Source organism: Castor canadensis, chromosome 9, assembly GCF_047511655.1.
Source record: "Castor canadensis chromosome 9, mCasCan1.hap1v2, whole genome shotgun sequence".
NCBI classification, from domain to species: Eukaryota; Metazoa; Chordata; class Mammalia; order Rodentia; family Castoridae; genus Castor; species Castor canadensis.
This window is the reverse complement of record NC_133394.1, coordinates 56,433,331-57,525,023: the sequence shown is the minus strand read 5'-3', so window position 1 is coordinate 57,525,023 and position 1,091,693 is coordinate 56,433,331. Positions and strand designations below refer to the sequence as shown.

General features: G+C 38.2%; 9 protein-coding genes, 4 long non-coding RNA genes, 1 other non-coding gene and 3 pseudogenes across 25 annotated transcripts; 6 read left to right on the top strand and 11 right to left on the bottom strand.

Annotated features, from left to right (window-relative positions):
• Positions 1-104,013: 104,013 nt before the first annotated feature.
• On the bottom strand, positions 104,014-122,795 carry LOC141410897 (uncharacterized). Its single transcript, XR_012435702.1, has 2 exons — positions 122,215-122,795; positions 104,014-104,599 (listed from the first exon to the last, which is right to left on the bottom strand). It is a non-coding gene; the product is annotated as an uncharacterized lncRNA (long non-coding RNA).
• Positions 122,796-122,952: 157 nt separating this feature from the next.
• LOC141410896 (uncharacterized) lies at positions 122,953-130,394 on the bottom strand. The gene is made up of 2 exons (XR_012435701.1): positions 129,743-130,394; positions 122,953-127,130 (listed from the first exon to the last, which is right to left on the bottom strand). It is a non-coding gene; the product is annotated as an uncharacterized lncRNA (long non-coding RNA).
• Positions 130,395-212,576: 82,182 nt separating this feature from the next.
• On the bottom strand, positions 212,577-217,315 carry Spry1 (sprouty RTK signaling antagonist 1). 4 transcript variants are annotated; one of them, XM_020185079.2, is made up of 3 exons: positions 217,175-217,315; positions 216,390-216,617; positions 212,577-214,791 (listed from the first exon to the last, which is right to left on the bottom strand). In XM_020185079.2, exon 3 carries the CDS (start codon positions 214,735-214,737, stop codon positions 213,778-213,780), a length of 960 nt encoding a protein of 319 aa, XP_020040668.1. In that variant the 5' UTR covers positions 214,738-214,791; positions 216,390-216,617; positions 217,175-217,315; the 3' UTR covers positions 212,577-213,777. The 4 variants fall into 4 exon arrangements, with proteins under 4 accessions (XP_020040668.1, XP_073897792.1, XP_073897794.1 ...); XM_074041691.1 differs by lacking the exon at positions 216,390-216,617 and having other exon boundaries at positions 217,175-217,311; XM_074041693.1 differs by lacking the exons at positions 216,390-216,617; positions 217,175-217,315 and adding an exon at positions 214,906-216,365.
• A 32,893-nt stretch (positions 217,316-250,208) lies between these two features.
• Positions 250,209-251,300, bottom strand: LOC109691993 (transcription initiation factor TFIID subunit 9-like). The gene has a single exon (XM_020172318.2). The coding sequence runs from the start codon at positions 251,178-251,180 to the stop codon at positions 250,392-250,394; it is 789 nt and encodes a 262-aa protein (XP_020027907.2). The 5' UTR covers positions 251,181-251,300; the 3' UTR covers positions 250,209-250,391.
• A 38,845-nt stretch (positions 251,301-290,145) lies between these two features.
• On the bottom strand, positions 290,146-604,722 carry Afg2a (AFG2 AAA ATPase homolog A). Of its 4 annotated transcripts, none has more exons than XM_074041682.1 (16): positions 604,503-604,722; positions 602,241-602,365; positions 601,176-601,333; positions 598,706-598,764; positions 597,511-598,155; positions 596,223-596,352; positions 595,466-595,522; positions 594,117-594,240; positions 591,855-592,110; positions 572,646-572,800; positions 556,574-556,783; positions 536,576-536,629; positions 533,793-533,872; positions 512,384-512,510; positions 350,891-351,055; positions 290,146-290,977 (listed from the first exon to the last, which is right to left on the bottom strand). In XM_074041682.1, the coding sequence occupies exons 1-16, from the start codon at positions 604,663-604,665 to the stop codon at positions 290,801-290,803; spliced, it is 2,685 nt and encodes an 894-aa protein (XP_073897783.1). In that variant the 5' UTR covers positions 604,666-604,722; the 3' UTR covers positions 290,146-290,800. The 4 variants fall into 4 exon arrangements, with proteins under 4 accessions (XP_073897783.1, XP_020027852.2, XP_073897784.1 ...); XM_020172263.2 differs by having other exon boundaries at positions 602,241-602,362; XM_074041683.1 differs by lacking the exon at positions 290,146-290,977 and adding an exon at positions 350,287-350,791.
• On the top strand, positions 481,577-483,511 carry LOC109691978 (F-box/WD repeat-containing protein 2 pseudogene; annotated as a pseudogene).
• A 441-nt stretch (positions 604,723-605,163) lies between the features above and the next one.
• On the top strand, positions 605,164-638,717 carry Nudt6 (nudix hydrolase 6). Of its 3 annotated transcripts, none has more exons than XM_020172297.2 (5): positions 605,164-605,427; positions 609,081-609,284; positions 615,659-615,714; positions 633,708-633,762; positions 637,981-638,717. In XM_020172297.2, the coding sequence occupies exons 1-5, from the start codon at positions 605,202-605,204 to the stop codon at positions 638,376-638,378; spliced, it is 939 nt and encodes a 312-aa protein (XP_020027886.1). In that variant the 5' UTR covers positions 605,164-605,201; the 3' UTR covers positions 638,379-638,717. The 3 variants fall into 3 exon arrangements, with proteins under 3 accessions (XP_020027886.1, XP_020027896.1, XP_073897788.1); XM_020172307.2 differs by lacking the exon at positions 605,164-605,427 and adding an exon at positions 605,435-606,270; XM_074041687.1 differs by lacking the exon at positions 605,164-605,427 and adding an exon at positions 605,483-605,498.
• On the bottom strand, positions 633,176-699,505 carry Fgf2 (fibroblast growth factor 2). The gene is made up of 3 exons (XM_074041688.1): positions 699,272-699,505; positions 662,009-662,112; positions 633,176-638,993 (listed from the first exon to the last, which is right to left on the bottom strand). The coding sequence occupies exons 1-3, from the start codon at positions 699,447-699,449 to the stop codon at positions 638,808-638,810; spliced, it is 468 nt and encodes a 155-aa protein (XP_073897789.1). The 5' UTR covers positions 699,450-699,505; the 3' UTR covers positions 633,176-638,807.
• A 326-nt stretch (positions 699,506-699,831) lies between these two features.
• On the top strand, positions 699,832-793,363 carry LOC109691923 (centrin-4). Of its 2 annotated transcripts, none has more exons than XM_074041689.1 (5): positions 699,832-700,119; positions 791,142-791,288; positions 791,963-792,091; positions 792,792-792,929; positions 793,184-793,363. In XM_074041689.1, the coding sequence occupies exons 1-5, from the start codon at positions 700,036-700,038 to the stop codon at positions 793,271-793,273; spliced, it is 588 nt and encodes a 195-aa protein (XP_073897790.1). In that variant the 5' UTR covers positions 699,832-700,035; the 3' UTR covers positions 793,274-793,363. The 2 variants fall into 2 exon arrangements, with proteins under 2 accessions (XP_073897790.1, XP_073897791.1); XM_074041690.1 differs by lacking the exon at positions 699,832-700,119 and adding an exon at positions 789,689-789,874.
• Bbs12 (Bardet-Biedl syndrome 12) lies at positions 755,981-789,647 on the bottom strand. 3 transcript variants are annotated; one of them, XM_074041685.1, is made up of 3 exons: positions 789,492-789,642; positions 783,319-783,514; positions 755,981-779,562 (listed from the first exon to the last, which is right to left on the bottom strand). In XM_074041685.1, exon 3 carries the CDS (start codon positions 779,550-779,552, stop codon positions 777,423-777,425), a length of 2,130 nt encoding a protein of 709 aa, XP_073897786.1. In that variant the 5' UTR covers positions 779,553-779,562; positions 783,319-783,514; positions 789,492-789,642; the 3' UTR covers positions 755,981-777,422. The 3 variants fall into 3 exon arrangements, with proteins under 3 accessions (XP_073897786.1, XP_020027859.2, XP_073897787.1); XM_020172270.2 differs by lacking the exon at positions 783,319-783,514 and having other exon boundaries at positions 789,492-789,647; XM_074041686.1 differs by lacking the exons at positions 783,319-783,514; positions 789,492-789,642 and adding an exon at positions 780,522-783,279.
• Positions 793,364-801,071: 7,708 nt separating the features above from the next.
• LOC141410745 (uncharacterized) lies at positions 801,072-801,888 on the bottom strand. The gene is made up of 2 exons (XR_012435533.1): positions 801,743-801,888; positions 801,072-801,224 (listed from the first exon to the last, which is right to left on the bottom strand). It is a non-coding gene; the product is annotated as an uncharacterized lncRNA (long non-coding RNA).
• A 19,688-nt stretch (positions 801,889-821,576) lies between these two features.
• Positions 821,577-835,433, top strand: LOC141410744 (uncharacterized). Its single transcript, XR_012435532.1, has 3 exons — positions 821,577-822,159; positions 826,044-826,140; positions 834,956-835,433. It is a non-coding gene; the product is annotated as an uncharacterized lncRNA (long non-coding RNA).
• A 57,227-nt stretch (positions 835,434-892,660) lies between these two features.
• Positions 892,661-901,455, top strand: Il21 (interleukin 21). Its single transcript, XM_074041070.1, has 5 exons — positions 892,661-893,049; positions 893,156-893,191; positions 897,827-897,982; positions 900,050-900,127; positions 900,218-901,455. The coding sequence occupies exons 1-5, from the start codon at positions 892,903-892,905 to the stop codon at positions 900,239-900,241; spliced, it is 441 nt and encodes a 146-aa protein (XP_073897171.1). The 5' UTR covers positions 892,661-892,902; the 3' UTR covers positions 900,242-901,455.
• A 128,554-nt stretch (positions 901,456-1,030,009) lies between these two features.
• Il2 (interleukin 2) lies at positions 1,030,010-1,035,031 on the top strand. Its single transcript, XM_020172197.2, has 4 exons — positions 1,030,010-1,030,156; positions 1,030,245-1,030,304; positions 1,032,691-1,032,837; positions 1,034,902-1,035,031. Exons 1-4 carry the CDS (start codon positions 1,030,010-1,030,012, stop codon positions 1,035,013-1,035,015), a joined length of 468 nt encoding a protein of 155 aa, XP_020027786.1. The 3' UTR covers positions 1,035,016-1,035,031.
• A 5,446-nt stretch (positions 1,035,032-1,040,477) lies between these two features.
• LOC141411112 (U6 spliceosomal RNA) lies at positions 1,040,478-1,040,584 on the bottom strand. Its single transcript, XR_012435953.1, has one exon. It is a non-coding gene; the product is annotated as a U6 spliceosomal RNA (small nuclear RNA).
• Positions 1,040,585-1,048,981: 8,397 nt separating this feature from the next.
• On the bottom strand, positions 1,048,982-1,062,894 carry LOC109691904 (golgin subfamily A member 2-like; annotated as a pseudogene).
• On the bottom strand, positions 1,062,497-1,074,620 carry LOC141410893 (NADH dehydrogenase [ubiquinone] 1 alpha subcomplex assembly factor 4-like; annotated as a pseudogene).
• Between the last annotated feature and the right edge of the window lie 17,073 nt (positions 1,074,621-1,091,693).

The following is a 1,091,693-nucleotide window of genomic DNA, read 5'->3' as shown; positions in this document are numbered from 1 at the left end:
ATGTAGAAAGGGCAGAGCTTTGCTAGACCAAGGTTTCACTCAGACTTTCTGCAAGGCATCAGGAGCTGTTCAAGATTTTGCAAATGCATTTACAGGAAAATCATGGCTACAGAAAAACCCCTAAAATTAAAACAGAGCTGGAAAAGAACAAAGATCATGCATTTGTCCTGAAACTTAGAAGTGGAACCCCTGGGATTTGGTATTCTATAACAACACTGGAAATATTATTAACGTTAATAAATAAACATCTGGATTGACTTGCAGTCTAAATTTAAGTGTCCTAAACATTTTGGCTCATTTATAACTATACTAGATTTTCCTAAATTCTCAAATGTTTCTTCTGTCCTTAGCTTCTACTTCATCTTTTTCTCGCTCTTTTAACTTGTCTTGTTTTCCATGAAAATGGATCTTGTTGCACAAATGTTTAAAAACCAAATGTCCACAAAACTAGATGGACTTCATCTTGATTTCATCCCTCTGTCTGTACAAAGTGAGTATGTTACATACTTACATCCTTTTTATAATCATACCATTTCCTTATCTTTCCTTCATTTGATATTTTGGGCTTATAATTCCAAGACTGCTAAAATTTACCAACACAATTTTAGTAGAGCCAAAATTAAAAGTTTAGTCCCTTGTGAAGCTTCCTGTTAACTATTTTTAATATAAAATTAGCCAGTTTGGGATGGTATTAGAGAGAAAACATAAAATATGGTGCATAACAAGTTTAAACCATCATGGCCAAGTTCTACTTGGATTCTCAAGTGTACTCCAAAAGACACACAAATATGAAAGTAAAGGTCATCAAAACACATCTCCACCAAGAAAAGTGCAATAAAACCAAAGTTAAATGAGCCAGCTACAGAGAATTCTAGCCATAGACACAATGCTTATACTTAATCTGTTTCTCACCACCTTCATTGGGGAATGTTAGTGTCAGGTCCTTGAATTGCTGTTGCTGCCTTGAGCCTTTTCTAGCTGTGAGCCAAGGGGTTGCTAGGCAGAGTCCCAGTGCATGGAGCCAGAGTTAATCAGTCACAGGCCCTTTTGCAGAAATGAGATGCTTTTCATTTCCCTTGGCTTACGTGAATAATGAAAAAAGAAAACAAACAAAGGAGATAGCTGCACTATGTTAAAAGATAATCCCTTAGCATAACTGTTGTCTAGAAGTCTGAGCACCATAGTCAGGCAAGAATCCAGCCTGCATTCGGGGACTACATTAACATTTATTTATAAGAGATTATGCCGTGACAGGGCTTCAAGTCATTTAGAATGCTCCCATTCCCCAAGGCCTCCGCTATATTTATATGCAGAATCCCCCATTATTTTTCCTGGTGTTATGGCAACATGGATTTCAATGTTTACAGGGCTATCAAGTTCTGACAGGCCAAGCTGGGGACTTTGCATCACTGGCTCACATTAAAATGGAGCAAGGGACCTGGCAAGCCCAGCACAAGCTCCCTGTCTGAACAACTAACACCTGAGCAGCGGAGAGGTCTCAAGTCAGCAAAGGTGCCAGTCAGCTCGCAGAGCCACTCTCCCCCAGAGAAATTTGCACAGCCCATCCTGCAGTTTAAGGGCTATATTACAAAATACGGTGAACCTAGGACGTAGTGGTAAATCCAAAAGAAAAATAAAACCCAAATTCCCACTGCAATTTCGTGCTACACGTGAGTTTTTATAATGTGGTACTTTAGAAGCCCCTGGGGTAGTGGAAGAGGAAATGAAAATACTACAGCAGGAGAGGAGAGAGTGGAACAAGTCCTCTCTCTCCCCAGCAATGGAGAGCACCCCAGCTTCCCTACGTCCCTCGCTGAACTCAGCCCAGAGCTCAGCAGTCTCTAGCATATTCCAACCTTGGGACTAATTACCACATGAAGTTGAATGTGGAAAGGTCTGAAAAATATCTGCCCCTCACAGACAAGATTATTTTGAGAACTTGCCACCTATTCCATGAAAATAGCTATGTGTACACTTGCAGTTCCATGTCCTCTACATGGGAGTTATTTTCTGGAGTCTGCCCAACCTCCCCCACAGTCTCTCACTGAGACACAGAACTAGAAGTTATTAAAAAACAAGTCTTCCCAAACATACTCATTGGACATCTTGGTTCTAGTTGGAGCAGGAAATGAAAACCACAAGCTTAGCCTGTGATACAACTAGCTATCACTTTCCAATTCTAGACTGGGCCAAGAAAACAATCGAGTTAGAGCAAAATGGAACAAGGAATTCCAAGCCAAGTTTTCCTGCCTTTCTCCCTCCTCTTCTCTTCTCAGCTCTTCTCTTCTCTTCTCTGTCTTCTCTCTTCTCTGCTCTTCTCTTCCTCACCCTGCTTTTCTTTCTTTCTTCTTTCTACATGTGTTCATAGGGATATTGATGCTTAGTTCATAATAAAACTGTCACATTGAATTGCACAATGGATTTTACAAAAGTGTCTACTTTTTTTATTTGAGGGTCTGTTCTATTTATAAGTGCAAATAGCAAAAACATACAAACTTCCTAATGCTTAAGAACATTCCAACAAATGATAAACCAATAAAATATAGGATCTGTGCTGAGGAGGGGGTTGCTTACATGGTATCCACTTTCAACTTACATAATATAAATTCTAAAGTGTGAGGAAAGGTAGCAAGAACAATTGCACTAAGTGCTCCCATATGTCTTTTTTTATAAGACCATAGCTAGGAAGGGTTGAGTAAGATCTCTCGGTTGTTCCTTTGGGAAGTTAACAGAACTGACAGGGCTCCTTCTCATGACTTGAGAGGGAAAGCCTGTGGGAGAGACAGGCCTTTGTGCTCTGTTGCATCAGGCTGGATCTCTCCTTAGCAATCGTGACCATTATTTTCAATACCTGTTGTGTCAGAACTTTGTCTTTCCTCAAAAGCTGACTTTGCTCCTGGCATACAGACTGGATTCTCTGTGGCTGGTCTTTCCAGCAGTCGGAGATTAAAGGACATTGTTTAAAGCTGTGCTTCAGCTTGCCTTTTTCTTTCTTTTGGGAGACCACATCGGTTAATCACACAGCAGCTGCAGAGGCAGTTGATGTTACTATCACCTTCATCACAACACTCTTCATCATCATCAGGAAACTAATTCATTACAAACACAATTAATTCCACAGATATCTTTCCTAAGCACTCTCAAGAAAATTACACACACTTGAGTCTTACCACAAATTCTATAAATTCATTATTAATTCATTCAGCAAGTATTATTTTAGCCCTTAACTCGTGTATGGCACCGTATAACACACTGAGGATAAACAGTGATACTCAAGGTCTTTGCCCCGATTAAGCTCAAATTCTACACAGAGACAGTCAATAAAGCAAATAAAGCAATGAGTAATAGTGTCAAATAGGCTGAAATGGAAATTGGGAAGCCATGATGAAAACAGCACAGCATATCATCTGACACTGGGTGTTTAAGAACTCCTTCCCTGAATGACATTTAACAAGAGACCTGCTGGGTTAGAAAAGAATTTCGAACTAATAAAACTTCTGGTGAATTCCATTTAGAGCTCGTGACAGCTACCTAAGAAGTCAGATAACTATCCCTACCTCCCTGAAATGAAACCAAAAAGCCCGTGGTGTATGAGCTTTTTATTGTGCCATTGAATTCAGTTTGCAAGGATTTTTGCATCTTATGTTCATCAAGGAAATTGGTCTATAGTTTGTTGTTGTTGTATTCTTATCCAGCTTTGGTACTAGGGCAATACTGGCTTACTATAATAAGTTTGGAAGCATTCCTTCCCTTTCTATCTTGCGGAATAACTTGAGGAGCTTTGGTGTTAGCTCTTCTTTAAAGGTCTGGTAGAATTCAGCAGTGAATCCATCTGGTTCTGGGTTTCTCTTTGTTGGGAGACTTCAAACTCATTGACTCTTCAATCTCATTGCAAGTTATGAATCTGTTTAGATGGCAATCAAAAACTAAAAATAGAACCATCACAGGATCCCGCAACACCACTCCTGGGTATGTGTCCAAAGGAATCAAAATCAGCACACAGTATCGACACCTACACACCCGTACTTATCACAGCACCAGTCACAATAACCAAATGAATGAATAAAGAAAATATTGTAACACTATGGAGTGTTATTTAGTCATGAAGAAAAACAAAATCATGTCATTTTCAGAAAAATGAACGAAACAGAGATCAAATTATGTTGAGCAAAATAAAACAGATTCAGAAAGACAAATATGTTTTCTCTCATCTGAGGAATCTAGATAAAAAAAACAGATGAAAGTAGAAAGGAGATTATTAGGGAAGAGACAGGAAGGGGATTGGCTAGGAGAGACAAAAGAATGGGGAACTGAATATAGTGAAATATGTTATATATGCATGGGGGAAAAAAGAAGTAGTAATTTCTTAAAAGTAGGATAAGGTATTTCTGGCACATTTTAAATTTTTTAACCTTCCAGAAGATCAAATAGAATGATTTAGAAGAAGACTTTTGTCTTAGTCCAAAACTTGATATTATATCCTTAATTAGTTCCATCTGTTGACCTCTTGTGGCTATTTTAACTTCCACAACAGAACCAGGACCTTGCTTTACTGAAGGAAGAGAAAGTGGACTTTAACTTGGCTGATTATTGAGCGATTTCCCCTTAGTATCACCCTGAATACATAAAAAATAAACTGTTTGGTTCATGTACACAATCATTAGTGGGAACATCTAACACTTTCATCAGATTTTTTAAGAGTTTTTGACAAAAAAAAAAAAAAAAGACACAGCTACTTAAATAAAAGCAATCCATTGCTCTAGAAGCTTCCAAAAAGTTGACTTGGGCTTCCCCCCCCCCACACCCCCGACATAAACCAAGCTCCAGTTTCTTTGTTCCACATACTCCTAAAAATTGCTTTATAATCCAACATTTGTATTTAATTTCCTATTTCAAAATCCTAATAACACATGCTCTTGAAAGACCAATAAAGTAAATAAACGACAAATGCTTCTTGTTCGGTTGTCAGCTGCAACCCAACAACCTCCCTGTGATTCTTCTTCTCTAGGGATTAATCTAATAGGCTGAATGGGAGTCCCTTTAGGTTGCTGTCACTGGGCTCAGCTAGAAAGATAGTCCTAAGCAGCACCCATGACTGCCAAGGTGGGGTCAAGGCAAGGCTGTTCCCTGTCCTGACAACGAAATGTAGGTTCTAAGACCTAGAGTAATTGATCATCAACAGAATCACCTTAGAGTTATTAAATCTGAATAACGTAGTTTGGGTATTTGGGTGTCAGTGCATTATCTTTTTTTTTTAATTTTTATTTTATTCATATGTGCATACAATGTTTGGGTCATTTCTCCCCCCTTCCCCCTGCCCCCTCCCTTACCTCCTCACCCCCTCCCTCTCCCTCCCTACCCCCTCACTACCTGGCAGAAACTATTTTGCCCTTATCTCTAATTTTGTTGACGAGAGAGAATAAGCAATAATAGAAAGGACCAAGGGTTTTTGCTACTTGAGATAAGGATAGCTATACAGGGAGCTGACTTGCATTGATTTCCTGTGCATGTGTGTTACCTTCTAGGTTAATTCTTTTTGATCTAACCTTTTCTCTAGTTCCTGGTCCCCTTCTCCTATTGGTCTCAGTTGCTTTAAAATATATGCTTTAGTTTCTCGCATTGAGGGCAACAAATGTTATCTAGTTTTTTAGGTGTCTTACCTATCTTCATACCTCCCTTGTGTGCTCTCGATTTATCATGTGATCAAAGTCCAATCACCTTGTTGTGTTTGCCCTTGATCTAATGTTCACATATAAAGGAGAACATACAATTTTTGGTCTTTTGGGCCAGGCTAACCTCACTCAGAATGATGTTCTCCAATTCCATTAATATACCAGCAAATGATAACATTTCATTCTTCTTCATGGCTGCATAAAATTCCATTGTGTATAAATACCACATTTTCTTAATCCATTCGCCAGTAGTGGGGCATCTTGGCTGTTTCCATAACTTGGCTATTGTGAATAGTGCTGCAATAAACATGAGTGTCAGGTGCCTCTGGAGTAACCTGTGTCATAGTCTTTTGGGTATATCCCCAAGGGTGGTATTGCTGGATCCTATGGTAGATATATGTTTAGATTTTTTTTTCCTATCAAAGAATTATTTTATTGGTGCTGTTTTGGTAAGATGGTTGAGTTTAACATAACATCATAAAATAAGAAGCAAAGCAAAAGAAATTGCTGAACATGGAATAATTATTTCCTTACCCTGAGGAATAGTAGTTTCTAAATCCCTAAAAATTGAAAAATATATTCCATGAGACCATCGAGAAGTTAGAATCACTCTAACTTTTAAAAAAATTTTTCATATTTCTTTTTTTTTTTTTTAATGGCAGATCTATGTTTATTTATTTATTTTTTTTTTCATTTTTCTTTTATTATTCATATGTGCATACAAGGCTTGGTTCATTTCTCCCCCCTGCCCCCACCCCCTCCCTTACCACCCACTCCACCCCCTCCCGCTCCCCCCCCTCAATACCCAGCAGAAACTATTTTGCCCTTATCTCTAATTTTGTTGTAGAGAGAGTATAAGCAATAATAGGAAGGAACAAGGGGTTTTGCTGGTTGAGATAAGGATAGCTATACAGAGCATTGACTCACATTGATTTCCTGTGCATGGGTGTTACCTTCTAGGTTAATTCTTTTTGATCTAACCTTTTCTCTAGTACCTGTTCCCCTTTTCCTATTGGCCTCACTTGCTTTAAGGTATCTGCTTTAGTTTCTCTGCATTAAGGGCAACAAATGCTAGCTAGTTTTTTAGGTGTCTTTCTTATCCTCACCCCTCCCTTGTGTGCTCTCGCTTTTATCATGTGCTCATAGTCCAATCCCCTTGTTGTGTTTGCCCTTGATCTAATGTCCACATATGAGGGAGAACGTACGATTTTTGGTCTTTTGGGCCAGGCTAACCTCACTCAGAATGATGTTCTCCAATTCCATCCATTTACCAGTGAATGATAACATTTCGTTCTTCTTCATGGCTGCATAGAATTCCATTGTGTATAGATACCACATTTTCTTAATCCATTCGTCAGTGCTGGGGCATCTTGGCTGTTTCCATAACTTGGCTATTGTGAATAGTGCCGCAATAAATATGGATGTGCAGGTGCCTCTGGAGTAACAGTCTTTTGGGTATATCCCCAAGAGTGGTATTGCTGGATCAAATGGTAGATCGATGTCCAGCTTTTTAAGTAGCCTCCAAATTTTTTTCCAGAGTGGTTGTACTAGTCTACATTCCCACCAACAGTGTAAGAGGGTTCCTTTTTCCCCGCATCCTCACCAACACCTGTTGTTGGTGGTGTTGCTGATGATGGCTATTCTAACAGGGGTGAGGTGGAATCTTAGCGTGGTTTTAATTTGCATTTCCTTTATTGCTAGAGATGGTGAGCATTTTTCATGTGTTTTCTGGCCATTTGAATTTCTTCTTTTGAGAAAGTTCTGTTTAGTTCACATGCCCATTTCTTTATTGGTTCATTAGTTTTGGGAGAATTTAGTTTTTTAAGTTCCCTGTATATTCTGGTTATCAGTCCTTTGTCTGATGTATAATTGGCAAATATTTTCTCCCACTCTGTGGGTGTTCTCTTCAGTTTAGAGACCATTTCTTTTGATAACAGAAGCTTTTTAGTTTTATGAGGTCCCATTTATCTATGCTATCTCTTAGTTGCTGTGCTGCTGGGGTTTCATTGAGAAAGTTCTTACCTATACCTACTAACTCCAGAGTATTTCCTACTCTTTCTTGTATCAACTTAAGAGTTTGGGGTCTGATATTAAGATCCTTGATCCATTTTGAGTTAATCTTGGTATAGGGTGATATACATGGATCTAGTTTCAGTTTTTTGCAGACTGCTAACCAGTTTTCCCAGCAGTTTTTGTTGAAGAGGCTGCTATTTCTCCATCGTATGTTTTTAGCTCCTTTGTCAAAGATAAGTTGCTCATAGTTGTGTGACTTCATATCTGGATCCTCTATTCTGCTCCACTGGTCTTCATGTCTGTTTTTGTGCCAGTACCATGCTGTTTTTATTGTTATTGCTTTGTAATATAGTTTGAAGTCAGGTATTGTGATACCTCCTGCATTGTTCTTTTGACTGAGTATTGCCTTGGCTATTCGTGGCCTCTTGTGTTTCCATATAAATTTCACAGTAGATTTTTCAATCTCTTTAATGAATGTCATTGGAATTTTGATGGGAATTGCATTAAACATGTAGATTACTTTGGGGAGTATCGACATTTTTACTATGTTGATTCTACCAATCCATGAGCATGGGAGATCTCTCCACTTTCTATAGTCTTCCTCAATCTCTTTCTTCAGAAGTTTATAGTTTTCCTTGTAGAGGTCTTTCACATCTTTTGTTAGGTTTACACCTAGGTATTTGATTTTTTTTGAGGCTATTGTAAATGGAATTGTTTTCATACATTCTTTTTCCGTTTGCTCATTGTTAGTGTATAGAAATGCTAATGATTTTTCTATGTTGATTTTATATCCTGCTACCTTGCTATAGCTATTGATGATGTCTAGAAGCTTCTAAGTAGAGTTTTTGGGTCTTTAAGGTATAGGATCATGTCGTCTGCAAATAGGGATATTTTGACAGTTTCTTTACCTATTTGTATTCCTTTTATTCCTTCTTCTTGCCTAATTGCTCTGGCTAGGAATTCCAGTACTATGTTGAATAGGAGTGGAGATAGTGGGCATCCTTGTCTGGTTCCTGATTTTAGAGGGAATGCTTTTAATTTTTCTCCGTTAAGTATAATGCTGGCTGTAGGTTTGTCATATATAGCTTTTATAATGTCGAGGAACTTTCCTTCTATTCCTAGTTTTCTTAGAGCTTTTATCATGAAATGATGTTGGATCTTATCAAAGGCTTTTTCTGCATCTATTGAGATGATCAAGTGGTTTTTGTCTTTGCTTCTGTTAATGTGGTTTATTACGTTTATTGATTTTCGTATGTTGAACCACCCCTGCATCCCTGGGATGAAGCCTACCTGGTCGTGGGGAATAATCTTTTTGATGTGTTGCTGAATTCGATTTGCCATTATTTTGTTGAGGATTTTTGCATCAATGTTCATTAAGGAGATTGGCCTATAGTTCTCCTTTTTGGAGGTGTCTTTGCCTGGTTTTGGGATAAGTGTAATACTGGCTTCATAAAATGTGTTTGGCAGTTTTCCTTCCCTTTCTATTTCATGGAACAGTTTAAGGAGGGTTGGTATCAGTTCTTCTTTAAAGGTCTGATAGAATTCAGCAGAGAATCCATCAGGTCCTGGACTTTTCTTTTTGGGGAGACTCTTGATTGCGGCTTCAATTTCATTTTGTGTTATAGGTCTATTCAGGTGATTAATTTCCTCTTGGTTCAGTTTTGGATGATCATATGTATCTAGAAATCTGTCCATTTCTTTTAGATTTTCAAATTTATTTGAATATAGGTCCTCAAAGTAGTCTCTGATGATTTCCTGGACTTCCATGGTGTTTGTTGTTATCTCCCCTTTTGCATTCCTAATTCTACTAATTTGGGTTTTTTCTCTCCTCATTTTAGTCAGGTTTGCCAGGGGTCTATCAATCTTGTTTATTTTTTCAAAGAACCAACTTTTTGTTTCATTAATTCTTTGTATGTTTTTTTGGTTTCTATTTCGTTGATTTCAGCTCTTATTTTTATTATTTCTCTCCTTCTATTTGTTTTGGGATTTGCTTGTTCTTGTTTTTCTAGGAGTTTGAGATGTATCATTAGGTCATTGATTTGGGATCTTTCAATCTTTTTAATATATGCACTCATGGCTATAAACTTTCCTCTCAAGACTGCCTTAGCTGTGTCCCATAGGTTCCGGTAGGTTGTGTTTTCATTTTCATTGACTTCCAGGAACATTTTAATTTCCTCTTTTATTGCATCGATGATCCATTCTTCATTAAGTAATGAGTTATTTAGTTTCCAGCTGTTTGCATGTTTTTTGTCTTTACTTTTGTTGTTGAGTTCTACTTTTACTGCATTGTGGTCAGATAGTATGCATGGTATTATTTCTATTTTCTTATATTTGCTGAGGCTTGCTTTGTGCCCTAGGATATGATCTATTTTGGAGAAGGTTCCATGGGCTGCTGAGAAGAATGTATATTGTGTAGAGGTTGGATGAAATGTTCTGTAGACATTTACTAGGTCCACTTGATCTATTGCATATTTTAGATCTTGGATTTCTTTATTGAGTTTTTGTTTGGATGACCTATCTATTGATGATAATGGAGTGTTAAAGTCTCCCACAACCACTGTGTTGGCGTTTATATATGCTTTTAGGTCTTTCAGGGTATGTTTGATGAAATTGGGTGCGTTGACATTGGGTGCATACAGATTGATGATTATTATTTCCTTTTGGTCTATTTCCCCTTTTATTAGTATGGAATGTCCTTTTTTATCTCGTTTGATCAATGTAGGTTTGAAGTCTACTTTGTCAGAGATAAGTATTGCTACTCCTGCTTGTTTTCGGGGGCCATTGGCTTGGTAAATCTTCTTCCAGCCTTTCATCCTAAGCATATGCTTATTTCTGTCGGTGAGATGAGTCTCCTGTAAGCAACAAATTGTTGGATCTTCTTTTTTAATCTATTTTGTCAAACGGTGTCTTTTGATGGGTGAATTAAGTCCATTAACATTAAGTGTTAGTACTGATAGGTATGTGGTGATTCCTGCCATTTAGTTATCTTAGTTGTTTGAAGGTTTGATTGTGTGTACCTAACTTGATGTTACTCTCTACTGTCTTGCTTTTTCTTATCCTGTGGTTTGGTGCTGCCTGCCTTTTCATGGTTAAGTTGGGTGTCACTTTCTGTGTGCAGGATCCCTTGCAGAATCTTTTGTAATGGTGGCTTTGTGGTCACATATTGTTTTAGTTTCTGCTTATCATGGAAGAATTTTATTGCTCCATCTATTTTGAATGATAGCTTTGCTGGGTAGAGTATCCTGGGGTTGAAGTTATTTTCATTCAGTGCCCGGAAGATCTCACCCCACGCTCTTCTTGCTTTTAATGTTTCTGTTGAGAAGTCTGCTGTGATTTTGATGGGTTTACCTTTGTATGTTACTTGTCTTTTCTCTCTTACAGCCTTCAATATTCTTTCCTTAGTTTCTGAACTTGTTGTTTTAATGATGATATGTCGTGGAGTAGTTCTATTTTGATCTGGTCTGTGTGGTGTCCTGGAGGCCTCTTGCATCTGTATGGGAATATCTTTCTCTAGATTTGGGAAATTTTCCGTTATTATTTTGTTGAATATATTATGCATTCCCTTCGCTTGCACCTCTTCTCCTTCTTCGATGCCCATGATTCTCAAGTTTGGTCTTTTGATGGAGTCAGTGAGTTCTTGCATTTTCTTTTCACAGGTCTTGAGTTGTTTAATTAATAGTTCTTCAGTTTTTCCTTTAATTACCATTTCATCTTCAAGTTCTGAGATTCTGTCTTCTGTTTGTTCTATTCTGCTGGATTGGCCTTCCGTTTTGTTTTGCAGTTCTGTTTCGTTCTTTTTTCTGAGGTTTTCCATATCCTGGCTGTTTTCTTCTTTATTGTTGTCTATTTTTGTCCTGAGTTCATTTATCCATTTATTCATTGTGTTCTCTCTTTCACTTTGGTGTTTATACAGTGCTTCTATGGTTTCCTTTATTTCTTCTTTTGCTTTTTCAAATTCTCTCTTTTTATTGTCTTGGAATTTCTTGAGTGTCTCCTGTACATTTTGGTTGACCCTATCCAGTATCATCTCTATAAAATTCTCATTGAGTACTTGTAGTATGTCTTCTTTTAAATTATTCTTTTGGGCTTCATTGGGTCCTTTGGCATAGTTTATCTTCATTTTGTTGGAGTCTATGTTTAGATTTTTAAGTAGCCTCCAAATTTTTTTCCAGAGTGGTTGTACTAGTTTACATTCCCACCAGCAGTGTAAGAGGGTACCTTTTTCCCCACATCCTCGCCAACACCTGTTGTTAGTGGTGTTGCTAATGATGGCTATTCTAACAGGGGTGAGGTGGAATCTTAGTGTGGTTTTAATTTGTGTTTCCTTCATTGCTAGGAATGGTGAGCATTTTTTCATGTGTTTTTTGGCCATTTGAATTTCTTCTTTTGAGAAAATTCTGTTTAGTTCACTTGCCCATTTCTTTATTGGTTCATTAATTTTTGGAGAATTTAGTTTTTTAAGTTCCCTATATATTCTGGTTATTAGTCCTTTGTCTGATGTGTAGCTGACAAATATTTTCTCCCACTCTGTAGGTGTTCTCTTCAGTTTAGAGACCATTTCTTTTGTTGAGCAGAAGCTTTTTAGTTTTATGAAGTCCTGTTTATCTATGCTATCTCTTAGTTGCTGTGCTGTTGGGGTTCCATTGAGAAAGTTCTTGCCTATATCTATTAATTCCAGAGTATTTCCTACACTTTCTGGTACCAACTTTAGAGTTTGGGGGTCTGATATTAAGATCCTTGATCCATTTTGACTTAATATTGGTATAGGGTGATAAACATGGATCTAGTTTCAATTTCTTGCAGACTGCTAACCAGTTTTCCCAGCAGTTTTTGTTGAAGAGGCTGTCTTTTCTTCATCGTATATTTTTAATGCCTTTGTCAAAGGTAAGTTACTTATAGTTGTGTGGCTTCATATCTGGGTCCTCTATTCTGTTCCACTGTTCTTCATGTCTGTTTTTGTGCCAGTACCATGCTGTTTTTATTGCTATTCCTTTGTAATATAGTTTGAAGTCGGGTATTGTGATACCTCCAGCATTGTTCTTTTGACTGAGTATTGCCTTGGCTATTCATGGCCTCTTGTGTTTCCATATAAATTTAACGGTAGATTTTTCAATCTCTTTAATGAATGTCATTGGAATTTTGGTGGGAATTGCATTGAACATGTAGATTGCTTTTGGGAATATAGCCATTTTTACTATGTTGATTCTACCAATCCATGAGCATGGGAGATCTTTCCACTTTCTATAGTCTTCCTCAATCTCTTTCTTCAGAAGTGTATAGTTTTCCTTGTAGAGGTCTTTCACATCCTTTATTAAGTTTACTCCTAGGTATTTGATTGTTTTTGAGGCTATTGTAAATGAATTGTTTTCATATATTCTTTCTCAGTTTGTTCATTATTAGTGTATATTCATTATTAGTGTATAAAAATGCTAATGATTTTTCTATGTTGATTTTATATCCTGCTACCTTGCTATAGCTATTGATGGTATCTAGGAGCTTCTGAGTAGAGTTTTTTGGGTCTTTAAGGTATCGGATCATATCATCTGCAAATAGGGATATTTTGCCAGTTTCTTTACCTATTTGTATTCCTTTTATTCCTTCTTCTTGCCTAGTCGCTCTAGCTAGGAATTCCAGTACTATGTTGAATAGGAGTGGAAATAGTGGGCATCCTTGTCTAGTTCCTGACGTGCATTATCTTTTTTAAATGCTTGTATGTTTGAAATTTTTTATAATAAAAAGTTAGAAAAAATAATTTGGTACAAAAGCTAATGTCACTTGCAAGTACAGCTCCCCACCTATCCATAAGGTTATGAGTGAACTTACTCGGAGAGGGAGGGCAAGCATGCCTATTCTGAAAATTGAAGAGAGAAATGGGATCCTTGACTTTGATATGCACAGCTTGAAAAGCACTTCCTAAGAGACAGTGAGGGACAGGGTACACAAGTTCCTCTGCCCCCAGAATTGGCCTCCAGCCTGTGCAGACTGGAAAGGCTCAGAGCCCTCAGCACAGACTCTCCTTTGCCACTTGCAGGGGAGTAAGAAGCCATTTGATGAGGGGAAGAATACCTGAACTGAACTCTCCGTCATGTCCAGTGAAGTTGCCAATTTCTAACTTAGACTCTTACTGAGAAAGGAGACCAATACAAATGATGGTACTTCGTGACAAGCTCTAACAACCCACAGTGTCTATGGCCAACCTCAATTGCAATCATATACAGGCAAGTAGCACCTGTTTGAGAAAGCCATTTCTTTTCATCATGAAAATGTATACATATGAAACATGTATACATAGGAAATAGTTTCTTGAACTTGATGAGATATGGTAGCATTGATTCACTTCACGTCATTGTGGAATTAGTGTTAGTCTTCTCTGTAACATGTCTGATACACTTAGGAAAGAGATGCATTCATCATGAATAGAAAGATTGTGTATCAGGCTGAGTTCCTAGAAGTGAATCCCTTAAGATGATAATTCTTATGCAAGTAATTTAATAAAGAGATGTCTATAAGAGAATCCAGCATGTGGATCCACTATGTAAGAAAAGCTATAGAGAAGGAGAAAAAGCCAAACAAAAGTCAAATTTCATACTAAGTCCCTTGGCTTGATCCTATAAGAAAATTCCAGAATGCAATTATATCTCAGAATTTATCCCAAATGAAGACAAGAATGCTGGGCTTTCCTACTCCCTCACCAGTTGCTCAGAGGCTATTAGCCCAAATGAGGCAATATAAACTCTCAGGCACCTTTGGCTATCTTCCTGTAAGAACAAAACACAGGAAGCCTGATTGCAGGCCACTGTAATCTGGCTCAGGGGAAGGCTGTTAGAAGCAAAAGCACTCAGAAGCCAGGTTATGAATGCAGGAAAATGGAAAGAGAATCTAAGGACATCTGACTCAAACACTGACAGTGTCAATCAAAGGCCACCCCTAAAGCACGCCCCCCCAATCCATTTATGCCTCACATAAAGTCCACACTCCATACTATCATACCTTCTTCAAGATGGTGGTAGGTCTCAATTTCTGGGGGGGAATTTACAATGGAAAAGCTAATCCCCAGGAGGCTGAGGCAGGATGGTTGCAAGTTTGAGGCCAGCCTGGGCTACAAAAGGAGACCCTGTCTCAAAAAGGAAAGAACGAAGGTAGAAAATGGCAAAGAAGGAAGGAAAGAAGGAAATCCTACCAACTGTTGCAGTTGGTAAAATGGTCAAAACTACTTTCATAATCTGCTTTATCTACCACTCACTGTGAATCCTCCACTACCCCACAGCCACCATGGCTAGCACTCCTGCTGATAGAGGAGGCTTACCTGGTGAGGTAAGCAAGACATTCATCCTTAAGGGAGCCGAGATCTTAGTTATCATGCCCTTCTCAGACCTCAGTTGTACTATACCATTGGCAAGTAAAATTAGGCTTGGGAACAATGAATGATAACCCAATGTATAATTATTGGCAAATATAAGCAATTGAAAGTTCTAGTTTACTACTTGTGCTTTCTAACCTTGAAATCAATCTGTCCAGATGGATTGATGGAGTGGATGGAGGGTGATGAAAGGACATAGACAGCCATAGATATTAGAGATAACACTGTATGTTGATAGCTGTTGAAATGAATTATTAAAGGAAAACATATTCCAAATTTCTAAATGTCTATGCACTACAGTTCCCAGATGGAGGCTTTATTTTTCCATGTGTCTTTGTCATTTTCCTTGTATGTATTACCACCTGGCCCCCTTTTGTTCCCCAGCTTGGCCCCATAAGAATGCAAGTTGCTTGGCAACTGATCCATCCACTCAAGTGTCTTGAGGAAATAACCCTAGTTCCTAAGATGCATGATCCAAGTTATTATAGCAAGCGCTAGTGTTTACACCTAGGCCTGAAGAGATAATCCTTGTGCACAGTATTTCCATTGCAGCTTGTGAAAATCCACGTATGAGCCAAAAAAGGTAAACCAGAACAACATGGTCTGTTACTTCTTTCAAGAACAGTTAATTTGAAAATAAATGAACAGATGCTGGTGCAAGTTAGTCTAATGCTAAAACATTCCTTGGGCAAATAGAATGAGGAAAATGTGTAAATCTTTATAGTTTAAAAAGATGATAATTCATAGATATTTCAAATATTCTAAATAATAGCAGCTATATAACCCATACAACATGATTGAAGTGAGACACAAAGAGGAAAGTGGTATGTTACTGTCCACTCAGATGCTTAAGTTCTCATAGAGCAGGCTTCAGAGGTCATCTCTTAAGAGCTACAAGGCAATCGAGAAGGGAAAGAGTTCATTGGTGTATAGGGACAAACAGCCAAAAGTTCATAAATTTACTGAGCGAGTCACAGAAACACAGCTTGAAAAGCTCTGTCCCATTATAAAATGCATAATGATTTTAGCGTGCTTTCAGAGGATAGCAACCCACATGCAGCACAAAGGCCAAATTCTATCAGATGCCCACTACAACTAAAAATGATTTATAAGCTTATTTCTTCCATTAAAAGGCATGTTACATGTACAGGAACTCTTTATTAAATAACTTTTCCTTTTCCATAAAATTTAACCTTTTAAATTCCCATATATTGGATTTCTTACAACTAAACACCTATTGTCTTTATTATTTGTTTATTCATTTTTTGCTGGTGCTGGGGATTGAACCTAGGGCCTCATACATGCTAAGCAAGCACCTACCACAGAGCTATATCCCCAGCCCTATTTATTATTTAATGATTAAAAAGCATAAAGGATTGTGTAAGTAAAGTTCATATACCTCTACAAAAGCTTTTCCAGAATAAATGAAATAGATACACATTAGGACATTAGTAGGTGAGGCAGCCTCTAAGTATAAAGTGACAGTATTCTATTTTAGAAGGGGCAATTGTTTGGATATTTTTTATTTCATCTTTTAAGTATTGTGCAATAATCCTTCCTTGTGTAGTAAATGGCATGATCCCATTTCACCAAAAATCTGGCAACAGAATCAGGAAAGTTTACTCTGAATTAAGAATACTGAAAATATATATACCTAAATTAAAATAATCAAATCCTTTTCTTCTTTCAACTAATAAAATGATAAAGTTTGAAGGATCATTCCCAACATTTCCAAGGAGCCAGAAGGATCAACATTTCCAAGCACTGCTGTTGGAAGTATATATAATTTGTTGTAAACTGTTTGGAGGAAAAAATTGTCAATACACATAATTTTTTCAATGTGTACATCATTTAACCTAGACATTGAATTTCTAGGAATTTACTCTTAGTAAGTGAAAACCCAAACAAGTGTGGGTGAGTCTGAAGAAAGAGGGACTGTGAGCCTCACCCTCCAGGGAAGATGGAGGAAGCAAGTGTCCAAAGGTGTCCTGCACACACAGAACATTCACACAGAGGGGTGGCTAGGTTGATCTCAGTCCATGTGGAAAGTGGAAGCAGAGGTATCTCCATGCAGCCAAAGATGAGTATATGAGGAGAATGGGGACACCTGAAGGAGTCTGGCAGTCCAAAAAGAGGGATAGAACAGGGGCCAGATGGCTCACACCTGTAATCCTAGCTACTCAGGAGGATCAAGGTTCAAAACCAGCCGAGGGAAATAGTTCATGAGACCCTATCATGAAAAAGCGTTCACCAAAAAAAAGGGTTGGTAGAGTGGCTCAAGGTATAGGCCCTGTGTTCAAACCCCAGTATAGACCAACTTTATGAAGTGCTGATGATGGGGTGTCCTGCAGGTGGGCAAAGGCTAAAAGAAATGTGACAAGTCAGCAGGTGCCCACAAGAACAGGGAGGCAGGGTCTTTGGCGTCGCTGCAGCCCTGACTCCTGACACTGTCAGCACTCAACTGAAGAATAAGGGTAGGGAGAAGCCTGGACAGTGCTCACCCCCAGAAGGTATGAGTATTACCAAATAAAGGTCTAAATAAGTCTAGGTTGAGTAATAAAATTGAGTATTATTCCTTTTCCCTTTTTTCTTTCCTTTTTACTTTGTGCACATTGAATATTGAGACTGAAAAATCCATTCCCAACATACAGAATCCAAATGCCATTTAGTTGGTCCAGACTGTGGGTCCCAGGAAACCCTATTTAACAAATTCCCCCTTGCTCTTGTGGAATAATACTACAGTTCAAATGGCAGAGTTTGAGCCCACCCCACCTGAGTCTCTGGGACTTCACAAAGAGATGCTGCTATGCCACAGGGGCTCTGCAGCCACAACCCTCATCACACCCACCAACTTGTCCAATCTGCTTCCAGTGGGACAGTGTCTCTGCCTCCTCTTATGTGAGGACAAGGCAGTAGTTTAAGAGGCACAGATTGCCATGGCTCAGTATTTGAAAACACAATAGACTGATTCACAGAAAGAAAGTGCTAGAATCTTTAACCCAATCGAAAGTAGCTCTGCCTAGAAAACATTTTCCTGCTTCTGTGAACAGGATGTCCACAGTAAGAGGGCCAATCCTTAGGCTAGTATGGGTTAACAGAAATCCCCCCAAAAGACATCCAAGTGTTTTTGGCTCCAGTTCAATTCTAACCTAGTAGGGGGCAAGACTTGTCCCACGGTTAGATTTGTCACCACTTACACATTACAAAATGGAATTTTGATTTTCAATAAATCCCTAGTAAAGCCAAATATGAAAAAATCCTCCAGAGCCAGAAACATCTACAAAACAGAGAACTAGAATGTCCCATACCTGTCTTGACTGTCAGATTTAGTGGTGCTGTACAACAGTTCCTTTTCTTAGGAGTTTTTGGACAAGATGCCAAGTGAAGTCTGCTGAAACACCACTTTGAAATGGCTTCATAGGCAATGAGCACCCTAGAGATTACGCCAGTAACAGCCACAATGAGTAAACATGAGTGCCATTGGTAAAGCCACTGACCCCAATTCCTTACCCCAGAGAACTGGTTCTCAGAACCTTGTAAAAGAAAGCCTGAGAAATTCTCAAAATCTTGGCTCATCTCTGAGTTGATCACTGTAAAATCTCAACATGGAACCTAGAAAGGGCTAAATGGTAGGAAAGTACAGGCAAACAACACTTCCAGAACCGGTTTCCGGCTTAATACTTTTGTACCAGATGAGGCGGTTTAGAAGGAACCCATTCACTGTATAATCACAAGGCTCTTTTTCCAACCTAGTGTGAGATGTTCAATCACTTCAAGTGTATTTGGGGGGGAGGGCAGGGATATTTTCTTGGACTGAAAATTCATTTCAGAAAGTTCTTTATGTGGAGTACAAATTCAGCTGCACATTTTCTTAAACTCTTACTCTCCATATACCTATTTCTGAGCACCTGAGAAAATGGAGAATAAGCTTTGAAGCTATGATACAACTATCAGGAATCCAAAACTCACTGGTACCTAGGCAGCACAATTCTTTTTTGTGAACACTCAGTCGTGCCATCCTGTGGTCTAACAGTTGGGGAAAGTTGCACATCGGTTTTTTTGTGTTTGTTTGTTGACTTGTTAGTTTCTACCTCGGCTCTAATTTTTGCTTTAAAGCCAAAGAAAGACACCAAATTAAAACATTAACTTAAGAGACAGATCGACAGGAAATTCCACAGCTAACTTTCTCACTGCAGTTTTAACTTTCCCATGATAGACTTTTTTTTGTATTAGTTAGCATCTTGTATGTGTAGCTTTGTCTAAAAAGCCAGATTCTGACCTCAGTCACATTTGTTTTATTTTTACTGAAAATGCAAGAGAGAGCAATGAAGAACCAAAGTAGGACCAGAGGTCAGCAGGCTGGAGGAGAAGGTTATGGGAGGCACGCTAATATGGGAAACTGGGAGGGAAAATGCAGGGCACACACAGAGTTGTGTTAGTGAATGTGCAATTGCATTTCAAGATTTCTTAATATGCACATTTTCACATACTTCTTTTCAAGTAACTGTGAAACAACAATTTGAACCGCATTAGGGTTTTTCTTATTATTTATATAGAACTTGAGCATTTGGTTCTCTTTGATTTCACCTCTTGCCTATAAATCTTCCAACCAGTCATTAACTGCTTGTAAAGCCCTGGCACCTCATATATTGTCACTTAATTATGTTATGCTACAGTGGGCTTCCTAGGAGGCAAAAATTCTACACAAAAACACTTATAAAGAAAGCCAAGGCAGACAGCCTCGCTAAGCCAGTAAGAATAAAAATTGTTGCTGACAAGGGAACAGAGTTGACAACTAAAGCTTTCTGAACCAAAGAGGAAAATGAATAGCCAAGACATTTGAATTGTTGAAGGAAAGGATGTTTCAGATCTAGGCAAGGGGGAGGAGCAGAGCATAAAACTGGAAATAGAAGATTAACCACTAAGCCTGCCCAGAATGAATCATAGAGAGAGAAAAGGGATTATTAGCCAAAGGATCTAGGCAGGAAGAGCCCAGGGCAAAGCTTCCTGGTGCATCCTCCCTTTAAGTCTAAGATATTGGAAACCATACTCTGCTTCAAGAAAGGTCTGCCGGAGACCTGAGGGAATAAAAAAATGTACACAGAGTGTAGGGCACTATTAAATAGAAACTGTGATCATTTCCATGACAATACCTGATGGTGGTAAAGATGTGATAAAACTCGCACCCACGTACTAATAGCACATGTGTGGGCTGCATAATTAGTGTGATCCTTCTGAAAAAAGTGAAGTAATATGTCTCTAACTGCTCATAGTTTCATACAGAATTTTCTTGTTTGAACATTTCTCCTAAGGAAATGTCTTAAATATATTTTTAAAAATCTTTATTCACAGAAATATTCATAACAATACTAAATATAACATGAACAAAACTGAAATAAACCAAATATCCAATAATAAGAGACAATTTAAGTATAATATAATAATGTGGGATATGCACTCAATCAAGTAAGAACCTTAATTATTGAACTGTAGGGCACTACCTATCAACTATTCCTGCCCCTCTCAAAAAGAAAAAAATGAGTTGAATTTTAACTTCCAATATACAGGGAAAATTAGGCTGAAAGGAACAGGTTTAAAGCAATCAAGAATTGTGGACAATTGAACTAATTTCAGTGACCTAGGGGAAGGGAGTATATTAGTCACTTTTTCTGTCACTGTCACAAAAAAAAACCTGAGAAAAGCAAGTTAAAGGAAGAATGATTTACTTTGGTTCACAGTTTCAGATGCTTCGTCCATGGTAATTTAACTTCATCTCTGTGACAAGGCAAAATGTCATAGCAGAGAGGGCATGGTGGAGCAAAGCAGCTCACCTTGTGGCAGGCAGGAAGCAGAAAGAGACAGAGAGGAAGGGGCTGGGAACAAGATATGCCCCCTACGTTACCTGCCCTCAGTGACATACTTCCTCCAACTAGCCCCCACCTCTGAAAGTTTCCACCACCTCCCAACAATGTCATCAAATTATGAATCCATCAGTGAATTAATCCATCATGAAATCAAAACCCTCATGATCCAGTCACTTCCCAAAAGCTTCATCAACTGGCAACCGAGTCTATATCACATGAGCCTTGGGGGTACAATTCAAATCCAAACCATAATAGCAAGGAAGGAGTTGATCTTCTGTAGCCCATGTCCAAGAGGACTTCCTGCAATGCTGAACATGCTATGTTCACTCCATGCAAGATGGCAATCACAGCTGACCACTGCACCTTTGTGATTTATCATTTGAATTTCTTCATCTCATTTAATTTTTACTTTAAAATCTACTTGCAACTAATGGCTACCATATTGGATAAGATAGTTTTAGATTTAAAAGATTTAAGAGACACACCACCATATGCAGTGTGTGAACTTTGCCGGAGCCTGAAGCAGACAAATGAAATGAGCAAAGTGTGATCTCAGGAACTTTGACTATGGCCTAAGTTAGATGTTAATGTTAATTGTGATCAAGCTATCATGGTTATATGATAAAATTTCTTTGTTTTTAGAGACCCACATTGATGTGTTTACAGGTGAAATGCTTAAATGTCATAGTGGCAGGGATTTGCTTAAATATATTTCTGCCAAAGAGAGAGAAAAGAGACACATGAAGTAAGTGTGGCAAAATGCTGGATAACTGTTTAATCTGTTGAGGGGTTGGGTTATTATAGTTTCCTCGTTTGTGGGTATACTTAAAATATTTTCATAATAGTAATTTTTAAAATCCATAATTACATGAAAAATACTTATGAATAATAGTAAGTGAAAAGGTAGAATATAAACTTGCTCATTCAATGTTTCTAGACACTATTTACAAGTAATGTTCTGAAGGTTTGATGCTAAGTTGGAAGTAATCTATAAAGATGTTCAAATTTCCTGATTTTATTTATATTTTAGTGAAGAGGCAGGAGACAATCAACATGCTAGAAAAAGCTTATTTTGAGCATGTTAAGTAAACATATGTTATGTACAGCAGGAAGAAAAAACACAAGTGTGTACAAATAAATACACATAGCCATATATAAACAATAACAAAAAAGACTAAGTATAAACATATCATATAATTTTTTCCAGAATGGTGATTTTGTTTTGTTTATGTGGCTGAGCCAGATAAAGAATGGATGATTTTTATAATGCTATATTACCTTTAAAATTAAATTCAAGCTATACTTAAACTTTTTAAAAAGTGAGTTCTATAGGTTGATCTATAGAATTAGTCTTAATGGACCCCAACACCTTTCCTGCTAAGACACAAATATTTCTCCCAAACCCCTGCCCCCTTTAGGTGTTTTCAGAACAGACCAAAATAAGGGTATTCATGAATATATTTGCAAATTACATTTAATGTAAAGAGAAGTTTAATGTAATGTTAACAGAAAAGGACAATTTATATTACCTTAGAAATCAAATAGACTTCTTTCTTCTGACTTCCCGATATTTAATGATAAAAATAACATTTACCATTTTTATGATAATTAATAATAATATAATTGGGCACTGTCTTAAACCCTCTATTTTGGGTAACCCATTTAACTCTCACAGCCCTTTGTGGTATGGGATATTATGTCTTCATTTCAAAGCTGGTAAAACTAAGACACAGAGAAGTTAAGTAACTTGTCTGAGACCACACAGCTAATAAGCAAGGAAGCCAAGGTTTAGACCCAGGCGCTTTGCTCCAGAGTCTCTGCCTTTAGGCACCATGCCACGCTGGCTCGGGTAATGTGCCATCGCCTTTGTTCATTCACAAATGAGAGTCAAATATCTTTGTCTCCAACTGCAACACTCAGCCCTCCTCCTGCAGGCCAAAGAGTGAAAGACTTTTCATCATCTAACAAAAGGAAAAGATGGTTGAGCTGACAAGGCCATTAGCTTACTATTATTGCTATTGTATAAAATTATGTCATCACTTTTGCCACTCAGCCTTGGTAACGAAACCTGTCTCGTGGATGATAAAGCCTCCTCCTCATCACACCTCACACAACAGATCAGTACAGGTGATGCACACAGATACAGTGCACACCATCTTCCTCAACGTGTCTGTCGTGGTGGTTCTTCAGGGCAAAGCACTGATCTCAAACCTGCTTGTCCGGTCATGTGGTCGAGGGTCTTACACGCATTGGTTTTATAAAACACCTTAATCTAACTTCACTGAGAAATAAGGATGTGTTCTGTTAAATTGGTGTTCTGGATAGCTGAAGTTTAATCTTTTAAGGAGAACCAGGCCAGGAGCTGTGGCTCATGCCTCTAATCTCAGCTACGTGGGAGGCAAAAATGGGAGGATCAAGGCCAGTCTAGGCAAAAAAGTTAGCCAGACTTTATCCCAAAACAAACAGGATGTGGTGGCACATGTCTGAATCCCAGCTACAGCAGAGACAGAAGGATCATGGGCAGAAGCTGGGGCAGGCAAAAGCACAAGACCATATTTGAAAAGTAATCTAAAGCAAAAAAAGCAATGGGAGTGGCTCAAGTGGTAGAGCACCTGCTTAGCAAGCTCAAGGCCCTGAGTTCAAACCCCAGGACCACCAAAAAGAGAGAGACAGGCAGACAAATAACTTTTATAGGTACATATCTTTAACTGATACTAAACAGAACATTGCCTTGTCAGATAAAGCATGTGGAATATAATATATTCATTTCTTACTGCTGAAGATGTCTTTTGATGACAGCAGTCATCAGTCCTAGGATTATGGAAATGTGTAAGTCTTTTACATTTCTACTTGACACTGTCTCTTCATGGTAGTTTTCTAGTGTCCTCAGTGGAACTTTATCAGTTATCATCTGACATTCTTACTGACCTTCCTCTAGCAACCATCCCTCTACTAACCTGTGGCTTCTCATTTGCTGTGTGGTTCTGGAAACCATATAGCCATTCATGCTACAAGTATGAATTTAAGAATGCATTTATGTATGAACTTGTGGATGTATTTATTTCTCTCCTTTTCCACAAAGGATTTGTAGCAGCTTTTTAAAATTATACAATTAAAAAGATAATGACTTTTGAGGGAGTTTGAACAATAGGAAAACAAAAACAGATAAAGAGTAAAGCAAAGGGGAAGTAGCACAGACTGCATGCACTGTAGCCCTCTGTAATCGCTAGCATGAGGGAACAAAGAGAGCTCTCAGCTTCCTGAAAGCCAAAGCAAAGATGAAAAGGTGATTAGTTGGTTGCAGGGTCACAATACCCAGAAAACAAAAACAAGCTAGCTATTCAGAAAAATGACTACCACTCTCCACATGAAGACCTAAGAGAACTTTTTCATGGCGGTCATCAAAAGTAGCGTTAATCATGTCTTCCATGCTATTCTGACAATAGCTGCTGTAACACTTTTCAAATAGTCTTTCTTAGGAAACCCTTAACGGAATACAAACCCAAGCCAATAGCATCTAAAGACTGAAAGCGATCAGATGGAGACACTATGACATGTCTACTAAGTAACATGCACAGTGTTAATACCTAGGCTTTGTGGCGGTACCCATCCCCTAACTGACAGCCGTTTTCCAGCCATGTAGGTTTAAAAACATTTATACACATCTCATGGGGGAATCTTTCTGTCTTCCAAACTGTCTGTTTAGAAATCATTAACTATCCTTAACCGTTAGAACTTGTAGCTCTCATGTAACATTCTGCTGTCTTTATTTTATGAGAGGGTCACAGAAGTCTTGTCATTTGAGCTCTCTTCATAATCATAAGCTTCCAAACCTTCAATAAAAAGACGACTGTCAGAGTTTTAAAGAAAATTTCTGAAGTTGTAAACCAGTAGAGTGGACTGAAGAAAGGCATGCTCTAATTCACACACTAAAAGATATTCTTTAGAGCCCTTCCCTGAATGAATTTAATCAAAGTTTATTCAGTGAATTTCAAAGCAAATCCACCAGTCCTTTACCTTCCATTTAGGTCCCTAACAACAGGATTTGAGGATGTTGCTTGCTTTTATTCCTTACTTGTGCAGTGCCTACTGTATGCAGAGAACGAGTGCATGTTTAGAGTCTCTCCACAGCACAATGAATGCCCACATGACACCACAGCACAACTGCTCAGCTATCAAGAAAAGCTTTTGATCCTGCTGAGTTCAAAGTTCAAATTTTATTTCTTAGCTTAATGCAATGCTAGTGCAAGTGTGTTTAATATATTCATTCTAAATGCCATCAGAGGACGGTGGTGTCAACATTTTGGCTTTGTTTGGACAGCTTTTGTGCAAGTGCAAACACTGGGTGTATGGAATCTAACGAGATTAGGCGCTTACTGCAAAATTAAAGGCAGGCAACCAGACTTCAAAGACATCACCGCGGTGCAAATCCCTTACTATTTCTTGGGCCTTTTTAGCAAACTAAAGTTTGAGAATCACCTTTATCAAAAGATTTTCTTCATAGCAACCCTTTATTAGTATACTTGATATTAAATACCTCTTAAAGAATACATATTTTTTAAGAGTGTTTTTTTAAAGCATCATGAAACAGCACTATAATTAAGGAGGATAAAACTGAATCAAGACAAGAATCAGCCAAAAGGTTTTACAGACCCAGAATTAAACATTAATCTTGTAAAATCTAGGGATTGGGGGTATGGCTCCTTATTTTTTTGTTGTTGTTTTTGTTTTGTTTTGTAGCAAAAATATAGAAAACAACAATGGAAACTTTGCCCTCACACAAGATGACAATGAATCTTCTGATTTTTTTCCAGCACAATGAACACTTAATAGGGATTGACTATGTCCCAAGCCCTATTCTAAGTGATTTGTATGTATTAAGGTAATCCTAGCCACAACCTCATGAGTTTGTTACTGTTATTAGTCCCAGTTTATAGACCAGAAAACCCAAGTTTACTGAAATTAAACTGTAATTTAGTAAACTGGAATACAGATCCAGGGTAGAGTAGGAGATATATGCTGAAAATTTTTGCAAGGAAGAATATTTTATCTAATCACAAACATTATTAACTTCAAACAAGAAATCACAAAGGACTCTCCAAAGAGGGATAAAAACAAACCAAAAGTCCCTAAGAATCAGTGCTGGTGGGAAAAATCAGAATTTAAGCAATGCAGAAAGGAGAAATGAAGTGATGATGCAGGAGGGAACAGCTAAGATGACCACCGTGAGAACACCTGGCCACCGAGCACACCTGGCCACCATGAGCTCACCTGGCCACCAAGCAGCCAGTGCTACCAGTGCTAGTGAGAGGCCAGGTGGAGAAAGTGAAAGTTTGGAACAAACAATTAACTTCAGTTTGGAACATAGTTATTAGGTTGAATCATATAAAACTGCTATTTGACCATTTTTTAACCTATAAAATTAGTAATCTCATGTGGAGCAAGCTAAGTTTTTGAGATACTGATAACAGCATTTTGTGATAGCTGATAATAGCATTGCAGCTGGAGGAACGAGTAGCAAGATATGGCTGTGGTCTTAAAACCAGGGCACATTAGATTTCCCAGGACAACAAAGAAGGGATACTCAGCACTACAGAGAAAGAAGTCACTGGTATATCAGATACACAGAAAACTACCATCACTATGGTGCAACTAGAAGTGATCAATGTTTAGGAGGTAAATTCAGGAGCAAAGTGGTTAGAGCAGAAGATGGCCACAGGATGGTTCCTGTCAAATGCCAATTCCAGGGGCTGAGCCGGGGGAGGCACAGGGCTGGAGAAACATGGGTATAGAAATGAGCTATGCTTAAATGGAGAAAAAGATGCTTTTCTTAATCTTTTTTTTAATTTTTGTGCTGGGGGTATGCTGTGGCATTTACAAAGTCCTTACAATATATCAAATACATCATAGTTGAATTCACCCCTTCCATCATTCTCTTTTATTCCCCCTTCCTCCATTATTGGAATAGTTTCAACAGGTCTCATTTTTACATTTTCATACATGAATACATATTTCCACCATGTTTACCCTCCCACACCCTCTCCTACATCTCCCCTATCCCACTGGTACCAACCCTCCCCCCCGCCAAGAAGGACCTGTTCTGTCCTCCTGTTCTCCAATTTTGTAAAAGAAAAAAAAATGACATTTTTGTTGGTTTAAGATAGCTGTACAGGGAGTTTCCTTGTGACATTTCCATGTCTATATGTATTATAACCCGAATTGGTTCATCCCCTCTATTTTTCTCCTTTCTACCTTACTCCCCTTCTTACAGTGATTTCAACAGGTTTAAAAATTTTTAATTCATTCTTAACTTTCTTCTTCTTTCTTAAAGAAGGAGTGGAGACCACTTGGTTCCTTCTAAAGAAAAAAGAGACATCAAGGAAAAGAAAATACAGGTAATAAAATAGCATAACATACCAAAGGAAAAAGCATTAAGAACATAGTATCTTTTTCAGAAGATGGGAGAATCCCCAGCTAATGAGAAAATACCACCCAGGAAGGGAGGAAATGCTGGTGTATCAGGGAAGGTTCTAAAGAAGTAGGGCAATTTCTGCTCTAAGTTCACCAATAGAACCTTCACGAAAAAGTTTTGCTAGAAGATTTCAGAAAGAAAAGTCTGCTCTTATCCTCAAGCAATTGCATTCTTAGAAATGCTTGTAGTTGATAACATCAGGGGTAGTAGTGTACACATAGAAAGCCCTGGCAGTTAATACAGGATGAAGGGGGAGCCACTGATCTGCACCCAGGCGTGGGATTGACCTCTGTTAGGGAAAGACTAAGAGTTATAAACTATCATCGAACATTGTCAAAATTCAGTGAAGTTGTTGGGAGAGAAACTGTAAAGGACAGATAATAGATGATATGCCAGTATAGGAAGACTGTATATAAAGCGAAACAATACATCACCAAACTTCCCTTCTTTCATCTCCTCTATCCCTTCCTCATATTATACACACACACACACACACACACACACGGTTTGAGGGCAAGAATTACTTCATACTCATGTTTCTAATTTGCAAAGGACTCAACACAGTGTCTTAAATATAATAGACATTTAATAACTCCTTTGGAAGAATGGAAGAATTTTAATAGGTTACTAGTCTGATAGTTAGGACTTATACCGATTTTAAAATATGTTAAATGAAATTGAGCCCAATAATAATAACTAAGTTACTTAGCTTTCTATCACTATGACTAAACACCTGAGATCATCAGCTTATAAGAAGCAAAGATTTATTTTGGCTCATGGGTTCAGTCCATGGTCAGTTAGCTCCATTGTTTTTGGGCCTATTGCATCAGGGTGGGGAGGTGCTCACCTCACGGCAGCCAGTAAGCAAAGAGTAGTATCAAGGGCAAATGCCATTGACCTAACTCACATTCCACCAGGACACACTTCCTATATTTCCCCACCTCCCCATAGTAAAGCAGGCTGGTGACACACGAGACTTCAGAGGACAGCAAGATCTAAACTATAATGCTAACAGTTAGAGAGAACTTACCGTGGACTAACTTTTTTACAACATATATTGCCTGATTTAATCTTGATAATGATTCCAAGAGATAGAGACTATTATTGTCACGATTTTCCAGCTGAGAAAAAATGAGACTTGAGGTTCAAGATCCTCATGAGGTCACATCACCATTAAATGGTAGTGGAAGATCTCAAACTGCTGCTCTCTCAAAGACATAATACATATATGTACACATATAGATATGTATATACAAAACATGCGGCCAAGTGCCAGGCTTCTGTGAGGTGGATGTTTCCTACAGTGGAGGCTGTCACTCTAAGACAGTGTAGGTCCTAAAATGGCAACTACCCTGCAACCTGGCATTCAGAACAAATAGCTGGGTTTATCTGAGCCAGTTCGCTCTTCTTTTCTTATCTGTACAGTAAGAAACTGGTGAGGTCGATAGCTGTGTTTATGGTCTCAACCCTTTCAACTTTCCATAGATTCCTAGTAATGGAGTTTATATTGTTAAAAGTCTTGCATCTTCTTGGTTGGCTAACACCCAAAAGCACAAATAATCATACTCTGCAAAACCTAAAGTGGTTTGTAGACATGTGAGGCTTTGGAAGACCAGTCGTTGGGCTTAAAAATTTTGGCCAGTCCCAGATCATATCACCAATAGATAATAAAGCAAAAATTGCTCAAATTTTTTTCATTTGTCTTAACAAGCAACCTATAAAATAGCCAGATAGAAAGTATATAATGTCACTCACACTGTACCCTTAATGTGATAATCACAATTGAAGGAAAATAGGGGTGGGGTCTAATATGTACGAGCACGGTCCCCAATAATATAAATCCAGTGACAAGACCTATGCAATTTCTCTTATGAGAAAGCATACACTTTTTAAATACAGGGGACCCAAGTGACAACCACGTATTTTAAAACCTAATACCAACCACTCAATAAACTATAACCTACCAGCCACCAGAAAGCAGTGTGACAAGAACCTATCCACTAAATGTAAAATCATGTTTCTACCTGCTTAGAAAAACACTCTTTACCTCTGGGCCAGGCAGAACATCAAATATTTCATACATCACAGGCCTCTACTGTGGCTTCTCGAACAATGTCCAAATACCTCACCAGACTGAAGCAGCAGTTGGGAGATAGCTCTTTTGAAAAAGCGATAAACCAACCTCTCGCCCAAGAAGTGGGAAAAACAAGCCCAAGTATCCAAGCCTTTTAGTGCACACTTACAGAATCCAAGGTCACTGAAACAGGGCCATTGCATTCTGATTTTAAAAAAGGAGGGGAGGGGGATGAGTGGATTCTGTTTGGTTTGCCCTGGGGAAAAAAGTGTTCCTCCCCATGAAGAAATGTCCCACAAAGTCAAAGTTTCCTTTTCTCCTAATTTAAAAACAAAAAATGGAACTTTACCATGTGTGGGGTGTTTCCTTGGACTCACTATGTGTAGACTGCACTTCCTATGTATATCTGGTTGACTGCCATCAACCAGATAACGATGATTATCTTTCTTTCTCTTCTTTTTAGCCCCTTCCGATAACTTACTTTGGTCCAAACCTCCATGTTGCAACAAATTCCTCCTTCAGGAATTCCAAAGTCTTTTTCAATGGTAGATTACTTTTCTGTTTATTAAAAGAAGAGGGAAATCCTGTCCCTAGCCAAAGCCACAGAATAGTACTTGGCGAGTCACCATAAAACATCAGGGAAAAGCAGAATGGTTTCTCATCCTCAGAAATCACTCAGCACTCTGCTTGTGGTTCAAGTCATGGAGAATTATTTGCAGAAATGAGTAAGGACAAAAGGTGTATTTTCTCAATCTGAGGATAGAGGAGGTGAATGCACAGGGTTCCTGTGACTGGATGAGTGTTAACTGAAAGGAAGTCTCACTTTCACAGGAAAACCACCCCTGGTAATAAAGATGATGACTCTCACCCACCAGGTTGGCAGCAGGTGCGGATTCTTGGGAAACCAGGCCCTGTGGTTCACCTCACACTCTGATAATGACAGGCCCTTGCCTTATCCTCAATTCTGAAAAAGAAAAAAAGGGGAAAAGGAACTTTCTAAAAATAAGAAGAAAGGAAAAGAGAGGCATCCTCTCCAGAGCTAGTAACCAGGAGGCTAGAAAGATGCCATTGGATACCCTGCTATTTATTGCCTGATTCCACCTTTAGGAAGCTGGCCTGAGAGCTTGCCAAAGGCAAAGAAACAGAAAAAGTGTAACAGGCACAGACATCTTTCCTACTCCCTTTCTACATAGAGTAGGTTTTTCAGGTCAAAGGATTTTGTTGTTGCTGCTGTTACTTGTTTTATTTATTTATTTATTTATTTTTGGCATTATTGGTGTTTGAATTTAGGACCTTGTATTTGCTAGGCAAATGCTCTACCACTTGAGCCACACCCCCAGCCCCAAGTTTTTTTAAGAAAAAGAATTTTTAATTAAATCTTCAAGTTTTTAAACCCCCACCTTTCACCTAACCTCATACTTTCGTCTATTACTTCAATTAAATTTATGAAAATTAAAGGATGTTTTAATCACCTCATCTAAACTAGAAGTTCCTTTGTCTGCTATTCCTGAGTGAACAGCTTTTCATTTAGATTGGGTTTGTTCTTTAAAAAAATAATATAAATAAAAATTTTAAAACTTCTTCCCAAAGGGAAAATCAAGTCAAATTCCTAAAATAACAAACTACAATAAACTTAACTTTACTATAGAAGGCGGTAGTTTGAGGAACGCTCAAACCCAGTCCCCAGTGAGGGTCCTCCAGCCTCAGCTCATTGTACCTTTAAAGCAAAGAAGGTGCATCCTTTTATTGACACATGATTACTTGTTTACAATTCCAAATACAAATCTCACAAAATATAAGTGCTTCCTTAAAAACAAAAGACTCATTATAGATTGCAAAGTCCACAGAGAGATGGAGTGCTATCATGATGGATTTAAAAAAAAAATTTTATATGCACACTCTGTAATTCCCCCCAAGGTTTTCTAACTGCTGCAACATTCTACATTCTTTATTTCTCCAAGCTTTCACCTCACTGTTCCTTCTGCCTGGATCAGCTCAGTCTCCCCTCTTCCTTTACCCACTCCCTTTGCTTCTCCAACTCAATCCCACTGCTTAGCTTTTTATGTAAATGTCAGTTGTTGGGAAAAGTCTTCCCTGAATTCCCATCCTGTCTTAAATCCTGCCCTCATCCCCACTCCCGTTCACCCCCCCCCATTATTTGCTCTCCTGCAGTCTAACTTATGTTTCATAGCTCTTAAAACATTGGTTCTTTGTATAATCATATATGTAATAGTTATGTAATTTTTATGTGGTGCCTCCCTTCAGCACTTAATAAACTTCAAGACAGCAAGTCTTGAAGTCACCACTTGAGCATAATGTAAATAGTCAATGAAATGTTTTGAATCAGTAACTAAAGATTTGCACGAAATGTTCATTACTGTTCCATCAGCTGCATATCATTTTGGATTTTCTGGAAGCCCTACAGAAGAAGGACTGGGAGTATTTCCTGTCTGTGGCAATAGAATTTAAAAAAGGAAAGCAGTCAATGAATGGCTGACCTGTGAAAAGAGAATGGTAAATAAAATAAACCTTTCCAAACAGAGGGCCACTTATTGAGATGGATGACAAATCCAAAATGGAAAGGTATGGGGGGGGGGGAATTGTACAGAGGGAGGTTCAAATTTTAATATATTATAAGCAACCGAAGTGTATAGTAAAGTGACGTGATAACATTTAGGTTTATTCCAGAAGTAAAATACAATATAGAGGGCTGGAGGCAGCAAAAAAGATCAAGAAACTAAAATAGTCTAGGTCTGGTATACATAAGGTAGGAGTAGACCTCGGGAAGAAAGACTGCATTATAAAAGATCATGAAAGAAGGATTAGTAAAACTGAGTGAGAGAGAAGAGCCCACCAAGCAGTGAAAGTAGAAGAGAAGAAGGGAGAGAACTTCATAAACAGGTCTTCCCTCTGCTCCCAACTCTTGGATAAGCTTGAACAAACCAGTTAACCTCTTTAGGCTTCTTTCACTCCAGCTATAAAAGGATATGGCTAAATCAGGTGATCACCCAAATTTAGGATTGCCTGAATTCAGTTATTCATGGAAACCAGAGAATCAGTAAGAGTCACTGACTGGGGAAACAAAAGGCTTACGTTTCAAGCTGGGCGCTGGTGGCTTATGCCTGTAATCCTAGCTATTTGGGAGGCTAAAATCAGGAGGATTGCGATTTGAGGCCAGCCCAGACAAATAGTTTGTGAAACCCCCATCTCCAACATAACCAGAGCAAAATGGACTGGAGGTGGTGTGGCTCAAGCAATAGAGTACCTGGTTTTCAAGTGTGAAGGTCTGAGTTCAAACCCCACTCCCACAAAAAAAAAAAAAACCTGTGTTTCAAGTTGGATATTGTAATATACTAAGGAATATACATTTTGATCTTGTCTTGGCTCCTGAAGCAACTTCAAAGCTCATTAATGTGAAATTTAACCACAGCAAAGTTTGCATTAATGAGGTGACCTTTAGAAAGCCCTTAAAGGGAGGGGGGGGCAGCTGGTTGCCAGGGAAACCAACCATGTGATTCAAGGGAGAGGATCTGAAGGTTGAATTTTGATCACCAATGTCAATGTTTAAATCAGTGGTGAAGCTCCTAGGAAAACCCTAACTGCAAGAGAGCTTCCAGGTTGGGGATACTCCTTGGTGCCAGGAATGTGATACCTCAAACCATGGGGATAGAAGCCCCTGTGCTCAGGACACTCCTAGACCTATCCCTATGAATCTCTTCATCTGGCTGCTCATGCAGACCCTTTACGATAGCCACCAAAATAAATCAGTAATAAGAAGTAAACATAAACCATTCTGTGAGCCATCTGGCCAGCTGCGGAACCCGAGGAGAGGATTGTGGGAATCTCTGATTTGTAACCAAATCAGACAGCAGTTATGGTTAAGCCTGGGACTAACATCTAAAGGGGGGACAGTTTTATGGGATTGAGCTCCTTACCTGTGGAGTTTGTCCTAACTGCTAGCAGTTAGTGTCAGAGCTGAGTTAAACTGTAGAACAGAGAGTTGGTGTGCACTGAAAATCAGAGAACGGTGTGATGTCACACATTTACGTTTGGTGTCAGAAGTGCGGAGAACTATGGAACAAGTGGGAGGCCTTCATTCAGATCAGTGGACTGTCAGGCACAGCAGACATCCAGCAGGCTGCTGGAATACAGGACAGTTGACCACAGAAGAAAAGCAAGCTGCAGCCACAGATTTGAAGACCCTCATGGTTTAGTTGTAAGGATGGAAGTGACAACATAGCCGAGAGAAATTGTGGAGATGAGGAGAGGGTGGCTCAGTCTCTCTCCAGTCCAGGGAACTCAAATCACAGGTAGCCGTAAGTGTCCCTGGGGATGAAGGCATCCTTTTTTGCTCCAGGACGGAACTTCTGAGCTGCACTTCTTTATTGCAACCAAGTAAACTGTGACCAGTAAAGTGGGAATAGAAGAGCTAAACGCTTACGCTCCCTGTGGGCTCCTGTGGCCAGTACAATCCCTAGGTCCTGCTGCAAAGGTCTTGAGTCTCCTTGCAAGCCATTTACCCACTACGCCCCCCTCTCCCAATACCTGCCTCCCCGGGACCACTTTCAAGCTATCCAGAGATACCAACCACAGATTATACAGTGCTTCAGTGGTAGTCTTGGGAAGAGTCTTGGAGCTGTTTTTCAACTCAGTTCTAGAAAAGGCATATGTGCTACATCTTTAAAATTCCCTTTGCCCTTAACTGTGAATAGTGTTTCATTGTCTGCTGCCATCCTACCAAAGAGGGAGCATTGTACACTTGGACAAAACTTGCACCCTTGAGCAGCTGAGAGCTCAGTTTCCTCTAATGATCCCCAGGCAGGCGAACACTGCCAAGGGCATGATTGTATATTGGTTCTCCTTGAATTGCATATGGGAATATTGTTGCTATGTGGCCTGAGCCAAACAATCCCAGAGTCACCTGACATCCTCCATCTAACATTTAGAAGTCATCAAACTTAATTTCCCCTTTGTGCAATAAAACACCAAGAGGAAGCTTTAATAGATGGTATTATGTAATGGTTCTATAAAAATAGCAGGTCAGCGCTGGAGCACTTCCTTCCTGGGGCCCAGTAACCTATGCTGAAAGGATACACACTGGTTGCCCAGGCAACCATGAGAGATGACACTAGGAGGGAAAAAAAAACAGCAACAAAAGGACCATTTTTTGGCTCAGTCAAACATGGTCTGGTTTCAAGCTTGCGATACAGTGAATGCAGACAGCCAGGACGGAGCAAGGGAAGCAGTTAGCGATTCAGCTCAGGCAGCAGCAGCCTTGCAAATGTCCCCGCTCCCTGCTTTTCCTACTCTCCCTTCTCTAAAGAGGAGGGGAAATGCCTTCTCCTTAAAATGTTATTTTTAATTTAAAAACCAATACTTTGCTTGAGTTTGAACTGTAGCAATCAGTACACAAAGATCAGTCTGTTCTTTCTTTCTCTTTCCAGGAGCTCAAAATATCATTTCAGTTGCATGCAATTGTCTTTTATTTTCTCCTCATTTGTTTGGGACTTGATTACGCAGGAAACAAGTGGTTTAAAGGCAATGATATCTATAAACAACCTCTAAGTAAGAAGTAAATCAGAGATACTCAAGCAATATTACAGTTGAAAAGTGAATAATAGCCGTTTTTGGGTTCCCTCTTCACAGCAAACTTCAAAAGTTCCATTTTAATAGACTATAATCTCCTTTTTCCTGCTTCACTGAATTAGAACCCCGAAGTTTTATCATCAATACCGTCATCATCACTTGGCAAAATGAACGGCCCCTTTAATTTTAGAAGATTGCTTTTCTCGATATCCTGAGTTCCTGGCATGCAGGGGCAGGAAATGGACACTCGTAGATTTAACAAACACAATTTGGAATCTGGAAAATAAAACCAAGGATGAGTCAGAAGAGATTAAGCCAGACCTCTAATAGAAAGCCACGCTATAGCCCTTACGAAGTGACTGGAAATCAGGGCTCATAAATAGGTGATGCACTTTTTATCCAAAAGGCCTGTTTGAATCCTCATCTACTAAATGACTTATTTTAAGATGAGGCCCTCAGCACAAAGCAGACACCTTCTGATCAAGGGGGAATAAAATCTGTGAGAGCGAGTGGTGAAGCAGTATGCAAATGTAAGCAGCTGTAATTGAGTGCCTGTGAGCTGGTACTTTTGAAGGAAGAAGCCAATAAAGGAATCAATTATGTATTCTTCAGGAAACAAGTCCTCTATCTGTGCTGTCTCCTCAGGCCTGGTTCTGCCTCTGGTGCTCTTCTTTCTGTAGGGCCCAAGGCCTCACTGCAAAGTCACCCTCTGCCTGCTGGCAACCAGCCAATAGGAAGAGCATGTCACAGACCAAAGGAAAGGAGAGTTAGAGTCAGTCATTTGACTTTGTCAATGTGTGGCCGAATGAGATTGGCACCTGCAAAGAGTACCATGTAAGGCAGAATTCCAGTCCTGCCGTCTACCCTATCTAGGCTCTCCTCAAGATAGATTTAGAGAGATTAATTTTTAAAATCGAATGCTATGTGAAACACCAAGCATGCTTTATCACAATGTTGGACCCTTTTCTTTGGAGGGAACATTTACGGGTCATATTTTCCTGTTGTGCTGAGCATTTGAAATCAACAGGATTAGACTGCAAAATAGTTGTATTTTATCCAGATCTTAATCAGGACTCTAAAAATGTACTAAGAAAAAAAAAAAAGCTCCATAAAACAGACATAGTTAGCTGAAGACAAACTCAACTCCAGGGAAGAAGCCTGACTTGAGGAAATAGAACAGTGTATCTGGCTTGCTTTTCTGATCTGTGATCCCAGTTTAGTGAGGCTAATGTACAGGGGACAAAATAGAGTGTACAGGAGTCACAAAGCTTGGCATATGTGATTAAGTCTAAATCCTTTTCAGTTATTGAAGAAATATTAAGAGAAATTCAGCTAGGATAACTATTTCCCAAGTTTAAACCTCTCGTTTAGCTTCCTGCATGGCCTGTGTCAATGTGGATAATGAGGCTAGTCATGTGGTCATTGTGTTCAGAGGTGGCAGAGTATAGAGTACTCTGCATTTCAGTGAAGTAGGACATGGAGTACCAATGTTCATGGATGCTTGCTACATGCAACGCTGCTCTGCCTTATAGGATTTAGAGTCTAGATGGTGGTTTAACACATAAATTTATACAGACATAATTACCATTTCTCAGCACCACAGCTAATAAGTTTGAGGTGACCTTTTCCAGGGACAGCTTCTCAGATCTTCAGAGATCTCTGTGGGCTAGACAGAACAGGGAAGGCTTCAAAGAGGAGAGGAACTAAGGTTATCCTAAGAAACAGAGAGACTAGTGAAACTGAAAAGAGATGGTGTAACCAGATGGGTCCTGAGAGTAACATCCACAACACGTTCAGAGGACTGTGATTGTGGGGAAGCAGGGGGTTTGCAAAACAAATATGGTACAGGCAAGGCAAGAATACCATTATTTGTATTCATGGAAATACCGAAATAAAAGGATACGAAGGTATCATTTTCATGTGAATTGAGGCAAGACTTCTAATTTTTCCTTGACTCAATTTTCTTGATTATAAAAAGGGAGAAAATAATAATAATAGTAATGACCAATTCATGATGCATTAAATAAATACTCTCTTTTCATCTTGCCTAGCTCAATTTATACCTTAATTTCCTTTCAGATACCAGTTCTAGGTTAATCTAGTCAATCTCAAGCTATAAAGTCTATTTAGAAAGATAAGACACTCCCCAATCCAGGCTATAGCAGTGTCCTTTTTGAAAAATGATAGAGAAGTTGAAACCAGTAAATTCTCCCCTACTGAGCAGAGGGAGGAAAGCTGCCTGAGAAGTCAGTGTTCCACACTGAGGTAGTCCCCAACAGAGGTCACACCTGCCAGTCCCTGACATTCCCAGAAGGGGAAAGGTTCTGGAGGCAGAGCCAGGGATCGCTGGGGAGTTGACTGGCACCTCTTTCTCCCCATGGCCAGTCAATTTTCAACTTACTGCTTGAAGTGTCTAATCAAATACATAAAGGTAGGGGGCACCTGGAATACAATTGCCAGTTTCCAGGCCCTTGCAAGGACTGACAGCAGCAAGTGTCAGTCAAGCAAGTGTCAATGTGACAGTCTGTCAAGGAGCTCGGGATAGAGAAGATTGTCCTCTGCTTCTCTCAGAGCGTCATGACTTTCAGTGACACCCATCTCTTGCTTTGCTGTTTAAGCCATGGCCTCACAGAGCTGCTCATTGTGACCCACTTCATGTTGTTTCTGTAAAGATTGTTTTCGTGACTTCTAAAAAGCCATGCTTGCATCTGGAATTTGTAATTCTAAGTCAAAGACAGTTGTTATGTATTGTTTAAAATTTGTTTAATAAAAAGGAATTTCTTTGAAAACCTCAGGCCAAGCTTATGATGTAAATTTACTGTCTGTAAATTTACAATGTAGTGACAGAAACTATAACACAGAATGTTAATTGATCAGTGCTGTAAGAAACAGTCACTACAGCAATGAAAGAAAATATGGTATTTTGTTTAAAGATATTAACCCAAGATGGGAAATAAGATGTTCTTCTTCTAGATAATTCTTCCTTATATGGTGAGGTTTTCTTTTTGTTCATCTATATTTGTTAACTTTTCTACAAAAACAAAGAAGGTTTAGTGTCTTTTTTTCTTTTTCTCTTTTTTTTTTTTTTTTTTGGTGGTACTGGAGTTTGAACTCTTGCTTGCTCGGCAGTTGCCCTACCACTTGAACCACTCTACCAAACCAAGAAAGTTTAGTGTCTTACACAATATAATGTCAGTCAATGCAATAGAAAATCACCTGATGCTAAAACCCTTCCCACCACTTACTGCAAGTCTAGGGAAGCTGATTTCAAGAAAGTCCAAGTTCTGAGGTGATGCAGTCACCTCTTCCTGGTCCTGGCCATTTTACATGCTCTCACTTAGACTGATCTAGGCTTGACTATGGTCCTTTCACAAAACAAGGTCAAAGCCTTAAAGGGTAGGCTCTCCTAGTGTCCTCAAGCCCACTGTTTCCATTTCCAGATGGGATCAAGAGCAGCAGGAGTGGCAAGGTCCTCCCTGAGACCGCTTCTTGGTTTTGTGTCTGTTGTGTGTGCTCTAGATAAGACTTTCCTGAACACAAAACAAATCCTAGGACTGGAAACCTAAATTATTCCCAGCGTGGGAGGAAGAGCTCCAGGAAGTACCTAATCTCCTATTCAGTGAAACACTTACTAAAGACCTCTGCTGGTCAGTATGGGCCAGAAAGGACAGAGAAAACAGTCAACACTCACTCCAGTCAGGTTCTGCTGTAGAAGGACAGGTCTCACTCAAGTGTATCATACAAGATTGCCAAATGACCCAAGGCATGGTGTGGTCTCCATTGGTGCTGCTCCCGGATGTGTCTGGGCTTTGCTCTGCGCACATGCCCTTTTGAAGTTAGCTGTGGCCATAAGATTTGCTTTGGATAATAAAAATGTGAGAGGAAGGGGGGCATGCACCACTTTTAAGCAGGCACTTTAGGAACCAATGCATGATTCATGACATTGTCTTCCTCCTGCCCTATTCCAGATCATGAACGTCTGACAGTCTCCAGCTATGGACACTGTGATGCACAGTTCCTGCCAGACTGCAATGGAGAGGTAGTGTGACACTCAGATTTAGGACTAATTGTTACTGCAATATAACCCAATCCAATCCTGATTAATATGAAGTTAATTCTCATACCAGTTCTATAACATGAGTTACTCTTTCTCTGTCCACTTCACAACTTAAGGAACTAAGCCTTACAGAAGAAAAGAAGCACTCATGGTTAGTCATTTGGGGAGAATTACACACTTACACATTTTACATTTGAGGAAACTGAGTCTTCCAAGTAAAGTATCTTGCCTAAGGTAAAAGAGGCAAACATTTCTTTTCACGATTACCTGCAGCAAGTGGTTATGGCCAAACAACTGGTTTGGACAATAAGAGGTGGAGGTAGCCGAAGTAAGAAAGAGCACTTTACCTCAGAGCTAATAGGGATAGTTTTCATTTCAGGGAAGAGCTGGGATCTGAACTGGGCTTCTAATGGTGAAGCTTGTTAAGCAGTGAACAGGCAAGAGAGATAGCATCACACACAGGTTGAGATGCAGGAATACCATTTGACAACAATTGGATCCAGATATAAATAGTGGAGTACTGGCTGGTGATTCTGAAAAAGTTGATTGGAGACAGAGCCTATAAATCCTTGAGTACCGTCCCCAGGAGTACCAACCCATCCGTAGGCAATAGGGAGGCATTGAATGACTTACTGAAAATGGTGCTAAAGGTATATTCATTTAGCCCTGCTCTTAATATGGGGCAGAATCAATAGGGACCAATTATTTAATAACTTTTAAAGGCCTGAATTGCCCTTGGAAAAAACAGAACATGAATATAACATGCCTAATGAGGGGAGAATCCCTGGTTAGCTGATTGATAGCGGACAGGCAGGTGGTCATGAGTGTGTAAACATCAGTGTTAAGTACGATGCTGTTTTATAATTGTGTGGGAGGAATTCACTTAAACATCTGATGCTATAGATTTGACAATTATCTTATTATTTCACTAGCAACAAAGACCTAGGGAAAACAGACTGTAGTGGTGTGGCCAGAGGGCACAATCTTTCAGATAAGATTGGCTTGTCACTCACTCCCCAGAGAAAGTGAGTTAACCTTTTAGAAATCTCAGTTATCTCATCTTCAAAACAGAGCCAGTAACACCACCTCAAAGGATTAGCCAGACTAGTGCACACTCAAGACCTTGCAAAGTGCATAGTGTATAGTGGGCATCAATGAGTGCCACTTCGTTCATTAGCCTTCCAAACTAGATGAAGGTGCATGTCGCTTGTACTCACCAAGACCCCACAATGTGGGCAAATACTGAATTAGCTAAAATGCTTTGCAAATACCTTTTCTTATTTTTCTCAACTGATTTTTCTAAAATAATTTACTATTAACTTAGTATTACTGTCTATATTTTAAAACTCAGAAATTTTACACAATAGTTAAATTGTTCCTTGGGTGACATAAAAAAAGGTAAATTAGGAACCACCAAATTTCTTTAAGTCTTTCCCTCAGTTTGGAAGATACTCTATAACAAACAAATAGTAACCATTCTGCACAGAAACGAGTCCCTGAAAGAGAAGGCTAAAATTTCTGTATGTAGCTCTCCTCAGGACTCATTCAGGATGAAAAATACACAGTTGTGGAAGACAGGTGTCTCTCTTATATTTATGACAACCTCTGGTTCAGCTACCTCCTTTTTCAACTCTGATAAACAGAAAGCCAGAGAGCATTTAAAAGAATGGTGGTTACAGCATGTAAAACCTGGTTCACACGTTGATCCAACAGCCAATCACACCACAGCCTTTTTCCAAGGAAGTGGTTCTCTGGGAAGATAGTCTTTCAATGGCACAGACACATGGCAGATACAGAAGCCCATTTACCAAAGACTGGCGCAGGTTTACATGTACTAAATACTCAGGAAATAGACATGGAAAATATTTTGTGTTCCTATGCATTTTATCATTACTTATAACATCAATAAATAGTCGCCACACATGTTTAGTCATTACAAAATAAACTGATTTTTAAATTTTTTGGCAACATAAGGAGGAATTTCAGAAATTATGATGATACAAGCATTGTACATTGCTTTGTTGTATTAAATAGAACCTTGTTAAAAGCATGAGGAGTTCTTAGTTCCTAGGCTACAGAAATAGCACCAAGAAATATTACAAGCTTAATGCATATTTAAGTCATCAATTGACATCAAGAGGTGAATAATTTGGTAAAGACTCCCCATGCTCGAAGTGAAGAGTCAGCCAACAGTTACAGTGTCTGCTTCAAGTGGTTCCTCATGTGCACCTGGGCTATTGTAACTTGCTGCAATCTTGTCTTTCCTAAACAAACCACTTTTTCTTCACTGGTCCTTGACATGCTCAAGAATATAGAACCAGATCACCATATCTTCTGAATATAAAATTTCACAGCCTGGTCATTCTTGTTCACTGTGATCCAAAGTGTGGTTAGAAATATGCTGTAAATTTTCTTAGTATTTCATTCAGACATTCATCTCTTCACTCGGAAGAATTAAACTGTCTCAACCTAGAATTTGAATGACAGGAAAAAGAAAATAGTTCTGCATAGCAAGGAGGTTATCCATAGTCTTATTTAAAAAAGAAAATCTAGCTAACTGGGGAGAAAGTTCTTTAAATTGTAGGATTCTTTTGAATAAACAATTGTAGTTTAATGAGGTTACTCTGTAATTCATTTTCACTGATTTTATTATAAAAGAACATCTGAAAAATTTTGACTTTGAAGAGTCCAACCATTCTTATCTCTGTTATGCTGGTTGTTTGTTATCATAAGTTAACCACATTTTTTATTAAAAGTAACTGCAGTGGGAATTGGTTCTTGGGAAACAGAATAGGAAAAAAATTAAATCACAGGAGGAAAAAAGATTCTATCTGACTAACAGCATCATTGTTAATAAAGCATGCAAGAAGGAAACCAGAAAATATCTTGTTAATTAGAATTGCTTCCAAGTAAGAATTTTCCAAAGGCTATCATAGGCCTCAGTCATAACTGCCTCTTAAATTATATATATTTACATGTGCTGTGGTATTTATTAAAGTTTACCAATAACCCAAAAAGCTCTGGGCACATATGCAAAAACATAAAATAAAAACCACAATTAAATTAAACTCAGTGGTAAAGAGAAAATCTAAACCTTAAACTACCCCATAAAAGAGGAGGAAGGAAAAAAACCCAACTGGATAGTCACAGAACACCAAGCCAAAGCTCTATACTTTTGTCTAGGTCCTGCCTGTCAAAGAACTTGGGATAAAAACAACCAACTTTCTACCTTACAAAGACACATGATTGGCATATAAACCCTATACATGGTGTTCCAAAAATAATCATATATGTAAGTCTGGTCAACCTTTTTTGGGGGGGGACTGGGATTTGAACTCAGGGCCCCACGCTTGCAAAGCAGGTGCTCTATCACTTGAGCCACACACTCCCAGTCCATTTTGCTCTGGTTGCTTTGGAGATGGGGGTCTCTTGAACCCAGGTTGGTCGCCTTGCCCAGGTTGGCCTTAGACTGTGATCCCCTCCCAATCTCAGTCTTCCAGCTACCTAGGATAGGCATGAGCCACAAGTGCCCAGCTGGTCAACCATTTTTTAAATGTAGGAATTACCTGTAGATTTTATGCCATCTTCTCTGATGACAGAGACAAATCCCAGGTCTGAAACCACACCTTAGCCACTTCCTATCTCCAAACACACTATCCAGTAAAACCTTTGGGAAACAGGCCAAATGACCATGGAAATTGTACAACTTCAACCTCCTTTTTCTCTGATCCAGTCATGTGCCAGAAGTCTAACAAAGAAGCAAAATGCACTGGTTTGATGTCACCTGGTTTTATGTTCCTCTCCCACCCTGTAGTCATTACTACTAAGAAACCATGCAGATCTTCCTTAGATAATCTAGAGACACCTGGGAATCTTGGACGAAGCAGGTTCCCACAAGAACAACTGAGCTACAGCTATGGCCAGAGTAGACACACTTGGGTGGAGGAGATCGTGTTACATTGTTGGATGTCCAAAGGCAATAAAATACACATGTTCTGAATGTTCACAGTTTTTACATATCAGATCATAAAGCAGGCACAGTATTTCATCGAAGTACACTAGGGCAAGGGGTTAGGGGTGCTGAACTCTGTTGGTGGATGCCCTCTCATACCTCTCTCTAAAGAATATGGAAAAATGACCACTTGATTGATATCATAATAAATATAATCATCTAAGTTAGCTCTGCACAGACCCTGACTTCCACAGAGGGTCCACTTGATCCCACTTGATTGCTCATTGTACTGAGGGTTTACCATCTTCCTGGTAGTGGTAGCTTTTCTAGATTAGGGATGATTGCTAAATTTTACTGAATTTTTCCCTTTTGTTTTTTAAATCATACTATAACCAAGTTGAGTGCAAATCGCACCAGGAAATGCAAGAGTGAAGAAAAGTTGACTACTTGCAGCAAGTAATGAGGCCCTGGAGATAGTTCTCAAAGCAGTGCCACCTCAGAACTTTTATTGGGGAAACTATAAATATTTGTGTATTTGTATAGAAATGACTCATCATCACGTGCCAAGTTGGGCACATTCCTGAGCATGCTGAGTTCAAGGTCCTATATCACAGATTCAAAAAACTGTGGAAACGAAAACTTCTGAATGGAGAATTTAGAATGACAATGAGCAAAATTTACTGTAAGGCACCTGAAAAGAGTGAGTCCCACTGACTCTGATTTTGGCTAGTTCTTTGTAAATTTCTCTGGAGGGTCTTTTTTGAAATAGGAAAAAAAAAAAAAAACAGTTTTGAAAGGGCCCAGCAGCTTAGCCCCACTGAAGAGTAGGTGATTTTCCTGAAAGTCCATGCCTGAATCCTCAGGATTCAGAATCAGCCTTGGCACAATGGTGCAATTCTTTGATCCAGACTGCTCAAGAGGCATAAGTAGGAGGATCTTGGTCCAAGGCCAGTCCTGGGCAAAAGCTTGAGACTTTATCTGAAAAATAGCTAAAGCAGAAAAAGGCTGGGGGGAGGGGTGCTTTGCAAAAGACTTGAACTGACTCCTGCCACAACAGGCAGTTGTGAACAGAGCTACTGCCGGAGGAGGGGTCCCCATCTCTAGCACAGGCCATTCTACCCAAGGCTCTTTGGATAGATCTAATTTTCATTTTTCCCAATCAGCCTCAATATTCACCACAGGCAAGTAGTTAACTTCTAAACCTTCCAAGGATCAATCTCTACCACATTACTGTTCTTTAGCAGCCAGAAAGCCCTCTGGAGAGTTTATGAAAAAGGCTGGTACTTCTTCAAAATGCCAACTAGCATTCTTCCTCCAAGTGTAATGTCATCTCCATGTGTCTGTCCTCCACAGACAATTCCAGGAGGACTCCCGTCAACACCTCCAGGAAAGCCTTTATGCCCAGGTGGGATTAGGCCCAGGTGAGTAGTAGAACAGTATTTCAAAGGTCACTGTAAGACAGAAAGGAAAAAGTTGCACATTCTGATCCCTCAATGAAAAGCGTGTTTATAGGAACTATTCATCAACAGTGTGAAGACAATTTCTGTGTCACAGAATATCTTCCTTTCAGTGGTTATAAATCATGGATACAATTTGTGGTTAAGCTGCATCTTAAAATGTGTCCCCCACTTAGATTTGAAAATCTTGTAAGCAGAGCAGGAAATGTTGAGTTGTGTTGAGGAGGGTAAGAAGGAAAGACTACGCAAGAGAAGCATAAATACATTTCTTCCATAGACTGTCATAAACGAGACTGAGTCTCAACATCTTTCTTTTTTTTTCACTTGTCAGATTATAGGGAGAACGGAGAAACTGGGACTCCATCACCCAGGTTCTTAAACAACATGCCTGTCCTGTAGTCACCAGGCAATTGCTTAAGCCTGCACTTCCTTTTGTCTGTGTGTGTTGGGTTGGGTTAGAGGAGGAGAAGAGAAGGGAGCACACAGAAAACAGATGTGGAGATAAATGCTTATCAGCAGAAGCTTGGCAAACCTTCTTTCTCATGCACTCTATTTTCCAAGCTTCCGAGTTTCCCCAAACCCTAACGAACATAGCTAGACAGGAAGAGAAAAACTTTTTACAAGTTTTCCATGGACTAGGAAATCATCTACAGAGAACCCTGGTGCTTCCTCCTTAATCTAATATTAACAAATGTTTTTGATTCAAGGAATTTCTGCGGAAGAATGTCAGAAATAAAAGGTTTATTTAGCTGGTTTGTTCGGTCCTTAGACTTCCAGGCAAAATAAACAGCACCTTGTGACAAAGGCCGCTGGCCCAGGTCCAGGCAGACACTGGGGCACTAAGCACATTGTCTCACCAGGATGTGATCCGCCTTGGTAACAAGAGGTATGCAAACAAGTTTCTCAGACACCCAACACCCTGCGCCCCACTCGCTCCTTCAGTAGGCACATGCTAATGGTGGCTGTCCTGAGAACAGAAGGGACAGGGGAAGAGGAAGTATCCAGAATTAACCAGATTAGCCAGATCCATTCAAGCAACACATCACAAAGAACCCTACTCCAACCTACTCTCCTTTCCAAAAGAAAATCATTTGAAACTAGAATTGCATATTTTTTAATGTTCTGAAATTAAAAGAATTCCAAATCTGACTTATTTTTTTCTCAGTGCAGAGGAACACAATGAGGCTTTAAAATGCTCCATTTTCTCTCCAGAAAATTGCATCATTAGACGCTTCATCAAACTGCGAACAAGAGTTGGCAACTTCAGTTCCCTCCTGTATACAAAGGTGCTAAGGACAGAACGTAGGATGTTTGCTTGCTGGGAAGATAATTAATAGAAAGCAATTCAATACAATATCTTGTACATAGTCTTGGACTCTACAAATGTTAGCAGGTTTTAAATTATATACATTATTGAGCTGTACATCATAAAAGCAGAAAAAAATGAGACAAAAGTAAATGAGAAAGCTCATGAAAATTCCTAGCATAAACCAAGCAAACAGTAGCCACTCAAAACTGGTAATTATTGACTTATCTTATTTACACAGCCTTAGGATTGGTTCAAATTCCACCTCTACCACTTTGTTGCTGTGTGACATTAGGCAAATTATTTAACCTTTCTGGACCTCAATTTCCTCAACAAGTTAAATGGAATTATAGTAATGCCCACCTCTTCAGGTTTGCTGTAAGGTTCCTAGACCAGCTCCTAAGTGAAGACCTGCGTTGTTGGTGGTGACGGTGCCATTCCCTGATGTGTGTGGTTAATCTCATTTACTGCTAATTTCAGTGTAGGATGAGCTGGCTGTCTGGCACACCTGTGATCAGACTACCACTTCTGGCCATTAGCGTTTCACCAGTCTCTGGACAAACTTTCCCATAGTCCTAAGGACTGACATTAATTATGTCTCATTATTTCAAAATGAATTCTCCAAAGTTGGCAAGTTTTCTCCCGATGGTTTGGTTTAGACTCCCCCTTCACCTCTAATGAGTGAAATAATCACTCCTAACCAATGTAAAAATAAATAAATAGGAAACAAATATTAAAATTATTTCAGAGAAAAGAATCCATCCGTATAGACTTGAGTTTCTCAATACCATTTAAGTTAAAAAATGTTTCACCTTGCTACCTCCTGATTTTGTACAGTAATGATGCCAGACACCTTCAGAAGCAAAAAAATACTAATGAAGATATTTCAGATTTTTTCTGGTATATTTTAATACCAAGAGTTGTTTTTATAATAGAAATAAGGCAGCCCATCTATCTGCTGTCCTAGCCCTCATTCCAACCCTGTGATATACAATCTATCTTGCTTTGGAGTCATTTTTCTTTTGCTCACCTATTTCCTCAACTATTATGTATTTGAGAGGAACATCTCTGCTTTGTTCAGACCTGTGAGTAGCATAGAGCCTTGTAGTGTCTGAAGTTACTTTACTATTTAATGGCTGTGACCTTAGCTAAATCACTGAAATTCTCTGTTCCCCAATACTCCCAACAATAAAATAGTACCAACCTCATGAGATTGCAATGAAGATTAAAGACTGTAATACTTGAGAATGGCTTAGAGCAGGGTCTGACTGAAGAATCATGGTAGATGCTTTGTGATTTTACTACCACAATGATGACCACAGCCAGTGATAACTAAAAGCAGATTTAACCTCTCATGCAGCTTACACATCTTTACTCCAAATACACAAACAGCTGGGCACGGTGGCTCACACCTGTAAGCCTAGATCCTCAGGAGGCAGATATCAGGAGGATCACAGTTCAAAGCCAGCCTGGACAAATAGTTCAAGAGACCCTATCTCGAAAAACCCTTCACAAAAATAGGGCTGATGGAGTGGCTCAAGATGAAGGCCCTGAGTTCAAGTCCCAGTATAGCAAAAAAAAAAACTAATATATCAATATCAATACAATTAATCAGGTAATAAAATGTGCTGTGATTTGATATAGAAAAGGACACTATGATAAAATGCAACTGGAAAACTATTTTAGATGGATGGTCAGAGCACTCTCTAAGATGCAACAATGGAAGGTAAGAGCAGGAAGAAGCCAGCCTTAAGAAGCCAAAGAGAAAGAACATTCCACAGGCAGAGAAAATGCCCAAAGGCCAGAAGGCAGGAGGAAGCTTGTTGGTTCCAGAGCAGAAGAAAAAATGTCAGTGTGGTTTGGTTGAAGTGTAGTCAGCATGGAAGAGTGATGCTCGCCAGAAAAGCCTTGGCTAGAGAATGGAGGGAGTCTGTGTTTTATTTCCTGTGTGAAGAGATGCTTTTGCTGCGTCTTGCCATCTTGCATGATCTCATTTACATTTTCAAATAATCACTTTGGCTGCTATTTAGATTGGAATCAGGGAGATAAATTTGGAAACTTGCAGTAATCCAACCAAAGCAAAACAAGAAGGAAACCTGTATTAGAGAGAGCTGGAGACAGAATTAGGTGGAGTTGGGGTAGGTTTTGAAGATAAAATCAACAGGACGTGCTGATAGATGGACAATATAGGAAACTGTAAATATACTAATTAAAGAAAAAGGTGTTCCAATGATGTCACTGGCTTTAGATTTCTCCCTGATTTAAAGCACAAAAAATTAAAAAAATTTTAAGTGAACATGAAAAGGGACGGAGCTAGGAAAACATCCCAGTCGGTGTGCAGGGAAACTGAAAAGATCAGGGTGTCCTCACTACATGGCCTGCAGGAAGCTGCAGCTCTAGGTGGACTCTGCTCACTGCTCTGTGCCGACCCAGAGGACATGAAGAAAACAGGAGTAAGGGTTGACAGAGGGAGGGGCTAGACCATGGGGTTGTGGGTGGCATCTCAGTGTAGCATTCAAGGGACCCCTACTAGAGGACCCAGAAGAACTGGACAAGCTGGTGGAGCAACAGACCTGACATCAGAAAAAACAGAGGTCACAGAACAGGACAACTTCTCAACCCAATGTAAGATATCCAAAAGCCCAGATAGGCTTGGTCCTACCTCAATAAACATGAGGCCACAAAGACCAATGAGGACCCAGATTATGGTGACAGCCCAAGTGTCCTGGAGCTAGTCTCATACACCAGCCGGCACCTTGAGCAGATGCAAGGAGAGGGGAGGAGAATTCAAAGACCCTGAGCAGTGACTGGCCTGGAGAAGAGGGAGTAATCCAAAGGAGCCTGAGATGCCATGAACTGGCCAGAGACTTTTCTTCCTACCTCAGGAAAGGTTTTTGAAGAAAATTAGCTCAGATGTGAAACAATCTAGGTTCTATATTTTCTTTGTCCATCTAATTCATACTTACTACATTCGTAACACCAACATAAATGTTGGTCACAGTATAATTATCAGACAAGGCTAAATTCAAGTAAAAGTGTTGAACAAAACAATAGGAAACTTTACATAAAACAGGTAATCCTGGAACTGGGGATGTAGCTCAGTGGTGGAGCACTAGCATGTGTGAGGCCTAGGTTCCATCCCCAGCACCACCAAAAGGGGGGAAAAAAAATATATATATATATAGGCACACACATATAAAAGTCATATATACTTATGTATGTACATATATATATCACACACATATACACATGTACATATATAAGTATATATATCACACACACATATTTCTCATATATATATGAGAAATAACCACCAATATTGGAGGAGCTTAAGAAAATCCTAGGAGATAATCAGATACATATATTTCTATCTATATATTTTTTAAGTTGGTCTAAAATACTTCTATATATAGAGAGAATTTTTTTTGGTATTCATATTAGAAATGTTATAGCAGCTGGGCGCTGGTGGCTCACGTCTATAATCCTAGGTACTGAGGAGGCACAGATCAGGAGGATCGCAGTTCAAAGCCAGCCTGGGCAAATAGTTCACAAGACCCTACCTCAAAAAACCTCATCATGAAAAACTAGTCTGGTGGAGTAGCTCAAGGTGAAGGCCCTGAGTTCAAGCCCCAGTACTGCAAAAGAAAAAAAAAAAGTTATATCAAAGCAAAAGAATTTGAACATTGTTAAATTAAGAAATGTTCAAAGGACTGGGGTGTAGTTGAGTGGTGGAGCACTTATCTGTTTAGCATGCACAAGGCCCTGTGTTGATCACCAGCACCACCAAAAAAAGAAAAGTAAAGAAGAAAGAAAGAGACAGAGAGACAGAGAGAGAGGGAGGGAGGAAGGGAGGGAGGGGGGAGGAAGGGAGGGAAGGAAGAAAGGAGGGAGGAAAAAGGAAAGGGGAAGGGAAGGAAAGGAAAAAGAAAAGGAAGGAAAGATAAAAGCCTCAAGACTGTTTAAATACAACTTCTATGGGGTTTGGTTTCTGCTCTTGTCAATGGAAATTTTTTTCTTACCAGAGCATCTGTCATGATTGCTTCATGGTCATAACAATTATTGGGCTACATGTCTTAAGTGATTTTAGCCTAAATATAGAACACACTAATAGGAGCTAAATCTTAGCATCTGCAGGAAATGATATGCTAAGTATACTCTCATGCCTCCAAACTACCAGTAAATAAATTCCACCAATTTACTCTAATTAAAGCTAAGAAAGTGTCAGTGTGCTTTCCATGTCAGACAATTCTGAGGTAATTATACCTGAGGCAGGAATCCATCGATTTGAAGAATTAAACTCAGCTGGGAACAAGGAAGTCAAGAGGTATTTGCAGATGATTAGTTCCACTCCTATCTTCCTTGCTTGCTTATTGACAGTAAAAGAATACACACATTTTTGGAAAAATACATGAGAATGTTTTTAAAAGATACTTGTCATCTCTGTTCCATTTTTTTAGCTGGGTCAATTTCATCATGAATTTATAGGAGACTAGATTTCAATCTGAGGAAAGAGGCTGCGACCTAAAATGCGAGAATATACCATTACATTTGCAGAATGCTTTTGAAGGGCATCGGGATTTGCCACCCACAACTTGCTACTTTGACATATGGATTATTTTTGATCTGCAACTGAGATCAGCATATGCAGGAAGTTCTCTGTCCTCCACTTCTCTACCAAGAACCAGAGCATAAGTTTCCCTTCATGAAGGTGCAAACCCCCCACCACCCTCCTACTGAGAAGGGAAAAGCAACTCTTGTCACTAGAGGTGGGGAGTCAATACCAAGCTGACGTTACATGAACAGGCCTTACTAAAATAACTTTTATCTCCCATTAGATCCCCCGTGTGTTTCCTGGTTATATCCCTCAATTTGAATTCCAAAGCCTCTTATTTTGTTAAAAGGAGATATAAGTCCCCAAATCTAACACCTTCTTTTCTGTGAACACTGGTGCAAGCCTTTCTCCTGTTAATCTGTTTTCTCAGTTTTATTCACAGGCTCCCACATCCTGAACTGAAGAAGGTAGAGGAAAAGTGTTTCCTTTGACACTTTATAGTTCTCAAAGACACCACCTCATTCAGTTCTCACAGTAGTTCTAAGGCAAACTGGCCAGGTGTCATTATCTCCATCACAGATAAAGAAATTGAGGATTAGACATCAAAAAAAAAACACTTGTAGATTGTACCTCAGCCAGATGAAGCCAATTTACTGTGCACGCATGATTACTTCTTCTTCACACACCTACAGCAGACATCGCTACTCCATTGAGCTGTTCATTTCTGCTGAGGCCAGACATCTTTCTAGTCAGGATGTCAGCAGTTTTCCCTTGGATCCACAAACAGCCTTCTCTGGCACCAGAAAAGTAGCTCTGAATCCCTTCCTTTGAGAATCTTTACCCTCACTGTCCTATTCTAACGAACTTTCAAAAAAAAATTTTTTTAAAGAAAAAGAAAACTCAGTATAAACTCGGTGATCATGGACTGTTTGACACAGGACTGGCAAGAGGCAGATCCATGGTTCCTTCCCTTTGAAGAGTCTCCCTTGCCTGCTGGACCAGACTCGTGTTAGCCAGGGGACATTCTTGACTTCAGGTGAGAGCTAAAGTGACCTGGCAACACTCCTCCAGAACCAGCCAATGTACACATGTCTCCAAGTTTGTCAGTCTCAAAATCTACCTCTCAGTCACTGTACCAGTTTCCACAGCACAGAAAAGCAGAAGAAATGAGGGAAAAAGTGAGTCAGACCTAGGAACAAGGCTTCTCACTGAGAAGGTGTTTTACCTTAGCAGTACCTCAAAAGGTCAACTAGAGTTCACATAACCTTTCCAATCATTTCTATTGTTTATGCATTCTGATTGTGATCAGAAAAGGGCTTTTATCCAATAAGTGTAAAGTCTGCCATACATATTGCTCAAGTTTTCTGCAACAAGGTTCCACGTGCTAGCCGGGGTGGAAGTAGCTCCAAGGTAAAGCTTGTGCTCATGGGTACACACAAAGAAAAGAGTAGGCCATAGAAACCAGAGAAAGCAAGGCAGGTGACCGGCTTCACATTAGCATTGTTATTGCTTAGCACCTTCCCGAGAGTACACACGAAGCAGCTTCCAGAAAAGCTGTGTTATATCTGTTGACTGAGATTGAAAGAAAAAAATGAGACAGTAAAAAAGAACAAATCATCAATCTTTCCTTCTTTCTAAAAGTATCTTTCTGGGGTTTCATTCCCTGAGGAGCCGACTCAATTAGCCATGAGATAAACTAGTTTGTGATGAAAAGTTAGTGGCTGATGACTCCACGCTACCATATGAAATACATGTATTTTAATAGGATCCGAGCCAAGAAACCACTTATCAAACATCAAAGAAAAAAAGACAACATTGAACCACGGGTGCTTTCCATACCCCAAGATCTCAGCCTACGTGTGGCTCTACCTAAAACTCTAGCCTTTCAAGACGCTAAAATGTTAAGTAATCAAATTCATTAACTACACTTCTGCCTAGCCCTCTACGATGAAGGATGATCGAGGAGAAATGAAACTATAATCCTAGCTACTCAGGAGGCAAATACCAGGAGGATCGAGGTTCAAAGCTGGCCTTGGCAAATAGTTCGGGAGACCCTACCTTGAAAAAAAATCCTTAACAAAAAAAGGGCTGGCAGAGAGGCTCAAAGTGTAGGCCCTGAGTTCAATCCCCAGTATAGCAAAAAAAGAAAAAAAACAAAGAGAAACAAGCAGTCACAGTGAGATCACTGGTCCACAGCCTGTGATGTAAAATGTAAATGCCTTAACTATAAACATATCCTAGACAAATGAATAATGATGGATATGAAATAGCCAAAAACAAACATTGCTTAGGATTTCAATTTCAAAGTAAAATGCCATACGAGGTCAATAATGAATATTGTCTCACAAGAAATCTTACTCCTGAAGTGTGGCAGTTTTCCACGTGATGTCTGGAATTGAAAAAAAAAAAATCAAACTACTAGTTATTTGGGGTAAATGGGAGGTTTTCTTCTGCTGTTGTTCTATTTTGCATACAATGAGAATAATGAAGATTATCTTTCTTTCCTCAAAAGAGTTGTGGAGGTTTGGAGGAGTGGGTCAAGTGGTAGAGCTCCATGAGGCCCTGAGTTTAAACCCCAGTACTGAAAATAAAAAAAAAAAGTTGTGAAATATAAGAACTTTGTACTAGAAGTATCATAGTTCAGCCTTCTGCAATTATTAGATGAGATTGAGCACAACCCATACAAGTAGCTAGAGACAAAAACTAAATTAAAACTCCAATCTGATTCTCCACCAAAAAAAATTCTTTCCTCCACATCATAGTGAGTCAACTTACCTTCACAGTTGTCCATAGATGAGTTCCTTGCTGAAGAAACACTAGGAGGAAGATTTGATATATTTGGGTCTTTTGTGTCAAAGGATTTAATTAGCAATCACTGCTGTTACAAATGTTAGTCTCACTAACTGACTTCCCATACCCTCCCTTCAAGGACTCTGCTTAATGTGTAAAAGTTTCTATTAAGAACAAAGGGTCGTTACCCTCAGCAGGGCAAGAATTCTGCTAGATGCCCTGGTTCTGGAACTGATAACCAAAAACAGTTACTGCTTCTCTGAACTTTTAAACTTCTTTGTTCCCAAAACCCCCTCCTAACCTGGCCTCTTTCTAATTAGCCAACCAGGTAGGCTGTGAGCCCAAAACCTGCCCAATCTAGGGGCAGGAGAGGGACAGCATGGCATCAGATAAAACCCCTGAGGACTTCCTGCCTGGTCTGCATACCTCTCAGACTTCCTGGTGTGCATCCTTCTGCATGTTGCTGGCAGAAGTAATTTGCCTTGCCTATTGACTTCTGAGTAGTGTTGTCTCTCTTGTGACACCCCAATATCTTAGAGATATTTCTAACACTTCCTTTGTTTGACCTTAGTTAAATTCTGGGCCCCCAAGTACAACCTGGAGAAAAAGGCGTTCACTCCTGATTAGCTGCTGAACACTTCAGGGTGAACAGTTGCACAGTGATCACTCAGCAGCTGTTACAGCCACTGCCTTTGGAAAGATGTTCAGCTCTGTTTTAGTTCCTACCACTGCCCCTCCTGTCCCTAGAGTGCGCAGAAAAGACTGCAACCTTCTGTATAATGACTGTGGCACACTCTAAATGCAAGGGAAATGAGAGTACGCCATCTTGATGCCACTCTAATTTTAGCTTCACAGTTTCATTGCAAGTATACCCAACCCAGACTGGGCACATCAGGGTTCAGTCGAAGATGTTTTAAAAATGGAAATTACAAAACCACAGCCTGGAACCAAAATTGTTCAGATGCTAGTAACAGTGATTGAGACACTCTTGTTGGTGTTGCCAAGAAGAGGCCTTTCTCACTCTCTCTCTCTCTCTCTCTCTCTCTCTCTCTCTCCCTCACTTTCTCTCTCTCTCTCTCTCTCCCCCTTTCCCTTTCCCCCTCCCCCTTCCTTTCCCTCTCCCTTTTCCTCTCCTTGCACAGTGGCAAGCTCCCAACCATAGGGAAAAACAGATTCAGTCATCAGGATGAAGTGAACAATAGGACCTATGTTGTGCCTTCCACTTGGTTGTCATGAAAGTAAATAGTTTCTCACCATTCCCCTGGGGACACCTGAGGACATTGTGGTACGTGTCATAGGACACATCTTAGGGGCAGGTGTGATAAATGTTTCTTACAAAGTTTTAGGTTCTCAATATTTTCCCCTAGCTTTTAGAGTAAGCTGAGTGTCTGACCACTGCTTTCAATCCACAGAACAGCTAGAGAGTATGCCTGAAGATCCTAGCCTGTTATTTTTCTTCAAATCTGGGTTTCAATCTTGGTTAATGTTTGCCCAGAAATATGTAATTGCGGACTTCCTCCTCATAAACGCTTCTGGAGTGTAGGCTGCCAGGCTAGCATACTATTATTATCTCTTTGCCTCCAAGCTAAAACAGGGTGTGTCCACACAGTCACAGGGTAGATGACCTGCTGCTTGCCAAGAAGCCAGCATCCTTAGCAGCTGCAGCTAAAGAAAAAAAATACATCTTGCATGTCTCTGATAATGTTTCTTCTCCTTTGCATACACAAATTTAGCCGATTTCTTTATTGAAAAGTCATACTTGCCTTTTCCTGTTTGGGGAAAGAACCCATTTACTCTGTTCACATTAGTCCCTGTGCTTGGATCACCTGTTCCTTCTCCCTCACCCAATTTTACCTACTGTGGGACTTTTTTCATGCTTGAAAGGTCAGTTCCTGGCAAAGCTTTCCCTGCCACCCCTCAGAACGTGAGCCACATAGAGTTTATCATGGACTTCTTCCTGCTACCCTAGTATGTTGTTACATCTCTATTATAAAAACGCTGTGCTCTAACTTACATATTTAGCCATTTCCCTTCATATTTACTTTATGGGCTTTCTTACCGATTATACATTCTCAATGTTTAGCAGTTAACTCATGCCCACAATGAACTTAAATCATTGTTTATATTAAAGCATAATTTACATTTCCAATTCTCTTTTCAGCGTCCACATCTATGAGTTTTGACAAGTCTTTTAATCACCACCGCCACAATCAAGATATAGAGCCATTCCATCACCCCAAAGTGCACCCCATTCTCCTCGTGGTCAGCCCTCCTCTCATCTCAACTCCTGCCATCCACTGTTTTCTGTACCTATATCTGTGAACATAACATAAAATAGCATCACAGTTTGTGCTCCATCCATGGCACCACTGTGGCTGAGTTCATTCCGTTTATGACCAGGCCACTGAGGCTTTACCCATTCACCATTGGATAGACGTTTGGATGTTTCCAGTTTGGTGCAATAGTGACTAAAGCAGCTTTGACAATCACATTCAGCTTTTTTCTGAACATAAATTTTTATTTCATTTAGATAAACAACTAGGAATTACACAGTTTGGTCATGTTTAATTAGAAAGTACCTGACTGCCAAGGAAGCTGTTTCACTTTACATTCCATCAGCTGGATATGAGTCAGTTTTCTACAATCTGGCCAATACTTGGTATTGTTGGTTTCTTTTTATTTTAGCCATTCTAATAAGTGTGTATCCATGTCTCATTTCTCATTGTGGTTTTAATTAGCATTTCTCTAGATGCTAATCAAGTATATTTTAGTGTGCTTTTTTTACTATTTGTATGCCATTGGTAAAATGTCTACTCAAATATTTTATTCATTTTTGGGTGTTGTTTGTTTTCTTATTGAGTTTCAAGAGTTTTGAATAGCCTGGATATGTTTCATCTACCAAACACATGAATTGCAAACATTTTTCCCCAACCTATTTAATAAGCATTTTCAAAGAAAAAAATAGGAAAAATTAGTTCTTTGGAAAAGGGATTATGAGGCTTTAAATCTACAGATGATACAGATTGATAACTTTACATCTTCTGATGAGTCTAAGGTACTTAGAATAATAAAATAAAAATTGTGGTTGAAGCAAATGTAAACCTACTATTTGGCAATTACATGGAGAGATTTGATCTAGAGATAAATAAATCACCTAGATCACTTAAAAATGATTAATCATTAATTTTTTCTTTGAAAGAAAACTGTAATAGAAAATATGTATTACATACATTTTTTTCCTAAAAATCAGATATTTGTCTTCAAATGATTTCTGTCACTATATCAGTTATTAGAATTAGGCATGTATCTCTACCAAGATGAATCTGACAGGTAAACTGTCCAGCAATGAAAACCTATTCCTGATTCTCATTGAACTCAGTCTGTAAAAACATACTAAAGGATTATGCAGTCAGCTGTAGTATAAGACATGTGTGGAGGATTGTTTTGCTCTGTGGGCTGTGAACCTCACATTCCTATGGGAATCTTCAGTCCCACAGTAATGTGTTGCATTCCATTGTTGATCTCTACTACAGAGAGGACATTTTATTACTGTTTGTACAAATGACATATTCTGACATCAAATGAGTACTTAACAGGATCAAGAGATCCAAATATTGTATTGCCATAAAGTATTGACATTTTTCACACGTGTTTATTCTCAACAAATAAATATGTGTCATTTGCACCACATTACAAACATTGCATAAAAAGTACTGACACAGTTGCTACCCTCGGTAGGAATTTCTTGTAATTAAGTAAACAAGAATAACATGAAATATTAACACCATCACAAAACAATATTAACTATTAGGTGAAGACCACAGGCAGAGAGAAGTAGATTGGGTAGAAGGAGATGAAGTAATCCATACAGACTTATTTCTGTTTGTAGACTATTTTTCTATTAATGATTCAAACATGACACCAAAGTTATGTTAGTTACAACAGTTCATTGATATAATGTGGTTTAGGTCTAATGATATAAAGTCAACTTACACATACTATGTTTTGACAACTCATTCTGGCTGTAGTAAATGTTCAGAGGAGGGCTAAAAACCAAAGACTAAGAAAATTTCACAGGGGAAATGGGATGTAAATTGAACCTTGAAGGGTATGTAGATTTTGCTTAACAAAAACTGAAATAGTATACAGGAACCCAAAGGGCAGCTGTGGAATTTGTCGCTCTTTGGTCTCCCAGCCTCTGATGCCCTGCTTATCATAGAAGCTAAAAGTGCTACCTACTAGCTTTTCAAGTCTCCCCGGCAATTAGACTAACACGTGACCAGACTAAGAAGTGGCACTCAGTGCTAAGTCAGGAAGGAGGAGGGAGAACACAGCATACTGTGGGTGGCCCATGGGATTCTGGATCCTGGTCCTAGAGGCAGTCACAGCAAGGGCTCAAGAACAGGGCCAGTACAGCAGGGGGCGCATGGCCAGCAGCACAGAAGCATCTTCAGGGATCTATTTTGTAGTATGATTTGGGGCTGTTCCTGGGTGCATAGCCTCTGAGCCCAGAATCTTTCTGGAAATTCTATGAGCCATCCAGTAGCTTTTTAATTAATTGTTACTCTGTTTAAATCAGCTAAAATTGGCTTTAGAATAGCCAAGGGCATTATGTAGTAAGACCATCTTTATCAATCTTCATGTATCTATAAAGTATCAATTAGCATGCTACCCCAGTTTTTTTAGCAGATAGCATAGCATGGGAGTCACCATGACTCCAGAGTCTAATGACCTAGGGCTCAAACCTCAGCTCTATGTCAAAGGAAATCTGGAGCTATGGTGCTAAAGTTTGTAAAGTTGCCACCCAAAGGCCCATGTGTTAGGTTTGGTCCTCACCCATAGAGCTATTAGAAGGTTGTGGCCTTGCCCTACTTCCTAAAGGATTGCATGCCTGCAACCTAGCCTCTTGGGAAATGGAGATCAGGAACATCCAGTTCCAGACTGGACTGGGCAAAAAAAGACCAAGAGATCCCATCTCAACCAGTAAAAATCTGGGTACAGTAGTATGCTTGTCATCACAGTTATACAGGAAGTGTAAATAGGAGGATAAACAAGACCCTATTAAATAAAATATGGAAAGCAAACAGGTCTTGGGGCATGGCTTAGTGGTAGAGTGCCAGCCTAGAAAGTGCAAGCCCCTTAGTGAGGAAGAGGAGGAGGAGAAGAAGAAGAAGGAGGAGGGGGAGGAGAAAAGGGAGAAGGAAAAGGAGAAGATAAAGTTAAATGCTGTCTTGTCTTGTCACAGGCCCAAGTGCAATAGGGTCAACTGACTATGGACTCAAATTTCCAAAACTGTGAGCCAAAAATTATCTTTTTCTCTTTATAGATTGATTTATCTCAAGTATTTTGTTACAGTAATGGAAAGCTGACTAACACACTGAGCAATTGGAAAACCACACCACACACAAATTTCACACCTTCCTTGTTCATTCCCACTAAATGTGTGTATATTCAGTGACTACACTTCTAAGCTTATCAAAAATTGGCCCAGGTTTAAAACCCATTAGCATATCACAGTTCATCTAATGGTATTTAACTTCTGCTTGCTGTTTAACTTTTCACCAGTGGCCTAATAATACACTTGTCTGCAGAACAAAGACAGTCTGTGTCTGTATTCTACCATCAGACCCAGCCCATCAATCACTGTGAAATAAACTAAAAAATGTATCTATTCCTATATTTGTGCCACTTAAGACACAGTTCTCAGACTTTAAATAAGCAGCAATGGAGGACTTTTTATATTAGTCTTTTTTTTTTTTTTTTGATAGTACTGGGGTTTGAACTCAGGGCCTCAAGATAGCTAAGTAGGCACTCTACCACTTGAGCAGTTCCTCCAGCCAGCAGTAGAAGAGTTTTTCAATGCATTATGTAACCACACAATGGCTGTTTTGCAGCCATGCATAAGTACCCTGTTAGACTATTAGCTAATAGAAAGTAGTAATGATACATAAAGGTTAAAAAATAGAATATGGCAATACATGTATAAAGATGAGCACTGCTAGAGAACACAGCGAAATGAAAAGTTCTTACATATTAAGGTAAACTATTTGATATGATTCTTTTCATTATTCAGATTTTCTTTTAGCATCTGCAGCAATGTGCCAGTATCTCTAAGAACAGGGACTCATGTATATTTTATTTAATACTGTAACTACACTGGGTCTGTTAAATAAAAATTAAGAGGAAAGTACCTTTCTCGGGACTCTTTCTATACGATACGGGCAAGCAGTGCAGCAGATACTGCTGGCACCCTAAATTCTCTTGCACTCAATCCTACCCAGTAGCACCTACATTTCTCTACCTAAGGGCTTTGACTATTTAAAGCTACTTTGCACCTGTGCAGCTACCCAGAAGCACCAGGGCAGCTCTCTACCTAGGGTTGTATTGACACCCCAGCTTCCTTATTGCTCTGGGAATTATCCAAAGATGTGTTTTAAATGAAGCCGCAGTGTCCCTAGGGATTAGACTACAGTTGCCAGAATGGTAGCCTAGCTGAATAATAGATCCCCAGTTGCTCTTGACCTTCCCTGTTTCATTGTCCCAAACCCTACTGGTGTTTTTTGGAGTCACACTCCAAAGAAACCACACTTGAATCCATGCAGGTGATTGTATCCAAGATTTGGAAACAAACAGTCCTGGCTTCTACTTCTGTCACAGGTGCTTACTACCTGTGTAGCCTTGGACACAGTTCTTGAAACCTAAACCTCACTTTCCTCATGTATAGAATGAGGTGATAACATCTATGTTGCAATGTTATTATGAGAATGGAATTATACACAGCGGTGTGTGTGTGTGTGTGTGTGTGTGTGTGTGTGTGTGTGTGTGTGTGTGTTAGGACAAATGGAAGCACTCCTCTGCTGTATGGTGATAGAGGCAGCAATAGAAGCAACAGTAACAGTGAGCAGCAGTGCTAAGACTGCTGCTGCTCTGATTATAATGGACATTGATATCCCTGAGATCTTGCTAAAATGAAGTTATAATTCAGAATCCACTTTTCTAACAAACTCCCAAGTGCAACCAATGCTGCTGATCCTCAAGCCATAGTCTAATTAGCAAGTGTATTTATTGTACATCATCTTCTAGAAGGCAAGGAAGGAGGAAGAAAAATCATTTGTGTAATAATCCACAGAAGGGTTGGTCTTTAAGTGCTACACAATTGTTACACACACACACACACACACACACACACACACACACACAGTCAGATGTTTTCACGTTTTGTGCCTGGACATGACACATGTTAGTACTTAACTAGTTAGTGCTTTAAAATGTCTGATAGTCTCAGCACTTTCTACTTCTGGTACCAAAGTCTGATTTACCATCCATTTCCAGTTTGTATAACAAAGCTTTGTGGCTTAGAGCAACAGTGTGTCATCATATCTCAGGATTCTCTGGGTCTTTAACATGGCAGGGCTCAGCTGAGTGACTCTTTTGTCACATTGGCATTGAGGCAGATAATTCACTGGTAATCAGTGAGTGTCTGGGCTTGACTGGAGGGTCCACAACAGCTTCCAGTCCTGTCTTGCTCTTTGGTAAGAATGCTGGAAGACTGAACTCAGCAGGAGCTGTCAACCAGAAAATTTAGTCCAGACCTCTCATGGACGATGGTCTCAGAGTGCTCGCCTCTGATGTGGCAGTTCAGGCTTCCAAGGGCAATGGTTGCATTGAAGAAAAGAAAAACCACCCAATTTTTTAATGACACAGTCTTGGAATTCACACAGTGTCATTTCTGGGATACTCAATTTTTCACAGTAATCATAAGCCCCCCTGGACTCATGGAGGGATGACAAGACCCCCCCCTTCTTTTTGTTCTGCATATACTTGGTTTTATTGTTCGTTTTTTAATTGCATTTATTTTTTTAATTTTATTTTATCATTTTCACAATTATTTTTACATGTGTATACATTACTTGGGCCACTTCTCCTCTCCCCTCCCCTCCAGGCAGAACCTGTTCCACTGTCTTGTTCTCCAATTTGTTGAAGAAAAAACATAAAAGATAAGAAGAAAAACAGTGTTTTTGCTAATTTGAGATGAAGACAGCTGTACAGGAAGATTCCTTGTGATGTTTCCATGCATATGTGCATTACAACAGAAATTAGGTCGTCTCTAATAGACCTCTTCACTACTTCCTAATGCCTTTCCCATAGTGGCCTCTGCCAGTTTAAGATTACAAGATTTGCTTCTATACAGTGAGCACATCAACCACATTCAAGTTTTAGGTTTCCTTCCCTTTCCCTATTCCTTCCATGTGCGTTCTCCCCTTAGTGTGTGACCCATGTCCAATAATGTTACTGCATTTGTGTTGGGTCTATAATCTGCATATGATGGAGAACATGCGATTTTTGGCCTTCTGAGCCTGGCTAACTTCACTTAAGATGATGTTCTCCAGTTCTATCCATTTTCCTGCAAATGACAAAATTTCATTCTTCTTTGTGGCTGAATAAAATTCCATTGTGTATAAATACCACATTTTCTTAATCCATTCATTAGTAGTAGGGCATCTTGGCTGTTTCCATAGCTTGGCTATTGTGAATAGTGCTGCAATAAACATGGGTGTGCAGGTGCCTTTGTAATAACCTGAGTCGCATTCCTTTGGGTATATCCCTAGGAGTGGGATTGCTGGATCATATGGCAGATCTATGTTTAGTTTTTTAAGAAGCCCCCATATTGTTAAGATCCCCCATCTTAATAAGTTTTTAGCCATGTTTTAAAACAGCCACTGTCCTCACTTTGGCCATAAATGGCTAACATTTCCCCCAAATGAAACATAAAGTCACCTCCAAGATACCACCACCACCACCACCATTTTGGCATAAGGCTATAAGCTCAGAGCTAATTCTCAAAATCAGGTCCTTATCAGGTGTTTCCTACAGGCAACTGATAGATAATTTTTAAAATACTATTTCTGTGTGCTCAGTTGAAAGCCAGGAATAAAGCTGTAAGCTAAATTGAGAACTATATTTTGTATTTCTTCAAATAACATACTAAATATTACAAACAATAAAACTCAATGAACTAAGACCTCTCCCAGGACTTTGCCCTAAATGAAGCACTTAGAAAGGTACAGTGACTTTTCAAGCACTAGGGGATCATTTAATGCTCCATTTTAGGCAAATTCCTAAGCAGCTTTCTTATTCCCAAGAACACTGTTCCACTAACGTTTATTCTGCACGTAAAGGTCTGGACACTGTTGAAGTACTACAGGGTTCATTCAGTCATGTTCAGTCTAAGCCCCATTCTCTCAATTCTGTGCAGACCCTGGAGAGCAAACACTCTATGCAGCAATCCTTACACTACCCTGAGAAGCTTATGTAGAAAACAGAGAGGAATTGTGGGTTTTTAACACTATCTTGATTAAAAAATTATTAAATTGCAAGTTAATGAATCATCAAGTACAAATAAGGCATCAGAAAAAAAAGGCAGGAAGTGAACAGGAACCCAGTAAACATTAATTCACAGACTCATTTCCATCACCTTTGTACTCTGAACAAGTTACTTAACTTTTTTATTCTTCATTCCACAAAATGGAGATGCTACCTTAGAGAACTGCTATAAAGATTAGATGACTTAAAAAGCAGAAGGTGGGGGCACCAGTGACTCACACCTGTCATCCTTGCTACTCAGGAGGCAGAGATCAGGAGGATCCTGGTTCAAAGCCAGCCCGGGCAAACAGTGAGCGAGACCCTATCTCAAAAAGAAAAAAAAAGTAGAGGAGGGGGATAAATGTTAAAATCTGACATGCTGAGTAAAGAGTAAGTACTAGTAAGCTTTCAGTCAAACCTCTACCCAGATAGGTAAGTTTGTAAGTGTCATCTCCTCACAGCTACCGAACAAACATGGTCATGTGTTTAAAATATGTGTTCCTCTTTAACCTTGGACTCAATGTCAGGTCTCTGTCATTTCTATAAAGTCTTATAACTAGGATCCATTAGTGATATTTGTCACCCTGTATTACAAGTATATGAAGTGTAATATGACAGAATTAAGGCACCATGTCCCCATGTGCTTCCTGTCACCACCTCCACCCAATTCAAACCTTATCACCTCTCCTCTGGATCACTGTAATGGTATCCTACAAGTTTCTCCTACATGTGTTTCATCAGATTAAAATTAATTCACATTTCCTAAAAATAAGCTATCAGTTCCTTATTCTGGAACCTAAAGCCTTCAAAATATGTTCCCAAAACACTCTCCAGTGGTAGTTCTCAAGCAGTCCCTAGATAAAAATCTATGCTCCAATTAAACTCATCATCTTACCTCTCATACAACATGCCGTGCCTAATTTTCTCCTTCCCTGAGCTAACTGCCTTACTGAAAACTGCTGCACCTGCCACCTGTTGAAATCTGGCCAATACTTTAAGGCAACTTAAAATTTATTTTAAAAAGCTGAAACCATATTAGTAATGATAACACATCACACAGAAAATCATAGGAACTAATATAACATGCCAGGCAAGACAACAACATAGAGATATTCCAGAACTGAAAAGATAATGTCTCTCACTGTTATAGCAAAAGTTTGCCTCCATCCTGGCATGAGAATTTTGGAAAAGCTCACTCCCGGGATTTTACTGTGCTGAACAAGTAGACAGTACCCAAAAACCTGTCAACTATGACAATAGCTGGCTGTCTTTTTATGTACAGTTCTCATCACATAAGTGCAATCTAAATGGTGCCAAAACAATCCATCATTTTATTTGGTATTTTAACATAAAACAGGTCTCCCAAAAATCTGCCCAAAAGTTGTATTTTCCAGATATTTGACAAAGAGACTTTTTCATTGTTTCATTTTGTTTGTATTTCTTCTGAAACCTTGGTAAGGCAATTGTGAGTGCATATTATCTTATTTTTTCATCTTTACAGGAGCTTAAAAACTTTTGACATTATAAACCTCTGGGCAAAGAATCCATAGGCAAAAAAATGTAAAATTAAATCAGATCGAAACCATCTATTACTCAAAGAGAAGTTGCCATATACTGCCCAAGACAGTTTTATGTCCCAATGCTTTCATTGTCTTCAAATATTTAAAAGCATGCTAGCACTGAGTGGAGAACTCATGCACAAAGTGCTACAAGCCCGTAAAAGGTTCACCCTCAAACAGAGGCTGCATTGGGAAAAGGCCATTCTCTGAGGTTTATTCTCTTTTGGATCCTAACCAAAATCCATACAAGACGGTTGGAATTAACCACCAATGACTGACAAGACAAGGATCCCCAGCAGGAACTAATGTAAATTTTATGTCCATAAAACTTTCCAACAATGGCAATGTAAAAACCACTGCCTACTCTGAAAAACACATGAGCTTCCCCCTACCCTACAAGGAAGAAGCCACTTTAAATGAAACCAATGCACCCAGTTTAGACTGAATGCCTACTATGTACAATGCCTTATAAAGAAGATAAAGGCAAGACAAGGCAAAAAGGTCTACCGTTATTGGGCACCTCGAACCAGATATTCAGTCCAAAGTGCTTTTCCATCCACTTCACTCAATTCCCATGGAATTATTATTTGCAATTTTACAAATTAAGAAACAGAGTCAGAGGAATTACGCAGCTCTCCTGGATCACACACAGATATTGTAGTCAAATTGGCTACAACTCGAACCCAGGCTTCTCTGCCTCAAAGCCCATGCTTCTGCTAGTGTGTACCCTGCCTCTCTGAGACAAGACTCCTGCCTTCAAGGAATTTCCTGTCTGGTACACCATAACCTTTGACAGTCACAACATACAAAGTGGGTTGGAATGAAACAGTTTGATGATATAAATAGAAGAGGAGGACTTTAAATATAAAAGAGGGAGAAAAATGAAAAAAAAGAAACTTCAAGATGTTTTGCTGACACTGATAATGAAAGATGGTGGCCTTCTCAAATCTCTCTTGGAGCTAATAAAAGTAGATTGCCTGCTTGACAAATTTTGGTTTTGTTATTTTTGTTGTTTACTAGAGAAAAATTGTTCCAGAGACTAGCATATCTAGAAGAAAATATACTTTTACTCTAACAGTGAGGGCTGGGAGTGTGTCTCAATAATAAGAACTTGTCTAGCAGTCATGAGGACCTAGGCTTGATCCCAGGAAGGAAGGAAGGAAGGAAAGAAGGAAGGAAGGAAGGAAGGAAAGAAGGAAGGGAGGAAGGAAGGAAGGAAGGAAGGGAGAAAAGAAGGAAAGGAGGGAGGGAGGGAGGAAGGGAGGGAGGAAGGAAGGAAATCATCCAATAAAACTCAAACAAGAATGCCCTGACCAAATGGCAAACACGCAATCCATCAGGAAGATGGGTTTTGCATAGTACTATGGTTTCAGTAGAATTTGCCCACAGTGAAACTCATGTTGAGGCTTGGTCCCTAATGTAATAGTGTTGAGAGGTGGTGGGACCTTTGTGAGGCATTTGGAGTCTAAGAGATCCACCCTCATTAATGAACAAATATTTCCTTGTGGGAATGTGTTAACTGTCATGGGAGTACAGCATTCTTTTTCTCTCTTCTATAAATTCCTGTTTGTTCTTCTTTCCACCATGAGCTGAAGCCATACAATGTCCTCACCACAAGCTGAACAGTTGTGGCTGCCTGATTTTGGACTTCTAGCCCCCAGAACTGGAAGTTAAATAAACCTCATTATAAAATACCCATCTTAAGTATTTTGTTATATCAAGGGAAAAAACAAAGTAAGACACATAGTAAAAAGGATTATCTAGTCTCTTAAAAATTATATAATTATATGTCACTGCCCCATTATCTCTAAATGATTTTAAAAAACAAAAACAAAAATCCAAATCTGCTCAGTTATGATCCCCACCAAAGCACATAATTCTAAGTACCACTACCAGACAGAGGGTCAGCCTTGACCTCAGTTGGGGAACAGATACCAGAACCTATAGGGTTGACATCTAAATCATGATTTTGTTTTGTTTTGTTTTGTTTTGTTTTGATATGGTCTTCTTTGAATTGTTACAGTCAGGGTCTCACTATGTAGCCCAGGCTGACCTCAAACTTTTGATCCTCCTTCCTCAGCCTTCCCAGTGTTAGGATTACAGGTGTGAACCACCACACCTGGCCTCAATCATGATATTTTAATTTCTTTCTCCAATAAAGTGCATTTCTTTACCCTTTGTGTTATGTTTGGATGTGGTTTGAATTTGTCCCCCAGATGTTTGTGTTGGAAGTGTGGTCCTCTGTGTGGTGATGTTTGGAGGTGGCAGAAACTTCAAAAAGTAGAATCTAGTAAGAAGTGATTGGGCCACAGGGGGCATCACTCTCCTGAAGGATTAAGTAGTTCATGTGCGAGTCTAGTTAGTTCCTGCAAGAGTGAGTTGTTACAGAAAGAGTCAGGGTAACAAAGGAGAGACAATATTTTGAAGAAATAAAAAGAGGAAGAGCATTAGGAATCATGAAAGAGGTTAAAGCACAGCTGAAAAATGTGGAGAGACAGAAAGACAACAAAGAGAAGTAGGAAATAGTTTAGATCCAGGTTCCCCAGGGAGGCAGGGGAAGCCAAAGGCACAACCACAAGGTGAGCCAGGCAGCCCTGGTGACATACTGGCAGTCTTTGCCACAGTTCCTGCAAGCCTTAAACCTAGTAGGAGGATGTGGTGTGAAAGTGACTCCCCTCTCTCTGTCACTTCCACCAGCATTGGAGATGGAAGACACTTTGTCATTTCCTTATCTCAGAATACTATAGCTGGGTGCCATGTTGAGAAGGAGCTTATTGCTTGAGATTGAGCTGGGGACCTGAAAACAAGGAACAATTACGGCTCAGAGAACCCACAGTGTGTGGGTGGGAGCTACAAGAGGTCACTGCAGGGTATAGGGTTTGACGTGGATCCACTGAGAAGTAAGTAGCTGGTAGCTTGGGCAGCAAGGAGCATGGGGGTAAGGAGCTAGCCCCATCACCTGAGGATCACTGAAGAAATACGTTTCTGTAGCTGATTAACTGTTTGGCCCTTGCCCCTGGCTGTATGGGGTTTATCATTGGGCAGGAGAGAACTCTGAGCCCAGGCCCCACAGATCACACAATTACCAAAGCCTCCTCTCTGGTTAACTGCTGGGTGGGATCAGAAAGCACTGAGACCAGAATGCAGAGTTCCTGCCTCCCACCAGGGCAGAACTCAGTGCTGTCTGCCCTCATCCACTGTCCAGTACATACAGAGGATAATCCTACAATTAGACTTTTGCTACCCCTGGAGACACAAACTTAGGGGCCAGTTGGAATAAGTGGACCCTGTCAAACCCATAGTCTACAAAGCTCCTTGCAGCCAGCAGCAGCACCAGGCACAGAAGGGAAGTTTCTAAAGTGAAAGAAGCCTTGAAGTGCACAACTGACCCTTGACTGGCCCCATCCTCAGCCCAAATACAGTACCGACCTATAAAAGACTGCTAGTTTTCTTCTCTCTGAATGGTACTGGGGACTGGGCAAGAGCATATGAGTGAGTGTTTAGCTACTGAGCTATATCCCCAGCCCAATACTGAGAAACTGCACTTTAACCCTTCCCCTACACAGTCCTGCCTGAACTATGAGAGTACTTCCACTGAAAGACTAAAGGTGATTAAAACCTCCAACCAACAGAGCCACAAAAACCAATGTAAAAACATAAGAAGTATGAAAAAGCAAGGCAATGATTCCTCCAAAAATAACAATTCCACAATAATGGAATCTAATGATAGAGAAGTAGATGAAATCTCAGACAAAGAGTTCAAAAGAATGATTACAAGAATAATCAAGAAAATTAAAGAAGATGTGAATAAACACATGGATAAACTCAAAGAGAAATGCAAATAAAAAGCTTAATGTAACAAGAAAGATAATTCAGGGTCTGGATGCATGGTTCAAGTGGTAGAGTGACTGCCTAGTAAGCACAAAGTCCTATGTTCAAATACCAGTGCTGGGGAAAAACAAACAAACAAAAAAACTACAATGCAGGTAATGAAAGGAGAAATTCAACCAAGATATAGAAATACAGAGTGCGGGGAAGCAAACTGAAATTCTGGAGATGAAAATCTCAGTAAGTCAAATAAAATACTCAATTTAAAATTTTACCAATAGACTGGATCAAATTCAAGATAAAATATCAGGGCTTGAAGACAATGTGGATGAATTATAAATTCAGAAAATAAAGGAAAATAAATAAGAAAGTAGAAATGAGACATACAAGAACTCTTGGGATATCATTTTTAAAAAACCAAACCTATGAATCATGGGCATAGAAGAAAGAGAAGAGGTGAAAGCTAAAGACATAGAAAACATATTCAATAAAATAAGGAATAGAAATTTTCCCAAGCTCAAGAAAAAGGTGGTCATTCAGGTACAGAAGTTTTTAGAAAATCAAAAAGACAATACCATAAAAGAATTTCTCCATGTCATAGTATAGTCAAAGCATTAAGTATACAGGATAAGGAAAGAATATTGAAAGCCATAAGACATTACCAGGTCACCTATAAAGGCAAATCCATCAGAATAACAGCAGATTTATCAACAGAAACTCTACAAGAAAGAAAAGTATATAATGATGTATTTCAAGCCCTGAAAGAAAATAACTGTCAACCTATTGTGTTCAGCAAAGTTATTCTTCATAATTGAAGGGGAAATAAATAACTTCCACTAAAAAAAAAAAAAAAAAAAAAACTAAAGGAATTCATGACCACTAAGCCAAAACTGCAAAAGATACTTAAAGGAACCTACAAAAATAAGAGGAAGATAAACACAACTATGAAAACAGAAGAAAAAGTAAATCTCAGTAGACCAGCAGATAAGCAAAATGAGAGCTAGGAAAGAATCAACCACTACAAAAAAAAAAAAAAATGACAGGAATTACTACATACTTTTCAATAAGAAATTTGAATTCAATTCTTTAATCAAGACACAGACTGGTAAACTGGTGGATTGGATTGGAAAACAAGACTTGGCCATTTATTGCCTACAAGAAATGCACTTGACTGACAAAAACAGGCTCAAGTGAAAGAATAAAAAAAGGTTTTCCAAGCAAACAGAGCCCCAAGGCAAGCAGGGGTAGCTATACTTATATGTGACAAAGCAGACTTCAAACCAAAGTTAGAAGAGATAAAGATCACTTCATATTGATAACAGAATAAACCATCAAGATATCACAATTGTAAACATATATGCACCAAATGTTGGTGCACCCAATTTCATAAAACAAATTATTAGACATAAAAGAATAGATAGTCTCCAACACAATAATAGTGGGTGATTTCACCACTATACTCTTACCAATAGATCAGTCATGTAGACAAAAAAAATCAATATAGAAACTTCAGAAATAACTTCCTGTATTTTATCAGACAATAGAATAAAATACAGAAAATATACAGACATATGAAGACTGAACAATATACTATGAATGATCAGCAAGTCATTGGAGAAATGGGGGGGTAATTTAAATTTTTTCTAGAGTCAAATAAAAATAAAAACACAACTTTACCAGGTAGAACCTTTGAGACACAGCAAAAGTGGTCCTACAAGGAAAACTTAAAACTATGAGTGCCTACATTAAAAAAAAAAAACCAAAGCAATATCAAATAAACAACTCAATGATGCAGCTCAAGGTCTTAGAAAAACAGTAACAAGACAAATCCAAAATCAGTAGAAATAAATAATAAAGATCAGGGCAGAAATTAATGAAATGGAGACTATGATAACAATACAAACAGTCAATGGAATAACCTAACTAAAAGAAAGAGGGAGAATATATAAATTAATAAATTAGAGATAAAAAGGAGTTTATATAACAAATGCAGAGGATCATTAGGAAATATTTTTAAAACTTATATTCTAATAAACTGAAAAATCAAGAAGAAATAGATAAACACAAATGACCATCTAGACACATATGACCATCAAAATTGAACCAAGAAGATACAAATAAACAGATCTATAATGAGATTGAAGCAGTAACAAATAATTTCCAAACAAAGGAAAGTTCAGGACCACATGGATTCACTGCTGAATTCTATCAGATGTTTAAAGAACAACTGAGACCAATGTTCTTCAAAGTATTCTATAAAATAAAATAAATACTCTGTGAAGCCAGTATTACTCTGGTACCAAAACCAGATAAGGACACAACATAAAAAGAAAGCTATAAACCAATTTCCTTGATGAACACAGATATAAAACTTCTCACTAAAATTCTTAAAAGCCAAATTCAGCAACATATTAAAAAGATCATATACCATGATCAGGTTGGTTTCATCCTAGGAATGAAGGGATGGTTCAATATATGCAAAATTAGTAAATGTAATATAGCACATAAACAAAAACCAAATCACATGATAATTTCGATAGAGAAAAAGTCTTTGACAAAATTCAACATCCTTTCATGACAAAAGCCCTTGAAGAAGGTAGGAATAGAAGGAACATATCCCAACATAAGGATATATATAATAAACTTATAGCCAACATCATACTAAATGGGGAAAAATCCAAAGCATTTCTTCTATGATAAGTATTGAGACAATGGTGTCCACTCTCTCCACTCTTATTCAGTATAGTACTTGAATTCTTAGCCAGAGCAGTAAGACAAGAGAAAGAAACAAAAGGGATACAAATGTGAAAGGAAGAAGTCAAAGTATTCCTATTTTCAGCTGATATAATATTATACTTAAAAGACCCTAAAGACTTCACCAAAAATTCTTAGATCTGATAAACACTTTGGGCAAAATACCAGGATACAAAATGCACATAAAAAAATTAGTAGCTTTTCTATATACTAATAATGAACAGTCTGAAAAAGAAAACAGAAAAACAAGTCCATTCATAATAGCCTCAAAAAAAAAAAAAAAACCTAAGAATAAACTTAGCTAAGAAAGCTAAAGACCTCTATGGTAAAAACTATAAAACACTGAAGAAAGACATGAAGAAGACACTAGAAGATGGAAAAACCTCCCATGTTCATAGATCGGCAGAATTAGTAGTTTGAAAATGGCTGTACTACCATAAGTGATCTACAGGTCAATGTAATCCCCATCAAAATTACAATGTCATTCTTCACAGAAATAGAAAAATCAAATCCTAAAATTCATAAACTATCTCCAATAACCAAAGCAATCCTGAGCAAAAAGAGCAATTGAAGGCATCACAATACCTCAAATTATTCTACAAAGCCATAGTAACAAAGACTGCATGGTACTGCCACAAAATCAGACAAGTAGACCCATTGGTCTATAGAAGACCCAGAAATGAGGTCACACAGCTACAGCCATACGATTTTTGACAAAGACACCAATAAAACATACACTAGAGAAAAGAGAGCCTCTTCAACAAATGGTGCTGGGAAAACAGGTTATGTACACGTAAAATACTGAAGCTACATCCCTATCTCTCACCCTGAACAAAAATCAATTCAAAATGGACAGAAACCTTAATATAAGATCAACAAACTACTACAGAAAACAAAGGTAAAACACTTGAAGATGTAGGCAATTATTTTTTGAACAGGACTCCAATTGCCCAGGAAATAAGAGCAAGAATTGATAAATGGAATCGCATCAAATTAAAAGCTTTCTGAAGTACATCAACAGAATCATTTACCAAATTGAAGAGAGAACCCACAAAATGGGAGAAAAATCTTTGCAAAGGATTTTATCTAGACCAAGGATTAATATCCAGAATATTTAAAGGGCTCAAAAATTAATGCCAGAAGAACAAATAATCCAGATAACAAATAGGCAAATGAGCTGAACAGACAGTTCTTCAAGAGAAGTACAAATGCCAATAAACACGTGAAGAAATGTTCAGCATTCTTAGCCATAAATGAAATGCAAATCAAAACAACACTGAGATTCCATCTCACCCCAATCAGAGTGGCTGTCATCAAGAAAAGAAGCAGCAATTGCTGGCAAGGATGCGAGGGGAAGGAAACCTCACCACTGTTGATGGCAATGTGAATTGGTGCAGTCACTATGGAAATCAGTGTAGAGGTCAGTCCCTCAAAAAAAAAAAAAAAAGAGAGAGAGAACTATTATATGAACCTGCCATATGTCCAAAGAAATGTAAGTCATTACAGAATAGAGACACCTGCACACCCATGTGTGTAGCAGCACCGCACAATAGCAAGTAACAGAACCAGCCTAGACAGCTATCCACAGGTAAATGGATAAAGAAAACATGGTATACATACACACAATAAAGAGTGGAAACATGACACTTACAGGAAAACAGATGGAAATGGAGAATATCATGTTGAGCAAAATCAGCCAGACTCAAAGACAAATATAGTGTGTTTTCTCTCATATGCTAAATCTAGACCTAAGTAAAATGACATGAATATAAAAAGAGAAGGAGAGGGTATGTGTTGGGGGGGTAAATAGCATTGAAGTTCATTATATGTATGTATGAAAATAGAATAATTAAAACCACTAAAATTATATTTAAAAGTGTGGGGAAAGAATAATAGGGAGTGAATATGATCAAGGTACATTACACACATGTATGGAAATATCACAATGAAACTCCTTTGCACAATTAATATACAGTAATAACTTTTTTCAAATAAAAAGTGGGTTGCTATAAAAGAGCAAGACTGGCACTGCCTTGTTCTCTCTGGTTTCCTGGCTTCTTGTCACGTCATGTGATTTCTCCTTGTCACACATGTTCCCATCATTATGAGCCAGACAAGAAAACCAGTGCCATGCTCTTAAACCTCCAGAAATGAGTGCTAAATAAATCTCTTTTCTTTATAAAGTACCCACCCTGGAATATTATGTTACAGCAGTGGAAAAGCTGAGTAATATACTTTGTAGCAATTTTATTTACTCTACTCCTTAATTTCATACTCATGGAAGTTTGGGTCCCTTACTGCCAAGGACAGCTGCTAAACATATCTATAAATTATAGAATTTGAATCGTACAGAACAGACAATAGTTAGATATTTTTAATACACAAAAATTAGCTATTATTTCTTTTCTTTGAACTCAAGTGCTCTACCACTTAAGCCATGCCCCCAGCCCCAAAATAGCAATTTGGTATGTATCAAAGTAATAGAACGAACCACTCTCAAGAGCTTCTGTGTGTTCAGATGTCTTTAAGCAGGCAGAACTCTTTCTGTCTCTGGGAGGACTTCAGTGTTTCCCTAGAAGATGTCTCTGGGTTCTTCCACCCATGGATAGAGGTCTCACGTCAATCTATAACTGCCTTGAGAAGTTTTGTGTCAGAGAAACTATAACACATAAAAATCCAGCTTTTTTTCAGTGGATAATTCCAAAAGCACAGGAAATAATGGGGGGAGGGGACGTTTTAACTAGTGAAGACAAAAAAACATGTTCCTAGTATAAACAGTTTAAGACAGTATAATACTTGGCTCCTCCACCTCAGCAAAGGAGTTGGTCCATCTCTACAGAAAAAAATCTCCATTAAGACATTACAGGTGATTTAGCTCACAACTAGTTCGGTCCTGTATGATCCCCACCAAATTGTATTTATGGACTTCCATAAAATGAAAGTATCAAAGACACTTCACCTAGGTCCCCAGGCTGAGCTGGCACCAGAGCCAATGAAAGCAAATGTCTGATCCCTTAATTCACAGTCCATCTCCACACCCTTCTCAGGCCCATTCCCTCCTCGAAGGAAGTACAAATGTAGGAATTTAGTCTTATCCCCTAGGAGTCACAGTTACAAAAACACTGTGAAAATAAACCCTGCAAGACAATATGCTTATTCTTAGAGGAGTCTGTGTGCGTGGTCATGGCAGGTCCTGCTCTTCCTCTTACCTGCTCTCCTTGGGTTGGCATCCAATGGTGCTGATTAAGAAGGTCACCTTGGAAAACAGTTTGTCTTTATGAGGATGTGCATGTTGACATGCACTGAGTATACAAGCTCATTAGGAAATGTTTGCTTAGCTTGTTTCTCTAAGTCATACCCATTCTTTCTGACCACGACTATGCATTCTGGTTCCTCTTCATAGAAAAGGCAACAGCAAAGAGGGTGAGACACAGCTTTCCTCAATGAAGTCAGTAGCCACTAACATCCCAGAGACAAATTCATCCTCTGAATTACTGTTGCTGAAACCATCACTGCCATCATGATCGTCATCATGAGATCAAGTCTCTAAATCTAATAGTCGATTCATAGAGAGCAGAGAGGGCTGGGGAGAAAAAGTAGAGTGCACAGGTACAGATTTAGGTTAAGTGGGTAGATTCGTGCCTGTGCTCAGATACCGGAAGGTAAGCGGGTGCAGCACGCAGAGGTGCTTTTCTAACCAAGTACCAAGCAAATCTGCAGTGTTTGATCCGCCTCCACTAGCCCTCCATTCCCACTGTCTCTAAAGGCTTCTCACCCTTGGACACTTTAAAAACCCACTCTCTATTTCTTCCTTTTACTAAACAAAAGTCTGCCTCTAAGTGTGCTCCATGTGCTATGGTCAACTCCATAGTTCCACTTTTTCCAGAGTTCCCTTTCCTCCACAACTGTGATAAGAGTTGCTGAAGAAAGAACTCAGGCAACATTTGGCACAGAAGGAAAGACTTCGGGCTGGTGAAGTGGTTCAAGTGGTAAGAGTGCCTGCCTAGCAAGCGTGAGGCCCTGAGTTCAAACCCCCAAAAAAAGGAAATGAAGACTTCGTTGAAGATGCAGAGGAGCATGGCAGTGACAGTTGAGGACTCTCTTCCCCTCCGTGGTTAGCTCTTCCCGGGTGTTAGCCCCATAGGCCAACAGCGGCCACAACTTGGTCACAGCCCTAGGTAGCTACGCAGAGGTAACATCTTCCCAGACCCCTCCAGCTTCCCATTCACAGTCCCAACTGCAGCAGCCAGGTGGCCTGGTCTCCCCAGTTCCCCCACAGGCTCTGGCTTGCCCACCAAGGCCAGAGCTTCAGTCAGGTCTGAAGTGAATGAGTTCTCTGGTCCTCCAACCCCTTTCACAGCCTTCCTTTCCCTGATGCTTGCACAATCAGGTAAGGCCTAGTTCCTGCTTCCCTGCAGAACCCTGAATGATCTCCAGCAATCCTGGTGCTGGGTCTGCTTCCACAGTCTCCCAAGACAGACAGCTGGACTCCTACATAGGAGCCTTTTGAGTGCTGCAGGCTGACGGCATTTCTCACCGCAGACCTCTTCCTTCTGGCTCTCAACCTGGCCCTCAGAGTTTCTGCTGGGATGTGGTTTCAACCCCTCTCACACTCAGGCACTCTCCCTCCTGAGAGCACATCAGGTATTTAATCAGTTTCATTTAAGTGGAACTCATTTGCACTAGCTTTCAACATCATTTCTATTTGCCTTATTCCACAATTCTTACATATAGTCACAGGCTTCTTCCATGTAGTTGCATTCAGCTGTATACTGTCAGTATCTTTAACCCAATGATCCATGGGAAGAGGCCAGAGACAAACTGCTTCTGTTACAGACTCCTCCCCAAGGAATTTTTTTGGGTTATGAGTGTCATGGCCAAGTTTTCACATGACCCCAGGTAAATCAATATTAAATCTGGGAGATGTGATCAAATTAGATCATACAAAAGCTAAATAAATAGTTGAGGCTATACTAGCAGTGACTTTAAACTTGGGGAGAATGGTTGCATCACTGAAGACAGGAAGAGACAGCAGAGGTGTTTTTTGCATTGTATGCAAGACAGTAAAGGTGATACCTTTAATTTTAGATGCTTGGATTAAAGGCTGTCCCTGTGGGCAACAAATATTTTCAAAGTCCAATGCATAGAAGTGAATTTGAATACACAAAAGATAATAAAGATAGAAAACCAAGAAGCCTAGACTAGTAGATTGGTAACATCTGTGTCATATAAGCACATGACAGTTCATATGCCTAACACACTTCCATGCATCTGCAGGTGAAAAGTTACAGAGAACCACACCCATTTTGAGCTCTGTGACCAGGAATCACCTAGGGAGTTCAGAAACCACATAACTTTGATTTTCCAATTATTTCCCAAAGCCTGGTATTATTGAACAAGCAACATTCTCTCACCTGATGCTTGATGAATGGGAGAACATGGTCCAAACTGTACAAGTCATCTTAAGCTAATTTTACCACTTCATTGACTAGACTTTTTTCCTAGCAGAAATGTCTTTAAACCTTAATCAACCTATGTTCAGATCTTTAAGTAAGACTGGAACCAGTTCAAATGTCCATCACTTGAAGACTGTTTGAATAAATGACGCAGCTCGAAGGGAGTGAGGGGTGTCTGCATAAGTTGCCAAGAAGTGAACACTGAGAAAAACAAAGAGTTAAGAAAATAAGGTATAGAGAAATGTACGTAGCAGGCTAATGTTGAGGGGTTGTATGAGGGACTCAAGTTTGTGTACGTTGTTGCTTGTATAAAAAGTGGGAACCATAAACCATGAAGACAAAAAATTACCTCTGGAAGTTCCACTTCTTTCAATAGAGTTTGTTTTACATAACTTTAAAACAAAATTAAAGCTATTATTTAAAAAGATGAAAGTTAACCAGTGTGGCAAAGATGTGGAGAAAAAGGAACCCTTATATATTGTAGGTGGAAAATAAAATAGTATAGCTCTTATGGATGACAGTACAGATGTTCCTCAAAAAGTGAAAAGTGAATGGTCATATGATCCAGCAATCCACTGTGCATAGACGAGATGAGATCAGGCCCATCTGCTCTTCCATAGGAACAGCCCCATACGGAATCAATCTAAGAGTTCATCAATGATCAACGGTTAAAGAAACTGCATATACATGCAATGGAACACTAATCGGCCTTCAAAAAGAAAGAAATCTTATCATTTGGGACAAGATGGATAAACCTAGAGGATGTTCTATTATGTGAAATAGCCAGGCACAAAAAGACAAATACCATATGTTCTCACATGTGGATTAAAAAAAAAAAAAAAAGCCAAACCCATAGAGACAGGAAAAAAAAAAAGCTACAAGAGATTTGGGGGTGGGGGGAAGAGGAGATATTGGTCGAAGCACAGAAAATTTTGATTAGACAGGAGGAATGAATTCAAGGGGCCATTGTAAGTCATGGTGACTACAGTTAATAACTATATACTGGGTATTTGAAAATTGTTCTTACTATAGAAAAAAGTATACAAGGAAATGCATATGTTAAATAGCTTTTTTATCCATTCACATTGTATACATACAAATTCATGCTCTACATCTTAAATATAATTTTACTTGTCAATTAAAAATAACAAATTTAAATAAAAATTAAAATACACAACTCTAAAGCAAAATGAAACAAATTTTACTGCACAGCAAGTTGGTAGACTATACAAAGAATTTGTTTCAAATGATTTAAAAAGACAGCAGTTTGTACATATCTAGTAGTAAACATTTTAAAGATGAAAAGATCTGCAAAACAAAGCCAAACTTTTCTGATGTTGTATTTTAATAATCATACTTTATATTGTATATCTATCCTAAAACTATTACTCATTGTAATCCAGTTCCATGGAGAGATGATATGGATGTTGTGTGTATTGTATGAACAGTGTTCTTGAGGTGTGTACATGACTTTTTTTAAGTCTTTTTTTTTTTTAGCAGTATTTACTGAAATATTTGTGAATGTGATAGGATGTCTGTATTTTCTTGAAAATAATCCTAGGACACTGGGGGATCGGGGAGAGGTATACATAGGTGTGGATTGGTAGGAGCAATGACTGCTTTTGGTGAGAGTTGGGTAAATGGGAGTTCACTGACTATTTACCCTGCTTTTCTGTGTGTTTGAAATGGGCCATAACAATTTTTTTAATTCATTAGGCTTTGAAGCCAAACTGTCTGGGTTTGCATCCCAATCCAATTTCTCCTCCTCCTCCTCCATCTCCTTCTTTGGTTGTACTGGGACTTGAACTCATGGCCTCACATGTGCCAGGCAAGTGCTCTACTATTTGAGCCATGCCCCCAGCTCCTCTCTTTGCTTTGCTTTGTTCTTTTATAGGCTCGTATGCTTCTGCCTAAACCAGCCTTGGACCAAGACACTCCACTTTTACTGGCTGCTTAGCTGGGATTACAGATGGTGTGGCACCATGCCCAGTTTATTTGTTGAGGTGGGGGGGTCTCAGTAACTTTTTGCCCAGCCTTGCCTCAAACCATGATCCTCCTATCTTCACCTCCTGAGTAGCTGAGATTATAGGAGAGCACCACTACACCCGAGCACACCCAATTCAGCTTCTTTAGCAGCATAACCTTGACCAAATTACAGCAAGTGTGTAACTCAGCTCGCCCGTTTGTAAAATAAGAGTGTTACAGTCACCATGTCCGTGGGGTGCTATGAAGAATACATAAGGTAATACATGTAAGATAGACAGATCAATTCCTGGCATACAGCAAACCCTCAAATGTTATCTGCTGTAATGTTTAGCGTTCACAGAATTGCAGAGCCCTGACAAAGGCCCTATGCATTCAACCTGGTCAGACTGGCTCATGAGAGAGTTACCCCTTCTTTTTAGAAAAGCACCAGGTAAGTCCAGCAACTGCCAGCACCACTCACAGAAGCTAAGCAGACTAAAGCACTGACCCGGCTTCCAACTCTCAACCTTTGACACTCTACCTGCTGCTCCCCAAAAGGAGGCTCGCCTCCACTTCCCAAGAGACTGTACTCTTCCCCTGTCCCTGCAGACCCTGGAGGGTCATTAGGACTTTCAGAATTTAGGGAGCATGGTGCTGATGACATTTTTGGAACTCTTGTCTTGAAATTCCCTTTGGAGACTATTAGGAAATTCTTTTAATCACCCTTTGCTAATAGTAAAACTTCAGCCTTTCAGGGTAAAATCATAACCACATATGGCTAAAATTATTTTAATAAGATAATAATGCTGACTTCGGTTTAAAACCAGATGCAACTGTTAACAAGGAAAACTGAAATTCTTTTAGGAAGTATACAGTAATGTTAAAAAATATTCTCACAAAAAGACCCTAAAACAGTTCTCAGACTAAGCCAGGCATAGTGGTACATGCCTATAATCCCATCTACTTGGGAGGTGGAGATAGGATGATCAAAATTTGAGGCCCAGCAAAACATTATTGAGACCCTGTATCAAAAAATAAGCCCAGCATGGTAGTATGTGCCTATAATCCCAGCTAGGCAGGAGACAGAGGGAGATCACAGTCCCAAGGCAGCCTGGGCAAAAGTGCAAGACCCTATCTGGAGAATAAGTAAGACAAAAAGGGCTGAAGGTGTGACTTAAGTGTTAGAGCACTGAGTTCAAACCCCAGTATTGCCAAAAAAAAGACTTCTCAGACTAAAAGTAAATAGCTTCTTTAAAAATGTCTGCCTTGAACGACCTTTTTGGAGGGATATTTTTACTCATTTTTCTTTAAACCAAATTCTTTACTTTCAAACGCCACCTTGAGCTGAATCACCCTTCTCATTTGCAAAGCAGTTGAGGACACAGCCATACTAATAAATTTACAAAGCAAAAGTCATAAAAGTATTCACATTTCACTTAAGCAGCTTAAAGAAACCCTTAAGTGCAAGCAGGAGTAGCAGGGTTGTCCCCCCTCTCTGTGAAACACAGCCAAGGGCAACCATCTCCTCATCAGCTCGTTTTAAGGACAGAGTTGATCACTGTGCATGGCACATGATAAACTGCATAGTCTCATTAATATTCCACTGCCTGCAGTCTCAGACATTTAAATGTCTTTCATTTGGTTTCATTTCTCCTTCACTGTGCTGATGGCAGAAGTAGATTCCTCTCACTGTGCGCACGCAGTTTTCCACCCTTAAACAGAACATTCTTATCTAGATAGATAATCTATATGCAAATAAACCAGCTTCTACATGAAGGCTCCAACACATCCACTAATTACAGGATTACTGCATACTTTTGGTGTTCATGAAAATGCCTATAACTATCTATCAATCAGCAAATATTTCCTGCCTGCCAACTGCATCCAAGGCAGCACATTAGAGCTGTGAAATACAGATAACGTCAACGGCTGGGGAGTTTTCCAGTTGAAGAGGGGAAGTGTGCCCATGAAGATGGGAGGCCCTTAAGGGACTCCCATCTTAAGGATCAGGGCAGTACCCTGTGGCACCCCTCATCCTTCCTAGAGGACATGGGGAGTGGGCAGAGAAGGCCCTGGGGATGAGGACACTTCATAGAGACTTTCAGAGAAGGCGGTCTTGAGCCAAGGCTTAATTAAGGATGAGTGAGATCCAGAATAAGGGGAAAGAGAGAGATGGGAAGGAACAGAGGGAGCTTTCTGGTGTGCACTAGATGTCTGACTGACTGCACCGAGGTCAGAGAAGCAGTGAGAGAGGAGCCAGCCCGGTGTTCTTCAGGGCAGAGACAAAACCGAGGAATCCCAGCTTTCTGGTAGCATGTGTTGTTCGCAGTGCTGGGCGTGAACCAGTGTCTAGCAGCCACACACCCAGCCCTGGTCCGCAAGTGATCTGGAGGGAACAAAGGTATTTTATGAAAATGTGACACCTGCAGTTCCCATAGCCCCTGTGGCTGATGATCTTAACATGGGCATTTGTGACTTCCTTCCCTCACACTTGTGGGAATGCCGTAGTCCTTTTGGCTGTGTTTATAGTCCCTCAGATTTGAGCTCACTTTTCCAAGATAGCAGAAAATGGAGGCTAGAGTCATGTGATTTGCACGAACTAAATCCGTCCTGCTGTCACCTACCTGCTGAGCACTCTATCTCATTTGGGTTCTGACAGCTCCAAAGGCCAGACCGCTACTGGGGAGGTGGCCTTCCCTCCTGCCCTGGGTCGGTGGAGCTGCGGAATGAGCACTACTTACCTCTTTCCCCATAGCAAAAATGTCTTATTGCTTTTCCTGGTTATAAAAATAAAAATAATGCATGCTTATTGTAAAACACTCAAATATACCAAAATGTAAGGAAGGAAGGTGTTGGGGATCCTATCACCTTCAAGACGACCCCCATTGATATTTTTAAGACCTTTTCAAGCACCTTATTATGCATATATATGCTGCAATTTTAATCATGGTTTGGTAATTTGTGGGTGAAGTGAATATCATGATGTAGATATTTTGTTTTGCTTTCTTTTGTTTTTATTTATTGTAGCACTGGGTGGGGGTACATTGTGGTGTCTACAAAAGTTCTTCCAATGTATCAAATACATCATACTTGAATTCACCTCCTCATCGCTCTCCTTTATCCCCCTCCCCTACCCCCAGGAATAGTTTCAACGGGTGTTATTTTGTTTCTCAACTTTGGCTTCTCCTTTCTCACCATCATTCCTGCTCCTCCCACACCCAGGTCTATATACCTACTAAGTGTCGTCCATCATTTTATGCTGGTTTAGGCATATACACTTTATTATCATTGTTAGATTTGCAAACGCAGCACCTCCCTGCATCCCATTTTGCCCACTAATTTATGCACCACAGAACCACCTCAAGTCAAGATTGCTTACGCCATTGTCTTTATATGTCCTGAAATAACAAGAAACATTTATTGAGCACTTATTATGCACCAGGGATTGTGCTCTGTGCATCATATCATTAAGTTCTCACAAAAAACCTTAAGAGATCAGTTTCGCTACTACCCTCATTATATGGATGGGAAACTTGAGACCCAGGGACTAAACGTCTTTCCCTAGACTGTTCACTCAGGATAAATACAGACATTAAAGCTGAAGCCTCTGACTCTAGAGCCATGCCGTGAACAGCATCCCAGCCCCCACCCTGCCCACCACCATCCCGCTTAGCCTGCAGGTGGCAGAGCTCCCAGGCGTTCACGTTCATTCCAGGCTTTTGCCACTACAGTAAAGCTGTAATAAATATCCCAGGACATACAGCCTAATCTATGGGTGTTTTTATTCTTTTGTTCGATAAATATTTAATGAGTGCCTATCCCACGCCAGGGACTGTTCTGAATGCTGGAGTTCACAGAGCTCACATTCTGGGGGCAGAAGACAGTGAATGAATTAATGAAGCAATAAATGAATAACAAAAAAACGGGATAATGGTAAGTTATTTGCAAGAGTTAAAATAGGGTAATGTGATAGAAAGTCACTTGATGACAACTGTGACACTTTTACATGGTATAGATCTCCAACTGCGATACCACTAGGTTGAAAGTTATGAGTATTTTTAATTTTAATAGTTATTGCTACTTTGCTTTCTAAAATATATTTCCAATAATTTTTACTCTAATAACAATGGAAATTTAGATTTAAAAATACATGTTAGCTCTCTTCCTCTTTGGTTTACTAGAAGAGCTTGTAAAGTTTCTTCCTCACAGCTATGATGTTGTCACACATTCAATCACAGCTGGGGATGTAGTTCAGTGGTAGGACCTTGCCTAGTGTGACCAAGGATCTGGGTTCAATCCCCAGCACCACAAAAGTAAAAACAAAAAAAATTACTTTATGTTATTTTATGTAATCTGATATACAGACATACATGTTTAAATATTACTGTGAAATCAAAAGTGTACGTCTCAATGAACATTTTCCAAAGGAACGTGCACTTATTGTTTGTTGGTGAGGCAAAAATAAGGACTTGTCTCATTTTCCTATACAGACAGTAGAAGAATTAGCTTTTGTTAGGTGGTGCTGGGGTTTGAACTCAGGGCTTCACACATGCTAGGCAGGTACTGTACTACTTGAGCCTTACCTCCAGCCCTTTTGCTCTGGTTATTTTGAGATAACATCTCACTTTTTGCCCAGGCTAGCCTGGACCATGCTTCTCCTATTTCATGCTTCCCACCATAGCTGATAGCTGCGATGACAGGTGTACACCACCACACGTAGCCTTTTCCCATTGAGATGGGGGTCTCACAAACTCCCCCCACAACTCCAACTCCACCCTCTCTGCCCTTGTTGGCCTGGAACCACAGGCGGTCTTCCCAATGTCATCCTCCCAAGTAGTTAAGATCATAGACATGAGCCACCACACCAGCTCAAAAGTTACCATTTTTAAAAGCTGATTGTGGGTTGGGAGTATAGCTCAGTGGTAGTTCATTTGCTTGGCATGTGTGAGGCTCTGGGTTTGATATCTTGCACTGGGGAAAAAAAAAGACAGTTGAACATAACTGAGTTCTAAAAAAAAAGCAAGGAAGCAAGTGTAGCTAGTGGAAAGAAGCTCCTATAAAGAAAGTCCTTGATGAATGTTAAAAAGGAACCCTGGAGAATTCAAGGTCTTTCAGGAGTAGCAAAGAAAAGAACCCCAGCAAAGCTATGACCCACGGCTTATGGGATCAGACTTTGTCATCAGCCCCTCTTCCTGGCTCATGTGCCTGCCTACTTATCACAAGTTCTTGGGAACTGCCAGTTATCTAGAGGTCTCATAAATATTCAATAGATACTTCCTGTTAACTTCCAACCACCCCAGGAACCCTCAGGTAGGGAAAGGAGCAAAGCAGCCTTTCCTCCAGCGTTTCTAAGGAAAAGTGGGCCAGCACCGAGACAGTTCTCTGCAGAGCGCCCCGCCAAGCCTGTGAGGGAAGGACGGCATCCATGTAACCCACACACACACTTTAAGGCTCCGCGCACACTCTGTGTGTGCAGGAAAGCAGGGTTTAATTTTAACTGTGTCTCACAAGAAAAGCAATGGAAAGAATTCTACACCTAATCTTCTCCCTCCCCTCCTTGAAATTTGATCATTTTCCTAACTTAGTCATACTGCCTGGTTTCCTTTCCTCAATGGAGTGAAATTTATGTCTGTGATTAGAGAACTGGCTTGGGAAAACCATTTGAGTTTTAAGAGTTATATGCTCTAACAATAATAGATACAGAATCCTGGAAGAAAAAGAGTGTGGCTTGGATGTGAATTAGACACTCTAATGACTTGCTATTTCAATCCACAGTTAGTTGGGAATGGCGGTATTAAGCTTACTGAGGGTAGAGAAAGGGACAAAACACTGCGTTGAAAAGTTTTTACAAGGATAGCATAGTGATAAATTTAAAATTATAGCCTCACTCGATAGCTCTTCAGCCAAGATGTCTGAGGGTTACTTTGAAAATAAAGAGTAAGGTGACAGGCGTTAAAGAACACCTTCACTAGAAGTTCATTTACAACTCCAGCATTCATGGGCATCGCAAATGGTAGTCAGATGTCCCCTGCTTCATGCAATAGACTCACTGCATAATGTAATCATAGTTTCCAATGTAGCAGGGAAACTAGACATGAAACAATGTGGCTTGAAGGAAAGAGGAGCAAGGCAACAAAACGCCCTTCACCAAATCACCAACATGCCAAATCCCTACTAGATGGCAGGAGAGAAACAAGAGCTCTGTCCTCAGAGCTGCACAAGCCTGGAGATAAATCTTCTACCTTCTTGTTGTGTGACTTCCATTTCTGAGCTTCATCTGCAAAATGGGGCATTTTCAGTGCCTCACTTCAAAGGGTGTTCTGAGCATGACCTGTTCTGAGGGTATTCGTTAAATGACTTAATGATGTAAGCAGAGAAGGCATTTACTGTGTTGCAGTTCCTTCCTCCTTCTCACCCAGTTATAATGTGGCTTTGAGATCCCTAAGTGGGAAGAAAGGAATCCAAAAGTAAGAGAAGAGGGAGGGGCTGTCTGGAAGAGCAATCACAAATAAAGAATGTGTTTATAATATCAACAATTGCATCCTAATGTTTTGGGTTTTTTTTTTCCTTTTGGTGCTAGGGATCCAATCCAGAGCCTCACACGTGCTAAGCACGAACTCTACCTCTTTTCCTTTCTGAGTGAGTCTAATCAAGGCATGCCCCTTCATTTATTTAGCCATTACCTGAAGTTTGGTGGTACCACAAATATATTACTTACATCATTCATCTCAATATTGTTTATTTAAATATTATAGGTCCATTAATCCTTATCTCAAAATATGTCTGAAATAATCATTAGTTCTTTCAGAATAATAGTTAAAATGTTTTCCAAGCTATCCTAGTCACAGCAATAATAACAAGACTGAAAGTATGACCCCATAAAGTTCACTGGCCTCTAACTTCTCAGTTATCACTGCAACAAATACCGTCCTCCAGAATGTGTAAGGAAGTACATTTGTTTGAAAAGTCTAAGTGACTCGCAGAACCTCGTAATAAGTTAATGGAGTTAAAAACAAGGGGTTAAAAATTATATAAAAATATTTTCTCCCCCAGAACTTTCATTTTCTTTAGCTTTCATTTGTCATTCCTAGCAACAGCTCAAGTGATTTTATTTGGCAGCCCACAAAAGAACCAAATGATCACTTGACAAGAGAGCAGGCTGCTCTTATCAGGACGTGTGAAGAGTAACGTGTGAAGAGTAAGAGTCCCACCCAGGTGTGGCCTGGGCTGTTTACTCCTGCATGTCGTGCTGGCTCCCTTGCTCCCACACTCACCATGAAGCTTCAGAGTTTTGGAGCTTCTGAAGATTACAAACTCCACATGTCATAGGCATCAGGGATGCCTCGGGAGCAGATGAAACTGCCAATGTTATTTCAAAAAATGCCAATGGCCTAACATTATAGACACAGGAGTCAGAGGCAGTTAATCAGACTGCTGAATCATGACAAATACAGAAATTGACAGGAAGTAATAATGCTTTAAACCAATCTTAATGTCAACATCTTTTGCAGATGTCTGTCTTCTTTTGAACAGAGATGTGTAATAAATAATCAGATACGTATTGGGAAATCCATGCCCTGACTGAAGAGATCTGTCAAATGAAGAGAAAACTAACTTTGTGCAAGAATCAAAGTTACTAAATTTTATTTCACCATGGTCTGGACTGACATTTGACATGGAGAATTTTTAAATTCCTCTCTTTCTTTGCTCAGCATTTCCCTGAGACTTGCCTAGGTTCTTGGTTTTATAAATAATTTGTCACTTTTTTTTTTTATTATAACTAAAGACCACTGAGATAAACCCTACTGCCTTTTGAAAACTTTACATGTTTTCAGTTTGGTGTCAATCCTCTAATGAAAATACTTAAATAAAATTTCACACCAGCCTGACTTTATGTTAGTATTTTTTAAACAAATGCAGAAAAATTCCACTATAGTAAACTCCCTTCTCAGCACTCCTTACCAACATCCACTCATCACTATCATCAGCCGCAAATTCCTCTATTACCGTAGAATTATGTTGTAGTGTTAAATTGCTGCCATTTGGTGTCCAGGACAGAGGGGAGGCAGCACTTACAGTAGGTCTTTTAATGCATATTGGCATTTGAAAAGAAGTGTGGTTAGGAGAACTAAGGAAGTGGGGAAGGAACTTGGGGTGGAAGGAAGGAAGGAGCTCCACAGGCTCTCTCCTGCCCTTTTGCCCCTTTTTGGGGTCCGGGTTTTGTTTCTGTGGATTTCGGGGTGCTTGAGGAAGTGGTGACTGCAATAAAGGCAGTTGTCACTTGTTGACAGGACTGAAGCATCTTGGCGAGTTCCACTGTGGCTCCCTCGACTTCCCTTTCTGTCCTGTGTGCCCAATACCTCTTCCAGCTGGGTCCCCCCCATGTCAAGAGTGACCCATCCAGGGAGCAAAGAAACATTTTTGGGACACAATTCTTTGTTGTGCCAAATGAGTCATAAACAAATCTATACAGAACTGTTCCAGTGGGTCTCTGACAGAAACTACGCCATTCTACCAAAGACTTCTCCGAAGTGAGATCCTACCATTACCTACCCCGTTCATTTAATAAAGATTAAACTCCAGTGATCATGTGTCAGATCCTCTAATAGGCACAGGGTAGTGGGAAGGGCAGATGACAAGAATATGGCCCTGGCCTTGACGATCTGGGAAGGGGGTGGAGTTTTAAGACAAGAATGTAAAATCTAACTTCTCCTTGTAGTCCTTTTTCCCCCCTTTAATCAAGTCCACATGTTTAACACCAGGGAACTAAATGTGGTGAGGAGGCAAGGATTATAAAAATGTTCGCTTTCATCCTACAGATATGAGAAAACAAGAACCTATTACCATTACTCGACAACTTTATAGCTCCAAATAACGCTAGCACACAGTAAATCAAAGGGGGTCCTTCACAGGTCGCATGGAATGGGCACCTCACATTTGCTCTGGGAGGGAACCTGTGCCAGTCCACCCCAGGGTCAAGGCTGTCAAAGGCCCTAGATGGGATGGACGAGAAAGGACTTGAGACAACCAGAGACAAAGAAGGCCCACTCTGCTCTCAGAGCCAAAACAAAGTTCTCCAACCCCCCACTCCCTCAGCAACCTTCCTTCTCGCCTTAAGAAATGACAGGAATCAGGAAATATTACTTGGGCTTGCAGGCTTCTGTCCTGGCCTATCAAACCCACAGAGAAATCCCAGCAAATTACTGGAAACTGCACTTTGAACTTAGCCTTTGGCAAGGAGCCCAGTCAAACAGAAATGTAAAAGTTCCTTTCCTCCACAGGGCCCCTGCACCAGGGTGTCCCTATAGACACGCTAGAGCTGATTGCAACAGGTTGGAATGAGGCCCTGAGCCAAGAAAACAAGCCCTGACCAGTATGATTTCCTACTGCCTGTGTTGTTTCTTAAAAAGGTTTTTTTTGGCTTGTTCTCCCTCATTTTGTTGGACTGGATTACAGGCTCAGGTCCCATCGAGGAAAACACTGACACCATCTTCATAAAATTCTTGTTTAGCTCAAAAAGTGCTCCATCAGTCCCTCCAGTACATGCTGTTGTGTTGAGGGGCCACCAGCGAGCAGGAGGGACTAGTCAGGCCAATTGCTAAGCAAATTCTTAGAACTCCCAGGAATCAAGAAGTAATTAGCTTGTAAACTCTGCAGATATTTCTACCTCTGACAGTGGACACCATATTTCTCTGCCCAGCAGATCTCACTACACAGAATTAAAATAAACCAACAACAGGGACTGTCGGCCCCAGAAGTGCCCAGACCCTTAACTGTTTCTCCTTCTTCAGAGAAAACAATCAGATCGCTGGACTCCAGCTCTGTTATAGTTCTCTCTAAGCAAACTCAATTCGCACAAGCAAATAAACTGATTCGTTATAAAAGGAAGAGGTCAACAAGAGGCAGATAAAACTAAAGGTTAGACAGCTGGAGAAACAAGCCATTCTCCCAGCTTCAGTGCAGAGCTCCTGGGAGGAAGCAGCAAATCCCCTGAGATCCACCATCAACCCGTGTCCTGGAGAGGGCCAGGAAGGAGAAAGGAGCTGACACTCCAAGTCCGGCTCTGGTAAATCAAACATTCCATTCTCTAAGACTGATTCAAATGCCAGCCTGATCTGGCCAGCACTGACCTAACTCTCTTGATGTGCTAATATTTTAACGGCTTTCTCATAACAAGTTCTTTTCCTCCATTTGTATTGTTTCACTGTGACCAAGCCAGTGAGTTACTCTTCTGGTAATTTTATAAACATAAGTTTCCCCAATGTGTCTTTTAAAGCCCTTTCTTCTCCCTGAAGATTTCACAAGGTTTGGTAGCACCAAATGCCAGTTCCATCCTTAAGTCCCTGGCTTCCCCCACCCCTGCCTGCCTGAACTTCAGCTGACTCAGTCAGTTCTGCACTAGTCAATTGACAGTGAATGAATGCCACACAATTAAAAAATGCTATTGGAAAGGCTCATTTTAGGGCACTCCTGGCTGGTCCAGTCATACTCTAAAGAGGTTCCCATAGGTTTTCTACTTTGATTGTTAATGCAGAATCCTGGCACAGAACTTCCTGTTTGTTTTCCCCTCTCTTCCCTCCCAGTGGTGCTAGCAGGAATAATGTAACAAAAACAGCAAACCCAGGCTTCACAAAATCCACAAAGTATGTCTAGGGTGAATTATCTTCTCATCTGTGCATTCAATATGCATTTATGACTTGTCTATATTTCTCATTTGTATAATAACCTGGTTTAAAAAAAAAATTCCCTAACTCCAGGGAGCTGTTCCAACAGACAGCAAGTGTGAGTGGTCACTCCCAGCACAGGTGGGACTCCCAGAAGAACAGCTAAAAACTGAAGTCTAGATCCTAAATCAGAGGCCAGAGTTAGACGGAGTCTCTGGGTGGCAGTAGGATAAACCTGTCATTCCTCAAGAGAAAGGGCAAAGGGTGCTAAAGTAGAACCTAGAGCTGAACTTGGTGGATGGCAGGAATTACAGCAGTGTGACTGAGCTGTGGTGAGTCCCCAGGAGCACCCAAATAGCAGACAGATACCTAACCACTCCACCCTCCTCCAGAGGTTTTGATCTAGTAGGTCTAGTCAGGCCCCAGGGAATTCTGATTCCACACTGAAAAACACCAAGTGATAGGAAGAGGAATCAGGAAGGGTGAAGCAGGAAGGTAACAGAGGCAGCCTAGAAATGGGAGGGCCAAGAATGAAGTAAAGCAGAACCAAAAGATGGGCAGAAAAGGAGTGATGGCTCAAGCCTGTAACCCTAGATACCCAGAAGGCAGAGATCAGGAGGACCACAATTAAGGCCAGCCTAGGGAAAAGTTCACAGGACTCCACATCAACCAATGACTGGGAGCAGTGGTGTGCGGTGTCATCCCACCTATGTGGGAAGCACAAAGAGGAGTAATGTGCAATCAGCCAGGCATAATGCAGGACCCTGTCTAAAAATAACCAATGTAAAAAAAAGGCTGGTTGAGTCATTCAAGTGGCAGAACATCTGCCTAGCAAGCTAGAGACCCTGAGTTCAACTCCCAGTGCTATGGAAAAAAGATGGGCTGGGAATTAGGGGTGCAGCTCAGTGGTAGAGCACATGCCTAGCATGCATGAGGCCGTGGGTTCTGTTCCCAGGACAGAAAGAGAGGGAGAGACGGAGAGAGAGAGAGAGAGAGACAGAGAGACAGAGAGAGAGACAGAGAGAGGTTGCTAAGGGATGGAGTGTAAGAATCCACAGCTACAGGGAGGACACTGTAAACACTAACAAGTCCTTGACACTCTAAGACAAAGATATGCTTAGTAGAGGGGAAGAAGCAGAAGATTATTTTAGTTTATGCTGTTAAATGCCCAAATTTTATTAAAAATACCCAGTATACAAGCAAGCATTTTAAAATTTGTATTATACTGGTACAAGTAAAAATATTCTAAAACTAAGATTAATCTAAGCTTCCTTGGGTAAAGTAGCTTCATTCAAGCAATATGGGTAGTTGCCTGCCTGGAGTCACACCACTGAACCCCACAGGACTTTGATTGTCCATGTATACTATAACACCAGGCTATCACTTGTAATCATCCTCCCTTCAGGTTCTTACTCCCATTACTGACTCAAAGCATGAACACAGTTTCTAAGCCTCAAGTCACAAGAATGAGAAGACACAGGGTTGCAAAGAAAGCCTCTACTGGCAGGGGGAAATCTAAGGAGTCACTGAGCTTTAGTTGTGTCAAGTCACACGGAAGAATAGGGCTACGTGGTGATGACTGAATGCTTCTCAACCAGACAAAGTCTCAGTGCCGACAGGCTTTTGCCATTCCCAGCTCCATTTAAAAGGCAATTTCAAGTTTTTTAACTTACCTCTTGAAGAAGGCAATACTAAGATCCACAGAATAAAAGAAAAAGGATGAAAATTTGGAGAAAAATAATGTCTAGAAGAACCAGTATAGGACTGATAAGATTTCCAGAAGGAAAGAATAGAGAAATTATCAAAGAAATAATGTGAAGAAATGCCCTATTCCTGAAGGGTGTGAGTGAGATCCCATGAAGTGAGCGCCAGGATGGAAAAATAAAAGATTTACAGCAAAGCACTTCAATGTCAAATGAGAAGATCCTAAAAGTGTCCAGAAAGAGGGGAGAAAAAGGCCACAAACAAAGGACTAGTAGTCGGAATTGCTATCACACCCTTCACCAGCATAACACAAAAAATAGGACAATACTTTCACTCCTGAAGGAAAAGACAACCCAATCTAGATTTACACGTGCAGGAATACTAGGACAATAGGGCATGGGGTAACTCTTTTAAGAAGATGCTTTTAACCTAGGCAAGATGCACTAGAATCTTTCTCCATAATGTCCCATGACCATGAATTTAAATCCTGCAGTCTGAGCTCACAACTCCTAGTCTTGATTATTAATCTCTTGGACATCCTTACTATTACCTCTCTTTCTGTCCTGACCTCCCATTTGGGCCTTCGCTTCCGTATTTCCATTAGAAACTTTTCTCCTGGACCCAAGAAAGCTGCACTTGACTGTTTACTTACAATCCTTCTGAATACGTGGGCAGCTCCCCACTTAGTCTATTCCACTCAAAAATGAGTCCAAGACAACAAAGATTAAGTGGACCCAGGTTGAGGCTTAAAGCAAAGGAGTAGTAAGGGATTCTCCCACTGGGAAATGCCTGTGAACTACAATTGGAGAGTTTGGGGCTTTGTCCATATTTGAGCTCTACAGAAAAGAGGACCACATAGGAACATTGAGTAGAAGCCAATGTGCACGAGCGGGTGTGGTGGCTCACACCTACACGCCCAGCGCTAGGAGGCTGAGGCAGTAGGGTCACGATTTCCTGGCTAGCCTGGGCCATGTAGCAAGACCTTGTGTCAACAAACACAAAGGAAATGTGCATTTTCTTGGAACATCATTGTTTTTTATAACTCTCAGGGTGGTTAAGCCCATGGTGGGAAGGGCCTTCTATAGTAGAAAGAGGTAACCCTATTGCCTTACCCGTCGCAATTAACAGTCTCCTTAGTAATGACTTATGAAGCCCAAAAAAGCACCTGAAATATGAAGACATCCTAGACATTAGGACTTAAAAAAAATTAGATGAGCATAATATTCACTGAGAAATGTATAATACAGACTTCTCTAAGCTCCCAGTCTTAGTATGGCTTGTGGGACATATTTGACATATCCAAAACCTAATTCATGGCCTTCTTTCCTAAAACTCCTATAACTTCCTTATTTTAATTAATGACATCACCAGCATCCCTTTCACATGGGTCCCAAACTATGTATGATCATTGTATCATCCCACTACCTCAGCTCAGAGCAAAGTTCTGAGGACAGCCCCCTCCCATGTGCCCATGGTCACTCAGTCAGGTCCTTGTTCCTTCCGGCTAGCCCATGGTCTAACATTTCTTGCCTCCAAATAAATGGATCCAGTCCAGAGTTCTGATCAATGCAACTATCCTTTGTTCCTCGTCACAAGTTCACAGCTGAACCATCTGCTTCTCCATATAGCCTTGTCTTAGTAATGGAACCCTACTTTTAGCTAATCCTACTGCAACCCAGAATCAAGCTTAGTTTCTCCTATGTTCAGGCCAACGATGTGACTTGTGAGGGGTTACTGAGAAGGCTGGTTCAGACGTGCTGCATGTGGCTTTTGCCAATTCTTTCTCCTTCTCCTTGCCTGCAATGCAAGCATGATGGATGGGGTCCAGCAGCCACTGCAGACTTGAGCTAACTGTGAGGATGGCCAGGACAAAGAACAGAGAACTGGGAAAAGCCTGCATCCCCAGGCAGCACTCAGGGCTCACACACCTGCTCTGAGTTGCTTATTTCCAGTCTTCTACAGAGGAAATAACTTCTACATTTCAGGTCTACATTACTCACAGTGCATGCAAATTATAACTGAAAAATTTTGCTCTCAAAAATCATTGGTGGCTCCCAAATTTCAATAAAACAATGTCCAGACTCTTTGGCCCAGCACCCATGACAATTCCAAATCTGAACTTCACCTTCATTTCCCATCTTTTCATCCACTCTTTGCCTTCATGCAATTTATAACACAGCCAAACCAAACAGTTGTGCATCACTAATGGTGTTTAAGAGAACTGTACATCATCCGTGTTGAGCGGAAATAGGACCTCCACTAGCCTTCACAGCAAGGGGTTTGGAACAGTGTTTCTCAGTGGATCCCCTTTTCTGTTTTTACACCAATGTGTAAGTTAGCTTTTCATCACTGTGATAAGTACCTAAGGGAAACAACTGAACAGAGGAAAGATTTATTGTGGTTCATAGTTTCAGAGTTTCCAGTCCATGGTCACTTGTCCCCATTGCTGTGGTCCTATGTTGAGGCAGAGTGTCAGGGCAGCAAGGGCCAAGTGGAAAAGAGCAGCTCAGCTCATGACAGCTGGGAACCAGAATGAGACTGGAAGGAGCCAGGGACAAGATGCCCTTAAAAGGCACACCCAGGGACCAACTTCCTCCAACCAGGCCCCACCTCCCCCCACCTCCCAATAATGCAATCAAATCCTGACTCCATCAATAGGTTAATCCACCAGCGAAGTCAAAGCCTTTGTAATCCAATCATTACTTCTATCTACCAGCCGGGAACTAAACCTCAACCATGAGCTTTTTGAGGGACACTTCATTTACAAGTCATAACAAACAACATCTTACACAAAACTCCAATATGTAAAAGATAAAAAGCAGAGCTGCTCACCAGGTTCTGTGTTCAATTCCCAGCACACGCCAAATAAATAAATAAATAAATAAATAAAAGCATAGCTGCTCTGATTTGAAAACTATCACACTGGGCCAAATTTTTATTTTATTTCCTTATTAGTGAAGAAACAAGTTCACAGGAGTGGAGGTTGGTGTAACTGGTCCAAGACCAGTTAGTAGGAGGCCGAAAACTAGAGCCAGGTTTCCCACTCTGTTCTTTCCATTATTTTTACCAGTAAATGGTTCCAAGAGAGGTGCTCAGTGAGAGCAAAACTAAGCAGTCAGTCTTCAGACACCCATAGTTTTTCTCTGAAGAGAGGCTTTTACTGAACAAGGACTATCAGGGCTTCTCTAGCCAACCCAACCAAGAAGACAACACACAGAATAGTGTCCTAGGTTAATGCCCATCAGCCAGGCATTGCCCAAACACCAGAACATTTCACTTTCAGGCCTATGCCCAGTGGAACTGCTGTAATTAGATCAAAGTTCAGAGAAATGAGACTATAATACCAGGTTAAAGGATGTGTCTCCCAAAGCAGTCATAAAATTCTTTTGGCTGGTGTTCCACCCAGTCAAAAGTTATCATGTTGGCTTACCTGGGAAAACCACATCTCCTTGCGATTTTTAGTCACCTTGAGGAGTTCAAGACCACATGTGGCAAGTTGAGCTGAAGATGTCTGTATGCAGACAAGCCTTTTGGGTACTGGTGAGCCCTTACTCTACGTGACTGCCTTTCAGGAAAGCCTCGCTGCCTCTGAACATTTGAGCAGGGGGTTTAAGAGATCAGTGCTGCAAAGTTCTGCTTTGTGTATTTAACTGTTTTGAATGAGGTCTGCTCTCTTTGCTTCCATGAAAAAAACCACAGCGGACAGAACAAAGTGTACCTAAGGAGAAATTAATTCCGTGTGATTGTTGAGTACAGAAAGACACAGGAAGGGGAAGAAACAGAACTTGTGTAGAGTTTTAGGGCGCAGTGGCAGTTAAAGTTCTCACAGTGACCCTAAGCAGTGTCCCTGCTATCCAGACAGTGGTGAGGACAGTTGAAGCAGAGTGCACAGGACAAGGCCCAGAGCAAATGGTCACTCACCTTCATGGGATGTGTAGTTAGCTTCCATGTAATGGGACAGCCTGTTGTCAGCCTGACTGCCAAGCACTGTGACCTCTCTGTAATGCCTGCAAACTGGAGATGATAATACACTACCTAGCAGAGGATCCTGCTACATGAGAAGTACTCAATGTGTGTTAACTGTTACAATGGCTGACCCCTCCTATTCCCCAGCGAAACCCTCAGATGTGCCCTTTCTTCTCCACAGCACAGAATTTGTTCTAGATGCTTTAAAGCTGTGGCTGATTGATTCATGGCTGAGAGGAGGCTGAGCTCATTAGCTTACATGTGACAGCATGTTCCTTCTATTCTCAAAGAATCTCTGCGAGCCCTTTATTTGCGGTAGAAAGCAGCGAATCCCCGCTTTTTTACAGTGTATCAAAATGTCCTCTGTGCCCGGCATTTCACAGGTCAAAGAGCGCTGCCAAGAGCAATGCGGGCCAAGGCTGCGGCTCTGGTGCGGCAGGGCTTAGGGAGGCGGGGTGGGGGGTGGGGAACACGACTCGGGGCTGCAGGTGGGGGAGGGGGTGGTTGTCTCGCGGGGCTCGGGCTTTGGGCAGCGGGGGGCCGGTGGCCTCGGGGCTGCGGTAGGGGACCGGCGGGGCAGGGTGGGGTGGGCTCGGGGCTGCGGACGGCGTGCACTCCCCGCGACGCCTCCGCCAGCACACGCGGCCTCCCCACGTCAGCTCCCCGGAGCCCACGGGCAGCCCACCCTTTCCCTCGTGGCCATCAGAGTGAGGTTAACACGCGCGTTAAACCCAGATCGGAACGAGGCTTGGCTCCGGTTCCCTCCACGCGGCCGGCAGGCAGGCCCTCGGGCTCCTGGCAGGGCAGCCACTTCTCAGTCTGGGCGAGGCGGGAAGGCTCGTGCGGGACTGGACGGCCGTGGGCGGCGGGTGGGGAAACCAGAAGCCCCGGAGCAGGAGAACAGGTTTCCTTTTCAGGGCGCCCGGGCTGCCGGCACATGCAGTTGGGGTGGGGCGGCCGGGGTGCCAGTTACTTTTGTCTCGAAACAGAGAGCCAGGGAGGGAGGAGTGAGGGGAAGGTGCTTTCCCAAATGCATTTATTTATTTTTGCTAGCAAACACATGTGAAATGCATCCTTGAAGCTGTGCTGGGTGGAGACCGAAATCTTGGCAACTGCGCGGGCCTGGGACAAATCAGAAGGGTCATTGTACACGCGACGGTCTCTGAGAATGGCTGCATAATAGGTGCGTTATGGAACCGCACACCTGGCCCCGAAAGACTGCGAGGGAAAGCATTGCTTCTCGAGGGCCCAGGGGCGAGCGACGGGATGAAGGTCTTCCGTTGTGTCAGAACAAGGCAGCGCGCAACAAACAGTTCCAGGCCGTGTAAAAGGTCTTCGCAGAGCCCAGAGCGACGTCTGCCAATCACTCACCAAGCCCGGGGCCTCCTCCCGTGTCCCCAGGGCATCTCCTTAACACAAGGGGGAAAGGTTTGCACCCCGGCCTGTAGGTGATGGGGAAATCCAACCCGAACAGGCAAGTTTTAGTTCTGAATTTGCAACCAGCAATCTGGAAGAGGATGGAAGAGTTTACCTTTTAGAAAGACAGACACCTCTAGGAGGGAAACAGATATCTTCAAGATTAAACCTTAACTGGAAAAGGAGAAAAAATAAGAGAATATCCTTCCTGCCATCCCTTGAGGAGTTCAAAGGTTTTCCGAGCCTGGGGCACTTGACAATTATAATTACACAGTAAAATACCTCGGGTTAATGAATAACCTCTAAAGGAAGTTACTTCACTTAATGACAGCAATTTTTCTGAACTAAAGGTTAATAATAAGGCCTGTAAGACCATGAGAAGGAAATGGTGGCAAATGGACTCTGTTGCTTGGTAACAAAACCCGAGGTATGAGCCTTCCCTTTACCTGCCCGGCTGAGTGGAGAGACTGCAGCTGCAGCCTGCAGACTTGGAAGTGCAGCCTCCCTCTGCAGCCAACACAGTCCAGCAGCACCCAGACAGCAAGCATATGTGGCCAGTGGTTTTGTGAGTGGAAGCTGGAGAGGGGAGAGTTCCCTAAGAGTTACTTAACAGCACAGTAAAGGAAATAGGGTGTAATCTGAACAGAGGCTGAGCACAACCTAGCTCACATTACCTAGTACAAATCACTGCTCAACAAACAGAACGTTTCAGTAAAATCCACCTAACCTAACTGGCCAAATCCTCACCCCTGCCTCTTGGCTTTTGTTTTTCCAGCACACTTAGACTTTGAGCCTCCTGTTTGTTCCGTTCTGGAGCAACTGTGGCATCGGAGATGAATTAGAAAGAGAACGCAATTAAGACAACCTAACAGTGCAATTTTCCGAGAGAAAAACTTCACACATTTGAACTGCCTGCATATATTTACTCAGGTAGTGGTTGGCAATCTGAATGAAAGATCCTACAGGCAGCTTCTTCCAGCTTGTCATTAATCAACAGGAAACTGCCTACAACAAGGTTATTATCACCATACACCATTTCAGTGAGAGGCTGAGATCAGGCTGGGAGTTTAAAATTCTTCTTTGTTAGATGGCAGTGGTGCAGCTCAGTGGCGGAGCCACTTGCCTAGCATCCATGAGGCTCTGTTCAGTCCCAGTACTGCCACCCCCAAAAGCTGATTCCTGGGGCCCCACTCAGTAGATCTAGGGTGGGTACCCAGAAATCTGCACTTCAAGTTGTGGATAGTATTCTGATCACCAGCCAAGTGTGGGGACCACTACTCTAAGTTGTGTTATCAGTAGAGTTTTGGTTGGGGTCCAACCAAAGGTAGATAGTGACAGTGAATAATGTTTTGCACCAGGAATTTACTTGGAATTTCATCTTTTTCTCTGAGAACTTGATTGATACATTTTGAAAAGAAAACTAAATATGCTCTAAATGCATTATTTTCCTGTTTCATTTTTGTAATATTAAAAAAGTTTTAAAACTGAGTGCAATACCCGAAACAATTGACTTTCTGACTGCGTCATCGTTAATTGGTGGCTATTGACTTAAACTTCAGCATCTTCCTATATAGTCAAAGAAAATATCTGTCATAAAAGCCTATGCAAAACCTCACAAAAGGTGAAGTTTGTCCCTAATCTTGCTCCCTCTGACTTCTGTCTTCAACTCTGATTTCTTTAAAAACAATAATAACCCTAAGCTATTTAGCCAGGGGTCTTAACAGGCTAAATATTATTATGGCCAAATAACAACTTTATCTTTAAAGATGAAGATCTGAGGGAGAGGGGAGGAATGAGCCCTTATTCAAAGGAAGGACTTTGGAATAGCAAGAGGTTTGGACAGGCTGGGCTTCTTGGTCCTGAAAGTGACAATACCTTACACTCAGATTGAATCCGGAATCCTTAGGATATCTGCATTTGCTGTGCACAATGCACAGCATTTCATATTAATAAGACTTCCCAATTCTGTCCAAAGAAATTAGAAGTCACCCCTAAATATGCAAAATAAGTAAAATAAACACTACCAGAACGTATGGATCACTTGAGTCACAAGAAATGAGTGCCTTGCAAAAAATAGAACTGGTGACCTAACAAAAGCTATTTTCACATCCCTTAAATTCCATTTGGGTCACTAATGTGGTACTTTAGAAACCGAAAGCAGGTTCACATTAGCCCCAAATCCAATTAATGGGAAGGTTCTTTCAAAAGAGATGGCTACCCTTACATCCATATTCTGAAACTACAAAGAACTTCTAGAAACTTCTGCTATGGTACTAATAACTCTTGACATTTAGAACCCTCATCACCACCAGTCCTGCCCCAATGACACAGAAAACCCCTTAAAGATCACATGGAAATTCTGATTCTGACCAAGCTACTTGAACTAAAATTGTTCAACCTAGCAGAAAGCTATGAGAGAGCTTTGACCCTAACATCTCGCTGTTTGAATGTGAGCCTTACAGAATGTGACCAGGGAAACAAAGGAAAGCCACCCTTTCCTTAACACTCCTGGCCACCCCAGAAGTGCCCCTGTGCTCTTTTGGAGCCGGCGTAGACTCCAGTAATGCCTCACAAGATGTATTGTAATAGTTGGTGTGTTTGCCTTCTGCGTTGTACAACAAACTAATTGAAGACAGGAAGTGGGTTTTACTCAACCTCACTTTCCAGGGTTGGGTACAATACCATATATGTATATCCATAAAGACTGTCAAAGTTAACAAGAACTGGAATGTAGTTAACTTGGTTAAAACCAGATTTTATTCAAGACTATCATCACATAGCGAGAAAGAGACCTCAGTATAAAACTAGTCTCAATTTTAATTCAGCATAGACAGGTAGGAATTTATAGGCAAGGAGTCGAAGTGTGTGTTGAGAATTTTAAAAGGTACGAGAAAGCCTCAAGGGTCAGGATGATTCTGACATATCAGACCTAACAGGATAGGAGGGGTGGTCAGACATCACAGAAAGATGGTAAGGATAAGGAACTCAATTGGATATCAAGAATGATCAGACTTGGAGAATGGGAATCTATTCCTAAACTGACTTAGCAGCGTTATTACTGAAGCTGAATTTTTATGTGTTAAGATTTGAATGTGTGCCCCCTAACATTAATGTGTTAGAAACCTAACTCCAAGTTATTAATTAGTTAACCTAATTCCAGTGGTTATGAAGATTGGGCCTTTGAGACACAGATAGGATTAGATGAGTTTATGAGGGTAGGGCTTCCATGATGACAGTAGTAATAGAAGGATGAGAGACCTAAGCTAGCATGTTTGCTTTGCCATGCCACATGAAGTCCTCTGTCCGTGACGATGCAATCAGAAGGCTCTCACCAGGTGCTGAGAAAATGCTGGCATCCTGCTCTTGAATTCCCCAGCTCCAGAACTATGAGTCAAATAAACTTCTCTTCTGTCAGTCTCAGGCATTTTGTTACAGCAATAGAAAACAGACCAAGACAATAAGAAAGGGCACTGAAATAAGAAAGGTCAAGAACCAGACTAACGTTTTGCTGAAGCAAAGAATCTTTGTCAAGATCTTTACTGCTAATGGTTGCTTTTTCTGTGTTAACTATTATTTTCTTGTGCTGTTGTTGTTTGTTTTGAAAAGAAGTCAAAATGTTCAGTGATGCACTTGGTCACCAGTACCTTATTATAAATTGGTATAGCTGGTGATTCTTTTCCAGATTAGAGACTCTGGTATACTTGAGAATATGTGCAAAAGAGAGGGACACAAAAGGAAGAGTGTAGAATAGTGGGGGAGAACTTTTTATTCTGTCCACAAGATAATCCCAAACAATCCCAGTTCTTTCCTACCCCAAAGGACAGGTGGTTGTAGTCATGTGGTTGAGATGAGTTTGTCCCATGTGTCCCACCAGGATACTGAAGACATAGTATGCACACTACGTGAGGCCTAAAATGAATAGTGACAATGACAGTTTCTTGGTGAATTACTTGTCTTGTACACAAATGCAGTACTCAAAATAAACATAAGGTAATCTGGCACTAACCTACAAGATTCACAAAGAAGGAGAGAGGGACAGGCAAGGTCTGCAATCTTGATCATGGAATCTGGAGTCAGACCATTATTGAATGCCTGGTTGAGTCATTTACTAGTAGGATGACTTCTGGTTGGTTCCCTGATCATCAGGTTTCTCATTTGTAAAATAGTGACAGGAACAGCCCTGGCTTCATGAAGGACTGTTGAGAATCAGAGGCCAGATGCATACAGCAAATGTCACACTGGCATGTAACAACCCAGCACGGGGCACACAACTGACACCTGTAATCCCAGCACTTGGGATGCTGAGGCAGGAGGATAGAGAGTTCAAGGTCAATTTAGGCTAAATAGCTAGACATTCTTTCAAAAAAAAAAAAAGAAGAAGAAGATTGATACATTCATGGTGTGCTTCATAAACGTTTATGAAAATGGAATGTTCTAACATATTTTGGAGTTCCTCTGGCATAACCCATCAAAATAAAAGAAAAAACAAAACAGCAGCTTGCTTTAGACTTCTTAATGCTCAAGAGACTATCAGACTTAGCTAATGGTTGAATCCTCCTAACACAAAATGAGAAACTCAAATGGTTTCTCGTTAATGTGAACAATAAGCATGGCTAAACCACAAAATTCCAACACTTCCTGGTTTGAATGACTGACTATGGTCAAAACTATAAAACTTCTGCTGGTGGACACCAGGGACATATTCTTTAAAATCATGACTTTGAGAAACCTGGCTTTTTGAAGTCCTATACGGCTTACAAGATGAAAATGAAACAGCTTTAAGCTGAGTAAGCTAAAGGAATCCAGCTTTGGTCCAGGAGCCAATCAATGTTATTCCCCGCTGCTATTAGAGCTAATAAAGTCTCCACTTTTCTTTTAGAACTAATGGAAACCCTCTGTACTCAGAAGTGTGCATGAATCCCGCCCAAAATTCTTCAGGGAGACTGTGTTCCGATATTTAGTCTCCCTAGCTCAATAAGAACAATTCAGCTTTTTCCCTCAGAATTGGGCAGTCTTGTGCTCTGAACAACACAACCCATGGCATTTATAGTCCTTAGAGCCCTTGGGAGGAAGAATCATCTGCATGTAACTTTGTCATTATCACCTAAAGAACTGGGGTTTCTTCTGGAGACTACGCTCCTCTAAATGTCCTCTAAAACACAACGAGGCAGGTTAGGAACTAGGGAAAGTCTGCGAGTTTTAAAAACTGTACAGCCTGTTTTAGAGCACATCAGCGACCCCTCCCTCACCCATACCCTCTGAGCCCAGAGATCCCCTTCCAATTGCAAATCCTTTGTTAAGCTAGCAAGAGTGGAAATTTCTTCCTGCATGAACTTAGGGTACCTGAAAACTAACATCAATGTATGCACAAGAGCATCCAGACCCCCTCTCCCCCAAAGGCTTTGGAACTGGAAGTGACACAGGTTTTCTCCCACCTCCAAGTTAAAGATGACATAAAAATGACCATTCCACCTGGCAGAGACTAAACCTGTAGTCCCTGTCCCCCTTGCTGAGGTGATATCTGTAGGTGTGGGGGCGTTTTGAGCTTGACTGATATGCCCACAGATCAGGGTGTTAATAATCCTATCCAGCTCCATTTCTAGTTCGCCTTCAAATCCGCTTCCCAGAGGCTGATAGTTCCAGTGGACACTGGGTGTGTGGATGTGTATCTTATGCCTGAATTCCAGGCCCACCCCTTATTTTGATTGTAACCATGTCCCTTCCAGCCACCCAAATAAAAATTCTGTGGCTTTCCTGGATTCTATTTACTCTCCCGTGGGGAAAAGGACACAGCCCCAGTTCTGTCACCATGAACTTCTGCTCCAGAGGTCCTCATACTATCTCTGGCCCCATCCTGCCCCGTCAAGCTCTGCTCTCCACCTATGTTCCTACCACAACCTGCCTCTAAAAACCTATCTAGGGGTTTAGTCTCTTTTTCCATGATTATTGGGACTTTTTTAGGCCCTCTGCCCCTCCCAAGTACTAAAATTAGCCTGCACATTTCTAAAACCAACCACATTTATTACTCACTGAGGGTGGGATATCATTGTCCTCATGGCTTAGAAGCAAAGCCAATGTGCTACCTTCCCAGATTTCTGATGGGATATTCATTGTTCTGTGAGGTCCCTGTGTGCACACAATGAACCTTTTCTTCTATTAATATGTCCTTTGGAATTAATTCACAGGCTCCTGTCACTGAACCTAAGATGGTATAAAACCTCTTTTTCCCTCCCTTACACATAGCTTACAGGGTGCTATAGGGACTATATGCTCAACAAATGATTTTTGAAGCGATAAAATTATTTCCCTGAGAAATCTTGGCATTGGTGATCATGCTGACGCTGTTCTAAGTGGACTTCTGAAACATCTTGCATTAGTTAAATTTGGCAAGTGAATGGTTAAAATAGACAATTCAGAGGCTGCAAGTGGACTTAGTCTTGATGTTTTGTTGTTTTGTTGAGGATTTTACCTGAAACCAACCTGAAAGAGGTGGCTCCATGCAGAGGCTTATATGTTATTTTAACAAAGATTAATAAAATGTGGAGAAGAGACCAAAGGAAGAGTAGAATAGGTTTCAGATGTGGGGGGAAGTTGTGGGAAGGCACTTATGAAATACATGGTAAACAAGGTTTGTTTAGTAAGCTTTGTTGTGCAGTCTCAAGTCTTCTCAGGTGGGGAGTCCTCCCTAGAGGGAAGGACAGGTTTATAAATGGAAACTTCCCTTTCACAAGAGACATTCATCTCTGCCCATAGGCAAAAAGGGGGAAGGCAGAAACTCTCACTTTTGCTCTTTGGAGGTGAGGGAAAGTGAGGAATAGAGGGTATGCTTCCTTACACAGACCTCTCACCCCCACCCAGTTTCCTCAGAGGCTTTTGCACTATCTTTAAAAATGGCTTACACTCACAAAACGGAGAAGATGAGAGCACCACCGCACCATGCACTTAGCTAGCACACAGACCCACTGCCACTGTGAGGAGAGACCAAAGGAGTCCTGCTTAAAATTTAGGCTGTTGCAACTTTAGTTTTTTCTGCCTTATATAGGGAATGATTGCAGCAAGCTGTAATTCCAATTATGCTAAATGCAGGAAGTTCTTAATTCAGGAAATGGAAGTTGGTGAACTTGAAACAAATTTATTAAATGAAGACGAAAACAGCTATAGTCAAAGTATTCAGGAGCCAGAAAACTCAGTTTTAAAGAAGATTTTGAATAGAGTAGCTGGGAAGCTTCAATTCTTCAGCTTTTATACTGTGCTATCACTCTGATATGTTGCTATAATCCTCTGAATTTGTTTAAAAAATACAACAGACACCTGAAGAAATCAATTTGACCTGCTTTTAAACTTTTCCTCAAGATTTAGCTATGAGTATAAACACCTAATTGCATAAACTGGCAATAGCTTATATAATGGACAAGACTGTACAGCACCATAATTTCAAGTCTTCCAGAACCAGCCTCCCCCATTCCACATAGGGTAAATCTAGGCCTCTCCCCATTTAGATGGGTCTATATTCCCTCCCCAGCTGCCACCTTCAGCACAGGGAGGCCTGTGACCAAGGCCCAAGCCATTGGAGTAACCCCTTCTAGCTCCATGCGTTGGTTCAAGAATGAGCACCTGCCCAGTGGTGAGCCTTTTTGAGCCTTGCTTTTTGAGAGTTGTCCCAAAGTGAAGCTAGGAGAAAGAGCTCCCTTTTCTGCACATTGTTAAACCTACTCCAAGAGATTGCCTCCAAACTGCAGAGTTGCCTGTGGCCATCTCTATTAAGATGCCATGATAAGATGACAGACAATCAGTGTGAACAAGAAAAGCAAGACTAAGTCAGAGAAATGATACTTTTAACCCGGACCCCCCCCCCCCCGCCCCCCGCCCATTCCTTCCTTCCCTACTAGAAGGGCCACCAAATCCCAGCTTTGGGCTAGATTTGTTTGAGATCGGTTTCTGTTGCTGCATGCAAACACTCTGACCAATGTATCTACATGTCTAACCTTAACATCATTGGTGAAGCAATCTAGAATAGATTCACAGAATCAAAAGTATCTGGCCATTATAAGATCTTACCAAATAAGAGCTTTCTGTGACAGTTAAATGAATGGATGACTTATGATGTCATAATATATTTAATATATATATGGTGACATAATACATGTATATGAAAAAAGCTAGTTACAAAACAATATTCACTGTATCAACTAATTTTATTAAAAATGGACGGATGACTAGAGACAACAAAATTTCAATGGTGACTTTTTCAGGATATGAGAATTACACATGCTTTTAAAAAATAATTTTCTAAGGCCCAGGCATGGTGGTGCACACCTATAATCCAAGCACTTGGGAGGCTGAAGAAGGAGGATGGAGAGTTTGAGGCCAGCCTGGACTACCTAGGAAGTCCAAGACTAGCCTGGATCTGTCTCAAAAACAAAAAAATGATGATAGTTTTCTATATTTATATATTTTTTAAAAGCAGCTTTATTAAAATGACAGCATGCTAACTTGTATGAGTTTTGAAAATTCTCCTTTCACTGTCCTCCAACATCCAAGACAAGGACTGCACTTATACGCCTGTTCTTTCTGCAGACCTGAAAACAGAACCACATCTGTTCCAACAAGCAGCGTTCTTCCCTCTCTCACGCAGGACTCTGCTGATGCTCGCACAGCTCCTTCCTTCGGCATGTTTTCCTCTCCCCCATCCGGCCCCAGTGGCCTTGCTGCTGCAGGCAGGAAGTAAGCCCTGTGAATGCTCCTTCATTGGGAATAATTTTTTTTCTTCTATAATGAGAAAATATTAAATTAATTAATATTATTTTAATATTAATATTAAAACCCAACATAATGGGCAGGCCGTTCACTTTGAATTTTGTCATCCACCTTTCTTTCTAAGTAAGATTTCTTTAGCATAGTGACACCTCATTCCTTTCCTTTTGCAAGCAAAGGGACTTGCAAAGATGACATTTATAAGGACAGTGCATAGTCAACACCTTCTGCCAGCATCGTTTATGACTTTTTGGCTAATGTGGAAATATATAAAAGAAACATTTTAACCTAAGTAAAGTCACTCAGTAACTTTCTAATTATTTTTCTTCATAATAACACATATAAAATATGAAAAATGTTTCAGTTTTTTTTTTTTTTTTTACTTTTATAACTATTTCAAAAAGCCTTAAGTGTTTCTTATCCTCCTCAAAAATTCCACCCTAAAGATGAGGCTCATTTTAACTCTAATGTCTGGAGCTTTACATCAGTAACCTGCCTCTGTTACTGCATTCCTGATGAAATGCACTAACAGCTTAAAGCTTCTTTATTGAGTTTTTTTTCTTGTGAAAATGACTCTGAAAGCCTTGGAAGGCATTTTTAAAATAATGTCCTGTGAAAAGTGAGCCTTTTATTAGACTTCAGACCACAGTGGAACCCCAGGGACTTTTTCTAATATAATTTAACCCCTTCATTGAAGAACTGAAGAGGTGGAGTGTGGTTTAATAGGTAGATCTAGAAGCTTCTGTGTCTCCAGTAATCCTTCTTTCATCAAAACAATGGCTATAATTAATATTTATGATTTTGCCTTTCACCTCAGAGGACTTACAAATTGTTACACAGGACTCATGACACTCACTAATGAAGGACTTACTGCTCAACCCAGAAGAGAAATTTACAATCATCTCAAGTTTCCTCCATAATGATGTGACTACAAAGAAAGTTTGGTAGTGACTTGGACGATTCAGATCCTTATAACTTAAAGAATGAGTCAGGAAAGAGAAATCAGTCAGTCTACACTAGTTCTCTAAAGCCCAAATAACAGAGCTTGTATTTGTTTTTGTTTGGTTGGCTTTTGCTGTTGTTTTCAGTATCTCCCACTATGATGTCTTGTAGGAGTAGATAATTTATAGCCTGAGACCCTCAGGCCTGCACCCAATTTTATGCAGCGCCCCTCTCTCCACTCCTACCACCTCATCCACCACGAATGGCTGTTACATATTCAGAGGATTGTTTGGACTTCAGAAGAATATGTGACAGACTGTACGTGACCTACAAAGCCCAATGTATTTATTATCTGCTCCTTTACAGAATAAATTTGCTGTCCCCTTAGAATCTAAGACACAATGAGAAACGTTTGCAATCCAAGCTATAAACACTGTGTAATGTTCATGACATTCAGAAACTTGGATGGACTGGACAGATAAATGCACCCTGTAGAAGCACGTTTCAGGTGTCACTGACTTCCTTGGAGTCAGCACATTGCTCTGGACCGGCAGGATAGACACTGAACAAAGACCAAGTTCATGTACCAACATGCATATAGAAAACACTCTACACACCCAGGACATTCATCAACAGCTAAGAGCTAACATCAAGCGTGCTTGCTGGATTATGGCATCACTCAAAAACAGTGCTGAAAGGGAAGAATATAAAAGGAAGAAGAATCTGGCTATTGATGTACAATTTGGGGGACCCACAGGCAAGATTGAGCCCATCCACATCATCAGACCAGACAGAAAGTCAACAAAATAGCACCATTAGACTATGGGTCTTGGTGACTACCCACTGACCATCTCCTCACACAGAGATACGTCAACATTCATGTGAATGATTGCCACACATCTGGGTAGCACGCAGCATTTAGAAAGTATACTCCGTTTCTTACTCTGGCACACTAACCAGGCTTTGTTCTTCCCCGTGTGTGCTGTGCTGCCCACGTGTAACATCTACTATGGTGTCTGGCCAGTTTTCAGCACCTAACAGATAACTTTTCAGTTTTCACAGGGAATTCCTGCAGAAATAACCCCTTCAGTAACATTTAAATTTTGAGGGTAGGCCCAAATTTCTATTTAATCCACAGTTCAGTTGTACACACAAACTAAGACTAGTTGCACAAATTCTTGATTGTTAGAATTAAACTGTGTGGCTCAAGGAGAACAAATTTTGAAAGGGAAAAGAGATGTCTGTGTCCCCATCCCAAACCAGCTCCCTGGTTTCCTGGGCATGAACTGGTTCAAAGAAAAAGTCTAAATGGATGAAGTTTGCCTTGACAGCCACACAGCATCCCATTTGCAGCTCTGTCCCATTTCTGGGTACCAGGGGAGCCTCCTCCTCTGCTCCTTAGGCCCCACACTTGCCAAGGCCTCCATAGTCCTTCCCACCAGCCAGGCCTCCTTGGGAGCAGGACATATTTTCACCCACCTTTGCATCCCAGACCTGCCGCAGTCACAAGCACACAAAACTTATTTCCATGTCTACTCCCAGCAATCCAAACACCATCCCTTCCTCACTGATGAAGTTATTCACCTAGGTATAGGTGAAGGTGGCCCTTAAGTCTACTGTGTATTAGAAATGGGGTTAGCATTTTAGATTCATTATTTTGTTTAGTTCTCCCCTTCCCTTTTTATTTCAGAAATGTTATACATATACAAAAGCAGAGATAATAGCAACGAACCTGCTATGCCTGACAGCCAACCCTCAACACCCATCAAGCAGGTATGAAATTGCCCTATCTGTATTCCTTCCCCCCACATGAGTTATTTGAACTATTTCCTAAATCCTAAATACCATATTATTTCATCTATAATTAGCTCCCTAATTTTTTAGACAATAGGCATTATTTATAAATTTAGTACAAAACTGTTTCTTTCATTCCAATTGCTATGAATCTCTAAAAATAAATAGTACCTCAGTCTTCCTCCAATTTAAAGTATAAATTAAATACTGTTAAGTTACGTTAATTACCTCACAAATTAGAGGAAAATGAGGTTTTGCTTATATGTAAGTACTTAAATGGGAGACATTTCACACTAATTTTCCTAATGCCACCCTGACTTTTTTTGTTCTGTTTTCTTAGGATCAATCCCAGGGCCTAGAGCTCTACCACTGAGCCACACCCTTAAGGCTGGTTTTAAGTCTGAGTGTACAAACATGTATATTTTCAAGTTAGGGAAAGAAGTAAATATAACAAGGAAGTTATACTGCTTTTTATTTGCAAAAGTTTGATTTTGTAGTCAATGTTGTATTTTAATTTTACATTCTAATAATTTTCAGTTGGGGAATCTACCCACTGAATTACTAATTTCCTGATAATAAATACAATATTCACCCCCAAAAGACAAAATAGAAAGGCACACAGCAGCAGTCTTTTCCATGTGATAGGTTTTAAAACTTATTTTCCCATATGAAATCAGACTTGAAGACCAAAGTAAATTTCTGTGCTTTAGATCTATATGTTCTCAAGCTTCGGAGTTATTTTTAAAAGCCAGCAGGTGAATATTCTCTGCATACTATTATTCCAAATCACAAACACAACTCTCTTCAGTGGGGGTCCTGGGGACTGAACCCAGAGCCTCACCCCTGTGAAGTACTGAGCTAAACAGACCTCAAACCTCCATAAATTCACATTAACCACTGTGTTCATTCCTTAATTTTTAAAGAAAGGACTTGTCATTCTAGGTTTTCAAAACAAGATTCTTAGCGAGTAAATTACACCCATTAAGTGGTGGCAGCAAATTTGAACCCAAGGTAAATCAAGTAAAAATTCCTTTTCTGAATACTGATGACTTCTCAATCTTCCAAGAGACAACTGCTTTCTTAATTATGGTGATTCCAAATCTCAGTAAGTATCTAACTGGCTGGTCCACTTTTCCTTCCCAGGTCAGGTCCTTCAACCCCATTCCACTCTGAGCCCAGAGGTTTTCTAGGAAGTCTTGGTTACTCACCATTAACAGGACTGTGGCAGGGCAGCCATCACTATGTGACTGTTTCCTGAGTGAGGCAGCATTGACACAATGCCAGACAGGAAGAAAGAAAAACCCTTGTTAAACAATTATAACTGAAAAGGATTCAAGTTAAGCTGGATGTGGTTGTGCACACCTGTGATCCCAGCATTGTGGAGGCTAAAGCAGGAAAATCATGAGTTCGAGATCAGCTTGGGCTGTATAACAAGATCCTGTTTCAAAGAAGATATAAGTCAAGCATCCTTAATCCAAAAATCCAAAATCTGAAATGCTCCAAAATCAGAAACTTTTTGAATGCTGACATGATACCACAAGTGAAAATTTACATATCATGAGACTTTGTTTCATATATAAAATTATTTAAAACTACCTCAGGCTATGTGTAGAAGGTATATATGAAACATAAATGAATTTCATGTTTATACATTTCATCACGTATATGCAAAAATTCTAAAATTTCAATAAATTCAAATTCTGGAACACTTCTAGTCCCAGACATTTTGGGTAAGGGATATTCAAACTGTATCAGGATTCTCACAAGCCAAACTACAATTTACCCTCAAAGCTGAAAATACTACAAAGGAAAAATTCACCACAAAGGAATGAGTATCATTAAAGTCTAAGTTTCTTTGTGCACATAGTTTGAACTCTATTACCTCAAAACATCTGCTCCAGAGTCACATCATGAATCCTCTGGATCAAAGATCAAGAGCTGATAATAACCTAGATTCACTGACAGGAAAATGGATTAAAACTTTATCATGTTCCTATTAAGGAATATTATTACCTAAAAATGACATGGATGAATCTTCCGTGATGTTGACAAAAGCAGAACTCTTTGTGATTTTTAATATAAAATTTCAAAAGCAGATACAACTAAACAATGAGAGAATAAGAGAAAAGTAAGGAAAAGATTCCCAGAGAAGTACAACCTTTCCGCGGCAGGAAGAGAACTGATTCCACAAGAAGACAGAGGAAGAGGCAGGGACTTTCAGATGCTGGCAGTGTTCTACTTCTTGTTAACATAGGCATTATGCTCTTTTATGCTTTTATACTTCATAATATACAGTGTTTAATTTTTTAAATTACAAAATGATTTTCCCATAACTTGATTCTATAAAACTCTGGAGAGAAAAGAAAAAGAAGCAAGTTACTAAAACCAAACAAAAACCACTACAAAGGCAAGGTAAGCAGCTGTGGTTCTGTTCTGCCCTTTGCATTCTCAATTGCGGTGGGTCTTGGGTTGCAATTCTTAACACATAGTGGATGTTAAATAAATATTTGATAACTTAAGTAATAATTTATGTAAACACCAAAGCTCCTGCACAGAACATGCTCCTCATGGCAAAATTTTCAGTTAACCAGAGAAATCTCACTGCGGTGTGTCTGACACTGACTGTTTTTTGGTTGGTTTTTTGGCTTTTTTTAATTGTTGTGGTAGAACATGGTGACATTTACAAAAGTTCTTACAATGTATCAAATACATCATACTTGAATTCACCCTCTCCACCATTCTCCTTTATCCCTCCTCCCTTCACTCACTCACTGAGTATTGAATATAAGAAAGTCTAGTTTGGTAGCTGTTTGGTTGTTGCAAATCCAATGTTTGCAAAATGAGTGTTCTTATATATGGTTAACAGGTATGTAAATTAGCACATTCAGGAAGGGCAATTTGGTGACAGTCATCAAAAGCATTCAGAATAATGTCTTTTGAATCTGTGAATACAATTCTAGGACATGAGTTTTCAGCTTTGAGGGTAAATTGTACTTTTGCTTGTGAGAATCCTGATACAGTTTGAATATCCCTTACCCAAAATGCTTGGGACTAGAAGTGTTCCAGAATTTGAATTTATTGAAATTTTAGAATATTTGCATATACATGGTGAAATGTATTCCCTAACGCCCTAAAGAGAAATGCAGTAAGAGATGAATGATAAACTATGGTGGAGAGGGGAGAGAAACAGATATAATATTCTGGATCAATGAGTGAAATAATTGTTTTACAGTATTTGGGAAATCCACTGCTGAAATCTTGATCTGTTTAGACTGAACTATTTCTTTCTATGCCACTAAGTCCACATAAGTTACCATGGGCCATGATTAAAAACTAACAGTGAAGCTCTTCCTTGCTGACAAGGTTGTGTAATTCTTACTCATTTAGCAAGGTCACATTCAGCATTATAAACTAGAATATTCTCATCTCTAAGGTTCATGAAAGCATATGATTCTAGCTTTATTAGCTTCATTGGGGTTATATGCTTATTGCTGGAGCAATAGAAGTTTAAATTAGAAAAAGCGTATTTTCTTAAGTAACATTTGACCCTCCCTTGTGGAGTTTTATTTTGCACTGCCCCGTCTTGTGAATTTAATTTCCACCTATATAGAAAACCAGCCCTGGCCTTCTGGAAAGGAGCAAATAGAGGAACTGTATCTCCTTGCACAAGGGCTTTGGCAGGACAGTCTGGATTTGCTCAGGCTTAGACCTTAACCTCCTAGGCTGTCTGCAGTGAATCCCCTGCAGCTTGCTATTGCTGTCGCTCACACTATGCGAAAGAAAACCGGTACTTTTTCGCTTTGCTTCATGAGAGGATAGAACAGGAGGGGAGAGAGGGGAGAAGAGTCTGAACAGTTGTCAGTGGCCTCTCCTCATCCCCTTTGATGTGGTGGGTTGGTACAATGAAGGAGAGTGAGGCAGAGCTGTAAAACCCTGAACCATTTTATAAAGTTTACCTTGTCTACCCTAAAACTTTGTGTAACACATGGGAATCACATGGAAGCAGGAGAAGTATAGACTGTGAAGAGTTAGGAGACAACCAGAAAGAAAGAAGAATGACTAAGACATTGGCTTCCCTCAGAATAAGTTTTATTTGCTTTACCTAAACTTCGAGAGCATGAGATATTTTAAGATACACATTGAGGACATACGTGTTTTATAAGAACGTATAGCCTTAGAGTTGGAAAAGGTCATATAGGTCACCTAATTCAACATTTCATGAATCCAAGGATGGAACAGTCACTTGGGTGACCCTGGTCAAAATACAAATAGTCTCCAGTAGGGGCACCCATATTTTTAACAAGTTCTCCAGGTAATCTGGTGGCACCCCACCATTTGAGACTCACTCGGCTAGTCTAAGTTCCCATTTCTGTGTCCCCTGCATACAACTAACTGATACACCATTCTCTACTGGACTGGCAAACAACTGCAAGTAATGTGAAATAATACCAAATACAGAGTGCTCTACTTCTGGGTAATTTATGCTTGATGCCTTCATATGCCCCTCTTGCTATGACTAAACACATAGAAAATTATTATTTGAATGACTAGGAAATAGTTGAATTGTTTTCAGTTTTATTATTTATTTTCAAAGCAAATCTGTAGTTGTGTAAGAATTTCTTCCCTTATTAAAGTTTACTAAGCATCTCATTCTTGGATAAATAGCAAGATTTGTGAAAATCACTCCAGCTCTTATTTACAACTTCTAATCAACTTAGGTATCCTAACTTAAGTAAATTAGCCTAATAGTAGAAGCCTAAAAATTTTGGTTATTTTTCAATTACTCTTTTCAACTGTGGATAATGGTTAGCACTTGATCCTTCATACTGATACAGATTTATGTCATTCCAGAGTCTATTTCTTGACCATGTTAAGCCTTATATGAATTCCAGGATTATGATAAGAATTAAATTTTGTTACATAAATAAGCAACATAATGACTATGAATTTAAGCACATGAAACAAGTGCAGGTTTTTTCGGGCTACTTGCTGACCTGACAATGATGTTAATCATTTCAGTAGAATCCCATCTGTGGTTCTCCAGGCTGCAAGTGTTCATTGCTGCTTGTGTTCTCCCATTCTCTCACTCCAAGACACCAAGGAGCTCCTTGATGGCCGTGCTGCTCTGCAGATGGTCGGGGCCCCATGCATACCTTGGGAAGAATGTACTTACACAAAGCTGATGCTTACACTACTCTTCTTTTGACAATCCACAAAAGATTCTTACTAGTTTTTGTTGCTTTGACTTGAAGTAAATACAGAAAAAGTTCATAGGAGGCCCACCTGGCCTTTTCATGGACTGAGTTATGTTGCAGATCAAATCATATCCCCCAAGTATGTGGTGGTGTAAAGTGAGCTCCCTCATTGTGATATGGGAAGCCAAAAATGTGGGTGTTTTCTCTTCTCTGGACAATGGGATACAATGGGATTCCACGTCAGCATGAGTTGCCTAACACTAGAAGTCCTGCTTAAGCACAGGCTTAGTGCTGAGCCTGATTTTCCTGACCATTCACTCTTCAGGCTTGCTTCTATAGCTGCAGACTGGGGAGTACTACGTGCCTGCAAAATAGCTTTGTGTTTTGTGTAACATCCAAATAGAGCACATCTATCAGTAGGACCTGGGATTTTTGCCATCACCAGGTCCTGCCATCAAGCCATCTCCTGTCCTCAAATGGCAGCTGAGTACAATCAGCTAGGTTCTGCTAATAACCAAGACAAAGCCTGAACGGAATGCATTCTCCCAGAGGAAGTGCTTTGACCTTCTAAGTGTGACTTCCTAGAGATGCAGCCACACCTTCTAGTGGATAAGGTAAGATACCAACACTAAACTTGGGCTTGTGGGCCATGGAGGAGAGAGAAATGCTGGGACAGTTCAGTGTGGGAACAGAGGAAGATAGGGATTAACCAGAGATTTTTAATATCTCTCAGATCAGATGAGAATCTCAATCCTGACATTAAACCTTATATTACCCTGGTCAAACATAGGCAACATTGAGGAAAATGTAACAAGTATCAAGTCTTTAAAATAAATACACTGGGCCTTATCCATCCACTCAAACGCTGCCTCTGTCGTAGGGGTACCTCGAGGAGTTATTGCAGTAATGTTACCATGGGTCAAAACATCGCTCCCCCTTTGGAACTGACTTTAGAGTTTGCCTTTGATCCAAAACAGTAATATCTACTGTTCATTAGAGTATCTTTCTTATTCACTGAAGACTCTTGGTTGTTTAAAAAAAAAAGAATTAGTTCCATCCATAGGCTAGAACTATGGTCTCATTTGAGATATCCATTCACTTGATCAATTATTCATTTGTTCACTTATCTAATTAATTATTCTAATTATTCTAATGAATAATTCATTTGTTCATTTATCTAATGAGGAACAGTTTACAGAGTATCTCCCAATTACTACACATTGTACTGAGCACATATATGTATGAGTAAGTACCTTCATAAGGAGCACATGGTATAGCAGGAAAGGGCAAAACAGTAAACAGCCAATCAGAATACAAGAAGGCATATGCCAAAATCAAGATATAAAATAAATACTATTTATGGGAACACACAGGAGGGAGCAATAATTCACCTTGAGTGATTAGGGAAAATTTATCAAGATGGTAAATCTGGACATAACCTTGATATAGTAAGATAATGATAGAAGGGAAAATCGTAGATGTGGCAATAACATAAATAAAGGTATTAAACTATAAAAATGCATAAGGGTAGAGTGCCAAGACAACTTAATGGGAGGAAGAAGAGTTTCAACAAATGGTGCTGAGACAACTGGAAATCCACAGGCAAAACAATTTGGACCCCTTACTTCACATGCAAAATTAACTCAAAGTGGATGATAGTTCTAAATGAAAGATCTAAAGCTATAAAGCACTTAAGAGAGAAAATTCAAGAGTAAGTCTTTATGACTTTGGGTAGGAAATGATTTCTTAGAAACAACACCAAAATCACATCCCACTAAAGAGAAGACTAAACAAAAACTTGAAAATATTTGTGCTTCAGAGCTTGCCATCAAGAAAGTGAGAGTTAACAGACAGAAAATATTTGCAAATCCCTATATCCCCTGGAGGATATATAATCAGAAGATGTAAAGAATTCTTAGATCAATAATGAAAACACAAACAACCCAATTTAAAAATAGGTAAAGGAGACCAGGCACCTTGGCTCAGGCCTGTAATCCCAGTTACTTGGAGGAAGAGAAAAGGAGGATTGAGTTCTAAGATCATCTCTATCAACAAGCTGGGTGTGGTGGCATGCATGTGTGGTCCCAGCTAACGAGAGGCATAGATAGGAAGATCGCAAAAAACTCAAGGTTCTACCTGAAAGCCCCAGTACCACACACACACACACACACACACACACACACACAAACAAAAGCTAAGGATGCAAATAGACTTTTCTCTAAAGAAGATATATGTGAATGCATAATGAACGTATGAAAAGATAATATCATTAGTTACCAGGGAAATGCAAATCAAAGCTACATGGAGATAGTACTGTACACCCACTACAATGGCTATAAGCAAGAAGGACGACAAAGTGCTGATGAAGGTGTGGAGAACATGGGACCCTCACTCATCAAGGTGGCAATGCTGAATGGTGCAGCTCTCTGGACAAGTCAGGCAGTTCTTCTATATGAGCAAGCAAGTCCACACCTAGACTTAATGAATGAAAACGTATCTCCAAAGACTTGCACACTAGGATTAATAGTAGCATTTTTCATATGGAGAGGTAGAGAGAAGAAAAGTCTGGAAAAACAGAACAAGAACAGATGGTGGAAAGCATTGAATGCCTGCTGAGATATATGATCAAAGAACGAAGACAACTCCAGCAACAGCATGGAAAATTAACGGAAGGGGTGTGGGCAAAGCAGAAATCAGTGGGATGTTTCCCTATTCAAGATAAAGAGAAGGGCTGGGGAGTGGCTCAAATGGTAGAGCACCTGCCTAGCCAGTATGAGGCCCTGAGTTCAAAGCCCAGTACCATGGGGAAAAAAAAGAAAAAGATAAAGAGATTGTAAGCATCTAAATGAGGACTCCGGCTGAAGTGATGACAAGAAATGGATTGGTTTAGGAAAAGTTTGAGATAGAAAGTCCAAAGGTGCTTCTTCAAGGGGTATCTCAAAATCCAAAACAACCACAAAACGGGAACTTTAAGAATAGCAGGGTCCATGACACAGGAACAAAGTTTCCTCAAGTCCCTCCTATGGAAGACCAACTTCTCCCTTCTGACTTCTACACGGTCTGCACCTCAGTGGCTGGCTGGACTTGTGCAGCCCAAGATGTGCACCTTCAATGTCCTCACTTCCTCTAAAGTGCTTCTGCTTTTGAAGGCTGACCTGTCTGGTTCTTATTTCTGCATAGCACCCTACTTTCTCTTGCTAAAGAAGTGTAAGAAAAATACGTAAACAGTGGTTCAGACAGGCAAGTTTTCTTGTTTGCTTGTTTGCTTATTTTACTCGTTTTGGGCTAAGTGTGGCCCAAAATTCATCTGTCTCAAGTAGTTTAAAAGATCTATTGCTGCAATAGAAGTAGGAGTGGACTTCCATTTCTACAGCTCATGTAAACCACGCTCTGTTATCCATATGTACTATCAATAAATAAATTATATTTATTTATAAATTATAGCTATGGGCTCATAGAAGTGGCTCGTACAAGCTTTTTAAGGCATGCTTTAAATGCGATCACCCGAGCACTCATCAATGGAAAGTAGAGGATATGAGAAAAATGATTGACCCCTCCCCTGGCAGACAAGGATCAGGGACTAGAGAACTGGAAAGAAATGGACTCCAAAGAGAAATCGATGGACCAAATCAACTCCCTGCTTCTAACTGTGGGTCTATGGAGTAGAATCTTTGCCCCAGGGGCTCATAAACCCTTTTGCTCAAATTAGAAAGTTTAGACTCTATTCGCGGCCCCAAAGGATACTAGGGAGTTAACATAAACAAGGTAAAAAGCAACATAACTGTGTTTTTAATCCTGTAATGCAAACAAGGCAGGCTATGCCGTGAACGTGAGGCACAGACTTGCTCAGGGTTATGATCCTCTCTTTATAGTCTGAGTTGCAGGTAGTGTGCAGCATCTTGTGCTAGATAAACAACAGGAGATTCAGCGTATAAAATACTTGAAAAGTTTGTATAAAATTAATGGGTGTCTAGTCGGTATCACAAAATTAAATTTTTGACAAACTCAGCCTAAGACACATTTCCCTTTTACCAGTTAAAACAAGTGTGGAAATGGGATGGTAGCCAATGTTTTTCTTTTTTTTTTTTTAACCAAGAAAACAGACTGAATTTGTTTTTTAATACTAGTGTTGAGCAAAAGAGAGAACTTTCATCCCTAATATTCCACTTCCTGCTGAAACAGTGCATGATGATGCTGGTTCTCTCTACTGCTATTGGTTTGTTGGATAGATCGCCTCTGCATAGGAAGAGGACGTGTGAGCCTATGAATCCTGCCAGGAGGAAGTGAAGTGGCGAGATTAAAACGATGTCAGCTTTTGATGTGACTTTGGTGTTACTGAGCTACTCTTAAACTAGCAACTTCTAAACTAGCAACTAACCAGCTTCATTAGGAGGAAATTAAAATTAGAAAGAGATTTGCTTTCCAAAGTTAATTTTCAGATATAACATAATCACTCAAATAATGAACAAAGTATTTCAATACCAAAATATATTTAGGACATGTATAAAGCTCAAAGAACATTTTGGAAAAAATGTGGCTGAAGAATGAGCAGACAAATGGAAAATAGAAACTATGCCCAACTCTTTTTTAAGAATGTGACAAAGTAAACTTACACAAGGACGTAAGGAAGGGTTTGTTAAAATACGTTGGAACAACTCACTGTCAAGTAAGAAAGAAATCATTTAGATCCATCCCACATAACAAGATAATCTTCAGGTAAATGTTTGCATTTACTCAACAAACAACATGGAGGATCAACTTTATGCTGGGTAGAAAAACAAAAGACCCATTTCCTGTCCTTACAGTGGTACTCACAATATCATGAGCAAGTAAACAGAAAATTACCAACAGCTGGTTAGGCAGTGGAAGTTCAAATTGAAGTTGACAGGAGCAGGAGAACAAAGCCAGGTGATGGTGGAATAGCATTTAAGAAGATCATTTCTTCCAGAAATTCCAAGTACTCTTTGTATTGGGTGTGAGAGGGAGGGCAAATAACAGTAGCAAAGAAGAGAGATGGGTCAGCAGGAGAGGAGACACAGGTGAGAGAAGAGTGTGCAGACAGAGCCTTTCTAGCTCTCACCTGGAGCTGTGCACTCGTTCACACCTATGGGGCCACAGTGAAGGACCATAAGATAGGGAGTGGTGCAATCAGATACAGTTCAGTTTCCTTCACATCCGCGCAACAGAAGTTCTGAACAGAGAAGAGCAAACTATTTGCAATCCTTCAGAAGGTGCAGGAGTTTGTGTGGAGGAAGGGAGGAGAGCCTGAATGGAAGCAGAAGTGGGCAGCAGTAAGCAGGGAAGGAGTTATCTGGGTATCACATTCCTAGCATTTGATCTGAGCTACCAGGAGGTACTATACAACAGAAAAGTGCAGTCTTTTCTGGGAGGTAGGTTTGGGAGCAGAAGGTAATAAATGCAGGTTGGGGTTGATAAGTTTGCAAGCTTATGGGACATCCCAAAGGAGAGGTCTATGTACCTACCTGTTACTGTGAATTTGAGAGTTGTGAATAGGGCTAGTGGCCCTACCTAGTATGCTTAGGCCCTGAGTTCAAGTACTGCACTCCCAAAAAAAGGGGATAGAGATATGACTCAGTGGTAGAGTGCTTCCTTGGCATGCAGGGACCTGGGATTGATCCCCAGAACAGCAAAAAAAAAAAAAGAAGAAAAGAGAGTAGTGAATAATGTGAGTGGTTATCATTTATATATTATATTCATTTGGAATATACATCTATGATAAGTACCAGCCATGTTCTGAGCTACTCTGGGCTCTGGAGAGACAGCAAAAAAACAAACCAACCAGGGCCCTACTCCCACAAGGCTCATATTCTAATGGTGTGGGAGGGTCAAGGGGGGAGAAACATAGCCATCAATTATATAGCTATTACTTGGTGAAGAACTCACTGGCTAGACAGTGACTGGATACACTGGCCAGGCAAGCGAGGCACTAGGCACTCACTGCAAGGCACCCATCCTCCAGTGCTGACCCCATGCTTGCACAACAGCGAAGACCTCCTTAAATTTTGCACACTGGGCACCTTGCTCGTCCCAGCGCCGACTGGATTATTTTCTGTGGATAACCAAGAAAGGGGCTGGCAGAGTGGCTCAAGTGCTAAGAGTGCCTGCCCAGCAAGCGTGAGCCCTGAGTTCAAATTCCAATACCACCAAAATGAAAACAAATCAAAAAGGCCAAGAGACTTATCATTTGAAAAGTGGCATTTCCTATACCTTGGGAAAGAACAAGCTAAACAGAGAAAAGCATATATACAAAGACCTCAAGGTGAGAGGGTACATAGTGTATTCTAGAAATTTTGGACATGGCATATTCCCTTGTGGGTAATCCAAGGAAAAGATCCATTTGCAAACCTTGTTTTTGTACACTTGAAAGTCATGAATAATGTGAGTGGCTGTTATTTTCCAGAATGTTTGCCAAAAGCAAATGTACAGAAGAAATGAGAACCAAAGACAGACTCTCCAGAAAGCACATTTAAGGGATAGGAAAAGAGGAAATGCCTGACAAGAAGACTAAAAAGGAGAAGCCAGAAAGACAGAAGAAAAATCATGACCGTGTCTTGCCATCAAAGCTACAAGAGGAACTTTCCAAAGAGGAATTAATACATTGTCAACCACTCACGGGGAGGGCAAACAAAAGTCTTAGCTAGCAACAGGGACTTGCTCTGACTTTAGGGAAAACAGCTGCAGATTTGGAGTACTTTCCTAAACTAATTCCTCACTTGGATGGAAATTTTGCTGTATGCTTCCAAACACTCTTCCTTCCGGTGTGGAGGATGGCCATCATGTCCATCTTTAGACAAACCCAAGCAATGCAGAAATTAAAATTACAGTCTAACTTGAATCCCTTCAACTCACACATAATTGTCTTATAGGAACCGACTGAGTCCTAAAGCCTCTGACCTCGACTGAGTCCTAAAGCCTCTGACCTCACGTCCTACCTGGCCAAACCCTGTCCTGTAAGTAGGATCAGTTGTCTCATTCTCTGCTCTTGAATAGAGGCTAGATTGCTTCCACAAAACTCATTGGCTTAGGACCACCATGGGAATTCTTCACCCAACAGACTGTGGGTGTCCCCAATCTCATCGTCCCCCTGGGCTAGAGGAATAGGCATCAATTTACTATGAATAAGCGTGAAGTTCCAGGTTCAACTAAAACCACAACGCTGCTAAAACAGGGTAGTTGCCTTTTAACTGCATCCTTACTCTCTAGAGAACTTGTGGCTTCACACTTAAGAACCAAAACAAAATTACAAGGATCAGTGAGTGTGTGAGCTTTTGTGGTTTAATCAGACTCAGAGGGAGAAAGCATCTCTGCAATGAAGTCCAACAAAAGGTTCATTGTATAAACTCAAAGGAAAGCCAAGGAATTGAATATGCCTAAGCTCTCACTGTCCATGAAATAATAATAGTAAGACTATTCCAATGTTTACTATTTGGAAGTAAAACCTATAAAATTAAAAAACTCCAAGCAAACTAAATGTCTTCTAACTTTTGAATTCCTGAACAAATTGTTTACTCATCCATCAATGCCTATACATGAAAAAATGACCCCCCCATCCTTACACTTTTTTATTAATTTGTATTAATAAAATAACTTTGAAACCAACACTAGACAGATTTTTCCTTCTGAAGGAGATATATCCGTGCATGTGTGTGTATTGCAGAATAAGCCACACCTCCATCTTGCTTTTCAAAACTGCCCTAAAATGGCAGACTAAAATGGAAATGAAGCAGGAATTCATAGTGAAGGCTCAATTCTTGGTGTGAGGCTCCTGATGATGGAATGCACTTGGATAAGAAGCAAGATCCTTGCACTTGGCCACTTAGAAAATTTCTCCTTCGCTGGGGGTGTAGCTCAGTGGTAAAAGCTTGCCTAGCATGTATGAAGCTCTGGATTTCCATCCCCAGCACCACAAAAAAGAAAAAAAAAAAGCTTCTTGGTGTAGGGGAAGCAGTAATCAGCTTCCAGATGCAGGTATTACATACATGCTCTGTGTGCGCATATGCAGAGACTACCAGAGCAACTGAGGAGGAGGAGTCTGCAGCCACTTGGCAGGTGAGAGAAAAGTTGAATGGATGGGAGCATTTCCTACTTAGTCAAATGTTTACATTAGAATTAGAGACTAAACAGACCTCTATCTCTTTATGTAAATGTATTAACGTGTCTAAGATTGAAACACCTCTAACGTGCCAGCTTTATCCGACCTTTAAACCCACAAGACAATAATCAGCTTCTTGTTTCACCTCTACTGGAAATGGAAAAGGATCTGACTTTTACCCGACCTGTGTGTCCGTCAGTCCATTCAGATTCTTCCTTTTATTGATTTGTGTCACTAGGGCTACAAGAGTTCCAGAACCATGACTACATGTTTGAAACAAAACCTGGAACAAGAAAAATGCGGATGCTGTGAGGGTCGGCTGACCTCATTCCCAACCATCTCAGGGTGGATCTGGCGGTCAGAGTGTCCCCCAGCCTCAGTGACCATGAAGTCAGAATCTTCAGAGAATCCGTCCAGTGCAATGTCAGCGTGCTCCAGGGCTCTCTGGGCAGCCTTCCACTTTTCTAAGCCAGGTCGGGCCTGAGTACACTTGCACAGCCTGGTGTAGAACACACTCTTCAATTACAGCTGTGGAAACAGAAACTCCTGTGCGGCCGGCCTCAGCGGTCCTCAGGGCTCGGGAGCCCGGGTGGGTTGTCTTTCACTGGGCTCAGAGGCCACTGCAAAGCAGCAGGAGCCAAGCCGTTGTCGTGAAGCTTCAGAGACCTCTGAACTTGCTGTTTGATGTGAAAAGGGGACGGGAGGGAGCCTGTGAAAATCAGGTCTTGCAAGAATTTTGAACTAACACTCCTGTGCTGTTCTATGCTTTAGCTTAGGGGACAGCAGAAGAGCATGTGGGGGTCTCTCCTGAAACACAGCTTGCCAAGCGAGGCAGCCTCACTTCCAGCAATTGCTTCTTTTCCTTTTTCTTTCTTTCTTCTTCTTTTTTTTTTTAATACTTCTGCAGGCCGAGCAGACCCGCTAGCATCTTCCAGTCTCCTTGACAAAACGGCAACGGGGACAGCAGCAGGTGACGCGGACTGCCTTGGAATGCAAGGCATATTTCCACATTATGAAACAAAGGGCTTCCGCGCCATCTGTGCGGGTGTGCCGACAAGAGGGAGGCGAGTGCACCTTCTCCAGGGCACCGTCCCTGGGCCACGCAGACAATGGGCGCGCAGAGCGCCTGGCCTCCTTTCTTCCTGTCAAGTGTTCTGCCTGACTACACAACCTCAATGCCGGCTCTCCCGCCGCATGCAGTGGACTTGACCGGAGCTACAACTAACAAAGCAGCCTCGGGGGCCAGCGGCGGAAGCGCCACCGAGTCAACATCAACCTCATTGACATGCAAATGGCGCGGCCGAACCGCACGCCCCTCCCGCGCGCCTCGCACCCCTCCTGCATGTCCCTTCCCCCGTCTGCGCCCCTTTCCAACCCCCCTGCACCCCTCCCCTCCCGCCCCGCACCCTCCTGCACGTCTTTCCCCAACCCCCCTGCACCCTTCCCCAACCCCCCTGCACCCCTCCCCTCCCGCCCCGCACCCCTCCTGCGTGTTCCTCTCGCCCCGCGATCCCCGCACCCTTCCTGCACGTCCCTCCCCAACCCCACATGCACCCCTCCCCTCCCGCACCGCGCCCCTTCCCAACCTCCGTGCACCCCTCCTGCGCGCCCGCGGCCTGGGCCGGGATCGGTAGCTCCGCGCACTCCCCTTGCGGTCCCGCCGCGTCAGTCGGCCACTTCCACCAGGCTCGGGATTGCTGGATGGCTGACCGCGTTTTAGAACGCCCCGCAGCCCCGGCGCGGCGGTCACCTTCTCCCTATCTGTTTGCGCAGTAATCTTGAGGACCGCCTCGCTTAGAACCTGCTCTCTCCTGTCCAGACTTCAGTGCGCTCAGGCGCGAGGTGACAAACCTAACTGAGAAGGAAGCTCTGGCCCACCCCGAAAACGCAGGCGTCAGAACACATCCCGTTCGGCATTCGGTCACGGCCCGCGCGCGCTCCCCGCTCCTGGTCCCGGGTTTTACTTTGCCGGGTTCTCATCAGCTTGCTTATTCGTGTTTTCCTGCGGTGAGCGGTCAGCGCGCACTATTTACAGTGCTTGAAAGGCGGGGAAAAGGTATGTTTGTTCTTTGCAGCAATAAACTCATTTTTTAAGCAAATTGAGTTACTGCTAATTATTCAGAAATAAAGCTAAATCGTATTTAAAGTCGCCGGAAAACATGAGATGACTTTGTACAACAGGACTTTGTATATTTGGCTACTATTCAAACTGCTAGGAAGTTAAAGACTTGGTATGACTCTAAAAATACAATAAAGAATGCTCTTAAACTGCCTTAATTTTACTAGAGTAAACTTAGATTTTTGGACACAGATATGTAATTCACTTAAATACTAATTGTTTTTATTACAAAAAAACTAAAAGAATTTTAAAATTATTTGGTAAAAGTAGCACTTAAGACCAAGAGAAGTTTCATCATTGGCATAGTTTCAAGTTAGAACACTTCATTTAAGAGTCTTCAGTTTTCTTTTTCTTTCCCTGGGCTTGGTGGAGGGGGGGGGTAGCACTTCCCACCCCCATACATTGTCTTGGATCAGTAATTGTTGGGTAGACTTAAATGGAGTGGAGTTGGATCTGCCAGGCAAGACTTTCAGAACTGCAGCATTACTTTCTGTGGTGTACATCTGATGGTTCTGCTTGTCCATCCTCCATTCTCCTTCGTAGAAAGTGAGCCTGATTTCATTCAGAGAACCTTCCCTCTCCTTCTCACAGTCCAAACTGTTGGCGGTTGGGGCCAAGCTGATCCAACCACATCCATTGCTCCACAGCCACAGCTAGTTGATAGGATGCCTTTGCACATGTTAGAAAAATGCACTCCTTTCTTCAGGCAGCTGAAGCCCATGCCTGTCACCAGAACACCAGGTTTCCCCTACAAATAGCCAGAACCACACTGCCTGTCACCTGTACCTTAGTACGGTTCACATTATACACAGTCCGTCCTGTTTCCAGCAGTGAACATGTGACTGGGTTCAACCTATTTAAGCCACAGTGAGGAGTTTCAGAAATAAGCTTGTGAACCAAACTGACCTCATGAAAGTTCACTAGAGAACATTTGCTGGAGTTATTGGGAAAGAGGCACTTTTGCTTTGTAGTACAGTGATGAAACGGCAGCATACACCATTGGGGCTTCACTTGACCATCCTATCATCAGTGAGAAAGAGTCAGGCAAACGAAAGGGAGAATGAGAATGAAACATTAGTCATATCAGAATGTCTGAGTCATATCTGACTCAATCACCCTTTCATTGATGTAAGCCAGTGAATTTCTTCTTTTGAATAAATAAACCCATTTAATGATTTTCTGCCATTTGCAATCTAAGAGTCTTGGCCAGTAAAATTGTCAGTGGGAAAACATCAATCTCACAGTAAATGATAGAGATATAACTGAATTCATACTGGGTTTTGATGTCAGTACACTTCATAATTATTTCCATTATAGGTACATCAGTTTAAATCAACCTTATAATCATTTCACTTCCTACGCCTTTTTTTCCACTAACATAATACTATATTAAACTAAACTACATGTCTGAGTTTTTACCTTCTTTGAGGGTTTGAAAACTTTTCTCCTGGCAGTGGCCAGTGTTTAGTAGAGTTTGAGTATTAAATGGGGTATAGGCAGAGTTGGAACTCAGAATACCCCACCAAGAAGTACAATGATACCCATGCTTGCGTGCTTCAAACTGAAGCACCTCTAAGGCTTTGGAAGGCCTCAGAAGCAAAGTATATCTCACTCTCTCTGCCCCTTTGTCCCTGCCCCTCTTTATGTCCTGAAAGGAGTCACAGAGACCAGCATTCCTCTTTTCCAAGGTGGTCATAGAAACTAGAACCTTTCTCCTCCAATGCAAGATATAAAACCTAGAAAGTAACTCTGTCTGTTCCCTTCTCCCTTGAAGACCATCAAAGAAGTCTTGCCCCCAAGGACAAGAAAAATCTTTTTTTCATACTCAGATTCATGCTAGAGTATGAATCTGGCTTAGTCCCCAGACCATGGGGCTATTGGCTAGTGGTAGAACCTTTAAGAGGTGTCACCTTGTGGGTAGGTAGGTCATCTAGTCTTTGGGGAGGGGGGTTGTGGCCTCCAAGGAGATCATGGGATCCTAGTCTCTTCCTTTCTCTTTCATATTCCAGCTAGTTAGTGAGCAGTTTTGCTCTATCTCACACTCCCTGCCATGCTGTGCTACCTTGCCAAAGGCCCAAAACTGTAAGCCAAAATAAACCTTTCCTCTTTTTAAGATGATTATCTCAAGTATTTGTTACAGTAACAGATGCTGTCTATGACCCCTATTTTTAGATCATACCTTTGTGTCCAATCATTTGTCTACACAGCTATCTTCTTCATCCAGCCTAAGAACAAAACTGGAAAACTCTCTCCAGATCTTTGAGTCTTCATGCCTGACATCTCTGTGTCATGTAAAACTTGGATTAAATAAATTTGTAATACTTTCTTTTTTATAGGAGTATCAGCTATGACCTCAAATATGGGAAAGGAAGAGTTTCCTTCCACTTATAAAATGGTGCATTTGGGCTGTGGACATGGCTCTCCAATAGAGCCCTTGCCTCACATGGCAGAGGCCCTGGATTCAATCCCCAGTGCCACAAAAAAAAAAAAAAAAAATCCACAAAAAAACCTGACAGCTTTCTGTTTTTTATATCATAAATACCAGTTTGTTTGTTTTTAACTCCACTCTTCCTCATTGTTAAAAAGAAACAACTCATGGATACTAGGACCTCCCTCTTACCAGTGATCTACCTATCCTATCAGCTGGTAGAGAAGAGGGTCAGAAGTTTGACAGATCCTTTAAAAGCTCCTCAACTGTGAGTTGAGTTCCCAGCATTTCTGTAACCTTGTAGCTTGACTTCCTGTGCTATAGAAACCAAAAGATAAACTTCACATTTCTCAGACTCCCTTGCAGCAAAGAGGTCCATGTGAGGTCTGGCTGCTGCCAGGCACACATTAATCACTTAAAATTCAAAGGTGGAAGCCAGGTGCCCTGGTGGCACACTCCTGTAGTCCCAGACACTTGGAGGGTGATGTGGGAAGGTCACTTTAGTCCATTGAGTCCCAACCAGACTGGGCAACATAGGGAAGCCTCAACTCAAAAAAGCAAAAATACAAAACCCTGGAAGGTGGAAATGGGCAATGTGAGTAATGGATGTGTGGAGGGAGATCAGATCTCCTGGAAAACAGAATCATCCAAGTCTTCTAGGGCAACTGTGGCAGTTTCTGGAGTCAATTTTCTAGAGCTGCAGGTTCCAAGAGACAGAAAACAATACCAGGAGTGTTTGGCTCAAAGACATTCCTATGTTGGACTTACATATTTCTTAAAGCTGCTCTGTTTGTAGCTGTTGAAGCAAATACCTAAGCCTGGTTCTCGGACATCCTGAAGATTATTTAAAGTGCCTAGTGAGTTCTGGTGGATGAAATAATTGGTAACAGGAGTGACTTCAGGTGAGGGAGACAGGAATGTAGATGATTGTCCCTCGTGGTTGGATTTGAAAGCACTAAGGATCTGGTTATTATCAAAGGCTGGGTATAGCGGTGGAAGCTGCTGGAACATTACTGGCAGTTACTGAAGTGAAGTCACCAAAAACACCACAATGCTTATTGAAGGCAAGGTTTTACATGACCTGTGGCTGCAGTTACACAATAGAATGGAGGGACATAAAGATATAGTGTGTATGGTAGGCTAATACTGATCATACTGGAGTCCTTAACAAAAGAAAAGGATAACATGAAGCTTCCAAGTTCTTGTTTGAAGGCATGGTTAGAGAACAAGGAATTTCTATAATTTCCCTAAAGGCTTTTTATCTTTTATGAGCCACATTACTTTGTTTTGTCTGACAAAGACAAAAATGAGATACAGAGTCTGATCCCATGAGCCTCTGAGTTATGATACAGGTGAATTTACATGCATTAGGTCTCATGTGGCACTTTGGATTACTTGGTACCTTGCCAACCCCACCCATCACTGGAATGAGGATATTTGGGAGGATTTCCCTGCAATAAGTCTCTGAACTGCCAAGCTCCATGGCACAACTCCAGCATACACAGCCCCTCCTCCCCTGTAGGCTGAGGTTATAACTCTTCCTCTAAGAGTCTGTAATGATCTCACTTCAGGTAAACAGCTTGCAGTGGATGGCAATTCTCTACATCCTCCTCCCTTACCACCGCTCATTGCCTCCCTACTTACACTGCAGCCATATTCCAGCATTTGCTAGGTAATGAGGTTAAACCAGAGAAGGAAAAGTTGCAGTGCTTTTCTAATGTAGGTACTCGTGTGTATGGATTGTATGAGTATGAATAGAGTCTAAGAGTTCTAGACTACAGAGAGAAATAAACATCCCTGATTGGGTTTGATGAACGTGGCTGTTCTCATCAGTGAGGTTAGCTTACACAGCTAGCAGTTGTCTTCTTTGTTCACTTGCTTTTCTGAAGCCTGGACTGAGTAGTCTGCATGAAGTGAAGTTGAGATGCCAAAAATTTCTTGATACAGAAATGAACCTAAAAAGGAAAGGAGATAACTAGCTTGAGACATATTTTCATTTGAAATCTGCTTACCCACTCCTTAACTGTATCTACCAAGATACATTCACTGAATCTTGACATTAAACAATATTTTGGCTTTTCAGTGTTCCAAGAATGTCAGTATCTTCAATTCAAAGAGACAATTTTTCTTACACCGTGTTCCCATGTTCCCTACCACATTCTACTTGAATGCAAATGTGCTATTTTAACCCTTCACAAAATTACTCCTAAAATTTTGAGTGATAGTCCAGAGGAAGAGATTTCACAGCTCATCCAGACTAAATTGCAGTAAATCCTGTCCCTTATCACTTATGACCTGGAAGATCAGGGCACCCTGTTGGGGTCTGTGGAAATAGGATAATTACAATAAAAACCCCAAGAATTTTTGAGCAAAGACACAGTTTCTTCAGCATACAGCAGTCTTCTTTTTGTGCAGACAGTACACATTTCTTACTCCTCTTGCCAACTATCCACTCATCAGCATATCTCTAAGATCTTATCAGCAATTCCCATGCCCATGGAACTCACTGGTTTTACCATCCATTCCATCCCTAAAGAGTTGGCATGGTAAAATTATGGAATGCTTTACTAAAGATTCACAGTAATAGCTGAAAGATACTTTGGGCATGTGGGGAGCTGCCCTACAAAGAAGTGGTATATTGTTTGAATGAGTAATGTACTCTTTCTTCAGTAGTAAGGATACATGGGTCCAGTAACAAAATAATGGAAAAAGTGGCCTTTCTCTATTTAATTACAGCTAATGACCTATTTGTGAAATGTTTGCATTACCAGCCCCTTGGTTTTATCTGTATTGGCTTATAGGTTGTGTTACCCAATGGCAGAAGGCTATATTTTCCAGGATTATACAACAATGTCCCATTGAAGTAGGAGTTGAGATTGCCATCTGGCCGCTTGGGCTCCCAAACATCTGCATTAACACAAAGAATTCAGTTACGAAGTTGGCTGGAGTGATTGTTCCAGAATGCAAAAGAGAAAAAAGGTACTACTCAGTAATGGACATCGAGAGGGAACACCTGAACCCAGGACATCTTTTTGTAGCTTTTTTCAGTTATGTCATGCCTTGTGGTAAAGTTAACAGAAGTCATGGAAAAGACATTCACCATCCTTAGTTCATAAGAAAATGCTAATCAAAACTTCAGTGAAATACCAGTTCTATCTCCTAGGTGGCTATAGTTTGTTTTCTTGCTTGTTTGTTTGTTTTTAATGGAATTAAGTGTTGAGAATGTAGAGGAATTGAAACACGTATGCATTGTGTGTAGAACGACTTTTTGGAGGACAGTTTGGCTATTCCTCAAAAAGCTGAACATAGATGTACCATATGATATAAAATTCCACCCCTAGGAACATATACAAAAGAACTGAAAGCACACACTCAAGGAGATATTTGTACACCAGTGTTCATAGCAGCATTCACAATAGTCAAAAGATGGAACTAGCCCAGGTGTCCATCAACAGGTGAATAGATAAGCAAGATGCAGTGTATATGAAAATACTATTTATCCTTAAAAATGGATGAAATTCTGCTATATACTGCAAAACAAATGAACCTTCAAAACCTTGTACTAAGTAAAATAAAACAGGCACAACAGGGCAAATATTGAACAATTTCACCTGTATGAAGAATCCAAAATATGCACATTTATTTAGACAGAAAGTTGAACAGAAGTTAGCAGGCACTGGTGGGTAGGGTGGAATGGAAGAGGTATTGCTTAATGAGCAAAACAGTTTTTGCTTGGTATGATGAAACAGTTCTGAAAACAGACAACAGTAGCAGTTATACAACATTGTGAATGTACATAATGCCACTGAATTATACACTTTATATGGTTAAAATTGTAAGTCTTGTGTTATATATGTTTTACCACAGTTAAAAGGAACTAAATGCAACCCCTAGGACTATAGCAACCAAGTACAAGCTGGATTGCCAAGAGTTCAGTCTCCTCAGGCATAAAAATGATGCTTCACCAGGGCAAGTGCCTGGACCAGCTGAAAGACCAGAAGAAAACACAGCAAACATCGAACACGTAGTGGAAAAAAGAAACTGTAAATGTCCATAGTAAGCTTGTGAGCAGTACTAAAAGAAGAGGACAGGTTCATCTGCTCATCATTTTCTTCCTTTTGTTAATCCATCTCCATTTTCTTAAGTAGAGTGCATTGGAAGTGATAATTTTATAATAATAAAATTATAAGTTAATTTATTAATTATAAATTAATTTTATCTGGAACACAAGATAAGCAAATAAGACTGTGATGGAATTAAAGTAGAAATGAGTACACTCGGAGAGAGATGTGGTGACTTTTCTACTCTTCCTTTTAAGGATAAAGTGATAATGTATTTCTAGAAGGAATCGCAGTATGTTCATTGGGAATTTGTTGCTCTTGCTACTATCATTTGGATGCCTAAATATGGAAAAGATAAGTGGATGCTGAATAATACCAAGATAGACTGTGGCAGGTATTTTAAATAGTCTCACCCAGTTTTCACTCTTTCAAACCCTCTCAGAAACCTAAACGCACAATTTCCAAGATACCCTTTCCTTGCAGTTTTTCCCGGCAGACACGCCTACCTGGTATTTGGATGGAGAGGTGAGCAGTATTAGCTCCAGAGGCAGGAGCTCACATCTGGCAAGGACAGTGGCTGATCTGGTTCTTCCAGGCAGCTGTGGACATCTAGACCTGTTTCAAGTCTCCCCAGGAAGCAGTCTCTGAAACAGAGGTTAACCTGAGGAATGGGTATTACAGAGCATTCTGAATCTGCGCCTGGGAAGGAAGGGAAGTAAGATTTGCAGAGAACAAAGTAGAGCTGCAGTTTCGTCCCATCAAAGGCCTCTGCTGACCCTATGAGGACACTTTGAAACTTGGGAGGTCTTCAGAATTGTCCTGAATTGAGGCAAGGGGTCCAAGTATGTTCAGTGAGGTTTCAGGCTTCCTCCAGTCAAGGGCAATTCTCCCAATAGGACTGACAGTTGAGAGCACCTCTGACAGACCTTCAGTGGGTGGGGAATCAGTCCTTCAGTCCTGAAGGAGGACCTGGTGGCACAACACAGCATCCACTAGAGTGTTCTCCTTACTCTGTTTGGATCCACAGACTCAATATGAATTCTGGGAGCAGTGCCTCCAGGACCATGGGGGCCTCTTTTCCTAGGGCAAAGTGATAAGAGAAGGTTAGAGGTGCAAGCGGAAGTCCCCACCACTGCCACTGGTCTCATCATTTCTCTCCTCTTGTACATAATCTAGATATCTTTAGCTCTTCTGATTTGAGTGTGTGCGTGGATGACTCAGACCCTCATCCTTGAGGTCTATGAGATCCTGGTCACAACACCTTTCTCAGGCCATAGCTGCACAGCCTAGTTGAGATACAAATGGATCACCTGGGTGCCAAGCACACGCCTTCCTTCTCCCATTGTACAGCAGAGACTGTACCTTGTCCCAATGATCATGGTCAACTACCCTTGACACAGTGGTGACTCTTCTTTTTGTCTGCTGGTTCCTTGGCATAGGAGTACAAAGTACTTTAAGCATAACTTAAAGTTCCATGGGACTTTTGTTGTGCTTCTTGAAGAAGTACTGTCCCAGAAACCAGGACCTCTAAACTAGTAAGCCTAGAGTTATAGAATGAAAAGCATAAATTCCCAAAGTGGGTCACTTAGGGCAATGGTAATACAGCCACTCCAAATTCTACCCATTGGTTCCTAGACCCATGCAATCTGTCTACACAGCACCATACAATGGTTGTTAACTAAAGAACATCCTACACCCTAGAAACTGGTACCATTTCCTCACAACTATCCTCTTCAAGACACTACCTCAACTATGCCTTCAACAGTCATCCTATTGCCCCCTTAGGCTGAGAGCTTCTCAGCAGTGATGTGGTGGCACTTTAAGGTTTCATGGTCACACGAGCAGTGGCAGTACCTAATCATCCCAACTTTTGGGTTTATAACTGGCTTTCATCCAGGCCACCATAGCTACTTTGTTCAAGGGCCCAGCATTGGAGTAGCCCATGTCAGAAGCTAGTGGACATCAACTGGATGAATCATTTTGACTATTGGTTATTTAGGTCTCCTTCCATAGTGGATGTTGTCAAGGGATATTAACATGTTTACAAACATCTTCTGTAGGTCCATCCATAGGACTTCACTGCAAACCTCTTTGCTCCCCATTTTCGGACCTCTCTCCTTCCAGACCCCTGACCAACTCATTTTTCGCTGTCCTTGAGACCATGTATACTCTTGTCTGGACCACTTCTGTTTCCATAAAAAATGAATGACCAGGTACCTTACCCAAAACTCTACCCATTGACCGAATTTCCTTTCAGTACTTGCTGCAAGGCAACTCCTAAATGGAACTGTTGTCAGGAGTTTCACAACCTGCTCTGCAGGAGGGGAAAAGGGATCTTCACCCAAAGATTTGCCAGTTGTCTAGTGAAAATACTCTTACCATGGCTGTTTCAACCTCTTAATGTGATGCCTCTGATTGCAGGGTTGGATGTGCTCAGCATTCACAAGCCGCATGAGCAGCTCTAGCCAGAAGCAACTGCAGCCCGTTTCTACCTTGCATGATATACCAGGCAAACTCAGTGTAAAACAAGTGGATCCCCATATGGCTACAGTCTGCAGGTGTGAACTGAGAGAAGAAAACACAGGGGCAGCAACAGTTCTCTCAGCTTCCTTTTTCCACCAGCTCTCCAAGTGCCTGGTCCTGGATGTAGCTTCCAATTTTTTCTACAATGGTTTGCCACTGGTACCACCCAGTTCATACATCTTACAGCATTCAAGTGGTGATGGTGGTGATGGCCACAGTCATTTGACAACTCACAGTTGTCAAAACTCCATCAGGGCCCAGTAGCAAACCAGCTGCTGTTTTTGTAATGTTATGTAAGTCTTGCTTCAGAACCCTAGAGATTTATGTTATGATCCCCTATTGGGCTTTACTGTCAACTTCTCACAAAATGCTTTCTCTACCACAGATTCTTCCAAAATTATATGGTCTGCTGGACCATATTACTCAAAGAAGGTGATATTCTTTGCAGCCTAGACTCTGAAAATCCCAGTTCTGCTTTAGATCCCACTCAGAGCTGGAAGGATTTGGAGTCACCTTGTATATAGATGAGAGCAATTTACCAAGTACTGAATATGGTGCTTCTAAACACTATCAGTCTTGCCTGGTTTCATATTTCTTCTTTGAAATGAGATGTAAGGTGCAATAATTTGTCCTTTGCTTTGTAGTTGGTTCAACATGCTTCAGACTGCTGGACTCCTAAAAATTTTACCAAGGTCAGTCCATGAATCATTGTAGTGTTTATCTTCCTCCTCTTAGAAGAAATTTTTTAAAGTCAAAGTTTCCAAACTACTTGCCACTTACTGATCACCACATCCCACAACTGTCATCAGTGAAGTAGACTAGTGTGATGTTCTGTAAAATGTGTAGATGGCCCAAGACCCTTTGTGTGGAGAGTGGAGTAGGAGAAGCCTATGAGGACATAAGCACGGTTCTACTCAATGTTCTGGAGGCTGAGATTGGCACAGCCCCAGCCACAGAAGTGAGGTAGAAGGCGAGATGCAGCTCAGTTGCTTTTCCTAAATTGTTTAACACAGTTTTCTCCTGTTACAATATCACAACCCTCCCTGAGAACCTTTGCTCCACCGTTGTTTACCACTTGCTTAAGGAGGACTCAAGGCTTTTGGATGAAGGGAGGTTTTTTGATGGGGGGAGGATTGGCTGAAGGGAACTGTTTGGAGGGAGATTGCTGAAGAGGGAAGTGAATTGCTGAAGGGAGCATTGCTGAAGGGAAAGAATTGCTGAAGAAGAATTGCTGAAGAATTCGCCAAAGGGGAATTGCTAAAGATGGGTTGATAGAATTGGTTGGCAGCTTGCAAGGGAATGGCCACTGTTGATTGTCTGCAAGTCTGAGGACCGAGACTTTATGAAAGCTAAAGAGAGAACATGGGACAGTGCAAGTCTGCACCATGAACTTTATACATAGGCTTTAGAAAAGCTAAGCAAAAGAAAAGCCAAAGAGAACATGGGACAGTGCAAGTCTGAGGGCAAAGACTTTAAGAGAGACTATGCTAAAGAAAAGCTAAGAGAAAACAGGGGACAGAGCGAGCCTAAGGAAAGAGACTTTAAAGAATAAAAAAGAAGACTTTTAGAAGCAAGGTTTTAAAGAATTGTAAAGGAGTAAGGTCTTAAAGAAAAGATAGAGAAAAACAGAGTAAAAAGAAGAGATGACTAGAGATAAGAAGCAATGAGGGTTGTGCATCTCCACCCACGTGCCCAGCACAATTAATCCAACTTTCTGTCTGTCTGTCTATCCTGTGTCCTTTCTACATCTCCCATTACTGCCAGTTAGGCCCAGTTAAATTCAGTAGTAACAAGGGAGTGAGAAAAAGCTTGTTCACCTTTGAATTATAATAGAGGGTAAGAAGTTAACAAAACCTTGAGGCAGTGATACACTGTTGTCCATTCAAAGTAAGAACTATTTCCAACTCTTTTCTTTCCTGGTAGGGAAGAGAAAAAAAGAAACCACATTCACCCAAGCAATAGCCAAATACCATGTATTTGAGCAGTATTAATTTACTCTATCAAAGATACCACATTTGGTACAGCAGCTGCAATTTAAGATACTGTGTGGTTCAGTTTGTGGTCATCCACTGTTATCTTCCAGGATCCATCTGGTCATTGTAATGGTCAGACTGGTGAATTAAATGGGAGTGTAATGGAGATCACGTCCTGCGTCCTTTAGGTTTGAAAGGTGGAGATAATTCCTAACATTTCCACTGGCATGCTATACTATGGCCAAGGTGGAAGAACTTTTTGACCAATCTCTCTCTGTAATCTTATTTAGGAGAGTCAAAAAGTAGGGCAAAAATTTTGTCCAACAGTGTTTACAAAGACTGTGTTTAATGATGACAGGCTGGAAATGTAAGGATCCCTAGAAAGTAAATAAAATATGTTTTGACATAAACATCCATCACTAAGTGACAAAATACAAAAAGAAGCCGTGAGTCAAAAAACAAGGACCACAGTATAGAGTGGAAGAAGGAAGCCATAGGTCAGAACGTGGTCAGAAGGCTCCTGGTTTGGAGTTAAACATCATTATCATGTTTTGATGTTAAGAAGGGTCAAGCTACTCCTCAGTGGTTGGCCAATTGGGGCACTGCCAATTAGACCATCCAGGCATATCAGTATCCTTTCAGGCCACATGGACAGGACCTCTACTTTCAGATAGAACCAATGAGTATGAAGATATTACTGCCAAAACAATTGATGGAGAATGGGAGGAGGGAACTTAGTCAAGTAGAAAAGTCTGGGAAGGAGGTTAAAAAAAAGGAAGAAATCATGGTAAGGTCATAGTTCCAGGCCAGTCTTGGCAAAGTTAGCACAAGACCTTACTTGAAAAATAAACTAAAGAATGCAAAAGGACTGGGGCATAGCTCAAGTGGTAGAGCACCTCCCTGCCAAGTTTGCAGCTCTGAGTTCAATCCCCAGTATTGAAAAGAGTGACAAGGAGAACAATTAAAAATTGCAGTAGGTTCTTGTCTCTCTCTGTCTCTCTCTAGCAGTACTGGGGTTTGAACTCAAGGCTTTGAATTTGAAAGGCAGGCACTCTACTATTTGAGCCCACTTTCTTTCCTTTTCTCTGTGTACGTGTGTATCATTTGTTCAGCTGTTTCTAAAATTCATATGGGGGCTGGAGGTGTAGTTCAGTGGTAGAGCACTTTCCCTAGCATGCACGAGGCTTTGGGTTAGCTCCCCAGCACTGCAAATTAAAATAAAATAAAACTCATGTGGAAGAGCTAAGGTCCAAAATTTTTATTTATTTATTTTTATTTGCAGTGCTGAGGATTGAACTCAAGAGTCTTGCACATGCTTGGAAAGCACTCTACCACATCCCCAGCTCTGAAAAATGTTTTTTGACTCTAAAAACATGTTAAGAGAGATCATGATTATATGATACTGCAGTTATACAAAAAGCAATTCTCTACAGAGGCTTAAACTAATAGGGCATTATTTGTAGGAAACAACAAAACAGCATTTACCTGTAAAGAGAAACAATGAAAATATGCTAATCAAACCGTTTGGATTTGGATCTACCTGCCAGTTGTTTTTAGTTTTCCATTTTACTGCAGTGCTAGGGATGGAACTCAGGCCCTCACATTTGCTAGGCAAACACTCTACCACTGAGGTACACTCCCAGCCCTGCCAATTATTTTTTAATGTAAATTAACAAACTGACATTGTGGTTATACATCTGTCTCTAGGATCTTGACTAGCATCAGTTGGCTGCTATAGAAGAAAGCCTTTTACACACAATAAAATCAAGTCTCTTGTCCTACAAGGTCCAATCCTCATGAATTCATGAGAGTAACTACTACCTATGAGGCCACCTGATTGAAAACGATTTGATCCTCTCCTTTGTCATATTTGAGACCTTCTACATGAAAATCCTTCCCCTTGTTTATTCACTGTCTTCTGATCTGAAAGTTGGTTTCCCATACTGATCGATATAAAGAAAGAGTATTTACCCTGTGCGAGTCTCCAATCCAAGGTGCTTGTTCTAGGAACTATCCCAAAGTTGGGGGGCCTGGGAGCACTACCAGATTGTTGCAGGAGGGCTCAGACAGAGACGGAGAGGGCACCAAAGCTTTCAGGAAGCAAGTTTATTAACAAGCCAGCAGCGACTCAGCAGACTCGTGTCCAAAGGCTGAGCCCCAAGAACAAAGGGGGCTTTCCTTATCTACCATTTAGAGCAGGTTACAGAAATGGGGCAGGGGGTTACAGATTGTCCCATACATAATCACATGTTATTTCATTGGCTATTTTAACCTTGGGGCACGTTGACCCTCCTCTGGTCTCCAGGTAACATTCCCCAACTTCAGGTTTCTTTGTTTCCCTGTAGCACTCATTATCTCCCTTCCCCCTCCCTGCCACATTCCCCCATTTGCTGCTCAGACCCACTTCTGGGTCAAGGAGCATCATCTTGATAAAGACCGCAGTACTGGGGGATTAGGCAGGATAATATCCGCCATGCTCTTAAGACAAGGAGCGTTGTCCCTATTAAGGTCTTGAACCCACCTAGGTTTGAGAACGAGACCCCAGTAGATCACTGGAACTTTATCCCTTTCAGGTCTCCACAGGGACATGGGCAAGTTTTTTTTATCTTGTTGGTAATCTCTTTAATTAACTTTTCCTCATCATTAATCTGCAAACAGCAGTTACTCAGATTGAGCTTATTCCAGGCTATTGTAGCCAGCGGGTGAGGCTGGGGCTCCATGTGATTGGGACCCCGCCCCCACTGAGTCTCCTGAGCAGAATCATTGTAAAACTTTTGTCACAAGCAGATCAAGTCCCCTGCCAGGGTGGAGCATTGGCCCTTTGGACAGGAGATACAGTAATTCTCAATAATAGAGGTTTTTAGGAGCCAAATGCTCTCCCCATGGCTGGGGGAACCGTTCCATCAAAAATGCAGTAAAGTACTGAGGTCTGTTCCCTTTTCATTGATTAAAATGTCAAACTTTTTCCCAGCTTCCCAGCCTGTTTAATTGAGGATAAAAATAGTGAAATTTACAGGGTTACAAGCACCAAGCGTACAGTTGGGGGTTGCTTTCCCTTTTGTAAAAGAGTGGCAGTTCCATGTGAGGTATGGACCTCCCCTTTAGCTAAGTTGCCCAATAACAGCAGTAGAGTTGTTCATAGGACACACACCAGATGTCCCACTGTTATCATTTGAACATATTTACTTGTCATTTAACCTGTAGGTCCTTTCCAAGGCTAGCCCCCACTGTTGCCCTAAGGCCTGGAGTTTTTAGCTATTGCACACACACAGCAAAGTATATGGACACAGGTTTGTTGGGGTCATTAACTTTGGTGTGGTTAACGAGCTTCCCACTGCTGGTGAAGCTTAGAACCTCTAGCCATTGCTCTTGAGGGTGATAGATGGGGTTAAAACAGATATACTGACCATCATGAAAGCACACTGAGTAGGTAGCGTGGCTGTGGGTGCATGACTCAGCAATGGTGCCTGAACGAGAATAATAAGTATGGAAAACCAGACTTTTGGTAACAGCACTCCCCACTCAGGTAATGCACACACATGAGTCACAGTACAAAGCCTGGGGGGCCCCAGGAAGAGAGCTGACCAACATTAGCAAGAGAAATACACAGAATGGACTCATCCTCGAAGTTGAGGTGGGCGACTCCTCAAGCTTCCACTGTGCATAGACTAGTCAGCGTCTAGAGTGACTAGAGCAGGGCTGATGTCTCCTTGTCCATGGTTTCCTGTTGTCTCCTGAGAAGCAGAGTTGTGTTGGGGAAAGGCACTAGTGTTTTGAAGGTGGTCTTGTATGGTGAGGCTGGGTCAGGGATGCACTCCCATTCAAGGGAAGCTGGCTTCACTCGGCTGTGGTGGATCCAGGAAACGATCTCTGCTACCTTAACTGAGGAGGGGATGGACAAAACAACAAAAGGGCCCCTCCTGTGGGGCTCTATGGTTGAACATTCCATTTCTTTACCCAAACAGCATCCCTTGGTTTATAAGGGTGTGTGGGAGTTGTCAGGCTAACTGAGAGTCTCTCTTACCCAGTCATTGATTTTTGAGAGGGTCAAATCAAGGGTCTGTATCTGTTGCCTCAGGATGAGGTCACCTATTTTCTTACGGTCTCCTCTCAGGGACTTGACTAAAGAGGGTGGATGCCAGAAAAGAATTTCAAAAGAGGAGAGACCCGTCTGTTTGGTGGGGCTTGACCTAATCCTGAGCAAGGCTATGGGCAACAACTGACCCTATAGTAAGTGGGTCTCCTAGTTCTTTTAATTGTAAGTTTTAGAGTCCTGTGTTTACGTTTTGTTTTTCCTGAACTCAGGGAGATGGTAGGCTGTGGGTAGCTTTTAAGTTATTTTTTATCTCTTAGCCATTAACTGTACCACCTCAACCACAAAGTCCAGCCCATTTTCTGACCCAATAGACACAGGTATGCTGAATCGAGGCACCTGGCTACTTTTTGGGCTTTCTCAGACCAAGTGGGGAAGGTTTTTATCCATCCTGAGAAGGTGTAGACAAACACCAGCGAATTTCAGGGATTTTTTCTGGCACACAGACTGAAACTTTCACATACTATCTTACTTATGCTGGAGAGCTTGGGGACCTAAAAATGCTGGGCCAAGGTGGTCTCAGAGCTATTTGTCCTGAGTGAGTTCCTTCATGGAACTGTTTGACAAGTGTGGGAGCCAGTGACTCAGGTATGGCAATGTGGCTATCACTAAACTTCCACCATCTGTATGGTAGAGAATTTTCTCCTTCAGTCCCAAACCAAGCCTGTTCTTGTGAAGTATCCCATTCAGATAAAGGGCATGGGAACAAGACAACTGCCAGTGAGGTCGAGGTTTGTCCTCCTGTGAGGCTTTCCTATCAGCCTTTCAATTTCCCCAAATGGCTGTTGTCTCTCCTTTCTGGTGTCCTTGGCAGTGCCTGACTGCTACTCACTTAGGAGCCCATACGACTTTTAGTATTTTAGAATTTTTTGTCCATATTTAACACTTTTTTTTCCCCAAGTTAGAAGTCCCAATTGGCAGTAGTCATATTTTTAATGACAGCATTCAGAATTACTACTGCATATCTGGCAAAATGTGTGTCTTTTCAGACAAAGCCATCCATAAAACACTCAGATGACTAATGAGCTGGTTGGTCAAGCCTGGCCAGCTGGAGACGGACTACCTCATCCATAATTTCTAAACAGTCATGCTCTGGTGGGCCTGAATTAACCCATAATAGGGTGGCTGGGTTTAGAGTCCTAACAACCTCTAGCCAGACAGGCAGGTTTTTATATAACATGTTTTGATATTTGACCATTTGGGAGTTTGTTGACCAATAATTTTCTTTATATTCCATGAGAGTCAAAACAGAGTGGGGAACTCGGTCTGTGAGTTTTTGTCTCAAAGTAAATTTGTCTGCTTCAGCCACCAAGACAGCAATAGCTGCCAGGGCACACAGGCAGGACAGCCAGTCTGCATCAAGTTGCTTTGATAAATAGGCCTCCGGGCAGTGCCAAGAACCTAGCAGCTGGGCAAGACTCCTACAGCTGTCCCCGGTCTTTCATGCACAGATAGGAAGAAGGGCTTCATCACATCTGGCAAGCCCACAGCAGGGGCATTTGTGAGTGCCCTCTTAATTTTTTTTAAAGGCTTTTTTTTGTTGTTATTGTTGTTTCTCTCCCCATATGGTGGGTTCCCATTCTCCCTGCTTTGTGGATTCATAAAGGGGTTTTTCCAAGAGAGAGTAATTGGGGATCCAGATCCCCCATAGAAATTTTCTAATTTTCTAATCAGCACATGAGGGGACAGGGATTCCTCGGGGTCCCCCATTAATATGGGTTATTTTGCTTTTTACATTTTTCCCTGTACTTGGAAGCCACTGGACATGCTTTCTCTAGGTGGGGCTTCAGCCATGTGGGCTGCCTGAGGACTGCATCCTGCCAGCTGTCAATATAAGGAGTCATCTGGATGTCTAGGCTCCCCTACAACCACTTTAAAAACTCTATTGATTGTGACCTTACCTAATGACCCCTCCAAGGGCCATCCTACACCAAAAGCAGGTCAGTCTATTTCACTGAAGGTCCTAAGCTTGCCAGGAGTCAGCTTGACCTATAATCTCCATTATATCCCCTTCTGAAGTTCTGGGGGGACGATCTTACTCTGACCTCCTCCCATTCCTCCCATTTGCCAGACATCTAGACAGAGACAAAGATGGAAGGGATGAGGGTTGTGGAGAGGAGGTAAGGGGCCCTTCTCTCTGGCACACAGGGGGAAACAAATAACACCACTCACTTTGTCCATCTCCACCACTCCCCTTGTGGGGATTTAGGCATCTCCTGGCCATAGTGAGTCCATATAAGCCCCAGACTGGAGGTCCTGTTAGGGCTCACCCTAGATCATATGATTTCACCACAGACCCCCAGATCAGGACTCCACACTCGCTTAACCAGGCTAAGTCTCAGGCTTGCAATTTCACACTCTCACACAGCACAGTACTTCCACCCCACTCCCTGAACCTGAAAGACCCAGTTTCACCCCCAAAAATAGCATTACTTGGGTGCCTTTTGAGAGTTGATCAGACCCCCTTCTGCCTCCTGCAGCAGGCCTGAATTTGAATCCAGTTTCTTACCAGTCAGATGAGCTGGGCTCCCAGGTTGGTTCCCAAACCTTTCCAGATTCCTTTGTGCAACTGGAACTTGCCTCCTTGGCTCACTGGGAGAGAGGCTCCCAGGTGACACCTGGCAGGGGCAGCCCTCCCAGCAGGCTGGGGATGTTGAGCCAGTGACAGGAGGTACACACACCACCCTCCAAATTCCAAGTGGGACCCCAGAAATGTTGCAGGAGGGCTGTTGCAGAGACTGAGAGGGCACCAAAGCTTTCAAGAAGCAAGTTTATTAAGCAAGCACGCAGCAACTCAGTGGACTCGTCCAAAGGCTGAGCCCCGAGAACAAAGAGGGCTTTCCTTATATACCATTTAGAGCAGGTTACAGGAATGGGAGGGTTTACAGCTTGTCCCATACATAATCACATGTTATTTCATTGAGTGTTTTAAACCTCTTGAGTGAGGTGACCTTCCTCTGGTTTCAGGTAACATTCCCCAACTCCAGTTTTCCTTTGTTTTACTGTAGCACTCATTAATCTCTCTTCCCCCTCCCTGCCTTCCTCCACAGATAACCTGGTGATCAGCACCCTTCCAGGTTCTGAGTGAGGTATGGTTTTCACAGCAGCATGAGGCAATGAGCTTTGCCCAAAGTAGGTGCCTGATAAATACCTTGGTTAATTGGTTGTCACAGCAAATAAAACCAGCACAGCAATTTATAGTATTTGGATTTTAAAATTCTCCAGAAATGTTTCCTTACCACACTACTCTCTCGTCACATGCCTGGTAGACATCCATCAAGCAAGCCAAACAAGCTGGTGGAGCATGGTTTCACAGACATGGGGTGTAGCAGAGCGGGGCCCACTCAGGTGCCCTTTGCTCTTGTCAGAGTGCATCTTTGCCAGCATGATCCTTCCATGACCCTGGGACATATCTCAATGCACTTTGGACTGGGGGGGCAGGAGGAAATAAGGTTTTTTTTTTCACAGTCTAAAAATCAAAGACAGCTATGGTTTACTGCTCCAGACCCCTTGCCTGCTGCCTTGGAGGGGGCTTTTGCAGCTCTCCCAGAAGAACTTTACCTTCATGCTGCATGTTTTCTTCTTTAATGACACTACATAAATCACTACTGGAAAAATAACTTACAACCACAGGGGAGGAAAAGAGGGGAAACAGAGAAAAGAAAAAGAAAGAGACAGAGAAAGAAAGAAAAAAAGGAAAGGAAGAGAGAGGAAGGAAGGGAAAAAGGAAGGAAGAAAGGGAGGGAGGGAGGAAGGAGCTGGGGGTTGAATGTAGGACCTTAGGTTTGCCACACAGGCATGCTACCACTTGAACCCTGCCCCAACCCTTTTTGCATTGGTTATTCATTTTTTTATCATTTTTATTCTTATTTGAGACAGGGTCTTGCTTTTTGCCCTAGTTGGCTTGGACTACATTCCCCCTATCTGTGCTTCTCCATATCATTTAAGAGGACAAATGTGCACCACCAGGCCCAACCATTGGTTGAGATGGGGGTCTCAAATTTCTACCTGGACTGTCTTTGTACCATGATCCTCCTGATCTCTGCCTTCTGAGTGCAGTGTGAGCCACCATGCCAACCCTAAGACTGTTTCTTACCACAGAGACTCAACAACAGGGAAAAGAGTGATTTGGGATAAGTTTCTATAGAAAGGCAGCCAAAAATAGCTAGAAATTTAACTCTTGGCATAGCTCTCCTTTGGCTTATTTCAATTTTGATAAGATGAAAAGAATAGTGAAGGACTGTAAATCTCAGTCACGTTTGTAAGCAATCAAAAAGAAGAAATGATTTGAATAATTTTTATATGAACTTCTTTTCAAGGAGATGAGGATTTCTGAGATTATCCCCAAAAGCTAACCCTAAACACACCTACATTTATCCTACTAGTAAAGTTTACCCAATGAGTAAAATTACTCCACTAGTGTACTACCTTTAATGAAATCTTTAATCTGAATGATTCAAACTAAGATATTTGTCCTCCTGAATTTAGATGGGCCTTAATTTTTCACACTCAATTTTTTTTTTTTTTTGTGAAGCAGAACGCTGCTCAGGATAAGCCTTTCTGAATAAGTAAGTTCTATGTGGAGATAGGAATGGAACCAAGTGTACTGCAGTACAGATCTGGTGTATTAATTGACATGTTTTCTCTTCTGATAAGTTATTAGCCCGTGATAATTTATTAGCTGTCCAGGTTATGGGATTGGTGAAATCCACCCCCTCCTAGGTGGATTGTTTACCAAAACTCTGAAAACCAGGATCAAAGCTGAGCTCCCAGGTATCAGACAAAAAAGAATGGGAAGAATCTATGAGTAGCCTCTCCACTGTAGACTTGGCCACCTGAGCAAGTGGACCAATGCAAAATGGAAACTGTCTGTCTCAACAGCCTGAAACACTCTGTGGAATTGTGAACTGTGTCCATGGTGTCCAGGTCACTTTTACTCAAGGCCTGGCTTGATTAGAACAGAAGTAGAAGTAACTTCCCTGTCTTCCAAGAGCTTCAAGGCTCACCAAGCTCCAACCAAGGAATATAGTTGACCTTGAGCAGCGCAGGGATTAATGGCAGTCAGAAATCCCCATGTAACTTGACTCCCCCAGAATGGAACTAATACCCTGTGTTGACCGAAAGTCTTTGCATAATTAAACAGTCAGTTAATACGTATCTTGTTTGTCATATGTGTTATATGTGGTGGAGAACCGTAAGGGGTCAATTCTTAATGGAGAGACAACTGTTCAGCCTTCTAAACAGAATACTGACAGCATTGTGCTCAGGGCAACATCACCAGAAGGTGGCTATGAAATTATTCCAGTGGTACAGCATCTTTGTTCACATTTCTCTCCACTGCAAATGGTGTACCATGTATACTCTGTGAGTGCTTGTGTCTGTATATTTAAGCTTTTTTACAATAGATTTGCATATTTTATTACATGATAGTAGATAAAATAGATTATCTACACATATTCTATGCATTCATGACTTATCTAACTTTTTAAACATTTTTTTGATATTTCTAGGTCATGAAACATCTGTGAGCATTTTTGAATTGTTCAAAACCTCCCCCACACCCTCAAATCCTGGTATACCTGGACTCACAAAGTTCAAACATGTTGTTTGAGGTTCAACTCTATATCCAGGCATGCCTATCTAATATAGGGCACTGTGCAAAATTGCTAGTGTAGACACCCCACTCAACTTAAAATGCTCCTCATGGCATCTGTGTCCTTCATATCAAAAGGTCTGACCTGGTTTTTGTGAGTATTACTTGCATGTTAACTACTTTCCCAACTAGAACAGGCTAGGATTATTCTATCTCCAGACAACAGCTTTCCCAGTGTTTAGTTAGCCCTCTTATTCAACGCATACTTTGTATGTGATGAACAGATGAGTGAAGGAATAAACTCAAGCCAGGGTCTACTCCTATTTTTATTGTATTTCTTTATCTACTTATTTACTTATTTGTTGTTACTGGGGACTGACCTCAGGGCCACGGCATACTTACGCACGTACTCTGCTTCTGGGCTACACCCTCCGCCCTCCTGCAGTCTACTTTTTGTTCTGTGATTATATCAAATTGTATTTTCCTGTGGGAGTTTAGAGAAGCTGCCTTGGTTGCTTGATCGTCTCCTACAATTTAGCAGTGACCACTAACCCCTTCTAGGTGTAGGAACTGCCTCCCCAGGATATGTGACAGAACAGACCTTCTGCTCTGTCCCAGGTCCATGATGTTCTGGGGCCTTTACTCACAGATGCTCAGGCAAGTTTGTGACAACTGCCAACTGAGACAATCAGTGGGGATTCCTCACTGATTTTCAAGAAGTAAACCTGCCTGCAGGCTAGATTGTGAAACCTTACCCTAAGCTTTTGGGGATGTGGCTTCAGGATGAACTCCTCTGACTTCAGGGCTGTTCCCTGACTTTCAAGAGCTTATGACCTCTGCACTGGGACATCCTCCCCTGAGCTTCTGCAAAAGTTGTATAGGTTCCTAATTCTCAAATAAACTCCATATATCTGAAACACAGAGAGTCAGAGTTTACTCACCCACCTTCCACCATGCTCAGATGGAAAGTCTCCACCACTGGGATTTCAGGTTAACACTCCTTTTGTAGAAAAAGAAACTGGTCCATATTGAGAAAAAGGTTTTTGTTTTCACATAAACCAAGTAAATTTCAGTTAGTATTCCTTCAGATCTAAGTTAGTTCTGTTTGTGACTAGTCATGCATTTTAATTTCATAGCGATCATTTTGTTGAGTATCTCTAATAACTTCAAATGAATCCATATCTCTTAGCAGGTATCTTGAATTTCCATTTATAAGTATAAAAACTGAGGCATGTGAGAGCCACTGGTAGCTATGACTGATATGTTATATTTTTTACTTTGGAATAACATTAAAAACACCTCATCATTTGAAATAGAAAGTTTTTATAGCCAGTTTCATGAATGCTACAAGGGCCACACCTTAAAACTCAGCTTTAAACTTAAAAATATAATCCACACATATTCAAGTGATGAATTTTAGCTCTCAGGAACATCTTATTGTATTTCCTGAAGATTTTTTTACTCAAATTTTCCACTTCTGGCTTTTGCCAGTGCAAGTTGGTCCTAATCTTTGCCAAATCCACTAAGATTGCTCATAGATAATGTCAAGGGTACAGCAGCACCAACAACAATGAGGGCAAGACAGACAGACAAATTGGCCCATATTGAGAGCTGAGTGGCCCTTTCCTTATACAATGGATGGACCAGACTCCTCAGTTTTGGCATCAGAAAGACTAGAGTGTTTAGAACCCAGAGCAGTTCTGTGAGAACCTGATTTCTCTGGAGTTATACTGGCCTCTTCCCTGGAGAGCCACTGTGCTCACTACAGACTGCTCATGACCCCTAATTTTCTTGTCCTTGCTGCATGGAGTCATTGTACTTTGGTTCCCATAGGTATGACTCAGAACCCCTCACCAAGCTCCCCTGTGACAGCCAAACTGTCACCAGTGTGTCATGTGCTCACTTTCTTCCATCTCCATTGCCCTGATCCAGTCATGTGGAAGGAACAGAATCTAACATGTGTGGAGAGACACAGATTGATGTTCCTGAGAGCAGGACAAGGAGAGAGCCTCAGAGTTGCATCAGATGACCTTGTTCCAAAGGAGAAGACCATCTGGGTGACAGGAGTCTGAGTGTTAACTGCGATAAGGCACATACATACGCACGTGGCAACCACAATGCTGGCTCCTAGCGCTGACTGAACAAGGAATGCTTTTTTAGGAGAAAGCAGCCTCTCTATGCCAAGTATTAGCTGTGCGACTTTGGCCAAAGTCCTTCACCTCTCTGTTAGCTAAATGAGAACACCTATGTGAAGACGCACTGTAAATTACAAGCCACCACCAAACCGGGAGCCTGCGTGAGTCACCTCCTCACCTGCCCAGCTGCTTTGATGAACTGGAAATCTTAAGGTGGGCCTTAGAATAAGAAGCATTGAGAGGCATTGGTATAGAATAATGACTACCAAACAGTGTATATTCAATTATAATGCTTTAAACCAACTCATATTAAAAACTTCTAAATAAAAATAAATTAGGGCATAACCTACCAGCATTTTTGTTTAAAAAAAAAGGCAGGAAATGAAAGACAAGCCAAATATAAGAAGCTGCACGTGTCTTGTGAAACTCCTTACTGGAACTGGCAGCAAGTGGGTAAGCGTTCTCTGTGCTCCCAGGCAGTCTCCAACCCCAGCTTTGTGCATGTCACAGTATTTCCCAAGCTCCTCAAAAGTACTCCCTTGAAATTCCAGAATCACCAAGCATCTCCTGTGCTCCAAATCTACACACATTTAACACCCAAAACCAGGTTAAGAACACACTGTAGAAATTATTCACTTGCCAGTTTTATTTATTTATTTATTGCATACTGGGATTTGAACTTAGGGCCTCTCACTTGTGCTTTACCACTTGAGCCACTCCCCCAGATCTTTTTGCTTTAGTTATTTTTTGCAAAGGGTCTGGCATTTCTGCCTTAGGAATGGCCACACTCTGTGATGATCCTCCCATGGCCTCCCATGTAGCTAGGATGATAGGCATGCACTATCCTTCCCAGCTTATTGATTGAGATGGGGTCTCGCTAACTTTTTGCCTGATCTGGTCTTGAACCATGATTCTCTCAATCCCCACCTCCTGATAGCTGAGATTATAGGTGTGAGCCATAGATATAGGTGTGTCCAGCCTGGTGATGGTTGTTTTGTTGTTGTTGTTCTTCTTCTTCTTCATAATTTAATGATTCAGTACAATTTAAAGAGTAAGAAACAATGTCATTATGAAGTCTGGGTGTCTGGAAGGGCCAGAGAAAGGCCAAGGGCAAAGAGTAGGCTGTGCTATCAGGTGGAATTTACACAGGTAGTCAGGTTTCTGAATATGGAAAAGAAAGAAGTTTCAGTTGGACCCCATTCAACAGGACATGAGCCCGGAAGGACAGCTTTCATCTTAAGATAGAACAAGAAGTTATATAAGTTGAACAAATGCTCCTCTCTTTCAGGAATGTCTTACACAAGTTGCACAAACTGTCAAAAGCCTCAGGGAACCTGCCCGTGGTGAGAATGTTTGCCGGCTGATAGGCATGCATTGCACAACTCTCCGTGTCATTCATTACCCTCACCCTGCCCCCAAAGTGAGCCACCTCAAAGTGGAGCCTTGCTAGCTTTTGTCCTTCCCAGATGAGCCAGCAGCTTAGGTCTGCAGCAAGGAGGCAGCCTGAGAGTATCTTCCTCCTCTCTCCCTGGCCAGACCTGCTCTGAACACACAGAGGTCTCCACGTCCACCACTGTTCATCTGAGAAGTAGCCCACTGTCCAAGGCCACCCTAGTAGAACTTGATATACTTGCACCATACAAGGTCCCTCCTCAGGAGAAAGATGCTATGTGTGGCCTAGTTCTTCCTATCTGTCATTCTGATTCTTCGGAACATATGGAGGGAAGAAATTCCAGTTGGGCTGGAAAGATGGAAGGAATGAAAAGATAAAGGGGAAAGGATCCCTACAAATCCCAAGCCTGCACTTTGAGCACCTCATCCCTAAGAATTAGATCTTCATGTCCTCAGAGTTTCTAAGAGTATGTCTCAAGTAGAATGAATCCAAATGATCCTTTCCAGAAAACTCACTCTGATTTTTCAGGTTATAAAAGTCAAGAAAGTACGCCACATTTTCCTCACAGATATTGCCCACAACCTATTTGCAAGATGTCATGTAAAGGTTGCATTAAACAGATTCATCTTCAACACTTCCACCATGAATGGAGGGTTTATTGATCTAACTGACTTCCTCCTCCAAAGAGGCTACTTCTCTGTCTTGTGTGTCTGGGGACACAGGCCACATGAAGAGAATAACAGTAACAACAAACAACCAGAGTTGAGTGCTCACTGTGCACCAGGTGCTACACGTGGCAGATCCACCCCAATCTCGTGGGATGGGCTGCAGTCAGAACAAATGAAGACACTGAATCAGAGCACATGCAGGCTGCGTGTGCAAAGTTTATATGAAGCAAGCAAATTTGGTGCTCACACTTGGTACAATCCCTAAGATCTCATTACATTTATACAACTATTCCCAAATCTGAAATTCAAAAATACTTCCAGTCCCAACTATCTCAGAAAAGGGGTACTCCATCTGTAATACTTACCTCAAAAAGATGTAAAATTAAGTATACTCATATGACCCATAATTAAATGAGGCATTTCAAAAGTACCAGTTACTGTTACAGCTTTTTTTCTTTCACTGTGCAAACATCAACACTATCATTTATTTAATAGTGTTATGTTAGGTGACCTCACAAGTCCATATTTAGGGGAATTTCCCAGAGAACTTTGCCTTAGTTTCCCTGGAAGATCTTCACAGGAATGTCATTGAAGCATTGCCTGGAATAGCTCTCAAGAGGTGAATTGTTTTCCTCAAAGGTCATATGCTAAAGCCCTAACCCCCAGTAACTCAGAATCTGACTGTACTTGAAAAGAGGTCTTTAAAGAGATAAATAAGTTAAAGTGAAATTCTTACAAGAAGGAAAAGTTAAGACACAGAGGAAAAATGGTGAGAAGACAAAAGGAAGAAGAGACAGTCATCCACATGCCAAGAAGGGAGGCCTTAGAAGAACCAACACTGGCAAAACTCCATTATGAACATCTAGCCTCCAGAACTGTGAAAAAACAAATCTCTGTTGTCTAAGCCACCCAGAGGATGGTACTTTGTCATCACAGCTGTAGAAACAAATGTATTATTATCTTACTATGAATCTGGTGGGCGCTCATTGGCTCAATCATGATACTTGACTCATGACATATTATCATCGCTGGGATATGAATGTTTAGCTTACATTTAGTTTTTAATTTCTCTTTAATAATGCAACAAACAACTGTGAGCACATCTCCCAAAACAAAAATAGGATCAGAAAATAACACAAATATCACATTCTCCCACAAATCTCCCCCATCTCCCGAGTTTGCATTAATTTGAAAGTAAAAAATAAACTACAGTGTATTAACATACTGAAAGGCTACACAGCAGTGAATTAAAGCTACAATTATTAACATGTATACGTCTCTGACACATTGAAGAAAGAGGGAAGATGAGAAGGATTGGAGTGGACCCAGAAAGAATTTCAGTCATATTTCCAATGCTTTATATCTTTGGCAGAATGCTGGAATGCATATGTTTATTATATTATCCTCACTTTTCTTTATGCTAATTACTTCGTAATAACCCCTTTATGATTTTACTTTTCTGCAGTTTTCTTGTCAGAGAGTTTTCTAATTAGAGAGAGAGGGGAGAGATGCCCCAGCCTGGTGTGGGAGACCTCTCTGTTCACTGTCATCCCCATCTCCAAATCCATCTGTGGAACAATTAAAAAGGAGTCTGTCCTAGTGCTTCCAGGGAACAGTCTTAGACCATTGGCTCATGGGTAAGTCAAATAATAGTGATGTTCTACTTTAAGGAAAAATAATGAATGGAATGTGTTCTCAGTTATAAGTTTTCTTTTTTTTTTGGTGGCACTGGGGTTTGAACTCAAGGCCTCATGCTAGCTAGACAGGCACTCTTACCACCTGAGCCTCTACACCAGCCCTCAGTTTTGTTTTCTTGCTTTTGATTATATTGCTTTGCTGGTAGTGGTGGTGGCTAGCTGGTGAGTGAAGTATGCATAAGGAAAATAGAAAACACGTATCTGAGAAAGTGATTCCTTAAAATTTCAGTGTATTATTTATTGCATGCAGAAGTATAAATATATGTCCTATAGCTATATTTTACTGAGGCTCAAATTATTTGTATGGTGGAGTTCAACATATATTGAATTAGAGATGAAATACTATGGAATATGAGTTAAATATATAGTTAGCATATTTATATGTATATAAGAGGAGTCTGTCGCTCTGGGGTCTGTGACATTCCCAACTTTGAACTTCACCAGTACTTTCTTGGACGGTCCATAACCAAGCCATATTCCAAATCCTACTAGTTGGTCAATATTTTGCCATGGCCATAGAGGTGAGTGCAACTGCCTTGTGTGAACCTCAACATTCTGGTGACCAACATGACAGGCATAGGGAAGAAATAAATACAATGAAGACTAATGTTGCTTGAAGATCTTTAACTCATTATAAACCAAGTCAACAGAAAGTAAATTCTACTTAGTTGAAAGCATTAATGATATACTAAAAATGCTAATTCAAATATGCCTGATCAAGATAAGAATCAACAGAGACTTCATTCTTCAAAACAGCACAACAAAAGTGCATTGTGTGTTAGAGAGAGCTCAGACAAACCTGGAGTGGAATCCAGCCTGCTGTGGGCATGCTTTTTCTTTGGTGAATTGCTTAGCCTGCACGGGTCATGGTGTCCTTTTGGGGCAGGAGCACTGATATCCACAGGGCTGGACTCTAGAACTGTGCAAGGTGACACCTGTAAAGCACCTTGGACAGTTTGTCCCATGACATGTCCTTGGTGTAAATGAACGCAGCCCTTCACCTCTGAGAGTTAGCTCATCCAAGATCAACTAGGAATTAAAAGGACACCCCATTATTTTGACTGCAGCAAGGTTTCAGTGTTGCGGCAAAAGCAGGAAACAAATGTGAGAGGATAAGAAGGGGAGAGACTTTCACAGCAAACACCGAGTTTCTTTTCCCTGTTGTTTCCTGATCCTTCGGAACTTGTAAAAATTGGTAAAATGTTAAATAATGAGAAAAGATTAAAACAAAAATACCCATTTTATAAAAGTCATAGCTAAAGTGGTTTTAGTGCTGTCCTCATATTTTCCTTTAATGTGGAAAAAGTTAATAAAAAAAAATCTTTTTTTTTTTGAGAAGAAGGTCTTGCTATGCAACCTGGGTGGAAATGAGGGGACTGGTTTACTAAATGGACCCATTTTCACACTGAGACTGCAAATTTTCCCTTAAAACAAGGAAAAATAACTTGATGAGAGGTTCTTAGAATGAGTCAGCATCAGAACTCCCATGTCTTACCCAGTTACAGACTCTATGAGCATACTGTACTTAATTCCAACACATCTGTATTCATAAAAGAATGAGCTGTAACATAAGCCTTAGACTTTGCAGAGCAACTGATCGCATCCCAGGGGAAAAACACATGCAAACTGCAAGTTGTTCTTTCTAGCCTCTAAAAATACTCTGAGATTTCATAAAACTGTGGTATTTTTCCTTGGTATCAATAAACTGAAACAAACATTGTTCAACCAACAATGTTTAACAACTTTTCTCTTAAAAACAATATTTTTAAGACAATGAATGAGGATAACAGCCAAAATAACCTGGACAGACATTATTTAAAATTGCAAATCAATAATAGTTGTTTTGAAATCTTCAACTCTTAAATGCAGTTCAAATGTTTAATAATAAGAAATTATCATTATTAATATTGATATTTGCTGTTATGATTTGGAAATGAAGGGTCCCTCAAAAGGGTTGTATGTTGAAGGCTTGGTTCCCAGTGCAACACTGTTCAGAAGCAGGGCTTTTAGGAAGTGACTCAACCATGAGGGCTCTGGCCTAATCAGTGGATTAATCCATTGACTGATACATAGTTTGATGGCATTATTGTAGAATGGTGGAAATTAGAAGGTGGGGCCTAGCTGAAGGAAGTATGTGAGGGGAGACATGCCCTAGAAAGATATTCCTTGTCCCCACCCTCTTCCTGTCTCTCTGCTTCCTGGCCACCATGAGGTGGTTGACTTTGCTACACCATGCAATGGTGTTCCTCCTCTCCACAATCCAGAAACATGGACTAAAACTATACAACTATGAGCCAAAATAAATCTTTTCTCCTTTTAAAATTGTTTCTTTCAGGTGTTTGTCACAGCAACAAAACAGTAACTAGTACAAACTCTAAATATTAGGTGAGAGCTTTAATGAATGAACTTCTGTCACTTTGTGGTCATTTATTCTTAAATAAGTGTCAAGGTAGGGTATCTCTCTCTCTCTCTTTCTCTGTCTCTGTCTCTGTCTCTCCCTCTCCCTCTCCTTCTTTCTCTGTCTCCCTTCTTTTCTTCTCCCTCCTTTTCTCCCTCTCTGTCTCTCTCTCTCTCTCTCTGTCTCTCTCTCTCTCTCTCTCTCTCTCTCTCTCTCTCTCTCTCCTTCTTTCCTCTCTCCCTCTCTCTTCCTCAATGTGAATACTATAGGAACTTCCAGCCATGATGAAGTGACTGGAGCCAAAGTAACCCTTCTTCCCACCTACACAATCATAAAATTGAACAAAATATATGTCTTCAAGAAGTGGTTAAATAGACAGTACAAGACAATAGTCCCTGTGGGAGCAGAAACTCACTGCTGGAATCCTCAGAGCACTCAGCTCTCTACCTGGGGACAATTTCCTAAAAGAGGTGAAGAGAAAGGAGGTCTAGGTAAAATACAATATTTGTGCTAAGAAGACAGAGATAATATATATAATATAGTATAGTATAATATAATAATAAGCTAAGCAGACAGAAATCTGAATTCAGGGCACTAGAATGGCTGAAGTGCAAAGCAAGGAAACAACCATGTCAGAAGAAGGCCCTGGAAATTTTTGTAGGAGCTAACTACAGTCCATGAGCAAAGGCTGTATGGTATACACACAGGGCAAGGTGACCCAAGGCTCAGCAGATAGCAGCTGCTAGAGGTTTGAGAATAGAACAGATACACTAAATAAGTGGAACACTGATGAGGGGTATTGAACTTCCTGCCCTGCTAGAATTGAGAGATCTAACTACTACACAATTAACATCTTTGGAATTCATGTAAGCCATGGAACTCTATGTTTTAGTAAAACCAACTGTAAACCTGTTCTAACCAATCTTAAACAAGATTGGTCTTAGACAAGATCTGTAGGGAAGACAGTGCTTAGAGATGAAGATTCACCAAATTAGAGGAGTTTGAAATATAGTTTAAGCTTTCCAAAAATTCATACGAACTCAAGGTGACTGGCCAGAAACTGAATTGTCTGCTTAGTAGAGGCTTCAACATCCTTTATAGAAAAAAAAAAAAAACAGAGTCTTTATAACACATTGCCTACAATTTTTGGAGCTCAGACAATGGATTTAGCACACAAAATGTTATGTTTAAGAAAGTAAAGTGAAATATGCTCAAATAACTAAATAAAAATATAGTCCTAATGAGTGAGTATTTTGGTTAAATATAGAGTGTCCTTGAAAAGGCTCATCTGCTGAAGGTTTGGACCCTAGCTGGTAGATCCAATCATTGAGAAGTGATTGGATCATGAGAGCTCTGACCTAATTGATGGATAGATTCATTGATGGATCCCTTATTTGTTGGCAGTTGGAAGTGGTAGAAAGTAGGATGTGGCACCAAGTTGGAGGAAGTAGACCACTGGCATCTTGCCTTAGAAGGGAATATCTTTTCCTGGGACTTTTGCCCTCTTGTCTCTGCCTCTCCACTGCCACATGGTGAGCAGTTTCTTCTGCCCACTCTCCTGCCACCTTGATATTCTGCCTCGAATCAGGTTCAAAGCAATGAATCCAGATGACCTTTGACTGAATCCTCTGATGCCATTTGCCAAAATAAATCCTTCCTCCTTTTAAGCTGCTTTTATCAGGCATTTTGTCACAGAAATGAAAAAAAACTGACTAACACACTGAGAAAATAATGAAGTTCAAAAGAGAAATAAAACAATGAAAATTAAAATTTGGACCTAAAATGCACAACTGAATTTTTTAAAAAAGCACTAGATCAACATAACAGCAGATTAAGAAGTATAAAAAAATCATATCAATAATTGAATTAAATGCAAAGGACTAGAAACCTTGGTATAAAAACATATATTGTCATTTCAAATAAAAAGCAACAGTCAACTATATGTTATCTAGAAAAGATCCATATTAAATATTAAGGAACAGATAACTTGGAAAGAGAAGAAGGTAAAAACATTTCATGCAAATAGGGAGTGCAAGAATCTAGAGTGGCTATATTTTTATCAGACAAAGTAGACATCTATAAAAGAATTATAAGAAATAAAGAAAATTGTACAACAATAAAAGAAGAACTTTTTCAGAAAGACAACCCTAGTATGTGTGTACCCAACAACAGAACATTAAAATTCTTGAACAAAACCTGACAGACTCAGAGGAAAAAAAAGAGTCCAATATACATAGTCAGAGATTTTCATAACCCCGTACTTGATAGAACAAGTATTTTTAAAACAGATAATGTAAATAACACAATCAATCAAATCAACTTAACATTTACTACATAATAAACCCAGCTAGTGCTGACTACACATTTGTTTGCCGGTGCATATACAACAATCACCCAGACAGACCATTTGCTGAGCCATAAATATAACCAATAGGTTTCAAAGGGTGTAAACCTGACAGCATATGTTCTCTGACCATAACAGGGGAAAAAGGAAAAAAAAAAAACAAAAAACTCCATGTTGTTGAACAGGCAGGAAATGAAATAAAATCCAAGACAATTTTGTTTAGGAAAAACACACTACTGATATTAGGATGAGTAATATAAATAATTAGTGAGGAAAAATAGGAACTTTAGAAAGGAAGAAAATGTAGTAAGAGGTGGAAAAATAGGACTGAAAAGACTAGGGAACTTTAGAAAGGAAGAAAATGTAGTAAGAGGTGGTAAGGAGGAAATACAAAAGTCATTATTTGCCAGCTACTCATCCAATAAGGGACTAATATTGAGAATCTATAGGGACCTCAAAAAACTCTGCCTCCAAAGAATCTACACCCCAATGAAGAAATGGGCATATGAATTAAACAGGGAATTCTCAAAGGAGGAAGTACAAATAGCCAGTTAATTCACGAAGAATTGTTCAACTATCCTGGATATAAAAGAGATGCAAATCAAAACTACACTTAGATTTCATCTCAGCCCACCTAGAATGGCCATAATCAAGGGTAATAACAACAACAAATGTTGGGGAGGATGCAGCAAAACAGGAACCCATATACCTGCTGGTGGGAGTGCAAATTAGTACAACTGTTATGGAAAGCAGTATGGAGATTCCTCAAAATCTAAAGATAGAACTGCCATATATGATCCAGTGATACCGCTTCTGGGCATTTAGTCAAAGGAACGTAAGTCAGGATACAATAGAGACCATGATGATCATTGCAGCACTGTTCATAATAGTCAAAGTTTGGAAACAACCCAGGTGCCCTAAAACTGATGAATGGATCAAGAAAATGTGGTATATATACACAATGGAGTATTACTCCATTGCTTTGAAGGTAGTTTGAAGGTCAGTGGACACAATTGGAGGACATAATGTTAGATGAAGTAAGCGAAGCTCAGAAAGACAAAGGCCATGTTTCCTCTCATATGTGGAAGACAGACCCAAAAGATAAACACACACAAAAACAAGCATAATCATATACAAACTCAGATGTAGAACATGTGTGTAACAGTGGAACTACTCATGGAACTCAGGGAAAGAGGGAAAGGAAACGAGAAGGACAGAGCATCAGTAATATCATAAAACATAACATCTGTGAAGGTAGAGGATATAAGGATGCACTGGAAAACAAATGTGTAGTCAGCACTTGCTGGGTTTACTATACAGTAAATGTTAAGTTGATTTGATTGATTGTGTTATTTACATCATCGGTTTTTAAATACTTGTTCTATCAAGTAAGGGGTTATGGAAATCTCTGACTGTGTATATTGGACCAAAGTAAAGTATATCCACAGTGGGGATACAATGAATATTAACATTTGAATATTAACTTAAATATTAACAAAAGACAGGACTGTAAAATAGGTACAGTATGTGTGGAGGGTGTACTTGTGGGAGGCGGTAGGGTGAATGAAGGACATTAAGGTGAGGGTATATGGTAGACGGACTTCACATATGAAACAGAACTAAGAAACTTCTTGCAATTGCTTTAAGTGGGGTGGGGAGGGGGTTGAGAGGGAGAGACAATGGGGGCGATGTAACTAATGTTCAGTGTAAGTGTAAGGGGAAATGTCACTACGAATCCCCTCTGTATAACAAATATATCCTAATAAAATTTATTTTTAAAAAGTCATTATTTTTACTTTTCTGGAGGCAAATCCCAGTAATGAGAAAACTGATAGGAATCCAGGTCCCCGGATCCTGTACATTCCACAGGACATTTGTTCTAGAATATCTTTTAGGCTGTATCAGCGTCCTCAACTGTGATGTGCACACAGAAGGCCTGGGGCTCTTGAACCTGAGACTCTGATTTCCACATGAAGAGTGCACACACGGCTGGTGCTGCCAATCTGTAGAGCACATTTTGTAAAGTGCATTTGAGAAGAGACCATGTCATAATGTTCTGCTTGTCCAATTGTGGAAAAAACGAGATCACATGGTCAAGGCCAATGATATTTTTCCATTTCATAGGCTTTCATCATTAATTATAAGCCAATTTTATACAAAGAATAAAATGTTTTTAAAGTGCTTGGAGAATTAAAGCTGTTTTACCACAAATGAGAAAAAAAAAGAAAAAAGGAGAAGAAATAAGTGGGAGCCAGATAACCAAGCATGCAGTGATTGAAGCTGGAAGAGTCCTTGCCTTCTGTGTCTTGTAATGGGGACAACACTGTCGATGATAAAGCCCAGGGGAAGGACATTCCAATGCAATTTCAAATACTTAGCTTTTGCTCTCATGAAATATGTTATAGGCAAACACTCTGATAGAATTGTAAAGAAAATGTGAACATAAGAAAAAGAACTAATACACATCGCCAAGAGAGAAATTCAGGGCTACTAGACTCAAGATGAAGTGAGACAACAAAAGAAAAATTCTTTAAAACTTGAACAAAATGAGGTGAACAATAAACTCTTTGGTCATTAAAAGACTAAATCAATGGACTCTGCTTATTGTTTCATAACAGGTACCACAGAATATGAATCCTCAGTCTTAAGTATTTCAGCGTGCCAATTGTACTCTTTCCTTCAGTCATGAATTCAGTCAAGCAATGTTTAGAACGCCTAGTGGTGGCAGACATGGTATTTCCACAACAGCATTTATCTAAGGAAGAGTTCACAGCACCCAGAAATCATTTTTTCTCAAATAAGATGATTTTTTAATTAAATTAATTTGGAAATAAATTCAGATTCACAGAAAGTAAATTCAGACTTATTTATAATTACTTGGAAAGAATTCAGACTTACAAAAAAGTTATAATAGTGCAAAGAACATGATAAGTACTTTACCCAATTTTATTGGGTAATGTTCTGTCACATTTCCTTTATCACCTGAAGCATTTGAGCCTGAGTTTCATGGTCGTGTCCTTTTCTCTATCTGCTTTACAAAAGTATGAACGATACGGATGAAATAGCTCTATCAGATAGATTCGTCTGTATTCCAAATTTGTCCCTTGACTCAATAACATCTTTTCTAACGCTTTCCTCCTAAATTGAATCCAGGCTAAGATTAGATATTGCCTTTAGTTGTCATGTCTCTTCAGTGTCCTTTAATTTTGAAAATTCTATTAGCTATTCTTTGTCTTTTATGATATTAACATTTTTGAAAAATTAATTCTCTCTCCTTTAAATGGAATGTACTTCATTTAGAGTTGTCTGATATTTCCTCATGATTAAACCCAGATTATGCATTCCTGGAAGGAGCTCTATAGAAGGGATGTTCTATCTTTCTCAAGATATTCCATCCAGAAAGGATGCTATTTTTTAGGATATTTAATAAGATAATTGTTCAATTTTAACATAAGCTTCTATTGATTTTAAATGATTTTTCTAAATTAAGAGAAATGTTTTTATTAATGTTTTATGCTTTTTAGAACAGGTAAGTCATCTAACATTTTATGCATATGCTTCCTGAGCTTTTTATGCTGATTACATTTTCGATGGTCTTGTATTATGGATCAAGCATTCATTCTAGACTTCAGCAGCTATAGAGGGAAACATTCAATTCAGAATCATGTTATAGTAAAACATGCAAAATGACTTTTCAAAAATTCTCTCCTATGCAAAATACATTTGCAATTAAGGCACCCTAAAATGAAATATTTTCATTTTGTCCCTTGCCACTTGCTTTCATCATAACCGTCACTAAATTAAATGAGCCACTAAGATCTCGTTGTATCCGGTACTGAACTGATACTAAAACCGCCACTAAATAAGTCATGACTTCATGAGACTTAAGCTTTGTTTGTTCACTTCTGTGTCACAGATGAATTCTAGAGAAAAAAGCACAACCTGGCAGCTGTTTTCAGTTCATTGTACTTAAAAGAAACATTTGTTTTCAATTTGTCTATAAATAAATAATGATAGAAGACACAACTGAGGGTCCCAGTACGATTTTTATACAAGTTCACTTTTGGAGATCTGATAAGCTTATAACTGCATATGTTTAAAGTCATTGTAATATAAAATTCGGAAACTTGAGGTGAAGGAATCCTACTTGTCAGGCAATTCAATGTGCATTTTATTCATCTTTTACTCACCGTCATTTGCCAAACATTTTGTGTTCTTAAAAATTTTTGAACAAAAATTTTAAATATGGGTATTTAAAACATTAGCATGAAGATGTTTACATCATGCTTTGAGATTATAATACATGATAAATGTATGGATTAACGATGTAGAATGAGAGAATTATGTGTGTGCACATGTCCCTTTTGGAAGCACAGCAACATATTTGCACCTGTGAGCATATAAAGTATGGATATGTTTGTATGATCTTAAATGAAGTACATTCCATTTAAGACAGAAAGAAGGAATTTTCCAAAAATGTCCGGGTCATAAAAGACAAAACAAACAAGAAAATTTAACAGATCTTGAAGATAAAAATATTTTTGTGTTGGACAACAAATTCAACCAACAGAACTTAACTGTATGTGCACTTAAACTGTTAAGTAGGTAACGCTGAACAAATCCTTATAAATGCCAGACATAATTTTCTGTTGTGGAAACTCAACAAGCAAATTTCAATTGGAAATGAGTTTGTTATAGCTATTAATTATTCTCTAAGATGATGCAAGCAATTAAGTCTCCTTAAATTAGAATGAACTGAATTTTGAACACTGGGTGATGTATTTAAGAATATTTGGCAGTAATTCAAACTCTAGCTTTAAAAGCTCCTATAGAAGTATTCTTTAACATCAATTTTAATTATATTATGCTCTGTACAATCCAGTCCAGAAGGACAAATTATCACATGTCACAATGATAAAATACAAACTTTACATTAATCTTCAAAGTTGAACTAGTTTTCTCTTATTTACCACTGTATAACACACTTAGGAATGGAAAACACTAATAAGAATTATTTCTTGGTTTCTACCTATTGGTGTAAGGAGAGGAACATAAGACAGATCCACCCCTTCACCCGTAATCCAGCTTGCCTTCTGGCTTTAGTGCACACAAACAGAAAGATTTTCCAACTGTAGGATGTCCTTCAATTTGAGTCCTAGGTAAGTATGGCATGCTTCATTGGTCTTTTGATAAAGAATTGATTTACAGTGCTCATCAGATTAAATTCCTTTTTTTAAGCTATCAGAAAAATCTAAAGGTAAAGAAGTAGAAATTGGATGAGCTGAGAAAGAGGAAATCTGATAACTCACAGCCCCGCTTTGCACTGTTTATGGAAAGACGCACGAAGGCAACCTTTTGTCAGAGTAGTTTGCTTTGGGTTTTAAACATTTTTGCTCAGGAACCACTAAGATACAAAAGTTACACACATGAGTAAGAAAGAGGATTTCCTTCTGAACACAATGGACAGGACAGGTGCTGAATAAAAGGGAATTTATCTGACAGCCAGGAAAGGATGCACTTGAGATTTGTAAAAAAGTTCCTCATCGTTCTCACAGACACAAAGAAGCTGCCCATCCCACAGGGCAAAACTGCCAGAATTTGGAGGATGGCAAAGCTGTCAGGAATGTGGGCTTGCTACTGAGCATTTTTTTTTTTTTTGCCTCACTTTCCTCAAATATACAGAGAAACCATGATAGCATTTACCTCTCGGGTCGTTATGAGGGTTAGATGTGAAGAACTTAGAATACCACCTGGCAAAAAATAAGGATGCAAAAATACTCATCAGTGTTATCTTCCCTAGAACAGCAGATAGTATAAGGGAACAAATTTACCAAAGGTACCACTTCACTAAAGACGGGCTGTCTCTTTGATTCCTTGCAGCTACTCTGATCCAGGTATGTCTATTGAGCCAGATTTTCTTTCACAGAGAGCTTATTATTATCGTTGTTGTTGTTATCATTATCATTATTACTTTAAACAAATCCCTATTTGGCATTCTAGCATCTTAGTAGGCAAAAAACACAACTCCAAACTATGTTGGATTTTGTTAGCACAAATCTTCATTTTACTCAATGTTTCCACAGTAGCCATTGAGCGTTGACTCAGTCTTTAACACGTTGAGGGTGAAGACTCAATTCAGAAACATGTCAGAGGCTTCCAGTCTTATTAGAGAAAACATATGTAATAACCTGAAATAATTAATGTGTACCTCCTCCAACACTGTCCTGCATCAAACCCTCCTCACTTCAACTTCCTCTTTCAGACAAGGCACAAGGTCTGAATTTTGTTCCCTCTGTTCTTCTCAATGTCATGGAACCTTTCTGCCTTGACTTTAAGCAAGCTCAAGTTCACTTCCCCTTACTAGACCCTTGCTGCTCAGTAATATTTTTCTTCATCTCCAATTCTTACAATGACTCCATTAATGGTCCACCTGGAAAGAAGTATAGGTTTTGCAGTCAAGAAGCTTGGATTTTAATATGCACTTATACATATGATGATCTTAGTCACAGTTTCCTTATCAACAAAATGGAAATGATGATGACTTTGTAGTGCTAATGTAGGTTCAAAAGAAGTGGATATAGTGTCCATTCAATACATCATCCACAGAAGACACTCAAATAGCTTGCTTCAGGCCCTTTCATCTCAGAAAAATCCACTCAGAAAATCCTCTTGAACACCACTTTACTAAGGAAAAGGAAATCATCTTGTATATGTGGTGTCTTCCTTTGAGCTAAGCCTTTTTAATTATTTCTCTACATCTCTTTCCTCTCCTCCTGCATTGTAGGAAGGCAGATCTCTCCTCTGATCCACTCCCTCCCTGAGTTATTTAGCAAACAATATTGACTGACCATTATGTGCTAGCAACATTCAAGGTATTTGTGATTCAGACAAGTGACCTAGTAGTGCTCTTGTGATGCTCATGCTTAATCAGGGAGAGTAAACAGATGGTCACACAATGATGCATGCATAAGGAGGCATGGGAACATAACAGAATCAAAACAAAAAAACTGAGACAGGCAAGATTTTCTGTCTTTCCGTCTTACCACACTCAAAAGACAAAACCACCTAAAAAACAGAACTTTTGCCCCCTCAAGTCCACTCACTAGGATTCTGTTGCAGCTTATGAGCAAATCAAATTTGCTGTTGTCACAAGGCACTGTAAGTGGCCTCTATGGCACAAATGCTTAGACTTTCTTAGCTTAGGCAATGCGCTCCACCTCCCACCGACACCCTGCCATGATGTACTCTGGAGCTTTTACTCTATCCCTTCTCTCTCACGGTCACGCCACTTTCTCTACCACCTCTGGCTTTGATTCAACATGCCTGTCCCAGGTCATGTTCTGAACATGTGTCCTGCCCACTTTTTTCTTCTTCCATTTGCCAAGAATATTCGTGAGTTTTTAGGATCACTGCCTCTGCTTTTGCAAAGCACTTTTTCTCTGAAATCTTTTGGAATACAGCTTTGGGCCCCATATTCTCACAAACCAAACACAACCTTCCAGTTCCCAGCCCAAGAGCTAGTCTCAGGTTCCATTTTCTTTGTCAACATCCTCTCGGTAGATCTTTCTATTTTTGATGTGTCGTTGTCTTCTGCCACTGTCTCTTCTTTTCCCTCAGAAGGCAATCCTCCCTCGGCCCCAGCCATCTCCGATATTTCTCCTTTTCTTTCTTGTCTCATTAATGTAAGTGTTATCTGAAACCTAGTCATTGTGACTTTATCATTTCTGAGGCTTCACCTAACACGCAGTTAATGTGATTTCCAAATGTACACTTTGAGTCTGACTCTCTGGAATTCGAATACTGCATCCCTAAGTACACATGTGACATTCACAATGACATGAACTGCACTCACTCAACACCACATCTGACACCTCATTCCTCACGCGCAGAACCCCAGCTGCTTCTCCTGGCTGCTCTGTTTCTCTTAATCATCATTTTTTAATCCTCTCCCTCATACCCATTTAATTTCCAAATCCCACAAGTACCGGGTTCCAGTGGCTCTCACATTAGCCTCTACTCTTCTCACCTGTCTTCCAACCAGTTTCTCCAGCTCATCTGAGACTCTCTACACTGCCATCCTCACCAAATGTGCCCTGTGCATCTCCAGTAAGTGAGTCTTTCTAGATGATAATATCACTCTCCTACCCAGACAGCTTCATGGGCTTGTCCAAACAATATGACAAGAATCTGTAAGCCAATAATGACAGCCAGCCACAGGCACATCCTAACCAACTTTTCAGATTCACTTCAACAACCCTCCTTGCCAGTCAATCTGCTGTATTAGCCATGTCTCAAAACACTTTTGTGACATTACTCCTTAGTTCCTTCTGGCCAATACTCCCATGTCTTCAAGGCTGGTTTTAAGCCCCAGCTCCTCCAAGTTCGAGGTCATTCCCACTTCTAAGATTTGCTGAAGTAGGCTGAGTCCTACCATCTCCATCCCTGCCACTTCCCTTCCAATCAGTGTGATGACACCTGGAAAAATCAATTTCACCGAGGAAGGGTGTTGATTTATCATCTCTCAGGAAGGTCACCTTGTGGCAGCACACAGAATGGAGGGGGAAGAGGGGGGAAGCTGCAGACAGGCAGCAGTTGGGAAACTATCTTAGAGTCCAGAGATAAAATCACAGGAAAGGCAGGGATGTCTTTATTGAAGAATTGCATCCTGATCTGGATTTGGAGTTTGGAACAAAGTAAAAAGTACCCCACTTGCATTGCAGTCTGAGAGAACACCATCAAGACTGTATTTCACAGGAAAAAGTGGGGATTAGCATGATTTTAGGGAAAACAGTAAGAACATGAACGTGACTGGGAACAATTGTGCTTAGGGTGTTTTCGGTGACGTATCACAAGGTAAACTGTCACTATTGAACATCATCTTTCTAGCAGAGCTTCAGTATCAATTCAGCTTTTTGTCATATGGTTACTTTTAAAACAAATATATCGTGGTAACAAATTACATGTTTAAATTTGGTTATGCTCCAAAATGAAATTATCTAATAATTTCTGTGATGGGATATTACAATCCAACAGAAGCACTAACAGAGAGCTGATATTTACAGGAAATTGTCTTTAAATGATAATAAGCATGAAGATATAATATTTTTGTTGTTCTGATTGTCTACATTCAGCTCCACAAGAGGGGAACCAAATCCACGTATTTCCCACAATTTTTTCATATTAATAATTTTTCTCCTCTTGGTGACACTGATTTGGGTGTCTTGTGTTTACTAGACCTGGTCTTTCTTCTGAGCCTATATCTCCTCAATAGAAAAGTTCAAGGGCATAGCCCTGATAGCTGCTGCAGAGAAAGGCAAAGTCCCTGCACGTTTTTTTCGTTTCCTCTTTTGAGGCTTGGATATTTTTGGGTTTATTTTCTCATGGTTTCTAAACTTTTCCAAATTCCCAAGTCTGGGATGACTTTCTATCCCTGCAGTCATTGAAGCATAGTATTGTTTTGTTTGCCATCCGGAGTATCCTCCAGTTCTACTCGGAGGGGAAGGAGAGGAGAAGAAAGGGGGAGCAGGTGCAGAAGTTCTATTCACAAGGCCACTGACCCTCAGCAGGGGCGTGACAGGGCTTTAAAATAGGATTAGACACCCAAACAAGAAAAAGGTCACACTTGACATTTCCACTGGAAATACCAATGCAAATTGAGCTGATTCTAGGGACATTTCTCTCTCTCTCTCTCTCTCTCTCCTTCCTTTCCTATTTCTTTCCCTTCCTCCCAGTGGGATAGATCTAAGAGAGAAATGATACAGTTCAATGAATTGTGTCCCTAAAAGTTAAAAAAAGCAACTAATGGGAACAGGGTCCAATGTAAACAACAAAATGAATGATAAAGTTCACTTGTGAAATTTTTCCCATTACTAATTATTTGTAACTGTTCTTTATTTTATCATAGGAAGAAAAACAAGGATGGAGTAGGTGGGAGAAATGAGAAAGATTTGGAAACTTAGATTGTGTTGTATTCATACTCTTGTTTAATTTATTTTTTAAAAAATTTAGTTCTCATCACTATCAACCCCTATTTCTACCTGCAAATTACCTGTGTCTTGCATCATTGATGGTAACATTTTTTTCTCCCAATCTCCCAAATCCTGTTTAAAAGTATAGCTGACCAAAGTATCCAATATCAAAATAAAATTTGGAGGCACCTAGATGAGGAACTCTTTCAAGCTGCTTCAAGACCCACCAGTGTCTACTGAACTTTCCTGATGGTTCAACATAAAGTACTTACCATTGCCTGATTCTGAGAATTCACGAATCTTCCAGTTTCAAACATTTGCACCTTCATTGGTACAACTGAGATACGTATCCCATGCATCAGCAATTCCAAAGTGAACAAGAGAACATAGGTTTATTCCCCCAAACAAACAACTCTGGGAAGGATAATTGTAGAGGCCTACATGTTTGCAGTCTCACAAAAAAAAAAAAAAAATCCAAACAAAATGTATTTCTGTGTATGTTCAGATTTTAATATGTGAGATATATATCAAGGGTGGCTCATCTTGACATAAATTGTTCTTAAAGTTCTTGAGCATTTGACTGTGACAAACACATAAGTCAATTCTACCACAGAGACAACAAAATTCTTCAGTGCAGAATGGTGGAGCTGGTGTACAGGTCACAGGTTTGGGTGAGTCAGTCCAAACACCACTCTCATCCCATGACTACAGGTGTCATGGTTGTCTGACAAGCTAAAATGATGTTATTTACAGTCTTTTACTAGCCCAAACCACAAAAACCTGCCAGAGAATCTGGTATAAGATAACTTGGAGTTTCAAACAAAAGCAAAATGCAGGAAAAACAATGCACAGATAGCAAGTCTCCCATGTGACTTTTTTTTTTTCCAGCGACACTGGGGTTTGAACTCAGTGCCTCATGCTTGCTAGGCAGGCACACTTACCACCTGAGCCACTCTGCCAGGCTTCCCATGTGAAAATGTATGTTTCTGTTATTTGAAATTATAAAAATAAATTTAAGGATTCTCACAATTTCTAAGTTAGTCCCTAGGGATCCCACATCCCAACCAGATACAGCTGTCCCAAGCTGAAGCGGCACCCACAAAGTTTGGCTGACTTTAGCCTAGAACTTTTCCATATCCTCACTTCACACAATAAGGACAATAAACTAAATTTCCCCTATCCTTAGTGAACTCAAGGAATCGGCCATAGACAAAGATACATTTTATTAAAGATCAATTTTCAGGTCATAGTTGCAATCGAGACTTCAGAATTGATGGATACTAACTGTACTGGAGAACATAAAGACTGAGTAATACAAACTTCAGATTAAACTGATTTTGGAAAATTTCTTCTTTGCTGCAATTATTGAGATCTACCAGTCTAAAGAAATAAAGTCATAAAGAATTTACGCAAATTACATTCTAAAATGTTGCAACACAATGTTCAATTTTACCTTGGATGTTTGCCAGAATAATCTCACCTGCGTAGTTGTTTGGCCACAGTAATTGTTTAGACGTAGGTGTTTAGATGAGGTTGCAATGTTACCCTGAAATGTGAATGGGAACTCTTGATAATCACATTCTAGAAGCGGCTAAAGAAAAAGTCATAAGCACAAGAATCGCCTTTCATTCTTCCCTAAGGAACTACAGGACTTTATGAGAAAATATAAAATGTGTCTTGGGAGATAAGGTGAAAGAGCAAAAAAAGAGATGTCAGGTCCCTTACTCATAACTCATAGATCATAGGCAAAGGACAGAGGATATTTTTAACTTTTAAATATAATGTTCAATTGTTTTTCCAATTATAAAAGGAACACATGCTGAATATACAAAATTTAAAAACCGCAAAACTTAAAATCTCATCTGTCCACCTAAATAACCACCGTTTCAGGGCGTTACTATGCATATGTGCACATTCAGAAATGAACAGACACATTTCTTTAGGTCACTGTGACTCCTACTCGCTTCCCACACACCATCCGGTCCATCTCCATCATTCCCTGGGAGCAGTAATTTCTGAATTAGTTCATAAACAATTGTAGTTTCTGCCACCTTTGTACGATTACTTCCGATGTTATACTACAACACAATATATTTACCCTGCCAATATTACATATTAGGTATTTTACTATATTTAGACATATGTTATGACAGTTATTATGTACATATATTTTATCAAAGATATAATTATTGCTTTAATCTGAATTTCTTTGATTAATAGTGAGATTGAAAGGTTTTGCTGTTGAACAGTTGTTTCCTTATTGTTAATTACAGGCTTTTATGTCCCTTTTATAAGTAACATTCTGACAGTAATGCTTTTTGAAAGTATTCTTCCATTTCATCATTTTATTTACTTTTTAAACAAATTTTCCCTTATAATTTATTGCATTACATTGACTACATTTCATGATATCTAATTTCACCATCTGAACTAAATCAGGCCTAGGAATCCCATATTTAAGCCTTTTATATAATTAAGGCTAGCCATTTACAAACATACCTGAAGAAGGGGATTGGGAGCGGGGAAGGTTAAATGTCAGAAACCCAGTTTCAAGGGGATTGTGGAACCCCTGAGATTAACCAGACTCACAAAGAAGAAGAATGTGCCCACGGTTAGAAACAGTTGCTGAGGAAAGGGAGCGGTGGCTGTACCACACAATGAAGCTATTCTTAAATAAAATAGTTCTTTTCTTTCTTCTTTGTAAAAACAATGTAAGATTATGAATGTGCCTCGTTCTATTGCTTTGGTCAGATGCCATAGCCATAGTAGTGGTTTTGTTTCTTTTTCTAATAATTGGTAAATTTTTCATTTTCTTTTTGATTCAGAAGAAAAAAACATTTCATTAATTGTCAAGCACACTTTTTACACACTTTACAAGTTAGAAGTTATGATGCATGTGACAACCAAACATGGGTTCATTTACATAACCATGTTATTTGTCAGAACAATTAATTATTTTCTTTAATATTTTATATTTAGTTTTTAGATTTATGACATTGAATTCAGACAATGTGGCTTATTTACTTTCTATTAAGGAAGAAATTACTGAGGTTTTCTTTTTCTCAGTATAATATATTTCTGAAAATATTTGATAAACATTTAAAAAGTGTGTTCTTTGAAGTATAAAAACTTCAATAACTATAAATTCCACTTGGTTATATTCAAATAATCTATGGCTATATTTTACTACTTTATTTTTTAAAAACTGAAATAAGGAGGCATTACCTTTCACAATACATGAATCTATGTACTTCTAGCATCTTTTGTGTTAAATTGATTTTGATTCCTATTATAATATATATTATTCAGCTTATGTAGTCTTTTTCCATAATGTAGGTAGCACTTTTTTGTTTTGTTTTGAAGTATTGGGATTTGAACTCATGGCCTACATATTAAGCCACTCAACCAGCCCTTTTTCGTGTGAAGGGTTTTTTTGAGATAAGGTCTCACAAACTATTTGCCCAGGCTGGCTTTGAACCGTGATCCTCCTGTCTCTGCTTCCCAAGTTGCTAGGATTACCAGTGTGAGTCTCCAGCACCCGGCTGTGTGTAGTTCTTTTTATCAATATAAAATGACTCAAAACACCAATTTGATTTTTTTTTCTCCATAGATTTTGTAGTGTTTATAAATTCCTTCCAGATTTCACAACTAGGATGGCTATTTGTCTTATTTTTCAGATTTTAAAATGAAGCCTCTGGCTTCATGTTTTTTATGGGAATTTAGAAAAAGCTAAGTTAACAGAGGCTGTCCCAGAACAAAAAACATTCTGAAGATCTACAATCCACCAATCTGTGTTGAGTGTTTTACATACATTAGCTCATTTGAACATCCCAGTAATTTTATTAGACAGCGAGGTCTGCCTTCAACCCCTTGAGGTGGGGCCCTTTCTTTCCCCAGCCAACTCTGTCCACATGCAAACAATGAGCCCCTGAATCCAGATACATCAGCTTCCCACCCTCCTTTGCTGACCTTTCTTTTCTGTGGTAGAGTTCTAGGGCCATGGCCTATCATGTGAAGACAGACTTGGCAAAGAGTACCACACTGGCCCTGAAAGTGGGCTCTACCAAAACAACACAAATTCTGGTGAGGATGCAGTGAAACAGGGACCCTTATACACTGTTGGGGGGGTGGGGGTGCAAATTAGTACAACCATTATGGAAAGCAGTATGGAGAGTCCTCAAAAAGCTAAAAATAGAACTGCCATATAATCCAGTGATACTGGTTATCAATCCAAAGGAATGTTAAGTCAGGATACAATAAAGACACTTGTACAACAATGTTTCTTGCAACACTGTTTCCAATAGTTAAATTATGGGAACAACCCAGATGCCCTACTACTGAAGAATGGATTACAAATATATATATATAGACATAGATATAGATATAGATATAGATATAGATATAGATATAGATATAGATATCTATATCTATATATATATATATGATATATGTATAGAGCGTCATGGAGTATTACTCAGTCATAAGGAATAATGACAACACGTGGTTTGAAGGTAAATGGAGGCAACTGGAGGACATCATGTTAAGTGAAGTGAGCCAGGCTCAGAAAGACAAAGGCTGCATGATTTCTCTCATACATGGAAGATAGATCCAAAAGATAAACATATACACAAAGCAAACATGATGATACACAAACTCAGATGTAGGGCATGTTTGTAACAGTGCTCTAAGGAACTTGCGGGAGAAGGGAAAGGAAAAGAGAATGATAAAGAGTCTACAGTACTGAAAAACATTACTTCTCTGCAGGTAGAGGATATAACGATATGTACTGAAAGCTATTGAATAATGGGGGGTGGGAGGGAAGGGATTAAGGGAGAGTAACGGAAGGGGTTGAACTGACCAGAGTAAGGTATATTCACAATGGGGATACTCTGAGAAAACCCTCTGAACATTGAACTTAAAATTGAAAGACAAGCCTGTAAAATAGGTACTATATGGAAGGATACTTTATGGAGGGAGAGGGTGAATGCAGGCGATGAAGGTGAGGGAATATGGTTTATGGACTTCGTATACATATACAAAAGAGAACGATGAAACCCTTGCAATTGCCTTAATTGGAGTGGGAAGGGGGCTAAGGGAGCAGATGATAGGGATGATCTAACCAATGAACAATGTAAGCCTATTCAGAATTGTTGAAATGAATCTGCCCTGCACGACAAATGTATCCTAATAAAAATGAAGAGAAAGAGAGAAAGAAGAAAGAAAGAAAGGAAGGAAGGAAGCTCTGCTGTTCAATGTTGTAGGACTTGGGGCACATGCTAAGGGGAGAGAACATACAGGAGGCATGGGGATAGGTATGAAACCCAAAACATGATAGTATTTGCTGTCCCCACTGCAGAGGGGCTAATACAGAAATCTTAAAGCGACAGAGGTCAATATGAGAAGGGGATCAGGAAGTAGTGAAAAGGTCAGTTAGAGATGAATCAACTTGTGATGTGATGGACTTGTGCATGGAAGCAATGCTAGGAATCTCTCTGTATAGCTGTCCTTATCTAAACTAGCAAAAACACTAGTCTTTCTTCTTTTTTATGCTTATGTCTTCTCTTCAACAAAATTAGAGATAAGGGCAGAACAGGTTCTGCCTGGAAGCGAGGGGGTGGCGGGGAAAGGGAGAGGGTGGGGGGCAGGGGGGAGAAATGACCCAAACAATATATGCACATATGAATAAATGAATAAAAAATAAAAAAAAGAAAGAAAGAAAGCTCACTCTACTGTTGGGTCTAAATTCTGGGATCAAGAACATGGGAGGCAAAGTCCTTTGGCCTGCAGACTGCAGCTACAGAGGAAGATGAAAGCACCGAATGGCTCTCAGGGGAGAAGGGACAATGCACCAGGATGAGGCCTGGTTGCGAGTCTAAAGGCATATTGTCCCCTGTTGGGGGTAGATGGAGACTGGCCTCAAACCTCTACTTGTCTAATACTAAACCTATTCTTTTTAACTTTAGTATTTATATTTAATTTATTTGCATTATACGATGATTTCAAACACTGGGCTATTGTGTTCTGAAAAGGATTCTGAGTGTCTTGAAGTTTGAAAAAAGGCATAGAAAACTGTTCTCAGATTAGTTGCATTATTTTGCTGAGGAAAAAAATTGAGCTACTCAATCTACTTTTATTAGATTTGGACTTATCTCCATTCAGATCTCCTGGGGACATAAATATTAGATTCATTCAGAGACCAGGTCATTGTCCTGCACCTCAGAAGCAAGTCTGGAAGGAGATTCTCAGGTGTGTTGGCTCACCGTGCTCCTTTGGATAGCTCCAGTGTCTGAAAGAAGCAGGAATTCCTTGTCTTGTAGGGCCAATGTTTCAAAGCAAAAAACTAATTCTATGTAGGTTTGTCTACTGCCTCCTACAGGGATGCCTGGCACAAAACAAATGGGCTCCAGCTGGACTCTCAGAGTCTGAAAGGTGTACATAACTTCCCTTTTGTGACCAGTAGCAGTTCCCTGGTGTGTCACACAGCATTTTGCATGTAGTGGTAAGGGTTCACTAGCTTGTTCCTCATCTTATAAACTGTGCATAAACAAGACTCCTTCTTTAGTCTGTGTTCATTAATTTTTTCCCTATTTTCTATAAGTTTTTTTCTTTCATTCTCATTCAGAAGGCTTTAAAAGTCATTCTATGCTTTTTTCCATTCTGAAGTCATCACTTTCTTTTTGTGGGTCTCCTCAATTTATTTAGAGCACATTCCTCTTCTCTACTAACCTCTATAAGGATGTCTATCATCTTTTCCATACCAACTGCCTTATGACTGAAAAATAACACATGAATTCTATGATAAATTTTAGCTGGAGGCAAATGAAGATTGTGATATATACCAGAAGTAAGCTTTCATTTGTTTTTGCTTAGCTGGTCATGAATGGGTGGAAGGGTTCGTGGCATGGTATTGAAATCAAGCATCCAAAAATGCAGGATACAACAACAAAGACTGAAATGCCTGCCCCAAGAGACCAATACACATCTGAGATGATCTGAGAGTTAAAAGACCTGTGGGGAGGAAGAGAGGGGAGATGTCAGCGAGGGTGTGGCTCCGGTTCATCTACTTACTGGATATACAAATTACTAATGATGAGTAACACTACAAGCAAGTCTTTTAATCTTGCCTTTCTCTAGCTATCAATGATGACAGCAGAATTGGCAAGTCTCCCAGAATGGCATATGTGGATTCCTTTATCTGATAGTGGATATCAACCGCTACCTGATGGAGTGAAACTCATTTTCAGTTTAGGAAATTATCATTTAATCTGACACAGTTTGTTCCATTCTGAATGGTTTCATTTTGTTCCTGGTAGATTTAACAGATTGTAGTAAACCAGGACACAAAACACAATCCATGAAAAGATTTAGAATTGATCACTTTCAAAGATCTTTTGAAAGTTTCCATCTACTTTGAATGTATCTACTTAAAAGATTTAAAACAAAGAAAAATCAAAATTAAATAGAAACTGTTTTGATTAAAAATATCCTTATTTCTGTAATTGCTTTCATCTGATTTTTTTCCCACCCAACACTACATGGATTCCTTAATAATTTATTTTTATTTAGAACTTAGTAATTATAAACTTGGCATTTTTCTTTGTTTTTATAAAAAATATTATAATTCAAAGTAGTCAGGAAAAATTCTGACTACTTTTTGTGAAGAAATTCTTCACAAAAAATTGATGCTACTTCTCCAACAAATCTTACAGTTCAAATTCATTTATGTAAGCTGTGGATTTTACATATTTTAAAGTCATTCTTTGCTCCTTATAGCTAGTAGCAACAACCATCTTTTCTTCCCCAAACATTGAGACTATCAAAAACATTCGGCCCCTAAAAGAAGGGATATTTCCTAACTCATTATCTGTCTCCAGTGTCACTGGCTCATAGTGGGTGGTCAATGAAAGAAATACTCAGATAAAATGAAACTCAAAATTGATTTTAAGCTCTCAAAATTTTCATGTGTGAATATCAGATTAAAAAAGCAAAAATAAAATTGTATTTTCCATAATTCCTATGACGGTGTCACCATCAAAATATAGTTCACATCTTAAAACTTACCAATAAGGCAAGTTCAGGTATCAAAGGGATATAACGTGGCAAAAATAAAACCTCACTAATTTGAACCAGTTAAAGAGCTGACTAGATTGACTTAACACAATGGTCCATATTTTAATAAGGTAGCTCTAATTGATTCTATATATGCATATGCCAGCCTTAAGGGTGTTTTGATATATAGCAAACAGAGCTTACTAACATGTAGAATTTTGTTGATTTGGCTATATCTTCCAAAGGCCATATGGATAGTGAATGTAATGATGTCTGATTTTATTCAGTATTATCAGAAATAAGGCATCCCAATTTTATTTATTTTATCAACCTACATACTTCCTCACAGTGTTAAGTGAACATAATTTAATTCTCTGGTGGCTCAGGGACACCCTTATGAACATCAACCACTGCACAGTGTCACTGGCTACCCTGGCTTCAGGACCGGGAGCAGGTAGTTGTCTTCCCGTCTTACAAGGCAATATATTTACATGATGCTGCACAGTTCATAAAACTTTATGAACACATCATTGTACTGATTTTGTATTGATTGGTCCCAGGATGCAGTGTTCTGAAGTTCCTAGAGTAGCTTTTCTTCTTCTCCCTTACAGGTTCTTACTGATCCTCCTCCAGAATCTCCTGGCCATCAGCCTCCAGTCTTATATCACGCAGGATACAAGATAATTAGATTTGTTAAAACTGTCGCTAAAATAAATTTGAGCACCAGGCATGTTTGTAATCACAGCTGCTCAGGAGACAGAAATCAGGAGGCTGGAAATTTAAGGCCAGTCCAGGCAAAAAGTTAGTAAGAATCCATGTCAACAACCATGCTGGATATGGTAGTATGTGCACATAACCCCAGCTACACAGAAGCCATGGGTAGGAAGCCCTGGGCAAAAAGCATAAAACTCTGAATAATAACTAAAGCAAAAAGGGACTGAGTATGTGGCTCAAGTAGTAAAGTACCTGCCTAGCAAGTGTGAGGGCCTGAATTTACACCCCTGTACTGCCAAGTAAACAGAGTAAAAGGAAATCAACTTTGAGCTGGAGTGAAAGTTTTAGAGTTCTACAAGTATTAATGTTCATAAGCTATGGTACATAAATATTCTGATATCCTTTTGGACTTTACAAGGCTAATGTTCTTGGAGCTATTTATTATATTGCATTTATCCATCCATCTATTCAAGAGGTATTTATTGAGTGCCTCCCAAATCCAGAAACTGTACTAATTAACAGCATCAAAATGCTTAATAAAACAAATATGGTCCCTACCCTAATGGAGTTTGCCATTTAGGGGAGAGAAAGGCAATAAACAAGTGAACAAACACTTAACAACAACCATAGGAGTGTTCTCATTGTGATTATAGCAATCACAAATCTCCAACACCATCATTGCAGTGTAATCACCTCCTACTTATATTGCTTAGTACATAGTGTTTTTACATATTTTAGTTCACGTTACCCACAGAAGTCAGGGGTTAAAACCTTCAACAAAGAGGAAACAGAAGCTCAGAGTTGTTCAGTGGTCCAACCAGGGCTTGAACAAAGGAAGTGTAACACCCAACCCTGGTCTAAGTTTCCATTCAATGAATGGTCATAGCTTGAAACAAGCCCTACAGAGGAGCTATCTTTCCCTCACTTGCCCTACAAAATCTCTACAACTTCTTGAAGCTGGTCCATCTACAATACAAATTTGTATTTTTTTTTGTTCCTACCGCTACTCATCAAATTATTTAACACCCTTTGCAAAAGTCACCTAATAAATAGTGATGGTAGTAAGAATAGGTTATTGTGGGAGACAGTAATTTTCATTGTAAGGATGTTTTGTTTTGGTTATTAGTAAAATATCTGAGCAGTACTGTTCTGCGGAACAAGATGAGAAACTTTCAGATGGGCAAAGCAATGAAGAAAAGTTTAGTCATTTGAATTAAGATGGCAATCGACTTTACTTGTGAATACCACAAAGGGGGGTAGCAGAGGAAAAGGACAGAGGACAAGTTTTGGAGCTTTGGAGGTCATCTGCAATAACAAGTTGTAGAAGTACAGTACTGAAGAAAAACTTGCAAGAAAGTATGAGTTGAGTTACCTAAAGAGGCACAGAGACCCTGGTGTCCCTCAGACCAGATGTAAAAGAACACAGTAAGTTTGCATCTTGGTGCAAGAAAGCAAAAACAAGCATGGCCACTAAACAAAAGGGTGGAGAAAGGTTTATTACCTGCAGCAAGTAAGGAGAGCATGGTGGGGGAGAGAGGTCTTTCCAAAGCAATGCCCTCCTCAAAGGAAGCATGGGGATTATATTCATATAGGAAAGTATGTTAGGGGTGGGGACATTCCTGAGCATGATCAGTTTGAGGTCAGAGTTGAAGAAACAAAGCTGGCAGACACATTTTTCAGGTGAGGCTTTGCCCAAGGTCATGGAGCACATGTTTGAAAGTTTGAAATGGCAGGACAGGAACACTTTGGGGCATGGTCAGCTTGTGTCAAAAAAGATGGAGGGCAGGAGTGTCTCTGGGAATGCTCAGTTTCCATCACGAAGTTTTAGCTTAAAAGAAGAAAGGACACTTTGAGGTTCTATTAATAGAGGAGTCTTCCCCTCCAGGTGCCTGCCTTGCTTTGCCACTGACATGGAGTCATATGGTTAAAGATGAGGAGATCTGGGATTGTGCCAGCAAAAGGACTTTTAGGAACTTCAGAATGCCCTGTTTCAGTTCAGGGAATGAAACTCAAATTTTAGGGTGGTATGCATGAAATTAAATATTAAGAAATATTAGAAAATATAATAACTCAACAAATTGTTTATTTATTTCATGACAAAACTAATATCCAGTTAATTGAAGACAGCTGTTTCATGTGATATTTTACCATGGCTTTATTTTTAATTCACTCTTGTACTTTCAATTTTTAAGAACAGATTTTAATTTTCTTCCTAATCAAAAGAATCTACTTTGTCTGACTTTAATTGCTTTTTGTAATTATTCATAATAATCAGTCCATCAGCTCTTTGGGTTTTATTACTATGCCTCTATACCCTTAAGGCTAACCTCATCAATAATTTGCTAGTGCATTGCTTTTTTCAGTGAAAGTATAATGTTATCATTGCATTTATATGTCATTCCCTATAAAATCAGAAAGTAGACATTGCAATGTTGAGTATGCAGAGAATCAACTGTCTGGACATGGCAACAAAAGAATATAGTTTTTATTTTAAGCATATATTTAAACTTTTTTAAACATTGCCTTACTTACACGCTAATTGGTAAGATAATAAATGTTTGTTGACCAACAGGAAGCTACACATTTTTTGCTGACTTGTTTATTTGCTCTTTTTATTATGGTGGTGGTGGTGGCCAGAAACATTACACACATTTCACTCACTATTTAATAAATCAGAGGAAAGTTCTTAGCCCCTTTTAGAAGCAATCACAGAAGAATCTTGATCTCTTGAGTCCTACTCTTTCTGCTTCCAAGTTCATAAATAAGCTAAATTTTTTTACTAAAGAATTTACTATTCTATACCCCTAAGAAATAAAAAAAAGAAGTATCTTTATTTCAGACAAGAGAGGTATCTTTAATTCAGACAGAAGGAATTTAAAGAAAATAAGAGAAGCCCTGCTATGGCCCAGGTTCCTGTTATCTGCAAGCCATATGATAAGCCTTTCTGTTGCTGGTCACCCATAAGTCCTAGAGTAACCTTCCCATATTCACCCTCATCACTGCTGACTGACCAATTCTCAAGACAGTACCTTAGCTGAGGACTCCCTGTTTGAAAAAAAAAAAAAAAAGTGGAGGAACTCAGAACCATTTTCTAGCCCTTTCTAGAAACTCAAATATCACCACTCATTTACTGTGACCTCTGTACAAACATAGAGAGGTCTGCTTCTGCTTAATAAGAAAGATTAAACCAAAAGAAGTCTACAAACACTTGAGTGCCATGTTTTTATTTTACTCAGTGATGTTTCAACATCAATCTTCCCTTGGTTATTTCCCAATTTCCTTGGCTCAGAGAAACCAGCAAATGGCAGTAATCTGTCAAACTGTTTATCTTACCTGCTAATAAAATTGATCAACACTATCCATTGCTCTTTTAAAACACATGATGAGGGGGGATTCCAAGATGGCAGCTAGAGGGAGGAATCAGAAAGCGAGCCTCCTATAGTGAAATCTTGGAGAGATGCCAGAGACACACTTTGCAGGCATAATCACTGAGAAAAGGCATAACTTTGACCCCTCCACACCTCCAGCCAGCGCAGAGAATCTCCACTTCACATTAAACGGAGAAACGAGGAGGGCCCCCGGGGCTGCCAGTGGCTGACGCCCATACAGCTTGGGAAGACGTGGACCAGGTGAGCTTCGTGATACCGCGGTAGCCCCACAGACAAGCCTGGGCCAGAGCAGCATAGCCCCCTGGACAGACTGACCTCCACCCAGGGAAAAAAAGAGAAACTGAGTAATAAGCAATAAGAACAATTAAGACAGCTGGAAAGAGGGTGGGGTGCCCTGAGTGCTGAAGATTGGGGGAAGGGAACCCTTCCCAGGACTGTAAATAAACAAGCCGGGTGGGCGGAGAGGCTCTGGCGGGAGCGGGGGTGCGCACCCAGCAACCAGGAGCAGGGAAGCTTGTGAGAGTGGCAGAGGGAGAAAAACTCCACAGGAGAGGAGGGAAGACCCACTTCCCACGTGAACTGTAAATAAACATGGCGGCTGGCAGGAGCAGCAGCACCACCCAGTAATCAGGAGCAAGAAAGCTTGTGAAAGTGGCAGTGGGAGGAAAACTGCACAGGAGAAGGGGGAAGACCCACCTCCCACATGAACTGTAAATAAACACACAGGCCTGACAACGTGGGTGCAGTGTCACCTTTCCCAGTATGCTTGGAAAGGGGAAAGCCTGTAGCAGAGGCTCCTTCACAGGAGAACTCTGAATAAACAAAGCCTGTGGGACCAGGTGAGGGCTAAGTTCACCCCAGAGATCTGCATAAATAACTCCGCCACCAGCTACATCAGGCTGAGAACAGCAGGCAGGCAAGCCACAGTTGCAGATACCACTCTCAGAACTGTCTCCAGACGCTTTTTTTTCTTTTTCTCCCTACCTTTGATGAGAGAACAACTGAATTACACCTGCAAGCCAAAAAACTTACTGAAACTGTATTGCATTTGAACTTGGGACACTTGGTGGGGCTTTTTTTTTTTTTTTTTGGTTTGTGTGTGTGTGAGTGTGTAGTTTTGTTGTACTTTATGCATCCCCTTTGATGAGACAACTATAGAACAACATCTGAGGCACCAACTCCAGGACTGGAGATTGAGACGGACACCCATATTATTAAGACTGAAACTGCATTGCATATAAACTTGGAAGTTTTTTTTGTTTTGTTTTGTTTTGTTTTGTCTAATTTTCTATTTTCCATTTTATTTTAATTCATTTTTATATATAGATATTTCTTTCATTTACTTAGTTTTTATTTTTTTTATCTTTGATTTTCAATCCTCTGTCTCTCTAATGTCTGTTCAGTTTACTGTCGATTAGTACACTAACACTCCCTGTTTATACCTTTGAAATTTTCTAGTCTGATACCTTGTTCTGCTTTCTCCCTCTTGTCTGTATATTTGTTTTCCCCTTTTCTTTAACTTCTTGCTTTCCATCTCAGCTCACCCTTCCATTCTAAATATTACCATTGTTATTATTACAAGCTAGAAAATACTTAATTGCACACAGTACAGGGACAGTAACAACACCAAAGACAATGACAGGAAGACAGAAAAAACAGGGAAACCAGTTTCCCCACAGCAAAAAATTAGTACAGGAACCAGAGGGGAATGAAGAGAACAGAAACTCAGATCCAGACTCCAACAAAATGAAGATAAACTATGCCAAAGGACCCAATGAAGCCCACAAGAATAATTTAAAAGAAGACATACTACAAGTACTCAATGAGAATTTTATAGAGATGATACTGGATAGGGTCAACCAAAATGTACAGGAGACACTCAAGAAATTCCAAGACAACAAAAATAGAGAATTTGAAAAAGCAAAAGAAGAAATAAAGGAAACCATAGAAGCACTGTATAAACACCAAAGTGAAAGAGAGAACACAATGAATAAATGGATAAATGAACTCAGGACAAAAATAGACAACATTAAAGAGGAAAACTGCCAGGATATGGAAAACCTCAGAAAAAAGAACGAAACAGAACTGCAAAACAAAACGGAAGGCCAATCCAGCAGAATAGAACAAACACAAGACAGAATCTCAGAACTTGAAGATGAAATGGTAATTAAAGGAAAAACCGAAGAACTATTAATTAAACAAATCAAGACCTGTGAAAAGAAAATGCAAGAACTCACTGACTCCATCAAAAGACCAAACTTGAGAATCATGGGCATCGAAGAAGGAGAAGAGGTGCAAGCGAAGGGAATGCGTAATATATTCAACAAAATAATAACGGAAAATTTCCCAAATCTAGAGAAAGATATTCCCATACAGATGCAAGAGGCCTCCAGGACACCACACAGACCAGATCAAAACAGAACTACTCCATGACATATCATCATTAAAACAACAAGTTCAGAAACTAAGGAAAGAATATTGAAGGCTGTAAGAGAGAAAAAACAAGTAACATACAAAGGTAAACCCATCAAAATTACAGCAGACTTCTCAACAGAAACATTAAAAGCAGGAGAGCATGGGGAGAGATCTTCCACACAGTGAATGAAAATAACTTCAACCCCAGGATACTCTACCCAGCAAAGCTATCATTCAAAATAGATGGAGCAATAAAAGTCTTCCATGATAAGCAGAAACTAAAACAATATGTGACCACAAAGCCACCATTACAAAAGATTCTGCAAGGGATTCTGCACACAGAAAGTGAAACCCAACTTAACCATGAAAAGACAAGCAGCACCAAACCACAAGAAAAGAAAAAGCAAGAGAGTAAAGAGTAACTTCAACTTAGGTACACACAATCAAACCTTCAAACAACTAAGACAACTAAATGGCAGGAATCACCACATACCTATCAGTACTAACACTTAATGTTAATGGACTTAATTCACCCATCAAAAGGCACCACTTGATGAAATGGATTAAAAAGGAAGGTCCAACAATTTGTTGCTTACAGGAGACTCATCTCACCAACAGAAATAAGCATATGCTTAGGATGAAAGGCTGGAAGAAGATTTACCAAGCCAATGGCCCCCGAAAACAAGCAGGAGTAACAATACTTATCTCTGACAAAGTAGACTTCAAACCTACATTGATCAAACGAGATAAAGAAGGACATTCCATACTAATAAAAGGGGAAATAGACCAAAAGGAAATAATAATCATCAATCTGTATGCACCCAATGTCAACACACCCAATTTCATCAAACATACCCTGAAAGACCTAAAAGCATATATAAATGCCAACACAGTGGTTATGGGAGACTTTAACACCCAATTATCATCAATAGATAGGTCATCCAAACAAAAACTCAATAAAGAAATCCAAGATCTAAAATATGCAATAGATCAAATGGACCTAGTAATGTCTACAGAACATTTCATCCAACCTCTACACAATATACATTCTTCTCAGCAGCCCATGGAACCTTCTCCAAAATAGATCATATCCTAGGGCACAAAGCAAGCCTCAGCAAATATAAGAAAATAGAAATCATACTGTGCATACTATCTGACCAAAATGCAGTAAAAGTAGAACTCAACAACAAAAGTAAAGACAAAAAACATGCAAACAGCTGGAAACTAAATAACTCATTACTTAATGAAGAATGGATCATCAATGAAATAAAACAGGAAATTAAAAAGTTCCTGGAAGTCAATGAAAATGAAAACACAACCTACCGGAACCTATGGGACACAGCTAAGGCAGTCTTGAGAGGAAAGTTTATAGCCATGAGTGCATATATTAAAAAGACTGAAAGATCCCAAATCAATGACCTAATGATACATCTCAAACTCCTAGAAAAACAAGAACAAGCAAATCCCAAAACAAATAGAAGGAGAGAAATAATAAAAATAAGAGCTGAAATCAACGAAATAGAAATCAAAAAAAAATATAAAGAATTAATGAAACAAAAAGTTGGTTCTTTGAAAAAATAAACAAGATCGATAGACCCCTGGCAAACCTGACTAAAATGAGGAGAGAAAAAACCCAAATTAATAGAATTAGGAATGCAAAAGGGGAGATAACAACAAACACCATGGAAGTCCAGGAAATCATCAGAGACTACTTTGAGAACTTATATTCAAATAAATTTGAAAATCTAAAAGAAATGGACAGATTTCTAGATACATATGATCATCCAAAATTGAACCAAGAGGAAATTAATCACCTGAATAGATCTATAACACAAAATGAAATTGAAGCAGCAATCAAGAGTCTCCCCAAAAAGAAAAGTCCAGGACCTGATGGATTCTCTGCTGAATTCTATCAGACCTTTAAAGAAGAACTGATACCAACCCTCCTTAAACTGTTCCATGAAATAGAAAGGGAAGGAAAACTGCCAAACACATTTTATGAAGCCAGTATTACACTTATCCCAAAACCAGGCAAAGACACCTCCAAAAAGGAGAACTATAGGCCAATCTCCTTAATGAACATTGATGCAAAAATCCTCAACAAAATAATGGCAAACCGAATTCAGCAATACATCAAAAAGATTATTCACCACGACCAAGTAGGCTTCATCCCAGGGATGCAGGGGTGGTTCAACATACGAAAATCAATAAACGTAATAAACCACATTAACAGAAGCAAAGACAAAAACCACTTGATCATCTCAATAGATGCAGAAAAAACCTTTGATAAGATCCAACACCATTTCATGATAAAAGCTCTAAGAAAATTAGGAATAGAAGGAAAGTACCTCAACATTATAAAAGCTATATATGACAAACCTACAGCCAGCATTACACTTAATGGAGAAAAACTGAAACCATTCCCTCTAAAATCAGGAACCAGACAAGGATGCCCACTATCTCCACTCCTACTCAACATAGTACTGGAATTCCTAGTCAGAGCAATTAGGCAAGAAGAAGGAATAAAAGGAATACAAATAGGTAAAGAAACTGTCAAAATATACCTATTTGCAGACAACATGATCCTATACCTTAAAGACCCAAAAATCTTTACTCAGAAGCTTCTAGACATCATCAATAGCTATAGCAAGGTAGCAGGATATAAAATCAACATAGAAAAATCATTAGCATTTCTATACACTAACAATGAGCACACGGAAAAAGAATGTATGAAAACAATTTCATTGACAATAGCCTCAAAAAAAATCAAATACCGAGGTGTAAACCTAACAAAAGATGTGAATGACCTCTACAAGGAAAACTATACACTTCTGAAGAAAGAGATTGAGGAAGACTATAGAAAGTGGAGAGATCTCCCATGCTCATGGATTGGTAGAATCAACATAGTAAAAATGTCGATACTCCCCAAAGTAATCTACATGTTTAATGCAATTTCCATCAAAATTCCAATGACATTCATTAAAGAGATTGAAAAATCTACTGTGAAATTTATATGGAAACACAAGAGGCCACGAATAGCCAAGGCAATACTCAGTCAAAAGAACAATGCAGGAGGTATCACAATACCTGACTTCAAACTATATTACAAAGCAATAACAATAAAAACAGCATGGTACTGGCACAAAAACAGACATGAAGACCAGTGGAACAGAATAGAGGATCCAGATATGAAGCCACACAACTATAACCAACTTATCTTTGACAAAGGAGCTAAAAATATACGATGGAGAAATAGCAGCTTCTTCAACAAAAACTGCTGGGAAAACTGGTTAGCAGTCTGCAAAAAACTGAAACTAGATCCATGTATATCACCCTATACCAACATTAACTCAAAATGGATCAAGGATCTTAATATCAGACCCCAAACTCTTAAGTTGATACAGGAAAGAGTAGGAAATACTCTGGAGTTAGTAGGTATAGGTAAGAACTTTCTCAATGAAACCCCAGCAGCACAGCAACTAAGAGATAGTATAGATAAATGGGACCTCATAAAACTAAAAAGCTTCTGTTCATCAAAAGAAATGGTCTCTAAACTGAAGAGAACACCCACAGAGTGGGAGAAAATATTTGCCAACTATACATCAGACAAAGGACTGATAACCAGAATATATAGGGAACTTAAAAAACTAAATTCTCCCAAAACTAATGAACCAATAAAGAAATGGGCAAGTGAACTAAACAGAACTTTCTCAAAAGAAGAAATTCAAATGGCCAGAAAACACATGAAAAAATGCTCACCATCTCTAGCAATAAAGGAAATGCAAATTAAAACCACGCTAAGATTCCACCTCACCCCTGTTAGAATAGCCATCATCAGCAACACCACCAACAACAGTTGTTGGCGAGGATGCGGGGGAAAAAGGAGCCCTCTTACACTGTTGGTGGGAATGTAGACTAGTACAACCACTCTGGAAAAAAATTTGGAGGCTACTTAAAAAGCTGGACATCGATCTACCATTTGATCCAGTAATACCACTCTTGGGGATATACCCAAAAGACTGTTACTCCAGAGGCACCTGCACACCCATGTTTATTGCAGCACTATTCACAATAGCCAAGTTATGGAAACAGCCAAGATGCCCCACCACTCACGAATGGATTAAGAAAATGTGGTATCTATACACAATGGAATTCTATGCAGCCATGAAGAAGAACGAAATGTTATCATTTGCTGGTAAATGGATGGAACTGGAGAACATCATTCTGAGTGAGGTTAGCCTGGCCCAAAAGACCAAAAATCGTATGTTCTCCCTCATATGTGGACATTAGATCAAGGGTAAACACAACAAGGGGACTGGACTATGAGCACATGAGAAAAGCGAGAGCACACAAGGGAGGGGTGAGGACAGGTAAGACACCTAAAAAATTAACTAGCATTTGTTGCCCTCAACGCAGAGAAACTAAAGCAGTTACCTTAAAAGCAACTGAGGCCAATAGGAAAAGGGCAACAGGTACTAGAGAAAAGGTTAGTTCAAGAAGAATTAACCTAGAAGGTAACACCCATGCACAGGAAATCATTGTGAGTCAATGCCCTGTATAGCTATCCTTATCTCAACCAGCAAAACCCTTGTTCCTTCCTATTATTGCTTATACTCTCTCTACAACAAAATTAGAAATAAGGGCAAAATAGTTTCTGCTGGGTATTGAGGGGGGGGAGCGGGAGGGGGTGGAGTGGGTGGTAAGGGAGGGGGTGGGGGCAGGGGGGAGAAATGAACCAAGCCTTGTATGCACATATGAATAATAAAAGAAAAAGGAAAAAAAAAAAGAAATAAATTAAATCATGAAATGGAAATATTTGTAAATCAAAAAAAAAAAAGAAAGCAGGGACTGGGCTTTAATCTGTACATCATTAGGACTCATGATAAAAAGGTGGCACAAAATAGTTACACATGTAAAGCTTTCTGGCTCAATGAAAAACTGTACCATGCCTAGTTTATTTGCAAATAAAATTAATAAAAGTAGTAAAAAAAAAATATGATGATATAGACAGACAGATAATAGATAGATGATAAATGTACACAAATATGTGTCACTGTGTTCTCACAATTATTATTTGAAATTTTTCATATTTCGTGTTCAATTTTTGTGACAAATATGTTTACCCAGTGAAGCACAAATAGCAAAAGTTGAAAAAGAACACGCCAATCATTTTTCTTTGTCACACACACACACACACACACACACACACACACACACATGATTATTTATGAAAACAACCATTCTTAAACACAGAAACAAGGCAATTCAGAACCTTGCAGCTGGTCTGGGTCCTTCTAGAACACTGATTTTTGCATGGCTGTGAGTTCCTGGTGCTTTGTCTATAAAACGGAGCTGGTCATACTTACTTGCCCTACATCTTTAACTTCCTTTGTGGTGAAGGCTGATGTGCTTACTTTCCACTTTCCATAGCAAATGCAGTCCCTCAGCGTGACACTTGGAAACTGTCCCAGCAAACTGTCAGGTATTTCCCAACACTACAAACCTATGAAACAAGAATGGGACCAGCCCACAGGAAACCAGGCAGCACTAAGCCACAGCAACTGGCAGGCCAGGAGTTAACAGTGAGCATTAACATTAAGAATCACAGCAAAAATTTAGGGTTGCATGTTGGAAGATTAGATTAAAGAAGACATTTTTTTCCCCTCAGACAAGAGAAAAGAGGGTGATGAAACTTCAAAATTTTAGATGCTAATAATATGTTAGTAAACTGTAAAAAGAATCCTGACATTCTTCTACACCTGTAATAGCAGAATCTTCATCTCTACAGTGAAATTGAAAGTTTAAAACAAAAATTTCAAACTTATCCACCCTACAATTGCTGGCAGATATTCCTGCAATTTTGAAATCAAAAGAATTTGAGAGCTATCATGTAAGGTACAGTCACAAATTATTTCATCTTATTCAGGAAGCAAGTTAAGTCCTTATGGATATTTTCCCCTAATTTTAAAAGCAAACAAATGAGTGAGCTTTCATTGATTACAAACATTCTGTTCTATGGTTTATTATGGAGACCTTCTGGAAAATTGTTCTCTGGGAAATTCAATAATGCTTTTGATTAATATTTTAATGCAAAACTATTTGTTCAGGTCAGTTTGGTAGTATATTTGTACACCTAAGTAATATCTACTGAGCTCCTGGAGTAACTAATGTATTTCCCTGAAATGCAATGTTATTAAACAGGAGTAAGTTAAATATGTACAAATGAATTTTAAAGCATTTGTTTTACAGTTTACTCAAGAAAAGGTGAGCTTGCAATCAGGCTCCACCAGGCTGCTTTGCAGAGCACTGTGTCCCCACCCCCAGCTCCTCCACATGAGGCCTGGGCTGTACTAAAATTTTGCAAAGCCTTGCATTGTTCTCCTGACACCGGATCAGCAGACACAAAAAAGCAACTGCCGGCTCAAAAGCAATCCGGTGATAGAGCCTGGTGCTATCTAATCAAGGGCAAAAGGTCACTTCCGAACAACTGGGCAATAAAAGATTATTTCTAGCGACAAAACAGAGAGGCCCAGGGGTGGGGGTGGAGCGCGGGCGGGGCTGGGGAGGAAGAAGGGCAAAAGGCCGATCTGTGGGAGGGAGGGCATTGACTCCAGGCAGCAGACGTGAACCATCTGGCTCCCACCAAGGGCTGTTCTGAAGACAAGAGAGAAAGCCCTCTTTAAAGGGGCCAGTAACTGTGGCTGTGCGATTCAGACTTTGGAATAATATAAAGCCAGCTTTCCCAGGCCCGGAGAAAGCAGGGAGAGAGGGAAGGAGGGGAGAGATCTTTTTCCAAGTAGGCCAGCCCTGTCCTAGCAAAAGCTAACTGGACAACTGCACTGCTTTCGGGCTCCGAGATCAGTAAATAACCCCTTTTGATAAGAACTAAGTAGATGGTCCAGCAACTGGTGCTTAGTGATTATTTGAGGTCCACCTTAAGTTAAAACACAGGCACACACACAATTTTTAAAGAATATAAATCTTTTTAAATATACTGCTGTGTCTCTCCCCTCCCAGGAATTGCTTCTACTTCCCCGATCCCCTCCTCCAACACCAGTCCTCTGGCTTCTGGAGTCTTTTCACTTGTTCTTATTAAAGCATCTTCGAATGATGTGAGGAAATTAGAGGACCGTAATGCACTCAGCCTAGTTGATTGGTGTAGGAAAAGTTAGAATGACAGATAGTGTGTCCTGTTTTCCTCACCTCCCAGAAAAGTCAGCATCAAGCAAACTGTCCTCAATTCTCCCATCTGATTTTTTTTGTTACTACTTAGTAATTACCAACTGAAATAGAAAGCACCCAGGCCAAGAGACCACTGCTGGCTGTGTGGCTGTAAATATGAGATCCTAATTACAGTAATTCAAAATCCACAGCACAGGAAGCAGACCATCTTCAGTCTTCTCTTTCTTTTGGTGGGTAGACATGAGAACAGAGCAGTTGATCTGTTTCTTAGGGCAGGCCACCGCATGATAATCATGTTTCTAAGTATGAACAATATTTGAAAAATGGCTGTGTCCAAAAATTGGGATGTGAAATAAATGTCAGTCTGCTAACCAATTCAGCAGCACTACTAGAAAGGAAATAGAGCATTTAATGGTCTATTTTTCTGGGGACAACTAAACCTTTGTCCCAGTAGAACACACTGGGAAACTGCTCAGAAACATAGGTAAGGAAACCAGAACTTGCTTGCTGACATCCTCATAAGCAGGAGAAAAATGTCACAAGAGAAAAATAATGACACGGCTTTATAAATGTCATTAATCATGACCACTAGGATAGTTAATATTAAAAAAAAAAGTAACTAATGTTGGTGAAGATGTAGAGAAGTTGGAACCCATGTGCACTATTGTAAGAATGCAAAATTAAGCAGCCACTATAAAAACAGAATGATGTTTCCTCAGAAAAATTAAATGTAGGTTCACCACATGATCCAGCAATTGCACTTCCACCTGGAAGAATTGAAAGCAGGGAATCAAACACGTTTGTTCATGGCAGCATTATCCAAAATTGCCAAAAGGTAGAAACAATCCAAGTGTCCACTGAAGAAAGAAAAATCAAAATGTGATAGATATCTACAATGCAATATTATTCAGCCTCGTAAGAAAAAGGAAATCTTAGGTGAGTGAAGTAGCTCACGTCTGTACTCCCAGATACTCAGAAGGCATCATGGTTTGAGACCACCCTGCGTAAAAAGTTAGCAAGACACCAAGCTGGGTACCCATCATCTTAGCTTAGTAGGAAGCTGTCTGAGGCCAGCCCCCTACAAAAATGAGACCCTATCTGAAGAATAACTAAAGCAATAAATGGGCTGGGAACTGGGGGGTGTGGGCCAAGTGGTAGAGCACCTGCCTAGCAAGCAGGAAGCCCTGGGTGTAAATGCCAGTACCACCATCACCAGCAAAAAAAAAAACAATCCTGACTCCTGCTACAACACAGATGGGTCTTGAAAATAGTAGCTAAAATGAAATGTGCCAACCAAGTGCAAATCTCGTAAGGTTCCACTTATATCAGGATGTAGGGTATCAAAGTCACAGAGACAGAAAGTAGAGCAGTGGTCAGTCACCAGGGGATGGGAGGAATTGTTTAATGGGTACAGAGCTTTAGTTTTCAAATGAAGCAAAAGCTCTGGAAAGATGGAGTGTGACATTGCAAAATAACGTAAATGCACTTAAGGCCTCAGACTGTGTGCTTAAAAATAGTTCAAATGGTAAGTTTAGCCATTCTAATGGTTGTTATGTATATTTTGCCACACAAAAAAATAATGCACTAAGATTAAAAAAGCAAAGATGAGTTTCAAAGTCAGTGCAGCTGGCTTTACTCACCCACATCTCTGCCACTTAGTGACCATGTAGCCTCTTACTCCTTGAGGGTTAAATTCCTCAACTGTGGCATAGGCCAACAGCACCCATAGTCTAGGTTTATAAGCACAAGAAATAAAGTTCCCGACACTTAGTAAGTGGATTAACTCAAATTCTTGGTTGTAAGAAATGAAACCACAGTCAAAGTACTCAGGGAACACGCTGGCATATTAAAGCAAACCCAAAATTCTAAGTGTGTGTGTGCGTGTGTACGCGTGTGTGTGCGTGTGTGCGTGTGCATGTGTGACAGGCTCTCACAATGCAGCCCAGGCTGGCCTCTAAAAGATTCTCCTGCCTCAGCTTCCCAAGTGCTGGGATTATAGCTGTGAAACACCACACCCAGCTCAGAGCTCTCCTGTCTTTTAATCTGGTCTAACATTTCTACATGGTGGTTTTTCTGACTGCTCGAGAGCATAACTAATTCTTACATCTTTACACCTAGACAGGAAAGAAGTTTGGTCCTGTTCAAGAAGGTCCTAGGGAAAGACTTTGATTGGACCATCTTTGGTCACTTGCTCGTACCTTGGGCTAGGGCTGGGCTAGGAAAAGCACCCTGACAAGAAGTACGTGTTAAAGGCAGAGCCACTGGGAGAATAGCTGCACACTGACTAGCCCATCTTACTGGGTGACTGTTACAGCAGGCTCAGGAAATGTTGAGCTCATCCTTTATATATACAAAATACACAACCAGAAGCCACCTTTGATATCTGTCTGAGCACACAAAGCAATCATGTTTACCTAAGAAATATGCATGTTATATGATTTTAAACTGACTAACTCAGTAGCTCATTTATTAATAAGGTCATGATAAATTACTACACATAGGATAATTTTCCAAATAGCTGAAATTTGCTCTCAGAAATACTAAAACTTTTTATTTCAAATTTTTCTAGACTTTATAGTCTTCTATGACAGAATATAAAAACATTTTTAATTCAAGATTGTTACTATGAAAATAAGCTATCATGCTATGTCACAATACACCAGTACTCTCAGGAACAATTTTGTGCTTAAAGCTTCTAGGACCTTTCACAAAGGACATCTTCCAGGTCAGTGGTTGTTACATCTTACTCTTCTTATTTTTTCTGCTTAGAAAAAAAATCTCTTTCCTATCACCCTTCATCCTATTTCTAATTGCCCAACATAAAACATCCAGATAATTAATGACTCTGTGTAACATAAGACTCTCAGGGTAGACTGGCGTTAGTCCAAAGAATGGCTGTTATGGAGGTTTAAGGCTTTATTGTCCTTCAAGTTCACAAAAGCTTTGAGAAGGCTGGAAGTCAATCTGCCTGAAAGCCAGGTACTTCACAACCCAGAGTTGAGAAGCTTGAAACTCTGTGGTGAAGTCAAAGATGGATAGTGGGTATCCCAAAACCAGATGAGGACACATCCAAAAAGGAGAACTACAGGCCAATCTCCTTAATGAAGACTGATGCAAAATGCTCAATAAGATAATGGCAAACTGAATCCAACAACATATCAGAAAGCTCATTCACCATGACCAAGTCAGCCTCAACCCAGGGATTCAGGGATGGTTTAACATACTCAAATCAATAAATGTAATACAGCACATTAATAGAAGGAAAGAAAAAAAACCACAGGATCATCTCAATAGACACAGAAAAAGCCTTCAATAAGATTCAACACCATTAAGCTCTGAGGAAACTAGGAATAGAAGGAATGAACCTCAACTTTCCTTAGGAATAGAAGGAATGAATCTCAACTTTCCTTAAAAAGGCTGTATATGACAAACCTACAGCCAACATCATACTTAATGGGGAAAAACTGAAACCATTTCCCCTAAACTCAGGAATGAGACAAAGGTGTTCACTCTCCCCACTCCTATTCAACATAGTCCCGGAATTCCTAGCCAGGGCAAAAAGACAACAAGAAGAAATAAAAAGAATACAAATAGGTAAAGAAGTAGTCAAACTACCCCTATTTGCAGATGACATGATCTTATACCTTAAAGACCTGAAAAACTCCACCCAAAACTCCAAGATACTGTAAACAGCTTCAGCAACGTAGCAGGATATAAAATCAATGTACAAAAATCATTAGACTTTCTATAAACAACAATAAGCAGGTTGAGAAAGAATATAGGAAAACAGTTCCATTTACAATAGCCTCAAAAAACCTGGATTTGAATCCACACAGCTATGTCCACCTTATTTTTGACAAAGGTGTCAAAAACATACAACAGAGCATAGACAGCCTCTTTAACCAATGTTGCTGGGAAAAGTGGTTATCTGAAAACTAGAAACTGAAAACTAGATCCATACCTATCACTCTGTATTACTATCAACTCAAAGTGGATTAAGGACCTTAATATCAGACCTGAAACTCTGAAGTTAGTACAGGAAAGAGCAGGGGCTACTCTGGAAGCAATAGGTACAGGCAAGGACTTTCTCAGTAGAACTCCAGCAGCCCAGCAGCTAAGAGAAAGGATGAACAAATGGGACTACATGAAATTATAAAGCTTCTGCACAACAAAAGAAATGATCTCTAAACTGAACAGATCACTCACAGAGTGGGAGAAAATATTCACTGGTATACATCAGACAAAGGACTAAGAACCAGAATATACAGGGAACTCAAAAAACGAAACTCCCCTAAAATCAATGAACCAATAAAGAAGTGGGCAACTGAACTAAACAGAACTTTTTCAAATGAAGAAATCCAAAAAGCCAAAAAAATTTAAAAAATGCTCACCATTCCTGGCCATAAAGAAAATGCAAATCAAAACCACACCAGAATTTCACCTCACTCTTGTTAGAATAGCTATCATCAAAAACATCATCAACAACAGGTGTTGGTGACGATATAGGGAAAAAGGAACCCTTGAACACTGATGGTGGGAATGTAAGCTAGTACAACCACTCTGGAAAACAATATGGAGGCTTCTTAAAAAAACTAAATATAGATCTTCTGTATGATCCAGCAATCCCACTCCTAGGGATATAACCAAAAGAATGTGACTCAGGTTATTACATAGGCACTTACACACCCATGTTTATTGCAGCACTATTTACAATAGCCAAGCTATGGAAACAGACAAGATGCCCCACTATCAATGAATGGATTAAGAAAATGTGGTATTTATACACAATGGAATTTTACTCAGCCACAATGAAGAATGAAATTTTATCATTCGCAAGTAAATGGATAGAACTGGAGAACGTCATCTTAAGCCAGACTCAGAAGGCCAAAAATCACATGTTCTCTCTCATATGCAGATTATAAACCTAAAACAAATGCAGTAACATTATTGGACATGAGTCACGCACTAAGGGGAGAATGCATAAAGTAGGAATAGGGACAGGGAAGGAAATCTAAAACTTGAAAGTGTTTGACGTGCCCACTGTAGAGGAGCTAATAAAGTAATCTTAAACTGACAGAGGCCACTATGGGAAGGTGACCAGGAAGTAGTGAAGAGGTCTGGAAGAGATGAACCAGTGTGGGTTGTAATACACTTGTGCATGGAAGCAATGCTAAGAATCTCTCTGTATAGCTATCTTTATCTCAAACAAGCAAAAATTTTATGTCTTTCTTATTATCTCTTATGTTTTCTCTTCAACAAAATTGGAGAAAAAGAGGACAGAACAGGATCTGCCTGGAAGCAAGGGGGGTAAGAAGGAGGGAGAGGAGGGAGAGGGCCAGTGGGGAGAAATGGCCCAAACTATGTATACACATATGAATAAATGAATAAACAATAAAAAAGATAACAACAAAAAAATAGCCTGAAAAAAAAATCAAATACCTAGGAATAAACTTAACAAAGGATGTAAATGACCTCTACAAACCACTGAAGAAAGAGATCAAAGAAGATTACAGAAGGTGGAAAGATCTCCCATGCTCATGGATTGGTAGAATCAACATAGTAAAAATGGCTATACTACCAAAAGCAATCTACATGTTCAAAGCAATTCCCATCAAAAGCCCAATGACATTTATCACAGAGACTGAAAAATCTACCCTAAAGTTCAGTTGGAATCACAAGAGACCACGAATAGTCAAGGCAATACTCAGCAAAAAGAGCAATGCTGGAGGTATCACAATACCTGACTTCAATATATACTACAGAGCCATAGCAATAAAAACAGCATGGTACTGGCACAAAAACAGATATGAAGACCAGTGGAACAGAATAGAGGACCCGGATATGAATCCACACAACAACTCCCACGTAGTCTTCGACAAAGGTGCCAAAAACATACCATGGAGAAAAGACAGTCTGTTCAACAAATGTTGCTGGGAAAAGTGGTTATCTGCCTGCAGAAAACTGAAACTAGATCCATGCCTGCCACCCTGTACTAGTATCAACTCAAAGTGGATTAAGGACCTTAGTATCAGACCTGAAACCTTGAAGCTAGGAAAAGAGCAGGGAATACCCTGGAAACAGGGAGCAGAGAATAGGTATAGGGAAGGACTTCCTCAGTAGAACTCAAGTGAATCAGCAAATAAAGAGAAAAGATGGACAAATGGTACTACATGAAATTACAAAGCTTCTGTACAACAAAAGAAATGGTCTCTAAATTGGAAAGGTCACCCACAGAGTGGGAGAAAATCTTTGCTGGCTACATATCAGATAAGGGACTGATAACAAAACATACAGGGAGCTCAAAAAACTAAACTCCCTCAAAATCAATGACCCAATAAAGAAAAGGGTCACTGAACTAAACAGAAAATTTTCAAAGGATGAAATCCAAATGGCTGAAAAACACATGAAAAAATGCTCACCATCTCTGGCCACAAAGGAAATGCAACTCAAAACCACACCAGGATTCCACCTCACTCCTGTTAGAATAGCTATCATCAAAAATATCACCAACAACAGGTGTTGGTGACGATATAGGGAAAAAGGAACCCTTGTACACTGCTGGTGGGAATGTAAGCTAGTGCAACCACTCTGGAAAACAATATGGAGGCTTCTTAAAAAACTAAACATAGATCTGCTATATGATCCTGTAATACTACTCCTAGAGATATACCCAAAGAATGGGACTCAGTTTATTATAAAGGCACCTGCACTCACTAAGGGGAGACTATGCACGGGAGCAATAGGGAAAGGGAAGGAAACCTAAAACTTGAATATGGTTGATGTGCTCACTGTGTAGGAGTGAATATAGTAATCTTAAACTGGCAGAGGCCACTGTGGGAAGGGGACTGGAAAGTAGTGAAAAGGTCTGTTAGAGATGAACCAATGTGGGTTGTAATACACTGTGCGTGGAAGCAATGCTAAGAATCTCTCTGTATAGCTGTCTTTATCTCAAACTAGCAAAAACACCATGTTTTTCTTATTATCATTTTTTTTATGTTTTTTCTTCTACAAAATTGGAGAAAAAGGGTGGAATGAGGGGGAGGTTGCAGGTGGCCCAAGTAATGTGAGTAATACACATGTGAGTAAATGCAAAAGCAATAAAATTAAATTAAAAATAAAAGATGGATAGTGGGTTGAAAGTTTTTACTATAGTTATTGAGGCACGAGTGAAAATGAACTACATAGAGAATATTACCGAGTTTTTAGCTGTCAGGTTTAAAACTGGATTATAGGGTATAGTAACTTAGAAGAAATGTGTTATAATACTTGCAAGTAAATTTATTTGACCCAGGGTTTACTGGTTATTGAATTTGTTAATGAGATATTCAGAACAATATCAACCAGATTAAGAATTTCTTGACTCTAAAGTCAGTACATAGTACAGAAATTGATACTTACTGATTTCCTCAATTTCTCCACAAGGTGACTTTAATTCTGCTATTGATCAACATACTGAAAATGCAAAAACTCTGTGTCTAAAGGGAGATGGTCCAGAAGAAGCCTAGAGGGCATGAATGCTCTTTATTTATTCCACAATCTTAGGACCCCAAAATAAAAAGTACATGGTCTAGTACTTTCAGTAGCAAGTGCTCAAATAATTAAAAGATCAATCAAATCAGTGATCACTTAGTCTTAAAAGGAAAACCATCTGTTAAAGAAAAGAATAAGGGAGACAGAGAAATCTAAAAAAGCTTTTCACTTATTTTCTCTTTCAGAAAGGCTAGTAGTCATATTAAATATTACTCTCATGTCATCTAAAGAAGAAATAGTGATAAAATACCCAGATTAGCCATAGGCAAAAAGAACCCAGTACCTGCATAAACTCACTGCCTTCCATTCTCAGGGGTAAACCCACAAAAAAACCTGCCAATGAATCAAGTCTCTCCAGCTATGTAAATTGCCAAGAGTTTGCAAAGGAACAAATCCAAGACATAACCCCTTGAGAACAACAAAAGGGATACACGTCCAGACATTCAAGTTGCAGCTCGCCACTTCACAGCTTATAATGAGTTTAGAAAAGAGGGGTGTGGTTTTGGCATGGCCCAGCCTGCTGCTCTCATTCCATAGTCCAGGATGAATACTGACACTCTGGTTTATATTTTATCTGCTCAGTCCACCTAGTGAGGCAGTGACAAACCTGATTAATCATACACTAGTCCACGTCAATGCAAGGCAGACAAATAAATTATAATACCCTAAAAGAAATGGGGAGAGGTATGCCATAAACTGAAAAACTTATTAGCAATCAATAAAGGCTTGATGTTTTATTTTACGGCCTTATCCGAGTACCGTTCCCTTCCTTCTTCCATATATCTCACTGAGAATTGGCTTAATAGCCAGACCTAAAGAACTTTGTTGTTTTCTGTGTATTCAGTTAGTTGACACTGCCTCGGTGCTTAATGTGTATGATACTTTTCTACTATACAAATATATAAACCCAAGCCTCTCATAGTGAGGAACAAGAATTTTGCAAATAAAAATTCTGACTCAGATAGATGATAGACTGATAGATCAAGAGAGAGAGAGAGGCTGATTGAGTGCCGTTGGCTATCATGAGCTATATGGTATAATCTCCCACTCCTAAGTCTTCCATGTTTACACATAGGACCAAAAATTCATAACCCATACATTTAAAATAGCTACTGTTTGGAAAAGGCCATACCTGACATTCACAAAGTTAGTAAAGTTTATTTGTGTACAAAGAAATCCATTTCATCAATTTTTCCCTCTGGAATTAATGACTGTGTCAAAATCTTGCCAGATTTAACACAATTTTAATTTTAAGTTTGTATATATTTTGATTCAAGTTCTTTTATTTTAGGAAATTTTCCCTGCTGCCAATATTTATAATGTAAAACAGCAAAGGCCACAACAAATCTTAAGATTTTTTAAAAAACATTAGTGCGAAGGACTTACTGTATACATATATTCTTAATCCCTTGAGTCTATTTTTGAAAAGATTAGACAATTAAAACAGAAGTCATAACTTGCTAACTATGGCCTTCTCTTCCTGCCTTCACCTCCTTGGGTGTCTGACTACCCACACTCATGAAAGTGGGGCAGAAGAATAAATGATTCACCGCTTAGAGTCTCCTCGGTGCAGAAGTCAGGCCACTCAATCTGGTGAGTTTATCTCCTGCTGATAGTGAAGCACCCTGTGTAGCAAGGGGAAGGTGAGCGACATGTGGCCCAGATGTGTTAGTGGCCCAGGACACGAACAGGAAGGAGTTTAAGCTAGATGGAGATTGGAAACGAACCTATAGCAAATGATAGACTGGAAGCAAATCTGGTGGCTTCTGGAGCACCGCCAGAGCCCGCACCTCTTCTGAAAGTTGAGGAGTAGGCTAGCGGACGCGTTTATGAAGCTTTGCCCTTCGGTTATTGAGTGCAGGCAAGTCACTGCCGCACTTTCCGTGAAGCTTAAAGATTAGCTTTATCCAGCTCTTTCTAGAAGCCACCCTATAACAAAATATCACACATGGACAGTGAGAACATTAAACTACAGAACTTTATTTTCTCATAGTTTTGGAGGTTAGAAGTACAAAATGAAGATGCCCTCAGGGTTGGGTTCGGATGAAACTTCCATTCTGCCTTGTGGATGGCGTCCTCTCATTGGCTTCACTCTGTTCTAATGCAGAGACAGGGAAAGAGAAAGAGGCAGAGAGACGGGGAGAGGAAGACAGAAGAAAGAAGGGAGGAGGAGAGGGGGAGGGAGGAATGTTTCCAAATATAGTCACATTGAGGATTAGGACTTGAATACTGAGGGACACAATTAATCTGTAACACACACCTCAAGTTGAGAGAGAGATGGAAACACCAGACCACCAAAAGTTTGGGCCCTGTAAGTTCCCTTGGAAAGGAATTAGTCACCTTCTTTAGTTTTAGTTTTATATTTCTGTTTAGTTTTAGTTTTGTATTTCTGCTTTTATTGAAGTTCACTACAAGAAATAACCATATGAACTATTTCTACTTCTTTTTTTTTTTTTTTAGTGCTAAGAATTGAACCCAGGGCCTTGCACATGCTAGGGAAACTTTCCACCACATAGCTACATCCCCAGTCCTTAGTTTCTTGAGAGGGCCTTGCTGTGTAACCCAACCTGGACTCTACTCAAAATACTCATGCCTCAGCCTCCTGAGAAACAGGATTACAGGCATGAGCCACCACACCCCCACTTATTCCTACTTTGTTTTCAGATACTGTCTATTTCCGATAATCAATACTCTACCAAAGCTCTGTGTGAGACCATCCTTGAGATTTTGGTGTCAGCAGCAAAAATTATCTTCCCTGAGAATTTGCTATGATTCTTAAAACTTCTAAGAACCACAAACTACAATATTTTCACCTTTTCTCAAGCCTGCAGAAATTTTGGAACTGTTTATGAACTGTTTAGAGACATGAGTGACCATCTTCTTACAGTATTTTGCTTTTCATCCTGATACCCTTATCTTTGCTTTAGTAATAAAATAATAATAATTCTCTTGATTTGGTTTTTTAGTTGCTCAATAATACTTTCTTAAATGAAACACTGTTTAAATACAGTAAATCCCTGGCACAATGCATACATAAAATTAAACCGGATATTTAAATATCAGAGGGCAGTTATTGATTTCTGTGAAACAATACTTACAAAACAAAAAATAGAGTCACCACCAAAAAGGAGGGTCCTCGTTGCCCCTCACATTCCCTTCACCAGACCCGGGAGAGTGAACAGGTAGCAATGAATATTAATATAAAGCTTTTTTTTTTTTAACTTTTAAAAATATAGTTTTTATTTAGAATAATTTCATTCACTTAGGAAAAACTAAACTGGATTCACACTCCTGCCATAAATAAATATGACTCAAGGTATATTAGAATAAATTGATTTCAGTTGATTGGTATTAGGGAGGATCTGTGGAAATAGACGACACATTCCAGGGTAGGGCCTCTCCCTACAAACAGGAGGGCTGCTTTTTCATTTCCTTTCCTCCAAAGCTCTGGTTGAAAAGTTGTATGAAATCAGGCAGATTGCTAGCCCTTGAATGGAACCTGGGTGGCAATGATGGTAATCACTGTGCCCTCTGAAAACAGAGAACCCAGCCTCAGTGGCCTGGACCCAGCCATGGATCCACCTCCCCTCTGATTTCTGGGTAACTATATCCATGGTGGTATGCCACTGTAGCACTCTGAGAATTCTAGTGTTGGTGTGTTGTTGAGAAACATAGCGTGCCACTTCCATTGCACTGTTTTATTTTGTATGACTTCCTTCAGTAAATGTTACGTCGTGAAATCATATTATCATTTAGTCTCTCTTACACTGATAGTTGTGCTGAAGACATTATTTGGAGTCTTCCACATGTATCAGATGCCTTTAAATTGCTTGCCATGTTTGCAGTTCTGAATCCTAATTATGTGGCCTGTTTTGCCAAAAAAAAAAAAAAAAAAGGCAGAGCCTGTAAGATCAGGTTCCACAGCTGCAAGACATAAAATTGTTTGAGAATAAAACTTTAAAACTATTGAGCCCACTTAGAGGTAGAAGACAAGAATTTCCAGCATAGTAAGTGGATAATTTTGAGCTATCACATGCAAATTAACTTTCAGATGAGCGGGAGTTTTTAAAGTCAAGTATCTTAGCTGCAGTGGTTGCTAGGAAACCAATAAGCATTGCCCTGTGCCTGTAAGCCCTCAGTTTCCGGAGCTGTTCTCTTTGAGAGATGCTGGACACTGCAGGTTAAAAATTAAGCCAAAGCCAGGGCCAGTGGCTCATGCCTGTAATCCTAGCTACTCAGGAGGCAGAGATCAGGAGGATCTTGGTTTCAAGCCAGCCTGGGCAAATAGTTCAAGAAAATACCTAACACAAAAAGGGCTAGTGGAGTGGCTCAAGGTGTCGACTTTGACTTCAAACACCAGTACCATAAAAAAAAAAAATTAAAAAAAAACATAGGTCAAAGTAGAGACAGGCCTTCTGGAAGGAAGGCCTTCTGGTTCTGCACCTGTGCTAGGGTGACTGCAAGTTCTCCCGCCAATCACATGAACGCCAAAGGAAAGCTGAACTTTGTGAAGTTTAGTAAGAAACCGAAGTTTCTGGCAAGGAAGAGTCCAAGAAATTAGAAACAAAAATATCTAGCTTTTTTTTTTTTTTATGGTTGAGAAATGGTGCTGGGGAAAAAGGCATTCTACTATTTCAAAGGCACATTTTCAGAATTTCAGCCACGTGGGTTAAGATAATATTTAAAAACCATCAGTCATGGATGGATGTCACAAAACAATATGCTGTTGGATCGGCTGAGCAAAAGAAAGCTAACATGAAAAACTGAGTAAGATCTCCCCGAAATTATTCACAAATATGTCAGATCTCTTGTATTGTGGTCTCAATGAGCTGCAAAAGAAAAGTAAATGAACTCGTGTTGCGATAGGTTGGTGACAGGAGGTCTCTGGAGTAGGAAGTTTTCACCGAGTAGGTGGAGAAGGACCAGGAGAACCTGTATGGGAATTATATCAGGATGAGAGAGCACACATCTCTACCCTTCCTGCTGTCTGAAATCCTTAGGAAGAATATGAGGGGTGGTAAGGAAGAGAATAACTCCTGAGGCACATTGGAAAATAAGAAAGGATACAATTAGCAGAATTTTACGAAGTTTCTTCAAGAAATAGCAGCTGTGTTTGGATTGACATATGCTGTAAGTGGCAGTAAAGAAATAGTGAAGATGACTGTACTGTGCATTTCCTCCCCTGGACGGCACCAGAGGTGCTAGGCAAAGGAAGGGCAAGTGCCTCCCCACCAATGGCTTCCACAAAGAATAGCTGTAAAATGACTTTTTCACGTGTGATGATGGAAAGACGAGGAGAAACTGCTGCTCACCTGTTCTGCATGCTCATGCTCGCATCACTTACTACCTTCTAGTACCATGGCACAGGGGGTAACCTGCTACCCTCACCTGCTCACAGTTTCCTGTGCCTCCTCTGAAAGCATTCTCTCTGTGAGGACAGGCCGGTAGCTCTCCTGCTCACTGCAGTGAGGAGAGACACTTTATCAATGAATGCAACTGAAAAGCTCAAATCCAACTGAAGAAAAGAGAATGAACACCTCCAGCACCTTACAGCCATCACCTCCGCTCGCTCTGTAGCCTGAGACTTTTATGAGTTTACCACTCAGCTTGCCATCCTCCAGAGAAAGTCGTGGCCCCATTCAGTTGAGTGCTAGAAGTGAGAGAAGTGTGGTACAGCCATCTCAGTCATCTACACTTGTGTTATATGTAGCACAACTTGTAGGTGCTTGCTTAGAGTTAGGATTAGCAAAAAAAAAGCTGAGACCCATCTGAGGACCATTTATAACCTCTACAATCCTTTATAAGTGACAGGCTTAAATAAACATGTTCATCATTCAATCACCTATTTTATTTTAGCCTTTCCCCGTCTTTGGGGGGAGTGGTGAGAGGGAGGTTGTTAATTTATCAGTATTGTGGTTTTAATTCTCTTTTTACAAATTAAAAAAGCTGCCATGTTTCTGAAGCTTCTGGCTAGGGACTTTTTGTGAGGCAATGGTTTTCTCCAAGCTGCTTAATTCAAATACAAAACAGGAAACTGTGATGTCGTGTCTAGTAAGCCATCAAAAGCACTCTGTTTAAAATAGAGAAATTAAGTGAGCTCATTTCTGCTTTAAAATAACTTACTTTCTGGCAGAACATCTACCTATCTAGTGGTAAAAGTTTAATTACATAAAATCAAAATCAGACTGCCACTTCTTCCTAAGGGCACCGGTTGGTTGTTGTGGCATGAGCTCTTTAAAGCGGAAAGATGAACGATGTCATGGTTCTCAAATGGGAGCGAGGTCCACTAGAAATATTTCTGTGCTTACAACTAAAAAGTTTATCTCATCTGGGGAACCAGTAACTCAATGTGAGCATTCTTCTAGTGTCATTATAATAGGATCATTTTAATATTAGTAACTCTGTAGATAGATAATCCCAACTGTGTGACACTGAGCCGTTCAGAGTTCTTAAGGAACACAAAGTATTTTTCTGAGGCTTTGACATGATAAACATACAGTTCACTATCTAAACATTAAGTCACATTTTAAATGGCTAACTTTAAGCAACTGCTTCCTGTACAACAGGAATGAATGAAATGTGCTGATTTTAATGACAGTGATAATAAAGTTGGTTACGTAATTCCAAGACAGTCACCGTGGGCAAAACGATGAGCATTATTCTTCAGAGAGAAAATTTCTTCAGGGAAATTATTAGCACCATTAATGTGGTCAACATAAAAAGGGGGGTGATGGGCGGGAAGCAGCTACTTGGCTCTCATATCAAAACTGAGGTTCACATTTTGAAAAAAAGTCTTTGTGGGATTATTTTGCTATAATCATTTGCAATACTAAATAGTTGCAGGGTTTTTAAAGTAAAAATCGAATATATTACCATTAAGCTTTTATGCTTTCACTACCAATCCAGATTTTCTTAATCCTCTCGATTATTTTCACTGTTTTAGTTTTCTTCTAATAAATGTGCTCATCCGGGTAAGTACTAGAAAGGTGATAAGGACAAGCTGAGTTTCTTCAGCTTCTCAACTACTTTCTGAAGAGCTTCACTTTATTAAGGCCATAGGAAGACAAGAAGTAAATGAAATCAAATACAAACTCTGGCTCTTTTCTTAGTGACTAAAATAGTCACTCACAGACCATCTTGATCTGTACCATATTTTGAGATCACTGCCTCTCAGCTAAAGGGTTCAGTAAGTCGCATGAAGGGAGAGTAAAAAGGAGAGGAATGTTCTTCTCAATGTCTATTCCAGAAAGCAAATGAACTAGGAGAGTGGTACAGAAAATATGCTGATAATTGTTAAGCCCTTCTGTAAAAGAAATGGGTAGCAAGTTGTGTGTGATTTTTATTTTTGTCCTCATATTTTTCTACATTTTCTAGAACAATACAATAAACACACCTGATTTTCATCTGCAGAAAAGGGGACTGAAGTGCTCTCCTGATCCTGGTTGCCAGGTGATTCTCCAGCAGGGGGCCTTAGGAAATGCAGGTCTGGCTTTGAATGCTGTATAAATTCTCTACTAAACCACCTTCTCTATGTTCATTGTCCTTTAGAGTAGATGAGTAAGGTGACATTTTAATGCTACTAGTACCAAGTGGCTTGGAACAAAAAAGTCATTAACCTGGTTTAGAATTATGTTCACTCTAAAAATAAATTGGCAGGGGGTGTCTAATGTGACCGAGTCTTGACATTTTTATCAAGAGCATTGCCTACACAGTTCAACTGTAGATATGGTAAAATTCACATTACCTTTTCTTTTTCCAGAGAGAAGCTATTCTCTCCCTAAAGACAGGGCCTCCATTATCTTTCAACTCTAGTGCTGTGGCCAGTTTGTGGGGCACAGCAATAACTGTCAAGGGCTGGGGGCAGAGCTCATATTAGGTAGAACACCTGCCTAGCTAGCTTGAAGCCCCTAAATTCAAATCCTACTACTGCCCCCCAAAAATCACTGAAGATTGAGTGAATCAATTAGTCTTTTGGCACTGCTTACCTTGCCACAAAATGGACAAATTATGTCAGGGAGGATGGTCTACCAAATATCATTTATTCAGAGTATTAATACCCTTTCACTACCAAACATACAATAAAAGGGTTTTTACATGTTAGGCACCTAAGACTATTTCATAAAAACACTTGTAGCTAAATGACTCAATGGATAGTAAATGAAAAACTCTCAAGCTGACACTTTTTAACAAGCAAATAGATTCTACCATTGCATTTATAAAACGAAGCATTATCTTGGACAGACATAAACTGGGTTATGAATATTGCTCACCTCCTACATCAGACAAAGATTTAAGCAATGCTCCCTGACTGGAGATGCATGGCATAAATTGCATGCTTTCTCTGGCATCTCAAAAGAGTGCTTTCTTAGTTACCTTTCAGTGTTTTCCTAGTATTTTTTCTTCTATGCTGTCATATTTGGGATCCAGATACTCCATGTCATGTTGAGACAGCTATTGTATCCTTAGAAAACCACTGCACAGTGTCTACTCAGGAGCTGAATATGTTCTTCTACCTTTTATCGGCTCTAAAAAAAATGCAGAGCAAACATTATCTATTGTTAATTACCTGTAAAGTAGGGCTTTAGCCACTTCCCCTGTTTCTAAGAGCCCTGCAGTGAAACCTAAAAGAAGTCACCCATTGTTGTCAATTGTGCAAGGACTAGAAGCAAACGGGGCTCAAATTGCAGCTCTGAAAGGCCACAGGAAATTGGCAACCCACTAATCTGCACTCAACTACTCAAAGAAACAAAGCCCACATTCCTACTGAAAAACTCACCCACAGAAACCCAGGGCAGATCTGTTGGGTGAAGACCACAGAATAAATCTGCAGATGTACAAGTTTATAATTAGAATGCCGTAAGATCTGGCTCCGGTTTCCCAGCCCTGAGAGCAACATGCATCATTCAGATTTCTACCTAGGCATCCCAATTTTGCCCCAAATGAGACTATAATTAGAATCTCCCTGCTTAATAATTTGAGCAGCAATGGGGTAGAAGGAGACAATTTAAGAAGGTCAAATGTTCACTCTAGCTGTGTCACAGAGCCAGGAAGCCTTATCAGTCACTGTGAAAATCATATTTCTTTCTGGTGTTGAGCTGCTCTTACCTATAAACCTATGCTGGTAAATGGCTCTTCCTTCACTTGCAAGTATGTTGAAATCCCAAAATCTTATAAACCTTGGTACTTATAGAAAATGTTATGTTCAATACGTATCCCCTCCTTCTAGAAGGGGACAGTCCAAGACCCCCAGTGGTCAAAAATTTCACCACCATACCCTACAGCAGATGGTTATAAAATTTCTTAAAGAATTTTATTTAACGTTTCTAAGACTAACTAAAATGACTTTACCCAGGATACATATCATACCAGAATACAAATTTTTTTAGCATATTAAATGGCTAGAAAAACAGGAGCCAAATACGGGCTTTTAGGACTTAATTGTAAAATGCAGAAGAAATATTCATTGAGTGCCTGCTGAGGACCAAGCACCTGAGTGGCACAGGTAAATCTGCTACATAATCCCTGGTCTCAAAGAATTTCAAGACAGGAGGGGAGACAAAACATAGAGGTTAAAAGGTAAACATTAAAATGGTGAGCAGTTTACACAAAGCTGTTACTAAAGATTTCTGGGAGAAATTATTTTGGCATGATCCAATCATCGAAGCGTGGCTTAAACTTATCTATAAAAGAACAAGATTAAAAAAGTTGTGAGGTCTGGATTTGATGGTGGTGTTTCAGGGCCAGGAAGAGAACCAATTCCTCTGGAGAGAAGATTTGTGTTTCAGAAAAGCAGGAGAGAAGGAAATCTGAATGCCCAGCCACCAGCACAGAGTACAGGATTCTGGGCTTAATTGTGTGTACTTCATGTAAAGAGGGAAAGAAGACAAGAGCCAAAGAGAAAGCATGGGGGTCTCAAAAAGACATGCAGGGTGATGAACTGGAAAAGATTCATTTTTAGTATGGTTATTTGCTACGCAGTTATGTCGTAAGGTCAGTAACATCATATGATAAATGACACAAATGTTTCCAAGTGTAAATCATCTTATTCCAACTCAGCAGCCACCAGCAGACACACATTTTCCATTGGGTCAAAAGGACCCAAAATTTTATTTGCACACAAAAATACACTTGTGTGTTTTTTTCCCCCTGAGAAACTCCCCAAGGTAGCACTTGAACAGTCCCCATTGCTGCCTCAGATCCAGGCTGCCTGAGGTTGAGTTAAGTCATTTGCTGTGCCATAGGAAGGAGGTGACACTTGCTACTTGGATACGTTTGTAGGGCATAACCTCAAAGGAACTTCCTCACCCTCTGTAGTAGAAAGGAATAAATGTTTATTTTGAAAGATAAGCACCGGTAAGTAGGAAAGAATGCTCAAGGGCAAATACTTTGAAAAATGCTTTATGAAAGAATGTTGGTTTTTTTTTTTTTTTAAGAAAGGCAAGTTCAAGCAGACTGCTTTTTTTCTACAAGCACTGTCTGCTTTTCTTCTTTCCAAAATTTGCCAGATTTTACAATCTACTCAAAGCATATTGTCCCTAAGGATTAAGAAGCTCCTCCCCCATTAAAATGTTTACTTGAGAAACCAATGGACCACATGGTACCTACTTCAGTGTCAAAGACGGAAACAATCCATTATCTACACAGGGAGAGAAGAAATGTGCCCTTTCACACCAGTCTTTTTTTTTTTTTTTTTAACTCAACTTTTGAAATCATGTAATACCAGATTCCCACAAATTCGTCATACCATTTTATAATGATCACCTTTCAAAAAGAGAATTTCCAAGTTTCTGTGTGTGCCTCACACCACCTATAAAATGGTGAAAAATTGTAACTCCAATGTGACCATCTACAAGCATTTTAAACTGAAAGAAAACAAGAGCATTCCAAACTCAAAATTACTTTACTCTTCATTTGTATCATTTCTGCAACAATTTGGATTTTATTGCATCAGTTGTTATGGTGTAGTCTACTTAGGAAATGAAAATTAAACTCAGACTCCAAATATAGACAGACCTATTTTAATGGTGTTTTTCATATCTTTCTCATTCAGTTGCTTTTATTTATTTCAGTTCTCTGGGGCTCAACTATCTTTGAAATATATGAAAGGAACTAAGTAGTTTTTAAGGTCCCTCCCAGGTTCAATTTTGAGTGGCCTCAAATTGCTCTGCAATCCTAGTTCCCAAACACCTAAAACACATGTTCTCCAACTGCCCTCCTTCCTTTCTCCACCATCATTACTATCACTTCTGACTTTCACAACGAGACACAAAAAATACAATGGAATAAGGAAACCCAGACAGAGGAATTGCAAACATTGTTTTTTATGATATCCCAGTGATTCCAAATGTAGGGACTGGTGGAGGATTGGGATGGACAGGGTTGTAGACAATTAGGAGAAAATGGCTGACTTACCAGACTTCAAAGTTCTGGGATTTGATATTCTATCAGCAAAGTTTAGAGACACAATTCATTTTTCTGGATGGTTTACAATAGGCAAGAGGATGGAAAAATAAATTAATAATTTCGGATTTTTTTTTTGCTGGTAACGATCCTCCTACCTCTGCCTTCTGGGCAGACATGCCCGACCATTCTGATCAATCTTTGATTTTTAATTCTCTTTTCTGCATTCTTGTTTCCTACTTCTGTCCTCTTCATTAACCATTAACAGTTCCAGGAAAGATGAGGGCTGGCTTGGGGGGGGAACATACTTAAATCTGCACATTTAATGGAATATCCAGTGAAGAAAATGTTAGTCTCATACATTTCATGCATACAAATGTCACTTTACAAGAGGCAAGCTGACCTGGTGCTGAATCACCCAGATTTCTCCTCCTCCACCTTCCACATCAATCATCTCCTTTCAGTTTCCGCTGTCTCCGTCATGCTAACCACCGTGGTCACTGTTACATTAACTATCCAGCAGGTCTCCATCTCCCCCTCATCTACCAGCATGACAGTGCTGCTTGAAGAATCTGCTGGACCTCTAACCTGGTTCCGCCAGTCTTCTGATTATAGTGTGTCAGTGGTTCCGTTCCTGACAGGCTAGAGCCCTACTTTTTTAACGTAACATCACACTTCCCATGATGGAGTCCTCTCCTTCCCACAGGCAACTTACACTTGAGGACACACTAGGTAACTTGCAGTCCCCCGTCAAGTTGCACCATTCCCACTACCAGGCCCTTGTTCTTTTCTGAAGTGTTGTCCTCCCCTGTCTACCTGAGGCATCACTACCCCCCTCTCACCTTCACTCTGCTGCCTTCCCTGACTTGCAGAGACACATCTGGCTGCCTCTTCCACCAGTGTTTGCACCTCCCATTGTCTACTCTAACAGCACTAACCACATGCTCTAAAGTTAAGAATTATGCCTGAAGGATTGGGATCCTGAGCACCTAAAATATGGTTGTTGAATAAATGAGCAAGTGGTTGACCAAGCCAAGCTTTCCTTACTTTTCTCTCAAAATTGCCAATTTTATTGACATTAGAAACAGTGCTCAAAAAAACTGCCAAAACTAAAACTCAATTTGGTCACTAATCTCTGCATCTTTCCCTACATTGAAATTGTTTTGGGGGGATGGGGGAAAGGAAGGCACTTACTGGGGTTTAAACTCAGGGCCAGTGCTCCCTAGGCAGGCCCTCTACACTTGAGCCATGCCTCCCACCCACTCTGAAGCTTGTAAGACTAAGTCTAGCCCGCAGCAACAATAGTCATTGAGCTCTCACTGTATTGAAACAATCACCATTTTAGGTACTAAATACCAAGAAGTTTAACTGGCAAATTTTAGTATCATCTTTATCCTCTGTAATTGAATTGTGTTTCTGGTACTGAAGGGCAAAAACAAGCAAACAAAATGACCAAAGTCAGATACAAAGAGGAAATTACAGGCATTCCAAGCAGTTTACAAACCACAGAGCAACCAACCTGTGGGAGCACCTGACAGCCACAGCTTTCCAGATAAACCTAGGCCTCTTCATTGGAGTAGAACACAGATTCTGCGTGGCTCAGAAGAACAAAATGTACTTCTTTTAGGGGATCAACTTTATTCACAGCTCCTACTGCAAATCTGCAATATACAAAGCCTGTGGAGTGGACAGCACTAAGATTTTGGACCCAATACTTTTGCTATCTGAAATGCACAAATGCAGAAGGAAGGGGATGTGGAAAGCAGAAGGTCATTTGGCTCTGCCTATTATTTTGACTTTCATGAAACTATTTTCTTTATTCAATAACAGATTTTGTTAACAGACATCTGTGCTATAAATGAAGCACATCCCATTTGCAATAAATTCTACCCCTCTAGTTCATTCTTTGTTCAGATTATTCCTTATGATGAAATCCTACATTTTATCAGATCCTAACTACCTAATTTATAATCCATTAGCTTAAAAACAAGGGAAAGCACCTAAAAATATCCCTTCCAAACTAAATACCAGTTTCCAGTCTTTGTTCTTGATCTCTCCTCTGGCATTTCAAACTCTAAATTAACTCTTTTAACACATCAGCCTCCCTTCTCTCCTGCTCTTCCTCCTTGGCTCCAAACAGCTCTACTATCAGCACGGAGAAACCTCAGACTTCTTCAGCAGCAAAACTGTCCCACCTATAAGACCCTGACTTGGAAATTTTCTTCTGACCTCCGCTGTCTTTCCGGTTTCCGTTCTCTCAGTAACTTGTATCTTGTCCCCATTGGAACCTTCAATTCTTCTGGCCATCTTAGCCAACACTTGGACTCCTGCCCTAGAATTTCCTGGTCTCTTTGAAATTCTCCATTTGCTACTGTCCCCAGGTAACACTTCTCAGCCTTACATGCCCCCCTAAGCTGGGACTGTCTAGATAAAATCTGGAAAAAAAAAATGTTTAGTCTCCCCCTCCACTCCCCCGTCCGCCTCCAGCATTCCCTGTGAGGTGAGCTCCCTCTCTCTATTCCTCTTGCTGACCAGGTATTCTCATTTCTTGCATGGGACTTCTGTTCTCAAAAACCACTTTCAATTCCTGATGCTTTTTTTTGGTGATACTGGGGTTTGAACTCACAGTTGCTAGGCATGCACTTTACACTTGAGGTACGCCCCAGCCCTCTGATGGAATTTAACCATCAACAGATAGATCATCCTTCCATTTACATCTCTACCTCCTTCCTCTCCTTCCTCTTAAAATCCCACTGTATTTTTTGTTCCCTCCTCGTTCTTTCCTTAGTCTGTAGTCTGGATGAAGAAAAATTTTGCCACATTAAAGCTCCCCTTTGCATTTTCTCTTCCTTTCCCTCCTCCCTCTTCCAAGATGATGTTCCTTCAGTTCCCCATCCCCCTTCTCTCTCTCTTTCAACTGCCCTCTGAAAAGGCTGGAGTTTCTGGTATTCTAAAAAGTGTTCTCAGCTGTTGCATGCTTCTAGTTGCTTCCCTGTCATCCAGGAATGTCAGCCTGGACAGCCTGATATCATCCCTGCATGTCCTCACTACCCACTCATTTCCTAATCTCATGCAACCTGGTTTTCATGACACTTTCACCTAAACATCACCCACTAAATTTGGCTGGGACTCTTCATAGCTTTTGATGTTTGATTACAAATTTCTGTTTCGAAAGTCTCTACCTTTAGATTCTAAAACACACCAGTTTCTTTGACCACTTACCTATTAGCTCTACATCCTACCCCTGCCACCAAATTAGGTAGTTCCTCAAGGCTTAGCCCAAGACTGGTCTTAATTCCATCCTTCCCCTTAGGGATCTCAACCTAGAGTCCTATCAATCACACCCCGCCCCTGGACAATAACCTTCACCATCTGGGGCCACTCTACCGGCACATTGTTTAACCTCAGTAGAGTTCAGCTTCCACACACCCCAAACTAATTTCACCCATTTTTGACAGAACTACTATTCCCCCATTTGCCTAGGCCCTGAACCTTCTTATTTTTCAATTATTTCCTCCATCTCAAGCTCACATGTAAATAACTGCAAAGTCCTACAAATTTCCCATCTGCAAAACATTTGCCCTTTCTATTTCTAACCTACATGCACACTGAAGACCTTAATTCCTTTGGCTTTTTCTAAATTAGCCTCTTTACCTTAGTCTCTATTCTTTTCCCTTCCACAATTTCCCCACGCTGATAATTTAACTCAGAGGCTTTGTTTTAGAATCCTCCGGAGTGTTTGCGAATCCCTGAGGATCATCGGTTCATTGGTGGTGGTATCTTTGCTCTCTGGCGATTTTAATGCACACACAGTACAGCTTAGGTGAGCATCACTGCTAGCCAAACTAGAACTGGGTTTTCTCAAACATACACCTAGTTTTCTCAACAGATTTACTCAACTAGTTTCTGTCTCCTCCCTTCTTATGGCACTTCTCTGATGTGGACTACCACTAATTCATTGTTCATTTTTATTACTTATAAATTAAACGAAAATTTCTGTTCAGCTCCCAACTCCCCTAATCAACCTCTTTTCCTTCCTTCCAGCCATTTGCCACAGGAATATGCAAGTAGTTTCCTTTTTTTGTCAAGTTTATTTTGGCAACTTGGTCATGACTTTAGGCACATAACCTCTCTGAACCTGTACTTGTCATCCCTAAAGTAAAGACTAGATTAGATGACCTCTAAGTTTCTACACAAAAATATGATTCTGATTATTTTATCACAATAAGCTCTCAAATCACTAGTGAATGCTGCTAGTTTATTTTACCTAAATACCCAGTTCAAAACAGTTCTGAGTTTTCTGATGGTTTTTTGCAATTAGAATTAGAACCATATCTAGTATGACCTTAACAGACATCAATCTTTTTAATAATGCAAAATAGAACAATTAATGCAGCTTTTTAATCACTGTAATCCTAATGCAGCTAGAAAAACTGTAAGAACTATCTTCACACAAGTTCTTAAATCTAAACCCCAATTAAACTATTACCTTTTACAAATTGATTAAATGTATCTATTCTATTATGACCACAGAAATCTGGACAGAGGAAACACAGATGCTCTGCTTTCAAACTAAGTTGTTAATTTTAACATATGAAAAATATTCATGACAATAAAGTCATTTGCTACTTATTCCGGGTTGGAGAGGCAAACAATGTGTGCAGCAAACCACTCCACTTCCTAATTCATGGTAAAAACCACTGATTATGAAGCAAATGCTTTCTGAAAAAGAATAGAAAGGTAAAGGTGACTGCTTAGCCAAAGACACTGGGCTGGCTGCTTAGGGAAGAAGCAGCCCTGTACCAGATGGAAGGGCCTGGCTTTACCTTAACTACCAACAACAGCTGCCTTCTCAAGCCACACCTCTACTCCTGCATGCTCAAATGCAGACATCCAGCTACATCAATCAGTTCCAAAAACTGCCTAATAAAATCACCTAAGAAGCTTTTAAAAAATACAGAATGCCAGGTCCCACTCATGAAGGGTCTTCTATCACAGATCTGAGTTGTGACACAAATTTCTGAATTTTACAGTTCTTAACTAGTGATCTATTTGTTTACATACACCATTGAGAAACATTAAGATATACTCTGAGCTGTATTTCTAACTCTGAAATTCTACTGTATATAAAATAAGTTTAGCAAAATGGCTTACTAATAGTCTGAGAGAATATAAGAAGAATCAGGTAAGTACATGAGTATTTTGATTTCATCTAATCAATGAATTAGTGAAAAAATAGATCTCCAACTGTCAATTGGCCAAAAGAAGAATCTACAATTTTCTTATCAAGATATTTAAAAACACCAATCTCTCTTGCAATTAAAATTTAAAAAAATATGAAGCCAGATGAAGTGGTGCACACCTGTAATGCCAGCATTTGGGAGGCTGAGGCAAGAGGATCAGGAGGTTGAGGCCAGTCTGAGATACATAGCAAGACTGTTTCACAACCAACAGCAATAATGTATGGTGGGAGGTTGGATGGCTTAAGATGACAATTGTCTAGATACACTTTTTTTGTTTGACTCAACATTTCAATGTCTCAAAAAGGGACTGTGTTTTCTGTACTAAAGGTATATGTAAAAATCTACCATGTAAGACATCACTTAATTTTATTAAAAAAAGGTAAGATTTAGGAAAAGGAGATCATTTCAAAAATCAATCCTCTGGACATTAAATTTGGTCGAATATCGATTGCAGGGTGAAAACATACTTTGCTTTTAACTCATTTCCTTTCACTTTAAAGACCACTGATTTGTTGTTTTTTGGTCGTTGCTCCTTGTTGTTTTTTAAATAGTAATGGGAATTCTATGGTTTGGATTTTAAAACAAGGTAATTGTAACAGACTATATTTAAAGACTCACCTTAAACCATCACAAAAAGAAACATGTCCACTTAGTCACATTTCATTTTCCCACTAGGTTATATTTTATAAACTGCTAACGGGAAACTACTCAATTACAGAAATCCCATATTGGTCCTACTCACAATTAAGTTACCTAAATAAGGAAGACTTCTCTGAAATAAACAAAACTGGCAGTAAGGAAGTATGCTGGAAAGGACCCATCTAACAAAAAGCATCCATTCTGTTAGGGGTCCAAGTTGGAGAAGGAACAAATGTGTGGAATAAAAAGACCATTAGTCCATCACGGGGATTGCCATTTGACAACCAGCAGCATAAGATGAGTCGTAGTGGCACTGTAAGATATTCCTGCTCTTCAAAGCCTTCACACTTCAAAATGATGATCAGTACTAGGTTTTAAAGCCTGAGGCTCAAAGCACTTATGAGAACACACCCTAATATTGCTCCCCTAGGTTTATACCATCACAAAGGAGGAAGTTTCGAATGGACGTGTTTATGCCTTGCCATCTGACAAGGCTGTTGGAAATACAAACTTTTAAACTCTTGTGACTTCCAAGTGCAGACTATATCCAGAGCTGCAGACCAGCAGCTCAACACCTAACACCATAATATGAATGAATTCTGTGCATAGTCAGTAGTTAAGAGTTCTACCACATTCCTCATCCCCATAAGTCATAAACTTCAATAAAAAGTACTACTTTTTCATCTGGTTATTATAGCTACAGACTCCTTTATACCAACTCCTAATTATACCAAGTATCTGAATAATAACAGAAAAACCACACAGTATTTTGAGAGAGTCTATGTTTATATACTTCATTAAAGAGCCAAATCTCAAAATACTGCAAATATTAAGAGACTAGTGATAACATCATATGACTTGGGCATAAGACAAAAATATTCAAGATCGTATTTTAAAATATATTATAGATTATGAGGTACCCTTTAAACACAAATATCCATTAAAAAGTTCTCCCGATGAGCAGAGAAAATATTTGACACATCAAATGTCACATTGTCAACTAACTTACAGGTTTAAGTGGCTTGATGGAAAAGCTCCATTAAAATAAGTGTCTACCAATTACACTTTGGCTGTCTAAAACAAAATTGAAGCCTATTTATAAAGAAACAGTCCTAAATTAGTAGCCAAACCATGCAGGAGTAATAACAAAAACAAAAAGCTGGGTAAGAGTTTTGATGACCTGGGTTTAATTACATCAACATTTCATTCTCAATGCAGATAATTATTGAGGATGCCATCTATCCACAGGGAGCTGGTGAGACAGAGTCTGAGGACTCTCACAGGAAACATCTTACCAGGTCCAAAGACTCTAGCTATGTAGAGGCTTTACCAGACTAAAAAAATAAGCTACCAAAATACTTTACTTTTTCTATAAATTTCAAGTGCTCACTCACATTTTTAAATTCTACTGGACATGAAGAAATACAATTTGGTCAGGCCACATTAAAGACTTATTAAAGGAAATGAAAAGGTAGGAACAGAATTTTTTAAAAACATCTCTTTTGAAAATGTGAACTGTTTCTTTGGTGCATCTAATTTCTAAAATGCTTTATTAAAGTGACAACTGCAGAGACTCCTACCATATCTACAGAACTAAATTCTTCAGGTCTTGCTGATAAAGACTAATTTCTGACTAGCCCAAAAAAGTTAAGATAAACACTTCTTTAAAATCTTACAGATTTGTCCTATTTTAAGAAACAGATATAAATGTTTTGCTTACAAAACAGCTTAAGTAGGGAGTGACTGTTGATATTACAAAAAAATTCACTTTACAAAGTAATTCATTTGGGCATTTGATGAAGCAGAATTTGGGTTATCAAGTACTGACTAATGTGCCTTCCAGTAAACATGCAGTTTGTAATCTGACATCACCTATGTCTAGACTTCCTATCTTGAGGGAAAGAAGTAAAATGGGCAGATATGGGGAAAAGTCAAAGCAAACAGCAAAAATGCTGTAATAGTACAGGCTAATAAATGAAGAAATCAAGAGACAGTTTCGTTAATTAATATATTTTCTGCATTATAGTTAACATATGTACTTTCTTCCTGTCACCTTATTTTCCGTTAAGTATTGGTATTTTGTTATATTCAGACATGAGTACATTTCAACAGTCTTTTGCAATAAATATCATAAAATAATAGATTCGCATAATAAATATTCTTTACAATAAAAAAGTTTAACAGACTTTTGTCTTAAAAATAGTCAGAATTAAACTTTGTGATTTATACATAAAATATACAAAAAGCACCACAATTTGTGGCTAAGGCAATGAAAACACAGGAGAGATTAGAATTACTCAGCTGTTAACTAAGCACGGAGCCAAAAGGACCGTTAAGGAGCCAAGACCATGACAGGCGGCACAGTTCTGTGACACCTACAGATTGATCAGCTATAAATTTCTACTTCAGAAACCAAGTGACCTCAGCAACAACAAAAATTTGGTGAAGAGTGTAGGTGTGGAGGGAAAGCAGTCGAGTCTTTCGCAAATATGAAAGCCAGAATAAGAAAGAACAAGTTACAACGGACGTATCTCCAATGTGAAGATTTACACTGTAAATCAAATCTAAAATTACACAGAAAGAAAGAGGAGGAAAACCCACCTGGCATTTCTAGACTAAGGCAATGCCAAAACTGAGGGAAGAGAACTCTGAGGGACAAAGAGGAGAGGGCAGGTGTTAAAGGGAAACTTTATGTTATGACAAAAATACATCTTCCCATGCTACAGAAGGGTCCAACGCTAGGAAGACAACTCTAATTGGAGAATTCCATACATAGCTTATTTAAGCAAGTAAACAGTTGCTTCTTTCAAAAACCAATTTCTCCTGCTCGTACAGTACCCAATCAAACAAGCTCTAAATTACTGCAGTCTGTGTATGTGTTCATAACCACAACTTTGGAAAGTGGCTTGCAGAACCAAGAGGCTCCACAAAAGCCCACTGCCTCTCCATCCCCCTTGAGTGGATGTAGTGGCTCTTGTCCTAAGTGGGAGCCAGGTGCAGTTTCACAGTTCACTCCTCCTGAAGACCATCCTTAAGAGGACAGCAAGATCCATGAGTCAAACCTTGTGAACAGGGAAGAGAAGGCAGGAGACAAGAAAAACTCTAAAGAGAAGAAAGTCAGTATCTAATAAGATCTTTTTTAACAGCCACACCTTGAAAGCTAGAAGTTCAGGAGGCCCAACCCACCTCCAAAACTCATGATGGTTTACCCTGACCCCGGGAAGGGCAGCTCTCCAGTTTACAATAGACAGTATTGGAGTTCTTGCATCTGCACCCTGGCCGATGGATCCAGTCATAACAGCCCTTGCACAGCTTCAGGCACCCCTTAGCAGGAGGATAACAGAGTAAGCAGGGTAGAAACAGAGACATGGCTCCCATACACAGGTATCTGGAGCAGCAGTGTGACTGTGAACAGGAGCAAGGATTATCCGAGTAAGAATCCCCCTCGTCGTCATTGGAGCAGTGGTAGAAGATGCCCTTGACTAAGCACATGCAGGTTCCATATTCCACCATGCTCTCGGCAGAGCAAAGGCATTGCCGGTTACAGGCCAAACAGGAGGGCAGGGTCCTTGGAGCTGTGCACTCTCCACACTTGCACTTCCCACACTGCTCACAAATGAACTTGTGCTGGGTCAGGTCCCCCTTCAAGGAACCCTTCAAGTCATCCACAATCAGTTGCTTGGGCTGGGTCCGGATTGCCCTGTCAGACCTATGACTGGGGACCAGTCTGGTTGGTGGTGACCTTCCTAATAGACCTTGCTCAGAAGAGGCACTGCTGTTGCTCCCAGAACTGGCTGCACTTCCAGTGCTGGTGGATCTGCTCAAAATGGGGCCCCTGACATTGCTTGGGAGTCCTCCATGCCCTAGATGGCTTGTAGGTCTGTGCTCGTAGTTGTTATTCACATTAACTGGTATGATTTCATGAGTCCTTTCCTGCTTTTCTTGTCTTGGTGCTGTCCGAAGAGCAGGTCTTTTCACCACTGAAGGCCCTTCTGTGTATTCATTGCTGCCTCTGATGGCCTTGATCTGGTCTAAGGACAAAACAGCAGTAGGCTGAATCTCTCTCTCATAGTCTAATCTCTGTCGGCCATCTAAAGAAGGCTGCTGGATCACAACTGATGACCTGCCACTGCCATGCTGATTTGGGGGATCCATGTGTAGTGATCTTGAATTTTGGCAATCAGGGGAAACCTGGTGAGCATCTGAAATCTTAAAAAAGACATCCAAAATGAAAACTAAACAACAGAAAATAAATGACAGGAAGCATTTTTTTGGGAGGGCTGGAGGGGGAAGTCCTGTCAAATCACGAATTGCCTAAATCACCTGGTAATGATCTCCTTCATCAATGGATTACAGTGATGCTGGGGTCCTGGCCAGCATCCAAGTGCAAGAGAGCCTGTGGACCCCATCATAGAAAAATGTAAGCAAAAGACCCCATGCCATAGAAACTAGAAGTTATTCCAGCTTTTAAAAAGCAGAATCAAGAGGAAGTAATGTCTTCCTGTTTATGAATCTAACGAATAATTAAACTGAAATATGCCTTTGTAGTGCAATGGACTAGCTCTCATCTACAGAAAGTTCATTACCAGCTCACTGCAGATTTTCACAAAGGAGAATGTCTACTACTTTCTAGAAATCACGAATGGCTTTGGTGCTTTCGCCTCTTGTTATTTGTGTGATGTTACAAGCTTTAGATTAGTGATGAAAAAATTAAGGCATTTTCCAAAATAGTCAAGATATTCAAAATAAAATGGAATCTCAGAATCAGAGGTAATTTTTCAGCTGAAATCAGGATTCTAGCTAGTTAGTTCTCGTGTATCAGATGCGAAAATGAATGTACAAGGAATACAACAGATGTTGGTGTTTTATAGGCACTAAAACACAAAAACATCTCAATGTCCCATTTTGTGAATATTATGAATTCATACTTGAAATCATGCAATGATTTCTTAAAAAGTGGCAATCGGGGCTCACTTCACATAACAAGATTAACTTTTGTACACAAGTTTAGATCTTTCAAGCCACCAGGGGAAACCCTGGACATTTTAATTATCTGTATTTCCTTTAACTTAAAACCCTGTATTTGCATAACAGATCTTCATTTTCAAAAGCATTGCCAAGTCTGAATTAATGTGCTTCTTGTAATAAAATAAATACACTAGTATCCTGGCAAAAACAAACATTTGTTTCCATACTAACAGTAAATTATTTCTAATTTATAATGTGTTCTTTATAAAACAAACTACCCACATAAAAAACGTTTTCATTTCCAACTAATGGTAAAGTAGAATATTTTTCGCACTAATTCCTTCCAAACTGCACAAATGAAACCCAATTCAGAGACTGAAAGGAAGGAAATGCCCATTCTACCCGTGGTAAGGAATATGGCAGAGGCTTGGTACCTGAGTCCCGCGCCCTAGAGCGTGCCTATGTGCCAAGTCCTCGGAGTCCCGCGCACCGTGCGGCACTGGCGGAGAAGGGCCGCTCCGCCCGCCAGGTTTAGTCCCGGGGACCCTGGGGACGGTGGAGAACTCCCGCACGGTGCGCCATTCTCCCCAAAGTCTTAACCAGGACCGACTGCACCGAAAGGACGCTGTGGGAAAAACCCGAGGACGGGAAGCCACACCACCAAGCTCCCTTAAACCCGCACATGAAAGGCGGGGGTAGAAGCTCACGCTCCTGGAGCACTGGATTGCCGGACTAAAGCACCAAAGCCAGGGAAATAGGCCGCCGCTGGTCGGAAGCCAGCCCCGCGTCGCTGGTGACAGCGCGAGGTCCGCCCGCGCCCGCCCGTGCCCGCGCCGTACCTCAGGCGCTCGGGGCCGTGCGTCCGCAGCCCGCGTGGCGCGGGGCACGCCGAGCCTCCCTGCAGCTCATGGGGGGCTGGGGCCGCGCGCGCCGAGCCCCCGAGCCCGCCCGCGCCGCAGCGACGCCCCGCTCCGCGAGGGCCCGGGCCGCGGGCGCCGCCGCGCTGCAGGTTACCACGGTGGCGCGGCGCCCTCTGCGATCCGCGCGGAGCAGAGCCGAATAAATAGCTGACGGAGGAAGGAAAAGGAAAAAGTTATGAATGAAAACAAGTTTTCTCCGGCAGGGGGAGGGAGGAGGCCGGGCTGCCATTACCTCAGCAGGGCGGACTTCCCACTTTTAAAGTGGCAGCGCCCTCCCACCCCGCCTTCCTCCCTCGCTCCCTCGCTCGCCGTGCGCGGTGCTCCACGACAAGTGGGCGCAGGCCGGCCGCGCGACTTCTGTTCGGGGGTCGCCAGCTCCCCCTGGGGGCTGCCTCCCAGCACGCACGCACACGCACACGCACGCGGCCTTCGCGTCCACGCCTGCGGCCAGACGCCTCCGTACAGGGCCCGCCGGGGCACATGCCTGGAAGCTCCTCGGCCCGGGACGCCCCCCGCGCCTCCGGGTCCGGCGCCTCCCGAGGTCTGGTCCTCCGAGACCCTGCCTCGTCGTCCTCCGCCGCCGCGTAAGGTCTCCCGCCTGCCCCGCACTCCGAAGCGGGAGCCCCCGGGCACCTCCCCCACTCCGGTCCCGCACCTGCCGCCCCGCGCCCGGCCCGCCCCGCCGCGCCGCGCTGCACACTCACCTAGGCTGAGGCAGTGGCGGGAGACCCGGGTCTGGGTGCGGGCGGCGGCGTGCGGGCGCTGCATCAACCGTGGCGGGGAGGACGAGGCATCGCCCGGGCTGCGGCGAGTCCCCCGCGGCCCCCTTCCGGCTGCGCACGGCAGTTGTGGCGCGGCGCGCGGCTCAGGAACGTCCACCTGGGGGCTCTTCTCCCGCAGCCCCTTCCCGGCACTATCTTGCAGAGGTTCCTTCGGAGGCTCGGCGGGGACAGTGCGTGACGGGCTACTTGGGTACGCTGTGCACGAAGGAGAGCACGTCTCGGGTTCCGCCCGCTCCTCACGGGGAAGTCAAAGGGGCGGCGGCCTCCTGACCGAAAAATCCGCGTCAGGGGCGCCTGGGCCTCCGCGGCGCCCGCCACCGGGCGCGAACTGGCGTCGCCGTTCTGGTCCCCAAGGCGCGCAGGCCTCGATAGGACACGGAGCACGCGCCTTCGGGGCTGAGACCCTGGAGGCAGGTGGGGGAGGGGGTTCTTTGGGTAAAGGGGAGCGAAGGTTTGGGGTGGTTGTCAGAGGCGGGCGGGCGTCGTCCTTGTCCCCCGCGAAGGCCGCGGCACTTTCCCGGCTCCGCACGCCGAGTTAGTAGGGACGCAGCGTCCCCGGGAACTCCGGTCCCAGCAAGTCAGGCAGCGCTCAGTCCAGGTCCTCCGACCCTGCGGTTCCACAGCCAGATGCCTGCTGCAGGTCAGAGACAGAGACCCATGAAGTTCCTTCCTCTCCAGGCTCCGGCAGAGGAAGCGCCCCGCCACCCCGCAGAGGGCCAGCTCGCCCGTAGCCCGCTGCCATGTGCTGCCGGTGGCCGCTCCCCGTGATTGACAGGCCGCGTACGGTCGGCGTGTCAGCAGCGAACCCGAGTAACATGCAGTCTTGCACGTTTTTGCCGTTTGCTCCTTGGAATTCCTAGGAGTTGAAACAACGTTCAAGGAACGCCTCTGCGCATTGGAAATCAATACACAGGGACGACAAATTCAGGTTTTAATCCGGTCGCCAACAGTGCCTAAAAAAAGCAGGCATGCGGTCCACACACCGAGTGCCAGCTCCTCTTTTGCACAAGCGACCCTGTGTTGCACACGTCCGATCGCTTCAGACTAAACTTGCTGCATTTGGGTTAAAGAAAAAAGTGAGACGGACCCAGCTTTTTCCTTTTAGCTATAGAATTTACTTTGAGAGCACTTAGCAGTGGGAATGCTGCTCGTGTTTTGAAATGTAACCAGTAATCTCAGCCCTGAGCGAGTTCAAAGAACTGTCCGGTTCCTTGCAACGCCCAGCATTTCTCACCTTATCTTTCCTAAAATGTCTACGGAAGGAAAGGAAGAAAATTGTTCTTACCTAATGCAAAGACTGGAGGTTGCTTTTCAGGCACATTTACAGCCACTGCAGCTGTTCCTTAAGCAGAGCGGGAGCTCGGTCTGTTGCTGTCTCTGCAAACCATTGCGTGCCTCACGGAGCGATCCCACTCCGGCCCCGCAGAATTTCAGCTCCGCGTGGCCACCTCCACCTCCACTGCGGGACACGCCTCCAGTGATATCATATGTCAATCACAAGGGCTGCCGGAAAACCTGGAGCAGGATTTCCTCTTTCCTGTGCGTGTACCAACTTGGAAATGTTACCCTCTGGACTCCTGTAATAGACATCCCCCTAAAAATTTGAGATTGCCTCTAAAAACTCCTGCAAATGCAATTTGTCATAAAGGAGCACATTCGAATTTGAAACGATCTCCAGTTTCAAAGGATTGGTGGACTTCCACCCTTGAAGGTGAATTAGAATTGTGAAAAATAAAAGAACATGAAAAAAATTGTGTGCCAATTCTTGATACCTGGTTAAAAAAATGCTTCCGTTCTATTAACGATATTTTGGCGGTTTTCAGTAGCTTAAGTTTCTACAGAACTTTAAAATTTCACATTTAGTTACCTTCTGTGCAGCATGGTACACGCTTCTGATAACAAAAGTTCAAATTCCCTAAGTTCCTCAATTATTAGGGCTTTTTCAGTGATCTATCACGTGAAGAATTAGAAAATTTCTTGGTAAATTATTTCTACTTTAATTGCCTTTTGATTTTTATATTTTAAAAATACGGTGGGTTTTTTGGAAAATTATTCGAACATTTTACAAAATAGAAGGAATTTGGGTTTTTTCTCAAGTGTTTGGTTCTTAGGAAATTATGTCACAAAGCAATTATTTACATACCCATGGCAGTAAATTTCACCTTTATGATATCTTTATATTACATTTACAAAAAGTGCCACTCAAAAGTTTTCAAATTTGGGGTTTGGATTTTCAATTCAAAATGTTTTGTGGGTTTGTTTGTTTTTTTCTACATTAGCAAGTGATGTTGAAATTTTTGTTTTAATTTCTGTTTTTCAATACTGGACTTTCAAATGTGTGAACACTTTCAAAAATCCAAGTTGTGTTTAGAATAGCTTCTAAGGAGCCCAGGACACTACAAAGAACATCAACAACAAAACCATCCTCAGGGAATAACATGGAACATTCACCCCTAATATGATGGGTTGTATTAAAAGTCCGTCTTCAAACATAAAATGAATATTTTGTCTATGTTTTCGTAGCTCATTAGAATTTTTATCAATGATTGATGGGATTTCTTGTTAATAGATTTGGAGTAGTTAAATCAGAAATAGAGTATGACATCAGAGTATCTTACTTGGTTTTTCAAAATTACCTTCTCAGCTCTCACCACAATTTGGGGATTGAGAAGTCAGCTCATCATTAATGATAAAACCAGGAGAGGGAGCACTGAACACTCAAATTCCAGAACCCTATAAAAATATAAGTGAAAGATTTTTTTTATTGTAGCTATACTTCAAACTATTTCAACAGAAATGTATTCAAACAATTTCCATAGGGTATTTTATAATAATCCATGAGATTTTAATCTAAAACTATCATAGGTCATGTTCTAATTAGAAATCAAATATTATGCTGTACAAAATTGATCAATGACCCTTACATCACTTAGCATTAAAATGGTTTTTTTTCTAAATACTACTTTACAAATAAATATAAGAATAGTGTTTGCCATCTTGGATCTAGGAGACATTAATGGAACCTGACCTACTTATCCTGTTACTTGCCTAGAAGTATACAACTGTAGAAATTCTAAATCTCTGGCTTGAAATGGACATTGTTCTATACTTAGTAAATTTAGTTACAGATGACCTTGGCTAGAATTGGATAACTGGAGTATGAAGCTTTTAGGAGGAAGAACAAAACAGCATACATATCTGTATGGGAAAATCTTACAATAACTTTGTTTACTATATTGAGATATGTCTAATAGAGTGGGATGGAAAGTGAGCCCTGGCTTGGTCTTCGTTTTTCATGTGAAAACAAGATTAGCCATCTTTTTTGCTGATTTGAGTTTTGAAAATTAAAGTGAAAAAAACCTGAAAACTCTTCACAACTGCTAACAATTTTTTAAATGAAAAAGTATTTTACTTACTCATTAATTTACTTTGTCAAAATAAAAACAGCAAAACCATAATGTGTTCCAAATTTTTGAGAAAACAATACCTTACTAATTCTCCCAGTGTTTGTGAACTCATAATTATTATGAATATAATTAATTATGTTATTTAAGTATAATCTTTTATCTTGTTGAGAAACAAACAGAATTTGATGAGTTAGCATATACAAATTTAACACACCAAGAAGAGCCAATTATGGATCTGAGCTCTCTTTACTTTCCTTTTAGGGCAGCAGTCACAATATCACTATACTTCCCAAGAAAAGCTGGCAAGCATAGGCCGTGTTATTTTCAGTTTCCTTTTGTAAACAATCTTTGTAGTGGACAGAAATAGACTAACCTATTCTGTAAATTTTCCATAAACATTCTCTTCATTTTCATAAGCATAATTCTCATCTTCTGCCCTATTTGAAATACTAATGTTCTATATTGGTTTCAAATGCTGAAAGTGGGTAAATCCATCAACACGTTGACTAAGTTACATTGAATGACTTGTTGACTTTCTGTTAGCTCCGTAATTCTAAACTAATCATTTGTGCACTTGATCACAAGTGATTATGTTTTTCTGCAAGTTGTAAGAAAAGAACGAGGTGCACATGGAAGGGCCCTGCATTGGTGTCCATAGCAAATCAAAATGACAAGCATTCAGACAAACTGCATCCCTCGTATATGTCAAAGATTTTACTAGTTAAACCCACACTGGGAGGTTGTATCAGGAAACATTTTTACCTCAGTACCAAATAGCCCTCATTTCTTAGCTAGTCAGTTGTATAAGGACTCCTGTCCTCTTTCCTCTTCTGGTGATGGTAAGTGTTTCCTTTCCAGCCTTACTTGTTCTTCGTTTTTGTAAGAAAACGAGATTGGCCATAGCTTCTGTGATGTGCTCACAAACATGGAGTGGAATGGTCCTTATATTGATTGTGTATCATTGATCCTGGACAAAAAGTTATCAATCTCTCATTTCCATAACTGACTACTGTTATATTCATCTCTAGGGATTAACACATAAGAACTTAGTTTGATTTAAACCTGTGACTCCCCCCCCACTCCAAGCTAAAAGAGTTAGAAAATAGAATTGGGTTTTTATTAAACAAAAAACTTAAAACATCTCCTGGGGCTTGCCTCTTGAAATAAACTGCATATTTATTTCTTGAAATAAACTACAAAAGCTACAGATTTGCAAAAAATAAAGCATCACATTGAGCCAACTGTAGCACGTCCCTCTTTAAGCATGCCTAATATTGAAAACAGAAAACATACAAAATTTACTAAAAGTTTTTTTAAAAAGCACTTATACTCAGAATTTTCCTTAATTTGTAATTTCCTTGGATATTTTAAATGATTCTATTTATAAAAACATTTCAAATGGTCTATAATTGGTAGTAGGTATTGAAGAGCTGAGTTTTGACTATATCATCCTTTTATGTCATAGCTTGTAACTTTAGTTAATATGTCATAGTCACCCATAAGTCCTGTCTCCAATATAATAGGTAAAGAGAGCCTGGCATTATGAAGAGTGCCAGATACAGGAAATAAGTTCCAACTTTTGTCACTTTCTAGCTAGGTGACCCTTGATTTCTGTGGGGTCATCAATAACCTTCTTAAATCTTAGTGCTGCTGAAGGACTCAAATATATACAAGTACTTTGTAAGCTTTAAGTTAATTGTAATTTATTATTGCTCAAGCAATGCAGAAATGTTCAGGTCCCCCTTTTCCTGGAGCTTCTTCCTTAAATAATGAATTTATTTGCATTATAATTTTTCAGGTTAATTTGGTTTCACTTTGAGTTTAAGTAATTGTATTGCTTAAACTTAATTGTGTGTGCACATGTGTGGGTGTGCATCCATGAGTGTACGTGCATAAGTGTTTTAACTGGGATTTTTAACAGCTGTCCAATAATAATCTCAAAGGGGGCACATAATGAGCCCCGGTCACCTTAACGTTCATCTGCGGTTTTTCATCATTGACCTTCTACTTCCAGTTAAGATAAAGATTATTCTAAATATTAAAAATCTTTTCCATAAAATTTGTAAACTCTTTGTGATTGCGAAGAGTAAAAAAAAAACACAAATGTATATTTGAATGTATTTCAAAACTGATAGAATAACATTTTAAGAGTTGAAAATAGAAAAGTAAAAAGCTGATGGTTACGTATTTTCAAAGTGTAGTTATTGCTGATTCTTTTTTTTATAAACTCTTAGGATGTTCATTTTGAGCCTCCATATATATGGCAGGTCTAGAAGCAGATATTCTCTCTACCTGTACCAAAGTAGTATGGGAATCTTAAAGTTTTTGTATTAATTTGTAAAATTGATACCAGAGAGATTTACTTCATACAGCCCATGCATTTCACTTAACCAAAAGAACCTGTGAAGCGCCACCTGTGGTTGAAAATAAGTCACTTCAAATTTCAATCAACATGAAAACTGTGCTGGAGGGTAGGAATTGGGTGTCCCACGTTGATCAGTGCTTTGCATTCTTTTCTTCTTACTTTACAATATTGCCATATGATGTGGGGTGTTAGTTTTCCATACAATAAGAAAAATGCAGTATATATAATTGATTACTTTTTGGGAAATCTAAAGCACTGTGTCTATTCATAGAAAGCTAAGAGGATATTGCTGTAGATTAAGACACTAAAACTAACATATCCAAAAAGGTATTTTTCCACCCAATGGAGCTATTCAGAAAATGTACATACCTGTTCTAATAATTCCACAATTCTACAAATCCTCTATTCAAAGGATTTAACATTTTGTATAGATTGTAAATAATTTCAGCTAATTTGGGAAAATAGCTCCTTTTTGAAGGTGGATTTGGGTTTTGTTAGACATAAGTTAAGAGAAGCCACATATATTGGTGTTTCTTTTTTATTCTGGATGACTAGTAAATCAACAAAGCATTTCCAAACTGAGAGACTTAAACTTGCTTTAGTAATGAGGATCACTCAGTGAACGGATAGCCTGCTAATGCTGCACTTTGAAGGACAAGATTTCAGTTGGGATGCATTGATTATGATGTCCACTTTGTTTAAGAATCATTTTGGCTCTTTGAATTTACATGTTGATAGGTATGAAGTGAGATGGCCCAGACATATAAAAGAGGACACCAAAGAAGACAGCAAAAGACCGGGAAAAACTAGACAGCTAAGAATAACAGGACTGACCTCTCCTTTTGCTTTCCCCTTCACTGGCCATATTACTTTTGCAAATCCCTTTCCCTCTTTGAATCCTAAAGGGCTCCTGTGAAGTAGATAAACTTTAAATTCAAAAATTTTTAATTCATGCTTTCAATAATTCAGCCATCTATTCGCTATTGTTGGCTTTTTGCTGTTGTTTTGTTTTTGTTTTTTCCCCGTGTTGGGGACTGAACCTGGGACCTGGCAGGTGCTAAGCACACACTCTACTACGTGAGCTACCCCACCCCCTTGTTTAACAAATGCTAAATACCCACATTATGCCAAGCAGTATGTAGACATTGTGAACAACTCCTTCCTGGAGTTCACATGCAGAAAGGGGAGAAGGCAGTAAACAAATTAACGTTTTGTAACAATAGCAACTAATGCTAAGTACTATCATGAAGTACTTCTGCAGCTTGATTAGAATGGTAGGGGTTGAGAGATGATGGCCCCTTCAACCAGGGTGGTCAAGAAGCATCTCTCTGATGAAGTAAGATTTGGACAGAACCAAGATGAGGTGAGGTCATGAGCCATACAAATGTCTCGGGGAAGAATAATTGAGCAGAAGAAATGGCAAGTGCAAAGGCTGTGGTTTCGAAATACCACATGGAGCTAGTGAAAGGGAAAATGGAAAAGAGAAGGCCAGGAAGAAAGGCTAAATCTATTTCACTTAGAACCTTGCAGCCCATAATAAGATTCTAGATTTTACTCTTGTCATAGAAAGTTTGGTAGCAGATGACTGTCTATTCAAAAATTTAAATGATCTACTGTAAAAGCTCTGCCAGATTAAATGTTTAAAGGCTGATGTAAGTAGAATTATTTATGGACTATGAAATAATTATGTTAGCACACAGTATAATAAATTATAATTGCTATAAAATATCAGGTATTAATTATCATAGGGAGAACAACTTGAGACAACGTGAGGACTCGCAGACTAGGAAAGGAGAAAGAGCCATCGGGGATGGCACAACAAGCACCAGAAGGTGGAGGCCAGTGAAAGGCACTTGTAATTGTTGGTTTACAAGGCTGGCATGAGTGGAAAGGAAGTTTTCTTTTGTAAAATCATAATTGTCAAATTACATAGGAACTTCAATGCCACAGTAAGGATTGGGGCTCGATCCCAAGGACAATGAAATTTTAGTGCAGAGGCATTGCCCTAGGAAAGGGTCTCTTCCCAGCACATCCATCTGACCAGGGGATTGCAGCAAGAAAGACCGCTGTCAGTGAGCTGGCCTAGAGATGAGGGTGGTGATCCAAGTGGGTGTCAGGGAGGACTTGGAGCAGGATGATAGTGCCAGTGGAAAAGAAAGGGATGGGTTAGATCCAATGTAACTTCCAACGTTCATTGCATGCCCTTCTGATGTAATGACAAAAGACTGAAGTCTTGCGCAAGGGTTTAACAAAAGCTTGAGCAATGATAAAATATGCCTGACTTGGTTAATCCTACCATGGACACCAACTTTGGAAGAAACCAGTGATATAAGCAGACTTGAATGCATAGTTGACAGAGTTTACTCAGTGGTGTAGTTCTTCAGAGTAGAAAAAGAATCTGTATTCATCCAAAAAGTTAGAGATCTGTTCGTCTCTTCTATTCAATTCTGAAAGAAATAGGAGAAAGAAAACATTTTCAAGGAGATATGTGTTCATAAGAGATTTCTATTATTTATAGCTACATTGGTCAACTAAAGGAATAGAATGGTGAGTATATTATGCTGCTATATTGTGTTGATATCTGGCAGTACCTGTGCTCTATTGGAGAATTTATCAATTAGGGCATCAAAATGATTAGTGAAGGGGCTAGGTGTGGTGGTTCAAACCTGTAGTCCCTGCTACTCAGGAAGCAGCAATTAGGATGATCGTGGTTTGAGGCCAGCCCAGGCAAAAAGCTAGTGAGACCCCCTCACAATAAATAAGCTGGGTATGGTGGTGTACACCTAAAATCCTATCTACTTGGGAGGCACAGGTAGGAGGATTGTGGCTGAGGCTGGTTCAGATAAAAAGCACAAGACCTCAACATAACTAAAGAAAAAAACAGGGTTAGGGGCTGGCTGGAGTGATAGAGCACCTGCCTAACAAGTATAAGGCCCTGAGTTCGAACTCCAGTGCCACCACCAAAAAAAAAGTATTGAAAAATTCCCCACGTCAGAAAAATGTGTAGATACTGGAAAATCTGAATTCATGAAAGAACCCAAACACTAAATTTATGGAACATTGAGATCAAGTATTTACATAGCAAGAAAGTTACAGATACTTTGTAATTTTTTTTAAAATTTAAACTCCATTGACAATTCATCATCAAACTGTGTGTGGTGAATAAGTTGTGGGCTTCCCAAGATCATTTTGGCTCATGCATTCATTTAACAAATAGGTACTGCATTGTGGGTGGCACTGCTGCCTGTTGGGGATACAGCCCAACCTCAGGCAGGTACAGGCGTCCCTCAACTACCCCACAGCCGACTGGATTAGGAGTGAAGACTGGTTAGGGAAAAGAATGAGTTGGTCCCGTCTGGGAATTATGGAGAGAACAAGGCAGCTATTTTATGAAACAGACATGCAAAGTCATGAAGAAAAAGGGCACCGTGAACACAGGCCACCACGGAGCAGCTGGAAGGAAGATGGCCTGGGAGCAGCCAGGGCGTTGAAGGAGCAGTGGGACTAACTGTTTTGGCCATAGCCATAATTTATGGTGGCAAAAACTTCACCATAAAAACAGAGAGTTTTGTAAACAATCGTTTTCTCATACCCTGGGAGATAAGTCTGAGGACACTACAACCAATGGCAGAAAAATAAGCTGTCTGCAACTTTACAGATGGTACATTGGTTCAACATCCAGAGTGGAGGGGAAGAAAGGTGAGAGATGCGAGGCTGGTGGTAGACCCATCGTGAACAATGTCACCTGTACTGGGGCCATGACAAACTAAAATAAAAACTCCATTATTACACTGGACAGAAATTAGCTGTGATTATGAGCAAGCTCATTTCAATGTGTAAATCTCCATATTGCTTCTTTTTTCTTATTATGGGGTTCAATTGTCTTTATCACAAGTATTTTGCATGCAACTATTTCAAAATGTTGGTTTAACTAGGGCCATCCCTTTGATTAGTAAATAAATGTGCCTATGTTATTATTTTTTTTAAAGAAAAAGGTAATGAGAGACACGAGTAAGTCAATCTTCTGAGTAAATAAAAACTGTTAGGTAGAAATAATCAGAATAGTACACCACATCGTCTCAGATGTTAGGATAGTACATTTATGATGCACTTATATTTATGGGACTGGGGGTTAAACTCAGGACTTCATGCCTGCAAAACAGGAGTTCCACCTCTTAGCCACACCTCCAGTCCATTTTCTCTGGTTATTTTGGAGTAGGGTCTTGCAAACAATTTGCTGGGACTGACCTTGAACATTGACCCTCCAGATCTTACCCTCCCAAGTATCTAGGATTACAGGCATCAGCCACTGATGCCCAGCAAGAATATGAAATTTTAAAAGGGTGGCAATTAATACATAACACAGTGCCTTCTCACAGTTTTATACTTATTGAAATGGTTTTTCATCCTGATGTTTATACATAGATTTTTTATAATGTCATTTTTGTGGATTGAAAAGGAAAATATAAGTAATATAAATTTATTCAGGTTCCCAAAGCTTCTTCCCATGCAGACTGGTTCTTTTGCACTGTTTTGCCTCAGTGGTTAACACCTGTGCTCTTCTGCTTTTTTTTTTTTTTTTTATTCATATGTGCATACAAGGCTTGGGTCATTTCTCCTCCCTGCCCCCATCCCCTCCCTTACCACTCACTCCACCCCCTCCCTCTCCCCCCTACCCCCTCAATACCCAGCAGAAACTATTTTGCCCTTATTTCTAATTTTGTTGTAGAGAGACTATAAGCCATAATAGGAAGGAACAAGGTTTCTTGCTGGTTGAGATAAGGATAGCTATACAGGGAGTTGACGCACATTAATTTCCTGTGCGTGTGTGTTACCTTCTAGGTTAATTCTTTTTGATCTCACCTTTTTTCTAGTTCCTGGTCCCCTTTTCCTATTGGCCTCAGTTGCTTTTAAGGTATCTGCTTTAGTTTCTCGGCGTTAAGGGCAACAAATGCTAACTAATTTTTTAGGTGTCTTACCTAACCTCACCCCTCCCTTGTGTGCTAAAGCTTTTATCATGTGCTCAAAGTCCAATCCCATTGTTGTGTTTGCCCTTGATCTAATGTCCACATATGAGGGAGAACATACGATTTTTGGTCTTTTGGGCCAGGCTAACCTCACTCAGAATGATGTCCTCCAATTCCATCCATTTACCAGTGAATGATAACATTTCGTTCTTCTTCATGGCTGCATAAAATTCCATTGTGTATAGATACCATATTTTCTTAATCCATTCGTCAGTGGTGGGGCATCTTGGCTGTTTCCATAACATGGCTATTGTGAAAAGTGCCGCAATAAACATGGGTGTGCAGGTGTCTCTGGAGTAACCTGTGTCACAGTCTTTTGGATATATCCCCAAGAGTGGTATTGCTGGATGAAATGGTAGATCGATGTCCAGCTTTTTAAGTAGCCTCCAAATTTTTTTCCAGAGTGGTTGTACTAGTTTACGTTCCACCAACAGTGTAAGAGGGTTCCTTTTTCCCCGCATCCTCGCCGACACCTGTTGTTGGTGGTGTTGCTAATGATGGCTATTCTAACAGGGGTGAGGTGGAATCTTAGTGTGGTTTTAATTTGCATTTCCTTTATTGCTAGAGATGGTGAGCATTTTTTCATGTGTTTTCTGGCCATTTGAATTTCTTCTTTTGAGAAAGTTCTGTTTAGTTCACTTGCCCATTTCTTTATTGGTTCATTAGTTTTGGGAGAATTTAGTTTTTTAAGTTCCCTATATATTCTGGTTATCAGTCCTTTGTCTGATGTATAGTTGGCAAATATTTTCTCCCACTCTGTGGGTGTTCTCTTCAGTTTAGAGACCATTTCTTTTGATGAACAGAAGCTTTTTAGTTTTATGAGGTCCTATTTATCTATGCTGTCTCTCAGTTGCTGTGCTACTGGGGTTTCGTTGAGAAAGTTCTTACCTATACCTACTAACTCCAGAGTAGTTCCTACTCTTTCCTGTATCAACTTTAGAGTTTGTGGTCTGATATTAAGATCCTTGATCCATTTTGAGTTAATCTTGGTATAGGATGATATACATGGATCTAGTTTCAGTTTTTTGCAGACTGCTAACCAGTTTTCCCAGCAGTTTTTGTTGAAGAAGCTGCTATTTTTCCATCGTATATTTTTAGCTCCTTTGTCAAAGAAAAGTTGGTTATAGTTGTGTGGCTTCATATCTGGGTCCTCTATTCTGTTCCACTGGTCTTCATGTCTGTTTTTGTGGCAGTACCATGCTGTTTTTAATTGTTATTGCTTTGTAATATAGTTTAAAGTCAGGTATTGTGATACCTCCAGCATTGTTCTTTTGACTGAGTATTGCCTTCGCTATTCGTGGCTTCCTGTGTTTCCATATAAATTTCATGGTAGATTTTTCGATCTCTTTAGTGAATGTCATTGGAATTTTGATGGGAATTGCATTAAACATGTAGATTACTTTGGGGAGTATCGGCATTTTTACTATGTTGATTCTACCAATCCATGAGCATGGGAGATCTCTCCACTTTCTATAGTCTTCCTCAATCTCTTTCTTCAGAAGTATATAGTTTTCCTTGTAGGGGTCTTTCACATCTTTTGTTAGGTTTACACCTAGGTATTTGATTTTGTTTGAGGCTATTGTAAATGGAATTGTTTTCATACATTCTTTTTCAGTTTGCTCATTGTTAGTGTATAGAAATGCTAATGATTTTTCTATGTTGATTTTATATCCTGCTACCTTGCTATAGCTATTGATGATGTCTAGAAGCTTAAGAGTAGAGATTTTTGGGTCCTTAAGGTATAGGATCATGTCGTCTGCAAATAGGGATATTTTGACAGTTTCTTTACCTATTTGTATTCCTTTTATTCCTTCTTCTTGCCTAATTGCTCTGGCTAGGAATTCCAGTACTATGTTGAACAGGAGTGGAGATCGTGGGCACCCTTGTCTGGTTCCTGATTTTAGAGGGAATGGTTTCAGTTTTTCTCCGTTAAGTATAATGCTGGCTGTGGGTTTGTCATATATAGCTTTTATAATGTTGAGGAAATTTCCTTCTATTCCTAGTTTTCTTAGAGCTTTTATCATGAAATGGTGTTGGATCTTATCAAAGGCTTTTTCTGCATCTATTGAGATGATCAAGTGGTTTTTGTCTTTGCTTCTGTTAATGTGGTTTATTACGTTTCTTGATTTTCGTATGTTGAACCACCCCTGCATCCCTGGGATGAAGCCTACCTGGTCGTGGTGAATAATCTTTTTGATGTGTTGCTGAATTCAGTTTGCCATTATTTTGTTGAGGATTTTTGCATCAATGTTCATTAAGGAGATTGGCCTATAGCTCTCCTTTTTGGAGGTGTCTTTGCCTGGTTTTGGGATAAGTGTAATACTGGCTTCATAAAATGTTTTAGGCAGTTTTCCTTCCCTTTCTATTTTGTGGAACAGTTTAAGGAGGGTTGGTATCAGTTCTTCTTTAAAGGTCTGATAGAATTCAGCAGAGAATCCATCAGGTCCTGGACTTTTCTTTTTGGGGAGACTCTTGATTGCTGCTTCAATTTCATTTTGTGTTATAGGTCTATTCAAGTGATTAATTTCCTCTTGGTTCAGTTTTGGATGGTCATATGTATCTAGAAATCTGTCCATTTCTTTTAGATTTTCAAATTTATTTGAATATAGGTTCTCAAAGTAGTCTCTGATGATTTCCTGGACTTCCATGGTGTTTGTTGTTATCTCCCCTTTTGCATTCCTGATTCTACTAATTTTGGTTTTTTCTCTCCTCATTTTAGTCAGGTTTGCCAGGGGTCTATCGATCTTGTTTATTTTTTCAAAGAACCAACTTTTTGTTTCATTAATTCTTTGTATGGTTTTTTTGGTTTCTATTTCATTGATTTCAGCTCTTATTTTTATTATTTCTCTCCTTCATTTGTTTTGGGATTTGCTTGTTCTTTTTTTCCAGGAGTTTGAGATGTATCATTAGGTCATTGATTTGGGATCTTTCAATCTTTTTAATATATGCACTCATGGCTATAAACTTTCCTCTCAGGACTGCCTTAGCTGTGTCCCATAGGTTCCAGTAGGTTGTGTTTTCATTTTCATTGACTTCCAGGAACTTTTTAATTTCCTCTTTTATTTCATCGATGATCCATTCTTCATTAAGTAATGAGTTATTTAGTTTCCAGCTGTTTGCATGTTTTTTGTCTTTACTTTTGTTGTTGAGTTCTACTTTTACTGCATTGTGGTCAGATAGTATGCATGGTATTATTTCTATTTTCTTATATTTGCTGAGGCTTGCTTTGTGCCCTAGGATATGATCTATTTTGGAGAAGGTTCCATGGGCTGCTGAGAAGAATGTATATTGTGTAGAAGTTGGATGAAATGTTCTGTAGGCATCAACTAGGTCCATTTGATCTATTGCATATTTTAGATCTTGGATTTCTTTATTGATTTTTTGCTTGGATGACCTATCTATTGATGATAATGGGGTGTCAAAGTCTCCCACAACCACTGTGTTAGCGTTTATATATGCTTTTAGGTCTTTCAGGGTTTGTTTGATGAAATTGGGTGCGTTGAAATTGGGTGCATACAGGTTGATAATTATTATTTCCTTTTGCTCTATTTCCCCTTTTATTAGTATGGAATGTCCTTCTTTATCTCGTTTGATCAATGTAGGTTTGAAGTCTACTTTGTCAGAGATAAGTATTGCTACTCCTGCCTGTTTCGGGGGCCATTGGCTTGGTAAATCTTCTTCCAGCCTTTCATCCTAAGCATATGCTTATTTCTGTCGGTGAGATGGGTCTCCTGTAAGCAACAAATTGTTGGACCTTCCTTTTTAATCCATTTCGTCAAGTAGTGCCTTTTGATGGGTGAATTAAGTCCATTAACATTAAGTGTTAGTACTGATAGGTATGTGGTGATTCCTGTCATTTAGTTGTCTTAGTTGTTTGAAGGTTTGATTGTGTGTACCTAAGTTGAGGTTACTCTCTACTGTCTTGCTTTTTCTTTTCCTGTGGTTTGGTGCTGCCTGTCTTTTCATGGTTAAGTTGGGTTTCACATTCTGTGTGCAGAATCCCTTGAAGAATCTTTTGTAGTGGTGGCTTTGTGGTCACATATTGTTTTAGTTTCTGCTTATCATGGAAGACTTTTATTGCTCCATCTATTTTGAATGATAGTTTTGCTGGGTAGAGTATCCTGGGGTTGAAGTTATTTTCATTCAGTGCCCGGAAGATCTCACCCCACGCTCTTCTTGCTTTTAATGTTTCTGTTGAGAAGTCTGCTGTGATTTTGATGGGTTTACCTTTGTATGTTACTTGTTTTTTCTCTCTTACAGCCTTCAATATTCTTTCCTTAGTTTCTGAACTTGTTGTTTTAATGATGATATGTCGTGGAGTAGTTCTATTTTGATCTGGTCTGTTTGGTGTCCTGGAGGCCTCTTGCATCTGTATGGGAATATCTTTCTCTAGATTTGGGAAATTTTCCGTTATTATTTTGTTGAATATATTACGCATTCCCTTCGCTTGCACCTCTTCTCCTTCTTCGATGCCCATGATTCTCAAGTTTGGTCTTTTGATGGAGTCAGTGAGTTCTTGCATTTTCTTTTCACAGGTCTTGAGTTGTTTAATTAGTAGTTCTTCAGTTTTTCCTTTAATTACCATTTCATCTTCAAGTTCTGAGATTCTGTCTTCTGTTTGTTCTATTCTGCTGGATTGGCCTTCCGTTTTGTTTTGCAGTTCTGTTTCGTTCTTTTTTCTGAGGTTTTCCATATCCTGGCTGTTTTCTTCTTTATTGTTGTCTATTTTTGTCCTGAGTTCATTTATCCATTTATTCATTGTGTTCTCTCTTTCACTTTGGTGTTTATACAGTGCTTCTATGGTTTCCTTTATTTCTTCTTTTGCTTTTTCAAATTCTCTATTTTTGTTGTCTTGGAATTTCTTGAGTGTCTCCTGTACATTTTTGTTGACCCTATCCAGTATCATCTCTATGAAATTCTCATTGAGTACTTGTAGTATGTCTTCTTTTAAATTATTCTTCTGGGCTTTGTTGGGTCCTTTGGCATAGTTTATCTTCATTTTGTTGGAGTCTGGATCTTAGTGCCTGTTTTCTTCATTCCCCTCTGGTTCCTGTACTAATTGTTTGCTGTGGGGAAACTGGTTTCCCTGTTTTTTCTGTCTTCCTGTCATTGTCTTTGGTGTTGTTACTGTCCCTGTACTGTGTGCAATTAAGTATTTTCTAGCTTGTAATAATAACAATGGTAATATTTAAAATGGAAGGGTGAGCTGAGATGGAAAGCAAGAAGTTAAAGAAATGGGAAAAACAAATACACAGACTGGAAGAAGAAAACAGAACAGGGTATCAGACAAGAAGATTTCAAAGGTATAAACAGGGAGCTTTAGTGTACTAATTGACAGTAAACTGAACAGACATTAGAGAGACAGAGAGAGGATTGAAAATCAATAATAAAAAAAATAAAGATAAGAATAAAAATAAAAAGTAAGTAAATGAAAGAAAAATCTCTATATAAAAATGTATTAAAATAAAATGAAAAAATAGAAAATTAAAAAAAACTAAAAAACCAAACAACCTCCAAGTTCAAATGCAATGAAATTTCAGTCTTAATAATTTGGGTGTCCGTCTCAGTCTCCAATCCTGGAGATGGTGCCTCAGATGTTGTTCTGTAGTTGTCTCATCAAAGGGGATGCATGAAGTAAAACAAAACTACACACATACGCTCAAAGAAAAAACCCAACAAGTGTCCCAAGTTCAAATGCAATACAGTTTCAGTAAGTTTTTCAGCTTACAGGTGTAATTTGGTTGTTCTCTCATCAAAGGTAAGGAGACAAAGAAAAAAAAGAGTCTGGAGACAGTTTTGAGAATGGTATCTGCAGCTGTGGCTTGCCTGCCCGCTGCTGTCAGCCTGCTGTTGCTGGAGGCATTATTTATGCAGATCTCTGGGGTGAGCTTAGCACTCACCTGGCCCTGCAGGCTTTGATTACTCAGAGTTCTCCTGTGCGGGAGCTTCTGCTACAAGCTTTCCCCTTTCCAAGCACTGGGAAAGGTGACACTGCACCGGCGTTCTTAGGCCTGCATGTTTATTTACAGTTCATGTGGGAGGTGGGTTTTCCCCCCTCTCCTGTGCAGTTTTCCTCCCACCGCTACTTTCACAAGCTTTCCTGCTCCTGATTACTGGGCAGTGCTGCTGCTCCTGCCAGCCACCATGTTTGTTTACAGCTCACGTGAGAAGTGGGTCTTCCCTCCTCTCCTGTGGAGTTTTCCTCCCTCCACCACTCTCACCAGCTTTCCCACTCCTGGTTGCTGGGCATGCGCCCCACCCCTGCTCCTGCCAGAGCCTCTCCTGCCTGCCTGGCTTGTTTATTTACAGTCCCGGGAAGGATTCCCTTCCCCCAATCTTTGGTGCTCAAGTCAACCCACCCTCTTTCCTGGGTGTCTTTATTGCTCTTATTGCTTATTACTCAGTTTCTCTTTTTTCCCCGGGTGGGGGTTGGTCTGTCCAGGGAGCTATGCTGCTTGGGCCCAGGCTTGTCTGTGGGAGTACCGTGGTACCACAAAGCTCACCTGGTCCGAGTCTTCCCAAGCCTTCTGGGCACTGGCGACTGGCGGCCTGGGTGCCCTCCTGGTTTCTCCGTTTTATGTGAAGTGGAGATTCTCTGCGCCAGCTGGAGGTGTGGAGGGGTCAAAGTTATGCCTCTTCTCAGTGATTATGCCTGCAAAGTGTGTCTCCAGCGTCTCTCCAAGATTTCACTATAGGAGGCTTGCTTTCTGCTTCCTCCCTCTTGCCGCCATCTTGGAATCCTCCACACCTGTGCTCTTCAAGGACACTGGGCAGCCATTCTGAGAAGATGTAACCATTCTGAAGAAAGTACTGCACCATTGTTTTCTGGATGTCTTCCAAAATTTATTCTGTAAGATTTGATGCTGGAATGTTCATGATCTTACCAAAAAGTGTCTATAGAAGTTTTTCAGACAATATCCAAGACCTGTCTTCCTGCCTCAAACAGTTCTTAAATAGTTCCCTGAGTCAAACATGGAGACCAAAAATCGTATGTTCTCCCTCATATGCAGACTTTAGATCAAGGCCATACACAACAAGGTGATAGAACTTTGATTACATGATAAGGCGAGTGCACACAAGGGAGGTATGAGGATAGGTAGGTAACCCCCAAAAAAAGATAGCATTTGATGTCTTCAATGCAAAGGAACTATACAGCTATCCTTACCTCAACTAGCAACAAAATTAGAGATAAGGGCAAAACAGTGTTTGCTTGGAAGTGAGGGGGTGGGAGCGAGAGGGAGGGAGTAGGGGAAAAGGGAGGGGGTGGGGGGAAGGGGGGAGTAATGACCCAATCATTGTATGCACATATGAATAAAGGAAATTAAAAAAAAAAACATGGAGATGGTGCACACGTCCGCACATGGACAGGCCATCACAATCACCACACAGCTCATCCCCCACTCCAGACAGCCATTGTTAAAGGCAATCTGGTTTCATAAGTATTAAAATATGAATTAAAATGTGCATCCTAGAACTGTGGCCATTTCACTTTCCAGTCATCTCAGTTTTCCCTTATCTCACCTTTGTACAGGGATGTACAGGTTTAGTAATTTGCCTACAATTTTATGGCCGACAAGCAGCAGAACAAGGAGTTGAACTCAAGTGTACAGAGTAGAGAATGAGGAAGTTCTTTGGTAGGGAGAAGAGAAGTCAACTAAAAAAGCTGAAAAGCTATGGTATGAATAGCTTTAGTTGGATGTTAGACATCCAACTGATAGCCTGCTCTTGCTAAGCTCAACCAGAGTGGCATCACCAGACCATAGTTTCTTTTGGAAACTATGGGGATGAGGTTCCTGTCCCTTTTTACCATCTTTGCTTGGGGTGGCCTGAGTCTGTGTTCTCTACCTGATAAATATAAACATCAAAGAATATACCACAGTGCTCCTAAATATTCCTCTCCTAATTTTTAAGAAGAATATGACAAACTTGTGTTACTGGATCTCATTTCTGATATTAAGATTTTGTGGGACTGATTTTTATTGCCTTCTGGGGGCCTTCCTTCCCTCATTCCCTAGTCTTGCTTGCTAAGCCCATCTAGTGGATGCCATCATGCCTTTGGGATTAGCAAATTCTCACATCAAAGACCACACACCTGAGGTTTGGCACTTATGAGTCTTCCTAGGGACCTCTTTCTTCTACCTTGCCTATCACAGGGGAATTTCACATATAATCTACTTGTGTGGCAGATCGCAAATACAGCCCCACCTTTGAAAATATCATTCCTGTTTAGAGCCTACTGTGCCCATGTGCAGCTAATGGTTGAAATAATGTATTCAGGGTTCCAAATTTACCTTTGAATTCACTTCTGGTTTTCTGGGACCTAATAAAAGAAACAAAGGAGTTCTTCCCCTTACTAATCCCCCTAACTCTTGTTAAACACAGAAAACATGGACAATATTGGAGCTTAGGATGGAACTCAGTGGTTGAGCTTGCCCAGCAGGTGCAAGGCCCAGGGTTCCATTCCCAGCACCACAAAAACAACAAAAAACCACAACACAACACAAAACAGGACTATATTGGTAACCAGAAATAGGAAATACAGTTCCTAGGTGATATGGAACCTAGGCAAAATCAGAAATAAGAGATTTACCTGAATATTAGGCTCACTCATGTAATTAATTTGCTTGCCCTTTCACAATGTAATGAGTGTAAATAAGAAAACGATTTACACACAAACCAGACACATGATCATTGTGATCCACTTTAAAACTTTTTCTACATGGTACTAAATGCGTGAGAAATCTATTTTTTCTAACTGAAATGTATACAATGTAGAGTCCCTTTGTTGTGCCTTGTGAGGACATGATTCAGGAAATGAAGGTTTGTACTGGGCTATGGGTCTGGTAACACAAACTGCTCCTCTCCCAGCTCTCATTGCCTGTATTCTCAGCAGGAAAAACCATCAGGCACTCAGAAGACTCACACTGGCCTGGAAATGCTTTACACTGTATGATTTGTCAAGCAATAAATACTTCCTGCCAATGGTGGATTTATGCTGAATAGTAAAGTATTTCTCAAGCAAAATGTTTATTAAAAATGCTTTTAAGCGGGTGTGTAGTTCTACTTTTTAACATGCCTTTGCATCTTATTCAAACTGTAATTTTATACAGAAAACCTTATTAGTGTGGTGTGGATTAGGCTCCATGCTGCATTAACTTCCTCTCTCTGTGGGCACAGGTGAGTGTGTGTTTGCATGTGTGGCTTTGGGTGCTTTGGGTCTGGAAGTGAAGGAAGTAAGGGCAGGAAAAGAGAGATGCAGGAAGAGGGAAAAGGGTGTGCTAACTGGTGAAAAGGCTTAACAGTGAGTTATATTGAAAAATAAATGCAGATGTATGCCTTGTAAAAGCTAAAGATCTAAAAAGAGAAAAATTAAACACACTCATAGCAGTTTATTGTCTCATAATTTTTAAATAGAGCCATTCTGAGTTATGCCTTCTATTTTGAACTGTGCACTTTCTACTGAACAACAGCTACACACACCAGAGATGAATTATTACAAGTTGCAAAGTGGGTTCTGAGTGAATGAGATTTTCAAAAACTATACTGGGAACTTGATCCCGGGGTAGTTTTATTAATGAGTGGTTCTTCACTTAATGACAATGTGCTATTTGTCAGGTGCATTTTTATAAATCTTAGGCTCCCTTTTGCTCATGGTGACAGTAAGGATCCTGGGCATACATCACTGAGCAATCCTTATTCATTCAAAGTTAATCTGGGTTGAACTGTTCATTACACAACAGTACCATAGAAAGTTTTGTGCAGGTCTTTGGTTTAAAAGATAGTCATTTCATCTATGTTGAGATCCTAAGAGAAACAGCACAAAAGTGTTTTTTATTTTTAATTTATGGACAGAGTCTAACTTAAAAGCAACTATTAAATTGCGTTTATCAACCCTGTTACTCCATGTAGATATATAATATCATTTGTTATTTCAGAAAGACCTATGGTCATTTATATGCTCAGTCTTAGGAAGCAAGCTGATTAAACCATTGCATTGTTCTTAAAAATTAGGCCTAAAAATCAAGGTGAATTCAGTGGGTCTTAACTAATAAAAAAAGTTTAGCAAAAACAGTCACTGGACTCCCTATCTTAGGACCCCTCCCAGCTCTGGGAGCTCTATTCTTTGCTACATTTCTATCTCAATAAACTCTCCCACTGTTATGAAAAACCTAAAAATAAAGTGACTGAGCATCCAGACTGTTGCTTATCTGTAAGCATAAAATGCTCCCTTAATGTAGATAAGTTATATTTTTCCAACGTAAGGGCCACACAATATTTAAAATGATAATGAACTTTCTTTACAAGAGAATGGTCTACTCTTTCCAAAGGTCAATTTTTTTCTTAAGAATAATTCCATTCTCTTCCTAAACTATTAAAAAGTCTCTAAATACAATGTCATCAAGATGGATTATAGACCAAACTATAAAAGCTAATACTGTGAAGCTTCTAGAAGAAAGCATAGGCAAATACAGTTATGATTTTAAGGCAAAGATCTTTATGATCTTATGTTCACAGAGATGAAACAAAAGGAATTATATAGAAAAGGGTACACAGCACATCATAAAAATTAAGAACTTTTCATTAGTACTACTCAGAAAAGCATGTCTGTAACTCCAGCACTTTGGAGATAGAGGCAGGAGGATCATAAGTTCAAGGCTAGCCTGTGATACACATGGAGGCCCTGTTTCAAGAAACTAAAACCAAACCCAAGACAAACAAACAAAAAAACTAAGGAAATGAAAACACAAAACAAGAAGACATGAACGGAGAGGAAATACTTGAAATGCACAAATCAGACAAAGGACTTATATTCAGAATGTATAAATAGTTACAAATATAAAACAGACAAGGAATCAAACTTTTAGATGGGTAAAAAACACATCACAAAGAATATATGAATAGCAATAATCTCACAAAAAGTTGCTCAATGTCATTTGACCGTTAGGAAAATGGAGGTGAAACCACAAAGACATATCATTTCACACTGACTGGAATGCCTAAATTATGAAAGACCAACAACTAGAGGGTGTCAAGGAAGTGAAGCAATTGGATATCTTATACATTTTCTCAGTGTTCTTGGAGGACTGGTCTCAGGACCTCCACAGATACCAAGATCTGCAAATGCTCAAGTTCCTTGTATAAACGGGGTGGCGTTTGCATATAACCTATGCACATTTTTCATACACCTGATCTCTAGACTACTCATAACACATGGAAAAGCATAAGTGTGATATAAATAATTCTTATACTATATTATTTAGAGAATAATGACAAGAAAAAAAATAGTCTTCACTTGTGCAGTAGACACAATTTTTTATTTACTATTGGTTGAATCCAGACAAGGAATTCCACAGACACAGACTAATTGTTTATTGTTGGTAGAAATGTAAAAATGGTAAACCACTTTGGAAAACAATTTGGCAGTTTGTTATAGAGTTAAACATGCCTCCATCTTATGACCCACAATTGACCTGGTAGACAAAGAATGAAAACATATGTTCACAAAAAAGATTCCTGCATGATTATTCATAAGAACTTTAGTCATGAAAGCCCACCCTAGAAAACAGGCCAATATACATCAACAGGAGAATGTATAAACAAATTGTGGCATACCCATCGAAAAAGTGCTACTCACAATAAAATGAGATAAAGAGAAATAAAGGTGTTAATCTGATCAAGCATGTATGTATAAGCATGTATGGAATATGGTGAGACCCTTGTGTTCAACTGATATACACTAATAATAAATAAAACGGAATGCACTATGGATACACATCAGAAAGGATCAATTTCACAAACAATGCTGAACAACAACAAAAATGACATAGAAGAGCATGTGGCATCTTCACAAAGTTCAACAGGCAAAACTAATCTGTAACAATAGAAAACAAAAGTGATGCCTGTAAGAGTAGAGATTGACCAGAAAGGGGGCCAGGGAAGTTTCTAGGATGATAGAAATTATTTTATGAGCATTGTAGGTACATATAATTATATTTATTGAAATTCAGTGAGTTGAACATTATAAATATATAAATGTTACCTCAATAAAAATAAATGATTCTAACTTTACTCCTATACTTTAAGGTAACTCAACACTTGTTGAGTTTCTACTACGTGTACCATCTGTGGTGGCCAGGGATACAAAGATAAATTTCCTAACTTTATAGAGTTTGAAGTCCAGGAAGGAGGATTTACAAACTGGTGAAGGAGCAAGACCAGAGAGACCTGGGCTGGGGTAGGTAATCCAGCTGCAGAGTAATGCATGAGTCAAGGAAGGCTCCCTGGAGAAGGGAATTCCAGAACCTTCTCTTGAGAAGATGTTCAGGATAGGGGAAAAATAGTTTAAAAAGCCAGAGATAGCCAGGTGCTAGTTGTTCACACCTCTAATCCTAGTTACTCACTACTTGGGAGGCAGAGATCAGGAAGGTCGTAGTTGGAAGCCAGCCTGGACACATAGTTCTCGAGATCCAACATGAAAGTATCCAACATGAAAAAGGGATAGTGGAGTGGCTCACATGGTAGAGTGCCAGTCTTGCAAGTATGAGGCCCTAAGTTCTTACCCTAGTGCCTTCAAAAAAAAAAAAAAAGCCAGCTAAAGAAATTGCATGGCTTGAGTGAGAAAGTAGAAGAAGTTGAGAATTATTCCAGTTAGCTGATGTGAACACTCTTAATAGTCTTTACTTTTTCAATACCAGTGGCACTTATCTTGCTCCAGAGCTGATCACCACACCCCCACCTCTGCCAGGACTCCTGAACTAATATTTGGTCCCCTCTTTCAGTGTACTTCCCCAAGCTAAGGTTTTGACTGCCTTATAGTTCCATCATTACAAAATCTAAGAGAGAATCTGTGCAATTCCACATGTAAAATCTTTTGAAATACTCTGCTCCCTTAGCTTCAGGAGCTCCACTTTATCTTACTTTACTTCCTCCTTTTTGGTTCTTTTTATGGGTTTGCTATATTCAAACTTTAAATGTTGAGTCCATGTATTTATTGTCCAACTTGGTCTATTTTGAGGGTGAAGGGGTGTGATTGAGTTATGCTGAGGATGGCTGGTTGTGGTGGTGCATACCTGTAGTTCCAGCTTACTTGGGAGGAGGAGGCAAGAGGATCATGGTGGACCCAGCTCTGGCAAAGTTAACTGAAGACTCTTACCTGAAAAACAGACTAAAAGCAAATGGACTCAAAAAGCTTGACTTAAGTGGTGCAGTGCTTGTCTAGCAAACATGAGGCCCTGGGTTTAATCCCTAGTACTACAAGTAAGTAAGTAAATGAATACATAATTTTTTAAGATGCTCAGGCACTGGTTGCTGACTAAGACAATCCCTAGGCACAGTAGGATCTATGATGTCCCATGGGCAGGCAGCCATCTTTCCTCATTCCATGTTCTCTCCCTCTACGTGATCTCAACCACTCCATGGCCTCTCTGTCATCTTTAACCAATCATGGCTAACTGTCTGCAGCCTGGACTTCACTTTAAAGCACCAGACCCATTTAAATAAGTGCTCATTCCACTTTGATACCTTATAATCCTGTAACTCAGTCAACTTCAAAAGAGAACATACGATATCTTCAAGTCTTCTCCCTCTTCCAGCATTTCCTATCTCTAACAAAGGTATTACCAGCAATCTGCATGCTCATCCAAAATCCTTTTCCTGGGCTGGCAGATTTGCTCAAGTGCTAGAGTTCAAACCCTAATACTGCAAAAAAAAGCAAACAAACAAAACCTCTTTTTCTCGACTCTCATATCCAGATATCCAGTCACTAAGTCCTGACAGACCTACTTTGTATGCTTCTGGTGAGCCCTCCACTGCCCTCCAGAATCCGCCTAACCCCTTAGAGAAAGTCACACCTACTCTAACTTAACCAGTGCATACATGGCCACCAGTGTGTCCCAATGACATTTTGTTTTTAAACATGAAAACTCTTCAATTGCTTCCCATTGTGCACAGCATCAATCCCAACTTTGTGACATGACCTCAGGTCACTGTGATCTAGCCTTTGCCTCTCCTTCTAGCCACATCCTAGTCCTTTTCTGTGCTGCAGCCATGATGGCGGTTGATCAGTTCCCTGAGTGGGCCAAAGCTTCCTTAACTTCAGAAGCTTTGCACATCATCTCTTCCTCATTTGTACTATTGTCAGGCACGCTGTATTTCTTTGCACAATTTAATTATATATTTAGCAGACAAGTTGAAAATTTGTCTTTCCTCTTAGACCAGAGCTCCGTGACATGTGCATTGTGTTCACAATATAACCCCAACGCTCAGCATAGTCCCTGAGGCCTGGTCCCCAAATGCTGGGTAAACAGACGATTTCCCTCTTAGAGGAAAAGCCTCATTCATTGACTGAAGTGGGGATAGTCAAATATTTTTTTTTCTGTAACAATCAGTTCAACAATCTAGCAACAAGGATTGTTTGTCTAGTCAGGCACATTTTTATGTCTTTTGGGGGGAGATGTCCTGTCAACAAAATAAGGGAAGATCATCTGCTACATCTCCTCTCTTGTCACTTGCTCATTCGGAAAGGTAGAAATGAGACAAACCACAATCTCAATTCCAGGTTTTATATTTTCACAAGTAGGAAGAACTAAAGGAACATGGTGATTTAATATCAGCTGCTTCCTTTCAGATTAGAGGAAAATCAGGAGAGCTCATACTTAAGAAAATGCTCCAATCCAGCACTGCTAATCCCACTGATTCCTGTAAGGTTCAAGGAGCCTAGGAGAATCGAACAGTGGAGCTCTTTGTGTGTTTCTCCTTTAATGAGCATTTGGTAAAACCAATGAGGTAGGGGAACATTCTTGAAGGCAGAGTCCAGTGTCACTTGTTCACAAAGCAGCCATTGGGACATGAAGTGATTGAGCATCTGTTTTCAATCTTGGGTCAAAATTTCTTTTAATCCAGGATGTAATTAAATCCCTGGTATGTACAGAGATATCAATTTCACATGTATAATTCCCTAGATGTTTAATTGCAAACTAGTTGCAATCATTAGCACAAATCAGTTTGCATTATGTTATCTTGACATCAGGTTTATGTGTTTTAGAAGGACATGCATGGGGCTCCGGGGTGGGAAGGGGGTGAGGGGCTGGTGTAATACACAGGAGGAGTTTATCCCATCTCTTTTACCTCCATCTGTCAGCAAGGCTGGCTCACTATCTCTGTGCTTCTTCTGGCATCAAGATAGGAGATGGCAATTTTGTCAATCTTTGCATATTGTATTTGTGGTCACCCTAGCTAGACCTCAGTTATAAAGGAGTTTCTTAAATTCTTTGTTAAAAATTGATTTTTTTCTTTAAATAATTAATTATATAGAAATAAATATTTAAAAAGTAAAAATTCCTTAACTCTAAGACAGGAGAAAATGATAAATTATATTTACTAGTTATAACACTTATGACCCATAAATTCCTCTTGTTAATTATTGTCAAGTATTTTGGTGAAGAAAAATCTGAGACTGTTCTTCTTGACTTTGTTTTCTCTAAGTCCAAGGTCACATAAAACAGTGGACACCTTCCTTCACTGCCTACATATTTCATGGTACATGGTAACATCTTTTTTGTTCTATAGCAGGATATAGAATCAAACAATAGAACTGTGATTCCATAAAATTAATAAGCTGATATATTTCTACTTAGATTTGTTTTTTGTTTTTTGGTGACACTGGGGTTTGAACTCAGGGCCTTATGCATGCTGGGCAGGTGCTGTACCACTCAGCCAGGCACCAGCACTCTGCTTGTGTTTGAAGCAATAGAAGGAAGAGACAGAAATAGTGCCAGAACCCTTCTGCAAAGGCATCTCATCTGAAAGTTGCATCATACGGCATGTTCATTATTCTTATATCTTGGTGAGGGATCTGGTATATGAAATTAGCATTGTTTTCACAAGTATGCATTTCTAATTCCTGAACACACTGGATAATGCAGAACATTAGACTATCAAGATATTCTATTTTAATATTCTATAGTGATGTTACTTCATACTATTGGCTATAATAACTTCATGAAAAGGTAGAAAAAGCTGACATGTGATGACCTAGAAATGAAGAGACAGAAATCTCTAGATTCCAAGTAAAATCCAGAAGTCAGAAGGAAAAACTAGTGATTAAAACAATTTCCAAGAGATATGATAAAGAGAGTCCTTCATCTCTTTAGCTTTTTAGTTTTACACCTTGCCTTCCTGCCTGCCATTAATCAGACAATAATTGACTATACAAAAATTTGTCGAGAGTCTGCTATGTGCCAGGTAATGAGCATGACATCCTGCATTCTTTCAAAAGAAACTTTGTAATGCTTGTTTATCAAGCCACTTCTCATGAAGGCCCTGAAATGCCCTCCTAAGTAGTTTACACTTTATTTCCAAAGTATGAGAGCCAATTAAGAATTTTAATCAGGGGATATGTAATAAAAAATCTGGCTAGCCTTTGTTTCTGTTTCCTAGGAGGTAGCCTTTAAGCTTCCAGAATTTCCTGAGAGGGGAATGCCTTTGCTGTTTGGTGGGCCCTGGGACCACACTGGGCAGTTTATGGTAATGAGATGGTCATGTCATTGCCTGATAGCTGTGCTACCTAGATGGCTCAGGTGGAGTCAGCACACACAGTCATGGATAGAGGCTTGGCCAGCCCAGAGAAGTCAATCATATGATTAGAGGGTTGGGCTTTGAGCCATGAAGCACCAGACCAATGTCTGAGGAGGCAGGGAAGAGAGACAAGGTTGAACTCAACCACAGGGGTAATGATTAATGAAACCTCACTAAGAACTCTACACACCAAAGTTCAGGTGCTTCCTGAGTTGGCAACACTCCGTGTGTGTAAGGCCACACATTGACGTCACAGGGTAATGTGTGTCTGAGGACACCAAAGCTTCAGTTGGGATCTTCCCAGGCCCAGGTTTACCCTACAGATCTCTTCCTCTGGCTAGTTCTGATTTTTGTCCTTTTACACCAATAAAACTGTCACCACAAATATGGAGCTTTTCTGAGTTCTGAGAGTTATTCTAGTCAATTATTAACTGGAGGAATGCCTTGGTGACCCCAGAATTTATAGCTAGCTGGTCTTCAGTGACAGTGCCTTTTTGGATCCCCCAAACTTAGAGCTGGAGTCAGAAGTCACAGGCAGACTTGCAGTCAGAAAGACTCAGTCCTGACTGACCTCAATTGGGTGAAAAGCTCAGATCTGAATCTTAGACAGTACAGGCTGGGTGGCAGTAGCATAATAGGCTGGATGAAAAGGAGGCATGACGAGGGACTATTGAAATGGCCATATACACAGTGGTGAAGGTCTAAAACTGCAAAAGAGATAAATCTCAAAAAGGAGATTTGAGAGAGGAGTAATTTGTGAGACATGGCAGGAGACTGATTTGGAAGACAGGAAGGCACTATAGGGCTTTGAGCTCATAAGAGGTGAAAGTGGTGATTCAGGGGAGACAAAAGTTAATGGAATATAATAGAGGGGTGACCGCTTTCAAAGTACAATATGAATCTACAGCATTACCACGATGAACCCTGTGCTGCTAATGCATGTTAACAAAATATTTAAAAATTAGTCTCAAATTTTAATTTTAATTTTATATTTAAAATGTTCTAAATCTTTTTTCTTCTCTCCTTTCATTATATCATCTTTACATTTAGTTACATGTGTATACATTGTTTGTGCTACCCCTCCCCCGCCCCTACTTCTGGGCAGAGCCTTTTCCACCCTCTTGTTCTCTGATTATACTGAAGAGAAAACATAAGAGATAATAAGAAAGACATAGTGTTTTTGCTAGTTTGAGAGAGATTCCTAGCACTGCTTCCATGCACTTGTGTATTGCAACCCACATTGGTTTGTCTCTACCAGACCTCTTCACTACTTCCTGGTCACCTTCCCATATTGGCCTCTGCCAGTTTAAGATTACTATATTCACTCCTCTATAGTGAGTACATACATCAAACACATTCGCGTTTTAGGTTTCCTTCCATTTCCCTATTTCTCCCATGTGTGTTCTACCCTTAATGTGTGACCCATGTCCAATAATATTACTGCATTTGTTTTAGGTCAGTAATCTGCATATAAGGGAGAGCATGCGAATTTGGCCTTCTAAGCCTGGCTAACTTCGCTTAATATGATGTTCTCCAGTTCCATCCATTTATACTTGTGAATGACAAATTTTCATTCTCTTTTGTGGCTAAGTAAAATTCCATTGTGTATATATACCACATTTTCTTGATCCATTCATTGGTGTGGAGCATCTTGGCTGTTTCCATAGCTTGGCTATTGTGAGTAAGTGCTGCAGTAAACATGGGTGTGCAGGTGCTTTTGTAATAACCTGAGTCATATTCCTTTGGGTATATCCCTAGCAGTGGTATTGCTGGATCATATGGCAGATCTATGTTCAGATTTTTAAGAAGCCTCCATATTGTTTTCCAAAGTGGTTGCACTAGCTTGCATTTCCACCAGCAGTGTAACAGGGTTCTTTTTTCCCCATATCCTCACCAACGTTTGTTGTTGGTGGTATTTTTGATGATGGCTATTCTAACAGGGGTGAGGTGGAATCTTAGTGTGGTTTTGATTTGCATTTCCTTTATGGATAGAGATAGTGCTCATTTTTTTCATGTGTTTTTTGGCTATTTGGATTTCTTCCTTAGAAGAAGTTTTGCTTAGTTCAGTTGCCCAATTCTTTATTGATTCATTGATTTGGGGGTAGTTTAGTTTTTTGAGCTCTCTGCATATTCTGATTATCAGTCCCTTGTTTGATGTATAGCTAGTAAATATTTTCTCCCACTCTGTGGGTGATATTTGCAATTTAGAGAGCATTTCTTTTGTTATGCAGAAGCTTTTTAATTTCATGTAGTTCCATTTGTCCATCCTTTCTCTTAGTTTCTGGGATAATAGGAGTTCTACTGAGGAAGTCCTTGCCTATACCTATTGTTTCCAGTGTATTCCCTGCTCTTTGTGTACTAACTGCAAGGTTTTGGGTCTGATATTAAGGCCCTTAATCCATTTTGAACTGATACTAGTACAGGGTGACAGGCATGGATCTAGTTTCAGTTTTCTGCTGGCAGATAACCACTTTTCCCAGCAACATTTGTTGAATTGGCTGTCATTTCTCCATCATATGTTTTTGGCACCTTTGTCAAAAAAAGGTGGGAGTAGTTGTGTGGCTTCATATCCGGGTCCTTTATTCTGTTCCACTGGTCGTCATGTCTGTTTTTGTGCCAGTACCATGCTGTGTTTATTGCGATAGCTCTGTAGTATAGTTTGAGGTCGGGTATTGTGATACCTCCAGTGTTGCTCTTTTTTCTCAGTATTGCTTTGGCTATTCACAATCTTCTATGTTTCCAAATGAAATTTAAGGTAGATTTTTCAATTTCTGTGATGAATGTCATTGGGATTTTGATGGGAATTGCATTGAGCATGTAGATTGCTTTTGGTAGTATAATCACTTTTACTATGTTAATGCTACCAACTCATGAGCATGGGAGATCTCTCCTTCTTCTGTGTCTTCCTCACTCACTTTCTTCAGTGGTTTGTAGTTATCCTTGTAGAGGTCATTTAGTACTTCATTAAGATTACTCTTAGGTATTTGATTCTTTTTTTTTAGGCTACTGTAAATGGAATTGTTTTCCTGTATTCTTTCTCAATCTGCTCATTGTTAGTATATAGAAAGGCTACTGATTTTTATAAGTTGGTTTTGTATCCTGCTACACTGCTGAAGATGTTTATGGTGTCTAGAAGTTTTTGGGTGGAGTTTTTTTGGTTTTTGAGGTACAGAATCATGTCATCTGCAAATAGGGATAAAAAATGTTCTAAATCTTAAATGGGGTTTGTTTTGCAAGAAAAATTCAAATACATATATATTTAAAAATATGCCATTTTGCACATGGCAAGTTTGAAATTATATTGCAAATTCTATAAGAATAGAGCTCCACACAACAGACACTGAAAATTTGGGAGAGTGGTAATATGTGACCCTATGTCCTGCCTACATTGCAAAGAGTTGAATATGAGGAGAACTCTAAGGCAGAGAACTAAAATAAAAGCAGAAAAGATTGAACACAAAATGTTTGGAGTTAGGGATTATTCATATACATTCAGCCAAAAATTACTGGATGGTCACTTTGCTCTGGAAATTATGTCAGGCATTGAAGATATAAAGAAAACAAAAACCCATCCCTCCTTCCACATACCATACTATCTTCGTGGACAGATTTCAGCACTGTGTGGAAACGTTAAGATTGTGCAAATGGCACTGAGGGAGACACAGGCTTCTGCAGTGAAAACCACAGAGTTAGGGGTTAGGAGGGAGGAAAACAGGAGGGAGAGGCAGGCTTTCCTGGTGAAGCAGAAGGGCCAGGGAGCGACAATCCAAGAAAAACAAACATGTTCCAAGTCTTGTGAGTTTGAAAAAGCCTAATGGATTTGTAGAACTCTAAGTGGAGCTCTGCTTGTGAAAACAAGTGTGTGGTTTACAACTAAGAATGGGAAGGTTCATGTCAGAACATAGAAAGCTCACTGCTCTTAGCATCAGGTACAGTACCTGGCATTTTGCTAATGCTCAGTGAATATTAAATGTTTGCATTGATATTTGCAAAACACTCTTACATGCGTGATTGTGATATGCAGAGCTATGTCCCCTCCCCAAAGCCTCCCACATTCTAATTCCCATCCTGTGAATATGATGTGTCACATGGACAGGGAATCAGGGCTGCAGATAGGAAGAGGCTGCTAATCATTGGGCTGGAAAATATGGAGACTCCCCTGGGTGATCAAGGCGGGCCCCAAGTGGTCACAAACATCTTTAAATGTGAAACAAGGAAGCAGCAGAGGTAAAAGTGATGCAATGTCCGAGACTTGCCCAGTGTCCACTGACTTTGAAGATGGAAAGGCCAAGAGCCAACCTATGTGGCAACCTGTAGAAGCTGGAAAAAGCAGGAAACTGATTTTCTCCTGGAGCCCCAGAAAGAAATACAGCCCTGCGACACCTCGATTTTAACCCAAATGAGGTCCATTTTGGACTTCTCACGTGTACAATTGTAAGATAACGTATGTATATTGTTTTAAGCCACTAAATGTGTGTTGATTTGTCACAGAAGCTATTAGAAAATAATATAATCAAATTGTTTTACAGATGAAAAAAAACTTTAAATTGATTGGTATCCAAAACATGAAGAAGAGAAGACACAAATTACCAATCTTCTAAATAAAACAAGAGCCATCATTATAACTCTCAGCCACTAAAAGAAAAACAGTGAAATACTATGAACAACTTTATGCTGATCATCAACTAGACCACTGAGAAGAAACAGATCAATTTCTCAAAAAGCAAGCTTAATAAATTCCAATCACAATGAAACAGATAACTTAAACCATCCTACTGCATTTTACAAAGTTGAACTTTCAAAGGCTGTAGAAAAAGCCACATCTATACTACCCTGATAGTCCCACTGCAGACTGCTATAAGATACTAGCTATAATGCTATAAGAATTAACTATCCCAGAAGAATTAACACCAATTTTACATGATCTCTTCCAGAACATGTAACAATTCTTTCTCCCATTTTCTGTAGTATCACTCTTGTGGCAAAACCTGACAATAACAGAACAAGAAAGACAACTACAGACTCACACCTGTCATAATGCAGATGAAGAAATTAAAAAAAAAAAGCCCTCAGTAAACCATCACTGAGGGGGTGTGCATCTGATGGGCAATTGTGACGGCATGGCATCTAAGAACTGACCAGGTTGACCTTGAGCAGCTTTGCAGACCTCATCAGAAGTCTTATGACCCTTACCAAGTGGAGCATGTCACCTGCCAAAGTTGTAAAGAACTAGATGTTCCTGCCCAGAAAGATGTCACCACATGGACCCCAAAGACCCCTGCTGTCACACTTTGGGAGTTGCAAGGGCCACCATTTATCCAGGGATAGCACTTTCAGCTTCAAAAGATCATTCAGAGAATGTAAAAAATGGTTGAATGTGCCTAGTGGAGCAAACAGTGAGCTTTCTCCATGTCTTTTCTCCTTTCCACCTCCCCTTTCTCAAAGTACTCTGTGCAAGGCAATGTATTTTGATAAACCCTTCAAATAAAGGTATTAAAAACAAAAGATAAAATAAAAAGAATTACATTATTTTTTTTTCAAACTGATAAATGACAACTTTATTTTTTACATATAAAGGCTGATGAAAAATCATTACTAGTCAGTCCTATGAAAGAAAATTGAACACTTCAACTGAAAAGTATAGTAACTGTAGTCATTAAATACTATTTAAGCTTTCTAAAATACAACTTGAAAACATCCAGCATGCTTCTTTCAGTACATTGGATTCAAGACCAAGTATACACGTTACATGCATCAAAGCTAGATTACAAATTATCATAGTCATCATCATCATCATCGTCATCATCTTCACGTTTTCTTTTCAATGCATTTGATGATTCATTGGTTTTATTTTGTGATGATACCATATTAGTGGTAATAAGGATGTTTTTGGACCCAATTAATGACGGATTAATCAGAACATTTTGAACTGCTGATGTTGCAGGAATTGATGCTTTTACAGCAGGGGACTGAGAAGCAGACATCTGAACTGTAAACCTTTGCCCTGTGAGGGACATTGGAATCCCTACTTTAGTTGAAACAGACATGGTTTGTGGGGTTGGTGTGCCCAATGTGGGAGTACTTGGTCTGCAGGTAACTGAACCAACACTTAACCATGGAACAGTTGTTCTTCCTGCAGTAGTAGATGCTTTTTTTTGTAAAGACTTAAGCCTATAGTTTGGAGCTGTTAAGCAGTATCTATCAGGTGGCAATCTAGGACCTGAATATGGCTTAATCAATGGCAAAGGGGTTTGATTTCTTTGCCTTGCAATATCTAATAAAAAATCTCTTGGGGGTGGAGAGGTGAAAGACTGGTCAGCATGACACTGGATTGCCAATTGCACATTATCTGCATCAACAGTGGCTTTTTTAGCATAGCTGGAATAAATTTTAGCATCATCTAGAACTGTGGTCACATATCGGAATGCAAACTCCAACATCTGATTTGTAACTCTTGGCTCATATTCTGTAATCCCCATATCCTTCAGGATTTGTGCCATCATCTGTGCATCTTTCGGCATGCTCTTGGGAGAAGCCATCTTGCCAGACTCCATGATATCCGGTGATCAGACTTCTCAAGCTAAATCACCAACATTAATGTACTTCAGTCCTGATCTTGAGGCAAGTTCTTTGCCCAGTGTGGTTTTTCCAACCCCCATGAGCAGGATGTTGGGGCGCTGCATACTCCTCACACAGCCACCATATTCCAGAAATTATATTACAGGTTTGCAATCAGCCAATATACTTGTTATGGTTTGCATCTGGAATGTCCCCTGATGGCTTATTTGTTGGAGGCTTGTTCCCCAGCTGGGGACATTGTCAGGAGGCAGTGGAATTTTAGGAGGTGGGCTTGTTGGAGCAGGCCCCAACCCCAACCCTTGCTTCTCAGTCAACATGAGATGAACAGTTTTCTCCACCATATGCTTCTGCCACCTCTGCAATGATGTTAGCAAGACCCAATTTCAACAAACAAGCTGGGTGTGGTGACAGCCCAGCTATGCAGAAGGTATATGCAGGAGGATCTTGGTTTGAGGCCAGCCCTCGGCAAAACCAAAACAAAACAAAATGAACCCTACCTGAAAAATAACTCAAGCAAAAAAGGGCTGAAGGTATGGCTCAAGTGGTAGAGCATCTGCCTAGCAAGCGCAAGGCCCTGAGTTCAAACCCCAGTACCTCCAACTAAAAGAAAATAGTTGGGCCCTGATGGCTCATGCCCGTAATCTTAGTTACTTGGGAGGCTGAGAATGGGAGGACTGTGGTTCCAGGCCACCCTGGGCAAAAAAGTTTTAAGGACCCCATCTCAACAGAAAAATGGTGAGTGTGGTGGTGCACACCTATCATCCCAGCATCAGCATGAAGGATAAACAGGAGGTCCCAATCTAGGCCAACCTGGGCAAAAAAGCAAGACCCTATCTCCAAAATAACCAGATCAAAAAAAGGACTGGAGGTGTGACTCAAGCAGTAGAGCACATGCCTGGCAATCATGAAGTGCTGAATTCAAACCCTAGTTCTGCCAAAATAAAATAAAACAACCCAGCAACAACCCAGAAAGGCTCCCTTTCTACTGTGTGACCACGGGAATGGAACAGTTCACTCTACTCAAGAGGAGCAAGAACGAGACTTTGACTCCTGTCCTTATCCTTTAGTTTGACGGCTTCACTTTCTAACCTTAGTCACCTGCCTTCTTAGGTGACATAATTAAGACACTTTTTAAAAATGTCACTTTGACACACACACACATCACTTTTTACTTTGCATTTCACTTTTTGCCAAAAGTAAGACAATTAATACATATAATTAACTAGCTAGCTGAACTATCTAAGGTTTCACATATACTTTCACTTCCATTGCTCAACAACATGGAGGCACTTGAATTTAGTGGCCATTGCCTCTTTTTCATGTAAGTTTTAGTGCTAAAGAAATGTGCTACTTAGCTAAGTCTCCATAGAGAACTGCTCAAGACTTGTGCCTATGACAATGGTAGGACTGAACTGAGCTCTCCATACATTTCAGCTGGCAGGTGTCCCCTCAACCCTCCTGAAAAGAGTTGTTAGTACTAAATTCACATTCTCCAGCATCCGTCAGGCACATGATCAATGTTTAGGATTCCCAGAGTTATGCCAAGTGTGTGCCTGTAATCCTACCACTCTGGCTACCTGTAATCCCACCACTCCGGCTGCCTGTAATCCCACCACTCCAGCTGCCTGTAATCCCACCACTCTGGCTGCCTGTAATCCCACCACTCTGGGTGCCTACAAACCCACTACTCCGAGTGCCTGTAATCCCACCTCTCTGGGTGCCTATAAACCCACCACTCTGGTCTCAAACACCAAACAAACAAGTAAACAGTAGAAAAACTGGCAAAGATTCCCACAAATGATTATGATGGGGTAAGGCACAAAAATCTGCCCTTCTGTGAGCAACTTCTGGACTTTGGGTGCAGGGAGTCCGTCCATAGTCCCTTTCCTGAGGCAGAGCACAAACCTGGCTGAGCTGACCTTCTCTACCAGACCATTCTGCCAGGCAGGCTCAACTAGGCATCTTTGTTATGGGAGCTTCCATTCTGCTGTTTCTAGCTACAAAGACTAAAGATAGCTCATTCATTCATTCAACAGTGCACACCCCACACTCACATTTGTGTCTCATCGCACTGATTTAGTTGACCTCTTACTGACTCTTGTGCTGATGATCTGGTGTGTGTGTGTGTGTGTGTGTGTGTTTGTGTTAGTTTCCCCTGGCTGCCTGTGCAGAAACCACTACAGAATGGATGACTTAGCAGAATTTTATTTTCTCATAGTTTTGGAAGCTGGAAAGTCCAAGGTCAAGGTTTGGCAGGGTTCAACTTCTGGAAAGGATTAGATTCCTGATGTGTAGATAACCACTTACTTGCTGCATCCCCGCATGGCCTTTCTTCAGTGGTTGCAGCCTGGGGCACAGGGAAGGAAGACAAAGAGATAGGTCTTTCTCCTTAGAGAGAGAGAGAGACACAGAGACAGGGACAAAGACAGACAGACTCTTTCTCTTCTTATAAAGCCACCAGTCCTATTAGGTCAGCTACCCATATCCTTGACTTCTTTCTGCCTAAAGACCCCATCTCTAAATACAGTCACACTGGGAGTTATCACTTCCACATAGAAATCTGGGGATAGAATTTGCTCCATAGCAGTGTTTATAAATAATCTATGTGACTGGCTATCAACTTGTTAAAATGTAGATGGATATAAGTATGTACAATAGATTTTACATGTTTACTTATTTATTCAAAATTATCTTAAGATAACTTTCATTCTTCACATCTCATCAAAACATCCATTGTTAAACTCCCAATTACTTAAATTATTACTTAGAAGCAGTATATCATCTGGGTCATAGAGACACTTATCATGGAAGAAGTAAGTTGTAAAGTGGTCTTCCATGAAGAAGATTATATTTTCTGGGAAAAATAATGTTAATTTATTCTTTAGTGTTAAATAGCAAATTTTAAAACTTTAAAGTTTTCAAAAAATTATTTTTTACATTTTGACTAGGTAGCATTTTCATGTGGTTCAAAAATTTTAAATAATAAAAGAGTATATTTTCCTCATCTACCTAGTTCTCAACCCTCTTAAAAATCAACCTTACTTACTAGGTTCTTGAGTATCCTTACAAAATTTTTAATGTTCATTAAAGGAATTAGGAATCTATATACTTAATTCAATTTAGTCCATTTTTATATAAATGTTACCATACTGTCTACAATGTTCTTTTCCTTGCCCATTTCAGGTTACATTGTATCTCAGATACATTTTCATATCATATAAATACCTTCCTTCGCTCTTGGTGCAGCTGCATAACCTACTATCGCTTAGATGGTCATTGTTTATTTACCCAGTCCTCTACTTACAGCATGAGGGTTCTTTATAGTCCTTTGCTATAATAAGCAATGCCTCCATGAATAAAGCTGCTCATCCTTGCTCACTCTCCCACTCCTATTCAACATAGTCCTGGAATTCCTAGTCAGAGCAATAAGGCAAGAAGAAATAAAATACAAATAGGTAAAGAAGCAGTCAAAATATCCCTATTTGAAGATGACATGATCCTATACCTCAAGACCCAAAAGACTCCACCAAAAATCTCCTAGACACCATAAACAGCTTCAGCAATGTAGCAGGTACAAAATCAGCTTACAAAAATCAGTAGCCTTTCTATACACCAACAATGAACAGATTGAGAAAGAATATAGGAAAGCAATTCCATTTACAATAGCCTCAAAAAAAAAATCAAATACCTAGGAGTAAACGTAACAAAGGATGTGAATGACCTCTACAAGGAGAACTACAACCCCCTGAAGAAAGAGATTGAGGAAAACTACAGAAGGTGGAAAGATCTCTCATGCTCATGGATTGGTAGAATCAATATAGTAAAAATGGTTATACTGCCAAAAGCAATCTACATGTTTAATGCAATTCCCAACAAAATCCCAATGACATTCATCACAGAGATTGAAAAATCTACCATAAAGTTCATTTGGAAACACAAGAGACCACGAATAGCCAAGGCAATACTCAGCAAAAAGAGCAATGCTGGAGGTATCACAATACCTGACTTCAAACTATATTACAAAGCAATAGCAATAAAAACAGCATGGTACTGGCACAAAAACAGACATGAAGACCAGTGCAACAGAATAGAGGACCCAGAGATGAAACCACACAGCTATGCCCACCTTATTTTTTTGACAAAGATGGCAAAAACATATGATGGAGGAAAGACAGCCTCTTCAACAAATGTTGCTGGGAAAAGTGATTATCTGCTGGGAGCCAGTAGCTCACACCTGTAATCCTAGCTACTCAGGAGGCAGAGATCAGGAGGAACTCGGTTCTAAGCCAGCCTGGGCAAATAGTTCTTGAGATCTTATCTCAAAAAACTTCTCACAAAAATAGGGCTGGTGGAGTGGCTCAAGGTGAAGGCCTTTAGTTCAAGCCCCAGTAACAACAACAAAAAAGTGGTTCTCTACCTGCAGAAAACTGAAACCAGATCCATGCCTATCACCCTCTATTAGTATCAACTCAAAATGGATCAAGGACCTTAATATCAGAACTGAAACCTTGCAGTTAGTGCAGGGAATACTCTGGAAACAATAGCTATAGGTAAGGACTTTCCAGTGTAACTCAAGTAGCTGAGCAACTAAGAGAAAGGATGGACAAATGGGACTACATGAAATTACAAAGCTTCTGCACAACAAAAGAAATGGTCTCTAAACTGAAAAGACCACCCACAGAGTGGGAGAAAATATTCGCTGGTATACATCAGACAAAGGACTGATAACCAGAATATACAAGGAACTTAAGAAACTAAAATCCCCAAAAATCAATGAACCAATAAAGAAGTGAGCAAGTGAACTAAACAGAACTTTTTCTAAGGAAGACATTCAAATGACCAAAAACACATGAAACAATGCTCACCATCTCTAGCCATAAAGGAAATGCAAATCAAAACCACATTAAGGTTCCACCTCACATCCTGTTGGTGAGGATGCTGGGAGAAAGGAACCCTCATACACTGCTGGTGGGAATGCAATTAGCACAACCACTCTGGAAAACAATATGGAGGCTTCTTTAAAAAAAACTAAACATAGATCTGCCATATGATTCAGCAATACCACTCCTAGGGATATACCCAAAGAAATATGACTCAGGTTATTACAAAAGCACCCATGTTTATTGCAGCACTATTCACAATAGTCAAGCTACGGAAACAGCCAAGATGCTCCACTATCAATGAATGGATTAAGAAAATGTTGTATTTATACACAATGGAATTTTACTCAGCCATGGAGAAGAATGAAATTTTGTCATTCGCAAATAAATGGGTGGAACTGGAGAATATCATCTTAACCAAAGTTAGCCAGGCTCAGAAGGCCAAAAATCACTTGTTCTCCCTCATATGCAGATTACAGACCCAAAACAAATGCAGTAATATTATTGGACATGGGTCACACACTAAGGGGAGAACGCACATGGGAAGAATAGGGAAAGGAAAGGAAACCTAAAACTTGAATGTGGTTGATGTACTTACTGTAGAGGAGCTAATAAAGTAATCTTAAACTGGCAGAGGCCACTATGGGACGGTGACCAGGAAGTAGTGAAGAGGTCTGGAAGAGATGAACCAATGTGGGTTGTAATACACAAGTCCATGGAAGCAATGCTAGGAATCTCTCTGTATATCTATCTTTATCCCAAACTAGCAAAAACGCTTTGTCTTTCTTATTATCTCTTATGTTTTCTCTTCAACAAAATGGGAGAACGGGAGGGCAGAACAGGTTCTGCTCAGAAGTGGGGGGTGGGGAAAGGGGAGGTGGCCCAAACAATGTATACACATGTGAGTAAATGTAAAAATGATAAAAAAAAAAAAAAAGCTGCTCATCCTTGCATGAATGTATCCACAGGACAAATCCTGTTAGGGGGTGGACAAGGTTTAGGAAGCATTTAGCCATTTTGCTAGGTATTTCCAAATGCCCATCTACAGGCGTTGTATTTTTCCACCACCCATTAGAATTGTTAGAGAGAGTTTATTTCCTCAAGGCCTCACCTGCAGCATGCATTATCAGGTGTTTGAAGCTGCCAATCAGATGATAAAAGCGGTACCCTGGAATGGTTTTCACTCACATTTTTCTTTTAGGGTTGAACATCTGTTCAGAGGACCTATAGACTATGCACATTTCCTCTTCTGTGAACTAATTGTTCAGCTATCACTTTATTTTATTATATTTTTCAGGAACTAATTTTGAATATTATTAATAGTTGCTATTGTTTTTGTTTTCTGGTTCATTATTTTTACTTTTATTTATATATTCCTTCCTGTTGCATGTCTCAGAATGTTTTGTTGTTCATGAAATGCTTAAATTTGTGTTCACTTTTGCTGCTAATTGTCATAAGTTTTTAAGGCTACATTTCTTTCTAAAAAGACTAAGGTAGAAAGGAGAAAAATGGAGGAGATGAACCAATTTGGGATCTAATACATATATGCGTGGAAATGTCACAAGGAAACTCCCTGTACGGTTATCTTAAACAAAAATGTCTTTTTTTTGAAAAATGAAGGAAAATAAGGTAAAATGGATCCTGGCTGGGGGTTGGTACCAGTAGAAAGGGAGAAGACATAACGAGAGGGTGCAGGGGTGAATACGGTGGAAATATTGTGTACTTATGTGTGAAAATGTGAAAGTGAGACCTGTTGAAACTATTCTAAAAGTGGGGTGGAAACCAAGAATGATGGAGGGGTAAACTCAACCATGATATATTGTAAATGTCACAATGTAGCCCCAGTACCATGATGATGTGTTATAAAAATTTTAAAAAAGAAGCAAGGCCAGCAGAGGTTGAAAAATAAATACATAACAAGTGCTTAGAAGCAGGTCAGATCCCTCCCTCTTCAAGTGTTCACCAGGAGGCAAGGGCTTCTAGTGTCTTCCAAGAACAACAGTGAAATCAATCGTTCCCTCTAGTGCCCCAGGCTACCAGCTGCTTCTTTGCTACTGCAGAGAGGACTTCTTCCTGCACACATGGTCTTTTGCATAGACCAACGTTCTCTGCTGCCCTGAAGCAACCCAGGTCCCAGAAAACTCTGCTATCAAGCCAAGCTCCTCACAGTCCCTGCCCACCTCCCGTAAGTAACTCAGGCTCTTAGGTTGTGGTGACAAATAACCCAAAATCTTAGTGGCTTACAGCTATGGTTTGCTCTCATTTACAAGTGTTTCACAGCCATTGAAGGTGACCTGTGGGCTAACTGTGGCTTTTCCATGTACCCTCTTTATTCAGTGTCTCTCCCTGGACACACTGATGTAGGACAGAGGAAAAGAGAGTGGCACCTGTCATTTCACTAACATTTCATTAGCTGCAGCAATTTTCATGGCCAAGCCTGAGGCCAGAGGGGTAGGAAATACCACCTTGTAGCTAGGGTGGCCCTGGATGGTGGGAAAGAGATCAGGGAGGAAGAGTAGGTAAACATTTTGGGCAAATGGCACCATCTGTTATCCAGCAGGAGGTCCCCTCCCCATGCTCCTCTCACCTGCAATATGTGTGATTTCTGTTGGTGCTAACTCAGATCTGCCACTGTGGACCCTCTTATACAATAAGGCCTCTCTTGACAATTTTTCCTCTTCCTCCTACTAATTCAGGAGCACACAGTGACCTTTTATGTATTTTAGAGTCTGGAGGATATACCTGTCTTCTTGTTTAACCAAAATGGAGTATGCTTTTCTTACTGTCTTGTTGCCTTTGATGACTTCCATGAGGCCAGGGAGAAGCTGAAGAAGCAGCTTACTTGCACAGCACTCTCCACTCCTCCTAAGCCTCATTTCTTTACTGTGGATGGTTACAGTGGAATATGAACAGCCCACAAAAGATAACTTCACTAGTGGGCCCAAATGCATGAACAATTTTACAGTTTTATATTCATTGCATCAGATCAGGCTTTTTCCTTTCAAGCAAGTAAGACTGATAGCCTTCTTCTATTTTTTCTTCTTTGCACAGTTGGGATATTTGTGAGACAGCACCACCTCAATTATTCTGTGATTACTCTGTAACAAGACTACAAAATATCTCAAGACCATTGCCTCTCCCCACACCCCCCCCCTTTTTTTTTTCCTATTTATTCCTCATCCAGGAAGTCCTCCCTCTGGCTTTGGTTGGTTCCTGATGCCTCTGGGTGTGCAGAGCTCACCTCAGCTACCCACATGCCTTTCCTCACACCATCCTCTTCACTCCACCCTGACTGCCAAAATGCTCCAGGCTGAGTCAACCTTCTGGATGTGATCTCTCATACTCAGCTCTTTTCTTTTTTTTTTAAATAAATGTTGGAATTAAAAAATGTGTGTGTGTGTGTGTGTGTGTGTGTGCTGGGGGTACATTGTGGCATTTACAAAAGTTCTTACAATGTATCAGATATATCATACTGAAATTCTTAAATATGTAGGAACCACATTCTGTGGTAACCCACGAGCAAAATACACTTTATACTGACTAGATGTTCTTCTGGGTGGAAGGGCAGGTGTGAGGATGGAGAAGCTGGTGGTGCTGGCTTTGATACTCAAACAGTGTTACCTGGGGCAAGTATCATGAGGACATCTTAGCCTATGGAGACCAAACAGGTGGTGGACATGTGTGAAGTGGGCAGCAGTGAAGCAAATGCAGCTTTCTCGGTCTACTTTCTTACTCTCTGTTTAACTGGAGGTATGACACTGAGAACTCTTTCTACTCCAGGAAAAACAGCACAAGCATTTTGAGAAACACCAGTTCCACTCAGTCTTAGGGTTGGTTACCTATCTGGAGTTATGGGGCCTATGAGGATCTGGATGGTGCCTGCCCTGTCCTAAAAGGCAGCTGCTACTGTGTGGGAACTTGGACCCAGTATACACAGCTCCTCTAGTTTCTGCAGAAAAAAATTGTAACTCAAGGTTCTTGATGTGAATTCCCCTTGATTTTTAAATGTTGACGAATCATTTCAGTCTTTAAAATACTATGCATGCCAAACAAAAATTTGACTCTGGGGCCCTTGGGTATGACCTAGACAGATGGAGAAAGAGACAAATTTTTATGTCCCTCTATCCACTTGTGCTAGCAATTTCAAAGACAATGGCCCTACTATAAAGCATACTGTGCAACAAAATGCTTTGGGGTGGAGGAGGTGCAAGTAGCCAGTGCTTATGCCTGTAATCCTCAATGCTACTCAAGAGGCAGAGATCGGGAGGATCATGGTTCAAAGCTAGCCTGAGCAAATAGTTCACAAGACTCAATCTCGAAAAACTCCAACACAAAAAGGGCTGGTGGAGTCGCTCGGGTGGTAGTGTGCCTGCCTAGCAAGTATGAGGCCCTGAGTTCAAACCCCAGTACCACAAAAAACAAATGCTCTGGGGAATCCAGGCCCATTTACAAGGATGTGACAATTTGCTGACTCTGACCCTTGGTGGGCAACCTGTGAAATTATCTCCCTGAAGATCACAATAAGTACCTGGCACTCATTGTCCACTTGCAAGTATATTTACCAGGGGGCAAAGGATGGTCATATTAAAAGAGAACACAGCTTACCATCTTTGTTTTGTGGGCTCCCAAGAGCTGGGAACACATTCACTTCCACAGAGCAATGGGAGCTTCCACCCTGGGTTGAGCAGCTCCTCCAATCAGGGCACAGGAGGATTGTAGAGACACGGGCCCTTTTACAAGGCTGGCACACAATGTAAAGGACGTTTAAGGTGTTGGGACACCTCTGGGTCCTCATCCTCTGTCTTCTGGGGCCAGGGCCTCCAACAAGCTCTGACCAGACTTCTGCTGGGTGGCTCTGTGGCTCTGTGTTCACACTGAACTCTGAGCACCTTTTGCTCCATTCTCAGTTCCCAGACACCTTTCCAGTTTGGTATTCTACAGGAAGTCTTAGGGATCCCTCTGAGCTCTGCTCATGTGTCTACAGAGGCTCTCTCTATCCTTCCCTTAATGTTTATTAAAAGCTGCTTCCTCTACATGATGCTTTAAACAGGAACTCTTTGAAATCTGTCCTCTCTGCATATTGTAACCGTCCACTTTTTCTGTTTGAGGAATTATGTACCTTAAGATTTCTGTGCAAGTGTCATGATCTCCATCAAATTCTCCTCCAAGTCAACTACATGTTGTGCTACGAAGGAGCCAGTGCCAGTTACCAGAGCCTTTGTGGCCTCCAGTCCCGTGGAAGCTGTGTTTTAAATGCCCCTGTGAGTACATGTCTCCCGGAGGCCTGTACCCAACTCCTTCACGAATTGACTGTGGACAGAGGCTGGAATTCACTCCACGTGTTCGCCAACTGACCAAAGATACAAAGCACAATAGATTTCAGAACATCTTAGAATCAGGAAAGTGAGCCAAGTTACTGTGTCTTGCTAAGACTTGTTCACCTTTTGGTAATTTCTGAATATCGGGAGTTTGATGAGTCTCAGACAGGTTATATTACAAATGGCCACAATGCCTTTGGTTTCTTGTTTCTGTTGATCCCCACTCACCTTTTCTGGTGTGGAGCCCAGTGTGCCTTCCAGCCCACTGACTTCCCTGGAGTTTAACCCATCACCCACTCACTCAACAGATATTTATCAACTGTGCACTACATTCTAAAATAAGACATGAATCTTGTTTTAAAATTATGGTAATGACTTCTATGTTAGTTACAAAATATTTGTTCAAATCTTTAAATTTTATATTGCATTTCAGCTATAGTTAAAACATTATGTATTTATTATATGTAATAAATATATATATGTAAATATTATATATTTATTATATGTAATAAAAAACTGGCTTGTTCTTATTAATGTGCAGACACTGGTCTTGGTAAAAATGTGAAGTCTGGATTCAGACCTGCACTCCTTCATGACTGAACAGTCCTCTCTGTCTCTGGTCTGCCTCCCTGGTCTCCAGTTCGGTGACAGAAAAACACTTACATAGACAGTTTAAGATAAAATCCGAGTGATAGTTTCTAAGTAAAATTGTACAAACTTGAAATGTAATCGCAAAAGTGAGTTTTATAGAACCAGGTGAAGGTGCCTGTCATTTACACTGCTCACAGCTGAATGGGCATGACCAACGAGTGAGCAGAGGCTTCCTGGGCTGAGGGAGGGATATTGGACAGAACCTGGATATTGGGACATTGGGCTCATGGAGAGGGCGAGGGAAGAGCTCTGAAAGCTATTTTCCTGCCAAGTTCTAGAATCCAATCTCAAGATAGGGTTAGAAAGGAGGGCTCATTTCAGCCTTGTCCTTTGTGGCTTGGGTGATGCTCACTCACATAGGGGAGGACAGATTTTCCTAAGTCTAACTCGAATGCTAATATCTTCCTGAAGCATCTTCCCAGATGCATCCCAAAACAATGTTCTACCAGCTCTCTGGAACCCCTTAACCCAGTGAAGTTGACACACAAAGTTAATCATTACACCCATAATCCTCATTTAAGTCATGTGTCACTTCATGACAAGGATATGCTCTGTGAAATGCATTATTAGGTGATTTCATTGTTGTGTGAACATTATAGAATATATTTACACAAACTTAGGTCAGTCACTGAACAAGGCCACTTGACGTAATCAAGAGACATGGTAAACATGAGATGTGTGAGGCTGCTGCTGGCAGTGGGAGTGTACGCTAAAGCAACAATACAGTATGGTAAATACACAAACCAATACAAAGCTGTTTGTTACCATTATTAAGTACCATGTACTGTATATAATTGTATATGCCATACTTTTACATGACTGATAGATAGCACAGTAGGTTTCTTTATACCAACGTCACCATAAATGTGTGAGTAATGTATGGCTCTGCCACCTTATGAAGGCTAGGACATCACTTAGTGGCAGGAATCTTTAGTTCCAATGTAATCGTGAGACCACCATGATATATGTGGCTACCATCGACTGAAATGTCATTATGCAGTTCATGGTTATATTTACCTAGATCAAGGACTCCTTCATAGAACTATGATAATATACATACATTTTGCATATTAAATCACTTGGTAGCATGCACACATGCTATGAATAGGTTTTATAGACATTACTTGTTATAGGAGCAATGGGTTCTGATTCTGAATATTCAAACTGTGATTGCAGAGACGGAGTCTTTCTCAAGTAGAAAGTTAAATGAAATTGAGCCACTTTATTAACTAAAGCCTAGCAGAGTAAAACTGAGAAAAGCAACTTAAGGAAGGAAGGATTTGCGCTCTCGGTTTCAGAGATTTCAGTCCACAGTCCTTAGCTGCATGGTTTTTGGGCCTGTGGTGAGGCACACCATGGTGGTGGAAGTATGAGGTGGAGGAGGGTCTCCATGTCACGGTGGTCAAGAAGCAGAGCAGACCAATAACAGGAAGAGGCCAGGGCAAGATGCAGCCTCCAAGGACACGCCCCCAATGGCCTATTTCATCCAATCAAGCCCTGCCTTCCACAGTTCCACCCCTCCCAAAAGTGTATTGAAATGTTGAATCCATTAGTGCGTTAAAGCATTCATTATGATCTAATTGTCTCACAGACACACCAAGAGGTGTGCTTTCCTCTCAATCCAATCAATTTGGCAATCAAGAGTAACCATCGTAATATCTAAAGATTCTTAGAGCGACACTCTCACTGGTTCTGAGTTCTATGTGACTGTTTGAAGTTATGCAAATTGATAACTCAAATTTGTCTTCTTGGTATCCATCATTTGTGCTTTCTGGATGATTCTCTTTGAGATCTTCACAATTTCCTGACATTCACACTGCGTGATTAAGGTAATGTGTTCAGTGTTTGGTCACCATGAGTCACAGACCATGGTGTTCCTGTCTAATTCATCTTACTCTTTTAAAGTAGAAAGTGTTCAGACAGCTGGAACTTTTAAGTCCTGTTTTGTTTTTTTTTTAAATTTTAGTCCAAGGAAATTCACACATTTGAGGCAGTCTTTTAACACTACTGCAAATGATCCCATGTCAAGGAAAAAGCTGATTACTCACACTAATTTGAGAGATCTTGGGTGGAACTGTTTTGGGAAACTAAATGTCTAGATGAAGAATTGCCACCTTTATGGTAACAATGTCTCACAGAGTCACCGAGCTTATGGGTATTGCTGCTGCCATACTTCTTTACCTAGCCCATAGGTGGTCTTTACAGTCTATTTGACTAGTCAGTCTAACTAGCAGCCCATTTGCACACCTTCTTAGAGTCCATCTTTGAAAAGTGGTCAACCCTGGCAGAGATGGATAAGGAAATCGTTCTAAAGTTTAGAAAGGGAAACTTTAGCAAGTATGAGGTCAACAACATGCATGTTACCCAAATGGATGGCTCAGCTACCATCGATTTAGAAAAATATATAACAGCCATGTTCATATGGGGGGGGTTCTCTTATGAGTTCAAGCGTATTTCCCTAATATGGAGATACTCATCTTCAGAATATTAAAGCTAACAAGCACTGTAGTCAACTTAAGCGATCTTGTGCTGATCATTCTTAATAACATTTTATTTTAGTAATGTCATAATTGCAGACATCCTAACACTTGTCTAAGCCACCTTAGGGAGGGCAGAAACAAACATTCTGGAGCATCTTCCACTGCACCACACGAGGCCCAGGCACTATGCTGGGCCCAGTTCAGAGGCTCCTAGATTTGCTACTCATGACCAAGGCCTCAGCCATGATCTTGTAGACTGCAGAGGAAACATTTTGTTCTTGGTGGAAGGGAGTTTGGAGCACCCTGGTGCTCCACCTGCTTAACTGGCTGGTCTGTATGGAGCAGTTATTTGCTGTCCCTTCCATCACTGGTGAACATGACCTGTCTTTACTTCAGTTGGCACAGAATGATCTCCCCCTTCCTGCTCATTGAAGAGTCAGGGTCTGTGAGGTCCCTCAGCGCCTGTGCTCTTGCAATAGCTTACCTGTCCACTCATCAGCCGCAGAATGCAGATGGGTGGGTGAGAGGTACTGATGACTTTCCATGGCTTACACTGCAGAGCCTCTAATGCCAGCTTCCAGCCTAGGCCATGGTCCTGCAAGGGCAGGAAGCAGACACCCTGTGGGCAAACCTTGACAAATGGAAGTGGGAACCAGCAAATAAAGTCTCCTCCCTTCTTCCATCCAGACAGACTGTACAGAGGACTGCAGACCAGGACCTGGGAAGCAGAAAAGTGAGAACAGGCCATCAGCCATACCTGATGCAAAGCGGTGGCTTCCTGATGATGCCTTAGTCTGTGTGTCTCCTTCCTCCCGTCTCTCTGCTCTTTCATCTGCACATGTTCTTCCTGGACTTACCCCCTCCCCTGCACTGAAACTGTAAGGACAGAAGCTTTTACCTGAAATGTTCCTAGGGACACTGTGCTAAGTTGATTACATATATTATCTCAAAAAAGAATCCTCAAACAATCCTGTTCAATGGATGATAAAAATGAGGCTAAGGTGACAAAACAAACAAACAAAAGCAAACAAACAAAAAACTCAGTCTGCAAATAAAAATCTGAGCCAGAATCCACTCAGCTCTTCCCTGATGACAGAACTTGGAGAGCTGCAAAGGAGCCCCTAAAACCAGATCTCATACATACTTTCTTTTAGCTGAATTCTTCCATGTGGAAAATGGAACCATAAGAAGAATAGTCTACAGAATACTTTAAGGCAGTCTTTTGTGTGTGTTTTTCAGTCTGACAACTGACATTGTTGTTGTCTTATGTTTCTCATATAGATTATAAACATAATCACGTAGTAGAGACACTTTTGCATATAATAATTTGCTACATGCACAATGAGGAATAAAGGCATTTTATTGAATTGCTTATAATTTAGAATATAGAAATCTATATTCAACCAAATGCATTATTGGCCTTCAAGTTGAAAAATCTGAGTTCAAGACAAGTTGAAAAATCTAGATCAAAAAATCTAAGTTCAGATCATATGTCACAGAAACCTAACTCAAACCAATTTAAGCAAGACGCGGGAGGTTTTAGAAGGGTAACTTTGGAATTGAAGGAAAACTTAGAGAAACCCAAGTAGTAAGGTCTTGAGGAGACTCTTATTCCTTGACCATCTCTCTGGGAATGGGGGTTCTTTCATACCAAGTCCAGGCCTCATATCCACCTCCATGGTCCGGGAGAAAAGCAAAGTTGAGTAAGGTGGCAGGTGGATTTCTAGAATGAGTAAGAAAGGAAGTATGCTGGACATACACAAGCAAACACATCAATCCTGCAGCACAGAGAAACAAAGCAGAATACATGAAGCAGTCTAAGCCTTGTTAAGTGCAGACAGATCAAATGCTTAGATATTTGCAGGAAAGAAAGAGATAATGTACGGGAGACTTCATGGGAGCCAGTGAAACTTTGCTTATTAATTCAAATATTGATCGACTCCCATGCTAGGCATACTCCAGGCCCTCAGATGACAACAGTGAACAAGGGAGCCGACAGTCCTGTGGGATAAGTAAGTCAAGCAGACTGCATGGTAGATAACAAAAGGGTGCTGAGGAGAAGAAAATGGAGCTAATGTTTTCCTTTTTTTTTTTTTTTTTTCTGTAAGAGCAAGGAGTTGGAAGAAGTATGTCATGGTAAGGGATGAGAGAGAAATGGTCCAATGCACTGGGGACATGTTGGAGGAAAGATGGATGTGTGGCTGGGGCTGGACTTCTAGTGGGTTTGGAAAGGAGGTGGAGGAGTTTGTGTTTGATCTAGGAGTATGTAGGCCTTAGAGGTGCTGGGGAGGGCAGTCTGAAAGTGGGGTTTGGGACCATTAATCTTGACAGCAGCATGCAAAATGGACTGGAGGGACGCACAAACCACTGGAGCAACTCCAGGAAAGAGGCAGAAGTGAGGGACAGGTTAAGCAGGTGATAGAATTGGTGGCAGGGGCTCAAGCCTGAGCCCAGAAGACTTTGCAACATTTGGGGGCTAAGAGATAAAGAAGAACCTACCAGAAAGACAGAGACCCAGGAGTCCTGTGCTGCCCCTACCTCTGCCAAGTGCGTCCCTTCACTTGGGAACTCCATTTTAATCTCAGGTCTAAGTGAACAGCTGGGCAATCTAGTCTCCACGAAGATTCAAAGTTATATTTTCTCTGGCAGAAATAGAGCTGAGCAGGGGAATCATTTAAGAGGTAGACAGTGAGCTCATGTTACATGTGCTAATAAATTTGATCAAGAAAACCGTATTCCTAGAGCACAGAAATATTTTTAAATGAATTTCTGACATAAGTTTGTAAGTATGCTTGTAACAGAATTGATCTATATAGTTTTAAAGGTAAAAATGATTTATAATCTTCTTGAGTAGGGGATTGTCTTCAAAGTTTACACTTACTCAGTTTTAGAATTTTTTTTAACTATCTGTATTGTCTATTGATGCATAATAAATGATCACAAAATTAGCCACTTGCAACTACACACATTAACTTTCTCAGTGTCTCACTGATCCACACAAAGCTAGGTCTTCTACTTGAGGGTCTCCAGTGTGGCTGTAATCAGATTGTCTAGGGCTCTGGGGTCTCGTCAGAAGACTTAACCAGGGAAGGAGTTTCTTGTGGGCCTCTCCAATATGGCTGCTTGCTTCATCAAAGGCAGAAAGAGAGGCTACTAAGGAAGATGAAATTCTTCTTGTAGTCTTATCTCATCTAAGCATGGAAGTGACATTGCATCCTTTCTCATATTCCATTCATTAGAAGAAAACCAGTAGCTCAGCCCAACCCATCGGGGAGAGGACTGGACAAGGTGTGACTGCCAGGCTCGTTGGATACCATGTAAGGCTGCATGCCACACCTTCCTTGAAAATTCTGTCCCTATGTGCTCCTCATTCTCACCTATCTGCTGCAGGGTCAGGAAACGTAGTAAGTGTCACTGAATGCTGGTGCTCATGGATGGTGTGGTGAGTGATGCAGCATCACAAGTGATATCTAGCCAGAATTAAACACCTGGGATAAAGGACATGCAGAAAGTAACATTGTTTCATGACTCAGAGGAGTCATGGCATATTGTGAGTAACAACACATTGTTCCCTTTTCTTGCTGTGGGAAATGAGAAATTAGCCAGAAATGGTGCATTTGACAATAAAGAGCAGGAAGAAATATTTCCTGTACGTGAAAAGGAAGAGACGGTGCCTAGACACTAAGAACCTCCAGGTGCACTGACACACAGTAAATAAGCTGGGAAGTACCTTCTTCTCCAGCCATTATTATAAATCTTCATGATAAGTCACCTTACCTGGCACTATGAATTTTATGATAGACTTTTTTTTTCTATCAAATTCTTTATATAGACAAAAGAAAAAAAATGTCCAGATTCTCTTGCATGCACAAGGGGAAGCTCTGACACACAGCTTTCACATCTGACTCAGTAATGTCCCAAACAAATACACATTCCACAACTCCCAACCGCTATTTTAAAAACATGAATAAGTTAGAGTTCTTCTAGATAATTATGAAAAACAAAACAAAACAAAAAACCCCACCAGAACTTTGGTTTAGAACCTGACAAGTAAAATGAAAACCCATCCATAGAGACGTTAAGCAGTTGATTTGGGAACGCTGGAGAGGATGCCCAGGCCAGGATAAGCACGTCCTCCATTAAGTCCATGTGTTGACCGGGAAGTGGATCTGTGGGCATGTTTGCTTTGTGACAATTCATCTTGTTGAACACTGGACATTTTTTGCTGCATATTATATTGCAAGAAAAAGTTTACCACATAAAAATGGAAAAGTCACTCGTAGACATAATTAGATTCTGAAGCAAAATTATTTTACAAGAGTCCAGTGGTCTGGAAGCCTGTCTGGCACCTCACTTTGCCAAAGGGTTAGTGTGGTAGATTTCAGGATAAGATAAGCTCTTCCTTTTAGCTCTCTCATAAGAAGTCAACCTTGCAATTAACCTCATCTCTAACTGTCTCTTGGCATTTCCCCACCCTGCTTCAGAAAACAGCAATTCTTGTAGAGCTTGTGTCTGGACACGCACCATGGAGATGACACACAGGGCTTGGAGAGCTTCCCAGAGGTGGTTTAGGAGCAATTATATAACATGTTAACTCCATGTCCCTTTTCCAGGCATAACTGAACCTTTGCCAGGATAACTAATTACCAGCCCTTTCCCACTGACCCAAATTAAATGAGGTAAATAAATCACAGCTCTGAAGCATAGCTAAAAAACAAACAAACAAACAAACAACAGAAACAAACCGCGAACACAAATGACATCACAACCTGATGTGTGACAATAGCCACTCGCTAGTTCACGTTGTTGAATTATGCTTAAGTCAAACCACCTGTGGAGAAAGTTAGAGGGAGAGAAGAAATGAATGTACTGAAATAAAAGAAACCAAACCAAAAACAAAAGAATGACTTCTTTTTGGTTTTGGTTAGAAGAAGAAACAAGTAATTTTACTGAGCTGACAGGCTTTAGAGAAGTCATGAAAATAGGCACAGGTCCATGTGCCAGGCCTAAGGAGAAGCAAGCAGCAGACCTAGAAGAAATTTTATACATTCCTGCCTCCCCTTCCCATTCCCATTATGTCTGGGTTTTGTAGAACTTTAGTTTTCTGGGGGAAACTCAAGAGTGTTTGCCCTGGGCTTGGGCTTTCCTTGGTGATGTTTCTCCATGAATGTGGGAGACAGTGGGTCTGTGTGGGAAGGAGGTGGAAGTTGGAGGAGGACCAGGGGTGTGCTGGAGCTGGCTCTGTCACTGTCAGGGGTTCTCCCCAAATCCATGGTCAGTGGATTTGGTAGTTTGAAGTTCGTTTACACCACACAGTGGGAGTGCTGTAGCTCGTGGCCCCAGGGAGTGAAGAGACCAGAGATTACCCATCAGCCAGCCCACCGCTGAGCAGTGGCAGAGGCAAAAGACAAGATGACTGCGCAGGCAGGGAGGGCACGCCTTCCCTCACCCGCCCACCTGCTAACCAGTTCTTGCATAGAGAAGAGAAGAGACAATCCGCTTGTATTCTGTTCTGCTTCAGTCATACTTGGGGTGTGGTGGTAACTTTAAGGACCATGCAGAGAAGTTACTGTGCATGTGAGGGACTCCATGCATCTGAAGAATATGGTCACCCTTCAGTACCTGCAATGGTTGGTTCCAAAACTCACGAATGCTGAAATATCTTATGTAATTGGTGCAGCATTTGCAATTATCTACCTATAGCCTTCTGCACACTTTAAACCGTCTCTACATCACTTATAAACCCTGCAGAATGTAAATGTGATGTAAATAATTGCTACGCTGTGTGAAGCGAGTGAGCAATGATCAAAGGAGGACTGGAGAGAGATGGGGTCCAAGACATGGCAGAGGCTGCAGCAGGGGAAGCCTGAATGTCACTTTATCTGTGTGGAGTCAGTGCAGTGCTTGGCATGTGGCAAATTCAAGTTCTGCTTTCTGGAACTTAGGGGTATATATTTGATCTGTAGAACCTGGGCCAACTGAACTTGAAAGAACCGAGTGCATTTCATCTAGGAAAAGAATACACCCTTTAGGAACAAATCCGCAAATGCTTACAGAGGATTTCATCAGTCATTTAGCAAACACTGCGGAGTGACTTCTGGCGGCAAAGCAGGGATTCAGTGGTGAACAGGCTGAACAGCTACTGCTCCGCTCACATTCAGGCAGAGGACAATGACAAAAGCAAGCAAGCAGACTCTACAAAAGACAGACAATGAGATAGGAAGGGTATAGAAGATGAGGGCTTCCTCAAGAAAGTTTAGATACTGGATCCAGGGAAGGATGTGATGTGAAGATGAGACTTACAGAGAGAGGAGGAGCGATGTGTGGAGACAGCGTGAGGAGTATGTGTGAGCACAGATGCTTAAGGCCTAGAGCAGAGGGTAGCTCTGGAGAAACCCTGAGAAAGAGCTCAAGAAGATGGAGAGACAGGTGGGGCCGTGTCACACTGGCCTTGGGAACTGTAGCTTTCATTCCAAGAACCAGATGAAACATTGAAGGATTTTTTGTTTGTTTGTTTGTTTGGTGGTTCTGGGGCTGGAACTCAGGATCTCACACTTGCTAGGCAGGTGCTTTATTATCTGAGCCACTCCATTAATCCTCTTTGCTTTGGTTACTTTTGAGATAGATTCTTGCTTTATTCCCAGGCTTGTCTGGGCTGCAAACTTCCCCCCACATCGCACTGGTTGAGATAGGGTCTTGTAAACTTTGGCCGGGCTAGCCTCAAACTGTGATCCTCCTAATTTCTACCTCCTGAGTAGCTAGGATTACAGACATAAGCTACTGAACCACTGGAAGATTTTAAATGGGGGTGGGGGGGTCAACATCATTTATGATTTGAGCAGATTAAGAAGCATGCTATGAAGCCAGCATTACACTCATTCCATAACCAGACAAGGACAAAATAGAGAGAGAGAGAGAGAGAAATTACTCTGGGTAATTAATTCTGGAGGGCAGTACTGAGATATGAACTCAGGGCCTTGCACCTGCGAGGCAGGTGCTCTACCACTTGAGCCATACCCAGCCCCTGAGAGAGAGAGAAATTATAGGCCAATCTCGTCAATGAACACAGACACAAAAAAAACTCAATAAAATACTTGCAACTGAATTCAACAACACATCAAAAAGATCATATACCCACACACCATGATCAAGTCAGTTACATTCGAGGGATGCAGGGGTGCTTCAACATATGCAAATCAACAAATGCAATGCAGCACACAAACAGAATCAAAGACAAACTTACATGACCATCCCAATAGATGCAGAAAAGGCCTTTGATAAAATTCAACCTTTCATGATAAAAGCTCTGATTAAGCTAGGAATAGAAGGAATGTACTTCATCATAATAAAAGCTGTATATGACAAACCTAGAGCCAACATCAAATGTGGAAAAACTGAATCCATTTTTTTCAGGAGCAAAACAAGAATGTCCTCTCTCCCCCTATTCAATATAGTAGTGGAATGCCTGGCTGGAGCAATAAGGCCAGAGCAAGAAATAAAAGGATTTCAAATAGAGAAAGAAGAAGTTAAATTACCCCTATTTCCAGATAATATGATCTCATACCTAAAAGACCATAAAACACTAGCAAAAAGCTTCTTAAATATTATAAACACTTTCATCAAGTATTGGGGATACAAAATCAGTATACAAATATCAGTAGCTTTTCTATACAGCAACAACGAACAGATTAAGAAAAAACTCAGGAAAACAATGTCGTTTACAATAGCCTCAAAAAAATTACCTAGAAATAAATTTAATGAAGGAAAATGCCCTCTCCTGGCCCACTGCATGCCCTGTTTTAAAGAGAAAACACACCTTTTACTGAACACAACACAGGACATCTGAATTTGCACTAGACACTCACTTAAGGACTTTACAACTATTTATTGATTTTTTTAGAATGTGTGAGACTCAGTACTGGGTTTTGGGAGAACTCAGGAAAGTTCAATGGCCCCTGTCCTCAAGTTACTAATAAACCAGTGAGATCAGTAAAATGTACTGGAGGAAATGACATTCTATTTCCTTGAGTCACAGGTGCCATTTATAGGAAGACAGGCCACCAAGTACTAACATGTGGGGGGAAAACTAAACCTCATCAAGGGTGACTGATCATGACGTTGACTCTGACTTAGTCATACTGCAGGTGAGGACCAGAGCCAGCTGAGAGCAGGGATGTGGTGGCTATAGTGACAGGAATGCCACTCCTAACAGTGCTGGGTGCACACCAGGAGTGGGCTGCCTGCCTCTGTGTTCTCGTTTCATTTTCATCACGATCCCTGTAACGTTGATATTGTTATTTCCATTTTTACAAATAAGAAAACTAAGACACAGACCTCCAGCAACTAATTTCCCAAGAGCAGCAGGCTGATGAATGAGTGAGATATTGGGAAAGGCCAAGCCTGGGAAGCAGCTCAGAGTGTGGCTGCAATGGTTGGGACACAGGCTGGGGGCGGGAGCTGGCTTTCCTATTTGCAAACCAGCTGCTTTAGGAAAATTACATGTCTTTGTGCTTCAGTTTTCTCTATCTGTAAAATGGGAACTAACAATAGTACTTGCTTCACGGGCCTGTTTTAAGCTTAAAATGTCAGTGGATTTAAAGAACTTAACTAGGTGCCTGGTGAACCCAAAAATGATCTGCCCGAAAATGCAGATAAATGTAAAAACCTTGCTGTTTTTTGCTCTGAGGGGATGAGGGCAAGTGATTTATCAATGCTAGATAATAACCAGGCAAACAGGGGTGGCAGGGACTAGCTTCAAAGGTACAGGTTTTTCTGCTAACGGAAGCATGTTGCAAGTCCCTGCCAGGCCCCTTCATGGTCTTATCACCAAGAAGGCAGAGGAAACAACAAAGGAACTTCTTGACTCAACTCTGAAGAAAGAGAATTGGATGGTTACCGTATAACTGCCAGGAACCCAGAAGGAAAGTGACTGGATCCAGGTGAGGAAAGGGCACACCAGACTGAGCTGAGCTGAGCTGTGCTAACTGGGAAAAGGCTTCAGAAAGTTCAGAGAAATGAGCTATGTCCTCCTCAGCCAGGAATGTAATTGACAAGAAAGGGAAGTCTTGAAACAAAGCAGAACAAAACAAAACACAGCATTAGCTGGGACGCTTGTAAATAACTCCGGGCACAGAACACTTCTTTGGACTACTCAGTTTCCACAGGACGTGTGTGAAGGGCAAAGGATGTCCCTTAGGGGTGGTGCCCTGCGTTGTGAGGGGCAGGAAGGGGGGGACAATGAGCTGTCTTCAAAGGTGAGGCCTGGCATGTTGGTATGCATTTTTTCATTTCATCTGTCACAGTCTTAAGAAGCAAGAAATGTGTGGTGACGGGCTGGGTGATTTTCTGGGGATGGCACAAGTAGCCAACAGCAGTGCTAGGCTTCAAATCAGGAGCTTCTGTGATGCCCCAGTGCCTTGTCACAGCTCTGCCTGCTCCTCCTCAGTGGCAGTACCTGGGTCTTGGGTGCCTGGAGCAGGGCCACCAGAGGGCTTTGGTGTCCACGGGGACTTTTGCCTCTTACTTGGATAGGCGCGCTCTTTGCATCCTATCAAGTTGCTACACCAGGTGGCAAACCAAGGAGGTCAGAAGTCAAGGTCTTCACATCTGGGGCTGCCCAGGCCCAGGCAGAAGGGGCCACCTTCGAGTGCTGCAGCTCAAAGCCAGGGCCTGCTCTTGGCTCCCTTTGCAGCACCATTGTTCTACCACCATGTCCCCTGACCTGACTCTGGTTACTGTCACCCAGTGATTTTAGGCCCACCAAGCTCCTTTCATTAAAAAAGAAAAGAAAAGAAAAAAAAAAAAGTCCTGTATAATCCTTATCTTACATGTACAGTGACATTTTGAAAACTGTTATGCAGGACTAATTGGGACAGACACTGAGCGAACAGGTCAAAGCAAACAGCTTTGGTCTTGCTTCATACTTTGTCTCTGGAAGTGGCTACACATCTGTGAGATGGTCAAGACTACTCCATAAAGCAAAACAGACTCTACTTTACCAATCTTGCCCCTCTGTTAACTGTCTTGTGCTCTGCTGGGAAGGTGTTTTTTAATCCATTGTCCTCCAAGGCTCTCTAGTAATCTCTTTTCCAACTTCAACCCTTTTGGTTCTATTTCCTCTGAAGTCTGACTGAAGAGAAGTTTGGTTTCCAACTGCAATTGTCCAGAGAGGATCAGGGCAACTGAGGCCAGAGCTTGGAGCATTGGTTTGGTTTTCTGGGCATAATATCTCCCAATGGAAGACAAGCTTCAACTGTGAGAGATGGGAGAAAATGGACAGAAATGTCCTATTTGAGATTTCAGTCATCCTCTGCCATGAATCCCAAATTCAGTATGAAATCAGGAGATAACTCCACATATGAAAAGGATACATGGAGCATAAATAGCACTGACTAAAGGTTTAAACCTAGTTCCAAATCTAAGGTGATCCTCTAAGCAGAGGACAAGCGTAACTCCCATAGAAGTCCAGGCAGTTGGTGGCCTAGGGACTCTGACAGCAGGTGCAGGGTCTCAGCCATGGAGAGGGGTCAGTTCAAGGGCAGACTGGGGGAAAAGCAGTAAGTTTTGTTCCTTGGAAAAGAGAAAACACATCAGTTGCAGGAGAGAGCTAGGATGACGAGGTCAGCATGATAAAACTGATTTGTGCTACTAACCCACGTTTCATCTGTTCCCTCTACTCAAAGAGGGTAGGGCTAAACCTGGGTGGGGGCTTCAGTTAGACCAGCCCTGAAGCTCACAGGGCGATGGAACCAAAGCACAGTAGATCTGCACATTATAAAGCCTCCTCAGCTCGGGCCAAGCTTAACTACACAGCTTATAGTATGTGTAGAAGCAATGTTTGTGCTTCGTATTTTCCTTCATGTAAGCTATTACTTTGTTTATGGATAGGATGCCTTTTAAACATGCATTGAACAGTGATAAAGCATAGTGCTGGATGGACAACAGTTTCAAACAAGGAAAATTGATGCTACCTTCCCTGAGGGAGCCATTACCCATAAAGGAAGACAGCAGAGCTGAAAGTGAAACAGCAGCACAAGAAATTAGAGGCGAGGTGCTGGAGGAATGGTATAGAGGACCAGGAGGTCATGGAAGGGTGCTGTCGCTGAAGACTTGGCAGAGCTGAGCACAGACTCTATAGAGGGAGCTCACAGAGAAGGACCTGCAGCCCATGCAAAGACACTGAGATGACAGAAGCAGGGGTGCTTCAGGCAGGGAAAAGATGAGGCTCCAGTAGCAGAGCTGGCCATGCTGAGCCTCTGGGAAAGGAAAATTTGCCATTGGAGAGGAGGCTAGGTAGTTCCAGCCTGGAGAGGTGAACTGCTGTGGGAGGCAAGGGTGCACTGGCAGTAAGCGACAGATCCAAGGTTGGGCACAAGGCTAGATCCAAGATTGGGCACAAGGTTGGGCACAATGTTTAGAGAACCAGAGGCCGGAGGCCAGCGTGCAAACCAGGCCCAGGAGGTGAAACTGCAGTTAGCCGTAAATAGAGCAGGAAAGAGGGAAGGGATGAGCTGGAGAGACAAACTTTGTTTTCGTTTGTTTGTTTGGCTGTGCTAGGGCTCACTCAGAGCCTTGTGCTTGCCAAGCAGGAGCTCTACCACTTGAGTCTGCACCCAACCCTTTTTTATTATTATAAATTTTTGTATTAGGATATATTCACTGTATAGGGGGGATTCATAGTGACAGTTTCAATTAGGCTTATATTGTACATTGGTTACACTGCCCCCATCATCCCTCTTCTTTAGCCCCCTCTCTGCTCCACTTCAAGCAATTGCAAGAGGTTTCTTGCTCTATTTCGTATAAGTATATGAAGTCCCTCCGCCATATACCCTCACCTTAATCTCCCTCGTTCACCCTCCTCCCTCCCACCTGTATACCCCCCACATACGCTGTACCTGTCTTTCATTATTAATATGTAGGTCGATGTTTCCAGGGGTTTCTCTATGTATCCCCACTGCCAACCCTTTATGCTTTGCTTATTTTTGCGATAAGGTCTGGTGCTTGTAGCCAGGGTGGTCTGGAGAGCATCCTCTTGTTTATGCTTCCTGCATAGGTGGTATGACACACCTTTACACTTAGCTGTTTATTAGTTGAGATGGGGTCTCATGACCTTTTTAAGAGGCCTGGCCTCAATCCTCAATCCTCTAGATTGCTACCTCCTGGGTAGTGTTTTTTGTTTGTTTTTAAAAGAAGCATCATCTATAACTGTACCACTTTGGAGTACTAACTGTGTTCACACTGTGGCACATAGTTTTCTTGCTCATTTATACTTCTTTTGTTTGAATCTTAGCTCTACTAGTTTACAGTCATATAGTCTTGGGCAAGTTATTTCACCTTTCAAGTCCCTTCAGTCCCATTTTCTTCCACTGTCCCTGGGCTGCTAACCTACCTTCTTGAAACGAAATTGTACAATTTGTAAAAGTTTTCTAGTGCCAGTTTACCCATAGTAAATGCTCAATAAATGCCTGGCTGTTATAGAATTCTGCCTTACTCTTTAAACTCATGTGCTCCACCGATACAGCATCAATGATTTAACCACCCTCTTCCGGATAACACATTTAGGATGTTTCTAGTATTACCACCACCATCATCAGTAGTAAATGCTGTCATAAATGGCCTTTGTATATTTAACTTTTAAAAATTCTTGCTATAGATACCTTAAAAGCAACTGAGGCCAACAGGAGAAGGGGACCAGGAACTACAGAAAAGGTGAGATCAAGAAGAATTAACCTAGAAGGTAACACCCACGCACAGGAAATCAATGCGAGTCAATGCCCTGTATAGCTATCCTTATCTCAACCAGCAAAAACCCTTGTCCCTTCCTGTTATTGCTTACACTCTCTCTACAACAAAATTAGAAATAAGGGCAAACGAGTTTCTGCTGGGTATTGAGGGGGTCGGGGGGAGAGGGAGGGGGCGGAGTGGGTGGTAAGGGAGGGGGTGGGAGGGAAGGGGGAGAAATGACCCAAGCATTGTATGCACATATGAATAAAAAAAAAGATAGAATAAAAAGCATGAACATAAGTGAAGAAAAAAAAAATTCTTGCTATAATGTAGATTCCAGGAAGAGCATAGATCTGGCACATTTTCAATGTTGACAGATACTTGTGATAGAAAGTTCAGTGAATGAATTAAAGTTGGCTTCAAGATTTGTAAACGATATTTATAAACAATTAAAAAGACTTTCAGATAATGAGATTCCTCTTCTTTTGGAGTTTTCCAATCATCTCTCCACGTTTTATTCCATTTACAATGCTTAAGCCAGCAATGCCATAATGAGGGAAAAGCTTTGAAAACTGCATTGTGAAATACACAGTGACAATCACTGCTTCTTCCACTCCTAGTACTGTGGATGTTAACAGTCAAGTATTGTATGTTATGGGTTGAATTGTGTCCTCCCCACAAAAAGACATGTTGGAGTCCTAGCCCCAGGACCTCAGAATGTGTCTTTATTTGGAGAAGAGGTCTTATAGAAATAATAAAGGTAGATGAAGGTGTGGAGGTGGGCCTTAATGCAATGACTGGTGTGTCTTATCCAAAGGGGAAATTTGGATACAGAGGCAACCTAGGGGGAGTAAGGAGACACAGGGAGAAGACGGTCCCAAGAAAAGAGTCCTAGAACACATGCTTCCCTCATAGTCCTCAGAAGAACCAACCCTATGGACACCTTGATTTTGACTTCTAGCCTCCAGACCTGTGAGAAATGAATTTCTGTGTTTAACCACTTAGTTTATGGAACTTTGTCATGGTGATTCTGGAAAACTAATGTAACTGTCATTTTTATTTTTAATTTTGGTGTGTGTTAATTGGATTAAGCATATCTGATTCATGATATGCTGCCATCATTGAGTTGTGAATATTCAGTTTATATTTAGTAATTTACTTATTTTTGGTTTCTTGTTTGTTTCTTTCTTTGGTGATCTTGGGGCTTGAACTCAGGGCCTCATACTTGTTAGGCAAGCACTCTCCTGCTTGAGCCACTTTGCCAGCCTTTTCTTTTTTGTGTTGGGTATTTTGGATATCAGGCCTCAAGAACTATTTGCCAAGGCTGCTCTTCAACTGTGATCCTACTGATCTCTGCCTCCTGAGTCACTAGGATTACAGACATGAGCCACTGGTGCCTGGATTATTTACTTGTTTGTAATGAATATCTGTGATGGCATCTTCCAGAGCAAAAATAGGACTGTAAAAAGAACTTACATCTCATCAGATATTGCCTTAGTGACATCACCTGTCCTCCCCATCACCGTCCTGTGTCCTCAACTCACCATTTTCTTGCTTTTTCTGTCAAGATAGTTTATTGTATTCTTAAATTGCACATCTTTAAGTTTTAGTTGCTTGAAACTATGTTACAGGCATCATGGTACCCAATATTTTGAGCTTCTGTTTTACTTAATATCATATCCTGCTCCCTGTTGCTACAGTTCACTCATTATGCTACATTGCTGCTTTGGAATGAAATGGTCTTGACTGCTCTTTAGTGATACCCTATCATTCTCACTCTTCCTTACCCCATTGTCTGTATTACTTTAAAGGCCTGGAGGAGCCCCTGTATATCAGGAGGGAGGCATCTCTCTGGCTCACTACCACAAGGACGTTGGGGGCTTACAGCTGCAGGGGCTTCTGGCCTCAGTGTGACTCTCAGAACTTCATTCACAGCAACCTGAGGACCTGCTTCTTAAAATGAACACTTTCTCATTGGTCACCAAGAGGACTGAACAGTTAAGTGATTCATGTTGCTGATTTCAAAGGGTGAGGAAAGGGAAAATATTAATATGAATCAGAATTTACCCAATAGGTTTAAGTAAATAAGCCCCAAATAGTTTTTCCCTCAAGTTCCTGATGAGAGCAGCCCGGTGATACTTTCGTATAGAGAAGTGCTGTGGTTTGCTAGGCACTGCATGGCTCTGGAAGGCAGAAGATCTGGTGGCCATGAGCCAACCACCTCTAACCGTGTGACCTGGGCCAAGTCACTGAATTAGAAATACCCAAACTCTAAGGTCACAGCCCATGCCACCCGCCTTCTCTGTTCATATAAAACGTGACTTACTTCTAGTTCTTAAATGAATACATAGGATTTATAGACCCAGCCCAGTTCTTCTTCATTATTACTGTGGAGTAAGACTTTGGGTGAACAAGTGCTGGGGGCTGGATCGAACCTGTGTCTGGCCATGATGTTGGATGCTCACTCCTAGCACTACAGAGCCAGAGCCAGAGCCAGACAGAAGTTCCCTGCTCCACTGCAATCTCTGGAGGCTCTGAACATGGATGCGCTGGGGACCCGCAGAAGGTAGCTCATTTCCACATTCTGTCACTCCCGACTTCTCTCTCAAGGTGGCTATTGTTTGTACTCTTTGATGCTTTTCTAAAGGTTATTTAGAGAAGGCATTTCAAAGGTAGAAAATGGAGAGCGTTGGGACTGTGATGGGAAGGAAGAATGTAGAAAGACAGTCTAACCAGTGCAAACATCAAAATCAAATGACTTCATGCCATAAGTTGGGGCTTAGGAGAAATGGCTTATTATACAGCTGAGGTATTTGAAGTGTAGAATTTTGCTGGGTTGACAGAGTAATTCCATTTATGCTAGGGAACGTATTCCACGACATTAAAGGATTTATTTGTTGGCTAATCTGCTTCGGACTCCAGAGGCCTTGTTACAAAATAAGGGGGAGGGGGGCGGGTGGAGAAGGAAAGGGTTAGAAAAGAGGGTTAGGAAACCAGGACAGGAATTTCATTCCCACTTGGGCAGGAAGTTTCATTAACTGAATGCTTAATGAGAACTTCTCAAACACTATAGAACCCACTCCACGAATACAGCCCACATCACTGTGCACAAAGCAGAGTTTGTTTTGTTTTACAAAGTTAACATGATCTTTCTCTGTAAATGCATGACCAAGAATATATTTCTCCTGCTATGCAAAAACTAGGACTCAAAGAAGCAAATAAAGATGTATTTAGAGTTCTAACAAGCTTATACTTCACTGCCAGATTTATCAGGAGCAACCACCAATAGTTATTTTAATTTGGAACAGTCTTTTCCTCACAAATGCAAATAAACATTTGCTTTACTGTTGCCTTTACTCTTGGATGGACTACACAGTGCAACAGCCAAACATTCTCTTAATCTCTTTGTCAGAGATTATAACCTTCTTTTGGCAGAGCAGTCATTTTGTTTTGTTCTCCAGCACTTGACAATGCCGAGAAAACACAATCCTTTTCTTACAATGGAATCTCAGATTTGCTGTTCCATTACCCGGTTGCCTAAGCATTTGTATTAAAAGACAGTTAAGCTTTTTTTTTTTTCAGTGAGGCATTTCCTTCCTTACCTTCCTCACAGAACGTTCTGCTTTATTTTTGGTAATATCCTGGCTCCTGGTATTGTATTTGTGCACATAATCCCTTCATAATAACCTTAGCACTCTGGTGGCACCGTCCCCCCAAGGAACTCAAAGGCCTTTACAAACGCTAATTAATTCTCCCAGCCCCTCCGTGAGATGGCTGAGTATTCCATTCCAACTGCTATATTATTAGCCTCATTTTGTGATTTTGCCAAAATTCTTTTGCCTTCTTCCCCAGTGTGCTTCCTAATGGAATTCATTTTTAGCCTACTGGGGCTGACTAGTTAAATCCATGGTAAAGGAACAAATCAGCAATAAAAGGAAACAAAAAAGAAGAATGTGAACTGTAATATACAGAAGGCTGGGCAGCCCAGTGTGCAGGGGAGTGCTAACCCCCTGCTCTGTTCCACCTCCCCTGATGCACCTGTGAAGGGGGAGAAAAGGGTGCTGAGAGCAGAGAATAAACCAACACTGAGGGACAATGACAGACAACTTGTGCACAGAGAGTTGGGCAAGTTCCCATGAATGTAGGGAACTGTTTCCAGGGTTGGTGGGTTCTGGGATGATGAACCCCAAGAAGGTGAAAAAGTACTAAGTACTCCAGAGGCCATTGGAAGAATCCTCCCTGTTCTCTGGGTTAGTATAAGCCAGCTTGTGCTAAAATGTCACTGAAATATTTTTTCAGGGAAACCAACTTTTTGTGAGAAAATCTACCAGAAATCTCAGCATTTTACAGGTTTGGACCCTTGTGTCTTACAAAATGGTTTAAAACCTGTGCTAATGCTTTTGTATCTGCTTGAATGATCCTAGAACCTAGCTTTAGTAGGATTTTTTTTCCCCCCTTTGATGGTACTGAAGTTTGAATTCAGGGCTTTGTGCTTGCAAAGCAGGTGCTCTAATATTTGAGCCAAACCTGCAGTCCATTTTGCTCTGATTATTTTGGAGATGGGATCTCACAAATTATTTGCCAGGGCTGGCTTGGGACCACCATCCTCCCAATCTCAACCTCCCAAGCAGCTAGGATTATAGGCATGAGCCACAAGCGCCTGGCTGAATATTGCAAAATGGCTGGTGTGGAGGCATAAAACAGTGAACTACAGAGGGAAACTGGGAAACACAGGACTGGATTTCTCCTGACGAGCTCAGGAGGTGTGGTTGGAGCTGTTGAAATGGGTAACCATGCCAGGACAATGTTGAAAAGGAGTGGAGATAGTGGGCATCCTTGTCTAGTTCCTGATTTTAGAGGGAATGGTTTCAGTAAATTAGGCAAGAAGAAGGAATAAAAGGAATACAAGTAGGTAAAGAAACTGTCAAAATATCCCTATTTGCAGACGATATTATCCTATACCTTAAAGACCCAGAAAACTCTACTCAAAAGCTCCTAGACACCATCAACAGCTATAGCAAGGTAGCAGGATATAAAATCAACAAAGAAAAATCATTAGCATTTCTATACACTAACAATGAGCAAACAGAAAAAGAATGTATGAAAACAATTCCATTTACAATAGCCTTAAAAAAAATCAAATACCTAGGTGTAAACCTAACAAAAGATGGGAATGACCTCTACAAGGAAAACTATAAACTTCTGAAGAAAGAGATTGAGGAAGACTATAGAAAATGGAGAGATCTCCCATGCTCATGGATTGGTAGAATCAACATAGTAAAAATGTCTATACTCCCAAAAGTAATCTACATATTTAATGCAATTCCCATCAAAATTCCAATGACATTCATTAAAGAGATTGAAAAATCTACGGTGAAATTTATATGGAAACACAAGAGGCCACGAATAGCCAAGGCAATACTCAGTCAAAAGAACAACGCTGGAGGTATCACAATACCTGACTTCAAACTATATTACAAAGCAATAACAATAAAAACAGCATGGTACTGGCACAAAAACAGACACGAAGACCAGTGGAACAGAATAGAGGACCCAGATATGAAGCCACACAACTATAACCAACTTGTCTTTGACAAAGGTGCTAAAAATATATGATGGAGAAAAAGCAGCCTCTTCAACAAAATCTGCTGGGAAACTGGTTAGCAGTCTGCAAAAAACTGAAACTAGATCCATGTATATCACCCTATACCAACATTAAGTCAAAATGGATCAAGGATCTTAACATCAGACCCCAAACTCTAAAGTTGGCACAGGAAAGAGTAGGAAATACTCTGGAGTTAGTAGGTATAGGTAAGAACTTTCTCAATGGAACCCCAGCAGCACAGCAACTAGGAGGTAGCATAGATAAATGGGACGTCATAAAACTAAAAAGCTTCTGTTCATCAAAAGAAATGGTCTCTAAACTGAAGAGAACACCCACAGAGTGGGAGAAAATATTTCCCAGCTACACATTAGACAAAGGATTGATAACCAGAATATATAGGGAACTCAAAAAACTAAATTCTCCCCAAATTAATGAACCAATAAAGAAATGGGCAAGTGAACTAAACAGAACTTTCTCAAAAGAAGAAATTCAAATGGCCAAAAAACACATGAAAAATGCTCACCATCTCTAGCCATAAAGGAAATGCAAATCAAAACTACACTGAAATTACACCTCACCCCTGTTAGAATAGCCATCATCAGCAACACCACCAACAACAGGTGTTGGCGAGGATGCGGGGAAAGAGGAACCCTCATACACTGTTGGTGGGAATGTAAACTAGTACAACCACTCTGGAAAAACATTTGGAGGCTACTTAAAAAGCTAAACATTGATCTACCATTTGATCCAGCAATACCACTCTTGGGGATATACCCAAAAGACTGTGACACAGGTTACTCCAGAGGCACCTGCACACCCATGTTTATTGCGGCACTATTCACAATAGCCAAGTTATGGAAACAGCCAAGATGCCCCACTACTGACTAATGGATTAAGAAAATGTGGTATTTATACACAATGGAATTTCATGCAGCCATGAAGAAGAACGAAATGTTATCATTTGCTGGTAAATGGATGGAATTGGAGAACAGCATTCTGAGTGAGGTTAGCGTGGCCCAAAAGACCAAAAATCGTGTGTTCTCCCTCATATGTGGATATTAGATCAAAGGCAAATACAACAAGGGGATTGGACTTTGATCACATGATAAAGCAAGAGCACACAAGGGAGGTATGAGGATGGTAAGACACCTAAGATAGCATTTGTCGCCCTCAACACAGAGAAACTAAAGCAAATACTTTAAATCAACTGAGGCCAACAGGAAAAGGGGACCAGGAACTAGAGAAAAGGTTAGTTTGAGAAGAATTAATTTAGAAGGTAACACACATGCACAGGAAAGCAATGTGAGTCAACTCCCTGTATAGCTATCCTTATCTCAACCAGTAAAAACCCTTGGTTCTTCCTATTATTGCTTATACTCTCTCTTCAACAAAATTAGAGATAAGGGCAAAGTAGCTTCTGCCGGGTAGCAAGGGGTAAAGGGGGATAAGGGGGAAGGGGGAGAAATGACCAAAACATTGTATGCACATATGAATAAAAAAAATTAAAAAAAAAAGAAAAGAAATGGGTAACCATTGTCCTTAAACTCTCAGCAGATGGGCTGTTCTCAACAAGCTCATCAACTTTTCTAAAGAATTCCTGCTGAAAAGGAGAAGGCAAAGCACTGAAAGCCACAAAAATTTTTGTGGAAATATGCAAAGAGAAAAGATAATTTTTTTTTAAGCTGGCATAGAAGACAAAATGATTTTCATTTACTTACAGTGAAAGTTGGAGATAAAATTTGGCTTTTATACATTCATTTAAAATAAAAATCAGGAAAACTATACAAATAATATGAATTTGAGAGGAAATATAAGAACTTGATCAACAAACAATTCTGTGTGCTCTACTTCCTGACCACTGGCCTCAGTGGGTGGTTAATGCTTCCTGGCCTCCTTACAGGCCACTCAGCCTCCCTTCACACCTCCAATGCCTCCTCTTTCATCCTCATCCTCAGCTTCCTGTTTCACTGAGAAAGCAGTCCTCCACTTCCACCTCTTGCCCAGTATACTCCACCTCTCCTGTCTCTTTGCAACTGTGAAGAACCTCTTTTTTGCTCCTGTTCAAGATCAAGCCTGTCCTGGTCCCTGGACTTTGTCATCTTTTCTGACTCGGCTGTTGGAGGAAACTTGGTCCTACTTGGTCTGGATCCAGATTCCTTCCTCTTCATCAAGCTGGGGAAGCGCTGGAGTATCAATCTCATTGAACATAAGCCTGTGGAGGCCAAGTTTTAGACAGCCAACCAAGGGAACCCCATGGTACTCAACCTTGCACACGAATACCTGCAGCGGACATCCTGGGGAGGGAGGGAAGAGATGCTTTTGGATAAGAGTGCCAAGGAGTAGAAACAGGAGAAGCTCTGCAGACTGTGGAACCCAGTGTGTGGCACTGGCTTTCCACTGCCAACTATGCAAAGTTGGGGATGGTGGGAAGTTTGTGTATTTGTGGTGGATCCAGTTTATGTAACTTACTGCAAAGTCTAAATATTTTTGAATATGTTTATTTATTTCTATCATGAGACCCTTTGGAAAAGATTTGACCACTTACATTTTAAAGGCAACACTTGAACAACTAATAAATGCAGGAAACAAAAGGACTTTTCCACAGTAAAAAGCACATATATATTATTAACAAATTAAGGTCATCACCACTAATACTTCTTATAGCCATATAGTTAACATAGTATGAATTTATTCAGCAAGTTCCCCTTATTTTACTTTTGGCAAATATTCAGTTATTCCCTTAACAAATATTTATTGGGCGTAAACTCAACTGGGAATGCAGCAAATGAAACACTTGGCCACATGGAAGAGTAGGAACAAAATTAAAACTAACTAACTAAACAGCTTCTTAGAGCCACTTGCAATATAGAAGCTAATACATTTTATTCAGAATTGCTGGTAAGTGTACCTACATCAATAAACTCAGCTTAATCCAGTGTTCCATTAAACCCTCTTTGGTCTAATTTCTTTAGAATCCATACTCATGTTCTCTTTTCTGGTGCTGGCATCTCTGGGGAAAGAGAGAACACAGTAAGATGGGATTTGCAAAAGCTGGATTCATCTGCTGCTATGGGAAGAACTGCTACTGTCAGGTTGAAGAAGAAAACAGTTAAGCTTAGAAAACAGGCCAGAAGGGCTCTGCAGGAAGCAGGGGGACCGCCTTCTTCTGCTCCCTCCTCAAGGTTTCCCTACAGTGCCTCCTGCTGGCCCAGCCTATTAGTGCATGAACATGGTTTAGTCCCAACATCGGCACCACAAAGCAAAGTTTGTAAGGTTGGGTTTGGAGATAGGAGAAAGGAAATTAATAACTGATGTGTTTACTACTGTCAAAAGAAACAAACACAAATAATGTAGTTCATATTGTAGACTTTATTCATTATTTTATTGATTGATATGGCTTCCCCAAAGCACCAAGTTTAGTGATCTTTACTGAATTTGTTCATCTTCATTGGCCAGACTCTGCCATTGCTTCTTGCAAATGCCCTCCCTTCTCACCTAACAAAGAATCCTTGTGATCTGTCTGCATTTTCTTCCTTTTAGCTGGTCCTCTGTATGGGGCATCTTACTGAACTCTAGGGTTTTCAAAGGTAAGCCTTTAAGATGGAAGAACAGTATGTCTGGAAACTTCATAAGCTAAAAGAAGTTTTGAAACTTACTGTTGTTCTCAAGATAAAGAAAAAACTCATCTTTGGGGCAAAGACAGTTGGTTAAAAAATGTAAATTTGAGTTACTAAAAAATAAAAGCAGAAATTTTTCTTTAATAAAATTCACAGGACACCTGAATGAAATGACTCTGCTTCACAATACTAAAGAATGCCTTTGTGGTGAGCAGAATGGTAGAAACCAGTCTATGCCTTGGATTGAGGGGACATAGTGAAGGTCATGACAGCCAGTAGGTGACAGGCTGGTTCTAGCAAGAGTGACAGGTAACAGGCTAAAATGGCTGTGAGAAACATGGGCATCGACTCTAGGAGCACTGATAGTCAAGATGAAATTACCTTTTCTTCTTTTCATCATTGTAGCTGTTCTCTATTATTAATAAAGCTTTGTGAACAATCAGTTTGGCTTTAGCCTGTGCATTGTTAAGAGTCAGGTAATGTCACTTTCCAGCCTTGGGGAGAAGAGGTGTTGAAGGCAGTGGTGACCTGGAGGAGCTTGTTAGTAGAGTAGCAGGGTCCAGGGATGAGGGATGCTTTACAGTAAGGAGAATGTGGGATGAGGGTAGGCAATAGACACTGATATTGTTACTGCCAACATATTCTTAACAAATACTAAAATATTAATCACAAGTCCCAGAGAGTATTTGAGGAGGTGAAATTAGAATAGACTTCTGGATATTGTTGGGATAAAAGCTCAAAGACATAAATTGGGTATGAAAGCAAATGTGACCTTATTTTGTTGCAACAGCCAATCAAGTCTGGGTGTCTATATTAGTTGCATTAATAATCCCTCAATTAATTTTCCTGGGGATTTTACTCTATCCCCTACTTTGACTACATTGGCCAACACTCAAGGAATAGTGATGAACAAAAGTGGTGGTAATTGGACTCTTGTTCTAGTATCTGAGTTTTAAATTACTGGCCATGCTGTAGGAGTCCCATTTGTTTTCACATTTATTAGCATAGGCATATAAACCTTTTTCTCAAGTTTGCATTTCCTTCTTAATGTAGTTCCTTTTCCTTCTAATTTTGTAAATTTGTCTTGATGTCTTTTAAAAAGCAAGTAGGTTTGTTGAGGCCAACTTGTAGGGGGTTGGCGGACAAACTCTGTAAGTATTTAACCCAAATCCAGACATGGATTGGAGCTCAGGGCTTTGAGGAATTATCTCCCTGCTTCCTGTGAAAATGGTCTCGGTGACTTTGTTTCCCCTGCTGTTTCCTGCAACAGGTTGTTCTAAACTTAGACTGAAAAATAAAGCAAGTGGAAGGTGTGTTAGTTTCCTATTGGTTTTAACATAGCACAACCTTAGTGAATTAAAAAAACACAAATGAATTGTCTTACAGTTCTACAGATCAGAAATCTTAAATGGGTCTTTGAAATGGAACTAAGACCAAGATATTATCAAGGCTGTGTCATTCTGACACACCTTTTTCACTTTCCAGAGATCATCTGCTTTCCTTGGCTTGTGGCTCCTTCCTCCACTTTCAGAGCTGGCTCTGCAGCATCTTTACAACCCTTTTCTGACCTCTGCTTCTGATTCTTTTGCCTCTCTTTCCCTCCTAAGGATCCTTGTGATTATATTACTCTTACCAAGAAAAATCCCAGATAATCTCAAGAGCCTTAATCTCATCGGCAAAGTTCCTTTTGCCATCTGAAAGTAACATAACACATTTACAGATTTCGGAGATTAGGATGTGGACATATCTGCAAAGAGAAACTCATTCTGTCCAACAAAAAGAGATTATTTTGCTGTGGATCTTGCTCTCCAAAGAATGAGCTGTTAGGTCAACCATTTCTGATTTTTATTAATTTGTTTTTACATTTAAAACTGGAGTGTTTTTTTCTATAGCTTTATAGTAATTCAGTTAATCTTATTCAAGAATTTAGGTAAATCTGTGAACTATCCTCTGCAAAGTGTTAATTGTATTCTGTAGATATTGATGTTATTTTAATTGTTCGTATTTCCAGATATTCTACCATTTTAATTTTCTCTTTGATGGAGGAATCGTTTAAAAGTTAGTGTTATTGTTGTTCTACACTCTGCATTAGTTTTTAGTTTTATTGCAGTGGTAAAGCATAGTCTACATCATTTTTACTCTTGAAAATACATAGTTTATACATGTATCTGTATGTTCCTTTTTATATAGTTCTATATATTATATAAGGAGAGCCTAAAATGATGTGCACTTTAAAGATATTTGTCATAAATTATTAGTCCTCTATGTCTTAGAGAGCCTTTATATCAGGTCGTAAGAATTTCTTTTTTATAGCAGCAGAATGTTTTACTATATGGACATACCACATTAGTTTTAAAAGCCCCTGATAGGTAATTGAATTTTTTTTTTGACTATTTTACTCTTCTAACACATAAGGGTGTAACAAAAACTTTACATTTGCCATTTTGTAACAGTGGCAGTTTATCTGTAGAACAATAAAGTGGAATTTCTGACTCAAAGGGTACACAAAGGGACTTTTCTTAATTTCTTTCCTTAGCTGTTAATTCTCTTTGACTCTTCATTTTTATTTCAAAGCAATTGTACTCTTTTTTTCTTGCCTCTGAAAACATTCTTCTCAAATGTGATCAAGTGTTAGCTTCTATGCTGTTTCTCCCCCACTTTCATCTGCTTCATACCTGGTTTTTGGCACTGTTCCCTTGCTGCTGTTTTCATCTGGAATGTTTCAAGCTCTGATTATTTTTTGCCCCCAAATAACCTATGTTCCATATTGTTAACTCTCTTAATCACAACTTTCATTATTGTTTATGTTGGTATAAGAAGTATCTTAATTGCTGCTTGTGAAATGTTTGAATATATTATGACAAGTCAGCTTCCTTCTTAAACTACATTCAATTGACTTTTAATATGTATGTTGTTCACATTTTAATGTTTCTGGAATCAGGATATAATAGTGTTAATATTGAAGTTAATATCAATATTAACTTATTAAGTTATTTTAAATTTTTTCTAAAAATACAATGTTTCTAAATAGTGAATTTTACGATTGATGGGGTATTGAAACCAAGTGATTGAGAAATTCATTGTCATCATATATGCTCTCAAGCCTATACTGAACTTCCTGGATCCTTTGTAGGTTGGTGCAAAATGTGTAGTATCTGGTTAATAGCGTTTGAAATTTGTAATATGTTTTATATCTGTTCCATAATTTCAGAAGAGATGAATGCTATTTTTTAGTATGTCTTTTCAATTCTTGGGTTTTGTTATATGTGGGTGTATCTGACATTTATCTTTCCAGAAATGTTTATCATTAAATCCTGAAAGAGGAATCTACAAATTTCCTAAAGATTTTTATAAGACATTTAAAACATTGTATTATACCTCTTTTTGCTAAAATTTGCTATAGTGTGTTCTGTAAAGAGTACTGTGTAAGCATACAACTATCATAATAAAAACCCAAAGAGGAAGGCAAAAATTTGGAGCATTAGAATTTCTCTGTGGGATTTTAACATTTGAAAACTTGTGTTAATTCAATCCATACCTGATTTCAAAGGATGCTCTAGTGTGTGCTCATATTTAAAGGAAAGACTCACGGAAACATAAAAAAATAAGCCAAGACCCTAATAACTTCATCTTCAGGAATTTAACAGCAAACCAAACAGAAAATAATACATTTATTATATGATTTATTTATAACATTTTAGGAAAAAACAAGCATTTTGCTCTAGGCTTAGATTGGTGTTACACTTACAATTTTTTAAACTTTCAAAGGGCACTGCATTATATGAAGTAACTCTCAGTACTTTATCTATAGATGCAGGTGTAAATTATAATGAGAACACAAACATATTTGGAAATAAGGTGACATAAAGCTGGCTGATGCATTTGGCGACTTCAGTGACTGGCCTTCACAAGGAAAGATTTGTGACTATTTTTCACATTGTAGTTATCCACATATATTTCCATGTTGTTACATAAAACTGATATCCACAGATGTGGTAGTTAGGAAGGCACTGAAATGAATTCTAGAGTAAGAAAATCATTTCAAAGGACAAATGGACCATGTCAAAAATGAAAAAGGCAAATGTCTGCTTTTTAAAACACGGCACACATTTCCACATAAAATGGATTTTAAATCCATGCCCAGAGATATTTTCATTGTACCCACAGATTCAAAATGTCTATAACCAAAGCCCTTCAATTTTAGTAAAAATATTTCAAACATTTTATCTAATTAGGATTTTTTTTTAACATTCTCAAGACAAAATTTAAAGAAGGTATTTTCTGTAGGAAGGATTTTAGTATAATGAATATTCTTTTTTTCTCAGAGTGTATGTAGCCCGCTCTTCTCCTGATAATCTTGATAAAAACGCCTCAATGATTCAGAAATTCTAGGTGTCACAGTGCTCAGGGCTTTAGTAAAATGTCTCTTCATGATGCAGTTGGCTTTAATGTCTTCTTCCAGAGCCAGAAGAGCCGCCTCCCTACAGATGGCAATAATCTGTAATTTTAAAAAATAAATAAATCAAAGGAGGGAAAAACAATAATACTTCTTTCCAGGCACATTATATTCCAAATTGTTAAAATTTGTCTGTAGGAGTTATTCCATTTTAAGCGTTCCTCTTGCCCTCCTGGTGCACAGCACAGAACCCAGGGCCTGGTCTACAGTAGGCATGGTCTGCCACTTGGCTATATCCCCAGCCCTCCACTTAAATTTTCAAAGGGATAAAAGGTAATCATTGGGAAACAATGTAGTAAGTACTCCAAGCCAGCACAGAGATGTGTAAGAGGTGGCATTTGCTCTTTAGATCATTTGCTCCTAACTCTAAAAAGGTAGAACAGATATGGCTGCACATACATGCTTTTAGTACTGGATGACAAAGGATATGGCCGGGGGTGGGGGGTGAGGAGGGGAGAGGGGAGCCAAGTGACAAGGTGGGGCCAAAGAAGGAGGTACTATGATAGGGCCAGGCCCTGTTATCAGCACACCTTGTCACAGCATAGAATTTCCATGTACCTTTCAACGTTTGATGTATTACCAACATGTAAAAGCATTTTTGTGTATCTTCTTAATGAGTTCTTAAATCTTGGGACTATCAGATAGGGGTGTCTACGTTTACTTTGGAGAGCTTCATTAGAACAGAGAAGTAAATTCTGTTTACTCAGGGAGGAAAGCTGGAAGAATTGAAAAGAATCTGGGGAGGGGGTGGAACTGATGCCAAGAGAGGGAGGAGAGAGTAGCTGGTAGGGAAAGGTTCAAGAATCCACAATGTGTTTTTAAGCTCTCTGGACTTCAGACAGTGGAAGCAGGCCTATGCCAGTGTCATTGTAAAGACACATTACTGTGGTGAAAAGAGACCCTGGGATGAAAAGAGATATTGTGATTTTCAGTGCAACAGGGAAAACAGTGATTGATACTGACTGTGCCCTTATATCAGTAAATGAAAGGGCCAGCTGAAACACATTTGTCCAGCCATTCAGCATATTTTCTCTGTTTGTTCACTTACTGAAAAGAGTTCCTCTGCTTATACTGGGCTAATGGCTGCCAAAGCAGTTTAGTAGCTTTTTAGAGGATTTAGCAGCATGTTTAGGGAACTTAAAAAAAAAAAAAAAAAAAGCATAGATTTAGGTGGCTTTGTCAAATTACCACAATGTAACTATTAGTCTGGGCTTCATTAAGACACACTGAAGTTAACGATAGTGGTTATGCATGTCAATACTTTTCCAACTTGTTGAAGCAAAAAACCAAAACTTCTAGGGATTAGTAAAACTACTTCATCACATGTTCTGGTGCAAAAAAAAAAAAAATTCTTTTGAAAACAAGAATGTGATAATTAGTAAGCACAAAAAAAGTCCATGGACTGCCCAGCATTGTTAACTGGCTGTTCAACTTCTGCACTGTGTTCCAGTAGGGCCTTGGGGGACTCCACAAAGGGAGGTGAAGGGACTAAGTGGGGAGGGTTTGGCCTCTACCCCCCCCACACCACAGCAGCACTTCTTTCATCTACACAAGGATTTGAAGCGATGGTTGCAAAGATAAAAAGTATGAAGGAAGCAGCGGAGTGCTGAATTCCCTGCTGGGCAATGTGGAGTCCCATCCCCAAGAGGACAGGGAGGGTGTTGATCTTGTGACTCTCCTCAGGATAAAGAGGGAAGAGAAGGGCTTGCACATGTCCTACTGAGATCTACCCTCAGACAACACAGAGCCAAGCACATAATAATTAGAAACACTTTTTGAGTACCTACTATGAATGCTAGATAAGCACTAATTACTGTACTGATTTATTTGCTGTGTGACTGGTGCCCCAGGATTTTATTCTGCATTGATCTTGCTAAGAGGAACATGTAAAGTCTGATGGAAGCATGTCAAGTGGTGGTAAGTGGGGGAAAGGGGGAGGTTGGGTTGAGCAAGTAAGGAGAGGTGACCAAAAGGCTGCCTGGAACCTCTAAATTCCTGGGATTTGGTTACCATGGCCAGATGGTAGGAGGCTAGCACTCTGGTACATCTGAGAAAGCAAACTGAAGGTCTAGAAGGTTTAAGTAATTAAACTGGAGAGGAACAAACCACTGTACTATAATCACTGGGATCTTAGGGAGTGGAATGGAGCTAGGTAGTGATAGTGGCAAAAGTTACTGACGCCTACAGTCTGTCCCTGGGGTTAGGCCCCGTAAGAAATTCCTTTTTACAGATCAACTTTCCTTCCTTCTCATTTCCACCTATAGATTTTTTCTGCAAGCTATAAATTGCTTTAGTGGTAGCTTCCTTGGTAGTAACCAGGGCACTGATGGTGAGATATAGTCAAAATAGTAGTGACCACTTGAAGATAGATATTGGTAACTTGGGGCCTCTGGGATACGCTAACATTTGAAATTAATTCCCCACTGTATTTAATAGTGGCTTTGATCTTAATAAACAATTCCATCCAAGTTGCAAAATAGAGAAAACTTAAGTTTTTGACTGGAGCAATGGGAACTGTCTAGATTAGACAGAGGATCTTTGGAACTTTTGGGAGAGAATGAAAAGTAAAATAGGAGCTGCACACTAATACTCAAGGACCTCACATCAAAGTGTCTTCCTCTCTGTAGAGGACAGAGCACAGCTGTTCGTACTTCATATGGTGGCAGGATTGCCTGAACTCAACATTGGATTCACTAAACTCTACCTTGTTTCTTTTTACGTATAAGGAACACTCAGAAGATCCAGTTAATTAGGCAACCCTTTCTGCCACTTTACTTTTCTATCACATTTACTTAGCAGTATTTAACCAGTAATGAAAGAACTACAAATAGGATGCCACAGATCATTAGCCAATCTCCTTCAGCAATCCAAATCTTTGGACTTGCTGTTCTATGCAGTATGTATGCAAGGCCAAGTGGAAGATTTAGAGATGTCCAGACACAGCACCTGTTCCCCTGCACTCACAAATCAGCAGGGGATGGACAGAGATTCACTGTCATGTGTGGTATGCTTTTAGAAGTTACTGCCAGGAGAGAGAAGGAAGCGATTATTGCTTTTGTAAGCCAAAGTGTGCAGGATGAAATTTAGACATGCATAGAGGTTAGGGAAAGGCATTCTGGTTAGAAGGAATAAAGTGCACAAAGAAACAGTAAGGTGAAAAGACACTAGGATTACATTGAACTAGCCTCAGATACCAAAAGCAAAAATTAAAAAAAGTAATTCTGCCATTAAATATAACTAAAAATGATAAGAGTTTTCAAAGTCATGTGAGCAACAATGACAGTGAAAGCTAACTAATGATAGTTTTTTCTAAGCTCTAAACCAAATCCACAGATTTTCCTTGACAGCATAATTCCTTGAGGGTTCTTGTTTTTATTTTCTTCTCATGACAGAGCTTCTTAGTACAATTTCCAATGAGGAAAGCATTAATTAGATTATTGGCTCTTTTATCCTAGTCCAAATAAAAAGGTAGGTGTGAAAATAGATGTATTCTTAGGACATCCATTTCATGATGGCTGGTTTCCATTTTCTCTGGAAGCCACTTTGACATGAATTCCAAGATATGATATAACTCAATAAAAATGCAGTTTTCCTGTTTACTCCCATGGACCATGCCAACACTTTCCTTTGCTATGTGTCTGTACAGGGGAAGATTAGTATTCTGTGATCAAATATGTTTTGGGCAACATAATATAAACTCTGTTTCTCACAGTGTACAAAGGAATTTGAAAGATTTTGTGAGTCTCGTAATGATGATATGTTTAATTTTCTTTAACCCAGTGCTATGGCCTGAATATTTTTGTCTCCCCAAAATTCGTATGTTGAAATCTAATCTCCAAGGCAATAGTATTAAGATTTGGGATATGATTAGATCATCTGAGCTCCACCCTCATGGATGGGCTTAGTGCCCTTATAAAAGGGGTTTGTTGGAGCTTGTTTGCCCCTTCCACTAGGTGAGGACACAGCTACAAGGTGCCAGGAATGAGGAACAGGCTTTAACTAGGCACCAAATCTGCTGGCACCTTGGTTTTGGACTTCCTAAGCTCCCTAACTTTGAGCAACAAATTTGTATTGCTTATAAATTATCCAGTATAATTTGTTACAGCAATCTAAATGAATTAAGACATCCAGTGTTTTCTGAAGAACTCTTTCCTTCTCCTATTTTTGGCAGAACACCTATAAATGTTTTACTGGTGATCTTCAGCATATGCTTTGAGAGACATAACTCCATATCAAAGAACTTACTCAAGGCAGATTATGGCTTTTTCCTACCTCTTATCATTTTAAATTTTGCTTTCCCCTATTCCATAACAGAGAGAAAAGGGGAAAGGGCTGAGGGCAGAAGAATAAGGAACAAATATATATAAAGGCTGAGAAAAGGGAGAGAGAGCTGGTTAGGGGCGAGAAGTCCAAAGACAGGAGGAAGACCACTCAGTTTAATGGAATCAGACAGCAGCTCTGCTGGCAGAAGCCATAGCACTTACTTGTGCTTTGGATATATAAATAACATCCAACACGTTTGTTGAGCTGAACTGAATAGTTCTTTAATTATACACAAGTTTCCAAAAAGTGCATCTTTCCATATATGGCCAGTATCCTGTAGAATTTTTACTTCTGTTTCGTACAATTGATACTTTGTCAATTATATGTAAGGTTTTGGAATGAAATTAAAGAACAAAAATCATTTAATACTGTGAAATATGTTCAACTCAAGCAATGCTTTCAGTCTGTTGGGGCTCTACTTTGAGTTCTGCTCTTCCTGCTGGAGTAATGTAAGAATTTCTGTGAGAAATTCACACAGTTAACAGGAGCTTCTTTGCTTTGCTGTCAGGGAAAAACATGCAGCAGAATTAGGAAAAGTTCTAGAAAGTTTACGAAAAATACAGTAATATATATCAGTTTGGGGGACTGAAATGGGTGCCAATGATGATCTGTTGTCTCACTTAATGAAAGAAACCTGAGATCAACTTATTGCCCAGAGATTTTCCTTTCTGCAGTGAACTTTGGAAAGGTGAGGTCTTTTCAGATAAATCTGCCAGCATATTTCTCTGAACAGGAATGAATACTATAGAAACTGAGAAGAGAGGTCTTCAATTTAATCTAAGACTTTTCCAATTACTATGTACAACCTCTGTAAAGAGCCCCAGTGAGATGAGCATGTGTTTATGTAAGTACTGGATTGATCTGTCTCTACAAAGTACACAGGAAGCACAAAGCTCATCATCCTGGAGGATTCATTTCCCAAACCACAGGGAATGTGGGACTATTTCAGTGATGGGGGAATTCAGCTGATTTTTCCAGTGAGGCCACAGAAGAAAGATGCTCAGAAAATGTATAGATGAATAGAAGAATTTGAAGTACTGGCTGGAATGTTAAAATAACCTGTTTAGAAAGAAAACCCTTAGCCACTTGGACTTTTTAACTCCTTTGACAAAAAGGATTTTGGAAACTTTCCCCTAATCCCTTCACCATCTCTTCCCCCCACCTCCCGCCCCATAGGTTGTAGACTAGATCATTTTGATTTTAGCCAACTACCAGCAAAGTTGCTTTTGTCATTAGACTGTAAAAACAAAAAATGTTTTGTCTGGCCCTATAAAGCTGAGTGTATATTATTACCTAGTTTTGATTAAAAAACTGTTATCAAGCTTTAAGAACATATATGTACCTTGTTGCAAAGGTGAAAACATTATCTGTTTGTGGAAATGAGAAAATGAGGCAAAAGACTAGCAGAATGGGGCTAAGATCTCACTGTCAGAGTCAGACTAAGACATGTTTTTGTTTCAGTGGCTCTGACACTAATTTATTTGGTGCCAACATGTCACAAATTCTCTTTCCATTCACTCAGATCAGACATCTGACAAAAACATAAAGCAAGCAGTAACTCTATATGAAAAAAGTCAGGAGAATCTGAGATAAATTCCTAAGAGAATTTGAAAAGTCATTTAAGAGTGAATAATCGTTTTAAGATGAGGAATAAAAGTAGCCCGGCAATGGAGAAGACCGGACATATGAATACGAATTTTCATGCTATACTTGTCCTGTGAAAAAGCAGGGTCCTTAGAACAAGATAGCAGAAACTGGATTATGGGAGATAACGCCCCTTGTGAGCTCACAGGGAAGCAACTCCCAGGATGAGAAGGCCCTTGACCACTGAACCTTGGGAAATCTAATTACTTCACTTTTAAATGCAAAAGGGCAAAAGAGGCAATTGTGCAGAATTGTGAATGCCATAAGAATAAGAACAATGTCTTACTTCACTGTGGAAAAAAATGAAACCCCTTATACATAGCCTACGGTTCTTTCCCGAATCCACCAGACAAGAAGAGTTTAAACAGGTGGCTCAGTTTAGCAAAACAGAAACAGGCACATTAAGAAAATTAAAACTAACATGGTTTCTAGGCAGCAATAATTTTTAAAAATGATGTGATGAGGAATAACAGTGAAGGCAAAGAATGTTTACTAAAAACTAATCAACATGAAGGAAAACCGGAAAATGTTGGGCATTATTCTGTGTCTTCATCATCTGCTGTGTTATAAGCTTTCCCTTGTTCTTTCCAGTTTCACAGCAGACCTAGTTTCTGGTGCACTGAGATTAGAAACACAGTAGTAAATGTAACCACACACTTTCAGGTTAAGTCCTGGGAGCATCTGTACTTCCTTGCTACTGGATATTGAGATAATAATAAAATAATAACAACAGACAGGAGAACATAAAAGTGGCCTGTAAGCCTGGAAAGAAGGGATGGTCGTGCAAATAGAGGGAGAACTGAGAGCTGTTGCCTTATGATAGGGGTGCTGAAATTCTAACTTAACCTTTACTAATAAATTCCTAGTGACCTCAGAGATTATCAATATCCTCAAAGAAAGGTAACAAAGTTTCAAATGCACTTTCTACCACTAACTGAAGTGAAGTTAGCAATTTTAAATGTGCCAGAAGAGGACTGAGTGACTTTAGATGAGGTGGAGAAGTAGCTCTTGATAGCTGAAGTCATAGACTTGGTTTATGAAGCAGCACATGGCAGGGCTGCTTCAAAATCCATAGGAAAACTTCAGCTGCATCCTAGACACTGTAATTTAAGAGTGCAAGGATCTAACCATGTAACAATTCTTGCATGAGTTGGTGAGCTGCACAGTTCAGGTTGGAACAGCAGGAGAAATGTAGCTGGATGGGAGAGGCCCCTGTCCTTTCTCAGGCAGCTGCCCACAGAATCCATACTTTGGCAGAGATGCTGTCTCTGGGCTACTCCTGCTGTTTGGTAGGAAGAAAGCGCGCCTTCTATCAAGGCCTAATCTCGGCTTCTTTGTACTTCAAGTGTACTAAATAGCTTTAAAGAATCCAACAAATGAAATGGGCTGTAGTGCTTAAAAAAGCCTTAGGTATTTTCAAGAAAGTGGTTTTGTTAAAAGCGTCTTCTGTCTGGAACACCTGTGACCTGTTGAGCTTAATTGGGCTGCAGCTGGCGCTGATTGTGGTGCAGCCACTGGAGGGCCAGGGCACTGACATTGTGTTTGCCTGGCTCACCCGCCCCCTTGCTTTTCTTTTCACTTTCACAGCCTTGCGACCTCCTTTCTCAGTGTGTCTGAGGGATTAGGAATCCAGTAGAGAGTGGTGTCCTGCTGTTCTCAAACAGCATACTGGAGATGCTTCAAGGAGGAGGCTACCTGGGAGATTATGTGCTCATGGAGATGCACAGGGAGAGCCATTCTGCTGGCCCATTGAGACATACTGAAAGGTGGCTGAATGGCCGCATGAAAGAGGTGACTCAAGGGAGCACAGCAGGCTCCAGGCTGCAGAGCAGCAGATGGAGTCAGACTGTCATAGCCACAAACAGTAAGGGGTACCTCACAGTGCCAAGTAAGCCGCTCAGAGAGAAACTCAGCATCCCGGAGAAGGGAATTCAGAGGGGAGCAAACAGCACTCATTCAAAGTCCTTCAAAACGCCACTTCACTGAAAAACTTGTACGTGGTGAGGTGAGAAGTAAGAACAGATTTCAGTTTTAAGGAATTACCTGTTGGTCTTGGATTATATTCCCTTGCAAAACAAGGTTCACCATAGTTAATACACTTGGACTTAAAGTCATATGATCTAGAATGCCAAACACAGTATTGAGTCAAAAGAAAATGAAAATTTCTGTAAAGACACAAACTTAATGACAGGTGAAACATGTGATTGTTTATTTGCTGATTAAAAGTTATTTGAGGTCTTTAAAATATATAGCTCAATATGTGTGCATCCAGTGTATAACCTTTCATTCTTATTCCCATGGAGAACCTGTAATAGTTTTGCTTTAAAAAATGGAATCCATTATTCCATACAACTTTTAGATTGGAAAGGATCTTGAGTATTTAATTGTCCCAGCGTACAATTTCTACAACTATATGCGCCTGTGGGATTTAAAATGTCTGTAACTTTAACTGAACCCAGAGAATATGGAGTATTTTAGTAAAAGATAACCCCACAATGGCATGGAAATGGAGAGAACAGGAACTACTCTGGTAGAGTAGACAGGCAGCAGAGGGCAAACATGATGGGCACTCCCTTTCCAGTCATTTATTTATTTTATCAATTTTTTGGTGATTCTGGGATTTGAATACAGGGCACTCTACCACCTGTGTCATACCTCCAGATCCTACTTAAGAAGTCTTTATTGACTACCTACCTACAAGGTAGCAGGCACCAGGGAATACAGAGGCAATAAAACAAAGTCCAACTTTCAACAAGTATGTTTGCATAGCACTGGCTAACCTCCTCAGTCTTTAAGGTTCAGCATACACATTTTCCCTGGGAGGCACTCCTAGAGATACTGTCACCACCTCCTCATGCTTCTGATTTAGGATCACTTGTTTCATGGTATAATAGTTGTAACATCACAATTGTGAAGACCTAGAATTATTTGTGTTAAATGTCTACCTCTTCACTACACTAAAATTCCATGAAGACTCTGCAGCCTTGGTCCTGTTCTACTTTGCAGATGTACCAGGTTAGTATATTAGACCTCTTGATGAGGTCGTCTCTGAACAGAGATATAAACTACTCTTTTGCTTTTTTAAACACACACACACACACACACACCTCTACCTATTCTGCTGGAAAAAATGCAGCCGAGATAACAGTCTACCTAGATTAAAAACAAGGTCCCGGGCACCATGAGTTATCCTACGTTGACAAGTGTATTTGTGGGAACTTGTTGGCTTATGATTCAGTGATGGCCAGAAAGCTGATAGAGGCCTACAGGAGGTACCAAACTTTGAGTAAAAGCACCCAAGGTATGGGGAGCTTGAGGTTGGCCCCAGGGAAAGTAGAGAGGAAAGAAAGCCAAGTTCAGGTGCCCAAAGAATTCCAAGACTGTTCCCTCAATCTGGGGGTTCTAATCCTCCCTGCAGGGTTCTAGTAGCTTGAGAGGCAGAGGCTGAGGATAGGACGTGGAGGAGGGTGTGGGCAAGGATGTGAAGAAAGTAGTTTTAATATGCCCTATGTTTTCTCATTTGTCAGCCATCTTTCTGCCAGTCCCCATATCTTGTCTCACTGGCACATGCATAAAGCTTCCTCTGCTTCAGAGACACCCTAGTAGTCTAGCTTGGGATTCCCGAATCTCTTAACACTTGCTGGAGTATTTGTGAGTTAGAGCCTTTTGTACCTTTATACCCATTCTTAGTCTGTAATGAGCTGCTTTCATTTCCTTCCCATTTTCCAATCAGTGGCAGACTGACTGATGGTCGGCAGACTGACTGATGGTCAGCAGACTATTGGGCATCCCTAAAATTGAGTATGGTATAGTGTTGATGACTACTTGTGTTAAATAGAAAAAACTGACTTGACAATCTATAGTTAGCTAAGGGGCAGCTGAAAATAGATCCTGGAGAACAAATAATAAGCACATGCCATTAGCACATGACACGGAGTGAGAGACAGTATGTGGTTATTTATCTTAGCGCTTATTTTATGGATGCTATTCTCCATAGTATTATTCTTTCTGAAAGAAACGAAAATTTCGTTTTACCCTCAAATATATAATAAAAGTGGATTTAAATAAGTGAAAGCACACCATCACCATAAAATAAGGTAGTCTGGAAATATCCAGGATATACTCACATATCTTCTTTATTTTTGTATTTTGAGGGGGTTTTCCTCTACCAATAATGTGTATGTTGTTTGTAAGCTATTTGTTTAGAAGCTTACGTTATATTATTTTATGTTAAATTCAAATAAGAATAAAGTAGCATTGTCTTCTTTGTTAAATAAACTGGTCACTATTTTAAATGGTATTGCACCAATTTTGTGTATTTAATTGACCATACAGTAAAAAATTCTTAAACTAGGGTCCATGGATATCTAGATAGATCTAAGAGTATAACTAAAACCTATGAAAACATGTACCTATGGATACATACATGTTTTTCCAGAGTATGTTCAAAACTTTTATCATAGTGTAAAAAGAACTAAGGGTTAAGAACCACTGCTATATATTAACTGTATTTCAACTCTTCTTAAATCTTATGAACACTTCATAATAATACAGATTTTTCCTTTCTAGATGATTTAGGTCAGCATACAATATGCCTGTAATTACCACATTTGGAGAGTACAGGAGGTATAAAATGAAATTGGTCATATTAAAAGTAAGTAGTTTTTGCTTTTGAAGACTTTCCTCTTACACCCTAGAAAATTTCAACAGCTGCCCTTGAGTATAACTAAATGCTCATTTGGGTCCTTATTGATTTGTAGATGAATCTAAAGACCTACATCTTATCTCCATTTATTAAAAAAGTTATGTAATAAGGCACTAGAACTATAAATTAAGCACACTGGTGAAGAAATGTAAAACCCATGTTCCCAAGATGAGATCAGAATTTACAAATGGGCACATATTACTATGTATAATTTGCATTAACCCATGAATGAATTTAAATGCACGCAGGTTTTGATATTTGCTAGTAACACTACATACTGGGTATTTAGAAACTGAGGAAGTCATTTCCTTTTCTGCAAAATTATATGTACAACTGTCTTCTTATAAGGAGTAAGATATTCTTTGAACTCTATTTTCTGCATGTCCAATAAAATGGAAAAAAGGAAAAGGGAAATTTGGTTTCACTGGGTAGAAAGCTAATAGTGAGATCCAGCTCTTGCTTTTAACAATAAAACTTATATATATGATATAACTTAAAAGATGGTAAATACTTGTAAATGCCACATAGGACATTTCCATTAGTTACTTTGTGCCCAGGCCAAAGTGGATTGAGGTTATGAAGGATTTAACCAAAATATTCATATATTTTTCTCTTATCATTAAACGGAGTATCAAAACTAAACATGCTTTCCTAACTGGTGTTACTTCAACTCCTCTGTAAGAATTCCAAAGTTAAATTCAGCAATAAGAAAAGTCTTCTAAGGAAAGAGTTAAAAATGTTTGTTAAGCCTAAACTAAAAATTATGAGCAAGGAAAAAGAAAGCTAAGTAAAATGACTTGTTGGTAATGAACAAATCATGTTTAAGAATTTTAATTTATATAACATAATTAAGTTATCACTTGATGGGATTGATAGTTGCTGGCTTTGATGTGTCAATGTTGATTTTTTTTCTTTTTGACACTACTGGGAATTGAACCCAGGTCCTTGAGCCACATACCTAGCTGTTTTGTTTGTATTTGTTTTTTGTGATAGGGTCTTGCTAACTTTGCTTTGCAATCCTTCTGCCTCTTCCAAGTAGCTGGGATTACAGATGTGCCCCACCATGCTCAGCTTGAAACAGTCCCCCCCGCCTTTTTTTTTTTTTGCAGTACTGGGAATCGAACTTGCACATTCTAGGCAAGCACTCTATCATGTGAGCTATGCCCTTAGTTCTCATGTTGAATTTTTATTTTATTTTATTTTATTTCATGTTGAATTTTTAAAGGATAGATTACTCATCTAGTAAATCTTAGGATAGTATCTATGTATATCATTTTAAACTAGGTGAACTTTCCTCAGATTTCTAACCATCAAAAAATGTACTGTTGGAAAGAGAACAGTAGACATTTCTAACCGAGCAGAAATTTTTTCACAGAGATGTAAGTTAAGTGGAAACAGGGGATTATGATATAATGGAAACTATTTTTGCAATCTTAGGATGTATTCCCTATTGTAAATGATAAAATATACACATAAAAGTACCTTACAATGTTGTAAGGAGAAAATTAAAGCATGTGCCAAGAATTTCCTTTTAAGGCTACAATTTTTCATTTGGAGATCCAATCACTCAACTTTAGACACCCTACACTTTGCTAACACACACCTTCATTTTAGCATGCTCCAGTCAAATTGGAAATAAACCTAGGCCACCTCTGATGCAGCATATTTAAGATATCTTCTGTACACATTTTATCAGGCTGAAGAATGTGAGAGGAAGCACAAATTTTTATATTTCACAGGTCTGTCCTGCCCATTCCCACCAATTGCGTTCCCTTTGAAATAAACATATCTACATTCATATGCACACACAACACACACACACACACACACACACACACACACACACACACACACACTTATTTGTGGACTAAGTTTAAGCACTGAAATAAACTTCACTATCAATAGTTCTAAGGCCTGACATTTGTGAATCTTTTAAAATTAACTGGGCTGTTAAGATCCCATCAGTCTGGCAGCAACCCAGCATAGCTATGCCTTTAACAAGAGAATTCAGCAATAAAACAAGATTTCACATGCTGAAACAAAATATTTTTAAAACATCTTCCTGTCAATTGCTCATTTTAGTAGTATTTGTGGAATTTAACCCCCCCCACACATACATACATGTTTCCATGTTAAATTTGGAGTTAACCTCAGAATTATTAAAATTTTAATCAATCTTTTAATGAGCACTTTTGATTTGTTTCCTTTAAAAAGGAATCCAAGTCCCAAAAAGGCTTTAAGGCCATGTATCCTTTAACTGCCATACCAAACACGACCAGGCACACTCTGAGCCAAGAGGACTCTGTAGTAGTTTTCGCATGACATTTGTGAATGCCTCTGAGCAAGGTAGACCAGTTTCTGCGTCAGCTTCTCTTATTTCTCCAAATATGTGCAATCAGTTGTGACATCTGCTGTGTATTAGGGCTCAACTGCTAGGGATAGAGACTCAGTTTGAGTACAAAAGAGGGAATTTATTATCATGATAAGATTGGGTCTAATGAGGCCTGAGGACAAGAATGTGGCTGAGTCTCAGAGAACCAACGGGAACTATCAGGATTTACATTTCATAATTTATTATGTTTTTTTCTGGAGACAGGGTCTCGCTATGTCACCCAGGCTGGTCTTAAACTCCTGGACTCAAGCAGTCCTCTTGCCTCAGTCTCCAGCATAGATGGGATTATAAGTGCACACCATGGCACCTGACTCTCTCTCACTATAGAGTACCTTTCCTAAATGGTATGTAACACACAACCATGCACAGTTTCATCAGTTTAAACTACCAGAAAGTCCTGGTTTTATCAGTTCCGGTGACCAAAAATCCTAGAAAGTCTGTATAGGTGTGGTTCAGTGAGCTGAGGAAAGGGTACTTACAAAGTCTAATTAAATTAAGTAATTTCCTCTGTACCAAATCAACTGTGTATGTGTCTGTCTGTGTTGTTGGTACAATGTGATGACACAGAAACTAGACTTTTCAGTGGAGGAAATGAAGAACCCTGGGAGGGTTGCATAGGTGATTTGAGCCGGGCCTATGTGAACTGCTGCAGGGAGAAGATGTAAAAATTGCTTTCTATGCTTCTTTATATGTCAGCTTGCATGGAATATACACTGCTTCTTCTCACATATGTTTTGGCCTCAAAAGTATAATGTCGAAGAGGTACCACTTTGGAATTTATGCCCAGAAGAGTATACAAAAGCCAGTGTGTGGCATGCTGCATGGGGCCTCTCATTTCTAGCTGACATTTTCTTAAATCATCATGCTCATTTGAGGTCCAGATAACATTTGGGGCTACAAAAGGGATCCTCAGGCCAAAGATATTAAAAACAAATTAGGATAAAGTTGAAAAGACTCAAGGGCCATCAGTCAACCTCTTTGAAAATGATTATGGAATCTGTAGAAAAAGAGTTAAGCTATTCCTTTTGAATGAATTCCAGTAATGGATCATGGTCAAAGTCAGCAGAAGCTATATTTGTGTTAAATCCATTTTCTTTCTTGGCAACTGGAGAAGTCTCAATGAAAATAAAAAGAGAAAGAAAACAAAAATTCAACTTCTTTTTATAGGGGCAAGGGGTTCTGAACAACCAATGGATTACAAAGCTCAAATCGAGCTGTTCAGTTAGGAAGTCTATAGAAATTTTATTTGGAGACAGGCCCTAAATTCAATTAAAGTTGTGCATGCAACTGGAAATGCATGTTGACCCGGCTTAAAGAGAGGCAGAATGAAGTGGACAGCATCCCAAGTTTAGAGAACATTGACTTCAGTATCTAATTCTGAGTGGAGGGAAGTGATTAGAAGTGTCTTTCACAACAGCTCCATCCCATTTCATGAACTTGCCCAATTTTCTTTCTCAGAAAGAGAAAGAGGAGAAAGAGGAGAATGAAATTACTAGTGGATATTTAGTGCACATATTTATTTTAACTACGGAAAATTCAAACACATACCACAGTATAGCAAACTCTCACTTATCTGCTACCTAGTTTTAATAATAATCAACTCATGGCTGATACTGTTTCATCTACCTTCAAATTCTCATTCCCAACACTGCCCTGAAAATTTTAAAAAGTAATTCCCAGAATCACAATATGTAATCCATAAATATTCACTATATATCTTTAAAAGAATGCTTTAAAACACCTCCAGTCAATACTTAAAATAGCAATAATTCCTTAATATTATCAATATTGAGTTAGTGATAAATTTTGCCAATTAGTTTTAAATGTTTGAATTTGGACTAATATAGGAGCAACACATTTCATTTAGCTAATGTATCTAATATCTAAAGGATTTATTTTCCTCTTAGAAACTGGATAATGTCCTATTTATTTTCCCATATTCTTTATTTTGCTGACTACATCCCTGTGGTGTTATTTACTATGATACTCTACTGCCTGTATTTCCTGTAAGTTCAAAATAAGATCTAAAGACCTGAGCAGATTCAAGGCAGGTTTTCTTTGAGAGATAAGAATGTCTTATTGTGCCGTGTTGCTGCTATCTTCCAGCCTCTGTCTCTGAGTGCTGGGATTACAGATGTGTGACACTATCTCCGGTGACAAGTTTTTGTGTGGGTGACTGGAGTTTGAACTCAGGGCTTTGTGCTTGCTAAGCAGGCAATCTGCCACTTGAGCCATACCTCCAGTCCTTTTTGCTCTGGTTATTTTTGAAACAGGGTCCCATTTTCTTGCTTGGACTGTGATCTTCCTATTTTACACTTCCTACCATAGCTGAGATGGCAGGTGTGCACCACCATGCCCAGCTTTTTCCAAAGATATGGTGACTCCTGAACCTTTTTTTTTTTTGGCCTGGGCTGGCCTCAAACCATGAGCCTACTGATTTCTTTTTATTTTATTTTATTTATTTTATTATTCATATGTGCATACAAGGCTTGGATCATTTCTCCCCCCCCGCCTCCACCCCCTCCCTTACCACCATTCTGCCCCCTCCCTTTCCCCCCTACCCCCTCAATACCCAGCAGAAACTATTTTGCCCTTATTTCTAATTTTGTTGTAGAGAGAGTATAAGCCATAATAGGAAGGAACAAGGGTTTTTGCTGGTTGAGATAAGGATAGTTATATAGGGAGTTAACTCACATTAATTTCCTGTGCGTGGGTGTTACCTTCTAGATTAATCCTTTTTGATCTAACCTTTTCTCTAGTTCCTGGTCCCCTTTTCCTATTGGCCTCAGTTGCTTTTAAGGTATCTGATTTAGTTTCTCTGCGTTAAGGGCAACAAATGCTAGCTAATTTTTTAGGTGTCTTACCTATCTTCACCCCTCCCTTGTGTGCTCTCGCTTTTATCCTGTGCTCATAGTCTAATCCCATTGTTGTCTTTGCCCTTGATCTAATGTCCACATATGAAGGAGAACATACGATTTTTGGTCTTTTGGGCCAGGCTAACCTCACTTAGAATGATGTTCTCCAATTCCATCCACTTACCAGCGAATGATAACATTTCGTTCTTCTTCATGGCTGCATAAAATTCCATTGTGTATAGATACCACATTTTCTTAATCCATTCGTCGGTGGTGGGGCATCTTGGCTGTTTCCATAACATGGCTATTGTGAAAAGTGCCGCAATAAACATGGGTGTGCAGGTGCCTCTGAAGTAACCTGTGTCACAGTCTTTTGGGTATATCCCCAAGAGTGGTATTCCTGGATCAAATGGTAGATCAATGTCTAGCTTTTTAAGTAGCCTCCAAATTTTTTTCCAGAGTGGTTGTACTAGTTTATGTTCCCACCAACAGTGTAAGAGGGTTCCTTTTTCCCCGCATCCTTGCCAACACCTGTTGTTGGTGGTGTTGCTAATGATGGCTATTCTAACAGGGGTGAGGTGGAATCTTAGTGTGGTTTTAATTTGCATTTCCTTTATTGCTAGAGATGGTGAGCATTTTTTCATGTGTTTTTTGGCCATTTGAATTTCTTCTTTTGAGAAAGTTTTGTTTAGTTCACTTGCCCATTTCTTTATTGGTTCATTAGTTTTGGGAGAATTTAGTTTTTTAAGTTCCCTATATATTCTGGTTATCAGTCCTTTGTCTGATGTATAGCTGGCAAATATTTTCTCCTACTCTGTGGGTGTTCTCTTCAGTTTAGAGACCATTTATTTTGATGAACAGAAGCTTTTTAGTTTTATGAGGTCCCATTTATCTATGCTATCTCTCAGTTGCTGTGCTGCTGGGGTTTCGTTGAGAAAGTTCTTACCTATACCTACTAACTCCAGAGTAGTTCCTACTCTTTCCTGTATCAACTTTAGAGTTTGTGGTCTGATATTAAGATCCTTGATCCATTTTGAGTTAATCTTGGTATAGGGTGATATACATGGATCTAGTTTCAGTTTTTTGCAGACTGCTAACCAGTTTTCCCAGCAGTTTTTGTTGAAGAGGCTGCTATTTCTCCATCGTATATTTTTAGCTCCTTTGTCAAAGACAGGTTGGTTATAGTTGTGTGAATTCATATCTGGGTCCTCTATTCTGTTCCACTGGTCTTCATGTCTGTTTTTGTGCCAGTACCATGCTGTTTTTATTGTTATTGCTTTGTAATATAGTTTGAAGTCAGGTATTGTGATACCTCCTGCATTGTTCTTTTGACTTAGTATTGCCTTGGCTATTCGTGGCCTCTTGTGTTTCCATATAAATTTCATGGTAGATTTTTCAATCTCTTTAATGAATGTCATTGGAATTTTGATGGGAATTGCAATAATCATGTAAATTACTTTTGGGAGTATCGACATTTTTACTATGTTGATTCTACCAATCCACGAGTATGGGAGATCTCTCCACTTTCTATAGTCTTCCTCAATCTCTTTCTTCAGAAGTGTGTAGTTTTCCTTGTAGAGGTCTTTCACATCTTTTGTTAGGTTTACACCTAGGTATTTGATTTTTTTTGAGGCTATTGTAAATGGAACTGTTTTCATACATTCTTTTGCAAGCCTACTGATTTCTAGCTCCCAAATAGCTAAGATTACAGGCTTGAGCCAGTGCACCCGAATCTGGCAATAAGTTTGATTATTTTTGAACAGATACTTCATTGGTGATGTAGCGTATGTTTAGTTGCTTGTCTTTTTATAGTTTAGCAGTCAGTTATGATTGTCAAGGTCTTTTATTTCATTAAGGATTGCAAAATTGCACACAGCATTTTGGTTATCCCATCTTTACTTATTAGACAGGATATATTTGAGAAGAGAAGCTTCCTGCCACCTTCTTAGATGTTAGCCTACTCTTCACCCTTTTCTCTGCCTCGCATTTTCACTTAACAGTTTATCCTAGAGGTCACTTCATACTACACATAGAACTATTTCTTACTCCTTTCACAGCTGTCAGGTTCATTCAACCCAGTCCCAAGTGACGCACATTTGAGCTGATGCTAATATTTTGTTTCCAGCAAAGAGGAAAGAAGCTAGTAAAACCCTCTTCACTGCAATGTGGTTATGATTATAGAATCTTGGCCTTTTCAACCACTGCTCATTCACAATTTTAGAAAAGGCAATTCTTTGAAATTATATTTTCTGGCTCCTTCATTTGCCTGTGTTCTTTCCATTTCTCATCTTACTCTGCTCTCCAGCCAGATCTCCGAGGTTTTAAGCCTTTGTCAGCTCTTATCACAACTCTGCCCCTCCAAGCATCTTTAAGTGCATTCAAACTACACTGACCTGGCTTTTCTCCTAAGCCTGGCTATTGGAGAAGACTCAGAGTCACTGCTTTCTGGTGATAACCATGGCTACTAATACTCTGTTGTAATGGCAAAGGCAGGTGAAGTGCTAAGGAAGCTAATAATGGGATTCAGTTTAGTCCACACAGAGCTCCCCATACTACTTAATCTAACCAAGTGTTGTTCTGGATTAGACATTGATTTACCAGGTATCATGCAAAAATTTAGAAATGTCAATTCTACCCAGTATGGCTACTTATTAGTAGGTTCAGAGAAACACACTGGATAAAAACTTACTGGCACACTGATAAGATGTGAATATTTGTTAGAAATACTGAATAGGAACCTCCCTATCCCCCACCAAAAAATACTCAAAATTAAAACAAGCCTAAGAGTAAAAAAGACCCCAAAGACAGGACATCTGAGTCCTGCTTAACAAATAAAACTGATTAAATACCTCAGGGTTCTCTTAGGAGAGAGAATGACTGGATGTGAAAGGAGCTGAAACCACACCCCACCAGAAATCTAGAAGGGCTAGGTGTGAGAACCAGAATCAATGAGATATGCTATGAGAAATCATGTCAACCCTCCAGTTCTCAAAAACTGTCATGTACAATGATTAGAGTTATCCATCTTGGGAAGCTACAGGATCTTGAACTAGGACCAATGCTGTAGGAAGGAGGTTTCTGAACAATAAAAGACATTTATAAAGAATTCATGAGCTGGTTAAATATGAGGCAGCTCTAGAGATAATGAATAAATGAGCATTTGCAAAGAATACTATAGATGTTATTCAAGCACTGGATAGAAAGTTGGTTTATATGACAGAAAGGAACTTTCAATATGCCCCACTATTTAATCTCCTTTTACTTGTACTTGGATACTCAACTTTCCTTCCTGTTTCAACAGATGGAATGATCTGTGCTCCTAAGATGAGTTCTTCTATTTATGTACTGGATTCTACTACTTTATCTGAGCGAAGTTTTGCTGTTGTAATTGTTCCCACACATACCTTAATGTTTTACATCAGTATAAAAACATGTGATTTCTCATCTTAAAAATGTAATTTCTCCCTTTCTCCCTATCTGCGTTTACTCTCACTAGTGGAGCTCCTTGGAAGAGTAATTGTCAGTCTTCATTTACTATTCTCCATTTCCTCTTCTTCCATTTTCACTTAAACCTACTCAAATGAGAATTCTGACCCACTATTCCACTAGTCCAATGGTCAGTCCTTAGTTCTCAATGTATTAATTACCCTCTCTTACTTTCTTCAGTTGGGCACTGGAACATGCCCACACTCTTCACTCCAGACTACTCTGCAATGGTCTTCTGACTATTCTTGAACACGCAAAGCACAGTCCTATTCAGAGCATTTTCACTTACTTCTCCCTGGAATGTGCTTTTCCTAGTTAACTGCATGATTAACTTGCTGTGGGTCTCCATCAAATGCTATCTTTTCAGTGAGGTCTTCCCTGGGTACTCTATTTAAACTCGCAGCCACTCCCTGTAGCCCCACATTTCCTTCCCTGTTTTATTTTCATCCTCCTCTTTTACCACCATGTAATATATTTTAACTTATTTTGTGGATATTCTGTTTCCTCTGATAAAAATTATATTATTGTGTTTGCTGATATGTGCTACTCTCTAGCATATATTACTTGGCACATAGTAAGTGGTCAATATTATTTTTTTCTGTGCTCAGGACCAAATCCAGGTCTCCTGCATGCTAGGAAAGCACTTACCATTGAGCTATATCCCTAAGGCTAAGAATTATGTTGAATGAATATACAGGGACAATGAAGGAAAGAGGGGAATGCATGAAGAGAAAAAAATATGATATTTGATACTTGACTTAATGTTAAATAAAGTTAGAACTTCAGTGCTAACCATTTGATTTTTGAGCAAATGTGGCATTTATGCCTTAGAGTAGGTACTGTATTTAATTTACATTGTATATACTGCTCAAGCAGATCAAGACTTACTAAAAACTAAAAAATAACTATCCACAAACTTTAGAACTTCATGTTCTAACCTTGGTTCAGAAGAGCTAGCTTTGACAACTATTGAAGCTTGCTCTTGGCCACCTTCCACAAAATGGGGCTACATTAAATACCTAGTAACCAAATACAAGTAGTATTGATAAGTAGAGATTAGAGCCAAATGGAATGTTAAATTAAGCTCTCAGCCATGATAACATTTTCTATTCCTGAGTGGTTGCAAATAATTCCTGAAAGTATCCAACATGTGGATTCAGTCTGTCCTTTGGCCTGGCCCTCCCTTTCCATCACTACTCTGAGTACAACTTTCTAAAGGCTCACCTACAGAGGCATCCTCAACTCAGGTTCAAAGCGCTGAGAACACCACCAAACATTGAACTCTACAAAACCAGTGCTCCTTAAAGCCTTTTTTCTTCTCCTCTTCTTTGTGTCCCTTTGCTCCTATACTGGGGAATTGGACCCAGGGCCTCAAGCATGCTAGGCAAGCAAGCGCTCTACCACTGAGCTACTATCAGTTTTTCCATAAAGCCTTGCTGACTGATGAATGCCTGATCAGAGGAGTAATTCTCATGACTCTGGGTTACATATTTTAAACAAAAAAAGTACTCCATGTGAATTTACACTGTCAGTCAAGTCCAACAGCTTCAGTACTCTACCATTAGAGAAGTGCAGACCAGCAACAGCATGGCCACTCCTTCTCTAGGTTAGCCTCAACAATCAACAGCAGAGCCTAATCTAAAACTTGGCTTTCAGGATCACAAAACTGTTATATAACCAGGTCAGTGTGTGAACTGTAAAGAAGTTAACACTTCTCAGAAGCAGAAATTCTACATTTCAGGACTATGTTCTGAAATGGAGAGTAAAGGTAAAATTGCTGGTTATTTAAGTGAAAAACATTGCAGTTTGCTTGACTTCACAAAATCAAAAAGTAGAAAATCAAAAGTAACTTAATGTTTGAACACATATTGTCTTCTTCAGAAAAGTAGTTCCCTCAAAATTAAGAATTACATCGAAGCATATAGGTCATTAAGTCTTTGAGGCATTAAAGTTCAGTAATTTTGAAAGCTACTAAGTTTCAAGCATTAGTGTAATAAAATATAACTAGACAATGTTTATTTAGTGTGCTAATATTTCATTGAAATATGAAGCTATGGCTATAAATTTACCATCTCGGCATACTAAGAACACTGTGCAGCCAATATTTCCTTTAGGGAGGAACGGAGCTCTATTTTAGTCAATTTTCTTAGGAAAATCTATGCATAGTCATTGTTTTATGCTTTTGGGAAATGGGAATATTAAGATAACCTCAAGGTGTCTGAAATTCATAAGGAAGACAATGATAGAAATGCCTATTTAGAAAGTTCATTGAAGGGCCAGGTGCAGCGACTCACACCTATAATTCTAGCCACTTGAGAGATGGAAATCAGGAGGGTCATAGTTTGAAGCTAGCCAAGGCAAAAAGTAGAGAAGACATAATACTAGGAGCTTGGTAACACTGAAGAGGAGATCCCTTTTAGAATGAGTTTTAAGGGATCATGATGATATGTGTTGGCAGTGAGGCACTCCATGTGAAGTCAGCTCATGTGAAAACACAGCAGTAACATAAGATAGGCTGTCTTTAAGGGATTCAAGAGCAGTCTGACAGGGCTTGGTGGTTTTCAAACTGTTCTCTGCAGCCTTCTAAGCTCCCAAGGTGGCTCAGGCATTGAGAAAGGATGAAGAGTGTAGAGAGAAAATGAGGTCCAAGAAACAGAAATTTGGAAACATTTAAGCTTAGCTTCACTCTAGGGAGAGGAGTTTATAAAAAAAAAAAAAAGGGTAGAGAAAACTACAACAGACCCTGATGAAAGCTGGAAGAGGGTTTTGGAAGGGATATGGATTTTGGCAGAAGGGGCAGGAAGTTAAGAGAAGCTGAGAATTTGGAGCTTATTATTGGAGGAGAAGAAATGAGTTAGTGAGATTAGCTCAGCAATGTGTAGGGGAAGGGAGACTGAGACTGCCAGGATTTTGAGAAGTGAATTAGGAATGAAGAAGTGGAGGCACTAGGTAAGCCAGCCTCCTTAAAACTTGGTGGTAAAAAGGAGAAAGGTTATAACCTAAGAGTAACAGTAACCTAAGGAAAGTTTAAAAAAGAATACACTATTCAAAAGTGATTGTAAAACACAAAATTGTTATTTCCAGAGTTAATTTTTAATTTCCTGAGGTGACAGCTATAAAAATTTCAAATCATTTTGCGCTCACATGTTCTCGGCAGGTGTAAATTGTGCAGATAAATGTAGGAGTACCTCAGACAGAAACCAAAAATCCTGTGTAAAATTACTGGAATGGTTAAGTTTTCCTCAAACTTGTAATGCTTCTATAATTGCAAGTGTAACAGGATGATTGGTGGTCCTTCCCTCCATGGCTACAGTGCCCCCAAATGTGGTACACAAACAACCTAATATGATGATTACTCAAAACTTCCAGACTTTCCCGACCGTTAAATAATTTTCCTTAGTATTCACATTTTATTTTCTTTACCTTAAGTCACCCCAATCATGCCAACATATACTACTGATGATTCTGTTAAACCTAAAAGTGTTCTTAAACAAATGAAAAATACTTCCATTCCTGAAAGTCCCGCTTCCAATTTTCAGGAGGAAATTAAATAATGTATAAATCAAATACTGGGCCTAAACCCAGACAGCTGAACATCGTTTTGTCCTTTCAAGGCAAAGAGGAAGTGTCTGCTGTGGCAGGGATATGCCAAGAGAAATAAAGCTTAACCTCGGCCGCATGTGAAAGTGATTTTAGATAACCAGGGGTGTCTGAAAATAGGTTAAAAATGAGACCACATACTAACACGGAACTTTCCATGGAAGTAAAAAAAATGTATCAAGATCTAACCCCCACCTAAAAATCAAAATATGTTGGGAAAAGGGCATGGCCTTTGACATTCTTTATAAAGGCAGCAGAGGAAAGGGGAAGCAGACAGGGAGAGTTGACAAACAAGTCAAAAGAAAATGAAAATGTTTTTACCTTTATCATTTACTGGTGGCTCACAATTTAATTTCTTTGTGATTGCAATAGCTAAATTCAAGATGAGGTATGTGTGCAAAGTGAAAGAGAAGAGAGAGCCAGAGAGGGGGAAAATACATGAGTGTGGGTGGAGAGATAGGACAACAGTGAAAAATGATTTAGATCAAGGGGGCAAATTTATTCTGTAATTTTCCAGACAGCAAGTATTTTGGCCTTGTGAAGAATACAAGGCTGGGAGATAGCCCTGGGTTCAATTCCCAGAACTGAAAGAAAACAAAAAACTAGCCAGGTATGGTGGTATGTACTTGTAATCCCAGCATCCAGGAGGCTAAGATAGGAGAATGAAGAGTTTGAGGTAGTATGGGTTAAATAGCAAGTCTGAGGATAGCCAAAACTTGTCTCATAAAGCTGGAAAGAAAAAAAGTTGACAAATACAATGAACAACATAAGAACACATTCCTTCCTGTAACTATTTAACTCTGAGCTTATAGTGTAAAAGCAGCGAAGGGTGATAAGTAATTGCCAACTATGACTGTGTTCCAATAAAACTGTGACATTCAAGTTTGAATTTCATACATTTTTATGTGTCACAAAATATTTTTCTTCTATTGATTTTTTTCAATAACTTAAAAGTATAAATCTATTCTAGCTTGTGGATTTCACAAAAACTGGTTGTGGGCCATTTCTGTGGTTTGTTGACTCCTGGTTCAGACAGTTAACTCCCTATTCCATAGTAGACCATTTCCATGAAACTGGTCTTGACCTGTATTTGGGATTCTGGGTATGAAAAATTGAAGTTCTTTTCTTTTTTATTAGCTAAATAAGAAGATGGTAGTAACTGTAGAAAATATTTATTTGGCAGCTACAGTAGATTCTCTCTAACCCTAGATAAAAGATATCTCTGTATATTTGTATAAAATCAACATTTAAGATAGTTTTAAAGTGAAATGCCATATAGCCATTAATGTGTGGCATTCTTTCGGGACCAAGCATGACTTAAAATACTGCTCACTTTATCAGAATCCAGTATCACACGAACATCTTTGCTAGCATAATGCTAATCTGGAATCGTTACCACCTCGTATACTTATTAACTCTATGGAGGCTAGAGCTGGAATCCAGAAGAATTTTCTGGCAGTATGGAAGCGGTACAGGTTGCATAACAGTGAAAGACTTTATGGAGTATCTGACCTGGACTTCCAGAAACAAAGGAAATATTAAAGTGTAACACATCTATGTTTATATTTTTGTGAAGCAAAATCATTTTTATATATTAAATGTTTTGATACAAAGCAAACACTGACTTTCCTGTTTTGTCAAAGTAAAAAACCTTGTAAAACATCCTGATAGTTGTCTCAAAACTTTGATATAGAAAACACAGTGTGTTCTCTCTTTCCTTCCCCCTTCCCTTTATAGCCCCCTTTTCTTCTTTTATCTACCTATCTATCTATCATAGTACTTATGATACTTATCTATCATACTACTATCTATCATCTATCTATCTATCTATCTATCTATCTATCTATCTATCTATCTATCATCCCAGTACTACTTCTTAGTTCCTTCAACAAATGAGGCTACCTTCTTTAGGAGATTGTCTCTCAATAACTCCAACCTTTTTGATAAGCCAACCACAGAGCTCTGTTGCTCTTGCCACAGGGGTGGCTATATGGCCAGCTGGTCCAGAGAGATGACCCAGGGAAAGTTTAAAAAGGCATACACTATATAGAAGTGGTTGTAGGATACTAAATAACTTTCCAGACTTCTTTATTATCTTTTTGGGTGGGGGGGTGGTACTGGGGTTTGAACTCAGGCCTCATGCTTACAAGGTAGGCATTCAATCCCTTGAGCCACATCCCCACACATTTATTTTTGCTTCAGTTATTTTTCAGACAGGGTCTTGAGTTTTTACCTGGGGCTTGTCTTGGACTGTGATCTGTCTACCTACACCTCCCTTATAGCTAGGATTATAGCTAGGTGTGCCCTGTCACACCTAGCTTGTGTGTTGAGATGTGGTCTTGCTAACGTTTGCCCAGACTCATCTTGAACTGTGATCCTCCCAATCTCTGCCTCACAAGTAGCTGGAATTACAGGAGTGAAACACTGTGTCTGATCCCAGAGTTGTATATTTACAGGCCACTTATGGTATACTAGATCCCGGTGAATGCACAGAGTATACTGATGCATATTTTAGATAAAGCAAAGCATGTTTTTAAGTTTGATAGTAAGTTCATCATCAGGAATGCAAAATTTTAATACTGTTTGTGTAAGAAAATATAATTTTTTTTTGTGGTACTGGGGCTTGAACTCAGAGCCTACACCTTGAGCCACTCCACCATCCCTTTTTTGTGACGGTGTTTTTGAGACAGGGTCTCGTGAACTATTTGCCCAGGGCTGGTTTTGAACTGCGATCCTCCTGATCTCTGCCTCCTGAGTTGCTAGGATTATAGGCATAAGACACTGGTGCTTGGCCAATTTTCTAAAAATAATGATCTATTTTGAAGTGGTCTGCTTCATGGTACTAGGAATTCAACTGGTGAAAAAGCTGCTTTGGCCTGGAGGTGGGGTTCAAGTGGTAGAACAGCTGTCTAGCAAGCTCAAAACCCTGGGTTCAAACCCAGTATCTTCCAAAAAAAAAAAAAGATGCCTTAACCATCTACATGGAAGTGACTGAGGTTGGAAGAAAGAAAGAACTACAGAGAGTGGAAAGGCCTAGTGTGTGAAACAGGTAGTGGAGATGGGGACTGGCTCAATGAGTAACTTTTAATTTTCTCTCTCCTTTCACTTTTGCTTACCATTTTTAAATAAACATTTTTTTTTTAGAGTAGTTTTAGGTTCACAGTTGATTTTTTTTTTTGGTGGTACTGAGGTTTGAACTCAGGGCCTCACAATTGCTAGGCAGCTGTTCTACCACTTGAGCTACTCTACCAGTGAGGTTCACAGTTGAGGTGAGCAAAAGTACAGAGTTCTCACATGCCTCCTGCCCTCACATATATACAGCCTACTTCACTATCAATATCCTGCACCAAATGGTACATTTATTACAACTGATGAACCTACATTAACACACTGTCACCCAAAGACCATAGTTTACATTACAGTTTTCTCTTGGTGTTCTGTATTCTATTATACATTATTAGTTTCACTGTCTCTGTTTGACAGATTTTTTGGCACTGTGACACATTTCTAAGGAAAACAGTTTAGAGGAGGACTGATTTATTTTGGCTCATGGTTTCAGTCCATGTTGCTTTGCTCCATCGTTACAGGTCTGTAGTGAGGCAGAACAGCATGACTGCAAGACCATGTGACAGAGCAGGCTGCTTACCTCATGGCAGCCAGTAAGCATAGAGATGGACAAGAACGAGCCAAGGGAGATATATCCCTCAAAAGCACACCACTAGTGACCCATTTCATCCAACCAGGTCCCATCTCCTAGTTTACACAGGAGCCTTTCTGGGGAATACCTCATAGTCTATAACACTGTATAAACTGTAACACTGTCCTAAAAATCCTGTATTGTGGCTGCTTATTCCCTGCCCCCTAACCTCTTGGCAACCACTGATCTTTTTTATCATCTCCTTAGTTTTGCCTTTTCCAGAATGTAATATGTTTGGAACCAAATAGTATGTAGCAATTTCAGATTGGCTTCTTTCACTTAGCAATATGCATTTGAGGTTTTTCTGTATGTTTTCCTGACTTCGTAGTTCATTTATTTGTAGTGTTCTACTGTTTGATTGTGCTATAGTTTATCTGTTCACCTATTAAAGAGCATCCTGGTGGCTTCCAGGCTGTTTTTAGTATCATTCTTTTGCTTAAATTTCTTTCTTTGGCTTTAAGGTCAAAGGTCATCAGTGGCAGATATTGTCTTAATTGGCAACTCATATAACCTCTAATATAGGTATAGAAAATTGAGGCCCAGAAGTTAAATGGCTCATGGAACTGTTCTCTTCCCAGTGCATTTGTCTTAGCCTGACCTCCAACATCTAACCACTCCTAAAGGTGTTACTCTCCTCACTGGCAACCCGTAGGTCTAATGAGCTGCTAGTCTCTGAATTAGGATGTTTAACTCAGGATTAACATCTCAAATGTCATTTTTTTCTGCATCCAGTGTTATAAAAGATATCTTGCTGTCCAGTAAGTGAGAAGCCCTGAGTTCAAACTCCAAAACAAGATATATTGCGCTAAATAAAAAGCAAAATAGTTATTGTGACAAAGAAAGTAAAATTTTCACAATGACAGTATTGTAACTGATATATCAAACTTAAAGTAAAAATGAGAACAAAAATGAAAAATAAAAATACTAAGATCTGAAATTATGTGGCACCAGCTGATTTGTAATTGCTAGTTTCTCATGACTACTCCTCAAGGCAAGTGCAATACAATGCAGTAATTGTGTTTTCTGATTATTGTGGTAAAGAAGAATAAAGTCCCCTCCAAAATTTCCATCTCCTAATCCCTGGAGTCTGTCAATATATTATGTGGCAAGGGGGAACTGGGGTTACAGATAGAATTAACATTGTTAATCACTTGGTCTTAAGACAGGGGGATCATTCTGGGTTACCTGGGCAAAAGGGTCCTTCAAATGAGCACCAGGGATGCACAGGTCAGAAATGGACTTGAAGATGGTACACTGGTGGCTTTGAAAATGGAGGAAAGGGAAATGTAGGGGCCTCAAGAAGCTGGAAAAAGCAGAGAAATGGACTGTCCTCCAGAAAGGAGCACAGTCTTGCCAACATTAAATTTACTTCAGAACACCCTGAACACTTTCAACTTCCAGAAATATTAGATAATAAGTCTGAGTTGTTTTAAGTTTGTGATAACTTGTTAAGGCAGAATAAGAAAATAGTATTTATAAATAAAAGGACACAACTTTACTAACTGAAAACAGAAGTAGTACAAAGTCAATTAAAAATAAAATGGGGTATTTATATACAATGGAATTTTATTCAGCCAAAAAGAAGAATGACATTTTGCCATTCGCAGGTAAATGGATGGAACTGGAGAATGTCATCTTAAGTGACGTTAGACAGAATCAGAGGCCAAAAGCAGCATGTTTTCTCTCATAGGTGGAATATGAACCCAATACAAATACAAACAGTATTATGAAAAACAGGTCACACTTAAGAGGAGGTCACCTACAAGAGAGGGAGGGTAAAAGAGGAAGAAGGTGAATATGGTTGATGTACTTCCTACACAAGAACGAATGTAGTATTTTTAAACTGGTTAAAATCACTATAAAAATGGGACTAAGTTAGAAAGGAGAAAAATGGAGGTGATGAAATAATTCAGGTTATAAAACATATATACATGGAAATGTCACAATGAAACTCCCTGAACAGATATCTTAAACAAACAAAAATGTCTTTTTTTCAAAAACAGAGAACAGAAAGATAGAACAAGTCCTGTTTGGGGGTTTGGCACCAGCGAGAGGGAGGGTGTAGGAAAAGGGTGTAGGAGAGTAAATGGTGGAAATGTTATGGTCTCATGTATGAAAATAAAAAGATGAGATTTGTTGAAACTATTCCAGGGTTGGGGAGAGGGGAGGATAAAGGAGAATGACAGAGGGGGTGAATTCAACTATGATATATTATAAGAACTTTGGTAAATGCCACAATGTACTCCCAGTACAACGATATTAAAAAAATAGGATGAATAACAATAAACAACTATTATTTATTAAGCAGTCTGTATATTATTTCCAATCTTCACAATGCGTATGAAAGTTAAGTATTACTATTGCTATTTACAGATACGATAACTAACTTATTTGCTTCCTCAAAAGACTCTCACACACTACTGAAAACTTACGAGACAATATAACTTAGCATCATATGTGGCAGTGTCCTTGTACTACATATTTCACAGAACTTTCCTTTCTGTTCATTTTCTGGGCCCCCAAGAGACCAAAGTAACGAAAAAACATTGTTAAGACAATGTTTTGAAAAACAAAGCTGATCAAGAGCAGAGAAGGCCACCATAACTTTATGTAAACCTTGCTTGTGAACTCATTTGTACTAACCTCTGTAGATCTCATCATTTGGTTTCTGCAGGTCACAAAAATCAATTACCAGAAAGGCAAATGCATAAACTTAAGGGAAGAAACAAAATATTTCAGGGCGTAGCTGTTCATGCTTGTTTACATTTAATTGAAGCACATATGAGGTGAGAATGGAAGAAACTGGAGGGTCTTAAAAAAAAAAAAAGACAACCATGCAAAGATCTGACAAAACAAGTACTGCAGAGAAAATTAAGGTAAAACTAATTCAAGCAAAATAAAAACTGTTTCTAGCATACTTGGACGGGAAGGTGAATATATTTGTACAATTCGAAAAACAATAGCAAACCTGCTTGATCACATAGTATGAGTCATGTTTTTATTTTTTTCCAACTCACCAAGTCACTTCCTTTAGGGTTCTTCTTACTGAAAATTATGACCATCAGTAATTTAACTTTGACCAAACTCTTTCAGATTGCAGTGCTGCCAGAACTCTAGTTAGACTGCTGGTTCTTCATTCTGGATTCTTGTCTTACATTTGTTCATAAGGGAATGACATCCTCTCATTACCACATGGCATCTTGAAACACATGGTTGATTTAGTGAGGAGTTTAATTATAATTATCATTTCCAGATTAAATCAGTGCCTAGAGCACATGTACCAGAGAATTCGGAAACAGGATATGATAGGATTTAATAAATTATGAACTGTTTTATATAACAAATCCAAACCCTGTCCAAACCACTAACCATCCAAACTTGTTATCAACTATCAGAAATTACATACAATGTAAAAGGAGGTGACTAGGTCTCTTTATCTCCAGCCTCAGTGAGTACCTAGGACCCATGAAACTGTATGTTACAACAGTTGGGATTCAATGGTGCCATAGGTGGATCTCAAATGTCCCCAAAGATTTATGTGTTTGATGCTTGGTTCCCCAGAAAGGCACTAATGTGAGGCAGAATGTTAAAGAAATGGGGCCTATTGGGAGATCTTTAAATTACTGAGGGTGTGCCTTTAAAGGGGATAGTAAAACCCTCTTCCTCTCATTTTGCTTCCTGGTTATGAGGTAAATGGTTTTGCTTTGCCACATGTTTCTCCTATAATGTGCTAACTCACCATGGACTCAAAAGCAAGAGGATCAATTGATCATGGACTAGAACTCTAAAACTGTGAACTCAAATAAACTTCAGGTATTGTTTCAAGTATTTGCTATAGTGATAGAAAGAAGACTAACACAAATGGTTTCAAATATTCTAAAAGGAACATGTCAGGAATATAAAAATGGAGTTCCAAGTTTTTTTTTTTTTGGTACTGGGGTTTGAACTTAGGCCTTGCACTTGTCAGACAGGCTCTGTACCACTTGAGCCACACCCTCAACTCTCTTTGCTCTAGGTAGTTTTTGAATAGGGTCTTGCATTTATGCCACAGCTGGCCTGGATCTTGAGCTTCCTGTTCCTAGCTGGGATGACAGGTGTGAGCCACCATGCCTGGGTTAAGTTCCAAGTTTCATCTAAAACCGAAGCAAAGACATTTATTAAAAAAGAGACTATCATATTAAGTATAAACTTGTTCAGATGGAATTTTAGTGTGCATTTCATATATGCATACATAGGCACACAACTGTACTATATAAGCAATACCACAATATTTTTCTTCTGTGAGTTCATGAAACTAATGGACACTCAAATTATGATTCTGAGAAATAAGAATGAAATAAATAATGGGTTCAGCAACAATTTTATCTAGAACAGTAGGTTTTTAACTGCTCTCTACTGGCTAAGGTACCTCAAAGGTCACAACAAATCAAGGGTAATGCTTGCATTCAGTAACATCAATTTTCAGCCAAGGAAGTAAAGCAAGGAACTGATACCAACTGTATTCACTTCAGTAACCAGAGTGTAAGGGTCCAGAAATAGATTATATCTAAAGACCCAGTCTCAGAATTCTTGCTTCCAATTTTTTTGGTTTTTTTTTTTGGGAAGTATGAATCCAGGGCCTCACACTTGCTGGGCAAGCACTCGAGCCACTCCGCTAGCCCTATTTCCAGTCTTAATGAAAAGTCTTTTCCAACTTAAAGTTTTAGTTTCTAAAAAAAGAATGCTTCTACCTGAGACATAAGATTTAACTAAAATGGGAGGGAGGAATAATAATAATAATAATAATAATAACAATAATAATAATTAATCACAGTGGTGGCAAAAGGGGGACAGAACTGACAATGCATAATAGAACCACAGTAAACACTGAGTTGCTGAGTATAGTCAATCTTATACATAATGGAACCATAGTAAACACTGAGTTGCTGAGTATAGTCAATCTTATACATAATGGAACCATAGTAAACACTGAGTTGCTGAGTATAGTCAATCTTATACTACACGACCAGTGGGTGACTATCATAACACTAAAGAGCTTAACACCAAACAGCCCAAATCCGTAGAAAAGTAGGTTTGTGTTGGGCCAACACTGTAAGAACTTTATTTTGACTTGGTAGAATACTTATCAAAGGCAAGAGGAATATAAATTGTTAGTGGAGAAAGTCCTAAATAGTACAAGCTCACTGCAGATGCAGACGTTATGAATGCAGCCTTGACTACTTTGTCTTTGCTCATAGCTAGAGTACCTGCAAATTAAAAATCCCACCTCTTCCGTTTTCTTCTTTCCTCCCTTAAATATTTCTTTTGTCATCTGTTTTTCTTCTACTACCTTCTTTTCCCTATTAAATATATAGAATATTATTGACAGTTAAATTTACAATTTAATCTACGTTATAAAGCCACAGGCAAGATGGTATCATGATAGAACCAAGGAATAAGAATCACTAGGGGATTGTGGACTCAGAAAACAATGGTGACATGGTATCACTTCTGGATGCTACTTCCTTAGTTGGGAAGATGCATTTTATATCCTTTTGTAGAATAACTAGATATTGTTTTGCATATGGAGGTACAGGAAAGTGAGTATGCCTAATCTGTGAATTCAAGGAACAGAATACACACATTGAATCAATTAGATGTGGTGTCTCACAGTAATTTTCTTCTCTCTGGGAAATGCCCCCAAATTAGCTATCCAGCCAACATATCTATAACATATGATCTTGTCCCTTCTGGAATACTTACAAAACATATTTATTCAAGCCTCACATGACTCTGAAGGTTTGGTCTGGCATAAAAGGCTAGGTTAGAAATCACTGTCTTCAAAGGTTTTGAGGGAAAATCTTCCACTGTCAGTACGTTTGTCTTCTGATTCCTCCCCTCACTTTCTATTTACTGAAAACATTCTATACCATTTTAAAGACAAAATGGACATGCAAGGAAATCAGGACAGGATTTAAAGGCACAGGCTTTGGAGTGAAACCTGGGCTTAAATCTTGGTTCTACAAGCTGTTAACTATGGGGACTTGAGAAAGTTACTTTAAACTGAACTTTCCACTTTTATGAAATTTGTATACTGATTTTGTGACCTACAGGGGTATTGTATCAAATTAGATAGTTTATGAAAGCACTTCTGTCTAGCACATGATAAATGCTCAACAAAACTGTAGTAAACATTAATATCATTAATACATTACCTGAATACTGAGTATGTAATGAGGGCCAATGGAGAATTCAGTGGCTATGGAGTTATCTGTAGTTTTTTCCAACAAAAATTATATATAATCTGGGCTAATGGAGTGGCTTCAAGTGGCAGAGTATTTACCTAGTACACGTGAGGCCCTGAGTTCAATTCCTGTACCACCCCCAAATATATATATATATATGTATCTGTCTGTCTATTTATCTATCTATCCATCCATCCATCCTAATTCAAGTGGATGTCAGTGTGACTCATCCAAGATGCTTACATCTCATGAGTTATTATAGCTTTGGCAGGTGGATACATCCCCCTTCTGGTTGTAACTTGTCTACAACCCTGTTGAAACATTTTTCTAGAGAATGACAGAAACTGCTAAGTGGGGACTCTAAGGTAAGATGACTGTGAGCAAAGCAACTCCCCCACCCCAACTTTTATAGTCATATAGCATCCATTGCTGGGAACTGATAATGATACCTGCAAACAGCAAACCAGCATTGAGGAATAGGGAGGAAGTTGAGAGATTCAAGACAAAGTTGTGCATACAAAGTTTTGCAAATAGTAAAGATCCAAAGATGGATGTTGTATGTATTTAGGAAAGGGAGGCTTGCTGAGCTCAAGGTGGTATTTTCATACACACACATAGAATGATTATCTGTCAACAGTTATCTTTGAAAAATGTAACGCAAAATATTTTGTAGCACACAGAAGCTCACAAGTGTCACCTTGACTACTAGTTTTACCTGAGCATCAAGACTGAGTGATGAAATTTTACACTGCCTTTGCATGTTGGACAAAGCACTTCTAAGTTGATGGGAAAGATCATTCTTGTAAACTCCTCAAAAAATTTCACTGTGTTCAACAGTGTATTAGTGTTAATATCACGAGTCTTAGCATGTGAAATACTAATTATTTTAAGCCTTTCAAAACCAGCATAAGTAAATCTTATTCATATGTAAATGAAAAAGTGTCATTCTGCCCAGAGCAGAATTTTAACTGTAGAAGCAGCATGCTTTTCCAGTATAAGTTACAAGTGGCAAATAAAATACTTAAATTTATTCAAATTTATGTGCATTAAAGATTAATCTACTGAATAATGGATCTTAAGAACCCAGAGAATTCTGCTGTAATAAGTGAGTAAGCCAGGTAGAAATAAAGGTGAATAAGAGAAAAGCTTAACTCAAATGGATAAATATCATGCAAGCAATGAACCATGCATGAAGGTACATACAGTGAGGCTACTTGGCAGGGCTACCAGGCAAGGCCATAGTGATTAAACACTGCCTAATTCTAAGGGTGATACCCACATGGACTCCGCTGAAGTTGTGTACTGTTGGGCATCTGCTAGCAGGAATGGGAGCCTTCAACTCTTGATAACAAAAGGAATATCATTTAATTAAAACAGAATGAAGGAAAACAATAATAATTGATTAAATTTAACTGTGTTCATAGGTAGAAAAACCAGAAAACGATAAAAGAGAATCAAAGAACATCCTACAGCCATTTTAAATATTATTTTCTTGCCAAGTTGGGAAGTCACAATTTGTCTTTAAAGGTATGTCTAAGTAATGTTCTGGCCTTGAAAGCACCTCATTAAGTGAGGGGCTTTTCTGGAATGCTACAGTCACACTCTCCATCATGGCTCTGCAGAGTATGAAATTTAGGCACCTGTACGGACTTAACACTATGACAAAAAGTATCCTTAAATACAGACTGAAAGATAAAAAATAAAAAATGGACTGTTCTTTGTTTTCAAATGCAATCAACTTTTCAATGTTTTCAGGATAAAAACATATCCAGAGTTGAAATGCTAATCTGTGCATCTACTTTTTAGCTGAGCATAAGAAGATAATAACATCTCTAGCTATGAATCAGGGTGTTCTTCTAATGTTAAGATAATTTGTCTGCCAAGATATGCACTTGCTCAAGGTTTTAATTCTCAAAATTACAGGTAGTGATATAAAATGCGGAGTTTTTAAAATGTTATTTTCTTTTATAATTTCATAAACTATGTTTTCTGAATTATTTATTCAGAGAACTTAAAGGAAATAAGTGAATTGGAAGGCAGTATAAACTTAAATCCATTGATGCCTTACAAATAAATAACCAGTTAGCAAAATGTTTGGTTAGGAACTACCCTTCCCAAAGAGTAAAGGCCTTTACAAGGGGTGAAGACAATAGAGTTGACATTTTTAATACTCACTAAGGAGAAATCATTTTTCAGGCTGAATAGTTACTGCTATGCCCTACTACTGAATCTTTAATTATATTTTCATGGCACATAGGCAGATTCAATTCTGATGTGAAAGACATCTTGTAATAACTCAAATTCTTACAGTATTAAGTTACTTTTTTTATCTTTTAACGCATCTCTTAGCTTTATCTGAAAAAAGTGCATCTAGAAAGCTATTTAAAACTATAAATGTGATGCAGGGGGTGAATTCAATTATGATATATTTGATACATTGTAAGAACTTTTATAAACGCCACAATGTACTCCCACCTAGCATAGCAATAAAAAATTTTTACAAACAAAAAAACCCAAAAAAACCAGACTATAAATCTTTTTACTGTGCCTTTTACAGAGGTGCCATGGGAAAAAGAAAGGATAGCACTGAGAGGAACAAAGGATGTATTATAAGGAGCACTTAAAATGAGGTTTCCCCACTCCAAATAGTGTGATTTGGAAGCTCCATATTGGCTTTAGCTCATATTTAGAAAGGAAAAGAAATATTAATTACTAATTTCAAACCTAAAAAAATACCAAGAATGTAAAAATGGAAAGTTCCACTTTTTTTTGTTTTTGTTGACACACTGGGGTTTGAACTCAGGACCTTGAGCTTTGTAGGCAGGTACTCTACCACTTGAACCCTTTTTGCCTTAGGTATTTTTTGAACAGGGTCTCACATTTATGACTGGGTGGGCCTGGACCATGATCCTCCTGTTTATGCTTCCCGCCCAGCTGGGATGACAGATGCCCCCGCACTCAGGTTTTATTGATTGACATGGCACGGCTTGCTGTCCTTGAACTGCAATCCTCCCAATCTCTATCTCTCAAGCAGCTAGGATTACAGCCATGAGCACCTAGCTTAAGTTCCAAGTTTTATTTGAAACCAAGTCAAAGACATTTCATTAAAAAAGAGACTACTATATTCAGATAGGTACAAACTGTCCAGTAGGAATTTTAGTGTACATTTCACATATAAATTCACAGGTACACAAATGAATCATACAACAATGGAACAATAATATTTTGCTTCTGTGAGTTCATGAAAATCATGATTCTGAGAAATAGAAATGAAATAAATCATGGTTTCAGCAGCAGTTTTTGCTAGAGAAGTAGGTTTTTAAGTGCTCTGCAATCTCTAAAGTACTCAGTTCACAGCATATGAAGAAGTAGAGATATGTTGACAAGTACAATCTAAGCAGATTTGTTTACACGTCTCTATGCACTGCGTTTCCCATAAACTCCCAGTTTTACTGGGAGGGGGAAGATTCTGTTACTAATATCTTTAAGAAATTACATGTCTGTTGTTTCAAAAAAGATACACAGAGTAATAGTGAATTCTAAAGCCACACTTTCATGGAGAAAGAAAGCTCTGTATTGGAATGAAAAAGCAGAAAGAATGTGCAGTCAGTTTGCCTTATTCCTGGATTTATTACATTGTGACCAAGTGTGGTCAAAAATAAATAAATCAAAAGAAATTTCACAAACAAAAGTTTTAAATTACACTGTGAGCATTACACAGCTCAGTGGATAAGAAGTTCTCAGTCAGTCCTGAGTTATTGTGAGTTTTGTTTACATCATGTATAATCGCTGAGTGTTTCTCTGCCCTTCGATTTGTGAACATCTTCCTCCCAAAAAGCAAATGTTGCCCCAAAAAGCAAAGTAAAAAGTTAAAGTAATCCTCTCCAGCCAAAAGGGTACATGAAGTGCTTAATTTAAGTGAGAAAGTGAAGATTTTAGGTAGCATGCCTTTACAGAAGTTGGGTAATAGTATGGAAAGAATAATTCAAGCATCCTCAGTATAGTACTGAACTCTATGTGTCCTGAGCCTTTCTGGTTTTTCCTCAATGACTGTCTCCTTGGAACAACACATTTGGGGATACCAAGGGTCTACTATACAATTGTTTCCTGACACAATATTTTGCTTTTATAATTCCCAAGTAGTGATCTCGTGCCGAGTTGTTTCCTACCTAGATCCCATGATTTTCTCTCACTTTGGTGGAATACATTTGCCAGCAGCTTCCTAAAAAGAGGTGTATGAAGAAAACTTGTTTTAAATCTTGTATGTCTTATATGTAAACATGAATTATGTTTATCCCATCTTCATTTGTGATTTCTTCATTTGCCTAGACACAGAATGATAGGGTGGAGATAATTTTCCTTCATAAATTTAAAAGGATAGCTTCTGCTCATGGTATTGAGACATTTGTGGCAATCCAAATTCTCATTCTTTGTATGTGGTGGGTAATGCTTGTCCTGGGACTGATGGGTCTCCTGAGAACTATTTTCTATTCATGGGCCTGGCTGCCTGCATGATAGAAACACAGCAAGGCAGACAAAGATCTTGGTAGGTTTAGCTGGAGGACAAGCATGTTCAGTGAGGCTCATTTTTGTTTTGTTTGGCATGTTACCCACTCCTTTGTTCAAGACTGGCCTACTATCTGGTATCTGCAACCTCTCTAGTTCAATTTCTTTGGAAAAGTAAAGTTGTAGTTTTCCCCTGGGGGTGATCTCCTTGCAGTGAGGAACAAGGGAGAAAATTTGGAAGTGTGTCTCCTCTGCATAAAGACTTCAAGGAATCCAGTTTTCAGTCCTGCATTGCTTTCATTAGAGCTGTACATTCTCATTGCTTTCTGAGTCTTTCCTGACTTCTGCTGAGCAATAGCTGCTTCTTATAGGTCTTTCCTGCCTGTGGGGCTTAGCATTCTCTAACTTGCTTATTTACTTTCCAGCTTCAAACATTTTGTTTGTTTTTCTTCTGTTGTTGGATTTTTCCCATTTCTGGGTCACATTTTTTATTTTTTATCTTCATTTTTATAGGGGTTCAGAAAGGAAGAGATAAAAGACATGTGCTCAGGTTATCATGTTCGAGCAGAAGTTTCATAAATCTGCTTAATGATATTGAGACAGTTTCTACGGGTTGCCTTACAGTCTCAATAAATCTTCCATCCCTCACAAATCAGAACCCCACACACTGAATGATCTGCATGTAGAACCATGCAAGCTACTCTATCTTGTGACCTAGATCTCAACTGTGAGTTACTAAGATACACTGTTCTAAGTGCTCAACACTAAAATGAGTATCTGCCGTAAGACAGACATGTGTATTAAAGTGGAAATCTCTAACTCCCAGATAAAGTCACTATAAAGATATTAATTTGATGATGTCTCTTAAAACTGATGGTGTCTTAGAATCAAGGAGTTTTAAATGAGAACAGTGGCTACATGCCAATATTTTCACTTTGTTTATATTAGCTAGTCTAACATGCTCCTCCACGATGAAATCCTATTCCACTCACCTGTCTCTACTACTCTGCCAGGATGGGTGTTTGCAGCTCAGCAGTCAAGGACAACTGTGGCACATGTTAAGTGGGTTCCTGTGCGCAACACACTCCATAATTATGAACTTCTTTTTCAAATTGTTTTGGTGGTACTGAGATTTAAACTCAGGGCCTTATGCTTGCTAGGCAGGAACTCTACCACGTGAGCTATTTTCCCAGTCCTTTTTTACTTTATTTTTCAGATAGGGTCTTGTGTTTTTGCCTGGGGCTGGCCTCAGAGTATGATCCTACTATGTATGTCTCCAGTATAGCTGGGATTACAGCTGTATACTACCATGCCCAGCTTACTTGTTAAGATGGTGTTTTGCTAACTTTTTTTTTGCTCTGGCCTCAAACCATGATCCTCCTGAGTAGCTGGGATAATAAGCACAAGTCACTGCATGCTGCTCAGTTATGAAGTTCTTAAACAGTATCTAAAGACACTGATTTTGGGGCACTTTTACTAGTATCACACTGAAAGTTACATGTTTTGCCTATTTTACAAAATGGGAGATTTCACTTTAGTTCATAGCCCATGAAGGAATTCTTCTTTGCCAATAGATATGTAAACGTTTTCTTTTGCCACAGCATCCAGAAGGATGTTGGCCTCAAGGACAGAACTATGGCCACCAAAGAGAACACAGAATTTAAAGAGTTTCAGACAGAACACAGTCAGGCTGGAATTTTGGTAAGCAAATTAGAGGGTCAAAGCTCTTTTTTTGAAATCAATTTTTAAGGGCCCTATTCTTAAAGGCTACACTGAGAAAGTGTATTGCAAAAAGACTCTGCAGTAACAGATATTAAGTGAAAGGCTGGAGTTATAGTGTCAAGACAAATGGCTGGAGTTCCAAGGTGAAACAGAGCATAGACATGCTGGAGGACTACCACAGAAAGACACATCAGTAAAGAATTGGCAGCTTCATCACATGGTGTATGTTCAGATTATTTTCAGTAGCTCTTCCTGTTACCATCAACTGCTAAATTAAGAAACCTAGCCGAGGTGAATGTGAATTCATTAGTCAAGATTCTCAGAACTGGTTACTTCACTGACTTCCACCTCAGTGAAGGTTCATGGAAAGAGAAGTCTCTTCTCAGTCACTGTAAAGTGAGAGTGTCTGAGATGAGGAGCAGAGCAGCTGGCTTGTTGGTTACACCTCGCAGGAATGGCTCACTGCCCATGTGTGTGCTCCAGATGATGGGGAGCATTAAGGCAGAAAGATTCAGAAACATTAGCTCCAGGTTTTCCTTGCAGTTTTGTCTAGTACATTATCTGAATGCTACATGCTCTCTCAAATTCACCCCTCTGTTGTGTCAATTAAAACCTTTTACTTTTTCTCTCAGGAGGCAAAGATCAGGAGGATCATGGTTTAAAGCTGGCCCGGGAAAATGGTTCTCAAGACCCTAGCTCAAAAGAACTCAACATAAAAAATGGCTGGCAGAGTGCCTCAGGTGGTAAAGTGCCTGCCTAACAAACATTAAGCCCTGACTTCAAACCCCAGTACTGCCCACTGGCCCCCTGCCCAGAGTGTGTGTGTGTGTGTGTGGTGGGGGGGTGTTATGGAATGCTTATAGTGGTACCTAATCCAGGGAGGCAGTGATCAGAGATGACTTTCTAGGGCAGAATCTAGCTGAAAGAAGACGCAAATAGATAGTTTCATGAAGCTGCAATTGTACAACAAAACATTTCTAAATATCTCATGTTTCTCCCTATGTGAGAGCAATTAGTAGCACGTGGCCTTTAAAATGTCACAAAGGAGCTTGATAGACATAAACTGCTTTAAAGATAAGGTCTTACACGGGAAATGAAACTGACAACAAAAGAATCTTCAACCTTTAATATGCTTATGTACGTGAAGACTATCTTATTAAGGCAAAAATAAAGTCTGTGGGTTTCCTCAGAAGTAAGGAAAAAGATTAATCAATCCTAAGCAGTGCCAAAGAGGTTACTCTTCTAGGTCAAAGGAGATAGCAGTACAAGCTTTTATTAGGTCAGTGAAAGATGCATGAGATGGCCAGGGGAGGGAGGCTGCTGGCTGGCACGGATCGGTCCTGGGTTACAGAGGTAGGCATGCTAGGGAACAATAGGAGGTGACAGTTACTTTATTCTTCATGAATGTGTGAATCAGTAAACAACCAACTCCATATAGTTGCTAAGTGAAGTTCAGTTTTAATTACATAAATACTAAGAATATAGTTCTAGCTGGAATCAAATAAAAAACGTGTGACATGAAAATATTATGCCAATAGAATCTAAATAGTTCACAGCAATATTTCTTTTTTTTTTTTTTTTTTTACGATGGCCACCAGAAGACTTTTATGTTTCAAGAACATTCTGTTGTATGGTATTTATTTATTTATTTATTTTTTTCATTTTTCTTTTATTATTCATATGTGCATACAAGGCTTGGTTTATTTCTCCCCCCTGCCCCCACCCCCTCCCTTACCACCCACTCCACCCCCTCCCGCTCCCCCCCTCAATACCCAGCAGAAACTATTTTGCCCTTATCTCTAATTTTGTTGTAGAGAGAGTATAAGCAATAATAGGAAGGAACAAGGGGTTTTGCTGGTTGAGATAAGGATAGCTATACAGGGCATTGACTCACATTGATTTCCTGTGCGTGGGTGTTACCTTCTAGGTTAATTCTTTTTAATCTAACCTTTTCTCCAGTTCCTGGTCCCCTTTTCCTATTGGCCTCAGTTGCTTTAAGGTATCTGCTTTAGTTTCTCTGCATTAAGGGCAACAAATGCTAGCTAGTTTTTTAGGTGTCTTACCTATCCTCACCCTTCCCTTGTGTGCTCTCGCTTTTATCATGTGCTCATAGTCCAATCCCCTTGTTGTGTTTGCCCTTGATCTAATGTCCACATATGAGGGAGAACATACGATTTTTGGTCTTTTGAGCCAGGCTAACCTCACTCAGAATGATGTTCTCCAATTCCATCCATTTACCAGCGAATGATAACATTTCGTTCTTCTTCATGGCTGCATAAAATTCCATTGTGTATAGATACCACAGTTTCTTAATCCATTCGTCAGTGGTGGGGCATCTTGGCTGTTTCCATAACTTGGCTATTGTGAATAGTGCCGCAATAAACATGGATGTGCAGGTGCCTCTGGAGTAACAGTCTTTTGGGTATATCCCCAAGAGTGGTATTGCTGGATCAAATGGTAGATCGATGTCCAGCTTTTTAAGTAGCCTCCAAATTTTTTTCCAGAGTGGTTGTACTAGTCTACATTCCCACCAACAGTGTAAGAGGGTTCCTTTTTCCCCGCATCCTCGCCAACACCTGTTGTTGGTGGTGTTGCTGATGATGGCTATTCTAACAGGGGTGAGGTGGAATCTTAGTGTGGTTTTAATTTGCATTTTCACAGCAATATTTCTATGCAACCTGGATGTCATTTTACATCTGCATCTCAGTTTTTAAATCTGAGATCCTTATAGAGGCAAGCAACATGGTCTAATGTGGGTAGAAGTACCAAAGAATAATTGTGTTTTACTCCCTTGCATTTACCAGGATATATTCTACTAGATACGTATTTAAGCCAGGCATGGTAGCAACTGGATTGCAAGTTTGGGGCCAGACTGGGCGTAGAGAGATCCTTTCTCAAAAAACTGGAAAAAAAAGTTGAAAAATAATAAACAACGTAAGAACACATTCCCTCTTGTAACCAAATAAATCTGTGCTTGTAGTGTGAAAGCAGCAAAGGTGGTATTTAAGTAACCAAGTGTAACAATAAAAAGAAAAGAGCTATGAAGTCACAAAAGACATGGAAGATCCTCAGGTACATACTAAGTCAGTCTCATGATATATTTTGGAAAAGCCAAAAGTATAGAGACAGTAGAAAAGATTGCTGGTTGCTAGAGATTGGGCCAAGGAAGAGTGAGGAGGTGGAATGCTGGGGATTTTTAAGGCAGTGAAGGTTGTTCTGTATGATATGGTTATGGCGGGTAAGTTCTCAAAACTCATAGGACATACAATACAAAGAATGAATGAGGAAAGAATATGGACGGTTCATAATATTATTCCATAGTAATTATTAATGTTGACTTAACAACTGTAATAAATGTAACATGCAGATGCAAATGATTAAAAATAGGGGAAATTGGGCGGGGGGGGGGAGGATGAGGAAAAGTATATTGGAAGTCTCTGAATTTCCACTAATTTTTTGGCAAGCCTAAAACTACTCAAAGAAGTTTGTGTGTATATATAAAATTAAAAAGGCCATCTAAAAGGCTGGGTGTGGTAGCTCACGTCTGTAATCCCAGCTACTGAGGAGAATCTTCTCTGAAAAATAACCTGGAGGTATGGTAGAGTACTTGCCTAACTAGCACAAGGCCCTGAGTTTCAAACCCAAGTATCTCTCTCTCTCTCTCTCTCTCTCTCTCTCTCTCTCTCACACACACACACACACACACACAGAGCCAAGTAAAATACACACATTCTAGCTGCTAAAGGCCTATCTTTTAGTAAGGCAAAATGAACAACCCTAATTTTTCCAGTGAGACAAATGTTTTAGAGATAAGAATCCTCTACAGAACCTTCAAATTATAAAAATGTATCACTGAAAGAAGTAACAGAAAACAGTACTTAGCAGTTTTATAATCAAATGACTAGGAAAATAGTCTGAAGCATGTAGGTTCTAGACTCTGGGGGAGGTATGACCAAATATTCTTATGTAGTTTTCTTTTGAATTCCTTTATTTGATAACTTTCAAACACATTTCTAAAAAAAAATGCATAAAAATGTCTAGTAAAGAAAAGTTCTTTACATAGGGCAGAAATTGCTTAACTTTACTCTTTAGTTTATTTGCCTTTTTAGTGCTTGTGTGGGATATTCCATTTTTTTGCATTTTAAAATATACATTTTCTCTTTAAGGCCCTCATACCAATCTCCTTTCAGATGCAAATCCCTATTCTGAAATAGTATTAAGACTGAAGCATAGCTGCCTACTGAAGTCCAGGTATGGGGATTGGGGATCTTCCCTGCTGTCTCCACACCCTGGTTTGAAACACTCTGAGGAAGCCAAGAGCCTGAGATTCTCCCCTGAAATAAGCATTTCCCAATGATGAAACTACTTACTACAGAATTTTCATTTCCTATTACCTGTCCTTTGGCTTCCTCCTCAAAGTCCCTGATGTTAATAAGGCTCAGTAAAATATGGTTGACTAATACCACAGAGTAAATAAAATGCATTGTGCAATTTGATGATATAAAAAAATAACTACACATAACAGAGAAGATTGGAAGTCCTTTTAACAAATTATAAATACTTTTATTTATGTTCATGATGCTTTCTTATGTAAAAATTGTTAGTGTTTGATAAACAAACCTTGAGTCACTTGAGTATCTCTAAAGTCTATAGAAGAGGAAAGGTAAAGGAATTAAGAACAGAAAGGCTATCCATGCATGAAGCAGGCCAGAAGACTTCTGAGTTCTTGTCTATTCACTTTTATATAACCTGAAAATGCACCAGTTAGAGATTCATTTGGGAGAGTATAATTTTTTTCACAATGTTGAGAGCTCTGAGTACTTTTTTTTTTTTTTAAACTGGGAGGCAATTGAGGGGATGTTTATAAAACAAAGTTTAGAAGATGCTGAGAGCAGGGCAGAGAAATGAAAGATAAAAGGTAAAGAATTATAAAAAAGAGATCAAGTTTTGCCTAATCTAAATTTACACAGGGCTGGCTCTGTGTGTAGAGATGAAATAAAAAGAAATGTCCTAGTTGAGATAAGGATAGCTATACAGGGAGTTGAATCGCATTGCTTTCCTGTGCATGTGTGTTACCTTCTAAATTAATTCTTCTTGAACTAACCTTTTGTCTAGTTCCTGGTCCCCTTCTCCTATTGGCCTCTGTCGCTTTAAAGTATCTGCATTAGTTTCTCTGCATATTGCTTATACTCTTTCTTCAACAAAATTAGATAAGGGCAAAATAGTTTCTGCCTGGTAGTGAGGGGGTGAAGGGGAGAGGGAAGGGGCGGGGGGGTAAGAAAGGGGGCAGGGGGAAGGGGGTTGAAATGACCCAAACATTGTATGCACATATAAATAAAAGAAAAAAAAATCCTCTTTTCTTTCTGCTGGCCCTAATAGATCATGATCTTTTGTTCCATTTACTGCTGTTAGGTTACCTACTTTAGGGGTATTGTACATTTCAGGGGACTAGCCTGAGATAACCACAGAAGTGTTGCTTCTAGAAATAAATGTATTCTGAATTCTAAAATAAGAAATTAAAAAATTTTGGTGCACTTACAAGCAAATGCAAATTGCTGGTGAACTAGAAATTGCCTATATTCTATTCAGAAAATTCAGACTGAAATTTACGACTACTAATTGACATACATCATCATTACTTACCAACAAAGAAATCTAAAATTTAATGTGACCTGAGCTACAATGATGTGTACTGTAATGGATTCTCTTAGTCAGGTTTGGGCTGCCATAACAAAATACAGGCCTCTCTCCACAGCCACAAGGGATTGGTTCTGTGACATCCAAGCATGCCAAAATCTGCAGATCCTCAAGACCCTTGTGTAAAACGGCATAGTATTAACATGTAACCTATGCATGTCCTCCTCTATAATTTAAGTCATCTCTAGGTTACTTATAATATCTAATATGATATAAATGTTATTTTTATCGTATTGTTTTAGTAGAAAATGACAAGAAAAAGAAGTCTGTTTCATGAGACATAATCATCATAACCTAACTACCTAGATTACAAACAGGACAAGAATGCTCAAATGCGTGTTGAAGAAAGACTGAGGGTCTAAGGAGTGGTAAGAGGCTGTGGTAGGGTAGACCTACAAAGGACTGCATTAGCACAGATTCAGCAGAATGACTGGCACATGGCAAATTCAAGTTTTAATTTTTGGAACTTCTTGCAATTTTTTTTTGACAGGAGGAATATTTCCAATATGCAGATAGAAAGGGCCGATTATACCAAGACTATATGGCTTAAAACAACAGAAATTTATTTTCTCATGGTTCTGGAGGCTGGAATTCTGAGAGCAAGGTGCCAGCATACTCAGTTTCTGGTAAGGTCTCCTTTTGGTTTGTAGATGGCTGTCCTTCTGTGTTCTCACATGGTCTTTCCTCAGTGTGCAAGCATGTTTTCTCTCTCTCTTCTCTTCTTTTCCACTCACTCTCTCTCCTTGTAAGGCCACCAATTTTATTGGATAAGGGGGACTCCCCTCTTATGACCTCATTTAACCTAGTTACCTCTTTGTAGGTTCTATGTTCAAATAGTTACATAGGGAGTTAGGACTTCAAAATATTAATTTGGGGGGTACAATTCAGTCTACATAAAAATATTAAAAGCAATTACCATTAGAGGGGAAAAGAAAGAAAATTTGACAGTTACCAGTGCTTATCTCTCTCTCTTTTTATACAGCTTATGGTTTTCTTTGTGATGTATATAAAATAGGAACAATACTCATATTATTCTGAATTTTGTATCCCTATTATGAATACAAACATGAATAGTATATTGACTGTCTAAAGTATTTACTGTCAAAGAAGAAAAATATGATCTTCCTGGGTGGTTAGTTTACAAGGCATGATCAGTTTATACACAGAGCAATATTTAAACATAGGTTTATAGATATATTTAGTTTAGGCAGTAAGCAAATTGATTTTCAAATACTTATAAAGTTACACTTAGGTCCCCAAATATACTACTCCTAGAGTCAAAAAAAAAAAGGTTCAAAATAATATAGAGTATGTATTTCATGTTGCAAGACAGATACACACATATACATAAATTATCATAATGAGATCTTTTGGTACTAAATTTTATATATGAGTGTTCATTTATTATATATTTTTAAAAATGATTTTTATAAATTTTATTTTTGAGTTGGCATATATTAACATGAGGGGATTTCACTGTGATAATTCCATACATGCAGACAGCAGACCTACAACAAGTTTGCTCCATTGTATTTTCCTTCTCCTTTCCTCTCCCCTTTTTCACACTGTGCTTGATGGGGTTCATTATGTGACCTTTCTGTACATGTATGTTGCATACTTTGATCCTCTCCACCACTCATTATTTTCCCTCCCTCCCCCTCCCACTGATTCCCCCCTCTTGACAGGCCCCCATATACACTCATGCCCTATTATTCTTATCATCATCTTCATAATTTTAGGTCTAGGTTCCACAAATGAGTGACAATATGCAATATTTGGCTGTTTGAGCTTGGCTTATCTAGCTTAGCATGATGATCTCTAGTTCCATCTATTTTCCTACAAATATCATAATTTTTCTTTGTGGTTGAGTAATATTCCATGGTATCTATATATTCTTTAAAGGTCTGGTAGAATTTGGGAGTGCATCCATCTGGTCCTAGGTTTTTCTTGTTTGGCAGACTCTATTAACTGCTCCAATCTTTTTGCTTGTTATAGTTCTATTTAAGTGGTTTATATCCTTTTGGTTCACTTTTGGTAGGTCAAAATGCATCTAGAAACTTATCCATTTCTTTTAGATTTTCCAGCATGTTTGAATATAGGTTTTCAAAGTATTCTCTCATGATCCTCTGGATTTCTTTGGTATTTATTGTGATATCCCCTTTTTCATCTCTAATTTTATTAATTTGTGTCTTTTCCCTCCTTTTAGTCAGATTGGCTGAAGGTTTATTGATCTTATTTATCTTTGCAAAGATTCTTTTAATAGTTTTTTGGTCTCTATTTCACTAATTTTTGCCTCAATCATTATTAATTTTTTCTGTATGCTAATTTTGGATTGGGCTTGTTTCTTGTTTTTCTAGGAGGTTGAGGTGTGTCTTTATGCTATTTGGGATATCTTGTTTTTTTTGGTGCAGGTGCCCATAGCTATAAACTTTCCCCTTAGTACTGCCTTTGCTGTATTCCAAAAATTCTGGTAGGGTGTGTTTTCATTTTCAGTAGACTCTAGGAACTTTTGGATTTCTTATCTTATTTCCTCAATGACCCACTGGTTATTAAACAACATTGCTCAGTCTCCATGTGTTTGAATATTTTTGCAGTTTCTTTTGCTCTTGAGTTCTAGTTTTTTTCCATTATGGGTTGATAGGATATAGGGAGTTACTTCAGTTTTCTTTTACCATTAAGAAGTCCTCTTTGTCCCTTCTGACTAATTTTGGTTTGAAGTCTACTTTATTGGATATGAGTGTAGCTACTTCTACTTGCTTTGGGGTCATTTGCTTAGAAGATCTTTCCCATCCTCTCACCCTAAGCCAAAAATCAGCCTTACTACAGGCTTGCTTAAGTAATTCTCCATAATTTACCTTGGATATCAGGGACTAGATTATCAGGTAGGTACTGACTAATTTGTTGCCTGGACATACTTCTTCCCTGCAAAGGAGCTTCCATAGTTGGCTAGAAAGTGCTGTATTAAATTTGTTGCTAACCAGCCTTTCATTAAACATCTACTTCCTTTCTGACTAATGCTCCTTGTAAACAGACAGCAGTTTAAACACCTGCCAAAGAGTCAGTAATGGTATGGCAGCACAAGGTGTTCTGGTGGATGGTTTAATTTGGTATAAACATCTTACCTAAAATAGCCTTCAGGTAAGTTGAATTAAGGTACTTTTGTTGCCAATTTAAGTAGAAATTGATGTTTGAAAGCACAGAGAATCACTATGCACTGGATATACATTTCCATATACTGCAAGTTTTAAAAACCGTAAGTTATAATGAACATTATAGCACTGTAATCTCTACAGATATTGAACTTGACTGGCACCTGTTCTTAAGAAAGCTGAAAAGCACAACAACCAAAGATCTGGCAGAACACAAACAGACAAACAAACCAAAGTCCCTAGGCTTTGGAATCTCTGAGCAGGTAAAATATTCATTTCTATTCAGTGTTAAATCTGTCAAAGTTCTTCAATGGTCTAGTTCTTCTGGTGCCATGATGAGAATCTGCAGGCCACAGAAGCAAGTATCTGGAGACCTGACTAAAATCTCAAGATTCCGGTCTCTAGAACTATTATAAGATAAGCACAACCATGCTAACTATCCTTGGAGTTTCAACCCAGATGGACTCCTTATATAATTAATCTATGACAGGTATATCACACAGATTTTTAACTCGAGAGGATCAAAAAGATCACATTCTTCCTCCCTTATTGAAGGATCAGAATGAGTTCTAGAAATGATAAATGATTTATCCAAATTCATATTATAGTAAATGGCTAAGATGAGTCTTGGCTTTTGCTAAGTTTTTTTTTTTTTTTTTTTCATTTAGAATGCAGACCATAAAGTACTAAAGAAGAGGCAAGGGAGGGTTGTAGTACTGGCTGAAAAGTTATAGTCTTAAATGTTTACCTTTAGTATACTAAAAGGATACTGAAGTACTGATTTTTGCCCTGAAGGATGCTTTAACTCATTTACAACAAAGTAGTCATTTCTTGGCCAAGTGAACAGAGCTTCAGGGTAAGGTCTTTGTCCTAGGAGTTTATATTCAAAGCTATATGTTATATAATATGGCACGGAGGGCATTACCTGACTTAAAAATGTAACAATTCATGTAGATTTTGTACCTCATGGCAAATTTAAGATGCTAATATCGCACAAAACAACTTTAATATTTACAATTAATTTTTGTTCAAGGGCTCAGAGGCAAATATTAAAGTCAGAATATAGTTTATTTATTATGTACTTATTTTTAATTTTTTTGGTGGGACTGGGGTTTGAACTCAGGGCTTCATACTTGCAAAACAGGTGCACTACTGCTTGAACCATACCTCTAGTCCATTTTGCTCTGGTTATTTTGGAGATGGGTCTTATTAACTATTTGCTTAGGCTGGCCCTAAACTGATCTTCCCCATCTCAGCCTCCTAAGTAGATAGGATCATAGGTGTGAGCCACTGGCGCCCAGCTTGTGTAGTTTATTTTTGAAGTAAAATGTAAGTTTATTCAATGAAATGTATTAACTTTATATTAGGCAGTATGCTAAGTGATGTGGGTGGCAGAACTCTAAGACCAAAATGAGAAAGCCTTGCAGTGATGTGAAGGCTATACCTATCCACTAGTATAGCCCAGCTAAGAGGTAAGTAAGGACTAAAATGTAGCTTTTTGCCCTAGCAAGAAACTCCAAGTGGGAGGAAGGAACACCTTTTTCATATTTACATATAGGTACACAAGTCAGCTAACTCCTGTGTCTTTAGATACAAATGTCACCCATCTTTCAGTAAGACAAATCTGCAATAAAATTCATTAAATTTTTCAATGGCTTTCCATTAAAGGAGAAAACCAAGTTCAGATATTATCCAAGTTCCTTCATTTTAAGTTTGACCTTCTTTCTTATGCTTTATCCCCTACAACTCCACGATTCTTTCCTCCAGTCATGTTGAACCTAGATTCTAGACCACAGCATCTTTCTTCATGCATCTCTGCGTTTCTATCTACCAGAAATACTCTATTTGCAGAACTCCAAAATACCCATTAAGATTCCCAAACGGAATATTCGAGGACACTATAAAGGGGAAACTATTCCCTTTAATGTTAGCTTGTGTGAGTTTTTCCCTCTTCTTTCTCCGGTAGTATTTTGCACATCACTAGAGCTTTCCACCTAAACACATTATCTCAGAACGTAGTTGCTTAAATGTCTTTCCCTCTAAATTTTAAGTCTTACTCATAATACTTGAGAAATGAATTAAATGAATTAAAAAACCAAAGTTCCTAATGTCAAATAGCTTATAGATTTTTTGAAAGATGAAAAGTAGGTAGGAGAAGACAATTATTGTAAAGAGAAATATATATAAAAACAATAGGTATCTCATTTGTTTAGCCTGCTTAAATCACTGTAAGAATAGGTAAGTCTTTAACAAAGGTTTAGACAGGTCAAAGGGAAACTCAAAAAAGTTTCAGAGACTATTCTCTTGAATCAAAGGCTGAGAGCATGGAAGAGTCTTTCAGGAGGAACTGAAAGACCTGGTTTATGGTACTGAGTTTGTTACTTGCTGTGGAACCTTAGACAAATCAATTACTTTTACTTAGCTCTAGTTCTTTTGCTACACCATTGCTCCCATAGAGTTAGGGCACTCAAATAGATAATGTATATGAAAAAAAAAAAGTAAAAAGTGCCATGTTAATGAATGTTAAGGCCAACATTTTTGGTTGGTAAAATGACTTACAATCAGCATATAAATTTAGCATTTATGCCACATGAATATTAGTGTGAGATAACAGTAGCTTTGCTGGACTTCCAAAAGGTGCAAACCCTAGTTTCTGCCCTAGAGAATCTTTCAGGAGACAAGACAGCTGCTCACATTGAAATAGCTGCAAGGGAAAATGTGCTAATAGCTAAGTAAGTAAAACAGAAATAAATATAAAGCAGTTCAAAAGGAAAGGGCATTTCTGCGTGGGATGGTCACAATGATTTAATGACAAAGTAGTAATTTTAGTAGGTTATATAAGGAAAGAATATTTTGAAATTCTGGGATTAGACGAATTTTAGGATAAAGGCTCACACACAATGATTTAATGACAAAGTAGTAATTTTAGTAGGCTATATAAGGAAAGAATATTTTGAAATTCTGGGATTAGACACAGAATTTTAGGATAAAGGCTCAAGAAAGAGTAGAAATTACAAAAAAAGACCTCAAATATGAATAGAAGTCTAGTTGGTTTTCACAGGGCAGTGTCTCATCAGGTGGGAAAAGTAGGTTACAGACCATCTACAAGAGTTGCTAAAGTGCTGTGGTACTCTGCTTTACTCTGGAGACAGGCACACTGCTGCAGGCTGCTTTCTAATGACAGGAAGTAGAGGGCTTGAGGCCACTGCTATGTGTATTCTGTCCTGCTGTTAAACCCTGCTCCTATCTCAGCGCAGGACAGACTGGTAAGATAAACAGTGGGTCTACACCAGATTCTAACACATTGGTTCTGATTTCTTAGTTTGAGGACAGTATCTTAAGACATTGTCCTTCATGTAGGAAGAATATAGACATTCTAAATAGCTTTAATTGCTCTCCTGTTTTCACTGTGTGGGAGAAAGATGTCAAAAGGAATGTTAATCAGCAACATAGAAAAGTAATTTAAGGTTCTGCTTTTATTAGATACAACAGCTCAAGCATGGTGAATAGAACCCTTCTTGAATTAAGGAGGCACACCAGAATGTGATTTTTTTCAGTGTCAAGCTAGCATAAAGACATTAGTTATTATGAGACCCAGAAGGCAAAAACAGAATTTAAGGCCAGACAGATCATGTTAATGTTAAACTAGGAATAAATAGGCTAGGTTTACATGAAGTTAAAGCTTTTTGAAAACTTACTATGAAATGCATTTAACTCTAACAAAGTACTATAAGTTTATAAGATGAAACAAATAATTATATTAAGCAAATTGTTACATCTTAAAGAAAAGAATGGGAGGGAAATGCTATTTAGCTGTAAGGTCGAGTTATTGAGGCAATGCAAAACATATTACCATCTTGTAGCAACATCACCTGATATTTTAGTGGTAACTGAGAAAGGATGAAGGAATGTAACTTTTATGAAGTACTCTATGTGAGGAATTTTTTTTCTTGGTGCTTTTTTTATTTTCTTTAACCCTCAAAACAATTCCACTCACACAGAGATTTTACAAAGGAGGAAACCAAGTTACAAGAAGTGAAATAACTAGCCTAAGGTCCCCTGACAGAAAAGAGCTAGGACTCTATTAAAGGTCTACTCAGCTGCAAAATCAAAACTTCCACCCTGCCACTTTACTGCCTCTTGATGTAAGTTGAATCGTCAAATCTTGATATGTGTTAGAAATGCTCTGATTACCTATATTATTTACAAAATGTATAGTTTGATACCTGGCTCTTAGTATATAGATGCTCCCTAACTTATGATACAGTTGTCTCGAGATAAAACCATCTTAAGTTGAAACTATCTTAAGTTGAAACACATCTAACTTACTTACTATAAAAGCTTATTAGCAACACAGCACACTGGAGAACACCAGCTGTTTACTCTTGTATCTGTGTACATTACTGGGAGCCTGACACCTCAGAGTATCTGCAGCATATTGATTAGCCACAGCCTGGGAAAAGATCAAAATTCAAAATATGCTTTCTGTTGAATGTGTATAATTTTTGCACCATCATAAAGTTGAAAAAAATCGTAAGTCAAATCGTCCTAAGTCAGGGACTGTCTGTATTACCAATTTCACTTAAAAATTATTACTAAAGGGAAGACAATATCTAAATGCAAATGAAACTCAGCCCAAATTTTCAAAAAACAGTAGTCATTGGCTTATGCCAGCAAATTCCTGTACACAGAAGAAACTGTGTATTTTACTCATCACCTCTCAGCAAGCTTAGGACAGAGAAATGAGACCAGATATGGCTTTCAGGTGCACATTGTGATAATTAATTTCTTATTAGAGATAAGTTTTTCAAGAGTAAACAGAATAATATGATAAAAGGCAAATGAATGAAGTAGAATCTGCTACATTAACTTAAAAACAAAAATTAAAGCAAAAGAAAATACTCATAACCAAAAAAGACTTATTTCTCTTTGAGCTGAATTCTCATCTGCTTTTAAATGGCAACACGTTTTTCCATTTACTGAGAGCTACAGCAAAGAGACAAAGACAATGGGGGCCACAGCCACAGGGAATGAGTGGCCAGCAGCAGAGGTGGCTGAAGGAAGCTGCCAAATGACTGCATTCCCCTTCTAGCAGGCAAGGAACTTTCTGTAGGGATACTTCTAGGGCTTAAAGAATCCTTCACTTCTTTGTATACGTCCTCCAGGGAAGGAAAATGGAGTGTCTCAGAGTATATGGATCTGCTTTAAATACTGAACCTCTGTGGGCTTCTATGGAACAATGTTGATAGGGCAAAATGAAATGAAAACATTTTCCAACATAATCTACCCCCCATTCCCAGTCATTCAAAGTACCATCAAAATAAAAATAAGAAATGTTCATTACACTTAAATATTTTGCTCCTGAAAAACAGGAGCAAAATTCCTGAGTGCCAGGGATTTCCTCATCTCCAGATCACCTGGCCAAGTTCTTGTTCACATAGCTTAAATAAAATTCAGTTTTACATAATTTTGAATATAATATGCTATGGACTTGTGAAGGCAGTTAACTGAAATTAATTGGGGAGCTCCTCTTATAACAATACAACTGGAAGTTTATTTTTTCCCCGACTATAAGTTTTAAGGCTTTTTTCCTTTTTTGCTCCCAGTTTACAGAGTTTGTTAAATGTGTTCTGTGCTGAAGGATATGGTCTTAGTCTAGGGAGGAAATAAATGAGTTACATCAGAGTTTATGAAGCACTGAGTTTGTATGAGACAGGTAATTGAGGTTCTGGTTTTGAATTCATTTTACTATTTAAAAAAAATCAAATCTAATTTTGCCTTTCCAACTTTGTAGCACTGTGTTCATACAGATGAAAAGACACAGAGAAAAAAAGATAAGATCTTGTTTTTTATCTAAACTAAGTTTTGACCCTCTTAAATTTCCTGTCAATTTTAAAACTTCTTAAAAATGACAATCGCTCTCCTTTTATAGGAACTTTCTAACTATTTAGACCAAAAACAAACAACCAACCCAATGTGTAACAAACCAATCTCTTACAAATTGAAAACCACAGACCTACTAAGATCTAGCTGAGAGATAAAATTTCTATGAATTTGTAATAATATACTGATTGTCCAAAAGACCATAATGTGATCTCCTCCCTTAGCTGAGCATAATAGGACGACAAAAATAACATTTAAGAAAGGACAGAATTTTCTGCTACTTTTCCTGTGACTATTTTTAGAAGATCTGATATAAAATTCATAATAAATGTGCTACATTTATGTAGTACGTAAGAACAACAAGTTGGTATAATAATTGCTGGTACCAAATGAGATTTTTCTTTTGGAATAGACAGAATCTTACTGGCTTTTATTGTTATTTTGCACTTCAATGTAAGTACCAGAAATTACTTCAAAGTGAGAAAGGCACACTTAATCTTGCATTTTTCCGTTTCACCCCAATCAAAGAAGACTTTTCTCTAACTTGCCACACTATATACAAGATGCCAGAGCCCTTACATTAGCATCAAAAACTGAATTTTAGAAATGCTGGGGCAGTCAGTTAATAGTAACTTCATATTCCTTTTAACTTTGTTTATGGTCATGACAAATAGATGCTCATAAAAATTTTATTTCAGACAGGATTTCAAGGTGAGTGCATTCCAACTATTGTTCAGCTACTTTCTACATGGCTCCTCCCTACACCAGTGGAGTGAAAAGTTAAGGAGGAAAAATCAAATATCCATAGTTCTTAAGAGAACACAATTAGTAGATGTGAGGTTTATTTTGGATGTTATTAGTCAAGACCACATGATAAAATAAAGTCAATTCTACATGTAAATTTATCTCTAGTACTTCCAAGTACCACTAGTAATATGCTGTCTGCTAATTTCTTTGGGTTTTTTTTTTTTTCATAGAAGATGGATGAAAACAGCAGACAAAATATAATGGACAATTCAGAACAAAAAGAATCTATAATTTCTTAGTTAAAAATATTGACTTTCCAATACAAATTCAAGTGAGCAGCACTCAGAAATGATTTCTGTATCAAGGTATATGCTTTGGAATTTTCTTAAAAAAATTCATGTAGGAGGGTAGGGTTTGTAGCTCAGTAGTTGAGCACTTGCCTGTGATACACAAGGTGACTTTCATATTTACATAGAGTCTTGCAGTTTTTGTTAAGAGTGCATCTTCATGAGGCTGACTAGAAGTAGGAGAAGTTTGGGGCTCATGTAGGATGCCCGGGATGGGCCAGACCACCCTCACCTGGCTGGGAGCCACCCATACCCCTCCCCATTTGTTCATTATTGGGTGGGAACCTGCTGGGCCTGCCCTCCAGTGGGGTAGTGTAGGTTTTAAAGGCACCTGAGAAAGAAAAGTGCGGTCTCTCTGCTGGTGGACTCCACCTGCACACACCATGCCCTCTGCTGCTTCTTCTCTTTCCTTACCTGACAGAACAGGTGACTGCTTTTCTCAATAAGGCTGTCCTACCCCTCCCCCATCCTTGTGCTCTGCTTGGATTTTTCCATTTGGAGCACAAAACCATGATCTTCTAGTCAAAGACTGCACCAGCTCTGGTAACTTTTGTGGCAAGCCAGTCAGGAGAAAATGAACAGTGAGATCCCAATATGCTATCTCTACCAATCTTTGTTTTAATCCACCTTTCTCTCCTCTAGTACCACGCCTCACCACTTGATGCTTCAGAACCAAACACCACTTATGGATTGGGTAGTAGGGGACCCTTACGCTGGGGCATTCACTTGATACTCAGGGCTTGTTTGGAGCTTGGCATAGATGGACAGCACCCTGATTAGCAGGATTTACGAGCTCCTGCAATTGCCCCAAGGCACAGGGTTCATGTACAGGTTCCCTGGTTCTGCCCTGGAGATGGACCACATTAAAAGCTAGCTGTCCCTTCCCCCAACCCTACCTTTCTTAGCCTCCCCGCCTCCCCTCACCGCTTTCCTTCCTTGCACTGTGGGAGACCCTACTCCAAGGTCTCTAACCTATCACATGGCCGAGACAATTAGAAACACCCTCTGCCTTTTGGCTAAGGCTGAGCTTCTCCACCCCGCCCCCGTTTTTCTAATCTTCTCTTCTTTCTCCCCCTAACTGGCAGTTTTAAAACAACAAATGGGAGGCACACCTTGGTCAGCCCATCCAGTGACAGTTTTTTTTTTTTTTTTTAAAGAAAAAATGAAAGCCTCCCCTGGCAAAGCATGGTTGCTCAAAAAAAAAAAAAAAAAAAAAGGGGGGGGCAGGGAGCCATGCAGAAGACAGGGAGCAAATAAACTGCTGCCTGCGGAGTGGGAGGCTTGTGTGTGCCTTGCAGTTGTGGGGGTTGGGTGGGGGGAGGAGGGGACATAAAACTATAGGTTTTACACCTGTCAGGAAACAACAGCAGTAGAGGCACCTAGGGATGAGTGTGTACACACGGCTTCCTGGACACCCCTTGGGGCAGGCACATGCAGCGTGGCACAGCTGTGCGGCTTCCTGGCTGGCCACTCATGAAATTTCTCAATATGCCTCTTGGGGGTGAATGGAAGTCCCACCCCTGGAGGCCATGCCTCTGGAGGGCTGGAGCAGGCCACCACTGGCTCAGGAACCCCCAAAACACCTACCGACGCTGGTATGGATCCCCCACCCCAACCGCCCAGCACCATTAGGCAGGGACTCTGGGCCTGTAGCCACAGGGTGCCATCCTCCAATCCCTCCCCTCAGGCCTTCCCTGTGGCACAGGCCCACCCCACTTCTCAGTGTGGGCTGGAAGCCTCGCTTAGCCAGCCATGGAGTATGGTGGTAAAGCACAGGGACCTGTGTGTATGCTTGGGGTGGTGAATGGGACAGCAGCCTCCAGCTGAAAGGCTCTCAGTGCCTAAACTGGCTGAGAGAGGAAATGCAGAGGCATGGCAGCTCCACTGGCAGTGGGGAGGCCAGCGGAGCTCAGGGAACCAGGGACAAGGTGGATGAAGCAGCACCTCTGGTGATCAAGGTCCCATGCCTAACCAACCTGCCTTCTTCCTATCTGCAACCTTCTCTGTCTCCCTCCTCTAACCTACTCTTTCACCCACCTACTTGCCATGCCTATCTACCCTAGCCACCCAATCTAAATTTTCACCCATGCTTACCTTACCCCCAATAGCCTACAGGGGTCACAGAAACACACCAAGGTTACACTCCCTTATCGCTGTTTCTGTATCTAATTATTTCAGACATTAATCTAATTGGTTTATTATTAAAAATTATACATGTTCTCCCATTTTTCTCATTTACAAACTGACTACAACCCAATGGCCTGATATAAAAACTAACCACAAGTGATGGGTTTGTATCAGCTAAGCTTACTTTAGTACAATTTGGATTCGTTACTGGTCATGTTAGCTCTGAGGTTTTAACAGTTGAGTCAACATTCAGGATTAACATCCCATCAAAGAACCCTCATGCTGGGGTGGATGAGGCTGGCCCTTAGGGGAATGGATGACTCAGAAGCCAGGGTATCCTGCCACTCACTTGCTCCACAGAGATGTGATAGAAAGAGGTTGAAGGGCTTGTGTTGAGGCTTTCAGAAGATTTAAGAAGGATGCTTTGAGAATCTAGAAGTTCTTGTATTTCTCTCCCTGAAAGGGCAACTATCCACTTCCCTTTCCCTCTCCTTCTTTACACCAGCCAGCATAGGGATAGCCAATATACTCATTTGGCTGTATCCTTAAGTGTTGGGAGATGCTTTGATCCTGCTAACCAAAACAAGATGACTAGTTCTCTTCATAGCCCATTTAAGATCATTTCCTATTTTTTACATACTGCTTAAATTAGTCTCATGCCAAACACAGAAACCTAAGGTATTTTTCCAATAACACTAAAAAAACTAAGTTTAAACTAAATAAAATTCCTTAAATGGTTCTAATACCCCTAGTGCCTTATACATGTATCTAAATGTCATAAAATTGTTTATAGAGTTAAAAGTATATACATACAAGCAGCTATAGTTCTTTCATCGAAGATACCTTCTAATAAGGTCTTTGACATTTCTGCTTTTTATGACAAAAGCCAGAAGTTCTATCATGTAGGCCTGACATCTATTTGTCAGATAACATTAGTTTATCTGACATCTGTTCATCAGATGAACATTGGTTTATCTGACATTGACTAGATAAACATTGTCTTATATATAATATATAACTGAACATCAAAACAGGGGCTATTTAGAATTACTAACACTGCCTTCCCTTAACCATTGAAAAATATAGGGATTTTAACTGTCAGTACTGTATTGACAGTGCTGATAATCACCAACTTGTTATTTTACCTAACCAAAATTCAAGGTTTAAATTACAATTAACCATGGTTGCTTTGAGTTTTGTCATTACAGTTATGATCCTTCAAAAACATTCACAGGCAAGCCCATACAGAAATGACTCTGACAAGTGCTTATCCATCAATCAGGACAGACATTCTTAAGTATTGGTGTTGTTTTGTATTTTCCTTGTAAAACTTTGTAATTGTTACCTATTAACACTTTACAACAATTTAAAGGTGTCAGTACATTCCTATGGGACAAGCAATTAGACTAATTAAGCCCAACCTAAGAGCCACTTTTTAATAAATCTCTTTGTAGTTTAATTTGGCCAAAAAGGTCTCATTGTCCCTGACTTCTGATCTGTTCTAATCTCCCTCCTCCATGGGACAGAATCTGAATTTCTGGACTTTCCCGGGGAGCACTCTGGCACAGAGGGACAGAACTGCCAAATTGGCAAAATCTTCAGATACAACTGTTCAGAGAAACAGTTTAAGAAGATGCGATCCTCGAATGGTCAGCATCCCCCAACTTCTCAGAGGAACAAGGGGCATTCAGCCAACTTGAGACAGTTCAAAAGGACTGCACAAATGAGGGGACTTCTCCAGATCCAGATGGAGTCAATTATGCCAGACCTCTAAAAGTAACCAAAGCTAAGAGATTAAAAAGGCAGCTCTTACGCATGTGCTTTAATATTTAGGCCTTCTAGTCTTTCAGCAAAAGGCAAACTCATGTGTTTGGTCAAGGCCTTCTGTTTAATCATGTAGGTTGACTAGAGATGGGCCAAACCACCCTCACCTGGCTGGGAGGTGCCCATGCCACTCGCTCATTATTGGGTGGGAACCTCCTGAGCCTGCCCTCCCATGGGGTAGTGTAGGTTTTAAAGGCACCTGAGAAAGAAAAGCACGCTCTCTCTGCTGGTGGACTCCACCTGTGTCCACATGCTCTTTTCTTCTTCTTCCCTTTCCTCACCTGACAGAACAGGTGACTCCCCTTCTCTCAATAAGGCTATCCTACCTCACCCTATCCTTGTGCTCTGCTTGGATTTTTCCATTTGGAGTACCAAAACCATGATCTTCTGATCAGACGACAACAGCACTGGTAACACTCACAGTTAAAAGGCACAGGGTCTCTTTACTGTTTTGTGAGAAACATCACTGACATATAAGTAGATTGAGATAATTTTCCAAAATGATAAAAGATAATAATACAATTTCTTTGCAAAATCCTTTACACTGATGATATCATAATTTCACTTTTTTATGATCTCCATGAGCAGACAGCAGAGAAAGTTGTGCTGGCGTTCCCATTTGACAGATGAAAACAATTAAAGTTCACTGTGGTATGTGACTGGTTGGAAACTGTTGATTCAAGAGTCTAACAGAGAGTAACTTCAAATCCATGGTACTCTCTCAAGACTGTATTTTGGGAAATAATCACAGGTAAAAAACAACTGAGATACAATAGAGGCCAAGTAAAGTGCAAATTTAACTTAGTGATCTCCTGTTTTAACATTTCTTAGTATGCAGTTATTTAAAACAGTTGTTAGCAAGCAGTTTCTCTTGCTTGCTAACTCCAAACTATGTCCCCTTCACTCGCCACAGGTTTTTTTTTTCTTCCTGAAAAAAAGATAGAGATCGAATGCAGGACCTTGTTTTGCTAAGCATGCTTTGAGCTACATCCCATCCACTAAGGTATTTTGAAGGGAGCTACCTTACCTCTGCTCCAGAATATTTATCAGTTTGGAGGACGAGCTCATTCAGGTCAACCTCATTACTGATTGGCATAGAGTGAAACTGCAGTTTTAATATTTCCCTTCTTGTAGCTGCATCTGGTAAAGGCATGTAGATGATTCTATCAATTCTTCCAGGCCGCATCAAAGCCTATGAAGATGGAACAAGGATTAACTAGGCTCAGAACTGACATTCAATATCAAAGGCACCCAGAGAAAGACGGTGCTCAATATCTCAGGCATAACTCACTATTAACCACAATTAGTAAATAAAACAAGCATTAGACATTGTGTAATCTGTCTCAAAGACACTCTGCATAGAATATTTTTGAAAATACAAATCAATGTTCCTGGGAGGGTTTCTATTCCTGAGCAACAGTAAGGTGGGAAATGTACATATGACTGGCATTCAGTATATCCAAAGGTGTTTTTGGTAACTTCCTGCAATAACTCTTAAAAAGTGGGGTAAGCTGTCAGCTGTTTCAGAAAGCCCTTGAAATAGCACAGTTCTGATAAAGGAATATCAGATTTAGTCAACTGAACTTCTCTAATAATTTACTGGAGGCAAATGCCTAAATTACTTAGAATTAATGAACTTATTTATTCAGGAAAATTTGCTAAGTCTATGTTACTCACCAGACATTTTTGGAATTAGGAAAAAGCATGATTAAAACAGGTATGTTTGAAAATGACTATGGTGACAGGTACCCATGAATATATGAAAAACCAGTAGGTAAAATATTTTAAATGAGTGAATTTTATGGTATGTCTCTCATATTCCAGTAAAGCTGTAAAAGAGATATTGGTCTAAGTGTGTGTGTGGTAGGGAGTATGTGTTCTGAGAAGATGGGGCAACTTTTAGCTGGGGTAGTAGTAAAAAAAGTCTCTCTGAGGAGGTGACTTATGCAGATTTAGAAAGGAGTTAGTCATACAAAGATATGTAGGAATAATTTTCAAGATAAAGGGAACATTAAGTGCCAAGACAAAAATAACTGGCTTGTTTCCAGGGAAGAAAAGAGAAAACCCATTGTGGTTAAAGCAAACTGAAAAGAGAATAGAGGCAGGAATTGAGGTCACAAATACAGTTATGGATAGATCACAAGGCCTGCAAGGAAATATAACAGTAATTTACTTTTAAAGGGAAGCTATTTTATGTAGGAAGGTAAAATGATACAGTTTACATGAAAAGATCACTCTACTGGAACCACATCAAGAAGTCTATCATATGTATAATTATAATTCCAGAAGGAAAAGAAAGAGAAAATGGGACAGAAAAAAAAAGAAGCTGGGTGCTGGTGGCTCATGCCTGTAATCCTAGCTACTCAGGAGGCAGAGATCAGGAGGGTTGCGGTTTGAAGCCAACCTGGGCAAATAGTTCTCAAGACCCTATCTTGAAAAAACCCATCACAAAACAAATGGGCTGGTGGAGTGGCTCAAGGTGTAGGCCCTGAGTTCAAGCCCCAGTTGTGCCAAAATAAATAAATAAATAAATAAATAAAAATATTTGAAGAAGTAAAGGCCCCAAAGTGCCCCAAACTGGTAAACAAATTTATACAATCAAGAAGCTCAATGAGTCTTCAACAGGATAAAAACAGAGAAAACCATGCTTAGTCAGTCCAACGACTGAAATTCAAAGTGAAAGAGAATCTTAGACTAGTGTGGCAGTTCAGCCCTATAATCCCAGTTCTGTGGGTGGCTACTGGGGACAGAAGTGCGGGCCAAGGCTGGGTCTGGTCAAAAATATGAGACTATCTGAAAAACAAACAGAGCAAAAGAAAAAAGCTAGCAGTCATGAATTAAGTGGTACAGTGCTGGCCTAGCCAACAGCATGGCCCTGAGGTCAAACCCCAGCACCAAAAAAAAAAAAAAAAAAAGTCTTGAAAGTGGCTAGGCTGTGGACAGGGACTGACAATTTAACAATCGCTGTCAAATCAAAACAGTGTAGAACAGAAACTAGAAAGAATAAAAACAAGTTAACCCAGAGTACTATTCCTACTGAAAACAACTTTCAATAATGAAGGAAAAATAAACTTATTTCTAGATAAAAGAACACAAAAAAATTGGTTTTCTATATTATAGAAAATGGCAAAGGAAGGCCTTAAGGTTGAGAAAAAACAATATAAAAAACTGAATCTTCAGAAACAAATGAAGAGCACTGGAAAGTAATTATCTCAAAAATATAGACTCCCTCCACTTCCAAAATTAGAAAAAGCATTCGTATTGCTGGCATAACTAGAAATGGCAGTTTTAAAGATTTAACAGACTCATAAATAGTGGAAAAGAACATTTCTACGTGTATACTTTTGACTATGAAATATCCAAAAAGAGGGTGTAATGTAATTACAGAAACTAAAGAAGATAAGAACTCAGGCATGAGCATCATTTAATTAAAAAAAGCAAAACCAAAACAAAGCAAAAAAGTCCTGAAAATGCAGTGGGGACCATACACAAAACACTACAGCACAGAATATTTTCTGTACCATTGAAACCTCATGTGGTTGTTCAGTGAGGATTAGTCTTAGGGAAAGAGCATAAAAACTGGTCATATTCTGTCAGAAATAAATGTGAAAAAGTAATAAACTGTCCTTTGTCTTTGACCCAGGAATCTCATGTCATTTGCTAGCCTCCATGAAACTGTGGCAAGCACACTTGTTAGCTGTCAAATATGGCAAACTTCTAGAACCACCACAGTTTCTAACATGTCTGTTACTAATAAAGGGGCTTCAGTAAATAAATTGAAAAACTGACAGGATTAAAGAGATAAGTACATAATTCTAGAACAATAATAGCAGATTTTAATGCTTCTATATTAGCAATTACAGAAAATAAATCAATAAAGACAGACTACGAACAAAAATTATAACCACTTTGATCTAACTGATCAAAAATAATAACCTAAGGTTCAAAAGTAGTATAAGCAAGGAAACAATGAAGATGAGAGCAGAAATCAATGAAGTGGAAAGGACAGCTTCCTAAAGGTAAAAAAAAAAAAAATTAGTTATGATCCCCAACCCTGATGGTGGGGGGTAAGTGAAACTGTAGCTAGACTGAACAGAGATGAAAGAGAGAACTCAAGTTACCAACATTAGAAATGAAAGAAGGGGGCTAGGGCATTGTTCCTATAATCCTAGCTACATGGGAGGTAGAGATGGGGAGCATTATGATTTGAGGGCAAACCTGGGCAAAAAAACCCTGAAATACCAACTTTCTCACCAAGGAACCCTAGGTCCAGATGGTTTCACTTCTGAATGCTACTAAAGAAAGAATAGCATAAAAATTATACAACCATTTCAGAATGCAGAGATGGCAATACTTTTCAAGTTGTTTTATAAGATCAGTATATTAACATCAAAGATATAAAAAAGTGAAAATTACAAGACTAACAACCCTCATGAATATAGACACAAACATATTAAAAAAATTGGCAAATAGAATCTAATGATATGTAAAATGGAAAATTAATCACAACCATTAAGAATTATCTCAGGAATTCGAAGTTGGTTTACAATTCAAATCTAGTTAGTATAATCTGCCATATTAACAGAATAAAATAGGAAAACTACATGACTATCTTAATGTGAGCAGAAAAAACACTTGTCAAAATTGAAGATCCACTCTTGCTGAAAAATTTTCAGTAAGCTTTGAATAGAAGGGAATTTCTTCAATGTTCATGGATCCATCTCATTGTCATTAAGATAATCATTCTTCACAAATTTATCTATAGATTCAATGCAGTTCCAATCAACATTCCACAAGAACTTTTTTAAAAGTAAGGAAGCTAACTACAAAAATAATAAAGAAATTGAAATGACTGAGAATACTGAAAGCAACTTTTAAAAGAACAAAGTTGAAGAACTTACACGATTTAACTTCAAACCTGATGTGCTTAAGAAACAAGAAAGTGAGAGTGCATAGAGGATAAAATTAAATATTAGAACAGAATAAAGGAATCCCTACCTATTTTGATTTTTAAAGCATACAACAGGGAAAGTATTTTAAGAAATGATGTAGCTTCAACCACATATTCACATGCTCCTTAGTCTCATACTATACTCAAGAATTAATCTGAAATGGCTCATAAACCTCAATGTAAGAGCAAAAGATAGAAAACTCTTAGAAGTATAACAGAAAAAAGTTGATAATCCTTATAAAGATTTATTCAAAAGATGCCTTTTAAGAAAATTAAAAAGCAAACCACAGACTAGGATAAAATATTCACAATATGCATACATCTGACAAATAACTCATATCCAAAATATATGAGGAACACTTGCTGGTTGTGGTGGCACACACCTATAATTTTAGCACTTGGGAGACTGAGGCAGAAGGAGTATGAGTTTGAGAACAGCCTGGGTTACATAGTGAGTTTTAGACCAGCCAGAATAGGCTACACAGGAATAAAGTCTCAAAAAAAAAAAAAAAAAAGTCATGCGGAAGATGATAGACTAGAGCTACTCACTGATTACTAGCATATTAGAAATAGACTGAGCAGCTGGAGAGCAGCTACCTTTTGAGGTGTGCAATGGTGGGAAGGTACTGAAGAACCAGCAATAACAGCAACACAAAAAGAAAAAGCTGGTAAGTGGAACAGGAAGAGTCTGCTCCAGTGGGTGGAGTGCCTAATACGTAGCATGCTCGCACAAATGCAGGGCAGAGGGTAGAGACTAGGTGAAAGAGAGCCTTAGAAAACATACAGTGTAGTTTCAGTTGCAAACAGAGTCTTATTAAAAAAAAAAAAAGAAAAACAAAATTTTTGAGGATGGAACAGGGAGAGAGAAAGCTTCAGGGAGTAGACTTGGCAGAAGCAGCATGGCAGAGGGAGGAGAAGAGGCTTAGAAAACAAAACTAACATTGGACTCCATAACGAGACTTGCAGTCCATCCAAATAGGGGTCCTGGAGTCTGCACGGCATATAGGCACCAGGAAAGCTCTCTCTTTTTGGTAACAGTGCAGAGGCTGGAAGTCATTTTGAAAGGATTCTTGATTCTTTGGGAGTCAAAGTTCCCTGCATTATCTGGTCTCTGGGAACCCACAGCAATGGTCAGAGACTTAACCACTGAGTGCTAGCCTGGGGAGCAGGTCCAGCTATAGGGAAAGACTCTGAATCAGAAATGTGGAGAACTCCACATGGTTGGAAGCTAGTTGGAGCAAAATGGAATTCACATTCTCATCTGAACCATCAAGTAGGGAAGCCAAGCTACCAGAGTTTTGGGGGGAAAAAAGGAGCAGTGGCAAGTGATTATGTACAGGAGCTAAGTTTCATCAAGTGGGAGACCTGGAAAGTGGAGCATTCCACTGCTGAGGCACTGCTCACTGCATCCCCATAGGACTTTTCTGTCCTAGGACCAGACATGTGAAGGTGTGAGAGACCAGCAGAAAGCTTGCACCTGGCCTCCTCCAGTCTTTTTGAAAGGAGGAGGAGGACAGCCAGAATAAATGCTGCCAGCTCTGCCCATAAACCAGGCCCTCTGTTTACTTGGTGAACAACACAAAGAAAAGCTAGGAAGCTAACTAGTACACAGACTCTGCTCTCACCCTCTGGCTTGAGCTGCAGTGGTCAAGGAAAGAAAACCTAGTTGGCACTGACAAAGATTTTGTATTGCTGCCTACATGACTGATGTCCTTAGGGGACTTGGTAACCTATCCTTTTTTTGAATTCAAAAGTAATTTTTAAAATTTTACTTCATTCAGTCCAAATGGCCAAAAAAACAAATGAAAAAACACTCACCATCCCAGGCCATAAAGGAAATGCAAATCAAAACCCACTAAGATTCCACCTCACTCCTGTTAGAATTGCTACCATCAAGAACACCACCAACAACAAATGTTGGCAAGGCTATGGGGCAAAAAGGATCCCTCATACAGTGCTCATATGAATGCAAGCTAGTGCAACCAAGATGGAAAACCATAGGGAGGCGTCTTAAAAAATTAAACACAGATCTGCCACATGGTCCAGCAATACCACTCCTAGGGATATATCCAAAGGAATGCAACTCAAGTTATTACAAAGGTACCTGCACACCCATGTTTACTGCACCACTGTTCACAACAGCCAAGCTGTGGAAATAGCCAAGATGCCTTACTATTAATGAATGGATTAAGAAAATGTGGTATTTATACACAATGGAATTCTATTCAGCCACAAAGAAGAATGAAATTTTGTTATTCACAAGTAAATGGATGGAACTGGAGAACATCATCTTTTTTTGTTTTGTTTTGTTTTATTATTCATATGTGCATACAAGGCTTGGGTAATTTCTCTCCCCTGCCCCCACCCCCTCCCTTACCACCCACTCTGCCCCCTCCCTCTCCCCCCAACTCCCTCAATACCTAGTAGAAACTATTCTGCCCTTATCTCTAATTTTGTTGAAGAGAGAGTATAAGCAATAATAGGAAGGAACAAGAGTTTTTGCTGGTTGAGATAAGGATAGCTATACAGGGAGTTGACTCACATTAATTTCCTATGCATCTGTGTTACCTTCTAGGTTAATTCTTTTTGATCTAACCTGTTCTCTAGTTCCTGGTCCCTTTTTCCTATTGGCCTCAGTTGCTTTTAAGGTATATGCATTAGTTTCTCTGCGTTAAGGTCAACAAATGCTAGCTAATTTTTTAGGTGTCTTACCTATCCTCACCCCTCCCTTGTGTGCTCATGCTTTTATCAATGTACTCAAAGTGGAGAACATCATCTTAAAAGCTAGTCAGGAAGGCCAAATTCCCATGTTCTCCCTCATATGCGGATTATAGCCCTAAAACAAATGTAGTAATATTATTGGACATGGATCATACACTAAGGGGAGACCATGCACAGGAGGGATAGGGAAAGGGAAGAAAACCTAAAAGTTGAATGTGGTTGATATGCTCACTGTACAGAAGCAAATACAGTAATCTTAAACTGCAAGAGGCCACTAGTGAGAAGAGGCCTAGGAAGTAGTGAAGAGGTCTGGTAAGTTGAACCAATATGGGCTGTAATACACATATGCATGGAAACAATGCTAGGAATGTCTCTGTATAACTATCATTGGCTATTGAACTACACTCCAAATCCAGTGGTGAGAAACAACCTTGATGCTGCCACAACCTAGCAATAATATTTCAATTGTTTCAACAAAAAGATTAGGGGAAGATTAAAACCTCTAACCAAAATCTTGGCTCCTAATGTGCAAATCCCAATGCAGAAACATAAGAAATATGAAAAAACAAGACAACACAACTCATCTAAAAGTTAATAATTCTACAGTAATGGGCTGTAATGATAATGAAGTGGATTAAATTTCAGACAAAGAATGCAAAAGTATGATTATAAAAATGGTCTACAAAATCAAGTGAGACATGAATAAAGACCTAAATGAATTTAAGGAGAAAACAAAATACAGCTGAATAAAATAAAGAAGACAATGCAGGATATGAAAGAAGAAATTAATAGAAACAGAAATTCTGAAAAAAAATAAAATTGAAGTTTTGGAGCCAAAAAGCTCAATAAGTCAAATAAAACTTCTTTGAAAGTCTAATAGACTAGATGGAGTGGAAGACAGACTATAAGGACTTGAAGACAAAGTGGTTGGATTAGAACTTTCAGACAGTAATAAAGAAGAAAACTAAGAAAGTACAAACAGAACATATAAGGCATCTGGTACATCATTAAAAGAGGGAGAAGAGGTGCAAGCTAATGACAAAGAAAACATATTGAAGAAAGCAGCAGAAAATTTTCAAATCTTGAGAAGGAGATGGTCATCCAGTAGAAGAGACTATGAGAACACCAAACAGACAAGACATATTATACCAAGTCATATTACAGTTAAAAATATTAAGTGCACAGAACAAGGAAAAAATATCAATAGCTACAAGAGAAAAGCACCAACTCACATATAAGGGTACATCTAACTGATAACAGCAGTTTTCTCAGCAGAAATTCTAAAAGAAAAAGGCCATGGAATAATGAATTCTGAAAGAAACTAAATGTCAACCTAGATTTTTGTATCCAGCAAAATTATCCTCTATAAGTGAAGAAGAAATAAAAATCTTCCATGATTAAAAAAAATAACAGCAACAAAACTAAAGGAATTCATGACCACCAAGACAGCACCACAGAAGATCCTTAAAGGAATCCTATACATAGAAGAGGAAGATAAACACAGCCATGAAAGACAGGAAAGAATAAATCTCACAAGACAAGTAGATAAGGAAATGAGGATTAGGAAAGAATCAACCATTACAAAAAACAAGAAAATGACAAGAATTATTACATACCTTTCCATAGTAACTGTGAATATTAATGGCAGACTGGATTTAAAAACAAGACCCAACCATCTATTGCATATAAGAAATGCACCTTAGTGGCAAAGCAAAAACAAGCAGGTAGCTGTACTCATTCCTGACAAAACAAACTTCAAACCAAAATTAGTCAGAAGAGACTAATATTAACAAAGAGACATATTAACAAAGGGAAAAAGCCATCAAAATGATGTAACAATAGTAAACATATGCATCTTGAACTTCATTGGCACACACAATTTTATAAAAAAAAAAAAAACAAACCCACTACTGGACTAGAAGGAAAAGACCCTAACACATTAGTAGTTGGTGATTTTAATACCCCACTCTTACTGATAAATAGGTTTCTAGACAAAACATTAAAAGAGAAAAGAAGAGATCCAAGAAGGCAGCTAGGGTATGGAAGCAGAAAGCCCAAACTCTGTGATGACTCCAGAAACCTCCTTGAGATGTTGGAGCTATGTGTGGGTAATTCTGATTGCTTCTAGCGAAATAATAACTGCCATTACATTAGGTGCAAAAAAAATTAAAACACTGACCCTTAAATCAGCCTTTAATTGCACCTAACAGCTGTGACCCGCAGCACAACCAACAAGGTGGGTCTGGCCTAGGGAAACGGCACCCCCCACACTGTTTTTCTCTTTCTTTTCTTTCCTTCTCTTATCCTTCTTCCATCATGCAGAAGACACAGCATCAATCAGAATCAAACTCTGCAACATCCTGAACCCCTAGCCTGTGGAAAGCCTCACCATGCTATAATGCACTGAAAAAAGTTGGCACCAATTCTCCCCACCACCTGTTTCAAACATGCTTGAGTGAATTGGTAGAATGAACCAGGTGAGCATCACACAACATGTGCGACTCCCCTACCCACCCCCCAGGAACATAAACCAGTGCAGCCATTGGGCAGACTGAACCTTCCCACCCCAGCAAAACTGAAAAACATAAATAGCAAAGTGTAATCTAACAGTGATAGTGGAAGTGTGGGTGAAACGCTGTACCTTCCCTGGAGAATGGGGGCAGGGCAAAGAACTAAACACTCAGCACCCAACTCTCAGTGAACAAACGCAGGAAAGACAAAAAAGACTGAGAGTGGAGGCAGGGCAACAAGCAACCTCCCCAAGCAGGGCAGGTAGTGGATCCCAGAGCTGATCTCCTGGGCCAGAGGACAGCATTTAAAACTGAACTGCCCCACCTTCCTGAGGGAGGAGATGAACAAGCAGAGCTGCAGCTGAAGGATAACACAGCTGCCAGTCTGCTGCATGAACTGGCAGACTTACCTCAGCTCACAGTTTCAATTAAACTGATGGACAGAAGAGACAAACACTACTCACAAGCTAGTTACCTTGTGAGACCACGTCAGAGCTTCTGATTATATGCCAATACCAGGACTGGTTGCTGGAGGAATAACTACAGAACTTAAACCAAAGACTGAAATTCTACTGTTCCTGAACCTGGTGTTATTTATGTTTTTACATTATTGTGGGTTTTATTTTATTTTTATTTCTATTTTCTTTCTGTACTATTAACTTCACTATCACTATCTTCTCATCCCTATTCTTATCCACTTCACTCTCCTTCTCCTGTGCTACAATCCATTGTTCTCCCTCCCAACTACTCCTTCTGCCCATACTTATCCACTCTCTCCCTGTCTTCACCACCCCTCCGATCCTCCCCAATCTGTCACCAACACCACTCCTCCCTCCTACACTCACCACCCGCTGACTAGCCTACTGTACCAACATTACACAACCCTAATCCCCTGCAATCCCTGACACAAGCACCCTACACTGCAGCAACAGAAATACACCCAACACACACAAGAGCCCCCAAACCCAGCAACCCCCACTCATCCACCCCACTTCCCAATCCCCTTTTAGTGCCACCTTCACCAATTTCCCAAATTTTTCTATCTAGCCTAACAAGCATAACCCCCCCCCCCAACACCTACTGTTTATAGATAATATCACCAAGGGGTCTTCTATATAATAAATAAACAACTTGTCAGGCACTGAATCTGTGAATTAGTTATTGCTAAATTATACCTCCAGACCAGGGACAGAAATAGCATACCAACCTAGCTAACAACCAAGACAGACACAACACAAAAATTAAATCAAGGAAGAAAAAACAGGCAATTAAAACCTAAACTACCCTATCAAGAGAATAGTTGCATAGCACCAAGTGGAGCAATGGGAAAAAGAAGAAGGAATGAAAACTGCTCTGCTCAAAAAAATAATTCAATACAGGATTCAGTGGGAAATGAAGAGAATGGATACCCAGTTCTTGACCCCAACAAAACAATGATAAATGTCAATAAGGAGCCCAGCAATGCTCAGAAAAACACCCTCAAAGAAGAAATCTTGTAAGAAATCATTGAGAAATTCATGGAGAAGATACTAGACATGGTTAACCGAAATGTATAAGATGCACTCAAGAAACTTCAAGACACTAAAAATAAAGAACATGGGAAGACACAGAAACAAATAAATGAACTCAGAGACAACTTAAACACTAAAGTGAAACAAAGGACCCTATAAAAAGAGCGATGAATGAATAAAAGATGAAAACAAAAATTATAAAAGAGGAGTTGACCAAAGATATGGAAGACCTCAGAAAAAAGAATCAAACAGAAAAAAAAAAAAAACCAACACAGTGGAAGGTCACTTCAGCAGACTAGAACAAGTGGAAGACGGAATGTCAGAACTCGAAGATAAAATGGAAATTACAGAAAAAAAACCAGAAGAAATCTTGGCCAAACAACTCAAGAGCTGTGAAAGGAATATGCAAGAACTCAGCAACTCCATCAAAAGACCAAACCTGAGAATCATGGGCATTGAAGAAAGAGAAGAGGTACACACAAAAGGGATTCGTAATATGGTCAATTAAATAACAGAAAATTTCCCAAATCTCAAGAAAGTTTTGCTCATTCAGCTGAGTTCAAGAAGCCTCCAGGACACCAAACTGACTTGTCCAGAATAGAATCTCCCCACAGCAGATTATCATTAAAACAACAAGCACAGAGAACAGAGAAAGAATATTGAAGGCTGTAAGAGAAAAAAAAACAAATGACGTATAAAGGTAAACCCATTAAAATCACAGCAGATTTCTCAATGGAAACTTTAATAGCAAAAAGGGCATGGAGTGAGATATTTTGGACACTGAATGAAAATAATTTCAGCCCTAGGATACTCTACCCAGTACAACCATCACTCAAAATACATGGAGCAATAAAAATCTTCCACGATAAACAGAAACTAAAACAATATATGACTGCCACCATGACAGAAGATTCAACAAGGAATTCTGCACACAAAACATGAAAGCAAACAAAACCACTAAAGGACAGTTAGAAAGGAGAAGAAAAGACAAGGAATCAGAGATTAGCATTGATTAGGCTGCACATATTCAAATCCTTAAACAACAAAAACAACAAAATGGCAGGAATCACCACATACCTATCAATATTAACAGTGAATGTCAATGGACTCAGTTTCCCCATCAAAAGACAGCATTTGGCAAACTGGATTAAAAAGGAAGATTCAACAATGTATTGTTTACAAGAGACCCATCTCATTGACAGAAACAAACACTGGCTTAGGGTTAAAGGCTAGAAGAAGATGTACCAAGCCAATGGCCCCTGAAAACAGGCATGAGTAGCAACACTTATATCAGACAAAGTAGATTTCAAACTTACATAATCAAATGAGATAAAGAAGGACACTTCATACTAATAAAGGGCAAAATGCACCAAAAGGAAATGAAATTATCAACCTATTATCACCCAATGTCAGTGCACCCAATTTTATCAAACATACTCTGAAGGACAAAAAAGCATGTATACAGTCCAATACAGTGGTAGTGGGAGACTTTAATACCCCTCTATCACCAATAAATAGGACATAGAAACAAAAAATCAATAAAGTCCAGGACCTGACGGATTCTCTGCTGAATTCTATCAGACCTGTAAAGAAGAACTAATACCAACCCTCCTTAAACTCTTCCATGAACTAGAAAGGAAAGGAACACTGCTTAACTCATTCTATGAAGCCAGTATTACACTCACCCCAAAATCAGACAAAGATACATCCAAATAGGAGAACTATAGGCCAATCTCCTTCACAAACATAGATGCAAAAATCCTCAATAATATAATGACAAACCAAATCCAATAATATATCAGAAAGATCATTTACCATGACCAGGTCAGCTTCATCCCAGGGATGCAGGGGTGGTTCAACATATGCAACTCAGTAAGTGTAATACAGCATGTTAACACAAGCAAAGACAAAAGCCACTTGATCATCTCAATAGATGCAGAAAAAGCCTCTGATAAGATTCAACACCACTTCATGATACAAGGTTTAAGAAAACTAGGACTAGAAGGACTGTACCTCGACATTAGAAAGGCTATATATGAAAACCTATAGCCAACATCATACTTAATGGAGAAAAACTGAAACCATTTCCCTTAAAATCAGGAAGGAGACAAGGGTGCCCACTATCCCCACTCCTATTCAACATAGTCTTGGAATTCCTAGGCAGGGGAATAAGGCAAGAAGAAAGACAAGGAGTACAAATAGGTAAAGAAATAGTCAAAGTATCCCTATTTGCAGATGACATGATCCTATATCTCAAGACCCAAAAAATTCCATCCAAAAACTTCTTGACACCATAAACAGCTTCAGCAATGTAGCAGGTACAAAATCAACTTACAAAAATCAGCAGCCTTTCTATACACCAACAATGAACAAATTGAGAAAGAATATAGGCAAACAATTCCATTTACAATAGCCTCAAAAAAAAATCATATACCTAGGAATAAACTTAACAAAGGATGTAAATGACCACTATAAGGAGAACTACAAACTACTGAAGAAAGAGATCGTGGAAGACTACAGAAGGTGGAAAGATCTCCCATGGTCATGGATTGGCAGAACAACATAGTAAAAATGGCTATATTACCAAAAGCAATCTATATGTTCAATGCAATTCCCATCAAAATCCCAAAGACATTATCACAGAGGTTGAAAATCTACCCTAAAAATCCTCTTGTGTTTTATTTGGAAACACAAGAGACTGAATAGCTAAGGCAGTACTCAGCAAAAATAGCAATGCTGGAAGTATTACAATACCCAACTTCAAACTATACTACAGAGCCGTAGCAATGAAAAACAGCATGGTACTTGCATAAAAACAGATATGAAGACCAGTGGAACAGAACAGAGGACCTGAATATGAGTCCATAAAGCTATGCCTACCTTATTTTTGACAAAGGCGCCAAAAACATACGATAGAGAGTAGATAGCCTCTTCAACAAATGTTGCTGGGAAAAGTGGATATCTATCTGCAGAAAACTGAAACTAGATCCATGCCTGTAACCCTGTACTAGTATCAATTCAAAGTGGATTAAGGACCCTAATATCAAACCCAAAACCTTGATGTTAGTATAGGAAAGAGCAGGGAATACTCTGTAAGCAGTAAGTATAGGCAAGAACTTCCTCAGTAGAACTCCATCAGCCCAGCAACTAACAGAAAGGATTGACAAATGGGACTACATGAAATTAAAAAGCTTCTGTACAACAAAAGAAATGGTCTCTAAACTGAACAGACCACCCACAGAGTGGGAGAAAATATTCACAAGCTATACATCAGACAAGGGACTGGTAACAGGAATATGTAGGGAGCTCAAAAAACTAAACTCCCTCAAAATCAATGAATCAATAAAGAAGTGGGCAACTGAACAACAGAACTTTTCCAAAGGAAGAAGTCCAAATTGCCAAAAAACACATGAAAAAATGCTCATCATCCCTAGCCATAAAGGAAATGTAAATCAAAATCACACTAAGATTCCACCTCACCCCTGTTAGAATAGCTATTATCATCAAAAACAACAACAACAGGTGTTGTCGAGGATGTGTGGAAAAAGGAACCCTTGTACACTGCTGGTGGGAATGCAAGCTAGTACAACCACTCTGGAAAACAATATGGAGGCTTCTTAAAAAACTAAACATAGATCTGCCATATGGTCCAGCAATACCACTCTTAGGGATATACCTAAAGGAATGTGACTCAGGTTATTCCAAAGTCACCTACACACCCATGTTTACTGCAGCACTACTCACAATAGCCAAGTTATGGAAACAGCCAAGATTCCCCACTACTGACGAATGGATTAAGATAATGTGGTATTTATACACAATGGAATTTTACTCAGCCACGAAGAAGAATGAAATTTCGTCATTTGCAAGTAAATGGACAGAACTGGAGAACATCATCTGAAGCGAAGTTAGCCATGCTCAGAATGCCCAAAATAGTACGTACTCCCTCATTTGTGGGTTAAAGCCCTAAGATAAATGCAGTAATATTATCGGACATGGGTCACACACTAAGGGGAGAACGTGCATGGGAGAAATAGGGAAATGGAAGGAAACCTAAAACTTGAATGTGTTTGATGTATGTACTCACTCTACAGGAGTGAATACAGTAATCTTAAACTGGCAGAGGCCACTATGGGAAGGTGACCAGGAAGTAGTGAAGAGGTCTGATAGAGATGAACCAATATGGGTTTTAATACACATGTGCATGGAAGTAAGGCTTGGAATCTCTCTGTATATACCTTTATCTCAAACTAGCAAAAATGCTATGTCTTTCTTATTGTCTCTTATGTTTGTCTTTAGTAAAATTGAAGAACAAGAGGGCAGAACAGTTTCTGTCTGGAAGTGGGGGGCTGGTAGGGGTAGAGGACAGGGGATGGGGGTGGGATTCAGGAAGGAGAGGTGACCCAAACACTGTATACACATATGAATAAATGTAAAAACAATAAAGAAACAGAGAAAAGATCTGCACAGTAGCACACCCCAGATACTCTGGAGACAGCAGTCAGGGTGACTGAGATTTGAGAACTGCTTGGTGAAAAAGTTAGTGAGATCCCATTTTACCAAACAAACCAGGTGTAACCGTGGCTACACAGGAGGTGGGAAGCCATAAGGTAGGAGAATCACAGTCTGAAGTCTGCAATTCAGATAGGGCACAAGACCCTATGTGAAAAATAGTCTAAATCAAAAATGCCTAGAGGTTGGCTCAAATGGTAGAGCACTTGCCTTACAAATACAAGGGCCTGAGTTCAAACTCTAGTACTGCCAAAAAAAAAAAAATCACCACAGTTAAATACTAGCATTAATCAAGTGGACTTCTCAGACATTGCCAGAATATTCCACCCAAGAGACACATACTCATTCTCAGCAGCCTATAGAACTTTCTCCAAAATAAATATTTTAGGAGATAAAGGAAGTCTTAACAAATGCAAAAGAACTGAAATAATTTCTTGTATTTTATCAATAATAGAATAAAACTAGCAATTGACAGAGAAACTACAGAAAACATACAAAGACATGGTGACTGAACAATACAGTTTTGAATGATTAGTGGGTCATTGAAGAAGTAAGGGGGAAATCAAAAAGTTCCTGGAATTACCAGTGGCTCACACCTGTAATCCTAGGTACTCAGGATGTAGAGATTGGGAGAATCACAGTTCAAGACCAGCCTGGACAAAAAGTTTGCAAGACCCCATCTTTACCAATAAAAAGCTGGGCTTGATGATGTGCAGCTTTCATTTCAGCTACATAGGAAGTACAAATTGGAGAATGTGCTTCCATGCACATGTGTATAGGCTAGCTATAGCATAAACATGAGACCCTATCTCAAAAATAATTGAAGCATTAAGGGCTGGGGCCCAAGTGTAGAACACCTGCCTAACAAGCACAAGGCCATTAGTTCAACTCCAAGACATGCAACAAACAACAACAAAACCTTACTAGAATCAAATAAAAATGAAAGCACAACTTATCAGAACATGTGGGATACAATGAACAAGCCAATCCTAAAAGTAGTAGAAGGAAACGATACTAATGAAATGGACACTATAAAAAGAAATACAAATGATCAATGAAACAGAATTGGTTCTTTGAAAAGAGAAACAAAATTGACAAATCCTTAGGCAAACTAAACAAAAGAAAGAGAAGACACAAATTAATAAAATTAGAGGTGAAAAGGTGGCTGGTGGAACTGTGCAAATGGTAGAGTGTCTGCCTAGCAAGTGTGAGGCCCTGAATTCAAACCCTAGTACCACCACCAAAAAACAAAACAAAACAAAAAGCTAGAGGTGAAAAGGCTATCTTATAACAGATACTACTGAAATAGAGGATCATTATGCAATACTTTGAAAACTTGTACTTCAATACATTAGGAAATAAGGAAGAAACGGATAATTTTCTTTGACATACATGATCTATCAAAATTGAACCAAGACTATATAACACAAAAACAGATAAGTAATGAGCAACAAGACTGAAAAAAACCTCCTAACAAAGAAATCCAGGACCAGATAGATTCACTGAATTCTATCAGATCTTTAAGAAGAGTTAATAGTAAAAAAAAAGAAGAGTTAATAGTAACTCATCTCAAACTATTTCACAAAGTAGAAAGGGAAGGAATAATAATAATAATAATGCTTTTTACTTGATTCCAAAACTGGACAAGGACACATCAAAAAAAGAAAGCAATGGACCAAATTCCTTGATGAACACAGGTGCAAAAATCCACAATCAAATAACTGCAATCCAATTCAGTAACACATTACAAAGGTTATGTGTCATAATCAAGTTGAATTCATTCCAGGAATTTAATAATGGTTCAACATACAAAAACTGATAAACATATAAACAGAATCAGTGACAAGAACCACATATTGTCTTAATAGATGCAGAAAAGGCCTTTGACAAAATCCAATATTCCTTCATGATAAAAGTCTCGAAGAAACTAGAAATAGAAAGATTGTACGTCAACATAACTAAGACTATATACAAAAAATCTATAGGCAATATTGTATTGAATGTGGAAAGTCTAAAGCATTTCCTCTAAAATTAGGAACAAGAATGTCTATATAGTGTTTGAAATCTTAGTCACAGCAATGTCGAGAAAGAAATATAAAGGATGCAAATAAGGAGGTAAAAAGATCAAATTATCCATGTTTGCACATGAAATGATCCTATGCTTAAAAGAGCCTAAATACTTCACCAGAAAAATCTTAGCTTGGATACCACTTTTAGCAAAGCAGCAGGGTACAAAAATCAACATACATAAATTAGCAAATCAGCTTTCCTATACACCAACATGAATTTGCTACAAAAGAAGTGAGGAAAACAACCCCATTCACAATAGCCTCAAACAAAACAAAACAAAAATCCCAGGCATCAATTTAACATCCTCAGTGAGAATTACAAAGCACTGAAGAAGAAACAGTAGAAGACAGAAGATAGAAAGACCTTCAATGCTCATGAATTGGCAGAAAAAATAATTAAAATGGCCACATTACCAAAAACAATATACAAATTCAGTATAATCCCCATCAAAATTCCAATGACATTCTTCATAGAAATAGAAAAACCAAAGCTAAAATTCATATAGAAACATGAAAAACTGAAGAGCCAAAGCAATCCTGAGCAATAATAGCAATGCTAAAGGTATTACAATACCTGATTTCAAATTATACTATAGAACCATGGTAACAAAAACTTAATTTTACTAGCACAGAAACAGACACATAGAACAATGGAATAGAAGACCTAGAAATAACTCAAGTGGCTGAAACCATCTGATTTTTGACAAATGTGCCAAAAACATACATTGGAAAAATGACAGCCTCTTTAACAAGTGGGGCTAGGAAAAACTGTGTATCTACATGTACAAAACTGAAATTAGATCCTTCTCACTCTGTACAAAACTAACCTTAAAATGGGATCAAAGAACTTAGTTCAAGTAAGACCCCAAACTTTTCAATTACTAGAGAACTGACCATCAGATCAGTTCAATATGTAGACATAGGCAATGTTCATCTGAATAGAACTTTGAAAGCTCAGGAAATAGGAGCAAGAATTGACAAATTGGATTGTATCAAATTAAAAAGCTTCTGCAAAGCAAAACAATTAAAAGAGTGAAGAGATAGCCCACAGAATGGGAGAAAATCTTTGCCAGATACTCATCTGACAGGAGTTTAGTATTTAGAATATATAAAGAACTAAAAAAAATAAACAACAGTAAATAACCCAATCAATAAATGGACAGTGGAAAAGAACAGACATTTTTTCAATGAAGAAATACAAATGGCCAATAAATACATGAAAAAATATTCAACAATGTTAGCAATCAGGAAAATGCAAATCAAAACTGCATTGTGATTCTACCTCCCCCATCAGAATGGCTATCATCAAGAAAACAAACAGCAAATGATGGCAAGGTTTGGGGAATGGGGGTGGGGAAAGGAACCCTTATTCATTGCTGTTGGGAATGTAAATTAGTGAACCACTGTTGAAATCAATATGGAGGTTCCTCAAAAAAATACAAGGTAAAACTCCCACACAATATATCTGTACTACTTCTGGGTATGTACCCAAAGAATCAAAGTGAGCTTAGTATAGAGCTACCTGGATACTCATGTTTATTGTGGCAGGAGTTATAATAGCAAATTATGGAATCAGCCTAGGTGCCCCTCAATGGAGGAATAATCAGATCAGTTAAAATTTAAACCATAGTGAGATACCATTGCATCCTCATAAGAATGACTAAAATCAAAGACACTGTCACTACTACAGATTAAACAAAGATTTGGACTAATTAGAACTTACATATACTGTTAATGGGAATATAAAATAAAACAGCACAACTACTTTGGAAGTTTCTTAAAGAGTTAAATATACCAACTATTCCATTCCTTAGGTATTTATCTGAGAGGTAAAAATACATACTTCTACACACAGACTTATATATAGATTTTCATAGCATCCTAAAACTGCAATGACAGAAATGCAGACCAATTTATGAGTCACACCCAAAATACATAATGGAATACTACTCAACAAAAAGGATTTTTTTCAAAATCACTGTGCTGAGTCAAACTATACATAAAAAGAATACATGAGATATAATTACATTTATATAAAATATTGAAAAAACCTAATCTCTAGTAACAAAAAGCAAGCCATGGTTGACTGAACCCTGGGAAAAGGAAAGATGAATTGCAGAGGGGCAAGAGCAGTCTTTTGAGGGGTGATAAAAGTGTTCTGTAACTTGACTGCAGAGGTGGTTACATGGTTTTACATGTTAAATTAATTGAATTGTACATATAAACTGATGTAATTTATTTTATATACACTAAAACTAAAGATGTTTTAAAAAGTAATAACTCTCATAATTGTCAGAGTCTAGTATTTATAAATCAGTAAATTTAAAGTCAGTATAGAGATTGCCAGGTGTTCTCTATCTGAAAACATTGTTTTTGTTGACTACACAGATGGGGAGGTCACATAAGAATCATACAAGAAAAGGACTACTTAACAAAGTGTAAGAGATCAATTTCTAAGATTTGGTCGTAGATAAAGGTTAAGAGGCATCACAACTACTTCAGTCCCATAGTTAACTCTTCTTGGTCTTATTTTCATTTTACCCTACTTCATTACAGTAATGCGAGTTCAAACCCCTGTGCCCAACACCCCCTCCAAAAAAAAAGAACCCCAAAGCCAAATTCTGAAGTTCTGATTTTGTAGCATATGAAAGCTAATACTTCATTTCCATTTTGGAAAATGTTGTTAGAGAATCTACATGTCACTTTTCATATAATAGTTCCCCTAATTCTGGAAATAAGATACTGTTATACACCTGTTAAGACAAAGATCCAAGATCATACAATAAAATTGCAGAAAGTGGGTTGAAATCTGGGTTTCTCAATGTTGAATCAGTCCTTTTTTAAATTTACTGTACTGCCAGTACAACATTATACTCACTACCAATGGACAAACAAAAAATTCATATTCTGAAATACGACACAGGATAAAAAAGCTAAATCAAGTCTTTCATCACAAAAATTAAGCATCTGCTATGTTTTAGTTGCAGGATATGCAACTATGAATAGCTTTGTTTCCTTTTGAAAGTTGAAGCTGTCCTTTTCACCTTTCTGGAACAACTAAAATTCTAGACTATTTTAAAATTTCTGTCCTAGTAGCTGAAAGAACAACAAAGCAAAGGATATAGAGTGTACCCACTAGCTAATTCACTGGAACACCCACCAAGCATCTGTGCATTTTTCTCAGTAGGAGCTGACCCCAGGCAGTACAGGTTGAGCACCCATCAATTATTATAGCCTCTTCTGGGCCAACAGCCAGAGATGCTTTTTCTGGCCTGACCTTGTCAGTGAAAGTTATCCTTACAAAACAGTAGGAAAAAGCTTTCCTTCTTGTAGAACTCCAAATGAGTTAACACCCTTCCTAGAATTTCTTTTAAAATACTGTTCTAGGATATTAGGGTGGAAGAATGTATCTTGAATGCTGGACAACTTGAATTCTTGACAACTCAATGAAGAAAGAAGCAAAGGCTTTCTGAACCCATTCAGCTCTAACGTCATACTGGATATTGTAGCTCCTTCATTAAAACAATTAAAAAAAACATCACAGGGCAATCTGCGTTATTGAGAACTTATTCAAGATCTTGGGCAAGTTTCTACATTCCCAAAAGCTGCAGTTTCTTCATGTGTGAAAATAAGGGCAGCACTTTAAACAGAGATGCCTATGTGCATTTGCTATGAGTTGCCCTAAAACATTATTACACATTAAAAAACCTCACACAGTTTTGCAAATAGTTCAAGAGACTTCTGTTCTTCTGTGTTCCAGATAAAGTATTACTATACTAGATGACCATTCATTTACATTTACTTATGTATTTACTTATTTATTGCAGTGCTAGAGGTAGAACTCAGGGCCTAATGCATGCTAGGTAAGCATTCTATGACTGAGTTACAACTCTTTCTGGTGCTAGAAACCAAAACCAGGGACTCATCCACGCTAGGTAAGTGCTCTAGCACTGAGCTACATCCCTCACTCCTCTAGATGACCATTTAAGTGGGCCTTTCAGATCCCAGTTCTAGGGTCCACACAGTACCCTGCTATTCTTACACAATGAGATGCCCATAGCATATATTATATGATCATTACTGAAACATGTTACAAAACCAACACTTTTTTTCTTCTGACTTGTAGTTAAGAACTCAAAATGTATCAGGTACGTTACATGAAGGAGTCTTATTCATCCAACTCTGTACCATAGTTATAGGGCTGCCGTTTGTCTTTCATGAATTCTAAAATTCAACACTTATAGGGTCATATTCTATCAAATGTTCAAATCTAATTTAATTAGCATAGAAATACTTGTTCAGACCAAAGTAGTAAGACAGACACTTGGAAAACTCAGGTCCCATTGGCACTCATTCATTGAAAATGATCAACAAGGGTGTGTATGTGAATGCAGGGAGTGCCTTCCTCTAGCAAAAAAACCCCAGCACTGAGCCTTTACATGTTAATAAAAACATCAATGAATCATGATTCAAAGAGAAAAGTGTTCCAGAAACTGGGGAGAGAAGTGGATTCTTGGTAATAGTTCCAATTTATTTCAAAGGAACTGTGGACTTAACTTCTAGGTACCTATCTTTTCCTCTAAATCTAACTGATGAGTAGGTGTGATGAATGCTACCTCTTAAATTGCTCTTGAAACTGTTACTTCTATTCAGTCTTCTTTATTATATATTTGTCTATCTGTTTAGTCAACAGATTGTAGGCTGTATACAATGGCAGGAATCATCTGCATTTTATTCAACACTGTAAGCTCAGCCATGGCATATACAAGGCATTCAATAAATGTTTACTCAGAGAAGTCAAGTGAATATAATCTTGTCTAAAATGTCACTGTCTTGCTAGTTGCTTTTCTGCCTGCAGTCTAATTCTTTCCCTCTCTTTATCCACCTCATTGCTAAAGTGATCATTCTAATCACAAATACTACATAACTCACTATTTTCTAACCATTTAATCACACCCCAAAGGAAAAATCCAGGTTCAAGCACAAAATTTTGATGTAACTCTCTTACCTTATCTACAGCTCTTCTACCGTTCTCATATTGTGGCCCCAACTGCACTTAAGTACCCAGTTAGAAAAATTCACCACATCACTTTCAGCTCCTGCCTTCACACATACTTCTTTCTGCTAAGAATGACATTTTACCTCTTTCTCTGCACAGGAAAGCTCCACTTTTTGTTCAAGTATCAGCTTAAAAGTCTTCTCCTTTACAGAAACTTCAAGGTATATAGCTGGACTTTAAACTTATAATTTGACTAACAAGGTTGAAAGTGAGGGAAAAAGAATCTGCCTAACTGCATTAAAATTCTAGCTAATTCACTTAATACCTGTAGGTTTGGAAAATCATTTAAACCTTTTTGCAATTCACTTATAGCTTTCGCTTAATAAACCATTTACACAAAAAACAGTTTGAATTTTGTGTGTGTGTGTTTGTTTTCTCTTGGCAGTAGTATGGTTTCAACTCAAGGCCTTGTGCTTGCTAGGCAAGTACACTACCTCTTAGCCATGCTTCAGTGCACAAAAAATATTTTGAGATCTTCAACTTTATTTTTTATTTATTTTTTTCTTTTATTATTCATATGTGCATACAAGGCTTGGGTTATGTCTCCCCCCTGCCCCCACCCCCTCCCTTACCACCCACTCCACCCCCTCCCTCTCCCCCCACCCCCTCAATACCCAGCAGAAACTATTTTGCCCTTATTTCTTATTTTGTTGTAGAGAGAGTATAAGCAATAATAGGAAGGAACAAGGGTTTTTGCTGGTTGAGACAAGGATAGCTATACAGGGCATTGACTCACATTGATTTCCTGTGCGTGGGTGTTACCTTCTAGGTTAATTCTTTTTGATCTAACCTTTTCTCTAGTACCTGGTCCCCTTTTCCTATTGGCCTCAGTTGCTTTTAAGGTATCTGATTTAGTTTCTCTGCGTTAAGGGCAACAAATGCTAGCTAATTTTTTAGGTGTCTTACCTATCCTCACCCCTCCCTTGTGTGCTCTCACTTTTATCATGTGCTCACAGTCCAATCCCATTGTTGTGTTTGCCCTTGATCTAATGTCCACATATGAGGGAGAACATACGATTTTTGGTCTTTTGGGACAGGCTAACCTCACTCAGAATGATGTTCTCCAATTCCATCCATTTACCAGCGAATGATAACATTTCGTTCTTCTTCATGGCTGCATAAAATTCCATTGTGTATAGAAACCACATTTTCTTAATCCATTCGTTGGTGGTGGGGCATCTTGGCTGTTTCCATAACTTGGCTATTGTGAATAGTGCCGCAATAAACATGGGTGTGCAGGTGCCTCTGGAGTAACCTGTGTCACAGTCTTTCGGGTATATCCCCAAGAGTGGTATTGCTGGATCAAATGGTAGATCGATGTCTAGCTTTTTAAGTAGCCTCCAAATTTTTTTCCAGAGTGGTTGTACTAGTCTACATTCCCACCAACAGTGTAAGAGGGTTCCTTTTTCCCCGCATCCTCGCCAACACCTGTTGTTGGTGGTGTTGCTGATGATGGCTATTCTAACAGGGGTGAGGTGGAATCTTAGCGTGGTTTTAATTTGCATTTCCTTTATTGCTAGAGATGGTGAGCATTTTTTCATGTGTTTTTTGGCCATTTGAATTTCTTCTTTTGAGAAAGTTCTGTTTAGTTCACTTGCCCATTTCTTTATTGGTTCATTAGTTTTGGGAGAATTTAGTTTTTTAAGTTCCCTGTATATTCTGGTTATCAGTCCTTTGATGTGTAAGCTGGCGAATATTTTCTCCCACTCTGTGGGTGTTCTCTTCAGTTTAGAGACCATTTCTTTTGATGAACAGAAGCTTTTTAGCTTTATGAGGTCCCATTTATCTATGCTATCTCTTAGAGATCTTCAACTTTACAATATAATCGAGTGAATAGTGATATATATTTGTACTACACACAAATCCTTATATAAGTAATTCTTTGAGATTGATATATTTGAAATCATGGACAATATAATGTATGGGGGAAAGAAACTTTTTCTTCTTATTTCTAGAAACCCAAGGAACTGAGAATTCAATTTTATTTGTATTTTAAAAAACATAAAATCATTACTGGAGTAGTAGGTAATTATTGGAGTCTAAAATTAAAATTGGTTATTACAAGAAATGATGCAGAAAATTGAAAATGGGAATTTCTGATTCAAGATTGATTCATTTAAAACAAGACTGACTGGAAACAAACAACTAAAATTCTTTTAAAAATCCACAAACATTTTTTTGATCCAAATAAGCTGGGCCTTAAATGACAAGAAGGTGGGACTTACCAGGTTAAGAAGGTGTACAAAAAAGGAAAAACAGAGCTGGGGTCATGGATAAAATTACAGAGCGTCTCTCTTGTAAGCATGAGTCCCTGAGTTTAATCACCAGTACTTGCACCCTCCTTAAATAAAGAGGAGGAGGTAAAACATAGAAACATATAGGACCACAAAAGGTTTACTGTGGACAGTGTAAGGCAGACCCACATTGGGAACAGATTTGAAGTTTCCATATGATCTGTTTCTTTCATCTTCAGAAGGACCTAAAGAGAGTCAAACTTCAGGCAGTTAGACAGCAACTTCATTTGGTTTTTAATTCACATTTAACATTATCATGAAAAACTGAGAAACACTGGTAGAGAACACCTAGAGATATGGAGGTATGGAGGTAGATTAAAAAATATCCATAGGCATGATTATGTTCTGTATGTTGGGTAAAGCCAAGGAGATTAGTCTTAATCTCACAGTTCACAGAAAATTCAGATGAGAGACAGGCTTGATTTTCTGTTCAGGAAAGTAAACAACTCTGGCAGCAGTGTGAAGCACAAGAATGAAATACAACTTCCAGTGCAGAAGCTAATACAATCTTGGGCTCCTACACTAGAACATAAATAACAGCAGAAGGCAGTGAACCTAAAAAGGACCATTTAAGAATGGCTTTGAAGCAGAGCTGCCCAGTGTTTTCAATTTATTATTAGATATTTCCCCTTCTGATAATGCCTCTTCACTGTGCAAAGGAAGATAAGGATTAGTACAGGATTTCTTTTAAATGGATTTGTAATTATTCTGCAAAGAGAATAATAATGCTTGCCAAATTAAAATCTGTACTTTACAATGTGCCACAAATTTCCAACTGCTGGTGAAGGCTTTCAACCAACATTTCAATTCATATTGTTGCTCTTTAAGACAACCAGTTTCCCTCACAGTTAAGGGGGTCCTTTAATAAAGATCAGTTCAATTCCACAGGGGTTTGCTGAGTATCTGTTAAGTGCCAGGCGTAGGATCAGGTGCTAGGGTTACAATGTTCTTTGAAAAATAATTCTTTTACAAAGGGTTTCTGTAATATCAACATCTGAACATGTATTTGTATTAAAACAAATAAATCAGTCAGTAAGTAGCCTATCTGTCTAATGTTGGGCTTGCTCAGCTTTGCAAAAACCTGTAGCTCTGTGCAAGAAAAGACTTGATGTATTTGACAGGTGTTCAGGAAGAATGTAGCATGGTAAACAGCAGCACTTGTTGATGAGCACAGAACAGTGAAATATGAACAAAAATAATCCAGTGCTTGCACACATACACATGCAACTCTCTTAAGTTCTTTTGTTACCATGAAATATCCTTCATCCACTTGTATTTGAAGTGTCCTTTTACAAAGCCCAAAGTTTATCTAGAAATAATCCTAATTCTTCCTCTCATAAAATGTGAATCTCCTTGAAAAACTATGAAGGAAAACTGAAAATAATGCAAATTAATCTTTCAGGTATCGCTATAGAATTCATCTTTTAGAAATGTGTGTATTTCCCTGAAAACAGCACTGCCCTTCACACCTCTGCACCTTCATTACATGCTGATCTGCACAACAGCTCTGCCCACACCTCACACCATGTACCTGGGCAATATCTAGTTATTTCTTCAAGTCATTTCTGCATATACCAAGAAATAGCCGTTTTATTTTCTACATTTCTTCTAAACATTGCTTATATTCTGCTGTAAATGTTACAGAACATTAGTTTACAGTGTTCTAATGCTGCCACTGGAACACAGGTATTCAAGGAAACATATCTGTCTGAATTTAAAAAGAAATAATTTCATCAAAATGTAAGGTAATTTCACTAAAGACACATACCAGGTATAGAAGGATGCAGTCAAAAAAAGAAGTAAAATACCAGATGGTACCAAAAACATGTTACTTAAGTATGAATTTTCTGAATAGCTAGTAGGTTTTTTTCCTTGGAATGGGGTTTGAACTCCATGCCTCTACCACTTGAGTCATTATTTTTCAGGTAAGGTCTTACATTTTTGTGTGAGTTGGCCTCAGATCATGATCCTCCTACCTAAGGCCTCCCACATAGCTGGGGCCAAAGGTGCATGCCACCACGCCTGGTTTACTGATTGAGATGGGGTTTTGTTAACTTTTTCCCTGGGCTGGCCTCAAACCATAATTCTCTCAATGCCCCCAGTCTCTGCCTCCTGAGTAGCTGGGATTACAGATGTGAGCTACCATGAGTGGTTAGTAGGGTTTTACATCTATTACATACAAATAACTTTTAAAAACTTAAAAACTGTCTGATATATACTACATGGAATGAATACGGCCAATATAAGCACAGATTTTCTTGTTGACTCAGAAGTTCTCTTCTCCCCCTTTACCAGGATTAAACATTATTCTGTGACAAAGTTAGTAGTTGTTAAGGTGTAGTACTAAGGCTACACACTGTAACGTGAATAGGTACCTGAGAGGACTGAGGGGTTGCATAGCACTTCTTCAGAGCTGTGTGCAATGCCTGCCTGCTTACACTTGTAGGGTCGTTGAGCTACACAACAGCATATCCTTGACACTTACCCAAAGAGACAAACTGTTTTTCATTCCTATTCCTGCACCCTTAGCTTTTTAAAATAACAAGATACCAAGGTATACGAAGATATTTCTTTTTTTTTTATTGTTTTATTATTCATATGTGCATAAAATGCTTGGGTCATTTCTCCCCTCTGCCCCCACCCCCTCCGCCCCCTCCCTCTCCCCCCCCCAATACCCAGCAGAAATTATTTTGCCTTTATTTCTAATTTTGTTGTAGAGAGAGTATAAGCCATAATAGGAAGGAACAAGGGTTTTTGCTGGTTGAGATAAGGATAGCTATACAGGGCATTGACTCACATTGATTTCCTGTGCATGGGTGTTACCTTCTAGGTTAATTCTTTTTGATCTAACCTTTTCTCTAGTTCCTGGTCCCCTTCTCCTATTGGTCTCAGTTGCTTTTAAGGTATCTGCATTAGTTTCTCTGCGTTAAGGTCAACAAATGCTAGCTAATTTTTTAGGTGTCTTACCTATCCTCACCCCTCCCTTGTGTGCTCTCGCTTTTATCATGTGCTCAAAGTCCAATCCCCTTGTTGTGTTTGCCCTTGATCTGATGTCTGCATATGAGGGAGAACATATGATTTTTGGTCTTTTGGGACAGGCTAACCTCACTCAGAATGATGTTCTCCAATTCCATCCATTTACCAGCGAATGATAACATTTCGTTCTTCTTCATGGCTGCATAAAATTCCATTGTGTATAGATACCACATTTTCTTAATCCATTAGTCAGTAGTGGGGCATCTTGGCTGTTTCCATAACTTGGCTATTTTGAATAGTGCTGCAATAAACACGGGTGTGCAGGTGCCTCTGGAGTAACCTGTGTCACAGTCTTTCGGGTATATCCCCAAGAGTGGTATTGCTGGATCAAATGGTAGATCAATGTTTAGCATTTGAAGTAGCCTCCAGATTTTTTTCCAGAGTGGTTGTACTAGTTTACATTCCCACCAACAGTGTAAGAAGGTTCCTTTTTCCCCGCATCCTGGCCAACACCTGTTGTTCGTGGTGTTGCTAATGATGGCTATTCTAACAGGGGTGAGGTGGAATCTTAGCATGATTTTAATTTGCATTTCCTTTATTGCTAGAGATGGTGAGCATTTTTTCATGTGTTTTTTGGCCATTTGAATTTCTTCTTTTGAGAAAGTTCTGTTTAGTTCACTTGCCCATTTCTTTATTGGTTCATTAGTTCTGGGAGAATTTAGTTTTTTAAGTTCCCTGTATATTCTGGTTATCAGTCCTTTGTCTGATGTGTAAGCTGGCAAATATTTTCTCCCACTCTGTGGGTGTTCTCTTCAGTTTAGAGACCATTTCTTTTGATGAACAGAAGCTTTTTAGTTTTATGAGGTCCCATTTATCTATGCTATTTCTTACTTGCTGTGCTGCTACAAAAATAGACAACAATAAAGAAGAAAACTGCCAGGATATGGAAAACCTCAGAAAAAAGAACGAAACAAAACTGCAAAACAAAATGGAAGGCCAATCCAGCAGAATAGAACAAACAGAAGACAGAATCTCAGAACTTGAAGATGAAATGGTAATTAAAGGAAAAACCGAAGAACTATTAATTAAACAACTCAAGACCTGTGAAAAGAAAATGCAAGAACTCACTGACTCCATCAAAAGACCAAACTTGAGAATCATGGGCATTGAAGAAGGAGAAGAGGTGCAAGCGAAGGGAATGCATAATATATTCAACAAAATAATAACGGAAAATTTCCCAAATCTAGAGAAAGATATTCCCATACAGATGCAAGAGGCCTCCAGGACACCACACAGACCAGATCAAAATAGAACTACTTCACGACATATCATCATTAAAACAACAAGTTCAGAAACTAAGGAAAGAATATTGAAGGCTGTAAGAGAGAAAAAACAAGTAACATACAAAGGTAAACCCATCAAAATCACAGCAGACTTCTCAACAGAAACATTAAAAGCAAGAAGAGCGTGGGGTGAGATCTTCCGGGCACTGAATGAAAATAACTTCAACACCAGAATACTCTACCCAGCAAAGCTATCATTCAAAATAGATGGAGCAATAAAAGTCTTCCATGATAAGCAGAAACTAAAACAATATGTGACCACAAAGCCACCATTACAAAAGATTCTGCAAGGGATCCTGCACACAGAAAGTGACACCCAACTTAACCATGAAAAGGCAGGCAGCACCAAACCACAGGATAAGAAAAAGCAAGACAGTAGAGAGTAACATCAAGTTAGGTACACACAATCAAACCTTCAAACAACTAAGACAACTAAATGGCAGGAATCACCACATACCTATCAGTACTAACACTTAATGTTAATGGACTTAATTCACCCATCAAGACACCATTTGACAAAATGGATTAAAAAAGAAGATCCAACAATTTGTTGCTTACAGGAGACTCATCTCACCGACAGAAATAAGCATATGCTTAGGATGAAAGGCTGGAAGAAGATTTACCAAACCAATGGCCCCCGAAAACAAGCAGGAGTAGCAATACTTATCTCTGACAAAGTAGACTTCAAACCTACATTGATCAAACGAGATAAAGAAGGACATTCCATACTAATAAAAGGGGAAATAGACCAAAAGGAAATAATAATCATCAATCTGTACGCACCCAATTTCATCAAACATACCCTGAAAGACCTAAAAGCATATATAAACGCCAACACAGTGGTTGTGGGAGACTTTAACACCCCATTATCATCAATAGATAGGTCATCCAAACAAAAACTCAATAAAGAAATCCAAGATCTAAAATATGCAATAGATCAAGTGGACCTAGTAAGATGTCTACAGAACATTTCATCCAACTTCTACACAATATACATTCTTCTCAGCAGCCCATGGAACCTTCTCCAAAATAGATCATATCCTAGGGCACAAAGCAAGCCTCAGCAAATATAAGAAAATAGAAATCATACCGTGCATACTATCTGACCAAAATGCACTAAAAGTAGAACTCAATAACAAAAGTAAAGACAAAAAACATGCAAACAGCTGGAAACTAAATAACTCATTACTTAATGAAGAATGGATCATCGATGCAATAAAAGAGGAAATTAAAAAGTTCCTGGAAGTCAATGAAAATGAAAACACAACCTACCGGAACCTATGGGAAACAGCTAAGGCAGTCTTGAGAGGAAAGTTTATAGCCATGAGTGCATATATTAAAAAGATTGAAAGATCCCAAATCAATGACCTAATGATACATCTCAAACTCCTAGAAAAACAAGAACAAGCAAATCCCAAAACAAATAGAAGGAGAGAAATAATAAAAATAAGAGCTGAAATCAACAAAATAGAAACCAAAAAAACCATACAAAGAATTAATGAAACAAAAAGTTGGTTCTTTGAAAAAATAAACAAGATCGATAGACCCCTGGCAAACCTGACTAAAATGAGGAGAGAAAAAACCCAAATTAGTAGAATTAGGAATGCAAAAGGGGAGATAACAACAAACACCATGGAAGTCCAGGAAATCATCAGAGACTACTTTGAGAACCTATATTCAAATAAATTTGAAAATCTAAAGAAATGGACAGATTTCTAGATACATATGATCATCCAAAACTGAACCAAGAGGAAATTAATCACCTGAATAGACCTATAACACAAAATGAAATTGAAGCAGCAATCAAGAGTCTCCCCAAAAAGAAAAGTCCAGGACCTGATGGATTCTCTGCTGAATTCTATCAGACCTTTAAAGAAGAACTGATACCAACCCTCCTTAAACTGTTCCATGAAATAGAAAGGGAAGGAAAACTGCCAAACACATTTTATGAAGCCAGTATTACACTTATCCCAAAACCAGGCAAAGACACCTCCAAAAAGGAGAACTAGAGGCCAATCTCCTTAATGAACATTGATGCAAAAATCCTCAACAAAATAATGGCAAATCGAATTCAGCAACACATCAAAAAGATTATTCACCACGACCAGGTAGGCTTCATCCCAGGGATGCAGGGGTGGTTCAACATACGAAAATCAATAAACGTAATAAACCACATTAACAGAAGCAAAGACAAAAACCACTTGATCATCTCAATAGATGCAGAAAAAGCCTTCGATAAGATCCAACATCATTTCATGATAAAAGCTCTAAGAAAACTAGGAATAGAAGGAAAGTTCCTCAACATTATAAAAGCTATATATGACAAACCTACAGCCAGCATTATACTTAATGGAGAAAAATTAAAACCATTCCCTCTAAAATCAGGAACCAGACAAGGATGCCCACTATCTCCACTCCTATTCAACATAGTACTGGAATTCCTAGCCAGAGCAATTAGGCAAGAAGAAGGAATAAAAGGAATACAAATAGGTAAAGAAACTGTCAAAATATCCCTATTTGCAGACGACATGATCCTATACCTTAAGGACCCAAAAAACTCTACTCAGAAGCTTCTAGACATCATCAATAGCAACAGCAAGGTAGCAGGATATAAAATCAACATAGAAGAATCATTAGCATTTCTATACACTAACAATGAGCAAACTGAAAAAGAATGTATGAAAACAATTCCATTTACAATAGCCTCAAACAAAATCAAATACCTAGGTGTAAACCTATCAAAAGATGTGAAAGACCCCTACAAGGAAAACTATACACTTCTGAAGAAAGAGATTGAGGAAGACTATAGAAAGTGGAGAGATCTCCCATGCTCATGGATTGGTAGAATCAACATAGTAAAAATGTTGATATTCCCCAAAGTAATCTACATGTTTAATGCAATTCCCATCAAAATTCCAATGACATTCATTAAAGAGATTGAAAAATTTACGGTGAAATTTATATGGAAACACAAGAGGCCACAAATAGCCAAGGCAATACTCAGTCAAAAGAACAATGCAGGAGGTATCACAATACCTGACTTTAAACTATATTACAAAGCAATAACAATAAAAACAGCATGGTACTGGCACAAAAACAGACATGAAGACCAGTGGAACAGAATAGAGGATCCAGATATGAAGCTACACAACTATAAGCAACTTGTCTTTGACAAAGGAGCTAAAAATATACAATGGAGAAATAGCAGCCTCTTCAACAAAAACTGCTGGGAAAACTGGTTAGCAGTCTGCAAAAAACTGAAACTAGATCCATGTATATCACCCTATACCAACATTAACTCAAAATGGACCAAGGATCTTAATATCAGACCACAAACTCTTAAGTTGATACAAGAAAGAGTAGGAAATACTCTGGAGTTAGTAGGTATAGGTAAGAACTTTCTCAATGAAACCCCAGCAGCACAGCAACTAAGAGATAGCATAGATAAATGGGACCTCATAAAACTAAAAAGCTTCTGTTCATCAAAAGAAATGGTCTCTAAACTGAAGAGAACACCCACAGAGTGGGAGAAAATATTTGCCAGCTTACACATCAGACAAAGGACTGATAACCAGAATATACAGGGAACTTAAAAAACTAAATTCTCCCAAAACTAATGAACCAATAAAGAAATGGGCACGTGAACTAAACAGAACTTTCTCAAAAGAAGAAATTCAAATGGCCAAAAAACACATGAAAAAATGCTCACCATCTCTAGCAATAAAGGAAATGCAAATTAAAACCACGCTAAGATTCCACCTCACCCCTGTTAGAATAGCCATCATCAGCAACACCACCAACAACAGGTGTTGGCGAGGATGCGGGGAAAAAGGAACCCTCTTACACTGTTGGTGGTAATGTAGACTAGTACAACCACTCTGGAAAAAAATTTGGAGGCTACTTAAAAAGCTGGACATCAATCTACCATTTGATCCAGCAATACCACTCTTGGGGATATACCCGAAAGACTGTGACACAGGTTACTCCAGAGGCACCTGCACACCTATGTTTATTGCGGCACTATTCACAATAGCCAAGTTATGGAAACAGCCAAGATGCCCCATCACCGACGAATGGATTAAGAAAATGTGGTATCTATACACAATGGAATTTTATGCAGCCATGAAGAAGAACGAAATGTTATCATTCGCTGGTAAATGGATGGAATTGGAGAACATCATTCTGAGTGAGGTTAGCCTGGCTCAAAAAACCAAAAATCGTATGTTCTCCCTCATATGTGGACATTAGATCAAGGGCAAACACAACAAGGGGATTGGACTATGAGCACATGATAAAAGTGAGAGCACACAAGGGAGGGGTGAGGATAGGTAAGACACCTAAAAAACTAGCTAGTATTTGTTGCCCTTCACACAGAGAAACTAAAGCAGATACCTTAAAGCAACTGAGGCCAATAGGAAAAGGGGAACAGGTACTAGAGAAAAGGTTAGATCAAAAAGAATTAACCTAGAAGGTAACACCCATGCACAGGAAATCAATGTGAGTCACTGCCCTGTATAGCTATCCTTGTCTCAACCAGCAAAAACCCTTGTTCCTTCCTATTATGGCTTATACTCTCTCTACAACAAAATTAGAAATATGGGCAAAATAGTTTCTGCTGGGTATTGAGGGGGGGGGGAGAGGGAGGGGGCGGAGTGGGTGGTAAGGGAGGGCGTGGGGGCAGGGGGGAGAAATGACCCAAGCCTTGTATGCACATATGAATAATAAAAGAAAAATGAAAAAAATAAATAATAAATAAAAAAAGAATTTCCAAAGATATAAACAGGGAGAGACAGTGTACTAATGAACCGTAAGCTGAAAAGGCATTAGAGAGACAGAGAGAGGATTGAAAATAAAAAATAAAAAGAATAAAGATAAGAATAAAAATAAAAAATGAGTAAATGAAAGAAAAAAATATATAAATAAAATAAAAGAAAATGAAAAATAGAAAAAAAAAAACCTTCCAAATTCAAATGCAATGAAGTTTCAGTCTTAATAATTTTGGTGGCCATCTCAGCCTCTAATCCTGGAGATGGTGCCTCAGATGTTGTTCTGCAGTTGTCTCATCAAAGGGGACGCATAAAGTAGAACAAAACTTGTCCGCATCTTCCCAAGCCGTTTGTGGGCATGTGGCAGCCCGGGGGCCCTCCTGGTTACTCCATTTAACGTGAAGTGGAGATTCTCTGCACCATCTGGAGGTGTGGAGGGGTCAACGTTTTGCCTCTTCTCGGTTGTTTTGCCTGCAAGGTATGTCTCCAGGGTCTGCCCAAGATTTCACTATAGGAGGCACGCTTTCTGCTTTCTCCCTCTAGCTGCCATCTTGGAATTCCCAGGAAGATATTTCTTATCAATCCCACTGCATGGGACTGAGGGCTGTTAAATCATTTTCTTTGCAAAAGCAAGCAAACAAACAGCCTTTCAGAATGGCCCCAACTCACTTCTGAGTCTGTGACTGTCAGTTTGTATAGGCTTTGGCTGTTCAGGGCACCTTGTTGGTCTTTCCTAGTTTCTGCTGCTGTGCCTTTGATTAATACATATTATAAGGTTGGTCTTTCTTTTCTAAATTTTTAATTATTTCCTAACTCAAAATTCTAGTCTACAATTTCCATTTTGGGATAAGAGTTTTTAAACTTCATGTCAAACTTTTTGATATTAGTAAAAATAATGAGTACTTTTTCATAATTTTTCTACATTTACAAACTATATGCTTGCATTGTTATATTAATATATTGTATATAACATAACAATGCACATTAAAAGTGAATGCTACATAAAGTAATTATGAACACAAGTTTCTGTTTTCTTCCTTTGCCCTACTGGTGTGTGCATGGGTCTTCAGAGATCTCAGTTCTAAGTAAGACGTAGCATGTATCAAAACAAATGGTTCTAATTCTGTATTTAAAAGGAGAAAATTCTTATTCATCTATTATAATATCCCCATGATATATTTAGAGGCAATAGACAGGCTGCTGTCGAATGATGATAACAGCAAAAAAATAGTACCTGCATATAGAATTTACTAGAAACTTGATACTATTCTAAGCCTTTTACATAAAACAACTCATTTAATTCACTCAACAACCCTGAGAATGAGGTACTATTATCAGTCCCACTTTACAAATAACATTAAGATAGAGAGAGGTTAAGTGACTTGCCTGAAGCCACATAGCTGGTAAGTGGTGGAGCAAGGACTGGAATTTTGTCTGTCTTCTCTAGGGTCCGTATTTAACCATTATACCACAATAAAACTTATAATAAAAAATAAAGCAAAGATTGCATTGTAAATGGAAGTTAGGTTCCTTGCTTTGCAAATTATGATGGTAAGAACTTACAACTAAAGTGAAAGTATTTTTTTGTTCACTTGACAGCACGATAATTACAGAATCACAGGGCATCACCATCACAAAGTCTTCTATTTCTAAACTCCTATCCTAAGAATGAGATCCAGAAAGGCAAAATTAATGCCAAGAATCATACATTATTTAAGTGGTAGAGCTTAGAATAAACACACTAATAATGTTTAAAATGCTAATGTTATTTACAGCCTACTATATACTCAGAACGGTGGTAAGTGCTTTATGGGGGGTAATTTATGCAATCCTTGCAATAACATTCAGGAGATATCTTATAGCCAGATTATAAGAAAGGATGTGAAAGCTTGTAGAGGTTAAGTAATTGTCAAAGCCAGAGGAAATCTAAGCATTAAAATCGAAATTCGAAATAAGTTTTGATTCTGTACCCTTAGATCTTGAAGAATAAGCTATATTCCATTATTCCATATTACTACCCCAAGATCAAGTTCAAGGTAAGTTATAACATTATTAAAGATTTTATAAACTGGAGAAAACTGTCTGTGGATCAAGACAATATGTCTTTGTTATTGGATTATGTTTATGTTTTCTTTTATAAGAAATGCTAAGCATCAGGAATGCAAGTTGTACGTGTATATTTTCCTCTTTTGAAGTGAGAGCTTAATAAAAGAATACCTTTAGAAATGATAGCAATTATATGCCATGGAATATTAACCATATTCTCCTGGTAATTAACCACCTAGTGCAAACCTATAGGCTGTTTCTGACAGATCCAAGGGTTTCGCTGGATAAGATGTGCCTGGGCTGGCTTATGAAAAGATATTCCATGTCTGAGGCCCTTGAAAGTATTTCAACACACATTTATATATACTGACGTGTGTGTGTATACATATAAGCACTAAATATGAATTTTTGTATCACACACACAAACCATGTATGAAAATGTGGAATTAATTTTTCTGCTTAAAAAAGTAGTAAGAAATAAAATGAGACCTTCCTTTTCAGCAACAGGGAATTATTTATCATCTGACAGACATATTTCCTGTTTTGAAGCAGTTGGGAAGGCATGACTTCCAAATTAAATACTTAGCTTGGCACATCAGTGCTATGTTGATAGATGCTTTTATATCCACTTTTCTTCTACCTTAAATTTCAATATGAGAAGAGAGATGATGTGTTCTCTGAACTCCCCTCCCAGGTTAGGAAGAACAGGAGACAGGAATAAAAAGGAAAGAAAAATATAACCAGAACAGAGGTTAGCGTCTTCTGACAGATATGGCTTTATGATCTTAAGCTTTCTCTGAGGGTAGAGATGAGAGTGATATTTTAGATGAAAGATATAAAAGGAAAGAATGAAAATACTAAGCTAGAACTTTAGCCTAGTATTACAAATCTGTAAAGAAGAGTTTGAAAGCTTTAAGTACAAGTCTATCACATTCTCTTACAAGGCATTTTTAAAACTCTTTCATGTGGGCTATGGGATAAACACTGCTAGGGATTTAAACTCCTATTAATGAAAATTAATAGGAATAGTTCTACTTTAATGATTGAAATGAATTAATGAATTTTGTTTCTGATTATTCAATATTGCTCCTTGATGTCACCCAGTGGCCATTTGCTTTTGTTGTTTTAACCAGAAAGATTTCCTTTAGGAGTAGTAAGTGATTGCCTCTTTCTACAGTTTCACTGTGGTGCTAAAACCGATGTTTTAGACTTGAGCATTCTTGTACATATCTCATCAAGTTTTACACAGATTATCAGTTCTTACTTCAGAGCACTGTTTTGGAATTCTACTTCATTTTGCCATGTGGAACATTGTACCTGATTATCCTCCATCTCAGGAGTATCTCTTTTATTTGTTCTTGTTCCCAATAAAAAACCTGGTTTAATATCTCCTCTTGTTTCAGCTCCTGCCCAGCCTCTCTTTTCTATTCATAAAGAACTTTTCTCTCCACTACTGGACTTTGAACTCAGAGCCTTGTGCTTGCTCCACCACTTGAGCCACACCCTCAGTCCTTTTTGGCTTTAGCTATTTTTGGATAGGGTCTCACCTTTTTTGTCTTGGGTGGGCTTTTGACCATGATCCACATATTTACGCATCCTGCGTAGCTTAGATTAGAGGTATAACAACATGCCAGGCTTACTGGTCGAGATGGGAGTCTTGTTGATTTTTTTTACCTGGGCTGGTAAACTGTGATTCTCCAAATCTCTTCCTCCCAAGTAGCTAGGATTACAGTTGTGAACCACTGTGCCCAGTTAAGAAATGTTTAAGCTGTCTCTTAATTTCTCCCTGTTTTTTCTGTGGACTTTAACCTGTCCACCAAAATAACCTCTTTTAAGAGCATATGAAATCTACTATGTTAAAATTTTAAAACACCTTTTATGTCTGTATTTGCCCAAACTTTCAGGAAGATTTGAAAAACTGAATTAATTATATTCCTTTGTTCTTAAAAAACTTATCTTGGCTTCTGACACTATGTTTACTCAGGCAACCTTGCTGGCTGCCATCTCTCCCTCTCTCTCTCTCTCTAAATTTAAAGACTGAAGTGCTTTGGAGCTTATAATTAATCTTCTTTTTTCCTCTTCACTGTCTTATCCATTCTTTTAACTTCAATTACTATTTACAAATAAATGACTCCCCAAACCTACACATGAGATCCAATCTTCTGGTTGGAACTACAGACGTGAGGCCATTTATTTGGGCCTAAGGCAGCACATCAGGGACGCCAGGAAGCAGAAAAAGAGAAGGAAGAGGCTGGGGTTTTAATGACCAGAAGACATCCCACTAGGCCCCACTTCACATCAGCCAAGATGAGGTTAAGGTAAGTGTTTAACACACAGGTCCCTGGGGGACACTGAAGATCCAAAGTATAGCACCATTCTATATGCTCCCATAGCAGTTAGTGCTTACTGAACTTTGAATACCTATACTTATTTTCTTAAAATTATTTAATAGAAATATAATATGCAAGAAAAGTCTTTGTTCTTTTAACATATATTATCTCAATTAATCCTCACAACAAACCTGAGATGTAGCTAAAAATCACATTTCTCTTCTTTGCTAGATTATAAATAAGACCCATGAGGATGAGGAAATACTTGTATCATTCATGATTACATTCCAATATCCAGTCTGGAATGCCTTATGTGTTTAATAAATATTTATTGTCTGGATGACAGCATTTTTGAACATCCAAAATAGTGTGTGAATCAGAACAATTTCTATTCTATAGTGTATACTAAATAAATGGAAGATATTATTTAGAACAATCTGATTTTGGACATTTACTAACTTAGCACCTGGAATAGGTCAATGTATATGATGATTTTTATGAGTAATCACCAGAATCATTACTCTGTTTATTCTGGATTAATCTCATTTTCACCAGCTATCTTAAGATTTTTCCCTGTGACAAATGATGCTAGGAAAACTGGATAGCCACATGCAAAAGAATAAAATTAGATACTACCTTATGCTATATACAGAAATGAAATCAAAATGGATTAAAAACTTAAACACTAGAGCCCAAGCATGATGGCTTATGCCTGTAATATCAGCTATTTGGGAGGTGCAGATTTCAGGATTGTGGTTTGAGGCAGGCATGAGGCACCTGGTGGGGGAAGAAGTTCACCTCAATCAATAAATCCAGATGTGATAGTGTGTGCTTGTGATCACACCTATGAGGTATGTGATCCCATCCTCCTTAGGTAGGAAGATCATGATCTGAGGCAGGCCCCAGACCAAAACATAAGACCCCACCTGAAAAATAACTAAAGCAAAAAGGGGTGGAGGCATGGGTCAAGTGGTAGAGTGCCTGCCTACCAAGCATGAGACTCTGAGTTCAAAACCCCAGTACTGACAAAAAAAGGAATTAAGCATAAGACCAGGAAAAAAAAAAAAAAGAAGTTAAGCATAAGACCTGAAACTGTATCACTCTGGAAAAAACATACAAGAACAGCTTCATGGCATTGGTCTTCACAATGAGTTCGTGTATATGACACTAAAAAGCACAAGCAACAAACAATAAACTAGTGGAATGACATGAAACTTAAAGTCCTCTACAAAGCAAAGGAAACAATCAATAGAGGGAAAACAACCTGTGGAATGGGAGAAAATACTTGCAAACCTTATATCTGATAAGGGACTAATCTCCAAAATACGTAAAGCACTCCTATTTCTCAACAATAAAAAACCCTAATAACCTCCCAAAATAGACTAGTGACATGAGTACACATTTCTTCAGAGAAGAAAGGTATATGACAATGCTCAATGTCACTAGTCAGAGGGAAATATAAATTAAAATGACAAAGAGATATCACCATATACCTATCAAGATATTATCAGGCTGACAGACTGGTTCAAGTAGTAACCCAGCAAGAATGAGGCCCTGAGTTTAAACCCCAGACCACCAAGAAAAAAAAAAAGATGGCTATTATCAAGAAAACAAAACACAAGTCTTGGTGAGAATATAGTTAAGACTGGAGCCCTTACACACTGATGATGAGAATACTAAGTGGTACAGCTGCTAAGGAAAACAGTAAGAAGGCTTCTCAGAAATGAAAACAAGATATTCTGCATGTTTCTTGTATTATAACTGGCACTGGCAGATGGTCCTGTAGAACACAGGACATTCAGGAAGCCAGAAATAGAGTGAGTGATCTTTGAGCACATGGCTGTGAACTTCACCCTGAAGGATCTGTTCCTAAAGAAGCTCTCCAGAATACAGGATGTAGGAAATCTTCAGGAACCTATCTACTCTGGGAAAAAACAGGAAATCCAGGACATTGAGGACGGTTACAAAACCTGTAGGAGAAATCTAAGAAGTGGTGGAAAGACTGAATATAAAGTCAATGTGGAGAAGTTGTGAGCTAGATTCAAGACACTACTGTGAACAAGAAAACTCCTGAAGGAAAACAGTATGAGAGCCCCATGTGTGGAGAAGTCCTCACTGGTTATTCATATTTAAATGTGACTGTCACTGTTCAGAATGGATGCTCTCCAGTGTGAATGAACTCACATTGAAGAGAAATCCAACATACGTAAGCAATGTGGGAAAGCCTTCAGGAGTCAAAGTTAATTTCAAATACATGCAAGGACTCACCCTAGAGAGGAACTGTATGTGTGTAAACCTTCAGTCATCCCAGTTTCCTTCAATATTTTGAAATGATTCATAGTGAAGAGAAACCCTATGTATGTAAGTAACATGGGAATGCCTTCCATTTTCTGACTTACTTTCAAAAAGCGAATGAAGACACATTGGAGAGAAACAATATACATATACATATATATATATATATATATATATATATATATATATATAAAAGCAATATAATTTACCTTTACATTTCTTTTTAAACACATAAAAGAAACCATACCGAAGAGAAACCCTGTGTATGTAATCTGTGTGATAAAGCCTTCGCTAACCGCAGTCCATGTTCATATCTTGAAAAGATTTAGAGTAGAGAAAAATATCCCCAAACCTTCATTTGTTCTGGTTCCTTCTGATATCATGATTGAACTCATTCTGGAGAGAATTCCTACATATAGAACATGAGAAGTCCTCATTATCATATGACCTTTCTAACAAAACAGTGTTTAGTAAAGAGAACTCATAACAATATAAAATGTGTGGCAATGCATGCCTCCACTCTTGTAGGGTGAATTCATTGATATGAGAGAACATACTATAGTAAGAAATTATGAATAGCTGTGCAAAAGACTTCAATTGGCTGACATGTAACAACGCACACTGGATCAACACCTTATAAATTTAAGAAATATAAGAAAGTTGTCAGCTATAAATACTTTCAAAAGATATATAATTCTGGTACCAGTGTCCTATTGTCAGTGACCACCAGGACCCTACCTTCTGTCAAATAAGATACAATGAACATTACTAATAAATCTATAAGCATATTACAAAAATGAAAAATAGAATTATCATTTAATTCAGTAATCTCAAACTCACTTTCGGACATTTATCTAGAAGAATTGAAATTAGGGTATCACCAGAATTCCCATGTTTGCTGTAGCAGAATTCATAATAACCAAATGTAAAAACCACCTAAATGTCTACAGACAGACAAATGGATAAAAACAAAATTTGGCATAGGAGCTGAGTGTGTAGCTCAGTGGTAGAGTGAGTTCTTAGCATGTGCAAGGCCTTGGGTTCAATCCCTAGCACCTTCCCCAAAATTTGAGAAATATATATAATGGAATATTTCAGTCTTAAGAAGGAAATTCTGCCATTTGTGACAACATGAATGAATCTTGAGGATATTATGCTATGGGAAACAAGCCAGTCACACAAAGACAAAAACTGGATGATTCCACTTATCTGAGGTATGTCAAATAGTCAAATTCATGAAACCAAAGAGAGAATGGTTACTAGGGGCTGAGAGGAGTTCAGTAGGCACAAAGTTTCAGGTAAGTAAGATGAGTGAGTTACAAAGATCTTCTGTACGTATTGTCCCCAGCATCAACAATATTGTATGCTACCCTTAGAAATTTGTCAAGAGAGTAGACCTCATGTTGAGTTTTCTTACCACAATAAAATAATAAAAGATTTTTCTATTGAAAAATGACCTTATACAATTTAATCATGATATGCCTTACATAATTTTCTTTATGTATTTTTAGCTTAAGGTTTGTTGAGATAGATATTTTTTACATCTGGAGATTTTGTGATCATTATCAAATAATTACCTGCTTTAATCGCTTTCTCATTTCTTTTACACTATTCAAATTATAAAGTATCATCCCAAGGTCAGTAAACTCTGCTCCCCATCCCCCAAACATGTTTTCTCTCTGTGCTTTAGTTTGGATAGTTTTGTTATTATTCAGTATTTAATCTACTGATAAATCCACCTAATGAGTTTTCACCTTAGATGCTACACATTCCAAGTTAAGAATTTCCATTTATTTTATAGCTTCAATTTTTCCCTTCTCAAGAATGTCTTAAATCTACTACATTTATAATAGCTGTTTTAAAGTCTGGTAATCTTACCATTTCTATTATTTATGGTTTCTTTCTATATGCTGATTTTTCTTCTTATGCTGTATCATATTTCTCTATTTCTTCATATCTGGTAGTTTTTAAATTAGAATGTGACATTACACATGCTATGTTGCTCAGTCTCTGTATTCTACTGTTTTCTAAAGAATGCTGAATTTAGTTCTGAATACCAGTTCATTTACTTGTTGGTTCACTTGACCTTGAGAATTAGGACAGATATACACTACAGTAATTTTTATTCTTGGTAATAAACCCTATTCCTAAGGCACAGTCTTTCTGAGGTCTCCATCAAATGCTCATCAATGAAATTTTTGTGCTTGGGGTTGGTAGAATGCAAAGCTTTCCCTGTTGGGTGTGAACACTGGTAGTTATTCAATTTTTAGTTCCCTGGCAGTTTTTCTTTTTCATTCCAGATATGAAAAGTCTTACCTTCTTCCCCATGGAATCTTACTCTATGTACATACATAGAGTATATACCAGCATTTGCCAGACTTGAGGGGTCTCTATTATTGACTATTTTTGTTTATTCATTTACTCGAAAAATATTTTATGAATATTATGTGGCAGACATTATTATAAAAAAGAATAACAAAAGTTCTCTTAAGGAACTTACGTTTTTAGTAGGGAGACAGAGAAAATAAAAAAATAAGGTTGTGTGTGCCTATGTGTGCATGTGTGCGTGTACTTGTGTGTTAAGATGTTTGTGCTCTACTTAGGAAAATAAAACTGGGAATGTGGTAAGGAAGGTTGCAATTTTCAATAGCGTAAAGTTAGAATAGGCTTTATTAGAGAAAATGTGAGCAAAAACTATGGGAGCATGTCATACATAGATCAGGAGAAAGAGCAGTCTAAATAGAGTAATGACGTCACAATGCAAAGGCCCTAAGGTGGGAGTCAGCTTGAGATGTCTGATGGGTAATAAGAAGTAGCAAGAGCAGAAGAAATGAGGAGTGTTGAAGAAGATGGCTGTCAAAAGGCTAATGGAGGGAGGAACTCTGTAGAACATTACAGGACATCCTAAAGATTAGAACTTTTATTCTGAATGAGATGGCAAATCCACTGGATGCACCTGTGACATGATCTAATATATTTAAAAAGGATTACTCTTTTGAGACTAGACTGTGGGAGTAATGGTGAGAATGGGGAGAATAGTAAAGGGTCTAATGCAATATTCCAGGCAAGAGATAATTATGGCTAGGACTAGGATGATATAATAGGCAAGTGATGATTAAAGATAGTAGTAGAATTAAAGATAAATTTTGAAAAGCATGTGATTTAAGAGAAGGAGTCAAGTAACTAAAAAAGAGAGATGGGGAAGATTGCAGAAGCACCCAAGGTTGAGGGGAACATGAGGGAGAGATTAGAAGTTCCATTTTGGTTATGTTACAGTTGAGATATCTATGAGATATTAAAATGGAGGCGTCAAGAAGCCAGTTGTATATATGAATCAGAAGTTCAGGAGAGAGGCCATCATGGAGATAAGTACACAAACATGATTTTCAGTAATATCAAGGTAGTGAGTGCAGGTAGAAATAAAAAAGAGGCCCAAAGACTAGACCCTGGGATACTAAATACTACAAGAGTGGAGGGATGAGGAGAAACCAACAAAGGAACCGGGGAGACCACTGAAGAAAATCAGAAAAGCATGGTATCCTAGAAGTCAAGTGAAGACAGATTCAAACAGGCTAGAGTAAGGAGGTGTGCACCATTACTGATGAGTCAAATAACCTACCACTAGACTTAGCAATTTGGGGTCATCAGCAAATGCAGAGATGTAGAGCAATGACTTGAGAAGGCATTGGAGTTCAGATGATGGGAGAAATTGCAACTTATTTATATGTGCTGATATGAATTAGTCTAAAGAGTGGGAAAACTGGTGATGCAGGTAAGAATGCAAAGAAATGATAGGTCAAAGTGCTTAAGTTACACAAAAATAGAAATATTTGGTGCCACATAGGAGGAAATAATTTTAAGATTAAAGATAGCTTGTCTTATAATAGAAGAGTAAAATACTTAGGTATAGATAGGTTTATGTGCTGGGACAGTGGGCTTACAGAACTTCTCTTCTGACTCTTTAGTTTTCTTACTGAAAAAGGCATCAGGTAAGAATGAGGATGGAAGGGAGGTTGGGGGTATAGCTCAGTAGTAGAGTGTTTGCCTAGTGTTCTTGAAGACCTTGGTTTGAGCTCCAGCAAGGGGAGAGGTAATAGAAGACCTTGTATTTTAAATTTGAAGACAGAGAACACATGCGATGGTTTTGTAAGGAAGTGGAAAGTACACAGACTAGAATGAATGAAATTTTGCTACTTAGAAGAAGCTGAGACTAAGGGTAAAAAAACAAAAACAAAACAAAAATCCTTGGGAAATCATAGTTTAAACACCTTTAAGGAGCTTCAATGAAATATCTGGATTTTTTTGGGGGGTATTTTTGAAATAACTGATAAGGCATTTCATTATTTTAAGTAATTTCAAGATGTTGAAAAGAGTTTTGAGAGTAAAGATTAAAGGAAATATTGTGGTCATTATACACAAATAGGACTACCATTACATCTCTAGATAGCTATGCAAACAGAATATATGGAATACCTTTTTATGTTTTTGTATAATTAGATTTAGTTCACTGAAAGAATATTGGTCCAGGTACTCAGACTAAGAATTCCAGTTTCACAAGATTGTTTAGGATCTTTAACCATTTCATGACTAATAGACAAAGATGGTATGCTTCTGCAAAATCATTGCTAAAAGGATAGTACCTCTATAGTCCTCCCTTCACAAAACTAGGAAATAATCAGTTTTAGGAATTAGTTCCAGCTGGACTAGAGTTTTCAAGAACTTTAGAAAGCTAATCTGGAGGCGTATAACATAACCAGTTACACAAATGTAAGTTCTTGTGGTCTTTACCTTGAAGCAGAGTACTCCCTTGGCTCAACTTTCCTCAATTATGAACCCACCTGAGATGGTTCTACCCTCCCTCTCACCCCCATTGTCCTATGGGCAAAGAACTAACTAGAGAGACTTAGAATTATTCTTTCTTGTAAATCCTTCTTCCCAACACTATGCAGACTAGCAAGCAACAATCAATAATCTATGAACATATGTAAGAAGACTGTTAGAGGTAGTTTAAATATCTTCAAAATTTTAGGGATCTTGCTGGGCACTGGTGGCTCAGGCCTGTAATCCTAGCTGTTCAGGAGGCAGAGATTAGTAGTATCGAAGCCAGCCTTGGGCAAATATTCGAGAGACCCCATCTCAAAATAACCTATTACAAAAAAGGGCTGGTGGAGTTTCAAAGTGCTGGCCTTGAGTTCAAACCCCAGCACTGAAAAAAAATTTTTTAGGGATCTATTTTGTTCAGTATAGATTCCTAACTTTAGTCACAGAAGCAACATTCAGTTGTGATCATGGGGAAAGTCCTCTGACAAACTATAAAAATTATACTCTCTCAAAGATTAAAACCATGAATCATTGTTACACCAAAAGCTAAACATAACACACACCAACTACATACCAGACTATTAATGCTTAAGAACTTTTGGTACTTAAAAACTTCACTTTTTAGAGCAAGGAGAAACATGTGCCTACTTTAAAGGAGAAATTTAAAATTTGAAAAATACATAAGAAAGACACATTAAAAGTATTATGTTTTAGAGACATTATTAGCAATGTTTTATTTTACTAGATATACAAGATTAAATCCTGTTATGTAATTAGCTGAGGACAAATTGTTTTTCTTACAAAAAGCAGGTTATAGTTGGGGCCAACAAAAAGTAAAAGCTATATCCTACCTCTGATCCAGAACCCTTTTGCCCTAAAACACATAAGATCTCCAGCCTGATTACACATGTGGCATCACATATCATTATTCAAATATTTAAACCAAGAAAGAAAAAGGTAAAAAACTAGATCCATATTGTGAGCTACATATATAATTTTAGATCTTCCAGAAGATTCTTAAAACATGAAATTAATTTTAATAATGTTTAATATATTCAAAATGTGATCATTTAAATATCAATGTAAATCATTTAAAAACTATTCTAAAACCACATACTTGTACAAAGTCTATAGAATGTAGCATATATTTTATACTCAAAACACATCTGCATTTGGATAAGCACTTTTCAAATGCTAACAGCCACATGTGGCCAGTGGCTAGGAAACTGGAGAGGCAGTTCTAGGTATGTTTTATATCAGGAGACATTCACTTCAGAAACTGTGAAAATGCATACGAAACTGCAGAAATGCATACGAAGTTGTAAGTCACTACATAAATTACCCTCATGGATTCAGTAACCAGTACATCAACTTTTTTCACATGAGAAAGCAACTTTCTTTTCTATTGTTGTTTTATCATAACTGACAGTAAAATCAGCCTTCTGATGTTGCTAATGGTTAGTTTTCATTGACTCTTAATTTCTATCTAATACCATATTTGAAACGTAATGTTATGTCTACCTGAACATATAAGAAGACCAATTATGAGCATTTATTTTGCAGTACTGGTTTTTAAACTCAGAACCTTACGTTTGCTAAGCAGGCCATTTGATCATATCTCCAGCCTAATATAGCTAATTATGAAAAAAAGTACAAAATTAGAAAATTTTGAAATAAACAATGAATTAACCACTACCAGCTAAAGAATTCAGCTCACTGATGCCAACAGCAACAAGCATTCATTGTTAGAACAAAGAAACGCTGTAAATTATGTAGCCTTAAAATATCACCTGTTAAGAGATATGTGTAATGGGATTATATAGTTTAAATGATACTCGGTCCTGAATTCTCTTTTTTTCTTTTTTATCTTTCTTTTTTATTAGTGTACAATAATTGTACAAAGGGATTTCACTGTGATATTTCCATTCTCGGTCGTGAATTCTTATCATAGACTCTGTAGTAGAAAATCCATTTAGTCTAAGGGAGATGACAGACAAGTAAACAAATAAGTACCATTCAAGATAAGACCTAGCAGAGAAATCTAAAAATTTTGTATTGAAAGACAAAATACATCTAACTTTTCAAAATAAATAAAACCTCTCATTACTTTAAATTATACAAAGAGATGGGATTCACTTCATCTCAACACAGTAGAATTCTGTCTTCTTGCATCAGTTGCCTACTTCTACTACAACTGCACACAAACTAGGTCAAACAGCAAATGGAATTCTTCATTCTTCAGTTCCACAGGCTATTAGATTCACTAACAGCGAATGTTAGCTAAAAAGAGCTAACATTTCTTAGGAGAAGAAATGATAAAGGAAATCTTAAAATCTCCAAATACATCACACTGGTCCTGTATTTTTGCTTCTCTTAAATCCTGCTTTTTGAAAAGGAAATAATTCAAATAAACTTCCCGAAGTACTTGCATACATTGCAGACCTCCTACAATTTTTGGCAAAAGTGGTATGATACAAATTCAAGAGTCATCCTAAATCCCAGGAAACTCTGAATGACCTGTGTAGCTACAGCGGTGACTATTATGTCACTTCCTTCTCAGTGAGTAATTCTGAAATGGATTTATTGCCTAGTATTAACTAAAAAGGGAAAGTAAAGAAAGGGGAAAAAAGTAAACATTGAGGAATCATACACTACACATCAACATACCACGTCTGACTTATTTTTAAACCCTTTAGAGTCTATGACACAGTGCTTATTTAAAAATGTCATTATTTCTAAGAACATCCAGGGATGGGCACTCATATCTCAAGGTAAAGGTTCTTGTGTGGGTGAGAAGGGTGTGACCCAAATGCACTTGCTACATTTTCTACACAGACACTAAAAGAGTAGCATTCACTGCAGCTAGTTGTGTAATGGTTTTACTTTTTATTTCACTTTTAGCCAAGAGCATTTCTCTTTTGCATATGCCTAAAAATAAAATGGTTGAGTCCAAATGAATGGAAATGAACATTCCCTCTTTTTTGAAACTCACCAAGACAATGTTTAAAACATGACTGCATTCTAAATGATGAATAAAACTAAAGACAATCTTAAAATAGTCACATAATTCTGGACTGTGCCAATACTCTTTTGGATCATCATGCTGACTTCTCTCCTAGGCTCTATCAACATCTTGGTTTCCTTTCATGTTTTCCACTCCTCTGCCAGCATTGCTGTTGCTAAGGAAGTTGCTGTTGAAAAATCTGGTCCCTAAACTTGAAAAGGCACTCATTCCAGATGTTAGGGAGCCAAGAACTCATAAATGGAAAGGAAGACAGAATAGAATATAACTGACATATACAGTGAAAGTTCATTATTATCTTTCTCTTAAATGAGGAAGTTAAAAGTAACACTGTTAGTAAATAGCAAGGCTATGGCACATTTTGTTGGATAATTAATTAATTAATTAACTAATTAATTATACTAGGGATTGAACCCAGGGCCTTGAGCTTGCTAGGTAAGTTAAGTGCTTTTCCACTAGAGCTATGCACCCAGTCCTTTTGTTTTTATTTATTTCATAAAAAAATGGAATAATATATTAATAATGAATAAATAATAATGACAATAATAATATTTTTCCAGTACTGGAGACTGAACCCAGGTCCTCCCCTCTACCAGTTGGCTACGTTACCAGACTGAATTTTTATTTTGCTTTTGAGTTAGGGTCTCACTAACTTTGCCAGGGATACTTTTACTTTCTGAATAGCTGGGATGATAGCCTCACTGCTTTCTGCGAACATGAAACCAAGTCATATATATTATAAACAATATTGACATGATGTGGGTTAGCATTAATCAGAAAGTAAAAACTATCAAAATAATGGCTCCATTAACATTTTAAGAAACAATTTTCCAGGCCATTTTTAACATACATTATTTTACATAAAGTTATAAATATAATTGTCTTGTAACCTTTTATTTCCTAGTAATATAATGCATGAACTTCTTTTAAACATTAACACATATAGATATATGTATCTATACATATATATTTTAATAGCTGCTTATTTTGTTATATGAATATAGTACATATGTAATAATCAATCTTGAAAGCAATCTCTAAGATAGGTACCATTATTCTTATTCCATTAGATTCAATCTTGGACTACTTGCTTTACTATACCTTAGGATAAATTCCTATAAGTAGAATTAGTGAGACAAACAAAAGGTGAGTACTTGAAGGTTTTTGTTGTGTAAAGATTAACTATCTTGTAGAAACACTGTGCTAATTTATGCCATGCATTCACTGTTATCTATATACAGACATTTAAAAAAGTATAATGTGGTGATGCCTGATATTGGAAAGAAGACTGTGGAGTGCTTTTTATAAACATACAAGAAAAAATTCTCCTGGGCCAAATTTCATGACATTGTGCTGCCTGTAATCTTTTGCTATCATGGGCTATAAAATTCTGGGTCCTAAGTATGGTAAATACTTAATTACTAACTTAAGCATTTAAAAATATATTCACATTTTAAAAAGTCTTAATTCTTTACACTTTCCCTTACTATATCATTAAAAAAAAAAAACTCCATGGAGTTCCTAGAGATCTCATATAATTCAGGAGTGAAAAAAGGAATAAGAGAAAATGAGAAGCAAGACTAGAGGTAGGGCAGGCTCACAAAGCAGGTGCTGCATTAATTAATAGCTCTTTGCCCACTGGAGTCCTCTGACATTAGCATGTTCCCTTCACCTTGCTACAATATTTGAACAGGCTACTTAGAGATTCATTCAGGCAGAAATATCCCTAGAGGTTGGGGGAGATGGGGTTTATGACTGTTTTTGTTTTTTGGTAGTATAGAGGGAGTGTAGGAAAAAGAGAAATTAATGTAGAACATGGAAGGAGGACTTTGAGATGAACAAGCAGGTAGGAAGTTAAAAGGTAGGAAGCTCTGTGCGCTAGTGGGGAAAAGGACTTGAGAAATAGACTGGAGTTCACATCTACTGCATGACCCTGACAAGGGACTGGACCACAATATCTATGGTCTTCTTTAGGTCAAACATTATGATAAGACTTTATTCTACAATGTTTAGAAATCATTAAAATATCCACAATTTATCCAACGATTTTAACCTTTAAAAATAAAATTACTGCCCCCTATTTTGCCACATCATATCATTAGCATTTAGAAAGTAACTTGAAGACCTGATTATGGCATAAAAATGTATCATGGAAAAGCAGGAAAATCTAGTGTGTCCAATTTGTCTAACTGAGTCAGCGCTTGATAAAAATTTAATGAATGAAATCATTATGTATTTTTTCCAAAATTCAAAGTAAACAGGAGAGAATGAGTATTATTTTTCAATTTTAACTGCAAAGTTGGTGGCTCACACCTATAATCCCAACTACTCGGGAGGTAGAATCAGGTGGGTCAAAGTTTGAAATCTGCCCACTTAAACAGTTCATGAGACCCTGTCTCAAAAATACCCAACACAAAAAGGACTGGCAGAATGACTTAAGTGGTAGAATGCCTGCCTAGCAAGTGTGAGGCCCTGAGTTCGAACTGCAGTTCCACATACACATGCAGAAAGATTAATTAAGGTAAAACAGAATGTTTGGCCTTCATTTCTGTATCTATATGTCAAGTCCTTAAAATATTATCTTAAAAGGTAAGCAGTTAACATTCAGTCAAGGCAAATTTTAATAAGACAAAATGTTAATGCTTTATTGCTAAATTTTCTTGGATATAATTGAGATCCGTTATAGCTGCAATCTGTTTCCTCAGACTTACTAAACTTTCCATTAATGAAAAATTAACTGAGAATGTTAAAGTGAGTATTTGTATTATTAATGTTCCATGCTTTCCCCAAAGTGCCTAATCTGTTTCTCTGAGTCCCAGTGACCTTTGTTACTATTATTAATAAATACATTTGACTGTTACATCAGTGATCTCACATCAAAATACCTTAAGATACTTATACACCTGAGATAAAACAAGTAAGAGTGAACAATGGGATTATTAATAATTAATAATAAAACATGTAAGCTGTTTTATGCTAATTACTAAATCATATAAAAAAGGAAACAGATACAATTTAGTTTATGAAGCTTTTATAAGCAATTTTGCTGAAAATCCTTATGTAGTCATGTGCTTCACAACAATGTTTCAGTCAATGTTAGATTGCATCTAATGGTGGTCCCCTAAGGTTATAATGAAAAATTCCAATCACTTAGTGACATGGTCACTATCATAACATCATAGTAAAACACATTACCCATGTATTTGAGGTGATGATGGAGTAAACAAATATAATGGGATACAGTACATAATCAAAATATGTTACTTGTTTATGTATTTACTAGAGTACACACTTTTTGGTATTTTGGAGTGTACTCTTTCTAATTAAAAGAGAAACACTTCAGCATAAAATAGTACCCCATGTTATGCCAGCAGCACCCTGAAAGATCTCCTGTTTGCTACATCTGTACTTTGTGTTAAAAGGTCACACCTGCCATCTAGGTTGTGTAGGTGTACTCTATGATGTCTGCAAAACTATGACAGAATGCTTAGTTGTGTTTTCAGAAAGCACCTCTGTTGTTACAGGCCCCAGTACTGTACCAGTTTAATCTCCCAAACTAAAATAGGACTGAACCAAGTTACACTGAACACTGAAGATTTCTATTTCTAAAAATAGCCTATTGAGGCTATTTTTAAGAGAAAGAAATACTTCTTTCAGTTGGTGTCAAGTTATTTACTTCTGTACAAATAATCTATACATAATAATAGCAATGGTATTATGTAGACTTGCTACGAGGAAGCCTTGTTTCCTACTTAGAAGGCTGACTATCCCTGCCAGGCATCCTGAACTGTTTCAGGTGGTACCAAGCCTCACCAATGGAACAGAAGCCTTTGTAAAAGAGATACTCCAGAAAGCAATCCCAGTGGCAGCTGTCTCCTGGGCTCCTCTTCTGAAAATCAGAATATTAAACATTCTTTCCTTGACTTGGTATTCTCACAAAGTCTTACAAACCCCACATATATTTGGAAGTCAAAACTGATTTTAATCAAAGGAAGTATGAAATTAAGTAAGTTTTTTTTTCCTAATTACAGTAAAAAGAAGGTATGCTTTGCATAAGCATGCATCTAAGAAATTCTGAAAAAGGAAGGTAAAGTACAGGAAAGATTTTATTTTATACAGAATATGTAACCATTAAATATTGTTAGTTCCCTCTGAACTCAACTTTAGCATATACACAATGATCAAGTTGCATATAATAAGTGGTAGTGAAATTTCAAATTTTGAGTAACATATTTGATAAATACTACTACTAACGTTTGATAAATAGTACTATTATGATAGTCAGTGTTTAAAAATGAAACCACTAACTTTGTAGCTATGTGAATTAAAAAAGACTAATGCTCATGACGCAGCTTCTCTGGAATGCTGAGTGAAAACTCAGAGAGACAGGGAAAGACCTCTTATAACTTTATAAAATGTTATAGTTATAGTAGTAAAAAGTATTTAAGCTGGGTGCCAGTGGCTCACTCCTGTAATCCTAGTTATTTGGGAGGCTGACATCTGGAGGATCAAGGTTCAAGGCCAATCCCAGGCAGGGAGTTCGAGATTGCCCATCTCACCCAACAACTGGGCTGGGTGGCATGTTGTATCATGTTACATAGGAGACTAAGAATGGGAGGGTCATGGTTCCAGGCTAGCCTGTGCAAAAAAGTTTGAGTCCCTCAATAGAAAGGATTTGGGTATGGTGGTGTGAATCTGTCATACCAGTGACAGTGGGAAGCTTAAAGTGGGAGGGTAGCAGTCCAGGCCAACCTGAGCAAAAAGCAAGACCCTATTTCCAAAATAACCACAGTAAAATGTATATTAAACAGTAAGAAAAGAAACTTAAGTTGGAAGAACAGAAAATTAAGGTTGGTAGAGATGTAGGGAAAAGGTAGCCACTCTTGTACAGTTGTTGTAGTAATAGTAGGAATGTAAATTAGTCCAGCTATTATAGTGAATACTATGAGCATTCTCATGAAAGAAAAAAAAAAAAACACAAGTAGTATAGGACCTAGCAATCCCACCATGTGTATTTAGTGAAATGAGTATGTTGACGAGACCTGTATTCCTGTGTTCATTGTAGTATTATTCATAATAGCCAAGATATGTAATCGACCTAAAGTACATACCAGCAGATGGATGGATAAAGCAAATGTGGTACACATACATGATGGAATACTATTCAAAAAGGAAATCCTGCTATTTGGGACAATATGGATGACCCTAGAAGATATTATGTTAAGTGAAATAAGCCAGACAAACAGCATATGTTCTCATTTATATATGATATGCAACAGAGTTGGGCTGAAAGTAAAGTGGTAGTTACAAAGGCTGGGGGTGAGTAAGTACGTAGAAGGATTAGGGAGATGCTGATCAAAGGAAAGTTCAGAATTCCAGTACCACACACAATAAAATTCAGTTAGGGGAAATATGCTCAATCTACTGTACACCATGATGACTATGGTTAATAATAATATACTGTATATCTAAAAATTGCTAAGAAAGTATTTTAAGTGTTTACATCTCAAAATAGTTGTATAATGCATATGTTAAAGAGCTTGATATTAGTCATTTCACAGTGTATATCCAAATATCATGTACAAACCATTTTTTATTTGTCAAAGGAATGAAGGGAGAAAGGAAAGAGGAGAGGGGAGGGAAGGAAGAGGAGGGGTGAAGAAGGGAAGGAGGGGAAGGAAAGAAATGAATTGGTAAGGGTTTATCAGGGATTTTGAAGAAAAACCAATTTAGAATTAGTAAGGGTTTAAGCAGGGATTCTGGAAATTCTAGACTTTGGAATCTAGATGATTCCAAAAGGTTAAGGAATGCTGAGGGATTCAAAGTCTAGCAACTGTAGTAAGCTATTGCTATTTGGGAGCCTGAACGAGTGAAGGGAAAGAGACAGTACTATCAAAACCCAAAGGAGGGTGAAGCTATTAGGGAAATTGGAGAGTCAAGAGACAGAGTTGCAAACAGACATAGCCAATGCTAGAATTGAGGTTTGAGGGAAGTGTATAGATAGGAATATATATCCTGACCTCTTTCTTCTCCCAGCTTCTTCTTAATATTTAATTATTTATGGCAGTACTAGGGTTTGAACTCAGGGCTTTTTGTTTGCTTAGACAAGCATGCTACTGTTTGAACCATGCCTGCAGCTCTTTTCACTCTTGTAATTTTGGAGCTAGGGTCTCACTTTTTGCCCAGGACAACCTGCACCATGATCCTATTTTAAGCTTCCTGCTGTCACTTGGATGACAGGCATGCACTATCATGTGCAGGTTTTTCTTCCATTGAGATGGGATCTTGCAAACTTCTTTGCCTGGGCTGGCCTGGAACCTTCCTGATCTCAGCTTCTCACATAACTTGGGATGACAGGCACATGATAGCATGCTCACCTATTGCTTGAATTAGGATCTCACCTAACTTTTTTGCTCAGGCTGGCCTCAAATTGCAATCCTCCTAATCTCATGCTTCCAAGTAGCTAGGATTGCAGGCATGAGCCATCAGCACCTGGCTAGTCTCTGACCTTCTAATCTCCTGTTGATACTTCCCATAGACTGAACCCAATGGAATGGAATTCAGGGTTGTGTAATCCATAGGGTCAACTCAACTACCCTTCACCTTTTACAGAGACTCACATACAACACTGATAAAGGCAAAAGTAGATGTGGGAGAGGGAAGAAAACAACCAACACAACCAACTACAGAAGATGGCTATTTCCTTTATATATATATTTAATAAGATTCACATTTTGGAGAATATCCCTAACCCTCTTCTTTGTCTAAATGGGCAATTTCAAAGCCTCTGAGGCCTTACATCCACAATACCAGTGATGGTCAGCTGTGTAAAGTCTGACAAAACTTCCAGATACAGAATTTAGAGCATGCTTTATGCAGGTTAAATGCCAAAATTGAAAATCTGATTTCAAATTATTTATTCAAATTAGAAGATAGTTTCATAATCTAATTACACTGGTGCAGTGGCTCAAGTGGTAGAGTACCTGTCTAGCAAGTGAGATCCTGAGTTCAAATCCCAGTGCCACCAAAAAAAGATTTTCTTCCTTATTAACTCATTTTTCCCTTTCTAAAATAAAAGAATCATATCTTTAGTACTCTATGCTACCAGGAGGCTGGCAATTGCCATATTAAAGTAGAATTTCTTCCGAGTAAAATTCTTCAGTAAATGAAATACAGTAAGAAATCTTAATTTTTCACTTGATTCTATGAGATCAGCAACAGAAAAAGGTGGAAACCTTCCAATATCTTTTATTATTTTCATTTTCCAGTCAACAGTGACTTCAGAAATATTTACAAAAGGATGGGTGAAAAATACAGTCAGAAGTAACTAAATGTATAGAAAAATAGAAAAAAAATCCTACAAGACTAAAATTAAAAAGAATGAATTTGCAAATGATGTCTCATACAAGGTTATCTGGAGACAGAGATGAAAACTTCCTGTAGGGGGACTTGACATTATTCTAAAATAACATGACACTGAATCTGTTTGAGACATATTTCAGTATGCTTTCCTTGCTGAGTTTTGAGTTATCTAAAAGTTCTTCTTGTCTATCACCTATTCAAGTAGATTTGAATTCCAACTCAGAAGTTAAAGAGCTGTAGGGCCTTGTACAACTAAAGGTCTGTAAACTTCCATTTTTGTCACTGAAGGTTGTATGAGAATTAAATAAGAACATATTTAAATCAGGCAGCATTAACTAAGTGTTTTCTTGCTATATTTCATTTCATTAAACAAATAAATGAGAACGTAAAAACAGGCACACCTGGAGAATCTCGAAACAGTTTATACTTATATTTCTCAAGCTTAATACTTTAAACAAAAAGACACACCGGGGAAGTCTCGGGTCACATTCCAGGTACAACAGGTGGAACGATCAGATCATACAGACGTTTCGGGGAGCCCTCGGCATGCCATCCGAGTAAATGCTCCTTTTTTTTTTTCTTTTATTATTCATATGTGCACACAAGGCTTGGGTCATTTCCCCCCCCCCCGCCCCCACCCCCTCCCTTACCACCCACTCCGCCCCCTCCCTCTCCCCCCCACCCCCTCAATACCCAGCAGAAACTATTTTGCCCTTATTTCTAATTTTGTTGTAGAGAGAGTATAAGCAATAATAGGAAGGAACAAGGGTTTTTGCTGGTTGAGATAAGGATAGCTATACAGGGCAAATGCTCCTTGATAGGTTTGGCTGCTAGGTCACTGGGAAGGCATGCTTTAAGCATTTTGCATCCTAAGATTATCATTTGTTATACTTGCTTGATATTCTATTGAATTTAATTAGGCTTTAAGAAACTGACTGGAGATTTTGGGACATGGGTTCTTTTCAAGTAGGAAATCTGGAAGCTAAATACAAAAAAGACATTTTGCGGTGACTAAGAAAAACGTGCCCTGTATAAATTACAGAGGTGACGATTATAAATGACATAATAGTTAATACTCACTGAGTCATTATGTATTAAATGCTTTATAAATGTTACTTTATACAAGCTTCATAATTTATGAAGTGTGTACAGTTATTATCATAATTTTATAAATGGGATAATATTGCCAGAGTCAAGTACCTACTAAGCTGAGGTGAAATCTGAATCAAGACTATCTGATTCTGACATTCATGGTAAAATCCACACCATTAAACTAACCTATATATGACTGCATTGATATTTTGAATAAGTCTAAATGATGGAATGCAAATAAAATAGAAAGAATACAAAGCAAGAGATCCCAACACATTTATTTATATTTAATTGGCATTGACTTAATGAAAAAAAATCCTCATTTTCTTGACAATTCTTTGCCTAGTGTCATCAGTGAAGTATTGGTAAATATTTCACTACCTATGAATAATGGAGGGACTAAGAGAACATCTCTTATTTTGAGTGGTTGTCCATTTCCATGGTGATTAATCCTCCCACCATGAATAGTAACTATCTAAAAACTGACTTCAATATTCCTGAAATTTTAAAAAGTGGCTGCTGCAAAAACCAGCTCAAATACACAATCAAATACGTCCAAATAAATACAAAGGCTTACTCAAAACATTCCCACGTTTCAGTAATAATCACTGTCTCATATAGCTGTTTTCTTTAAAACCTCATGAGATATTTGTGATTGTAGTACTTATCATAACTGACATAAAATGAGATGAGATTTCACGAAGTTTCCAAAGCAAAAGATCCTGTGAAATGAACGATAAAAAGATAAGCTATGGACTGAAAGAAAATATTTAAAAACCACACGTATAACAAAGGATGTATGTTTAGAATATATGCAAAACTCTCAAAACACAAGAGCAAAATAATAAACAATCCAAGAACAGAATGGGCAAAAGATATGAAAAGACATTTCACCAAAGAAGAAATAAGTATAGATGGCAAATGGGCACATTAAAAAAAAATTCAACACCATTAACCATTTGGGAAATGCAAATTAAAACTATAATGAGATATCACTCATTGACCTGTTAGAACATAAATCTCTGGCAAGGATGTCAAGGAACTGGATTTCTTGCACATTACTGGTAGGAATACATTTTGGAAGGTAGTCTTGCAGTTTCTTTTTTTTTTTTTTAAACAGAACCAAACATGAATTTATCATGTGCAGTAAGCAGAATAACATCCCCCAGGTCCCACCAAGATGTCCCTGTCTTAGTCACCAGAACCTGGGAGTTCTACCTTACATGACAAAGGGGAATTAAAGTTGCAGATGAATCTGTTAAGGTTGCATATCAGCTGACCTTACAATAGGGAGATTATCTGGATTGTCTTGGTGCGCCCATTGCTATCAAAAGATTTATATTACATTAAAAGGATTAAAAGAGAAAGAGGCAGGCAGAAGGAAGCGAAGAAGAAGATATGAGTATGGAAGAAAGGCACAGAGAGATTCTTTGAAGATGAGGAAAGGGCCACAGTCAAGGAATATTAGGAGGAAAGGGAAAAGCAAGGAAACAGATTTTCCCCTAAAGCCTCCAGGAGGGAACACAATCCTTCCAATGCTTTAATCTTAGTCCAGTGAAATCAGTGTTGGCTTTTTAGCTGATAAACTATAAGCAAATAAATGTGTGTTGTTGAAACTGCTAGTCTTGTAGTAATTTGTTGTAACAGCAACAGGAATCTAATATATCATGTGGTTCAGTAATCACAATCTTGGCATTTATCTCAAAGAACTGAAAACTTTTGTTTACGCAAAATTCTGAACTGTACATGGATGTTCACAGCATCTTTATTCCTAATAGCCTCATACTGGAAACAATCTAAATGTCCTTCAACAGGTAAATGGTTAAACAAGCTCAAGTATATTCATATAGCAAAATACTTGTCATCAATAAAAATAAGTAAAATCAATTACTGATACATGCAACTTGGATGGTCCTCAAGAACATCAGGTTTTAGTGAAAAAAACCAATCCCAGAAGTACTTACTACATGATTGTATTTATATGACATTTTTGAAATGCCACAGATGAACACAGGCTAGTGGTTATCAGGGAACAGAGATAAGGGGGGAGTATCTGACTAAAAAGAACTACACAGAGACCTTCTCTGTAGTGATCTAAGGTACAACACTTTATCCTGATTATAGTAGTGATTATATGAATCTATAATTAGGGCCACATTACATTGAACCACACCACACACATACATACATACACACACACATGCAAATCTGATGAAAACTAAATAAGGTCTTCAGCCTACCTAACTACCTAACAGTTTTATATCAATGGCAATATCTGGCTTTGATACTGTTTTGCTGACATATAAGAGGTCACCATTGAGAGAAGCTGGGTGAAAGGTTATGGGAATCTATGTATTTTTAAAAACAATTTCTGAGTCTATGATTGTGTCAAAATAAAAAGTTAAAAAATAAGGAGATTAAAATGATCAGATGGACATAAATTAGGATAATAGATATTTAATATATAAATCACAAACTTTTAAATTTCTATTTTATGTAATTATATACCTTTGTTTTTGTAGTGCTGGGGACTGAGCCTAGGGCTTTGCTCATGTTAGGCAAGCTCTCTGCCACTGAACTACATTCCCATAAAAACATCTTTTAATGTATGCTTATAATGCACTTGTATATAACTTATGAATACATAAATAAGCAAGCATGTATTAGTGGAATATGTTAAAAAGTTCTCATAGGTATATGCAACTGAAAAAGTTGAAAACACTGCTCTAAAGAAGTATTTGCTTAAATATAAAGAGCAAAAAATGTAATACAGTATTCTGATGTAATATCTTCTCCAGAATATTAACTCCAGAATTGCAAAAAAAAGACATACTGAAATTTTAAAAATGCTAACCAGAAATAAAGCATCAGTAATTCTGATAGTTTCCACATTGCTTCTTCCCAGAAAAAGTAGTAGCAATCCTATTATAGTTCATTTTAATCAGTTGAAAAAAACTTTGTACTTTTGTCTAATTTATGCATAGTTATTACTAACATACTGTTTTGTATATTCTTACTGATAATTTTTAGATAATATGTGGCTCATAACTCTGTCAGTAGTTTTAGAGGTCGTAAGAACACATAAACTGTAAGTGAAATGCCCAACTTTTGCTCTGCAAGGCGTATCTGCTCCATAGAATACATTTGAAGAGCTCCAGGAACTAACTGATACAGACTACCAAATTCAAGTTTAATATATTTGCAAGCCATTTTGTTCTTAACAAAATAGTCTTTATTCAACCACTGATTGGGTATTTTCATTGTTTTTCTGAAAAAGTGTATTTTATGGTTTTGGAGTAGAAGTTGAAAAATGTAGAATATTGTTAAATACTACCTAATCAACAAAACAAAGCTGTACAAAAACTTATTTTCATACTTGTCAATTGGCAGGTACTGATAGAAATTTATAAGTCTTAGGTGAACTTATAGGCCGACAAAGTATTTGAAAACCTTAATGTCACTTTCTCAAATGTAAGAAGTACTCACACTATAACTATACTGGTATGTCCTGATTTGGTGAACAAAATATTGGTGGAATAGGGAAGGTAAAATGTCAAATACATCTTCAATGTTTTGGTCTTTTAGCTCATTTTATTAAAGTTTACTAATTAGTCTTTCATTGTAAATTAATAATCTTTCTCTTGGGTACCTGTATTTTTTGTTTTACTTTGAAGGTAGAACATTCACTACAAAAAAACATGATTGAAAATTGTGGACTGACATCTTGTCACAGCCACCTAGCCTTGGAGAGGGTAAAAAGTTGTTCCAGACAGCGGAGGAGCAGCCTCTAAACTGCCAGTGTGCAACGTGCTTGGACAAGAACTTTCTTTTTGCATTAAGCCTGTTAAAGCTTGCTTTCCCAGTGCAACCAAAGTGAAACAATGAAAGGAGTCACTCCAAACCATGAACTAGGACAAAGCAAGGGCCAAGCTTGTGGCATGCACAGAAGCCTTCCCAACTCAATAACCAATGGCAAAAACAAGTTTTCTCTTCAAAGAAGTGTTTTAACAGAGTACATATGCATTTCCTCTCAGCTATTCTCAGTTATGTCATTTAACTACCCGTAAAAACTGTTGAAAAATAAGCACTGATAAGTAACACAAATTGCTGTTTTGAACACAAAATTCCCTTAGGCTCCCAAAATGAGGTATGGGAAAATTAAAGAAAATTAATGCAACTTCTCTCATATTTCTGAGTAACATATGGAATGGTTATGATAGAAAACATGTTAACAGAGAATGGGGACTTTCCTTCCTGAATAGAGTAATAAGCCCTAGTGTCTTGTTTACTCATTCAATCTTCATACCCTAGTTGTACTTCAAATAACAAATAAACCAAGATCCTATTACAGCATGCCCAGATGAAATTCTTCAAATCTAGAAATAATGGTCTGATGTGGAAAACAAATGATGTACGTTTACTTTTTTTGTGTGAAATACTTAGGAAAACTACATTAAGTCATTTAGTATTTAAAGAACTCAATCACCTTACATGTGTAAGAGGTACCCTGCATTTTAGATAAACAGAGCCTGCTGGTGCCCTTTCAGAGGAGTTGGGGGTGGTGAAATAAATCACCAGCATTTCCAGGTTGGTGAGGAGTGTGTGTTTTTGTTCAGGTCAGACTGGCTCTCACCAGCAATACTGTCAGGAAGAGTTACTGGAGTGATGCTCTACAGTGATGACTGACAGACACAGAGACAGAAGTGAGAAGTCTTAACCCTAACAGCGTGAAGGTCACCACCAGAAGCAGCCTGTGATAGGACTTTGTCTTATTTTATTTTCACAGAAAATTAAGATATTTAAGATATGTGGTTAAACTTGAATTCTGTATCAGTTCTGTAATCTAGGTTATAAACACAACTGGATATGTGCATAGAACAGGCTCATAACCTCTTTTCTTTACATGCACTTTAGCTTGTAGTATCTTCTACTGCTACTTCTTCATGTAACAACTATTAAATATGAATAGGATCTAATGTTTTTAAAGGAAGTTTTAAATAATTTATTTTAGTATTAGAAAAAACAAGATTTGAAATTCATAATACTGAACTCATGGGAACTTTTATTTGTGATAAATTCTGGGTTGTAGCTTATCAATAAATTGGCATTAAAGTAATTCAGGTTGCATTCTGAGGGTAGAAAATAACTGTGAGAAAAGGGAACATGTGTCAAATCTTCTCTACATGATACAAAATCATTTGGCAGGTATTTTTTGTTTTTTACATGACTAGCTGGCATGATTTAGTGATGAGAAGTGTATTTGTGTCAGGTGTTTGTGCATTTATTTTATTTTCTCGACTTATTCAAGTCACCATATAATGGTTTAGGAACAAGAAGGTTAAAAATGAATGAATGAATGAATGAATGAGTGAGAAATGAAGGTGTAGTAAGAAAGTTACTTGACTTGTCTTTGAATTATTTTTTTCTATTTGTTGCTTAGGAATAATAATATTATGGGAGGTATCCTGAAAGACAATTGGTGAGTAGATGGTAAAGAATATTATTCTGATTATTAGAAATCATTGCTTTTATGACTAGTTCTACAATTGCTAGCAAGCGCCAGTCTCACCTAAAACCTTAGAAACAACATCAGAAAACTAGGCCATTTCATGTTTAGGAGGTCATGCACTAATTATCTGTTTTTGATTAAGTATTAAAAATATTAAAAATTATTCAAAAATCCAAATAATTGGATAATAAATAATCCAAAATACAAACAAAACATGAATTCTTTTATGTTGCTATTTCCTCATGGAGAAAATATATTTTTAAAAATGCTCAAACTTAATGCAATACTGAGTATCCTAAAGAAAAGGTACTGTAAACTGGGTGCTGGTGGCTCATGCCTATAATCCTAGCTACCTGGGAGGTTAAAATTGGGAGGATTGCAGTTTGAGGCCAGGCCAAGCAAAAGTTCTTTAGACCCCATCACAACCGATAGCTAGGCACAGTAGTGTGTACCTGTCTCCCCACTCCATGTGGGAGGCTGAGATCGAGAGGATCACAGTTTCAGGATGGCCTAGGCAAAATAAGTTTGCTAGTCCCCATCTCAACAGCAAAAAGCTGGGTGCAGTGTACATACCTATTATCTTAGCTATGGTGGGAAGTATAAAATAAAGGATCACTGTCCAGGCCAGCCTGGGCAAAAAGCAAGACCCTATCTCCAAAATAATCAGAGCAAAAAAGGCTGAGATGCAGCTCAAGCAGTAGAGCACCTGTCTAGCAAGCGGGAAGTTCTGAGTTACTCTAAAAGACAGATTTCAATGAATTTGTTGTTCTTCAGCTCTTATATCCAAACATATGTTCTCTCTCAATACTACTTTACTGATTTCTATGGCAGGCAAGCATATGGCTGAAGCAATTATGAGTTGTTGCTTAATAAAGACATATGATTGATTAAGCACAGAGAATTATTCTCTTGCCCTTGGAAACAGTGGACAGTAAACTGAGAAACTGATGTTTCTTACCTTATTACACTGTAACTTTTCTGTTAGTACACAGAAAACAGTAACTCTAATGACATTAAGTCAGTTATTTATTGGTTGCTAAATGAAAATTATATTTTTTTCCTGTCTATGTTACTTTAGTAGTAAGTTTGTTGTTATAATATTCAGCACCAGAAACTTTGTTAGGAGTAAGCTATAATAATTTTATCATATACTCTGTGCATAACATTGTAGGTTAACATTTCATGTGGGTAAAGTACATAAAATCTTATATATTTGAAATGTTTCAAAATAGAGAAGCTTTAAAAATACTGTTTTCAATTTCCTAGATGCATTCCAAGTGCAGTACAATCTGGAGTATATTTTAAAGATAGTAGCACTAAGAGTATTAACAAGCACTTGCATTGACAATAGCCTTACTGAAAGTCAGTATTAGATAGTTTAGCATCAATGTTTTTCTGTGTGTTAATCTGTAGCGTTTCTAATAATCCCCACAAAATCAGGTTTCAGCAAAGTTTTATTAGAACTTTCAGGTTTCTAAGACCTATTGTATACACAACAGGATTGGAGTTTACTAGCATTCTCAGATGAATTAAAGGTATTCAATGATTGAACAAGAAAAATGTATAAAAATAAATGAACAATGTAATTTTTCAGATAAAGTCAAGATTTCTTATTTACTGACATGGGTCTTGGGGATCAGAAGACAAAATAAGCCAGTGTCCCCACCCCCCATGAAAGCACTGTGGGCCCCATATCCTGTAAAAGGACAGGCGGTTTCACATGTCATGGCCCCCTGGGGATGCCTCAAAATGTCACAAGGCCAATAAGCAGGAGGCTTTCACAGAACTGTGTATATGTTCCTGCAGAGATATGTTAAGAGACCACTCTACTCCTGACTCCTGCACTTCCCCTCCCTAACAGAGTGTGTTCCTACAAAGATATGTCAAAAGGCCACTCCACCCTTGACTCCTAACTCCCCTCCCCAACAAAAGGACCAAATAAAAAACCCCCCTTTGTAAATGACAGAGAGCTACCGATTTTCTGGGTTCCCTCTCCATCTCTAATGGCAGCTTTTCCTTTCTCTCTAATAAATCCTATTTGTGTGTTGACTTTGTCCCATGAGTCAATTTGTTGCCTCATGAGCCAATTCTTTGGCCAGTGAAGGCAAGGACCCTTAACACTGGCCCGCAGTATTTCTGGTGACTGCACAAAGGGGTATACCTCTCCTGGACCAAGATCAGTATGGTTGAGTACCAAATCAGCAGGAGTCTGCCTAAGGTGCAACTGTGAGTCTCCAGTGCCCTGCTGGATACTCTTGCTGAGAGAAACCCCTTGCTGAGAACTAGCCAAAACCAAACTTCCCTGTGCTGCTCCCCCTTTCTCTCTCTGTTTCGGTCTTCCTGAGGGACTTTCCCAACACTGTATCTGACCAACAGCTCCTAACAAACTCTGGCATCACTGTGATTCTGGCTCTGGGGGTGCTCTCTGCTCCCTCCCTGCAAGTTGAGACCAAGCCTGAGGTTGATTTGGGTACACCTTCTGCTATGCTGGAGGAGGCCTCTTTGGTTTCAGCATCTAGTGATCTTCTTCTTCTTCCACCTATCAATACTCCCTTCTGCGGGAGGCAGCAACCTGAGAGTGGAGATTTTGTGTGGCTGACAGTGTTCCAGTACCACCTAGTGGGCATGACCTGAAAGCACACCTAATCGTTAATCTCTCAAGTGTGTGTCATGTCTCTAGGCTCTAATCTCACCCCCACCCCCCTAGGATGTCACATTGCCCCTTCTGTCCCGCCAGAGGTGGCAAACTTTCTTCCTGGATCTTTGGGAACAGATGCTCCCTCAGTCCTCTCACCACTTCCTAAGTTGTCTCTGTCCTCCACTCCCTCCCCAAGCTTGTCCTTACTGTGACCCCACCTTCCCATGGCTACTGTGCTCTCTGTCTTTTTATGACCTCTTTGACTTCCTCTAGTATTTACTCTACCACTCTCCATAGCCCAGGGATCGTGATTGTATGATGATTAGGGAAAAGCCTAGGGAATGTGGCATTGCCATGGTGGCCCAGCCTTTGCTCTGGGCTTGTCTGGGAGAACACCCCTGGGAAGAAGAAGGGCACCTCTTCCACCCTTTTAAGTATAATGCTCCCTTTTGAGGCTCCCTGGACTGTATCTCTCTAGAGATCAGGATCAGCCCGATCCCCTCATACACAGAGCCTTTATGGTGGCTATTAGTCTATTTATTCTTAGGGTCCTCTTTGAATTGGCTTGCTTCTTTTGGTGGAAGTGCATCAAATATTTGGGATATAGGGTAAGGAGATAAGGCACCTCATTAGTTAGTGGCTTCGGTAGGGGGACTGTAATCCGTGTAGCCACAGGGGCAGATAGGAGTCATGATGCCATGGGGATGTCTGCCATCGTTCAGTCAGCCCCCATTGTGATGCTGATAAAGAGGGGACTCTGACTGTGAGTTCTTGGCCTTGTAGATGGGACCTACTCCTTCCAGTCTTTTGGCCTCAGTGCCTGACAAATCCCCACTGGCCTGCCTATTGAAACACTGGAAGGACCTAGACCCCTGACAACCTTAAGAAGACCCTCACTTTTCTCTGTACTGAGGTATGGCCCAAATATCCTTTGGGAGATCAAGAGAGGTGGCCCCCTTAGGGCTCTATACATTATAATACTATCCTACAATTAGATCTTATCTGTAAGAGGGAAGAAAAATGGGCCAAAATTCCCTATGCCCAGCTTTTCTTTTTTCTGAGATCATCCAGAATGGCTCAACAAGTGCCATTTGGATACCCAGACCATGGCTATGGTCTCCGGCCTCCAACTCCCTAAGGAAAGTCAGGGCCAAAATCCTTTGCAAACACCCCATAGCCAAAATGAGGGATCAAAAGATCCTCCCCAATTAACAGTCACAGTCCCTCCCTTGTCACTTAGCTACCCTGGGCCTCCTCACGGGTGCTAGCCCTTACAACAGGGAGTGGCAGGGAGAAGTAGGATTTATGTTTCATTCCGACTGTCAGATCTAAAAAAGATGAAAAAGGACCTGGGCAACTATACATACAGCCCTGATCAATACACCCAGGTCTTTATCACCATAATCCAAATCTATGACTTGGCCTGGAAGGATGTTGCACTTAGTGAACCAAACACTTACCTCCCTTGAAAAGCAGCAAGTTTTGGCCAAGGCCACCCAAATGGGAGATGACTTCCACCTCCAATGGGACCCTATTTTCCCAGTCCCAGGGAATGAGGAAATAGAGATGCCCAGATACTAACAGGGGTACAAGCAGTTCCCCAAGCAGATCCCCTGCTGGGACCCAAACAATCTGGGGGATGAAGGAGGCATCACTTTATCTACCTAGTAGTGGAAGAACTAAAAAGGGCCAAGGTCAAGCCACTAAACTACTCTTAGGTGACTACTGTACAACAGGGCCCTGATGAATCTCCCTCTGCTTTTTTACGTAATTCAAAAATATAACACTGTCGACCCAGATCACAGGTCAGGGAGGTTTTTCTCAAGGGTAAATTTTTAACAAAATTGGCTTCTGACATCCGTAAAAAACAAAAGGTGGTAGCCAAAGGAAAAAAATTCTTTGCATCAACTGGTGCAGCTTGCCACCTTGGTGCATTACAACTGGGACCTAGCTAAAAAGAGAGATAAGGATAAAAAACACCAGGAGCTTATTGCTGCACTCAGGGAGCTCCCCACAGATGGGCCCCACTCCCAGGACATGTCACCAATGCAGACAGGAAGGATACTTGGACAGGAAAGACACTTCCACAGAGAGTGTCAAAGAGGGCGGCAGCCTGGGGCAGCCAGCCCCCTCTGGGACCATATCCCATACGTAAGGGCAACCATTGGAGGTCTAAGTGCCCCTGCCTCCAGACAGAAGGTGGGGTGCCACCTCCCTTGGATCAGTGGGTCCCAGGGTCTCCTGTCCAGGCTCCACTCCTTGATATAAAAAATGAGGAGCCTCGGGTTGCCATCCTGATAGAGAAGAGAAAGGTCATTTTCCTCCTGGACAGTGGACCCTGCTTCTCTGTCCTCCCTTTCTCTCCAGGTACCAGGTCCAAAGATAAAACAGTTGTTTGGGAAATATCTAGCTGGTCTCTTGAGCATTATTTCACCCAGCCACTGGCCTGCTCATGGGGGAACCTCCACTTCTGTGACTGTTTCCTTGTGGTCCCTGAAACTCCAATGCCCCTGCTGGGGCAAGACTTACTGTCCCAACTTAAAGTCCAAATTCTACTTACCCCCAGAGAAAGAACAGGTAGATCCCACAGTTTGGACTGATGGTACAACTGTCAGCTGAGCAAAAACTGTTCTTCCTGTACAAATAAAGCTAAAAGACGCCTTCCAGTTCCCCCATCAAAAACAATATGCTCTAAAGCCTGAAGGGTGACAGGGTATATTGCCCATTATTAAATCCCTAAAATAACAGGAACTTTTAGTGGAATGCTCAAGCCCCTATAACACTCCTATTCTTGCTGTCTGTAAAGGGACAAATAAACAGAGGTTGGTTCAGGACCTTCGACTCATTAATGAGGCTGTCATTCCCCTTCATCCAATTGTCCTTAACCCCTATACTCTTTTGGCCCAAATATCCCCAGAAGCTTATTACTACTTTGTACTAGAGCTAAAGGATGCCTTCTTCTGCATTCCTTTATATCCTGATAGCTAGCTTTTGTTTGCCTTTGAGAACCCCACCAATCCCTCACAACAGCTGACATGGACGGTGTTGCCTCAGGGCCTCAGAGATAGCTCCCACCTTTTTGGGCAAGCCCTAACCAAAGGCTGGCAACCCCAGGGGCCACCCTTCTCCGGTATGTTGATGACCTACTCTTGTGTGGGTCTACTGAGCCTCTTGTTTCCAAAGCAATTGAATCCCTTTTAAACTTTTTGGCCTCTTGAGGCTACAAGGTCTGAGAGAAAAAGCCCAACTGTGGCTTCCTTGGGTTACCTACCTTGGCATGATCCTGGAGGGGCAAATCCATTCCTTAAGTCCTGAATGGATTAAGCCAATTTTGGAATATCTCTTGCCCCAAACCTTGCACCAGCTGTGAGCTTTTTTGGGGGTCACTGGGTTCTGTTCTATTTGGATTATGGGATATGCAGACTTAGCCAGGCCCTTATATTGGCTTTGTAAAGAGGCTCAACAAAACTCTCAGTCCTACCTTGAATGGGACCCAGAGAGCAAAAAGGCTTTCCAGACTCTCAAACAGGCACTCCAATCAGCTCCAGCCCTCGCCTGCCTACACAGGACCACTTCCAACTATATGTGTATGAAAAGGGAGGCCTAGCCCTTGGGGTACTCACTCAGCCTCGAGGGCCCACCTCACAGCCAGTGGGATATCTGAGCAGGGAAATAGACAATGTGGCCAAAGGATGGCCAGGATGCTTAAGAGACTTAGCAGCAGTCTGTCTCTTAATCCCCAAAGCCCAAAAACTAATTTTTGGCCAGCCCCTGACCTTATACACTCTTCATGATCTGAGAGGACTCCTAACCTCAAAAGGGGGACTACATCTGTCAGATAACAGACTACTCAAATACCAGGCTCAGCTCTTAGACTGTCCAGATATAAGACTCTGAGTGTGCTCAGCTTTAAATCCAGCATCTCTTCTCCCCACAGAGGAGGGCCCAATCACACACTCATGTGAGGAAATACTAGCTGAATGCTATTCAGCTAGGCCTGACCTCCTTGATCAGCCACTTCCAGATCCAGACCTCACTCTCTTCACAGATGGGAACTCATCAGTCCAAGAGGGAATTAGATGGGCGGGGGCAGCTGTGGTGTCCCTCACTCGGACCCCATCCGCTGAGCCCCTGCCTCCTTCTACTAGTGCCCAATTGGCTGAGTTGATAGCTCTCACCAAGGCATTACAACTATCTCAAGGAAAAAGTGCCAATATCTATACAAACTCTTAACTATGCCTTCCTGGTCCTCCATGCCCATGTGGCTCTTTGGAAAGAACGAGGATTAATAACTACAACAGGCTCTCCCGTTAAACACTCTCAAGCAATCCTAGATCTCCTAGAGGCAGCCCTACTCCCAAAGCAGGTGACAGTAATTCATTGCCCTGGACATCAACCATCTGGGAATGAAATAACAAAAGGAAACAATAGAGCTAACATGGCAGCAAAAGAGGCTGTCCAAAAGCCTTATGTTCAAGCCCCCCTTCTATGGGAGCAATCCCTTCTCTCCTACGATTGTCCTCTATTCTTGCCCACTGAACTCCAACAGGCCTCTGAGCAGGGGTATCACCTTGACCACAGAGGTGGATAACTCCTGAGGACAAGCTATTTCTTCCACAAAGTAGCCAATGGAAAGTCCTCAAAACCTTACACTAATCCTATCACTTAGGGATTCATAAGACTCTCTTGCTGGCTACTCAATTATTTGAGGGGATAAAACTCAAAAGATACCCTCCAAAATATTACCAGGGGATGTGAAATTTGCTAGTGCAACAACCCCACAATTCTGCCCTGCCTGTACTTGGGACCCAGAGATGAGGCACATATCCTGGGGAAGAGTGGTAACTTGACTTCACTCACTTGCCAGAAGGCCCAACTCTAGATTACTCCTGGTCTTGGTAGATACATTTAGTGGGTGGGTAGAGCGTTACCCTGTTCCTCTGAAAAGGCCCAGAAGGTAATTAAGGTCCTAATTAATAAATTTTCCCTAGATTTGGACTTCCCTAGACTCTCCAGGATGACAATGGGCCGGCCTTCCAAGCTGAAGTCATCCAGGGGTCTCTAAGGCTTTCCACCTCCACTATGCCTGGAGACTTCAATCCTCTGGTAAGGTGGAATAGGCCAATGGACTGCTTAAAAGACATTTGTCTAAGTTGGCTCAAGAAACTCATCTCCCCTGGCCAAAGCTGTTACTGCTGGCCCTAACCTGACACAGAAATACCCCATTGGGTATCATTGGGTTTGACACCATTTGAGGCACTGTATAGGAGGCCATTTCTTCAAAATGATCTTTTCCTGGACACTGAGACTGCCAATTTGGTGTCCCATACCACCCAGCTAGCCAAATTCCAACAGATTCTTTCTGAGCTGGGATGAGATGAGCCAAGGGGGGAGGACTCTTCCCCACTGTTTTGCCTAGGCAATATGGTCTTCATTAAACTGCCTCATGCCTCTTGTGGCCTCTCTGAAGCTCCCAGGGAGTGGCAATACCCAGTCATGTTATCTACCCCCACAGTAAGGTTGTAGACTGGATTCCTTAATTCACATCTCCTGAGCCAAACACTGGACACTGGAGCCTGATGGGCCCACCCCAAAACCACACTCAGCCCTGCTAGCCTACTCCTGTGAACCAGTGAAAGCCTCAAATACCTCTTCAAAAAAAAAAACCATGGTGAACATGAAACTTATGCTCTCTCTCTCCCTCTTTTTGTGGGTTTACATTCTTGTTCTCCTTATCTTGAGTGTTGGTTTGTGGGTGACCTGAGTGGACATGGCTCCAGCCATTGGCCTTCTGATAAAGAGTGGGTTACACAATCCTTAGTGGCTTTATAAGACCAAGTAGATTCATTTGTGTCAGTAGTGCTCCAAACAGGAGCTCCACTTACACTCATAATCTGTACCTTACTCTGCCCTGGAACAATGAATTCCTATACCCCTTGTAGATGCAAAGTATATCCCCCCCACCCCTACTTGGGATAATCAACTTGATTTATATGTAGAACAAGCACCCACTTTCTGCCTCCATGGGGGACAAACCTACATAATGGGGTCACACTGGGACTCCTGTTACATCTGTTATCCAGCCATGCCTCCTAGAGATCTGGTTCCAGCCCCTGTCCCTCTTTCTCCATGTATCCCTCCCTTCTCCTCTAGTTACAGCCATACCTCTTGATAACCTGACTCCTGCAGACCCACCACTGCCACAGTGTCCCTGCACCTCTGCCTATCCCCATATGCCACAAAGATGTTACAGAACAGAGTCCTTTCCTGTTATACAAATGGGAGAAAATATTCAATTGGAAATTTAACAACTAACAGCTATTGAGGTTATGCAGATCCAGTTTGTCCTACAGTGACAGGCCCTGTCTGCTGGGTGTCTAACCCAAACAACTGTCTTGAAGGCCTCCCTCAACCCAATAGAACTTATGATTTAGACCCCCAGATATACAGACTACTTATTTCCACCCATCATCTCCTAAACTATACAAATCCCGCTTTAGCTGAGAACTGCTGGCTGTGCCTCTCCCCAAGTCTCTCATAGGTATTGGCTCTCTCCATGGACTCACCAGGGACTTCGCCAGGTACAATACTGGGCCTTCCCCTGATAAGAACTGGTATGGCCAGGGTAAAACTGACCCACCCAGCCCCCTCAATGCCTCCAAAGCCTATATGGGTTGAGGCCACTGGGGATAATTCCTAAAGAGCTTTGTGTTAAAATAATGCTGTCAACTGATCTAACATTTTGTACTCAGCATGTGCCATTTCCTGGAACTTATTTTGTTTGTGAAACTGCAGCCAATGCTTGCCTGCCTCCTAACTGGAGGGGAATCTGCACTCTAGCCCTTCTAACCCCACAAATCAATATTATCCCTAACAACCAATCTCTCCCTGTTTCTCTAGCAGCCTACACTCGATCAAAGAGGGCCATTCAAATCATTCCCCTACTAGTAGCCATGGGAATCACTGCTGGAATAGATGCTGGCATGGGGGCATTGCCTTGTCAGTCCATACTGATCAAAAATTTTTCTGATGACATAGAGTGGGTTACACAATCCTTAGTGGCTTTACAAGACCAAGTACATTCACTTGCGTCCATAGTGCTCCAAAATAGGTGTGCACTTGACCTATTAACTGCTGGAAAGGGTGGAACATGCCTCTTCCTAGATGAAGAGTGTGCTTTTATACTAACAAATCTTGGGTGGTCAGAGACATAGCCTGACAATTAAGAGAACACATTACAAAAAGGAGACAGGAATTAGCCCCAATCACCCACAAGAGCACGGTGAGCTCCATATCCTGTAAAGGGACATGTGATTTCACAAGTCATGGCCCCCTGGGGATGCCTCAAAATGCCACAAGGCCAGTAAGCAGGAGGCTTTCACAGAACTGTGTATATGTTCCTGCAGAGATATGTTAAGAGACCACTCTACTCCTGACTCCTGCACTTCCCCTCCCTAACAGAGTGTGTTCCTACAAAGATATGTCAAAAGGCCACTCCACCCTTGACTCCTAACTCCCCTCCCCAACAAAAAGGACCAAATAAAAAACCCCCCTTTGTAAATGACAGAGAGCTACCGATTTTCTAGGCTCCCTGTCCATCTCTAAGGGCAGCTTTTCCTTTCTCTCTAATAAATCCTACTTGTGTGCTGACTTTGTAATCCCATAAGTCAATATGCTGCCTCATGAGCCAATTCTTTGGCCAGTGAAGGCAAGGACCCTCAACACTGGCCCACAACAGATGTGAAACAAATGTTGTTATAATTTATGTTCAAAGTTAATGCTGCATGACATGTTTTAAGATATGTTTACGTGACAGGCCAATCAAAGGTAGAATATAAAAAACTGGATTTAGGAAGAAAAATTGTCAAATATATTTAATTCAAGGGTAAAAGAATTGAATTTTTATAGAAGTAATCAATGCTATTAAAGAATGCAAGTTTGAATGTTGGGTAGTTATATATTTGATAATGAGAGTTTAGATAATTTGAGCAAACATTACTGCTCAGAATAACTAGAAAAATGAAAAATTTCAAATTTAAGGAACTGGGGAACTAACATGTGATAATAACAGTACAGGGCCAGGATCTAGCACATAGGGCAGCTTTTTACTTGGGAGCTACTCCGCTTCCTGGAAGAAGCTATTAAGAGGCTAGCTGGTATTTCAACACATTTATAGGTCCAGGCGGAGAGAAGCTAAAATCAAAGCCCACAAAGAGGAGTATTCTAATAAAGGTCCTTAGGGACACAAAAGACTGAATGCAAGGGACGGAGATGTTCTGTTCATCTGCATTGTTTGAGTCATCAACCACAGAGGCCATGATGCACTTGAAATATAGCTAGTGTGAGACCGAGGAACTGCACTTAAATTTTATTTAATTTTAACTAACTTAAATTTAAATAGTTTCATGTGGCTAATAGCCTCTGCATTGGACAGCTCATATATGAGTCTGTTCACTGCTAAACTCTAGATTGATTAAGAACCTAAACACAAAAGATAAAACTTTAGAGCATTTAAAAGAAAATGTGATTTTGGATGTACAGGATTTCTTTATAAAGACATAAAAAATACAATCCATAAAGAAAAAGACTGTTAAATTTAATTACATTACACAGGAGAACTTTCCTATAATGAAAGAGCACAAAAAACACAGTGCAAGGACAAACAACAGGACTGGGAGAAGAAATCTGCAATATACGTAAGTGATACAGATTAGTGATCATGTATGAGGAACTGCAGGCTAATAAGGATACATTATGGCAAACAGACAAAAAAGGCAACAAAAATGGCAAAGCATATTATTAACTTTTGGGGGTGGGGAATCACAAAATAAGCCTATCTTCCTTATTTGAATACAATAGGGGATGAGTAGGGAAAGAGGAAAAGGCAAAAAAGACAGGGGTGGGAGAGGAGAGAGGGAGCACACTCAAGAGCAAACTCAAGTGACATTCAAAGTAAGATATGGAAGATGAGAGGATGAGAATACAGAGGAATAAGAAACATGGAGCTGAAGTATTTAAATACACATTTATTATAGGAGAATGTAGCTTATATATAGTTACAAAGGTTTCCTAATATTTTACCTATGAATTAGTCATATAAACTACTTGCAGGTTATCCTTCTCAGGGGCAATGCCTTCCCTGTAAGCTTATATCATGTTAGAGGAGGCACCATGGAACTTCTCTGCCTTTAGAGAATTCCAGAAAGAAAAAAGCTTAGAATGGGTTGAACTAAGCATGCCTAATTCCTTTACTAAACCAACCAATTGGTTAAGACATTCTTTCTACTTTGATTCTTTGTTTTTTGAGACAGGATCTTATGGTATAGATGGCCTCAAACTTGTAATCCTCTTGACTCAGCCTCCTGAGTGCTGGGATTTCAGGCATGCACCACTATACCTGGCTAGACATTCCTTCTCACAGAGGTGATGCTTACAGGGCAGAGCTGTTAATATCTGAAAGTAATATCTAAGGATAGGTTTACGTTTCTCCTGCTTGGCATCATTTGTGTGAATCAATAAGTAATTTCACTTCCAAAATAAGCAAATGAGATGTACTACACTCTTTCGTGTAGCCACTTTCCATTTGTCTCTTCACTTAATGGCATCCCAATAAATCTTCTGCTTTCTCAAAAAAAAAAAAAAAAGAACAAAAACAACGACCCCTACTTTACTTATCTCAATTATTCTGTCAAAGCACCTGAATTGATATAGCTTTACCAGAAGATTAATAGTTCTTGCAAGATTAGCATATTTCTTAGAGCAATGGGTAAAAAGTGGTAATTCTGCAAAGTTTTGCTTTTGGGAGTAAGTTTTTAAAATCTCTGCATTTTTTTTCAGATGATTTTCAGCTAGCAAATAGATGTAGCCCCCTCTTTGGGAGATTAAAAATCTTAAAATACAGTGCAGTGAAGACATTCTTTGCTTCTGATAAATCAGTAAGCACTGATCTTGATCAAACTCAGGCTGTGCTCACCTACAAACATTCTTATTAACATTATTTGGCAGGGGAAAGTGGCCCAAACAATGTGTACACATGTGAGTAAATGTAAAAACAACTAAAAAATTCTTTCCAATACTAAAACAACCACATAGGGTATTTTGTAAAAAATCTGGACAAAATACTCCCATATAACTTTATATGATAGATGTCACGATTCTATCTGATAACATCCTCTCCCCCACTGGATCAAATTTCCTTCCCAGTCAATTCTTCTTTTATTCCTGTGGATACTAGTATTACTATATGTTAGCCTGACCACCAAACTATGGAAGAAAGTCCTTTCACTGGAGGAGGAAGAGAAAAAGATAGACATACCCTTCAGGCCTTTTTCATTCTGATTGTATTAAATATACACAGGAAAGATGGAAATCTAACTAGGAAAGTGATACTTCAAAGTCCTCTATTCATCTCTGTGAAATCTGGCCATGACTATGAAATCAGATGAGGTTTGATACAGAAAGCACACTGCTCTATTTTTTCACCCCAATCATGAATGCTGAGATAGAAAGCCAATGAAACAAAATGTGACATATATTTTTTTCTGGAATTAATGTGACTGCTGATATGTAGCCAAAAGTGACATAACTGATATACACCACACCAACTGTCACATTGGTGCATACAATAATATCCATCAAAAACATCTCCTAAACATTTAAATCAATGTGCTTTTTGGAACTGAAGATAAGCAACATATTCTGATAATACTTGAATATTTTCAATATTCAAATGATTTTAGCTGATGGACAATATTAAAGTTATAACTTGGATCAAATTAGTAGAGGCCATCCAGGCAATAAGTCAGGGTAGATAAATGGAAGGCAGAGTTAGGAATGAGGGCGGAGGTAGTAGTCAAGGTGAGCAGTGATGATCAAGGAATTAGAAGCAAACAGCAGGAAGCTGGTTTACAGTATGGCCACCCTGGAGGCACTATCCTTACTATCTGTGTGCAAAATGAAAGTTTCCAGTTTGTAGTTAAAAACTTGATCTCAATGAGACCAGTGTAGGTTGGGGATTAAATGACACTTTGAATGAGTTCTTCTAAAAGGCAGGGAAATAGGAAAGAATGTGGATACTCTCAATTCTGGCAACATTAACATTTTGGGCAGATGACTGGTAAAGAAGGGAGCTCTCTTATACATGGTAGGATATTTAACAGCATCCCTGGCCTCCACTTGTTAGATGCTAGTAGTACTCGCTCCAGTTGTGACAACTAAAAATTTTTCTAGATATAATGCAGAGTGTCATGTGGTAGCAGTCATGCACCAGACCATGAGGAGTTGAAAGAGTACTTTTGCTTTTGGGCTTAAATGTTTCTAAAAATCACTTGGCATCTCTTGTGAGATCTCCTCTTGTATTTTGAACTAATGTTAACACATTGCAGAGAAACTTAATCATTTTCCATGTATTTATGTTTGGTTTCTCAAACTAGAAAAAAACTGCAAGTTTCTTCAGAAAACTATTAAGCTTGGCATAATGCCTTGTTCACAGTACATAGTTGAATTTTCACAATATGATTTAATATCCAATAAAAATGGTATTTGTTAACATGACTTAGTACAATAAAATCCAGTCTCAGTCTAGACTATATCTAGGTTTATCTTTTTTTTTTTTTTTTTTTTGGCAGTACTGGGGTTTGAACTCAGGTCTCTGCACTTGGTAGGCAGGTGCTCTACCACTTGAGCCACACCTCCAGCTAGATTGATCATTCTTTATAATCAGTATTTGATCAGTATGATCTGGATCACCTCCATGCTTTGTATTCACTTTTGTTCTCTGATTCTCTTCAACTTTTGTTTTAAAACCTCTAGAATCCTATAGGTGTATATGGAATACTCACTCAGTAAATGCTAGTTAATGGATGGCTGCCTAAAATACACATGTAAAGAAGGAGTGTTTCTGAATCAGGGGTATAATTACATTCATGGAGTTAATTACTGCTAACATGGTCATTTATCTATGTCTTCATCAATATTAAACTGAGAATATACTATACAGGTTAATGCTGATCATAACATACATATTAAAAAGATAAAAAGATAAACAGACTTGGTTCCTGCCCTTAGGGATCAAGTCTAATATATAATAATAATATATCTTAGTGACTGAGACAGAATGATGTAAAAGATATGTAAAAAGTGATAGGAGAGTGTAAAGGAGTTGATCACACAAATGCACCTGTGAGGTGTGGAAAGCTAAGAAACTTGCTGTAGGGAAAACAACACTGTACTGTATTTTGTAGAATGAGTAGAGCTTGTTAGGCAGGCTGAAGGCATTCCAGCAAAGTAAAATAACATGAAGCAAAGCCATGAAGTTACATTTTCAATTCTCTTCTGACCCAAAGAATAGGGAGCCTAAGGTTTAACTCCCATTACATAGCTCCAGAAGGTCTTAAGACCCATCCTATGTGGTGGATTAGTAAACTGGAAGGAGACTAAGGATATATCTGAGAAATTACAATTTTTAACACCTAGTGACTGAGTATTTAATATTGTTCTCTGGATCTCAAAGTTTTAAAAATATTCAACTAAAGTACATTCTGACACCTGAATTCTAAAATTTAGGAATTATATCAAGAAGCAAATAAACAAGCCTAGACAGGAAAACCAGGGAGCATTATTTAATGTTTTTCTGCTATTTTACATTAATATGGTTTTACACTGTACAGTACTTAAGGAAAAGTTAGGGCATAGGTAAGCATTTCTACTATTTGTGGATTTTTCACCTCTTCAATCCTAACAACCTTCTTTATTCTTGTATTTTAAAGTCAGCTACAATGAGGCAACTAGAAAGACAAATACAATGTGGGTTAATCTGCAAAAAACCAATTCTTGTTTTCATAAAAGGAAGATATTTGTGAAGGGTTAAAGGCACAGTCCCATTATTTCTCAATCTTTCCTCAACTAGTCTTGTGTAGGAAGTACACCAACCATATACACCTTCTTAACTTCCTTATTTAACTCCCTCTTCTCATATGTGTCCACCCCTTAACCTGCCCTGTTTTTCATAATATTGCTTGTGAAATAAGTTTTTATTCATAGTCTATTCAAATAAAAAATCTATTCAAAATTTAAATTTTGTTTAATTCTTCACCCAAGAAATACAAAACCTATAAGAAAAGTAATAATAATACAGTCATGCACAATAATAACAAGATTTATTAAGTGAACATTATATACCAAATTCTTACATGCTGTATTATTTCACTTACTTTTGGAAAAGCTCAGTGAAATAAAGTTTAAGTTTACTTTCTAAAAGGAGGCTGAATTCACACAAGCAGTAGTAACGCTCAGACTTCAAACTTCCTACTAACTGTCTTAATCTAAAAACCATGGTATCTACTGTTTTTCAAATATGGCTGAGTCTTTTAAAAAATATGGGTTTCTAGGCCTAGGCCTGTCCTTCCCCAGCCCCTTAAGATCCTGGTTGAGTAAACCTGGGCAGGGCCAGAATACACTTGGTCTTTCAAAACTCGTATGGAAATCCTCCAGTATGTACAAAACACAAAACCAAGGAAATATGAGAAAGATCTCTGAATCTCTGAAATCCAGAGATAGAGTTCTCAGGTTTCTATGGAGTTTCCTTATCCACCCCCTGCTCCCTTACAGAGCAGCTTCCATTTAAACTCAGGCATAGATTTATATGAAATTTAAAGTGGCTCTTGGTGGAAATAACTAATTAGGAAGAAAAGGATCAAGAAAAAGTAAACTGGAAATTAGCTATCTTATCCCAATCTCAAGGAATATTTTTCTTTTCATTTTTCTGTCAAAGAAGAAGGAAATATGAGATCGAGTAAATATCAGTGAAGAAATTTTTAAATAACAAGAAACAAAGATTGAAGGAAGGCCAATAGTTTTATACTCTAAGTACAAAAACGCATAAAATTGGTTAGAGGTAAATGGGAAAAATCTGATGCCTAGGTAGAATGAAAAGTCTTAGATAAAAACAATGAATAAATCTGAGTGCCGACTATGTGCAAGGCACTTATTAAGCACTGGGTTATCTGTATTTTAGACATCCTCTGATACCACTGGGTTAGTAAGAAGGGAATATTCAAAATATAAGGTAGAAGTTCTAGCTGAAAAACCTAACAGTAACAAGCTATTGAGTATATACTATTGGCTAGAATCTAAACTAAGAACAATTATTGGTTGGTCATTTCAAATTTTAAAAAATCCTACAATTTACAAAGGGAAATTCACAGTAATTAAAAGTATGTGGCTAATAACTACTCCTAATAATGAATTCATATTTTCTGCTTTATAACACTATTTTCAGTATCTATATTTCAACTAGAAAGAAATTAAGCAATTTTAAGAGGTAGCCCCTCGCATTCCACAGCTCAGTTGATGCAGAGAAGCTTTCAGTCAGTCTAACATCATTGTCAGTTATACTGAAATCTGTGTGATCTTCTGAGTTCATTTGGTGATAGTCTGCTTCCCCAAAGGCAAATGGTATCCAAAAAGCAAGATACAAGTGAATGTGCTAAATTTAAGTGATAAGGTGAAAATTTAAGATTTGTTGGAAGGCACTATGTCACTAATGGAAGTTGGGCAGCGTTAGGGGACAAATGAATCACAATATAGCACTGAAGTGTGCATCCTGAGCATTCCCTATGTCTCACCAACAGCAGTTTCCGTGGAACCTTACACTGACAGATATCCAGGGTCTACTGAATTCTCAGGAATTTCTCTGATAGGAAAAGTGGGATTTATTATTTATCTATACTGTGCAAATCATAAAGTCCAGAATACAAAATGATAGTATGAATGTCCAGAATAAGAATTTACCTTACTTAACAATTTTCTCCTCAAAAATAAAATCATATTCTTGTACCTGCCTACTAGAAACACTGGGCATTAGATGTCAGTAGTCACCCTAGATTATTTCCTACTACAATGCCAGTCACAACTACTTTTTTTGGGGAGGGAATATCACTTTAGTTTCAAAAGAACCAAAAAATAGCTAAATAAATGATAATGCTACCAAGTTCTTTATTAGCTTTTCCTTTTCTTTGGAATTAGATGCTTAAAACATCTTTATAGTCTTTTTAATAAAATTCATCTGGAAAGAACATTATTAAATTTTAATGATTTTAACAGAATGCCCAGAATTATGAACACTTATAGCAGTTGCAAGAGGGTGCCATTTACTATGTGTGTGCATGTGCATACACATGCATGCATGTGTGGAAATTATATCAACTTCTATGTGGAAACTGTATCAAGTTCTATTTCTGATATGGAGATATTACTTAGAGCTCCAAAGAAAGTGTATGTGAGTTGATAATTTGGACTGTAGAAACACATTCAGTTATTTCCATCCTATTCCCACTTGTAGATTGCTAGAACACAAAGTAAAAACTGCTTATGGTCCTTCTGCAGTTGTATATAAAGGTTCCTAAAAAGGAAGTCACATATTTAGGCTTTTTTCTGTGCTTTATAACCTTGGACCAAAGGATGGAGGCAATGTGGAAAACAGAAATGATATGTCTAGGAAAGATAAATTTTGTGAGTGCATATATATATATATATATATATATATATATATATATATATATATATTTAAATGTGACACTATTAGCTCCCTATATTTCATAAGCTCAAAGACAGATAAAACATTTTTCACTCATCTTTTAGGGTAAACCACCTTCAAAATCTGGAGTGGACTATATGGAGCTGTAGGAAGCCTACTTCCAAGTATTGACAGAAGTACAGTGATATATGGAATTAAATACTATTCTGCACACATGTAGCAGTATTATTTTTCTAGCATTCCTTGTAAGCTACCATTCTTAGTAATGTTTTGTAGAAGCCAGACATGGGTTACACAACTGTAATCCTGGCACTTGATGCTGAGGGAAGAAGTTAGTAACTGTGAGGTCAGCTACACTAAGTAGTGTCTGTCCTGGGCTACACAAAGAGACCCTGTTTCAGAAACAACATAATAAATGTTTTATATGAAAGTGTGAATATGGATAGTTTATACATAACCCAATTTTTGAGAAAATGAACCGAGAATTTGTTAAATAGATTTAGACATCAAACAGAAAATTTCAGAAGATCAAATGTTGGAGTGAGACTGAAAAAGTTCTAGAGGAAACTGATTTATCTCAAGAAAACAGATATCTTATGCTAGTGTGGTGGCAATCCCGGCTGTAATTCCAGCAACATGGGAGGCAAAGATGGGGAGTACTGTGGTTTAAGACCAGCCCAGGTAAAAAGTTAAGACTCCATGTCACATGCCCCAAAACCGGACTTGGTGGCATGTGCTCCTGGCTATGTGGGAGGCTTTAGGTAGGAAGATTTTGGTCTGAGACGGGCCCCACGAAAACTGTAGGACCCTACCAGAAAAATAACTAAAGCATAAAAGGAAGGGCTGAGGGCGTGGCTCAAGTAGTACAGTGCATGCCCACCAACTGAAAATTTCTGAGTTCAAATCCTGAAACTGAGTTCAAATCCTGAAACTGACGGGAATGAGTGAAAAAGAAAATAAAGGTCTTATACAAAAGGTTTCATAGCTTATATTATAATAAGCAAAGTTCCAGAGTAATTCACCAATTAGAGGCATTTTTAAGTATGTGAACGTAGATATGTTCGTTTCTTAAATAAAAATTTGTTATAGTTACTGAAACCTGGGAATCTGCAATGGGTTTATAAAGAAGGTATAATAAAGAGCAGTTATCCTTCAAAATTAACATCAGCGTTTTTAGGGCTTATAGAAAAAGTTCTATATTTGCTCCTATAGTATTGATGAAGGTTCAATAATTTCAGAGGTGATTAAATAGGATTTGGTGACACACTTCCCCATGGCTGACTATAAAATGACACAAATTAAGAGAAAGGATGTTTTAAAAAATAACACCTGCTCATCACAATAGAATTGACAGTCTCTGCCACATTTGGAGCCAGAAACAGAGAGAAGGGTGTAATAATAAATGGGATGGAGTTCAACAAAGCAGAGGAGTCTTCCAACTGTAAATACAAAATACTAAGTGTTTTATGAAAGGCCATTTCTGAAGAACAGAAGAGCTCCCCTCCCCCTCTCCCTTCATAGGAAGGATCTGTGAAAACTGAAGACTGTGAGAACATAGGACTTAAAGGAGGGGTGCTGTTGATAGGTCTATTCAGAAAAAACCTAGATGGTTGAAGGATCTTTGCAACAATAAAATTACATTGTTCTACTGCCTTGTGCATAAATAATTTTTGTGAGTAAGGAAGGAGGCTCAAATAATTTTTCCCTGTTGTCATATCCCCTCTTTCAAACCTATCTGTACTCAACTGGCATCCGAATTCTGCTGATAATACAGTTCAGTATCACCTAAACCCATCCCAATACCACTAAAATGTTCTCAGTTTTGTAATACCTAAGTGTTTTAGGTCAAACACTCTCATGGAATTAAAAAGCAATTGACTATAGAGTATAATTTGCCTGAAACCAAAAGTAATTTTACATTGTGTGCAGCTTTCTATACTAGATAGCAGTCTCTGGTAAGCAAAGAAGAACACCAAAATAAAATTGTAGTTCTAGAATTAATGGTTAAACTATATCAGATGTCAACCAAGGCCTCAGTTTCCCCAAGGCCTGATAGCTTTTCTAGTTAAATTTGACATCTGCCATGGAAAGACAGTGTTCAAGGGATTATAGCATATCCCTTATGTGAGGAAAATGTGGTTCTGTCATCCAGGAACTTGCAATCAGTGATAGAGACACATGCATTCCACTTATCTGCTAGACAGGAGATGGTAAGGAGGGCTGTTTTGAGAGCTGGCTCTTCACTAGTTACTAGAGTTAAGTGCTGAGTCTTTGGAATGTTCTGCCTGATTAGGAGTGTGAATGTTTTCTGTATGCCTGACATCATGGGCCATGTGGTACCAGTTTGACCAGATAATTTATGATATTAATGTGACTTATTGTAAGCCCTTATTTTTTTTGTTCTGGGGTGATGCTGATTTATGAGCAATTGAGGTGAGCCACCTGGGTACAGTACACTTACATGATTGGTCCTCAATTAAAACAAAGAAACAAACACCTAGACACCAAGGCTTGGATGAGCTCCCTTGGTTGGCAATATCTTGCAGACACTGTCACATGTTGTTGCTGGAGAATTAAGTGACTCCTGTGTAACTCCACTAGGAGGAAGCACCTAGAAAGCAGCATTAATTCTTTCTGGACTTTGTCCTATGTTCCCTTTTCCTTTTCTGATCAGAATTCACCCCTTTGCTGCAATGAGTCATAAATGCAAAAAAAATAATAACACCAAGACACCCATTGGAGAACACAGTCAATGAAGAATAAGAACTAACTGTATGTTCCTCTGTGAGGCCATGGAATTCAATGTAATTGAAACACTAGAAAAGGCAAAGCATAATGAGGACCCCAGGATTAGAGAGCCACTGTTTCTTTTAGAGGAGCTAAGTAGAAAACTATAAACACCAAAAGTAAGTTTTCTTTCTAGCCTAAAGAATTCATATTTTTAATAGCTATACTACTACCTCTAATTATTTATTAAGCTGAAGTTAATTCCCTGGAGATGCTAGGACATTAGCTTTTAAAGAATCATTGATGAGACCAAGGTGGGCTAAACATGTCTCTTTAAAATAGCAAATTCTTTTCTAAAAGAAAATGATGATTCAGCATGGTTACTGGCACTAATTTCAAGGTTTATGAAGAAATCCTTTACCTAAGTTGTAATAACTAGGCTTTTCTGAGGATAACGAAGTTTTGTTTTTTAAATTTCCAAAGCTTTTGGATATATTTAAAACTAAATCAAGTTCCCATATGAAACATTAACACTCTCACCTCACACTGGTGGTTACGTTTTATTTCAACAAGCATCAACATGTTATCTTCAGTGGTTCATTCGGCTGGGGGAAGTGAGTTTTAGGAAAAGCTTAAAGAAGGCATTCCTCCTTCCTCTCTTGCATCAGTCAAGGATAGTAATGCAGTGAGGATGGTGAGCCATAGGCTCCCTCCCTTATTTCCCTGACCACTCTTCTGCTGCTGTGCAGACTGGCTTTTGAACACTGGTTGCTGAGAACGGAATTGACATAATCCTCAAATCTACAGCATATTATCACATTGGCCCATGCAAGGCTTCTCTCTAACTTAGTATTTTCCATTCACTCTCAATATCTGCTACTGGCCTCTTCCCTTCACTTCTACTAAAGATGAAAACCTATGTGTTTGGTATAGGGCCCTATATAAAATGCATCCTTGAATAATACACAATACTGTATATATAAAATTATTTATTTAATATAGATCTTGTTGTCAGCCCTTTCTACTTTTTAAAGTCCTCTTTGTGTTTTAATACTGAGAAAAAGAAAAGCACATCCAGAAGCTGGCTTGGTATTCCTAGCAAGGTCTTCATGTTGGTATGAGCTAGTCTGAGACTCACTTGGGTTCTGTCAAACATGAGAAATTTCATAGAACATGGGTATGAGACAAGACCAGTCTTGTGACCAAAATGGACAAAGGCATATAAGACTACTGTATAATCAAGTTTAGGCAAAATATAAACATTATATAAGCCAAAAAAATAAACAAATATTCCCTATACAAGCTAGCAAGTCTGACTGCTACTTCTTTCCAATTATACCTTTAGTTTCATTCTATTCTCCCCTATTTACAGATAAGTTAATTAAGATAAGAATTCATAGAATTACCTGTGATTAGATATGAGTATCTAATCCAAAGTAAAGCCTCACTTTCTTAAAATGTCACTGCAATCATCTGACATAAATGCAACTCTTAGAAACGGCTCCTAACTAACACCTATTTTGCTTAGATAGCCTACGGCCTCCCATAATGTGCATTTCCTCAATGAATAATAAGCCTATTGTTCCTCTAACAGGTATATGTTCTCAGGAATCTTCAGCTGGAGGAAATTGCCAGTACATTTATTTAACTGCTTCTGACTGCTACAGAGTGTTCCACAGGATGTACTCATCACATTTTACATTACTGTTCAAGTGATGGCCACTTAAGTTGTCCTCAACTCTATGCCCTTAACATCTGGAACACAACACAATACAGAGTTAAGGTATGCTGTTCTGAAGTAGGTACACAGAAAGCTAATTCCTTTGTGACCAGTTATGTATACATATTTACTTTTAAAGGACTGTGTCAGGCTACATTTCCACAGATAGTGCATATATTTTAATTTACCAACTGACTTTTTCCAAGATTTCTTCCCAAAACGGTGAGGGTGAAGTGCTGTCACAGCTATTGTTACTAGCACATCTCTAATTATTCATAAGGTAGAGCATCCATCCTTATTCACCTGAACACTCAGAAACCCCCTTCCATTAACTACCAGATAAAGGCCTTTGCTTTTACTTATATTCTTTTCTTCTTAATTTGCAAGCATTTCTCATATGGTATACATTTCAGCTTTGATGTTGTAGATATTTTCTCCCAATCTGACACTATGCTAATAATTTTGTTTAGTTTGTAGTTTGCCAAACAGAAATTCTGATTTTTGACATTGAAAAAAGCTAACAATTTATTCTTGATAGTTGGTACTTTTAGGGTAGAGCTGAAGAATTTCTTCTTCATATCTAGATCATAAAGTTATCTTCTTACATTTTCTTCTATTAGTCTGTGTTTTCACCTATCACTGTTACGTCTTTCTTCTTTCTGGAGTTCACATACTACATGGTATGAGGTAATTAAACATTTTAAAAAACTTATAAACCAGAAAAAGGACAAGATTGTAGATTAGATACCTACCACATTTTTTGTGTCTATACGAATCTGAAATAGAATCTCAGGTATATGGCTACAAGGAAAAGTGGGTAGCTTACAAAGGCAGAGGAGAACACCAACAAAAAGCAGATACTTAAGAGACCAAGGGAACCCAGAAATAGCAAATGTTAGATCTATAAAAAGAAAGAAAGGGAAAAGCTGCTGGGGATGAGATGAGATCTGAATTGCTCCCTAAGAGACCCTTCCCTAGTGGAAGCCTATGGGGCACACAAACTTTGCAGGATGACCCCTGAGCCACCCCATGAAAGAAGCCACTCACTATGTACTTGGGTAGAGAGTGCTGTTGGCATGCTAAAGTGGCTCCACCTCCCTACAGCTACTGCCACACACTTGAAGCTGCCACCTCTTCCTTCAATGGAACCACTGCCACAGCTGCAAGATCAGCATGACCACAGTTACTGCTATGCAATTGGAACTCCTCACCCCCAGCCACTGAAACAGGCCTTAACTAACAACCAAGCACCATACCCAGGCTCCCCCAAGAGAGGAACGACACTGTCCTCAGAGTTTAACTGTAGCAAATACATCAGGAGAGCCACAGACAGAACTCTGAGGGCCAGAATTTGAAGGAAACCACCTGCTGCCCTGATGGAGTTCAGAAGGGAGAAGTACTGATTTCTTTATATTCCTATTTTTTACTTTTCCCTGACTGTACTTTCTCTGTAATAATTATACTGTCTCCTCCCACACTATTACTTCTTATACATTCATCCCATATACTTCTCCCCATTTTCACTATCTTCTTTGTTTCCTTCCTGGAGCCCTCCCCCCCCCCTCCACCTTTTGACTACCTAATTTTCAATACCTATACATTTAATAATTTTTAAATTGGCAGTTCATCCTATAAGAATACTAGGTCATTTCCTCCATAACCATATTGGAGATGTGGTTGATGTTTCCAACTGTAAATATTAACTATATTTAATTATCTGGTTTGGTTGTAAATTGGTGATTTTGTTATTGCTGTATACCTACTCATCTCAGAATGGTAGTGAAAGAGATAGCCAACCAAACAGATGTACAACTGCAACACAGAAACCTAAGAAAAATGAAAAAGCAAAGCAATATGACTCCTCCAAAAGTTCATTATACCTAAAATCCTAATGCAAAGGTACTGAAATGCCAAAAACCTCAAAACTATTTTTAAAAGTGATCAATGACTTCAAGGAGGATTCAAACAAACCGATAAATGAAGTAAGGAAATCAATCCAAGATGTGGTCAAGAAAGTCAGTAACATGGATAAGAAATTCAGGAAGGAAATTGAAATTCTGAAAAAAGTCAAATGGATATGTTGGAAATGAAAAACTAAATTAACCAAGTAAAAAAACACAGGACAGCATTGCCAGTAAGATCAAGGAAATACTACACTCATACACTATTAAAAAAAGAAAAAAGACAAGAACAACCACAACATTCAAGAACACGATCAAGAAACCAAACCTGTGAATTCATGGAGAAGAAAAAGGAGATGAAATACAAACTAAAGACACAGAAAACATATTGAATGAAATTATAGCAGAAAAGTTCCCAAACCTTGGGAAACACATGGACAATGAAGTGGAGGAAGCTTTTAGAACCCCAAACAGACATGACCAGAAAAGAACCTATCCACACCACATTGTACTTCAAATATCAAGACTAGAGAATAAAGGAAGGATATTGAAAGATTCAAGAGAAAACACCAACTTACTTGTAAAAGTAAACACATTACAACTACCTCAGACCTCTCAAGAGTAACCCTAAAAGCGAGGAAAGCATGGAATGATATATTATAAGCTCTGACAAAAAAAATAACTGCCAACAAAGATTCCTTTACCCAGCCAAGTTATCCTTTAAATTTGATGAAGAAATAAAGACCTCTGAAGATAAGCATAAGTTAAAGCAGTTCATATTTACCAAGCATGCATATAGAAGATACTTAAAGGAATACTACATAGAGAAGCTGAAGAAAGACAATGACAAATATGAGAACTCTGGAAAGAACAGGTTTCAAGAAATGTATAGATGAATACATGAAAATTAGGAAAGAATCAAGCATGTTCAACTTATGAAACCAGCAAAATCCTAGATGAATAAAGACAAAAGAAAAAAAAAACAAAATACACAATGAACCTTGAAAAAAAAACCAATAGAATCACAGGAAACAGTAAACATCTTTCAATCATAACCCTAAATGTAAATGGTTTTAACTCCCCAATTAAAAGACACAGACTGTCTGATTGAATTAAAAATCAAGATCTACTAGTTTTCTGCAAGGCACACTTATCACTGGCAAAGACACAAACACAATGAAAGTGAAAAGATGAAAAATGATATACCAAACAAGTGGAAATTGAAAGCTAGCAGGAGTAATTACATTCATATCTAAGAAAGTAAACTTCAAGCTGAAATTAATTAGAAGAAATAAAGGCAGATACTATACATTAATAAAGGGAACAAACCATTGAGAAGATATAACAATTACTAATTTATATGTACCTAATGTCAGTACACTAAAAACAAATACTATCAGATGTAACAGGACAGACAGACCTAGCTACAATAATTGTGGGTGACTTCAAAACCCTTCTCTCATCAATAGATAGGTTATTTAGGAAAAAAATCAACAAGGACTGATTGTGGGTTAGAAGCTCCCCCCATTTGATTCTGTGAATGAGAAAAGTTAGGGTAACAAAGAAGAGACCATATTCTGAAGAGAGAAATAGAGGAAGAGCATTAGAGATCATGAAAGAAAGAGAGGACAGCTGAAAGCACGGAGAAAGAAAAAGGCAAGAGAGAAAAGTAGGGAATAGCCTGCAGGTCCAAAACGAGCTTCCTGACAGAGGAAGGTAAAGCTGAGGACAAAACCACATGATAAGCCAGACAGCCCTAGTGACAGGCTGGCAGACCTAGTCATAGGATAGGCCCATTCTTCCCACAAGTCTGAAATCCAGGACAGGGGTTTTGGGATGAGAGTGACTACGTCCACGTGACAGACTAGAATTGAAGAAGAAAAACATTCTGTTGCTCCATGTATCTCAAGAGTAGCATAGTCAAATGCCATCTTGAGAAGGGATAATTGTTTGAGACTGAGTTACTCTGGGGAAATGAAGGAAAGGAACAATCATTACTCAGGGAGCCTGAGGAGACACTCTGTCAATGTGTCCAGGTGGGAGACTACCATAAGCTGGGTCATGGAGGAGGGGAGAGTCTGATAGGAACTCACCAAGTTTAAATAGCAGGGAGCAGATAGCTGTGGTGTTGGTGCCCTGCCTTCTCCACTGTGGAGCAAGCCACATCACCTGAAGATCACTATAGAAAAAGGGCTTTGAGCCAGTGGCTGTTGGAGAGCTGAGCCTCTGTCTCTGAGCTGGATGGAGTTTGCTAGCGGGCAAGACTGAGAGCTATGAACCAAGGTGCTGTGGACAAGATTTTCACAAATTCTTCCCTCTCACAGGGTGGTTAATAATTGAGGGGGAGGTGTCTAAAAATGCTGAGACCCATAGGAAGAGTATCTGAGTCCCTCAGTTCTCCCTTCCAGTCCAGAACTCAGTGTTCTGTTTGCTTGCATCCACATTCTGATGCATTTGGTGGACACTCTAAGGTTTGACTGATTATTGCCCCTGGTGAAACAAACTGAAGGACCTGTGGAACAAATAGGAAGGAACACAGGCTATAAAGCTCCACCACAACAAGAACATACCAAAGTACAAGCAGCCCAGAAGCAAACAGCTGACCTTTGACTAGCTCCACTCTTACCCTACCTATAGCACCAACCCGTAAACTAGGAACTAGAAGAGACTCCAGCTAGTTTTCTTCCCTTTGTTGTGGTGCTGGTGATCGGGCTCAGTGCCCTGAGAATGTTTGGCTGCTGAGCTATATATATATCCAGTCTCCAACCAAACTGTGAGAAACTGTAAACTAACCCTTTCACTCCCCAGTTCTGTCTCAACATTGAGAAAATACTTCCACTAAAAGACTATAGGTGATTAAACTCCCAATAAATACTTGGCCTTGGATACACAAATCGCACTGCAGACACACAAGAATATGAAAAAAGAAAGCAAGGTGATTCCTCCAAAAGTCAAACATCCCACAATAATGGACTCTAATAAAAGTGAAGTGGATTTCATCCACTTCAGAGAATGATTAAAGAATTCAGAGGAATGATTAAAAGAATCGTCAAAAAGTTAAAGAAGACATTAATAAAAATCTGAATGAATTCCAAACAATATAAACAAAAAACAGCTAAATAAAATAAGAAAGATAATGTACACTGTAAAAGAGGAATTTAACTTATAGAAATCCTGAAAAAAATCAAGTTGAAATTCTGGAAATGAAAAGCCCAGTAAGTCAATAAAAATCTCAGGTGAAAGCCTTGAGAACAGATTGAATCAAGTAGAAGTCAGAAGCTCAGGGCTTGAAGAGAAAGTAGTTAAACTGGAACATTCAGGAAATAAGAGAAAAAAACAATTATGAAAAAATGCACAAGACCTCTGGGACACCAAACGTTCAAACCATGGGCATGGAGCTGTCAGAGTGGCTCAAGTGGCAGAGTGCCTGCCTAACAAGCACGAGGCCCTGGGTTCAAACAAACAAACAAAATATTCATGGGCATAAAAGAAGCAGTGCAAGCTAAAGGCATAAACAATATATTCAATAAAATCGTAGCAGAAAATTTCCCAAACAGTGGGAAAGAGATGATCATCCGAGTGCAGAAGACTTTTAGAATGCTAAATGGACAGGACTAGAAAAGAATGTTCCCACACTGAATTATAATTAAAACACTGAGTATATGGAACAAGGGAAAATATTGAATGATGCAAGAGAAAATAAAAAAGCCACATATGAAATCAAAGCCATCAGAATAATAGCAAATTTCTCAACAGAAATTCTAAAAGCAAGGAGGGCACAGAGCGATGTATTCCAAGCCATGAACGATAATACCTGCCAACCTAGATTACTGTACCCATCAGGGTTATACTTCATAAATGAAGAAGTAAAAACTTTCCAGGATAAACAGAAAGTAACATTCACGACTGTTAAGTCAGCACTACAGAAGACACTTAAAAACAAACACTACAAAAATAACAAAACACCTTTCAATAATAACTCCAACTGTTAACGGCCTCAAATCTCTAATCAAAAGATAGAGTGACTGACTGGATTAAATAATGAACATGCTGATATGGAAATCAGGAAAATAATTCCATTCAAAACAATATTTAAAAATACCTAGGTATTAAATATGACTAATAAGGAGCCAGACCTGTATAATGAAAACTATAAATCCCTGAAGAAATAAGTTGAAGAAGACATTAGAAGATAGAAAGACCTCTTGTATGTTCATGAAACCATAGAATATTTTAAAAATGTCTATTATTGCTGAAATAAACTACAGATTTAAAATGTGACCCTCCCATCAAATAGAAATAGGACAAACAATCCTAAAATTCACATGGAAGCACAAAAGCCCCAGGATAAACAAAGCAATCCTGAACAACAAAAGCAACGCTGAACCTATTACAATACTTGACTTCAAATTATACTATACAGCCATAGTAATAAGAACAGCATGGCACTGGCACATAGACATGTGGACCAATGGAACAGAACAGAGGACCCAGAAATAAGCTCACAAAGCTAGACATCTGATTCTCACCAAAGGCCTAAAAGTATACATATACTGGTTGTCTCTTCAACAAACAGTGCTGGGAAGACTGGACATCCACATGTAGAAGACTGAAACTAGATTTCTGCCACAAACCCTGCATAAATATCAGTTCAAAATGTATCAAAGACCTTAATGAAAGATCTGAAATTTTGTAACTACTTCAGAAAAACATAGAGAAAACACTTCCATATATAGGAATAGGCAAGCACTTTCTGAATGACTCCCTTAGCTTTGAGAATAAGAGCAAGAATTAACAAATGGGATAAATTAGATTAAAAAAATTTGACATGTCAAAGGAAACCATTATCAGGGTAAAGAGATAGTCTTTACAGAATGGGACAAAAATCTCTTGCCAATTATTAATCAGTCAAGAGGTTAATATTCAGAACACAGAAAGAGCTAAAAAAAATTAAACATCAGGAGGATCATAGTTCAAAGCCAGCCTGGGCAAATAGTTTGCAAGATCCTATCTTGAAAAACCTTTCTCATACACACACACACAAAATGGGCTGGTAGAGGGGCTCAAGGTGAAGGTCCTGAGTTCAAACCCTAGTACTGCAAAAAAAAAAAAAAGGCCCATAAACACATCCCTGGCCATAAAGAACTGCAAATCAAAATAACATTGAGATTCCATTTCACCCTAGTCAGAATGGTCGGTGAGGATACTGGAAAAAAGTACACTGTTGTATTGTAAATTAGTGCAGCCACTAGAGAAATGAGTATGTAGGCTCCTCAAAAAAACTAAAAATAGAACTACCATGTGATTCTGTGATATTCTTGGGCATATCCCCAAAGGAAAGTAAGATAGCATTTAACAGAGACAACCTGAACACCCATGTTTATTGCAGCACTATTCAAAATAGGTAAGTTATGGAATCAGTCTAGGTACCTGTCAACAGATAATGAAGAATGAACAGTGGAGAGTATTCAGCCATAAAGAGTGAAATTATGTCATTTCCAGGAAAATGTAAATGTTCTAGTTGGAACTAGAGGTCATTATGTTAAGCAAAATAAGCCAGAATTAGAAAAGACAAATACCAAATGTTTTCTCTCATATGCACACTCTAGAGCTAACGAATAAAAGAAAGGACATGAAAATAAATGGGCATAAATGAAGGACTACTTGAGGGGATGGGAAGTGGCACAAGGTACAAGGGCAAAGAGAAAGAGTGGGTGGGAGAATATAACAGAAGGACATTATTTGTACATATAAAAAGGCCATAATGACGTCCGTAGAAAAATTTGTTAGACGTTAAAAAGGGGATCAGGAATAGAATAAGACTAATAATAGAAAAGAGCTGGGGGAATAGAAAAGAGTAATAAAAGGGGTGAATATAATTAAAGTATATTATATGCACATATGGACATAGCATAATAAAATCCCTTATTTTGTACAATTAATAAATGTCAATTAAGAATTATAGCTGGGTGCTGGTGGCTCACACCTATAGTCCTAGGCTACTCAGGGGGCAGATATCAGGGGGATCATGGCTTGAAGCCAGCCTGGACAAATAGTTTGCAAGACCCTATCTCAAAAAATACCCATAACAAAAAAGGGCTGGTGGAGTGGCTCAAGTGGCAGAGTGCCTGCTTAGCAAGCAGAGGGTCCTGAGTTCAAACCCTAATATGGCCAAAACATATAAACAAACAAATTAATTATAAGTCAGTCTTTCCAAGATCACAGGTCTGCTCTTTACCTCTCTTATATTTCATAAATCTGATTGTATGTTTCTGTGAGAGCTCCATATCGCTTATATTAATGTAGATTAAAATCGGTCCTGTTCCTGATAAATTTCAAAACAGAATTAGCTATCTGAGGAAATTTCTTCACCAGAATCAGTTCATTGAGTTCCTCAAAAATTGCTGTTATAATTTTGACTAGAACTACATTTGCTGAGATTTATCATCTTTATATTGCTATGTGTCCAACCAACAAACATTATAGCTCTTCATTTACATACATTTTTATTTATCATTTACATACATTTTTATTTATGTCTTCTAACAAAAATGCACAATTTTTAGTTGTTAAAATGTTTGTTAGGTTACTGTCTAAAATTATTTTAACTTTTGAGAGTATCATACATTTTTGAACTATAGCCACAGCTAAATTGGGGGGAAAACAAGAGATTTTTGTTAAGTATATACTTTGCCTTTGGTAGTTGTAATAACTTGCCTTTGTAGACCACATGCAACCTCCAGATAAAAATTGTTTTGCTTGCTGTTTTCTGTTTTCTGCCTCTATCCATCTTAATTCTTTTCTTACTGGATTAGGTAGATCTATGTCAAAGATATTAGTACCAGCAGGTATATTTGTGTCACTTTGCCAAAAGTTTTATTACTGATGTTTGTTGTAGGTTTTTGTGGTACTGGCATTTGAATTCAGGGCCTCACATTTGCTAGGCAGGCACACTACCACTTGAGTCTCTCTGCCAACTCTTTTTTTGTATTGTGTCTTTTCGAGACAGAGTGTTGGGAACTATTTACCCAGGCTGGCTTCAAGCCATGATCCACCTGATCTCTGCCTCCTGAGTAGCTAGGATTGAAGTGAGAACCACCAGTTTTTGTGTATAATCTTTATCAAGCTTGTAAAGTTTCATTCTATTCCTAGTTTTCTAGAATCTCAATCATAAATTGGAGTCAAAACTTTATCAAGTGAATTTTTAGCACTCTGTTAACTATATGATTTTTGTTTATTATTTATTTTTACCATTAATATAGTGAAATCCATCCCAACCAATAAAAAGTTTGGCCTGATTGTGAGCACCTATCATCCCAGCAAGGCAGGAAGTAGAAATAAGAGTACCAATAGGACAGTGGAGACATAAATGCAAGACCCTATTAAAAAAAACAGATGAAGTACAAAGGCTGGAAGTATGGCTTATGTAGTAGAGTACCAGCCTAGCAAGTACAAGGCTAAGTTCAACCCCCACTAACAACAGCAAAAGGAGTTGTCTAGTAAGGCAATATTAAAACATTATATTGTCCCCATGAACTTGTACAATTATTATGTGTTAATTTGAAAAGAGCTACCTAGTAAAAAGTTTTGTTCTTAGTCTCTAGAAAAACTGATTTCCTCCCGTATGGATATCAGCACCAAAATCTTCGTGGAAAAGTAGGAGTATTTGCACTTCAAACACAGGAATTAGTACTTTTCAGTAACAGGGAACTGAACAAAAATTTTTTTGAAGGCCCAATAAAGTGAGTAAGAAAAGTTTTGACTCTGAATTTCAATTTATTCCATTTTGATAGACAGGTAAATGCTCTTCTTTGCTAATAAATTATAAGACAGAGAAATTGGTTTAGGTAAAGATTAAATAGACAACAATTCACTAAAGACGAAAAAGTTAACAGGGATATAGTTTGATGGCAAACTTTACGATTTCTGGATAATTAAGACTAATGGAGTCAAGCATGATAGCATACACCTGTAATCTCAGCACTGTGGCTGAGGCAGGAGGATCACAAGTTTCAGGCAAGGCACTGTCTCAAAAACAAAACAAAACAAAAAGACTAATGAAACCCTTCAAAGCTAGGCAATTAATTTATTATGCAGACTATTAAATTTACTTGGTGAAACTACTTCTTATGGTCTCAAATACTACATTATTTAATATATCTTGTGTAAGCTACTCTAAAGGGCTGTAACAGAATTTATGTAAACTGTCAAGATGAATGCCTACATTCATCTTACATTATCACTGTACTCAGGCCAAAAGATACTAATTAGAAGAGTTCTGCTACAAAATGTTGTGTACTAATTATCCCACTTCCTAAACCAAATGTTCCAAGAAGTACTAAGAATGCATGGCAGAAAGCCACTGGCCGAAGCATCAAATATGTTGCTTTACAAACAAAAAGAACAATAGACTCTGAAAAGAAGAAATAACAGAAAAGTTAAGAAATACAAAGTGTGGAAAATAAGATCTTCTTTTCCTAAAAGATGTGGCAAGCATTATTATATTAAATTGCATAAGTACTTGATTTTAATAAATGAGACTTTTTAATTAACAAGAAAATAAAATTTAGGAAGGAAAATGTTATATGCATTAAGGCAAATTTGTTACACACAATCAATGCATTAAATATACACATGTCATAACTCAAGGTATACTTGAAGAAAATATTTATGGAAAATTTTAGGAATATATTTATGGAAAAATGAAGGCTAGTATTACACAGTGTACTTTTGATTGTATTTAGATACTTGAGTACTTGCTACATGCTAGATTCTTGGGGATCTTTGTATAAACAAGACCCATGTGTCTCTTATCCCTCAAAGAGCTTTCAGTCTAAAAGGGAAGATGGATAATCAACCAAGCAAATGCAATACAGTATAATATATTCTACGAAGCATGATATGTTCTATGATGTAGGAAACAGCCAACAGAGCACTTACTCCAGTGTAGGATTTTATTATATGTGTGTGTGTGAGAAAGAAAGAGAGATTGCTGGGGAGGGGAAGCTTGCGAGGGCGCATGAATAAATTTTAGAAGTAGTAAGAGTTTTCTAGAACTATTTTTCCTATTCTATCTTCTCTCTCTGGGAATATATATGTACTTTTCTGTAGTACTTCCTTTCCTGCTTATGTCTCTCAGTTTGCTTTCTCTCACTTCTTTCATTTTTTGCTTTATCTCATGAACTTTTGTTTCCTACTTGGCCATAAAATAGAATAAATGTATAATTTACAGTACTTTCATGCATTGCTAAAAAAAAACCTGATAAAAACTGTAATGTTGAAAATAATTATAATAGGCTTACTATCTGCTATGTCTAAGAACTTTGATATTCATTAATTTCTCTAATTGTCACAAAAATCTACAAGGTAGATATCAAAATAACTTCCATGTTACCAGTGTAGAAACTGAGGTAAAAATAAGTTTAGGAACTTTCATAAAGTCACAGAGCTAGCAAAAAGGAAGAGCTGGGATATTATCACGGCTGGTGTAGTTGAAACCATATGTACCTAATTTAATATTCACTGAGTAATATAATGAGTGGCTAATATTCACTGAGTAATTCTAATCATTTTACTCATTCATACATGTGATCTCATTTAACCCTTACAATATGCCTGTTAAATATGTAGGTTAATAACCTCCATTTCAGGATTAAGAAACCGTGTCAAGGGTCAGTTGCCTAAGAGATAGCATAGATAAATGGGACTTCATAAAACTAAAAATCTTCTGCTCAACAAAAGAAATGGTCTCTAAACTGAAGAGACTACCTACAGAGTGGGAGAAAATATTGCCAGCTACACATCAGACAAAGGACTGATAACCAGAATATACAGGCAACTCAAAAAACTAAATTCTCTTAAAATCAATGAACCAATAAAGAAATGGGCAAGTGAGCTAAACAGAACTTTCTCAAAAGAAGAAATTCAAATGGCCAAAAAATACATGAAAAAATGCTCACCATCTCTAGCAATAAAGGAAATGCAAATCAAAACCACACTAAGATTCCACCTCACCCCTGTTAGAATAGCCATCATTAGCAACACCACTAACAACGAGGATGTGGGGAAAAAGGAACCCTCCTACACTGCTGGTGAGAATGTAAACTAGTACAACCACTCTGGAAAAACATTTGGAGGCTTCTTAAAAATCTAAACATTGATCTACCATATGATCCAGCAATACCACTCTTGGGGATATACCAAAAGACTGTGACACAGGTTACTCCAGAGGCACCTGCACACCCATGTTTACTGCAGCACTATTCACAATAGCTAAGTTATGGAAACAGCCAAGATGCCCCAGTACTGTTGAATGGATTAAGAAAATGTGGTATTTATACACAATGGAATTTTATGTAGCTGTGACGAAGAATGAAATCTTATCATTTGCAGGTAAATGGATGGAACTGGAGAACATCATTCTGAGTGAGGTTAGCCTGGCCCAAAAGACCAAAAATCGTATGTTCTCCCTCATATGTGGACATTAGATCAAGGGCAAACACAACAAGGAGGTTGGACTTGGATCACATGATAAAGCAAGAACACACAAGGAAGGTATGAGGATAGGTAAAACACCCAAAAAACTAGATAGCATTTGTTGCCCTCAACGCAGAGAAACTAAAGCAGATACTTTAAATCAACTGAGGCCAATAGGAGAAGGGGACCAGGAACTAGAGAAAAGGTTAGTTCAAGAAGAATTAACTTAGAAGGTAACACACATGTACAGAAAAGCAATGCAAGTCAACTCTGTATAGCTATCCTTATCTCAAGTAGCAAAAACCCTTGGTCCTTCCTATTATTGCTTATACTTTCTAACAAAACTAGAGAAAAGGGCAAAATAGTCTCTGCCTGGTAGTGGGGGGTTGGAGGGGTAAGGGAGGGAGGGAAGGGATGTGGATGGGAGGGAGAAGGGGGGAGAAATGACCCAAACATTGTATGCACATATGAATATAATAAAAAAAGAAAAAAAAGTCAGTTACCAACATCATAAACTAATAGTTTTTAAAAAATGAGAAAAAAATTCAAGGAAGAAATTCAATTTTGAAAAAAAACCATAAACTAATATTTTTATGAGAGCGTATTCTCTTCGTCAGGACTTCAGGGAAATATTAAAATCCTTTTCTTCAAGCTAATAAATCTGATCAGTGCAATGTCATCAGTGAAATGTTGGGTTCTTTAGCTAAAAAAGGATAAATAGCTCCTGCCTTCATTTTTCAGATGTGCTCAGTAATTCAGTGAATCATTTTTATTTCAGTTGTCATAAACCCAAAGTTATTTTATTTTCTCTACCTTTTTTTATAACTATAAAAAACTCAGGTAACAGTATATCAAAAAGTGATACACCATAATATTATTGGTTAGATGAATTCTTAAAACCAGGAAACAAAATAAGCCTTCTTTAGCGCCTCAATAATTTCCATCAAAACACCTACACACTTCACAAATATCTCAGAGTTCACTTGTATACTTTGTCCTCACATGCAGGCAAAACTGATTATATACAAATACTATGTTATAAAATTACAAACATCAAAAACTCCTTCAAAGGACTTTAGTTCAAAATCCAGTTTCCTGAATGTTGAAGTAAATCTCCAGAGATGGGGAAGCCCTTTCAGAATACCAGATTTACCAGTTCAAATGCACATCAAAATTCAGATTAGGAAAAGAAGGTAATTAGTACCTGCAGCTTTGTTTAGTGTTATTAGTGCCAATGACTATAGTCAAAGAGCACATGCAATGAGTCCTACATACTATAATTAGATGATGGGAAGGACAGAGTGCTACATTATAACTGCTGAAAATATTACAATTGTCAGAACTGCAAAAAGTTAGAAAGTTAGAAAGCATTAGCTTTCTCCACCAAGGCGCTTTTTCCAACTCTGTTTCTTGCACTGTGCGACCTAAATGCTTTCTAAACATTTGAGAAAATTTGCTTTGGGTGAATATATTTAATTTTAGCCTACCCAATTTTCCAATCTTGAATGAGTGTAAGACACACATATGCAGCTAGGGCATATTACCTCAAAACCTGGTATGATTAATATATTAGACTAGGAGTGGTATTAAGGCATAATTATTTGCTCTACACTGCACCTCAGATTTCTGAGAAGTCTTGTGTTTTGCCGGGGTTGGCCTCAAACTGCAATTCTCTGATCTCTGCCTCCCAAGTAGCTAGACATGAGCCACCAGTACCTGGAAGAAAAAATACTCATCATGCTGGTAACTCAAATAGTTTATACTTTCAACTCTGTGAGCATTTCTCAGAAGATTCTCAATTCAATAAACACTTATTAAGCATATATCTAGATGTCAGCCATGAGAGGCCAGTAAGTGAGATGGCACCTTTAACCCTGAGACTAGTACTGCCTTCTTCCCTTTCTTCCTTAGTTCTTCCCCTCCCTTGCCTCCCTCCCTGGGCTTACAAGTTATAATGATGATTAATAATCTAAAATATAGATACGCCACAGGTTAGCATTAAGTATAAATTCCCTTCCCCATTTGGCACTCATTGATTATAATCCCATAGCATACGAATCTAAAAGTGTGAATTTACCAAACCCATATTTCTAGGTTTCTCATTTTACATACAATGATTGAAATAAAAATGGAGAGGTCATATTTTAAAGGATCAATCAATGAATGTTAAGCAATTTTCATATGAGTTTTTCCTTACTATACTTCTAAAAAGGAGGCTATCACTTTGTCTTCCTACCTGCAGTGAAAGAACACCCTCTGTTAATGTTACAAGCTGAGAAGACAATTTGTATTTTGTCCCCAGAGAGTTAATGATGCTGTTTCTATAGCCATTAGATTGGGTATAGCATTATCACCATCCAACTTGACTTTTACCAACTGAGGACAGGGACTGTTTAACCAGGTTGATAACTATAGGCAGGTATCAACTCTAAAACAAATCATGTCATAAGACTCTAAACCTGACAACCAGAAACAAAACAAAATCCCAATCATCTATAACTAGGCTACATCTATTCAGACGAAGACCAGATCGTATTTGTGGTCATGTGGAGCTATAAGACATAAATTAATAATACAACTTTTAATATATACAAAAGGAAATCAATGACTTTCCCCTGAAGAAACTTTGGAAAAAAGGACTGAAAAATGATATAATGCTTGTTACATCATAAATTATTTTTGTCCTACTATATCTGAAACAGTCCATTTATAATAATACCCCATTTAAGGTATTATATGATTAATAACTGTGAAAATTAACTGCTTACAAACAAGCTTTATCAAAGAAAGGAATATTCTATCTAGAAAAGGCAAATTCTGGTTTTACAAATATAAAAAAATTATATAAAAATGTATGTATTTATATTTCTTCTTACTGAACTCAGTGTTGTAAATTCTACTTTAAGAGAATACATGAAATTGAAATCTTTTAGGGCCTTAGAAATGTTTTATTAAATATAAATGCTCTGGGGGAAGTAATACATTAAACACTTTAGTGAGGACTACTTCAAATAGGTGTAAGGGCAAACACAGGAGGAAGGATAAGAGAAGATCCTAGGGTGACAGAGGGAAGACAAAGAATACTCAACTAATTTCCTCATTTTAACTAGAGCTGGCCTTCAATTGGCATTATCTTGCTTCATTCAAGATCTGACTAAAATCAGCCTCAGTACCACTTACCACAAGCAGACAGGTCTGGTATTACCATGAAATAATGTTTCTTTCTTTTTCAGTTTGAGATAATGCCTCACTATACAGCAGAGGCTGGCCTTGGACTCGCAATCCCCTGCTTCAGTCTCCTGAGTGCTAACATTATAGGGATGCACCAATATGCCCAGCTTACCCTGTGGTAGTTTCGACTGATTAAAACAAGTTAGGATAAAAAGCTCTGGACACGCATAAAACAGCCAATATGGTATATGCAGTATGGGTTATTTTTACCTCGAAGCAAATACTTTTCATAATAAGGTCTGCTGGAATAGTCTCAAGGTATTTTATAACTCTAAATTTTGTTTTCATTTTGATGATAATCTCCAAAAATGAAAAGCTAAACTGAATGAATATCTTACAATAGAGTACTATGCTAGCAACCTGATTTTGGCACCTAATTTGCATTTGTTTCTGATTTTGTTGGGATCAAGCTATTATGGAAAATGACAGCATTTAATTAATTAGGTTTCTTCAACTGGAATTTTTAGGTATAGTCTCAGAAGTCAGAGTTATTTCTTTTATAATGTGTCCAGGAATTACTTAAGTTTAAGAAACACAGCTCTAGCTGACAGAGTGGCTTTAGTGGTAAAAATGCCTGCTTAGCAAGTGCAATGTCCTGAGTTCAAATGCCAGTGCCTCCCATAGATATATAGATCTATCTATCTATCTATCTATATCTTTTGGGCTGGCAGAGTGGTTCAAGTGGTAGAGCAACTGCCTAGCAAGAAACACAGCTCTAGAATTAAACCTATGAATATAGAAAGGCTAAGGACCGTAAAAAGCCACTAAGATGTATGTGCCCCTTTACCCATCCCAGCCAATTTGTTTGCCATAGTAATTGTTCATCATCATATTATTATATAATAATGAGTTCATATCACACTATGTTCAATATACTATTCTAAGCATTTGCCATTTATAAACTCATTTAGTCCTCACAAGCTTAGAAGAGTTTTATTCTACCTATACTAAGGGGGTAAATAACCTGTCCAAGGTCACAGTATAAATGAGTAGCAGAGCCAAGACCCAAATCCAGGGAGTCCTAATCCAGAGTGTGTGCATTGAGGACTATAGTATACTCCTTATAAAAAGTACCAGGAGCTAGATAGGTAGCATCTCTACATTATAACTTGAAATTTATGTCAGCTGAGCTATGAGCAAATGGAGCCAGACAAGGCAGCTTAAGAAGTTTAACATCAACAGAACTATATGTGCCATAGTCATAGTTGATAGATTTATGTAATTTGGAGTTTAAGGAAACAAAATTCAATCTAGTTCTTTCCTGTTGACAATAGAAGTTCTGTTGGATTTTCATGAGTATTACTTGATAGTTAAGAGCTAACTATATAACCAAAAAAGTCTGTATCCAAACAAGTTTCTTAGCCATCTATGATTGCACATCAAACATATAATTTAATAAATTAGGCTGGATGATTTGTAAATTCTCTGACGGCTTCAAAATTTCCTGCGCCAATAGCAATATACTTGTGAAAAATCACATAAAATGCACATAAAAACACAACTATAGAAATAGGTGCTGAAAAGTATAAACCCCAAAGATATCAGACATAGGGGGAATACTTGTGCTTGGTGAATGGAACAGTGAACAGAGATTAACAAAGATTTAAGCAAAAAGTTCAATTTCTCATTGCCAAACATTCTAAGCTTACTAAATTTAGTTTTCCTCCAATGTAGGTTAAAAATTAAAATTTCCTTTGAAAAAATTCACTCTATACTCAACTCTGGCAAAATACTTTCACTTAATAAGGAAAATGGTAATATATTTATTTCAGAATAGAAAATAATAAATATCGATGAGAAATCAGCTTAATTTACAGGGATAAACATGTCAGAAATATAATAGTATGAACATTCTGGTACCTTCTGCCTATTAGTCCTATTTTTACAGATTCTATAGAATAGTACAATATAAACTATAATAACTAAAGAGTGGGAAGTTTTTACCAACAAAATAATTTCAATCAACATATTGCTTTCATAATGGAAATTATGGGCAATATATTATAAAACAAAATGTAACTATATGATCTCAAAAGTTATTCCTAACAATTTTATTTAGGAATAATGTGCAAACCATAAAATTAAATTTTAAATGTATAATTCAATGGTTTTTAGTAAATTTGTTGAGTTGTACACCTTTATCATAATCCAGTTTTAGAACATTTTTATTATCCTAAAAGTTACCTTATGCCTATTTATAGTTAATCCCTAAGGCAGATACTATCCCCAGCTGAGGGAATTATTGATCTTTTTTTCTCTACAGATTTTCCTTATGTGAACATTTCATATAAGTGGAATCATAAAATCTATCAGCTATTTTTAAACAAAGAATTTTTTTAAAGCCTATACTTTTTACAGGATACTCTGAATAAAATCACCTAAAAGTCAAGTGAAAATAAAAGTTCCAGATGTCTATTAGAGATCATGAAAAAAGGACATTATCTATAAAAAGGGAGAATCTTAAGCCTTGTCAGAGATAGTAAAAAAAGCCTACAAACTTCAAACTATTACCACCATTAAAATATATTCAGAAGAACAGAACTACTAAATAAGTACAAGTCCTATTTGGTGTTTCAATACTCAGATCCAAAAGACATAAAACTAAACTAAGAATCAGAATGGTCAGTATATTTTTATACTGAATTATTTCTACCTTAAATGATATCTCAAAGTTCTGCCAATCATTAAATCAGAAATGCTCAGAAAATTCTCAAAGGCAAATTAACTGAATAAAGTGTTGAAGTATTGGCACAGATACCTCAACATTTTCAATAAATTTAAGCATTTCAACAACTTTTAATTACATAATATATAATTAAATAATATATTCTTTGTGAAGCACAGGAGGGGACATTGAAATCTAATAATATAGTTTCCAAGCCTTCAAGCGCTTACATTTCTGTCGGGGAAATAAGATACACACATGAAATAAGTAGAGAAGAACTCAAAATAGAAATTGTCACATTTCAAGAATTGGCTCTGTAAGAGTTTAAGCAGGGTAAAACTTCACTAGAGGTCACAGAGGACAGATCTTGTGGTGTCTCAGACTTACAAGAGCCCCAAGAATTTGGCTTTCTAGATAAGAAGAGAATGGCAAATCTGGAGAAAGAGAGAGAGAGAGAGAGAGAGAGAGAGAGAGAGAGAGAGAGAGATTAAATGAAATTAAGACTGAGGTTTTACTACATTCCATGCTCTACTAAACACAGCACTAATAAACATGACCTGATTTAATATTCTGAACCTGTGGTGTAGACAGGTAATATTTCTATTTCAGGATAAAGAACCTGAGTTCAAATTGGTTAAACATGTTGTGATGAATGTACCATTAGTAAGTGATAGAGATAGGTTTCAAAGCCAGTTCAGTCTGACTCATAAGCCCATGTTCTTTCCATTTTGCCATTTGATATATATTACAACATATCTAATTAAAACCTTTTCAGATAATAACATTAATTAATGTAATTTTTAAATATCAAATATATACTAGATTCTCTTCTACGTGCTGTATAAGATTTTACTAATTTATTATTACGTGAAGATTATTTATATCCCTGTTTTATAGATGATTGAGCCACAACCAAGAGAGACCAAATAACAAGCCAAGGTTGAAACAGTTAAGTGGCAGATCTGGTTTTGAATTTGGTGTTAACCAATCAGTCCTTAAACTGTGCCATGATGACTACTTATAAATGAAATTTTTTGGTATTTGGTATTCATTTTAAGAAAGTTTTTTATTTACACATGAGTATCTAAGCATCTCCATATGACTCTGCATTTTCTGTTTGTCTGAAAACTATAAATTTTGAAATACTCATGTGACAACAGTAAATAAGTTCTAAGCTGATACTTTTTTTCTAGAGACACTAAAACCGAATGGGCACTAATAATTCACCCATTTAATAAACTTTGCTCACTTCAACAGTCCCTTCCAACACAGAGTTTCTGTATTTCTCACAGATGTCCTGCTGTCATTTATGGTAAATTTTTCTAACTTATAAATGGCTCTCATGCATGAGTTAATGGAATCTATTTAGAAGTCCTATTTCTACATAGCAGACCTTGCAAGTATTTGAAGATAGAGTTCAAATTCAATTCAGTTCTCTGTTAGCATAAATCAAACCTTTAAAAATACTTCAATTCTTCCTGTATGACAGTTTCTGAATCCTTCTATACCTACTATAGTGTTTCTTTTTTGCTTTCTGAAGTAAAAGGAGAAGGATACTGTCTCCTGTGGAGAACAGTCCTTCCAATAACTGAAGCTGCCTATCATACCCCTTCTTCTTCACAGTCTTTTCTTCTTTCCTGTTAATCAGGAACTCACAGTTTACAGACCCTGATCACTCCCTGAATTCTGATGACTTTCCTTTGGACTTTACCTTGACTTGCTAGTATTTCTCTTAAAATATGGTGATCAAAATTAAACTCACCAGCATCCAAGTATGGTGAGACACTTTTCTTTATACATTGCTCTGTCACTCATATATATCTCATTTTCTTGTTTTTATTTAACTTCTTGTTTTAAATTGCTCTCCTAAATATCTATAAGCAGTCTCTCAAGTGTTTAGTTTCTACCTATATTAATCCAATATGATAAATGACTAATCTTTGTACAATCTAATGATAGCAATGTTTTTCAAATCAGAAATTATGCCTCTTAGTTGGTCATAGTGGCTCATGTCTAATTCTAGCTACGCAGGAGGTAGAAATCAGGAGGATTTCAGTGTTTCAAGGCTAACAAGGGCATACAGTTTATGAGATCCCATCTCAACCAATAAAAAGCTAGGCATGGTGGCACATGCCTGTCATCCCAGCTATGTAGGAAGCATAAATAGAACTGCAGTCCAGGCTGGCCCAAGCATAAACACCAGACTCTATTAAAAAAATAACTAAAGCTATAAGGGCTGGGAGCATGGCTCAAGTAGTAGAGTGCCCCCAAAGCCTCTCTAATGCCTACTAAATTCTGAATTCTTTCATGATGTGATTTCATCTTACTTTCCCATTTTTATCAGCTACTGATATTTAGAATTCTGAGCCATGCAAATTAAATATACACCATTCAGCAAAACCTCTTTTATGTCTGGGTCCCTTGTCTAGAGTATCATTTCCATATGGAACGCCTACATACTCTTCTGAAATATTATCCTTTTTCTCCAAAATTTAGTAAATTATTAATCTGTTACTCATCACCGCTAGAAGCAGTTGGTCCTTCCTAGATGTTCTTGAGCCTCTTTTTTTCATACTTGTTCTCAAATTAGTTTTGTGTCTATGTTTCCTATTAGGTTCTAATTTTGAGGTCAAATAATATAAACCAATATTGCATATGGTATGTAAATTTTATAGCTATATATGAAAATAATCTCCATAATATAATCAACCAACCAAAAGAGTATTTAGTGGCTATCTATTACACAACAGGCACTGTGCTGAGCTTTTGGGATATGAATCTGAAGAGGTATGATCCTTGCCTTCAAGGAATATATGATGCCATGAGAGAACCCAAAGTATTAAGAGAGAGCGAAGTAACTACTCTATGCATAGAAAAGACCAAATCTTTGTAAGTGGCCAGAAAATCTAATTCTTAAAAGATGAATAGGACCAAGCGCCAGTGGCTCACGACTGCAATGCTAGCTATCTGGGAGACTGAGATTGGGAGGATAATGTTTGAGGTGAGACTGGACAGAGTTCTCAAGACCCCATCTTCAAAATAACCAAAGCAAAAATGGACTGGATGAGTGGCTCAAGCAGTAGAGCACATGCTTTGCAAGTGCAAAGTCCTGAGTTCAAACTCCAATCCCAACAAAAAGAAAAAAAAGGAATTTAGCAAGCAGAAGTTGTTTCTGGTCCACAGTGATCTGGCAGAGATAAGAAAATATAGTGTCCAAAACAATCAGAATGTCTTAGTAAAGAGAAATGTCAAAGAAGACACTGCAGAACGAATGAGAAGTTATACTAGAGCACCATCAAAGCATGCTGGTGTTTGGAAAGGGCAGTGTTTACATTAGTAACATTAGGTGATTAGCAGTTAGGGATGAGCTGATGTGAAGATGATGATGCAAGAACCTGGCCACAGTAATTCCTGTTGTCTGCATTTACAGGAAGAGTGTGTCTTTTGCCTGCAGGAATGCTCATGACTATAGGCAGGTCTGTACTCCACCCAAAGTGAATCATTTATTTGTATATTTTGAAAAAGGATGTAGCCTAATTTAGAATATCCACAACCCCTCCCTGCACTGGGTCTACTGGTTAAGGTGGGTAAAAGTCTCACATAAATTAACTAATGACTTCTTTGCTATCTAGCATAAGACCTGGATTTTTCTCAAAGAAGTAGCACAACATGGTAAATAGAAAGAAATGGAAGAGACAAAAGATAGGAAGGTTAGTCATCATACTACTACTGTTTCCTCCATAGACATACTGCATTAAAAAAAAAAAAGGAGACAAGATTTTTTGACAGACTATAATTATTCACATCCTTGCCAGTTTCATCTTCTAAAAACATTGAATACTTTATTTCTCTCCTTTGGGGAAGTTTACTGTTGATTAAAAAATTAAGGTTCAAATGCTTTAGAATGGCAAGTGCCATTTCACTTCTAAATTCTAGGAAAGTCTCAAGATTTTGAGAACTGGTCTCCCAAATTGTTTATTCAGTTTCTGATATATGACTGTGTTTACTCTTAAACAGAATTAGGTGCTTGAAACTCAAGATAACTGGCTCTGTTCTGGATACTGTCCTCCCTTTCTGCACTTCCCAACCCAGGTCCTGAAGTCTTGCAGTTATCTCCCATTGCTCCCCAGAGGAGCCTACTCCATCTACTGTATGTTACTCTACTGCAGTCCTATCAGATCAACTACCTCCTATATTTCAATGAATCCAAGGAGCACTTTTCATCTTTTAACACCACAGAAATCAATTAGTCTTGTAACAAATGCATATCATAGTTTATTTGGCTGTATTTCTTTCTTCATACTATATAAAGTTATAACTTACAGTTAATGGATCTTTTTTGCTTGTTTGTGTGATACTGGTGATCAACCTCAGGGCCCTGTGCATGCCAGGCCAGTGCTCTACCACTTGAACCATGTCCCCAGCCATTCTGCTTTTGTTTTATTTTTGAGGCAGGGTCTTGCTGCTGCATTTGCCCAAGCTAGCTTTTATCTTCCAAAGTAGCTCTGATTATAGGCATGTACCACAACATGCTTCAATCAATTGCTCTTGATTTTAACACTTCTGACTTCCATCTGAATTGGCTCCTAGGTGTCCAAAACACTCTCATAGACTCATGTCTGCTTTATAAAAACTGTTATTGACCAGGAATATGACTTTAAGAGTAACATACTTGGTAGCTCCCAAATACATCAGAATATCAGATTAAAAACATTGTCAAAACTTTTTCAAAAGAAAGCTTAGTAATAAATTGTCTGTAAATCCTTCAGAACTAGTTCCTCAGAATCACATAACAGCTATAATAAAATAACAAAGACATATACTTCCATTGGGGGCATGACTTACTTAAGAGTTCAAAGTGTACCTAATAGAATTGTAATTCTTCCTAGCAGAATGTAATGGACAGGAAACTGTCCAAAATAATGTTCTCTAATCTATGTTAACCTCATCTGAAAATAAGAGGGTTGGATATGATTTCTAAAGTCTCCTTCAGTACTATTGTCTGTGGTTTTCACTATCAAAATTTAGTTTAAGATCGCCTTTATTGGTGGATGAATAGTTTTAAAATCTAGACCACCAGTGTAATTTTAGCAGCTGAATAAAACCTTGTTTTGAGTTATTGGAACCTGCTTTCTCTTGAATCTCAAGTGATGAGACATTTTGGCACTTGCAACCTGACATTCTTCCCTTTTTTCGCTGACTTCCTTCCGCTGACTGCTGTAAACAGGTTGTAGCAAGTAATGCTCTCTTTATGAGAGATTTATTGCACTCAAATGTTCCTCCTGTATTTTCTTCCACTGACATGATCCAACAATACGCATATTCATACACTACTTGGGTACTGTATATTTCTTGATTCAAACATCTTTGGGAAGTTACAATATAGTAGGTATTACCACACACTGAATTTAAAGAGAGATGAAACACTGAAAAGATGTTTTATTCATCTCTACTACTATTATACCTATAAGTAAATGACTTAGCAAACCTAGATTTTTATGCTGAGAGTTTACATAAAGTTGCATTAAGATCCAAACACTAAGACATGTACAGGAACATAATCTTTGCTCTGATATTTCTGATACTAACCTTTTATTGCAAATACATGGTTACCATAGACAAATTTAAAGAGGCTCCTCAAATTTTTAAATGTCCAAAAGAAACAGCAAACAATATGGTCTTTTAATTCAGATTTGGTTTCTTCTCTGCAAAAGTAAGTTTGGACAAGTCCTTTATCTTCTCAAAGCTATAATGCCCCTATGTGTAAAATAAGGACTCAGATTATAGTGATTAAAACCTATTTTCTGCTTGAACACACAATAGACATTACTCTGTTTCATCATTCATGGAGGCTTACTCCCCTCACTGTAATGTTATGATGAGAGGTTTGTGTGTGTGCACACGTGTGTGTATTTGGAGACAGACAGTGTATTTTTGGGAGTCAGCAGAGTTTTCATTCCAATCCCTTCATTACCTCCCTTCCATTGTTACTAATTTAGATCAAGGTCCTTTTCAGTATCCAGTTTCTGTGATTCTGAATGGAAAAGACTCTTTCCACAATAACATGTTTCATTATTTAAGAGGAATGGGTTTTGCTCTTTCAGAGAGGGGAAATACTCACTTTCACTCGATGATATAGGAAGATGACTTTTTAGAAAAGACTACATATTGTGTGATGTTGGGATTTGAAGGGAATGTGGTTAGAGACTTGTTTTATGCTAACTAACTAGGATGTCATGAGGTAATAATTTGGCAAGTACATTAAGAGTCAAACTTCTTTTGAGGACCTTTTCTGAACAACAATCTGAGGGAAAAAATGAATTTATTAAGCTGGTCACGCACTAGAAAGAGATAGCAATAATAATAACACAGCAAGCAATTCTGATACCTGTGTTGGGTTAAAACGGACACAAAATACTTTGTACTCCTTCCAACAGAGTTTGAATCTGCTTTCTTCTTTCACTGAATCTGGTCTGGCATTGTGAAACACTCAGAATGCAACACTTGACTAAGAGTTAGGTAAAGTGACATGGTGTAACTGCAGAACAGACCTGTTTCCCAAGGCTTGAAACACTCTTAGAACCTGGCTGCCATGCTGTGAGAAGCACATGCTGCAGCTGCAGACAGGCCTTGCAGAAGAACGGCAAAGTGCTCCAGGAGGATACTTCAGAGGAACCAGACATACAGGTGACCAATGGTGGACATTTTAGCCAGTCATGTTTACATTTAAATTGAGGACGTGGCTCAAGTGTTCACTCAGACAAAAGGAAAGCTAACAAACACCTGAATAATAAAAGTAAACAGGAGGAAAAATGGGGACATTTCTTTGATAGTAAGAGCATATGTGCTAACTATTGTAAAGATGAAACAACTATATACATTTACAATATTTAGGACAGTCCGTGGAACATAGCATTCAATAAATGTTAAAATGTTTTGAAAATTCTTAAGTTTCCCTTAAGTTTATTATTTTATCTATCAGATGTAGCTTTCTTTTTCAAATGTGGCTATAACACAGCCTTCACAGTAGAAAAGCAAAGGCATTCCAGCTACCAGTACCTACTTTGCTTTAAAGAAAAGATGGGGATTGTATATTTTACATGGTTCCTATGTTTCTTCATTCACATTTTCCTTGCAACTCAGTTAAATAAGCAGTACCAAAGTTATCTACTGAAAAGGTTTTTATGTTTTGTTTTGTTCTTGTGGTACTGGGGCTTGGACCAGGGGCCTAGCACATGCTAAGCAAGCACTCTACCACTTGATCCACCACCCCAACCCTTTTGTTTGTATTTTGTTTATCAGATAGGGTCTCATTAACTTTGCTGGGGCTGTCCTCAAACTCAGATCCTCCTGCTTGTGCCTCAGGCATAGCTGGAACTGAAAGCATGTGTCACCACACCTTGCAAGCTTTAAACTTTTTATTTTTTAGACAGTAATTTTAAGAGCAGGTTTAGGTGAATAATTAAGAGGTAGTAGACATTTCTAATAAAATCCCCCTTGCTCTACAGGTACATAATCACCCCCATTATCAGCATCCTTTACCAAAGCAGTACATTTTGCTACAAGTCATGAACACACTGGATACATCATCATCCCCAAAGTTCAGCATTTACAATTAGACATGCTGTTGGTGTTGTATACTCTACAGGTGTAGACAAATGCAAGACATGTATCATGCATACTTTATGCATACAAACTTTATGACATACAAATAGTTTCACTGCCCTAACATCCTCAATACTATGCCTATTCATCTTCTCCCCCCCATAACCTCTGGTAAGCACTGATCTTTTTACTGTTTCCATAGTTTTGCCTTTCCCAGAATGACACAGAAACAAAATCATGCAGTATGCAGTCTTTTCTAATTGGCCTCTTTTCCTTAGTAATATGCATTAAAAATACTTCTATGTGTTTTCATGACTTGATAGCTCACTTCTTTTTAGTGCTGAATAAGATTCTGTTTTCTGGATGTTCCTCAGATTATTAACTCATCACTTACCAAAGGACATCTGGTTGCTTATAAATTCTGGCAATTATGAATACAGCTGTTATAAAAAATTTGGGTGGACATGTTTTCAACTCCTTTGGGTAAATACCAATGGGCATGATCACTGGATCAGATGGTAAAAGTTTAGTTTTGCTAAGAAACTGCCAAGTTGTCTTCCAAAATGGCTCTATTGTTTTACATTCTCACCAGGTATTTGTTAGAGTTCTTGTTCTGCATCCTTGGTTGTTGACAGTGTTCTGGATATTGGTATAAGTGTGCAGTGCTATCTCACTGCCTTTCTAATTTGCATTTCCTTTATGGCATATGATATGGAACATCTTTTCAAATGCTATTTGCCATTTGTATGTTTTATTTAGTGAGAAATCACCACAGAGGGGTACTATTTTAGAGCCTTCTTGCTAGGGTGTCATGATGAGATCATGTAGGGTTTTTGGCCCATTTTTTAATATGGTTGTTTGTTCTCTTATTGTTAAGTTTCCTTTCTTTGTGTATTTTGGGCAAAAGTCCATTATCAAAGGTATCTTTTGCAAATATTTTCTTTCAATCTGTGATTTGTTGTCTTACTCTTTTGATATTGTCTTTAGAGAGAAGTTTTATTTTATTTTTCTGGTGATACTGGGGTTTGAACTCAGACCTTGTACTTGCTAGGCAAGTACTCTACCACTTGAGCCACGCCTCCTCCTGTTTTTCTGCATCAAGGTTATTTTTTAGACAGAGTCTCAGTCTTATGCTTTTCTACTAGACCAGCCATGGACAGAGATTCTCCTATCCATGTCTCCCACATAGTTTTAACTATAGTGTGTGCTACTGTTCCTGGCTTGTTTGTTCATATGTAGTCTTCCTACCATTTGCCTGTCCTGAACTCAAACCAGAAGTCTCTTGATAGCTGGGATTACAGGTCCGAGGCACAGTGCCCAGCCTTTTAAGTTTTTAATTTTATTGAAGTCTATCTTATCAACTGTTTTTTCATGGATCTTGGCTTTAGTGTTATAGCTAAATCTCTAGTGCCATAACCAAGGTCACCTAGATTTTCTCCTATGCTATCTTCTAGAAATTGTAGTTTTGTGCTATTTACATTTAGGCCTATGATTCACTTTGAGTTGATTTGTATGAGGCTGTATAATCTGTGCCTAGATAAATTTTTTGCATGTGGATATCCAGCTGTTACAACACATTTTTTTTGAAAAGAATACCTTGGTTCTCTTGCATTGCCTCTGCTTCTTGGACAAAGAACAGTAAGCTCTATTTATGTGGTCTATTCTGGGATCCTTTTTGTCCTACTCATCTATTTGTCTATTCTTTTGCCAATACCACACTGTAGCTTTATAGTAAGTCTAGAAGTCTGGATGTGCAGTTCTTTGACTTTACTCTTCTCCTTTGACACATGTAGGTGAGTTCAGGTTTTAGGTTGTCAAATAAACTTTAGAATCAGTGTTTCAATGCCCACAAAATAACTTGCTGGGATTGTAACTGGAAATACTGGATCTATAGATAAAGTTGGGAAGAACTGACTTCTTGACAATATAGAGTCAGTCTTCTTTTTCATGAACATGGAATAACTTTTCAGTTATTTAGTTCTCTGATTTCTTTTGCTAGAGTTTTGTTATTTCCCTCATATAGATCAATATATACATACACACACACACACACACACATATATATATTTATATACACAAATACATACATATATATATATGTATATATAAAATTAGAGTTAACTAAATGTTTCAATTGCAAAAGTGCTAATACAGGTGATAATGTGGAGTTTTGAGGCAGGGTCTCACTGCTTAGTCAATGCTGGCCTCGAATTCACAATCCACCTACCTTAGCCTCCCAAGTGTGTGAGCCACCATGGCTGGCAATAAAGTGTTTTTAATTTCAAATTCTAATTCTTCACAGAAGTGACTGATTTCTGTATGCTAACCTTGTAACTTGCAACCCTGAATAATCATTTATTAGTTCAACAGATGATGACAACAGATGATGTCATCTATGAAAAAAAAAAGCTTTATTTTTTGCACCCAATCAGTATACTGTTTCCCCATTCTCACTGCATTAGCTAGGACTTCCAGTACAATGTTGGTCAGAGAGCATGTCTTTACGTTTTTTCAAATCAAAGTAGGTAAGCTTCTAGTTTTTCATCAAGTATAGTACTAAATGGAATGCTTTATTTTAATTTTAAGAGTATTTAACTATTTCTTAATATAAACTTTATGGACTTCAGTTTTAAAATGTGGTTTATGTTTCTACTTTACTGACACGAACAGCACACTTTTATCTACAATCTCTAGTGGTGTTTGTATCTGCCTGTGTGGGGTATAGTGGGTGAACCACTGTTTTATGATAAAGTCATATGGGAACCTGTAAAGAAAAGGCAGCATTTACTTATCTGATATATATACATATTTCTCAGCACTGATTTAGGCAGACAGAGAGCATCTAATTTTCATAGCTACTAGTTATGAATTTTAAAATTATAAACTAAAGCAGAAAAAAATTCCTTCACTTTTGATTTGTTTTTTATAAATATTCTAATCCCACCATTTTATTTCCTGTCACCAAGACTTTTTCCTACATAATTTCTCTATTTTTTCTCTTTCATAATATCTTTCCTGTGCTTTATTTCTTTTTCAATTTCTTTGACCTATTGTAGATTTTAGGAAGTAGATCAGAGTCCAATTCTTTCTCCCAGGATTTTGCCAAGTAGTACAACAAAGATTAATCTAATCAGGTTTTATATCCATCTTATTTTTATTACCTGATACCCCATTTTCTCATTTTTAAGCATGTAACTTCTCTAATTTCTATACTAAAGGTGGTATCTCTCATATAAATAAGGTAATGTGCAAAAGAACAGTATTTTAAAAAGTGTGTGTGTTCTGTACTATTCCAAACTTTTGCCAAGGTATGCCTCTTAATGATATTTGGAGAGATACTCTCAGCCTCCTATCCCATTTTAGAAAAAGTACAAGGGATTAGAAAAGGCTGTGGTGTTATAAGTGAGCTGGCTAACTCAACTCTGGTTACTGTATTCGGTTATTTTGGCAGAGAGTTGAAAGAATCAAGAGGCACAGTTAATGGCATATACAGTATTATAATATAATAAGGCAGTTGCTACATGCTGGCTAGTGACCAGCTCTATTATCCTTTGCTGTATTTGTATTTTTGATCCTTCACCTTTCTGGCTGATCTGCTTCCAAAAATCATTTTATAACCACCCACTCTTCACCACTCCCCAGAAAAGTTTCACTGTTTAATTTAATTTATTTATTTTTTAAATTTCATTTGAAAATTTTATTAGAATAGATTAATTGTACAAAGGTGTTTCATTGTGATATTCACATATATGCATATAATGTACTTTGATCAAATTCATCCCCTCTATTAATCTCTGCCTCCCTCCCCCCTTTTAACAGTTTCTAAAGGGGTTTTTTTTATGCTATTTACATAAAAAAGCATTTCTCTCACTTCACTCCTTCCTTTTCTCCAAAAAATGTAGAGTTCTGGTCTTACTCATTACACACATGTAGTTTTTAGTAATGCTGAAAAGGAACTATATATTTACTTAGAAAATTGAGATTTTTGCCTTCACCCATGTATCCACGTTTAAGAAGCTGTTAAAAATGTAACTTCCAGAATATTATGATTTTGAAATGAGATTTTTACATAAGCTCTTTGCGACGCATTCAAGAGATTTAACCATAGTGATTTATATACTATTATCCATTTAAAAACTAACATTGGAAAACGTTATGTTGTCTTTTTCTCCTTGTTGAGAGAATTTCACTGATCATCTTGTAATATTTTAAGAAAAAAAATAGGCATATACATTGAAATTTTTAAAATTTTTCACTCACACAAACATGGGTGTCAGTGTTACATCTCTTCTGAAGTGAATTGGTATTATGCTTATTTATGTACAATTTAAATGTATTAAAAGCTGTGAAGAAATATTATTGGACATAAAAATTCAATAGAAATTCATTTGTTAAGAAAACAAGTGGGATGGGGAGGTGGCCCAAATAATGTATACATATGTGAGTAAATGGTTAAAAAAAAAAAAAGAAAGAAAACAACGGGAATTGTCTCACTAGCCCCCTCCCAAGTGTCCTTATAAACAGGAAAGAATATTACTTAGTGCCCTGATTCACTTTAAAATTCTATTTAGATTTTTCAAATTGTGGAATAAAGTTCAGAGAGACCTTGCTTACATAAATGAGATTAGAAAAAAAACTTGTTACAATACCCAATTCTTTGAAATCTGTTCTACATCAGAAAAAAATGACAACCAAAATCCTTCTTCACTACCTTTTCACTTCCTTCCTCTATAACTCCAGAGAAAATAATAGGGACAGGGCAAATAGTAATTATTTCAATTTCTAGTCCATACTCAAGACAAACTGGTGCTTCAGAGGCATCCATTTTCTCAAGTCTTTCTTTCCTACTACCCTTTTGCTTGGTGCCTTAGCTTGCAGAGGAGAAATCTCCACTGTCACATCACAACAAGTAGATTCTGTTGGGGAAACACTGTTTGACTTCTCAGAAACTCTAGTCATAGAGGCTCTCGATTCCCCACACAGGTGTTGTCTGAGGCCATGCACCAGCTCTGGAGTCTAGGAGTTTAAAGAAAACTCTCATGGTGTAAGGTCTTTCTCCAAATCACTTAACACTATGCAGATGAGGAAGCTCTACTTTTTCAAGTCTGAAGTAAGGATACAGTGGCCCCAAGAAGCAGGCCTTGGTAAAGGAAGAGATGTAGGTGTCATCAGTCTTCTTGTAGAAAGAAATGTCACTGTCTTCATAATACGAGGAAATCACAATCTTCTGTAGACACTTTTCTATCAAGAGAGGCTCTGCCTGGGAAATGTTTTGGGAACAACAGGTGAGAGGCCTGTATCCATTCCCCTTCTTTGAATTCCATCTTTGATGGTTCTTTGAACGATTCATTTCCATAAGTATGCTCCTCATAAATGTCTAGCATCTCCTCACTAGTGTCTGCAAAATCCACCTCCCAATAGCAACTCCCCAACATGAAGCCTTCCTAGTGAAATGTGATGGGGTTGTCGTCCCCTTGCTTATTGCTAACAGGCAAAGCTCTTGTTTCTTCTCTGGAGTTCTGAGTCAGAATTTTTCTGGTAAAACACTTCATGATTTATAATCAAGAACCTTTAAGCCACATGGCTTCTTTCTTCCTTATGGCTGAAAAAAACCTCCATTGTGTGTGTGTGTGTGTGTGTGTGTGTGTGTGTGTGTGTGTGTGTGTGTGTGTGTGTGTTTACTACATTTTCTGAATCCATTCATCAGTTGTAGGACCTCTGGGATGTTTCCATAGCTTAGCTATTGTGAACAGTCTGACAGCTTAAATTTTGAGTACCATAACTATGCTTATTTTTCACTATGTATCTATATACTTTTTTTAAAGAACACAACCATCTCATCACAATTTCAACTCCTCTAGTTTGTAGCCAACCTAATACCCTTCTTGTCTCTATTCTGCTGGAGATTTACATGACAGTTCCTGGAGTTTATTTAGCTATCATTTCTTTTTCTCCCTCCCCCCATTACTTAGTTATAAAACTATACAAGTTCCTGAGTTCTTTATTTCCCATTGCTACCTATATCTTACTTCTTACTCTTGGATTTGCTTTTCTTATTGCTAGAATACCTACTCACATAGCTCTTTCAGGGATGTTCTTTGTGCATACACTTTCTGAGAACTTGTGTAACAAAAAATAATTCTCCCTCACATGTAAACTATAGTTTACTTAGATAAAATTTTAGATTGAAAGTTATTTCCCACCAATATTTTGAAGATGCCATTTCCTCCTGTATCCTGTGTTACTGAGAAATCTGTCAGTCTAATGCATGTTTCTCTATAGGTTTTTTTTCCCCCACCTAAAAGCATTTAGTTTTTTCTTTACTTTCATGTTCTAATATTTGAATATATTAAGTCTACATGTAGGTTTTTTTCATGTCTGTATCCTTTAGCTCACTCCACGCCCTTTAATCTTTAATTGTAGAAAATTCTCAATTAATATTTAACTTAAAATATTTCCTTCACTCAGTTTATTTCTTGGTTTTTCATTTGAGTCTGCAGGTAGATATATAGTGATCTATTTCCATCATTCCTATCCCTTGACTTTTCTTACATTCCTTACGTTTCATCTTTTACTGATGAAATTTTTGGACTTGATTTTCCAAATCATGAATTTTCTCTCAGAATATTTTCATTTGGCTATTTAAATTATCTGTTTGTTTGCTTGCTTTAGTTTTAACAGTATTTTTCAAACTTAAGAAATCCAGTTGGTTATAACTATTTTTACTTTTTCTTTATAAATCTAGTAACTTTCCTTGTGCTTTCTGAGGACATCATTTACACTTATTTTAAACTCATGTTCTGTTTGTAATACTAGCTTTGCTCATTTTATTTTTATTGTATTGTGACTCCTAGGTACTTTAGCAAGTCACTTTAACCTGGGTGGAAGGGCCTTAGCTTGTACTTTTTCAAATAGTTTCAAAGGGTTCCTTCGCTGTCCCAATAATTTTGTGTTTTTACTTTACAATCTCCTCTTCTTACCTCTCAGTGGCCTTTATAGTAGAAAATCTTTTATGAGTACCCCAGGAATTTTTGTTATTAGGGATTTTCCCATTTCTTTAATAGTTTCCTAGTTGACACAGTAAGGAGATAGCAGAGAGAGTTGAGATCTAGACTTATTGCTACTAGAACATATCCTCCCATATGGTCTTGATACCACTATTCTGCCTCTAACTGGCAATGGACTTCTACTCTCCTGTCTTATGTTAAAGGCAACATAAGCAATTATCAGTACACTGTCAAGGAGAGAAAACTGCTGAGTTAGAGAACTCTTCTTCTGGTTACCACTCTTGGTCTGGGGCCCAGGGTTTTCTTCCACATCCTAAGTGGGGAGGTAGGTTAAGATAGATCACCTTTAGGGAGTATTTCAAATACAGTATTTCCTGATTCTAAAATTGAGCAAATTTTCTGCCTTTCACTTCTCTTTTCTGGTAATGCAATGGTTTACTCTGAAATTATTTATTAGACTCTTTAGTGCTTACACAATTAGTACTGGCATTCTGAGAATTTGTGCACTAGTAGGAGCAACCACAGTTTAAACAAGTTCAAACCCCAAGTTATGGATATTTTAAATTTCTATTTTTGCTTTTATTATGGAAAGCACTGATTGATCTAGGACCTAAGGCTAAGATTCCTAATATGGGAATCTGTAAACATCATACTCAAACAATAGTGTTTCTGGATGCTATTGGAACAATTAATGTTTTTTCAAAACAGAAATCCTGATTATTCTCTAACTTAACAGGAACATTTCTTTTAGTAAAATAAAGAGGCAGCAAAGTCTTTTGTGTTGACATTTATCACATGTGTTAAAAATATTCTAGACATTACAATTGCACTGCAAAAACAAGTATGTTGTTGGGCTGGGATGTAGCTCGGTGGTACAGCGCTTGCCTAGCATGCGTGAGACCCTGGTTCGATCCCAGCACCAAAAACAGAAACACACACACACACACACACACACACACACACACACACACACACAAAACACAGATATGCTGGACACTGCTAGACCATGACCCTTCTAACCTGCTCTGAAATATTGCTATTAATCATTAAGAATAATCTACATGTAACATCCAAAAAGAAAAAACAAAAGGATTAAAAATGCCATGTAAAATATATTAAAATGAAATTATTTTAAATTAGTTAAAAAATTAATAGTCCATTTATTAGTCATTATTCCACTTTCAAATATCTACATTATTCTTTAAGTCAGGATCCCAAATGGATATACCTCACTGAGGATTCCCTCATCTATAGAATGAGAAAATACTTGCTAGAAACTTTTTGGCAAGGTTCAATGAGATAATATACACCACATGTACAATGAACTCTCAAGAAACTGTACTCATATTCTTCATTTTGTTATGATTATTGTTGTTTGGAAATTCTTAAAGTCAATGTCTTTATAGTCAAACAGAACTGGTATTTAATCAATCTACTACTAAGTATTAAATTTGTGAAGCTTACTACTCTAAGCTTTAGATTCCTCTCTTGTAAAAGAAGATGATGTAAAGTGCTTAACACATTAGTGGATTGAAATTTATGTGAATTATTTCCTATGATTAGGTATGCACTATTATCAGTTGCTCATTTTGTCAGACAGAGATTTTCATTTGAAGAGCTCCTTATGTTATTTATCACATTGAATGAAGAAAATGCAGCCATCTGTAAGGCTCCTGCATTTCTTTTCTCAATGTTAAAGTTCCTCTTCCCCAATTTATTCCAGCTTCATTGTCTTTAGAGGACTGGGCAACTGAGTAAAAGAGCTGGTACTTTTATGCAAGCTCTGTTGGTGTGGTAAAATTAAAATTATAAAAAAAAATAAGTATGTCGGGGGGAATAAGAAAAACAGTAATAATTTACTAATCTCTAAAAATTAACTTTATGCAAGACATTGGCACTAGAAATAATAGAAGAATGAATCTCTGCCTTTGAGCTTCCACTTAAGGATAAACAAAGGATAAAAAGCAATGTATAGCCATACACATGAAATATGAAGGAGATCCTCTAAAAATATGTTCTACAAAAGATGAAAAGAGAAAATGAATTATTCAGGGCAGAGAAAATGTTTGCTTTTATTGCATTGTCTGAACTATTTCAACTTTTCTATAGGTCCATCTACTGATGTAAAAAACCAAAACTGACAGATTTTTCAAAATTACATACTAAAAGTACAAGGACATTCAAAACTAATCATAAACTAGTATGGTCAGTTTCTTCAAATAATCAAGAACCAGATTCCCAAAGGGTCTGAAAGTCTTATATCAAAGGTTCTATGTGTTGTTATTTTTATTGCAATAAAGCTTTCTTTTATTTAAGCAACTGACTGTAAAAACAAGTATTTTTTTCTCCTTATTGAGAGAAATGTTTCTACTTTTAATCGTATCTAACACTTAAGACAGGTTAAAGAAAGAAAATAATCCCTTAGATTGAACTTTGATCACAAGACAAAAGTGAGTGCACACAAGGGAGATAGGAGGATAGGTAAGACACCTAAAAAAATTAGCTAACATTTGTTGCCCTCAACGCAGAGAAACTAAAGCAGATACCTTAAAAGCAACTGAGGCCAACAGGAGAAGGGGACCAGGAACTAGAGAAAAGGTTAGATCAAAAAGAATTAACCTAGAAGGTAACACACATGCACAGGAAATTAATGTGAGTCAACTCCCTGTATAGCTATCCTTATTTCAACTAGCAAAAACCCTCGTTTCTTCCTATTATTGCTTATACTCTCTCTTCAACAAAATCAGGGATAAGGGCAAAATAGTTTCTGCAGGGTAAGGAGGGGGAGAAGGAGGGTGTGGGGTGGGTGGTAAGGGAGGGGGTGGGGGCGGGGGGAGAAATGACCCAAGCATTGTATGCACATATGAATAATAAAAAAATAAAAATTAAAAAAAAGAAAATAATCCCTTATAATTAAGGAGCTTTAAAATTACTGCACCATTTGTAACAGTTCCTCTTATAGGCATCTTCCTTTTTCAAAATAAATCTGGGATTTCTCTGGATATTAAGTTATTTATTGGCTTCCCTTGCATCTTGCACCCAGTGCAGAACACAGTATATAAAATTAAAATCTGTCCCAAATCATAACAGAACAAAAGCCAGGGAAAACATAGTTCCCTGACTGTGTTACTTATAGCATAAAAATAAACTGAATTAGATAATTTATACAGCTTACTCTGACATTAATTGAATTTTGCTGGGCAAGACAAAAAAAGAACATTAAAAGTGAAACAAAAGATATAGGGAGTTAGACAATTATGAGAATTAGTTCTTTCCAAAATTTCCATCATGTCAACAGTCAGCATAATAAAATCAAAATGGTAACAGTAGTTCCTAGAACAAGAAAAACTGTCAATCTCACAGGCCTAGATTACCCTTCTGCTGGTTTATTGCCTGCCTCATGGCTAGATGCTTAATAATTTCTGTCCCTTAGACTTTGTATCTGTGGGAAGGGGATAATTGCCACATACTAACTTCATAATATGTCCTGGCAAATTAGAGAAATGGCCTGACCTTACTAAAAGGAAGAACTCTCTTAAATTATTCTACAGAGTAACAAAAAACAGCATGGTACTGGCAACAAACAGAGACAAGCAGATCAATGGAATAGAACAGAAGATCAGAGATAAGCTCACACAGCTACAGTCATCTGATTTTCAACAGAGGTGCAAAAAACAAACCTTGGAAAAAAGAGAGCCACTTCAAAAAACTGTGTTGAAACAGGGCACTGTTGGTACACACCTGTAATCCTAGCTACTTGAGAGGGTGACATCTGGAAGTCAGTTGAGGAAAATAGTTTGAGAACCACCCCCCTGCCCCACCGCCCCATCTCCAAAATAACCAGAGCAAAATTAACTGGAGATATGGCTCAAGCAATAGAGCGCCTAAACCCCTCTTCCATCTCCCGCCACTAAAAATGGTGTTGGAAATACTGGATACCAACAAGTAGAAGACTGAATCTAAACTCCTCTCTCTCATCCCGTACAAAAACTAATTCAAAATGGATTAAAGATCTGAATGTAAGACCTAAAAATCTGAAACTACTAGGGTAAAATACAAGGGGAAACACCTGAAGATACAGACTTAGGTAATGCCTGTGAAAAGAACTCCAACTGCTCAGGAAAAAAGAACAAGAATTGACAAATAGGACTACATCAAATTAAAATGTTTCTCCACATCAAAAGAAACAATTACCAGAATCAAAAGATAGTCTACAGAATGAGAGAAAATCTTGGTCAGCTATTCATTGGATAAGGGATGAGTATCCAGAATATATAAAGAAACTCGGCCAAAACATGAAAAGAACAATCCAATTAAAAAAAGGACAAGTTAATTAAACAGACAGCTCTCAAAAGAAGTACAAGAGGCCACTAAATACATGAAGAAATGTTCAACATCTCCAGCCATAAAGGAAATGCAAATAAAAACTACACTGAGATTCCATCTCACCCGAGTCAGATTGGCCATCATCAAGAAAACAAACAAAAAATGTAAGCAAGGATGGTTTGGGGGGAGGAACCTCTGTATACTGTCAGTGGCAATGTAAGTTGGTGTAGTCACTGTGAAATTAGTATGGAGGTTATCCAAAAACTAAAATGATCCTTCATAGTGCTCTTGGGCAGACATCCAGAAGAATGTAAGTTTCCATATAGCAGTGATAACTGCACATGCATATTTATAGCAGCACTATTCACAATACCTAAACTAAGAAGTCAGCTTAATGTCATCATGGATGAATGAATACAGAAATGTGCAAAAAATACAAATGGAGTATTATTCAGTCATAAAGAAGAATGAAATTATGTAGTCTGCAGGAAAATACGTAGAATTGGAAATCATCTTGTTAAGTGAAATAAGCAAGTCTGAGAAAGATAAACATCACATGGTGTCTCTCATATGCAGAATCCAGACCTTAAAGAAAAAGGAATGACACCCACAGTTCTCTTGTGGGCTTGGAATAGCCTGTATTTTAACAAGATTCCTAGATAATTAGTGTGCACACAAAATTTGAGAAATGCCTACCTGGGGAATGGTTGAAATATACAGTATAATCTAAAGAAAAGGACAGACAGGATAAAGATTAATGGTTATTTCAATGAATGAAGACCACCCATAATCATTTGTATAATCTTTGAATTCAGTTCAGAGTCATTTTTGTCTTTTGTCAAAGTGTTGATTTTTTCATTTTTCCAGAGGCAAAATATTTCTAATGATCCTTGTTATTGACACACTTTATTATAAACAATATTAAAGTCCATAATGCAAAAACCAGACCAGCTGCATATTAGTAAGTAGGATATTGTCAGTGGACTATTATAAAAATTATGACTCTAATCAGTACATAACTTTTCAGAATTATTGTTGCATTTAGCTTTTATAGCATTATAAGATGGCAGAATTAGGTATCTTGTGCTAATTGACATGTAGAAGTAAAACTATCAGATTCATCAAAACTTCCCATGTCATTTTGCAAATAAATTTTGTTTCAATGATTTAAAATTCAGTTACATATTCCTGTCTTTTAACAAATAAAAGCTTTTGATAACTTTATTTTAGCTCAATTAATTCTTCCTTTGCAAGTTCAGAACACTTTTTATTGGACTTGCAATATGGACATATATTCAATCACATGTACATGTTCTTATGAATAGGCTAGGGAGAACCAGACCTTCATTTTCCCTAGGAATTTCCATATGCATATTTAGGTGTATAAAACACTTTGTAGGAAGAAACTGAAAACACATTTTATGTTTCAGTAAAATGGAGGCATTGTTTGGGGGTGGGAACTAGTAGAAGGCAGGAGGGTGAAAGGAGAGGGCGAAACTTGTTAAAATTGTTTTTAAAAGGGGGAAAGGAAGATGAGAAAGAATAATAGAGAGGGTGATTTTGATCAAAGTACATTATATTCCTAAATGGAAATATCACAATAAAATCTCTTTGTACAGTAATATAGGCCACTTAAAAAATGAGGAAAAAAGAAAGGAGTCTCTTTAAAGAGGTGCAAAATAGGTCCCAATTCAATTCCTGAGAAGACACAAATTTATAAAATTGCACTTTCTTCAATGCAGCCGATTAAATTAAGTAACATGAAGGAGAAGATTTTTTTTTTGTTGTTTTCAAAGCACTTTGAACATATTTATTGTTAAAATCAATACTGGCTGGTTTAGGAATTAAAAAAGGCATAAGATTCAATAATAAAACATTCTCAAAACCTGAATATTCATATAATTAGTTGTTATGACTAAGACCAATATTTTCTTAAGTCTTATTAGCTTTAATTTTCACCAGAGTATACAAAAGAACTGTGGAATTAATTATAACTCTCAAAATCCATAAATCCTTACATATCTACTATTGCAGAATAAATCTGCTGCACATTTATGCTGTGCTGGTGAACAATTTTATGGCAGACGTACAGGTACTTATACCTCTCTCAACAACTACCAAAAACTTTAGCCATTAGTGTTCACAACATTACAAGCTGAGGCCAGCCAAGTATTCTGAAAAAAAGCATGCTTACAGAAAATAAGTTATCTACCGGCCTTGAAGGGAAGGATCATTTATTTCATTTGAATGAACACTTCATTGCCCAACATTCACTGAGTTTTTCTTGATTAATCATGGAAATGAAACCTAGTGGTAGAGTGCAGGCTAGCAAGAGTTAGGTCCTGAGTTCAATCCCCAGTACTGCAAATAAGTAAATACCTTAAACAATACATCCTACACAGAACTCTTTATCTTTCCAAAATATGTATTTTTGTTTCTCCCTCCCCAATGAAACATACCATTATCTCTTCAATTGGTTCTAAAGACTAAGATCGAATACATAATATCCATGGCCAAATGCAAAATAAAGATGTGAGGAAAAATTACTAAGAATTTCATAATGGTGACAACAACATTAAGGCAACAGAAGCCCTGAGTTAATTGCATAGGTTGTATGCCCTGTCAAAACAGAACCATGTCTATCACTTAACCAACCACCACGTTTTGCATATTCTACTTCTAATACAAAAATCCAAAGTCCAAAATACTCCAAAATTTGAACCTTTTAAAAAAAATCACTGATGTCAATTTATTAAAACAGTTGACTTAGGCATCTGCAATGGTAACTTCAACCTCAACTTCTGGCTCAATACTAATAGAAAGTAATCTGTTTAACAATCTCAGAAGGACTGTGAGTAAATGAGTCATTTGTGGTTTCCCATCTGGAACTGATCCCGTATCTCAGAACCTTCACCACAAGGTGTGTTTCTTGTAGTGATTCTCAAAGTCTTAATAGGCATGAAAACCTACCAAGGTCCCTGTCCTTTGCTCCTCTGATCAAGTCAGCACAAACGTTCTCCAGAGACTTCACTTTGCTGTGGGTGAGGGTGATTCGAATTCAGTGAATCACCACCTTTGGTTCCACAGGTGTTTTTCCAGTATCTTTAGCAGCCATGACTGAGATGTGGCTTCCTTACTGACTTGTTCCTCAGTGAGAGTGAAGAGGGTGACAGTTGAAGCCTCAGAACACACCTGTTCTTTGGGACACTTTCCATCACCTGGTGAGCTCTACATCTAAGAGACTTAGCGGGCCCAGGATACTGGGCACAGGTTCTCAAGAAAACCCATCTGGGGACACTGGGGAGTCAGGAAGAGGAGCTAATGGAACAGAGCTCCACTGCAACCACAACTGCACCTCCCTCAGAAAGAAAAATCTGAAACTTTTGAACAATGATATAATGCCACAAGTAGAAAATTCCACACCTGACTTCACGTGACAGGTTGCAGTCAAAACACAAGCACATTGCATAAAATTACTTTCAGGCTATCTATGTGTATGGGATGCATATGAAACATAAATGAATTGTACTTTTATACATCTCATTATGTATATGCAAGCATTCCAAAATCTGAAAAATGTTTGAAATGTAAAACACTTCTGGTTTTAAGCATTTAGGATAAGGGATGCTTACCCACCCCACTTTTACCATTCCCTAATTAGGGCCATCAACTCACCTCCTAGACAGCTGAAAAATCAATCTTAACCAACAGAACACCACTGTCCATGTTCTTATTACAACTAGTGGATAATAAGTCATGATCTAATTATGTCCCTCTCTGGTTAAAAGCCTTAAACTAATGGTTATTGTTACTCCTAAGAAAGAATAAAGATTCTTTGTTGTGGCATTCAAAGCCTCATATGATTACATCAATTATTAGTTCTTCAACACCACTTTTGCCATTTTCAACTTTCCTTCTATGCCCCAGACACATGAAACTACAAATGTATTATATGTTATCTTCATTTTAGGCCTTTCCACATAATGCTATTCTTTTCCTAAAATATTCTTTTCCTTTTCCTGCCATCACTTTTAGCCCTCTTTGTAGGCTCATTCTAAGGACCTTTTCCTTTATTCAAATTTTGTCTTAGCATTCTCCTTACTCTACTCTCTTCCTCTAGGTTCTCTGTACTCTCTCAATCACAGAATTAATCATATTATATTGTAGTTCCTTGTTTGTCTGCAAGGCCCCCAAAATTATAGGAACCATTAGAAGATATTCTAATCTCTCTAGTTAGTATTCTGGAACAGCACTTGATAAAATACGTAAAAAGGCCCCAAATAACTATTTGTCTTCACCAGAATTCATATTCTAACCATTATACATCAAGTACTTAAGATCCAAACAATCAATAAAAATCTTAAAACTGCCATGCAAATACAGCACCTCAATGATATTTCTGGTATGCTAAAAACAGATACTAAGAATGTCATCATTAACAGTTTCTTATAAAATGATTTCTAATGCCACTCATAATGAAATTGCTACTAAGACACCATGGAATGTTTCCATGAAAGATGTTGTTAAATATCTTCAATCATTAAAAATCCCTAAAGCTGCAAATATGTTTTTTATCAAGCAAATTATAATTTGTAAGCAAGAAACATTCTTGTTTGATTCTATTGTGCTTGATTGTAAAAGGTCAAGTAAGCTGAGATGACAAATATCTCTTACTATAGGAGTATAAACTTAGATTACTTCAGGTTAATGAAAAGGATTACATTGCAACTGACTACGGTTCAGTGCATAGAATTAGACTGATTACTCAACTTCCCACTGACTAGCCATCAATAAACTTTCTGAGTGGCTTTGAATCCACTGCCAGCAACTCCCTAAGTTATGTTGCAACACTATTATACTAGCTAGGATTCTTTTAAGGCTATCAAAAATCACTAACTTCTAGAAAGACTATCCAAATGAACAAGGATAACATTCCATGCAGACACATTTACTAGGTGCAAGAGTTTGGACAAGTTACTTAATCTCTCTAAGCTTATCCTTATCTGAAAAATAGAATGAAAATATGTACTTTAATTGCTTAATTGTGCAGATGAAATGAGATAGTATCCTCAAACTACTTAGCCTGGCACACAGAAAATAACTTTAAAAATCAGAAATGAATGTAAAATTATGTGTGTTTTTATTCTTTTCTAACTACTCAGACTTTCCATAACTTCTTTGTAATATGTACTATATCAAACAATCAGTACTAGGCATGATAAGCTTTCTCCCAGTCATAAATTTTCAGACAAAATCACTCATTCACTCATTCATTCATTCACTCTCTTGTGGGAAAGCCCCCTAGTACTAGAGAAAGTCTGAGCTAAGATTCAAGCTGAAAAAAAAAAAAATACAGTTCCTACAAAGTAACTGTAGTCTGTTTCTAGTGAGATTTGACTTTCTAAAGTACACAAAAAGGGGGAAAGTAGATTTGTTTTCTAAAGTCCTTTTAGGTTAAAGAAAGAAAACAAGAAGTTTGTGCCTACTTCTAGATGAAGCCAGGCTTTATATTCAAAAGCGTTTTTATTTTCTCCTGTACTTAATGGAATTTTACAATCCTTTTATTTCTTTCATCCTATGAGATATGCAAGGCTCAGAATTCTACTCTTCATGCTTCCAAATATTAGATTACAATAACTTTCCTACAATATAAATTTATTCACATTTTGTCTTTATTTTCCCCAAATAATACTTGAACCATGCTTTCTTTAAACTCTTATTTTTCCAAGCAGTAACAAAATGAATGAAGTTCTTATTTCTAATGTTCTTAGTTCTAATGTTTATTTTTGGACTTAATAGCAAAATGAAGATAATGTACTTATTTTTGAAATGGGGAATGATCCTAGAAAAAAAGATGAAAAGCTTTAAATCTTCATCATGTTTGAGTTCAGCATTTCACCACAATTCTATCAGTTATATGCAGATGTTGATCAAAGATTAGGACAGAAGATATAGCAGGCATTTCAGTAAGTACATAGTGCGTTTACACACACACACACACAAACACACTATGTGTGTATGTAAAGCTAATCATGTAAAAGGGGAAGAATTAACAATGGAAAGAAAGGGGAAATGGAAAAGAGAGAGAGAACAAACTTGTTGCTAGGTCAATATTGAATCATTAAAAGACTAAGAACTCAAGAGAAAGGAATATATTTTGTGGACACTGAATGGCAGGGTCCTTAAATTCTCAGTCTCTATTTCTAGCTTAATACTTTCTAATCTTTTCCTCTTCAAACAGACTCCTATCAATCCAGGCCAATTTAAAAACAAAAAAGGTGGGCTGAGAGTAGAGCACCTGCCTAGCAAGCATGAGGTCCTCATTTCAAACCCTAGACCACTAAAAATAAAAAAGTTTAGTCTCTAAGTTTTAGTAATCAGAAAAAAAATATTTAGTAACCAAAAAAAAAAAAAATGTCAGATTCCTGACAATGGTCAGTATAACATTGTCGCTACTGAAGGTAGGGAGTTGCTGGCAATGGATTTAAAGGTACTGAAAAAGTTTAATGATGGCTATTCATTTGAGCAATCAATCTAATTCCATGCACTGAAAGTAAAATCAATTGTAACGTAGTCCTTTTCATTGACCTGAAACCTTTCTGACTATATATTCCTAGTCATTATCCTCTCAGCTTACTTTGGGTGACAATCAATTCATCAATGATCAACTGTATATACATATGTTAATTATGTATGCCTGTGTCAATTCCATGAGATCTCAGAAAATTCTAGGTAGAAGGTCATAGACATCACATTAACTACTACATTTTAAGAGAAAAAGATATTGACAGGTCTCTCAATGGAATATAATTAATGTGTAACTCATTAATAGAGATTGCTAAAAAGTGGCTGAAATATTCTGTATATCAAGAGGAAAATTTTCAATAACAGAACTGAAAGGAGGGGGAAATACAAGAAAACTGAAAGTACAAGTTAAAATTTGTAAACATATGCTAAAGTTAGGTATTTATCTGCGATATTGTGATTATTTTCTTCTTGAGAAAAATAACAGCAATAACTACTGTGTTTCAAGGACTCTGTAACAGACTGCAAGCTAAAGGATTTATATGAATTACTTCATATAACTCCCCAACATTTATGCAAAGGAGGCTTTCCTATTCTATAGATAGTAAACAAAGCCTTGTATAACAAGAAAAAGGCAAATTAGAATTCAAATCTAGCTTCAAATGCTTTAAAACCCATTTATACTACAGATTACTTTTATGAGAAAACCAACATTAAGCCACCTTATATTGTGTAACAACGTTCTTTTCATGACTCTCACCTGTTGGGAGATTAACATTGAGAAAGTATCTAAAGAACTACCATTTTCCTAAATGAACGGCTATGAAAATGAAGACTTGGCAATTTGATTCAGCATATTTCAACCTGGAGATTTATGGCTTTGACACTGCATTGCAAGAAATGAGACCCCCCCCCACCCCATCCAATCATCATCATAGGAAGTTATGACATGGAACAGATAGGGAACACCAACTCAATAAATGAACCTAACCTATCATCCTATATTAATAATTTAAAAGACCATTTGCATAATTTCCTGTTCTGATGTTCGACTGCAAATAAAGGAAACCAGAATTTTAAAAACAAAATTCATTAAATCATGTACAACAAACATTCCCAACAACTGTAACCAAAAGCAGATTCAATTTTAAAAATAATAACATAAGGGTGGTTAACAAAAGACAACCTCACTTAGTCATCCTCTTTAATTACCAGTCACTTTACTCAAGGGCCATGTCTGTTACACAGGTTTGTTTGTGTAACAGAAACTGAAGAAAGTACATATAGTACAGTATTTCTTTTCTTGAATGAGTTACCAAAATGGTACCTCTTATGAGCTATGGTATGCCATAGAAAAGTGTAAATGCCTTCACCTACCAATGGCCTGTCAGTTTATATTGGCTTATTCCTGGGGGCCCTATGAGAACCTGGCCAATCCACCTTTGATTTACCAGTGTTCTAGGTCAACACAGGTTTGACAATGGGGTTACTGATTCGACATACAAATCTTTCACATGTTGATGGCAATGGACAAGTTATTTTATGATGTGTGTGTGGGAAATGTGAGTTCTCCAACTTTGGCCTTACTTCCACTAGATATTTAGCTCTCTGTGGACAAACTTAAACCACCTGTTTTATTTTGGAAATCTATTCCTCTCCTATGGCTGAAAAGCAGTGAATCTTATTTTAAAAACAAGGAAAGTTTATATTAAATAAAAGGCTTATAAAGTGTTAATTGTTAAATGATTCGGAAAATTAGCAGCCATTCTACAAGATAAAAACGTTCCCAAATTGCTACTATTGCTACACCTAGTACAGTTTTCTGTAGTATATAAAATGCAACACAAGTTTTGACTTAAATAAGGGTTAAAAGTTCACTTCAGTGAGGCTGCGGACCAGGAGCAGCGGCCACAGGTCCAGGCGCCATGGCTGCTGAGCTGACCCGGCTGCTGCGAGGCTCTGGTGGCCCGAGCGCGCCTAGTCGGTGTGAGCCCAGCGCAAGGTCCTGGGCCCCGGGGCGCTCGCTCAGGTCAGTGCCGCGCGGAACACAGCTCCGGGAGTCAGGGACCTGGGGCTGAGGAATCTGTGGGTGTTCTTAGGCATAGGACAGTTAAAGTCTTGAGATTCCTGTCTCCTAGTGCCTCCCTTTTCTTAGCTGCAAAATGAGTTAAAGGTAAATATTTCCATAATCTTATGGAGAGAAAGGACTTTGAGACATGGCTTGATAACATTTCTGTTACATTTCTTTCTCTGACGGACTTGGAGAAAAATGAAACTCTGGATCACCTGATTAGTCTGAGTGGGGCAGTCCAGCTCAGGCACCCCTCCAATAACCTGGAGACTCTCCTCAAGTGGGACTTCCTCAAACTCCTTTCCTTGGAGCTCAGTTTTTGTTAAAATGGCTCAATCCTCAGACTTTACTCACGTGCTGCCTCGTCTCTAAACAGTGGAATAAGATGGTAAGTGCCTGCACAGAGGTGTGGCAGACTGCCTGTAAAAATTTGGGCTGGCAGATAGATGATTCTGTTCAGGACGCTTTGCACTGGAAGAAGGTTTATTTGAAGCTATTTTGAGAATGAAGCAACTGGAGGACCATGAAGCCTTTGAGACCTCATCATTAATTGGACACAGTGCCAGAGTATATGCACTTTACTACAATGATGACTTCTCTGTACAGGGTCAGATGACTTGTCTGTGAAGCTGTGGGATGTGAACACAGGGCAGTGTGTTTACGGCATCCAGACCCACACTTGCGCAACAGTGAAGTTTGATGAGCAGAAGCTTGTGACGGGTTCCTTTGATAACACTGTGGCCTGCTGGGAATGGAGCTCCGGAGCCAGGACCCAGCACTTCCGAGGGCACAGGGGGGTTGGTGTTTAGCGTGGACTACAATGATGAACTGGATATCTTGGTGAGCGGTTCTGCAGACTTCACTGTGAAAGTATGAGCTTTATCTGCTGGGACATGCCTGAACACACTCACTGGGCACACAGAATGGGTCACCAAGGTGGTTTTGCAGAGGTGCAAAGTCAAGTCTCTCTTGCACAGTCCTGGAGACTATATCCTCTTTAAGTGTGGACAAATATGAGATCAAGATTTGGCCAACTGGGAGAGAAATCAACTGCAAGTGCTTAAAGACATTGTCTGTCTCTGAGGACAGAAGTATTTGCCTGCAGCCAAGACTTCATTTTGACGACAAATACACTGTCTGTAGTTCAGCACTTGGTCTCTACCAGTGGGACTTTGCCAGTTATGATATTCTCAGGGTCATCAAGACTCCTGAGATAGCAAACTTGGCCTTGCTTGGCTTTGGAGAAGTCTTTGCTCTGCTGTTTGACAACCACTACCTGTACATCATGGACTTGTGGACAGAGAGCCTGATAAGCTGCTGGCCTCTGCCAGAGTACAGGAAATCAAAGAGAGGCTCCAGCTTCCTGGCAGGCGAAGCATCCTGGCTGAATGGACTGGACGGGCACAATGACATGGGCTTGGTCTTTGCCACCAGCATGCTTGACCACAGTATTCACCTAGTGTTGTGGAAGGAGCATGGCTGATGCCACAAGCCACAACCGCTGATTGACTTTGGGTGCCAGGGCTGCGGGTTTTGGGTGCAACCTTGTGGCAGCTAACTGCATGAACCAAAGTTCTCACCTAATGGTATTGTCACGCAGTGCACAATCATTTATCTATGTTTGCCAGGGGCCAGGGTTTGGGGCGGGGGAGGGTTTGTTTTATTGAAATACAGTTGCAGCATGCTAATGGGGTACACCGTTGACTTCATTTGTATTTATGTTGGTCCGTATAAGAGGATGCATTTTGGATTCATCTTTCTTGAGTGGAATATTGGTTTTAACTAAAGGAGGCTAAATGATTAATTAATCTGCTAATTGGTTGCCTATAAAATCATATTGAATCTGTTATTAAAGCTTTTTACCATAGCCTTTTTCCATTTAAAAAAAAAAGTTCACTTCATTGTGGTTATTCATTTCTTCATAATGATTTAAGTATCTGCTACATCAATCCAGGTGTTGCTTGGAATGTACTGAGTATCTTAATTTTGTAATATGAAAATTATGTTGGCAGTGAATTATATACTTTACTGCTACATTTGTTAAACTTTTACCTCTGACTTTTCTGAATCACAATCTGTCAGATGAATCAAGCTTTAACCTTCAAATGTTAGTGCAGATTTTCCCAAAATCATTAAAATCTATCTGGTTCAGGAGTAGGGATTGTGGTGAAGATAAGAGATTATTGAGCTTAAAGCTAAAATAACAAACACAGGCTAGTTAAAGGAAGTCTGTTCACAATTATTTCATCACTAGTTTTAATAAATCTGAGTACTAGTTCATTAGGAATGATACAATGATTACTAGAGAAACAGGAAAGGGAATGCAAAGAGAAAGTTGCCAAATTCAAAGGCTTTTCAGATAGTTTCACTTTATATTCCCAGAAATCATTTATTTCACAAGTATCAAGTTTTTATTTGTTTAATATCTGCAACATCTGTTTATTTTCCTATAAGAAAAACACTATAATTTAAATTGTAGAAGAAACAGACAGTTCTTAAAATTCCAAAGTTATGCTTGTAAACACTATGGCTAATAGGAACATTTCGGTTGATAATATGGATATTTCCATTTCAATGGTAAGGTGTGGATTTGATAAAAATTAGAGTTGATTTATAAAACATTTCCTTGCTCAGATTTGCAGTCCATAGGTAATGTAATATTCTGTAGCACATAAAATGAAACATAAGTTTTGACTTAAAAGATAAATATATATTTCTAAGTTTGAATCTATTCAACTCAATTATCCTAGGAAAAACAGAAATTTTAACTTTTTAAAAATTAACTTTCCTTAATACCTTAATAGTGTGGTTTTCAGTCTATGAGTTGTAGAATCCAATGCTTGGGGATGTACACAAATACCGAGTATTATCTAAAAGCATAAATAAATATGCTTTGTACATGCTATTATTTTGCAAATGCATGTGTTTGCTACTTTGACTACAAAATAGCAAATTATTTTGCAGTGTTGCACATTAGTATTTTTTCCATAAAGCATTTTTTCAACTATATCGAGAAAATTTAACTCCAATTACATGAGTATCACAAATTGTTTTGATGCCAAAACTATTTTCACAAACTCAAAAACAGTTAAAAATTGTCAGAAAAAATTTAAGAGCTATTTTAAGAAGCACTGGAGATGGTTTAAGCATGAGACAATCAACTGTACTTTCACAACAAAATTTTGAAGTCATATACTTTTCTTTTAGTTTGTTATTGTTTTGAGACAGTGTCTCACTGTATAACCCAAGCCAGCCTCTAACTTACAGTCTTTTCCCCTTAACCACCCTAGTGCAAAGAATATAGACTCATGCTACCATACCCAACTCTAGAATCCATGTTTAAACAAACAAGGGTTTTGTCATAAAATTTACAAGTGTCTAAAGAAAAATTAGGCAGTAGCACTGTGGCCAAATGTGCAAATACTGCAGACAGACTACCAGAGTAAAATTCTAGCCTTGCCCATTATTAGTCGTATGATCTGAGGCAATTAAACCTCTGCGCCACAGTTTTTTCCTCTGTATCAATAACCTCATATTGAATTTAGAAAATATCCCAAGAAGGAAGACAGGGACCTAAAGGTATTTCCTACATTATAAACTGTAGGCTGAAATTGAAACAAAACAAGACAAATGGTTAAAAGGTGGACAATAGAGAGCACAAAAAATAAGCCAAGAAAAGAGGGGCCCAAGAACAACTTAAGTGGCCTTCCGTGGCAGACACCAAGGCGTCATCATATGTCTTTCTTCCTATTGTTTCTACATGATGTTTAAAAGGTGTCTATACTTTATTTCAAGTGACAAAATATTAATTATAAGTAGACTCTGAAAAGTTAGGTATGAATATCATAATTGCTAAAGCAACTAATAAGCACAAAGAAACATAAAAACGCTAACTGATGAATTAGAATGAAGTAATGAAAAATTTTCTTCACATTCAAAAGAAGGGAAAGAAAGGAAAAGAGTAAAAAACAGAGGGGCAAACAGAAATGGTATCAGAGAGCAATAATAAAAATTAGCATCTGCTATGATCATTACAATTAAACTAATAGCCAAAGCCACCAAGATATCTGGAAAATTCCAAATATTTGGAAATTAGGCAATATGTTTTTAAACGATCCATTGGTCAAATAGGAAGTTGCAGAAAATACTTGAACTAAATGAAAATTAAATGGAAAAAAGAATTTCTGAAATGTGGCTAAAGTAATACTTAGAGGGAAATCTATAGCATTTGAAATCAGGTGTCCAATTAGTACTCTAAGTATCATACAAACTAAGAATAATAAAAGCAAAACACACACAAAAGAAGCAGAAAGAAATATAAAATCCATAAAATTGAAAACAACAAAGTATTACAGAAAAATCAATGAAACCACAGTATGGTCCCTGAAAAGACCAAAACTGATCCATGAAAAAGGAGAGATGAAACAAGCTGCAAATATCAGGAAGGAAAGAGGAGATACACCACAGACCCTGATACTAAAAGATAACAATACTGGGTATAAGTTTAACAAATTAAATGGAATAGCCAAAACTCTCTGAAAAACACAAAATTAAAAAGCTTATTTAATTAAAAATAAGAGAACCAAAATCATCCACTATCTATTAAAAGTATTAAACTCAAATTCTAACAGAGAAAACTCCAGACCCAGATGGTATCAAGTGGACAATTCTACCAAGCATTCAAGGAAGAAATAATCCTAATTTTACAAAGTCTCTTCTAAAAAATAGAAAAAAGAATACTACTGTCTCAATTTATTAAGCATGTATTATTGATAGAAAACAAAAGAAGGTATAGTTAAAAATAATTATACATATTCTTTATGAAAATTGATAGAAAAATCTTCAACAAAATATAACCAATATACCAATATTGGTATATATGTATACATATATACACTTACTTACATGAAATGATTAAGTACATTTTATCCTGAGAATAAAAGACTAATTTAACCTTTCAAAATCAATCAATATAATCCAAGATTTTAACAGTCTAAAAAGGAAAAACTCCATGATCATATTGATAGTGGTAAAAAAAATGCACTTGACAAAATTTAAAATCCATTCATGATTCAAAACTCTCAGCATTCTAGGAACACTCATGCTGTTAAATGTTAAATGGTTTCTATAAAAAGTCTAAGCTACCATCATACTTAATGGTGAAACACTGAAGATTTCTCCCAAAGATCAGGAATAAAAGAGCGATGCCCACTCTCACCACCTCTGTTTAACATGTTACTAGAAGTCTTGGCCAGTGCAAAAATCCAAAAAATAAAAATAAAATAATAAAAAGTATGCAAACTGGAATGACAGAAAAAACTGCATTCATTCAATCATATTTCTACATACTAACACTAGACAACTGAAACCAAAACAGAAATAAACAATAGCATATATAATAACCTCAATAAGTAATTACTTAGGTATAAATAAATTATGTACAGTGCCTCTATGCTAGAAAGTATATAACACTGAAATAGAAGAACACTTAAGTAAATGGACAATGTTCATGACTGGATACTATTAAACTGTAATAATAAGTTCTTATCTGGGCACAGTGGCTCATGCCTAGAATCTCAACTACAGGTGGGAGGGGAACAGGGGATAAAGAAGACTGAGAAGATAGTAGTTCAAGTCCAGCCCTGGAAAAAAGTTCCCAAGACCCCATCTCAACATTTTTATTGGAAAAGCTGGGTTGTGGTGATGCACCCCTGTCATCCTAGTTACACGGGAAGTGTAAATAGGAGAACTGAGGCCCAGGCTAGCCTGGGCATACAAGTGAGACCTTATCTTAAAATAACCAGAGAGAAAGGTCTGGGAGCTCAGGTGATAAGAGCATCTGTCTAGAAAGCATAAGGCCCCGAGTTCAAACCCCAGTACCATCAAAAAAAAAAAAAAACTCCTCAAATTGATCTATATATTTAAAATAAACCCAAATAAAAATTTCACTTGGATTATTAAGTTATCAACAACTTAACCCTAAATTTTACATGGAAAGGGAAATGGACTAGAATAGCTCATGCTTTGAAAATGAAGAACAAAGTTGAAGGAAAACATTATACCTTTTACTGCCAAATATAAAGTTTCGATAATTATGATAGTATAATTTGACAAAAGGACAGACAACTCCCATCTAGGGGAAAAAAAACCAAAAACCAAAACACCTGACAATAACAAGTGCTGGCAAGTACACAGCGCACCTGAAATTCTCATCTATTGTTCATGGGAGTGAAATAAAAAGTTAATGGGAAAGCAATATAGCAGTTTCTTCAGTCCCATTCCTAGTACTATCTGAGATGAAAACTTATGTTTACATAAAAACCTATCCATAAACATTTACTTGTAGAAAAATTTTCATAGCATAACCGGAAACAACCCACAATGTCCTTCAACAGGTACATGGATAAATAAATTGTGTTACATTCATGCAGTGGAATACCACCCCACAATAAAAATGGAATGGACTAATGATATGCACAGCAACATAGATAAATCTCAAAAAGATGTTAAGTAAAAGAGGGCACTCCCAAAATATTATAAATTATATTAAAATTTACATGACATTTCAACTATGGGTTGGTGGAAAGAAGGTAGCAGCATAAAGTAATTTTTTGGTGTAAATAAAAATAAGTCATTATATTTTGCAATTACACCAGTGGTTAAACAATTCAATGATTTGTCAAAACTCACAGAATTTAGAGTTACCATCTTTGTAACCTTGGTCAAGTTTCTTAACCTATGTCTCAGTTTCTCATGAGTAAAGTCAAATATGGCTATTTACCTCTTAAGATAAAGATTAAATAACTTTATATGCTCCCCCCACGTACTCACACACATGTATCATATCACTTTAAAATACTTCAGTTGCCTTTGACACATCTAAGTGGATGGCTAGTTGAAGAGGTCAGAGCAAAGTCTGGCTCAAAAAAGTTCAGGATCATGGCTGATAACTAAAGTGATTGATACGTATGAGATTGAGTTTGTCCATGGACAGAGAAGAAAGAAAAGGTGCACTAGTGCCTGTCCTTGATTAATGGCAACATTATTGGCAAGGCAAAGAGGAAAAAATTTGTGAGAAGTCAAGAAGTAACAGAGATATAGAACAAAAATGAGGCAGTTATTGTATCAATGCAAAACAAAGAGGAAGTAGACAATGACAGTGAATACTGCTAACAGATAATGGCAGAGATTACTAGGTATTTTATTCCTTTAGTAATAACACTGAATTCGAACTGTGTACCAAGCCATTCAAAAACTGGAATATATTTAAATGTATTTATTTTACAGCTTCTTTTATAGGTGAATAATGATCTTGCAGGTAAAATCAGCCAACAGAATATAGTGTATTTGTAGCTTACGGCCATAAAGGGAGGAATGAGCACTCTATCATTTTATTTTCTCATTCCTGTTGATGTGAGTGAGAATGTAGTTTGTGTGATAGTGGTCTACAAATAGCACAGAAGCAAAAGAAGGAATGTGACGTACTGATACTGTGGAATCATTATGTTAGTAGCTTAAATTATTCTCTTTAAAAAACTTAATCAGCAGGTCTTGGTGATGTAATGCGAGCTACTCAGGAGGCAGAAAGCAGGAGGATCATTGTTTGAGACAAACCCATAAAAAAGTTATCAAAACACTATCCCATAATAAAAACCTAAAAACAAAAAAAAAACCCAAAAGGGTTGGGGCCTTGGCTTAAGTACTAGAGTGCTTGCTAGCAAGCATGAGACTCTGGAGTCAGTCCCCACTAATGCCAAAAAAAAAAAAATCAAAGCTGTAGTAGACTTAGTATTTCAGAATTCTTCATGGCAGACTTACGAGAATGGCCATTTTTGTGTAAGTACTGCGTACTGCACTCTAACCAACTGCGCCACTGGAGCCATAGCTCAACATATTTTTAAGCAAACATATAAACAAAGTGTGTAAGATGACATATAAATTAATAGCATTAGAATTACCTGGTCATAAAGAGTATATAGTAATTTTCTAAAGTAAGTAAGCTATCAACAAATATTTTAAATCTTGGATTTGGACATTCTTACAGATCATTTTCCATTTTACTGAAAAAAATTTTTTTATTGAGACTGGTGTTGCTGTGCAGCCCAGGCGAACCTCAAACTCACGATCCCCCTGCATCAGTCACGAGTGCTGGAATGGCATATGTGGATCAACACGCTGATAATTTTGCTGGGTTTTAGAATGAGGGTTGAAGTACAGAAATAATTAGGTATATTAAAGATGGAAATTAGTTAGGATGAAGAAAAGGAACCACTGACCTAGAAATTAGACACAGGTCTAATCTATGAAGTCTATTTTGATAATTACTTATGGATCTAACCTTAGCCATACTTTTTCAGTTATTAATCAGAAACTTCAGTGCAATTTTAAGTGAATTACTAGCTATTATAATTAAGCATGTAAAAATCCATTTGACTAAAGTTGTATAATTCAATTTTTATAAATTAATGACTCAATAAAAAACCTTTCCAATCTAACTTTTGAAAATATAATCTGGTTCTAAAAACAATCTTTATACAACCATTTCTGCAACTAAAAGTTTGAGAAGGTAATAGGTGATACCGCATCTTTAAAGTTCAGAATTATCAAAAGCCTGATTCAAGTACTAAAAAAGTTTATGCTAAGAGAACAAAAAGAAATAATTACTAAATCTGTTTTTGTTTATCCCATATTGTTTCTGTGAACAATTTCCAGCAAACTACCAGGAAGATGCTTCTTTTTCAAAAACAATGGATTTTTTTTTCTGAAATAAATGCATGCAAAGTTAATAAACAGAAGGAAAAGTAAATACAGAGCTGTCATTTTAAAATTACATTCTTAAAAGGTTTAGGGGTATCATTTGTGGAACAGAAAGAGATTTCCTTCTCAATAGCATTCCAGGACATCACACTTTCCTGCCTACCAGAAGACAAGATTACACTTGTCTGGAATGTCAGTGAAGCATTTATTCAAAGGCAGTTTTTCAGACTCTTCTTATTGTGAATACAAAACAGGAAATACAATAATACCATCAGTATATGTTAAACACTGTTTAGTATAAACTGTGTTTCTACCTCAATAGGTACTAGGCTAGCCTCCAGAAGATAAGGTGAAAGTGAGAACATCTATAAACACATACCACTATTTGTTCACAGCTGACCAGAGGAAAGATTCTGGAAAAAAAAACTACATTCTAGTTAGTGTTATACTATGACCTCTAATAAAAACTCTTCCCAAATGCACAAGAAAAAAATAAAGATATTCTATAAAAGTGATTATTTTTGCATTAAAAAGTAGCATAATCTATAAGTGAATTTAAAAGAAACGTGCTTCTGAGGCAGAAAAAAACAAATTTCTATGCAAAGTTGGCCACCCATCAAAAAATCAAAACAACAAACCCACCAAATAATGCATTTTAAGTTCTAAAAAGTCAATTTTCTCTTTTTCATTTAATAAGAAAACAAAACTGTTTACTTTCCATAGCTAAACATATTTAATATAATTCCATAAACCTACCAACTGAAGAACTGTGACACATTCATGTGCAAATGGATTATAAAGTATAGCAAGTGTCCTAAGTAGAATAAGTATTACAGAAACAAAATTTTAATTTTCAATTAGCTAGTAAAATGAACTTTGGTTTGACTGCCATCTGCTGATATGAAATTTTTAGAGCTACAAAAGTTTACTTGCAAAAACTGTAATAATATCATTTAAAAATAATTTTGTGTACTCATTATTGACTCCCTGAGAACACTAAGATTGACATGTTTAATAATACTTAATATTAAAAATATTTATATAACATTAAATATTTAAATCTTTGTTTTATTTTCATTCAATGGGAAAACATCCATAGAACACCTGTACCTGAGAGTTAATGAAAATGGTTTGATCTTTCTGACCTCAAGATGCAAGTAATGACATGGGTAGGGAAAAATCTGCAAAAGATGAACTATCACAGAAAATCAAGAACTAAACTAAGTGGTACAAAAGTAAGCTACAGAAAAGAGACTGATAAAGCAGAATTAGTAAGAATTAAAAACCAAAAATAAAAATTCTAAAAAAAAATTTCATGCAAAAGGTTAAGACTGAGCAACAGCTAAGGAAAAAGTAAAGAGAATGTATGTAGATGAATGGAGAGGAAATAAAATAATCACAAAAAAGCCTGGAGGAAATAATAAACTTAGCATGCTCAGAATACATAACTACCAGAAGACATAACTATTCCGGTAAATGAGCAAATAAGGGTGGTGGTGGCAACTTTTGTAAACTCAAACAGGCAGAGTGAAGAGCGAGACTTGATGAGGTGTTCCTGCCACTCCTAAATGGATTAATATTGATTTCTTTTAGAAATACCGACTTTCTTTTAGAAAGAAAGAGTACCATGAGATAAAGTGAAGATAAAAATGGAGGAGGAAGAGATTGGTGTCAGAGAAACCACAAATAAAGAAGACAAAAGAAATGGAGATACATTTTTTATTTCTTTTATCATTTTTTACATTTACTTATATGTGTATACATTGTTTGTGCCACCTTCCCCTCCTTCTGACCTCCCCCACCTAATCAAAAAACAAAACCAGTGAATCCTATAGGATTCAGAAGGTACAGAACTTCATGGTGTAGGTAGTCAGCAGGACTGAATTTTTAAAATTCAAGACGAGAAAAGATACCATTTAACACTGGTACCTTTGCAAGTTCACTTTTAATACAGTTGTATAGTCAGAAAAACTGAAAAATTTAAAAGTGACATAACACTACAGAAACTAAGTATTTCATAAAAAATTTCAAAACTGACCCACTAATGACCTTGCTTCCTACACATAAAAAGATAAAAGATAATCTTTATAAATTCTGTTCATGTGAAGACATCTGGAATCAAGCATGCAATTCAGGAGTAGATCATGTGTATACATACACACTAGGTAAAAGTATATGTAATAGTACAAAGTCACGAAAAAGTTGTATGTCTGCTAGTGATTGTTCTGAAATCAATAAAACCTCAGTGAAATAATAATTTGTGAATTTTATATTATAATTTCATTGCACAAAGAGTTTCTGTCAAAAATAGTATAATACTTGAAGTTAGATATTAATTCATTCACTTATAGGGCAAATCATGTGGGATATTTCTAGCCCATGGTCACCATATTATATCACTATAATGTCGATTTTTAAAAACTAAACACTATAATAAATAAGTTTCCTCTTAAAATTTGCATTCATGAAATAATGAAATGTCAGGAGATACATAGGTCCAATAAGGCAATGCTTATTGCAGAGTGTACCAGTTGTTTCAGGGTAAGGTCTATTTTTCTCCATGAGTAAATATTCCAAATATCACAATAAAATTGATGCCTCTGATACTTCCTAGAAAATGATTAGAGATTATCCAGAATCATAAGAATTTACACAAGGCTGTGGGATTTGACTCACTCAATTAAAACAGTGTCTTTGGACAAGAGGTTGCAGAACAAAATACCTTGAATCTAGAAGCTATAACAATCCCCACTAGAACTGGGGATGGAACTGGGTGATGGCTTAAGTAATGGATTACCTGCCTAGCAAGCAGAAGCCCTAATGCTTTAAGTTCAAACCCTAGCTCTGCCACCCCTTTTTTCCCCCAAAAATCCCCACTCACCAAGACTCAAGTCTCACCACAAAGCTACATATATGATGTATGATGGCACCAAACATAATGAGAAAAATAAGTTATGCATATACAAAAGAAAGGTTAATTAATATTTACTTTTATTAGTTAATAATAATGGATAAAATGTTACCAGTGCACTAAAGTTTCCTTATTAGTCCTTAATTATTACTGCTTTTTCTTGGAATTTCTCAGTTTTTTGGACATAACAAAACAGAAGATGTCAGAAAAAAGGTAGATCATAAAATATGAAAACTATGTGAAGGACTATGAATTCAAATGTTATGGACTAATTCCTCAAGGGAAGTGATTAATTTTCAGGGCTCTATGTGCATTCCCTTGAGTCCTTACAACAATTAAGACAAACCCTAATGGCTGGCTAGGGTTAATGATACATTGTGTCAGTTCAGAAAAGATGAAAAATTACTGATTCAAAATATTATCTTAACAAAATATCCCTTGAAATGAAAAAATACCAATTATAGGAATACATAAAATACAGGTATGATTAAAATTTATTCATTTGCTTCCTGAATAACCACCTTACTTTTCAGAAGTGTTTACTGAAGCCTAGAAATGAAATGAATTGCATATATTCACGTCTAAGAAATGAATACAGAGCTTTGGGCTATTGAATATTCTGCCAAGATAATTAATTTTAGATCTTTTTATCAAAAGATTTAATTTGTCAATATAGAAATAATTCCATACAACCCTATCTCCTACAAAGTAGAAGCTTTCTTTCATATCTATGAAGTTAAAAGAGAAAAAAAAATTTATCCTGCCCTATGATAAAATAGGAATTTCCTCCCATTTCTTTGCATCTTGGGATCATACTATCTCCATGTTTTCCAAGAATATTTGTGTTTACTGAATCCATAAGCCCGTGTATCAGCCTCTAAAGCTGCTTTTCTCTTATTAGCAATCCAAATAAAATAAAATCTCCCGTGAAACGTTGTAAACATCAGCGTGGTAATTTATTTGGAAAAACACTCAAGATAAAAACTCACTTTAAAACAGGGTTTATTAACCTTAGCAGTACTGAAATTTGGGGCTAGACAATATTTTTATAGGGAAGGTACTCTTCTCTGCATTATCAGATGATTAGTAATATTCCTGGATGCTCTCGCTGGGAATGAGTGCCAGAGCTATCCCAGTGGAGACCCAAAAATGTCTGGGGGAGTGGGAGGTGACATTGCCAGACTGGGAACCACTGCTTTAGAAAAAGGTTGTTAAATCATAATTAATAGGAATCATTAAGAAAGAAGTAGGTAATCTTTTGATATGCAACTTTCTGGGTAGCTCAGATATTCACTGCCTAAAGAAGAAGTTGATTCTAATAGTTACTGGTTTATAAAGTCTTTTGAGATTTTTGTTGTTTTTTATTCTGTAATCTTATCCTTCTAAACATTTCTACAGTCAAATTTCTTATATCCCCATTTTTTTTAATCTTTAACATGGATGACAAAGTGCATCCATGCATTCAAATTCTGCCTGATGCTGAGGGATGTGGAGAGCTAACTACGGAAATGAAAAATAAAATTCAGGTAATCCGTATTGCTTTAATTATTAATAGTCCTGTTTGAGTCACTGCACAATCATTCTTCTTAAAGGCTGAACTGGTGAAGATTTTGTGAGCAATCAGAAACAGTTTATAGCCAGATTTTAAAAAAAAATGGCTAAGAGGCTGCAGCATATTAAGTGCTATCCCTAATGCAGGGGAAAGTTTTAATCCCAGTGGAGATTGGGTAAGTGAGCAAAAGGCTCACTGACAGCACAGACATTCAGGTCCATGCCAAAGTCTTGAATGTTTTGTTGTTTTCCTTATTCTATCTGCAGCCTGTTTCCATGAATTTGTCTGGAAAATGATTAATAGTAAAGCAAGCAACCCTCTCCATCCATCTAAATCATGCTAACAGCAAAGACCCCAAGCCAAACTTTTAGAAAGACCATATTTCTAAGTGCATAAGTCAAGCCAATGAAAAGACACACCCACTATTTACACAAAGCCTTAATTCTTTGAAGTTCAAACACATAAGAGAAAAAAGTTAATGGCAATTATATGTGAGATAGAAAATATAGTATGTTGATAATTCTCTACCACCCTTGCAACTAAATTACAATAAAGTGGTTACAAATCATCTATGTACAAGTCTTTTAAGTCTAATGTTCAAATTATTCTCCCAAATCCAAAAATTAAGAATGTAAAAATTTTATACAGATTAACATCATTAAAATTACCTTTAAAACTCTGCAGGCAAAAGAAAAAATGGTAATGCTTGGGGATCAAAGAATAATAATAATAAAACCCTCACTGTTGTGTGTTTAAGTTTCCACCCTCAACATTTAATACTTTTAGTTAAGCATTCAGACAAAATGATTCTGATCACTATTCTCTCTGAAGGAGGTAAAATTGATATTTGAAAGAAATAATTAAGTTTCACAACACTAATTCATGATACATAAACAAATATGAACAGCACAAAAGAAAAAAACAAGGCCAGGTGTGGCAGTATATACCTGATCTCAGTACTTAAGAGGCCAAGGTGAAAGCATGGTGAGTTCAGGGCCAGCTTGGGCTACACAGCAAGATTTTGTCTCAAAAACTTAAAAAAAAAAAAAAAATCACCTCCTTAAATCAAAAACCATCTTGGCATTGTAACAGTATGATATAGAGAGCACCAATACCACAGATTCTAAAAGTAACTCAGAAGATTGAGTTACTAACTTTTAAACTCAATGATCTAAGGCACACATAAAACAAATAAAAATTAAGAATTTAACTCACTTTGTTTTTCTTGTCTTCTCATCTCCTAGGAGAACATTATTATTTCTCTTTGAAATTATATTTATAAGTTAATATCTTTTTAACTTAATGTTTTCAGACCAAGAAGAATATTTCATTCAAAGGGAGGCTCATAAAGAGTTTGGGGGTCAGAGGTCTAAATTTATTTATTTAGTCAGTCAGTAAACAGGCAATAAAGCAGTATTTGGTATTATCAAACAGTGCTCACAAGTCCTCTGTCTGTAATTACTCCTAAGATAATAAAAAACTTTATGTATTTAAATACGTTTAAAACATCTTTATTCATTAATGTAATTGATCTTTTATTCTTTCCTGGCTGCATAATTTATTATAAAAGGAAAAAGTTAAATCTGTGATGTATAAAAAGTAGGAAGTGAAGGCATCTGATAAAGTCATGAAACTTAAGTTATGATACTGAAACCTACCAATTTTTCCATTCTAGCTTTTTTACATGCTACTACAAAGTTCTAATACACAAACTTTATTAACAGACATGAAAATTCCTTCCTTGCTTAATGGTTCCTCTGTTTTTCATCAAATGAAGGACTTAATGTTTCTTCTTTATTATCCTGTTAAATATGAAATCTAGGGGAAACCAAAAATTCAGGTGTCTATGCTAACCAAAGAATATCATATTCTATGGTAAATCCGAACACAAGTGTTCACAGGTGTCACACATTTAAATCACAATATACCATTAATGCTTTTTAAAAAGGAAAACTCATTAATTAAATGAGGCAAATGCACTCTTATACAACTGTCTGAATTTGGATAAACTATAAGTGAATTTTATGTGAGAAACTACAGAATGAAATCATTTTAATTTTCTAGATAATTTGGAATGCTAACCCCAGTTAATGATATGGAAAAAAAAAGCAGTGCTAAGAAATATCAAATAAAATCTTAGTGTCTTTATCAGTCAATTTATATAATAAATAAATAATATCCTTATGCATAATACTTTTAAAAAAAATTTTGAAACAATGTTCAATCAAAAACAAAAAATAATTTGGATTATTTTTTAATCACATATATTAATATGTTATGTGATATTTTTTAATCACATATATTAATGTGTTATGTGATATTTTATAATCACATAACACATTATGTGATTATGTGTTATGTGTTATACAGTTACATAAGGCCTGCAAGGAGAAAAGTAAAATTAAGCTATAATTTTGAAATGACAAACAAGGAAGTTGTCCTTGGAATTAACGGATCACTTCTTCTGTCTATCTTTTCTCAGATTATTCAGAAGCATGCTACATTATGAAAACTGGAAGCATGAGGACCTGAGTTCAAACTCCAGTACCAAAAAACCAAAACAAAACCCCTCACATCTTGCCCTAAAGATGGCTGAAGATGGGTTGAACTGCTTACTCTGCTTCTTCCCTCAAGCAGGCATGAGCCGAGTAATGAAAAATGGAAAAGTATACAGTGGACACTTTATAAAATGTAAAAAGTAAAAAAATAATTTGTTTTGTAGAATGGGGCTTGAACTCAGGGCTTCATGCTTGCAAAACAGGCACTCTAGGGTTTGAGCCATGTATCCAGTCCATTTTGCTCTGGTTATTTTGGAGATGGGGTCTCAGGAACTATATTCTCTGGTTGTCCTGGAACCTAGATTCTCTGGATGTCAGCTTCCCAAGTAGCTAGGAATACAGATGTTAGCAAAAAATATAAAATTTTTAAATGTAGCATAGACACAAATTACCATCATCTTGATGGTTTGTCACAGTAATGCATGAAGAGCTGGCACACACATGATAAAGAATAAGGTATTTAGAGATAGCCAAGATTCTCTTACAGCACTGACTTCAGTTTATTCATTCCTCAGCTATGAAAAGCTATTTAATCTCTCTGACCAGCAATTTGCTTATCTTCAAAATGTAAAGGAAAATATATAAAACTTTAGGATTGTCGAGAGAATTATATGATGATGTATATAAAGTGCCTGGCATGCTATAATGCTCAAAATAATTATTATCTCGAGTAGTATTTCTGAATTTTTCTGACTCACTTCATTTATTTAATTATATATCTTATTTTTGCTTAAAATATAATAGGAAAAACTATAATCAAGTGCATTAAAGCCTATAATATTAATTCTTTGTAGATCTACGTTTAATATTCAAAATACACATTTAGTTTTGTTTGTACTGTATTTTTACTTGTTTTCCCTTAAGAAAATCCTTACTGCTTGTGAAAACATTTGGCTTTTCTCACTGTCTGAAGGAATACAAGTTTAAGCCCCAGATATGAACATGAAATATCAATTCACAGAAGTGCGGCTGCAGAATACTGTTCTCCTGACCAATCTTGCAACTATGTAGGCAGAGCAATCAACTATCACCAAGACATAGTTTATGAGAAATTATTCTTATTTAATGGTAATTAAACTCTCATCCACATGACTTCTCGAGGGCCATACAGTAGTTAGAATAAGCTTTAACCTTGGTGTTCAATTTTCAATTCAACAAGTATTTCTGAATAACCCAAAGCATCCTGTACACAATCCTCAAGCACAATGACAAGTACAGCATATAATCGGTGATAAAGAAATTAAAAACAGGAAATACAAATTTTCTCAATGAAGAACATATAAAAGAAATTAAAAAGCTACACAATTTAGCCCAGTAAATATTGATTCAGCAAAATTATAGATGACATGTGAAAAGCTTATGATTTCCAAATGCAGTAATATAGACGATGAGAAAAATATGTAAGCATGTCTATTGTATACTAACTACTACTGTTTTACATACTGAAAGTATCAATGAATAGAACAGATAAAAATCTTTGCCCTTTTGGAGCTTATTCTTGTGCAAGGGGATGAAGGCAATAACAAACATTGTACAGAAGTAAGCTGTATGGTAATAAATACCATGGAAAAAAATAACTGAATCATATCAAAAGGGATCGAAAGAATCAGAAAGAGAAAACAGGTTGGAATGTCTACATAGTGCCAGCCTCTTTTCCCAAGAGGCTCGATAATATTGCTTCAGTTAAATAACATCTATCACATGAATGTGTCATAGCTCTTACAATTACTATTAGCTTTTTGGAAACTGTATGATAATTGGTAATTTTGAAAGACAGTCATCATTTTTATAGACCATGGTTTTTTTTGCCTCTCTTTTACCTAGTACACTGCATGGCACAACAGGTACTATACAGATACTAAGTAAATGATTCAATGCAATCCAATAAATAAATAGTAATCTAATATATAAAAATTTGAAAAGTTATGGTACAAAAAGCTTTATTTTCATTAATTTAGGAGTTGGCAAATTTTTTATTAAAAGAGCCAAATAGCACACACTTTTTACATGTCAGCTATATAGTCTATACAACAATTATTCAACTCTATCACTGTATAGCAAAAACAGACACAATAGTAAATGAGTGGGTATAGCTGTATTCCAATAAAAGCTTATTTATAAATACAAGCATATAGAACAGTAATTTTCCAACCTCTAATTAGTTTATTTTATATCTCTCTAATTACCTTCAGGCTTCAGTTCCAATTTCCTGGGAGCATAAAGGAAATTTATCACGAATTTGCTAATGGTGTAACACCCCAAAACATAAATACAAAAACTTACACAAAAATATACCTTCACCCTCCCTCTACCTTTTCCTTTGTTCCATCTTTCTCTCTTTTGCCTCACTCTTTACCCATGTCATCTAGTAATACAATGCAAATATCAGAGATTGAGTTCTGGTTTTTAAATGAAATTGCCAAAGAAGATCAAAACCTTAAATACATAATCAATTAAAGATGATTTTTGCAGATTTTAAGAATAAACCTAAGTTAAGCTTACTAAAATGTAAGGCCTCTACTAACCTCTGAAAAAGCACATATTTTTCATCAAAAAAGGAAGCAATCATTAAGTCCAAAAATACGGGATTGAAATGAGAGAAATTTTTTGAAAAATCCAAAAATACACTAAATATCTTTGAAAGTATTATTGAGCTCACCTTCCTGAAACATTAGCATTCACCTTTCTATTAGGTAATATATGCTATACCTCTGGTTTTTATTCTATTATGTCAAATACTTTTTTTGCACTTTACTGCAAAGTGGAGGAGGTGGAGGAGAATACAATGGCATCAGTCTCATAACTGGCTCATTGTCGTCTTTCCATAAGAAGACATAGCTAGACCAAGTCTATCATCAAGTATCTCAAAGAATAAGAACATGTAACTTACAGACTATAAATTATACTGGTATAACAGACTGAAAAGCTGTGGAAAAGTAAACACTATTTACTTGAAAAGAAACCTTAGGATTGATGCAAGGACTGCTCTGGTTCACGTGTACTGTTCCTTTCAAGAGAAGAAAGATTGAAGGAAGGAAGGTGACATTTTCATAACTTTGTTGTCTTTTATCATAATAAATAAATAAACTGACTCTTGCTATGAATATCTTCTCTGAGTTGTAAAATCTCATATGCCAATCAATTTTTTAAATAAAAAGAAACATTCTCCAAAATTCTACCTACTTTTTTCCCTGAATGCCAAGTAGTATGATTGAAAGCACATGACTTTTTTTGTGGAGGTAGTTCTGAACTCACTGAGGCTGTGATAATTTGACATCTATGTAAATGGGTTATCAAAGCATAACCAAAGGCTAGGAAAAGAGCTGAGAAGTACGAAGCCTCACCTACATCTGAGGAGAAATTATTGCTAAAATAAGCTGACATTTTCTTTTGCATTTTCAATCAGAAAACGTTTTTAAAGTATGCTTTTTTTACTGATCAAGTTTACTGAAACAGGGCTGGTGGAGTGGCTCAAGTGTTAAGAGCACCTGCTTAGCAAGCCTGAGACCTTGAGTTCAAACGCCAGTGCCAAAAAAAAAGTTTATTAAGGCAAACTTTACAGAATGTAAAATGTACTCTTCCTAGTTTTAAAGTTAGGATTTTGACAAATATCTACAGTACTACAATCACCAAAATAACAAAGATATAGGATATTTCCACCATCCCTAAAAGATTTTTATGTCACTTTATGGTGAATTTCCTTGGACTCCCAGACCTGGCTTCTTACCCTGCAGTCCTGTCTTTTCCAAAGTGTCAGATAGCTGGAAACAGTAAGTATATTGTGTCATATTTTGTGTCTGTCTTCTTTTATTTAGCATAACACTTTTTTTTTACTTAGCACAACATTTTTGAGATTTATCCATCTTTTGCATACATATTAGTAACCTGTCCCTTTTTATGGCTGAGTAGTATTTTGCCATATGGAAATGTTCAAATTTGTTTTATTTATCCGTTAATCAGGTGATGGGTATTTAGATAATTTAGGTGAGTATGAATAAGGCTGCTATGAACATTTAGCTACAGGTCTCTGTATGGATAAATATTTTCATTTCTTTTGGGTAAATACCTAGGAGCAGGGTTGCTGGTTAGTATCATAAGCTTATATTTAATTATACAAGAAGGTTTTCATTTAAAGAAATCACAAAGATTGGTAACTTCACTTAAGCAGTAAATATCACTGGCCAGTAGTACATGTACACACTACTAATAATCTTGCACGATTCACTGAACCAAGGAATAGACAGGTATTGTTCAAAATCCATATTCAGTACTTGTATTTGATTATATGCATTCAATTAGGTATCATGTAAATCGCAGTATGGAGCGTGATGCAGTGTACACTTAATGACTATCGGCTCACTGTTCAACTTTCCTTTTTCCAAATGTCCTAGCTATCCCCAGCTACCCAATCCCTAACTCACAGAAATCTAAATTTAAGTCATTACCTGTTAAATAAATTATAAAATTAGCATACCACACACAAATTTCAACTATCATTTTTAGAAAGCAAAGCTAGTTCCACAATCTGTTTTTCTTTAGATGGAATAGAGAGCTTCAAAAACAGTAAAGTCTGCACTCACAAACTTTTGAGGTAAGCATCACCATCTTGTGTCAAAACAGAGTAACTACAATATCAAATTTATCATCAAATACAGATGACAGAGGCCAGAGAGCAGGAGATGAAAGATCCATTTTGAAGTACATGTCACTAAGATTTTGCAGACAAATTTTAGTTCATGTTTTATGATTATAATACATTAAAAAATATATTTCAAATTAGACTGTACATGTTGTAAGGAATGAGTGCACCCTTCTAATACTTTTCCACACACCCTTTTCAAAAACACATACAACCAATAAACGCCAGAAAAAAAGAACAGCACTTCATTATTGTTAATAACTCCGACATAAAAAATAATTAACAAATTATCCCCTCTAGTAATAGCTTTAAAATACTTAATATATGCCTTTGGATTTGGTTCTTGGCTAAACTGAATATGGATTTTTAGCAGCATTTACAATTCAAGTGAATGTTTATTTTTTTTTCAAATTTAGAAGTGACTCAACTTTAATCATATTGTTAGACACTCTGTTCTAACTCAAAATTATTTTTACATTTGTGGTAGTTTTTAAAAATAGTTAAAAGCATATTAAATTGAAACAAAATATAATGGGCTGATCAGATATCTATGAAAGGAGAAAATACGTAGTTCAACAAACTTTACTTTTCAAAGAGTAATAAATTTTAAATGAAAAAAATCAAGGTGTTCTTCAACTGTCAATCAAGGATTTTGTTGTACAGTAACAGCCTTAAAGCTGATTTATGGCTTTTTCTGAAAAAAAAAAATCACACGATTAAAAAGAAAAGTTACTTTTGTACACCTGGATAGTATTTACTTGCTTTATGATTTGTTTTATGAAAGTAACTTTATAACAAGTTTGGAAAATGATACCTAAAATGAAAACAAAAAACAAAACAAAACAAAAAACTCTAGAAAACAAAAACCATTTGGTAAACAATATCCTTTTGGGCAGCATTTGGATTCTTTATTATTATGACTTTCTGTTATAAAAAATTGTAGAACTAGAATGATATATCAGATTAGTATGGTTTGGACAAACACAGAAATCTAAGAGGCTAAATAATTTTTGAAAAGTCTGTTAGCTACAAAGCTAGAGTTAGAAACTAAAATCCCTGCATCTGTCTGTCTGTCTCTTCAACTGTTTGTATCTCACTGTCAGTTTTATGCCTTTCTACTACTTTCTGCATATGCCATTCTGGTCCCTATTTTTGACCTCTGCTGCATATGTCAATCATACTGCATGGTCTCACTTACATGTGGGATCTTAAAACAGCAGAAATCACAAAAGTAGGGCATAGAATGATTACTAAGTGTTAGTGGGAAAGAGGATGTCAGTCAAAGGATACAAAGTTTCAGTTACAGAGGAAGAGTAAGTTTAAGGATCTATTAACAACAAGGTGACTAAAATAAATAACAATGCACTGTAGATTTAAAAACTGCTGAAAGTAGATTTTAAGTGTTCTCACCATAAAAAATAATGTGAGATAATGCATAATGTTAATTAGCTTCATTTAGCCATTCTATAATGGATACATATATCAGAACCTCATGGTTCATCCCATAAATGTAATCATCTCTTGGTATCCATGGGGAATTGGTTCCAGGACCCAACATAAATACAAAAGTCCACAGATGTTGAAGTGCCTTACATAAAATGTGTAACATTTATATATAACAACACACATCCTCCCTTCATTTGAAATCATCTCTAGATTATGTGTAATACTTAGTACAATGTAAAATTTATATAAGTAGTTGTTACAATAATAAGAAAAAAATTGAACACTTTCAGCATGGACACATTTTAAAAATATTTTTAATCTAAGGTTAGTTGAATCCATGGATGCAGAAACCCATGGATATGGAGGGCTGATTATACATATAATTTTTATTTGTCAATAAAAAAATAAACATTTTTTAAAAATAAATCAATGGCTCATGTATGAACAACATACACTAAAGTCTACTAAACTTCTAAAAGATAAGGTCAATAAACCTCCTGCAAAGGTCCAAGTGGCTTCTACTTTATGCTTTAAAGTCCATAAATTCTCTACTGTAACCACTCTACCAGAATAGTGCTAGCACTGATAAATAAAAAAGCTGAAGTGAATGTGTTGCAATACAACTTTATTTATGTGAACTAAAATTTAAATTCATGAAATTTTCAAGTGTTGCAAAATATTAATTTTTTTCTAACTATTTAAATATATAAAATTTCTTATAGTATATAGCTTAGTGGTACAGTGCTTATCTACCATGTATAAGATTCTTGGTTTGACCCCTAGCACTGCCAGAAAACAAAAAACTATTCTTAGGGCATGCATGTGCAAACACAGGTGATAGGCCACATTTGGCCTACAGACCAGTTTGCTAACTCCTGGGATAGGCAGACTTTTTCTTATAAATATCTAAATGAAATATCCATATGCATACAACCGCTGAGCAACCTCTCTTCTCTCATCTTTCCTAATCCCTCATCCCCAGGACTGAAACCTATACACTGTTGCCATAGGATAGATAGTCAAAACACTTGAAACTTTAAGGCACAAATGAGCAAACAACCATGCAGCGACAATTAACAAAATCACTTCTGAGTCCTGTGAAAAGATGGCAAAGCTGAAATTGTAAAATGATCTTGGAGGAAGCCTTCCAAGTCTGATCCCATCTCAAGGAGCCTCCATCTAGTTTTGATAAACAATATTAAAGATTAATAGTGATCCCTACCTTAAATACTTTCAAGAAAGTAAAGAACTATGATTCATTAAATTTTTTAATGTCTATTGATCAGGTGGGTTGCTTATTAACTCTGACTTATATGAGAACAGTAACATTAGAGGAACAAGACTAGTAAGTAGAGGAGGGATATAGAAAAGTCAACCACAAATGTATTTATAGCTTGTTAATTTTAGAACATAATTCATTTGAACACTGGAAGCTATATATATTTTGCCTTACATATACAAGCATTTCTAAACTTGGTAATTCAATTTTTTCCATGTTGTAAGAAAAACAATCTTTTCTATCAAAGTATATGTCACCCTTTTAAGGTTACTTAAAATTCCTCAGGTCGCCATCTCAGGTGACTTGTGTTGTTTAAAGAGTTCCTGTTTCTTTTTCCAGATTATTGTACAGCCCATTGCCTGCCAAATTACGTGCCCTAAGCCTTTTAGCCAATGGAGAAAGATTGTGAACCTTTGACCTGGACAAATCCCAGGTGAGGGGCAGGTACCACTGCATCAGGGATATAAGGAGGAGCCACTGTCAGCCATTTTGTGCTCAGTGTCTGCTCAGCTAGAGTGAGTAAATGCTTGCAGTTTCAAAAGAAACTGCCTTGTCAAGATTTCCTCTGTCTCTTGTGTGTCTGTTTTTGGTACCAAAGGGTCTTTAATTCCAACAATGTTATGAAGATATCTTGAAGAGACTAAATTTAAGAATATTCATAAAACTTAAACTATTTTAAGGCCTGTTTTACATCTGAGCAAGAGGACAGGATCATATAATTTTTTTCTTTAAGATTTAACAATAATGCATGAAATGCCTTCAGAAACTCTAACCATTTAACTATTACTTGGATATTAGTAATACATTAGTTGCTTGCTATTTTAAAGTCTCTGATGCTGATGAAATCTGTACCATCATCAATCTAAAGACAGTGAGTCTACTTGACATCACATATTATTAGTCTTCATTAGTCCCATCACATTCTGCCTTTCTTCTTTTTTTTTTTTTTTTTTTTGCGGTACTGGGGTTTGAACTCAGGGTCTACATCTTGAGCCACTCCACCAGCCCTTTTTGTGAAGGGTTTTTTTGAGATAGGGATCATGGAACTATGTGCCCAAGCGAGCTTAGAACCATGATCCTCCTGATCTCTGCCTTCTTAGTCCCTAGGATTACAGGGATGAGCCACCAGGGCCCAGCTACATCCTGCTATTCTTATGCAGAATGGATATTCTTCTGCAAAATAGACACTTGATGATGCAACTTCCCTTCACTCATAAATAAGCTAGAGAGGAGCTAAAAAAGCCAGTGGAGACTACTACCAGAGATCACAGCAGTTATTTCACTCAACCTTATGTGCTACATCACACCTGAGACCGACATGTAAATATGGCATAGCACGAAGTAGAATAAAAAGTGATTTTTCAAGCTGTATGTCTCACTTCCTTTGATGAATCACCAAAATTCCCATGAAGCTTCAGTTTGGGTTTCCCCAGATTACATGAAACTGTAACATTATCCTCCAAACAATACTAAATATATACCACATCTGGTCAACAATGGTGTCAATTTCACTCTGATAGTTCCAAGAATCTTCTTCCTTATATTATACTAATGCTTAAGGTCATCATGATGTGGAGGTTGTGGGTTAAAAGTCAATAGACTATAAAGTACATTACTTAATTTAAAAGGACAAATGCCTGAATGAAATGCAGCTAACATTAGAATAAGGTCAATCTCTTTGACATTAGAGTAGTCCTTATTTACTTTCTAAGTTATTTTTTATTATTTTTGTACTGGGAGTACATTGCACCATTTACAAAGTTCTTACAATATATCAAATATATCATACTTGAATTCACCTCCTCCATCATTCTCTGTTAGCCACCCCCTAATCCCCCTCCTTCCACCCCCAATTCCTGGAACACTTTCAAATACTTTCTGTTTTCACACAGGAGTATATAATACTACCACATTCACTCTCCTATGCTCCTTCCTTCTATCCATCCCGCTTAGTGGTACCAACTCTCAAAACACTAACTGTTTTACCTTCCCATTCTTTGTTTTTGAAAAAAAAGACATTTTTTGTTTAAGATAGCAAGTTAAGAAGGTGAATATGGCTGATGTACTTCCTATACAAGAATGAATAGTGTTAGGAAAACACCACACACCGCACACAAAGGAGGCTCACAAGAGGTATCTCATGTCTAAAAGTTTAATAAGCAGGCTGGCTGGCTGAGAAAAATGGCGCAGCAGCTTCTCTCAGCAGGTGTGGCCTTAAGTAGCATTTGGGAGAAAGCAAGGGCTAGGGACAGCAAAGAGAGGTGGCAGGAAATAAGGGTCAGTGGGACTTTGCTCTGCAAGTGATGAGACCAGCTGCCAAAGCAAGGTCTAGGGGCAGGCAAAGGAAGGTGGCTGGAGATAAGGAACAGTGGGTTTTGTTCTGCAAGAGATGAAATCAACTGCAGTTCAGGCTACAGAATGGTGGCAAGGGGCAGTTCTTATCAAATAGAGAATTTTTAAACCTGCTGAAATCACCATAAGAAGGGGACTAAGGTAGAAAGGAGAAAAATAAAGGAGATGAATCAATTCGGTTTTAATACATATGTACATGGAAATGTCACAAGGAAACACCCTGTATAGCTACTTTATTTACTTTTTTAGTTTTAGCTTAAAAAAAAAACTCTGCTTTTTAATAGCAGCACATGAAATTTACTTTAATTATTTTGTCACCTATTTTCTTATTACAGACTACAAAGGAGACAAAAATGCCTATTTCATTATCAGCAGTTGTGTTACTTTCTCATGGCTGTTATAAAATGGCTAACATTACCAATTTCTGAGATGAGGACTTATTTTAGTTCTCAGTTTCACATGCTTCAGCACATCACGGCAGGGAGGGTATGGTGGAGCATAACAGATCAACTCTTAACAGCCAGGAAGTGGAGTAGAACAGTAACAGGAAGGGGCCAGGGCAAAATATAGTACTCAAGGACACATCTCCAGTAACCCCTTCCTCTGTCTTCCACAACTCTACTACCTCTCAATATTCTATTCAAATTTTGAATCTATCAATGGACTAAACCATTTATTATGATGAAGTCCTTGTGATCTAACCATCTCTGGAAATGCCCTCACAGATACATCCAAGAAGAGTGTTTTACTAACCTCTATAGATTATTTCTCAATCTAATCAAGTTGGCAATCAATTTTAACCATCACAGAAATCATTGTCTTAAGTGTTAAAGCTTTTTCTCATTTGTGGGTATTCTGGTGTCACCTGGGTTTGAACTCAAGAGTTTCATACTAGCTAAGCTGGTGCTCTATTGCTTCAGTCACATTCTCAAGGCTGTTTTTTGTTGTTACTGTTGTTGTTGTTACCAGTGCATTTATGACACAATTTGAACATCATATTCTAATTACACAAGTGCAAAAACGTTCATAGTGCTGCTAAATAATACACAAATAATGCTGCACAATAGGACCTTAGAGAAGAAAACCTGGAAAGGAAATAGACTTTATTTTACCATATATTCTATTTTTTTTTGTTTTTGTTTCTTCTTCGTAGGGGAAGAGGACTTCACACTTGCAAAGCATGTGAGGTGCCCTATGACTTGAGCCACATCTCTAGCTTATTTTGCTTTGGTTATTTTAGAGATGGGGTTCTCAAGAACTATTTTTCTGGGCTGGCCTCAAACCACAATCTTACCAACAACAGCCACCCAAGTAGCTAGAATTATAGGCGTGAGCCACTGGCTCCCAGTTCATATGGTGTTTTAATTAACAAACTTTAAAAAACTTGACAGTAAAATGGAATTTTGATGTAGCATGTGTCATATGCATGGTCACAAAACTATAGTTCAGAAAAAACATAATGTTCCACATAAATCTAATATTCTACCTAAAATAGAAATGGATTAATTATTACAATATACAATCTATTTTGTTACTTCATCCAAAACAAACTAAACATTACGAATTTGGAAATTTTTGAATAGTGAAATAAAAACTATTAGATGCAATAATGATATCTATTGAAACTATTCCATGAATTGGATAAAGAGGAGAAGTGGACAGGGTGAATTCAAGTATGATATGATTGATACATTGTAAGAATTTTTGCAAATGACACAATGTACTCCCACTTAGCATAATAAAATAAATAAATAAAAACAATTAGAGTTATCTTTACCTAATGAGGATAAATTTTTGTATCTAATTAACAAACACTTTCAGTTTCTTATTTTAAATATGCTTACCTAAGAGTAGGTGGGTTAGTGTAGTTGGATTTCTAATTTTTAAAAAGTAATCAAAGTGTGTACATTTATAAGTAAATGTATATATGTACATATACTCATATGTAATATATGTGTACATTTGCCATTCTTTCTGAAGCTTCTTGAAGGAAACTTTTATTACTCAAGATGTATCAACAGTATGTAATAATAGTGATTCTTCAAATACGTTTTGGGGGGAAATTAGATGTTTTTAGAACAGGAACATTAAAAGTAATGTCTTATAAAAGATAAAAAGCATGACTAGAATTTTGGAAACATATGCTGTTAACTTTTAGTTCTCAAAATGTTTTAATGAAGATTATAACTTAGGAGTGTTATTAACGAAATACAGCATCTGCCTTCCAAAGATAAATATAATATCATTAGAGTAAGAAACATATAAAAGCAATACAAAACACTTGAAATTTAAAAAAGAAGAATCACTTTCATCCCTTTAATCTCACTCCCACCTTTGGAAACATGTTTTGCCCCAAACCTGGTCAATCAGGTTTTCTAAGATATCCAAGGTATCACAGGCTAAGTATCCTAAAGAGAATGGAAATCACCTACCACTAATTTGGGAGTTTTGACTCATTCTCGTATGAACTTAAAAAACTCACTTGGCCAAACTCTTAAGAGTGACTCCAAAATAACTCCCACAATCTGTAGTTTTCTTGTAAATAGGTGAAGGCCTTTTTCTTATAAATATCTCAAAACCTAGAGTGGATTTTACCTTAATGCATCAGTTGGTGGTTCAATTTAGGTCTTACAGAGGGAAAAGTAAGCCAAACATTATGAATCGACAATTCCTTCATACAGAAAATCAGACTTACAAAGTGTTAAGAATATAAGGAACATCAAAATACGTATCATTTTAAAAGGGAGTTTAAATTTGTTCTCCTTTTCCTTTTTGTTTTATTTTTTGGCAGTACTCAGGTTTGAATTCAGGGCCTCGAGTTTGCTAGGCAAGTGCTTTACCACTTGAGCCATGCTCCCTACCTCTTTTTTGCTCTATTTTTCTGGTAGGGTCTTGCTTTTGCCATGAACAGGCTTGGGACTGTGACCCTCCTGCATCTACCTCCAATGTAGCTGGGATTACAGGCATGTTGCACTATGTCCTTTTCCACTTTAAACAGGATTATATATATAATTTGAAGAAAGACTCATCTGGATGAGATATGGTTGAGAAATGCTATAGGTGAGAAAAAGCAGATTGTGCCAAGCAAGGACATATGTAAAGAGCTGCATCACATTCAATCCTATGAAAGGTTATTTGTAGAAACTAAGAAGTTACTCTTCAGGCCCAAAACAGAATCAGGCAGGAGTTGCGGGAAGAAGCTGAAGGACATTGTGGTAGGCAGAATTTAAACGGCCTCAATATTTGGGTTCCCTGGTGGGCATACAACTTGTCCATGTATTCAATCATATGTTAATCTAGATGCTACTGTGAAGGGCTTTTACAAATGTAATTAAGGTCCTGAATTAACTAACTTTAAGGTGGTAACATTTTTTTCCCTTAAATGTAACCTGATCAGATAAGCCTTTAAAAAGGGCTTTACGTGGCCAAAAAAAAAAAAAAAAAAAAAAGCATGACAGGGAGAAAATGACATAGAAATTCTCCACTACTGTCTCTGCATGGGGCTGTGTGGCAAGGAATGTGGGTAGAGTCTAGACAACAAGTAAGCAAATTCAGTCTTCATTTCTCATCCCTACAATGGGAAGTGGATTCTGCCACAACCATGTGAGTTTAGGGGAGTAATACGAACTCCAGATGAGAATGTAATCCAGCCAACACCATGTTTTCACCCTTTAGTGAAACTAAGTAAACAATCTACCCAGTCATGCAGTGCCCATATACAGAACTGTGAACTAATACTTCGGTAAAGAAGCAGCTTCACAGCTGCTATGTTTATTATAAAACCAGAAAAACCTAAAGTAAGCACTAACCAGGCTAAGTCATTCAGTTTGATTTAGAGAAGCACAAAGAAGTTTACTGAACATCCTATCCTACTTCAAGAAATATATCTAACATGGAGGACTTTCAACATTAGGAAACCAAAGAAAGTGAGAATTAAGTGAGGCTTTGAAAATAAGTAAGCTTGAGACATTTCACAGCTCATCAGCATGGGGGTAACCAAAAAACCAATGAAATGAAGACACAGTGTATTATTACCAGAAAAAAAGATACAGTCCTGTCCTTTGCACAAATTTGAGAGCTCTTTAGCAGTGACCCAGATCCTATAAATGCACAGAATTCACATAGTAATAAAATACAACAGCAGTATGGGAAAGTAATTTTTCTTACTTGTATTTGACCAAAGGGTCTTTATCACACAGCAAGACACCTAATTGAATGAAAGAAAAGCTTTCTTCCTGCATAAAAAATTCTCATATCTTCAAAAGGATTATTCTTTTTAAAGCACATTAAAAAAAAATAAATATGAAAACGTGCATACATGCAGAGAGAGGGAAGAGCTCAAAAGGTCATATACATTAGGCACCAAATGCTCACACACATAAAAGGGAAGGAGGAACTGGCTTATGTTCTAAGAGTGAATTTTTACTCTTAAATCAGACCAGTGTAAAAAAAATACAGACATTAAAAATAAACAGGCACTAAAATTTGACTCCTTTATTAAACTATGACTGGAAAAAAGTGACAGCATAGTTCAAAGGAATTTATTTTGCACCTATAATACTTAATTCCCTAAACTGAATGACATCTTAGGAAAATAGAATTGTTTTCTTCATTCAAATACTTTGAAAGCAATGGGTAGGACAGAAGTTATTATGGTGAAAATAACTTGTGTCTAACTAGTGCGAAATGGCTCAGAAATTTACCTTAATGCAGATGAAAATGCTGAAATTTTCTTAAGCACAATAAATTAGATAGAACAAACAACAATGAAAAAAACCTTAAAGCTTCAATTTCCATACTGAAAATTTCATGCAACAATGAGGGAGAAGATGCTGATGAGTCATGAAATAGTTTCATTAATACTGAACTATAAGCAATAAAAATACATATGCATAAACTTGTCTTTGTTCTCTTCATTTCCTTTATAAGTGATCCAAGTCACTCCAAGTCTCCTCCATTTTTCATTTGTAATTCTCAAGAAAAACTGAAGAATGTTCTGGGAGTGAGACATCCTGAGAAAGGAAGGAGCTGGCTGGAATAGTCCAGACTTGTTCATCTCCTTTTAGAAAACAATGTCCTCCAACACTTTAGTCTACTGGTTCCAGTTACCCCACAGAACTGAATCTAAGACAGATCTCTCCAGGGACCCTCAGCAGCAGTGCAAGCGGAGTGCACAAAGTCAAGACTCCATCTATCTGAACCTTGGGAGACTGGTTCAACATGCATCCTAGGTTTCAGATGTCAACCTATCTGTAAGTAATAAACCTGCTGCAAATAACTAGTGCAGAGTGAACCTATTTTTTCATCCTCCAATATTATCTAATCAAGAACTAATTAGACAGTGATTGAAAAAAAAACCTAGTAAGATCAGATAATCAAGTTATTAATTTTATAATACATTTTTTCTTACCTTGTCTATCCTATCTGGGCGATTAGTAGCTGCCAAAATTGTCACATCCTTGAGCTGTTCAATCCCATCCATCTCCGTTAAGAGCTGAGCCAAGACACGGTCGGCCACATGCCCAGTACCTGAAGAACTGATTTTTAAAAAATAAAGTTTTAACTTACGAGGCAGAGATTGGGAGAACTGCACTTCGAGGTAAGCCCAGGCAAACAAAATTGCAAGATGCCATCTAAACCAATAAAAGCTGGGTGTAATGGTGCACATGCCTCATTTCAGCTACATGGGAGGTGTAAAGAGGAGGGAGGATCATGGTCCTGATCAGTCCAAGCATAAATATGAGACCCTGTTCAAAACATAACAAAGGCAAAAAAGAGCTGAAAGTGTAGCTCAAGTGGTAGGAGCAACTTCCTAGTAAACAGAAGGCCCTGAGTTCAAACCCCAGTACCACCAAAAAATTAGTAAATAAAATACGGATTTAAAAATCTGTTTACCTGTGAGGATCAAAGACAGTGACTAGGATACAGAAGCAGAAAGCCTAAGCTCCGTGACTCCAAAAACTTCCCTGAGATATTGAAGCCACACTTTGGCAATTCAGACTGCATCTAGTCAAAATAATAACTGCCATCACATTAAGTGCAGGAAAAAATTAAACATCTGACCCTTAAATCAGCCCATAATTGCACTGAATAGCTGTGACCTGTGACACGGCCAGCTAGGTGGGTCCAGCCCCAGGGAAACCCTCCTTCACCATGGTGATTTTTTTTTTCTTTTCTGTTCTTTTCTTTCCTTCTCTTCTCCTTCCTCCATCAAGTGGAAATAAAGCATCAACCAGAATCAAACTTTCAACACACCTAACCCGTTGAAAGCCTCCCCCACACCATGCTGCACGAACAAAATTAGGAGTCATTTTTTCTTGCCGCGGCTGCCAGGAGCTCCAAACCTGCCTTTGCATCAATTGACAGAACAAACAAGTGACCACCACACACCATGCTGGAATCCCCTAACCACCCTGGGGAACATAAACCAGCCCAGCCCTTAGGCAGACTGAATCCCCCCAACAAAACTGGAAAACAAATAGCAAACAGTAATCAAACACAGACAGCAGAGGGGGTGGATGGAACACTGAACTTGCACTGGAGAAAGGGGGCAGGCAAGGAGCTAAACTAAGCACCTGAACTCTCAGTAAATAAACACAAGACAGGCAGCGAATGCTAAAAGCAGAGGGGTGATAAGCCACTTCCCAAAGTAGGGAAGGGAGTAGATGAGAACTCATCTCCAGAACCAGAGAGCAGCATCCAAAACCGAACTGCTCTGCAAAACTGAAAAACAAACAGTGAACTGTAATTTAGCACAGACAGCGGAGGCAGCAGTGGCACAATGAACCTGCTACACAGAAAGGGGGAGGAGCAAACAACTAAACTCTCAGTAAACAAACACAGCGATAAGCCACCTCCAAGGCAGAGTAGGTAGTGAATCCCAGAGCTGATCTCCAGAAGCATTCAAATTCAACTGTCCCACCTCACTGGGGGAGGAGCTGACCAAAAAGCTGTACCTGAAGGATAACGCTGCTATCAGTTGGAGAAAACAAAACCTTCTGACAACCCTGCATGATCTGGCAAACCTACTGCCACTCACAGTTTCAATTAAACTGGTAGACAGAAGAACAAAACACTATTCACAAGTCAATCACCTGCTGACATTACATCACAGCTTCTCTTTATATGCCAATACCAGGACTGGATGCTGAAGAGTAACTCCAGAATTTAAACTAAGACTGAAATTCTATTGTTCCTGAACCTGGAGTTTTGTATTTTTTTTGTTTATTTGTTTGTTATATTATTGAGGTTTTTAAAATTTTTATTCCAATTTTCTTTTTTTCTTTCTGTATAATCAACTTTACCATCACTATCTTCTCATCCTTACTCTCACCACCTTCACTCTCCCTCCTTCTCCTATGCTAAAATCCACTGCTCTCCTTCCCAACTACTCCTTCTGCCCCTTCTCATCCACTCTTGCCCCCTGCCCTCACCATCCCTTCCCATTTTCCCCCAACCTGTCACCAGACTACTCCACCCTCCCATACAATCACCACCTGCTGATCAACCTACTATACCAACTTTACACAACCCCAATCCCCTGCAATCTCTGACAAAAAACACACTACACTATAACAACAGAAATACACCCAAACACACACAAGAGCCACAAAACCCAGTAGTCCCCACAGCACTTCCCCCACTCACCAACCCAACTTCCTGTCACCCCTTTTAATGCTACCCTAACCAATTCACCAAATTACTATAGCTAGCCTAACAAACATTAGCCCCAAACTCACACCATTTATAGATATTACCACCAAGGGGTCTTCTATACAACATATAAACAACTGGTCAGGTATTGACCCTGTGAAATAGTTATTGCTAAATTACACCTCAGGACCAGGAACAAAAATAGCACACCAGCCTAGCTACCAAGAGAGCCACAACACAAAAATTAAATCAAGGGAAAGAGAGCAGGCAACTAACACCATCAACTAGACTATCAAGAACATAGTTGTATGGTACCAAGTGGAGATATGGGAAGAAGAAAGTAAGGAAACCAGTCGCCTCAAAAAAATAATTTAATACAATACTCAGAGGGAAATGAAGAAAACAGACACTCAGTTTCTGACCCCAACAAAACAATGATAAGCAACACTAAGAAACCCAGCGATGCCCAAAAACACCCTCAAAGAAGAAATCTTGCGGGAAATCATTGAGAATTTGATGGACAAGATACTAGATGTGATTAATAATTTGTACAAGATACACTCAAAAAATTTCAAGACACCAAAAATAAGGAACATGAGAAGACAGAGAAGCAAATAAATGAATTCAGAGCTGCCTTAAATAAATACCAAAGTGAAACATACAACGCTATAAATAGACAGATGAATTAAAGATGAGAATAAAAAATATTAAAGAGGAAGTGTCCCAAGATATGCAAAACCTTGGAAAAAAGAATCAAACAGAAACACAAAACACAGTGCAAGGCCACCCCACCAGACTAGAACAAGTGGAACACAGAATCTCAGAACTTGAAGATAAAATAGAAATTAAAGAAAGACTTTGAACATACATTGATCAAACAAGATAAAGAAGGACACTTCATACTAATAAAAAGGGAAAAACACAAAAAGGAAATAACAATCATCAACCTATATGCACCCAATGTCAGTATACCCAATTTCATCAAACATATCCTAAAGGACTTAAAAGCACATATAGACTCCAACACAGTAGTAGTGGGATACTTTAATACAAGCCATCACCAATACATAGGTCATCCAAACAAGAACTCAAAGAAATTGTAGAACTAAATCACACCACAGATCAAATGGACCTAACTGATGTCTACAGAATATTTCATCCAACATCTGTACAATATACATTCTTCTCAGCAGCCCATGGAACTTTCTCCAAAACTGATCACATCTTGGGGCACAAAGCAAGCCACAGAAAATATAAGAAAATAGAAATAATCTCCTGCACTCTATCTGATCACAATGCATTAAAACAAGAACTTAACAACAAAAACAACAGCAGAAAATATGCAAACAATTAGAAGCTGAATAACACATTACTGAATGATCACTGGGCCATAGATGAAATAAAAGAGGAAATTAAAGGTTCCTAGAAATTAATGAAAATGAAAACACAACCTCCCAGAACCTATGGGAAAGAGCAAAGGCAGTCCTAAGAGGAAAGTTTACAGCCACGAGTGCATATATTAAAAGGACAGAAAGATCTCAAATCAATGACCTAATGCTACATCTCAAACTCCTAGAAAAACAAGAACAGGCAAAATCCAAATTAAGCAGAAGGAGAGAAATAATAAAAAATATGGGCTGAAATGAATGAAATGAGACCAGAAAAACCATACAAAGAATCAAAGAAACAAAAAGCTGGTGCTTTGAAAAAATAAACAAGATTGACAAACCCCTGGCAAATCTGACTAAATTGAAGAGGGAAAAGACACAAATCAGTAAAATCAGGAACACAAAGAGGAGATAACAACAAACACCAAGGAAATCTAGGGACTCATCAGAGACTACTTTGAGAACCTATATTCCAATAAATTTGAAAATTGTGAAGAAATGGAAAAATTTCTAGATACTTATGACCATCCAAATCTGAACCAAGAGGATACTAACCACCTAAACAGATACATACATGAAATGAAAGTGAAGCAGCAATAAAGAGTCTCCCAAAAAAGAAAAGTCCAGGACCTGATGGCTTCTCTGCAGAATTCTATATTCTATTAGACCTTTAAAGAAGAACTAATACCAACTCTCCTTAAACTTTCCCACAAAACATAAAAGGATGGAACACTGCCTAACTCACTCTATGAAGCCAGTATTACATTCACCCTCAAACCAGACAAAGACACATCCAAAAAAGGAGAACTACAGGCCAATCTCCTTAACAAATACAGGCCAATCTCCTTAACAAACATAGATTCAAAAATTCTCAATAAAATAATGGCAAACCAAATTCAACAACATATCAGACGGATCATTCACCATGACCAGGTCAGCTTCATCCCAGGGATGCATGGGTGGTTCAACATATGCAACTTAATAAATGTAATACAGCACGTTAACAGAAGCAAAGACAAAAACCACATGATCATCTCAATAGATGCAGAAAAAGCCCTTGATAAGATTCAATACCACTTCATGACACAAGCTTTAAGAAAACTTAGGAATAGAAGGAATGTATCTCAACATTGTAAAGGCTATATATGACAAACTTATAGCCAACATCATATTTAATAGAGAAAAATTACAAACATTTCCCCTCAAATCAGGAATGAGACAAGGGTGCCCACTCTCCCCACTACTATCCAACACAGTCCTGGAATCCTAGCCAGCACAACAAGGCAATAAGAAGTAATAAGAGGAATACAAATAGGTAAAGAAACTGTCAAAGTGTCCCTATTTGTAGATGACAAGATCCTATACCTCAAAGACCCAAAAAACTACCCAAAAATTTCTAGACACCATAAACACCTAAAGCAATGTAGAAGGTATAAAATCAACTTATAAAAATCAGTAACCTTTCTATACACCAACAATGAACAAATTGAGAAAGAATATAGGAAAACAATTCCACTTACAAGAGCCTCAAAAAAAATCAAATACCTCAGAGTAAAATAAACATAGTAAAAATGGTTACACTACCAAAAGCAATCTACATGTTTAATGCAATTCCCATCAAAAGCCCACTAACATTCATCACAGAGACTGAAAAATCTATCCTAAAATTCATTTGGAAATATAAGAGACCGCGAATAGCCGAGGCAATACTCAGCAAAAAGAGCAATGCTGGTGGTACCACAATACCTGACTTCAAACTATATTACAAAGCAATAGCAATAAAAACAGCATGGTACTGGCACAAAAACAGACACGAAGACCAGTGGAACAGAATAGAGGACCCTGATGGGAACCACACAGCTATGCCCACCTTATTTTTGACAAAGGTACCAAAAATATACGAGGGAGAAAGACAGCCTGTTCAACAAATGTTGCTGGGAAAAAGAGGCTGTCCATCTAAAAGAAACTGAAACTAGATCCATGTTTATCACCCTGTACTAGTATCAACTCAAAATGGATCAAGGACCTTAATATTAGACCCAAAACTCTGAAGTTAGTACAGGAAAGAGCAGGAAAAACTCTGGAACTCATAGGTATAGGAAAGGACTTCCTCAATAGAACCCCAGCAGCTCAGTAACTAAGAAAAAGGATGGACAAATGGGACTTCATGAAATTAAAAAGCTTCTTCACAACAAAATAAATGGTCTCTAAATTGAAGAGATCACCCACTGCACAGAAGAAAATATTTTCCAGCTATATATCAGACAAAGGACCAATAACCATGACATAGAGGGAACTCAAAAAACTAAACTCTCCCAAAATCAATGAACCAATAAAGAAATGGGCAACTGAACTAAACTTTCTCAAAAGAAGAAATTCAGATGGCCAAAAAACACATGAAAAAATAATCACCATCTCTAACCATAAAGGAATTGCAAATCAAAACCACACTAAGATTCCACCTCACCCCTGTTAGAATAGCCATCATCAAAAACCCCACCAACAACAGGTGTTGGCAAGGATGTGGGGAAAAAGGAACCCTTGTACACTGCTGGTGGAAATGCAAGTTAGTGCAACCACTCTGGAAAACAATATGGAGGCTTCTTAAAAATCTAAACATAGATTTACCATATGATCCTGTAATTCCACTCCTGGGGATATACCCAAAGGAATGTGACACAGGTTACTCCAGAGGCACCTGCACACCCATGTTTATTGCAGCGCTTTCATAATAGCCAAGTTAGGGAAACAGCCAAGATGTCCCAGTACTGATGAACAGATTAAGAAAATGTGGTATTTATACACAATGGAATTTAACTCAGCCCTGAAGAGAATGAAATCTTCTCATTCACAAGTAAATGGATGGAACTGGAGAACATCATTCTGAGCGAGGTTAGCCAGGCTCAGAAGACTAAACATCATATGTTCTCCCTCCTATGCAGACTTCAGATCTAGGGCAAATACAGCAATGTTGTAGGACTTGGGGCATATGCTAAGAGGACAGCACATATAGGAGGTATGGGGATAGGTAGGAAACCCAAAACATGAAAGTGTTTGATATCCCCACTGCAGAGAAATTAATACAGAAACATTAAAGTGACAGAGGTCAATATGGGAAGGGGATCAGGAACTAGTGAAACAGTCAGGTAGACATGAATCAACTTGGGTTGTAACACATTTGTACATGAAAGGAAAGCTAGGAATCTCTCTGTATAGCTATCCTTATCGCAACTAGCAAAAACGCTTTCTCTTTCTTATTATTGCTTATATATTCTCTTCCACAAGATAAGTTAAAAAGTGTGTGGGGGTGAGTGGAGGAGGGGGGGGGTGTGGAGGAGAGAGAGGGGGTGGGGGCAGGGGGAAGGAATGGCTTAAATAATGTATGCACATGTGAATAAATGGATAAAAAAATTTTTTAAAAATCACATACCTAGAGTAAACTCAACAAAGGATGTGAATGACCTCTACAAGGAGAAGTACAAAACACTGAAGAGATCGTATGGAAGACTATAGAAGGTAGAACAATCTCCCCTGCTCATGGATTGGTAGAACCAACATAGTAAAAATGGCTACACTACCAAAAGCAATCTACATGTTTAACACAATTCCCAACAAATTCCCAATGACATTCATCACAGAGATTGAAAAATCTACCCTAAAGGTCATTTGGAAACACAAGAGAGAGCAAATAGCCAAGACAATACTCAGCAAAACGTCACAATGCCTGACTTCTAGTATATTACAGAGCCATAGTAATAAAAACAGTATGGTAGTGGCACAAAAACAGATATGAAGACCAGTGGAACAAAATAGAGGAACCGAATATGAATCCACACAGCTATGCATACCTTATTTTTGACAAAGGAGTCAGAAACATACGATTGAAAAACGACAATGTCTTCAACATTTGTTATATGCCTGCAGAACACTGAAACTAGATCCATGTCTATCACTCTGTACTAGTATCAACTAAAATTGGATTAATGACGTTAATATCAGATCTGAAACTCTAAAGTTAGTACAGGAAAGAATACTCTGGAAGAAATAGGTATAGGCAAGGATTTCCTCAGTAGAACTCCAACAGCCAGGCAACTGAGAGAAACGATGTACAAATGGAAGTATATGAAGTTAAAAAGTTTCTCCACAACAAAAGAAATGGTCTCTAAACTGAAGAGACCACCCATAGAGTGGGATAAAATATTTCCCAGCTATACATCAGACAAAGGACTGATAAGCGGAATATACAGGGAGCTCAAAAAACTAAACTCCCACCAAATCAGTGGGCAAGTGAACTAAACAGAACTTTTCCTATGGAAGAAATCCATATGGCCAAAACAACACATGAAAAATGCTCACCTTCCCTGGCCATAAGAGAAATGTAAATCAAAACCACACTAAGATTCCGCCTCACTCCTGTTAGAACAGCTATCATCAAAAACACCACCAACAACAAATGTTGGTGAGGATGCACAGAAAAAGGAACCTTCATACACTGCTGGTGGGAATATAAGCTAGTACAACCACTTTGGAAAACAATATGGAGGCTTCTTAAAAAACTAAACATAGATCTGCCATAAGATCCAGCAATACCACTCCTAGGGATATACCCAAAGGAATGCAACTCAGCTTATTACAGAGGCACCTGCTCACCCATGTTTATTGCAGCACTATTTACAATAGCCAAGCTATGGAAACAGCCAAGATGTTCCACTACCAATGAATGGATTAAGAAAATGTATTTATACACAATGGAATTTTACTCTGCCACAAAGAAGAATGAAATTTTGTCATTTGCAAGTAAATGGATGGAAGTGGCAAACATCATCTTAAGCGAAGTTAGCCAGGCTCAGAAGGCCAAAAATTGCATGTTTTCCTTCATATGTGGATTACAGACCTAAAACAATTGCAGTAATATTATTGGACGTGGGTCACAAGCTAAGGGGAGAACGCATAAAGTAGGAATAGGGAAAGGGAAGGAAACCTAAAACTTGAAAGTGTTTGATGTGCCCACTGGAGAGGAGCTAAAAAAGTAATCTTAAACTGACAGCAACCACTATGGGAAGGTGACCGGGAAGTAGTAAAGAGGTCTGGTAGTGATAAACCAATGTGGGTTGTAATACACTTGTGGATGGAAGCAATGCTAGGAATCTCTCTGTAGAGCTATCCTTATCTAAACTATAAAAATGCCTTTTCTTTCTTATTATTGCTTATGTTTCTCTTCAACAAAACTGGAGAAGAGGACAGAACAGGTTCTGCCTAGAAGCAAGGGGATGTGGGGATGGGACAAAGGGGCAGGAAGAGGGGGATGGGGAGGGGGGCAGTTGGGAGAAATAGGCCAAACAATGTATACACATATGAATAACTAATAAAAAAGCCATTTACCCACTTCCCAATTCTGCTCCTTTACTCTAAAGTTATGCCTACTTCAAGTAACAAAAAGCGTGTTTAGCAATTCATTAAGTTATTGAACTACCATATGAAAAAATAATCTTCAAATAAGTTCCTTTCCTCCATCACCAAGTAAGTTGAGTTTCTTCTCCAATACCAAAATGATAAATGAATATCAGCACTGAGAAGCAAGGTATAAGATTTCAAATAGTTCCTCAAATTTACAGAGTATTACTTAATTTAACCAAAATTTACACTCTACATGGCAAATATATTGACAGGAATTGGAAATTTTTAACATGTAATGAGATGTACCTGATAACGCTTGTGTGTATACATACATGTGTGTGGAGAGAGAGTGAGAGAGGGAAGGCAGGCATCTTTCCAATAGTGGGACTGTTTGAGGAGACTAGGGAAGAAGAGAAAGAAGAGAATGATAGAGAATGAATAATACTGAATCATATCATCTATTTGTAGGATCAAGACACAGTGAAATGCACTGAAACTGTTGAACAATACAGGGCAAGGAGGAAAGGGTAAGGAAGACTAATTGAGGGGATTGGACTGATTAAAGTACAGTATGACAAAACCCCAGTGAATAATGAACAGACACTTAAACAATAAAGGACAGGGATATGTAAACAGGCCATGTTAGAGAGAGGATATTAATGGGAGGAGGAGGGTATAAGAGGGTGAATATGGTTGATGTATTTTGTATACATGTATGAATATGGAACACTGAAACCTGTCGAAGTCATTTTAAGAAAGGAGAGGAAGAAGAAGGAGAATAATGGAAGGGATGAATCAAACTGGAGTACATTGTACACATATATGGAAATGTCACAATGAAACCTACTATACAACTATTACATGCTAAAGAAATCTCAGCAAACTAGGAATAGAGAGAAACTGGTCAACTCAATGAAGAACATCTACAAAAATGTCCTTTCTCATCACTAATGTTCAAACTTATACTGAAAGTGCGAACTAACACAATAATGTAAGAAAAGGAAACAAAAATTAAACTGTGTGGGAGGACAAAATTAAACTGTGTGCAGGACTATTCATGTAAGAAATATGAATCAACTTTAGAAAAAACTCCTGGAACTAATAAGTAATCACAGAAAGGTTGCAGGATACAAGGTGAATATACAAAGTCAACTGTCACCTTATATACCAGCAATATAAAAGTAGAATTTCAAATAAAAATATATTGTCCTCTATATTAGCACCCCCAAAATAAAATGTGCTTAGTTATAAATCTAACAAAATATATATAAGCTCTATATGAGAGAAAGTATCAAACTCTGACAAAGTAGTCCAAGAACGAAGCAAACGGAAAGATTGAATATTATCAAGGTATCAATTCTTCCCAACTTAACTATAGATTCAATGATATCCCAATCAAAATTCCAGCAAGTTATTTTGTCAGTATCAACAAACTGATTTTAAGTTTTATGTGCACAAGCAAAGGACCCACAGTCTATTTGATATGGAAGAACAAAGTCAGACACTATCCATCTTTAAGACTTATTATAAAGCTACAGTAAAGCAAGGAAATGTGGTACTGGTGAAGGAATAGACAACTGACTAATGAAACAGAAGAGGGAGCCCAGAAAGGGACTTATATATAAATATAAGCCAACTGGTCTTTAATAGAAGGGAACAAAGAGAGTTGTTTCATGAGATGGTGCTGGAATGACCAGATATCCACTTGTTAAAAAAAAATTACTCTATACACTGACCATACATTCTTTCAAAAAAACTTGATTCAGAATGTATCAGAGACCTATAAAACACATAAAAGATAACATGGGAGAAAACCTAGATGACTTTGGATGTAGTGATAATATTTTGGATACAGTACAAATGGAATCATCCACAAAAGGAACAACCTAGACATGATCAAAATTAAAACCTTCTGCAAAAGACAGTATCAAGAGACTGAGAAGAAAAGCTACATACTAGAAGAAAATATGTGCAAAAGACACAACTGATAAAGGATTAATAAAGTGCAACGATTCATTCAATTTAACTCACTCATTTGACAAACACAGGTTGCCACACAGTTTCAGAAAATGGAATAAAAAAAAATTCTCAGATTGTCATTCAGCTTTAACCCCTTTTCCTTTTAACATCCAGTACATACAAAGAACTCTTAGAACTCAACAATATGACAATGAATAGCCAGATCAAAAAGTGGGCCAAAGACCTGAACAAACAACTCACCAGAGAGATGATGTACAGAGGGCAAATAAGTATAATAAAAGCAGCTCAACAACATTTGTCATTAGGGAATTACAAATTTCAAAAATGACATTATCATTATACAACTATTACAATGGCCAAAGTTGGAAAACTGTCGACACCAAATACAAGTGAAGCTGCAGTACAACAGAAACCCTTTTTTCTATCAGTGGGAATGCTTAATGTACAATCACTTTGGAAAATTATTTGGCAGACTCTTATAAAACTAAAGTACTCTTACTATAAAAGATCCAGCAATTGTATTTCCTGATATTGACTAAACATAACTAAAAATTTACGTTCACATAAACACCCACACACAAATGTTCCTAGTAGCTTTATTCATGATTGTCAAAAGTCAGAAGGAACCAAGATGTCCTTCAGTAGGTGAATAGATAATGGAATTCTGTTCTATCCTAAAAGAAAATAAGCTTTGAAGCCATACAAAGGCATGGAGAAACCGTAAATTCACACTACTGTATGGAAAAAAAAAAAAAAGCCAACTGGAAATGTAATTTATAGCAATATTCCAACTACAAGAATTTTGTGTAGGAATGTGTAGGGCACTCTGGAAAAAGATACAGCGATAGTAAACAGTTGTCAGGCATTTGGGAGGAGCAGTTATAAAATACAATACGCTTGGATTTTACGTTTTATTCATATAAATACTCTTCTTACTTACAATGGAGTTATCATATGCATGCTATCATCACCTTTAAGACATTTATTTGCTCAAAACGTAATTTAGCTCTTTCTGAACTTTCCTATGGAAAGGGAAAAAAAAGAGAAGAATCTTCTCATATATTTCTTCCTGTCCAGGTAGAAATATTCTTAGGTGACAAGAATATTATTTATTCTTCACTAATGAAAACCAACCCTTTAAATATATAGGTTTGCCAATCATACTAACTTATTTTAAAAGATGGTGCCATTGGGCTTGTCAGGTTCAGGGTAAATAACTGAAACCTCTACAGTGTACTGTATTCCCAGTGATTTCTGGATAAGGTAGTCCATAATTTATTATAAAACAGGCTTTGTGTTACACGATTTTGCCCAGATGTAGGCTAATGTAAACTTCTTTTTTTTTTTTTTTTTGAGACAGGGTATCTCTATGGTCTCAAGGTGAAGATCCTCTTGCCTCAGTCTCCTGATTGCTGCAATTATGGATATGCACTGCAAAGCATGGCTTAATGTAAGTGGTTTGAGCAAATTTAAAGTAAGCTATGATAAGGTACTAATATCAGTAGATGAGGTATATTAATGCATTTTTTTACTTAGGATATTTCCAACTTACAAAGGGCTTCTCAGGCCTGAAACTATTATAAGTCAAGGAGCAAGTGTATTAATAAAAGGTGTCACTTAAATTTAAGTTGCTGTATGCCATGCATCTTAAGTATTAATTCACTAATCCCAGTAACAGTGCTCTGAGGCAGATACCACTGTGAGGTAAAGAAACTGGGGTGCGGAAATGTTAAGTAACTTGCTTAAGATTCCAGAACTACGAAGTCAACAAGCAAGGGAGGATTTAAATGTATATTTACTTGACTATAGAGACTATACTCTTTTCACTGCATTATAAAGCATAAAGAATTTTAAGAGTTTATAAACCAAACACACCAATGTACCAGAGCAAAATTAAAATATCTATTGCAGTCAACTTTAAAATCAGCACTCGAGAGGAAAATGAAATCTCTTTACTAGAGTTGAAAGGAAATTATTAGTTATACTGAAAAAATACACAATTAAAGAAGTAACCACCAAAATTCAAAAATGGAAAGCAAAAACAATTTTATATAAATAGCATGAATCAATAATGCCTTGAATTTTCTAGCTTAATACCCATTTGATAAACTGGAAGACTATAAGCAATATTCAGCATGAAACTAATAGGAAATAGGTTATTTTAGATTTACAAGACATCCTAAAAGACAAATATATGTAAGTGAGTTACCTTCAACAGCTCTCATACCTATTTTAAGATATATGTGCTCTGCATTAACCGAAGCCTTGTGTAACTGTTAACATAGAGAATGGCATAAAAGTATATATTTACCCATGATTGCCCAGTACAAATTTCAAGCTAACACAAGCAATACTTATTGCATTTGTATAGTTCTGCCTGAAATATAGCATTAGAGGAACAAGTGATTCTTAAACATGCAGTTAATTTACATCCTGCAGAAAAGCAATTCTTTGATGGGAATTTCTCCACATCCTGTATCTCTACATACTGTTGTCATGAACATAATCCAACAAAAGAAATTATTTAAAAAAATGATTACAGATCAGATCAAACTTACTTTCTGACAACAGCTGCCTAAAAATGGAAACAGAGAAAAAACTTTTAAAAACACATTACTTTCTATTACCGTAGATTTAACAATAGTAAAAACAAATTTTGTAGCCATATTAATGCTATATAAAAAAACTTTTAAAACCTTCAGTAACATAGCAAGGTAGCAGGATATAAAATCAACATAGAAAAATCATTAGCATTTCTATATACTAACAATGAGCAAACGGAAAAAGAATGTATGAAAACAATTTCATTTACAATAGCCTCAAAAAAAATCAAATACCTAGGTGTAAACCTAACAAAAGATGTGAAAGACCTCTACAAGGAAAACTACACACTTCTGAAGAAAGAGATTGAGGAAGACTATAGAAAGTGGAGAGATCTCCCATGCTCATGGATTGGTAGACTCAACATAGTAAAAATGTCGATACTCCCCAAAGTAATCTACATGTTTAATGCAATTCCCATCAAAATTCCAATGATATTCATTAAAGAGATTGAAAAATCTACCATTAAATTTATATGGAAACACAAGAGGCCACGAATAGCCAAGGCAATACTCAGTCAAAAGAACAATGCAGGAAGTATCACAATACCTGACTTCAAACTATATTACAAAGCAATAACAATAAAAACAGCATGGTACTGGCACAAAAACAGACATGAAGACCAGTGGAACAGAATAGAGGATCCAGATATGAAGCCACACAACTATAACCAACTTATCTTTGACAAAGGAGCTAAAAATATACGATGGAGAAATAGCAGCTTCTTCAACAAAAACTGCTGGGAAAACTGGTTAGCAGTCTGCAAAAAACTGAAACTAGATCCAGGAATATCACCCTATACCAAGATTAACTCAAAATGGATCAAGGATCTTAATATCAGACCACAAACTCTTAAGTTGATACAAGAAAGAGTAGGAAATACTCTGGAGTTAGTAGGTATAGGTAAGAACTTTCTCAATGAAACCCCAGCAGCACAGCAACTAAGAGATAGCACAGATAAATGGGACCTCATAAAACTAAAAAGCTTCTGTTCATCAAAAGAAATGGTCTCTAAACTGAAGAGAACACCCACAGAGTGGGAGAAAATATTTGCCAACTATACATCAGACAAAGGACTGATAACCAGAATATACAGGGAACTTAAAAAATTAAATTCTCCCAAAACTAATGAACCAATAAAGAAATGGGCAAGTGAACTAAACAGAACTTTCTCAAAAGAAGAAATTCAAATGGCCAGAAAACAACATGAAAAAATGCTCACCATCTCTAGCAATAAAGGAAATGCAAATTAAAACCACGCTAAGATTCCACCTCACCCCTGTTAGAATAGCCATCATCAGCAACACCACCACCAACAGGTGTTGGCGAGGATGCGGGGAAAAAGGAACCCTCTTACACTGTTGGTGGGAATGTAGACTAGTACAACCACTCTGGAAAAAAATTTGGAGGCTACTTAAAAAGCTGGACATCGATCTACCATTTGATCCAGCAATACCACTCTTGGGGATATACCCAAAAGACTGTTACTCCAGAGGCACCTGCACATCCATGTTTATTGCGGCACTATTCACAATAGCCAAGTTATGGAAACAGCCAAGATGCCCCACCACTGACGAATGGATTAAGAAAATGTGGTATCTATACACAATGGAATTCTATGCAGCCATGAAGAAGAACGAAATGTTATCATTCGCTGGTAAATGGATGGAATTGGAGAACATCATTCTGAGTGAGGTTAGCCTGGCTCAAAAAACCAAAAATCGTATGTTCTCCCTCATATGTGGACATTAGATCAAGGGCAAACACAACAAGGGGATTGGACTATGAGCACATGATAAAAGCGAGAGCACACAAGGGAGGGGTGAGGATAGGTAAGACACCTAAAAAACTAGCTAGCATTTGTTGCCCTTCACGCAGAGAAACTAAAGCAGATACCTTAAAGCAACTGAGGCCAATAGGAAAAGGGGAACAGGTACTAGAGAAAAGGTTAGATCAAAAAGAATTAACCTAGAAGGTAACACCCACGCACAGGAAATCAATGTGAGTCAATGCCCTGTATAGCTATCCTTATCTCAACCAGCAAAAACCCTTGTTCCTTCCTATTATTGCTTATACTCTCTCTACAACAAAATTAGAAATAAGGGCAAAATAGTTTCTGCTGGGTATTGGGGGGGGGAGAGGGAGGGGGTGGAGTGGGTGGTAAGGGAGGGGGTGGGGGCAGGGGGGAGAAATGAACCAAGCCTTGTATGCACATATGAATAATAAAAGAAAAATGAAAAAAAAATAAAATAAAAATAAAAACTCTTACTGATGTTCGAAAAAAAAAAAAAACCTTCAGTAACTATTGCTCGTTAGGAAGATTGCTTTGAATTTGGAAAAGAGCTTTGATATTTCATAAGCTTGAGGTCAAATGCCAGTCTTACAACTTGTTTTTCTGTAACCTTTTGAGTGAGCTACTTAATGTCTCTGAACCTGTTTTCTCTGTCACACCATGGAAAAGATCAGACGTTCCTGCTAAAAACTGCTATGCAATATTTGTGTCCTCCCAAAATTCATATGTTGAAATCTAGTCCCAAATGTGATAGTACATGGGGCAGGCCTCTGGAAGGTGATAAGATGAGGACAGAAACCTCACAAGTGTGATCAGTGAGTGCCCTTATAAGACAGGCCTTGAAGAACTTCCTTGCCCTTTCTTTCATGTGACACATCAAGAAGATGGCAATCTGAGTAGGAAATAGGCCCTCAACAGGCACCAATATGTTGATCTTGGACTTCCGAAGATGAGAAAAATAAATTTCTTTTGTTAATAAAGGAAATATTCAGACCACAGTATTCTGTTATAGCAGCCCAAATAAATTTAGATACTTCTCCAAAATTAAATAAAATCTGCAAAGGATCTAGCACAGTAAATTACTACCATTCCAGTTTCCAAATTCTGTTTCAATGATGTTACTATTAAGCAGCTACATGAAGATACTTAATTTGTTGTTTTAATTAGATACTCATATTCAGACTACACTACTAATATCTCTAATCTCTTATAAGCAGAAAGAAGTAGACATCCAACGTATCTGATTTGCTATCTGTTGTAGAAGGAATTGGGAGTTATAATGAATGGTGAAGGGAGTTCTTTAGATTCCTACTGTGCATAATGCATTTGCCCCTTATTTTTACAGATGATTGAGAGCTAACTAGATAGCAATATAGTGAAAATGTTTTTTAGGCTGAGAAATAATCTTAGCTGACTTCAAATACTAAAGTAGGAAACAAAAACTCATGACCCAGGAAATAAAAACCAACTCAAAGAAAAACTTTAAATACAAATGTTTAATCATTAACATAATGAAATATTTCACAAAACTTTATTATCTGCAAAAGACAGACAATAAAACAAAATTTTCAGCTCTAGAAAATATTAAACCCAGACATTTTAAAAACAGTAATTTTTTTCCTTTCAGAAGTCTAGTCCTTTTTTTTCCAAATTACTCCTATTCAAAAGGTATATAATGCCATAAATCAAAGGGACACTTTGAAATGACAAAAGAAAGGTTAACAATCTATAGCCACAGACCAAATCTGCCCAGTCAACTGTTTTTTATTTGATTATATATTTTCTATTGATGCGTTTGCACTACAGCAGTAGAGAGGAATAACTATAAAAGAGAGTTTATGACCCCCAAAGCTGAAAATATTTACTTACTGTCCTGTTACAGAAAAGATGTGTTGACACCTGTCTTAAAGAAGCCTCACTGCCATGACAATTATTACAATGATTTTTTTCAAAACTAAATATTTCAAAGAAATAATACATATATTTTCTTTCCAACTCCAATAAAAAGATTCCCTACCACTCCTTTATATAAGATTCCTAAACTACAGAACAGCACCTCATATATTCACTTTCAATTTTAAAGAAATGTTTAGTATACATTTTATATGTCATAAAGAACAGCATCTAAATTTGTTTGTTTTCTTAAAATGTACCTCCTTAGACCCCTTATCAACAGTTAGGTTGAGGGGTGGTTAGGAAGAGACCAAAAAAATTTTTAAAAGAAGGAAAAAAGGTCTCTACAGAGGGCTAGATAAAAAATAGCATTACCTATTAAAATTTTCAGTGTGTGTAAAGTGCAGACTAATATTCATTTTAAAGGAATGATACAGTAAGAGACCTATGCATTCTACAACAATAAAAATAATTCCCAATTCCTAACAAAACACTATAAAAGGTCACCTTTAATGTATGCCATAACTTAGCCACAATGTATAGACAAAGCACAAAACAAATTGCATAAAACTGTTATTAAAAATCTGTTATGTATTTCCCGTTTTCTTTTTGCTGTTTTCCTTAGCATTTCTGCTTACTTTTAAAAGGTTACTAATGTATAAGATATATTATATAGAATACACATTGAGAAAAACTATGTGCTAGGAAATAGGCACTGAATTTAACAACTTCAAACAGACATACAAATAGTAATTACAGATATCTAATACTGGTATTAGAGTTTATTAAAACATAGGAATTACTCCTTAAATATTGAGATACATGAGAAGTTTTGCTCTGAAAAAGAGATTTTCTATTCTAAATCGTGATAGTATATGAGGCAGCAGTAGTAGAGGTCAAAGAGCAGTGAACGAAAATACACATGTTCTAATCTCATCTAAACCACAAAGGAGTCCAGGGTCTTCTGTTCCTTCTGAAAAATAAAAGGTTATACTAGATGACTTGTAAAAATATTCCCAGCTGTAAAACGTCATGACTTTCATGAAATTTTAAAAGTCACCATAAAAATCACTGTGTTCTAAAAGTGCCATGTAGAGAAGTGACACGTAAAATAATCTCCTGGATGGGTGCAGTGTCACAAATTCACAGAGCATGCCTGAAATCTGGATGTGTGCAGTAAAAGCTACCCTATTACCTGATCATCACCTTAAAAACTCAGGAGCTCTTCTCATAGTGCTGCTAGCCTGGACTCTTCATTTTCAATGAAAGCTGGTTCAGAGCTGGTTACTCGAGAAGAAACCAATTCTGAACTACTAAGTACAGAAACAACTATACAGTATCACAGATTATTTGCACATCTCAGAATCAGTGAGCTCTCAACTGAGTACTTGTTTTCATTTTCTAATCTATTTAAATAATCTTTTTTACATTCTAGTCATAAAACAAAATCTCAAAATATTTCTATATAAAACATTAGTGTTAGAAAACAGAAGAGATCAACCTTTTTCCCCCTAAATAACAAAACTGTCTTTCTTCTATTTCTGAGGTTAAAATTTCTTTCATATTTTAAATTTGTAAAATGAGATGTCTCTTAGAGCTTTTAGTTTCTCAGCACCATATATTTTCTTTTGTTCATTCTTTCCTTTTTCTTTTTTAAGACATGGGGTCTCACTATGATGCCCAGCCTGGCTCCCAAGTTCCTGGGCCTAAGTCATCCTCTTGCCTCAGCCTCCCAAGTAGCTGAGACTACAGGCAGGACCACCATACTCACCTTTATTTTATATTTTAAGGCAGCATTTTCTTCAATAAGAGTACATAAAATGTTTTACAACTGATGGTATCTGAGACTGATGAAATGCTATAATACCTGTCATGTGAAGTTTTTCTAATTCTGAATTAACTCTTTCTGAATTTAATTAACTTCTTCCACTAGGATATCAGATTTATTAGTATAGGATTCATTACTATCTTGATTACTGTATTTCTAGCAATATGGAAATTATTTTAAGAATTTCTAGCAGAAATTACTATAAAAAGAACGATGAAGTTTTCTAAGCAGTTATGAAGTGCTAAGTACTATGTGAAATACATTACATTTGTTTAGTTCCCACAACCTAGAATTTGTTACAACTATCCCCATTTTCCAGATAAAGAAAAAAAAGCTTAGAGAGGTAAAGGAACTTGTCCTCCATCCTGTACACAATTTTATGTCCAACACAAGGCCTGTTTCAGAAGGAACACACAATAAATATTTAGTGAATGAATCATTTCAAAGGAGTCTAATTGACCAATTAGAAAGAGGCTCATTACTAATGTAAGTCATGAAGAAAATGCACAATAAATACAAGCTTGAAAGTGTACATGTCTTAGTTTTCAAGTAATTAGAGAAAAGAATTACTTCTAGGTGATACAAGTCCAATACACAATAAGGAACACACAACTGAAAATAGAATGCTACTCTATGAGAATAATAGTCATAAAAAACAAGCTATGTAAAACTCAATGCAAATAAATTACAACTCAAACTCTCCAGAACCTTAGGATTATATTTATTCATCAGCTTCATCTTTGTTTTCTGAAGATCAACAACTAACTTGATAAATTATGACCAGAATTTTTTTTTTTTTACAAAGGAAACTGGGCAGAATATATGTGTACTTCATTTGGATAAGGCACTGAGTGAAGGAGGTATGCAGTACACACAAATGCTCCCTGAAAAGTTCAGTATGAAAAACTATCAGAAGAAATGATATGTAGAAGCTATAAACCATTAGCATCTCTAATATGTTTGCAAATTCTTATTGAAACAAATTGCCTACAAAAACAGGATATTTCTAAAAAAGTGTCTTCTCTGATTTCCAATACTATTTCGAAAGCATTTTGTGAGAACTTTGCTACATATTCTATACCCCATTTGGTTCATATTTAGCAATGTGTCCCACCCTGCTCCTTTTTAGTTAGGTAAACTTTGTACCATCTCAAACTCAGGAGGAATATGAGCACTCAAGTACACCAACTCACAAAATAACAACAAAGATGAGTATTCATGGAATATCAAATGGGTGGCAGATGGGGAGCAGGGAAGTCTATCTCCTAATGATAGTTTCTTAGTGACAAGTTATACTGTCATCTAATGAGGCAGTTCTAACTTGGAAACAAGATAACAGCAATGTTTCTTATTACATTTAATACAGGTCTTATAAACTGTTCTGCCTATCAGCAAAAATCTTATATTTAATAATGATAATATATAATTATACTCAATACATACATCAAGATATACAAACTCCATGAATTAACATTATCTAACACAAAGTATTCACAGTACTTATTGAAGGACTTCTAAACATTAATGGAGATAAAAAATCATACACTTGTACTCACTTCTGTTACATACACACATCCTTCTCACACACATCTCTTTGAAATATAAATAAATCTCTTTATTGCCTCAGGTTTAGAACAAAACTACTATAGGTTGAGCATCCCTAATCCAAATATCTGAAATCTGAAACACTCCAATAGTTAAAACTTCTTAAGCGACTTGTTGAAAAGTCTAAGCAAGTATTCCAAAATCAAAAACCTCTAAAATCTAAAACACTTTGTGAGCACAAGCAGTTTGTATGAGGGATATGCAGGCTGTGGTAATTTATATTACATACTAACTAATTATGCTATAAGAAACAAAGTTTATTCCAGAGGATTTAAAAAACTGTAATAGTATCTTTTATTATAATTGAGTGCTACTATATCAAATAATTATCCTTAATCTGGCTTTGTTTACATTTTGAATTATACATTTAAAACAATGTTAATTTTAATAGGCAGTACCAAGGGGTCTCTGTAAATAATAAACTATAAAAATTAATTCACATGTCCTTAACGGATATCAGCATTTTTTCTAATTATATGGGAAAATATTATAAAGTGATTAGATGAAGTAATTTAATAGGTATAAGGGGAAAAAATTACACAGACTAAAAAATGTTTTTAGGAAAACATTTAGGAAAAAGGTCTCTTAGGGAAAATGTACTAACAAAAAACTTTGTCTAAGAAATTATATTTACTCTATATTGTAATTACGAATATTTAATATGCTATCAAGTATTTCTTACCTGCCCCTTTCAACTGCCAAGGCATCAAGCTCGTCAAAGAAAATTATGGAAGGAGCCACTGCTCTTGCCTTTCGGAAGATCTGGTGAAAAGAGTACCACATTAGCCAACATCAGCAAACTTCAGAAAATTCTATAGTTGGTTTCAGTTAGAAAACTGTACCAATTCCCTTATTTACAAATCAACCAACCCAATCAATTTGTGGTTACCTTATAAAGGATGACCACCACTGGATAGTAAATGTAAAAGGAAGTTCTTCAATGATTACAGAGCCATACCTACCAATACATATCCACACAGGTATATAGGAGACAATGAAGTTAAGCAATTAGACAATCTCAATTAAAATTTCAGCTCCACCATAGAATGATGTATGACCTACAGCAAGTAATTTTGCTTCTCTAAACAGCAATTTCCACATCTAGGATTTGGAGACAATAATAAATGCCTACCACAGAAGAAATTTTTTAAAGAAATGAGTAAAAAAAAGAACATAAAACATTTAATACAATGCCTGGAACACAACAGAAACTCAATAAATGATAAACAATATTAACTATCATAAACATGTTTAAAAGAAAAAGATAAGTGTATAAAATCATCCACAGACTAACATAAAATACTCGTTTCTTTCAAAATTATAGGGAAAAATAATGGCTGCTGTAAAGTCAGGATAAGAAAAATGACCAAAACATGAAGGAACACAGACTGGCTTGAGCAGAAGCTAATCAAACTACCAAAATCAGAGGCCAACAGGCCATCAGACATATGTAAGATATGTAGAAATAAGCTAGCATAGGCAGAAAGGAATCTGAACACATATGATTTATAACCTAAGCACCGGTTTTTGGTCACAGGTAGTATGATCAGAATAATACCAAAGTTACCAAGCCATTAATATGAGTAAATATTGCCTTTTTCATGCTGTTATTAATTAACATCCTATAAAATTACCATCATATACAATTTCTTTGTTGTTTGAAGTACAGGGGATTGGACCCAGAGCCTTGGGCATACTAGGCAAGAGCTCTTCCATTGGAGCTGCCCCTAGCCCTTTTGTATTTTGTTTTTGAGACAGGGTCTCACTAACTTTGCCAGGGCAGGCCTTCTGCCTGCACCTCCCAAATAGGGATTACAAAAGTGCATCACCACAATAGGCCATCATCTTCATTTTAAAGTGGGGGTGGGAGGGTGGAGGACAAAAAGAAACTTAAAATCTTTTCTCATGACAAACTATTCAATCCTTAACACTCCTGGTTGATATCGGGTATTTAACAAATGAGGACCATCTTTCCATTAATATTTTGCATTTCTATCCTTACTTAGTTTCTATAAGCCTCCTTGCATGAAGGAGGTCAATCTCTGCTTAGAAAAAGCCAAAGATGTGTGGTCAAAATGCTGACTCCAGTTACCTTGACTTCATACAACTTTACCAGCTAATACAGCTTCCTCAGTGTGAAGGAGGTTCATCAAAGGAAAGAGTATCACATTAGCCAAAGATCAGCAAACTCCAGAAAATTCTATAATATGAAAAATTCACTCAGGAATTTGTACTTAAGATCTGACTTTAAAACAAAGGAGACAGAATGAAGATTCCTTGTCTAAACCACAAGGCAGAAGTAAAATAAACAAAGACAACAGAGTGAAATTTTCATATATTAGTGAAAATTTCATTTGCAATTTGCTTACCAGTTTATTTACTTTTTATTATCGTTGTATTAGGGGTATATTGTGACATTACCAAAGTACTTACAATATATCAAAGTTGAATCTCCCCCATTATTCTCATTTATTTCCCTACCCCCATTCCTGGAACAATTTCAACAGGTCTTAGTTTTCCATTTTCATACATAAGTACATAATATTTCCACCACATTCAACCTCCTACACGCTTTCTCTACATCTTTCCTACTCCCACTGGTGCCAATCCCTAGACAGGGACCTATTTTACCTTCCTGTTTTCTGTCCTTGAAAAATAACAAGATATTTTTGTTTGTATACTAAGCTCATTAAATTTAAAGAGCTATCTAGCTTAAAGGACTTAGATCTCATTCTGAAATCACCTGTTAATCTTCATAAATGTAGACATATTCAGTATGCATAATACATAAATATAATGTATGTGTGTGTGTATATATACATATATATGCATATATATGTAGTCTTTTAAAATACCATTTTGGGGTAAAAGAAGGAAGTTAAGAAGGTGGATATGGTTGATGTACAACTTCCTATACAAGAATGAATAGAGAATTTTTAAACCTTTTGAAATCACCATAAGAAGGGAACTAAGGTAGAAAATAGAAAAATAGAGGAGATGAACCAATTCAGGATATAATACATATATACATGGAAATGTCACAAGGAAACCAATGTACAGTTATCTTAAACAAACCAAAATGTCATTTAAGGAAAGCAGGAGATCAGAACAGGTCCTGTCTGGGAGGATGATACCAGTGGGAGGGGGCAGAATGTGGGGAGAGGTTGGAGGAGGGTAAACATGGTATAAATATTGTGCAAATATTTACACATGAATGTAAATAAAGAATACCTTTTGAGGTAAAAATAAATGCTAAGATATCATCATGCTTTACAAACAAACACAAGCTAGTACAATTTACCAAAAACTGCATTTTCAAACAATAAAATATTTGCCTGAAGAAAAAAATGTGCCATTAGAATATGGAGTTGGAAATTTCAAAGTCTGTTATCCAAAACAAAATAGAAACCACAGGACAGGAGTGTGGTTCTTCTATGCAGAGTGCCACTTAAGGCATAACCTTACCTCTCTAACTGCTCTTTCAGATTCACCAACGTATTTATTCATTAACTCAGGTCCCTGCATAAAAAGAAAACAACTGTTAGTATCTTCATAAACACAACGATGCGTATTTCTTTTGAATGAGATATGATATATATATATATATATATATTTTTTTTTTTTTAAGTAATATTGTTGTAAAATCTGCAATTGTTCTCTTCAAAGACTGATATATAAAATTTGGGCCAAAATGCCAGATGTCCTTCTTGGCTATGGGAATGTTCCTCTCAGTGCACTCACTTCTCCTCCCAGCTTATGGCTATACTGATGCCGTTCTCTACACAAGTCCGAATCCAATGCGCACGGATGGATAAGAGATGTGTGTGTTTCTTTTTCTCTCTCTTCTACCATTCTCCTCCTGCATGCAAACTCACACACCTTACTTGAACAAAATTCATATTCTATTCCACAAAGATTATGGGTCTAAGCAATTCACAGGAAATATCTAGATATTTGTCTAAACAATTTTCATCAATTTTTAAAATTTCAATTAAAATATATAGGCAAGCCCTAGGAGAATGTCAACTAATTCCACAAATTGGTAAGGGGAATGTTTAGCTTAAGATAAGAAACCATATTGCAAAGAAAATCAGCATATAAAATGAAGACTACTATGATAAAGGCAGGCACCATTGAAACATAGTCAAGGAAAGTTCCTAGAAAAAGTAGCATTCCAGGTGAGCCCTCCGTTAAAAGATGTGAAATACATCAAGACTCAGTAAGAAATCAAAACAGTCTCTGATGAGCCAAAATAGATATTACAATATGCATTTTCACTGCAGAAGAGTTCTAAGTGTCTTTATTCAGAGTTCACTGACTTTTAAATTACACACAACATTAACATACTTGACTAAAACTGATGTAAGAATTTAGTATAGGTAGAACACAGGATGCAGGGAGATTGTGGGCATCAGTAAGGCTATTTAAAGTGGACAGCAGGGCTATGTTATTTAAAAAAAAAAGAGTTTAGGGGTTGCAGACATAGCTCAAATGCTTGCCTATCATACACAAGGGCCTGGGTGCAATCTCCAGAACCAGAGAAAGAGAGATTGTTAGTTTAGATTTTACCTGGTAAGCAATAACTTAAACATTAGGGTAGTGAAACCATATAAGTAAATTGCTGAATGATGACTCTGCCCACAATGGAAAGCATGGAACATATGAAGCCAAAGAGATCATTTATGAAATATTTAAAACAGTAAAGGTGAGAGATGATGAGGTTAGGATTAAGGTAATACAGTTCAGTGGAAAACAGACGATAGCCACAAGACTATTAAAAAGATAAAATCAACTTAATTTATAACAAAGAGCAGGATGTAAAGATGAGATTGAAAAGTAATTCAAATTTGACTTAATAATATTTTTTGATTATTGTATGATGATGACTTAATTCATCCAAAGGATTTTTAGTATATTCAGCATAGCCCAGTGCTAGTAGCTGGCGCCTGCAATCCTAGCTACTCAGGAGGCAGAGATCAGGAGGATCATGGTTCAAGGCCAGCCAGAACAAAAAAAAAATCAATACCCCTATCTCAAAAATACCCACCACACACACATACACACACACACACACAAAGGGCTAGTGGAGTGGTTCAAGTGGTAGAGCACCTGCCTAGCAAATGTGAGGCCCAGAGTTCAAACTACAGTAATGTCAAAAACATGTATATACATATATAAAGATATAAAACTATCTACCTATCTCTATATATATTCAGCATAGCAGATCTCAAAATATAACTCATAAGAATATTTAATTTGAAATGATGAAAATAAAAAATTAGAATCATAATTATAAATACCAGTATTTACTATGTGCCATGAACTACTCTAACCACATATTAACTCACATATATAAAATCTCAAAGCAGTTATTATGATGACTTTCCATCTGTGAGTAACTTAAAGACTGACACAAAAATCAAATTCAGGAAAGATCACAACTAAACATCTGGCATCTTAATCCCTTTGCTGAAATTAACTGAACTGACTAACATACAGAGGCAACTGAATCATTTATTTATTCATACAAGTAGGGAAAAAAATCATGTTCTTATAAAAAATTAAAATATAGTGAAAATTTATAACTATATACAGCATACCAGCAATAAAAGCAAAAATAAAACAAAGATTCCTTCCAGGTAAAGGAAACAAGGAATAACTGAACAGCAAAGAGGTAACAACTGTGTTAGATCATTTAGAATCCCTGAATCAATATGGTTACTTAATTTTCTTAGGTATTACTCAATAGTTACTTCAAAATAATGTGTGTGCTACAACGCAGACTAGTAAGGAATAAAAAACAATCGTGTTGGCCCCAGTCTTACAGACTGCTGGATATGAAACGGCAGAATAATTCCAGAGCTCCAGAGAAAACATGAGGTAATTTTAGAATCCAGCTAGACAAGGAAAGAGCCAACAAATTAGGGGAAAAAGACTAAAGAATTAGAAGCTGCCAGAATTAGAAAAGCAAAGGGGCATGTGTAACAGAATGTACAAGGGAAATTTTAGGATATGAGGAGTTTATCATGGAAAGAGGAATTTCAGGGTACAAGACTTTGTAGAAACAATTCCAGGTGAGAACAAAGTTCAAACTGCTAAGCAATGGAACGAACCAGAATGTTGACAGGGAGGGAGGTCCTAAGTTTTATTTTTTCAAAACAATTCATCTATCACAAAACATTGAGATTCTGAACACAACACCTTAATTAATTCCTATTGTCAAATGTGATGTAATGCTAGTGTTAGCAACTTCCTAGAAAGCTGTCATTTCTGCCCACACAAATCACATCATTCTTCCTTTTAGAATCTTCTGTAATTTCAACTAAACTCAGTCATCTAATAGATGTTTCTCCAAAGATTCAGGACTCATAGAAGCCAACAGACAAATCTGTTTTAACTTTTAACTGGAAAACCCAACAGCTTTTCAAATTAGAAATATTACAGTACTACTTGTTTCTGGAAATGGTATACTACAATGCTGCTAGCCAACCTTTTGACATAGCATGGTTAGAAAAGGAATAAAGGCATAGGAGATCTATGCTCAAGGTAACTAGGACTTGTGTGGTCAAAATGGCATAGTGAAGGGAAGTTCAGTAAGAGTATCCCAACAATATGGCACCATTTTTCTCCCCAGGCACTTGAATTTGAAAGAAAAATGAAAGGCAGAACAGATATCTGGCAATCTTAGTGTTAGAAGCACAAAAGTTAAGACTTCAGAGGATCTCAACAGGGAGAAATCTTAGTAATGTACAGACTTTGAACTGGAACTCCAAATACTATGCTTAGTGCCCAAACCTGTTTGATTAAGGTGATCTACCCTTAGCATAACTTCCTGTATAAACAAAACAAATTATATCAAGGAAGAATACAACATCATAGTTAATTATTTCAAGAAGAAAAGGAAATTATCTTGGGAAGAACTTAACAGCATAAGAGACACAAATAATAACTTTTCATATGCAATAATATTTCAGGTGAATATAATACAAACAATAAGTTATGTAATCCAAAAGCCATTTGGTGAGGAGGAAAAATGGAAACAATTATAAAGAGGTGGGGACAAAAGGGCATTGAAGTGGCCAAACAAAGGGTATTACAATCTGCTATGGTTTGAATGTTTGTGTCCTCTTAAAACTCATATTAAAATTTAATCCCCAATGGGAAAGTACTTAGAGATAGACTCTTGGGAGATGAGTAGGTCACAATGGCAGAGCCTTCATGAATGATAGGAACTCTTATTAAACAGGCCCCACAGAGATTCCATACCCCTTTCCACCACATGAACATGTAAAAGAATACTGTCTATGAACCAGAAAGAGAGTCTGTACCAGGCAATAAATCTGCCAGCATCTTGATCTTGGACTTCCCAGTCTCCGGAACTATGAGAAATAAATTTCTGTTGTTCATAAGTCACCCAGTCTAAGGCATTCTGTCATAAAAGCCTGAGCAGACTCAGGCAGAATCTAAGCAGGATGACTACAGAGTCCATAAAAGCTACAGAATATTGCAGCATGAGTTAGGTAAGATAAGCATACTCATAGAAGGGTGGTAGTGGTCAGATACACGGTATGAAGGATGTCAAGGAAAAGCAACAAAGGACAGTAAAATAAGATGAGAAGAACATTCATGTAACATGATGGCCTTGTATATAGTATCAGAACCCTGCTGGAGTAAAAAAGGTATTCCAGGGGAGAAGGACCATAGCACAGACTATCAAAATCATCAGAGTGAGGAGGATGTGACAAAGGGAAGGGGTGACATAGGTGTAGGAGGCTAGTGGGTAAGGAGCATGTCCATACAGAAAAAAGCAGAGGAGAAACAGTAATGGGGATTATAACCAGAAGGACTGATCAAATTAAGTAAGTAAATGAAATAGTAGTCAAGTTTTTTATTACTAGAGCAGTGAGTCAAAAATATAAAAAGAAAATGAGAATAAATTCTCTTGTATTGAACTTCAAATCATGTAAATTCAAGTTTTTAAAAATATTTAGGTAAAGAAATATAAATGTATAGACACGTATGTGGTTACCTAAGAATATATGTGTGTGTGCACATACAAATGTTTCACATATGTATGTGTATAGATACACACACACACACACACACACACACACACACACACACATGCCTGGGTTCTGGTCCCTTGGAAGTCCTGAGGGCAACAATAAGCATATCTAGCACATAGAATTTGGCTTTGGAATTCTAAGATTATGACTTCTATATTATCCATCAAAAGATGATAAACACTGGGAAAATGTTTGATTCTAAAACTGGAACAGGCAAAGTGCAAAGTGAGTCTGAAAACTCTTCTTATTCCACATGTTAAGAAAGTATTCCAACAATGATGATGATAGGCCAAAAGCAGACAAAAGACTGCTTAGGGGTGCCTACTAAGCAAACCGGTGCAAGTGAAGCATTAATACAAGTAGTGATAATAATGAATGATAGTCTACTGAGCACAGGAATTCATGAGCCCATAAAGATGTAAGTAAATACAAGTAAAATAAAATTTAGCCAAGGTGTGGTAGTATATGGCTATAATCCTAACACCTGAGAGGCTGAAGCATATAGATATAACCTCAAACTAACTTCCCACAAAGTATTAACTTCACAGGGGCAGAGTGATTTTATAATGGAGAAGTCTGGCACACACCACCATTAAAAAATTAACACCGCTAGAAATCATACAGATTAATCTGATGAAATACAATGAAGACTACAGTATCATTTCTATGAATAACCTAAATCTAAGCATAAGGAATTATCAGAGGCCCCAATTGAAAGATATTCTATATAATATCTGGCTTATAATTTTCAAAAATGTTAAGGTCTTTAAAGTAAAGAAATACTGAGGAAACCATTCCGAAATGAAGACTTAAAACATAAGACAAATAAATATAACAAAATTGTGGACTGATAATCATTTTGCCATAACAGACACTGATAAAAATTTTGAGTGCCAATAGTAATGTTCTAACTTGGTGTTTATATTGTAGTTATAAAAGAGAATGTACTTCTTTTAGAAGTGCACAGTAAGGTATTCTGATGTGATAGGACGTATCTCCACAGCTTATTCTCAAATGGTTTAAGGAAAAAAGCATGACTACTGCAAATTTTCTGTAAAGCAGACAAAAGCAGATAGAATTTGTTACCAGTAGATTTCTGGTATAAGAACTGTTAAAGGAAGATCTAAAACCTGGTGAAAATTTTATCAAATATAAACAATGCAGATCTATGCAAAGAAATTAAGAGAGTTGTAAATGATAATTATGTGGCTGAATACAGAAGGATTTCCTTTTTATTAATTTCTTTAAGACATAACTGACTAAAGCAAAAGTAGTACATTATAGAGTTTACAGCATATATAAAGGTAAAATATAGAACAAAAAAAGAAAAGTATGACATAAGGCTCTTACCCTATACAGAGTGATAAAGTGTTATTTAAAGATAGACTATAAATATATACTGTTAGCCCTTGAGCAAGTATTTTATAAAAGGAACATGAAGAGGTTTAGTAATTTAACAACAGAAAAAATAAAACAGGATATCAAATTAATTCAAAAGAAAACAGGACAGAAAAAGAAAAGAGGAATCAATTAGACAGTCCAAAAATCATGGGTCTAAGGAAGTCTTTCAAAAACTACACCAAATTAGACCAAGGTGATCTTTAATATTATTTTATACACTGCTTGTTAGATTATGAGGGTAGAGCTCTCATGAATGGGAGCAATGCCCTTATAAAAAGAGACAGAAGAGCATCACCTTTCTCTTTGCTCTTTGATGATACCTCCAGAAGATGCTATCTGAAAAACAGACACAGGATCTGCCAGACCTTGATCTTAGACTGTTCAGCTTAAATAACTGAGAGAAAGAGATTTCTGTGTAAATATAATAATATGGTAGGTAATAAATAAATAGGTTAGGACATAGAGGAAGTGAGGCAGGAAAAACCAAGAACAAAAATGAAGAGAGAATGAGAAAAGCATCTAAAATTCAGACTGACAAAATCCTGCAACCCCAATGACAATGCCACTCATCTTGTTCAATTAACATAGGTGCCTAGCAGCATTACCACAGCAATCCCTAAGCAATGACAGAGTCAGTTCTTACGCTTTTGCCTCATTTTTTAAATTAATCCAAGATATTTAAAACACTATTTCAGAGTAATAGGTAATACAAACTAAAGACTGATACGATCTTTGAAGCTAATTAAGGGGCAAGTACATGAAATGGGTGATAACATTTTAAAAATATTATTCATCGGTCAAGGTACTTCAACATTTCTGTCTGAAATCCACCAACAATCAAGGAATACATAAAAGGAATAAATAAAGTTACTGTGTATCTATAAACAAAGACTTGCTTGAGATAATATTTTTTGCATTAATGTACATTAGCTTTTTCTGCATTAGTGTACAAAGGAGTTTGCTGTGATATTTCCATAGATGCATATAATATACTTTGATCAGATTCATCAACTCTATTACACTCCCTTAAACCCCCTCTCCACCTCCTTTTCAGACAGTATTTATTGGGTTTCATTATGCTATCTCCATATAGGGATATGGTGGGTGGTGGGATAAAAACCCCTTTTACGCTCAGGGACAGTGATTATATTATTTATAATTAACATACAAATCATCTGTACATTGGTACTTAAACTGTCTCCAAGAAATTGTGCTTACACAATAAAATTGGTTAAGCTTATCTCCCTAAATATGCTAAAGAAAGACTTCATGACTCCAATTTCATCACTGATGATTTAATTAATCTCAACTTCTGAAGTAATGCATCCCGGAAAGAGATATAATTTGGATAAAGGCCAATGTTAATTATACTGAAGCACGATATTCTCACTTTTTAAAGAATTTTGAAAAAATAGCAAGAACTTAGTACCAAATCAATTTCACAAGCCTATTTTCAGACACAGATGAGATTATGTATGTAAACGGGACACAAAAAACTCAGTCACTAATAAGGTAAATAAATTTGAAGGCATTTTTCCAGGTAGTGTGGGATCAAGGCAGATGAAATGTAAAGGTCCAGATAGTAAATATTTCAGGCTCTTTGGGCCACATACTGTCTCTACCATATACAGTCTCTGTCACATGTGTTTCTTCTTTTTCAAATGTCTCTTTAAAAATGTAAAATTTATTCTTAGGTAGGGGACTGGAATGAAACAAGCTGTAAGTAGGTTGGAAGTGATCTAAACACTGCTGTTTTCTGATCCAAGGTCTAAATTAATCTCATACAATTTAAAATAGTTCTCTGTCTACAAGATCAAAAGCATCAGAAATGTCAATGGCATGACTGCTGAGGAATGAACCTAGACTTCAAAATATCAAGAAGACTGAAGAAAATACTAAGAAAAATCAATGACACATACACAAAAATTTTTAAATATCTAGTAATATTGAGGATGTTTACTCATACCCAATGAAAAGAACTTCCGGGTGTGTATACCCTAGGGAACCTCTTGTACAAAAGTAATTTGTTTACAACAAATTAAAACTTGAAAACAACTAAAAATGCATGAATCCAGAATGGGTAAATAAATTATAAAATTTTCATAAAATGAGAATTTGACTAGAGTGTCAAAGTTTGAATGGAGTGATAGACAAAGGAAAGTTTGGAAGCAAGGAAGAACAATAAAGAAGTTATCATATATACTCAAAATACACTGCCATATGCATTTACAACCAAGAGTGAGAGTTCTTAATGTTCTGACAAAAATTTTAAGGCTCATGTAACAATTATAATTTTTCCCATTGATTATTAAGGTCATTCTGTGTGGTTTCACCTTGCAAGATTATTTTTATGGTTCTGCACAAGAGAACAAAGCAATGAATGCCTTCCTGTTCATAATATAATATAAAGTCAAATAAGCAAAACTGATACTTTTCATTTACATGTGGCAAATTATACTTTTACCTAAATGGAACCACAAACAGACATTAAGAAAGGAAATAAAACAAGGATGAGTTCCCACTCAATACAATAAGCTTTAATTAGCAGAATTGGTTTTTGTTGAAGGTTAGATATGGTAAGAAATTTTTATGCAGATTTCATTTCATTAGGGCAACTAATTAGACAAATTGTGGCCTGACAAATATCAGAATGGAAATTGCTAGTATCACTGTTTTTATTATACTTACATGCCAAATATGTATTATAACTATTGTTCTTACAACAACTCTCCATAAAAGCTAAGGGGATGATATAAAACTCAGTGAAGACATTTCTCCAAGCAGACAATTAACTCAACATACGTATATATACTGCTTTTTTAATCATCTGGCTTAACTGAAAGAGATTACAGAATATGGAGAAATGGTCATTGTTCTCATAGACTATGATTCTCAAAAAAGAAGATAATTTAAACATCAACCTTGAAAAGTGTAAGATTATGGTTATTTCATAATGTCTTCTCTGATAAGTACAATGGCAATATCTTTACATTGTTAATAGAAAACTTAACATGGCTTAAAAACCCAATGTAAGATAAGCAATATTTTATTGGAAATATGAAAATATGGTTAAGTAGCCTCAACCAGTTGAAGAATCATTAATTCCAGTATCATGTAGAGGTAGGCTGACTACAGAAAGCCTGTGGATAGGAAAAAAATTTTTTTTTCAAAAAGAAAAAAGAAAGAAAAGAAATTTAAAATTTTTAACCTCAGAAGTTAGTGTTGTGAAAAAAAATCTGGCTAAAATAATTCAAGCACTAATGATGAGTAATGGTAATAATGAAACACACAGTAAGGTCCCTGGAGAACATACGATTCTGTACTGAATGACATGCTGAAGAACATTACCTAGATTGAGCAGCCTACAAAATGCAACCCAAATAGCTGAACTGTTATGGTGCACTGATGTAGAATTTAACATGTCAGAGATATTTTGTCACGAAGGGATTTTGAAATTCAAGTTTCTAAAAATCACAATATTCTGGTACTGAGTTGCAAAAGTTTCAATTTAGTTTCAAAGACCCATAACTATATGTTGCTCTACCATTAAGAGAAAATGATCATAATCCGTGCTGCTGTACTTTTTGGTCTATCTCCCCTTCTTAAGAACAGAAGGCAGGAACAAATAACATGAGCTAATATTGTGATGTCATGATAAATGTCTGACATGTATTATTCCTACCACGGTTTGTACACTGTTTGGGTATGTTCCCCATGGGGTCACATGTTGGGAGCTTGGTTCCTGGTATGGTGGAGCTGAGAGGTGGTGGGACCTTTAAGAGATAGGGTCTAGAGAAAGGTCTTTAGGACTTGGAGAGAACTGTTCTCACAGGGGATTGAAATGGCTTTTGTGGGATCCCTGAGCTCTTGGGAGAGCAGTTGTTATAAGAGCAAGCCTAGCTTCCAAATCACCCTCTGGCTTCCTGTTTTGGCATGTGATCTCATACTACTACATGTACTCTTGCCATGATGCCATCCACCATTGGGTGCTCATCAGAGACCAAACCAATGAGCTCAATCTTGGAGTTTCAGCCTCCAAAACTGAGCTAAATAAGCTCAGTTTTCTTTTCTTTATAAGTCAGCCTGCCTCAAGTGTTTTGTTACAATAGCAAAAAAACAATTTAAGAATGTTATCTCCATTGTTGCTTGCAACTGCCATCTAAGATGTATTTTGTCACTACAATTTTATTTTTTAAATATTAAGTGCAAAGAAGTGAAGTAATTTTTCCAAAGTCACACAGCTTAATAAATTACAGTAGTGGGGTTCAAGTCTTTTAACTCTTACAGTTGATAGAGGAACTGTTACAAACACTTAGCCACAGAACACTACCAGTGGAAGGACTTCAGTAGTCATATAAGTCTAACCTAACATCACTTAAAACCTGAGACAAACAAAAGGGCAAAGAACCAGAGCAACATGCCAAAAGTCCTAGAATGTATCAAATAGCAGAAATGATAAGAATCTAAACTATGCTGTCCTATTTTCCCCAATCTTAAGAATGTATCTCCTTAAGATTATACAAAGAATGGAAATTCAAATTCAAAGGTACTAGCAGTGAGCAGACCAAGTGATAAAGATGAAGTCTAATTCTTCCTAAATAGGTAACTGCATGGGTTAGCTTGAAAATAACACTTTTATTAATATCCATCATAAACAAGGGCCCATTTATAATAAACTACAAGGCTTAGATGAATACAATACTGGCTGAGTCCTACCATTTACTTGTAAGTTATTTAATGCTTTAAAAATAATACACAAATCCCTAGACTGGATAATATTGATAAAGCTAGATAAGGTATTTATTTTCCAGTACGACTTAGCAAATAATTACAGTATGTTAGTCCTGCCACTTTTTGCCTCCTACATAGCATATGCTTCATTGATACAGCAGTCACGAAAAGCTGCTGGAAATTTAAGTACCACACACTGGCTTATTTGGGCACAGTGTTATTTTTAGCACTCCATGGCTAGGATTTCCAGTGTGCAAGTTATAAAACAACAAAAACATCATGGAAACGTGTGTAAATATTTGTCCAGCTGTTCTGTTACTTTAGTGAGAACCAAACTGGACTTATCTTTTACTGTGTTTCATTATTTTATACCATATCGCAAATTTAAGTATTAAGATTTATACCTCATGCTCTTGCCATTTTGCTCATTTAATCACTACTGAGTTTTTTCCAGTCTTCCCAAGGGCTTTTTAAATGTGTCCAACACCTGCCTGGTACTTTGGGCTATTACAATTCAAATTGACTTTTTATAAGTTCTAAAATGTCTGGGGAAGGCAAGTTAACCTACATGATTACTATGGTTAACACACATAACACGTATGGAGTATGCTCATAAAAATCCAAACTCAGTGAGGTAGAATTACATATACATAATGTGAGTAAAGGATCTTGAAATTAATAAAAAATATGGCATCAGCACATAGAGAAGGCCATTCTGAGAAAACACTTCAAAGAATTTGAAAACAGGCATCAAGTATAAGTCAAGAAAAGCTATAGGAAAGTTAAAATGGAGGACTGGCAGAGAACAGATTTCAAGCTGTTTCTCTCAAAAAGGTGCAATATAAATGTTCCCCACAATTCATTCATTCAGGGAGGAAAAATGATGTTGCTTCAAAACTTCCATTGTGGGTACCATGATGACGATAATTAAGCAAACAAGCTGTGAAATGTGCAAGTACACATATAGACATGCCCATGAAAACCACTTCTGTTACTGTTGACCACTCTTGTTACCCTCAACCTCCTTTACTAAGTTCCACAGAATCTCAAACATTGATTCTCAATTTCCATGTTTTATCTCTACAAATTATCATTCTCATGAGCTACAACTGACTTTTAGCCATATCTACCATTCAGTCCCAAAGGTATTTTGAACTCAACATGTCTAAATACCAATTTGGCATCTTTTCTTGCTTCTCTTCCTTGGTATTTCCATCTGTCAAACATCAAATATTAAAATTGTAATCACCTTTGACATTTTTCTCTTCCCATATCCAATCAAAAATAACTGCCAATTCCAAATGTTATCCATTTCATTACAGTGTTTAGTCAAATGTCTGTCCCAAAACTATAAGTTGATAGAGAGCAAAGAGCTCATCTAATACATTGTTTATCATGTACAGAGCTTAGCATTCAGAAAGTAATATATATTTTTCCATTGTTCCAACTGCAAAACATATTTTTCCAAGTGTGATACATGCAAAATTATACTTATTCCAACTGTAATTTTTATTAAAACAAAAAATAGTCTCTCCATCAGCTCACTTATCAATGAATAAAAAGTGAAGCAATAAAATTTTCTTTCTATTATAGTCCTTACAAGTCTAAAACCATCTTTCTCTTTCTAAACCTCTCTAGGTCTTTTGAGATTGTAAATGCCAAAGGTTTTATTATTATGGTTCCCACCAATTTTTGCTTTTAACCTAATGTTATGCATGGAACGCTCTCATGTCAAGACATCTCTTTATATATTAGCTTCTTCAAAGAAAATTTAACACTCACAGTCTAAATATATGCTGCTCCAACTTTTAACAGGCCTGCTTCTATACGGTACGAATAAAGACAAATTTAAGTAAATACAATCTAACTCTCAAATAATTATGAAGCTGACAATATCATATTAAATATTCCATTTGTCCCAAGAATCACATTACTATTATTTCCTAATAGACTAACAGTGAGAAAATAAAAATAAGTCTATATCTCTATTTAATATTGATGTTAATAACTGCCAGTTTAAGCAAATAAAGCACATAAGATCACATTATTTGGAGAAGTCCAAGGCTTCAAAGATAAAGCAAAACAAAACAAAAACCTACACTAAATTAAACAAAAACTCAAAAGGTTTCAGACTCCAAGGTGAGCCCACGTAATAATATAAACATACAGAAAGAGAGCATGAAACATTAGGCATGAAACTGAACCTAGCAGTTCTTGTTGCTCCAAATTAGAAGGAGCACCCAAAGTGAAAGAAACAGTCCTCAAAACACTAAGAAAGAATTTATAGTGCTGGGGTCTGGGTTTGGGGCCAGAACTAACACACACTTAAGAACTACAGTGAAACAAGCAAGCCCTAAACTCATGTTTTCCATTCAAGTTTTTTTTTTCCTTTCTCCTTTTTTTTTAAAATCATTTTTGCATTTATTTACATGTGTATACCTCTCCCCTACTCTAGACCTCCCAATCCCCCCCTTCCAGGCAGCTCCTGTTCCACCCTCTTCTCCAATTTTGTTGAAAACATGAGACATACTAAGAAAGACAAACTGTTTTTGCTAGTTTGGGATGAAGATAGCTATACAGAGAGATTCCTAGCATTGCTTCCATGCACTTATGTATTACAACCCACATCGGTTCATCTCTGCCAGACCTCTTCACTACTTCCTGGTTGTCTTCCCATAGTGGCCTCTGCTATTTTAAGATTTCTTTATTCACTCCTCAACAGGGAGCACATCAACCACATTCAAGTTTTAGGATTCCTTGCCTTTCCCTATTTCTCTCATGCATGTTCTCCCCTTAGTGTGTGACCCATGTCCAATAATATTACTGCATTTGTTTTGGGTCTATAATCTGCATATGAGGGAGAACAAGTGATTTTTGGCCTTCTGAGCCTGGCTAACTTTGCTTAAGATGATATTCTCTAGTTCCACCCATTTACATGTGAATGATAAAATTTCATTCTTCTTTGTGGCTGAGTAAAATTCCATTGCGTATAAATACCACATTTTCTTGATCCACTCGTCAGTTGTGGGGCATCTTGGCTATTTCCACAGCTTAGCTATTGTAAACAGTGCTGCAATAAACATAGGTGTGCAGGTGCTTTTGTTATAATTTGAGTTGCATTCCTTCGGGTATATCCCTAGGAGTGGGATTGCTGGATCACATGGCAGATCTATGTTTACCTTTTTAAGGAGTCTCCAAAATATTTTCCATACTGGTTGTACTAGCTTACATTCCCACCAGCAGTGTATGGGGGCTTCTTTTTCCCTGCATCCTCACCAGCATTTGTTGTTGGTGGTGTTCTTGATGACAACCATCCTAACAGGGGTGAGGTAGAATCTTAGTTTGGTTTTGATTTGCATTTCTTTTATGGCCAGCATGGATGGTGAGCATGTTTCCATGTGTGTTTTTGGCTGTTTGAATTTCTTCCTAAGAAAAAGTTCTGTTTAGTTCAATTGCCCACTTCTTTATTGGTTCATTGATTTTTGGGGAGTTTAGTTTTTTGGTCTCTTCAATTTAGAGACCATTTCTTTTGTTGTGCATAAGCTTTCTAATTTCATGTAGTCCCATTTGTGCATCCTTTCTCTTAGTTGCTGGGCTGCTGGAGTTCTACTGAGGAAGTCTTTGCCTATTGTTTCCAGGGTATTCTCTGCTCTTTGTGTACTAACTGCAAGGTTTTGGGTCTGACATTAAGGTCCTTAATCCACTTTGAGTTGATACTAGTACAGGGTGACAGGCGTGGATCTAGTTTGTTTTCTGCAGGCAGACAGCAACTTTTTCCAGCAACATCCGGGTCCTCCATTGTGTTCCAGTGGTCTTCATGTCTGTTTTTGTGCCAGTACCATGTTGTTTTTATTGCTATGACTCTGTAGTATAGTTTAAAGTTGGGTATTGTGATACCTCCAGCATTGGTCTTTTTGCTCAGTATTGCCTTTGGAGTTCTTCTCAGTAACTTTGCACTACTGTCATGGATGAGGGATGACTAGGAGAGCTCTGCTCTAAAACGTTCACCCATGTAATCCACAATCATTCCCCATGACTGCTCCTTCCCTGTAACCCACTCATTCTCTTTACTACAGAGCAGACCTCACAGTTGGCCTTCTATTTTTTTTTTTTTTTTTTTTGAGACAGGGTCTCAGTATGTAACCCAGGCTGGCCTCCAACTCTTGATCACCTGTCAGCCTCCTGAGGGCTGGTATTACAGACTTGCACCACCACACCCAGCTGAAGACTTGGCTTTATTAACTTCAATTACTTCACTGGATTACACATGCCTGAATCTGTGATACTCAAACCTTTAATTTATAGACTTTATTTTTAGTAAAGTTTAAGGTTTACAGAAGAGATGAGCAGACAGTACAAAGAGCTCTAATATACTCACTGCCTACACCCAACCCTGCACACTGATTCTCCTATTATTAACCATATAATTAACATGGTATGTTTGTTACAACCAATGAATCAAGACTGATATATTATTAAAGTCCACAGTTCACTCAGATTTCCTCAGTTTTCACTAATGTCCTTTTGTTGCTGTTCCCTATCAAGGATAACATAACATTACATTAGTTATTGTCTCCTTGGTATCTTATTGGCTGTGAAATTTTCTCACACTATCCCTTTTATTTTTTTTTTAGTAATTTTGACAGTTTTGTGGAGTAGTACTCAATTTTGTCTTCCTCATGTGTTTTGATAGTTAGATAGGGATTATACTCATTCAGGGGGAAGATCATAGGGTTTAAGTGTGATCTCACCACATCTATCCAAGGATATATACTATCAACAAAACACTGACGATGTTAACCATAATCACTTGGCTGAGGTACTGCTTGTTCAGTTTGTCCATTATGAAATAGCTCTTCCCTCTGTAGTGAATTCTTTAAAAAACAGTCAGTATGTACAACCCACATATAAAGAGTGGGGAGTTATGCCCACCCCCAGACCATTTTTATTTGCCTTTTTAAATGGAATCCTTTCCAAAATATATACTGTACAAATGTATCCTACTTTAACAGATGAGAAAACAAACAAAGACAACTTGTTTTAGATTAAAAAAGCAGAAACTGCCAGGGTTAGAAAGTAGACAAAAGCTATCTGAATTCTAGCTTAATGCTAGTTTTGTTGTGACTTACTCGAACCCAAGGGCACAAGTTACACACTACCAGGTAAACTTCAAGTACCACATTATTGAACTAACAGTCTCTTCCCAGGCACATCTCATCAGTTTCCCGTTTCTTCAGCAGTGATTACACTTTCTTATTAACGCAATCAACTTCTATGCTTGGAGCAAAGCCATGCTATTTTTTCTTTTCTTCGTCTTGTAGAAACAAAATTATTTTTCCACTGATTCCTCAGAAGCATCTTTCTATTTCTCTGAACCTACCCTATAGAAACTGCCTAAATTACTTTTTCTGGTTATTGGTATAATTAATGAAAAAAAAATCAGTGGATACTAGCTTCATTTTAAAAATTAAAAAATGTAAATGAAAATGGAAGAGCAAATAATACAGTGGTTAAGAGGTCTGATTCTAAGCCAGGTATGATAGTATACATCTGTATTTCCAGCACTTAGGAAGTGGAGGCAGGAGGATCACAAGTTCAAAGCCAGTCTGGGCTACAGAGACCTGTCTTGAAAAATCAAGGGCTGGCAATGAGGCTCAGTAGTAGAGCACTTTCCTGAAATGCCTAAAGCTCTAGATTTGATACCCAGCACTAAAAACTAAAAAGAGCTCAGACTGAGGGGAATAAAGTTTTAAAAACAAATTTCAGTTCTAATACCAGCACTTCAAGCTTACAATAGTCACTGGTTCATTATCCTAAAATGTAATCCCAGAAACTAATCTGAAAGCATTCCATATGTAAGAGGTATGTAAACAGTTTTTCATACACTATGTGTAACATGGAAGTTCTGAACTGTATAATAATCAACATAATTTTAAAAACAGAGCCTAGAGCTGAATTTGGAATTTTCCAAATTTAGATAATCTTGCACCTCTTTTAACAGAATAAGAGATCTAATTAAATGAATTATAATAATCACTTTGAACTGTGTGCTGCTTTGAGTAAACTACACTTTTTTCCTTGAAAATGGATATATTTTATACATTTTCTGTATACTGAAAAAAAGTTTCTCAAGAAGTCAAGGATATACTAAGCCTGACACTCCTGTACTCTCCAACAATGTTAACAAAAGACTTGTTGAAAATCCTGATCAGATCCTCTTTTTTTTTTTAATGTTTTATTATTTGTTTGTGCGGTAGTAGGATTTGAACTTAAGGCTTTGCACCTGTGAGGCAGATGCTCTACCACTTGAGCCACGACTCCAACAGATCCCTCCTTTTTCCAGAATCAGTAACAGTCCAGTAATCCAAAGATAATTAATGATTGTAGTACAGCATACAAAAACAAGAGAGAAGCAGAAAGGAAGTTTCAAATGGAAAATATTTTCATAACAAACTAAATTTAAGCATATGTCAAATGCTGCAATCTACACAAAAACACATAAACATGCCAGAGGATATTAAGAATGCATACAAGCCAAAGTGAAGTCTTAACTCAAGTAAATATGTATTTTAATCTTTGTTTAGAAAAAGATACACAGGGGAAGCTCAAAGGCTCTTTCACAAACATAGAGAAAGATATTTAAAATCCTGAATCAAAATTCTTTATCTTAGGGAATAAAGTTAATTTTTGTGAAAAGTGTTAGGGAGTTTCTCAAGAGTAAGAAAAGAAAATTCCACTCTACATTTTTTTCTGGTCTCCTTCAAAATGCATAATATTTATTTATTATTTCGAAGAGCTCAAACTGAACTATAACACCTAAGTCTCTTTAGAAAACAAACATGCACACTGAAACCAAAAGGCAACATTTTTTCACACAGAAAATTAAAACTAGAATGAGAAGAATATGAATTTACAACTACTTTGACTTCATTTCTATGAATTTACAACTACTTTGACTTCATTTCCTCATCTGTAATCGAAATGGTATTAACTATTTTAACTCTCTGCACAAGTATTAATCAGACCAAGTTTTCATGTTCCCAACTTTTTATTTTGAAAATTGTTAAAGTTGAAAAGAACAGTAAAACGAACCCCATTGTTCATAAAAAATATCCTCAACTCCCCCTTGTACTATGAATGTATAATATATATAATATATATATATATATACTCTGCTTAGATTCAAAACTAAGCAATACTGTCAAATTATATTAAATCCTATACAGAACAAAATCCCACATTAATATCTTAACATCATTTACATCTTCTGTGTGTGACTTAAAAGAATTAAAATTTTAATGGAAAAAGCTCACATAACATTTGGAATGAAGGGCTGGGGATAAAGGAGAAGGGTGGAAGGGGTGAATTCAACTATGATATATTGCAAGAATGTTTCTGAATGTCACAATGGACCCCCCAGTACAAAAATAATAAAAATAAATAAATTAAAAAGTTAACTATTGGATAGTTATTTTACATGAACATGTTTGAGACACCAGAACCATTTATAGTTTCCTCATAGTGAAAAAAGACTAAAAGTGCAATTGCTCAAAATTATGAAACGTTTTATATTCAAAGAAATTTAGTAATGTGCTTCTAAGTAATACTAAGGCTGTCTAGTAGAAAAGTAGTATTTGTCCAGTAGCATCTAGAACTTATACCTCAAATCACACAAAAAATGAGATAGTAGTTTCTAAACAATAAGTGTGCTCTTAAATTCAAGTCTAAATGACTATGAGGTAGATTCTCATCAAATAAGTATTATATTTCAAGTAGACAGAAAATATCCTAATATAAATATACAATGGTGGACTATACAGATAGGAACAGAGAAATGGAGAGAGGATAGTAAGGGAATGCCAGTAAAACAGCCATGCCCATGTGGTAAGAGGACAGACACCAAACAGAAATCAAGATGTCTTTAAAAATTTCAAAATTGCTCCAACAATTAAAACTATAATCTTTAAAACTATAGTTATAATTCACCATAACTGAAAATAGTAGAATAATATCTCCAGAATAAAACTAATCAAAAATATATTGAAGATATTGACTCTTAAAGAACAAATAATTTAGAGTCATGCACAGTGATTCATGCCTATAATCCCAGCTACTCAGGAGGCCGGGAATATGAGGATTGCAATTTGAGGCCAGTCTGGACCAATAAAGCAAAGCATGGTGGTGTGCCCCTGGTTTTCTAGTTATGAGGGAGACAGAAATTGGAGAAGCATGGTACAAGCCAGGCTGGGCAAAAACATGAGACCCTATCCAAAAAATAATCAAAGCAAAAAGGACCAGGTAATGGTTCAAGTGGTTGAGTGCCTGCCTTGCTAGTGTGAGCCCTGAGTTCAAATTCCTATACTGGGGAAAAAAAACCAGCTTAACTATATCATTCCATATACATTTTAAGTAATGTCAAAATTTTACAAACTACTCTGAAATAGCTTTTATGCTTTCAAATTGCCAACGAGTTTAATGCTCTAAGATAGAAAATACATTTTGTCATGCATAAAAATCCATGGTGATATCAAAACAGGTTATCATGTGTTTTTTCTTAAATAAATTAATTCTTAACATATTTAGGCACTTACTTTGGTGACATCATCCATATAACTGGATTTATATATGTGTATTTGGTAACTGGATATATAATAATGTTACATAAAAATTAATAACAAAATTAATATCTGGTAGTAAGGTAAATGTAAAAGTACGTATTAAGTAAGACTGTGTATGTCAAGTAATGGAAGGCAGGGCAATGAGCCAAAAAAATATATGTGTATACATGTCTGTATATAATCCAGATAACAACAATGAACAAATACTATTCTCTGACTGACAAGTATTTTTTAAAGTATTTGGAGTTTTACCACAAAAGGTGTCATATGTATTTGAAAATTTAATGTATGTAAATACTGAACTCACTATTATATTTATAATTAAGTCATGGTTAAGCAAAAGTCATCAGTACAATTAAAACAAAACAAAAACAAAAGATTAGTTTCTGTTACATGGCTATAAGAAATAGTGAGAACCAAGAAACTAAATAGTCTTCTCATTGCCCACCATGATTTGCTGATTATGTGCACTAATTTATTTCTTATCTCTCTTCTTTCTATAGTATATTGTCAGCCACCTCAAATAAAAATAAAAATTAGCTGCTTCTTAAGAGATACCTTTGTATGTTCTCTTAAGGATAGTAATCAAAAAATGGGTGTAGAAAGAAGCCAGAAGAAAGGAATTATTTAAAAATTTAACACCTTACCTTAATGGCCAGAAAATTCAGTCCACTCTCATTTGCCAAAGCCTTTGCTATCATTGTTTTGGAACATCCAGGTGGTCCATACAGAAGAACTCCTCTAGGTGGCTGAATACCCATTCTGATAAATGACTCTGGATGTTTCAAGGGCCATTCCACAGCCTGCTTTAATTTCAGTTTGATATTTTCCAGTCCTCCTATATCTGACCAGGATACCTGCAAAACAGAACATTTTCTAAATGTTAGTTCTGTCAGGACAAACAGACTAAGAAAAATAAAACACATCATCAGCAAAAGAAGTAGAAGAAGAAACCAAACCATTTAAGAAAATCAAGAAGGTCCTAAAAAAATTCTAATACCAAACTGGGAGTACATAAAGTGTGAGCTGTATGTTATAAAAATACTCAAGAAAAACATATTTCAGCTTGAAAGTATTGTATAAATACTGCTTAAATGACTGAATACACTGAAAGCTATTAAAGTTTATCTTTAATAGCTTTAAAAGTCTCATCTTTATGAAAATGATTTTGAGTCCGTGATCCAAGATCATATATAAAATTTCCTAAACTTTTTAAAACAAAATTATATTCAAGCATATATTTATAAATCTTTATGATCTTTATTATCTTTGACATACAAGTAAAGTATCTTCAAAATTTTGTTCTTTTCTCAACTAATACATCTAAAACAAAGTAATTTTTAATACATTTACTTATAAATATATCTTAGAAATGACCTATGTACCAAATAATGTACATAGAAAAATAGCAGAGTAAGACATAAATCCAAATCTAAAGAACTCAAAATCTAGTAACAACCAGTAACAAACTATCACACTCTGATGAGTAGTTCCTGCTTGTACTCCCTGGTGTCTCTGGTCTTTTATTTTCTTTTTCTACTTTGAAATTGAAAAGTTTCAAACACATACAAACATATAAGTAACCCCAGTACAATGGAAAGGACACTAATTACAATAACAAAGAGTTAGAAAAGGCCTTTGGGAGCTAGCAGGAAGAAAGTATTATTTCCAGCTGGAAGACAATTTGAAAGTCAATTCTTGAAGGATGAGTAATATATGAAAATGTAAAAACAGAGAAATGGTGAGATACTGGGCAAAAAAATGACAAGCCTTAGAAAGAGGGAAATGTAAAGACGATGAAAGAAAAATGATTTGAGGGAAGAAAATAAAGACAGTCAAAGCATATAGCAGATGCCCTAAGGACTAAATGTGGCAGTTCAATATACGTTTTATATATACTAAGACATCTTTATCAAATATAGAAAGTGATGTCTAAACCTGTGTTGCAGGAGGACTTCTGGGAAAAGATTCATTTAAGAGGAGACAAGAATGCAAGGAGCTCAATTAAGAACATATCGTAAATACCTGCATTTAAAAAAAAAAAAACAGCTTAAACTAGCATGCCACATGCATTTTATAAAAAACACTGCAAAGTGTTACAGAGGGTTTTTTAAATCCGAGTAAGAATGAGGAAAAAATGACAACCAAAGATTTCATGATAGAAATCTGGTCCCCAGAAGAGTATCTTTAGGAAGGAAAATCAGTAAGGTAGAAATTTTTTTGATATAAAGTTGAAATATGGATCAGGACAGTCAAAAGATCAAAAGTGAGCAGCTGCAATGGAGCCAGCACAAATGGAGCTCCGGAAAGAGCAGAACTGGAATTTTAAATTTCAGAGGTATCCACACACAAACAGTAGTAGAAGCCATGAGACCAAATAAAATTACCAAACAAGAGAAGAGATATGAAGGTCAAAGGCAGACATTTATTTGTGCATCATCTATATTTAACTGGCAAGAAGAGAACAAAGGAGAAGAAAAGTCAGAAGACAGACAATTTACAAATCCAAAAGAGCAGAGAGAGATTTTGTTGGTTAATATGAAGATTATTTTTTCCAAATTGAACTTCCATAGTTTTTTATGGAGAAATTTTGTTTTTTGTTTTCTGTCCAGAAATCAAGGAGTGCCATGTGATCAAACATAATCCTGAAGTCAAATTTAATTATGTCTTCTAAATTTCTTTCTTAGGATTTTAAGAAGTAAAATTATTAGACTGAAAGGCATGAACGTTCTCTTGATACATAAAGTCATTTTGCTATTTATTTTCATGGCATCAGTAACAACTGCTTAAGTTTCTTTGCAACATGGCCAGCTTTCAGTTTTATTTTGCCTTTTTTCTTTTTTTGTTTCTGATTTCTAATTTCACCAGCTAGTAAAACTGAAATTAAATTTGAGATCAGTGCACATGAGCTTAAGGTAATAAAACATCCAGATAGCACTGGCACAATCACAGTTACTGTATCTTGCTTTTCATGATACAGGTCCATGTAGGTATAACTGGTGATCTTCTCCTGTCACACTGTGATGAATGTGCTTTTACTCCCTGGTGTCTTTGATCTTTTCAACTTTTATATTGAATATTTTCAAGCATATACTAGGTTTTAAAAATCCAAATAAATGTCTATATTCTTTGCCAAAATTCACCAATTTTTAATATTTGTACATCTGCTTAAGTGAGTGCTCTTGCTTTCTCCCTGCACGTTCACACATAAAAAGTGCACAAACTGACATGCTTACTTTATCAATTTTTGAAATTCCTGTTGAACCTTTTTATAGTATGCTACAGATATCATGTTAGTTCTCCCTAAGTTTTTTAACATGTCTCTCATAAAAATAAACATTCTGAAGATATTATTTGCTTGTGGGAGATGCATAGTAAAGAAGAGAACCCTTAACACTATGTCAGGCCACACTATGAAACTGTTTTCCCCTTATGTCCCCTTTGTGTTTCAGTTACTGTACTAATATCACAGATGATTGAAATTCTGTATGGTGTGAGCAGGATTCCGGGAAGAGAGTTTCAAGAGCTAAATAAGGAACAGAAAGTATAGAGAACTGAGAAGAAAATGCTCAGCACATCTGAAAACAAGGTTATCAATAGAGTGGATAATCAGATCAGTACTCTTCAGTTTCATCTCTTTAGCAGTGGATATACAAACATACATACACATTCACATACATGCACACACATATATACATATACGCACATACATACAAAGTAACAGATAAAAGCAGTGTTTATAACTATCACAAATTTAAAAGTCAGAAGCAACTCTTTAAGCTTTGAAAAACTCAAATGATCATGTATCATGCATATACTGCAATGACATCCCCTCACTTTTTACTGCTGAATTATTATATAGCAAGAAGGGATACTCTATTAATATGCTCCATAAGGAAGTTTCCAAACCTTAGACCACATGAGTTATATATTAAGTACTGTAGCAGTGTAACAGAACCATCAGTTATGCCAATGTACATAAGCACACAAATACAGATAAAATTTTCTTAAAGGTCAGTATTACAACTTTCCTAATCAATATTGTTTTAATTCAATTATACACTCACAAGTGACTAGGGAAAGATTTTTTCCTTCAGGTCTGTATGCAACTAAATAAACTTCATGGCACAACTGGATAATCTTCAATGTGGTAAAATTTTATATTCAATATATCTCAGGATATTTGGTTTTTAGTCTTTTAAAATGCTTCTTAAAAAAAGAAATTAAAAACATATTTAATTCATAGTTTCACAGGTGGAAAAAGTGTTGGGTCAGTAGGAAGGGATTTGAATTCAGTAGGAAAGATCTGGAGTATGTAATGAGGAATTAATCCCAAAATGAATGAAGAAATCATCTGAGGCCCAAGTGATACATTCCCTTATCCTTAATTCCTTTTCAACTGCATATGACCCCATTTTCTAACAAATATTCCCCCATAAATGTAATCCCTTTTTAATAAATGTATTACTTCATAGAGCACATACTTAAAGGTTACATAGTTGAAGAATGTGACTTATAATTTCATAGTATTTCACGGTAAAAAGTTAAACAAAGAAAAAGGAAATACTTTCACACTCTTCCAAATGTAGTAGAAATCAATTAAATGCTATTGTACATGTAATCAACAACTGTACAGGATTCCTGCAGAATTCACACAAGCATCAAGCCCCAATACCACTTAAGCTAGAACATAGTACCAAATCTCAAGCAACATCAGATGATGTAGAAATTGGCCTACAGTGTAAAGGTAAAGCAATTTAACTACGTTTTCCAATGTCTTTCTCTAGTCTAATACAACGGAACTTGACAGAACCGTTCTTTGGGCACACAATAGTCATACAAGCCCTCAATCTTTCCTACTAATGCAACACAGTTTCCTCATGTCAAAGAATTTATAGGATCATCAAGCACTATGTGAAAAAGATAAGTAACTTATAAAACATCCTATTATTGCACACCGACTACCTTAGTTACATTGGTGAAGAAGAGAGGACTATAAATAAATTTTTCAGGTATAAGATATTTAGTTTCATGTCTGCATTTTATTACTAACTGGTGGAAGAAGTTCATTTTCTCAATTTGAAAGTCTCCACTCAAGTTGCCAGAATAGATGTAGATTCTACATGCTTTTCACTATTACACAGGCACTTCTCCTGACCTGCTCTGAGCTGCTGACTATATCAAGTCTTACTGCTATTGGCAGTAATATTAAAATTAAATAATCCAACTTATTTTGAAGACAAGGAAATAGAAATAGAATTTACAACTCTATCCTTACTATCTCTCATGTTTGAGAATTGTAATGCTATTTGAATTTGCACGGGGGTTTGAATTCAGGGATTTGTGCTTACTAGGCAAGTGCTGTAGCCATGCCCCCAGCTCTTTATGCCCTGAGTTCAAATCCCAGTACCACCCAAAAACAATTTTTTAGAATGATTTTGGTATTGATGATTTTCTCTTTTAATTTTTTTTATTCTTTCCTCCAAAGCTTTTTTTTCTGAAATCATTTTGAATTTTAATCATAGCAAATGTGTTTTAACAGTAGTCATCTCCAAAGCTTTTTTATTCTAACTTCTTAGGAAGATAGAGAGGGCATATATAATCAAACCAAAAATTTCTAATTACACATCCATAAAAGTCAAAGAACCTGATGATCAGGTTAAAAATAGAAATGAGAAATATCAATAACCCCAATATAGATTGTAGATATAATTATCCACATCTATAATTAATCTTTGTTAGTATTTTGGTGTAGTAACTTCCAGATGTGTATGTATGTCTACACATACACATTTCAGTTAGGATTTAACTAAAATACTAACATATTCACAATTTTACATTCTGCTTCTTTGTAATTCCATACACTTTTGATATACTAAGTATTTTCTAAGATTTAGAATTTGGTGAGAAATGGTCTTGAGTTTAAATCTCAGATTCACTACTTACTGTGGACTTTGGATAATTCATCTCTCTAAATTTCTTCCTCTTGATAAGGTGAAAATAATAAAAGCAAACATCTCAGGATCATGGTAATTAAACAGGATAGCATATCTTAAATTAATCACACTGTGCCTGGCACATGGTATTTAACAAACACTAGGTGCTGTTATGTTTAAATGTAGTTATATTTTGAAAGACTAGTGCAAAAGATAAGACAGTCAAGACACTGCATTTGTAATTTCATGGCCAATATTCCCACTAAGATGACTTCTCTATCCTTTTTTGGAGGAAAAGGTCTAATACTACATTTCTTAATCTGAAGGCAACCTAGTTTTTTCACTTTGATTTTAGTACCTAAAAGCCATATAACCGATTAGTCTATCGCTAAGAAAATAATTTAAAAATAAATACAATCTATTTTAAGAGCTTACTGTTAAACACAGAAAAGTCCTAAGGCATAGAACGTCATGGGAAAAGTTGGTCTATAGAAGGACAAATACCACCATGAAATCATAAAATCCTAGAACTAGAAGTGGAATTCAGAAACTAGCAGTTTTAGCATCCCGCCTTCAGACAGTATTTTATCTTTCAACACTTCTCATGTTTCAACAAATACTATTTTGAGTTTTTTCAAATTCTAGAATTCTGTTTAGTATGTTACAATATATCATAACTACCTGAAAATTATTCCTGCAATCTAAACTAAGTCATTCCTGATTTAGTTGGGTCCTTTATTTCTCTTTTTGATTTCATGAAAGCAGTGAACAGCTACTCACATATGGCTTTATAACTTTTCAAGTTAATAAAAGTTAGGAGAGAAGAAACAGCTATCAAGTGAGCAAAGAAGTAAGATAACATTTCTAAGATGTCTGCCTGCACAGACATCTTAGAAGACTTCCTAGACAAGTACTCTAAGACACAGCTTGAAAAAAAAAAAAATTCGTAAAAGTCAAAGAATCTGATGATCAGGTTAAAAACAGCAATAATAAAATAAAACTTTTAGGGACAAGTTTGAAGGAAGAGAAAAGCTAATAAATGGGGCTTCAGATATTGGGAAAATTACTATGAAAGAGGAATGCAGGCATTCCGTTCCAGAGGGACTGACAATGTTTTTATACATCTGTGAGTTGAGATCATCTTGTTTGCTAGATGCCAAATTTTATACTGCCAGGGGCAAAAATTCATTTGAAAGTGCTAATTTACAGAAAATACTGCAGCAAAAAGCACTTTTCATTTCATTATTTCATGCTAACAAGTCCCAACATAAGGATAAGATACTGGGCAGTAGCAAGAGGTTAACACCTATTGCAAATTCTCTACTGGGTCATACACTAACTTTGCAAGAATTAAAATGTTTAAAAGACACATATTTTGTCTAAAAAATTAAAAAGAAAAAAATAGAAAAGCCAACCTCTAGGGTTCAAGAGAAAAATCAATAAACTTCCAGATGCTTCTTTAATGGAGATAAAGAATGGGAAGCAGTGAGTTCCAAAATGTGTTCTTAGATCCATGTGAAAATAAGTGAAAGCTATTAGCTTTATATGGTGAAATGACAAAATACAGACACCATGTTTATGAAGATATATTCAGTGGAGATTTTTCAAAAACATAACCTGAAGTTCCATAGTTTCACTATGGTTATATAAGCCATCTATATATAAGCTCTCTCTCCCATTGATTTAAAAATAAAACTTTGATAAAACAGAAAATTCAACTGCCTAAGGACTCTGAAAAGCAAAACAAGAGGTAGATTGTAGAAGCAAACAGGGGAGATGTGTCTGATGAGTCAGAGGCACTGAGTACTAGAAAGGTACTCTCTTTCTGCTCTACTTCTGTTTTGCATGAACAAGCTCAAGTTGAAAACATCTAGCAGTTTCACAGGTGAGAGCACAGAGAGCTAAAGGAAAAGTAGATGAGAAAGATTTAAGAAACTATATACCAATACTTCCACTGCTTGCATCTAACTGGGTGATTTGTTCTCTAGTAAATGACATTAAGAACCTCACTGAAGTATATGACTAACACTATATAACCCAGATGCTCCTAAGGAATAACACATAATTAATATGTGAAGATACTAATGTAAAAAAAGGAAATAGGCAAGTTTTAAAAATACAGGTATCCAAGATGGGGGTGTATTTCAGTTGAAGCTCTTACAAAGCATGCACAAGGTCCTGGGTTTGATGTCAACACCACCAAAAAGGAAGAAAAAGAAAAAAAAAATAGCAGGTATCTGAAAAAACATGGAAAATATAATCAACCTAAAAGCAACTATTTTGGCCAAATTTGAAAATATATAGGTTTTATAATCAGTTGAACTAGTTATAGTAAAACATGAGTCCAATTTCTAAGTCATTATTATATTACAGTTATATTTTAATGTTTACTATGAGCTGTTCTCAAGAGCTGAAAATGTATGAAGTCAAATCTTATAGGTTGAGTATCCTCAATCCAAAAATCTGAAATCCAAAATGTTATAAAATCCAAAACATATGAGCACTGACATGATGCCATGAATGGAAACTTCCACACCTGACCTCATGTGGTGGGCAGCAAACAAAAGGCAGGTGCAGCTAGGCACAGGCGGCTCACATCTGTAATCCTAGGAGGCTTCCAGTTCAAGGCCAGCCCAGGCAAACGGTTTGCAAGACTGCATCTCCATAATAACTACAGGAAAATGGACTGGAGGTATGGCTCAAGTGGTAGAGGGCCTGCTTTACAAGCATAAAGCCCTAAGTTCAAGCCCCAGTCCTACCAAAAAAAAAAAGGCACTGAAAATACTGGGTAAGACTACCATCAGGCTATGTATATAAGAGGTATACAGACCACAAATAAATTTTGTGTTTAAACTTGGGTCCCATTCCCAAAATATCTCATTGTGTATATGCAAATATCCAGCAACACATTATACAAATATATAATTATTTAAAAACTGAACAAAAAAATGTACAGGGCTCCACAGGAATACATAACAGACCTTGAGAATTCTACATGTTCAAGCAGATTCCTAGAGGACCTGACATTTTAAAAGGGACATCAAGGGTGAATAGGAGTTTGGCAACTACAAAATGAATGAGGCTGTACCATCTGGAGACACTTTTCTGTCTAGACAACAAGAAGTAAAATCAAAAGAAACCAAACATGAAAGGTCTGCCAAGAACCAATGCAGAATTAATAGAATTTGCACAGGTTGTACTATCTAGTCCAAAAAAACCAACCAGTTATTTAGTAATACATCAAGAAACCCTCAACCCTTTGACTGTGTAATATATACATACATAATTTGTTCTGTAAAGAATAGAAAGTCAAATAAATTCCTGCTAATTATCCTAAGCAAATATGAAGAATGAAATACAATTATGGTCAATAAAGCTATTTCATTAAAACTTTGCTTCTGCTAATGAGTTCATCCTATGAAATTCAACAGACAGTCACATTTTGATGTTGTAGGCTCATCTGAAAAGGTGCCAGATGAAAATACAACAGTAAATTTTGAATATATAACTAGTAAAATAGAAAGCCTTTTGGTTATTCACATAATTAAGAAGTTTATTACCTTTAAAAACAGGAATGAGGACTGTTTGCTTAACTAATGACATTTGATAGGCACTTAATTTGATGGGCAACTAACTCTACTTTTAATGTGAATGTGAGCTGGCTTATGGGGACTGGGGTTTTACAGTTAATCCTAAAGCTCTGGTCACAGTTCACTTTATGAAATTTGGTTCACATGAAAGTAGAAAACTACCTTTTTTCAATGGCTTTTGATTATTGTGAACCGAAAGACTAAACACTGACAACTGGAATCCAAAAACAAGATAAAAGTATAAAGATGAGTTGCTTCTTAATAAAAAAAGACAGTCTAAAACTCCTCTATGTAAACTGAAAAAGAAAAAGCCTGGAGGGGACTTTAGATGCATAAATGAATTAAACTTGATGGATGTCAATTTGTATACAGTTAGTTATAAATGCCATTTATCAAAGATAATTGTTATCATGAGTATGAACTGACTTGTTGTAAAGACAATAAGTGAATACAAATAGTAAAAGCACTATATTTCTTTGATTACCTTAATATGAAAATTTTTAAAATGGTAGATTAAAGAAGCATGTGTTGCTGCACAAAACATGGACTTCTCTATATCCTCCCATAGTAGAGAACATGGCACTGTTACGGGCAATTCTGTCCTAAAAATGGCAAATTCAATGAACAAGTATTAAAACTTACTAAAGAATAAAGCTGCTTAAAAAAAAGTTGTGAACCTATACCAATATTAACTCAAAATGCATGAAGGATCTTAATAAAAGACCCCAAACTCTAAAGTTGGTACAGGAAAAAGTAGGAAATACCTTGGAATTAATAGGTATAGGCAAGAACTTTCTCAGTGGAACCCCAGCAGCTCAGCAACTAAGACATAGCATAGATAAGTGGGACTTCATAAAACTAAGAAGCTTCTGCTCAACAAAAGAAATGGTCTCTAAACTGAAGAGACCACCCACAGAGTAGGAGAAAATATTTCCCAGCTACACATCAGACAAAGGACTGATAACCAGAATGTATAGGCAACTCAAAAAACTAAATTCTCTCAAAATTAATGAACCAATAAAGAAATGGGCAAGTAAACTAAACAGAACTTTCTCAAAAGAAATTCAAATGGCCAAAAAACATATGAAAATGCTCACCATCTCTAGCAATAAAGGAAATGCAGGACTGGAGGCATGGCTCAAGTGGTAGAGCACCTGCTTTGCAAGTGTGAAGCCCTGAGTTCAAACCCCAGACCCACTCAAAAAAAAAAAAAAAAAAAGGAAATGCAAATTAAAACCACACTAAGATTCCACCTCACTCCCCCTAGTAGAATAACCATCATCAAAAACACCACCAACAACAGGTGTTGGGAGGATGTGGGGGAAAAGGAACCTTCTTACACTGCTGGTGCTGGTGGGAATGTAAACTAGTACAACCACTCTGGAAAAAAATTTGGAGGCTTCTTAAAAATCTAAACATTGATCTACCATATCATCCAGCAATACCACTCTTGGGGATATACCCAAAAGACTGTGACACAGGTTACTCCAGAGGCACCTGCACACCCATGTTTATTGCAGCACTATTCACAATAGCCAAGTTATGGAAACAGCCAAGATGCCCCAATACTGATGAATGGATCAAGAAAATGTGGTATCTATACACAATGGAATTTTATGCAGCCATGAAGAAGAACGAAATGTTATCATTAGCTGGTAAATGGATGGAATTGGAGAACATCATTCTGAGTGAGGTTAGCCTGGCCCAAAAGACCAAGAATTGCTTGTTCTCCCTCATATGCGGACATTAGATCAAGGGCAAACACTTTATCACATGATAAAGCGAGAACACACAAGGAAGGTATGAGGATAGGTAAAACACCAAAAAAAAAAAATAGATAGCATTTGTTGCCCTCAACGCAGAGAAACAAAAGCAGATACTTTAAAGCAACTGAGGCCAATAGGAGAATGGGACCAGGAACTAGAGAAAAGGTTAGCTTGAGAAGAATAAACTTAGAAGGTAACACACATGCACAGGAAAGCAATGCAAGTCAACTCTCTGTACAGCTATCCTTATCTCAAGTAGCAAAAACCCTTGGTCTTTCCTATTATTGCTTATACTCTCTCTTCAACAAAACTAGAGAAAAGGGCAAAATAGTTTCTGCCTGGTAGCGAGGGGTTGGAGGGTAAAGGACGGAGTGGGGGGAAGGGGAAGAAATGACCCAAACATTGTATGCACATATGAATGTAATAAAAAAAGAAGAAAAAAGTTGTGAAAAGCCTATAGAATGTTACATGAAAGCAATAATAGATTTCATTGTGCTTTGGTATATGATAAGATAGTCATTTTCACATGTATCTGAAATTTACCATGTATGATAGGTTTTTCTTGAAAATTACAATTATTTATTCATTCAAAACAAATATTGATGTGTATGTACTATGTGTTAGTCAGGTGCTAAGTACTAAGGGTAAAAATAAAAGAACCTATGTTCTCATGGAACATAAAATCCATTAAAAGTAATGACCCAACTATACTCTTTATCTAAAAATTTACCATTTTTAAAGGGAGGAAAAATGTGTTAATATTAATTATCTTTAATTACCTTTGTAAAATCTGTATTTCTTCTGAGGATTATTCCTTATCATTCCTCACAATAAATATTTTGGGGTGTTTTCCCACCTCTTCCTCATCCCTCTCCTCCTCCAGCTGTGCTCCCAACAGAAACTTGTTAGATGAAGTGACTCCAGATAAGCATGGAGTTACTGGATAAAACTGCTCTATACACACCCAAAATAAAAAAACAAACAAACAAATAAATAAATATCTGGGAGGTTTTTGTGGGGGTTTTTTTGTTTTGTTTTTTTGTTTTGTAGTACTAGGGGGTGAAATCGGGGCCTTGTGGTTGGCTAGGCAGACACTCTACCACCACCAGCTCTTTTTTGGAGTGGTTATTTATAGCACAGGGTTTTTATACCCAAGTCAGACTCCTATTTGTGCTTCCTCATGTAGCTTGGAGGATTGAAGCACACCACCATGCCCAGCCATTGAGATGGAGTCTCAACTTTTTTCCCTGCCTGGCCTCACACTGCAACCCTCCTAATTGCTGCCTCATAATTAGCTAGGATTACAGGTTTGAACACTACATAAGGCCAATAAAGATCTTTTAATCAAGAAAATAAACTCTATGGAAAGTAAAAAGAGAAAAGGAGTAAGTAAAAACAGGACGAGTTTCTGATTAAGCATTTTGTTCTGAAATTTTTATCACCTGACTATAAATTAGCACAGCTTCCCTGTAAAAACAAAAAAAGAAAATAAATAAAAAACAAAAACTTAATGACATTTGTCACAAATGTTATTATCCTGGTAATTTCACTTCTTGGAATCATAAATGCAAAGATTTGAACATAAACATCATTATAACAACTGCATGCAAAAACAGAAAAAAGCTAAATATTTGAGAGTAGAAGGATAAAATAGTTTATCCATATAAAAGTCCACTGTACAGCCATTTAAAAAGAAGTGTGCCAAGAATCTTTAAAGTAAAATGTTTATTATATACATAAGTCCAAGTGGAAAAAGAATAAAAGCTACATATGTCCTAAGATTAACTATATCAAAATACCCATAGACACAGGTAAAATCTTATAAAACTATACCAAAATGTTAACAGTTATCTCTGGGTAAGACAACTGGAATTTCACAATGAATATTAGCAAATTCCCAGAGTCTAAGGATTACTGCAATTTTAAAAAATGCATTTGACTTTAATGTCACTGTACTAACCAATTGAGAAATCCCAAAGCAAGAAATGTTGCCTGTAGGCAAGCAAACATGTGAGTTTACATTACGCAAGCTGTGCGTGTAGTCTCCTAAAATAATGATGCACTGCACTATACTTGCAACCTTTCCATCCTAGTCAGCATACTTCTTTCAAACTTAAATGTAACAAGGCGTGTGTGATTTACAAGTTTTAATCTCATACACTTATCTTTTCTCAAAAGTTGGTGGATGCCCAATTTACTACAGTACTTAAAAATGCTCACAACCTACTAGTGTCTTAAAACAGGTCTTCTTTAGCAAAATAAATATTAAACCTCTATAGAAGTAATTTGGAAATATTATTATAGATATAATAGCCAGAAATAAGGAAAGTAAAGTTTACAAATCTAATTATAGAAATGTTGACTTCTAGGGAAAATTTTTACAATGTGAAACAGGCATTAAAAAGCACTGTAAGAAAGTACTTTCACCAGTGTTAATCACTCCAGAGCTCATGAGTAACATCACAGTACACCATGGCCTTCAGCCAAATAATAAAGTGCCAAATGGAAAATGGCACAAGTCCATGGATTGTAAATACTGTATCAAAAGAAAATAAAGGGAAAATCTTTCATTAGAGCAATTAAAAAATGCAGTTGGAGTAGCAGTTCCTATGATGAATAAATCAGGTTAGCAAGTATAAGAATAGACAGGCACTGATTAAACATATTCTCCACTGGCAGTAATTTTAAGTTTAAATTCTACTGTATGTTTTTTTAATACCTAAGTGTTTTAAACTCTTTGATATCTTTGGTTGGAGTAACTACTTTATAACTACCATCTGAAATTTTCATTTGTGGCAATTGATGATTCAGGGGTCTATCTGACCCATTGTTTTATGTAATTGTAGTCAATAAAAAGCAGATAAATATTATGAATAAAAGGATTCATGTTGATAAAAGCGAGAGCACACAAGGGAGGGGTGAGGATAGGTAAGACACCTAAAAAAACTAGCTAGCATTTGTTGCCCTTAATGCAGAGAAACTAAAGCAGATACCTTAAAAGCAACTGAGGCCAATAGGAAAAGGGGAACAGGTACTAGAGAAAAGGTTAGATCAAAAAGAATTAACCTAGAAGGTAACACCCACGCATAGGAAATCAATGAGTCAATGCCCTGTATAGCTATCCTTATCTCAACCAGCAAAACCCCTTGTCCCTTCCTGTTATTGCTTATACTCTCTCTACAACAAAATTAGAAATAAGGGCAAAATAGTTTCTGCTGGGTATTGGCGGGGAGGAGGGGGGCAGAGTGGGTGGGGGCAGGGAGAAATGAACCAAGCCTTGTATGCACATATGAATAATAAAAGAAAAATGAAAAAAAAAAAAGGATTCATGTCAATGTGCCCAAATGTTAAGACCATAAATTCTAGAGAAATTAAAGTTTCTACTAAACCAACCTCAATCATTCATTATGCTATACCTAAATGAGTATGCTACACAGCTTTTGAAAGCCCCAAAATTATTATAAATTCAATAATGAACTTGAAAATCTTTCAAAAAGAAATCAAGGGCTGGCAGAGTGGCTCAAGTGGTATAAGTGCCCGCCTAGCAGGTGTGATGCACTGAGTTCAAACTCCAGTACCTGCCCCCAAAAAAAGTTCTGGGAGGATATACCAAGATTTATAGTTATACAACTCTGCCATTAAAGTATGAAACAGTCATAAGCATGGCTGTCTGTATTTCAATAAAACTTAAAAAAAAAAAAAAAGAAATCAAAACAACATCAAGTACCCTAAATCTGGAGTAAGTCCTTAGGAAATGTTTCTATCTATAAGATATTGTTTCCAAGCCTAAATTTACAGAACAATTTTGTCATATAAGAAGTTAACAAATGCCAGGAGTGGTGGCCAATGCCTGTAATCCCCACTACTCAGGAGGAAGAGATTGCGAGAATCACTGTTTGAGGCCACTGGGCAAAAAGTTAGCAGGACCTCATCCCAACAAACAAGCTCACATTGTAGAGCATGCCTGTAACCCCAACTATATGGAGTCATGAAGTAGGAGAATCTCAGTCCAAGACCACTCTGAAGAACCTGTCTGAAATATAACCAAAGGCAAAAGGAGCTAGAGGTATGACTCAAGTTAGTTCAAACCCTAGTACCATCAAAAAAAAAAAAAAAAAAAAAAAAGTTAGCAGGAATATTTATCACTTGGCTTCTTCTACCTAATTATCCAAAAATGTAATGAATTAGACCAGACGTTTATTATTCTGACACTTCTGAGGTTAAATGTGTGGTCCTTCTGGGCTAGGCAAACTTCCACTGGGATGGGATGGGATGGGATAGCCCCCAGCATCAAATGTCTGGCAATTGGTATAATGGCTGGACTAAGAGCAAACACACAGGGTAGGAAGTATTTGTAGTCTTTTATTTTTTTTTTCAATCAATCACTCTATAAAATGCAAAAAAAAAGTCTCTGATCCCCGTGGTCCGTAGCCAAGTAACAACCTTTTTTTCACTTCATGCTGTACATTAGCATATTAAAATACTCTGAGAAGTCCAGCAGCAAAAACACAACTGATTTTACTTAAACTAATATTTCCCAAACCTATTTGACCACAAAACACATTTTTAAGGAACAGTCACTTTGAAACGAATCCACTGGTTTCTCCTCATATCATTCTACATAGTCTACTCCATTGATTTAGTATCTTTGCAATGTTTTTTTCAGTTGACAAAAATTTAAAAAATACTAGTTAATGACCAAGAATACCAAAATGCCTACACATGATGGGGGAAAGGGTATAAACCATGACTGGTTCTCTAACATGGCTCCAAGTTTACAAACAACTACAATGCTAGAGCTTTGGCAAGACAGTGTGTGACTGGAAGGAATGTGATGTTAGCAAGATGGCAAAATAGGACTTTTCACTGCTTGTCCCTTAGAGAAACATCAATTTCAACAATTGTCCAGTCACAAAAATACCTTCACAAGAACTAAGGGATACACGTGAGATTGACCACCTGGTTGAAGAATAAGAAAAAGAAACTATATACTGAAGAAGGCAGGAAGAAAAGTTTATAGTATCAATCTACTTCACCCTACCCAAGCCCAGGCAGAACATGTAGAAAGACACTCTCCATCGGAGAAGGAGAAAGCCTGGTGTTAGAATCTTTGCCATAGATTCTAACACCAGGTGCACTCCAGCCTGAGACTTGTCCCATTGCTCCAGGCCCAACCCCCACAGACTCAGGTTCCAGGCCAGTACACATGGATCCAGATGCCAGGGTGCACCTATTTGCTGATTCAGGAACTAGGCCAAGCCATTTGAGGCCTTCAGAAGCAAGACGGCCTGAAGAATTCCCTGATGGCCATCAGAATCTCCTGATGGCTGAGTGGTGGAGGGCTTCTACTGAACAAGCTAATCTGTAAAAAATTAGAAGAGACGTCTACTTCTACAACATGATTGGCATGGAGTATAAATTACTTACATTTGGGAGATCAATTGCTACCTCCCTCATAGCGCTGGGCCTGATATCATTCATTCCCTGCAAGAAATCACTCAGAGTAATCTTCACCAACCCAGCCACCTTGCTATCAGGGAGATCAGGTTGTTTCTTCAGGACTCTTCGCAAGGCATAAAGACCTACAAAAAGGAAAGTAACACAAGATTTACCTTTTACTCCACAAATACATACTGAATGAAAATAATGCCAATAAGCCCAAACTCTGTGCACACTGTAGCATTTAAAATATTCTGTGCTTGCATACGTGTATGGGGTGGAGGGATGAAGGGAGAGAGAAGATGGAAGAAAGTGGAGGACAAGGGCAAATCTCCAAGCGCTTAAGTTTTGGCAGTAGAAATATGGCAAACAGAAATTAAATTTGAGATGACATATTTTATAAACATGAAACAGAACTTACAAAACAACACCCATAGAGAAGACCAAAAAGGTTTGTCATAATAATTTGTTTGGGAACGTCTTCTAATAGTAAAATATTAACATGCCTTTTGCCACTGCCCTTTTCATGAATACATTAAAGCCAGAGTCACAAGATTTGTAATGGTACTGGGAATTGATCTGAAAGAAAATATTCAGTTAGCACTAGGAAATACAGTATTGGAATGCAAGAGAGAAGCTGACTTCAGAGTTGTGTACACACATGAGGTCTGACATTACACAAGTAAAAGAGATGTTATAAGAGAGCATTGAGAGAGATCAGTAATGGAGAACAATAGCCAAAGGCTAAATCTTAGGAAAGCCTGTTATTTGGACAGCAAAGAAAAAAAAAGATTGTTTTAAAAGAGAGAGAATTAGCATGAAGAATAATAGCATACTAAAAGATCTGAAAAGAAGCTCAGGAAGTCAAATTAAGAGAGATCCAAAACAACTTGAGATAGTACCAAACTGAAAAGTTAAGTACACTAAGTTCTTTGTTTCTACTAAGGACTGAATATCCCAATTATCTCCTTCCACTACTAGGTGTGAGATTTAGAGCCCTCTGATCTGTGACAACAGCCTCTAATCTAGAGAGCAGTCAAGTCCTTCTGTCCCCTTTGCCTTAGAGTACTTCCTTGTGAGGCCCTGTATTTCTGTTCCTATGTACAATGACATACCACTCTGAAGAATTTTTGTCTCAGAAACCCAATCTGAAATCTCAAAAGTCAGCTAGATCTCAACATTTTTAAACTTTTGTCCAAAGTGTGATACCTCAATGAAATGTTACTAAATTAAAATGATAGCACTTCATTATGTGAGTTGCTTTCACTTGACTGAACTTTTATAAACAGACAAATTGATAAAGGAGGGTAGACATATACTCCCAAAACCAAAGGTTGCATCTTTTTCACTCCATGAAAAAAACCATGAATAGTACAAACATTCAAAAAATAGGTCCCCTAACATCTAGAAACTGAAAATCACTTATTTAGGCCTAACAAATACTCACTTGTTTTTCTGCCTTCCAAAATGCTGAAAGACAATTCCCATCGTTCACATCCCTGCTTATCCTGAAAGCAAAAGCACTCACTGCCTCTGTCCAAGGATGTTATATACATGAAAATAAGAGTACCTACCTACAACTACTAGTACAGAATAAAAATGAACTACTGCTACAGACAAGCAAAACTGACCTATGGTGTTAAAAGCCAAAACAGGGGTTGCCTTTCAAATGGAGATAGATGGTAGTGGCTAGGAAACCTAGTAATGCTCTGGGGCTGATCTGTAGTTAGTTCACTTTGGAAAAATCCATGCATATGAATATGCTCTTACATATGAGGACTGAAAGCAGTATAACAAAAACTTAAGTTTCCCTTTTTAAAAATGTACTTTCCTCAAAATATTACAACTCCAGAAAATCTGTTTTATCTGGAGTTTAATACTCTCTTGCCTCTGTATTAAATATGAACAAGGTGATAAAAATCACTGTGTATATCACTGTTAGTTCCATTTCTTACTGCTCCTTAACAGAAATTAAACAGAATACCCTCAAAGAGTGTATTGTGGTTCTCATTTCATTTATATTACTGGTGTATTTTTAAATGATCACAGGAGCCAGGTCTATTCTGGACACCCCCACAACACTTTCAAAAGTTGCTTTCAATAGTAATGGCAGTATAGAACCATCTTCAGATCTGATGGTTGGGTCATAGTTTATACCTCACTAAATACATGATCCTGTACCTATCATGCAATCTCTCCTCAGCTGTGAAATAAGAAAATACACTAAATTATCAGAAAGGGGATTCTAGTTCTAAAACATCAGAATTAATTCACTTCACCAGTCCCAGGTTTCAACAAACTTCCCTAAAAAAAAAATCTTTTAGTTTCAGAATTTTAATATCAAATTATTTACCTATCTGGTTTAGCAACCTTACTAAAATGCTGAGTTAAAAAAAAATTAGGGCTGAAGGCATGGCTGAAGAGATAGAGCACTTGCCTAACAAGTACAAGGCCCTGAGTTCAAATCCCATTTCTGACAAAAAAAAAAAAACCAAAGTTGATTTGAGTACAATTCATATGCCAAGAAAGATTAAAGATCCACAGCAAGATGGATTAAAGCAGGACACTGGTAAAAGGAGAGGAACTAGGAAAATAAAGAAGGAATCTGGTCTGATTTGAATTTTACCTGAAAGAAGCAGGAGATGGCAAAGGAGAGTACTCTAAACATCAAAAAAAGTAACTGACAATTGCTATCTCTGCTCCATCAACTCCTCAATGATCTCTCAATTCACTGCAATCTAGGAGCCAGACAAAAAACCCACTAGAAACCTCTCTACCAAGGCGCCCATGATTGCCCAGGTAAGAAACTAACTACGTTATGTCACTGTGGAATCTAACACTGTTAATCCTGGCTCATTATGATTTTGTGAAAGTTTCTTAACCTCCTGATATGGGTTTTGCAACTCTAAAATAAAGATACCTCATGGGGTTGCCATGAGGAAGAAATGTGTTAATGCCTGAGATGCTTTAAACAGCTGATTTAATGTAAATACTCAACTAGTGCTAACATTACAATAATTTCCTTCCTGAAAAGCTTCCCTCATCTCACTGAGTCACCACTCTTTTTGACTTCTCTTCCTATCTCTGTAGGCATTCTGCATTGTTTTTTAACCAAACCCAAAACCCAACCTTTGAAGGTTGGTGTTACCCAGAACCCATTTGGAAACTCCCTAATCATTCACATAATACCCAACACAGTGTATTGTTATTACTTATACTTGCCTTAGCATCTTGAGCCCATGAGGACAGAATCTCAGTCAATCTTACTCACTGAGGTAATTTCAGCACCTACTGCAGTGTCTGGCTCAATACATGAATGAACGGACTCCACACACTTTCACAGTGATTCCATTCATTCCTACGACTTCAGTCACCACCAAACTACTGTCAAGTTTCAAGTCCTTGCTTATCTCTAACCCAGAATTCCTCCCATTTCTAAAACCTGCAATCCCAAGATCTGCAAGAGAGCACGGAAGGGGTGAATATGATCAAAGTGCATCGTATGTATGTATGGGAATATCACAATGAAACCTCTTACAATGTACAACAAACACTAAAAAAAAAAAAAAAGCCAATTAGTTAATTTTTTATTGTTGTGCTGGGTGGGGGTACATTGTGGCATTTACAAATATTCTTACACTATATCAAATATATCATAGTTGAATTTACCCCTTAATCATTCTCCTTTATTCCCCTCTTCCCCCATTCCTGGAATATTTGAATGGACATCATTTTTCCACTTACATACATGTATACACAGTATTTGCACTATAATTACCCCCATGACCTTTCCCCACCTCCTCCCCCTCCCAACAGTACCAACCCTCCCCTCCAGGCAGGACCTGTTCTCTGATTTTGTGAATGAAAATTAAAAAATGGAATTTTTGTTTAAGATAGCTAAACAGGGAGTTTCCTTGTGATATTTACAGGTATATATAATATAACCTGAGTTGGTTCATCTCCTCTATTTTTCTTCTTGCCTTAGCAAGTATGAAGCCCTGAGTTCAAACCCCAATACCACCAAAAAAAAAATCAATTAGTTAATTAAAGAGAGACAGAGAGAGAGAGGAAGACGAGTATTCAAGAATAAGAAAGTATTTCAATAGTCCAGACAAGAGCCTGATAGTATTTGAACTTGCAGCAGTATCAATAAAATTTAAATTTAAAAAATTTTTTAAATTTTTCGAAGGTCAAATTCTGAACAGGATTTAAAAGGAATCAAAGATATTTCAGAAAAAAAATTATTTCTTTAAATAGACTGGCTTTATTTTTGTGAATGTTTTAATTAGAAAGAAAACCTTTCCTCAAGTTTTATACTTTTATAATCTTGGCAAAACAACCCAAAAAATTTTCCACTAGCAAGTAAATGGTATATGTCAGTTAGAGCTTAAACAGAATCAAAAGTACCACCTGTTTTTCTGAAACAAACCATTTGGCTCTTATATAAGCTCTGTAATATTTATGCATAGGAAAAATCTCAGTATCTCAAATATACTTCTATCATTACATTTTAGAATTACAAAAGAGGAGAGAAAATTTATTGACTTATATTATGCTGCATAATTGCTCCTTGTTTTTCCAGCTATGATAATAAATATATGATCCTTAAACTGCATTGAATGGCCACCATGATATATGCATTAATTTATATTCCTACTTCTGTTGCTCTATTTCCGGCCTTCAGTGAAACCACATGTGTGATTAAGTGGGTGGGGAAAGAAGGAAACTACTATGACTTTTTGTCCATGACAGTTCAGCAAGACAATCTGTCAAGGAGGCTAACCCAAAATAAGCCATCTCAATTTTTAGTCAATATAGACTTTTTGATAAAAAGACATAATGATCCAGATTCAGTTTAAAAAAAAAAAGAAAAACAAATAAAAAACAAACAAAAAATCCTTACTGTTCTAGCAATGTAGGGGATTCTGAGAGATTTCCCTGATATTTTTTCTACTAGGATAACCAAGAACATTTCATAAAATATTGGGAATATTGCCAACACTCAAATAACTCACTGCCAGAGAAATGTGTAAATATACATAAAAATTTTTAAAGGTATCTAAATAGCTTTCTAGAGCCAAAGGGAGAGACAGAAAAATGAAGTAACACTTATCAAGGGCCTATATAATCCATGACCACGGCTGCAAGGAAATAGTTATAAACTTCCTAAGAAATCTCAGAAGGATATATTATCCCTATTCAGCTGGTGAGGAAACAGAACTCAAGAGATGGCTTAGCCCAACATCTCCCAGCTGATAAAGTGTAAAGTCAGCATCTGAATCTAGAGCTCACAAGCTTTCTAGTAAACCGTGTTATTTCCCTGAAACACATATTGGATTTTTGCAGAATAAGTCCTTTAATTCTAGCTTAGAAAAAAAGCAGTGGCAGAATTCAAAGGATAGTAAACAATGTTACAAAGCATAAGAACTAGAATGTTAGGTACTTAGTAGATGTTTCAAAGATTTCTGTTGAAAGAAGCTGGTCGGGAGTAGAAGAGAGGACTATAAACTATATATATCTCAGAACTCTGTACAAGACAAACAAGATTTTCCACCTCAAAAAGGGTTACAGTAATTAGATTCAGTATTGCTACTAAATCCATTTAAATGTTATAATGACAAAACCATTGTGTAAATGAGTTTTAATTCTTCCTGGTCTGTGATGCTATCTTATAGAGGCCCAGTATTTGGTATGAACATGTTGAAATGATGTGTAATCAACAAAGATGCTAAAGATAAATTCTTAGAGATATGAAGCAAATACTTCCTTTCCCTATAAACAAAATGACTGAATCTACTTCTTGAAGAAACCAAGCTCTATTTATATTCACTCTCCTGAAATAGCACAGGCAGCCTTAGAAGGATAAGTTTATAATAAATCCCTGTATTTGGAAAACATTGTTGCTAAGCATCTTCTAACATTCAGCAGAGTTTATATAATTCATGTCACTGCTACATAATTAACCTTTCATGTCTTCCAAAAAAAGTGCACTATGCTTATCTATGTTGTTAATTTAAAACATTATAAATTTGGAAGGAATTAATAAAAGGCTATGCAACTAATTAATTATAAAGGCAGCCTAATCCCTGGAGAAATACAAACACAGACATTAAATGTCAGGATGTGTTAGAGTCTGGCTTGTAAACAGCTTGTCCACTTGAGATAAAACATTTCAAAATACAGCTGATCTTTCCTTGAAAAGGTGAGTTGCAAAACATTAGGTCTTTGGACAAGTCATGGCATAACAAACCACACACTCCAGCTCAAAAATTAATTACAAAGAAAACATAACATTTGAAAATGTTTCACACCCAACTATCAACATTAAACATCGTATATGCTCCACAGTGTTGCTGAAAACACTATTGTTAGTATTTTCCAACTGTTATATTCATTATACCAACAACGTTAAGATATAGAAAATATACAGAAATACTGAAATAACAGATTAAAAAAGTTGAAAGTACACTGCAAAAATGAAGTGTCATTGTTGCAAACTATATACTCTGGAAGAGCATTGGCAATCTATTCATATACTATGGGATTTTGTATTAGCATCTCCAAAACCTTTAAATTAAAAAAAAGTTAGGAAACATAGTTGTACAACTTTTTTGTTAAAAAGGGCAGAGGTTCCTCTACTCCATGGCAGTCCAGGAAGAAGGAAAACTGTCAGAGACGATACACAAAATGCACAAAGAACACACAGTGCCCATATCATAAGCAAGTAAATGTTACAGGAAAAATATCTGTGATATTCTTAATTGCTAATTCTTAACTATTTCCTTTTCTATCTTTCAGAATTACTTGCCATTTCAAATTTTATTCAGAATAATTACATATACCCACAAGACAAACATTTTCTCCTTTAGTGGGAGAGTTATATAATATAGTTTGAAATAGTACATGACTATCACATAAAAATTCTGGGAAGACCTGGGCACCAGGGCTCAATGCCCGTAATCCTAGCTACTTGAGATCAGGAGGATCATGGTACCAGGCCAGTAAAAAAGTTCTCGAGACTCCATCTCAACCAGTAGCTACCTGGACACAGTGGCATACCTGTCATCCCAAACTACATAGAAGGCTGAGATTGTGAAGATATTGGTCCCACACCAGCCCAGGCACAGAGTTTTTGATACCCTATCTTAATAGGGAAAAAAAACTTGGGCATGGTGGTGTTTACCTGTCATCCAGCAACAATGGGAAGTTTAAAAACAGGATAGAAGTTATTCACAGGCAACATGATTTTATACCTAAAAGATCCAAAAAACTCCTAGACACCAAAAATAGCTTCAGCAAAAATAGCAGGATACAAAATCAATTTACAAACATCAGTAGCCTTTCTTATACACCAACAATGAACACAGTGAGAAAGAATATAGGAAAACACCTCCGTTTACAATAGCCTCAAAAAAAAAAAAAATCAAGTACCTAGGAATAAACTTAACAAAGGATGTAAATGACCTCTACAAGGAAAATTACAAATCATTGAAGAAAGAAATTGAAGACTACAGAAGATGGGAAGATCTCCCATGCTCGTGGATTGGCAGAATCAACATAGTAAAAATGGCTATATTACCAAAAGCAATCTACGTGTTCAACATAATCGCATCAAAATTCCAATGACGTTCATCACAGAGACTGAAAAACCAACTTTAAAGTTCATCTGGAAGCACAAAAGACTGCAAATAGCCAAGGCAATACTCAGCAAAAAGAGCAATGCTGGAGGTATCACAATACCCGACTTCAAACTATACTACAGAGCCCTAGCAATAAAAACAATATGGTACTGGTACAAAAAATAAGTATGAAAACTGGTGGAACAGACTAGAAGACCTGGATATGAGTCCATGCAGCAACGTCCACCTAATTTTTGACAAAGGCGCCAAAAACATACAATGGAGAAAAGACAGCCTGTTCAACAAATGTTGCTGGGAAAAGTGGTTATCTGTCTGCAAAAAACTGAAACTCGATCCATGTTTGTCTCCCTGTACAAGTATCAACTCAAAGTGGATTATAGACCTTAATATAAGACCGGAAACCTTGCAGTTAGTACAGGAAAGAGCAGAAAATACGCTGGAAGCAACAGGCACAGGCAATGATTTCTTCAACAGAACTCAAGTGGCTCAGAAACTAAGAAAAAGGATCAACAAATGAAACTCCATGAAATTCAAAAGCTTCTGCACAACAAAAGAAATGGTCTCTACATTGAGTAGGCCACCCACAGAATGGGAGAAAATCTTTTCCAGCTAAACATTAGACAAGGGACTGATAACCAGACTAAGCAAGGAGCTCAAAAAACTAAACTCCCAAAAAAAATCAATGGCCCAATGAAGCAATGGGCAAATGAACAGAGTAGAGCCTTTCCAAAGGAAGAAGTCCAAATGGCTAAAAAACACATGAAAAAATGCTCCCCCTCCCCGGCCATAAAGGAAAGACAAATCAAAACCACTAAGGTTCCACCTCACTCCTGTTAGAACAGCTACCATCAAGAACACAAATAACAAATGCTGGCAAGGATGCAGGGGGGGAAAAGGAAACCTCACACACTGCTGGTGGGAATGTAAGCTAGTATGACCACTATGGAAAACAATATGGAGGCTCCTTAAAAAGAAACTAAAAATAGATCTGCCATACAATACAGCAATACCACTCCCAGGGATATACCCAAAGGAATGTGAGTTAGCTTACAACAAAAGCACCTGTACACCCATGTTTACTGCAGCACTTTTCACAATAGCTAAGCTATGGAAACAGCCAAGATGCCCCACTACTGACAAATGGATTAAGATAATGTGGTATTTATACACAATGGAATTTTACTCAGCCACAAAGAAAAATGAAATTTTGTCATTCGCAGGTAAATGGATGGACATATCTTAAGTGAAGTTAGTCAGGCTCAGAAGGTCAAAAGTCACATGTTCTCTCTCATATGTGGAATACAGACCTAAATCCAATATTAAAGGACACTGGTCACACTAAGAGGAGTTCATTCACAGGTGGGATTGGGCAAGGGAAGGAAACTAAAAACTTGAATGTGGTTGATGTGCTCTGTATACAGGAATGAATACAGAATCTCAAACTGGCAAAAAAAAGTCATGTTTTTATTTTATCTTTTTTCTTCTACAAAATCCGAGAACAGGAAGGTGGAACAAGTTCTGCCAGGGAGGTGGGACAGGTTAGCAGCAATAGGAGTGGGGAGAATATGGTGCAATAATGTGTCGTATGTATGTAAATGCAAAACAGATGCCTGTTAGTTGGAAAACAAACAACTAACTTTTGAGCTAGAGAGTATCATATGCCATGACCTGTCCAAAGACCTAATGCTTTGAAACTCACCTTTCAAGCATTTTGTACTAAGGTACAAATCCCTGAGTTCAAACTCCAGTACCACCAAAAAAAAAAAAACCCTCCAGTAACAAACTCCAAACTACTAGAGGTGATCAGAGAATTATATTCCCTATATTTAATCCAGTTACATAAATGAGTTTCAGAGAATCCTCAAAAACTGAGTAGATGGTTGGCCTACGCTGAGTGGTTCCCAAAGTGTAGTCCCTGGATCTGCAACATTGACATCATCTGCAAGCTTGTTAGAAATGCTAATTCTTGGGCCCCACCTGAACCCACTGAATCAGTGGGATAGAACCCAGAACAGTGTTTTTTTAGCACACTCTAAGAAATTCTTACATATGTTTAAGTTGGAGAACCACTTACCTAAATCAACGACTCTTAATGCCTGCTCACAAGCAAATACAAATACTTGCTGCTTCAAAATCACCTGGAAAGCATTATAAATCCTGGTATCAATCCCTCACTAACTCTGGAATGGGAGAGAGAGAGAGAGAAAGAGAGAGAGACAGAGAGAGAGAAAGAGAATGATCTTCCAAGGTAAGTCTGATACATAATGAAGTTTTAGAACCAATGTCTTCTTAGGACTGGCAGAGAGGCTCAAGTAGTAAGAGTGCCTGCCTAGCAAGCGTGGGGCCCTGAGTTCAAATAAAAAAGAATCAATGTCTTAGAAGTTTGGGGTCCCCAAACCAGCAGTATAAACATTTCCTGGGAATTTTTTAGAAATTCTCAAGCACCACCTATTAGATCAGAATCTCTGGAGTAGGTCAGAGCAATCTCTTTTAGTAGGTCTTAGAGCTGATTTCTGATACACAGTAAAGTTTGATAATTCCTTACTCTAAGTGATCAGTCCTGAATTAAAAACATGTGAGCCAGGCGAAGGCTCACACCTATAATCCTAGGCCCTACACTCAAATGCATACACATGCCACACATATGTGCATGCATATATTCATCAAAGTGGACACATTATATATGGCATATGAGTACAATTATGTATTCAATAATGGTGCCCATTCTACAGCACTAGGAACATGACTGTATTTTAAATGTTTATAGTTTCAGAGTTTTAGCTTTCCTTCTGAGTCACACTATTAACAAAATTCATAATTTACTCAAACTCAAGTATTTAGTCAAGAGAATCTCCACTTCACGTTAAACGGAGAACCGAGGAGGCCCCCGGGCCGCCAGTGGCCGGCGCCCATACGGCTTGGGAAGACGCGGACCAGGTGAGCTTCGCGGTACCGCGGTAGCCCCACAGACAAGCCTGGGCCAGAGCAGCATAGCCCCCTGGACAGACTGACCTCCACCCGGGAAAAAAAGAGAAACTGAGTACTAAGCAATAAGAACAGTTAAGACACACTGGAAAGAGGGTGGGGCGCCCTGAGCGCTGAAGATTGGGGGAAGGGAAGCCTTCCCGGGACTGTAAATAAACGAGCCAGGCGGGCCGGAGAGGCTCTGGCGGGAGCGGGGCGCGCCCAGCAACCGGGAGCGGGGACGCTTGTGAGAGGAGGGAAGACCCACTTCCCACGTGAACTGTAAATAAACACGCAGGCCTGACAACGCGGGGCAGTGTCGCCTTTCCCAGTGCTTGGAAAGGGAAAAGCCTGTAGCAGAGGCCCCCCTCCCCCGCACAGGAGAACTCTGAGCAAACAAAGCCTGTGGGACCAGGTGAGTGCTAAGCTCACCCCAGAGATCTGCATAAATAACGCCGCCAGCTACAGGCAGAGAGCAGCAGGCAGGCAAGCCACAGTTGCAGATACCACTCTCAGAACTGCCTCCAGACGCTTTTTTTTCGTTTTCTCCCTACCTTTGATGAGAGAACAACCGAATTACACCTGCAAGCCGAAAAACTTACTGAAACTGTATTGCATTTGAACTGGGGACACTTGGTGGGGCTTTTTTTTTTTTTCTTCTGTGTGTGTGTGAGTGTAGTTTTGTTCTACTTTATGCATCCCCCTTGATGAGACAACTACAGAACAACATCTGAGGCACCAACTCCAGGACTGGAGATTGAGACGGACATCCAAATTATTAAGACTGAAATTGCATTGCATATAAACTTGGAAGTTTTTTGGTTTTTTGGTTTTTTTTGTTTTTTTTAATTTTCTATTTTCCATTTTATTTTAATTCATTTTATAAATAGATATTACTTTCATATACTTATTTTTTATTTTTTTTATCTTTGATTTTCAATCCTCTCTCTGTCACTCTATTGTCTGTTCAGCTTACTGTCGATTAGTACACTAACACTCCCTGTTTATACCTTTGAAACTCTCTTGTCTGATACCTCGTTCTGCTTTCTCCCTCTTGTCTGTATATTTGTTTTCCCCTTTTCTTTAACTTCTTGCTTTCCATCTCAGCTCACTCTTCCATTCTCAATATTACCATTGTTATTATTACAAGCTAGAAAATACTTAATTACACACAGTACAGGGACAGTAACAACACCAAGGACAATGACAGGAAGACAGAAAAAACAAGGAAACCAGTTTCCCCACAGCAAAAAATTAGTACAGGAACCAGAGGGGAATGAAGAGAACAGAAACTCAGAGCCAGACTCCAACAAAATGAAGATAAACTATGCCAAAGGACCCAATGAAGCCTACAAGAATAATTTAAAAGAAGACATACTACAAGTACTCAATGAGAATTTTATAGAGATGATACTGGATAGGGTCAACCAAAATGTACAGGAGACACTCAAGAAATTCCAAGACAATAAAAATAGAGAATTTGAAAAAGCAAAAGAAGAAATAAAGGAAACCATAGAAGCACTGTATAAACACCAAAGTGAAAGAGAGAACACAATGAATAAATGGATAAATGAACTCAGGACAAAAATAGACAACAATAAAGAAGAAAACAGCCAGGATATGGAAAACCTCAGAAAAAAGAACGAAACAGAACTGCAAAACAAAACGGAAGGCCAATCCAGCAGAATAGAACAAACAGAAGACAGAATCTCAGAACTTGAAGATGAAATGGTAATTAAAGGAAAAACTGAAGAACTACTAATTAAACAACTCAAGACCTGTGAAAAGAAAATGCAAGAACTCACTGACTCCATCAAAAGACCAAACTTGAGAATCATGGGCATCGAAGAAGGAGAAGAGGTGCAAGCGAAGGGAATGTGTAATATATTCAACAAAATAATAACGGAAAATTTCCCAAATCTAGAGAAAGATATTCCCATACAAATGCAAGAGGCCTCCAGGACACCAAACAGACCAGATCAAAATAGAACTACTCCACGACATATCATCATTAAAACAACAAGTTCAGAAACTAAGGAAAGAATATTGAAGGCTGCAAGAGAGAAAAAACAAGTAACATACAAAGGTAAACCCATCAAAATCACAGCAGACTTCTCAACAGAAACATTAAAAGCAAGAAGAGCGTGGGGTGAGATCTTCCGGGCACTGAATGAAAATAACTTCAACCCCAGGATACTCTACCCAGCAAAGCTATCATTCAAAATAGATGGAGCAATAAAAGTCTTCCATGATAAGCAGAAACTAAAACAATATGTGACCACAAAGCCACCATTACAAAAGATTCTGCAAGGGATCCTGCACACAGAAAGTGACACCCAACTTAACCATGAAAAGGCAGGCAGCACCAAACCACAGGATAAGAAAAAGCAAGACAGTAGAGAGTAACATCAAGTTAGGTACACACAATCAAACCTTCAAACAACTAAGATAACTAAATGGCAGGAATCACCACATACCTATCAGTACTAACACTTAATGTTAATGGACTTAATTCACCCATCAAAAGACACTGTTTGACAAAATGGATTAAAAAAGAAGATCCAACAATTTGTTGCTTACAGGAGACTCATCTCACCGACAGAAATAAGCATATGCTTAGGATGAAAGGCTGGAAGAAGATTTACCAAGCCAATGGCCCCCGAAAACAAGCAGGAGTAGCAATACTTATCTCTGACAAAGTAGACTTCAAACCTACATTGATCAAACGAGATAAAGAAGGACATTCCATACTAATAAAAGGGGAAATAGACCAAAAGGAAATAATAATCATCAATCTGTACGCACCCAATGTCAACGCACCCAATTTCATCAAACATACCCTGAAAGACCTAAAAGCATATATAAACGCCAACACAGTGGTTGTGGGAGACTTTAACACTCCATTATCATCAATAGATAGGTCATCCAAACAAAAACTCAATAAAGAAATCCAAGATCTAAAATATGCAATAGATCAAGTGGACCTAGTAGATGTCTACAGAACATTTCATCCAACCTCTACACAATATACATTCTTCTCAGCAGCCCATGGAACCTTCTCCAAAATAGATCATATCCTAGGGCACAAAGCAAGCCTCAGCAAATATAAGAAAATAGAAATAATACCGTGCATACTATCTGACCACAATGCAGTAAAAGTAGAACTCAACAACAAAAGTAAAGACAAAAAACATGCAAACAGCTGGAAACTAAATAACTCATTACTTAATGAAGAATGGATCATCGATGCAATAAAAGAGGAAATTAAAAAGTTCCTAGAAGTCAATGAAAATTAAAACACAACCTACCGGAACCTATGGGACACAGCTAAGGCAGTCTTGAGAGGAAAGTTTATAGCCATGAGTGCATATATTAAAAAGATTGAAAGATCCCAAATCAATGACCTAATGATACATCTCAAACTCCTAGAAAAACAAGAACAAGCAAATCCCAAAACAAATAGAAGGAGAGAAATAATAAAAATAAGAGCTGAAATCAACGAAATAGAAACCAAAAAAACCATACAAAGAATTAATGAAACAAAAAGTTGGTTCTTTGAAAAAATAAACAAGATTGATAGACCCCTGGCAAACCTGACTAAAATGAGGAGAGAAAAAACCCAAATTAGTAGAATCAGGAATGCAAAAGGGGAGATAACAACAAACACCATGGAAGTCCAGGAAATCATCAGAGACTACTTTGAGAACCTATATTCAAATAAATTTGAAAATCTAAAAGAAATGGACAGATTTCTAGATACATATGATCATCCAAAACTGAACCAAGAGGAAATTAATCACCTGAATAGACCTATAACACAAAATGAAATTGAAGCAGCAATCAAGAGTCTCCCCAAAAAGAAAAGTCCAGGACCTGATGGATTCTCTGCTGAATTCTATCAGACCTTTAAAGAAGAACTGATACCAACCCTCCTAAAACTGTTCCATGAAATAGAAAGGGAAGGAAAACTGCCAAACACATTTTATGAAGCCACTATTACACTTATCCCAAAACCAGGCAAAGACACCTCCAAAAAGGAGAACTACAGGCCAATCTCCTTAATGAACATTGATGCAAAAATCCTCAACAAAATAATGGCAAATCGAATTCAGCAACACATCAAAAAGATTATTCACCACGACCAGGTAGGCTTCATCCCAGGGATGCAGGGGTGGTTCAACATACGAAAATCAATAAACGTAATAAACCACATTAACAGAAGCAAAGACAAAAACCACTTGATCATCTCAATAGATGCAGAAAAAGCCTTTGATAAGATCCAACATCATTTCATGATAAAAGCTCTAAGAAAACTAGGAATAGAAGGAAAGTTCCTCAACATTATAAAAGCTATATATGACAAACCTACAGCCAGCATTATACTTAACGGAGAAAAATTAAAACCATTCCCTCTAAAATCAGGAACCAGACAAGGATGCCCACTATCTCCACTCCTATTCAACATAGTACTGGAATTCCTAGCCAGAGCAATTAGGCAAGAAGAAGGAATAAAAGGAATACAAATAGGTAAAGAAACTGTCAAAATATCCCTATTTGCAGACGACATGATCCTATACCTTAAAGACCCAAAAAACTCTACTCAGAAGCTCCTAGACATCATCAATAGCTATAGCAACGTAGCAGGATATAAAATCAACATAGAAAAATCGTTAGCATTTCTATACACTAACAATGAGCAAACGGAAAAAGAATGTATGAAAACAATTCCATTTACAATAGCCTCAAAAAAAATCAAATACCTAGGTGTAAACCTAACAAAAGATGTGAAAGACCTCTACAAGGAAAACTATACACTTCTGAAGAAAGAGATTGAAGAAGACTATAGAAAGTGGAGAGATCTCCCATGCTCATGGATTGGTAGAATCAACATAGTAAAAATGTCTATACTCCCAAAAGTAATCTACATGTTTAATGCAATTCCCATCAAAATTCCAATGACATTCATCAAAGAGATTGAAAAATCTACTGTTAAATTTATATGGAAACACAAGAGGCCACGAATAGCCAAGGCAATACTCAGTCAAAAGAACAATGCAGGAGGTATCACAATACCTGACTTCAAACTATATTACAAAGCAGTAATAATAAAAACAGCATGGTACTGGCACAAAAACAGACATGAAGACCAGTGGAACAGAATAGAGGATCCAGATATGAAGCCACACAACTATAAGCAACTTATCTTTGACAAAGGAGCTAAAAATATACGATGGAGAAATAGCAGCCTCTTCAACAAAAACTGCTGGGAAAACTGGTTAGCAGTCTGCAAAAAACTGAAACTAGATCCATGTATATCACCCTATACCAAGATTAACTCAAAATGGATCAAGGATCTGAATATCAGACCCCAAACTCTTAAGTTGATACAAGAAAGAGTAGGAAATACTCTGGAGTTAGTAGGTATAGGTAAGAACTTTCTCAATGAAACCCCAGCAGCACAGCAACTAAGAGATAGCATAGATAAATGGGACCTCATAAAACTAAAAAGCTTCTGTTCATCAAAAGAAATGGTCTCTAAACTGAAGAGAACACCCACAGAGTGGGAGAAAATATTTGCCAACTATACATCAGACAAAGGACTGATAACCAGAATATACAGGGAACTTAAAAAACTAAATTCTCCCAAAACTAATGAACCAATAAAGAAATGGGCAGGTGAACTAAACAGAACTTTCTCAAAAGAAGAAATTCAAATGGCCAGAAAACACATGAAAAAATGCTCACCATCTCTAGCAATAAAGGAAATGCAAATTAAAACCACACTAAGATTCCACCTCACCCCTGTTAGAATAGCCATCATCAGCAACACCACCAACAACAGGTGTTGGCGAGGATGCGGGGAAAAAGGAACCCTCTTACACTGTTGGTGGGAATGTAGACTAGTACAACCACTCTGGAAAAAAATTTGGAGGCTACTTAAAAAGCTGGACATCGATCTACCATTTGATCCAGCAATACCACTCTTGGGGATATACCCAAAAGACTGTTACTCCAGAGGCACCTGCACATCCATGTTTATTGCGGCACTATTCACAATAGCCAAGTTATGGAAACAGCCAAGATGCCCCAGCACTGACGAATGGATTAAGAAAATGTGGTATCTATACACAATGGAATTTTATGCAGCCATGAAGAAGAACGAAATGTTATCATTCGCTGGTAAATGGATGGAATTGGAGAACATCATTCTGAGTGAGGTTAGCCTGGCTCAAAAGACCAAAAATCGTATGTTCTCCCTCATATGTGGACATTAGATCAAGGGCAAACACAACAAGGGGATTGGACTATGAGTACATGATAAAAGCGAGAGCACACAAGGGAGGGGTGAGGATAGGTAAGACACCTAAAAAACTAGCTAGCATTTGTTGCCCTTAATGCAGAGAAACTAAAGCAGATACCTTAAAGCAACTGAGGCCAATAGGAAAAGAGGACCAGGAACTAGAGAAAAGGTTAGATTAAAAAGAATTAACCTAGAAGGTAACACCCATGCACAGGAAATCAATGTGAGTCAATGCCCTGTATAGCTATCCTTATCTCAACCAGCAAAACCCCTTGTTCCTTCCTATTATTGCCTATACTCTCTCTACAACAAAATTAGAGATAAGGGCAAAATAGTTTCTGCTGGGTATTGAGGGGGGGAGCGGGAGGGGGTGGAGTGGGTGGTAAGGGAGGGGGTGGGGGCAGGGGGGAGAAATAAACCAAGCCTTGTATGTACATATGAATAATAAAAGAAAAAAATAAAAATAAAAAAAAAAAATAAAAAAAAAAAAAGTATTTAGTCAAAAATTATACAACTGTTTCAAAGAAAAAAAATGCATTTACTTCCTAAAGTAAACATTAGTCTACTTTGCAGCATTGTTTCTAAGATGGTTGTAGAGGAAAGCCCCAACTAACCACCTAAGTTATTCAGACAACAGATAGAAAAGAGAAAATATCAAGTGCAGAAGGCCACACATCTAAAAGTAGCTAATGCAGACAGGATAGGCTAAGTGAAGAATTTGGTACTTCTTTATTTTCTTCTCCCTTTCTGTTTTCTTTCTAATTCTTCCTATTTTTCTTTCTTTTTTCTTCATGTCTTTCTGATTTTCCCTTATATGGAGCAAAGGTCATGGTTTTAAATGCACTATCTACCCAAACCTCCTCAATTTACAAATGGAGAAAACTAAGGCTCAGATAAGGCTAAAAACTTGCCTGAGAACACAAGCCTGATATGTCTATTTCTTGCTCCCTGAGAAATTTAATTCTATATCCAGGCCCACCACTCCCTATCAAGGTAGAAGTAGCACAGAAAGTGGAAAGGACCACAGTCCAAACCATAATGAACTGAAGAATGTTTATAATTACCTAGGCAGACTATATAATGTACAGTCTCCTCCACTAGGTATTGTAATGAACAAAGAGAATGAAATAAAACTGATTTTCTCCACCAAGAGTAAGAAAATTCTACAAATATTTTTCCAAGTTTTCTTTTCCTGTTTTTCCTTCTCTGAACCTGTTTCCATATACACATCAAACAGATAAAAAGGATGAAAGGACTAAGGGAAGGGTCTTCAAAGTCCACTAAATTAGACAACCATGAATCAATGATTTGGAGATAAAAGCTGCCATATTTCTGAACTAGAGCTCTAAAATAACAAAATTTCTAATTCAGGAATTGCTTCCATTATTAGCAAGGTTAAACATTCTTTAAAGCATCTTATAAAAATATTAGATAGGTCAAAACTATAACATCAGAATGCCACAACTGGAACAAAAATTCCTCCCAAGTATAAAAGCATTTAGATACATAGGCTTATAAACAGAGGAAGAAATAAATTTAATGAACCTAAGATTATTGGCAAACTAAAGGCATTTTGAGATATGTTCCCTGCCTCTAAAGATTACCAGAAAATACATACCCCTTTCAGGACAAAATAAAAGATTATCAGAATTTTTTTTTTTCAACAAATTCTTACCTTGTGGATCAAATATTTCAACAGCTTATAAAAACTACCTTGATTTAAATACATTTTCCATGGTTGAAATTACTCAGAAATACTGTGAAACAGTAAAAGATCTTAAAATCTTCCCAAGTAACTATAGTTCTGCCATGGTAAAGTTTTTTAAATGTATTACTGATTAATAATGTCCCTTAAACATTTTCAGAGTTAAAACATCATTGTGACATACTCCACAGCATAGGAATATTCCACGGAGTACTTTTCCAGCACTCCCTAAGTAAAACTATAATCTTGCTGCGGACGCTTCTCCCTGATTTCCATGGCGCTATCAACAGTGCCATCTATGCATCTGGTAAAGCACATGAGCATACCTGTGTTCTCACACACGTGCTTAGGAAAAACATAAAAGAATGTGTGTTATACCAACAGTGGTTATCTTTGGAAACTAGGATGAGTGACCTTTTTTTCAGTTTTCTGAATCATCTAAGATTTTCAATAAATATATTTTTGAATGGAAAAAAGTACAACTACTTCCATAAAGAAATAAATGAGATATAAATAAATCAGCAGTATATAAATAAACCAGAGTTAAGGTCCATCAGTGTAGGCTCATCAAAGCAAGTCAGACTCACCAGCTTCATTACACAAAGCTTTCAGGTCTGCTCCAACATATCCATAAGCACTATTTGCCAGCCGTAGCAGTTCAGCTTTATTAAGCAAATGGGGTACCCTTTGAAGCAGTTTCTGGAGAATATCTAGCCGGTCCTGAGCATTAGGAATTCCAATCTCAATTTCTTTGTCAAATCGTCCAGGCCTTCGGAGGGCAGCATCTAATGCCTGGGGGCGATTTGTGGCCCCAAGGACCAACACCTTTCCTTCACTTCCTTCCTAATGAAATAAAATGAAAACAATTATGCGTTTTCTAAAAGTTAAAAAGAAATAGGGGGGTAGACAAGAAAGACTGAGTCTGCTGAGGATATTAAGCACAAGCCCTTAATAAATTTTGTTTATAATTGGTTTTGATTAAACATTTTTTTCAAAGCTTAGCTTTCCAATACTTACATCTTCATCTATTCTAAGGGACATTCCTCTCACTTATAGTATATTAAATACACCATTATCATGAATAATATATGAAAATCTACACATAGTTGTTTTAATTGCTTTAAGTAGTCCTTTTCCTTTACTTGAAAGCAAAGATTACAACCTATATAGTATTCAAACAGAATAAGGCTCCATTAGGAACTTGTTTAAAAAGCCTTCCTCACATTTTATATTGTTGACGAATTATTTAACTCTTGAAAATACAGACAACATAACCAATATCCAAGTATGAACTACCCTTCAATATATACAGATTTTTTTACTCTCTGAAAATGAAATTATTATCAGGACTACAGTCATGATCAGCCACCTGAGAATACCACCTAATATTTTAGTCAATAACCCAAGTATAATTTCACAGAGACAAGCATAAATGGAATGTGATTAAATTTAAGGGCCCCCAGTGACCCCAGAACTGGGGAGGCTGAGGCAAGAGGATCCAGACCAGTCTGGACTATACAGTAAGACTCTGTCTCAAAAAACCAGAAAAAAAAACACAAAAAATTCAAACCTAATCAATTATGTTGAATGTGCCAACAGAAAGTGCATGGACTACTGTGAATTTATGAATTATTAGTTTAAAAGCAAAAATACAAGTACTTAAATATTTTAGGACTAAACATCAGTGTCATGTGCTTCTAGTCCTGTCCAAAGGCAAAGACACCAGTCCACAGCAGGCTCATTCCAATGGCCGACTGACATGGTGACTAAGATCCTCCAGCACTGAGCCTTCTAACTGATGTATTAATTATAATACAGCTCTCAGTATTCACCTTCAAGGTGAAATTATGGTCATCCAGAAAGACAATGTGCCTACTTAACAGTTAGATCTGACTGAATACCAAACATTCACATCATTTTCAAACATTCAAGTTTCTACCAAAAAGCAGTAAAAAAACAAAAACTTTTAATTGTCTAGTTTTTGATGTGCAAAAGGAAGGCATGAGACTCCACAGTATCTAAAATTCCTTTTGGTTCTAAGAAGTACATTTTTCTGGTTAACAGATGTCAGGAATCTGAGAATTTTTTTCATTCCTGTTTCTGTATTAATTGTTCCATTCATAATTAGCACGTAGTTTTTATTAAGACAAGATTATATACCCTAGGCGGGTATATATATGTAATCCCAGCACTCAGGAAACCGAAGCAGAAGCACAGTGAGTTTGAGGCAAGCCTATACCACACAGTGAGATCCTATCTCACAAAACAAAAAACAAAAGAAAAACTCATGATATTTCTGAGTAAAATTCTCTAAAACTTAATGCTGAATCTTCCTTTTAAGTTTTTAAGTTAATATCACCTATCATAAAAGAAATCCATCATAATGCATTATTTTATGGGCTAGAAAAATAAGCCAAGTTATGTTGTCCTAGCAATTACTAAATGATCTACTGAAGCAAATTATTTTATGAGTCTTGCCCTAGTTATATGCTTGATATTTTTCCCTTATCCTAAAGTACCCAAAGACCTAGACACATTTAGTAGCTTTTGCCATTACATGTACATTAAGAAGCAACTCCTTGCTAGGAACTGGTGGCTCATGCCAGTGATCCTAGATACCCAGGAGGCAGAGGTCAGGAGGATGTGGTTTGAGGCCAATCAGAGCAAATAGTTCACAAGAACCTATCTCGAAATTACCTAACACAAAACAGGACTGGCCCAGTGGTTCAAGTTGTAGAGCCCCTGCCTATCAAGCGTGAAACCCTGAGTTCAAACCCCAGTACTACCAAGGGAAAAAAAAAAGGCAGCAACCCCTTCCTAAACAGAATCAATACTAGTGCTGCACTTACAGAGCCAATGCCATCCATCAGTGTTAACAGGGAAGCTACAACTCTTTTTTCCACTTCATTATGAGCTCCTTCTCTTTTAGGGCAAAGTGCATCCAGTTCATCAATAAAAATAATTGACGGTTGCCTAAAAACAAGAAAATAAAATATAATTTACATTTAATTTTAAGGTTTAGTTTCAGTTTTTTAAATTGAAAGCAACATATCAAATTTTGAATTTATTTAATATTAAAAACAAAAGCATTAGAATAGTAAGCTGAAAAACCTTAGATTCTAGCCCAAATTATTTAACTCATCAACCTCACATTCTAGTCTATCTGCTCTCACTAAAAGACAGTGTCAATAAATATCTACTTCTCATGAAGCAGAGATGAGCATTTCACCAAGATACAGCTTCCCACCAATTGCCAGTAAATTGTTAGGACTGGACCAATTCAGAACCTGAGGTCGAGGGCTGGTGGAATGACTCAAGCAGTGGAGTGCCTCCTTAGAAAGCATGAGGCTCTAAGTTCAATCCCCAATACTACCAAAAAAAAGGCCAGATATCCCTTGGAGTAGGTTTAAAATCCAAACAATAAAAACTAAAAATGGCCTCTTATTTCTTTCTAGACTACTAAAAAAAGTACTTTTAAGATTTTTTAAGATGACCAAATCTGCCATAAAGAGATGTGAATTCTCTCACAAGAGAAAATCTCAACTACCATCAACCTAACAAAAAAACACAAAATGGTGTAATAATAAGGTCCTCAAATTTTCAGTTATTGGGACTACAAACCACTTATTTCTTATATCACCAGAGCCAAAAAACTTAAAATCTAAGTTCTTTAATAATTAATGAGTAGTGTAATGTTAAATATCAAAACAATGACAGAAACACAGCCATATTAAGAATAATATTAGACCAAGTAAGAGACCATATTCTAATAATCACTGCAGTATAACAATATAGCCTAAACTCAGGAATAAAAATAATTTTCTAAAGAGCAAAAGATTTATCCCTTCAAAACAAATCAAAGCAAAGCTTTCAAAGTATTTTATGCTTTGAAAAGAGTCTACTAAGGGAATCAAGTATCAGTACTCTAAAGAAAGAGACAGATAGATTTGCATGCTCAAGTCACATGACTTATCAAACACCATTGTCTACTACTTTATGTAACTTAATGACTCATTTACCAAACTTGAAAATAATATTACATAGAACTAGGTTAAGCAAAATTTCATTAAATCTATAATCTATTCCTAGAGCTATCACTAGTTTTGTAGTATTTATTTTTTGTACAAACTGCCAGAGTCTTGCTTTAATTAATACAACCCTGACAATTAATTCCAAAACATTAAAACATAAATAGTACCGTATAGTGGCTTCAGCAAATATCAGACGTAATCTTGCTTCAGTCTCACCATAGAATCTGTAACAAATAAAAAAAATTGTTTTAAAAACTTTGTCTTGGGGCTGGAAGAGTGGCTCAAGTGGTAGAGTGCCTGCTTAATAAACACAAAGCCCTGAGTTCAAACTCTAATATTGCCAAAAAAAAAAAAAACTATAAAAACTAATCTGAGTTTTCAAATACTTCCAGAATACATAAAATTACTTTCAAAAATTACTTTCAAAAATTATTTTCCAAGCTTATTTTTTATATTTATTATTTATTTGTTTATTTTACATTTACTCAAAGCAAATTTTTTAAACCCAGGTGCAGTGACTCACACCTTTAATCCCAGCTATTTGGGAGAAGAGATAGGAGGATGGCAATTCAAGGCTAACCTGGGCAAAAAAGTTAGCAAGACCCTATCTCAAAGAACAAGCCAGATGTGGTGGTACATACCTGTAATTCCAACTACACAGGAAGTGTAGGTATGAAGATCACACACAGTTCAAGGCTAGAAAAAAAGCATAAGACCCCCATCTAAAAATAAAAGGGCTAGAGGCATGGCTCAAATGGTACAACATTTGCTTAGCATGTGAAAGGCCCTAAGTTCAATCCCTAGCACCATCCTCCTAAAAAAAAAACATGAAATGTCCAAACAGAATACATGCAGCCACTTTAAAAAGCCACATTTGAGAGGTATATATAATAATACTAAATTTACTTTAAGTCATGTACCTACTTGCTTATAATTTCAGGGCCATTAATTACAGAAACATAAGCTCCAACTTCATTAGCAACAGCCCTGGCAATCATTGTTTTTCCAGTACCCGGAGGACCATAGAGTAATACTCCTCTAGGGGTCGGAATTCCTAGAAGAAACAGAGAACACTGAATTCATCATTACTAGGTTTCTTATAAATGGTGTCATACAACTTCAAACATGAGTTATAAATGTACGCTTACCTTGCATTATAAAGTTAGGAGCCAGACTGTCTTCCCTAACCCCCAGAAAAATGTGCTATTTATCCCAAACATTGACCCTCAGCAATGACACTTACTGTCTCTGAAGACCACAAACCACGAGAAGCATGTTGATTAAAAAAAAAAAAAAAACTGTACATCCACATTGTTGTCATGCCCCATACATGGGGCATGCAGAATTCAACAATCCCAGAACACAAAATCCAGACACAATGAGCAGACAAAAACAAGGCAGAAATCCCAATTTCTTTCCAAATAGCCATCTTGGAACATACATACATTACTAGCAAAACACTTTATATACATATAGATTCAAAAGAAAGGAAAAAACACCCATCACTTGCACCAAAAATAAGCAAAAGATCTAGGTAGCAACCATGTAGAAGTTGTGTTGCCTTTAACTATTTGCTTCATTGTAAAGAGACCTGCACATAGCTATGTTGCCTAGCAAAGAATTTTTATCCAACCCATGTGAATGTTTATTTATTCAGTCATTACAGCCAATCTCACACGACAAGGTATTTATTATGGATCCAATTCAAGCAACAGTGGATATATGCTATTAGAAAAGACAAGGGTCCAGGTGCTATGGTTCAATCCTGTAATCCTAGCTACTCAAGAAACAGGGATCAGGAAGTTCACAGTTTGAGGCCAGTCTGAGCAAGAAATTCATAAGACCCCCTACCCCCATTATCCCAGCTACCAGGAAGCATAAATGGGAAGATGATGGTCCAGGCTGCCCCAAGCATAAACATAAGACCCTACCTTAAAAATGACCAAAGCCAACAGGACTAGGGGCATGGCTCAAGTGATAGAGCAGCAAGGCCCACGGCTCAAACACCAACAAGAAAAAAAAAAAGACAAAACTCACTCACACACACATCATACCCTAGAGACCAGAGAAACTCCCAAAGCAACTATTGCATTCTACCATACCTATTACTAAGAAAATAAACACAGGAAAAGAGAGTGAACAATAAGTGGAACTGGCCTACTTTTTAGTTTGAATATAACACATCTGGGCAAAATAAACTGAGATGTCATACCAAAACTCTTGAAAAGTTCAGGCTGTTTGAGAGGCAATTCAATTATTTCTCTAATTGCTTTCAGCTGACTGTTTAAGCCTCCAATCATGTCATAAGTTACTTTGAATTGGCTGTCTTGCTCTTTTAAATTTGTATGAATCTTTTTAAGATTGATTCTTGTTGTTGAAGAAATAAAATAAAAAGTATCAGTATTGCAGTTTGGTCCCACGTTGGTTGGTTTTACCAGTCTGTCTTCATTGATAAGCTCCTTATTTCCTTCTCTAGCTGACTCAAAATTACATTTAAGACCTGTAACTTCCTGTAGCCCAAGTCCACTGCCATCCCCAGGGCTCTGTGTAACATCCAACAAAATGTCACTGGCTTTATTTGTAATTCTGTCATCAACAGGTTTATAAGGAGTACTTCTTGATGCTGGGCTCCGGGGCTCTTCCAGATTTAACTGGCTTAGCTGCAAGGATATATCCAGGCTATTGGTTTCCATGCTGGAACATTCAGAAGTCATTTCCTGGGCATCAGTGCCAGAGTCACTCTGAGATCTTTCCAATATTATGCCATCTGCCCCTTTCACTTTCAATACTTGTAACTTGCACAGTCGTCCATAGAAGGTACAATAGAGAAAGTTGCCTGGTAAAACAATCTTCCCATCTAGAAAAAAAATTATTAAATATATATGTTAGCACAATTTTTCCACACTTTAATGTTTTAATAGCAACTTACTAAACTGACTGAGGAGCCTAAATCAAAGCTGGACTGCTAACAAAGTAAGTGTCACGAAAAGGACCTAATATTCCCCATATATGATATAGTACCAGCGGGAGATAGAAAAGATGGTTCTCTCAAATCCTCTACACTCAATATATTCAATATTCTACCAACATATCAACAAAGAGGCAGGAAGTCCAATTGAAAATGGGACACCTAACCCTACACTCCAACATGCATCTCATTGAAAATTCAGAGCAAAAGCCCAAGGGTTAAAAAGTTGGTTTGTCCAGACAAGCCATACACTCTACTCAACTGTCAATTAACTGGGAGTACACACCTGTTTCAAAAGGGGATTCATTCTTGAGGGGAATATTCTTTAAGTTATTTTGAAAAAAAAAAAAACTATTAAATTTACGAGATTTCAAGGGCACTTTATTTGCTGCTACCTTACTGCTTTATTTTAGAAAACAATTTAAAATATCATTCTCACCTAGTTTTCTCAAAATACAGCCAGTCAATTCATCTTCATTAATTTCCCTATCTTTGTCACTATAAAAAAGAGAATAGAAATTAGTATTAGGTGCTGAAAAAGCTAAACCACAGTATAAAGTGGCATGTACACGGTTACAGACCTCATCAAAAGGGTTAAATGTGAAAATAAATGGTTTACCCAATTTTGGAATGACTGTGTTTTTCAGATACTTCTTACAGGAAGGAAAATATCATCTATAATCTGGTGCCTTAGAGGCTTAAATGCTTTCATTTAATTCTGCTAATAAAACTTTGAATCAAGTTATACTTAAAATATTTTATTTATTAAATCGTGAATAGAAGACAGTTACAAATAAGAACAGTAAAAGTACTCAACCAGTTTTGCTTTTTAAAAAAAAGAATGGATGCAGATAAACTTAAATCCACTAGAAGGAGCTCCAACATTACTAATAACAATTTGCAGTTACAAATAATTTAAGCAGACTAGAATTATTGATTTTCCTAATTGGAAATTAACTTTCTTATCTGCACTTTTCTGCCACATTTAAGATGTAATTTTTTTAAATAAAATTTTAAAAACCAAGATTTTATTTTAAACACATACAATTATTATTCACCTAAGTCTGCTGAGGCCTGAAGTCAAGCTAGATCAGATTATAGTCAATGCTAACTCTACTCAACTGCTGCTGCATGTAGCAGTTCTAACACAGTATGATGATCAGTCTTTAATCTGAGCAGTACTACTAACTACTCCAAGAGTATTAAGGTACCTCTCCATGTTGAGTCCACTGCCTCATCTGTTTAAAAAGGGGTAAACCATAAAATGGGTATGATGACTCACACCTGTAATCCTAGGTACTCATGAGGCAGAGATCAGGGGGATTCCGGGGATAGAAAGGATCAAGAATCAAGGATAGCCAGGACAAAAAGTTCATGAGACCTTATCTCACCAATGCAAGCTGGGCAATAGTGGCACGTGCCTTTCACTCCAACTATGCATGAAGCATAAATATGAGGATCATAGTCCAGGCTGGCCCAGGCATAAATGCAAGACCCTATCTGAAAAATAACTAAAGCATAAAAGGGTGGGGCATGGGTCAAGTGGTGGAGCACCCGCCAAGCAACTCAAGGCCCTGAGTTCAAATCCCAGTACAGCAAAAAAAAAAAAAAAAAAAAAAAAAAAAAAGGGCGGGGGAATAAATAAGGCAGGAATGGTAATGCATGGCTGTAATCCCAGCACTTGGCAAGAAGAGACAGGAGGATCCTGAGTTTGAGGCCAGCCTGTCTTAAAAAAAAAAAAAAAAAAAAGGAGGTAGGGGTAAATATAGATACCAGGTGGGATATGAGAGGATTAAATAAGAAAAAGGCTTAATGTGTGTGCCTACGTGTATGCAATATACACAAAGTATCAGATATAAAGGGTGCTCAACAAATGTCTTCTCTTTTCCTTTCTGCTTTTTAATGTTCATTAAAGGATTATTATATGTTCCAAAAACATTTTCCTGTTTTTGGAGGAAAAGTATGCCAAAAATATGCCAAAACTCAAGTTTAAAATTTACAAAAGCAGAAAAAAAGACAAGAAAATATTTTAAACAACATGTTGACTAGAAAATGTTTCATGATTCTTGTATATAATGTAAGCACATTCCCAAAGTTATTAAGGTGGTATTTGCTTTTTTAAATAAATTTTGATCAGATACATGCAGACTAAGTCACAAACCTATTTGACATAGAATCTCCAAAAAGATAGATGAAATACTGTATTCATAGACTGATTCAAACAATTAGTCTTTGGTGAGGGACTATTTAAATGCTGATATGTAAAACTGTGATAGTAATAACCTTTGGTTTTACTAGGTGGAATACTTAATTAGTTAAAATACACAATTAGGTTCTTTGCTTGAGTGTCTTAATTAAAACATTTCTTTTCTACTCACAGTAAATTACTCCTTTATAAGAAGAGAAATCTTGATTATATTGCAAGCCAAGATGAAAAATACTGCTAAGTGTTCATCAGTAATAATGCCTTTCATTTAAAATGTCAGGGCACATGGACCTCAGGAATGAGAGTCTCTATCCCATACATTACATGGCATTCATCTAGCTTGTGCTTTCTTATACAGTAGGCAATTAACTACTCACAACATGTAGCTATCAAACACTTAAAATGTGGCTAATCCAAATTGAGATTTGTAATATACATACATACTGGATTTTGGAGACTTAATTTTTTTAAGAAAAAAAAAGACATAAAATACATTAGTAATTTTTCTAATGTTATATGCTAAAATTTTACATATAGTCATTAAACAAAATGCTATTATAATTCATTTTACCTGTTTCTCTTTACTATTTAAGTGTGGCTACTAGAAAATGAAAACTTACATATGTAGTTTATGATTGTGACTCTCATTATACTTCCACTGGGCAGCATTAATCCAGACAATCACCAAAGAAAAGAGCCAAACCTCAGTGCCAGGTCCATTTCCTGAGCCTGTAATATAGCCCCCAAAAGAGGCTGGACCCAGATGACATCACCGGCCCTCACACCCACATTCTTCTGTGCCATTTCACTCAGGCCAATCTTGCCTCCAGGAAATCCTGCCACTGGCCAGGCTGTATAGACCTGCCCAGAGAAATTGAATAAAAGAGTTGCAAAATATTCATAGAATACCATGAATTTATAAGGAAGATGCTTCACACTACTAGCACATGAATTTGCCAGTTACACTTTGACACAACTTACAAAAAGATACATTGCAGTTAGAAAAAATAAAATACTACATAGGTTCACAAATAAATTATTTCAACAAACATTATATCTTTTGTAAAGATCACGATGAGCTCACAGTGAAGATGGTAGAAGGCAGATTTAGGAAAAAAGACAAAGACATTACAGGTGATAAGAAATTCAGAAAAATGTTGAAAGCAAGATAAATTGTAAAGTAATCCAATCTGGAACTTAAAACTACATCCAGGAAGTGATGAAAGACACAGCATGAGCACTTCACCAGAACCCAGATCTCTTCAGTCTTAAATGTTTAAGAAGTAGATATTTCTGGGTCAACTTCACACATTCATCACCTGTCTTCTACAAGATACAGTAAAGAATTTTTTAAAAGTACAATATAAACCCAGAACAATGACCTTTTAGGAGCTATAACTCCAAGCATAGCCACAGACATCAAAGGAATAGTATATATGTATATATACGTATACATATATGTATACATGTACACACACACATATATACATATATGTACATGTATATTTTTCATTTCTCCCTGCTTGTGTTCAAAGTTAAAATTAGTAAAATAACCCCAATTTTAAACCAAGAATATGCCTGTAATTCTTGCTACCTGGGAGGCAGAGTCAGGAGGATTTCAAGTTGAGACCAGCACAGGCAAAAGTAATAAGGCCCTGGCATGGCTCAAGTGGTAAAGGACTTGCCTAGTATGAATGGCAAGTATACGTGCCATGTAGGCCCTGGGTTCAATCCTCAGCATGGTTAAAAAAAAGAAAAAATTTCTTACCTCTTGTTTTCCATCCACACTGGTAAGCAACACTGGTCGACCTATGCATATCTCTGTGGATTTCATAGTGTTGAGTCCAAGATGAACAAGGGAATTCTGGAATGTTTTAGGAACTTTGGCATCTACTATGAAGGAAAAGAAAATTATTTTTATACTATTTTATAAATAAAGTTAAGACATGCTTTCTTTTGGAGTAAATAAAAATCCTCTATCCATATAACCACAAGAATGCACTTACCATGTCTTGAAGAAACCACTGCTCCAATTTTTCTTTTAGCCAGCAAATTTAATGACAATGTTACTAAGTACAAAGTGTTAATAAAAAAAAGGAAATCTCTAATTTCGTTAAGAAATAAACACACTTGCAATAGTCTCTGAGCTTTCTGTAGGACAGATACTGAGTCAGCTACTAGTATTCAAAAGCTTCAGATGGGAACTGGCACATCCATCTGCTCTAGAAGATTAAGCTACGTTTCCACTTGCAACTCACACACCCAGGATTTACAAACCACAGGCTTCACTAAATACCTCTACACCTCCCCGTCAATGGAGAGCACATTCAAATTCCCATCCACTACCTCTACACCTCCCCGTCAATGGAGAGCACATTCAAATTCCCATCCACTACCTCTACACCTCCCCGTCAATGGAGAGCACATTCAAATTCCCATCCACTGGCCACCTTTCCCAATACATCACCACTATTTTCTCTGCAGGTATCATTCAAGTCTTCTCAAGCTGAACCCACAATTCCTTTCACCAGTCCTAATTTCTCCAGTACTTTAAAAATGTCTCAATATCCACTTGCCCCATTCACATTTATTAAGCATCTTAAGTGTCAGATCAACTATGAGAATAATAAAGGTGATTCCAAACAACTATCTATCTTCACTTATTCCTTCAGCAAATATGTACCATGGGTCTACTATGTGGTACACCCTTTAGTAGGAACTTTTGTTCACAAATCCTTAGCTTCATGGAGTTTGTAATTTAACAGGATGAGAGTTATCCAACAATCACTGAATAACTATAATTACAAACTAAGATGGGCACAATAAAAGAATGACTAACAGTGCTAGCAGAGCCTATAATGTGAGATATAACTTGGAAGATTCAAAGGAATCTGAAGTTCTTTGAAGTCCTCGAAGGAAGTGCTGTTAAAATTCAGATCTGAAGCCAGGTAGGGTGGTTCATGACTATAATCCCAGAAATTGGGAGGCTGAAATAAGAGGATAGTGAGTTCAAGACTAGCCTGGGCTATTTTGTGAGTTCCCAAACAGCCTGGACTAGAGTGAGACTCAATATCAGAAGAACAACAAATTCAGATCTGAAGGAAGAGTAGGAAATAATAAAACGAAGGAAAAAAAAACTTTCATCAGAGAATATCATGTATTGATGCCTTTGGTGGTTAGGAGTATGATGCACATCCAGACAGATGGCAGAGGCTGTGCAAGCCAGTAGACTATATGAAGATGCTGGTCATCATCCCGACAGCAACAGGAACCCACAAAGGGATAAAAGTGGGACCATGAGACAAAGGTCAGTCTGGCAGTAAAGTGGAAAAGGAGTAAGAAAGGGAAATCAGTTAAAGGCTAAGGCGAAGCCCAGGTGTCTGAGGCGGAGCGGTGGGAACAGTGTGAAGAAGACATGTGAAGTGTTCCAAGGTGGACCTGATGCCTGAGGAAGAGCCAAGGCATGAATGGTTCCTAGGATTCTCAAGTCTGTAACGGCAAAACTACACAGAGATAAAGTTTGTTTTGCTGGAGGAGATCCAGGCTCATGAAGCCCATCCAGAAGTACCTGAGAAATCCAGAGAAGAATTGCAAACTAGTATTCAAAATGTAGTCTACAAACTACCTGATACTGGTTCTTAAGCACAAAAAAGAACAAGCATTCAGACGCTGTCATTGCAATTTGATAGGCTAATTTACTTGGTCAATCTAATAAAGCCACCTCCATTCTTCAGGCAAAAAGATACGAATAGAACCACATTTCTAATGAACTTGGTATTCACCTTTTACTGCAGGTTTCCAACACTCCCTGAGCAGTTCTGCACAGGTAGGTCGGCAATCTCAGGTGAGGCAAGGCTGGTTCACACGCAGGCAAGCAGATGCCTGGCGGACACGCTTTCTTGACAACCCTGCCTTCCCCCGGTGCGTGAGGCTGTCACCCGCGCCCACCGCCCCGGCCAGTCCCGCCGCGAACTGCGCAGCGACGCCCGCTCCCCGCGCCTCCGCCAGGTCTCCCTCCCCAACTCCTTACCTTTCTCTAGGAAGTTGGTCACCACCAGTGTCCCGGATGCCTTCGCGAAGTCAGACCCAGCAGAAGAGGATGGGGTCCCCGAACAAGAGGAAGCATCACAGGGCAAGGGCGAACCACTTTCCGCGTTTTGCTTCACCCGCTTTCTGTTCTTCTTGGAAGACATGACTAGAGGGTTGCCAAACAGAAGCAGCGACGAAACCGGCTTGAGATGCCCGCCTGTCTGAGAGAAAACTTCCGGGGTAGAGGTCAGCGAGACGCGGCCCACCGTAATGTCCCAAGTAGAGCGCAGTATGCGTCTGGGTGGTGCAAAGGGCAGGGGCAAGAGCCGAGCATCTTTAGAACACACAGAGTTTACATTGGTTACAAAGGTTCTCATTTTTGTAAAGGAAAATAGGCTCGGTGTACGGAACTCCTATTTGGATTGTAAATCCCTGAAGGTCTGCACTTTAGGGTATCTCCGTCCACCTACCTTATTCCTAAATAAGCGTCGGTTGATTTAAACTAACAAAATAAGTCGGCAGGAGAGTTTCTCCCGCTTTTCTGGAGCCGGTGGACAGGACTTTGCGGTCTCCTAGATTCAGCTCTGCTTACCACAGCTCAAGTCTGATTAGGGCTGGAGGCACTATTCTCCAGTTTACGGTAGCCGCCTCCTCCCGGGAGCGCGGAGGTGACGTGGGGGCGGGGCGAGTAAGGCGGAAGATGCTGCGGAGGCCTGTTGGGGGCTTGTGGCGCTTGGGGCTGTCTCACGCCCGCTGCTCCGAGCTACGGGTTGAGTTCCGCGGGGCCTCCGGCCTCCCAAGTGGCACAGAGGATCATGTCGTGGGCGCTGGCGAGCCCGATCGATTTGGGGGCGTCTCCGTGCGCCTGGCGCGGCTTGGTGCGCTGGACCGTCTGGACGCCGCCGCCTTCCGGAGAGCCTTACAGGGCAAGTGCGCCCCGGCCAGGGGCCTCTTGCCCGCGTCGCCCCGCGCCGGACCGGGAGGCCGGGGGACCCTGGTTTGTGGTTCACTGCCTAGTGTGTGACCTGCGGGAAGTTCCTGGGGTCGCGGAGGTTCAGTTTGGGTAGTCCATGGGAAGAGCATGGCACGGTGCCTGCCATGTGTCGAACGCTTAGTTAGGTGTCTAATAACGTCACCGTTTTCTGCCGTTTATCACTGCGGTCCTTTACTTCTGCCTGCCACTGGGCCGAGACTACCGCTCATACTCAGTGGACACGTTTGTGCACAAATAGCTGTCGAGCCAAGAGTTCAGTCCCTATCTGCTTATAGAGCGTTCCCCCTTTCCGTAGGAAAGCTCTGCACTAGCTTTGTGTGTGTGGGGGGGTAATATATATGTATTCCTTATTTTTATTATTGTACTGGAGTTACATCTCCATTGGCTTTGAACATGGACTCCAAGTAGTAAGAAGGGAAGCTGGGGTGAAGGAGCCTTCACTTTGGGAGAACTGCTGGATTTCGAGAAGCAGACATCTTTTCAAACGTCCCTGAAGGACATAGAATGAAGTTCAGCTATGGAGTGATGCTCTGGCATGTGGTCCTAGTGAGCAACTTATCCAGTGAACACCTCCAAACACATTTCCAACCAGCCTCGCGCCCACCCCAAACTTCTTACCTCTTTTCATCTTCTCTCCTGCTTATGAGGAAGTGCTGGAAAGCCCACTTAACAGTAACACCCATGGGAGAATCAAGTCACTTATCTTCTGATATAGGAACTTAGTTGTTGGGAGAGACAGATATTTCTGACATGGTGCTTGCCAGGGACCAAACAGGTAAAGCATTAACCCCAAAAGTGTGCTGTATTTGGAAGTTCATCCAGGGCCCAAGTCCCAATTCTGTCACATGCTTTTCGAGGCATTAAACAAATGACCACTGAAAATACTTGCTCCTTAGGTTGCTTCTGTGGACAATGCCAGCCCTGAGTACATCTACTGGATCAATGTGATGAAATTGACTTACGTGAAACTAAATTTGTAACTTCTGGAGTACCTTTGTTTTTTATGTTTTTAAATCAAATTTTGTAGTTACTAAGTGCTAGACACTATTTTAAGCAGTAACAAATATAAATTCATTTCATCCTCACAAGAGCCCTATGAAGTAGATGCTGTCTGTCAGTCCCTCGTTAAAGATGGTGTAGTGTGGCAGAGAATACACCTTTTTCTGGCTCTAGATCTGTTCTTTCACTAGGGTCAAAAGTAACTGTGCTTACAAAGAAAAATTTAAAAATCTGAGAAGAAAGTGATAAGTTTATTTCTGTTCTTTTCAACTAAATTGAACACATCATTTACAGTGTAATAGTTGTTAAGCATGTTTAGACATGAAGTCTGTTGTTTTAGTGTTACTGTTTTGCTATGGATAACTCAGAAGTTAAATGTATAATCAGGTAATAATGTTGTTAGCACCACACACAATATGTCTTCTTTTTTTGAGACAGGGTCTTGCTATGTAATCCACACTGGCCTCAAATTTGAGATTCTCCTGACTCAAACTCCAGAATGCTGGGATTACAGATGTACCTCATGGTGCCCAGCATCATATACAGTATTCTGCACCAGTGGTGAAATAGCCCTGGTGCTAGTCTTTGCTGATCTATTGACCAGCTGTGTGACCTTAGGCAAGCCAGTTATTCAACAAATATGAATTGAGCCTAGTGTGTCGTATCAAGTTAACCTGGATGATTGCAAATGCAGAGAATATTAAATAAGATTAGAAAAAATAGATAATGGAAGAAATGTCATTAGGTCATATGTGATGAGTTCTAATGAATCACATAGATGTGTAAGTAGTCCTTAGGGTCATGCAGAGGGCACCTGAGCAGTATTTAGGAAAGATTTTTGTTAAGGAGGTAGTATATGAGCTAGACTTGTAAACTGTGGGGATGGAAGGTGAAGGAGGAAAAATCATTGTTTTTTAAAGAAAAAAAGGAAGGAATTAAAATTGAGGCTAGGGGCCAGGCATGGTGATTCATACCTATAATCCCAGCTACTTGGGAGGCAGAGCTCAGAAGGGTCAAAGTTCAAGGCCAGTCTGCACCATCTCAACAAAGAAGCTGGGCATGGTGGTTTATGTATGTTAACCCAGTTACACAGGTCTGAGGGTGTACCTGAAAACTAAAGCAAATAGACTGCAGGCGTAACTCAAATGATAGAGTGCCTGCCTACCTACCAAAAATTCAAAGCCCTGAGTACTGCCAGACAGAAACATGGTCTTTAACAGGGAGGAACTTCCTGACAAGTAGCCTTAAATAACTAATCAACCCTTTGTGGACACACACTTATCAGCATTATTGTAAAGAGTAAGTGAAATAGTAGGTGGAGAAAGTAATCTGAAAAGTATTTCTAAAGTCTCTCAAATGTGAAGTATTAATTTCTTCACTCACAAAGATAATATATTTATCTTTCCTGGTTTTAAGCACTTAGGTAATGTAAAGCATCTGAAACTTAGTAAGGCTCAAATAAATTAGCACCTTTATCCTCTGGCATAATCTTAAGTAATAAAGCAAGAAAATTTAAAGAATTCAGAGACAGCCTATCTTTATGTTTATCATGATACTTAATGAAACATTAAAAAATATAAATGTCTAAGAGCAGAAGGTTGGTTAAGTAGCTTACAGAATACCTAGATGAAGAAAACTACACAGTTATTAGAAATTTATATTTGTTGAAAGAATGTGAATGACATTGTAGGATGCTTAAGATATATGTTATGAAAGACGTGATATAAACTATGGTATGATGTTAATTCCAAAATTCATGAAAACCACCAAAAATTTTAGTTTCTTCAAGCCAGTAATAAGCTGTTTACCAGTGGCTCACACCTGTAATCTTAGCTACTTGGGAGGCTGGGTTCCAGATGATGGCAGTTCAAGGCCAACCCAGGCAAATAGTTTGCAAGATCCCATCTCCGAAATAACTAGAGCAAAATGGAGTAGAGGTGGCCCAGGCTGCAGAGTGCCTGCTCTGGAAGTGCGAAGCCCTGAGCTTAAACCCCAGTCTCACCAAAAACAACAACAAACTAAATACATGAAGGTCGATTTATTTTTCTTTATTTTCAAAGTTTTCTAGACCTAGCATACATTTTTTAAAAAGTTATATTTTAAATACTTTGAAATTTATAAACCAAAAATAATTAAGACAGAACTCTTAAAGGAAGAGCAGATAAAAGTACTTAATAGTCATTTATGAAAACTAAAACTAAGAATGTTAAAAGAAACAGCAGTAGCTGAGGATATAGCTCAGCGTAGAGTACCTGCTTAGCATACAGGAGATTGTAGTATGAACCCCAGCACTGCAAAAGAAAGGGAGGGAGGAAAGGAGAGAAGAAAACATTGAAATGGTTTTTTTTGTTTAAATCAGTTCATTTGTCCATTCTACAACTGCTGAGCACTAAGTACTGTCTTTAGGTGGCGTGGTCACAGGAATCAGCATTGCATTGACTGTTCTCCAGGAATTTGGTCTGGTAGAACATCTTGTAAGATGCAGAAAGATCACTTTCTGGAGGATGTGACACTTGAGCTGAGTTTTAATTTATTCTACTCTTCTCACTGAAAAACCTTTACAGATTTTTATCTTCTACATTCTAGCTGCAATTCAGCAATGGCAGTCGGAAGGTAGAATAGCTGTATGGCTGCATGTTCCCATCCTCCAAAGCCGATTCATCGCCCCTGCTGCTTCCTTGGGCTTCTGCTTCCACCATGCAGAATCTGACTCATCAACACTGACTCTGTGGCTGGGAGAAGGGCCTAGCAGATTACCAGGCTATGCTACACATCAAGTAGGTGTTGCAGGTCAGTACAAACTCATGACAGCTACAAGTAACTTTTTACAAGTTTATCCAATTTCATACTTCTTATAACTGAGCATGTGGTTTAAAACATTGATGAAAGAGTTGCTTCAATGATTATCTTCCTCTGGACTTTCAGATAGATGAAGTTTGCCTTATGAATCAACAGAGGGCAGCACAAAGAGCAAGAAAGTTTATACTTTTCCAAGAATGTGCTTGAATATGTTTTACAGAGCTATTTTAACTCAAATATTGGCCCTGAACTGGGATTGGGAAATAAATTCAATTTAGTCAAGCATATATCAGTATAAGTAGAAAACAATCACAGAGATTCTCCAAGAATAATGATATTTATTTGGGAATACCAGAGCAAAGGAATAATAAACTATTCAAAGAGGTTGTATTCAAAGAGGTTGAGGCAAGGACAGGTTGTTAAAGATAAAAATGAAGAGGATTACAGCAGATATTTTGAAACAGTAATCTTTGGCAATAATCATTAATAATAAAAGTGGCATCAATGTAAGTTTGAACAGGTAGTTGTCAGGCAGATGTCTTGTAAAGGTAGCTTTTATATGTTGTGGTAGCCTTTGTGCAAGCTTGAGGCTCCTGGCAAGTCTTTTATAACAGTGACTATTAGACAGTCATGCATAAAAACTCTTCGTTCATCACCCACCAGCTTTATTTACTTTTGTTAAGATTGACACAAGCAACTCCATTTTTCTGCAATTTTCACATTTCTTTTATACATATTACTATAAAACATGAATTTGTAAATAAAAGATAATGTGTAGATTAAAGTAAAGTAAGACATTTATTCAATTATTTGAATATTACGTCTTAAAAAAACTTTAGCATTAAGTTAGTGCCAAACAGTTGTTTAAAATAGTATAGGTAATGACAGTGGAGAACTTTGAAGTCACTGATTAGCTTCAGAGACATAGGAAAGTTGAGAGCACACTTTCTTCAGATTGTGTACATTGGAATCACCTGGAGAGCTTGTTAAACTAGTTTGCTGGGGGCTGGTGTGCCTGACTAGAAAGTACTAAGCCCTGAGCTCAACACCCACTAGATCAGACAAAAAAAAAAAGGTCATTGCATCCATCTCCAGAGTTTCTGATTTTGTAGGTCTGGAGTTGGGCCTAAAAGTTTGCATTTCTGATAAGTTCTCTGTACCTGTTTCTGCTGTGTGTAACTGCAGCTGTTCTCAGGACTACCCTTTGAGAACAAGGGTTATAGAAATTCTTAGATTTCCAGAAAAAAAAGAAACTATAATAGCAAAGACTCCTTATGACCTTAAATAAATGAAAGTAAGCATACAAATTAATTAGTAATTTAATAAGCGTATTTACCTTCACAAGTTTTTTTTTTAGCGTTTTTACATTTACTTACATGTGTATTCATTGTTTGTGCCCCGCCCCACCTCCGTCCAAACAGAATCTGCTCCACCCTCTTCTCCAATTTTGTGGAAGAGAAAACATAAGAGATAATAAGAAAGACATAGCATTTTTGCTAGTTTGAGATAAAGATAGCTATACAGAGAGATTCCTAGTGTTACTTCTGTGCACATGTGTGTTACAATCCACATCGTTTCATCTCTGCCAGACCTCTTCACTACTACCTAGTCCCCTTCCCATAGTGACCTCTGCCAGTTTAAGATTACTATATTTACTCCTCTATAGTGAGCACATCAACCACATTCAAGTTTTAGGTTTCTTTCCCTTTCCGTATTCTTCCTGTGTGTGTTCTCCCCTTAGTGTGAGACCCAAATCCAATAATATTACTGCATTTGTTTTAGGTCTATAATCTGCTATGAGGGAGAACATACGATTTTTGGCCTTCTGAGCCTGACTAAAAGATGATATTCTCTAGTTCCATCCATTTACTTGCAAATGACAAAATTTCATTCTTCTTTGTGGCTAAATAAAATTCCATTGTGTATAAATACCACATTTTCTCAATCCATTCATCAGTAGTGGAGCATCTTAGCTGTTTCCATATCTTGGCTGTTGTGAATAGTGCTGCAATAAACATGGGTGTGCAGGTGCCTTTGTAATAATCTGAGTCACATTCCTTTGGGTATATCCCCAGGAGTGGGATTGCTGGATCATAAGGCAGATCTTTGTTTAGATTTTTAAGAAGCCTCCATATGGCAGATCTATGTTTAGTTTTTTAAGAAGCCTCCATATTGTTTTCCAAAGTGGTTGTACTAATTACATTCCCACCAGCAGTGTATGAGGGTTCCTTTCTCCTCCACAGCCTCACCAACATTTGTTGTTAGTGGTGTTCTTGATGATAGCTATTCTAACAGGAGTGAGGTGGAATCTTAGTGTGGTTTTGATTTGCATTTCCTTTATGGCCAGGGATTGTAAGCACTTTTTCATGTGTTTTTTAGCCATTTGGACTTCTTAATTTAAAAAAATTCTGTTTACTTTAATTGCCCACTTTATCGGTTCATTGGTTTTGGGCGAGTTTAGTTTTTTGAGCTCCCTATATATTCTGGTTATCAGTCCTTTGATGTGTAATGAGCAAATGTTTTATCCTACTCTGTGGTTGGTCTCTTCAATTTAGAGACCATTTCTTTTGTTGTGCAGAAGCTTTTTTAATTTCATGTAGTCCCATTTGTCCATCCATTCTCTTAGTTGCTGGGCTGCTGGGAGTTCTACTGAGGAAGTCCTTGGCTATACCTGTTGCTTCCAGTGTATTCCCTGCTTTTTGTGTACTAACTGCAAGGTTTCAGGTCTGATATTAAGGTCCTTAATCCACTTTGAGTTGATAATAGTACAAGGTGATAGACATGGATCTAGTTTCAGTTTTCTGCAGGCAGATAACCACTTTTCCCAGCAACATTTGTTGAAGAGGCTGTCTTTTTTTTCCCATCGTATATTTTTAGCTCCTTTGTCAAAGACAAGTTGGTTATAGTTGTGTGGATTCATATCCGGGTCCTCTGTTCTGTTCCACTGGTCTTCATATCTGTTTTTGTGCCAGTACCATGCTGTTTTTATTGCTATTGCTTTGTAATATAGTTTGAAGTCGGGTATTGTGATACCTCCAGCATTGCTGTTTTTGCTCACTATTGCCTTGACTATTCACGTTTTTTTGTGTTTCTAAATGAACTTTAGGTTAGATTTTTCAATCTCTGTGATGGATGTTTTTAAGAGCTAGTTTTCACCTCTGAAATGTTTTAAAGCAGTTCAAGTATGTCTAATAATGTCTACTCCTCTGTAAACATTTAGGAATTTTCCACTCAGGTCTGTTACAAAGATTCTACTCACACTTCACTGGAAAGTTATAGAGATAATTATTCTATTGGCATAGACTTTTAAGTTGAGTTTACAGTTATTACTATAAAATTGGTAATTTATGTACAAGGACTATCCTATAAAGGACATGTTTATAACTAAGTACTGTATTGTACATTGTAGTTAGAACCAGAGGACTTCAGGGAATGGGGGACATGACTTAAACAGTCTTAAAGAATAGCTAGAATTTGAGGTGTCTCTTGGGGTGGGGACAAGGTAATGGAAGAAACTGTTCTGGAGAGTGGGGTACTTGGCTCAAGTTGTAGAAGCTTGAGGCCTTTAGTTCAGTCCCCAGCACTGTGAAGGAAGTGAGGGAGGGAAAGAGTAAAAAAAAGAAAAGAAAAAAAATTGTTCTAGAAAGGTACAGAGTATTTTTAAGTGGAGAGAAAATTCTTGGCATTTGTTGTGAACAACAGAAGATGGGTGTGGCTGAACTAGCATTAGCTTTGGCTTTCTTACTGTTCTTCAAATCTAGCAAGCCTGTGTCTAATTCAGAGCCTTTACCCTTACTGGCTCCTCCTCCTGCAATGAACTTGTCCTACTTCTTTGTACCTGAGGTTCTTGCCCAAATATCTCCTCCTCAGAAAAACTCCTGAGCCTCCTGTCCCATCAGTCTTTGTCCCTTTATCCAGATCTATTTTCCTTTATAACATTAACACAATATGAAATTATATACATGTACGTAATCTCCCCCACGATAATATAAACTCAGTGAAGGCAGATTCTCTGTCACCAGTGTATCCTCAAGGTTGAAGACAGAGTCTGGCGTAAAGCAGGCACCCAGTATTTCTTGAATGAATGGCAGTATCTTCCAGTAGGATATAAACCTACTGGAGCAGTTGCCACGCTGTGCAGGAACAGTGCTGCACAGGAGAAGGCCTGCTTGGGATGCAGATTTGAAACACTCGGGTCTACCGGTGTGAGCTAGGCACTCATTCTGTTCACAGCATCACTGTGACAAGCACCTTCAGCACAGCACCTAATAATATACTTCCAACTTCTGTTTAATTCCTGATCTTGTATTCATTTAGCTTTTATGTTGTGACTTGCAGAGGTCACGCAAATTAGGCGTTAGCTGTGCTGTTTGTCTGATTTTCTGTTCATGTTATTAGTGAATTCATTAGAAAATTTCATTTTGAGTAACCACAAATTATTAAAATTTAATAGTTTCCTTTACATTCTACCACTAGAAAGACCAGTTAGATTACAGTTTACATCTTAGCATCCATCATCAATGTTAATTATACCTCACTTCCTGATTTTCCTTCCAGCTTGTTTGGTGGTACTGGAGTTTGAAATCAGAGTCGTTTATGTAGGGTTTTTTGTTTGTTTGTTTTTTGGGTTTTTTTCGGCAGCATTGGGGCTTGAACTAAGGGCCTCACACTTGCTAGGCAGGTGCCCTACACTTGAGCCAGTCCATCAGCCCTTTTTTGTATTGGGTATTTCAGATAGGGTCTCTTGGACTATCTGCCCATGCTACCCTTGAACTGCAGTCCCCCTGATCTCAGCCTCCCAAGTAGCTAAGATTACAGGTGTGAGCCACCAGCACCCAGCTTCTTCCTGCTTTAAATGCTAAGTGTGGTATTTTTATTTCACTATGATTTCATTTGCTTTTCTTTGTGTAACAAATGCCTATCCCATTTACATATTTTACCTCTATATACTGTTTGTCACTTAATGCTATTGTGTATAATTTATCTTCTTTTATTTGTGCCCTGTTCACACACATACCAATATGTAAGCCCCATAAGGATAAGGAGTTTTGTTTACCACTATATTTCTAGCACCTAGAAAAGTACCTGACGTGTAATAGGAGCTCAATTAATATATAAAGGAATTATATGTGCATTTATATGAACTTTATTAATATTGAAAGCGTGAATGAATATGTAAAAAATAGATTACTACATGTAAATACACATGTTTAAATTAACCCATTTAAAGGAATTTAACACAGATTATTGGAGTGTTATTTAAATTTTTGATGCAGGATTGCCCAAAAGAAAATACTAAAAAGAGAAAGAGGAGAGAAGAAATACTCTTTGTTTTGTTTGTAACATCTAACAAAATCCACATATACATCAGTATGTATAATGGATGAGTAAATGAACAAAAACAACTAGAACATTAAACATTTATAAAATAAAAGCCTTCCAAACAATATACTAATATGTTATAAAATTGTGTATATACATGGTAAGGAAATTTAATTGCCTTCAGAGAGGTCTTGAACTGAGTATTGGATATTTAGGATTTGAAATGTCAGCACAGGCCTGGGTTCTATGCAGTGATTCAAGGAATGACAATGAAAATGAAGTCAGTTCATTTATTCAATACTCTTAAGCGCTGCTCTAGTCTGAATGTTTGTATCCCCGCCCCCAAATTTATACTTTGAAACATAATCCCCAGAGTGATGGCATTAAGAGATGAAGTCTTTGGAAGGTGACTAGGTCATGAGAGCACAGCCCTCATGAATGGAATTAGAGCCCTTATTAAGAGCGGCCCAAGAGAGCTTGTTTGCCCCTTCCACTATGTGAGGAAGGACACAGCTAGGAGGCACTGTCTATGAAGAAAAGGCGCTCCCCAGACACTGAATCTGACAGTACTTTGATCTTGGTCTTTCCAGCTTCTAGAACCGTGGAAAATAAAATTTTGTTGTTTATAAGTCACCCAGTTTATGGTATTTTATTATCGAAGTCCAAATGACTACAACAAGCACTTAAAATTGTCTAAACATTAAAGAAAATGATAGGGAGATTAGTTTATTTAACTGTGTACCATGAGGAACAGACAGCTTATGGAATAAGTTTATGCAGATGATTATTCTACAAATTAGCATAATGCCATAACTATCATTGATACTCAGTTGTTTGTTTGTTTGTTTGTTTGTTTGTTTAAAAAAAGCCTGGACAATTGACCACTTCCTTGCTAGAGAGATTATACTATGTTCACAGCTGAGGTGGTATTTGAACTAGGCCTTCAAGAATGATTGCATTTTGATGACCACAATTAAGTGTGGGAGGACTCTAAGGTAAGTGAAATTAATATTTTTCAATTACTTTTATTTTTATACCAACAGGAGCTGTATTTGATGAAAATACTAGAAAAATACTGGTTGTACAAGATCGAAATAAGGTAAGTTGCTTCTACTTTATAAATTGCTTTCCAAATATTCAGTTATGTCTAGAGAAAAATAGAAACATAGAAATTTTGATGTGACTAAGGGATTATAGAAAGATCAAAAGTCGACTTTTAAGCAATTATGAATCATTTAGATATTTATTTAAAATCAAAAAATACCTATAGAGACCTGTAAACATCAAGGTTGCCCTCAGTGTTGCTCACTATTACTTTTTGGCTATAGGGTAATTATACACGGCTGTATTTAATTGGGAAGACAACTGTGTCTCTTTACACATTATTGAGGTAGTTTTCCATTCATTCACCATTCATTGAGTTCCTGTTCTGTTCCAGTTGCTGAGAGTACAAATACTAAGACAATATCACTAGTCATAGAATAAATGGTAACAGTTAGCTTTGCCTTAAGAACTCTATAATGACTTCTCAGAGAAGGTGACATGTAAAACTGAGTCCAGTCTGGGCATGGTAGCTCACAACTGTAATCCCAACTACTCAGGAGGGAAAGATCTAGAGGATCATGGTTTGAGGCCAGACAGGGCAACAAATTAGCTACACCCCATCTCAACAAATCAGCTGGGCATGGAAGAAGACATCTGTATCTTAGCTACATGGGAGCCTAGGTAGAATATTGTGGTCCAAGGCTAGCCTGGTCAAAAACACAAGGCCCTCTCTGAAAACTAATCTGAAAAGCAAAAATGGCTGGAGGTGTGGCTCAAGTAATAGAGTACTTGCCTAGCAAGTTCAAGGATCCCAGAAACTGAGAAAATTAAAATTAACCACATGAAAGTGCAGAGTTCAAAAAGGTACTGCCATAGTGTGGAAATAATGGTGAAAAGTTTGTTGTGGTAAGGATTGCAGGGAGTGGTAAGGTATTTGACCTAAGAGACAAATTTGAAACAATGTGAAATGTCTTCTGCACCAAATTATAGAGCCTAGGCAACTAGAAGCAACAGATTCTTCAGAGAAGTACCGTGATCAGAGATCAAATGTTTTCATGCCCAGAAGTTATAGGTCAAAAATTATTCCTCTGAGTAACTCTTGAGGTTTAAGTTAGGTAGAATCTCTGACTCCAATGAAGCTTTTTATCATCAACAGAAATGTATATAGTAACTAAAAGAGTATCATGCCTAGCCTCAATAAGATGTATATTTGAATTGGAGCATAGATAAAACACTGGGTTGGAAGGACTGGATGGTAACAGTAGGACATAGTTATAAGGTGCCTGAAAGAGAGCCTTTAGACTTGAAGTGGAGGGAATAAATGTTAATAGTGGTATTTTTTTTTTGGTGGTACTTTAATTTGAACTCAGGATCTCACACTTGCTAGGCAGGTACTCTACCACTTGAGCCACTCTGCCAGCCCTGTTTTGTGTTAGGTATTTTCAAGATAGGGTTTCTTGAATTATTTTCCTGGACTGGCTTCAAAACATGATCCTTCTCATCATTGCCTCCTAAGTAGCTAGGATTACAGATGTGAGCAACTGGTGCCCAGCCTGTTGAGAGGTTTCAATTGTGATTGCAAAGTGATGAGTATGATACATGGGCAGATTAATGTAATAATAATATTTAAATTAACCTAACAACAATGTGCAGAGTGAATGGAAGACAATACAAACAAAACAGACCAGGAGTCGACTGACCAGGTTCCAGGCTGTGTGCAACTCTGTCTTGGCTAGTCTCAACCTCAGTTTGCTTACTTTCAGAATCTGTGTAATAGTGCCTATGTCACACACAGGATATTCACAGTCTGTGTTGCTTTTCCACTGCATTCATACCTAGTGTCTAACATACACCAAAGTATAGAGGAAAGTGTACAGAATATAAAACTGTGCTGGGTACAGTTACCTTATGCACAATTTTAATTATTTGTTCTCTAATTCATGTCAGTTTTATATTTATAGCAATGTATGGCAGGATGTATGCACACTGCTTGTTTTGTTAGGTTTTTTTTGGGGGGGGAGGGGTTGGATTTGTTTGTTTTTGACAGTACTCAGGACCTTACGCTTGCTCTACCATGTCCCCAAGTCCTTTTCGCTTTAGTTATTTTTCAGATAAGAGTCTTGAGTTTCTTCTCAGGGCCAGCCTCAGACCCACAATCCTCCTACCTACTCCTACCACCTAGCTGAGATTACAGCACACACAACCATTCCCCACTAATTTGTTGAGATGCTCTTGTTAACTTATGCCCAGTTTGGCCTTGAGCCATGATCCTCTCAATCTCTGCCCGTGGGCAGAGCCATGCTAGCCTTGTTTTTTCTTTTTTATTTATACAACAAAAAGTCAGTAAGGAGCTATTCATTTTCTTGGTAAAAATAATATGATTCATAAGTAAAGATGCCTATTTACAGAAATATCTGATCAGTGGAATCATTTCAGAGTCCTATTTAACTACGTAGTAAGTTTAGCAGTAGGCTTGTACAAACTATAAATATTTTCAGTTCTTACGTAAATCATGCAAGACCTTTTTGTTCGGTGTGAACATTTTGCTGAGTGTAATTATGAATGTTTTATTGAATGTGGCTCATAATAGTTATCGAGGCTGGAGGTATATAGGTCAATGGTAGAGTTCATGCTTACCATGCTTGAGGCCCTCGGTTCAACCCCAGCAACACCCCACCTCCGCCGCCCCCTGCCAAAAATTCTTGAGCCATTAGAACTGTCCAATAGGTTTTGGGGTTTTGTGTTTTAGTTTTCGTTTTGTTTTTGCTGTATGTGGATCAGTCCCACTGGAGGCAAGCACCTTGCCACTGAGCTGTATCCCTGAAGTAGATTTTTTAAGATCAGTCACTAATGTTTGGGTAAGACTGTGCTGTACATACTAATCTGTAAAATCTTTTTCTAGTAAGGGTTTTACTTCATCAATATCCATTTAGTATCCAGAAATATAAAGCTCTTTCTTTTGTAGTTGAATGGATTTCATTAAAATTATGCCTTGCTTAGTTTACTAAAAACTAAAATTTCAGTAATTTAAAATGAATTTAATCAGGTATGAAAAATATCTAACCTGTAATAAACAAAAATTATATTATCTAACCATTTTGAAATAACCCAGCCACCTAGCAGATCTGCCTGCCACGTGGTGAGCAGAGCATGAAAGGACTGAATTGTCCTTAGGCAATTTTATGTTTCAGTTCCTTACTGCTAAATCTCATGCACTTAACTACATTTTGCTACACTGCCTAGTCTATGCTTTGGCTTCATTTTAGAGTATCTATTGAATTATGCAACCAAGATTTAATTTCTTCAAAATTCTATCAGATTTTAAATTATGGTTTGCTTTGTATTCAGTCATGTGGGCACTCGTAACTTCAGGCTAAAAACATAGGAAATCCATGCCAAAAATAATACTCCATGGATGAAAAAGTATAGAAATAATGTCCTTAGTATTTATCTTATCAAAACAACCTATATTTATGTATATCTAGAGTAGTCAATGTTACTCCTCTCTGTTCTGCTTCTACACCATCATTAACTATATTTCAGTCCACTCTACCTTATGATGAAAATATAAAGAAACATTTGTATTCTAGCTCACATGTCACTGGAAATGGAGATACTTTTTTTTTTAAACTGAGATCTGTCATATATTTGTGATTTTCTGTATCAGCTTAAATTAAATCAAGAGGGTTTTAAGTTTACTTAACACCAGGCACAGGTGGCTACTCAGGAGGTAGAGATCAGGAGGATGACAGTTCAAAGCCAGCCCAAGCAAATAGTTTTCAAGACCCTATCTCAAAAAACCCTCTCACAAAAAAATCGGACTGGTGGAGTAGCTCAAGGTGAAGGCCTTGAGTTCAAGCCTCAGTACCGCAAAAAAAAAAAAAAAAAAAAGTATACTTAACAGCTCCCTGAAAGAAAAATTAAGCTGATATCATTAGTTCACAGTTAAGAAGCCCCCATTGTGCAGATTTAAGTCATGTTGCTGATATGTGGTATTACAAAGCCACATTACTAAAAATGATGTTTACATATTTTTACACACTTTTATAACCAGTCTATTAGCTCAGTAGCTTTGATCAGCTTCTGGTGATTATGACTGTAGTTTGTATGTTTCTTCTGTGTTCAATAAAGAAGAATATATTAAATAAGCAATGATTGTTAATACTTATTAAACAAGAGGGTAAGAAAGGCCTCTTAGCTAAAGAGGCCAGCCAGGTGGCTGCTACAGTAATCAAGATGAGAGGTAAAGAAGGCTTGCTCTAAAGAGGTGACAGAAAAAGGAAGGAAGAAATAGATGCCCATATGAATTGGTGATAGTACACTTATGAGTAAAGAAGAAGAAGAATGCTTTAAAATCATTCAGTGTTTTGAGCTGGGAATTGGGGATGAACTAATGGTAGCATAGCAAAATCAGGAATCCTAGGAAGGGCAAACCATGAACTTATTCAAAAGCATATTATTTATGTTGGTGTACCCATCATTCCTCATGATGAATTATTATCAGAAAACTTGCTATATGAGTTAATACATAAGTTCCCTATAGTACTAAAAAGTGATGTGAGATGAAGCACATTAATTAGTAATTTTATTTTACAACTTCCACCATCATGACCCACAAATACTTTTAAAAACCACAGGGCTGGATACAGGAAGACACTGAAGTACTGGGAGTGGGGATATACTAACTACCCCTATTTAGCTTAGTGAAGCCAGCTGTGGTGTTCTGTGGAATCATGCCATGGGGAGTCAAGCAATAATGTAGCACAGTGCTGCCCCAGAAAAAAATGGGTACATAACAATCATCACATAACAGAACTGAGTGCCAAGCTCTGAACACACACAGGTTTAGTTTTAGGCATCACCTAGTAGAAATAATTGTCAGTGAGGGATGAAGTAGTTGAAAAATAGGCCAGAGATGAAGAGAGTTCAGACATGAAGGTGACAGTGAAATCATAACCATCCACCTTCCTCGCAGTTCCGAGTCAGTTCACCACTTTTTAAAATAAATTATTTGGAAGTGAGGACTACTTTGACATCACATTAGGAAAGGAAGAAAGCGTTTTTGTTGGGTGTAAATAGTGTGTCCTTTATTAAGGAAGTTTTAACTTGGTTGTTTTAGAACATGTTAAACTTCATTTATAGCTAAATGCTATACTTAGTAACCAAAGCTAACATTTTATAGCACAAAGGGAAATTGGGTTTTCTTCTACTCAGAATTTTGTTCATTAAATTGACTAAGACTGATAGTCTTCCAGTAGGTCACACAGAAGATATTCCCATACATTATTAAAAGGCTCTATATATACAAGTAGTATAAATTGGTTAATTCATTTTGTTATATCAAAAAAATCTATACATTAGGACTAAAAATTACTTCTAGATGCTATAAATGGTATATCCCTTAATCTTTCTTTTTTTCCTTTCATTTAAAGAAGATGCAGTGTCACCAAAATTCATTTACTCTTGTCCTGGCTCACATGACATAAGAAGTTGTAGAAACAAAACTGAATCAGAAAGCCTGGATTCCTAACATTTGGCCATACCCCCAACTTGCTGTCTGATTGAAAGGAAGTCTTTGAGCCCCTTGGGACCTAAGTATCCCCATTTATAAAATTTAGGAATTAGAGTAAGTGATCAAACAAAATACTGAACTACTACAGTTTTATATATCTTACATATATATTATATGTCCTTATAAACTGCTCTAAATCACTTTGGAATTTAGAAAGAAAACTGAAGAATTTTTAAATAGCACAGTAGGATTCAGCAATGACTTGGTCAGAGACAATTTCAGTAAGAAGTCTATTAACAGAGACTGAAAGACAGCCAGGTAACATTCTATTTTTTTTGTGTGTGTGTGTGATACTGGGATTTGAACTCATGGCCTTGTGCTTTACTAGGTGAGCACTTTAACACTTGAGTCACACCTCTAGCCCTGCTCCTCTCTTAAGTAGTCATTCAGGGCTGGTAGATGTAACACATAAAAGTATGTTTTTTCATTACTCATTTCTTAAAACAAACAAATAAACCTAGGTCTGATACTGTTTAAAGCTGGGCTACAGGGAGCTTCCCGGGCAGTTATGGCTGTGCTTACTCCAAACCTGAGCAGTTAGGTATTTTGGGGGTCCTCCCCATATAAAAGCTGTCAAGACAAATGACTTAACAGGTTCCACTTACAGAAATCAATCTCTCAGAGTATTCCACATTACATAATTGAAAAGGAAAGAATTGACTTGAGCTGCTGTGTTATTAAACCAAAGTAATAATCAAAACTATGACTACTAAACTTTTCCTGAACTCCACTATAAACTAATATAAGTTCTATGATTCTCTGCTAACCATGATTGCACTCAACGCTTCCCTAGTATTTTTCAGTTTAATCAAAGAAATCATTGCTAGTGTTAGGAAATATTTGTTAGTGTTTTCCAAGGTAGTCAAGAAATAAATAAATGAAGATCCAAGACATAATGATAAATAACAGATAGATAAATATCATCCTAGTACAGGAAAAAAACTCAAGAGAAAATCCACAGAGGCATTGTTTTAGTCATTCTTTGGAATGCCTGAAATCATCCTGTAATGCTTACCTATAAAGATTTAAGTGGAGGATTTTCAATTTTTCCACCCTGACTTTCTTTTGCACTGGCTGTAGAATCAACTGAAGGTCATTCCTTTATGCTGGGGGATGGGGGAACTTTTTTTGTAGGACTGGGTTTGAACTCAGGGCTTCACGCCTGCAAAGCAAGTGCTCACAATGCAGGCACTCTGCCTCTTGTGCCACACCTCCAGTCCATTTTGTTCTGGTTATTTTGAAGATGGGGTCTCATGAAACTATTTGCCTCAAGTTACTTGGTGGTTCAACCCTCACTATCTCATCCTCCTAAGTAGCTACTTAAACAGTTACTTTAGAGGCTCATGGAACCTATAGCCATATCTAAAGACAATTAAAAATTTGTAATCCTGCTTCTCAGGAGGCAGAGATCAGCAGGATCACAGTTTTAAGGCCAACTCCAGGCAATAGTTCTCAAGACCCCCATTTCAACCAATAAAATCTGGGCATAGTGGCACCCACCTTGTCATCCCAGCTATGCAGAAAGCATAAATAGGAGGATCTCTGCTGTATTGGGAATAACTGTGAGACTCTATTCAAAAACCAACTGCAACATAAAGGACTGGGGACATGACTCAAGTGGTAGATCACTTGCCTAGCAAGCACAAGGCTCTGAGTTCAAACTCTAGTACAGCCAAAGAAAAAAAAGAAAACCTCTGAGTAAAATGTGGTAGCACCAATATATAGTGCATAGTTGACTCAGCTGTGACATCCTTCTTGGTAAAAACTATAACAAAACGTTTTCTAACACTTCACTATATATACCCAATAACTTGTTATTTTGGAGCACACATTCCTGATCCTGGTAGGTGAGGTTTTCAGGATTAAAAAATTATTTTAATCCGAATTCATTTTGCTATGTCAGTAGGAACAAAAACAAGATAATTAAATAATGTTAATCACTGTAATGACATAAAGTATTTCCATGGAGATGTTCTCATTCAGTAATCATTGTTGCTTTTTAGAAGAACTGAGATTTAGAGAGATTGCAATAATTTTTTCAATACTTCACAGCTAGTAATTGGCAGAATCATAATTCAAGCCTAGAGAGTAATCTTTTTTCACTAAATTGAGCAAATAAAAACAAAATAAATTTAAACCTGAACCTGAAAAAGTAAATAGTTGGATTGGCAATGCCTATGGATGCATTGCATAGGGTGCAAAAGACTTCACTTGAACAGAGTCATGTTTTTAGAGCAATAGTTAAGTTTTTGTTTGATCATTTTGGCAGTTTGTTTTCAATGTATAATACAGATGCCATTGTCTGTTACTGGAGTTAATAATTTTCTTTGATTCAGATGCCAGTGAGACTAAGCAGTACACATTTAGTGGCCTAAGATAAGAAAGGCAAGAACAAAGGAAAGAAAAAGAAATATGGAGAAGAGAAAATTAAGTGAGCCAGATAAAGAGTAAGAACTACTTCTCAAACCTAGCACAGTCATCTGTTTTGAAAGTTTCAAGAACACCCAATTAAAGATGGAAGACTGTATGTAGGAAATAGGGAAGTCTGTATTAGTAATTCTTTCTTTTTAGGGTAAGGTGGCTGAATGTTTCAGGAGTACTTATTATCCAGCAATTGGTGCTTTAAATACCAACAAACTTAAATTTTATTCCTCTTTTCAAAATCATTTGGATTCTGAATAAGATTAGTTCAACCTATCAGGAGACTGTTTTATAAATTACAATGTCACTTTATTAATTCACAACAGGGGATAAGGACCCAGGCTTTCCATAGTTAGAAATGGAGAATTATTCTCATAGATTTCTTACTACCACATTTAGGATACTTGATACTTCCTGCATTCTATACCTCCTGCTTTCTAGGTCCAGCCAGCACGTGACATCAGTATAATAGGGTAGTGATACCCCCTGGCATACAATTACATGACAAGTACTAAGGTCTTATGTGTAGAATGGAATGAGGTACAGATGGAAGGGGAAGTATTGGGTTATATGGTAGCTGTGGTATTTTAACAGTATAATGGAAATAATAATTGTATAGCTTTGAAGATGGCTGGCTTTTATTAACATTTTGGAAGCCTTGGCAAGATAAAAATGATGAGCTGAAGTCAGCTTATCCATTCAAGGCACAATATCAAAATCCTAAGTCCTTCATAGCAGCATTTAAGAAGATCCCTGAGTTTGTCAGTCACAAAACAGGCAATTCTGAATGAGGCCTAAATTCAGCTGTAAGGACATCAGAGTTCCAAAGGAGACAGCATTGAGTTTGACAAGTGTCATATACCAAATCCAGTTCCCTAACAGAAAAAAAATAGGACTCTCAGACCCTGAATGAAGGAACATGAGAATTTTGAGGCTTAAAATCTCATGAACCCTCTGAGCCAGCAGAAACAGTACCCTTCCAGTGATGAGGAAAAACAGCTTCCCCTTGCCTAGAGGCTCCACAAAAAAAAAAAAGTCTTTAGTATTTGGACAGTGTATTTAAATTAAGGACTAGCCTGGAATATTCACTGTGGTCACTAGGCCTGCTGCTTCTTACCATAGAATTCACTTATAGAAGACAAGAGTTGATTGGCATTATTGTCCCCTCAAAAAATAAATAAATTCAATATGATCCCTACAAAGTAGAGATACAGTATTAACTAAGGATGAAAATAACTGTGTGAGATAAATATTAATAACCTTCTGGCTATAACAGAGTACAAGATACATGTATGAATCATCACGGTGAATTATATTGTGTTATATAGTAAATGGCTTGCGCAAGCAAAAAAGGAATTATTTTACATCTCTCCTGAATAGTGTATCTAATCTTAGCCTTCAAATATGTGCGAAAAATCTGGAGAAGCTGTGAAGGCCAGACAACCGTCTGTCATAGGTGACTTTGGCCGTGACTGACTGTTAAGAGTTAACAGCTAAATTAGAGATAACATTCAAAAGTCCTTCCAATTCTGTGACTCATGGGTGGAAGTAAATGAATAGCACTAAAATTTCCTATGTGGAAAAGACCACTCTACTTTCTGTCTTATGTTGGCAGAAATAAATTGTGACAACACAGAGACGAATTAATAATGGGACCGCTTGTGTAAGTAATATGAATAAGTAATAAAATACATACGAACAGGTATCCTCATTTGCTTTCAGATTGTTAATGGCAACAGTGCAGTCTCTGATCAGAAGTTTTCCAAAGTCTTTTGTGTCCTGCATGGAAGAATCCATAGCAGGACACATGGGTGTAATTGGAGTTTATTAAAAGGTAGGGGAGAGAAATTACAAAAGGGATCATGGTGGGCACAGGTGGAATCTGGAAACAGAGAGCCTGTTTCCCCTCTCCAGGTGTTTTTAAGACTTAATGCTAACCTATGGGAAGGGCAGAACCAGATGATTTCCATCCAATAATCAAAGAGGGGGGCGGGGCACAGGCAGCCCCCAGGCCAGGTGAGGGTGGTCCAAGCTGTCCCTGAGCACAGGGCATCATCAATCTGAAATGCAATATTAAGTCATATATTTTCTGTGAGTCCAGAACTTTCCCTAACTCTGTCCTACCTCAACTTCCCCGCAGAGAGACAAGATTCCAAAAAAATCTTTTGAGGTTGTTGAGGAGCTAGAGCTCTCTTTTTCTTCTGAATCTGCTTCAAGCTGACAAGGGGCCGGGGAGCAGGCACCTTGTCAATTTCCCCAGGGGAAATTGTCTCTCCTACTTCTTTCTCTTGGGGCTCATTTGGACACAAGGTGTCTGAATTAGTGTCCAGCACAATCAAGGTTCATCATGGAAATCTCAGTTGTTCATGGAAATCTCAATTGTCTCCAGAGATCGATAGCCCTGTTGTCACTTGATTTGGGTCCTCAAGGATTTTTATCCTGGAAGAGATAAATCTGGTTTAGAAGGTATGACCCAAACATGAGCAATGATAAGAGCACCAGAAGGGGGCCCTGCCAGGTGTAGTAGGGAGGATAAAGAATCTTTTTATTTTGACAAGTAACAGCCAGAGTCTATTGGTTATTTTTTATAGGTGTCTATACTTGTAGCTATTTTTAACCCTTGGGTGGCCCTTTGTTTAGACTGCTTCTGTAGTGGGCAGTTAAGGACTGATTATTTGGGGCAATATCGACACTAGGGGCCATGAGGACCAGGGGGCAGGTGTCAGTACAATAAAAGGGTAAACATCAATGAGCCAGTTCTGTACAGAAAGAAGACTCACAGTATCCCTAATTGGGCATTAAATAACATTGAAAGTAGAGTACAAGATAGAGTATAAACAATTATGAGTACTGTTAAAAGGACATATCTGGAGCTAGTAGAGGTGGTTATATTGCCTTTGCTTAAACAGAAAGCCTTGGCCAAAGACATGAGTTTGCTTTTTGCTGGAAGCCTAGAAGACTTAAATATTAGAATGCATATGTAAGAGCCCCTTCTTAAAATCTCTCAGCTTTGGTTACAGGGATGGCTTGGACTGCCCTCACCTGGACTGTGGGGTACCAGTGCCCCTCCCCACTCGTTGATTAGTTCTGTCCTTCCCACAGGTCAGCATTAATTTTTTCCCCTTTATTGTGCTGGGTGGGGGTACATTGTGGCATTTACATTTATAAAGGTTCTTACAACGTAACAAATATATCATATTTGAATTCTCCCCCCTCTACCACTCTCCTTTATCACTCCCTCCCGATTCCTGGAACAGTTTCAACATGTATCATTTTTGCATTTACTTACATGTTTACACATTATTTGTATTTATCCTCCTATCCCCTTTCCCTGCCACCTCGCTCCACAAACCTGTTACACATACCTCCTGCTCTCCAATTTTGTAGAACAGATGAAAGAAAAACATGACAGTTTTTGCTAGCTTGAGAAAAAGATAGCTACACAGGGTCGTTTCCGTGCATGTATTACAACCCCAATTGGTTCATCTCCAGTAGTTCTCTTTACTCCTCCCTAGTCCCCTTCCCATGGTGACCCTGGCCAGTTTAAGATTTCTGTATTCATTCCTCTACACAGAGCACATTAACCACATTGAAGTTTTTGGCTTCTTTCCTTTGCCCTATCGTCCTGTGTACAACCTCCCCTTAGTGTAACCTGTGTCCCATGATATTGCTGCATTTATTGTAGGTCTATAATCCACATATGAAAGAGAACATTCGGCTTTTGGCCTCTGAGCCTCACTAACTTTACTTAAGATGATGTTCTCCAGTTCTATCCATTTACCTGCAGAAGACAATTTCATTCTTCTTTGTGGCTAAGTAAAATTCCATTGTGTATAAATACCACACTTCTTTGATCCATTTGTCAGTTGTGGGGCATCTTGGCTGTTAATAGCTTAACTATTGTGACTAGCACTGCAATAAACATGGGTGTGCAGGTGCCTTTGTTGTAAGCTGACTCGCATTTGGGTATATCCCTAGGAGTGGTATTGCTGGATTGTATGGCAGATCTATTTTTAGTTTTTTAAGGAGCCTCCATACTGTAGTGTCTCCCTCTTCCCCCCGCCATCCTCCCCATATTCTTCATGGTAGCTATTCTGACAGTCTTAGTGTGATTTTGATTTGCATTTCCTTTATGGCCATGGATGGTAAGCATTTTTTCATGTGTTTTTTAGCCATTTTGGACTTATTCCTTTCATTTGCCCATTTTTCAGTTCATTTGCCCATTTCTTCATTGAGCCATTGATTTTGGGGAGTTTAGTTTTTTGAACTCCTTGTATCTGGTTATCATTCCCTTGTCTCATGTATAGCTGGCAAAGATATTCTCCCATTCTGTGGGTGGTCTCTTCAATTTAGAGACCATTTCTTTTGTTGTGCAGAAGGTTTTGAATTTCATGAAGTCCTATTTGTTGATCCTTTTTCTTAGTTGCTGAGACAGTTGAGTTCTACTAAGGAAGTCATTGCCTATGCCTATTTCAGCATAAGTTTTAAAGGCACCTGGAGAAAAGCACCCTGTTTCTGCTTCCTAGCTTCTACCTGTATTTCCCTTCCCTAACTTTTAATAAACTCCAGTTACATCCACGTATCCTGCTATGGACTCTTTCTCAGGGGACACAACGACGTTGGAAATCTTCTGATCAGAGACTGCACTGTTGCCATTAACAAAATGACCAAAAATGATCCAAGTGTGAAAAAGAACTTACTGAATAAAATATGCTATGATCTAAAAGTCTAAAAGATAGAACCTTAGTGCTACAGTGACAAAACCAGTGAGAAAATCAATTTAATATATTAAGAAATTTGATTATTAGTAATAGCACTTAACTAATAGCACTAATTTAAATTAACCTGTGTTGAACACTAGTCCATATGCTCCTTATTAATAACCATTATAATCATCATTGTGACCTTTTATCATCACCGGTTTACAGGTTGGAAAACTTAGCCAGAGAGGTTAAAGCATAAAGTAGGGTTGAAAAGAGAAATTTTCTCCATCAACTTTGAACTGCTGGTGGTGATGGTTTTGTTGGAGGAGAGAATATAGTTGCAATTCAATTGACAACAGATGGATTATAAAATGGGAAAAGTTCCAGACTATTCTATAAGAAGTGGCTTGAACAGGAGTGAGGATTTCTATATCAACATAATAAAAAGAGAAGTGGGGATAGGGCTTCTAGGGGAGAATGTAAGGTATGGCAGTGCTGACAGTTTTTTTTAAATGCAGTTTCTCATCCAGGTGCTAATGGTCAGTCTGTTTCCTAGCTGTAAGTACCCACCTCTCCCTCAAATCCCCCCGCACCCCTTCAAACACACATTCCATTGGATTGGTGGCAGTTTCATTTTCAGAAGGCTCTGCCTGCATTTAATCAAATAAGGGAAACTCAGAAAATGCTTCCTCTGCATCAGCTGTGTCTCAGATGTCTTCAATTTAATCTCACATAATTCTGGTGTGTGTGGCTCCCTTCATTTGGGAAGATGGAGCTAGCACTAACACTCAAAGCTCTAAGAAGTGCTGCTTAGCTGGTGCTGGTGCCTCTATACAATGAAACCTGCATGTAAAATGTTAGGAAAACCAGAGACTGGATTTTGCTGATAGAGTGGATGCAGCCAGTGAAGCACTGCAGGAGTGATATAGGAACCTCAATCACCAAGAAGGCTCACCGGATGTAGATAAGAAGGAGCCTCTGCAGTTTGTGGGTGAAACCTAAAAGGGAGTCAGCTGACAGTGCAGGAACTTGTTAGCAGAGGCCAGTCAGCACACCAACTTACTAGAAATGCAAAGACTTCGGCTCCACCTGCAGAACAGAAGGTAGAAGTTGTGTGTTAACAAGCCCTCCAGTGATTCTGCTGTGAAGTTTGAGAACTAGTAAGAACAACTTGGCTTCCTAATTCTGCTCATTTTCAGGCCAGCAATGAGTGGTTCGTTAAAAATAAGAAAGTGCTGCTTCAGAATCTAGTCAGATTTTTTAGTTCCCCTGCACTTCTAAGAAGGTGGGATTGGTAGAAGCTAGACAAATTCAAGTTTTTTAAAACAGTAGTTTCTTTGTGAATTAAGTAGGAAAAGGTACTCTTGAGTAGGGATTGGATTTTTTTAAGTTATAAACAAGTCCATTTAAGAGAAGAGCCACATATACTTCAGTGCTTAATAAAAGTAATGAGAAACTGAATCATATTTAATTTCTATATTTGGATATTAAGTGGAATTTAAGCATAATGATAGCTATATATACTTATAAGCTATATGTTACATATACAAAGTTTTATTTTTAATAACTAGCTTGAATTATTTTCAGACACCCAAGACAGTTTTCCTCCTTTCTTTATGTACCTTACTCTCCCCAGGCATTAATATGAAGTCTTTTCTGCAGAAGGACATTTAACCCTAGACATGAGCGTATGTATGTACACACTCAGTCCTCAACTGACATTTAAAATGTGTTCTTTCTCCTATTCTACCCATGTATTCCAGTTTTCCATCCTTACCTCCATGATTTTTAGCAATAAAATACCTCATAAATTGGATACTAAAGGTTGTGTAAAGGGTAGGGACTTGTCTGTTCACTCACTAAATATTACTGAGTTCCTTTTCATACTTTGTGGTATGCTCTGTTTAAGCACTAGGTAAACAAAGCAGTGTTTCTACATCTGGAGCTTATAATCATGACTCAAATTATAAAATGAATAAATGTAAGGTGGAGATACAATGTTACTAAAAAAATACATTGTGCAGGAATAAAAAGAATGAGGTGTTTGCTATAGAATACGTTAATTTCTGTGTGCCTACTACCTAGCACTCAATAAATTTTTATTGAATTAACTAACCAACCTATGAGAGACTCAACGGCACCTTATATGTCTTTGGTAAGAGTAATGATATAGCTAATGAGATCCATCTAAATGCAGCGGTCTGAATTCTAGACAGTGAGAGTGGTCACTAAAAATAAAATAAAACCATGTTTTGGCATTTGAGCAAGTTTTAGTAAAGGAAGAACAAGAAGATCAAATAATATAAGAAAACCAAAGGAAAAGGTTAGCTGGTCTAGTCCCTTGCTTGAAGTTCTTGAGATGCAGTTGGAAGAAATGAGTATGGCTAATTAGTGTGGTGTTTACTAAAGCTACTGGATAGAACTTCAGGATCCATGCCCAGAGAAGGTCCTGAAGCTAAGCCTCTGCACAGGAAAACATAAGAGTGCTGTGGAATTGGGAAAATAGTGAGGAAAAAATATCAGAAACATGAATCATTCCCTTTCACCTATACTCAAAACCCTATAGTAAACTTGAGTTCATCTTCAGGACAAGTTTTAAAAGAAGCAGCATTATTAAAAGTTGCTTTAACAGAGAGTGTCATATTCTTGTATTATCTTTGAAAAATGCATTTGATATGTACCCTTTGTTGATACCTAAAAAATGCTTACTTCTTAGGCTAGCAATTCCTAACACTGTCTTCTATTTTCTGTTTACCCCTGCACATACAAGAGAACAACAGATTTACAGCTAGCAAATGTGTAATAAAATCTCTCATCTTTGCCATTCTGAAATACGGAACTACTCTAAATATTGTTTAAAATCAGACATTTCAGTTAGTTAACAGGATACATTAACCTTTTGTAGTAGTTAAAAATTAGATGTGCTTTTAAGTTGGCCTCACCAAGCCAAAGCAGGGAGGGTCATCTATGTCACACTGAGCAGCACCCAGCAACACAAGTAGGCACCAGAACATTTGAGACTGTTTCTTAAGAGAGAGTGGAAAGTTCCTTTGTGAGATTGGGCGGGGAGGGAAGGATCGTGGAACTTCACACTTGAAGCACAGGGTGTTCTGTCTTCATTTATAGAAAGTGAACAGAGATGAAAGCGCAATAAACTCAAACGGGCTAAGTTTTCAAAACCTATTCCCAGTAATTTTCCCTCATGAAATAACATACTGGAAATAGAATAATAAGTTACTAACTAGGTAATAAATCCCTTGCCAAGCAGAAAATTCTGAGTGAGGAACATATGCAGTAGGTAGATTAAAAAAAAATGTTCAACACTAAACTAAGATTTTACTCCAAATTCACAAATCTGGATGAGTTCTGACTAGATTGACACAGAATATTCCAATTAGTTATAAGGAAAAGATGGAAGAATATATGAAAAAGAATGCAGTTAGGGATCAGTGAGAAGATATTAAAGCAACTTTTTAAAGATTTTAAATGATGGTTAGAATCAGTGTCTGGATTTTAGCCCTGAGTCTATCACAGTGTGACTCCATACAACTTACTAAGCCTTACGGCCCCAGTTTTATTACCTCTAAAACGGGAGCTACAGTAGACTCTTGTGGGATCACCGGGATGTTTAAATGTGTAACTCTTATAAAAACAAATAACAGTTTCTGGAACAAAGTCAGCATTCAATATGTATTAGCTGGTATTTTAGTATTATTTTTATATTGCCAGCCCTGTACGTGGGAGTATTTTTAATACAAAGGAAAAAAGAGTGGTAGACATGCTTGCCTCACTATTGATCATATTTAGAATATTAATCAGATTTTAAAACCATGTTATCTTAGGCCTGTCTACCTACCACTTAGAATTCAGGCTCAAGCTTTTTGGGGGAAAAGAAGGAAACTTTTAAAATAAATTCACAAACTACTTACCCACATAAAAATATACCTAATAGTTCCATATTGAAAACTTAATGTTTGAAATAATCAAAATAAAATTTGTATTAACCATTTTAATCCTTCTATCTGCCATTTTCCCCCTTCTAATAAGTTCATTATCTCCAAATATATCTAATAGTCTGCAATCATTAACGTCAGTTCTAGGTAAAAATTTTTAAAGTTGACTTTTATTGTTCTTAAGCATCTGACAATTTTTTTGTTACAGTTAGAATTTATGGTGACGATGTCTGGTATCCTTCTATCAGACAAGCTTGCAGTTTCTGTAGAAACAAAGCTTTTGGAACTATTTCAAAGTGGAACTCAAAAGACACTGCATTGATGTAGAGATTATGAGACATTAATAAAATAAAACATAATACACTTTATAAATTATCATCAAGCCTGAGCCAGACACAGAAGGGTAGAAAGCCTGAATTCTGTACCCAGTAATTGACAGTCTGTGGAAACTCTGGGAACCACGCCACAGCTCTCCAAGCTAGCATAGTTGAGAAGTGACACATGCTTTAAGAAGCACTCATTCAGGAAATGAGTGGGTCACAAAGCTCACCCGTAAACGGTCCACAAATTTTTTTTATGAATGAAGAGTATAAGATGTACTGGCTAATGGTGCTATTCTCTCAGGAGTATTCATAAGTTCCCAGTCATTCTTCAGTTTTTGTCATGGTAATAGACGGATACTATAGAAATCTAAAAGTGGGAAAATAATCACATTCACCATACTGTCCCACATCATCTCATAACTATTTTTAATCTATTTCTATGTTTATCCCTATTCCATAGATCAGATCTTCCTACCTGCCCATTCCTATCAAAAAAAGAAAACAAATAGACGAAAAAACACAAAGAAATGACAGACAAGAAAACCACAAACTAACCAATTTTATTCACACTGCCCATAAAAAGCAATTAAACTTTACATAAATCCATTAACACAGAACAATAAAAATCTTAAGAGTGATATATATGATTAGAAACACAATACAGTAATAAATGTGAAAATTAAGACTAGCATATTTTAATGATTAAATTTATTCTTTCTACTTATTTATAGCAGCATCTGTAAGATTCTACTTATTTGTTCAGAATTAACTAGCAGCGAAATTATTTAAAATTACACGAATGCAGTAAATATTTACCTCCAAAGTTTTGTTTGACAGAAATTTTATCACATTAAACCAAATAATACCACTTCTGTTTCCTAAAGAAAAAAGAGGGAGATTTCTTCAGTTATCAGCTCCCTCAAAAAAGAAAGAAGGAAGAGTAAGGAAATTAGTGAAAAAATAAATTCTTAACCACCTCAACCAACTCTGGGTAGATTTTGTGGATCTGTGAGTGAGCTTGTGTGTATATGTGAGTAAATGCTGTACAGACTTTATTTTCTGACTTTACACTGCAGTTGAAAAATATGTGGAAGTTTCCAGGAGGCCTGTCAGAGCCAGGAGAAGATATTGGTATGTATCTTACATAATTTTAATTACCTTGAAAATGTTGGAGGAAATTGTGTGCTTCCTTTCCAAGGATAAGAATTTGAATTAAATTTAAGTAGGACTAAGAATTTAAATTTTCTAATTAGTTCAGACCAAATTAGAAAACTTCAGACAGATTACTTCAGGGCTGACATAAAATTAGCAGCAAAGTTTCTCACATTGCAGTTTATTCTATTAGTTTACTGATACTATTAGGACCGTAACACCTATTCTCCTGTTTAAGAATGCTTCTAGATAAATTTATACAAAAAGGAACAGCTTTGGCCATTCATCAGAAAAGACTAGTAATAAGAGTTACTTTGTTTTGTTTTTGCCAGAACTGGGGTTTGAACTCAGGGCTTTCCGCTTGTGAGGCTTGAGCCACACCTCCAGTCTGAAGCTAAAAATTCTTTATATCACTGATTTACATAAAATTTTGCTGTTCCTTAAGCCATTACATCAAATTCAATGTCATCTTAATCAATAAATAATTCAATACCAATAAAATTTTTCTAAGACCTTTTCTTTAACATGCACATCCCCAGTTCGCTTTAGCCAACAATTTATCATAGCAACTTCCTGAATCTATTTTTATTAAGAATGTGTATGTTCTTGAAACGATTTCTAATGGTGCACAGATCAAAATGCCCTATGCACATTACAGCCAATGCCTAACAATTTATGAGTAAATTGACTACATTAAGATATATATGTATATATGTAACAGATCTTGGGTGTATATACTTAATGAACTTTTAGTTAGATCTGGTAGCTATTCTGTCAACATAAGAGTATTTCTTTGAGCTGGGCTTGCTGGCAAATGCTTGTAATCATAGCTCTCGGGAGGCAGAGGCAGGAGGATCATGAGTTTGGGGCCAGCCTGAGCTACATAGTGAGATCGTCTGAAAAAAAATAAATAAATAAAACCAGCAAGAGAGAGACAGATAGACAGACAGAATATTTTGTAAAGATGCCAGTGCCGAAAGAGTCATTTATTCTACAAGGCTATTTAATTCTGATTATCTCAGATCATTTCATATATCACATGTGACACCATGTAAACTAGTTAAGCCTGAGTTTTACATTCTTACTCTGTCCATGTCAGGAAAAATAGAAGTCTTCAGGTTTGTGCAGCTTCCCCTCCTGAGCCATACTTTCTCAAATAAATTGATTTTTTTCTTTTAACTTTTATGGATCCTCTGAATTTCAGACAGATCTATATTTAGATATAAATGAAGAAACACATATCCAAGCCAAGTGTTTATAAGTGTAGGTTTAAGTACAATGCCAAAATCTTTCTTTAAGTCCAAATAATTTTAAATGTACTACTTTTTTGTAAAGTATTTGTGCTTATCAAAACAACCCACCTATCCAGAGATCATACATCCCTCAATCATGTGGAATGAAGAAAACAAGCAGCACTTGGCATTCACCATATCTCCTAGGTATAGTGTAAATAAAAGTTTGCCTTAGAATTGATGGAACCCTGAAAGCAGCTAGAAATGATAACTGATGGTGGAGGTCAGAGAAATAGTATCATATGATGGCAATTCTATTTGATCACAGTGCAAAATAACGTGAAGCCTTATCATCTAGAAATGATGCAAATCCTGTTCTTTTACCCCAACCTTGAGGAAAGCATGTAATATACTTTAGGAACACTGCCATCACAAACCGCTAAGCATTTATACTGGGCTTTTATTTAGTCCCAGTAAATAGTTAGCTGGGAAAGTTAATTCGTTTGGAATCTTTCATTCTTTGACAATACTAGGTAAATGGCACATTATCCAAAGTGGTTTTTTAAAAAAATTAAGAGGGTCATATACAAAACAGAATGTAATCTTCAAGGCTTGAGTAGAAAGGTATCTGTAAGATTAAAATGGACACTTTACCTTCCTAAAAAAAAAAAAATCTCATTACCACTTGTGAAAATAATCTCCTGCAGTAGCCAAAGAGTTATAAAGCAGCTGTGTTTGATCAGAGACCATCAGTACACTAGAGTCAGGAAGAAACATCAGGAAAACCCATGTTCTACAAAATTTTTCCTGTTTATATTACTTCAAACTAACTCCTATTATTAAGTACTACAAAATAGGACTAACAAATATAAACTTCATTTCATTATTGTTCTGCAAAACCAATGACATATTTAAGCATATCTGTTAAGCAGCAAAAATAAAAACACAAACCTCTATGTTATTCACACCTACGTGGTAAATGTTATTTCAGTTTAACTTACAGTATGTTAATCTTAAAGGCACAACAGAATAAATCACTTTATCATGATAAAAAAATTTAAATTCATGTTGAAATCCTGGAGGAAGAGATTTCCATTTTGAGGTGGAAGGGGTCTTCCATATCCCAGGTATAAAGGCACTTATCAGCCCTTTTGTTTTCAGTCTAGTCAGAGATGTGCTAATTCAGCTTAAACTGATTAGAACTTACTCAGGCAGTGCTCATTTTCATTCACCTGCCATGGTGACTGCAAGCCAGACAGATTCGCTCACTAGCCCCATCCTGTTCATAACACACAGCCTAGGCTCCTGAGCTAATGCCCAACTTCTGATTAGTAGTACTAAAAGCCAAACAGGAGCCCCATGGATAGTTATTTGAGCATTTAAGGAATAAAAACAAGGATGGGGGCCATTATATAAACTTTAAACACTACTGCCACAATCTCTAATAATAAATTTAATAAAAAATATTATATGCCAGAGTAAAATAATTTTTCTTACTAAGCAACATTTCTCTTCACCTAGATTCTTCTTTTATGCTTTCAGTTTTATCACCCCCTCCCTTTCTGTGATGGTTATGAAACCCAGGGTCTTGCGGTTTCAAGGCAAGCATTCTGCCACTGAGCTACACGCCTAGCTAGAACATATGTATTACTCTTCCTGTGCACCTTTCCAGAGATGTTTCTTAGAAAAGCAGGCAGATTGGGGCCCAGTAAGGCATTCCACAGTGAGAGCACACAGGAATGGAGGTATTTTTGTCTGAATTCCTTCTTTTTAGTACTGGAGTTTGATCTCAGGGCCTACACCTTCAACCACTCCACCATCCCTTTTTTATGATGGGTTTTTTTTTTGTTTGAGATGGCTGGCTTTGAACCTCAATCCTCCTGATCTCTGCCTTCTGAGTAGCTAGGATTATAGGCGTGAGCCACTGGCACCTGGCCTTTGCCTATTTTTTATCAAAAGGATTACTGAGGAGGCAAAATCATTTAATATTTGACAACAGTAGAGGCATGAGAAGATTTGAACAAGTCTCTGTGGCAATCATGACACTTCCCAGAAAAGTGGCCAAGGAATGCAACTTTTTAAAGTGCTACTCATAAATGCTTTAGGATACAATAACAAAGCATCAAAAAGGTAAAATCCACTCAGGTACTCTCTATGTGTTTAGAAAAAACAAAAACATTACAAACCCCCACAAATTTGCACTTAACTGAAAAATCAACCTTATAAAATATGAAAACCCTAGCATTATACAATTCTGTATATTCCCAGCTTTTTAAAATTTCTGAGGAAATGATTTCATTTTGGTATTGAAAGAATCAATTTCAACTTCTTTGGAATCTTACCTCATGAAACAAAGGGAATACCAACAGTTACTACTGTGGGATTTCACTAACAGTGTTACTAGAGGAACATAACAAAATGGCTACAAAGCAATCTACTCCATGACTTGGAGGCTTGAGGGTCCCACCTGAGATCACCAGGAGAGATTAAAATCATCTCATAATTCATTAAGTACCTTTGACAGCTTTACCGGCTTTTGTAAGGACAACAGAACAATTCTGATACATACATATTTAGGCAGTTTTGATGGATGTTCAAGAACAGAATAATAATGAAGAAATATGTCAGAATATTAACTGCAACTTTGAAAAAATCTTTAGCTCTTGCAATCTATATTTTTATCTTTTGGGTAAATAAAGCAGGGAGAGATTAAAAAGCTGTGACCCTAAGAATGTACAAATGGATAAGCCTCCCAGTAGTAGTCAAACAAATGTTCAGTATTTCAAAAGCGCCATAAATGTATATTGATAAGAAAATACTTTGGCATTTCAGGATGTCCAGAAGGCAAAGGTACTGAAAACAAACTTGAAAATTTTGCTTTTGATGTCTTAGATCCTGACTGTAAGTCTCTGGTGATGAGGTCTCTAAAAAGTGATCATTTTATTTGTTCATCTTTGTAATGTAGGAGACACAGCAGTCCGAGAAGTTTTTGAAGAGACTGGTATAAAATCGGAATTCAGGTCCCTCCTGAGTATCCGACAACAGCATGCCAATCCTGGAGCTTTTGGAAAGTCAGATATGTATATAATCTGTCGCCTTAAGCCATATTCATTCACCATAGATTTTTGCCATCTTGAATGCTTAAGGTGTGAGTGGATGGATCTCAATGACCTGGTCAAGACTAAAAATACGACTCCAATCACCACCAGAGTTGCTAGGCTGCTGCTCTATGGGTACAGAGAAGGGTTTGACAAGATTGATCTCACCATGGAAAAACTTCCAGCAGTATACACAGGCCTGTTTTATAAACTCTATCACAAAGAACTGCCAGAGAATTACAGAACTGTGACAGGGATGGACTGAATTCACATTCACATGTTAAAAAATTTTTAAAGTAAACCATTGACATAGATTAATGTATAAGATGTCATGAACATTTGGGATTGGTGAGATATCTGATGCTAATTTTCTAATGTATATGAGTTCTATGATGAAAATTTGTAAATAGTTTAAAATCCTCTTTTCACATAAAACAAATATATGAAAAAGATTGTAGCTCTAGTAATCTTCACTGGGTAACATCAGATTCTATGCAAAAGGACGGGAGTTTTGTTTTGTTTTTTTTACAGAAATGGTGAAGAGGCAATGGTTAAATATTTTACTATCAGATTAAAAGGTGTCTGGCCAGTTATCCAAACTGAACTGTATAAATTTATTTTCTTTTTCTCTCATTTACAAATATCTAAAATATACTTCTTTCATGTGAAATGAGATTAAATTCTGCCTTTAAAATCAGCGCTTAGCAGACATTGGAAGAAAAAGTATAGCTTTCTGCCCTGGTCCTGTTTTGGATCCAAGTTTATACTGCCCAGTTCGTTTCAGTGCCACATACCAACTGGAGTATTTCCTTGACCGGTAAGTATTGTAATTATTGGATTCCAGTCGTTCGAAAAAGAAACACTCATCTGTAACACATTTCTGAAAAATAAAAAGGAGAATTACTTGTTATGATACTTTTCATATCAAATAGTTCTGATAATACAATGCCTGTTCTGCTCAGTCAGCAACAATGGTCTACAGTTTGGCAGGATAATCAAATAAGCAAGACTAAACAGTCGAAAATATGACAGAGACTAAATGCAGAAGGATGCAAGCAGGAATACAATGTCAGCAGGACAGCGTCAAATATGTCTCTTCAATAGGGATGAGTCTGGAGACCATTCTGCAGCCTCTGCAATGGACAGGGGAGGTGTAGGGCAGCAATACTGCTTAGATGATAGAGGAAGCACACTAGTTCAGACACGAAACATCCACAAACAGAACACTGTTCATGGATCCTCATGAGAGTCTGACCTAGTAGCAAGAAACATGCTAAGAGAAGCTCAAAGGTATGGCTTCCTGTAGGTTCATCCATACTCCTTCTAGTCCTGAGGTGGGTTACCCATTAGGGTTACTTTTACTTTTACATTTTTTCAGAGGGTCCAGTGAAGCAGTGTGAGAAGGGTAATCCAGGGTAATCTTCCCATAAAGGAGAAGAAAGTTTATTAATGCTTTCCTCACAGAAACAGAATTAATTCCCTAAATAATAACGAATTTTTCTTCTAGTGGCTAGAGTTTCTTCCAAGCCATAAAAAGAATAGTTTGTTGTACAGAAAATAGCTAATGTTATATAATAGCAAATTTATATTGAAACATACTTCATATTATTAACAATCCCCAAATACTAATAGACAATGAGGAATAAATAAGGTAGAACATATTGATTTCTGGAAATCTCTTTCTTGTAGGAGTAGAAGGGACTCTTGCCTCTTTATTTCAATTCAACTATATCAGAAAAAAAATAGCCAGTTTTCAGATAGTTAGATCTGCAAATAATATTCCAAGGAATGGAGACTAATATGCTACCACATTATTAAGGAAATGTTAAAAAAAATCAATCTCACAAGGCAGCACCAATGACACTTATTAACCTTAGGGGAGGGGCCAACTATTTGCTTTAACAGAAAAAAGGAAAAATCATTTATATTTTGTAATCATTCATAGATACATATGTATACATATATATATCTCAACTGAATGATAAACTCATGTTAGAAAACTATATATATCCCATTATAAATTTTAAACATTTGTATCCATATATAAAAGATGTATACATAGATATGTTACATAAATATAATTTTATAACAAGAAATATATTATTTACCACACATTCATATCTAGAAAACGAAGTTTTAGAAAACCACTGAAAAGACTTGAATCTTTTCCCAGACTTTCTGTTTCCAAGATAAAGCAAAACAAAATAGTATAAACTGAGAGGAAAACAAAACTTAATACACAAAACAAAGAATAGCTGGCATAATAACAAAAATGAGAAGAACAGGACCTTGAAAGACCTAAAAATGAATAATATAGTCTAATTATCTAAAATAGGAATGTGGTATTAGAGCCCATTATATGCTTCTAGAGAAAAGAATTTTACTGGACACTTCCTTGGCTTTAATATTTTGATGGCTCTTAATTTGATTTTTAAGAATTAAAATACAAACTTAAATAATTGCCATTGTGCCACACACTACTAGTACACAAGTCTTTCTGGTGCAAATAAATAACAGGTAGCCTGACGGAAAAGCATACATTGCATAAGAACCCACATAATATGATACACAGTAATTTCTTCTTTATAAAGATTCAAGTGGATAACAGTAAAATACTTAAACCTAGCTATTCTACATCCAATGCCGTCTATCTACCTTTGGTGAAAGTTACTGTCATTTGCTATGGTTTGTATATGGCTTGCGTGTTTTCCAAGGATTCACGTATTTGAACTTGGTCCTTAGTGTGGTGATGTTAAGAGGTGGTGACACCTGTAAGAGGTAGGGCCTAATGGAAGGTCATTAAGTTTGGAGCATCACCCTCAGAAGAGATTTAGGTAGTTTTCATAGGACCCTGGTTAGTTCTCACATGAATGAGTTGTTACATAAAGAACTAGACTGGCCCCTCCTCCATCTCTGCCTTCCTATCTCACCATCCAATCTCTCCCTCACACACTCTCTCCCACCATGATGCAACCTACCATGATATGCAGCCGGGGGATTCATCAGAGGCTGAATGGATGGAGTCACTGATCTTGGATTATCAGCCTCCACAGCTGGACCCAAATAAACCTCTTTGCTTTACAAAGTACACAGCCTAACATATTTCATTATAGCAGTATAAAATGGACTGATACATGCTTCTCATGTGAACTAAAATTAAACTCTTACTTTGTCATTTTCAGTGCTGATTAAATATCTTCTGTTTTCGTTGTCTCAGATTTAACAGCAGGAATAAAAGTTGAGGCAAAGCAAAGAGTGAAAGCAAAATTCATGATAATCATGAAGATAAGTGGAAGGCATTACTGAACTTTCACAGGTCAGCTCCCAAAGAGAAGACTTCAATAACTTCTCTCAGTTACATGCTCACTCAGTATTCTCTTAGCTTCCTGGATGTCCAGCCTTACTAGCTAACACTCCCTACAAAGCTTAGCCCACTAGGATATTTACTATGCCAATAATGTGTGCCTTTTCAGCCAGTTCCTAATATTTCAGAGAAAAGAAAGAATACCAGAGACTAAGAAAATGCATCATGGAACCCAAAAACTTTTTTTAACTGAGGTTACTTTTACCTTTGAAAAAACTGGAGGGCATCTGTGCTGAATGTTCAGTAGTTGACAATAAACTGCACTCCTCTTTAAAATGTGTAATATGACCAATCCTCAGTTCTCAAAAAATTCAGCATTTATCAGTGCAAAGCAAATGTAATTTTTTATTTCTTTCCATTCTAAGTTTATAAATGATCTTCAGTAACTGTGAGCTCAGTATTCCTATTAAAAACTAATACAAATACATCTGTATTAACTTTTATAAACATATTATAGAGCCTTTTTCCTATTCTCACTGTTTACTATTTCAAACTTTAAAGAGGATCTTTAGAGGAACAGTATAACAGAAGAAGTGGATACATGGCCTCTAAGGGTTTATCACAACCTATACGTTGCTGTTAAAGCCTTATTTTTACGTAGGCCCTAGAGTTGGGAAATCCCTTGATTCATAGTTATTGACTTCTTCATGTGCATTATTTCACTTAAAATCACAACAATCTTTTAGCATGATCACACTCAGCAACAAATGAAAAACTTAAACCCCAATGTTTTCAGTAATATTGTCCTTGATTTTGTTGATTCTTTAAAATTTAAGGGGAGATTCCAAGATGGCGGCTAGAGGTAGGAAGCAGAAAGCGACCCTCCTATAGTGAAATCTTGGAGGGACGCTGCAGACACACTTTGCCGGCATAATCACCGAGAAAAGGCATAACTTTGACTCCTCCACATCTCCAGCCGGCGCAGAGAATCTCCACCTCACGTTAAACGGAGAACCGAGGAGGCCCCCGGGCCGCCAGTGGCCGGCGCCCATACGGCTTGGGAAGTCGCGGACCAGGTGAGCTTCGTGGTACCGCGGTTCCCCCACAGACAAGCCTGGGCCAGAGCAGCATAGCCCCCTGGACAGACTGACCTCCACCCGGGAAAAAAAGAGAAACTGAGTACTAAGCAATAAGAACAGTTAAGACACGCTGGAAAGAGGGTGGGGCGCACTGAGCGCTGAAGATTGGGGGAAGGGACTCCTTCCCGGGACTGTAAATAAACGAGCCGGGCGGCCGGAGAGGCTCTGGCGGGAGCGGGGCGCGCCAGCAACCAGGAGCGGGGAAGCTTGTGAGAGGAGGGAAGGCCCACTTCCCACGTGCACTGTAAATAAACACGCAGGCCTGACAACACGGGGCAGTGTCGCCTTTCCCAGTGCTTGGAAAGGGAAAAGCCTGTAGCAGAGGCCCCCCTCCCCCGCACAGGAGAACTCTGAGCAAACAAAGCCTGTGGGACCAGGTGAGTGCTAAGCTCACCCCAGAGATCTGCATAAATAACGCCGCCAGCTACAGGCTGAGAGCAGCAGGCAGGCGAGCCACAGTTGCAGATACCACTCTCAGAACTGCCTCCAGACGCTTTTTTTTTCTTTTTCTCCCTACCTTTGATGAGAGAACAACCGAATTACACCTGCAAGCCGAAAAACTTACTGAAACTGTATTGCATTTGAACTGGGGACACTTGGTGGGGCTTTTTTTTTTTTTTTCTTCTGTGTGTGTGTGAGTGTAGTTTTGTTCTACTTTATGCATCCCCTTTGATGAGACAACTACAGAACAACATCTGAGGCACCAACTCCAGGACTGGAGATTGAGACGGACATCCAAATTATTAAGACTGAAATTGCATTGCATATAAACTTGGAAGTTTTTTGGTTTTTTGGGTTTTTTTTGTTTTTTTTAATTTTCTATTTTCCATTTTATTTTAATTCATTTTTATAAATAGATATTACTTTCATATACTTATTTTTTATTTTTTTTATCTTTGATTTTCAATCCTCTCTCTGTCACTCTATTGTCTATTCAGCTTACTGTCGATTAGTACACTAACACTCCCTGTTTATACCTTTGAAACTCTCTTGTCTGATACCTCGTTCTGCTTTCTCCCTCTTGTCTGTATATTTGTTTTCCCCTTTTCTTTAACTTCTTGCTTTCCATCTCAACTCACTCTTCCATTCTCAATATTACCATTGTTATTATTACAAGCTAGAAAATACTTAATTACACACAGTACAGGGACAGTAACAACACCAAGGACAATGACAGGAAGACAGAAAAAACAAGGAAACCAGTTTCCCCACAGCAAAAAATTAGTACAGGAACCAGAGGGGAATGAAGAGAACAGAAACTCAGAGCCAGACTCCAACAAAATGAAGATAAACTATGCCAAAGGACCCAATGAAGCCTACAAGAATAATTTAAAAGAAGACATACTACAAGTACTCAATGAGAATTTTATAGAGATGATACTGGATAGGGTCAACCAAAATTTACAGGAGACACTCAAGAAATTCCAAGACAATAAAAATAGAGAATTTGAAAAAGCAAAAGAAGAAATAAAGGAAACCATAGAAGCACTGTATAAACACCAAAGTGAAAGAGAGAACACAATGAATAAATGGATAAATGAACTCAGGACAAAAATAGACAACAATAAAGAAGAAAACAGCCAGGATATGGAAAACCTCAGAAAAAAGAACGAAACAGAACTGCAAAACAAAACGGAAGGCCAATCCAGCAGAATAGAACAAACAGAAGACAGAATCTCAGAACTTGAAGATGAAATGGTAATTAAAGGAAAAACTGAAGAACTACTAATTAAACAACTCAAGACCTGTGAAAAGAAAATGCAAGAACTCACTGACTCCATCAAAAGACCAAACTTGAGAATCATGGGCATCGAAGAAGGAGAAGAGGTGCAAGCGAAGGGAATGTGTAATATATTCAACAAAATAATAACGGAAAATTTCCCAAATCTAGAGAAAGATATTCCCATACAAATGCAAGAGGCCTCCAGGACACCAAACAGACCAGATCAAAATAGAACTACTCCACGACATATCATCATTAAAACAACAAGTTCAGAAACTAAGGAAAGAATATTGAAGGCTGCAAGAGAGAAAAAACAAGTAACATACAAAGGTAAACCCATCAAAATCACAGCAGACTTCTCAACAGAAACATTAAAAGCAAGAAGAGCGTGGGGTGAGATCTTCCGGGCACTGAATGAAAATAACTTCAACCCCAGGATACTCTACCCAGCAAAGCTATCATTCAAAATAGATGGAGCAATAAAAGTCTTCCATGATAAGCAGAAACTAAAACAATATGTGACCACAAAGCCACCATTACAAAAGATTCTGCAAGGGATCCTGCACACAGAAAGTGACACCCAACTTAACCATGAAAAGGCAGGCAGCACCAAACCACAGGATAAGAAAAAGCAAGACAGTAGAGAGTAACATCAAGTTAGGTACACACAATCAAACCTTCAAACAACTAAGATAACTAAATGGCAGGAATCACCACATACCTATCAGTACTAACACTTAATGTTAATGGACTTAATTCACCCATCAAAAGACACCGTTTGACAAAATGGATTAAAAAAGAAGATCCAACAATTTGTTGCTTACAGGAGACTCATCTCACCGACAGAAATAAGCATATGCTTAGGATGAAAGGCTGGAAGAAGATTTACCAAGCCAATGGCCCCCGAAAACAAGCAGGAGTAGCAATACTTATCTCTGACAAAGTAGACTTCAAACCTACATTGATCAAACGAGATAAAGAAGGACATTCCATACTAATAAAAGGGGAAATAGACCAAAAGGAAATAATAATCATCAATCTGTACGCACCCAATGTCAACGCACCCAATTTCATCAAACATACCCTGAAAGACCTAAAAGCATATATAAACGCCAACACAGTGGTTGTGGGAGACTTTAACACTCCATTATCATCAATAGATAGGTCATCCAAACAAAAACTCAATAAAGAAATCCAAGATCTAAAATATGCAATAGATCAAGTGGACCTAGTAGATGTCTACAGAACATTTCATCCAACCTCTACACAATATACATTCTTCTCAGCAGCCCATGGAACCTTCTCCAAAATAGATCATATCCTAGGGCACAAAGCAAGCCTCAGCAAATATAAGAAAATAGAAATAATACCATGCATACTATCTGACCACAATGCAGTAAAAGTAGAACTCAACAACAAAAGTAAAGACAAAAAACATGCAAACAGCTGGAAACTAAATAACTCATTACTTAATGAAGAATGGATCATCGATGCAATAAAAGAGAAAATTAAAAAGTTCCTAGAAGTCAATGAAAATGAAAACACAACCTACCAGAACCTATGGGACACAGCTAAGGCAGTCTTGAGAGGAAAGTTTATAGCCATGAGTGCATATATTAAAAAGATTGAAAGATCCCAAATCAATGACCTAATGATACATCTCAAACTCCTAGAAAAACAAGAACAAGCAAATCCCAAAACAAATAGAAGGAGAGAAATAATAAAAATAAGAGCTGAAATCAACGAAATAGAAACCAAAAAAACCATACAAAGAATTAATGAAACAAAAAGTTGGTTCTTTGAAAAAATAAACAAGATCGATAGACCCCTGGCAAACCTGACTAAAATGAGGAGAGAAAAAACCCAAATTAGTAGAATCAGGAATGCAAAAGGGGAGATAACAACAAACACCATGGAAGTCCAGGAAATCATCAGAGACTACTTTGAGAACCTATATTCAAATAAATTTGAAAATCTTAAAGAAATGGACAGATTTCTAGATACATATGATCATCCAAAACTGAACCAAGAGGAAATTAATCACCTGAATAGACCTATAACACAAAATGAAATTGAAGCAGCAATCAAGAGTCTCCCCAAAAAGAAAAGTCCAGGACCTGATGGATTCTCTGCTGAATTCTATCAGACCTTTAAAGAAGAACTGATACCAACCCTCCTTAAACTGTTCCACGAAATAGAAAGGGAAGGAAAACTGCCAAACACATTTTATGAAGCCACTATTACACTTATCCCAAAACCAGGCAAAGACACCTCCAAAAAGGAGAACTATAGGCCAATCTCCTTAATGAACATTGATGCAAAAATCCTCAACAAAATAATGGCAAATCGAATTCAGCAACACATCAAAAAGATTATTCACCACGACCAGGTAGGCTTCATCCCAGGGATGCAGGGGTGGTTCAACATACGAAAATCAATAAACGTAATAAACCACATTAACAGAAGCAAAGACAAAAACCACTTGATCATCTCAATAGATGCAGAAAAAGCCTTCGATAAGATCCAACATCATTTCATGATAAAAGCTCTAAGAAAACTAGGAATAGAAGGAAAGTTCCTCAACATTATAAAAGCTATATATGACAAACCTACAGCCAGCATTATACTTAACGGAGAAAAATTAAAACCATTCCCTCTAAAATCAGGAACCAGACAAGGATGCCCACTATCTCCACTCCTATTCAACATAGTACTGGAATTCCTAGCCAGAGCAATTAGGCAAGAAGAAGGAATAAAAGGAATACAAATAGGTAAAGAAACTGTCAAAATATCCCTATTTGCAGATGACATGATCCTATACCTTAAAGACCCAAAAAACTCTACTCAGAAGCTTCTAGACATCATCAATAGCTATAGCAAGGTAGCAGGATATAAAATCAACATAGAAAAATCATTAGCATTTCTATACACTAACAATGAGCAAACGGAAAAAGAATGTATGAAAACAATTCCATTTACAATAGCCTCAAAAAAAATCAAATACCTAGGTGTAAACCTAACAAAAGATGTGAAAGACCTCTACAAGGAAAACTATACACTTCTGAAGAAAGAGATTGAGGAAGACTATAGAAAGTGGAGAGATCTCCCATGCTCATGGATTGGTAGAATCAACATAGTAAAAATGTCTATACTCCCAAAAGTAATCTACATGTTTAATGCAATTCCCATCAAAATTCCAATGACATTCATCAAAGAAATTGAAAAATCTACTGTTAAATTTATATGGAAACACAAGAGGCCATGAATAGCCAAGGCAATACTCAGTCAAAAGAACAATGCAGGAGGTATCACAATACCTGACTTCAAACTATATTACAAAGCAATAATAATAAAAACAGCATGGTACTGGCACAAAAACAGACATGAAGACCAGTGGAACAGAATAGAGGATCCAGATATGAAGCCACACAACTATAAGCAACTTATCTTTGACAAAGGAGCTAAAAATATACGATGGAGAAATAGCAGCCTCTTCCAACAAAAACTGCTGGGAAAACTGGTTAGCAGTCTGCAAAAAACTGAAACTAGATCCATGTATATCACCCTATACCAAGATTAACTCAAAATGGATCAAGGATCTTAATATCAGACCCCAAACTCTTAAGTTGATACAAGAAAGAGTAGGAAATACTCTGGAGTTAGTAGGTATAGGTAAGAACTTTCTCAATGAAACCCCAGCAGCACAGCAACTAAGAGATAGCATAGATAAATGGGAACTCATAAAACTAAAAAGCTTCTGTTCATCAAAAGAAATGGTCTCTAAACTGAAGAGAACACCCACAGAGTGGGAGAAAATATTTGCCAACTATACATCAGACAAAGGACTGATAACCAGAATATACAGGGAACTTAAAAAACTAAATTCTCCCAAAACTAATGAACCAATAAAGAAATGGGCAGGTGAACTAAACAGAACCTTCTCAAAAGAAGAAATTCAAATGGCCAGAAAACACATGAAAAAATGCTCACCATCTCTAGCAATAAAGGAAATGCAAATTAAAACCACACTAAGATTCCACCTCACCCCTGTTAGAATAGCCATCATCAGCAACACCACCAACAACAGGTGTTGGCGAGGATGCGGGGAAAAAGGAACCCTTTTACACTGTTGGTGGAAATGTAGACTAGTACAACCACTCTGGGAAAAAATGTGGAGGCTACTTAAAAAGATGGACATCGATCTACCATTTGATCCAGCAATACCACTCTTGGGGATATACCCAAAAGACTGTTACTCCAGAGGCACCTGCACATCCATGTTTATTGCGGCACTATTCACAATAGCCAAGTTATGGAAACAGCCAAGATGCCCCAGCACTGACGAATGGATAAAGAAAATGTGGTATCTATACACAATGGAATTTTATGCAGCCATGAAGAACGAAATGTTATCATTCGCTGGTAAATGGATGGAATTGGAGAACATCATTCTGAGTGAGGTTAGCCTGGCTCAAAAGACCAAAAATCGTATGTTCTCCCTCATATGTGGACATTAGATCAAGGGCAAACACAACAAGGGGATTGGACTATGAGCACATGATAAAAGCGAGAGCACACAAGGGAGGGGTGAGGATAGGTAAGACACCTAAAAAACTAGCTAGCATTTGTTGCCCTTAATGCAGAGAAACTAAAGCAGATACCTTAAAGCAACTGAGGCCAATAGGAAAAGGGGACCAGGAACTGGAGAAAAGGTTAGATTAAAAAGAATTAACCTAGAAGGTAACACCCACGCACAGGAAATCAATGTGAGTCAATGCCCTGTATAGCTATCTTTATCTCAACCAGCAAAACCCCTTGTTCCTTCCTATTATTGCTTATACTCTCTCTACAACAAAATTAGAGATAAGGGCAAAATAGTTTCTGCTGGGTATTGAGGGGGGGAGCGGGAGGGGGTGGAGTGGGTGGTAAGGGAGGGGGTGGGGGCAGGGGGGAGAAATAAACCAAGCCTGTATGCATATATGAATAATAAAAGAAAAATGAAAAAAAAATAAAGTAAAATAAAATTTAAGAATAACTTGAGAATATAGGAAGCACAGAGTTCAAATAATACACTGGTTCATACAACATGTGCTTTTTCTTCTAGGCACCTGGGAAGTGCCTAGAACACTTTGAAGTTCAAAGGAAGTGCCTTTGAACAGTTTTGTTCAGTATGGGACACATACTGAACAAAACTGAGCAAAGATCCCTGCCTTTCTGCCACTCAGATTCTAGCTAGGGAAGACATAGTAAGCATAAGCATAACTGAGTAAATTTTAGCATATTCTATGCTAAAATGTGAGAGTAAAGCTGAACTTGGAAAGAGATGGAAGTAGGTGAGGTAGAGTTTCGGTTGTGCTATTATATAGCATGGTCACACAGGCTCCACTAAGGAAGTGACATTTGAGCTGATACTTCAAAGAGGTGAAGGGGTTAACCAGCCAGGTTTCAGAGAAAGGCATGGGAAGAGGGACAAGCCAGTGCAAAAGACCTGTACCTAGAACATTTGAGGGGCAGCAAATTAGACCAGTGGAAGCAGAAGGCTGGAGGGAAAGTCACGAGGTGAGAAAGCTAATAGGATAAGAGAAAGAGGAAGATCCTATACAGATCTGTAGGCTATTGTAAATATTGTGACTCCTATTCTGATAAAATGGAGAGCTGCCATAGGCTACCTGGTAGAAAAGAGACATGACATGACATACTTTTCCTGGACTACTCTGACTGCAAAGACTACAGGGGAAAAGGGGGAAGCAGATGGGGGACACCATTTAAAGTCTAGGCTTGTTCAATGATACAGGCAAAGAGAACACAGGTCCAAGACCCAGTGTTGGGAGTAGAGATGTAAGAATCTGTCAGCTTATGGATGTACTTTAAAGATAGAGTCAAAAGGTTTTCCTAACAGACAATGTACAGTGTGAGAGAAACAGGAACCATGGACAGTTTATGTGCTAGTAGATAGACTTGCTAATGACTGAGATGGAGAAGGCTATGAGTGGAAAGATTTTATAGTGAATTCTATAAAATTTATAGGAATTCTGTTTGCACATGTTAAGTGTGAGATGTATACTGCATAATCAAATGGAGATAATGAGTAAAGTTTTCTGAGCACCTACCATGAAACAAATGCATCACTTAGCCTTTTTCCTTTTTCTAATGCTAATAGCCACAGAATGTTATGGTAAAAAGGACTATTTAATGGGAATGCCAGAAAGTATGTTATATACAGTAATTGCAATGACCCATTATCTTAACTCTATAAGGTATGGAATGTAAAAAGGAATGTGAATGTGCATGTATGAAAGTGACATATATATTCATGTTCTAGTGATGGAACAATAACTCAAGTTATCCCCAAAAGCTGTTCACACTAACTAGCTTAGCGAAGGGTCCTCTAAGGGGGGTGGTCCCAATAATTTGTTAATACTAGTAATGATAATGACTTAAAATGGTGCTAGAAGTCTGACCTTTTATAGGGGGGCCTCTAAATATGAAAGAATCTGATTTAATTTGAAAAATCAACACTTTAAATAGTTTGACTTTGTTTTATCTGAAATTTCAAAAATAAAGTAATATGAGATATTGATACATATTGAAAACCTGATGCTAAAGGGAGATGCTGGGAGCTAACTTTCTCACTGCTAGAGTAGGAGATGACAGCAAAGCAAAAAGGGATGGGAGGCTAAATATTCCTGAAGACATGAGTACATACTAACTAATCTTTAATACAGACTCAGATGGTTAAATACAGAGATTTTACAGATATGTGTAGATTCTTAGTATATGCACATTTTTATTGCTTGATCAGCCAGCAGGGCTTAGAAGCAACAACTACTAACAAGCATACCCAACACTTAGATCAGGGTTGCTAATTCTATCTTCCAATAAAGGAACTCAGGCTCCTTGGAGAAAGGGTTTATTCTAAGCTGAAGTAGGAAATGTGAGTGTGAGCCTAGAATATATTGTAGGCTGAGAAGTAAAGAAGTACTCAAAACAAACACATTGATTGGATATGTCAAAGAGCATTAGCCATCCCAATGGCCAAAGCTGTAACTATTTGAGAAAAATAAATAAATAACACAGTGTCAGGTGTGATTCAAGCTATACAGTAAATATCCATGGATACATACTGATACAAATGATTGAATAAAAAAGTAAATGGAGGCAGCCATGCCTATATCCAAACACTGAAGAGGCAGAGGGAAGAGGATTGCAAGTTCAAGGCCAACCTGAACTACATAGAGAGACACTGTGTCAAAAGAAAAAAACAGTAGAGGAGAAAAATTTCCCATGCAAAGAATATTTCAAATAATTGATCTGAGAAGTACAGCCCCGTCCCTTAAGTTACATAGTGACTTCCTTCCAAAGAGTACAGCATGGGAAGGGGAGGAAAAAATAACTTTATAGTGAAGACAAATACTTTCTTAACCAAGTGATCAATATCAACAATGACAGCATGTCCCCTTCTCTGATGTCATGAAAATGATACTTCTATGGTCTTCCTCCCAAACTCTCATAACTCATCTAACCATGAGAAAAACATCAGACAAATGCGAATTGGAAAACATTCTAGGACACACCTGACCAGTATTGAACTATCAAAGTAATCAAAAGTAAGGAAAGCCTAAGAAATTGTCAAAGTCTAGACAAAACTAAGAAGGCATGATGACTACATCTGGTATCCTGCATGGGACCATTAGATAAAAGCTAAGGAAACATGAATAAAATATGAACTTTAGCTACTAGGGATGTACCAGTACTAGTTCATTAATTGTGACAAGTGTACCATACTAAAAAAAGAAAGTGGGTGTGGATATTTAGAAACTATGTTGTCCTTTACAAGTTTTCTCTTCAAACTATTCTAAAACTAAAATTTACTTTCTAAAACAAACTTAACTGATCATTACACATTTTATACATGAGCAAAATTATCACAGTGTACTACTCCCCTAAAAATGTAAAATTGTGTGTCAAAGTAATAAGAGTACTAAAAAAAACAAAAAACTGATCCTAGGACTATAAATACCATTAGAAAAAGATAAATTTCTCCAGAAACTGGATATGAAATCTCTAGTTATGATATGAAAAAGAAGCACCTCATTTATTTTTTATACTGTGTCATGCCCAAATACAAATTATTTGTTTATAAATACATATCACTTTATTTCACCAGAGTATAAATGTCATTTGAGAATTTTTACCTTTTGTGACACTTCATAAGTGATCAATAAATATTTGCTAAATTAATTAGCAAGCAAAGTGACAGTGTGCAATAAAAATACAATTCAATGACATCACAAAGCCTAAGTAAGATAAAGAGAAATAGGACCAGGGAAAATCCAGCCTAGGAGTTGAAACATAGAATGTGGTTTAATTTTATTGACTCTTTGATCCCTAAGGAAACTAGAGTAGATAGATGGCCCTTTCCAAGAATCTGACTATTCTCACTTGGCATCCATGAGGTTGCAGTGGGCCAGGAAACCTGGGTTCCAATATTACTTTGATTCCTAACTTGTATCTTTGATCAAGTTCTTTAACTTCTCTGGACCTCACTTTCCTCGTTGGTGAAATAAGAAGACTGAATCAGATGATCCTTAAGGTCCTTCCCAATCTGACAGTAAGAAAAGAAGTGAGACAATGAGATGATACAAGATGGCAAATAGGGCACAGCAGCAGATAGCGTGAGCTCTGTGACTCCAAAACCTCACTGAGACGCTGGAGCCACACTTGGCAGAAATAAAGCAGCAAGGAAAACCAAAACTTCGGCCACAAGAACCCCTAGCCCATGGAAAGCTTCTCCATGCCACGTTACACTGAGAAAACAGGAGGGCCCCCACACCGCCAGATGCTGGCTCCAAACCTGCTTGGGAGACATTCAGCAGATGAACAGGTGAGCACCAAGTGTCATGCGGTATTCCCCCAGCCACCCCTAGGATAAACCAGCATAGCCCCCCACCCCAGGTGGACTGACCCCACACACACACACACAAAAATAAACTGAACAATAAACAAGGAACTGAAAACTAACACACAGTAAAGGGACAGAGTTTTGCTGAAAGCACACAGAGAAGGGGGGAGGAGCAAGGAGCTGATTTCCATGCCAACTTTCAGTAAACAAAGGCTGGATAAGCAGAAGGGACAACAGCGAGTGGGTAATAAACTGCTGCCTGAAATAGGGCAGGTAGCAGTCCATAAAGCTCATCTCCAGAGCCAGTGAGCAACATCTAAAGTCAAACAACACTGCAAAACTGAAAAATAATCAGCAAACCATCACAACACTGACAGCAGAGGGCTGGCTGACAGATCACTAACCTTGCCCCAGAGAAAGGGAGTGAGGCAAAGAAACAAGCCCCCAGTAATCAAGCACAGTGAAAACCCAACTCCAAAGCAAGACAGCTGGTGGGCTACAGAGCTGATTCCAGAACCTGAGCACAACACACAAACTTAAACTGCCACACCTCACTGAGGAGGAGCTGACCAAGCAGCTGCCTCTGAAAGACAGAAGAATAAAAAAACAAAACCAAACACTATTGAACCACCTGGCGAGACTACAGCAGAGCTTCTGCTTAAATAAAAATACCGGGATTGGATGCTGGAGGAGTAACGCCAGACTTAAAATAAGACAGATTTTACTGTTCCTGAGCCTGGAATTTTTGTTTGTTTGTTCTGTTTCTTGTTTGTTTGTGTTTGTTCATCTCTCCACATTGATTTCTTTGGGGTTTTTTGTTGTTTTGTTGTTGTTGCTAGTTTTACTATTATGAATTAGCAAATACTAAATTACACCCAGACCACAGACAGAAATAGAACACACACACTAAGCTAAAAACCCAATACAGCCACAAAACAAACCAAAGGAAATAAAACAGGTGACTGAAACCACCAACTAGCCTATTAAGAACATAGTTATACAGTACCAAGTGGAGCAATGGGAAGACAAAAAAAGGATGGAAAATATTCTCCCCCCAAAAATAATTTAAAATAAGATTCAGAGGGAAATGAAGAAAATGGATACCCCGCTCCAGACTCCAACAAAACAAAGATAAATGACACCAAGGAACTAACATGCCCACAAGAACAACCTCAAAGAAGAAATCTTGCAAGTAATCACTGAGAATTTCATGGAGATTTTACTAGGTATGGTTAACTAAAATGTACAAGAGGCACTCAAGAAATTTCAAGACACCAAAAATAAAGAATACAAGAAGACACAGAAACAAATAAATGAACTCATAGGAGCCCTAAATAAACACCAATGTGAAACAGAGAACACTATAAATACAGAAATAAATGAATTGGAGATGAAGATTGACAATATTAAAGAGGAGATGACCCATGATATAGAAAACCTCAGAAAAAAAGAATGAAACAGAAATACAAAACAATGGAAGTTCACTCCAACAGACTAGAACCAGTGGAAGACAGAATCTCAGAACTTGAAGATAAAATAGAAATTAAAGGAAAAACTTAAGAGCTATTAGTCAAACCAGTAAAGACCTGCGAAAGAAATACGCGAGAACTCACCAACTCCATCAAAAGACCAAACCTGAGAATCATGGGCATTGAAGGATAAAATGTGCAAGCAAAAGGAATTCATAATATATTCAACAAAATAATAACAAAATTTCCCAAACCTAAAGAAAGCTATGCCCATTCAGGTACAGGAAGCCTCCAGGACACCAAACAGACTTGACCAAAATAGAACTACCCCATGACATATAATCATTACAACAACAAGCACAGAGAATAGAGAAAGAATATTGAAGGCTGTAAGAGAAAAAAAAACACACAAAGGTAAACGCATCAAAAACAGATTTCTCAAATACCTAGGAGTAAACTTAACAAAGGATGTGAATGACCTCTACAAGGAGAACTACAAACCCCTGAAGAAAGAGATCGAGGAAGACTACAGAAGTTGGAAATATCTCCCATGCTCATGGATTGGTAGAATCAGCATAGTAAAAATGGCTATACTACCAAAAGCAATCTACATGTTTAATGCAGTTCCCATCAAAATCCTAATGACGTTCATCACAAAGATTGAAAAATTTACCTTAAAGTTCATTTGGAAACACAAGAGACCAAGAGTATAGTCAAGGCAATACTCAGCAAAAAGAGCAATGCTGGAGGTATCACAATACCCGACTTCAAACTATATTACAAAGCAATAGCAATAAAAACAGCATGGTACTGGCACAAAAACAGACATGAAGACCAGTGGAACAGAATAGAGGACCTGGATATGAATCCACACAGCTATGCCCACCTCATTTTTGACGAAGGTGCCAAAGACATACGATGGAGAAAAGACAGCCTCTTCAACAAATGTTGCTGGGAAAAGTGTTTATCTGCCTGCAAAAACCTGAAACTAGATCCCATGTTTATCACCATGTACTAGTGTCAACTCAAAATGGATCAAGGACCTTAATATCAGACCTGATACTCTGAAGTTAGTACAGGAAAGAGCAGAGAATACTCTGGAAGCAATAGGTATAGGCAAGGACTTCCTCAATAGAACCCCAGCAGCCCAGCAACTAAGAGAAAGGATGGACACATGGGACTTCATGAAATTAAAAAGCTTCTGCACAACAAAAGAAATGGTCTCTAAACTGAAGAGACCACCCCCCAGAGTGGGAAAAAAACATTTGCCAGCTATATATCAGAGAAAGGACTGATAGCTAGAATATACAGGGAACTCAAAAAACTAAACTCTCCCAAAATCAATGAACTAATAAAGAAATGGGCAACTGAACTAAACAGAACTTTCTCAAAAGAAAAAATTCAAATAGCAAAAAAACACATGAAAAAATGTTCACCATCTCTATAATCATAAAGGAAATGCAAATCAAAACTACACTAAGATTCCACCTCACCCGTTAGAAAAGCTATCATCAAAAACACCAACAACAACAGGTGTTGGCGAGGATATGGGGAAAAAGGAACCCTCATACACTGCTGGTGGGAATGCAAGCTAGTGCAACCATTCTGGAAAAAAATTTGGAGGCTTCTTAAAAAACTAAACATAGACCTGCCATATGATCCAGCAATCCCACTCCTATGGATATACCTAAAGGAATGCAACTCAGGTTACTCCAGAGGCACCTGCACACCCATGTTTATTGCAGCACTATTCATAGTAGCCAAGTTATGGAAACAGCCAAGATGCCCCACTATTGATGAATGGGTTAAGAAAATGTGGGGTTTACACAATGGAGTTTTACCCAGCCATGAAGAAGAAGGAAATCTTATCATTCTCAAGTAAATGGATGGAAATGGAGAACATCATTCTGAGTGAGGTTAGCCAGGCTCAGAAGACCAAAATCATATGTTCTCCCTCATATGCAGACTTTAGATCTAGGGCAAATGCAGCAATGTTGTTGGACTTGGGTCACATGCTAAGGAGAGAGCACATATGGGAGATATAGGGATAGGTAGGAAACCTAAAACTTGAAAGTGTTTAATGTCCCCACTGCAGAGGAGCTAATACAGTAACCTTAAAATAACAGAGGTCAATATGGGAATGTGGCTGGGAAGTAGTGAAGAGGTCAGGTACAGATGAATCAATTCAGGTTGTAATACACTTGTGGATGGAAGCAATGCTAGGAATCTCTGTATAGCTATCCTTATCTCAACTAGCAAAAACGCTTTGTCTCTCTTACTATTGCTTATGTCTTCTGTTCAAAAAACTTGGAGAAAACAGCAGAACAGGTTCTCCCTGGAAGCGATGGGGGTGGAGGGAAGAAGGAGGGGGTGGGGTACAGGGGGGGAGAAATGATCCAAACAATGTATGCACATCTGAATATATGAATAAAGAGGAAAAAAAAGAAGTGAGAACCAAAGTTAAGTTCTCCTCCTACTCTACACATGTTCCCCCAGCAGACCACCCCTTTCGTGCTCTGTTGTCGCAATTCTGGTCAACTGCTAAATTTTAGATTTGAACCTTATGCCCATTTTCCCATGCTTTGTTTTTGGGTTGTTTATTCTTTCACAGTACTTTGATTTCGTAGTTTGGGTTTATGAAGGAGTTTGTTCAGTAGAAATTCGAAAATGCTTTTGCTTACACCACTTCTTAGAATTAAAAACAGACATGAAGTAAGTAGCAAAGTTGAGTATTCCAGAACAAAATAAAAACCACAAATGGTAAAAAACTAAAACTAAATTTGGCTTTAATCTTGTAACATAAATAGATTATATAAAATGGTTATGATTGGTTACTAAAAACAGCAGTAGTTCTTACTTGACATTTAATCTAGCATTTTTATCTCCTAAAAATGACACACATTCTTCTTCAATTACTGTATATTTCTGGCAAATCTGATCAGTATAGATGGTCAATATGGATAATCAAGTCCTCAAAAAATTATTTTCTCTATTTTACTATGTTATAGAACTCACATTGTTAAGCCCGTCAAATAAAAAATTCATTCTTAAATGTATTTTACAGTAATTAAATGTATATCCTCAGAGATGACTTATATTCTCTATTTCACTACTGTGAACAAACACAAGTTACATTCAAATATTAAGATATTTTGTGCAGGTTATCATGATCTACAGCATTATGTAGAAAAAAATGTGCAATTTTCTGGTAGATGAAGACATGTCAGTTTTTTTTCATAGAAAAAAATCAAAGTTTCTGGTGACTTAAACCACTACATGCAGTTTTTTTAAATCTACAATTTTGTGACACTGAAGAAATCATAGATCCTAGTATTTGTTCTGGGTTTGTGTTGCACATAGCAACAAAAATGGAGTAAGGAATCTGTTGTATATTAAAAAACTACTCAACTTCAACCTCCAAATATAAGCTTTGGCAGTAAAATATTGTTACTGTTTGAATATTCTTATTTCCTACTTTAAAAGGAGAGAAATGGCCCTGAGGAAATGCTTTCAAATCCTGAGCAATCCTTAACCTGAACACATTCAGATCATTAATAAGCAAAGATGTTACAGGAAAAAAAAAGGAGCACACATTAGTCTTTCCTCAATACTCTCCACTAGCAATGATCAGCCTAATGAACTGTCAGAAACCAAAATGTTTTATGTGTTGGTGGACCCTTCTTTCTCAGAGGAAAGTAAAATGTTTCGAAGTCATGGCAGGCATCATGTGTGAGGTAAAATGCACAAGAACCCAGGGTGTGCTATAATAGCAATCTGAAATGAGACCAGATACAAAAAGAATTGGAAGGTTTATGCCTTTAGCAAGTGCAGATTCATGAAGCGCAGTCTCTTCAGATTATGAGGCATATTTTCATCCTCAAATGGTGGCTACTAATTGGGACACTGAGCTACTAATTAACACCAAGAAGTCACTATTGTTGGCAGATCAATGACACTTAGTGAAACACCATCTAAACCTCTTCTGCTTTGAGTAAGACACTAAATTCTTCATCTGAAGTCTGACAACCCACCCAGACCTATGTGAAAGAGACAGACTTGCTGCTGAAATGGCATGGCAGCCAGCCACCCAAATTGGATGGTAAGACAAGAGAATAACTTGTGAGCTGAGATGGAACAGGCCCTGTGATGGGAACTGGAACATACAGAAGTTGTTACAACAGCTAGTGCCATTCCTCAAAAGAGACTGGTAAATTCTGAATTTTCAGTTTACCTCTAACAGCTGTGGCTGTTGTGGCTTTTGATAAATTTTCCAGCATTGCTAAACCAACTCTTACTGAATCAACTTGGTGGAAATTAGTTGCATCATGAAGAGTTAACATACATCTGAAGGGATAAAAACACATGTAAGACTAAATAAAACACTATGAGCTTGATCTTCCAACAGTTCCTTTTTCACTGAGGAAGAAAGTGGAAAATGCTGCTTATTTTAGAGTACTTCAAAGTTCTATGGAACAGAATCAACAGTTCAGGAAGCTTAATGCCTATTTGTCAAGAAAAAAGTTCAGAACTCTCTGCGTTTTAACTTAAGAATTCTGTTAAGACTGAGACCTGGACATTTCAGTTTTCAGACCTACTGCCCTTTAATTTGTCTCCTCTTTTATGTAACCCAGTTTTTTTAGAAATGCACTTCAAGATAGAGTAGCTTCTGTTTCCGTGATCCTTGACAACTGTGGAGCTTTTTTATTACTATAGATATACCATTATTATAGTCTATGTTCTGAAAAGAACAATCCCGTCAATGACTATCTTACAAGGTCATTCTGATTACTAGGTTGCTGGATTTTCTAACCTCAATACCTGTAAGACTACAGTGTAATAATCTCTAGGCACTCACTAAGCCAGATTAAGACAAACATACAAAAGGCTGGAGTACTAAGACCATTTGATTAGTATTGTCCATGGTTGGTTACAAAAGAAGCAAATGTATGTATTTCCTTTCTTTTCTCTCCACCCTTGTCTGAAAATGGCCAAACCAACACCATTGCAGAGGTCATAGTGATAAATTTCCAAGGAGTCAATATGTTAGAGGTATACTTTTTTCTAGGAAACCGCATCCATTCCCATATTTTAACTTCCAGTCGTATTACCCAAATCTATATATCAATAGAGGCCTCTTTCCTAAGCTCCAGATGTATAATTCCAACTAGTTAGTGAATATCTTCACCTGAATTTCTCTTAGGCAGTTCAAATCAAACAGGTCTACATTTTAATTTTGTTAACGTCTCACAAAACTTTCTTTTCCTCTTTCTGCTTTCTCATCTACCTTCTCATCCAAACCAGAAACGTGGGAGCCACCTTTTATTTTCTTACCTTTACTTTACTCCTAAATCTAACCAATTACAAAATGCCTGGACTTTTCTCAGTCCTCTCTGTCCTACTGTTTTCCAGGTTCTCAGCATCACTTGACAAGACTTTCACAGTGGCTTTCTAACTGGTATGTTAGAAAATGGGCCAGATGTGGCCACCCATTCTCCATCCTGCTGATAGAGAGATCCTTCCCAGATGCATATCTCATGTGGTCTCTCAGAACTCCCCAAGGTTCTCCACTGCTTATAGTCAGCATGATGTGTAAAAGACTACAGTATACAGTCTATTTAACTCTCCAGCTTTCTCTCTCTTCCTTTCCATTTTGTTTTTAACTTTGCACTCTAGTATTAGTGAATTATTTATAATTCTAGAGATATACCAGGTAGCTTCTTGAATATATACATTTGCATGTTCTATGCCCTAAAATTATCCATACCATTATCTCTACTCCATCTGTCACCTTGAATGCCTGCTGAACTCCTTCCTTTTCATCTACACCCCTACTTATAGGTCATCTCCTTCAGTTCTAGACAAGATAATCACTTGTTTTCAAATATTACTCCCTATGTCATAATACTTCTAACCCTTTCCTGTATTACTGTGCATGGATACAAAACAGAAGGAACCCATCAAAACCCATATACATTATCACAAATACTTATTTACACCTCTGCCTCCCCTTGATTATGACTCATTAAGAGCAGAGATCATGGAACATTTGGTCTTACAAGCCTGATGTCTAGCATAGCCTCTCACATATTGCATGCTCAGTAAGTTTCAGCTATTTCTTGAAGATCTAACATTATTCAACTACCAAACAAAAATTGTGAGCCCTACTTCCAGAGTTGTTATGAATCCTGCAAAAATCACAAAAATTGCTGGGCACTGGTGGCTCACACCTGAAATCCTAGGTACTCAGGAGGCATAGATCAGGAGGATTGAGGTTTAAAGCCAGAACAGGCAAACAGTTTTCGAGACCCTATCTTGAAAAAACCGATCACAAAAAAAACGGCTTGTGGAATGGCTCAAGATGTAGGCCCCGAGTTCAAGCCCCAGTACCAAAAAAAAAAAAATCACATCAATTGATAACATCAACCTAAGTATGCCTTTGTCATATAATCAATAGATAATTGGGATGATTGGAATGTGCTTTTTCTCTCTTGGCGCCTTCAGAAACCAAAGGTCTTCACTCAGAAAACGTTTCAAAAACAATTCATATGACCCAAAACATCCTAACTGCTTAAGATTATCAGATCCCTTTGTAGGGAAAGTTATAGAGAGGTTATAAATGGCCACTAGCAGAGCTGAGGTTGTGGCTCATTGGTAGAGTGCTTGCCTATCATGTACAATGCCCTGGGCTTAAACCCAGCACCACCAAAAATAAATAAATAACATTGGCATTGTGAATACATACACACACACACACACACACACACACACACTTTTACAAACATGTCCTTTCTACTCCCCACAAGGAGACAGGAATGGGATCTGTATCTGTTATCTCTATACATTCCCTATACACTATATGCTCAAAAGACATGCAATCTTGTTTCTGATGATAAAGGTGAAGTTGGCAGGGAGCCTGCACTAGTGAAAAGAATACTGGTCAGAAGCTAGAACCCCTAACTAGCTGTTATAGAATGTAAAAAATAAGTCCCTGTCCTGAGTGGGCTTACATATAAAATGAGAAGTAGCAGGAGGGAGAAATAGCTTGGAAATTTTTCTGATAATAGTTTTGCAGAGTAAAATACAGTGGTTTAGAGCTGACGCTGTGAATCAAGCCAGCCCTGAGTCTTAAGTCTTTATTTCACATGTGCTCTGGTTTTCTGGTTACTTTACTCCCTTAGAACTTCAGTGTTTGCACCTGTAAAATGAAGACAATAGTCTCTATTTTATAGGGTGAAGATGCAGATAGTGATATGATACATATAAAACACTACCAAAGATTTAATAAATACCAATGCTAGTAAATTAACAGCAATAAAACAGAACAGAAGGAATATAATGCAAAACAAAGCATTACTTACAGAAGCCAGTAATCTTCCATCTTCCTTCATAGCAAGGTAACGGTTTGCACACACTCCCTTGATAGACACAACTCCTCTCTCTTCTGCTTGAAGTTGTAGTTTGACTATAAGTAATGGGGAAAAATTAGCTTTGTAGCACCAGAGAGAAAAGAGCCAGCTCCACAATATAAAGACAAGAGATACCTGAGTAACCAACTAATACATTCTGAAAGAACCCCAAAGTTGGGGGTGGAGGGAACAGGGGACAAATGCCAACTATGCCATGCAGAGCTGAGCCAAGAGAGTAACTCATGGCTCTCTTGTCATTCCTGTGTCACACAATAAGCAGAGAAAAGACACAGAATGGATATCATTTCCTTTATTTGGCCTGTTAACTGTTCACATTTTTTTAAGGCAAACCTATTTTACAAGTACCTGGAAATGTAAATAATTTGTGAGAATGTCCATTTTTCTGCCTAAACTCTTTAAAAATCACTTTTGACCAGTTTTTCACAAATAAAAGACAACCTAATTGTTTACTACGTCTTTTGGGCTGTACTTCCCAACTACCTACCTTCCCTTTCAATACAAGGCCAAAGCATTTGTCATTCCTTATTGAGGGATTTTTATGTATAACTACTTTTGTTTTTATAAATATCTAGTGAAAAAAAACATACTTACACCTGATTTGCTTGAACCATGTAATAGAAGGCATCCTGAGGAGGATACCTGGATGTTACACTGCATTATTAATATTAAACAAATTGCAGGAAAACACAAAAATACCTACTACCCAATTATGACAAAAATTATCTAAAATTGAAATTAAAATTAAATTTAAATATTACTATTTTATTATTTAAAGGCAACATTTGCCTACCTAGAACAATACCCCCCAAAATGTATTTTGGCTAACATGTTACTTAAAAACAGGTTTTAAATAAATTTAGAAAATTCTTGGCAAAGCCAAGTTAACTCTTTGTTACCAAACTTCTTAGAATTTTGCTTAACCTTAGAATTTAGCATAGCCTCATTTTAAATCATCATAAGGGGATCGAGTATACATTGTTTATCAAATTTATTCAGTCCCAGAAAAAATTTTTCATAAATCTTCTTCGACTTACAGACTATGGAAATATCTAAGGCATTATCGAGAACAATAGAAAAAAGCAAAGAAAATCCAAAATTTAGAAACCAGCATAGTATGATTTGTGTAACATTAGAAATATAAAAATAGATTTAATTGTCCTTGTTGTTTACAAGAAGCTAGTGAAATAGAGATTGAAAGAAACTTTTGAAAGATTCTGAAACAAGTATTAGATTTGTTAGACATGATTATGTCACAGCAATTATATTAACTTTTTCCTATCAGGAAGGTACCATACAAATAAAGTGAGATATAATATCTAAGATTAGCTTTGTAATATTTGGCAGTGAAAAATAAATATTTTTTATAAATTTGGTAGGATAAAATAAGGCTCGTTTTAATAATTATTGGAAACATGAGATTTTATGCTATTTTCACTATTTTTACATTTTAAAAAAAGCTCCTAGAATTTTGCTGGCCATTTAATGTCTGATTCTTCTCAATGTATGAGTCACCAGAAGGCATAGCATCAGTTAATCCTACAGCTACCCAAGCAAAACTCTTCTACTGAATTTTAAAGGATAACACAAAGAAAAACAATGTGATTGAGGCAATCTAACCAATATACAATGCAAGGCTATTGGAAATTAGCACAGTGAAATCCCTCTGTACAGTGAATATATGCTAATAAAAATGGGAAAAAAGTCATGAAACCTAAAAAAAAAGACAGAATAAAGTCTCTTTAAAATGTTTCTGGGATATGTAGAAAATAAGCTAAATTATTTTCATGATTATAAGCAAATCACTGAATACAGTTCTAAAATGAGCTAGACATACCATATTAACTATGGATGCATTTGCACCTTGTTTATACGTAACATTGTGTGAATGATGATGGAGCAAGGCTGCTTAGTCAGCACTGCCTTTTCTGTCTCCTATTGGTCAGTAAGCTGTAGCTCAGCTCTATCCTGGCATCTTCTAGTATACGTTGCTGATCATAAGAGTGATTTATTGGCATTAACGTGTGGCCAGATCAGTCCAGTCGAGAACAAATTCTATTTATCTACTATTCTCATTTACTCATTACCATTTACAGATTTCTCAGCTGTTCCACATTAGGAGTCATTAAGCCACTAAGCAAGAAACATTAATTGTGCATGCCTGAAAAGTGTTTTCATTGGCATGTAATTTTAAATATGTAAGCTTTAAAAATGACCAGAGACTACAACAAGAAGTTGGATAAGTCATTAAACCATTGATTTTCTTTAAAAACTTCCCTGGTTATAAAAGAGATGCAAATCAAAACAGCACTTAGATTTCATCTTGCCCAGCTACAATGGCCATAATCAAGGGTAAATAACAACAAAAGCTGGCGAGGATGTGGCAAAACAGGAACCCTTATACACTGCTGGTGGGAATGCAAATTAGTACAACCACTATGGAAAACAGTATGGAGATTCCTCAAAAAACTAGAGATAGAACTGCCATATGATCCAGTGATACCGCTCCTGGTCCTCTACCCAAAAGAATGTAAAACAGGATACAGTAGAGACACCTGTACACCAATGTTCATCACAGCACTGTTCACAATAGCTAAGCTCTGGAAACAGCCCAGATGCCCTACAACTGATGAATGGATCATGAAATTGTGGTATTTATACACAATGGAGTTTTACTCAGTCATAAGGAATAATGACATGGAGTTTGAAGGTAAATGGATGCAATTGGAGGACATCATGTTAAGTGAAGTAAGCCAGGATCAGAAACACAAAAAAATGTATATTTTCTCTCATATGTAGAAGACAGATCCAAAGATAAACATATACATAAGGACAAGCATAATCATATACAAATCCAGATGTAGAACATGTTTGTAACAGAGGAACTACTCTGTGGAAATCAGGGAAGGAGGGAAAGAAAAAGAGAATGATAGAGCATCAGTAATATTGCACACCATAAGATGTGAAGGTAGAGGATATAAGGACGTGTATTGAAAATTGTTGAAAGGCAGAGGGTGGGAGGTAAAGGGGTAAGGAAGAGTGTTCAGGGGGATTGAATGGGCCAAGGTAAAGCACACCCACAGTGGGCACACATTGAGACACCCCTTTGAATGTCAACTTAGATATTAATGGCAAAGGTCAGGACTATAAAACAGGTGCAGTGTGTGCAGGGGGAGTACAAGGGGGAGGAGGGAGGGTGAAGGAAGGAGATTGGGATGACGGTGTGTGACTGATGGATTTCATATACCTATATGAAACGGAACTAGAAAACCTCTTGGAATTGCTTTAAGTGGGATGGGGAGGGTAGCTGAGGGGGAGAGACGATGGGGGCAACGTAAATAATGTACAATGTAAGTCTAATCAGAATTGTCACTATGAATCTCCCCCTGTATACTGAATATGTCCCAATAAAAATTTTATAATAATCAAAATAAATAAATAAATAAAAACCCATCAGAGTTGAGATGTACCCAAACTTAAATGTACTACATTCCATATACAGATAATTCCTTTCCCCTCCTTCCCAAGAGAATAGATGCAAAGCTACTTTCATCTCTGACAGAAGCATAAGTAAGCTTGCCAAAAACCGAGTATGGAGCAACCAGCTAAACTTTTAACACTGTGAGTAACTGATGATAATGAGGACCTAGAATCTAAAGAGCACAGCTACCACACACCAAAGGCAAGGAACAGAGCAGAAGGGATACAAGATCCTCAAGAAGGACCTCAGGCCTTTGCTGTGCGCAGAGCAGCAGTCCACTGAAGTATAGAAGCAGGATGCAGAGCTGAAAAGGGATCCCTCTGAGCAGCACAGAGCCTTTACTAAATACAGAGTCAAGGAGCAGTAGGATAAAGCGATCTCCCAAGACATGGAAAGTCAAGAATAGAGTTCAAGAGCAAGGTTTAGCTCCTCATCAACCCAAACAATTGGCAGCAGGGCCAAAAAGCAAAATGGAATACTTAAAAAATTACTCAATCCAGGAAGGAATGAAAGGAGAAACAGAAAGACAAAGGACAAATGGGATAAGTACAAAGACATTTAAACCTAACCATGCAGTTATGCTAAATGTTCACGATTCCACTGAAAGGAAAAAAAACTGTCAACACAAACCCCACCTATGCTGTTTTCAAGAAAAGTGTTTTAAGTACAGATATACAGACAAGTTGAAAGATACAATGTAGTGAAAAGAAATGAAATGCACAACTTAAGTATAAGAAAGCTGGTATGGCTATATTAATATTTGGCAAACATAGACTTTGAGGCAAGTAATATAATCTGAGATGAACAGAGTTGTTCCACAACAGTAAGAGGATCAGAGTCATCAAGAAAATATAATGATCTTAAATGCACAGCACCTAATTATAGAACTTTAAATCACTTTAAGCAAAAGCTGACAAAAGAAAAAATAATATGAAGGATATGAATTGCTTTATCAATCAACTTGACCTAGTGACTTTTCTTTAGGTCAGACAGGTATCACCTAACGCATCACTGTCCTATTAACCTCATCGTCATTTGAAAGTTGTGAGTAAAAATGTTAAATCTGCCAGCCTGGTAAGTTACCTATGCTGTTTGCCTAGTGAACTTGAACTGTTAAAATTAATTAACTCCACCTAAGAAGTTGTTTTCCTAAAGTTATCATATTAAGTAATATCAAGAGCCCTTGCCCTGAACTGTCAGCCTTCTTGGTTCCTGTATGTTTGTTTTGTAACATCATCACTAAGGCACAACTCACATTCCAAGCAACTTATCCATTAAAGTCTGCATTCAATTCAATGCCTTTTAGTATACTCACAGAGTTGTGAACCATCATCATAACAGAACATTTTAATCATCAAACCTTTTGGCAGTCACCTCCCATGTCACCAACACCACCACCCCTAACCATATGCAACCACCAAACTGTCTCTACATGTGTTCTGCCTGTATATATTTACCTACGCTGGGTATTTCACATCAATGGAATTTTATAAATGTCATCTTTTTGTGACTAGCTTCTTTCATTTAGAATAATGTTTTCAAGGTTCATCCATGTTGTATTTCATTCCTTTTTATTGACATATCTCATTGGACAGATAGATCAAATCTGATTTATCCATTGATCAATTGATGAATATTTGGATTATTTATATTTTTTGTTTATTAATAAAGCTGCTATAAACATTTACGTATAAGAATTTATGGAGACAAACCAGGTGTGGTCACTCAGCCTATAATCTCAGCACTTGGGAGGCTGAGGAAGGAAAATTGTGAGTTTGAGGCCAGCTTGGACCTCAAAAACAACAGCCACAAAAAGGTTCTGTGTAGAAATATGTTGTCATTTCTTTGGGGCACATATCTAGAAGTTGAATTACTATGTCATATAGTAACCATATTGAATCATTTGAGGAAACTATCACTGACTGTTTTCTAAAGCAACTTGAAGTATACGCAAGTTCCAGTTTTTCTACATCAAGCCACCCTTGTTATACTGTTTTTGTTTTGTTTTTTAATTATAGCCCTCCAAGTTAGAGATGAAAGTGTCTCATTGTGGTTTTGATATGCATGTCCCTGGTGGGAAATGATGTTAAGCATCTTATGTGTTTCTTTGGAGAAATGTCTATTTAGATCCTTTTTAATTGAGTTGTAAGAGTTCTTTATATATTCTAGATATATATTCTAGAGTATATATTCTAGATATATATTCTAGAGTATATATTCTAGATATATACTCTAGATAAGGGTACAAGTCCCTTATCAGATATATGATTTACAAATATTCTCTCCCTGTTCTTTTCATTTTTTTTGAAGCTCTCCTTTGAAGCATAAATATTCTTAATTTCCATGAATTCCAATTTATCAATTTTGTTCTTTTGTTGTTTGTATCATATCCAAGAGCCTTGCCTAATCTGAGGTTAGTAAGATTGACACCTATGTTTTTTGCTAGCATTTAGTTTTACCTCATGCATTTATGTTTTTAATATATTTCAAGTTAATTTTTTGTATTACAGTATGAGGATGTGACCTCATTCTTTTGCATGTGGATATGCCTAAATTGACATTTAAAGATCAATCTATCAAATATCTGCAACATACATATTCTTTTTATGGGAATATGGACCATTCCCCAGACTAAATTATAGGCAAGACCATCAAACATGTCTTAATACATTTAAAAGGGCCAAAATTATACAGAAGTGTTAAAAACAACAAATTAGTAACAATAAAATATCCAGGAAAATCCCCCAAATATTTGAAAATTAAGCAATACATTTTCGAATAAAACACAAAAGAAATCACAAGGGAAATTAGAAAGTATTTCTAACTGATAATAAAAACTCAGGCTGCTTAAAGAAAAAGTTGTAGCTTTAAGTATTTATATTAGAGAAACAAAAAAAGAGAAAATCTAAGCTTATATATTAAGAACTAGGGAAAAGAGTATATTAATCCCAAAGTAATAACACAGTGGATACTTGTATGTAAAAATTATACTCTTAAAAATATACAGATCAGTAGAAAATAATCCCAAGAAGTTAACAATTATTTTGGGATGATGTCATAAAAATGAGGGCTTTACTTTCACATTCTTTTCCGTACTTTAAAATGTTTTTCTTGGCTAAGTATATGTTACTTTATGATTCTGCTCTTTTATACAAGAACACAGCAATGTTAGCATTATTAGACCTTTAAAAACAATCTATAATAAAATCCAAGTGTGTACCATGTTTTAAAATAATCGTATTTGTGAGTCCTTTTAGATTCAGCAAAAATTCTCAATTAGAAGGGACTTTAGAGACATATTAACCAAAAGCACTATGTGAACCTTGCTTGAATCCTAATAGGACAAACCAACTATAAAATATAAGACCATCAGAAAATTTTAACACTAGATATTTTATGCTTCCAAAGAAATTTATAAATTTTTACACATAGAATAAAACTGTGATTTTTTTAAAGTCCTTATCCTTTAGAGATATTTGTTATCTAATATGTACTTACTTAGGTAAGAATTTATATAACCATTTCTTAAATGATTTAATACAATTATATGATGTCTAAGATATACTTCAAAACCATCCAGTGGTAGGAGAGGAAAAGAGCTAGTTGGAGGTACAGATGAAACAAGATTGGTCACTTGATAATTGCTGAAGCTGGGTGATAGATTCATGAGGTTCATTATACTGATCTGTACTTTTGTATAATTTCAAACTTTTCCTAATTTAAAAAACTGTTTTTGTTATAAAAAGAATAAAAAGGTGATCAAGGGCCCTTCATTGGGTAATTAGAATTAAGCCTGGGAAGCAATGCACTGAGGGTTATAAAAAACCGTATTATTCCAAATAAAATCCTTACATACTTTGTTGATTCTATGCAAAGTGAAATCTCAGCCAGTGCTCAAGGATACTGGAAATATGGCACAGTGAAGTTATGTCTGCTTATATTCAAGTTGGCTTTTTTTATGTCACGGTATAGTTGAGATTTAGAGGATTATTATAAGCAAAGTCATCAGACGTTAAGACACAGCAAAGGCATAAATTAAGGTGTCAACAAACTGAAGACCACCTGCTAGAAATGAAAATCAACTGCTTTGAAAAAATAGACTTCTGGTGGCTTTCTAATGGTGGCTTTACAATAAGAGCTGAACATGGAAAAGCTGCTACCCATGCTTAAATCTTAGCTTCTCTTTTGTCAGCATTATTATAAAAGCAAAAACAATAAACTGAAGACTCAATGTTAGTCAAAATCTTCATGGCTACTAAGTTCTATCTTTATAAAACTGTATCTTAAATCACATCTCAAATATATGCAACTGTCCAAATTTTACTTGAAAATCTTTAGCAAAGAGAAATTAACACGGATTTCCTAAAAATGATTTAGATATGTATGCAAAGGGACAGAAACCACTTAAATGTTCAAGTGTTCAGAACATTAGCATTCAAACATTAATTGCACATTATAAACAAAAAAACCAAGCTTGATGTGGTGGTACACACCTGTAATCCCAGTACTTGGAAGGCTGAGGCAAGTGGATCATGAGTTCAAGGCCATCTTGGGCATATAGCAAGACCCTGACTCAAAAAAAATTATCTCAATGCTAGTACCATTACTCAAAATATTATACAGCTCCTCTTTTGAATCTTCTCCAGAATTTGCATCATTTTCGTTTGAGTAGGTCCAAGGGTGCTAAGTCTTAGAATCATAAAATAGTAATTTATCACCACTGTAAAGGACCATTAAGTGCACACCCTCCCCTATTTATAAGTCAGGAAGCTGACATCTAGAAAAGTTTATCTCTTGTGAAAAAACTATGGTTTTTTTATTAGTCAACTCAATGTGTCTAAGAATAGTGAGTGTATATATTTTTATTCATTCAATAAACATTTATTAATAACAGCTATGTCCCAGATAGTGTGGTAAACAATAAGTACAAAGGACTATACAACATCAGTCTTTGACCCTGAAGAACATACAGCACTGTAGAAGTGGTATGATAATTAACTGCAGATTAAGTAAACAAGCTCAATACTGTAAGTGTCATGTGTTAGTTTTTTGTCACTATAACAAACACCTGAGAAAAACAGAGCAGGGAAGATTTATTTTGGCTCATCATTTCAAAGATTTAGGTCCATGGCCAGTCAACTAACTCCATTGCTTTGAACGTGAGAGGAGACAGAGCAGCCTGGCTCGGAGTACATGATGGAGCACCATGACAGAGCGGCTTACTTCATGGCAGCCAGAAAGCAGAGAAGAAGAGTCCAGGGACAAGATATACCCTTCAAACACATACCCCAAGTGACATTTCTTCCAACTCAGCCTCACCTCCTAATAGTCCATACTGCTATGAACTCATCAATAAATTAGCCCATTAATGAAGTTGGTGCCCTCAGGACCCAATCGCCTCTCAAAAGCTATCAACTAGCACCCAGTTTTTAATACAAGTCTTTATGGAGGAGGCTTTATATGCAAACCATAACATGCTGTAAGAGAAATAGACACAAGCTGCCTTGAGAGCACTCAAGAGAGTACACCCACTCCAATCTGGGAAAGGAGAGATTTCCTGGAAGCAGTGACAACTGAATGGAGAAGGAATTAAGTAAGAGAAAAATCAGGTGAGAGAGAGGGAGCAAAAAAGAAAAAATGTTGCATAATATCCAAAAGAGAAAGGGCACAAAGTAGAAAGCTGGCACAGTCAAGGAACTTCAGGCAGTGAATTAGGTGTGGCTAGCACAGAAAGAATGGCTGTACAAGAGGGTATAATGGGCTGAGGCTAGAAAGCCTCATGAATACTATGTTGAGTTTGGTAGTGTGAAATGGTATGAAAGAATGACAACTTTTAATGAAATAGTGGAGATGGAGTCAACAAATATGAGACAAGAAGGAAGCAGAAATTATACAAAGTGGAAATGAAAGGAAGGAAGAGAGATAGATGAGAGAGGAGGAGGAAAGAGAAGGAAAGAGTTCAGAAGTGAAAACCAGGATTTTCTCTGTCTTGGATAAGTAGGAGGCTACTGAGATGGGAAATATAGGAGGCATAAGTTGGCTAAAGAAGGCAATGAGATGTTCCCTTAGACATAGTGAAGTTGGAATGTTGGAAAGTCCAGATCAAGATATCCAGGAGACATTCAGCTATATGTGTGTGGAGCTCAAAAGAAACCTATGCTAGAAATAGAGCTTCAAACAGTGGAAGCCTTAAAAGCTGCACCTATCCCAGAAAGGGAGCTATAAAGTGGCTGACCTCTTTAGGATTCTTTAATAGTCAGGAAAAATAACAAAGGAAAAAAGACACATGGAATTTGGTGATGTGAATGGATGAAAGAATGAGAGATTTTAATGAAAGATTTTAGAGTCAGACAGACTGAACTCAAAATCCAACTTCATCGTTTAGTAGTATCTGATGTTATCTTCTCACCTGCACAGTAAAAGGTATTTGCTACAGACAAGGCTGGTAATGAAGTGTGTGTGTGTGTGTGTGTGTATAATATATGTATAGTCAAATATACATATATGACTATGTACACATACATATGTGTATATGTACATATGATATGCTATATTATGCATATGTATAATGTATATTATATATGTAAAACTTTAGTATACAGTTAGTATTCAACATGTTGGCCTCCTAACCTACTGCTTTGCTTTGAGATTTGAGGAATTATGTATTTGTTAGGAAACTTTGTATTTGATCAAGTAAGTGAGACTACCTAGGAGACAGCAATATAAAATAAGACTGAGAAATATTTTTTAAAATGTAATTTCTGCTACATAAGTCTTACAACAGTGAGCCTAGTTCTTTATCTATACAATAAATTTAGTTTCACTACTCTGAAGGGAAGTACTGTTGAAATGACGCAGACATTGTGCAATTTACCCATCAGTTATCCTATGCTTATTATTTATTAATTCATGCAATAAATTGGTATTAATGCCTCTTGCATGCCAGAAACTATTCTAGGAGCTAGATATACAAATGACCAAGACCCACAGTCTTTCCTCTCATGGAGCTAACATTCTGGTGGCAACTGCCTCATTTTTCTTCACTTGGACCAGCAACAGTGTTATTTGCCATTTAAGTAATGTGAAACCCAGGCAAACAAAACCTCTCACCTTGTCCGCTAAGATAGTCAGAAAGCAGTTATTTATATTTTCAAGCCAGGTGTGGAGGGTCATGCCTATAATCCCAGCACTCTGGAGTCTTTGGCAGGTGGAGTCTTTGGCAGGTGGATCTCGAGTTTGAGGTAACAGATGTGAGCCACCATGCCCATCCTTCCTAATTCTTCTAGTTGCATGGCCTCTTGTTTAGAAATGACAATGGTTTTTACATCTGTAGTGACATCAGATAGGTCAGGTTAATAAAAATAAAGAAGGAAAAACTAAGAACTACCTGGCATCTTGCAACATTCCAGAAGCTCCAGGTACAATACAGGGGCAAAGAACTGCCAGCAGCTACCTTTATCAGCTTCACTTAAAGCTTCAGAGGTGGAAAGACAGGAGACTTCATCGTCCCAATTGCCAGTAAATTGTCAGATATGCACAGATAGAGAGCACACCATCTCTCAGCTGCTTATGACTACCACAGGCTGTAGACAGTGTGTGACTATCCCAGTGTCAGGAAGAACCCAGAAATGTTCTGGCACTGAGGACACCTCTTGGCCTGCTTTGTGGAGATAGTGTGATTCAGGCAGATAAATTCTGTCAACTTTTGACAGAAATATTTTCTGGCAAGAACCGTCTTGGTACTGATGTCTCAGTAATCTGGGCTTTAGGACCCCACACTGTCTTCTGGCACAGCAATCCCAGGCAGCACTGAGCATTGGTATTTGTGCATACCTGCCTTCCACCTATGAAAGTTATCCACCCTTTATGTATTCAAAGGTCTTTTTTTTCCCCTAAGAAGCCAAGTTGCTCACAAAATTATAGAAATGGAGAACAGACTGGAGTTCATCAGAGAGAAGTGAGTACAGCCATAAAAAGAGCAAGCCAAGGAGTCCTTCTGATGAAGGGAATGTTCTGTATCTTGAATATACCAATGCCAGTATCATGGCTGTGATACTGGACTACTGTGTTGTAAGATGTTAGAGGGGGAAAAACTGGATAAAGGGTACATGAAATCAGTCTAACTGCATGGGAATGAATCCCTACTCCAATTATTTTAACTTCATATAAATGAAAATCAGCCAGCTAGTTTAAAATTTCTAATTCTAGTTTAATAACTGACATTGTAAAGCTGTGCATTAAGATCTACAAAATTATTTGAAAGAAAGAAGCTATGTAAAGAAGGTATATTCCCTTAGACATTATTTTTTCCTTTAACTTCAATTTCCATGTTAGAATACAAAATGGCAGAAATTGAGAACGAAGGGCTAGAACATCCCACAGATGGAACACTTTGCCTCTAATTTGTTTAGATTTTTTTCATTTTTCAACTCATTATTGACTGGTACCTAAGTTAGGTCATTTTTATGTACATGGGATAAAGTCCTGGGAAAGGCAGACACAGGTTCTGCTCTTGTAGAATTCACAACCTAGTACAATTTCTTAGCTTTACACTAAATGAGTGTGATATCTTAACCATTTTTTTTTTTGGTGGTACTGGGGTTTGAACTCAGGGCTTCAATGCTTGCAAGGCAGACACTCCACCACTTGAGCCACTCTACAAGCCCAAGTGTGATGTGTTAACACAACACAATATAGAAATCTGATGAGAAACTTCAGCTCATACTGTGTTTTGATGAGTTTATTCTTATCATCATGGGGAAATATATGAAATAAATAGAAGAGGAATCATCTGAAAATTATTTTTCTAATGGTTTATTCTACTTACCAAATTCTCAATTATTCAGAGGCTCATGATGGGCAAATTTCCTCAATTCTCTAATCTTCATAATCTCTAAGTACTTCCACCAGAAAATAAGAATACAGAGGCAGAGAAAAGGATGATGCTAAAATATCACTTTACAACCCATTTGTTACCATCTTAGTAATTAGACAGTGCTAGGAGATTTAACAATAAAACAAAAAAAGACCTTTTGTACCTCAGATAAAGGTCTACATATTTTAAAAATATTTTTATTAGCACATAAACTCCAAGAACCTCTCTGGTGACTCCAGAACATTATTTGATCACCTCACATTCCATTGTGTTTCCTGCTGTGTTTACTAAGTAAGATATGCATCAGCCCTGGTGCAGGAGATGAGGTCTTCCTCCAGAGGACCTACAAAGATGCAAGTGGAAGCAGCAGGTGTCAGAAGAGAGGAGACAAGCGTAGACAGGCCTTTGAGAAGTCAGTGTTCCAATACAGAATGAATTGTTGAAAGCCAGATTTTTAGTCAGGGTTGGCAATTGCTGCAAGTTGAGAAATATTTTCACTGAAAACTACTGATATTTCTAAAGTTTAGTTTTATTATATAAATTGATTCTTGAAACTTCCTCATCAACCCCATTGGTTTGTCTCAGAGTAAATGAAGTTCAACATTCAACAAAACACTGTGAATATACTTGTATTAAACACGGGGTAGCACCCCAAAGAAGTTGAAAACTTATGTCCATACAAAAACCAGCACACCATATCTGGATGTTTATTGCAACTTTATTCATGATTTCTAATACTCAGATGTAATCAAGACGTCCTTGGATAGGTCACTGAATAAACTGTGGAACATCCAGACAAAAGCATATTTTTCACTACTAAAAAGAAACGAGCCATCAAGCTATGAAAATACATGGAGAAACCTTACATGCATATAACTAGAGAAAGGAGCAAATCTAAAAAGCTACATCCAGTATGATGCCAATGATATAACACTAAGGAAAAGCAAGACTATGGAAATGGTCCACTGATCAGGGGCTTGACAGGGGGGTGAAGATGTGCAGCACACAGGGTTTTTAGGACAGTGAAAATACTCTGAATGATACTGTCATTTATACAAAATGTACACCACCAAGAATGAGCCCTGAGGTGAGCCATGGACTTTGAGTGATAATGATGTGTCAACAAAGGCTTATTCATTAAAACAAAAATACTACTATAATGGGGAACACTGGCCATGGAGAAGTTGTGCATATAAAGGACAGAGGGAAATCTGTGTACCTTCCTTCTTAATTTTTCTGGGATCCTAAAACTGCTCTTAAAACATCATCTTTTTAAATTAATTCATTTAAAATGGGATCTCAAATAGCAAAGAAAACATATGAGTAAAGCAGCTGAGAGTAGTAATGAACAGTGGGGACCATGAAAAACTACAGAACACATACCCCAAACTAGTGGGGTACCCCTACTTAGTGCCAGCCAAGTTTTGTAACCTCTGTAACATATACACACAGTTCTCACATATGCACCCACAAGTCTGTTTTATTGGTTACCAACCTGAAATCCCTGTGTCAAAGGCCATTAACCTGGCTAGAATGCCCTGAAATCCTAAGCAACTCAGAAAAAGATTAGCCAAAAATATAAGCTGCCTCAAGCAAGTATTTTTGCAACCAATCCAATGCACTCAAGAGATGAAGCACCTTTGGACTCCAGCCTTTTCCTGGCAAATCTTTCTTCCTTTTTGAAGTGCTCTTGTATGATTTGAGAGAGTCTGAGGCTTCCCTCAACTTTAAGTAAGTGCCCCACAGAGACAATGCAACCAGATTGGTTGGCCACGTCCCCACCTGAAGGGTGAGTCTCAATTAGTGAGGCTGTTTGTGTTCCTGGCACTTCTCTCTGGATTAAAGAGTGCACATTCATCTATAAAAATCACACAATTCAGGCAGCTCCAGAACAGAAAACAGAGCAGTGTGTGTGCCCAGGGAAGGAGGAGCTTTGCAGGGAGGCACGTAAGGGCATAGGGTGGGGAAGGGAAGCTGCCCAGAGTGTTCCAGTTATTTAACTACTCTCTCCCACACAGTCATTCTGTCTGACTGGTAAAATCATTAGGAAAACACCTTTCAAAGGAGGCTTAAGACAAGAGGGTTTTATTTGACTCTCATGAAAATACCCTGAGCAGCACGTCCCCGGATCGATGACAAGCATTACTGCAGCCTCCACTTTGGAAAACCACGCTTTCAGCCAAGAGCTCAAGGCCCATCTCCAAAATTTCTGAGGCCCTCACAAGGAAAATTTTTCCCAGCTCCCCATGCCTGACATATGCTGGATGGTCTTTAGTAGAAAGCAGGAAACAGCTTCTTTGCCTCAAAGTCTCCAGTAAGAAGCAGGGCCCCTTCTTCAGCTGTGCTGAGAAGTCAAAGGAATAAAACAAGATCACAATAAAATACCAGGGCTCCACCACCAAGCTGCAGCTGCCTAGAAATGGAAGTTAATAGCTATGGGACCACTCCAGAGTTGAGGTCTTTCAAACAGGACACTTGAAACTTGTTGAAAGCCTGTGGGGTGGGGAGATTCCTCTCCAAAAATGTTTATCATTTTCTTATACAATCTCTATTACTGAGGCTGAGTATCATCACTGGTTTCACAAAAACACCATGCCACTGGAATGGGACTGAACAGCCATCAAAATAATGTCAATGAATGGCTGAATATGCTTGTTAAATTCCATTAATATCTTTGTATGTTTACCACCAGAAAATATTATTTCCTTATGTGAACAGAATGCTATTTTTGCAATGTCCTATATTTAAAATCTTATCTGATCCAAAAGGCTTGTAGATCTAAAAAAGAAAAGAGGTACTGACTTTCCCTAGCACATTTTATATGTTCCATATTTAAAAAGTATTGCATGTGCAAAGCCTTGAATTCAAACCCCAGTCCCATCAAAAAAAAAGTACTTTCATTGTGCAGCATACCAGCTGAGCCTTCATTCTCACAGCTACAGTCTCAGCATCTATACCACATACCCCAAGTGCTTTAAGACTGGCTTTTTTTGTTGTTTTGTCTTGTTTTGGTGGGACTGGGGTTTGAACTCAGGGCTTCACACTTCCAAAGCAGGCATTCTACCATGTGAGCCACACCTCCAGTCCATTTTGCACTGGTTATTTTGGAGATGGGGTCTCACAAATATTTTCTTGGGCTGGCCTCAAACCACAATCCTCCCTATCTCAGCCTTCCAAGTAGCTAGGATTGTAGCCAGAATATTATTTTTCTTTTTTTTTTTTATTGTGCTGGGTGGGGGTACATTGTGGCACTTTCAAAAGTTCTCACACTGTATCAAATATATCATACTTGAATTCACCCCCTCCACTGCCCTCCTTTATCCCTCCTCCTCCCATTCCTGGAGGTATCATTCAATAGGTCTCATTTTTCCACTTACATTCATGGTACACAGTATTTGCACCATATTCACCTTCCTTCACCATCCCCCACCTTGTCCCTCCTCCCGCTGGTACCACCACCACCACCACCCCCCTGCAGGACCTGTTCTGCCCTCCTGTTCTTCAATTTTGTAGAAAAAAAAGTGACATTTTTGCTTGTTTCAGATAGCTACACAGGGAGTTTCCTTGTGTATACATGTATTATAGCTCAAGTTAAGATAATTCTGGCTTCCTCTCAGAATGTAAGAATATTCTTCCTTTTATTTGACATCAACGTTGTCTAGTTCTGTTTATAAAAAGTGTGAATTTAACTCAGTTTTGCTCATATTCTTTCTCCAACAAACATTTATGAAGCACTCATTGGGTGCCAAGCATCAACCTGGCACCATTCAACAGCAGTGATAACTACAGAAGCAGACCCCGGGGTTGCCTAACCCAAGGGAGGCAGGGTGATGCAGAGAACAAAACACAGCTCAAGATTTTAAACATTAAGGAATTCCACCATCAGGGCTCTAATTCTTAACCTCCTAAAATATTTCTTGGTTTTCCATTTTCTCATCTATAATTTTCAAAGGTACAAATAGCAACAACAAAACGCTTCTTCACATCTTGTCTTCAGGGTTTTAGTTTGCCTCCACATTAAAATATAGATGAACTCATACTTTCTTGTTAAGTAACTTCCCTTCTCATTCTGGTTCTAGGGGGTGGATGCAAACGACAGTGAAAAACAGAGCTAAATAAATGGAGTAGAATAAAATAAATGAGGGCCTCAGGAAAAAAACCAGAAAGGTTAGGTTTAATGCAATCAGAACTATAAACACACTTCCAGTTCTTGAAAAAAAATGCATCCGACTAAAAGAGATGTTTAAAGAAATAATACGGAAAGGTTATCACAGCTGTTTGTGTGTTGGATAATAAAGACATGGGTTTTGGTGGTGGTAGTGAGTGGAGAACAAAGGGAAGAAAAGAATTTCAAGTTGGTAATTCAACACTGAAATGAAATAAGTCAGGGGAGAAGTTGGTAAAATGGGCACATCTTTTTATAATCCAGCACTAGTTCCAGGCTCATCAAAGACAATAAATTGTTTATTAGATTGGAAGTGGTTAGTTAGGGTCAAGCTAACAGAGTGACATCCATGTGAAGAAGCTTCCAGACAACAGGGACTTTAAAACTGAATGTTATCACATAGCACTTTTTTTGGTGGCTCCAGTGAACCACATCTCCTGATAGCTATACCTTATGTCGTCCCTCCCATACTGAGCCTGGTCTTGGCATGTGGATGGAATTTAGCCAGTGGGACATTAGCAAGCACACCATAAACAGTGGTTTATCCACTGGAGCTTCCTCTCCTAGGATCTTAGTCTTTAAATCCAGCCACGAGGTAAGGAAGTCCAAACCCACCTCAGGGACAGATCACATGGAAAAGGAGATCCTTGAGCTTCTGGTTATCCTGGCCAAGGTGCCAGAAACATACAGATATTCTTGTCCCAGCATCATTTGACTGCATATGTATGAAAAACTCCAACCTAATGCAGAACTGCAGAGCTGGGACCCAGTCAACCCATGGAATCAAGAAGTACTAACTTATTTTAGGCCTCTGAATTTTGAGATGTTTGTTACTGGGCAATAGATAAAGCACTGGAGGACAGGTAACATATAAGACTAGAGGGAAGACTTAGGGAAAATAAACATTTTGGCAACTACTCACTACCTGACGGTACCATACTAAATACTCTGCCTGTGTTAGTATGTTAATACTCACAGCAATAACAAGTCAATAGCTACTATTATCTAGTATCCCTACTTGGAAACTGGTTTTTTTTTCTTACAAAATTGAGTGACTGACATACAGTTTTGTACTTTATTTTTTTGACTGAACATTATAGCCTACTATCTCTCTACATTAACTGTTTTCAAAAACATGATTGCAAAACTTCAAAATGGTCTTTCATGAACACACACTGTAATGTACTTAACTATTAGCTTATTTTTACCTATTTTGTTTCCAATTTTCCCTAAATAATACTATGGTGAACATCTTTACACATAAATCTTTGTACATAAATCAACATCTGCCTTCTTGACTATGTTTTGGAATAATTTATTTCTTTCTTTTTTTTCAGAGACATGTTCTCACTATGTAGCCCAAGGCTGGCCTCAAATTTGAAATCATCCTGCCTCAGTCTCCCAAGCGCTGGGATTACAAGTGTGTACCACCACAACTGGTCTGTCTTGAAATAAATTTCTTTTTTTAATATTTTTTATTATTCATTTATTCACAAGTGCATACATTGTTTGGGTCATTCTCCCCCTGCCCCCCTCCCTTATTTCCTCCCCCTTCCCTGACCCTTTCCCCTCTTCCCCCCTCACTTCCATCTCTAATTTTGTTGAAGAGAAGACATAAGCACAATAAGGAAGACAAAGCATTTTTGCTACTTGAGTTTAGGATATCTATACAGAGAGATTCCTAGCATTGCTTTCATGTACAAATGTGTTGCATCCCAAGTTGATTCATCTCTAACTGATCTTTATACTGGTTCCTGATCCCCTACTCATGTTGACCTGTCATTTTAAGGTTTCTGTATTAGTTCCTCTGCAGTGGGAACATCAAACACTTTCATGTTTTGAGTTTTCTACCTATTCCTATATCTCCTGTATGTGCTCTCCCCTTGTCATGTGACCCAAGTCCAACAACATTGCTGTATTTGCCCTAGATCTAAAGTCCGCATATGAGGGAGAACATACGATTTTTGGTCTTCTGAACCTGGCTGACCTCGTTCAGAATGATGTTCTCCAGTTCCATCCATTTACCTGCAAATGATAAGATTTCATTCTTCTTCATGGCTGAGTAAAATTCTATTGTACATAAATACCACATTTTCTCGATCCATTTATCAGTAGTGGGGCATCTTGGTTGTTTCAATAACTTGGCTATTGTGAATAGTGCTGCAATAAACATGGGTGTGCAGGTGCCTCTGAAGTAACCTGTGTCACATTCCTTTGGGTATATCCCCAGGAGTGGGATTGCTGGATCATATGGCAGGTCTATGTTTAGATTTTTAAGAAGCCTCCAAATTTTGTTCCAGAGTGGATGCACCAGGTTGCATTCCCACCAGCAGAGTACGAGGGTTCCTTTTTCCCACATCCTCACCAACACATATTGTTGGTGGTGTTTTTGATGACAGCTATTCTAACAGGGGTGAGGTGGAATCTTAGTGTGGTTTTGATTTGCATTTCCTTTATGATTATAGAGATGGTGAACATGTTTTCATGTGGTTTTTGGCCATTTGAATTTCTTCTTTTGAGAAAGTTCTGTTTAGTTCAGTTGCCCATTTTTTAATTGGTTCCTTGATTTTTGGGAGTTTTAAGTTCCCTGTATATTCTGGGTATCAGTCCTTTTTCTGATGTATAGCTGGGAAATATTTTCTCCCACTCTGTGGGTGGTCTCTTCAGTTTAGAGACCATTTCTTTTCTTGTGAAGAAGCTTTTTAATTTTATGAAGTCCCATTTGTCCATCCTTTCCTTAGATGCTGGGCTGCTGGGGTTCTATTGAGGAAGTCCTTGCCTATACCTATTAGTTCCACAGTGTTTCCTGCTCTTTCCTGTACTAACTTCAGAGTTGCAGGTCTGATATTAAGGTCTTTGATCCATTTTGAGTTGACACTAGTACAGGGTGATAAACATGGATCTAGTTTCAGGTTTTTGCAGGCAGATAAATACTTCTCCCAGCAACATTTGTTTAAGAGGCTGTCTTTTCTCCATTGTATATTTTTGATGCTTTTGTCAAAAATGAGGTGGGTATAGTTGTGTGGATTCTTATCCGGGTCCTCTATTCTGTTCCACTGGTCTTCATGTCTGTTTTTGTGCCAGTACCATGCTGTTTTTATTGCTATTGCTTTGTAATATAGTTTGAAGTCGGGTATTGTGATACCTCCAGCATTGCTCTTTTTGCTGAGTATTGCCTTGCCTATACTCTTGGTTTCTTGTGTTTCCAAATGAACTTTAGGGTAGATTTTTCAATATCTGTGATGAAAGTCATTGGGATTTTGATGGGAATTGCATTAAACATGTAGACTGCTTTTGGTAGCTTGGCCATTTTTACTGTATTGATTCTACCAATCCCTGAGCATGGAAGATCTCTCCATCTTCTGTAGTCTTCCTCAATCTGTTTCTTCAGGGGTCTGTAATTCAACTTGTACAGGTCATTAACATCCTTTGTTAAGTTTACTCCTAGGTATTTGATTTTTTTTTTTGAGGCTATTGTGAATAGAATTTTGGAAACTGGTTTTAAAGAAAGTGCCAGGCATAGTGGCTCACACCTATAATCCCAGCTACTCAGGAGTCCATGTCTACATCAGCCCTTCCTAAAAATCAATTCTGTGAGCCTCCACCAGAACTGAAATAAAAAATACTTAGAACTTGGCCCTTAGAAATGGTCTAGTCCAGAGATTTCAGCAAAGTTAAGGAAGATGGATGCCAGCTGGGTAAGTTGCATTGGTCAAGGTCACCAGTGTCCTAGGATCAAAGATAAGCAGTCCTTGGGCTGGCAGAGTGGCTCAAGTAGAGTGGCCTAACAAGCCTAGCAAGCATGAGGCCCTGAGTTCAAATCCCAGTACTGCCCCCTCACACACACACACACACACACACACACACACAAAAACGATGAGTGTTCCTCTTGTTCCACTATTGCTGTGTGGTAAACTACATGGTCTCTCTGACGCATATCACTCTTCATGGCCTCACGTGCCACTCGTCAAAGAAGAGACAGCCCAAATCCATGCTAAAACTGGGCCTTATTATCAAAAAGATAATAAATGCTGACAGGATGTGGAGAAAGTAACTCTCACGCACTGTTGGTGGGAATGTAAATTAGTGCAGCCACATGGAAGTATAGGGGCTTCCAAAAAACTGGAAACAGAACATCCATAGACTGCAGCAATGCCACTAACTAGGTATATATCCTAAGGAAACAAAATCAGCACGTCAAAGAGACACCTGCTCTCCTCCATTCACTGCAGCACTATTCACAACAGCCAAGATATGGATCCAACCTAAACATCCATTGATGGATGATGGAATAAAAGAAATGTAGTAAATACATACACGCACACACACACACACACACACACACACACACACACACACACGGGAATATTATTCAGTTATTAAAAATAATGAAATCCTGTCATGTGAAGCAAAATGGATGAAACCAGGAATTATATTAAGTGAAAGAAGTCATATGTTCTCATTTAAATGTAGAAACTAAAAAGCTGATCTCATAGAAGTAAAGAGTAGAACAGTGGTTACCAGAACCTGGAAAGGGCACAGAGCCACTGAGGCTCATACTTTCTTGTTAAGTAACTTCCCTTCTCATTCTGGTTCTAGGGGGTGGATGCAAACGACAGTGAAAAACAGAGCTAAATAAATGGAGTAGAATAAAATAAATGAGGGCCTCAGCACGTATTCAGCCCTATGGGCTGAATCCCTGGCTACTTTCCTCTCCATTCTCCATGGCAGCCATATAAACTGATACAACTCTCAAAGGTGGCCAGCTTATAGTCATGCACCGATATCTGTCCTATTCCTCTTCCCTCTCTTCACCTTCCTTCCCCTCTCTCCGTCTTCCTATCCGTATCCCTCTCCTCTCCTCTTCCCTCCTATCCCCTCTCCTCCCCTCCCCTTTCCCTGAGATAGTGTTCTCTCCCACTTCAAGAAAAAAACTAAGTACCACAGACACACAGTCTCTCAATGTTCCTATCCCTAAAATCATATCCACCCCCACTGTGTTAGCCAAATTAAGCTCGTAATTTAGTGTAATATTTGTTTGCTTTTTATAGCAACACAGCCACCAAAGAGAGTTCGTCATTTTGTGTCATTTTGCTACAAAACCAGCAACTGAAATCTCTGTGCATTTGGTGGGATTCTGGCATGGCCTTTCAGCTTCCAAGTGGAGAGGCTCTATAAGCCTTGTTCAGGAGATCCAGGTGTCCAAGGTCCAAGTAAGGGAGGCCTGCAGTACATGAAGGATTCACCTGCCTCTTGCCCACCCACTCTTGCATATTCCTAGCTCTTCCCAGCAGTGCCAGGGATGCATTCTAAACACCAGCAAGGCTTCTGTCATCCTCCTGCCCTTACTTCCATGTCATACTGCACTTCTTGGGAGGCTCAAACAATAAGCTTCTGAGCAGAAGTGCCTCTACTTGTGCTGACACCCTTCTAATGAAGGATAGCTGTCCTCCATAAGCAAAGAGGAGGATGCTAAGACTGTGGCAGCAACAGTTCCAGTCAGAATAGAATGTGACCTTAAAAAGAAAACAAAACAAAAAAACTAGGACCCATGCCAACTCATTAAACCATAGCCTCAATTCCCCTTTTATGCCAGATCCTCAGAAATGGGTATCTGAAGTCCAGTTCAGCTCCATAGCAAGGGAAGATGAGGGGAGTCTTTGGAGCAGATGGCAGCTGACAGAGACCAGGGCGGCAGAAATTATTTACTGCAATGACCACAGGTCTCCAGGTTACAGGCAATGGCAGCCTAACACTTGGCATATTAGCATCATTGTGACTTTATTGGGAAGCCTTTGTCATTTAATTTAATAATGTCCTTTCTTTTGAAATAGGATCACCATTTTTATTTTCAGAAATCCTGAATAAGCAAAACTAACCCGCGTATCTCCCGGGAAAGAGAAACCAGAAGAAAGAAGTTTCTTCCAGAAGATTTCATGTCTCCCTGGAAAGCACCAGCCATGGAAAGAGGAGCCTCCTTAGGGCCTCAGTGGTGTTCTGGAAATGAAAGCAAATGAGCATCTGTGTTGATAACAACCAATGCCCTGCTTAAGAGGAAATCAAACAAGGAGTAAATAATGGTGTATGGATGGGCTCCTTGCACTATGTGGTGTTGGCCTGATTCCACTCACTTACGAGCAGAGCTCTGCAGCCCACTAGTACCCCAACGACCTAGCACACAACTCTGCTCTCCCAAGACAAGAACTTCTGGCTACTGTCCTCTCTGTCCTTCCCTTCACCTTCACACAGCCCAGAGATTAGTGTGCAGCATTTGACTCTACTCCTTCATTCTTATTTGCCTCAAAAATATTTTACACAAGTAATACATGGATACATTCTTTTTTAAAATTCATATACTTATACAGGTATAGAAGTTCCCCTTCATTATATCTTCTCCCATAATTTCCTGACTCTACTGTCCCCAGCCTTCCACCCTCCAATCTATTACAAACACCTACCTGAGTGACATCACAATAGCTGAAATCTGATTCCCTTACTCCCCTGACTAAACCCTTCCTTGAGTCCCTACAGTGTCTAGGGTAAAGACCAAATTGTTCAGTATGGCACACAAAGTTCCTCATAACCTGATCCCTGCTTAGAGGTCTGGCCTTACCTCTTACCACTAGCCCCGAATGCAGCCATTCCAAACTTCTTACAGTTTTCGTAACACACCAAATCTGTCAATGCCTCCTTGATCTTCATGCCCTTACCCTCCATCTGCCTGGCAAACATTTACTTAACTTCCAGGACACTTCAGTGGCCATTCCTATTTGACACTTGTCTAATATTTCCCATTATAGTTTACTGCTCCTAGCCAGGAATAGTGGTACAAACTTGTAATCTCAGCACTTGGGAGGCTGAGGCAGGAGGATTGGGAGTTTGAGGGCAGCCTGGGCTACATAGCAAGACTTTGTCTCAAAAAACAACAACAACCTGGGCTCATGTCTCAAGCCCATAATCCTAGCTGCTTGGGAGGGAGAGATCAGGAGTATTGCAGTTTAAAGCCAGCCAAAAGTTCACAAGACCCCCATCTCAACCAATAGCTGGGCACAATGGCATTTGTTTGACATCCCCACTAAGTAGGACACAAACAGGAGAAGAGTAACTAGTCTTCATTTGGTTACTGACAGAAGTTCCTCCCAAAGAGATTTGGGGTGGACAGATACTACCTAACGAGATAAACAGCAGCCTTAAACATTTTTTCTGTTTTAGTAATATATTTTATTTTTAATTGATACATACATATTTATGGGTTACAGCGTGGTATTTCAATGTGTAGTGATCAGATCAGGATAATTGGCACATCTCTCACCTTAGACTGTTTTCATTTCTTGTGTCAAAAATATTTGAAATCTGCTCAACTAGCTATTTTGAAATACACCATTAACTGTGATCATTCACAGTTCCCTTACTGTGCTATATGCAGAACATTTGACGTTATTCCTCCTATACAATTGCACTCTGGTACTATTAGCTATCCTCCCGCATCCTCCTCCACACCCTTCCCAGGCAAACATTTCTTATAACTAGCAGAGAGACGAGTTTCTCACAAAGTCAGCCACCATAAACTCACAACAGCCTCACACCAACATACAATTTGGTAGATACATTTTCATAGTAATGTAGTTCAAAGTGGTTCTCTTGGGCTGAGGGCATGGCTCAAGTAGTACAGCATCTGCCTAGCAAATGCAAAGCCCTGACTTTAACACCCACTGCCTTAAAAAAATTTTTTTAAAAGAAGACATTTTAGCGTTATCTAGTGACAGTGTGCATTTAACATATTTTGGACCATGGATAATTCTGAGATAAAATGTTATGTAACTTTTCCTCAGAAAAACAACTTGACACCTAACATTTTGCATCTATTTTCAAGGGATCATAGAAACCTGAAGCACGTTCATGGCTCCCAGGTTAAAGCTCCCAACCTGGAGCAAAGATGTACTACAGGTACTTGAGGCAGGCTTCCATAAATGTTACTCCACAAAGTAGGACTTTTTAAAGGTTCTATCCGCTGGCCTCCCTGGAGAGCAGAACTGAGTGCTTCATCTGTCAGCCATGATGAGTTTAGACTCCTAGAAAATCAGGCACCTAACAGGACCACTACCTGCTTCTGGAAGTGACAGTTATGAGCAAGGCCAGGAGTCTGCAAGATTCTGCACTATAAAAGCCCTACAGTTCTACACCAGTAAGCATGGCCAAAAACAATTTAGGTCTGGAGAATATTCAAAGTAGGTGTAACCAAACAGATATCCCAACTGCTTATTTTTTTTAATCTCATTAAATCACTCAGAGAATATCTAACCTTGAGTAATATAACTTCCTGCAGTGCCTTCCAAGAAAAGTTAGTTGAGTTGCAAAACATATATGTAAATAACTAAATGAACTGTCTACTATATATAGATACCACTTTGCTGTTAAAAACTGGGGGGAAGGGCTAGCAAAAACAATCACTTTGATTTATAATAATAAGATAAAGCATGACTTTTGGGCTGTAATTAGCTAAGGGGGTCAGCAGCTTATTAAAAATATGTTTAGAGCTAGAGAATGTAGCTCAGTAGTAGGACACTTGCCTAGCATATGTAAGACCATAGGTTTAATCCAAGGACTACAAAATAAATAAAATAAAGTAAAAATACATTAAGATCATGACAATAAATATATGATTGCTATTTTTCTTTATCATTTTTATCTCTCAGAGGGAAAGTATACTTCCAGGTTATTAAATAATGTTAGCTCATTAATAAACACATTTCTAAATGAGAGATCAGCCTGGAGAGAACAGTTAATGCCCAGGGACTCAAAGGTTGAAGAACATGAAGTGAAAGCCACACACACAAGATGTCGGAAAATTGGAATACAATTTCATAGCAGTAGAGTAAAAGTGCAATGACTAGAGTATTCACTCATCATAAAAAACAAAGGCTTGAGGCAGGGGTAAGCAAACTCTCAATAAAGAGCAAAATATTCATTTTAGGCTTTGAGGGGTATCTGCCATTGTAGTGTGAAAGCAGCCACAGGCAACACCTAGACAAATGTGGGGGGCTGTGTTCCAATAAAACTCTACTTACAAAACAGGCTGTGGGCAGGCTCCAGTCCTTGGGCCCTGGCCTAAGAAGCTAAATCATGAAAAACTCTCCATGAAGAAAATATAGCTCTCTCATGGAAGGCTGCTGTGAGAAATTCAATCAAATACTCCATGGAGTGAACACCTTAGGTCATGTTTATTACTACTTCCATTGCAGTACAATAATTACTACTTATTCTGCTATTTTCTTTTCTCAGTATTCCCAACCTCTTCAATTTTTTTCAGAGACTCCTCTCAAGCTTACTTTCTATTTCAGAAAACACCTTTATCCCACATGGGCTCAACAGTGTTTCCTGGGGCAATGTGCACATCAGTGGATTGGACCTGGTCAAGTCCATAAAGTTCTTCTGAGGACATGAGAAATGCATCAGAGCTGCTCTTTTGGAAAGAACAATGCCCACTTATTGAACTGGACTGGGTAACTGAATAATTACTCTGGCAAAGAATAATGTCCATTTGACTAGATGGTGTTAAGGACTGAACTGTGACAACCTAAAATTCAAATGTTAATGCCTTAAGAACCCCAGTACCTCAGCATGGGACCATATTTGCAGACGGACCTCTAAAGAGTGACTAAGCTAAAATGAGGCTTTTAGGGCAGGCCCTAACCTTTACTGGCATCCTTATAAGAAGAGGAAATTTGGATTACACAGAGACACATGACAGGCCATGTGAAGAGACAGCAAGAGAGTGACCATCGCACCACAGACAGAGGGCTTACAAGAAACTAACCAAGCCTGCCAACACCTTCATCTTGGACTTCCAGCCTCCAGAATTTAAAAAACAGATTTTTGGTGTGAAAGCCAGTCAGCTGTGGTATTTTGTGATGGCAAGGATGAGACTGGTTAGAAGGCAGCTGCAACAGTCTGGGGTAGGACTGCCAGATGCCAGCAGGAATGTGTGCACTGTAGAATGGAGTTAATCCACAGAGCTTGATCAGGAAGTGAGGCTAAGGAAAATGGCACAGCAGAAATTTACTGTAGGAGATGAGCCCACTTGGAGGGAAGATGGTGATAACATTATAAATATAGAGGAGGAAAATGACTCCAAGCAGCCAACTTAACTTTCAGAAACATTTCTCAATGTATGTGGCTAGCACTTTCTTTACAGCTGTTTAGCTATCTTGATCTTTATTTTCTCAAACTCCAAAAAGTATAGATTGACTGACAATGTCACTTAGGGAAGAAGATTAAGATAAAATGCATCCAAGTACATCTGTTTTTTAAATTTATTTTTTGGTTGTTTTAAAATCTCATATGTCCTTAAATAAGGATCCTATCTCAATTTCCTTGAAAGGGCCTAACTATATTTAAAAAATACCTTTTTGGTTATTTTCATTTTTTGCATACCCTAGCTTATTCTGGGTTTTAATCTTCTGGATCCTTAACTTCAAAGTTCATCCCATTCTATGTAGTATTTATTCTTAATTATATCTTACCCTATTTTATATGTGCCATTTAAAAACCTTTCAGTTCTTCAGAAAGCTGCCTGTTGATTCATTCATTCATTCACTACTCAGTAACTGTCAATATCCTAGTAATATAGCAGCAAAGGCCAAACAATTAGCCCTTCCTCCCCACAGGGGAGAGGGGATCAGCAGATCCCCATGGCCAGCTCCCTCTTTTGAACAGGCTGAGCAGACCCCATGAATTCTTTATGGCTTTCATACCAATCCTCCAAACCTTACCGTGCACCTCACTTTTCCCACCCTTCAACAGCCAAGGCTGTCACTGTAATTCATTTTTTAATCCAAGACCTACTGTATATGGTTTCTTTATATATTAGTATATACTACCAAACCATTTTTATATTATTATTGAGTTTAAAGTAAAGTATATGTATATGTAAAAAGATCTTCTAAAAATTAAGAAACATAAAAAGAACATAAGCAAATAAGGTTAATAAGTCCTACATTTAAAGATTAAATGTGATTCAGACAAAATCTCTCCAAACTTCTCTTTCTAGTAAAATGAATACTAATAAAAAAGGTCCAAAAATGTAAAATGCAAACTATAGTACCCCCAAAACAGAACTCCCAAAATCAAAGGGACCTTTTCTCTTGACTCCCCATCCAACTCAAGTAGGCATCCAGCCAGTGAGTAAATGACACCTCCCAACACACACACACACACACACACACACACACACACACTCACACACCTCCTCCAAATGAGCTCAGGCTAGAAATAGCTATGAAAGGAAGTCAAATTATACTTGACAGAATAAAAAAAACTATTCAAGAAAAATAACAATAGAAAATGTAAAAATACATAAAGAAGAAAGAAGACGTGCAGCAGCCATTGGGTTGAAAATATGTATGTCATGTAATATTTATATGGTAGTAGAGAGATCAGTTCTATTTCTAATTCAAAACAAAGTGTTCACCACAAGCTATGTTTCTAAAAGTGATTCTTAAATGGAGATGTTATTCAGCTCTTACACTCTTCCATATCCTCTTTATGTAATCACCATCTGAAAACCTATGAATTGTTTTCTATTTGCAAAATGATTCAGCATAGAAGGGAGTAGAATGAGACTGGTCATTCAGCAATCTCTCCCACCCACCCTTGCAGACATCACATCACAAAGACTGTGACTCACTTTGTCATACAACTTCTGTCCTTTTGAGAGTTTTACAGATTGTTGTGATGAATACTAGCTCATAAATCTGAGTGAATATTAAGATGAAACTGTCTGTGCCATTTTGTTATAGCCAAAAAGGATACCAATGATGGTACCAGACAGTTCTCCATCCTAATCTTACAAAGTGATTCATTGGTTTTAGACTTAAGAGAAGGAAAATTACTTAAACAGTAAAGTATCTGAGTGAAGCATGCGTCCCAGGCCTGCATTCCTCAATATAAGGACTCAGTTCTGAAACTGAGCATAAATATTGGCTAGAAATATCGATATTTTACTTGAGAGCTGGAAAGAAAACCTTCCATAATAAAAACTGATTCTAACAAATGATTTATCTTACTTTATTGATATGTAAATACTATAATATAATATGCAAAAAAGTACAGTGCTGCTATATTCAACTTACCCATTTTATATACCTCAAATTTATTTATATATTTATATTTATTTAAAGTTCTAGGGCTGGAGGTGTAGTTCAGTGGTAGATTGCTTGCTTACCATACAAATGAGGGCCTGGGTTCAAGTCCAGAAATGCAAAAAATAAGCAAAGTTCTAGCTCATTTGACAAACAGATTGAACCTCTTTATGGTTCTCAAACTGGTCATTCAGAAGCAGAGGCAAAGGGAGCCCAGGATGAGTAAATTCAGCATTAGTCCCTCAGAACAGAAAAGAGTAAAGAACTCCTGAGTAACACTGACTGAATTCTTTAAAAAGCTAAAACTCCTTACCAGCCAGGATTTTCCAATAAAACTAGAGGAAATGAAAGTAAAACACGGCAAGCCATTAGAGACAATTTTAGGTAGCACACAGGAAAGGAGAGGTAGGTGAAGGATGACGTGAAAGAAATGGGGCTGGGAGTGATTAGGACTCATATAGATAAGAGGGTAGCACAGACTCCAGGACAACGAATCAGCACAGTTGAGAGGAGAAGGGAGACAGGAATGGAAGGTCAAGGTGGGAGGTAAGAGCTTTGGCTCATTTACAGGGTACAGATTTAATGTAATAAACATTCTTTAAGTGACCCTTCTATGTGAGGACAAATACAAGAAATCAGACCTAGTTCTTGCCTACAAAGAGCTCAGTCCTAATGGCAGAGACAGACACATAAACAATTAACTATGACAAAAACTATTAAGTTCGGTAACAGACTATGAACCAAGTCCTATGGGATGACAGAAATAGTGACCATGAACTCTCTTTGGCAAAGTAAGGGAAAGTTTCACAGGGAAGTCTGTTAAGGTAGTGCTTAGAAGATTCTTGAAGAACAGGGTGAGAATGGAAGAGAGGAAATAAGAAGAGAATTTTTCAAAAACAAAGATCATATTAGGAAAGACCTATTCTCTCCTCTGTCATGTTAAAGAGACAACTATAATTAAAGCAACAAGTGCTAGCAGCATCAGGGAGGTATGGAAGGTAGACAGGGGGAAAAAGATTAAAAAGGTCATATTTGAGAAGAACAGCAGGTAGGTCTGCTTAACACTTAAGGCAGCAGGAAAGTAAAGAACAGGGGAAACAAGAATAAGGCACAGGCAAAGAAGGACCACCAAGCCTGGGAAACATGAACACATACACACACAAAAAAAATAATAATAAAGGAGGAGAAAAGCATCAAAGACAACTCCTGGCTGTCTAGCTTTGGCATCTAGAGGAACGGTTTCATTAGGAGTAGAACTTTGGTAGGAAAAGGTGCTAGTTTCAGATAATGATGTCATTAGGTTCTTTTTTCTGTGTGTTAAATTGGAACTGTGATATGCACCTGTCCTTTGAGTTGGTGCACAGAGACAGGAAATCAAGACAGCTATCAGACTGTGCATGACCTACAGAAGAAACTCAAGTACATACTCAGAAAGAAGGACAGAGCACCAAAGGCTGAAAAATGGCTGTGGAACTAGGAAAGCAAAAGACCAGAAAAAAGAGAGTGGAGAAACGGACAGCTGGATAGGTGACAGGAGTAACCAGTTCATATAGTGTAATAAGAGCCAAGGATTCTCCAGATGTCAGAGGCGGTGGATAGTGCCACAGGTTACAATAGGATGACAAACTGGAAAAGGCCACAGGATTGAACCGGAAGACCGCCAGTGTACTCAGAAAGAATGATTTACATAGAATACTGGGAGCAAAATTCAGACCTAAAAAAAAAATGTTTAAACAAAACAAAAAAAAAAAAAAAAAAGAAAGAAAGAAAAGCAGCCAGGCACTGGTGGCTCACGCCTGTAATCCTAGCTACTCAGGAGGCAGAGATCAGGAGGATTGCAGTTCAAAGACAGCACAGCCAAATAGATTGTAAGACCCTATCTCCAAAAAAAACCCATCATTAAAAGAAGGGCTTGGTGGAATGGCTCAAGGTCTTCAAACCCAGTAACAAAGAAAGAAAGAGAGAGAGAGAGAGAAGAAAGAAAGAAAGAAAGGAAGGAAGGAAGGAAGGAAGGAAGGAAGGAAGGAAGGAAGGAAGGAAGGAAGGAAGGAAGGAAGGAAGGAAGGAAGGAAAGAAAGGAAGGAAGGGAGAGAGGGAGGGAGAGAGGGAGGGACGAAGGGAAGGGATAAAGGGAGGGAGGGACAGAGGGAGGGAGAAAGAAAGAAAAGAAAAGAAAAACAGATGAAGTAGGAGGAAGTATAGAATTTCGGGTTATCAACCACTAAAGAAAGTAAGACTAATCAATGTGAGGAAATTTTATACCACAATAGTGCATGATAAAAATCTTAAATGCTTGCAGTGCCATGGCTCAAGCCCCAGGTACTTGAGGCTGAGATCAGGGAGGATCGAGTTTAAGCCAATGCAGGCAAAGAACGTTCACAACGGCCACATTCCAGCAGGAAAAAGCAGGGCATGGTTGTATGTGCCTGTCATCCAACAGGAAGCATAAAATAAGAGAATCGAGGTACACGCCTGCTAAGGCAAAAAGCAAGACCCTATTTTAAAAATAACCCGAGCAAAAAGGGCTGGAAACATGACTCAAGCAGTACAGAACCTGCCTAGCAAGTGCAAAGATCTGAGTTCAAAACCCCAGTACTGCCCCCCCCAAAAAACCTTAAATGCTTTTAAAGAATCAGAATTACTAATAAAAGTTAAAAGCTTTTTTTTTCTGAAAAATGATCACCTTTCTACAGACTATCCTAAGAAAAGTCAATAGCTAGCCTCTAAGATTTCTAATGTTTTCCAAATATAACTTTATTACCTATCTTCAGGAAAAATCTGTCTAAATGTGCATGCCTCCACACCAGAACTACAAACTTCAACTAAGCTTTATGCAGCATATAGCCCATGAGTGCTTAGTTAATCCATGGAGGGTGATTTCATCATTTGCCAATATTTAGGAAGCCCTCCCTGAGTTAAAGGTATTGAGTTTTTTATGTTTAATATTTATATGGAGAAGTGAAAGTGTCTATCTTATGGTACCAGCATCTTATTACAGTGCCTAAATTATGACCAGAGAATAATACACTCATAGAATCTAGCCAAGCAAATTTCCTTTAAAACAAAACACTTTGTTCTTTGATAATTTATTAATTATAAATTTTCATTATAAATCAATATGTATAGCTTCATCACAAATTAAACCAGGATCATTCCTTTCAACAGTTTAATTATATCTAGAACATAATAATATCCACATGCCTTCTTAATTTTTATCTTCAAAATACCTTGAAAACCTGTGAACCTTTCATTTCAGAATACTATTGCATAATCCAATTTAGAGGTTAAACAAATTTCAAGGAATCTATAACCCTTTGAAAATATACATACTAACACACACACCACACACTCCAGATTCCTGTAAATGAATGAGTAACCACTAAGATTACACTGGTCAAGTCACCTTGTGCAGGTGACATTGGTCAGTTTAAATGAAACATAAGTTAAACACTGAACATAGGCTGTCTGTTGCCTCCAGGCCCTCCAAATTTCTTCAGACTAAAAATAACCAAAGGGGTTTAGAACATGAACAGTCCAGTTTCTAAGAACCACACTCTATGGCTCAATGGATGAGGTTACCTGGAAGTCACCATTTTTTTTTAACCTCTCCTAAGTTCCTATGATTCTAAATAACATAGCTTAGAAAGTCTTCTTGGGCATAATTATTAGAGAGAAAGTTTGATATTTTCCATCAATAATGTAAAACCTGACCCAATAGAGGTAAAACAAAGAAACACTGATAATCATAGTGCCACAATATCATTTTCTAATGATTCAACTATGGTTCCACATTGATGATTTTGCAAAAAGACAATAATATAAAGTTTATTATAAGACCAGACCCCTGATTTCAGAGCACAGAAAACGACACGCTCAAAAACAAAACAAAATACATGTGTTTGGACAAAATATGCTAATGGGCTAAGATTTGTGCCTTGAATATACCGGCTTGCCTTGTTCCATTTCACAGTCAGAGACTCTTACCCAGGCCAGCCTTCTTACAGATGTGTGCTACAGAACAAAGGGGTCCAAACAGGGTGTTTGGTAACAAACAAACACTGGAATTGGGAAAAAATATTCAAAGACTATGGCACATGTGTAGTTAGCATCTTGTTGTTTGAAAGCAGCATGTCCAATAATGTCGCATCACTGATGGCAATTTCTCAGAAAAAATGTGTAGATGAATGGAGTCAAACTTTGCTTATAACATATAAAGAATGGTTCTTGTTTGTTTGTAACACCTGCAATATTTTATTTTCAAATTAAACTTTAAAAACTTGGCCATCCAGGTAACATGGCATCATACATTAAAAAAAAAAAAGAGAATACTTAGAGGCCGCCACTGTGAAGGTCTAATTACATAAAGGCCATTTTATAAACACAAAGCCCTCAGGACATGTCATGAGGGGATGTTGCCTTTCCTAGGCTGAAGTCACTTGGCATCAAAACTCATCTTAAAAGGCTCCTAAGGTGTGGTAATATTTATGACTCATGAATTGTCCTTTTATTGCTGTACTGACGACGATTGCCAAGATTAAATAAGCTATTAGAGTTGACTTCATTTGTTTACTGCATACAAACACCATCACAGTAAATATCATGTTTATTAAGGCATATTAATGGGATCCACTTGCCAGCTATTACCAAAAAAGAAGTGAGAGAATCTAGCATCACTGAATGAATGACTCCATTTACAGAAGGAAAATGATTTAGAAAAGGTAAGGTGGCTTTGCCCAAAACCGCAGGAAAACAACCTAAGGCAACAGTGAACTGGCAAAAACTTCTCCAGTGGGGAGGCTTTCTCAGTGCTCAGAAATGGAGTATGCCTAACCCAAAGGGGTCCAGAGGGCATTCAGTGGTTGAATGCGAGAGCTCAAAGAGGCCCAGGGAGGCAGAACTAGAAGGCAAGAGGCCAGGTGGGCAAGGATCTCAGTCAGAGAGTAAGTCAACAAGTAAACTCCAGCAATCGGCCACTTCAGTGAACTTCTATAAGACAAGATCCGTGAATTAAGTCTGAAGGCTCATCTGAATTACACAAGCTCAAGTCTCTGTGGTTGATTTTGCGGGGAACGTATGATGAAAAAGAGCATGGGAAATCAGGCCGACTGGATCGTTGCCCCGTTCCACATGGGAGCGACAGGGCCTCAGCCTCTCCAAATCTCAGAGTCCTCAATGCCTGAAAGGAAAGTACAACCAACAGGGAGAAGCCCAAGGGCACTGAGCACGTCTAACTGCCTTCATTTTTCTCAAATAAGAGCATCTGGAATGAATTTAATGCTGACATGTTTCATAGGCAGCACACAGTTCACTTACTAAACTCACCATGTACCCTACATGCTGCTTGGGATGAAATGTCCTCTTTTGAAAGTTTTTACATGGCTCGCTGCTTTTGAGTATACACTTAACGTTATACACTGCCATGGAGGTTAGAAGAGGCCTGCCGAGACCAAGGCCAAGGATGCCAAAAGGAATGAGGGTGTGTAGCACACATGCTAGAGAAGCAGACTGCAACCACTTGTAACATCTTGCTTTTATCAGGGCTTTCATGTCAGAAGATTCTTCCAGAACTATGAAGAAAGTGCTAGAAAATGGGCCCTTCTGAGTAAAACTCAAGAGAATAACCTGGTATAAAGCAGGGCTCTCACTGCCCCATGCCTCCTCACCTGGCCTCCTCTTCTCTACCTGAGCCACACCCATTTAGCCAGCACCCCACCACAGTCTTCAAAGCATCCCTCCCCAAACTCTTACTTCTCCTGGCCAGCTTTTGGGGAAAAAATTGCACTCTCAATGCCATCCACACAGAATGTTAAAATCTGATAATGGCAAATACAGTCTTTCAGAGATATTTACACCTGAGAAGATATCAGGGTAGAAAGTGTCATCCCAATGAAATAAATCTCCAGTGACAGGTCTGAGGACAAGGCTGTGGGTTTCACAACTTTTCAAACAAGCTGAGATACCAGAGCCATTAAGTCAGTGGGAAACTGTGGCTACCATTAATGCTGTTTTTTATTTCTCCACGTTTGCTGGCCAGTTTTGTTTTGGGACAGCGTCCTGTTCATACCCATTTTCTTCCTTGTATCTTTCCCTTCAGCCTCCTCCAGATCTGGTCAACTACCATTATATCTTCCACATGGAAGAAAAACAGACATGTGCTGTACTTAGGCTCATGACCTGGAGGGACTACATGGAAGTAGTCTCGTAAAAGGTGTCCTTTTCAAAAATCAGTAGTCTGCACACATCCGGATAAGTTATTACACCCTCATCTTAACTAACAATAAAGTTGCCAGGGAGCTGAACCTTAGCAAATGCCGTCTGAAATCGAACACTTTTTGCGGGGAGATTGTCCTGCGCATGTTAAGATGGTTAGCAGCGTCCTTGGTCTCTACCTACTAAATGCACAGAGTGCCCTTCCAGATTATGACAACTAAAGATGCCTCCAAGACTTACCGAATGTACCCTGGAGGCAAAATCAACGACTTAAAGAATGAGGACTGGGGACATGGCTCAAACAGGAGAGTGCCTGCCTAGCAAATGCCAAGCCCTGATTTCAAATCCCAGTACTACTGGAAAAAACTTATAAAAATGAACTGGGCATGGTGGCAGACACCTGTTAGGCCAGCACTGGGGAAGCTGGGGCAGGAGGATCTCAGTTTGAGGAAAGCCTGGACTATAATACAATGAGACCCTATCTCAAAAAAAAATTACAAAAATGAAAACTCAATCCATAGTTGAGAAGAAAAAGTTACTAGTTGTTTTTGCAAGTGTGGTAATATGATTTGCAACTTATGCAGTTGAGAATTATCCCCACTACCTTTATATAGTTTTACTACAAGGCAAGTAGCTTCAAAGAAAACAATGAATGTTTCTGCAGTTAACAGAGCATGTTTAAAGAGAGTACTAGGTGAAGCTCCAAATGAGAACCTAATCTGGAAGGTACTTTTTCTGTCATGAAACATGCAACAGTTTGTGATACTAGAAAAGAATAAACCTAATTGGAATCTATATGCAGTTTGTCCTAATCAGCTGAGCCAGCCTGGTAGACAACTGCAGAGTGAAACTTAAACACAAATATAAATTACACAGAACTTGACTCAAGTTACCAGAGTAAAGAAGTAGTACTCATGTATCAGGTTACAAGCATCTTTTCAATTTTACTGGATAAAGTGACTGGTAAATTTTTTTAAAATATGGAAGGCCTTAAAAAAAGAAAGAAAGAAAGACCTGCATCTTTTGCTGCTTGCTGGTTTGGAAACAATAAAGACCCAGCTAAGTTACAGTTAGGTAAGAGGAAGAAGTCCTGCTGTGTTACTGCACTGTAGCACTACAGTAGTGATGGAAGAAAACCGTACATCTCAAAAAGCCAGAAGAAAGGATTTTGAAAGTTTTTGTCATAAAGAAAAGATAAATGAGATAGACATGTTTAAACCGATTTAAATGTATTATACACGTATCAAAACAAATTACCCCGTTAATATGTACAAATTTTGTTTTTATGTATCAGTGAAAAACAAATTTAATTATATTGTTCAAAAAAGATCCAGCGTATATAAAAGTGCATTTCACACTCGTAGGTCAACTCTGGTTGTAGAGCTTTCTCCTCTTCCTCCTTCTTCCTCTCTCTTCCACCCAGGCTCTTTCAGCGTCCATGGAATGACACTGGTATCCTAACAAAAAGACAGAACTACAGCACACTGCCTTCAGTAGCCCTGCTGCTCTTTTCTCAGGCAAATAGAGGGTCCGATTCTCTACCTAGGACCCATAAAACAAAAACAAACAAAAAAAATCCCTCAAGTGTGGCAAATCAACACCCTTTAAACTTTTTTCTTCCTCCTTTCTCTAGACCAGTGGCTCCAAGTGTGGTCCCCAATCAGGCCTGGTTAGAAATGGCACAAGTCCAGCATCCTGTGCTGAACAAACCTCCAGGAGGTGCATCCTGAAAGTTTGAGACACTGATTTAGGCCATAGTCACTTCCACAACCACGAAGAGCTTCTGTTTTCTTCAGCAGAAAGCAAACGTGTTGCTCTCATTTCATCTTCAAACACAGAGCAGAGTAGGAGTTATGGGATCGTGGCTGCGTGGCTGTGGGGTTAAGGTCCCAAGCTAGTTATGCAGGTGGAAGATTAAGGTCTTTGCACTTCTTTTCACTAGTGAACCAAGGCCTGTCACATTTAATTAACAAATTCAAGGGATTTCTTTTTCTTAATGTATTTCCTTTTTGTGTTGGCTGTTTTGGTCAACTGCGGGGAACAGGAGAAACATGGGTGGGTGAGAGCAGTGCTTTAAGTGCCTCTGGTCTTAGTGAGGCAGAATTTGAGGGCGACATTCTGAAAGGTGTTTTCCCAAGAAAACGCGAATGACCGCGGGGCTCTGGGAGGACCGGCGGCTGGCCGGGCGCGGCGGGGCGGCCCCGACGGACAGGTGGCCTGCGCGCAGGGCCGGAGGCGGCGGGGGTGACCCTGAGGCCGCCGAGGCCCCGCGTCCCACGAGGGTGCGCGTGAGGGGACCGCGGCAGAGGCGCGGCGGGACACTCACCGTGAGGGTCGCTCTTCTCGCGGACTCCGTCCACGCGGCCGTCGGGGTGGATGCGCAGGAAGAAGCCTCCGTTTTTGCAGTACAGCCGCTTGGGGTCCTTAAAGTGGCCGGGCGGGAAGGCACCGCTGCCACCGTCCTCGGGCAGGGCGGGCAGCGTGGTGATGCTCCCGGCCGCCATGGCCCCGCCGGGGTCCTGCCGGGGAGCCCGAGCCGCTGGAGCCGCGCGGGGGGCCGCCGCGCCCCGGCCCCGGCCCCGGCCCCCGACTCGCTCCGGGCCCCGGCCCCGACCCCGGCCCCCCAGCCTCCCGTCCAGCGGCGCCGCGCGCCCGCGGGCTCCCAGCTTTGGCCGCCCCGCTCCCGGACACGCGCAGCTCCCCGGCTCCCGCGGCCAGCGCGAGCCCCGCGCCCGTCCTCTGGCACTGAGGCGCCGGCCGTCACATCTCCATCCCCACCCGACACCGCCAGTCTGGTGGCCTCCTCCCCCCGCGCCGCCTACTCGCCCGCGCTCTGCGGGGCCAGCGCCGGGACGCGCTCGGTCACGGCACGCAAGCGCGCGACACCCGTCCCGCGGGAGCCCGACTCGGCCGGCGGCGGCGGCGGGGCGGCTTCTGTCCCCGGCCCCACCCCCGCAGAAGTGGCCCCCGCCCAGTCTTCCTCCGCACCGAGCTCGGCCGTGCAACCAGCCGTGACTCAACTCTTGCAAGTTCAGATGCAGCTTTCTCCCCCGAACAAAATTTTCCTTGCCAGTGTTTCCAAGCAGAGAAATGTCTGCCAGCAGGAAGACGTGGAAGGGTGGGAAGCTGGGGAGGATTCCGGGTCTGGCTTTGAAAATCTGTAATCGCCCAAAGGTAAGAGGTGTGCATAGCACCCGGCCTGTCAAAAGTAAGGGACGCCGCCTGATGTAGTTTAGCAACAAATGGAGAGAAAGAGACCAGAGGAGGGAAGCCGGTCCGGTTGCCAAGAAGACAAGGCTTCCTTTTACCCAGCTACTTGCATTAGACATAGTGGAAAGAAGAGGATGGGCCTCAAAAGTTAACTGGGATGGAACCCTGCTCATGTCTTAACCCAAACTACCATTTGCCTTAGCTAAACTGTTAGGCATTTCTTGGAAAAACTAATTTCCTGAAATTCCCAAACTACAAAATCGAAGTAATTGCATCTTTAAGTAGAATGCAACAGGTACTACATATGAGCAAAACACCCATCTAAGAAAATTTGCGTATCTTGAGTGCTTACTATGTGTTGGTAAGTGCTGTGAGACATGCTAAGTGAGATGGGGTCTTCCCTTGGCACAGTGAAGGAGATAAAATGGAAAGTGTGGATAACACAAAAAACAGCTGAAAGCAGCAAGGCCCAAACGGGGCAAGTCAGAGAAGGGGTAACTTGGAGAGAGGCTGGAGATTTGGAAAGGTGTCTAGAAAGAGGTACAAGCACAGGTCTTCTGTACTGGGACATTTTTGATTGCAAAAGGTCATTCTTGACTGCATTTCCTCAGTCTCCAAGAAGACCTCAACTCCAGCTGTATTGCTAGGACATGAAACGGTCGGGTGAATAAATTCTTTGAAGATTTAACACCAAGTGTACTCTTTTCTCCAGGCTGGTATAAATTCCGTAGAGGAGGAAAAATATTTTTACCTCACCCATTGTTAGGTTCATGGCTGAGGGTCTTAGAACAATGACAGATTTAACAAGAAAAAACATACTAACTTATTTAACATAAGTTTTATTGGACACAGGGGCCTTAGGAAATGACCCAACCCAAAGCAATGGGGGAAGCCTGCGTATTTTTGGTCAAGTGTGATGAAGAAGTGGCTAGTTGTGAAGAATGGTGATTAGACAAAGGGGGTATGCTCTATTGGGAATAAATTGGGGGGAGGGAACTTAGCTAGGCCTATTTGTTCAGATTCTCTGTGTCCCTGTGTCTTCAGAGACAAGCATGCTCCTTTCCTTTGGGTATAGAAAAGTCACCTCTCCAATGTGGGTCTTATGACCTGCTTCAGAGGAGAAGGGTGGGGAAGGTGACAGTAACCTTCATGCTTCTGCTGTTTTCTCAGATCCCAAGTATTTTGGAGTAGCATGTCTTCAACCCCATAATTTCTCTGACATCTCTCTCTAAAACGGATGACTTTTTTCTTTGTTGAAAATCCAGTGATGTAAACAGCTCCCCTCCAGATGCTAACCTCAGGTGTCAGGGAATACTTAGGGCTACTATATGACTCATTGGAACTCTGTGTCACAGAATCCCGAGTATTCTAATTGTAAGGGAATAAAATGTAAGTGATGATAATATGGTATCCAACAGTATCCACAAATTTGAGGAGCCACTAGAAGCAGTTAAGTAATTTGCACAAGTCAGAGATTTGTGGAACTTCCATGATATTGTCACCCAGTTCTTTCCATAACCTGGAGAGGAGTTATGGAAAATGGCTAATCTTGCTCTGGGAAAATCCAGGTCTCCAAGATAAATAGTGTTAATTCCAAGAAAAGATCATGAAGACAGTTCTTTCAAGCTGGGTAGGCCCAGCCCCAACCCAACACACACTTATGCCTACATAGGTGCGTCTGTACATACACACACACACACACACACACACACACACACAGTCTTTTTTATATACATTTCTATGAGTTTCTTTTTGTCAGTACTGGGGCTTGAACTCAGGGCCTATTCCTTGAGCTTTTCTGCCAGCCCTTTTTTGTAAAGGATTTTTTTAAGATAGGGTCTCTCAAATTACTTGCCTGGGCTGGCTTCATGAACCTTGATCCTCATGATCTCTGCCTCCTGAGTAGCTAGGATTACCAGTGTGAACCACTGATACCCGGCTCCCACACAGTCTTTAGATATAAGTACTTAGCTCTCAGCTTAACAGGCTGAGCATTCAAGTTACTTACATTCTCAAATAATATATCCAACTAAAAGGATAAAACTTAATATCAGTGATATTTAAAGTAATTAGAACCAAGAAAGTGATTATGTAAGGTGATTATGTAACCAAGAATTATGTAAGGTGGTGCATACAAAAAATATTATTTAAAAAAAATCACAAGATTCTAATGACTGCCTAAAAATTATAAAGGAGAGCAGAAATTCTGTCACATTACCAAATAAATTGCTTTGAAATTAACAAAAATTGTTCCAAATCAAATTATGAAAATAATAAAAATTTAGTAAATATTTCTTTAAAAGTTCAAATGTTCCTTGATGGAAGCATATTCTAAAATAACTATGTAAAATTTCTCCAAGCATGCTTAGAAATTTAAAACAGTACTAGTTTAAGTTTTAGCACAGTTTCAAAACTATATTGAAAAGTACATTTGAAATAATAAAAATATGAGAATAGCAAATCATTTTCCTTTAATATAATAGGAGAAAAATGAAAGACTTAAATAGCCCCAAAAGATTGCTGGATCTTTTTAATGGAAAATTAGGCGTTGGGCAGGTTTTCTGATTTTATGGCATGTCTGTGCTTTTCAGTATCTTTGAACAGTTTTGAAACTCTTGTAAGTTGTACATAGTGATAACATGTAAGTGAGCTATGTTCAATGTTTCCTCTACCTATGATATAAGCCATTTTTGTACTGATTTGTAAATTCATTTCAGCATTCCTTCTGCTATTTGTGGTTCTTTGAATTGTTTTTCAAGCCTGTGTAGTATCTTACCAGTTCCCCTACTTATTAGTGAGTTATATAGAATCTTATGTCTGTATAACATATGTTTTTGCTTATCTCTGCATTAAAGTCATGGTTTTACCTTTGAAAAAATTATGCTTTAAAATAATAAAAGACTATGAAGAAAATTGCTTTTCCAAATATTAAGAGGTATTATAAACATGTTATACATTAAAAAATTGTGGAATTAATAACTGAAAACTCAATGCAATAATTAAACTTGCAAATGTGCCTGAATAATTATAAATGAACTGCCACCAAAGTGATTTGTTTTAGTTTAGTATCCCCAGCAGCCAAAAAGGAGCAATCAAGAAAACTTGTACCAAAAATGAACCCAGGATGAAATCACTTTATTGGTGAACTCTACCAGAATGGTAACTCCATTCAGTGGAGAAAATAGTATTTTCACCAAGTGAGACATTAAATATACACATGAAAAAGAATATACACATTACCTCACACCACATACAACTAACTTAAAACAGGTAATGGATCTAAACATATGAACTAAACATTAACAAACATCTTGTTTAACACAGTGCAAAAACATAAGGGCAAATCATCATGACCTTGACTCGGAGTGAGTAGAATTGCTGGGTCATGTGGTGACTCTTTTTAAAATTTTCTGTGTTAGTAACAGACTGTTTTCTACAGTGGCTATGCAATTATCTTTTACTCTCCCCTTAGTAATATTTGAGGGTTCAAATTTTCCACATCCTTACAGCTATATTGTGTGTGAGGTGGTATCTCATTTATTTTGATTTATATTTCTCATATGATACATGATGTTGAGCACTTTCCATGTGTTTATTGGCTACTCATATATCTTCTTTGCCAGAAATATCTATTCAAATTTTTCCCCACTTTAAAAAGTTGGATTGTTGTGGGGAGTGGATTATGAGAAGCCTATGAGAGCTTGACATAAGCACAGCTGTGCCCAATAAGCTGCAGGGTGAGTTTGGCATGGCTCCAGCCACAGAAGGGGTTGAGGGCAAAGTGTATCATGGCTGCTTTTCCTAAGTTCTTTACCTTCAGAGAAGTAGGATCACAGGTTTCTCCTGCTACAGTGTCACACCCCTCCCTGAGAACTATTGCTCCACCTCCTTCCTTGTTTGTGACTCTCTGAGGGTGGAGAGGATCAGCCAGTTGGCTGCTTGCAAGGTGTGGCGGCTACTGTGTGTCTGTGAGTCTAAGGACCAAGACTTTAGGAGTTATGCTAGAGGTTAGAGGAAACATAATGACCAAGACTTTAAAGAATAGAAAAGAAGAAAGGTTTTAAAGCATAGAAAAGAGGTAAGGTTTTAAAGAATAGCGAAAAGAAGTAAGGTTTTAAAGAACAGAGAAAAGAAGCAGAGTAAAAGCAGAGAAGTAAAAAAGAAGTAATGAGGCTGTTACGGGTCTCCATCAGAGCACCCAATACACCTGACCCCAGTTTCCTGCATGTTTGTGTTCTGTCTTTTGTCCTTTCTGCATCTCCAGTCACCTCCAGTTAGGTTTTTAGAATGACATCGCGTAGGTTGCAGGAAATTGTCTCTTTACTGTTCAATTGTAAGTGTTCTTTACATAACCAGACTTTCATCAGTCATAATTTTCATACATTTTCTCCCATTTCATGCATGACTTTTCACTTTCTTGCTAGTGTTATTTCATGCAATTTTCTTTATTTTGATGAAGTACAATTTATCACTTTCTTCATTTGTTGTTTGTGTCTTTAATGTCATATGTGTCTTCCTCCTTTTAGCATGATATATTCAAAATTCATCCATATTATAGCAGGAATCAGTTATTTCATTTATTTTTATGAAATAATATTTCACTGTATGGATATACCACATTTTGATGGGCATTTGGGTTGTTTCCAGTTTTGGTTATTATGAATAATGCTGCTATGAAAATTTGTGTGCGTGTTTTTGTATAAACATATATCTTTAATCTTCTAAAACATACATGCAAAGGCCCTGAGTGAAAGATGCTGAGTAGGTGAATCAATAGACACAGCAGATTCATGGTTGTCCAGCTGGAGGAGACGGGAATGAGGAGTAACTGCTCATGAGTGTAGGATTATGTTTTGGGGTGATGAAAGAATTCTAGCATTAGATACCGGTAATGTGTTGCACAACTTTGTAAATACACTGAAATGGTTTTATTAAAATCCCACTAGAATGCACAGATTACTGTCTTCTAAAACCTAGTGCATAAAAATAATCTTCCCAGCTGTTGAGGTCATCATGAGGATCAGCTCTAATACAGTAGAGTGAGCCGTTCTGTTACCTCCACAAGAGGTGATGGAAAGTCATTCTTTCTGTGCTCAGATTGCAGATTCTGACCTCAGCAGAATGATATTCTGCTTTATGTTGACTTTGTACCCTTGATTTTTAAAGTAATAAATAACAAAAATTTAAAAACACATAAAACTTCCCAAGATAGCTAAAGACTTATTATGTTACATTTTAATATTTTGCTTTTTAAATAGTGTCACTCTGACTAATAGGTAGCCAAGCTGCAATTATTCCTTGTTCTGGGTATCTGTGTGGTTTTGTTAATCAAATGGAGTGTTTGATTTTGCCTTTCCAAGACCAAACCTTAAATTCTTAGATCATCCTTGGAGCTTCCTAGAGGAAGTAACAATGACTTGTTCTTTTGCCTTTTAATGAGAGAGATTGCTTAAAATGATTGGGTTCATTTATATGTTTTATGGTTTTTAGCTAACTCCACACTATTGTGAGTGCTGCACAAGAAGAGATATCAAATCAAAGCAGCTCAGTCTCCACTGTATTATTTCATTCAAATCGAAGGTAATCAATAATAAGTTTTATCAAGATGGCCTTTCAAAAATCGTATGTTCTCCCTCATATGTGGACATTAGATCAAGGGCAAACACAACAATGGGATTGGACTTTGAGCACATGAAAAAAGCGAAAGCACACAAGGGAGGGGTGAGGATAGGTAAGACACCTAAAAAATTAGCTAGCATTTGTTGCCCTTAACGTGGAGAAACTAAAGCAGATACCTTAAAAGCAACTGAGGACTATAGGAAAAGGGGACCAGGAACTAGAGAAAAGGTTAGATCAAAAAGAATTAACCTAGAAGGTAACACACATGCACAGGAAATCAATGTGAGTCAATGCCCTGTATAGCTATCCTTATCTCAACCAGCAAAAACCCTTGTTCCTTCCTATTATTGCTTATAATAGGCAAAATATTATTATTATTGCTTATAAGGGCAAAATAATTTCTGCTGGGTATTGAGGGGGTGGGGGGGAGAGGGAGGGGGTGGAGTGGGTAGTGAGGGAGGGGGTGGGGGCAGGGGGGAAAAAGGACCCAAGCCTTGTATGCACATATGAATAATAAAACAAAAAAAGAAAAGAAAAAAAAAAGATGGCCTTTCACAGGAAGACTCTGGTATTCTTTACCTCTGTATAATCCAACCTAAAGTTTATCCATTCTTCTTTTGATATTGATTTAACAAGGCATTCTGACTCTTAATTCAAGGCTTACAGTGTTCTTGGTTTTGGAAAAGCTGTATGAAGGAGCCCTTCAATTATGTAAATTAACACCAGGTGCCCACCAGCAGCCTTGTCTCCACTCTAGAAAAAGTCAAAGACAGCCAGGCACCAGTGGCTCATGGCTGTAATCCTAGTTACTCAGGGTGCAAAGATCAGGAGGATCACGGTTCGACAAGCCAGGCAAATAAGTTCACTAGCCCCTATCTCAAAAATATCTAACACAAAAAGGGCTGATGGAGTGGCTCAAGGTGTAGGCCCTAAATTCAAGCCCCAGTATGGCAAAAAAAGAAAGAAAAAAAAAATCAAAGACAGATGACAAATTGAGAAAATATACTGTGTTTATGACATCTTTTAAATAATGAGACCTTAAATATCAGTGAGAAAGTAGTTCATAGAGAAAAGAAATACACCAGAGTAAGAGAAACACAAATTAACCTAAAAAGAGATACATTGTTCTACTTGTCAGATGAGGATAATCAGAAAGTTTAAAATCAAAGTATTAGGGAGTATGAGGAAACAGGTATTCTCACTGTTGGTGGGAGTTAAAATGCACTAGCTTTCAAGATTTGAGATGTGTACCCCCCCCCACTTTTTTTTTTTTTAAAAAAAAAGACAGGTGTCACTATGTAGCCCAGGCCGGCTTTGAAATCCTGATCCTTTTACCTCAGCCTCCCAAGTGCTGGGATTACAGGCATGCATCAGCATGGCTGGCCATTCTAAATATGTACAGTTTGATCCAGAAATTTCCTGTCCAGGAATGCATTCTACTGATATATGCACATATGTGTACAAAGGTAAGTGTACATACATGCTTTGGCTTTGCTTGTGATTGCAAAAGAGTAGAAATTTTTTAAAAAGGTTATCAAGAGGGGCAAACATAATGGAAAAAATCCATTTAATGCATATTCATTCATTTAATATTCATTTTTAATTAATATAGTAATTGATAAATATTTATTGAATGAACAGATATAACTCTATACTGAACTTTGTTGTTTCTTAAAAAATGAAGTAGATATATTTGTTACAGGTATGGAAAGATCTCCAAGATATATTGGAAAAATGGAAAATTAGTGAAAATGTAAGATATACTGCAATGTATAAAATGGAGGATATACTGCATCCTCCATTTCTGAAAGGATGACAGGCATTCACACATACAGTATATATGCTTCCATAAACACAGAGTATTTCAGGAACATGTCTGAAAAGAAGACCTGCAGACCAGAATCTGCAAAGAAATCATTCTCATTATCCTCCTGATTTTCTTACCCATATGTATGTACAATTTTTTCTACTTAAATAACTTATTTCAAAATACATATAATAAGGAAGTATATAGTAATATGATGTGAAACTCCTCAGGAAAGAAGAAAACTGATTTTCTAGCCCCTTCAGGAGACAGCAGAAAGGTCCAGAATCTGACATATGTCCCAGGGCCTCCTACAATACAGCCTCTAACAAAAGCAGGCTGACCCATCCCCTGGTACCAGAGTTGTTTACCATTACACCAAGAAGGCTGGGAAAGCACCAGAATCCACACGTGCTGGTGCTCAGGTTCCTGCTGAGACCTAACGTTCTCAGTTCAGGTTGTCTGAAATGAGAAACATGGCAGCAGAGCCTAGGTGGTTCAGGTGTGCTAAACACCTTCAATAGAGTCAAGTGCGCAGAACCGTGAAAGCATTGAAGTCACAACCGGAGTCAGGAAGCAAAATTTTTAAATGAAGCTTTTTTGAGTAATTTTTAAAAGTCAGAAGTAAAAGAATCAGAGAGGAGAGAGAGATGGAGACAGAGAAGGAAGGAACAAAGGAAGAGAAGGAGGGAAGGAGGGAAGAAAAGTGCAGAGCATCCAGAAAGTAATGATACCATGTGTCATCTCTGGCCATGGCCTCTAGGATTCCAGGGACAGCTCTCTGGTGATCTCTGCATCTCATCTTACCATCCTGCTGGAAAAATGGCTGCCGTTAGGTTTTGAGAAAAGACTTCTGTGAGTGTGTAATGTGTGTTAGTTTTCAGTTTCATAATTAGAGGTGAAACTGAAATACCTTCTGTACCAGAGCCACTAAATATCCCAACATGAAGGCCAGAAGGAGGCCATTATCATGGTACAGGAGACAGCAGGGGCTTAGTGCCCTTTCCCCAAATCTTCTCAACTGCACATCAAGAACCCTCCAGTGGGCAGATGCTCCTGGACTTTCTCATGCAGCTAGTGTCTTAAAATTGCTTTCTCCTTTTTAAATTTATTATTTTGTTAAAGGAATATTTTAAATTATGAATTTAAGACTATTTTCATTTTAAATGTTTTGTCAACAACTTGAATTAGGTTTACTTTCATCCTCTCTTGTTACTAGCTTTTAATTAAAAAACAATATTCTTGAAAAAGAAAAAGAAACAAAACCAAAGTATTACAGATAATAGTGAGAAGGTCATCTTCACTCCACTTCTAATCCCAATCATTTCTTTCTTCCCTTCAGATTAAGCCATTGTCCTCAGTTTGATATAATCCTGCTAGACCTTTCTTTGTTCATTTACATACATACATGTCACATGGAAAAGAAGCAGTATTGTTTTGTGTGTATGTGGTTTTAAACAAAATTGTGTTGTATTGTCTTTATCTTTCAGCAACTTTCATTTTCATTCAATATAATTTAGTGTTTGCGTGTTGGTTAAGTATGGTCTACCTTGCTCATTTTAACTGCTGTGGAGTGTTACAGGGTATGTGGTATATCCATATGACTAGACCATTCAGGGACTGATACTCCTGCAGGCTGTACACACATCTTTGCTATGACAAACAGTGCTCAGTTACTATGATTGTATTTGCTTCCATGTGCATATGTTTATGTTATTCTCAGAATTGTTACTTAATAATGTATTCACTGGATCCTCACATTCAGTTGTAAGAAACATTGTCAAATTCACCTGCCAAATGACTGCACTTAGCTATGGTCCCATTAACAGTGTTTGCACCTTCATAAAGGTGTCATTCTTGCCCAAAAAATTAACATCCTAAAACTGAGAATGCTGATTAGTAGAATGAGTGCCAAAATTAAAATTTTTTAAACTTTCTACAAGTTGGAAGGTTAAGAAAAAACCTAGTAATGTAGATACAAAAAAAGTTCTACATCTAAGTTAAAAAAAAAAAAATGAAAGGCCAGGCACAGGTGGGTCAGGCCTGTAATCCTTGCTACTCAGGAGGCAGAGATCAGGAGGATCACAGTTTGAAGCCAGCCCTGGGCAAATAGTTTGTGAGACCTTATCTCAAAAAAAAAAAAAACCTTCAAAAAAAAAGAAAAAGAAAGTGAAAGAATCAATTTGGCAAGTACAGCATGGTAGAAACCAGCTTGGAGAAAAGTCATATAAAAAAGGTCTCCTGGTTAATAGAAACCAACAGGGTAAAGTAATTGCCAAAAAAGCTAACATAACTGAGCTTCATAAATAGATAGATGTTTACTAGGCAGACACTCTACCACTTGAGGCACTCTGCCAATCCAAATGAATTTTTTTTTGGTAGCACTGGAATTTGAATTCAGGGCCTCACACTTGCTAGGCAGGCACTCTTACCACTTGAGCCACTCCACCAGTCCCCTTCATTAATGGATGTTTAGTGACAGATAACATGAGGTTACAGTTGATCTGAACAGATCACATTTGGAGCATTCGCTTCTTCAGGGACTTGGATAGATAGATGGTTTTCAAGAGAGGGCACACTGTTTACCCTCAGCACACACTGTGGAATCCTGCGAATTACCATGCATTAACAGTTTCTTTTATTCAAAGACAGAGTAAGATTGCATTACAGCAAGAAGTAATGAAGACACCTTCCCTTCCATTTTCCAAACAGAATATCCCCCCATTACAGACCCTTCCTTTGTTAGCCTTTTAGATAAGTAAGATTCACCACCATCGGATCTTCCATTTCCACAGCTATTAGATTCTTTACATTTCCTTGGAAATACTTTTACCTTTCCAGACATGTTCCCAAACATCAGTAGCTTTCACATGGCTACATATGGCCAAAGAGCAATGCAAGTTCAGAAATATTACAAACTCCAACACATCAGAAGTGGCTGAGGATATGTTTGTTTCCACAGCAAAGGACTGAGTTTCTTTTTCTTTCATCACTGAGGAAGCATTGACTTTGTCTGAAGTCCAAGTTTTCTAGTCCTCAGCCAAAATTATGACTTTATTTGTAACTTTCCAGCCAATGACCTCAAGCCTGACCTACGGCAGTCACCCCTGGGGATGAAAAGGTCATTTGAACACCTCAGCCTCTAGTCATTAGGAGACCAATATTTCATCTTAATTTAGTGTTCTGAAGGCTGAGGTCTTCTCACAAAAGTACAGGAAGAATGAATACTGATTTAAAAAATCTGGAATAGGATTTGGATAGACTTGAAAATTTCAAATGTTCTCACAATATTCCTTTAGGTAGAAGAATAAACTCTTCAAAACAATATTCTATCTGAAAAGCTAATGTTGTAACCAGGAGTTTACTAATAATGAAGGTACAGTAAAAATTCAGTTTAGATCCAATTGGAATTCAAATAGTCTGAGCTTGAGAAACTAAAGCAGATACCTTAAAGCAACTGAGGCCAATAGGAAAAGGGGACCATTAACTAGAGAAAAGGTTAGATCAAAAAGAATTAACCTAGAAGGTAACACCCACGCACAGGAAATCAATGTGAGTCAATGCCCTGTATAGCTATCCTTATCTCAACCAGCAAAACCCCTTGTTCCTTCCTATTGTTGCTTATACTCTCTCTACAACAAAATTAGAGATAAGGGCAAAATAGTTTCTGCTGGGTATTGAGGGGGGGGAGCGGGAGGGGGTGGAGTGGGTGGTAAGGGAGGGGGTGGGGGCAGGGGGGAGAAATGAACCAAGCCTTGTATGCACATATGAATAATAAAAGAAAAATGAAAAAAAAAAAAAAACAAATAGTCTGAGCTTAAGTTAATGTTTTCATTGTTCATATAAAAGGCTAAAAAAAAAGAAATACATTTTGATTGCTGCAAGGACAACTTTTAAAACTTAATCATTATACATACATATGAACACCAAACAATACTAATTTCCATTTTTTCTTATATATTTATTAGAGAACATCTGGAAATCTCTGAACTTTTTCTTTGAAAAAGAGTTTGAGGTTAATTCCCTATTAGAAGACCTAAGATGAAAGCATTTTCAAAATTTAAAATGAGCAGTGCACATCAGTTAAAAAGATAGAATCTAATTGTACCAGATCTGAAGCCAGATCTTTACATTTATTGATCACTAAACTTAACTCTAATCTTCCAGGCAGACAAAGCAAAATGGAAATAAGATGTGTTTAAAATTTTGTGCTGTTTGATGAAAGTTCAGTAGAAAGGAAACTTTTTTCAGGCATGGTGGTACATACTTGTAATCCCAGCACTCAGGAGGCTAAGGCAGGAGGGTCAGGAGTTCAATACCAGCCTAGGATACCTATTAAGATCCTGTCTCAAAAAAGGAAGGAAGGAAGGGAGGGAGAGAGGGAAGGAAGGGAGGGAGGGAGAAAATTCTTGGCATTAATTCTCCTGTAAACCTGTTGGTCTTTCCTTGCGAAAGGAATATCTTAAACTTTTAATTTCAAAAAAGATTAAGTAAATGTTCTTCATATTTTTTAATAAAAGCCAAGGATTTAATATTTAATCATAATTATGTAACAGTATTTCTGCAGGAGATTAAAATAATGTATTTGGAGAACATTGCATTCTGTTGATCTAATTTAGGAGGACAGATTTCAGATAACTTAGAAGAGTAGGTTCTCTCTGTCAGTGTCAGTTGTCTTATGTCCAGTTATGTACTTATTATCATGCTTAGAACTTTGAGAATGCTCATGAAGTTATTCAGAAAGAAGGAAGTGTTGCTATAATATTCCCAGCCAAAAATTATCATTGAAACATTTTGTTGGTAGTTCTTCATGACTAGATAGGGATGGAGATGGATAAGTGAATAGATTTTTTTTGTGCTTTATTTATTTATTTTTACAAAATTAAGCATAGCAAACACATCTTTTTGGGGGGGTGGTGTTAATGGGGTTTGAACTCAGAGCCTTGGACTTTAGCCACACCCCAACCACACTTTTATAGCCTTATTTTCCCTTTATCAATTTATTATGAACATTTCTACATGTCATCAGATAGTTTTCTATGAGTTTACTGTTAATGCTAGTATATCATTTTGCTGCATGGATACACTGCACTTTTGTTTAATCCATTGTCTGTAGTTATTCCCAAATTTTTCGTTATAGCATAACCAACTGCATGTTTCTAATCACTTTCTTAGTGCTAATTCCTTGCTCTTTTGTCCCTTTGGCTCCCCTTTCATAGGACTCAGTGCACCTGTAATGTCTATCCACTGGAATGTAATTTCCAGCCTTTGATGTAGAAGACACTCAGTATACATCTCTGATTAAATAAGTGAAGGTTTTAAGACTTTGGGGTACATTTTATGAAGCTGGTCTGAAGAAGTTGTATTAATTTGAACCTCAAGCATGGTGAGACTCTCTCTTTTCCCACGGTGCCTTCACCATTAGGCAATGTCTTCAACAATCTTTGGAAAACCTAATGTATGAAAAGTGGCAGTTTATTATTGGTTTAGCTCAAATTTTAAAATTACAATAGAAATTGAACATTTTTCCTTAAGTTTCTTGGACTTTTGTATTTTTTGATTTTTTAGTTGTCTGGCAAGTACTAGGAAATAATTGTTTTAACCTAACCTAGAAAGTACCAAAAAAAAAAAAAAAGGCAACAACAACATTAAAAAACCAAACCAGTGTTCAAAGCAACACTCTGGGTTAAGTTACCAGGCAATAACTTTAAGCTATAAACATTCAGATTTTAGCTTACAGTATTTTTTTTCAGTACTGGGGTTTGAACTGAGGGCCTTGTACTTGCTACGCAGGTGCTTATAGTCTTGAAGGGAAAGATTGTCACTTCTGCACAGAGGTGGCCTACAGTGGGTCATATGACCTGAACATTTGTGGAGTAGCTGGGAAATCCCAGGTGGGCATGCTAATCTTCAACTTGTTTTTTTATCTCTTTTTTTCTGTTAAACATACTAAATATATAGCTTATATTTTTGAAGGAACAAAAGATAAAAATATATGTTCACCATTTTCTTGCTCAACTACTTTAAAGTGCCTTCCTAATTTCTCTTAATGTGTTTGTTTTCCCCTTAAAGAGTTTCTTGCTCATTTTTCTCTCAGGTTTCCTGATCCTCTTAGAATAAATCTGAAGTGCACTCCCATCTACCTCACTAGTATTAAGTACAGTAATGACATCAGTGTGTAAGCTGCAAAAGGTTGCACAAAGTGTCTAATGTTTGGGAGAAGTTTGTCATGCAATCTGTGTGGCCTTGTCCTCACTTCAAGCTATCAAAGGAAAAGAAAAAAAATTGTTGCATCACTCACCCAGAGCAAAATGATACAGATCTCTTCATTATTAATATTATTATTTTGCAGTTGCCAAGGAGTGTTGTTACTTCTCATGGGAATCTATAATCTACTTCACAACCATAAGTCATGAGTCAAGGCATCAGTACCTAAGATCACTCATTCTGATATTTCTGGAAGATGTTCTTGCATAATGATAAAACACTCAGGGTAAATGTAAGTTGACACTTCACAAAGCTGCCTACAAGTGTGCTTTATCTCCCTGTTCACACATAAAAGGGAAAGGAAGATGAGAGAAATCAATCAACTTCTTTTACATTTTAGGGAGAATTTATTTCAAAAATGTTTTTACCTCATTAAAAATTTTTATTATTAATGTATGTTCAAAGGGGTTCATTGTGATATTTCCATGCATGCATATAATGTAGCTTGATCAATATCACCCCTCTATTACTTTCTTATCCCCCCTCCTTATAATTTTTCGTGAGTTTTGTTATGCCATTTTCATATGTATATATACATATATGTGTGTGTACATATAGTACTTCGATCATATTCATCCTCATTACCCTCTCCTTTTCCCCCTCCACCTTCCCATTGGTTCCACCTTCAAACAGTCCCTCTTTTATGATCATGTCATATTATTACTTTTTTAAGGTCTAGAGTCCACAAATGAGAGGAAACGAGTGTATTTGTCCTATTCAACATGATGATCTCCAGGTCTATCCATTGTCCTGCAAACAAAATTTCATTCTTCTATATGGCTGAATAATACTCCACTGTTTATATGTTCCACATTTTCTTTGTCCATGTAACAGTTTGGGGGCACCTAGTCTGATTCCATAGCTGGGCTGTTGTGAATAATGCTGCTATAAACATGGGTGTACAGTGTCTCTATTATGCTGAAATTGCATTTTTTTCATATGTGGCCAAGAGTGGTGTATAAGGATCATATGGCAGTTCTATTTTTAGTTTTTCGAGTACCCTCCTACTACAATGTATAAGGATGAACCCTTTCTTAAGAGTCAGGGAAAGGAGAAAGAATGTGTGTTCAAGTATAGCTCAGACAATTGTTTACACAGGATGTGGCCATAAGGCTTGTTACAGCCCACACTTCAAGTAGACTCTTGGTTCTGTCAGGAAATTCTACCATATTGCCTGAGTCCTTTCACTCTTTCAATCACTAAGACGGCTTTGCACCTTCTCTCTCTCTCTCTTTTTGTGTGTGTGTGTGTGTGTGGTGGTACTAGGGTTTTAACTCAGGGCCTTTCACTTGCTGAGCAGGTGTGCTGCCCCTAGCACTTTTGGCATTTGTGTATTTTTGAGATAGGGTCTCGCTTTACACCCAGCCTGGCCTGGATCACGACCCCCTATTTGTGCTTCCCAGCCTAGTTGAGATGACAGATGTGCAGCGCTGCACCCACACATTGGCTGAGATTGGGGCTCATGAACTTTTGGCCCAGGCTGGCCTCCCATCTCTGCCTCCCAAGTAGCTAGGATTACAGGCGTGAGTCACCACACCCAGCAATTCTTAAGCTTTCAGCTACCTCACTCTAAGTTGACCCTTGCTTCACTTATTTCACTGAGAAAATGGAATCAATTGAAACAGAATTTCCTCAACTTTTTGCTATCAAATAGCCAGGCCACTATATCAGTTCCCATACACACTCTGCCCAACCTGTCCCCTTGCCACTACACACTGTGGTTTCCTGTTCCTCCAAGTGGCCTTGGCATCACTTGCTCTCACTCACTGATGGGCTTGGCTCCTGCAACAATTTCTCCAGCCTCATTTCCTCCCTTTTCACAGTTCATTCTCATTAGCAGAAAAATATGTATCTAGGTTTCCTATCTCCAAAAAAAGCCCATTCCTTCCCTGAATCTACACCCCTTCCCAGACACTACCCCATTTTCTCTCCCCTCTATGGCAAAATTCCTTAAGGCTTGTCTAATATCTGCCTCTTCTTTCACCCATTTGTTTCTATTTATTAGATCTTTGACTTCATTTATTGCTTAAGCAACACTGTGACAACCAAGTAATGAATAAAAAAAAGACTTCTCTCACATTCTGCAAGCCAAAGCCATAAATTATTCTTGTCTTACTTGTCCTCTGGCTTATATCTTTTTTTGCACTGTTTTAATCATAGCTATGAATATTTTTATATAAGGATAAAATATTTTAAGTAATGTCCTTACTTGCCGTATAATGTTCTGTCTTACTACTTAATTTATAGATTTAGTATTTGAAGAATTACAGTTCATATTTATGTGACTCATTTCACCATTATGCTTTTTGGGGCCATTTGGTGGTATTTTGTCAGTGGGTAAAGCACCTTGTACACATAATTTGCCAAATAACCTTTAGGTTGTTTTTCATGTATATTGTAGTAGAATCTTTTTTTAAAAAATGGTCTAACTATCCTGTGATGTGGGGCTAGTCCTGTCCTGAGAACGTACTAAGATCCAGTGTAGCCTCAGATGGGATCCAGCTGGAGCCAGAAAGGAAGAACAGCTGGTTCCTCTCCTTCCCACTCACCTCACTACTGCTCCTTCAAGCCCTATTCTGTGGGTCATTCTGAGGCCTCTACCGTCCAGATTCTGAAGACCAGAAGCAGTCACAGTGTCTGTGGTCCTGCATGTCCATCTCTCCAGGAGACCACAGCTCTCTGAATATGCACTGCTTTGGTAGTCTCACTTGCTTAGACCCTCATATTCTGCACTTCAGCCAACATCGAGTCAGGGAAGGAAGGAGATGAAAGCTGCCATTCTTGCAGGCAATTCTCATTTCTGAGCACCCCTTCAGGACCTCTTACCAGGAACACTGTGTTCCTCAAGGCCTAAAACTCCCCTCCCTGCCCCACCCCCATTTCTCTTACCATAGTAAGTCCTGTAGGGATACTCTGGCACCTTGGCCCCAGGTGCCTCTGTTGTGAGTCAACATTTAGTAACCTGCCCTATCCCCAGTTTTTTTTTTATTATTATTCATTTACTTGTATGTGTATACATTGTTTGGGTCATTTCTTCCCCACCCCTTCTCCCCCCAACCCCCTTGCTTCCAGACAGAACCTGTTCTGCCGTTTTCTCCAATTCTGTTGAAGAGAAGACATAAGCAATAATAAGAAAGACAAAGCATTTTTGCTAGTTGAGGTAAGGATGGCTATACAGAGAGATTCCTAGCATTGCTTCCATGCACAAGTGTATTACAACCCGAATTGATTCATCTCTACCTAACCTCTTCACTACTTCCCAGTCACCTTCCCATATTCACCTCTGTCATTTTAAGGTTATTGTATTAGCTCCTCTGCAGTGGGAACATCAAACACTTTCAAGTTTTGGGTTTCCTATCTATCCCCATATGTCCCGTGTGTGCTCTCCCCTTATCATGTGACCCAAGTCCAACAACATTGGACATTGCTGCATTTGCCCTAGATCTAAAGTCTGCATATGAGGGAGAACATACGATTTTTGGTCTTCTGAGCCTGGCTAACCTTACTCAGAATGATGTTCTCCAGTTCCATCCATTTACTTGAGAATGATAAGATTCCCTTCTTCTTCATGGCTGAGTAAAACTCCACTGTATAAACTCCACATTTTCTTAATCCATTCATCAATAGTGGGGCATCTTGGCTGTTTCCATAACTTGGTTACTATGAATAGTGCTGCAATAAACATGGGTGTGCAGGTGCCTCTGGAGTAACCTGAGTTGCATACCTTTGGGTATATCCCTAGGAGTGGGATTGCTGGATCATATGGCAGATATATGTTTAGATTTTCAAGAAGCCTCCATATTGTTTTCCAGAGTGATTGCACTAGCTTGTATTCCCACCAGCAGTGTATGAGGGTTCCTTTTTCCCCATATTCTCGCCAACACCTGTTGTTGTTGGTGTTTTTGATGATAGCTATTCTAACAGGGTTAAGGTAGAATCTTAGTGTGGTTTTGATTTGCATTTCATTTATGCCCAGAGATGGTGAGCATTTTAAATATATTTTTTGGCCATTTGATTTCTTCTTTCGAGAAAGTTCTGTTTAGTTCACTTGCCCATTTCTTTATTGGTTCATTGACTCTGGGAATGTTTATATTTTTGAGTTCCCTGTATATTCTGGTTATCAGTCCTTTGTCTGATGTATAGCTGGCAAATATTTTTTTCCCACTGTGTGGTGGTCTCCTTAGTTTAGAGACCATTTCTTTTGTTGTGCAGAAGCTTTTTAATTTTACATAGTCCCATTTGTCCATTCTTTCTCTTAGTTGCTGAGATGCTGGGGTTCTATTGAGGAAGTCCATGCCTATGCCTATTGCTTCCAGAGTATTCTCTGCTCTTTCCTGTACTAACTTCAGAGTTTCAGGTCTGATATTAAGGTCCTTAATCCATTGTGAGTTGATACTAGTACAGGGTGATAGACATGGATCTAGTTTCAGTTTCTTGCAGAAGGGTAATCACTTTTCCCAACAACATTTGTTGAAGAGGCTGTCTTTCCTCCATTGTATGTTTTTGACTCCTTTGTCAAAAATAAAGTGGGCATAGTTGTGTAGATTCATATCTTTGTCCTCTATTCTCTTCCACTTGTCTTCATGTCTGTTTTTTGTGCCAGGACCATGCTGTTTTTATTGCTATTGCTTTGTAAAATAGTTTGAAGTGATACCTCCAGCATTGCTCTTTTTGCTGAGTATTGCCTTGGCTATTCGTGGTCTCTTGTGTTTCCAAATGAACTTAAAGGTAGATTTTTCAAACTCTGTGATGAATGTCATTGGAATTTTGATGGGAATTGCATTAAACATGTAGATTGCTTTTGGTAGTATAGCCACTTTTACTATGTTGATTCTACCAATTTATGAGCACAGGAGGGCTCTCCACCTTCTGCAGTCTTCTTTGATCTCTTTCTTCAGGGGTTTGTAGTTCTCCTTGTAGAGGTCATTCACATCCTTTGTTAAGTTTACTCCTAGGTATTTGATTTTTTTTGAGGGTATTGTAAATGGAATTGTTTCCATATATTTTTTCTCAATTTGTTCGTTGTTGGTGTATAGAAAACGTAATGATTTTTGTAAGCTGATTTTGTATCCTGCCACCTTACTGTAACTGTTTATGGTGTCTAGGAGTTTTTGGGTACAGTTTTTTTGGGTCTTTAAGGTATAGAATCATATCATCTGCAAGTAGGGATATTTTGACAGTTTCTTTAGCTGTTTGTATTCCTTTTATTTCTTCTTCTTGCCTAATTGCTCTGACTAGGAATTCCAGTACTATGTTGAATAGGAGTGGAGATAGTGGGCATCCTTGCCTAGTTCCTGATTTTAGAGGAAATGATTTCAGTTTTTCACCATTAAGTATGATGTTGGATGTAGGTTTGTCATATATAGCCTTTACAATGTTGAGGTACATTTCTTCTATTCCTAGTTTTCTTAGAGCTTTTATCATGAAGTGGTGTTGGATTTTATCAAAGGCTTTTTTGCATCTATTGAGATGATCAAGTGGTTTTTGTCTTTGCAGCTATTGATGTGCTGTATTACATTTATAGATGCATATGTTGAACCACCTCTGCATCCCTGGGATGAAAGCCAACTTGGTCATGGTGGATGATCTTTCTGATATGTTGTTGGATTTGGTTTGCCATTATTTTATTGAGGATTTTTGCATCCATGTTCATTAAGGAGATTGGCCTATAGTTCTCCTTTTTGGAGGTGTCATTGTCTGGTTTTGAGATGAGTATAATACTGGCTTCATAAAATGAGTTAGACAGTGTTCCTTCCCTTTCTATTTCATAGAAAAGTTTAAGGAGAATTGGTATTAGTTCTTTAAAGATCTGATAGAATTGAGTAGAGAATCCATCAGGTCCTGGACTTTTCTTTTTTGAGAGACTTTATTGCTGCTTCAATTTCATTTTGTGCTATAGATCTATTCAGGTGGTTAATATCCTCTTGGGTCAATTTTGGACGGTCATAAGTATCTAGAAATCTTTCCATTTCTTCACGATTTTTAAACTTATTAGAATATAGTTTCTCAAAGTAGTCTCTGATGATTCCCTGGACTTCCATGGTGTTGTTATCTTCCCTTTTGCATTCCTGATTTTAATGATTTGAGTTTTTTCTCTCCTCACTTTTGTCTGGTTTGCCAGGGGTATGTCAATCTTGTTTATTTTTTTCAAAGAAACAACTTTCTGTTTCATTCATTCTTTGTATTTTTTTGTTTCTATTTCATTAATTTCAGTCCTTATTTTTGTTATTTCTCTTCTGCTTGTTTTTGGATTTGCTTGTTCTTGTTTTTCTAGGAGTTTGAGGTGTAGCATTAGGTCATTGATTTGAGATCTTTCTGTCCTTTTAACATATGCACTCATGGCTATAAACTGTCCTCTTAGGACTGCCTTTGCTGTGTCCCATAGGTTCTGGTAGGTCATGTTTTCATTTTCATTAACTTCCAGAAACCTTTTAATTTCCTCTTTTATTTCATCAATTACCCACTGATCATTGAGCAATGTGTTGTTCAGCTTCCAATTGTTTGCATGTTTTCTACTGTTGTTTTTGTGGTTGAGTTCTAGTTTTAATGCATTGTGATCAGATAGAATGCATGGGATTATTTCTATTTTCTTATATTTGCTGAGGCTTGCTTTGTGCCCTAAAATATGGTCAATTTTGAAGAAAGTTCCATGGGCTGCTGAGAAGAATGTATATTGTGTGGAAGTTGGATGAAATATTCTGTAGACATCAGCTAGGTCCATTTGATCTATGGTGTGATTTAGTTCTAGGATTTCTTAATTGATTTTTTGTTTGGATGACCTATCTGTTGGTGATAGGGGCATATTAAAGTCTCCTACTACCACTGAGTAGGAGACCACTCAGAGTCTATACATGCTTTTAGTCATACAGAGTATGTTTGAAGAAATTGGGTGCACTGATGTTGCGAGCATATGGGTTGATAATTGTTATTTCCATTTGGTGTAGTTCTCCTTTTATTAGTATGGAGTGTCCTTCTTTATCTCATTTGATCAATGTAGGTTTGAAGTCTACTTTGTCCGAGATAAGTATTACTACTCCTGTCTATTTTCAGGGGCCATTGGCTTGGTAAATCTTCCAGTCTTTCACCCTAAGCCAGTGCTTATTTCTGTCAATGAGAAGGGTCTCCTTCACGCACAGGAAATCAATGTGAGTCAATGCCCTGTATAGCTATCCTTATCTCAACCAGCAAAAATTCTTGTTCCTTCCTATTATTGCTTATACTCTCTCTACAACAAAATTAGAAATAAGGGCAAAATAGTTTCTGCTGGGTATTGGGGGGGGGGAGAGGGAGGGGGCAGAGTGGGTGGTAAGGGAGGGGGTGGGGGCAGTGGGGAGAAATGAACCAATCCTTGTATGCACATATGAATAATAAAAGAAAAATGGGAAAAAAAATAAATAAAAATAAAAATAAAAAAAGAGAAGGGTCTCCTGTAAACAACAGATTGTTGGATCTTCCTTTTTAATCCAGTTTGCCAAACAGTATCTTTTGGTGGGGGAGTTGAGTCCATTGGCATTCAGTGTTAATATTGATAGGTATGTGGTGATTCCCATTATTTAGTTGTTTTTGTTGTTTAAGGGTTTGCTTGTGTGCAGCTGAATTATTGTTACTCTCTGATTCCTTGTCTTTTCTTCTCTTGTGGTTTGGTGTTGCCTGTCCTCTCATGGTTTTGTTTGCTTTCATTTTCTGTGTGCAGAATTCCTTGTAGAATCTTTTGCAGTGGTGGCTTGGAGGTCATATGTTGTTTTAGTTTCTGCTTATTGTGGAAGACTTTTATTGCTTCATCTATTTTGAATGATAGTTTTGATGGGTAGAGTATCCTAGGGTTGAAGTTATTTTCATTCAGTGCCTGGAATACCTCATTCCATGCCCTCCTTGCTTTTAAGGTTTCTATTGAGAAATCTGGTGTGATTTTAATGGGTTTACCTTTGTATGTTATTTGTTTTTTCTCTCTTACAGCCTCAATATTCTTTGTCTATTCTCTGTGCTTGTTGTTTTAATGATAATATGTCATGGGGTAGTTCTATTTTAGTCAAGTCTGTTTGGTGTCCTGGAGGCTTCCTGTACCTGAATGGGCATAGTTTTCTCTAGGTTTAGGAAATTTTTTGTTATTATTTTGTTGAATATATTATGAATCCCTTTTGCTTGCACTTCTTCTCCTTCTTCAGTGCCCATGATTCTCAGGTTTGGTCTTTTGATGGAGTTGGTGAGTTCTTGCATATTCCTTTTGCAGATCTTGAGTTATTTGACTAAAAGCTCTTCAGTTTTTCCTTTAATTTCCATTTCAATTTCAAATTCTGAGATTCTGTCTTCCACTTGTTCTAGTCTGCTGGAGTGAACTTCCATTGTGTTTTGTATTTCTGTTTGACTCTTTTTTCTGAGGTTTTCCATATCATGGGTTACTTCCTCTTTAATATTGTCAATTTTCATCTTTAATTCATTTATTTCTCTATTTATGGTGTTCTCTGTTTCACGTTGGTGTTTATTTAGGGCTCCTACGAGTTCATTTGTTTGTTTCTATGTCTTCTCATATTTTTTATTTTTGGTGTCTTGAAATTTCTTGAGTGCCTCTTCTACGTTTTAGATAACCATATCTAGTAAAATCTCCATGAAATTCTCAGTGATTACTTGCAGGATTTCTTCTTTGAGGATGTTCTCCTGGACATCATTGGGTTCCTGGTGTAATTTATCTTTGTGTTTTTGGAGTCTGGAGCTGGGTATCTGTTTTCTTCATTTCCCTCTGAATCTTGTATTAAATTATTTTTTGGGAGAGAATGGTTTCCATCTCTTTTTCTTCTTCCCAACACTCCACTTGGTACTCTGTAACTATGTCCTTGATAGGCTAGTTGGTGGTTTTATTTTCTTTGTTTTCACCTGTTTTATTTCCCTTGTTTTCTTTTGTTTTGTGGCTTTATTTTGTTTTTGGCTTAATGTGTGTATACTAATTCTGTCAGTGGTCTGGGTGTAATTTTGTATTAACTTACAATAGTAAAACTAACAAAACAAGAAAAACAAAAACCAATACAAACAAACCAAAAAAAACCCCAAAGAAATCAACAGGGAGTAATGAACAAACAGACAGAAACAAACAAGAAACAAAACACACACACACACACACACACACACACATACACACACACACACACACACACACACACACACACACACACACACACACCCTCCAAGTTCAGGAACAATAGAATTTCAGTCTTAGTTTAAGTTCTGGTGTTACTACTCCAGCATCCAGTCCTGGTGTTGGTATTTAAGCAAAAGCTCTGTTGTAGTCTCGCCAGGTGGTTGGGTAGTGTTTGTTTTTATTTCTTCTTTCAGCAGCAGCTGTTTGGTCAGTTCTTCCCTCAGTGAAGCATGGCAATTTAAGTTTGTATGTTGTCCTCAGGTTCTGGAATCAGCTTGTAGCCCACCAGCTGTCCTGCTTTGGAGTTGGGTTTTCACTGTCCATGATTACTGGAAGCTGTTTCTTTGCCTCACCCACTTTCTCTGGGGCAAGGTCAGTGATCTGTCAACTGGCCCCTGCTATCAGCATGTTGTGATGGTTTGTGGATTATTTTTCAATTTTGCATTGTTGTCTGACTTTGGGTGTTGCTCACTGGCTCAGGAGATGAGTTTGTGAACCACTACCTGTCCTGTTTCAGACAGTGGCTTATCACCCGTGGCTGCCAGCCCTTCTGCTTTTGCAGCCATTTATTTACTGAAAGTTCGTGTGGAGATCGGCTCCTTGCCCCTCCCCCTTCTCCAGTGTGCTTCCAGCATTCCTGTCCCCTCTACTGTGTGCTACTTTTCAGTTTGTTGTTTATTCAGCTTTTTTTATGCAGGGGAGGAGGGTCAGTCTGCACAGGGGTCTATCCAGGGCTGGCTGGGGGAATACTGTGTGATGCTTGGTGTTCACCTGTTGGTCTGCCGAATGTCTCCCAAGCAGGTTTGGAGGCAGCATCTGGCGTTGGTGGGAGCCATCCTGTTTACTCAGTTTAATGTGGTATGGGGAAGCTTTCTATGGGCTAGGGGTTCAGGGTGTCAAAGTTTTGATTCTCCTAGGTGTTTTATTTCCACCAAGTGTGGCTCTAGCACCTCAGCAAAATTTTTGATTCATGGAGCTCATGCTGTCTGCTTCTGTGCCCTAGTCGCCATCTTGTATTCTCCCCTCCCCAGGTTTGAGAGTAACATAAATTCCACAACTTCTGGCTAACAGGAAAAGACCTGGTACAGTTAGGTGCCTCTTTCCATTCCTTTATTCCAAGCTTTCTTCATCAATCTAGTTTAGGTGCTGTTCCTGTAAAAAGTCATGTGGCAGGTATCTCTGTGTGCTGGCTCCTTTGGGTCTACTTGCCACCCATCTATGCCCTGCTATCTGCCTCAGGGTGGTGACATGCATGCACTATGCCAGCTGGGGAGAAAGAGAGTGAAGTTAGTCCTCTGACCCTCCCCTGTGATATTGCCTTGGGTCAGTTAAAGGTCACTGCTCCTCTCTGGGTGATCTCTACATGATTCTTCCCTTCCTGACTCTAGTAAATGAGCCCTCTCTTGTCCCTTTGGGCCTAGGAGTGGATTCAGCTATGCTGCTGGTTTAGCTGCAGTGTAACACTGTGACTTGTCCTTCTGTGCCCTACTCATACCTGCCTTCATAAGCCTGCCTCAAATTATCCTCTCTCCACATGCCTCATCTTGTTGAGACCCTGTCTGGTATAGCATAAAACTGAACTTTGTTTTCAAATTCAATCTGAGAGTTTTGATAGAATTTCATGTATAGCATGAAATTTAAAGCAAAAATTCATACAATTTTATTCCTTCTATTTTATTGTACTTTCAAATATTATTTTCTTTTATTAGATTGACAAAATCTCTTTCTTTCCTTCTGTGCTCATAAATTGATCTCCATTCTACTACTCATAACTTCCCTAACTTTAATAGTTATGTTGATGTGTGAAAATTAAAGAATTATGCCTTCCAACTTGTTCGCTTTCTGATATACACTGTTTAGTTCTACTAATTGTTGTCTTCCAGTCCCTAGTTAAACCCACGTATTCCTATTAATCTACCAAGAATTAAATAATGGCTTTCACTTTTGACTAGATTCCTAGTTCTATGCTTCTCTACTTCTGAAATGAGATCGTTAGAATATTTGACCACCCATGTCCTCCCTATTGCCTACATCTTGAGTTGGAATAAGATAATTAAAGGATTCCAGCCCTCAATTCTTAACAGAGTATAATTATAATGAAATATAATTGTGCATTTAGCATTAATTATAAATATAAGATTGTTTATCAGTGTCTCTTGAATGCCTCATCTTTCTTATCATGAAATTTAATTTTCATGTGGTTAGAGAACTTTCTCAGAAAGCATATGGTTGAATATTTTCAGAGGCCTTGGTTATGCAAAAGCCTCTTTAATTTTCACTCACATGTGAATGATAACTTCCCTTGACTTAGAGGTCTTGCCAATTTACAATGTACTATAGACAGTAGATGCAATTATCCAATTTCACCAAGGTTGCAAATAAGAATTCTGTCATTAGTCCTTTTATTTTTCCCTTATAATTTACCCTTGAAAGTTGTCTGCTCTTTGCCTACACGAATATGAGATTTCCTACTGTGATGCCAAATGGTATTTCCTAATTCTATTACTCCTTTCATTTTTGTTAGTTGACATTCTACTATAAGAAAAGATTTCTTTTTTCCTTTTCTCATTTGTTTATTTACCTATATTCAGTTAGACACTACCTGTTTCTGTCATAGATTATTTTTTATGATTTTATTAGCATATAATAGTTGTACAGGGGGATACACTGTAGTATTTACATATGTGTTTAAAATATATCTTAGTTGGATTTATGCCCTCCATCATTCTTCCTCTTCTCTCTCTTGTTAGGACAAGTTCAATAGGTTTAATATTTCTATTTTCATTGATGGATACATGATACATCCACCACATTCACCTTCATTTCCCCTTTCCTTGTGTGAGAATCAACTAAATTGAGTCTTTTCTGTTAAAGAGCTAGCTTGGTTGGTAGAGCATGAGACTCAGGATCCTGGGTTTGACCCCCTTCTCCCCAGTATCACACTATGAAATATGTCTGTCATTGTGTAGATATTAGCTAATTTCCCCAGTTGTCTATGTGCTCGGTGGCACATTGCCTGGCTATAAAGTTTCTGCCTTTAAGTAGAGAATTGTCATCAGATGTCCTAAAACTCAAACTGCTAGTCTTGGGATAATCATTGTCCAAAAGAATCTCTGCTTCAAAGGTCCCCTTGGCACACAGGTTAACTATATACTTATTGCTGTCATTTCAGGTCAAATACTCATTTCAGGCCTCAGTTTCCCTGAAGTCCTAGAATTCCTGCATTATGGTCACCTCTTTGTCTCTGAGTACACCAATCAAATTAAGTCTCGTGTTTATGCTCACCAGTCATGTCTTCTCTTCCTGTATGCCTGCTCCTAAACCTCAGCCTTACTTAATTGCAAAGACTGTGAGCCCAAGCTCCCTCCCTTAGAGCAAGGGGTAGTCCTGCATCAGGAATAAAAACTGAGGGGTCCTTCCACCCCTGTGCTTGTGTGCTGGCTTGCCTGACTTAAGTCAGAAGCACACACACACCCCCTTCTGCAGAAGTAAATTTTTCCTTGTCCATCAGCTTTTGAACATGTATCTTATTTATGATTATGGTAGCACCATGATACTTCTAACAATTTTGCCCACTCCTCTCCCACTGGTGCCCTCCCCTGGAAAAGATTTATTTTCCCTCCTGACACTTCATGTTTTTAAATTAAGTGTATATTGATAGTCCAAGGGGGTTTTACCTTGGCACTTTAGATCTGTATATATTGTGATTTTATCAAATTGAACCCCCTCCTCTCCATTACTTACTCATTCTTTATCACCATGCTCCCCTAATATTCAACAGCTTACTGTACAATGCATTATATTATATTCATATACAGATGGATTGTTGCAATATTCTTCATTCTCTAACATTCTCTTTCTCTCTCCCACCTTCCCATAGCCCCCTCAGACAGACTCACTAATACAATTTTGTTCTTTCTGTCATATAACACACATTTAATCATATATGTTCTTTATATACATTTAACTTAAAGGTCTAGCTTCCACATATGAGAGAAAATATGAGATCTTTGATTTTTTTTGAGCTTGGCTTACTTTGCTTAACATGAAGTTCTCCAATTCCACCCATCTACCTGCAAATCACATAATTTCATTCTTCTTTATGGATGAATAAAACTTCATTGTGTATATATACATTTTCTTAACCCATTCATCAGTTGTGGGGCATCTGGAATCATTGTTTATTGATGATAAAGTTATGCCAGGTTTGGCTAGCTCTTCATGTTGGCTTTCATATCTTTTTGACATATTCCCCATCATTCTTTGAATCCTTTTTTTTTAACTTTCTGACACACACAAAAATATTGCAGGCTTATCTTTTACTTCTCCTGCCTCAGCCATGAAATCAAGTATTTCTCCAATTAGCTCTGGAGTTTTTGTTGCTGTTGCTGTTGTTGTGTGTGTGCACACAGTGTGTTTTGCATAGAATGGCCTTTAGAAACTGAGATCTGGTCACTAGATATGCTCTGCAGCACTGCAGTGACATTGCTCTCAGGCTTTCCTAATGGAAAGAGTGAAGAAATAGATGTATCTATCTGTAAACATCTACAAACATACTCATACATATATATTATGGAAAACACAAAACAAATTATATGTCCAATTCTTATTTGATACACCACAGGATTTCCAATTTTCTCTCTGCATTTGTAGCTCTTTTTTCTACTGGTGAGAAATCTGGTTCCCATTACCTTGATGAATCTGTGCCTTGGATCTACCCCCATGTAACAATCTCATCCCATTTCTCAAATGGGTATCTTCCTCACCTCATTTTGCCTCCAACACCCCCTGTTGGGTAACTGTCCTCCTAAATGGATACTTTTCTTATCTTGCTTGGGCTCTCCATGCCATGTCACGACTACCACATTTGCTCCATGCAGATGTCCTTCTCATCCTCTTGGCTCCAACTCCTTGTGTTGGGCCACTAATATATTGCTCTAAGGTGAACACTTATTTTTGCTCAGTCCCTCCTACTGGCTTTAAGACCAAATTATATAGGCAATATCTTAGTCCATTTTGTGTTGCTATAACAAAATACCTAAGGCTGGATAACTCATCAAAAGAAGTTTATGTAGCTTACAGTTCATGATGCTGGCATTGGCTTCCAGTGAGACACTCTTGGCAAATGTCATCACATGATAGGATCACCCACCTGTGAGAGACAGAGAGGTCACATGGCAGGAGAGGAAGCAAGAAAGCAAGATGAGAAAGTCAAATTCACTTTATACCAACCTGCTTTCACACTAACCAAACCAGTCCCATCAGACCTAACCCACTCCCTTGACATGGACATTAATCCCTTGCAAGACTTGTTCCCTCAGTGACTTAATCTCCTCTGAGTAGGTCTAGACTTTTAAAGGTTCCACCCCTACTCAATACCATCAGATTGAGGACCAAGCCTCCAGCATATGAACCTTTGGAAGAAAAACCACCTCCATACCATGGCATGCAACAAAATAAAGGAGGAAGGCAGGCAATGAAGTGGAAAAAATTTTTATGTATTTTTCAACCCCCATCCCTTATTACTTTGCTTATTTCATTTTTCTTATTACAAAGCAAGACATATAAGCAGTACAACACTGACAAGCAAAAGGGAGAATGTAAAGAGTACTTCTAATCAGAGTGAGCTTCAAAGATGTGGCTCCTGCAGCTCACAGGGCTTTGTGCTCAGAAGCTTTCATGCTTTACTGTCACCATTGTGAAACACTTAATAATTTTTTAACACAAAAGTACATTTTCAGTTTACTTCAATATTCCTTTTCTTTTTTACTTACTTTTTTTTGGCAGTACTGGGGTTTGAACTCAGGGCTTCACACTTACTAGACAGGTGCTCTACCACTTTAGCCATACCTCCAGCTCTTTCTTTGCTTTAGCTATTTTTCAGATAGGGTCTTGTGCTTTTTCCCTGGGTCAGCCTCAGACCATGATCTTCTACTTACCACACCTATATAGCTGGGATTGTGAGCACACAACATCTCCAGTCCCCCACCTTTTTTGGGGGGGAAGGGAGATTGTATCTCATTATGTATCTCAGGCTGGCCTCAAATTTGCTATCCTCCTGCCTCATCTTCCCAAATGCTAGGATTATAGGCATGTATCCCCATGCTTGGCTTAGTTACTTCTTATTGGATACATAATTTCTATTATTTGGGCAATAAGTAGATTTGGTTTAAAATTCTTCCTCCATCACTTACTGGTTGTATCACCTTAAAACAAATCCACATCTCTGAGTCCCAATTTCCTCATGTATAAAACAGATGAAATAAAGAGATCCTAATAAGTGTTAATAAAGGACTAAATGAGATACTACATACGAGGCACTTAGTACCTGGAATGCCATGTTTAGTTAGTCTTTCTTTACTTCCCTCACTTGCAAAATGGGAATACTGATAATGTCCATCTCATAGGCCTGTTGTGAGAGTTAAGTACACATTATTAGCACATAGTAAATACTAATCTGATCACCAACTATAAACTAATTTCCTGATTCACTGATAATGAATTATCAAGTGAAAAACCAAGGAAAGTAAAAACCTCTGAACACTTATTGATTAACAGACAAAAATGGTTACATAAAAGAGTTTGCAAAAGTTTCTTTGACCAAAGTGTCCAGAGCTAAGAGGGCTTATGTGGCCTCATTTTACTCTGCTGAGTTCTGAAACACACTGGGTTTCATTTAAATTACTTAGCCTGGTTTTAATCATGCCATTACTTCTATTTATTAAACCAGAACAATAGCCCTTAATCTGTGTTTCCTAGATTGAATAAAAATATTACTTTCCTTTTACTAAATCCCTATCACTGTCAGAGATATTTTCAACTAAAATCTAAAAGGCTTAAGTCTTTTAAATTCTCTCATAGTAGGCATTTGGGATGTTTGGCAATTTATCTGGCACTAGACCACCACTTTGCTGCATATTTTGAGTATCTTGAATAAACTTTAAATGTTTCCTCTGCATCCCTCTTCTCCTGTCCAGATCCTACAAGTCCTGACATGTCCTCTGCCTGCCGGGAAGTGATCTAGGGATTTCCCTCTAAAAACTAATTTCCGTTTCTTTCTATATTTACTTTCATGTGTCTTTCTGGCTCTCTACCCCTCTTCAGTGACCTTTCATTCTGTAAGTGTCTCCAAGATGGTGTCTGCACTCACTTTTCCATGCTTTTTCCTCCTGTCTGGGGCTGGGGTGTGCACTCTGTTCTGAAACCCTCATTTCACAGGCTTCAGTTGGAATCCTGGAATCTGTTGCCCCAGGGAGGATTAGAATTGTTAAAGCAGGAATGAAAAATAAAGTTATTCTTCAGCTTTTGTGTTTCAAGGACAGAGTTTTGAAACTCACAGCTGAGACAAGAGTAATGATAGACAAAAAAGCCAAGACTGTTGAGAGGGAAAAGATTTTTTTTAACTTAAAGTAAGCACAAAGTTAACATAAACAATACACTGTAAAGAAAGTAGATGAAGAGCCCAGCACTGGAGAAGTCTTGCCCAAGCAGAGGGAGGAAGGCACCTCTGGCAGAGAGGAGTTTCTTCTTGGGGTTGAAACCCTGGAAGACATCTGGAGGGAATCTAATGAAATGCATTCAGAATGCCAAGATTGAGGGCACTTCCTGTGGCACGGTGCCATGCAGGCATGACTGTTAATTTCAGAAGACCCACAGGGAGCCTGGTGCAGCCTGCCACCTTGTTCCCTGAGCAAGATAAGCAGTTAACATTTTCCAGGCTCTGGGAGGACTATGAGAGGTTACCAAAAGGCAGACAGAGAAGGGGAGAGGGAGTGTAGAGTGCAGAAGTACTGCAGCACTGGCTACATCTGTGGCCCGGATGAGTTTCAGGCCTCAGGGGTGGACTGCCACTGAGGACCAAATGAGCGAGCACATCCATGCAGCACCAGTGTTGTAAACCATGAGATGTCAGTGATAGAAGACCAAGCACCCAGGATGCTGACCCAATGCCTGAATACACTGGAAGCTCCTTCTACTAGACACTGTTGGCTCCACCCCATCCCCAGGTGTTGTGAGGTTTGCTAATAATATTCACAGGCCCACCTTCTCCAGAGAATTGGCCTCAGCTGAGTTGCCCTTAGTCTCTGGGAGGTTACCTCCCTGGGAACCAATGGCTGCGTGACATGGAGCACAGAAACCTGGCTCCCTGCCTGGGATGAGGGCTCAACTTTGTGGTGCCATTTATAGTATGGGGCTCTCAGGCAAGCTGAGGCTAGATTTCAGCTGAAATCACATTGTGCTTAACTGTCTTCATTTCTTTCTACCTATCTTCTAAGAGCACTGTTAATCAATCTTGTGCACAAGAACCCCTGCCTCAGGTACTGCTTCTCGGTAACGGGCTCTGAGATACTACCCCATCAACACAGGAGATTATGTTGGGAGAATGAGAAGTTGAGGGAAACTCTTGAATGACTGATCAGACTTAAATTTGAAATAAGAAACACACTGAAGTAATAAAATATATCCAGAGCCAACTCAATTATGTTTTGATCCATCATATGAAAAAGAGTTTAGTTATAGAAAAAAAGTGTTAAATGTTACATTTCCCCACACCAGTTTGTGGTCTATCAAATACTAGGCCTACATTACCTGGAAAGCCCTTTCTTTTCATATTCAACTGTCAGAACTCTGTTTTACCACTCAGAGTCCAGGCCACTTCGTCACAATATTCATTTATTGCCTCTGTATCTAGCATACAAAGACCAGGACTGCTGACCCAAAGCAATACAAACCAAGAGTGGAGGAAGCATGTCACTAAAGAAATGACTGGCTGGTCCCCATGAGCAGGCTGGATATAGAGCAAAAGGAGAAAATTCACCAAGGTCCCAGGTTCTCAGTTCATAGCTGAGGCAGATGGTAAACTCTTCTTCCATCTGGTCATCCCAGGTCTCACTATATCCAACTCTTGCAGTTCTCAGAGAGGACCACAGTGTGTTGCATCGGCTTTTGTGTTCAGGTTTGTATGGTGGCCAAACTGGTTTGGTAATTGTTTTCTTTAATTGTAGTCAATAGGGCTCATGCTTGGCTTCTTCTTGGGGCTGAAACTTGTAAAGATCAGCCCCTGCCACAATTTTGCATCCCGTCCCTAGCAGAGCTTAGCACAGTGGTCTGTTCACAAGAAGCTGCATAATAGCTCTTTCTTACAAGACAGAGACTCAATTAATAGCAGCTGGTACATGGCTCTAAGTTGCTGTGAGGTTGGGCCCCTGTTCTCTCAGATCAGAGAAAGGCTCATTTGGCTTTTCCCATTAGCTAATTAGCTCCAAAGAAATTATCAGGATGTTGTAGTGCCTAAAACACAGCGTGGATGAAAGAGTAGGTTTCGATGGGGTGAAAGAAAGGGGTGGTAGCCGTAGATCTGCAGCACCAGCTGTCCCTCCACTCCCCATGTCACTGGTTGGCATCTTTGACTCTTCATCCCCAGTGGGGTTACAATCACCAGCTGCCATTACCATTATGATGCACAGGGATTTTAGGAATTTCAGGAATTTGGAAATGGCAATTGTAATTGACCTTTTGTGAACTCTCTCTAGATTCTGAAGAGCTGAAGAATACAGAGTAAAAACTTATCAGCAAGCTAAGGAACAGTTCTTCAGATAATTGACAAACATTTTAGCCCTTTGGGATAGAAATCTTTCTAAAATGTATAATATACTCCACCTTTTTCAGAGAAAGTATGCAAAAAATATTTAACCCTTTCTTTGCTCAAGATCACCATTAACTGTACAAGTTGAGGTGTTCACCCTACTGCAGATTGGCCTGCACACTATTATTTACAAGTGTGTTTTGTTTGTTTACTTCTTAAAATTTCTCCTGCTACTCAATCGGCCATCAATTTTACTATTCCTAGTGTGCCTAATTTAAAGAAACGTCTCAGCTGGATATGATGGCTCATGCCTGTAATCCCGGCTATACAGGAGGAGCATGTAGGAGGATCTCAATACTAGGTTGACCCCAGCAAAACCTCAAGACCCTATCTGAAAAATAACTAAAGTAAAAAAGGACTGAGATGTGTCCCAAGTGGCAGATCAGCCCCTAAGATGTGGGGCAGGAGAAAGGACATAGGAGACCACAGAAGTTGTCCAGCAGAGAGGAGAGATGGACTTTTTAGTGTGTTGAAGAACTGGAGAGAGAGCACTGAATGTGCTCTGGTGTTCAAAAACCAGGAAAGCCTCGTACTTACACACCATTCCTAAATTGAATGCCTATGGTATTAGTGTAAGTTCTAGAATGGTGATTGAACACAGGGCATAAAAGGACAGGATTGTAGCAAGAGTTAAATTTCCAGATAGAGAAAACTCACCTTGTATGGGCAGTGTCAGTTTTATCTGCCTGTCCCCATCCTACCCCTGCCCCTCAGGAGACCAGGATGGTCCAGGAAAGCCACATAATTAGGAGACTTCTCAGCTTCATAAAATCACCTGAGCCAATTCCTCTCTCTCTCTCCTTCCTGTTTTGTCTATCTATCTATCATCTATCTATCTATCATCTATCTACCTACCTATCTACCTATCGGTTCTGACTTCTGGAGACTATTATAGTCTGTAAATCTCATGTGAAATTTTGGGTTATTACCACATTAACTTGAAATTTATTTAACCTTTTATTACCTATATATGTTGGCAGGAGGGGGAGAAGGGACAGAAGGGGCTGTTGTCAGAGATCTAGTTCTCTTTCTTGGACCTATGGGAGAAAAAGATTGATTAAGTTCTGCATAAGACTCTTTTTGTTGAGGTAAATCCATGGATGGTATTGAATCTGTACAATGACCTTTATCTTAGTCACTGAGGCCATTTTTACTTGTCAGTTCTTGGTTACCTTCTCAATAGGTGAGGAAAGGTACTGCTAGGCCTTCCTTTCCTGAGCTCCATGCGTATGATTTCTTCTTTATGGCTGTCTTCCCCAGAGCTAACACAGACTTGGGGCTCCCATATTTGGAACTGCTTTCTTCCACTCATTCCCCTTCTGCCCGTTAGCAGATCATCTTCAAGGATTTATCTACACCTGAGACTCTTCTTCCTGACCTTTTGCCACTGTGGTCAGCTGTTTACACAGTTGTAAATATTCTACTTCTGAACTAGCTCTGGCTTTTCATCCCCTTTTCCATTTCCACTTCCTCTTCCATTTTTCTGGGCACTGCACTTATTTCTAACCAATACGTGCAGCCAAAATCTAGCCTGGAGGCTCGTCTGAAAGGCTTCTCGAGCTGTTGTGTTCTTCCTACAGAACCTCTAAGAGATCAGCACTGTCTTCTGAATGAAGGAAAGCTTTCAACTGTGGCTCCCCATATCTTCTCTGGCTTCTCCCTGCCCTCCCTGCCTGCCAGCTACTTGTGGGTAACAGAGGGATTCTCACTGCACGTGTCATTGTGCATACTGCATGTGTCACCCTGCTCCTCTCATTTCCTGCCATTTCTGTCCAAATCTCACCGTCCTGCAAAGCCCACACTAAATGACACTTTCTCTGAGGTACTTTCCTTGCCTCCCCAAGTAAAATGCCATCTATTGAAGTTCTATACCATTCAATGCCTCATTTATGCTGTTTATTCTACTATGTCCATTTATTTCTATCACAATTATTTGTATTCATAATTTATTTCTTCCACTACACTGTAAGTTCCTGAAGGACCAGTGTCTTAGCCAACTTGATGCCTACCTTCCTGCATGTGACATTAGCAACTCACAGGGGCCATTCAAAACACATTTATTAAAGATAATTGGGCCAGGAAGTATACTCTGATACTTTGGGAACAAAAAGATTGAATGTGCATTTGTGTGTGTGTGTGTGTGTGTGTGTGTGCAGTATGTGTGTATATATGTGTGTATGCATATGATGTATATATGTGTGTATATTTCTGTTTATGTATGTATGTGTGTACATGTGTGTATCAATATGTGTATGTGTGCATCTGTGTACATATATTTGTATGCATGTGTGTGCATATGTGTGTATGTGTATATATGTATGTGTATGTATATATGTGTATGTATGTGTATATTGTGTGTATATATGTGTATATATGTACATGTTTGTGGATGTGTGTGTATATGTATGTATATGTGTATATAGATGTGTATATGTGTATATAGGTGTGTGTATATATATGTGTGCATATATGCATGTGTGTATATATGTGTGTGTATATATGTGGGGGTGTGCATATGTGGGGAGAGAGGGAGAGACTCAGACACATTTCACACATGTTTGAAGAACTAGATTAACTTTCACATCATAAGATGCAATTTTACCAGTGTTGCCAATTAAATTGCTTAAATTTAATTAAAGTGTTCTTTGTTTCTTAGACAAAACTAATTTAATACCTCGTTTTACCCTATTTGACTTTTCATTTATTTTCCCTCCAATTTTTTTCTGTTTTATTTTCATTGTTATAATTTTTATAATTAACTTTTCAACTTTCAGAAATAATCTAGTATATATTTTTGTGCCTTGTTACATATGGTCCTTAAAAGTATAATAGAGGTAAATTTTGGTCTTTCAATAAAAAGTCAAAATCAATAAGAAGGTCCAAAGTCAGCATTTTCAAACAGCTTAGCTGACTGCATATCTAGTTCAGTTCAGTAAGCATGAATAGATACAGGTACTTTTCATCACATGTAAAATATTTATTTTAAAAAATTTCTCCATTTCTTTTATGTAGCATATTTCAAGATAACTGATCCTTTTGACAAGAATTAAAAAATAGCAAGAAAGCTCTGGTGTTCTGGAAATTTTAAGATATTAAAAATAATTGCTCACAAAATAAAATCTTTTGCTTAAAATATGGAGGTAACGTGTTTTTCCATTTTATTCAAATATTGCCAATGACTTTTCAAGCAGATAAATTTCATAACAAATATTAAGGAGATCATCCTGGGTTGAGGATCTAATTGAAATTTTGACTATCAAATTATATAATATCCACATGGAAAAATGCATGTGTATTTCATTTTCTTATTATATACCACAGAAAAGCCTTCATCTCATTTCCTGAGCACTAGTCAATTAAAAAGCAAAGATCAGAAAGTAAGTAAGTGGAAAATGACCTTTGTGATTTCACAACTCCAATTTTAATGAATACTCATTCAAGATGGATTGGAGGGATAGATGACGTAAAGTTCAAGAGGATCACTACACAATGAGCCATTATAGCATGTCAACACTTGGTTTCAATGTGGATTCTAGGGTGAGTTCTTTCTGACGGGTTTTTAAAGTTGAAGAAAGCAAAATGACCAATGTTTAGGAAAGAAGCAAAGACCTTTAGAGGAAGGAATATTGTAAACAATGTAAAACATTCTTTTTATTGGCATTGACTCTTCCATTCTTGTTTCCTCCATATAAGCAAAAACTAAGTGAAGATAAACCAAAGTCCCAAAACTATCAATGAAATGATTGGTGGATGCATCTTTGTTCTGCTTAGGGTTAGACATGAACTACAGCTAACCCCCAAATCCTTTATTTATTTATTTTTCTAATTCACTATGGTTGAAAAAAAGGAGTTTTCTTCTTTCTTCTTATTTTCACTGAGGCTAACAATAAAAATTTGGTTATGATATTGTAGTAATACAATGGTTGGGAAAAGCAGGGAGCAGGCCAAATCTTCAGTCTGATATGAACCACTTTTTGATAAGCCAGAAAGAAGATCATAAGCACACAGAGTACTGGAAGAAGACTCATTTAAAGTGTAGGCTTTTCCTTTTTGCATGTTCAATACACAAACTGTATGCTTTTTGTAGAGTTTCTTCTAAGAACCCCCTAGACACCAGTCAAAGGCAGATCACACTCTCCATGTCTGTGACCATTGAACAATGTGTTCTTGTTTCAGTACCTCCTTTTACGTAGACCTTGTTTCCTAAAAGAGGTCTTTGTTTATGAACAGTAAGACAATATGTATTTTCCCTAACATGATCTTTATAACAAGTTGGATTGCCTTGAATCATGAGATTTCTGAGGGAGGCACACCATTCTCTGAAATTTCCTTCCCTGGCAGGTCTCATGACAATAGGAACAATAAAAGCAACTGGTTAGTCACTGAAGACTGAGGATTAAAACTACTTTTTAGAAAGTGGGACTTTCAGATTGTGTCCTCAGGTCAGCCTTAATCTAGATTAAAAATTTGTAGTGTAGGATATTTTTTGTGAGTTTTACTGAAAGCCAAAACCAAAACTGTTCCTAATATTTTCCACCTAACTGGGATAACATTATAATTTCAACACAGCAGTTTTGATGGCCTAAGAGAGAAAAAAATAAAACAAAAAAGAAACAATTACTCTCATTCTCTCTGTATATGCATGTACATATAGATATGTATATATACATAATATATGTAAGTATACATATATGTGTGTATATGTATATAAAGTGTTTTTGATAATGATATTTGAGTTGCATTTGAATAATTCTTTGTATATTTAAAACTGCTTTCAAAGCTGGGTATGTGGTACATGCCTGTAAGCCCAGCTACTTGGGAGGCTGAGACAGGAAGAAAGCAAGATCAAGGTCAGCCAAGACTACATGATGAGGCTTTGTCAATAAATAAAGCACTTTCATATACAGTTACTTTTTAATCTTCATAATGATCCTATGTACTGGAAAGGGTTTCAGACATAGAATCTCTGAATTTATCTCTGAAATTGCTCGAGAAAAACATTAGCTAGGATACAGTATATCTCAGGAAATGTCCATTTCTTGACAGTTGTGGCTGTTTTGTTTTATTGGCCTGGGAAAAGATGTACTACAAAACTTGAGCTGAAGTATACCAGTTTGGCCAAGGTGTTGTAAATGGAAGCCTTTAGATTTGTTCTAAAAGCAACAATTGGAATTGGTACATGCTCCAATCATAGTCTCATGGAAATTTGCTTACTTTCTAACATTGAAAATTGCTTTTAAATCCTGTTCTTTTACAGTGTTTCTATTGCTTCATCAAAGTCAAGAATCTTTAGAGTTTGAACAGCAACCACTTCTTTTCTTCTTTTTCTTTTTAAACTTCATTTTCTTTTCTTCTTCTCTTAATGGCTTTAAGGAATACCTTACCATATTTGTGATAGATGTTGGCAGAGAAAGAAAATGTAGATTTCTCCTTGATCTCTTCATCTTGATAATAAACCAACTACTAGTTTTCTTTGAATTCTCTGCACACAAATATTGCAGTTTTAATCAGATCAAAAACTATCACATAATAATTCTTGAGGAAGGTACAAAAGATCAATTTGTAGTGTAGAGAAGAGATCAAAGCATTAAAATTCCAAGTATTGTTACTGTTATTAAGAGTCAAAGCACTCCTCTGGCTCTACACATGAGAAGCACTGTGGAAAAACGGAACAGTCAGCACCTACTTGAGGTTAGGAAGATGGAAAATGATGATAGTTTATTTCTGGTAATTTTTGTGCATGTTTATTTTCAAAAAATGGTGCAATACAGAGCAGAAAATTGAAGTTAAAGACACAAGGAAAAAGAAACCGAATCATGTTATTAGACAATTTGGCAGTGCAGTAATAATGTACTAGAATTAAAATTTGGATGAAGATGACAAAAATGTGGTTTGTTTTGACTGGGTGTGGTGATACACACCTGTAATCCCAGCACTTCAAAGGCTGAGGCAGGAAGATTGGGAGTTCAAAGCCAGCTTGAGAGACACTTTCTCAAACAAATAAACAACAAAATTTTTCTTTTCAGTGCTGAGTACTAGACCCAGGCCAGCATGCTTGAACAAAATCTTTTTAATGAAATAATTCACTCTACCACTTCTTTCCTGATGGACACCAACAATCCCATCTACCTCCTCAGTTCCTTTTCTGTGTGTGAATGCACTGGGATGTTTTCCTCCAAGTCAGAAGTTAAAGGAAGCTATCCAATGCATTTGTGTGGATGCTTTTAGTGAGTCTGAGGTGGGATATTCAAGTAAAGAAACTGGACATGAGGCAATTCAGCAGGAAGCAGCATTTTATTGTGCTGGCACAGACTCAGCAGACTTGAGTTCAAAGGCTGACCCCTGAGAACAAAGGGTCCTTACCTTATATACCCTTGCAAGCAGGTTGCAGAAGCAGTAAGCAAGGTTTGGCCCATACATGGCTGCATGCAACTCTATTGGCTACTTTACCCCCTGTGCTACGTGACCGTCTTCACGTTTTGATTCTTTAAGTTTTATCTCTCTGTTATGCCATCCCCTCCCCCTTGCCACATTATCAGAACACAGACTTGCTCACTTCTTTTCTGGTCCAACTCCCTGCTACATCATTCCCCCCCTTTGATGCTTGGACTCATCCAGGGTCAAAGAGCATCATCCTGATTTGGGGGTTTATATTTTCATGGTATCATTGCATGGTGGCTGTTTCCCTTTCTATAGTGGTCTCCATGATGGTCCTGATAGACCACAACACCAAGGCAACCAAGCAGGGCACTATTAAACATGTTCCTGAGGCAAGAATCATCACCCCTATCAGGGTCTTGAATCCTGCTAAGGCAGAGAACCAACCTCCAAACAGGTCATTGGGATTCCATCCTTTCCAAGTCTGGACAGGGGCGTGGGCAACCTTTTTAATTTTGTCTGTGATTTCTTTTATGACCTTTCCTTTATCATCAATCTGTAAGCAGCAGTTGCTTCAGTTAAACTTTCTACACACTCCTCCCTTAGATGCAAACAAGTAGTTTAATGCCAAGCAGATTTGATAGATGGCATTGCACATTTTAGTGCTTTTTTTTGCTAGTAAATTGAGGGCTCTTGCAGTTTCATTAATTATAATTTCAACAGCCTGTAGCCTGATGATGCAGTTAAGCATATAAATTAGGGTGTGATAGCCCTAAGATCCATCTTCTGCCCAACTGGCATGACCATAATACTGGATGATTCATTTGAGATGCCATTCATTATCTTTTTAATTGTCAACTTGTAAGGCACCCCACTTTTGTCTATTGAGCCTCTCTTCATATATGGGAACTCCCAGCTTTTCACCTTGTCTGAAGGGGAGCAAGAAGAAGGATGGCTTGATTGTACCCAACACACAAGACCTGAACAAACTGCTGGGTAGCACCGTATAAGCTTGCTTCTCACAGATCCAACATAGCCCTCTGGGTGCCTGCTAATCTATGTTTGCAGTAAGATTGTTCCAAGCTTTTTGGAGAGCAAAGAAGTTGGCCAATGGGTGGAGTTGGGGTTCTGTGTGGTTTGGAGGTCCCCACTATTGGGTCTTTTGGGTGGCATCATTGAAAAACTTCTGCCCTAAACAAGTTAAATCCCCTACTGGGGTGGAGAACTGGCCTTTTGGGTGGGAGATACAGTAATTCCTGATAACAGAAGTTTTTAGGATATAGATGCTTTTCCTGTGATTGGGGAAGGCAGTGTCATTAAAGGGCACCCTTGGGTCTAGCTCCCTTGCTTCCCATGGTCAGTGGTCTCCCATGTTGGTTCCTCCACAAACATAGGATGAAGTGCCATTCAGTGTCCAGGCTATAGACTCAGCCAGTGAGTCTTGACAGATAAAGGGAACTCACTCGGCATTTCCCTATAAAAAGAATGAGACTTGGTATGAGGAACTCTCATGAGTGATTTTAATGAGCTTGAAGTGTAGCAGTGTACTGGGGTCATAGCCCTTTTCATTTATCTTTATACCAACCATAAGTCCCTTTTCCCAATCTGAGGGTTTTAGTATAGGAAAATTTATGGGGTTGCAGGTGCCAAGAGTACAGTCAGGGGGAGTCAGCCCTTTGAGAAAGAGGCCTGAGTGTTTTGCCATCTGCCAGGTAGTCCATAAAACACAACTCCAGTAAGTGCAATAATGCCAGCCTGCACCACTACAGGACCTGCCATACTAGCACATATACTTACCATTTGATGTATAGGCTCTCTACCAGGCTAGGCCTCCGCATCCCCTGCTATGTTGACCTATGGCCACACATACACCAAAAAACAGTGACACTGGCTTATCAGGGTTGAACACCTGCGTACAGATAATGAGGTCCCTAACTCCCCCTAGATAGAGCTGTCAAATCTCCAGACCTCCAACAATTGCTACTGAGGGCTGTAGGTGGGGTTGAAGCAGATATGCTGATTACTATGGGCGTACACTGAATAGATGGTATGGTTGTGCATGTATGACCTGATGAAAGAGCCTGCCCAAGAGTAGTAAGTATGGAAAAGCAAAGTCCTAGTGACATTTCCTGCCTGGGTAGTATGCATACATAGATCACAGTTTGAGATTTGGGTTTCTCAAGCAAGGAACTGGTTAAATTTAACAAAAAAAAAGTGGAAAAGACCCATCCCTGGAGGCAGAAGAATATGACTCCTCAACCTTCTGCCGTGTGTGGACTAGTCAGGTTCCAGAGTGACCAGAACAGGGCTGTTGCCCATCATTCGTGGTCCCCTGTTGTCTCCTGGGAAGCAGGGTCCTGCTGAGGATGGGCACAGGCATTCTGGGGGGTGATCTTGCATGGTGAAGCTGGATCAGGAATGCACTCCAACTGAGAGAAGCTGGCTTTACTTGGCTGTGGTGGATCCAAAGAGCAATCTCTGTTACTTTAACTACAGTAGGGGTAGAAAAAAATAACAAAAGGGCCCCTCCAATGAGGTTTTAATGGTTGGGCATTCCATTCCTTCACACAGATTGCATCCCCTAGCCTGTAAGGGTGTGTGGGAGTTGTCAGGCTAACAGAAAGTCTATCTCAGACCCAGTCATTGATTTTTGAGAGAGTCAACATGAGGGCCTGCATCTGCTGTCTCAAGGTGAGGTCCCCTATTTTTTGAGGTCCCCTGCATGTCCTTGATTAAGGGGAGGTGGACATCCATAAAGGACTTCAAAGGGCGAAAGTCCTGTCTGCTTCATGGGACTAGACCTAATCCTCAGTAATGCTATGGGCAGTAATTGATCCCATTGTAGATGGGTCTCCTGATATAGTTTTCCCAACTGTAATTTTCAGGTCCTTTGCATACGTTTCACTTTTTCTGAATTTTGGGGGTAGTAGACCATATGCAATTTTCAGGTGATTTCTAAGCCCTTAGCTACTAGCCATATCACCTCAGCCACAAAGGCTGGCCCATTATCCGACCCAATAGACACAGGTAATCCAAACTGAGGGATGATTTCCTTTAGCAGACACCTGGCCACCTCCTGGGCCTTTTCAGTCTGTGTGTAGGGAAGGCTTCCACCCACCCTGAGAAGGTGTAAACAAACACCAACAGATATTTGCATCCTCAAGCTCTCAGCATTTTAGTGAAGTCCACGATCAAGTTTTTAAGAGGAGTTTTGCCAACGCACTTGGGGAGGGACCCTTGGCCTTGCTGGGAGTTGTTTTTGGAACATAGGCTACATCTTCCACATAGTACCTTACTTCTGCTGGAGTGTTTGGAGACATAAAAGTGCTGGGCTAGGCTAATATCAAGGGTTGTTCACCCTGAATGAGTTCCTTCATGGAATTGATTGACAAATGTAGGAGCCAGTGACTCAGTATGGCAATGTAGCCATTGGCAAACTTCCACCATCTGTTTGGTAGAAAAGCTCCTTTCTCAGTCTTAAACCAGGCCTGTTCTTGTGGTGTGTACCATGGGCCCCATTCAGCTAAGGGACATGGGAACAAGGCAGCCATCAGGACAATTAGGGCTAGTCCCCTTGTGAGGGGCACTTGTTTGGCTTCCCTGTCAGCTTTCTGGTTTCATCGAGCAATTGTTGCATCTCCTTTTTGGTGCTCTCAGCACTATATAACTGCCACCAATTTAGGGGCCCATACATCTTCTATCAGTTTGAGAATTTCTTCCCCATACTTGATACTTTTTCCTCCTGAATTAAGGAGTCCCCTCTTTTTATATAAAGCCTCATGAACATGAATGGTTGTGAAGGCATATTTAGAGTCAATGTTGATATTTACCTGTACTCCTACAGCAAGCTGGAGTGCCCACATAAGGGTGACAAGTTCAGCCTTTTGTGCAGAAGTTCCAACTGGCAGGTGGCAGGCCTCAATAATTGAGTCCAGAGTTACCACTGCATACCCAGCAAAGTGCAAGGCATCCTGGACAAAGCTGCTGCCATCTGTGAAATATTTAATGTATGGATGGCTGAAAGGTTGATCAGTTAGATCTGGCCAGCTCGAGAAAACCTCATCCATAACCTCTAAGCAGTCATTCTCTGAGGGGTCCAAATCAACCAGCAATAGGGTGGCTGGGTTTAGAGTCTTAACAACCTCCAGCAAGATACATGGGTTTTTACATAGCATACTCTGATATTTGACCATCCGAGAGCTGGTCAGCCAATAATTTCCTTTACACTCTAGGAGAGTCAGAATGCAGTGAGGGAATCCAGACAGTGAGTTCTTGTCCTAGGTGAGCTTGTTTGCTTCTGTCACCAGGGCAGCAGTGGCTGTGAGGGCATGCAGGTGAGGTGGCCAGCCTTGGAAAATGGCATCAAGTTGTTTTGACAAGTAAGCCACCAGATGGTAGCAGGAGCCTAGTAGCTGAGTCAGGACCCCAATAGCTGTCCTCTTTTGCTCATGGACATACAAGAAAAAGGGCTTCATCACATTTGCAGGCCTAGAGCAGGGGCATTTGTGAGTGCCCTCTTGATTTCTTTAAAGGCTTTTTCTTGGTTTTCCCCCCATAATAAGGGTTCCTGTTCTCTCCCCTTTGTGGTTCATAGAGGGGTTTGGCCAAGAAGGAGTAGTTAGGATCCAGATTCTGCAGAAACCTGCAGCACCCCAAAACTCTCTGATTTGCAAGCAGGTCTTGGGGACTGAGATGGAATAGACAACCTGTTTCCTCTCAGAGCTGAGCCTGAGTTGCCCTTGGGACAGGTGAAAGCTGAGGTATTTGACAGTGTTTTGGCAAATCTCGGCCTTTTTCCTAGAGACCTTGTATCCTGCCTCTTATAAAAGAGAGAGAAAGAGGTGAATCCCTTCCATACAGTCCTCCTGAGTTGGTCCAGCCAGCAGGAGGTCATCTATGTACTGGAGGAGGGTGAAGTTGTGTTGGTAGGCTGAGAAAGCTTTGAAGTCAGATACCAAGGCAGTTGCAAAGATAGTGGAGAAGTTTTTGAAACCTTGTGGAAACTGAGTCCTGGTCAGTTGCCCCTTTTCTCCATTATTTGTATTTTCCCACTGGAAGGCATAAATAGGCTGGCTCTGTGGGGCAAGGAGGATGCAGAAAAATGCATCCTTAAGATCTAGACAGGTAAAAAAATTTGCCTCAACTGGGACAAGGCCTAAAAGTATGTATGGATTTGGGACTATGGAGTGCAAAGTGGCAGTTGCTGAATTTACTTCCCAGAGGTCCTGAACTGGCCTGAAATCCTCTGTTCCCAGTTTCTGGACTGGCAATAAGAGGGTGTTTCAGGATGACTGGCAAGGTTGGAGGATCCCATATTTTAGGAGTCTGTCAAAGTGTTTTTGAATTCCAACCTGGGCCTTGTAGGAGATGAAGTACTGTTTTTGGCTGATGGGAGTGGCTCCCAACTTTAATTCTACCACTACTGGGGGCGCGTTCCAGGTCAGACCTGGGGGAGTATCTTCAGCCCATACACCTGGAATCTTTAAGGGAATCACAGGAATCTCAGGAGGCCTTCCCTCAAAGAGCTGCCATTCCTCTTCTTGTGTGAGAGTGAGGATTAGCGTCTTTGCCTCAGGTCATCTCAACTTTAAGGCTGCCATGCCATCTGAATCAAAAAGTTATCTGTGCCCTTAGTTTGCATAATAAGTCCCTGACCATCAGGCCTATGAGGCAATTGGGGAGATAAAGGAATTCATGCCTTACTTCATGACTCCCAAGACTGCATTATCTGGGCACTAAAAAGGGGCAGTGGGCCTCGTTCCCTGTAGCCCCTAAAATAGTTGTATGCTTTTGCGAAAGGAGGCCTGCCAATTGGATCACAACTGAATGTTCTACACACATGTCCACCATGAGGTCAATGAGATGGACCCCTATTTTTTTTGGACTGTAGGATCCTGAGGGCCCAATAGGATGGACCCTGGTCTGTCCTATTCCTCCTCATAGACTTCCAAGGCTGCCAGTCTGACAATGTTTTCCTCCTAGGGACCAGCCTCCCTGTGGGCTGTCTGATACTCTCCCTCAACAATTTGGCCTCGGCCTCTGGCCTGGGGGGCCTTCTGGGAGTCCCTGGCCCATTGGGGACATTCATTCTTACAATGCCCATCGTGACAACAGTAGGCACATTGATTTTGCCCTAGCTCCTCCCTAGGGCAAGGGCATCGCAGGGGCATTGGTTGCTGTCCATGGTGATTGCCTCTGCTTCTGCTTAGATTAGCTCACTGGGCCCACCTGACTGTTTAACAAGGGCTTCTGCAAGGAGGTACACTTTACTTTTCATTTTTCTATCAGCCCCCCATCTTGCCTCCTGATCTTGATTGACAAAGACCTTTGTGGCCACCTCCAGAAGCTGGTTGGCATTCATTCCAGCCAATCCCCCATTTCTGCAATTTTTGCCTTATGTCCCCTGGGTCTGGCCAAAAAAAGCAGCATTAATCATCCGCTGGTTTTCAGTGGCTTCTAGGTCAAAGGGGGTGTGCAATCAGAATGCCTCACATAAACACTCATAGAACTGGCTGGGACTCTCGTTCACTCTTGGAGGACCTCTGATGTTTTGCTCATGCTCATGGCCTTTTCCCCTCCTTCCTTCATGCTTCCCAATAGTGCCTCCTGATACTGTTCAAGTTGCTGGTGGTGTTGGTCATCTTTAGGGTCCCAATGGGAGTCTTCCTCAGGGAAATGAACTTGAGCATATGCTTGGGCATTTAAAGTGCCCTCAGGAGCATGATCCTCTAACCACTTTAGAGTTGCCAATGTTATACAGCATCACTCTTCAGTATAAGAGTCAGAAGGAGCTGTCGGCAGTCTGTCCAGGTGAGTTTATGAGTTGATGATAGACTCCATCAAATCAGTCAGAGCCTGAGGCTTTTCCATGAAGGAGGAGGTATGATATTTCCAGTTTAGGAGGTCTGTGGTGGTAAAGGGCTGGTAGACAAATATCCATCCTCCTCCTTGTATTTGACCATCCTGGTCATAATACATTGGGTCTTGGATTTCCCTCAGGGGCACCTATAGGGCAGCAGGAGTCTGAGGAGAGGAGGGGGTTCTCACAGAGTCTGGTTGGATGCCTCCAATTGCAGATGTGAGGTGAGAACTGGTGGAATCACAGTGTGTATGTGATCCATAGGACTCAGGGAGATCAAGGGAGTTGAGGCCCCAGAGGCTTCTGGGCCAGATTTTACAGGTATGACTATCTCTTGAGCTTCCCCATCCAATGTTGAAGGCCAGGTTGTGGAACTGGGTGCTGATGTCAGAGGTGGATAAAGTGGCACATAGGGCAGTGGTGTTTCCTTGGGTTCCTTGGCCAGTATAGGTTCCTTTGTTTTCTCCTTACACTTGGAAGTTGCGGCCACCTTAGCTACCATAATCCTACAGGCCTCTTCCAGACAGGGCCTTAGTCAGATGGGCCAGCTGAGGACAGCATCCTGCCAGCAATCAATATAGGAAAACTAATCTTGGTGCCCAGGATTCCCTACAATGACTCTCTAAACTTCATCAACCATAGTTTTGTCTAGTGACTTTTCTGGGGCCACCCTATAACAAAAGCAGGCCAATCTATTTCACAAAGGGCCTTGAGCTTGTTAGGAGTTAACTCCATAGTCTCCATTAAATCCCCTTTTAAAGTGTTTAACCATATACTCCAAGGGAGTGTTCATTTCTTCCCTGCTCCTAGCACCTACGGTTTCACTTTTGCTCAAAGTTGCTCAAGTGACTCCAAGAGGTGATCAAGCTCCCCTTCTGCCACTTAGGGGCAGGCCTAATATTTGAACCCTGGTTCTTAACAGTCTGATGTGTGGTGCTCCCCTCACTGGTTCCTGTGCCTCACAAGGTTCCGTTGTGCATCCAAGGCCTTCACCCTGACTCTCTGGGAGGTCAAGTCCCTCCTTTGGATCAAACTGTCTGTTGGTGCCGGGCGGGATCACTTCTGGTGGTCCAGGGGACACATCACAGTGACAAGGGAGGTGAAAAACCACCATCTCTGACTCCTGGACTGAGCCCCCAGAAATGTTGCAGGATATTCAAGCAGGGAAACAGGACACCAGGGCAGTTCAACAGGAAGCAATGTTTCATTGTGCCGGTACAGACTCAGCAGCTTCAAGTCTAAAGGCTGAGCCCTGAGAACAAAGGAGCCTTACCTTATGTACCCTTGCATGCAGGTTACAGAAGCAACAAAGCAAGGTTTAACCCATATATGGCTGCATGCAACTCTATTGGTTACTTCACTTTCCCAGTGCTACATGACCTTCTTCACATTTAGATTCTTTAAGTTTTATCTCCCTGCTGTGTCATCCCTTCCCCCCTGCTACTTTATCAGAACACAGACTTACTTGCTTCTTTTCTGGCCCTCCTCCCTGCTACAAGTCCATTGTTTATATATGTTCCAGTCTCTCCCATTAATCACTTATTCAGGCTCCTATCATATTTTGTAAATCTATAAACAGGACACCCTGTGTGTAAAGCCTTACTCTGGTCAGGGTCTCCTTGTTCTGTTACACTTCAAAAGTTATTCCTAGTAGTCACATAGCTAAATAAACACTACATTGAACAAGGATGGAATACAAGATTAAATCATTAAGCTAAAATACTAAGGAAACTCAGCCAACCAGGGACTCATTTTCTTTCCTAGGGCTTGAGGAGTTTCTCATGTTTTGGCAACACAAAGAGACAAACATGTAAATAAAGGCTCTACTGGAGAAAGTAGAAGGGAAACCATTTCTTTTATATCTACATTGTACAGAAGATCCACACTACTAACTGCATTAAACTATAAGCAGTGGAATACTTCATTCTTCTCACATGCTTGGGCATGTTTGGGATTAATTCTGCATTAATTCTGAGCCAAGCTCCATGGACTAACCAAGCTCCTAACCATTTAATGGTGGGAGAAGATGGGATTATTATCAAAACTCCCAGACTTTAAGATCAAGCTGGATCTACACTACACACACATACAAAGAAGATGCTGTTATACCAACACTTTTTGTAGCTAGATCTTCTCATCATAGTCTCACTGCATGCACACATGAAGATGTTATCATGGGGCTGGCATGTAACTCAATGACAGAGCATAGGGTTACCATGCACTAGGCCCTAGGTTCAGTCCCTAGCAAAAAAAATGGAGAAAGAGGGGGGAGAGGAAAGGGAAAAGAAGAAAGGGGAAAGGGGAAAGGGGAAAGGGAAAGGGAAAGGGAAAGGAAAGGCAAAAACTTATAATCTCTGAATAAACCTGACCAGAATCAGTAATAATAAAATTTATTGGTTCTACCATCATCTTAATTGTTAATGTGACCTAGGTTCTTGACAGAGATCTAGGTTTTTGAGAGGCAATGATGTGCTAAGATTTTAAAATTTGGGCTAGTGGAGTGGCTCAAGTGGTAGAGCACCTGTCTAGCAAGCACAAGGCCCTGAGTTCAAGCCTCAATACAGAAAAAACTTTTTTTTAATTTGCCTTTTTTTTACACTTTTAAATGTTGCATCTCAGCATTTGAGTGTTACCAAATGATGCTCCATTCATATAAGACTAGATGCTCTTATCATCTAGAAATCCTAAGATACAAGGAACACAACATTCAATGTCCTGTGAAAAGCTTAAATTTAACACAGACTTCAATTATCTGTGTTCCTCATCATTAAGATAACAAATACCTAGTGTGGCGGTGTGTAATGAATTCTTACAATTTTATGTTGACTTGGCATCCACTTTGAATATTAGTTGGGCTTTCTCAGGCACAGTTTCTACCACTCTGTCTCTTCCTGGTTTCTCAAGGTGGTTGAACCAAATACTTATCATGTACAAATATGCTGGTGATCACCTCCTTGCAAATGGCTAGACACAATCTTCCTGACTTGTCCCAGAGAACCCCACACCTCACACAAACTGCACAGATATGCCTCAATGACTACCTCGCCATCACTGTATGACTCCATGGAACTTGTGCTTACTTGCTTTAAACTCACCAGTTAGAACTGCCCTTGGGAAACCTGCTTGGGTAATGCAGGTAATCCAATAAATGCTTCATCCACAAACCCTTTGTCTCCTTCTCTCTTTTGCTCCTCAATTCTGGTTGAGCATGCATGTTCCAGACAGCTCCCCTTCCTCCTGGCCCTCCTAAGTACACTGCCTGATTTTCTCAGGATCTATAAGAAATACATTGCCTCTATTATTTCATGTGTGTTGTACACTGCCCCCTCTTTGTCTCTTTTGGCCAGCACATGCAAACCTAATTCTCCTCTTGGCAGGGCTCTTTCAGAAAGTGGCTATCCAGGTAGGAGTAAACTGGACACAGGGTAGAGAAGAGCCATATCTACCAGGATAAACAAGTTTCCCATGAAGAGGATATATGGTCACAAGTCAGATACTTAGGCATTGGGCCATCGACCAGGACAAAGAAGTATCTGGTGAATGGCAGGCTGTGTGTATCTATGACCACCTCTTCTGGAACCCCATCAGGGCAGGGCTAGAGTTTCTAGATAGTCATCATAGAGAGAGAGCTCAAGACCAAAACAGAGGAAAAGCACATGTGTGTATGTGAAATAGTACAGATGGTATATCAGCTCTACATAATATTATATCAGCATACTATACATGCTGGTATATTATAGTATAGTATGGTGTTATATGAATTATAGTATAATAGTGTAACAGTTGTAGCACAGGAACTGTAAGTAGGAAAAGGTTATCGACAGCCTTGTTTTCAGTCTGGCACATCTCTGAAATTTGAGGGTAAGTGTTGCAACCACTATCATGAGGCCCATTTCCATAAATTTGCTATGCTGTTGGTGTTATTTATCTGAAATGAAAAAGATACAAAATACAGACCTGGTTCAGGACACTCAATCCCAAGATATGGCATTGGAGAACACAACAGAGGCAGGAGGTCACACTCACTTTCCCTCTCCTCTTCTCTCCTAAGGGAGGCTGCAAATCCCAGCTGAATTTTCCTTGTAGTAGGGCATAAGATCCTCTTTGAGAGGTGCCCACTCTGTTCCCAGTAAAGAACATCCTTATCTCTGAGGACAGAGGCATACAGGCCTTGCTATATTTCCCCAGCTTATTATTAATTGCCTAATGGTCACCAGTAAGTTACATCTCCTTTTGCCCAAATATCCTTCCATCAACTGCACACTCTTTAATAAACCTAATCATAAAAAGTACACAAGTCTCCAAAAAACTGTTTCTTTGATCTTCTTTTCCTTATGAAGACTCCTGAGTCATGTAAAAACTTGTATTAAATAAAACTGTATGCTTTTCTCTTGATAATCATTCTTGCTATAGGAGTCTCTGCCATGAACCTAAGATAGGAGAGAAAAATCTTTTTTTCTCACACAGCAATCCTAACAGAGGCCATAATGTCTGGGTTAGAGTTTTGATGCTGATGTGATGGTTAAAAGAGTAACAATAAGGTTCAACAACATAAATACACATATGGGAATCAGAACCCAGTGCTTTGTATGTCTGGCTGTAGGTTGAGGGACAAGGAATCCTGGCATAGTGTGTTTTAGGAAAGGGCTCCAAGAAGCAAAGTAGACATTACTTACCTGCAGTCAGAGAGCTTTACTAACTAGCTAAGCCAGGAGCATCAGAGTGAGTACAGAGGAAGTGGTGATGGGGGCTCTGCAGACAAGAGACTACAAGAATTAGGAAGAGGGGCTGGGTGCATGGCTCAGGTGGTAGTACACCTCCCTAGCAAGCTCAAGGCCCTGAGTTCAAAGAAAGAAAGGCCCCAGTAGAAAGAAGGAAAAGAAAGAGGTAGCAAGAGTAGTCTTAGATTTAGTATAGTATTTTAATATCCCTTTACATTTATACTTAAATTTTTGTGGATTCCAAAAGTAGCGTTTGTTATAAAATTAAAATGCTACAAACATAAAGAAAATCAACATTCTTAACAATTTCATTCTCCAGCTATTAATTCACTGACCACTGTTTGTTCCTCCATTCCTTTTATTTGCATGACAGTGAGACGTTGTGACCCAGTAGTAGAGGTGGTGGTTTTGGACCTACCTACTTGGGTATAGGTCTCCACTTCTTACTGGCTGTGTGACTGTGGAGCAAGGAACAGACCTGTCAGTGCTTGGGAATCCCTCTGTAAAGAGGGATCATTACTGCCCTACAGAGCTGTTGTGAGGGTTTGATTAGAGCACACGTGAAGCACTTAGAATAGAGACTGATACATGGCAAGTGCTGTTTATGTTGCCTCCCACTGTATGTTAGATACTTACCACAGAAATATGAGGCGATTTGCCTATGGGAATAGTTTTATCTTTATACAAATGGAATCATAATACACATACTTTGGTGATATCAATTACTTGCAGGTTGGATCTTTGTGATGTACCCTCTACATGTGTTTGGATAGACTGTGCCATTATTACATAAAGATGTTTTATCTTTGTTAATAGCTGCATATTTCTGTGTGTGAATTGTCATATTTTGTTAAAGTAATTTTTAATTAACATACATTTACGTTATTCTTTTTTTTTTTTTTAGCACTGGGTTTGAACTCAGGGCCTACACCTTGAGCCACTCCACCAACCCTTTTTTGTGATTTTTTTTTTTTCAAGATAACGTCCCTTGAACTATTTGCCTGGGGTTGGCTTTGAACCACCATCCTCCTGATCTCTGCCTTCTGAGTACCTAGGATTACAGGTGTGAGCCATCAGCGCTCAGTCATTTGTTATTCTTAATATTTTATTATCAAACAATGTTGCAATGCATAATAATCCACACATTATTTTTCATATATATGACTCATAAGATAAAATGTCCCCAATGGCATTTGCTATTTTTATAAATAACGACAAATTGATTTCCATAAAAATTTCATGGGTTTCTCTTTTGGTCTTTTAAAAATCTACATTTAATTTATCTAGAATTAAGTTGTCTACATATTAATATCTAATTTTAATTATCTACAGTTGGTTGTTTTCTTTTTTCCTCTAATCTTTGATGCAGATATAAAATTCAAGAAAGGTACACTCTGTCAGGAAACTAACAAGCAGACATCCATGCTGTTTGAAAGGAGAACTACAAATTTTAACAAGGAGTCAGCCAAGAGATTTATGTCTTGTTAGGAAAGTCAGGAAGCCTAAGCCAGGATGCATGCCTCCTTAAGGAGGTAGGCTAGCAAGTATCTGCGACAAGATTCTTCAAACACTGTTTTGTTGATTGGATTGCTGGCTTAATGGAACTCAGAGCTTACCCTGTGACTTGGTCAATAGCTCCTCCCACTACAGATGAAGTTGGCCATTCCACTGGCTTGAGTGGAAGTGACAGTGTGTTGGCTCTGAACTTGACCTCAAGAGACTTGCTTGTTTTCTTGGGCCTGCCATTGTCATGACAAGGGTTTCCTTTGGGTAGTGGCTGCCCCTTTAGTCTGGGCCTCAGAAAAAATCTGTATGGAACTTGACTTACGGTGGAGTAACATCCAAATAACTCATTTTAACTTGAAAATGCACTTAATATAATTGATTCAGCCATCGTCATAGTTTAGCAACACAGTACACCATAGAGTGTTGGTTGTTTACCTTATGATCACCAGCTGATTGGGGGCATCAGCTCACTGTTGCTGTCCAGCATCACAAAAGACTTATCACACTGCATGTCCCTAGCCTGGGAAAAAATTTTTTTAAAAGATGAAAAAAAAAGTTTGAAGTACAAATTTTATTGAACATGTATTGCTTTCACACCCTAATAAGGTAAAAAAATTGTAAGTTGAACTGTGGTAAGTCAGGAATCATCCAAACATTTTGAGCAGAGCTGCTTTAAACCTATCTCTAGAACATGAATTAGAACCAACCAGATGACACAGGTAGAGGCACAATAGCCCTCGCCACTTCACAGACTGACCAGAAAGTGCTTTTGTTAATTGCCACTGAGTCTTTTGTAATTATTTGTTACACAGCAATATCTGACTGTTGTAATTCTATTAGGTCAGTCTTCATAAATTAGACAAATACACAATGGGTATTCCAAAGTTCCACCCCATAGAATATGGCAATGATAATTTTAGCTTGGAAAGTTTTTAAAGCAAGTTAATCGAATACTCTTTTTGACCATAATGTGTATTATGAAAATAGTTGTTTATTGTTGCACAATGGTGACTCCTTGAATAAAACAATAGTAGCAACTATATTTTTTAGAGGCAAGGTAAGCCAAGAACTACAATATTCACATTACATTAATAATCTAATTTGACTTTCATCAGTTGTGCAAGGTAGAAGGTAATAAAAATGCAAACTCCTGTCAGTGAGCATGGGCCAACTGATGTTACTTAAGAGAGTTAATGTAAAAACTTCCTCTGAAGTAACAAAATCTTTGGCTGGTGTCCTACATCCTATTATTAACTAAAGGCCTGATGTCAAATTGGCATAACTTCCTGAGGTTTGGAAAGCACACTTGTTAGGTCACTTCGCCTAGAGAAATAAGTCTTCATACTCCCACTTCCTCTTGCAAATACTTTCTGGGGTGATTTTTGGTAGTTTCCTTATTTTCTATCCTTGTGACCTGTCAGTGTTCTAGAGATGTTATTGTAGTGACTAGAAGTAAAGATGTTCAGTCTATGGGCATTCTTACTTACCTGAATGAAAAGCAAAGTCATATTTTATTTAGGCTTCAGTGAACTTACTTCAGGGCATTCAGTCTAATGTATTGTTCCTTTTTAAAAATTGTTTTATCTAAAAAATCATGGGTACTACTTCTATCAAGAGGAGGAATCTATTCCTCACTCCTTGAATCTGAGCTATCCTTGAGACTTTGATGAAAAGAACATGGTAAAAGAGAACTAAGCATGGTGGCACATGCCTATAACCCTAGGAGGCTCAAGCAGGAGGGATTTTGAGTCCAAGATCAGCCTAGGCTGCATAGTGAGATCCTGAATCAAAAGAAAGTAAGAGAGAGAGGGTCAGAGGGACAGAAAGAGAAGAGAGAGAAAGGGGGGTGGGAGGGAGGAGAAGCCTCAGTTTATGTTTTTATGTTTAATGAAATCAAAAGAATCTGTCATGAAGAATTTTAAAAAGCCAAATCTAATTCTATAGTTACGGTGAGAAGATTCATGCACATCGGAAGAATAAGTAAATTACATTTTCCTTCTTTCAGTTTGCTTCAAACTGTAAGGAATATAATGTGACAGCTATAGCAGTTATTTCCAGTTATTTAGCTATTTCTATTCTAAAATTAAGAATTATATATTTAATTAATCAATTTGGCTTAAATGATTTCTTCATTGATTTTTCTGAGCTGTTTACAAGGACACTTTCTTCACATGTTTGTTGACAATATATTTTCCCAGTGTATCTAATTCGGGGGCTTTCTGCTGCCCAGATTTCCCCATTTTCATATATACAACATCAGTCTTTTCACTCAGCATCTTCTTCATTTTTATTTTAGAAAGCTCTCCCTACTCTAGAGTCTTCATCACCTCCTTTTACTACTTATGACTTTAAAAATATTTAGTTCTTCAGTCCTCCTGGAATTTGTTTGTGTAGTCAGGGCAATGTCAATCTCTTAACTTTTTTTCTAACTAGCCAATAAATTTTACCAGCCCCATTTTATTTATTATGTCTCCTTAATGTCTCTCTTGAAGTTTTAATTTTTAAAAAATTTTCTTTCCAAATTTACATACAATATATCTCACTCCTCTTTTTTTTCCCCTGATTTTTGGAGACAGGGCCTCACTATGTAGCCCAGGCTGACCTAGAAATTTCTATGTAGACCAGGCTGGCCTCAGACTTGAAATTCCTCTTGCCTCATATCCCAATGCTGGGATTATAGATGTGCACAGGCATGCTTGGCTTATTCACTCTTTTTAATGTGTAGTTCTATGAATGACAAATGAATAGAATTATGTGACCACTACTTCAATCAAGTTTCATTGCCTAAAATAAAAAAATGCCCTTGTGCTACCCATTTTTTCTTGTTTTGTCTTTGTTTTGTGATGATATGCATGGATCCTAGTGCCTCCTTCAGGCTAGCCAAGCACTGTACCACTGAGCCACATGCCAGCCCTCAAGCTACCCTTTATACTCAAACACTCCTTCCACTTTTCTCTATCAGCATTTTAAGGTAAAATTCACGTACCATGCAGATCACTCCCTTAAAATGCACAATTCGATGTTTTTTTTTTTTACTATATTCAAGGAATTGTGGAATCATTACCATAATTAATTTCAGAACATGTCATCAACCCAAGAGAAATATCACTGGCCATTCTCCCTTTCACCCCCAACTCCCCAGCCAAAGGCAACCACCAGTGCTCTTTCTGCCTCTTTATTGGATTTTCCTCTCCTGGATATTTGATATGAAAGGAATCATACATTCTATGTTTCTTTGTGACTGACTTCTTTCACTTAGCATTTGTAAGGTCCATCCACACAGCAGCATGCATCAATACTTTATTTCTTTTCATTGCCAAATAATATTTAATTGTGTTGGATATTCTGTATTCTATTTACCCTTCATCAGCTGATGGGCATTTCACTAGTTTCTACTTTTTGGCTATCATAATGCTGCCATAAATATTCATATACAAGTTTTTGCCTGGACCAATATTTTCAGTATCTTGGAGTGGAATTCCTGGGACATATGGTAATGCTGTTTAAGGAACTGCCAGATTTTTTTCCCAAGTGACTGCACCATTTTACACTCCCACCTGCAATGTGTGCTTCTTCCCTTCCTAATCCCTGTGCAACCACTGACCTGATCTCCTTTCCCAAAGCTTTTCCTTTTCCTGGATCCAAATGAATAGCCTCGTAGAGCATGTAGCCCTTTAAATATTTTCTTTCACTTCACAGAATACATGAGAGATTCCACTAGGTTTCTTTCCTTTTTATTGTCAATTAATATTTCATGGATGTACTCAGCTGAGAGATATTTGGACTGTCCCCAAGTTTTGGTGATTAAAAATAAAGTTGCAGCTATAAACATTAGCATACAAGTGTTCATATGAACATAGTTTTTCATTTCACTTGGGTAAATACACAAGAGTAGGATTTCTTTCTTTTTATTCATATATTCACATGTGCATACATTGTTTGGGTCATTTCTCCCCCTGCCTCTCCCCACCACACCCCCTTGCATTCAGGCAGAACCTGTTCTGCCCTTTTCTCTAATTTTGTTGAAGAGAAGACATAAGCATAATAAGGAAGACAAAGCATTTTTGCTAGATGAGTTAAGGATAGCTATACAGAGAGATTCCTAGCATTGCTTCCATGCACAAATGTGTTAAAACCCGAGTTGATTCATCTCTAACTGACCTTTTCACTAGTTCCTGATCCCCTTCTCATATTGACCTCTGTTGCTTTAGGGTTTCTGTATTAGTTCCTCTGCAGTGGGGACATCAAACACTTTCATGTTTTGGGTTTTCTACCTATCCCCATACCTCCCATGTGTGCTCTCCCCTTAGCATGTGTCCCAAGTCCAACAACATTGCTGTATTTGCCCTAGATCTAAAGTCCGCATATAAGGGAGAACCTACAATTTTTGGTCTTCTGAGCCTGGCTAACCTCACTCATAATGATGTTCTCCAGTTCCATCCATTTACTTGCGAATGATAAGATTTCATTCTTCTTCAGGGCTGAGTACAATTCCATTGTGTATAGATACCACATTTTCTTAATCCATTCATCAGTAGTGGGGCATCTTGGCTGTTTCCATAACTTGGCTATTGTGGATAGTGCTGCAATAAACATAGATGTGCAGGTGCCTCTGGAATAACCTGGGTCGTGTTCCTTTGGGTATATCCCTATGAGTGGGATTGCTGGATCATATGGCAGATCTATGTTTAGATTTTTAAGAAGCCTCCAAATTTTTTTCCAGAGTGGTTGCACTAGCTTGCAGTCCCACCAGCAGTGTACAAGGGTTCCTTTTTCCCCCACATCCTCACCAACACCTGTTGTTAGTGGTGTTTTTGATGATGCCTATTCTAACAAATCCTAAAAGGATTTGCATTTCCTTTATGGCTAGAGATGGTGAGCATTTTTTTCATGTTTTTTGGTCATTTGAATTTCTTCTTTTGAGAAAGGTCTGTTCAGTTCACTTGCCCATTTCTTAATTGGTTCATTGATTTTGGGAGAGTTTAGTTTCTTAAGTTCCCTGTATATTCTGGTTATCAGTCCTTTCTCTGATGTATAACTGGGAAATATTTTCTCCCACTTTGTGGGTGGTCTCTTCATTTAGAGACCATTTCTTTTGTTGTGCAGAAGCTTTTTAGTTTTATGAAGTCCCATTTGTCCATCCTTTCTCTTAGTTGCTGAGCTGATGGGGTTTTATGGAGGAAGTCCTTGCCTATACCTATTACTTCCAGAGTGTTTCCTGCTCTTTCCTATACTGACTTCAGAGTTTTGGGTATGATATTAAGAACCTTGATCCATTTTGAGTTGATACTAGTACAGGGTGATAAACATGGATCTAGTTTCAGTTTTTTGCAGATGAATAACCACTTTTCCCAGCAACATTTGTTGAAGAGGCTGTCTTTTCTCCATTGTATGTTTTTGATGCCTTTGTCAAAAATAAAGTGGGCATAGTTGTGTGGATTCATATTCGGGTCCTCGATTCTGTTCCACTGGTCTTCGTGCAAGTACCATGCTGTTTTTATTGCTATTGTTTTGTAAAATAGTTTGAAGTCAGGTATTGTGATATCTCCAGCATTGCTCTTTTTGCTGAGTATTGCCTTGGCTATTCACGGTCTCTTGTGTTTCCAAATGAACTTAAAGGTAGGTTTTTCAAACTCTATGATATCATTGGAATTTTGATGGGAATTGCATTAAACATGTAGATTGCTTTTGGTAGTATAGCCATTTTTCCTATGTTGATTCTACAAATCCGTGAGCATGAGAGATCTCTCCATCTTCTGTAGTCTTCCTCGATCTCTTTCTTTGGGGCTTGTAGTTCTCCTTGTAGAGGTCATTCACATCCTTTGTTAAGTTTACTCCTAGGTATTTGATTTTTTTTGAGGCTATTGTAAATGGAATTGTTTCCATGTATTCTTTCTCAATTTGTTTGTTGTTGGTGTATAGAAAACTTAATAATTTTCGTAAGTTGATTTTGTATCCTGCCACCTTACTGTAGCTGTTTATGGTATCTAGGAGTTTTTGGGTACAGTTTTTTGGGTTTTTTAGGTATAGGATCATATCATCTGCAAATAGGGACATTTTGACAGTTTCTTTACCTATTTGTATTCCTTTTATTTCTTCTTCTTGCTTAATTGCTCTGGCTAGGAATTCCAGGACTATGTTGAATAGGAGTGGGGATAGTGGCCATCCTTGTCGTGTTCCTGATTTTAGGGGAAATGGTTTCAGTTTCTCACCATTAAGTATGATGTTGGCTGTAGGTTTTTCAGATATAGCCTTTACAATGTTGTGGTATATTCCTTCTATTCCTAGTTTTCTTAGAGCTTTTGTCATAAAGTGGTGTTGGATCTCGTCAAAGGCTTTTTCTGCATCTACTGAGATGATCAAGTGGTTTTTGTCTTTGCTTCTATTAATGTGCATATAGCACATTAATATATTTATAGATTTACATATGTTGAACCACCCCTGCATCCCTGGGATGAAGCCGACTTGGTCGTGGTGAATGATTTTTTTTTTTTTTGCACTGGGGTTTTGAACTCAGGGCCTCAAGCTTGCTAGGCAGGTGCTCTAACCACTGAACCACTCCCCAGCTGTGAATGACCTGATGTGATGTTGGATTTTGTTTGCCATTATTTTATTGAGGATTTTTGTATCAATGTTCACTAGGGAGATTGGCCTATAGTTCTCCTTTTTGGAGGTGTCTTTGTCTGGGTTTGGGATGAGTGTAATACTGGCTTCATAAAATGAGTTAGGCAGTTTTCCTTCCCTCTCTATTTTGTGGAACAGTTTAAAGAGGGTTGGTATTAGTTCTTCTTTAAAGGTCTGATAGAATTCAGCAGAGAATCCATCAGGTCCTGAACTTTTCTCTTTTGGGAGACTCTTTATTGCTCCTTCAATTTCTTTTTGTGTTATAGATATATTCTGGTGATTAATGTGCTCTTGGTTCAATTTCAGATGGTCATAAGTATCTAGAAATCTGTCCATTTCTTCAAGATTATCAAACCTTAGAATATAGGTTCACAAAGTAGTTTCTGATGATTTCCTGGATTTCTGTGGTGTTTGTTGTTATCTCCTCTTTTGCATTTCTGATTTTACTGATTTGGGTTTTTTCTCTCCTCATTTTAGTCAATTTGCCAAAGGTATGTCAATCTTATTTATTTTTTCAAAGAACCAACTTTTGTTTCTTTGATTCTTTGTATGTTTTTCTTTTTTCTATTTCATTGATTTCAGCCCTTATTTTTACTATTTCTTTCCTGCTTGTTTTGGGATTTGCTTGTTCTTGTTTTTCTAGGAGTTTGAGATGAAACATTAGGTCATTGATTTGAGATCTTTCTATCCTTTTAATATATGTACTCACGGCTATAAACTCTCCTCTCAGGACTGCCTTTGTGGTGTCCCATAGGTTCCAGTAGGTCGTGTTTTCATTTTCATTAACTTACAGGAACCTTTTAATTTCCTCTTTTATTTCATCAATGACCCATTGATTATTGAGCAATGTGTTGTTCAGCTTCCAGCTATTGCATGTTGTTAACTGCTGTTTTTGTTGTGTTCTAGTTTTAGTGCAGATAGAATGCATTGGATTATTTCTATTTTCTTATATTTGCTGAGGCTTGCTTTATGCCCTAAGATATGATCAATTTTGGAGAAGGTTCCATGGGCTGCCGAGAATACATATTGTGCAGAAGTTGGATGAAATATTCTGTAGACATCAGCTAGGTCCATTTGATCTATGGTGCGATTTAGATCTAGGATTTCTTTTTTGTTTGGATGACCCCAAGAGTAGGATTTCTGAATCAAATTATAAGTGCATGATTTGATTCTGGAATCCAATTTGCTACTGTCTTGTAAGAATCACATTCTTAGTATCATATCAAAGAATTATTTGTATAACCCACCCAAGGATACAAAGATTTTTCTCCTATCTTTTTTTTTAATAAAAGTTTTTTTTTTGAGACAGGGTGTTACTCTATAGCCCAGCTGGCCTCAATTTAACTTCACAGCCCAAGATAGCCTTGCCTTTACAATTCTTCCTCAGCTTCCTGAATGCCAGAATTACGGGCATGCACCACCAAGCTTGGATATATAAGTTTTATGTTTTACATTTAGGCTATGATGTATTGCATTTTGCACTTAGGGATATGATATATTTAGAGTTAATTTTTGTATAAGGTATAAGATTCATTACTTGATATATATCCAATTTCTATTACATTTTAGTGTTTCATCATACTAGATTTTGTGACATAATAGGGTCTTTTGTTAAGCTATTTTTCTGTACCATGATCTGTTCTAAATATATCAGTATTATGCCATCTTTATTATTATAACTTTTAAAGTTGAACATTCATATAGCATAAGGTAAATATCTGCTCATCCAACCCCAAATCTTATCTTTAGCAATGAGTACATAGAATCAGTATTTTAGTTATATGTTACCCATGCTCCTAGGCAACCTTTATAAGATCAACTGTACCATCAGTAAATATATCTTAATAAAAAAAAGGCTCATGTTTGGGAAAGATAACCTGGGTTGGCTCTGAAGGAAATGTACAATATGGTAGACTAGACCAATACTGGTAATCCACAAAAATTTTAAGCAGAATTTTTTAATTTCCATAAAATTTAAAACAGAGAAAACATGAAGCAAAATTGTGGTAGCAAACCTAAATCTAAAAAGACAACAAACTTCATAGGGGCATTTGAACAAGATCTATAATTAAAGGGCTGGTTATTTACAGACATAAAGCAAAAACGTCAAGACTATTGCTCCTTACATGTGTGGAGCAAGAACAGGGCTAAATTAACCTACAGGCTCAAAAGTAGAAATGAGGCCCTGTAGACCCCGTCCCTGGCCAGTAAATACGCAGAGAAGGACAACTGTATGCTAAAGGTGTTTGAGAGAAACATATACATTGATTAACTTCTGCATGCTCAAATTTAAGAGGAACCAGTCAAGAATAGAGACAGACTATGCAACCTTCATGGATCACTAACAGATAGTAAAGATGAAAATAAAATGCAAAGAAAATATATGGTAAATAAAATGATAGAATAAGGTAGTAGTGTGGTGAACACATATAAGATTGCTGTTGTATTGACTGATTGTATTGTGTTAAAGTATGGAAAATTGTTGTAATAAGAATTAGTAGCTAGTGTGTGTTAGAACTAAGAAGCCAAGCCAGAGAATGACAGGCTGATAGGCAAATAAGCCAATCCTAAGGTGATTAGACCAATAACACCAACTAAGAGGCCACCACCAAGCATAAAAACCCGAGCCTCACTACCACTCATAGGTCGCCTCCTGAACGCTGGAGACTGCACTGTGGGAGTCCATCCCGAAGCTCCGATGCAGAGGCAGCCACTGCTTGACAGCGTGCCCCTTCTCCCGATGACCAGGTGTCACTGGTGAACTGCGAGACCAGACCTGCAACTGAGGTCAGCTGTAAGGATTCTCTGTAGCTCAGCTGGACTCCCCTTATCAGCTGAGAAGATGTTGCACAGTGAGCGAGGCTTGGGGAAAGCCTGAGTGAACTCCTGCTGGCTGGGGTAGCAGAGGACAGGACATTAGGATCCGTGTGAGAGTGCCATGTGGATTTGTTTGAATAAAATCCTTTTCTCTGAAGTAAGAGTGTCCTGAGTACTGCTTACCCGAACTCGATTGGTAACAAACTGTAAGTACTTGTGACAAACAGACATTAGTAATCACAATAAAATATGTTTAACACAATAGCATGGGTAAATAGTAATATAATCTAATAGTAGCTCAAAATGAGATAAAATGATACACAAATACTTATTGTTAGCTGCAACACAAAATATTGTTCTATACTCAATTCAAGCTTAGATTTTTCTAAAGACCTTTAAGATAAAACTAACTGGAAGTCTATTCTCAAGGTATTCAGAAAGTTTAGTACTAGGTTTTTATTACTACCACTTGTTTAATGGCTTCTTTTTCTCCCAGCACAAATAAGCATGTCAACCTCCTGACATCCAGAAGATTTCTGGGCTTGTTAACCTCTCACCATCTGTTTAGAATTAATGGGACTGAGGTTGGAAAAGAAAGAAAATGATGGATTTGGTTCCAATTTATTTTGTCCTTTGTTCTGTCTCTTTAGAAGTTCAACTTGAATCTGTTTTATACTGTAAATGTCATGTTAAAAATATAAAACAAAACTGACTCCAACAAAATTTCTTTTCTCATTAAATAACATTTGGGGTTATTTTGTAAAATATTTTTGCAATTGTTACTGAAATGTAGCATTTTGAAGCCTGACAGGACTGTGACAATTCTATTGCCCAATGAGTTTTCAGTGATGCTCCAAAGATGGGGTCTTGCAGAACCTTTTGGGGAAACAAGAGGTGGGTAAGGGAGAATTCTAACCAGGAGATTCCCAGACTCCCTCCTCTGCCTTCTCTAATGTTTTCTCTGGGGTTCTGTGTGAGATTTCATGTGAAAAGAGTAGCACACCCGTGAATAAACAGGCAGATAGGTAGAAAGATAACATTTTTACTGAGTCCAGACCCTTTTAAAGTTGATGAAAACAGGTTTAGAAAAAAAAAATGACTGACAAAGAAGGAGAAAAGAAAGGACTATTAGTCATTCTTTTCCTATAGTACCATCTCTACATCAAAACTATGCCTTTCCTTTTACTCCTGACAAAGGGACTTCAAACATTGTGCTAAGTGTTGGGTCTGAAAACACAAATCAACTGTAGTCTCAGTCCTCAGGGGGCTGTGACTTTATGGAGGGGGTAGACAAGCAATCAATAATTTTTAATGCAGTCAATAGACCAGGAAGATAAGAACAATATAACCCAAGGAGAAGAAAATAGAAAAAGAACTCACATTTCTAGAGCAGGTGAAATTTGACCATTACTTACTGGTCTTACATTTCCACAATCACAATAAAACATGTTGCTATAGTCTCAAAATTCATACATTGAAACTTAATCACCAATGTGATACTTTTAAGAGGTGGGGCCTTTAGGAGATAATTAAGACATGAGGGCTCCAAAGAGGGGATTAGTGTCTTTATTTAAAAAAAAAACTGTAGGGAAATAGTTGAGTGTTTTTTTGGCCACTAAATAGAGCAACAAGGCTCCATGCTGGAGGCAGAGACACTGGATCTGCTGGTGCCTGGATCTTGCACTTCACAGACTCCAGAATGGTGAGAAGTAAATTTCTGTTGTTTACAAATTATTCAGCCTCAAATATTTTATTATTGCAGCATTAACAGATTAAGAAATATATCATTAAAGTATCTTCCTAAAGCTTTAAGAAGAAAATACATGAGTGTTTGCTAATATGGGCTAGAGTAACAGGCCAAACTTTTCTGTTAAGACCTATCAAAACAGAGTTTGAGAGTCCCCAAGACCATTCTCACTTTTGATACCAATTACAAGTGTAGGTGGTCTCCAAGGCTACCTTCAGGTTCAATAATTCACTAAAAGGACCCACAGAACTCACTGAAAGATGTTAAACTCACGGTTATGGATTATTACAATAAAAGGATACAGGTTAAAATCAACTGAGGGAAGAAGCACATTGGACAGAATCCACAAGTATTTCATGAACAAAGTTTCCAGTTGTTCTCTCCCTGTGGAATCATGGACAATGCTAGCTTCTGCTGGCAGTTATGTGTGACAACACACAGGGAATAATGCCAAACAAGAAAGCCCACCCAATCCTTGATCTCCAGGGTTTTTACTGGTACTTGGTCATGCCTTTATTCTCCCGCTTCTCTAGAAGTTAAACTGACCCTCCCTGGCCCAAAGCCCTTACCGTACACTACATTGTTAGATTATCCATTGTGGCCCAATGTCTCCAGGAAACTGAATGCCTCAGAGATCACCTCCCAGGAAGTGAGGTGACTACCAGGCTGCCCTTGAATGAAGTTAATTCCTTACCTTTACAGATGTAAAAATTATACACAGTAACAGCAATCTTAAGATTACTTTCTGCAATCTGGGTAATTTATAAAGAAAATAAATTTTTATGGCTCATAGCTTCTGGAGACTGGGAAGTCTAAGAGCATGGCACTGGCATCTGATGAAGGCCTTCATGGTACATCATCCCATGGCAGAAGGCAGCAGAGAACACAAGAGCATGAGAGCATAAGAGCCAGCTAGCTAGAGATCACTGAATTTGCTTTTATAACATCTGCCATGATAACTAAGCCACTCCTTTGATGACCTTAGTTCATTCATGAAGCAAAGGCTTCATGATCTAATCACCTCTTGTTAGCCCCACCTCCCAATTCTGTTACATTTAGGATTAAATAACACATGAACTTTGGGGGACACATTCATAGCAACACATAGTAATAGAATTTATTAAAGGAATATATAGAACATTAAATAAATGCAAGTTTTAGTATTTCTCTCTGTACTTTCATGTATCTTTTTGTGTCCTCTGTGGAGTGGGTGAACCCCACTGCAGACACTTCTGGGCATTAACATGTCTAAATTCTTAGGCTAGAACAAATGAATTCAATATCTTTCCCATATATATATCTAATAAACTTTCCTATAATTTACACAGTGCTCACTCAAAAACAGAAGTTTCTCAGCAATACTGAGTCATATTAACCAAATTGCTGCAAAGGAAGTAGAAAAAGTGCTACATGAAGAATAAGAAGGCATAGGTCTCCTCCCACTCTGTCATGAACACCTCTAAACCTCAGTTATTTCATCAGTAGAATGAGAACAATAAACATGGCATTTAATATAGGTCAGCTGTTATTATTATTCAACATGTAGATAAAAAGGAAATAGAGCATGATACTGTGGAGGGATAAATATTTTCTTGGAGTAATTAGCTTTGGAAAAAGTCAGTAAAAGGGGAAGAGAAGAAAATAATACCAATGTTAAAACCCATCACCAACAAAGAAAGGCACTTTGACTTAAGGGCATTCTTAAAGTTGTACCAATACAATGCACTAAATGGTGTTTTGTTAGCTTGAACAACTGCTACTAAAAAGGAGCTAAGTGATTTACCAAAAAAGTTTTTGAGAAAATAAAAGCTAAAAATTGCCTCAGAGTAATCATATTAAACATATTGTCAATCTTGCTAAAAAATATTCCTTAGAGGGCTGAAGATATGGATCAAGGGGTATTAGAAAAAAAAAAGATGTAAATTAAGTACAGTGAAATGATGAAGAAATGTGGAAGAAAAATAGCTTTACAAGCAGTTAAGTGTATAGATTTCTCTGGGCCTCAATTTCCTCCTCTGTAAATGGAAACTGAAAGAGAAAATCTATACATTTCCTTCTAGCTAGAAAATTATCTATGACTACCATAAGTATTCAATCCATTCCAAGTATCTGAGAAACATGGAATTTTATTTTTCTTAAATGCAAACAAATAGCACCATTAGTAAGAAAGTTGACAGATTTCTCAAACAATGAAGAAACCATTGGGAAAATTAAGAGTTAGAAAAAATTAGTTATTTTTTCTATATCTAATTAACATTATGAATACTTGTGGTGATAGCCTCAGAAGAGTTAAGAACAAAGCAAATTTTAAATTGGTATGTTTTCTTTATAGAAGAAACAAAACCTTACATATAAAAATATAAAGTCATAGTCTACACATGGCTAATAGAATAGAGGATTCTGGAAATTCATGAAAAGATTTTCAAGGGAACGGACTGTGTTCAAAACGATTATGAAACAAGTGGCAGTACTAAATTGACTCATTTCTAAAGATGTCCAAGAAGTCAAGGAGTCAATGTTGAACAGTATTGAACCATATCGTTTTAGCCTCCAAACATGATTGCAAAAGGAAGTGATGTTTCTAGTATCTCACAATATTGTAATAATTTCTGGAAACCTAAGGTCTTAGAAATATGAGTAGAGCTAATGAAATACAAATGGAGGTAATAAAGTACTCAGAGACTGGAAAAGCAAAGACAGAAGGAAGGAAGAGTCCAGGAGTGTCAGCATACTAGCAGCAATTAAGAAAAACATACTGGCAATAATATAAAACAAAAAATGAAATCAAACTTAGGGAAATTCAGCATGGTGAATGGTGTACTAGATTTCAACCAAGTTTGCTGCAACTAAAGTATATGAAAAAATATTTAAAAATCAAAATAAGTAAGTAAACATAAATAAATAAAAAATAAAAATGTACAAGATACCCCCATCTCTAAGGCAAGTATTCTGGTATGGGAATTCAAGGATCTCTGAGTTTTGTCTCAAATATTATCTAGCCAATGACCACATGATAAGGTCCCAAACAGAACCAATTATATAGCAAGGCTGTCCTTGGACAGGATATGCTTGGGGCATATCCAGGTGATTTCTACTGTGTGCTCAAGTTTAAGGACTACCACAAAAAATCTTACCTGATCACAGGGAGGCTCTAATTTAAAAGGCAGATTCTGGGTCTGGGAATCTGCATTTTGACAGGCAGCCCTTGTGATTCTTATTCTTCAGAATTACTTTGGAAACTAAAGTAGAAAAATAAATGATTTCAATAGAATTTTCTATTGCTTTCAAATAAGAAGACACTTAAATGCTAGTTCAAAATATTTTAATCACATTAACAAAAGACAGTTTTAACTCATGATTCAATTAGTAGTGAGGGAAAAAAAATGTGTCACATCTGCCTCAGTGCCATTTTTTTAAAATAGGGTCTCTTAATGTAGACCAGGCAGGCCTCAAACTCACGATCTTCCTGCCTCAGCCTCTGAAGTGCAGGGAATTAAAGGCCTGTCTTGCCATGCCTGGCTGGCCTCTGTTCTGTTAATGTGATGTTTGATTCACAGTGGAAACCTATTGGGAAGTAGTCTTTCCCACCTCCAGCTCTGAGGTTAACACAGGAAATAGGTCTACTGTTTTTGGACATCAAACCAGAATCCAATATTGTCAACAGACTGCAAACTTCCCAATTTGCTTTTCTTCATAGCAGACTGTGTACAAAGAACACTATTCACATTGCCAGATAAACACATTGGGAAATTTTCTAATGCATTTGCCAAGAAAAATGGCAAAAGAAATGGAAAAAGAAAAAAAAATTCACAAAAGGAAAAGGAATTTCAAAATAATCTGAATTAGACTTAGTATAGTCTATTTTTATAGCATAGATAGCATTCCTATAATTTGCTCCAGTTGGAGATGACTTATACACATCTGGGGGGTAAGGTTAGTTCTTTCTATAGAACAGATGGTCCTCAGCTTACAATGGAGTTACATCCTGATAAATTCAAAATTGCAAATTTAAAACAGTGTAAGCTAAAAATGCATTCAATATACCTAATCTACTGAATGCCACAGCTTAGCCTAGACATGGTCTGAACACGTACATTACCCTACAGTTGAGCAAAATCATCTAACATCAAGCCTATTTTATAGTAGAGTGGTGAGTATCTCATGTAACTTATCATATACCTGCATCCCAAAACCACTGGCAATACAGTGCACTGTAAAGTATTGGTTATTCACCACATGATCCCAAGGCTGACTGGGAGCACAGGCATGAGAGAGTATCCTAAGCCCAGAAACAGATCAGAATTTAAAATTCAAAGTACAGTGTCTACTGTGTTGCTTTTCCACCTTGTAAAATTAGAAACTGTAAGTCAAACCACAGTTAAGTTTGGATCATCTGCATTTTGTTCATTCTTAGCTCTTAATAATGGTCTTATTATTTGACACGTTCTCTTGACTGTAGATAAGACCTGACCATTTGTCACTGATAAAGCTGAGCACTCAGAGAAAACTAGTTTCTGTTATCTAATATATTACTCTCAATATATACAGGGTGTTTAGTTGTCTGAACACACTAACATATTTTAAAAATAAACAAGAATTTTAGACTTAACAGAAAATTTGTGAAAATAGCCCAGAGAATTCCCATATGCCCCGTGCTTAGTTCATTTTGTGTTGCTATAACAGAATTCCCAGACTGGGTAATTTATAAATAACAGAAATTATTTTCTCACTGTTCTGGAATCTGGAAAGTCCAAGATCAAGGTGTTGTCATTGACAGCAGGGCCTTACTGCTACATCTCCATGTAGCAGAAGTGGAAAAGCCAAAAAAGTAAGCTCTGTATCTACATTTGGCAGAAGAGCAGAACTCAACCCCACAAACCCCTTTTTTATAGCAGCATCAATGCATTCATAAAGGTTGGGGCCTTATGACCTGAACACCTCCCATAGGCCTTATCTCCCAATATTGTTGCATTGGCAATTGAATTCTGAGAGACAGCTTCTTATCATGGCACCCCACATCTATCTTTTCCCTTATTACTAACACCTTACATTAGTATGATACATTTGTCATAGTTACTGAGTCACTACTAGTGTATAATTATCAATCGAAGTCCATACTTCCCTCTGACTTCCTTAGTTTTCATTTAATGTCCTTTTTCAGTTCTGCAGTCCCATCCGGTGCACCATGTTACATTTAGTTGCCCTATTCTTTAGAATGCCATATGCCAACAAACTTTTAATGATATCTAATTTGTTCCTAGATACAAACACTATAAAGGAAATTTTCTATTGAAAGCCATTCTGGAAGGAAAAAAATCTTTTGAAGATGGTTCAAACTGTTGTAGATTTGAACAATTAGCCTTAGTTTTAATAGGGATAAAATGCTAGCTAGAATAATTATGACTAGTTAAAACTATTGTCATTTCTCAAAATTAGAACTGAACTTTACAAATAGAAATAGAAATTATGTTCTTCTGTGGTCAAACTTTATTTTAAAAAAAATACAGCCATAATGTTAATATTATTCTGGGTTCTATTTTTAAATTTATCACTGTTTAAAACCATTTTATGTGTTGAAGTACAATATACACTTGACACTTGAAAAAATTAGAGTATTCATTTCATCATATTAATACATCACATTTGCCTAAATATTCCCTATTGTTGAATATTTAGGTTGTTTTTACCCTTTTTACTAGTGTAAACATTTTTTCACAAGAACAATGTGAAGTGAGTCAGCCTGCATTTCCCAGCAGCATGTGTGCATGTGTGCTTTCCCAGTGCTCACCGAGCCTTATCTTTATGTATTTTCTAACTGGTTCTATGGCTGTTTTAAAGTGCTTTGCTCTATTTTGCATTACAGGAGCAAAGTCATGCATTTCCCCATGTCTGCTGTGTAAATAATTTCTCCTTTGTTATCACTAAGTAGAAGTTAAATGCCAAACTTACAGATGAAACAAGATGGAAAAACTTATTTACTAGTATGTTTCTCAAGAAGGGAGAGCTGCCCTGTCCTTTTTGGAAAGGGAGTTTGTGGTAGAGGGTGAATGGAAGAAGGGCAGCTCACCTTGAGACTAGGGATGATTTTATTGACTAAGAGAGAGGGAGGAAAGAGAGAAGAAAGCAAGAAAAGAAAGTGAAAGGTCAGTAATTTACATTTGGAATCTATCCCCTCTATAACTTACTCAAATCTCTACTAAGTAATATAAAAAAGTAAAAACAAAGTCATAAAGTACCTGATATAGATGATTAGTTATACACTCTAAGATTGAGGACATAAAGGGTGATGGGAAGAAAGCAAAAAGCAAAAAACATACAAACAAAAAAACATGCCAATGTCACAAGGCTCTGGGTTGGATTCACAGCACAGAAAAAAAGTCACACTAATGAGAGAGAGAAACAAAAGGATGTGTGTGTTTACATGTTTGAACAGCATAATAAAATTCTGAGCAGGACTTTTGATTATTATACATGACTTTGAGTAAAGTCATGTATATTGTGAGCTGAGGTTGACCCCATCTGATGCATATTTACATATTTAAAACAGTAAGCTTCTTATAACTGTCCTCTTGTCTGAAAATGTTTGTATGCTTATGATATGGAAATATGTACTTTGTATTCAATGACTTTATTTTTTGGTGATACTAGGGTTTGAATTCAGGTTGCTAGGCGGAGGCTCTACTATTTGAGCTCAATGGGTTCTTTTTTTTAATAGCCATTAATTTATTTTCCCATGACAAAAGAGATAAATATGCTATTCTCATTTCAGTTTTATAGTTTTATGTTCTGCTTTCTAGAAATTTATATTTTATATGTAACTTGTAATTGAACCCATTGTAATTATATGACTGATCTAGTTTGTTTCCATCTTTCAAAAAGTTATTTCATTCACCATTGTATTACTTTTGGCTTCCACAAATTAAGTCATTATAATGATGGTCTGAATCTATAATTGATCAATTTTTGAAATTTCAAGGTTATAAAACATGTCACAATGAATTTCTGGTAATAAACTTTATTACTTAATTTTTTTTAAAAAATGTGTCAATATACATAACAAAATTTACCATCTTACCTACATTTTTAAGTGTATCGTTCAGTAACATTAAGTACATTCACATTGTAGGTCAGGTAATAAATTTTCAAATCTGGCCTTATTATGTTTTAAGAAGCTGTTATTTGGTATTTTCCTCCCTTTCAAATGGGCTTCACCGTCACTCAAAATCTGTCAGGGATATAAACTGGCAACGAAATCACAGAATTTAGAGCTGGGAAGTTTGGTAAGAATGATTTCATCCAACTTAGTGACAAGAGAACTTAGATCACTTTCCAAAGACAGCAGCTGAGTTAACTGCAGAGCCAGGACGCGTAGAGCCACGTCTACATTGCCTAGCTTAGAGTATACAGCAATACAAAAGGAAGTGCCCCAAAAGCTCCCTTCCCTTCAAATCCCCTTACTTGCAGACATATGCTAACGTGCACGAAAATAATCCTATTTTGTGGGCTTTGAACGTCCTGGTCAAAATTTGAGACCACAGGAAGTGGAAGTTTGCCACCTACAGGTCAAAGGAAAGACGACATCTTTAGTTTTTTCAGAGCACAGCTTTGATGAAATGAAGCAAAAGTGTTTTAAAACACTTCTTTAGGGAGTAACTCTTAACACAGAAGACTTTTGTAAAAAGGGATATTGCCTTAGTTTTCAACATTTTTAGTACAAGTTTCTATTATATTCTTTTTTCATTAGTAGGTGACAGAAAAAAATGATAGGATGAACAGTATGAATCTAATTAGAAAGGCTTGTGACAACGTTTCTTCGCAACTCCAACATGATATGGTATCTCGTTTACTGCTGGTATTTCCTCCTCACTGCTAAGAATTTTCTGAATGGGCAATGTAAACCTTCTAATGATGTTGAACAACTGGATAACCATTTGGAGACATTCAGAGTCTTAACTCATATAGGCTACTAAAATGAATTCCAGTGGATTAAACATTTAAATGTAAAAGATAAACAAGACCACAGAAGAAATAACAATCTGTATAGATGATTGTGACAAAGTCTTAAACTTAGGAAGGCCTTTCTAGTCACAATACCTAAGGAAGAAATGCAGACATTTTACATATTTTTAAAAACAGAAAAATCAGTTTTCTTCCACACTAACAATAAAAAAAATTTCTTTCTTTCATAGAGCTGTTTGAAGAATACTTTGGTATAAATACCTCAGAAAATCTTGTTCATTCAGAATCCATTTCTAAGAATTTATTCAAAGGAAACATTATGAAGAGGAAAAATTCAGCTACAAAGACATTTATAAAAGCCTTGTTTATAATCTCTCTCAAGGTGGAATTGACCTAAATGTCTGATAAGGTATGGGGTAAATAAATGCTAGCAGGTCCTTATGCTGGGACAATACCAGTGGCAGGATTTTACTGGACTACTTCATGATATTGAAGATATTACTTAATATATTGATACTTAATAAAACGATTACATGACAGTATGTTTGATGATCCTACTCTTGGATTCTAAAAACATATCTATATCCACAACCACACAAAGGAGCCTAGGAAAGCCAAACTCCAAATATTAACAATGGTTACATTGGTACATGGGAATAAAACAGAAAGGGATCTAGAGTTTCCTTTAAAACTGTCTTGAAGAATAATGGAAAGTATTAAAGGGTGAATGTGTTAAAAGAAATCTTAGGATGAAAATGTGAATAGGTAAAGAGAAAAAAGCAGTCCATAGTTAAGGACAAAAAAGAATGGGGCCTGACTGTGAGGCAATAAATAAAAGTACTTAGACGCAGGGAGGTGCCAGAACATGCAATCAGATTCTACTTCAAGTAGAAATCATGCAAAGCAAGAGCTTGTGCAATATGAAATAAAAGCCTGGAAATAAAGACACAAATAGCATTAGCAATTTGGCATCCCCGCTGCTTGCAAAACAGGGAGGAGTCAATCCAAAACAGTTAATAATGTTCTCCTCCAGCTGGTGTGGTGGTTCACACCTGCAATCCCAGCACTCAGGAGGGCAGAGGCAGGACTGCAAGTTCCAGGCCTTGGCTACATAGTGAAAGCCTGTCTCAAAAAAGTAAAATAAAATTCTACTCTAAATAAAGATCTAAGCTGTTTAAAACACTCACACATTGCTGGCCATGTGGCTCAGTGGTAGAGCACGTGCATAACGAGTACGAATCTCTAGTTTCATTCTCAGCACAATAACAAACTAAATAAAAAGCTCCATGATAATCTATAAGTGGCCCCAGGTGAATATTCACTTTAAAATAACAAAGGAAACAGATTTTTAAAAACTCACATGAAAACCATAGATTTTGAGAATATTTCTGTAAAATATATCATTTTTAAATTTCAAGATTTTTATTTCAGAAGGTAGAAAAATCCATTTGTCATGCTTTAACATCTGCTACATTACTTCCTGCTTTATCAACACAGTTCATACGCTACCACATGCAGACTTGTGTGCTTGTGTTATTTGTACACAGATTAGCTCCTATAGAAGGGTGTTCAAATTTTTGATCATGTACCCCAATGGGGAAAATTTATTTACTTATAAATATATATATATGCCCTAGCAAGCTAATAGGATAGGTAATTACTTAATATAAGAGAACATCTGAATGACAGAATAAGTTTAAAGTAAGCAGAAGTTCTAACATATCCCTCCTGCATACCAATGGCCCATCTGGCTGGGTCCTGCCGCTCTTTAGAGACCACTGGCCACCAGTAGGGTTGCAGTAGGGAGGAGGACAAGAGAAAGAGATAGGCAGGAGGAAGGGATGACATAGCAGAGAGATAAAACTTAAAGAATTGAAACATGAAGGTCACATAGCACTGGGGGGAATGAAATAGCCAATGAAGTCACATGCAGCCATATGTGGGTTGAACTTTGCTTTTAGCTTCTGTAACCTGCTTGCAAGTGTATATAAGGTGAGACCTCTTTGTTTTCGGGGATCAGCCTTTGAACATGAATCGGCTGAGTCCTTGCCTCAGTGTCTCTTATCTCAAATTGAGATTCTTACAACAGAATCTCTTGAACCTCCCAGTTGACTGTACACCATCTTGGGCACATCTTCCTAACCTCTGCACAAGATAGTAAACTTTTGGAAAGACAACTTGTGTGTCTCAGTTTATCTGCAAGCTAAGATAATAAAAGCACCTGCCTCCCAGAAGGCTGTGGAAATGAAGTGAACTGTTCCCAAGTGCCACAGGAGAAAGTGCTGTCTCTGTAGCCATAGCTGTGGTTGGCTGTTGCATGCACTGCTGCTTTTTTGAATGACTGCTGAGTTAAAGCTGATTTTTTAGGAATTCAAATTGTTTCAATAAAATAACACATGGAGATTTGTTACACTTCCTTATCAGTGTGCTTTTTCCTACACTGTTGTCCTCAGGCTGGGACTAACTGCATGGGTTTTCAGATTTTTTGCAGTTGCAAATGAGTATTTTTGCACAAGCAAGTGGGTAGTTTTCAGGGAAGGATGCAATACTTTGCATTTAAAGGTCATTCATCTCTTATTCTACTTTCCCAAGTGGTGATTATCAGTCCTGGGTACACAGTGGAGTCATGTGGTGACCTTTAAATACAGATACTTAGGCCCCAGGGATCCCACCTGTGTAAAAGTTTCACAGAGGACATGGAAGTACACTCTGGGATTGAGAGCCACTGAGCAAGAGAAACAGCTTCCCTTATGGCCCTTGTTCTCAACTCTGATGGTACATTTCAATCACCAAGGGAGTTAAAAAAAACAAAGGCTGGGCACTCTGACCTGCCAATGCTGTCAGAGCATAAGTAGTTCTTAAAAGGTCCCAGACGTTCTTTTAGGAAGTCAGGGTTAAGAATGATTGCTCTTTGTAAACACAATACTGAAGTAAAGCAGGTGATAACCACAGCAAGAACTGGGCAGCAGGATTGGTAATAGATGGCAAAGGCTCTCCAGAGGCTGATGAAGGTTGAGTTAATACTCAGCTGTTTCTGATTTAGTTTCCCTAGCCTGGGCTAGGCCGGCAAACCTACCTGGGAAAGAGTAGTCTGTTACTCCTTGAGTGGAGTGGGCTACTAGTTACTAGGGTAACTCTTTTCAAGGATGAAATGCTATACAAACTTGCTATTATTGTCCTTTTCCTCTACTGGTTCTTATCTCTACCAGCCACCTTGTGAAATGAGATACATCTTGCCTAGCACTGTGCAATCCTATTGGTCTTATCTCCCAAGTAGGCACACTTTTTTTTTTCCATGAGACAGTATTTCTACCAAAGCAGGCCAGTATGGGGGAAAAGAGGAGGTGGCAAAGAAGAATCACTAAAATTATGCTAGGTAAGAAACAGAAATCTTCCAAATGCTTGATTCACCTAGATATTTGCACACAGCTAATATGTGAGTTAGGTTTATCATAATATGTACCATTTAAATCTCAAAGCTGCTTTAAGAGTGTATTTTACAGACAAAAATATTTAAGGGAGGTTAAGGGGTTTACCCAAGATGAGACCTGAACAAAGAACTCCTAATTTTAAGTCCAGGGCTTATTTGACTCTGTGTGTCTTGGAAGCTGGTAACTTCCTGGCATCATTTTGTCACTGAAGAGAACCTACAGTTGGCCCTTGGGAGATTACAGTTCATTGCTCCCAGAGCCTGAAGACAAGACTATGCTCTGGGAAGCTATATAAATATCATGAAATGAGTAAATGTAGTTATTACAAGATGCAACTGAAGGGAAGGTGACTTCCAAAGTAGTATCATTCAAAGGAGCCACGGGATGTGATCTGAAATCACAAGTCTGAAATAAGACTGTATCTGAATAGAGTGTGCAACAGGAAAGTTAGCAGAGTTCTCTTTTTTGCCTAATGGAATTCCTGAAGAGAGGGTGTCAGACTAGTGGCTGGGATCAAACGAATTCCTTGGCTTTAATTCCAGCCTCAAATAATCTTTCTAGCTTCCCAGGGACTTTCCTACACAGAAGCTCTTGACTCAGGTCACATGAGTATTCTGGTCTTTATGGTAGTTATGCTATAAATATGAAATAGCATCTTGATTTACACAATTCTCTGTTTGGTTAGTATGAGTTAGTTCTTCTAATGATTACCTCCTGCTATCTGAACAAGAGTTTGTAGGCCTGCAAAGCTATGATCACATCTATCCTGCTACTTGATGTTGACATCAAGGTACTTCAACCCTGTGAGACCTGGGACTTCTCTGATCCACCATAGCCTTTCCTTACTCAACTGATCCTTCTAGAACAGAACAGTGGTATGAACTACTGAGCCAAGAACCACCTCTACACTTAAAAGCTTTGAATATGGAGAAGATGACTCCATATTGATTGGCTCAGGCTTTCCTATGTAAAGCCATCCTTTGCAAAGTTTGACTATTTGAGCAATCATTTTTAAAACAATGGTATAACGCAGATCTCTATTACAGAATTTTAGCAGATGCTGTGAAGGAACAAATTCCTTCACTGGGCTCCTGGGAATGGAACTTAACTCCCCTTCATTGTATCCTCTGTGACACCTATCGTTACTATTTGTTCTACTGTGAGTTAAACCATGTGCTTCTTGCCAACACCCCTACTACTTCTGAGTTGTATGAATTCTCATTTTATGACCTGTTGTTCAGCATCTAATTTCTGATACCTTCAGTTTTGACTTGTGTTGTTCTTTCAAAAACTTCAATGAGTCTTTTAAGTCACTTTTAAACATAATTTTTACCTACGGTGTGGCTACATTTTTTTTTCCTGGTGAGTTTCCACTATCAGTTGGAATATTACTTGGTTTGTGCTATATAGCTGAATGTTTCTGCTCTCCTCCAAAAATTCATGTGCTGGAATCTTAATCCCTAATGCAAATGTCAGAAGTTGGGGCCTTTTAGGAGGTGTGCAGGAATGGACTAATGCCATGACAAAAGGGCTCACTAGAGGGGGGTTTGTTTTCTTGGCTTTCTACCTTCCACCATGTGGACACTGTAAAGACCCATGCCTGATAGTGGTACCTTGATCTTAGACCTTCCCAGCCTCCATAACTGTGAGATAATACATTTCTTTAAACTTACCCAGTCTTGGCTGGAAGAATGGCTCAAATGGTAGAGTGCCATTATTACTGCCAAAAGTAATAATAATAATGAAAGGTAAATGATAAAAATTACCCAGTCTGTGGTATTTTGTTATAGCTGCATAAAAGAACTAAGAGAGTCTTTAGGTCTGCCTCCATTACGTAAAATCTCTTCTCTTGATGTTAAATGGCTTCTCTTTCTTCCCCAAGTTCAATCCATGTGCAGACTTTTGTCCCTGTGGATCACGAGGAGAGGACTCATGTGGAGGAGGTGGGGATGGGCCAGTGTCAATTTCTCATCTTCATGACTCCAAGGTTCTCTGCTGACATTAATGAAGGACAATACAGCCTTCCTGTGTAGCCTTTCTTTGCTTACCAGAGTCAAGTCTGGTTGGAAATATTTTTCTACTCTGTATTTCCTAGAGGTCAGTGGACCTAGTCTGAAGATTACATTTATTTTTAATGATCTTATTCACCCAGATTAGTCCACTAAGTCTCCTACCAACCCCAACCTGGTACAAAATGACCTGGACTGATGCAACAGACTATCTGCTATGGACTTTCAGCATCTCTGCATACTTATTGTAGATGTCAAGAATGCAAGGACTTGACTTTTCTTTACCCAATCCATATTTCAGGCTTGTTTACATTTAGCAACCTTAACATATGTGATAACTCCAGTTGCACAAACAAGCAGGATTGTTTCTGATTATAAAAGCAGTGAGCATCTCAAGCTGTTTTTCTCCTACAACACAACCTGTGTGCAGGCTCCTATCATTGGTCCTTTGCACTGTTCCCATAGGGTTTAAAGAGAAATAACAAACCACCAGAGTTCTGAATACAGGTTTTGATGTGAGTAACAATCCCGTGGCCTCTACCCCAGGTGTCTTGTGTACTCTGTAGCATCTCATGAATAGCACTAACAGGCTACTATGTTAGATAACAGAGACTGTAGTTATTGACAGACACCAATTTTTTTTTTCTTGGCAACTGCTAGCATTTTAGGCACTATGACTGCTCTATTAATAAATGTATTATTGGCATAATATATTACAAAAGATAATTTTCCAAAGAACCAACAACACTATAAAAATAAAAAACCCTGTGATTCCTGTGAATTTATTTGTGTGTGTCCAAGTCCGGTAATAATTTCACTGTCTGTTTGAAGTACTAAGAGTACTAAATCCAGTGCTCTGCGCCATGCCTCAATCTTTGGTGTAACAACATCATAAACTCTTGGAACCTGCTCCAGTTTATCTGAAATAACTGAGTTAAAAATCCCACTATTTAGTTTACTATATTCATTCAAGATATAAGATGAGGGAGAGCCAGAGTCTGTGGCATTTTGTAGATGATGTTGAATGAACGTGTTGGCTTCAAAAGCTGATGAATAACCAGCAGTGTTACATATGAGAGCGGAAAGGTATTTGTGCCATCCACTTGCCAGGCATTTAAGCACAGTTGGTCTGTACACTGGGAGAGATGAGGCCATCCAAGAAGAACTGTTATGAAGCCATCCCGAACAGGCATCATTTCCTTTTGTCAGACACTGCTCAGCAAGAATTTGAAGATGGCTAAGGCACAACAGTTCAACTGCACCACCTCCAAGGAAGACCTTTTCCTCTTTTAGAGCGTAATACAAACGATATGCACAAGACCAGAACCTGTCTTCTTTTGTCTGCATCTGTGCAGTGACTGGACTAGTGAGCACAGCTGTAATCAAATTAATTCCTTCTGTTTTTAACAAGATTGCCATTCTGTTCCTATCTACAACACCCAAGGGACTTCTCCACAAGGTCACAACGACCCCACTGCCCACACAGTTTTCATTCACTTGTGTAATATAGGCCACTTGCACTGCTCCCGTAGCCTCTGCAAACGCCTGCATCACACTGCCATTCACCAACCCGACCACCAGCCGTTTACTGTCCATGCATTTCTCAGTTAAGCGTTCAGACACATTTCCTTGTACCAGGACAAGGTTCACATCGAACTGTGCTAACACCTGTAATACGCAACTTGTCCAGAACTCTTCTGAGCTCTCTTCTTGAAGTTCTGTGCTATCTAATACTATCTTAATATTTGTAGACTTGTTAAATCCCAGGTGGCGATAACTCTCTGTGAGGTCACCCTCAATGAGAACTACCCGGACAGGCTGACTCTGCAATTCCTTGATCACAGCAGCACTAGATATCGGTACAACAGTGATATATCCTGGACAGACACAAGAAAAAGTTTCAGGTAAGCCTGGTAGACAGCAAGTGAAGAGTCTTGAAATGTCAAACACAAATGGCCCTGTATAGCTGCCTTGCTGAATGCATGCATTCTGATACTGCAGTCGCACTGCTGCTTCTACTAGTTCCATGCTGCTGTGGTCTCCATGATTCAAGCCCACTGCCAGCTCTTCCAAATCATCACATCTGTAAGTTCTGGGAGAAACTAAGCCATGTTGTGCTACAAATTCATGTGGTTTGCTCATGCTTTGGTTATTAGCTGTCCTATTAAAATGCCGACTGTAGGTTAGTATTGACTTTCTGCAGCAGACATCTGTACACAGACTGTTTTTCAGAGTTTGTGATGTGATTTTGTTTGCATCAATCATAGCCTGAGGTTTGAAGAATTTAGGTGATTTAACAGGCCTCTCAGGAAGATTGTAAATGGGCAATGATTGAGAAGCAACATCTTTGAGATCATGCTCTTCCCTTATCAAAGCAGTACCTGAAGGGAATTGTAGAAAAGGACACAAACAGACACTAGCTGTTTCAAGTCCAGAAAGTGTCTTTCTGTTGTCCACCTGGCCAAATATATTGTGGATGGGTACTTGAAGGGCAACTACCTCTTCACCACACAAGTTCAGGCCTTCTGACATCACTGCCACTATTATTGAAATAGGGACACCCAGATGGAGACATTCTTCAACAGCACTGCTCCATGCACCAACAAGAAACAAGAGAGTACTGGTTCCAGTTCTGTATGTGTCATTTTGTGCTTGAATTGCTTCATTGAGAAGTTGCCCCGATGCACTAGTTAAATCCAGACTCTGAAGAAGCCTCACTGTTGAACTGATTAACACACTTTCATGACACTCTTCGTCTATAATAAATTTGGATGCTTTCACTGGGCCTAGGAAAGTTCTTCCTGTTTCTGCGAATGATGAGAGTTGTTGAAGTCCCACGTGCCTTCTTTTGTTTATGACCCTGCAAGCCATCACCATGAATCATCACCTGCAGATAATAAAATAAAAACTTGGAATTTTACTCAGTGTGATTCACGGTTTAAATGCTACATAGAACAAAAAACAAGATACAGTCCCTGCTTTTGTAGGCTATAGTTTCCATTAAGTATAGTTAGTGCAATGATTCAGTATAATAATACTAATTAATTTTATTATAAAGAAAAAACAGTGCAGTTTAAAGGGAGGTCCAAGATCAGCTTGACTTACTTCATATTTTGGAATTCACATCTAAAATGAACAGTTGTGAGACAAAGATTTTTTAATTAAAAGAATTTTTAAACAAGGCACTCTCTAATTGAAAAGCCATCGATTTTAAATAAAATTGCCTGCCTTGTGAGGTATGACTCTCTTTTACTTAAAGTAGTAAAGCTAAGAGAGAATATAAACTTCAACTCTAAGAGTTTATGAATCTTTGAATAATATTTTTCAATCATAATCTTTTGAATGTCAAATATCAAAAAGCAAACAATTCAGATTTCTGCTTTTCCTTTAACAATGACCACAGCATGTGTTTTTATAAAACCTAAATTTGTTCTGAGGAGAATCACAGTTTGAGACATATCCAAAGACCAGCAGGAGACACTGTTCCTCATGAGTAGCTTCCTAAGGGCCGTTCAGAACTAAGAAGGAAGCCTACACAGCCATGGAAAGCATGTAGTGAATTGTTTGAACAGTTTTGTGAAAATTTCACTTTCATATCATAAAAACTTTTGATACACTCAGGCATATAAATGAAACATCAAAATATACTCTAGGACTCCAGACCTCAATAATCCTGAGACTCATCTTGTCTTATAACTATCTGATTTTACTGCATTTTACTGAGATTCCCCTCACATCAACAATTCCCTACTTACCTGGTTTAAATTAGATTTGTCAATGACTAAAATCACTTGCTGGCACAAATGTCCTTAAATGCCTGCCTCTCCTTCATTTCATCTTACTTACCTTGCAAAGTTACTAGTTTGAATGAACTCCAACTCTACTTCATGCTTGCTCTAGAGCAGCTGAAAAAAAAAAAAATCTCACAAAACCATGCTCCTTTGTGTCACTTTGGATCAGTGAGCCCAACCTCAAGTGGCCCCTAATACAGCCTGGCAATCTATTTCCCTACTCCATTCAATTTTTTTTATTTTATGGTAACTGCCATCCATACATTATTTAAGACAGTTTGCCGTACAAAATTTCTTCTTATATATATTTCTTTTAAAAGCTTTAGGGTTTTAGTCTTTTTGAAATACTAAGGTGAAGTTCACTTAACATAAACTTAACTTTGGTACAATTCAGTGGCACATGCTACACTCACAATGTTGCACAGTTACTACCTCTCATCTAGTGCCAAGAAATTTCATCACCGCCAATGAAAATGCTATACTAAATAGTCACTCTGTCCCCTTCTCTCCAGCCCCTGAAAATCAAATTTGCTTTCAGTCTATATGGCTTCACCATATTTTATATATAAACATAAAAATATTTTATATAAATGAAATAATGTGTGACCTTTTATGCTTTTAATTTAGCAATTTTTAAGGTTCATCCTTAAATGAATCAGTACATCATTCCTTTTTATGGCAAAGTAACAGTCCATTGTATTTTCACATTTTGAATATCCATTCATCTGTTGATGGACATTTGGTTTTCCCCCACCTTTTGGCTATTGTGAATTGTGCTATAAAATTTATGTACAAGTATGCATTTGAATACTTGTTTTATATCCTTTTAGACAGGGTCATATGGTAATTCTATTTTAATTTTTAAGTAACTGTCAAACTGTTTCCCATAGCAGAACCTTCCCACTGGCAATGTACAGGGTTTGAATCTCCACATCCTTACTGTATTAGTTTCCTAAGGCTGTCATACTAAATTACCACAAAGGACTGGAAGGCTTAAATCAATATGCATTTATGCTGTATGGCTCTGGAGTCTAGTACCTGAAGTTAAGGTGTTGGCTGGGCAGTGCTCTCTTAAGGCTCCAGGGAAGAACCCTTTCTTGTCTTCTGGCTATTTCAGGCAGCCCCTGCCTTCTATTACTTAACTCTAATCTCTGTTTTATAATCATGATGACAGTTATCAGATTTCAGCATAATCTGGTGTGACCTCATCTTAACTAATTACAAAGACTCTATTTTCAAATGAGATTCCACGAGCACATGAACTTTCTGCGTGTGTTTATGTGTTAACACTATGCAGTCATCAGTATACTTAACACTTTGTTTTTGTAAAAGTTCAGACATTCCAGTGGATGCAAACTGCTGTCTCACTGTGGTTTTGACTTGCATTTTCCTAATGTAATGATGCTGAACATTGTTTTATGTACTTGTTGGCCATTATATATCTTCTTTGGAGAAATGTCAAGTATTTTGCCCATTTTAAAATTGGGTTGATAAGGGCTGAGTCTGGTACCACACATCTGTAACTCCACTAGGGAGGCTGAGGCAGGACAATTTATCTGTGAGTTAGAAGCTAGCCTAGGTTGTACATAGAGAGATCCTGTTCAAAACAAACAAGTTGGGTTGTTAGTTATTTTTTGGTGTTAAATTTTAAGAGTTCTTTATATACTCTGGTTACTGGACCCTTATCAAACAATAGTCAGCCCTATACATCAATGGGTTCTATATCCCTGGACCCAGCCAAATGTGGTTGGAAAATACTTTGAAACACAAACTTACATCTGTAACTAAACATGCTCAGGTATTCTTCTTATCATCATTCCTTAAACAATGCAGTGTAACAACTATTTACAGAACATTTACATTAGGCAGTATAACTAAGTGTAGATATGGTGTAAAGTGTACAGTAGAATGTGTATAGGTTATATTCAGATACTATTCTGTTTTACATAAGGGACTTATGCATAAGTGATTTTGGTATCCATGGCAGTGATACCAAGTACCTGCATGCTGAGGTACTTTCAAATATATTGTCTCATTTTATAGACTATATTTTCTACTTTTTTGATAATGCTCTTTGATATACAAAAGACTTTAGTCTTGATGAAGTCTAATTTACTAGGTTTTTGTTGTTTCATGCTCTTGGTATAATAGCTAAGGATCCACTGACAAATCCAAGGTCATATATACTTAACCCAATGTATTCTTGAAGGAGTTTTATTAAATTTATGGTTTGTTGATTAATTTTGGTATAATTTGCATGAGGTGGAGGTCCAACTTCATTCTCCTGCATGTGGATATCAAATTGTCCCAGCACCATTTGTTGAACAGCCTATTCTTTTCCCCTTGAGTAGCCTTAGCACCTTTGTCAAAATTTAATTGGCCACAGATATATGTTTATTTCTGGATTCTCAATTTAGTTCCACTGGTCTGTGTATTCACTTAAGACATATCATGCTGTTTTCATAACTGCAGCTTTGTAGTAAGTTCTGATGTCAAGTATGAGTTGCAAATGTTGTCTTTCTCTTTACATTCATGTTAATAATTCATCTTATGCTGATTTTTGTGAATGGTGTAAAGTAAGGGCTCTTTTTTCCCTTTGTTGCTCCAGAACAATTTGTTCAAAGGACAAGCTGAAAAAGACAAGACTGGCTTTTTTGCTTGTTTTTCATTTCTAACATATTTTGAGAGCTTACTACATGTGAGGCACTTTACGTTGTGTGAGGCTATATTGTGCAATGTAGCCCTCACAAATATGAGGTAGGTACTATTACTATTGAAGTAATATAGAAAATGAAGCACAATAACAAACATACAGGAGTCTCAGAGCTAGTAACTAACGACTGTGATATTACCTTCTGGCTCCCCCTCCGGTGTGACAGCATTCTACCCTCTCTTCTTCAGAATCTTCCACGCATTTCATTCTTTCAAAACCCTCAGCCATCTTCCGAGCCTTGTTCATACTCTTAACATGCATATGTCAATGTCTTTTTTAGGTGTCAGAGTCTCTGCCTAGGCTTTTCAGCACCATGTTTAAACCACAAGATAATACTGTATGAATCAAAAGAACAAAAGGAAAAATAAATCAAGCCACACACACCTATAATTCCAGCTACTCAGGAGGTGGAATCAGGAGGAACACAAATTTGAGGCCAGGCTAGGCAAAGTTAGGGAGACCCTTTCTCAAAAACAACAGAAAACAAAAGATCTGGGGGCACAGCTCAAGTGATAGAGGGCCTGCCTCACAAGCAGAATGACCTGAGTTCAATGCCCTATATTGGGGAGGGGGGAGGAAGAAAAAATCATAGGCTATTTCAAATTTAGAGTGTATATATATGTGTATATATATATATATATATATATATATATATATATATTTTTTTTTTTTTTTTTTGGCTTTTTGAGTCAGGACCTTGCTATGCAATCCAGGCTGGCCTTGAACTCATGATCTTCCTGCCTCTGCCTCCCCAGTTGTGAATGCTGGAATCACAACTGTGTGCCACCTGCTAGTCTGTATTGAGTTTCTGTGAAGAAACTCAAGAGATCTGCTTTAGCATTTGAAGAAGCAATTCCAAGTTTAAATAGTAATTTATATTAAAAAAATTACTAACTTTGGAAGAGCTCTTAAGATTATTTTTTGAAGAGGTTGCAAAGAGTTACAATTAACACAAAATTAAAGGTCATAACAGTAATTCCTCATTTTCCCAGAGGTTGTATATTAAAAGCAATGACAGTGAAGGGATGGAAAAATGGATAATTGCAAAGATGGTAAGTACCACTGGAAACTTTTCTTTGCCTTGCACTGACACAGTCTGTTTCTTGTCCTGCTATGCATTAGTACTGATGTCTTCCACAAACAGTTCTCTGTGTTCACTACCTGCTGGCGTAGTGTTTAACTCCCTAACTGTAATGGAAGAGCAGAAGCAGACTATTTAACTGGGATTTTGACATCAGAAGTTTTCTTTTTATAAAATCATGTCTAGTACTGTCTAAGGTACTTAGTTTAGAATACTAAAACATGCTTTTCAGAAGCTGCATTTAAAAAAATCAGTATTTTTTGATGGGTATTATTAGCATTTTCATCATCAAAACCAACATTTTGTTCATGTTCCAGTCTTTTCCAAATACTATACTCTAATCCTGTAGTCTGATCATATTACTCCACTGTTTAAAAACCTCTCAGAAGAATCTTTACTCCTTTGTCTGACACAGGAGTCCCTTTCAAAACTGAACTTGGGTCCTTTTCCTACACTCAAGATCTCACAAAGCCTCCCCAGTTCACTTGGAGTCAAAGTCATAATCCTTATAGTTCCTTAATAATATGTACTTCTTCCCTTCTGACTTAATCTCCTACTATTACTCTACTTTGCCTTGCTCTGGATATCGTTCTGTTCTTGGGACATACCTTAGTATTTCTGTTATAATTGTCCCTTCTTTCTGGAGTGCTCTCCTCCAAAAAATCTATGGATATCTTTCTGTTCTTGGGACATACCTTAGTATTTCTGTTATAATTGTCCCTTCTTTCTGGAGTGCTCTCCTCCAAAAAAAATCTATGGCCTTACTACCTTTAAATGTTTTCCCATATTTCTTTTCTCACTGAAGCGCCCCTTAAACTTACTATAAATATCACAGCCTCTTCTTTTCCCTATACACTCCAGACACCGTTTATCAGCTCTACTTCCTATTTTTCCCTGTAACACTTACTAGCTTAGAAAATAGCACAGTTGACTTATTACTTACAGACTTTTTTTCTCTGTTGGACTGTACTTTCCCAGAGAGCAATTTTAGTCATTGAGGTATCCCAAGTACCTAGAATAGTGCCTAACACATTGCCAGGCACTAAATAAATGATAAGTTTTTCACATTTGTTATTCCAAATTTGAATACAAAAGTGAAAGCAGATCTCACACTTCGTATTCCTCCAACATGAATATAAGGTTTAATTACATTTGTAGCTGCCACAATTCCTATTTGGTACTGCCTTAGTTAGGGGCCTTAATTACTTCTTTTTTTTTTTTTCCGACTTCAAGTCCCTGCAACTGTAATAGCACAGGGCCTGCCTCAGATTTTATTTTTTTTTCTCCATTTTTCTTTTATTATTCATATGTGCATACAAGGATTGGTTCATTTCTCCCCACTGCCCCCACCCCCTCCCTTACCACCCACTCAATACCCAGCAGAAACTATTTTGCCCTTATTTCTAATTTTGTTGTAGAGAGAGTATAAGCAATAATAAGAAGGAACAAGGGTTTTTGCTGGTTGAGATAAGGATAGCTATTCAGGGCATTGACTCACATTGATTTCCTGTGCGTGGGTGTTACCTTCTAGGCTAATTCTTTTTTGATCTCACCTTTTCTCTGGTACCTGTTCCCCTTTTCCTATTGGCCTCAGTTGCTTTAAGCTATCTGCTTTAGTTTCTCTGCGTTAAGGGCAACAAATGCTAGCTAGTTTTTTAGGTGTCTTACCTATCCTCACCCCTCCCTTGTGTGCTCTCGCTTTTATCATGTGCTCATAGTCCAATCCCCTTGTTGTGTTTGAACCAATAAAGAAATGGGCACGTGAACTAAACAGACCTTTCTCAAAAGAAGAAATTCAAATGGCCAGAAAACACATGAAAAAATGCTCACCATCTCTAGCAATAAAGGAAATGCAAATTAAAACCACGCTAAGATTCCACCTCACCCCTGTTAGAATAGCCACCATCAGCAACACCACCAACAACAGGTGTTGGCGAGGATGCGGGGGAAAAAGGAACCCTCTTACACTGTTGGTGGGAATGTAGACTAGTACAACGACTCTGGAAAAAAATTTGGAGGCTACTTAAAAAGCTGGACATCGATCTACCATTTGATCCAGCAATACCACTCTTGGGGATATACCCAAAAGACTGTTACTCCAGAGGCACCTGCACATCCATGTTTATTGCAGCACTATTCACAATAGCCAAGTTATGGAAACAGCCAAGATGCCCCACCACTGACGAATGGATTAAGAAAATGTGGTATCTATACACAATGGAATTTTATGCAGCCATGAAGAAGAACGAAATGTTATCATTCGCTGGTAAATGGATGGAATTGGAGAACATCATTCTGAGTGAGGTTAGCCTGGCTCAAAAGACCAAAAATCGTATGTTCTCCCTCATATGTGGACATTAGATCAAGGGCAAACACAACAAGGGGATTGGACTATGAGCACATGATAAAAGCGAGAGCACACAAGGGAGGGGTGAGGATAGGTAAGACACCTAAAAAACTAGCTAGCATTTGTTGCCCTTAACGCAGAAACTAAAGCAGATACCTTAAAGCAACTGAGGCCAATAGGAAAAGGGGAACAGGTACTAGAGAAAAGGTTAGATCAAAAAGAATTAACCTAGAAGGTAACACCCACGCACAGGAAATCAATGTGAGTCAATGCCCTGTATAGCTATCCTTATCTCAACCAGCAAAAACCCCTGTTCCTTCCTATTATTGCTTATACTCTCTCTACAACAAAATTAGAAATAAGGGCAAAATAGTTTCTGCTGGGTATTGGGGGGGTAGAGGGAGGGGGCGGAGTGGGTGGTAAGGGAGGGGTGGGGGCGGGGGGAGAAATGAACCAAGCCTTGAATGCACATATGAATAATAAAAGAAAAAAAAAAGAAAATACCCAACACAAAAAAAAAAGAAAAAAAAAAATCTAAACATAGACCTGCCATATGCTCCAGCAATCCCACTCTTGGGGATATACCCAAAGGAATGCAACTCAGGTTATTCCAAAGGTACCTCCACACCCATGTTTATTGCAGCACTATTCACAATAGCCAAGTTATGAAAACAACCAAGATGCCTCACTACTGATGAATGGATTTAGAAAATGTGGTACTTGTACACAATGGAATTTTACCCAGCCATGAAGAAAAATGAAATCTTATCATTTGTATGTAAATGGATGGAACTGGAGAACATCATTCTGAGTGAGGTCAGCCAGGCTCAGAAGACAAAAAATCATGTTCTCCCTCATATGTGGACTTTAGATCTAGGGCAAATGCAGCAATGTTGTTGGACTTGGATCACAAGAAAAGGGGAGAGCACATATGGGGGATATAGGAATAGGTCTAAAGAGGGTTCCTCCTTCACATGGTTGTCAGAATTATCTATGCAAAAGCAAAAATGTAAATCAGATACTCCACTGCTGAAAAATTTAACTTTGAAAATAAGGTTTTTACTTCTTAAGATAGGTGCTCTGTAATCTAACTTCCATTTAATTTATAAGACTCATCTTCCACCTTTTCTTAAATCCCCATATTGCCAGAGTAGAACATACCTTTTATTTTTTACTTTGTACCTACTATACTCTGATTTGAATATCCTATCCTTTATTCATCTCGATTGCTGATATCGTTCATGACCCAAGACAAATGCCACATAGCATCCTGTATTAAAAACACTGCATTTATGTTTGTGTCTATTTACCCCACTAATCTGTTGATCCCTTGGTTTTATTCATCTTCTGTACTCTACACTCAATTCGTTTTAAACTTCTAGTAGGGTATGACATGTAGAAAGCATTAAGTAAATTTGGTAGATTTAAAAGATTTAATATTTTCTCAGATTATTATTAAAGTTCTATAGTGCAATCAGATTAGTAAATTATTTTTCAAGATAGAGTGTATCCTAATCAAGGCCTGGAAACTGGAATCTGAGGCTATCATTAAAAAAATAAAACACCAAACATTTACATCCCAACTATGAGAGCCTAAATTACAGAGTGACTTTTAATTGCTGTTAGATCAAATTAGATCCTGGTCAATATTCATTTTTAGGTCTCAGAAATCCCTTTAAAATTAATGTTAAAGATGAAGTATATGACCTGAAACTGTGATCAAAACAACTTTCCCGATGAGATAAGTGGCCTGAAAAAAGTGTATTACAGCTAAATGATTAAAAATTTTCCTTAATTTTTAAGGAAAATTTGCATCTTCTTACTTCCCACTGGGGAAAATTTACACCAAATGTATCCCCCTCCTCCTTATTTGTGGTGCTTAGCTATGAACCCAGGGCCTCACTCATACTAGCAAGTGCTATACCACTGAGTAACACCACCCCCACCAGAAAAATCACTTGTAATATACGGATAACCTTACCTATTTCCCAGAAGCCCAATGAGATTTAATTATTTACAGTGGATATCTGCCTGAGATACAATATGAGCAGAGAGACTAACAGCTTGGAAAATGTGCCGAATTTTATTTGCTATGTATGAAAAATTACTTGGAAGAATGCTTTAAGAATGTGCTTTGCACACTTTCCCTGTCCAACCATTAAGGAGATGAGACAAAGGAAAAAGACTAGCCAAGAGTTAGTATCCTTCCTAAATCCCTGTTGGAGAATCTGGAGTGCATTTTAGAAAATAAAATATTTACTTTACAGAAGACACACGGGATTCTGATAGGCAAGCAATTCGGAAGTCTAGGTTATCACCTCTGCATCTGTTAACAAGTCAGTGGTCCACCTGACCCCAGTCCTTCTTTCCCAGGTTTAAAAAGGCCGATCCCTGGGTAGGCTCAGAGGGGCAGCACCGGCAAGCCTGGTGGTCTGAACACATTTATTTGGCTCCCAGTGGAGCCAAATCTAAATCTGGGCGTTTGTGAGTCCAAGCCAAGCGTGCGGACCTACGCTTGGAATGGGTGCACACCCGGCCAAACCTGGGGACTCAGCCAAGGGAAGGGCTGGGGGCGTGTGGGGAGGGGCTCTCAAACACGTAACGAGCGGGGCGAAGTCTCCTCCACAATTGCACAAATGCAGAAACTCCCCCCTGCAGGGAAGACCCCCTCCCTCCCCCCCGCCACGCACCACGTGCAATGCTGGTGCCACCCAGGAGAGGAAGAGGGTAGGCCCAGGCCCCGTGCTGTGGCGCGCAGTCATGGCGGCCCTGCCCCCGCAGCCATCCATTCCCAAGCCCGACCCTCCAGTCAGCCTTTCCGTGAACGCAGAGGTCTCGTCACGTCTTAACCGGTACCTCGGAGGGGAAACACCTCGCTACTAACCTCGCGGCCTTCCCCAGCGCCGGGGTGCGGACGGAGCCCCCAGGCTTCCCGTGACGCGCGCAGGTTCCTCCACCTGCACTCACGCACCAGCTGAGGGGCCGTCAAGGGCTGCGCTGGGTCCAGCAGCTTCAGAAAACCCGCAGAAAAGGAAATTTCCGTAAAGCCGCGGGCTGAAACGGCGAGAACTTTACACTATTGGTACAGAGTAGAGAGGGGGCGGGCCAATAGGCTTTCCTTTATGTCCACTGGATACCACATCCGTCAATTATTAGGCCACTTTGGATGGGCGGGGCTCCGTGAGTGGCGCGGAGAGCGGCCTTAGCAACGGCTTTCGAGCTGTGAACGTCGCAGTTGCTCTGTGCAGCGGGCGGGTTGGGAACATGGTGAGTGCCATGCTGTAACCTCCGCCTGGGCGTGGGACTAGAGCTCAGGTTTTCCCCAGAACAAGGAAGGGATTTTATGTATTTATGAAACGTGTTATTTGCCTCCGTTTCGTGATCCTTGTGTGTCATTAGTGATCCTTCAAGCGCCAAATGGGAACGGATTTTCTGTGACCCAGAGACAGAAGAAAGGGTCTCCAGGTCCTTTCCTCCCTCATCAGCCCCATCCGCCGCTAATACCAACACTCCACAAGCGGGTCGAGTGTGGGCGTCCGCGGGGTGGCCTCGTGGCGGGGAAGGCGAGGATTCAGAAAGCTACCCTGGAGGACCACGGCCTGAATGGAGAAGCCGTCAGATGCCAGGAGCTGCAGCAGAGCCTGAGGACTTAATAGGGACCTGCCAACTGCAAGATGACCTCCACCTTCCACGTGTTAGGTGGATACTGACCATGCCCCAACGTGGTTATTTTTATACGGGTCCTTGAAGGAGTGTTTCACCTAAAACGTGGTTTTAAACTTTTCTGTCTGCTAGAAGAGGTTGGGAGAGGATTCTGTGTTCCAATCAAGCATCCCCCCCCAAACAAGCAAATTTTATTATGAAACCTAGGTGTACATGAAAGCAAATAATCCTTAAACGGATGCTTTTCGGATATATCAAGTTAGGCTAATTGCATTGTGACCTAAGACCATCCACCATTCATCTTCCTTTGCTTTTCCTCCTTCTCAAAAGGCATTAGGTTTTTGGTTTTGTTTTGTTTTTCGGCAGTTCTGGGGTTTGAACTCAAGGCCTGCTGCTTGCTGCACTGCATACAACTTAAACAGCACTCTAGTCCTTTAGTGTTTTCCTCTTTTGCCAGGGTAACCTTGGATTGAACTCCTTCTACCTCTACCTCCAAGTACCTGGAATTACATTCATGAGCCACTGTTCCCATCTTGTTCTTTGAGATAGGGCCTTCCTAACTTTTTGCCTGGGCTGGCCTTGAACTTTAATTCATCCTCCTATCTCTGCCTCTCAAGTAGCTGGAATTATAGACTCAAGCCACTGCACCCAGATAAAAATGCACTGATTTCAAGGAAAAATCTTAAGTGTTTAAAAAGGACTGGCTTTCCACCCAAAGCATAAATATTAGCAAGGGGAAAGGGAGAAACTGTTGATGTCATCAGGTAGCAGGAAATAGGATGCTGTTCATGTTCATTTATTACATTTAAAAGGTTCATCAGTTATTCTAATTAAAAAGTTTTTTGTTCACCTATATGTATATTTATTACAGGCATCCTACTCCTGCACAAGTTCAGGCCAATGGAAGAAAAAAGCAACAAAAATTGAATTGAATGAAATCCAAAAGCAAGAAATTAAAGGGGCTTTTGACTTATTCGATGTTGATGGGTCTGGAACCATAGATGTGAAAGAACTGAAGGTTCTGAAATTATTTCTAATTCTAAGACATGTAAAAAGCTGTACACTAATTGTATGAGGAATACACTGTGACACTTCTGAACAACCTTACCTTGAACATCAGCTAGATTTGCCCCGTCATCTCTCCCCTGATCCCCTCCCTACCCCATCTAAAACAGTTGTGAAAGGTACATAGACCATATTCCCCCTCCTTCATCTCCTCCATTCCCCTCCCCTCCTCTCACAAGTACCTCCAGGATCTATTTTACAGTCTTGACCTTTGTTTCTAATTCCCAAGTTTTTGTGGAACTTTTTTAGGGGAAGATTTGACGCAGGGCCTTGGGCCTGCTAGACAAACAATTGTACCACTGATCTATACTGCCAGCCCATATTTGTGGGAATCTTTAAGCCTTCGTTTAATAGTAGACTTCTGAAGCCTTGATATAAAGCCTCTGCACTGCACTGCCAAAATAATGTTGTGTTAAACATTTCAATTGTGTTTTATATATAAGTAGGCCAAAGCCCAGAGTGTAACAATGATGTTACACTTTATGTCACAGTAGGATTGGAACCTAGGTCTGATGACCTAATTTTCTAGCTTTATGCAGAGACAGAGAGAGAGAGAGAAGCTATTAGTAAGTAAAAATATCAGAATGAGATCATGGCAAATTAAATTTTATTTCCTTCCTATTTCAGATTGCAATGCGGGCCTTAGGATTTGAACCAAAGAAAGAAGAAATTAAACAAATGATAGCTGAAATCGACAAAGAAGGAACTGGCACAATTAGTTTTGAAGATTTTTATGCCATTATGTGTATAAAGATGGTATAGTCATTTTACTTTTCAAAGAAATACAAGCAGTACTGCAATTAGAAGCTTCATAGCAATTAGAGGTTTCATAGATTTGGATCTAGGTGTTTAAGGATGGTGAGATTCAGATAGGAATAGCAAGATTAAAGATGACTTCAGGGTGGTACTGAAAAGACTGGTATGGAGAAGAGAATTTTGTCAGGAAATAATGAGGATACATGACAGAATAGACTAGGGTCATATATTTGGCAAGCATTTTGAGTACCTATTTTTGCCAGGCACTATTCTAAGGAGTCTTGAATGGGTTGAACTTCTTGTTCTCTTGGAGCCTACATTTTTGGAAATGGACTGAATTAAGGGTTAATAAGAGGCACATTTTGTTTACCACCCAGTGCCTCTTCCTGCTTTCCATAAGTGATGCATTTAAGCACCTTGAGGGCAGATGGGAGTACACTGGAATAATTTTATCCAGGACTTGGTGGTGCACACCTGTAACCCCAGGACTTGAGAGGCTAAGGCAGGAGGATTACCAATTTGAGGACTGGGCTACATAGTAAGACCCTGTTTCAATAAGAAAAAATGCAATAAAGTCAGAGCTTAGCTTCCTGGTACATGACAGCTCTAGAACTGTGGCCAGCTTGACAGAATAAAGGAATAAATGAAAGACTAGGGACAGCCTCCCTGCTCTTGTCACTTACATTTCATTTTTTTAAAGAGTGAAAAAGATGAGAAAGAAGAAATATTGAAGGCTTTCAAATTATTTGATGATGATGATACTGGAAGCATATCACTAAATAACATCAAGAGGGTTGCCAAGGAGCTAGGGGAAAATCTAACAGATGATGAACTTCAGGTAAACCCTGCTTATTTTATAAGCAGAATTATAATTTTATATAATAATTTATATACTGTATTCTAAGTTTGACTATAAGTTAAAAATAAAATTTCATTTTGAGTGTATTTTGAATATTCACTTACATCATTTGTTTTTCTTTTTGGTGGTACTGGTGATTGAACTTGAAGCCTCAGGTGTGGTAGGCCACACCTGCAGCTCTCATTACTCATTTTTCATAGATTTCATGTATCATGTTACATTTTGTTTTACAGGAAATGCTTGATGAAGCTGATCGTGATGGGGATGGAGAAATAAATGAGGAAGAATTTTTGAGAATGATGAAAAAGACAAGTCTTTATTAACACTGATTTTTGTGCCTTCTAAAAATTGTTAGCAAATTTATATTGTTACACAGTTCAATAATGTGATACCTGAATGCATTCATTTTCAGTTTTTAGTTTACATACACATATTGGCCTATTTATGTATAATCCATGTGAGAAGTTACATTTCTACCAATATGTTGCTTAATCTACGGCATCAAGAAACAAAACTACTTTGGACCATGAATCCAAGAACCATATTCATCACAGTTGCTATTTTTTAAAGCCCCAGGTTCCAAAGAGAATTCTTTTTTTTTATGAAGTTGGTCCCATATTCAAATGAATTTGGCAAAAAAAAATTGCTTTCCCAATTATTTTCCTTTGATGCAACTCTAAAGAAACTGATGAACATTGGCTTTTTAAACCAATTCTTCAAATGAAAGTATTAAATAAGACTGTCTGACAACTACATTATTTACTAATGTTCTTCTAATGGTTATTGCTGTGGTTTGAATGTGTTCCCTCCGAATTTCAGGTGTTGCCAAAGTGATTGTGTTAAAGGTGGGACCTTTAAGAGGGGATTAGGCTGTGAAGGCTGCTCCTTCCTTAAAGGGATGAAGGCCCTTTTAAAAGAGGCCTTCTTGCCCTTCAGCCTTCAGCCATGGGAAGACACAGAAAGAAGGCACTCACTATATCACTACATCTTGGACTTCCTAGCCTCCAGAGCTATGAGAAATATTTGTTCTTTCTAAATCACTACCCACTCTATTATCATTGTAAGTTACCTAGTTAATGGACTGAGACAATTCTCCAGGCACCTGGAATCCAGAATCATCAAGAGACTGATGGAAACCGATTACCATGTGAACTAAATCTTTGACTTAGCTTTAACTAACATCCAATTTACAGATGAGATCTACATCTAATTCATCATTATAAACTTCATAGCACATGGCATATACTAGACAAAATTTTTTTGAGACCATTTCTCATTGCATAGTCCAAGCTGACCTGGAACTCACTATGCAGCCCAGATTGGCCTTGAATTCATTCTCCTGCCCCTGTTGGGATTACAGGTGTACACCACCTCACCAGACTCACAATCCAAAAGTTTTGATGTTAAGTGATTGAAATGATTTTCCCTTTATCGTCCATAAGTAAGCATTGTTCTAATGTTGGCCACCTATGTAACAACTTCTGAAATTGTTCAAATACTGTTGGGTTTGATTTCTCTCTGAAGAGAGGAGGGGAATGTAGAGAACTATAGAAAACTGAATGGATTTCAGATTAAAGTAAATTTTGAGACCTTTGGCCAAAATGCTCCAAGCCTTGTATTTGACATATAAGATGGAAACCTCATCTTCTACCTGCTCTTATAAGACTGTGAAACCATAAAATAGTCATACTTTTCTTTTTTTTTTAATTTATAAACCTCAAAAATATTTTTGCAGGGGAACATTTTGAGATGTAAGCATCCTATAAAAATCTCAATTTATCCACTGTGGTTGAGGTAATTCCTGCCAGGGCAAGCACAGATTGAGTATGTTACAGAATAGTTCAAGAGTTCTGGTTTGGGAGCAATTTTCCTGTTCAAGCAATATTCCCAAGGCCATTTTGGGTGTTTTAGACATTTTAGTTAGGTACATGAGAGTTAATCCCTAGACCTAAGGCTCATAAACCTCTTGTTTCAGCATGGGATTAAATCCAGATCATCTCAACTAAATGTGAAGATTATGTTTCAAATGGAAGAGTTAAAAAATTCCCCCTTTTTTAAAGCTGTGGTTTGAACTAGACCTTGTGCTTGCTAGGCAAGCACTCTGCCACTTGAGCCATTTCCATGGCCTTTTTTGTTTTATTTTTTTTGATAGGGTCTCCTGTTTTTGCCCAGGGTTGACCTTAGACTGCAATCTTCCTACCTACACCAAGTGCTTATGTGGGATCATAGGGGTGCACAACTGTGTCTGGCTTCTTTGTTGAGATGGGGCCTTGATAGATTTTTTTTCCAGGTCTGGCCTCCCAACAGTGATCCTCCTGATCTTCACCTCCTGAATAGCTGGGATTACAGATGTGAGCCACTGTACCTGGCCCCTTTTTCTTTTTCTTGCTCTCAAAATTAAGCTACAGTCTGGTAGGAGTAATATCACTGTGAAACTAAGTTCTATATATGGTAGAGATTGTCAGGTGCTGGTGGCTCATGCCTATTATCCTTGCTACTCAGGCGGTAGAGATCAGGAGGATTGAGGTTTGAAGCCAGCTGAGGCAAATAGTTCAAGGGATCCTACTTAGAAAATACCTGATACAAAGTAGGGCTGGTGGAGTGGCTCAAGTGTAGAGCACCTGCCTAGCTAATCATGAGGCCCTGAGAAGGAAAACTGCCAAACACATTTTATGAAGCCACTATTACACTTATCCCAAAACCAGGCAAAGACACCTCCAAAAAGGAGAACTACAGGCCAATCTCCTTAATGAACATTGATGCAAAAATCCTCAACAAAATAATGGCAAATCGAATTCAGCAACACATCAAAAAGATTATTCACCACGACCAGGTAGGCTTCATCCCAGGGATGCAGGGGTGGTTCAACATACGAAAATCAATAAACGTAATAAACCACATTAACAGAAGCAAAGACAAAAACCACTTGATCATCTCAATAGATGCAGAAAAAGCCTTTGATAAGATCCAACATCATTTCATGATAAAAGCTCTAAGAAAACTAGGAATAGAAGGAAAGTTCCTCAACATTATAAAAGCTATATATGACAAACCTACAGCCAGCATTATACTTAACGGAGAAAAATTAAAACCATTCCCTCTAAAATCAGGAACCAGACAAGGATGCCCACTATCTCCATTCCTATTCAACATAGTACTGGAATTCCTAGCCAGAGCAATTAGGCAAGAAGAAGGAATAAAAGGAATACAAATAGGTAAAGAAACTGTCAAAATATCCCTATTTGCAGACGACATGATCCTATACCTTAAAGACCCAAAAAACTCTACTCAGAAGCTTCTAGACATCATCAATAGCTATAGCAAGGTAGCAGGATATAAAATCAACATAGAAAAATCATTAGCATTTCTATACACTAACAATGAGCAAACGGAAAAAGAATGTATGAAAACAATTCCATTTACAATAGCCTCAAAAAAAATCAAATACCTAGGTGTAAACCTAACAAAAGATGTGAAAGACCTCTACAAGGAAAACTATACACTTCTGAAGAAAGAGATTGAGGAAGACTATAGAAAGTGGAGAGATCTCCCATGCTCATGGATTGGTAGAGTCAACATAGTAAAAATGTCTATACTCCCAAAAGTAATCTACATGTTTAATGCAATTCCCATCAAAATTCCAATGACATTCATCAAAGAGATTGAAAAATCTACTGTTAAATTTATATGGAAACACAAGAGGCCACGAATAGCCAAGGCAATACTCAGTCAAAAGAACAATGCAGGAGGTATCACAATACCTGACTTCAAACTATATTACAAAGCAATAACAATAAAAACAGCATGGTACTGGCACAAAAACAGACATGAAGACCAGTGGAACAGAATAGAGGATCCAGATATGAAGCCACACAACTATGAGCAACTTATCTTTGACAAAGGAGCTAAAAATATACGATGGAGAAATAGCAGCCTCTTCAACAAAAACTGCTGGGAAAACTGGTTAGCAGTCTGCAAAAAACTGAAACTAGATCCATGTATATCACCCTATACCAAGATTAACTCAAAATGGATCAAGGATCTGAATATCAGACCCCAAACTCTTAAGTTGATACAAGAAAGAGTAGGAAATACTCTGGAGTTAGTAGGTATAGGTAAGAACTTTCTCAATGAAACCCCAGCAGCACAGCAACTAAGAGATAGCATAGATAAATGGGACCTCATAAAACTAAAAAGCTTCTGTTCATCAAAAGAAATGGTCTCTAAACTGAAGAGAATACCCACAGAGTGGGAGAAAATATTTGCCAACTATACATCAGACAAAGGACTGATAACCAGAATATACAGGGAACTTAAAAAACTAAATTCTCCCAAAACTAATGAACCAATAAAGAAATGGGCAGGTGAACTAAACAGAACTTTCTCAAAAGAAGAAATTCAAATGGCCAGAAAACACATGAAAAAATGCTCACCATCTCTAGCAATAAAGGAAATGCAAATTAAAACCACACTAAGATTCCACCTCACCCCTGTTAGAATAGCCATCATCAGCAACACCACCAACAACAGGTGTTGGCGAGGATGCGGGGGAAAAAGGAACCCTCTTACACTGTTGGTGGGAATGTAGACTAGTACAACCACTCTGGAAAAAAATTTGGAGGCTACTTAAAAAGCTGGACATCGATCTACCATTTGATCCAGCAATACCACTCTTGGGGATATACCCAAAAGACTGTTACTCCAGAGGCACCTGCACATCCATGTTTATTGCAGCACTATTCACAATAGCCAAGTTATGGAAACAGCCAAGATGCCCCAGCACTGACGAATGGATTAAGAAAATGTGGTATCTATACACAATGGAATTTTATGCAGCCATGAAGAAGAACGAAATGTTATCATTCGCTGGTAAATGGATGGAATTGGAGAACATCATTCTGAGTGAGGTTAGCCTGGCTCAAAAGACCAAAAATCGTATGTTCTCCCTCATATGTGGACATTAGATCAAGGGCAAACACAACAAGGGGATTGGACTATGAGCACATGATAAAAGCGAGAGCACACAAGGGAGGGGTGATGATAGGTAAGACACCTAAAAAACTAGCTAGCATTTGTTGCCCTTAATGCAGAGAAACTAAAGCAGATACCTTAAAGCAACTGAGGCCAATAGGAAAAGGAGACCAGGAACTAGAGAAAAGGTTAGATTAAAAAGAATTAACCTAGAAGGTAACACCCACGCACAGGAAATCAATGTGAGTCAATGCCCTGTATAGCTATCCTTATCTCAACCAGCAAAACCCCTTGTTCCTTCCTATTATTGCTTATACTCTCTCTACAACAAAATTAGAGATAAGGGCAAAATAGTTTCTGCTGGGTATTGAGGGGGGGAGCGGGAGGGGGTGGAGTGGGTGGTAAGGGAGGGGGTGGGGTCAGGGGGGAGAAATAAACCAAGCCTTGTATGCACATATGAATAATAAAAGAAAAATGAAAAAAAAAAATAAAAAAAAATAAAAATACCCTCAACAAAAAAAAAAAAAAAAAATGAGGCCCTGAGTTCAGACTTCAGTACTGCCAGAGAAAAAGGGGGACACTGACATTTTGTTCACAATTTGAACATCTGTAGAAATCATCTCATGAAGTAATTTCTTAAATTAATAACTAAGCCATATTTTAAGAGGGTAAATAAGTGGAGGAATGCATACCACATTTATGGTAGTTTATTTTTTATTTGAAGAGTTCTAGCACATCAATAAAATTTTTTAGAAAATAGAAAAATAGGCAAAGGACATGGATAGATAGCATACAGAAAGGAAAAGAAAAAGACAAATAGATTCTAAACATAAAAGACCATGCTTCTCATAAGGAAAATGAACCTAAAAACTACAGTGAGATATGACTTGCAACTTCTCAGATTGGCAGAAATCAAAAGGTTGGTAATATATCAAAGAATGGGCATGTTTCATAAACTATTGTTGGAGATTCAACTTGACAAAATGTTTCAGGAAGGAATATCTATCAAAAATATTTAAATTGGGGGCTGGAAACGTGGCTCGAGGTGGAGTGTCTGCCTAGCAAGCATGAGGCCCCCAAAATTTTAATTAAAATGTGTATCACAGCCAGGTACTGGTGGCTCATGCCTGTAATCCTAGCTACTCAGGAAGCAGAGATCAGGAGGCTCCTGGTTTGAAGCCAGCCTAGGCAAATAGTTCGTGAGACCCTATCTCAAAAAAACTCATCACAAAAATAGGGCTGGTGGAGTGGCTTAAGGTGTAGTTCCTGTGTTCAATCCCCATTACCATCAAAAAATGTGCATCATTTTTGACCCAACCATTCCACATGGTCAGAATTCTGCAGATGTACTTACATATGCACAAAGACATTAAGAATATTAATTAAAGCAAAATATTGGAAATAAACTAGACACCCACCAGTAGAGGAACGTCAAATAAAATGTGGTCATCCATACAATGGATTATCTAGCCATTTTATTCAATCAGAATGGAATATTACATGGAGATTTTATTTGTACCATTATATAATTATTTCTAAAATACACTAAGTTAAAAAATTAAGATGTATGTAGTATACTATTGTTTGTGAGAAACCCCTAGTCTTTGTACACATTCATGGGTATAGCGCCCTCTGCAATGACCCTGGAGGGATAGTGAGCAGGGTTGTCTAGGAGAACAACTGGGGCTTGAATGGGCACGAGTCTTTTGTTCAGAACTCTTTGAGCTTGCTCATATATTTTTGTGCATTTTTACATTCTTAAAATATAAATTACCAAAACCTTCAGACATGAAGCATGTTTATTGGGTACATTTTCTTTGTTGTGGAAGGATAATTAGGAATTGAAGATACTCTAAAAATCCTTCAGAATGCTTATAAGCACATGCCATAGAGCTTCAATCAAAGAGAACCTTGTGTTGGTTGACAAAACAAAACAAAGAAAAACCTTTTAGTTTTCATTTCAGTTGAGGTAAAAATGAGCTCAATGTGGTCATTAAAGTTACATTTTCCACAAATCTTTTGCTCCGCAAACTAGAGAGAGCACTTGTGTAGACAAGTGGTTATCTGTTGCTTCTCACCAGGGGTGGAAGGCTGAGTACTTCTGCCTACTGCATCTTGGTTGTCAGAGTTGCCCGGGAAAGCAATGCAGTCAAGCACTGGGTGAACAAAGCTTCATTCACATGGACAAGAGACAGCAAGGCCAGCTTGCCTAGTACATGTCAGCTCCCTATAGCCAGCAGGTCCCTCCCAGCCACCAGCACAGGGCAACTGGCCTGCACAGACTCCTTTGCTGCAAGAGGAGGGCCTTGTCCTCTCCCTGCAGGAAGTAGGCTTAGGGGCTGGACTGATCATGTACCATACGACACCTGTGGTGAAGGAGCACACATTGATTCTGAAATAGGAAAAGATATGCCCATCCCAGGTGACAAGGCCAGGATAGGCTCTGAGGACTCTCTCTCTCTCTCTGGTAAGGCAGTGTTCCATGCTGGGGCATGGATGAAGGAAACTGCCTTTCTCAGTAGTTGGGCTCTTTCATAGAGAAGAAAGTTAAATTATAAGAGGGTCATAGAACTGAAAATAAGTTAGAAAAGTACAATTAATTGATTTTTCATTCCCACTCTCTCTCTAGAGATGACCCACTTTCAGTGTATTGAATGTATATTCCTTTCCTAATAAACTTTAATATCTCTTTCACTGTTAAAAAGTACACTTAATTCTATAGACATTTGTATTATTATATAACTATCTCTAACATATATTAAGTGAAAAAATTAATATACACTTAAAATGTATGTAATAAAGTTTTTATTCATAGAGAAGCAGTATAATGAGGACCAAGAATGTAAGATTTAGAATTCACCATTTTATGTATTACCATACATAATATTACCCATGTTATACAACTGAAAAAACTTCTCTGAACTTTGTTATTCTTATATATAAGGTGAAACTAATTTCCAACTAGTAATATGTTAACCAAGATAGTATACATAAAATCCCTATCGCCAATTCTCTCACAGAGATATTACCTGCTAACTTATAGGTCAAACTTGTAGGGGAGTCTGGATGATATAAGTGATGCTTTGAATTTTTTTCTTTATAACTCCCTTAGTTCATTTGTGCTGCCAGGATAAAATGCCTGAGACTGGGTGTAAAGAACAGAAATTTATTTTCTCACAATTCCGGAGGCTGGGAAGTCTAAGATCAAGGGGCTGGTAGGTTCAGCTGGGTGATGACAACTGCTTTCTGCCAGTGAAGGAAATTGACATAAAAGGAACCATAAACCAAGCATGGATTTCCAACCTATAGAAATGGTGAGATAATAACATTATTTTTAAGCTACTAAGTTTTGTAGTAGTAATTAGAAATGAACAACTAATATAGTCTCCCATTTTGAACTTTATGTGCTGACTTCTCCCTTTTGGGATTGCTAGTAACCAAATGACCAAGTATTAAGAGGCAGATTAGACTTGTCACATGAGAGTGACAAGTAAGCTGAGCAGTAATACCATTTATAAGGTTACTCTTTTCTGTTCCATTTTCAGCCATATCTGAAACATGGTGAATTCTCTGCCTCTTTCAACGTTAGCCTATCAATGAGAAATTGTTGAGAACTTTAAAAAAGCTTTCAATTTTTCAGTTCCTGTAACTCTGTGGCTGCCACTCATATCCCATATATATCTATGATAAAGTTTATTTATAGAATAAGCACATTAAGAGATTCACAATTAACAAAATGGAATGTTATAATAATACAGTGTACTATAAAAAGTTATAGAATATAGTCTCTCTCTCACAAAATGTTATTGTAGGCTACTTACCCTTCTTCTTGTGATGATGTGAGATGATACAAAGCCTAAATGTTGGGATGAAGAGGGGTAAATGACATAGGCACTGTGACATAGGGTTAGGATATTGTGTAAGGGTCACTTGATCACAAGGACTGTGAAACAGGACAGTTGATCTAATGACAGAGAGGGCTGTTAAGTGACTAATGGACAAGTAGTGTATGTGTTATGACTAGGCAGGACAAAGGGGCGATTCACATCCCTGGTGGGATGGAGCAGGGTGGCATGAGATTTCATCACATTTCTCAGAACAGAGAGCAATTGAAACTTATGAATTTTTATTTCTAAAATTTTCCATTAAGTATCTTCAGACTGTAGTTGACAGCAGGTAATTGAAACTGGAAAGTGAAACCACAAATAAGGGGGAGTTTTCTATTGTACATAGAAAACTCAAAATAATTAATGGATTGCTGGATGCAAGGCTGCTGTGTAAATACAAATATAGATACAATTGTATGTTTACAAGCCAGCTGCAAACATAGGCTGGAGGCGTAACTGAAATGATAGAGTGCCTACTTAGCAAGTAAGAAGCCCTGAATTCAAATCCCAGTACCGCTAAAAAACAAACCAATTGCAAACAGTAAGTAAGCAAGAGTATTCATAATAGTATTTAAAATAAAGAAGCTACAACTAAATCTAATGAAAACACACAGGTCTTCTATGTCAAAAACTATATAACAGTTTTGAGAGAAGTTAAAGAAGGACTAAACAGAGGAATATTGTGTTCATGGACTGGGATACTCAATATTACAAAGAAGTCAATTCTCTTATTGATCTATAGACATAATTCAACCAACGTCCTAGCCTGTGGATTTTTTTTGTGGAAATTGACAAGCCAATTCTAAAATTTGTATGGCAACTTAAGGAGACAATCTACATTCAAAGAAGGACAAGGAAGAGGACTAGCTTACCCGAAAATCAGGACTTAATATAGAGCCACAGTACTGAAAACTGAAGCATGGAGTAGGATAAACTCATGGACCAATAGAATACAGGAAAACTTGACTCCAGCTTCATGCCATACATAACAGTCATTTCTAGATGATTTTGATATTGATGTGAAAGGTGAAAATCCAAATATGAAGATATTTTTATGACCTTGGGATCACATTAATTAGGACACAGAAAGCACTAACCTGAAAGGAAAACTATTAATAAATTATATTACAATTAATAACTTTCATCTTGATGTGGAGACACTTGTCTGTAATCCCAGTTTTTGGGAGGCTGAGGCAAGAGGAACAGAAATTCAAGAAAAGCCTGGTGACATAATAGACCCTGTCTCAAAAAAACAAAACCAATGAATTGTTCTTTAAAAGAAAGTATGAAGATACAAGCTATAAAGTAGAAAAGCATATTTTCAGTAGATATACCTGGACTAAATATTTGTATGTAGGCTATATAAATGATTATTGAAATTCAGTGAGAAAAAGACAGAATGCCCGATTTTTTTAAATGAACAGACTTAATGTGCACTTCATTAAAGAAAAACATCCAAATGTTCAATAAACATTAGGAAAATTAATCAAAACAAGAGATATAGTAGGCTTAATTAAGGTACCTCAAAAGATATCCATGAAATAATCCCTGGAACCTGTGACTGTTAATTGCAGACATGATTATGGTAATGGTGATCATGAAATGGAGATTACTTGAATTAGCTGGTGTACTTGAAATGTAATTGAAACCATTTTATAAGATAGATACAAAGGAGATTTGACACAGGGAAAGGAAGGCGATATGAGCATGGAGGCTGTGACGTGATCAGAACTAAGGAATGATATAGCCACCAGAAGCTGGAAGAGGCAAGGATTGGACTGTCTCAGTTCAGTGACATAGATTTTGATCTTCTGCATTCCAGAACTATGAGAGAATAATACATTTCCGTTGTTTTAAAACACCAAATTTATGTACTTTGTGACAGAACACACAGGAAGCTAATGCAAAGAACAGGAAGTTAATACAATTTAATCTTGTCATGATGTAGCTAGCACTAAAAGTCCAACAGAATGACTAAAGAAAAATAGCTTTGCTATTTTATTACCAGGTGTTGGTAAGAATTTAAAACAACCATAATCCTTAAACCCTGCTGTCAGAAATCTAAATTCCTTTAGTTGCTCTGAAAAGGGTGGCATCATTTAATAAAGAAGAATATGTGCACATTCCATGATCAGCAAATTTATTCTTTTGATAGAAATATGCGCATGCGTACACAATGAAATGCAAAAATTATTTATGGCAACAGTATGTATAAAAACAAAAGCTGAAAACGCTAATATCCATCAATAGTAGATCATGTAAATAAATTCCTATAAAGCAGGGTACACAGCCTGACAGCCAGCAATACAAATGAATTTCAAACTTAACATTAAAGCAAGGCACAGAAGATATGTCCTGGATAGTTGGCATTTTTATAAAGTTCCAAACGGGGCATATATAAGTTGTAGGGTAAGTCACAACAGTGGTTAGCTTTGAGGAACAGGGAGAAGTAGTGTTAGCAGGGGCTCAAAGAGGATTTCTGAAGTCTTGGCAGTTTCATGTACTTTTAGCTTCATGAGTATGAAGTCTTACTCCATTCAGTTGTTCATTTGGGTTCTGTATTTGTGTGAATGTTATGCTTCAAAGAAGTTTTTAAAAACATTCATTTCTACACCATTAGGCATAATTTTCTGTCACTTACTCAGTGATGTGGACACAGTCTTATGGTGAGAGAAGCTGATTGGCCAACACATTGATAGACCAGGAGATGGCCAAGCCTACAGTTGCAAGAGTAGCTGGGAGCCTTTGCTTGTTCTCCACCAGAGCAGTTCTGGAAACAAACTATATCTTAAATAGTTTGTTTACTATATCTTAAATGAGAAAATTTTTAGCTAAATATATCTCTGTTGGATCTATCCTAGCGTCAATAATATGATTATTGACCCATTTTCTCCCTGACTCATAGTGTCCATTTTATTATATTTTTATTCTTTTTTATTACTGAATATTAATTGTACAAAAAGCAAGTTTCATTATGACATTTTCGCACATGTATATAATGTACTTTGATAATGTTCACTCTTGTCCCTCCCACCCACCTGTCCCCTTTCTGTTCTGAAATGTTCTTTCATGATTTTTAAAAATCTAGATTCTACATACGAGGGAAAACATGCAATTTTTGTTTTTCTTGAGTCTGAATTATTTTGCTTAACATGAAGTTCTCCAGTTCCATCCATTTCCCTGCAAATCACATAATTTCACTCTTCTTTATGGCTAAATAATACTCCATTGTGTATATATTATATATATAATATATATATATACCACATTTTTTATCCATTAACCCACTGATGGGTACCTAGGCTGATTCTATAACTTGGCTATTGCGAATAGTGCTACAATAAACGTGGGTGTACAGGTTTTTCTATTGTATCCTGATTTTGACTCCTTTGGGAATATACCCACAGTAGTATAGCAGGGTCATATGGTAGCTCTATTTTTAGTTTTTTGAAGGCCCTCCACACTGATTTCCATAGTGGCTGCACTAATTAACATTTCCAATAGCATGTAAGAGTTCCTTTTTCCTCTACAACCTCACCAGCATTTGTCATTGTTTATTTTCTTGATGATAGCCATTTTCACTGGGGTGAGATGGAATCTCAGTGCTGTTTTGATTTGCATTTTCCTGATGGATAAGGATGTTGAGCACTTCTTCCTGTACACATTAGTCATTTATACTTCTTCCTTCGGGGACCATCTGTTCAGTTTAATTGCCCACTTATTGATTGGATTGTTCATTCTTTCGGTCATTAATTTTTTGAGTTCTTTATGTATTGTGATTGTTTTCCTGATTTCTTTCTCAGCAAGTTTGTTAATTGTATATAGAAAAGCTACCGACTTCCTTGTGTTGATTTTGTATCCTGCTGCAAGTGTTTATCAGATTTAAGAGTTTTCTGGTAGAATCTTTAGGGTCTTTTAGGTATAGGATCATATCATCTGCAAACAGGGATATTTTGATTTCTTTCTTTTCTATGTGTATCCCTTTATTTCTTTCTCTTGTCTTATTGCTGCAGGTAAAAGTTCAAGAACTATGCTGAATCAGAGTAGAGAGAGTAGACTACCTTGTTTCATTCCTGACTTTAGAGGGAATGCTTTCTTTTTTCCTTCATTCAGTATATTGATGGCTATAGGTTTGTCATATATACTTTTTACTATGCTGAGATATAACCCTTCTGTTCCTACTTTCTTCAGAGCTTTTATTGTGAAGGGATGCTGAATTTTGTCAAAGGCCTTTTCTACATCTATTGAGATGATCAAGTGGTTTTTGTCCTTGATTCTATTTATGTGCTGTATTACATTTATTGATTTGTGTATGTTGAACCATCTGTGCATCCTCCAACTTGATCATGGTATAAGTCTTTTTACTTGTTGTTGAATTCATCTCACAAGTATTTTATTAAGGATTTTTGTGACTGTGTTCATCAAGGAAATTGTGCGATAGTTTTTTCTTCTTTTGGTATTCTTATCTTGTTTTAGTATCAGTGAAATACTGGCTTCATAGAATGGGTTTGGAAGCATTCAATCCTTTTTGTGGAATAATTTGAAAATCATTGGTGGTAGTTCTTTAAAATTCTGGTGGTATTCAACAGTGATTCTGTCTGGCATTGGGCTTTTCTTTGTTGAAAGAAATTTTATTACTGCTTAAATGTCACTGCTTGTATTGAATAGTTTAGGTTGTTTATCAGCTCAATTTCTGTAAATCATATATGTCTAGAAATTTATCTTTTTCTTATAGGTTTTTCAGTTTATTGGAGTAAAGTTTTCAAAATATTTCTTAATGATTCACTGGATTTCAGTGGTGTCTTTTTAATATCTCATTTTTCATTTCTAACTTTATTAATTTGGGTCTTCTTCCTACTTCTTTTGGTTAGTTGGCTAAGGGTTTGTTAATCTTGTTTATCATTTCAAAGAAGCAATTCTTGGTTTCATTGATTCTTTTAAAAATTAATCTTTTAGTCTCCATTCCATTAATCTCTGCAGATATCTTTATTATTTCTTTCCATCTCCTAATTTGGGGTTTGGCTTGTTCTTATTTTTCTAAGAGCTTGAGGTACACTATTAAATTATTTACTTGAGACCTCTCATCAAGTTATTATTTCAGTATAGCCACTCATAGCTATAGACATCCCTCTTAGAACTTCCTTTGCTCTATCCCAAAGGTCCTGGTAAGTGATGTTTTCATTTTCGTTTGATTCTAGGAATTTTAAAATCCTTCTCTTCCCAGTTTCATTCAAACTGTATTGTTCAATCTCCATGTGTTCATATATTTTCTGTAGTTTCTCTTGCTATTGATTTCCTGTTTTATTACATTGTAGTGATAATGCACAATGTACTTTTAGTACTTGTGCTTTATTTTTTTGTACTTTTAGACTTGGCTTATGGCCTGAAATGTGACCTATTTTAGAAAAAGTTCCATGGGTTGCTGAGAGGAATGTGTACTCTGCAGCTATTGGATAGAGTACTCTATGTATGACTGTTAAATCCATTTGACCTATGGCGAAGTTTGATTCTGAAGTTTCTTTGACGAGTTTTGTCTGGATAACCTAGCTATTGATAAGAGTGGATATTGAAGTCATGTACTATTATTATTAAGGGACCTATCTGTCCCTTAATATTCAGTAGTATTTGTTTTATGAAATCGGGAGTATCAATACTTGGTGCAAATATATGTTTATAGTCATTATATCTTCACAGATTATTCCCCTTATTATTATGAAATGGCCATTATAATTTCTTACTAATTTTAGTTTGGAGTCTTCTTTGTCAGATATGAGTATAGTTTTTCCTTTTGCATTTTGGATTCTGTTTGCTTGGAATATCATGTTTCATTTTTTTCACTTTCAGTCTCCGGTGTGTGTGTGTGTGTGTGTGTGTGTGTGTGTGTGTGTGTGTGTGTGTGTGTGTGTCTTTGCCAGTGAGATGAGTTTCTTACAGTATCTTTTATGACAATACTGGGGTTTGAACTCAGGGCCTCACACTTGCTAGATAAGAACTCTATTACCTAAGCCACTCCACCAGCCCTGGATCTTGTTTTTAAGTCCATTCAGCTATCCTGTGTCCCTTGATTAGAGAGTTAAGACTATTTACATTTATAAATGTTATTAAAAAGTGTGTACTACTTTCTCATTTTTTTGGTGGGATTGGGGTTTGAACTCAGGGCTTCATACTTGCAAAGCAGGTGCTCTACCACTTGGACCACACTTCCAATCCATTTTGGCTATGGTTACTTTGGATATGGGGTCTCAATGACTATTTGCTCAGGTTTGTCTCAAACTTCAACCCTTACAATCTCAGCCTCCCAACTAGCTAGGATTACATGTGTGAGCCACTGGCACCTGGCTAATTTCTCCCTTCTTCATCTTAGAGGTTTGCTGGTCTACTGAGTTAATAATGTTTGAATCTTTCATAATTCTCATTGTTTGTCTATTTGTCTAGTGAGGTTTAGTCTTTCCCAAGTTCTTTTCTCTGTATAGTATTGCTTTAAGCATCTTCTCTAATGCTGGCTTAGTGGTCATGAATTGCTTTAGTTTATGCTTATTGTGGGAGGTCTTTATTTCTCCTTTGATTTTAAAAGATAGCATTTCTAGATATAGTAGTGTTGGTTGGAAGTTATTTTGTTTCAAGGCTTGAAATAGGAGTCCATGCTTTCTTGTCCTTTAGTGTTTCTCATGAGAGGTCTGCTGTTATTCTGATAGGGTTGTCTTTGTAAGTAACTTGGCACTCCTCTCTTGAAGCTTTCATGTTCTTTGTTCTATGCTCTTGGCATTTTAACTACAATATGACATGGGAGGTTCTTTTCTGGACACACTCTAAATATCTCCTATACTTCGATGTCTGTTTCTTTCTCTAGATTTGGGAAAGTTTTGGCTATAATGTCATAGAATAGTTTTCTATGCCTTTAGTCTGTATCTTGGTTCCCTCTGCACCACAGATCCATAAGTTTGCTCTCTTAACCTTGCCAGAGTGGTCTTGAATGTTATACTCATGATTGCTTATTTGTTTTCTTTATGGCTATGTGAATGCAGTGATTCCTTAACCTTGTATTCATTCCTGATATTTGTTCTTCCATATGGTCTAGTGTATTTGTGGTGGTTTCCATTAGGTTTTTAACTTGATTTAGTAAGCTTTTCACTTCTAAGATTCTGTTGGGGCTTGGCTTAATTTATGTGTTGAATTCTTTTGGAGATAATTATCATTTTAAAAACTAGTCCTTAAAATTAAAATTTTAATATCTTTGGATTCAATTATTGAAGAGTTATGAGCTTTTGAAGGAGTCTTGCTTTTTGTATTTTTCATATTTTTATGATGTGATTTCACATCTGTTGGGATGGATATGTATTCTAGTTTTATATGGTCTTCTTAGTGAGCAGTGTTCTTTTGAGGGCTCAACCCCCAGCACTTCTCAGAGAACAGAAAACAAACTGCTGTAACAGTGGCAACAACAAAACAAACCAGATGTAGAAATAAAATAAAAATTGATTAAAGACAATTACTACACCACTAATAGCCACAGAAAAGCAAGTGGCAAAAACAATGTAGAATAGACTATGAAGTGAAAAATTATTAATGGTAAAAGTAATTATAATAACAGAATGAAATAAAGGAGGGGGCAGTCCAGGGAAAAAAGACAGAAGCTAGTTTAAATTTAAAAAAAGGAAAAGAATACGAGAAAGAAAAGAGCAAGGGATGGAAAATATGATCACAAAATAAAGAAAAATATGTAAATAAAAATAAAGACAAAAACAATTGAAATAAATACATAAATGATTTAAAAACTAAAGTTAAAAAAAAATAAAATATAATAGAAAGGAAAAAGCAAAAAAGCATTAAAAGAACTGGAGAATCTTCTTTCTGGTTTCCTAATATTGGAACCCACCAGATCTGGGGAGGTGGTGGGTCATATCTAAAGTCTATTGTTCTTACACACACATATGCTTGCACAGTTGAAATAGTAGTAAATATGTGAGTGTATATTTGGAAGTCTTTTTTTCCACTTCGTCTTATATTTTCCTATGATCAAATAGTGTTGCCCCCTGGCTTACACCTCCAACAGCTTCTGGCTGCACCCAGAATAAATTTCCTTGCTATGGTCAAGACCAACACACACACACAAAAAAGTCTATTGTTCTTCTGTTCCTTGTATACAGGTTGGTCCAGGGTGTGGGATGAGGGCCAGGCCAGTCAAGGGTATGTTATCAGTGTCAGGGCTTCATTCACTTTAGAAGCTTCCCTTGTTTGCATACCAGGAGTCACATGAGCTTTGTGGTCTGTGGGTTGGGCAGGTTCCCACTCATTCTAGAGAACCCCAGTTTCCAAGCCACTGGGTGTCCCCTGACTACATAGGGGACTTGAGGAAGCAAATGGAGTTCTGAGTTATGCAATTAGAGGGATGCTCCTAAGGAACCAGACACTTTGCCTGCCAGTCTCAATGCTTTTAGACCCTGCCTAGCAGTAAACTATCCTACAGGAGGGAGGATGTTGTGGAAATTGATAATTTTGCTGTCTTACCTGGCAGTAACCACATGTGGCAATGAGGTAGATCCAGAGGCTGAGAAATCCATAGGCAATGGGCTTGAAGCTCTCAGTCTCTGTAGTAAGCCACAGTGATGGGGCTTCCTTCTCATCACAGGTGGGGCCACCGATCACTGTGCTCTCCATAGCCCAACCTTCTCAGAAGATCTGTGTTCAACCCTCTCTTTCTGCATGACTCCTTGTGGCCATGCCACCCAAACACTGTGGCAGAGGGTCACACTCCCTGACTTTAACTGTTCCTTGTTTTTAGGTCACTGTAGTAGGTCCATCTCAAACAATAGGCCCCTTCTCAAGATGTTGCCTGGCTATGGCACTTCCAGCATTGGGAGTGATGCAATGGATTTCTTCCATGCTATTCCGCTGCATCTGGATTTAAGCTTGCAAGAACTGGCAGGCTCTTCTGCAGCTTGGACTGCCACTTTATTACCCTGGCTGATTGGCTTGCCTTGTAGTTGTGGGAGTTGCAGACTGTTTCCTATTCTTCTTTTCATTGCCTTTCTGCTTCCCCATGCTTTTTAGCTTTTCTGTCTTTCTTCATTCTCAATGTTCGTTCTTCTGTCCTTTCTTTTTACCCTGATCCTTCTCATTCATGGAGTCACATAAAGGAAACCTCACCATCTTACCCCTGAAGTCATCATGGATCTCGTCATACTTTTCAAGAATAAATTTTGGACTTGTTCAACACTCAGTATTTTATTTTGTTTTCCAGTTTATTAACTTTTAGCTTTATCTTTCTTCCCTTTTACTTCTTTCAGCTTTTTTAGTTTACTTTTAAGGTTGGCTCTTTCTCTTATTAATGTTCAACCTTTCCTCATTTTAAAGATATTTTTTTCCTGAAAATATTCTCTCTACCTGGGCAGGTGGTATATTCTCATAATCCCAGCACTCAGGAAATAGAGGCAGGAGGATTGTGAGCCTGAGGCTACCCTGGGCTGGTGATATAACTCAGGGGTAGAGAACTCGCCTGGAATGTACTAGGCCCTAGGTTTGATTCTCAGCACTGCCAAAAAAAAAAAAAAAAAAAGAAAAAAATCCTATCTAAATACACATTTTAATCAGTAGGTTTACTATTACTTTATTCTGAGTAGTTTCTAATTTTTGTTGCTTTATTATTTGACTACTGGGTTATTAATATGTGTGTACTTTAATCTCTAAATATATAAGGAATTTTTAAATGCTACATTTTAATAATGACTGTATCTGAGTTGCATTACTATTGGGGACATAATCTATAGTAATAATTATTTGAAATTTGTTAAAACTTGGACTATATTTTATGTCTACAAATTCTTTGGCATCCCCTTTATCAAGAGATAGAGTCTTTATTTCCTGGAATGTGGGCTGTCCTTAGTTACTTGCTTCTAACTAATGAAATGTGGTGGACTTCTAAGGCCAGGTTAGAAAAGGTGATGTCACTCCTGCCTGGCTAAGTTGGGAGATCATGTTTAGTGTTGTGGCATGGAAATTCTAGCCCATAACTAGTATCAACTACTAGATGGATAAGTTAGCAAGCCTACAGATGGGTACAGTACCCAGCCTTTAACCTGATGCTGAGTAGAGCAGAAACATTCTGTCCCACTGAAACTTACTTAACCCTCAGATTGGACAAACAAAATAAGTACTGTGATTATTTTAGACCAGTGCATTTTTGGGTGGTTATTAATACGGTTTCAACTTAAAAACATTCCCCAAAGGCTCATTTATTAGAGGTTTGGTTACCAGCTGATGGGCTGTTGAGATGTGATTGGATAGTAAGGGATCTAACTTCATCAGTGGATTAATCCATTGATGAATGCATAGCCAAATGACTATTAGGTGGTGGAGCCTGGCTAGAGGCATGCTTTTAATGATACATGTTGACTCTCCTTCTCTCACTGTTTCCTCCCACCACCATGTTGATCTCTCTTTCCTCAGGCTCAATGCAATGGAGTCAGCCACTATGGGCTGAAACCTCTGAAACCATGAAAGAAAAATAAATCTATCCTTCTTTAGGTTACTTTCCTTAGGTATTTTGTCACATAAACAAAAAACAAACAGAAAATTTGTGATGTTCAGAAATGGGGCCACTGCTGTGAACATAGCTGCACATACGGTTCAGAAGATTTTGCAACTAGTTTACAGGAGGAATTTGGAAAAGTTTGGAGATGCAGGCTAGAAAATTTTAGAATGTTGTATGTGGAGCTTAATGGGTGATTCTGGTAAGAGCTCATAAAACCAAAATGCTGATAGGAATGTGTACAATGAAGACTCTTCATGAGGTTTCAGATGGGATCCAGGACTCAATTGGAGATTGGACTAGAGCCATTCATATTCCATTTTGGCAAAGAACTAGTCTATATGTTGTCTATGCACTGGACTTCATGTGAGGTTGAATTGGATTAATTAATTTGGCAAAGGAAATTTCAAGGAAGCCCAGCATTTGACTGTGGTGAAGGGACTGCCAGCTGTCTTGGGCCAGACTTACAGTGAGAATCCATAGCACAAAGATTTTAAGAACTTGCAGTTTCATCAGTAAAGGAGTGTGTACAAAGTTGGGGCCAAGAAAGGTGTGGTTGCTGAAGAGATTAGTACGACTAAAAATACACTACTTTCTTTTCACCAGAATAGTAGGAAAGATGCCTGAGAGCACCTTAGGAATTTATTAGGCCCAACCCATCACAGGTTCATGGATGTAAAGATGCAAACTCACTTGAAACACTTTGAGTACAGAGCAGTGGGGCACCCGGCTCCTACAGGGCTACCTAGGAAATAGTTTCCTCTCATTCAGCCATTCAGGCACTCAGTGGCTGAAGACATGGTGCAAGTGGCCTAGCTACTGTTCAAGTTGGTGGCAGGCCTTGGCATTGCACACATAATGTTGGTTTTGCAGGCATGCAGAATGAAAGAGGAGTGGGGTTATGGTGACTTTTACAGACTTCGAAGGAACATCAGGAAGGTCAGGGAATGTGTGACAAGGCAGAGTCCCTGCAGGCAGTCCCTGAGAAGGCACTGTGTGAAGCAGTGAGAGTGAAGTCAGTGCTGTAAGGGAGACTCCAGGAACTTGGAATGTCTGCCTAGGAAAGCTTCAGGCTGAAAGCAGTGCCAGCCCAAGAAGAAGGTTTGGGTGGGGCTTCCCAAGAACTTTGGAGCTCCCATCACACTACCACGTGTCCCAGATGCCAGACATGGAGCTACAGGATTTAATGTTTGCCCTGCTGGGTTAGGGTCTTGCTGTGGTCTGATCTTGCCCTGCTATTCTCCTACTCCTTCCTTCTGAATGGGAATGTTTACCTTGTACCATTTTATAGTGGAGTTATGTAACTTGATTTTGATCTCTACAGGGGCTCATAGATAAGAGTTTTCCTTGAGACTCAGAGGAGACTTTGAACTTGGACTTTTGAGAAATCCTGGAACAGTTGAGATTTTAAAGACTCTTGGAGATGGACTAAATAATGTATTTTGTATTATGAGATCTATGGGAGCCTTTGGTGTTCAGGGGCAGAATGTTATGGTTTGAATCTAAAAATGTCCCCAAAAGCTCAAGTATGAAAGGCCTGGTTGCCAGCTAATGGGATTTTGAGAGGTTATTGGATCATACAGAATCCAACTTCATCAATGAAATCCATTGATGGATTCATGGCTGAATGGACTTGAGGAGATATGGTCTAGTTGGAGGCAGCAGTCACTGGGGGCATGCTTGGGCCCTCCCCCTCTGCCTCCTGGCCACCATGAGGTGAATTAGCCTCCTCAACTGCATGCTCCAGCCAACATAATGTTTCTGCCTGGCTTCAGGCACAAAATATAGAGCAAAACCCTTGATACCATGTGACAAAATAAACCTTTCCTCCATTTAAGTTGTTTTGCTCAGGTATTTTGTCTCATCAATGAAACATGGCTAAAACAGTTAGTAAGGCAACAAAAGATTGTTAACATGCGTCTCAGATTTATTACAGTTTGCCTCTACTTTTAATGGTTACCTTAAAGACCCAAAAAACTCCACCCAAAAACTCTTAGACACCATAAACAGCTACAGTAAGGTGGCAGGATACAAAATCAACCTACAAATATCATTAGCTTTACTATATACCAATAATGAACAAGCTGAGAAGGAATATAAGAAAATAATTCCATTCACAATAGCTTCAAAAAAATCAAATACTTAGCAGTAAATTTAACAAAAGATGTGAATGAACTCTATAAGGAGAACTACAAACTCCTGAAGAAAGAGATCGAGGAAGATTACAGAAGATGGAAAGATCTCCTATGCTCATGGGTTGGTAGAATCAACATAGTAAAAATGGCTATACTACCAAAAGCAATCTACATGTTTAATGTAATTCCCATCAAAATCCCAATGACATTCATCACAGAGATTGAAAATCTACTCTAAAGTTCATTTGGAAACACAAGAGACCACGAATAGCCAAGGCAATACTCAGCAAAAAAATCAATGCTGGAGGTATCACAATACCTGACCTCAAACTATATTACAAAGCAATAGCAATAAAAACAGCATGGTACTGGCATAAAAACAGACCTGAAGATCAGTGGAACAGAATAGAAGATCCAGATATGAATCCACACAACTATACCCACCTCATTTTTGACAAAGTTGCCAAAAACATACGATGGAGAAAACACAGCCTCTTCAACAAATGTTGCTGGGAAAAGTGGTTATCCATCTGCAAGAAACTGAAACTAGATCCATGTCTATCACCCTGTACTAGTATCAACTCAAAATGGATCAAGGACCTAAATATCAGACCTGAAACTCTGAAGTTACTAAAGGAAGGAACAGGAAACACTCTGGAACTAATAGGTATAGGCAAGGACTTCCTCAATACAACCCCAGCAGCCCAGCAACGAAGAGAAAGGATGGACAAGTGGGACTTCACAAAATTAGAAAGCTTCTGCTCAAACAAAAGAAATGGTCTCTAAACTGAAGAGACCACCCACAGAATGGGAGAAAATATTTGCCAGCTATACATCAGACAAGGAACTGATAACCAGAATATACGGGGAGCTTAAGAAACTGAACTCTCCTAAAATTAATGAACCAATTAAAAATGAGCAACTGAACTTAATAGAATTTTCTCAAAAGAAGAAATTCAAATGGCAAAAAAACACATGAAAACATGTTCACCATCTCTAGCTGTAAAGGAAATGCAAATCAAAACCACACTAAGATTCCACCTCAACCCTGTTAGAATAGCCATCATCAAAAACACCACCAACAACAGGTGTTGGCATGGATGTGGGGAAAAAGGTACCCTCATACACTGTTGGTGGGAATGTAAACTAGTACAACCACTCTGGAAAAAAATTTGGAGACTCCTTAAAAACCTAAACGTAGACCTACCATATGATCCAGCAATCCCACTCCTGGGGATATACCCAAAGAAACAGAACACAGATTACTCCAGAGGCACCTGCACACCCATGTTCATTATGGTGCTATTCACAATAGCCAAGTTAGGGAAACAGCCAAGATGCCCCACTACTGACGAATGGATCAAGAAAATGTGGTATCTATACACAATGGGATTTTACTCAGCCATGAAGAAGAATGAAATCTTATCATTTGCAGGTAAATGGATGGAACTAGAAAACATCATTCTGAGTGAGGTCAGCCAAGCTCAGAAGACCAAAAATCGTATGTTCTCCCTCATATGCAGACTTTAGATCTAGGGCAAATACAGCAACATTGTTGGACTTGGATCACATGACAAGGGGAGAGCACATTTGGGTGATATAGAAATAGGCAGAAAACCCAAAACATGAAAGCGTTTGATGTCCCCACTCCAGAGGATCTAATACAGAAACCTTAAAGTGACAGAGGTTATCATGAGAAGGGGATCAGTAACCAGGGTAAAAATCAGTTAGAGTTGAATCAACATGGGTCATAACACGTGTACATGAAAGCAATGCTAGGAATCTCTCTGTATAGCTATCCTCAACTCAACTAGCAAAAACGCTTTGTCTTCCTTGTTAGGCTTGTCTCTTTTCTTCAACAAAACTAGTGATAAAGGCAGAACAGGATCTGCCTGGAACTGAGTGGGGAATGGGGGAGAGAGTGGGAGACTGAGGCAGTGGGGAGAAATGACCCAAATAATGTATGCACATGTGAATAAAAAAAATAATAAAAATGGAAGCAGTTTGACTACTCCATTTATCATCATCACCTACTGAACTAAACTCATGGCTGTTTTTCTTTCTCTTTCTTTTTTTTTTTTTTTTTGAGGCAAGTTCTTGCTTTATAGTCCAGGCTGGCCTCAGACTCATGATCCTCTTGCCTTGGCTCCTGAGGACTTGGATTACAGATGTGCTCCACTACACCCTTTGTAAGGTTATGTATTTTATTTCAATGAACAGTAAAATCCCTAAGAGATACAATAACTGGTTTTTGTCTTTTATAAACTAGTATATAATCATTTAAATTACTCACTTAGTTATCTTTCTAGTGTTCTTCGTTCCTATAGGCAAGCCTGTGATTCTACCTGGGATAATTTTCCTAAGCCCAAATAACTCCTTAGTATTTATTGTGGTGAAGACTTATTGGTGATAAATTCTCTCAGCTCTTGTTTGAATGAAAAGACCTGCATTTTCTCTTTCTTTTTTGAACAATATTTTTACTGTGAAGGTGGGAAAGGAGGAAGTATTTTTGGTTTTGTTTAGTTTTATTTAGCATTTTAATGACATTCCATTATGTCCTGAGTTCCATAATTTCTTTTTTTTTTTCCATTTATTCACATGTGCATACATTGTTTGGGTAAATCTCCACCCTGCCCCCTCCCCTCCCCTCTCTCCCCAACTCAGTTCCAGGTAGGTCCTGTTCTGCCCTTATCACTAATTTTGTTGAAGAAAAGACATAAGCATAATCAGGAAAACAAAGCATTTTTGCTAGCTGAGTTAAGGATAGCTATACAGAGAGGTTCCTAACATTGCTTTTGTATATCCATGTTTTACCACCCATGATGATTCAACTCTAACTGATCTTTACCTGGCTTCTGATCCCCTTCTCATGATAACCTCTGTTGCTTTAAGGTTTCTGTATTAGATCCTCTGGAGTGGGGACATCAAATGCCTTCAGGTTTTGAGTTTTCTACCTATTCCTATATCTCCTGTATGTGCTCTCTCCTTGTCATGTGACCCAGGTCCAACAACATTGCTGCATTTGCCCTAGATCTAAAGTCTGCATATGAGGGAGAACATATGATTTTTGGTCTTCTGACCCTGGATGATCTCACTCAGAATGATGTTTTCCAGTTCCATCCATTTACCTGCAAATGATAAGATTTCATTCTTCTTCATGGCTGAGTAAAATCCCATTGTGTATAGATACCACATTTTCTTGATCCATTCGTCAGTAGTGGGGCATCTTGGCTGTTTCCATAGCTTGGCTATTGTGAATAGTGCTGCAATAAACATGGGTCTGCAGGTGTCTTTGGAGTAACCTGTGTTGCATTCCTTTGGGTATATCCCCAGGAGTGGGATTGCTGGATCATATGGCAGGTCTATGTTTAGATTTTTAAGAAGCCTCCAAATTTTTTTCCAAAGTGGTTGCACAACCTTGTATTCCCACCCATAGTGGAGTGGGGTTCCTTTTTCCCCACATCCTTGCCAACACTTGTTATTGGTGGTATTTTTGATGATGGCTATTCTAACAGGGTTGAGGTGGAATCTTAGTGTGGTTTTGATTTGCATTTCCTTTATGGCTAGAGATTGTGAGCATTTTTTCATGTTTTTTTTGGCCATTTGAATTTCTTCTTTTGAGAAAGTTCTGTTTAGTTCAGTTGCCCATTTCTTAATTTGTTCATTGATTTTAGGAGAGTTTAGTTTCTTGAGTTCCCTATATATTCTGGTTATCAGTCCCTTGTCTGATGTATAGCTGGCAAATATTTTCTCCCACTCTGTGGGTTGTCTTTTCAGTTTAGAGACCATTTCTTTTGTTGTACAGAAGCTTTGTAATTTCATGAAGTCCCATTTATTCTTCCCATCTCTTAGTTACTGGGCTGCTGGGGTTCTATTGAGGAAGTCTTTGCTTATACCTATTAGTTCCAGAGTGTTTCCTGTTCCTTCCTGTAGTAACTTCAGAGTTTCGGGTCTGATATTTAGGTCCTTGATCCATTTTGAGTTGATACTAGTACAAGATGATAAACATGAATTTAGTTTCAGTTTCTTACAGATGGTAACCACTTTTCCCAACAACATTTGTTGAAGAGACTGTCTTTTCTCCATCATATATTTTTGGTGCCTTTGTCAAAAATAAGGTGGGTATAGTTGTGTGGATTCAATATGAATACTCTATTCTGTTCCACTGGTCTTCATGTCTGTTTTTGTGCCAGTACCACGCTATTTTTATTGCTCTTGTTTGTAATATAGTTTGAGGTCAGGTATTGTGATACCTCCAGCATTGATTTTTTTTGCTGAGTATTGCCTTGGCTTTTCATGGTCTCTTGTGTTTGCAAATGAAATTTAGGGTAGATTTTTCAATCTCTGTGCTGTGTTCCATAGGTTCTGGTAGGTCGTGTTTTCATTTTCATTCACTTCCAGGAAACTTTTAATTTCCTCTTTTATTTCATTGATGACCCATTCGTCATTGAGCAATGTGTTGTTCAGCTTCTAATTGTTTGCATGTTTTTTACTGCTGTTTTGTTGTTGATTTCTAGTTTTAATGCATATGGTCAGATAGAATGTATGGGATTATTTCTATTTTCTTATATTTGCTGAGGCTTGCTTCGTGCCCTAAGATATGATTGATTTTAGAGAAGGTTCTATGGGCTGTTGAGAAGAATGTATATTATGTAGAAGTTGGATGAAATATTCTGTAGACATCAGCCAGGTCCATTTGATCTATGGCGTCATTTAGTTCTAGGACTTCTTAATGGATTTTTTGTTTGGATGACCTATCTATTGGTGATAGGGGGGTATTAAAGTCTTCCACTATCACTGTGTTGGAGTTTTTAGGTCCTTCAGAGTATGTTTGATGAAATTGGGTGCATTGACATTGGGTGCATATAGGTTGATAATTGTTATTTCCTTTTGGTGTATTTCCCCTTTTATTAGTATGGAGTGTCCTTCTTTATCTTGTTTGATCAATGTAGGTTTAAAGTCTACTTTGTCTGAGATAAGTATTGTTACCCCTGCCTGTTTTTGGGACCATTGGCTTGGTAAATCTTCTTCCAGCCTTTCACTCTAAGCCAATGCTTATTTCTGACAATGAGGCGGGTCTCTTGTAGGCAGCAGATTGTTGGATCTTTCTTTTTAATTCAGTTTGCCAATCAGTGTCTTTTGATGGGTGAGTTTAGTCCTTAACATTCAGTGTTAGTGTTGATAAGTATGTGGTGACACCTGTCATGTAGTTGTCTTTGTTGATTAAGAGTTTGTGTGCAGCTGAATTAATGTTACTCTCTGATTCCTTGTCTTTTCTTCTCCTGTGGTTTGGTGCTGCCTGCCCTTTCATGGTTTTGTTTGCTTTCATTTTCTGTGGGCAGAATTCCTTGGAGAATATTTTGTAGTGGTGTCTTGGTGGTCATATATTGTTTTAGTTTCTGCTTATCATGGAAGACTTTTATTGTTCCATCTATTTTGAATGATAGTTTTGCTGGGTTGAGTATCCTAGGATTGAAGTTATTTTCATTCAGTGCTTGGAAGACCTCACTCCATGCTCTTCTTGCTTTTAATGTTTCTGTTGAGAAGTCTGCTGTGATTTTGATGGGTTTACCTTTGTATGTTATTTGTTTTTTCTCTCTTCCAGCCTTCAATATTCTTTCTCTAGTTGTTGTACTTGTTGTTTTAATGATAATACATCATGGGGTAGTTCTACTTTGGTCAGGTCTGTTCAGTGTTCTGGAGGCTTCATGTACCTGAAAGGGCATAGTTTTCCCTAGACTTGGGAAATTTTCTGTTATTACTTTGTTGACTATATTATTCATTCCTTTTTCTTGCACCTCTTCTCTTTCTTCAATGCCCATGATTCTCAGGTTTGGTCTTTTGGTGGAGTCAGTGAGTTCTTGCATTTTCTTTTCACAGGTCTTGAGTTGATTAACTCATAGTTCTTCAGTTTTTCCTTTAATTGCCATTTCATCTTCAAGTTCTGAGATTCTGTCTTCTATTTATTCTATTCTGCTGGAATGGCCTTCCATTTTGTTTTGTATTTCTGTTTCATCTTTTTTTTGAGGTTTTCCATATCATGGGTTACTTCCTCTTTAATATTGTCAATTTTTGCCCTTAATTCATTTGTCTTTCTGTTTATGTTGATCTCTGCTTCAGTTTGGTATTTATTTAGGGTTCCTATGATTTCATTTATTTGTTTCTGTGTTTTCTCATGGTCTTTAATTTTGTTGTCTTGGAAATTCTTGAGTGCATCAGGTATGTTTTGGTTGACCATATCTAGTAGCATCTCTATGACATTCTCATTAATTACTTGTAGGATTTCTTCTTTCAGAGTGTTCTTGTGGGCTTCATTGGGTTCCTTGGTATAGTTTATCTTTGTTTTGTTGGAGTCTGGTTCTGGGCATCCATTTTCTTCATTTCACTCTATTATTTTTGGGAAGAGAGTGGTTTCCCTCCCTTTTTCTTCTTCCTATATTTCCACTAGGTACCATTGCTATCCCTGGACTATGTGTAATTTAGTATTAGCTGGGTTGCAATATTAATCTTAATCAAACCAAGAGAGAAGGATAAAAAAGGAAAAAGAGATGGAATGATAAAAGGAAGAGAGAAGAGAGGAAAAGAAAAAAGAAAAAAAAAACAAAAAATGGGAGAGATGATGGGTGATTAAACAGAAAACCAGGCAGCAAATCCCATAAAGAAGGGAAAAAAAATTCACCAGTTCTGGAACAGTAGAATTGCAGTCTTAGTTGTTCTGATGTTACTCCTTGAGCATCCAGACCTGTCCGTGTATGTCTCATAGGCAGGTTTGGAGTCCTTCTGTGGTGGGTGGCAGGTGGGTGGGGTCCCACAGGCCTGGCAGAGGCCTTTCATTGAGGCAAACTAGAGGGCCTTTGGAGCATGGGCCTAGCATGCCTGAAGGGCGTGGGCGATGGAGTGGAGATCATTCATGTCTGTGGATTGCTGGCTTGGTAGGCTTTAGGGGCATGGTCCTGGCAGAGATCGTGCAGGCCTGTGCAGGCATAAGGAGCATGGCCCTGTGGAGATCATGCAGGCCTGTGCAAGCATGCGGGGCACAGTCTGGCAGAGCAGAGATCATGCAGACCTGTGCAGACCTGAGGGGCATGGCCCGGTGGAGATCGTGAATGCCTGTGGACCCCGGCTTGGCAGCCTTAGGGGCACAGGCTGGCGGAGTGGCTATCATGCAGGCCTGTGCAGGTCTGGGGGACACAGCCCAGCAGAATGGAGATCGTGGGTGTGTGGATCCCTGGCTTGGCAGGCATGAGGGGTGTGGACCGGCAGAGCAGAGATCATGCAGGCCTGTGCAGGCCTAAGGGGTGTGGTGCAGTGGAGAATGTGGATGTCTGTGGATAGTTGGCTTGGCAGGCCTTAAGGGCTCGTTTGGCGGAGACCATGCGGGTCTGAAGGGTGGGAGTTTGTGGTAGCACGGCCCTGGTGGGGCTGAGAAGCAGTAGCTCCTCGGGTCTATGGGGCGGGGGCTTGGCATGCAGCACTGGTTGTTCTTTTAGTAAATTGTGGCATGGAGAAGCCTTCCACGAGCTAGGGCCTCAGAGTGCTGATGTTTCAGCTCTCCCTGGTGCTTTACCTCAGCCAAGTGTGTCTCCAGACTCTCAGCAAAGTCCCTGGATCATGGAGCTCACGTGATCTGCGGCTGTGTCCAGGTTGCCATCTTAGATCTTTACCACTTCCATAATTTCTGTTGAAAAGTAAGATAATAGCTTTATTATTGCTCCTTTGGAGGTATTGTGTGGATTTTTTTTCTTAGTGCTTTTAAGATTTTTCTATTTCTCTTGGTTATTAGTCATTTAACTATGACATACCTACATGTGGCTTTCTTTATTCTTGTACTCTACATGGATTAATGGATCTTAAGTCTGTGGTTTGATGTCTTTTAGCAACTTTGGAAACTGTTTAGCCAGTGTTTCTTCAAATGTTGTTTCTCATCCATCATCTTTCACCCATCCCCTCCTTTTTTTTCTGTATTTTTGACCCGTTTTTCTCTTTTGCTTTGAACTGACTTGTTTCCCAGTTGACTGGAAGTTTTCTGTTTTGCCGTATCTAATAGATTCAGGTCTTTGTTGAAATTATCAGTATTTTCCTCTGTTTTATTGAGTATGTAATTTTTATTTTCAACCACTTATCTGATTACCTCAACATCTTAATTATCTTTAGGTCTATTTTTGTGGTCCTTTAAAAATTGTGGCATTTAGTTATTTGGTCCTGTTTTTTAGCCAAATATCATGTATGAAAAATTGGAGGCTTATGAACACTGTTATCTTTCTCCAAAGAAAGTAAAGTTTTCTTCTAGCAGGAGATGATATAGGAGGGTCATTTTTGATTCTTTTGAGGATAGTTTTAGTTAGCATTGAAGCTTTTCTGTTTCAGGATATAATACTGAGATATAATACTTCTGCCTCTTAACTGAAAGCTCGAGGTATTTGCTGACACTCCCTCTCCCCTACTCCTTCATCTTGCCTGGGCTCCAACCTCAAATTTCCACCTTTGTAGTATCGCACAGTTGTTAAATTGAACTTCTGCTCACATTTCTGTTCTCTCAGCTCCTAATTTTGGTCAGTGTTTTTGGAGACTTACCTGGGCATTAACTAAGGAGTGAGTCACCAACTTGAAAGTGGGGAGGTTGGATGATTTTCTGTTGTTGTTGTTTCACTTCATCTTTGTCCCTGCTCTCTATAAATTTTTCCTCTCATGTCTTAGACACTTTGGCAGTCCCAAATTCCAATCTGTTTTTCCTCAGCCCACTAAGTTCTCTGCTTGTGTCAGTGTTCCCAGCTTTCAGAAGTGGATAATGCCACCAGGGAAGAAGCTGGGGTGGAAGCAGAGCACCTCTTGTGCCTCTCTCCAGGACCTTAGCCTTTCCTTTCCAGCCCTGCCCGCAGAGGGCACTGTCTGGTCTTGTCACACAGTTCTTTTATATACTAGCTTTTCTGGTTGTTTTCAGCAGGAAGGTAAGTTCATCACCCCCTGAAACAAAGAGAAATTTAAACATTATTTTTATAAATAAACAAATGGTGTACCAGAATTGGGGAATATTGTTCCTATGAGGGCCAGCAAAGAAGCTATGCTATTGCAGTCATTCAATTAGAGATGGTAAGTGTTTGACCTGCCACATTCAGGTTTGAAGAGGCTGCACTCAACTCTTTCCTCCATGGTGTCTTATTCTTACTCACTTTGATGAAGTAGTAACATCAAATAACAGTTATTGAATGTTTGCTCTCCTCCACCTGCTTTGCATGCATTTTCTTACGTAGGCTAGACCTGTTGGCTGCTATTGTTATCATTCTGATTTTACAGCTGAGAAAACTGATTCAGCAGATTGAAATGACTAGCTCACCACCACGTGGACAGTGAATGGCTCTGCCGGGCTCTGAAGCTAAGCCTGCTGGGTCTACCTTTTGAGACTTAGCCATAGTCTACTGTCTCTCTCCAAGCTCTGGAACAGGAGTTTCCTTTAAATAGGAGAGTCTGATAGCCTACATTTGCAGGAGGAGAAAAGCAAAAACTTTCATTGTTGTTTAGAAAAGTAAAAGAAGTGATACTTAAGTGAAAAATTTTGAAGTGAAATTAAAAATGTATCTTTTTCCTAAAAGACTGAAATAATAGATGTAAGTCTGTAAATTCAGCAGTAGAGAGTTGTGAGGTAGCCAAGAGGTAGTGAAGACAAACAGATACTTGGAAAATCGGAGACGGATTCTCTGTAGTAAAAAGACTGTAACCTGACGGTTTATGTATGCGCGTTCCTCCTCACACAATCTTTCCCTGGTTTCTTGGCAATGGTTCATTTTGACTTATTTGCTTTTAAAAATAAGTTTATTGTTTGTTAAATGAATGGAGCTGGTGAGGAGCTCACCAGACTTCAATTTTCTCACTAGAATTAGGAGGTGGGTCTCCCGTGCTGGGCGTGGATGCTTCCCCACTAGAGGGCGTTGAGGTCTTGTCTCAGTTTGGGGAGTGAGGGTGTGGGTTATTTATGCACGTGATAGTTTGACATAAATTAGTGAGGGTTTTAAAGAAAGGCCAAAATTAAAGCTGGAATTTACTAGGACAAATGTAAAGAAATTGTATTTCTCTTTAACCCAGTTTCTTGACTTCTAATTATGTTAATGGAAAGTCAAGAGTTTCACTTTAAACTGTAACCATTGAATTATCAGGGAAAATTATATTATTTGAACAATTTCAAAAAAGATTCTTCCTTCTAATTCAATTTTGAAGATGATGTTTGTTTCCTATAAAAAGAGACCCACCAAGCAGTTGGTTTCTAAGAGAGGGAAGTGTGGTTTGAGAGAGGGTAAAGATACTTGGCTTTTATTCAAACCTATGTGTTATTTGAATTCTTTAACTTAAGTAAAAGAAGCAAAAAATCAGCAATATGTAAAAATAAAATGATAAAACTAAATTTGAAATGTAAGTCCAAATACATATAATCTGCATAAAATATAAAAAAATACATGTCCACATGGCATTAGTGAGCAATCAACTCTTGTCAAAAGGAAAGGAGGATGCGACACTGTATTCTTTGGCATCTCTTGAGGTTCATAGTGGATTGTCACGTATGGGATCTGAGAAGGTCTTCAAAATGAAATGTATTTGACTTGGTCTAACCCCAAACATACTACTGTATTTGGCAATGGGAATGTTTATTTCCTTCCCATTTAACATAAGAGTTAATAACACAGTACTACATAAATCAATTTGGGAAAATCTGACACATATGAAGAACTAATTATACGTAAAGAAAGAAACACAAATAATCAAAATCTGGATAAGGTTCTTTACATTAATTTTAAGCTGATGAAAAATATGTAGTTACACTGTATTATATTGTTTCTTTTTTATTAGAAATACATAAATCTTTTACTTCTCTTGGAAACATATCATAGATAGATCAAATGTCAAGCCATGCAAAAATCTTGAAGTAAAAAACTATAAATGCAAGTAGCGGCTCCATGAGGAGCATTTACAGGGAACGTAAGCCAGATGGCTTTCGTGCTTTCACAGATTTGAGAAGGCTCTCTGCAGTGGCATCCCCACTGCAATGGGGTACTTTGCAGAGGTAGTCTGCTTAGAGAACACAGAGCAGTTTGGGAAGAGAGGGCATCTTTAAGAATAATATTTATTGAGGTGGGATTTAAAGTGAAGTTTGAAAAATAAAATTAGCAAGGAGCCAAACTGTTTTTGGTTTTGTTTTTGTTTTTTAAAATCTTTTTCTTTCTGCAAATAGAGGTAAGAGCTCTAATGTTGGAAGCAATCCATGAAAACAGTTTGGGAAGTACATGAGCGTCAACAAATCCTGGATAATGGAAAAAGATAGCCATCTAAATTGAGCAAGATAGCGGTCATTTTCTTATCCATACTAGCTAAGTGTGTGTGTGTGTGTGTGTGTGAGAGAGAGAGAGAGAGAGAGAGAGAGAGAGAGAGAGAGAGAGAGAGAATCATACCTCATTTCACCTTAACTGTGGGTTCTTAGTAAATCTGTAGTATGAAATTGTGCATAAGTTGTATATTTAGATATTATTCCTCAGCATCCTTTGTCATTCTCCATGTCCTTATTTATTTATTGAATGAAATGTAGGTTAATGAATCCTGTCAAATATGGGTGACTTTATCTAATTAACAACAAAATCCTGTTGCCTCAACTCTGTCAAACATGTCAGACCTGCATTGTCTTGGTAAGTAAGTGTTAAGACTTGTTTTTGCCTATATAGCTATACATTCCCCATTTATAAACTATTTTATGTATTTTAAATTTGACAGGATAGCATATGTAAACCACGTGTAAGGATGATGTTATACCTTAGGGATTTATTTACAGTGATACATTTTTAGCGTTCCTTCATTTCAACTGCTGTGCAGAATTCTACTACATGCATTTTATCTCCTCCCTCTCCTTCAGGTTAGCATTTTGCTTTCTCACTTCTTCAGAACTCCAGAATCTTATTTTTCTTTTGTTACTATAATTCCTCTTCACGACATATGAGGAAGTTTTATTTGCCCCCTGGGAGAGTTGTATGTGAATTGAGGAGAGCCTATTAGAGGATTTCTCATGTTCCAGTTATGTAGACAGTTGATGAATCAAAAGGGATTTTTCAGAGTGAGCTAAACAACCTATTCTCATTCCTGTACGTGTCACATTTTCCTGGAAACTCTTACTTATCAGGTAAGACTACTTACGGAGGATCTCAGACGGTTCAGTGAGACTCTACTGGATCGCAAGGAAGCCAGAGCTGAAAGTGTTGCTCACATTTCCATGGCAACTGTCTGGGGGGGCCAAATACAGGATCATTGATTCATTAGAGGGCCTTGCAGGGAAGGAGCTGAGTAGTTGAGGAAAACCCCTTTTAGTCAGAAAATTTTCTTTAGGAGGTCAAGACCTCTGAAAATTTAACGTAAAAGTACCAAACAATACCTTTAGCTATTAAAAAGAAACCCCATATTGTTCTTAATGGGACTTTTACTTCTGTGTGTCATAATGAATCCATTTCTCCTTTGTTTCCCACTCCCTCCTCTTTCCATGTCTGTGGGTCGGTCCATCATGCCTTTTTTTTTCCATTGTAACATGATGCTTCTGTGACCCAGCAGGAACTGGGACAATACGCACCAATTAAAAAGTGCAGCTTCTGTGGAGCAATTCCATTTGCTTGTGTGGCTCTCTGAGCGATGACCTGGTGGTTCCATCCAGGCAGGCAGCACTGCACAGCTTCCCTGCTGCAACCTGGGCATGGAGAACAGCTTTCCAGTTCCTTGTGCCTTACAGTGTCATTATTTAATCTCAAAGACGGAATTTTCTTAATGATAGAACAATAATGCCACCATTTTATAAATCAGTGGCCATTTTATCCTCAGGCCTCATGTCTTGAAAAATGGAGCCATTCTCAATAACAGCCCCACCCTTTAGCAAAACTTTCTGTGCTCCAAGACAAGCTCCACCCAAGCTCCACCCCCATCAGCCCCTCTTACCCTCCCTCTTCTGCAAAAGTCATGCCTGGCCTGGATTTGCTCTCTTCCTGTGCTGTCTTTCCCAGGTCAGCCAGGCAGCTCATGCCTGTCATTAAACCCTGCCCTTGGACATGGGATTTTCTTGTGACCTTTCTTTGTGAGTGGCATTTTTCCTAACTCGGATCAGGTGTGCTCCCAGCACTGACCTTGCTCTCCCGCCCTTCCCAACCCCATCCCTCTCTCTCTTTCAACTCCCATTCCCTTCCTCTGGGACCAGAGCTGCTTTGCCGGAACCCCGATCCTAGAAAGCACCACTCCCTCACTAGCTCACAGGGAAATTCCTCCACCCCAGTGCACCTCCAACCACTATCCACCACCAGCCAATCTTCCCTCAAGGTCCTCTCTTGGTGAGTCTTTCTCACATGCAAAGCCGTGATCTCTCTCTCTCATTTCCTCAAAATCCTAGTGCTAGGTCTCAACTTGCTCTCCTCCCTGGGAACTGGGTTCCCCACTAGGGCTGTGGACCCCCCATGGTGAAGATGTTCCCTCTAGGTGTTCCACATCTCTCTCTCTCTCTCCTGAGGACCTGATATTTCCTGGATGCCTGCCATATCTCTCCTCAAGTCAGGCCTCACCATGGGAGTTGGACCATCCCAAATTCCCTCAGACTCCCCATTGGGATATCTCCTGGGGATATCCCAATCTTAAGCCTCAAAAGCTCATTTTTCTCTGTAATCAGGACTGGCTCCAATATCCATCAGACAGTGCCTTCAAATGGCCACTTAATGGCACTTTTGATCCCAATATTTTAAGGGATTTATACAATTTCTGTGAGCATGCTGGTAAATGGAAGGAAATTCCCTACATCCAATCCTTTTCTTACCTCCACACCAAACCCTCCCTCTGTACTTCCTGTTCCCCTGTGCAGGTTCTATTAGCCTCTAAACCAGTTTCAAAACCAGCCAAATCTTTTTCCAAACTCCCTCCTGACTCTGAAACTTTCCCTTCTTTCAACCCTGGTAATGAGCCTCCACCTTATCAGAGACAGGCTTCCATTGTTCAACCATTGGCCCCTGCCCCTCCTTCCGCCCTTGCCCCTGCCCCTCCTCCCACCCCTCCTTACACCCATCCTTCTGCCCACCCAGAACCACAGGATCCCATGATCACCCCCCCACTCACTCTCATGGACCCCCCAGTCAGCTAATTTCCATCTACCCTCTCTGGGAAGTGGCCGGAGTGGAAGGCAGTGTGAGGGTCCATGTCCCTTTCTCGCTCACTGACCTCTCTCAGATAGAAAAGTGCCTTGGCTCCCTCACCACTAACCCTGGTTCTTATGTTAAGGAATTTCAATACTTGGCTCAATCCTATGACCTTACTTGACATCTATCTCATTCTTTCCTCCACCCTCCTTCCAGAGGAGAGATGCAGGGTCTGAGACACAGCTAGGGCACATGCAGATGAGGTCCACTGCACCCCCCCACCCATCCTGTAGGGGCTACAGCAATCCTTACTGAGGAGCCTAATTGGGATTACCAAACCAGTGGTAGAATGCTTAGGGACAAGATGGCTATTTGTTTAGTGGCAGGACTAAAAAAGGCAGCCCAAAAGGTTGTTAATTTTGATAAACTCAGAGAAATTCAACAAGAAAAAGAGGAAAATCCAGCTAGTTTCTTGTCCCAACTCACAAGAGGCGCTACGACAACAAAAGTTGACCCTGAAACTCAGGATGGGACAATTATTCTTATGACACACTTTATCTCCCAGTCAGCCCCAGACAAAAGAAGAAAACTTAAAAGGCTAGAAAATGGCCCTCACACTCCACAGGCTAAAATCTTAAACTTGGCCTTCAAGGTCTATAATAACCGAGAAGAACAACAAAGGGTTGATAAGGAGAGGAGAGATAAGACTAAATTCCAGATGTTGGTACAAGCCCTCCAACAAGGGCCTCTGACCTCTAAGTCCTGAGGCCAGGGAAAATCCCGAAAACCTCCTGGCCCATGTTTTCAGTGTGGCCTCGAAGGACACAGGGCCCGTTCATGTCCTAAACCATGCCACCCACTGGGGCCATGTCCTAAGTGCAAACAGGAGGGCCACTGGGTGATGGACTGCCCCTCCACCCCTCAAGGCAGTGGGTCCAAGCCCCCCCACCGTCCCTCCTCCCTAACTGATCTTTTAGGACTGGCGACTATGGCTGATGACAGTTGGAGCCCAGAACTCCCAGGCACAACAACCATAACTTCATGGGAGCCCAGGGTAATGGCCATAATTGACAGTAGGCCTATCCCGCTCCTCATAGATGCCGGTGCCACTTTTTCTGCCTTGCTGGAGTTCTGGAGACCTACCAAGCCTCCTTTAACTTCCATAGTCGGGATGGAGGGAACTCCTACACAGCCCTTAATGACTTTTCCTTTAACCTGCACACTGGGAGATACACTTTGTACTCACTCCTTGCTAGTCCTCCCTAATTGCTCCACCCCAATCTTGGGAAGGGACATTGTGTTAAAATTCCAGGCCACTCTCACCTTACACCCACTCCCTCTTAAGCCACAACCCATTAGCCCCTTGTCTTCCTCCTTGCTGTTTTGGGTGCCCTGCTTCCACAAGCCCCTCCCAACCCCTTGCCCTTACCCACTATACTGGTGGACCCCATTGTGTGGGACCTCCAAAACCCTGCAGTCACTACACATCATGAGCCAATTGTTATTACTCTCAAGGATCCCTCTGTTTTCCCAAACTAACCTCAATATCACATTTCTCTAATCCACTTACAGGGATTAAAGCTTATCATTTCAGAGCTTCTTGCTAAGGGCCTGCTTCGCCCAATCCGCTCCCCCTATAACACTCCTATTCTGCCTTTTTAAAAGCCCAATGGGTCTTATCCGTTGGTACAGGACCTCCACTTAGTCAACGTGGCAATGACTCCTATACACCTGGTGGTACCCAATCCCTACACTCTCCTGTCTCTCATCCCTGGTACCACCACCCATTTCACAGTCCTGGACCTAAAAGATGCTTTCTTCACTATCCCTGTCCACCCACAGTCCCCAGACCTCTTTGCCTTTACCTGGACTGATCGATTCTCATACTTCCCAACAACTGACCTGGACTGTTCTGCCTCAGGGTTTCTGGGACAGTCCCCACCTCTTTGGCCAAGCTCTGGCTAGGGACCTCCTTAGCCTCCATCTCTCCCCAAGTAAACTCCTCCAGTATGTAGATGACCTCCTGCTCTGCAGTCCCTCCCTTGAGGACAGCCAACAACACACTGCCCTCCTGCTTAATTTTCTGGGAAAAAAGGGATACCAGGTGTCCCCTAACAAGGCTCAACTCTCTCTCACCCAGGTGACTTACCTGGGCCTGTCTCTCTCCCCTACTCACAAGACTATCACCTGAGATCGCAAGGCCCTGTTAACCTCTCTCCCTGCCCCCACCACCAAGGCCAAAATTCTCTTCTTCCTTGGCCTGGCAGGCTATCTCAGAGCCTGGGTGCCCAACTTCAGTCTAATGGCCAAAGCTCTATATGAAGCATCCAGGGGTCCCATCCAAGAGCCCCTGGACCCCTCTCAGCCTGTGTCAAGTCATTTTAAAACCCTCTTACAAGCCCTATTATAAGCCCTGTCACTTCACCTGCCGGACCTCACTTGTCCCTTCTTCCTTTGCATTTCTGAGAGGCAAGGGTTTGCCCTAGCAGTTCTAGGACACAATATAGGGCCCTCCTTTGCTCCAGTAGCATACCTCTCCAAACAGTTAGACCCCACAACCAGGGGATGGGCCATACCTTAGGGCCCTGGCAGCCACCTCTCTCTTGATCCAGGAAAGCAAAAAGCTTACCTTTGGGTCCCCCCTTACTGTCTACTCCCCCCATATCCTCTTGGAACTCCTCACATATAAGGGACTTTACTCTATGCCCCCCTCCCATATCCTATCCCTCCAGGTGGCCTTGGTGGAGGATCCCACTCTAACTTTCATCTCGTGTCCCCCACTTAACCCAGCCACTCTTCTTCCTCTCTCTTCAACACCCCTTGTTCACTCCTGCCCCGAGATCCTTGAGGAACTCCTCCCCTGCCCAGACCATATTCAGGAGGGCACCCTTTCTCAGGCTGATTACACTTGGTTAATTGATGGCAGCTCCTTCATTCACAATGGACAGCAAAGGTCTGGATACACCATCATGTCTGGTTCTGCCATCATTGAGGCACGCCCTCCCCCTTTGGGTACTACTTCCCAAAGGGCAGAATTGACTGCCCTGGCCAGAGCTCTAATCCTGGCAAAAGACAAAACTGTCAACATTTACACTGACTCTAAATATGTGTTTCACACTTTATTGTCCCACTCTGCTATCTGGAAGGAAAGAGGATTCCTAACTACAAGAGGAACTCCCATTATCAATGCTGCCTTAATAGCCCAGGTCTCAGAGGCTTCACGCCTTCCTTCCTGGGTAGGCATTACTCATTGCAAAGCCCACCAAACTATGTCTTCCATAATTACCAGAGGAAATAACCGAGCATATACAGAGGCCAAGTGAGCAGCCCTCCAAACTGCACCCCAATTGACCATGTACCCCCTTACCCCAGTTTCTTCCCCCCTCACTAAACTCTCTTCCCCCTTCTGAAGTTAAAACTCTTCTCTCCTATTTACACACACTTTTTTATCCTAATCTTCATGTTCTTTACACCTTTCTCCGCCAATCCCTTTCCCTATCTCCAGGAGACATACAATACCTTAAACAAATTACCCAATCCTGCTCAATTTGCCAGCACACAAACCCCAACTCCAATATCAGACCCCTCCCTTTCCAACCCACCAAGCCAGGGGATGCCTCCCTGCCATGGACTGGCAGGTGGACTTCACACATATGCCTCCAGTAAAGAAGATTAAGTACCTCCTGGTATTGGTAGACACCTTCACAGGATGGGTGGAGGCCTTCCTTATGACCAATAAAAAGGCCTCTACAGTAACAACGATTTTGGTCACAGACATCATCCCATGGTTTGGTCTCCTGGCCTCCATCCAGTCAGACAATGGGCCTGAGTTTGTTTCCTCTATTTCCCAAAAATTGGCACAAGCCTTAAATATTCACTGGAGATTTCACGTTCTCTGTCATCCCAATCTTCAGGTAAAGTTGAGCATACCAATCACACACTGAAAAATACTCTCACCAAACTCTCCCTCGAGCTCTACCTAGACTGGACAAAGCTCCTACCCCTTGTCCTTCCCCACCTCCGGGCCCTCCCAAAAAGACCACTCATGCTCAGCCCCTTTGAGCTCCTCTATGACCATCCACTCCTCACTATCATGGTTCAACCAGAACCCCCTAACATTTCCCTCACTCTCCTCAATCCTCTCCTCACTTTTCTTCACTCTCTCCTTTGGTCTCATGCTCATGATCAGTTGCCACAGCCCTCTGACACCACCACAATAACTCCCTCCCTCCAAACGGGAGATCTGGTTTATCTAAAAAGTACAGCCACATCCGGCCACCTACAAGAAAAGTGGAGAGGCCCATTTAAGGTCATCCTCACCACCCCCACGGCTACTAAGCTAGCAGGATTTCCCTCCTGGGTACATGTTCAAAATCTAAAACTGGCAGCCCCACAAAAGACCTATCAATCTCTTCTTACAGGACCAACAAAAATAAAGATCTCCTGCCTCCCCAGGATCCCAGAAGATGGAGACACACCCACGGAGACTCCCAGGGCATAAGCAGGAGCCCTAGGTCTGGGGACCTGGCATCTCGCCTACTCATTCTTTATACTTCTCCCCTCCCATTCTTTCCTGTCAATGCCTGCCCATGCTTTTACTCTTTCATACATGCACTCTACTCTGAGATTTTACTCTTCCCACATCCCAACACAATCAGCCTCCCTCCCTTCTCATACCTTCTTTACCTCTGCTTCATAGATTGGATAGCTGACCTTCACTTCCAAGGTACTTTCTCAGAGTTTACTCCTGAAGAAATCTACTCATTTTCCAACATTCTCTTTGCCTTACTGTAAGCCGCACCACCTATGATTTCACTCCATCCCTTTCTGTGGATAATTCTCATCCTCATCCCTTCTGTCCTAAGTATTGGCCTGTGGGCAACTTCTCCCCCTGACTGGAGATGGCCCCATTGCGCAGCACTCTGTTTTGGATACCTCACCCTGTGTGCCTTCCTCCTTGTGCTCTCTTCTTTCTTATGACTTGGACCTTTGCAATTCAGGGCCTCCCTCCTTGCCCATGCCAGCCACTTATAGCATATACCATCAGGCAAAAGGCATGCTATAGCACTGCCACTTTATGCTAACATCTTAATCAAAAATATTGGACAGATATCAGCAAAGATGACCATGCTGGCTACTGTTGCCATGGCAACAGGTATGCTGGACTTACCTCTCACAGCTTGGTATATCTGATGGAGATGGAGTCCAGGATGAGGCCCTCTGGAAGGTCCTCCACACCCAGGTACCTCAAAGACTGAATGACTTATTCTTTCCCACCAGAAAGCCTCTTAAAATTCCTTTACACACGCTGTCCCTTTCTGAAACCCTTCTCCTCCAAGTCATAAATACCAAACTCATCAACTACTCAACCACACCAGTCTTACTCTAGCCTGTGGTTGTTGGATGTGTCAGCAGACTGGCCCTTCTCAAGTCATCGCTAGCCCCATAAACATTTCCACACCCTTTACCTTAAACTGTTCTTTCACCAAAAGGCCCACTGCCTCCACTCTTTCCCCAGTTCCCCTCTCCCAGCCAGCCCCTCTTTGCCTGCAGAGTTCCTCAGGGATAGTTGAGGTGGGCTCCCTGGTGGCCAAAAAATGTCACACCACTAGGACAGCCAACAAAACTGGAAACAATATCTGTTGCCCCTCCATTCCCAGGACTCTCTTTCTATGCAGTCAGAGTGTACACCCCTGCTTACCCCAAGCCTGGAAGGGTATCTGCACTCTGGTATTTTTGGTTCCTGACATGGATATTATTACAGAAGATCAGGACCTACCCATCCCCCTCACCACATGCCTTCAATCTAAAAGGGCAATTCAGGGTATTCCCTGGTTAGCTACCCTGGGAATAACAGCTGCCATGGGAATGGGGGCTGCAGAAATAGGAACCTCTGTCCACTACTACACAAAATTCTCTAATCAATTGATAAGTGATCTTCAAATGGTAGCTAAGACTATTCTAACCTTACAGAAACAACTTGACTCCCTAGCCTCAGTTGTACTCCAAAACCAATGAGGCCTTGACCTCTCACAGCAGAGAAGGGTGGTCTCTGCCTATTTTTACAAGAAGAGTACTGCTTCTATGTTAACCAGTCGGGAGTAGTAAAAATTAAATTAGGCAACTCCAGGATCAATTAGAAAAATGGAGAAGGGAGTTGGAGGGCTCTTGGATTCCTCTAGGGAACATTTCACAGTGGTTCTCCTCACTGATGCCCATCCTAATGCCTATGTTTCTTGCTCTCATATTCTTAAGCTTCCTCCCTTGTATCATAAGAATGGTACAAAGATTTCTTTTAGACTGCATGTCTGCTATTGCTAATCAAAACTTTAACCAATTGTACCTCCAGGGATATCAACCTCTCCAAAAACGCCCAGAAAAACTGCTGTAAAGGCCCCATACAGGACGCCACAGGAACCTGAGGATCCTGCCTCATACAATGCCCCCTGCCAGCAGGAAGCAGCTAAAGACACCAATGTTTCACCCCAATTCCCGATCCTCAGCCCTACCTTCATTATTAAAGAAAAAATGGGGGAATGATAGAACAATAAAGCAGCCATTTTATAAATCAGCAGCATTTTATCCTCAGGCCTCACCTCTTGGAAAATGGAGCCATTCCCAATAACAGCCCTGCCATTTAACAAGATTTCCCTGTGCTCCAAGACAAGCTCCACCCAAGCTCCACCCCCATCAGTGACCCCTGCACATGCGCCAACCTCTTACCCTCCCTCTTCTGTAAAAACCATGCCTGGCTGGAACTAGCTCTCTTCCTGCACCATCTTTCCTGGGTCAGCCAGATGGCTCATGCCTGCCATTAAACCCTGCCTTTGGACGTGAGTTTTGCTTGTGAGTTTTCTTTGTGAGCGGCATTTTTCCTAACACTTAACACTTCTTTCATAGTTAAATACAATTGTAAAAACATTAAAGAGTCAAATAGGTTTTGTATTTTTTTTTTCTGGATAACCAACAGTCATGTTTGGTATGAAAAACTAGGAAGTCACTACGATACTCCTCCTTTTGGGGTAGGGAGGTGATATGCCACACAGAGGTATACATAAGACTGCTAAAAGAAAGAAAGAAAGAAAGAAGAAAGAAAGAAAGAAAGAAAGAAGAAAGAAAGAAAGAAAGAAAGAAAGAAAGAAAGAAAGAAAGAAAGAAAGAAAGAGAAAGAAAGAAAGAAAGAAAAACATGTTTGGTTTAAGGTTGTTGCAGCCTTCAAAGGGAAATGGATAAACACTTGAGCATTTCTATGTATCAACTGTTTTTCTGTTGATGGTTACACCTTAATTTCTACTTCCTAGGAAAAAAAGGGTCTTAGGGCTTTGACCACATGCGCACATGCACGCACACGCATGCACATGCATATGGCTAATAAACATTGTTTTATAGTTAGCGATCATCTTGAGATACTTGCTATTATGATTGTTATTGGGACACTTCTTGAAATCACAAAGCAAACTTTTAGAATCTGGGTGACTTTTATCAAGGTCAAAGTGAGAAAGAGAATTTAGGTAGTTATCTTGATAGAGTAAAATTACTTATTTTACTTATTTTTATTATAGCACAATTGTCCTTTAATCTACATGCTTAGCCTCTATTTATTATTACTTAGTTCTCATAAAGTTTTTAAGTAGCATTTCTCACAATTTATAACAATTTTCTAAAAATTCTGAGTAAACTCTGCCATGCTGAGTTCTGAAGGAAAGTTCCCACATAAATGGACCAAAAGCACAAAACCCCATAAAGAGGTAAAATTCTTCCCTCAAACCATCTTCAAGTAAGCTGTTAACACGAAAGACCCACTTTTCTTAAATGCTTCATTGCTAAAAAGGAATCGTTAGTTTGTAGATACCCCCATGGTACGGCCTTATTGACGAGTGGATGTACTAGCATATGTGCACACACAGAGCACACGGTTGTATCTTCAGTATCTTGGTGATATTTCGTTTCCTTGGGAATATGCTTTTTCATTGTGGAATGTCAAAGGGCAAAGAATTTGACTAGTTTTTATTATTATTTGTTAATTCTGTTGAAAATGATAATAAAATCAGTTTAATATGAAAATATGTATTCTTTTCCTTCCTTCCTCCCTCCCTCCCTCCCTTCCTTCTTCCCTTCCTCCCTCACTCCCTCCTTCCCCCCATCCTTCCTTCCTTCCTTCCTTCCTTTCTTCTTTTTTTGGCAATACTTGGGTTTGAACTCTCAGTCTTGTACTTGCTAGGCAAGTGCTCCACCATTGAGTCATACCCCCAGTCCTTTTTGTTTTAGTTATTTTTCAGATGGAGTCTCACATTTATTGTCAGGGTGGCCTGGACTGTGATCCTCCTACTTATGCCTTATGTCTAGCTGAGGTTACAGATGAGTACCACAACACCCAGATTGTTTGTTGAGATGATCTCTGGCTCACTTTTTTGTCTGGGTTCACACTGAACCATGATCATCCCAATCTCAGTTTCCTGAGTAGCTGGAATTACAGTTGTGAGTCACCACACCCAGCCTAGTTTTTTTTTTAATATTTGTAATGCTATATCCTAGATTCTGTAAAACAGTGAAAGATATTTTACCATGATCTGCAAACTACTTCAATTGTTACTAGTTTCACTCTGATTTCTAAAAAAGAAATACATTATGTATGTTTGGTGAAAGTTGAGTGGTGTTAGGGCAGGATGCCCACTTCTTCCAAAGCTTAGGAGGATGGGCCTTTGGGACGTGCATGGGCTGATGTCAAGGGGAACAATTGGCTTGACTGAGAGACCTGGTCTTCTTGGCTCCTGACAGCTGGTGGCTCTCTGATTGGGAAAGCTCACAGAGTGACCAGGAGCAGGGCTCACACCTGGATGTACTACATTTCTGTATTTCAAAGGAAGGGGTGTTGTGATCTGTTTTCAGAATTGATTCACCCATGTAACTGGGGAGGGAGGGTCGTATCTGGCCTTTGGGTCAATGAAGCCAGGATCAAGTTCTGCCAGTGCTTTCTCTTTGCCTTTCCGGTCCCTGCTTCTTTTGGAGCAGTCACTCTCTTCCACCAGAGGAAGCTGAGCTTCCTCCACACAGGAGAAACAAGCCACACACCATGCCAGGGCCTCCCAACCTTCCCTGCCACCAAGGAGAGCAAGACCTGCCCAGTGTGGGCAGATTTTAGAAGTTTGATCTACTGGTCCTGGAGAGGTTGCTGGGCCCTCTGTGTCCATCTCAGCTGTGATGAATAGAATCAGCCAGAATGACTCAGGTAAATGGGAGGTACATGCCAAACGGAGGCTGGAAGGTCTAGAGAGGTAACTGTGGAAAATAGGTACATCTTTGGCCAGCTTTGAGGAATCTCAGTGCCTTGGGGGAAGTCTTCAGAAGGGACATGAAGTACTGGCGACATTCCTCTGGTCACCACCAGTCAGGGTTCCACAGAGGAAAGAATGACACTATAATTGGTGTGCTGACTATGCCTGCCTTGTGCTTATTGTGTGAGGGGAGGGTTATAAATACAAAAATTGTATATATTTTTATAATTTTCCTAGCAGCTGTGATAAATGACCATCCTTCACCTGTTCCTCTAGCATTGGCTTCCTTAACAATCCCTTGGCTGGTTTTTATGGATTTTTTTAAGCCTATGTGGGTTATTGGAGCAGTTGAATTTGGTTCTCAAACTTAATTCAAAAGTTGTCTTCTTCCTCTGCCTTAGAGTAGGTCTTCTGGAAGGGACCTGAATCCATCTTGTTCCCCTTTCTTTTCAAGAGAAGGTGAGAGAGGAGGGCAGACTCACACACCTCTTCTCCACTGACCCTGACTTCTGTTCAATGTCCACCTAGGCTGGTGAGGAGGTCCCAACATCCTTTGTCAAAGAGGAGCTCATTTAGGGAACATTCCTTCAGGCACTGGCTGTCCTTTGCCAGGTTTGGCCATTGATTCTTGGGCTTTTAGCCTGGAGTAAGCCTCTTTCCACATAGCTCATACTGGCTGCAGACACTGTCCAAGACAGTAGCCCACTTCTCACCCTTCAGCATGCTGTCAGGTCAGTCAGCAGGCACATGAGGGGTCCATCTGCTAACAAGAGCTGATGAGCTAAGGGCGGAGTGCTCCTTGGACCTCATCATGTCCCCTCTCTCCAAATCTCTGTCCTTAATCATGTCTCATGGGATCTAAAGAAGAAGTCCACGCTCAAAATAGATCCCCTTCATGGGGACAGAAAGGATGGTCTCCTGTTCTTGTAGGCACCCCAATCTTTACTAGAAATTCTATTTTTTCTCTCTGTTTCCATTAGCTTTGAGGAGGGGGAAGTTATACCTCTCTCTGGCTCAGTCCCCTCTGTGTATAAAGAAGGGAGATAGAGGAAGCACAGGATTATGGGGGAGCACATCTGCTACTTTGAGCTCTGAAGAACACAGTTGGCTCTAGATTATAAAGACCTCTGATTTTAAAATGTGGGGGAATTTGCTGGAGTTTGGCTTTATTGAATCTCACTTTCTTATCACTTGTGCCTGCCCCTCAGAGTCATTTCAGTGATGAGATTAATAAAACACATTAGAGGTGCAAATATTGTTACCCCTTCTCTTACCACTCCATTTTCCATGTCTACCTTCGTGCCCTACTTGCACCCACCCTTATGCATGTACCCATCTACACAGATTTAAGTGTGAGTGTGTATAAAACCTAGGCTTTTGACACTTTGCCCCTTGAATCTATACAGTGTATTGCTGCAAGAAATATATTTGGGATGTAAATCTTCAACCATTTAGTAACAACAGTCTTACCTTCTTATGTGACTCATCAAGTCACAAGCCACCCGGGACACCAGGTATGGACTCTGTACTTCCTGCAGCCTGCTGTGTAGGTGTATGATTACCAGAAATCTTCCATAACGAAGCCCAGTCATTTCAGTCTCTGTTTCTAGCAAAATGACTAGGATGAAAGAAAAGGAAGATTGAAACAAAGAAATGTGATTGTTTTTATGTTTTACCATCAAGAACACCCTTTTAGTTAAAATGAAATAATTCAAATGACAATAAACAAATTTAAATAAAAAAGTTTTGATGCTGATTTCTAAACTGAACTGGGTTTTGCCTGATAAAATCTACAAAGCAGAATATACAGTCTCAAAAGTGATCAGCTTCACATAGCCATTATCACACTTTCACACCTCTAGATGGGAGATTTTCTAGAACCATAACAGATTAAGAGCTTTTTAGGTTACATGAGCTCTATGTTTAGAGAAAGGAAGAGATAATTCAATTATATATTCAACAAATGTATTTTAATTACATAGCTAAAGAGCTTGTGACCTTCTTTTCCATTGCTAAACTTTGCAATCTACTAGAGGAGAAGTGAAGTAAAACAAAAGTTACACTTCAGTTTCCTCCTATCGTCTGCTCCCTGACACTGGCCCTTCTAGCATCAGCTCTAGCACCAATTTTTGATGCTGACTGTGAATCAGATTTACTGTGCCCTGGTACCAGCTTGTCTGAGCCCAGTGAGTTACAGGAAGTGAGTTAAATAGGTCTTCCGCCAGTAGGAATGTTTCCTTAAGCACCTGGGAGCCCTCTGTAATGTAATCATCCAAAATGGTACAGAACAATTTTGCCTGGCTGGTTCTTGAGGTAGTGTTCCTCATTGTCACAAGATGGCTCAGTCCTTCCTTGTGCCATGTCCAAATTTGACAATGTTAAACAGAAGGCACATTGTCATTTTAATCAGGAAGCATCCTTTTCCAGATTTCCCCAGCAGACTGCAATGTTATTTAGCCAGAACTGGTTCATTTGCCCTTTCCAAAACCAAGTGACAAGGGAAATGAACTTACTTGACAAGCTTAGGTTAATCGGGGCACACCCAAGTCACACCTCCCACCTTGCTCAAATCAAAGTTCTGTGTGCAAGGACTGGAGTAGGCCACGGATAAAGTCTGTTGTAGATTTGCATGGTAACTTATATGGAAGGAGCTGGTCACTGCACCTTAGTAGAGAGTATAATTTTATTAAGACATTAGGTGATCTATAAAAATGACATTGAAGCAGGACCCTTAACCAGACCTCTCTTGAGATTTTTGCTGCAAAAGGGTGTTCAAAACATCACCTTAGTCAAATTCATCAATAGCTGACTACTCTGATGTGGCTGCAAAGCCAGTACACAATCTTGACTCACAGGAGGACATTGTGATGTAAACACCTTTAATTCAGAATTCTGTTCTCCCTGGAATTCCTCAATGTGCTATAAAAATCATGATGTCTTAGATTTTAGATGTAGCAGTGTCAGTTAATGAAATCATTGAAAGATGACTGGTAGAAAGACTAGAAATCAAAAAGAGAAAAACCAAACAAGAGAACCGTGAGTAGCAATTACAGATATTTGCAGAAAGCCACATTAGCGCTAATAATGTTATTCTCTGCTTATGTCTTCTTCTTTTTAAAACTAATTAATTCTTTTTAATTAACATGTAATTACTGCACATATTTATGGGGTATACCATGACATTTCAATATATATGAATAGACTATGCTGATTAAGTCTGGGCGATTAACATTTTCATCTCCTTATCATATCTTCCAATGTTTAAAAACATAATCAATATATTGAGTAGTGATCCTAGATTTCTGGAATATATGGTTAAACAATGGCATTATTCAAGAAAGTTAAAATATCTTAAATGTCTCCAAAGACCTATGTGTTAAAGGCCTTGCCCTTGCCCATGGCACTATTGGGAGGTGAGGGAAACTTTAAGGAGTAGGACCTCATTGGAGGAAATTAGGTCATTGGGGGTGTGCCCTTTAAAGGGGTATTAGGACCTTGGCCCTTCCTATCTCCCTTTTGCTTTAGGCCACTGTGATAGAAATAGCATTTCTTGCTATAGGCTCCAGCCTCCATGTACGTGCCACCACAGGCCCAAAGCAACAAAGCCAAGAAACCATGGACTAAAACCTCTGAAAAATAAATCTTCCATCCTTAGATGTTTTATCACAGTGATGGAAAGTTCTTTATATAAAAATAAAGGATGTACTGGGCAGAGAGCTGAACTTTCCTATCATAAAGTATGATGTGAAAACTGGCATGACTAAGGAAAGTTTTGAACCTAGTTCTTCTTTTTAGGGATTTACTCATCTATTTTTAGATGGTTTGAATGATGGCATTATGACCAAGGGAAGGAGGAGATGGACATTTCTAACCATGATTCATTTTGCCTCTGCAGCTACAGGACCAATCAGTTTCTGATTCATAAGAAAGGTGCTAACTGATTACAGCCCCATGGATTTGGGTTCTGATCAGTAAAAGGAAAAGTGATGTCTGCATCATAGACAGTAGCTACTGAGACAGGGGCTCAATGCAGGAGAAGGAGAATGCTCCAGTGAGAGCAACTGTGATGTATATAAGGAACTCCAACCGCCCTACAGAATCCAGGAAGTTGCTCAATTTTCCTGTTTGGAAAAGCCCAACACTCAAGCAAAACTAGACCCAAGGAGTTGAAACAGTGGCTGGTGTCAGTCTCACGTACTCTCTCCATGCTTTTACCATCTTACTCTGAAGCAAAGCCAGCTGTGAGGTAGGAGAACAGAGCCCATGGGAGGAAATGGACAAGCAGCTTTTGCACCTTTCTTGCCTCTGTTAGCTCTCCCAGGAGGAGAAGAGCTGCTCAAAGGAAGCTGCTGCTAATGGGGGAACCGCTTATCTTCAGGATGACCCCAAAAGACTACCCTCACCTGGAGTTTCTCTTTCTTCTCACATCTGGTAATGATAGGCAGTGGATCTCTTTCTTACCTTCCCTCCTCTCTCCTTTTCATCCTTCTCTCCACTTTCTTTCTTTTTGAATTTTTCATTACTCTTTACTGTGATGCTTGATGAGAATGACCATGACTACATGTGGTCACATCCACATAGCTCAGGGACTAAAGTAGAAACTTTTTCTTTGCTACTTGTCGCTTCACTTTGACACCAAATGTATGCTGTTTCCCCTCATGTTAAACAATTTTCTCAACTCTTTGGATGGCAACCAGGTGTGAATTCTGATACAATATAATTATGATACTAACTGCCTGTGGCTAGGGCATCCCACGCAGGTTAAGGACTCACTCACAATCATAAAGCTGCCCTCAACTTCAAATTAAAATTCAGGTTAAAATGTCCGGGTTGTGACTAGTATTTCTAACCAATGGTATATATGATCCTCCCCTTGGGTCTGATAATTTGCAAGAACAGTTTACAGAACTCAGTGCTTTACTATTACCATTTTATTTTAAAGGACACAGGATAACAGGCAAATGAAGGGATGTACAGGCTGTGCCGGCCTCCCAGCACCTCCTCCACAGGTCACCAACCTAGAAGCTCTCCATGTCCCATGGGTTCCAGGTGATATGGAGCTTCAATTATGTAGATATGATTGATTAAATCATTGGCCATTGGTGATTGAATTCTATCCCCATCCTATCTCCCCTCCCTGAAGGCGTGGGGCTAAAAATTCCAATCCTCAAATAATAAGGTTATTTCCCCTGGAAGCACACTCAATCCTGAAGCTATCTTGGTGTTTCCAGCCACTAGTCATCTCACTAACATCCAAAACAGACACTCTTACATGATGTGGTGGGGATGTAGCTCAGTGGTACAGTGTTAGTCTAACAAGCACAAGACCCTGCATTTGATCCCCAACATCACACACACACACACACACATACACACACACACACACACACACACACACACACACACACTGTAAGAAAATATGTTCCTATAATTCCCTTCACTCAGGAAGTTACAAAGATTTTGGAAGTTCTGTGCCGTGAACCAGGGGAAGAAATCAAACATATATCTCTTATTATGTTATAGGGAAATTCACAAAAGTTATTTTAACCATGAAATATACTGGAAGTGTGACTTGGAAAGTCTTCTTAAGGTGTGACAAATTCTGAGCATGGTGTCATTTATTCTGGGTGTGCTGCTGTACACGTGTGTGTGGGTATGCACACACACATGTACAAACTGTAAAAATTTTTTTTTGTAAATAGCTGCAGCATAGTGGAAAAATTTTTCCTTTATTTAAAATATGAACTCCATTCACTAAAATATTCCAATAATTGCTTTTTCACTTACTAAATATTTTCCTTCTGGGTTGAAATTTGTGTAGCACATCTGCATCTAAATATTACTGGAGTCTGGACATGGTGACCCATGCCTATAATCCTAGTTACTCTAGAGTCTCCTGAGATGGAGATCAGGAAGAATGCAGTTGGAGACCAGCCTGGGCAAAAAGTTAGTGAGCTCCATCTCAAGCAATAAGCCAGATGTGATCATGTACAGCTGCAATTCCAGCTATGCAGGAGGCATAGGTAGGAGGATTGCAGACCATGCCAGCCCTGGCAAACATGAGAGACCCTACCTGAAAAATAGCTAAATTTAAAAGGGCTAGGGACATGGCTCAAGTGGTAGAACACCTGCTTCCCATGCATGAGGCCCTGAGTTCAAATGCCATACCTCCAAAAAAGGAAAATAACTAAACAAATCAATAACACTAGAGGGAAAATTGTCCTTCATCTAAGAAGCCAAAGGAAGACTGAGACTTCATTTGGCCTGGAGGAGGATCCCAATTGACCAGCTCATCCTTATATGTCAACAGATGCTTAGAGGAGCTGAAAATTTGCCAGACTGGTAAATGGTAAATACTTAAGCCCTAGAGTGATAAAGAAGTGGTTTTATGGGTTTCAGTGTTCATTTTATAGACTTTTTTCCTAATGATACAAAAGTATAGTACCCATTCACAAAAATCTGTATCATCTTATACCAGGCAACATATTCTATACTCTTGAGTCTGTGGTACAAGCGGCTCTAGACTCTAGTCTCTGCCCCAGCTGTGGTCACCAGAGGCACCTGTCCTAAATTTTATATTTAGGACACAATAAAATGGACAACCACATGTGCTTGGAGCCATAGCTCTATCTCCAACTGAAGTCTCTGGTGGAAGCCCAAGATGCCGTGTTATCTAACCACACCCAGAATGTGTCATCCTAAAATCTGTAGTTTCATTTCTTTAAAGTAGATAATTGTGAAGCAATCCAACCCAGAATCTTCCTGGAGTTTTATATATTTTCTCTAAAACTTTTATATAATTTTCTAACCCATAGCTAATTTAACATTAATTATTTCACTTTTATCAATTCTTTCCAAAGTATTCTATGATTGAATTGTCAGAAACTATTTCATTATCATTTCCCCTTGGATTCATATCTCATCAGGTTACATAGCATCTAAATGGTGTCATTCCTGCTACAAATACAGAAGGCACTGAGGAACACAGAAAGCAAAGTTAACTAGCTCCTGATAGGCCCCAAACTCAGATGGTAGAACTATGGACAGAGGCTGAGAAGTCTGCTGCTCAGGCGAGGCACAGGATGTGCTGGTGCACAGCTGGAATGATAAGTGTGGATTAGCCCAGGAGCTGACTGATGGGATGCCCATGCAGACAGCTTCTGATGTGCAGGTTTCTCAGTCTGCCATTTGGTTGAGTACGTGCGTAGATCTCTTACCGTAGAGTACTTAATTTGGTTCTTAGCTTTTCTTAATTTAGAAGGGAAAAGGATTATGTAATTTTAAAACTGATAAATGAGTAAGCTTTTTTGCTTTCAGACAAATTCGTTCATAATATAAACATCAAGCCACATATAAATATACCTTATTACGTTTGGTAAACAGGCACAGAAGAGAATCCCTGAGAGATAGGACTTTGACTATTTTGTTGAGATAAACTCATGGGGCCCTTGCTAGAAGTACTTGGACACGGTGTGGGTTATATCCAGGCTCTTACAATCTCTGAGAACTTTCAAATGGATTATCTCAAGCCAGCTCTGTCAGGATAGAAAATGAATTCACACCAACTATGTTTGATTCTCTTCTCCACTACTTAACAGAGGACTGATTTTTGTCATGATATTAACTTATCCAATTTTTTACTTCCTCATCTACAATGAGCACAATGATTTAAAAAATATAAATGAAAAGTGCCATTGAAGTGCCTGATGTATATTAGATAGCAGTAAATGCTATTATTATTACCAGTTCTCTGGAGGAAAAAACGCCAAAGAATTTAAGATGAAATGACAGCCAACAAACAGGCAAAACCCCAAGAAGCGGCAGCAAGATTCTTTCTCCTTCTTGGATTTGTTTCTTTCATTTAAAAATACATGTCTCCTTAGTTCTGAAGGAACCGGTGTTTACCTCTGATCTGTCTTCAACCCACCGTTTTATTTCCTATCTGCTTATTAATGTCATTTCCTTAGCATTTGTCATTTCATTAACACATCAAAGTTTGGCTTTCCTGAAGCTTCATCGTTATTCTATTAAAACCTCAAGCTCCCCAGTGATTTTCTTTACCTCACTTTGGGTAGCGTTTGACACTTTTAACAGATCTTGAGGTTGTCCTCTTCTTTGACTTCATACTACTTTATTGCCCTCCTATTCCTCTGTTTCTTCTCTCTTCTTGACTGTTTCACCTGCCTCAACTCTGACCCAGTGATGGTTAATGCCCAGGAATTGCTCTTGCTGATTAATTTTGTTAACAAATATCTTTCTACAGATGTCTCCCATTTCTTTCTAGGCCAGATTATTCTCTCAATTCCAATTGCAAAGGTACTTAGCATTGAAGACTCAACAAGCTGATGCTCTTGTTGTCCGCAAATCATCCACCTGTGCAAGTTCCAAACTTTTCCATCATCATTTTTTCTTTCTTAGCTCCACATACCAAGTCAGACATGTAGGCAGTCAGCCCTCCCTTTGTCAGGTTGCTCAGTATGTGCCAAGCCCTTTCATCCATCTGCCACCACCACTACCCTCACTGATCGCGTTCTGGAATTATTTTCTCAACTCCAGTTTCTCCAACCCCATATTGTCCAAGTTATCCTTAAGTGACTGCTCTCATCAAACATTTCAAATGACTAATTAGCTGAAAAGCATACCTGACTCCAAATCTTATAGAATAGCACATACCTTAGCTTGGTATTCCAGGGTTAGAATTTCTAAAAACAGATTTAAGGATAGCTAAAAATAGCATGCTCAGATTTCCTGAAAACACATGCTGTTTTTTGATTCTACTATCCATTCCTTGCTTTCTTCTAGTCATTAAAAAAAAAAAAACAGCAGCCAAAAATGTCAAAATTTTGTAATTTCTTATGAAAATAATATCCTGCCCCTTACTATTGTTCCAAAGGAGAAAGGTATGTAGAATTATGTGTTAATATAATTATATGTTAATATAATTTATAGCTAAAAATAGCTATAAATTAGATTTGAATACCTGGATGTTTTGCATTACTCCATTTATGTTTGCATTATGTTTAGAAATGTTTTCATTTGGTTACTTCAACTCAAAAGCCTTCTGACAGATATTTCCTGGAGGCTTTCATTCATATAAATTTTATATAATGTCATCTTAAAATGTGCAAATACTGTGTTTTTCACTTGGATACAATATTTCTAGATAACTGTAGCTCCTTCACAGTTCTTTGGTAGTATTAATGTAGGTATGTCAATGTTTACTGAAGGGAACATCAAAGTATTACTGGTATAATATATAATAAAGAATTTCTTCAAGGAAAACTGCACCTAGTTTACCTTTTTGAGAGTAAGCCATGAAATCTTGTAACATGTGTCTCAACTATTTATAATGAAAATTGGCATTTAGGTATAGTCACCATAGCAATGTTCTGTGTTCAATGTTACCTAAGATTGTATAGGTAGGCATGTCAAAGGTGACTGTGGTCATTCTGGAGGTTCACTTAAAGAAAAGTGTGAAAGGGTGACCTTGTAGGAAGGAGCTAAGTCCTCCCCTGGAGGATTCAAAGTTGTTTAATTTATATTAGGTTTCTATATAAGAAATGTCATGGAAACACCCAGTACACAGGCTGATTTCAATAGACTCTCACATGTTAAGTGTAATTGAGAGTCTGTTCATGGTGAGGAGTACATCCCAGTGCCTTTAACCTGTTTTCTAATCTGAAATGAAATGGGTGCAGCATTCCTTTGACGGAAAAACAAAACAAAACAAAAAAAAACCATTTTAATTGGTAAATTAGTGGGTTTTTTTCACTTATGTTTTTCCCAAAGCACCAACCTTCTCTTCCTTCTTGGGTAGTCAGTTGTATTACAAGATTTTTTCCCCCTAAATGAAATTATTACAGGTTTTCTCAAGAGTACAACCAATAGAAAGTTTCGGGAACCAAAAGATTGATAAACTGGTCCCTAGAATAGGAGATACATAGTCAAATTTTCCATAATCATAAATTAAGACATTATTGGCCTGGTAGATTTCTTGCTTAATGGTTTTCCAATTTCTGTTTTGAATGATTGTTATTAAAGTTATGTCATGTGAGTATTTTATTTTAAAAGGCATTATAGTTTGTATATTTAACAGTTTGGAAAAAATGTAACCAAAATTGGTATTCTTTCTCTATACATATTGGTACTTGGGAATTCCTTTAAAAAATTCAGCCTCTTTAGTACTTAATTTCTCATTTTAATTTCAGTGATCTTTCTAATTCAAAAGCTGTATTGTTTTTGAGTACTATGCATGGGGGTTAAGCTGATGTCAAAACAGTTTGCATTAAAAAAAATTGTGATTTCTTTCTGTCATGTCAACTCTTACCTTAGCCTCAGTCCCTCTAACCTGTCACCACTCCTGGTCTCTTCAGGATCTGCAATTGCCTCCTTGGTGTTGCTCTCTTTGGTTTAGGCCCATGGGAAAAGTCATATGTACCTGGGATAATATTTTTTGAAATATTTTTCTTTGGGCATACCCTAGTACATCACCTACCTCACTTTCTAGATGCATCTATTGCCTAACAGGTTTAAACTGTCTCAGCAGGAATGCAAAGAAAACAGAGCATCAATGTTCAGTTTATTCCACCTAACTTGGGAGTTCACAGCAGCTGAACCCAGGCTTGGTTGAAAGAGATGGAATCTTCTAGCTTCACTTAGCTCTCAACTGGTAGAGTTTCTTCTGTAGGCAGGGAGAATACCTTCCAACATTACATCTAGATCATGAGACCTGCTGTCCTAGGGATAGAGAAGGAAATTTATTCACATGTTCAACAACTTAGTGTCAGTTATGCACTGGGCACTTCTCTGAGTGTTGGGAATATAACAAGTCAGCAAAGGTGTATTTCTTTAGAAATACACATACAGTGGTGTGCAGGTAAGTGTTCAACAATCCATATGTTGGAGAGAGGATCTGCTTGTAGTACTTGCTAATTTCATGCTATAAATACTCCCAACTTTTCAAGTTCCCAACATGACATCACTAGGTGTGGAGTTGGGAAGAGGTGTGCACAGCTGATGTTCTCAAACTGGTATGAACTTGCTCACCAGTGCCTACATATGTGATCAAATTGTGGTGTGTGTGTGTGTGTGTGTGTGTGTGTGTGTGTGTGTGTGTGTGTTTGAGAGAGAGAGAGAGAGAAAGAGAAAGAGAGAGAGGCAGAGAGAGACAGTGAGACAGAGAGACAAAGAGGTGTCAAATTCAGGATAATTGCTTCTAGGGAAGAGGTGGAGGCAGGATGAGGAAGAAGCACAAGGGTAGATGGATCTTGTTGATGATGTTTTGGTTCCTGGGTTTAATTAACAAATGAACAGAAAAGGAGGGACATGTCTGAAGACAATAACATTATGAATCAAAAATTCTGATTAATTCATTTCTGTGCAACTAGGAGCCATATAAGGAAAAGTATATAAGGCACAGAGAATGTCAAAAAGCTCAAAAGATCTTTTTCAGCTGGAGGAAGAATGGTAGGAAGGAGACTCAGAAACTGTGGGCAGAGATGAGTATAGGGAAGCTGGAAAGGTCTTGGTGCCTATGTTAAAAGCCTAACCTGGTGATACTTTAGAAAAATTTAAGCAGGTATAAGCAAGTCCAAGAACACCATGGCACATGACCCACCTTCTCAGAGACCCAGAAGGAAGGCACAGCAATCCCTGGGTGATGGTGATTGAGGAGAGAGTTTGAGAACGTGTGGAGAGAGTGTGGGGACAGTGCTTAAAGAGTCCACAGGTCACTGTGGATTTCAGGGGACTGGAAAATTTCAAAGGGCCCAAGGAAGAAACCACAGTAGTACTAAATGAGTTGTGAACTGGCTAGGACTGGGACACTAAAGGAAAGTGGTTAGAGTTATGGCTTCAGCATATTGACCATCACTTGCTCCTCAAAATCAGACAAGCTGGTGACACTTCATTAGCCACCAGTGCAGGAAGCACAAAAACTAGGTGCTTCAGAGATATCAGTGAAGGTGCAGGGAGAATTACTGGGAACTACAAATACCAATTCTCCAAATCTCCATCCTAACTGCAGAGGAGCAGCCAGAAGGAAAGGATGCATAGACCCTGAGCACTTTAAGAAAAGGGGAATGTTGAACTTACGCCAGGGCCAGCTTTGGGGGTGTGCAACCAGAGTGCTCAGGTTTGATTCCATCTCATTGTCACCATGTTGAAATTATTGATTTTTGAACAAGGAGCCTGTATTTTAATTTTACACCAAGCCCTGAAAAATTATGTAGTTAGTCCTTATTACAATGTGCTAAGTTTTCTTAGAGAATAAACTAAAATTTAGAATTGCTTTCCTTCTCCCTAGAAGGTGAAGTCATGAAATTGAGGTGATTTCATGGAAATATACAGAGATATTGCTCTGCCCAGTTGGAGTGCAGTGGAACTAATTTTACCTTCCTAAAAGTGCACAGAGGTACAGTCTTGGATCTCAGGCTCCTTGGTTGCTCTTGTTCTTGACCTCCATTCCCACTGCAGAGTCTGCACATCTGCATAGTCTCTCCCTAGACCTCATTATGAAATCTTAGAACTTACACTGAATCTTAGGACACAGCTTTCTTATGTAATGTGCCCCTCCAAACCCCCTGCATGTACAGAATCTTCTTTTCTACTGGGACCTCTAATAATCCAGCTTTGGTCAATAGCTCCCTCTTACACCACATGACATGTCAACACCCACCTAGTCTCCATGGTAAGTTGTCTTCATCCCTTAGTTGGCAGGCTGAATACTCATAGTGAAGTTGGAGATCAAGCCTGACTTGGACCACTAGCTCATTTCTTTCATTTTGTTTTTACATCTAGACATTCTAGAAGTCTGGGAGCCTCTTGAGAAGAGTAAATAGCTTATTATCTTTGTATTCCTAATACCTAGCATTGTGGCCACTCTAGAACAAAAAACTTCAAAATTGAATGGGACACCCTTCTCTCAAGTCTTTAGTCTTAGCTTTTCCCTTTGTCTTTAGCATCATCACCTCTAACTTCAGGGAGGACAAAGGACAAGATGTGTACAACTTTTCTCTCCTCTCCTCATCCTGTAGGAGTGAGGGTTTCCCAAAGTCCCTTGGCTGTCTGTTCATTCCTGCTCGTTCCAGCTCTCTCTCCATCACATCTCTACTTTTTGCAGCATAGTTGTGACAAGTCTTCTGTAGATGTGGCTTCCATGATCCTCCAGAATGTGGCTTTCTGCTCCTCTCCAGCTTCATTTCTTGTGCTCTCCACTCTGCTCAGGCTACTTTCCCGACAACTCCTCACCACTCCCACAACAGCCCATGCCTGAGGCGCCTTTTCTTCTTCCAATTCCATCTCATTCTTCCTTGCATCAGCACAATGCAATCTCAATGGGGAAAGATTTAGGGAACAGCAAGCATCTCTCTTTGATGTCTCACTACAGCTTCTGAGTTCTAAGTATTTGGAGACAAAGAATGAAAAAGAAAAAAGAAAATTACAATGTCCCTCTTTTCTGCTTTGTTCTCTACATCCTTCTCTCAATTCCTCTTCTATACACACATGCACACAGACATGAACATGTGTGTGCATGTGCACACACATACAATAGTAGAGGATGGGATTACTAGTGAGGATTTTGGTGCTTGAGTTGGTTAAAGAATTTACCAAGACAAATAAGTAGCAAGACATTTATCGGGGTGCTGTTAAGATATGCAGCAGGCATCTGAGCACAGGAAGTACTGCTGCTGCACCCACGTGAGGGTTGGGGCAGGTTTATTAATGCAAAGCAAAGCGAAAGCAAACCAAAAGTACACCCTCTGGCAAGACGGTGAGCAGGCTCAAGAAGGGTTGCTACACTGGAGATCCCAGGACCTCAAACTTTTATTGGGTCTGCAGAGATGGGAGTGGTCAGTCCTGGAAAACTGGGTTATGTGTCATTAACTCTTGTAAGGGGCAGTGTGTCATCAACTCTGTCAGGTGGAGGCAATTGGCCTTTAATTATCAGATTGAGGCTGCGATCTTCTGTGGGCTCCGGGGCTGCAGGTCAGCAAGACCATGCTGCACCATTCTGTTAGTGCCAGCAATCTAGGATGTGATTCCTTATCAACATCCAAGCCGTGGTTCTCAGCTATCAGGTTTCCTAACCCCTGCCTACTCCCTACATCAATCACTTAGGACTAGGGGAAGTCAAAGCCCCCAAACCTCTCATCTTTCCCCAGCTCTGATTTGGTCACGATTTTTACATTTATAGGTGGAGTTGGGAATAGAGAAAAGGATGAGTCAGCAGTAGAAGATCAAAGAAACCAATCTGAGAACTGACATTAGTAAGAAATGCTGGGAAAATGACCATAATCCCATATATCTGCACCAATGTTCATAATGATTACTTGGGAGAGAACTTTCAGATATTTAGAGTTCAGAGAAAAGTTTCTTTTCAGCTTTGCTGGCAAAGAAAATTGTTATCAACTTGTCACATTACACATAGAATTGAGGCAATAATTTCCCTCCTAAATTCCCATAAGTATAGAGAACTAAATTTTAATTTATCAAAAACATAAAAAATTCTGACTAAGCCAGGGAGGGAAGAGCGGAGGGATGACATAGTTTACTATGAGACCAGTTTATTTATTTTGACAAGGTTGGTCATAGGGCACAGGGTGGTGTCTGCAGGGATGATCCCTCCCCTCTCTGTCTCCTTTTGGCTCTTCTTCTTCAGAACCCTAGTGAACACACATGCTACATAAGCTTGAAACTGCTCTGGAGAGAGGACTCACAACATCTCAGTAACGAACCTACCCCATGCTGCCTTTAGAGACAAACCATTCTAATAACTTTTTATCCTTTGCAGAAAAGAAGTAGTTGTTATCTGCACACAAAGAGAAGAGATAAATTAAGCCAAACATTTTGATAGATATTAATTTTACAGTGGAATATATGATTTCTTTGTATGAACTAATTTTAATGCCTCCCCAATGGAAAAAAAATAGGGAAGAGGAGAAGAAGGAGAAGGAGCAGTATAAGGAGAAGAAGAAGACCGAAATGAGATTATTAAGATGAACAATACGTCTTTAAAAAAACTAAAACAAAGGACAGCATCTGTCCAGGATGAATCAATACGTCGGCTAAGCCCTTTTCTAGTAAAATGATATTCAGTTGTAAGAAAAGCAACCACAAAAGGTTTCTTCTTCTCTCTCACTTACAATTTGTACAGTCTATTTCAAAGTCTTCTTTAAACTTTCTACAGTGACTCATCCACACAGAGTAGTTTCCTAGTAATGCCAGTGAATCACTTTTAAACTGTTTTAAGTACTAAACATTCTTTAACATTCAACATTAAATAAATTTGATAACTGCTACTATTTATGAATGCTGGTAAATATCATTATTAGATAAACATTTTCTATAGACTTGAGTGAATATTCAAATGAGATAAGAAAGGATACTGTCTGATTTCTGACATTCCTGGAAATACATTAAGAGTTGATAAGATCAGGAAGCAGAATAGCATATACAAAAAGTCCTAAATTGAAATAAAAAGATTTAGGTTTTAGTCCAGACTGTAAGTACTTTGTAAGTACTCTTAGACAAAGCTTTTTGTTATCTCTGAACTTCAGCCATCATTTTATCTATAATATCCAAGTGTGGTTAGGAGCATGAGAGAGAGAACTTGATGTGCAGTTTCTTGAGACAGAGAGGGATGTATCTGTGGTGTGGGATTTAGTAATGTATAAGTGAACCTGCATGGTGGGAGGAGGTGAGAATCAAGAGGACATTGCAAGGGTCTTGCCCAGGAGCCCTGGCTAGGAAGAATCACTTAACACTTCTGGGCTAACAGGACACCCTGGGATTGAGACAATCCCAGCCTCTGGAAGGTATGGCCATAGAATACAGCAGGACAGAGTGAGAATTCTATCTGGCCCTGACGCCAGTCCAAATCCTCTCTGATGGCAGATGAAAGAAGTGGTCTCAGCACTAGTGGGGAGGGAGCTCTGGCCCAGGACCAGAATCTCTGGGAAGCTTGCTTTGGAGGGAATCCCAGCTTCTTTGGAGGGAACATTGTCTTGGAAGGAACAGTTCTTGCTATCAAGAAACACATGTTTCTCCCTGAATTATTAGAATGCTAATATACACAAGGGACCTAGTATAGTTCTCGGTATGTAGCAAGCCTTCATTAAATGACAGTTGTCATAGTGTTCACTGTTACCATTGAGGAGGTGTGGAAAAGGAAGTCCCTGTGGACTCTTTCTGAATTACTATAAAAAAGATATAAAAGCCCTTGGCTTGTGATTGTGAACACAATCACAACCTGATGTGGCTCAGAGAGTTCATCTGAATTATGATGGGGCAAAGGTGCTAGAAATGTGAGGCTTCTAGACCTCCCTGTGTGGGTGATCGGGATCATGAGTGCAAAGTAGACAAGTAGATGCTTATGGTAAAGCACTTAGTCAGCATTTACATATCATTAGTTTCTTTTACTAGAAATACTAGGAAAGAAAATAATAAGTCTTATAAGGCCAGGCACTGAGCTTAGCTCTCACTCCTTTCACTTACTTAGCACTTGTAACAATCTTCTAAGGTGCTCATCTTTCTCCTGTTTTACGTGTGAACAGAGAGCTGAGCATTCAAGTGGCCTTTCCTGTTTGGGCTCCCTGTGCTTTCCTGTACCATATGATTTTGATTGTGTGCATTGCTTTTTGTGCCTTCTGTGTCCTGACAGTATGATCTCCTAAGTCATCTTCCATTTGAAGACACGTTTATTTGACATATGCTTTGCCATAAAACTGTCACCTTGTGAACACTGCCCTAAGTGTGTTGAGTGGTTCCCTTGTGAGCGTTCACCCTGCTGAGTAGTAGCCAGCTGTTTCACAGCTTGCTGCTGAATATCTGTGATGGTGCACAGGGAAGTTACCAAATGGGAGAAACAAAGGGGAAAGAGTGTGCATTAACATACAGGTGTCAAGTACTGAAAAGTTAAAGTTCTTACCTTACCAGATGGTGGATACTCTTAAAACGTGTGCTCTTGCTTCAATGTTTTATTTACTGGTGGATCATGGCTCATGTACTCACTGGCATGAAGCCTATTTCCTATTCACTAAGTTGAGCTCATTCATTTTTCATTTAAAATAGTGTGTCTATAGATGGGCATGATAATTCATACCAGTAATCCCAGCACCCAAGAGGCAGAGGCAGGAGGACTGTGAGGTTGAGACCAGCCTGGACTACATAATGACACCTTGCCTCAAAAACCCAAAACAATAATTAATAATGCATCTAAAGTTAATATGATGCTAATATCACTATAGTGTTGATAACATCTCTAGTTCTGTGTACTATAAAAATGCAACTGAGCAGAATGAATATTCTAGTTAAACTGGCAAGATTTATATCTTTTTTAAAAAATGAAGACAAAAGTAAAATTTGTATCTTCATATTATTGTTTTTCATTAATTCTCATTTCAACATTACAATAATTAGTTGGAAAGAGTTCTTTCAGCCTTCTGTCATTTCAAAATATATTCATCTTTAATTAGAAATATTTCAGGTTAACTAAAATTGGGCCATGCCAAACTTTCCAAAATAATATACTTAAAATTTTGGTTGACTTTTGACATCCCCTTAATATACATGTACAGAATTAAGAATAGTCCTTACAAAAATTTTAGTCATTTTTATTCAGAAAATAACTCCCACATTTACTGTAGTTCCCAGTGCCCTCTATTAAATAATTGCTTTTTGAGAGAAGTGTGCAAGGAATGTATGAGTTGTTTTCCAGGCAATCACCCACACCTTTCTCTGATGCTTAGGAGTTTTAGCATTTCACAAGTAAAAACATTACCTTTTCTTACTGGTACAAAACCTGGATTTTGAACATGGAGGCTGAATGCAGTAGAGAAATGTTGGTAAAGGGTGAGCTGCCAGAAACGATTTGTCGCCTTTTGCTCAGTGGCTTCCCACCACTCTGCTCACTGGTGTCATGTGCCTGGGTGGCCGCCTTCACAACTTTCCACTGCGTGGAATTCCATCTGTTTAATCAAACCGAAACAAAAGGTAGTGTCACAGTCCTTGTACCTTAAAAGATTTCCTTCCTGATACATTATCTTGTTAACCCATTGCATCACTCAGAAGAATAAATACCCGGGCTCAGCACACAGGAAATGTAACAAAAAAAGGAAATAGAAAATATTAATATATGTATACACATGTGTGCATTACAAACACATAAATAAAACATATGATCCGTGTAATAGGAAAGTCTTTAATTTATTAAACATATCACACTTACCAGGTGCATTTGAAATTATGGAACTTGCAAATTAAGATTTGGATTCTTTTTCCATTTTTCAAAGAAAGTAGCAAAGTATATAATCCCGAATTTTGGGTAAGATTATGTAATCAGAGCAATATATAGTAGGCTTCCAAATTCACTCACAGCACACTTACATGCAAAGAAAATGCAGCTGCTTCCTTTCTCAAATGCCAATTTCATTCTCCCCATGAGCCACCATCCTGCAGGAATGGAAGGGATGTTTAGACACCTCCATGAATAATTAATGATTTGAACAGACTCTTTTAGGTTGAAATTTCAATCTACTTAAGTATGACTAGAGAATCAGAACTGGTTCAAATGGTTCTTTGGGTGGTTCAGTCCTTTGATAAAGGCTCAGTTCTTCAGAATTCTTACCCATTCCCATCAGCGATGTGTGAGGAGCTTTCCTGGGCTCTTGTGGCATGGTGATGGAGAGACAGGGCATCCCTGGCTGTGCACCCACTGTGTCCTATGATATCTGGCAGCCTGGCTTGTGCCCTGGACACATTGCTGGTACCTTCTCCTGAGGTCTGAGGCTGGTGTGACTAGCCTCTGGCTCTCTCAGCTTGCTGTGATCCATGCCTTCTCCCTGGTGGCCTGGCCTCTGGAGGTTGGCTGCAACCAACCTGGCTTCTGAGCCACTTCATTCTTGCCTGGGAATTTCTGCAGGCTTCCTCCTGCCAGCAGGAGCTTCTGAACACTCTGTAGTCTGAGTGCCAGTGCAGCTCAGGAAGGCCAGCTCGGATCTGCATAACTGTTTATAGCCCAACATGTACTGTTAGCCAGTCTTTCCCAATTGTCGCATGGGGGAGCAAGCTACTTGTCTTGTCTAGCACATCTGTCCCCCCTGGGACTCCAGCCAGAACTCTGCACTCTCCTCACTTGCTTCTCCTCTTCCATCCATACCCACTCACAGTTTCTTTCAACATTCCTCCAACTTTCTAATTCATCCTTCTTCCTTACACCAAACCTCATGAGCAAGTCACCAGATCAGGATCTTCGTATGTTAATAGGATAACAAGGTAAAAACTTTATTCCTCAAAAAATGAAACAAAACAGGTTTTGTAGCCTTATTTTGATTTTGGTTTTAAGAAGCCGAACAGTGATTTTTAAAGTTTGCTTTCTTGCATGACATGTCCCAATCCCCTCCATTCCTCCACCATCAGTGACAAACAAGAAAGTGCAGTCCCACATTTTCAAAATGTTTCATCCCTGCTTCTCCTGCGAAAGGGTCAAATTCAAGGGTCTCTTAAGTTAATAAACCAATAACGGCATCACACTTTATTTTGACAGTTAGCTTCAAAACTGGTTAGTATTTTGCTTTTGTTTTTGTTTTTGTTTTCTTTTTTATGGCATGGGTTCATTCTGCATTTATGTGTAGGTTTTGAAATTTTGATATCTGTTGGAATTGTTATTTTTAACCTTATTTTATAGGATTATTTTTCTCTTTCATTTCCTGTTTTGGTGTACTAAAATAGCCTTATGAACTAGATGAAACATTACCCACTTTACTTTGCCATAGATTTCTTATAACTAAGAAGATTTCAGAAAATCAAGCATTACATGCTGCGTTGGGGAAGTGATCTCAGACTTTGACGTGAAAATAAGATTTTGAGCTTATTATTTTGATCTCAGTATGAGAATTTGGGTGAGTCCCTAAGACTGTACATAACTTTTGCTAAAACAAAAAGCCCTCCCAAACTGTAAAAACTATCAATTGATAATCTATGCAATCTTAAATTTTTTAAAGACAAGAGTTTTATGAACTCCTTGGAATTATATGCAATATTTTGTATGTCATTTTCATGGGAGAATTATCCGTAGCTTTCATCAAACTTAGGATTTTGATTTCAAAATAAATTTGTTTACTTCTGTGTTTTATGCCTAACAATACTGAATGATCAATCAGTTACTTGAGGAAAAATAGAAAGACTATTAATAGGAAATTCTGCTTTGCAATAATATAAGTAAGTGAAAAAGGTTCGTATTATGGGTATATTATTAACTTGCTAAAGAAAAATAACCATGTAGCTACATAAGCTGTCCTTCACAAAATTCATAATATCGAATGAAATTTCCATCTTCCCCGTCCCTATTGCTGACTTGGCAGAGCCTTGACACTAATGCTCTCTGCAACTAGACCATGTCAGCCCTGTTTAGACTTGTCTCTGTCACTTTGTCCTCAGTCTATATTTCAGCCAAACCCAACTTTTCACTTCCATCTAAATTTTTCATGCATTTCCAAACCTCTCTGCATTTTCCCATTTCTGCCCTTTCTGTTCAAACCCCCCGTAGGGCAAACCCATCCTTCAATGTCACCTCCTCTTCCCTTTGCATAACTCATCACTGCCACTATACTCTGTATACAAAGGTATATACTATATAGTGAACACATTGGATTGCAGTTATTTCATCCATGTCTTCACCCACTCTTAACAGTGGATACCTTGATAAACCCCAGTACTAAGCCTAGAATAGAAGGAAGATTTAATAAATGTTAGTCAAATTAATAAATTAATCAAGATGATTCAAGAGTCATAAAAAACAAAGTAGAGTGGGACAAAGAGACATTATTATCTATATGAAACTACCTAAAATGATACTTCATGTCCCAGCAAGGATCTTTACTCATCAGCTGGGAACAAGAGGACCAGAGAGGAGCATCTATCCACAGATAGACTCTGGATAGACTCTGGTCATACCAACACTTCTAGAGGCTGTTGTACCTTAGCCTGAAACTACAACTTCCTCTCATTTCTTTTCAGCAATGGGATAGTGGTGAAGAGGACTATGACCAAGATGGCTTCAGTCAAAATGGGTAGTTCAGGGTGCTTGCTGCCAAGCCAGTATGTTATGGACCTCCAGGTAGGAGCTTACAGTTTGCAAAACACTGTCACAGAATCATCTATATCATCTCACTTGGTCTTATCCGGACTAGGTTTTCTCAGGTCAGAAGATGTGAAAAAGACTATAGCTACTTAAATAGTCTATGGTAAATCACACTGACAAGTCCAGCCTGGAACAAGGTCTTTTAACCCTACAGGTACATTGGAGCTCACTTAGAAGAGGTGAAGACTGATGATAGCTCCTTAGTATAACCAAATATTAACAAAATATTTTGTTGTTCTAAAAGTAATAGTATAAAAACTGAAATATATAAAAGAGTAGAAAATGAAATAAAAGTGTATCCAATACTCTATTCCCACAATCCCCATTCCTACCCTTCCAAGGAAGTCACCACAAAAAAATTTCTTATGTATCCTTCCATAAATGCTCTCATTGTATATATATGATCTTAATATACATTCATGTGTTAATTAAAAATATATTTTTGTAAATATATACAACTTGAAATATGTATTAAATAAAACACATTCATATATACATTGTATGACCATTAGCATAAAAACATATCACATCATACCTTTACATATACATAGATAATAATTCTCTATAAAATTTTATATATCTATGTATTGTGTGAGTATATATATAAAATACAGTCATCCCCTGTTATCTTTCTGTGGGGTATTGGTTCCAAGATCTCCCTGCAGGTACCAAAACCAGTGGATGCTCAACCACTCATATAAAATGGTTTTATATTTGCATATAACATACACATTTGCCTGTATACACTAAATCATGTCTTGATTACATATTATAACTAACACAATGTAAATGGTTGCTGTATTGTGTAGGGAATATAAGAAAAAGTCTATACATGTCTAGTCTATTGATTGACTTGTGTGTGTGTGTGTGTGTGTGTGTGTGTGTGTAGCTAATCATGGAGCTAGCACTGTACTTAATATTGGGCATTAAGTGGGGGATTGGTGGTAGGGCTGGTAATTGTATAAAAGGGTGAGGTAGTTCAGCACAGATGGTAGCATTATTTCTGATTGTATGCCAAAATGAGTGACGTGATTGGGGACTGTAACAGATCTTTAAACTGATTTTACTGAAAAGCACTGATTCTGTACTTGGGTCCACAAGCTAAATAAAAGCAGGAGGAAAGCTTGGCATCTCTGCCTTCATTTTGTATCTATCTTTGCCCTCTGACATTCACTTTGCAGTCACCTTTGAATCTAGGAAGGACAGGACTGATTGATGAGGAACTGAAATCAGCCCTAACCAATAGCGAGCTTCACAGGACAGACCACTTCTGAAATCTGGGCAATCACCTGGAGCTAGAGTAACTGTCTCATAAACACCAGATTGCTCCCCTCAACTGATGACAACTTCTCCAGAACTTTCAGGGAACAAAGACTAAAATAATGGTCAACCAGGTCCCACCTCACCACACCTGTACTGGAATACACCTGTACTGGGACTGTTTAATGATACTTTTCACCCCTGTCCTGATTCTTTGTCTATTTAAATCAAAAGCTCAGGTCTATACCCTAAAGATTGCTGAAGATGTACTGAAGCACTGAATTCTCAGTGCTGCCTGTGCCACATATTACATTTCCTTTCTCTGTCTTTCACTATCATAATCTTTATTTGGCATATAAAGGCAAATGGCTGGACCTGATATGTGGAATTCCAGGAGCTTGGGTCTGTAGCCTAGAAACTTCAGTTTCAGTGCCAGTTTTTTGGCGGCATTTGGTCTGAAAAAGACCAAGAAATTCAACTCTGTAAATGTATTTCCTCCCTTCCTCCCTTCCTTTCTCTTTTCAGTGCTGGGAATTGAACCCAGGGTCTTGTGCATGTTAGACAAGTGCTCTACCACTGATTTGTACCTCCAGCCCTGTACACACATTCTCTAATGAATTAGGTGCTTATCTTGAAAGCAATAATGTTTGGCTAGAACACATCAACAGGAAAACTCAGATTCAGTCTTAGCTCTGTCATAGAGTCCCTAGGCAGTGTGGTTAGCATCTTTAATCCTCAGTCTCCTTACCTGTGGCATGGAGAAGGAGTCTAAGTAGAGACAGACTAGCTGGCATTGAGTCTCCAAAGAACCACTAGACTTGCCCTGAGCAGAAGTTACAGGATTTTGACCCTATTTAAAGGAAGAACTTTCTAATATAAGGTTTTCCAAAAGTGGAATGGACTACCTTATAAGGTGAAAAAGTGAAAGGTCTTCTATCTTGGATAGAAGAACTTTTTAAGTGGCTTCTGTTTCTTGACATTTCTTATGAATATGACCATGACTAGCTGATCTTGAAGGTTGTACTGTAGTGCTTTCTACAGTAGTGGAAATGTTTTATGTCTTTACAGTTCAAAATGGTAGCAACTGTCCACTGGTGCCTATTTTGCACTTGTATGACAGAGGAACTGATTTTTAAATTTAGGTTAATTCTAATTAAATTATATTTAAAGAGTCCATGTGGCTCTTCCAGTTCTAAAATCCTATAATACTTTTCTGGCTCTCATCATCCATCACATTATCATCTCATGCTCTATCCTGGACACCATATATTAAATTGCTTTCTTTAGGATATATTCCTCCTCCAGAGAAAATTACCTTCTGAGAGAGAACTCATATAAAAATAATAAATCAGAAGAAGGAATAAAAATAAACAGCAAATCAACTATTTTCACACTGGAAGGTGCACAAGCCAAAGACTTTTCTATAGAGCCATGATAAAACCACTGGCCACAGGATTCTGTCCTTTCCTGTCTGGTTGTGAGAGAAGCAGTTCTGATTTCTGGCTGACACCAACACACTGTGGTGCCACTCTGAGGACTTCTACCTTGCTGTCTACTCCCTGCTCTGCTGGGTTTTTTTCCTGTGCCTTTTAAGAGTAGAGATTTGGAATGATGCAATAAAGTAAACTCAAGTATCATGGCACTTCACCAGAGGAAGTTAAGTTAGAATTCTAGGTGAGGAAGGTCTCAGAGATTATAGAACCAAGTCCTTGAAATTGAGAAAACTGAAGCTTGAAGCTCAGAAAAGACTAGTGACTTGCCAAACGTTGGGTGGTTTTTAAATAGTAGAATATCTCATTTATATAAACAAATAGGTAGTAAATAACAAATAATTGTTCATCCAAATTAATGAGCAAAGACCAAAATAGTGCTTTCCAAGAGCTTGTGGCTTTCCTAGAGAATGCTCTAGGCACTCATGGCTCCTAAGAGCATCGAAGAGACCTTATTGGAAACTGGGTTTGAGGACAGGACTGAGCTTCTGTTTGTGATCACCTCAGCAAAGACATCCTCTCCCCAGACTTGGTCTAGGGAACAATGTAACATGCTTACTATCCTCTCTGGGCCATATTCTCCCCTTATTGTTCTTTGAATGTCCCTTAAATCTCCTGGAGAATGACAAAATCTAAACAAACAAGTTCTATTTTCAATTTGTCTTCTTGACTTCTTGAAAACCATACTTCACCCACATGAAACTCACTGCATGTTTCAAACAATGAAGGCTTCTAGGTACTTTCTGAGTTTGCTCTGACTCATGTCTTACTTACATATGTATCCTTGATTTAAAAAGATAAAATAAAATAAAGCAGAGAAATGAGGACTCTTCTCACGGGGAGCTATGTAATCCTTCCCACCTCCTCACCTTTTCTCCATTATCACATAAAACTCCTTTTCCTTGAAATGGGTGTAGAATTCCAATAACTAACAAATTTGGAATTTTTTTATGGAGCATTCAGGCTTTCGAATTTCAAGAATTTAATAAAGGGGACTGCCATATCAGGTTCTATAATCTAATTGGACTTCTTCTTATAATGACTAGTAGACTTTCATGATATCACTTGCCCATCCAGAAAATGTAGTTAGTTTTTTTGCTGGAATCCTTTTGAATGAAATATGAATTCATAAGCCTGGAAGCCTACCACTAACTCTCTCTTCTGCTAAACTGCAACTTTAATTTACTTTCTAGCCCCAACCCAACATATCCCCCCCCTTTAGCAGACTTTTCTCCTTACCATGGTCCCTCCTACAAATTCTTGTTCATTCATGTCTTCCTTCATAGTATCCCCCAACTCATTCCTACTTTGTGCAACCATCACCTCCTTCAAGAACAGGCTTAAAGATGCTCTTCTTAGAAATCCCCCCATCTAAGCCCATCCAAAACTTTTGTTCTGTCACCTGTGTACCATGACAGTCATTTCATATTTGTTTTGTTTTTTTCATTACTACATGAAAAGTTTTAGATCTGGGGATACCAGGGTAGAGGGAACTACACAGTCACCTCACTGTTCTCCAGATGGAGAAACTGGGATTCAGACTGGCTGAGTGATTTGTCTCGTATCACCCAGGAGAAGCCACAGATCTCACACCATGCTATTTTCACCACACCACCTTGCCTTTTAGTTTCATACCCGTGTCACACTAAAAAAACTGAGAAAAAATAAACAGTATTACCCAACATACAGAGAAAATGCATGAACACATCAGAGTGCTGCTTATGATTCTATTTCTAACAATTGTGGCTAGTCACATTTTTGATCACTTACTATGAAGGGATATCTGAGTTAATTGTGTTACAGAATTCATTAATCAGCATACTGAAGCAGAATCTGTTGGACCATTTCCCCCAGCCTTCCCAGTAGGTAGATGTAACCATGACACTGACTTCTGACGAATGGCATGGGTGAGAAGTAATGCATGCAGCTCCCAGGTCTGGCCCATAAATGCCTCTTTTGCAAACCTGCACACCCTCTCCTCCTGACATAAGAAGTTCAAAATGAAGATGGTGGAGTCATAAAACAGAATGAGCTTTGTCCCAAATCACCACTTGATTTGTACGAGAACTGCGTCGTGATTAGTAGGACTTATTCTGAACTGTGGTATGAGCAAGGAATTACAACAATTGTGTTGGGTCACTGAGATTTTGGCTAGCATTTACTCATTTGCTATTTAATTCTTATAACATCCCTGTGGAATAGATAGCATCCCCATTTATAAGTGGAAAACCAAGGATGAAAGTGGTCATGTTAATTGTATGGAGTGCTGCTAAGATTTGAACTCAGGTTTATCTGATTCTACATATCTTATCTTTTTTTCTCTCTCTCCTTTCCTTCCTTCCCATTTTCCCTTCTTCTGTCTTCCTTCGTCCTTCATTCCTTCCTTCCTTTCTCCTTCATGAATTGTTGTGAGGAAGATGAACTTCAACTTGAGGACTTTCATAGAGATGAACCATTTTATGCACAAATGCATCAACTCTGCCCACTGCCAACAGATGGCAGTAGCTGCCACTTGTAAACTATGGTTTTGAATTTATAAACAGAATGGATTTAGGATACCTTGAAATGAACATAATCTGTATGTGCACAGAGGGGTTTGTGAGTGCATTGCTGCCTTTTCCCTGGTGAGGAATAATTTGATGTTTTTGAGAATTATCATCACCACGTTCTCCAAACTGCTGAGACTTCTGTGGTCCTCTCCTCTGAAAATGAGGAAATTGGTCTAGAATCATTTGATAACTGATGTGTTCCTTTTAGATTCTGATATTCCATTGTGTTCACATGAGTACATATTGAGAGCTAGACCCTGGAAGGGACAGGTAAGTTTACTGTTCATGCTGAGTTAATCCCTTCCTCCCTTGGGGGAAAGAGAGCATGAAGTATAGGACATTGTTATTTCAGCAATTACTCTTAATCACAGGTAAACCAGGCTATACAATGTCAAACTTAAGATATTCATATTTATTTTTTTATTTTGCTTTTGTATAGCTACAACTTTCCCTACAATGAAAACAGGTAATTACATAGTTAAAATAATATTGAGAAAAAGAAATAATACACATAGACACTTAAAATCAACTGAGCAACGTGAAAGGCATTGTTATGGTTTGAATATAAAGTGCCTCACCTTCCAAAGGCTCATGTGTTGAAGGCTCGTTTTCAAAAGCAGCAATGTGCAGAGGTGGGGCTTTGGGGGAGTAATTGGATCCTGAGGACTCTGACTTCATCAATGGATTAATCCCTTGATGGATTCATAGTATGATAGCATTATTGAGAGGTGGAAGAAAGTAGGAGGTGGGTCCAGTTGGAAGTAGGTCATTGGGGGGCATGCCTCTAAAGAGTATATCTTGGCTCTTTCAATGACTCTGTTTCTTGACCATCAAGAGGTAAACATCCTCTACCACACACTCTTGTTTTAATGATATGGGCCTTGCCTGTGGCCTAAAGCAATGGTTCCAGCCAATCCTTGGACTGAAACCTCTGAAACCACAAGCCAAAATAAATCTTTCCCCTTTTAAACTGTTTCTCTCAGGTATTTGTCACAGCAGTGAAAAGCTGACCAACACAGAAAATTGATTCTAGAGGTCATTGTTGTGACTATCTGGCAATGTGGTTCAGAAACCTTTCAATTGGTTTGTGGGAGGAGATGTGGGCTAGGGAAGACCTAGAATTAAGCAGAGCTCAACATGCAATTCTGGTAGGTGCTCAGTAGACCAGAATGCTGACAAGAATGCAGACAATAAAAAACTTAGATTTCAGATGGAAGTAAGGACTGCTTTGGGAATTGGCTACAGGTATCCATGTTATAGTGTTGAAAACAATTTGTTTACATTTTGCCCATGCTCTGAAACTTTGTGGGAGACTGGGTTGAAATGTGAAAGACTAATCTGAAGGAGGAAATTTTAAAGCAGCTCAGCCTCTAAGCTGTGATATGGTTATTGCTGACTGCTTTTAGCCAGATTTGGAAAAAAAAAATGGAAAGATTTGGAAAATTTGCAGTTTTGCCAGAAGAAGAGTACATTTACAGTTTAGGCCAGTTTGGTTGCTGAAGAGATTAACACCATTAAAAAGAGCCTAAGTACTTTGCATTGGGACAATAAGAAAGATGCCTTGAGGGCATCTCAAAGTTTGGTCAGACCCCACCATGGAAGGCTCAAGGATGTAAAAATTCATTTCTATTGACAAAAGAACACTGCATCAGGGGCACTCTACTCCCCTAGAGCTGCCTAGGACATTGTTTCTCAACTGCAGAGGCATTTAGAAGCTGCTGCAGCTGAGGACCAAGGGGTCCTGACACTGCTTGAGCTGGCAACAGACCACATGATGCTGGTTTTGAAAGTATGTAGAATGCAAGAGTTTCAGGGTTGTGGAGGCTTCCACCAAGATTTCAAAGGAAAGTCTGGGAGGACTGGCAATATGCAGCAGGGTCAACATCCCTATGGAGAACCCCTGAGAGGCTGATGTGTGAAGCTCCAAGGGCGAAGCCAAAGCTGTAATGGAGACCCAAGGAAGTTGGAGATTCCAGAAACATGAAACATCTGCATGGGAAAATATAGGCAGCATCAGAGCCAGCCTGAGAGAGGGCACTTGGATTGCAACAAGCAAAGCTATAGGGGTAGGAATGCCAAAACCCTCGGAAGCTCACGTTATGTTATCACACGTTCCAGATGCTGAACGTTGGAGCTACAGTATTGGATATTTGCCCTCTGGGTTTTGGTATTGCTTTGGTCCCATCCTTTCTTTCTAAGTCTCCCCTTTTGGAATGGGAATGTCTGTTCTGTGCCATTCTATATTGGAAGTGTGTAATTTCCTCTTTCCTCTTACAGGGGCTCCTGTTAAGATGTTTTTCTTTGTTTCAGAGAAGACTGTGGACTTGAACTTCTGAATAATGTTGGAACTCTTGAGATTTTAGGGAATCCTGGTGTTAGACTGAAAACATTTTGCATTATGAGATGGGCCTTTGAAGGCCAGAGATGGAACGTTATGACTTGGATATGAATTGTCCATGAAAAGGCTCATGTGTTGAAGGCTTGTCTTCCAAGGCAGTAGTGTGCAGAGGTGGGGCTTTTGGGAAGTGGTTGGATCCTGAGGACTCTGATTTCATCAGTGGATTAGTCTCTTGATGGATTCATAGCATGGTGGCATTATGGGGAGATGATAGAAAGTAGGAGGTGGGACCTAGTTGGAGAAAACAGGTCACTGGAGCACACCCTGGCAGAGATGTGTCTGGTCTCTAGTCTTTTTGCTTCTCCCCTCCCTATTCACTAGGAGGTAAGGTGCTTTGTTGTACTGCATTCTCCTGCTATCATGGTGCTCTGCCTCTCCTCAGGCACCCAGCCATGGAGCAAGCCGACCATAAACCGAAACCTCTGAAGTCATGGACCAAAATAAATGTTTCCTACCTTTAAATTGTTTATCTCAGTAATTTGTTATAGTAACCAAAAAACTAAAAACATGCCACAGTCATGTTATTAAGAATAATACCACCAGTAGAAGCTGGTATCTCCCATCTGTAATCCCAGCACAGGGGAGGCTGAGTCATGAGGACCTCTAATTCAAGGCCTGCCTAGATTACATATTGAGACCCTGTATAAAAACAAGAAGGGTGACACACTACAGCAGAATGGTTGATGAAATAGGTTTGGGATCATGACAGTCCTGTGTTCAAAGCTCTATTCTGTCATTTACATCTTGAGTATCCTTAGGAAAGTTTTCTAGCTCTCCTGAGACTCAGTTTCCTCTTCTGAAAGAGAACTTTCAGAAGCAAAGACTTCTGGGAAAATACTTCCTTTCTCAGTATTAGATATTAAAAAACCTTAAATGACAACTATGCACCATATTAATGGCTATAATTTATTAGGCATTCAGTATGTGCAAGACAGCATGCTAAGCACATTGCATACATCATTTACTCAATACCAAAAGCCACGCATTATTAAGAATAGTCATTACTAAAGAAAAGAGAGGGGCAGGGATAGGTATGGTGGTTCATGCCTGTAATCTCAGCTACTTAGAAGGCAAAGATCAGGAGGATCAAAGTGCAGGATAGCCTGAACAAAAATCCGAGACCCTACTTGAAAAATAACTAAGACAGAAAAGGGCCAGGGGCATGGCCCAAGTGGAAGAATGCCTGCCTAGTAAGCATGAGGCCCTGAGTTCAAACCCTAGTCTGCCAAAAAAGGAGGAGGGCACATATCTGCACTATGAGGCGTTGTGAAGATTAAACCCAACATGAGCCAGAGGACCTGGGGGTGAGATATGGAGAGTGGTGAGGATGATATACACAGGGTTACATTAAAATGGTTTCCATTAAAGTAAAATCATAAAGAACAATTATATGCTAATTATTTTCCTCATTTACCATATTAACCCATTATTTTCTGGTGTCCTTGCAATTTGAATTTCCCATATCATCATATATTTCTCAAAATGGAATTATGTCTTTGGTTCATTCCCTAGTATGCCTGGTTCCTGGGTACTGGTAGAGTGTAAGTCATCTAATGCTTCTCAAGAAAGGGGACTTTAACACTTCTGTGACTCTATCTCTAATCATTCAGCTTCAGATTTTCACAGAGCAATTTTGATAGCACCACAGATGGCCACAGAGAAAAGAGAAAGAAGATCTAGAGGGGTGCCCATTCTGCACTGTCTTGAATATTGACTACTAACTACATGTAACTATTTAAGTTTAAATCTTTTAATAGCAAATATAATTAAAAGCATAGTTCCTTCTAGTAGTCACATTCTGAGTGCTCAGTAGCCACATATAATTAGTGGCTACCCTATGTAACAGAAACAGAATATTCCCATTATCCTAGCGTGTTCTTTTGGATGGAACTGCTCTAGAGCTCTATAGAAAGCCCCTGGAAATTAAAGAAAGAGAACTTTCAGAAGCAAAGACTTCTGGGAAAATACTTCCTTTCTTAGTATTAGATATTAAAAAACCTTAAATGACAACTATGCACCATATTAATGGCTATAATTTATTAGGCATTCAGTATGTGCAAGACAGCATGCTAAGCACATTGCATACATCATTTACTCAATACCAAAAGCCACGCATTATTAAGAATAGTCATTACTAATAATGAATAATAGCAATAACTATTATTATATTAACAATTATTTACTTGCTTCTTAAAAATGAGAAAATAGATGTTCAGAGAGGTTGAATAACTTGCCTGAAATCTCATAGCTTGGAAGTGGCAGAGCTGGGATTCAAACTCAGCATTTGTTTTGCTCAACTATCTCTGTGTTTAACTACTATCTTCTACTGCCTTTCCCTTATCACACCTCTCCAAGGCACAGTTTGTGAGCTGTGGAGATATGTAAACACATGAAACAGCTACTACTTTAATGCATTTCAATCTGGTGTGGGAAATAATGGATAGAAATGTATCCATTTTAGTTACAGAATAAACTACTATTATTACAGAAAAATCTCCATTAAAGTAGGATGATGGATATGGTAAAAAGAAATATGGAGTGGATTACCAAGAACTGATGCCCATCTCACTCTTTGGGGGAACTCAGAAATCTCTGGGACACCCTTAAGTTTGTTTGGTCAATATTGCTGGCATTACCCTCAGTCTCCAGCCAACATACACTCATTAGGGCTGTGAATATGTACTTATTAGTTTTCAAGACTGTGTATGAGATCAGAAGTGGTGGTGCACACATGGAATCCCAGCTACTCAGGAGGTGTAGATCAAGAGGACTATGGTTGAGTCTAGCCCAGGCAAAAAAAAATTAGCAAGACCCATTTCAGCCAACAAGTTCATTGCTGTACATGTGCCTGCAACCCCAGTTAGGTAGGAGGCATAGATAGGTGGGTGTCAGTCTATCTAAGACTAACCCTGAGCAAAGACGTGAGACCCTATCTGAAAAACAACCTGAAGCAAAAAAGGTTAGAGGCATGGTATAAGTAGTCGAGCCTGCCTAGTAAGCATGAGACCCTGAGTTCAAACTCCAGTACTGCTAAAAAAATTTTATATGAGGCAGGAAGGAGATGGAAAACAGATAATTACAACTGGAAGTACTATGCTGGGTATTTTATATCTACTATTTCTTACCCTCACTGCAGTGCTTCAGTTAACACCTCCATTTTATAAAAAATGAAGACCTAAGTGTTCAGCAGGTAAGTGAATTGCTCAAAATCAAACCATTAGCAAGTATCTGAGCTTAGGTGTGGACCCAGGGGTGTTTGTTCCCAAAGCAAATGCTCTCTCTATTGTACCAAAAAGTTTGGGACAGCCTAGACCCTGAGCTAATATTCCTTTTAAGTTTTTACAACCCAGATGGGTAGTTATCTCCTTGGGTTCATTCCTGTCAGGCTTGGTGGTCCATTTTTGGTAGTTGAAGGCAACACAAATGCCTTCATACCATAAACACATGAAGAGATAGGGAGGGTGGATGAGGGCAGGGGAAACTATAACAGACAGGGAGATATACCTTGTCTAAGGGGCACAGGAGCCAATGATCACTTGGTCTCAAACTTGCTGACCCAGGGTTATATAAAGGATGTTGTAATAGCTCCTAACTTTGAATGTTGAGTCAATATTTTTGTTTAAGATAATGTGTCCCTAACAATATTTTAAAAACTGGGATACATTGTATCCCAGTGACAGAAATGTCACAACAAAACCCCCAGTACAACTAATATATACCAATAAAAACATTCAAAAAATAAAAGCAAAACAACATACACAGAAAATAAAAAGATGCTGTGTTGGCTAAACTGACCACTGACCAGAGGCACCTAAGGGTTACTGTTTGCAAATTCCTTTGTTCAGAGAATGGTCCTGACTTCCCTGGATTTCCAAAAGTTGGTCCAAATACAATTGAGGGGTAGAGAAGATCACAAGTCATCTTGGTCCCAGGGTTGATTTGGCTGCTTTTAACTCTAATAAGAAACCTTTAGGCTACTGCTATTGAGAATTGAGAATCAGGTAAGTGTTTAAACCAAGGGGCCTGAACAGAAATGGATATGTTAGGAATGCACAGGGAACAGGTGTGTGGGTGACTGTGAGAACATGAGTGGGTGGATGACATGGGGTGTGAGCCAAGTGTACAGTTGAAGTCAGTTTAGGGGACAATGAGCAAAAAGAGGAAAGGGAGGAGAATGACAGCCAATGGTTTAGAGAGAGGCTGGGAAAAGAGAAAGGAGAAGGTGTCACATGCACTCCCACCAGTGCATGTATAATATGCAGCCATGCTCTCCTTGTTAATTTCCCCCAGTACATGTAGGGGTGATTAATTAGGTACTAATGCTCATTAGAACACAGATGGGCAGTTTCAAGACTAAGGGAGATAAATTCAGGAATTATTTTCTGGTTACTGCTTTCACCAGCCTTTCTTTCTGAACAAGTTATGAATTGTTCCCTATTATCTTCTGCTTACTGTTCAGAAGTGCTAGGAGCTTTGAGCATCTCAGAAACCCAATATAATAAGGAAAATGTGGCTAAATAAAGATGAAGGCTAGAATGAAAGTTATAATCCCAAGACTTTCCTGCTTTCTTAGCAAGGGACTAAGGTGAACAAACCAGGACCATCAAATTAATCCCAACAAACATTTTACTTATTAAGCAACTAAGTTTATAAAACCAAGTGCACTGGTGGTCCAACCCTGCCATGATGTGAAGGAACGAGCTAGTGGACACAGTAGGCAAGCAGTGTGATACATATCACAACTTCAGAGGGGGCTCTATATTCAAGGCAACTACAGTGACCCCATTCTTAACCCAGAAGAGATTGAGTGAATATTCTGAAACTTCTTTTTTCCACTTTGTGAGAAGAAATTATATAATTTGAGGTAATGCATATATGGTAGATGTGCAGTTTTCATATCATAAAAATGCAGGTGCTAAGTGAGCCTGGTGTGTGCAATACTCCTACGCAGAAACTGGTGGTGACAGAGGAGCCCAGAGTTAGGCCTGCACAGTTTGCATTTTCATATGGTGGGAAGGGAGGACAGCATTGATCTTGCATGCACAGAGCAATGTTCTAGCCCCATGGATTCTGCTTCACAGAAGTTTCAAAACTTGGATCATCAGAAAAGACACCATCAAATTTTTCTTAAGTTTTTATTCTATTCCCTAGATTTTAACAAACTTCCCTTTCCCCATTACCACCTCCACTCTCCAATGAAAAAGATTTTTAGAACCAATTAAGATTAAGATTTTTTTGAAGCTATAAGGAATGTAGTCTCAGTCTTGGGTCAGGAATATGGTCAAGGATAGAATGAAAGTATAGACTATTTTCTGTAACAACACAAAAGCCCACAAAAACAAATCTTTTAAAACTCTTCCCTAGGACAGAGATTCTTGTCATCTCATCAAACTCACCTGGAAAATTTTTAAAACTGTACATACCTGGACCCCCTCAAAGAACAATTAAATCAGTATAGCTCAAGGGTAGGGCCTTTGCATGGTATAATTTGAAAAAAAAAATCTTCTTCAGGTGATTCTAATGTAGTTAGGGCTGAGTATTGCCTGTAATTAAACACAATAGAGAAAATATTTAGAAGGAAAAAATCAACCAAAAAGTAATATTTCCCTAAAATAACTAATAGGAAGACTATCCCATAGAAAATAAGGGATAAAGAGGAAAGAAAATGAGATAGAATATAGCTTGCACCTCACTGCCAATTTCATACTATTCTTGTTCTCCTCATTCTTAAAATGAAACTCCTGCATTGAACTGCACGCTATATGACTTACAACACTAGCTGCTTCTTTGGTTTAGTATTCCATACCCCCACCCCCACTGTCAAAGTACTTTCTCCTCATTTCTCCAAATTCTTGCTCCTAGCTGTGACCCACTCTCTCCAACATTGCTCCTGAGAGTTCTTGGTGATTTAAATGTTCACATAATCTTTCTGATATTCTAGACTAAAAGTTCCCTGGATTCATCTATTTCAAAGACTTTTTCTACAACATTCTCTGCCACTCACTTCCATGGTAACAGCCTACTACAAATCCATCATTTCAATCCCTTTATAACCTCGATTCCAAGTGCCCAGCCCTCTGACCACCACCTCCTATCTTTCCAACTTAACTTCTCTAGTGCCCCAACTCCAGTTCTTAACTCCACTACTTACAACTTACAGATCCCACTATTAGAGACTGTCCCTTACTCCAGTCTCATGTTACCACTCTTTTTCTTATCCAACATTTTCTTCTTTCTCAACTTACTGTCTTCACTTAAAGAAGTACAGCATGCATGCAGTTGTGCTTGGCTGGAGATGACTATGCAGCCATGCCAATTGGCCTCACTAAACTAGTAACCATCACCTTCAAATGGTGGTGGGCTCTCTCATAATCTCATTAACTCCTCTAGCCCAGTCACTCTCCCCCACTTCCATATGATTATCTCAGTCTTATACTCTCTTCCAATACTTCCTTCCTCACCACCACTCCTAGCTAATGGCACAGCTTCTATTTTTCTCTGAGAAAACAAAGTAACTAGAAGAGAATGTCATCATGGTCCTACCACCTCATCTACCATCAACTGTGTCTGCATCCACATATGCACAATGCTACCCTGGAGGAACAGTCTGTGTTCTCATCTAAGGGCAAGCTTTCCACTTGAGCACTAGATCCCATCTTCACTTAATCACTCACAAACATCACTGCAGCAATTCTCCCCCACTCTTCTGTTATCTTCAACTTTCCCATGTCTAATGATCATTTCATTACCATAAAAAAATCTTAAAAATAATTTTGACTGCTTGGACTTGTCTAGTATTTTATTTCTGTGTTCCCATTTACAGCAAAACTCATTGAAATGCTTATCTCTTCCCATGGTGTCTATTCCCTTTCTTTCCATTCTGTCTTGGGCCCTTCTTTAGTTGAATTTTTGTCCTCACCAGTTCACTGAAATAACCCTTTTCAAATTCACCAATGGCTTCTCCATTGCTATATCTAGTTTATCTATCTGTGCTTCATTGGGTCAATCATTTTTTCTTCACTTGGCTTCTACTGGCTTGCTTTTACTCCCTTGTAAGTATGCATTCCTTCTTTGGTTCTTTGCTGATTGCTCCTCACCCCAAACTTTAAACTTTGAAGCTTAATTTCACACCTTTTTCTCTATAATTTTCTCTAATTCCTCTGGTGTTCTCAACCAGCTCCCTAGGCTTTAAACACCAGATGCAGACTGGTCACTCCAGATTTATTTTCCTAGCCCTCAAGCACCTCCCAAACTCCAGACTTGCACATCTGACTGCTTTCTTAGCCTTTCCACTGGCATTTCTCTTTGCCCTGGATGTTCTTTAGGACGTGCTCACATGGTGCACTTCCTCACTTCATCATCAAGCTTTTCTTGGGCACCTACTCTCAATCTCCACATTTTCAATCTTCCTCTGCTATTTTTATCCTAAGTATTTGTCTGATATGCTTTATATCTTATTTTATTATCCATTCTTTTTCTGTCTATGTCCATCAGAATAAAGCCCCACAGGGCTAGGATTCTTTATCTATTTTCCTAGCATAATGTGTGTATTCAAGGAATATTTGTTGAATGAATGAATGATATTAAGCTCCAGATTCTGAAAATCAGTGGGAGAAAAAAATAGAGAAAGTGTCTCTACTTGCATGCTACATTACTAATAAATTAAAGGCATTTTATATAATCTCCCAATGTGTCTAAGTGGTTGCAGCTGACAGCTTGCTGAGGCCCATGGCTAGGAAAAGCCTGTTCAGCTGAGAAGGCCCTTGGAGAATACTGTACATCTGTGCTTGGATAGCATGTGACAAGTTTTACCAGAGCTCTCAGTGACGGGGACACATCCCACTCATGTGCTTCATGAGGAAGGGTCTCCACAGTGACATACTCATTCTTGGAAAGACATAGATGTAAAGCATGTAAAGTGTAGTAGAAAGTCCTGCATTAAAGGAGCCATTTAATTTTTTTGTCAAGAATAATCAATCATAGAAAACTTTTGTCCACAATGCCTTACTGTTTACTTGAAATACACTTTCTAAAGCTTTAAATTAAACAGGATAGAATGAAATAACATTAGAGGTAACAGGACCCATAGAAATAACTACTACTTTTGGGAGAAAATGCTATGATTTGAGTAGTTCAGAAAAGAAAGAAAGAAAAAGCCCTGGAAGTTGGAATGGGCACTGATCAGAAGAGAAACACAGAGTGGGCTGCACTGTTAGAAGAACAACTTAAAAAGTTGGAGTTTTTTCTTTGGTGGTTTTATAATTATAGAGTAAGAGTAGATTTTGGTTACCACTTGGGGTCATTGTCGTTGGTGCAATGAGACAGGTAAGGGCAAATCACATCAGTTGATGCTGACTTCTAGTTTACAAGCAATGCCTTATTACAGTGAATATGAAGGCGAAACTTAAAAGGAGATAGGAATCTTAATTAGACACATCCACCCTGAAAAGTCTCTGGGAAGAGGAAGAGCTCTGCTACTCTTTGCTTGGTGAGGAAGAATGAGTTTACTAACTAAGCACACATATATGAAACCCTCAAGATTTGTCCACACTTGCTGCTGGAAGCCTTGTTGTGTTCTCCCCACTCCACCTCCTGAGTCATTTCCTAGCCACCTGTCATTGTAATGTGGGGAGACAGGGAGACTGGGGGTGGGGGCGCAAATTATATGGCCTGAGAACTGTCTCAGTTTACCATAACTGGGGCAGCAATGTCACCACATTTAAGACCAGATGTGGCAAACAGTTGCAGGGTCTAAAAGACCTTGTTGGAAACTAGGTCCTTTAAAAAAGTATTAAGCTAATTGGGTAAAATGTTAGAAAAGAGCAGACCACATGGTGTCTTCAAACATGTGGAAGTTTATTTAGGGGTGTGAACAACTGTGTTGCTGCTGTAGAATCTAGAGACATAAAATAAATTAGAAGCTGTATTTGCTAATTTTGAGAATACTTTTGCAGAACCTAAAGTGAAAGCTCAAATGAGAATTCTAGCTTACAACTCATACCTTGGAAGACTTGAGGGTCACAGTAATGGTGGCTTTGCAAACCAGTTGGAATGGGCACTTTGATGGATGTCCTCTGCACTCTTAGTTGTTTTTCATGCAGCCAGGACAGTCAATCAATGAGAAGGGGGGGTTCATATTTCACACTGTTTTAAGTGGTATTCCTGGTAGGTAATTTAGCTGCACAATTCATTGCTTCAGGCCCACTTCAACAGGGATAAATTTACTACCTGATTTCTAAAAGTACAAATCAGAAGACATCCATGAAGAGATTTTGATCAAGATTTCACTCAAAATCTAACCCTCCTTTTATAGCTGTCTAATGGCTTTCTGCTCTATGTCAAAAACATACATGTTCAGAGTGCACTGGCTCTTTGGGGACAAGCTGCGACTCTCCCAGAACTGAAACCTGCATAAAACATTGTGTGGGACACAGAGAAGTCATTTACCTGCTCTGGCAGGTGACAGTCAACTGACTCATACAGGAAAGTCTGAGCAGAACCCTTCATATATGTTTTTATAATTTTATTAGAAACTAGCAACTTATTTCTGAGTTTTATATTGCTTTTCAAGATATCTCCTGTGACTAAAATAAGACAAAACTAGTATCTCTGTATGTGTGTGTGTATTATAAAAATGACTAATTCTTGAAACAACAAAGCTCAAAGCTAGGTGAATATATAAGCTTGTAGTCTTTAAAACATGCTACTTACTGTGTGGTAGATTGCAATGATAGCCCCAACTTTTCAACCCTCTGCCTTTCCCTTTTGGTGGTATCTGTCCATGCTGACTCTGAGCCTGATCATCTATTTTGCTGTGGCTAACAGGACAGTAGTAAACTTGACACAAGCAAAGGTTAAGTAGTAATCTTGACACAAAGAAAGGTTTTGTATATTTCTATGTTCACTCTTGGACCCCTGCCAACACTGTCAGGGTATGCCCAGAATAGAGATGTGAAAGTCATTTAAAATCACATTAAGTCATGCTAAAATCATGGTAAGTTGTGAAAGTCATGCTAAGGACAAACTGCCACTGACGGAGCAAGCCCAGTCAAGGTCAGTACTACCCCAGATCAGTAGTACAATTAAGCCATCCCATAGACTCATGAGAAATAGTAAATGGTGGTTACCTTTGTTGGTTTTTCATTTCTGGGGATCATACTCAAGGCCTTGCAGATGTTAAACAGGTGCTCTACCACTGAGCTACACCCCCAATCCTGGGGTGGTTGTTTTTTAACTAATAGGTTTTGGAGTTGTTGATTATACAGCAGTGGCTAGCTGATGTACTGTCTTGTTCTTAGTTTACTAGGATTTCATCTGTTTAAAGGATTATTTCTTAGAAGTCTCTAGAGAACATTTTTGGGAAGATGTTGAGGTATCAGTACAAACCAATGATTTGCTTTAGTGAAAACTATTTACCACTTTACTGTCTCTTAGAAAGGCAGCAAGTAGGTGCTGGGGTAGTAAAATAGTATCAGGAGACAGAGGGAGGAGCTTTGGCAAAGCTTACACAACGAATACTTTTATTTACTATGGATGTACAACCCATAAGTGCTATAACTAGGGAGGTGGCAAGTGTTTAGTGATTCTAGAATGTGTTAAGTAGAAGATGGAAATTGGTTGCTCCTGAAGTCACATTGACTGCATAATAATCATCATGATGATGATAGCTAATGATTATTGAGCACTCACTAAATTCTAGTCATTGTTCTAAGTGCTTTCCTTACATTATCTCATTTAATTCTCATAATAACTCTGAATTAGGTACTAAGTACTATCATTAACTCCATCTTACAAATAAAACTGAGACTGAGAGAGCTTCTGCAAGGTCAGATCATGCTTAAATCATGTAACCAGGGTCAAATTCTGGAGTCTGACTCCAAAGCCCAAGATCTTGACCTCTATGAAACCAAAATACTTATTTTTTAGGCAACAAAAGGGTTCTGATCTAGCACCCTCATTTAGCAGATGTACAATTGAGACTCAAAAGTCTTTGGTATAGACTTTTTGGCTAAGAAGGATTTAAGGTACCCTCCCCACTCTTGCTCTAAGCCATCCTAAGCTGAACAAAACTCAAACTATTTTGTGAGGATACATCTAAGACTAGCCTCCATGCATAGGTTTGCCTTTGTATAGTATAAAATGGTGCCAGGTGAGGGCTGGATAGGGACTAAAATGCACACTTCACTTTCCTCAGCAAGCCCTGTGCCAGGCACAGGTCTTCCTCCTCTCAGAGGAAGAGAAGTCTTTTGTACAGAGATGGAGATTTGTGTGTGCTAGGATGTGCCTGCTAAAAACATGCAAGTTGTGCCCAACATAACATAAAGAGAATCCTATTTTCACACATGGAAAAAAGATGGGAGAAAGTATGACTAGGTGCTGCTCAGTGAAGACTTGTTGAATGAATACACTATAAATGGACAAAGACGTCCCCATGTGCACAGACACATCATGCCCCAAACACAAAGGATAAACAATTTTGAAACTGGAGCACAACTCCATGGCACTAAACCATCCATGAGAAATGACTGACACAATCTAATTCTCACACATATTTAAAAAATAAAAAGTGGTATATATACTACCTTCCTGAGATATAATCTTATTTCTATAAATAAGGCTTTCATGAAATTCAAATTCCAACTTCAGAGCTTTATTATTCACTGTCTTAATTTACTCCCTAGCAACCCTTCTCTTCTAGAACAAAAGAATTTGATTGCCTTTGCCAAGCTAGGTGGCTTCTTGCATTACAAACTTTAATGCTTCACAAGAAACTGAAGCCAGTCAATTGCTTCCTCCACCCTCACATCCTCCCCCATTTGGCCCACACCTCTGCTGACCTCAGCCATCTGCACTGAGTGCTCACCAAGGCCACTCTTCTCTTTGCCCCTAATAACCAGTCTGACAACTGTGGTGAGTAATTTCCCTACCATTTCTGTTGTTAACAAATGCTAATAATGCTGCACTATACAGATCAAGCACAGCTACTGAAAAAGAAACTACACAAATTATGTTTTAAAGTTATCATCAAAAGAAATGCTTTTCTGCAGGAAACTTTTTGTAACTGCTCAAGGCATTTGCCTAGCGTCGTTCAAGTGACCCCTTCTTTGGCTTCTTTGTTAAATAGTAATGTGTCTGCTTCAGGAATGGAAACTGTGTCTTAACTAGGGTATGTTTGTAAGCTTTCTTGGTGGATGTAACTGCAGGGAAGTCACCTCTTCCATTTTCTGGAACCTGTGATTAGTAGGCCTTAACCTATTTTGGTGTTCAGTAAATCTAATTCTATTTGCAGGACTCAGGTTTGAGTTGGTGATTGGTTTCTTGCTATATCTAATTGTATTTCTTGTACAAGTCAATAGTTTATTCATTCATTTATCCAATCATGTATGTACATGTATGCATATTTACTAAGAGCCTTTCTGTGCCAGGCATTTTGCCAGTACATCAAAAGTGGAGTGAGCAGGATAGTCAGATGGGGTCCTTATCTTGCACTGTAGCAGGAGATAGTTATCTGAGGTTCTCCTGCCTCAAATCAAGAGAGAAAAATAATTACAGAATTTAACCCAATGTTATCAAGATGAATTCTATTGCAAAGAACAATAGCATGTTAACAACTAAGGTTCTTGATTCATAGTGACTCTCCCAATGAATATTCTCACATAGATGAACTTAAAAGTAACTAATTCTCATGACTCCTGTATCTTGCTAGTGTTTGCAACTAACTTGTATTTTATGAGCCATTCCCCAAATCCATGACTACATTATTTTTACTAAAACTTCAGTTATAGGATGATGCTAAGTGCTTGACTGTGGTTCTAATTATTGTTGAGATCTCAAAGACCAAAACCATTTTATGAACTAAGATTGTACTTCTAATTCTTGCTAATCATTAAATATCACAACATGGGTCACCAGCATTAAATGTGCTACAGAAATGATGGAATGAAAACCCACTGTGACTGGAAAAATAATCTCAAATGCATATTGGCCTAATCATGATTTAGTGTCATTTTCACAAACAAAGACCAGTGTGCTTTCATTTTCTCAAGCATGTGTGTAATTACGGTTTGGCATGTATCTCCACAGAGCAGTGACCTGATACCTTGTAGAGAAATATCAAATACACACAAGCTCCATAAATGTCTTCTGATGATGAAATGCTTCCTACTCATTGTTTTAGATACAAATCATTTTATCTTTCAGATTCATATAGTTTTATAGTAAATACTGAATAACAAATTCAAGAATCCTCAACTTACAGTTAAAAAATTCCTTGAAAGCAATTTTATCACTGTCCTAATTTTCAGAATGCTATTTAATCTGCCAGTGAGTAAGCTGTAGGAAAAAATCTGTTTTATTATTATGCAAAGGAAAATGTAGGTGGAGAGAATGAAGTCTGGTTTGTATCCATCTTGTGATTTTGGGCTATCAGAGAGGAAAAGGAAATCTCAACCCTCCCCAAGTCGGGATGTGAGGTGCTTAGAATTCCATTTTTGGGGAAGTCCACTATCAAGGTGATGTAAATTCTCAAGTAACAAATTGACTCAGCATGTTCCTAAGCCACAGACCTCTTTGGTGACGAATGCTAAACACACGTCATTTGCCCATTTGCTCTTGATAGATGACAGGGAAACCATGTATTTTCCCCACCTCATACACACACAAAACGGAAGTGCACCAAGCTTCCCTGCTGGTCTTGTTCTTAATCATATTTCTAGCAATCAAGAAATTCTCCTCCTGGCTTTACATTCTAACTTAAATTCTCCTCACCTCTCTACCCACAGTATTCCAGTGAAAGTAAACACTTAACAGACAATCCTCCTTTAGGAAAAGACTTTTGGCTCTTGTGTAGCCAGAGATATATATTTTTTTACATGTTATAAATCTGTTTAGAAGTCAGTTGGATTGTCCTGTCTCTAACCACAATATTCCCAAAAGGTCATACCTCTATTTAGCAAATACATTCAGCATTAGAGCTGGAAGCCACCTCTATTACATTTAAAAATACGATGGATGAGTTTTTTTTTTTAATTTCTGAAAAAAAGGCAGGGAAGTACATTCAGTGTATCCCTGCTATGTGTGAGGAACAGTTTTAATGGATATATTTTCTCATTTAAAGGGAAAATTGTCTGGTTAGCTTTGTCATTGACAACTGATGGTTTTCACTATTTAGAGCAGAGTAAATATGAAGTACTTAGAAATGTGAGTCTTAGGCTTCCTATTCCCAACAAATTGTGCACACAATTTTAAATGGTGACAAGGAGTGCTGCTACCCTCACCACAGGGCCCATATCAAGCCACTGCCATTCCCGGCACTAAGAGGACTCATCCTAGGCCACTTAGATCTTGCCGGAAGCAACAGCTATTTATCTCATATACAAGTGTGATATTAAACTCTTTATGCCTCTGCTGTTTGCTCATCTCTAAGTGGATAACAATAGTAGTTATCTCACAAATGTAAGGATTAGGTGGCTTATTTTACTTTATTCAATCTAAGTTGCTATCGATTGTACAGCAGCCTGGTTTCAGGAATAGATAAATACAATGTCCACAAATGAATGCAGCAATGTCTGAGATGTGTAAGTACAAAAATAAGAGTAATTCTTGGCATACATATCTGACCAATAAATGTTAGCTGTGATTACCTGTTAGCAACCCATGAAACGTGGTGTAAAAGTGAGCCATGCATCCTGTGTGCTATGGCATGGCTTCCAGAACACCGGGGCACATTTTTGTGAATTTAGCCAGAAAATGTCACTCCACCACCCTGGACTTCTGTCAATAGCGGATAGGTTAATCACTTTAAACATTTTTTTCCCTAGCAGGTACATCTTTTTTTTCCAAACTAAATCTTACACAGGGCTCAGTGTGTAAAACAGACAAAGAGCATTGTTTTCTGATTAAAACAGGGGCAGAGAGACACAGAACTTTGTCTACCTTCTCTCCTCTCTACCTGCACGACAGCCCCTCGAAACAGTACTTTTAGGGCAGTGATTCAACCTTGTCATAGGAAGACAATGAGACTCATGAAACTCCTTCAGATATTTGTTAAGTAATGAGTTCAATATTACCACATTTTACCTTATTGGGTAGAATAGCTCAGAATTCAGTATCATACTGCACAGAGCACACTGTCACTTGTTCTTTTCACACTTGCTTCCACTTTGGTCTCCAGACTCATCCTGATCTTTCTCATGTATCTGAGAATCTCAAATAAGTCTCCTCATGACCTCCCCAGACTTAGTTTAATGCTCTCAGAGGACATATGGTGAAGTATATTAAACTTTTATTCCACATATAGTTGTCAGCTTTCAAGGACTTTTTATTCTTATGTTTTTTTCTTAAGACTCTCTTTCAGCTCTGGTTAAGGAAGCCTCCACTCAATAACAATTTTTTTTTTTTTGTATACCAACTATGAGCTTATGGGAACACAAACCCATTGCACAAGCTTTTCTTTGTAGGTTATCCACATAAAACTTAGAAGAGAAATAGAAACAGAAATACTTTGTCTAGTATCCTATACAAAACTGTACAACATGCTTTCTCCCTGGAGGTGCCTGCTGGATGTGTGGCTCTGTGGATGATATCTGTGACAGGTGTCCTGAGTCATATAGAAGCTAACTTCTGACAGTTCCCACACAGCTCCATAACTGTGGCAATTCAGAGAGTTTTAAACACAAAGCAACCAGTAAAAGGCAAGCAAACACTTTTAAATACAAACTAGAAAGTTTTGCCTAGTAAAACAATTGCAATTAAATGTATTTTTGTTTGAGGGTATGAGGATTTGAACAAGAAATGAATAAATTAGGATGGAAGAAAGTAGCAAGGGAAAGAGAAGAAAAGAGATCTGGAGTGAATAGTGAGTGAACAACAAAAGAGGAAGGAGGAATACACAGATTCACAGGAGAAGCAAGGAGGAGGAAAAAGGGGAGGGAAATGGACACCCAGAGTTTTCCCAGACTCATTTGGGTTCTGGTCTGTGGCCAGTCATCATTCTCCATGACTAATCTTGGCCTCCTTCAGCAGTCTTAATCCTTACATGTCTATAGCCTAAACACAAGCCTTTCTAACTGTTGACTCAAACATCAATTCCATTTAAAAATTATTTTCTGAAAGTATAAAGGGGACTATCAAGGAGGTGGAAAGGGAAGGGAAAAGGGGGATAAAATGAGGGGATAATAAATAGTAAGAGAAAAAAAAAGAAAGAGTAATAGAGGGGGTAAATATGACCAAAGCACATTGTATGCACGTATGGAAATGTGATGAAACCCTTTACTAGATACACTTTAATATATGCTAATAAAAATAAAATTAAAAAAATTCTCTGAGATGGGAATGTAAATCAGCGGTAGAGTATGTGTTTAGCATGCATGAAGCCATGGATTCAATTTCCTGCACCCCAGAAAAGTTTTCTGAAAACAGCAGCAACAAACAGATCAATGGTTTTGAGAACAGTATAATTCAAGCCAAGCAGGACCAGAGGGTCCCTCATTCCTGTCATGTTGTTAAAGTTTCTGGCTGATATACTTATAGATGGCTGAAATAACAGAGTAACTTTTCCTAAATACACTGACATGACCTACAATGACTTAACTGTGGGTATCAACAACAGTTGAGCTACTCATCTGTTCCTTTCCTGGAGATTTACTACTTCCTTTCTTCCTCTGTACTGATTTCCCTCTCATTGTATATTTTAACATTCTAGGAGTTAACTGAAGCAAAATATGAGTGCTCTGATACTCTCAACACCAGGAAAAGGCTTTAAAAATATAGAAAATGAGCAAGAATTGATCAAATAAATGTTAATAGCTAAGTCACATTTTCAGCCTATAAGATGTCAAAAGAGCAGATTTCTTTATAGATTTTGTTTATACTTTTCAAGACCCAAATGATTGTAGGGGTTTATTTGTGTCTTTCTTCTTTTATGGATATGAAACACTAGAAAATTATTATTAATTCTTACACTGGAATAGGCTGCTATTCAGTAAAGAGAGGCAATTGGATATCCTACTCAGGTTGGAAGCTGATTATTTAATTAACCCAGACAATACATACATATAAATTCTGGATATCACAAAAATAATTTTCTAAAAGAACACTTCTCCTTACCCTGAACCCATGGGGGAATGTTCTAACCCAGTGATATGGGTAGCAGAAGCAGAATCCTGATATGGAGAAGGCTCTGGGGGAAGTTTCCCCAATTGCTGCAGTGTGTTCCTCAACTTCTTTGGGTTTTGGTTTCTTCATCTGTAAATAAGAATTATCATGGTATTCATGTCTTATGGTGCTTTAAATAAGAGAATGTCTGTGAAGCACTTAGTTACATGAGTGTTTGCCAAATAATTATTAATAATATAGTCTTTCTGATTGATCCAAGGTCTTTTATTAGTCGCAGAAGAGGCTGTCAGGTGTAACTATTTCTCAGTTTAAAGGCTGATCCTTGGATTCAAGGGCATCCTTGGAGCTTGTTGCACAAATCTTACAGAGTCATGTGTTATTTTCCATTTTGTCTAACAATGATTCTTGTTTATAGAGCCACCAACCACTCTGTCCATGGAGAATCCATGTTTAAAGAATCCAAGAAACGTGAAACATTCAGCACTGAAACTACAGTGGACATAACTACTGTGATGGCTTAAATACCATTTCTGGATTCTGCAGTGCCTTGTCCCCTCTGAGTATGGTATAAGATTGGGTCTACATGTGTATAATAATTGTACCTAATTTTTGTTCCAAAATAATGCTACGGGGCTCATGAACCCATCGATGCACAAGACATCATCTACAAGTTGAGTAAATCATGCTCAGCCATATATAGATGATTTTATTTCAAAAAATGTGTGTAGGGCTGGGGGTATAACGCAGTTGAAGAGTACCTGCTTGACATGTCCTAGGCATAAGATTCAATTCCCAGCACAAAACCGAAGCAAAACAAAAATGTACATAGTCTTGTGATGATTAATACAAAGTCTTTTGAATTAATACAAAAGTACTCCTAAATTCATCATGACTACTTGGCATTAAAATTCCTCACTCAAAAGTAACACTAGATCAACAACTACTATTTGTTGCTTTGTTAGGTGAGACAGTTTTTATATTAAAATGGGGTCTGTGGCATAAGAAATAAAATTCTCAGATAAAATAACACAAGAACTTGAAACCTCTGTTTGACAAAGATGCCACAGAGAAAATACAATTAACATGGTCAATGTATGTCTTAATAGAAAGGAACTCTTACAAGTGAACAAGAAGCAAACAGAATGAGCAATACTCTGATGAAAACATGCCATGCCTAATGATAAAGTCAACCCAGGGAGAGGGTACTATATTTTTACCCTAGTATAAAGGGAAATATTTAAAATTTGTATTATAATACACACATTTGTATTTACAATGTAAAATGTTGATGACGGGAGAAGAGCAGGGAACTGTGTTGTTGGTGGAAATGTAAATTGGTATAAGTCAGAGGGGAATCCAGCTGTTTCTAAAGAATGTTTAGAAGGATTTTCCCACTCAGGAAATGAAATTCAGGACAAATACAGATACATACCCTGAAATATAATCCTTAAATACCAATTTCACATATGCTTAAAATTATACATGTCTAGGGATATTCATGGCAGCATTGTTCACAGTGAATAAAAGTTGGAAACAATCTAAATGTTATCAGTGAGTTATGAATGGACAGATTATTGTACAGCTGTACAGTGGAATACAAATCCAGATATTAAAATGAGATATCCCCGCATGTGGATACTCTATGGACTCCTGTCCCTGGCATTGGTTGAGTGAAAGAAAAAGAAAAAGAAAAAGAAAAAGTTACAGAATATTTTTAGGTAAAGGAAACATTTTTCTGTCTATATCTCTGTATCTCTCTACATATAATTATCTACAACTCTGTATCCATTTCTTTAATGCCCTATGTGCATAGGAAAATTGTCTAAAATGACACATAGTAAATTCTCAAGAGTACCATGGGGGAGTGAAAATTAGGGAAGGAGAACAATTTCAGATGTTGCTTTTTTGTGTGGTACTGGAGCTTGAACTCAGGGCTTCACACTTGCTACACAAGCACTCTAACACTTGAGCTGTGCCCCCAGTCCTTTTATTTTGGTTTGTTTTCAGATAGGGTCTTGTGCTTTTCCTCCCATCTCTACCTCCCCAGCAGCTGGAATTTCAGTTTACACCACTATACCTGCTATATCTCACTTGTTAATTTATATCAGTGTATGTATTTTGAATTCTTTGTTTTCTGACATGGGTCTTGCTTTTGTAAATAAACAGATGAAAAGTAGTAATTTTCTAAAAAAGAACTCTCATTTCTAGAAACAGAAATTATTGGTCCTGGATGTAAGCTGCATTTTGCCTGCAAACTACTCTCTGTAAGATCCTGCTTCTGCCCTTGGGAAAATGCAAGAAGGGGACCTATTCAAGAGACTAACAAGGCTTCAGGAAAGGAAGACACTGCAGGACTAATACTAACTATTTTATTTCTGTGAGTGTGGATTGGATGCTACAGGATTAAGATGAGGATGTTGCAGCCAACCATCATCCTAGGGAAAGACATGGGCAGCCCAGAGAGAAGAGGATTGCTAGGAGGGTAGGAAAGGGTGGTGGACTTTGTCTCATCCTGTGGTGTGGCACCAGTGGGGATGGAGCTGGACTGAACAGTGAGGATCTGCCAGTTCCTTTTCTCCATGGTGGTCATGGAATGAAGATATCTGATCTCCAACCTCACTGACAGGTATCATAGGAGACAAGCAGTCACGTTAGAACCAAGATCTGATGAGAGGGTCATATGGCTCCATCTGGATGTCTTCTGGACCCAGCTCCTTAATAGGAGGACTCTGCCTGCAGAAAGCAACCCTGAATGTATGCTAAGAGACCTGTCTCCAAAAAGCCCAGGCCTAGAAAATCATTAAGGAGTCCATGTGACTCTCCTACAAAAATAAAGACCCTCAGCCCCTAGCAAAGACATTGCAAGGTGAGCAGCAGTGTTGAGTGCCCCAACTCTTGCAGCACAATGACCCCCAGACCACAGAAGCACCGGCAATACCCCAGGGCCCAGCAAGAAGAGCTAGAGAACACAGTGGCCTAAGAAGGCTTTTGTTTTCCTGTCAGGACAATAGTGACCAGGGCTGACCCTTTGTTTTACACAGTCACTGGATTTTGTAGAATTATCCTGAGTGGGAGGACCATGAAACAGAAAGAAATATCCTATTATGAATATGTAGATAGTGATTCAGAGGCATTGAACTTGAATATTAGGAGGGATTGATCTTGTTCAGTACATATAGGTTATATAACATTACTTTCATATACATTCTATAAAAGCAATCAAGTCAGTGATAGTTAATACATGCACTAAGTTCAAGAGAAAGAAGAGAGAATAAGCATGTTCAAGATAAGATCTGCAGGGAAGACTTTGGCAAATCCTTTAACACTCTTTGACTTTTCTCCCTCAAGTTAAACAAGTAAAAATATCTTCATTGGCTACCTGAACTTTGTTGGGAAGTATAAAATTTGCCTTCAATTATTCCAGTGAATAGTTTTTTCAGGTAGCTGTAGACCTATAGAAGGTTCATATCAGCCCAGAGACAAGGCACCTGTGTGAATACTTTAAGTGCACAGAGGTGGTACACATAAGAACAAACTTAGCATTGCTCTAAACATGGTAGGCCTCTCTTCCCAGAGTTTGCCATACAGAACATCTAATTATACCCACAAGTGGGTCAAAGAAAATGAAAGCAGAAAGGAAGTGTTTGACACAGTGGTCATAAGGAAGTGATTTGAAGACAGGACAAGGCAGTTGGGGACAGAGACCTGGCATAACTCTCCCAGGCAAGGCCATTCCTTTTAGACTTCAGCTCCTTCCCTTCGTTCCTCTCAGCCCTGGCCTGCCCTCCCCAGCTGGAAGCTTTCCTTTCCTTCAGTTTCCTGGCCTAGCTTCTGCCTGACCAGGTATTCTATAAGCTCAGGCCCTTAAAGAAAATTCTTGAAATATATTTATGACTCTCCTTGAATAGATGACTACAGTTTCTTCAGGCTTTCATAGTGATGGCCTTGGTTATATTCTTGGAAAAAACACATCTAGTGAAATTCATCACCTCACTCCAAGGTATCAAACAGACATGGAAGCTAAGCGCTTGCTCCACAGTGTGGCCTCCTGTCAGCCTGCTGCCTCTCAGCTTCTCCTCTATAAAAACTGGAGCTGCTGTGCTCATGCAGAACGGGGAAGAAACATGGCTCCCATTTGCCTTCACAGACGTCTCTGAAGGCTAGAAAATAAAAACATAGCAGTTGCGAGATATTTCCTCTGAGAAGTTGATGAAACTTAAGAGTTATCTGTCCCCACAAATACAAATATGAAATTTTGCAAATGATTTCAAGAGGCGCATGAACCTCCGAAACACATTTTATTTATTTTTATAGCAATGGAATGACATAGGAAAGGGCTATCTTTTTTTACCCTAATTGAATTTTAAATGTTCTTTTGAGACAAAAAGGCATACGTGACACAGCTACACAACTTTTTTTCAACTGGACAGCAAGTGTCAAAACCCTGTGGATGTATAAAGTAAATAATTGGTCTGGAAAAGAGAATTGTTCATAAAACTGATGATCTGACACAATGCCCTGTTGCAATTTCAAAAAAAAGTTTATTTTCAGTTTACTCATGTTTATTTTTGTGGTATTTTATCCCTCTTGATAAAAAATGACACTTCTGTGATTTGTGTATGCTGATCTTCATCAAAAGTTTCATGCTCTGGATCCGAGGCTGTGGCATCACATCAGACATCTAGTGACCAAGCTTGTTGTCACTGACATTTGCTGATACAAAAGTGAACTGCTAACCTCTAGATTTGATGGCTTCACCTTACAATTAGGAGAAAAATATTGGTTGGCCTTGTCTTCATTTGCTTTGTCAAGATCACTCCTTGGTAAAGTAAGTACTAGATATTCCTTACCATTATTTGCATGATTCTTTTGATCACATAGACTTCCACTGAGACACAGTTTATAAAAACCTATGGATCCATAGATGACAAGATAGGGCACAGGCCTATCTTGGGAACAGGCCAAAGGAAGAGTGGACACCAGTGTTTTTATATAACCCAGGCTCAGATGGGCTATGTATAAAAATGAAAAGTGAATAGTTTGTTTTTCATTCTCTCTCCCCTTCCTTCACCATCCCCCTTTCTTCTCTTTTCTTCTTCCTCCTTAAGAATAAATCCTAGCTGGGCATGGTGGCACACATCTATAATCCCAGCTATTCAGGTGGCAGAGATCAGAAGGATTGTGATTTGAGGCCAGTCTGGGCAAAGAGTTAGTGAGACTTTTATCATAACAAACAAGCCAGGTGTGGTGCTACACATCTGTAATCCCAGCTATGCAGGAGACATAGGTAGGAGTATTGTGTTCTGAGGCTGGCTGGGGCAAAAAACATGAGGTCCATCTGAAAAATAACCTAAAGCAAAAAGGGCTAGGGGTGTAGTCTGTTTAGCAAGCTTGAGGCTCTGAGTTCAAACCCTTTGGCACTGCCAAGAAAAAAAAAGAATAAATTCTCTATCCCAGTCTTGCTTTTTACCAGGATATAATAGTTACCAGTGAAGTAGAAGTGTGATACTTGCAGACAAATGCAGTCAGCTCTGCTCTAATGTGACATAAAGTTCATAAAATCACTGCACCACACAGAAGTGCACGATAACCACCACAGGCTTATGAGGAAAATGAGATTGGGTGCAACACTAAAAATGTTATCAGTGATAGTGAAAAAACAAGATAGGAAGCTAAAAGGGACAGCAGTTTTAGACATGTTGAATGATTAAGAAACAGAATAAGGACAATAAACATGGCACTTTGCCTAGAAAAACAGCTGAAGTTTGCTCCTGCAGGTGGGTGTTGGAAGGGGTACAGTTTGTGACTTATTGTGGCTAAGCAGGGCTCTCTGGGATGGAAACTTGTGACAGTACATGTGAATGGGTGTGGCTCACTATGCATACCACGAAGCAGCAGAGCTTGTGAGGAGACTGGAGAAGCGTGGCATTTTGTGCTTCCTTCTGTGGCTCTGTTCAGCTAGATGCAGTTTTCTGTATTCACCCAGTGTTTCTTGCAAATTGCACATAAGACAACACAGAACTATTGCTATATTCAAATTATCCCTTGATATATTATTCCCATTAGGGTTAATTCTCATTTTCAAAACAAGTGTTATAGCAGGACTGCTTGCATCCAGACTATACAAGTGATTAAAATTGAAAGAGTAAATCCATTAAAAGCCCATTGAAAGGATGCTGAAAAGGTAGCCATAGGTTATATATCTAAGCAGAGTGATCTGTTTTGTCTATGTGATTTAGATAAATCTGGCTTCCTTGCTCAACATAGTGATAAATTCAAATGAAAGGCAAATTTGACTTCATAACTTTGGAAACTTACCGTCAATCCTGACCACAGTAAATCTTCAGCGTTAGGAAATCCAATCTTCCTGGAAAGTCCTCTCACATTTTTAATCCTAAAGTTCCATACATACAACAGCCAAATTAATATTACTTCCCCCTCTTCTTCACATGTCCTTGTCTCTCTGCTTGCATATTCCAAAAGTCCAACAAAAATTCTAGCCTTTGCTGATTCTCTCCTTATCACCCTTCCTCTCTCTCCACTTTCTCTGCCTTTTTTCCAAGAGTAAAATTCCATATCCACATTTATTAATTTTTTTATTGTTCCTGTAACAAATTGCTACACACTCAATAGTTTAAAACAATCCAAATTTATTACAGTAGAATTCTGACAGTCAGAAGAACAAAATGAACTTTACATGGCAAAAGTCAAGGTGCAGGCAGGCTTGCATTCCTACTGAAGGCTCTAGAGGAGTTTCTATTCCTTGACTTTCCTAGCTTCAAGAGGCCACTTTCATTCCTTGGCTCTGGCCCTGCATCACTCTAATCTCTGTTTCTGTCATCACATCTACGTCTCTGATTTTGATCCTCCTGCTTTCCTTTTATGAGTCCAGTGATTTCAACTAGGTATTCCAGGATATGCTTCCCATCTCAAGAATACCTTTTGTCATGTAAAGTACCACATTCACGGATTAGCACAAGGACATCTGGGAGGGGATTATTTAGTCTCCCACAGCAGAGGTGATATTCAAAATGCATTACAACTGTTACGCCACTTACAGCAGGAATTCTGACTCTCAGAAAAGTCTTAGGTTCTAATCCTCCACCAGGGCACTGAGGACCCTTAATGTATGGTTGATGGATTACAGTGAGGGCTGAGAGGTCTCAAGGAGGGACTGGGGTGTCTAGCCTAATGGTGAGGCACTCAGGGCCATTAGCAATGGCCCCCTGCAGGCAGTATGACTTCCAACATTTTTTACAATTATTAAAGCCACATCCACGTATTCTGGCTCAACACTGACCTGCCCACGTGCTTCTTTCTGCAATCTATAAATTCTCCTTTCCACCCTCATCTCTGACCATCAAGCAAACCTCCTGAGACTTCATTCTGTCCTGGGCTTAGCCATTTACTTGGAATGTCTCATTTCAGCCTCATTGCAACTCAATGGTTAGATTCTATACTCCCTTTGCAATAGTATGTGTCATATGTGTTCTTAATTGTTAGAATCTAGATTGAATTCAAGCACTTTCATTCATAAATTGGGTCCTTAACCACTGTGACCAGTGTCCTCAAGGAGATGGACATCTATTTAGACAGATTAAGGACTGCACATATACAAAAACCATGTAGAAAATGCTGAGAGTAGAGTGTCAATCCTTAGTGCATATGAATGAGTAAATTTATTCAGAGCCCTCCTTACAGAATTCATTGATTATAGGGAGGACTTCTTGATCATATTGTAAGAATTCTCATGTAATTCTCATATATAGTCAAGCCTTGAATAGATATTCTATGATAAAAAGACCACAGTAAATCTTCAGAGCAAGTCAAGTTTAAACTCGAATTTATATTGTCTGTATAACATTCTAGAAGAGTTCTATGTGTAAGATCTAAGTGACTATGATCCAGTAGCCCTTTGGTCTACAATATTATATTCAACTTTACTCAAGTGGGCAGAGTCACAGGAGCAAGAGAAACAGAAAAGAGGAAGGTGATAAAACAATTTCTGTGCTTCGAACTTTTTATTAACCTCTACCTGATCACAGATGCAGATAGAAATGTGTTGCTCATACCCAGAGGAAATAATATATAACAGAATTAACCAGCACTACCTTAAGATAAAAAGATCCACTTATGGGTATTTTTGATTTTGACATTTGAATAACTTTTTGACTTGGACAGTTATGAGTAATAGCAGTTTTCATTCATTTAATAGATGCATTAAATAGAAGAGATGGGTATTAGAGAATTTGTATGTGCTTATTTTAATGAAGGTAGAGTAAGGTCCTTGATGGGGAGATAAATGTTCTAGTGTTCATTAGATTCACTTATGATGTCTATAAATCGGATTGTTAAATAAAATGCCAGAAACCAACATCAATGTTATTTAAAGATGCTTTGGTGAGGAATTAGAAGCTAATTCTATTTTAAACCCTTGGAATCTGATAAAAACCTAAAATTCTCTTTCTAGTGAGGAAACTACATCCTTTAGGTAAAGTTTCCTAAGAGTTAACCTTTCCTACCTTTATGATGGAATGCAGGATGATTTCAGTCAAAAGACTTGTAGTCATACCATAAGAAAAAGTCCTGCAAGAAAGCATATATTGCCACTTTACTCATTATTGAAGTGCCTTATGACTGTCAGAGAGAACAGGTAAGATGCTGGAGGATGCAGAGAAAAAGAGATCAAAGTGTTTTTGTTTACTTCTTTGAAGTCATATAGTACCTACTATTTACCACACACACTTCTTGATTCATGCTGAAAATTGGAATTCACCATTTCTCTCTTTTTCCTGTCTAAGATGCACATGGGGCACATTTCGTTAACTCCATCAATCCCTGCCCCCACGCATTAGCACATGCACACGTATACATAGCCAGTGGAAAAGAAAAAAGAGTTACTCACATTCATCCATTTTACAAAGATTTCCAGGCTGCAATGGGAGGGCTTTACCTCTCCTTGAAGGATAAATAAATAGGTAGCTGTAGTGACAACCTGTTCACAGGCAAACTGAAGTGAAAACAAGACCAAGGTCCTGCTCTACTGTACTTATCAGACCCAGTCCTGGCAATGGAGAGAATAGTTATCTGTCTGATGGTCATCTTCTTGGGGACAATGGCCCATAAATCAAGCTCCCAGTGGCCAGATCGCCTCTTGATTAGAGTGCATCAACTTATAGATACTGTTGATCAGCTGAAAGATTATGTGAATGCCTTGGTAAGACCATACTTGTCACAACAAAATTTATATAATATTTTCAATTATTATAAAAGGAGCCTTTTGACTTATGAAAATAACTCAGAACTAATTTATTTTGCTCTAGGACCCCGAATTTCTGCCAGCTCCACAAGATGTCAAGGTAAGACTTGTTGAATTTATTTCTAAAAATATATTTGCTATTTAACTTTTAAGATCAATAAGAAAGGCATTAGGATAGTTATTTATGAATAGTATTAATTTTGGGGTTTAATAATTGTTAAAATATTTGTTCCTATTTTAATCAAATGTTAATAGATTTGACAACAAATCAACCTATGCTATATTACATTCTTTATAAAGTATGTATCTTCAAGTATTTCTAAGAATACTCTGAAGTTGTATTGTCAAGACAGAATAACAAAAATACATGCAAGAAATCTGTATTATGATCAGTTTTTAAACAATGAACAGTTAATTACATTTTAAAAGACATTGGGCATGAAAGTTCAGGCACTTTCTTTGTAATTTTATGTAAGAAATATAGATACATGCCATAAAAAGCAGAATTCATCTTTTAATGCCAAATTAAAAAAACAAACAAAAGAGTGAATGAGCTCACAAGGGAAGAATGGAGGAATAGGCATGTGGAAATCAAAGCTGTTCTTTAGAGGGAGATACACACATACCGTGGCCTCAGTGACTCCTTGCTGTCCTTGGTCTTTGCTGAGGTCTTTTGAAAGGACCATTTTCAACAATGCATTCCATCTTGTGAGCCATTTAAACCGAAGTCCCAGGGAGAAGAGCCTGGCATAGAGTTGAAGAGCGGTGTCTGCTCATCTTTTCCCCCAGCAACCTCTTCAATTTGTTCTTCTGCATTGGTACCTTGATGATATAAATGCAATTGTTTTCATTGTTACTGACCTTTAATTGCATAAATTAGGATAACTATGAAAGTGCTACCAGTAATTAGGACACTATAAAGGCGAGACTTATGAATATAGATTGCAAAGAAAACAATTATCGTAAATGACTGTGTAAAAGTTTAGAAAGTGAATGAGTCACAACTATTGCTTTTTTTCTAAAATTCACTCTCTAGCTCCGAACATAGCCACTCTCATATTTACTAGGTCCTGTTCTAATAAGCGTCTTCCAAAATGAAAGCACACTCAACTTATTGAAAACACTTTTCCAATAACTGAGAATATTTGTTGATGTGTTTAATTATGGAAACGTACATTTCTCAGTATTTCATGCACATTGTTTAACTACTGTTTTTAGGGTCCTTCCCAGCATTTCCTAGCTGTAGTCTGCAACTTGCAAAATAACAAATAAGAAAATATCCTATCTTCTAACTTGAGTCCATCCAATGGGCACTTTCTTTTTATGCTTCATTAATGAAAGACTTTTAAGTTTAAATTTTCCAGTAGCCATGCTATAATTTTTCTTTATTATTATTAATGCTAACACATATTAATTGTGCAAATTAATGGGATTCAGTGTGACATTTCCATACATGCATGCATTGCACATTGATCATGTCCATTCACCCTTCTTCTACCCATCCCTTCCACATTCTTCCCATTTCCTAGTTATCTGTCTTCTACTGAAGTATTCTTTTCATCTTACATCATAATGAAAGAATTTTGTCTCAGAGATACTATATCTTTCTGATTATCTGATCAAGTCGTGCTGTCTATGATACAAATGAGTAGTAGTATAACTAAGATCTTTAAGTTACAGTGGCAGGAAAAGTCAAGAAGGAAGAAATAGTAAAGCTGTATTAGTATTATATCAAGTTTTTCAGGGCTAACATCAAAGCAGGATCTGTAATAGATTTTAAAAGATTAAGAAGTTTAATGAAAATAAAACCATTTAAATGCTGCATTTATATTGTGATTATCTAATATCTTTAATTGGTCTCACCAGGCTTCTCTTACTCTCCATCCTTTCCTTTCTCTTACTCCCTCCCTCCCTTTCTCTCTCTCCCCCCTACACAATTTTTCCTCCTCCTTTTCTTCGAATAATAATGGAAATAATAGTAATAATAACAATACAGCTAGATGTTGTCAAGTGGTGGTGATTTTCCAAAGAACATTTGATATTGTCTGGAAAAATTTTTGTTTGGTATAATTGGTGGGGGGGGGTGAGAGTTCTACTGATGTCTAGTAGTTAGAGGCCAGGAATGCTACTAAACATTCTAGAATATATAGGATGAGTCTATACAGCAAAGACATATCCAGTCCAATATGTCAAAAATGCAGCTATTGGGAACCCTGATATAAACCTAGTTTGTGTAGGGGACAAAGGTAATCTAACCCAGTTAGAGAGATGTTCTAAGGTGAATGGCCATGGCTTTCTTTGCAAAAGAAACAAAACACATAAACAGGTTAAAAATAGACTTTAAGGAGATAAATAGGTTCAAATATTCAATGCAAAACAACAGAGCCATGTGTGCTTTTTTTGAAAAGCAGTACTTCACTCATTCTCTGGATGAAAAGAGGAGTGGTTTTTTGCTCTTCATTTTGACTTCTTTATTCTTCCCTCTAGTTTGCAAAACCAATGAAGAACCATAAAACTCCTCATGTTTAAGAGATAAAGGAAACAAAGCCTTGCCCTCAGAGTTTGCTGCTACCAAATCACTGCAAAGGAAAACAGTGGTTATGCTCCCAGGAGGTACTTAGCATGGACTTTGTCCATGCTAAGAACTCTTGAATGACAAAGCACCCAAAGGTGCCTGAATCAATGTTAATCTCTCCACTCTTTTCCACATATGCCTTGGGCTGTTAGCAGGGACAGCTCCTCCACTTTTTTCCTCATTGAGGCTGCCTTTAATGTCAATCAAAAGTCAAATTTGGCAGTTACTTGTCCTGGACCACACATTACTAGTGACAGCTCTGTTTCTTGTAAGACAGAACAAAATGAAGCACCATTGTCTATAAATGCAGGTGGATAAGGGAAGGTGGCATAACCCACCAGGGTGGGCATCAGCATCCAGATGTCATGGAGCATTCCTGGCATTCTATTCTCTCAAGGGAGCTCATTAGGTAGGGGCCCCTACTTCTTGGGAAACTAATTTTCTTTCAACATACAAATGAAAATGTTAAGTCAGCAAAATGGGCCTCTGTGAGAAATGCTGGTTTCTCAGATCATCACGGATGAAGCAGTTAGTGTTTTCAGTTTCAGCTGGAAAATTTACCTCTTTAAATATGAATATTATTTTTTTCCAGTAAGTTAAGCCGGTTGTGGTCAAAAAGAAGAGAAAAGAAAAAAACTTCAACAAACATGAACATGTGGTTTTCAAGGAAAAAAAAGTGCTATAATTAACATTTATAAATAGTTTCTATTAAATAAGCATTTTGGCAAACATGGAAAGGACACCACCTTGCCCTTATGAAAAGCAAGCTGCCCTGATATAAGGAAACCAGATAAGCTGGTTCTCAGCTTGTGGCTATATATGCAAAGCAAACCTGATGGGTTTGTGCCTTAAAGATGCATGTTATTAATCAACATTCATGTTGGGTAAGCATATGGGTTGGAAAATGCAAAGCAGGCTAGATGCTATTTTCAGCTGTTCGTGGTTCATGAAAGGATTCAGGTAACATTGCTCAGTGAAAGACCACTTTTGCAGGCACTGGGATGGATTGAGCTTTCTGGTTATAAGGTAGTGCCTTCCAAACACATTAGTGAAATGAAGATATAGCAACCACAGAGGGAAAACAGCATCTCATGCACACATTTGCTGAAAGAAAAAAGAAAAACAAATTGGATGCAAGTAAGCCAGATCCGAGTTCTTAGCTCAGCATTAAAATGTTCTCTAGTTGGTACAAATTTTGCTTTTCCAATGTATTCCACTTCCTTTCAGTTCACTGGTCAGTAGTTATTTTGCCAAGGTTTTGATCCTCTTTCTGTCACTTCCCTATTCTCTTAAACACTACTTTTACCTTCTAAGGAATGGTCTTTCCTTCTATTAGTTGAACATATCTCCAATTCTGTTCCTCAGTTGTTTAATTCATGCAGAATCTTACCCTAACTTACCTGAAAATGTGCACAGGATTTTAGAAAAGTTATGCATGGTTCAAAACAAATGTATTGAATCTTAGAATATGCCATCAGATGTAGGTTACCCAATTCCTTTCCCCAATGAGGGGTTTTACTTGTTTACCTCATCTATAGACTCCACAAATAGACATTGGGCATCTACTAACAGCAAGATACTATGTCAAGTCCTGTACAGAATAAAATGCTGCCCATTACATGGCACTGACAGACACTCCTATGTATACCACAGGGAGAAACAGCAAACAAATAAAATATTCTTCATAGACTAGAGAATAGCTTATCAAATGCTGCAACCTGGGGATGTAACTCAGTGGTAGAGCACTTGCTTTGCATACGTGAGACCTTGGGTTCTATCCCCAACACCTCACACACAAAAAAGGAAAAAAAAAAAAACCCAAAACACAGAATCCTACAAATGTCATCCCACCACCCAGATCTTGGAATGGCTCTCAGTACAGAATTAGGAATAAAGAACTAGAAAAAAGTGAGTCTCCTTTCTCTTATCTCTGAGAGGCAAGAAAATATCCCTTCTTCCCTAAGATGAGGGGATATTTACATACATGTACCTCCATCTCTTCTGGCCAAAGAGTACATGGAGGCGAAATCAGAGTTAATTTATCTGTTGAAATAATTGTGATCCAAGGCAATTTAGTACAGGTAGAGACAGATTAGGAAAGTCATTTTCAACTTTCTGAATAACTTTCATTAACATATATGCTAATTATTTCACTTTCAGGGACACTGTGAACAGTCAGCTTTTGCATGTTTTCAGAAGGCCAAACTCAAGTCAACAAATGCAGGGGACAATGAAAAGATAATCAAAGGATTAGTTAAACAGCTGAAAAGAAAACTACCACCTACAAAGGCAGGGAGAAGCCAGGAACAAAGAATGGTAATATTGTCATTTGTCATGTATCTTATTTGCATTTATTAACTATAATGTAATATGTTTACAATCTTGCACACACATACACACACACATGAAGTTTCCAGTGCCTTCCTGAGCAGTTATACCCCATTATGCTTTTTCATACTGGTGCACTTGAGAAGTGGGGGGGTCACCTCTTTTAAGTTCACAGACTTGAAAGTGACCCAATTAGAATATGCTAATAGTCCCTGGCAGCTTGAATACCATATAGTTTCCCAAGGTGAGGAAGTCATTAGAAAGAGAGCTCAATTGTGATTTAGGAGTTAAGAAGTATTTTCCTCTTATTATATATAAGGTCACACTTAACTTGCATTCTTATTAACAGGAGCTAGATCCTAGTTTTCTGACAATAAAGGAGATAGCCTACAAGAGACCAAGATAAATCTCACACTTTGCTTTCCCTTCTTAACATATATCACTGTCCTGGACAAAAGCACAGTCAGTATTGAATTTAAATAGATACACCCATTACTTGACTGGTGAATTTTGATGTGTGTGGTTTCTTGGGACCCCAAGTCCTTCTTGTGACAACTCATGTGCAGTGCTGATACTCAAGATCATGAGCAGTCAAACATTAACCAAAACCAGTGAAAACCACATAAAATAAGTTACTTTAAAAGTTATAAATCAGTTTCCCTCTACCAAGAAATTGTAATTCAAATGAAATCTTAATTATATTATCAAAGTGAGTCTTACTTCCTTAATTGCTTAGCCAGGTTAACATGTGAAAAATATCCCTTTAAAATTTTGCTCAAACATTATGTGACCAGATAATGCTTTTAGGACTTTTTCTGTAGTTGTTTACTTTAGTAAGACAACAGAGTCAAATTTCATCATTTGCTTTTTAGCTAAAATTCTAATAGTATAAAGATTTTCAAATGCAAGTATATTCATAGTGAATGATCTAAATAAACTGTGATAGTATTTTATTAAGAAAAAACAAACTTTTTCCTCAAAGCGATCTTGAATGGCTTTGAAACCTAGTATCAAACACTAATGAAATGGAAATATTGGTGCTGAATTTAAAATTGTCCAGTTAAGATCCTTCATTTTATAGATGAGGAAAGTTGGCTTCCCCAATTCCACAACAATGGTGATGAGAATGAAAGCTAAAACCATCGACATCTCTCATTACAACATGGAACCAATATTGAGGTACCAAGTACCAAGTAATGGCCTGGTGTTGGGTATCACCAAGAAATAATAACAAGGGACAGAAGCCAATACATTAAAAAAAAAGGAATGAAAGACAGACACAGTGCAAATATCAAATAAAGATATATATAAAAAATTATTTACAAAGATGTTCTTTGCAGTATTGTATATAAACGTGAAAAGTTAGAAGCAACTATATGTCCAAAAATAGTAGCAGCTCCATTCAATGTTAGAATACAAAGCAACCATTATATGGTTGATAATTGGTGGTACTGGGGTTTGAACTAGGGACTTGCACTTGCTGGGCAGGTGCTCTACCACTTGAGCCACACCTCAGTCCTTTTTTTGCTTTAGGATCTTATGTTTTTGCCCAGAGCTAGCCTTGGACTGTAATCCTCCTACCTGTGCCTCCTGCATGCTTGAGATTGCACATGTGGTTATTACTATGCCCAGCTTGTTTGTTGAGACAGGGTCTCATTAACTTTTTTTTGCTCAGGCTGGCCTCAAACCATGATCCTCCCAATTTCTGCCTACTAAGTAGCTTGGATTACAGTCACTATGCCTAGCCTATACATCATATTTTGAAGAATATTTGACACTTAGGAAATGCTTGTGGTTTATTAAATGCAAAAAAGCAAACAAATAAACAAAAAACACTGGTAGACTATACACCCACACACTGTAGTGGTTACCTCTAGGGATGATATTACAGGTGAATTTTCCCATTGTTAGTTTCAGAACAACTTTATGAAATTTTCCAAATGTTTTTCAGCAAATATGATTTATGACTTTAATGGGACAAATAAATTTTAAATAAACATTTTATTAAGAAGGAAAAAAATTAAAGAAGAATGTTACATTTTCATTGATTTCTAGACATGCCCTTCATGTGATTCTTATGAGAAAAAGCCACCTAAAGAATTCCTAGAAAGACTGAAATCTCTTCTCCAAAAGGTATGTACCTTAAGTTACATGTGATTTCATGTTGTCTTCACCCGTCTGATGGCTCTGTGCTCAGATTACTCACGTATACTGTTTCCACAGATGGCACATCAGCCTCTTTCCTAGAATACATGGGACGTGGCGATTCCTGAGGAACTAACTTGAAGCTGGACACTATAGTACATACTCTAACACAGCACTGGGACTCATTTATTGGTATTCCAAGTGGAGAAGTACAATATATTAGTGATGAAGAAAACTCAGAAAAGTGCAAGGTTAGGATTATTTTCCTCAAATTATTGCAATTCAATCCATATGCTCTGTGTTTGGTCAACTTGGGAAAACTTTCTACTCAACTGGAGTCTGAGTTCTTGCATAATGGATTTTTGTGACTTCAGAAGTCTTTATCTTACTGCTCAGCATTTTTTGATTGAAGGAGAAGGCTAAAATTTTTAACTAGAAATACAGTTTGGGAATTTATTGATCTTATGTTAAACTTGATCTTGACTACTACAAAAATGAGATCTATTATGATTATAACTTAAAAAGCATATACATTCATTCGAGCTGAAAATATAGATGCATAAGGTCAAAATGGAAATTGAAATGTTTATTCTTTTAAGAAAATGAAAACTGAGCACTTGAAAACATGTTTAAAGAGTTTACTTTTTATCCTGGAATGTCTAACTATAAATATGTAATTTACTTATGCACTTGGGGGATAAGTACAAAGACTCTTCTGTATTAGGTTTATCAAAAATATTTAAATACTATAGATGTGAATGTATTTATGGAATAGACTTTTAGCTTTTCTAGTTGTTTTCTTTAAAGTGGTATCAGAGTATCAAGAAGTGGTTTAATAATGCCTTCTCCTGACCCCAAGTCCCTTTATAAGCTAACATTTTAAGCTTGTGAAAATGACAACTAAAGGCTATAGAGGGACATACTCAGATAGTCTTCTGGAACCAAATAGAGTTAAAAGGTTTTGTAGCTCTCTTCTCAAATAGTTATGGGTATATTGTGAGTGATCTGATAACTCTTCATGTCTGTTTCCTTTCTTCCATCTTTTTTTTCCTTTCTTCTTTTTAAAATGAAATTTTTGTGATGAAGACGTTTCAAAACATGTTTACCTTTGATAAAGCAAATTCTATCACCTATATAAAATGAAAATCAGGAGACAAATCAAAAGGCCAGGAGTCCTGCCCCAATTTTAAACAGACTTTTACTTAGACATTGCAACCTTTCAACGATGGGTAGTAAAACAAGCAACCTGCTCTAACTGCCCTTTCATATTAATTTTGATAGAATTTGTCTAAATATGAAGCTAAAACTCCAGAAAAAATAAAAAGTTTTGCTAGAATGTTATAAGCTATTTCAAAATTTCTTCTTGTTAAAATAGATCTGAGTGTGCAAGAGGATGTGGGATGGGAAACATTTTATGCCCTGAGAATAAAACTTATGTACTTAAAAGTGTATTTAAAACATAGGCTTAATTTATAGTTCTAAAACATAAATTGAAAATCAGTTATTTAATCAAGTCTCAGTGGAGTGTTTTATTATCAGAAAAAGGTACTCTGTTTAAAAAAATTTAAGTGTTATTAGAAAGAAATTATATAAATATGTACTTATTGATGATAACATGCATATAAAGTCTGCCTATGTGTCAAATGGTGCCAGCCCTTTAAGAAATATTAAACATTTTTTAAATGAAATCAGGCACAATGAAGCAATACTTCAGAAAGAGATTATGGAGAAATATGGAGTCCATACTTTTTTGTTTCTGGCTTTACACCTGTTGACTTCTTGACATTGTGATTTTATATTTAAAATAATGTGTTTATTGTTTGATCAGTGTCTCTACCCTAAAAGTAAAAACTATTTAATGGGGCATTGGTTAAGAGCCTAAATAGTTTTATAAACTCCCACCAGCACCCAAGGAAAAGTCATGCTTATAATAAACAAAATGAGGGGAGACTTGAACAGTTCCATCTTCACTTCTCTGGGTTCAAGACTTAGCCAGTTCTTAAAAGATGTAGAAGGAAAAGCCATAAATGTCACTGGTCCCCTGTGGATAGTGATACAAAATCCCGAAATACTCTTGTCTGTGAAATTTTGGAAACTTGCTTAAACTTTTTGGGTTTCCATTTCCTTATCTGTAGAACAAGGGTGCTGAACTTAATCTCTAAAATCTATTATGCATTTTTAGAGCTTTATATGGCTGAGTCTATAAAGTTCTGGGTACTCTTATAGGAACATCTGACTACACTTCTGAATAAAACTCTGTACTGAGCCTGATGTTCAGTTGCTCAATATTATGTCAATAGCATTTATAGCAACAATCACTGCAGGAGTCAAGGAAATGTTCCAAGAGAAAGAGGAAGGATGAAGGAAAGAAGGAAGGAAGGAAAGAGTTATGATTTTTACTATTATAGCTAAAAGTGTCTGCTTTGGACACTTGTATAAAATTGTAGCATTATCATTCTATATTATTGCTCTATTGTATTTACATTTGCATCTGAGAATTTAGTTTTAATATAAACTATGTACTTTATAACTTAATGATTATTTATTATATATTTGGTTTTGAATGTTTATGTTCATGGCTTCTTATTTAAGACCTGATCATATTAAATACTACCCAGCCAGTAAACTGTCTTTTGTGATTCCCTGATAACCCTTAATTCAATAATCTTGTCAGAAAATAAAAAAAACAATTTTTAGTTTCTGGGAGCATACAGTTTTTATATATGTCTGTGGTAAAGATAATTTTTCCTTACCTGCTGCTGCTACTGCTGCAACTGCTGCTGAATTAGAACTGCCATTTTCTGTTCCAGCTTCAGGTATACCACTTCCTTTGCAGCCCAAATGTATAACAGGTCTGGGAAAAGTTGAAGATATCCTTCCCAATGCCTACTGCCACCATTACACATACACTCATGTGCAAAACTCCCTCCTACATTCAAGTTTATCCTAGTTAGCTGTTTTTGTCCTCTTCTTAGTGATAGATTATCATCTATTGGTTATGAATTCATGTTCACTGGGGACTTGGGTGTGTTCCTTGCCTTGAATCCAATGTCTGCCATCATTGTGGGAGATTTCACTGCCCATGGAGATGATTCTCATATTGCAGCTTTCCAGACCTTGACCTTCTCAGTTCTGAGCACTTGCATTCCTACCTATGCCATCCTATGGTCACTCCCATGGCCATGCCCCAGACTTTATCGCCTGGAATTCTTATCTCTCTGAAATCTTTACATCCATAAAACTACTACCTGCTTGTCTTTTAGCTCAAACTTCCCTACTTCTACTGCATCTGACCTGGCACCCTGAAGGCAAGTCTTCACCCCTCCCCATTCACTCATTAGTTTCCTTCTCTCCCTCTCTGAACCCCAGCCGCAATCAGTCCTTTGAAGTACAGTTCCAGGAGCACATGCCATGTCTTCCTCTGCTCATTCTTATGGAGTACCTGCCTGCAAACTCTCTGCCTTGCTGATTTACACTTGATTCACTTTTAGACCTTGATGCTGGCCCCTCACCTTAGGGATCCTTTCAAACTCCCTACGTAGTTTACTGGAGTCACTTTCTCACCCCACTCTCAGCTCTGAGCACTCACCTGCTTTCCACGTATGTACCAGCTTCATCTATTTAAGTCCCCAGTCAGCCTGGGCATGGCCTTACCTCATGTGATAAAGAGGGTCAACCTCATTAAAAGAATAATCTGCATACATATGTCTATACTCTCTTACCTCTTATCCACTCATCAAACCACTATACTCTGATTTCTACCCAGCCCATACCTTATCACTGTATTATTAAAACTGTCCTGGCTCTGATTAACAATGATCTCCTAATCACCCAACTCACAAGTGTGTCTATGTCTTTATATTGGTCTCAACTTGACTTTTGCTACCTAACCCTAAAAACTCCTTTTCTTTTCTCTCTTTGATTTTGGAGGCTTCTTTTTGACTGGTTGTTGTTACCTCTCTGACTAGCTATTCTCAGTGGCAGTTGCTGGTTTGCTTTTCTGTGTCTTCTCCATAGAACTGAATGTTCTATTTTTGGCCACCTTTCACTTTAAGTCTTCTCCCTGAATGCTCGAATGTGTTCCTGTTGTTTTAAATATTCTCTATTTGTTGTTGACCCAAATCCACAGCTAAAGGCTTGACCCTCTTCCCTACCCCAATAATTCACAGGGCCAGATATCCAACTTCTTCCTGAAGATTTCCATCTTTTCACTCCTCTGGGCCTTTGCACGTGCAATTACCTCTCCTAGAATGTTACCCTTCACCTTCTCCTAACGTGTACACTTCCATGTGTTTGTCAGTAACTAGCTTGATCATCATCTCCTTAGAATAATTCCCATCACCATCAGTGACCGTGAAAACCCCACCCCACTTTCAGAGCTCGAACGTGCTTTATTAGACTTAATATAGGGTAAGCCATATTTATTGTTATAAGTCAGTTTCCCTTTGTAGAATGTAAACCTCATGGCAGGAGGAACAGCCCTTGCTAGCACAGTGCCTCATATAAGGTAAATAACATTTAGTTGAACCAAATGTTTACAAAATTGAGAAAAACACAAAATAGACAACTTACTCCTCAATAGCTTCCTTGATAACTTTTCATTCGCTTATATGCTGAATCCATTTATCATCAAAGCCAGTCAATTCTGTTTTAGAATATCTCTAGATATCACTTCTCACTACCTTCAGCTTCCATTTGTTCAAGGCCATTACAGCATCTCACTCAGATGATTATAAATATAAAACTTCTGAAATAGTTTTCCTGCTTTTGTCCTTGTCACTCACTAAAATCTATTTGCAATCTGAATGGACCCTTTAAAAACAATCAGAGTATGCCACCTTTGGGAACCTCCCAGGCTCCCACATCACTCAAGGTAAAAGTCTAAGTTCTATAATGAGGGCAGCTTGCTCAGACCTCTCCTATTCCCCACCTCTCTACCTCATTTTCACTCATCTTAATTTGGCTCCAGCCACACTGGTGTTCTTGTCTTTCTCCAACATTCCAGGAACACCCCCACATAAGACATTTGTACTTTCTTTTCCCTCTGGAGTGTTCTGTCAAATGCTCATGTGGCCCATTCCCTCAACTCCTTCATAGACTTGGCTCAACTGTTATCTTCTCCAGCAGGTCTTCTCTGACTATTTTAAATTGCAATATTGTCCCCCAAACACCACTGTTTTATTTTTCTCTATAGCAATTACTACCTTCGACCATCTACATTTTAAATATTTATGTACTGCCTCTGTCCTACAATAGAATGCAAGCTCCATATGGACAGGACTTTTTCTGTTTTGCTCACCACTATGTATCTGGCACCTAGAACAATGTCTTGAGTATGGAAAAATTCATTATATATTTCAAGAAAGAAGCAGTACGTTCTGCAATTGTTGGCACCACAGTTCTCTCAAACAGCTTTAATTCCCAGTGTGTAGTCTGCATTTTTTCTTAGTTTTTATGCAAGTGTTTTTCTTCCTTATAGCTTCCCCATCATCTCTGGGTATCCTGCATCTTATGCAATTTTCCTGCATCCTTTTATTTTTAAAATTTTGCATGTTAAATTGTACATTGTTTCATCATGACACTTCCATACATGCGTATGATGTACTTTGTCTCCCATCCTTTTATTAGATGTAACTAAGCTGTTCTTTATTTTTGAAATTGGCTTTCAGCAGTCTGAAATTTTGAAGATAAAAATGGAAACATTCTCCCACTTATAATTTTTAGTAGAAACATTTTTCTAAAGAAAACTCTGGGTCTGTATTGTCTAGAGTTCTTTTACTGATAGACAAAATATTTTAATGTTTTCTAATCATACAACCAAAACTCCTTAGTATGATACTGACTAAAATGACTCCATTTTGCTTCTGGCAACTTTCACAAATCAGAAAGAGACAGAGAGAGAGAGAGAGAGAGAGAGAGAATGAGAGAGAGAGAGAGAGAATGAGAGAGAGAGAGAGAGAGAGAGAGAGAGAGAGAGAGAGAGAGAGAGAGAGAGGAGAGAGAGAGATGGGGGAACATTTAAGTTTCCTTGAGTTGGTTCCTCCAAAGATATTGAGTCAAGGATTCAGGAGTGTGTGAATTATCAAGGAATGCTCCAAGAGACACCAACAAGGGAGCTGCAAAGCAGGAGTGGGAGAGGAAAACACAAGCCAGGGTGTGATTTCTGGAGAAGCCCCAGATTCTTCCAGATCCTGCATGGAGCTTGGGAGCATACATTACACTTGAGAGTTGTTAGCACCTCTGGAGTCTGGAGTTAAGGGAACTGGGTGTTTGTATGTTTGTGCCAGAAAGTTTTGTCTTCTGAACTTCAGGATGATAGTGCGGCTACTCTGGTGCCTGAGGAGGACAATGCTCTGAGTGTCCCAAATACAAGACATCTTCACACAGAAGATAGGGTGATGGGCTCCTAGAACTGATAAAAAGGATCTGCAGGCATCTGGATAGCCACCAACCCTGACTGCTAGTGGAAGTGATTTTTTTTTCTTCTTTTAAAAGTTTATTTTTAAAAATAAAAAGAAGATTTAGGGAAAAGATTAATATTATAAAAATAAATAGATGAAGTTCCAGGAAAGTTAGGATGTGCTTAATCCTATGAAGTGATATATAATTTTATGTACATCATATTTATCATGTTTTTGTATAGATTATTTCTTTTGTTAGTCACAATTTAATTTTATTTAAGCCTACTTAATGTAAAGGAGCCCAATTTTTGGAGATATAAATATATTTTCAGCCTAAAGTGTAAATGCTCGAGTAAGAGAATCTGACGCTTCAAGTGTGCACCCTAAGTCCTTACCAAGAAGACCTGCTATCTCCTCCACACCAACCCACCTGCTCCATAGCAGCTGTCACTCTGATGTCAAAAACAGATTTTTCCCGATAAGAATATTTATGTTCTTGGGGGGGTTAATCTGATTGAAGCACTGTAATATATGTTTGAAACACCAAGAAGAGCCCCCCACTTGAGCTAACAATACACAGTTAAAAAAAGTAAAGACAGGAAGGTAAAACAGGTCTTGTCTGAGGGTGGGTATTAGAGGGAGGAGGGAGAGCAAAAAGAGAGGGTGAAGGAGGGAGAACATGGTGGGTGTATTTTGCATTCATGTATGAAAATAGAACAATGAAACCTGTAGAAATTGTTCTAAGAAGGGGGGGGGAAGAAGAGGGAGAACGATGGAGGGGGTGAATCTAATAAAGGTATATTGTAAGCACATAAGTTATTACCACAATGTATACTCTATACAACTATTATATGTTAATAATTTAAAAAAGAAATAATGGTAATGTGCTTACTGGAAAAGCAAGAAACCATACCTGTTTTAGTGACTCAAGTAAAATACACGTAACATCGACAGCAACCAAAAGAATATTCATGTTCTTGGAAGTCACTGTTCTCCAAGCTTTCAGTAAACCTCTGCTTTTCTTATTTGACCCACTTGGAAACAATCATTCCTTGGGGGGAGGGTCCTGTGAGGAAAATTTCATTATGAATGGAGTTGACAGATTTACATCTGTTGATTGATAAATCCATCTTGAAAACAGAGAAGAGACTGGACCTGGTTACAATGAAGAAGATTCAGAAGGAAGGAGTTTGGCTAGGATGGAAGCAATCATTAAAAAATGGTGCCCACACCATTTGCGATGTCCTTTTCCATAGGCTTTCTGATACAGTAAGTCCCTAATAAGGAGAAACTAAATAGCATGATTGTTGGGGTAGAGGTGTGATGATACAACTTTTGTTCAAAAGTCATTACTGATGGATTAAAATTTGTTAAATGACTTGTGTTGGGGCCAAGAGCAATATATTTGTGGTGTGTCACTTGGAAATTTTACTATTTTGCTTTTATTACGATGCCATTGTTTTGTTTCCCCACAGAAACCTTTCACTGAGCATGTCCTTTTAAAAAGATACTTTTAAAAGGAAAGGACATGCTGCCACCTATTGAAACAGCGCAAATACATTTGGATGCCCAAGTTCTAAAGTTGCAGCACTATTCACAGTAGCCAAGTCCAGATGCCCCACAACTGATGAATAAATTTAAAAAGTGGTACATATACACAATGGAGTATTTTTCAGCTATAAAGAAAAATGAAATTATGTTGTTTGCAGGTGAATGGATGGAACTGGAGAACATCCAATTAAGTGCAGTTAACCAGGCTCAAAAGGTCAAAGGTCTTATGTTTTCCCTCATATATCGAAGCTATATTTGTCAGATAAATGTACACATAAATACATATATGATCTTGGGGCTGAAGAAGTGGCTCAAGTAGTAGAGCCCCTGCCTAGCAAGCATGAGGCCCTGAGTTCAAATTCTAGTACCATCAGAAAAATACATATATGATCTTATATATATACCTATACATGTTATACATATATGTATGATTATGTTTTAATTATTCAAAGAGAGAAGTTTTCTTCCTAATAACATTGCTATGCTGGTAGGATTTGGGCTGTAGCACCAGAAGACAATGTGTCAATCTTTGAAGATAGCAGAATAAAAATTAGTGAATGGACTGGAGGTGTGGCTCAAGTGGTAGAGTGCCTGCTTTGAGTGCAAAGCCCTGAATTCAAACCCCAGTCCCACCAGAAAGAAGTGAGAAAGAAGAAAAAATTGAGGAGATTAACTAATTTGGGTTATAACACATATACACATACACACACACACATACACATGGAAATGTCACAAGGAAACTCCCTGTGTAGTTTACAACTCCCTGTGTAGTATACAAACAAAGGTATCATTTTTTTTTTATTTTACAAAATTAGAGAACAGGAGGGAGGATCAGGCCCTGTCTGGGGTGGTTGGTACCAGTGGGAGGGGGAAGGAGGTGGTGAAAGGGTGTAGGAGGGTGAATATGGTGCAAATACTGTGTGCACCTGGATGTAAGTGGAAAAATGATACCTGTTAAAACTATCCTAGGAATGGGGGGAGAGGAGGATGAAGGCGAATGATTGAGGGGGTGAATTCATGTATGATATATTTGATATATTGTAAGAACTTTTGTAAATGCCACAGTGTACGAACACCTAGCACAACAATAAAATACTTTTTAAAAAAGTCAGTAAGCTTGTAGAAAGATATTTGAACTTTTCCACTTTGAGGAACACAGAGAAGGAAAGTTGAAGATTGAGTAGTACTTTGGGTACATATAGAACAATATCAATTGGTCTAAATTGTTGTTGCAGATAGGCTCATTCAGAGATGGAGAGGGCACCAAAGCTTTCAGGAAGCAAGTTTACTAGGCAGGCCAGCAGCGACTCAGCAGACTCATGTCCAGTGGCTGAGCCCCGAGAACAAAGAGGGCTTTCCTTATACAGCAGTTAGAGCAGATACAGAAATGGTGGGGGGTTACAGATTGTCCCATACATAATCACATGTTATTTCATTGGCTGCTCTAACCTCCTCTGGGGCAATGGGATCCTCCTCTGGTCTCCAGGTAACATTCCCCTACTCTGGTTTTTCTTTGTTTCACTGTAGCACTCATTATCTCCCTTCCTCCTCCTTGCCTTCCTGCACATTCTCCCCTTTGATGTTCAGACCCACTTTTGGGTCAAAGACCATCATGTGGGTCTAGGGTTTATATTTCCATAGCACCATTGTATGGGCAACTCTTTCGTTCTATAGTGGCTTCCATAATGGTCCTGAAAGTCCACATATACCAGAGGGATTAGGCAGAGTATTACCAGGCATGCTCCCAAAACAACGAACATTGGCACCTTAGTGGGTCTTGAACCCACCCCCAAATAGGTTATTGGAACTCCATCCCTTTCGGGTCTGTATAGGGACATGGGCAAACTTTTTTTTTATCTTGTCAAAGATAAAATTACCTTTTTAAATTCATTTTAAATTCTTTAATTTAAAGAATTTTAATTTAAAGAAATTAAAGAATTTAATTTTTAATTTTAATTTAATTTTTAATTTAAAGAAATTAAAGTATTTAATTTAAAGAATTTTTAAATTCTTTAATTACCTTTTTAAAATCATTAATTTGTAAACGGCAGTTACTCAGATTGAACTTTTTACATACTCCACCCTCTGAGGCTAGCAAATAGTAAGGCTTTTGCCTTGTCTGAGGGGAAGTAAGAAGGAAGAAGGGCAGATGGTGCACAGCACACAGGATCTGAACCAGTCATTGGGAAGGATTCCCACAGATGCAGTATAGCCCCTTAGGCACATGCCATTCCATGTCCATGGTTAGATTGTAGCCAGCAGGTGAGGTTGGGGCTCTGTGTGATTGGGACCCGCCACCACTGAGTCTCCTCAGTAGTGTCATTGTAAAAACTTTTGTCCTGAGCAGATCAAGTCCCCTACCAGGGTGGAGAATTGGCCTTTTGGATGGGAGATACAGTAATTCTCAATAATAGAGGTTTTTAGGAGCCAAACGCTCTCCCTGAGGCTAGGGAGAGTGGTTTCATTAAAGAGCTCTTGTGGGTTTAGCTCTTTTGCCTCTCATGGCTGATGGTCTTTCATATTTGTTCCCTCACAAACAACACGAAGTTAAATTTAGAGTTTGTGTTATGGACTCAACTAGTGAGAGGAACAAGTTTTTGGTTGTAGGTGAGATGGGAAACACTTTGTATCTCCTTGTAAAAAAGGAGTGAAAGACCTGGTACTAGGTGCTCTCATGAGTGACCATGATGAGTTGAAAATGCAACAAAGTATCAGGGTCTGTTTTCTTTTATAGATGAAAATGCTAAACTTTTTAGCCTGCTTCATTGAGGTTGAAAAATAGTGAAATTTACAGGGTTACAAGCACCAAGAGTGCAGTTGGGGGTTGCTTTCCCTTTTTGTAAAAGAGTGGTAGTTCCATGTGAGGTATGGACCTCCACTTTTAGCCAAGTTGTCCACCTTTCACAACCCCAATAAGGGCAGTAGAGTTGTTCATTGTATGCACAACCAGATGTCCCACTGTCATCTTCTGGGCATATATACTTGCCATTTAACCTATAGGTCCTTTCCCAGGGTAGCCCCCCACAGTTGCCTCAAGGCTCAGTGTTTTATGGACACAGGTTTGTTGGGGTCATTTACCTGGGTATGGTTAATGAGCTTCCCAGTGCTGGGGAAGCTTACTCTGAGAAGATGGTGTGGCTGTGGGTGCATGACTCAGCAATGGTGCCTGAACGAGAATAATAAGTATGGAAAACCAGACTTTTGGTAACAGCACTCCCCACTCAGGTAATGCACACACATGAGTCACAGTACAAAGCCTGGGGGGCCCCAGGAAGAGAGCTGACCAACATTAGCAAGAGAAATACACAGAATGGACTCATCCTCAAAGGTGAGATGGGCGACTCCTCAAGCTTCCGTTGTGGGTAGACTAGCTAGTTTCTGGAGTGATTAGAGCAGGTCTGACTTCTCATCATACATGGTCTCCTGGGAGGTAGGGTACTGTCAGGAAAGGGTGCTGGTGTTCTGAAGGGTGGTCTTGTACAGTGAGTCTGGGGCAGGGATGCACTCCCGTTCAAGGGAAGCTGGATTCACTCAGCTGTGATAGATCCAGGGAACGATCTTTGCTACCTTAACTGTGGTGGGGGTGGATAAAACAATAACAAAAGGGCCCCTCCAGTTCAACCCTTTAGTGGCTGAACATTCCATTCCTTTACCCAAACAGCATTCCCTGGTTTATAAGGGTGTGTGGGAGTTGTCAGGTTAACAGGGAGTCTCCCTTACCCAGTCATTGATTTTTGAGAGAGTCAACCCAAGGGCCTATATCTGTTGTCTCAGGGTAAAGTCACCTAAAAGGAATTTTAAAGGGGAGAGACCTGTCCATTTGGTGGGGCTAGACTTAATTCCTGAGCAAGACTATGGGCACTAATTGATTCCATTGTAGGTGGGTCTCCTGGAAGTTTTTATAATTGCAGTTTTAGAGTCCTATTTATACATTCTACTTTCCCTGAACTCTGGGGTTGATAGGCCATGTGTAGCTTTTAAGTTATTTTTAATCCCTTAGCCATCAACTGTACCACTTCAGCCACAAAGGCTGGCCCATTGTTTGACTCAATAGACACAGGTATTCTGAATCAAGGGATGATTTCCTTTAACAAGCACCTGGCCACTTCTCAGGCTTTCTCAGTCCGAATGGGGAAGACTTCCATCTATACAGAGAAAATGCAGAAAAACACCAGCAAATATTTACATTTTAGCCCTTGTCAGGGATTTTTCTGGCACACAGACTGCACATTTTACATACTGTCTTGCTTATGTTGAGGAGCTTGGGGACATAAAAATGCTGGGCCAAGGTGGTCTCAAGAGATGTCTGCCCTGAGTGAGTTCCTTCATGGAACTGCTTGACAAATATGGGAGCCAGTGACTCAGGTATGGCAATGCGACCACCAGTAAACTTCCACCATCCGTCAGGTAGAAAATTTCCTCCTTCAGTCTCAAACCAAGCCTGTTCTTGTGAAGTAAACCATGGGTCCCATTCAGATAAAGGGCATGGGAACAAGGCAGCCCCCAGTGAGGCCATGATTTGTCCTCCTGGGAGGGCTGCTTGTTTGGCTTCCCTATTAGTCTTTCAGTTTCCCTGAACAGCTGTTATCTACCCCTTTTTTTGCCCTTGGTAGTGTATGATTGTTACTTGCTTAGGGGCCCATACAGCTTTTAGTAATTTTAGAATTTTTTTTGTTTAGAATTTTTTTAACACATTTTCTCCTGAGTTAGAGATCTCGACTGGCAGTGGTCATGCTTCAGTGGCAGCATCCAGAGTCACTACAGTGTGTCCAGCAAAACAGATGCATAATCTCTAAATAGTCATACTCAAGTGGGCCTGATCAACTGATAATTGCATGGCTGGGTTTAGAGTCTTAACCACCTCTAGCTGGACACACAGGTTTTCACATAACATGCTTTGATATTCGACCATTCAGGAGTTTGTTGACCAATAATTTTCTTTATATTCCATAAGAGTCAAAACAGAGTGGGGAACTAGGACTGTGAGTTCTTGTCCCAAAGTAAGTCTGTCTGCTTCAGCCACCAAGACTGCAGTGGCTGCCAGGGCATGCAGGCAGGGCAGCCAGCCTCAGGAAACTACATCAAGTTGCCTAGATAAATAGGCCACCAGGCAGTGCCAGGAAGCTGGCAGCTGGGTCAAAACTCCTACAGCTGTCCCCAGTCTTTCATGTACATATAAGAAGAAGGGCTTCATCACATCTGGCAAGCCCAGAGCGAGGGCATTTGTGAGTGCCCTCTTAATCTTTTTAAAGGCCTTTTCTTGCTACTTTCCCCATACCATGGGTTCCTGTTCTCCCCTCTTTGTGGCTTCATAAAGGGGTTTTGCCAAGAGAGAGTAATTGGGGATCCGGATGCAGCAGAAACCTACAGCTCCCAGAAAATTTCTAATCTGTACAGCAGCACATGAGTGTGCGGGGATTCCTCAGGGTCCCCACTAATATGGGCTTTTTGGCTTTTTACATTTTCCCTGTACTTGGAAGCTGCTACCGCCTTGGTTACCATAACCTTACTCTAGGTTTCTCTAGCTTTCTCTAGGTGGGGCTTCAGCCATGTGGGCTGACTGAGTACTGCATCCTGCCAGCAGTCAATATAAGGAACCATCTGGGTGTTCCAGGCTCTCCTACAACCACTTTAAAAACTTTATTGACTATGACCTTATCTAATGACCCCTCTGAGGGCCATCCTACACCAAAAGCAGGCCAGTCTATTTCACAGAAGGTCCTAAGTTTGCCAGGAGTCAGCTTGACCCCATAATCTCCATTATATCCCCTCTTAAAATTTTCCTCCCATTCCTCCTGTTTTCCAGACATCTAGACAGAGACAAAGATGGAAGGAATAAGGGCTGTGGAGAGGATGTAGGGGGTCCTCCTCTCTGGCACACAGGGGAAAACAAATAACATGACTCACTTTGTTGGTCTCTTGCCACTCCCCTCACAGGATTTAGGCATCTCTTGGCTGTAGTGAGTCTGTATAAGCCCTGGACCAGAAACCCTGTTAGGGCTTACCATAGACCATATGAGTTCATCACAGATCAATGGATTGGGACTCCACACTCACTTCATAACCAGGCTATGTCTCAGGTTCGCAATTTCACACACTCTCACACAGCACAGTGCTTCCACCCTGCTCCCTGAACCTGACAGACATGGTTTCACCCCAAAAGGTGGTTACTAGTGTGTCTTTGGGAGTTAATCAGACTCCCCTCTGCCTCCTGAGGCAGTCCTGAATTACCAGTCTGATGAGCAGGACTCCCAGGTTGGTTCCAGAGCCTTTCCAGATTCCTTTGTGCAACTGGAACTCGCCTCCTTGGCCCTTGGATCAACACAGTCCAGTGGTGCCTGGCAGGAGCAGCCCTCCCAGCGGGCTGGAGACACTGAGCTGGCAACAAGGAGCTGAGAACACCACCTTCCAAATCACAGGCAGGTCCCCAGAAATGTTGTAGGAGGACTCAGAGACAGAGAGGGCACCAAAGCTTTTGGGAAGCAAGTTTATTAAGCAAGCTGGCAGCAACTCTGGGGACTCAAGTCCCCCAAGAACAAAGGGGGCCTTCCTTATATACAATATAGAGCAAGTTACAGATTGGAGACCCTTCTCCAGTCTTCAGGTAACATTCCCCAACTCTGTTTTTTCTTTGTTTCACTGTAGCACTTATTAATCTCCCTTCCTCCTCCATGCCTTCCTGCTACAATGTGAAATAGGAATTCCAGAAGAAAAGAAGGGAAGAAGGAAGATAATGAAGCCAAAGAGAATATTTATAGAAGTGGCTGAAATTTTCCTCAAATTGGTAAAAAATATTAATTCATAGACCTAAGTAGCTTAGAGGATCTCAAGCGGTATAAACACAAAGAAAACCACACCTAAATACCATAATCAAACTACTAAAACTACAGACAAAGTGAACATTTTGGAAACATTCAGATGGGGGGAAAGGATGCATTACATATGGGAATGATGACAAGACTGATGTCTGACTTCTCAAGGGAAGCAATGAAAATGAGAGGATGAACTCATACCCTCCACCATTCTTCTTTATCCCTCCATTCCTGGAACAGTTTCAAAGATATCATTTTCCATTTATATACATGGGTACACAGTATTTGCACCGTATTCACTCTCCCATTCCCTTTCCCCACTTCCCCCACCACTAATACCAACCTCCCCAGGCAGGACCTCTTCTGCCCTCCTGTTCTCTGACTTTGTAAAAGAAAAAGTAATACTTTTGACTATTTAAGATAGCTACACAGGGAGTTTCCTTGTGTATATGTGTGTGTATATATATATATACATATATATTATATACATATATATGTATATACATATACATATATATTATATACATATTATACATATACATATATATTATAATCTGAATTGGTTCCTTTCCTCTGTTTTTACTCTTTCTACCTTAGTTTCCTTCTTATGGTGATTTTAACAGGTTTAAAAATTCTATATTCACTCTTGTATAGAGAGTGTATCAACCATATTCACCTTTTTAACTTCCTTTTTTATTCTCTGTCTCTCATATGTGACCTTCCCTTAATGTGTTTTAAGTATGATATATTGTAAGAACTTTTGTAAATGCTACAATGTACCCCCACCCAGCAAAACAATAAAAAAAGAAAATGACAGGATGATTAAAAAGTACATCTTTAACATGCTTTAAAAAATGTCCATCTGAAACTCTGTAAGTAGAGAAGATATCCTTCAAGAAAGTAAAAGAAGGCATTTCTAAAACAAAAAGAGCTAATAGAATTCCTACAAGGACAATTAAAGGGAGTTCTTCAAGTTAAAATGATAGCAGATGGAAACTTAAACAGGAAGAGATAAGAGATAAGGACCATTGGAAATAGTAGATATGTAAGCAAATGTAAAATGTTACCTTAATTTGCTTCATAAGCAAGTATCTATTGAAATACAAGAAGTAAGTCACCTTATTGTGGATATTATTAAATATATATATATAAAACAGCATACAAGATGGAATGGTGGTAAATTGAATTACATTCTTCAGAGTTCTTAAATTTAACATGAAATGGTATAAAGTAACTCTTTATAGACTACAATAAATTAAGGATTCATGTTAAGGATTCTTAGCAATAGCTAAGAAGAATTTTTTTTAAGGAATAGTTGACAATTAGGAGAATTAAAACAGAATAATAAAAATATTTAATCAACCCAAAAGAAGGCAGGAAAGAAGGCAGACAAAAACAAAAAGCAGACAGAAACAAGGAGAAAACATAGAAAAATGATAGATTAAATCCAACCATATCTCATTATACTAAATTAAAATACACTGAATATTCTGTTAAAGAGCATAGAAAAGCTGCACAAAAGTACAAAACACAATTATATGTTATCTACAAGAGCCAGACTTTAAATATAAATATATCGGGCTGGGTTGTGGCTCAGTGATACAATATAAGCCTAGCATGCATCAGCACCATAATAAATAAATAAATAAATAAATGAATAAATAAATAAATAAATATCAGTTCAGAAGTAAAGGGATGAAAAAGGTAAGGATAAAAACAAGTTTAAGAAGGTATGTACCAATGTGAATATCAGAGTAGATATCACAGCAAAAAATCATTATCAGTGAAAGAGATGAATATTTCATAATGATAAGTGAATCACTTAGGAAAACATAACAATGACAAATGTATGTGCATATAATACAGAAGTTCAAAGTACATGAGACAAATGACAAAGCTGAAGAATCAAGTAGATGAATTCACAATTAAAATTCTTATCATGCTTCTCTTAGTAACTGATAGAACCATACACACACACAAATCACTAATTATATTGAATAATACTACCAAACAAACAACTTGTTTTTATGGAATACCACACAAGAACTTCATAACACACACTTGTTTTAAAAGTGCACATGGAAGATTCACCAAAATAGGCTATATTTTCTCAACCTTAAAAATAAGTCTTGAAATATTTCAAAATTTTAGAGTATGTATTTTAAAACAATGAAATTAAGTAAGAAATCATTAATACCAAGATGTCTAGACATGCCCCAAGTATTCTGAAATTAAGAAATAGATTTCCAAACAATCTATGAGTCAATGAAAAAGTCATGAAACATGAGAAAAATCTCTTGAATTAGTAATGATAAAACACAATATTATCAAAATTGTGCATGGAGGAAATTTTTAGCATTAAGTACTTAAGAATGGTCTGAAATAAATTATCTAAGAGTCCATGTTAAGAAGGTAGAAAAAGAATAGTAAAATAAACCTGAAGTAAGGAGACAAATGAAAATAGTAAAGAAAAGAGCAGAAATCCATGGGATAAAAAAATAGACAAGTAGGGCAAAGTAAGAAAAGCTCAAAATTTGTTCTTTTTGTTTCCTTTGCTGCTACTGGGGTTTGACCTCGGGGCATTGTGCTTACTAGGCAGGTGTTCTACCACTTGAGTCATGCATACAGACATTTTCACTTTAGTTATTTTGGGGACAGGGTCTCACATTTATTCCTGGACAGCCCTGGACCTTGATCCTCCTGTTTATGCTTGTAATGTAGCTGGTAAGACAGGCAAGTGTTACCACACCCAGTTTTTATTGTTTGAAATGGAGTCTTGTGAACCTTTTGCCCAGACTGGTCTTGATCCACATTACTATCCATCTCTGTCTCCCAAGTAACTGTGATGCAGGCATGTACCACCATGCCTGGCTAAAATTTGTTCTTTCAAAAGATTAAAATTGGCAAGACTGATGAATTTACAAAGAAAATCATAGATAACAATGACATCCCTAGAGTGACTACAGACATTATGATAATAAATGGATATTATTTTAAAGCCTTTATATTAATAAAATAATAAATTAGATACTAAGGACAAACTATTTTTTGTTCAGCATAGCTTATTTTTATTACATTTATAATGGGAGTACATTGTGACATTTACAAAAGTTCATCGTAACTGAATTAACCACTTCCATAGTTTCAACAGGTTTCATTTTCCATTTTACATATTTCTACCATATTCACTCTCTTGCACCCTTTCCTTATAGACTCCCCCCTACCACTAGTATCAACCCTTCAGACAGGACCTGTTTCACCTTTCTGTTTCTGTTAAAAAATTAACATTTTTGTTTATGTAAAATAGCTAAACAGGGAGTTTCCTTGTGACATTTCCATGTATATGTGTATTATAACTTGAATTGGTTTATCTCTTCTATTTTTCTCCTTTCTTCCTTAGTCTCCTGCTTATGGTGATTTCAACAGGTTTAAAAATTCTATATTCATTCTTGTATAGGAAGTGCATCAAACTTATTCACCTTCTTAACTTCCTTCTTTTATCACCATCCATATGTGACCTCCCTTTACCATGACTTGTTTTTCATAATATTGTTACATTTGTATTTGTCCTATATTCCATATATGAGAGAAAACATGTTGCTTTCAGCCTTCTGAACCTGCCTGACTTCACTTAAGAGGATGTTTTCCAGATCCATCCATTTGCCTGCAAATGACAAAATTTCATTCTTCTTTAAGGCTCAATAAAATTCCATTGTATGTAAATACCATATTTTCTTAATTCATTCATCAGTAGTGGGGCATCTTGGCTGTTTCCATAGCTTAGCTATTGTGAATAGCTGCAATAGACATGGGTGTGCAGGTGCCTTTATTGTAACCTGCTTTATATTTCTTTGGGTATATCCCTAGGAGTGAATTGCTAGATCATATAGCAGTTCTATTTTAGTTTTTTGAAGAGCCTCCATACTGTTTCCCATAGTGGTTGTACTAGCTTACATTCCCACCAGCAGTGTATAAAGGTTCCTTTTTCCCCACATCCTCACCACGTATGTTGTTGGTTGTGTTCTTGATGGTAGCCATTCTAACAGGAGTGAGGTGGAATCTGAATGTGGTTTTGATTTACAATTCCTTTATGGCCAGGGATGTTGAGCAATATTTCATGTGCTTTTTGGCCACTTGGACTTCTTCCTTTGAAAAACTTCTCTTCAGCTCATTTGCCCATTTATTCATTGGCTCATTAATTTTTTGAGGGTTTAGTTTTTTGAGCATCCTGATTATTCTTGTTATTTATCCCTCATCAGATGTATAGCTGGCAAAGATTTTTTTTCCCATTTTGTGGGCATCCTCTTCTATATGGTGAACATTTCTTTGGTGGTGCAGAAGCCTTTTAATTTCACATAGTCTTATTTGTCAATCCTTTCTCTTAGTTGCTCAGCCATATGAGTTCTATTTAGGAAGTCACTGCCTGTTGCCTATTAATGCCACTGTATTTCCTGCTCTTTCCTGTACTAGCTTCAAAGTTTAAGGTCTTATGTTAAGGAACTTACTCTATTTTGAGTTGATACTTGTTCAGGGTGAAAGATTTGGATCTAATTTCAGTTTTCTACATGTAGATAACCACTTTTCCCAGCAACATTTGTTGAAGAGGCTGTCTTTTCTCTAACATGTCTTGGGTGCCATTGTCAAAAATCAGGTGGGTGTAGCTGCATGGATTCAAGTCTGGGTCTTCTATTCTATTCTACTTGTCTTCACATCTGTTTTTATGCCAGAAAATGCTGTTTTCATTGCTATGGTTCTGTAGTACCGTTGGAAGTCGGGTACTGTGATACCTCCAGCGTTGCTCTTTTGCTCAGCATTGCCTTGGATATTTACTGTCTCTTGTGCTTCCAGATGAACTTTAGGGTTGATTTTTCAATCTCTGTGATGAATCCTATTGGGATTTTGATGGGAATTGCAAGGAACATTAGATTACTTTTGGTAGTATAACAATTTTCACTATGTTTATTCTACCAACATATGAGCATGGAAGAGAGTGATCTTGCCATCTTCTGTAGGCTTCTTTGATTTCTCTCTTCAATGGTTTGTAGTTTTCCTGTAGAGACCTTTCACTTCTGTTGTTAAGTTTATTCCTAGCTACCTTATTTTTTGAAGCTGTTATAAATAGAATTACTTTCCTGTTTTCTTTCCTAGTTTATTCATTGTTGGTATGTAGAAAGGCTACTGATTTTTGTAAATTGATTTATGTACCTTGCTACTTTGCTGAAGGTTTTTATGATGTCTAGGAGTTTTTTGGTTATTTCCAGTCTTAGGTCTAAGATCATGAAATCTAGAAATAGGGGGATAGTTTGACATCTTATTTTGCTATTTGAATTTCTTTTATTTCTTCCTCTTGTCTTATTGTTCTGGCTAGGAATTCCAGGACAGCATTGGATAAGAGTAGAGAGTAAACACCCTTGTATTTCTTCCTGACTTTATAGTAAGTAGTTTCTGTTTTTTTCTCATTTAGTATGATGTTGGCTGTAAGCTTGTCCTATGTAGCCTTTATTATGTTGAGGTATGTTCCTTCTAGTCCTCGTTTCATCAGAGCTTTTATCATGAAAGTTTATTGAATTTTGTCAGAGGGTTTTTCTTCATCTATTGAGATGATCATGTGGTTTTTGTTATTGCTTCTGTTAATATGCTGTATTACATTTAATGATTTGTGTATGCTGACCCATCCCTACATCCCTGGGATGAAACTGACTTGATTAAGTTGTATGATCTTCTTGATGTGTTGCTGAATTTAGTTTGCCAGTATTTTATTGAGAATTTTAGCATCTAAGTTCATTAAAAAGACTGGCCTATAATTCTCATTCTTTGTTGTATCATTGTGCAGTTTTGGGATGAGTATAATGCTATCTTCACAGCATGATTTTGGCAGTGTTCCTTCCCTGTCTATTTCATGGAAAAGAGGAGTGTTGGTATTAGCTCTTCTTTAAAGGTCTGGTAAAATTTAGCAATGAATTCCTCAGGTTGTGGACTTTTTCTTTTTTGGGAAACTCTTTATTGCTGCTTCAATTTCATTGCTTATTATAGAGTAGGTGATTTATATCCTCTTGGTTCAATTATGGTTACTCATATGTGTCTAGAAACTTGTCCATTTCTTCTTGATTTTCCAATTTATTTGAATGTAGATTTTCAAAGTAATCCCTCATGGTTCTCTGAATTTTCCTGGTGTTTGTTGTTATCTTCCCTTTGTTATTTCTAATTTTATTAATTTTGGTCCTTTACCTCCTCATTTCTGTCAGATTTGCTAGGGGTTTGTCAATCTCAGTTATCTTTTCAAAGAAACAGTTTTTTGTTTTGTCAATTATTTGTGTGGATTTTTTGGTCTCTAGTTCATTGATTTCAGACCTTATTTTTATTATTTCTTGTCTTCTCCTAGTTTGGGTTTAGCTTGTTCTTGTTTCTCTAGGATTTTGAGATGCAGCATTCAGTCATTTATTTGAAGTCTTTGTGTTTTTAATTCATGTATTCAGGACTATAAACTTTTCCTTAGCATTGTGTTTGCTGTATCCAATAGGTTCTGGTAGATTTTACTTTCATTTTCATTAAATTCTAGAACTTTGTGATTTCCTCCCTTATTTCTTCAATGACCCCTAACCACGGAGCAATGTTTTGTTCAGTCTCAAGGTGTTTGAGGATTTTCTGTTATTTGTTTTTGAGTTGTAGGTTTATTCTATTGTGGTCACACTTTATGCAGGAGGTTATTTCAATTTTCTCATATTTGTTAAGACTTACTTTGTGATCTAAAATATGATCTGTTTTGGAGAAATTCCATGGGCTGCTGAGAAAAATGTATATTGTGCTTTTACTAGATGGAATACTCAGTAGACATCTTTCAGGTCCATTTGATCTATGATGTCATTCAATTCTAAAGTTTCTTTGCTGAATTTTGGTCAGTATGACCTATCTATTGGTGATAGAGGAGTACTGAAGTCTCCCACTATCATTGTATAGGGTTTATCTGTGTTTTTAAGCCCACTAGTATATATTTGATGAAGTTGGATGCACTGACATTGCTGCATTTAAATAAACAATTGTTATTTTCTCTTGATATACTGCTCCATTTATTAGTAAATTAGCCTCTTCTGACTAATTTAGGTTTGACATCTACTTTATCTGATACAAGAATAGTTGCTTCTGCCTATTTTCAAGGGGCATTAGCTTGGTAAACCTTTTTCCACTCTTTTACCCTAAGTGAATGTTTATTTCTATAAGGTAGGTTTCTTGTAAACATGTTGTTGGGTCTTCCTTTTTAATCTAATTTGTCAATCAATGTCTTTTGATGGGGAAGTTGAGGCCATTAACATTCAGTGTTAATATTGAGAGGTATGTAGTGATTTCTGCCATTTAGTTGTATTTGTTGTGTAAGGGTTTGCATGTGTGTAACTAATTCTATGGTACTTTCTGATTGCTTGTTTGCTGTTTCTTGAGATTCAATAATTCACATCTTTTCATGGTTATGTTTTTTTTCATCTTCTGTGTGTAGGATTCCTCTCACAATCTTCTGGAGGGCTAGTTTAGTGGTCATGTATTGTTTTAGTTTCTTTTTATTGTGGAAGGTTTTTAATTCCTTGTTCGATTTTGAATGTCAGCTTTGCTGGGTAGAGTTTTCTAGAATAGAAATTGTTTTCTTTCAGTGCTCAAAATACCTCACTCCATGCTCTTGCTTTTAAGGTTTCTGTTGAGAAATTCGCTGGTATTTTGATGGGTTTACCTTTATGTATTATTTAATTTTTCTCTCTTACAAACTTTGATAGTCTTCCCTTGATGTCTGTGCTAATTATTTTAACTATAATATGCCATAGAGAGGTTCTATTTTGGTCATGTTTATTGTCTTGGAGGCTTCCCTTTACCTAGATGGGCACCTCTTTCTCAATATTTAGACATTTTTCTGCTATTAGTTTTTTGAATATATTACTTACACCTTTGACTTGTACCCCCTCTCCTACTCTAATGCCCATAGGTATGGTCTTTTGATGGAGTTACAGATTTCTTTTTTTTTTTTTTTTGATCTGGCCAAGAGATTCTTTATTGCCGGGTGGGAGAGGAAGAGAGCAGAAAGAGAGAGAGAGAGAGAGAGAGGGGCAGGGTCTTAAATACCCCTCAGTGAGACTCAGCATGATCTGATTGGTTAGGATCTTATGGTTCATGCTGATTGGAGGTTGGGGCAGAAGGAGGATTCCAGCTAAACTTGAGGCAGGACTGTGACCTTGGGAGGCAGGACCGTGACCCTGGAAAACAGAAACTTAAGAGTGCAGTAAGAACTGAAACCTATCAGTGCCATTATTGCCAACATTCCTCCCTTCTTTGTTTGTTAAGGAAAGGGGGCATTGTGTTCGTTCTGGCTTCTTTGAGCTGGCAAGGGGCGGTGTAGGGGAAGGGAGGGCTAGTTGGCAAACAATGTTGGGGTGGTGAGCCTCATGATGGTGTACATCCAGGCTCTGAAAATGAAGATTTCCTCTTCCCTGAAGTTGATGAACTTCCCTTGTAGCCATAGGTCATAAAGAGTCTCAAGCCAATCTTCTGACCTCTGCATGGTGGGTATCAGCCAACTATCCTCACATTTTGGAGAGGTTGGTATCCCTGGAGGTACAACTGGTTAAATTTTTGATTAGCAATAGCAGACATGCAGTATGATACAAAGGAGGAAGCTTAAGAATAGGAGAGCAAGAACATAGGCATTAGGATGGGCATTGGCCAGGAGAACCACTGTGAAATGTTGTTCCCTAGACAATTTCAAGAGTCCTCCAACTACAGAGAGAGAAATGGGTGGCCATACATTATCTAAGCCCCAAATAGGAATATTAGGAGGAGCTTAAAAAGGTGTCTGTTCAGGGACTAAATTCTGCAAAATCCTATAACTGCCAGGAAAGCTGTAAGCTGTCTTATGGTATGGGGATTGGGAAATGGGAAATTGGGTTGATGCATTTATGACTCAGGGAGTGAGTCTGTCCCTTTAAGGCTATACCTAGTTAGGTGACCTGTGGGAGGCAGGGGCTGTCAGGATTTAAATGTGACACTCTTGGATAAAAGAGAGCTTTAGCTCATTATTTTATATAAATTGACACTTTTAACCTTTTAAATGTTTGTACCATATTTAGATAAAGTATAACATAACACTGTTACAAGGTGGTCATTTAAAACACATAAGCAAATATGTAAATGGACTCTGATTTAGTAGTACTTAAAAGCTTGACAAGATCAGCAGAAAACACAAATAATTTCTTTGATAAAATCTTTCTCTGTAATGGTTTTTTGTAGATGTTATTCAGAGCAGAACCATATTAAACAACCTTGTTATTTTATAGACATACAGGATTTGATTTTAGTTTGACATGACCCTAAAAATCTTTTAGGCAACTCTTAGATTATATTCAACTGTAACTTTATCACACATCAAAGTTTTTTATTATACACTTTTAAAACTTACACAGACCTTTATATTACATACTAAACCCTTTGATGGCTCGTCCTAATCCTTCCTATTTGAAACAATCTTTAGGACAAATGCCTTCTTTGCAAAATCCCATTTCATCCAAAAAACCATTCCTTTTTCCTTTAACTTCTCAAAAAATACATTTTTTACCTACCTATATCCTTTCCAGTTGTTTACTTTGTAACTTGTATTTTAAAGTTAACTTTTATAAGAATTTTAAATTTATTATAGGGGCTGAAGCAACTAATTAGTAGCCCTTGTTGTTTTAAGGAATTTATGATAGGCATAAGGCCTATCTTTTGATGGAGTTACAGATTTCTTGCATATTCCTTTCACAGCTCTTCAGACTTTTGACTAAGTATTTTATTTTTTCTTTAATATATGTTTTGTCTTTTAGCCCTGAGATTCTGTCATCCACTTGCTCCAGTCTGCTGGAATGGCTTTCAATTATATTTTTTAATTGACTTGAGGAACTTTTTGTTTCCAGGGTTTCTGTTTGATTTTTTTTTAAACTTTCTTTATCTTTGTTAAGATCCTCTTTCACATCTTTTACTGCCTTCTTTATTTCATTTATCTCCTTTTAAATTTTTTTCCCTTGGTTTTGTTTTGGAGTTTGTTGGAATCCTCTTTGAGTTCATTTAGTTGTTTCTTTGTCTTCTTGAATTCCACCTTAGCTCATAAAACATTCTTATCATTATTTATCTCACCTCAGCAACTGGAGGTTCATCCTCCCACCATCCTTCAAATCCTCTATTGTGTGATTATTAACCTTTTGAGGAGTCATATTCTCCTGCCTTTTTTTTTCCCCATGTTTCTATTTTGAGATTTGCTCATGTCTTGTTGATTAGTTAGTTGAGGGTTTTAATCACTTGTTATCTTTACCTTGACTTAGTTATTATTCTCTGGCTAACTTAGTTGTTAGCTGGGCTGTTGTAATGTTTCTGTTCACTGACCTGGAAGTATAACTTAGAAATAACAAATTCACAGATCCAATGCCAAACCAGTTATTTACATAATATATAAACCCTCTGGCAATGTTATATATAAACAGCAGGTATTAGGGAGATAACAATTGTTTTCATAAAGATTGATACTTAGGTAGTTAAAATTATGGTGCTAGAAGAGGAGACAGGAGGGATGGGGCAATGGGGAGAAGAGATATGAGGTATAGGGGCTATGTGTGTAAAGTTGTAGTTTAGTAGTTGTATGTGAGGGTGGTATTGTCAGGGATTGCAGACGGACAGGAAAGATAGGGGTAATGTGTAAAGTTGAGTGTATAGCATGGAGAAGATAGGGATAGTGGAGTGGAAGGAGGGAGGAGAGTAAGAAGAGAAGGAAGGAAGACAGAAAAGAAGAAAAGAGAAAAATCAGGTAAAGAAAACAAAGTGGAACAAGACAGGGCTAAGCAAACTAAAATTTCAATGGCATGGAAAAGAGATAGGTAACAAAAAAGGAAAAAGAAAAAGAAATTTTAAAATATATCTATTGTCCAAATTTCTTCCTTGTTATGGAGAAGAGTGGTTTTCACCTCAGTTCAATGAGTGTTCTACTCACTTTTCTCTGATTTAATCCAGGTGCTGTCCCTTCTGACAAGGGCTTTCTCTGTGTATTTGCTTGTCCTTAAGGTTGATATCCTGCACTGTGTGGCAATCAATAGTACCTCTTTTACCAGATAGCTTTGAGGAAGGATCCACTCAGGGTGTTTAAGCCCAGGTTCTTCTTCAGGCACTGGGCAGTCTGAGTCAGCTTGTTTTTGTAAGTGGGTTCTCTGAAGTGGTCCAACAAGGAGCTGGCATATGAGTAGTCTCCAGCCCCTTTCACTCACATGACAAGTCTGGGAGCTGGAACTGACCTTTGACCTTTTTGTCTGACCACTTTTCTCTAGGAAGGCTGTTAGTTTTAGCTCACTACCAGTTTCTCCAAGGTGATCCAATGTTTTGCTATTTTCCCCAGGATGTGACTGAGCCATCCCTCCCCCACATAGGCTGGATCAGCTCAGCACTCCACCTATCCCTCACCAGATGAAGGTGAAATTTTCCCTCTATATAGTAGGCCACCAGTTTTGTCCAAGAGTGATGCAAACTGCCCACAAGCTGTGCTGGACTCTGTGGTTTCTTCCTGAGCATATGATGTGGCATGTTCACCTGGCAGAATAGTAGTCTCAGTTGGTGGTATTGGGAGTCAACCAGGTTGGCACAGACAGTGATAGTCAGAGGTTCTGTGTCCACAAATTTTGGTGGGTCAAGGATATACCATGTACTTGCAGAACTTGTTCTGCAGTTCTCTGCATTGAGTTTTTGCTCGTTGAAGAACGGAAAAAAGCAGAAGAAGAAATGGCTCTCTAGTGGGTTGGCCAGCATAGCTACTAGCTTGCAGTGCCTTGGCTTCTGGGCTGTTATGTGCTATAAAAAGCTAATTTAAAAGTCGGTCATTGTACATTCCGTCCCGCTATGTACTGGTGGTATGTTGCTTGGTGAAAAAAACCACATTACCTGATCTTTTCTACCACAAATCTGAACCATTCTTTCAGATTTATTACAGCTCAGAGTTCCAGGGTCTATCAGCTAGCCACCATCTTGGTCTCTTCCTCCAGGACAGATTCTTTAAGAGACATATTTATTAAATTAGCACAAGAAGAATAGCCCAGGTTCCAAAGATTTTGAATAGAATATCCAAAGACTTTTGTATCTAGCAAAAGAACAGAACTCATAATATTAAAAAAGTCTCAGCCAAGCCTAGTAGACATACTTGTAATCCCAGCAGTCAGGAGCCTAAGGCAGGAAGACCGAATTGGAGGCAGTCCCAAGGAAAATGGTAGCAAGAGCTTGTCTTAAAATCAAAATGAAAAAAAAAGCGGGGTGGGGGGGGTTGTTCCAAGTAAGAGTGCTTTGGTTCAGTCCCCAGTACTAAAAAAAAAATCTCTCTAGACTCAGATGGATTCTTTGATGAAGTCTATTGATCATTTATGAAATAAATATTAAGGTAACACAACACTTCCAACAAACAAATGATAAGAGAATACTTCTAAATTCATTTTACAAGGCCAGTTATTTTTCAAGAAAGTCAGAGGCTAATATCATTTATAAGTATAGATGCAAAAATCACAGAGTGGGAGAAAATATTTGCCAGCTACACACAGACAAAGGACTGATAAGCAGGGAACTCAAAAAACTAAATTCTCCCAAAATTAATGAACCAATAAAGAAATGGGCAATTGAACTACACAGAACTTTCTTAAAAGAAGAAATTCGAATGGCTAAAAAACACATGAAAAAATGCTCACCATCTCTAGCCATAAAGGAAATGCAAATCAAAACCACACTAAGATTCCACCTCACCCCTGTTAGAATAGCCATCATTAGAAACACCACCAACAACAGGTGTTGGTGAGAATGTGGGGAAAAGGAACCCTTACACACTGCTGGTGGGAATGTAAACTATTACAACCATTCTGGAGAAAAATTTGGAAGCTTCTTAAAAATCTAAACATAGACCTGCCATATGATCCAGTAATTCCACTCCTGAGGATATACCCAAAAGAATGCTACACAGGTTACTCCAAAGGCACCTGCACACCCATGTTTATTGCAGCACTATTCACAATAGCCAAGTTATGGAAACAGCCAAGATTCCCACTACTGACGAATGGATTAAGAAAATGTGGTATTTATACACAATGAAATTTTATGCAGCCATGAAGAAGAATGAAATCTTATCATTCACAAGTAAATGGATGGAACTGGAGAACATCATTCTGAGCAAGGTCAGCCAGACCCAGAAGACCAAAAATTGTATGTTCTCCCTCATACGTGGACTTTCGATCTAGGGCAAATACAGCAATGTGATTGGACTTGGGTCACATGATAAGGTGAGAGCACACAAGGGAGGTATGAGGATAGGTAAGAAACCCAAAAAACATGATAGCATTTGATGTCCTCAATGCAAAGGAATTAATGCAGAAACTTTAAAGCGACAGAGGCCAATAGGACAAGGGGATCAGGATCTAGAGAAAAGGTTAGTTTGAGAAGAATCAACTTAGAATGTAACACATTTGTGCATGGAAGCAGTGCTAGGAATCTCCCTGTATTGCTATCCTTATGCTCAACTAGCAAAAACACTTTTTCCTTCTTGGTATTGTTTATACTCGCTCTTCAACAAAATTAGAGATAAGGGCAAAACAGTTTCTGCCTGGAAGTGAGAGGGTGAGGAGGAGAGGGAGGGGGCGGGGTGGGGGGTCGGGGGGAGAAATGACCCAAACATTATATGCACATATGAACAAACAAACAAACAAAAATTCTAGGAATGGTCATAGGAGCCTTATTTACAACTGACAAAAAAAAAAATAGAAGCAATTCAAATGTCCATCAACAAGACATTGGATGTTAAAGCAAACAGCAATATGTTTAGACAACGACATTCTCAGCAATTTAAATAATGAGAATAAACCTTGGAAACATACAACATAAATGTGTAGGGGCAAAATGAATTGCTCCCTCCCCTTCTGAAGCTTTGTGTCTTTTTTTTATTATTGTGCTTGGTGGGGGTACATTGTGGCATTTACAAAAGTTCTTACTATGTATCAAATATATCATACTTGAATTCACCTCCTGCACTGCTGGCCAGTAAACAAATTAGCAGGAAAAAAAGCAAACAGATTTATTACCATTTAATTGTGCACTAGAGTCACAGAATGTATGAAAATTCAATGATGGGCAAGATGGTTGAGATTTAAAAACTCCTTTTCAGGTGAGAAAGGAGCAGAGAGTTGTAGGCAATTTGAAGATAGTAAATGAGTTTTAGAGGAAATGAATGGGCCCAAAGAACAGAAAAGGACCTGGGACAAAGCTCCTCTAAGCGCTAGGTGTGGTATTTGACTTTCAGGCTCATCCACAGGGGTTAATCTTTGCTGGTTAATGAGATTTCAGAAAACTGCATTCTTCCTGGAAAGATAACTTCCTTTAATCAGAAAAGGAAACTTCAGAGAAAGACCTCCTACTGCCTTCAGAAGAGAGAAAACATTAAAGGTGATTGAGAGACAGGGACCCCGGAGAGGGTCAGAGAGATCTGTTCTGAGACTCTCCAGCTCAGTAAGGCAAATCACTGTGCTTTGGAGTGTCATTTTCTGAGCCCCAACAGGTAATTCTCAGTAACATTATGTTAAACAAAAGGAAACAGATGCACAAAGTATTTACTGTATGGTCCCATTTCTGCCAAGTCCAAGAGCAGGTGAATCTTACCTGTGGTAATAGGTGGTTGCCTATGAGGAGTCGGGTGGGGTTGACTGAGAGGCAGATGAAGAAATTTTCTATATTTTGAATGGGGTAGTGAGTACAAGAGTGTGTAGAAATCTATTTAAACTCCTTGCATTATAAACTTAAGTTCTGTGTATACCACTGAATACACATTTTCCTTAATAAATAAAAGCTACCCTTAGAACCTGGGGAGAGAGAAGGCTTCCTGAAAGAGGTGGATGTTGGGAAAACAAGTAGAATTTGGCTAGGTGAGGGATGGGGAGGTGGGGGTTTGAAGTACAATTTGACAGGTGGAAAGGAACAGAAGTGTGAAACAGTACCTCTTGTTCAGATGGAGGGACTAGAGAGAGAAGCCAGAGGAGAAAGTAGGGGCCAAACTGGAATGAGCCTCATGGATTAAAGAGTTTGAAGGTTACCCCAAAAGCTAGCACTGAGACATTTTATTTGAGGAAAATCAAACGGAAAGCACAGTGGAAGTGGGTGTGAAGGACATAACTCAGGTCAGGGGAGTCAGGCTCTAAAGTGGTACAGACAACAACCGATCATCTTACCAGGCTGAGTAGCCAAAGAAGACACTAGTTCAGAAGACTCCAGGTTCTTGTGTTACCTGAACAGAGAACTGGACAGAGACACAAATTGCAAAACAGTGATAAAACTTTATTGGAAGGAAAAGAAAGAGTAAGGAAAAAGAAAAACACTGTCAGTTTTTTTCTTGCCTGATGGCAAGGAGGAGTGATTAGTAAAACTTTATTAAAAGAAAAGAAAGAAGCACCACAGGGAAGGAGTGGGCCCTTGCCAGGTGGCACAGAAGCCCTGATTTCTTTGTTTAAGACCAATTCATAAGTTTTTAAGCTGGGAAAAATCTGAGCAGTCCTTAGCAAGGAGCAAGGGTGACTGGCAGGTTTACTTAACACAACAGCCTTATCCATAACAAGGGGTGTTCTGTGCATGTGCTTATTCTAATTTCTAGGCCTTTAATTGTATACATGAAATGTGACCATTATTCATGAGGTCCTAAGTGAGAGGAGTTGGCCTTGGAGGCTAAATTAGAGACAGACCTTTTTTTACAAGTAAGGCAGACCCAAAGGCACCTCTTCTGGATACTATCTTGTAATGATATTTACAACTGCCAGGGTATTCACAACTTCAAGGGGATTTATTGTCCTAGAAATGGTTAAGGGCTGGGCTGGCATGCCTGTTAGCTTTGCTTGCTTAAGAGAAGAGAGCCCCTGGTAAGTTATTTTCCCTGCCTGCTAACCTGCCTGTCAGTAAGGGTACCAGCCAAGAGAAAAAGAGCTTATAGGCAAAGAGAAATATCTAAGAGATAATAAGAAAGTAGCATCTACAAGTGTAATGCAGGAGAGATTTGCAGAGGAAATCTGGTCCCAAAGGGCTCCATTCCTTTCATTCTCCATTAGCCTGAAATTAGCTTTTGAGAGTTGGTGACACACAAGGTACCAGGGTAGGAGTTGTGAGTAAAAACTGGATAACAATTGGTTTTCTCAAGTTATCTGTAATTTCAACTAAAAGGAAAGACTTAGAAAGCAAAATATGTTTACCTTGTAAAGATCGAAGTTTTCACTAAGGGGAAAGAAAAAGAAACTTTACTGTGACACAAAAAAATTGTAACTTACAAAAAATAACCCAAAATATCAAAACCAAAACCCCAACTTTTACCAAATGCATACTATGTGTCAGACACTATGTTAAGCATTAGACAGAGTTCCTGAGTGAAGAGACATTTAAATTGTAGGCTATTACTAATGGTAGGAATTCCTAAAAGAGGGTTTCTCACAGCATTGTAGGATTTATAGCTATATCTCCACTCTCTGCTTCTTAGTTGCAAGCTGTCGCTCCTTTCCCAAGTTGTGACAATCAAAACTGTCTCTAGACATTGACAAATGTCTCCTGAGGTATGCCATTACTACAGGTGGTCTAGAGGGTGGGACAGCCTTCTGGGTAGAGGACACAGTGTGGAATCAAGCAATGGACAGCACACCATTCAGAAGCTTGCAATCCTCTCATATTACAAAGAAGCTAAGGTTCAAGTGACTTATGCAAGATTGCAAGCTGGCCAGTATAACCAGGAGTAAGTCTGAGGGTGCATATAGAGGAAATATATGCAAATCCAGAAGGAATCCTTAGGATGACCTTGTATGTGTGCTCATTAATGTTTGTGTATCTAAAGAAAAATAATATCAAGCTCTTGCCTTTTCTAGCACTGTAGCCTATGGTTCACTAACATGTTTAGGGTTTATTTCGTAGTGTGTAGAGTAGCAAAACTCAGCCTAACTGCTGGACTAAACCTTGTAGCGATCCCTAGCTACAATTTTCAAAGAAAACTGCATTGGTGACTAATAATGACGCAGTAAGTCTGTGTGTTGTGGAGGTGGGGGCAGATTCTGAACTGTAGAGACATTACCTAGTATTGCCATTACTTCTGGTGACATGCCTGGATTGCTAGGAATGAAATCAGTTCATTATGGTCACCATTCCTGTTAGCCATTATGATACAAAACACTATTTATGAGACCAGCTTCTATTCAGCGTTTCAGTTTAAAGTCATAAGGACTCCTATTGTGCTGAATTCTGCTCACTCAGCAGCCTTAGAAATGCAGATCAGATCTACTAAAGGCATTCTTCATAATTCACACTAGTATGTTATTAACAGGGACAATAAACACTACAATCTCTGGGTAGACTGTTTTAAAGGGGATCAGCATATGCCACCCTAAAATATGCCACTTTGACATAGGGGTTATTATGAGCTAGACATTTGTTTTGACAGATGCAGGAAGAAGCCTTCCTAGAACTTCTCTTTTCCAAAAACAGAAACTCCTGAGAAGTAAGGACAACCATAAATCCTCTCTCCCAAGGACATTTTATGACCTTGAAGAAAACAGAAGGTCAGCATCTAGATGGACTGCATAAACAAACCTTGCCAAGGTAGTTTATCTTTCACTAGCTTTCCCAGATATTTACCTTCCCACAGTTGGCAATGCTTGGAAGTCTAAAAACCCCTTTTCTTGTCACATCCCCACAGATTACTGTTCTTTGTTAAAAATGACAGACAAGTTCCCAGACCTGTTTATTTTTTGAGTCTTTATTTCTTTTCTGGGAAGCCCCCCTCATATAAAGGTTAGCATAAAATAAAATTTGTATCCTGCAAAAAATCAACAGCCCACTGAAAAATGGGCACACCCTGGTCAACATGATCTTCACCAAGAACACAAACAGCAAGTGCTGGTGAGGATGGGAAAGGAGCTTTTCCATAGTGCTGATGGGAATGTCAGTTAGTGCGACTGCTATGGAAGCAGTATGGAGATTCCTCAAAACACTAAAAACAGAGCTATTATATGATCCAGTGATATCACTCCTGAGCCTATACCCAAAAGAATGTAAGCAGAATACAATAGAGCCACGTGCACACCATGTTTATTGTAGCACTATTCACAATAGCCAAGCTTTGGAAACAACCCAGATGCCCAAATGATGAATGGATTAAGACAATGTGTGTATATACACAATGGAGTATTACTCAGCCATAAAGAAGAATGAAATTACGTTGTTTTATAGGTAAATGGGTGGAACTGGAGAACACCATGTTAAGTGAAGTAAGTCAGCCTCTAAAGGTCAAAGATGCATGTTTTCCTCCTATGTGAAAGCTAGACTTATAAGATAAATGTTCACTAAATATACATATGATTTATATACATATGTTTACTTATTATATATATATATATATATGAAGAGAGAGAGAGAGACAGAGAGTCAGAGAGAAAAAGAGACAGAGAGAGAAATACATGATTGTATTAGTGGGCTTGTCTGAGGGGACCATGGGTGGCAGAAGAGGGAAAGAGAAAGAGAGGGAAAATATTGAAACACTGCATCTGTGTCCAAAGGTAATATGACCCAATGCACTGTGAGCAATTGAATAGTAGGGGAGAAGGGCAGTAGAGAAGGGTAAGTTATAGAGGGTTGATAAGATTAAAGTGCAATGTATACTTGTCTAAAAACCCTCTTAAACAATCATACACTTGAAAAAATGAAGGACAGAAAGGTAAAACAGGTCCTGTTTGTGGGTGGGTACCAGTGGGTGTTGGGAGGGCAAAAGCAGGGGTGAAGAAGGATGAATAAGGTGGGCGTATTTTGTATTTATGTATGAAAATAAAACAATGAAACCTGTTGAAATCATTCTAAGAAGTGGGGGAGGGAAGATGAGGGAGAATAATTGGAGGGGGTGAATCTAATTAAGATATATTATAAGCACATATGTAAATATCCGTGTAGTCCCCTGCACAACTATTATATGCTAATAAAACTTGTATGGGTATTTGGTAGCTAATTTTTTGTCAGTCTGATTTATAGGGTACCAGGTAATGAACTCAAGAGGGTAGAAGAGAAAAGCTTCCTCTTCTACAGTTTTTTTAAACTGTTCAGTCAACTACTTACTTGTTCACTATGTTCACTGTTCATCTGTGTTCACTGTGTGTTAACATTTTGGCATGTTTACTCCATCTATCCAGTCCATGCGTCTATGACCCATCTGTTCATCTGTCGGTCCATCTATCCATCCATGTCCATCCAGTTCATTCATCCACCTAGCTATATATTTATTTCACTGAATCATCTGAGATTTAGTTGTCATAGTCATGACATTTCATTTGTAAATACCTCAGCAAGAATCTCCTAAAAAAAAGCTTTTACTAATATAGCCACTATTATACTTAAAACATAACGATGAAATAATACTGTATTTAATACCTTATTATACTAAGTGTAGTCCCAGGGTTAGAAGCATCCAACATCACCTGTAGGAACTAAGGTAAGGGAATGGGAGAGCAGCAATCCATGTTTTAGCAAATCTCCCAAGTGATTCTGATGCATGCTAAAGTTGTAAAGCCACAGATCTAGATTAAAGGAGACCAAAGATACTTGACTGCAAAATGCAGTGTGATACTTGACTAGATTCAGAATTAGGGAGATGGAACTGCCTAAAGGATATTATTGGGGGCAATTAAAGAAATCTGAATATGAGTTACACATAAGGTCAGACTTTCTCAGAGCTGAGTGCACACAAGTGTTAGAGTGCTGTTTCTGATTCGGGAGGTCCGGGAGAAGGCCTGAAGTTTTACCTTTTCAATAAGCCCCTGCTGATGCCACTGCTGCTGGTGTAGGGTCCACATTTTGAGAACTAATCTAGAACAAGTTCCCCAACCTTTTGTTTTGTTTTCTATTACACTGATGTTTGTGAAGAGCCCAAATGACCTGATTTGTAAATTGTCTGTCAACTCAATGTGCCTGATCGGTTAGATGCTGATTGAGCAGAGCGAGAGGCAAGCCAAAGGAATTTGATGGGCACTCACATTCTTCCTAGTGCTATGGACAGCAGAAACTGCAAAGAAGGAATTAGCAAGTTGAATGCCCTTAAGGCAACTTTCCCTTATCTGTCCCCCTCGCTCAAACTGGAATGATACAGAACAGTATAGCCATGTTTATGAAGGTGGCTAACATAGTAAAGATGAATCACTGGTTTGCCTCAGAAATGAAAAGAAGACTGATTCAGAAAAGCTTTGTTACCAAAAATACTTCACGGTGGATATTACACCAAAAAAAAAAACAAAGCCAGGTGAAGCTGGAAGAGAAATACCAAGGATGTTATGAGAAATCTACAAAAGCCCTTTTGAAGATAAATGTGGTAACAGGGTTTGAACTATTTCTGGAAAATGTCAACCAGCTCAGTGCACATCCTTAATACTCATTCAAAGAGCTTCTCAAAATAGAATGAGAATCAAGTCTAAAGACATATATTTCACACAGAAAGAACCTATGAAAAGCCCTAATTGAAGATCAAGATTAAGAATAAGTGATTCTAGGAATGAATGAAGAATTAAGGTACAATACTTAGAAAATACTTTACTGCATGACATTTTAAAGAGAAACAAAGAAATAAGGGAAGAGTGTTCTTTGAGAATAATCAAGACAGAGTTGTAAAACTCAGTCCGGGCAAGTTGTTTCACTCAAGCTGTCTTTGGGATGGACAATGTAAGAACTATAAAAACTCTGCGCACCTAAACTGGTCAGCCTTCACCCCAGGCATGCGGTGGTTAAGATGGGGTGTGTTCCTGAAGATGGGCATTTGTCCTTGCTCTGTGTATTGGTGGAACCTGGTCCAGGCCTGCCACACCCAGATGGCTGGGAAAGTCACTTTTTCACAAAATTGGGATCTCTTTGATCCCACTTCCACAGGCTGGGGGTTCTAAATGTGCTGAAGTTTCCAGATACAGGAACAGCTGTAACACTGTCACTCATCCTCAGTCATCCACCCTAGACACTGAAAGCATAATGAAAGGAGAGTTTTATCCATAACCATGACCTTATCTTTTAAGTCTGATATGGTGTTATTATTAAGGACCATTACAGGGAGAAAGGCTTAAAAGCAAGGAAAGGAGAGGTATGGCCAGCTTTTATAAAAATTGCCAAAAACCAAGAACAAGCTGACCTCTCCTTTCCAGCGCCATCTCTCTATACCCTCCTAGGCCTCTGTACCCCAGACATTGGATCACCTGACACTCCAAGCTTACTACATACCCTTGCCTCCAGGCCTTTGTCCCTGTCTTTCCCACTTTTACCTGCCTCACTTCAGGTTTACACAACCTCTCCCCTAAGAAGTCCCCCCTTACCCCACCTCTCCAGTGCAGCCCCCACTACTCTCTGAGCCTATGATAATGTACATTTGTCTCTTATACTAAATGACGAGGTCTTTGAAGGCAGAAATCCTGCCTTGTTCTCTTAACATTTCAGCATCTAGCCCAATGTCTGGTGCAAGGTGTTGTGATAATGATAGAGAGGATATACTTTTTACACACCAGGGACTATCATAGCTTCTTTATATTGATTAGTCACTCAGTGTTCATAACAACATTTTGATGTAGGTATTGTTATTCCTAGTCTACAGGAAAAGGAGGAATAACTGGCCCATCATCTCATAGCTAGTAAATGGGACAGCCATAATTTGAACCCAGCCAGTTCAGTTTTACAGACCATGTTAAACTATAATTGCTCTTAATAATCACTAGACAGAGAATGGCTGACTACAGGTGACATGTAAAGATAGATGGATGGTATAAGTCTCTAGCCAGCTAAAGGCAGCTAGGGCATGGAGAAAAAGCACACACTGTAGACTTCTTCAAAGAAAGATGCAATAAAGTGTAAAATTTCAGGCACAAACTATTTCACATTTAAGCAGGAATTTATATCTTGATGAAAACACAAGAGCAGATAGTAAGGACCCATGGAAATAGTATTTGAGAGCATGGAAATAGATTTGAATCAGGGCTGTGCTAATTTCTAGTTGCACAATTTGGGGCCAGTTACTTTGTTTAATAAAACCCACCTAACCTTTGGAGGATGTATAAGTAATCAGCAGAGTGCCTGGAAATTAAGAATATGCCAATAAACTTTAGCTTCCTCCCTAGTCCCAAAGAAATAAGCAGAAAAACCCCGAGAAAAGGACTGAAGGAGCTGGCTCACTAGAGGACTAGGTCTTACCTGGATTTCTTGCCCTCCTGCTGGGACTGGGCTTTGTGATTTGAAAGAGGGGCAGGCTCACTACATTTTTAGCCTTACCAATTCTATAAACTCTAGAATTGATAAGCAATTCACATTTCAGCTTGGAACAATGGACTTATGTACACTAATGTGATACCCTTGAAGACAGTGTTTGATATTTATATTTTAATATTTATTCTAAGACAATAAAAGTAATTAAATCCATTTCAACAAAAATTGAAGAAATACTAAGTATAAAATGAAAGATTAGTTGGGTGCCAATGGCTCACACCTGTAATCCTAGCTAGCTACTCAGGAGGCAGAGATCAGGAGGATCACAGTTCAAAGCCAGTCTGGGAAAACAGTTTGTGAGACCCTGTCTTGAAAAAATCCATCACAAAAAATGGCTGGTACAGTGCTCATGGTGAAGGCCCTGAGTTTAAACCCCAGCACCACAAATAAATAAATACATAAAATAAATTAAAAAAAATGAAAGATCAGATGTTTAACATCTTGGAGTACCATCTTAAATTTCTTTCTATGTATGTAGGTATGTATACTTTTTTAACACAGAGAAATGGGAATACATACAGCATTCTGTTATTTTCACGTGCTATATTGTGCGCAGCTACCCTAACACAGATACACACCATCAATTGTACAGTACCCCATGAGATGGAGGTATTCTTAAATTATTTAACAATACTATAAATATTTACCTGAAACCATTATTGTATATAGTATTTCATTTAAAATCTTTGTACACTCATCTTTGAGCCCCTTTTCCATTATTTCTTTGGTTTTAGTTCCCAAAATGAGAACTGGTAGGTTAAAGGTGGGCATTTTTTTTGCTATATGTTGCCCAAATCCTTTATTAAAGCATTATTTCACCAATAGAATAGGAAAGTGACACCAAATATTTTCTAACACTAAGTATAGACATTGTTTTTAAACTTTGTCAGAGGAAAAATGATTTCTTATATATTTCTTTAATTGCCAGTGACTTGAACATATTTAAATGATTGTTGACTGTTTGAAATTTTCTTTTCTATCTCATATTCTTTGCACCTCTTCCCATCAGCATATAAGAGCATGTATTCATCCTTGCATATCGATGTCCGGATAGAACCTAGAAATTGCTCAATATTTGGTGATCTCTACTTGTTGGCTGCAAAGGTATGTTTGTTCCCACAGGACATGGGGTCAGGGTTCTAAGTTTGAAATCTGACTCTGCTAGGAACTCACTCTCAACTTTGGGAAAATAAAATACTTGGAATCTAAAAATGATGACTGTACTCACACTCCTAGTTGACCTCATACCATGCATTCCCTCAGCCCAACGTTTTAGTGAGAAGAGCTGCTATGCAATAATTTGCTGGAAAGTAAACTAGGAAGGAGAACAGGGGCCTTTTACCTGGTGTGATCAAAAGGGACCATATGGCTGACCTGTCCTCAAACATTTTTCTTCATCTATAGGAAATCCAACACCCATCTTCTAGCACCCTTTATACTTTACAGGTCCCAGAGCAACCAAGAACTCTTATGTTTTTTATGTGATAATTAGGAAAAGTAAAAGGTGTTTTCTATCAAAATCTTATTGAATCCATATTTTACCTGTCTTGGCAAATACAGACCATAGAGAAAATTTCCTAAAAAGAAATATTTATAATGCTTCCTTTAAAAAATCTCTCTATATAATCATAACATATAGCATACAATTTATATTTAGTGCTTAGCTTTAATATTTGTAAGAACATATATTTGCATTTCCTCCTTTTTCATTTTTATTTTAATGATCACAGACTTTTTATGATGCCAAATGGTTTTCCGGTTACCCTGGTGGCTTAGGAAAGAAGGGCTTGTGTGCTCATTGTGTGGGACTCTGTTGGGCCATCCTTGGGAATCCCTAGAACCATCATCTAGCACCAGCAGGTTCTCAAGGGAAAATCCCATGACATTTTACCTGTTTACCGTTACACGCTGCCAACTTTTCACAAGAAGTTTTGCATTCAACTCTCACATTAATTTGTGAGGAAGAACAAAAATACTACATATGTACTGTTTGAGCTCTATGAGTCCATTAGTTAGAAGACACACCATTTACTCAGTAGCAGCTTTTTGAGATTAAAAAAAAAAGACACTACTATGTTAAATGGACACTTTAAAAATGCTTCCAGGCTTCATAAATGTTAAAAAAGTAAGAACAAATGTGTTTTTACCTTCAATAAACTAAAACGGAGGTGATAGCTTTTTTTTTTAACATGAGAAAACAGAAAAAAATGGAACGTTTGTACTCCCCCAAATCAAGATGTAACGTAAGTCTCCTTGGGTCAGAGTTCTTTATATGATAGGTTTTCCAGGGCAAAGGTGTATAAAAGAATTTAAAGTTTAAGGTCAAGTTACCCAGAGGAGAGGAGGGCCTGGCATACAAGAAGGGAAAAATGAGAGATTGGACCACAGAGATAGACCTATACAGGTTGTGATTTTGCCTTTGACCATTTTGTTTCCAACCTTGGATTCCAGATTCAACTGCAAATGTTCCAAGGTGTAAGGACAATGTATCTTTGCCTCTTATTTTCTTCTGTCATTCTTTTATCCTTTCTGGAGTCCTACCCATCTTCAGCTGCCTGTCATTTCCCCCATTTTTACCACATATCCCCACCAGAATGGTAGCATTCAAAGAAAGCCTCTTGATTAAAATAAATGAGCTATCAATGGTACAACTTAAGAACCATGATAGACATACGGATAAATCTGAATGGCTAGCCATATGTTATAACTTAGACTTATAACTAAATAAAAGTGATCTGTGACTTTAGTACTTAACAAATATGCCAGTCTGCCTTTAAGATGGCAATTTAACAGCACCAGGTAAGGCACAGTTACCGTGTGACTTTACAACAGGCTTTGCACATGGTTTTGGAATCTTGTTTTCATAAGCTGCTATCCACAAACAGCCACTCTAAGCTGTACGATCCAGAGCATTGTGGCTTGTAAGCCTGAGGCTTGCTTCAAGGAGCCCTGGCTTGCCCCCTCTGGGGCCTCATGGCAGTTGAACATCAGCCAGTAGCAGAGAGTAGATATCTGTGAGGCATCCACACCAGTGTGGAGGTGCCCATGCAATAAAGGAGAACTCAACAAAAACGTGAGTTTTGCTGTTGTAAATTCTGTCCTGATTACTGCCCCACTTCCTCCTCTCTCACTCAGTGTTTCAAGAGAATAGAGACTTTCTGTCTGATAAAGTCTTTCTTTGCCCACATGAAAGGGGTGTGTTTGCCTCTGTGAAGCAACTGCAAGCTTGCTGAAGAGCGGTTGTTGTGGAGACAACCATAGCTTCGGTTTTCAGGCCACTAACCCCTATGGCTGCCTTTCTTCCTACCATCTGAGCAGGAGCAGTAGTTTGTGCCAACTCCAGAACTTCGAGCATGTCATTTCTGAAACCACAAGTCTCTTATGCTTCCTGAACAAAGTGCTAGGGGTAGAAAGCCCTGAAGTTGTCTTGGGCCTCCTAAAACCACAAAGCTGATTACCTAACAAAGCCCCAGAGCATCCAAACCCACAGCACCTTCCTTGGAGTTCAACTCAACACGTACAAACAGCCACTGAGATGAGGGCTGGGAGGGGACTCTGCCTTCTCTGTTTAGATAAGTAATACCATCTTGTGTGCACCAGTGTAAGCTATAACCTTTTCAAGCACAAGGACCTACCTGTTATTTCAGATATTCAATAATTGCATTATTAGAAACTAATAAAATATACCATAAACAAAAGTCAGTATGGATTAGGTAGTTAGTTTATAAAAAATTTTTATTTGCTGATTCTGATCATCCTATTTTTGAAAATAATATTGGTATGTTTGCACAAAGCATTAATTTTTCCACTCTTAAAATGTTATTACTGACACTGCAATAACTCCAGGGTCCACTAGAGGTCTCACCAGAGGCTGGAAACCATTGCCCATCACATCTTGTACTTAGGTCTGCAAGCTTACATGAAAGAGGATTGTGCATTTGAGTACATTTCAATCCAGTATTTATTTATGGGTTGGGGTTACTGGAATATGATATTCTTGAAATATAATGCCAAAACTGTATCTCTAAAGGACAGTTATCTTTTCTCACTCTAAGCAATACAAACAATGTATTTCCTGTTTTCCTTTAGTGATGAGGAAAGTTAGAGCCAATACAATGTCAAAGCAACACAGTGTTTCTTCTCCATCCTCACAATTTTTTCTACTCTTTCTTCTTTATTTTTCAAATGACCCTTTGTGATCCATTGAAGATCTCCTCATCTCATTGGGAACTGGGGACACAAATTATAAACAAGCAATGAGGCTCTCTTTTGTCTGTGAGTCTCCAGGGTAGTTGAAAAGGGTGACTTCCTCTGGGCCACTCAGCTATTCTGCGAACATCTCCGCCAAGTATATGCTGTGGACAAAGTGTCATCCAATTTCCAAGGCTACATTCCTAGAGATGATGGGAGTGCAGGGGACAGTGGTGGCTGAGTAATATAATTCAGTGTCACAACACCCTACACAGGACCGCAAAGAAAAGCAGAGTAAAACCTCTTCGCCCCTAAGAAGCTCAAGAAAACAGGGTGACACGGATAGGCAGCAAAAGCAGCTCCCACTGGAGCTGGGGCTCCCCAACATCCCCCCCAGGCACTCCCCACTGATCTTCCAGGTAAAGAAAGCATCCTTCTTTCTAGTTTGTTTCTTCTCTGACCCGAGGCCTCTTTCTTGTTCCAGCCTCTCTCACCTTTCTCCTCTACTCCCAATCTGCTTCTTTCTATCAAAGAACTAACATAATGCGTTTTACCGCAAGGGGGCAGTGTAGATAAGGAAACGCTCTGCAGGCTTGCTCCACACCATGAAGTTTTAGGGGTAAAATCATTCTGTGCTTTAGAAACTTGTCTCCATTTTTTCCTTTCTACTTTAAAACTCCCCTTCTGATGATATTCCAACTTGTAAACCTATATTAATATCAATGTGTTTATAAATAGGTTGTCTTTTATACTCTCGAAGTCATCTTGACAAGATGTCACTTAACGCATGGATTCTGAAATAGACACTTAGAGGTCACTAAATTGGATTACAGCCTCAAAGTAAGTAGGATTATGAGGTATTTCTTAGAACTTACTGCTTCAGTGTTAAGAGGACTACAAAGTAGAGGGGTCTCTGAACATGAAAAGGTGATTGCTACTCTCTACAAATATCCAGTCTGTTCAGTAAGTTCCCTCAATATTATAAAGACCCTTGGAATCTGACAAGTCTATTGTGAGTTTGGTTAGTGTGAGTAAGACTCCCTAAGCTGGCATGCCTGAGCATTCTCAGTCCATCTAACCCCGCTGTTTCATTATTCCCCAATGGTTGTGCTTATGATATTAATATAGTTAGTATCTGTTTTGTTTTAAAGCCTTTGTCACTACACTTAACAGTACTGGCAACAAGTAAATATTATGACCATTGCTCTGTCATTAATGCAAACTGACTATAATTAGATCTTAACAAGCACTAGAGCATTTTATGGAAAAAGAGGAAAAGAATAGGCCTACAAACTCATCATTAGATAAGAAGAAATAACCAATAATAACCAATAATCACTAAAAAATCTGGCCTTTGTCCCTTGGAAAGGATCCTGAATTGACAAAGTGAGATAGGCTTACTAAGATAGGGGATTCTCAGAAAAGTATGGGGAAACAGTGGAAAAAGAAATAAGGATGATTTGATATTCAACTGTGGCAAGATTTTCCAGGTATCTTTTATTGGTATGTGAAGATTCATTAGCACTGAAAAGAAAGTATGAACTGCTAGGTAATACAGAAGAGCAAAGAAAAGAGGTGAGGTAGAAGGAAATTTATACAGGAGACTGTGATGAATATGGGAACAGCAATAAGTTCTTAGCTTAAATTTGAATAAGCACCCTATGAGAATGGTATTATTATTCCTGTATAAAGAAGGTAATTGAGCTAGGGAGGTAAAGTTCCCAGATTTCCCTAGTGGAAGAGGTAGGATTTGAATCTGGCCCATGTTTGAGTGTGGTTATGCTGTAAAGACTGTAGGGTCTGCACTCTTTCCAGAGTGTCCCACAAATCTACAGCAAGCTCAAGCAGTGCAGACAGAGGCTCAGGGGAGACAGTTCTGGGTCTAGTTTCCCAGTATTCCTGCCACACTGATAAGTGAGTTTAGTTTATTTTAGTCCTGGTAATTTCTTATTCCAGGGGCATATGTTTGGGGTAACTTGAGCACAGACATTACTTCTCAAGCAAATCTGACTCTAGTTAGAAATCATTCAGCAGATAAATTGAGTTTTGCTACCAAAAGTTGGGAATAAGGAAAGCTATATGCAATTTAATGGCAAGTTCATCTCTGAGAACTGAAATAAATCATCTCAGTCAAAATCATGTAAATAATGCCATGTACATTTAAAGAAGATAAACATAGTACTTGGTGAGACTGAAACGTTTATGGAAAGAATTCATGATAAAAACACTGGTAGTCATTCAAAATTGGTTTTAGAAACACCTGCAGATATGCAATGAAAGAAATCCTAATAATGGACACCAACAATACACAGAGGTTATAGAAACTACAAACGACAGGACTGGGGCAGCTGTAAGTTATATAAAATAGTATAATAAACTTTATAAAATTTCAGAGTGAACTTCTGAAAAACCTGGAAACTATCTGTCCTGACACCTTGCTATACACGTAAATTTCTGTGTCTGGTTTGTAAATTCTTTTCCTTTCCTTCTATTTTTGCTGACAGGTTGCAGCAATGTGCTTGCCTCTAACAGTTACTGCCTGTGTAGAAACACTGCATGAAGGCTGCCTAGCTCCCTGTGATCCCCTGACACACACAGGAGCAGGATTCTAGAAGCCACATGTATAAGTAATGACCCCATCCTCAGGAATAGCTGATTGCATAAAGGGTGGGCACCAGACAATACCCAAGGTAATCAGGAGTCCTTCCCAGGTAATGCGGGATCTGGAGCTAGAGAGTTAAATTATCCCTGTGTCTTCTGCCTGTCTGTCTAGGAAAGTAGAAAAGTAGAGGCTTAATAATAAAAAGTACTAGGTAGGCAGTGAAAAAGTATGGCAAGGATTATGATGGACTTTGATTTCTAGCTGCATTCCTTCCTGAGTCCCAGCACACCCCTGTCCCTAAGACCTGAAAGTTATCTCCACATCTTGGTAACAAATTCTCCTTTCCCCCTGAAGCTTACGTCCGCCCTCCTAACATCTCCCAAATTTCAGTCATATGTTTTGGGTAGATCTGACACCCAAACCTTGGTTCTAGAGAGGGCCCAGACTGAAGCCAATTACCATATCACTTCTCCTGTGTGTGGCCTACTTTGGGCTGATTTAGCTGTTGAGAAAAATTTCTAGGAGCTTCGGAGAAGGAAGTTTCCTATTTCATTCTTAAGAATTGACAAAACCCACATCTAGTGAGCATAAATGAGGAGATACAATATAAGGATTAGGTTCTTCTGACAGATAACTTGCAACTATATGAGAAGTCAAACTTAAGTTAAAGCCAAAATCCTGAAGAAAAAAAAAAAAGAAAGAAACTGGGCCTTTGGCGAGACTCTGGATTAAGCTTTGCCTGAAGCCATGTAAGCTATGTCACTTACATGGATGATATATTTTCTTATTTTTAAAGTACCTTAGTAGGTACTAAGGTGATTTCTGTCACTTGGCAACAAAAGAACACAAACTTTGTAGCTTCCAATGACTTAAACCTGCAATGAGCAACATATGAAAAGGTCAGAGTAGACATTGGGGAAAATCCAAGCGAATCTCCAAAGTACTTGTGTGTGTGTGCATGTGTGCATATGTGAATATATGTATATGTGTGTGTGTATCTGTGTGTGTGGTGTCTGGCATGTGTGCGTGGTGAGTTTGTGTGTGGTATGTGTATGTGGGTGTACATGTGCTTGTGTGTGGTATGCATGTATACATGGGGTGTGTGCATGAAGGTGCATGTGTTTTGTGTGGATGTTTGTGTATGTGTGTATATGCACATGTGTGTTTGATGTATGTGCACTGTGTATGTGTATGTGTGTGTGAACATGTGGTATGTACAGTGTGTGTATGTATGTGTGGTGTGTGCATATGTGTGTGTTGTGGTATGTGTGGTGTGTATGAATGTGTATGTATGTGGCATATGTGTATGCTTGTGTGTGTGGTGTATGCGTATGAATGTGTGGTGTTTCTGTGTGTGAGTGTGTGTGTGTGTGATGTGTGAGTGTATACATGTGTGATGTGTGTGTGGTGTATGCGTATGAATGTGTGGTATTTCCGTGTGTGTGGTGTTTCTGTGTGTGTGATGTGTGTATATGTGTGTGATGTGTATTTGTGCATGGCACATATGTGTGAGTGATATGCGTGCATGTATTATGTGTATGTGTGCATGCATGTGTGTGCAAATGTGAGTGTGTATTTGTACCTCTGTGTATGAGCATGTGTGTATGTTTGTGTGTGGTATATGTACATTTTGTAGGTGTGTTGTGTGTATGTTTGTGTATGTGTTGCTTGCATGTGTGTATGCCTGTGTGTGTATGTGTGTGCATGTGTGTATATGCGTGCATGCATGTGTGTATGTTTGTGTTTGTATATATGTGTGTGTATACATGCATACAATATTTTTCCTTGTTCTGAGGTCTTCAGGGGTTCATTTCCTGATTCTTGATTCTCTCAAATTGCAAGACTACAAGTAAGGGAATATGTGGGTAATTCTCCACACGTAATTTAAAGTGCATGAGAAACATGCTTACGTTATGTACAAATACCACTCCATTTTCTATAAGGGACTTGAACATCTGCAGATTTTGGCATCCATGGGCAGGGTTTCCCAGAACCAACCCCTCAAGGATGTCAAGGAATGACATCCTTGACATATACCATATAAATTCCTTTTCTATACACCATAAAAAATCACTTCATGCTACCAAACATAAGTACAGCAAATTATAGAGTGGAATTTTTTCCTTTGTGTTAAAATTTCAGCTAAAACACAAAGCTGAGGATAATGAGTAATACCTCTGTATTCTGAAGAGCCATTAGATCCATCCCTGCATGACTTGACAAGTATCCAACCTTACCCCAAAGACACTGAAAAAGAAAGTTATTCTCTGGAAGAAGAGTCTTGGCCCAGAGTTCATAGAGGAGAAGGGAAGAAGCATATCCTCTAAGTGCTTGAGAGAAACTATCATACTAAGTGAGAAAAAGAGCAGTCCTGCCTGGGGACTGGGGTCATCTGCCAGAACAATAGCTGGCCTCCCATCTCTGCTGAAATGCAAGACTCCTGCTCTGCCATGTGCTGAATGAGTTTTATGGTAAAAAAAAGATGTATACTTCCAAGAATTTAGGGACCCAGGTGAAGAGGAACCAGATTATCTGAAGAAGTCAGGCAAAAGAGAAAAGTCAGAATAAGACTGGGCAGAGCAAAAATGCCAAATGTTCTTGGGCTATTCTGGGTGTATGCGAGAGCTATTTCTTTTTTTTTTTTTTTTTTGGTGGCACTGGAGTTTGAACTCAGGGCCTCACACTTGGTAGGCAGACGCTCTACTACTTGAGCCACTCTGCAAGCCCTGTTTTGTGTTGGATATTGCCCAGGCTGCTTTCAAACCTTGATCCTCCTGATCTCTGCCTCTTGAGTAGCTAAGATTACAGGATTACACCAATGTCCAGCAAGAGTTATTTTTAAAGGACTCCGATCCAAAAGGCTGTCCACTGAGGTGAGAGGATTCTCTCAGAGCTAGGCAGCATGGGTTACCATCAGGGAAAGTAGGTAATGGGGTTTCCCAAGAGGCCATCTGGAGAGGGAATTGCCTAAGTTAAGAACTGGTACAAGTGGAAGGGAGGTCTCTGGGGGAATTGACTAATGTGTGCCATGAAAGAGTCAGCATTTGGACCCCCTGTCTGAAAGCACAGCAACAGCACCAAATAGCAAAAGCACCACCCTTACTTCTTCCCACATCTGTTCCTGCCCCCAAGGAGAAGACTAGCAGACATGTGTCTAAAAGTGTGAACAAGTGGCTGCTCCCACCTTTCTCAGGGCTAGTTTAGAGCCATAGGCCAGTTGTAAACTGGCAGGTAACTGGACAAAAGATTTAAAGTTTGATATTGGATTGAGCTGTCATTTTTTCAGTAAATCAGTACCAAGGTTTGAACTCAGGGCCTTAAGCTTGCTAGACAGGTGCTCTACCATTTGACCACATCCCCAAATCTTTTTTTGATTTAGCTATTTTTCAGATAGAGTGTCACATTTTTGCCCAGGGTGTGATCTCCTACCTATAACCTCCTGCAGAACTTGGATTAATGGCAGCCACCACCACAAACAGTTTGTTGGTTGAAACAAGATTACACTAACTTTTTGCCTGGGTTGGCCTTAAACCAGGCTGAGTAGTTAGGATTACAGGTGTCCAACCCTTGAGCTGTGTTTCTTAACAGTTTAAAAATACAATCATTGTTATATTCCAAAATGACTGGAAAAGATTTGAGATCTGCCTTATGTGTGGACAGCCAATACCCTCAAGAGCAGTGGTGGGAGGAGAAGAAATGTGTTTAGATTGTTAAATAAACCGTCATCACAGTATCATAAATATAAACCAATATTCAAAAGCATACTATGTTTGGGACAGAAATAAAATCAGACTAATAAATTCAAGCTAATTGGTAATATTAGTAAGACAGAACAACTCACTAATAATGTTTAGCCAACATAGAGCTGGCCGGCTATGCGGAACCAAGCATAAGTCCCGGCCAAGTCTCCCTGCCACATGCAGAGGTTAACATTCACCTCTGAGGGCACAGACATCATTACTGCATGAACGAACATTCTCTCTCCTCTTACTCTGATGAAAAATACTAAATTAAATTATTGTTATTAAATTCAATAATAATTTTAAAAATTCTGAAACTGGCTCACAAGTCTTTTCTCTATTCAGAAGGTTCTTTTGAGACTTTGAATTACTATAGGTTATAATATCCAATTCAACCTATGGGTGATTTTGGCTATATTATGAAAAAAGAATGAATATGATTCTTGTCTTTTTGTTTGTTTGCAGTACCAAGAATGAACCCAGGACCTTGCACAAGCTAGGCAAGCGCTGTACCACTGAGCCACTCCCCTAGTCCTTGAATCTTGTCTATATGTGTCAGTAGGGAAAAATTCATGATTATTACATTTGCTAAAAATCAGAATTCTTGTGGTTGGTGTTTTATTTTAAACTCTTTTCATTGAGATCTTGCAATGGGATTTTTAACACTTGGCACATACATGCACTACTATAAATGCATATGTCATGTAAATATGCCTTTGACTTTTCAGCATTTTAGTGGAAAGTAATATAAAGTATTTCATTTAAGGATCACATTCCCTTCCTTTTATTCTATAGCTGTAGCTCCAAACAAACTATTCTCCAGGCACTGCAAATTAAGCATCAAAAGATGCAAACACGGTAAGGCCATGTGTGGTGGTGCACACTTGTAATCCCAGATACTCCAGAGGTGGAGGCAGGGAAATGAGAGTTTGATGGCAGTCCAGGCTAAGTTAGTGAGACACTGTCTCAGAAACAAAATACAAACAAAAAGGGGTGAGGGTATGGCTCAAGTGGTAGAGTGTCTATTTCACAAGATGAGGTCCTGGGTTCAGTCCTGCAAACTGCAAAAAAATAAAAGAGACAGAGACAGAGAGAGAGACACAGAGAGAGGGAGTGAGGGAAGGAAGAAGGAAGGAAGAAAGGAAGGAAGGAAGGAAGGAAGGAAGGAAGGAAGGAAGAAAGGAAGGAAGGAAGGAAGATACAATTACTGAATTGCTGGCCAGGTATGGTGATTCACACCTGTAATCCTAGCACTTAGGAGGTAGTGGTAAAAGGATCATTGGCTCAAGACCAGCTGGGCTACTTATCAAGTCCCTGTATCAAAAAAAAAAAAAAAAAAGCTACAGTGTATTTTACTATAATTACAAAGATTGGGAAACATACACATTTTACAAAACTTTTCAACAATAATAATTAAAATCAAATGACTCTTATCTAATCCTGTATTGTCCCAAAATCCAGTTAACTAGAATAGTCTATATTTTAGATATTCTGGTTAAGTGTAATATACTTCCAGAAGCAAGTTATTATTAGCATAATGGATTTATAACATGGTATCCCTAAATTAATATAAAGATGTGGGAAATAATATGAATTTTGTTTTTGTGGAACATTCTTGCTGATTTAGAAAATCTTCTAGACTTAATTTCTGTAGTCTATATATTTTTTAATCAAATTTTAGAGTTTAAGTGTTTGCAACCACTCCCTTAAAACCTTACTCTAGTGAGTGGCCTTTTTATAGATGAATACTACCATTGAGATGAATATAAATTTCCTGCTTCAGAATAAATATTGTCTAGAATTAGGACCAAAAAATTATAATGTGGTTTTATAGTTTAGAATCCACTCAAAATCGCCACCATCAGCTTCTTTTCTGCCATCTATTACAGAATATAGTTATTACTGTCAAACTTAAATATGAAATACAATTCATGAAGTTCTGTGGCTCACATTAAACTCACTTGAAAGAGAATTAAAGAGAAATATATTATAAAATTGTTTAGAAAAATAGCTCTAGGATTGTTTTTAATAACATCAATCCATTATAATTAACAGATTTGTTTCCCTTAACCCAAGGGTCATATGCTTAGAAAATATATATAGTTGTTGCTCACTCCTTCCATTTTTTTCTCCTGATGGCTTTCCTGATGTTATCCCAATCCTCCTCTTACCTTGATGATTATGCTTTCTGTTTTCTTTACCATCTCCTCCTTTCTTTCCCATCTCCTCCTTTCTTTCCCTATATTTGTATTAATCAGATTACATTCATCTCAAAGTAACAAACACTGAGCTGCAGTAGCTTTTACAGACAAAGGTTTATTCTTCCAATAAAAGGAATCTGCTTGTTGAATATCCTCACTAAGTCATAATACTTCAGGTCCCTCTACTCTTTAGTCCATGAAATGCATCTTCCTCTAAGCTGCCCCATGGCTACCATGAGTGCTAGAGTCACCCATGACCCCTACATTCTGAGCAAGAGGAAGCAGAAATGGAACAAGGTTTACTGTTGCTCAGAAGTTCTACATAGCAGTTTTACTAGTAATTGGCCAGGATTTAGTCACATGAGCAATAACTACATAGTAGGCTGAGAAGTGTGGTCTTTTATTTCAGGAGATGATGTGCTTGGCTGTAAATTAGCATAGTGGTACTAAGGAAGATGGGGGAATGGATATCGGGTAGGTGCAACCTTTTATCTCACTGTATAGTCTACATTGGCAATCTTTAATAAACACACAACTTCATGGATGGCCTCTTAGATATCTTCCAGCTTCAATCTCTCTTCAGCCTTCCCTTCCCATCTACTTATTCCTGGTTGACTTTCTATCCAGATTTTGTCTAAATTAGAATCTCAAATTCAACATATTTTGACTAAATTTCTAAACATCTTACTAACTGCCAGACCAACTAGCACGCAGTGCTGTGAAGCCAAGGTCTAGACATACAAGCCAAGCCAGATAAGGTCACAAAGCACTTCCCCAGCCTCCCGCAGCATTCGCTGCCTTGAGACTAAATTGCTTATTGCTACCTAGATCTTGCTTCCCCTCACAAATTGCTTCCAATCATATATGAGTGCCATAACCATTTTGAAAAGATTTTTTTCAGTTTTTTGGTAATGTTTCTGCATTTAGTAAAGCCTTGCCAGGATACAGGACCAGCTTTTCTTATTTTTAAACATGACTTGCCATTATAAAAATACAGTAAGTATCTCTGTCTGAAAGGATGAAAAACAAGTGATTGAAAATAAGATTTTGTAACTAATTGTTTTGTACCACCTTGTCTTTTCCACCATTAAAAAAAAATAGGATCATGTGGAGTGGGCCACATGGCCTTGTGGGTAGAGCAAGACTCCAATGGGGATCTTTTTGCAAAGTTCATTAATATGTATTAGAAACAATCCTTTGACTGAGAGAGCTTATCTGAAGATAAGAGCAGAGAGCTCATTTTATCAGAACTTGCTGTGCAAAGAAGCCTAGAAATAGCAGAATCCACCTGAATGGCAAACAAAAATGTGGAGGAGACAACAGTAATACTTTGTGCTGGAGGAAGATAAATCTCAATATGTTTGAGGAAGAGAGGAGACAAATAAAAAGGAAAATGAAGAAATCTGCTTCCAAACAAAAAATAATAATGATAATAATAAAAGAAATCTGCTTCTGTTGTCAGAAGAAGCTAAGAGGATGTAAGTGGTAATGTTGATTCCCTACTTTAATGGCACCTAAGGAGACATGGGTGGAGAGGAGTGAAAAATGTCCTGATTGTCCTTTGTCTACCCTTCTGCCAAAATCAAGATCTTTGTAGTCATTCATGCTGAGGGCCTTTTCCTTTTCCAGCCTACCTGACCTCTCCATAACATCAGGATTATAAATCATACCCTCTCTCTGAGCCTCCTCCCTAGCTTTTAAGAAGTGACACTCCTGTTGGATTCTTTTCTTACCTCTCTGGTCATTTCTCCTCAGTCCCATGACTCATTCCTATTTCTTAGCCCATATATTAGTCTTGCTGTTTCCTTGGGTTTATCCTTCACTTAGCCTTCTTTTCTTTACCTGCTGATCTAATTTACCCTCATTACTTTAATGTTATGTGACAATACTTTCCATATCGACATTCCAGCTTCTAGACTTACAGTTCTGCCTACTATATATCTCCTCCTGAATAACTTGCAAACATTATAAACTCAATAGCTGTCTTTCTCTTCCAATATGCTATTGTGGTCACATTTTCTGTCTTGGTTAATCTACCTCGTTAAGCAGGCTGGAAAGCTTTGTGTCTTTCTAGAATTCCTATACTTTTGTTGCTCACATTTTTCATTTCATCAGTCACCAAGATCTGTAGATTCTTATAGCACATACTAGACAGACAATTGTCCAACTGTCCTTCCTTGTGACCTACCCCTCCATGAGCCATTTGAGAGTAGAAATAGTGTTTACTAAATTACGGGTCCATAGGTTATACTACTAAGTCTGGTACCTAGCACACTAGTTGTTCAGCGAATGTTTTTATGTTGTTGCTGATTCTTCTGGACATATCTGCATTTACAATTATCAGTAAATATCTGGGTCCATTAAGGGAGTCTAGGTGAAGTGCAGTCTTTGTTATACCTGTTTCTTCTGATAGAAAGACATAATACATTCACATCTATACAGTGGATTATAGTTCACACAACTAAGATTGTCATTTCCATAGAGAAATCAAGCCCATTTTCCCTTCAAAAGGGAATATGTAAATAGATCTTATAGACATGTTAAAATGTAAAAATTGTCAAGGAGTTCCAGTGGATTGTAATTTGTCTTTGTTTGAATTCTCCCCAAAGTAGAGCCTGACACAAGGGTATGGGTAAAGACATTATATATTTGTGTGGTGACTCCAGAAAGCAGCAGTAGGATAGGAGGGAGTTCAAGAAAGGAAAACCAGGAAACAGGGATTTATTAGGCTGGTTTCCAGGATGGGCCATTGGGACCCAATCTCTCTTAGTGTGCAGAATGCTTCTTAAGATTGTTTGTTCAAGGCCAGGTGTGGAGGTTCATGCCTATAATCACAGCTCATGGAAGGCAGATCAAGAGGATCACGGCTTGAGGCCAGCCTTGGAAAAATAGTTTATAAGACTCCATATCAACCAATGATTGGGTGTGGGGACATGCATCTGTCATCCCAGCTACACAGGGAAGCACAAATAGGAGGATCGTGGTCCAGGCTAGCTTGAACATAAAGTGAGATTCTATTTCAAAAATAACTAATGCAAAAAGGGCTGGAGGAGTGGCTCAAGGGGTAGAGCACCTGTTTAGCAAGCATGAGGCCCTGAGTTCAAACCCCAGTACTGCCGAGAAGAAAAAAAAGATTGTTTACATGCAGAACACTGAGGGCAGTTATACTCTGACTCCTCTCTACCCCCGGAAAATAGTTATCACCAAATAAATAGAACTTTCTGCACTCTAGCCTGCTGATATGTGTGAACGAATGAGGTCCTAAGGCTTTGATGAAAACCCCAGAACAGGAAAGCAGAGAGATTTATGATGGTTGTTTATAATGGGATGCCTACTTAGAACTGTCCATCATGGTTGCAACTGAAGCCAAAGGTAGGCTGAATGGAAACACATCCTCTATGAGAACAGGGGGTGTTAAAACAAGAGAAACAGGCTTCCTGGGTATCTGAGCAGATTGGGTGGGGGGTAAGATGGAGAGCTGGATGAATTTTATGACTATCACACACCCTTTAACAGTCTCTGCTTTTAAAAAAAATGGGAAAGGTAGAGTGGGCAGGGAGCAAATGGTGAGATGCATATCAGATTCCATGGCAGACATTATAAAATGGCTCCTCCACACCCAATTTCATCTCTATACTGACTATCTCTATTTGAGAGGATGCAAAAGCTAAATAGTTCTTTTCCCAGTCTTCCTTGTCAGGTCTAAGTGATGCCATTCTAGCAAGACATTAGAGAAAAATACATTGACAGTAACCCTTTTCTTCCTGGCCCTCTCCTATTTCTTAAAGGAGCATGAATGTGATGTCCAAAATCCATCTTATAACAAGGAAGTGACAATCCAGGAGGAAAGCAGTCCTGACTGACAGAGAAGAAATGCAAATCCCAACAGGATTCTCTTGGATTTTGCATGGGCCTGATGCAAGCCAGGCTGAGCAGGAGGACTCCAACTACTTCTTTACCTGAACATGTACTTTGCAAAAAGGTGGCTAACTCTAAGAAAAGGCTCAAATCAAGCTCCAATCCTTTTGCTGTAGTACACCATTATCAGCGACACCTTACATTCACATAACCTTGAATTTGAACCACTTGTTAATACTATCTGCACATCTCCATATCATTTTCATCATCTTACTACTCGTTAGATCTACCTTGTTTCAAGCCTTCAATCTTCCAGTTATGCTCCCACCCACAGATCTCAGCCTCTCTGATGGTATCAACCTGTTCTTACCTGGCTACCCTGACCTGCTGCTCCTACCTGCCTTATCTGTCCTACTCAGTCAGGCAGAGATATTGTAATGGGAAAGGTAAGGACCTGAGAGCATGAGTGCTCCCAGTTGCATTTCTCGCACTTCAAATTCTGACCAGAAGAGAGCTTTTCTTGGACTTCTGGAAGCCAGCATTGTATTTATGTCATAAGGTTCCAGCCACAGAGGAACAGGAATGACCCTGGCACAAAGGTTCTTTTCAGCTACAGTAGAAGCAGCAAAACTGTGCAAAGCCAAATGCAGTTTACTAGGCTCTTTCTTTTGAAATCACCCCAACTATTTTATGTTCTACCTGTAAAAATAAAATTTAGAATTAAATAAATTCTAAGTTTAAAAGTTTTTTAAAAATTCACAACTTCTGGAGAAAGTCCAGAAGTCATAAGCCAAGAGCCAAAAATGTGCCTGTCTGTCATCCCCTGAGCTACTTTTGAATCAGCCCTTCCTTAACTAGTATGGACTTATCTTGTAGCAAGTTCTTTGAGCGGAGAGACATAGGAGTTCCATTTCTTTGGCAGCCCACCAGGAATTTAGCACAATGTAGTTTACACCATAGGAGCTCAAGAAAGCCTTAGTGGACATGTGAATGTCACCTTCTTTGCTCTAATTTGAGCACCTTCCAAAGTCATTTATGCCACTTGTTGAATGGCAATCTGTTTAAAGGGGGATGGAAAATTCCTGTTGTTTTATGGCTCATTGGCCAACAAGAAATTAGAATGGTAGGTGGTTTCTGTTTAGTTACTGTAGGTAGACAACTTTTCTTTCTTTTTTACAGTAATTAGCACTCCTGGTGTTTTTGATTGGGAGGCTGAATGAGTCACAGAGGCCTCAGGTCACAATTGAGACAGGTTTAAAAACCACATGGGAAAAACACTCTACCCAAGGAAATTGAACTACATAACTATCTATCATGACAGCATTATCCATCTACCCTTGCTTTCATGGAACACATAATTTAGTACCTACTGGGTACTATGTCACATCTGTTAGACAGTGGAGTAGGGAAATGAATGTATAAGATAGACAGGTAGCCTTTCTAGCTTACAGTCTGTAGTGGGCAGTTAAGTAAATGTACTTGTCTGTATTTTCCAAGTAGACATTTCAATAGAGTATAATTATAGTAAAATTTATAGACAATTGTATACACAGTATATCAAAATCCTGAGAATCCCTATATAGATGATCCCATGTAATCTATATAATCTTTCTAAAGAGCATTTTATTATAACCCTTTATAGAAGAGGGATGCTAAGCTACTCTGACAGACTACAATCCTAAAAGACAATGGATAGCACATAGTCCTCAGTTCATCATGAACATATCCTGCACAAAATATGACTTGATAATTATTATCAGTTTTCTAAGCTAATTCTTTGTATTCATACATACTGTAAATAAAATTTCTTTTATGTAAACAGGAACATAACTTACCAAAGATAAAATGTCTTATGAGAAATGACTTGAGGACTGTGACTAAAAGACACACAGAACTACTTAGAAATTTCAGGTCTCACTTTCTTTTATCTTGGAATTCTTTTTAAGTTTCTCAATTTAAAAATGTTCCACTCTCTCCTACATGGGAAAAAAGTAAAACCTGTTTTTCTACTTGAAGTCTGTAAAAACAGGTTCAGTGATCTTTTAGGTTGCAGTAAATGTTCTCGGGCCTACAATTAGTAAACAGTAATATCAAATAATACATCCTTCAAATTCACTTTTCCTTCAAAGCCTGAAGATATACGAAAACTAGCAAATTCTATTTGTAGTATCACTGTCTCAAAATCACAATATTTATTCACACCGGTTATAGTTTGACTGCTTTCTTATTACTTATCAAGACTCAAAACATTTTAAGATGAATTTAAGGTTGTTTACCCAAAACAACAATTAGGATAATATATTGATAATTATAAGAGTATTTTAAATATTTTAAATGTTTTCAGACATTATTACAGTACAATTAGCACTTTGCAATGAAACATTATCTTTAAAAATACAAAACTATAGTACAAAATCAATTGAGAAGTCATATACTTTTGAAATAATGGGAGGACAGTTTTGTTCATCTGCAGGTATCTCACAGTCTTTTCTGGGGACTTTTCCTACTCCATTTGGCCTGGAGTGTCTCAATCTTGACAGCTCATTAGGATCACCAGAGGAGTTGTTTTGTTTTGTTTTTTTCCTTTTTGCTCTATTGGGGTTTGAACTCAGGGCCTCACGCTTGTGAGGTTTACTAGGCAGGCACTCTACCACTTGAGCCACTCTGCAGCCCTTTTCTGGGGACTTTTAAACTTGCTACATGGCCCAGAGTGATCCTGAACTCACAGACTTCATGTCTTAGCCCCCTGAGTTCTAGGATTGTACCGCTGTTGCTGGCTCTTTTTGGGGGGGAGGTTTTTTTTGTGGTTTTGTTTTGTTTTTGTTTTTGTTTTTGCAGTACTGGAGTTTGAGCTCAGGACTTTCACCTTGTGCCACTCCACTAGCCCTTTTTTGTGATGGGTATTTTCAAGATAGGGTCTCGCGCACTACTTCCCCAGGCTGGCTTCGAACTGTAATACCCCTGATCTCTGCCTCCTGAGTAGCTTGGATTTCAGGCGTGAGCCACCTGTGCCCAGCTTTTCTGGGGACTTTTATCAGCCTATTCTTTTGCTCTTCCAGATCTGGAGTAAGAAAATATTGCTTCTGAGGGATACAAAATACATTATGACCTTTGCCTGGTTTTCTGTAGGGAGAGCATGTTTTGAGTTTTCCTGTGATTCTTACTTTTCATGTCACAAAAGTCACATCTTGTTGGTAAAAGAGGATTTACTGTGAAGAAAAAGGTTAATCCTCAGAGTCTCTCACTTAAGCTTAGCCCTTCCAAGGCACTGGGAAGGCTCCCGCCAATGTGTTTATATGATCTCATGTATTCTCCCTTCCTGTTACCCTCTGTCACATTTTTCCTTGGACTGAGTGACATTGCAGTGGCAAGAACATTTAGGGGGGTGGGATATGACTAAAGCATTCTTTCTCAAAGAGGGCAATTTTGCTCCCAACAGAGGTAAAAATTCCTATTCTTTTTATGTATAAAGCACATATGCTTATTAAATAAACAAATATACATCTGTGTGATTTAAGCCTTGTGCAGGGATGATTGGGGTAATGAGCAAGGATGTTCCTTGGAGAAGGGTAATGATGAAAAATAGTTTGAGAAACACTGGGCCAGAGGAAAATTATGTTGGAAATTTATTTAGCTTAGTCTTAGTAGCATAGAGTTATGTGGTTTGTAACCCTTTCATTTATGGTTAAGCTATTATAGGAATGGCCTTCAGGAATGCTCCTGTCACCCGGATAACAAAACTTACCTGTTGTGTTACTCACCTTTCCATCACTATAACAAAAACCTGAGATAATTAACTTATAAAGAGAAAAGGTTTGTTTTGGTTCATGATTTTAGAGCTTCCAGTCCAGAGGAAGAGACTGAGGCCCTACAATTTTCTTTAAGAACACAACCTCAGCCCCAACTCTTAAAGGCTCCACCACCTCCCAACAGAGCCACTCTGGCGACCAAGCTTGTAACACACGGTCCTTTGAGAGGCATTTTAGAACCAAACCAAAACATCTGTGCTATGACATGAAGAGATAGGGATAGAGGATGAAACACGATATGTGTGTCCAACCCTACTCAACTCTAGAAGATGTGGCTAGCAGAGGGAAAAAAATGTTTGAAATGTGCAATGTTATAAGCTACTCTGAAAAATTCTTTTTATCATCAGATATGTGAATGAATGACTAAGTGAAGAATTCAGTTCTTATAAATACTAAGCTAAAAATAAAAGTTTTGTTTGTCACAATAATGCAACATGTAGTACAATTATAAAGGCAACAAACATTTTATGGGTCTGCACAAATAGAAGTGTTTATAGAATTCAACTGGCAGCAGTACTAAACAGTAAGTACGCTATGTGAGTACATATTGACTATCAATAATAAAAAGAAAGATCATTCAACTATGAAAAAAGAATTTTTAGTTATCTTTTTATTTTCTCAGTAAAGCAAAATTTCAAAACCCAGTGGTGATCTTTGTTGAAAACTGCTTTTGCTTCTGGTGTTTCCAGTTTAATCTTACAGCTGGTGGAGAATTGAGGGAGTCTGTCATTGGAGACTTACACAAGGTAATGCCCTCTTTGAGTGTGGCTCCTTTACCTCCCATGCCCACGAAGAATGAGATGGACTGACCCTGTCCAACACCACAGACAAGTAACTTAGGTGACCACTTCTCCCCTTTCAAAGCTGCCCTCTTAGCTTATGTTGAAAGAAAGATGGGATGAGCTCTGGAATTTGACATTTTGCTCTGCCATTTACTGGCCATGTGATTTGACTTAACCACTTAGGGCCTCAGTTTTCTGTAAAATGGGGATGATGAAAGTATCTAAACCCAAGCCTGTATTCTGAATTCATGAAATTACACTATGCATGAAAATGGTTTAGAGTTCTCAAATTTATACACAGTTGTCACTGTGCCTAAAGCATAGGTGCCATTGCAGTATTGTTCTGGTGTTAATTCCTCACCAGCTAAACACTTGCCACACCTGGGTAGGTAGTGTCTGCCCAGGTACTCTCTAGATCCTCCTCCTCCTTTTTCATGCTAGGTCTTGTATTCCCTTCTGATTTGCTCCTGCTTCCCTTGATGCATTAGTTTGCGGTGGGTGGGGGGGGAATGCTTCTGTAATGAAGCACTGCAAACAAAAGGAATGTATTATGTCACATTTCTAGGGTATAGAAGTGCAAAATAAGGTGTTGGCAGGGTCACAATCACCCTAAAATCAGTAGAGGAACCTTCCTTACCTCTTTTTAGCTTTTGCTTTGCTGTCAATCTTCGATGTTCCTTGGTTTGCAGCTATGTAAAACACCAGTCTCCATCATCACATGGTCTCTGCCTTCACACAGCTGTCTGCTTTTAAGGACATCTGTGAAATGGATCAGGGGCCTACCCTGCTGTATCTCAACTAGATACATCTGCAGCAACTCTGTTGCCAAAAAAGGTCACCTTCTGAAGTGCTGGAGGATAGGGCTTCAACATCTGTTTTTGGCAGGGAGGAGGGAAAACACAGCACGACTCCTGGCAGTTCACATCCTATACTGATCTACACTGGGCCACTTGAGCCTGAATTACTTCAATTACCTTGAAAATCATCTTAGGAAATTTAAATATCATATTGGATGCATTTGGATTTCAGTTGTAAAAATGGATGGGTTCAAAATAAAAACTGTATGCTCTGCATAATTGAGAAAAAAATGGGATTCTTAGCAGGTGTAAGCACAAATGTGTCTTAGTTGTAATGCTTCCTTGGATAAGATAATGTAGTTACCAAATGTGGGCTCTTGTTAAAATCAATGAATCTTCATATGAAAGTGATCAATAATTAAAAACCTGCTAACATTTTCCGAGCTAAAACCAAGTATGCTTATGTGAATACAGCACAGGATATACTTCTTAGGTACTATTCCAAGTACTTTGAATACAGTAACTCTTTGACACACACACACACAATTATTAGCTGATCTTAAATACTGGAGATTAAATAATCAAGATCACAAAACTAGTTGTTGGTAAATTTGAAATTGGAACAAGTAGGCTGACTTCAGAGCCTGTGCTCTTAACCAAAACACATCCTACCTCTAAATAAACAATACATTATCTTGTGAAGACTGAACAATTAGTCAAACGACCCTTTGATAGCTGATGGACTGAGGCTACCAAGGAAGCAAGGACAAACAGTCTCAAGGGCACCTACAGCATCATTAAATAAGCAGCAACATCCACCTCTTCTCAGGCATCTCGGGAGAGATGGTCCAGTAAGCTGAGGGCTTTGAATTTAAGAGGGAGAGACCAAACGAAGAAACAAACAAAACAAAACAAAAAAAGAGAAACCCTAGATCAGGGGCTCTCCACTATACTTATGCACCAGGAGCTTTTCAAAAACTACCAGTGCTCAGACTCCACTCCCGAAGATGCTAGCTCAAATTGTCCTAGATGGTTCCCACAAGTGGCATGTTTAAAAAAGTTTCTGATTAGGTTTCGAAGAGAAGACAGGTTGAGACACTGCTCCAGACACTTTGAAAGCTTCTGGCATTGCTGTTTTATACCTTCCCTTTTCTAAGGCTGACCCCAAACCCAACTTTATTTACTCAGTACACTCCCAAACTACAGTGAGGGCTCGGGAAGGCCAGCTGCTCTGGGAAGGAGCCTTTACCACCATATCATACCACCCCAACCTGAGCAGTACCCAGAGCCAGCTGACTCCTACTTGGAGACCAGTGGGGTACAAGGAGGGCACACATTTCTTCTTGAGCTCCCTTTGCTTAAATTGATTTGACTTTACAAAGTTGGATTCTTTCTCAGTGATTCACCCAGCTTTCCCTTCAAAGTTTGGCAGTTGGAAGAGAAGTGAATGTGCCATTAACAAACTTGGGATTTCCCATGAGACCAGCATAGGTACACAGAGTAAGTAAGAAAACCAGGATTAAAACTCAGGTTGTTGCTGCTTTCCAGAGAAAACTCATTGTTTGTCTTCTGATCCTTTCTATTGATTATTTTCAATATTCTCTTTAAAAAATATTGATTAATATCTTTAATCAATATTTGAACTCTCACCTTGAGAGTCATGTTTTGGTAGGTCTGACTTTACAACCCAAATTCTACATTAGAAATCATCCAGTGACAGTAGTACTGCGAAGATGCAGAGGCTGTAAAGGAGGTAACCATCAAGGGATATTGATTGGGGCACAGAGAGAGAAGCATGTCTTTCCAAGAAGAAAAAGGTAGCTATAAAATCTTGCCTATGGAGAAGACAGGGTCTTCCTTAGTGACTTAAGCTTTTCTGTTTCAGAAGTGGCAACAGTGAAAAGTTGTTTCTTCTTTTTAAAATGCAAAGAAAGACCCAATCAAATCAAGAAAGTCCCTTTTCAAGGAAATTAGTCTATAGCACAATAAAGGCCAAACCTCTGCAATTTCGATTTCAAATATAAAGAGTCAAGGTGAAGGAAAGAAAAAGACAAATCTACAAGAACCCCAAAGGGGTAAAAGGGTAAGATTAAATAACATAGGTAAGAATTTGTAAAGTGACCAGTTGTTTTTATGTGTTTTTATTTGTTTTAATTTAATTTAATTGTATTTTATGTATTTTCTAACAATATGACTTACATAGATGTATTTTTGTGCTCTTTATTATTTGTTCACATTTTTAAATTTAAATGGGAAAAGATGTAAACAGTTATATTTACATGAACCATGCCTACAGGAAGCCTAGGTGTGTTCAGTGTAACCCTCTGCATTATTAATGTCCTGCCCTTCGGAGCCCCATTACCTGTTTCATCCGTCTTTTGCACCAAAGACATTTAGATTTGAAGGGATTCACCTGTAGAACAAAGAGAGGAGGAAATCACTAGTTTGTTAGCTTTTGGTCACTATAACAAAGTACCTGACATAATTAAATTATAAGAAGAAAAGATTTATTTTGGGCTCATGGTTTTAGAGGTTCCAGTCCATGAACAGATGGGCTCATTGCTTTTAGGCCTGTGGCCAGGCAACATACCATGGTGAAAGGGTATCATGGAGCAAAACTGCTCAGCCAGGAAGAGAAGTGAGGAGAGGACTTTGGTCCTATAATACCCTTTAAGGGCATGTGCACAATGACCTAAATGCTCCCATTAGGCCTCATACCTTAAAATTTTCCCTACTTCCCAATAGCACTAGTTCTGAGAACCAAGCCTTTAAGACCTGGTCTTTGGGGTACATTCAATATACAAACTATAGCACCAGGCTGAAATTACATGAGTGGATAGGAAGAAGTATCTGCTCCTGGCCTTTTCACCTTCACCTGTGCTACCTTTGCCAAATCTCACTCAGTTGTTCTGTCATCCATTCTTTCAGAATTTGTTTTTGACCATAGAATAAAGTCACGCACCTGGGTAGAGTGAATCCACAACAAAACCATGTTATATAACCACAGTTGGACTCCCACTGCTACCAGACTTGCTTTCTGTAGTGGGACCCCATTATAGACACCAGAGCACTTTTCTAAACTTTTCCTCTATCAAACCCCCAAATCATCACTGAATATCCACTTTTAATAAGCAGTTTCCATCCAATTCAATGTGTACTAAGACCTCTCCATGACCCTTTTATGCTATTAGTTTCAACTTATATTTTCTCAGTATTTCACCATACCCAAACTCTTCCTTTTTTAATCTTTCCTAACCTCTCTGCAAAATTGATCTCACTACATTTCATCATAGCAACATCATTGTCTCAAAAAAAAGTTCTTTCTCTTGACTCTTGAATCATCCCCTCTACACTTAGAGTTTCTCTTTTATCAATGATATGCTTTAGCATCTTCCTGTCTTAAAAAAAAGAATATTTCTGATGATATCAATTTTACTTGTGTTAGAGTATCTATGTCTTATATCCTTTATTAGAATGAAGAGTTGAAGAGTGAAGTTTTTTTTTTGGCATTTCCAGGGATTGAACCCAAGTCTTGTGTGCTTTCTAGGCAAGTGCTCTTCCAATTGCGTCAACCCCCGCCCAGTCCTAGAATGAAGACTTCTCAAGACCAGAACAGACTGGTCATGGTGGAATGTGCCTGTAATAACAGCTATTTGAGGGGCAGAGATCTGGAGGATGATGGTTCAAGGCCAGCTCTGGTAAAAAGTTAGCAAGACCCCATTTTAATCAATAAAAAATCCAATCATGGTGACATGGCCTGTATTCCTAGCTACATGGTGTTAAACAACCTGCCTTGCAAGTGCAAGCCCCTACATTCAAACCCCTATGTTCAAACCACAGTGTGACCAAAGAAAAATAAAATGTAAATTCTTTGTATTTTCCCTCAGATCTAACATTGAGTATGTGCTCAATGAATGTATAGTGAATGAACACACATTCTGTTTTATTTTTTTGCCATACTGGGCCTCAGGCTTGCTAGACAAGTATTCCAGTACTCTCTCTCTCTCTCTTTCTCTCTCTTTCCTCCATCCCTCCCTCCTTCTTAAATTTGTATTGGGATTATTCCTGGTTCCAGAAATAAAATCCATGGCAGTTCTCTGAACTTGCTTTACGTAAGGCCTCATTTATGTTAGAATGCTTGAAGACTGCTTTGGACTCAGTACGGGAAACACCCTCTTAGGTGCTTTCTCAGTGCGGTATAATTTCTCTGCCAATGCTTCTTTATCTAAATTCTGAAAGCTTCACAATTGAAATTAATTGCTTTATATCTTCAGTTTCTCTTTAAAATCACAGCTGTCTCTGGGGCAAGGTATTACATTTAGCTTAGAGTAAATAAATTTCTTTGGTACTTTCCTTTGGGCTGAGGAAGATAGAGAGAAGAATAGAAATATCCCCTTTGTCCATGGGAAATGGAGACAATGGACAATTTGGGACTCTAGATTATACACTGAACCACTTCAGAGCCCCAGGGGGCCGTCAGGAGTTCTCCAATAGATTCCTGTGTTGTCCTCCCTCTTGGTCTGATAACCCCAAGGGAAGGTGCTCTTTAGAGTTAGGGGATAAAAACAAAGACACTGTTTCCAGAGGCCACTATTAAAAACGTGTTAAAAATGTTTTAGAAGCAGGCTGGAATCTTGCTTCACTCCTGTTTCTGCCATTAGTAATCTGAGGGACAATTTTGGTTCGTACCCATGAGTGTATGTTAGCTTGATTTCTCTCACCCTGTAGGTACTGGCTGTGCTTTTGAAAATGGACCTGTAACTGTGTGATTTGTCATATTTTTCCTTCTTCTAAATCTACATAATTTCAGATGTCCTATAATTCATATGCTCTTTTTACTGGAAAAAGAATAAATTATCCAAAGCAAAACAAGAGTCCATTAAGTATAATAGACTGTATAGGGGAAAAACTGGAAATATCTCTGAATCTAGAAAGTTTTTTCTAGAATGAATATTGGTGAAGCAAATTCTTTACTGTATACAATCCTATAATTAGACCTAATCTCTATCCATTCTTAATCACCAAAGACCAAAGAAATCTAGGAAAACTTACATAGGAAAGGGAAGGCCAGGAAGAGGATCTATGATATAAAATAAATATGCCCTTTACTGTATGAAATTATATTATATTAGATATTAAACTCTACTCTTAAACACACACATGCACACAGATAGTCATGTAGAGGGAATTTCTGATTTTCCTAGCAAGCATGTATCAGGCTTCCTCAGGAATTTCAAAATTATTTTCACCACTCTTTATTGCAGAATTTCAGCTCTTCCTCAAAATCTCCCACAGTTAACGTTGAGTATTAGTGCAGAGTGTGTACTTCATGCATGTCTGTCTGGGTCTGTCACACTTTCCCACAGTGTCTGCAGGCTAGAGGCTTCTGGAGGATTATCACTGGGGCCTCTCATGCAAACAGCAAGGTCCATGCCTGGGGTACTTCTCCAGTGCTCCTGAAGCTGACAATCCTGAGGGCACAAATCTCTGTGCTCCACAAACAGCAATCTTCTTAGAACTTCGTGTATTTTGTCACTCAGTCTGTCCAAGAAAGAGCTCCATTGACTCCCTTCCTCTCTCCTCTTCCTAAGTCCAAGGAGTAGAAAATACAAGTACTATCTCTACTCCATTACCTACACTCAAACCCGGTTCAAGGAGCCAGATTGTAAACAGATGCTGTACATCACTTCTTTCTCCTAAATTTCTTTTTTTTTTTTGCTGTGACCCAGACTCCAGGAAATTTTCCCTTCTCTACTCAAAATTCTCTTGCTTTTCAATGGCTGTAAGAACTACTACTGGAGGCTGGAAGGGAAAGAGGGCGTTATCTGTGTTGCAGTGCCTAAGATCTGTATCAGTCATTCAAATGCCCTACTACAGTTCAAATATCAAAAGACATTAATTTGCCTCTCAGTCAGTAAATTCTGTCCTGGCCCATGCTAAGATCTTGTTCTGAAACCAAGAATTTTGTACCACTTTCCAAAAGTCAAAGCTCAACCTTTGCAGAAATCCTCATGCATGCTGAAGAAGTCTGATAGATTGTTTCCAATTAATTCTTCTTCTATTTACATCAAAAAAATCATTTTTAGAAGTCTATGCAACACCACCTTGGGTACTCTCCTTCCTGCTTACCCACTTTCCCAGGTTTTTTTTGAAACAGGGACTCATTATGTTGCCCAGACTGAGCTATGTCTTTGAACTTGCAATGCTTCCATTTTCCTGAGTGGCTGGGGTTATGGGTTTGCACCATTGCACCCACTTCTTCTACCTAGCTCTTTACCATTCAGCTGCCAGGCCTACTGTTTAAATCTGGTTAGTGACATCTCCCGAGCTGGTCCATAAGCCCTTCCACACACTGAACTAAGAGCAGACTTTGGGGGACAACATCAAAGAGCTTGTCAGATCAACTGAATAAGGCAGCAATGATCTCCTAACTTGTTTAGAGATTTTGAATGAACTAAATAAAAAAGAAACCTCTGACTTTATCTGGCTGTTTCTCATCTGTTTTTTTAAGTCTAATGAGCAATTTTTTTTCCCTGTTACCCAATTGGCATCTCATCTGTGTTCTTAAAGGATGAAGGAGAAAAGAAAGAGGGACTAGGTATACAAAACAAGTAAGGGAATGGAGTGAAATAAAGGGGAGTGCAGTGTAAGTGTGAAAAAGAAAGAGAAAGTGCAAAAAAGGCTATAGGACAACCTATCCCAATTTCACCAGAGAACAAATACTGCCAGCAGTGTTGATTCAGGCACTTTGGCACCACTTTAAACTTGAATGACTTGTTCAAAAGACAGGACTCAGATGAGACCAGGTTTTCCCTTTTCCTTCATTGCCGGACGTGATACTCAGGAAAAGCAAACACCTCTATTTTCCCCCAAATCATTGTACAATTAGATTTCTATTCTACCATTCAGTGGGCCTCTTTAAATATAACCCTCAATCTAGGAGTTGTAACTGAATATGTTTATTAGTATCCATGGTCCTTTTTAGTAGTGGTTAGCACCTGAGGAGGAATTTCTCTTTTCTTAGTCTTTACCTTCTTTGATCACCATCAAGTAAATGATGCAAAACAGAACTATGACACTATTTGTACTTGGCTGTGGTCCAAGAAGATGTTTACTGGGCATTGCTATATAAAAGAAAGTTGATAAGTTGTAATATTCACCCACGGATCTCTGAGGCTGAAAATGAATCACAAAGTTATAAATACTGTAGTTATAAGACCTGATCATTTCCTCTTCTGTATCATCTACTCGAGGGTGAATAGGTTAATACATTTCAGAGGGTAAAAAACAAAACAGAATATAGAGCCCTTGAGAACTCCTTGGGGGAAGTAAAGCCTCAGATCTCAACTTTATCACCTGTGATAAGGGTCTTCGTGGTGTGGATTAGCAAGTAACAGTACAGTGTTTTCTAACTCTGAGACAGTGCCTGGTTGTAAAGTCATGGGATTTCTAACAGAGTCAGACTCTTAAGAATCAGATGAAATCCCCACTGCAGAGGAACTAATACAGAAACCTTAAAGCGGAAGAGGTCAGTATGGGAAGGGGATCAGGAACTAGTGAAAAGGTCAGGTAGAAATGAATCAACTTGGTATGTAACACATTTGTACATGGAAGCAATGCTAGGGATCTATGTATAGCTATCCTTATCTCAACTAGCAAAAACACTTTGTCTTTCTTATTATTACTTATGTCTTCTCTTCAACAAAATTAGAGATAAGGGCAGAACAGATTCTGCCTGGAAGAGAGGAGGGTCGGGGGGAGAGGGAGGAGACGAGGGGCAGGGGGAGGAATGACTCAAATAATTTATGCACATGTGAATAAATGAATTTAAAAAATTTTAAAAAAGAATCAGATCCTTATCCACTGACTGCTTGACTTTCTTTAATCAGTGTCCTGGAGATAGCCCTACATTGGAGCCTTGCTTTCTCCCAACTGTGCCTACCCCCCTCTTGCTGAGAAGCTGCAAGCACATGTCAATAAACAGGGTTTGGTTGTTGTACTGTTTGTTTTGGGTGCTGGGTATTGAACCCAGAGCCTTGCTCATGTTAGGCAAGTGCTCTACTACTATACCACAAACCCCAGCAATACAATTAAAAAAAAATTATACATGTAGTTAGAAGCATGTATAGTTTCACTGTTTTGCTAACACTTGAAGTCTTCCCAAGGTTACTGCACAGTGTGACCAGTACCACTGGTGTAAAGGAGCTGACTCCATGAATGTAAATGCAGCAGAGGTGGCATCACCAGCTGCCCACAACTCAGTTCTGTCTGTAGCAGTGAAGATGTGAAAGGCATCCTTTTCCTTGCTTTTTTCTCAGAATGAGGACTCTTCATTGAGAATTTATCTAATTTCTGGAACCCAACAATCATGATAAACACTTGCTTCTTTATGGAAGGCATACCTGTTGTTGGAAAAAGAAAAGTTTTCTCTTAGTCCAGAGAATAGTGACTTATCTTGGGGGTCATGACACATTGGAAAATTGGTATGAGATTTCTTCTTTTGGGTTCAATCAATTATGCTTGTGAACTCTAATATTTGAGATGGGAAGCTGAAGTGCTTAATCAAGCATTTTTTCACTTTGTAGAAAATCTCCACCAACCTAGACAAGGGCCATTATGTGAGACTTGCCTCTGCCATAATCTAAAGACAGGAAACCACAAATTACCTCATTTTGCACGATAATTGTGTGCTCTGACTCACTTAGAAGGTGTGATTAGAATCACAGAATTTAAGTCTTTAAGGGAACAGAGAGGTCACCTCACTGACTTATCATGGGAATCACCGAGGCTGGTTTTTTTTGTTGTTCTCTAAAACATAAGATTCCTTCTCTCTTCTCCCCACCCCCGGAGATTCTGATTTTCTAGGTCTGACTGGGAGCTCCAGAGTCTGTATTTTTAGAAGGTTTCCTGGTGATTCAGAAGATTAGCTCACTCATACAGTTCCCTTTCTCTTTAGATGAAGGAATGTCTACTTTAGCATTCTTAATTTGTAAACATCCAGTGTTTGGAGGAATGGTGGAAGAAATGAAGGCTTCCCTGTGAAATCATACTTATTACTTCATAGACTAGCCATATAGTTATGCACACAGGCTTATTCACTATTTTTAGTAAAAGTAATAGTAAAGTTTATTCAGAAAGCAACACACTTTCAATAGACTGAAAGCAGGTCATCTCTAGAGTGAGAACTAGTATGAACTCGTTATTCATTCTTTCCACAACTGTGTGTTAATACTTCTGCTGAGTGCCAGTGCTATTAACAGGAACTATTCAGGGACTGAAACCTTGGAAATTATGAGCCCAAATAAATCATTTCTACTTTACAAAAAAAAAAAAAAGGAATTATTTGTGAAAGGCCCCATATGTGATACACACTGTATGAAATATTTTTAAAATGAGCTATTTAATCTCCACAATAGCCTTGCAAGATATGTTTGTATAACTGTCCCCATTTTAAGAAGAAAATTGGGGGACACAGGATTTAAACCCATTATCTCCGATGGGGTCTATTCCTTATGTTTTCTAGTGCATTATGAATCCTGTCCAGTTACACAATAATTATATAGGTACACTATACTATTTTAAAAATTAAAATAAACTAGTTTTTTTTTAATACAAGATTCCCTTTTTACCCCTAGCCCACCAGAGCTCGTCTAAGAGAGGGTGCTTATTTTGTTTCTGGCTATCTTAATTACATATACAGCCTCAAACTCACAATCCTCCTACCTTGGTCTCTAGAGTGTTGGGATTGTAAGTGTGTGCCACCACACCTGGCTGCAAATTACAATGATAGTAAATAATTATTGACTGTTTACACTGTGCAAGACACTTTCATATTTTTGTAGAGCTAAGGACCTTAGGCATTCTCTTTAGATGTTCTAGGAAAGTGCTCTAACCCTCAGCTACATCCCCAGTGCTCAGGCACAAGGCATTCTTACTTTGTGTGATTATTATTACTGTTTACCGTTGCTACTAGTCTCAAAGATCTCCGTTACTGGAGAGGAGATGGACTAAGTTTGTTTGTTTGAATTCTTAATATTTTATTTATGTCAAAACCAGAATTTATTATAAAATTACTTTTCTGGCTTTAGAGGAAACTCATTTATCTACAATTTCTTTAAAATGTACTTAGCATATCTGATTTTCAAATGACAGTATTGATATGTAGGACATTTTCTTATAATCCAGTGATGGTTTTTAAAAACTGGTAATACTAAGATTTGAACTTGGCCTCATGCTTGCTAGGCAGGTATTCTACTACTTGAGTCATGCCCAGTGACAAAAAATAATAATGTAAATCCAGGCTCCTGGGTCCCTCTTTTTATTAAATGGGCAAGTTTTAAAAGAGCTCAGACTTTGGGACAGGGAATAAGACCTTTGAAATGAAATTATCCTGATAAAGGCAAGGTCTGGGATGGTGGTCTGGTTCACAGAAATGTTCACAGACATATTCACGGGCAAGAGACGTTATGAGCATAGTTTTGTGACTAGTGCCAAAGTGCCTTGAGCCCTCATGGGACAGAAGAGGCTCTGGTAATAAGCTAATACAAGGAATCAACTGGTCAAATCAGACTCACCTAAATCCAAGCTCTTACCCAATATCACACTTTTCCAATAATTTCAAGGATATAGGCGTGCAAGTGACTCAATAAAGCAAAGAGAGATCTGATAGTATCTTTTTTATTGTCATAGTAACTGGGAGGTACTGCTACCATTAATGGGCTGGTGTCATGGATACTGCACAACAGAGAATTGTTACATATAAAATGTCAGTAGATACTCTGTTCAAAAACTGCTCATGAGAAACCAACAGGTTCATTCATCATATTCTACATGATTGAAGTGTACAGTACCAAGTCTTACCCAGATACATTGGGGTATGTGTAACTCATCCCAAAACAGTGGGAGGGGAATTAAGAGTGCTTATTAATATGCACAAATATTTAAGATGAATCTGATTTTCACTTCTTCATGTGTTAGATGAAATATAGTACTGATGCTCCTATGGCAGACATACTGTGTATTTATGTCTACAAGAGACTTTATGATTTAATTTTCCACTGTTTTCACAGACCCTTTTAAATCAGGATAGAGTCTTACATGTTAAGGATGGCTTAAACATTGTACTACTAGAAGGTGTGTAGAGTAGATAAACTGATCTCCCCAAATCTCTTCTAGCCCTTCAATTCTGTAAGTAGATTATAATTAGCTCTGAGACATCCTCTACTGAAAAACTTTCTATTTCCTGCCAAATTCAAAAATGTTTCTAGTGTATTCATGGATTGAACAGCCTCTATCTGATTACAATGCCTCACTTTTCCCATGAGTTCAGTAGGTCATATTTTTAGCATTTTTCTGAAGCCAGAAAGAGTCACCCAAAAATCCCAGCAACACCAAAGTGCTAATTTTCAAAAGGGAGTTTTTGACCACAAGAAGTGGATTACTTTTTAAGTGATTATTTGGAATAAAACTTAGCTTGAGTTAAATAGACAAGAAATGTGTATGATTTCTCTATCAGGAAAATTTCTCTATCAGGAAAATTTCAGAACATTTAAAATATCTTTATAAACTAAAAATACTTCTTAACTATAAGAATAATTACCTTTTAAACTAGAATCTTTGAAAATAATTCTAAAAAAATTGATAAAGTCATGTGTATAAGGCCAGAAAAAAATCCAACATAACAAAAATTCATTAAATACTCTAAAGCTTTTACTTTGCATTTTTAAGTAAATAAAATGATTCATTAATCCAGTTAACATTTCCTTAGGGCCTTTGCTGTGCCAAAAATTATGCTAGCCAATGGGTAAACTAAGATGAATAAGACAAGGGTTCTGCTTGGAGACTTTTCAAGTGTACTTATTCTTTTATGTTATTGGGTCAAACTGAAACATATTCTACCAATGTATCAGTCAAAATAGATCAGTTCATGTGGCTCAATATAATAATTGCTATATTGTGTTGCACTGAATTATTATCAGAAGGATAAGTAGACATTCCTTGTGAGGAAAGATGGTAAGACTTCCTTGTGGTCATGTTACTGAGATTAGACTGGATTCTGCAGTCTAAGGGAACAATTCAGGAGTGCTACTGTGATTAGGAAAAGGAGTTTGGGTGGAAAAGCACTATCCGTCTGTGCTTTTGAAAAGTAATCTAATTTTGGTGCTTGTTTGGGAAGTAAATGCACGGAAGGAAAAGTGGAAGTTGTGGGACTAGTTGTACATCTATTCTATTAATTTAGGTGAAAAGTGATGAGGACCTGAATTAAATCTTTTTGTGTGTGTGCTGAGGATTTAACTCGGGGCGTTGTGCATGCTAAGCAAGCACTGCCTCACTGAGCTACATGCCCAGCCCCAATTCAATTAAGTCTATTCTACAAATAAAGAAAATAGCAATATGGCTGTGATGGTTAATTTTATGTGTCAACTTAACCAGGCCACAGGCCTAGTTATTTTGACAAATATTATTCACAGTGTGTCTGTAAAGGTATTTCTAGATGAGACTGACATTTTAATTGGTAGACTCAGCAAAGCAGATTGGCCTTCATAATGTGGGTGGGCCTCATCCAATCAATTGAAGACCTAAGTAGAACAAAATGCCCAAGTAAGAAGAAATGCCTTATAACTGACTATTTGGATTGGAACATTAGTTTTTTCTGTTCTTTGGATTCAAACTGACACAGTGGTACCTCTTGAGTTTCTAACCTAATGTTTTTTGGGGGAGGAACGTATACCTTTGGCTCTCTGGAATTTCCAAACTATGGATCTTCTCCTCCATAATGTGTGAACCAATTTTTATGAAGAAAATGTTTATATATATGTATTTATATATATATATGATATAAATAATGTGTATATGTCTATATATCACTATTATCTTGATTCTGTTTCTATGAAGACTCTGAAGAACCCTGATCAATACAATGGTATTCACCAATCAACTGATGAAATTAATGAGCAATTAATCATTCATATTAAGCAATTTAAAAACAAAAAGCTATCCAGTCTGGCAAATTGTGTGGTTCATATAGCCTCTGGAAAAGAAAAGTGAATTACATTACAAAATTAAGTTAGAAATGAATAAGTATGTCTATGCTCTAATTGAAGTTTTATTAAATTTTCTTAAAAGCTAATTTGATCACAAGACTACAAAAGTTTCACGTCATTACTTAAATGATTTATAAGAAGCTATTATATCTTATACCACAGACGTGTTCATTTATCCAATAATTACTTTTAGAGCAATTCTTGTATTTATCTAAACAGAGCCTACCTGCTCTCACTGAGCATACAATGTAATAGAGGAAAATGACTGTTCATCAATCACATATAAAAATTAAAAGTATAATTGCTATAATAACTTTGAATGAGAGATACATGATACATATAATTTTAAAATTTAACCCATTGAGGTCATAAATTTAATCTCAAACTTGATCTAGTATTATAACTTTAAAATCAAGACCTTTCTTTCAAAATATTCACCTTTTACTCTTCTAGTATCATTTTGACTCTGTAAGAAAAGTGGAGGTGGGGGCCATCATCAGCTCTTTTCCAAAGGATGAGGAAAATGTGAATAGCTCTCTCTTTTAGTTGAAGGCCGGAAAGGTTTATAGAATAATGATGGAGCCATCTTATTTTGTTCTATTTATTTATTTATTTTGCCAAGACCTCCCAGTGTGGCACAGATGAAAATAATTATTAATTAGAAAGCAAAATCTTCTAGGCCACCTCTGCCATTAACTGTCTGTACAGTCTTCAGCAAGTCAATAATCTCTCTAGACCTCAATGTCCTCATGTTTAAAGTTAGAGTAGAAGACTGTTATTAGTACTCTAAAGAGCTATCACCTCTATTCCTTCTTCTTTTAGTCACAGTCCTATGTTCAATCAAAATTTTATGTGAAAGCCAAAACAAGTGAAGAACTACAGTTTCATTTCCTCTGAGAAACTTGGAAGTCCTCCCACCACACCTTTTTCCATTGTATAATAGGACTCCGATAAGGTCCCTGGGTAGCTTTTGCTATCTTGTGTAAACATGAGCTAAGCCTTGGGCTTCCTGGAGCTTTGTAATTCTATCAGTTTAATACTGATACATAATAAATTACCACAAACTTATTGACTTAAAACAAAGCAAATTTATCTCCCACAGTTCTGCAAATCAGAAACCCAGGCATAGCTTGACTGTGTTCAGTCTTCCAGGATTGCAGTCGAGGTGTTGGCCTGTCTGGATCTTGTCAGGTCCTCCTTTGAGCTCATTCATGTTGTTGACTGAATTCACTTCATTGTGGTTGTAGGACTGAAGTTCTTGTTTGTCTCTCAGCAACTAGAACCTTGCCTGTCCGTAGTCCTCCCATAGCATGTACAAAGCCAGCAGAAACATTTTTCTCACAGTTAAAACTCAATTTCAGGGAGGCTTCAGTCACCTTTAAAAGATCCTGTGATTAGGTCAGGCCCACTGAGATAACCCCTCTTTTGTTTAACTCAAAGTCAGCTGAGTAAAAACCTGTATGTGCTCATATGTTCTGCCCACACTCAGGGAGAAGACTGTACAAGGTGTCTATTAGAGGCTGGGAATTTGGGGGCATCTTACAAGTTTTTGTACTTCAGCAATTAAGTCTGGGTAATGATTAATGTTTACTCAGGGTCATTGTAAACTAGGAAGAACTGGACAGAATTAGCCCAGGATCACAAAGTTAGGTGAGGTAAGGGGGAATCTCTGTTTCCTGAGAATTATTACCAGAGGCCTGCCTTCATACCTTTTTGTTCAGGAGCCCGCAAGTGAGAAATTAATATGGATCTTATCTGGTAATATACATGGGACATTTGGTAGAGGTAAATACAAACTACTCTGGAGGGATGCATTTGTTACCTAAGCTAAACAGGAGTCTAACAGAATCCTGCTTAAATGCAGTCACCCTAATGGGCAGGGCGGTATACCTATATCCCAGCCCCAGGAAGGCAGAGGTAGGAGGATTGGGAGATTGAGGACAGCCTGGAATACAGAGCAAGACCCTATCTCAAAAGGAAAAGAAAAGAAAAGACACTAAAGCAAAACAAAAACAAAAACAAAACAAACCAGATGTAGTCACCTTTCAAAATTTAAAAAAGACACAAGGAAGCTTTCTCCTGGAAATTTCAGTAGATATGTAACATGCTTAAAAATTGCATTTACTGAAAAGCACTGACTTCTTACTTGGGCCTATGAATTAACTAAAAGCAGGAGAAATGCTTGGCATATGTGCCTCCATTTTGTACCGGTCTTTCCTTAGCAATTAAAGGACAGGACTGGTGGATAACATCTTTGTGACAAGGGACTGAAACTATCCCCCACCAACAGTGAGTCTCCAAGGACAGACCACTCATGAAATAGAGGCAATCACCTGGAACTGGGGTAATCACCAGCATCCTAGGGCAGGAATAATCATCTCATGTTCCTCTCAAGTGATGATAGCAATAACAAATTCTCTTGACAAACAAGGACTGAGATCATAGTCAACCAGGTCACACTCACCCAATCTGACCACCAGGCCACACCTGTGACTGGGACTGTTGTACTATGGATACCTTTTGTCCCCTGTCCTAACTCTTTGTCTATTTAAAGCTAAAGCTCAGGCCTATACCAGAAAGAAAGATGGCTGAAGATGGGCGGAGTGCTTACTTTGTTTCTTCCCACGGCATGTTCCAGGCTGTGCAATAAATCTCCTTTCTCTGCACTTTACCATGTCTCTTTATTTGGCATAGAGGAGCAAACAGCCAAGCCTGACATGTAGAAGCCCAGGAGTTTGGGCCTGGGATCCCAAACTCCCATTTCAGATATAATAAATAGAAATATTGTATTATATCAAAATTGTCAGACCAATATTTATGAAATGTGTATGCTTAATTAAAAACACAAAAGAAAGAATCAGAAACGTAAGAACAAGACATTAAAAAGAAGGGGGGAGGAAGAAGAAAGGGAGAAGAGAGGAAATGAAGCAGAATAATAGAACAAATAGATTTAAAAACAAACCAAGTAAAATTTTAGAAAAATCTAAAAACTAGATTACACCTAGTTAAAGATAGAGCTAGTGGACAGGAAGATAAATCTAGGGGGAATTACTGAAAGGCAACCAGAGAGCCAAAAAAATGGAAAACAAGAAAAGCAGGGATTTTCACTACCATTCAAGTGGAGATAGAGCTGAAGTACTATCAGTTTGTACTGATTCTTTCCTCTGCCTTCCCACTTAATCCTCAGCAGCTCCAACAAACAAAACAAAACAAAACAAAACAAAAAACAGATCAGGTGATCTTTAAAGCATATTCTAGTTTGGGCTGTAGATTTCTAAGTAACTTCAATATTGTCAGAGATAACAGTAAAAAGTAACCCACGAAGGTACTTTCTGCCCTAGGAAATATCAGGTGTTCTGTTAATTCAAAAGAAAGACCACAAAGTTTCAACGTTTTTATAAAGTGTGGACTAAATCTTTTGGAGTTTTCACATGTTAATGCCTTTCTTAAGAATGGCATGAAATATTAAGTTCAATGGATCACAATTAGTTTCTATCTTTTTTCCCAAAATTATTTTATCTTGTAAATAAAAAATTGAAGTAGCAAGCAAACCAAAACAAAACAACTAGTTTTTCTTCTTGTGTCTTATTGTCAGGAAGAATGAACCATTAGAATCATGTTGATTATATCAGTCAAGGTCTAGGCAGACAATCACATCACAGAGAACCTGAGCAATACAAGAAAGGTTCAATGACAGGTTCAAGCATGGGAGAGAGAAGCCACAGAGGCAAGTTCAGTACTCTAGGTTTATTAATTAAGAATCCGTTACCACCCCTAGGCCTTAAAGGATGAGGGAGGTCACAGTAACTAAAACCTAGAGTAATGATTGATTGTTTACTGAATCCCTGGAGGGGGATTCACCCAGTCTCCTTGTATGAAGGAACCTGGGAACTACTCAAACTTTAGTACCCTCTATCCAATCTCCTGTTGATGCCCCCATTGGTAGAATCCAACTAAAAGTCAAATAGCAAGGATGTATAAAGATGTAATCCACAGAGGTCATCTCCCAACATGAGCTGAGGAGAGATGATAGTAGAGTGGGTCTACAGAGGTAAATTGAAAATATTTTGATGTGGACAAGTCACAGAACGAACAGAAAAACCTTAAAAATACCAAATGTCAACTATCTTAGTCCATTCATGCTGTTACACCAAAATACCTAGGTAATTTATAAACAATAAGAATTTATTGTTCACAGTTCTAGAGGGTGGGAAGTCTAAGACCAAGGTGCCAACATATCTTATGTTAGTGAAGATTCTCTGCCTTGTAGATGGCACCTTGTTTCTGTGACATGACAGACAGGTAAGGAAACTCCCTCAGGCCTATTTTATAAGGGCATTGATTCTATACCTCCTAATCTTAATACTATCATCTTAGAGGTTTTGGTCTCAACATATGAATTTGGGGATGGTTACACATATTAGACCACAGTACACACCATTCAAAATATTACTGAATTTACTTCAGCTAGAGCTTAATGCAATTATCAATACCTTACTTAAAAACAGAAAAGTGTGCCAAAGTGACCAGAGTTTCCTAGGATAGCTAAGTATTAGCCAGAGCTGAGAACAAGAATATATTTCCATCTTCTCAACTATTTATACTGGAGAGTGAAACTAAAAATTGGTTCAACTTCATGTCTTCAAAATTTACAGAGTACCAAAATCTGGTTTAAGAGTTGTTGCTATTGTTCTGTTGGCTTTTTTGTTTTATTTTGTTTTTCACAAGACTTCTCCCCTGTCACTAAAAGAAAAGGGAATAATAGTAAAATAACAATAGCAGTTAATCTTAACAAGCAGTAATTGTGTGCCAGATGCTTTACTAAACATTTTACATATATGAGCTTACGTTAACCTTGAGATATATATTGTCATCTCCATTTTACACTTGGGGAAGCTGAGCACAGAAAATGTTGTACCTTGTCCCACATCATTTATCTGGCTTTGATGCCAAATAGTCTAATACCAAGGTCTCCTTTTAATGGCTACACCACACCATATTTTCTAAAATTCCATAAGACAATTGTTTGAGGTCTCTCCTATAGCTCTGAAGTTATTTTTAGTAAATTTCTATTTCTCCTTTTTGGAAAAGGATGAGTGTTAGAGGAAGGGTAGGTTATTATATGAGCTGAATATCCAAAAGATACTTCAAGTTAAATTATTCTAAAAATTAACAATAACAGAGAAAGTGACCTTGAATCATTCCTCTTATAGTCATACGACTTGTGATAGGAGTATGATGACATAGACCTTTAGTTTGTCATTTTTTTAAGGAGTTAAAAGTTCATTTATAGAGTCATTGCTGTTCACAGTCTTCCTCCTTCCTATACTACTTTTTCTCATTTTCTCTTAAATACAAACTTTTAGACACTTAGTCATTTTAAAAAAGCATTCATTAGCCTTTAAAGTTGTAAAACACTAGTTCCTCAAATAACTGGAAAGAAAAATTTCAGTTTAATTTCAAAGAATTATACCATCTTATATCAGATACTATACTTCATCTTAGCCAAAAGTTGGAGAAGTGATACCATCTTATATCAGAAAAGCCCAAGTGGTGTCAGGGCCAGTTGGTGGACTTTCCTTGGATATGCAAATGAATCCACTAAACTTCTTTCCCAAAACTGTTTGCTCATTGATTAGTAAGTAGAAGAAGGGGAAAACATGATAAACTTAAGAACAGAAATCAACTAAATATACACAATAGATAAAATCAATGAAACCAAAAGCTGATTCTTTGAAAAAAAATCAATGAAATTCATAAACTTGACAATGATTGAGACAAAAAGTTAGAAAATCCAAATTGCCAATATTGGGAATGGAAAACGAGACACCAGTATAGATCATACAGCTATTAAAAGGGTAATTGAAGAATGTTTTAAACAATTTTTTTGCCAAAAATTTGTCAATTAGATGATATGGGCAAATTCCTTAAAAGACACAGTTTACTAAAACTCTTACATGAAGAAATAGGACACTGAATAGTCTTATATCTACTAATGAAATTAAATTCATGACTACAAAATTCCACACCCAATGTCTTCTCTGAAAAATTCTGTTAAATATTTAATAAAAGGAGTTTGAGGTCCAAATTCATTTAAAAAGACCAAATATGAGAAATAGTTGAGAAAATATGTTCCATGTAGCTGTTCATTGACAATACACAAAAATTTGCTTTCTGAATTTTCTCACATGCTAAATAGAGTAGAATTTCTCTGAATAATATATTCTCTGTGGCAAAAGTGTGAGACTCTTTTATCATCACTGAGAAGCAAAAGCCTGTTGAGAAGCAAAAGCGTACCCCAGTGCACTTACCTACAGTGGGTATAACCCTGGTGCTCTTGTTATATAACCTGCTCTTTCTCTCCATCTCTCCTACTTAAGGGAATGTATACTGAGAGAGTCACATAGGGAAAATAATCTTGTAAATTAAATATAAATCACCAGTAATGATTATCAGCATTGTTTGAGTGAAGTACATTGTTTAAGTGTTTAGGCTCTGAAGTTCTTAAACAATCTAGCTTCTGGCAATTTTTAATTATGTAACCTTGGATAAACATCTTCATCTATTGTGCTTTGTTTTTCTTATCTATGAAATATGGGTAATAATGGTATCCACCAAATTTGTTGTATGATAATTAAATGAATTTGTCTCCTGTACCATCAGTGAGAATCACTAGGGTGGAGCAGTGCCTGGTGTATACTAAGCATTCAAGAAATGTTAGCTAGTAGCAGTGGCAATTACTTGTGACTATTATTTGAAAACTATTACTAATCACTAATGACTTCATTTACTGGTGTGCCACTAGTAGTCAATTTAATTCAATCAATACCATTAACAAAAAACATTGTTCTATAGGAAAAATACAAATTGTTTTCTTTGCAAAAGCTGAAAGTAAAAATCATGTGTATAGTTTAAGTACCATCTTCAGCAAGGTATATTCCATTTCTGTAAATTACAAATTTATTCTAACTATTATTAAGAGCTGTATGAGTGATTTCTTTATTAAAAAGGCTATTTTGAATTTTCAACTAGTTTTATTCTCAACATGCAGGAAAACCTAACATTGGAAAATATCAGAACTTGGGTCTTAGAACCATTGATGGGAATAAGTTTATATGTGTAGGTAGGTGGGAGAGCTTTAGAGTGAAGTCAGACTGTGTGGGTGTAGACAAGTTCTCTCAGTGGGTGTGTGTCTTCTTCACGCACCTGTTTTCTTTTCTAGCATGAGTTCTTGGTTGCGCAGAAGGTGCTTAGTAACAGCACCATTTTGGGCACCTAACCACATATCTGTCTTATTCAGTAGCAGCAGCTTCCTTCTGAGGCCTCTTAGGCTATCTGGCTTTTGTTTCATCTCCTGTAGCATTCACTTTGCCACTATATTTGTTGTTGTTTCCTGTATCCAGAGTCCCACTCCAGGAATAACTAGTTTCTATTGGTTCATAAATTATTTTGAAATTATCTTTTATGCACATTTCTTCTAGGGGTAAGTAGCCTCTCCTGGGCAGTGCTGTCTTCTTCTCTCTACCCTCAGCACTTAGCAAATGCCTAGCACAGCACATTCTGTTTTATTAATGGAACACTTCTGCATTTTAGCCTTCTCCCACTGCCATATTTGTTTACCACCAGAGAGCCCAAGAGAGCTGGCAGGCCTCCAGAGCAGAGCCTATGGCCATTCTGTACAAGAACATCATTTCTCTGAAGTCTTACACATTACCATATTTCTTTGATGTACATTTATGTCTTTTATCACTTTCAAGCTAATTTACCTTTTGCTAAAAATCTTCAAGGAAACTTCATGCTCAGTGAACATTTTGGCACATGAATGTGAGGGAAATATTCACCTCAGTTTGAGAACAGCTTTTTTTTTTTTTACTGTTTTGGTACATGAATGTTTTTCATACATCCTAGTCATACCCCTTCTTTGCTTAGCTTGTATATGTCTGCTGCCTCATCTTTTCCTGCCCCAGAAGGAACACACTACTCTAACCAGCTAGGTGCCCATTTTCTCTCATGACATACTCCATTCTATCTCTGGAACTTTGTGTTAGTTCTCTAAAATGGCATTTTTTTAATTCTACTTTTCTTAATGTTTTGAAGACAAACTCATACAATTTCTCTTTTAAGAACAGTTCAGCTGTGCATGGTGGCTCATGCTGTGATCCCAGGTACGCAAAAAGTGTAAGTAGCATGCTTGTAGCTGAGGCCAGCCTGAGCAACTTTAAATCCCAATACCACCAAAAAAAAAAGTTCTGCAACAGCTTAGGGTTTTTTTACTTTATCTAAAATCTTCTGTTAAAACAATGTATTATAATTTATTTTTGCTTCATTATTTTATTTATATTTTAGCTACTATTAAATCCAGGGGTTGTTCCCCTCAGTATCTCCCATATTAGTGCAAGGTAAATACTAAATAAAGCAGAGTACCAACATTCTACCAGACTTCTATGATCACTTGGTCATTTTCCAAACATGAGTGGAGTGACATATAAGTCACTAGGCATTAGATTCCTTACACTAATATTTTGGGAGATATTAACCTTATCTGAAATTTATTGTAAGAAAAAATTGTAATACCTCACAAAGAGGCATATTTATTTTTGAACAACTATGAAAATTCTTTATATAAGTTGTTCTGATCTTAGTTTTACTTCTGTAACAATCCAGAAAAACTTAAATCTCTTCCATACAACAGCACTTTCATATTCATCTCATTTTTCTCACAATTCTATCCCAGCTGACATTTTAATTTTCATTTTCTGTTCATCCTCTGTACATATTCATAGAAACTCCATGATTTCCAGACAATTTTCCATCTTAGTTGTCTTCTGAACACACTTGAGTTCGTCATAAGTCCCTTTGTAAATGAACACAGTAATCTTTACTAGAACACTATCAATGTAAGTGTCTTTTGATTAATTAGGGAACTTAAACATTTTAGCCTAGAGACTAGGGTCCCAAATGACTTAAAGGCATAGCTTAGTTTCCTGTATCACTAGCCTGGTCTTGGATTTCTTCTCAAGTGCAAGCTTGTTAAGAACAATCAGATCTCAAACTATTGCTTTATTACCAAAAATATGACTAGCAAAAATGCAGTGCAGTAACTCTTTGTAACACATAGAAATCAATATGTAGTACAGTTTCTGTCAGCATTCCTCAGGAATGGCCATTCATCTTCCAGATCTGGAACATGTGGCATGGTCTACTCTAGAGACATGAATGCAAAGAAGGATAATCCAAAGTAATCACAAAGGTTGTGCTGTGTTGTTCCTTGGAGTAAGACAATGGATCTCAGGCTTATTATGAGTTCACATTATTAAACACTAGATCTAGTTTGGTCCTAAATGGTGGTGCTGTAGGCAACACTAGATCTATGAGTCAATATAAAAAAACAGATTTCTGTTCATCATTTGTAAGACCTTTCCAACAATTGCCTTTTGATGAAGTACATTTACCATTAGGACATCATCTGACAGACTTCCTAACTTCTCCACTTGTTATCTGATATATTTAACTGTCCTCAGAGTATTCAGACAGTGACTTGATGCTTAAAAATATGCTTTGATAATAAATATGTAAAGAGGAATGTCAAGACATCTTAGCCTTATTACTAACAGAGGTTAACTTTGATGGTCTGGATGACATTCTTGATTATCCTATCACTTTGTTTACCTAAATGTTAAATAGTTATAAAAACATGTAGTTCTTTCTCCTCCTGTTGCTTCATAGCAAATTAAAATCTGGGGAGTAGTGGAAGGGGTGAATTCAAGTATGATATTAGTTGATACATTGTAAGAACCTTTGTAAATGCCAAAATGTACCCCCACCCAGCACAACAATAAATGAAAAAAATTTAAAAATTTAAAAAAGAGGCACAATATAAGTTTATCAACTAACAAATGTACCAGCTCTGTATGGAATACTAATAAGAGGAAGGCTGTACATCTGAACACTATGGGGATGGGAGTATATGAACACTCTTAGTATTTTTGCTTCATTTTGTGTAAGAATGCTTTAAAAACCAAAATTATGAGTTTAAAAATTAAATAACAAAACATGTATAGAATATATGGAACATAAATACCACTCAATAAATGAAAGTTATAATCTCACCAAAAAAATTGAATTCTGAAAAATCCCCGAAACACAAAAAGTGAGAGAAAGTACCTAATAGTCAAGAAAGGAAAAAGGAAATTATCGAAGTACCTACCAGCATTATACAATCATGACTCAGTAAGTCAAAAATGAATAATTCTTCACCTGAGTAGACTTTCTCTGCTCTGTTAGCCTTGTTTCATTAATTTCTAATTCTCTAGGAGGTTGTTAGACATTGGATACATCACACAATGAGGGGAGAGATTGTGACACTCCCCCTCCCCTTGTTGCTATTGACCTTAAGTACATCCAAAAGACAATTAGGGTATGGCAGCTAACCCCTGCAAAAATGATCACTGCACTGATCCCATAAAAATAGCTCTCTCTAGGTTAAAAAAGATTCCAAAGTGGCAGCTCCTGTCATGGAGAGCATATCTCTCTTCCTGAGCAAGTGTCCTAACCTCTTATCTCCATGTTCTCATTATAAAATGAGAATAAGGGCTGGGATAGAGCTCAGTGGTAGAGTCCTTGCCTACCATACAGAAGGCCTTAAGTTTAACCCCCAGTGCTACACACACATATAAAGAGAACAATAATAGCACCTAATTTATTACAGCCATAGAGCTTATGTGATAAAATAAAAAGCTCTTAAATCCATGTCAACTATTAGCAATTTTATTAATAATGTTAGTGATAATAAATGACATTATTAGATTTAAATTCTTATCCATAGTCAACTTCAGCTTCCTGTGAATGTTCATAATTACCAATTACTGATAAGCCCTTATCACCAAACTACCACTGACTCTTACGCCTCTCCAAAGTACCCAAGAACCCAGCCCACAATTGTAACCCTGCCTATCTATTGAGCTCACTGTGTCTTCCCCAGCACATCTCCCATACTCGGCCCATGGCCATGCCACTTCCTCTCTGTGCCAGCCTTGCTGCCCCATTCAGAACCCCTCTCTCACTCTCCTCACCATCTGCAGTGGACACAATTTCATAAGTCCCATATCTCTGTCTTTGTTTCTGCTGTTTCATGAGCCTGGAATATGCTTTGCTTAGCACAAATTCTACTCATTCTTCAAGGCTTTCAATTCTACCCCCTCACAATTTTATTTTTATCAAGTTATATAAGCTATATGTTGTCTATATCGATTTGGTACCTAATTATGGTATCTTTATTTGTGTTTTGTTACCTGAATGAAAATTTAATTTTTCCAACCAAATTTGGAGACTTCCTGAGAGAAAAAACTATGTTTAATGCTTCTTCTGTATCTCCTACTTAGTCTATCAGTAAATCACATACAAGCAGGGAACCCATAAACGGTACTTGACTAGAATATCCATGTGAGTTAGTTTTTTCTGAAACAATCTCACTTAGAACATGACTGTGGGACTAGTAGAGGTCACTATTGTAATTTCCTAAAACTCTTCATAATAACTATTATTTAATGACTTATCCCATGAGTGAGACACCACACAAGGTCAAAACACAATTAATATTTTCCAAGCCTACTATTATTTCCATTTTGTAGATCATAAAATTGAGAGAGAAGGTAATTTTCCTCAGGAGATAGTGCTTGGAAGTCGTTACTTTCAAGCAGGTAGTTATACAGTTTTCCTTGAGCTTAATTACACACTGTATGTGGTCCTCTTATGTGTCAGCAATATAACAGAAATAGTTCAGTTTTGTTTATTATGTGGAATTGTAACCTATAGTTTATAGAAGTCACAAATTGTCCATCCATGGCTAAATCTGGCCAGCAAGTCTATTTAATTTACTCATACTTTCAATATATAGAGAGACATTTCAAAACATATGGCTTCACATTAAAACCAAGGTTTTTTGTTTCTTTTGAATTAATTGAAGTTATGACAAATATTTGTATACATGCTGCCAAAGGGAACATTTTAGGTCAAATATTTGAATGAGCAAAAACAATCATTTAAGTATTAATAGAAGAAAGCATGAATTAATACTTGGATATTCTTGGGACTATGAAATGCCTTTCTGACATCTAAAGCCTAAAAGCAATGAAAAACTTTTTACATAAAATTTCAAACATCTACATAGCAAGAGAGAGAGAGGGAAAAGATAAATTAGAAAACAAATTTTTAATAAGTATGGTAGATGAATGCTAAATTATCTCTAACATGTAAGAAACTCACAAAATCAATATGAAAATGATTCCATTCCTGATGGAATTAAGAATTCATAGTCAAAAAGGAGGCTTTAACTCATTAATAGTGAAAGAAATTCAAATTAAAATAATAAGGTAAAGTTTCCAACCATCATACTGACAAATGTTAAAAAGATCAGAGTATTGGCGAAGGGAGGACAGGTGTTCTCTTACATACTGGTGATTATACCTCAAGGGATTTATTTTATACACATTGAAAATACATGTGCATAAAATATTTATTGTAGAAAATTTTTCAGTGATTAAATAATTGAAAAATAAATTAAAATGTCCAAATCAATCAAAATATTAAGTAAATTATGGCATAGCCATACAATGAAGTAAAAAGTTATGGGAAAAATGAGGAATAGATATGGAAATAAATAAATATTATATTATTAGGTAAGATATATATTAGCTAATCATATGTATTGTGATCACATTAAAATAATTATATATTAGTAAGTGGGGAAAATGTAGTATATACATAAACCATTAACAACTATCTTCTCTAGTGAGAAGATGTGTAATTATTTTACACATTTTTATACTGTTTAAATTTTTAAGTAGGATATATCTCTATCCCTCTTCCAAAAAAAAAAAAAAAAACCCAACTACACAATTATTATGTAGTCCTGTTGGTGTCTACCTCTCCTTATTCCTCTCTAAGTAATTGTTCTAGCAGATAATTATTCTGGGCCATCTGGAGACAGATTTTATTATTTTCTCCATTTCCTCTCTATCAAAGGGACCCAAGCACTTATATATTTAAAATCAAGCAGACAGGTAGGGAAGAAGGTGTCTCTAGTCCTACAAATTCAATCTTCACTTAGTCTCCTTGGGCAAATGGCTTAATGTTTCTTAACCTCAGTTTGTTTTTCTATAAATTAATAATAATATCTAATTATTAGGGTAGCTATAGGAATGTGGTGGTTGCTATCACCATGACTCTTTTTTTTCAATTGTGCCTCTTAGGAGCAGGACTGGTCTGCACATTTTACTTAGATCACTTTTATCTGTGACTGGGCATCTATTAAACATTCCTCAATAGGTATATAAGAATGTTTAAATTGCTTTTGCTGAAAAGCACTGACTCCTTACTTGGTCTCATAAATTAAGAACAGGAATTCTTAGCATCTTTGTCTCCATCTTGTACCTGTTGTCCTTGCTCTGAACCATTCTCTCCTGCAGCCACCTTGGAATCAAGGAAGGACAGGAATGATCGATGACATCTCTATGACAAGGGACTGAAACTACCCCTAAGGAACAGTGGAGTCTTGCAGGACAGACCACCCCTCCAAATAAGGACAATTTCCTATAATGATGAGGCTGCACTCTGGAGCAAGAGTAATTATCTCTTCGGAAAAATATTGGTCCCCTCAAGTGATGACAGTGGTAACAACTTTTCCAAAACCCTCAAAGAAGAAGGACTTAAGTAATGGTCAACCAGACCCCAACCTAACCACTGGAACACACCTGTGGCTGGGACTGTTTAACTATGTATACCTTTTATCCCCTGTCCCTAATTCTTTGTCTATTTAAAATTAAGCTCATGTCTGTATTCCAGAAGATGCTGAAGAAGGGCTGAATGCTTACTTTGCCTTTTTCCACGGTGTGTCCCAGGCTGTGTAATAAATCTTTTCTGCCCTTTACCATGTCTCTTTATTTGGGGTATATGAGGGGAGAGGCTGGACCTGACATATGGAAGCCCAGGAGTTTGGGCCTGGAGTCAAAAGCTCCAGTTCCAGGTCTGACCACATAGTTTCAGATGATTCCTGTTCCTGTCGGTTTGAATGAATGGTAAGTATTGTTATATTTTTCAGTTTGGAACCACTTTTGCAGGTTGAACCTAAGAAACATTGATTATATTCATTCAATCTGAGACTTTGTACAATTAAGTGCTAGAATTGCTCAGGGCTGAATTAGCAATGTTCTATGAAAAAAGGAATTGGAGTACATGAAATGGAAAGGCAAATATTTCTGTCAGAAGGACAGGATGGAGAGGAAGAGAGGAAGAAACCACTCTTGAATAAACCCCAACCGGATCTTCCTTTCTGTTTAGTCACTGTGAGTTCACTAAAGATAAAAGTAGACCCATCTTCACAGACTAACCAAAAATACATAAATAAATAAATCTTTTCAGGTTTTAAATCTTAGAAAGTTTTTGTGCTTTGATAAGTCTTCTTAAGAGAGCCTTTAAACAAGATACAAATGGCCCTAACTTAGCAAATCAGTTAATAATTTTAAAAATCTCTTTATGATTTTGTGCATGAGACAACTTTTTGCATGGATAAAAAGCTGTTACAGGGAAAAAAACTTTTCTTTAGTATGAGAAGGGTATTCCTGATATGATCAAATCATTAGAGCATGTTTTCTTGGGTTTGTGATATAAGAAGGAATTTCATTTCTTCTACAGTGAACTTCCTGGCCTTTGTTCATTGCTTTTAATCTTAATGCCATTAAAAATTGAGCTGTTTCTTTTTTTTAATTTCTGATTGTGGAAAAACAAATTGCTTAATCATTCTCATTTTCAGTGATGGAAGATATGACTGCAGCCACAGTGATGCACACACCTCCCTTACTTTCAGTTTTTCCCTTGTTCAGATATGGAAACTAATAGACAGTAATTTGAATAAAGGTGGGAAGACCGAGTCTAGGCAAATTTCTCCATTGCTTTATTGCTTTTCTTATATTATCAGGCTGATGTGAATAAAAACTCCAATCTTTTAGGGTAAAATTTATGGCAGAATTTCAGCATCTTTCCATTATATTGACTCTCTTAACCACTTTCATCTTCCCTTCTTTGGAAGGGGAAATTTGTACAATATTTGACATAATGCTATGTAACTCATTAACGTTTTCCCTTTGTTTCAAGTGTTAACTTTTAAAGAAATTCCACACCATCATGGTCCTGTCAAAGATTAAAATAAATGAATATGCTATGAATACTCTAGAGCAAACATTCACATTTGATTTTTAAGAAACTTTACAAATATTACTAGCACCAAAAATGTTTCTTAGCTCATCAGATATGGTGAGAACAGCTAGTTCAGTCTCCACATTTCACAGGTGAAGAAACAGAGTTTGAAACTGCTCAAAAAGACTAGCCCACAGGCACAGTGTTAGAAGGCAACCCAGGGAACACTGGGCTCTGATAGCTCCGGCTGATACCCCAGCATTCACCAGGAGGCTTCTCTCACAGAGCAGGAGCAGAGGATAGAAGACAGGTGAGCATGTATCTGTCGGGATGAACAATGGGTGTCTCTGTGTAGGTAGAAGATCTAGGCCAGAACAGTCAGCACAGGAGGGCCAGGAAAATGGAGAGAGCTAAGGTGTGAAAGAACCAGAAGTCACAGATCAACAGTGAGTAGCACAAAGAGGAGACTATATGGGTAAATTTCAAAGACATGACTGCATAGGTGTCTTATTGAGCAGACCTGTGTAAGGAAAACAACCATATTAATTTCTACTTTTCACACTCAGAACTGTGTAATTATTTTCATTTCATTATTTTTTTATTATCATAAGTTTTTGTTAGGATATATTCACCATACGGGGGGATTCACAGTGACAATTCTGATTAGACTTATATTGTACATTAGTTACTTTGCCTGTATTGTCTCTCCCCTTCAGCCCCCTCCACACCCCACTTAAAGCAATTGCCAGAGGTTATTTAGTTCTGTTTCATATAGGTATTTGAAGTCCACCAACCATATACCAGTAATATTTTAGAAATTAAAATTATAAGAATAAATCTGCAAATTCTGCCCTAAATTGCAATGGATGACAATCCTAAACAAAAGGTGATCAAGCCCTTTCTCTCTGTTCATATGACCCATAAGTCTGGCTTTCTCAGTTTAGGGGTCCCAAAGCAGTCAGTGTTCTAATTTTAGCAGTTAATTGTTTGAGCCTCACCTGCAAGTTTACCAGCAAGCCAATAACTCAATCTTGAGCACCTGGCACTGCTCCATCCCCCCGAGCCCATGTGCATTGTCAAGAAAGCCAAGTGCCTACTCATAAAAAAACAAGACCAGTCTTGAGTCCCAGGACCAGTTAGGTAAAGACTGTTGCCTTGGTTGTTGCGTGGGTCCCTCAGAAGCCAATGTCTCTACTGGAACCCTATTGCTTTCTCAGAGCCTGCTCAGGCTGAGGTAACTCCCACATTGGGCTTTAAGGAGTGCCATGATCTAAATGTGTCCTGAGATTCATGTGGTATTTATGTTATAAAAGGGCTCATTGGAGGGAGTTTGATGCTTTTGCTTTTCCACTTCTGCCTGGTGAGAACACAGTGCTCCTCCCATCTGGAGGCCTCAGTGTTTAAGGTGCTGTCTTGGAAGCATAGACTGTACCTTCCACCAGACACTGAACCTACCAGCAGCTTGATCTTGGACTCCCAACCTCTGGAGCTGTAAAAAATAAATTTCTGTTCTGTAAAAATTACCCAGTGTCAGGTATTTTATCATAGCTGAACAAACAGACTAAGACATGGAGAAAGCCAGCCACTTTACACAGTCACAGTGACTTTTTGGGAAGGTCTTCCAGCTACAGCACATGGTACAGAGCTCATCCTTGCTCCATAAACCTGACAGACCAGGCTCATCTTCCCTCATTCTGTGTTTTACGCTAAGCTCTGTTATCCTTTCAACCTGCAAGAAAACATCAGTCCAAAGCCTTCCAACCCATTATTAGGACCTGAGACACTAAACATTAAAATACTTTTCTTTGTCAAATTGCTTGACATCAGTGTAAACTCATCTACCTCTTCTCCAGCAACCAGCCACGCACATCAAGAGTTGTTGGGAGACATTTCATTATCAGTCCATATAAGATTCTGTTTCACCCTTCTGCAGGAGCAGTGGGTTGCTATGTACCTTTTGTTTGCATATCTTTTTGGTGTTCACTCAAATGACTAAAAAGGTGATCCATTGTGCATATATGCCCTGTGGAAGTGCTGCCACATCACAGGCTAGCTGAAATTCTTACATTTCCATTTCACTGAGTACTTTGGTATAATTAAATCCATGGAAAACCAAATGAGTTTGGAATCTTATAACTCATCTTGGAATTTAAGCTTGTCTGAGCATATTTAGAAGGCTAGCAGGGTGGCCAAAAATAGGCTTATTTTCCCAAATAACTCAAGAAACTTCCAGGAAACAAAGGACTCATCAAACATTTGGTGACAAAAAAAATTTTTTAAAGGAAGAAGGTGGGGAGAGAAGAAGATCAAAAGAGGAAGAAGGCTATTCAGATTGTCTTTCAGCTCAGTCCTCATAGACTTAATTCCTGAGTCCAAGGCAGAAGAGGGCTACAATAAAGTATGAATAAAAACTTACAGAATGGTTTCAGGAAACTTTTTAGACCTTAAGAAATCTAAGGCAGTGCTCTTTGGGAGGAAGAACTAGAGAAAAAAGAGTTTTGTCTGGCATCAGATACTTTGCAGAAGCAATACCCGTATGATAATATGCATGGCTTCAGGACATCACCACAGTGAGCCAGAGAAGAGAGCAGGAATGGAAAGTGGTAAGAAAAGTAGAAAAGGAGTTGGCAGGCACAAGTGACTGACCACCAGGTCTGTCAGAATTAGCTAGGAGGAACTACTGTGAAGCAAGGAGGAACACAGCAAGAGAAATATTCTTCTGTGACTGTTGCCATCACTCTACTCTCATACCCCAGTCTAGGCTGACAATATAAAGCCTAAAATACAGATGACGCTTAAACGTTTGTTCCAGGGAACCCCATGACAGGTAGCAGTTAGACATAAGCAATGACCACAAGAGGAAGACAATCCTTCTGCAGTTAAACTTCCCACTCCACAGGTGGCCAGTCTCTGTTAAGATCAGAGGGGTCATTACAGGATGTGCCAGGGGACATTACAGGATGCTTTGAAGTCAGCCACTCACCTAAAGCTTAATCCTTTCTTTACTCAAGAGAAGCTACACTGTAAACATCAGCTTGGCCTGGGGCTAGGATTTTCACACAGACAAGGCAAAGACCCAAGCCCAGGAGTCCATCCTAAGGGCCAAATGGACCTGGTGCTGAGAATTCTTCAATAAACATTCCAGCTCCAAATGCTGATACCATTATTGTCACTCTAAAGGTGACCAGCTTTCAGTCTATTGAAAGAGTATGCCTTTCCTAATAAAATTCACTATCATTTTCCCTATTTTTGTATCTTGCCCAAATTCATCTTTTACTGGCCCCAAGAATTGAGGTACTCTAGCACTAAACTTTCCAGTAACACCATAAGCTCTTCTGTATTCCATTTGTTTTCTATAGATAAAAGTGTTTCAAATGCTTACAAATTGTAACCGCTCCCTGTGGTTGCTAAGGAAAGTGAATCTGGAAAATGGGTAAAAGTCAACCATTGGGAACTAAATGATGATGGTTGCTTTGTCTTTTCTATGTGGTACCATTCCCAGATATTCATGTCTGAGGCTCCAGGTTTCAACAGCAGATCTACCCCAAAGTTTTCTACCATGTGAAAATACCGATTTTTGAGAATATTTGCTTACAGTTTCTCTTGAAAAGAGTCAGTACATCATGTCCTGAGCTTACATGTTTTTACTGCTTGTAATTTAAGCCAAAAGACTTACCCCTCTCTTTATAATGATTTTCACCAGTACTATATTTTAACTTTTTTTGTCAGTGCTGGGTATCAAACTCCGGACCTCATTCATGTTAAGCAAGTGCTCTACCACTAACTTATTTTGGCTTTTTGAGAGAGGATCTCACTATGAAATCCAGGCTAGTCTTGAAATTGAAATCCTCCTGTTTCTGTCTCCTAAGGGATAGGGTTGCAGGAGAGCTTACCTTTTCAGAAGGGCTCTCTGGTTTTTTTTTTACCTTTTTATTGAATAATCTTTTTGCATGTCCTTTTTGTCATGATCTCTTTTATCTTTCTCTTATAAATGAAGAATTGGAAGAGACAGAAGAGTATGAGATATGAAGACAACCCATGGCCCTTGAGGAAAGGCTAAACTGTTTTTCTCTCCAAAAGAAAATAGTCTTTATTGTTTTTATAAAGGTAACAATACTGCTTATGTCAAAAGTTAAAATAAATACAGAAAGATATAAAGGGAAAGTAAAGATTAGTTCCAAATCACACAATTTATAAGATAGTCACTATTATATGTGTGTTTGTGTGTGTGTGATTATGCATGTTGAGAGAGAGAGAAAGACAGAAGCTGTCTCAGTCCCCAAGTGAAGTCTGGTATTGTGCCTTGATCCTATGCCCAAACGTTGTCACCTTGGGCAGTCAGATAAGTACACCTGTCTTTCAAATTTGCCCATAACGCAGCAGCTCCTCAAATCAAATTAACCACACAGGACATCCCTAAAGATCACTAGGAAAATTGCTAGAACCACATTGTTATCTTGTTTCCAGAACAATTGAGAATGCCTGTGAGGAAACTTGTACGCTATATAGAGCATTGACTTTGACGTAGGTAGCCTTCTGATAGGACCAAGCTCCTGAGTCGCCCAAAACACCACAGAAGTGGGTGGGGAGGGTTTCTGCTGAGGGAGAGTCTTTTAACTGGTTTTCCTGTATCTGATATTGGAGCAAGCCTACATAGTTTCAGTTTACATTTAGTTTTTGAGGTAGGCATCCTAGAAAAACTTGAACAAGATCTTGGACTCAATCAGCTGCTGGCTCAAAGTTTTAACATTCACTCTCTGCTGTTGGTTTTCTACTAGCTGAAAGTGTCAACTTGTGAGAATATATGCTTATAACTTTTGGGAATATTTGCTTATAAGTCAGAATAAACTGATCTTTCTTTCATCAAATCAGGAATTTTTAAAATTTATTTTTAATTTTTGCCTTTATTTTTGTGCTTGGTGGGGGTACACTGTGGCATTTACAAAGGTTCTTACAATGTACCAACTATATCATACTTGAATTCCCACCCCACCCCTGTCCACTGCTCCCCTTTATTCCCCCCTCCCCCGATTCATGGAACAGTTTCAACAGGTCTCATTATTGCATTTACATGCATGTGTATACATGTTTTGCACCATATTCACCCTCCTACCCCTTTTCCCTGCCTCCTTCCCCCTCCCACGGGTGCCAACCCTTCCCCCTGGGCAGGACCTGTTCCACCCTCCTGTTCTTTGAAAACCAGGAATTTATAAACAAAAGAACACGAAACAAAGTAGAATAAAAATTTTATTAATAAGGAGGAGGATTACAGCTGGTATTATCTCCAGACTTTCAGGGTAGGAGTAGTCTTCCTTCCTAGTGGTGAAGCAGAAAGAATTAGATTTGAGGTTACATAGCTCTGAATTGAATGTCACTCATTTGATGCTATATGTAAGTATATCCTACGCAATATTTGGGACATATCTATACCGAAGAAGTATTTTTATTTAACTGAAATTCAATTTTAACTGAGCACCCTGTGTTTTATTTGCTAACCTGTTGTTCACTCATTGTGTGATCTTGCACAAGGTACTTTATTTTCTTGAACCTCCAGCAATGGAGATGTATATATCTATATAGATAGATAGATAAATATAGATAGATATAGATGTATATGATAAATATAGGTATATATTGGGTATAACAATACCTAACTCTTGGATTATTGAGAAGCACCTGGTATTCATTCAGTAGATATTTACTGAGTGCTTAGTGAGGAGCAGACTCTGGCCTAGGCCAAGGAAACAGCACCTATCTTCCTGAAGTTTACGTAAATACCCTGGCAGTTATACATATCTTTGCCTGATAGCATCCAAAAGAGATGTCTTTGGGTCTACCCTGCTTATTCAAAAAGGCCCCAATTTGATCTCCCAGGCCAAGTCCTCTTTCAGTAGGACCTCATGAATATTGGTCGGATCTCATACATGAAATTAAAGACCTAAAATTAGCATAAGCACATGCACAGAATACCCCACGATACGTGATAAGGATGTGTTAAGTATACCTGCCAGCCACTGTAGCCCTTCCCTAAGAACTGCCCAGATTTTTCCTGCCTTACAACTTAATCAAAGAAATCAATGCTTCTGTGCCATCTGGCAGAGCCCACTGTTTCCCTCATGGTGCTTTTTTCCTACTCTTTCTTTCCTTTTCCTTCAATGAAAGAGACAATTTGTGTCTCTGTCCAGGTCTCTGTTCAGGTGATACAATAACTTGGAATCTTCCAGAGTAGTGTCTTCTTAAATTACTCATCCCAGTAACACTATGGGATGGGGAACCTGTACCTGTAATTGATCAGAGAAGGTTTTTGTGATTGAAACTTAATTAGCTTCATTTCACCATGTTTACATCATCACATTATATATTATATGTATATTATAAATATAGGATATTATTATATATTATATGTTATAAATATAGGAAGCTTTTATTTGCCAATTATATCTCAATAATTCTGGAAACAAAGAGAAGCTGTTCTAAAGAAATGACACTTGAACTTAAATACATATATCCAAATGTACTTGGGGTACTTAAAATGTCCAAAACTGAACTAAGTAACTTACCACTCCAAACCATCTTGTGTGTGTGTGTCAGAGTCTCACTATGTAGCCCAGGCTGGTCTCAAACTCACAATCCTCCTTCCTCAGCTTCCTGGTGCCAGGGTTACAGATGTGGGCCACCACACCTGCTTAACCCTGTCTTTTGTTCTACATTCCTAAACTTCAGTTAAAGGGGCACTGCTCACTCATTGCCCATCAGAGATCAGGGACATTCTCAACTCCTTCCTGCCACTCTCAATCAATACTATTATCACATTTTGCCAGTTAATCTTCCAAATGTTCCTTAAATCTGTGCCCTGTTCTCCATCTCTACTACCACTTGCCTCACAATCTGTTGGCTGTTTTGATAGTTTCCTAACCAGTTAGTAATGATACTAGTTCTGCTCACTTTAAGCCTATATTTTACACTTGAATTAGAAGGTATTTTATTTCCCTGCTTCAAACATTTTAGCAACAAATTTTTACCAAGACTCCAAGTTTTCATAAACTGGTTCCTACAAAGCCTACACTGTTTTGTCTCAATTTTTATGTTGTAGTTCTTGCAATGCCATGGTGCTCCGTGTGTCTATAACTATTCAAGCTGTAACCCCTGCCTGACATTCTTTTTCCTCCTTAGTCAACTCTTTCTATCCTTGTAGACTCTATTATCATCTCCCCAGGAAGTGTTAGAAATGGGCAGACAATCCAGAAACTTTCCAGCTACAATGACCTACTTGGGAAGGTCTTAGGGTTTCTGCCACCATATTCTATAGAGGCCTGTTAGCTTGTATTAGCACAGGACCGCCACCACAGCTACAGCTGACACCAGGGATAGCCGCCAAATTCAAAGCCCATCATCAGTAGACAGGCCTATACCCATGAGACCTGTCATGTGCGCTCTACTTAACCTAGTGTTGTGCTCAACAATGGTGAGGATGGCCCAACCTAATCTGAGTAGTTCTCTTAGACAGCATGAGTGCAGAATATTCAGCATTAGTGTCAGCATCCAACAGTATGACAGGAGCCAAGAGACACAGGGAGGAAACAGGAAGCAGAAGCCTTAGTAGCATCCATGAGAAAATGGAAGCTATGAAGAAATTAGGGTCAGTTAATTGTTAGCAGCAGAGGCAATAAAGGTTAAAACAAGAAGCAGCTGGGTCTCCACAATGGCCATACAGTTTAGTAGGCAGCAGTTGATGTCTACTACTGAATAAAAATAAAATTACCAGCCACTGCGCCAGCACTGTACCCTGGATGAGCTGTGCCTATTCCTCTTGATGTCTGGCTGAGGAACTGCAGTTGTTATCAGCATGATCTTCCAGTTTTCATGAGACTGTTGTACCTCAGTGCCCTGATTTACCACAGTCTTTAAAGGATTTACTTATTTCCTTAGGTAACCAATACATGTTCTTTGCAACTTAGAAGCACCAGAGTAATGTGGTGCCCTTCTGCCAACTTTCATCACAATCTCAATAGCCTGTGGAAACCTGTACATTACCCCTCTTCCAGAGTACTGTCAGCAGTGCTAGTGTCAGCCAAAAAGCCTTACATGAAGGGAAGGGGATAACTACAAGATGATAAAAGGGTCATTTCACCAGTAAGGTATAACTACCATCAGCATAGAAAACACAAAAAATAAAACTCTCATACTCTGCTGGCATATTTCAAATAAATGCAGTTTTTTTTTTTAGAAAATAATACCTGTCAGAAGTAATCAGACACTTGCTGTGTTAATAAACTTTCCATCACTGTGACAAAATTCCCAAGATAAATAACTAAAAGGAAGAAAGGTTTATATTGTCTCATCATTTCAGAGATTTTAGTTTATCCTCACTTGGCTCTGCTATTTTGGGACTGTGGGGAGGCAGAACATTCTGACAGGGAGCACATGTGGAGCACATCTGGTTGCTTTATGGAAACTAGGAAGTAAAGAGAGTGGAAGGAAGGGTCTGAGGCCCTGATATCCCATTCAAGGCATGCTTCAATGACCTAACCTCCTTCTACTAGACCAGACCTCTTAAAGGTTCCACCACCCACCAGTAGTTCTTGGGGCTGGCAACCAAGCTTTTAGCATATGGGCCATTGGGAGATATTTAAGATGCTAACCATAAACACTTGCTATGGGTTAAACTGTATCCACTAAAAGATATGTTGAGAATATATACCTGTGAATGTGACCTTATTCTGAAATAAGGTATTTGCAGATATAATTGGTTTACATGAGGTCATATAGGATTTGGGTTACCACTAAATCCAATGGCTGGTGTCCTTATAAGAAGATCATGTGGCCTCAGAAGTTACTTAGATGGGACTTGCCAAAGTTTATGTAACTGTTGTTGTTTGTTTATGCTCTGTGGATGAACAAACCCAATCTCTCCTCTGCCTGATCATAACCTTTCCCAGAATAGGATGTAATCTGTCTAATTTGATTTCTGGCTACTCAAGTGTAATAACATCCCTGTCCTGGATCCCTGAGGTAGTTCTTATTTCACTTGATCACTTATAAATATTCTTGAATATCCCACTTAAGTATTTGTAAGAAGCTAGGTATATTTGTTTTGTGTGGATTTTACTCGTTTAATTCCCAAAAGATTGCTTTATATCCACAATTATTAGTGACACCTTACCATTGTACAGCCAACTTTTTAATGAAGCCAAACACTTAAGATAATATTTAATATATAGTAGGGGCCCCACAATAATGGTTATTAGAAGAGTTGTAACTATTCTATGAGGAATAATGAATAGGACTTCATCCCCTACCTACACTGAAATAATATATGGCTGAACTCATATCCTGTGGACAATTTAGGCAACAGCATAATATAATCTGGCATAACAGGTTAAAGGTTAACAATAATTTCAGCTATCCAAAACTCACAACTTCCCTAGCCTTTTAGCAATCACCAACACTCCTCCTATTAACCAATACATAGTCTCAAAGTTTCCTTGTAAATGGCAGTACAGGTTGAGTATCCCTTCTGGTTTGGGACCACAATTTCAGACTTTTTTGGATTATGGACATATTCAAAATGAGTTTATTTTGGAGATGAGATCCAAGTCTAAACACAAAATTGATTTATGTTTCATTTACACCTTATACACATATCCCATGTATATGTGCATACATATATAAATAATAAATTTCTAAATACAATATTTTTAGTGTGCCTGTGCTTTGACTGTGACCTGTCAGAGGAGTTCAGGTGTAGCATTTCCCACTTATGGCATCGTGTCAGCACTCAGAAAGTTTTAGATTTTGAGGTGTTTTGGATTTTTGGATTAAGGATGCTCAGCCTGTAGATTAATAGTACAGGTACTGGTACTATTAATTTGCTGATGCATTACAGCTAAATGTGCTGATAAAGGTGAGTACAAGCAAATATGCTTATAGTCAATGCTTGCTTAACTATATTGCTTCATGAAAGTTGCTTAACTTCTGTGCCTGTTTTCTTATCTGTAAAATGGGGAAAATAATAGTAGCTACCTTAGAGAGTTTTATAAGACAATGCAGAGCACTTAGCATACATAGATCCTGTAATGAGTAGACTAAAATCTTCACTTCTATTTCATTTTTATTACAAAAACACTAATTAGTGGAGGTGGTGGAAATATATTCACATTATTATTCTCAGAAGGTAGGAAAAGCCACGTGGGAACTAAAGAATTGAAAAGGAATACTAAAAATACCCATCGCACAAGTCTGATTAGATCTCGGCCATGATCTAAGGTGAAATGCCAGAGATATTTGATGGTTTTAATAGAAAGGGCAGTTAATTGAGTTAGTCTATTGATAGTAAGGAGATGAAATGGTGGTTGTTTCAGATGGAGGCAAGGTGAAGCCAAGCTGGCTAACAGGCTACATGCCAACAAGGTTATTCTATTGCAAGATCTGGCTTTCTAGGGAGATCTATTAGAGCCAGTTAGATCCAGTTGCACCTGAAAGAGGCAACCATCAGAATGTTTATTAATATACTGTGGGCCTACAGCCATAAATCAAAAGCCCATGTCACTACCACCAACATTGTTTCATTGAGATCATAAGAGGTAGAAAGTTAACCTACAGAGGGAAACCACTGTGTTAATCATCCAGGACCAAACACTGCTGCAGGGAGCAGGAAAAAGAACTCAATTAGGCCAGAACATTCTCAGCTAAAACATTCATGATTCAAAATAGATAGGCAGTATACCATAACCACCTTGGGGCTTTTTCAAAGCACATTTACTTACCCTCAGGCCATCTAGACACAGGCAATACTTGCAGAAAAATGAAACCCAATGCTGTAGGTAAACTGACATAGGACTCAAAAAAAATTTTAGAAAATCGGTTGATGAGAATTGAGTAGGAATAAACAGAATTAGACAAAACACAAGTCAAATGCTGTAAGAAAAATGACTATGTGACTTTTGTGTTGTGATATAATTCAGTTAATGTTGGGTATAAAAATTATATCACATTATGATATAAAATAGGTAATGTTAGGTAAAAAAATCAGAATACAAAATTGTATGTATGGTTATTATCCCAAGTTCCTAAGGGACATGAGTACACCTAAGTTAGGAAGGGCAGTAACTAGAAAGGCATCAAATTGCTGGGCATATGGGACTACAGATGACATTTTTTGTCTTCTTTGTAATTTTTAAAAATTTCAAAACTCTTTACAATGAACATGCAGTACTCCCTAATCAGGAGGAAAGGAAGCCTCACATCACCTTGAAAATCAAAGCTCTGGACTCCTGTATTGCTGGGTGCATGGAATTCCACCACTTATGTGAAAGAATCTGGCCAGGTTCTTGTTGGAGACAGTGAGATAAGCTAGGGGGTCTTTCAAGGGTTCCCTCTCTTCCCCTGCTGTGGTGCTTTAAGTTTTACTCCTGAGCAGTTGATATCCTACTCAGGGAATCCAGGATAAGTTTTGAAACCAAGGATACCACACATCTCCCCAACAACAGACAGGATTGAGAGACTGTTAGGTTCAGGCCTAAACCTGAAATGTTTCCTGTTTCTGGAAGTGGAGCACAAGGGTCCTGGAGGCTGTTCTCACTTACTTTTCCTGGCTCTTGATGCTCCCTGCTACCTAATCCACCCTACATTTGAAGCTGTACATTCTTAAGGGCTGTGAAATACCGCTGGTGTTGAGTTTCTATCTGCATATAACATCTCATTTCAAAACATGAAAGTATGTATCATTTTTCCCCAGTTCAATTGTGAAATGCCATTAGCTGGCTTTCCAGACTCAGAAATCTGGAGTAATTTTCCATTTCTCTGTTGTAGAACAGAACCACTGGTACCTGGGTGAGTGGGTGGCGTTTCATGGCAATATTCTAGAAGCAAGCTCAGAAGGGTAGTTCACATGGAAGAGAGTGATGCTTTGTTCTTTTTTTTTATGTTATTTTTCAGGTAGGATCTTGAGTTTTTGCCTAGGACCAGCCTCAGATCATAGTCCTCCTACCAATGCCTCCTGCATAGCTGGGATAACAGGAATATACCACTATGCCAGCCCAGTGATGCTCTGTTCTGGCAGAGAAGAGAAATCAATGGAATGTAACAGAAATCAATTGCCCACTATTTGCTGCATGGTTCCCAGCAGATCTGGGATCCCAAAAAGGCTTGACTATTTTTGACCACAGCAGGAAGGTTTTTGTCTTTTCTTTGTTCAGAGCAGGGCTACATGGGAATTGTGAAGGTATGAGAAATAGATCCTCAAGATTTGTCCAATTCTGTGTCCTGATCCTAGAGACAGTGAGAAAAAAGCAGAACATAAAGCCAAACATAAGCCACCTCTGCTTGAGTTTCCTCATCTCTGTTATCACTGTGCTGCATAGATGGCAGAAGAGCGGGGAGTTGAAACAAAGAGGCAAAGACTCTTGAGGATTAGGCAGGATGGAAAAGTCCTTTCCATAGATGACTGCTTAAATTTGCCAATCCTAAAACAACAAAGACCACCTTTGGGATATAGGAGGAAAAATGGACCCTGAGTCCTTACACTGGACACTATGAAGAAGTTATGAGAAAAGAACATCTATGCTATTTGTGGGGTGAGAGGAAACCGGTCAACCACAAGCTCCTGAAGCCTCTACTGTAACTCACTTCTCCAAACCAGTTGGACTTCTCTGGACAGGGACCCAGAAAGATCAGCTGAAAACCACAGGGTAGCAGGAATCCATGGAGAACTCACAATCTACTGCGTCCAGGGAAGCTGCCACAGGTGACAGTGTGAAGCACTTCTACAGGATGGAGAAGATGAGTATCAGGACGTATTTATATTCTTGTGCTTATCTGTACCCACAAATTCACTTCCAGATTCTGGAAGAATGTGAATTACTCTGCCTTGAACTGCATATGCTTAAGTACTTTATCCAGTGTGCATTGTATGGGAGACATTGTGTTTGGTTTACCCAGATCGTGTCTCCTTAGTTACCTATCCAGCAACGGTATCCATGAGAAATAAGTTCTGACTGATAATATGTAAGTGGGATCATTCTTCCTGCTTAAAATATAAACTTGATATCTGTAATTGCAGCAATCATTTTGTGACTATAAAGTAACACACACACACACACAGAGCTGAGCATTACAGACACAAATCTCGACCAGACTGTTTTTTGTTCAAGCCACCATACTGAGACCATGCTACTTTCAAACTTAAATATTTCCTAAATGGTACAGGGAGCCCAACTTGCTTTACTGCATTATTTAAGTGTTGGTTGTTTCACTTTCACTCTCTGCTGTTTCAGAAATATTTAAAGGAAAATTCTAGAAATAAATAATTCAAAGCAAGTTTTGTTACTTATGGTTGGGGTATCCAATTTGGTGCTGAATTTGGTACCTGAAACTGAAGAGCAATAAGGTCCAGAGCTAAAACATGATGTGCAATGTGTTGAGTGGAAAAGATGAGTCTGATCACAATGAGCATCCTGCTATTATTTCCAGTTAAAAGATTCTAGAAGCTTGATTGGGAAATAGTCGGTAAAACTATGTACTTTAGTGGATAGACATATGCCTACAGAAGAATTAATACTCAGGAAAATGATACGAAAATTGTGTAATGTTAGAATTGATCAGTGATTCTTGTTGCCCTAGTAAATCCCTACATGGAAGAGAAAAACTGGGACCAGTGGTGGCCCATCTAATAGCAGAGAAGGAAGAAAATATAACTCTTTTCCAAAATTTATCCACAGTCAATTATCCAAGTTTGATGACAGCCCAGTGTTTTGAGGTCTGCTTGTTGAAAACCAAAGCAAAGAGCCAGAAAGAGGCGAGTGTTTGAGCAGGAGATAATATTGCAGCTAAAATCAAGCCCTGATCAACTTGTCTCTTCCCAGCACCTCCCATTAGTCATGCTCTTCCACTATAAGGAAATCCAATCTTGTTTCAGGGAGTAGATTGAGGATGGGGCTGCTCTCACAAAGCTATTGCTTTGAAATACTTCCGTGAGAAAGCTGTTAAAATGAAGGACAAGAAGATTATCTACAGAAGAGAAGTCTGATGCTAGAACACAAGCTCAAGATTGCCTAGGCCATATCCTTAACTATGGCAGTACAGCAAGAAATCAGCTGGAAATCTAAGTATTTGAGATACTCAGATGATCTCTACTATTAGATGAGCCACCCCTAATCCCAGCTTCTCTCTTCTATGTAGGGATTTACTAGGGCAGGTGGGCATAATGGTGCTATAACTACTCGGGAGGCTGAAGCAGGAGGATCAAGAGTTTGAGGTCAGTCTGGGTAACATGGCAAGGCTTTGTCTAAAAAATGAATAGATAAAGTATACAGGAGGATATTTTTAGTTACATATAAATATCACATCATTTCATATAAGGAACTTGAGCCTCTACAGATTTTGGTATCTAAAAGGGAGACATAGATCATTGGGTTCTAGAACCAATCCTAAATCAATACCCAAAGAGGATTGTATTGCCAAAACTCAAACTGGAAAGGAGCCTCTTTAGCTCTACCAGCAGATGTGAGCAAGGAAGCATACTGCCCTCCTACAACCAGTTATACATTAGCCTAAGCATGACTGTGGCAATAGAATGGGAAGATGGAAGGATGGCATTGAACTACTGAATTAACCAGTCCTGAGATCCAACCAACCTCTGAACTTGCAGCTACAGGAGACAATAGATTTCTTTAACCATTTTGATTTCTCTTACAATCAAAAGCATTCTAATTGGTAAGAAAAATCTTATCTTTGTAGAGGAGGGAAAAAATTCTTTTTCCTCTACCTATCTTAGGCTTATTGGCTGGGGCCTTTAAGTTAGACTGACAAAAGATAGATTAACAAAAGAAAAATAAACAAAAACTCATCGTACTACCCATGAAAGTGCTCAGTGACGAATAACTTAAAGAGGTGGTTAGAAGGATAATATAGCACTTAACAAAGAATGATAAATTTGTAGGGAAGTGACATCAGTCAAAGGCCAACTTTTGGCCCTAAAAAGAACAAAATGGCTCACACCTGTAATCTTAGCTACTCAGGAGGCAGAGATCAAGAGGATTGTGTTTTGATGCCAGCCTGTGCAAATAGTTTGTGAGACCCTAACTCAAAAAAAATCCATCACAAAAAAACAGCTGGTGGAGAGGCTCAAGGTGAAGGCCCTGAGTTCAAACCCCAGTACCAAAAAAAAAAAAACCAAAATGAATAGTTTCCTTAATAAGTAGGAATTTCATGATAAACTCATTTTGTTTCAGAATATAAGGTAGATTTTTGCACACATTATCCTCTTCTACTGTAACTTCTAATAAAATTTCCAGCTCTCTTACCAACTCCACAATAACAATAACAATAACAATAACAGTTCCATTCTGAATATTTCTGTACAAATGATGAGCCTCCATACAAACCTAATGCTGAACTTTATGCCACATATTAGAAAATAAAATGCAGATTTTTTTATCATTTAATTAATTAAAGCATTTATCAAAGAAATCAGTTTCATTACATTCAGACTTCAAATAGTGTCTATGAACTTTCAATATGAGAAAAGTCACCCCATTGTTGACCCTTTCTATGTTTCCCTCTGTAAAGCCACTACAGGAATCTTTATAAAGTGCAAATATGATCCATCAATAGTTGTCTGTGCATGTACTCAGGAAAACTTACACTTCCTTAGAATGACATTCTATAAATATACATTGAGTAACAACTGCTTGCCAAGTACTGTTACAGGTTCTGATAGGCAAACAAAAATTCCTGCCTCCCCAGAGCTTATAGTTAAAGACAATCATTGAAAAAATAAGAAATTAGATAGTATATCGAAAGCTGGTAATAAGTCGTGGGTCCCAGCACTAGGTTCACCTGTAGACTCTGGTAGCACGCTCACTATTCTGAGTGGAATCAGACAGCTGGCTCACTCATGGACTTTTCTAGCCAGATTATCTAGCTAAAGACTCCTCCTGTCTCTATCAGCTAGCCCACACATGAACCAGTGGCCTGGCTATAGTCTGAATAAACTGGACTTCCAGTAACTGGTCAGGAGTTTTCCCTGCTAAAGCTAATCTAGAAAGACTCAAAAGAGGGCACACTTCTTCAAATGTAGAGACATCAAAGTTCTTCATCAAGCAATCCATAAATCTACAATCAAAAGTTCAATTTGAGCTTGCCCTGTGGGCAGAAGGGTCTGGCAACTGCTCACAAACCAGCTCCTGGCAGGACCACTTCAGAGAGCCCACCTTCATCAGATGACCATCCCACCAAGGAAAGCCTGGGATCAAACACCCTGAGCCAATTCACCCCAAAGCTTTTCAATAAGGAGGGGCAACATCCATTGCCACACAGCCTAGAATACCAACAGAGAAGGCCCGTGTCAAAAGTGTCAGCACCTGGGTTTGAAATCAGACGAAAGAATCCAGAACTTTCAGCAAACTGATTTGTTTTCTTTTTTATTTATTATTATTATTATTTTAATCTTTATTTTTATCTTCTTCATTTCCTTTCCTTCTTTTTTTTCTTTTTTTGCAATCCATTGTTACCTATCTTCCTCTTCCATTCTGTTCAAATATCAATATGCTTAGGCCTCTCTTGCCCCACTTTCTTTTCTCTACCCCAAGTTTTTTCTTCTCTTTTCTTTTATTCTCTCCTCCTTTCATCTCCTGTCCCTGCTCTTCCCCCTTACTTTTTCCCCCACTGCCCCTAACTCCTCCACACTCATCACTCACTGAATAATCTCCTATATCATTCTGTCCCACTGCAATCCTTGGCAAAAGCACCTTCTCCCCCAATGCCTGAACTGCACCTTTATACACATTAGAGCCCCACTACCTTACAACCTTCACATCTCATGCCTCTTTTGTCCCTCATCCCATCCCTCCCAACTGTCCCCTCTTCTAGTGTCATCTTTTCAATTACCCAAGTATCTATCTTTATCCAAACAACTATCATCTTCCCAATACCTGCTGTTGATAGACAATACCACCAAGGGGATTCTTACATATTATGTGAATTACTGGCTTGGTATTGAGTTTGTAAATTTGTTACTGCCTAGTTATACCTCCAGGTTAGGAAACAGAAATATTATAACAACCTAGCTAACAACATAGCTAGTCAGAGCATAGAAATTAAGTCAAGGGAAAGAAAATAGGTGATTAAAACCCTAAACTAACTAATCAACAGCACAGGAGGAAAGCATGGGGAGAAAAAGAAGGCAAGGGAATATGACTCCTCAAAAGGCTAACAATAACATAATAGAAGATTTAATGGAAAGCAAAGTGGATGAATCCCCAGTTGCTGACCTCAAAAGAATGAAGATAAGAAAGTTTAACAAGCTTGAAGAGGAGCTTAAAGAAAACATGAAAAACAATTCAATGAATATCAAGAGAAAATGTATTTTAAAAAACTCAAGAAGATAAAGATACAACTAAATGAACTCAGGATTTTAACAAACTGTTAAGACTAAGGAGACTATAAAAAAGGAAGTATATGAAATAAAGAAGACAACATAAGGTGAAAGAGGGGTATAACAAAGATATGGAAAATCTCAGGAAAAAAATCAAATAGAAATCCTGGAAATAAAAAGTCCCTTTAATCAACTAAAAAATACAGTTGAAAGCCACTCCAGCAAACTGAAAAAGTGGAAGACAGATTTTCAGTGCTTGAAGACACATTTATCACAATTCAATATATATATGTGTGTATATATGTATAGATATGTGCATATATGTATATATGTGTATATATATGTATGTGTATATATATATATATATATATATTGAAGAAACAGAAAAATCATTAGGCCAAAGACTCAAGAATGTGAAAGGAATACACAAGAACTCTGCAACTCCATCAAATGACAAAACCTGCAAATCATGGGCATTGAAAAAGAAGAAGAGGTTTACACAAAAGATATATGCAATATACTCAACAAAATAATGGCATAAAATTTCCCAAATCTCAAAAAAGGTATTTCAATTCAGGTACAGGAAGCTTCCAGGACACCAAACAGACATGACCAAAATAGAACCTCTCTGTGGTATATTATACTTAAAACAATTAGCACAGAGAACAGGGAAAGAACACTGAAGGCCATAAGAAAGAAAAATCAAATAAAATATAAAGGTAAACCCATCAAAATAATAGCAGATTTCTCAGTAGAAACCTTAAAAGCAAGAATTTCATGGAGTGAAGTATTTTGAGCACTGAAAGAAAACAACTTCAGTCCTATATACTCTACCCTGCTAAGCCATCATTCAAAATTGAAGGAGGAATAAACACCTTCCATAATAAACAGAAACTAAAATAATATATGACCACTAAATCAGCACTTCAGAAGATTGTGACAGGAATCCTACCCACAGAAGATAAAAAAAATAGCCATGAGATATGGGAATTATTAAACCTCAAGAGAAGACCAGATAAATAATCAGAGAGTAGCATAGAATTAGTTACACACACAAACCCTTACACAACAAAAATAACCAAATAGCAGGAGTAACTATATACTTCGAAATATGAACACCAAATGTTAATGGAGTCAACTTCTGCATCAAAAGGCACCAATTGGCAAATTGGATTAAAAAGGAAGACCTGACAATCTATTGTTTACAAGAAACCTACATTACAGACATAAACAAACATTGTCTTAGAATGAAAAGGTGGAAGAAGATTTACCAAGCTTGTGGCCACTGAAAACAGACAAGGGTGGCAATACTTATATCAGATAAAGTAGACGTCAAGGCTAAATTAGTCAAAGAGACAAAGATGGTCACTTCATACTAATAAAAGGAGTAATACCACAAGAGGAAACAACAATCCTTAAGTTATATGTGCCCAATGCTGGTGCACCAATCTTCATTAAACATACACTAGTGGACTTAAAAACACAGTTAGACCCCAACACAGTGGTGGTGGGAGACTTCAATACTCCTCTATCACCAACAGATAGGTCATCCAGACAAAAAAATTAACAAAGAAACTTTAGAATTGAATGTCGCCATAGATCTAATGGACCTGACAGACATCCACAGAGTATTCCATCCTGCAAAAACACAATATACATTCATCTCAGTAGCCCATGGAACATTCACTAAGATAGACCACATTGTAGTTCACAAAGCAAGTCTTAATACATGTAAGAAAATTGAAATAACTTCCTGCATACTGTCACCACAATGCTATAAAACTAGAATTCAATAATAAAAGTAACATCAGAAAATACTCAAACTGGAGACTGAACAACACATTGTTCTGTGATGAATGGCTCACTGAAGAAATCAGGGAAGAAATCAAAAAGTTCTTGGAATGTAATGAGATTGAAAGCATAACCCATCAGGTCATATGGGATAGAGCAAAGGCAGTCCTAAGGAGAAAGTTTATAGCCATGAGTACATATACAAAAAACACAGAAAGTTCTCAATTAAATGACTTAATGTTGCATCTCAAACTCCTAGAAAAACAAGAACAAGCTAAACTCAAAACTAGCAGAAGGAGAGAAATAATAAAAATAAGGGCCAAAACCAATGAAATCGAGACCAAAAAAATACAAAGAATCAATGAAACTAAAAGCTGGTTCTTTGAAAAAATAAACAAGATCCACAAACCCCTGGCAATTTGACTAAAACAAGGAGGAAAAAGACCCAAATTAATAAAATTTAGAAAGGCAAAATGGGAGATAACAAAAAAGCATCAAGGAAATCCAGAAAACCATCAGGGACCATTTTGAAAACCTTTATTCAAATAAATTGGAAAATCTAGAAGAAATGGACAACTTTCTTAATACATATGACCATCCAAAATCAAACCAAGAGAATATTAATAACCTAAACAGATCTATGGCATGCAATGAAAATCAAAGCAGGAATGAAGAGACTCCCAAAAAAAGAAAAGTCAGGATCTGACAGATTCTTTGCTGAATTCTACCAGATCATTAAAGAAGACTACCAATACTCCTCAAACTTTTCCACAACATAGAAAAGGAAGGAACACTGCCAAACTCATTCTATGAAGCCAGTATTACACTCATCCTTAAACTGGACAAGGACACAACACAACAAAAAAATGAGAATTACAGGCCAACCTCTAATGAACATAGATGCAAAAATCCTCAATAAAACATTGGCAAACTGAATTCAACAGCATATCAAAAAAGATCATACACCATGATCAAGTTGGTTTTATCCCAGGGATACAGGGATGGTTCAACATATGCAAATCATTAAATGTAATACAGCATATTAACAGAGGCAGAGACAAAAACCACATAATCATCTCAATAGATGCAGAAAAAGCCTTTGATAAAATTAAACATTCTTTCATGATAAAAGCTCTGACAAAGCTAGCCCTCAACATAGTAAAGGCTATATATGACAAGTCCATAGTCAACATCATAGTAAATGGGGAAAAACTGTAAACATTCTCTCTAAAGTTAGAACAAGACAACCCAGTGTCCACTCTTCCCACTCTTATTCACTAAAAATAGAACTGCCATATGATCTAGCAATTCCACTCTTAGTAATATAGCTGAAGGAATGTAAGTCAGTTACAATAGAGGCACTTGCACACTCATGTTTATTGCAGCACTATTCATGATAGCTAAGCTGACAAATGGATTAAGAAAATGTGTTATTTATATACAATGGAATTTTATTCAGCCACAAAGAAGAATGAAATTTTGTAATTTGCAGGGAAATGGATGGATCTGGAGAACATCATCTTAAGTAAAGTTAGCCAGGGTCAAAAGACCCTGCAAGTTTTCTCTCATATGTGGAATATAGACCTAATACAAATGTAGCAATGTTATGAAAAATAGGACACACTAAGAGGGAGTCACACATGAGAGGGGGAAGGTAAAAGAAGTAAGTTAACATGAATATGATTGATGTACTCTCTATACAAGAATGAATATAGATTTTTTAAAACTGGTTGAAACAACCACAAAAAAGGGACTAAAGTAGAAAGAAGAAAAATAGAGGAAATGAACAAAATCGGGCTATAATACATATATACATGGAAATGCCATAAGGAAGTTCTTTGTGTAGCTATCTTAAGCAAGCAAAAATGTCATTTCTTTTTTCTTTCTTTTGCAAAATCGGGGAACAAGAAAGTGGAACAGGTCCTGCCTGAGAGGGGTGCGTGGATGATGCCACTGGGAGAGGGGAGGAGGTGGTGAAAGGGTGTAAGAGGGTGAACATGGTATAAATACTGTGTATGTATGAATGTAAACAGAAACAACATATCTGTTGAAACTATTTCTTGAATGGGGGGAGGGAGAATGGTGGAGGGCTTGAATTCAAGTATGATATATTTGATATACTATAACAACCATTGTAAATGCCACAATATACTCCTGCCCAGCACAATAAATTAATAAAAATTTCATCCCTCTATTACTCTTTCTTAACCTGCCTATTTCCTTCCCCCATGTTAATAGTTTTTAGGTGGTTTCATTATGCTATTTTCATACACACACATATATAACGTACTTTGATAATATTTACTCTCCATTATCTGATCCTTTCCCGCTGTTGTTTCCAGGATTCATTATGTTGTTTTCATAAATAATGAAAATATTTCATTTCACAAATGTACTTTGAAAAATATCACCCTATCCTTTCCTCATTGCTCTTCTTTCTGTCCCCTCCAACAGTTTCATGTCATATTATTATTATCATTACTATTATTATTATTAGGGCTAGATTCTGCCTGAGTAAAAACATGTGATATTTGTCTTTCTGAGTTTGACTTATCTTGCTGAACATAATAATCTCCAATTCAATGAATTTTCCTCACATAACATAATTTCATTCTTCTTTACTGCTGAATAATACTCCATTGTTTATATTCACCATATTTTCTTTACCCAATCACACGTTGTTGGGCAATTACGCTGATTCCATAGCTTGGCCATTGTGAATAGGGCTGCAAAAAATGTGGATGTGAATGCTGACTTAAGTTCTTAAGACATATGCCCAAGATGGGTATAACATGACTAAATTCTAGTTCTAGTTGTAGTTTCTCCATAATCATGTCCGTAGTAACTGAACATTTCCACCAACAGTGAGTTCCTTTCTGCTCCCCGTCCTTGCCAGGATTTGTTGTTGTTTTTTTGTTTGTTTGATGTTAGCCATTCTGGCTGGGGTGAGATGAAATCTCAGTGTCATTTTAAACTCAGCTTTGCTGACTTTTTGGAGAAGAGGTGGGAATGAGATTTGAACTCTGGACTTTGTGCTTGCAAAGCAGGCACTGTACTGCTTGAGTCGCACTTCAAATCCATTTTTCTGTGGTTAGTTTGGAGATTATGTCTCACAAACTGCCTGGGTTGGCCTCAAACCACAATCCTCCTGATCTCAGCATCTCAAGTAGCTAGGATTACTGATGCCTGGCTCTTAGTGCCATTTTGATGTGCATTTCCTTTATGGTTAAGGATGTTGAACATTTTATCATGTATTTATTAGCCATTCGTACTTCTTTTGAGAATTGTCAAATTAATTTGCCCATTTAATTGGATTATTTGGTTTTTTAGTTTTTAATTTTTTGATCTCTTGAATATATTCTTGATATTAATTCTTTGATGGATAACTTGCAAAGATTTTCCCCATTCTGTGGATTGTATTTTCATTCATGTAATTTCCTTTTAGTGCAGAACCTTTTAAATTTGATGCAATCTCATTTGTCAGTTCTTGATCTTACTTCCTGAGCAATTGGAGTCCTATTCAGAAATTTTTGCCTATTCTTATAGCTTCAATAGTTTTCCTATGGTAGTTTCAAAGTTTCAGGTTTTATATTAAGGTTTTTGATCCATTTTAATTGATTTTTTATACAGGTTGAAAATTAGGCATCTAGTTTCGGTCCTCTACATGTTGGCATCCAATTTTCTCAACACCATCTATTGAAGAGGCTGTTTTCTCCAGTGTATGTTTTTAGCACTATTGTAAAAAAAATCAGCTGGCTGTAACTGTGTGGTTTCATTTCTGGGTCTTCTATTCTGTTTCATTGATCTATGCACCTGTTTTATGGCAGTATCATATTGTTTTTGTTATTATGGCTCTGTAATATAATTTGAAGTCTGGTATTATGATACCTCCAGCATTGCTCTATTTGCTCAGGATTTATTTGGCTATGGTCTTTTATGCTTCCATATGAAATTTAGGATTATTTTTACTATTTCTGTGAAAAATGACATTGGAATTTTGATAGGGATTGTCCTGAATATGTAGCCATTTTAACAATATTAGTTCTGCCATTCCATATCCTTCTGTCTTCTTCAATTTCCTTCTTCAGTGCTTTATAGTTTTCATTGCAGAGGTCTTCAACCTCCTTAGTTTAGTATATTCCTCATTATTTAATTTTTTGAGGCTATTGTGAATGGGATGGTTTTTCTGATTTATTTCTCACCCAGTTAGTTGTTCCTATATAGAAAAATTACTGATTTTTCTATGCCGATTTTGTATCCTCTACTTTGCCAAAATGTCTACCAGATCTAAGAGGTTTTTGGGGGGAGTCTTTAAGGTCTTTGAAGTATAGATATCATCTGCAAATAGGGATAATTTAACTTTTCCCTTTCCTATTTGCATCTCCCCTTTGTCCTATTTCTTATTTATTATTCTAGCTAGGAATTCCAGCACTGTATTGAATAAGATACTTTTGTCTTATTTCTCACTAGGAAAATAGTTTCAGTTTTTTTTTCTATTTCTTACAGTGTTGGCTAGAGGTTTACCATACATAGTCTTTATCATGTTAGGTACAGTCCTTCCAGTCTTAGTTTCTTCAGAGTTTTTTTCATGAAGGGATGTTTGATTTTATCAAAGCTTTCCTTTATCTATTGATATGACCTTTGTCTTTTATTCTGTTTATGTTCTGAATTTATTGGGTTTACATATGATGAGCCATCCTTGCATGCCTGGAATGAAACCAGATCAATCAAGGTGGATGATCTTTTTAATGTTTTGTTGAATTTCGTATGAAAGTATTGACAAATTTTGCACCTATGTTTATAAAGAAAATTGTCCTATAATTTTCTCTTATTGTTGTGTCCTTATCTGGTTTGGGTATCGGAGTAATACTTTACACAATGAGTTTGTTAGTGTTCCTTCCCTTCTATTTTTTAAATAGTTTGAGTAGCATTGGTGTTAGTTCTTCCTCAAAGGTCTGGTAGAATTTACAAGTGAATCTATCTGGTCTTGGGAGCCTCTTTTTGGGAGATTCTTTATTAATGTTTTAATCTTATCACTTATTTGAAATCTGTTTAAGTGTTTGATATCCTCTTGGGTTAATCTAGGTAGGTCATATGTGTGTTGAAATTTCTTTCTAAATTTTCTAGGTTTTTATAATATAACTTTTCAAAGTATTCCCTGTGATCCTCTGAATTTTATTGATATTTGTTGTGATTCCCTTTCTTATCTCTAATTTTATTTATTTGTGGCTTCTACTGCTTTCCTTTGGTTAGTGTGGCTAAGAGTTTTTTATCCTGCTTATCTTTCAAAAGAACCAAACTTTTGCTTCATTGATCCCTTGTATTGCTTTAGTCTCCATTGCATTGATTTCTGCCTGAAACTTAGTTGTTTCTTTCCATCTACTAAGTTTGTGTTTGACTTGTTTATGTTTCTCTAAGAGCCTGAAATTCATTATCAAGTTTTTTATTTGACATCTGACTTTTAACTATAGGTACTCATAGATATAAACTTTCCTCTTATCTCTGACTCTGAGTCCCAGAGATTCTGGTAAGTTGTGTTTTCATTTTCATCTGATTCTAGGAATTTCTTAATTTCCCCCTCCTTATTTCTTTGATGACCCACTGATCATTCAGCAGTGTGTTGTTTAGCCACCATATGTCTGAATATTTTCTGTAGTTTCTTTTGCAGTTGATTTCTAGTTTTATTTCATTGTGTTCTAAAATTATTTCAGTTTTCTTTTATTTGTTAAGACTTGCTTTATGTTTTAAATATGATCTATTTTGGATAAAGTTTTATAGGCTACTATTAAGAATATGTGTTCATCAGTTGGTGGGTGGAATATTCTGTAGATGTCTGTTATGTCCTTTTGATTTATAGTCTTGTTTAACTCTGAAGTTTCTTTGTTCATTTTTTGTCTGCATGACCTATCCACTGGGGAGAGTGGGGTATTGAAGTCACACACTATTATTTTGGGGGTTTATTTTATGTCTAGTAGTGTTTAGTTTGTGAAATTGGGTGTTCCAGCATTTGGTGCATATATGTTTGCATTGTTATCTCCTCTTGATGGATTGTCCCCTCTATCAATATGAAGTGACCGTCTTTGTCTCTTCTGACTAATGTTAGCTTGAAGTCAGCTTTGTCAGTTATGAGTATCACTACTCCTCCTTGCTTTCAGGCTCCATATACTTGGAATACCTTTAGCCATCCTTTTGCTTTAAGCTGTTTGTCTTTGCCAATGAGGTGCATTTCTTATAGACAACAAATGGTAGAGTCTTGTTCTTTCATCTACCCTGCCAGTCTGTGTCTTTTGATTGGAGAACTGAGACCATTAACATTCAGAATTATTGAAAGTTAGGTAGTAATTTCTTTCATTTTGATGTGTTTGTGATACTTTCCTGCCCTTTATTTCCTTATGTACTTTTCTACTGAGATTTTATATATATATATTCTTGTTTGCTTTATTATCTTCTTCTGTGTAAGAATTCCTTAAAGTGTTTTCTGTAGTGCTGGCTTAGTGGTCACAAATTCCTTTAGTTTTTGTTAATCATTAAAGGTTTTTAATTCTCTTTTAATTATGGATAGCTTTCCTGGATACTGTAATCTAGTTTGATAGTTGTTTTCTTTCTGAGCTTGAAATACATCACTCCATGCCCTTCTTGCTTTTAGAGTTTCTGTTTAGAACTCTGCTGTTATTCTGATTGGTTTGTATACATATTTGACTTGGAACTTCCCTATTGTAGTTTTCTATATTCTTTCCTTTTTCTGTATATCTAATGTCTCAATTACCATATACCTTGGAGAGGTTCTTTTCTGGTCTTGTCTGTCAGGTGTCCTAAAAGCCTCCTATATCTGGATGACTATCTCTCAAGATAAGGAAAACTTTCTGCTATGTATATTATTGAATGTGTTTTCTATGTCTTTAGCTTTCACTTCTTCTATGCCCATTATTCATAGGGTTCAACTTTTTTTTTAGCAGTACTGGGGCTTGAACTCAGGGCCTATGCCTTGAACCACTCCATCAGCCCTTTTTTGTGAAGGGTTTTTTCAAGTTAAGTTCTTGTGGAACTATTTGCCCAGGCTGGCTTCAAACGATGATCCTCCTGATTAGCTAGGCTTACAGCCATGAGCCATTAGTGCCTGGCAGGTTTCATCTTTTAATTGTGTTGCAGACATCTTGCACATTCCTCATACTTCTTTATTTTTTTCTTTATCTTTATCTGAAGTTCTGTTACATCACCTTTTGTCAATTTGATCTAGACTACTGGAGGGGTTTTGACCGAGTTTTTTAAATTTAATTTATTAAGCTTTTCATTTTTTAGAATTTCAATTTAATTTTTTTCAAGATTTCTATGACTTTATCGAATTCTTCTTTCATATCTTGCACTGTCTTCCTTATTTGAATTAGCTATTTGTTTGTATTGCCTTGCAATTAGTTCAGATGTTTATACATGTCTTCTCTTTTTGAACATTTTTAATAGCATATAATAGTTGTACACAGGGTTTCATTGTGACATTTCCATATATGCATACTATGTACTCCAGTTTGGTTCATTGCCTCCATTACTCTCCCTCTTGCTCCTCCCCCCTTCTTAAAATGACTTCAACAGGTTTCAATGTTCCATATTCATACATGTACGGAAAACATGTCAACCATTTTCACCCTCTTTTACTCTCTTCATTTACCCTCCTCCTCCCACTCGTAATCTCCCCCTAACATGTCTCTAAAATGACATATATGTCCTTCATTGTTTAAGTGTCTATTAATTGTTCAGTGTGGTTTTGCATTGATATTTTACCTGTATATACATGACTTCTTTAATTTCATTAGTCATTCTTATAATCATTCTTTTGAGATTTTGAAATGGTTGCAGCCACTTCATTATCCTTAGTGTTCATTACTGTGGGGTTGGTGACTTTTGGAGGAGTCATGTTACCTGTTTTTTTTCATATTTCTTATTTTTGCATTAGGATTTGCACATATGAGGCCAAGTCATTGGATGGAAATTTTAATCATCTGTAGTATTTGAGTTGAAGTATTCTATTTTTTTGTGTTATTGGGGGTTGAACTCAGAGCCTTGCATTTGCTAAGCAAGTGCTTTACCACTTGAGCAACTCCACCAGCCAGGTTGAAGTGTTCTTAATGTTCAGGCAAGAATGTGTAGTGGCAGGGCTGAGGTGCAGTTTCTCACCACAGGACAGTATCTAAACTTGCCCACATGTTGAGGGCACCATGCCTGATCCCCTACACTACTCAAATAGAAGAACAGTACTTGGATGTCTCTTGTAATTCCTAGTGTACAGGTTGGTGCTATATGTGGGTTGAGGGTGGGGCCAGTCAAGGGTTAATTGTCTGTTTCTGTGATGCTTTCACTTTGGAAGATTCTCTTTGTGTACTAGACTCTGCTGCTGGCTGTGCAGTTTTATAATCTATGGACTAGGCAGGTTCCGACTTGCTGTACAGTAGCCCCAATTTTTGCTGCTAGAGGCAGCAATAATGCAATCCTATTGGAGTCTCCTGCATGCATTGGATAATGTTAGTGGCAAACTGAGCATTGAGTTTTGCATTGGTGGCAGAGAACTCAGGGACGTAGGAACTCTGCCTACAGGTCTCATTGCTTTCAGACTCTGCCCAGCAATTCATTACCCTGTGTGAGTGGGGAGGCTGAGGGAAGATCATGTAATCTCTGCATTCTGTGTTCAGAGTTCTCAGCCCCACCTGGCAGCAAATACCCTCTGACCCAAAACAGGGCCTGGAGGCTGAGCTCTCTATCCATCACAAGCTTAATGCAGTTTCTGCAGTGATCCTCAAGCAATGTACTTGCTCTCCCCACAGGTGAAGGTGTCTCTAAGGACAACACCCTCCACTACTGCTGGAGATCCCTGCTGCCTAAACTTCTCATGTAGTCCATGTCAGATCCTCTCTCTCCTTGACTATCTCTCATGGCTGTCTCCCACACAGATACTGTGTCAGGGTGTCCCAAGAGTCCCTGAGCCACAGTTGCTCCTTGGTTTTTAAGTCACCAGACTCACTCAGTTTCAAACCCTGCTTCGCAGGACATACTTGAAGTTAGCAGACAGCCTGGGATCTGGAGTACTCTGCCTACCACAGGATTTGTGCTCTGCTTCTACTGTGATTCTTAGGCAATGGAACACTCTCTTTCCAGAGAGGGTGGGGCGACTGAACACTGTGCCCTTTGCTGGCCAAGCTAGCAGCTGCTTAAACTTCTCAGTGAATCCATGTCAAAATCTTTCTCCATGAACACCTTTCTTGGCCACCTTCTTCCCAGACTCTGTGGCTGGGTGCCCTAAGACTCCCTGAGGTGTGACTATTTCTTGTTTTGGAGTCCACAGAGTAGCTCAGTCTCAAACTCCACCTAGCAACAAACTCCTGTAGTCAGCGGTACCATATTGTGGTGCAGCAAGGAGGCACCACCAAGACCTCAGTACCAAAGTTTTTTGGCCGTTCAGAAACTAGAATCATGAGCCCAACAAGGCTCTTCACTTATAAAGAACCCAGCCTTGGGTATTTTGTTATGGCAACCCAAAATGTGCTACTAAAAGTGCACATGGAACAATCTCCTGAATAGATCAAATGCTAGGTCACAAAAAATATTAACAAATTAAGAAGATTAAAACCATCCCATGTATTTTTTTCTGATAAGAGAAAGAAAATGAGAAAATTCACAAACAAGTGGAAATGAAACAAAACACTCTTGAACAAACATTAGATCAATGAGGAAAATCAAGAAAATTTTGAATAACTCAAGAAAAATAAAAACAAATATACATACAACAAAACATGTGATATACAGCAAAAGAAGTAATAATAGGAATGTTTGAAGATACAAATTCCTACATTACAAAGGAAGAAAGCTCTTAAGTAAACAACTAAGTTTACACCTTAGGGAAGTAGAAAAATTAGCAGAAGGAATTATTAAGAATTAGAGCACAAATAAATGAAATAGAGAATGGAAAAATAGAAAAATCAACAAAACTAAGAATTGGTTTTTTTTAAAAGATAAAATTACCAAACAGTAACCAAAGATAAAGAAGACTCAAATAAATAAATAAAACAAAATGAAAAGAAACAAGACAAACTTCACAGTGACAATGCCTGTAATCCTAGCTACTTGGGTGGCAGATTGGGAAGATCATGGTTCAAGGCAAATCCTGGGCAAAAAATTAGTGAGACTCCATCCCAATCAATGACAGCTGGGTGCGATGGCACATGCCTGACATCCCAGCTACACAGGAATCATAAATAGGAGGATTGTGGTCCAGGGATAAATGAGAGACCATAGTTGAAAAATAACTAAAAGCAAAAAGGGCTGGGGATGTAGCTCAAGTGGAAGAGCGCCTGCCTGGCAAGTACAAGGCCCGGAGTTCAAAATCCTGTATTACAAAAAAAAAAAAAAAGAGAGAGAGACATTAGACCTGATTCCACAGAAAAAAATCATAAAGAAAATTATGAACAATTACATGCCTCTGAACTGGACAACTTAGAAGATATGGATAAGGTCATAAAAATATACAACCTAAAACAGAATCAAAAAGAAATATAAAGCCTGAACAAATCACTAATAAGGAGCTTGAATCAGTAATCAAAACATTTCCAACAAAGAAATGCACAAGAACAGATGGCTTCATACATCAATTCTACCATTTAAAAAATAATAGCAGTCTTTCTTAAACTTCAAAGAATAAATAGAAGGAAACTCATCATATAAAGTTAGAACAACATCCCTGATGAACATGGATGTAAAAGTTCTAAAGCAAATACTAGCAAACTGAATTTAACAACACACTAATAGGCTCATATGCCAGACTGTGTGAGATTTATTCTTGAGAGGAAAGGATAGTTTAATATATACTTGTGAATCAACATGCAATATACCACATTAAGCAAATGAAGTATGAAAACCACATGACCTCCTCAAGAGATGCAGAATAAGCATTTGAAAAATATTTAACACCTTTCATGATAAAAATTCTCAACAAATTAGGTATAAAAAGAAATGACTCCTACATAGCCCATATATGAAAAATGCTGACTTCATAATCAGTTGGGACAGGCTCAATGTAATATAGCTCAAAAGGGTTTGCCAAGCATGTGCAAGTCCCTGGGTTCAATCCCCAAACCTGAAAATAAAAAGACAAAAGAATGAAAGAAAGAAAGAGAGAAAGAGAAAGTGAGAGAGAGAGAGAAAGAGGGGCTGGAGGTGTGACTCAGTACCTGTCTAGTAAGCACAAAGTCCTAAGTTCAAACCCCAGTCCAGCAAAGAGAGAAGAGAGAGGGAGAAAAAGAGAGAGAGAAAGGAAGGAAGGAAGAAAAACATCAACAATGCAGAAAAATTTGAAATCTTTTCTTCTAAGATGTGAAACAAGGGAAACTTTCACATTTTCAGTTCAACTTTGTACTAGAAGTCCTAATCTGAGCAATTAGGAAGCAAATGAAACAGAAGGCTTTGATATCAGAGTAAGAAGTGAAATTGTCTTTATTTGTAAATGATATATGTAGAAATCCTAAACACCGCAGAAAAATACTGTTGTAAAATAAATTCAGCAAAGTAATAGTATATAAATTAATATACAAAAATCAGTTGTATTTCTATACCAGTAACAAATTAACCATCAGTGAAGAAAACAATCCCATTTATTGCAGTATCAAAAATTGATACATGGATAAAACATTTAGGAATACTTTAAACCAAGTACAGGAGAGATCTATGAGTTGAAAGATATAGAACATTGATGAAAGAAATTGAAGACAAATAAATGGAAAGACATTCTATATTTATGGATTGGAAGAATTAACATTGTTTAAATGTCCATATTATGTAACCAATTTATAGATTCAATGTATTCCTTCTCAAAATTTCAATGAAACTGTTTTCAGAAATAGAAAAGACAGTCATAAAATTCATATTCAAGCACATAAAAACCCTGAATAGTCAAAGCAATCTTGAGCAAGAACAATGGTAAAGGCGGATTTCAAAATATATTTTAAAGGCTCAATAATCAAAACAGTATGACACCAGCATAAAAACACAACATATAGGACAATGTAACATAGTTGGGATCCCAGAAGCAAATCCACACATTTATTGTCACTTGATCTCTCAACAAGGTAACCAAGAACTCACAATGGAGAAATAATACTAGTGGTGCTAGATATATACATGCAGAACTATGAAATTGGGCCATTAGTTTAGGCCACATATAAAATTAAGCTAATATGAATTAAATATTTAAATGTAAGTCCAAAAACTATAAAGCTACTAGAAGAAAATAGAAAAAGCTTTTTGACATTGGTCTTGGCAATGATTTTTTTTGGATAGACACTGAAAGCACAGACAACAAAAGCAAAGACAGACAAGCAGCATTCCATGAAACCAAAAGCTTCTAAAGAAAAATGAAGTAATCAACAAAGAGAAAAGACAGCCTATGGAAAATGTATGTAACACATACATGTGATGAGGAATTAATGACCCAAATTTATAAGGAACTCATAACAATTCAATAGCAACACACACACACAAAAACAACCAAACAACAAATAATCCATTTAAACATGAGGGAAATGACCTAAGTTGAGTAAACATTTCTCCAAAGAAGACATACAAATAGCCAACAGGTATTTGAAAAGGTGTTCAATGTCACATTTAACTACCAGAGAAAAACAAATCAAATTTGCAATGAAGAGTCTCTTCACACCTGATGGAATGGCAATCATAAAAAAGACAAAAGCAATAAACATTTTGGATAGGATGTGGATAAATTGAAACCTTTGAACCCTATTGGTGAGAATGTAGATTGTTATAGGCTTTCTTATGTTTTTCTCTAAAAATTAAACTTAGAATTACCATATGATCCAGGAATCCCAATTCTGTGAAAGAACATCAAGCTCCTGAAGATATCTGCACTTTATGTTCATTACAACATTATTTACAATAGCCAAGATAAGGAAGCAACTCGTGTCCATCCATGGATGAATCGTTTTTTAAATGTGATATAAACACAGAAATAATATCAGTCAGTTTTTAAAAGGAAGGAAAAACTGCCATTTGTGGCAACATGTATGAACCTGGAGGACATAATGTTGAGTGAAATAAGCCAGGCACAAGCAAACAAATACTGCATGATCTCACTTGAATGTGGAATCTCACATTTCTGTAAGTCAAACACCAAAGTACAGTGAAGAAGGGTGATTTCCAGGGACTGGAGGAAGGGGTAAGTAGAAGATGTTAATCCAAAGAAATAAAGCTTCACTTATGCAAGATGAATAATTTTGGGAAATCTAGTATACAGCATGTGACTTTAGATAACAATGCTCTGTTTTGTACATGAAATTTGCAAAGAGGTCAGATCTTAAGAGTTTTCACTACACACACACACACACACACACACACACACACACACACACAAAGAAAACTGTAATTGTGGTGGTGTGGCTTAAGTGTTAGAGCACTTGCCTGGCATGTGCAAGGTACTTAGTTCAAACTCCACTATTGCCAAAAAATTGTAACTATGTGAAGTGATCATATGTTAATTAACTTTGTTTTGGTGATAATTTCATAATGTATACATATATCAAAATATCAAGTCGTATATCTTAAATATATATAATTTTCATTTATTTATTTATTTATTGTTGTACCTCCATAAAGCTGGGAAAGGGGTACTCTTTAGTAAAATGGTCAGAGTGGAATCATAGATTTCACAGAGAAAACCAAAAGTGATTCACGTGGGACTTTTTTTTTTTTGTGGTACTGGGACTTGATCTCAGGGCCTACACCTTGAGCCACTCCAGCAGCCCTTTTTTGTGAAGGGTTTTTTAAGATAAGGTCTCATGGCACTATTTGCCCCAGCTGACTTTGAGCCATGATCCTCCTGATCTCTGCCTCCTGAGTAGGTAGGATTACAGGCGTGAGCCTGGACTTTTTAGTTGTATAGTGCTTTCAATATACCAGTTTATTAAATCTTCATGACAGTGCTATAAGGAAGGCAAAAAGGGCAGGTATTTTTTGCCCATTTGATAGAAGACTTATAAAGCATCTCAACCAAGGTCGCCAGACAGATTAGACTTCCCCTGTACTTAGGATCACAGACTCAAGCACCTCCTTTCTTAGTTTGTTTTCTGTTACTATAGCAAACATGTATGACTGGGTAACACATCAAGAAAAGAGTTTTAGTAGGTCAACTTTATGGAGGCTGAAAGTCCAAGATCAGGAAGCCCGATCTGTTTGGTCTCTGCTGAGGGCCTCACTGTAAATGTCTCACAATGGCAGATCGCTTGTAAAACACATCACAGCGCAAGACAGGAAGCCAGAGGAATTCAGCAGACAGGCTTATTCTTTTCATAGCAACTTATTCTCATGAGAACCAACCAAAATCCCCTAACACTCCATGAATCCCTTCTGTGGCGGGCAACCTCCAGTTACCTAACCACCTTCTAGTAGGCCCTACCTCTTAAACATTTCACCACCTCAACACTGTCAAATAGGAGATCAGGGTTCTGACACCTGAACTTTTGGGGGACACACTCAAACCATGTTCAAATCATAATGCTTACAAAGCCAGACTCAATATAGTGAGCAAAGTGCCACTTGTCCATGCACAGATAACTCCTGCATGAGAGTATTTAAGGAGGGCAGCAACTCCCGGCCTTAGCAAATGATGACAGTTCTACCACTCTTCAGATTTTCAAGAGAAGGTGCATTACAGCTTTCCAAGTGAGATCTCACAATTTTTAAACACTGGCTTAATTAAAATAGAAAACAAACATTGTAAGGGATAACACATATATGTCACCATCTGTATCCTCTGATCTAGATTTTTGTTTTTCTGCTGTGTTCTGCTACTCATTGTACTAGTCAGGGGTCATAATTGTGACATTTTTGGCATACCTACTCATGCATAGAAACCAATGTACTTGTTACTTAAAGTTAAGTCTGGTTGTTTTTGGCATCATGTGCCATAAAGATTATTTTCATCTTTTCTTGAACTGTTGCCATTTCTATAGTGTTTGTTAATGCAATTACTTCTCTTAAGTGTATTTTTCAAGCTGGGTGGGCACAATGACTCAGGCTGTAATCCCAACTATCTAGTGGAAGGAGGTAGAGATCAGGAGCATCATGATTGAAGATCAGCCTAAGCAAAAAGTTAGTAAGACTCCATCTCAACAAAATTCTGGGTGTGGTGGCATGAGCCTGTGATCTGAGCTACATGGAAGGTTCACAGTCCAGGCCAGGCTGGGCAAAACATGCAAGATCCTACTTGAAAAAATAAGTAAAGTAAAAAGGGCTAGGTGTGTGGCTCAAGTAGTAAAGAACCTGTCTAGCAGGCTGGAGGACTTACGTTCAAAACCCCAGTAACACCAAAAATATGTGCATATATATTTTCAAGCATTCAAATTTACTGACATGTTGAAGTATATACTTTTCATTTATTATCATTTTAGCTCTTACATTTATGCTTAGTGCCATTTTGAGTTAATGTTTTTATATGGTGTGAAGTAGGGGGTCAACCTCATTCTTTCAGAAGTACACACCCATTTTTCCCTGTATCACCTGTTGAAAAGACTATTCTCATTGAGTTTCTTGGTACCCTGTCAAAAATCAATTGACCAGAAATGTAAGGGTTTATTTTTGAACTCTCAGTTCCATTCCATTGATCTATATGTCTACTTTTATGCCAGTAGAAGTTAACAAATTTACACTTGGGAATTAACTGCTTACTTTTTATGGTGTGACTATGAGATGTCCCCTATATTGTTACATGCTTGGTCCACAGCTAGTGGCACTATTTTGGAAGGTTCTGGAAACTAGGAGGAGGGCCTAGTTGGAGGAAGTAGGTTATTGCAGGCTTGCTTTTGAAGGTTATATCTGGGCTCCAGTCCCTTCCTCTCTCTCTGCTTCCTGTTCGGTATGAGCTAAATAACCTCTTCTATATGTTACCATGATGTTCTGCTTCACAATAAGTCCAGAAACACGGAGCGAAGTGACCATCAACTGAACCCTCTGAAATAATGAGCAAACCAAAGTTTTCCTCCCTGAAGTTGTTTATGTCAGACATTCTGGCACAGTGATGCAAAAAAGTAACTAATACATCACACATTCCATTATAGTCATTCTCTTATATGGGATCAATTCTATATATGTCTGTTTTTCCTACTAAAATATAAAATTCTGTAGGCTAGGAATAGTTCTTCATTTTGTGCTCCCATAGTCAATGATGATATTTAATAATGTTCCCTAAACATTTTGCAATCAAAAAACTAACAGGACTTTCTAAAAAGAGCAAGGCCTCATGTAGTAAGTCCTGTTAATAACATGTAAGTGCTATCTGTCTTCCATAGGCTTTGTCCCCAGAGTAGCACTATTGGGAATTGGTAGAATCTTTGAGAGGCTGGATCTTAGAGAAGGTCTTGAGGTCATTTGGAGGTATGCCCTCAAAGGGTTTTGAGTGTCCTCCTTCTCTTCCTCTTCTTCTTGCCTCCAGGTTTGTGATATGAATGGTTTGCTGTGCCATGTGCTCCCATCATGATGTGCTGCCTTCACTAGAGGCCTAGGGATATAAAGGGGCACTTTATTTTGGACTGGAATCTCCAGAATGATGAGCCAAAAATGAACTTTTTATCTTCTTTTTTTTTTTTTAGTGGCACTGGGGTTTGAACTCAGGGCCAGTCCTTTGCTGGCTAGGCAAGCACTCTTCTTACTGCTTAAGCCACTCCTCCAGCCCTTAACCTTTTCATCTTTATAAATAAATTGTCTCAGGTATGTGATTATAGTGGCAAAAAATCTAAATATAATGAGTAACCTCAAATAAAAGTGGCCTAAATAAGATATGTTTATTTCTTCAACAGACAAAAGAATTCAGAAATGAGCCAAACAGAGTTGATTTGGCAGCTCTGTGAAGCTGTCTGTGTCCTAGCTCACAGTTTTGCCGATTACGCCCACAACATTTAACATGTGTTTCAAATGTCTCTTGGGCCACACCAAGAGTTTACTCTTCTATCTTAAGAAAGAAAGTGCATATTTAAAAATATATAAATAATCATGTTTTTGGGATGCTCTATCTTTTAAAACCAATAGTTTTACAAGAAGCATCCTATTCTTCAGACTTCCAGTATGGAAAGTCTGAAGAGAGGGAAACAGGAATGAATCTCAGTTTTCTCAGGCTAATTTTGCATAGGTAGAGTGTTATTAATAGGAATAATTTCAGTGATTATATGCCTTTAACATGTGTAGAAACTTCTTCATTTGTGTGCAAAGACTGACATAACATCATCAAACTTTCTTACAAAGTTTTACTTCTGGGGTAAAATACCCTGGTCTACACCAGAGATCACAATTTATGGATCAGATTAAAATGTCCCAGAGATTTGCCAATACCTGAATCCTTAAGAAATCATTATAAAAATTTATACATATACACTCAGATGAAGTGTCTACATCCATTCTGATGTTAGTTATATAATAATTTACCCAAGATATTTAGTTCTATTATTTGTCTTCTCACACTTCCAAAAACAGCCCTTCCAGAAATTGAAGGCTAATGACTGGGTCTCTTAGAAGGATTATATAAGATAAACAGCCTTAGCACCACAAAGGGAAGAGACTGGTTAGAATTGAGATTCATAATTTCCAAGACTGTTTCAGACCTGAGACACAATAACCTGAGGTTTGACAGCTAACCCACAGTCAGCATAACAATAAGAAGATGACTACAAGAGATAGATTGTGTAATCAAGACAGGAATTTGATTACATGGACTGATGAGACTGAGGAGCAAAATCTGACTGTGGTTCTTGGAAAGTTTTTGGTACTGTTGATGGTATTCTGTATTCTGAAAATCTTACATCATGCAATCCCTTTTATTTCTTCTCTTTGTTTTATTCCTAGCACTCAATTTGGCAAATTAACTTTAATAAATCATCACATTAATGATCTGTGCTATATCTTCTGTCTTCACTACGGGACTTAAAAACTTTAGTTGCAAGTTATCCTCATTGAGAATTAAGGGCAAATAATAAAAGCAGAATGTGTCAGGAAGTGTATATGATACAAATTTATGATATATATATCTCATTATGTTATGAAAGCAGCATAATGAGACCCACTTAAAATCTGAAAAAGAGGGGGAGGATGAGATTAAGAAAGAGTAGTATAGAGAGAGTGAATTTGCTCAATGTTCACTATGTGCATGTATGTAACTATCACAATGGAGCCTCTTTATAAAATTAATTTATGCTAATAAAAACTTAAAAAAACAACCCTCGATCCTATTAGTCCAAGCTGTAGGAAAAAGAAGATCCAACCCTCTGAGGGAGAGAAAGTCTTTGTGGTAAATCTGTAAACAATCCTAGCCTGAGGTGAAATGAACTCCTTAGGAATCCCAATACTGTCTGGTGAGCAGTCCAGGGTTGTTTGCCCAATATTGGGGGACTACCCTGATACTACTAGTCAAGGATAGAGAAGAGATTTGAGAATGAGGTATAGGCTGGGTGAGGTATACACACCTGTAATCCAGCTACTTAGGAGGTGGAGACCAGCCTGCTCAAGGCCAGCAGGGGGGAAAATGTTATCGAGACTATCTCAACCAGTAAGCCAGGCATGGTGGTATATGCCTGTCATTCCATCTGTTTGAGAGGCTGTAAGTAGGAAAATCTTGGTCTGAGGCTGGCTTGGGCAAAAATGTGAGACCCTACTTGAAAAATAACTAAGGCAAAAAAGGGCTGGACTCAAGTGCTAGAGCACCTGGCTAGCAAGCGTGAGGCCCTAAATTCAAATCCAGGTGCCACTCCCCAAAAATAAGGTGTACATTCATAAATTTTTGAAAACAATTATATAAGAAGCAAGCTTCACTTTGAAATTAGCAACCTATATAACTCCTTCTGGAAGTCCTACCAGTACAAAAAACAGTTGCCATGAGGTAAGGGAAAGCTTTCCCTCTCTCTTAATAAAGGGAGCTACAGCTGCAGCTTGTTTGCAGACTCTGGTCCCCCATATCTCCGTGTGTGAATATGTCTTAATAAATGTGCTGACTTACTTGACTTCCTCCTCTTACCTAGCATTACTATATTCTGTAATGAAAATTTTGCCCTCATCTGAAGAATTGTGAAGTGAAATATGTTAACAATGGTTATCCCTAGCTATATAGTTGATATTTGAATTTTTAAGATTCTGGGCATTTTCCAGATTTTTGATAAGAAATATGTGTTATCTTGTAATTAGATATTATAAATTTTAAATCAGTCAGGTTAGAATCTTTTAAAAATACATTATTTAGGAATGATGTTGCAACAGCCTCTGCCCGTGGTATACTCAAAGTCATTGTAGGAAGGAGGAAAGGAAAGAACAAACTGTTAACAAAGAACTTAGAAAAAACGTTAGCAACTCAGAATTTATTTTAAGATTAAATAAGATTATAAGTATAAATAAATTCTAAGCTGTGGTTTATGCATTGAAATAAGAAACAAGTTTAGACAGGAAAAACAATTAGCAGCAGATAAGCTTAAATAACTATAAATAATATCTTTATTTTTCTAAGATCTTAATGAAAGTATTTATCTTAGAGAAAAAACAAATATTTACCTCTAATCCTTATCATACAAAGAAAATAAAGTTCTTCTGCCTCTATGAAACATACAGTCAGAAAATTCCTTCTTTAACGATTTTTCAGTGAAGTGAGATTAAAGGATGTAAAATGAGATAAATGAATGTGAAAGGTCATTATAAATTTCCAGTATTTTGCAAATCTACTACTATTACAGTCAGATTATCATGTTCTACCTCTAGTAACTGCTGTGCAACTTGTTATAAGTATCTCATATTTACTCCAAAAGTAAATATCCCAAAATTTCAAAGCTACTCCTGTTCTCATCACATTTAAGGGGTAAGGTGTATCCTGGCTGCCAATACAGACAATTTCTAGTGCACTATTTCCATGTTAGCCTTAGAACATTTCAATTAAAGTCAAAATATAGCTTAATTTCCCAGTGGACACAATTATTTCCTTTACTTTAGAACTATCAAGTGCACTAGCATTTTTTAAAAGACCCCAGAAAGAGATTCGGGACCATGACCAAAACCTAGTGTGTGTAGTGTAACTCTTGTGTGAATTCAGTTACTCTAAGTTCATAGAAATCCTCTTGCTGGGCAGACAAGTGATGTTTAGGTGAAGGCAAATGATGTGTTGTCGAAGTCCTCAGCTATCGCAGATAGAGTGGCGTGAGGTAGAGTCACAGGCAAATACTGAATTTAGTTTAGCCTAGTGGGCCTGAACTTTGGCATTGCTATTTTACACTTGGAAAAAGATAAAATTATGAGGGTATAGGAAGACTTGAGTGTTTACTCTAACTTCACCACTACTTAAGAATGCAATCTTGGGTGAGCCACTCAACCTCTGCAAACATCAGATTCCTAATCAGTAAATTGTGACTCAATGAGATAATTAACTTGAAAGTGCTTTGTAATATTAAAAGCACCAAGTAAATAAAAAATTCTTCCATCCTAAAGGTTAAGAACATCATTAAAAATTTACCACATGAAATAAGAGCACATATGATGCAGACAACTGTAATTATGGGTACATTTACAGAAGAGGTATCATGTTACAGAGGACCATAGGTCTGAAAGAGACAAAGTCTAGCACCGACATCTGTCTGAGGAAGATTTCCACAGGAAACACAGAACTTGCAGTTGAATTCTGTCTGGACGGTATGGATAGCATCAGATGCAGGTCATAATTTCTAAGGAAGAGAACCGAATTTGAACTGAAAGCCAAGAAACCTTTAAAGAAATCTCAAGAGATGCACCTATAAAGACATCAAGTTCCAGAACCAATTAAAATTTTATAAACCGCAAAAGGTCAGAAAGAAAAAAATCCTTGTGGGAGGTGGTGTCCTGAAAGTTAGTTTTGACTGGTGGAGAGTATGTATAGCAGACTGACCAACTTCTTTGGTAGACAGCTTCAGGGACAGGGGCTGTCCTGTTTTAAGGACTTGAGCTACTAGACTCTAAGAGGTCGAATCACAAACAATGTTAAGCAAATAGAATGGCTTCTTGTTGAGTACTAAAAAGAGAAGTGGGGGCATGACACATGTGGTAGTTAGTCTACTACTGATTATGTCACCACTACAGCCAGAAAAGCCAGCGATGTGTCAGACATGTTAAAAATTGAAAGTATACCACAATGTGTGGTAGCTTTCTCTCCAAGCATTTCAAGAAAGAAATTATATTGCTAACTTTTGTAATGGTGCCTATTATGTAACAATAGGGATGACCAAGGGGCCCAGGAACTCAATTTTCTATAAGGTCTCAGTAATGTAGCCATTTATTGTACCATTCTCTAATGGAAATAGTTGGAGAAATATAAATATCAAGACTGTGAAAACATCAAAGGCCACACTGGAAAAGCCCACACACAGGAAAATGTGTGGGCCTGAATTCTTCCATTCTGGATGGGTAAAAGGCTGAGCTTATGATGCTGGGATGAGACATTGAAGGCCTTGAGACAAGTGAAATAGATGTATTGAAGCTGACACACAGGCCACCAGCAGCTTCCTCTTCCACAGTGCCATTGTTTTAATTTCAAAGGTACACAGAGAAAATTCAATCCCTCTGGTAACAAAAAGAAAGATCATCAGATTTGTCCCTAAGCTGAATTTTCCTTCATTTTTTCCCACTTGAGGAACTGAGATGGTTATTTTAAAAATTAGGACGATTTTCTTTGTTCTCTGGGATATAGCCTAATGCATAGGTAGGTATCATCAAACCATTTTCTCTGTTCTTTGTAAGAGATTACACCTGAGTGTTCCTTATAATGTTTAACCTTCCTGCCTCCCCACCCTCTTCATTGTCAAAATTCACTTTATTCATTCTTCAAAATTCTTTACACCCTTCTCTTGAGGCAACACTTACCTTTTACCTAGATTACAATTGTCTATGTGCATATCTTTCCTGTTTGTTTATCAGGTTGAAGAAGAATGCAAATTATAATATAGTAGATTTTGGAGTCAGAGCATTCTGGTTTCAGATCTTTATTCCGTCCCCTGTTGGAAGTAAAGACCAAAGGACTTAGACCACATCGATGTTCTTAACTTCTATGGTCCTCGGTTTTCTGATCTGCAAAATGGGGGCCAACATTTCATAGATTCGTTACAAGACTGTGCTTAATTTTTTCTCTCTCTTTCTAAATAACTGAGGGCATTTGTATGCTTAAAAATATTTATTTAAACACAAGACTAGAAATGAATAAGGCAGTAAAAATGGAGTTGTTATAGGCAGTCTCTTTGAGAAAGACGTTCTCAGTTCTCCCCAGGTTAAATAAGAAGTATATACCTGCCAGTTAATGCATTATACTGAGGATTAATTAACACATATCCTAAGCATCCAAACTAGTACCAACTAAAATAATAAGCTGGTCATAATTCAAAACTATTATTGTTACACTCAGGTCCCAGGTGCTTTAGAGGATACATCCCGTTCTATTAAAGAAGTGAAAACATAACTAGAAATGTGAATTGGCTTACATATGACACATTAAAAGTCTATTATAAAACTGACATCAGTATTCTCAAATGCTAACCTTTTTCTGAGTTTTGTTAAACCTCACACTCTTTAAAAAGTACAATATAGGTCTGCCAAAGTGGCTCAAGTGGTAGAGCTCCTGCCTAGCAGGCATGAGACCATGAGTTCAAACCCCAAAACTGGCAAAAAAAAGTTTTCAAAGTACAATAGACATTAAGACATTTAAACAGATATAGAAACATGTACAATTTAAAACAGAGAAAATAGTATCTCAAACTTGATAAGCTTTTTATGTATCCTAATCTTAATATTTCTCTAGCTGTGTTAGAAACAAACTATCATATTATACGTAATTAGCTCATTGTGTAGATAAGAAGGTAAAACCATCCTGAAACAGGAAACCAGTATTCTTCCTGTCTAATCAACAAATCTAAACATTTATTCTTTTCATCTATTTATTCTTGCTCTTGTCCACCACAACAGGCTATTTACATGTTCAACATAGTTTTATGACAAAGTGAAAATTTTCATGAGTTAGTTTTGTATCTCCACCCCCTGAAAGAAAGGAGGAAAAATTGTTTCATACAAAAGGGGTTAGCTGTATGAATTAAAACTGCCACCTAAGTGTGGGTTAATGTAACCAAGAGGGATTTCACCTACATCCATTCAGCCAGTGTCTGGGGGTTTAAAGAAATTCCAAAGAGTCATCAGAAGAGGAAAAACAAAGGTAATGCTTTCTGCCACACAGGTAGAGTCTTTGAAAATATGTGTAATATGTAAAACATTTTGACACCCCCATATTATTTTTCCAGAATTAACAGTATAAATTGCTTCTCTTGTTCAAGAGCTTCCTATCACCCTCTCTAATCACTACTCACGGTAACCTCAACTCCTGCCACAATGTACAAAATGCAACTCTTGTCTTGCATTGCACTAACTTTTGCACTTGTCATAAACAGTGCACCCACTTCAACCTCTACAAAGGAAACACAGCAACAACTGGAGCAATTACTGCTGGACTTACAGATGATTCTGAAAGGAGTTAATGTAAGTATACTTTCTTTCTAACTAAAATTACATTTAATTATTCTTGCTGTTGTTTTCTTTGCAATAACAATGTGCTATGCTTTCTCAGAATTACAAGAATCCCAAACTCTCCAGGATGCTCACTTTTAAATTTTACACACCTAAGAAGGTAAGTATAATTTTCTATGTTAAGTTTACGTTTTAATCAAACTCAAGGTGATATGAATGTTTACACACTGGATTAATAGAACTTCATTTGAGGATTTAAAAAAGAGCAACTTTGATATCTCTTTTTTAAAAGAAAAATCTAAGTTTGATAATGGACCTTTGTTAAAACAGTTTTGCCTATATTTTTTATATGTACATGTGTGTAAGGAGAGGGAGTGGAATGAAACATAAATAATATTCTGACTTTGTTGTTGGGACAATTTAAAAGAAGATTATGTTGATTAATTGTTTTATTTAAAAATATAAAACTTTAGAGATATTTGATTATATCATTTTAGCAATAAGTATCAATATAAATTTCAGAGAAGCTCACTTTAAAAATGTTTTTACTGTTTTAAGAAAGATTTCTAAGAGTCTATCTTTGAGAGGGACAATAACTACTAGCACATATTCTGAGGTCAGATTATCTGAACTAAAATCCCAGCTCTGCCATGTCCTAGCTTTCATAGGGAAAATTACCTGTTTTTCTTTTCAAGACTCTTTCTTATCTACTTACAGGATGCTATTATTGTATATACTTATAGTTTTGTGATGTTTCAAAACAATGTCTGGCAAGTACCAGAAAAACATGAACTATTAGTAGTAGTAGTAAAGACAAATTCTTTTGTTTTTTGACTGGGTTTTTTGTTTGTTTTTAGATAAAAGAAAAATTCTTAGTGGGATGTATAAAGTGAAAATTTAAATTTTTATATCTTTTCTCCCAATAGAACTAGAGTCTTATAACATTTCCCCAAGACTGAAAATTTCATTTGGCTATTTTGAGATTCAGAAAGTTATAAGATAAAATAATATATCACCCAAACTCCTATAACTACATCATAGGTATAAATTTTTCTAACTGTGTGCCAGACAACATAGAATGAGCAAAACTTAGTATCAGGAAGAGTCTGTCCAGGGTAAATCTAAGCCAGAAAAAAAAAAAGAAAATGATTTAAGGGACAAACATGCAATTCTGTTTACCCATTTCTATTAAGTAAAGAGATCTCTGCTTCAGACTATTCTATCGAAAAAGATGAAAAGGAAATATCTTGCAGGTGCTCTTAGCATAATTAGAGTCACAAAATTCTAACTCTAGCAATAAGGGACCCTGGACTATTCTCTGAAGGAAATAGTTCCAAATTGCTCATGCTAAAATGTCATGCCTTGAATTTGTAGAACTTGTAGCAATTTGAAAAGGCAGTAGCTAGGCATATAGGAGATGTGTGTTGTCTGACCCTACCTTTCCCTCTAAAGGCTGTTGGAGAAATAACGAGATTATATGCATAGTTAAAAGGGAGATGGAAAACTTTGAAATCTAAGATACTAAATGACAGCTCAAGCTATTTGAAATAAAAGTAAAGTGATAAACTTCATTCATTTAACTGTCATCCCACATATACAAAAGATTTTAGAAATGAATTGAAATATTTAATTCAAATGGTGCTATGTTAATGCTATAATGAAAAAGAATTAAAATTTTGTCCTAGCTCTACCTATACATGTGGCTTTAGGGAGGACACAAATTCACAAATCCAGACCTTTAGTTACCTTGTTTGTGAAATGGAAATAACATTACTGCACCACTTACCTCAAAGGGAGCCTGCAAATTTAATTTTAGGCAAAAATGCCTTAAATAATGTTTATGAAAATTATAACAGTAGTATGAAATACTGTCTCTCTCTCTCTCTCTCTCTCTCTCTCTTTCGTTTTCCCTGCCTGTCCCAAATCCTGTCCAAATGTTGTGGCTTTTTATTTGATTGGGAAAGAGAGATTTTAACAATGCATCTTAATGTAGCAATTCTAAAACGGTGGAAACTTAAGATAGTTAAATATGTCTCCATTAAGGCTACAATACAATTCATTACTGACCAGGTCAATTTATCCTAATCTAAAAATTCCGGGACTGTAATAGATAGCAGCCAAGGGCTCTTTTTGTCTCTTAACATTCTGCGATTCTCAACTCTTAAGACTAATCAAATGTGGAAATATCCTGACTACTCTGGTTCTGATTTCTATGTAGCCTGGAAAAGTAGTCAGCCTACATCTGTGATTTGTATTTTGAGTGTAAAAATGTTGACTTTTTACATAATCTAATTAAGCCAAGACAAATGATTCATTAGTTAACTAATAGTTAATTGTAATCATAAGTATTTGAACCTTTGTTTTCCTAGCTTTATAATATAAACTATATTGGTCCATCTTCACATCCACGTTGAGAAAAAGGAGAATGGTTAAAAAAGAAACTATGTACTGCTTCTCTTAATAAAAAATAAATTGAATGTTAACTTTTGATTCTGACCTTTAGTATAGGATAATTAGTCTGATGGTTATTTTTACTATTATTCCAGGCCACAGAATTAAAACATCTTCAGTGCCTAGAAGAAGAACTCAAGCCTCTGGAGGAAGTGCTAAATTTAGCTCAGAGCAAAAGCTTTCAATTGAAAGATAAAAGGGATTTAATCAGCAATATCAATGTAACAGTTCTGAAACTAAAGGTAAGACATCACTTTATTTGCTGTCCTGGAAATCAAATAACTGGGAGAAGAAAAGTAATGCATTTTAAAGTGGCAAAATATTTTTGGTATTTTTGAAGTAGCCATACATTTGATTAGCTAACATGTAAAGTTCATTGTGAATATGAATCATTTTCAGTGCTAGATAATATACTGATACATTGCGGCACCTGGACACATAAATTAGAGGGTTTCTACCCATCATTCTCTCCGGGGACATTCTTCCACGCCAGCACTCTAATGTCCTTCATGTTAACACAAATCTGGAAGTGGAAGAAAGCATTAAGTAGAATTTTACAGAAAACAGTTTTCACTATATCATTTTCAATTCCTTCAGTTCATTTACCAGATTGCCAATCTTGATTACCTGACAGGCTATTCAAAAGGGATTTCCCTGACATTGGTGGAAAGACTAACCACAGAGCTTTCTCTCAAGAAAAAAAAAATAGCAGCCATTAGAATAGACAGAGGAGCAGTTAATTGACCCCTTGTTTATAGCCCCACTTCCAGGGCTTTGAGTATTTCTAAATGCATGGGAGGCATGAAATAAACAAAGGACTCAGGTGATATGAAAGTGATCACATTTTCTCTTCTCATCCCATCTACCAAGTACAAAATTCATGAGTTAATAGGTATTATAAATATACTGCATAATTTGAATACCAGTAGCAGGAAAATTTTAAAAGTATATAACCCTAGTTGTTTCTAACAAAGAGTCACTTTATTAGTGTTTTAATTTAAATTTTAAAAAAATACACTGAAACCACTGTCAGGTAGACATTGACAGGCTCAGTTTCTTATCCAGGTTAAACAGTTTGCTCTAAATTTTTGACCAACATCAAAAAGCTCACTCTAAACTTATGGTACAAATGTAGGATAAAATTATATGAAAATCAGAAAAGTGTATTTCAAAAGTCACATACATTTTTAAAATGAAAATAAAAAAGCCAAGAGATTACAAAATTTAAATAGCTATGTATAAGGGAATATGTAATGCTACAATGGTTTATTTAAAGGGAATACTTATCTACAGAAAATACTTTGTTTCACTTGATTTACAAGGAACGACTTCAAATTTGAAAAAGCCATCTCATTTATCTCACTATATTATAAAAATATTTCCTTATATTATTAGCTAGAGCAGAATTGAACTGTCTCCTTTCAACAGAGAAAATTAATTTATAAAAAGTCAATCCACAAAACAAATTTTTAACATTCATACTTTTAAAAATTGGGAGCTCACCTGCATTGATACTAGGGTGTGGTGGAGTAGGTATGTCTATTTATGAAGACATTCTTCACATGGATTTTTCCAAACAGAAGTTTGTCCTGACTTTCTTTGGGCTGGTCCTATCCTGACTTGGAGAAAATATGAGGGGATTCACTTAAGTAGAATAACAAGAATTTTTTTTTTTTTGGTGGTACTAGGGCTTGAATTCAGGGCCTTCACCTTGATCCACTCTACAGCCCTATTTTTGTGATGGATATTTTCAAGATAGGGTCTGTGAACTATTTGCCTGGGCTGGTGTCAAACCATGAGCTTCCTGATCTCTGCCTCCTGGGTAGCTAGGATTATAGGTGTGAGCCACCAGTTCCTGGCAACAAGATATTCTTAATCAAGGTTCAGGAAAAAAAGAACAGTATGCACATCATTTCATACATTTAAACAACATCAATAGCAATATAGATATAGATACACACTCAGAGGAAAAGAAGTCAAACAATTTTATTTCATATGCAGTATTTAATAAAATATTTATCCAGAACTATTTTGATTCAAATGTTTATTTGTGCCAAATTCAGGAAAATATTTTGTGTTATTGGCAGGAGAAGTAACAAATGAGAAATGTGTCATCTTTTATGTTACTATCATTTAGTATTATAATAAAATATATAATTTTGGCATTTTTTATCAATTAAAGAAAATGTAAATGATTAATATGTTTAACGAGCTTAAAATAAAGGCATAAGACTATAAGACTTTTAGTTGAGAATAATTATATGTAAGGTAAACTACTCTAAGTTATTAAATATTTTCATTTATAGGAATCTGAACCACCATTCATGTGCGAATATGATGATGAAACAGCAACGATCATTGAATTTCTAAACAAATGGATTACCTTTTGTCAAACCATCATCTCAACACTGATTCGATAACTATGTTCCTTCCTCCCATCTATTTATTTAAATATTTAAAATTTATATTTATTTTTGGATATATGGTTTACTACCTTTTGTAACTATTTTAGTCTTCAGGTGATAAATATGGATCTCTTAAGATTCTTTATGTAAGCCCTAAGGGCTCTAAAATGGCTTCTTTTAAATTATTTATCTGAAATTATTTATTATATTAAATTGTTAAATATAATGTCTATGTAGATTAGTTACTAAAAGTATTTAATAAGGTTGGTGAATATAAACAAAATTTTTGGAAAAGCACAGAGCAAACACTAAAATATATCTGAGTTACTTGTGTGAATGGTATGATGGCTAATGTGATTACAAAAATCACTTTTCCCCTGGAGATGTAAATAGAATAAGGACATGGGCTTCTCAAAGTCTTTGTATTCTCCTTTCAAGAACTGATTAGATCCTCAGTTCTGGTTTGAGAAAATCTTACCTGGTTACAAAATTTTCCCTTTTTCCTTAAACTTAAACAAAGTGCCAAAAGCAAACTTCTTTTGTGTGTGTTTTCAATACTGGGGTTTGGACTCAGGGCCTCAAACTTGCTAAATAGGCATTTACTACTTGAGCTATACTCACAGCCCTAAATTCGCTTTTTTGGGGGCAGTATTGGAGTTTGAACTTGGGGCCTCATACTTGTAAGGCAGGCACTCTACCACCTGAATCCCATCCCTAGTCCAAACACAAACATTCTTGAAATTCTTTGTCTTAGTTCATTTTGTGTTGCTATAACAAGATACCATAGGCTGGGTATTTTATACAGAGTAGACATTTATTTAGCTCACAGTTCTTGAAGTTCAAGAGCATGCTACCAATATCTGATGTGCTCTGATGAAGATGTTACCACAATGATGTGTGCCGAAGAGGGATTCAGGGAGGTGCCAGGCTCATTTATAATAACCCCTTCTTGTAGAAACTAATCCAATCTCACAACATCTAACTCACTTTTTTTTTCTTTTCTTTTTTGAGTTAGTGTCTTGCTATATAGCGCAGGTTGGCCTGTATCTCACTATGTAACCCAGGCTGGCCTTGAACTCATGATCTTCCTTCCTCAGTCTCCCAAGTGCTGGGATTACAAGTGTACACCACTGTCTTGAGGCAGCATTAATTCGTTCACGAGTATAGAGCCCCCATGATGTAATATAACTACCTTCCACTAGGTCTCACTTTTTAACACTGTCGCACTAGAGACCAAACTTCTAACACATGAACCTTTAAAGGACAAACCATATGTAAAGTATAGCACTCTTCATAGAACTTGCATGCCTCTCTATCCATTCTCAAATGTCTTTACACTTAGCTCTCTGCCCTCAGGAAGATCAACTGTGTGGTTTATCATCAAAGGCCTCCCCTGCCTCTGGTTTTCCACTGGGTCCTGCCAATGGAAGCCCTGGTACTCTTACCAGGTCTAAGGAACAGAAGAAGTTCCCCTGACTCTCTCCTTATGGAGTAGCCTATGGATGGCTGTGTCTCTTGACCATAGACTCTAGCTACTCTCAGAGTGACACTCTGGATACTTTTTCCTTCTGGGTTTTGATAATCTTTCCTTCCACTTCTCCTTTCAAGCTTAGGGATGCTAACGCTTCTGCTACTATCAACTCCGGTACTTATACTAGTCTTTTCAGATTCTTTATATCTTGATGAAGTTTTAAAATCATCCCCCTTTTAAATCTCTTTCTACTTGAGTATGTCATCTGTTTTCTGCTGAGATTCAGTTGTAGTAATTTTACTATAAATAGCCCCCAGAAAATAGGCCTTCAAAATAGGATTCTGAAACTAGGTTCTTCATATATTCAAGGAACTCAGTGATAATAGGACATGAGAAATCCATGGAATATAGTAGCATACTGATTCCTCAACCGATTACTAATGGCAGCATGGAGTGAAATGCAGATGGAAGGCAAGATGGGAGATTAAAGGGTGGTAATATTAAGCTGCAACAGTAGTTATAAGAATTGTGATTATCATCTAAACTCTTCTGAGCTCCCAGACAGAGAACAAAGGAAAAAAATAGAAGTTATGAATGTAACAATTAAAACCATACTTGAGAAACCAGAAGGCCTCTTTGGCAGTTTTGGAAGAGTCATAGGACACATATGACAGAGTAAAAAGCCAAGAACTAACGTAGGGTCTACAAAGATGCAGTGCGAATTAAAAGTCTAAGTCTTCCAGGACTCTAATACTAAAGATGGGAAAGGAGTAGGTCTCTGATATATGGGATGATGATATTTTGCCAGACATAGAGGACGCTAAGACTTATGAACATCTGTTTCCTGTTGAGAAACAACCCCTTTTAGTCTCATCAGAGGAGAATAAACGCTCTGCTTAAAACATCTCCATGCTCGCAAATTGAAAGTGATTTTCCTCAGAGCTCACCATCTTTCATGGCCTCCAGGCTTAAAATGGGAGTTAAGATCTCAATATTGCTGGTGCAGGGAGATCCAAGGTGACTAGACTATGGAAGCTGAAAAAGAAGTCATGATTGGGCTGATTTAATTGTGATAGGTACAACTTCCTGGGATTCAGAATTTGTGTGTGTGTGTGGTACTGGGACTTGAACTTGGGCTTTTTATGCTTGCTGGGCTTGCTAGGCAGATACACTACCACTTGAGTCACTCCGTCAGCCCCCTGGGATTCAGAATTTAATGAGAACTCACAAATGGTATTCATAGTTGGTTGATTAAAGACTTAGGTTCCACAATTTGTTTAATGATGCTGAAATGCAAGAGCTTCACTATAGAAGGAAAAAGCCCAAAGAACTGGGAAAATGAAAATGTTAGACTGGCTCCATTGTGTGCAATCTTTTCATACCACCTTGGACACATGATATATGTCATTAGCATTCACCAGAACTCTGTGGTGACTTTCTTCATTAGGTCAGAAACAGTAGCTGGTGATGCAATGGAACTGATTTTCCTAATCTCATCAGAAATAATGGAATCCTGAAGTGATACTAGCCAGGTGGCAACACTTAGTCCTTAGAGACAAGGGGCAAGCAATTACCACAATCAGATATAGAGCAGAGTATTCATCAGTGTTTTGACTCAGACATCTGATAGCATATTGCAAAATCCCTAAAAATTAGAAGATTATTATTCTGCTGAATAGAAATAAATGCAAGTCACCATAGCTAGTATTATAGCCTGTTCCTAGTTTCTGGAATTGATCCACTTAATAGACCTCGTATCCATGCTTTGGGGGGAAGCAGCAGATTCCTTTAAGAAAAGACCCTGAAATGTTGCCACATCAGATTATTTGTGCTTTTGCTGCTTAGTTTTTTGAGCTCTTTGTGTATTCTGAATATTAATACTTCATTAGTTGCAGGACCAGTGAAGATTTTTTTTCCAATTCTGTGGACTATTCTTGATAATTGTTTCTTTTAATGTACAGAAACCTTTTGATTTGATGCAGTCCCATATTTCAATTCTTTCTCCTTTTTTCCTGGCCAACTGGCATCCTATTCAGAAAACAATCACCTATGCCTATAGTTTCCAGATTTTTCCATAATACTTTCAAAATTTTAGTTATTACATTAAGATCTTTTATCCAGTTGAAGTTGATTTTTGTACAGGGTGAGGCATATGGGTCTACTTTCAGTCTTTTGCATGTAGATCATCTGTTTCTTGTAGGCATTTCTTGTAGGCAACAAATGGTCAGGTCTTGCTTTTTAATTCAATTCACCACTCTATGTTTTTTGATTGGAAAATTTAGACAATTTACATTCAGTGTTAATATTGAAAGGTCTGTAGTAATTCCTGCCACTCTGTTGGTTTTTACTGTTTGATTCTTTCCTGCTCTTCATTTGCTTATCTATTCATCTGGTGAGATTTATGTTCTCCATATTTTATGGCTACATTTACCTCACTCTTCTGTGTGAAAGATTCCTTTGAACACCTGCTACAGTGCTAGTTTAGTGGTTCTAAATTGCTTTAGTTTTTCTTTATCTTGGAAGATTTTTATTCCTCCTTCAGTTATGAATGATAGCTTTGCTGCCCACAGTAATCTAGGTTGGCAGTTGTTTTCTTTCAATGCTTGAAATATATGATATGCCCTCTTGTCCTTAACATTTCTCTTGAAGAAATCTGCTGTTATTCTGATAAGTTTGCCTTTATAGGTGACTTGGTGCTTCTCCCTTGCAGCTTTCAATGTTCTTTCCTTGTTCTCTGTACTTGATGTTTTAACTATGATATGCTGTGGAGAGGTATTCTTTTGGTCTTGTCTGATTAGAGATCTAAAGGCACTGTAAAGGATGGATATCATGTTTTTAAAATTTGGAAAGCTTTCTATCATTACTCTCTTGATTGTTTTCTATGCCTTTAACCTGCACCTCTTCTCCTTTGTCATTGTGCATGACTTATAGGTTCTGTCTTTTAGAGGAATCACAAAATTCTTGCATATTCCATTCATATTTCATTGTTTTCTTTATCTCCATTAATTTTTCTGTTGAATCTATTTCATCCTCAAGCCCAGATAGTCTGTCTTCCATTTGATTCAGAATAGGCTTTATTTTTTTTAATTTTTATTTTCATTTATTCACATGTGCATACATTATTTGGGCCATTCCTCCACCCTACCCCCTCCCCTCTCCCTTCCCCCCCAGCCCCTCGCTTCCAGGCAGAACCTGTTCTGCCCTCATCTCTAATTTTGTTGAAGAGAAGACATAGCAATAATAATAAAGACATAGCACATTTGCTACTTGAGTTAAGGATAGTTGTACAGAGGGATTCCTAGCATTGCTTCCATGTACAAATGTGTTACATCCCAAGTTGATCCATCTCTAACTGATCTTTACACTGGTTCCTGATCTCCTTCTCATGTTAACTTCTGTTGCTTTAAGGTTTCTGTATTAGTTCCTCTGCAGTGGGGACATCAAACACTTTCTGGTTTTGGGTTTCTTACCTATCCCCATCCTTCCCATATGTGCTCTCCACTTATCATGTGACCCAAGTTCAACAACGTCGCTGTATTTGCCCTAGATCTAAAGTCCGCATATGAGGGAGAACATACGATTTTTGGTCTTCTGAGCCTGGCTAACCTCATTCAGAATGATGTTCTCCAGTTCCATCTATTTACTTGAGAAAGATAAGATTTCATTCTTCTTCATGGCTGCATAAAATTCTATTGTGTATTAATACCACATTTTCTTAATCCATTCACAGTGGAGCATCTTGGCTTTTTCCATAACTTGGCTATTGTGAATAGTGCTGCAATAAACATGAGTGTGCAGGTGCCTCTGGAGTAACCTGGGTTGCATTCCTTTGGTATATCCCCAGGAGTGGGATTGCTGGATCATATGGCAGATCTATGTTTAGATTTTTAAGAAGCCTCCATGTTTTTTTCCAGAGTGGTTGTACTAGCTTGCAACCACTTGTACACAGCAGTGTACAAGAGTTCCTTTTTCTCCACATCCTTGCCAACACCTTGTTGGTGTTTTTTAAAATATGGAACACTTCATGAATTTGTGTGTCATCCTTGTGCAGGGGCCATGCTAATCTTCTCTGGATCATTCCAATTTTAATATATGTGTAGCTGAATCAAGCACTTGTTGGTGTTTTTGATGATAGCTATTCTAACAGGGGTGAGGTGGAATCTTAGTGTGGCTTTGATTTGCACTTCCTTTATGGCTAGAGATGGTGAGCATTTTTTCATGTGTTTTTTGCCATTTGAATTTCTTCTTTTGAGAAAATTCTGTTTAGTTCAGTTGCCCATTTCTTAATTGGTTCATTGATTTTGGGAGAGTTTAGTTTTTTAAGTTCCCTGAATATTCTGGTTATCAGTCCTTTGCCTGAGGTATAGCTGGCAAATATTTTCTCCCACTTTGTAGGTGGTCTCATCAGTTTAGAGTCCATTTCTTTTGTTGTGCAGAAGCTTTTAAATTTTATGAAGTCTCAATTGTCCATCCTTTCTCTTAGTTGCTGAGCTGCTGGGGTTCTATTGATGAAGTCCTTGCCTATACCTATTACTTCCAGCGTATTCCCTACTAAATAACTATACTATAAGAGACTTCAGAGTTTTTTTCCCAGCAACATTTGTCGAAGAGGCTGTCTTTTCTCCATCGTATATTTTTGGCACCTTTGCCAAAAATAAGGTGGGCATAGCTGTGTGGATTCATATCTAGGTCCTCTATTCTGTTCCACTCGTCTTCATGTCTGTTTTTTGTGCCAGTACCATGCTGTTTTTATTGCTATTGCTTTGTAATATAGTTTGAAGTTAGGTATTGTGATACCTCCAGCATTGTTCTTTTCTCTGAGTGTTGCCTTGGCTACTCGCGGTCCCTTGTGTTTCCAAATGAACTTTAGGATAGATTTTTCAATCTCTATGATGAATGTCATTGGTATTTTGATGGGAATTTCATTGAACATGTACATTGTCTTTGGTAATATAGCCATTTTTACTATGTTGATTCTACCAATCCATGAGCATGGAAGATCTCTCCACCTTCTGTAGTCTTCCTCGATCTCTTTCTTCAGGGGTTTGTAGTTCTCCTTGTAGAGGTCATTCACATCCTTTGTTAAGTTTACTCCTAGGTATTTGATTTTTTTTGAGGCTATTGTAAATGGAATTGTTTCCATATATTCTTTCTCAGTTTGTTCGTTATTGGTGTATAGAAAAGCTAATGATTTTTGTAAGTTGATTTTGTATTCTGCCACCTTGCTGAAGCTGTTTATGGTGTCTAGGAGTTTTTGGGTACAGTTTTTTGGGTCTTTATGGTACAGGATCATATTGTCTGCAAATAGTGATATTTTGACAGTTTCTTTACCTATTTGTATTCCTTTTATTTCTTCTTCTTGCCTAATTGCTCTGGATAGGAATTCCAGTACTATGTTGAATAGGAGAGGGGTTAGTGGGCACCCTTGTCTCAGTCCTGATTTTAGGGGAAATGGTTTCAGTTTCTCACCATTAAGTATGATGTTGGCTGTCGGTTTTTCAGATATAGCCTTTACAATGTTGATGTACTTTCCTTCTATTCCTAGTTTTCTTAGAGCTTTTGTCATAAGGTGGTGTTGGATCTTGTCAAAGGCTTTTTCTGCATCTACTGAGATGGTCAAGTGGTTTTTGTCTTTGCTTCTATTAATGTGCATATAGCACATTAATATATTTATAGATTTACATATGTTGAACCACCCCTGCATCCCTGGGGTGACCAAGCCGACTTGGTCGTGGTGAATGATCTGTTTTTCTTTTTTGCACTGGGGTTTTGAACTCAGGGCCTCAAGCTTGCTAGGCAGGTGCTCTAATCACTCCCCAGCTGTGAATGAACTTTCTGATGTTTTGTTGGATTTTTGTTTGCCATTATTTTATTGAGGATTTTTGTATCAATGTTCATTAGGGAGATTGGCCTATAGTTCTCTTTTTTAGAGATGTCTTTGTCTGGTTTTGGGATGAGTATAATACTGGCTTAATAAAATGAGTTAGGCAGTATTCCTTCCCTCTCTATTTTGTGGAACAGTTTAAGGTGGGTTTGTATTAGTTCTTCCTTAAAGGTCTGATAGAATTCAGCAGAGAATCCATCAGGTCCTGGACTTTTCTTTTTTGGGAGACTCTTTATTGCTGCTTCAATTTCTTTTTGTGTTACATATATATTCTGGTGATTAATGTGCTCTTGGTTCAATTTCGGATGGTCATAAGTATCTAGAAATCTGTCCATTTCTTCAAGATTACCAAGCTTATTAGAATATGTTTGCAAGGTAGTCTCTGATGATTTCCTGGATTTCTGTGGTGTTTGTTGTTATCTCCCCTTTTGCATTTCTGATTTTACTGATTTGGGTTTTTTCTCTCCTCATTTTAGTCAATTTGCCAAGGGTATGTCAATCTTATTTATTTTTTCAAAGAACCAACTTTTTGTTTCATTGATTCTTTGTATGTTTTTCTTTTTTCTATTTCATTGATTTCAGCCCTTATTTTTATTATTTCTCTCCTTCTGCTTGTTTTAGGATTTGCTTGTTCTTGTTTTTCTAGGAGTTTGAGATGAAACATTAGGTCATTGATTTGAGACTTTTCTGTCCTTTCAATATATGTACTCACGGCTATAAACTCTCCTCTCAGGACTGCCTTTGCTGTGTCCCATAGGTTCCAGTAGGTCGTGTTTTCATTTTAATTAACTTACAGGAACCTTTTAATTTTCTCTTTTATTTAATCAGTGACCCATTGATCATTGAGCAATGTGTTGTTCAGCTTGCAACTGTTGCATGTTGTTAACTGCTGTTTTTGTTGTTGTGTTCTAGTTTTAGTGCATTGTGATCAGATAGAATGCACTGGATTATTTCTATTTTGTTATATTTGCTGAGGCTTGCTTTGTGCCCTAAGATTTCAGAGAAGGTTCCATGGGCTGCTGAGAATACATATTGTGCAGAAGCTGGATGAAATATTCTGTAGACATCAGCTAGGTCCATTTGATCTATGGTTTGATTTAGTTCTGTAATTTCTTTGTTGATTTTTTTGGTGGGATGACCTATCTATTGGTGATAGGGTGGTATTAAAATCTCCCACTACGACTGTGTTGGAGTCTATATATATTTTTAGGTCCTTCAGCATATGTTTGATGAAATTGAGTGCATATAGGTTGATAATTGTTATTTCCTTTTGGTGTATTTCCCCTTTTATTAGTATGGAGTGTCCTTCTTTATCTCATTTGATCAATGTAAGTTTGAAGTCTATTTTGTCTGAGATAAGTATTGCTACCCCTGCCTATTTTCGGGGACCATTGGCTTGGTAAATCTTCTTCTAGCCTTTCACCGTAAGCTACTGCATGTTTCTGTCAAAGAAGTGGGTCTCCTATAAGCAACAGATTGTTGGATCTTCCTTTTTAATCCAGTTTGCCAAACAGTGTCTTTTGATGGGGGAGTTAAGTCCATTAACATTCAGTGTTAGTATTGATAGGTCTGTGGTGATTCCCGTCATTTAGTTGTTTTTGTTGTTTAAAGGTTTGTTTGTGTGTAGCTTAATCAATCCTACTCTCTACTTTCTTGTCTTTTCTTCTCCTGTTGTTTGGTACTGCCTGTCCTTTCATGGTTTTCTATGCTTTCACTTTCTTTGTGCAGAATTCCTTGAAGAATCTTTTGTGGTGGTGGTTTGGTGGTAATATATTGTTTTAGTTTCTGCTTAACATGGAAGACTTTTATTGCTCCATCTATTTTGAATGATAGTTTTGCTGGGTAGATTATCCCAGGGTTGAAGTCTTTTCATTCAGTGCCAAGAAGACCTCACTCCATGCTCTTTTTGCTTTTTAAGGTTTCCGTTGAGAAATCTGCTGTGACTTTGATGGGTTTACCTTTGTATGTTATTTATTTTTTTTCTTTTATAGACTTCACTATTCTTTCTCTCTTCTCTGTGCTTGTTGTTTTAATGATAATATATCGTGGGGTAGATCTATTTTGGTCAAGTCTGTTTGGTGTCCTGGTGGCTTCCTGTACCTGAATGGGCATAGTTTTCTCTAGATTTGGGAAAATTTCTGTTATTATTTTGTTGAATATATTAGGAATTCCTTTTGCTTGCACCTCTTTTCCTTCTTCAATGCCCATGATTCTCAGGTTTGGTCTTTTGATAGAGTTGGTGAGTTCTTGTATATTGCTTTCACAGGTCTTGAGTTGTTTGACTAATAGTTCTTCAGTTTTTCCTTGAATTTCCATTTTATCTTCAAATTCTGAGATTCTGTCTTCCACTTGTTCTAGTCTGCTGGAGTGGCCTTCCATTGTGTTTTGTATTTCTGTTTCATTCTTTTTTCTGAGGTTTTCCATGTCATGAGTCACTTCCTCTTTAATATTGCCTATTTTTGTCTTTAATTCATTTTTTTTTTCTTTCTTTTGTCTTTCAGCAGCTTCTGCTTGGTCAGCTGAAACACTTTGGTGTTTATTTAGGGCTCCTATGATTTCATTTATTTGTTCCTGTGTCTTCTTGTATTATTTATTTTTGGTGTCTGGAAATTTCTGGAGTGCCTCTTGTACATTTTGGTTAATCTTGTCTAGTTTCATCTACATGAAATTCTCAGTGATTACTTGTAGGATTAACTTCTTTAAGAGTGTTCTTGTGGACATAATTGGGTGTCTCCACGTCATTTATCTTTGTTTTGTTGGAGACTGAAACTCGGTATCCATTTTCTTCATTTCCCTCTGAATCCTGTATTAAATTATTTTTTTGGGGGGAATAGTTTCCACCCTTTTTCTTCTTCCCATCATTCCTGCTGGTATTGTGCAACTGTTCTTGAATGGCTAGTTGGTAGTTTCAGTCACCTGTTTTCTTTCCCTTGGTTAAATTTTGTTTTGTGGCTGTATTGGATTTTTAGCTAATTGTGTGTGTGCTATTTCTGTCCCTGGTTTGGGTGTAATTTAGTATTAACTAATTCACAGTGATAGAACAAAACAACAAAAAAAGCCAAACAAACAAAAAACAATAACCCAAAAAAACCCCACCAAACAACCCCTTGCTTTGGAGTTGGCTTATCTCTATGCTTGTTTACTAGGGGCTTGTGTCTTTGCTTTGCCCTCTTTCTCTAGGGCAAGGGCTTGGTCAATGATCTGTTGGCTGGCTGCTGTTGTCAGTGTGTTCTGATGGTTTGCTGTTTGCTCCTCAAAGCTTCAGAGTCATCTGACTGGGTGCCCAGGGACTTGGCCCTGTAGTCTGCCACCTTTACTCTTTTCCTACTTCAGGCAGCAGCCTATCACCCACCCATTGTCAGCCCTCCTGCCATTTGCTTACTGATGGTTCACAGGAGTTTGGCTCCTTGCCCCTCCCCCCTTCTCTGGTGTGTTTTCAGCAATCCCCACCCTCTGCTGTGCACTAGTTTTCAGTTCTGATGTTTATTCAGTGTTTTTTTCTTTTTTTGCAGGGGCGGATCAGTCTGTCCAGGAGGGTTGTGCTGGTTTATCCCAGTAGTGGCTGAGGGATACTGTGTGATGCTTGGTTCTCATCTGTTTGGTCTGCTGAAGGTCTCCCAAGCATGTTTAGAGCCGGCGGCTGGTGGCAGTGGTGGCATGGGGGTGTCCACCCACTTGTTCTCTCAGTGTATTTTGGCAAGGAGAAGACTTCCACAGGCTAGTGTTTCAGGGTGCCAAAGTTTCAACTCTCCCTGGTGCTTCACCTCCGCTAACTGTGGCTCCAGCATCTCAGCAGGGTCCCTGAGTCACAGAGCTCATGCTGTCTGCGTCTGTGTCCCAGTTGCCATTTTGGATCTCACTGGGTTTGCTGGTTGGCAGTAGCCAACATGTCTCCACATATGTGTCCAGAAAACTCCATCATCATATACCACGTGAACGGTTGTAGCAGGATTCACTCCATTAAGATTTAGATCAGAGACCTGTAGGCCAAGATAGGCACAGCCCCCAGCCACGAAACTGGGAAAGGCAGAACAGCTGCATCTCCTAAGTTGTGTTCAGAGCCTGAATAGGCTTTCAACTGAAATTTTTATTTGACATAAAGGAGCTTTTCATTTCCAGACTTTAATTTTTTTCATGTTTTCTGTATCTTCATTGAATTTCCCTTTCATGTCTTACATTGTCTTCCTTATTTCATTTAACTATTTACTTGTATCCTCTTTGATTCATTTAGTTGTTTATTTGTATACTCTTTAAATTCATTTAGCTATTTATTAAAATTCTTTTTTATTTCATGGAGGTATTTATACACATCTTATTTCATCAAATTAATCATTCTTATCATGTTTCTTTTGAGCTCAAAATTTGAGGTTTCATCTTCTTCATTATCATTGCAATTCTTTGTCGTGTGATTGATTGTTGACCGTTTAGCTGTCATATTTCCTTACTTTTTCATATTCTTGTGTTTCTAGGTTTATAGACAAACAAAATAGTGTGTAAGAATATATTCCAATTATTGTGCAGAAATGTGCTTTTGTTAGGGATTGGGAAGGGATAAAAAGGTAAATAATGCTAAAAGAAGGAGGTAACATAATCCACCAGTAGAATAGTTTGTAAACAAGAAAAAGGAGCAGTGAAAAGGAAAGAAAAAGAGCAAAAAATGGTTTGTTCTTTATAGAATATTGTGTGTGTGTTTGTGTGTGTGTATGTGTGTATGTCTATATTTGAATGTATTTTGAAATACATATATACCCTCAACTATCTTTTAACATACTCTGATCTGCTTTCCTTTAACTTGACAATGCCATGAAAAGAAAATGATGATTTTTACCTGCATATTAAGTACCATATTTGTTTAGTTTACAGACCTAAACTAAGTGTGATCATAGTCTATAAACAAAGCCCCAAAAGGAGAAAGTATAAGGCCATGTTTTCATATCACAAAATAAGCAAAATAAAGTAAAATTCAGCTAATATATGATCTCATTTACAGCATTTGTTAGTTTTATGCACTAATATACATACATATACAATATAGACACATATATATGTATATACAAATATGTATGCACAGAAAAATAGAGAGACAAAAACAAAGACAGAGAGAGAGAGTTACCAAATTTTTACACCATCTTTTGGGTTACAAGTCTTGGGTTAGGATAGGACTATAAAGTAGCCAGATGCTGGTGGCTCATACTTGTAATTCTAGTGACTCAGGAGACAGAGATCAGGAAGATTCCAGTTGGAAGCAAGTTTAAGAAAATTGCCCAAGTTCACGCAGTTTACAAGTTATAACGTCAGGTATAAATATGGGCAGTATGGGTTAATATTCCTTGCACTTAGTTATTACCATACAAATGGTAAAATTCCTTTATTCTAAGAAAAATTTAAAAATGATTCTATATATTTATCAAGGGAACCATGAAGAAAAAATACTTTAACAAGCAGTAAAATAATGCAAAGTTATAACAATGCTGTTTGTTGAAGTAAAGTCACAGATTTGAGTAGTCCAGTTGTTATTATAAGAATAAGAACTAGTATCCTTAATATTTGGAACAATTCAGAATTTGGGCCACAAAGCATGTATAGTTTTTTTTTTTTTTTTTGGTGTATATGATCACAGAAAACACATTGAAGGAGATATAGACTCTCCAGGGTTTTTCTTTTGAAATTTAAAAGTATGTTGAAAGCAAAGTTCTGTACCCCTTTATTTGAGAACATCCATTTTTTTTTATCACAGAGACATTTGCACCTAAAAATGCTACTTAGCCACTTGGAAAATGTAGGCAACTGAGGAATTTTCTGAATGAAAAAGTATCATCTGATTAATAAAATTAGCCATCAGAATACACAGCCATTCTAAAAGTATGAATTCTAATTATGTTACCTGATTTAGCAAATAAAGATACAGAATGTCCAATTATATTTGAATTCACAACAATAAAAAATGTTACTATGAGTTTATCCTATGTAATATTTGTGACATATCTTTATGAAATAAATTATTAACCTATGATTCAAACACAAACAAATATATATTTTATCAAGCAAACATAGTTCTAATGCTACTAAGTTATGTTAAGTCAAGATCTGAAATTCAATTAATATTTTAATTTCAACTTACCCAACAAAGCACCTGCATACCATCATATTTTTCTCCCCTATCACTACCCTGAGGCCTTTGCGGTTGCTGTGTATTATGTTGAAGTGCAGTTATTGCAAGGAATCCTTACAAATACCCACCCATACCATACAATTCAAACACATTTGATGTATCATTCCAAAAACACTACAAGTTGTATTTCTCAAAAAATATTTTTACTAAATTATAAGTCATACAGAGTTTTAAACAGGATAAAATATCTAAAATGAAGAAATGACCTTGTATTTCCAAAAGAATGTTCATATTTTTGTTACACAGCTATTTATTTATTCACTGCTATAAAAGTGTTAGTCATTTTGTATAATTATAATTCTACAAATGTTTGTTAAGCATAATAGGAGTATATTGGAAACATAATAATTTGGTTTTCAAAATTTACTAAAATTCCCAAATTTACAAAAATTACTTTTTATGATAATTATTAATTCATGTGAATTGACTATACATTTACAGATTAATGTTTTAAAATCACCTAATGCTGGGACTTTTTCCATTATCTAAATTGCTATATGTGTTTTTTAAATGCTAATCAAAAGATAATATATTAATAATCTCACAACATAAATAGTTAAATGGTTCAAAAGGTTCCAGGAAAACTCTTATATTTTAAAGTATAAAAACATATTTTTCTACCAAAATCAGTCCAAACTATGCAAAAAAAAAGTGAATTCCCCAAAATAGTGACATAAAATCAAGTTCGTTATAGAAAACATAGAAACTCTTGTGACAAAAAAGTACTCTCAATTTCTCAAGGTGAGCTAATAAGTATGCTTAAAATATCATCCTTTTAGAATAGTCTGATATTAGAGGAATGTGGGTAGCCTTAAAAGTTATCCTAATTGACCTGAATACATCCTTTCCTTCATCCCAACACCTGAAAGTAGTGTCTTACCCACATCCACCCAACACCATGGCAAGAATTATCACTCTAAAATCTTAGTGAGGTTTAGTTGCCTTTTGCAAGCCTCATGTCATCTGTAAATACTAAACATTAGATCATTGCACAATTTATAAATCCTATTTATAGATCCATATGGAGTAAGGTCACTGATTTGCCCAAGTATCTAATTGTATTTATTTACTTGTGGGTAATCTGAAGAGAATTGGGTAGGAATATGGGCCTTAGGGAAGAAAGATTAGAATTTGCCATTATAGAGAAAGAGATTTACCATACATTGGTATTGTTGATAGACTCAGAGGCCCAAAATACAAACTGTGCTACAGAAAGGAGCAAAAGAGCCACTAAGAGAGAACTGAGCAAAGATAGGGAGGAGTATGAATATAACTAGAGTCAGCAGATGGCAAGTCTGAGAGATAGAAAGAAGAAGTCATTCAAAACACTGCACTGCCACCACGATTGGAACAATAATTTCAAACAAGTCACAAATATAAAAAAGTACAAGATCTATATGAGGAAAATTGTAAAAATATAATGAAAGAAATGAAGGAAATTAATAAATGGAGAGCTAGTCTATGTTCATGTAGAAAGACTCAGTATTGTTTGGAATTAGAAATAGTTATACTGTTTCTAATTTCAAATTCTACTTGTTCATTGAACAAATTGACTTGTATATTAAACTTGATCTACAGTTCAATAGATCAATTTCTCATTTATAAAATGGGAAAAATAATAAAAGGATTTTGTGAAGACTTAATGGGTTGTTAAATGTAAATGTTAAATGCAAAGTATTTTATTTATTTTTTAAAATGTTACTGGAAAGTCAACCAAAAGTGTTATCAGAAAATCAACCAGAAGTGTTGCTAGAATGTCAGCGCAGCCATCTACCTCAGTCCTTCTTTCTGGTAGGAGAAGAATTCAGGCAAGGTGTAAATGTAGTGAAAGTGATAGTAAAGTTTATTAGAAAAGGAACATACTTTTAATAGGTTGAAAGGGGGTCATCCCTAGAGGGAGAGAGAACAAGAATGACCAAATGTAAAGTACTTTAAATAAGTGCCTGGTAGGTGGTAATCCGATATATACAAATCAAGTGGTATTTTCACCAACAGTGAAAGGAAAAAGAAAGAATAAACATCATTGATGATAAGTTTCATGAAGCAAAACATAAACTCTCAAATGAACATTTTCCCACAAACTCACTCACGTACTGAATCTGTGATTTTTTGTGAACATCTTTTTGAATGTCGTTCACAGCCACAGATTTTAACTGTTGGTAGCATTGACTTTCCCAATTTATGGTTCCTTCACTTGCACTTAAGTTTCTAAATGCAAAAAAAAAAAAAAAAAACTGGCAATTAAAAGAAGGAAAAAAATAAAACTGATTTTCAACTGCTCCTTTTAACTCAATTTCAGAATACAAAAGTTATGTATGAGCAGGTAGAAACCCCTTATAATTTAACATTCCTTTCCTGGCAAACTATCTAAAAATACCCTGTGACATTGAAAGAAATATTTTCTGTTTTTGTTGTTTCTTTTTTTGTTTCTGGTGGTACTAGGGTTTGAATTAAGGCCTCATGCTTGCTAGGCAGGCTTCATACCACTTGAGCCATTTCAGCAGTCTGTGTGTGTGGGGGGGGTATTTTTGAGCTAGGGACTCACTTTTTGTTCAGGCTACCCATGATCTCTACCCATGATCCTCCTGATCTCTGCCTCCTGAGTAGCTAAGATTACAGGTGTGGACCACAGGTACCTGGCCAAGGAAATATTTCTTAACTATTACTGTATCAAAACTTTGACATTGGGCTGGGGATGTGGTTCAAGTGGTAGACCACATGCCTGAGACCCTAAATTCAAATTCCAGTACTGCCAAAAAAAAAGAGAGACAGAGAAGCATCTCTGACAATCTTATGAAAACTGTAAGTGCTTTTGTAGGAAAATGTGATTCGATTTTGGAAGAAGAATACATTTGCTTCCAGTCACATATTCCCCTGAAAAAAAAAACTCAAATTGTAAGTCAAGAGGAGAATGTGACTGATTATATGTTGCATGTTTGAGGCCATAAATCTCACTGTTCAAAATGTTTATTGAAAGCGCACAATTGATTTTTTAAAAATCGCCACTGTTATGGGCATATGAAACTTAGCAAAGATGAGGCATGACCATCAACTTTTCAGAAAATAAAAGTTTAAAAGCTTATCAAAAACAATACTTACTCTTATAGGGGAGGTTTTACTTAGTAAAGTTATAATAATACAGCAAGCAAGAGATACAGAAAAAAGAATACCACCACCTACGGTCACCTACCCCCCCATAGAGGCAGGTGGGAGAAAAATGCCTGAATTTTGGATTCAGGTGCACAAATTCCAAATTTTAATTAATTACTCTGAGTCAGTTTTCTTTTCAATTAATGTGAATAATGCAATCTAAACTCACAGGAATGTTGTGAGGATTAAATTGTGATGATATTTATCATTCTTAAAATAGGCACTTAATAAATGCTTTTGTCTCCTCTAAAAAATTACATTCCAAAAATATTATTAGCAAACTACTAATGCACACGCTTATATATGCCTGTGAAGATAGGCATAAGTGTATACACATGTGGAAAGATATGTGTGTGATATGAAGTCAGCCACAAACTGCTCAGATGAGAGGTTGCGAAGGGTAGCAGACGAGGATTTCAGGCCTAACGAACTTATGATCTCAGGTGAATTATTTCTTTGGATGTTGCTGATCTCCTTAATAAGTAAATACTGTAAACCCAGTTTGCTCCATATTTAACAATGTATGATGCTATTACTAGAGAACACTGTATTAATTTAAAAGTCATTATCATTACACATACATAAGATCATTTAGAGTCAGGAGGATTGTCCGTGTGGGCTAATGCAGGCAAAGTTAGTGAGATCCTCTCTCAAACCCAAAATAAAAATGAAAGGGTTGGGGGTGGTGGTGGCTGAAATGGTAGAATGCTTATGTAAGGCTTTGGGTTCAATCCCCAGCACTGAAAAAAAAAAAAGTAAATCTTTAGTCAGAGTGGAGGGAATTTCTCAGATACATTTTCTACTTTAAAATCATAATATGGATGCTGTCGATAGCTACATTTCACAGTGTAGCTGTGAGGAGACTTTAATACTCAGCATATTAAAAGGACTTTGAACTTACATGCACTAACATTTCCTAATGGGAAATCTAGAATTGGACATAGAACTGGTTCTTTCCATTAGTCTAAGCCTAAGCCTAAGCCTAAGCCAGATCTTCTCTGTCATCTTCCCCCAATGCATGCTAAAGAGCTCAGAGATCCTTTTTCACAATGGGTTTAATATTTGACATTCTTTACCAGTTCACTTCGTATTCTGAAAGAATTTTAGTACAATCCAGACATGCACATACGAGTGTTTCAGTCCCAAATGTTCATTCTTCATGAGGTATGTATTCCATTACTTGCAACAAAATAGAAAATATGCAAATGCCTTTTTATAAAGCTCTTAGTCAGAAATAATTCTTTCTCCATGGAATTTTATAATTTTTTTCCAATTAACAAGTGAGAACTATACAATACTCTAGTGCTGTTTCTAAAGAAATCCCTTATCTTTTTCCAGGGATTTCTTTCTCAGTCCTTTTAACTATTTCTGGGAGGCTCAATGTTCCTAATCGTTGGGCTTTAGAGAAATTGCAATAGAATTTAAAACTAATAAATGCCCTATTAGTTAAAGCATGTAAAGGTACTATCACTGACATAAAGAGAAAATACAGGCACATAGTCTACCCCTTCAAGCTTGAATAAACTTTAAGTGCCTTCCTCAGAAATGAAGAGAAGACATCTGGCCCTGTTCAGTAAATACCTGTAGGCATCACAAAGGAAGAGGTAAAGAGGACAGACTTTCCATTTTGGCTTCGAGCTTTTCCTAATTAAGCCTGAAATCCTAGTCTGCTACCCTTACAAAAGCTAAAGTTAGAACAAGTGAGCAGGGTAGCGTATAGACTAGCAAAGGATCAAAATGCAATAAATATTCAACAAATGAATGAAAGGAAAAAAAAGCAAATGAAAACTGCAGATGTGTCATCTCACTTTGATTTCACTTTCAGACTTTGCCATCTCCTCAAATATGGTCTCAATTTAACTAGTTGAGTTTTTTGAAAATGCTTTAAATAGCTTTTAAAAACCTCATTAGTCTTAAAAGTTATTTAAGTTTTGATCACACATATATTTGTCCCTTTCACTAAAGAAGCCTCTTTGTTGTTGGTAGGTACAATATCAGCTTTTAAGGGAAGTGTCATTGTGAATGGAAAGTGATATCTTACTTGTTTTTCACTACTTGTAGTTTCAGTCTGTGTCTGAAGGCCTAAGATGCAAGAGATCTGGTGGCGTAAGTTCCACTTCAAGCCCAGAAGGCTGATGTTCCAGTTGGAAAACAGACAGTAGAGAGAGCAAATTCTTACTTACCTTGACTTCTGTTCTATTTAGGCCTCCTATAGGTTGGAGGAAATCTGCCTCCATAGGGGAGGGCAATATGCTTTACTGGGCCATATGTTCATCTCATTCTGAAACACTCTCACAGACAGGTCTTGAATAATGTTTAACCAAATATCTGTGCAAGAGTTGACCTAGTCAAATTGACAAGTTAATCATTGCACCTAGTTAGGTCAATTTTGTGCTATTATAATTGGCTATTCTTATTTTGTTGTTGTTGTTGGAGTTTAAATCTCCTGTGAGTCATATTGACAGGTGTGGCTAGCTGTACTTGGAATATTTGGGATGCTCAAGTTATGTGTCTATGACTGCATTTGCAGAATAATGGATCTTGTAACTGTTTTTCATTTTATACAATTTGACTCATTTCTTTATGGTTGAGTTTTATGAATTCTAGGAGTTTTACATACTCATAGTTACCAAGCAGTTTGCCTTCTCTGAAGGAGCAAAGGCTTATTCCCCTCCCTTACTCAGAGGCACTCTGAGGCAGGCCAACTGAGCAGAATTGTCATAGCTCTTAGGACAAATGGGCTTACAGTCCAGGTGAGGTCATAGTCTTTCACTAGCAAAGTCTGGGAGGTTACAAGGAACTTGTCCTGCCTCTGACTGGGCTTACCCACTAGCCACAACACAGGCTCCTGCAGCTCTGTCTTCATCTCTGCCTTGCTCTGGGCCAGCTAGTGTACTCCTCATTTAAGTGTTGAGCCTTCAGTACTCCATCTGATTTTTTAGAGGGCAATGGACTCTGCGATGGTGTTCATCTCTCTGGAGAGCTGGACATAGGGATGTTGCAGCTCCTTCAACAGTGCCCTGAAATCCAGCTTCTCCTGCATAACCTCCAGGAAGCATCTTTGCAGTTTCTCCTGTATGGCCTGGCAGCTCTACACACACACAAAATCACTCCTGCTTCCAGTGACCAGGGCTGCCAGGTGAACCAGACATCCACAGCTTGCCTTCTGGTCCTCAGCTGTCCACACAGCCCAGGCCCACTCTTCCTCTGCATATGCTAGAACAGCACCTCAAAATGCCACCATAGCTGCTCTGCTTTCTAGGTCCAATGTGATCATGAATTGGACCCAGGAGCTTCTCCATCTCTTTCCCCAGGGATAGCCAGGAGGCTCAGCTGGGCCTGCAGCTGCTGGTTCTGCATGCTGGTGGCTTCCAGCCACTTCTGGTTCTCCTGCAACTCCTGGAGGACATTTGGGTCATCATCTTGATTTGTACCTCATCATACTGCAGCTGGTCCAGGAGCTGGGTCTGCATCAGTAGCTGATGGTGCAGTGCCTCCTCCAAGGTCAGCTCATCTGTCCACAGGCCGCCACGTGCTGCTGCAGGTGGGCCAGGCACTGGTCTTGCTGCTTCTGCAGACCCTGAGCCTCTTGGCTCTTCAGCTCCACCATCTACTTCAGCTTTGCCAGTGTGTCCTGCAACTGGCCCACCTCCTTAATGTGCTGCTGTGACTACAGTGTGAGCTCCATGTTGTCACTGGTAAGCCTGAAGAAGCCATCCTGCAGCTCAGACAGCTGCCCCTTGAGCTCGTGGTTCTGTAGGAACACAGGGCTGATGGTGGTGCAATCCTTCTCCGTACTCTCTGGAATCTTCTTGTAGTCTTCCACCTGTTGGCTCTCAGTTCAGTCAACTTGTTGTCCAGCTAGGATGCTTGACACATGCAATGCTCCTTCTAGGACTTCATGGTGCACATCTATTCCAACTCGTGCTGCCTCTTCTGCTGACACACACCCTCTCTCATCCCAGAGTCGTCTTGTACCACTTGCTCTCCAACTGTAGCTGTTTCAGCACCTTGTCAGTTTCCCCACGTGTCTCCAGCTGTGGCTGTACCTCCATGGCCTGCTGTAATTGCTGGTTACTCTCAGTGGCTTCAGATCTGCTGGAGAACTGTAGCAGCAGGAGCTCAGACATCTCCAACTTCTTCTGCAGCCACTCCATGGTGAGCCACAAGGCCACTTTCTTGGTCAGTACCACTTGAAGCCTCTCCAGTCCTGACTTCTGTTCCTTCAGGTACTCATTGTGTTCCTGGTTCTAGTACAGTTCCTGCTTTTTGGGGCATGTGTCTCTTTAGTTAGCTCCTTACTGTACCTCTCTGCCTGCTTTTTCTGTGTGTAGACAACAGACACACTCAGCTCCTGCTCTCTCACACATTGCTGCACAGACTGGAGGTGGCTGGCAAGAGCCTCAGAGTCCCCTACTTTCTGCCTGGCTGCCTGCAGATGTGTTGCAGGTCTGTTTTCTCAGGCACCAAAATCCCTATGGTCTGAATGTTAATCTGCAGTTGGTTCTGCAGAGCTTCTGCTCATCAACCAACTTCTGCTGCATTCCTTCTCTTTTTCCCGTTAACCCAAAGTGTCTTGATTCTGCTGTTTCAATTCCTCGATCTCGCTACTCAGTTATTTGTTTGTTAGATAGCTGGAGTCCTGGGCTATTGCTAACTCTTGGCACAGGCTTTCCAGATCCTTCTGGTAGTACAAAAGGTGAGGCCTTCCCTTTGGATGCAGGGTATAGACTCAGATACAAGACCATTGAGCTGTTAAGAAAGTTATTGCAGGCTCTTGATTGTAGATAGTCTTGGTCATATCTGTGAGATGAGGTGACACTTTTCTGGTGGTACACCTTCCATTCCTCCTGCCCTCCATTCTTCAAAGACGTGTTGTCCTGTCCTGGATCTCCTGTCCTCACATGGCTTATCCCCTCTCATCCTCCAGGCATCACCTGCTCACCTGCTTCCCCTCCATCTTCTCTAATTTTATGAATTTGAGTCCTCTCCCTCTGAGTCCTCTCCCTCTTTCTTCTGGTTAATTTGGTTAAGAGTTTGTCAATCTTGCTGATCTTTTAAAAGAACCATCTTTTTGTTTCATTTATTATTTGTATTTTGAGGCTCCATTTAATTAATTTCTGCCCTGATCTTTATTATTTCTTTCACCTACTAACTGTGGGTTTTGCATGTTCTTGTATCTAAGTTGCTCAGTTTTATTTATTGAATTGTCTTCTGTTTTTTTAAAGCTAGATGACACCTGCATAAAATCAGTTTTCTTTATTTCTTCACATGAAGATTGTGTATGTTTCAGGGGACACCACGTGATGTGGTTTTTTCATAGTTTAGCTGGAATATGTTTTCTGCATTTGTGCAAATAAGTTAAACTGAACAATTTTCCTTTTTTTTTTCTTGATAAAGAAAGAAACTGCAATGCAATTTAAAAACAGGCAGGCCATTAGAAAGAGCCTGTGTGACCCTGTGCAAATGCAACCAAGACCAGGCATCCTACTCCCGGCTCCTGAGTCTTTGTGGAGCGCCAGTGGCCTTATCCTGAGGACAATGGCATTTTGTGGTTAAAGTGACTTGGGCACACCCTGAGAACAGGGTCTGGTCCTACACATTCATACTGTGGGGGGGGCAGGAAGGGGAAACCTTTTGATACATGTGTCTATTGGGTGATGCTCAAATTAGAGCATATATCCTTTCTTTGCAATGAAAACATTCAAAAGCTTTCCTTTTAGCTTTTGTGAAGTATATAGCACATTTTTGTTGTCTGTCATCCTTCCACTCCAGTTAACTACCACACTGCAGCGGGAATGATCTTCTAAAAGTGTCAATCACAATCACGTTCACTTCCCTTTTTATTTCTTTAAAATTTATTTATTTGTTTTTTAAGAAAGACAAAGCATCTTTGTTGTTGAGGTAAGGATAGCTATACAGAGATTCCTAGCATTGCTTCCATGCACAAGTGTATTACAACCCGAATTGATTCTTCTCTACCTGACCTCTTCACTACTTCCCAGTCACTTTCCCATATTGACCTTTGTCATTTTAAGGTTACTGTATTAGCTCCTCTGCAGTGGAGCATCAAACACTTTCAAGTTATGGGTTTCCTACCTATTCCCATTCCTCCCATATGTGCTCTCCCCTTAACGTGTGACCCAAGTCCAACAACATTACTGCCTTTGCCCTAGATCTAAAGTCCACATATGAGGGAGAACATACAATTTTTGGTCTTCTGAGCCTGGCTAACCTCCCTTAGGATGATGTTCTCAAGTTCCATCCATTTACTTGCAAATGTTAAGATTTCATTCTTCTTCATGGCTGAGTAAAATTGCATTGTGTATAAATACCACATTTTCTTAATCCATTCGTCAGTAGTGGGGCATCTTGGCTGTTTCCATAACTTGGCTATTGTGAATTGTGAACAAACAAACACAAACAAGAAATAGAACAAAAAGACAAACAAAAATTCCAGCTTCAGGAACAATAGAATTTCAGTCTTAGTTTAAGTTCTGGTGTTACTCCTCCAGCAGCCAGTCCTGGTGTTGGCATTTAAGCAGAAGCTCTGTCATAGTCTCTCCAGGTGGTTGGGTAGTGTTTTGTTTTTTTTCTTCTGTCTTTCAGAGGCAGCTGCTTGGTCAGCTCCTCCCTCAGTGAAGTGTGGCAGTTTAAGTTTGTATGTTATCCTCAGATTCCAGAATCAGCTCTGTAGTCCACCAGCTGTCCTGCTTTGGAGTTGGGTTTTCACTCTCCTTGATTACTGGGGGCTGTTTCTTTGCCTCACCCCCTTTCTCTGGGGCAAAGTCAGTGATCCATCAGCCGGCCCCCTGCTGTCAGTGTGTTGTGATGGTTTGCTGATTGTTTTTCAATTTTGCAGCGTCATTTTTGACTTTGGATGTTGCTCACTGGTTCAGGAGATGAGCTTGTGGACTGCTACCTGCCCTATTTCAGGCAAAGGCTTATCACCCGCCCGCTGTTGGCCCTTCTGCCTTTCCAGCCTTTGTTTACTGAAAGTTCATGTGGGGATCAGCGCCTTGCTTCTTCCCTCAGTGCATTTTCAGCAACTCCACCCCTCTGCTGTGTGTTAGTTTTCAGTTCCTCATTTATTCAGGTTTTTTTTATGTGGGGGGTGGGGGTGGGGTAGGGGGGTCGGGAGTGAGGGGGGAGTGGGGGTGTGGGGGGTGGGAGCGTCAGTCTGCCCAGGGGGCTATGCTGGTTTATCCCAGGCGTGGCTGGGGGAATACTGTGTGTCACTTGGTGCTCACCTGTTGGTCTGCTGAATGTCTCCCAAGAGGTTTGGAGCTGGCGTCTGGCGGTGTGGGAGCCCTCCTGTTTCCTCAGTGTAACGTGGCATGGAGAAGCTTTCCATGGGCTAGGGGCTCAGGGTGTCAAAGTTTTGATTTTCCTTGCTGCTTTATTTCCGCCAAGTGTGGCTCCAGTGTCTCAGCGTCTCTGTGTTTTGGAATCACAGAGCTCACACTGTCTGCTTCTGTACTCTAGTCGCCATCTTTGAGATCTCCCTCACTTCCCTTTTTAAACCTAAACTTTGAGTGGCTTCCCGGCATAAGTTGCCTCTTTCCACGCATGATCTGGCTCTTTCCTATTGTTCTAAACTTTTCTTATGCCAGTCTACCATCTCTTCTTCATGTTCCATTAGGTTTGCTCAGAGTTGCCAAACCCTCTCCTGCTTAATGAATGTTGAGTTCTCCACCTGATATAGTTGTTTTTCCAATGTTTCTGCTTGGCTCACTCATATTCATTTTACATTTGCACTGGAGATATGTTTGTTTGCTTGGCTATTATTTGTCTCTCTACATCAAGTTTAATTCCCATATTACAGGGACCATTTATCTCTGTTAACTAAGTTCACTGCTATATACTTAACCTTTAGCATTTACTTGACCACAGTGAAGACCCTTTGAAAGAATGGTTATCATTGCAACGTATACTTGCTATACATTTATTTTCATCATCACTCCTTCTTGAATGTTTTGTGGTGATAAGATTAGGGTGCCATTTAATTTTTCTCATTTTCTAAAGAATCATGAAATGTGGGCATTAAAAAAAAGTTTTACTCCTATGTGTGCCAAAATTGTATGAAGCCCTGGTTTCAGTCCACAAGACCAAAACCAAAAAAAGCATCATTTAAAGTATGATTTTGAATAAGTTACAAATCTAGCAAAATTTGCACAAGATCTGTAAGAGAGAAAATACATTCTCACTTTCTTTTGAAGATATAAGAAATTATATCTTGTTAATTTTGAAGTTATTAAATGTTAAATGTTGAAGTGTTTAAAATAGTGCTGCGTACATTGTAGATCTGATACACAGAAATCAGGTGGTGTTTTCATCAGCATTGAAAGAAAAAAGAATACATAAGCATCATCATTGATAAGATCAAAAATAGAAAAACAATCAAATAAAATTATTCTTCAGTATTTACTCACTAGCATACTAGATCTCCATAATTTCTACAAATTATCTTTTTGGATATCACTCATAGTCACAGATTTTAAATGTTGGTAATGAGGTATTTCCTGCTTTATGATGGCTCATTTGCACCTAATTGTCTAAACTGTAAAAAGAAAAAAAATTATTGCAAAGAAGGAACTAAGTAAAACTGACTTTTAATTTCTTTTTAAATCTCTCACTTACCAGAATTTCAAAGATTATATATGAACAAGTGGAAGTCCTCTATAAGTTTAACACCCAAATCTGGCAAATTATACAAAAAAAGTACCCTGTAATATATGAAGAAATGCTGTATAAATAACCTCTGACACTGGGCTTGGGATTTGTCCCTATTGCTAGAGCACCTGCCTAAGGTACTGACATCACACTACCTTACAGCAAAAAGGAATAAAAAAGGATCTCTGATAATCTCATAAAGCCATAGACCCACTTCATAAAAAAAATCTGTATGTAATATTCTACAAATAAATCTTAGGTTAGATTTTGTAAGAATACATTTTTCTTCAAGTCATATATTCCCCTGAGAATGAAACTCTAATCGTAACATAAGTCAAGAGTACAATGTGACTCACTATGATCATTCAAATTTTAGGCCACACCTCTCATTGTACAAAAATCCTATTTTTGTGGAAAGTCCAAGATTGAAGAAAAAATACCTACAGGTATAGGTGTATGAAGATTAGAAAACATGAGGCATGACTATCAACTTTTGAGACAACAAAAGTTTCAAAATTAACAAGAACAATATTTATTCTTATAGAGGAGGTATTACTTAGTAAAGTTATAATGCAGCAAACAATAAATACAGAAAAAAGATTACTACCACCTCCTATTTCCTACTTACCTCCTAGCAGTTCCAGAGAACTACTAACACAAGCAGGTGGGCTGGAATACAAGAACTTTGGATTCATGTGCACATAATTTCAAATTTTAATTCTTTACTCTGAGCCAGTTTTCAATAATGCCATCTCAACTCACAAAAGTGTTGTGAGTATTAAATTGAGATGGCATACGTTCTACTTAGAATAGGCACTTAAGTGCTTTTTTCTCTTAAAATTACATTTCAGAAATATTGTTAGCAAATAACTAGTTCATATACTTATATGTACATGATGTGATAATATGTATGAGTATATTCATGTGGAAGGATGTATATGTGATATAAAGCCAGCCATAAACTGCTCAGAGATGAGGGGTTGTGAAGGGCAGTAGACTAAGATTTGAGGCCTAACTTTGTCACTAACGAATGTATGATCCACGCAAATTACTTTCTCAGACATTCTTAATCACATTGATAGACTCCAAATCCAGTTTTTTCCATATTTAGCATCCTATGATTCTATTGCTAGAATACTGTATTAAATTAAAAATCATTATACATACTTAAGGTCACAAATTACTTTGGCCTGTTCATTCAGTTCTCTGATATCTACTAAACGCTTCACAATTTTTCTTCCTCTAAGTTCTCCTGGCTGGCTAGAAGATGCTCCTTGTCTTCGATACCTCTACAGCTTCCTGAAAAATGAAAAGCATATCTGTCAATACCACTATCAGTTCACATAAAAAATCTGTACCACCATACTGACACCTAAAATCAAAGACAGCATGCAAAATCAAAGTCATCTATGCTGAGTAAGATGATTAGAATTCTCCACTGATTCAAATCCCTTCATTTTCATAAGGAATCTATTTAGTTGCTACCTACATTTCCCCATGAGTGTGCTCTGCATGCTTTCAAATGGGACTGGCTAGGCTGAGTCCCATTTGAGATATGGGGGAGATATGGGGGAGACCCATATCTCTGAGTCACACAGATACTCTGCAGGAACAGAATAGCGCTGATGTTGGGGTGTCAGGCCTAGTAGGTGATTTACAAGTTGCTGCCCAAAGGTGAGTTTGTGGCCATCTCCACTTACTGAACTTCCATCTGAGCTCTAAATAACAAACAGTAATGTTAATTTAAACATTCTTTCCAAAAATAAAGCTCCTTCATGGTATAATAAAAATGTTAAAATAATTTTTAAAAATCATTATCAGAATGAAAGCATAGAGTAACTTTCTTTTTGACTGCTAAATAACTTGACACTATAGAATATAAGTATAGATGGAGGACATATTTTCACATGTATACTTTCATTTTGTGTATGCACATTGTCTTCTTACAGATTCATTGTAAGCATCTTCATTAAGATATAAATCACATATCAAAAAATTTACCCATTTAAAATGTACAATTTGATGGTTGTTAATATATTCACAAAATTGTGCAATATCATCATACTCAGAAACATTTTCATCACTCAAAAAGAATCACTCTCTTCCCCTCCCCTTCCCACTGCATTTCACCCCACCCAACCCAGTAGATATGTTATCTACCAATTTACATTCTGTCTCTGTACGTTTGCCTGCACTCCACTTTTAATATTATTATTTTACGGTCAGTTTAAGGCACATTATGAAACACAGAATTCAATTAAAAGATAATTTTATGAAATGCAGACTCAGGGAACCACCATTCACTTCCCTTTCTCCACAAATAGCAACTAATGTACAGAATAATGTTGAATTAATTATATTCCTGTCCCAGTGTAAAGTCCAGTCCCAAAAATTTCCTGCAGTGAGTCTACTTAGGGCATGGATTGCGGAAGACATGATATCATCATCATCCTCATCTGACAGGTCAGATACACTCACTGAATTAAGGTCAGCCTTAAGCCTTTTGCCAATGTTAGGATCCATGTGAACATCAATCCCACACATTTTCCACAATATATCGTGTGTCCAGGTTCCAGCACTACTACTCTATTTTTTTTCTTTTTTTGGATATCTTAGCACCATGACAGAAGTCATACTTACAGATGCCTAACCACACAATATAGATTGCACAGAAAAATGGCTCAGAAATAGCAGTGCTAATGATTTAAGTATTAATTGCACAAAGGAAAATGGTTTTGACTGATTTACATTTTTCAAATTCAATTTCATACTGGTTAGATTTTCATTTTTCGTTGAACTGTGTTCAATCAAAAATAAATTAGGTATCATTTAATCACATGGCACTATGTTTGAAAACAAGTTTGCAACTTCCCCCTATGACTATAAACACCTCATTCCATCACCAGGCTGAATTCTTCAGTGACATCCATACCTTTCCCTTTGGGGAAGGAGTGATGATGCCTATCTTTCTTTGGAAGCACACTAATAATCCCTATTCTTCCAACTTTCTTCTTCCTTTTTGAAATATGCTTCCTTTTTGTCATACCAAAAAAAAAAAATATACCAGTAGGATTTTGAGAACCTAAATTCTGGGCCTGACTATCATTAACTACAGAAATTTAGACCATTTATCCTCCTCCGGTATCTGTTCTTAACTGCAAAAATACTCGTTTTTGCTTGGTGCTTTATAGTCCTTTATTATTTCATTTATCTTCGCAGTGGCCCTTAAGACTTATGTAAGGCAGTATCAAACTCATTTCATTGTATCTCTTTGACATTGGATTTGGACAGTCTACCCAAGATTCCATAGGCTGAGCTAAACTCATGCAATGTTGCTCAAGATCCAAGCGCTGGTATATGCTGTGCTCCTAAGTTTATCACGTGAAAGAAGCTGTCATTTCCCCAGGTCACATTGTGCTCCTGTTTATCACGTGAAAGCAGCTGTCATTTCCAGGTCCCTTCCATTTATGCTTCTATTTTTTAGTTTTTCTCTCTTCTCTCAACTAGCATGAAAAACAGAAAATATGTATTTGACCACCAAATTTCACTTGTCCTAGTTCTTCGATTTTTAACCGTTCTTTAATTTTTCTTATATTTATAAATTAAATAGGAAAAAGTTACTTTTTAAAATAGCTCCCAGTGCTACCTTTCTGAAAGCTTCTGTAATTATCTTTTCTGTTTGTCCAAGGAGAGATTGCTAACACTTTACTAATACCAAATTACATTTCATAACTTTAAAAAGTTATCCTATACTGAAAATCAATCAAAACAAAGGAAATCTTTACTAATTCTGATTCCCGAGGAGTAATAAAAAGGTACTTCCTATTAATTTCATATCCAGTCTCCTGTATTTACTTGAGAAATGCCATTATTCTCACCATCATCTTTCCCTAACAGGAAAATGTCAGTTTTAGAGGAGTCAGGAAAGCTCTTACTTTTAATATTCCTTATAAAGAATTAACTTTCTAAATTGGAAGGTGAAACTTTAAATGTTAAATGCAGGATTAAGGCCATATGACCTGATGTGATGTGTCTAAAATAACACGTTATCTCTTTCATTTCTAAGAATTTTATAGCTGTACTGATTAGCTCAATAAATAGTATGCTAAGTAGGGAGCATCAAACACAACATAATTCATAGAATTTAATATGCTAAAAATAACGAAATAAACAGGACACGGGGATAGGAAGTACACAGAGGAAAAGGAATCTTGTGATTTTTTTCATTTTGATTGTACTGTTTTCTTCCCTTCAGGAGGGAAGACTTTGACTACTTCAAAAGTAACAAAATATTTGGGGAGGAAATTTGCATCTTTCAGTTCCAAAAGGTATTCTTGTCCACGTTTCTGGAGAAAGTTCATGGTTATTGAGAAGTGTCAAGACCTCTACAATGGAAATTTTGCCTTTGGGGATGTTTGTAATCTCCAAATTACAGCGAATTCCTTTATACAATCTGAATTCCTTTGCCTCTTACTGGGATTCAGCATCTTTTATCTGCAGGGAGGATTTGGGATCTTTGGAACCAACATACACATCTTTTAGTAATGACAGCAGCTTGTTATCTTTTCTAACAATCTCTCCTTTAATTTCTGGATGGTGCTCATGTGTTCTAGTAAGAGGCTCTTGGACGGATGCTTGGGAGCCTCCTTGGTAGATGGCTTCATCTAGTTGATCTTTCACTCTGCTCCATTCTCCAGGTTAAAATTGCTGATCAGGTGAGTCACCAAAGCCTCCATGACTTTATAACATGATCCCCTCAGGTTCATGATGCACCTACTACTCTCTCTTTAAAGAAAGAAGTGGTATTCGTTGGAAAGTCCTAAGTAATCTTACATTTAAGAAATAAAGTGTATTCTGGATATCCATGTACAATAACTAGTACGTTTCATGGTGAGATCTGTCACAAATGTTAGGCTAGGAGTTTGATTTCCACAGTTTCCTTCCTTCTTTATCCAGAGAAATACAGATTCCCTCTCTACTCCCAATCTGATCTACCCATGGATGTAATGGGAATTGCATGAGTTTACATCATTAGCCAGATTTAATTAGGTAACCAATCCATCAAGAGAGAAGCAAAAGCAAGAGCTAAAAGAGTGCTGGTGAAAGTTGGGATCTTAGTATCAGTAGTTTCTTGAGGGTCCTTGACTTGACCTAGTTCCTTCTCTTGATTGAGATAGCATTCCTAAGTATAGAAGTCATCTGTGAATGTCCTTTGGTAAGCTCCCACTTTTAGTGATGCTAGTTTGAGTGGATTATTGTCACTTATAAGCCAAGAGTCCTGGCAAAGGCATGTGACTACTCTCCCAAATGCATTTGCTTCAGTTATCCCCCTTTCCTTCTAGCGGTGAAACACCTTCACTTTTCCAGTTTTCTGTCAATGGGAACTGTAAGCCTCGGTGCTTTCTCTGAGAACTTACTCGCATGAGGCTAAGGTTGGGGAAGATAAGAAGAAGCAGTAAAGAGAGAAAGGAAGTCCACTAACATTAATCTACTTCTACTCATCTCAACATTTTCAGAGCCCTTAAAATGTGTACTTTTGACTCATCCTGCCAAATTTTAGAACAGGCAAAATAATAAAAATAATAAATAATAAAAATAATAAAAATTTACATTGTGTTATTCCCCGTAGTCAAGACATTACTGTACTTCCATAGTCATCTCCTACCTGGTTTCCTAGTCTTTACTAGCCTCTGATCCTTGAAAGGGTCCCTTTGAAAGTGCTATCATTTGCTTTTTGCTCAAAAACACTTAATGGCTTGCAATTTCCTGCCAAGCCAAGTCTAAACACCTAAATTTGGTATTTATGATTTTTCACCTGTTTCCACCACACTGAACAACTCTGTGTTTTAACATTACAACTCATATTATACTCTCTGCCTGAATTTTCTCTGGGCTACAACTCTCAGTTTTTGTGTAAGCAACATTTTATTCATCCCTTGATTCCCTGTTTAAGTGCTTATTCTTTCAGGAAGCTTTCTCTGATCCCAATATGCTCTAGTATTTGGACGTATTTTCTCCTTCTTGTTCTTTTAATAGTAATTTTGTTTTGAATGTCTTATTGTGCACATCACTTATTCTGATGTATCTTTACTGCTACGTGCCTTAACTACACCACCACAGTTTATATTTACAAAGACTAAAAAGACCATCTTAGACTTTCCATACACATTTACAATGCATCTTGTACATGGTAGGTTTCTAGTTAATACTTAAACACATACAAATATGCCAATATTATTCTTAAGTAAGTTTTAAAAATTAGTGAGCAAAAGTTGTAATTGAGTTCAAAGGTCCTTCTCTTTAAAAAGGCAGAATTCTGTGACATACATAACAAAAGTCATAGTAAATGTAAACCTATTTGTCCTGGAGTCCTATCTACTTCATAGATGCCATCTGGAATTACACCTGAACAAAATGGTTCCCAAAATAATTTTCAATACAAATATGCTTGTGACTAAACACTGTGCTCAAATAATTCACCCAAAGATAATTATCTAAACACAAATAGACTTACTAGCCTCTCTAGATCTCAGTCCCTAATTTATGGAGCAGAAGGGCTACCTCAAGGACTCCTGAAATCCACTCCATATCTCAGAGTATTTTATTCTATGATTTTCACAATTTGCCTACAGTGTTAGATTCAAGTTCTGCTTATGATTCATTATCAGAGTCACAGCAACTGGTCACCTCTGAAACTCTAGGGAGATTGCTATTCAGTATTTGTAGAATGCAAATGACATAAAATGTTCTTTGACTCCTTGGAACTGCCATATAAGGTCAGAGACTAGACATCATCCATCAGTTCTGTCTGCTCTTTGACAAGGAGTAATTTGTGGGGAAAAAAATGGCTAGCAGCCATGTCAATATCAAGATCATGAATGTAGCCATAGAACATACCTGATTCTAACTAAAAGGCATTTTAATGCCACATAGCCTTCATCTGATAACTTAAGCTTCACAAAAGAGGTAATTAACTTCAATAATTTCAAATAGTACAGGACATATACTCCTTGTGAAACACCTTTTAAACAAAGTAACACTTTCAGAAAGAATTATCCAGGAGCAGCTGGCTCATGCCTAAATCCTAGCTACTCAGGAGGCAGAGATCAGGAGAATTGTGGTTAGAACTCAACATGGGGAAATAGTTTGGGAGACCCTATCTTGAAAAAACTCATCACAAAAAAAGGGCTAATGGAGTGGTTCAAGGTGTAGGCCCTAAGTTCAAACCCCAGCACTGCAAAAAACATTTAATGGCTAAAGGAATTAAAACCTTTTCTATTAGTTCTTAATGGAAACTAAATATCAATCTGAACTTGACAGTGTATGGTCTTAAATGAAATGTCCTTTTAAAACTCCCTCTGAATCCTAAATTGGTATTTAAACATTACTTAAAGTTGGGTTTGTCATTCCTCTTCTAGGTCCTTTGGCATTTTCTCACCTGAATTTTCCCAATTCAGACATGTTACAATTTAGTTTGTGAGAGAAGATCAATTTGTTATCGAATGACAGTTTCTAATATGTGTTTTTTTAAAAAGATATTGCCAATAACTAAAATCTAAATTATATTTTTGAGCCATAGGGTAGCAATGTTTCACATGCAAGTTCTAAATTGTCATAATTATCAGCATATTAATGGGTTTTGGAGGGTACTAAATTACTTGCTTTTGTAAACTGCCATTGTCTGGGGGGTGTTTTGGAGAGGGGGTCAGAGGAAAGTGCACAGGGTAGTTGTTTTATTGACATGTTATAAGAATTCTAAATGATAAAATGGAAAAATTAGTTCACTATTTGTACCCGTCCCCCACGAGAGCACTGTGAGCCCTACATCCTGTAAAGGGATATGTGGTTTCACAAGTCATGGCCCCCTGGGGATGCCTCAAAATGTCACAAAGCCAGTAAGCAGGAGGCTTTCACAGAATTGTGCATACATTCCTGCAGAGATATGTTAACAGACCACTCCACTCCTGACTCTTCCCTCCCCAACAGAGTATATTCTACATTGTTGAAAGAATGTAGACTTAGGTGCTGAATTAATAACTATTTTTAATTTGACTTTGATTCAGAGTCTGAGGGCATAGTTCTCATTTCATATTTCTTATGCAAATTCTAAATGAAGGGAAAAAAACTAGCTCTAGCATTAGGATAGAGATGTACTCAACCTATGATTATAGGTATGTACCACCATGCCTGGCCCCTGTTCTGTCTTTTATGAGTACAAATTTATTATCTTCTTTCAAGATCCCTAGGGAACAGAGATGTTTCATGGATCAAAGATGGACTCATGGATAAATTACAGGAAAAAATCAGAGTATGAACAAAGCTTCAACTATTACAGTACCAAAAAGAATGTCTTCTGTTTGGTATACTTATCCAAGCTCCTGAAACCTGTAGTTTTTCACAAACATGTTTTATACCTTTAAGTATAAGTTGCCCTATTTCAGAAAGTCTAAACACATTCATATATCTGTGTATCCTTTAGTCTTAAAAATAAAGACTTTTTAAAAATTGAAACCTCTTATAGAAAATAAGAGACATTCACAATCATTTGTCACTAGATTCCTATGAATTTCTGGTATTCAGTTATCCCAGGATGTCTCAAAGCCATCGGCAAAATGTATGAAAACATTCTTAAATGCCCTTTGCTAATCAGAGACTCTGAAGAGCATGCAGTAATGAGAGTAATTTCAATGGTCACTATTAGAACAGAACCAGTGTCAATGTCTCCAGTGTTATTAAACTGTAAAATACACTCAAGAAGAAATAACACAAGGGGTAACTATTTTTAATTTAAATATCTTCACAGATTCATATAATGACAATCTTGAAAGGTTGAAGCCTAGAAATCCTCATTATAAAGAAGTTTAGATAGAAGTTTCTTAAAAATTAAATTGCTTAAGTAAAAGGCATTTACCACATACATTTTTCTTACTTAATTTGCAAATGGCTAATTACTTATTTTTCCATATCTAGTTTCTGTTTTAGTTGTGGGTAGGATGCTCACTGTGACAACCACCTCTGGCGCAGATAGTCTTCCTAAGCTCTGTTCATTATGCGATTTAAAAACCGTATTTCATTTCCTGAGACACAGGCATCCCAATGCTGCCCCTTATCTACAAAAAGTTTTTTTTAACACTATCTTGCAAACACAATCCTAAAGTACAAATTATTTTAACAATTGGACACTGGTTATTTAAGGTAATTTGTAACAATAGAACACATATCTCTGCATTTGCTTGCCCTAACTGTTACATTTTGGCTAGACAAGTGTTGGTAGGATTTCCTTGCTCATACATATGTTCGTGTACATATGTATTCCTGAGAACTGATCCTAAATTATAAAGAGAACATTCTTATTTATCTAGATATACACATAATTTGGAAGTTTCATTACCACTATTTAGTATTAATAGTTTATGAGCATTTAAAAAATTTCCTTCCCTATTACACATGAGGTTATTAAACAGTATTCTGAAATGTCCTTTTGTTTCCATTTTACAAAGAAGTCTAATCCGAAGATTTCTTTGATTAAAAAAGACAATAAAAATATTCTGAAAAGTAAGATCATTTATAAAGGTGAAAATTGAGGGTTGTCAAATAGGTGTCAATCTTATGACTATTGTAAAGCATACGTTGAGGGCTTCAGAGGAAAGTCTCACACAATTCAGACTATGGACAGATAATGGAGTTCAACCTCCCTCTTTACTACTAAATTCAAGTTATATACTATTCTCCTGAGGAATTCTTTGTTTTACTGCATACTCATAGAAATGTTTAATAAAAATATCCCATTTTTAATCCTGGAATTAAAGGAATATGACTTGATTTTTTTGTACATGTGAAGTATTTGTGTTAGGAAGGCAGATTTCCAGATCATTTCTTTCAGTCAGCTGAAGGAAAGACTCCTAAAAGCCTGAGCTGATGTTTGTTGGACACCAGGTAGCACACTTACTACTTCATTGGAAGCCATGTGAATATCCTTATGTAATGCCATCTGTTGTTCATTCCAATTGTCATCAGCAGCCTTATAATTCAGCCCAAACAGCACAGTTTTTGAGAATTAAGGGATGGCAGAAAGAAAAGTAGAACTGATGATATAAATGGTTTACTATGGTAAATTAACTTTTACAGCTGCAAAATTTTGTGGATCATTAAAAATTATTCTCCCAAACTGCTGCATTAGAAGTAGAAAGTGTCTAAGAGGATGCACTCAACATTTTTCATTAACAAATAAAATGTTCAGCGGAAATAAGGCAACTGCATAATGGCAATGTACTGTACATGTGTGTAAGCAAAGGGCCTATTTGAATGCTTGCACCTTCCCTCTCTATTGTACTCTGAAGTTACATCACACTCTCTTTTCTTCTTCTGTAATTACAATGAGCTACTACTTTGCTCAGTACACTAACATCTCTCTCATCCAAGCTTTATCAATGATTACCTTATCTACATCCAGTTATCAACTATCCTTCCCACTCTTGTCTCTATCTTCCATCTATTAACAGAGTTTCTGGTGTCCTAAACTATGCTTATCATTTCTTATTCATTCCAATAAGGCCTTTTCTATGGTCACAGTGAAAGTCTCACAGTCATTCCAGTAGATGGTATTTACTTAAATTTCAGTGTTATTACTGAAACATTAAATCACTACTCTGTTTTTCACCATTTGAAACCATATCCAACTTAGGTGCATGTTCCCTGGACTCTCTATTCTAAAATGACTTGGGCCCTTCACTCTTGTTCTGTTCTTACTTACTTCCTACTTTCTCAACTAATCAGACATCTGTGTCAACTCAAATACATGAGTTAATTAACATCCGAGTGCTTGCCAGTGCTCATCTCACTCCTTTGACACATATTATCTTACTCAAACCTTCCCTCTTGAATCCTTATCAGAATTTAGTCTTTTCCAATGGGTGTGTCAAAACACACATTTGTTGTATTTTTTATTCATCCACGTAGTTACCTCCATGCTTAAATTATGTTCTTAGGACAGGGACTATATATCTTCATATCTTAGCAAGCAATACCTCAGTGGCCCCGTGGTGTTTTCCTGAACTCAGTTACTTTACACTGCTTCTTGATCAGCTCTTCATCTTCTGTCATTTCTCCTTCACATTCCTCACAACTGTGGAATGTCTTCATAATTTTGCTTGTGGTCCCATAATTTTAATCTCATTCTCAACAAATAAACATGCCTTTCTTTCCCAGTTTCTTCCTAATTTCTTTCTCCAAACTGCCCCTTTTCTTTGGAAATGCACTCAACCATCAAAAAGTAGCATGTATTCAAGCCACAGTTCCAATCGTTCCTATACCATGAGGCCCTCAATAATGGTTGTATCCATGAAGTGTTCTCTCTCATTTATATTATAACACAACTTTCTCACTGATTCACACTTGGTTTAAAGGTTTGTAATAGTGTATGTATAACTATCTAATCTTCCCAATGAAAGTGAAAATTCCCAAAGCTTGGCAACTGTTACATCCATGCCATCTTTGTAACCTCCTCATCATCCAGCTTGGAGTTACATGCTTTCTGAATAAACAACTACTGAATGGGTTTGTAATTTCTTTTCCTTTATACATATATAATTTATACAAAAAATAATTTCTACTTTCAAATATAGAATGAAATGAATAACGGGTACTGTCTCTATGTAAGTAATAAGAAAAATCAATCTGTAGAAAATTTTAATTTACTTTTATGATTGGTGGATGGATAGTTATAGCTATCTAATTTTGCTACTTTTATGTCAATAAACTTTTAGTTCACATTATGAAACATCATGGAGCCAATAAGGACACAAACTTGCAACTATACTTTATGGTGCTAGATCATCTTACTAGAAATTTTTATAATACTTCATTAACTTTCTTCATGAACACTTTCTGCATAAAACCATGTGGTTTTTAAGCCTTATACTTTAAAAAAATCCAGAACTCTAAGGAAAAAGAGATAGTTATCTACATGCCATTTGAGAACAATACATCAAAGGAGGGTTTAAAGTGTCAAGAGTCCCTAATATTTTACTGGTCTCATAATGATATGGATCACTCCCCAAATGTTGTGCACCATTTTTGTAATTACTAGTTATTAAGGTCTCAGAGATCATTTGAAAGCAAATAAAATTAAAATTTTGCCTAGAGTATGATTTATTTCAATAATTATTTTTGTGCACTTGGAACCATGTACAAGCATCATTCCAGGCAAATGTATTTTTATCATTCATTCAACTATCAATTAACCATCTATGAACACTGTTAGATGCTAAGGATACCTGTATAAGAAAAAAACAAATTATATGACTCAGGACTACATTTGAGTAGCAATTGAGAGAATCTTAGCCATTTTTATATAGATGCACCCTATGATTAGTACAAGGCATTGACTTCTTGCAAAATTTAGTGAATAAGTATATAAAATAGACGGCAGCCCATTACCGAAAATGAGTATTATAAGAAAGTCAGATTTCAAAATTCCTGTGATTAAGATAAATACTTCACCAGTGGCCACTTTGATAGGGTTCAGATTTTGATCAAAAATTAAAAGAACAAAACTGAGACTAATTAGTGAGACCCCATGTCAAAGGACCAAAAATAAAAATAATAATAAATCATTTTGGAAAAGTATTAAATAGCACATTTGTAAATATTTAAAGAACACCTTTTGGTATTATGTTTTAAAAGAATACATTTACCTGAGATTACATCCTACTATTTTAAATTCCATTGTTTTGTTCTGTTTTATCTGCATTAATGATATTGCATCCAGAGAGTTATAAGATTAAATCAGATCTACAAATCCGATTGATCTCCAAGTTGACAAGGTGTGAACATCCTTTGGGATCTCTGCCCAGGATCTTCTCTGTCAATATTCTCAGGCTTCTGCCATCCTCAGGTGTATTCTATATAGAAACATTCCCACATTCCTATACCAGTGCACATACACAGATACAGAGACAGGTTGCCAGTGTACACCATAGAGAGAGAGATACAGGGAAGGCATGCATGCACACACAGGTATGCTCATGTGCAGAGTCAGAAACTTTCGCAAAGCACCCACATACACATACTCTCACAGAGCCATCCTTATACAGCTATTAACACATTCACAGTAGCTCCTTCACAGAGATAAGCATGCACAAAGAGACCACATGCAAAAGTACCCAATGCATAGACAGGGCCATCATCCCAGTTCAACAGGGGCATATCCCCAATAGGGCCATATGCCCTCATAGATAAATATCCCTCCAAAAGATAGGAACTTCTTTAAAGACATTTGTTTCCCACATACACATGTACACGCATGTCTACAAACACACACAAGTCTTGTTAAAAAATAATTTGGGGATGCTTACATTGGACTTCTCTATCCAGGAACTGAATAACTGAATAGAGAAGATAAATAAATGGTAGAATGGGTAAAGAATTTGATTTCTGTGACATAATTTGCTATGTCACAAAGCTGAAGGCAAGTATTTTAACTACTCTGAGACCTTTTCTCCTCTATAAAATGAGAACACCTCTACCCATCTGTTGGATTGCTGTATAAAATAAATACTAGGTTTCCTCTCTTCTCTGATCAAATTCTTACTAGTCATTTAAAATTATGTACATTCAGGCCTCTGCATCTATGGGTTCTGTCCCCAGGAATTCAATCAGCCACATATTGAAAATATTCAGAAAAAAAACCTGTATGTACTAAGCAGGTACACTTTTGGTTCTCATATTTATTCTCTAAGTAAAACAGTATAACAACTATATACAGAGCATTCACATTGTATTAGATGTTATAAGTAATCTGGAAATTATTTAGCATAAAGCACACAGTAAGATGTATGTAGGTTATGTGCAAAGATTTTGGTATCCTTGGGAGGAGTATTGCCCTAAATACATTCCCCTGAGCATACTGAGGTTGAACTGTATGGCTTTTTTGAGTTACTATTTTAAAATGATCTTTCATTTCAGAATGTGTTATAATGAAATACATTACAATAATAAGAAGAACAGAGCATCCCTACTGAAGGCTTGCTATGTTCCATGCAGTATTCTAGGCACTTTATTTACACAATCTCATTTAATCCTAACAATAACTCTAGCAATTGGTGTTCAAGTTTACCCAACTAGCAAAGATGATTGAAACCAAAGTTTCTAAATTCTGGCCCTTAACCATAAAATAAAAATTCCTTATCAATTCTATTTATGTAATGACTATTTCAAAACAACTATGAAGTTATTAATTACTAAAAACAGAAATTTATCAAAGGATTCCAGTTTGATTTGTAGTCTATGAAAAACTGATAAATCTTAAAAGATAAAATGCAGTACTAAAAATTATTACACATTTGTGATATGAGATTTTTTTTTTCTTCTCTATATGAAATTTTAAAAAACTTTTAGGTTTCATATTCTGTCTAAAAGTTAGGAATGGGACAAGAGAGTTCACCCTCTCTACTTTTATTCAACATAATTTTGGAATTCCTGGTCAGAGCAATAAAACAGGAAAAAGAAATAAAAGGAATTCTAATAAGAAAGGAAGAAGTCAAATTATCTCTATTTGCAGATGACATGACGACGTTATATGTAAAAGATAGGAAAAACTCCACCAAAAAAACTCCTAGACATCATAAATACCTTTAGCACAACAGTAGGATACAAAATCAATATACAAAAATCTTCAACAAATATTGCTAGGAATACAAAACTGAAACTAGATCCCTGCCTTTTGCCCTGTACAAGTATCAATTCAAATAGAAGGCCCAAAACTTTGAAACCACTCAGGAAAGAATAGGGAATACACTGAAACATAAAAGCATAGGAAGTAACTTCCTAAATAGAAACCCAAAAGATCAGCAATTAAGAGAAAGGATTGACAAATGGGACTACATGAAACTAAAAAGCTTCTGCACAGGAAAGGAAATGGTCACCAGACTGAAAAGGCAGTACACAGAATTCTAGAAAATCTTTGCCAGCTATACAATTGACAAGGGATTAATAACTAGAATTTACAGGGAGTTCAAAAAACTAAAATCCCAAAGAATCAATAATCTAGTGAAGAAATAGGCAAATAAATGGGACAGAATTTTTTCTCTTTTTTTATTACTATGTTTGTTTATTTATTTATTTTTATTGTTGTGCTGGGTGGGGGTACATTGTGGCATTTACAAAAGTTCTTACAATGTATCAAATATATTACATTTGAATTCACCCTCTCCATTGCTATCTTTTATCTTCCCTCCCCTCATTCCTGGAATGGTTTCAACAGGTATCATTTTTGCATTTACATGCATGTGTACACATTTTTTTATATCATATTCACCCTCCTATCCCCTTTGCCCACCACTTCCCCCCTCCCACAGGTACCAACACCCACCTGGGCAGGACCTGTTCTGCCCTCCTGCTGAGCAGACCTATTTCAATGGAAGATTATAACTAGCTAAAAACACATGAAGAAGTGCTTAACATCCCTGTCCATAAAGGAAATGCAAGTCAAAACCACATTAATATTCCACCACACTCCTGTTAGAATGGCTATCATCAAGAACACAAACAAGAAATGCCAGTGAGGATGTGAGGAAAAAGGAACTCTTATATACTGTTGTAAATTAGTACAACCACTGTAGAAAGCAGTATGGAGGTTACTCAAAAAACTAAAAATAAAACGATCACATGATCCAGCTATAACTCTTAGACATAAATCAGAAGGAATATAAGTTAGTATACAATAAAGATACTTGACCCCATATTTGCTGCAGCATTATTTGCAATAGACAAACTATGGGAACAATTTGGATGTAATACAACTGAGGAATGGATTAAGAAAATGTGATTCCAATGGAATATCATTCAGCCACGAAGAATGACATTTTGTCATTCACAGATAAATGGATGGAACAGGAAAACATCCTATTAAGTGAAATAAGCCAGGGTCAGAAAGACAGTTCTTGTGTTTCTCTCATATATGGAAAATAGATCCAAATTCAAATACAAGCATTGTCATACATTCATGTATATATAGAACATGTTTCCAATAGTGGGACTGTTAGAGGAAACTAGGGGACGGGGGGACAGAAGAAGAGAATGATAGAGAGTGAATAACACTGTGTAGGAACAAGACACAATGAAACACACTGAAATCTGCTGAACAATACCAGGTAGGTTGTAAAGGGTAAGATAGAACAATAGAGGGATCAGACCAATTAAAGTGCAATACCAAGGCAAAACAACACTGAACAATGGACACTTAAACAAGGAAGGACAGGATTTAGAACAGGTCACATTAAGGGAAGGGTAACAACAGGAGAGGGAGGTTAGATGAAGAGGGTAAAGGAGGGTGCATAATGGTTGAGGTACTTTTTATACATCCATGAATATGGAACTTTGAAACCTGTTGAAGCCATTTTGATATGACAGGTGGGGGAAGAAGGAGAATGATGAACAGGATGAACCAAACAGGGGTACATTATATGTACATATGGAAAACATCACAATGAAATGCCCTGTACATCTATTAAAACTAATAAAAACATTTTAATAAGTTTGTAGGTTTATTCATTGTGATGATACTGGGAACCAAAGTAATAATTTTATGAATAACTTAAGAAAGGTATAATCAATTGGTTCCTTTAAAACTCATCTCAATATTAATTGTCCCATATTCCTTGTTAAGTATCCTGGAGGCATTAACATAACAGTGTTCCCCTCCAAAATATTTGTTAATAAAATACTGACTAGATAAAAGCTATAGAAATAAACGGTCTGAGCATGAGTCATTAAATTTATGGAAAAATTGTAAATGAATGTTGTAGATCACTGAGGTCTGGCTTGATTTCCAAAGAGAAAGAATGAGACATTTAATTATGAAATGAGGACATATGTTATTTGTCATTTTTAAAACCCTGAGGTGCAGGATTGCTGCCAAGGTTTTATAATGCTCAACAATACTCAATCCAAAGAGAAACAGGCTATGGACCTTATAAAAATTGTTCAGTAGTTTTTATTTTTAACAACTACTTGTTAAATAAATATTCTTACATTAATTAACAAATAAATCTTACTCATTGTTACATGTTTGTGGTGTAAGAAGCCATAGAATGTATTAAGCAAAAATTTCCAAACAATAAAATATCATCATCCTTCCCCTTCTTCAGGTAAGAGTTTCTTTTGGGTAACAAAGATGCATGATTACTTACTGAGACCCATATTCATTAAAATATTATATCATCACAAAAGGTAACTGGTCCTGCTATTTAATTGTTTTCCAAAATAACGGCTTAAAATCAACTCTCCTAATGAAGAATGAAGATTAGTGGTCAATACCTAAATGGCCTTCAGCCAAGAACCACCTTTGCCAAATAACTAATTTCATAATCTAGTTAATACTTTAAAACAAATTTTATGGTAAACAAATTAGATATATTCTATTTTTTTCTTTTTTAAAATGGCCATATTGAGAAAGAGATAAATTTCAATGTGCTTCAGGCTAAAATGATCCTAACAAGACTTATGGGATAGAATCTTAGTATCTGAATATCACTTGTTCTTTCCAATAGAACAATTCTAAAAACATTCTAATGAAAATCTTGGCCTAGTAGATATACTCCTTAGTTCTTTTCATTTGAAGGCTGGTTATCTATTCTATTTAGGACAATGCCACCATTAGGCAACTAAATTTTCCACTAAGAAGTATTAACCATCTATAAATAGTGCTTGATTATTTGCCAATGCACATGTATCTGTTACTAAAAATCAAGAAATAATATCTAGACTGGACAATATAGTCCACTATTATAATATTATATGCTACATATAATAATTATAGAGTCTACTAATACTGCTCAGATTTTTACCTAAAGCTTAGTAGTTTGCAGCCTATTTTGTCCCCAAATCACACATGACTGATAATGTATATACATCCAACTTGGTATTCTTGTGTTATTCTTTGGCACGTTTTTACTTTTAACAGGTATGACTGTCAGCCCATTATTATAAATGCCATCTTCCATAACTAAAAATTTCCTTGAAAGGAGCATGGAATATATAACAAGTCCAAAGGTGGTATTATCTCAATAGTGGAAAATTGGAACCCTTTCCTCTAAGATCCAAGAAAGGCAAAGATACCTACTTGCAAAACTTCAATTCAAAATACTAATAGAAGTCCTTATAAAGCAGTAAGGGAAAAGAAAGAAATAAGAGGCATCTAAGCAGAAAAAAAAGAAGTAAAATCATTGTTTTCTGCTTACATGTTCATAGACAGACAACCCTACATATTAAACACACACACACACACACACACACACACACACACACACACACACAGACAGAGTTAGAAGTGATAAAAAATTATGTAAAGTTGCAGGATTATAAAATCAACATGCAGAGGATGCAAGATGGTTACTAGGGTATGGAAACAAAAAGCCTAAACCCTGTGATTCCAAGACCTCCGTGAGAGGTTGGAGCTACACCTGGGTAACTCTGACTGCTTCTAGCCAAAATAATAACAGCTGTCACACTAGGTGCAGGAAAAAATTCAAAGACTGACCACAATCAGCCTTCAATTGCACCTAACAGCTGCAACCCACTGCACAGCCAGCAAGGAGGGTCCAGCCCCAGGGAAACCCTCCTTCCCCATGGGTATTTTTTTTCTTTCCTCTTTTCTTTCCTTCTTTTCTCCTTCCTCCATCAAGTAGAAATAAAGCACCAACCAGAATCAAACCTTTGACACCCTGCACCCCTAGCCTGGGGAAAGCCTCCCCACGACGTATTACACTGAGAAAATTGGAGCCATTTCTCACCACTGCTGCTGCTGCTGCTGCCACCACTGAAACTGCTGCAGCTCCAAACCTGCCTGCACATCATTTGATGCAACAAACAGGTAAGCACCATGCACCACGCAGAACTCCCCCACCCACCCCCGGGAACATGAACCTGCACAGCCCCTGCAGACACTGACCCCACCTAACAAAACTGAATAAAAACAGTGAACTGTGTTCTAGCACAACAGCAGAGGGGGCGGAATGCTGAAAGTGCACCAGAGAAAGGGGGAGGGCAAGAAGCTGGTCTCAGCACTGAACTACCAGTAAACAAACACAGGAAAGGCAGGAAGACCAAGGGCAGGCTGGCAATAAGCCACTCCTTGAACCAGGGCAGGAAGTGGATTACAGAACTCATCTCCTGAGACAGTGAGCAGCACCCAAAACCAAACAGCCCCAAAAAACTGAAAAACAAACAGTGAAACATCATAACACACAGACAGCAGAGGGGACTGATGGAACACAGATGGGCAAAAAAATAAACCCCCAGCACAGAAATCCCAGTAAACAAACAGTGAAAAGCCACCTCCAAAGCAGGGCAAGTAGTGGATTGCAGAGCTGATTGTCTGCACCAGAGGCCAGACCCAAAAGCGAACTGCCTCACTTGCTGGGGGAGGAGCCGACCAAACAGATACAGATGAAGGGCAACACAGCTACCAGCTGGGGAAATCAACAGCTCTGAGCACCCTGCATGATCTGGTAAATCTACCTTACCTCCCAATTTCAATTTAACTGGTGGACAGAAGAACAAAACACTACTCACAAGCCAGTGACCTGGGGAGACTACATCAGAGCTTCTGCTTATACAACAATACCAGGATTGGATGCTAAAGGAATAACTCCAGAACTTAAACTAAGACTGAAATTCTGTTGTTCCTGAACCTGGTGGGATTTTTTTGTTGTTGTTTGTTTGTTTTTCCTGTTTTTTTGTTTGTTTATTTTGTTATTTTGGGTATTCTATTTTTATTTCTATTCCTATTTTCTCTTTTCTTTCTATATTGTCAACTTTACCATTATCATCTTCTCATCCCCACTCTCATCCCTTTCACTCTCCCTTCTTCTCCTGTGCTAAAATCCATTGCTCTCCTCCCCAACAACTCATTCCGCCTATTCTCACCCACACTCTTCCCCTACCCTTGCCTTCCCCTCCCTTTCTCCCCAACCTGTAACCAACCTACCCCCCTCCTACACACTCATCACCCACTGACCAACCAACTATACCAACTTTACACAACCCAGAACCCCTGCAATCCCTGACACAAGCACCCTACACTACAATAGAAATATACCCACACATACACAAGGAACAGAAAAACCAGCAGCTCCCCCACACTGCTTTCCCCACTCACCCACCTCAAATCCCTCCTCCCCTTTTAGTGCCACCCTATCAAACTCCCCAAATTTCTATATTTAGCCTAACAAACATTAACACTCCAACTCCCACTGCTTTTAGATATTACCACCAAGGGGTCTTCTATATAACATATAAACTACTGGTAAGGTATTGAACCTGTGAATTACTTATTACTAAATTACAACCAGATCAGGGACAGAAATAGCACACCAACCTAGCTAAGAACCAAGACAACGACAAAACAAAAATTAAATCAAGGGAAAGAAAACAGGTGACTAAAACCACCAACTATCCTATCAAGACTATAGCTGCACAGTACCAAGTAGAGCAATGGGGAGAAGAAAAAGGGACGGAAACCACTCTCCTCAAAAAAATAATTTAATACAGGATTCAGAGGGAAATGAAGAAAAAGGATACCTAGTTCCTGACCCCAACAAAACCAAGATTAACGATACCAAGGAACCCAGTGATACCCAAGAAAACACCCTCAAAAAAGAAATCTTGCAAGTAATCACTGAGAATTTCATGGAGAAGATACTAGATGTAGTTAACCAAAATGTACAAGATGCACCCAAGAAATTTAAAGACACCAAAAATAAGAATATAAGAACACACAGAACAAATAAATGAGCTCATGGGAACCCTAAATAAACACAAAAGTGAAAAAGTGAACACTATAAATAGAGAGATAAATGAATTAAGAATGAAAATAGAAAATATTAAAGAGGGAGTCACCCATGACATGGAAAACCTCAAAAAAATCAAACAGAAACACAAAACACAGTGCAAGGCCACTGCAGCAGACCAGAACAAGTAGAAGACAGAATCACAGAACTCAAAGATAAAGTAGAATTAAAGAAAAAACTGAAGAACTGTTAGTCAAACAACTTAAAACCTGAGAAAGGGATATACAAGAACTCACTGATTCCATCAAAAGAACAAAGCTGAGAATCATGGGCATTGAAGAAGAAGAAAAGGTCCAAGCAAAAGGGATCCATAATATATTCAATAAAATAATAACAGAAAATTTCTCAAATCAAGAGAAAGTTGTGCCCATTCAAGTACAGGAACCTCCAGGACACCAGATGGACTTCACCAAAACAGAGCTTCCCCACAACATATTATCATTAAAACAACAAGCACAGAGACTAGAGAAAGAATATTGAAGGCTGTAAGAGAGAAAAAACAAATAACATATAAAGGTAAACCCATCAAAATAACAGCAGATTTCTTAAAGGAAACCTTAAAATCAAGAAGGGCATGGAGTGCGATATTCTGGGCACTGAATGAAAATAACCTCAACCCTAGGATACTCTACCCAGCAAAGCTATCATTCAAAATAGATGGAGCAATAATAGTCTCCCATGATAAGCAGAAACTAAAACAATATATGACCACCAAGCCACCACTACAAAAGATTCTCCAAGGAATTCTGCACATGGAAGATGAAAACAAACAAAACCATGAGAGGACAGGCAGTATCAAACCACAATAAGAAATGACAAGGAATTACAGAGTAGCATTGATTCAGCTGCACACAATCAAATCCTTAAACAACAACAAAACAAACTAAATAGCAGGAATCACCACATACCTATCAATATTAACACTGAATGTCAACAGAGTCATCTCCCCCATCAAAAGAAATCATTTGGCAAACTGGATTAAAAAGGAAGATCCAACAATCTGTTGCTTACAGGAGACCCAGCTCATTGACAGAAACAAGCACTGGCTTAGGATGAAAGGCTGGAAGAAGATTTACCACACCAAAGGCTCCCCAAAACAGGCAGGAGTAGCAATACTTATCTCAGACAAAGTAGACTTCAAACTTACATTGATCAAACGAGATAAAGAAGGACATTACATGCTAATAAAAGGGGAAATAGACCAAAAGGAAATAACAATTATCAACCTATAGGCAACCAATCTCAGTGTACCCAATTTCATTAAACATACTCTAAAGGACTTAAAAGCACATATAGACTGCAACACAGTGGTAGTGGGAGACTTAATTACCCCCCTATCACCAACAGATAGTTCAATGAAACAAAAAATCAATAAAGAAATCCTAGAACTAAATCACACCATAGATAAAATGGACCTAGCTGATGTCTATAGAATATTCCATCCAAAAGCCACACAATACACATTCTTCTCTGAAGCCATGGAACTTTCTCCAAAATTGATCATATCTTAGAGCACAAAACAAGCCTCAGAAAATATAAGAAAATAGAAATAATGCCATGCATTTATCTGATCACAATGCATTAAAACTAGAACTCAACAACAAAAACAACAGCAGAAAATATGCAAACAATTGAAGCTGAACAACACATTGCTCAGTGATCAGTGCATCATTGATGAAATAAAAGAGGAAATTAAAAGGTTCCTGGAAGTTAGCAAAAAACGAAAACATGACCTACAGGAACCTGTGGGACATAGCAAAGGCAGTCCTAAGAGGAAAGTTTATAGCCATGAGTGCATATATTAAAAGGATAGAAAGAGCTCAAAGAAACGACCTAATGCTACATCTCAAACTCCTAGAAAAACAAGAACAAGCAAATCCCAAATCAAGCAGAAGGAGAGAAATAATAAAAATATGGGCTGAAATGAATGAAATAGAGACCAGAAAAAACATACAAAGAATCAACCAAACAAAAAGCTGGTTCTTTGCAAAAATAAACAAGATTGACAAACCCCTGGCAAATCTGACTAAAATAAGGAGGGAAAAGACACAAATCAGTAAAATCAGGAACACAAAGGGGAGATAACAACAAACACTAAGGAAATCTAGGGAATCATCAGAGATTACTTTGAGAACCTATGTTCCAATAAACTTGAAAATATTGAAGAAATGGAAAAATTTCTAGATACTGATGACCATCCAAATCTGAACCAAGAGGATACTAACCACCTAAACAGATACATATATGAAATGAAATTGAAGCAGCGATAAAGAGTCTCCCAAAAAAGAAAAGTCCAGGACCTGATGGATTCTCTGCTGAATTCTATCAGACCTTTAAAGAAGAACTAATACCAACTCTCCTTAAAACCTTTGATAAGATTCAACACCACTTCATGATACAAGTTCTAAGAAAACTAAAAATAGAGGAATGTACCTCAACATTATAAAGGCTAAATATGACAAACCTATAGCCAATACCTACTTAATGGAGAAAAACTGAAACCATTTTTCCTAAAATCAGGAACAAGAAAAGGGTGCCTACACTCCTGGAATTCCTAGCCAGAGCATAAGGCAAGAAGAAGAAATAAAAGGAATACAAATAGGTAAAGAAATGGTCAAAGTGTCCCCATTTGCAGATGACATGATCTTATATCTCAAATACCCAAAAAACTGTACTCCAAAACTCCTAGACACCATAAACAGCTACAGCAAGGTGGCAGGATACAAAATCAACTTACAAAAATCATTAGTTTTTTTATACACCAACAATGAACAAATTGAGAAAGAATAGGTTAAAAACAATTCCATTTATAATAGTTTCAAAAAAATCAAATACCTGGGAGTAAACTTAACCAAGGATGTGAAGACCTCCACAAGGAGAACTATAAACCTCTGAAGAAAGAGATTAAGGAAGACTACAGAAGATAGAAAGATCTCCCGTGCTCATGGATTGTGGTGTAATCAACATAGTAAAAATGCCTATACTACCAAAAGCAATCTACATGTTCAACGCAATTCCCATCAAAATCCCAGTGATATTCATCACAGAGATTAAAAACTCTATCCTATAGTTCATTTGGAAATACAGGAGAGTGCAAATAGCCAAGGCAATACTCAGCAAAAAGAGCAATGCTGGAGGTATCACAATATCTGAGTTCAAACTATATTACAAGGCCATAGCAATAAAAACATCATGTTACTGGCACAAAAACAGACATGAAGACCAGTGGAACAGAACAGAGGACCCAGATATGAATGCACATAGCTATGTCCACCTTATTTTTGACAAAGGAGCCAAAAACATATGATATAGAATAGACAGCCTCTTCAACAAATGTTGCTGGAAAAGTGGTTATCTGCCTACAGAAAACTGAATCTAGACCCATGTCTAGCAATTTGATTATCAACTCAAAATGGATCAAGGACCTTAATATCAGATGGAAACTCTGAAGTTACTTCAGAAAAGAGCAGGGAATACTCTGGAAGTAATAGGTATAGGCAAGGACTTCTTCAATAGAACTCCATCAGCCTAGCAACTAAGAGAAAGGATGGACAAATGGGACTTCATAAAATTAAAAAGCTTCTGTACAGCAAAAGAAATGGTCTCTAAACTGAAAAGACCACCCACAGACTGAGAGAAAATATTTCCCAGCTATATATCAGACAAAGGACTGATAACCAGAATATACAGGGAACTCAAAAAACTAAAGTCTCCCAAAATCAATGAACCTTTAAAGAAGTGGGCAACTGAACTAAACAGAAGTTTTTCTAAGGAAGAAATCCAAATGACCAAAAACACATGAAAAACTGTTCGCCATCCCTGGCCATAAAGGAGATGCAAAAAAAAAAAACCACACTAAGATTCCTCCTCACCCGTTAGAATAGCTATCATCAGCAACACCATCAACAACAAATGTTGGTAAGGATATAGGGATAAAGGAACCCTCATACACTGCTGGTGGGAATGTAAGCTAGTACAATTACTTTGGAAAACGATATGGAAGCTTCTTAAAAAAAACTAAACATAGATTTGCCATATGATCCAGCAATCCCACTCCCAGGATATACCCGAAGGAATGTGACTTGGGTTATTCCAAAGGCACCTGCACACCCATATTTATTGTAGCACTACTCACAATAGCCAAGTTCTAGAAACAAACAAGATGCCCCACTGATGAATGGATTAAGAACATGTGGTATTTATACACAATGGAATTTTACTCAGCCAAAAGAAGAATGAAATTTTGTCATTCGCAAGTAAATGGATGGAACTGAGAACATCATCTTAAGCAATGTCAGCCAGGCTCAGAAGACCAAAAGCCGCATGTTCTCCCTCATATGCAGACTTTAGACCTAAAACAAATGGAGCAATATTATTGGACAGGGGTCACATGCTAAGGGGAGAACACCTATATGATGAATACTGAAACGTAGGAAACCCAAAACTTTAAGTGTTTGATATGCCCTTTATAGAGGAGCTAATACAGTAATCTCAAACTGACAGAGGCCAATATGGGAAGCTGACCAGCAAGTTAGTGAAGAGGTCTGGTAGAGGTGAATCAATTCAGGTTGTAATACACATGTGCATGAAGCAATGCTAGGAATCTCTGTATAGCTATCCTTATCTCAAACCAGAAAAATGCTATGTCTTTCTTATTATCTTTTATGTATTCTTTTCAACAAAATTGGAGTAGAGGGCAGAACAGGTTCTGCCTGGAAGCGAGAGGTGTGGGGGGAGAGGAGGGGGCCAGGCGGTACGGGGGGAGAAATGGCCCCAAAATGTTTGCATATATGAATGAATGAATAAATAAACCAAAAAAATCAACATGCCAAAATAAGTAGCATATTTCCATACTAACAGGCAGTATTCAGGAGAAAAATCCCTTTAAAAATAGCTGTGAAAACTACCTAAGGGATATATTTATCAAAAGAGGTGAAAGACTTGTATACCAAAATCTAAAACCCAAGAAAGAAAGTTGAAGACTAAGTAACTTCTATATGGACTAGAAGAACACTGTTAAATCTCCTACTACACATAGTGACTGACAATTTCAATGTAATTTCTTTCAAATCTCCAGTATCATTTTTCATAGGTATAATAAAGAAAAAAAACCCTTACAGTTCGTATGTAACCACAAAAGAACCCAAAGGAGATCATGAGCAAGAACAAAAAACTGGATTCATCACACTATTTGATTTCAAACACTACACAAAGTTATAGCCAGTGAAACAGCATGATACTGGGCTCAAATTTGGCTCAACGATAGAGTGCCTGGGTTGCAAGTACAAAGCTCTGAGTTCAAACGACAGTACCACCAATCAATCAATAAATTGATAAAACTTTTTTAAAAAAACCCAATTATACTGGTACAAAAAGAGTTACAGACCAATGGAACAGATCTGAGAGACCAGAAATGTATTCATGCATCTACAGTGACGTGATTTTCAAGCAAAATGCCAAAATATACAATGGGAAAAGAACAGTATCTTCAATAAATGGTGTTGGAACAACTTGATATTCATATGCAGAAGAATGAATTGGACCTCACACCACATAAAAATCAACTAAAGATGTGTGGAAAACTTAACCCTAAGGCCTGGAATCATAAACTACGAGATGGATACATGGGGGAAGAGCTACACAACACTCACCTGGGTAATGATTTTCTAGACATGGGGAAGAGAAATGGAAATAGTAAAATGGAATACTTCAGAATAAAAGAACTCTGCACAACAAAGAAGATAACTAATAAAGTGAAGATACAACCTATGTATAGGATGAAAATATTTTCAAAACATGTATCTCATAAAGCATTCCTACGATGAGTTATTAGTATTCCAAATAGTGAAGGAACTCAAACTATAGGAAGAAACCAAATAATCTAATTAAGAAATGGGAGGGGGAAATAAATAGACATTTCTCAAATGAAGATATATGGGTTACTAACAGAAGAATGAGAAAATGTTTGTTATCACTAGTCATCAGGGGATACAAATTAAAACTACAATTTGATATTACCTCACAACTATTAAAATAGCTATTACCAAAAAGATAAGCAAAAACAACTCCTGGCAAGGATATGAGGGCAAGAGAACTCTTATATACTATTGAATCAAATGAAAATTAGTTCATCCATGATGGAAAACAGTATGGAGGAAACTCAAAAAAAAAACCCTCAAAAATCATGACGACTATATGATCCAGCAAGTGCACTACTGGCTGTACACCCAAAGGAAATAAAATCAGTATCAAATTGATGTGTACATTCTCATGTTTACCACAACACTATTTATAATAATCAAGACAAAAAAGCTTGATATATGTAGGCTTCAAGTACCAAGGCAAAACCCCCTTGTACTATCAATATACACTTAAAAATATGAAGGATAAGCAGGGAAAATAGGTCTTTTCTGGGGTGGGTATCAGAGGGAGAGTGGTGGGCATATAGAAAGGATGAATGAGGGTGAATATAGTGGATGTAGTTTGTATCCATATATGAACATAGAAGAATGAAACCCGTTGAAATTGTTCTAAGAAGGACTAAGGGTTGAGGGAGAATGATGGAGAGGGTAGAACTAAGATATATTGCAAGCACATATGTAAATATCACAATGTGTCCTCCTGTACAATTATTATATGCTAATTAAATAAATTAGAAAAGAAAATACTAAATAAGGAAATAAGGAAAGATTATTGTAACTACCCAAGGAAAGAATGGATTAAAAAATGTGGTACATATACCCAATCAAATATGATTCATCAGTAGAAAAAAATCATTGTTATTTGTGATGGCATGGATGGAATTGGAGAACATTATGCTAGGTGAAATAAGCCAAACATAGAAGATAAATTACTGCATGCACTCATTTCTACGTGGAATCCAAAACAGTTGATCTCCTAGAGGTAGAAGTTAAAATGTTGGTTACTAAAAGCTGGGGAGAGAGGGAATGAGTAAATGATTGACAAAGAATACAGGTCCTCAGTTAGATAGGAAGTTTGTATGTTTTTTAGACCAATTGTATAGTGTGATGAATACAGCTAAGTTCTAACTGGGAGTGGTGGTGTACACCTGTAAGCTTAGCTACTCAAGAGGTGGAAGCAGAAGACTCAGGAATTTGAAGCTACCTTCAGCATAGTTAGAACCTATTTTTAAAAAAAAGTTTTATAGGGTGACTCAGGTGATAGGGCACTTGCCTACCAAGGGTGAGGCCCAGGGTTCTATTCCAAGTATCACACACACACACACACACACACACACACACACAAGTTGAGTTTTATACATTTAAATCTTGCTATAAGAATGAATTTTAAATCTCACAAAATGTCAAATATTTAAGGTGATGATACATTGGCTTGATTTAATAATCCATATTGTATTAAAAATCATAACATCATTTTGTACTCCTTAATTATATACAACTATATAATTTTTTCACTATGCAATAAAAAAATAAAGCACATAGAAAAACCGTCAACATACACCAGGGCTGTGGAGCTGTGCTCCTGTTGATGAGTACATAGAATTTAAATGTTACAGTGTAGGTAAGCCTTTGAGCAAATAACTAGTAACTACAAAAGCATTAACTCATACAAATCTTCAGCATCACATTAAATAGAAACGTGGATCTTTTTTCCATAGAAAACCTTTAGTACACAAAAAAAAAAATCAAAAAGAAGAATCAAGTCAAAGTAATTCAAATATTCTCAAAACAATGTTCAAAAATTATAGTAATGTTTCTACTGTAGATTATGGGCAATTATAGAGCAGGTACAAAAAGACAGACTGATGCTAACATTAAAAAGATGGAAACAATTAAAGCTAATGAAAGAAATGATAAGGAACAGTTACTCAGTGGCTGCAGAAGGATCCAAGTTCAAGGCCAGTTTGAGAAAAAAAGTTGTGAAAGCCTGTCTCAAATACAAAATGAAAAGTAAGGGTTGGGCGTAGAGTTTAAGTGATAGATTACTTGCCTGGCATGCTTGAGGCTCAGGGTTCAATCTCCCGTAACACACACACACGCACACACACACACACCCCACACACTAAAGACAAGAAAGAACCAGGAAGAGAAAGACATATTTAAGGTATCCACATTAATCGTAAGTATTTGAATCTGAAGTAATGATTAGATTTTTTGCTATGTTCTTTGAAAGAAAGTTCCATGCCCCTCACCTGCCCAAAAACCTTTATTGGCTGCGCCTGTCAGGTGTTCATGATCCTTTATAACATAGTTTCTAAATCACTCTCAATTATTCTTTTACCACAGAATTGAATTGTATGTTAATTTCTAAACACATTCTGTTTTCCAACCTCAATGCCATTGGTTAAGCCAGTTATTCCATCCAAGCCACTCTGCTCTCCACATCTGTCTGACATAATCCTACTCACTGTCATCACAATGTGTGGTATTTCAGGAATGGGGAATCACACAAACTTCATCTACCATTCTGGCTCCTGAAAAATGAGCAGAACTCTAAGCAACATCAAACCATGACCTTGTTGTGACTCCATCAAATGGTTCATATCGAAGATGGGAATTTTGAGAATGGGCATCACTATTTCTCTTCCACTAGCACTCAACCAGTTCTCTTTTAATTATGGTTGTTTATATGCATCTACTCTACCAAACAGATTTGGATAGTGCCCATTTCCTCATCATTTCAATTCTCATCTCCCTTAAATGATCAATAAAATAATGCAAACAAATAGCTATAAAATAAGATAAATTTTTTTATCATGATGTTTCCTGAAGGGCTTGGGTCAAATAATCACCATTTCATTTATCTATTCTGGTAAAGAGCAATTTATTTTAAAGAGATGTGATACATCATCATAAAATGAAATAACTGTTTACTTTCAAAAAATAATTAAGACTGTAGTCTGAAAGGTTAGAGGCATAGTTCAGTGGGAGAGCACCTGCTTAGCAAGCAAAAGGAGTTGAGTTTGATAACTACTCCAGGGTTGGGGTAGGGGTATAGATTTTAGTTTTCATTTTCATGAAAACTACACACTGGGTAATCCTGTTAGGCTTAGCTTAAAAACTTTCAGCTTTCTCTGGATACTGCAGATGTTTTCATCCTTCCCATACACTGTAATCAGTATTTGGAAGAATTTCCAGACCTGTTTGGACCTCATTTGACAAGACTGTTTTATAATATAGGAACAGTGGACAAGATGTCAGCAGACCTTGGTTTTTATTCTGGCTTTACAAGTTACAATCATAGGAATTTCTGTTTCTTTATTTGAAAAATAAGGAGTTTTGAAAACATTAGTTATTTCCAAACTGATATGAGGTATTGAGATAAAATGTTATAAACTGTGTTCAATGAGATCCTGGGTAAATGGCATGGGGTGGGGAGCATCAAGTCCAAGAAAAATTTACATCTCTTTTTCCTTTTTTAAATCTCTAGGATACACCAAAAAAACCTGTACACAGGTGTTCATAGTTGCTTATTTGTAATACTGCAAATAACCAAAAAGAGTGTGTTGAACATTTAGACCATGGACTACTACTCAGTAATGAAAAGATGAATCTACTGACATATGCAATGACTTTGATATCTCAAGGGCATTAAGTAGAATGAAACAGCCAATCTCTGAAGGTTATATATTGTGTGGCTTCATTCATATAACATTCTCAAAGATAACATTAAAAAACTGGATGATAGATAATGTGGTTGCCAGGGATTAGGGAAGGAAGTGGGTGTTGACTATAAAAAGTAGCAGGAGGCCTTTCTGGTGATAAAAGAATTCTATGTTTTGCTTGCAGTGATGGCTACATGAATTTACATGTGATAACCTGACATAAAGCTATACTCACATTTTGTACCAATGTCAAATTTCCGATTTTTATATTGTATTAGAATTATGTGTAAGAACCACTGGGGGAACTAGATGATGGGTGCATGAGTTACTTATGGTATATCATGTGTTTTTTGGCTCTATCTTAAATTTTGTTCCATATTTGTTGCTTTTAAAAGTGGAAGTCCCATATGGACATATTAGGAGATGTGGGTACTGGAGCTCCAGAAGGAAGTCAAACCTAGAGGTTCAGACATTGAGAGGCAGTTTACAGTAATGCTTATGAAAATGAACTTTAGTGCCACAGTGCTTGGATACAAATCCTAGCTGTCTAGTTTGGCAAAGTATTTAACTGTTCGGTAGTTTTTTGATTTGTGAAATGTAGAAAAAGAGGAAGATGAGAATTCCCTTTACAGGGTTTTGGGAGGATTAATGAATCAATACTAAGCAGCTTGCTATTGCTGGTGGATTACTGTGCATTACTAGTTGTATGTGCACATTCACATCTGCTCCAGGAAACGTGAAATCTTCCACAGAGCTAAGACTGTTTCCCATTTTTCTCTTCCTCTTGTAGTTTGCACACAGAAGTGTGGAAATAAGTATCTGCAATAACCCTCTAATTCCCGAAGGTTGTTTGTCTTAGTTTTCCAGCTGAATAATGTTAAGAGCGTTTTTCTTTAAGAATGGTGAGA

Coding starts and splice junctions, on each gene's coding strand:
- Spry1 (XM_020185079.2), bottom strand. CDS start 214,737: ATGGATCCCCCAAATCAGCATGGCAGTGGCAGGTCATCAGTTGTGATC.
- Afg2a (XM_074041682.1), bottom strand. CDS start 604,665: ATGTCTTCCAAGAAGAACAGAAAGCGGGTGAAGCAAAACGCGGAAAGT. Junction 536,630..556,573: donor TGAATTTTCTGGCCATTAAG/GTAAGGTGTTAA, acceptor CTTTTTATGCAG/GGACCTGAGTTAATGAATAA. Junction 512,511..533,792: donor TTGGCAGTTGAAAGGGGCAG/GTAAGAAATACT, acceptor TTTAAAAATCAG/TTCTTCAGGTACTGGGCATG.
- LOC109691923 (XM_074041689.1), top strand. CDS start 700,036: ATGTCTGCCAGCAGGAAGACGTGGAAGGGTGGGAAGCTGGGGAGGATT. Junction 700,120..791,141: donor AAATCTGTAATCGCCCAAAG/GTAAGAGGTGTG, acceptor TATTTATTACAG/GCATCCTACTCCTGCACAAG. Junction 792,092..792,791: donor CCATTATGTGTATAAAGATG/GTATAGTCATTT, acceptor ATTTTTTTAAAG/AGTGAAAAAGATGAGAAAGA.
- Fgf2 (XM_074041688.1), bottom strand. CDS start 699,449: ATGGCGGCCGGGAGCATCACCACGCTGCCCGCCCTGCCCGAGGACGGT. Junction 662,113..699,271: donor CGAGAAGAGCGACCCTCACG/GTGAGTGTCCCG, acceptor CATTACTTATAG/TCAAACTACAACTTCAAGCA. Junction 638,994..662,008: donor ATGGAAGATTACTGGCTTCT/GTAAGTAATGCT, acceptor TTTATTTTTCAG/AAATGTGTTACAGATGAGTG.
- Bbs12 (XM_020172270.2), bottom strand. CDS start 779,552: ATGGTGATGGCTTGCAGGGTCATAAACAAAAGAAGGCACGTGGGACTT.
- Il2 (XM_020172197.2), top strand. CDS start 1,030,010: ATGTACAAAATGCAACTCTTGTCTTGCATTGCACTAACTTTTGCACTT. Junction 1,030,157..1,030,244: donor TGATTCTGAAAGGAGTTAAT/GTAAGTATACTT, acceptor ATGCTTTCTCAG/AATTACAAGAATCCCAAACT. Junction 1,030,305..1,032,690: donor AATTTTACACACCTAAGAAG/GTAAGTATAATT, acceptor CTATTATTCCAG/GCCACAGAATTAAAACATCT.
- Il21 (XM_074041070.1), top strand. CDS start 892,903: ATGGAGAGAATAGTTATCTGTCTGATGGTCATCTTCTTGGGGACAATG. Junction 893,192..897,826: donor CAGCTCCACAAGATGTCAAG/GTAAGACTTGTT, acceptor TTTCACTTTCAG/GGACACTGTGAACAGTCAGC. Junction 897,983..900,049: donor GAAGCCAGGAACAAAGAATG/GTAATATTGTCA, acceptor ATTGATTTCTAG/ACATGCCCTTCATGTGATTC.
- LOC109691993 (XM_020172318.2), bottom strand. CDS start 251,180: ATGGAGTCTGGCAAGATGGCTTCTCCCAAGAGCATGCCGAAAGATGCA.
- Nudt6 (XM_020172297.2), top strand. CDS start 605,202: ATGCTGCGGAGGCCTGTTGGGGGCTTGTGGCGCTTGGGGCTGTCTCAC. Junction 609,285..615,658: donor ACATCAAGTAGGTGTTGCAG/GTCAGTACAAAC, acceptor TTATACCAACAG/GAGCTGTATTTGATGAAAAT. Junction 633,763..637,980: donor AGAGCCAGGAGAAGATATTG/GTATGTATCTTA, acceptor TTTGTAATGTAG/GAGACACAGCAGTCCGAGAA.